At 36.8% G+C, this 1,040,425-nt stretch overlaps 2 protein-coding genes across 4 annotated transcripts; both read right to left on the bottom strand.

Moving 5' to 3' along the window:
- Nucleotides 1-422,290: 422,290 nt before the first annotated feature.
- Nucleotides 422,291-970,056, bottom strand: LOC145684462 (peripheral plasma membrane protein CASK-like). Of its 3 annotated transcripts, none has more exons than XM_081756883.1 (10): nucleotides 969,118-970,056; nucleotides 645,493-645,605; nucleotides 566,943-567,048; nucleotides 559,067-559,144; nucleotides 546,419-546,594; nucleotides 522,017-522,067; nucleotides 469,875-470,050; nucleotides 439,817-439,939; nucleotides 433,789-434,154; nucleotides 422,291-422,407 (listed from the first exon to the last, which is right to left on the bottom strand). In XM_081756883.1, the coding sequence occupies exons 1-9, from the start codon at nucleotides 969,174-969,176 to the stop codon at nucleotides 433,957-433,959; spliced, it is 1,080 nt and encodes a 359-aa protein (XP_081613009.1). In that variant the 5' UTR covers nucleotides 969,177-970,056; the 3' UTR covers nucleotides 422,291-422,407; nucleotides 433,789-433,956. The 3 variants fall into 3 exon arrangements, with proteins under 3 accessions (XP_081613009.1, XP_081613008.1, XP_081613011.1); XM_081756882.1 differs by lacking the exon at nucleotides 522,017-522,067 and adding an exon at nucleotides 527,627-527,698; XM_081756885.1 differs by lacking the exon at nucleotides 522,017-522,067 and having other exon boundaries at nucleotides 969,118-970,055.
- Nucleotides 970,057-984,602: 14,546 nt separating this feature from the next.
- Nucleotides 984,603-1,011,085, bottom strand: LOC145683573 (uncharacterized). Its single transcript, XM_081754921.1, has 3 exons — nucleotides 1,010,934-1,011,085; nucleotides 1,005,468-1,005,543; nucleotides 984,603-986,482 (listed from the first exon to the last, which is right to left on the bottom strand). The coding sequence occupies exons 1-3, from the start codon at nucleotides 1,011,039-1,011,041 to the stop codon at nucleotides 986,475-986,477; spliced, it is 192 nt and encodes a 63-aa protein (XP_081611047.1). The 5' UTR covers nucleotides 1,011,042-1,011,085; the 3' UTR covers nucleotides 984,603-986,474.
- Nucleotides 1,011,086-1,040,425: the final 29,340 nt, after the last annotated feature.

The raw sequence follows: 1,040,425 nt of genomic DNA on the forward strand, positions 1-1,040,425 counted from the left end.
GTTTTGACCACTTATAAACAGTCTTTAATGCCATCGCTTCAACGCTATACACTAATTTGACATTTCGTGAGCTTCTTTGGCACTTCTTTTCTTTTTTTGTAGCTTAGAACCAATGGCGGATCCAGGGTGCGATCGACCCCCCAGAAGAAGAAACTTTCTTATTTTATATATATATAAATAAAACCCATCTAGGAGTTTGGAGCTCTTAAAAGTAGCTCTAAGTAGCAGTATTACAACCCCCCGCCCCCTCCAGAAGTCCGTCCTGGATCTGCCCCTGCTTAGAACAAAACGTAATGTTGGTGCGGAACAGATACTTTTAACACGTCCTCGTTCTTCTGCCTCTGGAAGCTAACTAATATGTCACAACTCGTTCAAACTCGACATTGGCTCTACTAAAGTTGGGTGACCAAATCGTCAACTAGAAAAAACGGGACACCTTTTATTTTTGGATAGGTTGCTCCCCTAAATATATTTTTTTAGCCTCTCCGTTCTCTCTCTTTTTGCATCTCTCATAAAAGGGGCAAATTTACAATTTTTCGTTTTAAAACTTATTGAAAAAGTTGTCGAATCAGTTAAATAACAGGTAACTATCAGCAGCTAACAAGAAATGAAAATATAAAATAATGAAATATTTAAAACATTACTAAAATATATATGAAACATTTTATCAATTATTAAAATAGAAAAAACGAGATATGTTCATGACAATAATGTAATGCAAAACATGAGTTCATTTCATGAGCTAGATTCATGAGAATAGCTGTTGTCCTAGTCATCTTTGAAACTTCCTTCTTTTCTAACAAATTTACAAAGTTATAGAAGTCACAACAATCCAATTTGTAATTGTATAGCACTTGAAGAATTGCAGAAAGGGCCTCCACTACCATCCTGTTTCTTTCGTCTGTCCATTGGATGTTCATGAGCGAAAATATTCTTTCAGTATTGCCATTATGAGCAGGGGTCGCAAACACATATTTGTATATCTTTAAAGATTCAGAGTGCTCTTCAGACCTAGTATGGGTTTTGGAAAAACAAACCCACTTCTTGTGGCACTGGAGGGATTTTTTTTAAAATCCTATCTCCATTCCTTTATATTATTATTAACAAAATCCTTCAACGAAGCCACGTGATCGAAAAGGAAAGAATCATTTATTTCAATACTTTTCTCTTTGAAGTAAGCAACACTATTTTCAACCTGTCCCCAACCGAGGATGTTCAACAGTATTCATTTGAATATTGAAAAAGTAGGGAACAATACACTCCATTTCCTTAGATACTCAATGCAAGTTTCATAAAACTCATTAATTTCATTTTTGAAGTTGATTTTGTCTTGTTGCGTATTTTCATTCCTTTTAAGAAAGTATTTTACATTAAATGATAAAAACTGGTCCTCTTTTCTTTTAGACATAGCTTTAAGCATGCTTTCCATTATTGGCATCCATAACACTTGTTTTTGCACTTATTTCAATTTTCTTAATTCCGTAGTGGTAGATACTACGCTGGTTACAGATAAATTATATTTATGCTTCACTTAAAGGATTATTGTCTAGTCAAATCACGGAGACACTGCACTGTACTGATGACAGCGCCTCAAGTTTCCACGGCCCAAAATAGAGAGCAAAATCATTTGAGTCGAGTTGAGTTGAGTTGATTTTGAGTTTTACGTCCCGTTCAGCAGCGAGGCTATATGAGACGTGGACCTAGTGATTAACGTGGAATCCGAACCACATGAGCTCCCGCCGGGAATCGAACACGGGCCTCCCACGCCAAAGGCGCGTACGCTAACCGCTTAGCCACGGAGGAGCTCTCATTTGAGTCGAGTAAATATTGAGTTCAACGTCCCGTTCAGCAGCGAGGCTATATGAGACGGGACCTACTGACTAACGTGGAATCCGAACCACATGAGCTCCCGCCGCGAATCGAATCCGGGTCTCCCACGCCAAAGGTGCGTGCGCTAACAGTTTAACCACGATAGAGCTCGAGAGCAAAAACATGTTACATTTGTTCTTCATAAGGCTTTCAGTCCTTTGTACTGTCATCTGCGGAGTGGAAGTCTTGGAATGAGGAGACCTGGGAGGGGAAACAGTGCAGCCACCACATCCACCATCGCAAACGTCGTAGTGATGTTGCTCAGTAATTAGACATGTTTCAATATAATCACATAGCTTAGAAAATAATATAAATTTGGAAATTTTAGCGATGGGAAATTGTCTTTGTACCCAATGTAAATACGGGACATTGTGGCGTCCCGGGAGATTTTTGGATATACAGTAGCTGAGCACCTCCTGGAAAATTGTTTATATGGGATCAACTCCCTATGACCAAACCTGTGCCCTCCAGAGGTCACCAAAGGTCACACTGGTTCAAACTTGGCATACAAAAATAGTTGTGTGTGATACTGGGCTACGGCAAATGGGGATAGTCCACGTAACGGTATGACTTTTGGTGACCTCTGGAGGTCACAGGGTTGGTCATAGGGAGTTGGCCCCATATAAACAATTAAGGGGGAACCTTCAGCTATTACATATCCAAAAATCACCCAAATCGGACAGACGAAGAAAAGCTATGCTTCTTGTACAGTTTCCTATAAATTAGAACGCTGAAATTTTGAATTGATATGTAAACCCAAGGAAAATACATTGTTTTTACGTAATTTTCTCTGCAGTTTATCGTTTTGCAAAGAACATACTAGCAGAATGCCCGTTCTTCGCACGGGAAAAATAAAAAAGAAATAAAATCTTTCAGTTTTACGTCAAACGGTTATACCGACTAGGTTAAAGGAGACGGTGATGATCTGAAATGAATAAAATTGTAGAATGAAGAAAGCGGGAGGAAACGGGAGAACCCCGAGAAAAATCACGCACACTGGTGTTTGTCCAACGCAAAGTTCACTTGGCGCGAGCTGGAATCGAACCAAGGACCCCATGTGCTAGAGGTGAACGCTCTATCACTGAGCCATTGCGGTCCCACCAGAAAAATAAGCTTTGTGAAAGATATTTCAAAAAAGTACAGTAACTTTACTGGTTTCCAAATATTTGTTGAGGCAAATTCGATTTTACTGCAATTAAAAAATGAAATGAAATGAAATGTTTTGAGTTTTACGTCCCCACGATTATACCGGTTAGGCTAAAGGAGACGGTGATAATAAGAAATGAATGAAATGGTGGAATGAAGAAAGTGGGAGGAAACGGAAGAACCCCGAGAAAACCCACGAGCACGGTGTTTGTCCACCACAAAGTCTACACGGCGCGAGCTGGGGTTGAACCAGGGACCCCAAGCACCGGAGGTGAACGCTCTATCACTGAGCTGCCGTGCCCCCACACTTACTGCAATTAAGTGACAGTCATGCAATCCCTAGCAAGTAACTTTTCACAACGTCAAGACCGAGCAAAACGACTTTGTCCTTTTCTAAAGCAGTGGATTAACCGAAAACTCATGCAGGTTGTTAATTAGGTAAAACACTGCCCCCTCCGTAATCTTTTATTTTATAAGGTCTCATAAGTGTATTTTGTCCATGATGACACCAAGCCATAGTTACCAAACTTCTTTACGTGGTGTACAGCATACACTGCTACTTGTTTTAAAAAAAATGTACGTTTTGTGCCTGTAAATTTTAAAGAGCGAAGTAGCTCAAGTGGTAGAGCGTTGGCTTCGCATTCGGGAGGTCGCGGGTTCGATTCCCGCTGCCGACCATCCTGATTGAGGTTTTCCAGGGTTTCCCTCAATCCTACCAGGCAAATGCCGGGATGGTACCTACTAAAACAGGCCCTGGCCGATACCTTCCCAAATCCTTTCCATTGTTGTTGTTATTGTTATATATCCAGTATAAAATGGCCTCAGAGCTGTATCTGGTAATTGTTAAATAAATAAATAAATAAATAAATAAATAAATAAATAAATAAATAAAAGTATAAGTTAGAACCTTTCGTATATATCTGGCAATCTTGATGAACGCGATTAATGTTAATGCAAAAATAATAAAACGAAGATGAGAAAACTTAATGTCTTGCCACAAAAGAGAATACACAGAATGCATATAAAGAGAATGGGATTTGAAATTACAGTGATGGAATTAGAACACCTTTTCATTTCAAAGACTGTCCCTTTCTATTGCATTTCGTTAGGGCTTCACAACTTTACCTTCAACTTACATACAAGAGATCTTCTTTAAAAAAATCACGAAATAAAACGTATCGTTTTAAAAAACCACAATCAAAAAAGAAAAATGATCTTTTGTATCCTATTTAAAATAAAAAAAGGTCTCAATCTCTGTCATGCTAATATCCTAGAATGTTATACATCCCTGTTTAAAATGTGTGTAATGGTTGCAGAAATACGAGGAGCATAACAAGAATTCCTTATAATAAACACTAAACGTGTCAGTGCTTCAAGCGAATTCCTATAGTAAACATTCTCGCTAATAGATGTCACTACGTGCATTCTTCTTTCTGACGCTAATAGATGTCCCTACTTGCAGGATTGTTTTGTACTCCGAAAAACTTAAATAACTGGGTATTAGTAAATTTCTCAGTGTTAATAAAATGAACGGCTCGCCATTGAGATTGCAACACCCAGAAGGAGTTATCGGAAAAGCACGAAACTTGCACACTCTGTAGGAAATGATTGTAAAAGGAAATGAATAGGTGGCGAAGGCCGTTGTGCGTCACGTACAATGCCACGCCATCTGAGAAGAGGAACCTCGAGCAGTTAGAGGGGCGCAGAAGAGCGGTAAATATGCGTATTCGTGAGTGTAGTTGTCAAAAGCGGTCAGCGATGCCTCATCGTCGAATAAGGCAGCGCTTCCAGCATGTGTCACAGTTCGATCGCGGCCGAATTGCTGCATAAAGTGCTCGTGGTTTATCATACCAAGAGACCGGTGCCAGAGTAGGGCGGAATGCATCTACCGTGGCACGTGTATGGAACCAGTAAATACAGGAAGGCACACCAGAGCGACGTAGGGGTTCCCAATGTGCGCGTCGGACAACAAACCGCGAGGACAGACGCCTTGTACGCATGATCCTAGCAGAGTGTACGGTTCCTTATAGACGGTTAGCGCAGAAACTAGGGGCAATCTTACGACGTCTAATGTCCCCACGAACCGTGCTTCGTCATCTGGCGGAGCGAGGAGTTTTTTTCTCGCCGCCCATTGCTGCGGATTCCTCACCACTTACAACATAGGCATGTGCGCCACGTATGATGCGAACACCATTGTATATGGATTGAGGAATTAAATGCCGTACTCTTCTCTAATCTTCTGTCTACAGCATCAAGATGGACGTATACATGTTTGGCGACACCGTGGCACTAGGCTTCATAACACCTGCACATGCATCTTCACACGGGCCCTTCACTGCTCATCATGTTATGGGGTGTCGTTGCCTTAGATGTTCGTTCGCACCTCATACGCATTTCAGGGACATTGAACAGTCAACAGTACATAACAGAGGTGCTCATCCCTGTTGCTGTCTCATTAATCCATGGACTGCATAACGTCAATTTCCAACAGGACAACACGCGACCCCATGCTGGAAGGAATGTCCTAGCATCCCTGGAAGAAAACCAGGTGCCCTTTCTTCCGTGGCCCGCAAGTTCGCCCAATCTTTCGCCAATTGAGCGTGTCTGGTCCAAGGTTGGTCATGGGCTGGCTCAATCATGGTTTCCTCCACCAAATGTTAAGGAGCTTTGGCACAAAGTGGAAGCCGCATGGGACGCCATACCTCAAGCAGACATCGATGGTTTATTCTCTCCATGCCTCGTAGTGTTACAGCAGTTTTGGCTGTCCGTGGAGACTCTATACGCTACTAGCTTCTGGAGGTTCTGCATTTCTGCTATGCATGTCACAAGTCCTATGCCTGTAATCACTTTTTTTTTAAATTTTCTTATTGCCTCTCTGTTTGCTAAGTTTCGCATTTCTATTTCATCTTCTTCCCGGTGTTGCAATTTAAATGGCGAGCAGTGTATATATTAATATATGTATAACAGTTTCCGCAATGTGCCATTGCCTTCATCAGACTCATTATGAAAGATCAATCCAAAAATAATAATTAAAACATTCAGAGAAAGTGAAAGGACAAGACGCCCATATTTCCAGAGCCAATCAAAATTTCCCTTCATCTTTTATATCCATCTGTACAAAACGTTAATTATTAATTAAGTCCAAAGTTAATTATAAATTGTAAGTTAAGTGTTTGTCACATATTTTCCTCAACAATTCGCACACCTGTTCTTAATTTAGACACCTGCCCTCTGCAGTGTTGCTTTTTTTTAGTTCTTTAGTTCTTTCGTTTCTACTTGTTCACCATTGTATTCCACAACTCCTGAATCTAAGGCACATCCAATTCATCAATACAACTTTCCCATGTTTCTTAAATCATTAACCGTTTTTTTTTTCATTTCTGTATCGTATTTCTCTTTTTCCTCCTAGATCTTCTATTGTTTGTCAATCTATTCCATGTCCTGTTTCTTTAGCATGCTCGAGCTCCCTCGTGGCTAAGCGGTTAGCGTACGCGCCTTTGGCGTGGGAGACCCGGGTTCGATTCCCGGTGGGAGCTCATGTGGTTCGGATTCCTCGTTAATCAGTAGGTCCACGTCTCATATAGCCTCGCTGCTGAAAGGGACGCTAAACTAAAAATCAACTCAATCAACTCTTTAGCATGCTCATATGCTGCCCTTTCTTCTCTTTTTTTCTGATGCCGTCTTTACGCTCTTTTCTTCTTTGTATCAATCTCTTTCCTCTTTCTCCTATGCATTTCATATTACACTCTTTATAACTGATTCGATATATTACTCCTTCCTCTTCTGCCTTTATCTATCTTTCTTTCCTCTTTCCTTCTTCTCGAACTGTCTTAAAAAAAACTCCTAACTCCTTTTCACATGAGAAACAGAAAAGAGGTTGAAAAAAAAAAGAATAAGATAAGGTTAGATTAAGACGTATAATCATGCAGTATATAAGCACGTTAAAGTAACAGAACATGGAATAGATTGGGAAAGAACAGGGAAAAGAGAAGTGAAATACGGATGTAGAAAGAAGCATAATGGATTAAGAAACATAAGAAGGATATACCGATGAATTGGACGAAGGATGTTACCAGATGAAGAGGTATCCAAATTCAGAAACAGGTGTGCGAAATGTTAGGAAAAATGCATGACAAACACCTAACTTTTACAATTTATATTTTGGACTTAATTAAAAAAATGAAATGAAATCTGTAAGTTTTACGTCCCACGCTTATGCCGGTTAGGCTAAAGGAGACGGTGATGATGAGAGATGAGTGAAAATGGTGGAATGAAGAAAGTGGGAGGAAACGGGAGTACCCCGAGAAAACCCACGAGCACGGTGTTTGTCCACCACAAAGTTCACTTGGCGGGGGCTGGGATCGAACCCGGGACCCCAAGCACCAGAGGTGAACGCTCTACCACTGAGCCACCGCCCCCCCCGGACTTAATTAAAAATTTACGTTTTGTACAGATGGATGTAACAAGTGAAGGGAAAACTGTTTGGCTATGAGAAGTGTGGGCGTGCCCTCCTTTCACTTCCTATTTATACTTAAGGTGTTATTCTTGGACCGATCTTTCATAACGTCATAACGTGTCTGCGTTAGACTACCGAAACGGGATGCACAGGGATAATTAATATACGAAGGGTGATCAGAAAGTAAGGTTACAAAACCTGCAGCATACATCCAACACAGTCAACAGATAGTGCATACATTACGTTATTTTTCAACATGGTCTCCATGTCGGTTGAGGCACTTGTCACATCGTGGGATGAATTTGAAGATTCCCTCCTGGTTTAAAATCGTGCCCTTGCGTGTTCAGCCACGTTGTCACGAACTGTTTCAGCTCTTCGTCTGAAGCGAAACGACGGCCTCCTAAACGCTCCTTCAAGTACCGTAACGTGATGCTCTTGCTGTCCTGAATCATCTCCTCCACGCGAGCTGTAGTCAAATCTGTTGATGCCATGCTGAGTCGGCAACTGCGTTCCTCGTGAGTGACGTTTCTTCTACCAGCCAACAAACTTTCGACACCATTCTGCGACATGCTGACGACACATTACAGTTTGTCCGTAAATCTCTACCAGCTGCCGGTGAATTTACATGTTTCGCCTACAGAAATCCAATAAGTGACCTGACTTCACCTCGAGACCAGTTTTCCAAACGAGTCGCCATTTGTGTTTACTTGCAACTAGCGCTGTAGGTGGCGGGTGGCTGAAACTCTGCACAGTTGCCATCTTCATCTATTAAAATTACTGCACACTCGTCATTCCTCTATAACAAACGAAATTCCAGAAATATCGGCATGGTAACCTTAGTTTCTGATGCTCCCTCGTATATTTGGTGACTTCTGTTCTATTAATACTGTGGAATACTTCCAAAGCTAACGTTATAATGAATAAGTCTAATAATTCGTAGTCACCCTAATTGTTATCTCTAATTGTACTACCTCCGTGACGTCAATGTGTCGACAATTTACAGATTTAATTGAAACTTAAAAACTTAATAATTAAATTTACGAGGGGAAATACGAAAATAAGTTTCTCCTCTCATTTTCCCCAGGGAAGAGAACAGCAATATTGGAAACAAGACAGCGGTTGCACGCGCAACACACCAAGATACAAGTGGGTATCGTTCGGCCCCGATCTTGCAGATGGCGCTGTCGCAGCGCCTGAGCAAAGTGGAGACGTCTCACAGTTTGACGCATCGTAATTATGAAGAGAAGGCGCGTTTTGACGTCGTGGTCAAAGGAAGAAGCGCAAGAGGAGCAGAAATCCATAACCGACTCGTGGAACTGTTGGATGAGAATGCGAAACCACATTCAGCGACAGTAATACAAAACCGTATTCTAACTCTTGGGTGGAAGCGCCTCGCTCATCCACCATACAGTCCTGATCTCGCACCCCTGTGACTTCGATCCGGCTTTAAAGAAGACTCTCGGCGGCAGGCGCTTTAGAAGCAATGCTGAAGTCACAGAAGCTCTTCGACGCTTCTGTATGCAGAATCCTGAATCTTTCGTGGAAGGATTTTTCAAGCATACAGAGCGGTATGAGAAATGTCTCAATGTACGTGGTACTCATGTGGAAAAATAAAGGTATGTCTGGTCTTTAAGGTCACAAGCTATTTTTGGTCTTGCATCCCCACCTCTGTCCACAGTCGCCTGGAGAAAATTATTTTAGCACTCCCTCTCCTAATTATTTCAAATTAGAACAAAGCACGGTTTTAACCTATACTGTTCAGCGAAACAAACGCTTCGGGAGAACAACCAGTAATTATTTTTTTTTAAAAAAAAAAGACCCATTCTACTAATTGGAAATTATAATCAAACAGAACAGAAAAATATAATACTAAAACCTCTTGTAACCACATTTTAAACAAATAAATAAGATGAAAGAAATTAAAAAAAAAACTAAATCTAATTAATTAAAAGGGAATTTCCTAAGCTCTCTTTTATACAACGCTTCACACCTTTTATAAAAACACTGTTATAACACAGTAAAAATTAATTCTATTTAAGCAATTAATTTTTCTCTTATTTTTCATTAAAGATTTCCGACCTTCGCCAATTAAAAGTTACAATAATTTATATTTTCTGGATTTTTCTTTTGACATAAGAAGATGTTAATGAACGATAAAACTATAGTAATAAAAGGATGTCCTTTGTAATATGAGAAATTATTTCGTGGACAGGAAAGACTTTCATGTTATAGTGTGGGGGGGGGGGCGCTGTGGCTCAGTGATAGAGCGTTCACCTCCGGTGCTTGGGATCCCAGCCCGCGCCGTGTGGACTTTGTGGTGGACAAACACCGTGCTCGTGCGTTTTCTCGAGGTTCTCCCGTTTCCTCCCACTTTCTTCATTCCACCATTTCATTCATTTATCATAATCACCGTCTCCTTTAGCCTAACCGGCATAATCGTGGGACGTAAAACTCAAAGATTTCATTTTTTTCATGTTATAGCGTGCACTGTAAAAATAATAATAATAATAATAATAATAATAATAATAATAATAATAATAATAATAATAATAATAATAAAACATCGTTTAAACACTTTTGGAACAGTTTTTTAAGAAATAATTGATCAAAATAGTGTTTAGAAACTGTACTTTGCGTGTCCCAAAAGCGTTAATTCTTAAAAACAGTGTCTAGTGTGACATATTTTCAAACACTTCTTCTCGGCAAACACTTCGAAAACAAAGTTATGTCACATTCTGCAAACACATTTGGAACATACTTGAAAAAAAAACAGTATCTAAAAGGGATGAATATGTCTCATCCGAGGGTGTTCAAAGAATGTCAGTAATGCGTAAAGTGTCGTTACTGTGTCTAAAAGTCGTTTCCAAATATTTTGTAGTGTAGTAATAAAAAGGTGCCGTTTGTGACATGAGATATTCATTTCATGTGGACCAGGGACGGATCCAGAACGGACTTCTGGGGGGGGGTGTAATACTGCTACTTAGAGCTACTTTTAAGAGCTCCAAACTCTGTTTTATTTATATATAAAAATAAGAAAGTTTCCTCTTCTGGAGTGGGGGGGGGGCGATTACCCCGATCGCCCCCATGGATACACCACTGATGTGGATGTGAAAGATTTTGATGGTATTGCCTGGCTTCTTCCAATTACCAGTGTTGTGAAATTTTGGGTATAACAATTGAGAACAATATTTGAGAACATTTTGGAAAATTTACAGATAGGCAATGTTGAATAGGAAAGAAACAAAATGGAATGATCCAGCTTAACGTCCCACGATTATGAACTTCAGAATAAGAAAGACATGATGAATGATGATGAAAAATTGGTGGAATGAAAGTGTGGGAGGAAACGGCGGTACCTCGAGAAAACCCACGGACACGATGTTGTCCACCACAAGTTTACTTGGCCGGAGATCGAACTGGGGACACCACAAGAAAGAAATAATACTCCTTAAGAATGCAATTCATTGTATTGCAACGTACTGCTTTAGAACATGTGAAATAAAGCACAGGAAGTGGTTCAACAAAATGTACAATAAATGAATAATCATCAAAACTAAATACAGTTTTAGAACACACAGTACATACAATTAAATAGAATTTCAAAAGAATATGATAGATTTAGGTGACCGTATTCCAATTTGAGAATAAACCTTATGGTTGGTGAGGGCAAGCAAAAAGTAATGAAAGGAAGAGAACATACGCTACCTCGTAACGCCATTGCAGAAGAAATTCGTAGAAAGGCATTAGGTCAAGGATAACATCTTTATCCTTCCCCATATATGTTTCCAATTCGATTCGGCAGAAAATTTGGTGCAACACACATTGAAAAGAAAAAAAAAGAAAAAAACGAGAAAAGAAATGACGCACACAGCAGGAGAACCAAAGGAAAAGAACTAAATGGAAAAAGAGCCAGAAATAATTCTTTGACAAAAATCTCGTCAAAAAGTGAAACTCACATTAACAAGACAAAGAATCCATACTGCTGGTCCATTCACTGTTAATGAAAGGGTATTTGTCTTTATACTTCAAGATTGAACTTCTTCATGGGCAATACATCGCAAGTAGTGCCAGGCCCGTATCCACGGGAGTCTAGGGGGACCGGGCCCTCCTAAATTTTTGCTGCTTCCCTGAAAGTAAAATAAATAAAATGAAATATTTGAGTTTTACGTCCCACGGTTATGCCGGTTAGGCTAAAGAAGGCGGAATGAAGAAGCCCGTCGTAATCGTGATGAGTAATAAATGAAATGGTGAAATGAAGAAAGTGGGAGGAAACGGGAGAACCCCGAGGAAACCCCCACACGTGGTGTTTGTCCACCACAAAGTTCACTTGACGAGGGCTGGGACCCCCTAAATGTTTCACGGTAGGCTTGCAAAGGAACTAGAATATGGTGATGAACTATAATATGGTTGGATCGCCCCCCCCCCGCAAAGTTCTACCGGGACCCCTATATTTTGGGACTGGCTACCGACATGAGTAGTGCCCTGTTTCTGGGTACATCGCACAAATAAATCTATTATTGGCCTACGGTGAGGACGTGCTTACGGATAGCCAGAGGAATAGCGTAAGTTCTGCTCGCAAGTGCCCTGGTGTTCACATAGCTTTTCTACTTATAAATGTATATTTAATACCAACTTTTTACGGGCACTATACAGCGGCGTCGCCTTATGTAGTTCACAAGAACACATGAACCACATTATATTGTGCGTTGCTCTTTGTTCCTTAATATATTTAATAATATTCAGAATATTATATTATTGTGTCGTATCTTTTATTTTCTGTTCTGTAACTTTGCAGTCACGCTTGCCCCCTTCTGTATATGCATTCCATCATCACACCACGTTTGCAACAGAGCTGCAAGCGTGATTGGCTTCTCTGTGTGTAGTACAGAAAGGAAAGTGGGGACAATGGAGCGGAGGAATTTTGTTCTTCCGACGTTCAAAGCAAGATTTGAACGTGCAGTGTTAGATGTTGTTGACTAATTTCCGTGAATTAGTAGCTGCTTTAAACAGAATAAAAAGAATAAACTTTTAAAGTTGAAAACAGAAGAATATAGTAGTATATAAGTCATTCTTTGAACCAGTTATCTACATTTTTGTCTCAATTTCTATAATAAAAATAAACTAACGGAACAAATGAAATCACGGTTTTCCGAGGTCTTACAGAAGGGGGTGGGAGGTTTAGAACTCTTCCCCAGAATTTTCTAACGACTCTGAACTACCGAAAAGTTATGTCACGAGACGCCATTGGTACTAGAACTTTAAAATCATGTCTGGCTCACTCTTTCATAAAAAGTCCTAAACAAGCGAGAGCGAGACAAACTGTCAACTTGTAGATAGTGTGGAAAAGACAAGGTTGTGACGCCTGTTGTGATGCTGATAGTATTAACGCCTGTTGTGATGCTGATAGTATTAACGTCTGTTGTGATGCTAATAGTATTAAAGCTGAAGCTAACCGTCCGAGTGATACTAAGGGCTTGTCTTTCCTCATTATTAAAATTATTACTTGCAATTCTGAACAGGTTAAAGATATCAAGAAATTACGGAATGGCACTTTATTGGTGGAAACAGTTGACGAGAAGCAAACAGCAAAGCTATTCAAATTGACTACTATTGGTCCAGTGAACGTGTTGGTAGAATCCCATTGCCTACTGAACGTTTCTCGTTTTGTGATATCATGTTATCACTGAGGAGGAGATCAAAACAGAGCTCACTGACCATGTTGTAGAGGCAGCTCGCCTCAAAAGTCAGGTAAATTCGTTGCTAGTCAGTCAGTGATTCATACTTTCAGTTTACCTACACTTAAGGACTACTTTAAGGCAGGTTATTATCGACTTAAGGTCCGTCCTTATTTTCCAAATCCCCTGCTGTGTTTCAAATGTCAACACTTTGGGCACACCAGCCAGCCCGTCGTGTAATGCAATTGTTGCTCTTTGTGCGAACTGCAGCTAGGGTAGTCATGGTGTGGAAACCTGCACAGCGACCGAGCCCTTTTGTGACTACAAAGGCGAGACTTCTCCTTAGTCTCGGGACTGTCCAGCCTTTTAACGTAAGAAAGGTGTCCGAGAGGAAATGGTTGTTGAAAAGATCTCTGTTGCCGATGCTAGGTATTGCATAAAAGAAATCATCCCCTACTTCTCATACATTTGTGGCAACCCAAACGTCCGACGCTTCCACCAAAACAGATCTTGACCCTGACAAAAGCCCAGAAATTCATCCCCCCCCAGTCACATTTGACTAGCGAATCTCCCCAAAACCTCACGTGTTTCTGTTAATGTTGGTCTGTAGCCAAGTCAACCCATCGAAAGGAACCATGAGAGAAGGAACGCCGAGATGCACGAGTGAGTACTAGTAGATTAACCTATCTTAATTGCTATTTCTCTTCACACCTATTTCAACCCCTTTCAACATCACAATCTGTCTCTTTTTGTAAATGTTCAATTTTATTTAAATGCAACCCAGGTCAGATCCCATGCTTTACCCTCTACCAAATACAGAATTTACAAAATCCTGGGCGCAACTTGTCAGTTCTGACATCCCCAATGTACGATTCATTTACACGTTATCTGAGCTTCTAAACTGACAAGGGGCGACTGCACAATACTGTGTTGTACAAGTATGTCCCAGATGTATATACAAAATGTGCAAAATGTATGACATCACTTTGTTTTCGAACAGTTTGCCGAGAAAAGGTGTTTTAAATATGTCATACTAGATATTGTTATCGGACAATGAACGCTTTTGGACACGAGAAACATACTTTATAAACACACATTTGACATATTTCCCTCTCAACATCTGTACTAAAAGTGTTTAAATGCTGTTTTAGTTTTTACAGTGTTGAAAAGAATGCTGGTGAAGTCAAAAAATGTTATAATTTTCAACTACTATTTTATGATGGAATACCCATCCCTGTTCAACTTATTTTTCTTTCTTTGTTTTTATATAGTGTCTTCAAGTATGTGTTACTTGGATATAAATACAAAACTATATCGAAAGGTGTTCTATTTTACAACTGGAAGGGTGCAAAGAACGAGATACGAGCACGTAAAAGTTTGATTTATTAAAAATAAATGTGGTAGTTCATTGATTTCCTATTATATGTATTTTCTGTGTCTGAGGAGTATACTCCGGGGCTATGGGAGAGGGTGATGATAATGAACGAAATGATTGACTGAAGAAAGTGGGACAAAACGAGGAAAACCCAAGAAACCCTACACACATGGTGCTTCGAGCAGTACCCTAGGCACACCGCGAAAAGCAAAACAACATTCAAACACTTTTAGTATAGATGCTGAGGGGAAAATTGATGAAAAAGTGTTTATAAAAATTTGTTTCGCGTGTCCGAAAGTGTTCATACTACGAAAACAGTATCTAGTATGGCATATTTAACAATTCGAAACAGTTCGGCAAACAGTTCGAAAACAAAATGATAACATACATTTTGTACATACATCTGGGACATACTTGGACAACTCAGTATCTAAAAGGGGAATATATGTAATCTGGAGGTTATCAAAGAGTGTCGCTAATGTGTAATACAGTCTCCTACTGTGTCTAAAAGTAGATTCAGTATTTTTTGCAATGCACTAGAAGTAAACGCTCTACTACTAAGCAATTGTAGATTCGGTCGAACTGTTTGTTATTCACTAGTAGTTGTGTAAATTTAACAGTATCTATCAACGTCTTAAGAGAAAGCTTTCTCACGTCACGATCTCCTGGCTATTTTTGCAGTACATTTTTTTCTTTGTCAATGCACCTTTGCATAGAACGCAACGATTTGGCATGTTTCCGAATAGATTTATCAGCTGAAGGTATCTTATCCATTTCCTGTAATAGTGTTCATTTCCTGGAAAAGGTTTCTATTCATACTTTATGAAACACGCTAAAGAAATGTAAGACGAGAAATAAACAAAACATATGATATATTGAGCTCATGTGATGAAACTACTAAAAGATCCCAGGTAACAAGTAAGTTAGGACCCAAATTGTTTTCACCCAAAACAGAATACAAAAAGAATGAATCTATTTTTACGTAGTAAATAAGATGCATTGCAAAACATGATTTCGACATTAGATACGACTTTTAATCATTCTTTACTATGTCCAAAAAAGAATGTTTGAACATGATTTCGGCATATTTTTAGAAACGACTTTTGGTCATTGTTTAATATGTCTCAAAATGAGTGTTTGAACTATGGATGGGCAAAACCGGTTTTAATAAAACCGGAATCCGGTTTCTAGAAAAACAAAGTCCGAAAAACCGACATTTCGGTTTTCCCCAAAACCAGTTCGGTATCACCAAAATCGGTTTCGGTTTTTCATCGAAACCGTTTTCTGTTTTTTTAAACCGGTTCGGTTTTTTCACCGAAATCGGCTTCGGTTTTCTCCAAAACCGGTTTCGGTTTTCTTCCAAACCGGTTTCGGTTTTCACCAAAACTGGTTTCGGTGAATATTTTCGGAAAACACATAAAACTATTTCTGTGGAAATGAAATCGTTTTAAGAACAACGAAACACTATTCTGGTCAGAGCCAATTTTGAAAAAAAAAGCGGAACCGGTTTTGAAGAAAACTGAAACCGAATCCGTTGAGAAACCGAACCGGTTTTGGAGAAAACCGGTTTCGGCGAAACCCGTTTTTTAAATGTTTTTTGCGCTCACCACTAGTTTGAACATGATTCCGCCATATTTTTTTTAGAAACTACTTTCGATCATTGTTTCATATGTAAAAAAATAAATGTTTGAACATGATTTGGGCATATTTTTAGAAACGACTCTTGATCATTCTTTAACGTGTTCAAAAATGTCCTGGCATGTTTTATCAGTGAACAAACAGTGGTTAATCGGACCTGCCCTAAGAATGTTCAAAATGTGTCTGAACTTTAATTGTGTCCAATAAACATACAGCCATAAAAAATAGTTTTAAACTATGTTTGTACTTTTTACATATTTACCATTTACAAGCTGTTTCTGCCTGTATTCTCGTAAGTTCAGATGCATTTTGAAAACTCTTACTGGAGTATCTATTATTCACTGTTAGGATGCATCCTAGACATTTTATGTTTGGTGATAGAACATTTCACGATTTCTGGACATGTTAAACAAAAGTAGTTTCTAAAAAAAATCCCAAAGACTGATTTATTTTCTGAAGTGTAGGTTTAGTTTAAGATGTCAGCTCTGCGGTCTTCTATCAGAAATTTCTTTAAGGTAAAGTATTTTAAAATATTCCTTACTCCGACAAATTTTGTCTACACCGCAAAAAATGCAGAAACTATTTTTAGACACAGTAGGAAACTGTACACATTACCGACACTCTTTTATCGCCTCCAGATGACACATGTTCATCCTTTGTACATACTATGTTGCCCACGTATGTCCCAGATGTATGTACAAAATGTGCAAAATGTATGTTTTCACTTTGTTTTCGAACTGCTTGCCGAGAAGGAGTGTTTTATGTCATACTACACTGTAAAAAATTAAACAGCATTTAAACACTTTTAGTACAGATGTTGAGGGAAAAGTATATCAAGTGTATGTTTCTAAAGTGTGCTTCGCGTGTCCTAAAGCGTTCATTCTCCGAAAACAATATCTAGTATGACACATTTAAAACACTTCTTCTGGGCAAACAGTTCGAAAACAAAGTGATGACATACATTTTACACATTTTGTACATACATCTGGGACATATTTGGACAACACAGTATCTACAAGGGGTGAATATGTGTCATCTGGAAGTGTACAAAGAGTGTTAGTAATGTGTACAGTGTCCTACTGTGCCTAAAGGTAGTTTCCGTATTTTTTGCAGCGTATTACTGTTTTCGGAGAATGAACGCTTTTGTACACGCGAAGCACATTTTATAAACACACACTTGATATATTTCCCCCTCAACATAGGTAGTAAAAGTGTTTAAATGCTGTTTTATTTTTTAGAGTGTGGTCAGCCAGAAGTCCTGACTTAACACCCTGTTACTTTTTACTTTGTTATTTGTTAAAGGAGCATGTATACCCTAATCAACACAACGACTTTGGAAGAACTTGAAAGGCGAACGCAAGAAGTTATGTCTTCAATCACAGAGAAATGCCTCGCGAAGTCGATTGAAACAGCACAAGAACAGCTTCAGAAACTTGTGGCAAATACTGGTTTTGTTTATAGAATATTAAACAAGGCTCCCTAGTATACGCTTTCTTCTCACATTTACTTCTTGCAAAAATTATAGTTAAGAAACAAATTAAAACGCGCAGCTACTTTTCAATCCTGCAATCCCACGAGAAAATTACAAATAGTATTCAATAACTAGGGAGACGCACGAGACGAAACGAGAGAGAATTTTCTTGCCACAGCTCTTCCAATAGAAAAATATGCATTTTTCTAGAAGAGGCATCACCCCACATAGCACAAGTGCGTCCACGGGATGTCCGAGACTGAGCCCACAACGGACAACGGGACATCCTGAGATTATCCGAATGTGCTCCCGGGACATCCCGAGATTATCCGAATGTGCTCCCGGGACATCCACAGGATTTCCGCAGGAGATCCAGATGTTTGCTAATATCCCGAGATACGGGATATTCAACGGGACCACGAAGGGATGTCTATTGGTTTTCCCTCGGACCTCCTGTGCCATCTGGGACATTCCGTGGACATCCTACATGGGAATTCTTGAGGGCGTCCCATGCAGGACGTCCATGGGATGTCTTCTCATTGTCCTGATAATCCGGGAACCGAATGGGATGATTGGGATCAAAATGGGACATCCCAGGGACGTAGTGTGCTATGTGAGACTCTTACAGCACATTTTCGGGACGAGACACCCTCAAATATTGTCTCGTGTGCATCCGTATCAAGAGCATGGCCGGCAGGATCTACAATTTATTTCACATCTTTTCAGAACTAAAGAGGAAATATTGTAATTCGCTTGTCATAAAAGTTTCATCATTTTTCGTATACGTTGAAAAATTTTATTTTTATAATTTAATAAAAAAATTGTTGCACCACGTGTAACAAGAGGTTCGATTCCCGGAGGGAGGCATGAATTTTCAATCTTGACCTAGAATATAAGGCAATGGAGGAATTTCCTGAATTAAGGGGTAGGGAAGTAGAGGGTAGAAATCCGGAAGAAAGGGTAATGGAAACAGATGTAATGACGACAAATCGTTCAACAAAAACCCGTTTAAGTAGTTGTAGTTCTTTATAGATTGTAATGGCACGGATTTTATTATTAATTTTGTTTTTTAAAAATGTCCTATATGGATAAATCACGCAAGAGGGGAACCCTATAAATGCAGCCAAATAATGGTTAAACGCCCAGCAATGTCACATGTACACCACGTCAAGTGGTTTGGTTTGTATGGCGTTGATATTGTTTTAATTAATAGCGGATGCAGTAATAAATTTCTACCAGTTCCAGATTTAGTAGATAGATTAGAGTAGAGATAAAATATATTCTTGAAAATTTCAATTGATTGAAGGAAACAGCTATTCCCTATCTATTGCCATTTTTTACCCTAAAGAGATCAACAAGAAAACCGGAAGTGGCTGATTTATGCCACTTCCGGTTCTAATAGAGGATTATAAGAGAAGATGGCACCCATTCCTAAAACGCTAAAGCGATTACAAAACAACTTCTTGCTTTCTCTTATCATTTTTGGTCTATGAGCATCAATATTGAAACCGGAAGTTGAAATAGATTTCTATCACTTCCGGTTTTAGTAGATAGTTAAGGATGGAGATTAATGTGTTCTTAGGATGTGTAATCGATTGCAAGAAACCGCTTCTCGCTATCTATTACCGTTTCTAGTCTATAGTAGTGAATTTGTTAATACCGGAAGTAGTTCATTTGTGACACTTCCGGTCTAAATATCAGTTCAATCCATGAACTCGTTTCCTAACTTTTCATGCTCTACGTCCTGGCTAAAATTGATCGTGATCTATCCAGAAGTTCTTAAGAGTCTTCATCCCGGCGAAATTAAAATACCGCTAATTTTACATTAATTATGTGATATCTTCAAATAGATAAAAGATAATTGAAATGTGGAACAAGAGCGCCCTAGACAATATTATTTTACATGAGAAACCGTTATCACGACTCACTTATCTGCTTTCGATTTCGAGCTATTTTGAAAATCGGCATTTATTTTCGCGTTTCTAAACAGCTGAAAACATAAAGCCACTAGGTGACTTGTGATAACGGTACCTCACCAAAAATAATATTGTCTAGGGCGCTCTTGTTCCATATTTCAATTATCTTTTATCTATTTGAAGATATCACATAAATACTGTAAAATTAGCGGTATTTTAATTTCGTCGGGATGAAGACTCTTAAGATTTCTTCTTTCTCAGACCGGACGAGAACATACACCGGTTGAACCTGAAAGATGTGCACAAACTCCGGGAAGTGATCCGTGACATCGGAAGAAGACAAAAAAAGAAAAAAAAAATCCTCTTGCGCACATCTTTCTGTTCTGTTCCAATTCCCAGAATTCAATTTTCGAATCCACGTTGGCACCCCTGTTACTCTTCGGCAATATGCAAAAGAACTTTTCATTTCTTTTGATGTCACGAATTATTCTTCGGAGTTTACTCATGTCTTTCAGGTTCATCCTTTATACAAAAGTTTTGGTAAAGCGAACTGGTTAAAAGAAAAGAAAACATTTCGGCCTATCTCTTGTCTTTTCTGCCCTGACACCTGTTGACAAGGGCGCCCATCAGGGGGGCAAGGGGGTGCGCTTGCCCCCTAGAGGAAATTCTACTTTGGAAGATCAAAAACGCAATTGATTTTTTTAAGAATAGTTGCCGCGAAATTTGAGACTACATTAGAAATGTCGCTTATATTTGCCCCACCCTGGAAACCACAACATGGGCGCCTTTGCCTGTTGATATACAAAGACAGAAAGACAGACGGAGTAGTATAAATTTGCGTGCTTTAGGCAAAAAGTAATTTGGAAGTTTAAAATTAAAACAAATAGGACGTTTGAATTTATAGGCATATTACTGTATTAGATGCTAAGGAACTATTCCTCATTTCACAAAACTTGAAAAGGGAAGCGAACGGTTAAAACCAATTTTATTTTGAAATCGGAACTGAAAAAGAGAGAAGATGTCTATAGAATCTATTCTTGGGACACTCAAACTGTATCAGACGCAAAAATCTGAAAACGTGGAGCTTAATAATAATAATAATAATAATAATAATAATAATAATAATAATAATAATAATAATAATAATAATAATAATAATAATAATAATAATAGTAATAATAGTAATAATAATAATAATAATAACGAAGTTTTACAAGAGGCAAACTACTTCTAAATTGTGTATTTGAAGTATTAATTAAAGCAGCTCTTTCATGTTGCACTCTTCAAAGAGTGCACTCTTCACTTGCCTGCCTGCCAAGCAGCTTGTAGACTACTTGATTTCTTGTTATCATTGATAGAACGACTCACAGGTATGTGACCTGTTACTCGAAAAGACCCAAAGACAGGTTCGGATTGGCCAAGGCAGGAGGGCAGGTATTCCTGCCGGAGCCCCTCTCTAAATACATATTGTAGTTTATTTCGTTTCTAGAGTTCAGTGGCCCCAGCACTGAATGTAGTCTTGAGATCCCACTATTGTAATGAAAGTAACAGTATTATAAAGTCCTGTTTGGGGTCCTTTGTGGTCTAGTAAGAATATATTTCAACAATATGAAGAATGGGTCCTCGGCATCATATTCTCTAATTGTGTATTGAGCCCCATGAATGCCGAAATGAGGCACACTTTATCAAATCCTGTAGGGGCCCAGGGGCACCCGAACAAAATTTTCTAGGGTTGCCCATCTCCATATCATGTCTGGTATTTCTGGTAATTAATATGAGTGGTTTACTATATTACGTATACATTTTCGTGAGCCAGGAGGGGCGGGCCTCACCCTGCCCCCACCTTCGGATACCCATGCTGGGCCTCTGTTAGTCGTTTGACAAGTGATTGCAGCACCACAAAGAAACAGACCCTGGGGCCTCATTACCTCGCGTAAATGAAGTTGACAGCTTTATGAGGAAAAGCCACCCGTTCCCATTCGCAAAGATTTTATAAGACTCTGTTAAACTTGTATTACTACTGCTACTACTGCTACCAATAATAATAATAATAATAATAATAATAATAATAATAATAATAATAATAATAATAATAACAGAAGATGGGGTTCTCCAAATGAATCTTCGGCCTGGGCCCTATACCCCAAAGTCCGAGTCTGCCCAAAGACATTGTGACTCATGACCACTGAGATCCCATGACCTGGAGAAACCGGTGACCGGAGTGACCTGGACAGACCGGTCACCTTGTCTGACGCGGAGAAGCAGATGATCTCAAATTACCCGGACAGACACTATGACCTGGAGTCTATCTGGGTCTCCTGGTCAGAACGGATCTTAGAAGCAAGACCCATACCCGATGACTCGATCCAAATAACCCGGTGACCCTTCGATAATTCTTACTCAAGGAGCCCTCATGTTGCTTTATAACGCTAGGTTATACCAATTATTCTATATGACTACCAGGAATCGAACCCAAAACCACGCCCACAGAATCAAATGTGTGAAGCACTCCACGCTTTGATTTCGGTGCAGATTCGAACAATGGCAAGAACCTGTGGTTAATAATATAAAATTAAATCACAAGTTTTCTTTTCCAAACGTCTGTGGTAAAAAAAATGAACATTAAAATCTGAGGCAGGTGTTCTCAACTTTTTTTCACTAGCGTACCACCATAATTACTCTTACCATCAAAAGTCCTACGTAAAACCCCGCAGCGGCGGTGTCGAGCCTCTTTTTCACGCAACAAAGACAAGCATTCATGATGAAGCTCCAAGTAACATATTAATTACATCAGCTTTTGTTAGGAATAGAATCAAGCTCCCTCCTGATCAAGCGGTTAGCGTATCCGCGTGTCTTTGGCGTGGGAAATCCGGATTCGATTCCCGGTCGGAGCTAATGTGATTCGGATTCCACAAAAAAGACTGTAGGTTCACGTCTCATATAGCCTCGCTGCTGAACAGGACGATAAATCTCAAAATCAAATCAAATGAAATCAAGGAAACGAATTCAGGACTTCTACACCGAAGACGGTAAATGTATCCAATCTGTCACAAAGAAGTCTAAACCAAATCAAATGAAATAGTTTAGTTTTACGTCCCGCATTTATGGTTTGTAGGCTAAAGAGTTCATTGAGTTGATTTTGAGTTTAACGTCCCTTTCAGCATCGAGATTATATGAGAAGGGTCCTACCGATTAACGTGGAATCCGAACCATATAAACTCCCACCGGGAATCTAACCCAGGTCTCTCACGCCAAAGGCGGATACGCTAACCGCTTAGCCACGAAGGAACTCCCTGTAGGCTAAAGAAGGCGAATGAAAAATGAAAGCGAATGATTATGAAAGACTTGGTGGAATGAGAATGTGGAAGAAAATGGGATAACCCCGAGAAAACCCACGGCCCACAAAAAACTCACATGGCCTGGCTTGAATTAGGAACCCCACACATCAGAAATGAGCGCTCTGCCACCAAGCCACCCTGCCCTCCAACCAGTGGCGGGTCTAGAAGGTAAAAACTGGGGGAGAGGGCAGCCAGAACCCAGTTTAAGTTACGTATATCATGAGTTTACTATAAACTTTCAAAAATGTATAAATAATAAATTATTTTATCATTAAAAAAACTGGGGGACTAAGGCCCCCGCCCCGGACTAGATCCGCCCCTGCCTCCAACAGAGTATTGTTAGTATTTTAATAATTAAAACGCCAAAGGTACAAAAGATACAGAATATGTAAGAGGCGTGGTCCTGGGTTTGATTCTTGTTGCATAACTTTCTGCATTAGCCTACATGACTTAAGTATAGGGCGAAAAATAAAATACATTGTGGAGTAATTTGATGCATAATTGTGCATAATGATACATTTTTGTGAGTAGAGGCATTTTTAGTTTCATTACACGTCAAATAAAAAAATAGCTGGAATCTACCCGAGAGAAACATGGAAAGAGCTTTTTTGTGGTCAAGCGATTAGCGTCCGCAACTTTGGCGTGGAGATCCGGATTCGATGCCCGGCGGTAGCTCATGTGATTCTGATTCCACGTTAATAAGTAAGTACGTCTCATATAGCCTCGTTGCTGAACGAGACGTTAAACTCAAAATCAACTCAAGAAACATACAAATAAAATACTGAAATAAATTGCATCAAAAATATACATTGTTAAATAATTCATCCAAGTGCATCATCCTTTTTACATAGGCGAAGCTTTTATGCTTGTAAATATTTGATCCCGTAAATATTCAATATGGTGCTTGATTTATACATAATTTGAATTCCTCTAGTCCCTAATTTAGTAAAAAAAAAAAAAAAAAAAAAAGCCAAATAAATATTTGACTTGCCAAACCTATATATATTTGTAAATATTTTAAGTTTACGAATATTCGTAAATGTTCATCGCATTGTATATATTTTTTATATAGCTTGATATACTCTAGTGCATAATTTAGTAAAGAAAATTACGCAAATAAATGTTTCACTGGTCAAACCCATTAATATATTTGTAAATATTTTAAGTTTATAATTATATTCGTAAATATTCATTACATTGCATCATCTTAAATAGTTCGATATATTTTAATGCATATTTTACTTAAAATGACGCAAATAAATGTTTTACTTGCCAAAACTTTTTAATATGCTTGTAAATATTCGAGTTTCTTCACGACGCTGCATGGCGAACGTCTTTGCTGATGCGAATACAAATTAGATACACATTGTTGAGAAAAGTTTTGACATTTAAAATAGTTGGCAAATAAATAAGAAATGGGTAATATTGTCATGAAAGGGAAGTAAATATGGTGTAAAGGGGTTGGGTTGTTTGGTCACGTGGAGATCACGTGATCGAGGGAGAGCTCAAGAAACAAAGAAAAAAAGAGAGAAAAAAATGAAAAGAACGTTACTCACCCTAACGTGCGGTCGTCCTAAAATTTCTCGTAGTTCTTCAAGATCTGCTAGATCTAGTTCTACAGACTGCTCGCATTCTCTCAGACTATCTAGGACTTCTCTGCACTTCTGAACAGCATCGCTTGGCGGCGCTCGGGTCGGGCTCACGCCTTTGCTTGATATGCGGTCATATAGCTGTACGGAAACAAAGGAAAAGAATAAGAACACATACATACACTCACAAAACTTTTTTTTGCATACACTTGCAATAAAAATACGAAGAAAAATATTGGCAAAATTTTACTGTAAAGAAAGCGTACGGGAACAACGATAATATTTGAGGGAGAAATAAGAGCTAGATTTTCTCTTTCTAAACAAATAAAGCGTAACAAAAGTAATTCTATTGTGTTCATCTTGGATACAAATCTCGTCTCTATGTAAGCGACGTTGCTGAGAAACAGAATTCACAAAATACCTTCTCAACTCCGATAGAATATTATTATGTAAGTCGAAACGAAAATATATAAATGAATTACAGTTACACACCCACAGGGAATGTTTATATATATATATACAGTACAATCCCTTAAATCCGAACTAATTGGCGCTGAAGCCTGTTCGGATTTCGGGGGGGGGGTTCGGATTACCCGGGAAATAATATTACGTACATATTTCGTCACTGAATTGGCGGTAAACCAACGACTGAGGTTAGACAGGGTGACCCAGTGGTCGAAAGGGCAGTGACCTTGACTGGCGGGTGTACACTCATGTCCAAAATGATTGTCGCATATCTATAACTGTTTTCTTGTAAGAATATAATTAGATAATGATTTAGAATAAGCATTAAGTCTAAAAATGTTAAAACTTTAAAAAAAAACTAAATTTGTGTGATTAAATCTATTTTTTTTTTTCATTTTCCAGCTGTAGTTATTTTTTTTTCTCCTGAGAACGTGTTCGGATTTGCCGGGTTTTCGGATTTCCGGGGTTCGGATTTGAGGTATATATATAATAAAGGGGTACTTCAAATTGACATGGAAAGTTGAAATTTAGCATAATTGTAGCCATCCGGGACTAACCCATAGGAAAATTGTCAAAAGTGAATATTTTTAATTTTGGGGGGGGTCTGAAGGAGGCATGAAAAAATTCCCTATGTTATTTAGATAGACCTTTATTTGGACCTATTATCTCATGTTTTAGGTACTTGGAATTGGAATAAAATCTTGAAATTTGGTATACTTATACGTTTTTGTTAGCGTTAACTACTTAAATCGCTAAAAATAAAATTTTCAATCTATAGAGTGGTTTTATGTGGAACTGAGAAATCTTTCCCATGTTATTTATATGGAACAGCTTCTACGCCCCAAAATGTTTAGATATTTCCGGTAGGATTAGAATGGTGAAATTTCGCAGGATTGTAGCGTTCCGGCACTAAACCACAGAAAAATTGCCAAAAGTGAATATTTTTTAGTTTTAATGGGTCTAAAGGAGAATGAAGACATCCCCATGTTATTTAAATGGGCGTTTTCTTGAAATACAAAATCTTGTGGTTTAGATAGTTGAAATAAGAAAAGAAACTTGAAATTCGGTAGAATTGTGGGTTTAAGAGGTGCGAGGCCTTAGACCGAGTAAACGCGGAGTTCAGGGGGCGATGTCTCAAGCTGGGCCAAATTCAGGAAATGTAGTTAATGAGCAAATGCACGAAATTCACCCTTGATGCAAAGGCTGATACATGGGAGATGCGAGGCCGTAGGCCGAGCAAATGCAGAGGTCTGGAGCTAGCCAAATGCTAGTATATATACATACAAAACTAGAGCAGAAACTCAAAGAAATATAGAAACGTAAAATTGACTGGACATAAGTTTAGGAATCACGCGTAATTCGTCAGCTATTAGGAGATCCAATTTTCATATCCCGCGACCAGATGTCCTTACCAAGGGTGCACCCACGGGGTGTCCACCGAGCCCAGACCACCCTCAAACCTACCTGACTCAACATAAATTCGTGTAGCATGGCTCGAACCAAGGACCATATTCTTTATTGGAGTTGGGAACCTGTCATTCATTCATTACAAACGAACATGTGTTGTTGAGAGGAAGTTCATCGCCTGTTAGATGTTATTCACACCCGATATCGACATCAGCTGACGACAGATTTTCAATAAGGAAATAATTAATTACCTTATGTCTGCTCTACTACAAGGAAGTCCTTGTATTTGTAAACGATATGTAATAAACACTGGTAGTAACTTCCTATTACCTTTTTCCTACCAAACAGTCTCACACGCGTTAACTGGAATTCAGTTTTGTTTAGATCAGATGCTTTCTCAAGTGTTTGTTTTTACTGGACTCTCATTGTCATGCACTTACGACGAATCAATGCTCGCTTCGACCATCGACCTGATAAACATTGACACAATAAGGAAATATTGTTGATGAGTAGTAAGTACTTCGACTCTCGGAAGTCTCTCTCTTCCTGGTTTTAGTCTATGTGATTCTGACGACGTTAGCAGCCTAGGAGGAAGTATAGCTGCTTTATGTTGTGTCATCGATATGTACTTTGGCTATGTCAATTTGGGGAATTGAATGTGCATATCATTGAGTGAGTGTTACTACCATTGCTTCCTTCATGACGTCAGAGAGACAGTCGAGACAAATACACTTGAGAAAGCTCGATCTTGGTCATTTGGTTATTGCTCATTGGGACCTTCGTTACTTGGTCTTTCGTCACCGTACCTTCGGTCCGGCTTTCGATGCCTTGGTCGATTGTCGGACAAGTCATCATGGAGATCTTCAAGACGCCTCGATCTACAAGTCTACGCCTTCAACTTCATATTAGGGTGAGACTGTTCTAAATTTAAGTTGTAAATCCTAGCTCTACCATCAATTTCTTTAATGTTCTCATTACTACCACTTAATATTATTAGAATCATGTGTTTCATTTTAATCAAATTTAGTATTATTGGCTAGTTCGTACTGTTTCATTTGTGCAGTTTCTCAGTAAAACTATACTTGTTTAACGCTTTCGGCCCTGACGGTAACATATGTGTACATCATATTTTAAGCTTAATATAATTACTCTGGAGGATTCAAAATGGCTGGCACCAAAGAAATAGCGGGAAGTGATGTATACAAGTTCAAAGAATACTGAAATGAAAACTCAGCCATTTTGAATCCTCCAGTATATTAACCTTAAAATGTTAAATAATTGATATATAGCATGAACATTTGATCTTACACTTCATCTGTACTCTTTCTCTTATAAAGACAATTTAATTCTATCATTTTTTTCTGAAAATATAGCTAAAAGTATTTTATAATTATTAATAGCCTTCTCGGGTGTGCAAAATAATACTATACCCATTCAACACCACATAGACGTAGTGGTTTGTAGTACTGAACCACCCCCAAAGCGTGAAAACTTCTGGGTGCGAACTTAACCCTTACTATGGTTTACCCAAACTTTTCTTGGTTCCGGCAGCCCCTTCCTCGTTCATATAGTGCTTAGCGCGAGCGTCTTTGGTACGTATGGTCCTGGGTTCATTTCCAGGTGGGAGAACATTGAACTCATTACGATCGTTGCGGTCCCATCATAAACTATATAGATCTATGTTATAAATAGCCTTGGTGACGAAAAGGCACGCTTAACTTCAACAAGTAAACATTTCTCAATTCCACCAGATGAATGTTGAATAGTACTTTCAATATCATTCTTAAAATTGCTTTGCATATTTTATTCTTGATTGTTTACAGCTTACAATCACGTCATGGTTCTTTTTCTTCAAACTGTTATGAAATAAATCTATTAGAACCAGAAAATCCGTTATTCTATAGTATTACGTAATTCATATGATTCAAAATAAAATGCCAATAGAAATAGAACAACTGACTTTCGTTTCACACTATGAAGATACAGTAGACTCTCAAATTCTAGGGTTTACTCCTCAAACCGGAAGTGATCATTTTATCAGTTCCGATTTCAACAAACAGATAAAGGGAGAGATGTACTCTTAGGATGCTTGATTTACATCAGTGAATAATTTTTCATTATATTTTCCATTCATTATGCCTCAGAATCTCAGTACCACTAGTTCTTTCAGAAAAAAATGTTCCGGGGGCACTCTTAATATTCCCGGCAAACCGGAAGTGATCATTTTATCAGTTCCGATTTCAACAAACAGATAAAGGGAGAGATGTACTCTTAGGATGCTTGATTTACATCAGTGAATGATTTTTCATTATATTTTCCATTCATTATGCCTCAGAATCTCAGTACCACTAGTTCTTTCAGAAAAAATGTTCCGGGGGCACTCTTAATATTCTGGGGGGCACTGCTGCTACTATTCTACTTATTATTATATTATAGACGTATTATTTTGGTGTCCTCCGGGGAGCAATCTCAGAGCTACGGGGGGGGGGGGGGAAGCAGTGTCCCCCAAAAAACATGTCTGGAAGAAACACTGCTCAATACCTCATTCTCCATATCCGTTCTAAACCTGACACCTGTTGACAAAGGCGATGATTTAAAATAGAAGGAAATACATCAGGATTTCGAAAATCACACAAGTTGTTTGCTTCATAAGTAGCAATGCTCGTCCAAAATATCACACTCATATTCAACTGTCAACATAGTTAAATAGGGCTCTGAAAATAAGCAAAAAGTTTTTTTTTTTTTTTTTTTTTTTTTTTAACAATGATACCAACTTTAACCTCACATAAATCTTGTGAATAAAGCGTAAACACCTCTTCATTACTGCCGCATATAGTTCACTACTCTATAAGGTACTGCACACAAACACAGACATTTGTTGTTTTATCTAGGAAATCTATGACACGTTAAAAAATGAGTTAAAGTGCTTACTTTGACATTTTATATATCCGAACATAAAAAAGTTATGCTACTTTCAACATATTACTACATTACAACGATGCATAAATTTGGTGCAGAAAAAGTTTGACTCATGTAACGTAATTAGTAACCGAGTTCTTGCTCATTGAAAACTTAAATAATCAGTGTGTTCAGCAAATCACGATGTGAACTGCCTCACTTCTAAGTCAATTTCCCAGGAACTGGTAGCGACAAGAAAAAGTACAGGCTTTCTTAGAGGGATGTAGGTACCTGTGTGCCAAATTTCATCAAAATCCCAGATGGTCGACTGGGGATTTTTTTCTAATTTCTGTGATTATATGTGGACTGACCCATTAGGGATTTTACAGCTCTTACTAGTATCATCGTTGCAAGATTTACTGTATAAGGCGGTTAGCTGAAGGACATCTGTACGCTAGACGACCAGAAAAGTAATTCCATTGACACTACTGCAGAGAAGAGTCCGTTTGAATTAGTACAGAGAACACCGCGCACGGATCCAGGAGTCATAAAGTCAAATCTGATTCACAGTTATATATCACAGTTTTGTCTCGCCACTGATTTTGGATGTGTATTCATCTGGAAAGATCCTGGAGCGTGGTTTATTCCAGCTAACATTACTGAATTGGACCGTTACAGGAGGGTGGGATTCAGAGCTGGATATAGCATTTTGGCGCCCCTAGGCCCAATAATTTTTTCCGCCCCCTAGTCCGGTTAAAGTAACTTTCCAAAAAACCTTTATTAAAAAAATATATCAGGCCTATATGTTAATTGCTTAAACACCACTCCACGATGCAAGTTTTTATCATTGCAAGTTTTTTGAGGAATTTACTTGGTTCTGGGCTTAACAAAATACCGTTAATGTATTAACAAAAGATTGGTGAACTTTACCAACAATTATTTGTTCCAATGAACTTCAAAATCAGAATGCTTTATTAGCCTGATTTTTTTTTTAATCAATTCAAAAAATATGTTAAGTTATGGCTATTTATTTTTATTTCTAGATATTTTTTAAACTTTTTTTCTCTTGGCCGTGCGCCCCCTGGGAGCTTGCGCCCATAGGCCCGGGCCTACCGGACCTATTGGGAAATCTGGCCCTGGTGGGATTATCATGTGACCTCCCACGCCTCTGTATGTCTTTCCACGGGGTACCATTACAAGTGTACGTTATTGCGATGAGATCCTAGGGCAGTATGCTTGTCTTGATTCTACTCGAATGAATGATAATGTACGTCCTCATCTAGTTGGCATCTAGTGAGATTCAGGACATTAGACATTTCGATCCGCACACTTGAACACTAGAAATGAACCCATTGAAACATGCGTGGAATATGATTGGTAGGCAAATTGCACGCCGTCACGTCGCTTCAAGATCCATTCCTGAACTCACAGAGGCACTCACCTAAGAATGCTACTTATTAACAAACGTATTCTTTGCAAGCAAGCAAGTTTTGCAGTATGTCTTGTTGTATGGGGATTACTGATCTCGTGTACATAATTTTTTTTTTCGTGCAATCCTACATTAGTATACGTGTCCTGATTTTCACGCCCCTCTGCATTTTCGCCCTTGTTGCGCATTGTGTGTTCTCTGGTACTGCGTTTTCCCCATATAATACATCCTGCAAAACAAATGATTTTAGGTCGAATTGACAACCTATTTTCCTTTTCCTTGAAGTACCATTTATCTCTATATAGATCAACAATGAAACCGGAAATAGCTGTCTATTACTTCCGGTTACCAAAGAGAGACAACAACCTGCTATTTGCCAACATACGGATATATATATACTCATGTCCAAAATTATTGTTACATGTCTTTAAATATGTTGTTGTAGGAATAAAATTTGATAACGAATTCGCCCGGTATTTCTTATAATGTTAATCTTTGTATAATCGGCAAAGACATGTATGTGGAAAATTTCATGTCTAAAACAGTAGTAAATAAGAACAATAAAACGAAAATAAAATTTTCTTATCTATTTAGCAACATTTTGTTTTACTCATTCTAATTTTCGTATTTATAATTCTTTTCATATGAAATTTACCACAAATATACATTTCCCGATTATACACATAGTATCAGTGATAAAAGTACACTGCAAAATCATTATCAAATTATATTCTTACAATGAAGACAGTTATAGATATGCGAGAATCTTTTGGATAAGAGTGTACATAGCTGTTCTATGATACTTATGATGCCAGATACCAGATACCAGAAGCATGAATGATTATATATAATTATCTTCTTTCTATTTACTTGGGATGTTACTGTAGATCTAGGAATTATGCACTTAGAGAAGGAGTGAAAGTCTGACGAAGACACAGTCACTGTGTTGAAACTGTTATGCATTTATGTTCTTATATATTTTTATAGCTTTGCTCAGTTTTTACATATATATTGTGTTTAGTTTGATAATATTCAAAGTAGGCCTAATAGAATAGTTATATAAACAGGATGTTTCAAAACAACGAAGACAACAATTGGAAGATGATTCCTGACAGCAAGATAAGACAAAAAGTATAGACCAAACTGGGAGCATAGATGCTTCCTTTCAGAGATATAGGCTGCTGAGAGCATGAAAAATAATTACCTTTAAAGGTCAATAGCTCCAATACTATGTGACCTACCGTAGTCGGGACAAGACTTTACTTAGTAACTAGTATATGTCCTATCCAAATATTCATGTTTCAGAGTCCTGCAGCACTTCCGCAACAATTTTCTAAAGGTACTTGGTAAGTACTTCAAATTATATGCCCGTAGTCGAACTCACTCTCTAAAAATTGTTGCGTGAGTACCGCAGGATTCTGAAACATGGATATTTGGATAAGGCGCATACTAGTTGCTAAGTGAAGTCTTGACACGACTACGGTAGGTTCTATAGTATTGCAGCTATGGCCTTTAAAGTTTATTTTTTCACGTCTTCGGGAGCCTATAACTCCCAAATGACGGATTTCTGCGTCCAGGTTAGTCTATACATTTTGTGTTATCTTGGTGTCAAGAATCACCGCCGTAACGTTGTCATTGTTGTTTTGAAACACCGTATATATATATATATATATATATATATATATATATATATATATATATTCTGCCTCTGTAATTGTAGTCTCCTTCGCACTCTACCTCTTTTTTCTGCCACCATACCCTCTAACACGTCCCTCATTATACAGTTCCTTCTTATCCAATGTCCCAACCAATATCTCTTCCTCTTCTTAATAATATCTAAAATTGTTCTTTTCTTTCCCACAATATCCAATACCCTCTCATTCCATTTCCGCTCAGCCTAGCTATTTTCTTCCATTCTTCTTCACATCCATATCTTGAAAGCTTCCAGTCGCTTTTCATCATTTTTGCGTAATGTCCATGTTTCTGCCCCATACAACACAATACTCCACATGAAGTACTTTATGAGTCTTTTTCTCAACTTTTTATTCAAGGTCCCACAAAATAGCCTTTTCTTCCTCCCAAAGGCTTCTTTCGCCATTCCTATCCTTTCTTTTATGTTACGTTCACACTTTATATCATTACTAATAATACTATCCTGGTAACGAAAACTAGGACACCGACCGCTTCGCTCCAATCACCATGACTTTTGTCTTTTCCTCACAGACTTTTCTAAAGTTTTCTAACATCTTCTTGATTTTCTCTTCAGATTCTGCCATATCATCTGCAAACTGTATACACATATTTATTCTACCTCCTATCGAAATGCCGCCTTAACTTTGTAGGCTCTTTTTCCCTGTCTCTTCCAGATAGATATTAAATAGTGTAGGCGAGAGACAGCATCCCTGTCAAACTCCCTTTCCAATTGCACTCTCCTCTGTCATTTCCTCCCCTATTCTAACATTTACTCATTGGTTCATATATAAGTTTCTTATGAGTCTTCGATCTTTTTATTCCAACCCAACCTTCTCTGGAACTTCCAACAACTAAGTATATTTATTATTTCTTCTAGATAGATATTAAATAGTGTAGGCGAGAGACAGGATCCCAGTCGAACTACCTTTCCAATTACACTCTCCTCTCTCATTTCCTCCCCTATTCTAACATTTACTCGTTGGTTCATATATAAGTTTCTTATGAGTCTTCGATCTTTCTATTCCAACCCAACCTTCTCTGGAACTTCCAACAACTAAGTATATTTATTATTTCTTCTAGATAGATATTAAATAGTGTAGGCGAGAGACAGGATCCCAGTCGAACTACCTTTCCAATTACACTCTCCTCTCTCATTTCCTCCCCTATTCTAACATTTACTCGTTGGTTCATATATAAGTTTCTTATGAGTCTTCGATCTTTCTATTCCAACCCAACCTTCTCTGGAACTTCCAACAACTAAGTATATTTATTATTTCTTCTAGATAGATATTAAATAGTGTAGGCGAGAGACAGGATCCCAGTCGAACTACCTTTCCAATTGCACACTCCTCTCTCATTTCCTCCCCTATTCTAACATTTACTCATTGGTTCATATATAAGTTTCTTATGAGTCTTCGATCTTTCTATTCCAACCCAACCTTCTCTGGAACTTCCAACAACTAAGTATATTTATTATTTCTTCTAGATAGATATTAAATAGTGTAGGCGAGAGACAGGATCCCAGTCGAACTACCTTTCCAATTGCACACTCCTCTCTCATTTCCTCCCCTATTCTAACATTTACTTGTTGGTTCATATATAAGTTTCTTATGAGTCTTCGATTTTTCTATTCCAACCCAACCTTCTCTGGAACTTCCAACAACTAAGTATATTTATTATTTCTTCTAGATAGATATTAAATAGTGTAGGCGAGAGACAGGATCCCAGTCGAACTACCTTTCCAATTGCACACTCCTCTCTCATTTCCTCCCCTATTCTAACATTTACTCGTTGGTTCATATATAAGTTTCTTATGAGTCTTCGATCTTTCTATTCCAACCCAACCTTCTCTGGAACTTCCAACAACTAAGTATATTTATTATTTCTTCTAGATAGATATTAAATAGTGTAGGCGAGAGACAGGATCCCAGTCGAACTACCTTTCCAATTGCACACTCCTCTCTCATTTCCTCCCCTATTCTAACATTTACTCGTTGGTTCATATATAAGTTTCTTATGAGTCTTCGATCTTTCTATTCCAACCCAACCTTCTCTGGAACTTCCAACAACTAAGTATATTTATTATTTCTTCTAGATAGATATTAAATAGTGTAGGCGAGAGACAGGATCCCAGTCGAACTACCTTTCCAATTGCACACTCCTCTCTCATTTCCTCCCCTATTCTAAAATTTACTCGTTGGTTCATATATAAGTTTCTTATGAGTCTTCGATCTTTCTATTCCAACCCAACCTTCTCTGGAACTTCCAACAACTAAGTATATTTATTATTTCTTCTAGATAGATATTAAATAGTGTAGGCGAGAGACAGGATCCCAGTCGAACTACCTTTCCAATTACACTCTCCTCTCTCATTTCCTCCCCTATTCTAACATTTACTCGTTGGTTCATATATAAGTTTCTTATGAGTCTTCGATCTTTCTATTCCAACCCAACCTTCTCTGGAACTTCCAACAACTAAGTATATTTATTATTTCTTCTAGATAGATATTAAATAGTGTAGGCGAGAGACAGGATCCCAGTCGAACTACCTTTCCAATTACACTCTCCTCTCTCATTTCCTCCCCTATTCTAACGTTTACTCGTTGGTTCATATATAAGTTTCTTATGAGTCTTCGATCTTTCTATTCCAACCCAACCTTCTCTGGAACTTCCAACAACTAAGTATATTTATTATTTCTTCTAGATAGATATTAAATAGTGTAGGCGAGAGACAGGATCCCAGTCGAACTACCTTTCCAATTGCACACTCCTCTCTCATTTCCTCCCCTATTCTAACATTTACTCATTGGTTCATATATAAGTTTCTTATGAGTCTTCGATCTTTCTATTCCAACCCAACCTTCTCTGGAACTTCCAACAACTAAGTATATTTATTATTTCTTCTAGATAGATATTAAATAGTGTAGGCGAGAGACAGGATCCCAGTCGAACTACCTTTCCAATTGCACACTCCTCTCTCATTTCCTCCCCTATTCTAACATTTACTTGTTGGTTCATATATAAGTTTCTTATGAGTCTTCGATTTTTCTATTCCAACCCAACCTTCTCTGGAACTTCCAACAACTAAGTATATTTATTATTTCTTCTAGATAGATATTAAATAGTGTAGGCGAGAGACAGGATCCCAGTCGAACTACCTTTCCAATTGCACACTCCTCTCTCATTTCCTCCCCTATTCTAACATTTACTCGTTGGTTCATATATAAGTTTCTTATGAGTCTTCGATCTTTCTATTCCAACCCAACCTTCTCTGGAACTTCCAACAACTAAGTATATTTATTATTTCTTCTAGATAGATATTAAATAGTGTAGGCGAGAGACAGGATCCCAGTCGAACTACCTTTCCAATTGCACACTCCTCTCTCATTTCCTCCCCTATTCTAACATTTACTCGTTGGTTCATATATAAGTTTCTTATGAGTCTTCGATCTTTCTATCCCAACCCAACCTTCTCTGGAACTTCCAACAACTAAGTATATTTATTATTTCTTCTAGATAGATATTAAATAGTGTAGGCGAGAGACAGGATCCCAGTCGAACTACGTTTCCAATTGCACACTCCTCTCTCATTTCCTCCCCTATTCTAACATTTACTCGTTGGTTCATATATAAGTATCTTATGAGTCTTCGATCTTTCTATTCCAACCCAATCTTCTTTAGAACTTCCAACAACTAAGTATATTTATTATTTCTTCTAGATAGATATTAAATAGTGTAGGCGAGAGACAGGACCTCTGTCGAACTCTCCTTCCAATTACACTCTCCTCTGTCATTTCCTTCCCTATTATAACACATTTGTTGTTAGGTTGGTCAATTAGAAAAAAATAGTTAAATACTACCAATTAGAACTTTTAATTAATTACGATTTTCACCTATGGTATTTAGCGAGCAATAGCCTTGGGGAGAACAATTAATATTTTATAAATAAATAACGAAATACATTATTATCCAATCAATTCTAAGAGAAATGTATATCGTCATATTCTAGCATGATTAAAAACATTTCAATCTACGAAATACAAACGAAACTATTACAATAGCTTTGCTGATAGCGATCAATAATCGCCACCGTTCAGTGGTGACTTCTGAAATTTTAAACAAGGTATGTGTCACTTTCCATTCACTGGTCCTCACTAACTTGATTTTTCTTCAACATAATTTGCTTCAAAGATTTTGAAGTGTATATTCCAAAGTCCTAATTTTTAAATATATATATATTTGTCTAAATATTACGGCCTCATTCATTGGTTGTAGACTTAACAATTCCTTAATAGAAGCCTCTATTTCATCTGTCACAAGTTCACAAACAATTCCAGACCAGGAGCAATTCCAGATTCGATTCCTGCTTGAGACTCTGGTTGAAAAAGTATAAAAGCTTTTTTCGTCCGGCCATCCTGAGTGAGGTTTTCCTGGGTTTTCCTCATTCACACCAGGCAAATGCCGGGGTGGTACCTAACGTAATGGCCCCGGACCACTTCATTCCTTCCCTTTCATTGGATAGTGTGCTCGCTGAGGGACGTCATCCCTCATATACGTGACGGGCTATTGTCCTTAGATGCCGAAAGCCCAGAAATCTAATTCCTAATCCTAATCCTAGTAACGGGCTAACATGGACATGTATGCCGAAAGCCCAGAAATCTAATTCCTAATCCTAATCCTAGTTACGGGCTAACATAGCCATAGATGTCGAAAGCCCAGAAATCTAATTCCTAATCCTAATCCTAGTAACGGGCTAACATGACCATAGACGGCGAAAGCCCAGAAATCTAATTCCTAATGCTAATCCTAGAGACGGGCTAACATGGCCATAGATGGCGAAAGCCCAGAAATCTAATTCCTAATTCTAATCCTAGTGACGGGCTAACATGACCATAGATGCCGAAAGCCCAGAAATCTAATTCCTAATCCTAATCCTAGTAACGGGCTAACATGACCATAGATGCCTAAAGCCCAGAAATCTAATTCCTAGTCCTGATCCTATTGACGGGCTAACATAACCATAGAAGCCGAAAGCCCAGAAATCTAATTCCTAATCCTAATTCTAGTAACGGGCTAACATGACCATAGATGCCGAAAGCCCAGAAATCTAATTCCTAATCCTAATCCTAGTGACGGGCTAACATGACCATAGATGCCGAAAGCCCAGAAATCTAATTCCTAATCCTAATCCTAGTAACGAGCTAACATAGCCATACACACCGAAAGCCCAGAAATCTAATTCCTAATCCTAATCCTAGTAACGGGCTAACATGACCATAGATGCCGAAAGCCCAGAAATCTAATTCCTAATCCTAATCCTAGTGACGGGCTAACATGACCATAGATGCCGATAGCCTAGAAATCTAATTCCTAATCTGATCATGGTTTTAATCAATAAAATGGCGTTTACATGTTCTCGTCATCTAAATGTAAGGTTTTTAAAAAAATTCATTTCAGGATCAATAATTTCTAAAAAGACATCCTGAATTTATACGCCAGAAGTTCAGAAACAATTCCCGAAAATCGTCATTATTTATCTAATAGACGCAAATAGGTGCTCAGAAACTATCTGTAATAAGTTCAAAACAATTCCTAAAATATCTACTCTCATTACACTGATGGAATATAACTATAAAACCTAAGTAGATGCCCTGAATATATCACCCACAGATTAAATAGCGATTCCTGAAAAGACATGACGCATGTACCTAATGAATTATAACAATAATTCCTTACCTTCCTTACCTAATGAATTTACCTGCTACAAGTTCAGAAACGATTCCTGGAAAGGATGTTCTCGTTTATCTAACGTGCGTAACAATTCCTTAGGAGACTTCTAGAAGCCATTTGTCACAACTTCAAAAAACATTTCCTGAAAAAGATTTTTGATTTAGATTTAGTTTCAGACTAGCATCCCTTTCAGCAGTGAGCCTATATAAGATGTGGACCTACAGCTTAAAGTGGGAATCAAACCATATAGATCCCAGGGTGCTTACGTATGGCAAGATAGCCCCCCGACTTTAGAAAATTGAAAAAATAACTAGGTCATTCATTTGTACTACGTTTGTACCGTTTGCACCGAAAATATTTTCGTTTGTTTCATTTTCCTTATAGGGTTACTTGAGAGGTCAACTGGGGGGGTCTATCTTGGCGTCAAGATAATTCCCTCCCGTATCACAGCACAAAAAATTAAAATACACCATTCGAAAGCAAATCGTTTCTACCGTTCGTACCGAAAAAAGTTTTGTTTGTACCCTGATAGTTTTCGAGAAAGACGGGATGACATTTGGGGGGCTATCTTGTACGCAAGATAGGCCCCGTAATGTGTACTTTTTCCATGCCCATTAATAAGTATTATGTGTCTATTCATGTGAATTTATGTGTATTTAGAATTCTAGTTGTGCATATCCAAATAATAATAATAAAAAAATAACATTTTGGGAATAACTCAACGTTAAAATTGAATGATCGAGTGGGAAAACAGTGTGAGTCCAAAATAAGCCATTTTGAGGTAAAGGCAAAAATAACACTAAAGATGTAGAACTACAAGTTGTAATGAAGAGGAGTACAATGTGCAAGACCTCGCACATTACAGCAGAATGCTATAATGTCGGCTGTACATTTGTGGCATTAACAAACGAAAGCTTTTTCTTCAAATATCTCAAAATGCGTTTCGTGGACTAGTAGTGTTTTTCCACTCACCGATTCAATTAATTTTCTCTATTTCTGCCCTTTTCCGTAAGTAAGTACCGTATTATTCAACAATGGCCTTACTTGCTTTCGGCTTTTGTCTATGAAAGCGGCGAGCTTCTCGAGGCGTTAATGTGACAGATATAAACAGTTGATTTCTTCAGTTGATGAAACGTGGAAGGACGAAGTTTAGGTGAGTAAACATTTCATTTTTTATTTTTCTTTGTTCGTTTTTTTATTTTCTTTGTTTAGTCAATCCAGTGTCTTTCTAAATTTGTACATACTTTGTTATTCTTTTCACGGTATTTACTTACGGAAAAGGGAAGAAATATAGAACATTTAATTGAATTGGTGAGTGTAAAAACACTACTAGTCCACGAAATGCATTTTGAGATATTTGAAGAAAGAACTTTCGTTTGTTGATGCCACAAATCTACAGTCAATATTATAGCATTCTGCTATAACGTGCGAGGTCTTGCAAATTGCACTGTTCTTCATTACAACTTGTAGTTCTACATCTTTAGTGTTATTTTTGCCTTTACCTCAAAATGGTTTATTTTGGACTCACACTGTTTTCCCACTCGCCGATTCGATTTTAAAGTCGAGTTATTCCCAAAAAGTTCTTTTTTTTTTATTATTTGGATATGCACAACTAGAATTCTAAATACACATAAATTCACATGAATAGACACATAATACTTATTAATGGGCATGGAAAAAATATACACTATGGGGCCTATCTTGCGTACAAGATACCCCCCAAATGTCATCCCCTCTTTATCGAAAACTATCAGGGTACAAACAAAACTTTTTTTCGGTACGAACGGTACAAACGATTTGCTTTCGAATGGTGTATTTTATTTTTTTGTGCTGTGATACGGGGGGATTATCTTGGCGCCAAGAGAGTCCCCCCAGTTGACCTCTCAAGTAACCCTATAAGGAAAATGGTACAAACCAAAATATTTTCGGTACAAACCGTAAAAAGGTAGTACGAACGAATGACCTAGTCATTGTTTCAATTTTCTAAGGTCGGGGGACTATCTTGTCAGACGTAGGGCGCTTCCCTCCTTCCCCAATCCTTTATCTTTCCCATTTCTCCTACAGTGTGATCGCCGAGAGCTATACGAGAAAAAATGAAATCTCTGAGTTTTACGTCCCACGGTTATGCCGGTTAGGCTACAGGAGACGGTGATGATGAGTAATGAATGAAATGGTGGAATGAAGAAAGTGGGAGGAAACGGGAGAACCCCGAGAAAACCCACGCACACGGTGTTTGTCCACCACAAAGTTCACTTGGCGGAGGCTGGGATCGAACCCGGAACCCCAAGCACCAGAGGTGAACGCTCTACCACTGAGTCACCGCGGCCCTCCGAGGGCCATACGGTGTGGGCTAACATTGCCATAGATACCGAAGGCTCCGAGTTCTAAATGCTGAGCTGATCATGTATCAAATTAATAAAATGGTGTTTACATTTTCTCGTCATCTAAAAGTAAGATTTTTCAAAAAAACAAAAATCATTTCAGGAACAGTATTATGTAACTTTTGGAAGTTTTCGCCTACACAGAACTCTCTAGAAAACTTTGAAAAGAAAATAAAACACAAAACTCAGTAGACACAGAAGCTGTACGGATTATCGCAAGAAAAGAAGCACAGAAAATGGTATCTCCAGAATGCTTTGCGAAGGAAAGGAACGAATTGTGTTACTGCAAAACTCAAGAGAACGCGTCTTCAAACAGAGATTCCAGTCATAAGTTTCAGTCAACAAAAATCTGTTTCTCCCCGTTTAAGTTCAAAGCCAAGACAACGAAAAGGAAGTTTCACACGACTGTGTTGAAGAGAACAAATGAAATTCAGGATTACAGCACAGAAGAGTAGGAGAACCTCGGGGATAGGAGGGGGATTTTTCTTTTCTTTTTTGTTTATGCTTTGAACTTGAATCTCCTTTATCACCGCCAAGACTACAAGAGATGTTGTACTGGTTGCTTGGATTCAACTTTAACTCCCATTTCAGCTACAAGGCTATATGAGATCTCACAGCGTAACGTCAGATCCGATCCACATTACCTCCCATCGGGAATCCAAACCGAGCCCTCTACACCGATATATACCATATTAAGTAGTGGTGACCCCGTTATATCTAGTCGACCTAAGCTAAGTGTCTGGTCAGCAGTAGGTGACCTAAGGGTACCTACAACAACACCCTCTATATTTTTGCAGGGGTACGTTGGACCACCTACTAAATTTCGACAGGGCAGGCACGTAGCCAAGAGGGGTCCGGGAGCTCCGGAGCCCCCACCATCGAGACCAGAAATAAAAAAAAAGGAAGAATGAAACAAAATGGAATGAGAAGTTCTATTAACATTTGATTCAACAGAGAAAGAAACGGAGATATTGTACAATATTTTACAAGACATTACTGAGTATGTACTTATTATAATAGTTGAGGTCAAAATAAAAGGAAAATTGTTATATTTGAATAAACAGAGAGAGGACATAAATATTGTATAATCTTTTTCAATACAGTTTTTTTTATTATTTTACTCGAGATTTCTTCATAGTTTGTTATTAAAATACTTCCCAACATATTCTCATTTTACTGTCCTAACAAACCAATATATGTTGATAGTAAAGTAGTTTAGGTTGATCAAGATCCTGGGACTTCAGAATTTCACGTCACCCCCCCCTCCGTTACTAAATCCTGGCTAAAAGAACCAATATATGTTCCAGTAGAATAATTTAGAATGATCGAGCCCCTGGTGTGATGACCACAGTATTTCATGTCATGGACCCCCCTTCACGAAATTCTGGCTACGTGCCTGGGCAGGGGCACCACCTTTAACCCTAGAAATACCCAGGGGGTCAACTTGCCCGTGAGTTCTTTTTTATTTAGCTCATATGGATTAATATTATTCAGGATTCTTTGTTATCTTTGTTATTGTTCCTTTTGATGAAAAGGTTCATTTTAGTTTTTTTTTCAAACTGTTTTTGTAAAAAAAAAAAAAAAAAAAAAAAAACATGTTGGGCGAACCGATTTGATCCTCTCTTGGTTGTGCGGGCCGATTTGATCCTCTGGTGCTATCCGTCTTTGTTTTCCCACAAAATTCCTTTCTTTGTGTTTTCATATCTAAAATTTGTAGTACTTTTTTAAAAATGTTACTTTTCTCCTTTATATAAATACTTAGGCTTTCATAAAACTTGTAGAGTGTTAGTTACAATACTGGTTTTCTGCATAGTATTATAAGAAATCAGTATAATATATAAGCAATTTTACCAACTATATTTATCCCGATTTTTTTTCACAAATAGAAAGCACAAACCCTTGATGAGTTTCTTTTTTGAAATTTAGTTAACTCAAATTGAACAAATTTACTCTGAAAGCTAGTTAAAACCAGCGTGGGCAAATTTGACCCCACTTGGTCCTTCACGTACCAGACGAGAGCACCGACTTTCTAGGGATAAATTTTGAAAATTGCCAAAGCTAAAAATTTTGTATGGTACTATTGGACCAGGGTAAGTTTTGGGAGTCCATATTATTCCTTTTCATGGGTAGACAACTGCTAAAAATGTAAATCTTTTTTTTTGACAAAATTCCCAAATTAATGGGGTGGGCCAATGTACCCCTCCCAAATTTCAAGAGAGGAGAACCAATGTACCCATGCCTTATAATAGGAAATGGGCCCTTGTACACCAGTATAACCATATAAACTAATAAGCCCATATCAAAGAAGATAAATTAAACCAAAGAACTCCGAAATTTAAATTTTGGGTAATTTTTTACCAATGAAAAGGGAACATGATGAACTCCGAAAGCTTATAGAGGTACATACCCTAGTCCTACACTACCATACCAAATTTTTAGTTTTGGAAATTTCCAAAATTTAAGGGGATGGTCCTAGGTACCCCTGCCGAAATTCAGGGAGTTGGCCAAGGTAACCCTCCTAAAATATAGAGGATTTTGTCCTAGGTATCTCTAGGTCATTGACCTTTGACCTGCCAAAAATTTTGCTGTCTTGATTAGATATAACGGGGTACTACTTAGCAGTACTTATTAGACAATATAAGCCGCGCCCACATATAACCCGCACCCTAAAATGTGAATGAGCAAAAAAGGAAATATCGGTAATGAATTACTGAAAAATGCAGGGAAATATAATTAGATATGTACACTCATGTCCAAAATTATTGTCGCATGTCTATAAATATGTTGTTGTAAGAATATAATTTGATAACGAATTCGCCCGGTATTTCTTTTAATGTTAGTATGTGTATAATCGGTAAAGACATGTATGTGGCCTATTTCATGTTAAAATAGCAGTAAATAAGAACAATAAAACGAAAATAAAACTTTCTTGTACATTTAGAAACATTTTCTTTTACTCTTTCTAATTTTCATATTTATAATTCTTTTCCTATGAGATTTACCACAAACCTACATTTCCCGATTATACGCATAGTATCAGTATTAAAAGTACCCTACAAAATCATTATCAAATTATATTGTTATAAGAAGACAGTTATAGATATGCGACAATCATTTTGGACATGAGTGTACATATTTTATTTTATATTAGAATTGATTATTCCTTCTCTGCACAATTGCCTATCGTGGCGGCAAATCAGTAGATGCACTTCAGTAGAAATTAACACGGTATGTAAGTTTGGAAAATAAGGAACACATCCTTAATAGTAAAACCAAAGAGTACATTATCCAAAAATGCCGATAGATCCGACAATACTATTGCTATATAACATTACATTAGGTACAATGTGGCCAGTTTCTATAATAATATTGTTACATTATCGTTATTTCAAAATTAGAAATTACAATATCTTTAACAACATGCAAGATGACGAAATATCATAATTTTTGTAACGTCACAAATACAAGACGCATCCTAATTTCTTACTGTTCACCTCTGCTGCATAGGGTCCTTGGTTCGATCCCAGCTCGCGCCAAGTGAACTTTGTGGTGAACAAACACCGTGTGCGTGGGTTTTCTCAGGGTTTTCCCGTTTCCTCCCACTTTCTTCATTCCTTTCTTATCATCACCGTCTCCTTTAGACTAGCTGGCACAGGTGTGGGTCGTAAAACGTAAAGATTTCATTTTCGTTTTGTTTTTTTACATTTGAAATTTGGATATTACGTGCGACTTATATTCGGGCAAATAGGCTTGAATGAAGAAACAAATGAGAGAACCCCGAGAAAACACACAAACAGGGTGTTTGTCTACCACAAAATCCACTTACCACGAGCTGGGATCGAACTAGTGACCCTACGCACCAGAGATAAGTGCTCTCCCACCATGTATTGGCAGGTTGTTGGATTGGCTATATCAGACGTTGGAATTAGGAACTACGAATTACATTCCTGGGCGTTTAGCATCTACGGACAAATTAACCCGTCACATACGAGAGGTCACGTCGGTGCGGAACCACACTGTCCGAAAAGCGAATAAAGGAATGAGGGGAGAAGGAAGCGGTTTATGACCTTTGTTAGGTACCACCTTGGTGTGAATAAGGAATACCCAGAAGAAACCTCATTTAGGATGGTTGGTCTGAAAAGGCTTTTGCACCTTTCCGAAAGAGTGTCCCCATTGGAAATTGAACCCAGAATCGCTTGCGCCAAAAGGAGAGAGTTAGCAACTACGCTACGCAGGGCTACTGTATGGAGAATCTACAACTTAACTTGGGATTCGAATCACATGACCTCCCACCGGAGATTGAGCCCAGGTTTATTGTACTGAAGGCGCATAAGCTAAACATGTAGCCACCAGGGAGCCGTGCACAAAAGTGAATCTAACACTTAACAAGATTTAAACTGCACGAGCTTGCACTGAAAATCGAATCCAAGTCTTTCACACAGATGGTGATAATATCAACATTTTAAACCATATTTATTATTAGAGTGTACTGTGTAATCACTTGCGTATCTTTAAACGTTGATAAATGCTCTTTCATTATGTAAGTACAACTACTTTATCAACTTATACTTTTTATAATTGCTGATATAAGACTCGCGTGAAATAGTGTCACCCACGTGACTCGTCAAATTACTAGTCTAGTCTCGATTTTAGTCCCGAAAACGAGACCAGAATTGTCAAGTCTCTCGTCTCGAATTTAAAAAGATTCTGTCATGTTCCATGTCTCGTGGTTATTACTAGTCACTTATGGTTATATATGACTAGCGTCAATAACTCGCTTCGGTCGGTTACAATAAGAAAAATTACTAATATGTTCTGTTAATCAGTCACTTTTTACTATTACTGAAGCGCCCTCTGGTATCGGTCATTTTCGATAATTTTCATGTATCTCTTCCCTCCCCGTGTTCCAAGATTCGGGGCTGAATTTGGATTTAAACGACATCGGAAGTGTCACTGTTCATCTCAGCGACCTGGAAAATTATGGATTTCACACTAATATCGTCATTTTATATTATGTTTATATATCTTCCCCTCCCCCAAATTGCAGACCTGATTTTGGATTTAAACGACATCGGAAGTGTCACCGTTCATGTCAACAACCTCGAAAACTATGGATTCGACACTAATATCGGTCATTTTATATTATTTTTACATATCTTCCCCTCCTTCCAAGGCGCGGGGCTGCATTGGATTTAAACGACATGGAAAGTGTCTCTGTTCATCTCAGTGACCTGGAAAATTATGGATTTGACGCTATTATCGTCATTTTATATTATTTTTTATACATCTTCCTCTCCCCCAAATTGCAGACCTGATTTTGGATTTAAACGACATCGGAAGTGTCACCGTTCATATCAACAACCCCGAAAACTATGGATTCGACACTAATATCGGTCATTTTATATTATTTTTACATATCTTCCCCTCCTTCCAAGGCGCGGGGCTGCATTGGATTTAAACGACATGGAAAGTGTCTCTGTTCATCTCAGTGACCTGGAAAATTATGGATTTGACGCTATTATCGTCATTTTATATTATTTTTTATACATCTTCCTCTCCCCCAAATTGCAGACCTGATTTTGGATTTAAACGACATCGGAAGTGTCACCGTTCATATCAACAACCCCGAAAACTATGGATTCGACACTAATATCGGTCATTTTATATTATTTTTACATATCTTCCCCTCCTTCCAAGGCGCGGGGCTGCATTGGATTTAAACGACATGGAAAGTGTCTCTGTTCATCTCAGTGACCTGGAAAATTATGGATTTGACGCTATTATCGTCATTTTATATTATTTTTTATACATCTTCCTCTCCCCCAAATTGCAGACCTGATTTTGGATTTAAACGACATCGGAAGTGTCACCGTTCATATCAACAACCCCGAAAACTATGGATTCGACACTAATATCGGTCATTTTATATTATTTGTACATATCTTCCCCTCCTTCCAAGGCGCGGGGCTGCATTGGATTTAAACGACATGGAAAGTGTCTCTGTTCATCTCAGTGACCTGGAAAATTATGGATTTGACGCTATTATCGTCATTTTATATTATTTTTTATACATCTTCCTCTCCCCCAAATTGCAGACCTGATTTTGGATTTAAACGACATCGGAAGTGTCACCGTTCATATCAACAACCCCGAAAACTATGGATTCGACACTAATATCGGTCATTTTATATTATTTTTACATATCTTCCCCTCCTTCCAAGGCGCGGGGCTGCATTGGATTTAAACGACATGGAAAGTGTCTCTGTTCATCTCAGTGACCTGGAAAATTATGGATTTGACGCTATTATCGTCATTTTATATTATTTTTTATACATCTTCCTCTCCCCCAAATTGCAGACCTGATTTTGGATTTAAACGACATCGGAAGTGTCACCGTTCATATCAACAACCCCGAAAACTATGGATTCGACACTAATATCGGTCATTTTATATTATTTTTACATATCTTCCCCTCCTTCCAAGGCGCGGGGCTGCATTGGATTTAAACGACATGGAAAGTGTCTCTGTTCATCTCAGTGACCTGGAAAATTATGGATTTGACGCTATTATCGTCATTTTATATTATTTTTTATACATCTTCCTCTCCCCCAAATTGCAGACCTGATTTTGGATTTAAACGACATCGGAAGTGTCACCGTTCATATCAACAACCCCGAAAACTATGGATTCGACACTAATATCGGTCATTTTATATTATTTTTACATATCTTCCCCTCCTTCCAAGGCGCGGGGCTGCATTGGATTTAAACGACATGGAAAGTGTCTCTGTTCATCTCAGTGACCTGGAAAATTATGGATTTGACGCTATTATCGTCATTTTATATTATTTTTTATACATCTTCCTCTCCCCCAAATTGCAGACCTGATTTTGGATTTAAACGACATCGGAAGTGTCACCGTTCATATCAACAACCCCGAAAACTATGGATTCGACACTAATATCGGTCATTTTATATTATTTTTACATATCTTCCCCTCCTTCCAAGGCGCGGGGCTGCATTGGATTTAAACGACATGGAAAGTGTCTCTGTTCATCTCAGTGACCTGGAAAATTATGGATTTGACGCTATTATCGTCATTTTATATTATTTTTTATACATCTTCCTCTCCCCCAAATTGCAGACCTGATTTTGGATTTAAACGACATCGGAAGTGTCACCGTTCATATCAACAACCCCGAAAACTATGGATTCGACACTAATATCGGTCATTTTATATTATTTTTACATATCTTCCCCTCCTTCCAAGGCGCGGGGCTGCATTGGATTTAAACGACATGGAAAGTGTCTCTGTTCATCTCAGTGACCTGGAAAATTATGGATTTGACGCTATTATCGTCATTTTATATTATTTTTTATACATCTTCCTCTCCCCCAAATTGCAGACCTGATTTTGGATTTAAACAACATCGGAAGTGTCACCGTTCATATCAACAACCCCGAAAACTATGGATTCGACACTAATATCGGTCATTTTATATTATTTTTACATATCTTCCCCTCCTTCCAAGGCGCGGGGCTGCATTGGATTTAAACGACATGGAAAGTGTCTCTGTTCATCTCAGTGACCTGGAAAATTATGGATTTGACGCTATTATCGTCATTTTATATTATTTTTTATACATCTTCCTCTCCCCCAAATTGCAGACCTGATTTTGGATTTAAACGACATCGGAAGTGTCACCGTTCATATCAACAACCCCGAAAACTATGGATTCGACACTAATATCGGTCATTTTATATTATTTTTACATATCTTCCCCTCCTTCCAAGGCGCGGGGCTGCATTGGATTTAAACGACATGGAAAGTGTCTCTGTTCATCTCAGTGACCTGGAAAATTATGGATTTGACGCTATTATCGTCATTTTATATTATTTTTTATACATCTTCCTCTCCCCCAAATTGCAGACCTGATTTTGGATTTAAACGACATCGGAAGTGTCACCGTTCATATCAACAACCCCGAAAACTATGGATTCGACACTAATATCGGTCATTTTATATTATTTTTACATATCTTCCCCTCCTTCCAAGGCGCGGGGCTGCATTGGATTTAAACGACATGGAAAGTGTCACTGTTCATCTCAGTGACCTGGAAAATTATGGATTTGACGCTATTATCGTCATTTTATATTATTTTTTATACATCTTCCTCTCCCCCAAATTGCAGACCTGATTTTGGATTTAAACGACATCGGAAGTGTCACCGTTCATATCAACAACCCCGAAAACTATGGATTCGACACTAATATCGGTCATTTTATATTATTTTTACATATCTTCCCCTCCTTCCAAGGCGCGGGGCTGCATTGGATTTAAACGACATGGAAAGTGTCTCTGTTCATCTCAGTGACCTGGAAAATTATGGATTTGACGCTATTATCGTCATTTTATATTATTTTTTATACATCTTCCTCTCCCCCAAATTGCAGACCTGATTTTGGATTTAAACGACATCGGAAGTGTCACCGTTCATATCAACAACCCCGAAAACTATGGATTCGACACTAATATCGGTCATTTTATATTATTTTTACATATCTTCCCCTCCTTCCAAGGCGCGGGGCTGCATTGGATTTAAACGACATGGAAAGTGTCTCTGTTCATCTCAGTGACCTGGAAAATTATGGATTTGACGCTATTATCGTCATTTTATATTATTTTTTATACATCTTCCTCTCCCCCAAATTGCAGACCTGATTTTGGATTTAAACGACATCGGAAGTGTCACCGTTCATATCAACAACCCCGAAAACTATGGATTCGACACTAATATCGGTCATTTTATATTATTTTTACATATCTTCCCCTCCTTCCAAGGCGCGGGGCTGCATTGGATTTAAACGACATGGAAAGTGTCTCTGTTCATCTCAGTGACCTGGAAAATTATGGATTTGACGCTATTATCGTCATTTTATATTATTTTTTATACATCTTCCTCTCCCCCAAATTGCAGACCTGATTTTGGATTTAAACGACATCGGAAGTGTCACCGTTCATATCAACAACCCCGAAAACTATGGATTCGACACTAATATCGGTCATTTTATATTATTTTTACATATCTTCCCCTCCTTCCAAGGCGCGGGGCTGCATTGGATTTAAACGACATGGAAAGTGTCTCTGTTCATCTCAGTGACCTGGAAAATTATGGATTTGACGCTATTATCGTCATTTTATATTATTTTTTATACATCTTCCTCTCCCCCAAATTGCAGACCTGATTTTGGATTTAAACGACATCGGAAGTGTCACCGTTCATATCAACAACCCCGAAAACTATGGATTCGACACTAATATCGGTCATTTTATATTATTTTTACATATCTTCCCCTCCTTCCAAGGCGCGGGGCTGCATTGGATTTAAACGACATGGAAAGTGTCTCTGTTCATCTCAGTGACCTGGAAAATTATGGATTTGACGCTATTATCGTCATTTTATATTATTTTTTATACATCTTCCTCTCCCCCAAATTGCAGACCTGATTTTGGATTTAAACGACATCGGAAGTGTCACCGTTCATATCAACAACCCCGAAAACTATGGATTCGACACTAATATCGGTCATTTTATATTATTTTTACATATCTTCCCCTCCTTCCAAGGCGCGGGGCTGCATTGGATTTAAACGACATGGAAAGTGTCTCTGTTCATCTCAGTGACCTGGAAAATTATGGATTTGACGCTATTATCGTCATTTTATATTATTTTTTATACATCTTCCTCTCCCCCAAATTGCAGACCTGATTTTGGATTTAAACGACATCGGAAGTGTCACCGTTCATATCAACAACCCCGAAAACTATGGATTCGACACTAATATCGGTCATTTTATATTATTTTTACATATCTTCCCCTCCTTCCAAGGCGCGGGGCTGCATTGGATTTAAACGACATGGAAAGTGTCTCTGTTCATCTCAGTGACCTGGAAAATTATGGATTTGACGCTATTATCGTCATTTTATATTATTTTTTATACATCTTCCTCTCCCCCAAATTGCAGACCTGATTTTGGATTTAAACGACATCGGAAGTGTCACCGTTCATATCAACAACCCCGAAAACTATGGATTCGACACTAATATCGGTCATTTTATATTATTTTTACATATCTTCCCCTCCTTCCAAGGCGCGGGGCTGCATTGGATTTAAACGACATGGAAAGTGTCTCTGTTCATCTCAGTGACCTGGAAAATTATGGATTTGACGCTATTATCGTCATTTTATATTATTTTTTATACATCTTCCTCTCCCCCAAATTGCAGACCTGATTTTGGATTTAAACGACATCGGAAGTGTCACCGTTCATATCAACAACCCCGAAAACTATGGATTCGACACTAATATCGGTCATTTTATATTATTTTTACATATCTTCCCCTCCTTCCAAGGCGCGGGGCTGCATTGGATTTAAACGACATGGAAAGTGTCTCTGTTCATCTCAGTGACCTGGAAAATTATGGATTTGACGCTATTATCGTCATTTTATATTATTTTTTATACATCTTCCTCTCCCCCAAATTGCAGACCTGATTTTGGATTTAAACGACATCGGAAGTGTCACCGTTCATATCAACAACCCCGAAAACTATGGATTCGACACTAATATCGGTCATTTTATATTATTTTTACATATCTTCCCCTCCTTCCAAGGCGCGGGGCTGCATTGGATTTAAACGACATGGAAAGTGTCTCTGTTCATCTCAGTGACCTGGAAAATTATGGATTTGACGCTATTATCGTCATTTTATATTATTTTTTATACATCTTCCTCTCCCCCAAATTGCAGACCTGATTTTGGATTTAAACGACATCGGAAGTGTCACCGTTCATATCAACAACCCCGAAAACTATGGATTCGACACTAATATCGGTCATTTTATATTATTTTTACATATCTTCCCCTCCTTCCAAGGCGCGGGGCTGCATTGGATTTAAACGACATGGAAAGTGTCTCTGTTCATCTCAGTGACCTGGAAAATTATGGATTTGACGCTATTATCGTCATTTTATATTATTTTTTATACATCTTCCTCTCCCCCAAATTGCAGACCTGATTTTGGATTTAAACGACATCGGAAGTGTCACCGTTCATATCAACAACCCCGAAAACTATGGATTCGACACTAATATCGGTCATTTTATATTATTTTTACATATCTTCCCCTCCTTCCAAGGCGCGGGGCTGCATTGGATTTAAACGACATGGAAAGTGTCTCTGTTCATCTCAGTGACCTGGAAAATTATGGATTTGACGCTATTATCGTCATTTTATATTATTTTTTATACATCTTCCTCTCCCCCAAATTGCAGACCTGATTTTGGATTTAAACGACATCGGAAGTGTCACCGTTCATATCAACAACCCCGAAAACTATGGATTCGACACTAATATCGGTCATTTTATATTATTTGTACATATCTTCCCCTCCTTCCAAGGCGCGGGGCTGCATTGGATTTAAACGACATGGAAAGTGTCTCTGTTCATCTCAGTGACCTGGAAAATTATGGATTTGACGCTATTATCGTCATTTTATATTATTTTTTATACATCTTCCTCTCCCCCAAATTGCAGACCTGATTTTGGATTTAAACGACATCGGAAGTGTCACCGTTCATATCAACAACCCCGAAAACTATGGATTCGACACTAATATCGGTCATTTTATATTATTTTTACATATCTTCCCCTCCTTCCAAGGCGCGGGGCTGCATTGGATTTAAACGACATGGAAAGTGTCTCTGTTCATCTCAGTGACCTGGAAAATTATGGATTTGACGCTATTATCGTCATTTTATATTATTTTTTATACATCTTCCTCTCCCCCAAATTGCAGACCTGATTTTGGATTTAAACGACATCGGAAGTGTCACCGTTCATATCAACAACCCCGAAAACTATGGATTCGACACTAATATCGGTCATCGACTATTTTCCCCTCATGAACCAAGGTTCTTAAAAAAAATGAAAATGAAATGAAATCTTTAACGTCCCACGGTTATGCCGGTTAGGCTAAAGGAGACGGCGATAATGACAAATGAGTGAAATGGTGGAATGAAGAAAGTGGGAGGAAACGGGAGAACCTCGAGAAAACCCACGAGCACGGTGTTTGTCCATCACAAAGTTCACACGGCGCGAGCTGGGATCGAACCAGGGACCCCAAGCACCGGAAGTGAACGCTGTACCACTGAGCCACCGCGCCCCCCAAGGTTCTTAAGATATCCTGAATGTTTATTCGCTTCCCACTGGTCAATATCCATTGAAAAAAGAGATGAAATATTCGAGTTTAACGTCTTATGTTTATGTCCTCATTTAGGCTAAAGGAAAGTGAATGATTAAGGCAAGTGAATGATGGTAGAAGAATTGGTGGAATGAGAAAGATAAAGGAAACAAGGATACGCCAAGAAATTGTTTTTGAAATAACATGTTTGATACTGCAAGGATGCGATGGAAAATTATGATTAAAAAAATGTCCACGCTGTTACACGACGGCACTATCCTTTCGGAAGCTTGAAATCTCCCTGACTAATAGCAGAAATTCTGACAATTCCGTAACTTTTGTAGAAACTGCAAATTCCCTGACTCTTCCAGGATATCTCTCTCCCCTCGCCACCATGTATTGCTAGTAATACAAATCTTCTCATAAAAAAAGAGTAACCAAAAGCTTCCTGTAGTTTATTTTTAACACTGATCCTTCTTTTTCTCATTTCATTCTGTTTCATCCATCCTTAATTTTTTCATTTCTGGTCTCGAAGGGGAGGGGTCTGGACCCCCCCCCTTGGCTACCTGTCTGCGTCGATGGTGGCGGGCCGCCGGAGGCAGCTTGCACCCGTCCGCGGCGGCAGACGATCTACTTGTTCAAAATTGCCGACCTTTTGCCGAGGCGGCAAGCGGTGGAAAATCGTAAAATAAAATGCCCTTTGCCGACTCTTTACCGACAGTTGCCAACCCTCAGAGTCGGCAAAACAGTCGAAAAGGCTTCTTTGCGACCCTCTGCCGACTTCTTATGCCGGCCTCTTTTCGACGGCGGCGCTGGCGCATTTACTGCGCCTTTACGACTGTTTGCCGACTGCTCGGCAAGGTAACTTTCCGACGCATTTAATGCTAATTTCCGGCTGTTTGCTGACTGCTCGGCAAGGTAACTATTCGTCGCGGTCGAAAATCGCGCGGAAAGACGCCGGTGTCCGGCGCCGGCAATCCGCCCTCAGCATCTGGTCAGCATGGACAAATTGTCCGACTACAGGCGGCAGGATCCTGATGAGGTAGAGTAACAGCCCTTTTCTTGGACCTGAGCTGATCCAGCGCCATCTGTTAGCGGCCGACTGAACTACGTCAATCCAAGCGACAAACAAGTGGTCAACCCTGTCTCTAACAGACGTGTCAAAGAGCTTTCTAGATCTAGTGGGCGTCACGTTTTTTTATTCACGTGACTCGCCAGCTAGAATCAAGACGCCGAAAATTGGTAAGACTGGTCGTGAATCAAACCCGGGACCACGCGGACGTGAATCCAATGCTCTAACCACTCAACTCCGCTTTTGATAAACCAAAACCTTTTTAAAAATGACGTTCATTTACAACACCACACACACACACACACACATATATATATATATATATATATATATATATATATATATATATATATATATATATATATATATGCATGTATATGTATATACGTGTGTGCGTAAATCGAAAACAAAAATCTCTTTTTCGTCATAGAAAAAGGTCAATTGGTACGGTACGTGCAAAGCATAAATCCATTCCGTTGGTTCCATCACCAGCTAATGAATACGCTTAGCAGTTAATCAGTTTTTTTGCTTCTGATACATGATTTGCATATGTCACAGGAGATGATCGCATCCCCCTCCCCCTCCTCTCCACTCACCAGATAAAATTTTCATATTATACATACACAGAGTATAACATTACACAATAGATTAGTGAAAGTTCATAAGCCAATTCTCAGTTTTCGGGTTGTTTGCAAAGAGATATACCATTATAATGGAATAATATTTTTTCATAATGAGACGGTTTATTAAATATAATTTTGTAAGTCATGGTTGTATTTAATAAATATTAGCTGCGGCCGCCAACTTCATTAAGCAAAAATGTCCATTAGTTAGGCTTTATAAGTTTAGTAAGTGAGTTTTGCTCGTCCGTCGATTGTTATGCTCATAAAAGCCCAACGAGCAATTGTGGCCGCTGGAAAAGCAGGTACGTTAGTATGTAGTGCAAAAAGTGGCATTTTCTGAACGCACATTGAAAATTCTAAAAATACAAGGCTTGGTTAAAAAACAATGGTAACATTGTTATACGAGGAGCAGTCAAAACGTTCTGGTTCTGGTTTTGTTCCAGTTGTTCTAGTTTTGTTCTAATTTTGTTCTAGATTTGTTCTAGTTGTTCTAGTTTTGTTCTAGTTGTTCTAGTTTTGTTGTAGTTGTTTTAGTTGTTCTAGTTTTGTTCTAGTTTTGTTCTAGTTGTTTTTGTTTTTTTCTAGTATTGTTCTAGTTTTTTTCTAGTTGTTCTAGTTTTGTTCTAATTTTGTTCTAGATTTGCTCTAGTTGTTCTAGATTTGTTCTAGTTATTCTAGTTTTGTTCTAGTTGTTCTAGTTTTGTTCTAGTTGTTCTAGTCGTTCTAGTTTTGATCTAGTTGTTCTAGATGTACTAGGTTTGTTCTAGTTTTGGCATTTGTGATGTATCACAATGAATCTTGTACTGTACAGTCCTTAAGTTGCCTAATTACGAATTTCACAAGTACTAACACATCGTAACAGGCAGTGTACGAGTTGAGTTTAGTGTTAAGTTTAACGTCCCGTTCAGCAGCTAGGCTATATGAGACATGGACCTACTGATTAACGTGGAATCCGAACCACATGAGCTACCGCCGGGAATCGAACCCGGGTCTCCCACGGCAGAGGTGCGTACGCTAACCGCTTAGTCACGAAGGACCTAGGCAGTGTACGAGTAATGTAGCTGAACGAAGGAGTGTTTGGCGCTTGTGACGACGTGGATCGTCACGAATATGTGGGTCACTTGTTATTATGGATTGTTTAGGAAATAGATGGCGCCATCTTTTATTAATATGGAGACATACGACCTTATTCTCCCTTCGCCCTTTTCCATCCTACCTTTTTGGTCTCAAAATCAGGTTTATGTTGTAGTAAGAAAATATATATGAAGATCTGGTACCAGCTGGTAAGGTAATATGACGAGGTCCTCGTGATGTAAAATCCGGATTGTGATTGGTTGGTTTTGAACCCGGAATGGAAGCCATGGATCAACTGACGTAGATCGTCAGTTGGTCACTCTTCGAGGTACGTAGTGTTTCTTTTTCAAATCTGTTAAATTAAATTATTGTTTTTTTGTGAAAATTGGTGTAAATGTATCATCAGAAATTTCGTGAGTATACTCATAAAGGTATTTGAAAAATGATAAATACTTCTGAATTGACATATTTAGTCTCGAGCAAGTGTAAAATATTGCTGATTGAAAAGTTAGATTACTGAAAAGACGAAACATAGTGGTTGGTGTAAGCCATGTTGGAATGGCGACTTTTTTTTATGTGTGCTAGGCTGTTTTTCCATCAGAAACAATAAGATTGTTTATTCTTCTTATTACTATTAATATCGAACTGTTAATATTTTGTGTACTATTTGTTTTTTTTATTTTTTATTATTATTACTTTTTTTCCTTTTGTTATAATAAATTGTTTATCCTTGTTGAAATTGAAATAGTAGGTTTTGTCATTGCTAATTAACTTCCTTAAAACAACTGAGAATTTTTGCTTGCATTTTTCGTAAATTAAAGGTGAGAGTTATACCTATACATATTCTGGGTGCGCTAAGCGGCCTTTTAATACAGTACCGGCGAAAGCTCTCCTCGCTTTTTTTCAGGATTATTTCCCTGGTGGGCGGGTCTGTATTTGAATGTTTAGATGTGTGCTATTCTTTTTCATTCTATTCAAGTATGGATTTTGGCCCGGGGTGGTCATTCTGAAAGAGAAGGGGGATTAAGGGTGTTTTTCGTTACAGAAGAGTGACCAACTCGGTTAAAATACTCTCACTTATTAAATTTAAATTTAAATTCAGTTGTTTACTTTCATGTTAATGGCATATAAAGTCAGTGCTGTGCATGTAATTACTTGCTCGTATATATTAATTGGGTACCTTGTAGGAAGTCTTTGTACGGCAATTCAAGGAATTGGTTCCGGGGATCGAACCCATACTATCTGGTATATAAGTATAGAATCGTATCCAAAAATAAAAACAATGGCTGTAGGTGGGGATTCTAGTTTCTTTCTTGATGAAGAGTTTATAGACGAAATTCCTGTGGATGTTAATGCATTTTTGAATATGACTATAGAAGAAAAGGAATCGAAAATATTTTCTATGAATGAAAGTGATGCTAAGAAACTGCTGTTGTCCATAACAACTGCTAACAGCAAGTCTGCACCTTTTGGTTCGGGTGTTGTAGTAGGTCAAGGTAGAGGCACTGATAACACAACCACACAGCCGGATGGTAGTGTGTGTGTGCAAACAGCTGGCAGTCAGCCAGGTCATTTACCTTTTAGCTCGGTGAACGAAGAAGCTAGAGCTGAAACTCTATCTGGATTGACACAAAATAGTTGTTTTAATAAGATGGAACAATCATCAGCATTTTTGGTTTTACGTTCATTCATGGAATCATTAGAGAATTGTGATGGTACGGATCCCTTAAAATTGTATCAATTTATTCAAAAGATTGATGAGTTTTGTAATATTGAGCGTTTTCCTTTTTCTGCGGTTTTGTATTCATTGCGTGGGAAAGTTACGGGTCCACTGCAGGAAATTCTGAACGAGCTGCCACATACATGTAAAAGCTGGGATCTTGCACGTGACTTTGTTTTTCATAATTTATTATCAGAATGTGCTATTCAGAGAATAATAGTAGAATATATGTATCGCCATCAAGAAAATAACGAGGATTTAAAAGCTTTTGTAAAGCGTGTAACCACTGTTGATAAACTTTTGAAGTTGCGTTGTGGGGACGAAAAGCTGATTAGTTTTATTACCAGTGGCGTTCTTCCGAACATAAGGGAGCGGTTGTTTTACCAAAGAAAACCCCAGACAATAGATGAACTTAAACTAGTTAGTGAATACAGATATCATGAACTTTATATGAAGCAGTTTAGTTATAAAACGACGTCCCAAACAGGGTTGCCGGATGCTCCGGTAAGGAGTGACTTTAAGAATTCTCGTAGAACTATAAGCTGTTACAAGTGTCAGGGTCCACATCCAGTGAGACTATGCCCAGAAAACAAAAGTTCGAAAACATTTTCTTCTTTTTCAAATAAGATTAATAGGAACTTAAATCGTTTAAATAAAAAAGATGATGCAGCGTGTATTGAAGTTAAAGTATGTGGAACTGCAGTGAATAGTTGTTTAGATAGTGGGTGTGTGACTAATCTTTTGAATTTGGAGCTTTTCAATAAAATTAAAAACTCTAGTGATGTGCAAGTAAATTATAAAGAGTGTTTTAAAGGAAAGACTATAAATAACGAATCTATGGTGTTGAGACCTTCAGTTTTGATTCCATTTACGGTGAATGATTACACCTTTAAATGCAAACTGTTTTTGTTTAAAGAATTGGAATTTCCCATTTTGATGGGACTAGACTGTTTTCGTCAGGAAGGAGTTTTAGTGGATTTCAATGAATCTAAGGTTGTTTTTAGCAAAGGAAATGTTACAACCCCTCTTGTTGACTTCCCCTCCCCCTCATCTTTCCAAACGAATTCTTCTGCGGCTTCTTGTCATTCCAGGGGTCCTGGCGACGGAGGGTCATCCGCTAGGCTATTTTTGGGAGATCTCTCTAGTCCCGATGGTACGCCCTGGAGCAAAAGAAAGAACAAACGTGGAGTAAATAGGCAATTGATCTTCGCTCGCTCGAGTTTTCCTGAAACTACTGCTGATAGGGAGAGCGACACTGGAACTTCGTCTGGTGGTCCAAGGATGTTTGGTAATGGAGAGGAAAAGAACAGGTTTGACAAAAAGCATTCATTCCAGAAGAAACAACATAAAACAGTAAATGGTCGGAGAAACAATAAACATTCGGTTGCGAAAATAAAAGAGAATTCCAGCTTTAATTCTAATCGAAAAAGTGTCGCGGATGTAGGTGGCTCTGTTAGTTCTATGCCAATAGAGGGAGAAAAACAGTGTGTTAATAATGATGTAACGTCTTGTTATAGTAAGGAAGATTATAATTTTACTGATGTTTTGGGTCAGGAAGGGGATCCGTTACTATTAGCATTTAACAAATGTAAAAGCGATAAGTGGGAAATTAGTACAGACGAAAAGGTTAAGATTTTGAACGGTATTGATGAGGATATGATGAAACAAGATCCTACTTTGGTTCAGTATGTAGAATATTTATTAGATAAATATGCGAATGTCATTACCCACCGAATTGGTACTATCAGTGACTTTGAATACACTATTCAATTAAAGTCCGATGAAGTAGTTCGGGAGCGCCAATATCCTTTTTCGAAAAGTCAGCAACAAGAGTTATCGAACTTAATTGAGCAATTATTAGAAAATGGTGTGATACAACCTTCTAAGTCTGAATATAGATCTCCGTGCTTCCTGGTGCGTAATAAAGATGGGTCACCTCGATTAGTAGTCAACTACTCTAAACTGAATCGGCTCATTTGTGGGGACGGCTTGCCATGTCCTAATATAGAGGAATGTATTAGTTCGCTCGCTAAAGCTAAATATGTAAGCAAGATAGATGGAAAAAAAGCTTTTTTCCAGTTACAGTTGACTCCCGATAGCCGTAAGCTCACAGCATTCGCCGTACAGGATAAATTATATGAATATTTGCGAATCCCCATGGGTATTTGTGTCGGAGTACAAGCACTTATGAGGGCCTTGGATGATATCCTGGGAGACCTACGTGGGCGCGGGGTAGAATACTATGCAGATGACATTGTGATCTTTGGTTCTACAATCCAAGAACATAATCGGTTATTAGAAGAAGTCTTATCGCGTTTTGCGAAAAGGGGCTTAACCATCTCACCAGATAAATGCTTACTTTTGAGAAGTAGTATAGAATTTTTGGGGTTTCTTATTAAAGATGGTGAGATATCTATGTTGCCAGATAGGTTGCAAGCTATACAGGATCTCCGTCCGCCTGTAAATCGCCGGGGGTTGTGTAAAATGTTAGGATTTTTAAATTTCTACGCTAAATTCTGCGATAATTATGCAGGTATAGTAGAACCGATGAATCGATTAAGATCTCCGAAGGTGAAGTTTGAGTGGGGTCCGTTACAGGATGAGAGTCTTGCACAAATAAAAGAGGCTTTTTCTGAAAAAATTATTTTGCGAATTCCAGACATGAGTAAGCGCTTTTACTTACATACCGATGCTACTTTACGTTGCCAAGCGGCTATTTTGTCACAAAAGGATGAGCAAGGTTTATTGCGTCCTGTATGGTTCTACAGTAAAACTTTGAAACCAGCTGATTTTAATCGCACTATTTTTCAACTTGAACTTCTTGCTATATATAATGCGGTAATGAGATTTCGCCCGTTTTTGTGTTCGGAGTTTACTATTTTCACGGATAATAGTGCCTTGGTTAATATGCTGCGAAACCCTAAGAACTTAGGAAGATATGCCAATATTGTACAGAACTTATTTGAGTTCAGATTTAAAATAGTACATGTCTCGTCTTATAAGAACTATCAGGTAGATTTTCTTTCAAGGATTTATGAGATAAATCCGAATGATATTGATGTTGATCCTTGTCCTTTTAATGACTCAGAGGGATATATGTATAGTCTGTGGAATTTACCGCTAGCACATGAGGACATTAAACAGTATCAGCAATCAGAGGCAGATACTAAGGATATTTATGAGATGGTAAAGAGCCATGGCGGAGAGCATGAACAATATAAGTTAATGAGAGATACTTTATACATAAAGACCAAGGCCAAGGTGTCGCCTTATAAAATACTCGTCCCACGTATTTTGAGACCTCTACTACTAACCTATTATCATACTTTATTGCCCAATGGCGGGCACTTAGGTTTGTTGAAGGTATACAAAAAGATTTGTAGATATTTTTCTTGGCCAAATATATTCAACGAAGTGCGGGACTTCGTTCGCTCGTGCCATGAGTGTCAGTTAGTAAAGGCACGAAATACTCTTCCGCAAGGACAACTAATTTCGGAATATTGTAAGGAAGTTAACGCCCACTATTACGCAGATTTAGCGGGGCCGTTGCCGTCTAGTTTCGGGTATCAGTATGTCCTTCTGTGCTTAGATAATGCGAGTCGTTATCTACATTTAGTTCCCTTACGCAATGCTACTAGTAAGTTAGTAGTTAAGGCGCTATATGATATTTTCTGTAAATATGGATTTATTAGAGCTATTTCCACGGATCGGGGCCCTTGTTTTTCATCGGTCTACTTCAAACAATTTTTGTTTGGTAATGGGATAAAGCACATACGCTGTTCTCCGTATTTTCCAGGAGGGAACGCAGTTGAAAAATATGTGAGACTGGTTAAAACGAGCCTTCGGGCATATCTGGATGGTAAGCAGGAGAAATGGGTGCGTTTCCTGAATGAGCTCCAATTTTGTCTTAATGCTGCGGAACATGCGGAGCTTAAGTTTAGTCCATTTCGTCTGTTTTTTGGGAGAGAACCGGTGGATACGTTGATGGTAAAGTGGAGTATTACACCGGAGGATTTGGAGGGTCCTAATAATGCCCAAATATGGGAGCAAGCTTTCGTTAATATGGATAAAGCATGGGAAGCAAGGCGTCGGTTGTATAATAAGCGGATGCTTCCAGTCACGTTTGCTGTCGGAGACAGGGTGTTGGTGAAGTCTCAGTTAAAATCTTCCTTGAAAGATAACGTAACAAAGTCATTGATGCCACAGTGGTGGGGGCCAATGACAGTCGTATCTAAACCTACTGCCAACACACTTCAATGTAAGACTGAAGATGGTAAGACGGTTGTTACCCATACAAGTTTAGCAAAATTATATAGAGAACATAGAAATGTTAATAACATCAGTGATAATTGAAAAGCATAATGAGAATTGAGGGTACCGGTTTTGTGTGTATATTTTGTTGTTATTGTTCACTTTCATAATCAATCAATCATCTACTAACACTTTTTTCCATCATCATTTCATTTCATCTTCATTGAAAAATGTGTAAGGTACTCCTCAAATTTGGTTAAGATAATTTAATTTGTTCATTTTATTGAAAAATTGGTCAGTAATGAAAAATTTCTTTGGGTAACATTTTTCATCTATGGAGGGGGATGTGTGACGACGTGGATCGTCACGAATATGTGGGTCACTTGTTATTATGGATTGTTTAGGAAATAGATGGCGCCATCTTTTATTAATATGGAGACATACGACCTTATTCTCCCTTCGCCCTTTTCCATCCTACCTTTCTGGTCTCAAAATCAGGTTTATGTTGTAGTAAGAAAATATATATGAAGATCTGGTACCAGCTGGTATGGTAATATGACGAGGTCCTCGTGATGTAAAATCCGGATTGTGATTGGTTGGTTTTGAACCCGGAATGGAAGCCATGGATCAACTGACGTAGATCGTCAGTTGGTCACTCTTCGAGGTACGTAGTGTTTCTTTTTCAAATCTGTTAAATTAAATTATTGTTTTTTTGTGAAAATTGGTGTAAATGTATCATCAGAAATTTCGTGAGTATACTCATAAAGGTATTTGAAAAATGATAAATACTTCTGAATTGACATATTTAGTCTCGAGCAAGTGTAAAATATTGCTGATTGAAAAGTTAGATTACTGAAAAGACGAAACATAGTGGTTGGTGTAAGCCATGTTGGAATGGCGACTTTTTTTATGTGTGCTAGGCTGTTTTACCATCAGAAACAATAAGATTGTTTATTCTTCTTATTACTATTAATATCGAACTGTTAATATTTTGTGTACTATTTGTTTTTTTTATTTTTTATTATTATTACTTTTTTTCCCTTTTGTTATAATAAATTGTTTATCCTTGTTAAAATTGAAATAGTAGGTTTTGTCATTGCTAATTAACTTCCTTGAAACAACTGAGAATTTTTGCTTGCATTTTTCGTAAATTAAAGGTGAGGGTCATACCTATACATATTCTGGGTGCGCTACGCGGCCTTTTAATACAGTACCGGCGAAAGCTCTCCTCGCTTTTTTTCAGGATTATTTCCCTGATGGGCGGGTCTGTATTTGAATGTTTAGATGTGTGCTATTCTTTTTCATTCTATTCAAGTATGGATTTTGGCCCGGGGTGGTCATTCTGAAAAAGAAGGGGGATTAAGGGTGTTTTTCGTTACTCTGTATTCCATTCCGGGTTCAAAACCAACCAATCACAATCCGGATTTTACATCACGAGGGCCTCGTCATATTACCTTACCAGCTGGTACCAGATCTTCATATATATTTTCTTACTACAACACAAACCTGATTTTGAGACCAAAAAGGTAGGATAGAAAAGGGTGAAGGGAGAATAAGGTCGCAATTTTACAGATCGAGCAACGCGTAAACATCAAGTTCCTGCTTAAATTGGGGAAAATCTGCTTCAGAGACTTTGGTAGCCTTAAAGACATTTTAGCACCATCGGATGTTTGGCTCTTTACAAAGCTAAAAATGGATCTTTTCCGTTTCGCAAATGTAGAAGATATCAAAAGTAAAGCGAAGCCTGAACTTCGAAAGATACCAAAGAAGGCCATTCGTTGGTGTTTCCACCAATCACAGGAGCGATGGAAGAAGTGTATATGTGTTCCGAAGGTGTTAGCTTTGAAGACGACTACGTAAATGTGTACTTATATTGTGATAATAAAGAACTATAACAGAATTCCGAGAACGTTTCGACTGCTCTTCGTAATTCTTATCTGACTTTATGCGCAGAAAAACACCTGTTGTATTACTTCAATGTAATCGCATCCTATCCTTATCACCTTCTGCCACACGTGTGGGAGGTGTTCTACACCTTCAGCTCGTCAATGTTTGCCAATGTTCCGCAGAGAGCGTTACATGGCACGGATAACGGTTATCTTGTGTTGTAGTGCTTCATGCGAAGTGATTCTTATCATATTGGCGGGAGGGTCAACACAAAGTCCCTGGTAACATTGTTGTGCACTGCGCCGACGTACAACTTCAATCTAGATTCACACATGTTGCTCATTTTTCCGAAACATACGTGTATTGTTATGACGCTTCCACTTTTCTCCTCTACTCTACGCCACAGCTGCGTTTAACTAAAAAACACACAGCCGTTATTAATTGCCACACTTCTCGAATTAAATTTCTTTATCTCCTACTGAAATCCTACAATGCTGGGACACAATCCTCTGACGTAAGAGCAGCGTCCCCACTACTTTGTATTGAACCTATGTATTTAGTTTAATTGCTAACAAGGGAGACCGATCACAATGGTGTCGAGTTTAGGGAGACGATTGTCACTGTATCCCTCGAATATATACCATCTCGATCCATGTCAGCTCGTTATCACTACCTTGAAGGACCACTTTTAGCAGCAATGACGTTCGCAAACCTTCGAGAAAGACTTTCCATTAATTTGTGACACATGTCGACACGGAATCTTATTCCATTTATCCTGCAAAGCAGCTCATAGTCTGGCTCTCAAGTGGTGCTAAAACTGGTCCCAAAGGTGTTCAATGGGGCTGAGATCTAGACTTAAGGCTGATCAATCATTTTTTTTTCACCATGTCCTCGAAACACACCATGTTTATAATGCTTGCTATATGACATGGAGCAGTGTCGTGTTGACACACGTATGGACCAATACCGTAGCTTAAGCTTATCGTTAAGCACTATCGTTTTTACTGTATGATTATCAATGTTAAAAGCGGAAATAACTGATTTCTAGCACTTCCGGTTCGAATACAAGGGTAAGTGAGGAGATACAAGCTATTGTTGGGACACTGAATCCATATTGAAAGTCTGTTTCACGCTTGGGACCCTTAATCCATATTGAAAGTCTGTTTCACGCTTGGGACCCTTAATCCATATTGAAAGTCTGTTTCACGCTTGGGACCCTTAATCCATATTGAAAGTCTGTTTCACGCTTGGGACTCTTAATCCATATTGAAAGTCTGTTTCACGCTTGGGACTCTTAATCCATATTGAAAGTCTGTTTCACGCTTGGGACCCTTAATCCATATTGAAAGTCTGTTTCACGCTTGGGACTCTTAATCCATATTGAAAGTCTGTTTCACGCTTGGGACCCTTAATCCATATTGAAAGTCTGTTTCACGCTTGGGACCCTTAATCCATATTGAAAGTCTGTTTCACGCTTGGGACTCTTAATCCATATTGAAAGTCTGTTTCACGCTTGGGACTCTTAATCCATATTGAAAGTCTGTTTTAGCTGGAGAGACTAAAAACATATTGAAAGTTTGTTCCTCGGTTGGAACATTGAATCCATATTGAAAATCTGTTTCCCGCTTGGGATACTGAATCCTTATTAAAAGTCTGTTTCTTGCTTAAGACCTTGAATCCATATTGAAAGTTTGTCTCTCGCTTGGGTCACTAAATCCATATTGAAAGTCTGTTTTTCACTTGGGATACTGAATTCATATTGAACATCTGTTTCTCGATTGGGACACTGAGTCCATATCAAAAGTCTGTCGCTTGGGACACTCAATTCATATTGAAAGTTTGTTTCTCGCTTGGGATACTGAATGCATATTGAAAGTCTGTTTCTAGCTTCGGACATTGAATCCATATTGAAAGTCTGTTTCTCGCTTTGGATACTGAATTCATATTGAAAGTCTGTTTCCCGCTTGGGACACCGAATCCATATTAAACAAAAGTCTGTTTCTCGTTTGAGAAATTGAATTCATATTGAAAGTCTGTTTCCCTCTTTTGGGACACTGAATCCATATTAAAAGTCTGTTTCTCGCTTCGGACACTGAATCCACATTGAAAGTATGTTCCTCGCTTGAGACACTGAATCCGTTTTGAAAGTCTGTTTCTTGCTTGGAGAATTGAATTCATATTGAAAGTATGTTTCTCGTTTCGGACTAAACCCACATTGAAAGTCTGTTTATCGCTTGGGGCACTGAATTCATAATGAAAGTCTGTTTCTCGTTTAGACACAGAATCCATATTGAAAATATGTTTCTCGCTTGGGACACTGAAACTATATTGAAAGTCTGTTTCTCACTATGTGCTACCGTTTTTACTGTGATACTTGTCGACAGTCAGACGAACGGACACAGCTTTCTATACGTTTCCCATACGTATGCATAGCATAATATGGAAGTTCAAAAATGGGAAATCTCACACTGAAAGTAGAAGGGATTTACGTATAAAGGTATAGATGGTAACTTTTCAATAACATATAAATGCGTCTAAAGTTACCACGAACTTAATATTTCTGTACTGTAACCGTCGAAAGCATAGATAAAATATATTACATTATGTTCTTAAATTATAAATAACGTGTGTGTAAATCCTAGGGGCCGTTTAAAATGTAATATAAACGATATGTTGTTGCTTTACAATTTTTCTAGGAAATCCCTTAATCCAGCATGATATACGTTGTAATCTTATCATGTATTTCATTTTGAAATAAAAATAAAATAAAAAATAAAGGAAAAATGTTGGACATGTATCGAAACACGAGAAAAATGAAGAATGTCCCAGAAAATGAAAGGCTCGAGGTAAAAGACTGGATTTTTTTGGCAACAAAACACGAAATTGAGAGCGACGCTAGAGCAGCAAGAGGGAGGCGGGAGACAGAATGGACCCCTAGCGAAATTGAGTGCAGTAGCTAAACAGATCATAAATCACGGAGAATTTCCCCCGAGCTGACTTCTGTAAGTTAGGCTAGTCCTGTGGCTTAGTGTCATATACCGAACATAGGAGAGAGCTCCAGTTGTAACTGGAACAGTTTTACACCACTCCCCCCCCCCTTCACATTGTCCAGGGTCCTTGAAATTGCACAGACGAGAGAGGAAGGATATGGCACGATCTTCTGGGTAAAATTTCTCATAGTTTCACACGCGTTGTCATCAATTTATATCAACCATACGACACAACTTCATTACTCTCGAAATATCAAACCGTTGTTAGGAAAGCGTTATCACGAATATTCATACAAACAGAATACAGGGTGGAGCTCATCCGTGGCTAAGCGGTTAGCGTACGCGCCTTTGGCGTGGGAGACCCGGGTTCGATTCCCGGCGGGAGCTCATGTGGTTCGGACTCCACATTAATCAGTAAGTCCACGTCTCATATAGCCTCGCTGCTGAACGGGACGTTAAACTCATCAACTCAACTCAATACAGGGTGAAGCCGTTGGAAGTATCTATCTGTCTTTTATCTATATATTAAAACGCTAGTTTTACATGTTTGTTTCCACAATCATTTCGACAATGAGATCTCGGAAACCACAAGTGCTAGAAATATGTCGTTTCCACTGATTCATTCCAAATTTTGTGTAGATTCTCCAGTTCTAACTGAATCCTTAAAAAACATGGCCGTTATCTCTTTATTACATTTTTAGGGGTACATTGGAAGTGTTAAAAGTTTTAAAAAGTAAAACAACATATCCTACGAGTTATACATTCCAACACCACATGTTTGTATGCAGGGCTTGTATATCTCCCAGGCGTTTTTAAAAATAATTTCAGGATGGTTTTTATCATTTCATTTTGACAGTGCAACTTAGGGGAGACGGAAGTGGGGGGGATATATATCCGACGTGGAATGGACTATACAGCTCCTGAATCGTGATGTGTGGAGGTTTGGACCATTGTTCCTCCAAAACATGCTCCAGTTCCTTAAGGGATGCTGTTGAGGGTAATGAGACCGAACACACCTTTCTAACTCAGACCACAATGGCTCAATGATGTTCAGATCTGGTGATTGTGGGACCTAGGGAAGGTGTGATAGCTCCTGGTGATGTTTCTCAAACATGATTTTATAGTTTGTGCGGCGTGACAGGGTGCCAAATCATCTGGGTAGATGCCATCACCATCAGGGAACAAATTTGGGCCATGGGTGGAACCTGGTCCCCCAAAATGGCCTCATACGCCTTAGCATTCATCATTCCTTGCAGGGCTATGATGGGACTTGCAGAAAACCACGATATCACTGCCCGTACTGTAACAGAACCACCCCCATACTTTACAGTTGGGAGCAGACAGTCTGTATCATAGGCCTGCGACGGTGTTCTCCATATGTAAACACGACCGGTTGTTGGAAACAAGGTGAAGGTCGATTCATCGGGCCACATTACGTGTTTCCACTGCTCATAAGTTCACGCCTTGTGGTCCTTGAACCACTGGATAGACCTCTTCGCATTTACAGCTGTGACCAGGGGTTTGGCGATAGCGGCCCTGCCATGAATTTTCATTTTATGAAGTTCCCGTCGCACTGTTTTCGTTGAAACCGGGTTCTGTAGACCGGAATTGACTTCAGATTTAATTTTCATTGCAGTGGTCTTCTTCTTAGCTGACACAATTTGTTTTAATGCCCTCCGGTTCCTACCTGACAGGATTGTCTTTCGACCACTGTTGTGCTTTGCAGACGTCGTTTGTCCATGAATTGTGTATGCCCTCGTGACATTGGACACAGTGCCTTTCGATACCTCCACGATGTTCACCACTGTTGCCACTGAAACTCCAACCAGACGGGCACCAACGATCATCATGCCTTTTGGAAGTCTGTCAGGTCGCCCATTTTACCGCACCATTTTCACACAACGACACTCACAGGTGAACTCGTTACTGCTGACGCAAGAGGAAGGTCCACATGACATATTGAAACAAAAAACGATCGGCAACCGCGACACGTGTTGTACAGAGGAGAGCCAAACTTACGTGTCCTGTATGAAGTGTTTTTAGATTTTTTTTGTCTTGCCCCTGTATGATTACGGTTTCACCAGTATTTTACAAACAATTACCGCCTTTAAGACATGTAATTACTTCAGCGAAAGAACTTAGAGTACTTAGGGTGTAAGTACTTTCAAGGTCAAAAAAGGACGTTTACAGATTATACTATACTTTTATTACTAAAGAAAGCAATGGAATTTGTAGTTTTACGTCCTACGACGATACCCTTTAGTCCAGTGGTTCTCAACCTTTTTTGACAATACACTTCACAATACACCTATGACATCGTGATACGCTTGTTTGATTTTTTAAAATTAAAATCATACACTAATTATAATAGTCAGTGTAGAAGGCAGAGTTTAAACAAAGAGGTTCAAGCACTCAATCAGATATCCTTTTTATATATCATGTAACTTAACATAATTTTATATCTTGCTTAAGTGGGGTTAAAACCCCGAAATCTCTCTTACATACGCCACTAATAATAGTGTAAGTTAATAAGCTTTTATAAAATAGTGACTCTAGGTAATACCAGACATTGTTGCTGCCATTGAAGGCGTTGACTGGTACAGTCTATCTCAAAATCTATCTAATGAATCTAAGTGATTGGCTCATTAAATTTTAAAATTTGGTGACACACTTTATGAGATTACGCGATACACCAGTGTGTCGCGCGACACAGCGATTGAGAACCACTACTTTAGGCTATACGAGACAAATCAGTAATGAAAATTAATGACTACGAAAGAACTGGTAGCATGAAAATGTGGGAGGTAACCGAAGAACCTCGAAAACTCCACGGACAAAATGTCTGTCACAATCCGACACCAAGGTTCGCATTGCACATAAATTCTTAGACCGCGCCACACAACACATTAAGTCCCATGTTCTATATTTAACAGCGGAGTTTTGGACCGGAAATGATCTATTACAACCAGAAGTTGTTATTTTTAACATGAAAAGTTGTATTTCTTTATTCTCCCTCAAGCCTTTAGATCTTCTTCAAATTGTCTGCACGCTACTGACATCTGTTGGCATAAGGTAGGAAGCAGCAAGACTAGCGACATCTATTAGCCTGGCTTTGAATTATTGGGAATTACCGAAATTGAAGTGTCTTGCGTTTACCATAAGGATTAAAAATACCTACGTATTTTTTCGCCAGACGCTTATGCAACTCGCAATGCTTAAATATTTTGAAGATTGCATATATTAGTGTTAATCAGACTGATAGAAAAAGATTTTACTTTATAATAAGAATCCGGAATGTACGGGCAAAACATATGACACATTTGTTTCGAATATTCTTTATTGGATCAAAAGATCCAATATATTTCAATCAAAAAATTATTAACTGAAAAACCGCATACAGTGTATCCAAACCTAAACTATCACTTAACACAGTATGCGTGCTTATTCCGTAGAAAATATGAAAACTCGATTTAGGGGACGTTCAAAAATTTTGTGGCCTCTTATCCAAAAACTAACAATATATTTTAATCAAAAATTTTCTTGTACGCCTTAAATCTGGAGAATTATATAGTGTAGCCAAACCCAAACTATTACGTATCTCATTATGATATATTTATTCCGTACAAAATACGAAAACTTGATTTGGGGACAGGGGGGCGCGGTGGCTCAGTGGTAGAGCGTTCATCTCCGGTGCTTGGGGTCCCTGGTTCGATCCCAGCTCGCACCGTGTGGACTTTGTGGTGGACAAACACCGTGCTCGTGGGTTCTCCCGTTTCCTCCCACTTTCTTCATTCCACCATTTCACTCATTTCTCATCATCACCGTCTCCTTTAGCCTAACCGGCATAACCGTGGGACGTTAAACTCAAAGATTTCATTTCATTTTTGATTTAGGGGACGTTCAAAAATTTTGTGGACCCTGATCCAAAAACTAATTATTAGCTAATATTCCAATTTTTTGATCCATTTTTTCAGGATCATTCCTAAAATTGTTGATCCTTTATTTTAAAAAAAAGATTCATCCTTTGTCCTAATAATAATACTCAAATTATCAACAGAAGGCTGGCTATATTGCATACATGGAAAAGCTCCCTTAATTTCTTGACAGCAAAAAGAGGACATATGTACAATGGTCTATCGCAGATCAAAATATAGCTCCGGATGTAAAATATCCCCCAATTGGACCTTCGTGACGAGAATGTCCTGGAAAGTACTATTGGGTAACAGAGTAACAATGTCGGGTACAAGAAAGAGCAAAAGATTTAGGACAGAGGTATGGAACGTACATTTCCTGTTACAGAGAGGGAAAATTAGAAAACTTTACAGGAGAAATAAAACAAAATAATCTAGACTTGGTAGGAGTTTGTGAAGTTTAGTGGGAAAGTAATGGGGAATAGAGAAGCGAAGTGCATAGAATGTTTTACTCAGGTAATGAAAACAGCGGTTATAATAGTGTGAGAATAATTCTTGCTAAACGCTTAAAAGAGAAGGCAGTAAAAGTAGAATTTGTTGATGATAGAGTTATGATGTTAAGATTTAACGGGAAAAAAGAAGGATCGATGATACAGACATACGAACCGACTACTTCTCAAACAACTGAAGAAGTAGAGGAAAATTATGAGAAAACAGAAGAAATTATAGACAGTCAGAAGAGGGATGTACGTGTAATTGTAATGGGAGATTTCAATGCAGGTATGGAAGAAGAGCAGGAAAACTGTGCAGTAGGTACATGTGCTTGTGCGAAAAAAATAAAGGGTAGAGTGATTGGTCAATTTCTGTAGACAGAATTCACTAGTAATTAGAAACATTTGGTTCAACTAGCACAAGAGAATAAGATATAATTAGAAATCCACATTAGAGGGCAGAAGATACCAAACAGACTATGTTATGTTCAAGAGAGGTATCGGAACAAGTTGAAGAATGCGAAGATCCTTCCCGGGGCCGACATTTCTTTCTTATCATAATCTTGTGTTGGCCGAAGTAGATATTCAATTGAAAAATAGGCAGAAGAAAAGTAGGCAACAAAGAGTTGAGTACTAAAAGGTTGAAAAAAAAGAAAGTAAGAAATCGTTCCGTAGAAACCTTCGAAGAAAAGTACTCAAACAAGGAAAGTATAAATGGAGGTGGTAACAAATGTGAAAGCATATTAAACTTTGCATGAAACAGGTTGAAAAAAAAAGTAGTAGGTTAATGCAAACACAAAATGGCTAAGAAACAATGGCTTATTGAATAGATATTGCAGAAAATGAGCGGAAAAGGGGCGTGGAAGCAGGTTGATGCAGAAGAGGGCAGAAAGGTGTACAGGAAGTTAAAAAACAGAAAGGGAAGATATTTTCAAAAGAAAATGTGAGGACACAGAAGAGTTAGAAAGAGATGGAAAATATGAGAAAATGTACAAGAGAGAGAAATCTCTGGCGCTCCAGAGGAAACAATGGGATATTACGATAGCAATAGGCAATAAGAATGCGAAGATAGTCAGCGAGAGGAGTGAATTCTCAGGAAGATGGAAAAAAAGAATATGTTGAGGACTTATATGAAAGTATGGATGAACCCCGAATGTTTACAAAAATGTGTTTTCCTAGATGCTCAAGAAAATGAAGTTTGCGAGAATGACAGTGTAATATTCTTCGGAATGAACTTAAGAAAGATATATCCGAGATTAGGAATCGAAAGAAAACCGGGATAGATAATATAACAACCCAATTCATCAAGAATATGGAAGACAAGGCCAAGAAAGAATTATCAATTTTACAATGAAATATATAGAATAGGAGAGTAACCAGGACATTTCCTGAAGACGATCGGGATACCGTTGGCTAAAAAAATCGAACCCAGAGATATGTGAGGACTGTAGAATTACTAGTCTCATATCGCATGCAGCTAAAATTATGCTTCGAATTCTGAACAGAATGTTCTACAAAAGAACACATGAAGAAATCGAGAAGGAACAGATCAGATTTAGGAAAAGTTTAGGTACAAGATATGAAGTTGGTTTATTAAAGTTACATGGTAAGAGTTTGATAGAAAAGAAGAAAGAGGCGTATGTTGTATTTATTGATCTAAACAAGGCTTTTGATCGCATGAACTGGGAATTATGGTTGGGAGTTCTGAAGAAGCTGGGAATAGAACAAATGAAAACTAATAAGAAACTTAGGTATAAACTAGGGATGGGCAAAACCGTTTTTTATAAAAACCGAAAACCGGTTTCTATAAAAAAAACCTAAACCCGAAAAACCGACATTTCGGTTTTCTCCAAAACCGGTTCGTTTTTTCACCGAAACTGGTTTCGGTTTTCTCCAAAACCGGTTCGATTTTTCACCGAAACCGGTTTCGGTTTTCTCCAAAACCAGTTCGGTTTTCTCCAACACCGGTTCGGTTTTCACCGAAACTGGTTTCGGTGAAAACTTTTCAAAAACACATAAGACTATTTCAGTGGAAATGGATTCGGTTTCCGGAGAACAACGAAACACCATTCTGGTCAGAAATAGAAAAAATTTTGAAAGAAAAAAACGGAATCGGTTTTGAAGAAAACCGAAACCGGATCAGGTGAAAAACCGAAACGGTTTTGAAGAAAACCGAAACCGGTTTCGGTGAAAAACCGAAAACCGAAAAACCGGTTTTTGGGCCCACCACTAGTATAAACCAACAAATAAGTGTTAAAACATTCGAGAAAAGGACAGAGGAGAGCGCAACTGGAATTATTGTTCGAATGATGTCTCCCGATAACATTATTTAATATCTATCGAGAAGAGAGATCATGGTTCATGTAGGCACTTTCCGAAGCCGTTTAAACTCAAATTCCATACCCATTCGTACTTTATGTCCAAAATAAAACTATTCTTCCCGCGTGAAGAACGGGACTTCTGCTAGTATATTTATATATAACTTCCATTGCAATATAAAACTCTTGAGATAATTAATTCATTGGAGAAACATGGTTTATACGGAATTAACAATACCCCAAGGGCATGGTTTTGCTTTCATCATCTAAATTAGTGTATTTACTCAGCGATGAACTGCAGTGAATGTTGCAGCTTAGTAGCTGAAGTCACGCAACAATTTCTCGCCAATGTTGAGTGTGAAGTATGAAGTTGTTCCGACAAAATTTAGGTTTGCTATTTATGAGTATAAAAATGAAACGTAGCAAATCAAACAAAACATAAAACGTTACAATGCGGTCCTTCTGAGGTCTGCGACCTTAGGCAGTTTGCGTAGTAGGAAATCCGACGCTGCACGTTGTGCAGTAATCCTATAGTGTTCTGAGCATAGAGCACAAGGAGTTATGCTCTGCCTAGTAAAATTACAAAACACCAGCCACAGGATGCTTACAGGCATAAACATTACCTAGAACAAGCAATTTGATGGAGATAAACAACCTTCTTACTAAACAACAGTAATCGCCGTTTGGCAGTCCAGGAGTCCAGGTTCATGTCTCACTAGGCAGAATTCACTAGACAAGTCTTCGTTCGAGACTTTTTCGAGCAAAGTGTCTTATTTATTCGAAAAGGTCAGACTATTAAATGACAGCTCGTTTATCCACAGATCATGTAGTGTCTCTTCCAGCGAATTACCTGTCAGGACACAATTAATCACCTCTGCCAATTGGAATCATCTCCACGACAGTGCTTCTTCACACAAACGTAACATTGTAAGGCAGTTCTTGGACGACAACAACAATAGGTAATTGTCATCATTTATATCCACTGTACTCGCCACATTTGGCTTCATTGAGCCACTTCTATTCCGGATCTAAAATTTCACCTAAAAGGAACATGTCTTGGGGACCATCATTAAGACGGCCACGACGAGGAAACTGGAGGACATCCTCGAAGATGACTTATCCAACAGCTTCCAGTCGTTGTTCTAACTAGCAGAACTATGCATTAAAGAGGAGGCGACTACTAAAAAGTCAAAGGAGCATCATCAAGTATTAACCTGAGGCCCCGCACAACCTAAGGCCGGCCCTGTTTCGATGTATCAACGAGACCTTATTTAGGCTGTATGTGTATGTTGTCTGGATGTATATGAAAATCTACATACTACAGAGTCCGCCAGAAATATTATACTGGCATTGGCAATTATTGTGAAATTTAAGTATGCTCCATGTAGTATGTAGTATGATTTTTTGCCCAACAGATGTCGGCATTCTTTTCAATTAAAATTATGTTGTAGTACAGTATTTCGCTCAACAGATGTCGGTACTGTCAGCATGGTTAGTGAGATAAGAAAATAGCAGGAACACGTTTGACGTTCGAGCACCGAAAGTACGTTTTGAAGTGTTTTACCAGGTTTGGGAATGGCATTGAAGTGCAGCGTCAGTGGAGAGGGGAGTTTGGTACTGAACCACCAACTCACCTAACAAACAAACGCATTGTTTAGAAGTTTGAGGCGCATGGAACAACGAACGGTTCCTGCAGCTACAGAGGTCAATGTACCAATTGAGACCAATGCACATGCCTCTGTAATCTTCTGGCGAAGGTTTTCGAGTGTCCCAAGCAACGGCCAACATTTTGAACATCTAATGTAAACATATGCTTTCTTCAAGGATTGTAACACATGTTTGAACAATAATTAAATGTAATTAAGAAATATGATATATAGTTTTTTAAAACAGTGTATACATTTCTCTGGCGGACTCTAGGTGTCTCGGGAGCCCTTTCCGGACATACGGACGCTCCGTAAAACTTGCGAAACGCTCTTCAAATTTTACGTCGACTATTTATTCTTTTTGGGGCCGCGGTGGCTCAGTGGTAGAGCGGTTCACCTCTGGTGATTGGGGTCCCGGGTTCGATCCCAGCCTCCGCCAAGTGAACTTTGTGGTGGACAAACACCGTGTGCGTGGGTTTTCTCGGGGTTCTCCCGTTTCCTCCCACTTTCTTCATTCCACCATTTCATTCATTACTCATTATCATTGTCTCCTTTAGCCTAACCAGCATAAGCGTGGGACGTAAAACTCAAAGATGTCATTTCATTTTATTTATTCTTTTTATCAGCATGTCTGTTGACAAAAGAATCAGTAAAACGTTTTTCTCAATAAATAAAATACTAAGTTTAAGATAAATTATATTAAGGGGTGATAAGCACGTGGTGAACCTCTGGCTCTGGACATTTTGGATAGACCAAATTCACAGGTTTAGTCTGTAGTCGGCCGTGGGGACAAAAAGTTCGTCCAGAGAAAAACAAAACTGACTCACGCGCGTACAAAATTTCAAATGTTGATGTACCACAAGGGAGAAACTAGCATCGGAAATGCAGATAAGATTTGTTTCTCTTTCTTTGCCAATCTAAAACAACGCACGCTAAAAACCAAACAGTTCCTCTGAAATCTTCCTTCTCCGTGCGACGTATCCACAGCCTTCGTATGTATACGTACTACAATTGGGTCTGTCTGTTCGCCTTCTTCCGAAGCAGGAATATTAGCTCCACGTCTTCTGGGATAGTGGCACCATCTGGCAAACGTCCGTTCCTCTCGGGGAATATATTTTTTTTTTTTCTTTCAAGACAGCAAGAAAAAAAATCAACCACAAACCCGGAGACTGAAGGGACTGCATTCAAAATAAGCAAATTCTCGGCTTGGTTGGTCGCTTTTCCCTTATTTGTCTGCAACCCAGCATGGCAAATGCTGCGTTGCAATTTTTTAAAAATCGTTACCTTTTTTTATTTCAAAATGATAAAAATATTTTTTAAAAAGTTTGAAATACACATTTAGGTTGACAGACGCAAGTTGCTTGTCTTGACCTTTTTTTCGAACAACGCTGAAACAACAGGAGAAAGAAAATCGATTTTGTGATTTAAGTTAGGCGTTTCTCAACCTTTTTTCCTTTGGGGTACACCAAAGTACGTTTCAAACTTTCGCGACAACCCTGCATGTGATTTATTTCCTAGATGTAAAAAAGCAAATTATTATTATTATTATTATTATTATTATTATTATTATTATTATTATTATTATTATTATTATTATTATTATTATTATTATTATTATTATTATTAATATGGAACGACCATGAGATTCAAATTTCACAAGCAAACAACGTAAGATTCTTGAATAGAAACATTTTAGCATAAAAGAAACTTACGACTCTTAAGAAATAAATGAAATCTTTGTTTTAAGTTCAACGGTTATGCCGGATAGGCTAAAGGAGGCGGAGATAATGAAAAATGAGTGAAATGAAGAAAGTGGGAGGAAACGGAAGAACTCAGAGAAAACCCACGCACACAGTATTTGCTTATCACACAATTCAGTTGGCGCAAGCTGGGATTGAACCCAGAGCCCCATACACCAGAGGCGAACACTCTACCACTGAGCCACCACAGCCCCTCATGACCCTTAAGAGCCTGACATACTAAAAATAATACAAAATTTACATTGTTTTGCTTGTTTTTCATAAGTAAAAAGAGATAATGTAGGGTAACTTACTGCAATCGTAGATAATGTTATTCTACAACAGAAAATACCAAACTAAAAAATTTCAGTGTTGCCATCCATAGAAATTACAGTGTTGCCAGAATAACATTTTCCTCAAAATCTAAGTTAGGGCAGCGACTAGAGGAACGAACTTAATAACGGCATTTGATTACGTATTATGTTGTCTTGGAATCCTGTAAGCTACTTTCTAAATAATAGTTGTACTTAGTTTGTAATAAACAAAATAGTTTTAACATACAGTTATTAAAATTAAATAATAATGTTATTTAAAAAGTAGTTCACATGATACCGAAACAACGTGATACGTAATCAAATACAGTTGAGTTCGTTCTTTTAGTCGCTGCCTTAACTTAGATTTTGTGGAAAATGTTATTCAGGCAACACTGTAATTTCTATGCTTAGCAACACTGAAAGTTCCTGAGGTTCCTATTTTCTGTTGTATTAGAATAACATCATCTATGATTGTGGCTAGTTACACTTCATGATCTCCTTTCACTTATGAAAAACAGGCAATTTAAAAAAAAATGTAAATTTTGAATTATTTTTAGTAAGTCTGGCTCTTAAGCACAAATATGAGAAAAAAAATATTACCATCAGAAATATAAGTCTATTAGAGATAACTTTTATTTACCTCTAATGATGATTTCTTTGCGGAAGATTTTAGAAGACATTAAAAATCTCGGGACACACCTGACATGTATTTGAGACACACCAATGTGTCGCAACACAGCAGTTGAGAAACGCTGTTTCAGGCAACCATTCCGCATTACGATGTTTAATAACGACACCGTAAACTGAAAGGGATGTAGTGAAAATAGGAGATCTGTTCAGAAAATTTTTCTAACTTTTAGTTTTCAAAATACGCGCCAACCGATAATTGGATCTGAATGTATATTAGAGAGACCTCTAGCGGAATGTTTTGTGTACTATCTCCCCAAAGGAGTTAGATCTACAATATCCAAGAAAAAAAGCTACGTGAGGTCTCTGGTTAGATCCCATCTCAGCCATTTGGGTTTCGTGGTATACAAACACCATATAGGTTTATTTTCTCTTTTTTGTTTTATTTGCTAGCCCTTGGGCTAGCTACCCTGTAGAGGGCTACACCCTCTTTTAGGAAAGGGTTGTAAAGGAAATGAAGGAAATTAAGGATATAGGAGTTAGGCTATGAGATATTTTTTTTTATTTTCTCCAGTTTTCTCTCCCTTTCTTGATTCCACTACTTCGTTCATTATCATTATTGTTATCAATGTCTCCCTTAGATTAGGAACACACATGTGGTTCGTTAAATTACAAGACAATAAAACAGAAACAAAGATTTTTTATAAGTTTAATGTTCCATGATTCTGCACCGAGACTAAGGGATACAGTAATGATGAGACATATGATAACAGTGAAGTGATTAAAGTAGCAAGAATGGAAGAACACAGAGAAAACTCACACACACGGTGTTTGTCTAGCACAAAGTCTACTTAGCGGGAGCTGGAATCGAACCAGGGACCTCACGTCTAGAGGTGAACTCTACCACTGAGCCACTGCGGTCCAAAAATAAAGAAAAGTGTCCACCGAAGAACTGCAAACAAACATTACAGAGGAGAACGAGGCCGCGGTGGCTCAGTGGTAGAGCGTTTACCTCTGGTACATGGGGTCCTTGGTTCAATCCCAGCTCGTGCTAAGTGAACTTTGTGGTGGACAAACACTGCTTGCGTGCGATTTCTCGGAATTCCCACGTTTCCTCCCACTTTCTTCATTCCACCATTTCACTCATTTCTCATCATCACCCTCTCTTTTAGCCTAGTCGACATACACGTGGGGCGTAAAACTTAAAAATTTCATTTCACTTTACAGTGAAAAATTTGGGACGTAAAACTTACAGATTTCATTTCATTTAAAGTGAAAATTTTAAGTGTCAATGCCAAAATTTTCTTCACGCTTTCTGAGAACGTGATAAGAAGGATCAATTTATGTACAAATCACAACGTAGGCTTCACACTGCGGCTAAAAAAATATATATTATATGAGAAATCGCATACGGCTTTTTATTCAGCCTATCTCATCATGTTATTATTGTGGTTGCAGACACTGACAGTAATAGTAGATAAAATAAATTGAAACTTGAAGGCTTTTTGAACAAAGAAATCAGCATGTTCAGCCTGCTTGGTCTGCAACCCACATAGCAGGAAAGTGAAAAAGGTTATCTAAGCCAAGGATACTTCTCCGAAAGGGGATTGACTATTGGCGAAATGGTTGCAATATTTCGCTGAGGTCTCATTTGACACTTAAATCGATTTCAGCACCATTTAGCAAGCTACGATAGCCTAGATTCGTATCCCATCGAAATCTCTTGTTCAAACAACTTCACTGGGCCATATATAAGCTAAATAGAAGGACAACATTACAAGGCGTATTGGAGCGACAAGAAAAGTGAACAAAAATTTCGTTTCTATATGTTATTGAATTAAATGAAGTAAATGGATGCAAATCTCTGTCAAAGACTGTATTCTTCAATACTTACTCATTACTTTTCTCTTCTAGTCTGCTAATTTTTCTCCAGTCTTCCCCATAGACACATTTAAAACGCAGTTAGTACTGTCAAAGTCCAACTGCTCTATTTTCTAGCCACCTGAATTGACATAGGCTGCTTTGTTCGAATCGCTATTGATTTTAGACCGGCACGATGGTTCAGACGTAAAGCAGTCACCTCTCGTACGGGGAGCACCTGATTCGATCTCAGGTTATATAAGGTTATGGTGAATAACATAGTGTGCGTGTGCTTTTTCGAGGTTCTTCCGGCTACTCCCAAGTTTACCCTCTGGAATTCTCCCGTAATGATTCACTTCCATTCATCATGTCTTCTTCAACCTAAGGAGCACTCTTTTAAATTTTATTGCGTACTTTTACACGATAGGGTGGAGACCTTCATTATTCGATTTGAAAAGTACTAACAAACCTTTTCTACTTCGTTGTTTCAAGCCTGGAGGCATTGTAGAAGACGTTACGTATGGTTTCACGCCTTTCTGCGCCGAGACATAGAGGCGATGACGTCATAACTTAATGTCTTGATAGGCTCATGTGTTGGTATCGTTTGAAAGTCTATTCTATTTTGAAGAGAATAACGTACAAAATATGACCCTAGGATAAATTGGAATATCTCAGGAAATGTTTATATTACATCCGGGTCTTTTGGGATAATCTGGGGCATTGTGAGGATGTTCTTAACTCACTGGTAAACATTTCTTCCCGACCTTAATATTCACGATAGAAGCTTGAAATTTTGTACACGCACATTTAGTACACTCCTTAGTCTTTTTCAGTTGATTTTGAGATCTGTGCGTTAATACAGGGTGTCCATACGGGCTCATTTTTTTTTAATCAGGAAAATCCCGATTTTTCACCTTAGTGACACGATAGGATAATGTAAATGGTACCGTTTGAAAGGTTGTTCTATTCTGAGGAGAATGAGGTACGAACCATGATCCTAGGGTAATTAGGATGATGACTAAAAGTCTATAATTTACCTTTTAAAAAGCCAAAATTTAGAAGAGATAATCATAGGACTTTCATTAAGAAATTTTATTTTATATTCATTCATTATTGATTTTAGCCTTATAAATGTTTAATATTTATTTCCCTCCCATATTTCTCATAGTTTTATTTCTCTTCTGATTCTGGTTTACGAGTCGAAATACCTATGTACAAGGTGGCCACAAAGTCTATTTAACACTTGCATCTATTTCATCACTACATTAATAATACATAGCAATACTTGCAATTATTTGTCCGAAACGCCCGTATGTGCATCTTCATTATCCATGCACAGCATTATATGAATCCATTTCCTTCTTATCATTCACTTTAGAAGCTGCAATGACACAACATGGAAGGGTACAAAGCACAATTGTCCGCAGAGCATCATTGCCCACGTACCAATTCTTCCTGACGTGTGATTTGATGATAGCCACAGGGTATTGTCTACTAGGGCTGTTCCGATAATCGAGTAATCGATAACAATTCGATAAAATTTCAAAACCGTTTTGTTTTTAAAGAATTTTAATTTTATCGAATTATTGAACTTTCGAGACTCTCGAGGTGTTCGAAACACTCGAAGGGATCGATACTCTCGAAATGTCCGAGACAGTCGAAGTGTCCGAGACTCTCGAAATGATCGAGACACTAGAAGTGATCGAGACTCTCGAAATGTTCGAGACACTCGAAGTTTTCAAGGCACTCGAAGTATTCGAGACATTCGAAATGTTAGAAACAATCGACGAGTTTGAGACACTCGAACTGTTCGTGAGTCTCGAATTGTTTGAAAGCAGCAAATACTGTAAGGTCTCAGTATGATCGCAATTTATGGAGTCGTTTGAATATTTTGAAAAGTTCAGTATTATTGGAGTGTTTAGAAGAAACAATGCAAACGAGGTTATTATAAGTGTACATGTACTACCTATATGCAGGCTGTTCATTTTAAAACTTGCCTCTCTTGAGATGAAGTGAAAGAAAAGTTTCTTCCCACAAACTCGATACTCGAAACTTCGATAATACTCGAACTTTCGATAGTACTCGAAATTTCGATAATACCCGAAACTTCGATAATTTTAAATATTCGAACGCTTTCGAGTAACCGATGACAATTCGATAAATTAAGCAGCAGCAGCAATAAAATAAAGGCTCATAACTCAGGATCAATAAAATAAAGGCTCATAACTCAGGATTAATAAAATAAAGGCTCATAACTCAGGATCAATAAAATAAAGGCTCATAACTCAGGATTAATAAAATAAAGGCTCATAATTCAGGATCAGTAAAATGAAAGCTCATAACTCATGATCAATAAAAAAAAGGCTCTTAACTCGGAATCAATAAAATAAAGGATCATAACTCAAGATCAATAATATCAAGGCTCATAACCCAGAACCAATAAAATAAAGGCTCATAACTCAGAATCAATAAAATTAAGGGCTCATAACTCAGGATCAATAAAATAAAGGCTCATAACTCAGGATCAATAAAATAAAGGCTCATAACTCAGGATCAATAAAATAAAGGCTCATAACTCAGGATTAATAAAATAAAGGCTCATAATTCAGGATCAGTAAAATGAAAGCTCATAACTCATGATCAATAAAAAAATGCTCTTAACTCGGAATCAATAAAATAAAGGATCATAACTCAAGATCAATAATATCAAGGTCCATAACTCAGAATCAATAAAATAAAGGCTCATAACTCAGAATCAAGAAAATAAAAGTTCATAACTTAGGATCGATAAAATTAAAGGCTCATAACTCAGCAGCAATAAAATAAAGGCTCATAACTCAGGATCAATAAAATAAAGGCTCATAACTCAGGATCAATAAAATAAAGGCTCATAACTCAGGATTAATAAAATAAAGGCTCATAACTCAGAATCAATAAAATTAAAGGCTCATAACTCATGATCAATAAAATAGAAGCTCATAACTCAGGATCAATAAAATAAAGGCTCATAACTCAGGATCAATAACATAAAGGCTCATAACTCAGGACCAATAAAATAAAGGCTCAGGCTCAAAACTCAGGATTAATAAAATAAAGGCTCATAATTTAGGATCAATAAAATAAAAGCTCATAACTCATGATCAATAAAAAGGCTCTTAACTCGGAATCAATAAAATAAAGGATCATAACTAAGGATCAATAAAATCAAGGCTCATAACTCAGGGTCAACAAAATAAAGATTTATAACTCAGGATCGGTATAACTGTTTTTTTATAAAAACCGCATAACTGACATTTTCATTTTTTACCGAAAGTGGTTCCGTTTTCCATCGAAACTGGTTTTTGATTAAAAATGAACCGGTTTTGAAAGCAAAACCTGCTTCACATAGAAAATTGAAACCGTTTTCGATAGAAAATCGAATCGGTTCTGATAGAGAAAACCAAAAACCCAGTTTTGAAACCGAAATCGAAATCAGTTTTGGATTCGGACCCGATTTTGATAGTAAACGGATCCGAATCTCAAAAACTGCTTTTTTTTTTTTTTAGTTTACAAAAATAGGTTTTGATGAACACCGAAGGTTTTTGTGTCCAGTAATACTTATAATCCGAAACATTCCTGAATAGAAACTACTATAAGAGGAGTGACAATTAAGTTCATGAACTCGTTCCATAAAATATTCTATATACCTTTTTTTTTTTATGCATACCTGTTGAGCTTCAAAGTACTCACTTTGCGAAGCTATACACTGATGGCATCGTCTATTCCACCCTTCGAACCACTTTTGGAACTCTTATTTCTGAAATGGCCTTCAATGCACTCGTCGTATTAGCCTTAATGTCATTTAAAAAGTCCTTCATTTCAACATTGTTATGATCTTTTGTATCAGAAATGTCATTGGGGGCGAGATCAGGCCTGTATGACGGATGGCCTAACACGATTATTTGCTTCCTGGTCGATAACTCTCGTATGGACGTTGAAATGAAATGAGTTTTACGTCCCACGTTTATGCCGACTAGGATAGTGTCATGTGGGCGATTTTTCTTTAAATTAAATACCAGTTGAAATACCAAATTTTATATATGTGATTAACGTAATTCTGGGATACAATTATGGTACACCCATTTTTACATCATTCCACACTGAATTTCCAAAAAATCGTTCTTTAGTGGTACCATATGATACAAGTCCTACGTAGCGACCAAACTTCAAATATTTAGCTTAAAAAGCTTGGCTTAGTTGTCGGTTAGAGTCAGTTAGAATTTCAGAACTTTTTGAGAACATGCTGACCCTAATTGATATATCACATGACTACCTTTCCATTTCAAAAAAATCACAAATTTCAAAATGGCGGATTTCAAGATGGCGGCGGAGGTTCATGATCTACTCTGCCCATTTTTCTTTTGCCAATATGTGAAACTACTACTGTTTGTATTGTCTATCTTTCACTATTTTTAGGACTCAACACTTTATTTGATGTATTTCTATAACATAGGAGTTTCCCACCAACTTTGATCCCCTCCCTCTCCGTTTCTTATGGCGCTCAGCCGCTATAACTTTGCAAATGCACATATTTTCACATCCTCTATAAGAAACACTATGTCTCATCCCGCAACTCGATTCATCCATTTGGACCCTTTACTTGTCAGACGAGACAGCAAAGAAATATAGGTTTCTGCTCGTTGCCTTCTGACCTGGAGTCATATCATGTGGAACCCTATTGACCCAACTTGAAGTGATTCGCAAGTTGATGGAGGTGCTGCCGAATGATTTCTCCACTCGCACTGAATTGTAGTCCCAGTTCCCCACATGTCTGGTCACTGTTCGCCCAATTCCTGCTTGAGGATCTTTATTTTGTACATGTTTTGGTCTTCCGGCACGTGGTACGTCTTCGAGTGTTTCGTCATCATCCTTAAACTTGTTAAACAATCGCTCCACTATCCGTCTAGTCACGACACTCTCATCGAAGGCCTGGCATATCTTTCGCCCCGCTACAGTGGCGTTTGACCCCAGATTGAACTCTTACAGCATACATGCCCTTATGACGCTCTATGGAGGTCCTATGTTCACTCTGTCCTTAAGCAAGTTCACGGTGTAACTGAACTGTCACAACCAGTAGTATATCCAACCCACACCAACAACTGACCTTCGCCTTACCTCCATCCGCATTCAACTCACGGTGTGAGGGCCAATTGAACATAGATTTCCACAAAAGGCGATAGAACTTTCTTGGTTATCTTTATATTATTATTATTATTATTATTATTATTATTATTATTATTATTATTATTATTATTATTATTGGAATTTATTTTAAACATTATTATACAGAACCTTCAAAGGAAAGAGGTTTTGAGAATCGTTTATTCTGGGAATACAAGCACCCATTATAAGATCACTACAGAAATGCAATTGCCAAATTATTACTGCTTATCATCAGTTGCAAAACAGTGACTTATTAGAAGCATCTTTCCAGATAGAGTAACCGGTAGCACCTGCATCCATTCTGATAAATACTATGCTTCAACTTACATGAATTGTTTTAAACTGAAAAAATAAAAAAAAATTGACAATAGAATTTTACACTTAAACTTCCCGAATAACTGTTATTGTTTATACGATCGCATCTGCTTGTGTTCCTGCCACTTGTTTAAAAACGTGTTATGCAATCTCATCATATTTAAGCAATGGTAAACAAAGTGTTATCTACAAAGAGTATAAATTAACTGATTGTATTGCATATTCTGGAATTCCACAAGGCTCCAAGCTAGGTCCAGTATTGTTCCTTTCATTCATTAACGACTTCAATGATCAGATAGCTTTTTTTCTTATGACCAGAAAATATACGCTAAGAAAAAGACCATCCATGACTGTCTCAATTTACAACATGACATAGAAGATATTGCTAACTCCACTAAGAGAAAAAATGTATATGGCGTACGTAAAAACGTAGATTATATGTGTAAATCCTGTAGTTTTTAGATTTAACGTACAACAAACGCTTAACTGAAAATGTGTATTTTATACGTACTTTTCATATAAGCGTTTCCGAATAAACGTATTTTCCGTACGAACAAACGAACTGTATAAAGGCGGTCAGGATCTCACATAAAAATATACGTATTTAACATATAGCTGTACGTATATGTAGTAATATACAGAAGACTGTTACATGTCATACATCCTGCAACGGCATGATGTAACATCTAAGGGGTAAAAGTATGCAGCATATGGGTAACGTATGCTCCGTACTGATTTCTGTAGTAAACGTAAAGATACCGTATATTTGTACAATATACTGCTGCCCGGATAATGGATATTTCTCAATGTGGTGTTCTCGTAATAAACTTAGTGTACACATAAACAAATGTAACATTTTATCGACTAGAAACAAAAATCATAGAGTTTAATTATTCAATTAATCAGATCTTACTAAATAGATTCAATTCAAAGATCTTGGACTTATATTTGATATGAAACTAACATTTAATAACAATATAGTAAACATAGTTAATGTATCTCTCAAGATGTTAGGGTTCGTAACTAGAACTGGAAAGGAGTTTAACAATATTATCACACAAACCCCAGATCCGATCAAAACTACATCCGATCAAAACTTGAATATAATGCTGTGATCTGGAACCCATTCCAAAAGCAATACTGAAACCAACTGGAAAAAAGTCCAATCTAAATTTATCATATACTTGGCATACAAGAGAAAAAATGAAATGAAATATTTAAGTTTTACGTCCCACGTTTATGCCGGTTAGGCTAAAGGAGACGGTGATGATGAGAGATGAGTGAAATGGTGGAATGAAGAAAGTGGGAGGAAACGGGAAAACGCCGAGAAAACCCACGAGCACGGTGTTTGTCCACCCCAAAGTTCACTTGGCGGAGGCTGGGATCGAACCCGGAACCCCAAGCACAAGAGGTGAACGCCCTACCACTGAGCCACCGCGCCCCTACGGCATACAAAACAACTGGAATCTATCCATCCTATGAAAACTATCTAACATTGATAGACAACTTTTGTATCCCTATGTTGAACAAAGACGAAACGTGATACATCTGATTTTTCTCCATAAAATAGTACAAAATGAGTTTGATTGTACAGATCTGATATCAATACTCTGTTCTATGTAAAAAAAAAAAAAAAAAAAAAAAAAAAAAAAAAAAAAGAACCAACGTATTGTTGAAGTCAAAAATATGGAGAATATGCTCTCCTTAAAACAAAATGCATGTGTCGAACACAAAGAAATTCACATCTCTAATATGAACTGTATGTTTAAGAGGTCTAATCACTGCGAAATTAAAATACTACTAATTTTACAGTAATTATGTGATATCTTCAAATAGATAAAAGATAATAATCGAAATGTGAAACAAGAGCGCGCTAGACAATATTATTTTGCATCAGGTATCGCTATCACGAGTCACCTAGTAAGTTTCCGTTTGCACCCTCTTATAATAAACGTGAAAATAAATGCCGATTTTATAAATGATTGGAAATCGAAAGCAGATAAGTGAGTCGTGATAACGGTATCTCATGTAAAATAATATTGCTTAGGGTGTTTTTGTTCCACATTTCGATTATTATTTTTATCTATTTGAAGATATCAGATAATTACTGTAAAATTAGCGGTATTTTAATTTCGCTGCGATGGAGCTTCTTTAAAAAAAAAAAACTATTATAAATCTGTTTTGTAATACATCAACACTATAATTAGTCTTATTCCTGTTGTGTTGATGACAAATAAATAAATAAAAGCGCCCCTGAAGAATTTTAGCCCTCCATTTTGAAAAGAAAAAATAAGAGGTGCTTATATTCCAGTAAATACAGTATATATATTATTGGTCACGATGTATGTATCAATACTGTCCCTTCTTGTTCTGTTACCGCGTACTTTGTCTTGTCTCCGTTCTCTTGCAGGGACTGATTCCTTGAAATACTGAAAACTAATATTGACACGAAACAAAATTGTTTTCGTCCTTTTTTTTCTTTTTAGTTCTTTTTATCTCCTGAAGGAAGTCTGAGGCTAGGTCAACTTCTAAACGTTTCCGATCACGGAAGCACCAGGCGTGACGCGGATGATTAGCTTTCAGGACGCAACTACCGAAAGTAGATCATGAGAAGAATGGTCGACGAAAAACACAAGAGAATAAGAAAGAAAAAGAGCCGGATGAACTCCATTTGTCAGCTTGTAGATCTTCCCACCACCACCAAGAGAGAAAGAAAGAAGCAGCTTTTATTTTTTATTCTTTTTCTTCCAATACAAAGTAAAACTGAAGACTCGAGATCCGTCCACCAATAACAAGAACTTACTTCCGGTGTCACGGTATTTGTAACGTCTCTCTGCTGAAATATCGAACCGAGGAACTTATACACACACACACACACACACACTACACACACACACACACACACACATATATATATATATATATATATATATATATGAGTTATAATGTCTTCCTTCAGACTCCAACAATTACTCCATTATTGGATTTTATTATTCCTTTGGTATTATCAATTTGATCATCTTTTATTCCCAAAAGCAAATAAAATACACCAACCCTCCTCGTCCGCATGGCTACATACTAACTTCTGTCCTCAACTGTTCTTATTATTGAAAAAATAAAATGTAATGTGGGACGTAAATAAATCGTTTAATAATAACCTAATAATATGGCATAATTCGTTCGTCTTACCATTACGGTGAGTTTTCCCACTGATAATTTTTCCATTAACGCCTCAGGCATTGTTCTTATTTTGTAAATAAACGTTTCAACAATAAGCTAACAATACTGTAAAACTCTTTTTATCCCGAAAAAATCCAGAAGAAGTTGTCTTCTGGATTTTTTCGGGATAAAAAGAGTTGCGGGATAAATTGAGAAAATTCTTCCACAATTTTCTCAAAAATGACTGAGACGAATGTGTTCATATTTCAGTACTAATCTTACAATGTGGCACAACTCGTTTGTCCCGCTAAAAATCCATAAGAGCTAGTTTATTTTGAGTGTAAATTTTTCCCGACGATTTGTTTAAAAGTGACTCGAGCTACTTGGTCCATATTTCATACATAAATGTTTTATAAATAATTTACAATTCACATAAATCGTTTATCCTAAAAATTACAGATGGAGTAGTTTATTTCTGGGGTGTTTTTTTTTCTTGATGACCTCAAAAACAACTCAAGAGATGTTTATATTTCATAAATAAATGTTACATAAATAACCTAACGATATGGTATAGTTCTTTAGACCTGTAACTGCGGAAGGTGTATATTACTTTCGGGAGTAAATTTGACCCTGTGATTTTCTTAAGGGCTCAAGCAAGCCCGAATTCAGGGGGTCTAGGGGGGCCAGGCCCCCCTAAAATTTTCACGGTAGGCTTGCAAATGAACTATAATACAATGATAAAATATAATAAGGTTGGATCGGTCCCCCTAACTTCAGCCTCCCCCCTACATTTTTGGGTTGGCTACCGGCGTGGCCTCAAGTGATTTTGTTCAGGACTCAGGAGGTTTCATAAATAAATGTTTTATGAAAACACTAACAACATAATAGAATTCATTTGTCCTGGAGAGATCCACAAGAGGTAGTTTATTCTTGGGGGTGATTTTTTAAACGATTTTTTCAGAAATTACTCACACACTTTTGTTCATAGTTCACAAACAATTATTTCTTTAATAATTCTAATATATGGTGTAAGTTATGTCTAACAAAAATATGCTTTTCTTTGGGGCATAAAGTTTCTTCGAAGTAGCTTTCCAAAACACATTATTTTATTCATATATCTCAAGTAAATGTTTCAGTAATAGCTGCAGCCTAGCATGATTCAGCTTAAGAAATTCGAGCAAGGAAGTTTAATGCAGGTTTTCCGTACCCTTTCTTAAATATATTTTTAAATGTTACACCAAATCACAATTCTCCTAACAAACTTTCACTTTTTTCTTTCACAATGTGCCTTGTCGTGGCCAGGTGGTCAAATGCATTGGTCTTGGATTTGATTCCCAGGAGAGCTAGTGAATTTTCATCCACAGTTAAGGTATAGGTGACACGTCGTGCAAGAAAAGACTGTTTAAATAAGCTTAACCACGCTAATCGATCATTCAAACAAGTAAAACAATGTTATGAAAATAACAACGAGGAAACGTTGTTAATATTGGCTTGGTGCGACTAAAGTGTCGAAACAATGTTCGTCAATTCCAAAGGTAAAAAAATGAAAAGTGCAATACCAGGTAAACCTATTCTACTAAGAAGTGATTGAGATACAAAAAAATGTTGTGAACGCTGGGAGACAGGAGAATACAGTGGGTAACAGAGAGTGGGTCGTACTGCAAATCACAGATAGTCTACTCTTTTGTTTGAGGGCGAGTATTGAAGTGCGTATATAGGCGTGCATTGAAATGAACATTAGAACACAATATCTCTTGAACATCGCTGGGGACTTGCGGACAGGTTTGCAGTTTACTTCACGAGGATTGATATTGTAACGATCCTAGTGAATGCCTAAGTCTTTCTACAGTACACTGTAAGTTAAAATTGCGTTTAATTAAAACTCTACTTATTTAAATTTAAGAAATGTATAATAATAATAATAATAATAATAATAATAATAATAATAATAATAATAATAATAATAATAATAATAATAATAATAATAATAATAATAATAAGAGAAAACAAAACGATCATTTACATAATTTATGAACAAAAATTAACATTTATTAAAGAATATAGGCCTAAGTACAATGGACTTAAGTTATTTCTCTCTCTCTCTCTCTCTCTCTCTGTGTGGGGGGGAAGGGGGTGTCTGTCTGTGTGTGTGTGTGTGTAAACGCAATAGACCTTAAGGTGCGAAGATGTAGAAGCGGACTTGTAGCGCTTGTGACTTTGGCGGTATGTGAACAGCACATCGGCTCCGTTTGTTGTTAATCCTAGCTTTCTAGATCGGACACAGTTATTATACTATAGAAAACACAAAAATAGACTTTTCTATTATTGTTAAAGTAAATAATTAAACTTATTCCTTCAATGTGATAAAATTGAAAGTCCTTATGTTTGTGACTCAATCTTTAGAACCACCCGACCGATCTCGATCGAAGTTTCAACATTGGTGAGGTTCGGGTCCTTAATGGTTTTTATCTATTCACTTTGACGATAGAACTTAGCGGTGGGAAGGAGGGGGAGATATAGAAAGTAAATAAAATTTAATAACTCTTGAAACACTGGACCAATCTTGATCAAATTTTCAACATCCATGAGGTTCTATCCTGCGACGTTTTTTGTCATTTAATTTTGACGGAGATACGTAGGGGGGGGGGAATGAAATGAAATCTTTAAGTCTTACGTCCAACGATTATGCCGGTTAGGCTAAAGGAGACGGTGATGATGGGAGATGAGTGAAATGGTGGAATGAAGAAAGAGGGAGGAAACGGGAGAACCTCCAGAAAACCCACGAGCACGGTGTTTGTCCATTACAAAATCCACACGGTGCGAGCTGGGATCGAACGAGTGAGCTCAAACACCGGAGGTGAACGCTCTACCACTGAGCCACCACGCCCCCTAATGTAGGGGGAAGGCGATATATATATATATATATATATATATATATATATATATATATATATAATGGCCGATATTAGTGCCGAATCCATACTTTTGGGGTGGCTGAGACGAACAATGACACTTTCGATGCCGTTTAAATACAAATTTAATACTTTATGTCAAAAATGATACATCTTCTATCTGTACGAAGAACAGGTATTCTGCTAGCATTAAATAAATGCAATTTGTACTTGGAACAAGAAGTAGTATTGGAGTGTACAGTCCGCAGCAAAAAAAAAAAAAAAAAAAACCTACAAAATAAGCATGTAAGTTTATTGTGAAACTACGCCTAACAACCCACGGAATCAACATAACGAATCACGCCAGGAGAAACCTCGGCGTCGTCTCCTACACACTTATTTTGGAGCAAAAGACTTCGTCGTTTCACAATCAAGTTACACTCACATGTTGCAGGTTTTTTGATACGGACTGTACACAACATGAAAGTGTTTGGTTTGGTTTTAGGTTAACCAGACTCCCTAAGAGCCTAAATTTTACCCAGCCTGGGCTTAAATAAACATTTTACCTCAAAATTAAAATATGTAGAGTTTAAGATCAATAGATATTTGCAAGAGCGCCCATCAGCGAGGGCAAGGGGGCGCTCGCCCCCCCCCCCTTTAGAGGAAATCGTACTTCTGAATATCGAAAACCCAATAGAATTTTTACATTAGTTACAGCAAAATTTGAAACTATATTTGAAATGTCACTTATACTTGCCCCCTCTTGGAAACCAGAACATGGGCGCCCTTGCATATTTGCGAATAGAAAATATTTAAAGCTTTTTATGTGTTCAAATAGAATGCCATTTAGTTTCACTTCAGCGTTGTATTCCACGGACAGATTTTGGGTTCGATTCCTGCGAGAAAGGAGGAGCACAAAACAATTAATTTCACAATCATTCTCTTTTATTTATTATCTGTTTCTTTAGGCTTAAAAGGTATAACTGTGGGACGTTAAACTAAAATTGAATTGAATTTCATCCCACGGACAGATGAATATTTTTGCATCCTAAATATTATACTAACCCGTTAACTTCAACAGCATTACGGGTAGTATATCAAGCAAGGATGATATCAATTCTTCCTCCTACAGTAATATATGGGGAACCTATCTTTGATTGTCCCTTATCTTGGAATCATCCGTATGGATCATTACCACTATCGAATTCGGTTCCAAACTTCCAACCATCTTCATCCTGGCTAAAACTGATGGTGATCCACCAATTTCTTCTTGATATTTTGTGTCTCCCGGACGGAACACGGGTAGACAGAGTAATTAAACAGGGTGGGCCAAAAGTCACTAAGTAGTTATAACTGTGAATATCTTTTTTTCATTTATCATTAGTTTCCATGGATATTTCGCAGACTTTAAGACCAAGGATGAGATTGTTTACAATTATGTGTGGGATATAATCTCAGGCAGATGTTTGAAATTATAGACCTCACAAATACGGCCCTCTGTAACACAAGGTTCATGACAGGGGTTAACAAGCCTGACTTCCGTCCGCTTGATTATTTTCTTCGGGGCTATTTGAAGGACAAAGTTTCTCTGAACAAAACCACAAACAATACAACAACTCAAGGACAATATTCGTGCAGAAATTCGGACACCTGGACCAGAAGTGTTCACCCCTTTCGTGAATCATGTGCTACACAGGGCCTCTATCTGTGAGGCTTATAATGGTGGACACCTACCTGAGATTATATTCCGCACCTAAGTATAAACAATCTCACATCCACGGTCTTTAAGTCTGTGAAATATCAATGGAAAGTAATGATAAATAAAAAAAAAACTTATTGACAGTCAGCGACGCAAATCTGTCTTCAACTTAAAGGGTGGATGGGTAAGACCGTTCCCATAATATTTTTAAGCGATGTTCAAAATATTTATGAATTCAAAAACAATGCCGTGGAGGATCAGGGTAACACAGTTGTCTTCAACATTGGGAGGCGGGCAGATTTGAGGCTTATTCTGAGGGCGGAGAGATGAGACTCATATTACGGTAGATGAATCTGATTTCTGAGGTGAACCTGTTGTATATTACGTATATTACATATGAGGCGAATTAGATGAAGTGGCAGTCGGACACAAATCATCACACTTCTCCCCAAAGAAACACATTTCAAACCAGATTATTGGGAGGACAGTCCCTCCAGTTGCAAGACTGAGAAAGCATGTCTAACTCATCCCCCCAGGATATGCGCCAGTATTCACAGTTATAGCCCCTTCGTGGCTTTTGGCCCATCCTATATAAAAGCTTTATTTGGTAAACCCAACTGTGTAAAAACGATGTGCAAGAAATCACCCAAGAATGATTTTCTTTGCAAACGGAAATCATCATTACCATCATCTACATGTTTATTATATTTTTCATACAGAGAAAAATCAATAAACGAAATGATACAGTAGAATAATATACAATTAAAGACGCTATTTAAATATCACAACCGTTTCTCTCTGAAATACCACTAAAACAAAAACCTGTGTACATCTTTCTGCATTTTGCGCTCATGAGAATGAACTTTTTTCTCTGAGCTTTGTTGAGATTGAAGCACTGAGAGCCGCCTAGCGAGAGGTTGAGAAAGTACTAGCAGAGCCATCTCGCAACCGCTCCTCCTACCAGACAAAACCCAATTCCACCCAAGCTTTCTCGCCACTGCAGCATCCCCCAAAGGATCAATACCATACTGATGCCTGCAGCGACTGGTATGCCACCTGGTAGCGTTACTCTCAACTATTTACAGGCTTCGAGTTCCAATAATTTCAAGGTTATACAGAAAGAGAGAAAGAGAGAGAGGGATAAAACATCTTCTAAAGACAAAAACTCGAGACAATTTATGAAGATTGGAAAATGTATCAAACTGAATTTTAAATTTGAACTTATTTTGAACATTCAGCAACATTTCAGATTCAAGAGTAGTTCCAAGAAGAATATTGACTTCGTTTTAACTGTTAACGAACACTGATAGGTTATGAATTAATACACTATAGTTTTTAACCTCTATAAATAATAATAATAATCTTTATTTCAATGTCCCTAATAACTTGCTGCCAAAAATACAGCACACTGTGTACCCATAGCACTACATTACGATGGAATAATAATAATAATAATAATAATAATAATAATAATAATAATAATAATAATAATAATAAATAAGAAAACAGTAAAAAGACGAGCACTAATATAAAACAAAATGAAGATAAAAGTCAATTAAGCAGAAATATTTTTTTGTTAACGCTAGAAAAATTGTCAAACTCGCTATCTATTTAAAACAAAGAAAAGCTAAGAATAGTCCTAAAATACATTTTAGCTTAATGTTTCTAAACATCATTGTTCATTTATTCTATGTATCATTATATTATAGGCGTATTATTTGGTCTCCTCTGGGGATGCACTCTTAGAGCTCTGGGGGGCAGTGCTTTCAAAAACCATGTCTGGAAGAAATACACTGTTTGTTAGTAAATTGTTTTATATTGTAAAACTTTGTCTCATATAGGTATAGGTAGAGTGTTAATAAAAAGAGTGTCCGGAATCGATCTCCCACTACCAATTTTATTATAAAACTTCTCCACTATAAAAGTATTTTTACAAAATACTACACTAATAATTTCTCTAATATACAGGGTTAGTTATAAGTTGTCTTTTTACCCTAAGATTGCAGACAGGATCTCCACAGAGCCCTGTAGCAGGCTAAGCAGAGGAGAATTAAGGATCCAATGCTCCGTAGCAAGCAGAGGCGGGTTAAGTGGCCAACGGAGCCCCGTAGCAAGCTAAGCGGCTGAGGTTAGAATTCCCAGACAGAGCCCCGTAGCAGGCTAAGCCAGGAGACAGGATAGGCGTAGTCCCGTAGCAGACTAGAGGCCTCGGGTTAGGTTACTCCTAAAATACCGTAGCAGACTAGAGGAGGGTCACCAGAAAACTGGTACTGAATTGCCTTTGTCCATCCAATTTATAGCGTTCCTTGGGTAGCGGTGGCGCTTCTGCTCCGATGTCGTCATCTGCTCCGTGAGAGTGGCTAGAAGCCGCCGTCTGCAAGTGATCGTAGAGACATCTGGTGTGAAGTCTTCTTGCCGAACCACGTGGTGGTGTTTGTAAACACTGACATGTGGAATTCTTTGTTTACAACATCACATGGGATATTATAATATACTAGGAAAGCCTACCACAAACAGATTTTTCTGATGTATAGGGCCTGGTAAATTTTGCTGATAAACATTATAATGCTGTGTCTTTGGTGGTCATTTAGCTTTAATCCTAATGTGGTTTTGATTGGCAGCGTATTAGTAATATTTCAGGGTCGACGTAATGATTGCTAGTAATCCTTTACTGATCCTGTAACGACTATGCTGATCACTCTCCGTTTCGGCAGTGTTAAACGTAAAATGAATACTGTTTAAGTCGAAGTTTGTGCAACGAAGAGTACAGAACTTTACTTATGTTTATTATAACAACGGACATAGATTTTTGCCTTGTTTACTTTGTGAGTAGGCTACCACTGGACACTATTTTTAAAATTACACAAAATTTGGTATTAAACAAAATTTTGTATTTTTGTGAAAGCTGAGGCTGAAAGCTTGTGGAAGTGACGTAAACCCTCTAATAAAGCACATGACGTAAAGAACGTGACGTAAAGTCTAATAAAGCACGTGAAGTAAAGCCTCTAATAAAGCACGTGACGTAAAGGACGTGACGTAGAGCCTCTAATAAAGCACGTGACGTAAAGCAGCAATAAACCTCTTCCGAGGTCCAAGTTCTAGAAGTTTTAAAAGAAATTTTAGTATTTAATAAATAAGAAAATATGTTTGTGCTAGTTTTCCGTAATGAATGCCGGATAGAAAGAACAAATCCAACAAATTTACATGCGAGAAATAAACATAAAGATTTTGATAAAATTAAAATATTGATTATTTTTACATTTAAAGACCGCATAAATGTCTACGCATCTGTACTAAGAGAAAGGGTGGAAAGCATTAGGATAATATTTCCATGAAGAAACATGACACTCAAGTTTGGTATCAATGTTACTGCGTCATAAAATTCTGCACAATTTTTCTCCACAGTATAACAATTACGATTTCACAAGTAGTTTCTGACAGAACGGCAAATAATTGTAAACACCTCTGTTGTATTTTTGTGATTCCATATCGGATATGATAACTAAATTTAACCTGTGGCTTTTTTTAAAAAAAGAAAATACTTCCAATTTTTCAGATTTTACACTTTCATTACCTGGCTACTGTTTTAGCACTATTCACACGAGCAACATGATTCTTTGTCACTTTCTTTAGAATATCAAACGATACCATTTACATGCATGCCTGCATTATAATTCACGAAATTTCTCTCCAAAAAATCTCTTTTGGGAAATTTTGCGCCCCTGGAGCGGCCCCATCTAAGATTACCTTTTCATAATTTTCCTTGAAAAATAATAGGAGGTATATGTAATGTTTGTGCCAAATTTCATTACGATACCTTAAATAGGTACGAGGAAAACATATTTCCTTAGGCATAACTGCTTTCCATAGGATAGTACCAGAGAATTGAATCCAAGAATAACACTCTTATTTTCCTGATTACCACGCAAAACATAAGTAATAATCCACAGAATTGCATTTCGATTATATAAATAATATAAATCAACACCATCCTTTCAAAAAAACTCAATTTTTAAAACTAAAAGAAAATCAAACCAAAATTATCATATTAAAATTTTTAAAATCAAAAATTTTAAACGGAAATTCTCAAGCAAAAAATAAATAAATAAATAAATAAATAAATAAAATAAATTTTAAAAGTGAAATAGTGATTGAAAAAACTTTTGAATCAGTAGGTCCCGTCGCATATTGCCTCGCTGCTAAAAACGGACGTTAAACTCAAAATTGTGATAGATTGCTTACTTTTTGAAATATTCATTGTTACAAATAGATACTGACTTTACAACCACTCTGTATAAATGAGGTGAGACAAACCCCATTCCTTAAAAACGAAAAACAACAGGCACTTCTTATTCACTCAAGAAAATATTGTGTGTACACCATTGAGGACATTAGATCTAAAATATACATGAATATAACACTGAATTTCATCATTTCTTCACAAAATATATATTACACATTAGTTCTTGCAATAACTGTTCAAGGCAACGACTGTCTGATTGAAATTTCAGAGAGATCGCGAGAAAGTTGGGTGGAACATTTAAATCAGCTAATTTTAAGAAATGACCGGGAAATTCGAGGAACAAAAATGTCCTCAAGTGTCCCCCATACTACTCATCTCTACAGATGGATCGGACCGACACAGCCATTTCGTAAGACTTCTTTTACTTCCTAGTGTATAATCTGGTTTGGAAGTCTAATTATTGCAACAGCGCCGTTCATTCTACTAGATACAAAGATTGTCAAACTATGAGGTCACTATTTTTCTTTCCTTTTGTGACAGCAACAAGTTGCGAATACTTAAGTTGCGAATGAGAAAAAGCATCGAATTACGAGGTGATTGTAAACCCCTTAATCGTTAGGCAACCCAAATATCACATCGCTATGTTGGGTTGCATATAAGGAAACATATCTAACAGCCGCTCTCACGATCAACGTAAATAAAACATCTCTTGGATTAAAAGAATTTTTATCTGCTGATTCATGTCATTAAACAATACCGAGGTTGTGAAAGACTAAGCTTACTACTAAAGTGTAATCCAGAGATTTCATTCAAGATGTTTTAATATCTACGCATGAGGTCACAGAGAGGTCGCTACTAAGACGAAATATGGGCCAACTTTATTTTTTCGATTACGAAATCACTGAAGCAAATGATAGGAGAAAACCTGTTACGTAGAAATTCTGATAATTAATATATGCGAAGATAGGTGTTCAAATAGCCGAATGTAGTTTCAATGCAATAACTATAACCTTAATTTAAGCTTTGTTATTGATGAAATAATTATTTATATGCCATTAGGGAATCGTGCGTGAACCACGTACACAGGAAGAACACGTCTTAGCCATTTAGTTAGAAAGAGGTGCTAGCTTCTTAATCATCAATTCGGACAAACCGAGTTATACTATAACATTGATTTATTTGCATGGTTCCAGATGCAGAACGTTGGTCATGTTGTACTGAAACATGTAACAACATATAAAACAAGTTGCAGTGTCACGTGCACACCAACTGAAGTAGTTTGGTTCGTACGGCGTGATATTTTCTCATTAATATGGGATCCGGAAGTAGTAGTAGACATGTATCACTTCCGGCTTTAGTGGAGAAGTTAGAGCGGAAGTGCAATATCTTGCAATATACTCCTATATTGGAAGCGTCTCACAATGGTAAACACACCATGTGCTTCAGCACAAGTGCCAGAAAGCAGACGACGGATATCATCAGCATGATGAGGGCTACTCCAAAATTTTCCCGCAAGCCTCGCTCAAGACTGGTTATGTAAGGGAACACTTGGAAGCAGAAAACATCAGCTGTCAACTGGACACTTCCAACCTAATATCTCTAGCTGCAACGGGCGAATGATATTCCCTTCTGTCCAAGCTGCAACAGGTAGGAGAGACAGTTCTAATCGTACCACTGTGCTGCAATGGGCAAGAGGTATCCTCGCCTATCTCCGTACTGCAACAGGAACAGACCTTAATCTTATCTCTGTGCGTCAACAAGAAAAAGTATTCCTTAGATCCAGCTGCAACGGTGAATAGGTTTCCTTAGATCCAGCTGCAATGGGTAAGAGATTTCCTTAGAACTAGCTGCAATGGAGAATAAGTTTCCTTATATCCAGTTGCAACGGGGAATAGGTTTCCTTAGATCCAGCTCCAACGGGGAATAGGTTTTCTTAAATCCAGCTGCAATGGGCAAGAGATTTCCGTAAATCTAGGTGCAACGGATATTAGATTTCCTTAGATCCAACTCCGAGGAGGAATAAGTTTCCTTAGATCCAGCTGCAACGGGGAATAGGTTTCCTTAGATCCAGCTGCAATGGGTAAGAGATTTCCTTAGAACTAGCTGCAATGGAGAATAAGTTTCCTTATATCCAGTTGCAACGGGGAATAGGTTTCCTTAGATCCAGCTCCAACGGGGAATAGGTTTTCTTAAATCCAGCTGCAATGGGCAAGAGATTTCCGTAAATCTAGGTGCAACGGATATTAGATTTCCTTAGATCCAACTCCGAGGAGGAATAGGTTTCCTTAGATCCAGCTGCAACGGGGAATAGGTTTCCTTAGATCCAGCTGCAATGGGTAAGAGATTTCCTTAGAACTAGCTGCAATGGAGAATAAGTTTCCTTATATCCAGTTGCAACGGGGAATAGGTTTCCTTAGATCCAGCTCCAACGGGGAATAGGTTTTCTTAAATCCAGCTGCAATGGGCAAGAGATTTCCGTAAATCTAGGTGCAACGGATATTAGATTTCCTTAGATCCAACTCCGAGGAGGAATAGGTTTCCTTAGATCCAGCTGCAACGGGGAATAGGTTTCCTTAGATCCAGCTGCAATGGGTAAGAGATTTCCTTAGAACTAGCTGCAATGGAGAATAAGTTTCCTTATATCCAGTTGCAACGGGGAATAGGTTTCCTTAGATCCAGCTCCAACGGGGAATAGGTTTTCTTAAATCCAGCTGCAATGGGCAAGAGATTTCCGTAAATCTAGGTGCAACGGATATTAGATTTCCTTAGATCCAACTCCGAGGAGGAATAGGTTTCCTTAGATCCAGCTGCAACGGGGAATAGGTTTCCTTAGATCCAGCTGCAATGGGTAAGAGATTTCCTTAGAACTAGCTGCAATGGAGAATAAGTTTCCTTATATCCAGTTGCAACGGGGAATAGGTTTCCTTAGATCCAGCTCCAACGGGGAATAGGTTTTCTTAAATCCAGCTGCAATGGGCAAGAGATTTCCGTAAATCTAGGTGCAACGGATATTAGATTTCCTTAGATCCAACTGCAAGGAGGAATAGGTTTCCTTAGATCCAGCTGCAACGGACAAGAGATTTTCTTAGATCTAGGTACAACGGGGAACAGGTTATCTTACATCCAGCTGCAACGGGGAATTGGTTTCCTTAGATCCAGCTCAAATGGGCAAGAGATTTCCGTAGATCTAGGTGCAACGGAGATTAGGTTTCCTTAAATCCAACTGCAAGGAGGAATAGGTTTCCTTAGATCCAGCTGCAACGGACAAGAGATTTTCTTAGATCTAGGTACAACGGGGAACAGGTTATCTTACATCCAGCTGCAACGGGGAATTGGTTTCCTTAGATCCAGCTCAAATGGGCAAGAGATTTCCGTAGATCTAGGTGCAACGGAGATTAGGTTTCCTTAAATCCAACTGCAAGGAGGAATAGGTTTCCTTAGATCCAGCTGCAACGGACAAGAGATTTTCTTAGATCTAGGTGCAACGGGGAATAGGTTTCCTTAGATCCGGCTGCAACGAGCTTGAAATTTCTTTAGATCTAGGTGAAACGGGCAGGGTCCTCCTTAACCTCACCTTCGTGCTGCAAAGGCATTAGACACCTTAGAACCAACTGCCACGGGCAGAGTCGTCCTTAACGACCAAACTTCGACCTTCATGCTCCAACGGCCAGGAGGTCCAATTCTGTTTAACTTTGAAGAAAACTTTAAGACATATAGAGATCACTTATTGTGATTCATTGTATAGACTGTACAAACTCTTTTGTAATAATAAAAACGCGAAGATATAAAAACTCCGTGTACCATTGACTCGTAGAAAATATTACAATATTCTTGGGACGTTTATTAAATGCGGAAAACCGCTCATCGCTGTTAATGATTGTTTTTGCTTTATAATGATCAATATTAAAACCAGAAAACCTTTTTTTAATTTTCGTATTTAGATTATCCTAGGAAATAGCATCAACTCAAGCTGGCGTGTAATACTGTTTACTAATGTGAGCAGGGCCGGATTCAGGATTTCTTGAAGGGGGGTGCACCAATAACTACCTAGGTACCACTACATTTGGTTTAAATTTTTAAGGTATTAAATGCCTTTAGGCATCTGTGGTGTGAACGAGGAATACTAATTTGTTCAGTGAATCTTTTTCCTTCAACCTTCGGAAAATCGATTTAACTATTGCTTTCGCAAAACTAAGCTTTCTTTTAAGCCTAAAACGGACACATGGCAGCAGAAAGTTTCGGAAAATGTTGCTTTTTCACTGCTAGGTTCTCAATGTGGGTAGTGTATATTTACAGTGAAGGGGGTGCATGTGTGCCGGTGCACCCCCTAAATCCGGCCCTGAATGTGAGAATTTCCATTTATGATTTCAGATGCTGATCCAGTGAAAACCACAAAATGGCTGGTGTATACAGCGTAGAAGACAGAGTAAAGATTGCCTCCAGGTATGAAGTTTGGAGCTTGGTGGTGCAAGTGCAGAGATGGAATGGCCTGCACGCAGCCCCGATCTTATCCCATGCGACTTCTTCTTTTGGGATTGGGCTAAGAAACAAATATACAGGTTAAAACCAAGGGATATCAACAGCCTTAAACAAAATATTCGTGAAGTGTTTGCAAATGTTTCAGTTGTGATACTAAGAAGAATCACTTGGATTCTCTTCCTAAAAGATTCCAGAAGTGTGTGGAAAATGCGGGTGCCTACGTTGAAATGTAACTTTATAACCAAACGGTACAACCTAATAATGTACTCAATGGAAGTGAAACTGATAAGATGAGCTCGTTCGTGGCTAAGCGGTTAGCGTACGGGCCTTTGGCGTGGGAGACTAGGGTTCGTTTCACAGCGGGAGCTCATGTGATTCGCATTCCATGTTAATCAGTAGGTCTCGTCGCATATTGCCTCGCTGCTGAAACGGACGTTAAACTCAAAATAAACTCAAAATTGTGATAGATTGCTTACGTTTTGAAATATTCATTTTTACAAATAGGTACTGACTTTACAACCACTCTGTATAAAGGAGGTGTGACAAACCCCATGCCTTAAAAACCAAAAAGCTACAGACACTTCTCATTCACTCAAGAAAATATTGTGTGTACACCATTGAGGACACTAGATCTCAAATATACAGGAATATAACACTGCATTTCATCATTCCTTCACAAAATATATCTTACACATTAGTTCTTGCAATAACTGTTCAAGGCAACGACTGTCTGATTGAAATTTCAGAGAGATCGCGAAAAAGTTGGGTGGAACATTTAAATCAGTTAATTTTAAGAAATGACGGGGAAATTCATAATTTATACAAACAAAAATGTTTTGATAAACTTTCTATCTTTAGATGGAAGGTTAGCTGAAGGTAGGATCCAATTAGAAAGTTTTGAAATATTATTGATTATATGGGGACACATCAGTAGGATGGTTCTTCATTTTCCTATTTTATAGTCCAACGACTATGCACCGAGATTAAGGGAACAATAAGATGATAATGAACGTAGGGTAGAATGAAAAAGATAGGAGGAAGCGGGAGAATTCCGAGAAAACTCACGCACACAGTGTTTGACCACCACAAATCCCACTTAGCGAGGACTGAGATCGAACAAGCGGCACCATGCACTAGATTTTAGTGCTCTGTCATTGAGCCACCGCGGCCTCCGAATAGATTCGTTCGATTATTTATTTGGGTTTAACGACCTTTTCAGGATTCAGGATTTAACCCGTTTCTCAACCTACCGAAATCGCGTGTGCTAAGAATACAGCCACTAGGAATTAGTTGGTTGGTTTCAAATTTTGAGTTCCTTTTCTGCACCGTGGTTATATGAGACGTGGTCTTACAGTTTAACGAGGGTCCCAACTACATAAGCTCCCAGCTGGAATCGAACTCAGGTCTCCACGCCGAAGGCGCATAATGGCAGTAAGATAATGCAAGAGAACTGCGTTAATAATCTCTCGTGTAAAACACAATAACGTGTTAACGTTTCGTGTGTTCAGAGGCGGTTACTGAGGAAAGTCACTTTGTAAAACTAAGTTTTATCGGTCGTAATAAAAGAACACACTTTCCTAATGTAATAACTGTTGCAAACAAAGATTACAATAACTGTTGTATATAACAATCAGTACATTATAAATCCTTTATCCTTTAGTTTGAAAAGACAAAACTTTTAATTTTTGCCGCTGTAACTTCCCTCACGGGGGCCGCGGTGGCAAAGTGGTAGGGCGGGCGTTTACCCCTGCTGCGTGAAGTTCCTAGTTCGATAACAGCTTGTGCCAAGTGGACTTTCTGGTGGACAAACACTGTGTGTGGGGTTTTCTCCGGGTTCTCCCGTTTCCTTCCACTTTCTTCATTCCATCATTTCATTCATTTCTCATCACCGTCTTCTTTAGCCACCTAGTTGTCCTGTTAGCCAGGGGGACGTAAAACTCAAAGAATTCATTTCAAAGATTTTTACGAGCCGACTCTGTATGTGCTATTATCCTGTATTTTATTAAAAGATAGCTCTGAATAGACAAAAGAAATCCAGTGTGCTCTAAATTTAACTTAAACGCCAGTTAAAAAAATATGCTTGCATAATCATCTGATGCTATCTACGAAAGATCAATCCCTTTCGTTGATAAATATCAAAACGCCTCTCTCATCTTTAGATAATATTGCGAACCAAGCGATTATTCGGAATCTTTCATCGTGTTTAGCTGGAAAGAAAGTCTCTTCCTGCAGTGTGTTCACATCGACAAACACAGCTAGCGGTTACACCACACACACACACACATACAGAGGCATAAGGAAAAATGCAGCAATCCAACAGGTAGAGACCTCTATCGTCAGCAGCGTGAACTAGAAACGATTTCTCACAGAGAGGGAGCCCGTTACGCTACATCAATTAACATTCGTTCAGGATCACTTACACAGATACAATATATATAACTGAAATGAATTTCTAAAAAAAAAAAAAAACTCGTTAAAAGTTCTTTTTTAAGAGATTAAATTTAATGGAAAACATTCGTTACGCTTGTAATATTTTGTCAAAAATAATTTTAATTTTTTTTTATTTCCAGTCAGTGAATATTTCTCTCTCTATCTTATCCAAAAGATTTTTTTAAAAATAAAATGTTCAAATCACCAGAAAATACCCGACATAACATATCTTTTTTTTAAAAAAAAAAAATTGTTTGACGATTATACTAGTGAGACGATGATGAGAATAATTATAAGGGTGGAATGAAGAAAGTGGGGAAACAGGAGAACCCCGAGAAAACCCACGCACATGGTGTTTGTTCACAATAGCGTCCACTTGACCGAAGCTGAGATCGAAGCAGGGACCCCATATACCAAACATGAGAGCTCTACCACTGAACCACCACTGTCTTATTTATATTAATTATTGTAGTGTACTCTGGTACTGGTGTACTTTAGTGCAATGGTTCTCAACCGATGTGTCGCGACACACTGGTGTGTCACGAAGTCCGCTAAGGTGTATCGCGAAGTTTTAGAATTTAAAAATCATGAAAAAAATTAGGGGAAACCGGGATATTCACGAACACTGGGGTAATGTCGAACACTCAAGTTTACGCCCAAGGAAGGTTGCTAGAAAACCTAAGATTTCGCTGCATGCTAGGGAAAAGACCTAGAAAAGTGTAGCATAAATTGGGTGATAGTCAGTTCAATGAATCGTCAGGAAGAAGACGTTTTGTTGTTTTTGTCGATTCACTTATAAAATTGATTCAATAATCTAGGAAAGATAAGTTGGCTCTTATCTTATCTACATTGTTACAGATAAGGCTATATATTCCCCTATATGTGAGCATTAATTCTTTGTAATCTTACTAGCCTGTATGCAGTCTACAATTATGAAATGAAATTGTTGAGTTTTACGTCTTACGGTTATACCGGTTAGGCTAAAGGAGACGGTGATGATGAGTAATGAACGAAATGGTGGAGACCATATGGTTAAGAAATATCGTATATAATATCACCTCTGCAGCATTGTTACAGAATTTAAAATGGATTACCGATGACCACTACATGAGATCCAATACTTACATGTTTGATACATGCTGTATCATTTCTTGAATATTTCAAATATGATTTTATGTTTACTCGTCTTTCCATAAAATGTTAGAAAAAATGAGGAAGGGCTTTGAAGAATATGGCATGAAAATAAATGTTAGAAACACAAAAGCCATGGTGATTAGAACGAAGGGGTCTGTGTCAAATATAAAAGTGGAAGGCGAGATAATAGAACTAGTGAATAGTTTTCGATATCTGGGTAGTATTCTTAGTAACGACATGAAGTGCGAACGTGAAATAAAATCAAGGATAGGAATGGCGAAAGAAGCCTTTGGGAGGAAGAAAAGTCTATTTTGTGGGACCTTGAATAGAGAGTTGAGAAAAAGACTCATAAAATGCTTCGTGTGGAGTGTTGTACTGTAGGGAGCGCACAGTGGTTCAATTGCCACATTCAGCTGGACAAAATGTAAAAAAGTGAGTTCTGAGAAATAGTAAGAAAACGATGGGAATTCCTGGGGCAAGGTCCCAAGTGGTGGGAAAAGACCAGTAAGGTGCCCAATTACACATGGGGAAGTATGTCGGGTCCGACGAACAAGATGAATTGTATGCAATGTAGAATCAGCTGATCGACAGTTTCCGTGCTAGACCTTACGTCTGCAGCGTATAACACAGACATCTGTTGATCAATGCCAGGAATATAGTATGGCAACTATAGATGAAGGTGTGACGTGCATGTGGCATGAATGAGGAGTGCTGTGGATTTATGGGTGAGCTATGGCGTGATGGGAAACACTAGCGAATAAAAACCTACAATGTACTTAGGAATAGGTTTAATGAATTGACGCGTATAAACAATTCTCCACCAGTCTCCAGCTTCTAATGACTATAGATGTGTAGAGTAATAATTGTAGTGTGTGCATAATTACTATAACGTGCATATGTTTGCATAATTGTTGCCTTTTGTACTTTCAAAAATGAAGGGTACGCTGACACAACGAGTCTTCTTCGACGCATTTAGATGTGAACCCAATAGCAGCAAGAGAACCAATACTGTTTACACCTGTGTAATAGACAAATTAAGGTTACAAAACTGTGATGAGGATGTAGCAGAGTGCGTCAGAAAGGTTACAGCTAGTTTTTGTATACATGTCAAAGAGAAATGGCAAAAATGTCATCGTGCAATGAATAACTTTGTATGTGTCATCTCTTTGTAAGTGGCTCGACAGTATAGTGGAGTTTCCTGCAAACGTATGGAATGCTGCGGCATTACGACGACCAGGATCATTTAGTATAGGTGTGACACCGAGAACAGCTATAGAGCGTCCAAGAAAACTGTTTGAAGAAGCAAGTGAGAAAACAAAGAGAAGACGGTTGCAGTCGTTAGTACAACATCAACGGCTGCAGAGTTGGTGTATGCAGCGCACATGGGTTTACGTGCAAAAGAAAAACGTGATGCTTCTTATATTGTGAAAGAGATTGATGTGTCACCCAGGAGGGGGTCGCGAATCAAAAAGGCGTAGAAGAGTCCAGAGACAAGAGTACCAATTAAGATTACAAACGATGAGGCATTAGCATTACATGCTGACGCGAATTTGACAAAGAAACAATACCAGTTATTTCATAACCAGGCAAAAGTTCACAATGCAAATATCTATCCGTCATACCATAAACTGTTAGAGGCAAAGAAAGCGTGTTACCCAGCCGATATTATCACAGACGTATACGCGGAAGTGCAGCTGCAAGCGTTACTTGATCATACTATCGAGCGGTTGATCACCAGCAACAGTACTATACTGCGAGAGATCAATCAGGGAGTAGAAATGACCATGTTCTTCAAATGGGGTTTGTGATGGCACGTCAGGTCAGAGCGCATACAAACAATGGTATAGTTCAGATGCAGAAGAAGATATACATGATGATACATATTTGTTTATTATTTCGTTAGTGTCTCTAAAATTACAATATGGTTAAGAGACGCTCTGACATAATCCACGGCCATTGCCAATACGCTATTGTCGGCCAATCAAGCTACTATTCATGAAAGAAACAGCAGAATTAAGACGTTCAGAAGTTACAAAGATACAGCAGCAAATACAAGCTCTGTCACCAACAACTATCACTTATAATGATCAGCAAATAGTAGTGAAACATAGATTAATGCTGACAATGGTAGATGGGAAGGTCTGTAGTGATATCACAAAACAATCATATCGACGATGTTACATCTGTGGTGCATCTTCAAAGCAAATGAACGATCTAGACAAAACTACAGCACTACCACCTGACACAATATTTGAATTCGGGTTGACAAGTCTGCATTCCTGGATAAGATGCTTTGAGTGTCTGTTGCACAATGCATATAGACTGGACATCAAAACCTGGCAAGTGAGAAAGAGGGATCATCCAAATGTTGATCAACGAAAGAAATTGCTTCAGAAGCGTTTTCGTGAGGTAATAGGTCTCCTGGTAGATGTGCCGAAACCAGGCTACGGAACAAGCAATGAGGTAATACTGCCCGCAAGTTTTTCTTGAATCCATCATTATCAGCGTCCATTACTATCATCAATGAAGAGTTGATTAAACGATTTGAAGTTCTCTTACGTACCATTGCTAGTTGTTATGCAATTAATTGTGACGCACTTGGTATGTATTCTCTGTAAACTGCACGATTATATGTGGACCTGTATAACTGGTATTACATGCTGGCATCTGGGCATATATTATTGAACGAAGGACATCATCGAATCTGCGCTGGTTCCTATTGGACAGCTTTCCAAGGAGGCACAAGAAGCTCGGAATAAAGATTGTCGAAGGTTCCGCGAACATCATGCCAGGAAAAGTTCTCGTCACAGCAACATAGAAGATTTAATGCACATGTTGTTAATCACGTCGGATCCCTGCATAACAAACCTTAGCAAATTGACACTCAAACACAGTGAACATCTTCCCGAAGAAATACGTCTATTGTTACAAGTTCCTCTCACGTGTCAAGCATACATTTCAGCTGATCATACTACTGAACACAATAATAGTTCTTCCAGTGAGGATATGTCACTGCTTATCGCTTCTTGTCGCTCTGTGCATGGTTTTGTACGTGCTCGGTCGTGTTTTCTTTGGTTATGAATTTTGTCCAGCTAGATGTGGCAATTGAACCACTGTGTAGACATTACGTAAAAGTGATGAAAATCGACTGGAAGCCTTCGAAATGTGAGTGTGGAGAAGAATTGAAAGAATTAGTTGGGTCAAACGGAAAACGAATGAGTGTTAGAAGTGTTGGAGGAAAAAAGAACACTTTTAGATATTGTTAAGAACAGGAAGAGAAACTTGCTAGGACATTGCCTAAGAAGAAATTGTATCATGTAGACGTTCTAAAGAGTATGGTGGCGGGAAGAGAGGGAGGAGCCGAAGGAGACTACAATTAATGGATGATATAAAAACAGAAAGATCATACGTGAAGACGACAAGGTTAGCGGAGGACCCCTGGATCATGGAAGCTTCTCAGTTGCGGCAAGTGACCTGCCAATAAGGGCAGAATACCTATGATGATATTGATGACGTCTTTCCCTACTGACAAATAATGCAGAGAATTTGAACATAAACTTCACTCAAATATTAAACACAACACTGTTTTGACTCAGGGGGCATCTCTCGTGTCCTAGACGACAAGTTTTGCAGGCATCCTGGATTGAACTTTGACATCACTCATAAGAAAAATATGTAGTCTGTATTTTCTGTGATTCTGACGCTCTTATATTTTTGATAGGGAGAACGATAGAGAAAGAAAATAATGGGTCTATAAAGAAAATAGAGAAAGAAAAGAATCTATCGTACGCAGTGGCGTATTCAAGGGTGGCTTCCCGACTTAAGCCCCCCCCGAAATTTTATTTACTATATTAAAGTAATTTACTGTATTAAAATATATAGTCTGTATTTTCTGTGATTCTGACGCTCTTATATTTTTGATAGGGAGAACGATAGAGAAAGAAAATAATGGGTCTATAAAGAAAATAGAGAAAGAAAAGAATCTATCGTACGCAGTGGCGTATTCAAGGGTGGCTTCCCGACTTAAGCCCCCCCCCCCGAAATTTTATTTACTATATTAAAGTAATTTACTGTATTAAAATATATAGTCTGTATTTTCTGTTATTCTGACGCTCTTATATTTTTGATAGGGAGAACGATAGAGAAAGAAAATAATGGGTCTATAAAGAAAATAGAGAAAGAAAAGAATCTATCGTACGCAGTGGCGTATTCAAGGGTGGCTTCCCGACTTAATCCCCCCCCGAAATTTTATTTACTATATTAAAGTAATTTACTGTATTAAAATATATAGTCTGTATTTTCTGTGATTCTGACGCTCTTATATTTTTGATAGGGAGAACAATAGAGAAAGAAAATAATGGGTCTATAAAGAAAATAGAGAAAGAAAAGAATCTATCGTACGCAGTGGCGTATTCAAGGGTGGCTTCCCGACTTAAGCCCCCCCCCCCCCCGAAATTTTATTTACTATATTAAAGTAATTTACTGTATTAAAATATATAGTCTGTATTTTCTGTGATTCTGACGCTCTTATATTTTTGATAGGGAGAACGATAGAGAAAGAAAATAATGGGTCTATAAAGAAAATAGAGAAAGAAAAGAATCTATCGTACGCAGTGGCGTATTCAAGGGTGGCTTCCCGACTTAAGCCCCCCCCGAAATTTTATTTACTATATTAAAGTAATTTACTGTATTAAAATATATAGTCTGTATTTTCTGTGATTCTGACGCTCTTATATTTTTGATAGGGAGAACAATAGAGAAAGAAAATAATGGGTCTATAAAGAAAATAGAGAAAGAAAAGAATCTATCGTACGCAGTGGCGTATTCAAGGGTGGCTTCCCGACTTAAGCCCCCCCCGAAATTTTATTTACTATATTAAAGTAATTTACTGTATTAAAATATATAGTCTGTATTTTCTGTTATTCTGACGCTCTTATATTTTTGATAGGGAGAACGATAGAGAAAGAAAATAATGGGTCTATAAAGAAAATAGAGAAAGAAAAGAATCTATCGTACGCAGTGGCGTATTCAAGGGTGGCTTCCCGACTTAAGCCCCCCCCCCGAAATTTTATTTACTATATTAAAGTAATTTACTGTATTAAAATATATAGTCTGTATTTCTGTGATTCTGACGCTCTTATATTTTTGATAGGGAGAACAATAGAGAAAGAAAATAATGGGTCTATAAAGAAAATAGAGAAAGAAAAGAATCTATCGTACGCAGTGGCGTATTCAAGGGTGGCTTCCCGACTTAAGCCCCCCCCGAAATTTTATTTACTATATTAAAGTAATTTACTGTATTAAAATATATAGTCTGTATTTTCTGTGATTCTGACGCTCTTATATTTTTGATAGGGAGAACGATAGAGAAAGAAAATAATGGGTCTATAAAGAAAATAGAGAAAGAAAAGAATCTATCGTACGCAGTGGTGTATTCAAGGGTGGCTTCCCGACTTAATCCCCCCCCCGAAATTTTATTTACTATATTAAAGTAATTTACTGTATTAAAATATATAGTCTGTATTTTCTGTTATTCTGACGCTCTTATATTTTTGATAGGGAGAACGATAGAGAAAGAAAATAATGGGTCTATAAAGAAAATAGAGAAAGAAAAGAATCTATCGTACGCAGTGGCGTATTCAAGGGTGGCTTCCCGACTTAAGCCCCCCCCGAAATTTTATTTACTATATTAAAGTAATTTACTGTATTAAAATATATAGTCTGTATTTTCTGTGATTCTGACGCTCTTATATTTTTGATAGGGAGAACGATAGAGAAAGAAAATAATGGGTCTATAAAGAAAATAGAGAAAGAAAAGAATCTATCGTACGCAGTGGCGTATTCAAGGGTGGCTTCCCGACTTAAGCCCCCCCCCGAAATTTTATTTACTATATTAAAGTAATTTACTGTATTAAAATATATAGTCTGTATTTTCTGTGATTCTGACGCTCTTATATTTTTGATAGGGAGAACGATAGAGAAAGAAAATAATGGGTCTATAAAGAAAATAGAGAAAGAAAAGAATCTATCGTACGGAGTGGCGTATTCAAGGGTGGCTTCCCGACTTAAGCCCCCCTCCCCCGAAATTTTATTTACTATATTAAAGTAATTAAAATATCTTGCAGAATTTTCAGATTTTCATGACTAAAGTTAGCAAAGCCTCCTCCCCCGAAACAAAATCGTATATACGCCACTGATCGTATGGCAGAATGTTCAACTCATACCGCCATCTGAGCAACAACACTCAGCTGTTTGTTACACTCGAGTAGCAAAACAAGTGCAAATCATCATTGAACGTACTAAATATACATTACTAACGAAAAAAAAAAAAACATGAGTCACCCTCTAAGCAAAACTTTATATGACACTGCTACCACCAATATCTGACCCATTGCAAGCATAAAACTGTGCTACATTGATTGAGTACTATTCACTATTGTCGAACACTAATTCACCAAAAGATTCGTGAAATGAAATGAGATCCTTCTTCTTTACGGCCCACGATTATGACTTTGTGGGCTAAAGAAGGCGGATAATTAATGAAAAGTGAATGATTATCAAAGTTATTGTAGAATGAGAATGTGGAAGCAAATGGGAGACTCCCAAGAAAACCCATTGGCTTAATGCTAACCGTCACAAACTCACATTACTTAGGATCGAACCCACTGGCGCAAATCCTGGGTAATAAGGGGGACACGTCCCCTTTAATCTTAGAGCTGGGAGAGACTGTTAGGGATGCGCACGAGACAAGATTTGTGGCTGTCTCGTCTCGAAAATGTGCTCTAAAAGTGATGTCTCGACTCCAAAAATGTATATTTCTCTATTGAAAGAGCCGTGTCTCGACTCGAATTTTGTCAGGAAAATCCTGTCTCGACTGGTCTCGTGCGCATCCATACGGACTGTCCCTTCAATAATCCGATTTAAATTGAATTGTGTTTTTTGTTGGGAAGATATGTGATTATTTGTGTCCGACTGCCGCAAAGGAAAGTCAGATGAAGTTCATGTTTCCCCAGAATAAGCCCGCCTCCAAATGTTGAAGACAACTCTGCTCCCCTGATTCCACAGCATTGTTTTTCAACTTCATAAATATTTCCAACATCGCTTAAAATAGGGGGGGGGGACTTCTTACCTGTCACAACCAATGTTGAAGACAGATTTGTGCCAAGAGCGCCGATTTCTCTGTAAATTTGGGGGGCATTCAGATGCAGAAGGTATATATATGAGGATTTTAAGACAAATTGCATTCAAATTATGCCAAATATTGTATATTCATAAATGCAATAGGGGGGGCCCACACGAGCTTTGAGGGTCCCCGGGCTCCCACGATCGCCGCCCTTGATTTGTGCCGCTGATTGAATCAGAGATCACTCACTCCAGAGCACAACCATTCGTGTTACAGTAGAAGCAGACAAGCAACCGAAAATTTTTGTTTGGAGGGGGGTTCAAAGTACGAGGAGGGAGTTTCATTACTACAAGATACTACGTCTTATTGAAGCAGTGTTATTCCGAAAAGACGCTAAGTAATTTGAGCACTGTCACCGAAATTTTCAGAAAACACACACACACACACAATTGAGAATGCTCGCAGAACATTGCCAGAAGGAACTTAAGAGTCTTCATCCCGGCGAAATTAAAATACCGCTAATTTTACAGTAATTATGTGATATCTTCAAATAGATAAAAGATAATCGAAATGTGGAACAAGAGCGACCTAGACAATATTATTTTACATGAGAAACCGTTAACATGACTCACTTATCGGCTTTCGATTTCGAGCCATTTTGAAAATCGGCATTTATTTCCGCGTTTCTAAACAGCTGAAAACGGAAAGCCACTAGGTGACTTGTGATAACGGTACCTCACCAAAAATAATATTGTCTAGGGCGCTCTTGTTCCATATTTCAATTATCTTTTATCTATTTGAAGATATCACATAATTACTGTTAAATTAACGGTATTTTAATTTCGCCGGGATGAAGACTCTTAAAAGGAATTATTTTTTTTTCAAATGTATATTAAATTTATTTGATTAAATTCAATAGACCAATAACTAATGATGCATAAATTATTGAATTAATAACTGATATTGGTATTAAATCAATATTGATATTGATCAATACCAATATGATCTCTCTCTGACTTCCGGTTCCCAACATATGGCTCCTTAAATCTCCCGAAATCGGAACACTTTTTTGGCCAATACCTCGGGAACGGTAAGAGTGACGCGAAAAAATTCCATCAGTTTTTCAGACAGTTTTTTTATGCTCCATCGAATGAACGGTTCAAAATTGAAAAATTCGCAAATAATACACACACACACACACACACAGACAGAGAGAGAGAGAGAGAGAGAGAGAGAGAGAGAGAATTTAATAACAAACTTTTTAAGTTAATTGAACATAGAACTAAAGAAAAGAAAGAATACAGATGAAGTGTAAGATCAAATGTCCTATAGTCTGCGTTACCTGAATTGGTGCATGGCGTCAGCCAATAAGCTCGTAGCACGCTAATTCCAATCCTTCAGTGAGTGACTTTAATCTTTTGTAATTGATTTTGTTCATATTTATGGTCATTTATGAATGAATAGATATCTCACTAAAGGTTTGGCAATAGCGCACTGCAAGCTTATTGGTTGACACCATACGCAAATTCGAGTGACACGGGCTATAAGCTACATCAATCATTCTCTTCTTTCCCCCCCCCCCAAAAAAGTGTAGTAGTTTTATTAGGAAGGTGAAGAAGCGTATGTCGACTTTAAGAAGCTTGGGGTAGGAGCGCGCCTCGCGTGGGTGTGCGCCTGAGTAGAAGGGTGTTTTTTCCTCTAATCTGATAACTGAAATGAAAATGAAATGAAATCTGTAAGTTTTACGTCCCACGGGTATGCCGGTTAGGCTAAAGGAGACGGTGATGATGAGAGATGAGTGAAATGGTGGGATGACGGAAGTGGGAGGAAACGGGAGAACCCCGAGAAAAAACCCACGAGCACGGTGTTTGTCCACCACAAAGTCCACACGGCGCGAGCTGAGATCGAACGCAGAACCTCAAGCACCGGAGGTGAACGTTCTACCACTGAGCCACCGCGCCCCCAATCTGATAACTATGTGTGAGTGTGTCCATATACAGGGTGTCACAAAAGTCCTATGACAAAGGGTAACTCTGTTATTATGAGAGTTTCAACAAAATGTAAGAGGGGAAACCGTCCATAAATATGATGTTTTCAATCTAAAATGAAAGAGTTTTTTTTTCCTTTTAAATCGGACGAGCCGTTTGGGCTATACACTCTTTATGAGTCCAAAGTTAAGTGAAAATGTAACATTGCCAACGTTGCCGGGAGCTGGATATATTTTGTAAGAGTATGGTAAATGGGGATATGTTTGAAATACGGGTTGACCATCGATACGTGTGACGCCGGATTTAAAATATGGTTACATTGCTTTTTATTAAAAAAATTAAAAAAAGGCTATTTTAAACTAATGTGCAATTATAGGACGGTTTTCTTTTTTAGCTTATTATGAGCTGGTAAGAGAGAACGGAACTACGCAAAACCTCGAAGGTGATTGTGGTTGTTTTACTGCGCAAAAAGGTCATAGGATGTTTACTTATGCTTGGTTACTAACAAGATAAACTATTACAAATTTGTCAACGTGACCCCGCATTTGCGGAAATTTTAATTAATAGTTAAAAATTTTTAAACCAGTTATAAATAAATGTAAATAATACTAAAAATCCTGTTATTGAAATCTTCCGGCGGTAACAGTCACGCCATCCACGTGTGTGCTGGATCACGCCATAATTTTTGGGTGCGGTTACTTGCTAATAGCCAATCAGAATGCAAAGAGCAATAAGTTTCCATATTTGTGAATCTGACGACCAAAATGTAATGACTGATGTGCGGTTTGGGAGTGGCCCTTGCAAAAATAATAAAAAGGGACCTCAAGGTCTAGATAATAATTCATTCGGGCGGCAACGACGTAGTGACGACGTGTATAAGAACTCAGACCTTCGGGACACCAAGTTGCAGGGTGTAACAAGACTTCTATTCAAGGTATGTACATGCACATTTGCTATTTTGAGCTCAAGTAATAATATGTCAGTCAGCACTACAAAATAATTCATCAATTAATAATAAAACTCTCACGACTAAAAATAAAAGTCGCATACTCGTAATTCATTTTCATCTTTGCTAACTCAAATACTTAAAAGTCCATCTAATTCTTCAAATTATAATAATATAGTCAAAAATCACTAAAAAAGCAAATATCACTACTTTTACTAATTATTTTTGTAAAATACCTAAATTAAATATTAATGTATACTACCATTTTAGTTATATAATAAACTAAATAATTTCAATTTATGTTGTCATTTCCCCTAGGTTAATCCACTTTTCCCATGAAAGTCATGGTATAATTTGTTTATAATACTTTTATAACATCCACTAACTTATAGTGCGAGCAGATCTCATCTTTATGTAAAAATTACAAGCTAAATAATTAAAAAAAAGTCTACAAATCATCACAAATAACCGCACCCAAAAATCGTCAAAGTTTCTAAAAGTTACAAAAATACTACCATAAGGTATGTATAATCTCTTGTTGCATCATAAAATTCAAGTTTAAAAATGTCATGCGGTACTTCAAAATGAATTGTGTACCTACCATAAAACTTTCAAGATTACAAACTGTTGTCACATACTTGTATTTCATCCTCCGTTTCTTCTAACTTAAACATTTCAATCTCTAGCCTGTCAATCAATATATATATATATAAATTAAGGTATCAATCTATCAAATGAACTATCAAATATTCCATTACTTTTGTTGAATCACTAAATCAAATGTTGTTATATATTACCATTTTAGTTATTTAATAAACTTACTTTTTATAAATAATGTTGTCATTCCCCTAGATTAAAACCACCTTTTCCCATAAAAAATAATGGTGTAATTTAAATATATTTCTTTGTAATATCCGCTACAAAATTAGCGTGAGCAGATCTCTACATTATGGTGAAATAAAACGAGCTAAATAATTAAAAAAGGAGTCTACAAATCGTCACATACGTTTGCGTAAAACACAGTAACTTTATTCGCTTAAGTTGAGGGTACAGGTAAATGTCAACGTTGCATTTTCATTTAACATTGGGCGCATAAAGAACGTACAGCCCAAACGGCTCGCCCAATTTAAAAACTCCTTCACTTTAGATTGAAAACATCATATTTGGAGACGTTTTCCCTGTCACATTTTATTGTAACTTTGATAATAAAAGAGTTAACCTATGTCAGGCGACTTTTGAGACATTCTGTGTATTCATCTGTAATAAATTTGTACAAGAAAACTTAGCCTAGAGTGTGAACAAACCCATTATACCCATCGTCACGTTATAGCTATTAATATTCTCGTTCAACTGATGTGAAGGGAATATGAAGACCAGATATTAAATTATGTATGATCGAAAGAGGACCAGTTTTTTTTTTTTTTTAACTGTCTTGTTCTTTAAGTGTTCTTTTGTGCGAGTCTTGTCTTTCTTATTTTTTTCCCCTTCAGTAATATAAGTACGTGTACGTAAGAAGAAAATGTAATAATGAAATGAAATATATTAGTCTCGTCACGTCACTGAAGTGCTTTCAACTTCTGAAAGTGCCAAGTATTTATATTCTCTGCCACGTTTTTTCTTTAAAAACTTAAAAAAATATTCATTAAAAAAACTAATTCTTGTTACACGAGTTGCGACAACTAAAATGGGCCTCGAAGTAAAATTTGTTGTTGGATTGTTTGCACGTGCATTTTTTATAAAACACAATGGTTATGATCGATTCAAACCTGTTATATGTATGCTCGGCTACGCAACTAGTGTTTGATTTGTGCTATATGTATGCTATATGGCGAGAAACGAATAACTCCAACCAATCAGAACAGTGTATTTAACTCCTATTGCTAGGATTGAGCGTGATTTAAGTATATGCGAGGGCATATTATATAATTTTTGTATCTACTATCAATAATATATTGTATTTAAAACAGAACAGAAAATATAATTATGGCCAAGGAGACCAGAACTTTTACTTTCAAAAATGGGACACGAACGAATCGGCGAGGGAAGGGGTGACTTGCACATTGCATTTTGGGACTCAGCAGTGCTTTCAATTTACAAAATACACAAGTTAAGAATGATAACACAGCGTTTCTAACTTAAGTACTACCCAAAAAATACTTTTAACTATTTCAACACTCAGAATTCCCACTCAACTCCCACTTGAACCACAGAACACTCAATTCTCATTTGAATATTTAGAAGTTCTAGGCACGGCTGAACTTTCCCAATGCGTGTTGGTACGGAAGAGTGTAGAATTAGCAATGGTCATTTATATTTTGAATAATAATTACGGGACATCTGGGTCATGTTTGCTTAAAAACGGGACATTTAGGCGTCCCGTTTGAGAATCAGAAAAAAGCGGGACAACGGTTGAAAATAAGTGACTGTCCCGGCTAAAACGGGACGTCTGGTCACCTTGATTATGGCATGGACAAAGTGTACTTGAAAAATAAGTCTTACCAGGTTTGCTGAGGTTGGTAATATCTAATAATGTCTTCATACTTTCATTGGATCTGGATGCATTATTTAATTAGAAGATGTAGCTGAAAATATACTTTTGTTGACCTTTAGCAATTTTGATAACTTCAGTAAATTTTTTCTGTCTCCAATTCTTCAACAAAGTACGCGCACGACAAGTTGATATCAAAGCGAATTATAATCTCTGCCTTAACCATGTTCATCGACAAACTATTCCTTTCGTCGCTACAAAATAATCTGAATAGAACAGAAAATGGTACTAGTTAGAGCAAAAATTACCGAACATTTAACATCCGGTTTGAGGTAGTATTGGACACCGGACAAGGAGGTCAAAAACCGAACTATCCGGTAAAATACCGGCCGGTTGGCAATCTTAGTTCGTGTTAAAATCAATTAAATATTACAAATGTTCTAGTGAACGTAGGCAAGAGGTGATTGTTCAAGGAAGTAGCATACCCCACAGACAAAGTATCCCTACTATAATAGGAACTCTACAATATTATGAAAGTTTAATAGACCCCATCACGGCGAAATTAAAATACCGCTAATTTTACAGTAATTATGTGATATCTTCAAATAGATAAAAGATAATCGGAAAGTGGAACAAGAGCTCACTAGACAATATTATTTTACATGAGATACCGTTATCACGATTCACTTATCTGACTTCCGATTCCCAGCCACTTAGAAAATCGGCATTTATTTTCGCGTTTATAAATGGCTGCAAATGGAAAACTACTAGGTGACTCGTGATAACGGTACCTCATGCTAAATAATATTGTCTAGAGCGATTTTGTTCCACATTTCGATTATCTTTTTATCTATTTGAAGATATCACAAAATCACAGTAAAATTAACTGTATTTTAATTTCGCAGTGATTAGGGCTCTTAACGTAATGCGAGAGAGATTGTAAGCAGTTTTCGTAGAATGAGGGAAATTTAGCAAAACGGGGTAAAAGGGATTTTTTCGATAAAAATGACCAATCAAATGCTTAAATTTTTCTTTGTTCTTCAGAAATAAACCAATACAATACCAACAGTGTGTGTGTGTGTAGTTCAAAGTAACATAATTTGCACCCTTTGTTGACTAAGCGTTTGTGTGTATTTTTGTAAAAAAAAAAAAAAAAAAAAAAAAGAAGCAAAAAGCAAATGAACAAAACAAATGTGGTTGGCACTTCCTTTAATTTAGCTTAATTAATCTTATCACATAACTTCTGTCATAGAAATTGGTCACTCAACAAATTAGGGAAAATTTGATAACAAACGGGAAAATTTTGTGTCACTGGAGGGAAATTTTCTTAAGGAAACCTACAAACACTAATTGTAAGCAGCAGTCATTGTTGTAAAGTTGCTGAGTTTCAAGAAATGAAAATGAAAAGAAATCTTTGAGTTTTACTTCCCACGGTTATGCCGGCTAGGCTAAAGGAGACGGTGATGATGAGAGATGAATGAAATGATGGAATGAATAAAGTGGGAGGAAACGGGAGAACCCCGAGGAAACCCACACACACGGTGTTTGTCCACCACAAAGTTCACTTGGCAGAAGCAGGGTTTGAACCTGGGACTCCATGCACCAGAGGTGAACGCTCTACCATGTGAAATAGTCTTGAGAAGGGTACTTACGTTGTGGAAAGATAATTTAATTCAAATCATTCAAGGATGTAAGAGTACATTTCAGGGAAAAGTTTCCCGACACACCAACACCTTAGAAGCATGCAATACAGAAGCTAATTTACAAAATTCTCTGAAACGGGTTCAGTTTGTAACATAAAACGTGCAACACAGAAAATTGATCATTTGCCTGCTTCAAGAAGTAAATTATCTCCAACAATTTTTGTAATTGTCATGTGATTGTAATTGTAATATAATATTGTAATAATTTTCATTATCATACTGTAATATTTATAACGATGTTGTGTATATTTAACATCTTTACTTGTATTTACAGGCAATATGTGCTATTAAAATAATCACAAGCTAGCTAAAAGAAGAAGAAGAAAATATAAAAAGAAATAGAATTAATTTTCTTTCTGATATTATTATTAATGTTTTGATGTTATGTTAATATAGTAATCTGACGATATGTGTTATTGGTCGTCATAGCAACGAGAAATATAAGATATAACAAAGGATCCATCTTATATAATCTACATGCATGTTATTTAAAGGGTGTAAATGTTTCCTTCATTACGTATTATAATAAAAGGTAATATCAAGATGGAGTGTTTATGTGGATTTTGGTAAAATAGTGGACTAGATGATAGACATATTCGAACTGTGCGCTATAGTGTAACGCTATATAAAAATAGACAAAATAATCACGTTACAAATTGGTGTTTTCAGCCACGGATTGTAATATAATCTAAAAACAAAATCGTTCGATATAGGTGCACTGCCGATTTTGATGGCATGTTTCTGTTTCAGAGACTATAAATTCCCAATGGTCTCAAGCCAATTTCATTAGGATGCAAATCTTTAAACCTAGTCCATGAAAATCCTCAACGGTTACCTGCAAGTCTAAGTTTCCATTTGAGTGTTTTAACTATTCTTAAGAGTCCAGAAGGTATAACGTCTTTGGCTTCCCGCGCTTGGACCTACTCGTCACTGAGGGTGTGGTAAGAGGATAGCCAATCATCATCCTTCAGATTTGTCTAACTTACCCATCGCAAGGGTGATGATTGGTTATTCTCTTACCGTACCCCCAGTGACGAACAGGTCCAAGCGCGGGAAGCCAACGACGTTATACCTCCTGGACTTTAATCTGCATTCTTTTGAGATCAATTCAACAGAAATGCGTTATTTTACTCTAGTATATACACATAGAGGCAACTTCTTCTCTAAATCGATATGCAGTTTTCTACAATGGAAATCCAAAACAGTGCAAGAAATTTAAGAAAAATCCAAGACATACTCACGTACAGCTGGAATATAAAATCTTCTTAGATTTTCACTTACCTGAAATAAAAAAGTGAAACACAAAATAAGAAACATTTTTAAAAAGAACATATCATCATCATCATAATCAAGTTATGTAAAAATGTCAATCATTTTCTGACCAATCACTCAAAAAAAAAAACATTATTTATTTTGTTCTTATAGACAGACAAGATTGACAATAGCTGCGGTATATAAACACAAAGCCTAGACGGATGTGGTATATAAACGCAACGTCTAGACGAAGAGGACGGTGTGATATATAAACACATTTGGACGGAGGGGGCGAGTGTGGTTTATAAGCCTGAATTGCGTTTTCAAATTATCCCCTTATTATAACCGTTGGCACACATACTACTCCCGTTTTCAATATTAAAACTCATAGATTGGTAGTTACCGTAATTTTACAAGGCGAAATAAAATTTTCTTTCTTTCTTTTATTTCTGAAATGGGATTGTATTATAAAATCCCATAGATCAGATAAAATATTTATTTTTGAAACGAGATTGTATTATAAAATCCCATAGATCAAAGAAAATATTTATTTTGAAATGAGATTGTATTATAAAATGCCGTTGACCAATCATAATATTTATTTTTGAAATGAGGTTTATTAAAAATCCCATACATCAATTACAATATTTATTTTTGAATTGAGATTGTATTATAAAATCTCATAGATCAAACAAAATATTTATTTTGAAATGAGATTGTATTATAAAATCCCATTGATCAATCATAATATTTCTAAAATAAGGTTGTATTATAAAATCCCATAGATCAATCACAATATTTATTTTTGCATTGAGATTGTATTATAAGATCAAACAAAATATTTATTTTTGGAATGAGATTGTATTCAAATTCCATAGGTCAAACACAATATTTATTTTTGAAATAAGGTTGTATTATAAAATCCCATAGATCAAACAAAATATTTATTTTTGAAATAAGGTTGTATTATAAAATTCCATAGATCAAACACAATATTTATTTTTGAAATGAAATTGTATTATAAGAACCCATACACTAAACCAAATATTTCTACCACTACCTTAGTAAACACTCTGTACAATGGAATGTATTTACACTTAGAGAAGATAAAATAGAAGTGTACTAGCAAACTGTGTATAATGGAATGTGTTTACAGTAAGAAAAGACGGACAAATACTTTAGTGAATACTGTGAATACTGAATTGTATTTACAGTAGGAAAAGATAGAATACCAGGTCAATGATCACACTAATGAAATATATTTACAGTGACTTCTGAGTTGATTGTATTTTAGTAGAACGACTATGTAGCATTAAACTGTATTCGTAGTGAATGAAAAGCACAAAAGATACGACCAAACTATATTGGATATAAAAACAGAAAGTATGAAAAAAAAAGTCATTTCCAGGGGCGTTACTGAGGATACGCCCATCCGTAAGCTCACACTTTGAGACGAAAATCGTTAGGAAAAAAAAAGGTATTTTATACGACATCTCGTCTATCTTCTGGAGAAATACCTCTGTTATCAAGTGAAAAGTTCAATTTGCACGAATCGTAAAATATGCGCCGTCAAGAACCCCGTTTTGTAGCAGCTTCTATCTACAAACTTAGCTTTATTACATTTCTCCTGGATTCGAGGCAGCCAATTTTCTCATCGCTTCGTTCGCCAAAATATATTTTCCATATATATTATTCTTTCTTCATTTCTTTTAAATGCAGTAAAAAAAACGATATGTACTGAGTATCGTGTTCTGGAAATGATGAATGTGAATTAACATTTAACACACACACACGCACACACTTATGTATACAGGGTGCCAATGAGCTAAACCAATAAACTGTAAGAGGTGATTACTGAGCACATATTTCAATCACGCTCGATCCTAGGCGTAGGGGTTAAATATCTTTTCTGATTGGTTGAAATTATCTGTTTCTCGCCACGTAGCATACATATAGCACGAATCAAACGTCAATTGCTGGTCGTCCTCGTAGCCGAGCATGCTAGCGAGTGGGCTAATAATGAAAATTGCTTTAGGCGTGGGTTCAAACCCGGCCCCAGGTTTATTTTTAATTTTTGGGTCATTCCATGTCAAATCACCTAATTTTAAAACATGACCGTGCTTCAATGTCTCAGATTCTCTTCAAAATTATTTCATACATTAATACCAATGAAATTATGCTAAATTCATTTTTTCCAATTTTTTGGGAGGGGAAAGGGGCCGGGAAGAAATTTTTGAAAAATGTTAATTTTGCTTCAATTTCACTTTCCGGCACTCAGCATCATGGAACTAAAATTACTATAACTTCCTTATTTTTGAAGTTATTGGGCCCATCCAGGTGCCAAAAGAAAGCTTAATTTTTGCTCTTTCAGTAGATTCTAAGTATAAGTAACCTTTGCAAAAAGTTACACTGTCAAACATTAATGGCCATAGCGCACATAAAAATAAGAAAAAAGTTCGTACGAACCTGTGGAGGAAACGTGCACACTCCAGTTTTACAGCTAGGATTCTCCAAGTATCAAGAGCGTCGTCCTGGGGAACCAAGGAGGCCCGAGCCCCCCCAAAGCACATGTGAGCCCCCTATTGTATTTATGAATATACAATATTTGACATAATGTGAGTGCAATTTGTCTTAAAATTTTCATATACAGTATATATATATATATATATATATATATATACCTTCTGCATCTGAATGTCCTCCCCCCCCCAAATTTACAGAGAAATCGGCGCCCTTGCCAAGAATATGGAAAACAAATAATGAGATGTGTTGTTTCGAACATGTGAACTGTTGGAGTGAACTCAAGAATGGCGGATCCAAGGGGGAACGATCGGGGCGATCTCTCCCTCCCTTAGAAGAGGAAACTTTCTTATTTTATATATAAATAAAAACCATCCCAGTGTATGGAGCTCTTAAAAATAGCTCTAAATAGCAGTATTACAACCCACCACTACCCGCAGAAGTCAGTCCTGGATTCGCCTCTGGGCGTTACTCTACAGAATCAGGGATTTATTTGTAGCCAGGGAAGCCTGGGAATTTCCCCCCTTCTAAATTTTGATTCCCTGTCTCTAGGTTTAATTCAGCCTTCCCAGCTTGGGAAGATATTTTCCCCGTTTCTTAAGCTATAAACTCTTTTTAAGTGCAATGATTCAACTTCAAGTTTTAGTAGCGATTCTTTATTTTTTTCTCAGTATGTTTATTGTCGCGAGCTATGTTGGTCTTGTTTATAAAATTGCTTTCTGAAGAATTGTTCATAGAATTGCTTTCAGTTTCTTCTGCAGAGTGTAAGAGAGGCTTTTCCAACTTAAACTTAGAGCATACTAGAAACCATTTATCTGTAAAAACCCTCAATCTCTTCTTTCCATAAGCGTTAATGGGCCAGACATTACATCTTTCAATGCAGAAAAGTATGCCTTCAGCTGAATAAAAAATTGACATCATATTGCTACCAACAAAACAACTGAAAAAGACAGTATCCGATGTAAACCAACCTCCTATTGGTTCACTATTCTAAAGTGAGGTACGCTGTGAAAATATTGTTAATTTCTAAAGACAGTGTTAGATAACACGCCGTAAGTCATGCTTCAGCTTAACTCAAGGTGAAATCGGCAGTCAATCCTTTCTCGTTATTTTGTTGTAAAAACTGTAAATATTGTAGGCTACAATGGCTGTTTCAATTTGGAGAGTAAAAGTGAAAGAAAAGGTATTTTTTTCCTAGGTAGCATCATATTGGTAATTGTTTAATACATGCTCATGATTCTTCGGAGACCAGATTACAGTCTTTGTTCAATTCTGGATTCGTTTTAATACCAGTATGTTTTGTTGACCAGAAGTATACTTTCAGCAGAACAATGCTAGGGTCACACACCCCTGAATATAATTTTATTAAGTAGAAGGAGCAAGTGCAAAAACTCATTTATGATATGTAGAATGATATTTAATACCGTCTTTCCCCTTCTATTTAATAAAATCAGGTTCAAGTGTATGTGCACCTATCACTGCTCTGCCCAAAGTAAACTCTTACATTTTATCATATTTATTGTTCGGGCGAGGAATTTGGTTTTCAAAGACCAAATTAGAACGGACTAAAGAATTATTTGTCATAACAAAACTGTTTTACGTAGGAGCGTGACACTTGTTACGACAAGTTGTGCAGATTGCAATGTAACTATAGGGCTTTTACTGGATGCTGCACACTTGTCTTCAGCAGTAGGACGAAAAGTAACAAGGTAACACATGTAAACTAATTTACCTAACCAAATCTTATATAACGTACCTACTCGTATTTATAAAAAAAAATTGTTTTTAAAAAGGTAAAAAATGAAGAATTTGGGGACCGCCTATCAAACTAGTACCATAATTTTAAAGTAGATAGGTTTAAAAATAACATTGTCCCAACCCGACTGTAAAGTTGTTCTGTTATAAGTTAGACCCTACGGAACACAATCTTGCATAAACATTCCCCCCCTTCTACAAGATCCACAAATAAATCACTGTACAGAATAGATCATGGACTCTAAGGGAATATGCAGAATGCTTGTTACTAAGAATTCTTATGGGCGTTTTTCTACTGCTATATTTTACTACAGTGGATTTAAGATATCTAGACGTTTTAGGTCAGTATTTATTTATTTTTATTTTGGGATTCAGTTGAAGATCCTGTGTATATATGAACAAACATTTTTTTTGGATTTTTTTTTTTAAAAACTCAAACTTTATGTTACTGGTTCTCTTTCTCTTATTCAATCTCTTTTTTTCTCTTTATGTCACTTTCTCTTTTTACCTCATGTTCTCTTTTTCTTCTTTAATTTCTTTTCTTTTCTTTCTCCTACACAAACACATACACTCCTGACGCACACACAGAGAGAGAGAGAGAGAGAGAGAAAGGGAGAAGAGAAGAAGAAAATAAAGTGGTGTGGTAGTGTGCTTTCCTTGATCTTGGAATCGTTGATTTGCAGTGTTGCCAACAACCTCCGAAGAAAATAGGCTATATGCCCTTCAGAAAAAAGCTTTTTTCACGCAAAAAAAAAAAAAAAAAAAAAAATTGGCTAGATTTTGAACTGCTAACCTATAACCCAAGTTAAACCCCTTCTTTTGTGTGTAGGATTATAAGTGAGTTATAGTATGATTCGAAATTTTGAATTTTTTCGCAGACTAACAAGGAACATATAAGGTTTTAAATTACTATAAAATCAAACAACAACTCATCTAATTTGTGAAAATCAAAAGCCATAACTATCAGTTGAATTGAAATAAGTCATCATCGATGATGTCACAACTAGCCGAGGCGCTGGAACTGGATGCACCATCGTTGGATTGTAGATTCGTTGTGTTTTCATAGACTGGCATTGTCCCAATTTTCAGTAGTACTTCTTTCGGAGGCATGGTCCTTACAAACACATCTTATTTCTCCGTACACCAACATGAATCATCATGATTGCATTGAGAGTTTTCAAGCTAATTAGATATCCTATTTGTTTCGTTTAATAAACAAAGAAATCTCTGTGACTGGAAGGACCGCACAGTTTACTAAATTTGTATCAGAAAACTTTCATTCTTGTAATGAAATGCGAAAATTAAAATAATTAAAAAGTAGTAAACGAGGCCGTTACAGGAGTGACTTTTAAAATGTTTCTGAGACCATAAGTATTGTTAAGTTGTTGTAAATCTGTGGGTGGAGAGATAGAAGAAGAATAAAAAATGTGTGTTTGTTGTGTAATAAAACACCCTTTGTCTAGAGAAATCAATTAATACGATAATATACGTGGGTCAGTCAGAAAGTTAGTTGCATTCCTTCGTAAATATTATCGATCAAAGACTATTTTGATGAAATTTTGTGTCAACAATGCAGACATTGTAGCTGTATCGTGACGTAGCAGCTTTCACGAGGCAAGTGGAAGTGTTATGATAATCAGTCGTAACCATGTCTCGACAGCTGCAAATGGCGTCCAAATTGGAAAAGCGTGCAGTGATTTTTTTTTTTTTTGCGGGCGAAAAATTGTAATTCCACTGAAATTTATCGGCACTTGCATGAAGTGTATGGTGAAAATGCAATGTCACGTCAAGCTATAGCGAAGTAGTGCAACATGTTTGAGAGCGGACGTACAGATATTAACGATGCTGAGTGCGAGGGAAAACCATCATGGATGTCCGGAATCGGTTCCTGATGGAACCGGTTTTTAGTTCTGAACGGATCCGGTTCTAGAAGATCCGGTTCCGGAACCGGGTTATCGGAACCAGATCTGGAACTGGTTCGGAACCGGTTTTGAAAACCGGATCTCAGGAACCGGTTCCACCGGGACCGGAATTTTGTGGCCATCCCTACGCTAAACCCGAGCTGCCGGCAGGCTGTAAACAGTGTGCTAGATGAAATGGTGGAAGCGACAGGCAGGCACCCAGGCGGCGGCCGGTTGTCTCATTTGGCTAAACAAACTGAGTAACTGGCAAAATCATTTGGTTAAACACTCACTAGTGTACCAAAAATTTTTCTGTAGGGCACAAGCTGGTCTGGGCGGGAGGGCATAAACGCGTGGTCCTCTTTGCAGTGTTTTGAAGGTGAACTTCGTGCCTCTTTTCCGAGTCTTTGGGAGGATTTTGGATCCAGTTCTGGAACCGGTTCTGAACCCGGGTTTTCGGATCTAGGTCTGGAACCGGTTCCTAAGATCCGGTTCTGGGACAGGATATTCTGATCCAGGTCTGAATCCGGTTCCTAAGAGCTGGTTCTGGAACCGGGTTTTCGGATCCAGGCCTGGATCCGGTTTCTAAGATAAGGTTCTGGAACCAGGTTTTCGGATCCAGGTCTAGAACCGGTTCCGGAAGCGGTTCCTTGTGGCCATCAGTAAAAACTATCACCCTCCTTATAGCCCAGACCTTTCACCGTGTGACTTCCACGTGTTTGGTCCCATGAAAGACGAACTTTCAAACCGACGATACCATTCGGATGACGAGGTGAAAGCTGCAGCCCAAGAATAGTTATCGGGCTTTGGACGGGATTTCTTTGCAGAAGGCATAGACAAACTTGTACCATGCCTCGACAAATGTTTAAATAACGGAGGTAATTACGTTGAAAAGTAGATTGTGAATGGAACTTTACGATACAAATAAAGTTATTGTAAAATTTCTATCCTGTTTTATTTTCTTAAGCAGTACAACTAAGTTTTTGACTGACTCTCGTATAATGACAGAGAAGCTAATTTTTAAAAATTACACTTTATTTTCAAAGATAAAGCTATTTTTAGAATTAATTTAATGGCCAATAAAAAGTCAAAAAATGACAAAAATGCTTCATAAAATACGTCATATTTAAGGCTATTAGCATTTCGTAGATTTGAATGGCTAAATGCCTCTTCAAATAGGTTAGAGTTAAGCCAAAAATACGCTAAATTGGCAACACTGTTGATTTGTTTGCAAATTTCCCTTTCTCCTTTTCCCTATTTATTTATTGGCAGATTTTCTAAAGCCTTTGAGCTGTATTCTACGTTATTTCTGCTGACTAGTTCCTTTCTGAAACTCAAAAACCTCTCCTTTTTTTTTTCATTTTTTAAGACAAAAGATAAACATAGATCAATTGAAAATGGAACACAGACATTCTACAGAGAAACAAACAAATAGGAAATATTGGAAAATTATGTTTAACGTTTTAAACTTTTTCTTTCTTTTCTTTTTTTCGTAATTGAAAAAAGTTTTCTTAAATCATGTTGCAACATGTTTTCTTTTTTATTTCCCACAGGAATACTACTGCATGCAATCAGTGGCGGATCCAGGGGTGGTAGGGGCGATCGCCCCCCTCCCAGAAGAGGAAACTTTCTTATTTTATATATAAATAAAATCCATCCCAGAGTTCTTAAAAGTACCTCTAAGTAGCAGTATTACAACCCCCCCCCCAGAAGTCCGTCGTCAATCCGCCCCTGCATGTAATCGTCTATAGCTGTAGCTTAGTCAAATAGTAGCGTAATCAAAAACTACTTCTCATATCTCCATGGCATCTGGGTTTACAACGCGGAAAAATCGAAATGAAGAAACCGGAAGTTTTCTTTCCTTAAAGATTTCAGCAACAGTTAAGGGCTGAACGTTATATTTCAGGCTTTCAAACTTAATGTTCTAGACGGGAACTCTTCAAGCACTGCTAGGTCCGTCCATCCGTCTATGACAGGTATCACACTAAAAAACTGTAAAATATAGTCAAAGGCACTTCTCTGATATGGTTTAGAGTGCGAAGAGTAGGTCCCATATCCATCCTTAACCCTCCAATGCAACCGGAAACTGGTAGACACCAACCATTTCCGGTTTCAATATTAATCGAAATAGAGCAAAAATGGTAAAAAGACAGCGAAAGGTGGTTCTTTCATATATTGTTTAGCGTGCAAAGAATAGGTCGGATATTTATCCTTAATCCTCAAATCCAACCGGAAATGGTAGAAACCAACCATTTCCGGTTTCAATATCAATCACAACAGAGCAAAACCAGCAAGAAATAGCGAAAGGGGGTTCTCTGAAGTGGACTGAGCGTCCCAAAAATAAGTTCCATGTCTGAGCTTAACCTTCTCATCCAAACGGAAGTAGTAGAATCCAACCACTTCCGGTTTCAATATTAATTGCAATAGGGCAGAAACGGTAAGAAATAACGAAAGGTAGTTCTCTTTTATGGTTTAGCGTGTCCAGAGTAGGTTCCATATCGATTTTCGGCGGGAGCTCATGTGGTTCAGATCCACGTTAAGCTGTAAGATCCAAGTCCCATATACCCTTACATTTTTTTTTAGTGTGTGAACAGATTGTCGTGAAAACTGGGGTTCATGAGATCCTACTGAGAATAGAATATTCTTGATTTGTATAAAGCGTTTATGTAGTTCATGTCCCACGTTTATTTGAAATGGACAGACTCAGCGCCATAACATTTTTTTTTCTGGGAGGACATAAGCATTAATATTTGGGCCCCCTAGAAAATGTTGTTTTGGACCCTCTCGCAAAATTCGAAAGTAGGCCCCTTCTCTCTATCTTTCTCTTACTCTTTGTGGGCCCTCCCGCACTCCCCTGGACCCATTCCATACATGACAAATTAATTAAGGGAACAATATTAACAAATCTCAAAGCCGTACGAATAAATATTATTTTTAGGGTTAGGAATGCGCACGAGACGAGTCGAGACAGAATTTTCCTGACAAAATTCGAGTCGAGACACAGCTCTTCCAATAGAAAAATATATATTTTTCGAGTCGAGACATCACTTTTACAGCACATTTTCGAGACGAGACAGTCTCAAATCTTGTCTCGTGCGCATCCCTATTTAGGGTCCCTAATAATAGACACTTTTTTTTTTTACTGAAATGGCTAATTTTTGTTTTATTTATCTTTTGTATGGTGTTTTGTGTATGTAATGTACTGAACCTGTTTTATGCTTCATTTATAATTTCATGTTCGTATCATATATGGAGTAAGAAAATTTTGTCTTAAATTGGGTCCCATCGAAGGGCGCGGAGCTTTTCTGGGAGGACAGTTCCCCCTGCCCCCCCCCACAAGTTACGGCCCTGGAAAGACTGTACTGCAGTTTCTTTTTTCCATTTTGATTGTGGAATTTGTGTCTTTAATATGGACTGCGCTCTTTTTGAAACACTCTATAGATAATTTATATGGTATTTCATTGATGAAACATTGGATATGGAGATTATAGAAATACATAAAGAGAAAAGCATAGTGTTTCACTGCATTTCTTTAAAACACATATTACACACACACACACATGCACATATGACTTGAATTTCATATGGCATGTTGCGAAGGGAAGTTTCCATTACAAAGTTTGCCTGCGACTTCTCACACAGAGAGTGCTATAACGAACATTCTCCATCTAAAACTTGAGGTCGTAACTCTTTTGCAGAGGGAAAGACGAGTCTTACCAAAATGTTCTTGTCTCCTATACCGCAATTCTCAAGATTGCATTCAGTCAATGTTTCCAACTCAGCGTTCTAAGATATATATGAAGAAAACTAAGTTTCAAATTCAGTATTGTTTATACATACAGATAGGGAGGTTGGTCACTACGCATTCGTTTCTGTTCTATGGCGATCAACGTTGCAACCGGAAGTGGTAGAAATTAAACCATTTTCGGTTTAAATAGAGGGTTAATACATGACACGTTGCCTATTCTTGGGACGTTAAATCGATTTTGCTCAGATTCCTATTGACAGATATAGGGACGTACGCAGGGGTGGGTCCTGGGGATCCGGACCCCCCCCCCGAAATCCGGACTTTTTGTAAATTCAGTCTAATTTTAGGGGCAATTTTACAATTTTTAATATAATTTAGCCTGAAATTGTGTTTGGATTCCCCCCCGAAAAGCTTTGGACCCCTCCCAAATTAAATTCCTGCGTACGTCCCTGGACAGACAGACAGAATTGGATTTCAAAACTGAAACAAAATCTTTCAGTTTAACGCCCTACGTTATGCTCTTTAGACTAAGGAAGACGATGATTAAAACAAATGAATAATGATGGAAGAATTGGAGGAAACGGGAGTATCCCGAGAAAATCCATGGATACCATGTTGTCCACCACATACTTACTTGGGCGGGGATTAAACGATGAGGAAGATGAAATGAAATCTTTAAGTTTTACGTCCCACGATTATGCCAGTTAGGCTAAAGGAGACGGTGATGATGAGAGATGAGTGAAACGGTGGAATGAAGAAAGTAGGAGGAAACGGGAGAACCCCGAGAAAACCCACGAGCACGGTATTTGTTCGCCACAAAGTTCACACGGCGCGAGCTGGTATCGAACCACGGACCCCAAGCACCGGAGGTGAACACTCTACCACTGAGCCGCCACACCCCCATTTAAATCATGGGCCCCACGCATCAGAGACAAAAGCTCTACTACTGAACCACCGTGCTAACTTCTAGGATTGGGTTTAAGTTTAGCGTCCCATTCAGCAGCAAGGCTATATGAGACGTGGGATCTGAACCTTTGAGCTGTCACCAAGAATCGAACCCGGTTCTCCCCCACCAAAGGTGCGTATGCTATCCGCATAGCCACGAACGAACTCGACAGACCCGTTATATAAGACTTTCTAAACTTATACAGGGTTAACATAAAAGATGTGAACAAACTCCCTCCGGGAGGTGATTCGTGACATCAAATGAAGACAAAGAGTCCTGTTTTATGTTGTAACTCCGCCTCGTATATGACTGACAGAGATGCCAAGTTGGAATCGACAATCGAATCCTGACAATTAGAAGGAACAGAAAGATGTGCACAAACTGCGGGAAGTGATTCGTGACATCAAAACTAGTTAAATGTGGCTACAAACATCAGCAAACTGGTACATTAGGCAGTTGCGCAAAGATAGCTTGTGCTTATCTTTCTGTTCCTTTCCAATTGCCAGGATTCCATTCTCGATTCAAAATTGGCACCCCTGTCACTCGTACTCGAATTATACAACATGCAATAGTACTTTTTGTCTTCTTTTGATATCACGAATAACCTCCCGGAGTTTGTGTACATTTTTCAGATTCACCCTGTACATATAGCAGAGTTCGCAAATAATAATAATAATAATAATAATAATAATAATAATAATAATAATAATAATAATAATAATAATAATAATAATAATAATAATAATGTCGAACTGTAACTCTATAGGTAAACTCACTTTTGTATCACCCTGTAAGTTTTTGTTAAACACGTATAGGTGTATAAGTAATCTATGTATTTTGCTTCAAAAACTATACGTCGCTGTAGTTGTCATACAAACGCCCTGAAATTACAAAGATTAAGAGGCCTAATCACAGCGAAATTAAAATACCGCTAATTTTACAGTAATTATGTGATATCTTCAAATAGATAAAACGTAGTCGAAATGTGGAACAAGAGCGCGCTAGACAATATTATTTTGCATGAGGTACCGTTATCACGAGTCACCTAGTAGCTTTCCGTTTGCAGCCATTTAGAAACGCGAAAATAAATGCTGATTTTCTAACTGGCTAGAAATCGAAAGCAGATAAATGAGTCATGATAACGGTATCTCGTGTAAAATAATATCGTTTAGCGCGCTCTTGTTCCACATTTCGATTATCTTTTATCTATTTAAAGATCTTACATAACTACTGTAAAATTAGCGGTATTTTAAGTTCGCTGTGATGAAGCCTCTTAAGCTGAAGTTAAATCAAAGGGTTGTTCGTTCATACCAGTAAAGAGCATTTAAAGCATCCAGGGTAAGTTCATGAATTATGTCTGTCACATTTGACATAACGCTTGAAAATTTCCGCCTTCTCTTAACAATATTGTCTCGCCATCCTTAATCACATTCTGAGTTTTGTCGTTGAAATTGTAATATAATTCTGCTCTGTAAACTCAATTAACAATACTCATCCATTCTTTTATCTTTATTTTTTTTAAAATCTTTTTATTTTCTCTTTTTAAGTTTCATACCACAGTTCTTTTCATTCTTTATTTTATCTAATTTCATCCACTCAAATTCCTCTGGATACTCTGAAAATAACTTAAGCCAAAAATCTTCCAAAATTCATTCTTGCAACTTCCAACTCTGGTCTGAACATAATAATTTATTTTTGCTTAGAAAATAAGTTCAAAGTAGCTTTCATTATTTATACGTGGGTATTTCCAAAAGTTTTCGGTCTGAGACTGAAATATCGCGCCACTGGTAATAAGCCCACTGGAGTATCGCGACAGTGATAATAAGCCCATTGAAATATCGTGTCATTAGTAATAAGCCCACTGAAATGGCATCATTTTTCAGTCCCCATATTACCAGTGGCGCGATATTTCAGTAGGCCTATTACCAGTAGAGCGATATTTCAGTGGCCTTATTACCAGTAGCGCGATATTTCACTTCACTTATTACCAATGAAGCGATATTTAAGTGGGCTTATTACGAGTGGCGTTATATAAGTGGGCTTACTACCAGTGGAGCAATATTTCAGTGAGCTTATTACCAGTAGCGCGATATTTCAATGGATTTATCACCAGTGGCGCGATATTTCAATGGGCTTATTATCAGTGACGCGATATATCAGTGGGCTTGTTATCAGTGGCGTGATATTTCAGTATCAATCCAAAAGATTTTGGCAATATCCTAGTACATAGATTTTTAAACTATGCCGTGCATAGCGACTGTAAGTGTTATAGGACGGCTAAGTCAGTCTGCCAGTCTGTTTATATCGACAGATATTAGAACAAAAATGGTTAAAAAAAATAACGATAAACAATTTTCTGTAACAGATTCCGAGTCCCAAGAATAAATTATACCTAAAAATGTTTGTACTAAAACCAGAGGTGGTAGAAATTCAACAAAGTTCTAGAACATTGAATCTAATTAGGCTCAATATTGATCTTCAAGTAGCAAAACCGATAATAGATAGTGAGAAATGATTGTTGATATAGATTAAGGATTCCTAGAACGAGTTTCATATTGTAAGGATCCCCACATCACGACAGACGCACGTGTCAACTCAACACGTGCTATTGATTATAAACAACCTTGCAGACAAGAAACCGACACGAAAGACACCGAGGAACACCGAAAGAAGACGAACCTCACGGAAGGACCCGAAGAGGACAAATAAAAGAAGGACCACCGAGGGACCCAGCATCAGTCGTCCAACTGATCGAATCACCTACACCGCCTTGAGGTCGCACTGGACTAAGGGTACACCTATCCTTTCCCGTGGTCGCACTGGACTAGGGGTCTTTTCTACAACCAAGCCTTGCGAAGCTACCTTGAGCTGAGGGGGCTATCCTTCAAGACTCACCGTAACCGGCAGGTGCCTTGGAGACTGCCTTGAGAGAAGGGGCACCGTGCAAAACATCTATTCTCCTCTTACTTGGACATTAAGAAGAGAAAACACTATTTTACTTTTTGTAATCAAAGACGTTTTGTATTTTACAAATTTTTGTAATAAATTGGTGAAGGGGATGAAGGGATTGGGGAAGAAATTCGGTCCATTATTGACTCTATAAAAGTCATTACATGGTGGAGGTGCCGGGTATCCTAGCCACTAGACCATGCCGAACAATATTGACTTTTATCTCTCTATTCAAATCGGAAGTGGTGAAAATTCATGATTTCCGGTTTCAACTCTGATGACAAGCAAGAAGTAGATTCTTGATATGGATTCAATACTGCAAAAATATGTTCTGAGTTTATTCAGTATTGCAACCGGAATAAAGTAGTGTTTTAGTACTTCCGGTTCCGGCACAGGGGGATCTAGAATGTAAAAACTGGGTGGGCCAGCCAGAATCCAGACTATGATAGGTACACCAAAGGGGTGGATCCAGGACCGACTTCTGGGGGGGCGGTAAGTTGTCATACTACTACTTTTAAGGGCTCCAAACTTTGGGATGGGTTTTATTTATATATATAAAATAAGAAAGTATTCTCTTCTGGGAGGGCGATCGCCCCGATCCCCCCCCCCCCCCGGATCCGCCCCTGGTACACCATGAGTTTACTATGAACTTTCAAAAATATATAAATAATACCTTAAATTATTTTTGTCCCTCAGAAAACTGGGCAAGGCCTACGCCCCTCCCCCGGCCCCAGGCTAAATCCGCCACTGGGTTTCGGTATTGAATGATAATAGTTTAAAAGTGTAAATTGTTTTAGGATGCAAAACAAAACTCATTCGACTTATTTCCAACCTTTTTTTTTTTTTTTTTTTTACACATAATACTGTTTATTTTAGTCTAAACTTACCTCACAGTCAAAATACCGTAGAAGGAAGTCCTTACTAACTCTTTCCAACACTATTATTAAGTTGAAGCTGCAGTTAATAGGAGAAAAATAAAATAGAAGACGGGGGGAAAAAGTTGGTAAACTTTTAGAAAATATGGATTTTCGCTTTCCTCTGAGATGTTTGTTGTCTGGCGTCTGCTTTACAGATGCAAATGAGCTCATCCAGTAAATAATTTTATGCATCACACAGACGTGGGATGGGATATGTCATCTGAGTAGAAAAGAAATAGCTCGTTTCGTTCCTCTCCAAACTTTACCAGACACGGAGTTCGAATCTGAGTCTGTCATATCTATTGTTTTGTCCAAGCTATTGTACTTTTTATTATTATTATTACTATAGTTCCTAGTGACACCAAACAATATAAGTCCATCTTTGCACTTTAAACAAAAGAAGTAACACTTCACTGTATATACAGTACTTTGTTATTATTATTATTATTATTATTATTATTATTATTATTATTATTATTATTATTATTATTATTATTATTATTATTATTATTATTCGATTGCCGTTGAGGAGATTCAGTTGGAAACGTGTAGAAACCTCTTCTGGCCAACCATTCTGAGTGACATTTCTTCTGAGTTTTTCTCATTCACACTAGGCAAATGCCGGGACAGTACCTAACATAAAAGATCATAGGCACTTCCTTGCTTTCCCACTTTTTTGAATAGTGTGATCACAGAGGAACGTCCTCTTCCTCTTGCGTGACGAGCTTAAAAGGCTAAGATGTCGAAGGCCCGGAAACATAGTTATTACTATCAGAATTATTATTAGTTGCGCACAAGCATTCAGCCCACTATACTCCATATATTAAAAGCGTACTTCATTAATGCTCTAATTCTTCACATAATTTCTCCGAACTCAATCGTATACATATTGTATAATTATTTAAGAACTTCGTTACACACAACAGTCCCGCAGAAGCAGGCATTTGGATCAGCCAGGCAAGTGATAGCGCACCAAGGCTGTATGAGACGTGAACCTACAGTCCGAACCATAGTAACGCGTACAAGTTCCAATGTTCTCCCACCGGGAATCGAACCTAATACCCCGTGCACCAAAGAAGCGCGATAGCTCCTAGACCAGCTAATAGAGTTAAGTTGAGTTGATTTTGAGTTTAACATCCCTTTCAGCAGTGAGGCTATATGAGTCGGAACCTACTGATTAACGTGGAATCCTAACCACATGAGCTGCCGCTGGGAATCGAACCCGGGTCTCCCACGCCAAAGGCGTGTATGCTAACTGCTTAGCCATGAAGGAGCTGCTAGTAGAGTAAGATACTATATTGGGTAATATCTTTATATATTGAGTTACTCTAAGAAACATGTTCAATTCAAACACGATACATCAGCTCACAAGAAACTTAAGCTTACGTTTATCTTACTGTCTGTACGACTCTCGTTTCCATCTCTCAAGAATCAGCGGCACAGGATTTCGTCCTTGTTTTATTTTTAAAAAAAAGAAAGAAAAAGAAAAAAGCAATCTCGATCATCAATTTTCATAACAGCTTTCTATCCGCTCTCCTATGTTATTTCCTTTCCATTTAGTTTTATCTTCCCATGATCCTTTGCTTTCGTCTCAGCCCACTTCTGCTGCTGATATCTCCTTTAGCAGAAGAAAAACAAAAAAAGGGACAAATCTGAGCCTGTTCAACAAACTGTAAATGACAAAGAATCCGAATAGAGGCGAATAACTTATTTCAAAAGATTTATTCAATAGATAGGGAAAGAAATTAATAATAGAAAAAAAAAAGAGCAATGGTGTCACCAGGAGACGAAGAAACGAAAACTTCGACGACGAAAGAACAAAATTAGTATTCTTTTCCACGTAAAATATCCCTCACAAGAGTTCAAAAATTTCCCTTTCTATTCAAAAAATTTCCCTCATTCTAGAATACTGTGTAAATCCGTGTCTCCCTCAATATACGAGGCGCATCCACAAACTAAGTATACTAGGGCCATCGCGGCCAGAGGGAATTTGTTATTGCTACGTTTTTCACATTGCCGTGTAGCTTAGGTCTTACTCTTTCCAGGTAGCCCAATCACGCGTCAGTACGACCGAACTGTGGCCAACAAGGATGTTATAAAATAGAGGATCTGCCCATACAACAAAATCGTTAAGCCATACGTCACAGTTTCGCCACACCCACTCTGCCCGCTCCGCGCCACTAAGATCGCAATGTTTCGAGCCAACCATCATGACGGAAACGAGACCAGCCAATCAGACGTGTCAGTTCAGACGATGTTTTTTTTTTTTTTTTTTTTTTTTTTTTTTTTTTTTTTTTTTTGGCTTCATTGAGTTCATAGGATGAAGATACGTATAGGCATTCCTCTATCTTATAACATCCTTGGTGGCCACAATAACTTCTCCCGTGAAAGGTATCGATAAAATTTGCCGCCAAGGGTAAAATTCACAGCGTTATCCACTTTCTCGTTGTGAAGGGAAAATCTTCGTCTGAAGTTTTTAACGAGATCAAATCAGTTTATGGCGCACGAGTTATGAATCTTTCGAGTGTGTTTAAATGGTGTCAGGACTTTGAAAACGGTCGTACTGATGTACGCGATGAGCAAAGGAGTGGAAGACCGTCGATTTTTGACTGATTCGCGCATACCCCTGGTCCATCGCCTTCAGACTATTATCTATTCACCTTCCTGAAGATGCACATGGGTAGGGGAAAAAAATTCAACTGATGAGAACGTGAAGAATTGGACAAGAGAGGTGGCGGTAGACTTTTTTGATTAAGGCGTAAAAAAGTTGATCCCTCGTTTCACTGAGTGCATCGAGAGGAACGGCGACTACGTAGAAAAATAGTTCACATATGTACTGATGTAAGCATGTAAAAGTTTTGTTTTAAATATTTTTTGAACTCTACTGCAAAAATCTAGTACATTTATTTTCTGGAAGCGCCTTGCATATTAATCCAGCGCGTTTCAGTATTTCTCATAATACTCCAGAGCTTACCAGAAGGGCAAGATAGTTCAGTGATTGAGCGATCACCTCTCTTACGAGAAGTCCTTGCTTCGATTCGAGCCTCTGTGGATTTCCTAGGAATTCTCCCGTCTCCTCGTACATGCTCATTGTACCAATCATTGACTTTCATTGATCATCCGTCTCCTTGGGCGTAAAACAAGAAATATATATATTTAGGAAGCTAAGCCTCTTTGGTACCTGATCACTCCTAAACCCTGATTTCCATGCTGGTAGCCTAGATTTCCTTAAATTCTGGGTTAATTAGAATTTTGAAGACTGGAGCTTACGGCTCAATAGCATACAAGTTCTGACTCGTTGACAACTACGGGGTCCAACACTCCGACTTCCAGCCTGCTGATGTCTAAGGTCCTCAACCCCCAAATCTGCCCCTCACATTTACAGCAGCCAATTTTCCGATCTCCGGCCTGTTGATCCCTAAGACGCTCAGCCGCCTAGCTTTGCTCCTGACATCTTCAGCGGCCAACATTCCGATCTCTGGCCTGCTGACGCCCCACTTCTTGAGCTTTCTTTCTAGGCTTTATGGTGCTCAACACCCCTGTTCCAGTTTTCTGATGTCTACGGAGACTAGTAATCTCGATCAAATACGGTATAGTATTATCCGGACTTCTAATGCCTACGGCGCTCAATCCTCTAGCTCTGCCCTGATATTTACAGTGGCCAACCTCTCGATCTCTGGTCTACAGATGCTTATGGCGCTCAACCCCCTAGCTCTGCCCCTGACACCTACATCGGCCAACCTCCCGATCTCCGGTCTGCAGATGCCTAACGTGCTCAACCTCTAGCTCTGCCCTTGATAACTGCCCTCTGACGCCTACGGTGCTCAAACCCCTAGCTCTGCTCCTAATATATAGAGCGGAAAACCTCCTGATCTTCGGCCTTCTGATGCATAAGGCGCACAATCCCCTAGCTCTCCCCCTAACATCTACAGTGGCCAACCTCCCGATCACCGGCTTGCTAATGACTGCGACGCTAAACTCCCCGAGCTCTGCCGCTTAACGCTTACTGTGCTCAACACCCAGAGTTCAGTTTTCTTACGTATGGGAACCAGTAACCCCGATCAAATAAAGTATTCAATTATTTATTACAATTAAATTGTTACTGGTTGTTACAACGAAATGTGTAACATTCCCTGGTAAGTGCGTTGATTAGGAATGAGTCTTAATTTAATTGAAAAGAGACCTCTGAAAATATCAAACGGAAAGTGAAATGATAAAACACACACACACACATACCGATCTCAGGAAGGTGAGAAATGATAAATAAAAAACAAATTGGCTTCGAGACATATTTGTTCTGTGCCAATGACCCTGAACAACATTCACGAAATTTTGATATTTCAGTAATAAAATGTTCAACTCTGATGCGAAAGGTATCTGATTCTATGCCAAAACATTGTATCAAATCGGACTTTTGCCATTATCCTCCCACGTGCTCATTCCACCAATTTGTCCACTGTCATTCACTTTCATTAATGAAATGCCCGTTTCCCTTTACCCTAAACGACATACTGTTCAATAATACAAGATTTCAATATCATGTCACGAAATTTCCCTTTTTACCCTCCAGAGACATTTTGGTCCCTAGCTTGTAAGGAAAAAAAAACAAGACATTCCCACCACCAGTGGCGGACAAGGGAAATGCAGGATGGGGCAAAAGAGAAAGCTAATATAATAGTAAGAGTAAAAGGGAAAAGAAGACGCATTTGTCTTACTCTATCTTCTGTTCTCAGAAGAGAACTTTCTCCATCACCAAAAGGAAACAGAGATTCTGAGAGAAGAAAAATATGTCAGCAGCAATCTTGGGAAGACGCATTTGTCTTCCTATTCGACGATCAAAACATTTTCACATGCTACACTTCCTTCTTCCCTTTTCTCCCTATATATATATACGAGGGTAATGTAATAGATAAAGAGAATGAAGACTGAAGAAAAATCACACACGCCGAGAAAAGTCTGAAAATTGTAAGAGATGAGAAATACAATCTAAAGGATGAGTTAGCTTATATATTTCTTGTGCTGCTGCTTGAAAAATGGCAAAGCAATTTGGCTTCCATTGCTACGAAATATTAGGCTCATTCTTACTCTGTTCTCTAGAGGCTCAAGGTCACGTATGAGATAGTCGTTAAAGGGAAATATTGAATAAAGCACCAAAAGCCCCCCTCCCGCCTAGTCCAACAATTCTTAAAGACTGTACACTCAGTGGATTAATATCTCTTTTGTAAATAAATTGATTCTGTTGATATCAATTACCTGTAGTTCGTCTTGATTCCGAGATCGTATAATAGAGATAAGGTACATACGGCAGAAGAATTGTAACGAATAGATGCACAGGAAGTAGAGCAGAAGTGAATAGATTTAAATAGTTATAGGGGGCCGCGGTGGCTCAGTGGTAGAGCGTTCACCTCTGGTGCATGGGTCCCGGGTTCAAACCCTGCTCCCGCCGACAAACATCATGTGCGTGGGTTTCCTCGGGGTTCTCCCGTTTCCTACCACTTTCTTCATTCCACCATCTCACTCATTTCTCATAATCACCGTCTCCTTTAGCCTAACCGGCATAACGTGGGACGTAAAACACAAAGATTTTAAATAGTTATAAATAGCAGGGAGGAATTAATAGTAACCTGTTAAAAGGAAATTACGTAACATCTTGTTACAATAACTTCGTATTGTCATCTCTACTGGTTTAGTAACTACCACGCTCCTTTGGTGCTCGGGGACCCTGTAAGAGTTTGTTTGGACGCATTAACGGTAGTTCGGGTTCTACCTCAAAGTGACTATCCACTTCCTATATATATTCCTCCATTTATCTTCTTTTTATTGCAGATAGATCATGGCCGCTTCATTAGAAGTTTGCACCAAAGAGAGGAAGAACGAGTAGTGATTCGGCTTTTGTGGTCGGAAGGTGTATCAAGGGCTGTATTCCATCAAAGTCTTTCAGCACAATACGGGAACGGTGTCTTGCCGCAACGGAGTGTCTACGAATGGATTCAAAAATTCAAAAATGGTTGCACGAGGAAGGAGCCGGAGCCGGACCAGAAATGATAACAACATTGAGCGTGCATGTAACATGGTTCTGTTAGACAGACGAGTGATTATTGACTATTGTGCCGAAAGTTTTTAATGGATTGCGGCCCCAGATACAAATTGCGACTACAAAGACAGGATCACTGCTCGTTGTTCCCCTTTGGAGCAAACTTCTAGTGGAGCGGTGGAGCGGCCATGATCTATCTGCAACAAAAGGAAGACAAATGGAGGAATTAGGATCAAACTTTCATAGCATGACAACAAAAGGAAGACAAATGGAGGAATTAGGATCAAATTTTCATAGCATGACAACAAAAGGAAGACAAATGGAGGAATTAGGATCAAACTTTCATAGCATGACAACAAAAGGAAGACAAACGGAGGAATTAGGATCAAACTTTCATAGCATGACAACAAAAGGAAGACAAATGGAGGAATTAGGATCAAATTTTCATAGCATGACAACAAAAGGAAGACAAATGGAGGAATTAGGATCAAACTTTCATAGCATGACAACAAAAGGAAGACAAATGGAGGAATTAGGATCAAACGTTCATAGCATGACAACAAAAGGAAGACAAATGGAGGAATTAGGATCAAACTTTCCTAGCATGACAACAAAAGGAAGACAAATGGAGGAATTAGGATCAAACTTTCATAGCATGACAACAAAAGGAAGACAAATGGAGGAATTAGGACCAAACTTTCATAGCATGACAACAAAAGGAAGACAAATGGAGGAATTAGGATCAAACTTTCATAGCATGACAACAAAAGGAAGACAAATGGAGGAATTAGGATCAAACTTTCATAGCATGACAACAAAAGGAAGACAAATGGAGGAATTAGGATCAAACTTTCCTAGCATGACAACAAAAGGAAGACAAATGGAGGAATTAGGACCAAACTTTCATAGCATGACAACAAAAGGAAGACAAATGGAGGAATTAGGATCAAACTTTCATAGCATGACAACAAAAGGAAGACAAATGGGGGAATTAGGATCAAACCTTCACAGCATGACCACAACAGCATAACAATAAAATAAACGAGGACACAGGTCGGTATGAACAATGTAAGAAAAGTTACAGTTACATTGCGGATAATTTTCGACCTACCCTCCTATATTACCGCGTAATGAGCTGCAAGACGGAAGTCAGTTGCCATTACGACAAATGTATAACACATAAAGAATACATAAGGCTTTCAAAAAGTACTGAAGAGGTTTGAGAAAAGCCTTCGGGTCTCATCCTAAACGAAGAGAAAATCTCACCTCCTCGCGGGAGAAAGCGTGCAACGTCTTTGGCGGCTAACGTAGGTGGGGACCGATCGACTCCCGGGATAAGGAGTCAGCCTCTACCAAGTGCCAACGGCCTTTTCGGAGGGCGGATGAGCGGGTAGAGGTCAGGGCACCTTCTTGCTCTTAGGAGGGGAAACTGTCCTAAAAGGCGGATGAACCACAAGGTGGTCAACGGCATGGAGATGTGGAAAGGAAATGGGAATACTACCACATTATCTTTTTCCCAGGATGGACGACAGGTATGCAGATGATACGATTATTATAGCTACAACCAAAGAAGGATTACAAGAGATGATTGACAAAATAACTGAAACTGGGAAACTATATGGCATGGAAATCAACATCGAAAAATCGAAAGTCATGAGAATATCCCGTGGAAATGCGCCCTTACAGGTCAGAGTAGAACAAAGAGAACGTGAAGAGGTCTATCATTCCAAATATCTGGGAAGTATTTTCACGAAAGACGCGTACTGCACCAAAGAGATCAGATCAAGAATTACCATAGCTAAAGAAGCATTCAACAAGAAAAGATCACTGTTAACTAGCAGGCTTAATATTGGACTTCAGAAGAAGTTGGTCAAGTGCTATATATGGAGCATTGGACTCCATGGTTCAGAGACTTGAACATTACAGAAGATAAAGAAGAAATATTTAGAGTGTTTCGAAATGTGGTGTTGGGGGAAGATGGAGAAGATAAAACAAACAGACAGAGTAACAAACGAAAACGGTTTAAAACGGATAGGAGAGAAGAGGAAGCTTCTAGTCACCAATCTTTGTAGAAAAGCCAATTGGATTGGACACATCTTGCGAAGAAATTGTCTTCTTCATACCGTCATAGAAGGGAAGGTGGAAGGAAAATAAGGAATAGGAAGAAGAAGAACACACGTGATCGATGATTTGAAAAATAGAAGAAAATATTGGGAGTTAAAAGAGTAAGCTGAAAACGTGGAAGAAACATTTCCAAGTGCAAACTGAAAATTAAGAAGAAAATAAATAAAAAAAAGAATAAAACCTCATTAGTCCGAGGACCTGCCAAAAGGCAGAATACTTAATAATAATAATAATAATAATAATAATAATAATAATAATAATAATAATAATAATAATAATAATAATAATAAGGGATACAGTCGGTTAACTGAGCTCGGGAGACCCTGGGGTGCAAAGTTTTGGAACACAGCTTCTATTGCCGCTCATACCCACTTTAATATTAATCTCCATAGAAAGTGCAAATAAAGTACCACATAAAAGGCAGGCCGAACTTAGCCTGTTCTTAGATGAGCTTGGACACCAAATATAGCGATCTTTATTTCTTACACAATGGGCTACTTGCCCACCAAATTTTGTTCTTTTCTCTCCCATCATTTCTAACACCCTTTCATTTGCTTTCCCGATCGATTCAGCTAATTCTTTTCATTTTTCTCCACACTCATATTTCAAAATCTTCCTGTTTTTCATGATTTTTGCGTAACACCCATGTTTCTGACCTATACAGCACAATGCTCCACACGAAGCATTTTATGAGTTTTTATCTCAACTCTTTGTTAAAGATCGCAATTTTCTTTGTTTTAAAGACGTCTTTCGCCATTCCTATCCTTGCTTTTATTTCACGTTCACACTTCATACTCTCACTAATAATAGTACCCAGGTATCGAAAACTAAGTAACCTGTTCTATTTTCTCCCCTCCTACTTCTATATTTGACACCGACCCCTTCGTTCCAATCACCATGGCCTTTGTCTTTCTAACATTTACTTTTATTCCGTATTCTTCACAGCGCTTCCTCAAGTTTTCGAACATCTTATTGATTGTCTCTTCAGATTCTACAACAGTGGGAGCCAATAACGAGATTGCGGCTAGCAAAACAATTTTGGCGAGGCACTGCTTACAGAAGAAAATGAAACTGAATGAAATGAAATCTTTGTTTTACGTCCAACGGTTATGCCGGTGAGGCTAAAGGAGACGGTGATGATGAGAGATGAGTGAAATGGTGGAATGAAGAAAGTGGGAGGAAACGAAGAACCCCGAGAAAACCCACGAGCACGGTGTTTGTCCACCACAAGGTCCACGCGGCGCGAGCTGACATCGAACCAGGGACCCCAAGCACCGGAGGTGAACGCTCTACCATTGAGCCACCGCGCCCCCCAGAAGAAAATGAGATAATGGAAGGAGTTGAAGCATACTTTAAAATATTTTGCTTAAACATCATTCTTGCTGTGCGAAGAACGAGCATTCCAGGTAAAGGCGCGGGTCGTATGGAACCACAGGTTCATTGCCGCGTTCACAAAAGCTTTCCACTGACTTCTATTCTTAGCTAACTGGATCCAGTTTCTACTTTGTATTCCTATTTCTGCGAGATCCATCCTAATATTGCCCTCCCATGTGTGCCTGGGTCTTTCTAATGGCCGGTGCCTTGGTTTTCCAGTTAAGACTTTGAAAGCGTTCCTATTTTCTTCCATCCTGGCTACATGACCTCCCCATCTAAGCCTCCTAGACTTGATGACCCTAACAATGTTTGGTAAACCATATAAAGTATGCAGTTACAAGTTACGAAGTTTCTCCCATTCCCCATTCCCGTTCCTCTTGAGTCTGAATATTCGTCTTGGGATCTTGTTCTCAAATGCTTTCAATTCGCGTTCTTCCTTCGGAGTAAGCGACTATGTTTCACAACCATACAGAACAACAGGCATGATTATCGTTTTATATATTTTAAGGTTCAAATTCCTCGACATAATTCGGGACAACAAGAGATTTTAAACTGAATAATAACACGAATTCCTTGCTTTTAGTCGAATACTAAATAATAACACTAATTAATCATGGACAATCTGAAAACTCGTCACGTATTGTGGGAAAGTATTCACTTTTGCTACCCAGTGTACATACAGTAATATAATATTGTCGTCAGTGGACCAGAAAGAAAAAAAAAAACGTTAACAAAGTAATAGTATTAAAAAAAACCGTCGGCTCCTGCCTACAAATAAACCACCATAATTGTGTTCATTCGATTATAGAGTCCCCAGGCATATAACTGGATTAAGTGGATCTGTTCAGAAGGTAAAAAGAGAGGGACAGAGGGACATGGATAACTCAATTAATATAGATAATCGAACATTGACAATAACATTATCAAAAGCTTCTGAACAATCCAGTTTTAGTAACACAATCGCGTATGTGAAAATGCAGACATAACATGAAGTGAGAGATAGAGAGGATAATGACATATAATGTTCTGTAAAGAGAAAAAAAGTCAAATATAGCTTTTTTTAGATCGTAACTGAAACACGACCAAAATAAAAATATAAGCATTAGATCCGTATATTGTTTTAATTGTGTTTTCTTATGGCTCATAAAATTTCATGCATATCAACGCATTGTTAGCCACTCATTTAGTATAAAAAATGGATGACAAAAAGGTTTTTATTTTCTACCAAAATTAGTATGTTATATATATATGCTAATGTGAATCCAAATGTTTTTCCCATTATTTTTACTACGAAGTGATTCCTTCCAGTTCGATTCATATTGTTGGTCAGTTTCATACAACGCTTAATTTGAGAACCAAATTTTTCAAAGAAGTATAAAAAAAACGTGTGATTTAGTTTGTTAACCCGCAAATTATTTACAGTTTGTTTATACCCCCTTTATTGCAATCAGTGGTGGTCTCAGAACAGAATATTTTGGGAGGTTTTTTTTTTTAAGCAGGAGATGGGCGACGATTTCTCCTTAATGAATGTTCATGATGGTCTCATCTTGTTAAAAATTTGTCATTAACGGGGAGTTTATAACAAAAATGGTATTCTTTTCATTTGTTTTATCCGCTTTCTCTCAACCTAGGATCGTGAAAGGAATTCATGTAGATCGTGAAGGGAGGGGAAATAGATAAAGGTAACTACGAATTAAAACTTTAAAAAAATACTTTTTAAATATTATTTTGAATTTATAATTTCGTTAAACATAATTTTTTAGAAGGGTGGCCCAAAAGTAGGTATAGACCCCTGAATTGATCAAGTATAACATTCTAGTTTATGGGTTTATTTGCTTCGGCTCTTCCGAGCTTAAGATGTAAGTAAAAACACTATAAGAACAAACAATAAAGAAACTAAGTCTACCCGATGGATAACAATAAGAAATGATATAAAATACAGCACGGTACTGTATACTTACTTTTGGGCCACCCTATATTTCAGTCAAAACATTTTCTTGTAGGCCTTATACCTGGAGAACTACATATAGTGTAGCCAAACCAAAACTATCACTTAACTCACAACGGACGGACATAACCCTGTCATCTGGAAATCCGAATTAAACCTAGTCCATTCGATAAACATAACAAAGATATGTTCATCCACAAAAAATTAGGTGCCATGGACAACGAAATAAGTCCCTGGGGCCCATTGACCCTGTTAGTATAAAGAAAATCGTAGACTCGCAGTGAAATGGCAATTACATCAACACTATTCATTTGAAAGTCATGGTTTATAGTTCATTCTCTTTAGCATGAAATAAGCTTTCCAGAGGTGATATGTATTGGGGTCCATAACGTACTTGAACAGGGAAAACTGGGAGAATGTCCAGAAAATTCCCTCCAGAAATCCCTCCTATCAACTTTGGATCCCTCTGGAGTGGCCCCGGGTGACAGCATAGAATCTAAATGTCTGTCGAAAAATACTATAGAGGATAAGAAATGTGTGTACCAAGTTCTGTAGTGGTAGATAGAATAGATATGAGGTAAAAGCTTGTATATCAATACACCAATGGATTACAGGTAGCAGTAGAGACGATGCTAGAACTAGGAAAAGCAATTTAATTTTAAGGAACGGTTTCACTATGAATTATCTGTTTATCGCCGGTATTTTTGGTTTTGAAGAATAGCATTGACGTTTTGGAGAATAAAAAGCGAAGCGACTTTTAGGAATTAGTTTTGATTAAAAGGCCTTGATTATGTTTTTCTTAATGGCTCCGATTTGAGACTATTTTTTTTTTAACGTTACAGACATATTGAGAGAAGAATGACTATGTGGACCGATGTCCCACAGAGGTAGTTAATTAAACAAAGTCGAAGTAGACAAAGTTCTTACCACAACCTTCCGCTGACCCGACACAAGCAGGGCAGCCTAAAGAACGAAGATGCTGCCGTTGCTAGATATGACCATACTTGTCACACACCAAAACTTAGAAAGGGCTGTTTATAGGCTTTAGAAGTTTTTGTTTATCATGACTAATGTGTATATATATTACTCATAATATACATATATATTGATATGACAAATGACAGTAAATGATGGAAGAGGACACTGTATAGATGTTGATATATGACTGCGAAGGGCTAGTAAGATACAGGCCCGTATCCAAGGGGGGTCTAGGCCCTCCACATTTTTGCTGCCCCCCCTAAAAGTTTCACGGTAGACTAGCAAATGAACTATAATATGGTGATTAACTATAATATGATTGGATCGGGGCCCCCTAACTTCAGCCGGGTCTCCCTACATTTTTGGGTTGGCTACCGGCCTGGTAATATATAAATTTATTGAGAAAGTGCCTGATTTAATCATAATTAAAATTTGAAAGAGAACGTGTGAAACCTTGTAAAACTTTATAGCGCATACGAGTAGTAGAAGGTAAAAACCAGGCGGAAAAGATTAGGAAACTGCTATTACAGTTTATTATACAAAGATTCTATCCGGTTGGCTATAAGAACCAGACTGTGTCACGTGATCAGGTCAAAAGTCACGTTTTGAGGTAAATCGAGTCTGGAGATTCCAAATGTAGACGTGAGATATTTGAAAACAAGTAACTTCCTCGTGGGTCGCTCTGGTTTCAATCATATAATTTAACTTTTGACAATGTTCTAACTATATCTGCCTTACGTGTTATATATCGTTTGTAAGCTCATCATTGTCTTTGCAATAAGCTTTCAATTAGCCATCACCTTATTAAGTTTCTGAGAGGGGGGCGTGGTGGCTCAGTGGTAGAGCGTTCACCTCCGGTGCTTGGGGTCTCTGGTTCGATCCTAGCTCGCGCCCTGTGGATTTTGTAGTGGACACACACCGTGCTCGTGGGTTTCCTCGGGGTTCTCCCGTTTCCTTCCACTTTCTTCATTCCACCATTTCACTCATCTCTCATCATCACCGTCTCCTTTAGCCTAACCTGCATAACCGTGGGACGTAAAACTTAAAGATTTCATTTAATTTTTTACAGTTTCTGACATCTAGACGACTTTTCTTTGGTTTTCCATTGACTGTAATGTTAATATTTCGTGATTTTTTTTATTATGGTCCATCCATTTTAGGACATCTTTTTTAAATGTAGCTCTATTTAGACTCTTCTACATTTAAGGTGAATTTCAGGCATCTCTATCTCTTGGTTTTTGAGGAATTATTTGTTTTTCATTGATTTTCCATTAATATTAATAGTTTGTACTATTTTTTGACTATGTTCCATTCATTTTAGGATCATTTCCTTTAATATAGAATGTACGTAGTCTCTTCTACATTTAGCTGATTTTTTTTCAGCCATCTGCCCCAAAATCTGATCTCTAGCCAAATGCATTTTAAACGATGATTAAATATTGACGGGCCCTTAATTCTCGCACTACCAACGGGGAGTCGGCACCTTGTACCTACTCAATATTTTTTTTGTAATTACTCTTCTAATTCTAATCGTTAAAATTGTAAATAGAAATATATATATGTTATTGCTCACCATGTTTAGCTAAAGCATACCTTACGGTGGTGGAAACTGAACTTTAGTGTGTCTCTTAAATTTACTGTGGGCACAAAGTACCCATCACCACGATTGGTAGAAGATGTGACTGGCATTTAGAAGTGTCACTCCTAGATGGCAGTATAGTAAATAGCTGTTAGTCCTATCCAGACCCGAAACCAGCCACAGAGTTTTTGCGGGAGGCATGAATATGTCAGGGGGGGGGCAAATCATCAAAAATTCTCTTACAAATACCTAAGTTGTGTTTTTGTGTTGAGGTCTGGAGGGGCCACGAAAAGTTTAGGGGGGCCAGGTCCCCCCCAAGCGCCCTTTAGTTTCGGGCCTGGTCTTATACCGTGTACTTTTCACTTAAGCCACTGTAGATTTTTCTGAGAGTCTTTTTTTTTTTTTTTTTTTTTTTGCGAGATAAATTTAATTTTAACACGTGGGCACAAAGTGACCTACCCTTGGTAGTCAGCGTTACAAAAAATACCTAGCTAGTACGAGAGTTAGACCACGTTTCCATTTTACATTAAGGGGGGCGCGGTGGCTCAGTGGTAGAGCGTTCACCTCTGGTGCTTGGGGTCCCGGGTTCGATCCCAGCCTCCGCCAAGTGAACTTTGTGGTGGACAAACACCGTGTGCGTGGGTTTTCTCGGGGTTCTCCCATTTCCTCCACTTTCTTCATTTCATTCATTTCTCATAATCACCGTCTCCTTTAGCCTAACCGGCATAACCGTGGGACGTAAAACTCAAAGATTTCATTTCATTTCCATTTTACATTAATCTTGTAGCTGTCATAAAAAAGACCTTGCTACCCGATCTTTCTATCTACTGTTTAGATTTTACAACTTCTTGTAAACAAGAAAGGTATCACCACCCTTGCAGCACCGCATTTTAGTGGACAAACAATTAACCTCCTCATTAAAAACTTGTATTTTGGTGCACTCCCTCTCCCTGTCCAAAAGAATCCGTTGTTTCGGAAGCGGAGAAACTGGTTTTTCCTTTATGTCAGCGGGAGGGCGATAGCAGGTAGCAAGCAACACGTCCCAGAAAGTTGGACACTGTTCGACTCTTTGCAAGATGGAAAAAATGTTTTATGACCCTTACAAGACTATGTGTACACGGTCAAATATGGTAGAGTTTCAAGATTTTTTTTTATGACAGCTACAAGATTCATTTAAAGTGGAAACGTAGTCTAAAACCATATCTAATTACAATAGGGTAATCCTAAATACAATAAGGCTTACTCATATATATAACTTTGTATTGCATTAGGTACTACTTTCTGCCAGCACTTCTATATACTACTCGAAAGCTGCATTTTGTGTTTACAAGTGTAGGGTCACTAGTCTGAAACCATTACAAATGCTATAATGCTATACAATAGTTAAACTAAGTGAGTGCATTTGAAAGAGGACTGTATTAGGTATTATTTTCCGAGGGCGAAGTATTTCTACACAGTGTACAAAAGGCGTATTTTATGTTTCCTAATCTAGTGCATCTAGTGTGAAACCATTACAAGTGCTATGGAAACTCGTATCACTGCGAAACCCACATTAAGGTGCTTGTAAAGTCAACATACAAATGCCAACGTACCCTATCCTACCCTATTCTACTTCAATAGCCTAACCTCCTCTACTAACATAACATAACCTAATTCCTAACCTATCCTACTCTACTAACATAACCTATCCTATTAATCTAATTATTGCTTGTAGTGATCACCTAGCACAGATTGGTGAATGTTTTTTGCATGACTAATCTTTTATATGGTATTTTAGTTTGCAGACATATTGTTAATATGTACGCACATATTGAGGAATGCGTCTAGAAAAAAGAATCTGGAATGTACTAGTGTATTATTTACAGCAAGAATAGCTATTTACAATAAATAAATAAATAAATAAATAAATAAAAAGTGATGCCTATATTCTTAATCTATAAGAAAATCTTGAATGCAATACTTTTTACAATTACCATACTTTCTTCTCCCACACTTAAAATAGATGAAATAGAGAATTGGTAGCAGCTGTCGGAGATCGAGTCTAACTTTTCAACATGAAATAATACGATGGCATAGATCTTAATTTAATCGTATATTAATTAGAAAAGTAGACACATCCTCTTTGCACTGTCACCAATTAATTCTGTACCAATTAAAACGGGAAGCTTTACTCTCTAATGGCTGAGAAGGACAACTTTAGAAAGATACATCTATTATGTCATGTAATTAAGTTCCTTCAACTAACGTTACAGCATTTCAAATGGGATACGTATTTCACAAAGATACAAAGAAGAAAGAGGTGTAACATATAGACGAATACCACCTACAAACTATTAACAACTCATGACTCTTGCCTGTTTAAATGTTCATGAGATTACTGTGGCAAGAGCTGTAATTGGGAGGGGAAGATGGGGTATGCGCTAAACTGTCGAGAAAAACATACAACTAACTCTATGGCCTATGGAACCTAGAGGTTTAATGTGTATTCACCGAAGCTCTCCACCGACTTCTGTCCTTAGCCAATTGGATTCAGTTTCTACTTTGTATTCCTATTTCTGCGAGATCCATCTTAATACTGTCCTCCTATCTCCGCCTGGGTCTTCCCAATGGACGTTTTCCGATTGGATTTCCAGTCAAAACTTTGAATGCGTTCCTACTTTCTTCCATCCTGGCTACATGACCTGCCCACCTGAGCCTCCTAGATTTGATGACCCTAACAGTGTTTGGTAAACGGTACAAACTATGTAGTTCCTCGTTATGAAGTTTCCGCCATTCCCCACTCCCGTTCCTTTTGGGTCCGAATATTCAACTCAGGATTTTATTCCCAAATAATTTAAGACTTTATCTTTCCTTCAGAGTAAGCGATCACGTTTCGAAACCATACAGCACATTATTGACGCAAATGATAATTTTGTCATTATATACTTGGAAAATTTAACGTGATTGGTTAAGATCAGGCCACATACATGGTTTGAAAGATACGCATTATAATCAACTGAGAATCGTTTCACATTGAGAAAGAACGGTAGAATTCCGAATCCGAACTATGCGAATCCAATACAAAAAATATGAAATAGTGGTCTATAACTTCCAGTGTAATAGAAAATACCACGTATGGGACTTAATCTTGGAACAATGAAGTCATATCAAAAAGCCACTTCTAACTATCTATTACTGCTTTTGATACATGAAGATTAATTCGAACCGGAAGTGGTACTGGATTTTTACAACTTTCGGTTGTGTTAAGGGATTAAAGTACAGGTATGAAATAAACATTCTTGGACGCTACTTCGATTGCAAAAAACTACTTAATTAATTCAATAAATATTAATACGAAATACAATATTATATCGGACCTTAAATATATAACGTATGGGTTCATTAATGTTCACGAATTATATCCATAGGGATTTGATATCGTAATTTATGATATCACGCTCGATTAAATTAATTAAAATAATGTCAAAATTATAGTAACAAAATGTCCTAGTCAATTCATGCTAGATGGCAACACTGTGATAATCACTATAGGAAAGAATAACATGTGACAAAATCAGCATAAAAGGAAATAAAATACTCGAAAAACAACCCTAAAATACTACGAAATGCGCGAAAAAATAGAATAAAAAGGAATGCAATGCATGAAAACCCCCGCAAAAGGTATAAATTTGCGAAATTTATATTTTAACGTACGTGAATTTTGATATCGTGAGTTGGCAAATCAAAACCTGAGAAAAGGGGAAATTTTCTACTACTTCCGATTTTAGTAGAGAGAGACGTGGATTAAGATATTCTCTTCCTTGTTTGCTATTCTTGGGATGCTAAATTCATTTTAAACAAACAGTTTATGCCTATATCTTACCGTTTTCTCTCTGTGAGGATCAGTATTGAAAACGGAAGTAGTAGCGAATGTCTGCCACTTCCGGTTTTAGTAGAGAGACGTGGGTGAAGATAGTATATTTTCTTCAGATGCTAAGTCGACTAAAATAAATCGCTTGTTTCTATATATATATTATCGTATTTGGGTCAGAGTGATCAATATTGAAACCAAAAATTCTTAATTTGTATCACTTCCGGTTTAGCTACAGAGTTAGCACCGTAGATAGTATCTATTCTTGTAGAAGATTACCTATTCGTAGACGGTACCTATTCTGACGAAGCTAGAAGGGGCAACGGAGCGAGGACCTCTTCGGTTACATCGTCTTCTCCCTCCAATTGCCCCCAGATATATTATAATGTAATATAGGTCAAGTAATATAAAATTATTTCTATAACTCTCTCACACACACACACACACACACACATAAATAGCTGCCTCCCCCAAAATGCCTCTCCCCCAGCAAGAAATTGAAGCCGGCGACATCCTGTTAAGTGCACTATGTTATTCAGACACTTTTCTAACCGTGTTTTTCTTTCTTTCTTCAATAATCATAACCAGCAACTCTTTCCCCATACAAACTGTAAAAATACTTTCAACCACATTCCATACTTTTGTTATCCACAAATATACTTTCTTCATAGTAATAATAATAATAATAATAATAATAAAAACAAGTTTCTTTTATTTTCCACGTTTCACTTTTAAGAAACGCATTGTTTAACTTTCTTTACGGACAACAACATTCTTTTCTCAAACAAAAGAAAGTAGAGAAAGAAAACAATGAACACAAGTTCAAAGGAAATGGATAAACTACGAAAGAAAGAAAGCAAAGAAACAAAGAAAAAGTTTCCCTGGAGGAGAAGCCTGGTGACGTCATAGGAATGAATTATATTGAAGCTTCTGTGAGACCCTAATTACGTAGTGGGAACCATCTCTGAGGTGTGTGTGTGTGTGTGCGAAGTACTACAAAGTGCCAGACGAGCACAGCTGCTGCAAAAGAACAAATTGTTTGCTTTTTCGTTCTCGGCTGCAGTTAAAGGGGGGTGGCGCACGCCACTGCTTCACGAAGAGGGAGGGAGCTGGAACAGAAGCAGTAGCAACACGGGTGCCAGGCCATGAAAAAGAAATCACCACAGAAAAAGAATTGCAACACACTGAATTCTCAGAGGCCCAGGTTCTTATTTTTTTCGTTCGGAGAACAAAGACATAGTAGTATCCCAGAAGTAAAAGATACGGTTTCTCAATTAGAGGCAGTCCGGTTCGATTCTAGACGATGTCATGCCTCCTTTACAAATGTAGTTGAGTTTCTTGTACATTTACAACCACCCACACTTCGACCGATTCTAAAGACAAGGTCAGGAAGTAATTATCCACAACCTGCATCAATAATGAGAAGTAGTAACTGTAATAACATAAAATAAATAATATACCGTATATTCAGCATATATCACTAATATAGAAAATCTAAGGTTATAGAATTAAAAAGGATAATTTTAGGGATTATCCCAAAAAATGGATCAAAAGATTGCGATCCTGACCAACAATTTCAGAAATGATCCAAAAATGCAACAAAATTTTGAGATCTTGGCCAATAATTAGTTTTTGTACCATGGGGCACAAAATTTTTGAACGGCCCTTAAACCGAAATTCGTGTTTTCTACGGAATAAGCACATCGTACTGAGTTAAGTGATAGTTTGGGTTTGGCTACACTATATGTAGTTCTCCAGATATAAGGCCTGCAAGAAAATTTTGGACTGAAATCTATTGGATCTTTTGATCCAATAATTTTATATATGAAAGCAACCCTATATATTAGCATTTTTATTTAAGAAATAATAAGTGATTGAATGCTTCGGCATCCATTGTCATGTTAGCCCGTCACTAGGATTAGGATTAGGAAATAAGTTTCTCGGCTTTCGGCATCTATGATCATGTTAGCCCGTCACTAGGATTAGGATTAGGAATTAGATTTCTGGGCTTTCGGCATCTATGGCTATGATAGCCCGTCACTAGGATTAGGATTAGGAATTAGATTTCTGGGCTTTCGGCATCTATGGCCATGTTGCCCGTCACTAGGATAAGGATTGGAGATTAGATTTCTAGTCTTTCGGCATCTATGGCCATGATAGCCCGTCACTAGGAATATGATTAGGAATTATATTTCTGGGCTTTTGCATCTATGGCCATGTTAGCCCGTCACTAGGATTAGGATTAGGAATTAGATTTCTGGCTTTCGGCATATATGATCATGTTAGCCCGTCACTAGGATTAAGATTAGGAATTAGATTTCTGGGCTTTTGGCATCTATGGCCATGTTAGCTCGTCACTAGGATTAGGATTAGGGATTAGATTTCTGGTCTTTCGTCATCTATGGCCATGATAGCCCGTCACTAGAATTAGGATTAGGAATTAGATTTCTGGTCTTTCGGCATCTATGCCCATGTTAGCCCGTCACTAGGATTAGGATTAGGAATTAGATTTCTGGCTTTCGGCATCTATGGCCGTGTTAGCCGGTCACGTATGAGGGATGACGTCCCTCGGCGATCACACCATCCAAGGAAAGGGAAGAAAGAAAAGATTGAGGAAGGAAGGAAGCGATCTGTGACCTGTATATTAGGTATCACCCCAGCATTTGCCTGGTGTGAATGAGGAAAACCCATGAAAAACCTCATTCAGGATTACTGGCCTGATAAAGCTTTTATATTTTTCGACGGAGTGTCACCATCGGGAATCGAACCCGGGAGTCAATATAGACAGCTGTTTCTTCAGGTTTCTAAGACATTCAGTCATTTATCAAATGCACTGATTTCGAAATAAAGAAATTTAATAAACAATTATTAAGTAAACCAAGTAGGAATACAAATAATAAGTCAAAAACTGCTTATCTCTTCTATTTAAAATCTCTTTCTCTCTCACACACAATCTCACACTATCTATCTATCTATTCATCTCTATCGCTCTCCTCTCTTTCGTGGCATACATAGGAGCGTAAAGAAACGAGCCATACGAGAAAGGGCCGCTGGCAGAGCTCCAGAAGTTGATCTAGTATCCACCAACCCTCATCTCTCGAACCACGAAAAAAAATACAGAAGCACAACTTAACTGTAGAAAACTACCAACATCCTGTATGTTTGTGAGTATGGGCCTCAAATAACTAACCCATGCGGCGATTTCCCAGCGGTTTTCTATCCTTCTAGAAACAGCCAACTAAGAGACTATATTCAGCTCTCTCCCTATATTCAGCGACAGGGTGACTAACTCTACACTAGAGAAAGCGCTAAGTACCAAAAAAGGAAACTTGCTGCGAGGGTTACATTGTCGCTCTTCTATCTACTCTAATGGTTAGAACAAGTGTCTTCGATGCACGAGGTCTCGAGTTCGACTCCCGTAGAAAACCATCGAAAACATTGCAGTCGTTCAGATCACACTTTAAACTGTAGATCACATCCATTATCATCACAGTTCTCGTCTTGTGTAATTTCACTGCTGGCAAGAAAGCCTAAATACTAATTAAAGAATAAAAAACTTGTCACTAATTTGTTTTTATTATTATTATTATTATTATTATTATTATTATTATTATTATTATTATTATTATTATTATTATTATTATTATTATTATTATTATTATTATTATAAGAGATCTATTTCCATCCAATGCATCGTGAGTCATACTATGCTGCTCTCATTTTCAGTTAGCAAAGTGAACTGACTTAAAGGGCAGATGAAACAACTCTTGGCGTTGATAAGAACAGTGGTAGCAGGGAAGTGTAATTTCTAACATTATAGAATTATACACCTTCACTTCAATAGTAAAATTTGGGATGAGGATAGCCACTGTTAAAAATTCACTCGTGAAGATGTTAACGAATTGACCCTGTTAACGAATAATGGCCGAGATAATTGTAATAAAAAACTAAATATCATTTTATTATAGGCAACCAACATTTCTTTGCTGATGTGCAGGTTGTATAGAAGCTAGGGAATGTTATATATTTTAAACACGATATGGATAACCACCGTTACCCCCAAAGATGTTAACAGATTGACTCTGTTAACGAATAATGGCCGAGATAATTGCAATAAAAAACTAAATATCATTTTATTATAGGCAACCAACATTTCTTTGCTGATGTGCAGGTTGTATAGAAGCTAGGGAATGTTATATATCGCAAAAACTTAATGGATAACCACCGTTACTCGTGAAAGATGTTAACGGATTGACTCTGAATAATGGCCGAGATAATTGCGGTAAGAAAAGCTCCATATCCTTTTATTACAGGCAACCAACATACCTTTGCTGATGTGCAGGTTGCATAGAAGCTAGGGAATATTTTATATTTTAAACACGACATGGATACCCACCGTTACCCGTCATAATGTTAATGTTATCTAATGCCAGGAAACATACTTCAGAAATACGCTTCACTTCAATAGTTATCGTGTGAAGTAACGGACGTACGTCATAGGTACCAACCTCATAAGAACCACTTGTATGATCGTAATAAATGAAGCGTTAGGAGTTTAGCCCATTGAGAAGTTGCAGTTCGTCCATTCCATTCTCAATAAACCAGAAAAATAGTCATAAGGAGTAAATCATTTAATCTGACGAATAAAAAAGACAGAGGTTACAGGAAAGCAATATCAAGATCAGATTTGATATCTTTCGCGTGACCAGTTGCGACAGGTTCCCTCAATAATCCTTAAAGCATGTACAAACGTTTTTAAACCTTGTAAATCCTATGTCTTGTCATTAAAAAGAGAAAAAAAAATCTTCACTACAACTAATGATGAGCCATGATAAACAAGGTACGCATATTCAAATTAGTATCTGGTCAACGCAACTTTATTATTTTTGGAATTATTTCACTGAGTTGGCTCTCTTATTTTCATCCGAAATGGCTCCATAATGCTGAGTCAACACTGACACTTCTGCTCCCCACACAGAGAATGGAGAGATTATTTCATGAGTTATTACCCGCTTAGGAAGCTATTATTTGTTTTGATTTTAAATGGAGGTTCTTGCTTCGATTACAAACCGGAATAGTGCTTCGGGAAAACGAAATGTTTTGATTTTAAAGTCCAAGGATTATGCCCTTTAGGCTAAGGGAGACAATGATTAAAGCAAGTGAATGATGATGGAAGAATTGGTGGAATAAGAAAGTGGGAGGAAACGAGAGTATCCAAGAAAAGCCACGGACACGATGTTGTCCACCACAAACTTAGTTGACCTGGGATCGAACCAGGGACGCAACGCACCAGAGGTAAGCGCTCTACCACTGAGCCACTGAGTAGTGGTTTGGATTGCACTTTAAATAGTAGTATAACGTTTATATTACTACCTTCAACTATTCTAGATAGATAGTTACATATTTGTCCTAAGTTCGCCAAAATAGGACTATTAAACTGCTTAAGAGGCCCCATCATGGCAAAATTAAAATACCGCTAATTTTACAGTAATTATGTGATATCTATATATATAAAAGAGAACGTACAAATCCTTTGTCCGCTCATCACGCTAATACGGCTGAACCAATTTCTTTTATTTTTGGGGGGTTATTAGGATTTGGACCCTAGATGGTTTTTATCATATCACTTTAATTTTCAATTACCAGTGTCTTGAGATAATTGACCATTCAGGTGTCCATTACGTACAAATCCTTTGTTAGTTCATCATAGGTATAAAAATAAACGTATGTATATGCAACCCGCATGACCGTGTCACTCGGCGGGTTAACATAAATGACAGGCGTTATAATGGTTTTTATCATATCACTTGAAAGCGAAAAAGTAAAAATTATCTAAGTAACAAAGTTTATTGCGTTCGGGGGTGACCGCAGCGAAGCGGGGCGGGTTAACATAAATGACAGGCGATATAATGTTAACATTTACTGCAATCTTCTATGGTTTTTATCATATCACTTGAAAGCGAAAAAGTAAAAATTATCTAAGTAACAAAGTTTATTGCGTTCCGGGGTGACCGCAGCGAAGCGGGGTGAACGCTGCTAGTATTGAAATAGATAAAAGATAATCGAAATGTGGAACAAGAGCTCGCTAGACAATATTATTTTACATGAGATACCGTTATCACCACTCACTTATCTGCTTTCGATTTTGCAGTCATTTAGAAAATCGGCATTTATTTTCGCGTTTCTAAATGCCTGCACACGTAAAAGTTACTAAGTAACTGGTGATAACGGTACGTTATGCAAAATAATGTTGTCTAGCGTGCTCTTGTTCCACATTTCAATTATCTTTTACCTATTTGAAGATATCACATAATTACTCTAAAATTAGCGGTATTTTAATTTCGCAGTGATTAGGTCTCTTAAGAGGTAATTTACTCCGTAAGTATTCAACGATAACTCACAGAATAAAATAGATTTTTTTAAACTTATGTATTTTCGAATACTTTTCAACATTTACCTTATATTTTCACAAAATTTCTTCTTTATATAATTTGAATCTAGATCCATTCATAATGGCGTCCTTATGTATTATATCTTAACTGCATGAAAAAAGCTGTCTGGCCACAAAAACTTAACAACGGAAATAAACAGGTCTGGCCACAAGAGAAAATGATATCTTCGGTACCGGACCATTGTCCATTACAACATTTACATCTTTATACAGTTATCGTTACAGTAGGTACCGTCTCATAACAGCCTCGGTGCAGAAAAGGGCTGTTAAATACTTATCAATCCAACCTAAATAGTTACATCAAAGAAATCGGGTGTTATCGAAGGCCGGATAATAATTTGCTGCTACACCGGGACTACGGATTGTAAGGGTTAAAGATTTGAAAAATGAATCTAAAACTTAAACATTTATTCGAATGTCCTGATTAAAAAGACATTTTCAATAGCGTAATTCTTTGTTTGAAAGTTGCCAATGAACGGCGCCAAAAAAAGAAAAAAAACTACAACAAAATTGGCGACCCTGTCCAACAAGCATTGTGCGAAAAATTGAAAGTGAAAAGGGTCGTTTATTCCTTGGCAGCGCACTGAAGAAGATCTAGAACGCCATGTGACGTACAGCAGAAACATCATGCCAGAACAGAACTCGTCTTAATGGTAGAGAAAGCTCAGCATCGTATATTTGAAGCAGCCGGCACGCACACACACACTGGTTCTATCCTTATCGTTCTTTCGCATCTAATGACGTCAAATTTTAGGACAAGAAAAAGAGAGAGAGAGAGTTAAACAAGAGATAGAAAATGGAGCTGTTTCAGCGAATATTTCAGTTATTCAAGTATAAGTCGGAATAAGTAGCAGTGCCTGCCCTTTTTATATATATATGTATAAGAGCCAGGAAAGAAGAATAAATTCAAATTAAATACTTCTTATCCTGCTTCTGTAGAAATGTACGAGTACAAGAAACTGCTAAAATGTTTATGGCGTTGCCTCTTCCTATTCACAAAAAAACATTGGGTGTAGGTTCATATGAAAGCTTAGTATCTTTTATGTAACTGTACAAATAACCGTTTCTTTTTTCCTTGAAGCAGTGTTAGTGGAGGCTCAAGCAAATTTCTCAGCTTTGTAGTGTCGGACTGTCATTAAGTTTTAGTTTCTCCAGAGAAAGAGGACATTGACACTGAAATATCAAGAACATTGGAAGCAACGCTGTTCTTCCTACAGTGCCATCAACTCAAAGATAGCTCGTGTCAAGACTGGCCGCTTCACTATTGAAAATCATCAGCACAGCAGTGTAAGCCCTTCAACCTTAACCGACCAGGTAACGTGTGATGCTGTTCATGAGTCGATCTCTGAGAACAGGCGAATATTAGCCAAAATAAAAATTAGAATACATACTAAGCATCTCTCGAAAGCGTGTTGGGTTCATTATCAAAAGTATACTAGATATCCATAAGCTTTCAGCAAAGTAGTTGCAGAAATGTCTGAACAGTGATCAAAAGAAGGTACAAGCTGAAGGACCGAATTCAATGCTGACCCGTTTTGAGGATAGTGTTCCTATATCTTGAGCCGATTAGTTACTAATGCTGAAATATGGCTCCACAACTAAGATCCTGAGACTAAGAATCAGTCAATAGAGTTGCGCCACTCTTGAAATCTGACTCAATATCTGTGATCCTAAGACTAAGTATAGGTCAACAAAGTGTCGCCACTCATAAAATCTAGCTTCATATATATGATACTGAAATAAGAACCAGTCAATAGAATGGCGCTACTCCTGGAATTTGACACCATATCTATGATCGAGAGACTAAGAATCGGTTAACAGAGTGTCGCCATTCATGAAATCTGGTTTGACATCTATGATCCTAAGACTAAAAATCACTCAATAGAGTGGCATCTCTCCTGAAATCTGGTTCAATGTCTATTATCTTGAGACTAAGAATCAGATAATACAGTGCGCCAATCTGGGTTTACGCGGCCAAAGAAGTTCGGTACTGTAACGGTTAGAGATCTAAATCTCTATTCCGTAGTTTTTTTTAAAAAAAGGAAAGGTCTCTCGAGAGTCCCGATAATTTGGTTTAGTTTCCTACCCTGTAGTGCTTTCAGCTATTGTCGAGAGGAAGCTTAGTGTCGTTCTCCGTATGCTTGATTGTCAGCGCCAACGGTCATTTTTGGAACTACTCGTTCTACGTTTGAATAGTTCCGGGTTGGGCTAAATATAATAGTTCGGAATTGCTAAGGTGCAACATCACCTAATAAGTGAAGAAAAAATCGGCGGAAAAAATGTCTTTACAATGTTTAAAAATTCCAAGTATAATTAATTGTGAAGGTATTACCAGAATTGTTATATAGAGCAAATCCTAATATGAAGTTAATATATATATTTTTTAATCGTGAAGTGTGTTTGAGTAAGAAAAAGGATTTGGAAGTAAGTTTCATTACTAGTGACCATTTTGATTGTGATCAACATGTGATAATCGGTCATTTAAGGTGGTGTATTTCGTTATTGAATTTTGGAAGATCTCCTATTATTCAATTTATACAGTAAATTGGTAAGTTCTTTAAATATATATATATTTAACGTTAATATTTTTGTATCTATTTTGAAGATTGTTGTAATTCTATTCCTATCAGTTGTATTGAAAAGTCACTTGCTTAGATTTTTGTATTCAACTCTATTTGACCATATATAAATCATACAGAAAGAATTACCTTCTTTTCTTATATAATTAATCATTATATAAACCTTAGCACATTTATATTTGACATTTTGAAATTTAGATGAGTAATTATTTACTTTTTCTATGTGATATAATTTCACGTCATTTTTAAAATAATAATACTAAAAATAATTCTCCCCGATTTTGCTGAGCTAGATTCCTATTCTGAACAATTATCCTGAATTAAAGGACCTGAAGCTAATATTCTATTCTGTGCAACTGCATTTTTGTTTAGAATTTTTATTTGCTAATGTACGTTACACAGTTAAATTCCGAACTATTATCTTTCCTTACAAGCACCAAAGTTTTGGATAGACCTTGTATAAGTGCTATAAGAGTAGTTTTCTTAAATGTATTAAGAGAATGATCGTAAGGATAAATGATATTAGCAATCAGTGTCCTTGTTAAGATAGAGCAGTCAGAATGTCAGTTAGGAGGTGTTTCTATTTGTATATTTACATACAAGAGACATATTTTTAAATCACGTAAACTTCAAAGTTAATAATTTAGTGTCTAAGCAAGTGAAAAGTACAAAACGTTGCATTCTACATCATAGTTTTGTTGTTGTTAAGTACGCATCGAATCCAAAAGCTGTGCCTTATTAATTGTAATCCTTCTGATAGCAGGAGTATATTAAAAAAAAAAAAAAAAAAAAAACTCAATAAAATGTACAGGAGTTCTTCCAGTAATAGTCTTCCTGAAGGCTTGTGGTTAAACGGTTTTTCCAATGGTGACCATGGCCTCTTTATTAGGAGTCATAGACCACGAACAGAAAGTAACAGTTCGAGTGAATTTTCAACTCCCGATCCTTTCTTGCATACATATAGCGATTCTTGGTTAGTTACGTCTGGTAGCTATTCTTCATCGCGTGGTGACAGACAAGCAGGAACTAACGTGATGCAAAATATAAACAATGACGATACGACTCGAGCAGCCGTATCGTGTGTAAGTGCACATAATCCTTTCGTCATGGAACAAAATTCATTGATAAGACAAGAACCAGTTTCTGTTCCGATGGAACCAGGTTTTCATAAGTTTGTAGAAAAAGAAGGAAATAAAAACACAAATCCTTTTATTTCTCTTACCGATAATCAGCCAACAGTATTGGAAAATAGTAGACTTATAAATATTGGAGTACCTTTTTCTACCAATATTGACAAGTTAACAGTAGATATAACTAGTAACAACTTCACAGATATATGTAGATCCATACCAGTATGTGACGGGAGTGACGACCTATTAATTTTTGAATTTTTGTTATCAGTTTATCGGATTGTCAAGCAAGGCATATATCCGATAGAGGCAATACTCATGGCATCTATTGGGAAAACTCGTGGTGGTTTTCATACTGAATTGTTAAGAGAAATAGGGTTATCACATGATTGGATATACATAGCAAATGTTATTTTTACAAATGTAGTCACACCCATAGGCCAGAAACATATTTATGATAAATATATTTACTGTTTACAACAGACTACAGAAAGTGTGTTGGAATACGTAAACAAAGTGATAGACAGTTTTACGATTTGTTATGGTGGTATGCAGGACGATAAATTGAGAGACATATTGTTGCGGGGTTTGAACCCAGTAGTCAGACATGAGGTTTTTCGATATAATATACCCTCATCTTTATCAGTATTTGTGCAGGAATTAAAGAAATACAGAGTTCACCAGCGTAATGTTGACATGTATAATTCGTTGGTAGGTGCCAGGTGTGAAAGGTCGAACTTTACTATTCGGGGGAAGAAAACAACACCGAGGTGTTTTGAATGTTTAGGTCCGCATCTGGTGGCTCAGTGTGATCTACGACGTAGATTCGTTAGTGTTAATAGAGCTACGATTAATAATAATAATGATAGACAGAAATATGCGAGTGGGCAAGGTTCTAGCTTCAAAACTGACAGGCCCTCAGTTCGATCCCAATCTTTGAGAATAGAGCCAGAAGTTTGTGCAGAGAACAATATAAGTCAAAAACATAATGCAAATTGTGTCCTGGAATCGCACTCAAGAAAACTAGTGGCGGCTTTTATAACAGGTTACATTTTAGGTGCGCAGAATTGTGGCGCCATCGATAGTTGTGCTTCCGCTTCGCTAGTAAATAAAGAGAGCTTTTTAAAATGGAATAGATCTTTGAAAAGACCGGTTAAGATTTTCACAGAAAAATTTATTGGTGTTGGTGTAGGAAATACGAAAATCAAGTTAGACAGTTTGGTATGGTTACCAGTGAGATTATATCAGAAAGTATATAGACTCAAATTTTATTTAGTACCTGAACTTAAACCTATATTTTTGATAGGCATAAATGAATTGAAAATGTTAAAGGCGCGAGTAGATATTGAAAACAATCAGTTATATCTTGGAATAGAAAAAGTGAATATACCTTTACGGTATGAGTGTAAGGAAAACTCGTCTTCGGACAATTTACATGACATTAATAGTGTTTCTCAAAGTGCGGAACAAGTAACATTCAGTGACAGTGTTAACATTTCAAATATATTTTTGAATTCTGAGTTAATGAATATTCAAGATAAATATGTGTGTTTAGGGAAGGAAGATGATGTAAGGGGCACCGTTAAGGTAGGTTCCTCTGAGTGCACCCCTACGAGGGAGATGGAGCCGAATGGACAGCAGATAAATCTTGCATCCAGAGATCTTCAATCCTCAAATCCCTTTAATAAAGATATTCCTCATCCCTCTAATCTTTATTATGGTCGCGTTGATAGGTCTATGGAGCACAGGGTTGCCACATCAGATAGAGAATCACGAGTGTCTCATATAAAGAAGATCTTGCGTACTCATGACGGGATCAGTGGTCCATCACATCTCCACATCAATAGTGATCTAACTTCATCAGTGGCCCATCCAGCATCCAACCATCAACAGATGAGAGGACAGCATCCTTCATTAGATGAACCGAGAACATCTTCTAGTAGTTGGGTGTTACCTTCTCCAAGTGGACATAGTGATCATCAATCAATGGGATGCACAGGTTTATGGGAGAGAAGAGATGCTACATCTGGAGTTACAGTTCAGAGTGACAGCAGTGTTGCCAGTTCTATAGTGAATACAACATTAGTTGAGAATGGTATAAACAATTTTCGGACTTCTTTTATTCATCGAACTTCTTCGAAGGTTGGGGACTTAGACCATACCTTAGGTTCGGTACACAGTGTTGCCAGACTTAATCCTTTTCTTAGTGACAATGAAAATCCACGTTTACATTTGGAACTTAAACAATCCAGATATGTGAATGAACATGAGTTAACATCCGAACATGATGTTCTCCCATCATGTTCAAAGAGTAACAGTGTTGCCATCTTCATGCAAGAAAACACCAGTGATAATGATTCAAGAGAAGAACATAAAACTTCTTTGTGTAATGAAAATCTGATGGATTTTAATCAACTTTCTGCTACTCGGAAGTGTAGTGTTGCCAACTCTAAATATTTGAAGAATTCTTTATTAGATAATGATGGTGATTTGGAACTTCAACCTCTTATCAAACATGCATCTTTTTCGAACTCAGTATCGTGTATTGACAATAATAATGATCCATTTACTTTAAATCTTCATCATCCGAGATTCCAATTTAGGTCCAATGATAATAGATGTCTCGATCCTACTAATGATAGCAGAACTAGTGGTGGAAATGGAGGAGCGGCTTTCCATGATGGTGCCAGTCCAGTCCAAGGTTCCAGTCAGCTATTTGGAAGTCAGGAAATATGGATGGAGGCTAAGCCAAGCAGTGTTCCCGGTAGTCCAGCCAAGCTGAACTTAGGTACTTCTGCCAGTACAAATGATTCTGAGGGTTCATCCCGAATGTTCCAGATCCTGAAGGACGATGATCGACCACCAGCTATGACAGTGGATCCAATTCTCCTAGAACAAGATCCTAGTTTGGATGAATATATAAAAAAGTTAAGTATAAAGTATCCTAGTGTATTTTGTAATAGAGTAGGAGAAGTTCCTAATTTTCAATATAATATTCAACTTAAAGATTATAAACCAATTAGACATAAGGCATATCCGATGTCCAGGGTTGCACAAAGAGAGTTAGACAAAATATTAGATTCACTATTGGAACAAAATATTATTCAACCTAGTTCAAGTGAGTATGCTTTCCCATGCTTTTTAGTGGGAAATAGGGATGGTTCTAAGAGGCTAGTTGTCAACTATACTGATCTGAATAAAGAACTAATAGTCAATACTCAATATACACCACGTATTGAAGATGTCTTAGCAGAATTATCACAAGGTGTTGTGCTATCTAGAATAGATATAAAGAAAGCTTATCACACTATAAGATTAGCTCCAGACTCATATAAATATACTGCATTCCTCACGCATAGAGGATTATTTGAGTTTAAGTATGTTCCATTTGGCATTGCCTCTGGATCTTTTCTACTTAGTAAATTGATAACAGATATTTTGTATCCTCTGAAAGATCTAGGAGTAAGTTGGTATGCAGATGATGTAGTAATTACCAGTTCCGATATTCCATCACATATGAAAACATTAGATTTAGTCCTGAGTAAACTTGCTCAGAGTGGATTAACGTTGTCAGTAGATAAGTGCTGTTTCTTTCAACGACGAATTTCTTATTTAGGTCAAATAATAGAAAATGGTAAAATGTATTTAGATCCAGATCGATTAGAAGTAATAAGGAAACTACCAAGACCTAAAAATAGGCGCGCTGTAATTGCCTTGTGTAGTTTTGCTCAATATTATAGTAGGTATATACCAGATTTTCAAGAAATTTTAGAGCCAATTAGTCGTCTACGTTCTCCTAAGGTTCCCTTTGAGTGGAAAGAAGAACAAGATGTAGCTCTTAAGAGATTGAAAGAATGTTTTGAAAGTCATGTAATATTGAAATTACCGGATCTAAATAAGCCTTTCGTTATCTCAAGTGATGCCTCAAGTCATTCAATTGGAGGCGCTATCTCACAATTAGATGCTGAAAATAGACTAGTTCCTGTAAGTTTTTATTCTAGGAAGCTTAAAAAGTATGATGTAAACAAGCCAATCTTTGTTCTTGAACTCATTGCAGCTTTAGAAACCATGGAACGTTTTCGTACATTTTTACATCAACCCTTTGAGTTGAGAATCGATAATTTGGGTCTAGCTTATGCTCTTAGAAACTTGAAAAGAGTTAAGAGATATGGTAGTTTATTATATAGGCTTTTTGAATTTAACTTTACGGTTAAGAGTGTACCTTCGTCCTTAAATGTACCTGCAGATTTCTTATCACGTTTACACAATATAGAAGATTTCGAAGATTTTAATGAAGACCCCTCATTAGATGAAGAGGTCATTAACTTATTTATGGTTAATATATGGAATATGCCTTATGCACAACTTTCTATTAAGGATCATCAAGAAAAGGATCCCGAATTGAGCCCTATAATTGCTAGGTTGAAAAACAGAGAGGAGGTTCAGGGATATAAACTTGTAAAGGACATCCTATGCAAGCGTACTAAAGCTTTGAAGAACCCTTACAAGATTTGTTTGCCCAGGAGTTTATCAAGAAACATCATTGAATTCTACCACTCTTATATTCTTCCAGGGGCGCACTTGGGTTTTTCCAAATGTGCTTCTAAGATCTGTGCAAGATATACGTGGCCAGAAATGATAGCAGAAATTCGAGATTATGTGACTTCTTGTATTGAGTGCCAGAAGTCCAAAAGTAAGAATACTAAACCTATGGGACAGTTGGTATCAACCTATGAGACGTTTCCAAACGGGAGATGGTCTTGTGACGTCATTGGACCACTCGTACAGTCCAGTTCGGGCCGATTTTGTTTAATTGTTGTAGATTCTTTTACGAAAAGAATTTTCTTAGAACCTTTTAGAACTTTATCTAGCCAGGTTATAATTAACAAGCTATACAAATTGATGTGCCGTCATGGATTTATTCACGCCTTATGCCATGACAATCACTCTGTGTTCGTATCAGCAAGATTCCAGGATTTCTTGTATGCAAACGGTATCAGGGATATTAGAATCGCACCGTACCACAGTGGAAGTAACGCAAGTGAACGTTACATACGAGTGATCAAGGACTCTTTGAAAGCATACTTTGCAACGAAGCAACATCATTGGGACAAAGGCATTCATGAAATTGAATTTTCTCTGAATACATCTGTCCACTCAGAACATAAACACAGTCCGATGGAATTAGTATATACATATCCAGTGTTTGATCCACTAGATGTGAAATGGAATGTTGATTCTCTTGATGTTCGACACAGGGATCCAGATATCTGGTTGAATGCCTTGCGGAATATGGAACGAGCATGGCTGCGTAGAAAGAAGCTTTACGACAAAAACAGAGTAGTGTCATCATATCGAGTGGGAGATAAATTATTAATTAAGTCCCAATTCCAATCTTCCCTTGCAGATAAGGTTACGAAAAGCTTATGTCATCGATGGCTAGGGCCATACACTGTTATTAAGCTGTTAACGAAAAATACGGTCCAGGTACAAAATGATTCGGACGAGCGTGATATTAGGAAATGTCACGTCTCTTTAACAAAGAAATTTAGGGTACCACGATCATAAAGATATGCGTTTACAATTCTGTAAATTGTTATAGTGGGATAATTTAGTGTAAAAGTGATGGTATTGGTAGATATTTCTATATGAATACATCATAATTTCATAGTTCATTTTTGCATATGTATATAGTAAAATCATTGATATCATTCTTGTATAAATGTTATTTATTTGTATTGTTCCGGAAGTCAGTCCTTAGGAATTGTAGTATGATTGTTATCATTTGTATGTTCTTAAGTTGTAAAAATTTAAATTAATGTGTGCACATATACTAAAGTACTTTTATTTTCAGGAATAACAAAGATCTTAATGTAAATTGGAAGATGTAAAGTCGCTGGTTCGACTATTCCATATTTATGTATTTGGCCTTATTATGTGGATATTATGGAATGAATGAGCTCATCACTCTCATAATTTATCATCTAGTCATTGAGAAATTGGAAATATCTGAAGAAATCTACCATCAAGATAACTATTAATACTCACACATATATAAATTTGAAATAAATGAAAGAATTAAATTTGTCAACTTTTAATAAGACAAATATATATGCTTATATTTGAGGTTATATATGAAAAAAAAAATTCTATATATTTATATTCCATATTATTCAGCTTCTTATTTATTGTAAAATAGGAGATCAATATATGTATGTATATATATATAGAGCAGATTTTGTATAATTTTGGATATGTAGTTTGGTTATGTATTTATAATTTATGAATGTATATTGTTGTCATACAGTAGATTATTTTTATTTTACGTAGTTATTATTTGGGAATTTTCTTTAGTTCTATTCTGTTTAAGTTTTGCATTTAATTTTATTTAATTTCCTTTGGTTTTCTTATTTTGGGTTAGTTTATAGTAGTAAATAGTAATTAACAATTATTCGACAACAATATAACTTCATAATAGCATTTAGCTTTACAGGTTTCTATACATTAATGACATTAGACTTAAGAAACTATATTATTATTATAAAAAAAATATTGCATTTTTTTAAATGGACGAAGGGATGTGTGTAACGGTTAGAGATCTAAATCTCTATTCCGTAGTTTTTTAAAAAAAAGGAAAGGTCTCTCGAGAGTCCCGATAATTTGGTTTAGTTTCCTACCCTGTAGTGCTTTCAGCTATTGTCGAGAGGAAGCTTAGTGTCGTTCTCCGTATGCTTGATTGTCAGCGCCAACGGTCATTTTTGGAACTACTCGTTCTACGTTTGAATAGTTCCGGGTTGGGCTAAATATAATAGTTCGGAATTGCTAAGGTGCAACATCACCTAATAAGTGAAGAAAAAATCGGCGGAAAAAATGTCTTTACAATGTTTAAAAATTCCAAGTATAATTAATTGTGAAGGTATTACCAGAATTGTTATATAGAGCAAATCCTAATATGAAGTTAATATATATATTTTTTAATCGTGAAGTGTGTTTGAGTAAGAAAAAGGATTTGGAAGTAAGTTTCATTACTAGTGACCATTTTGATTGTGATCAACATGTGATAATCGGTCATTTAAGGTGGTGTATTTCGTTATTGAATTTTGGAAGATCTCCTATTATTCAATTTATACAGTAAATTGGTAAGTTCTTTAAATATATATATATTTAACGTTAATATTTTTGTATCTATTTTGAAGATTGTTGTAATTCTATTCCTATCAGTTGTATTGAAAAGTCACTTGCTTAGATTTTTGTATTCAACTCTATTTGACCATATATAAATCATACAGAAAGAATTACCTTCTTTTCTTATATAATTAATCATTATATAAACCTTAGCACATTTATATTTGACATTTTGAAATTTAGATGAGTAATTATTTACTTTTTCTATGTGATATAATTTCACGTCATTTTTAAAATAATAATACTAAAAATAATTCTCCCCGATTTTGCTGAGCTAGATTCCTATTCTGAACAATTATCCTGAATTAAAGGACCTGAAGCTAATATTCTATTCTGTGCAACTGCATTTTTGTTTAGAATTTTTATTTGCTAATGTACGTTACAGTACTCAAAAATTGGCGAAGAAGGTAATAGCTTCAATTTTCTTGGAGAAAGATGGAATTCTGTTGGTGCACTACCTACCTCGGTACTCTACTATCATGGGCAACTGTTATGCTACAGGGCTAGACGTACGAGGTAATTAAGATGATATATATATCAGTAAACACTAGACGACTGCAAATTGCTTCAAGATGACTTATCATGTCGATCACAAACAACTAGAATGGAAGAAAGTAGAAACGCTTTCAAAGTCTTGACTGGAAGACCCATCGGAAAACGACCATTAGGAAGACTTAGGCGCAGATGGGAAGACAATATTAAGATGGATCTCGCAGAGATTGGAATACAAAGTAGAAACTGGATACAGTTAGCTAAGGATAGAAGTCAGTGGAGAGCTTTTGTGAACGCGGCATTGAACCTCCGGGTTCCATAGCCCATAGAGTTAGTTAGTTAGTTAGTTAGTTATCACAAACAACAGTAATATTCCAATTAAATTTCCACACAGGACGAACAGTATTATTATTCCATCTCTAAAAACTGTCAAAAATTTAGGAGTAATAGGATATATGATAAAAGTGTAGCACTCAATATTGATATAAGTTGCATATAAATATTGGATTCACATTCAAAATCTCTGAAGAACTCATGAATACTAATATTACTCAAATAATATATGGATACTACGTTTGTATCAAGCTCGAATACTCAAGCATTATATGGCATCTATTCAAAAAGTAATATAACCAAACAATAAAATGCCCAGAATAGATTTTTAGGATATTTTACATACAGGGAAATACAATTATATTCAATGATATATATTAGCCAATAATTTGAACTTTAATATAGAGGCATGGGGATTAAGTAGTAGAGCGCTTAACGCTGGTGCTTAGGGTCCCTGGTTCGATCCGCGATCAAGTTAGTTTGCGGTGGACAACATCGTGTCCCTGCGTTTTCTGTGGATACTCTCGCTTCTTTCACATTCTCATTCCACCAATACTTTCATCACCATTCACTTGCCTTAATCATAGTCTCTCTTAGCCTAAAGGGCATAATCATGGGACGTCAAACTAAAAGATTTTATTTTATTTTATTTGAACTTTAAGGCACTTAAAAGCCTGACTTGAGCACTGGTATATAGGCCTACTACGAACACCGTAGTTGAATTCTTCAAGCTGTTGTCTTTTACAATGAATAGATAAATAAATTTAGGGAATGCATGGAAAGTGCAAGGAGAGGCATTGTATACACATCTGCACTCTAAAAACGGTATAATTGGAACAACCAGAAGTATGATTGAATGAAACAATATGGCTCCAGCAATATTTATAGCTGGAAGCACAATATTATATATTTAAAAATTGCTGGATCAACAAAATGTACTGCTGTTGTAGCAATTTTTATGATGGTAACAACTATGCCAATTATGATACTTGTAATTATAAAACTACCACATAATTAAAGTCTGTTTCAGGCAACCTGATAGTAAACTCCCCTACCTCCCACCACTTACCACTGCCGAAGGGAAAAGCAAGTCGTTGACCTTCACAGGGAGAGAAGCTTTTCTAATAAACAGAATCATGTAAAGTCTAAATTCGTATTTCAATTCGCTCGCATCTGTTGTTGAGAAAGCACTGCTGTTCCTTTTGACTATGAACCCCGAGTGGAAGACGGAACACCAACATTCACCTGTACTTGAGCGTGGTGGGGGCAAAACTTCTTATTTTTCCTATCAGGTTATGCGAAACAGATTATAGTAATAGCAAGACCAAGACAAGGTTTTATATTGGTATTTTTAAATAGGTATATAACATTATCCTTCAAGCTATAAGTATTGCTGGAGAGATGTTGTTCTATTCAATCATACTTCTGATTCTTTCAACTATATTGTTTTTAGAGTGTACAGGTAGACACTCAGTTCTCTTTATTTACCTAAAATCATGGATAAACGTGAGAAGTGAACATGGGGGAGACGTCGTCCCCCACTTCCAAAATATCTATGGCGTCCCTCCACTTCTTAAAAAATTACAATGGGCAAAATTATGCACGGGGATGACGTGACATCATGCATCTCTCTAACTTTTCAGATCCACTTTTACCCCTGCATAAAATAATAATAATAATAATAATAATAATAATAATAATAATAATTATTATAATAATAATAATAATAATAATAATAATAATAATAATAATAATAATAATAATAATAATAATAATAATAATAATAATAATTATTATTATTATTATTATTATTATTATTATTATTATTATTATTATTATTATTTGAATATTCTTGACGTCATTACAACCCACAATTGTATGAATCCTCAATGGTATAGATGGTATAACATACGTAATGAGATTCACATTTTCAACACATGTTACATTAACCCACACACTCATAAACAAAATCGAGTTCTGACAGAACTTTTAGGTACAGTCGGAAATCACTTTTATTTTCATTTTTTTTAAGAAACTTTTTCTCCCTGCAGATTTTATTTCGCTTCGAACAAAATTTTCAACTCCCCTTCGATCGTGCGTTGCCTTTTTTTTTGTTCATAACCCTTCCCTCTCCCCTCCCCATTCTTCCGCCCACCCGATGGACGTGGATACACGCAGAGTCAGTATGACTTTTACTTCGCGTAGGTTGTATATCATGCTCCCTGTGTCAGTTGCCAATGTCAAATAGAATGGAATGGAGTAATATTAGCTGCATTCTGGGGACCATTTATCACACTACAAGCAACGTTGGTATGTGTTTGCTAACGTTTACCTATCTCTGTATTTTGCAACAAAAAAGATTCCCCTTCACTAATCCTCTCGCTTTTCCAACGTTACTCTGATCTGTTTCTCTCTGAGCTATTGTACTGCTCCACACAACTAGTACGTCCAGCTTCTGAAGGATAAAGGCCAACAAACACGTATTTCGTTTGTAACAATGTAAGAAACGTACCAGCCACAACATGGGCGACGAGAGTAGTTGTATATATCTAGGGTGACTAGCAACTGATCGCATGGTGTTAGGTACTGCGGATAACATTTTTGTTCCTCCTCCGTACTTCATATATTATTCGTCTGAACTCTGTCTTCTATAAAAATCGAACATCTCGTATGGGCATCTTTATTATCATAGGTATTTCGCCATTATTGGCAAGCCGCTTGCTGTAACTGAGAAGCTTCCATGTTCTATGTTCTTTCGTTAACCTCTTCGTTTTCACTTACGATTTTTCTGTTTTGATATCGTCCATTAATTGTAGGCCCCTTCGCCCCCTCTCCCTCTTTCCTGCCACCATACCCTCTAGCAAGTCCCTCATGATAGAGCTCCTTGTTAGCCAATGTTCCAACCAGTTTCTCTTAGTCTTCCTAATAATATCTAAAACTGTTCTTTTTTCTACCACCATTTCTAACACCCTCTCGTTCGTTTTCCGCTCGACCCAGCTAATTCTCTCTATTCTTCTCCACACCCACATTTCGAAAGTTTTGCGTTGTTTCTCGTCATTCTTGAGCAATGTCTATGTTTTTGATCCATATAGTACAACACCCCACACGAAGCATTTTAAGAGTCTCTTTCTCAGCTCTTTATTTAAGGTCCAACAAAATAGTATTTTCTTTCTCCTAAAGGCTTCTTTTGCCATTCCTATCCTTGCTTTTATTTCACGTTCACATTTCAACCATCACTAATAATACTAACAAGATAACGAAAATCAGTCACTTGTTCTATTTTCTCCTTTGCTACTTCTATATTTGACACCGACTGCTTCGTTCCAATCACCATGGCTTTTGTCTTTCTAATATTTACTACGGATTACTACTTACAGCAGACCACGGACCAACAGCACCTCCTCCAAACCAGATAATGACAGGACAGAAGCAGCGTCATCGCCGCTGTGAGACGCTTATATATTGGACAACAACCAATTGACCGTTAGCAGTTTCTGGTCGACCCTCCTCTCGCACTAGGAGTAGCCCTACCTCAAAGCCTCTAGTCTGCTGTGGGACTCTTGGCTATCTCTTTTTCTCTGATTTAGCCTACTTCGGAGCTCTATGACTTTTATTTTCCTCATTGCTTGCTTCGGAGCATTGGGGTTCCCTACGCCACTCCGCTTAGCCTGCTTCGGGACTCTATAGAGAACCTGCCCATGACCACAAGGTCTTGGGCCACATAATTTCTACCTCACACTTAGAGGAGAGTGTATCATAGTATTTCTGTAAATACTGTTGCTAATTAGAAAATTTTATAAATAAACTGATAGTGGGAGTCGACCCCGGACTCTGATTTTATTTATTAAACTTAGCTTTACCTATCAAGAAATTTTACAATAAATTTATTTTAGCTTTAAGGGAGTCAATATTGGAATCGCAACTGGTATTAAATATCTACCATTTTCGTTTTTAAATGAAATGAAATTTTTGATCTTTACGTCCGACGGTTATGCCGGCTAGGCTAAAGGAGACGGTGATGATGAGAAATGAATGAAATTGTGGAATGAAGAAAGTTGGAGGAAACGGGAGAACCCCGAAGAAGCCCACGCACACGGTGTTTGTCCACTACAAAGTTCACTTGGCGGGAGCACGGTTTGAACACAGAACCCCATGCACCAGAGGTGAACGCTCTACCACTGAGCCACCGCGGCCAAAATTTCCATTTTTAGTGGAGTGATAATGCTCAACATGGAATCTATTCTTTGGACATCGAATGGAGTTAAGGAAACCACTTTTCGTTATTTATTACAATTTTTTGTTTTATGGTTATCTATGCTGAAACTAAAAATGGTTCGTTTATATCATTTGCGTCGTAAGGATATAAACTTAGGAAACATAAACTACCAGTGAGGCTGTGGTATATGGAATACCCCAGGAATGCGAGTAGTCCGGGTTCCTCCCCCTGAAAATTTAAAAAGATTAGTCTTCGTACATTACATTTAAATCATTTTTTAATTAAAAAGCACACAAAAACTTAAAAATTTTAGTTTTTTGGAAAATGTAGTACTAAAAAACACATTTTACACTTTGTTTGTTTATTGAAGCAGTAAAATTCATCCTTGTTTTACAATTCTACTTAAACTTAAATGATATCAAGTGTATATGAAAAACAAAATATTGATAACAAGTAGCGTGAAGTAAATACCCAGAAACAACAAATTTTGAAAACAGGTTTTAGGTTTTATAAGCATACAACTAATGTAAATGAGTCTAGAGAATGTATAGTTTTAGAAAAAAAATAGTTCAATTTGCTTAGTTAACCTAAACTCGCTTTGCTGCTCGCTATCTAAACATAAAATATTTTGTCACATTACAGTTTACTCCACCTTCACTTTCATAGAACCAAAAACTGACTGCTTTTCTCACAATTCGAAACCAATCTTTTTTGTTACCTTTTTTCATATCCAAACTAACCACTTTTTTCACATACACACTAACCACTTTTCATAACTTTTTTCATACCACACAACACCACACAAACACACTAACACTTTTTTCATATACACACAAAAAACACACTTTCAACCCCAAAACACACCAAAAACAACCACCTCAAAACACAAAACACCACTTTTTCATCTTTTTTCATATCACACACACCCAAAACACAAAAACCAACCTTATACTTTTTCATATCCACACTAACCACTTTTTCATACCCATATCCACACTAACCACTTTTTCATACCTTTTTTCATATTCCACACTAACCACTTTTTCATACTTTTTCATATTCCACTAACCATTTTTACTTTTTCATATCACACTAACCACTTTTTCATACCTTTTTCATATCCACACTAACCACTTTTTCATACCTTTTTCATATTCCACACTAACCCACTTTTTCATTTTTTCATATCCACACTAACCACTTTTCATACCTTTTTCATATCCACACTAACCACTTTTTCATACCTTTTTCATATCCACACTAACCACTTTTTCATACCTTTTTTCATATCCACACTAACCACTTTTTCATACCTTTTTTCATATCCACACTAACCACTTTTCATACCTTTTTTCATATCCACACTAACCACTTTTTCATACCTTTTTTTCATATCCACACTAACCACTTTCTTTTTTCACATCCACACTAACTACTTTTTTCATATCCACAATAAAAACTTTTTCATACCTTTTTTCATATCCACACTAACCACTTTTTCATACCTTTTTTCATATCCACATTAACCACTTTTTCATACCTTTTTTCATATCCACACTAACCACTTTTTCATACCTTTTTTCATATCCACACTAACCACTTTTTCATACCTTTTTTCATATCCACACTAACCACTTTTTCATACCTTTTTTCATATTCACACTAACCACTTTTTCATACCTTTTTTCATATCCACACTAACAACTTTTTCATACCTTTTTTCATATCCACACTAACCACTTTTTCATACCTTTTTTCATATTCACACTAACCACTTTTTCATACCTTTTTTCATATCCACACTAACCACTTTTTCATACCTTTTTTCATATTCACACTAACCACTTTTTCATACCTTTTTTCATATTCACACTAACCACTTTTTCATACCTTTTTTCATATCCACACTAACCACTTTTTCATACCTTTTTTTCATATCCACACTAACCACTTTCTTTTTTCACATCCACACTAACTACTTTTTTCATATCCACACTAACCACTTTTTCATACCTTTTTTCATATCCACACTAACCACTTTTTCATACCTTTTTTTCATATCCACACTAACCACTTTCTTTTTTCACATCCACACTAACTACCTTTTTTCATATCCACACTAACCACTTTTTCATACCTTTTTTCATATTCACACTAACCACTTTTTCATACCTTTTTTCATATCCACACTAACCACTTTTTCATACTTCTTTTCATATCCACACTAACCACTTTTTCATACCTTTTTTCATATTCACACTAACCACTTTTTCATACCTTTTTTCATATCCACACTAACCACTTTTTCATACCTTTTTTTCATATCCACACTAACCACTTTCTTTTTTCACATCCACACTAACTACTTTTTTCATATTCACACTAACCACTTTTTCACACCTTTTTTCATATCCACACTAACCACTTTTTCATATCTTTTTTCATATCCACACTAACCACTTTTTCATACCTTTTTTCATATCCACACTAACCACTTTTTTGTTACCTTTGTCTAATTGTTTTATGAACGTAACAAACTGCTACAATGCTTGAGCCTCTTTTGGGTCATAGTTGACCTAAGATACTTCAAATATTGGAAGGGACGAAAACTGTTTTACAAATATTGGAGGAACACGTTCCTGCGTGTCTTCGGTGGGATTGACGCCCGTGGTTTATACTACTTTTGCTTTGAATACAGTATTAAATGGAGGGCATGGAAGCTATTATTTTGGAAAGCAGAATTGATTCAAAATAATAATAATGAATGAGAAATGAATGAAATGGTGGAATGATGAAAGTGGGAGGAAACGGGAGAACCCCGAGAAAACCCACGCACACGGTGTTTGTCCACCACAAAGTTCACTTGGCGGGAGCAGGGTTTGAACCCGTGTATAAGACTTCTGATAGCTACGTTTGAAACAGTATGCAAGCCTAGAATACGGGGTATCGTTCAGGGGCGGATCTAAAAGGTAAAAACTGGGGGGAGCCACACCCCAGTGTACGATAGATATGTCATTAGTTTACTGTAAACTTTCAAAAATAAATAAATAATAGCTTAAATAATTTTTGTCACTTAAAAAGCTGGGGGACTTAGTCTCCCCCGGCCCAGGGACAGATCCATCACTGGTACCGTTTCGAAAAAAGAGAAAACTGACAACCTTATTATAGCTACTAATATATATCACTTTAACTAGAGAAATTATGACAATGCTTTAAAAAATATATATATGGTTGCGTTACATCTAAACCACTGCGAAAAGCATGCTGATTCGCTGAACGTAGATTACTTATTACATACACACACACATACATACATACACAGACCACACTAACTTTTAGGAAATATTGCTTATGAAACACAGAGTGACATCTTCCACATATGACCTAGAATGTAATCCTTTCTCACACACAATCACACATAAACGGCTCTTGTGGTTGTAGGGGGAGGCAGAGAGAGTGTAATGTATGGGTTTGGAGAGTATCCAAACACTTTTATTTATTCTGACTGATTCGTTTCACATAAATTACTTCTAATTTTTTCTTCATTTTTTGGGTCAAATAATATGTGATGTGTGAAGATATATAGGCCTATATGTATAATATACGTTCGAATTAGAACACTTATTAAAACGTATTTATCTGCGGCTAATTCACGTGGTTTGTAAGTACAGGAATTAGTTACTGTTAATTGAGCATAACGGTGCAGAAAGTTAAAAAAAAAAAAAGAGAGAGAGAGAGAGAGAGAGAGAGAGAGAGAAAGAGAGAGAGACAGTCCTGTGGAAAAAGAAATGACTAAAGAAGACACAGAATTTAAAAGCTTTTAAAACTGGTTTGTATTACTTCTCTGATAGACTATATACCGAAAAGTGAATATAAGAATCTTCATAATATTTTCAGCCGTAAATTGTCGTACCTATACGGTAAACATGTGGTGAGAGACTCAAGTCATATTTCAGGTAATTTAAGGTTAAGCTGTAAGAAGTGCCATATTTAGAGGGCTATCGGGCTCGAGCCTCTCTCCCCCGAAATAAAAGGAAAGGAAAATGAACTTCATTAAAATTTGTAGGCACCCAAAAGGAAAAAATACAAGTGCGTATTCACGTGTTTTTCATAGCCCCCGAAAAAAAAATCCTAAATACGCCACTGGCTGTAAGTCTATATTTCATATAACCTTCGTGCTGAAAAGCGAAAGTGACAGTAGTGAGATTTTGTAATTAAGATTAGAAAGAAATTTTAGACTTGGCTCCTAATGTCACAGAGTGTTAATAAACTATAGTATGGAAGGTATAAGGTCGTTCGCTTCCCGCCAAAAGTTGTAGTGACGTTTATGGGGAGTGGCCAGCTTGGTTTTACTCGTGATTCGCTGAGCGCAGTAGACGGTTGGTGGTGATTGGCTACCCTCTTACCACACTCCAATGACGACTAGGTCCAAGCGCGGGAAGCCAACGACGTTATACCGTGTGCATAGTTTTGAAGCTAGGGCGCAAAAAAAAAAAAAAAAGACATGAAATCTTGAAGTGTTACGTCCCACACTTATACCGTGTAGCCTAAAGGCGACGGTGGTGATGACAAATGGATGAAAATGGTGGTATGAAGAAAGTGGGAGGAAACGGGAGAACCCTGAGAAAACTCACGCACACGGTGTTTGCCCACCACAAAGCTTACTTGGCGCGAACTGGAATCGAAACAAAGACTCCATGAACCAAAGGTGAACGCTCTACCATTGAGTCACAGCGGCTCCCTGGAGCTAGGACAGTTAGAAAGTGTGCAAAATATACAAAGATCAGTCATGAGTCTTCCAATATTCTGGTACACAAACACTTCTATTCATTACGGTACAATGAAAGTGAATTAACGTTCGAAGTATAGCCCTTGGTGTTGGATTGCCTGTAAACCACTTTTCTGCCAGTTCGTTAATTTCACGATAATACCGTGTCTTGTTCTTAGAGGCAAAAAAAGTCAGTAACTGCTGTTTCTACCTCCTGCTGATTGGTGAAGTATCGTGATTTCAAGAAGTGCGTCATGGACCGAAACAAGTACTAATCCGAAAGGTAAAGTCAGGACTATACGCTCCGAGTGGAATCAGTTCGATATAGAGGTCTGCACAGGCTCTGGCCTACAAAGCATATATAACTGCAGACCCGGGACGAGCTCGGCGGGTCGTAAATTTTTAAATATACAACCGTATTTCTCGGGCCTATTTGGGCCTCACTTTGTAAATATAGTGTATAACGATATATATTACACCGTTCATTCTGAAGAACTTTTAAAGCACAACTGCAAAATTAAACATCTAATTGTTGTAAATTTAAAAAAAAATACAATTTTGCCTTAATTATTAAGTTTCTGCAATTCGGGCTTATTTCGGGCTCATTTGATTATCACACGAGGTCGGGCCGGGCTCCGGGCTGAATGCTATAACGTATTTCGGACTCGGGTCGGGCCTCACATTGTAAATTCACGGGCCGGGCCGGGCCGGGCTCGGGTTAAAAATTCAGGCCTGTGCAGACCTCTAGTTCGATACCATCATATTCCTGAACTTTTTGTTGCATTTCCCGAGTCGAATGAAGTTTTACGTTAATCTATCACAGCAGGGCGCGTTTTCGGTTCACAACTGAAACAGCGTAGTGCAGCGTACATAAGCTCCAACTGTCAGGAATAAATGTCGCCATTGATGTTACGACCCTTAAGAAATAACTCAAAGTGAATTTTCCCTCGTAATTCCACCACAAACAAACAGAGCATGAGTTTAAGCTCGAAGCGGACCTGTTTGACGACTAGTTCTGGAAGTTGGCCCTTGCTAAACCAGTTTTCACCCATTCAGAATTTCGGAAAAATACCCACTTTTCGTTACACGTGACAATCCCTTTCATAAAACACACACCACAATGATGTTGCAACAGTTTTCAGCATAGAGGAGAGTCGGATAAAACCGGGTAGGCGAATAAAACCGAGACCTGGATTTTCTGACTATATTAGTGCCGCCATCTGACGGTCATCGCATGCCATTAGTTGCAAACAGCAGCCATGTCGTTCTTAGTTTAAAACAAAGCTGAGTAAGTGGCTTCTTTGTCGTTGGCGATGTGTTGAAGAATTTGTGTAGAAAAGTTTTAATTTGTCTTCCATCGATAATATACTTCTGTTTCTTACCACTGGAAGATTGACTTATGTAAGTATACAACATATAACAAAACCTTTTTCTGCTGTCATTTCATGTCTTGAACGAGTATTTTTGTGTTCATTGAGGGGTGCTAGGCCTGTAGTTCTGAGTAATGGCGTAGTAGGATAAAACCGGGACCTCAACAGTCGGACAGAACCAGGTAGTACAGTGTAAATGTGAAAAGGTTGGATACATTGTCCTAACTGTAAAGGATGGACACATGAAGCTTGCAGCAATGTGGACAAGTATGATGAAACTTTTATTTGTAATTATTGTTCTTAGATTTAACAAAGACGTGACTTAAAGTTATTTTTCTATGTTATTTGTCTCCGTACCTTTTAAGCTGACATATTTTTTTTTTTTCAGTTGCATTCAAACTTACTGTACTAGTTCTTGGAGTAATTATATATTTTTCTTGTAAAAAAAGCTTTTTAACAATCATTATCTTCTGTTTACGGTTTTGTCTGACCTGGTCGGACAAAACCGGGTTTTACATACCCTTTCAAAAAAAATGTTTCTGCTCTCGAATTTATCACCTTTTTCCACTGAAATAAACATTTTTGTGTCAATAACAAATCTATTTAGCATTTGGAAACTAATTGAAGCTGTACCATCCCTATATATGCTGAGGAACAAGTAAAAACATTTTGGGTTCCGGTTTTGTCCGATTTTCCCTTACATCCACTTTCTTCTGGTGCTGAGCTGGAGTCAACTCATGTGGTACAATGCGGCAGCTTCTTATGATTTTCCCGATTTCGTAAAAGTGACGCACTACAGTGGACTTGGACATGCCGAGTTAGTTTGATAATCGTCTTATGTTGGTGGAGGAATTTTCCTCAATGGCGTCGATTGACCTCACAAGTTGTTACCCTAGGACGACGGGACATTGGTTGACCTTCGACAGTTTTACTACTTGCACGGAATTTCTGGAACAAACAAGTAGCTGCGCTTCACATCACTGGAACAAACAAGTAGCTCCGATTTACTACTTGCACGGAATTCCTGGAACAAACAAGTAGCTGCGCTTCACATCACTGGAACAAACAAGTAGCTGCGCTTTACTACTTGTACGAAATTCCTGGAACAAACAAGTAGCTGCGCTTCACATCACTGGAACAAACAAGTAGCTGCGCTTTACTACTTGCACGGAATTCCTGGAACAAACAAGTAGCTGCGCTTCACATCCTGGAACAAACAAGTAGCTGCGCTTCACTACACCTTCCCTTCATATCACAAATGTTCTGGGTTGCTGACGCAGCGTTACTCCCAACTTCGAACTCATATGTAATACGAGCCATACACTGACGTATTTTTCAGCCGTAGCCATAAAATTTCTTGCGCTAGTCTTGTTAGCAGCTGTCAATACGTTAGTGTATGGGGCCTGGCGTACGTTTACGTACCGAATTTTTATACGCTGGAAAAGTCTGGCTGCTTTTAACTTCGAGCGTAAATACGGCGCGTAAAAACGGCTCAGATGAAAGGGTTTTCGAGCAGCAGGTGGTCTCTTGCCCTTTCCACGGCCTTCTCCCTGGCCTGGTCTTATTGTTTTCAGAAGAGAAAACCTGTTCTTGTGTTGTCCTCGCGAATCGTTGCTGAGGTTTGCTGGTAGACTCACCAGAAATCATCATTCCAATCTAGTTTCAGTCTTTCCATACAAGATACGATTTCGGCTAAACTAATATTTCCTATTGCACAAAACGAGACATTATTTCCTAATGTCTCAATAATTAATTTTGAGTGTACAGAGAAAAAGGTATTTAAATCCAATACTTCCTAATCTGAATTCGCAAATTACGAGAGCTCCTCCGTGGCTATATAGTCAGCGTACCCGTCCTCTGTGCGGGGCGCCCTGTTCGATTCTAGGCGGGAGCTCATGCAGTTCGGGTTCTACTTCTCATATAGGCTCGCTAAACTTATCGAACCTCATGCCTTTCGACTAGGAATTTAAGATTTAATTTAATATTTGGACATTAGTTTTTTTTTTTTTTTTTTCACACAGGTAAAGGCGCATATAAAGATGAAGTCACACCTTCAGAGTTACCCATGTTGTGATACTGAAATGAAATCTTTGAGTTTAACTTCCCACGATTATGCCATTTAGACTAAAGAATACAATAATTAAGGCAAGTGAATGATGATGAGAGAATTGGTGGAATGAAATTTGGGAGGAAACGAGAGTACCCTGAAAAAACCCACGGACATGATGTTGCCCACACAAACTTATTTGCACGGGGATTGAACCAGGGACCCCACGCACCAGAGATAAGTGCTTTAGCACTGAGCCGCTGTGGCCCTCTGTTGTGATATTAAATAAAAAGCATGACTGTCAATAGCATTTGGCCAATTCTTGCCGAATTGAAAATTATCTATAAATCATATGTTGCTCCCACTATTGAGCATTGTTCTCCTATCTGGTCTATGGCCTGCCCTACTCATTTAAAAAATTAAATTCCGTAATTAACTTCGTTTTAGCCATTGTATCCTACCGAGTACCTCACCTCCGAACACTTCCAAAAAATAACGTTTTAAAATCCCTCAATATCAAACCTCCCCTAGTGAGAAACAAAATTTCTGATCTAATATTTTTCCAAAAAATTATAAATGGCCACACATCAGATCAATTTTCGCGAACCCGCGAGAACAACACGGTCTAGTGATCTCTTTTACACTCGAGCTGTGAGAGTTAATATTATCCAAAGGTCTTTTCTAAACAAAATTAGATCAGTACCTATAATCAGTTACCAGAAACTGTAGACGTTTTTTCAAGTGAGTATAATTTTAGATCATCTATAAATAAGCTATTTTTGTAATGTCGCTGTTGTCTTGTACCATCTTGACCTCAAATTGTTATTAAATTGTTATCAAATTGTTAAAATGTTTCAGAGTAAAATGGCCTAGTGCTGTATCTGTAAGTTTAAATAGTAGTAATCCTGACCTTGAACAAGATACTATCCGATATTTTCCTGATAACACGGAGCAAATAATTGAGTTTGAATATCGAAATTCGATGACGATTCTTGCTATTTTGACAATGTGCTGCTTGTTATTTTAAATACTTTCTCAACTTTACAAGAATTTATAGCGAAATAGGTTCAGAAGGTAACTATTTTTTCACGCGATCTTGATATTACTCGTAAAAAACTTCAATAAACCACGATATATAATGTTTCTTTCTTCGTATATTGTTCCAAACCTCAGTTTGTGCAAATATTTAAATCTAATAATAATCCTATTTCATCATTAATGCTTATATACTAAGTCAAATAGCAAATCGTTGTACAGTTTTTTTTTCTGTATGGTTGCTTCCCAGCCGTAAAAGTTCTGGTTCAATTCGAGGTGCCGGCCATGTTGAATATTTTTCAACATTGTATTATATCTCATCATGATGGGGATATGTTTACGAACACTTACCTGAAAAGTACAATAGATGTAAGCCCAAAAGAGATCATAACTAAGACCAGAATTGAAAATTACACCCATTTACAGGAAATACACTCATAAATTTAAATTAACTTATTAAAGCATTTCTCAATCTCAGTGTTGGGAGTACTATCAAACCTTCCTAGATAAATGTCAACTTAAGGTATATTGCCATAAAATATTATGTAACACTCAATACTTGTCATTTAAATAATTTATTTCACGAACAACTCAATCGTTTTACCATGTTTGTAAGTAGTATATGTATCATTATTAGGAGAATTGACATAATTGACGCAATCTGCTACTTAATAGTGTATATTTTTCATAGACATTACATATTGAACATAGTAGAAACTCATCTTCAAGACTGCTTCGTGTGGATGTTTCCATATTGCAGGCTATTAATTAAACATTTATTTATGAAATATGAACTATCACCTAAGGCGCTTTTCAGAAATTCGAAAAAAATTCTCCCTCAAGAGTAAACTACCCGTTGTGGATCTTTTCAGGGAAAATTAGTTACGTCATATTGTCCGGTTATTAATAAACCATTTATTTATTAATTACGAACAAAATTAACTGACTCGTGTTTGAGAAAATATCTCGAAAAAACTCATAGGCAAGAGTAAACTAACCTTTTTGTATTTTTACCACAGAAATAACTTATGCCAAATAGTAAAAGTGGTAATGAAATATTGATGTACGAGAAGAATCGTTAGTCATTTTCGATAAAATCGCGTTTGTCTTTTTTATTTTCATCTATCAGTGAACTTCCTTTATTTTGGGGGATAGGAAGAAAATTCGAAAACCTTCCCTTGGAAATCTGATAAAGGTATTAAGTTTAGAAATTTATCACTCGAATTTAAAGAAAATTATCCGATGTTGAGTTCGCCCTTACTACTACTCAATTGATTTGTATGTATATGTGGAAACCCTCAAGTTCGGGTTGATTTTACCCTCATGTCACATACCCGACAGCAAGAACGAAGAAAAAAGTCATTAAGTTTAAAACATTTTTTTAATACAGTAAATTACTAAAGACTACATTTAAAGAAACCATGAAAATAAACAGTGATAAACTGGCAATAAACGAAAACCAGAGTAGAACTGAATTTAACCTGACCCCGCATGCTAACACCGGGCGACGGTAATTTTGTCACCGGAAAATTCGTCACGGTAATTTCGTCACCGGTAATTTTGTCACCAAAATATTACCATATAGGTAATTTCGTCACCGAAAATAATGTCACGATAATTTCATCATCAGTGTCTTTTAGAACATAATACAAGTACAATGAATGAACTCGAAAACGTTTTTGAAATTGTTTTCTTTAATCTTCAACTGCCAAAACTATGCAGCATAATCAAAATATATTATTATTATTAAATAAAGAGTTACATATTTTAGATATTGTATTTGAGACAAGAGATAAAAGTTTCCAGTAATTCTATCACAGAAATATTGTCATATAGAAAATTTTGTCACGGTTATTTCTTCACCTTTGTTGAATTAAATAGAGACAAAGCAAATGATCAAACAGCTTACGTTATTTTAATAAAACTTAGAAAACAATTCAGTTGGTGTTGAACTCTGCAAAATTGAAGTTCCTGTTACTCGAAGCAAGAACAAACACCAGTAGAAGAAAATAATGTCTGCTTGAGCAAATGTTAAAAGCACAGGCAACATGGGGCACTAATGGGTTCATTATTCACTATTTAAAAATATTAAATTTCGCGAATATCAAAATTTCAGAACAGAAAATAATAAACAAATATGGGAAGATACGCCAATCTGTTAATTTTCCCGCAGAATAGACGAAAATTTTCATCGTTCTAGTACCGTTCTCTGAGCCGAAACTCTTGGACCTTCCAAGTTAACAGAGTCATTTGAAAAGAGTGGCATTTTTTTTAGGAGCTATTAAAAGAATTATGTTATATTTCAACTCTGAGTAAACATTGGCAAATTGTTATTGGATATATGTGGAGACCAAATTTCTATAAAGGAAGAAAAACGTATAAATATTTCCGGATGTTTCCTTCAAATATAGCCTTATGAAGCTATTAAAAAGTGAAATATGGATGGTGAACGCCAACTTTTCAATGGCGCCAAAAAAAAAAAAAAAAAAAAGTGTATGTTATTTGAGGTGAGACTTCCTTTACTAGGTATACGCCCTAATGTAGACCAAGACACAAAATTCATATGAAGAACTGTTTCGTGCGGTGGTGCATCAGTGCAGTGAATTTAGTGAATATCCGGACCTGTAACTATGGTAATGGATTTTGATATAGCGTAAATGCTGGCTGTAAATGCAACTTTTGGAGATTCAACTCGTTTATAGCGTTACTTTTTTCACCTGACTCAGTCAACATGGAGGAAGGTCCAAGAGCTTGGACTCTTAGAACGGTACAAAAGCAATGAAAATTTTTGTCTATTTTGCGAGAAAATAAACAGATTTGCATTTCTTCCAATAGCAGATGTGCATCGATTAATACAAGTGACTTCGTAGGAAGAGCTGGAACTTCTGGACTATTTTGATAGCACTTACGTGTCAAACACGTATCGCCCTGTTAAAGCTCGGTTTGGGAATATTTGTTTGCGTAATGTGCCCCGTCTATATCCCCCAGACAATTGGAACGTTCACCAGGCTACCTTTAGCAGCAATTCTAGGATAATTAATATTTGTGAATTGTGGAACTGGAAGTTTCATCATCTAGTAGGAATGTCCCACGCAACTATTTGGAAGCTTATTCATGAAATTCAACAAGTTGAAGCAACGGTTTCAGCTGTGCTTCATCAAGATGCTGTGGGGCAACCACCCAAACAGCAAACTAGAAGAGTGTTTCAGATCTTTTAGAAACGGCTCTAGTCTTTGTGCTTAACGTATAACACTGGAACTAAATGTTTCAAAAAAAAAAAAAAAAATCCTTGTTGTTTCCTATAGTAGAGTGAACATGTAAACTATTTATTGCATTAATACAAGTTATATTTTGTTTGCTAATTTTCTGTTCTGAAATTTTAATATTGCCAAAACTTATATTTGTAAATAGTGATATATAAATTCATTACTGGCCCATTTTGCCTGTGCTTTTAACATTTGCTGAAACTGACATTATGTTATTTTACTGCTGTTTGTTCTTGCTTCGAGTATCCGAAACTTTGATTTTACAGAGTCGAACACTAACTGAATTGTTTTCCAACTTTGATTAAGATAAGGTCAGCTGTTTCGGTCGTTTACTTCGTCTCTACTTAGTTCAACAAAGATGAAATATTGACCATGACAAAATTTCCTGCATGCTAATATTTTGGTGACAAAATTACAAGTGACGAAATTACTATGTCGAAATTTCCGGTGACGAAATAACGTACATGCTAATATTTTGGTGACAAAATTACCGGTGACGAAAATTCCGGTGATGAAATTAACCAAGTCCGCTAACACCCAACCTTTCAATAAATAAATATTTAAATGATTTTTAACAACTAGATAAAAACTAAATGGCAAGATAAACTTTGAAATAAAAAAAAGGTAGGTGGAAGCAGCGGGGAGGATTCCTTCAACTTACAAAAGCTGAGGTAACAAGGATCAAACTATTTCTAAAGAATGGGGCTGGACAGCGGCGTAGCGAGCGTTACAAGATTGGGGGGGGGGGAAGAAATGAAACTTGAAATTGCCAAGTCTTGATAAAAAAAAAAAATGCCACACTTACCAACCCTGTGGAAAACAGCAACCTTATTTTCATATTCGTCCCATTTCATGCCCCATCTGAGATATGAATACGAATAACCCCCCGGTTTCGAGTCCAATTTCACAGCTCAATTCAGGATCATTATCATCACCCATGATGCACAACTGTTAATTTGACAACTCATGGTTATCATAGTTTAGGTAATCCCCGCCAGCCAGTGACGTGGCGTGACAATTTAACGATTGTTACCGGTTGCTGATACTACAAGTAACTCTTGTTTCTCAATATCTGAAAAACTAGTACTCACTTTTTCTTTCAGCGTATCAGCCATTTCAAACTATAGGCATTGACAAAGTGGTCAAATTCCACTTCATTTACTCTTGACCTTTTAGAACAATGTGGCTCTTCATGTTCTTTCTCTTTTTACTAAATATAATTGAAACTATCTCTCAATGATCTTAGATATTCTTAAAAGTCATTTGTTTTCTTTCTGCAGTAACCTACATCATGAACTTTCTTTCGTAAGATATTGAACAAGATTTCTTATCTTGATGTTATAACAGAAAACAGTTCAAGTAAAAAATTGAAGTCAAAACCTTGAAAGGTTTGATAGAATTTTGCTACACAAACTCTGGTTTGAGAACCCTGTTCGTCGGTTTTATCCATCATGGATTTAAAGACTCCTAACAGTTCATCTTTAAAGCTATACAGCACATCATTTACCCTACTCCTATAGTTCCATACCTTGTGTTTGAGACTATTGGCGTACTTTTGTTGACTACATAATCTAGAGCATTTGTTCTTTTTGAAGACTTTGAGGAAGAAGAAGCAAGTCCCAACACAATAAAAAAAAATAATAAAAAAACATACCCTTTTCCAGTAGCGTAACTTGAAACTTCACTGCCCCCGCAACCTTTAGTTATGCGCCCTAGTTTCTATATATTTTGCGCCCCTGGAGCTCGTGCACTCCCCGTCGCGAGGGGTGCTATATACGCCTATGCCCTTTTGTATAATCAACGGACTTTTCTAAAACTAAATTAAGTCTATGGACATAAGAATGAAAATATAATTAACAAGAGGCTGCAGTTCTCTACCTCACCAACCATAACTGGAGTTTCATCGTATGTTTGAGCAACAAGTTTTCCGTATTGAAAATTAGTTAGACAGTGAAACTGCGGCACGATGAAGACGATTGCACAGTTCTTTTTCAACACATCAAACAGCATTGAAGTCCAAATTCAACTAGTAGGTTAGCGGCCAGAGTTGGAAATTTGTTGCACCGAAAGTTTTCTATACTAAATTAAAAGCAAAATATTTTCAACTTAATTAGCATAAATCCTAAATAATAATAATTACTCGAATTGGAAGGAGCGCGGGCAATAGCTCTGCTTTGCTCTAATTATCATTACTATTCCCCCTTGCTCTTGAAACAGTTCCCATATAGCACAATGTGTTTCATCAATAGGCATTTCTGTATATTTAACGACACTTCAGGGACTGACAATATCTTTGCTCCTTCAGGCATGAGACAACCATCTAAATTTATATGCTGTTTAAACAGAAATAAAATCTCAATTTAAAAAAAATAATGCCCATAAGCTCAAATTAACATTCAATGAGAAACTTTATTTTGAATCAAAGTAAACCTATATTAAATTTTTGTTAGAATATCCTATGGAATATATTCTTCTCGTTCACTGTTGCTGTATTATTCAAATTTAAAGATCACGTATTAACATACAAAAGTTGTGTAAAAATGATAAATTAACATATAAATAATGCACTGGAACATGTTTCCAGTAGCATGTATTAAATGCTATTAGTATGAAAAACCTGCTACTTATATTTGTCCGAAATTGTATGCTGTTAAGACAATGAAATAAAGTTATGAATACTGAAATTACAGCCAAGTTTCTATCCTTAGAATGGGGAAGCAAACGAAACAGTATAGTGGAATTACCGCCCGCTCGATCCTCTACAGCGAGAGCAGAGCGAATAGACTCCTAAGCGGGCGGTGAGTAGAATATACATGTTGGTGATATTCTCGATTCTCCTTGTTTTGAGAGGGAACGTTCCTATTTTTTCCTGTTCCACTCAGCCGAACGGTAACATAAGGGCCATTCCGAAAGTCCAAATACGAGTTCACAGGATGCTTCTCGCTGGCACACTGAAAGGTGCTTCTGGAGTGAATGACCGCTATCGGGGTTCGCGTTACCTCTGAAATCCTGCGGTATCAACAGTATGCTCCTATTTGGTGTTGGCATGTTGCACTTGTTCACAATGTAAATGAAGCATAGGCCATCTAAACTTAAAAAAAAGAGAGAGAGAGAGAGAGAAAGAAAAAGAAAGAAACAAATGAAAAAGGAAAATGTAAACATCTTCCCATGTCGATAATGAAATTTGAAGATACCGTAAACGCGGGCTACTTGGACCCAATTTTGCAATAAATTCGTTCTTTCGGCCTGTTTTCATCCACGAAAACTCCAAAGTTATTGTCATAACCCATATTAAGTGGAACTACAGGCTTTATTGTACATATCCAGGACAGTTTTAGTTACATATATTGAAAACAAAACACAGGCGATTATTGTAAAAAATAGGTCCAAGTAAGACTCGCGTTCGGGCTACTTGAACCCACCCCCATATTTTCCTACAGAAAACCACTGAAATCTGCTCTGAGACTAAGTAGGACGTAGGTGTTCCAAGAACAACACTTTTTATTTACTGCAAACCACAAAGAGAACATATTAAGAGGTACTATCAAATATAATGACTGTAATAGCTGATTACGTTTTCTTCTACAGCTGCACGAGCCCTATCTATATTAGCAGTGAATCTAGTCGTTGACTGGAGGTGCAGTTTCTAAAATAACTTCACCCAATCTTGACTGGGAAGATTGTCTTAGAAAGCAATGACAGTTCTCCCATGCATGGCTAAATAGGACTTCACAATAAATCTGAAATCAAGTTAATTAACGAGGAATCCGAAATCACAAACTTTATCAAGATGACTAGCGAAGGTTAATTCTTCTTCTTCAGTGAACACTTTCAGATGGTCCGGATTCTGCCTTGACCTATTCTTTAATCTTCTTTCTATGGTGGAATGACTTATCTTGAAGTGAGCTTCTGTTTCTTTTCGCGACATTTTCCCCGACTGAATTGCTGGTAAACATTCTTCAAGCTGTTGTGAAAAATCAGCATATTTTCGACCTGCAGGCAATCTTTTATATTGATGTACCATTTTGTACCGGTATCCTTAAGGAAACAATGAAAAGTCCTTACTTGTGTGACACGTGACAACAGACCATTATTTTTCATTGATAAAGATAACAAAGGATGGGGTGGGATAAAGATAACAAAAGATGTGGGACAAAATATCCGTGTTTTCCAGGTCATATGTACACACTTCATATACTGTATAATGCAATTACGCACACATCTTATTGTATATGAGAAAGTTTACCATGTCAGTTTCATTAACCTATATGTAACTACTTATGTGTTTACTCAGCATTGGTTCCACTTCCTTGCAAATAGTGTCCACACATAAAAGTTTGGCGCTCAATAAATACAATCTTTTCGTCAACGACCTTTCTCACCAATGCTGCTCAATCGTAGCCTACCACAGAACTAGTTTCAATGTGTGTACGCCTGCATTATGATCCCATCTAATGGATCTAACTCTGAACTCACTCATTATTGCAGTGCATATGGGACTTTAAACGTTTTTTCGGTATGGGTCCAAGTAGCCCCTTAAGGGTCCAAGTAGCCCGCAATTACGGTATATGAAAACAACGAAAAACTGTAATATTTTTTACCGTTACCGCCGGTAACAGCGGTAATACGCACTACACGTCCCTGCCGCCAGCCAATCCTTACGAGAAGTGCGCAGAGCTTTTTTTCTGTCCTCCAGTCTCCTCCCACTTCGATATCATGATTTCGCATTCTGATGAAAAGTATTAAATACCGGCAGGAAAAATACTAATATTTAACCTCCCTTTTAGGCGCCCCACCAGTCACGCGCCCGGGGCACGTGAATTGCTTTCTTCCCCATAGTTGCGGCCCTGTGAACTACGTAACATGCAATGGTTACGTAATGCTTTGACTTACAAATACGTACTATAAAGAAAGGAAGAACTTCAATTTTTGTTTAACTTTCCGAAAGAAGCAACTACGGGATTAAAAATAAGGTAGGAATGACAACTCATCTGTATGAAAATGAACTGAAAGACACGCCGGTCTATGATTTCACCCAGCATTGTTGTATTGTTTGGCCCTCCAGAATGTGACTTTTGGAATCATGCACTTAGGTTTACAAAATGACTCGACTCATCCATTATAGCTTCCCCCCATCGAACGCCTGAGAAACCTACTGTGGCCCCCCAGTGCCGTGCCATGGAAATCAGCGCCTGGGGCGAGAGTATACGACGGCGCCCACGTACAATATGAGTGAGGTCGAAATAGCAACCGCGAAGCGCCATCATGGTTTGCGCGAAGCGTAAGAAAATTTTCAAAACAAAACCTTGCTTTTCCTTGATTTTGAGCACTTTTTATTACTTTTCCCTTCCATTTTATACATGTGCGCATATATTTTCCTCGGGGCGAGAGTACACGATGGCGCCCCCGTACATATGAGTGAGATCGACATACCAACCGCGAAGCACCACCATGGTTGACACGAAGCGTAAGTAAATTTTCAGAAATAAACCCTGATTTTCCTTGATTTTGAGCAATTTTTGTTACTTTTTCCCTTCCATTTTATATATGTGCCCATATATTTTCCTAACATGAGTAACATTATAGGACCACTTCCTAAAGCAGAAAGAGGATTTAAGTACATACTAGTAATATTCCTCTAATGTTTCATTTCTTTCTTTTTTCTTTCGTTCTCTTCTTTTTCTATCCCAATTTTGCGCCCCCTTACTTCGGCGCCCGGGGCTATCGCCCTGCTCTCCCCCTTATACAAGATTCTTCAAAATGTTTAGGAATATCAAATGAACAAAAGTGAAGTGTGATCACATGCAACAAGTAAAGGAGCTTTAAACGAATATATCAATTTATTTCAAGATGGGAAACTACACAAAATTTATGCCAAATCTATAAAAGAACTGATAAGTTACAGCAACTGGGTATCTAAGAAAATGTTAAACCAAATAAGTCAATTGAACAAAACGGCATTCTTCAAGTTGCCAACTTGTCAAGAAATTGGTAACTTTGAGGGGGGAGGCTCCCCCCTTACCCCCCTTAACGACGCTCTTGGGGCTGGAGGTAGTTGTATAAGCCTTGTTTTTCCTTTCTGGCCTATTTTGAGCTGTGGATAACAATAAAAATTGGTATCCCGTGAGGGGATAATTTATTCTATTTGTTACTACTATATTCTTCGTTAATTCCCAAAACACACTTCTGTTCAGTTCTCCCTACTCGAAAAGCCCTGTGAATAGAAAGTCTTACTGCAAAACAGAACTGAAATAAAAAGTTTATACTAACCAGTCACTGCCTTGTTCTTGTTTTATTAATATCAATTCTTATTAGTTTCATTAATCTCCACAATATGCCTGTTGTCTTGTATACGCTCTTGTATCAAATGCTTTTGTTTCCAATATAACTGCCACAGAAAAGCCTCTTCTATCTGTCTTTGTTTTAATTTTGTACGCCACCTCTATTGTGCTTTTGTCAGTGGTACAATTTCTCGATTTTTTTATTGAAGATTCTTCAAAATGTTTAGGAATATCAAATGAACAAAAGTGAAGTGTGATCACATGCAACAAGTAAAGGAGCTTTAAACGAATATATCAATTTATTTCAAGATGGGAAACTACACAAAATTTATGCCAAATCTATAAAAGAACTGATAAGTTACAGCAACTGGGTATCTAAGAAAATGTTAAACCAAATAAGTCAATTGAACAAAACGGCATTCTTCAAGTTGCCAACTTGTCAAGAAATTGGTAACTTTGAGGGGGGAGGCTCCCCCCTTACCCCCCTTAACGACGCTCTTGGGGCTGGAGGTAGTTGTATAAGCCTTGTTTTTCCTTTCTGGCCTATTTTGAGCTGTGGATAACAATAAAAATTGGTATCCCGTGAGGGGATAATTTATTCTATTTGTTACTACTATATTCTTCGTTAATTTTGTAAGAAAAAAAAACGAAAGCTGCAACCATTAGTAAATCATATTTTCTTTAAATTGAATTTATCATTCAGTAGCCCACTTTTTAACCACCAAAGTCAACAGTCTAAAACATTGTATAAGAAAAAAATCAATCAATTATTCAACTATCGGAACACTCCTTTACTCCCTTATTCTTTGTAAACTGCAGTTCCAAACAACAGGCTTATTTCGGAAGGTAAGAGGAAACAACACATCAAGCTCGTTCAGATTGTATTAAATCATCATTGTGTCTGTTTAGAAATTTAAATGTTTGCAATTTACATCGTAAAAAATTGAATATAACTTTTTCCCTGTCCTGTGTCCTCCTCCTTCGAAGTACGATTTATATAAATATTTAGTGATCTCAGATCACTAAGTACAATGATCTAAGATTGTACCAAAACTAGGCCAAGTGGATTGAGCTGCTTGGAAGTAATATAGATAAATGTGAATTCTTAATCCTCTTCGGCGTGCCTCCCAGTCTGTTTCTTCTGTTTTCTTTTTCTTTTTTCTTTTTTTTTTTTTTTTTACTTAACAACACAATGTTTATAGCACCTGCACTTAAAACCATGGCCTCAGATAGATCCATCTTGTTCAAGCAACTTGAGTAAACTGGAAAACGACCATGTGCTCAAACAACAGGCAAGAGGAAGAGCGAAAAATGACCGCTTCTTTTTCTTCTTCTTTTACGCGCCTATTTTTACGCTAGGTGTATGGGCCAACTTACGGACCGAAATTTACGACATCATTTTACGGACCGAAAATGCGCGCTGAAAATACGCTAGTGTATGTTGGCCTTAACAGTTCACGTATGAGACATCATAAAACACTTATAGTCATATCCACTAAACATTGACTGAAGATACTGACGGAGCGATGGCTTCCGAGTTCAATAGTCCCGCTTGCTATATTACCTCTTGGGCCAGCTTGAGCGTGTACTTACGATTAATTCAAAACAACTCAAGAACAGCTTATCCGTGCTGGTTTACAAATGAAATTATCAAAAAAAAAAAAAAATCAAAACTAAAGCAAGGCATCATAAAAAATACAAATGTAATAAAGAAGTAAATTATCTCAATAAATTCAATGAATTGCGTAGGGAAATAAAGAAAGAAATTAAGCTGGCATACAGAGCGTTCATACAAGATTCTGAAAATAGCATTAATAACAATACTAATGAATTGTGGAACTTTATAAAAAATAAGACTAAGCATCTTCTTGGGGGGAAATTAAATTATGAGGGACGCGAACTTTATCATAATGATAAAATACCCAATGCATTTGCACAGTATTTCTCATCAGTATATGTGCCAGATACAGGTAACACTGATATTTCTACGAACAATTTATTAACTTATGTAAGTAACAAACTAGAGTCACTTACCATTGAGGAAATCACTCAATCTGAAGTAGAAATGGCAATCAAAAAATTAAAGCCCAGAACTGCTGTTGGCCCTGATGGAATACCTCCGTGGCGTAGGGAAGAGAGGGCCCGGAGGGGCCGGGCCCCACCAAAGAAGTCCGACAATGTACTTTAGTACTTTGATGTTTGTAATTTTTTTTAATATATTTTTATGTTTATATATTTTTTGTTTGTAATTTTTCTATATGTACCTATAACAGCACTTGCCCCCCCCCAAACACACATCCTGGCTACGCTACTGCCTCCATATATCATAAAGGGTTATATAGATGGGTTTACATATCCGCTAAAGATTGCATTCAATCTCGCTTTAAAAACATGCGTTTTTCCGGATAAATGGAAATCATCTATAGTTTGCCCAATACCTAAAACCAATGATAAACACGAAATAAATAACTACCGGCCTATAAAAATTTTACCTACTTTTGCAAAGATATTTAAACAAATCCTATACCGACGGATAATTGACCACATCCAACCCGTAATCTCACCATATCAACATGGCTTTATCCCACACAAATCAACAACAACAACAAACTTTGCACTTATCACAGACTTTATAGCAAATTCGTTAGATGTAGGATGTCAGGTTGATGTAATATAGATAGATTTTGAAAAGGCATTTGACAGAGTCAATCACAAGGTACTATTACATAAGCTAGGCGAATATAATTTCTCTTCTCCCTTGATCAAGTTCTTTTCATCATATTTAAATAATCGGAAACAAACTGTTATCTACAAAGAATATAAATCATCTGACTATATTGCATATTCTGGAATTCCCCAGGGCTCTAATCTAGGTCCGTTATTGTTCCTTTTATTCATTAACGATCTCCCTGATCATATATTATTAAGTAACAAATTGCTTTTTGCTGGTGACCTCAAAATATACGGTAGGATAAAGACCATCCATGACTGTCTCGATTTACAACGTGACATGGAAAATATTGCTAATTGGTGTTCTCTTAACAAACTTAATGTAAACATAAACAAATGTAACATTTTATCGTTTACCAGAAACAAAAGTCAAATAGAGTTTGATTACTCAATGAATCAGATCTTACTAAATAGATTAAATTCAGTCAAAGATCTTGGAGTTATATTTGATACGAAATTGACATTTAATAACCATATAGAGAACATAGTTAACGAATCTCTCAAGATGTTAGGGTTCATAATTAGAATTGGAAAGGAATTTAAAAATAGTACTACACTAACAAAAATGTATTATGCCTATGTCCGATCAAAACTGGAATATGCTGCTGTGATCTGGAACCCATCACAACAGCAATACAGACACCAACTGGAAAAGGTCCAATCTAAATTTATCAAATACTTGACGTACAAGACAACTGGAATCTATCCATATTATGAAAATTATCTAACATTAATAGACAACTTCTGTATCCCTACACTTGAACAAAGGCGAAATGTAACAGATATGATTTTTCTCCATAAAATAGTACAAAACGAATTTAATTGTACAGATCTCATATCAACATTAAATTTTCATGTCCCCCCACTTAAAACTCGTGCTAATAACTTTGGTCTGTTTTATTGCAAAAAAGCAAGGATCAACGTATTATTGAAATCACCAATTTGGAGAATGTGTTCTACTTATAACAAAATATGTATCAAACACAAAGAAATTGACATCTGCAATATGGACTCTATGTTTAAGAAAACTATTGTAAATGTATTATGTAATACATCAACACTATAATTGGGCTTATGCCTGTTGTGTTGATGACAAATAAATAAAATAATTACAGCGTACATATGCGCCTGCTGTTTGAGTTGCTGAAATTTGCAAAACTTACGAGTATCCCTGTACAGGGCCGCCCACAGGGGGGATGTATGGCGCAAGCTGCGCCATTGAGAAAAATTTTGGGGGGGATTTTACTCTACTTTCGAACTAGCAATTTTACTGTCGGAATAGCATTAAAACATGATTTTGAGAAGCTAATTTTCAAAAATTTTCCGGGGTGAACGCCCGTACCCCCTGCTTCGATACTCGATGAATGAAGTACCGCGCAAGTAGCCGTATAAAAGGAAAGGTTGGTTCGTTTTAAGAGAGAAGGGCCGCCCACAAGAGGGATGAATGGCGCAAGTTGTGCCATCGAGAAAAAAAATGGGGGGAATAAAAAGATTGGGGAAGAATTTTACTCTAATGTCGAATAAGTAATTTTGCTGTCGTCAGAATAACATTGGAACACGATGCGATTTTTTTTTTTTTAATCTCGAGAATGAATCCCCCTGCTTAGAAACTCTATGAATGAAGTACCGCGCAAGTTGCTATATGAAAGGATGGCGCCAAGTTCTGGTGAACAACAGTTACAAACACTCAAGGAATCACTTTCAAATTTAGATTTGAAACTTGCCTATGTTGTCTGTTGAAAATTATAAAGTAGTTTGACATAATTGTGAGTTAGTGGTAACCATGCAGACAACAGCCAAGTTTCAAATTTAAATTTGAAGTGAGCCAGTGAGTGTTTGTAACTGTTGTCCACCAGAACTTGGCGCCTATTTTTGTGATTTCAATTCTTTTTAAGACCACTCATACTTGGCTCTTTTACAGGAATGTTTTTTGTTGTATATCACTTCTTTTTGTAGGCTAATTTCGAGGATAACATTTTCTTTTGGTATCAAACTCAATAACTTGTAACTTGCGTCTTACTTTTCATGTACAAGGGAATTATATCAATATTTTGTAAAGAAAAAAATAATACTACTAATTGTAAAAAAAAAGAATACTTGTGCCATACACAGTGTGTAGAAGTTTTTTTTTATACCCTTCAATATCCTTATAGAACATATTTAGTATTGTACACTACCAAGACTACTAATAAAAGTAATGCCATTTTTATAATTACTACTGCCCCTACTACTATTACAAGCATTCTATAATACTACTACAGGAAATAAAAACAACAAAAATAACAATTACTAGTACTATAAAAACTACTGCTACACTGGGCAATTGTTTTTAGAGGACTTGAGTTTTGAGGAGGGAAGAGATTATTAGTTTTGAAGGGGAGTGCGCCATCAGCTTTGGGGGGGATGGGCACCCCTGTCCCTGTATATCGCAGTATGTGTTCCTTCGAACATAAGAAATCGTGAACCTGGCGGTCCATAACATTTCCGACTATTTCGGGTTCACTACTTTAAACGATCAATATTTGTCTACTTTCAACCTAATGTCTAAGAATTGTTTATGTCCTATAAGGAATGCCTTATGCACTCGAGCTTCCTCGTGGCTATACGGTAGCGTACGTGTCTTCTGCTTGGAAGACCGAGGTTCGATTCTCGGAAGGAGACCATGTAGTTCGGATTCCAAGTTAGCCTGTCCGTCAACATCTAATATGACCTCGCTGCTGAAACGGACGCTAAAACTTTAATCCATCCATTGCGTACTCATTGCACATTGCTGAAATAGTAGATGGCGTATGCGTGGCTTCCTTTACGCTAATATGAACCTCCACTCCAAGTCTCTTCGTGTTAGAAGCAGTGCGTGTTGTGATGTATTTTTTCCACACTTTTGGGCAATCCTAGCTCCTAGTTCCAACACGTTCATATGAACTTTTTCTTTTCTTATTTTGGTATGAGAAATCATTTCTTATAGTTTGTCGATCTGCTTCAATAATACCCTCTAAATGGGCAAAAACATAGGCACTAAGTAAAAGCGATGGAACAAGACTAGGGGCTTTGGAGTGGCCCCGCAAAGCGTAGTCGCTAACGCTCTCGCCTTCTGTGCGACTGGTCCCGAGTTCGATTCCCAGTTGGGCCACTCGGACGAAAAGTTGTAAAAAGCTTTTTCAGGCCAGCCAACCTGAATGGGGATTCCTCATTCAAACCAGTCAAATGCCGAAGCGGTACCTAACCTTTAAGTCCCAGGCTGCTTCCTCCCCATTTCCCGGATAGTGTGCTCGCCGAGGGACGTTATCCCTCATACGTGACGGACTTAAATAGCCATTTATGCCGAGAGACCAGAAATTTAAATCCTAAATCTTAAATCCTGGAGGCCTGATGAAGCACGGAGAAGATTAGCTGGGTCAGAAATTTAAATCCTAAATCTTAAATCCTGGAGGCCTGATGAAGCACGGAGAAGATTAGCTGGGTCAGGAATTTAAATCCTAAATCTTAAATCCTGGAGGCCTGGTGAAGCTAGGAGAAGATTAACTGGGTCAGAAATTTAAATCCTAAATCTTAAATCCTAGAGGCCTGGTGAAGCACGGAGAAGATTAGCTGGGTCAGAAATTTAAATCCTAAATCTTAAACCCTGGAGGCCTGGTGAAGCACGGAGAAGATTAGCTGGGTCAAATGGAAAATGAATTAGCAATTATTAGGATTAACAGAAGAGGAAAACACAGTTGAACAGAAGAAGAGAAACTGGTTGGAACATTTGCATAGAATGAACTACACATATCATGAGGGACGTGATAGAAAATGCAGTGGAAGGTAAAAGGAAAAGAGAGAGAAGGAAGCTACAGTTGGTGTACAGTAGAGACCTGCACGGGCCGGGCCCAGCCCGAGGCCCGAAGCCCGGCCCGGCCCGCGGGCCGGGCTTGGGCGGGCCGACTCTGTTATTTCTTTGGGCCGGGCCGGGCTTGGGCTGGCCGACACAGATTTCTCTTCAGGTCGGGCTGGGCTGGGGCCGATCAATTGCAATTCTTTAATAAATAATTATTGACTTTCGTTAAACGATAATTGGAATAAAGCCAAACGTTGAAGAAGTGTGTCCGTAGAAAATGTTACAAAGAATGCAATAGCTATTTACAGTTTGTGTTGCTTAGCGGCTCCACTTTCACTATAGAGGATTGCAGGCATTATGCGGTAAATTGAGCTCAGACCTTGACCTTCACTGAACCCAAAATATGACAAGAAGGGGTGGGAATGTTTGGATGTCGCTTAACAATATTGCCATCTTCACTTTATGCTAAAAATCAATTAAGTTAGATTTTTGTTACAGGGAATGGAGTTTTTGTTCTCTCGATGACAGGCAAAGTTCTAGCAGGCAATGGTACCATTCGGAAGGCAAGCGTCAGGTGGTGAATCAAAGTTTAGAAAATGTTTCTGAGGGTTAGGTCAAATTTAGTACTAAATTTTGAGAAAGATTCAGGCTCGAGCTAATTTTTTTTTTTAATTATCGGGCCGGGGCCGGGCCAAAAACTTTTAAAATTTATCGGGCCCGGGCCGGGCTTGGGCCAAGAATTTTGAAAAACTTATCGGGCCGGGCCGGGCTCGGGCCGAAAATCTCCGAAAGTTTTCGGGCCCGGGCTGGGCCGGGCCTAGGTACGTTCGGGCTGGATTGGGCTCGGGCCGAAAAATTCGGCCCGTGCAGGCCTCTAGTGTACAGTATTAAAAAAAACTGGTACGTCAAAATGGTGTGGTTACTACTAAAGTAGGAATACATGAGCATTTCGCAGTGTTGCGTGTAATTTCTGTACACTGCGAAAAAAAATGTAGGTGACATATTTAAAAAGATAGGTTACTGTAGTTACTGAGTAATTCCTGTAATTTTTGGACTTCACGTACAGCAGACGTATAACTGAAAACGCATGTTTTATAATACTTTCTGTATAAGTGTTCCATCTGTACGTACTTTCCGTATGAAACAATATAGGCGGTCAGGATCTCACATACAAATGGGCGTATATAACATACAGCTGAGAAATGTAACGTAAGTATATGCATGTGATATACGGAAAACTGTTAGATATCAGACATCTTGCAACAGCATGATGTAACATCTAACGACAGTGCCTATGTAGCATACGGATAACGTATGCTTCGTACTGATTTCTGTAGTAAGCAAGAGGATAGCGTATATTTGTACAATATAAAGCTGTCCGGAGAACGGATTTTTCTCACTGTACTTACAGCGATATTTTCCCCCCTAAACAATTTAAATTTTACAGATTTTCTTACGAATTTTAGTGACTGCAGTGTTGCACCTGAAAGTAATCAGATTTAGTGATTTTCGTCATAACGTATTTCCTCGTTAGACTTTGCAATTACAATTAGTAATTGCAATTGTGTCTTGCTCTTTCATTGCAAATCTGCCTTGCTGTTCATTTACCTGGCCATCCACGTCTAATCTTGCATACGTGACGTCATTGTACTTAACTATTTCCAATGGTTATTACATGAACCGGCTATCTATATGACATATCTAAGAGATCATCTGAGAACCATGGCGCATACAAATAGGGATGCGCACGAGTCGAGTCGAGACAGGATTTTCCTGACAAAATTCGAGTCGAGACACGACTCTTCCAATAGAGAAATATACATTTTTCGAGTCGGGACGTCACTTTTACAGCACATTTTCGAGACGAGAGAGCCACAAATCTTGTCACGTGCGCATCCCTACATACAAACTTATCACTTTGCAGAAACTGACGTGATGAAAACAAAAACATTTTTTTTTGGTTGTCCTTTTTTAAAGAAAAACTGAAACTAGTTTATTTTAAAAAACTGGATGAAATTTTATCAAACCAATTTCGATTTTCCAAATACTGCTTCAGTTTTCAGTGAAGAACTTGGAAACAAGAACTAAAACAAGCAGAACGAAACCGGCATCGGCAAAAAAGCACACTCTTTTCAGTAGAATCATAACACTATTTAAAAATAAATAAATAAATAAATAAAATGTTTCGGTGGAAAAGAAATCCGGTGTAGGTTTTAAAAGAAAAAGCTTAAGGTTTTCTCGGTGCTATGATAAACATTACTTGAATAGTGCGGCGTTGCCAGGTAGTGTCGAGTGTTTACTGGTGCCAGATAACAAACGAAGTAATCATGGGATTTTGCTTGGATACTTGCTGGAGAAATTAGTTTTCGACCCTCACCGCAATTCACAGCTAATTGCCGCTTCCCGAACTGCAACGCTAAAATCCAGGAATTAAACGTACACATTTGGCAACAACGCATTATGGCGTTTTGCGCAAGTTTCTTCTGAAAATCTATTTCCTTAAATGTAAATTAATATTTAAGTAAAATGTGAAACCAAACACGAAAAACGGTCAACCAATATATCTATTTCGTAATAAGATCGTTACTTTAAAGTACTTTACACATTCAAATAAGTATTTCATAAAACTGAGCACTTCTAGTAAGATCTAACAGGAGGTGCCATCTTGTGTGCTCATTGTAAAACGAATCAAATATATTCTTTTATTTGTTATCTTTTTTGATATAAGAAGACACAACCAAATGAAACAGTGTCTTGTGTTGTAGCTGAAACATAACTCTATCTTATACAGTAAAACCTGTCTTCAACGGACCCTTTATTAAACGGAAAACTGTCTTAAACGGAAATATTTCACGGTCCCATGAATTTTGGAGAACAAAGCGTGTAAAACTCCCTTCATTAAGCGGAAACTGTGTTACGCGGACAACGGAAAGAAAAATAAACATTTAACGGAAAATTCTGAGTTCCGGACTACAGCGTTTAGATGTTTAGACATTCTGTGAGACATATACATTACACTGTTTGCGATCAAATGTTCGTTCTTTTGTTAAATATTTCCCGACAGTGTTGACCTTCCCCAACCACTACTCATATTCACCCCCACAGATTGTCCTTAATCCCCGCAACTAAGAATCATAAGGAATGTCGGAAAGAAGAAAACGAGATAGAGGAAGAAGAGGAATACGATACCGAGTTCCAAGAAGAGTGTAGAATAAATGCATATCAAGATTCTCTCAGAAGTTTAAAGGAACTGCAAAAATTTGCCTTACGAAAAAATGATTCTGATTCACTTAGTATAATTTCTCAGGCTAAACTGTATGCGGAAAGTCAAGCAGCCAAGCAGCAAACTCTCCTTGGTTATTAGAAAAATAAAGAAAACGTATGCATAGCATATTTTGTATTCATTTTAATTTTTTTGTGTATTTATTCGTAGAAGAAAGAAGTACTGTAATCGAACAATGTACGTACAGCAGTATGCCCCTTTATAAGCATGTATTTTTTTAAAGAAAGGAAAAATCTACCTCCACTAAGCGGAAACCTGACTTTAACGGAAATTTCTGCAAGTCCCGTTGGATTCCGCTAAAGACAGGTTTCACTGTATTACAATATTTATAATGTGTAATGTTTGATTGCTCAGTAGTTAAGGTAATGAGCTAAAATATGTACTGACTTCCGGGTGGTGATCCACCTTAACTGGTTTTACAAAGAAACGAAATGTCGGTCTTACGATTCTTAATGGATGACGACCTTTCAAAAGAGATTTTGCGAACACTTTGTGTATATATAATTCATACAAACAAAAGAACATCAGATATATTTAGTCACCATTGAATGGAAAACATGCCAGAAATAAAAATGGAAAAACTGTTTGGCTCCCTGATAAGGAATTAGTACCGTTAGAATTGTTCCCAGTCTATTTCGAACGGAAATTCTTTTGATAACATTTAAAGCTTTTCTTTCGCTCTTAAAGCTTTCTTTGTAAAACGGTAGGTGGCGCCAATTGACTTGAGAGGCGTACGCGAGTGAAGGATCTTCCCAATTGAACAGGAGGACGACGTGATCAGTTTTCCCACCAAAGTGACCAATACTAGAACAGCAGGTGAAGTGGAATTTCGTGCAGGAAAAGACAATGAAATGGGCTGGAGTCCTGGAGACAAAGATTTCACGACGATTTTGTAATGGAAAAGATAGGAAAAATAAAACTTGTATAGAAGAATTGCTTCTAAAACCAATTCAAAACTGTTTCTTTTTTTCTTTTTTTTTCCCTATAAAGATAAATGTACCTGCCTGTTATTAGGAAATTGTTCTAATCAATAACGGTGGCAAATGGCTATTTCTAAAACACCATTTTGCAGTGCTCAAGTGGCGATTTCTATACTTTAGGATCTGTAATGCATTACTATAGACATATACCTCTTCTATAGACACGAATTGCACTCTGTGGCAACGTCACAGATAAGGAACCATAGAATTGATATACGAATCCATCAAATAGTTAAATCAATCCTTTCGAGATAAGGTCGATACATGTTTACACTACCACCAGTTATTAGTGTAACAATCGGTTAACTGTTTGATAAACAAGTAGAGCGACGCTAATGGTTCTATTTTAATATGCGACACAGCCACGTGGTGAAACTTTTGATTCCGTATAGCGACTGAAGAAGGGCCCGCCGGAGGTTATGCAAGTATATAATATTTTTGTTATATTTTGACCTGAAGAACAGCACTCTGTTGTCCGTGAGCGCCGTTTTTAGAACACCCGATTATATATTATATATTACGAGCAACACATATATTGTGTCTCAAAATTCACCTGATAACCTAGAGTAACTCTGTTATTATTAGAAATGAAATGAAATGAAATCTTTAAGTTTTACGTCCCACAATTATGCCGGTGAGTCTAAAGGAGACGGTGATGATGAGTAATGAATGAAATGGTGGAATGAAGAAAGTGGAAGGAAACGGGAGAACCCCGAGAAAACCCACGCACACGGTGTTTGTCCACCACAAAGTTCACTTGGCGTGGGCTGGGATCGAACCCGGGACCCCAAACACCAGAGGTGAACGCTGTACCACTGAGCCTCCGCGGCCCCTCTGTTATTATTAGAGTTACAACAAAACGTAAGATGGGAAACCGTCTGCAAATATGATGTTTTGAATCTAAACTGAATATATATATATATTTTTTTAATCGGACGAGACGTTTGGGCTGTACACTCTTTATGCGCTCAATGTTAAATGAAAATGCAACATTCTTATTTACCTACACCCACAACATAAGTGAATGAAGTTACTGCTTGAAACGGAGGTTGCCAATCGACACGTTCGAATAACAGACAGTATACTTATATTGTGGGTCCAGGTATATGGTAACGTTGCATTTTCATTTAACATTGGTCGCATAAAAAGTGTAGATTACAGCCCAAACGGCTTGTCCGATTAAAAAAAAAAAAATCCTTCATTTTAGATTAAAATATTATATTTGGAGACGGTGTTCCCTCTTACATTTTGTTCTAACTCTGATAATAACAAAGTTACCCTGCCAGGGGATTTTTGAGACACTCTATACGTTCAGTCCGATACATTCCGAGATCACCTTTGAGTTCAGTCCATGAATTTGGAAATAAACAAGGAGTTTTCGTTTCCATTGTGAAACTAGAGTGCACTTCCAAACTTTAGGGATGAAATACCGTAAACAGTAGTATTTTAAGGAGACGAGAATCGAGAAGAGAAGCAGCGCTGCAACTTAGATTTTTTCGTGGTGGGGGGGGGGGGCAAGCATTAATACGCGTACTTGGGTCCCTAGAAAAACTTATTTTTCCAATTCTTAGGCCCCCTTTTTTCATCTTTCTCTTACTCTTTATAGGCCTCCCGGAGCCTGAGGACCCTCCTGCACGGCAAGGTGTGCGGGGTCGTTAGTTACGCCCCTGGGCCTGTTCCATACATGAGAAATTAATTAAGGGGACAATGTTGACAAATCTCAAAGTCACACGAATAAATATTATTTCTAGGGCCCCTAACAATATACATTTTTTTACTGAAATGGGTCCACGTCTCATTTTTGTTTTATTTACCATTTGTGTGCTGTTTTGTTTATCTAATGTAGTGAACCTGTTTGATGCTCCATTTATAATTTCATGTTCGTATCATATATGGAGTAAGAAAATTTTGTTTTAAAATGGGCCCGCCTCGAACGGCGGGAAGGTCCCCTGAGGGGCAGTTGCCACTCCTGCCCCCACAAGTTATGGCCCTGAAGAGAAGTATCTTTCTTAAATTCGAGGAGATGAGAAACGAAACAATTCTCGTGATCAACATTAATATCAAGAGAATACCATGACATTACGACTCATACCAGAACAAAACTGTTGACATATTTAAGGTTAGAAAGTAGGTGCATACACATTTTTGGGCGCCCTTGAAATTAAAGCGCCAATCAGGGCCTATTGTTTAAAACCAGGAGAAAGGTAGTCACGATGTAGTACTCTCTTCCAGTTACCAGAGTCCATGTGTTACATCCTCGACAACATATTTTTTACGCTTCCAACTTGGCGACTGTGATCAGAGATTTCGAAATAGAAATCAGACTTGAAATATTATGAAGCTTTTGTAGGAGAGAGTTCGTTTGAGATGCTGATTTTGCATTCTGCAGTCAGTTGTGCTGCTTTAATTTCATTGCTTTTCGTGACAATCAGGTCATTTCAAATACTGATTGAGTTTCACAGTCAGTTGAACCATATTGTAAGAGTTCCATTCCTCCACACACTATAACCACATGGCTTTACTACGAACATCTGTTTCTACGTTCAAACGTAAACAATAGCAGAGGACAGATGGAAACCACCAGGAAGACACGAAGAAGAATCGGAAAATCCACGAAGTAATCCGACCTTCTCCTCATGGTCCTCCCCTCAAGAAGAGGCCTTAAAAGCAGACTTCAAGAGCAGAAATCTACTATTGTGCTGCCAAAATGTCTTGAGCCGTGGCAAAAATGCGAACTAAAGCTCACACCCCGACACACCCACGCGCTGAGCCAATAAGGGTTCAGCAGCTGCTAAGCGAGAGAGCCTTAGCGGAAGAGAATGGAATTCCTTCAGCCGATAGCAGCGCCTGAAACGGAAGACTAGGTGTCAAGTCAATGTGGTATATTTATAGTTGACAGCCGATCACCCATCTATCAACACCTTTCTCCTGGTGCCGTCATGGGCTAAGGAGAATCAGTGTGACCACCGCTAGTACTTTCGTACTAGATCTAGTACCTTTTATAATATTTTAATGTTTTAGTACGTTCACCAACAAATCAAGTACTTTTCTCCTCCTCTTCTTTTTTATAAATACATTTGGGAGAGAAAAAGGAATCTCATGAAAATTAGGCAATGTACGAAAATCTCATTGTTTTTGTAACTTTTTCGGACTTTTTTTTTAAACAGTGGTATTTACAAGAGCAGAGATGGAACATAGTTGCCTCTTCCAACTAATAATGACCACAGTAAACAATATTACATATTTGGTGATCCGTTTAAACAGTAGCCTACTTATTTTCTCAATAAGCTCATTGTATGATATTTCTTGGTATCTTCCGATACCCTCTATATTTGTCATACTTGTGTTACTTTAGAGGTTTTACAGTGAATTCTAATACGACAATTAAGCCAGGATGTTTAGTTTGTGGTGGTGAAAAGTCAAAATTGGGAGGGTGTAAGTGGTTTGTACGGTTTGTATTGAATTTTGACTTTAAAAATTTAAAGCTGGGGGTTCTTTCAAGAATGTGGGGGTCACTTCCCCACCCATAGGGGAGGGAGAGGTGCCGGATACCTTCTAATAAGATATTAATATCGTAAAATGTCATAAATAGAGTGAAATGGGAGCAGATAAAATTTTAGTATTTTTTCCCAGATCTAGTACTCCTTTTTTCTGCATAAGATAGTACGAAATATTTTTACTGGGCAGAGTCGTTTTTAAACTCCCCGGAGCCCTAGGCACTTCAAATTGTTACGCCCTCCACTATTTTCAGAGCAATCCCCTCCTTCAGTTATTACTGGGGCCCGGAAGTTGAGGAAAAATCCTCTTTTTTACGAGTGCCCGAAGACAAGGCTTAACATAATGTATCGTCGAATGAGAACCAGAGGTACGTAACTCCAAAAAATGCGATTTTCTTTTTCTTTATGTTTGGACATAATTTTGAAAGCCCCACTTGGTGTAAATGGAACGTAGCGCCATCTGTTCTCCTTGTCGATCATCTGTTGTAACGTAGCTCAATTACCATCTTATTAGAAATACATCTTTCTAAGAAAATAATGTTTTTGTCCACTAGTCTGTAAACCTATGAAAATGGAGTTACGTTGCTCTGGTTCTCATGCCACGATATGTTCATTTTGGGTCATTGTAGGCCAGAAAATGGTCGATTTTATTTGTCCTTTTTTTTTTTTTTTTTGCCTTTATCGGTGTTTTTTTGTTTATTGGTCCTTTTTAAAGCTTCTTATGGGTCTTAACGGTTTTTTTTTTCACTTCATCTTTCGGCAATAAATTTACTGGCCATTAACTCGAATCACCACCACCTCTTAAACATCTTTTCTTTATCTAGAGAAAATTCAAAAGATTAGACATTCTTGAACGACTGGACTGATAAGACCAGATAAGTCACACTGAGAAGAATTCCTTTAACCATCTCCTGATGCTGCTATGAGCTACAGAGAACTTCTTTAACTGTTTCTCAAAGCGGTTATGAGCAAAAGAGACATCTTATAATCACCCACCCTGGAGGCTGCCATGACCGAAGGAGTTATTCACGATACCTACCTAAGGTCATTACAAGCTAAAGACAATTGAACTTTTATTCCGAAACCACTTGTGTGTGTACCGAGGACTTTATTGAATTCTGAAAACATTTAGAGATTTACAACATCTTTGTAAAAACTTTTACAAAACTCTGCTTCTTTGTACTAAAAGATGATGGGTTCAAATCCAGGTTTTGTTCTTTAAGACTTTACCAACTAAGCTAAGCATTGCAATATAAACTCCACAGCATTTCGTGACAATCAGATCGTTTCAGATCCTCATTGAGTTCCAGAATCAATTACGTCGCATTATTATTTACAGTTCTTTGTGACAATTCTTTTCAATGTTCTTTTCAATCTGATTTTTCTCACTTAAGGCTATGTTTAACGTTCATTATTCACCTTTACTGATCGTCTTGCCACGAGTTCTGTATCCCATCATCATCTTCCTCACTGGTCTCAACACACCTATACTCGGAATAAAATAAAAATAAAAATAAATGAAATCTTTAAGTTTTACATCCTACGGTTATGACGGCTAGGCTAAAGGAAAACGCTGATGACGAGAAATGAAGGAAATGGTGGAATGAAGAAAGTGGGAGGAAACCCAAGAAAACCCACGCACACGGTGTTTGTCCATCAAAAAGCTCACTTGACGCGATCTGGAATCGAACTAAGGACCCCGGGCACTAGAGGTGAGGAATAAAATAAGAATCGAATTCCGATTTAGAGCAGAACGTATGGCCCTGTTGCCACGTTATGAATATTCAGCTATAAGGCGTCTATTGATTATGCTCCTTCTACTTCAGCTGATATTGACCACTTATTAATATGCGTTACAAAGCGGAAACTTTCTATCGTTATTGTCCATCTCTTCAGAAACCCTTCATTTATATAACTACCACCACAACGTTTATGATTGGTTCCTCTCTCGATTACCTTAATAGCCTCGTTACGTAGATTACCGTCTGAAATATAAATAGGGTGTAATTTTTCTTAATGGAGAGGCCTCCCATTTTGTTTCAAAATGTTCTACTGTATTGTACACACGAATTCATACTACACCGCCTCTCATATTACCCTAGTAGCACACATAACTTGCAAACCGCTTGCTGTAAGCTTGTATTGCAAGACAACCAAGCTTGCATTCAGCTTGATTGGAAAACGTGTGCAAGCATGCCGCAAACTGGATTCCAGTAACGAAGTTACATGGGAGAACCTTGCATTCAGTGTTCCATTCAAGCTTGATGCAATCGTTTTACAAGTCTCGTCAAGCCAATAGTTAAGAGTCTTCATCCCGCCGAAATTAAAATACCGCTAATTTTACAGTAATTATGTGATATCTTCAAATAGATAAAATATAATTGAAATATGGAACAAGAGTGCCCTAGACAATATTATTTTGCGTGAGGTACCGTTATCACAAGTCACCTAGTGGCTTTCCGTTTTCAGCTGTTTAGAAACGCGAAAATAAATGCCGATTTTCAAAATGACTCGAAATCGAAAGCAGATAAGTGAGTCGTGATAACGGTTTCACATGTAAAATAATATTGTCTAGGGCGCTCTTGCTCCACATTTCGATTATCTTTTATCTATTTGAAGATATCACATAATTACTGTAAAATTAGCGGCATTTTAATTTCGCCGGGATGAAGACTCTTAATGAACGGCCAATGATGCTATGACGTTGTGCGAAGAGTCTAAAGTATCGCTCGCAAGTACAACAAAAGCCAAATTGTATGAAAGCATGCGTTGAAAGTGCAAGCTTAGAAAGCCAGAAGTCAAGAACGCGCCAACTGGCTGAATGCTTTCTTGCTAGAGCCTTTCTATTTCAAGTGTGCCCCTTCTGGCGCTGCTGTCAATATGTGATTTCCGTACCTCCCTTGAAAGAGGAGGGATAAGTTGCTGTGACCGACATCTTTCAATAGTTGGATGCCGAAGCGTTGCCACAAATGAATTATTTCACGGACTTCGCTGTGCTCTGTCTTATTAGCCACTCTAAGTAGCCTAGATCTTCACTCGTCAAGATCAAGCGACTAAATGACAAAATCGCAACACAGCTGAGGTCATTCTCTTCTTTTCCCTAAGCAAAGGGAGGGTTTCCTCCGTCAGAGGGCGGCGAGAGTTGGGCCGAAGTATAGTTCGCATAGTTTCCGAGGGCACAGGTGGAATAGACAGGCTCTACTTGGATAAGTACTATCACCAAACACAGCACAAACACAAACCAGTCACAGTATAACTTACAAAGATACATGTTAGAGTATCAGGTGACTCCACTATTTTGATTACTATCTGTACAGACACAGGAAAAGAAAATCTTAATGTCAAACTTTATTAAGTAAGTATTTCGGTGAAACGTTCTTCTACAGGATTAAAGATTATAGGCCTGTTACTTTAAAGAAAATTAAATCTTAAAATAATTATGACCCAGAAAGGAAAGCCTGGTTATTTTCCCATAATCGTATTATAGATATGACATACTTCCATCACGGTGGGAGGAAGACTACTCTTTGCATTATGAAAGAGAGAAAAGGAAATATATAAAGAGGGAAAGAAGATAGAACTTATTCATTATGAAGATAATGTATTTTTTCTTGTGTGATTCTTTTTCTTACTTTTTCTTTCTTTCTTTCCTTTTTAAGAGGCACCGTCACGGCGAAATTAAAATACCGCTAATTTTACAGTAATTATATGATATCTTCAAATAGATAAAAAGATAATCGAAAAATGGAACAAGAGCTCGCTAGACAATATTATTTTACATGTGATACCGTTATCACGACTCACTTATCTGCTTTCGATTTCCAGGCGTTTAGAAAATCGGCATTTATTTTCGCGTTTTTTAAATGGCTGCAAACGGAAAGCTACTAGGTGACTCATGATAACGGTATCACATGTAAAATAATATTGTCTAGCGAACTCTTGTTCCACATTCCGATTATCTTTTATCTATTTGAAGACATCACGTAATTACTGTAAAATTAGCGGTATTTTAATTTCGCCGTGATGGGGCCTCTTAATGTCGTCGTAACGGTGCAAACCTGGGGGAGAAAAAAGAAGAGTAGGGGTTTAACCTACTTTTTGAAAAACTCACTAATTTGTTTCGCTAGTTTTTAGTCCTCCCCCTTTCTATCTCTTTCTCTCTCTCTCTCTCTCTCTCTGTGTGTGTGTGTGTGTGTGTGTGTGTGTGTGTGTGTCTTTTCCTTGCTTTTGTTATTAAATACTTCAAATTCTTCTTCTTGAGTAAGGGAGAGGGGATGTAAAGATTAAGTATTCACGCCCCTGAAATGTTCATCTCCTTCTCTCTCTCTCTCTCTCTCTGTCTTCTCATTCTCTTGAGGTTTTGTTTCTGTGCGCCGTTCATTTTAAAAAAATCTCGTCTCTTTTTTAACCTGCTTTATGTCATTCACCATGTCATTAAAAAAAATGGGAAAGAAAACTGGAACACCTCGTTTCGAAGTCTCTGAGTTTTTCTTTTCTTTTCTTTTGTTTAGTTTCTTCAAAAACCGAGTAAGTAATTAACATTAGGTGGGAAACACACAAGAAAAGTTGAGAAAAGAAGTGAAATTTGGGGATGAGAAGTATTTTATACAAAGACAAGGTCGTTTTTACAGTTTTTTTTTTTTGACTCATTATGACAGTTCCAGGGTACAAACAATCCTTCACAAACTATCCTTCTTGACTATTTATTATTACGGTTACTGTTGTCATCATAGAAGAAATTTTATTAACGTGATTTGCTATTCTTATTGAATAATTTTATTTTTAGAAAAATGTACAACAAACTAATATTTTCATATCTTAAAAAATATGAACTAAGTAAATGTGTTTACCTATTATGACAACTATTTGTCCCGCTGCCTCCCTTAAGGGCCTTCACTACAGCAAAAATTAAACTACCGCAAATTCTAGAGTTTTTCTGTAATATCTTCAAAACAAATAAAAATATTCGAAAAGCAGAAACGTAGTGAACTAGACAATACTATTTTCCATGTGATACGTTTACCACTATTCACCTATCTGCTTTTGATATGCCGCTATTTACAGAACCCGCAAAAAAAAATGCTAAATCTATCTACAGTTGCAAATCGAAAGCAGATAGATGAGTTGTGATAACGGTATCACATGCAAAATCGTATTGTCTAGTTCACTACGTTTCTGCTTTTCGAATACTTTTACTTGTTTTGAAGATACTACAGAAAATCTCTAAAATTAGCGGTAGTTTAATTTGGATGTAGTGAAGATCCTTAATGCAAAACTTGGACATTTTGGAGAAGCGATGTTTGGTCATTCGATAAGAAGACCAATAGTGTACTGAAGTGTTATATCAGAGAACAAAATCATGTCTAAAATGCCTCGTAAGAATGGTGCATAGAGACTGTACTAAGATTGTTCAAAATGTAGTTGAACTTCAGATGTGTCCAATGAAGGGTCTTCACTACAGTGAAATTAAACTACCGCTAATTTTAGTTTTTTTCTGTAATATCTTCAAAACAAATAAAAATATTCGAAAAGCAGAAACGTAGTGAACTAAACAATACGATTTTGTGTGTGATACCGTTATCACAACTTATCTATCTGCTTTCAATTCGCAATTGTAGATAGTTTTAGCATTTTTTGCGGGTTCTGTAAATAGCGGCATACCATAAGCAGATAGGTGAATTGTGATAAAGGTATCACATGCAAAATCGTATTGTCCAGTTCACTACGTTTCTACTTTTCGAATATTTTTATTTTTTTCGAAGATATTACAGAAAAACTCTAAAATTAGCGGTAGTTTAATTTCGCTGTAGTGAAGACCCTGAATATACGGACACAGAAACTAATTTTACAAGTTGTTAGGGCATTTTACACACTTACAAGTCGTTTCTCTCTCTGTAAATGTATGAAATAGTTCAATTCCATGACAGATATTTAAAGGTTAATTACTGTTATGATGCATTCTAGACATATTTTCTTCACTCAAATAACACCTCAGGACAATTTTGGACACTCACTGTATACTTCGTAAGTTTTATTACATTTTGCACACTTAGGGCAGCTCTTATTAATCACTCTCAGGATGCATTCTAGACATTTTTTCACTAATAGAACACTTCAGGACATTTTTGGATACTTATTGAACACATACTACGTTCTGTTACATTTTGAATACTCTTAAGGCAGCTTTTATTAATCACTGTTATGCATTCTAGATACATTTTTCACTCATAGAACACTTCAGGATATTTTTGGATAGTCACTGAACACATTTCAACTTCGAATACATTTTGAATGCTCTTAAATACTGTTAGGATGCATTCTAGACATTTTTTTCACTAATAGAACACTTCAGGACATTTTTGGACTCTTATTGAACACATATTACGTTCTGTTACATTTTGAATACTCTTAAGGCAGCTTTTATTAATCACTGTTATGCATTCTAGATACATTTTTCACTCATAGAACACTTCAGGATATTTTTGGATACTCACTGAACACATTTCAACTTCGAATACATTTTGAATGCTCTTAAATACTGTTAGGATGCATTCTAGACATTTTGTTCACTAATAGAACACTTCAGAACATTTTTGGATACTTGTTGAGCACATTCCAAGTTCAATTACAATTGAAATCTCTTAAGGCAGCTCCTATTAACCATTGTTAGGATGCTTTCTTGACATACTTTGTTCACTCACAGAACACTTCAGGACATTATTGGATACTCGTTGAACACTTTCAAATTTTGAAAACTTAGGGCAGATTCTATTAACCACTGATAGGATGTATTCTGGACTTATTTTGTCATTCATAGAACACTTCAGTATATTTTTGGATACACGTTGAATACATTCAGTTAAATTTTCAAAACCCTTATGGCAGATCCTATTAACTACTGTTAGGTTAGGATCCATTCTGGACATATTTTATTAACTGACAGAACAGCTCACGACATTTCTGGATACTCGTTGAACACATTCAGTTACATTTAGGTAGCTCTGAGCTCACTGATAGAACATATTTTGTTCTTTGACAGAACAATTCAGGACATTTTTGGATACTCGTTGAACCCATTCAGTTACAATTTGAAATATCTTAGGGCAGTTCCTATTAATCACTGTTAGGATGCACTGTAGACATATTTTTTCGCTTAAAACACACTTCAGGGCATTTTTGGATACTCATTGAACACATCAGAAGTTCAGGTGCATTTTGAACATTCTCATGGGAGCTCCTATTAATCACTTAGGATGCATTCTAGACATATTGGGAGGTATTCAGAGAGGACTCCATAATCATACGATTAGTAAGTGCCGTATTAACTCTGTACTAAGAAATGTGTACTTTTTGGTATTCAGAGTCTGCTTGGAGTTCAACTAATAAGTTGATTTGGGTATGATTAACTAATATAACCCCAATAAATTGAGTGACAAAAATAAATGTGGCAACTACAGAAAGTTAGCTGATCGCTTTAAGGCCAACACGTGCAGACCTACATATATTAAATTTGTATTATTGTGGATTCCTGGTTTCCTGGAATGGCGCCTAGATCAGATTCTTTTTCTGAAACTATGGACGAACATAATCCCTGTATAACACTCACGTTTCTAGGATGTTTTTACAAGTTCCTTTGTTCGTTCATTGATTAGAGTTTAGTGTCTCTTTCAACAGCAAGGTTATCTGAGAAGTTGACCTACAGCCAAAGATGGGTGGGTCAATCACAACTTGACCCATGACCCACTGACCCACGACCCACCGTGACTCACTCTGACCAGAATCCATCAAAATCCTCGTCATGAACTCTAGCCCATGATCCACGCCCTCCTCTCCACCGGCTAAAGAGTTTACGCTTGTACAAACTTTGTAATAAAATAAGGCTGTGAAATTATCATTAATCGGAGTTCCAATTTCTACGGTGAATCGCTCAAGCACCTCTCCGTTACAATACCGGTGGATCTGGCTTTTACGATATAAAATGGTAAAGGGTTTGTCACATGTCATATTACCATGAATTTAATTTAATTATCATATATAATTATTTCCTTGTTGAATTGCAGGTACTTTTCAATGGAAAAACGAATGAAATTCGAAAGTCTCAAATAATGGTAAAGTAGACCAACGTAAAGAAAGAAAAAGAAACAGTGTAATATCCAAAAGTGACTAAAATGAAAAAGGAAGAAAGATGGAGCCCTTGAAAGTAAAATGTAAACAAATTCATCTGTGTTTAGAAGATGCTGTCTACAACGCACTGAGCAGAGAGGGTCGGTGGGGTCAGAGTGGGTCATGGTAGATCACAGTAGATCACGGTGTGAGCTGGGTCACAGTGGACCACGTCCTGCTGACCCACACTGTTAAAAATATAATTTCTTAAATTTGAGATACCGTTTCTTATCTGTGCACCGAGACACTATTTTCTTAGAAATGAGATTTGGCAATTCTCATTCATGAGGAAAGTAACAGTCTATTTTCTCGTTTCGCTTTATACAACCTCATCTATTTTTCTTCATTTCTCATTAATGAGAGTTTCAAACTCTTGTTTCTAAGAAAATATATTCTCGGTGCACAGACAAGAAACGGTTTCTCAAATTTAAGAAGTATTTTTAACAGTGCACGACCTACTGACCCACTCCATTTCTGTCTACAATTTAAAGTTGAATTCGAAACATATGAGCTTCCACTGGGAATCATATCCTTGTCTTCTGCGCCAAAGACGCGTATGCCATAGTCATAAAGTTGATCAAGAGCTCCTTTCGTTTGTGAACATAGCTCTAGTAGCAAAGACAACTTGCAAACCGCTTGCTGTAAGCTTGAATTGCAAGTCAGCCAAGCTGACCTCCAGCTTGATTGGAAAACATGCAAGCATGCCGCAAGCTGGATTCCAGTAACGAAGTTACATGGGGACAACCTTGCTTGCATTCAGTGTTCCATTCAAGCTTGATGCAAGCGTTTTACAAGTCAAGTCAATAGCTAATGAACAGCCAGTGATGCTATAACGCTCTGCGAAGGGTCTAAAGACATATTGTGTGAAAGCATGCATTTCAAGTGCAAGTGTAGAAAGCCAAAAAAGCCAAGCACGCGCCAACTGCCTGAAAACTTCTAGCTATTACGGAGAAATGGACAGTTTCCCTAAAAGAAACTTTAATTGGGTTTACTACTAACGGATTTACTTTAATTTACTCGAAGACCTTCAGAAAGAAAAGGAAAAGCGTAATAAAGAATGAAATAAAATATATGCTTTTATATAATACGTACATAAGAAAAATGTCCCGCTTCTAAGACGAGACAAATTGTATCGTAAAATATGAACACCGAGTTGACAGAAAGAGAAAAGTGCTTGTATGTTACCTCCACACGTTGAGTTGTGTAATTGTTGACGCCAAGTTCATATCTCTTGAATCACTTCAACTCTTCCAGAAATGCCTCTAGCATAAAAGAAAAAAGAAACAGAAACAAGAAAAAACAAGAAATAAAAAAGTCTACAACAAGTCACATACTTTGTCTTCTACTATCTTTCTTATTCTCAAACTTTTTGGCATCAAAAAAAGAAAACCACACACGACGAGAAATAATTGAAGAGAACCGGGATTACGGAAGAAAAAGAAAGAACTCGTGAAACAAAGAACCAGGAAGAAAGAAAAGTAAAAATTTCATCAAAGAAACTAACAATAATACAAGACAGAGAGAGAGAGAGAGAGAGAGAAAGGAAGAAAAAGAGAATTTTTGATAACTCAGGATGAGAGAAAACTCCAACACAATCTCCTGTAAAGCACAAATGAGTAATGGTTTATGCTTTCAGGATGTGTTTAAAAGTGATCTCGAAGAGTTATTTTAACCGATATAAACACACTCGCCCATCAAAGTACGTATTTCTACTCCAACTAGTTGCAGTGTTCTTGAGCCCATTGAAGACGTGTAATTTAATGTCCCGCAGAATATTCTTCAGCCCATTGAAGAGGACAGCTTTACGTCCTGCAGAGTGTTCTTGAGCTTACTGAACACGTATAATTTTATGTCCCACTGACATATGACTGTTCTTGAGCCCATTAAAGACGTAGAGCTTTTTGTACCGTAGAGTAATTATGAGCCCACTGAAGACGTGTAATTTTATGTTCCACAGTGTTCTGGAGCCTATTGAAAAGTAGTTTTATGTCCGCAGAGTGTTATTGAGCTCATTGAAGATGTATAATTCTATGTCCCACATTGTGTTCTTGAGTCCATTGAACACGTGTAATTTTATGTCCCACTGAGTATTCTTGAACATATTGAAAACGCGTTGTTTTATGGCCTGCGAAGTGTTCCTGAGCCCATTCAAGACATGTAATGTTATGTCTTGCAGAGAATTCTTAAGCCCATTGAAAATATGCCCCGCATGTTTTCAACTTTATGTCCCGCATTGTTCTTGAACTCACTGAATACGTGTGATTTTGTTCTGCAAAATATTAGTGAGCTCGTTAAGAACGTACAGCTTTATGTCCCACAGAGTGTTCTTGAGTTTATTGAAAACCTGTAATTTTATGTCCCACAGAGTAGTTTCGAACCCACTGAATACGTGTAGTTTTATGTCCCGCGAAGTGTTCCTGAGCCCATTGAAGACATGTAATTTTATGTCCTGCACGGTGTTCTTGAGCCCGTTAAGACGTACAGCTGTCCATCAGAGTGTTCTTGAACTCATTGAAGACGTGTAATTTTGACTCACAGTGTTCGTGCACCCATTGAAGAACAGTTTTATGTCCTGCAGAGTGTTCTTTACCCCATTGAAGATGTGTAGCTTTATGTCACACAGGGTGCTCTTGAGCTCATTGAAGACGTACAGCTTAATGTCCTGCAGAGTATTCTCGAGTTTATAGAAGAAATGCTATTTTATATCCCACAGAGTGTTCTTGAGCCCATTGGAGACGTATAGCTTTATGTTCCGCAGAGTGTTCTTGAGCCCATTGAAGATGTACAGCTCTATGTCCCACAGAGTGTTCTGGAACTTATTGAAGACGTGTAATTTTATGTCAACTGAGTGTTCTTGAGCCTATTGAAGAGTAGTTTTATGTCCCGAAGAGTGTTCTTGAATCCATTAAAGACGTGTAGTTTTATGTCCTGTATTCTAACGTCTCTACTAATACTGAAAGTGGTAGAGTTCTACTGCTACTTCTAGTTTCAATATGAATTACGAAAATGTCACGCCATTAGTAAATCTTAAACATAATAAAAGTTGTTTGCCATGACAACACTGAAATTTTTGAGTGCGGAATGAAGGTTAAGAGTAAATGCATTGTTGAGCCATTAAAAAAAAATTCAAACTTCAATTTTCACGTCGTGTACACTGTGATAAACCAAACTCCTTCGCGTGGTGTACACTGACGCTCATATTTGTTTCTCTCTGTAAATGCTAACACTGTTATTAATTATTACTACAAATTATTACAGTCTTTGTCTACTGTACATTTGTAGTAGGATTTAGTTACCAAAATTCCGTGTATTTTCCCAGCTTTCAGAAGTTCATAACGAGAACACTAAGACTAAATATCTTCGTCATAAAAATTGCATACAGAGAGACAGATCTCGTAGTCGAGGCACCATCAGGGCCGGATTTAGCATTTTGGCACCCCTAGGCCCAATAATTTTTCCACCCCGCTAGTACGGTTAAAGTTACTTTCCTAAAAACCTTTATTTAAAAAATTATATCAGGCCTATATGTTAATTGCTTAAACACCACTCCACGATGCAGTTTTATCATTGCAAGTTTTTTTTAGGAATTTACTTGGTTCTGGGCTTAACAAAATACCGTTAATGTATTAACAAAAGATTGGTGAATAACTTTGGTTTTGTTCAATTTAGCCATTTGGGCAAATAAATAAAATAACTTTGTAATCTATATATATAAAAGAGAACGCACAAATCCTTTGTGAACTCATCACGCTAATACGGCTGAACCAATTTCTTTCATTTTTGGGGGGTTATTAGGATTTGGACCCTAGATGGTTTTTATCATATCACTTTAATTTTTAATTACCAGTGTCTTGAGATAATTGACCATTCAAATGTCCATACGTACAAATCCTTTGTTATTAGTTCATCATAGGTAAAAATAAACGTATTTATATGCAACCCGCATGACCATGTGACTCGGCGGGTTAACATAAATGACAGGCGCTATAATTTTAACATTTACTGCAATTTGAAAGCGAAAAAGTAAAAATTATCTAAGTAACAAAGTTTATTGCGTTCCGGGGTGACCGCAGCGAAGCGGGGTGAACGCTGCTAGTACATTATAAAATAGTTTTGATCTCAGAAACACAGCTTACATGAAGTATTCTGATAACGTGACACAAAAACTTCAAAATCAGAATGCTTTATTAGCCTGATCTTTTAAATCAATTCAAAAAATATATTAAGTTATGGCTATTTATTTTTATTTCTAGATATTTTGTATTTTTTTCTCTCGGCCGTGCGCCCCCTGGGAGATTGCGCCCATAGGCCCGGGCCTACCGGGCCTATTGAGAAATCCGGCCCTGGGTACCATTGGAATAACCTCAGAACTGTATGCGTATCATTATCTTCAGATCATGGACCAAGCACCCGCTTAACAAGCCCAGATCTCTTTCCCCTAATCTTACAATTTCTCACTCTAACCACGAATTCTGTCTGTTCCTTCTCTCCTCAAACACAGAACAGATTCTATTTGCAAAATGTGGCTGTCCACAACATTCATTTCAATATATATAGGATGAGACAAACGTCCATCACTACCTTTGTATTTTTGAAATGGCTTGAGGAAAGATGACGAAACTTTGCATGTGGGTAATTGGGGCGGTAGCGCAATAGATGATGCCATTTGGCATCATGGCGGCCCGGCTATCTTGAAATCCGCCATTTTGAATTCAGGTCCAATATTTCAAATCGAAAGGGGGACATGCGACACATGATTTTAGGCTTGAATTTCACCAGAAATACGAATCTGAAGATTCTTTTTTTTTTTAAATCTAACTTTAATAAGTAATAAAATTTTGTGAAGTAAGCATTGCATGTGGGATGTTCAATGCGTTCCCTGTTGTGTGCTAGGGTCACAGAATCACAAGTGTGCTCGGTTACAACACTGATCGCTATAGAGCAGTGGTTCTCAACCTAATCCCTATCACATCTCATTTTATCACATCCTCTCGCCAGGGACCCTCTTATAAATTCTGGTTTCTAATAAGCTTGTATGAGACCCTATACCTATTGCGAAGATCTCACGATATCCATCTATTTCTATAATAGTAGAATACAACTCTTATATACACTGGATAGAATAACTTCACTAAAAGCGAATAGATTAAAACCAAATTTGGTCAGTTCATTCATATTACAAACATCGAATGCGATCCGTTCATACTGTTTCAAAATGGAGACCGTTTGAAAATTTTAAAAATTCATAACTTCCTTTTTGGGTCATATGATAAAAAATAAAGTGATTTCTAATTTTGGTTTTAAAAAATCTTGGGCAGTTGTTAAATAAAAAGTTATTGAGTATTTTAAATGACTTGATAATGTGCGTCACGAAGATTGAATCGGAGATTGCTTAACTAGTGAAATGACACCATGCTCAAGTACATCATTAGCTTTCAATTTGAATTGTATTTCAATATGCAGATTTTGTTGCATTTGTATTTTCGTGATATTTCAATATACAATTCTCATTAGTTTCATATCGTAACTCTTTCATTTAAATTGATTTTTAAACAACTCTGTACCTGTTGAAAGTGTTTATTAGATTTTTTTTTTTTTTTTTTTTTTTTGTTCTTAACAGTTTGCATAAAAATGAAAATATGTCTATCAGAACAAAATTCAAAATAATATTTAAAAAAATTTTCCGGTATTAAATTCTAATTACATTTATCTCTTCCGCTTATCTTCTCGATCCTCATAAATCCTCTCGCGACTCCCCTAGGGGTCGCGATCCCAAGGTTGAGAAACCCTGCTATAGAGAATAAACGTTAATAGGTGATGCGTCTACCATTTCAAACATAGATTTCACAGGGTTCTCCTGTTTATCTATTCATGTATTTTTATTAATCATTCGTCTTTTATTTTTAGCCTAAAAGGAATAATTAATCATGGGACCTATCATTAGAAAATTAATTTAATATCAATGGGTTATTTCTACGTATTGGTCTACGTATTGAAGCTGGAAATTGTAGATTTAACCATTCCCAATTTCAGTACTGATTTCTCGAAAAGTGAAAACTGAGAAAGAAAAAGTAAAAAGAGTCCTTTAGTCATCCTAAAAGAAGGTTACATTCCATCTCCATCGATACCCTCTGTTGAAACTGAATGCTTTTCACCAGTCTAGCGGCTAGCACACGCGCCATCGATACACGAGGTTTTGAGTTCAAACCCCTCACTAGGTAAATTTGAATGTAGTATACTAGTTCGGAATACATTTTAATGTGTTAAGTCCACGTCTCATATGACTGGGCTGCTGGAAAGAGACGCCGAACCCAGTGGTAGAGCGATTACCTTTGACGCGTGGGTCTCTGTTTGGATCCCCCAGCCAAGTAAGTTTATGGTAGGCAAACACCTTGTGCGCGGGTTCTTCCGTTTCCTCCCCTTTCTTCATTCCACCACTTCATTAATTTATCATCATCACCGTCTTCTTTAGCCTACATGACATAACTGTGAAACATAAAACTGAAATATTTCATTTCTAACAGCATTGATACTTAACAACTGTTCTCATTGTAGTATTTAACTACAGATTTGTTATCTCTGATTTCGAATTTTGTATTCTGCTTCTTTAAATAAATAAAATAAATAAACTCTCAGCAAGCAATTGTTTGTCTTACAACACTAGTAACCAAAAACACTGCCAGTAATAGCAAGCAAATACAGTAGAATCCCGAAAACTTGGCCTAATGTAGACCGAAAGGCGGCCGAATTTGTAAAAATGCCGGGTTATCGGGAATGGGTTAAAAAAGAATAGACACGAGTGTTTCCTCAGAAAATACAGTACTGTATTTGTGTATATTGGATGTCTGAGAACACAACAGAGTCCAATTACCCTTACGAATTACTGTCCAATTACCCTTAAACAAAGGAGAAATACGTACTTTATGAAGTTATAGAGGCTTTACTATACATGAAAATGAAAATTAATAAATACATAGTGTACAGTAATTTACCTGATAAGACAGACCTCAGAATAACACTTGAACGGGTCTGCGTGCGAGCCTTTTTTTTTTTCGTCCTGCCAGGTGTGGCCAAGTTATCCGGACTGTCATTTTATTTAGTGCCTAGGTTTAGGGATTCTACCGTACAAAACAAATGTGTATCCTATACAACCTTCATACAGGAAAGAAAATAGATTCTAAAATACATTGACAATCCTAGTATAGCGCATAGATAACATAGCTTTGACATCCACTGAGCGTGTTCCTAATTTGTTGAAATATTAACATGAACAATATAATGCACATTTTAAACAAGCATACATACACATATACACACATCCCTTTTCTAGGTCGTGATTGGAGCTAAGAGTCACAATCGGAAAAATGGCAATTCTTGTGCATAATTGAAGCTAAAGGCGAGAGATGTTGTATGCGGATTTTCCGTTCGTACATTCAAAGAACAAAAAAAGAGACATATTTAGAATACGTTATTTTTTTTCTTGTTCTTTTGTATCTAAATGTGTTTGGTATTGCGTGGAAGCGTCTGGGGAAATCACGCTTTTCCACCGTTATTTCCGTTCACTAGCAAACTTGGTAGACCACACTGTGCCAATTTCCTCCGCTTTCTCCAATTGCCCCCCACCACTTTATACCAACACTTATTGTAGTGTGTGTTTTGTGTATGTGAAAATGTATTCCTGCAATTGCCTAAGTTCCTACTTTTCTCTGAAACTTATGTCCAAAGCAAACAGTTTAAATTAACTTCTGTACGTCTTGGTACGTATAATGCAGTTAATGAGGGAGGGAGAGAGGAACACTCAACGAAAAATCAAAATACAATTGAGACACCGAGAGAAGTTTTAATTAAAACAATCTAATGGAAAAGGGGAGATAATTTTGGCTATATATAATGTACATTGAGAAATTTTGAATTAAAATTGGTAATTTACCGAGACGCGAAAGAAAAAAAAAAAGTATTTCCTCTATGAAGAAAGAAATCATGACATATAGCCTATTTTTTCCTTTTATTTAATTGTAAAAAACAGATCTGCAGGAAGAATTTAAAACTTTATTTGTAAGCAAGTACGTACGCAGGAATTTATTTCGGGATGGGTTCAAATTAAATATAAAGATAAATTATATTAAGTTTGTATAAATCACTCCTAAAAGTACGTCCTTGTTTGTGAGGGTCATGAAACTACTGGGCTAGCATAAATGATTTATTCATTTTGAAAAGGCTAAATTTTCAAACATATTACAGTACACACAGGAAAGATATATGAGAACAACCACGCATACCTTCTACAAATGTTCAATATGTGCTCCTTTGGTGACATTACACACGTCCAGACGATACTCAAGCTCATTCCGTACATTTTGAGTTGACTTGATTTTGGGTTTAACGTCCCTTTTAGCAGCGAGGCTATATGAGACTGGACCTACTGATTAACGTGAAATCCGAACCACATGAGCTTCCTCCGGGAATCGAACCCGGGTCTCCCCACACCAAAGGCGTGTACTCTAACCGTTTAGCCACGAAGGAGCTCTTCCATATATTTTGTAGCATAGTCCTGTCAATTGTCTGCACTGCAGCCCTGATGCGTTCTATAAGCTTGATTAAGGATTGCGGTAGTGGTGGTCCGTAAACAATGTCCTTAACGTACCCCTACAGGAAGAAGTCGCAGGCCGTTAAATCAGGAGATCTAAGAGTCCAGGGGAACAAAGCTAGGTCATTCTCACCAATACGGCCAATAGAGCGATGCGGAATTTCATCATTTAGTTAGTCACAAACTGGGATATGCCAGTGACGGGGTGCCAAATACAAACTTGGTGAGTTTGTGGTTCTTTTCATATATATATATTTCATATGTGTACATGTAATATTTTTGAAAATATAGCCTTTTCAAAACGAATGAAGCATTTATGGTAACATTGTATACTTCAAGACATTTTTAATACAATCCTCCCTCGATTTAACAGATTGTAAGGATAGAAAAGTGGTCCGGTATGCTTATTGTCCGTAATTTCCGATGCGAAATCTGCAATCGGTAAATATAGGGATTGCCAATTAAGTAATAAAACTGGCCGCCTGGAGGCGCTCCAGTCGCCAGCAGCGTGCTCCCTGGCTGGGGATTTGTGGTGGAGGATCTAAGTTAAGCAAAACACCGGGCGGCAGTCGCATCTGAGTTCTGACACAGTGAGGATCACGCGTGGCGCAAAAGCTGTTTTTGAGTTTTTGTCACCTCCGGGGTGAACTGTCAAAAGCTCGTTTTCTACAAAGAAGTCCTTCCGTGCCTGCACAGAGCCATCAAACGGAAACGACCAGATATAACCGATCACTGGAAGCTCCACCACGACAACGCTCCACCGCCTTCATTCTGACCACCTACTTGGCCCGGATAGGGGTTACAACTTTGCTGTAGCTACCGTACAGCCCCGATGTGACTCCAGCAGACGTTTTCCTCTTCTCAAAGCTCAAAAGAAGCCTGAAAGGTCATCATTTCAACGATGTTCCCGCCATCCAACGGACTGTCGCAGAGTCTCTGAAAAAGGTTATGACAGCTGACTACCAGGGAGAGTAGAAATCTCGTTCAGAATCGCCCAAGGAGACCATTTTGATGAATTTTAACAATATATACAGAATCAATAAATTCTTTTTAACAGGCCCAGTCTTACGAACAAACCCTGTATACACAGTTACATTAAATAGAGGGTTCCCACAAGACAGACATTAAAAAACGACATATTTTACATTTCACATGAAGACTTATATTAGCCGACAAATCTTTCAATTGCATAGCGAGAAAATATAATTTATAACCTTAAGGATGCTTTCCCACTGAAGCGTCTACAGCAAGGATTTAACCCATTCTTAATTTAAATTATAGATAACTAGATGAAAAATTAATAATAATAATAATAATAATAATAATAATAATAATAATAATAATAATAATAATAATAATAATAATAATAATAATAATAATAATAATAATAATAATAATAATAATAATAATAGGTATATAATGTGTGTCTGTGTACGTATGTCTGTCACAAGTTTTTCTCATAGACAAGTGTGATCCAACGGCCCCTGACCTACCACATTTTGTACAGTCAGAGACAAAATTTCTTTCCATGTGATGAAATTAGTTTCATAAATAATTTGAAAATGAAAGGACAATTTGAGTACAGTTTTCAGTAAATTAAAAAAATGTAATTTTCTGTACGATCCGGCCATACTACCGTTATTCCCAAAATAAATTTTATCAAACCGAAAGAACTTCTGTCGCTGACTGTACATAGATAGAGATTCATCAAACGTAATCTCCTACGCAGTTTTTTTTTTTTATTATTTCTTTCTATTTTCGGCTCGGGGGAATTGTCCGGAGGAGATGAAAATTTATGTATATTGAATGAACTTTAAAAAGTTCGTTACAGAATTCTCTATGTCTGTATATGTGTGTGGGTGTGTGGGTGTCTGTCTGTCTGTCTGCCTGCCTCTTATTTCCGATCTTTTTTTCAATTTTGAGCCCTCCATTTCATAGAGCATCAAAAACTGTCCGAGAAAGTTTTTTTTTCGTTATTCTTTCTGTTCAGAAGATATTGGCCAAAAAATGTCCGATTTCTGGAGATGTAAGCAGCCATATCTCGGGAACCATAAGTCATAGAGAGATCATAGATAAATCAATGCGCAAGAGGATTTTTGTGAACATTTTGGTACCAAATAGTAACCGGTGGCCACCATTTCCCACATATTGTATAAGAAAGTTCGAATTTCGGGAGATTTAAGAAGCCATATAACCATAAGTCATACAGAGATGATATTTTGCGAATCTTTGCCAGAAACAAAAGAAGGTGCGGATAAAAATATTTGCTTTTACATGTAGAAAAATCACAATTATCCTTTCTGCCCCATCTCTCGATTATTTTTAAGTTCGTTCTGACAATGCTCTTGCAGTTTTTATTTTTTTTATTTTTTTTTATTTTTTTATTTTTTTTTTTTTTTTTTTTTGCTGTTCTCTAACACAACAAGACCTGGTGTATATGCAACCAACATTACGTTTTTGGTTCTTGCGGGCTTGCATAACAGCATAGGATAAGCACACGGATAATGGAACGAGAGAATGATTGTAGAAATGTATTTCTTTTTCTCTTTTTATCCAGGTTTCGAATTAATATCCGGTAACTACAGGTCTTTACAGCTAGTTTACTGAATAACCTAGTTTTACTGGAAATAGGGGACTCGTGGTATACATTTGATAGACCTATGATCTATGTCAATAGAACTTTCAGTATCATTCACAATATATATATATATATATATATATATATATATATATATATATGTACAGGACCGGATCCAGGATTTTCTGGGGGGGGGGGGTGCACCAATAACTATCAGTACATTTGAATAAAATTTATTTTTTTAAATGCCTTTAGGCATCTGTGATGTGTATGAGGAACTGACTTAAACTATTGTGTTTAGCTAAACCGCTTTAAGCCCGAAACAGAAACATGACATGAAATTTTAGGAAAGTATTGCCATTTCTTCTAGTATCGGTATGCGACTATTTCTCACTGCTAGTTTCTCACTTTAGATAGTGTATATTGAGAACGGATGAGGGGGTGACGTGCTCCGGTGCCCCCCTAAATCCGGCCCTGATATATATATATATATATATATATATATATATATATATATATATATATATATACTCATATATATATATATATATATATATATATATATATATATATATATATATATATATATGTGTGTGTGTGTGTGTGTGTGTGTGTGCATTACGTTTATTTTATGTATCCTTAAGAAATAATCGCATACCCCAGTTAAATAACACTGATTTATACAACTAAATTTTTACAATACCGATTGCGAGTATATTAGGTGTAAATTTTATTTCTTTCGCGCCCATACATAATTATGTTGTATTTCCTTAGAAATCGAATATTGCGGGAGCTCATGATAGCTTTCCCGAATTCGTGAAGGTGACACACTATAATGAACTGGAACATGCCAAGTTGTTTTGACCATTGAAGCCCTTGACATCCATAACCGTACAAGTTCCAGCCAAAGATATAATGAGATACTCAATAAATAAATAAATAAATAACTGAATATTTGTTGGAAATGTAAACTTGGAAATCAGACATTTTTCATACTTACGCTTTGCTGAATAACAAATGTCACTAAATATGAAAAACATTTGATTTCCAAGTTTACATTTCCAGCAAATATTAAGTTTTTTAATTGAGTTTCTCAATATCTGTTCAGCTGGACTTGTGCGGTTACGGAAGTCACGGCTTCAATATGTTGTGTGTTGATGGATGTACTTTCTACAATGCACGAAATTTCTGGGTTCAACGAGTTATTCCCACAACGTTATACCCGAGTTCAAACTTAAATAGTACCAGTTGAAGTATCAGATGTTGTTGAGCTCTTAAATCGTCACCGCCACTAAACAAACTGTCTGAAGGTATTGTCGGAATGGGGTCCTCCGTGTTACATAGTCCACTTCGCACAGTACCTTTCCGGGTAGTTTGATCTTCTATTTATCTGCGATCAAGGAGACTACACGTGCCTGCAGTTTGGGTTGTGGAAATATTGAAAGACTTAAGAATCACCCTTGTATTACTGTAGAAATACACAAATTTTAATGTTCAAACCTAAATGTACAAAGGTTACGGACCTTGTGTTCTTTAGAACTAATTAAGTTATTTGGTCTAGGAATTAATTCGTGCGGGTGGACAAGAGATGGCGCAACGAACGGAGCGTCCCACAGTTCCGTGTATCCACACATGTGTTGCAAACCCCTGTCATCGCGTATCGTTCGTAGTATAGGGCAGTGGATTAAAGCGTCAACAACACCAGTTTGTAGTTAAGTGAACATGGCGCAATTTATGCCTGATAAAGTGTTTTTGCGGGGTGTCCTGCTGCATTACTTTAACATGCAGAAAAGTGCGACTGAAAGTCATCGTATTTTGGTGGAAGTGTATGGTGACCATGCTCTAGCTGAGCGAACGTGTCAGAAGTGGTTTGCACGGTTTAGAAGTGGTGATTTCGGCTTGGCAGACCAAGAGCGAGCTGGACAGCCAAAAAAATTTCAAGACGAAGAATTGACAGCATTGCTCGAGCAGGATTCGTGTCAAACGCAGGAACAACTTGCAGCAGCATTAGGCGTTGATCAAACAACAGTCTCCAAACGCTTGAAAGCCATGGGAATGATTCAAAAGATGTCACATTGGGTTCCACATGAATTGAAAGACAGAGACGTTGAAAGACGAAAAACCATTTGCAAATTGCTGCTTCAACGACAGAGCAGAAAGGGTTTCTGCATCGAATTATTACGGGTGATGAGAAGTGAATCCATTACGAGAACCCTCAACGAAAAAAGGCCTGGGTGAAACCAGGTGAACCAGGTCCATCACAACCAAAACGAGATATTCACTGTGCAAAGGTTATGCTGTGCATATGGTGGGATATGAAAGGTGTGGTGTACTATGAGCTGCTGCAACCGGGTGAAACTATGAATGGAGAACGTTATCGACGACAATTAATGCGTTTGAAGCAAGCTCTGGCCAGAACACGACCAGAATGGGAGAACAGACATGATAAACTTATTGTTCAACATGATAACGCTCGCCCACATGTCGCAAAACCGGTCAAAACCTATTTAGAAAATGTCGGATGGGAAGTTTTACCCCACCCGCCGTATTCACCAGACGTTGCTCCTTCGGACTACTACTTGTTCGATTGCATGAACAACGATTTGATTGGACAGCGGTTTACTTCTTCAGAAGATATCGAAACATGGGTCTCTGACTGGATCGCTTCCAAGGATGAGGACTTCTTTCGCCACGGAATCCGTACATTGCCTGACAGATGGGCGAAAGTGGTGGCTAGCGATGGACAATATTTTTCTTAAGGTATTTATGTATTTTGTGTTTGTACTACAGCTTCAGTGTGTGCGTACCAACCGCACGAATTAATTCCTAGACCAAATAAAAGAAAGCAATTTTCGAGTTACAAGTAAATCATGACAATAGTTTTGAACTGGGACAATGCCTGTACACTAGCACACCTAGTGGCATCAGGCAGGCAGTACAGATACTGTCAACCAGTATTGTTGACTGTTAAAAATAAGCGCTACTCACAAACTGAGATGTTTCCCTTTTATAATAGAAATTCACGTATGAAGGAAAATCTTTTCTGATACTAAAATATAATTACGGATTTCACTGTAGAGGTGCATTGTCTACATGTTGTATAAAATGTGTCGATGCTCAATAGTCGCTTAAAAAATGTTTGAGGGAACGCCGTCCTTTCTGATTCTACTGTGGAGAAATACGTGTGTGGATTTATGAAGGAGAGTGCAGCAATCAACTGAAATGTTTCGAGGTCCAGATGCTCAATTTGAGTAATCATTAAATATATATATATATATATATATATATATATATATATATATATATATATATATATATATATATATATATATATATATATATATATATATATATATATATATATATATATATATTCCTGCTGAGGTCCAGGTCACACAGAACAGAAAGCTAACCGTTGAGTATATCTGTAACTTTACACGATTGTCACATTTTGTTATGGATAGAATTTAGATAGATTACTTGAAATTATCCAAGGTTGGTTCACGTTAGGTCCCGCAACAGCTGGTTGACAAGAAGAAGGTCTTCCATATAACAAGAATGCCTTTTACAAGATAAGAACATCCACATAGTTCCTCATCCATTCTGCTTCCAAGCACTGCCCCACAGTGATCTCTATCTGTTTTCAAGACTCAAGAATTTATTGCGAGGCAGACGTCCTTTAAATGTAGAAGTGCCCTCAGGAAGTGTCATTTTACAGCGATCTGAAATACTTCTCTAATGCTTTTAATAGTAAGGCACAAACATTGCAATGACGTATAGATTTGGACGGAAATTGTATTGAAAAGTGACATAAATATGGACCGCTTAAACTTACAGTCATAACACAAAAGATACTGTAATAAAATCGTGAACCAAACAACTGTTTTCTTTATCACTAGTACTTCCACTGCCACCTGTTGGAAATTGCATGAAGCTCTTACTTATGTTTTCTGATAACACATTGATTAATCTAGATCTGGTTTCTGTATTTTTTTTCTTGTTTTGTTTTGAAAGAAATACTTATACCACTATAATTTTAACCTTGCCCATATACGAGGTATGATCAAAAAATAAGGCGAAAATTTTTATTAGAAACCAAGTAATAAACTTCCATGTAATTTAATTTAATCTTTTTCAAAGTATTATCCCTGGTTAGCAATGCACTTATCCCAACATTGAATCCATGACTGGAAGAATTTCCGGGAGGCTTCTTTTGAAAGGGTGTTCAGCTGCTCTGTCGTAGCCCTCTTAATGTCACGAATGATATCAAAACATTTTCCTTTAAGCACCGTTTTAATTTTTGGGAAGAGCCAGAAGTCGTATGGTGCTATATCTGGAGAGTACAGCGAATGTGGATAGACAGGAATATTTTTTCCGGCCAAAAACTCGTGGATCAAAAGAAAGTTGAGTTGATTTTGAGTCTAACGTTCCTTTTAGCAGCGAGGCTATATGAGACGTGGATCTACTGGATTAACGTGGAATCCGAACCATATGAACTCCCGCCGGGAATCGAACCCGAGTCTCCCACGCCAAAGGCGCGTACGCTAACCGCTTAGCCACGAAGGAGCTCAGATCAAAAGCAAGGCGTGGCACGCTGAGTTTTCGTGGTGAAGAAGGAAGCCATCTGCCCATTTAATTAGCGGTTAAAATGCTTCCCACGGACCCCTACGAGATGTTTAGTTCTTCGGAAAGCTCTTGAATGGTCATTTGCCTGTTTGAACAAATAATTTGTGCTACTTTTTGCACATTTTCATCAGTTTTTGACGTTGATGGACGTCTCGATCGATGCTCATTTTCAGCCGATTCCTTGCCACTTTTGAATCGCTCATACCACTTGTAAACAGTCTTCAATGCCACCCCTTCATCGCCATACACTGATTTTGACATCTTGTGAGCTTCTTTGACACTTTCTTGCAGCTTAAAACAAAACTTAATGTTGGCGCTCGACAGACACTTTTAACACGTCCTCACTCTTCTGCTTCTGGAAGCCAACTAACACGTCTCAACTCGTTCAAACTCTACACTGACTGTACCAAAGGTTTAGGCTACCGCGCTTACTAGTTGAAAAGGATACAACGTCGATAGATGCCACTGTGCAATTACATTCACCGTACTACTTGATCACACCTTGTATAATTCGAAAGTTGAAAGCTCAAGGAATTATGGGAAACGATTCGTAATTTTGATATGCACCTCGTACCAGAACCATTTAGGGAAAAAAAAAACAGACATTTAATGAAATGGATTCTTAAAATAAGCTAATTTACGTAGAGACAAAAGCAACCAAACTTCTGGGACACTTTTGAATAGTTTTGTTTACTTTAAAATCTTTCACTTTTACGCCCCACGGTTATGTCGGTTAGCAGAGTCGGATCCACAACTTTCTGACGGGGTTCAACCAATAATGTGCTTATCAGTACATTTGAATTAATTATTTTTTTTTTCAGTGCCTTTAAGCATCTATGGTGTAAATGAGGGATTGCCCTGGAAATGTTCAGTGTCTGGTCTCGGGAAATGAATTCATAACTTTCCGAATGTAAAGCCAACGCTTTTCCAACTGAGCCACGTCCGCTTTGTATCGATATAATTTTCAGTATATAATTAGCTTGCTGCTTTAGATCAGGAGTTTCTTTAATCATGGACACTTAGAATAAGACGCATACGTATATCGTAGAGAATCCTTGTGAAAGTGTTGCTATTTCCACAGCTAGTACAACAAACGGGGGTGCAAGTACACTAGTGCACGCCATAAATCCGGCCCTGTCGGTTAGGCTAAAGGATACGGTGATTTGAGAAATGAATGGAATTAAGAAAGTGGGAGGAAACAGGACAACCTCAAGAAAACCCACGCACACGGTATTTGCCCACCATAAAGTTTACTTGGCGCGAGCTGAGATCGAACCAGAGTCCCATGCATCAGACGTGAACGCTCTACCACTAAGCCACCGCGGGCTCTCGTGTTTATTTTAACCATTCCATCTTGTAAATACTGAATCTGACTCAAAAACAGCTTTACAGCAGAGGGTAATACAGCAGCTTTTTGCAAGTTTCGTTTTTGTTATTTTTACAGAAAGAAATATTTTTGAATTCAGTAGCGTAGTAAACTCCACGCATAACTGAGTCTGAAATAATTCAAATTGAGTGAAAATAGGAGAAAGAGAGGTCGCGCAAATAGAAAAGAAAATGAAAGTCGATTTCCAAAAGAGAGAGAACGATCTATCGATCAGAATGACTTACAATTCCTGCCAAACAACATGGGAGTGTGCTGGGTTTTTGCCTCGGGGTCTTTTGTGATATTTGTTCCTGTGTACGGCGGCAGAAAATCCAACGTCACAAAACTATGCGTGGTGTTGAGAGGCGAAAATGAAGAAGAATCCCAAAACGCGTTTTCCTAGCTTTGTCTGCAGCTGAAACGGATATTGCAAGAGTTCTCTGCCACCCTTCCTAAACCTCCAACAACCCCTCCCCCCTCCACGCGCGAGATTTCTTGCAGATCAAAATGAAACTGCCTGCAAGTCTGAAGGTTCAACGATATGTATGTAGGCTTTCGTGCACTCATGCTTAGACTGACAGAGCAGCTGGATTTCCTACTTTCGACACACACTCCCAATCAATTGGCTAAGCTAAGTTTACACACTTGTCTGTCCTCCAAAAAAAAAAAAAAATGTTTTGTACAAGGGTCAGCCAAAAACTTAGTAGCACTGTTTAAGAAAATAAAACAGTATAGCAATTTTATAACCACTTTATTTGTATCGTAAAATTCCATTCACAATCTACTTTTCAACGTAATTAGTTCCATTATTTAAACATTTGTCGAGGCGTGGTACAAGTTTGTCTATGCCTTCTGCAAAGAAATCCCGTCCAAAGCCCGATAACTATTCTTGGGCTGCAGCTTTCACCTTGTCATCCGAGTGGTATCGTCGGTTTGAAAGTTCGTCTTTCATGGGACCAAACACATGGAACTCACATGGTGAAAGATCTGGGCTATAAGGAGGGTGGTTTTCTCCTCGCGCTCAGCGTCGTCAATATCTATACGTCGTTCTCAAACATGTTGCACCACTTCGCGATAGCTTGACGTGACATGGCATTTTCACCATACACTTCATGTAACTTCCGATAAATTTCAGTGCAGTTGCACCTTTTTGCCCACAAAAAATAAAAAATAAAAAAAAAATCATTGCACCCATTTCCAACTTGGACACCACTTGCGGCTGTCCAGACATGTTTCCGACTGATTATTAGAAGCCTCTACTTCCCTCGTGAAAGCTTCTACGTCACACGATACAGCCACATGTCTGCAGTGTTGCCACCCAGTTTCATCAAAATAGTCTTTGACCGAAAATATTTACGAAGGAGTGCAACTAACTTTCTGACTGACCCAGGTATTTTTCTTCGCAAGTTAGTGTGAGAAACTTTGAAACTCGAGACAAAATAGATTTGTTTTAGTTATTCAAGTTAATAGAATTTAAGCTGAGAGTACACAGAAAAAAATCATGGCGTCTACACAACTCAATCCTGACACAGGCAGTAGTTCCAGCATGATTTCTAATTCAACATGCTATTTGAACACCAATTACCTGGTGCCTGGTGTTGTGGTTAACACAAACCTAGTGTCGCGGTTAACACAAGCCTGGTGTGGTTAACACAAGCCTCATATTGCGGTTAACACAAGCCTAGTGTTGCGGTTAACACAAGTCTGATGTTGTGGTTAACACAAACCTGGTGTTGCGGTTAACACAAGCCTGGTGTTGTGGTTAACATAAGTCTGGTGTTGCGGTTAACACAAGCCTGATGTTGCGGTTAACAAAACCTGGTGTTACCGGGTGGACACAGAGCCGGTTTTGTTGAGTGATGTGAAAATAAAAGTGCATGCTAAAGAATTAAGTGAATACTCGCCAAATAGAAGCAGCGCCACGGTGTTATTCAATACATACTCTATGTTGTTAATAATAACTCAGATCGCAAGATGAACTGAAGCCATCAAGGTACTAATATTGAATACCACAGTATCATTCGTCAGCATTCGCTAAGAACAGCTATTTGCAATGTATCAGGCTCTGATAATATAGCAAATTGTCCCTTAAGGACAGCTCTAAATAGAGGCTCCATAATACGGACAAACTTTTCTCTTCCGGCAAATATAGGCCCTATAAATTACTGCAAAGAATTCTCTCTTTTACAGAACTTCTTAGATACGGACACGAACCGTCTTTTTTTCCTTCTTTTTGTTCCGCAATACCTTAATAACCTCTTCATAACAGCAGGAACTATTCTCAGCTCATGCAATATTATGCATTTAGCACACGCAATACTTTCTGGAACATGAAAATGCATTTTCAATTGATCCCTTCAGCTGATTCAGCTGTTACAAGCAAATTTCGATCAGAAACAGTGTCCGCAGGATTGCACGGCAGATGACTATTGCAGATCCTTCCTTCCCGATAAGCCTCATAAAACGTCACGGTTGGTTAGTTATGTCTACATTTTCAATATTTAAATAACATTGTACGTTCTTAGTGGGTTGCTTATTTTTAAGAATGTAGTAAGGCGAATCAAGGGACTTTCGTACAGATATGACTTCTACTTCGGAAGAAAGTTATTACACACAAGCATTATATTTCGTAGTATACACCCATATAAATGTATCCCTCACAGATACTGTGTTTCCTCAATGACAGTAATTTCTCCGTCATTCTGCCAGTAATTAGAACACTAAGTACGGTATTTTTATGTTACCCTATATTTACATTGGTAACTAATCCTTTTACTGTACTCTGCACATAATTACTGCATGAGCTGTGAGTAATCTAAATTTGTGTAATCTCTGTAACGGATGAAATATGAGTAATGTTCCAAAAGTGCCCAATTTTCCCGTTTGCGTCGCGCCCATTTCGTGTAGCAAGGGGTCGTGGCCTTAGGCCTTCACATACGAACAGTGGTGGCCATAGCTCAGCGGGAACATGACCAAATATTGGTCAACAATACAATGGAAATGCCCATAAGGCGCGCATGTTTTTGATATATTTTGTTTATATCGCCCAAAAGAGGGGGCGCGCTCCGTTGAGTTTGATCCAAGTGAGACTGCACATTGAGCTCTACAGGCACTATGAGTTTCATCGCACTCGAGCCTACGGAACGGGGAAACAAATCGGATCAAAATCAGGGGACGTACCATCTCCGATTTTCAGAGTGGCTTGATATGAGGCAAACTTCTCGGAAGAGAATGCCGTAACCACGTGTCTTATTTCCGCTGAGTGGCATTGCTATAGACAAAATAAATGGAATTGAGTGGTAGTTAGGATTTCGCACATTGTGCACCATACCTCTTAAAAAAAAACAGGGATGTCCGCAAAAAAAGAAACTAATCATTGTACTAGCGTAACACGTGGTATTGAAAGGTACAAAATAATTGATGTGCTACCTGAGCCAAACTACAAGGTCTCCCTTACTTCCACTACCGCTCAGGCAGTTGATGTGATTATTATGTACGATGCAATGTGTTATACATAAGTATTGAAAAGGGTTCAATTGTCATTTTCCTCATTCTCTGATAGGAATGGTTCATCGTTATCGCCCAAGAGCTTAGATACGTCTTGTTGTGAAAAAAAAATAATAATAAGTCCTCCAAGAATGTAGATGTCTTCGGACGTGGTGCAATTGCCTTTTAATCCTAAGTACCAAATACTGAGCATGACATGAGCACAACATTCAACTGTCCGTGTTCCATTTGGAAATTGAGAAAAATATCCTATAATGTAATCGTTCCCTTCCCGAGCAAGATCGTATAAAACGAAAGTGCAGTATTTGAACCGATTACTGTGCCTTGAGTGGATATGTGAACGAACAAGGTAAGGTGTTTGCCTCATATCATACCTGTCTCAGCATCGGAGATGGTACGTCCGCTGACTTTGACCCGATTTATTTCCCTGTTCCGCAGGCTCGAGTGCGATGAAACTCACAGTATTTGCAGAGCTCAATGTGTAGTCTCACTTCCGTAAAACCTCAATGGACCGCGCTCCCTCTTTTGGGCGATATAAACAAAATATATAAAAAAAACATCCGCGCCTTATGAGCATTTCCATTGTATTGTTGACCCTTTTTTGGCCATGTTCCCGCTCATCTATGGCAACAATTATTTATATGTGAAGATCTTAGGCCACGACCTCTTCCCACACCAAATTGTATTCGCGCAACGCAAACGGAAAACTTGGGCACTTTGGGAATAGCTTCTTTGTGTAATCTCTCTGTAACGGATGAACTATGAGTAATTTAAGTTTGAGTAATTTCTCTGTAACGGATGAGCTACGAGTAATTTAAATTTGCGTAAATTCCTCTGTAATGGATGAGCTATAAGTAATTTAAATTTGTGTAATCTCTCTGTAACGGATGAGCTACGAGTAATATAAATTTGTGTAATTTCACTGTAACGGATGAGCTATGAGTAATTTAAATTTGCGTAAATTTCTCTGTAATGGATAAGCTATGGGTAAATGTGTGTAATCTCTCTGTAAGGGACAAATCTGTCATTTACGGAGAAATAATAACGTCCCATCGGTGTCTATTATTGAGAAGTTGTTTCACTGTACTACAAGTGGGTTTCATTTAACATCCTGCAACTATGTTAACTTTCAAACTATTGTGCTGTTACTCAGTGTTTCATTTTCGTAATGTGAAAGCAGAGCAGATTCGTAAAACGATCAATGCAAACCAGAAAACATACCAGATAGCAAGAAATTGGAGCGATGCTTCGGCTTTCCTCGGAGTACTCGAAGCTTCACGAAGTTGACCAGAACCAATAACAACGTTTCCGTCCTTGTAATTCATGTTCGGAACTGCTTACACAGCAGTAGGGGCACGGCATAGGAACGGTATATGTGAGTGGTTGCAGCCATGGCAGGGAAACCGTACCCTATATGAGAATTAGGTCTTATTGTACTTTTATATTGCTGTATTTATATATACAAATCGTTATCAATAGAAAAACCTGAAAATGTGCAATTTAGCAGATTAATATCGCTGGATCCCTTTCGCTTTCAGAACAGCTCTGATACGACGTGCAATGGAATCAGAAAGTCCTCAATTCAGTGAAGTGCATCTCTTATTTTAGTGAGAGATGTACGCAAAAATCTGACCCAGAATTGTGTCTCTAAAACGGACCACACATTCTCGAACATGTTCAGGTTAAGAAACTGGCGGGCTAAGAAGACGATTGAACTTCACCTAGATGTTCCTCAAATTAAGTCGCAACGGTTCCTGCTGTATGAATGGGCGTATTGTCATGCTGTAACATGACATCATTGCCCGGAAACAACATATAATGCACTTGGCTACCTAAAATGGCAACACAATGACAAGCAGTGACGCAGCTGTTAAGCTTTAGCAAAGGACCCACTGGAAAACAGGATAGGCATACGGTCACAGAGAAACTACGTCGTTCTCACGATCACAGAGACACTACGTTGTACTACTGTTTCACAGTAAAGCGGAAACACCACGTATCATAAACTTCTTTAAGAGTCCGCCACACATAAACACGAGCCCTAGTTTGAAATAAGGTGATCAATGACTCATTCGACCATATTACACGTTTTCAGTTATTATCGGTCCATGTTGTATGTTCGTGACACCATTGGCGTCGTGTTAAAAAGTTATGCTCACCGGTTTCGCCCGTGAGCAACCCGACCTCGCATGTCTGTCTCATATAACTGATTGTCGACATAGATTGTGGGAGGTGCTCACCGAGATTCTCCCGACAGTTGCAGCGTAGTTGATCGACGGTTCTAAGTAACCATCAGTTTTGACGCGGTTTTCTTCCAATCATTATTCCTCTTCGCCGATATAGTTCTGCCGTGAGTTTTGTACGCTGTCATCATTTTGAACACACGAATCAGATATATCACTTCTGTCATACTTACAGGGGACGCTCTGGCTTAGTGGTAGAGCGTTCTCCTCTGGTGTATGGGGTCCTTGGTTCGATTTCAGTGAACTTTGTGGAGGCAAACACCGTGTGCGTGAGTTTTCTCGTGGTTCTTCCGTTTTCCTCCCACCTTCTTCATTCCACCACTTCATTCATTTATTATCTCATCTTCCTAGCCGGCAATAGTATGGGACGCAAACCTTTAAGATTGCATTTTCATATATATGCAAATGCAACACTGTACTTGATTCCATAACGTCAAAATAAAAAGAACACTTTTCTGTATGTAGTTGTAAGTATATGTGGTAATAGAGCATTTGTCTAGCTGAAATGAAAGAAATAAAAGCATAAAACAACACTTAGAAAATGGTTTTTCCTTCTTTATTCTCATGTATTTATTAGCATTTCCATTGTTGTCTCATTCTTTTACGATTCGCACTAAGTCACAGCTAGTCTTTCATCTTTAAAAGTCATAGAAAAAAAGATTTGGCTTCGATCCCAACTGGCACCAACACCAGTGCGGCATTGAATAAGGTACCTACGGGGGGAAAAAAATGCCAGAATGAAATGAAAAAGACGTAGCGTTCTCAACGAACTTACAAACATGATAAAGAGATTTTTGGATTTTTTTTTCTTTTTGCCATTTCTCCTTTTTGAAAAGTTACATTTTTTAAAAATTTTCTTTCCTTTCTTGCTAACAAATACCCTATCATCATTAAATTGTAACTCATTAATAATAAATAAAGCAAGGAGTCGTCCCTATGCGGAACTTTGTATGCGGCGAATATTGTGTTGTTTTCGATTCCTGCCAGCAAACAAATAGCCACTGCATGAGGGCGCTGGATCTCTCTCTCTCTCTCTCTCTCTCTCTATATATATATATATATATATATATATATATATATATATATATATATATATATATGTCGATGGAGTTACCTACCACCCTATATATATATATATATATACAGTGGCGGATCCAGGATATGATCAAGGGAGGGGCTAAACCATAATTTGCCGTTTTATCCAGTGTAAAGCTGAATTGAAGCCCATTTTATCCAGTGTAAACCTGAGCGTCAAGGGGGGGCTACAGCCCCGTAGCCCCCCCTTAGATCCGCCCTTGTATATATATATATATAGGGTGGTAGGTAACTCCATCGACAAACTTTGGGAGGTGATTCCTTATATGAAATAAAAGAAAGAAGTTCTAATAAACATGGGACGAAAAACGTCTCCTTTCAGAATTAGGAACCGCCGAAAATTCACGATTCGAAACGCTCTGCCTTAGAAACTACAGGACCGATCCCAAGCAGTTTAAGGAATTACAAACGAACTAGTGTGCGAACTATCTAAATATCCATGTTTTACCATCCTCCGTTATCGGCGAAACAAACTGTAAAAAGGAAGTTGAGGTATAGGGATACTCCTTTAAGTACTAATAACGCGTTCGTTTCGCCGATAACGGAGGATGGTAAAACACGGATATTTAGATAGTTCGCATTCTAGTTCCTGTGTAATTCCTTAAACTGCTTGCTATAGGTCCTATAGTTTCTAAGGCAGGTGTTTCGAAACATGATTTTTCGAATTTTCGGCGATTCATAACTCTGTAATGAGACGTTTTTCGACCTATGTTTATAAGAACTTTTTTCTTTCATTTCATATAAGGAATCACCTCCCAAAGTTTATCGGTGGAGTTGCCTACCACCCTGTATATATATATATATATATATATATATATATATATATATATATATATATATATATATAGATAGATAGATAGATAGATAGATATAGATATAGATATAGATATAGATATAGATATAGATATAGATATATGCAGGGTGTTTTTAAAACAACACCGACAACGTTGGGAGGTGATTCCTGACAATAAGATAAGACAAAAAATATAGACCTACCTGGGTGCACAAATGTTTCCTTTCGAAGTTATAGGCTGCCGAAAGCATAAAAACATGAACTTTAAAGGTCCCTAGCTCCTAAACTATGGGACCTACCTTAATCAGGTGAAGACTCTACTTAGGAATTAGTATGTGTCTTATCCAAATATCCAAGTTTCAGAATCCTGCAGTACTTCCGCAACAATTTTTATAGACGTAGTTGCTAAGTACTTCAAATTATGTGCCCGGAGCCAAATTCTATCTATAAAAGTTGTTGCGTGAATACCTTAGGATTCTGAAACATGCATTTTTGGATAGCGCACATATTAGTGCGCTATATACATGTAGGATGTATCATAAAGGACTTTACAACTTCGAAAATGTACATTTATTTATTTATTTATTTAGTTTACAGACATGGTTTTGGTGTCATTTTGAAACAAAATACTTTTTTTTTACCTTATACCTAAAGAAGTTCAATTTGTCTTCCATTGAGGATGCGGCACACATTTTATCTGAAGTCGATTTCTGAATTTCCACACAAAATTCCTTAGGAGCAATTCTATGAGAGTCTTTTAATTCTTGCACCATTTGAAATTTGCAACCGTTTTCACAACACATGCGGCAGTGTCATGTGTAGGACGCCTAGGGATGCGCACGAGACGAGTTGAGACAGGATTTTCCTGACAAAACTCGAGTCGAGACACGGCTCTTCCAATAGAGAGATATACATTTTTCAAGTCGAGACATCACTTTTACAGCACATTTTCGAGACGAGACACACACAAATCTTGTCTCGTGCGTATCCCTAATGGACGTCCAGCTGTCGAGACGTACACCGGGTTGATTTTGTAGGACTGTTCACAAAGCTTTGTCTCATTTGCTCTGCAATGTCTTCAGACGTACAGGGACAACCTGAAGATTTGTTGTGCCTTACCGAACATCCAGTTTCAATAAAACATTTATGATACTGATAAATAGTAGATTTACTAACAGGATCTTTATCATACTTTGTACAAAAATTACGCTGCACAGTTCTTGCAAACTTGGATTCTTCGAAACAAAACACACAGCTCGCACTCTCGGTACTAGTAAAGGCAGCCATCTTTGCTCCAACTGCCGCTAGCACTTGCGGTGGCTTGTTTCTGTACTAGTGAAGTAGCTACGTGAGTCAAAACTTGATGTATTTTGCTACAAAATGACACCAAAACCATGTCTGTAAGACAAATGAATAAATCAATATGAGTTTTCAAAATTGTAAAGTTTTTTTTGATACACCCTATATATATTGTAAAACTTCTGTCCCATATAGGTTATAGGTAAAGCGTTAATAAAAAGAGCGTCCAGAATCGACTCCTCCTACCGGCTTTTATTATAAAATTCCACTATAAACAGTATTTTACAAAATACTACAAAGATAATTTCTCTAAGCTTGTAAGGTTAGATAAAGGTAGTCTTTGACCGTGACGTCGCAGACAGGATCTCCACAAAGCCCCGAAGCAGGCTAGGCAGAGTGGCGTTAGGGTTCCCAATGCTTCGTGGCAAGCAGTGGGTTGGTTACGTGACCACAGAGCCCCGTAGCAGGCTGAGCGGCTGAGGTTAGGATTCCCGACAGAGCCCCATAGCAGGCTAAGCCAGGAGAAAGGATAAGCCAAGAGCCCCGTAGCAGGCTAAGCGGCTGGGGTTAGGATTCCCGACAGAGCCCCATAGCAGGCTAAGCCAGGAGAAAGGATAAGCCAAGAGTCCCGTAGCAGGCTAAGCGGCTGGGGTTAGGATTCCCGACAGAGCCCCATAGCAGGCTAAGCCAGGAGAAAGGATAAGCCAAGACCCCGTAGCAGGCTAAGCGGCTGGGGTTAGGATACCCGACAGAGCCCCATAGCAGGCTAAGCCAGGAGAAAGGATAAGCCAAGAGCCCCGTAGCAGGCTAAGCGGCTGGGGTTAGGATTCCCGACAGAGCCCCATAGCAGGCTAAGCCAGGAGAAAGGATAAGCCAAGAGCCCCGTAGCAGGCCTGGGATTAGGTTACTCCTAATCTTCCGTTGCAAACAGTATGAGGGACACCAGAGAACAGGTACAGGTGTGCTATCGGCTATCAAATTTATAGGCGTCCTCAGACAACGGTGGCGCTGCTGTTCCGCTGTAGTCGTCTGCTTCTTGGGAGGAGCCAGAAGTCTGTCTTCTGCTGCTCGTAGTGGATCCACGTGGTATGTAGTATCCTCTCGTAAAACCATGTGGTGATGTTTATAAACATAGGCTTGAAGATTTGCAGGTACACAATACCACGTGGGACATTACTATATATATATATATATATATATATATATATATATATAACAGGGTGTTAATGAACTAGAACGATAAACTATAAGGGGTGATTTCTCAATTCAAAATTTAAAAAAAAAACGAATGAATATCAAAGAAATTGCATACTTTCGGAGATAGGGGCGTGTATAAGCATAAAAAGAATAAACCGCAGCATGTGTTATTCTTAATATGAGAAACCGTGAAACTGGTGGGTTTTCTAACACTTCTGATTTCCCGCTGACTCATTACGTGTTTACTTCAGTCAGGTCTTACCCTACGGTCCCATCCTTTTCAGTCCGAACTCATCTGGGGGTTCGTTTTACCTTGCGCAACTATTGCACATTGCTGAAATATGCTTTTAAAAGATGAAAATTTTCCGATTCATAAAAACATACTTCACTTATTCCTACAACGTTTAGTCGTGATGTGAGGGGGGAAATTTTCTTCTATATTTTTCTGGAAAATTTTCCGTTGTAAACAAATTGTTAAAAAGTGAAAGATCGTTTAAAGAATCTGAAAATCTTCATGGCTCAGGCAATTTTGAGTACTATGTAGCGGAAATTTTTTTTGCGGAAAATTTTCCACCTCACATCACCTCCTTGTGACCTCCTTTACGTTAATACGGACAGCCACTCCACCGTTTCTCGTGATCAAAATAACGCAATGAAGCAATGTACCACGGATAGTCAACAAGTTCTCGGAAACTTGTAGTTTTTTCATTAGTGATGCATTAAAAATAAACCTTATACAGTACAACTGTTAGCTTGCGTAATTATGAATTTCACAAATGTGAACAGGTCAGGCCGGTAGCCAGCCCAAAAATGTAGGGGGAGCCCGGTAGAAGTTAGGGGGGCGACCCAACCATATTATAGTTCATCACCATATTATAGTTCATTTCCAAACCTACCGTGGAAATTTTAGGGGGCCAGTGAAAATTTTGGGGGAGGCCGGCCCACCCTAGCCCCCCGTGCATACGGGCCCAGAACAGATCATAACAAGCACCGTACAAGCAGCGTAGCTACACGGGGAAATGTTGGTGATCAACTGGTATAATGATGCAGTTCAAGTAACGTGCAAACATAAAGTTTAGCACCAACGGATTTTTGGGTATCTATTGCGCCACCATAGAGGACATCAAAACCAAAACGTGACAGCTAAACTTCGAAAGATACCAAAAGAGTATTTTCGTTTGTGTTTCCAGCTATGACGGAAGCAGTTGCGCATCTATATGTGTCCGAAACTGCCTAATTTGAATTTCATTAAGTAAATGTGTACTTATATTGTAGTAGTAAAGAGTTACAACGTAATTGCGGCCACTTCTTGACTGTGCCTCGTATTATTTCCACGCTTTTGAACGGATCTAGCTTTGAAACTACAACAATATTGTTGAGCTGAGCGAAGCGAAGCTCTTATACTCGGGTTAGCCGTTTGGTTGTCCGCGAACTCCTCCTAGACCCCGTTTGGCCGATCTCAACCAAACTTAGCACACTGATAGAGTATGTCGTGCTGAGTGACAACATAGGTCGAAATCAAAAATCCGATGTACCATCGAGGAATAATGACCGAAAAACGCTTCCTCCTAGACCGTTTGGCCGATCTCAACCAAACTTAGCACGCTGATAGAGTATGTCGTGCTGAGTGACAACATAGGTCGAAATCAAAAATCCGATGTACCATCGAGGAATAATCACCGAAAAACGCTTGCATAGACTTAACATGGGGAAAAAGTTTTCACGCGATTTTTTTGTCAACAATTAAAAATGGCATTTATTATTGCATAATGGCCATGAATGATTACGTAGTTTAAGCTCGCTCAGCTCATTTCATTGCAATCGGGTACATCCATTGCATTCCTAGTATATCTGATATCTGTGAATTATTTCCATTTTTTAATTGTAGCTATTTTGGGCAACGGCGCTTAAAAGTGCACAATCTGTTAGGAAGAAGAAGAAAAAATGTGGAATATATGTTGAGATTAGTGATGAGCAAAACGATTCATCTCTCAGATTTGCCACTCAGTAGTTCGCTCACTAAAATGAATCGATTCATTTGAACGGCTCAGTGATTCACTTATATTTTTACAACCGATTTTAATTAATAGCGAAAAATTTACGAATTAGTTTTGTGCTTTATATGTAAAATATCATTGTAAGTCCAATTGCCACATTAAAGTGCAAAACATTTAGCCCATGCCCTTGGTACTATTTCTAGTTTGTTAATTTCAAATTTACACATACATGTACATACATTAACATATATGGTAACGCACACTAACTGAACTAGACTGAAGAGGTGCTCACTCCAATGAGAACCAGCGAAACCACCTCTCTAACCGAAAGAGCAACTGACTAAACCAACCAACATTCCCAAAGGACCGTGGTTCCAAAACAACTACGACTCCTGAAGAATTACGACTCTTGAAGAACTACGACTCTTGAAGAACGACTCTCGAAGAATCACGACTCTTGAAGAACGACTCCCAAAGAGTCGTTGCTCATTTCTAGTGAGCCATGACTCACTCACTCATGCAAAAGAGTCGGTGAGAAGAGCCGGCTCACTCGCGAGTGACACATGACTAGTTGAGATTGAGATAGATATATAGTGAAGTAATGATAGTTGCTTCTTTCGTGTTGCTATAACAACTGAAAGATATTCATGGAGATATGAGAATAAAAGGTAGTTGTGATATGTATTTCATGTGTCTAATTTCAAAGTTATGCAATCGCGAATTCTTGCAATTATGTGTATAAATTAAAGTGTTTGATTGTGGTGACTTATCTTATTATTCGAACTGTTGGCAATAAATGTAACGAAAAAAAAAAAAAAAAAAAGAAATTACGGTAAACTAAAATAGTGAACGTCCATGCATTTTTCCACCACGTGTTTATATAAACTTTTTTCTTATAGTTCTGTGAGAAATCACCTCCTATAGGATGTTGATTTAGTATACTAACGCTCTATGATAACTACACAGAGAAAAATCCGTTTTCCGGACAGCGGTATATTGTACCTAGGTACAAATACACGGTATCCTCTTGCTTACTACAGAAATCAGTACGGAGCATACGTTATCCGTATGCTACATAGGCACTGCCCTTAGGTGTTACATCATGCCGTTGCAGGATGTCTGACATCTAACAGTCTTCCTTATATTACCTACATATATGTATGTTACCTTCGCCAGCTATATGTTATATACGTCAACTTGTATGTGAGATCCTGATCGCCTACATTGTTTCATACGGAAAGTACGTATAGATGGAACACTTATATGGAAAGTATTATAAAACATACGTTTTCAGTTATATGCCTGCTGTACGTTAAGTCCAAAAACTACAGGAATTAGCATGTAACCTATCTTTTTAAGTACACCACCTACATTTTTTTTTCTCAGTGTATATGTCCCATTTTGACCACAACAGTCTGCTTTGAAACTTTTTGTTCCTATGTCCTGCCGTGCCTCTTTACATTTTGTCCTGGTTTTCGGTCGTTACTATCCTTACATTCCTTTTCTATACAGGGTGATTCAGGAGGAATGTCACATAATTTGTGAGGTGATTCCATTTGTGAAAATAAACCGGAATCGTCCTTTGAACATTTGTCCGATTTTCGATCGTTACGGAACTGGAGCGAGTTGAAGACTACACACATCCATGAATGATTATGAAGACAAGTGTGAATATTACTTACCGAAATGCTGTGTAGGCGCTGTGGTGGGCAGAATAATGGTTGAATAGATGACTGATCCTCCTACAAGAGATGTTCAAAACTTGCCTCACCCATCTCAATGCACATGCCGCGCGCCGTGATGGCTCAGTGGTAGAGCGTTCACGTCTGGTGCATAGGGTTCCTGGTTCGATCCCAGCTCGCGCCAAATGAACTTTGTGATGGACAAATACCGTCTGCGTGGGTTTCCTTGGAGTTTTCCCGTTTCACACTTCTTTCTTTATTCCACCATTTCGATCATTTCTCATCACCGCCGTCTCCTTTAGTCTAACCGGCATATCCATGGAACGTAAAACACAAAGATTTAATTTCATTTTTTTCAGTGCACTTGTCAACGCGTTGGAGGATGTGTTGGGTTGCACATCGAACATCATCTCGGCGGTCTCTAATGCGGGTAACAGCGTGGGTGATGCGAGCGGCAAGTTCTTCACGTGTATCATCTACATTCGTAGCGTACACATCCCCTTTAACAAACCCCATAAACAGAAGTCTAATGGGGTTAGGTCTGGTGATCTGGGAGGCCAGTTAATAGGTCTGCCACGGGCATCCACCGTTGAAGAAATGTGTTATTCAGATACTGGGATACTCGTCTGGTACAGTGAACTGGTTCAACACTCAAGCACGACACGCGCACGGCCTCACGACTGCCCACTGTTCCAACCCATGTTTGTACACTGGGTACGCTTGCAGCTGTTGCCTCGGTGTGACGTCCCAGTGCTGTCAACTGTTGGAGAACCCACACACCTCTTGTAGGATGGATCAGTTATCTGTCTCACCATTATTCTGTCCAGCACAGCGTCTACACAGCATTTCGGTAAGTAATATTCACATTTGTCTTCATAATCATTAATGAATGTGTGCAGTCTTCAACGCGCTCCAGTTCCGTAACGATCGGCAATCAGACACAAATTCATAGAACTTTCTCGGTTTATTTTCACATGTAGAATCATCTCACAAATTACGTGACATTCCTACTGAATCACCCTGTATGCCCTATCCTCATTGCAGTAGCTATTCTCAAATCTAATTTTTGGTTTTAGATACTTTAAGATTTACAGCTATATTTATTGTACACTTCAAATTTATTGTACACTTCATTTATTGTACACTTCAAATTTGAGGTATGCTTTAGGTTAATAAACCGAAGACGAAAATTGCCAAAGCGTTATTGAGAATACAGTGTTCGAGCTCGAAAGAGTGCAAACCTGAGTTTGCGTGAGCCACATTGCACGATGACTGGGGGTGGAATCCACGGATGACTGGGGGGTGGAATCCACTAGGAGCTACGAATTCCCTTGAAATATTTACCCGATCAGGCTCAACTTTAGTTACCAATATTTTACTAGTACTAGTGTCACCTCTATCTATTCAAAATCCCCCTCCCAAAACAAAAAACCTTCTTAGAAGCCGCGGTGGCTCAGTGATAGAACGTTCACCTCTGGTGCATGGGGTCCCTAGTTCGATCCCAGCTACAGCCAAGTGAACTTTGTGAACAAACGCCGTGTGGGTGGGTTTCCTCGGGGTTCTCCTGTTTCCTCCCACTTTCTTTATTCCACCTTTTTCATTCATTTCTCATCATCACCGTCTCCTTTAGCTTCGCCGGCATAATAGTGGGACGTTAAACTCAAAGAAACCTTCTTAAATCATCTCTGTGATCCAAATTGACAAATGGCCATATCTGATCTATCTATGTGTTGCCATAACATTCCTTCCAACCCTCGTATACATGATTTGTTCCACAATACGAATTTAAATAGAAATATAGAAAATTCACGTCTCTCATACCACTAAAAATTAAATTAAAAACTAGAGAGAGAACCAGCGAAATAATAACATGCACATAACAATGAAAACGTTTTATTTTTTTAAAAAATGTATTTGTACGTATTTAAAATTACTTTTCGGTTCAGGAGTAACATCTGCATATATAGAGAGAACGCATTTAAAAAACAGCCACGCTGATTTAGTGAATTCAAAATTAGTTCCTATATATGAGGGAGATCAATAACAAAAAGCCATTTTCGTTATTTCTATTGGCAATCTGCGTTCGAAGGGAGCGCTAAAAACTCACGGACAGTTACGTCCCAATAAAAACCGTTAGTTGAAATGGCGTTTCCCACATTTCGTTCAGTTTTAGGACGAATCGAATGTTGTCAATAAACAGAACTGTTTCATGTTGTTTCTCTGGTTAATGTAATGAACAGCCAAAAACCGTCATAAGAGACAGCTTTGTAACACAGAAGTCAAATAAATCATTAAAATGTGTCTGACTAAAACGTAAAAGGGCTTCTTTTAAACCCTTTTACTTTTGAAGTAACAGAGACTTACAGTGAATTTAATAGTGAAAGGAATGAGGGTATTACACAGCCAGTATTTCTTTTAAATTCAAATTAACTGTTGCATAAAGTAAACAACAAATTCATTTTTTTTAAAATTCCACCTTTGATGAAGTAAATAGGGGTTTCTCAACCTGGGAGTCGCGACCTCTAGGCGGTCGAGAGAGGCTTTCATGGGAGTCTCGAAGATAAGCGGAGAAGATAAATATAATTAGAATCTAATAATGGAAAATATTTTTAAATATTATTTTGAAATTTGCTTTGATAGGCATACTGTTAAGAACAACAAAAAGTAGGTCTACTAAACATTTTCAACAGGTGCATAGTTGTTTAAAAATCAATTTAAATGAAAGAGGTACGATAAGAAACTAATGAGAACTTCATATTGAAATACCAGAAAAATAGAAATGCAACAAAACCTGCAGATTGAAATACAATTAAAATTGAAAATACTAATCCGCAATAGCTACTGTTGCGTTTGTTGATAAATCAACAATGGACAAATTATTCTGTCGGGAGTAAAAGGGATTGCTTTTGTTTAGGATCCTTTTTTTGTTCTTTGCAGAATTGTACAATGAGCGAATAGTCTTCTTCTTCTTCTTCTTCTTCGTTTTTTTTTAAAGCAAGCTGGCCACAATGAATGTAGATTTTGGTGTGGGATTTTATTTGTTTCCTAAATTTTAAATAGAAATAACTTGCTTTTAACAGTTTTTGGTGATAGGAACACGTAGACAAAAATGTACCAAATTCATAACAATATGAGGTAACTCAAAATGGCCGCCTCCCGAAAATTAAAATACTTAATAACTTTTTAAATAACTGTTCAAGTTTTTTTAAACCAGAATTAGAACTCAATTTAATTTTTTATCATATGACTCAAAATTAAAGGAGTTATGAAGTTTTAAAATTTTCAAAAAGGCCTCCATTTTGAAACAATATGACGGATCGGATTCGATATTTGTAATATGAATGAACTGACCAAATTTGTTTTAATCCATTCGCTTTTAGGGAAGTTACTGTATCCACTATATACAAGAAATGGATTGTACTATTATAGAAATAGATAAATATCGTCATATCTCCGCAACAGGAGCGAATCCAGGACGGACTTCTGGGGAAGGGGGGCGGTGGGTTGTAATACTGCTACTTAGAGCTACTTTTAAGAGCTCCAAACTCTGAGATGGGTTTAATTTATATATATATATAATAAGAAAGTTTCCTCTTCTGGGGGGCAATCGCCCCGATCGCCCCCCTGGATCCGCCAGTGCTCCGCAATAGGTATATTAAAAATTCCACACGAACTTATTATAAGCCAGAAAATATAAAGAGGTCACTGGCAAGACGATGTGATAAAATGATGATTGTGATAGGAATTAGGTTGAGAATAGGGATGGCCACAAAGTTCCGGTTCCGGTGGAACCGGTTCCGGACCTGGATCCGAAAACCCGATTCCAGAATCGGATCTTAGGAGCCGGTTCCAGACTTGGATCTGAAAACCCGGTTCCAGAACCGGATCTTAGGAACCGGTTCCAGATCTGGATCTGAAAACCCGGTTCCAGAACCGGATCTTAGGAACCGGTTCCAGACCTGGATCCGAAAGCCCCCAAAGACCCGTAAAGGAGGCACAAATTTCACCTTCAAAACACTGCAAAGAGGACCACGCGCTTGTGCCCTCCCCGCCCAGACTCTCTTGTGCTCCCAGAAAAAAATTTTGGGCCACCAGTTTTTTTTTTTTTTTTGTTTTTATTTTGGTCCTCCAGTGGGTGTTTAGCCAAATGAGTTGGCCAGTTTGCCTGTTTAACCATTGAGTTTGCCAGTTACCCAGTTTATTTAGCCAAATGAGACAAGCGGCCGCCGCCTGGCGCCTGCCTATCGGTTCCACCATTTCATCTAGCACACTGTTCACAGCCTTCCAGCAGCTCGGGTTTAGCTTAGGGATCGTCACAAAGTTTCGGTTCCAGACCTAGATCCGAAAACCCGGTTCCAGAACCGGATCTTGAGAACCGGTTCCAGATCTGGATCCGAAGAACCGGTTCTAGATCTGGATCTGAAGAACCGGTTCCAGGCCTGGATCCGAAAAACCGGTTCCAGACCTAGATCCGAAAAACCGGTTCCGGAACCGGATCTTCTAGAACCGGATCCGTTCAGACCCGAAAACCGGTTCCAACAGGAACCGGTTCTGGCCATCCCTAGTTGAGAACCCGTGGCATAAAATGAAAAACAAATTATTTTTTTATTCCAGCTTTAATGCATTTTCTTCCTGATCATTATAGGAGCGTTCAGCGTTTCTTTCAGAAAACATCAACCGGAAGGGGGGGGGGGCACTCTAAACTTCGTATTAACAAAACCTACAGATACTTGTCTTATACTTTTCTGAAGTACGCGCAACAAGACGTTCAATTGTCACTTATCTATGTAAGGTTGGCAGTTGACCCTTTTAAGTTCTAACTTTTTTAAAAGGTAAATTATAGATTTTCAGTCAAGCAGCTGCAGCATCATGCGTATTTATCCTAGGATGATAGTTATAGATGTCACAATAGTTTTAAATCTTCAAATTATATGCACAGCTAGCGACATCTAATACGTTGAATGTGAACATATCAGGACTTAGCGTTACTCACAAACCGACATGATTTGCTATTATAAATAGAATAGACCACCACAAATCTCAGTCGTAAATCAACTCACCATATAGTTTTTTTTAACGTATTCAAAGGCGGAAAGAATAAATTCTAAAGAAACTAGGTCTAGCAGGCATTAGAAAACGCAATTCTTATTGTTTTATATGAGAAAGTATACCTTCTGCAAGGCAATAAAGGTTAAATTTATGAGTTGTATTACTCCGCGTTGCTTCTTTCCAGCGCTTTCCCTATCCGAACTACGGATACGAAACACTATAATAGATTTATAAATGGTGTTAATGTCTCTTTCTTCTTCTTTTTTTTTTTGAATTTTTCACATTTTTCGGAAAAAAGAACGAAAAGAAAACCATATATATATATATATATATATATATATATATATATATATATATATATATATATATATATATATATATACAGGGTGGTAGGTAACTCCACCGACAAACTTTGGGAGGTGATTCCTTATATGAAATGAAAGAAAAAAGTTCTGATAAAACATAGGTTGAAAAATGTCTCCTTTCAGAGTTATAAACCGCCGAAAATTCGAAAAATCATGTTTCGAAACGCCCTGAATTAGAAACTATAGGACGTATCCCAAGCGGTTTAAGGAATTACAAAGGAACTAGTATGCGCTCTATCTAAATATCTATGTTCTACCGTGGTCCGTTATCGGCGAAACGAACTGTAAAAAGGAAGTTGAGGTATAGGGATATTCCTTTAAGTACTAATAACCCGTTCGTTTCGCCGATAACGGAGGATGTTAAAACATGGATATTTGGAGAGATCGCATACTAGTTTCTGTAACCGCTTGGGATCGGTCCTGTAGTTTCTAAGGCAGAGCGTTTCGAAACGTTCCCTAGCACCCTGTATATATATATATATATATATATATATATATATATATATATATATATATATATATATATATATATATATATATATATATATATATATAGTATAATGTTTATGTGTTTGTAACAAGGTATCTGGTTTTAGTGAACTTAATGTTTCTGATTTCGGAACACGCATTCTACGAAGTGACTTATTCTTAATGAGAGAAGCAATGCAAGGTCGTCATCGTGTTGAAAGTAGGTCGGGAAATGCCGTCCAAGAATTTTAAAACTAGCTTTTGACAAGAAGAAAAACTGGAAGACAAAGAAGAGTCGATGTATTATGATCGTTCAGGGAATACGAAATCTTACTTTTTTGCCTATCGTTTGTTCGTGGACTTTACTTTTTCTTAAATGTATTCTAATCGACTACAAAATCTTGTATGAACGATGAAGCAGAAAAATATCGTAACTACTTGGGAAGGTAATAAATTCAAACCAAAGAACATATAGCCATTTTTCTATAAAGGTAACCAAGAAAGTTCTGTCGCGTTTTCACCCATCACCTTCGAACATCGATTTGTCACCAAAGACGTACACTCATGTCCAAAATGATTGTCGCATATCTATAACTGTCTTCTTGTAAGAATATAATTCGATAATGATTTTGCAGGGTACTTTTAATACTGATACTATGTGTGTAGGTAAATTTCATCTGAAAAGAATTATAAATACGAAAATTAGAGTGAGTAAAACAAAATGTTGCTAAATGGACAAGAAAGTTTTATTTTCGTTTTATTGTTCTTACTTACTGCTCTTTTGACATGAAATTTGCCCCATACATGTCTTTGCCGATTATACACATACTAACATTATAAGAAATACCAGACGAATTCCTTATCAAATTATATTCCTACAACAACATATTTATAGACATGGGACAATAATTTTGGACATGAGTGTGCCTGGAATATCAAAAATAGTCCTCAACAGCATCGATGACCTTCTGCCAAGATTCTGGAAGGCCATGGATTCCATCAAGGTACAACTTGGTGGGCAGTGAAGCGAAGAAGGTAACAACTGCATTTTTCCAACTCTACTAGGGATTTGAACTGGCGTCCTCTAAGGTGATCGCCCAGGAATGGAACAGGTGATAATCGGACGGTATAATGTCTGAGGAGTATGGCGGATTCAATAGTGTTTCCCATCCAAGACGTAGAATGCTGTCTCGGGTCATCCTAGCCTCGTGGGGTTTAGCGTTGTCCTGTAACAGGAGGACTTCTTTTCGATTCAGAAGTGTTGGATCTTGAGTTTAGAGTTTTCCTTAAACACGACTCATCTACTGACAGTACACAGTTGCATTGATGCTCTGACCAGCTGGTAGTAGTTCTGGATGCACGACGCCGCGAGCAGTCCACCAAACATACAGGAGAACCTCCTTCTGGTGCAGTGCTGGTTTCGGCCGTTTTGGAACCGTTTCGTGGGATGCTAATCGATGATGACGGCGCTGCGGATCCACTTTTCATCACAAGTGAACATTATGTCCAGAAATGGCTCCTTCCTCAGACGAGACTACTGAGGTCGCTGATAATGAGTACCTGGCAGTACGTGGCAGCACAATGCACCTAATATGAAAAACGTATTTTTTTGGGAGTGTCCGGATACTTTTGATCACATAGTGTATATATAACTACATGTATCGAATGGTAGAAATCCACTTGCGCTTTCTTTGACCGGAATTAATTTTCGGGATTCGATGGCCATGTTAGCCCGTTACATATTAGGAATAACGTCCCTCGACGATCACACTATCCGAGGAAAGGAAAGGAAGGAAGCGACCTGGGACCTATATGTTAGGTGCCATCCCGGCATTTGTCTGGTGTGAAGGAGGAAAAGCCAGGAAAAACCTCACTAAGGATGAAATAACCTGAAACAGCTCTTACACCTTTTCGACCGAATGTCCCCATCAGAAATCGAACCTGGAACCATTCGCACCAAAGTGCGCTTGCATCAATTAAAGAACACAGCAAAATATGAGGTGTTGAAACAACTCAAAATGACTACCACTTTAGCGTGTTACTTGTGTGTCAATTCAACACCAAGCACATCGCCTTCTGAGCATATCAGAAGTACCTGGTTACTGGCTGTGACTATTTGCATTGTTTTTTCATTGTCTGGTACGAGCAAAGCTTTGCAAAATATATTTCGCATTTGTGGCAAGTAACAGAAAACAGTCTATGTTTTCTGTAATCAGTCACAATAATATTGTTGTAAACCTGTGAATCATTTGACAATAGTTACACAGAGAGCAGTTCTTCCATCTTTTTTCCTTATCTTCCTTCTTGTGTCTTAGCACGTATGAACAGATGGCAGAACTGTTGCCTGTATAACTCTTGTCAGACGATTCACAGGTTTACAGCAATATTATTGTGACCGATTCCAGAAAACATAGAACATTAATCGTTACTTGGCACAAGTGCTAAATATATTTCGCAAAGCTTTGCTTATATTAAACGATAAATACCAATGAAAATTCTCTCAAGTAGTAACATGTTATTGTTGATATGCCCGGAAGGCGATGTGCCTGCTGCTGAATTAACACACAAGTAACACGCTAAAGTGATAGTCATTTTCACTTTCAACACCTCATTTTTTACAGTGAAGTAATCCAATTATGACTAGTAATATCACTCACTATTTGGTGAAAATGCCAATTCTTTTTAACCACTAATTAAACATTATTTAACGATGTATTACCCCTATCTAATGACCGTCACTCAGTATGTTTCTGAATGTATTTGTTAGAACTTCTTACAATAAGAAATACTAAACGATAATACTAAAATTAATATATGAATCCTGCATTTTGCACCAAGAAACGAACGATGGTTTATTCTCGTATTTTTTTAAGCACTTAAAAAGATTGCACGTTTATAAGCGCTTTCGAGTTATAGATCTTCCTGATTCTCCAGAGACAACATATTTTTTCATGCTTACCGTGATGTTCAACATGCGTACGTGACTAACATTCAGAATATGTTTGCACTGTTAAATTTCAGTACCGCATTAAATAAATATATACGTACAGAGTGATAAATAAAACGGAAGCTAAGGTTAAATACACAATTTATAATAAATTACGTGTTGTACAAGAAAAAATAACGAATGTGCATGAGCTGTAGGAAGAATTTTGGCTCCGCCCACTACGCGCAATAAATAGTGAAGTACAGAGAATTGCGTTGTTGCCGACAATGATGGAACAGGTCACAATGTTCGCGATTCGTGACCCTGAGATTCATAGTTCTGAGTGACCTGGACAGAACCATGAATGAGAGTGACTCGAACATATTCGTGACCCGGGGTGACGCTGAGAACCACGAAACGTCCTCATACAGATGGAAGAGTGTGTGAAGCTGCGAATATAAATTTAATAAATTCCGTTCTCTCCTCTCTTTCTCACTATCTTCTCACTAAATATACAATTTTATTCTCACTTGTTTATCTCTTTGTGTGTGTGTCAAAGCATTGCACTGAAAGATAACTACAATGCTTACCTAAGTATAAACGCCTGAGAATCACAAAAAAGATAAATTGCATTTAACTTGATTATTAAAACTTTAATCGAGAGAACCTGTAACACTTGTCGTGTACAATATAAGTGATGCTGCTGAGCAAAACAGTGTTTTGTTAAAACTTTTTGTACTATAGTCAGAGTTCAAAAACCACTGCACTATTTTTCAGTATGGGAAGGCGATTAAGCATTAAATTATATTTGTAATACTGAAGGATAGTACCTAGATTAATAAATGTCACAGAGAAACAAACAGTAAATAATGAAGCTTGAGTTGTGAACATTATTAAATATACTACAAAATTCTGCAGTAATGTAGAAGAACTAATATTATATAGATCATTTCCAAACCACTACGTCACATTGGAATGAGAAGCGAGACCGAGAACCGAGTGAACCGGACAAAAGTCGTGACCGACGTGGTCAGATGACTCATCGATCCTCAATGTGGCTGAATGATCAGCATATGGAGATACAAGGGTTCGATTTCTGGGGGAGCACATGCGATTTGAATCCCACGTTCAGTTGTATGGCCACGTCTCATATAACCCCTGTGCTAAAAGGTTTATCTATTGAAGTTTAGCGTCCATTTTCCAGCGCCGATTTCTCTGTAAATTTGGGGAGGCCCATTCAGATGCAGAAGGCATATATGAGGATTTTAAGACAAACTGATTTCAAATTATGCCAAATATTGTATATTCTCAATTACAATAAGGGGGTCCATATCAGCTTTGGGGGGCGAGGGTCCCCTCAACCCCCCAGGATCAGTGTTCTTGCCGAGGATATGTGAGACGTGGATCTACAAATTCAGGTGGTATTCAAACCATCACAATGCAATCATTAAAAAAAAAAAAAAAAAAAAAACTGCTCTTCCACCGGGTATCGAATCACATGCACTAGAAGTGCAGACCAGTGGAGAGGAATCGGAGCTGAATGGTGCGTTAAACCCGAAACAAACCAACAAAAATACATACACAGGGATATGGGGAATAATAGTAGGGGTTTCCACTATTTTATAAGAGAAAATTCTATTCAGGATACAGTACCTTTATGATAGAAATAATTGAGATGGTTTACGGAAAATGGACATATATATATATATATATATATATATATATATATATATATATATATATATATATATATATATATATATATATATATATATGCTGCCAAGAAAGTTCTGTCGCTTTTTCTTGAAGTCTGTGTTCCATTGGCCCTCACACCGTGAGTTGAATGCGAATGGAAATAAAGCGAAGGTCAGTTGTTTGGTATTAGTATATCCAACATACTACCTTGTTGTGGTAGTTCAGTTACACTGTAAACTTGCGTAAAGACGTGAACATGAGACCTCCACAGAGCGTCATAAGGGCGTGTATGCTGTACGAGTTCAAACTGGGGTCAAACACCGTTGCAGCGGGCCGGAAGATATACCAACCCTTTAGTGAAGGTTTCGTGACTACACGAACAGTGCAGCGGTGGCTTAACAAGTTTAAGGACGGTGGCGAAACACGCGAAGACGCACCACGTGCCGGAAGACCAACACATGTGCAAAATGAAATTTTCAGGCAGCAATTGAGACGAACAGTGGCCATACATGTGAGGAATTGAAACTACAATTCAGTGTGAGTGGAGGTGCCATTCGACAGCACTTTCATCAACTTGGGAAGAACTACAAGTTGTGTCGATGGGTTCCACATGATTTGACACCGGGCCACAAGGCAATGCGAGCAGACACCTGTGTTTCTTTGCTGTCTCGTCTAAGGAAGCAACCATTTCTGTACAAGGTTTTGACATATGATGAGAGGTGTACAAATCTCCACGGCGCTGTCATCATTGGTTAGCATCCCATTAACCGGTCCCAAAACAGCCGAAACCAGCACTGTACCAGAAGAAGGTCCTCCTGTGTGTTTGGTGGACTGCTCGCGACAACATACATCGGGAACTGCTACTAGCTGGTCAGAGCTTTAATCCAACTGTGTACTGTCAGCAGTTGAGCCGTGTTCAAGAAAAACTTAAAAGTCTGGAGCCAGCACTTCTGAATCGCATAGGGGTTCTCCTGTTACAGAACAATGCTAGTTCCCACGTGATTAGGATGACCCGGGACACCATTCTACGCCTTGGATGGGAAACACTATTGCATCCGTCACACTCCTCGGACATTGCACCGTCTGATTATTACCTGTTCTATTCCTTGGACAATCACCTTAGAGGATGCCAGTTCAAGTCCCTAGAGAGGTGCAACATGCACTTGATACCTTCATTTCTTCAAGGCCCACCAAGTTATATTGCGATGGAATCCATGGCCTTCCAGATCGTTTCTAGAAGGTCATCGATGCTGTTGGGGACTATTTTTGATCTAGGTACGTCTTAGGTGACATACCGATGTTCGAAGGTGGTGGTAAAAAGCGACAGAACTTTCTTGGTTACCTTTATTTATTAAAAGTAAGAAGCGGGTCTATGGAAAAAGAAACATATACATTAGAAGTAAGTTTCTGAAAACAATTGAGGCGGTCTATTGAAAATGGATCTATACATTAAAAATAACTTTTTGGGATAAATTGAGGCGGTGTCTGAAAAATGTGCATACACATTCGAAATAATTTTTGAGGACGAAATAATTTTGCTCTTTTGGACTTGAATTTTCCTGGAGAAATCTAGTTGATATGCATTCTGACAATGATTTAAGATAAGAATAATTTGAAAAGGGTTAAACTGAAATTCAAAGTCCAAAATAGATGCTCGAAGCTTGTTCACAAAACGAGACGCCCCTGTCCCCCCTCGTGTGCAGCCACATCCAATCTGTGAGCGACGAGGAAGAGAACTTCTTTGTATCGTCGACTCTGGCGAACTTCAAATACAGGAAGCATCCTGGATCCCTGCAGAAGAGGTCGATGTTATTTCTTTAGATCCTGTTTTAACTGCATCTTCATGCAGTACTTCCTCCGGTTACTTAAAAGAATGGCTACGATCTAATTGGGAAAACAACATTATGCAATTTCGAAGAATTAAGACTAGTTATTTAAACAACCTTATGGGGTTAAAATTAGTGGTGGGCACAAAAACAGTTTTTTCGGTTTTATGAAAAACCGATTCCGTTTTTTTTTTTTTTTTTCAAAATTTGTTCTATTTCTGACCAGAATGGTGTTTCGTTGCTCTCCGGAAACCGAATCCATTTCCACAGAAATAGTTTTATGTGTTTTCGAAAAGTTTTCACCGAAACCAGTTTCGGTGAAAACCGAACCGGTTTTGGAGAAAACCGAAACCGGTTTCGGTGAAAAACCGGCCCGGTTTCGGTGAAAAAACAAACCAGTTTTGGAGCAAAACCGAAATGTCGGTTTTTCGGGTTTCGGTTTTTATGAAAACCGGTTTTGCCCATCCCTAGTTAAAATATTAGGGCACTACCATTTTCTAATACTTGTATTCGTTGGCGAAAAAAATACTACAAATTTATTCAGAAAAAAAGCAGAATATAATAAAAAAGTTCTGCTATTAAAATTAATTTTGTTACTGTAGTAACCCCCCAAATAATCATAATTGGTGGAAAAAACAAAAACGAAAAAGCGTTATGTAACAAATGGGGAAGGGGTTCGGCCTTTCGTTACGAAGTGTGACAAGCCGAGGGAGGAGGTAAAATTGGTCAAAAATAGCGTTACGTAATATGTGAATGCCCGGCTAAGAGTATATAAATACATTCGCCTAGATGTTTATGCAACCTGTAACTCTTAAATGTTTTGAAGTTTCCATATTACCTCTAAACATGGACTGATACTGTTTTTGCTTTATGATAAGTATAAGCCGCCTCATTAGCTTGTAATTCGATCTGACACATTATAATTCTCTATACCTAATTAATATGATTTGACGGGACCCGTGTGTTTTTTGTCAGTCATAAATTCGAAACAACAATTCTGATTTTATTTTCAAGAATAAAGATTGTTTTCCCTTAGGCAAGAAAGGCAACAGCCATTTGTCCCTTGCTGTCCACCTAGATTGCCAACGGTGACACGGCTCATTTATCCTCTGTGGTTGTAAAACTCTTCAACAGAGATAAATTATACACATATTTTTAAAATTATGATGAACACTAATGGATTTAATAGAGAATTCTGTCAAATTAAGCTAATTAATTGATATTATAAATGCACATGTGTCATGCACAACATCATATATATATAATAGGTAAGCCTGCTGTTGCTGTGTAATATGGGAAATGACAAATATTTCCTCAAGGTAATAAATTATACAATCAATAATTTTAATAGCTATTTCATTCCAGCATCACTTGACAAGTTGCTCATTTTTAAAAATCATTTTTAGTTTCATTTTTTAATAATTTAAAACCTTTCTATTTTGGGACAGGTTTGCTTTCATCATCACCATAGGCACTCTGCCATTTTTGGCAGGTCACTTGCTGCCACTGAAAGGTTTCTATGCTTCACTGTTTTCCCCTACGATTTATCTGTTTTGATATCGTCCGTTAATTGTAGTGTCCTTCGTCCTCTCCCTCTCTTTCCTGCCACCATATCCTCTAGCACGTCCATCATGAAACAATTCCTTCTTAGACAATGTCCCAACCAGTTTCTCTTCCTCTTCTTAACCCCTTAAGCGTATTGACCGCTTAAAAGCGTCACGACCGATATAACGTTTATTGGCTAAACCGCTTTTAAGCGATTTTGAAGCTTATTTTTCTTTTTCTCCTCGTGTAGTGTAGACCGCTTATACGCGTCAAGTTGGATGAAATTCAATCTGCCACCCACTGACAACACTCCTACTTGTTTACTATATGATGGGCGTTTCTTTTGCGTACTAAACGCCGTGACAAATATCTTGACATTTGAAGGCGGCGTTCCAAGTTCCCTTTAAATGCTGCTAGCAAATGAGAGGCCAACGGTATTGTCACGTTTATTTTGTACACATTCAGGTCTATCCACTGCCACCTAATCGCGCTGTAGTTCGTCTGCTTAGTCATAGCCACACCCCTTTACCACGTGGCAACGTCGCGCCAGAGCTTGCGTTTTATTCGTTTAGCTGAAATGCCAAGATGTTTGTCACAGGCTTTATATTGTATCGTGCATTGTGTTCACTATACAATGCAACCCGGAGTTTGGGATAGAACTTTTGCACCTGAAGTGGTACAAAAATAATGGTTATACCAAAATGAAGCCTTATTCATGCATATATTTTTAAACTAGGAAGCAACAAGTGAAGTACACTAGGAACCACGCAGTGTTGCCAGATGTAACCGAAGGTGTAAATCATTTTTTTTAAGTCACGTAAATTGACTCATAACTCATACGTATGGATGTTCTGTCGTTAATTTTCAGTTTGTATAGTTGGAGTAGCTTAGAAAATATGGAATGGAAAAAAAAGAATTCTTCATTTCCACCGATAACTAATCGGATGAGGCCTCTATAAGGAGTTACTAGAGAAAACGTGGTTTTCAAAAATTAACATTCTGAATTGGCAACAGTGCTGATGTTTCAGTGCATCAAAAGGTGTATTAAGGATCTGTCTACATTATGCAATTCCTGAAAACAATGAAAAAGAAACTGAAATTATCGTGATAAAACTTTTACTTATATGCACCCTGCAACATTGCTATTCATTGAAGCAAAATGGAGGCACTTCCAGAATCTGCCGTAGAACTGACAATTAAGTTCGTGAATAGCAATATTGCCGGGTTCAAGAAATCTTTTCGTTGTGAAATTCCAAGAAAAATTCTAAAATGAGGAAACGATAGGTGTGGGTAGTAACGGAACGTAAGACTGATGTTAAACTGAAAATTTTTCATTTCATTTCATTTTGTATTTATTCATACATGAAATAAACTGGTTTCATTAAAACACTCTTAATTAGCGCATATTAAAGTCTGAGACTTGGGATTAAAGGAATGACCCAAGTCTAACAATCATCTTATGGAACTGAGAACACTATTAAACTCAGAATCTTGGGGTTAAAGGTACAACCCCAGGTCTAACAATCATCTTATGGAACTGAGAACACTATTAAACTCAGAATCTTGGGGTTAAAGGTACAACCCTTGTCTAACAATCATCTTATGGAACTGAGAACACTACTAAACTCAGAATCTTGGGATTAAAGGTACAACCCCAGTCTAACAATCATCTTATGGAACTGAGAACACTATTAAACTCAGAATCTTGGGGTTAAAGGTACAACCCCTGTCTAACAATCATCTTATGGAACTGAGAACACTACTAAACTCAGAATCTTGGGATTAAAGGTACAACCCCAGTCTAACAATCATCTTATGGAACTGAGAACACTATTAAACTCAGAATCTTGGGGTTAAAGGTACAACCCCTGTCTAACAATCATCTTATGGAACTGAGAACACTACTAAACTCAGAATCTTAGGGTTAAAGGTACAACCCCAGTCTAACAATCATCTTATGGAACTGAGAACACTATTAAACTCAGAATCTTGGGATTAAAGGTACAACCCCAGTCTAACAATCATCTTATGGAACGGAGAACACTATTAAACTCAGAATCTTGGGATTAAAGGTACAACCCCAGTCTAACAATCATCTTATGGAACTGAGAACACTACTAAACTCAGAATCTTGGGATTAAAGGTACAACCCCAGTCTAACAATCATCTTATGGAACTGAGAACACTATTAAACTCAGAATCTTAGGGTTAAAGGTACAACCCCAGTCTAACAATCATCTTATGGAACTGAAAACACTATTAAACTCAGAATCTTGGGGTTAAAGGTATAACCTCAGTCTAACAATCATCTTATGCAACTGAGAACACTATTAAACTCAGAATCTTGGGGTTAAACGTACAACCCCAGTCTAACAATCATCTTATGCAACTGAGAACACTATTAAACTCAGAATCTTGGGGTTAAAGGTATAACCCCTGTCTAACAATCATCTTATGGAACTGAGAACACTATTAAACTCAGAATCTTGGAGTTAAAGGTACAACCCCTGTCTAACAATCATCTTATGGAACTGAGAACACTACTAAACTCAGAATCTTGGGATTAAAGGTACAACCCCAGTCTAACAATCATCTTATGGAACTGAGAAAATACTGTAGAAAATCCGCATTAAATTTGTTCTGTGGCACCAAATGTGGAAATTTTTTAATAACTCTGATTTGGTAACACTGAGTTCTTACGAGAATTTAGCTTAAGACTCTTTTCAGTTAAGAAATATAATAAAATAAAAACATTTATTATTTCTCTTCCTAAAAGGCTGTCACCAGATGTCTCTTAAGGTTTTAGTTGCTCTCCCCGCGGAGAAAACTAATAACATCCGTAATGGGATGATAAATCATGTTGTTTGTTCTTCCTTACAGTCTTTTGCGCGTGCGAAACGGGAGAAATGCTTTCTTCCTGGAATGCTAGGAGCGTCTGCCGGTTAAATTTGTCCTCCTACGCGGCTGACGGATGAAAAGACAAGAATAAGGAAAGAAACCTCAACATTAGAAGATGCTCGATCGTCTGGATTTTCTAAAAAAAAAAAATACCCACAACTTCTGTGTTTAAACTTTTCATCCGATATCAAAGTGTAAAATCTATTCTTCTTGAAAATTAGAGCACCGTCCACAGAATGCTCTGTTTGCCTTTGAATCTCTTGTTTACAAATAAAATTATTTTGCGGAAATTGCAACATATTCACCACTTCCTACATTTGATGACCTCCTACAGCTCGGGAGCCAAAACTCTGTACACCATAATATTTCACGTATGGAAGGTCAAGGTGTACCATTATGCCAAGTTTGATTCACATTGGATGAGTTCTGTTGAACTCATATGGTAGAGAATAGTCTCCCTGATTTTTCAGAAAAAAAAATTCGATGAAGGGTAGAAAAAGAAAGTGGTTTTGTTTCACATCTTCGAATTACGGCAGACTTCCCATCTACTATATTAACCAAAGGTAATAGGTTTATTAGTTCCACTTTCGGGTGACTACGAGACAAAAGTTTAGTCTGTCTCGACTCTGAAAAGTGTAATGAAAGTGGTATCTCGTCTCGGAAAGTGTATCTGTTTCTGTTGGAAAAGCACTGTCTCCTCTCCAGAGATGGCGTCGATCAATTAAAAATTGACTCGTGACTCACTGACCCACCACACATCATACCCACCATGACTCACTCGGATCCATTCTGACCCACAACTCATCATGACCCACTCTGACCCAAACCCATCGTCATTAACTCTGACTCATAATTCACGCCCTCTTCTCCACTGACTAAAGAGTTTAAACTTGTAATAAAACAAAGCTGTAAAATTATCACTAATCGGAGTTTGAATCTCTACCGCCAATTGCTCAAGCACCGCTCTGTTACAATACCGATGGATCTGGCCTTTACGATATAAAATGGTAAAAGTGTTTGTCATGGGTCATATTAGGATGAATTTCAATTTAATTATCATATAAAATTATTTCCTTGTTGAATTACAGATACTTTTCAGTGAAAAATGGAATGAAATTTCGAAGTCTTAAATCAAGGCAAAGTAGCCTAACTTAAAGGGGAAAAAATGTCTCGGAAGCCAAGTAGTAAGTCCTATTGCTATTATTATAATTACACCCGGGCATCGCCGATTGTTTAGGCTTTCTCAATCGTAAACAAACATTTAGTGTTACACACTGCAAATTCACATAGTGTGGGACACCAATCAGCTGAGATCTGTGCCCTACCAACGATCTGTAGAAAGTAAGAAAGAACCATTGACGTTTTTAAGGTGGATCATCACCCGGAAGTCAGTACACATTTTAGCTCATTACCTTAACTACTGAGCAATCAAACATTACATATTATAAATATTGTACTATAAGATAGAGTTATGTTTCATCTACAACCCAAGACACTAATTCATTTGGTTTTGTCTTCTGATACCGAAAAAGATAACAAATAAAAGAAAATATTTGATTCGTTTTACAATGAGCACACAAGATGGCACTTGATGTTAGATCTTACTAGAGGTGCTCAATTTTATGAAATGTTTATTTGTATGTGTAAAATACTTGAAAATAACGATCTTATTACGAAATAGATATACTGTTTGACCGTTTTTCGCGTTATGTTTCACATTTTATTTAGGTATTAATTTACATTTAAGGAAATAGATTTTGAGAAGAAACTTGCGCAAAACGCCATAATGCGTTGTTGCCAAATTTGTACGTTTAATTCTTGGATTCTAGCGTTGCAGTTCGAGAAGCGGAACTTTGCTGTGAATTGTGGTGAGGGTCGAAAACTAATTTCTCCAGTAAGTATGCAAGCAAAATCCCATGATTACTTCCTTTATTATCTGGCACCAGTAAACACTCGACACTATCTGGCAACGCCGCACTATTCAAGCTGTGTTTATTGTAGCACCGAGAACACCTAGTGATCCACCTTAATTTCTGAACACAAAACTTCGTAACATACGAGGACTGCTGGAAAAGTTTCTGTAAACATCTACTAACATTGGCGCTACTGTTTCTATATCTTCAAATTCGAAAGAATAGACCTTTTTATGTTCAAATTATCTTTGATCGTTTGTTTAAGTCTATTCGTCTTTTTTCTCACAGCAGTTCGAAGAACTTAAGAAATCTATGTTCACGCGACACAAATCGCTCTCCACGTATTTTATTTTACATGTTTGGGAACAACAAAAGAAAGCCCTAGCTGTTAAATCAGGTGAGTCATGACAATGAGTCATTAATTCGACATTTTACTGAATAAAGAACAGTTTGGAGTGCGGTGTTGCGGTGGTGAAGAATGACGCTACGATTTGGGTTCGTTTTACGCAATTCATTGATAACCTGTGGCATACAAATTGCTGTATACCACTCGGCGTTTACAGTCCTTCAATTTTCTAAAGCCAGGTCTTCTGTACCTGACGAGACAATCAACCATTTGCTTCATCAATCATCAAAGATACAAGGTACCTTTGTCTAAAACTTGAGGTTGTTTGGGGTACCATTTAGTATTATTAATATGACTTAATATACAGTGTACTTTTATATATATACATACTAGTTCAGAAACAAGTCACCGCAAGCGCTAGCGGCAGTTGAAGCAAAGATGGGCTGCCTTTACCAGTCCCGAGCGTGCTAGCTGTGTGCTTTGGTTTGAAGAATCGAAGTTTGCGACAATTGTGCAACGTAATTTTCGTGCAAAGTATGATAAAGATCCTGTTAGTAAGCATACTATTCAACAGTAGCATAAGTATTTTATTCAAACTGGATGTTCGGTAACATACAACAAATCTTCAGGTCTGAAGACGTCGTAAAGCAAGTGAGGCAAAGCTTTGTGAAGAGCAAGGGTGCCCATCAGGGGGGGGGGCAAGGTGGGGCGCTCGCCTCCCTAGAGGAAATTGTACTTCAGAATATCGAAAATCCAAATAGAATTTTTACATTAGTTACAGCAAAATCAGAAACTATTATTGAAACGTCGCTTATACTCGCCTTCCCTTGGAAACCACAACATGGGCGCCCTTGGTGAACAGTCCTACAAAATCAACTCGGCGTGCTTCTCGATAGCTGGGCATCCCACACATAAGAGTTTGGGATGTGTTGAAAAAACGGTTGCATCTCAAACCATACAAATTACAAATGGTGCAAGAATTAAAACACACTGATAGAATTGCTTGTAAGGAGTTTTGTTTGCAAATACAGAAATTGACTTCAAATAGGATGTGTGCGGCATCACCAATAGAAATCACACCTCTTTAGGTATAAGGTAAAACAAAAACGACGTATTTTCCTACAAAATGACACCAAAGCCATGTGTATAAGATAAACGAATAAATCAATACGAGTTTTCAAAGTTGTAAAATACTTTTGATACACCCTATATATATATATATATATATCTATATCTATATCTATATATCTATATATCTATATCTATATCTATATATATATATATATATATATATATATATATATATATAACAATCACGTTTGTCCTGAAAGGATATGAATTTGAGTACTCGGAGCTTCCTGTCATTAAACTCTGCGTACGCCATTAATTACTGGGATGGTGTTACGTGATTCAAGCTAGCTTCTTGTGTCATGATAACACTTGTTCGAGGGTTCTCCTACCGACCATATTAAAATTTAACCCTTATTTATATAGTGCACAGTTGTTTAAAATATCAAATGAATTTAGTTCGTATAGAGTGCTTTTAGCAAGGGTCTTAATAGCACTTCAGCAAAAATAAAAATAAAAAAAACGCTAATAATAAGTGTCATTAACAAAACCACTTCAAACGTTATTAATTGCGACAGTTATAAAGCATCGTCAACATTTCGGAGAAAAAAAAACAATTCCAAAATAATATGAAGATTATCCGTTTAGTCAATGTGCGCTATTTCACACACTCCATGATAGAACAAAGACCGCAGACAGAACGTAGCAATTAGAAATATTTATACGAATCAATTTACTAATGTCATGAAATGCAGTACTCTGAGATCTTAAATTTACTATCTTTCTCATAACTTCTTTCCCACTTAGAAGGGAGAGCACACACATATGCGTATAAAAAAAATATATGTTTCACTTAGTGAAGAAACGACAAAGACAGGTATTACAATTTGAGCATAGGCTGAAAATTCTTCTTGTTTGCTGAAAAATATATATTATTAACTTTTCAGTCAAAAGAGTGTTTTAAAAAAAAAACGATTTTGACGTATCCATCCACATGTAAAAATATTTTAAAAATATTTTACCAAATTTCGTTTATATATTTACCCTGTTAGTCTGTGTCCGTCCGTCCGAAAGAAAAAAAATACTCAAGAAATACTTGATGGTTTACCATCAATTTTGGACTGGAAGGAGAAGGTAAACAAGAATATTTGACCAAAAAATTACAATCTTGGCCAATAATTTTAGGAATGATAAAAAAAATGCATCAAAAGATTGCGATATTGGTAAAATAATTAGTTTTTGAATCAGGGGTCACACAATTTTTGAACGACACCTAAATCGACATTTCGTGCTTTCTACGAAGTAAGCACATCATACTGAGTTAAGTGATAGTTTGGGTTTGGCTACACTCTAGTTAGTTTTCCAGATAAAGGCGTACACGAAAATTTTTGATTGAAATATATTGCACCTTTTGATGCATTTTTAAATCACGGGGAACAAAATTTTTGAATGGCCCCTAAATCGTGGAAAAAGCACATCATATTGAGTTAATAGTTAATTTGTGTTTGGCTACACTATATGTATTTATCCAGGTATAAGGCGTACAAGAAAAATTTTTATTGAAATATATTGAATCTTTTCGTGCATTTTTGGATTAGGGGTGACAAAATTTTTGAACGGCCCCTAAATAGACATTTCGTATTCTCTACGGAATAAGCACATCTTACTGAGTTAAGTGATAGTTTGGGTCTGGGTATACTATATGTATTTCTCCAGACAGTAAGCGTACAAGAAAAGTTTTGTTGAAATATATAGGATCTTTTGATGCATTTTTGGATTAGGGGCGACAAAATTTTTGAACGGCCCCTAAGCTGAGTTTTCGTTTTCTGTACGGAATAAGCACATCATACTGAGTTAAATGATAGTTTGAGGTTGGCTACATTATATATAGTTCTCCAGATATAAGGCGTAGAGGAAAATTTTTGCCTCAAATATATTGGATTTTTTAATCCGAGAAAAGTTACGAGTACAGTTCCTTGGTGATGATCCCTATTTCCGGTTTTTACGTTGTTCACTATACAGCAAAAATAGTAATAGCTATTGCGAGGAGGTTTCCTGTAAATATTCCAACATTAAATCTCCATCCTTAACTCTCTCCTAAGAATGGAAGTGGTAGAAATCTTCCGGTTTGAATATTAATCTATCTTTACAACTGTAGGTTTCAATAGTCGATCCAAATAGAGAAAAAACAATAAAAATTACGAGAACATTTTGATACGGATTCAGGATAACCAATACTAGGTTTCATCTCTATCTTTACCTTTCTTTTAAAGCCGGAAGTGGTTTATGTCTACTACTTCCGGTTTCAATATTCAACTTATGTATTATAGGAGGAAAAACAATTAAAATAAGGAGATCTTCCTTATATGGGTTCAAGATATTTAACAATAGGTTCCATCTCTATCCTTAACTTTTTTGAAACCGGAAGTGGTTTATATCTACTACTACTTCCGGTTTAAATATTCTAATTTTTATCACAGAATAAAAATAGGGAGAACTTTGTGATATGGAATCAGAATAACCAACAATATATTCCATCTTTATCCTCACCTTCCTTTTAAAATCGGAAGTAGTTTATGTCTACTACTTCCGGTTTCAATATTCGATTATTATACGGAAACTATAAAAGTAGGGAGAACTTTTTGATATGGTTTCAGTATAACCAATAATAGGTTTCATCTCTATCTTTTCCTTTTTTAAACCGGAAGTGGTTTATGTCTACTACTTTCGGTTGCAATATTCAACTTGTGTATCATAGGAGAAAACAATTAAAATAAGGAGATCTTTCTGATATGGATTCAAGATATTTAACAATAGGTTCCATCTCTATCCTTAACTTTTTTGAAACCGGAAGTGGTTTAAATCTACTACTACTTCCGGTTTAAATATTCTAATTTTTATCACAGAATAAAAATAGGGAGAACTTTGTGATATGGATTCAGAATAACCAACAATAGATTTCATCTTTATCCTCACCTTCCTTTTAAAATCGGAAGTAGTTTATGTCTACTACTTCCGGTTTCAATATTCGATTATTATACGGAAACTATAAAAGTAGGGAGAACTTTTTGATATGGTTTCAGTATAACCAATAATAGGTTTCATCTCCATCTTTTCCTTTTTTAAACCGGAAGTGGTTTATGTCTACTACTTTCGATTGCAATATTCAACTTGTGTATCATAGGAGAAAACAATTAAAATAAGGAGATCTTTCTGATATGGATTCAAGATATTTAACAATAGGTTCCATCTCTATCCTTAACTTTTTTGAAACCGGAAGTGGTTTATATCTACTACTACTTTCGGTTTAAATATTGTAATTTTTATCACAAAATAAAAATAGGGAGAACTTTGTGATATGGATTCAGAATAACCAACAATAGATTCCATCTTTATCCTCATCTTCCTTTTAAAATCGGAAGTGGTTTATATCTACTAGTTCCGGTTTCAATATTCGATCCACGTACAAGGAACAGTTGTAAGAGATAGAAAGGAAATTTTATATAGATTTAGCGTGTGCCAGAATAGGTTCCAAAATCGTCCATAATGCATCTACCTTTGGGAACGCCGTGATTTTGGCGTTTTCTAGTAGTTTCAGAATTTAAAACGAACTGCCAACTATGTATGTATAAGAACGGGAACTATCACCTTTAACGCTGTTCTGACCTCACTTCCTTGCACCACAACCTCGCCCTCCTTCTCTTTCTCTGTGTCTCTATGATACGACAAGATAAATGTGGAGCGCACCACCCAAACCATGCTTCAGTGAATAATTCTAAAGTTATGATCATTTGCAGAAAAGCCTTCCGTGGTACTGCAACCAGAAGACGTATTGAACGCTATTATCTAAAGGAAAACTTAAGTCACACCAAAAGTTATTTCCTGCGCTTTTACGTTCTCGTATCCTGCTATGAATCATATGGACATAGCACAAGGGTTTAATGTTTGAAAGAGGGATCATTAGCAAAATTACGCTCCTCTCCTTCTCCTTACGTAATGCCTATCATTAATAATTATTCATTATGAAGTATGTACTTTCAGAAATAACTTCTTAAGTTCTAATTTCACTTCGCAACCAGCACTCGACGATTCTTATTTTTGAGTAACGTTAGGACAAGAATCTCGCGAAAAAAAAATCAATTCGAGATTTCAACGGAGGGGGGGGGGGCACGGTGGCTCAGTGGTAGATTGTTTACTTCTGGTGCGTAGAGTTAGAATAACCTCGTTGGAATAACCAATAAGCGTAGGGTTGGAATAACCAATAAGCGTAGGATTGGGATACCAGCATTGGAATAACCAATAAGCGTAGGGTTGAAATAACCAATAAGCGTAGGGTTGGAATACCATCATTGGAATAACCAATAAGTGTAGGGTTGGAATGACCAATAAGCGTACGGTTGGAATAATCTAGTTGGAATAACCAATAAGCGTAGGGTTGGATTAACCAATGAGCGTACGGTTCGAATAACCTCGTTGGAATAACCAATAAGCGTAAGGTTGGAATAACCTCGTTGGAATAACCGATAAGCGTAGGGTTGGAATAACCAATAAGCGTAGGATTGGAATAACCTCATTGGAGTAACCAATAAGCGTAGGGTTGGAATAACCAATAAGCGTACGGTTGGAATAACCACGTTGGAATAACCAATAAGCGTAGGATTTGGATAACCTCGCTGGAATAACCAATAAGCGTATTGTTGGAATAACCTATAAGTGTATTTCAAAAATTGCAATTTTGACTTAACGCCGGTACATTGTATGATTTTTACGACATCTACCGATCGCTGTAAGAGTATTAGGCAATGGAAGGCTTCGTTCGTGAGCTATCGAGTTGATGAGAAGGCGGAGGGATCGGTAGATCTCGTAAAATCATATAACATGCCGGTGTTAACTCACATGTAACACTTCCCAAGTGTAACACTCCGATTTTGATAAAATTTGGCAGGTAGATACTACACATGAAATAAAAGAATGCGCGTATTTTTTATATTCTGCGGAAAAATGGTGGTTTTAGGGGCAAAAGTCCCCACCCAAAATTTTGAAAGTTGACGCCCGAAAGGCAAGAAGTGCACCGAAGTGAATGAAATTGTGCACAGATATTGTTGACGGCAAATGAAGCAATATGTGTTTCGTACTTTGCTGGAAAAAACAGTTGGGTTGGGCACAGATTCTTTCAACCCTTTGATTACGAAACATCAAAAGTGCTAAATACGTCAGAAGTGCCTAAATGACATGGAAAATTGCAAAGAAACTGTGTTTAGAGAGAATACACAAAAAATAAGCGAGCACGTGTTTTGTGCGGGAAAATTGTGTTGAGGTACCCTCCGAAAAAAAAAAAAAACTAAATATTATCGTAGGACAGGAAGGACTGGACACAAGCGAATGAAATTGTGCATAGATATTGTATACGTAAAATAAGGCAATACGCGTTTCACAAGTATGTCGATTTATTTTCTGTTTACTGTTGTTGTGCCAAATTTGAAGGAAATCGGAGGGGGACACTTGGGAAATACGAAAGGCCTTATTTTACATACACAATACACACAATTTCATTCACTTCGGTCCACTTCTTCTTGCTTTTCGGGCGTTAACTTTTAAAATTTTGGGTGGAGAGCTTTTGCCACCTAAAACTATTTTTTCGCAGAAAATAAATAAACGCACATTCGTTTATTTTATGTGTAGTATCTGCCTGCCAAATTTTATCAAAATCGAAGTGTTACAATTGGAAAGTGTTACATGTCAGAATCATTGTATGACTTTACGAGATCTACGATCACTGTTAAGAATGGGAAATTCATTTCTGAAATAGCGAGTGGATGAGACTGATAGATCTTGTAAAATTATGTAAGGTGTCAGTGCGATGTCAAAATTACAATTTTTGAGATACGTGGAACAATATATTAAGCAATACGGTAGGCGACATCGAACTAAGAAAGAAGAAAAATATATTCTTGAGGGTATATTTGAGTTTTTATTCTAATGGAACAGATTTGTTTATTCATTTTTCTACTGTGCATGCAAAAACACACACACACACACACAAAATTAGTCTTAACTAGAAAATTGCTTCTACTCTTGTCTATCTTTTGCTAACGGTGACACCCATACTCCTAGCAGTGAGGGGTCGCGGTGGCTCAGTGGTAGAGCGTTCACCTCTGGTGCTTGGGGTCCCGGGTTCGATCCCATCCCTCGCCAAGTGAACTTTGTGGTGGACAAACACCGTGTGTGTGGGTTTTCTCGGGGTTCTCCCGTTTCCTCCCACTTTCTTCATTCCACCATTTAATTCATCACTCATCATCACCGTCTCCTTTAGCCTAACCGGCATAACCGTGGGACGTAAAACTCAGAGATTTCATTTCATTTCACTTCTAGCAGTGACATACTGCTAACGGTGACATACATACTCTTAACTGTAACAAGGATACTCCTAAGAGTGACGCACGTACTAATACACTTAACAGTGACACACACATACTCTTAACGGTGACACATATACTTCTGGTAGTGACATACTGCTAACGGTGACACATTCCTAGCAGTGACACACATACTCCTAACAGTGACACACGTACTCCTAACGGTGACAATACACCTAAAAGTGACATACACATACTCTTAATTGTGACATACACACTCCCAACGATGACATCATATCCTAATGGTGACACACATAAGCCAAATAAGTTTGTGATGGACAACATCTTGTCCATGAGTTTTCTCGGGGAAATCCCGTTTCCTTCCACATTCGCATTCCACTAATTCTTCCACCATCATTCACTTGCCTTAATTAATCATCCTAAGTCTGACAGGCATAATTGTGGGACGTTAAAGTGTAAGATTTTATTTCATTTTCCTAATTAGAGCATCGTCTCGGAAGGAATCTTTGCAGATGATATGAGGAAAAACTATGGAATAAAAATAAATACAAGAAAGACAAAAAAGTATGATGAGTGGAACAAAGAAAGATATAAAACAAATATAAAAGTTGGAAGGGAAAACATTCTACAGATTTGATTTAATTTGATTTGATTTGGTGTCTCTTTGACTTCATTTCGTATCAATTGATTTGTCATTTCGTATCATTTGTTTGGTTTACCATGATTTGGTTTAGTTTGATTTGATTTGGTTTGCTTTTATGTTTGTTTTGCTTTCCTTTAATTTGGTTGGGTTTTTGCTTTGTTTTCATTTGGTTTAGTTTTATTTGATTTGATTTTTTCTTTGAATTTGTTTAGTTTGATTTGATTTCTTCTGTTTTTTCTTTGATTTAGTTTGGTTTGCTATGATTTGGTTTGTTTCTTCTTTGATTTGATTTGTTTTTTCTTTGGTTTGATTGGTTTGCTATAGTTTGGTTTATTTTTTTTCCATTTGGTTTAGTTTGCTATGATTTGGTTTGGATTACTATGTTTTGGTTTATTTTTTTCTTTGATTTGGTTTGGTTTGCTATGATTTGGTTTAATTGATTTGGCATGGTATAGTTTGATGTGTGTATAACGTCTTATTTGGGAACTGAGGATGTATGAGAAAGTACCTTCTGGCAGAACCTCTCCTCAGGTTTGTATCCGAAGCAAGTAGTCGTAATCGGGAATTGAACCCGGGATCAGTAGCCACTTTGATCATGAGGCGGCATTATTATCTATTTTTCTATATAAGGAATGGCTTTTTTTTTTTAAGAAAAAACAGTGCTATTTGAGAAATCAATGGCGGTGGCGGTGGCTCAGTAGTACAGCGTTCGCTTCTGGTACATGGGGTCCTTGGTAAGAACCCAGAAAGCACCAAGTGAGCTTTGTGGTGGACAAACGCTGTGTGCGTGGGTTTTCTCGGGGTTATCCCGTTTCCTCCTACTTTCTTCATTCCAACATTTGATTCATTTCTCATTATCGCCGTCTCCTTTAGCCTAGTCGGGATAACTGTGGGACGTAAACTAAAAGATTTCATTTCATTCTGAAAAATCAGCTATTGTCAATCCACTGCTCGATGAACGTCCCCTAACAGCACAATTACATAGCAGGCATATGCCTATCATGTTCCCTCAGGTACATGGCAATGCGTCCAGTATGTGCCTTATATACTTGTGAGAAAGAAATCACATGGATGGCAAGTGATAGTCACAGTCTATGTCCGCACCTAGGCACATGCCTGACATGTACCTGTCGAACGTGCCTAGTATGTTCTAGGTACGTTCCCCATCTGTAAGCGTTAATGAACCACAAAATTACTCCCCCAAAATATGTTAAATCGTCTATATGCGTAATGTGTTTACATAAAAGTGAGTCTAAACAACACTTTAAACAAGTAAAAGAAAATGGAGGGTTAACCTAGGGTGGGCGCGAACCACCAACCTTTGGATTACTAGCCGCGTGCTCTTCCGACTTGGCCACAGAAGCGATAAAGAGAACTCCACTTGTAGAGGGATACATTATTGAGGTCTTTTCCATTCGGCTAATCAGAGTGCTCCTTTAAGCCGCATATATTCGACGATAACCGTTTGGGATCAGATAAAATCTACTCGCCATGTAATTTTATAACATAATGACGAGTGTCTATTTACTTTATTTCATGGTTCTTCCATATTCACTTTCAAATTATCGGCGACAGTTGCCATCTAATAAATTCGATGCGTTTATTGCTTCTAGTATACAATCGCTTAGAAAAAGAAGCAACCAATACATCAAATGTGGGAGATGAATTTAGAACACCTAAATGACGAATGCCTAGCACATCTTGTGCTGTTAGGGTATCTGAAACAATATGTACCTAAAGGACGTATCTAGAACATGACACATATGTCCCAAGTGACGACATAAAAACAAATGACTGTTAGAATGCGAAACTGAGCCAATATATATGCTATATTTGTGGTACATAGTTGCAAATATCAATTAGGTGTAACAAGTACCTAAAACTGTAGGTAGCTGAAGTACATACTTAGCACATGAATATCATGTACGCCAAGTGTTGGGTACCTAACAAGTAGCTGGGACATCTAAATGGCACATGCCTAGCACATCTTGTGCTGTTAGGGTCTCTCCAAGTGCTCTATACTACCATATATCTTAGACATTTCTCTTCCACGTTATTTCGCAGTGCATCTTTATTTCCTCACATCACTATGGACAAGAGGAGGCTTTCTAGGGTGTTTCTTCTCTCTTGATATCCAGTCAATGATTGCTTTCATCCACTGATTATCGTTCTTCTTGCAATGTGGCCAGCCCACGGAAAGTTTAAATCCTTTATTTTTACAATAATAATTGTTACTCATGCATTTCATTATTTCCTTATCCTTTAGGATGGTAATTCCCAAGTATACTTCGCTTGTTCATGCTTCGTTTTATAACTTGTAGACGGCGAATGTTTGCTTTTTTGAAATTGCACGATCCATATGTCGAAACAGGTATCCATTAGAAACTTCATTCTTTCTACAATTGACTTTTTTTTTTTTTTTAAGAACGAAACTGTTTCTTGCAAATGCAATCTACGCCAGATTAATAGATTACAATTAATTCTTGAAAACTCTAAGGAAAGCGAACCTTCTAAAAATACCGCGCTTTGTGAACTGTTCATTCTAGGGCCATATCCATGAGGTCAATAGAAAAACAAGCATAGGAATGAATGAATTTGAACATAGTTTTTAATATTCTGTAAAATATAAATTGTACACTGTTCAAAAAAATAATCTTTTGTAGTTTTACCAGCAGACTTAATACAAAATAAGTTCTATGTGTAAAATTGTTCGTATCTAGTTCCTCAGTTCCCATTCACGCGATATATATATACATGCAGTATTTAGTCCTATGTTCATTGGAATGTTTTTCAATTCATGTAGATTCCTTTGTTGTTGTTGCGGTGGTTATTCTATTACCTTATTGTTGAAACGTTGCGTTGAAGTAACAATGGAAAGATTGTTATGTTTATTTCTTAATGTTGTCCATGTATATTACAGTCTGTAATAACATTTATAAATCAAGTGAAAATATGAATAAAAGTTTCTTAAAATATTTTCTGAACATCAAAATAAAATGTAATTACTAACAAATGATACATTTATTCCGAATTTTTGACAACAGAAATTCAATTCATACTATCTCTGTAGTCTCTTTGGAAGAGGTTGATCTTAAAGGTGAAAACTTGACGGGGACGAGGGTAGCCAAAATCCAGACTATGGTAGGCAGTGGCGTATTTACGATTTTCTTTCGGGGGGGCTTTGCTAACTTTCGGGGAGGGCTTTGCCTGAAAATGTGAAAATTCTGCAAGATATTTCATATACTTTACTATTGTAAGTAAGATTTCGGGGGGGGCTTAAGCCCGGAAGCCCCCCCCCTAAATACGCCACTGATGGTAGGTATAACATGAGTTTATTATAAATTTCCAAAAATATATAAATAATAGCTTAAATTATTTTTGTCACTCAAAAACTTGGGGTGCCTAGGCCTCCGGCCCCGAATGCTCTTTGGGGATAACAAGATAAATTAAATGTGGGACAACAATTGGTTTTAACTGTAAAATTTGCAAATAAAATTATATCAATTACTATTAAACACCCTAGTATTCTACTGGTGCAAAACTAGTTATTCGTATTACGAATAATACGGAAGAAATACATAATCATTTATCAGCCTTTACTATCATGGTCAGTATTTTCATATCACATGTATACTTGTGCTCCTCATCGCTGTAATTGAACAGCAGCAAACTGACAATAGCATTGCTGAAATTTCTTTGTAATTTAAGAATAATGTAATGACAGTAATATTGCCGACATTTTTGTGTAATCTAACAGTTACAGAGTGACAGCAATATTACCAATGTTTCTTTGTAATTTTACAGTAATTTTCTTTACTGAGAAATTTATTCCATTTACTTTTATGGTAGGAACAGTTCACTTCGATAAAATATACAGTGCAGTTGCTTCTGCCTCATTTACTGTGAGTAGTGAAAACGAACAAAATTCAATCTATCAATCTAGAACAGCGTCGTAACTTTTTTTTTTTTTTTTTTTTTTTTTGACGGGAAGGCAATAATTAATATTTGGGCTCCATAGAAAAAATTGTTTTTCTAATTCTAAGGTCGCGTGGCCCTCCCGCAAAATTCGAAAGTAGGCCTCCCGTGGGTCTTCCGCAGCCTGTGAGCCCTCCCTCACGGAAAGGTCTGCGGGGCCTTTAGTTACTCCTCTGGGCCCATTCCATACATGACAAATTAATTAAGGGGACAATACTGACAAATCTTAAAACCATACGAATAAATATTTCTAGGGCCCTTAATTGTAGATATTTTTTTTTTTTACTGAAATAGGCCTACGACTCATTTTTGTTTTATTTACCTTTTATGTGCTATTTTGTCATGTAATGTAGTGAACTTGTTTGATGCTTCATTTATAATCTCATGTTCGTATTGTATAAGCAATAAGAAAATTTTGTCTTAAAGTGCCACCCTCTCGAACGCCGGGGAGCTTCCCTGTTCACTCCCGTTGTCCCCTGCCTCCCCACAAGTTACGTCTCTGATCTATAATGAAACTCAGAGCAATAGTAAATTTAAGGGATGGTTACACTATTAGAATTTTCCGCCTTAGTGCACACAAAAGATGGAAACGTGTAGCTGACTACTACGAAAGATAATGTAATAATGATAATTTTGTAATAACAATAATTTTTATCTTCAGTAAAAAATCATCTATCATTGAATAATTGACTCACACAATTGACGTAATTTTACAATGACTCAGTGACAGTACATTTGCCAAAGATCGACTGTAATGTCACAAAATTGTACCTTATACATATATATGTAAAGTTGAAACTTAAAGGGGGTGGAAATTGTTAGACCACCTACCTTCCTGTATCGCACATGCCCAGGTTTCATGAATGGTACAAATCCGATCTTGGGGAGGCGTGGTTTTACAAACACAGGATAAACCCTGGAGACTTTACTGAAAGGTGACAGGCGGCAGAGAAACTGATTGATGCTAAATTTGGCTTCTAACATTGCGTGAAGTAGTAGCAAGACATAAGAAGGATCACACACCAACACTATAAAACAGGGCACAGGTTATTATTGCAAATAACTTTTTTTTTAAACTTTTATTGTATTGGGAGGGAGTCACAAAGAAAACATTTGTTAACACACACTTTGATTCACAAAGCACACAGCTGAAAGCATCTTTATATGTAGTGTAATAATATTCACTGTATTATAAAACTGAAATTTGCATAACAATCAAGTATTTGCTGTTAACACCTGCACATTTTTTAAAAACAAAAACACAACTCTCTTCCCCTCTTTAACACTTGCAGTTATATAAAGACTAAGTATTTTAAAGGGGGAAAATCCACGTGACGCCGTAATAAGAAACTTTTTTTTTTATTTTCTATGATTACGAAAGTCCCTCGTACATTCACGCAATATCACTCTCACCGCACTCCCTGTAGGATCGGATAGACCACGTGGAGTGGAACAGTTACCCAATTCAAAAAGCAAAAGGGAACAGGTTTCTGTAGTAAAACGGGAGCTTCTCCTCTGTGGCACTAGAGGCGCCACCAGCGATTTCGGTCGATGGGGGGTCCCTTCAATGCGCAGAGCTTGAAACACTAACCTTTCTCTTTGGAAGATCTCCACAAGTTGCAGGGTTTCATTCAATGCCCCCTCTCCTGCACAGTGACACTACCAAAAAGATTAAAAAAAAAAAAAGATACACTGTAGTTACCTTTTAAAAGATAACAAACTTAAGGAAATAATTACAAAGAATGGAGAAATGTTGGGCAACCAGAATGAACGGAAAAAATAATGTGATAATTATAAATGGACTTACCGAAGAAACTTCTTAATTAAAAAATTAATTTTACATTTAATTAGAAGAAAATTCTATTTCACTAACGAATTTTATACTTTAAAATCTTTGTAATAACTTTTTAATTAATTATGCATAATTCTTCATATCTTCAAGGAATTACATTTTCACTACGATTCCCCAAAAATTAATCTTTTTTTCTCTTTTTTTTTTTTTTTTAACTTCTCGACTTCTCCAGAAATTGGCGCCCACCTAGTTCAGCGGTTTCCAACTGGTGTATCGCAACACACTGGTGTGTCGTGCAGTTCGCAGTTAAAATCAATTTTGAGACAGGTTATACCAGTTAATCCCTCAATGAATTGAACTGAATTCATTTTGGGTTTATCGTTCCTTTCAGCTGCGAGACTATATGAGATGTGGACTTACTGATTAACGTGGAATCAGAACTACATAAGCTCTCGTCGGGAATAGAACCGGGGTCTTCCACACAAAAGGCGTTAACTCCTCTAGTGGCAGCAACAATACCCAGAACAACGTAGAGTTACTGCTTGATAGAAACTCATAGGTTTACACAATAATAATAATAATAATAATAATAATAATAATAATAATAATAATAATAATAATAATAATAATAATAATAATAATAATAATAATAGTTTGTCGCAATGTTTTGAATGTTCAATAAATATATCGAATTTCAAAAAAGGTTGCAAACCACGGACCTTGTCTATAGTCTATCCCTATTTTTTCTGGATGTATTTCTCCGGAGGTTGGTTACGTAGTTGAAAGGCAAACTTACACTGTTTTAACTAGTTTTTTTTTCCCCTTTTTCAATTATGGATTTTTGTTCACAGAGTGGTCATATCGAAGGAGGGGGATTAAGGAAATTTCGTTACATGTGGTCTAGCGTAGCGTAGTGCTCTTGCCTTTGGTGCGAGCGATCCCGGGTTCGATTCCTGGTTGGAACACTCGGGTCAAAAAAAGTATTAAAAGTTATTTCAAGCCAACCATTATGAAAGTTTTTACTGGGTTTCCTATTCATTCTAGTCAAATGCAGGGATGGTACCTAACAAGAGTTCCTTCATTCCCTGTCCCCTTCTTTCTCTCGAATTTCCCGGATAATATGATCGCTGAGGAACGTTATCCTCATACGTGACGGGTCAACATGGTCATAGATGCCGAAAACCCTAAAAATCTACCAAGGAACGTTATCCTCATACGTGACGGGTCAACATGGTCATAGATGCCGAAAACCCTAAAAATCTACCAAGGAACGTTATCCTCATACGTGACGGGTTAACATGGCCATAGATGCCGAAAGCCCTAAAAATTTACCAAGGAACGTTATCCTCATACGTGACGGGTTAACATGGCCATAGATGCCGAAAGCCCTAAAAATCTACCAAGGAACGTTATTCTCATACGTGACGGGTTAACATGGCCATAGATGCCGAAAGCCCTAAAAATCTACCAAGGAACGTTATTCTCATACGTGACGGGTCAACATGGTCATAGATGCCGAAAACCCTAAAAATCTACCAAGGAACGTTATCCTCATACGTGACGGGTTAACATGGCCATAGATGCCGAAAGCCCTAAAAATCTACCAAGGAACGTTATCCTCATACGTGACGGGTTAACATAGCCATAGATGCCGAAAGCCCTAAAAATCTACCAAGGAACGTTATTCTCATACGTGACGGGTTAACATGGACATAGATACCGAAAGCCCTAAAAAATCTAATCAAAAACGGTTGTTTCTAAAGATAAAAGTATCAACCTTAGGGATGCGCACGAGACGAGTCGAGACAGGATTTTCCTGACAAAATTCGAGTCGAGACACGTCTCTTCCAATAGCGAAATATAAATTTTTCGAGTCGAGACATCACTTTTACAGCACATTTTCGAGACGAGACAGCCACAATCCACAATCCTGTCTCGTGCGCATCTCTAATCAACCTGATTATATAGTCTTCAAAGTCTCTAAATCAAAACTTAGATTTAGGCTATTTTGTCTATGTTTCTGAACAGAGTCCCATTACACCAGGGACGTACGCAGGGGGTGGGTCCTGGGGGTCCGGACCCCCCCCCCCCCCGAAATCCGGACTTTTTTTTGTAAATATAGTCTAAATTTAGGGGCAATTTTATAATTTTAAATATAATTTAGTCTGAAATTGTGTTTGGACCCCTCCCGAAAAAAATTCCACCGTATGTCCCTGCATTACACTATAGGTAATAGCTCTCCTAAAGAGGTGGGGACACTTTGGCTCAGTGGCAGAGCGCTTATCTCTGGCACATAGGATCCGTGGTTCAATCACCGACCACGTAGGATTGTGTTAGACAATATCCTGAGTGGGTTTCCTCAGGGTACTCTTACTTACTTCCACCTTCTCATTCCACCAATTCTGGGGGGCGCGGTGGCTCAGTGGTAGAGCGTTCACCTCCGGTGCTTGGGGTCCCTGGTTCGATCCCAGCTCGCACCGTGTGGACTTTGTGGTGGACAAACACCGTGCTCGTGGGTTTTCTCGGGGCTCTGCCGTTTCCTCCCACTTTCTTCATTCCACCATTTCATTCATTTCTCATCACCACCGTCTTCTTTAGCCTAACCGGCATAACCGTGGGACGTAAAACTTTAAAGATTTCATTTCATTTTTCCACTAATTCTGCCATCATCATTTACTTGCTGTAATTATCCTCGTCCCTTAACCTAAAGGGCATAATCATGGGACGTTAAACTGAAAGACAGATTTCTCCCAATGAGACAGCGTGCTTCCTTATACCTCGTACAGATATATTAACGAAATTTTCTGGCGCTACAGCGCATAAAGGGAAAGTGCCAACATGATCAGTGCGTGGCAACTATTTCTGGGTTTCTAGAGAGAGATCTGCTACCTTCTAATTCCATTACCTTTGCCAAATACCACACGATACTGTGTCAACGTTAAAAATTCTTCCGTGACCAAGCACGCGAAAAGTATTTGCGCAAATCATTCTTTGTCTACAGGGGAGCACTATAAATACTGTATTTGAACATTTAAAATTGTATGAGGACTCAAATACGCATTATGTAAAACTGAACTCTCATTATCAATTTCTACAGCTAACAAAAGTTGAGAGTTGTTACGTGTATGGTAACTTTTCCGCACTTTATAAAAAATAAAATAAAAATAAAAGATTTCGGAAAGTATAACCTGGAGGCTGTGCAACCCGGACGAACAGCATGTAGTTCAGCGCCTCTACTGGTTGTTGTTGTTTTTTTTTTTTTTTTTTCGAATCGAGACAGTGTTAGCAAGCTTGTGAATTCCCGCAACTCATGTTTGTCGCATCGGTGCGCTGCTACCAGTTGAATCCAATGTTTGCCAGCTAGAGATAGGTTTCCTGCGGCATCGAATATATGGCTATTTTTAATAAAACTGGCGGGAATTTTAAATCAAACACTGGACATTTTTATGTAATAAACAGTGCAAAATAAATAATATTGTAATAAACAGTGCAAAGTAAATGATATTGTAATAAACAGTACAAACTAAATACAAATATTATTTAAAAAGTAGTTAACAAGGAACCAAGACAACATGACAAGTCATCAATTACCGTTGAGTTCATTTTTCTAGTCACTGCCTTAACCTAGGTTTTTGGGTAACTCATATTCTGACTATACTGTAATTTCTATGGATGGCAGCACTGATAATTCTTCCGATTCATATTTTCGGGTGTAAAATAACATTATCTATTATTGTGGTAAGTTACATTTCATTATCTCTTTTCACTTACGAAAAATGGGCAAAAGAAAAATGATTAGCTTTTGTATCATTTTTAGTAGTGTGCCCCTTAATTTCGATTATAAAACGCACCTGAATTTTGGAGGCAACTTTTCGAAGAAAAAAAGTGCGTATTATAGTCCGTAATATACGTTATAGTAGAACGAAGGCAATGTCTAGAAAATTCACTAAATGTTACTATTCGTATACTATTGAAAATTTCCCCTGATTTTTTCAATAATAATAATAATAATAATAATAATAATAATAATAATAATAATAATAATAATAATAATAATAATAATAATAATAATAATAATGTTTTATGTCCGGTCTCCTATTACACCTTCTTGTCCTGGTCTTAACCCTTTTCTTGGCAAGAAGACTTGCGTTGCTCAGGAAAAGAAACACTGCATACGATTTCCGTGTCAAATACTTGTAAAATATAAGACGTAATTGAACATTTTAGTTACATGTTTTATTTAGACAAGGCTGTGATGTAATGTATCCCATAGGATACACTGCCAAGAATAGGTAGTCACAAAGTAACCAAAAACTATTCAAAAACATTATGTATCCCAAAGGATACATTGCCAAGAAGAGGGTTAACAACCAGCGCCTCGTGATGGAGCTTTTAAAGAACACGAGTTTAATCCTTCACATTTAAATATAGTTTCGACATTCTTCCGGTGAAACCGAAAAAAAAAAATCCAGAAAAGTCCAGGAGGTCGTAAAACTCGAACCGGGGAGTTCTCAGTTGTGAAGAATGAACCTCAATCATTTCGATTTTCTATTAAAGGAAGCAGTTTGAAGTACGATTCTAAACCTCTTCTTTATCCTCTTCTAGGAAAGAAAGGAAAAAAAATCTGAAGATGATATTTCTACTAGAGGGATCAATCTTTGTCTGAATGACATCCTACATTAAGACAAATATTTTTTTCATTAAACTCCCATTTATATCTCTTCTTTAAGTCATTCTTTTAATGTTTCAGAATCTTTTTTTTTTTCATAGCAATTCTCTGTAATTTTATTGGCATTTATTTTCGCAAGAAATCATGTATTCAGATACTTTCATCCGGGAGAAATTTGTAGTTTTAGAGAGAGAGAGAAAAGAAGGGGGTTTTAACAAAAATAACCCATAATTTTCTAAGATCTATATTTCTAACATATATTACATACATAAATTGAATATATTGTTTTTAATTGGAGCTGTATTACATTAAAACTTTATATATATCTTTACCAAACACCAACAACGTTTGGGAGCCGATTCCTGACACCAAAATAACACAAAAAGTATAGACTAACCTGCGTGCACAAATGCTTCCTTTTGGAGTTATAGTCAGCCGAAAACATGAAAAAGTGAAATTTAAAGGTCTATAGCTCCGAAACTATGGGACCTGCCGTAGTCGGGTTAAGACGGAACTAGTATGCGCCCTATCCAAATATCCAAGTTTCAGAATCCTACTGTACTTCCGCAACAATTTTTATAGACGTAGTTGGTACGTACTTCAAATTATATGTCCATAGGTAAACATCCCGTACAAAAATTGTTGCGTGAGTACTTTAGGATTCTGAAACATGTATTTTTGGATAGCGTACATATTAGTTCCTAAGTGAAGTCTTGACCCGAGTAAGGTACGTCCTATAGTATTGCAGCTATGGACTTCAAAAGTTCATTTTTTTCATGTTTGCGGCAGCCTATATTGACGGGTTTCTGCTCCCAGATTGGCCTATACTTTTTGTCTTATCTTGATGTCAGGACTCCGAAACGTTGTCGGTGTTGTTTTGAAACACCCTATATATATATATATATATATATATATATATATATATATATATATATATATATATATATATATATATATATATATATATATATATATATATATTCTTTTCTTTTTCTGTCAACAATGACCAGTTCAAAATAGAATTTTTGCCCTCGGGAGGCAGCCGAATTGGCATTTCATCCTTTATGCTACTCACATATCGACCAATCAACTTAGAAGAATGTTGCTACTGCTGTGATGCAGATGTCCGTTACACTCACGTGCTGTATGGCATTTATCAACATGATGCAATATTCGCCCACTAGAAGCAAATCTTTTATCGGAAGTCTGGCAATACCGCGTTACGAGATCATTGGTTAATTACAAACGTCAATTGAGGTACCGCGTTGCGAGCTCATTGGTTAATTACAAACGTCAATTGAGATACCGCGTTGCGAGCTCACTGGTTAATTACAAACGTCAGTTGAGATACCGCCTTGCGAGCTCATTGGTTAATTACAAACGTCAATTGAGATATCGCCTTGCGAGCTCATTGGTTAATTACAAACGTCAATTGAGATACCGCCTTGCGAGATCATTGGTTAATTACAAACGTCAATTGAGATACCGCGTTGCGAGCTCATTGGTTAATTACAAACGTCAATTGAGGTACCGCGTTGGGAGATCATTGGTTAATTACAAACGTCAATTGAGGTACCGCGTTGCGAGCTCATTGGTTAATTACAAACGTCAATTGAGATACCGCGTTGCGAGCTCATTGGTTAATTACAAACGTCAATTGAGATACCGCCTTGCGAGATCATTGGTTAATTATCACGTCAATTGAGATACCGCGTTGCGAGCTCATTGGTTAATTACAAACGTCAATTGGGGTACCGCGTTGCGAGATCATTGGTTAATTACAAACGTCAATTGAGGTACCGCGTTGCGAGCTCATTGGTTAATTACAAACGTCAATTGAGATACCGCGTTGCGAGCTCATTGGTTAATTACAAACGTCAATTGAGATACCGCCTTGCGAGCTCATTGGTTAATTACAAACGTCAAGTGAGATACCGCCTTGCGAGCTCATTGGTTAATTACAATCATTAACGTTGATTCAGGTAGTATACTAAAGCAAATGAAACTTTTGTGCGAAAGAATCAATAAAAAACAAGGCATTTTCATTGTAAAAACATATCAAATAGTATGGTACTTACATGGAGAGCACGGAAAATCGTAACGAAGATAATACTCACCTGGAAAACAAAAAGTACAAGAAGGTTAAACATGTTAGAATAAAAAATGTAAAGCATACCTCTTATATAGATATATTGTCAAATAACCACCAAAAATTGACTATCTTTAAAAAGAAAAATTTTAAATAAAGATTTGTTGGAAACTCGTACCGATGTAAATAAAATCGACGTTGAGCTTCGGAGCGAACTATCAACCGTTTTGTTCAGAACTGTACTTTAGGGAGTCGACCTTAAGTGCGGTCTGTATGGAACAAAAAATTTGCATCAAATTTTGAGTGCCGACAACGAAATTCCTTGTGCTAAATGACTGAAAATGTTCAAGGAGACCTGAATCAGGTGCACCGAAAACACCGAGCATACGAACAGTACATAGATAGGAAAGCACTCAAACAAGACCGAAACTGGTTGAAAACTTAACTCAGTTCGGTCGAACTTCAACTTTTTAGACTGAAAAATATCGAAAAAATAAAGGAAATGGTGATAGAAAATCATTATTCAAGCTTAAAAGAGATGGATCAGGATCTAGACGTGTCTCACGAATCCGTTCACACTATTTTAGTTTATGTTTTGGGCATGATACACGTCTGGAGATAGCTTGTTCCGACGGAGTTGACTTTTTCTTGCAAAAGAGCACCGTAAATGACTTGCTAGTTGCTGAAGACAGAACCAATTCGGACTCTACATTCATAAAACGCATCGTCACTGATGACGAGACGCCAATCAGCTAACAATCTTAAGAGTAGCGCTTTAGTAAGGAACCCAAACAGAACATAACACGTCGAAATTGCTCGAAAATCAGTACGGGAATCAGTACAGGACTGAGTACGAAAATAAGGAAATATAAAGATCTAGCTGACGAAATCGAAAAAAGTTACAGAAATGTCAGAAAGTTACAGAAAAACCAAACATTATCTCAGCTACAACAATTGTGTCTAAAAGTACTGTAACACAGGCCCGTATCCAGGGGGGTGTAGGGGGCCGGTCCCCCCTAAAATTTTTACAGTAGGCTTGCAAAAGAACTATAATATGGTGATGAACTATCATATGGTTAGATCGGGCCCCCCTAACTTCATCCGCCCCCCCCCCTACATTTTTGGACTGACTACGGGCCTGTTGTAACACAACTTGGATAGATAAACGCAAAACATCTCCTAACAAATCTAGAAAAAAAATCAATAATACTAGACCCTGTCATATGATCAGGAAGTTCTTTGCAGAAGAAGAACTCTTCAAATAATCTGTAATTGCCGAAGACGGCCATCAGATTATTAAGCGGAAACAGCAATAATAATAATAGTAATAATAATAATAATAATAATAATAATAATAATAATAATAATAATAATAATAATAATAATAATAATAATAATAATATAATAATAATAATAATAATAGCTGAGAAATGAGAAGCAGTTAAAAGTGAACGTATTTCGTTGAAAATTGTAGGAAAACCTATAAACGAAACTCTGCATCTATTCACAACCACATTCTATCATTATAGCATTATAAACCGAAAAATTAAGCTTGCTTATTTTGTTCGTTTACAATATCTCCGTCAGATGTCTCTATTTATACATCAACTTATAACCATAACGTAAATACCTTAAATGAAAAAGTATACCGTTAGAAACAAAAGTAATATAACCAGCTGTTTCCCCGAAAACTCATCAACCATCATTTAGCAGCACAATGAAGTAATTAACCTGCTTCAACCGAGGTGAAATAACCATCATTTCGCCCTGTAGTCATTACGTCCATAATGACCACTTAACAGGTCACATTATTTTTTATCTTTTCCAAAGCCAACTCTTAATTAACGCACATCAATGCTTGTTTCCTTTATAATGACAAACTCTACCAACAGACGTCAGTGCTTACAATAATAGCATGTACCTTCTTTTAAACGGCTTTATATATACAGTGTACATGTTTTTAAAAAAAATACCAATACGCAACTACACTTAAGTGCATTTTACATCAATTTTTAAAGTATTTTAGTATTAATAGCTAATCATATATTATTTATAATCAACAAGTCAATTATTTGTCAAAAGAAGACAGAGCTAGGGATGGGCAAACAGGAACCGGTTTCCGGCTCTGAACGGATCCGGTTCCGGAACAGGTTTTTCGGATCCAGGTCTGGAACCGGTTCCCAAGATCCGGTTCTTGAACCGGGTTTTCAGATCCAGGTTTCGAACCGGTTCCTAAGATATGGTTCTGCAACCGGGTTTTCGGATCCAGGTCTGGATCCGGTTCCGAAAACCGGATCTCCAAGAACCGGTTCCTCGCAAAATGGTTCCACCGGAACCGAAACTCTGTGGCCATCCCTAGACAGAACGTTAGCACTAGATTTTTGTTATTATCCTTGAAATGAAATGATTCTATAGGATGAGGCAAAAGTCCAGCACCACCCTTCTATTTTTGAAACAGCTTGAGAAAAGTTGACGAAACTTCGGATGTGGGAATTGGGGTGGGGTACACCAGACAGTCCCATTTGGCATTATAACTGCCATCTTGAAATTCGCCATTTTGAATTCTGGTTTACTATTTCAAATGGGAAGGGGGCAGCGACACGACTACGCTAGTTGTCGCCCGGGGAAAGAACTCGCTTAGCGGTTCCGCGTCTAACCAAACCAAAACGCTCCCCCAAATATTTGCCCAATTTTGCGCCCTCTCAATCTCGCGCCCGGGGCACAAGCTACGTTTGCCCCCTAGGTATGTCACTGAAAGGGGGAATGCGACATATGATTTTGCGCTGAAATTTCACCAAAAATAGGAATCTGAAGTTATTTTTCACCTAACTTTAATCAATAACGAAATTTTGTGAAGTGAACATTGCATATTACATCATGTAATGGGTTCTGATTTCTCTTTTCAGTTGATGTAATATGGCTCTCAACCTGCCAAGAAAGGTTATTCTAATCAGTTGGGAACGTAGTACCAGAGCCATCGCTGATGACTTCAATGCCCGACATCCAGAGAGAGACAACATTGCACAAGTACAGACGGACGGATATAACCTTTCTATACGACTTCCGATATTTATGCATAGTATAGTTTGGATGTCTAAAATTGTTAACCAGGAAAATGCAAACCTGAGTAGTGGTTCGGATCCAACTAAGGTCCCGGCTCACATATATCGTCAGTGCTGAAAAGAGAAGTTAAACTTTCAATCGGACTAAGAAACTGAACATAAAAGTTTAACTTGAACGGTAATACATTTATATACTTGTATAAAATATTTCCAATGGTCAGTATTAAGAAAATTAAAGAAGGAACATAACACGTATAATTGTGCCTTTATATATCTCATTACCTGCGAGATGGAACCAGTATTTTAAAAACGAAATCACTGGATCGGGCAAGCTTGCGACTGTGTGACGCCGGAAGTGTTATTGCGTGCCCATCAGGATTGGAAAACACGTCTTGAAATATGTGTAGCACAGAACGGGGAACACATACAGCATATCTTGTAGGTTCCCACTTGCAATGCTAACTTCACAAAATTTCATTATTGATTAAAGTGAGGTGAAAAATAACTTCAGATTCGTATTTCTGGTAATATTCTAGCCTACAATAATGTGACGCATGCTTCTTCCGACTTGAAATATTGGACCTGAACTCAAAATGGCGGATTTCAAGATGGCTGCCATGGTGCCAAATGAAACCATCTGGTGCGCCCCAATTATTCGCATCCAAAGTTTTGTCATTTCTCGTCACGCCACCGTTTCAAAAATAAAATCATGGTGCTAGACTTTTGCTCTCATTGTTAGACTCTTTAACATTAGAGAGACGAATAATTAATGGAAGTGAATGTTATCAAATAATTATTGTTTCCCACAAGATGAGACCGAGACGGGACGAGAAGTAAGATTTTCACGTCTCTTCTCGTCTCGAATAGTTTCTAGTATTTTTTTTGTAAACTTATGTACAAAACCTACTCCATTACTATTTTTTCTTAATTCCATTCAGGATCGATTCCCAGCGGGAGCTCATGTGGTTCGGATTCCACGTTAATCAGTAGGTCCACGTCTCATATAGCCTCGCTGCTGAACGGGACGTAAAACTCAAAATCAATCAATCAATCAATCCAGTTCAGGAGTTAACAAAAATCCTTCCGCGTCACGAAAGGTCAACGAAAGGTATCATACAAAAACACGTAAATCATATTTATTATTGGAGTATATTGTGAAATGACTCACGTATATTTAAACACTGATAAATACGCTTCATTGTGCACGTATAATGACTTTATCAATTTATGATCTGTATACTATGAATCGTGTAACACTAAAATAGTGTTCAAGATCTAATATTTGCGTAAACTAGTGTTTGTCGACGATAAATTTGTAGCCTCGTTTCGAATTTAGAAAGGTCCTTTTCGTCTCGTTATTGTGAGAACAATACTACAAAATAATCGATGAAATGATATAGGAAACGAAAGAATCACAGGAAAAACCACAGACGCGATGTTGTTCACCACAAATTCCCATGGTTTGGGTTAGAACCGGAAACATCTCGACCACAAATGAGCGCTATACCATTGAGAGTCACTCTACCCACGATTACTATTAATATCAGTTTATTAGTAGGTTAAAAAGCTTTCTCAATTTCATGAAGTGCAAGGGAGAATTGATCAATCAGCCTTGCACTTGTTACAATCTGTTTTGAGAAATCTTGCGCAATTTATTGACAAAGTTGCTTATAGCTAAATATTGGAAGAGTTTTGGAGCTTTATGTAGGAATTTATCAGTATGTACAGCGCAATAAGAGTTTTCTTTATAGGATCCACGCTAGTGAGCCTTAGTTGATTATAATGTTATTAGGATCAAGTAGTGAGTCCTATACGATTCTAATGTTATTAATATCACGCTAGTGAGTCTCATAAAAATGTAATGTTATTAGAATCACGCTAGTGCGTCTTATTAGATTGTAACGTTATAAGGATCACGCAAGTGAGTCTTATAAAATTGTAATGTTATTAGTATCATGCTAGTGAGTCCTAGAAGATTGTAATGTTATTAGGATCACGCTAGTGGGCCTTACAAGATTGTAATGTTATTACGTACATAAGTTACTCCACACTGTAACTCTTGAACGAAAGCAAATTTTTGAATTCCGATCTTTGTAATAGATTGCTAGAGCAATTATCTCGGGAAAGTTTATTAACGGATACAATCCGTTAAGATCCTTAGAGGTAGCGACGCCTTTAAAGGTGTTTATTCATATCCCGTTTTCTGCTTATTAAAACAAAAGTGCATAAATGTAGAATGCTGGAAGTTACACATAGCTCCGCTAGATGGTAACGAACATCCTCCAGCGGTTGACATCTACCGGATGAAATTGAAGCTTTTAGGTATAATCAAGGGCGCCGATCCTGTGGGGGCCGGGCCCCGCAAAGCTTATGTGGGCCTCCTCATTGTATTTGTAAATTTACAATATTTGGCATAATTTGAATGCAATTTGTCTTAAAATCCTCATATATGCTTTCTGCATCTGAATGGGCCCCTCCCAAATTTACAGAGAATTCGATGCTCTTGGGTATAATCATCAGGGCCCGGATCTTGTTGACCTAAAATTTTCTAGAAAGTGACCTATAAAATGACACTAAAATTCTTGTAAAATGCCCCTAAAATTCACAAAAATTGACCTTAAAACTTGTTATCACATCTTTTGTGGTCAACAACCCAAAACTATCCGTTCGGCCACCTACCAACCTCCACCTTTCGTCAACCAGCTACAGCTTAGTTTTCATTAGCTTGTTAAGAATGCAGTTTTTCCACCCGAATAGTCAGGAAGCATGAAAAGAGATTATTTAACTTCGTCTTTTTCACATCCGTAAACAGTGTTCATTTTAAGATTTCCTTATGTAGAAGAAAAAGATTAAAAAGACCATAAGTGACCTAAAATTTACCTTAAAATATTAAAAAATGACCTGAAACTTCAAAATGGCAAAAAGTGACCAAAAGTTGACCCTAAAAATATATATTTTTAGAACCTAGAGTTGATGGATAACATTTTTATTAGAATTTGCCTTGCCTTATGCGTAACAGAGAAAAGTTGACTTGTCAACAAAATCCGGGCCCTGATAATCATCTTTACTGTCCTTAGGAAAGTTTATTTAGTATAGTAAAGTAAAGGGTGTGGGCAAATGTCGGGTAGAGTGTCTACTAGACAAAAGTTGTGGTCGTCTCAACTCAAAAAAGTGTCGTGGAAGTGATATCTTGTCTCAGAAAGTGTCTCATTTCCTATCTTTGGCACACAACTTCTGTCTTGTAACATTTCCTGAGCAACTTAAATATCAAGTCCCCGTGTCTGATCTAGTGGCCAGAGCACGTGCCTTTGCTGCACGATCTGGAGTTCGATTCCCGGTGGAAACTATGATTATATGGCGATTCAGACCTCGCTTCAAACTCTAAGTATTGTCCATCTTCACAGTCATTGGTTCCCGTAATGGACGATATTCTCCAACTGCAATTTAAGGTAGGCAGAGTTTGGGACTTGTCGGCCCTACTGAAAGAAAGGGATTGTGTCTTCTTCCAAATGGCGACGTACACTTCCCATTGAGTTCGGAAGAGATACTTACTATCGAACGTGTACGTGGTACCTTATCACGCAAACAAAAGGCAATTGGGGTACTTAGAATTTAGTAGCACCGGGCAACCCTACTAGAGGATGAGTCCCAAATGGCCGAGTAACACGTGCCATAGGGTTTGCTAAGTGGAGATTGGTGTGTATTTGGTACCTCAGCATGTATTTTGAAAGTTCTGAGCCAGGCAGGGCTAGGAAATGAAAAAAAAAATCTCCTCTGGAAATCAAAGAAGTCCGGATTTTGGTTGGTCTCTGGTGGGCTGTGGTGAAAATGTAAAATTCGGTATCTGGTAATGTCTAGGTATCAAAAGGGTGATATGAATTAGGTGCTTAACTTCCATTCGCTCAACCAGTAATTAAAATTTGGAGACACTAAGGAATTTACTGACCTGAATAAGAGATTAAGGTCCACTGCGCTAAACCCAGTGGCGTAGGGAAGGGGAAGCAGAGGGGCCGCTCCCTCCCAAAGAGGTCCAACAATGTACTTTGGTACTTTGATGTTTGTATTTTTTTAATTTTTTTATGTTTATATTTTTTTTGTTTGTATTTTTTATATGTACCTATAACAGCACTTCCCCCCCCCAAATGCACATCCTGGCTACGCTACTGACGTAATCCATTATCTTCGTTGAAGATTTCGAGCATTGCATAGTCAATTTTGAAAGAAGCAATTACTGCCAGTCCTTGCAATCACAGGTCGGCATTAAGAAGTAAAAAGCCGGCTTTTAATATACAGTACGTAACTATTCTGTAACGGAAACTCAGATCTTACATGTAAGGTTCGTCCTATATCTATAGCATTTCGACCAACAAAGAACGTAAATATTATTTAATCAATCAATCAACAAGGCTATCGACTTGCTATGGAACGTTAGAGGGCAGACACAGGGCAAATAGACTACTACATTAAGAAATAATAGTAACCCGATTCTATGTATGTGGATTGCAAATCTGCATATCCTTTATTATAGGCAACCAACATATCTTTGCTAACGCATAGGTTGCATAGAAGCTAGGGCATGTTATAAACGGTGTTTCAAAACAACACCGACAACGTTTGGTAAGTGATTCCTGACACCAAGATAAGACAAAAAGTATAGACCAACCTGGGTGCACAAATGCTTCCTTTCGAAGTTATAGGCTACCAAAAACATGAAAAAATGAAATTTAAAGGTCCATAGCTCCAAAACTAATGGATCTACTGTAGTCGGGTCAAGACTTCACATAGGAACTAGTACGTTCCGTATCCAAATATCCGTGTTTCAGAATCCTGCGGTACTTCCGCAACAATTTTTATGGAGGTAGTTGATGAGTACTTCAAATTATATGCCCGTATGAAAACTATCTCCATAATATCGAAGTATTATTCTAACATCCTGCATGTAAGCGGAAATGACTTCAATATTTGAAGGATTTTGCTCCATTTGCAATTTTAATACCTAGTTTACTTTTCCTTTCTATTTTTTCTAAAAAAATAAAATAGGTTCCTTTCTTTATTTCTCTTCTTTAAAAAAAACTAAATTAGCTTCATTTCTTTCTTTTATTTGGTCTAGGAATTAATTCGTGCGGGTGGACAAGAGATGGCGCAACGAACGGAGCGTCCCACAGTTCCGTGTATCCACACATGTGTTGCAAACCCCTGTCATCGCGTATCGTTCGTAGTATAGGGCAGTGGATTAAAGCGTCAACAACACCAGTTTGTAGTTAAGTGAACATGGCGCAATTTGTGCCTGATAAAGTGTTTTTGCGGGGTGTCCTGCTGCATTACTTTAACATGCAGAAAAGTGCGACTGAAAGTCATCGTATTTTGGTGGAAGTGTATGGTGACCATGCTCTAGCTGAGCGAACGTGTCAGAAGTGGTTTGCACGGTTTAGAAGTGGTGATTTCGGCTTGGCAGACCAAGAGCGAGCTGGACAGCCAAAAATATTTCAAGACGAAGAATTGACAGCATTGCTCGAGCAGGATTCGTGTCAAACGCAGGAACAACTTGCAGCAGCATTAGGCGTTGATCAAACAACAGTCTCCAAACGCTTGAAAGCCATGGGAATGATTCAAAAGATGTCACATTGGGTTCCACATGAATTGAAAGACAGAGACGTTGAAAGACGAAAAACCATTTGCGAATTGCTGCTTCAACGACAGAGCAGAAAGGGGTTTCTGCATCGAATTATTACGGGTGATCAGAAGTGGATCCATTACGAGAACCCTAAACGAAAAAAGGCCTGGGTGAAACCAGGTGAACCAGGTCCATCACAACCAAAACGAGATATTCACTGTGCAAAGGTTATGCTGTGCATATGGTGGGATATGAAAGGTGTGGTGTACTATGAGCTGCTGCAACCGGGTGAAACTATGAATGGAGAACGTTATCGACGACAATTAATGCGTTTGAAGCAAGCTCTGGCCAGAACACGACCAGAATGGGAGAACAGACATGATAAACTTATTGTTCAACATGATAACGCTCGCTCACATGTCGCAAAACCGGTCAAAACCTATTTAGAAAATGTCGGATGGGAAGTTTTACCCCACCCGCCGTATTCACCAGACGTTGCTCCTTCGGACTACTACTTGTTCGATTGCATGAACAACGATTTGATTGGACAGCGGTTTACTTCTTCAGAAGATATCGAAACATGGGTCTCTGACTGGATCACTTCCAAGGATGAGGACTTCTTTCGCCACGGAATCCGTACATTGCCTGACAGATGGGCGAAAGTGGTGGCTAGCGATGGACAATATTTTTCTTAAGGTATTTATGTATTTTGTGTTTGTACTACAGCTTCAATGTGTGCGTACCAACCGCACGAATTAATTCCTAGACCAAATATTATTTTTTAAAAAAACTTTTTTTAAAAAAAGTAGTTTCTTATCTTTTCTATAAAATTAACTAGCTTCCTTCCTTTTCATTTCCCTTTTTTATGTTTTTGTTTAAGGTCCAAGATTAAAGTTGACGGTGAAAAAAAAATGAAATGAAATGAAATCTTTCAGTTTAATGTCTCACGATTGTGTCCTTAGGCTAAGGAAGACAGATGACTAAAGCAAGTGAACAATTAGTGGAACAATTAGTGGAATGTGTATGTGGGAGGAAACGGGAGCACCCCAAGAAAACCATGGACACGAAAGTAGATGATAACGATGAAGAGAATGAGGGAAATGGTTGACTAAAGAAAATCGGAGAGCTTCGAGCACACAATGTTTATCCACCACGATGTCTACTCGGTGCGAGCTGATATCGAACCAGGGATTCTGAACACCAGAAGTGAGCGTTCTACCATTGAGACACTGCTCCTTCTCTTAAAAATGTTTGAACTAGCTTCTTTCTCTAGGCCACGGTGGCTCAATGGAAGAGTGCCTACCTCCGGTGCTTGGGATTCCTAGTTCGATTCCCGCCCAAGTAAGATGTTCATCCTCGCGAGGGTGGCCCTCTCGAGGACATCCTAACCCTCAAAATCCCTCGCCGACACTTACGCGAGGGTGAGGATGCCGCAGGGGTGAGGACAAGCTTTGACAGCATGCGTAACGGACAACTCCCTTCCCGAGAGCAAGGGTGAACGAGGGCGAGGGCCAACTGCCACTGCGAGAGCGAGGATACACGAGGGCAAGGACAGATTTCCAGCACGAGGACAAGGGTGATAGAAAACATCCTTCGCGAGGGCGGGGGGCCAACATTTACTGCAAGGGCGAGGGGGCGCGAGGGCGATGGACAACTCTCTTCGCGAGAGCGAGAGTGAACGAGGGCGAGGGCCAACTGCCACTGTGAGGACGAGGGTGAGTGAGATCAGAGTAAAATGAACATCTATGATAGAGAAAACATCGTGTCGGTGGTTTCTCTCGGTGTACTCCCGTTTCCTCCTACTTTCTCATTCCACCAATTCTTGTATCATCATTTGATTTAATCATCGTCTCCTTTAGCCTAGAAGACATAATAGTGGTACGTATACTGAAAGATTTCGCTTCATTTATAGCTTCTTTTTCCTTTCTTTCATTTTTCCCTTTTTGTATATTAATCCAAGTTTGGTTTTCGTTGCTCGTTTGTTTCAATATCCTCAACTTACCAACAAGTTTCGAAACCAATTTTTCTCATCCCAGAAATTAACCCATTACCCCTGCAAACAAGATGGGAAATAATTCCAGTCTAAATTGTTATACACACGTGAGAGAGCTTTACTCTATGCATAGTTACTCTCGTTCTACCGAAAGACAGAAAGAAAGAACACACTTCAAGATTCTAATAGTAGGCTACAGAACACGTACGGTGTATATGTATTGTGATTTTTTTTTTTTTTTAAAAAAAAGTGATCATATATTGAAAAGTAAAAAATTGAAATTTACCATTCGGGTAGTAAATGAAATAAAAAATTAATAATACATGAATATAAAGAAAAGACCGTACAAAGCCCATTTGGTTCCAAAAGGGCGAAAATTGCCTTTCCATCCATTACTGTTATTTCCTTTAAAACTGCTGCGCTCTAAAGTGGCCAGCGTATGAGGCATTAACCTTAATTACAGGGCTGCTTACGTACGATGAACATAGTTGCAAACTTACAGAAAATTGTTTATCACTAGAAATGCGTTTAACACAACAAGCATTTGCACATAGGGTTTTCATAAAGTATGGACGGATTTAATTCGCTTATAATTTACATAAAAATGCTCATGTTGAAATCAAATAAAGTGCAAACGGTAGCGGAAGGATTAAATTTTTACCTGTAATCTGCACCAGCTCAGTTCATTCACCGCCATACCTTCAACTGGGCGCCATTTACGTCCACACATTCGCGTAGGTGGCGCTGGAATCCACTCACACTCCCACTTCGAGGACGGTCCAGGACGCTTCCTGTCTCCAAGAACTTAGCATGACACTTTCGGATTGCACTCTCAGTCGGTGCCGGCTTTTTGAACTCTTTGGTGAACTTTCGACACACCAGAATTGGTGATTTTAGCTCTGCGTACCACAGAACACATTGCCCTCCCAAACTGACCCTTGCCCTCCCTCTCCCTCTCTCAACGTGTTCAAAGTTGCTGCTTATCTAACAGTGTTGCCAACTAAAAATTTAATCCTTCCGCTACCGTTTGCACTTTATTTGATTTCATTATGAGGATTTTTATGAAAATTATAAGCAAATTAAATCCGTCCAGACTTTATGAAAACCCTGTATATACAGTTCAAGTTGGTTTGCGCATTGAGCTCCAGCACAGGGACAAACTCGAATCTTCCACATGAAAAGAAGAATGTTATTGCAAATAGAGCTTTTTTTTTATTTCAAGTGTGTCCTCGGCAAATATGTGAAACATATTTCGGCCCCACCCTCACCAACGTTCTTCCGGATGAAACATTGCTTTGGAGAAAAGAATTGAACTACCTCGGCTGTGTTGCCAATTTGTCATTCAGTCTTGGCGAGTAAAGATTGTAGGTTATTTAGAATGGCTAACAAGACAGAGAACAGCAAAGACCATCAATGTGGCAACCCTCTCCATATCCATCTATTGAAGGATCTTTCCTCCTCTTTCGAGAGAGCTACGGGAAAGTACACATCGACAGCAGCGCCAGCAGGGTACACACTTGAAATAGAAAGACTCTAGCAATCGAACTGACGCACAGTGGGGCGAAAACGCAAAAAGCTGGCCAAAAGTAAAAAAAAACGAAAGTTAGTAATATAGTAATTTTTTTATGTTGTTGGCTAGAGTGATGTTAGAAGGGCCCAAATCCATAAATAGAATAGGGTTTTTACTTTATTCCGACTACCTGAGCCACTCTTAAATAGACCCTTCAGCAGGTCAAATGCGTAGAGAACAATAGAAGAAGTGTGACGCGTCCGTTGAAACGGTTGTAACTTTCGAACGCGTCCATAGTTTTTAAATCTGTAAAGTTTTACTATATCGTACTGGTAAGTAGAATAAGTGTATGAAGTGAAAAATTAATAATAATGATGTAATAATTTATAATTTGAATCGCAAGTCAGGCAAAATTTTCACATTGTTTATATATTTTATTAACTTAAAGCGTTGAAAACATTATGTACACCCTCGTGCACCACGTTCATATTTTGTAGAATGGTAGTCTGAATATTAATTAATGCTGTCGACAAAAACTTAGCTGCCAAAACGTGCCAATTACGAAGCATGTTGATGTTAATTATTGCTCATTAATGTTATAGTGACAAGCCGTTGCAGTTATCATAACCGGTGTCATTTAAGTAATAATACATTTCTAATAAATAAGAACGTAAGTAACAAGTAATTGTTCATCAAAATATGTGAAAAAAGTTAATGTTGTTAAAGATATATTGTGAAAATTACGAAGTATGTTGACATTCTTGTTATTCCGCCATTTTTTTTACAACTTTAGTTGCAGAATTGTAATCAGCAACCTCAATAACACCTTTATCGCCACTTTTGAGAACATTTCTACGACTTTTTCGACTTTTGCAAATTTTATTCCGCCATTTTCGATCCGACATTTTGTTTTTTTCAACGTTAGTTGCAGAATCGTAATCAGCAACCTCAATAACCCCTTAATACTAAATTTCATTCAATCTGAATATAGTTATCATATTTTGGCCAGCTTTTTGCGTTTTCGCCCCACTGTGTGACGTCCGACCTTGAGCACTGCTTTCACGTCGACCAATCAGCTCTTAACGAAGTTGCCAGATATATGACAACTCGTTTCGGGTGACTTCTTCCAGACTCAACACACTTCTGGTCTCACTGATTGAATAATTGGAAATTGTAGAAAGTATTTCTCTATTGGTGAAACAGCCATAACTCGAACTTTTATTCATTCGAATTTCACAACCGTTTCATTTTGTCTTGATTTCTTAGTTTGATTGTTGATTTTGACTTTAAAACTTCATTTCCAGTTCCGAAGCTGTATAAGACGTGCCGACGTGAACACATGTTTATACCAGGAATTGAGCTTCGAGGCAACGTACGCTGATCGTGATTTCTGACTGTGATTGTTGATTCTTTATGAGATCTTGTTAGAACAAATCAAAAGAATACTGACAACGTTTGGGAAGTGACCCCTAAAACCAAGATAAGACAAAAAGTATAGACCAACCTAGGTGCTGCACAAATGCTTCCTTTCGGAGTTGTAGGCTGCCTAAAATATGATAAAATGAACTTTAAACATCCATAGCTCCAAAACTATGAGACCTACCGCAGTTGAGTCAAAACTTCGCTTAGGAACTAGTATGAGTCCTATCTAAATATTCAAGTTTCAGAATCCTGCGGTATTTCCGCAACAATTTTTATAGAAGTAGTTGGTGAATACTTCAGATTATATGCCCGTAGCGAAACTACCTCTATAAAAATTGTTGCGTGACTACCTTTGGATTCTGAAACATGTCTTTTTGGATAGCACACATATTAGTTACTAAGTGAAGTACTGATCGACTACGGTAAGTCTCATAATTTTGAAGCTATGAGCCCTTAAACTTTATTTTTTCACGTTTCTGGCAGCCTATAACTCCGAAAGGAAACATTTGTGCGCCCAGGTAGGTCTATACTTTTCATCTGATCTTGGTGTCAGGAATCACCTCCCAAACGTTGTGTGTCTTGTTTTGGAACACACTGTATGTTCATTTCCCCTGTGCGTTCCAGGAAACTGATGCCATCACTTTCTCCTTCGGAAGGTCGGACACTTTATTGGCGGATAAAATGATAATTGTTTTCACTATTGTGAATGCTTTTTTGTCTCTGGATTTAAGTTACAAGTAATGTTCAGCGGGATTTATCACTGAAGGATTTTCTTCTGGGCACAGTTCCGCTTCGCCGACATGGCTATGCCGTGAGTTTTGGAGGTTGTTGTTTACCTTAGACATTGTACTTCGTGACACAATCAACACAGCTGCCGCTTTCGTCACGCTCGCTATCAGTGCCGGATTTACGTATAAGCTAAACAATCTATAGTTTAGGATCCCGCTCTCTTGGGGCTCTAAAAATTTAAAAGAGAAAAGTAGATATACATTTCCAGAAATAAGATAAAAAGTATATAAAATAAAGTAAGACACAGAGCAACAGTGTGCTTCTATGATGTAAGTGATGGGACCCCACCTGCTATCCTGCTCCCTGAAATATCAGTTGACAAAGGAAAGTTGGACATATATAAGGCCCCATTACCTTCAATAGGTTAGGATCTCACCAAATCTAAATCCGGCTTTGCTCGCAACACATAACCGAACACCAAATAATTTGTCCTCTTTGGAAATGAGAGAAGTCGTCCACTTTACACGATCACCGTCTTAGCTCACTTCACGGTTCTACTCTCTTCACGTAGTACAGAGTTTGCCCTAACACACAATCAACAGCCGGACACTGCGGTCGCCACCTGACAGTTGCCAATCCAGACATCTAATGTGCTTCCAATTCCAAGTGTTTCCATTAGCACATATTATAATCACCCTCAACCCTAGCCGAGCGCGCTAGCGATTAAAATCGCTTTTGGTGTGGGTTCAAACCCGGCCTAAGTAAAGTTGTTTGTATTTTTTTTTAAACATTTTCATAACACTTTTTTCATTAAAATAAGATGAAAATAATCCTCATTTTCCCTTTACGTAATACATAATGAATAAATTGTGCTTTTCCACCATTCACCTAGAGATTTCTGATAGCTCTTATAAACAATGACGTCATATATCAACATAAGAGTAAGAAGTAGGGCTCTCGAGGGTTGCAGGGGAAAGTTGGGAGATAGAGAGAGGGTGGTGCCAGAAGCACCAGGAGGGGAAAAGACTTTGAACACACAACTTTATTGATAAAAAATTATTTACTTACGTTACGAAACATAGGTGAGCGAGCGAAGGGGGTTAGAAGCTCCGCGAGGTTGCCCCGTTTTGTTCCACCTTGACCCCCATGATAATACTCGGGTAGTGCAAGTTCGATGTAAATCTAATCTCACCTGCTTCGTTGTGACAAACTTAAAAAAGTTGGCTAAAACAGTACCTGTAGTCATTTATTGTACACATTTCCTGAAATATATTCTATTTATTTCTTTAAAAAATCTTAGAACTGGTAACAACATATTGAAGTTGGCAACACTGTGTAAAGCCCTGGTAAGCTATGGCTCGGAGTAATGGAAAGTATTCTCTGTGCTCTTTTAGAAGCAAGATACCTTGGTGCAGAGAAAATGTTATCTTGCGTCGTGGCCTTGTGGTCTGTGGAGTATAAAGCACCTTATGATCCTTATCTTCTTTGGGATAATATGCCAGTCTGAGCTTGCTTCATTTACGAACAGGGGAAAAAGCCAGACACATTACCTTCCTTACGTCCATACAACAATATTAAGTCCCTAGAGCCTCGGAGCTAACAACTTTATTTTCCCTTTATTATTACGTTACATGCACCATGATAAATAGGAAAAACTAGTCATCATAAACTTGACTATGAATTTCATTACAATTTTGAAATCCTTATTTTTTAATCTGTGATATCACGTGTAAAAAATCAGAGTTCCGTTGATAACTCCATTTTTAATATAATTTTAATCATGAACACTGGCGTAAATCCCGAGGAGGTGAGGGGGTATGTCTCCCCCAATACTGGAACTTGTGGACTCTCTACGAATAATCCATAATCCGATATGAGAAGAAATGTGATGATTTGTGTCCAACTACCACTTCATCTACATTGCTATATATATATATATATATATATATATATATATATATATATATATATATATATATATATATATATATATATATATATAACATATAATAGGTTTATCTCAGAAATCAGATTCATCTACCATAATATGAGTCTCATCTCCCCCCTCCAGAATAAGTCTCAAATCTGAGCGCCCCCTCCCATGTTGGAAACACCTCTGCTCTCCTGATCCTCCACAGCATTGTTTTTCAACCTCATAAATGTCTTGAACATCGTTTAAAAAAATATGGGAACGGTCTTACCAGTCCCCCCCCCTCCTAATGTTGAAGATATATTAGCGTCGCTGATCAGGCTTAACGTAACTGAATCTTCTTAACATGTGCTTACAGGATAAAGATAAAGTTCGCAAAACATGCTTTAATATTTAAAGATTAATAAGACTTTCTCCACATACTTTCGAGCAACTGAAGAAGTAAAACATTTTTTTTTTTTTAATCTTAAATAAAAGAATCAAATTTCAACGGATTTGTACGTTTCATGCAGCGACGTAAATACGCTAGTTGTAGCCCGGGGCTAGAACTCGCTTTAGCACTCCCCTGACCAACCAAACCAAAACGTTCCCCTAAATATTTGCCCAATTTTGCGCCCAATTTTGCATCCTCCCAATCCGGCGCCCGGGCCACAAGCCCCGTTTGCTCTCCCTTAGTTATGTCACTGGTTTCATGGCCCTCACATGGCAAAAAGTAGGTTTAGGATATTCGTCCTGTTGTCTCTAATGACACCGGTGTTCAAATTTGGTGGCTCTGAAATGAAATATGAAATTAAATCTTTCATTTTCACGTCCCACGTGTATGCCCTGTTAGGCTATGGGGTACAATGATTAAAGCAAGTGAATGATGATGCAAGAATTAGTGGAATGAGAAAGTGGGAGGAAACTGGAGTACTCTGAGAAAACCCACGGACAAGATTTGTCTACCACAAACTTACTTGACCACCATACACAACATACATAAGCATTCTACCACTGGGCCACCGTGCTTCCTGGTAACCCTGGGACTATTAAACCTCACGATGCATCTGAAAGCACAAATAAAGATAGTAATGAAATTCTCACAAATACGCTTCTTTCGTCTCTCTCTCTCTTGTCAGTAAATTGTCAATTTTCTTTCTCTTTTGCTGTATGTGTGTGTGTGTGTGTGTGTGTCAAAGCATTGCACTGAAAGATAAATACAAGATCTATCACAGTATATACGCGTGATAATCATAGAAAAGAAAGAAAAACTGCATGATTTTCTTATCAGAGATCGTCAAATTTAATAGATTGAGCCTACAAAACTTATTGAGTAGAATATAACAGAACTGAGAATTAAATACGAGATTATTTGTACAGTTGACATCAGTAATTCATTAAGAATTATCCGGTCTGTCCGGGTCAGACTGGGTCTGATAAGTACGACCCAGACCAGCGTGATATGGACGGAAAGTCCTGATCCACGTGATTCGATGACCTGTAACCCGTTTTATCAATGGCACACCATACCGTCCAACCTATGGAGTTTCGGACTTAACATTCTCCAGGCAATGTGTTTAAGTATCCATACCTAACCTATAAACAAGTTTAGTGACTAAAAAATTAAAATTACTTTGTAAAAGTTGCAATTCTTACAACCTGTGTCCTATAATTTGCCTGGGACTACATTTTATTGACCTTGGAGTGAAAACGAAAATTATGTAATAAGGAGATATAAGTGCCACTGTAATGAGATGGGTGTACCAAAAGTAAGGCAACAGGAAAAAATGTTTGTGAGATATTGTGTATGTGTGTGTGTGTGTGTTCTGTATTTATTTTAGAATGTCCTGTATCTCCTTCTTAGGAAGGTATATTGATTTTTTGTTATTATTATATGACGTTAATGTATAATTTTGATAAATGTTTAACTATACTGATTTTGATGTGTCTTACGAGATATACAGGATGTTTCAAAACAACACCGACAACGTTTGGGAGTTGATTCCTGACATCAATATAAGCAAAAAAGTGTAGACCAACCTGGGTGCACAAATGCTTCCTTTCCGAGTTATAACCTGCCGAAAACATAAAAAATGAACGTTAAAGGTCCATAATTCCAAAACTATGGGACCTACCATAGTCGGGTCAAGACTTCACTAAGGAACTAATATGTGAACTATCCAAAAATACATGTTTCAGAATCCTAAGGTACTCACGAAGCAATTTTTATAGAGGGAGTTTCCCCACAGGCATATAATTTGAAGTACTCTCCAATTAGCCTCATAAAAATTGTTGTGGGAGTACCCAGGATTCTGAAACTTGGATATTTGGGTAGGACACATACTAGTTGCTACGTGAACTCTTGAACCGACTACGGTAGGTCCCCTAGTTTTGGAGCTATGGGTCTTTAAAGTTCATTTTTTCATGTTTTCGGCAGCCTGTAACTCCGAAAGAAGCGTTTGTGCACCCAGGATGGTCTATAATTTTTGTCTTATTTTAGTGTCAGGAATCTCCTCCCAAACGTTGTCGGTGTTGTTTTGAAAACCCTGTATAAGTAAATTCATTAAAAAATACAGCAAAATATCTTGTGGTACGGCTTCGCGGTTTAAGATAGATGGTAATAATGAGATAAAGTTACACGAGAAGGTATTCAAAAATTGGTGAAGTCACCTAGAATGTAACAAACTACAAACCCTCTCGGACACCCATTTTAAAATTAGGTCCTTGAATGTTAACCATGCAAATCCTGGACTCGTTAGAACAACTCTTTCTTTTATTTTCTTGCAGATAAATCACTGAAGGTGTGATGATTGACAAGCTCTAGGCATTAAGCGTCATTCCTCCATCTTCAGAGAAAATCAACAAAAGCAGATCCACCAAGAGATGAAAGAAATCTCTAGGGATGAAAGTGAATCCTATGAGATGGTATAAAAGTGGAAACGGCAATTCCAAATTGGACACATAACCACCGCGGACGCCTCTAGATCTGGAAGACCATCTTTCACTGATGATACCGCCTTGATGGAGAAACTTGAGATCATAATGGAACACAGGAGGGGAGCTCCCTCATGGCTAAACGGTTAGCATACGCGTCTTTGGCGTGGAAGACCCGGGTTTGATTCCCGGCGGGAGCTCATGTGGTTCGGATTCCACGTTAATCAGTAGGTCTACGTGTGATATAGCCTCGCTGCTGAATGGGACGTTAAACTCAAAATCAACTCAACTCAAGACAGGAGGATAACCATTGAAAGTGTTATGTGTGCAATAGGTATAAATTATGGATCTTCCTGGAATATCATTCCCAACAAGCTGCATCTTCAGAAAATGTCAGCACGGTAGTAGAGGTCTGCACGAGCTCGGGTCTACAAAATATACGTCACTTCAGGCTCGGGCCGTAAATTTTCAAATATACAACCATATTTCTTGTGCCTATCTTTGCAAATATACTGTACAACGATACATATTGGACCGTTCTTTCTGGAGAATTTAAAGCACGACTGCAAAATTAAATCTCTAATTGCTGTAAATAAAAATACAGTTTTGCATTAATTATTAAGTTTCTGTAATTCGAGCATATTTCGGGCTCATCTGATTATCACACGAGCTCGGACCGGGCTCGGGCCTAAATGCTAAAACATATTTCGGATTCGGATCGGGCCTCACTTTACAAATTCACGGGCCAAGTCGAGCCCGGGCTAAAAATTTTGGCCCGTGCAGACCTCTACACGACGGGTACCATGACTGCTCACATCTTTCCAGAAGAGAAATCGCGAAGACGCTGCAAAAGAAATATTACATCGCTGTAAAATGGATGAAGAGGACTTTTTCGGCAGATAGTGCCAATGGATGAAGGTTGGGTTTATCCTTATGACCTAGAAACAAAGGAAATGAACAAAAAACAATGGAAACATATCTCCTTCACCATTCCTAAAAAGGCACGACTACAGAAGTCTGCCGCCAAGGTGATGCGTTCAGTTTTCTGGAACTGTGAAGGCGTCATTACGGCAGATTACCTACAACAGGGGCAAACAATTACTAGTACCTAGTAAATATTATTCCTATCTCCTGACTGGAAGTTACGAGAGGAACTGAAGAAGAAACATCGTGGATTGTTCACAAAAGAGGTGCTACTGTTGGCAGACAATGCGCCAGCTCATTCCGCCCATGCATCCATGATAAAGGCAGTGGAATTAGGATACGAAATATTGCCTCACCCGCATACTCACCGGACCTGGCACTAAGCCACTTTTTTCTTCTTCCCAAAAATGAAGTGTCCACTCAGAGGGCGCTATTTTGACAGTAGGGATGACGTCATTTCTGAGGTTGAACTTTGGTTTCAAAGCCAAACTGCAGACTTTTACAAAACAGACTTACGGAACTAAAGAACCGCTGGCAAAAATGTTTCGCCTGGGACCGTGACTACGTAGAGAAGGACTGATACCATCATGGTGTCAAGAGTTCTCCAGAATGGATTTCTTGTATATATAATTGTAAAAACTTTCTGATACCCCCTCGTATAATTTGAATATATGAATGTATGATTGTATGCAGAAATGGCCATGACAACACCGATGTTGCTTATAAAGAATATCCAACAATTAATGCATAAGACTGAAGTTTAGCGTTGCTTTCAGCAAAGAGGCTATATGAGACATCGACGTATAAAGTTTAAGGTGGATTCCGAATCACTGTAATATGTTCAAATTTCAATGTCCTCTCACCGGGAATCGAACCATGGACTTCGCGCACCAAATGCACGCATCTCATAAGCCAGTAGATCAGTTGGATCAACATCTTTTCTGAGAATATCCAAGCAAAGACAGAAAACATTCCGAATATTCTGGTTTATTTTTTTTTTTTTTAAGTTTCCCATTCTGTTATTGGATTACACAATCCTTCACTTTTACATACACTTTTTACTCTGGCTTGCTTTTTATGGCAAACGAAAATAGAAACAGGGTAAAATGTAAAAGGCTAAAAAAGGAAGCAAATGCGTCTTCGTACAAAAGCCACTAGGATGTGGTTCCTACGCCTGTTGTTACCTATTTTATTTCTTTTTCTTTCGCTGTTTTCTTTTACGTATCTTGGAGTGGAGACGTGACTAGATTCCAGAACAAAGATTGTTTCTCTTCTTAGAAGTTAAGTACGTAGAGCGCTATTTGCAGCGGTTGTTCCTAGACGTTTTCTTCAAAGATCACTACATTTCCTTTTTACTTATGCAAACCTTTTTTTGGCATTTTTTTTAAATCAAGCACGTTTTTTTAAGAACACTCATATTGTATCTTCTCCTCTACTTGTTATTACCATTTTATAATTACCCACGGAAGGCAATCCCATTAACAGAATAGATAGACGGTAAACTAATTACCTGCCTTTTTCTGAGGGTAGTTTCAGATGTCTGTGTACAGTGGCGTACGTAAGGGAGGTTTCGTGGTTACCCACCACTTTAGCAAAATGTTATAGAGAAATATACGTACATTTACTGCGAATCTCTCTCTCTCTCTCTCTACACACACACACACACACACACACACACACATATATATATATATATATATATATATATATACACAAAAAACTTATCCTGAAAGTACAGATATATATGAAATCGAGTGCATCACCCCTTTGATGAAATTCTGCGTGCGCAACTCTGTGAATTTTTTCGAGTATAGTTGCTTACTCAATGGTGTAGTGATACCGGTAGCAATAGCCGAGTGACCTCGGGCATTCGGCCTTGGATTACGACAACAATTCTAAAATTCTTTAAGTTTTGCGTCCCACGTTTATGCCGAGTATGGTAAAGGACATTGTGATGATAAGAATGAATGAAAGTAGGAGGAAATTAGGGATGCGCTCGAGTCGAGACATGTCTCGAATCTCGACTCGACTCGACTCGAATTCGAGTCGAGATTCGAGTCGAGACACACTTTGTAAAATTCGAGACGAGTCGAGACAAACATATTTCTCGACTCGAATTTTCGAGTCGAGACACGAGTCGAGTCGAGACGGCTCTTAAAAATCTCGACTCGACTCGAATGTCTCGAAAATCTTTCTATAATTTTTAATATTATTTTGAAGAAAGTATTCACTCAGAAACAGCCTTGAAACCAATTCCAACTTTTATTCCTTTAGAAAGGTACAGAACGCATAAAATTAATAGTTAATCTTTAAAGATCAAGATTTAATTTTCAGCTCAATTCAGTTAATTAGAACTAATAGTTAATGTCGTTGTATTTGGTTGTACTGCAAATATAATGATAATAATAATAATAATTGATTATCTAGTTTGTATAAAACTATTATCCGTAGTCTAAATCTAGTTTGTATAAAACTATTGCGATAGAGTGAACTTCATAAATTCTCTGAATGAGCAGTTGGTAGTCTATAGTAATTTAGCATAGTTATAATTATTGTGTTTTCGTTCCCATGAACGCAATAGGGTTACGTAACTTCTGGATTATTCACTTGCCCAACTATTCTGAGGCTTTAATATGTTGCAGCATATCACGAGCTACGGATAATATATAATGTAACATTTGTTGTACATCACATATTATGATACGAGACTATTTTACATAGTATATCTTATCTAATATAAATAAAATAAAGAGTTTGTTTGTGTGTTTGTCTGTCTGTCTGTGCGACCTGGGGACCAGACGAGTGGACCGAGAGTTCCCAAAATTTGGTCACGGGTACTTTAGTCCAGGCCCCAGATCAAGACGAAGCGTTTTTTTTTATTTCGAACCAGGGGGGTCTCGGTGGGGACGTTTACTGGGACCGACCTGGGGACCAGACAAGTTGACCGAGAGTTACCAAATTTTGGTCACGGATACCTTGGTCCAGGTCCCAGTCTAAGGCGAAGCGTTTTTGTCAAAATTGGAACCAGGGGGTCTCAGGGGGGCGTTTAGTGAGACATGTAGTAAAAGTAATCAAAATTGATCGACATTAGTGTCAAATCCATAGTTTTCACGGTCGCTGAGATCAATGGTGACACTTCCATCAGCGATGACTTGCAAATTCAGCTACTACTGTATGCGGGCCGGGTGTCAGCGGGTGAGGAATACCGAGACATGTATAAATAGCCCATATTGATTGATACTAGTGTAAAATCCATAGTTTTCGCGGTCACTGAAATGAAATGAATGATACTTCCACAGGTGTTGACTTCCAAATACAGCCCCCATGCGAAGAATGGGTATATTAAGCTAGTATTACAATAAATGGACTGCTTGGATGCCAAGAACTAGTACAGATAAGTACCATCCACTTCTATGAATAGGTATTTTTTAAAAGGATTTTTGTAAACACTAAGTTATAAAACAATGAACTACATACAGTAGTTATGGTTTTGGTTCCCAACATAAAAGAAATATGGATTGTTCATGAGATATTGAACTTCAACTTTCACTCCTGGAAAATTTCAATTTTGGAGTTAGGCCACTTGGTATCAAAGCAGTTCACTGTAAGATAAATACATTCCGCACATTAGTAGCATAGTTGTTCAGGAGCCTTCGATTTCCATCCTCTCAAATGAAAGCTGAATGATTGCTTGATACATGCTGACTATATAGGAGAAATAGTGTATTAAGTTTTCGAGCTTTGGTGCATATCCGTATTTACACTCTGATATAACTTTAAGTTCACACTCAAATCGAGCTAATTGTTTAATGCATTTCGAAAACTTTTGTTTTTATGCAGCTCATTAAGGAAAATCTATTTCAGAATCGTAACATTTATGTACTAAGAAACTATGAACGTAAAGTGGACTCGACCTAGCCCCGTGGCCGCAGTGACTCAGTGGCACAGCTCTCACCCTTGGTGTGTGAGGACTCTGATTCTGTGTGTGTGTGTGAACTCCGCGGCTAGTGTATGCGTACAGAGTCGGAAGCGGTATGTATTGTTTATACTACTTACAACGTTACCCCCCACATAAAATATAAATTCACCCTTTCTTCCTTCTCTTTTTCGAATACAATGAACCGATTCTTTTGCTGAAGAACGATGCTAAAAGAAAATTGAAACATCTGTGTCTAAACTTTCTTTGAAGCGCAGTCTTTTGTATTTGTAAGGTTTTGCGAGTGTTTTCGAGATAGCCAAATTTTTACCATGGACTCCTGCTGCGAACTGACCGTGAGTAAACACCCGATCTCGCTGTGCTCAATTTCTCTCGCACACGTGAAATGGGTTTGTTGTTTCCAAAACAAATAGGAAGTTACCTTGTGCTTTTGCATTTCTGCACGCACACAGGTACCATTGTTGTTTTAATGATCAGAAGAAATATCAAAACCATCCGATATATATGATACAAAACAGCTAACAGCGGGAGGCAAAGATAAAAGTAGGCCTATACCAAGTTTTCCGCGTGGTACCATTATGGAGAATAAATATTTGATAAAGTCACGTAGATGCGCTTAAACCTATTCCATCTGTCCTTATAATTTTTCTGGTCTCATCAATTTCTCAGGAGAATACGTACAACATATGTCCAAATTCCATATATACTCTTTCTAAACTAATGAGTAAACTCATTAAGAACACCAACTGATATCAATAAACAGGAAAGAAAACAATACTTTATACTTCTATCATTTGGTACACATCTCTATGAAGCACAGCTTGTTTCTTTTCGAAATAGCTCCTTCGTGTCACAGCTGTGGTTAGTTTTGTTTTGTGTTAGGATGAAAGAGACAAATGCAACAGTTGCTTCGAGGTGAAGTTATATATATTATTAAGATGAGCGGTGATAAGCGAGGTTTAACAAAGAGTGCCTTTCGGATGCACAATTTAACGGGTAGTTGCAGTCCGTGTTGAGAATCGAACCAAAGCTATGTAAGACATGTTAATATTGAGCTCTTTTGTGGTAAAAGTGAACTTCAGAAACACACAAAAGACTTGAAACATCAAGCTAATGTAAAGCAATTGAAAAATAGCCTACCTATTGCTGCATCTTTTCTGTGGCTAGAAACATGCAGTGTGTAGCAACAAGAATCGTGTTAAGGACTTTTTTTTCGAACATAACATTCCCTTCCACACCATAAAAGACAATATAATGTTTGTTAAAAGAAAGTGCACATAATATTTTTAAATTTTGTTTGTGATCCTATCATGCATAATTATAAATAATGCCTTTCATACTACGAGAATGAGTTCAACTATACGTCATGGCCCCTCTAAAGCGGAGCCGCGGTGGCTCAGTGGTAGATCGTTCACCTCTGGTGCTTGGGGACCCTGGTTCGATCCCAGCTCGTACCAAGTGAACTTTGTGGTGGACAAACACCGTGTGCGTGGGTTTCCTCGGGGTTCTTCCGTTCCTCCCACTTTCTTCATTCCACGATTTCACTAATTTCTCATCATCACCCCTCTCCTTTAGCCTAACCGGCATAACCGTGGGACGTAAAACTCAAAGATTTCACTTCATTTTTTCCCCTCGAAAGCGATATCTTTCAAAATTATTTATTGTTAGATATTGTAAATTTACGGTATCTATTTTAGTGGACGGGAAATTTTGCATCTAATCTAATAATTTCATGGCTTCTAAAAGGAATTCGCAGTTACGAAATTTGCATCACTGTCTTTTGAAAGGATGCCTAGAAAAAATACTACTAGAAAATAACTGAAAATACAAAATGGATTTGATAGCCAAATTCACGTCATCTTGGTGCGTCATCATTTTTCTTTAAATATTTGTATTTAGTATTAGATTAGAGTTTAGTGTCCCTTTCAGCATCAAGGCTATATGAGACGTGAACTTACAAATTAACGTGGGTTCAGAATCACAGGAGTTCCCATCGGAAAGCGAACCTAGGTCTCCCGCACCAAAGACGCGTACGCTAATCATATGGACAAGGGTGTTCGATATTTAGTAATGTGTACATAAAGTTGTGAAATTGCGCTTGTATAATGGAATGCAATTCCTTCTACTGACATAAACCTTCACAATACTTAGCTGGACAAAGTATCTTTAAAAAGAAAATGTCACTCTTTATGTTTCAGTTCCTGGTTCGACTGAAGGATGGAACAAATTGCAATGAGCGTTTTTGGATCCTACTTTGTGTAGTTGATTCATCATAAACTTGGTATTTGATACGGATATGAACTATTACACTTATTTGGTGTTTATTTCTAAATAATAAGTCCTAATACAATTTCATAAAGTTGTAATTCTTCTTTAGTTTGTATCACTTTACACAATGACAAATCCAAAAGGTGTGTTGTATCGGTGCAGTACCACTTTTTCACGTTTTTCAAAATGTTCCAAAACCCAAAGAATAATCTTTAATTTCTGATATTTTAGTCGTCACAAATTACAATTTTATAATGTAGTCAATGTTTATAATTACTGGGCAGTTGGGCGTTTAAACTAATGACATCATAATAAAATCAAAACCCTAATTTTGAGTTGAATTGATTCTGATTTTAACGTCCCGTTCAGCAGCGAGGTTATGTGGGACGTGGACCTACTGATTAACGTGGAATCCGAACCTCATGAACTCCCACCGGGAATCAAGCCCAGGTTTCCCACGCCAAAGGCAAGTATGCTAACCGTTAGCCACGAAGGAGCTCCACCATAATTTTAGTGGGCGATAAGAAATATCTCGCCAGTGCTTTTACAATAAATAAAATTTTATAAGTATTAAAGAATAGTGGTAAGAGATTTTATAATAGCTCTTTTATTTATGAGATATGAGTATTTTGGAAAAAAAAAAACAACTAAAGAATAGGTTGGCGGAACCACAAAAGACTCGTAAAATAAACTTTCTTATAAATACATACGCACCTTACTCACCTTTTATAATTGTTATGCTTACGTTCTCCATAAAAACAGAAATTCTCTTTTAGTGATACTTTACACAAGATCATGAAGTGGGTTCAAATTTAATTAAAGGCAAAATACAATACAATAATCCACAAATATTGCCTCAAGTGAGTTTAAAGATTTCTAAACACTAGTGCGAAACCGGGCTCTGCCGTTGCGATCGATTTACAGGTCTTGAGACGAAAGTAAGAAGGGTCTTACGCACACAGTAAGTAAAAACAATTAATATGCCGGTAACTTTCCCCCAAATGGGTGTATCTTAAAACTAACCCCACCATTATTTTTCTAATTAAATTCTAGCCCGAAATTATGTATCATATTACCCTATTCCCATTTTGAAAACTTGACCTTAATTCAAAATGGCGGATTTCAAGATGGCTGCCATCAAGGTCATATCTACCATACGACTTCCCCCCAGGACTTATATGTATCCACATGGTTTTTCTTCACTTTTCTTCATTAACGCTCCGTTTACAAAGGGTAGTAAGGGACTTCTGTGGTAATCTCTAATAACCACATCACAACTCTTAAAAGTTATTTAAAAAATAGAAAACATGCACCATGGCAAAAATTTGTCATCACAAGTAATGATGCATACATGCCTTCTATCAACAAAAAAAGTTTCATTGAAATTGGAGCCGGACATTTGAGTGATGTCCCTTGTGGGATGTGATTGAACGTGACGTCAGAACACATCGCCCCCCTTCCCGGAATTTACGGGAATTAGGTGAGCTGAGTGAGCACATGTGGTGCCAGCTCTCTCCAGCGACCTATCAAGGATCATTGCGTGTATGCCAAGACGTGTCGCCGTTTTTATCCATGCCAAAAGTCGACATACTGACAATTAGGTAGGTAGTCATGATGGTCTGGCTGATGTGTGCGTATATTTTAACTCGTACATTTTGTCTCGACTCGAATTTCGAGACGTCTCGACTCGAATTCGAGTCGAGTCGAGACAGAGACTGTCGAGTCGAGACACGAGTCGAGACAGAAACATATTTTCGAGTCGAGACACGAGTCGAGACAACATTTTCTCGAGACGAGTCGAGACAGGCTTAAATCTCGACTCGACTCGACTCGAATGCATCCCTAGAGGAAATGGGAGAACTCCCAGAAAACTCACGCGCACGTGTCTATCCACTACAAAGCTTACTTGGCGCGACCTGGGATCGAACCAAGGACCCCATGCATCAGAGGTGACAAGAGAATAAATGATTTTAATACTATTTCCCAAGAGACGAGACGAGACAACTCAGTTCTCTCGTCTCGTCTCGTAATTATTTTGTAGAAATCTCGTCTCGTCCCGATTCTCAAAGAATTCTTTCTTAACTCGAGTTTCGAAAAGAGTCTCGTTTTCTAAATTTCTTGTACAAAATTTCTTTCTCAATTTCACTACAAGTCAGAGTCGTAACTTGTGGGGGGGCGGCCACTTCAGGGAAGTTCCCCCGTCGTTCGAGGGGGGTCCCACTTTAAGACAAAATTTTCTTACTCCATATACGATACGAACATGAAATTATAAATGAAACATCACACAGGTTCAATACATTACATAAACAAAACAGCACACAAAAGGTAAAAAACACAAAAATGAGCCTTGGGCCCATTTCAGTAAAAAATGTCTACTATTAAGAATCTTAGAAATAATATTTATTCGTATAGGTTTGAGATCTGTCAATATTGTCCCCTTAATTAATTTGTCATATATGGAACGGGCCCAGGGGCGTAACTAACGGCCTCGCAGACCTTGCCGTGCGGGAGGGCCCACAAAAAGTAAGAAAAATATGGAAAGAGGGGGCCCAAGAATTAGAAAAACAATTCTTTCTAGGGTCCCAAATACGCCTATTAATGCTTGCTCCTCCAGAAATACATCTAAATCACTACGCTGCAACAAGTTATTCTTCCGTATCGCGAAAGGTCCACGTACTGTATGTTACAACAACATTTAATCCATATTTATTATTTAAGAATATTGTGTAATGACATATATTTTAAACGTTAAAAAATAAATTATTTTATGTTTCCACAATAATTATCAATTTATAGTTTTTATGCTACTAATCATGGAACATTTGAGATCTAGACTTGTGTGAACTAGTTTCGCCAATAAGATTCGAGAAATTTTTCATCTCACCACTGCCTTTAAGAGGCTCCATCACAGCGAAATTAAAACACCGCTAATTTTACAGTAATTATGTGAAATCTTCAAATAGATAAAAGATAATCGAAAAGTGGAACAAGACCTTGCTAGAGAAGATTATTTTACATGAGAGACGGTTATCACGACTCACTTATCTGCTTTCGATTTCCAGCCCATTTAGAAAATCGGCATTTATATTCGCGTTTATAGACGGTTGCAAACGGAAAGCTACTAACAAGGGAGGGTCACAAAGTGGCTCAGCTGAGATCCGAATGAGACAATTGTGTTTGCGTTTGACATGTTATAATTAGACGAATCCCAAAGGCCGTGAGTTACAACATATTTTGTAATGTAAAAGCTATTAGCTACAGAATATTTTGAACCCAGTCATTTGTTCGGACACGGTTGATTAAATGAAAAACTCGGTGACCACATATTACATCATTTTTAAGGGCACACTTTTTGGTGTAAAAAAGTTTGCCCCAGCGTCCCAGACGGGGTCCAACTCAAAAGTTTCAAACGAAAGAAGATGGAGCAAGCCTCGACTCTCTACGACAACCCTGTGCAAAATGGCGGCGGGTCAAAATGTAAACAAAAGCTTAATTGAAAAGTCTATGGCCACTTTGAATCCATTGAAAAGTCTATGGCCATCTTGAATCCAAGATGGCTGCTTAAAACTTATGTCGAAAGGATAGGCATACCAAATTGTTGAAACTAGGCTTGAATGTTGAGCAGTAGTGACGAAAAGATACGAAGTGTTCAAAAACACATCTTGAGACCAAAATGTTGTACTATGTATCGAACACATGCCCAACTCAAACCACTGGAGTTGGAGAAGCGAAATGTGGTATTTACGTTTATGGTCAAAAGTAGATATCCGCAAAATATCAAAGACGTATCGTCTGTAATCCAACATGGCTATGAACATGAAAAGTGAGTTTATATATAAATATGCTATTTCTTAGAATATTGTGACCAAACCAACAAAGTTTGACGCAGCTCAATGTACTGAACCGATTTACACGTGGTTTGGTACTGGTCGCCAATCATGTAAATGAAGTTTCTGTATATTTGGTATTGCTTGAAATACTGTGATCACCACGAATACGTTACAATAGAGCCCCCAACCTGACTGATGCAGCACGTTCTTTATGTATGAACTACGTATGATAAAATCAGAAAAGTCCCCAAAGTATTCAACTTTTGCTTAGCAGTATGAATAGGAAGTCATCGTTTGAATAGGAATTTGAGTTCATCGCATATTCATTATATTCACGTAAATGATCTCGAGAGAACCGTGACGAACGTGCATTAGGAACAAAACACATTTACGTCATGTAGAAAAACAGCTTTATGAAAAAAAAAAGTATTTAATTTTACGTCTGAGTAAAAACTTGTGAAAAGCTGTTTTTCTACATAACGTAAATTACTAGTAAATATGCGTAATTTATTTAAAAGAAACGTAACGAGTATATTATCTTGCCAATCCTGGTAATGGGTAAGTTAACTGAAATTCTGAGCTTTGATTTGCATATAATAGGTAACCTGCATCCAATGCTGAAGAGCTAGAGAGAGGCTTTAGTAGCCCTATCTTGTCTACATGGAAGCTTATGATTGCATTTATGATTACAATATAGGTGGCTTACTAATTTACAGAAGCTTGTAAGCGGGGATACATTATTTATGAATGATACATTTAAAGCTGCTCCACGTCTATTTCATCAACTTTATGCCTTGCACGGGAAATATTTGGGGCAGGTCTTTCCATTTCTATTTTGTCTACTGCCAAGCAAAAAAGAAGACGATTATTACAGAATGCTGTGCTTAATTAAGGAGAAGGCTGTTGTTAATGGTTTCACCTTGCATCCTGCCAAAGTTGTTGTGGACTTTGAAAGGGCTGCTATCAATGCTTTATTTAGATCATTTCCTAATGCTACTGTTCGTGGTTGTTTCTTCCACTATACTTAGTGCATCTGGAGAAAAGTCCAGTAACTGGAATTATCTTCATTGTACAGTCAAGATATGCAAGTTAGAAGGTGGATACGACGAGCTACTGCTTTACCACTTGTACCCATTGATAAAATTGGTGATATGTACTTACATATACAAGAAGATGCACCAGAAGTGCCGAATCGAGACGATTTTCACGATTATTTGGTTGAAACGTGGTTGGACGATGCAGACGCCAAGATCGCACTGTAAGTACTGTATAGTTAGGTTTAGTTTTTCTTACGAATTATATAAAACATATGTAATTTCCTATTGCAGTAATTTTTCCTCATTACCGATTTGGGTTTAGTATATTGGTCCAAAATTGCAATAAAAAAAGACAGACAAAACTATTTGCTTATGTTGATCAATTCCAGTGTTTCCTCAAACATATAGTTTTCGAAAATGGCTCTGATTGTCACTGACTAAAGTGACACTGACACCATTGTCAAAAGCCCGCAAATTAATTACAGTAATTCATATGTAATTTACGTATATTTCATATGTTATTAATGGCTGGAGTAATTGTTAGCTGTGTAAGGGTACTAATTATGGATATTCAAATATCTGAGCTCCCCATGTCGATACATTTCAATGTGAAGAGATTATTCTTTTGTACTTCTGTTCCCTCCCACTTTGACTGTTGCGATTTTGTACCCTGTGTTAGAACCTTCAGTCTGTTTACTGCACGCTGAATTTCATACATTTTGGCAGGAAAGTTGATGCGCTTTTCATTGAAACTTCAAAAGATATTTCAGACAATTATCTATTCGTAAACGTTATAATTTGTTTGCTTAGTGTTTTTCAATACTAATGCTCTCTTAAATGTTTTCTAGTGAACTATGGAACCATTATGACAACGGATAAGAAAGGACAACCAATATAGTGGAGGGCTGGCATTCGAAGTTTAATAAAAGGCTGACAAAGGAACATCCGAATATGTTTACCCTTGTCCAGCTTTTACAGTAAGAGCAGAACTAAAATGAAAGATCAATGATGCTTCTAGAAGATGGGAAGAAACCAAGAGAACAGAAACTAAAATATAAGCGTATTCAGCAGAGAATCAAGTCCTTGCAAAGCAGATTAGAGTCGGGTCAATTGAATTTGATTTCCTATGTAGACGCTGTAGCTTACAGTTTACATTTATAACAATGAAGGTTGTGTGTGGGTTTAGTATGTGTTTCGAAGTTTCGAAGTTTTGTTCTCTCTCAAATTGAAAAGATATATATGTGACTTTAAGAAGTTAAAACTGTATTTCCTATCCGATACTTTAATTTGTTATTCTAGAGCAAACTTTGTTCTTCTAAAGTTTCCTTTGTAGATATTTGGAAGTATTTATCTCTAATAAATTGTGTAATCATTTTACTCAACGTAATTGTGGTGTTTTGCTTTTTACATTATACCGGACACTTTCCCTACATTTGTTATACTAAAATGATTTTTAGGGGTATTTGGTCTCATGAAACAATTCGCTCTACTCGCGTGTTCAACCTAAAGAGTTCTTGAATGATATTTGAAAATTAAGGGGAAATAGGTACTAATAAATTTCCCTCAAATCTAAATATCCCTTTTTGTGTGAATTAGGCACAACAGGTACTAGGCAGAACAGAAATTCCTGTTCTGCCTAGAGATAAGATTAAATCAAAAATGCGTTACAAAGTGCTGGAGGGTCATTAGGCGAAACAGGTATTAGGCAGAACAGGCAGAAACCATCTAATCAAATATACCCAGATTCTTGAGGCAAAGCAATCTTTAAGGAGCCCAGGCCCGTTGGCCTTCCAGGGTCGGCGTCCATGATGCCCGTCAATTATATTAGTACTACTACTAATATAAAGAATAGGCAAACATCAAGTACGTCTTAAATAAAATACCTTCATTCTCAGATGAAACTAACCTAGAAAATATCTAGTTTATTAACCCCAACTGTTTCAAAGAAAAATCCGAAGCAAAAGACATAACATCGTTAAGCTACAGTGCTGACCTCTTCCTGCTCCCTTTTCCATCTAAAGAGACTTTTTTTGTTTCTTGTTTCTTGGTCTCCAGAGGGTTCTTAGCGAACGCTGTCTGTGCAGCAGGGATATCGTCTCGGCGCAAATTGGTAATTCCTTTCACAGACAGCGCACTGCAGACGATTCCACACAGAAGCTAGAAAATGTCTTTCTTCTGTTTTATTATTTCTTAATTTTTAAAGGAGGTGTCACAACATAAATTGAAGTGAAAGTGTAATTATATTTGTTTCTTTACACTTAGTGTAATTTATTAGACGATAGTACGGGACAATAAATTACTAATTATCAAAAGAAGTATTTGAAAGCAGTGGCGGAGCCAGAAGATAAAAATTTGGGAGGCAGCCAGATCCCAAATTATGATACGTATATAATGAGTTTCATATAAATTTTCAAAAATGTGTAAATAATAGATTCAATTACTTTGTCACTGAAAAATCTAAAAGGGTTCTAGGCTACGGCCCTTGGCTAAATTCTTCACTATTTGAAAGTCATTTTTTTTCAAAGGTCATCTTCGAGGGTCAGTACATAACCGCAAAGTGTGAAAAATATTCCGTCTCTGATTTTATCACAATCATATCCTAAGAACATCGTTGATTACAAAACTAACTAACTAACTCTATGGCCTATGGAACCCGAAGGTTCAGTGCCGCGTTCACAAAAGCTCTCCACTGACTTCTATCCTTAGCTAACTGGAACCAATTTCTACTTTGTATTCCTATCTCTGCGAGATCCATCTTAATATTATCCTCCCATCTGCGCCTAGGTCTTCCTAATGGTCGTTTTCCGATTGGTCTTCCAGTCAAGACTTCGAAAGCGTTTCTACTTTCTTCCATCCTAGCTACATGACCCGCCCACCTAAGCCTCCTAGACTTGACGACCCTAACAATGTTGAGTAAACCACATAAATTATGTAGTTCCTCGTTATGAAATTTCCGCAATTCCCCATTCCCGTTCCTCTTGGATCCGAATATTCGTCTCAGGATCTTGTTCTCGAATACTTTCAGCCTATGTTCTTCCCTCAGAGTAAGAGACCATGTTTAGCAACCATACAGAACAACAGGCATGATTATCGTTTTATATATTTTAAGCTTCAAATTCCTCGACAGAATTCGCGACGACAAGAGATTTTGAACCGAATAGTAACACGAATTCCCTGCTTTTAGTCGACATTTAATTTCTTCATAAATATGATTTTCCTCTGTTAATATTGATCCTAAATATTTGAAATTATCCACTTTATCAAAAGTATTATTTAATATTTTAACGCATCCATAATTTGCTGTATTCCGATACCGACGCACTTTCATGTATTTAGTTTTCTCTGCATTTACTTCTAAACCCATGTCTCTGCAAGCGTTTAATAAGATCTCTGCATTTCATTCTATTGTTCTCCTATCATCCCTTATTAAATTTGCATCATCAGCATATGCCATAACCTGGTGAATACCGTTCAACTCTAGGCCCTGGTTGCTATCTTTGATTTTCCTTATAGCGTATTCCAGAACAAAGTTAAATAATAATGGCGACAACGCATCTCCTTGTTTCAGGCCATTTTCGACGTGAAAGCTCGTGGACAAAATTTTTTCTTCCCGGACTTTTACTTTGGGATTCATTTAAACATATCTTCACAAATCAGTAGTGTCCCCCCTCAAAACACTTTTTACGATTTTTTTTTTTGAAATTTTCAGCACGAACAAAAGCAATAATATACGTATTGTTTTTTTGACAAAATGTTCACATTTACACCTACATAGGATGTACAATCTGTGAAACTTTCAAAGTATTTGGACCACTCTCACCAGAATTAAAAATATATTAAATTTTGAGCATGTATGATATGATAATTCGGTAAGGATTTGAGTAGGGAGTCGAAATCTCTTTGAGAACGGTTTTAGGTCAAAACTAACATTTTGGGTCACTAACGACCCAATTTGGATCTAGGATCGATTTCACTGTCTTACTAGGAAAAGGCCTTTTGTAGGGGGAAGTAAATTTGGACGGCTGAATGGTTTTAGGAAGAGAAATGTAATTTTGGGGGAAGATTGGTATTTAGAGGAAGAGCGATAAATTTGTAGGAGAAAAGTACATTTGGGAGAGAAAGTACACTCATGTCCAAAATTATTATTGCATGTGTATAACTGTCTTCTTGTAAGAATATAATTTGATAATGATTTTGCAGAGTACTATTAATATTGATACTTTCGGGAAATGTATAATCGGGAAATGTATATTTGTGGTAAATTTCATAGAAAAAGAATTATAAGTACGAAAATTAGAATGAGTGAAACAAAATGTTGCTAAGTGGACAAGAAAGTTTTATTTTCGTTTTATTGTTCGTATTTACTGCTCTTTTGACATGAAATTTGGCACATACATATCTTTGCCAAATATACACATGCTAACATCATAAGAAATGCCGGGCGAATTCATTATCAAATTATATTCCTACAACAACATATTTATAGATATATGCGACAATAATTTTGGACATGAGTGTACATTTGGAAACAGAATGGTAAATGTGAGAGAAGAATGGCAACTCTAAGGCAGTGGCGGATTCAGCCCAGGGCCGGGGGGCCTAGTACCCCCAGTTTTCGGAGTGACAAAAATAATTTAAGCTATAATTTACATATTTTTAAAGTTTATAGTAAACTCATGATATACCTATCATAGTCTGGGTTCTGGCTGCCCCTCCCCCCCCCCAGTTTTTACTTTCTAGATCCGCCACTGCTTTGAGGGAGAAACGTACATTTGAAGACAGAATGGTAATTTTGGAGGAGAAAGCTAAATTTGGAAACATAACGGTAAGGGAAGAAATGTAAAGGACGAATTGTAAATTTGGGAGAATAATGGTAAATTTGTGAGAGAACGATAATTTTGCAGAAAGAATAGTAAGTTTTGGAAAGAGAGGTAGATTTCAAGACAGGATGGTAAATTTGGAGAAAAATGGTAGAAATGTAAATTTGAGGAGAGAAGGGTAGATCTGAGAGAACGGTAAATTTGAGAGGAGAAAGGTACATTTGGAGAAAGGGGACAAGTATACGAGGTGCACTGAAGTTATAACACTTCCAATTTATTTTTCTCAGGATTGCTAATAGAAACATGCTGTTTGTTTTAAAATACATGAGCATTTGTAAATGATGCCAATACTGAACCAGAACATTGAATCTTTATATTGAAACGGGAGGTTAGAAATCTTATTACTTCTGGTTAGAATACTGGATTCTAATACTGAAACGGGATCTCATAATTCTTATTACTTCTTGTTAGAATATTGGACTCCTATGTTGAAACGGGAGTTCTTAATTCTTATTATTTCTAGTTGAAATATTGGGTCCCTCTATTGAAACGAGAGTTTATATATCTTATTACTTCTGGTTAGAATATTGGGCCCCTATATTTTGGGAATCTACCGCAGCTGAATGACGTGAAACGAAAAACTTCTTTATATACATAGGTATTTACTTTGTTTCTCCATGTGTCATTCGTCCGGGAGACACAAAATTTCAGTTACCATTGATGGATCAACATCAGTTTTGGCCAGGAAGTACAAGATCAAAAGATAGTTATTGATGGAGTAGACCATTCTGTATGATTTCAAAATATGAACAATCGAAAATCGGTTCCCTCATTAGATATATATGATTGCACCTTTATGGTATGCACTCCAACTGTACCTAAACGTCAAGTTGGTTGTATAGGACTCAGTTACTTTCAATATAAACAAACCTGCGTGTACATGCAACACTGTTATTTGTTCATTTTATTTATATTAGTTTCCAACACTAATGCAATTTCTCTAGATTTAATATTGAGGCCAATGTGCCATTCTTAAAGGAGAAGTTTTTAAGAACGTGCTTCCTTACGGACAGTATAGAACGTTATTTTTCAGTTAACCCAAAATCCTAGAGAATCAAGTCATCCTCTTTCGCTGTCCCAATTCCCACAATCCCTATTCAGCGCGTGCTAGAAATCCATTTCTGTCTATCTCTTCTCCTTCTATTCAGATCGGCATTTTCAGTGTATTGATGCCTGGATGTGTTGTATATAGAGCTGCTCTCACCTAAGACTTCATCACAGAGGCAGGCTCCGTCTTCCCATTCTCTATTTTGACGAGAAGAAAAATCTCTTGATGGAAATAGGAAGCTGTCAATGAACACTGAGATACCAAAAGGGCAGAACTAAAGCCCAGACTCCGTTGATGCTTATTCAATATGGCTTCTTGACGTGAAAAAGACATCATTTTATAGTTCAAGTGAAAACAGCCAGAACAAGGATAGCAATCCTTGTAGGTTCTTTGTACCAAGTCAACTGCTTTTTAAAAAAAAAAGAAAAAGAAAGAAAGAACCCTTTTCTTAGGTCTTTGTACTGACCATCAGTTCTCCATTAGCGTAAAAGATATCAGAAAATTTGAATTTTTTATAATTACAATAATCCCTCTCTCTCTCTCTCCCTATATATATATATATATATATATATATATATATATATATATATATATATATATATAGGGTGGTAAGAAACTATTTGAACAAACTTCGGGAGCTGATTCCTGACACCGAAACAAGCAAAACATAAATAAATAAATAAATAAATAAATCCTCTGGAATTTTGGTCAGTGAGGATAGTTAAGGAGATATAAGGTGCCGAAAGCATGGAAAAATGAACTTCAGAGGACTGTAATTCTAAAACAATGATGCGTAGAAAGTGTGGTTTAGGACATGACACTCGGAGTCATACCTGCTCGATTGAAAAATGTATGCTTCAAACATCTGCAAGATGTGTGTGAGGAATTCCCGAAAGGAACATAGGAATCTCCTATAACCTGGCAAGTAATCTCTACGTTCCTTTGGAGAATCCCTCACACACATCTTGCGGAGGTTTGAAGCATATATTTTTCAATCGAGCAGGTATGACTTCGAGTGTCATGTTCTAAAACGCACTCTCTACGTTGCGTTGTTTTTGAATTACAGCCCTTTGAAGTTCGTTTTTCCATTGGGGGCGCGGTGGCTCAGAGGTAGAGCGTTCACCTCCGGTGCATGGGGTCCCTGGTTCGATCCCAGCTCGCGCCGTGTGGACCTTGTGGTGGACAAACACCGTGCTCGTGGGTTTTCTTGGGGTTATCCCGTTTCCTCCTACTTTGTCCATTCCACCATTTCACTCATCTCTCAACATCACCGTCTCCTTTAGCCTAACCGGCATAAACGTGGGACGTAAAACTTAAAATTTCATTTCATTTTTTTTTTTTTTCATTTTCCCATGCTTTCAGTACCTTATATCTCCTTAACTATCCCTCACTGATCAAAGTTCCAGAGGAATTTTTGCTTGTTTCGGTGTTAGGAAGTTTGTTCAAAGAGTTTCTTACCACCCTGTACTTATATATATATATATATATATATATATATATATATATATATATATATATATATATATATATATATATAGAGAGAGAGAGAGAGAGAGAGAGAGAGAGAGATAGTTCCTTTCTATATATACACAGGGTGTTAATGAACAATACCAACAAACTGCAAGAGGTGATACCTCACATCAAACTAAAAGTTCATACGGACGCATAGAAAAAATGCATAGTTTTAGGACTAGGGCTGTCCAAAATTGTGAAAAAACTAAATTTCAACATGTACTATCTGGAGCTAGAGAAACCGTAGTGCTGCGGTAAATATCAGCATACACTCGCAAACCAAAAATGCATACTGCATCGGTGTGTAATGAGTGTGCAACGGATTTCCTACTGGCAAATAATTCCCTGGTATGCTCTCAACAAAATTCTCAGCTATACTCTGATTTCAAGGTGAGTTCCAGAAAATAGTATTTTTTTCCTCCTAAAGTCTTCTTTCGCCATTCCTATCCTTGCTTTTATTTCACGTTCACATTTTGTATTATTACTAATAATTCTAATAATTAGAGCAACCCAAAAGCATAAAAAGCATATAAAGCATAATAGCAGTTTACACATATGGTTGGTACCTTAAACATGGTTGTGGTTGTCTAAGGGTCCAGAAGAAACTAATTTTAAAAGCATAATAAAGCATAATTTTAGAAAATAAAGCATAAAGCATAATTTAAAATATATAGCACATTTTTTGGAAAATTCTATTAGGACAATTCTTGGAAAATATTGTTTAATTGCAGGTTTAACATACTGTATTAATTAGTGGTGGGCACAAAAACCGTTTTTTCGGTTTTCGGCTTTTAGAAAAACCGAAACCGGGTTTTGAAAATTTTCAAAAAACCGGTTTTCGGTTTTCACCGAAACCGGTTTCGGTTGTCTTCAAAACCGGTTCGGTTTTTCACCCGATCCAGTTTCGGTTTTCTCCAAAACCGGTTCGGTTTTTCACACGATCCAGTTTCGGTTTTCTTCAAAACCGATTCCGTTTTTTTTTCAAAATTTGTTCTATTTCTGACCAGAATGGTATTTCGTTGTTCTCCGGAAACCGAATCCATTTCCACAGGAATAGTTTTATGTGTTTTTGAAAAGTTTTCACCGAAATCGGTTTTGGAGAAAACCGAAATGTCGGTTTGTCGGGTTTACTTGAGAAAAAACTGACTCAAGTAAAGCATATCTCAAATGTAGAAAGATCATTAACTATGAAAAACTGGTAGCATAAAGTAATAATAAATAGATCCAGACATTTAGAATATTTAATGTGTAGTAAATATTATACATTATACACGATTAATGTAAAACAATTATTGAAATTAACAATAAAGCATAATAAAGCATAATTTGGGAAAAAATAAAGTATAATTAAATAAAAAACAAAGCATAATATGGGTTGCTCTACTAATAATGGTACCCAGGTATAGAAAACTAGTCACCTCTTTCATTTTCTCCTCTTATTTCTATATTTGACACCGACCGCTTCGTTCCAATCACCATTGCTTTTGTCTTTCTAACATACGTATACCAATATAATATTTTTATAGCCCAGCGTATGCACACTTTAAATTTACGTGTGAACGAAGGTATACGGGGGTAGATATACGCTATGTTTTTGAAAACGATGGAGTGTATACCTACCAAAAAATTCTAACAATTATTTATATCATTGGACCACGGTGCCTTAGTGATTCAACTCTGGTGCGTGGGACCCCAGGTTCGATGCCAACTTGCGCCAAGTGGATTTCGTGCTGGACAAACACCGCGTGCGTGAGTTTCCTCGGGGTTCTCCCGTTTCCTCCAACTCTCTACATTCCACTTATTTCTCATCATTACCGTCTCGTTTAGTCCAGCCAACATAATCATAGGACGTAAAACAAAGATTTCATTTCATTTTACTTATATCAAATGCTTATGCAAAAGAATTCTTTTAAGTCTGCAAAACAGAAACTAATTACTTCAAAAATATTACTGTCTCGCATGTAGGAAAACCAAGACATTGAGAAATCTCACTATCTCATTGCTAGAAGTCGTTCTGAAGCATGTAAAAGTACCAAAAAAATAATAAACGAAATTGTAAAGGTTCTCGGAAAACGATTAACTTTCCGAGACTGTGTGTTCCAACGTAAGTATGTACTTTCATTTCAAAAGAATTTCCTCTTTAGACGAATATTCAGTTCTTGGAAATTTCTCAACGTACGACGAAAACAATGTTTTAAGTGAAATACTTTGTTCTTGTAGTGTTCGTAAAAGTCATTTTTCTTTCGTGACAACACTTTTGTTTTGAATACTCTGAAAAACAGAAGAAGTTTTCTGTCAAACTGAGAACAAAAAGTCATTTGTTCCTGTTCGCTTCAACGGAAGAAAACCTGTCAGAGTTATTATACTTTTGGGATATGCTAATGTTTGATAATAATTCGCATGATTTTCGGGATCACTAATATGAATAGTGGCACAACTAATACCGTTCAACCAGGGCCGTAACTTGTGGGGGGACCGGAGGGTCAACTTCCCCCCCCCTCCAGGGTAGCTTTCCGCTGTTCGAGGGGAACCCGTTTTAAGACAAAATTTTCTTACTCCATATACGATACGAAAACGATGTCATAAATGAAGCATTTAACAGGTTCACTACATTACATAAACAAACAGCACACAAAAGGTAAATAAAACAAAAATGAATCGTGGGCCCATTTCGATATACACCTATATTAGGGGCCGTAGAAATAATATTTATTCGTACGGCTTTGAGATTTGTCAATATTGTTCTCTTAATTAATTTGTCACGTATAGAACGGTCCCAGGAGTAACTAACGGCCCCGCAGACGCCGTGAGGAAGGGCCCACAAGCTCCGGGGTTCCTTAAAGAGTAGGAGAAAGAGGGAAAGAGGGGCCCAAGAATTAGGAAAAAATTCTAGGGGGGGCAAATACGCGTATTAATGCTTGCTCCCCCCAGAAAAATCTAAGTTACGGCGCTGCGTTCAACTCCAAGCTCATCCCCCATGAGCATAGTGGGGTGGGGTAGAAAGGGGATGACATATAAAAATAATAGAAAACGACCGATATTAGTGTCTAATCAATACTTCTCGAGGTCACTGGTATGAATAGTGACACTCACGAGGCTGTTTAAGTCCAAGTCCAGTAGCCATCGGCATGGAGGGTGAGAAGGGTGTAAAATGGCAAGTCCAAGACAACGTTATACATTGCTTTCCTGAAACTTATTGGGGACACGGAAGCTCAGTGGTGAACTGTCTGGGGGTCCCTGGTTCGATCCCCGTCGAAGTAAGTTTATGGTGAACAATGTATTTGTGAGTATTCTCGGGATATTCTCGTTTCCTTCCACATTCTCATTCCACCAATTCTTCCATCATCATCTTCTTCTTCTTCTTCTTCTTCTTCTTCTTCTTCTTCTTCATAATTATCATCATTCACTTGCCTTAATCATCCATCTGAATTAGCCTAAAGGACATATTCGTGGGACGTTAAACTAAAAGATATCATAAACTTATTCTCCCCGTGCGACGAACCGGCATTTCAGCTAGTTCTTTCGTAATCATTTACGAGGGGAATTCAAAAAATAAAGGGACTTCTGCAATTTCTCACACTAGGGTTTGGTAACACTGCATATATCTAGCGCTGAATTAGTGTCGTCTGTAACACTTCTATGCAACGTGCCACTCTTTATTCCCGCGTTAGTCGCTGAAGTGTAGCAGACCGTTAAATATGGCAGATCTATTCAGTGGCGTAACTACGTTTTATGGGCCTTCCGCAAGAGAATACCCAGGGCCCCCACCTTAACAACATTTTTTGTGTTATCATAGATGACAATAAATAAACATTCTTCCCTATATCTGTGAATAATGAGTTAAATGCATGCAATTCATAAATGGAAACCATTTTGTTATACATATAATTTATTTAATAAGCTTCAGAATGGAAGAGGGACTTATTATTTGCAGTCAGCGACGTCAGTCTTAATGAAAAGTAGCAGGAATTAATTGAATGGCTTCCTTCTTGCTTTTCTGTCAGCAAAATCCTTTACTAACCCCTGTACATCCATTTTTTTAGCTTCGCCTGCATTTATTGAGAGCAGTGCTAGATTACTTAATCTATTTTGGCTCATTATGCTTCTCACAAAGTTTTATTATTATTATTATTATTATTATTATTATTATTATTATTATTATTATTATTATTATTATTATTATTATTATTATTATTATTATTATTATTATTATTATTATTAGAGACCGGATGTTAGGCAAAATGCCTATTCTTTAATATTAAAGATATGATCAAAAATAACGTTTTAAAGTTTATATGGGGGGTTATAGTTTCGATTTAAGCCAATTTTATTTTGCCTATTTTGCCTATTTCGACCTTTACTGCCTAAATAATTGCTTTAGTGCCTAATATTGCCTATTCTATGTATTTTCTTCAAAATAAGCCTTCATTGGAAAAATATATAATTTACGTAACATAATACACACATATTTACTTATATTATGTGTTTGTAAACACAAGCTCGTGGTACGTTACAATATATATACAGGATGAACTTCAAAGATGTTCACATACTTCGGGAGGTGATTCGTGACATGAAAAGAAGATAAAAGTCCTCTTGAACTTCACGAATCATCATCTGAAGTATGTGCGCACCTTTATGTCCCGTTTCAATTGTCAGGATTCGATTTCGATTCCAATTTGGCACCCCTGTCCCTCGAACACGACGCAGAATTCGACAACATGCAACAGCACTTTTTGTTTTCTTTTCATGTCACGAATCACCTCCCGAAGTATGTGCACATCTTTCAGATTCACCCAGATGTGCAATGCATAACATGCCTCGTTTTTGTATATACAGTAAAAAATGATATTATTTAACAAACAAGTATGTTTCTATATTCTTTGAACGTTATCCATGACTTGAATCTATTTTTTAATGGTATTGAGTATTTATCTTCATTATTTCGAGTTACATTTTAGTGCCTATTTTACTGCCTATTTTTTAAATTTTAAGTGCCTATTTGCCTGCCTATTTTCCGAGTTTTTAGTGCCTAAACCTCCGGTCTCTAATTATTATTATTATTATTATTATTATTATTATTATTATTATTATTATTATTATTATTATTATTATTATTAATAATAATAATAATAATAATAATAATAATAATAATATTAGTAATTTCAATTTTGACAACGACGTCTCCGCAGCACTGATAGACAAGGAGAATCAAAAACAACAAATACACGGTAATAAGTTCTGAAAAGCTAGACGCGGAAACGAAGAACCAATATCACAACTTTAAATTGTTTGAATTATCTGTGCCCTTCTTAGAATTTTACCATCAGTGAGATGAATCATATTGGCAGGAAACAGAAAGGAAAATTTGGATACTGTATCACGCAAGGATGTAATACGACAATGTAACTGTGAATTTAGTATGTCAAATAGTTTAATATAGTTGTTAGTTCTAAAGTTTGATTCACCGTCACTGAGACGACTATCTTCACGCAACTCATCAAAATAAAGTTTGAAATTTTTGAATCGGGGGCTGCGGTGGCTCATCTCTGGTGCTTGGGGTCCCAGGTTGGGATCCCAGCCCCCGCCAAGTGAACTCTGTGGTGGACAAACACCGTGTGCGTGGGTTTCCTCGGGGGTTCTCCCGTTTCCTCCCACTTTCTTCATTCCACCATTGTATTCATTACTCATCCTCACCGTCTCCTTTAGCCTAACCGGCATAATGTGGGACGTAAAACTCAAAGATTTCATTACTTTTTGAATCGTTTGCATCTATAAATGATGACTGAACATTCCACTTTTCACACAGTTTAATTGCTTCTTCCTTCAGATATAACTGAAAAAAGAAGAGGTGGCAGAACATTGCCGACTAATACAATACTGAAACGCACGTTGATTCAACATATTAGGAGGCTAGGGTGAAGGGGCTCCTTGGAAGTTGTCCTCCGTGCATTGAGGGATTTCGCGCCATAGTAATTACTCTCTTGGCTCCCTTGTCAATCTGCATCAAGGAGTGATTCGATTTTCGTTTGCAGAAATTATTCGTCGAACGCAACTGCAGTATGTAAACTATTGGCGATTTCGTCCACTGTGATTCGTCTGTTTTCCATCACCATATGCACAACTTTCAAATTGTCCTCAGTCTTTGACGTCGATCGTCTGCACGATCTTTCCTCTCACACAAAGAAGTTCTTCCTTGTATGAAACGCTCTGTCCATTCGTAGATCTTGCTTCGCGATAAACAGCTGTCATCATACTGCGCTTCACTGTCCTCATTTTCTCCTTGGTGCAGATTGACAATGGAGCTGCCATGTTTAACGGTCTGTTATACTCCAACGATTAACGCGGGAATAAGAGTGACACGTTGCATAAAAGTGCTCCAGACGACAGTAATTCAGCGCTAGATTCTAACAGTGTTACCAAACCCTAGTACGAGAAATTGCGAACGTTTACTTTATGACTTCCCCTCGTACTTTAAATAATAATCCATCTCCTTTAAGCTAAAAAACATAAACGTGGGACGTTAAATTAAATTTTTCATTTTGTTTCTCTTTTCACAAAATCAAAAGTGTCGGTTTGACTTGAACGCCTTTCATATATATTTTTTAAAAAATAAGAAAAACGAAATTACCAACATTTCTAGATACAATTTGGAAAATGTCAGTCCATTTATTAGTTGTACTTTATACCATCTGCGTTAAATATTTAGTTAAGTTATGTTCATCTCTCGTCCTTAATACCTCTCTGTCTCTTTATGTCTCCTATCTATTGTCTATAAATGTTCTTTTTAACCACTTTTTATTTATTTTATTCCGCTAGACGTTAAAAAAAAGACACATAAAGTTGTGAAAATACTCGTTTAATGCGAGGTTATAATAACAGTCTTATCTCAAACGACCCACTCGGTAGACGAAGTGCAATGAAAAGTTGTATTAACAAAATTAAAAAGGAAAAAAGAATAAAGAAGATACAGAAAATACGAACGTACTGCGCAGTGAGGGAGAAAATCTTAACGGGGCGTTAAGGTATTAAAGATTGTTTCTTTTTTCCTGTCTTTGTAGGAGGGGGCAGAAAAAGGTCGTATAGGATTTTATTGGGTTATTGCTGTAATATAGCTTGAAATCGTAATGGAACACGAAACCATAACGAGTCTAACACAACGACAATAGTAATTTTCAACGAACTTAAAAAGTTCGTTACTGAAAAAAAAAGAAATGAAATATTTAAGCTTTACGTCCCACGATTATGCCGATTAGACTAAAGGAGACGGTGATGTTGAGAGATGAATGAAATGGTGGCATGAAGAAAGTGGGAGGAAACGGGAGAACTCTGAGAAAACCCAGGAACACGGTGTTTGTCAACCACAAAGTCCACACGGCACGAGCTGGTATCGAATTAGGGATCCCAAGCACCGGAGGTGAATGCTCTACCACTGAGCCATCGCGCCCTCTAAGTCCATTACTGAATTCTCTATGTGTGTGTGTGTGTGTGTGTTATTTGCGATCTTTTTTTTTAATTTTAAGCCCTCTATTTGATAGAGCATCAAAAGCTATCTGAAAGAAGTGATGGAATTTTTAGAGTCACTCGTACCGTTCCCGAGATATTGGCCAAAAAAATTCGAATTTCGGCAGATTTCAGGAGCCATATCTCGGGAACAGTAAGTCATAGAGAGATCATATTGGTGTGGATCAATACTTAAGAGAACGGTGAACATTTAAATACCAATAGTAAACGGCGGGCACTGGCCATCTCTCTATGACTTACCGCTCCCGAAATATTGACCAAAAAAGTTCGGACATCGGGAGATTTAAGGAGCCATATCTTGGGAACCGTAAGTCATAGAGAGATAATAGTTTGCTAATTTTTCAATTTTAAGCACTCCATTTCGAGCACTTGTCTGCGTACAACAACATATCGCAGAACGTTTTAACATAACTCTTAAACAAAAAACGTGGAAAAAATTGAGTACTCAAGGAAATTATAAATAGATATTTATATTACAAGAATTGTTTAATGAGTATAATAATAAAATACATAGAACGATTGGTATGAAGCCTGTAGAAGTTAATAAGGAAAATTAATTGTTTTAAAGTTCGTTTTTTCAATGCTCTTGGAGCATTCTCAACTGGTTCTCTATAGCTTAGCGTTTCTCAAATTGTGGACCGCGGACAAGTAGTCCTCGAGGTATTACCCCTTTAGGTACTCTTAGACTACGTTTCCATTTTACATGAATCTTGTAGTTGTAATTACATTATTAGTTACAACCTAATCTTTCTATTTATCCTTTACACGTTACAACTTCCTGAAAGCAAGAAAGGTATCTTCACCGATGCAGCACTGCACTCTAGTGGACAAACAGTGAACCTCCTCATTAAAAACATGTATTTTGGCGCACTCCTTCTCCCTGTCCAAAAGAATCCATTGTTTCGGAAGCGGCGAAACTGGTTTTTCCTTTATATCAGCGGGAGGGCGACAGCAGGTAGCAAGCAAGACGTCCCAGAAAGTTGCACATGGTTCAACTCCTTGCAAGATGGAAAAAAATATTGTATGACCCTTTCAAGACTATGTTTACATGGTGAAATATGGTAATGTTTCAAGATTTTTTTTATGACAGCTACAAGATTCATGTAACGTAGCAATGTGGTCTTAGGCTAGTCATGGGTAAACTATTTTTTAGAAGAGAGTTTAATAAAAAGGAAAAACTTTAGACGGAGCAGTATAATTTATTACAACTAGCAATAGTACCTCTTAGAAAATTCTTCTAATAATTAACCCTATTCATCATCATAGGTACTGTGCCATTATTGGTAGGTGATTTTCCGCAACAGAGAAGCTTCTGTGCTCGACGGTCTTCCGCTAACCTCTTCGTCTTCAAGTACGATTTCTCTGTTTTCATATCGTCCATCAACGATAGCCTCCTTCGTCCCCTCCCTCTTTTTCTTGCCACCATACCCTCTAGCACGTCCCTCATGATACAATTTCTTCTCAACCAATGTCCCAAACAGTTTCTCTTCCTCTTCTCAATTTCATCTAAAATTGTTCTTTTCTCTCCAACAATTTCTGATACCCTCTCATTCGTTTTCCGCTCAACCTAGCTAATTCTCTCCATTCTTCTCCATACCCACATTTCGAAAGCTTCTAATTGGTTTTCCTCACTTTTGCGTAATCTTTATGTTTGTGACTCACCCAGTACAATACTCCGCACGAAGCACTTTATGAGCGTTTTTTTTTTTTTACTTTTTATTCAAGGTCGCACAAAATAGTATTTTCTTCTTCGTAAAGGCTTATTCCTATCGTTGCTTTTATTTCACGTTCACATTTCCTATCATTACTAATAAACTACCTAGGTATTGGAAATTAAGTCACCTGTTGTATTTTCTTCCCTCATTTTTCTATATTCGACATCAACCACTTCCTTCCAATCACCATGGCTTTTTTCTTCCTAACATTTATTTCTATCCCATATTCTTCACAACCCTTCCTCAAGTTTTCTAACGTGTTATTGATTTTCTCTTCAGATTCTGCAACAAGCGCCATATCATCCGCAAACTGTTATTAGTCTACCTCGTACTGAAATTAGCCCTATTAATTATTGACGTTTCTCATAATCTAGTTCGAACTTTGATGCATTACGTTCGAAAGTGAAGTTAAATATTCATCTGTCAATCTGTTTATAATACAATTCTTCTTCCCATTTGTCAGATTAGGAGTCATGCCGCGGGTCGGATAAAACCTTTCAAGCTTAAATTCACACAACTATGTCGTGCCGCTAATGCGCTTTATACCATTTTCCTGGGTTTTTGTGAACTTCGTGACGCTTTGTGTGCTCCGAAGAGAGCCGAAAGATCGCTGCTAACGAGCCACGACCGGGCTGATTTCTCTTCAAGGTGGTCTGTCAGAGCATGATATGGACATCAGTTTAAGCACGGTACGCCATGCGTGAATTTAAAAAAGACAAACCAATTAATTTTTAATGTTAAAGTCTCAAAAGAAACTTTGTGAACCACGGCACGGACTTACGTGTGAATTAAGCTTCAAGGTGCCGCATCATGTCCGTATTAGACTAAATATTAGCCCAAGGAAGACAGAGGAGATAACCCTCATATTATACCACTATACTGGAGTGTGACTTTGCGTAGCTTAGATTTTCTTATTTAGATCAGTATTGTATGGGGGCTGAAAGTTAAGCAAACTTACGACCCAAACTTTTTATTTCAGTTTAACGCCTCAAAGTTATGTCCTTTAGGCTAAAGTATTTAGGATTTAGATTTTTGGGCTTTCGGCATCTAAGGCCATTTAGCCCGTCACGTTTGAGGGATGACGTCCTTCGGCGAGCACACAATCCGGAGAAAGAGAAGAAAGGAGGCGGCCTGAGACCTATAAGTTAGGTACCACCCTGGCATTTGCCTGGTGTGAATGAAGAAAACGCAGGAAAACCTCATTCAGGGTGGCTGGCCTGAAAAAGCGTGTTACACTTTTTCGAGCGAGTGACCCCCACCGGGAATCCAACCCGGGACCGTTCGCACCGAAGGCGAGAGCGTTAGCGACTACGCTACGTGGGACCACTTTAGGCTAAAGGAGGCAGATGATGAAGACAAGCGAATTATGGTGGGATGAGAATGTGGGAGAAAAGAGTATCACCGAGAAAATCCAACGACACGATGTTGTTAACCACAAAGTTACTTGGTCTGGGATCGAATCAGGAACCCTACGCACCAGAGGTAGGCGCCCTCCCACGACTAAACTGACATTAAAGTAATTTACCACAGAAAATGTCAGAAGGAATCAGCTAATAATAGTGGCGGGGAAAAGGGTAATTTTAGATATTATTAAGAAGAGGAAGAGATATTGGTTGGGACAATGGATAAGAAGGAACTGTATCACAAGGGACGTGCTAGTGTGCATGGTGGCAGGAAAGAGAGGGTGGGGGAGAAGGAGAATACAATTAATGGACGATATCAAAACAGACAAATCGTACATGAAAATGAAGAGAATAGTTGAAGACCTTGGAGCAAGTAAGCTTCTCAGTTACAGCAAATGACTTGCCAATAACGGCAGAATACCTACGATGATGATGAGATCAGCTAACATTCCAGTCTCATGTTGCAGATTCTGTATAATATGATAGGAACATGTTTGGATGTAGGAAGTTGGTATTAAATATAGGAAACAGCGCTAGAGATATGATTCTGATTTTGCCAAATCTATACATCATAACCGAGCCAATGGAAAATTGCCGTAGGCACGCACTCTCAGGATGTAACGAAACAGTCAATTTTTTCAACCCTTGTCGAGGTAAAAGGACGTCGAGCCAGATGGTGCTATATATATATATATATATATTAGAGATGCAAAAAAGCCGGCTTTTTTGAATCGATGGTTTTTTTCACATAAAAAGCCGGCTTTTTTGGGAAAAAAACGAGAATTTTGGAAATTTTGGCTTTTTTCATTTTCATGATTTTTCTATCTAAATAGCTTTCTTATAGTATATTCAATACTTAGATAAGAATTCCATGACCTAAATGCCATATTTCGCTCTAAAATTCACCATCAAGATGGATGGAGCACATGTTTTACGAATTAAAGCTAACATGAAGAATGTAGTATTTGAGGGCAGTTTTAGAGGCTATATAACTTTATTTTAACTTTTGAGTTATCGATATTTTTTCTTCTCGATATCATTTCAGTTTGTCGTCTGTTTCATTTCTAAGAGCTTAGTACTCCAGCTTCTAACGCAGAAGTTAAACTTACGTTTTTCTATATATCCGTCAAAGCGTACGTTTTTTCAATATATCCGTCTAACCGTACTTCCACATTTCTGTTATACTGTAGCTGTGCAACGATTTAGCAATAATTTTCCGGATACAACCTTGAATACTAATTTATACAAATAATCAGTAGCGGATTTAAAAATGTACTTTGGGACGGGTTTCTCTGATTGTTTCGTTTTCTAAAATGTCCTAATTTTATTTGGGAGGAGCTTGAAGTTTATGAGTACAGGCATAACTAATACTGTATTTCGTTTCGTTTATATATTTAGCGATAATCTTCCGGATACAACCTTGAAGATCATTTTATACTGAGAATCAGTGGCGGATTTAGAAAAGTGTTTTGGGAGGGTTTTTTTCTTACTAATGTTTAGTTTTTCTAAGCATTCGTAATTTTTATTTGACGGCAGCTTAAAGTTTATGAGTAAAGGCATAACTAATAGATATTTCGTTTGTTTTAGACATTCCGTAATTTTGGGGAACATGCTTCAGTCCGAAAGACCGCCCCCCCTAACCCTCGCAAAACCGTCACTGCTGGTAATTAGTTATAATAACGATTTAAAAACAATAAGAAGTCAGCCAACTCACAGTACACGCACTATTTCTACTTCATAGATGGAATGAAGAAAAGTTTTGTCAGAATGGTCGAATGCTGAGTTGAATTCCGGACTTCTAGATAGAAGCGCAAAAGCTCCAGTCAATCATGTTTGTTGTGCAGTTGTATTTATCTTAACTTAAATATATTCCGTAGTCCTTTTTTTTTTGTGTGTGTGTTGGTGGGGTGGGGAGAGTTCCATAATGATATGAAGGGTGTGAGCCAAGAACATGGAAACTAACAAATTTTCAATTGCTGAGTTACGCAGCATCAGATAGGCAGCAACGCATACCGCTTCGTTTAATTCCTCATGTATAGACTTATGTGAAAAATCAGCTTTCCGACTTTCAAAATGGATTGTGCAACAGAAAATTTCTAATTTCTTAAAATAGTAAAATTATGGGTTACCATGTTCTTATCTCACGCCCTTCATGTTCAATCCCTCTTGTTAAAAATACAGAAAACTTGAGGACTGAATAAACCGTGATGGTGCTTATATAAAACTGTAGAATTTCAAGAATATACAAAACCAAAAGCTCTAGGTGTGCAGCCTTTAAGTGTATCATATAAATCTAAGTATTTTTCTTATGTTTTATTTTAATTTTATTTTGTTCCAAAAAGAGGGTATGGAATATTTTGAAGTAAAAATATTACATAGAATTTTGCTACTTATTTGAGTATTTTTTTAAAAGAAGTATTTACTTTTAGGGTTGGCTGGTTTACACCAGCTGTTTTTCTTCTTTTTTTAAATAAACAACTGGTTTAAACCGAAAAAAAAATAAAAGGTACGAAAAATGCGAATCGCGTGAACTTCATGGTGGCGTTTCCATACATCAAACCATCTGCGTTAGTTTTATTTCCTTTTCACCTTTTAATCAAGGTGTCCCATGTTCAATTCTCGGTCGAACCACAACCCTTCTTTCATGCGTAAACAAAGTAGTGGTTCAGATGTCACTTTAAGCGAAAGTCTTCTCCTTGATAACCTCGGTATTACGTAAGGATGTTAAGCCTGAACATACGAAACGAAACTAAATTGTATATTTCTGAATGCCTGTTGTTTTATAAAGAAGCCAAGGTTGCTTAAATATACTGATATAAATTGACAAAATTTATCGATTGCCTACGTAGCTTCCAACATTAGCTTGGATTGTACTTTCAATGATATGTACGTACTAAATTTGTAATTTAATACCTCAGCTTTAGCGTACTGATTATGATACGTTGACCTTTAAATTTTACATGCAAAGCAATAACAGGATTTTTTCCGTTAATGTTTTACATTTAGAGTAATGACGGGATTTTCCCGATGGCTAGGGCGGGAGTTTCTCAATTTAAGAAATTTACTGACTGGACTTCTTTAAGCTTATGTGGCCTCTTCCAGCATAATCCCGTTGTTGCATAATAACACCAAGGCGAAACAAACTTATCTCTGTCAATATGTAATATAAATACATAAAGCAAAATATCTAAACCCAAAAAAAACCTGGTTTAAACCAAAAAAGCCTAGTTTAAACTCCCCCCAAAAAACGGGTTTTTGGCATTTTCAAAAACAACCATGGCGATTGCCAACCCTGCTTACTTTTGTATGTAGGAGGTTAAAAAAAATCTTATTATATACATTGGTTAATCCTTTGGAATTCATATTGTAAATATGTTGAGAAGTAAAACTGTTTGAAATATCTTTTCGAAATTCATGGTTTATTTTCGAGGTTTTATATTATTATCGGCATCAACCACTAATTAAATGACTTTTTGTGTTGTAGAGAAGCGAAACAAAATCTGGTTTATCAATTTAAAGCAGAAGTTTCAAAAAAGCCCAAAATTTCCCAAGCAAAAAAGCGAAGCAGAAAAAACCGAGTTTTTTCCCAAAAAAGCCGGTTTTTTCCGAGCCCTTGCATCTCTAATATATATATATATATATATATATATATATATATATATATATATGTGTGTGTGTGTGTGTGTGTGTGTGTGTGTGTGTGTGTCTTTGTATTGGAAGTATATTCCGCCTGCTAGTGAGCTTGCAAAGAAGATAAGATGGCTGTTGCCACTATGGGAAAACATCCCATTTGTGGGATTTTTTGACATTAATTTCTTCAATAGGGATAAAGGGAATTTTCGTAGAAATTGGTAGCACATATGAGATTTTTCATACATTCCCATTATCGACGACAACAAAATTCTGTATTGGCGGGAAACAGGCAAATGACTCTTCAGTAAACGTGAACTAACGAAACCAACTTTATGGCCTATGGAACCCGGAGGTTCAATGCCGCGTTCACAAAAGCCCTCCATTGACTTTTACCCTTAGCCAACTGGATCCAGTTTCTATTTTGTATTCCTATTTCTGCGAGATCCATGCTAATATTATCCTCCTATGTGCACCTAGGTCATCCTAATGGTCGTTTTCTGATTAGACTTTCGGTTGAAACTCTCAAAGCGTTCCTACTTGCTTTCATTCTGGCTAGATGACCTGCCCACTTGAGCCACCTAGACTTCATGACCCTAATAATGTTTGGTAAACGGTATAAATTATGTACCGCATGCTGTAAACGTTGCCAACATCTAGTGACCCAATTGCAGGTAAATGTCGATCGTCGATACAGTGACGCGTCGAAGGATTGCCGCTAGTGTGCTACTGACGCAAGGTTTCGTCGAGTATGAAACAGAGATGTACACTCGGGGTATTGAAGTTACCACCGCGTAACAGTGAGGATTTCATTTTGGTACGTGCTCCTTCGATTCGTCGCGGAGAATCGCAAAGGGACCAGCACGAACTATCGCCAGTCATGTGCAAGCGGTTATTATTAGTGAGCTTTCCGGCTGTCAAGAGTAAACCCTGCTTCTACATCATGAAGTGAAAAATCTTGAGATGAGTGAGTACAATTTAGATGGCAACTGTCGCCGATTATTTGAAAGTGAATATGGGGGTCTTCATCGCCTCCGTGGCCAAGTCGGAAGAGCACGCGCCTAGTAATCAAAAGATTGGTGGTTCGCGGCACTGGAAGTAGTGGTTCGGTTTTAGTAGAGTAATAGATAGGAAAACAGTATATTTTCTTGAGATGCTCAATCGATTCCACCCAAAAAATATTTGTCACTTCTATTATTGTTTTTGCTCTATGGCGATCAACATTGAAACCGGAACGGTTGATTTCTACTACTTCCGGTTTCAGTTGAAGGTTTGCGGAAGAGACGGGGCCTATTCTTGGAACGGTGAATCGATACCAAACTACATTTAACCAGCTATACTTTACAGCTTTTAAGCTATTGAACTCAACATTGAAAAAGGATATACTGGTACATTTTTACCACTTCCGGTTTAAGCAGAGGCTTACAAGTACATGTAGTATTTTTCTTGAAACGCTCAATCGATTGCTGAGAATCACTTGTCACTACTGTAATACCCTACACGTGGTCGATATTTGTAACCACCAACGAGCTTCTTGTTTATGTCGAAAAAAAGCACGTGCTCTCCTACCACAAATACTACAAGAAGCAGACAATAGGAATCCTCATCATCAGGTCATGTGACAGAGGAGAAATACTAGCGTCATCATTTTCCAAAATAGGGTTAAAAACGCCATGTAAGGTCTCCATAAACATCAGTTTCGGCTAGTCAAATCACCTCACTTAGCTTGCCTGGAGTTCTGAGGTTTCCTACCCACCTAGCTTGCCTGGAGCTCTGTGGGAATTCTTCCTTTGGTTGCCTAGGCTTAGGCTCACCAATTTACCGAAACTACAAAGATAACCTTCTATTTATATTTATATATAACAGAAATTTTATAATGACACGGTTGTGGGAGAAAACCGAATGCTGTTCCTCTACTTACATTATCGAGGTTATTTTACACTATCTATTATACGATTTTCAATGGCAATTAATGTTAAGACTGGAACTGGTTGATTTCCACCACTTCCGGTTTGAATAAAGCGTTAATAAGAAAGATGAAACCTAATCTCGGGACGCACAATCGATTGCAAAAGAACACTTCTCGATATCTTTTTTACCGTTTTGCTTCTGTGGAGATCAATATCGAAACAGGAAGTGCTAGTACATTTCTACCGTTTCCGGTTTCAGTACAAGATTACGGATAGTGAGGCATATTTTCTTGTGACGCTGAATCGATCCTAGAAAACTGCTTGTCGCTACCTATTACTCTTTTTCTCCTGTGGCGATGAATTAGAATTAGGAATTCTGGGCTTTCGGTCATGTTATCCCGTCGCGTAAGAGGGACGACGTCCCTCGGTGATCACACTATACGTGGAAAGGGAGAGGAAAATGAAGCGGCCTGGGACCTATATGTTATGTACCATCCCGGCATTTACGTGGCGTGAATGAGGAAAGCCTCAATCTGGATGGGTGTTCTGAAAAACTCGACCGAGTGTCCCCACTAGGAATCGATCTCGGGCCGCTCGTACCAGAGACAAGAGCGTTAGCAACTACTGCTGTGGGGATAGAGAATCGTAATTTGAAAAAAATGAAATCTTTGAGGTTTACGTCCCACGGTTATGCCTGCCAGGCTAAAGGAGACGGTAATGACGAGAAATGAATGAAATGAAGAAAGTGGGAGGAAAAGAGAGAACCCCGAGAAAACCACACGGTGTTTGTACACCACAAAGTTAACTTGGCGTGAGCTGGGATCAAACCAAGGATCCCATGCACCAGAGGTAAACACTCTACCACTGAGCCACCGCAGACCGAATCGTAGTTTGAATAGAGAGGGTTAAGAGTCTTCATCCCGGCGAAATTAAAATATCGCTAATTTTACAGTAATTATGTGATATCTTCAAATAGATAAAAGATAATCGAAATGTGGAACAAGAGCGCCCTAGACAATATTATTTTACATGAGAAACCGTTATCACGACTCACTTATCTGCTTTCGATTTCGAGCCATTTTGTAAATCGGCATTTATTTTCGCGTTTCTAAACAGCTGAAAACGGAAAGCCACTAGGTGACTTGTGATAACGGTACCTCACGCAAAATAATATTGTCTAGGGCGCTCTTGTTCCATATTTCAATTATCTTTTTATCTATTTGAAGATATCACATAATTACTGTAAAATTAGCGGTATTTTAATTTCGCCGGGATGAAGACTCTTAATGTAGGAGACAGAACCTAGTCTCAGAACTTGCAGACAGACGGACGGACAAAGGCGTTCTGTTAGACACTTCGACAGTTACGTACATCACACTTTGGAAGTCTATTAAAAATCCATGCATATATCCTCATTTTGATGCATTTCGTGTTATGTAAAAGTTGTACATCCCAGTTCGCCTTTGCATAGTGTGATGTAATAGTTTTTAAACTATCTGGCCTTAGTCCAAAAGAGATACAGACACACATGATCTAGTGCTCATCTCACTTGTTGCCCTTGTTTGCATTAATGAAACCGCAAGAACAACGGAATAAAACAGAAAACGGCTTAAACTCCTGTTGTTTCTGAGCAAATAAAAATGAGCTTTGGAAGCTGTCCGCAAAATGAGGATTAACTGAAAGACTTTTTGCCAAAAGTAGAGTCATTAGCGGCTGCGGTAATTAAAAGTGATTTTTTTTCTTTTTTAAAAAAAGAAAAAAGAACCCTTTGCGTTCCATCTCTCGGAAAGCGGGAGTGGTGTGGTTCCTAAAAGGCAGTTCCGTTTCAACGCCTTTGCGGTTTCCTTTGAATGTTGGATTGTAATTCTGCCTTTTTTCTCTCGAATTTATCTTACTATTGACTATTTCGAACCAGTGATGTTAAAGAGTTTGAGGTTTATAACGACCTACTTTCTGTCCAAAAGGATATAGCTGATTGCAGTACATTGTTGGTGTAGTTTTAACAGCAGAGTGACAAAAGCATTACAATCCAGATAAATCACAGCACTCATTAATTTTATTTGAAACTGAGTGAAATCTCCTTTCTTCGCACAAGAACAACAGTAACTTCATTCGAGATTTAGTCAGGGCTGGAGGGGCCAAATTATTCACTGATATAAGAGTTTCACGTCTTTTATTGTGCGAGGGCAAGTCAAAATTTATCCTGAATGTAGCTGTACCTTCTTTTTACATTGTTCATGCTGACCTCTGTCCTTGTTTATTTTATTGTCATGCTGTTGTGGTCATGCTATGAAAGTTTGATCCTAATTCGTCCATTTGTCTCCCTTTTGTTGCAGATAGATCATGCCCGCTCCATTAGAAGTTTGTATCAAAGCAAATTTATGGGACACACTAATGTGGAACTCTGAAAATGAACAAGGGGGACCGCAGTGGCTCAGTGGTAGAGCATTCACCTCTGGAGTCCCGGGTTCGAACCCAGCCAACACCAAGTGAACTTTGTGGTGGACAAACATCGTGTGCGTAGGTTTTCGTCGGGGTTCTCCCGTTTCCTCCCACTTTCTTCATCCCACCATTTCATTCATTACTCATCATCACCGTCTCGTTTATGCTTAGCGGCATAAGCGTGGAACGTACAACTCAAAGATTTCATTTCATTTTTCATTTCTGAAAATGAACAATACTCGGCATAAGACTAACCGCCAAATTGAGAAAAGATGGGATACAGCTGTTTATTATGCTGCCATCTAGGAGTGATATTGCTAAATGTCAGTCATATCTCCTACCAACGAGGAGATAATTTGTGCCCACCAACTTAAAATAGCAAATTTTATGATACAGTCTAACGTTCAATTTGCATCACCATAAGGTATACGCTTTAGCTAAATATATTGAGCAATATATATATTTACAATTTTAAAGAAACTATTAAAAGAGTGGTTACAAAAATCATATTATGGTGGACACAAAGTACTCCCTTCCTTGGTAGTGCAAGGGTTAATTTCAACTGTAGGATAGATCGCAGGCTTAGGTAGCCAGGATTTTTTTTTTTTTTTTTTTTATGAATAAGACAAGTATGTTTCATGTGTACAGAATGCTGCTGCGAGACGGAATTGTCCCAAAACCATGTTGTGGGGCGCGTGTTACGAGACGAAAGTATCTAGCTATTAAAATGCTACAATAGCAATTAAAAGCGCCTGAGCTCCAACCTATAACTTTGGCTTACAAATCTTTCATTTACAGTTATGTGTGATTTCACGTTTAAATAAAGACAAACATTTTAAGTATGTGTACTTTCAATAAATTAGTTAACGATCTTTTTCATAAAGCTTATGTTTTAAATTTATTGTTCAAAACGTTTGAATTTTAATAAGCCTTGTCTAAAATCAATGCACGTGAATTATGCTTCTATCTTCCGAGCTCTTTTAAACCATATGTTGCGGACGTTTATATGTTTGTGGTCAATCCTTTCGACAATGAGGTCTCGGAAACTACAGGCTCTAGAAAGATGACGTGTTCACTGATCGATTGAAAATTTTGCGTAGATCGTCCAGTCCTAATTCTATATTCTTTTAAAGAAAACATGACCATTATTTCTTTATTACATTTTTAAGGGTACACTGGAAGCGTTGAAATTAAAAACAAAAACCAAACGCATCATATCCTACGCATTATGCATTCCAACACCACACTGTTGTATATAGGGGTTGCATATGTCTCAGGAATTTGTTTCTTGGCCAAATAATAATGAAAAGGGAAGGATAACCATTTCTCCAGTGTAACATGAATATTTTTGGAGTGTTTTGCTCAATGAACACCATATATAACTGTCATTATAATTAATTGTGTACGTAATACATGTGCTTATTACATACTGCATGCAAGAAGAAAGAAAACACTGATCATACATAAATTAGAAACTCCAACCGGAAATACGCTCAAATTTTGAAAATGGTGCAAGATATTGAAAAAATAATCTTTAAAAAACCTCCCCTTTATGTGGTACCCCTTTCCGATTTTTATCATGACTTCCTTCACTTGTGTCTGTAAATGAACATGTATAGATGTTGTGAGGAATGAGAAGGAGATTCACGCTCATATGTGAATGATGCCCTGTGTAGAGAGCGCAGGTTCAGTTAGTTTAGTTTGACTACATTAATTGACTTGATACATTCCAACTGCGGCATTTACAAACTTTGAATTCGTTGAAGAATTGGATTATTTATAAAATCGAATACTACCTGAATAATAATTTTAAAACAACGCAAGCACTAGAACATTTCTCAGCAAGTGATAAAAGAGTGTAATCATTAAGCAAAGTGAAAAAAAGAAAGTTTCCAGGAACTCTGAACGTTGTGAAAGACATAGAAAGGGGGAAAAAAAGATACATTTTTGTAGAAGAGATTACCTCTTGAGGTATATTTCCACCTTTCTTGTTCCACACGTTCATAATGTTTCTTCTTATAGCCACGTTAACACATCAAAAAGTTTTCCCGAAAGAACCGTCCTTGAACGACTGTCGTTAGCTTCAAACAAGTTTTCAAAAAAGAAGAAGAAGAAGAAGAAGAAGAACATACGATGGACAGAAATATTGCGAAAAGAACCAAGTTAGTGCTAACAACTTTCAACACTCATAAACAAAGTCGTAAGTTCTGACATAACTAAAGCTTTCTTCAAAGAAAAAAATCTTGTTTTCTGTGAAATGCTAAAATAGTATAGCCCTGTATGCAGGTGCGCATCCAGAAATTTCTTGTTGGGAGGAGTCCAAATAGTACAAGCCTCTACGTCTACGTACTATTGAATGGGTATTATTCAGCATCTGACAAGATGGTAATTGTAGACTCCATATAAAATCTGTGCTAAGCACCAAAACGAAAATATTGAGTAAACAGCCCAGATGTTACTTCAGAACTCATGGGACATATATAGGCTCGTGCATTTTTCTGGGGATTATTTCAACTATTTCCACAGTGAATGCTAGATAGGCAGTTTTTAACTGAGTAGTGTTAGGCACATAGGCTACATTGTTACATTAAACCAAACTTTTCCATTTTTTGCACTTAGCATGGATTTTATATTGTCTACAATTGTATAATACTTCCACTTATATTAAAAAAAAACTAGATTGTTATTTGTAAGAGAAAGAATGGAATGGATTCTTTGAGTTTCACGTTGCACGGTTATGCCGGTGAGGCTAAAGGAGACGGTGATTATGAGTAATGAATGAAATGGTGGAATGAAGAAAGCGGGAGGAAACGGGAGAACCCCAAGGAAACCCACGCACACGGTGTTTGTCTACCACAAAGTTCACTTGGCGGGGGCTGGGATCGAACCCGCGACCCCTAGCACCAGAGGTGAACGCTCTACCACTGAGCCACCGCGGCCCCCTTATAAGAAAAAGAGTACACATGAAGTGTAAGATCAAATTTTCATGCTCCATCGATCATTTCCCTCTTAGAAACGTATGGTTTTATTGAGACAGGCAAATGTATATTGAGTTAGGAACTTTTGCGAGAGGTCCGGACCCAGTGAACCTCCCCTGTGGGTACGCCCCTGCTAGTATGCGAAATGTAACTAGGAGTTTCGTTATATATCAAAACACTACGGTAGACTGTCAAAAATATGTAGCGGAAAATTGATAACTCGAAGCTAAAGGAATGGGTAAAAATTCGAATTATCCATTCTTTCGAGTTATCAAAGTGGCCACAACAAGAAATTGAGATCCCGAGGTTTCGCGTTTCTCATGAAAAGTGACTATACAACCTCTATAAGTCGGTAAATTTGCGAGAAAATTCTACACGAATTCCATGCATCACTTGCACCTATTCCCATTTGTAAAACCGAGACTTGAATCAAATATGTCGGATCCAAGATGGCGCCCGACGTGCGTCAGAGAAGCAGTACTTGATCAAATTTGTTTTGCATATGCTCACATTCATGTCCACTTACATCTAAAGAAACTAAAAGCAATTTTGTGTCCGAGCGTTATAATAGTGTATCATTGAATTCCACATATATGAAGGCCCATAAATATGCACATTACCCATATGGGATGCTTAAATTAGGTAGAATACACATTGAGTCGCGGAGAACTTTGCATTTGAATCAATTTTGCACAAATTGTGAGGGGACACTTCGCGAATATACCTTGTATGTTTTGTTTGAATGAATTTATCTGTACCATTAAATTTTATTTGAATGAATTCGTCTCCAGCATTAACTTTCATTTGAATGAATTTATTTGTAGCACTAAGTTTTATTTGAATGAATTACAACACTTGAGTATCGTATAACATAGCATGACACATTAAGGCCTTCTAACTAACTAACCCTATGGCCTGTGGAACCCGAAGGTTCAATGCCGCGTTCACAAAAGCTCTCCACTGACTTCTATCCTTAGTCAACTGGATCTAGTTTTTATTATGTATTCCTATTTCTGCGAGATTCATCTTAATATTGTCCTCCCATCTGCGCCTAGGTCTTCCTAATGGTCGTTTTCCGATGGGTCTTCCAGTCAAGACTTTGAAAGCGTTCCTACTTTCTTCCATTCTGGCTACATGACCTGCCCACCTAAGCCTCCTAGACTTGATGACCCTAATAATGTTTGGTAAACGGTATAAATTATGTAGTTCCTCGTTATGAAGTTTCCGCCATTCAACATTCCCGTTCCTCTTGGGTCCGAATATTCGTCTTAGGATCTTGTTCTCAAATATTTTCAGTCTACGTTCTTCCCTCAGAGTAAGCGACCATGTTTCGCAACCATACAGAACAACAGGCATGATTATCGTTTTATATATTTTAAGCTTCAAATTACTCGAGAGAATTCGCGACGACAAAAGATTTTAAACTGAATAATAACACGAATTCCCTGCTTTTAGTCGAAATTTAATTTCTTCATGAATATGGTTTTCGTTTGTTAATATGGATCTTAGATATTTGAAAGTATACACTTTACCAAAAGTATTATTTGATATTTTAACGCATCCATAATTTGCTGTATTACAATCCCGACGAACTTTCATGTATTTAGTTATTAAGGGCTTCAAATATAAAAAATATTAGGAATTTAAATGGTCATTTTATTTTATTTCCTTTTTTTAAAGCAAAAATTACAGTATTCTCCTTGCACATACAGCAAGGTGTAAGTTTAATTGCATTACAAAATGAAGCCCCCTTTTCCACCCCAATGAAGTGCCTTGTAATATGACTGGATGGGACTAATATGGAGTTAACAGAGCTGCATTGAAGACTCCAAGAATAAGAAAATAGAAAATTAAGATTGAAACCAACCATAAATAAAGAGAAATTAGGAAATGGTTGCTGAAGGATTGGCTAAACTCTCCGGGATTTCCTGACTGCCTAGCGAGGGTGAAGAATGAGATGTCTCACGTGTGATGGATGAGATTTTTTCCTTTCCTACTCTTCGTTTCTCCACCCAACATGAAAAAAGGCACGAAGATTGGAAGCAAGGAGGCCAGAAGGAGAAACGATAAGAAACTGAGAATGGAGAAATGGTTTCTAACAAGAACTGAAATGAAATAGAAACATTATACGACTGATAACATAAGATGAACGGTAATTTAATACAGTAAATAACAAAGACCTCCCGCCAAAAGTAGAAAACACAAGAGGAATTGTGATTATAAATAGATAATGCTACAGATGGTTGAGTTTCAGCCCCGTTTCACTACATTCTAAAGGCTGCTCTTAAGTTTCAGTTTTAGTTGTTTGCATTTTAATAATAAGGTTAAGAAGAGCAGAGCCTACTATTAACGTGGGTTTCGAACAACTGGGCTCAGACTCACTTGTCTAATTGGGCTCGCGTTCATTTATTTCAGGCTCGGGCTCACTCATCTTAATGATGTTTGCGTTTACTCGGGCTCACTTCCCTCAATTGGGCTCGCACTCACTTATTTCATTCGGGTTTAGGGTCAGTCACCTCCACTTGCTTCCGGCTCACTTGATTCTGTGGATAAGAAGAGCAGAGCCTACTATTAACGTGCATTTCGAAAGACAATTGGGACTCCAATCCGTTGTAGTTAGCAGCTGCACTCCATTGGTGGCCATTTTGCATTGAACTCGTGCTCAGGAACCTCATTTGGGCGCACGCTCACTTATTTTCCTGGGGCTTGGACTTACTCGCCTCAATTGAGGTTGTGTCTGGCTTTACTTCCTTCAATTGGGCTCGTGCTTACTTACTTTATTCAGGGTCGAGCTCACTCATCTCGGTTGGGCTTTTGTTCACTTGGGCTGGGGCTCATTCCTCTCAACTGGGTCGCGCACGCTTTCCTAAATTGGGCTACTGGTTATTTATTTTATTGGAGCTCAGACATACTCGCCTTACTTCGGCTTCCGTTCGGCCTCATTTCCGTTCTCAACTGGGTTGCAACTCTCTTATTTCATTGGAGCTCGGACTCATTTACCTCCACTTCACCCGGGCTCGCTTCCCTGAATTGACTAGTGCTCGTTTTCCTAAATTGGGCTAGCCCTCATTTATTACACTGAGGCTCCGACAAGTTCGCATCAATTGGCCTTGTACTCTGGCTCACTTCCCTCAATTGAGCTTCCTTCACACATTTCACTGGAGCTCGGACTTGCTTGCCTCAATTGGGTTCGCGCTCTCTTATTTCGTTGCAACTCGAGCTCACTCGCGTCCACTTGGCTGGGGTTCACTTCCGTCAATTGACTCATCTTCTCTCGTATTTCATTGAGGCTTGGGCTCACTTGGACTCGCGCTCACTAACTTTGCTGAGGTTCGCGATCACGAGGGTTCACTCACTTGAGCACGGTGGTTCAGTGGTAGAGCGCTTACCTCTGGTGCGTGGGGTCCATGGTTCGATTCCCATCCAAGTAAATATGTGGTGGATAACACCGTTTCCGTAGGTTTTCTCGGGATACTCCTGTTTCCTCCAACATTCTCATTCCACAAATTATTTCATCATTTACATGCCTTGATCATCTGTCTCCCTTAGCCTAAAGGGCATAATCGTCTCCGTTAGCCTAAAGGGCATAATCGTTTCCCTTAGCCTAAAGAGGATAATCGTCTGCCTTAGCCTAAAGGGGATAATCGTCTTCTATAGCCTAAAGGGCATAATCGTCTCCTTTAACCTAAAGGTCATAATCATCTCCTTTAGCCTAAAGGGCATAATCATCTCCGTTAGCCTAAAGGGCATAATCGTTTCCCTTAGCCTAAAGAGGATAATCGTCTCCCTTAGCCTAAAGGGGATAATCCTCTTCTATAGCCTAAAGGACATAATCGTTTCCCTTAGCCTAAAGAGGATAATCGTCTCCGTTAACCTAAAGGGTATAATCGTCTTCCTTAGCCTAAAGGGCATAATCGTCTCCGTTAGCCCAAAGGGTATAATCGTCTCCCTTAGCCTAAGGGACATAAACGTGGGACGTTAAACTGAAAGATTTCAATTCACTTCATTTCTTGACTCTTATAAATTTGAAAATACAATTTTATTGGTCAGTTAAATGTATATTTGAACTATATATTAATTTTAGTTAATATTTATGACCGAAGTGATACAAAAACAATTTTGGTAGAAGAGTTTTGCTTATTGCTCAGAAGTACAGGGTGGCCCAAAAGTAGAGATACAGGCCCGTACTGATCAATTCATTGCATTTCTTATTGTTATCCATCAGGTAGACTTAGTTTCTTTATTATTTGTTCTTAATGTATTTTACTTATATCTTAAACCCGGAACAGCCGAAGCAAATAAACCTAAAAGCTAAAATGTTATACTTGATCAATCCAGGCGTATATACTCATTTTTGGGCCACCCTGTATATTTGCAACGAGGCGAGGGCCAGTCACCTTTTCTGACAAAATAACATTGTAAATTCCTATTCCTCAATGCTGTAAATTCCTATTCTTCACGGAATTTTTTCAATTTTTCATGAGTTATTGTTTCACATTGTAGCTCATATTTTGTCATTTTAGGCCATAAATGAATGTATGTTTTTGAAGATTTTAGGTGCGCATATACATATGCTAGCTCTACTAATAACCATCCTTAAATTTGACTTCTCTGGTGAGCTAGAAATGCGCTTAGAGAAGAGCTAAGGTTTACCTCGTCTCGAAAATGTATCATGAAAATGATATGTAATCCCGAAAAAGTATTGTTTCTGTCTGGTCTCGAATTCGTCTCATGCCCAGCCCTTATTCTGATTAGCTTGTATTTATCAATTTTTCCATTATCAGTAGCTTCCTTTATGAATTCATCCAATATCATTAACCTGCATTATGAGATGCTTAAACATAATGGCTCTCCATTTCGTTAGCTTTCATTTATCATTTTTTTCCATTATTATTAGTTTGCATTTGTAATTCTTTCATCATCATCATTATTATTATCTTGCACATATCACTTCTTTTATTATCATTAGCTTGCATTAAACAATTCTTCTATTATCATTAACTTGTATTTATCAATTCTTCCATTATTGTTAGCTTACATTTATCAATTCTTTCATTATCATTAGCTTGTATTTATCAATTCTTTCCTTATGATTAGCTTGTATTTATCAATTCTTCCATTATTATCTTGCATTTATCAAATCTTTCATTATTATTAGCTTGTATTTACCATTCTTCCCTTATCATTACCCAGCATTAATCAATTCTTTCATTATCACTTACTTGCATTAATCAATTCTTCCACTATCATTAGCTTGTATTTATCAATTCTTTCCTTATTATTACCTTGCATTTATCATTTCTTCCATTGTCGTTAACTTTTATTTATCAATTATCCCCTTATCATTAGCTTGTATTTATCAATTTTTCTATTATTATTATTATTAGTTTGCATTTATCAATTATTTCATTGTCATTAACTTGTATTTTTTAATTCTTCCATTGTCATTAACTTGCATTTATCAATTCTTCCATTTTGCCTTTTTATCAAGTCACGAAGCTTATATTTATTAATTCTTTCCTTCTGACTAAGGATGTGTATGAGACAAATATTGGGACTGTCTCATCTGTAAAAGTGTCGTGAAAGTGACGTCTCAAAAAATATATTTGTTACTATGGTAAGAACTTTGTACTGTCTCGAATTTCGTCAAAAAAAAAAAAAAAAAATTCTGTTTCGTACGTAACTCAACGTTACGCAACACATAGACGTGTCAGAAGGGCTGTGCTATTCATTTTCTGTTTTAGTTATGTGCAGAAGCGCTTTGCTACTAGAATATGATCGTTTATCATGAATCAAAGAAACAGCAACCATTCTATGGGTACAAAATGGATCAGATATAATAGAAAAAATGCTGCAATAGAATATCTACGTAACTGATGCCAAGAAACTCGCAATAAAGGGAACAAAATGCCTCATCCATCATCTTCTATTTGAACAGGAGTCACAACGCTTTCAAGAGTCTGTGATCCAACAACAAGGTCTTCATTTATTTAACGCTATATCTGCTGTGTATTTAAGAGAAGGTCACGATTTTTCTTTTCATAGATCTTTTAACTAACTAAAAAAAAAATTAATGAATATTCTTCAAATCTAGATATAACAGTGGTCTCATCATCGTAATCAATAATACGTGGGTAATCCCAAAAATGAGATTTCCTATTTTTAAAATACAAACAAACGTTTATTTTCAATAAAGTATACTTCATTTTAAAGCTTGTGCAATTATCTATTTTCCTACATAATCGCCGTTTCGGCCTATACATTTCTGTAAACGTTGTGACAGTTTTTGTATGATCATGTCATACTAGCTCTACATCACCAGTTTTTCAGTGTTATTTTAAAATAAATAGATACGAGGACCATTCAATAAGTTATCTTCCTAGACAGGAAGGAATGCTGATAGGCTGACTTGGACATCACTGTCTTACGATGTAGTCCGCATGGAGGTCTATGCACCGTTGCCACTTTGTGGGTAGTGAGCTCCTTCGTGGCCTTTGGCGTGGGAGACCCGGCTTCGATTCCCGGCGGGAGCTCATGTAGGTCGAATTCAACTTAATCAGTAGATTCCGCCTCATATAGTTTCGCTGCTGAATGGGACGTTAAACTCAAAATCAACTCAACTTTGTGGGCAGCGAAGAAATACTAGAGAAAAAATAGTCTTTTTTCATGGCCTGCAAACCACTGGAAACAGTCTGTTGTACCCCGTTGGTGGACCTGAATGGACTCCTGCTTGCTCTCAGGATCACAATGGTGGGTCCAGGTTTCGCACCCTGTCATCAGTTGAGTCAGGAGTTTGTCCTTATCCTCCTTAAGAGGCTTTAACACTGCGAAATTAAAATACCGTTAATTTTACAGTAATTATGTGATATCTTCAAATAGATAAAAGATAATCGAAAAGTAGAACAAGACCTCCCTAGACAATACTATTTTGCGTGAGATACCGTTATCAAGACTGATTTATCTGCTTTCGATTTCCAGCCATTTAGAAAATCGGTATTCACTTTCGCGTTTCTAAATAACTGCATACGGAAAGCTACTAGGTGACTCGTGATAATAGTACCTCATGCAAAATAACATCATCTAGGGAGGTCTTGATCCACTTTTCGATTATCTTTTATCTATTTGAAGATATCACATAATTATTGTAAAATTAACGGTATTTTAATTTCGCACTGATAGGGACTCTTAAAGAAGTCCAACTTTATCTGTATCCAGCAAACATTTGCTACACGGCTACTGCGTTGCTACGACTGGCCTCAAATTGTGCAGCGGGGTTCCCCACAATGACTTGACTTGTGTCAGTCTCGGACTGGAAGTTATAGGCCCCCGACAAGAGCCTTACTTGAAGGGACTCATCTTTCCTTCCCATGTAGCTTGTACAAGCCTCACAAAGTACAATAAGTTTCATCATTTTAATTTTTTATTCTGCTTACTGTAATGCCACACTGAAAAAATCCGTTATTTGGACAGTGGCAGGAGTAAAAGTGAGGGGGGACGTCGTTCCCCTACTTCCAGGAAATATCTGTGGCGTCTCTCCAACTTTCTAAAAAAATTACTATGGTCAAAGATAGGCTCGGGAAATGGCGCGAATAGGTCATGCATCCCCCTACCTTTTCACTAGGGATGCGCACGAGACGAGTCGAGACAGGATTTTCCTGACAAAATACGAGTCGAGACACGGCTCTTCCAATAGAGAAATATACATTTTTCGAGTCAAAACATCACTTTTAAAGTACATTTTCGAGACGATACAGCCACAAATCTTGTCTCGTGCGCATCCCTACTTTTCACATCCACTTTTAACCCTCGACAGTGGTATATTGTACAAATATACGCTATCCTTATGTTTACTACAGAAAACAGTAAGGAGCATACGTTATCCATATGCTACATATGAACTGAACTTAGATGTTACATCATGCCGTTGCAGGATGTCTAACATCTGACAGTCTTCCGTATATTACATACACATACATATGTTACATACGTCAGCTATATGTTACCTACGTCCATCTGTATGTGAGATCCTGATCGCCCATATACAGTTTTTTTCGTTGGAAAGGAAAGTACGTTTATTCGGAATACTTGTACGGAAAATACGTATAAAATACATTTTTTCAGTTATACGTTTGTTGTACATTAAATCCAAAAACTACAAGATTTACACATGTAACCTACGTTTTTACGCACGCCACATACGATTTTTTTTCCGTGCATTCTAATTCCAGCTTCATTTATGCGTGGTAATCGGGCTCCAGGGTGGAGACCTGTTCTGTTCTTTATGATGTTGAAATAACTTGTCAAATGACTAACAGACGGCAACAGCAGGACTTCTCAGTCAGTCTCATTTCGGCATTCATAAAGCTCCAATATACATTTAGACAATATGATGCTGGGCCCCAGGCCCGTAGCCAGCCCAAAAATGTAGGGGGGGCGATCCAACCATATTATCCTTCATCACCATATTACAGTTCATTTGCAAGCCTACCGTAAAAATTTTAGGGGGCCAGCAAAAATTTAGGGGGGCACCCCCTAGACCCCCGTGGATACGAGCCTGCTGGGGTCCCATTCTTCATATTGTTGAAATATATTCTTACTATGCCACAAAGGGCCCCAAACAGGCCTTTCGTCAGTGGCGGCGATCGGACGTTAGAAGTGGGGGGAACTAGACATGATCTGAATATTTGTATATCAATGTCAGTTTTCCTGGTTGTCTCTTAACACTTTGTTTGACGAAAGGTTGTATAACTAATAGGATACTATCTTTTCCAGTTAAAATATCGTATATCATATTTCATACTTTATTAAGTAAATTGATAAGAGCAACGCAAGTACTCTTAAACAACGAAAGTGTAAGAAGAAATTTGATTCCTTGCTCATGAACATCTTAAAATTCTGTCTGGAAAATTGTGTGATCAGATTATTTAATAACAAATTTGCACGTAAATAGAAAGGGTAATAGTAATGAATAATGAGTCCCGAGGAGAATCCAGGGGGGGGGGCGATCGGGGCAATCACCCCCCAGAAGAGGAAACTTTCTTATTTTATATATAAATAAAACCCATACCAGAGTTTGGAGCTCTTAAAAGTAGCTCTAAACAGAAGTATTACAACACACTGTCTTTCCCAGAAGTTCGTCCTGGATCCGCCCCTGAATGAGACTTGTTTTGCAAAATTATATTGAACCTGGAGATTAATGAACAACTTAAATACTACAAGCATATGCTACAGCATTTAAAGAAATACACAATTGCAATATGAATTGCTTTGAATTGCAATTAAAACGCAATTCCCGTAGCTTTCATAACTCCACGGGAAGACAAATAACCAATACGTACTCACGCACCGGCAAATATTATATGACACCATTGTTTTTCTATGAACCAGTAATACATACAAAAACTTTAAATTTCCAAAAGAGGTCGCCTCAAAAAAAGTGGGTTAACTGCCCTCTCTTCCCCCCCTAATCGCAGTGTCTGCTGTTAGTTTCATTCGAATAAGGGAACTCCAAGACTACATTCAATGCTGGTGGCCACTGAACCCTGGGAACGAAACGAACTACAACGAGTAACTGTGCTCCAACACAGCAGACATGTTCTATCTTACTTTCCATGTTATTCAATATTTATTATTTATTTATTTATTTATTTAGAGAGGGCCCCGGCAGGAATCCCTTCTCTCCTGCCCTGGCCAGTCGGAGCCTGACGTGCGTGTCAGGAGTCATTACGCTCTGCTAATCCCTTCCTGTCTACTATCCATTTCATAAAGATAGGCCCCTGACTTCGCGGTGCTGCCGTGACGTCCAGTCAAAACTTATATTTTATTGTCATACCTCGTTGGAATTGCTGGAATGTTGTCTTTTCAATACTTAAGATATAAAAATTTTCTTTGTACTATGTAGTGAGAAAAAAATAAAAATTAATGAAAAAGTGCGTATTTTTTCGTACTTTTTTGGTAGATCAATGTTTATAGAGCTATATCTCAGAAAAGAGATCACGTGAAATAATTTCCTGTGTACAGTATGTAGATGCATCCATTAACTGTAAGATGTGAAAAGTTCAATTTTCATCACTTGATATTTTTTCTGTAATTAAAACAAATGTACGACGCTCTGATCTCCTTTACCATGGTAGGTAGAGAAACGTACAAAACACTGTTCGAAAATTTGGAAGTCTAGTGTTCCAAATATTTGGAACTATAAACAAAAAAGGGTTTAGTTGGTAGAGTATTTATTTTTTTAAAAAAAAATGTTTACTTCAGCATATTCTCTGCGTTAAGGCTGTTGCTACCTCTTCGCTGAGTCGAGTTTTCCCCTATCTAATAACATTGGAACTTTTTTCGTGTTTTTCTCAGCAAGCAATGAACAAATCCTTATAAAAATTTGCATAGAGTCAGGTCGATAATAAAGGATTTCTTATATGAGCTTATAATTTTACTAAAAGCCTCCAATTAAGTTATTCATTCCCCCCTTTTTTTCATGTGAAGATTTGCAACAGTGCGATCTCTGCTTCTCCCTGTTTGTATTAGCAGCGTGAGGGAAATTCGGGCTAGCCATTTAAAACAGGTTTTTAAACTCTGTCCATATCACATCTGTGGAATGAAATTTTCTAGCCCTCTCGTCCTTTTCGAGGACAGATTTATGGCACTGAGAAGGAAGGGGGCGCTCTTTATTTTCTTTGCTAAACCTATTGCTTTTAGTATATTCGTCTAGTCTCATTCGGAGTTCTTGTGGTTACTTTCAAACATAGCAAGATGCCTCTTGCGTCTCATGTATTTCAGTCTTATACCTGGTGATTGGTTATACAAATATAAATTAGCAGATGATTGTGATAGCAGATACATTTCCTATGTGGGGGCCGCGGTGGCTCAGTGGTAGAGCGTTCATCTCAGTTGCATGGGGTCCTTGGTTTGATCCCAGCTCGCGCTAAGTGAACTTTGTGGTGGACAAACATCGTGTGCATGGGTTTTCTCGGGGTTCTCCTGTTTTCTCCCACTTTCTTCATTCCACCATTTCATTCATTACTTATCATCACTGTCTCCTTTAGCCTAACCGGCATAACTGTGGGACGTAAAACTTACAGATTTCATTTTATTTTCAAATTTCCTGTGTGAAATAATAATAATAATAATAATAATAATAATAATAATAATAATAATAATAATAATAATTATTATTATTATTATTATTATTATTATTATTATTATTATTATTATTATTATTATTATTATTATTATTATTATAGGAAATTCTTGGCACAAGAGATTGTAACGAGCAAGGAATATCAGTGCGGCTTGGCACTAGTAATTTAGTTAAAATTTGTGGTCACCACATCGGTTCCTCCTTGCCGGTGTTTCCTTGACCAGAGACTGGCCGCGCTGCCGACACCAGTGGGGTTTTCACATTGAAAACACCAGCGCTCTTTGACTTTTGTAACCTCACGGAAACAGGTAAACCAGTGGAGATAGCATTTTGGAATAATTATATAATATGCAGACCCGTATTCAGGAGGATCTAGGGTTTTGCCCCCCTAAATTTTCGCTGGCCTCCCTAAACTTTTCACGGTAGGCTTGCAAATGAAATATAATATGGTGATAAACTATGATATGGTTGGATCGGGCTCCCCTAACTTCAGCCGCCCCCCTACATTTTTGGGCTGGCTACCGGTCTCTGTATATGTATTTGAAACTGTGAATAGTAGTATAGAATGTTTATGCTAAATAATAATAATTTCATTTTTACCACATACGAAGGAAATTTAGAAATAAACTTTTTTGTTACACAAATGTGTTCTTAGCGTGAATGCTGTCGAATTCTATTCCTAATGATGACAGATTTTTCGGTGTTGTTTCAGTATCGTGAGGCAACTGGGAAACTGAAGAACTGACCACACATTACCCTTCTACAGAGCACATTTGTAGGAAAAGTGAAGTGTAATATCAGGGATTCTTTTACTAAACAGAAAAACATCTATACATAATGAAATATGTAGTGTTAATGTAGATACAAACGTCATTTTCTTGGTAACGTCTTTTCTTGGTTATTACTTTACGAAATATGAATAGTGACTTATTTCTTGGTAACAGGGAGTAGGGACTTATTAGTGTTACCTGCTAATAATAACCTTGTAACTTACGCATTCTAAATAAGAAATATTTATTTTCCAGATGGTGAACGCGAAATTTCATCTATAGCTACAACATATATATATATATATATATATATATATATATATAGTACAACACATATTAACAGAATAATTTTAATTTTATGCATTATTTTTTCATGCTTCATTTTAAAATATAGGGCTTTTTTTTTTGTAGTTGAGGTACACCAATTTGTCATTGTCATACATATTAAACTAAAGCATTACCGTATGAGTATAAAAATATGTGATGGAATACTTCGTTACATCAAGCCACAACATTATGTAAATGAAGTTATTAAAAAATAATAAACAAGCAGTATAATCAAAATGCTAAATATCACCGAAGCACTATTCACAATTTAAATATCTATGAGCATACTCCAAAATCCCTAGGTAAGTTTCTACATTGAAAAAAAATAAACAAAATTCACAAGGCCACGCTAAACATAAATACAGGAAAAGTTAAATAAAAAAAATGTTATCAGTAAAATTTCTACTCTTCCCCTCCAAAATTATGTCTCAAATCAAGTAAGTAACTTGCTTAAATTATACTGGTCTACGACTTTTTAATTTTGTTGATAAGTGGTCAAAGTTACACTCGAAGTAATGACTTCAATCAATACAAATAAATCAAACAAACACTAATATTTCACATTTATTTATACAACGAGTATGTCATAGTTTTTTTTAAAAAAAAAAACAATTTTCATTTCATGTATACATTTTAAAGAAATAATTCGGTTTCAAATGTTACTTTCACGCAAAAAAAAAAAAAAAAAAAAGAAAGAAAATATACTATGGTAAATTAAAGTGAGATTACAGTGTTACGTTAGTTCAAATAAGATGTTAACGAAATTTTGCGGACAACTCTCGAAACTTATCTGAGAAGCAACTTTAAAAATTGACAAAACTTATAGATATACTTCATGAGTGAGTAAAGAAAGAATACAAATGTAGATTAAAAAGAGATCTTTTTAAAAAATCTGCAGTTAACAGGAATATAGTTAACAAATCTAAAAGATTCTATAAAACAGATTTAAACAAATCTTCAATCAGATCAATTGATTCCCTAAATTTTCTTTGTATCACCTTATATATAAATATAAAAAATATATAAAAACAAGAATTTTAGGAATAATCCAAAAAATGGATCAATGATCCAAAAAGTGCATAGAAAGATTGCGATCTTGCCAAATAATTAGTTTTTGGATCAGGGGCCACAAAAGTTAGCAACGGTTCCTAAATCGAGTTTTCGTATTTTCTACGGAATTAGCACATCATACTGAGTAAATTGTTAGTTTGGGTTTGGCTACACTACCTGTAGTTCTCCAGATATAAGGCTACAAGAAAATGTTTGATTGTATGAAATATATTGGATTTTTTGGATCAGGGTTCACAAAATTTTTGAATGGGCCCTAAATCGAGTTTTCGTATTTTTTACAGAATAAGCACATCATGCGGGCTAAATTGTTACTTTTTGGTTTGGCTATACTATATGTAGTTCTCAAAATATGGGATGTACAAGAAAATGTTTGAATGGGTGAAATATATATTGATTTTTTTGGATCAGGGCCCACAAATTTTTTGAAAGGTCCTTAAATCGAGTTTTTGTATTTTTTACGCAATAAGCACATCATACTAAGTTAAGTCATAGTTTGGGTACGCTATATGTAGTTCACGAGATATAAGGCCTACAAGAAAATTTTTGTCTGAAATAGATTGCATCTTTTGATCCAGTAGGGTCTAAATGTATACAATATATATTGGTGTTGTCCATTATTATTTTTGATCTAAATCTATAGTTGACTGGTAATAGGTGCTGTTTTGAGCACTATTCGTTGTTACAAACGATACACTTTATTTTAAATTGAAATATAATAAATAAAATACAAATAATACGTCACTATAAAAGTAGCTTTTCTTTTAGCAGTATAGAAGTTTATTATAAATACCTCATATATAGATAAAATGGGCACTGGAGTCAAGAAAGGTATGTCTCTTCATGTTTTGAAAAATGTAATAATAATAATAATAGTGATAAAGTGACATTCGCTTTCGTATACATTAAAAGAATCTTTATTTAATAGAGACAGTTCGCTTCTAATTACTTATAACTGTCTATACTTGACGGGGGGAAAAGCTAATGTAAAGAAGAATGGATCTGTTCTCGCTGTGTTTATTTTTTTCTGCTTTCAGCAAAGAAAACGTACTCCAACGCCTCCTCACTGAAATGCCATAAATATGTTATTGTTGAAAAGGGTCCCCTCACAGCTGTGGACAATCTTGAAACTTCAAAGTAACCCTCAGTTACTCGCCGCAACCTGCTAGAAGAGAGAACGCAGTGTCGTCAATGCGTTGTTGCAAATCTTCACATGAAAAAAAGGGGGGAATGAATAACTTAATTGGAGGCTTTTAGTAAAATTATAAGCTCATATAACGAATTCTTTATTATCGACCTGACTCCATGCAAATTTTTGTAAGGATTTGTTCATTGCTTGCTGAGAAAAACACGAAAAAAGTTCCAATGTTATTAGATAGGGGAAAACTCGACTCAGCGAAGAGGTAGCAACAGCCTTAAGCGGTGAGCCATGTTGCAACCCAATCTTTAAATTCCCCGCGCTTATATGAAGAAACAGCATACAGTAAATGGAAGTGCGGCAATGCTGTCGTGCACTGTTGTCGCGTTCAGGAAGCTTGTAGCGCGAAGCCTACTTCATAAGAATGTAATAGGAAAAGTATTTATTATAACCTTTCACAACATCATAAAAATATTAATGCATGCACACTTATGTCCAAAATTATTGTCGCATGTCTATAAATATGTTATTGTAGGAATATAATTTGATAACGAATTCGTCTGGTATTTCTTATAATGTTAGTATGTGTATAATCGGCAAAGACATGTATGTGGCAAATTTCATGTCAAAAGAGCAGTAAATAAGAACAATAAAACGAAACTAAAATTTTCTTATCCATTTAGGAACATTTTGTTTTACTCATGCTAATTTTCGTATTCTTTTCCTATGAAATTTATTACAAATATACATTTCCCGACTCTACATATAGTATCAGTATTAAAAGTACCCTGCAAAATCATTATCAAATTATATTCTTACAAGAAGACAGTTATAGATATGCGACAATAATTTTGGACATGAGTGTACACATCTCAATGTAATCGAAATAAAACGTTGAAGAAACACATCCAAAAACTCATGTCTTAATCTGCTTACTTCATTCACTTTCGTCATGGCTTTGTTGACTCATCGCTGCTCCTGCTATCTTCCCTAATATTTATAAACAATGGCTCCATTTCTACCTCAAGATTTATCAGTATACACACTCTACAGCTTACGAACATGTTAAAGGTTAAAAAGAAATATAGCCCTACTGTAACCTTGGCAATCATGTGTTCACCCAAGTTCTGCGATCAATTCCCCTGCCGAATGTAATACAGAATGAGTCCTTTGTTTTCTTTCAACGAAAGTAAACAATGCAATGAGTAGGTGACGAGGGCTGTATTTGCGTCTAATCACGTCGCACTGATTAAATCTTCAACACTTCCCTTCGGTTCGTAGGCGTCAAAAACTTCCACACACACTCACATCATATGGGTTCATTGCAATGAAACGGACAAATGGGCATTTATATTTTTGTGAGTATATCTTGTGCTTTTTGATTGAAAAAAAAAAATGGATATTCCTTCACGAGCGGCGATATTACAAAAAGTAGAGGCAAAATGTTTAGCGATAATGAAATTGCAGAACTGATGAATGACTCCGACTCAGACGGTTATGAGTTAGTAATTAATAGTAAGGACATTGATTATTCTGTGCTCAGTGGCGTATCCGGGAGTGAACAAGATAGTAACTCTGTTTCAAGTAAACCTGAAGCTGCGCCGAAAAAAACAAACGCGTCATTCCTATTCAAAGGCAGATTCTAATGTAGCTTGGAGCTCTTAGATCTGAAAACAGATTTTCTGTGAAGTGTAAACTCAATATTACATATCAACTAAGGTTGTATCATATAATAAACTTTGTGCGTGTTTTTGTTTCTGTGCAAGTGTATTTTTGTACTGCGTGCAATAAGTGAAAAACTGACAAAAAGCAACAAATTTTCGAGGACCATCACATGCAAATCCAAACAAGATAAGAGTTTGCTTTTCTAATTTTGAACACTTGGTACATTTACTGTATATCCTGTTAATTTCTAAGATATTGGTTTAAAATCTGTGGAGACATTACATTTTAAAAATATCTCTAAAAAGTGCCGGACTGTGTGCGTGACAAGTTTAAATACCCGTCCGGCTGAGAGTCTATACGCGCCAGGAAAATGTGGCAACGTAGCACTCCGTATAAACTGCGATAGCGAAGGGCGCAAAGCAGAAATAATCATAATGTCATATTTGTGATTGTTTATCTTTTAAAACAAGTCAAAACAGTTTGGTTGAAAAAGCTATTTTAAGATCTTTCTAAAAGTTTTTTCAGATTGTTAATACACCGCAGCAATTCAGAGATAATGATGTCTCACTTTTTACTGGATAACAAGAAAATTACTACGTGTTGAGTAATGAAATTTTTAGAACTTACAGGTAATAGATGCACCTACATATCGTGCACAGGAAATTATTTCATGTTATCTCATTTCCGAGATATAGTCCTATAAACATTGATTTACCAAAAAAGTACGAAAAAATACACACTTTTTCATTAATTTCTATTTTTTTCTTACTACCCACTACAAAGAAAATTTGTATGTCTTAAGTATTGAAAAGACAACATTCCAACAATTCCAACGAGGTACGACAATGCAGTATAAGTTTTGACTGGACGTCACGGCAGCACCGCGAAGTCAGGGGCCTATCTTTATGAAATGGATAGTAGGTAGATAATTTATTGGACGCCCCTCGTATAAACACAAGAGTCACTGATTTAGATTTTCAGTGAGCACCAGGCTCCTAAACTTTTCGTAGCCCCTCCCGACCTTAACAGAAAATGCTATTAATACAAAAAAAACACAATTTAGTTATTTGTAAGATAATTTTTAATGACTTGCCCCCCCCTAAATATTCATGGCCCCCCAAACCTCTGTGGCTGGTTGCGGGCCTGAAGTACTTGCTGCATTTGTTTTATGGTTCTAAAAACGTAAGCTATTTGTGGAACATATGTATTTTTACGGTGAACGAAGAGGTTTTTTTTTTTTTTTTAAGCATTACCGAGTAGAGAAATATATATACATCGATTTTATCCCATTTTTGTTCTCCTAAAATGGCACAAAGGAAGAAAAGATGGAAAAAAATGTTACAGACTCATCTATTAACCATCTCCTCCCAAATTCCTTCTACGTACGTCGTTTCTGTTTAAAATTCATTTTATTTCTTATACTTAATTCAAATTCTATAACGATTTTCCCATCTTGTTCCTTCTTTTTTCAATATTCTTTCTTTTATTTCTAATTTCAATGTTTCTCGAAGGAGGGCAGTTAAAAGGAATTATAAAAAAAATAGATTCCGTTATCAGCCAAGTAGGTTTTAAAATGAAAATAATTTGCAGAAAATAATTGCAAATATAATTTTCTATATAATAGAGAGTCTTAATTAAGTGGTTAGCTTTAATGTTTGTGTTTTAGACAGGTACTACAAGCAACAAGCGTTTATATTTCTTGTTATAACAGATGTTATTATATCTGTAGTATACATCCACAGCAACTAACTTCATTATCTAATAATACTAAGCGAGTTCCCTTGAAAATGCATAGGAACATGGAGTGAATTATTTTACTGAAAAGATACATATTTCTTTATTGAAAATGAAACGAAATCTTTGTTTTACGGCCTACGATTATGAGAGATGAATGAAATTGTGGAATGAAAAAAGCGAGAGGAAACGGAAGAACCCGGAATAAACCCAAGCACACGGTGCTTGTCCACCACAAAGTTCACTTGGTGTGAGCTGGGATCGAACCAAGGACCCCATGCACTAGAGGTGAACACTCTACTACTTAGCAACTACATATCTTTAATACACACAAATTAAGAATACAGACATCACTACAGAATTAATACTTAACCCCTGCCTTTTTGACAAAATACATTCTTATTACCTTTAACTGTAGTATTTTACAAATGACGATGTATTCCTTGGTGCAACTTTACTTTAAGGAGTCCATAAGCATTACGGTTATATAGTACAAAGTTTTCTGACAAAATTGGACTCAAACCACTGAAATAACTGTTATCTAACTTTTATTAGATTGTTTGCACTAAGAGACTTCTTTAAACTGTGGGTAAGAGGCGGGTAGAAGCTCCGTGCGCCCAATGCTGGATTTACGTATAAAGTAAACAAGTTATAGCTTAGGGCTGGATCACCACCCGAAAGTCGGTACATATTTTAGCTCATTGCCTTAACTACTGCGCAATGAAACGTTACATATTATAAATATTGTACTATAAGATAGAGTAATGTTTCAACTACAGCACAAGACACTGATTCATTTGGTTGTGTCTTCTGATATCGAAAAATGTAACAAGTAAAAGAAAATATTTGATTCATTTTACAATGAGCACACAAGATGGCACTTGCTGGAAGATCTTACAAGAAGTACTCAGTTTTAAAAATGTTTATTTGTATGTGTAAAGTATGTTAAAGTAACGATCTTATTACGAAATAGATATATTGTTTGAGCGTTTTTCGTTTTATTTTTCATATTTTATTTAAATATTACTTTACCTTTAAGGAAATAGATTTTGAGACGAAACTTGCGCAGAACGCCATAATGCGTTGTTGCCAAATTTGTACGTTTACTATAGTAGTTACAATGAGAAAATTTCTGGATTCTAGCGTTGCAGTTTGAGAAGCGGAATTCCGGTAATAATCGAAAACTAATTTCTCTAGTAAGTATCCAAACAAAATTCCATGATTACTTCTTTTATTATCTGGCATCAGTAAACACTCGATACTACCTGGCAACGCCACTCTATTTAAGTAGCGTTTAGCATAGCACTGGGAACACCTAGTGATCCACCTATTCGATGTATATTTCCTAAATATAAGAAAAAACAAATAAATAAAGTAAAATCTACATATAACAACAATGCTTCGAGTTGTGTAGACTCCTATAGGTAAGTAACGGGGTTCCTTCTGCTAGCCTGATACTAAAATATCACTAATTTCTTCACTTCTGTATACAGGGTGCCAATGTTCATTTGGACACATAAAGGACCGCAGTATCTTCAATAACTTAGGGCCCCCACTAAAAATAAATCCGGCTCTGCGTGCGCTCACAGCAATCGGCGTATTTGGGAGGAGACACCAAAGACTATGCCATATTTCGTTTATTTATGTCATTCATTTCCCTCTTGACTACATTTTCGTGCCTTCACAACACATAAACATGTGGGTTTTAGTGGCGACTTTAGAATGTTTTCCCTTGGGGGGGGGAGGGGAAGGACTTTCAATACGTGGGAAGTGAAAAGTGTGGTGCTGTGGAAATACTGATCACTAGCGTCAGGCACGTATGCAGGAAATTATTTCGGGGGGGGGATCCAAAACTTTTGGGGGAGAGGGCCAAATTCAATATTAGGATAAAGTATATTAAAATTCCTAAAAGTTTACAGGAAATTCGGGATTTCGGGAGGGCTCCAGATATTCAGGACCGAACCCCTGCGTACGTCCCTGTTTATAGTTGCCTGCGAGACGACACGAGACGAGACAAAATTTCCGTGATGAAACATGAAACGAGACAGAGGTCTTCCGCTAGAAATCTTTAGTTCAATGCAGTAGCGTAGCCAGGATGCGTGTGTGGGAGGCAAGTGCTGTTATAGGTACATATAGAAAAATTACAAACAAAAAATATATAAACATAAAAATATATAAAAAAAATTACAAACATCAAAGTACCAAAGTACATTGTCGGACCTATTTGGGGGGGGGCAGGCTCACTCTGGGCCACCTCTTCCCTACACCACTGGTTCAAGGCTAAGGAAGACGATGATTAAGGCTAGCCATGATAGTGGAAATATTGGTGAAATAAAAATATTGTAGGAAACGAAAGTACCGGTACCTCAAGAAAACCTACTGACACGATCATGCCCACCACAAACTTGCTTAGCCGGGGATCGAATCAGGGACCTAGGGATGCGCTCGAGTCGAGACATGTCTCGAATCTCGACTCGACTCGACTCGAATTCGAGTCGAGATTCGAGTCGAGACACACTTTGTAAAATTCGAGACGAGTCGAGACAAACGTATTTCTCGACTCGAAAATTCGAGTCGAGACACGAGTCGAGTCGAGACGGCTCTTAAAAATCTCGACTCGACTCGAATGTCTCGAAAATCTTTCTATAATTTTTAATATTATTTTGAAGAAAGTATTCACTCAGAAACAGCCTTGAAACCAATTCCAGCTTTTATTCCTTCAGAAAGGTACAGAACGCATAAAATTAATAGTTAATCTTTAAAGATCAAGATTTAATTTTCAGCTCAATTCAGTTAATTAGAACTAATAGTTAATGTCGTTGTATTTGGTTGTACTGCAAATATAATGATAATAATAATAATAATTGATTATCTAGTTTGTATAAAACTATTATCCGTAGTCTAAATCTAGTTTGTATAAAACTATTGCGATGAAGTGAACTTCATAAATTCTCTGAATGAGCTGTTGGTAGTCTATAGTAATTTAGCATAGTTATAATTATTGTGTTTTCGTTCCCATGAACGCAATAGGGTTACGTAACTTCTGGATTATTCGCTTGCCCAACTATTCTGAGGCTTTAATGTGTTGCAGCATATCACGAGCTACGGATAATATATAATGTAACATTTGTTGTACATCACATATTATGATACGAGACTATTTTACATAGTATATCTTATCTAATATAAATAAAATAAAGAGTTTGTTTGTGTGTTTGTCTGTCTGTCTGTGCGACCTGGGGACCAGACGAGTGGACGGACAGTTCCCAAAATTTGGTCACGGGTACCTTAGTCCAGGCCCCAGATCAAGACGAAGCGTTTTTTTTTCAATTTCGAACCAGGAGGGTCTCGGGGGGGACGTTTACTGGGACCGACCTGGGGACCAGACAAGTTGACCGAGAGTTACCAAATTTTGGTCACGGATACCTTGGTCCAGGTCCCAGTCTAAGGCGAAGCGTTTTTGTCAAAATTGGAACCAGGGGGTCTCAGGGGGGCGTTTAGCGAGACATGTAGTAAAAGTAATCCAAATTGATCGACATTAGTGTCAAATCCATAGTTTTCGCGGTCACTGAACTGAATGGTGATACTTCCACAGGTGTTGACTTCCAAATACAACCCCCATGCGAAGAATGGGTATATTAAGCTAGTATTACAATAAATGGACTGCTTGAATGCGAAGAACTAGTACAGATAAGTACCATTCACTTCTATGAATAGGTATTTTTTTAAAGGATTTTTGTAATGGTTCCCAACATAAAAGAAATATGGATTGTTCATGAGATATTGAACTTCAACTTTCACTCCTGGAAAATTTCAATTTTGGAGTTAGGCCACTTGGCATCAAAGCAGTTCACTGTAAGATAAATACATTCCGCACATTAGTAACATAGTTGTTCAGAGGCCTTCGATTTCCATCCTCTCAAATGAAAGCTGAACGATTGCTTGATAAATGCTGACTATATAGGAGAAATAGTGTATTAAGTTTTCGAGCTTTGGTGCGTATCCGTATTTACACTCTGATATAACTTTAAGTTCACACTCAAATCGAGCTAATTGTTTAATGCATTTCGAAAGCTTTTGTTTTTATGCAGCTCATTAAGGAAAATCTATTTCATAATCGTAACATTTATGTACTAACAGTAAGAAACTATGAACGTAAAGTGGACTCGACCTAGCCCCGTGGCCGCTGTGACTCAGTGGCACAGCTCTCACCCTTGGCGTGTGAGAACTCTGATTCTGTGTGTGTGTGTGTGTGAACTCCGCGGCTAGTGTATGCGTCTTTGCCGTGGAAGACGGGTTCAATTCCCGGCGCGAGCTCATGTAGTTCGGATTCCACGTTAATCAGTAGGTCTACATTTCATATATCCTCGCTGCTGAAAGAGACGGTAAAGTCAAAATCAACTCAACAATATATATGTGTGTGTGCTTATGTGAATTTCCTTGTGGCTGTATGGTTAACACATACGCCTTGATCGCGGGAGACTCTGGTTTGATTTACGGTGGAAGCTCATGAAGTTGTTACCGGTATCCCACTTTAAACTGTAGATCCATACCTCATATAACCATAGATATAATATATATGCCTTTGATACACTTATTTTCCGACTTGGAAGCCATCGAAAATTTCCGGACACAGAGTCCCGTAGACCGAAAATGAGAAACATGGGTACAGAGTAAAACAGCCATAGAAATTTAAGCTTTTTAGGCTAACTTAATCCTTACATATAATGCAACTAGCTTGGCCAAGTTATAATGGAGGAAATGCTATCATTGCAACACTCTGAGAATAGAAAATGTTCGTCAGGTATTACTATCCCCCCTCTCCTGCAGAATGAAAACCCTGACTAAAACTCAATATATATATAAAACTATTTTGTGTAATGTAACAAACAGTGGCGGATAGTATTCATGTTTCCTTGCAGAGGTCCTTACGAGGGTTCGCTTCCATCATCCTCTCCCCAAGAACTAAAATAAATTTAAAAAAATGCTATTACTTGTTAATCTTGTACAAAGGACGCAATTAAAGTCCCAGTGTAACACCCCTTCACATTTAGATTTTTCCCCTGGAAGAAAACCAGTTATTATTGTTTCTTGATTTCTCAGTCTCACCTACATAAACATACGAATAGAATTACAGGATAGGACATGTTTAGAGTGCTTGCACGTGACATCTAACTATATTTCTCATCAAATGTGTCACAGATGAAAATTTCCGTTTGTACTGCCTCTATTTTCTGGTACATATGTTTCATTTATGTTATGTTGCTAAAATTCGTTAGGAAACAAGTACAGACTGCGCCTGTGTGCCTGACAAAACGTAAATGTACTGGATAATTATTTCTTCACTTTCTTCCAGAAAAAAAAAAGTAACCCATCTCATGTCGGCTAACAAAAGGAGGTAGCGGACCAAAGATAGCCGTTGTTTACCTAAGGTCGTTACACAGCAGGGGTTTCATTCAGTCAGAGGGAAAAGAAAAAATAATTTAAGGTTGCTACATTTGTTTTGAACTGCAATACACTTCTTCCTTTTATTTTAAGAACCATTTCCTTCTCATTTGTCTGCATCAGAAAAAAAATGCAAAAAAATCACTAGAATGTGCCTATTTACCCAAAGTACGTACTAGATCACTAGTTCAATAGTAAAATCACTAAATCTAGTACGAAATCATAAATGTGGCATCCCTGGGTTGGAGCGAAAGTAATGGTTGAAGTAAAAACTAGTCCGTATTTCTACTGCGTTCTGTTGTTGAATTCACAGAAATGTTCAAAAATAAATTCAAGAAGTAAAACACGATCCTACAAAAGACTGTTTACTTGCTCACTGGTTTTAGTATTGTGAACTGAAACTCAAGTGCGCAGTCATGTTGAATACTTCTGTCCCTTTCTACTTTACAACTTGAGGTGGGATGAGGGTCAGGATGCGGTATGTATTGTTTATACTACTTACAACGTTACCCCCACATAAAATATAAATTCACCCTTTCTCCCTTCCCTTTTTCGAATACAATGAACCGACTCTTTTGCTGAAGAAAGATGCTAAAAGAAAATTGAAACATCTGTGTCTAAACTTTCTTTGAAGCGCAGTCTTTTGTATTTGTAAGGTTTTGCGAGTGTTTTCGAGATAGCCAAATCTTTTACCATGGACTCCTGCTGCGAACTGACCGTGAGTAAACACCCGATCTCGCTGTGCTCAATTTCTCTCGCACACGTGAAATGGGTTTGTTGTTTCCAAAACAAATAGGAAGTTACCTTGTGCTTTTGCATTTCTTCACGCACACAGGTACCATTGTTGTTTTAATGATCAGAAGAAATATCAAAACCATCCGATATATATAATACAAAACAGCTAACAGAGGGAGGCAAAGATAAAAGTAGGCCTATACCATGTTTTCCGCGTGGTACCATTATGGAGAATAAATATTTGATAAAGTCACGTAGATGCGCTTAAACCTATTCCATCTGTCCTTATAATTTTTCTGGTCTCATCAATTTCTCAGGAGAATACGTACAACATATGTCCAAATTCCATATATACTCTTTCTAAACTAATGAGTAAACTCATTAAGAACACCAACTGATATCAATAAACAGGAAAGAAAACAATACTTTATACTTCTATCATTTGGTACACATCTCTATGAAGCACAGCTTGTTTCTCTTTGAAATAGCTCCTTCGTGTCACAGCTGTGGTTAGTTTTGTTTTGTGTTAGGATGAAAGAGAGAAATGCAACATTTGCTTCGCGGTGAAGTTATATATATTATTAAGATGAGCGGTGATAAGCGAGGTTTAACAAAGAGTGCCTTTCGGATGCACAATTTAACGGGTAGTTGCAGTCCGTGTTGAGAATCGAACCAAAGCTATGTAAGACATGTTAATATTGAGCTCTTTTGTGGTAAAAGTGAACTTCAGAAACACACAAAAGACTTGAAACATCAAGCTAATGTAAAGCAATTGAAAAATAGCCTACCTATCGCTGCATCTTTTCTGTGGCTAGGGACATGCAGTGTGTAGCAACAAGAATCGTGTTAAGGACTTTTTTTTCGAACATAACATTCCCTCCCACACCATAAAAGACAATATAATGTTTGTTAAAAGAAAGTGCACATAATATTTTTAAATTTTGTTTGTGATCCTATCATGCATAATTATAAATAATGCCTTTCATACTACGAGAATGAGTTCAACTATACGTCATGGCCCCTCTAAAGCGGGGCCGCGGTGGCTCAGTGGTAGATTGTTCACCTCTGGTGCTTGTGGACCCTGGTTCGATCCCAGCTCGCACCAAGTGAACTTTGTGGTGGACAAACACCGTGTGCGTGGGTTTCCTCGGGGTTCTTCCGTTCCTCTCACTTTCTTCATCCCACGATTTCACTAATTTCTCATCATCACCCCTCTCCTTTAGCCTAACCGGCATAATCGTGGGACGTAAAACTCAAAGATTTCCCTTCATTTTTTCCCTCGAAAGCGATATCTTTCAAAATTATTTATTGTTAGATATTGTAAATTTACGGTATCTATTTTAGTGGACGGGAAATTTTGCATCTAATCGGATAATTTCATGGCTTCTAACAGGAATTCGCAGTTACGAAATTTGCATCACTGTCTTTTGAAAGGATGCCTAGAAAAAATACTACTAGAAAATAACTGAAAACACAAAATGGATTTGATAGCCAAATTCACGTCATCTTGGTGCGTCATCATTTTCCTTTAAATATTTGTATTTAGTATTAGATTAGAGATTAGTGTCCCTTTCAGCATCAAAGCTATATGAGACGTGAACTTACAAATTAACGTGGGTTCAGAACACAGGAGTTCCCATCGGAAATCGAACCTAGGTCTCCCGCACCAAAGACGCGTACGCTAATCATATGGACAAGGGTGTTCGATATTTAGTAATGTGTACATAAAGTTGTGAAATTGCGCTTGTATAATGGAATGCAATTCCTTCTACTGACATAAACCTTCACAATACTCAGCTGGACAAAGTATCTTTAAAAATAAAATGTCACTCTTTATGTTTCAGTTCCTGGTTCGACTGAAGGATGGAACAAATTGCAATGAGCGTTTTTGGATCCTACTTTGTGTAGTTGATTCATCATAAACTTGGTATTTGATACGGATATGAACTATTACACTTATTTGGTGTTTATTTCTAAATAATAAGTCCTAATACAATTTCATAAAGTTGTAATTCTTCTTTAGTTTGTATCACTTTACACAATGACAAATCCAAAAGGTGTGTTGTATCGGTGCAGTACCAGTTTTTCACGTTTTTCAAAATGTTCCAAAACCCAAAGAATAATCTTTAATTTCTGATATTTTAGTCGTCACAAATTACAATTTTATAATGTAGTCAATGTTTATAATTACTGGGCAGTTGGGCGTTTAAACTAATGACATCATAATAAAGTTAAAACCATAATTTTGAGTTGAATTGATTCTGAGTTTAACATCCCGTTCAGCAGCGAGGCTATGTGTGACGTGGACCTACTGATTAACGTGGAATCCGAACCACATGAACTCCCACCGGGAATCAAGCCCAGGTTTCCCACGCCAAAGGCAAGTATGCTAACCGTTAGCCACGAAGGAGCTCCACCATAATTTTAGTGGGCGATAAGAAATATCTCGCCAGTGCTTTTACAATAAATAAAATTTTATAAGTATTAAAGAATAGTGGTAAGATATTTTATAATAGCTCTTTTATTTATGAGATATGAGTATTTTGAAAAGAAAAAACAACTAAAGAATAGGTTGGCGGAACCACAAAAGACTCGTAAAATAAACTTTCTTATAAATACATACGCGCCTTACTCACCTTTTATAATTGCTATGCTTACGTTCTCCATAAAAACAGAAATTCTCTTTTAGTGATACTTTACACAAGATCATGAAGTGGGTTCAAATTTAATTAAAGGCAAAATACAATACAATAATCCACAAATATTGCCTCAAGTGAGTTTAAAGATTTCTAAACACTAGTGCGAAACCGGGCTCTGCCGTTGCGATCGATTTACAGGTCTTGAGACGAAAGTAAGAAGGGGCTTACGCACACAGTAAGTAAAAACAATTAATATGCCTGTAACTTTCCCCCAAATGGGTGTATCTTAAAACTAACCTCACCATTATTTTTCTAATTAAATTCTAGCCCGAAATTATGTATCATATTACCCTATTCCCATTTTGAAAACTTGACCTTAATTCAAAATGGCGGATTTCAAGATGGCTGCCATCAAGGTCATATCTACCATACGACTTCCCCCCAGGACTTATATGTATCCACATGGTTTTTCTTCACTTTTCTTCATTAACGCTCCGTTTACAAAGGGTAGCAAGGGACTTCCGTAGTAATCTCTAATAACCACATCACAACTCTTAAAAGTTATTAAAAAAAAAATAGAAAACATGCACCATGGCAAAAATTTGTCATCACAAGTAATGATGCATACATGCCTTCTATCAGCAAAAAAAGTTTCATTGAAATTGGAGCCGGACATTTGAGTGATGTCCCTTGTGGGATGTGATTGAACGTGACGTCAGAACACATCGCCCCCCTTCCCGGAATTTACGGGAATTAGGTGACCTGAGTGAGCACATGTGGTGCCAGCTCTCTCCAGCGACCTATCAAGGATCATTGCGTGTATGCCAAGACGTGTCGCCGTTTTTATCCATGCCAAAAGTCGACATACTGACAATTAGGTAAGTAGTCATGATGGTCTGGCTGATGTGTGCGTATATTTTAACTCGTACATTTTGTCTCGACTCGAATTTCGAGACGTCTCGACTCGAATTCGAGTCGAGTCGAGACAGAGACTGTCGAGTCGAGACACGAGTCGAGACAGAAACATATTTTCGAGTCGAGACACGAGTCGAGACAACATTTTCTCGAGACGAGTCGAGACAGGCTTAAATCTCGACTCGACTCGACTCGAATGCATCCCTACAGGGACCCCATGCACCAGAGCTAAGTGCTAGACTGATCCGTCATATTCCCCCTTTTCTTGCAATACAAACTACTATACTTTTTTTCAGGAAGCGCGTTCACCTCTGGTGCGTGGGGTCGCTATTTCGATTCCATCTGGTGATAATTGAGCTTTGTAGTGGGCAAATACCTTGTGCGTAATTTTTCCAAGGTCTCTCCCGTTTCCTCCCACTTCCTTCATGCCACCATTTTATTTATTTCTCATCATTACCGTCTTCCCAGGCCCGTATTCACGGGGGGAAGGGGGCCGGACCCCCCCTAAACTTTGGCTGGCCCCCATAAAATTTCACGGTAGGCTTGCAAATGAACTATAATATGGGGATGAAGTATAATATGATTAGGTCGGCCCCCCTAACTTCTACCGGGCCCCTCTAAATTTTTGGGCTGGCTACGGGCCTGCGTCTTCCTAACCTTTGGTGCATAATCGTGGAATGTTAATCTAGAAATTTCACTTCATTACTACTAACATGGATTGAGATCGAACCAGGGACCAATTGTATCAGAGATCAGCATTCTGCTACTGAACCGCTTTACACCCCCAGTTTTTTAACAATTGTGAGAAGCCCGAATACAACATAATAAGATCCTAAAATATTTTTTTCAATATTGTTGAACAGGGCACTTTGTACAACAGTGATGATTTCTCATTTGTTTCCGGGGGAGGGAGGATTTCTCATTTTTCTCCGGGGAATAAATAGAACAGTACCAGCAGCGCCCCTCCTAATACTAAGTATGCCCCCCTGGAAAACTTTTTTGAAAGAAACTGTCCAATACAAGCCACTACATCTGTGTAGTATTGAACGGGTATTATTCTGAATCCGAAATGAAAATAAGTAATTGTACAATACTTCTACGTATATTTTCAGGAAGAAATGACAGAAGTAAACAGTGGCGGATCTAGAAGTTAAAAACTAGGAGTCAGACTGACCAAGACTACCATAGGTATATCACTCAAAAAACTAGGGGGACTTGACCCCCTTGTAACCGGGCTAGATCCGCCACTGAGAACTAGATTGTTTTCAACAGAGAAAGAGTATAGACAGCGCCGTAACTTAGATATTTTTCTGGGGAAGGGGGGGCAAGCATTAATACTTGTATTTGAGCCCCCTACAAAAAGTTGATACTTGGGCCCCATCCTTCTCTTACTCTTTATGGGCCCCGGGAGCCTGTGGGCCCTCGCGTAGGGCAAGGTATGCGGGGCCATCACTTACCAACCTGGGCCGTACCAGATGCAGAAGGTATATATATGAGAATTTTAAGACAAATTGCATTCAAATTATGCCAAATATTGTATATTCATAAATACAATAGGGGGCCCACATGAGCTTTGGGGGAGCCCGGGTCCCCGGCTCCCCCAGGATCGGCACTCTTGGCCCGTTCCATACATGGCAAATTAATTAAGGGGACAATACTGAAAAATTTCCAAGCTATACGAATAAATATTATTTCTAGGGCCCCGAACAGTAGATATTTTTTTTACTGAAATGGGCCCACGACTCATTTTTGTTTTATTTTCCTTTTGCATGTAGTGAACCTGTTTGATGCTTCATTTATAATTTCATGTTCTTATCGTATATGGAGTAAGAAAATTTTGTCTTAAAATGGGGCTCCATCGAAGGACGGGAAGCTTCCCAGGGGGGCAGTGCCCCCTCCTCCCACCCACAAGTTACGGCCCTGAGTATAGAAGAAGTGTAAGATCAAATTTTCATGCTACATCAATTATTTTCCTGTTAAACCAGTATAATTTCATTGAAAAGTTTATAAATGTATTCTGAGCTAGGAAGTTTTGGGGAAGGTCCGAAATCCACTTCTGGGTGTGCCCCTGACCGCGGGCCATTGGTTGAAATCCGCTGTTTACTACCGTATTTACCCTGTAATTAAAACTGTTTTCTGTATTAACTTTAAACTCCTTATTGGAGATAACTTGGCAGCGCCATTGCGGACAAAGATGAAAAACAACGGAATCAATATTACAGGGACTCTTATGAAAGATCAGTAATAGTTGATCATTACACCAACAGATAGCACCACTCTACACGCACATAAAAGTTCTAATGCCGTCATGTTAGATACAGATCACATTACCCGTAAAACATACAATCAATTGGTATATTTATTACTACTTTATAGCTTCATAAACAATATGGAATTTATTTTTATAATATATCTAATATAAATAAAATAAAGAGTTTGTTTGTTTGTGTGTGTATGTGTGTGTGTGCGGTCTAGGGACCAGACGAGTTGCGAGCCTGAGAGTTACCAAGTTTGAGTCACGGGTACCTTGGTCCAGGCCCTAGACCAAGACGACGCGTTTTTTTTTTAATTTCGAACCAGGGGGTCTCAGGGGGAGGGGGCATTTACCGGGACCGGCCTGGGGACCAGACAAGTTGACTGAGAGTTACCAAATTTTGGTCACGGATACCTGGTCTAGGTCCCAGACCAAGGCGAAGCGTTTTCTTTTTTTCAAATTTCGAACCATGTAAAAGTACCGGGACATGTAAAAGTAGTAGAAAATGACCGATATTAGTGTCGAATTCATAGTTTTCGCGGTCGCTGAGATCAATGGTGAAACTCTGATCGGATTAACTTCCAAATTCATCCTATTCCGCTGCGGGCCGGGGGTCACCGGGTGGGGGGAATACCGAAACACGTAAAAGTAATCCAAAATAGCCGATATTGGTATCAAATACATAGTTTTCGCGGTCGCTGAAATGAATGGTGACATTCCCACAGGCGTTGACTTTCAAATACAGCCACCGTGCGAAGAATGGAAATGAAATGAAATGAAATTGTTGAGTTTTACGTCCCATAGTTATGCGGGTTAGGCTAAAGGAGACGGTGATGATGAGAGATGAATGAAATGGTGGAATGAAGAAAGTAGGAGGAAACGGGAGAACCCTGAGAAAACCCACGCACACGGTGTTTGTTCACCACAAAGTTCACTTGGCGGGAGCAGGGTTTGAACCCGAGACCGCAAGCACAGAGGTGAACGCTCTACCACTGAGCCACATACGAAGAATGGGTATATTCAGCTAGTAATCAATAAAACAGTAGGATATTAAATACTAATTATGGTGTTAATAATTAAATTATCAATACTATATTTATAAATCTCCTGACAAAACTTTGTTCTACAATAGTGAGACTGTAAGTTAGAACATCGAGCTATTACAGTGATATTATTTGAAGATCTTACTCTGTCGGAGTACGTAAAAGTGTACAGTTGACTTGTGACTGGGCAAAATAAAGGTAAAAATGAAATTCGAAAAATTTCATGTCAGCCACTTTATAAAAAAAATCATATGCAAAAGAAAACATTACAAATAAGAGATTTTCCCGGCTAAGATTTTATATATCAATAGGAACAAACGTGAGCTAGTACATATATAACAAGATTTGCAAATGTGATTATTTTTTAACGTACCTTTTTTTGTTATTGTAATAGTCCAACTGTTATTATTTTATTTTTGATAGTTGTCACATTCCCTTAATAGTCTTTGGCCGTTGTATTATGAAAGATTATTACAGTTTACGTATGTTTGATCTTACCGGCCCTCTCCGCATGGTCTCTCGATGAATCTCAAGTATTCTCACCAAATAGTCCATTCAATACACAAATCACTCACATTTAGCACAACTCAGAAAACATTCACATTCATTCAAGTTCATGTCCAGATCCTGCCACTGAGGCGATTATGTCACTAATTACTTCAGCACAGTCTATCACTCACATTCACAATGTTGAAGTTCGTATGAAGATTCTGTCGATGAGACGTTTACATTACTAATTACTTTAGCATTGTCCTTCTAATCACTGTCACTGGTTGTATAGTACTCACACACTATACTCCTCGTTTTATTAATGAAACTAATAAATTGTCTTTAAAAAAAATGAAATGGACGCATTCCTTTTTTTGTACTGATCGTTTGGCGTTTGTCTTCATTCTGTTCTCTCCGTTCACTCTATTTTCGTTTTTCAGAAACATTTACAAATTTTCAAATGCAAGCCCACCCTCGTTTCCTATTGGTTGGAAAAACTATTTTACATTTTTAAACTGGACAGAAGAGAGAAACAAACCGGAAACTTCGTTGGTAGCGATTTGAAACATTATCGGGTGGTCAGTGGATGAAGGACAAGAAAGTGTAAAAAGGACAGAAAGTTAGGAAACCGAGAGGGGAGTTGAGTTGTGGACTTTTTTTTTTAAACGTTGTGGAGGGTGACTGGACACAACTGGTAAGAAAATGGTTTGGATGGGATGAGCGCCTGAAATAAAATGGCCAAACCTACGCTTAAGTGAAATTAGAGCAATAAATAAATATTGAATAAAGATTAATAATATGATTGATAATATGTGCACTGGCACAGACTCCTTTATTGGCGCCTAACCCATATTAATACAGCTAGAAGCGCGAAATTTGTACAGAAAAATCTTTTGCCACAAAAGCAACAGGTAAGATCTATATACTAAAATGTTAGATTTATATGTTTGGCTCCAAAGAAAAGTTTATATGTTTGTCTCCAGTCCTTTCGACAATGAGATCTCGTTCGCTGGTTGATTTCAAATTTTGTATAGATTGTCCAGTTCTAATTAAATATTTAAAAAAAAACATGACCGTTACTTCTTTATTACATTTTTTAGGGCTAGACTAGAAGTGTTGAAATTTAAAAAAAAAAGGATCGTACCCTATGTGTTATGCATTCCAACACAACATAGTTGTATACATGGGTTGTATATCTCTCAGGCGTTTGTCTCGTGAGCAAATGATAATGAAAAACGAAGGATAACGATTTCTGCAGTCTAAGATGAAACTCTATTGTTTGGAGTGTTTTGCCCAATGAACACCATATATCACTAACATTATAATTAATTGTGTGTTAATGTATTTGCCTATTACATACTGCATGCAATCATACATGAATCATACATGAATTAGAAAGTGTAACCGGAAGTAGGCCTAATCTTGCGAGATATTGAAAAAACAATCGAAAAAAATCTCCCTTTATGGTACCACTTGCCATTTAAAAAAATCAAGACGTCTTTCATATGTGTCTGTAAAGGGACATGTGCAGATGTTGTGAGGAATGACAAAGAGATTCATGCTCATATGTAAATGATGCACTGTGTAGACAGCGCAGATTCAGCTAGTAGGATTTGAAAAATGACGTCAGTAAGGTGAAACTTAGTATATAAACTTCTTATTAAAAATAGCAGGCACGGTGGCTCAGTGGTAGAGCGCGTACCTCTGGTGCATGAGGTCCCTGGTTCGATCCCCGGTCGTTTTGTGGTGGACAACATCGTGTCCGCGGGTTTTTTCGGGGTATTCCTGTTTCCTCCCACATTCTCTTTCTACTAACTCGTCCATCATCATTCCTTTGCCTTAACTATCCATCTTCTTTAGCCTAAAGGGCATAATCGTGGGACGTTAAACTAAAAGATTTCATTTCTTATTAAAGAAAACAAACTGAACTCGTTTTTCAGCATTGTCGAAAATTCTGATTTTAAAGGGAAAAAGGATGGCAATTTCTGTAATATTCAAATTTTCTTGTCATTACACAGGAAGTATCTAATGTGAGGACTTTGTTAAGATGGAAATGTATTAATCGGTATATAGACTCCTAATTAAAAGTAAAGGAATTAATTACGTATTAGCATTCTCGAAAAATCCAACCCTTAAGACGGGAAAAGATGCAATCTCTATAATACAGTTCGATTACGTATTAGACCGTTTCCAATGTGATGCGTGAAATTCCTCGCATAAACTGGTCATTAAAAGTAAATAAACACTTTATTAATGTTTTTGAAAATACTGCTCTAAATGCTTAAAGGCAGCAATTTCTACACTGAAAAAAAAAATACGGAAACTACTTTTAGACACAGTAGGACAGTGTGCACATTACCGACACTCTTTGAACACCTCCACATGATACCTATTCATCCCTTGTAGGTACTGTGTTGTCCAAGTATGTACCAGATGTATGTACAAAATGTGCAAAATGTATGTCATCACTTTGGTTTCAAACTGTTTGCCCAGAAGAAGTGTTTTAAATGTGTCATACTAGATATTGTTTTCGGAGAATGAACGCTTTTGGACACGCGAACCACACTTTATAAACATACACTTGATATATTTCCCTTCGACGTCTATAGTAGGGATGGCCACAAAGTTCCGGTTCCGCAGAACTGGTTCTTCGAGATCAGGTTTTCAGAACAGGTTCCAGACATGGATCCGAAAAACCCGGTTCCGGAACCGATTCCAGACCTGGATCCGAACCTGCCCAAAGAGCTGTAAAGGAGGCATAAAGTTGATCTTCAAAACACTGCAAAGAGGACCACATGCTTATGTGTTTGTGCCCTCCCCACCCAGACCCGCTTGTGCCCCCCAGAAAAAAATTTTGGTTCACCAGTGGGTGTTTAGCCAAATGAGCTTGCCAGTTACCCAGTTTGTTTAGCCAAACGAGACAAGCTATTTATGTTCAGTAGTGATTTTGTATTACACCATTTGTTTCAAAACTCTTTTGCAAACGATAAAATCAGTTATAGCTTACACACAATATATTCCTGTTCGATTACGTTCACACGTTCTTCCTTACGAGACGACATCGTACAAAGATTCAGAACCAGTTCCGGAATCGGTTTCAGACCTGGATCTGAAAACTCGATTCCGGAACCGGATCTTGGGAACCGGCTCCAGACCTAGATTCGAAAACCCGGTTCCGGAACCTGGTTTTCTAAATCCGGATGCATTCAGAGCCGAAAACCGGTTCCGGCCATCCTTAATCTGTAGCAAAAGTGTTTAAATGCTGTTTTATTATTATTATTATTATTATTATTATTATTATTATTATTATTATTATTATTATTATTATTATTATTATTATTTTATTTTATTTATTTATTTTTTTTTTACAATGTATGATATTCAAATTTCAAGTTTATGCTTGTAGACCTTTACTGTGAGAAGAGCTGTTCGTACCTGCAATACAAAGCATCAATAGTGTAGCAGAAATGGAAAGGGTCAGTAGATCGTGGGTCAACATGACGTGACCCATTCCGACCCACACTGACCCACTTTCACCTCTGCTTAATGCATTGTAGACAGAATGTCTAAATACTGGTGAATTTGTTTACGTTTTACTTTCAAGACCTCTATTTTTCTACCTTTTTCATTTGTTTCTGTTTATTACCTCAGATGAGTATATCTAAGTGAAAAAAGAACTTTAGGTATTTTTGGATATTGACATTTGTAATTGTAATAATAGCAGTAGGACTTACTACTTGGCTTTCGACACGCAGTCGACTTTTTTTCCTTTACGTTGGCTTACTTTACCTTGATTTCAGACTTTAAAATTTCATCCTATTTTCCACTGAAAAGTATCTGTTATTCAACAAGGAAGTAATTATACATGATAATTAAATTGAAATTCATCGTAACACGTCTCATGACAAACACTTTACCAGTTTATATCATAAACTAGCCTTTGGCTAGTCCACCGGCATTGTAACAGAGTGGTTCTTGAGCGATTGACATTAGAAATTCAAACTCCGATTAGTGACAATTTCACAGCCTTGTTTTATTACAAGTATAAACTCTTTAGTCAGCTGAAAGGAGGGCGTGGATCATGGGCCAGAGTTGATGACCATGGGTTTTGGTGGGTGATGGGCCAGAATGGGTCATGGTGGATGGTGGGCCATGGTGGATCGTGGGTCAGAGTGGGTCACGGTGTCTGGTGGATCAGTGGGTCATGGGTCAAGTTTTCATTGACACAAACCATCTCAGTAGTGTTGATAAGCAAACATTTTCTTTGCACAGACAATCCCATGTATTACTAAATTGTTACTTCTCGTATATACGAGGCTTACGAAAAATAAGATATACAAGAAACATTCTCGATGCAAAGAAATACATTGAATAGAGGGTATTGTTCAAACACTTTTTCGAACGATGAACAAGTGTTTCTCTCCTAGAATCGTAAAAATTCAGTGCGGTATTCTGAACCACACTGTGACTTCTTTCCTGACTTCAACATCCTCGACAAAGTGTTTTCCACCAAGATTTCTTTAAGTAAAGAAGTTGGGTGCGAGGTCGGGGCTGTATGATGAATGTTTAAGGACGTTTGAATTGAAAACGCGCTAGCAACTTGTGCTTGCAAAAGCCTGCTCACGCTGGGCACTTCACACTTGTCGGAATTCGGTAGCCGCTGCCATTTCCAATGCGTGCTACTCACACAAGACTCAGCGCAGCACTCACGAATCATTCTGAATTCTCGTCGTATGGGTCAAGGTCACTACCAGTGTTACTAACTTTGTTCATATTTCCCCTCTATAAATGTGTTAGTATATTTACTTTCGCCTCGTATCATTTAGCGATTTAAAATTTTGACAGCTTTTAAACTTACTTCAAATATAATCTTGATCAAAATCAACTCACATCTTTTGATGCTATTATTATAACTCAAGTAGGTGAGAGTCTGTACTTCGCATGGAGAGAAGGTTTCCTGAAAGTACGTGGTTCGTTCAATTCAAGTTTCCCTAAGCTGTAAAAAATATTTTTTTTTAAATACATTTGTAACTTATACATACATGTGTAGATGAGTTTTTAATCTCTTTCACCGGTAAAATAAGCATTTCAAGAAAAGTGTTACTCTTGTCGTGTAGGTAACCAACACTGCTTTCAATTACGAAATGCTACATAGTCTGATATTGGATGCTCTTAAAAAGGTAACCCATTTTCTACTCTTATCCCTAAGGGTGTCTTTTTCACAGTTTTTTTTTTTTTTTTTTTTTTTTTTTTGATTCTAGGTAATATGTGTACCACATTTGATTGAAATTACACTAGGCATTCCAGAATTATGCTGGAACATAAATAATTTTTTTTTTAAAAAATACATAAAGATAATAACTATACTTACCAGGCCTAGTACAGAGATTCCTGTCACAATCCATTCCATGGCAATTGTAGAATTACAGAGAAAGAGTTTTTGGTATTTGTCCATACGATGAATCATATTGAACACAATCACAACAGTTGCACGGAACATAAAGAAAGGAAATGAACAAACACAGTCACTGCCCACCGCAGATGTCATTTCTAACGTTAAACATTTCAGCAACGATTCAACATCACACGACGCTGAGATTGATTCAACATTTATCATTTCTTTCGTTTGTCACGTATTGTCACACGGGGAGATTTTTAACAACACATCTGCAGCTCTGTTTTCTTTTTTCAGTTGCTGAAGCCAAAATATTCGCTAGATAAACACCAAAACCAGTATTATTTGTCTTTTCTTTAGCCTGCCAAAAATTGGTAAAAGTATAAGGTTACAAGTAATATGATTTTCTCTTTTCTTTAGCCTGCCAAAAATTGGTAAAAGTATAAGGTTACAAGTAATATGATTTTCTCTTTTCTTTAGCCTGCCAAAAATTGGTAAAAGTATAAGGTTACAAGTAATATGATTTTCTAAAATAATTTATCTCCAAGTTATATACAAGAGAGGTGAATTTTTAGAAAATAAAAGTAAATTATTTCCGAAAAAATTCACTCTTAGAATTTACTTTGGAGATAATATCTCTAAAATTTGTGTCTATGATTTGCAGTTCGGTTACGATATGTTTATGTATATAAAAATAGCGCTTGTTGTAGATTCTGAAGAGAAAATCAATAACATGTTGAAAACTGCAGAGCCTTAACTTCGCCACGTAAAAGAAGTCATAAATAAATAAAATAAATAAATAAAACTTGAGAAAGGGCTTTGAAGAAAATGAGAGGAAAATACTGCTAAATGTTAGAAAGACAAAAGCCATGGTGACAGAAACGAAGGGGTTGGTGTCAAATATAGAAGTAGAAGGGAAGAAAATAGAGCTGGTGGTTAGTTTTGGATACAACGCCTAGAATTATTAGTGATGATATAAAGTGTGAACGGGAAATAAAAACAAGTATAGGGATGACGAAAGAAGCCTTTAGGAGGAAGAAAATACTATTTTGTAGGATCTTGAATAAAGAGTTGAGAAAAAGCCTCATAAAATGCTTCGTGTGAAGTATTGTACTGCATGGGTCAGAAACATGGCCATTACGCAAGAATGATGAGAAACTACTGGAAGCTTTCGAAATGTGGGTGTGGAGAAGAGTGGGGTGAATTAGCGGGGTCGGGTGGAAAATGAATGAGAGGGTGTTAGAAATGATGGGGAAGAAAAGATCAATTTTAAATATTATTAAGAAGATAAAGAGAAACTGGTTGGGACATTGGATAAGAAGGAACTATATCATAAGGGACGTGCTAGAAGGTATGATGGCAGGAAAGAAAGGGAGGGGCGAAGCAGACTACAATTAATGGACGACAGAGAAATCGTACGCAAGAAGACGAAGATCGTGGAGCATGCTAACTTCTCAGTTGCAGCAAGTGACCTGCACCTAATGTGATTCTACGCAAAGTGAGATTGTGGTGGTAAAATTTTGTGTGTGGGTTTTTGCAGGGGAGACGAACCGTTTCTTCTTACATCATTCTCTTTTAGAGTAAAAGAAATAACCATGGAACTCACAAGCGGAAATTTCATTTCATTTCTTAGATATGTACTAGTGAAATGCATCTTTTTTCAAATGGAGGACGGTGGGAACACTCGGTCGGAAAAGTGTAAAAGCTTTTAAGGCAAACCATCCTGAGTGAGGTTTTCCTGGATTTTTTCTCATTCAGACTAGGTAAACATCGAGATCGTGCCTAACATATAGGTCCCAGGACGCTTCCTTCCTTCCCTTTCCTCAGATAGTGTGATCGCCGAGGGACGCATTCGTTATACGTGACGGACTAACATGGCCATAGATGCCGAAAGCCCAGAAATCTAATTCCTATTCCTAATCCTAGTGACGGGCTAACATGGCCATAGTTGCCGAAAGCCCAGAAATCTAATTTCTAATCATAATCCTAGTGACGGACTAACATGGCCATAGATGCCGAAACCCCAGAAATCTAATTCCTAATCCTAATCCTAGTGACGGGCTAACATGGCCATAGATGCCGAAACCCCAGAAATCTAATTCCTAATCCTAATCTTAGTGACGGGCTAACATGGCCATAGATGCCGAAACCCCAGAAATCTAATTCCTAATCCTAATCCTAGTGACGGGTTAACATGGCCATAGATGCCGAAAGCTCGGAAATCTAATTCCTAATCCTAATCTTAGTGACGAGTTAACATGGCCTTAGATGCGATGTTTTTATTCCGCAGAAAGTACGAATACTCGATTTAGGGACCGTTCAAACGTTTTGTGGCCCCTGATCCAAGATACAATATATCTCAATCAAAAACTTTCTTGTAGGCCTTATATCTGGAGAACTATATATAAGTGTAGAAAACAACACAAACTATCACTTAACTCAATAAGATGTGCTTATTCCATAGCAAATACGAAAACTCGATTTAGGGGCCGTTCAAAAATTTTGTGGGCCCTGACCAAAAAACATTATTGGTCAAGATCGCAATTTTTTATGCATTTTTTGATCATTCTTAAAATTCTTGACCAACATCGCAATCTATTGATTCAGTTTTTTTATCATTCCTAAAATTGTTGTTTTCATATACCTTCCGATAATAAACGGTAGGGATTTTATGTAATATCGATTACTATTTAAATACTCCTGATATTGTTGATAAGTATGTTCTGCGGTTTTTATACTCACTAACCAACAAATTTCAGTTTAAAGATATCGAGAAGAAAATCCGAAAAAAAAAAGTTAATGTGGAGAGATTCGTTCATTAACCAACGTACTCCCTTATCTTCCTTTGCAACTAATGGTAATGAAACAACACACCGGCAAACATTTGCAAAGTAATTATTGTGGGTTAACAATGTTATTTTTAAGCTTATAGCGAAGGATAGTGGGAAGCCAGAGACAACGGAAGGAGAGAGGGGGAAATATGACGTAATTTTGGTTACCTTGGCAATGTTTTGGTTGCACATAATTTGAAAAATCTCTTATTCTTCCTCTGGCCCATCCTCTTTTCTTTTTTTTTTTTCATCTCTGGAAATTTGTTTTCTTATCGCCTGGTAGCCACAGCGGAAAACTTTTGTTGTTTTCTCTAGATGAGCTTCCTTTGTGTACTGTTATAGAAACCTTAATAGAAACAAAATGGCGAATGTAAGGGGGAAAAAAGCCTATTTAATTTTCTCTTGCAGAATGCCGTACAGGATACAGAAAAGGAAGGAGAAGATATTTTTAACAGAAACCTCACTAAATCTCATCTTTAGTGTATAAAAAAAAAGATAAGTGCACACTTCTAGTGCGAGGGATCTTAGGTCTGATCCCCATCTATGTAAATTTATGGTGGACAACATAATATCCATGGGTTTTCCCGGGGTTCACCCGTTTCCTCACATATTTTCATTCTACTCAGTAGAATCATTTCAGATTTTGACAGGAGCAGATTGTCCACCGATATATAAGCTTCACGTTTTTTTATTAATATATTAGTAAACAATTTATTAAAATGTACGAGGAGGATGCTAAAAATAAGTTTCCCCTCTCGTTTTCCCCAGGAAAGTGAACACATTGGGGGAAAACAGACAACGGTTACACGTGCAACACACCTAGACACAAGTGGGTATCGTTAGCTCGCGATCCTGCAGATGGCCCGTCACAGCGCCTGTGCAGCAAAGCGGAGACAACTCTTTCAGTCTGAACCTGGTAGCTATGGAGAGGAAGGTGCGTTTTGACGTCGTAGTCAAAGGAGGAAGTGCGAGCAACTGTCCGCTATGAATGAGGACATGGCGTATTGGGAGTAGGGATGCGCACGAGACACGATTTGTGGCCGTCTCGACTCGAAAATGTGCTGTAAAAGTGATGTCTCGACTCGAAAAATGTATATTTTGTATTGCAAGAGAAGTGTCTCGACTCGAATTTTGTCGGAAAAATCCTGTCTCGACTCGTCTCGTGCGCATTCCTAATTGGGAGCAGAAATCCATAACCGCCTCGTGGAAGTCTATGGGCCTGACATGATAAGCCAATTCGAGAGCAGACTGAGCGACGGCAACGCAAAACCATATTGCAACTCTTGGGTGGAAGCGCCTTGCCCATCCACCATACAGTCCTGATCTCGCACCAAGTAACTTCCATCTGTTTTCGGCTTTGAAGAAGACACTTGGAGGCAGGAGCTTTGGAAGCAATGCTGGAATTACAGAAGCTATCTCCCGTATACAGAGTCCTGAATTTTTCCTGGAAGGGTTTTTGAAGCTTATAGACCTGTACGACAAATTTCCCAATTTACGTGGTACTTATGTGGTAAAATAAACGTATACCTGACTTTTAATGTCACTAATGTTACTTTTAATGCTATTTTTAGTCTTGCATCCCCATCTCTGTCCACAGTCGTCTGAAGAAACTTATTTTCGGAATCCTCCTCGTATAAGCCTCTCAAATTCCGGGGGCAATTGTCAACCACACCTGCCCTGACCAAAATTACGCCCCTGATTCTACCAATTATTGTCATAATTGTGCGCTTTTATTAATTATCATCATTCTTTGGCCTATACGGCACAATCATGGGATCTCAAGCTTTAGATTTGATTTAATTTTCTTCAAGAACGACTCTGCCTGTCAGTCCGTGGATTCAGCGTTCCAAGAATCAGTTCCATTTACAGTTATCCCTATATTAAAATCTAAAGTGATGGAGATCAATCAGTTCCAGTTTCAACATTCGATCTCTGCAAAGCGAAAGCTATACAAGATATAACAAAAGAGAATTTTCTTATATATCCAGCGTCTCAAGAACAGGTTCTATTTCCGTCGTTAGCCGTATATACTTGTAAGCGGAAGGGTCAGTAACTTCCGTTTTCAAAATTGGATTCTCAAAAACGGAAGTGAAAAATATTATAAGAAATGTTCCATCTTTGCTCAATTCGTTCTGAATTAAAAGATAAAAGTAACTACCGTAAATCATGACGAATATATTCCTCAAACGTTTTCTAACCGTTAAAGAAGTGTACGTGAATTCTGCGTACCAGGAATACGATTCGCTTCCGCTGTTATCTCTCTAATAAAACTGGGAATAGTAGAGGTCAACAACTTTTAGTTTAAATTTGTGATCTCTACAGAGGAAGGGCCACAACAGGCAGCGAGAAATAGTTTTTTGGGGGGGACATGTATTCAGTATCTTTCTACCCTTATCCTGGGGGGTACGGTAGTCAACTGGTAGAAGGTGTATTTCTATTGCGTGGGATCTCTGGTTTGATTTCCATCAAAGTAAATTTGTGGTGGATAACATTGTGAGTTTTCTCAGGTTACTCCCCGTCACCTCCTACACTATCATTTCACCATTTCTTCCACCATTATTCACTTGCCCTAATCATCCGTCTCCTTTACCCTAAAGAGTATAAACGTGGGACGTTAAACTAAAAAATTCAGATTTCTGGCCATCCCCGTATACACAGGGTGGACCACTTAAAGTGACTCTCCTTATAACTTCTAAACTAATTCAAAGAAACATACCAAATTTAGTATCAGGTAAATTGTGAACATTCCTAATCTGGTGGTATTGCCGAGCATATCAAACTACTGTGTCCTCTTGATGGCAAAAGCTCATCCCTGGATTCTCGAAATAGGAGAACTTAAGCAGAGCAAAACTGTGAATTGAATTGATTTTAGTTTATCATCCCTTTCAGCAGCGAGGCTATATGAGATGTACACCTATAGCTTAACGTGCGATTCGAACCATACGTGGTCCCACTGGGAATAGATCCCGAGTCTCCCACGCTCCAAAATTCTTTAGAAACGGATCGTCATCAGTTTTTCTGAGATGTGCTTTTTGTTAACCCGTCACTACGGTTAGAAATTAATTTCTGGGCTTTCGGCATCTATGGTCATGATAACCCGTCACTAGGATTAGGATTTAGATTTCTGGGCTTTCGGCATCTATGGCCATGTTAGCCCGTCACTAGGGTTAGAAATTAATTTCTGGGCTTTCGACATCTATGGCCATGATACCCCGTCACTAGGATTAGAAATTAATTTCTGGGCTTTCGGCATCTATGGCCATGTTAGCCCGTCACTAGGGTTAGAAATTAATTTCTGGGCTTTCGGCATATATGGCCATATTAGCCCGTCACTAGGATTAGGATATAGATTTGTGGGCTTTCGGCATCTATGGCCATGATACCCCGTCACTAGGATTAGGATTTAGATTTCTGGGATTTCGGCATCTATGACCATGTTAGCCCGTCACTAGGTTTAGAAATTAATTGCTGGGTTTTCGGCATCTATGGCCATGATAGCCCGTCACTAGGATTAGGATTAGGAATTAGATTTCTGGACTTTCGGCATCTATGGCCACGTTAGCCCGTCACTAGGATTAGAAATTAATTTCTGGGCTTTCGGCATCTATGGCCATGTTAGCCCGTCACTAGGGTTAGAAATTAGTTTCTGGGCTTTCGGCATCTATGGCCATGATAGCCCGCACTAGGATTAGGATTTAGATTTCTGGGCTTTCGGCATCTATGGCCACGTTAGCCCGTCACTAGGATTAGAAATTAATTTCTGGGCTTTCGGCATATATGGCCATATTAGCCCGTCACTAGGATTAGGATATAGATTTGTGGGCTTTCGGCATCTATGGCCATGTTATTCCGTCACTAAGATTAGGATTAGGAATTAGATTTCTGGGCTTTCGGCATCTATGGCCATGTTAGACCGTCACTAGAATTAGGGTTAGGAACTAGATTTCTGGGCTTTCGGCATCTATGGCCATGTTAGCCCGTCACTAGGGTTAGAAATTAATTGCTGGGTTTTCGGCATCTATGGCCATGATAGCCCGTCACTAGGATTAGGATTTAGATTTCTGGGATTTCGGCATCTTTGGCCATGTTAGCCCGTCACTAGGGTTAGAAATTAATTTCTGGGCTTTCGGCATCTATGGCCATGATAGCCCGTCATTGGGATTAGGATTTAGATTTCTGGGCTTTCGGCATCTATGGCCATGTTAGCCCGTCACTAGGATTAGGATATAGATTTGTGGGCTTTCGGCATCTATGGCCATGTTAGCCTGTCAAGTATGAGGGATGACGTCCCTCGGCGATCACACTATCGGGAGAAAGGGAGAAAGAGAGGATTGAGGAAGGAAGGAAGTGGTCTGGGACCAGCATGTTAGGTACCATCCCGGCATTTTTCTGGCATAAATAAGGAATCTTTAGGAAACCACACTCAGAATGGCTAACCTGAGAAGTTTTTTAGATTTTTTCGATCGAGTGTCCCCACCGGGAATCGAACCCATACTGTAGTTAACTAAGATATAGAAAATTAATACATGATTGTTATCGTGCATGAAGCATTAAGTGCATGCGTGCGTCAAGGTGTGCGTGTATTACCGATTGTTGCTTGTGCATCAGTACGTATTTACGCTTTCTCCCCCTATTGGAAAAAATCCTTCGATCGTCCTTGTACACAAGATAATCTAAATTAGTAAATAATGAACAAAATAAATTCTCTTAAAGGCAGTAAATAAGTTCACGCGATTTCATGTATGGGATATGGAAAATGAATATCCACTTATCTACATATCCTTGTATTATAGGCAACCAAAATTTCTTTGTTAATGTGCAGGTTGCATAGAAGCTAGGGAACGTTACAAATGTTTAACGGGATATGAATAGCCACCGTTAAAACGATTTCGGTCGAGATAAATTGCAGCAAGAAAAGCTATATATCCTTGTATTATAGGCAACCATCATTTGTTTGCTGCTATGAAAATTGCATAAAAGCTAGGGAAAGTTACAGATTTTTAATGGAATATGAATAGCCAACGTTAAAAGGAACTAACCAAGATAACTGCAGCAAGAAAAAAACTAAATATCCTAGTATTATAGGCAACCAACATGTCTTTGCTGCTGTACACGTTGCATAAAAGCTAGGGAATGTTACAAATTTTTAATGGAATATGAATAGCCAACGTTAAAAGGAACTAACCAAGATAACTGCAGCAAGAAAAAACTAAATATCCTAGTATTATAGGCAACCAACATGTCTTTGCTGCTGTACACGTTGCATAAAAGCTAGGGAATGTTACAAATTTTTAATGGGATATGAATTGACACCGTTAAAACGATGTCGGCCAAGATAATTGCACCAAGAAAAGCTACATATCCTTGTGTTATAGGCAATAATATTCCTTTGCTGCTGGGCAAGTTGCATAGAAGCTAGGGAATGTAGATTTTAAGTGGAATATGGATGTCTACAGCTAACGTCTGCGTTATGCGTTAAGATGGTAACAGATTGACTATGTGAACAAACTGAGCTCTTCCGTGGCCAAGCGGTTAGCGTACGCGCCTTTGGCGTAGGAGACCCGGGTTCGATTCCCGGCGGGAGCTCATGTGGTTCGGATTCCACGTTAATCAGTAGGTCCACGTCTTATATAGCCTTTGCTGTTGAACGGGACGTAAAACTCAAAATCAATCAATCAATCGATCCGTGAACAAACTCGCCTATGACAATCGCTTAGCTGTCTAGTGCAAAAGACAGAACTCAAAAAGTCAATTTCGTATGGAGTAACAGACGACCTTACATGTCGCACTGTGTGAACGAAATTCTTAGCGCTGAGCTTAAATGAAAAGTGAACGTGAAATCCGAGCACTCATTGGGACTCGGACTAGAGTCCTTCCATACAAAAGACGGAAACGTTAACCATTCAGCCACTAAAAATGCCTACTAAAATAAATGTCCTTTGTAAGTCGAAACACTTACAGTGCAACCCTGCGTAGATAGCACATTTTTTCCCCTTAAGTTATAGCAACCCTGGAAGCCAGATGCTTAAGAATTCCCGGGACGGATATCTGCTTCTAAACTTTGCTAGTCATAAGTCTTTTGATGTATATTTCCAAGCATGAACTCGCTTTACGAAAAAAGAAATATGCAGTGGATATGGATCGCTTATAACTTAACATGCAGTGAGGTTTCCCGCTCCAATTATCCACCAAGAGTCTGCTCAAGACATACGACATCATACTGAAAAAAAAAAAAAAACAGCAAAGCCTCTGGAGACTTACAACGAGCATTGGGAATCAGTAAATATTTATGCCTTCTACATTTCCAGAATAGACTTCCCGTTTTGTTTTTTTTAGAGCGAAGAAACGACGCAACAAATGGAAGAGTTGTTAGATTTCTTGCCTTAAAAACAGCATAGTTCTAGATTCTAGCTTCTATCGAAGAAACACGCAGAATTAACCATGTGAACAATGCGTAAACAATGTCCTTGCCATTACCAACTTTACTGAAACTTCTAATCTATGAACTACGGTCAAAAAAATTATGGTGTTATGTGTACACCATGTACCATACCATGTGTGCACCATGTGTACACCATGACTTTGGTTTATATGGCGTGATATATTCTCAATTAATATTGAAAACGGAAGTGATAACAGATTTCTACCATCTATGGTTTTAGTAGAGATTAGAGTGGAAATGAAATGTACTTTGAAACGCTTGAGTGAAAAAAAAAAAAAAGCGCTTTCTCTATATATTGCCATTTTTGTTAAAACCACAAATATAAAATGACAAGGAATTTACCGATTCTCGGCTAGCTGATGTATGGCCGTTTTTCGCTAGGGAAGAACAAGGTCAACGCAAAAAAAAAAAAAAAAAAGCTTCAAAACCTGGAAGGTATGCAAAGGTCAACGCAAAAAAATCTTCAAAACCTGGAAGGTATGCAACCTGTACCACTAAAAATATAGTTGGGTTGCCAACTTCACAGGCAATATGATTCACTGTACGTGTATGTATTATAAATTTTGACATCCCCAGTCCCTCTTCAAGTCGAAAATCGAAAAGACGGCTTCGTTCACGATTGGATCCAGTAAAACTAGTAGTTCTAGGCGACCCCCTTTCTAAGTGAATTCTTTCTATGTGAAAGTCTATGTGACCTCTTGCTTTGTGATATTCTTTGAAATTCTTTGTGACCTCTTTCTATGCGAAAGTCTATGTGACCCCTTGCTTTCAGATAGTCTATGTGAAAATCTTTGTGACCTCTTTCTATGTGAAAGTCTATGTAACCCTCTTTCTACGTGAAAGTCTATGAGAAAGTAATCCCTTTCTGTCTGAAATTTATGAGAGAGCCCATGTGACCCTTATATATGTGAAATCTATGTAAAAAATATGGGAAAGTCTATATGTTCGTTTTCTATATAAAATATGTGAAAGTCTATGTCACTCCTTTCTATATTCTATGTGAAAGACTGTAAGAAAGTTTATGTGACCCCTTTCTATGTGCCTCTGGTGTTTGGGGTCCCGGGTTCAATCCCAGCCCCCGCCAAGTAAACTTTGTGGTGGACAAACACCGTATGCGTGGGTTTTCTCGTTGTTCTCCCGTTTCCTCCCACTTTCTTCATTCCACATTTCATTCATTATTCATCATCACCGTCTCCTTTAGCCTAACCGGCATAACCGTGGGACGTAAAACTCACAACCCTTTCTATGTGAAAATTTATGAGAAAGTCTATATGATCTCTTTGTATGTGAAAATTTATGAGAAAGTCCATGTGACCCCTTTCTATGTGAAAATCCATAAGAAGATGTATGTGATTTCTTTCTGTGCGAAAGTCAATGTGACCCCCTCCTATGTGAAAGTCTACGAAAAAACCTGTGACGTGAAAGTCTATGTGAAAATCTATGTGACCCTTTTTATGTGAAAACCTAAGTGACCCCTTTCTACGTGGAAGTATGAGAAAGTTTATGTGATCTCTTTCTATGCGAAACTATGTAAGTCTATGAGAGAGTTTCGTGACCCCTTTCTAAGTGAAAGTATATGTAAAAGTATATGAGAAATTCTATATGACCGCTTTCTCTGTAAAAGTCTATGAGAAAATCTGTGATCCCTTTCTATACGAATGTTTATGTAAAAGTCTATATGATCACTTTCTATGTAGAAGTATGTAAAAGTCTATGTAACCCTTTCTATATCCTATATGAAGGTCTATGTGAAAGTATGTAACAGCTTTCTATGTGAAAGTATGTGAAGGTCTATGTGACCCCTTTGTACGTTAAAGTTTATGAGGAAGTCTATATGATCTCTTTCTATGTGAAAGTCTACGAGAAAGTGTGTGACCTCTTTCTATGTGAAAGTCTATGAAAAGTATATGAGAAAGTCTATGTAACTACTTTCTATGTAAAAGTATGCGGAAGTCTATATGACCATTCAATATTCTATGTGAAAGTGTGAAAGGTTATGAGAAAGTCTATGTGACCCCTTTCTATGTAAAAGTCTATGTAAAAACATGAGAAAGTATGTGACCACTTTTATGTGAAAGTATGTGAAAGTCTGTGACCCATTCTATATTCTACGTGAAAGTCTATGCGAAATTCTGTGAGAAAGTCTATGTGAAAGTGTATGAGTGTGTGAAAGGAATGCTAAACTCAATATCTAATCACAACGGCAAGTCTACACGATAACGAGATTTGTACTAAACAGTAACAAGTATAAGTAAGATTCAAACCGTTACTCGAGTATGTAACGAAAGTGTTGCACTCGTCAGGGTTTGAACCAACAACCACGTGCATCAAATGCAAGAGAATACAATGTACGCTAGGTATAAGACCACCGAAAAACCCTGCAAATACTAATGTATTCCCCTTCTCTGGTATTATGTAATCGTCCTATCACGTAACCTAAAATATCTATTCCAAACGTACAATTTACATTTATTTTCAGTTTCACCTCATGTAACTACGTTTTATCATAAACACGTACTGTATGGCATATGATTTCGAACGAAATGAATTCATTTCTACTCAATATTTCGTTGACAACATTAAACATTAACACAATCACTGTAAAACATGAGCAACACACGTGCTTCTTAAAGTTCTCTTCAAACACTATTCGATATGAAAATCCAATGCACGTCACTAGAAAAACAAAAGAAACACGAGAGCGATGACAGCGCCACTTACAACAGAACACGGCACTAACCGAGAAACAGGTCTCGCTCAACTTCCCGTTACCTCAACAGCTAACACAGGATCTAGGGGGCAAAAAACAGACAGACAGTGTTGCAAATGGGCAACATTTTTCAACTAAAAATATTTTATATTTTCAGCTCGAGTGGAAGAGAATAAGCAATGGCGCTGGAGCGCGGGGAGGTGCTCTTGGTCTGTATCTCCACTGAACAACCACCTGTAACGTACAAAGTGAACAAATACAGGAAACGCTATATTTATATTGGACGGGAAATAATTATACCTCGAATTTTCATATTAATTCATTGAATAAGGTAGGGCCACGGTGACTCAGTGGTAGAGCGTTCACCTCTGGTGCATGGAGTCCTTGATTCGATCCAGCTCGCGCCAAGTAAACTTTGTGGTGGACAAACACCGTGTGTGTGAGTTTTCTCTGGATTCTCCCTTTTCCTCCCACTTTCTTCATTCATTACTTTTATCACCGTCTCCTTTAGCCTAGCTGGCATAATCGTAGAAAATCTCGTATTCCGAACAAAGTTCCGTATATAAAAATGTAATGAAGATCCGAATAATTCATTCCAGTAAGTTGCTCCTATTTGAAAAAATCTTGTATTCCGAATCGAATTTTTCTATTTAAAATGATAGAGGTCCCAAAATGAAATGAAATCTTTAAGTTTTACATCCCACGGTTATGCCTGCTACGCTGAAGGAGACGTGGACTTACTGATTATAGTGGAATCCGAATTACTTTGATCGTTCAACTGTACCCCCACCGGGAATTGAACCCGGGACCACGCGAACCGAAGTCAAGTGTGCTATGTACTAGATCAAGCGGGGATTCTTCGATGCGCTTTAAATCCAAATTCAGTCCTGCAACCTGGTGGAAGAGGAGATAGATATATATAAAAATAATCGAAAAATGACCAATATCAAAAAGTGCTTCAGTTATAGTTAAAAGTGACCAACTAAAGAAACATATTACTATTTTTTTTAAGTTTAAACCAACGAAGCGGTAATTGATGCTAGTTTAAAATAATGGAGATTCTGTTAATTCGTTCCAGACAGTTGCTCTTATCTTGAAAATTTCTTATATCGAAGCAATATTTCCCATTAAAAAATAATGAAGATTCCAATTAAGAGTCTTCATCCCGGCGAAATTAAAATACGCTAATTTTACAGTAATTATGTGATATTTTCAAATAGATAAAAAAAATAATCGAAATGTGGAACAAGAGCGCCCTAGACAATATTATTTTACATGAGAAACCGTTATCACGACTCACTTATCTGCTTTCGATTTCGAGCCATTTTGAAAATCGACATTTATTTTCGCGTTTTTAAACAGCTGAAAACATAAAGCCACTAGGTGACTTGTGATAACGGTACCTCACGCAAAATAATATTGTCTAGGGCGCTCTTGTTCCATATTTCAATTATCTTTTATCTATTTGAAGATATCACATAATTACTGTAAAATTAGCGGTATTTTAATTTCGCCGGGACGAAGACTCTTAAGTCATTCCAGAAAGTTACAGTCACATACTAAACCATTCTCAATATAGACATACAGTATTGCACAGTCCGCTCTGATGTACTAATATAAATTGGGCAACTTTATTTAATGTGTACCATAATAAATGTTTCAGAGACTTGGGAACAAGAAATTAATTTCCTAACCTTTACCTATTACCTTTCACTTTCTCCGGTTTAAGTAGAAGGTGGTACCTATTCTTTGAATGCTAAATCGATTCCACATAAAACCGGTTCTCGTTATCTTTTATAGTTTTTTTTTTTTTTATCTACGTAGATCAATATTGAAAACCCAAAATTATAATGGATATCTATCACTTCCTGTTTTAGTAAAGAGTTAAGGAAAGAGAGGACACGTATTTTGGGGACGTCTAATCGGTTGCATGAAATTACTTCTCTCCTTTTTTTTTTTTTTTACCGTTTCTATAGTGATCATCAACGAGAACTCCCTCGTGACTAAGCGATTAGCGTACGCGCCTTTGTCGTGAGAGACCTGGGATCGATTCCCGGTGGAGCTCATGTGCTTCCAATTCCACGTTAATCAGTAGGTTCACGTCTCATATAGCCTCGCTACTGAGAGGGATGCTAAACTCAAAATCAAATCTAACAACAAAAATCGATTACTACACTTTGAACCTTTAGATCAATGATCGCCAAACTAGTAGCTCGCGGGGACATTTTCGATAGATCGCGTTACCGCTCCTATTGGCTAATCTTAACTCCTCCACTAAGCTGAAGCTAACGACAGGGGGTACTGACGACAACAACTGCTTGTTTCTCCTGTTGTCAGTGTCAGACTCATCTCACAGTTGATTATATACGTGTGGGGTTGTGCACGCTATGTTTCTCGTGTGTATATTAGACATTTGCTACACTGAGACAAATCCGCTCTCCGGACAACGGTATATTTTACAAATATACGGAATCCTCTTGCTTACTACAGAAATCAGTATGGAGAATATGTAATCCATATGCTTCATACGCATTGCCTTTAGATGTTACATCATGCCGCTGCAGGATGTCTGACATCTAACAGTTTTCCGTATACCACATGCATATACTTATATTACACTCTTCAGCTATATGCTATATACGTCCATTTGTATGTGAGATCCTGACCGCCTACATTGTTTCATACGGAAAGTACATATAGATAGAACACTTATATGAAAAGTATTATAAAACATACGTTTTCAGTTATAGGTTTGCTGTACGTTAAGTACAAAAACTACAGGAATTACGCATGTAACCTATCTTTTTTAAGCACTCCACCTACAATTTTTTTTCTCAGTGTAACTTGAATAGTTTCATTTCATACTTACTAGAGATGTACGTGTATACGCAATAAACAAAAGTTGTTAGTTCTTTTCGTTGGTAGCTCACAGTAGGATTTAAAAATAGGGATGGCCAGAACCGATTCCTGGTGGAACCGGTTTTCGGGTCTGAACGGATCCGGTTCCGGAACCGGCTTTTCGGATCCAGATCTGGAACCAGTTCCTAAGATCCGGTTCTGGAACCGGGTTTTCAGATCCAGATCTGAAACCGGTTCCTAAGATCCGGTTCTAGAACCGGGTTTCCGGATCTAGATCTGGAACCGGTTCCTAAGATCCGGTTCTGGGACTGGGTTTTCGGATCCAGGTTCGGACCCGTTTTTGAAAACTGGATCTCCGGAACCGGAATTTGTGGCCATCCCTATTTAAAATCGGCACAGTAGCTCAGAAGCTTCATGACTTTGGCGACCACCGCTCTAGACTCTGGCCAAAATTCATGGTGATCCAACAAGTAGTGCTTCAAGATTCTTTTTCTCTCCCCAACGGACAGACGGACACACGGACAGAGAGTGTTAAACTTATAAAAGAATTTTGGTTGCAAACTGAACTCATTAAAAAATCTTGCTATCACTAACCGTTTATACTCTATAATTTGCTGCTAGAAAAGCTGCCATATTTATTCTATAAAACCACCACTTTATGCATGGGGTTGTTTGTAAGGCTATAAAAATGAGATTAAAACCAGAGACGGGGCTGCGAAGGCTCAGTTGCAAAACATTCACCTCTGGTGTATGGGGTACTTAGTTCGATCCCAGCTCGCGCCAAGTGAGCTTTGTGGTGGACAAATACCATGTGCGTGGTTCTTCTCGAGGTTCTCCCGTTTCCTCGCACTTTCTTCATTACACCATTTCATTTATTTCTCATCATTACAGTCTCCTTTACCCTAGGGACGTAAAATTTAAAGATTTCACTTCATAAAGCCAGGGACGTCATTTGGAGAAGGAAGGGGGAAATTTGCCTGACACCCTGAGTTTGAGAAACACAAGTGTTTTAACAACGTGTATACTAATATACGAGTAAAAAACATCAAAATTTTACCTCAGTGGACAACCTTTCCCCTGGGAAAATATGAAATTACGCTCCTGATTAAAAGTAGTCTCAAGGAAGTGAGATGACGTTTCTGGAAGTCATAAACACGAACTTTAAATGTTCCTAGAGCTGGCCACCCTGACCGTGATATTTACAACCCACATACGTTGAGTTCGCTATGTAAAGGTTCCTCTGATATCTCTGTCTCTCATCTACTTTTATGCCCACTATTTGCATAAAGGTTATAAAAGCTAATATGGAAGCTTCCGACTGTTAATAATGATGTGTGTGAATTTATTGCAATAATCTGGTCGATGTCCACTGTAATGTCAGATAATTAGAATACTTTTTTGTTTGAATTTTGTTCTTGTTTATATGTTTGTTTCAGGTACGATGCTTTCTTCATCATAGAGATAGGTGCGGTGGATCAATGATTGAATGCTTTTCTCTCATGGAGAGTCCTGGATCGATTCTAAGCTAAGTAGGTATGGAATCGACAACGATATGTTTTTAAGTTACATAATTCATAGTGTTTGTTGGTTATCTATTTTCAGTACTCTCTTACTATCTTGGTTGATTGGTTGATTTTACGCGTCCCTTCCCACCAACGAGGCTATATGACACATGGAACTACAGTTTAAAGCGGAAGTCATCATAGCTATCCTGCCATTATTGGCAGGACACTTACCGCAACTCAGAAGTTTCCATGCTCCACGGTTTTCCGTGCGATTTCTCTGTTCTGATATCGTCCATTAATTGCAATCTCTTTCGGTCCTCCCTCTCTTTCCTGCCACCATATCCTCTAGCACGTTCCTCATGATACAGTCCCTTCTTAGCCAATGTTCCAACTAAAGCCTGTGACAAACATCTTGGCATTTCAGGTAAACGAATAAAACGCAAGCTGTGACGCAACGTTGCCAAGTGGTAAACGGGTGTGGCTATGACTAAGTAGAGGAAATACAGCGTGATCAGGTGGCAGGGGATAGACGTGGATGTGTACAAAAAAAAAAAAAAAAAAAAAGTGGCAATACCGCAGGCCTCTCATTTGCTAGCAGCATTTAAAAGGAACTTGGAGAGCCGCCTTCAAATGCCAAGATGTTTGTAACGCCGTTTAGTTTCTCTTTCTATCTTCGATAATATTTAAAACTGTTCTCTTCTCCCTCAACATTTCTAACACCCTCTCATTCTTTTGCGTTCAATCCAGCTATTTCTCTCCATTTCTTCTCCACACCCACATTTCGAAAGGTTGCAGTCATTTTTCTGATTTCCATGTTTCTATAATGACGATGTTTCTGTCGCATACAGTACAATACTTCACACGAAGGATTTTATGAGTCTTTTTCTCAACTCTTTATTCAAGGTCCCACAAAATTGACTTTTCTTCCTACTAAAGGTTTCTTTCGCCATTCCTATCCTTGCTTTTATTCCACGTTCACACTTCATATCATTACTAATAATACTGCCCACGTATCGAAAACTAGTCACCTGCTCTATTTTCTCCTCTCCTGCTTCTATATTTGACACCGACCGCTTCATCCCGATCACCACGGCTTTTGTCTTCCTAACATTTATTTTCATCCCACAATCTTTACAGCCCTTCCTCAAGTTTTTTTTAGCACATTATTAATTTTCTCTTCACATTCTGCAACAAGCGCCATATTATCTACAACTTGTGTATACCTAATTTTTCTACCTCCTACGGAAAAATACCTTCTTCATTATGTGGGCTCTTTTTTACTATCTCTTCTAAATATATATTAAATAATGCTGACGAGAGACAGCATTCCTGTCGAACTCTCCCTCTAATTGTACTTTTTTGTGTCATTTCCTCCCATTCTCAAACACTTACTTGTTGGTTTTTATATATACACCCATGTTTCGCACGGGGGCTGTATTTGGAAGTCAACACCTGTGGGAGTATCACCATTGATCTCAGCGACCGCGAAAACTATGGATTTGATACTAATATCGGTCATTTGGGGCTATTTTTTCCATGTCTCGGTATCCCCCCCCCCCACTGACTCCCGGCCCGCATACAATTGTAACTAAATTTGCAAGTCATCGCTAATGGAAGTGTCACTATTGATTTCAGCGACCGAGAAAACTATGAATTCGACACTAATATCGGTCCTTTTCTACTACTTTTACATGTCCCGGTAAACGCCCCCCTGAGACTCCCTGGTTCGAATTTTGACAAAAAAAGTTTAATTCTGGTCTGGAGCTTGGACCAAGGTATTTGTGACTAAAATTTGGTAACTCTCGGTTAATTTGTCTGGTTCCCAAGCCGGTTCCGGTAAACGCCTCCTCCCTGATTCGAAATTTGAAAAAGGACTTCGGCTTAATCTGGGGCCTGAGCCAAGATACCCCTGACCAAAATTTGGTAACTCTCGGTCCACTCGTCTGGTCCTCAGGCCGCACACAAACAGCCAGACAGACAAACACACAAACAAACTCTTTACTTTATTTATATTAGATTAGATAGAAGATAGATTAGATAAGATATATATATATAAAAGGTCGGATCCAAGATTTTCTGAGGGGGGTGTACCATAACTACCAAAATAACCAGTCTCATTGAAGCTCTTCAAAAGTGACAATATTCTTTACACCTGACAACGCTAATACATAGAATGAAGGAGGGGGAGGGGAGTATTTTAAAGATGGTCGCAAGTGATATGCAAGAAAAATTGCTCCTATCTCTTCCTGGCTTCTGTTTTCTTCCCTACTTGGCATGTTATATTGCTTTGCTTGGTGAATCCTTTTCCTTCAACCTTGAGAAAATCGACTTAAAAGTATTGCTTTTGCAAAACCCCTCTTTCTTTTAAGCCCCAAATGAAAACATAACAGCAGAAAGTTGCGGAAAGTATTGCTATTTTTACTGCTAGCTTCTCAATTTAGATAGTGTATATTTACAACGAAGAGGGGTGCACGTGCACCCCATAAATCCGGCCCTGTAAATATATATATATATATATATATATATATATATATATATATATATATATATATATATATATATATATATATATATATATATATATATATATATATATATATATATATATATATATACAAGTATTTTGATATTTGGAGTTACTGTTGTTTTAACGAAATGGTGGAACGCTTATGCAATTATTTCGCTCGTTTGTCTTTAACGTTGCAAATGCAAGAGCGGTAAAAGACACACCACACACATAGTAATATTAGAATCTTTAGCGCGACGTGACGCCCAGAAGGATGCTCCATACAAATTTCTTTTCCATATTTTTAGATTATTCCATGTCTGTTTGGTTGTTTGCTGGTTGTCTTCTGCTGATTGTCGTGAGGTGTGCTCAAAAAGTATCGAACCTTATTTTTTCCCGCGCAAACAAATGAAGCGCGGGAGATTATCTTCAGTGTAGATGTAGAGGGGACACTCATACGCAGTCGTGAATTTTTTCTCGCCCGACATGGCTCCGTGTGACTTTTGGTTATTTCCCAAGCTGAAAATGCCACTTAAAGGGACCCTAGTTGAGTCAAGAGAAGACATCACACGGAATGCGATGGCACGTTTGCTTACGACTCCAAAAACTGCGTTCCAGAAGTTGAATTAATAACCAAACGTTGCTCTTTGTCTTCAGGCGTCCATCGATTTGGATGGTTGCTCTTCGTCTCCAGGCATGTATCGATTTGGATTGTTGATCTTCGTCTCCGGGCATGTATCGATTTGGATGGTTGCTCTTCGTCTCCAGACATGTATCGATTTGGATGGTTGCTCTTCTTCTCTAGGCATGTATCGATTTGGATGGTTGCTCTTCTCTAGGCATGTATCGATTTGGATGGTTGCTCTTCTTCTCTAGGCATGTATCGATTTGGATGGTTGCTCTTCTTCTCCAGGCATGTATCGATTTGGATGGTTGCTCTTCTTCTCCAGGCATGTATTGATTTGGATGGTTGCTCTTCGTCTCCAAGCATGTATCGATTTGGATAGTTGCTCTTCTTCTCTAGGCATGTATCGATTTGGATGGTTGCTCTTCGTCTCCAAGCATGTATCGATTTGGATAGTTGCTCTTCTTCTCTAGGCATGTATCGATTTGGATGGTTGCTCTTCTTCTCTAGGCATGTATCGATTTGGATGGTTGCTCTTCTTCTCTAGGCATGTATCGATTTGGATGGTTGCTCTTCGACTCCAGGCATGTATCGATTTGGATGGTTGCTCTTCGTCTCCAGGCATGTATCGATTTGGATGGTTGCTCTTCGTCTCCAAGCATGTATCGATTTGGATGGTTGCTCTTCTTCTCTAGGCATGTATCGATTTGGATGGTTGCTCTTCGTCTCCAGGCATGTATCGATTTGGATGGTTGCTCTTCTTCTCTAGGCATGTATCGATTTGGATGGTTGCTCTTCTTCTCCAGGCATGTATCGATTTGGATGGTTGCTCTTCTTCTCCAGGCATGTATTGATTTGGATGGTTGCTCTTCGTCTCCAAGCATGTATCGATTTGGATAGTTGCTCTTCTTCTCTAGGCATGTATCGATTTGGATGGTTGCTCTTCTTCTCTAGGCATGTATCGATTTGGATGGTTGCTCTTCTTCTCTAGGCATGTATCGATTTGGATGGTTGGTCTTCTTCTCTAGGCATGTATCGATTTGGATGGTTTCTCTTCGTCTCCAGACATGTATCGATTTGGATGGTTGCTCTTCGTCTCCGGGCAGTATCGATTTGGATGGTTGCTCTTCGTCTCCAGACATGTATCGATTTGGATGGTTGCTCTTCTTCTCTAGGCATGTATCGATTTGGATGGTTGCTCTTCTCTAGGCATGTATCGATTTGGATGGTTGCTCTTCTTCTCTAGGCATGTATCGATTTGGATGGTTGCTCTTCGTCTCCAGACATGTATCGATTTTGGATGGTTGCTCTTCTTCTCTAGGCATGTATCGATTTGGATGGTTGCTCTTCGTCTCCAAGCATGTATCGATTTGGATGGTTGCTCTTCGTCTCCAAGCATGTATCGATTTGGATGGTTGCTCTTCTTCTCTAGGCATGTATCGATTTGGATGGTTGCTCTTCTTCTCCAGGCATGTATCGATTTGGATGGTTGCTCTTCTTCTCCAGGCATGTATTGATTTGGATGGTTGCTCTTCGTCTCCAAGCATGTATCGATTTGGATAGTTGCTCTTCTTCTCTAGGCATGTATCGATTTGGATGGTTGCTCTTCTTCTCTAGGCATGTATCGATTTGGATGGTTGCTCTTCTTCTCTAGGCATGTATCGATTTGGATGGTTGCTCTTCTTCTCTAGGCATGTATCGATTTGGATGGTTGCTCTTCGTCTCCAGACATGTATCGATTTGGATGGTTGCTCTTCGTCTCCGGGCAGTATCGATTTGGATGGTTGCTCTTCGTCTCCAGACATGTATCGATTTGGATGGTTGCTCTTCGTCTCCAAGCATGTATCGATTTGGATGGTTGCTCTTCGTCTCCAGACATGTATCGATTTGGATGGTTGCTCTTCGTCTCCAGACATGTATCGATTTGTATGGTTGCTCTTCGTCTCCGGGCAGTATCGATTTGGATGGTTGCTCTTCGTCTCCAGACATGTATCGATTTGGATGGTTGCTCTTCTTCTCTACGCATGTATCGATTTGGATGGTTGCTCTTCGTCTCCAAGCATGTATCGATTTGGATGGTTGCTCTTCGTCTCCAGACATGTATCGATTTGGATGGTTGCTCTTCTTCTCTAGGCATGTATCGATTTGGATGGTTGCTCTTCGTCTCCAAGCATGTATCGATTTGGATAGTTGCTCTTCGTCTCCAGACATGTATCGATTTAGATGGTTGCTCTTCGCCTCCAGACATGTATCGATTTGTATGGTTGCTCTTCGTCTCCGGGCAGTATCGATTTGGATGGTTGCTCTTCGTCTCCAGACATGTATCGATTTGGATGGTTGCTCTTCTTCTCTTGGCATGTATCGATTTGGATGGTTGCTCTTCTTCTCTAGGCATGTATCGATTTGGATGGTTGCTCTTCGTCTCCAGACATGTATCGATTTGGATGGTTGCTCTTCTTCTCTAGGCATGTATCGATTTGGATGGTACATTAGTAGACCATGCCACGGAGAACACAGATTAAAATTCTTGTAAAGAAAGGCATGAGAGTAATGCGTTTATCTTCAAGTTATATTGTTAGTTCCTCTACCACAGTCTTTAAAACATTATATACATAATTATGGGCCACCCTTTATGTCTAATCAATGGCGTAGGAAAGGGGCTGCCCAGAGGGGCCGCCCCCCAAAGAGGTCCGAGAATGTACTTTGGACCCTTTGGTACTATGATGTTTGTTATTTTTTATATATATATTATGTTTATATGTTTTTTGTTTGTAATTTTTCTATATGTACCTATTACAGCACTTGCTCCCCCTCCCCCAACACACATTCTGGCTACGCTACTGTGTCTAATAATAAACATTGTTAAATCACTCTTCTTTTACATCTTGTGATGCAGGAAGATACTGATAACTTCTATATAAAATGAAGAAAAATTAAAGTCATAAACTGTTGTTGTTGTTGTTGTTGTTGTTGAACTTAGCGTCCCTTTCAGCAACGAGGCTATATGAGACGGGACCTACAGCTTAACGTGGAATCCGAACCACATGAGGTCGCGCCGAAAATCGAGCACGGTTCTCTCACGCCAAAGGCGCGTACGCTAACCGCTTACCCACGAAGGAGCTCAAAGTCATAAACGTTATACATGAGTTTACCGAACAATTGAGTTGAGTTGATTTTAGTTTAGCGTCCCTTTCAGCAGCAGGAGGCTATATGAGTCGTAGACCTACTGATTAACGTGGAATCCGAACCACATGAGCTCCCGCCGGGAATCGAACCCGGGTAGTTTACCGAACAAGATGAGACAAAATAAAGCTTTCCGAGAATCGAGACAAGACATTAGCTCTATAATTTTTTTTTACATGAACGAGACGAGGAAACATAATTTCTCGTCTCGTCTGTCGTCGGTAACACTATTCAGTCCAATATTTCTCCCTTGTATTCAAGTTCTTACAAAACATTCTTTTCTAGCTGTTTTTAAAATGACTACTCAGACCTTTTTTGATTTTCACAACATACATGGGCGGCGATTAGGGGGGGGAAGAGGGAGCAGTTGTCCCCTCACTTTTTTGAAGTGACCCTTAAAGTACATAATTTCATTTGGAAATGTAAAGTTTGTATATATTACTGCTTCATAGAAAAAATGGCGCCATATAATATTTGCCATTGCGTGAGTACGTATGGGTTATTTGTCTTCCCGTCGAGTTAAGAAAGCTACAGAAATTCCGTTTCAATTGCCACGGAAAATGGCCCAAAAACAGCGCCGTAACTTAGATTTTGGCGAGGAGAGGCAAGCATTAATACGGGTATTCGCGCCCCCTAGAAAAAGTTGTTTTTTTAATTCTTGGGTCCCCTCTTTCTATCTTTCTCTTACTCTTTATGGGGCCTGTGGGCCCTCCCGCACGGCATGATCTAGGGGGCCGTTAGCTATTCCCCTGGCCCCTTCCATACATGACAAATTAATTTATGGGACAATATTCACAAACCTCAAAGCCATATGAATAAATATTATTTCTAGGGATCCTAATAGTAGACAGTTTTTACTGAAATTGACCCACAAATTATTTTCGTTTTATTTACCTTTTGTGTGCTGTTTAGTTTATGTAATGTTGTGAAACTGTTTGATGCTTCATTTATATTTTCCATGTTTGTACCGTATATGGAGTAAGAAAATTTTATCTTAAAATGGGCTCGCATCGAACGGCGGAGAGCTTCTTTGGGGGGCAGTTGCCCCCTTGCTCCCTACAAGTTACGGCCCTGCCCAAAATTTAACCTATTGGAGCGCAACAATTCTAGCGTAGCAACAATTCCTTCTTACAAGGACTCGATATGTTACCCGCTTTGAAACTAATTGAGAGAACATTTCACAAAAGAAAAAAAGTCTTTCACAAGTTATTCTTAAATTGCACAAAAATCGATCGTGCCTAAAATGTCATTCTTCATTACTATGATTAATATTATCCTTTCTATTTATTTGTTTTGCAAATTTGTTATTAAATAATCTGATATCACACTTTTCCAGACAGAGTTTTAAGATGTCCATGAGAAAGGAATCAAATATCTTCTTACGCCTTCGTTGTTTAGACTACAAAGGGCTAGTACCTATTTGAGTTGCCCTTGCCAATTTACTTAATAAAATATGAAATACAATATACAGTATTTTAATTGAAAAAAGATGGTATCCTATTAGTTATGCAACGTTTTCGGCAAACAAAGTATTAGAAACAACTAGGAAAACTAACGTTGCTATACAAATATTCAGATCAGATCTTGCCACCCCCCCCCCCCCCACTTTTAACATCCAATTGCCGCCACAGAATTTCTGTTGACAGAAGGGAAAATAAACTGTCCTTTCGTGTTATTTATTTCCTTTTCCCAGCTTCAGTTGTTTACTGGTGAGCGTTGTTAACACCTACGTCATAACGACTCCCTTGTGTTTTTCTCCAAATGGCTATGTTGAAGATTTGTTGTCGTTCTGGTGTTTTAGTATACAGTGGAAACCTCGGGTTACGAACTTAATTCGTTCCTTGATTCTGTTCGGAAACTGAAACAGTTTTTAGCATTGATATTAAATGAAATGAAATGAAACCTTTGAGTTTTACGTCCTGCGGTTATGCCGGTTAGGCTAAAAGAGACGGTGATTATGAGAAATGAATGAAAATGGTGGAATGAAGAAAGTGGGAGGAAACTGGAGAACTCTGAGAAAACCCACGAGCACGGTGTTTGTCCACCACAAAGTCCACAGGGTGCGAGCTGGGATCGAACCAGGGACCCCAAGCACCGGAGGTGAACGCTCTACCACTGAGCCACCGCACCCCCCAGCATTGATATTAATATTAATCCCATGTTAATCCAATTAATCTCTTCCCTCGTCCCAAAAACAATGTTTTTTGACTTGTTTAAGGATTTAATCCTAGCAAAAATATAGGCTACATATAACATAATCTAATATATATAGTATACTTTTACCTTTATGCTTCATACACAGAGAAAAATCCGTTCTCTGGATAGCGGTATATTATACAAATATACGGTATCCTCTTGCTTATTACAGAAATCAGTACGGATCATACGTTATCCGTATGTTATATAGGCACTGCCCTTAGATGTTACATCATGCCGTTGCAGGATGTCTGACATCTAACAGTTTTCCGTATATCACATTCATATACTTATGTTACATTCCTCAGCTATATGTTATATACGTCCATTTGTATGTGAGATCCTGACCGCCTACATTGTTTCATACGGAAAGTACGTATAGATGGAACACTTATACAGAAAGTATTATAAAACATGCGTTTTAAGTTATACGTCTGCTGTACGTTAAGTCCAAAAACTACAGGAATTACGTATGTAACCTATCTTTTTAAGTACGCCACCTACAATTTTTTCTCAGCGTAGTTCTTGCACAGGCAGATAGTAGAGGAACAGGACGAGCCATAATGAAGGTTAATTTAATACCCAAAAAAGTATCAGCAACAACCCAATAATAACACTTTTCACAGCGCGCAAACCTGAGTACAACTGTTATAGTCATGTCGCTGAATGAACCGTCTTCCAATTAAGTACCCTTACAATCGTATCGCTGTATGAACCGTCTTCCAATCACGTAGCCCTACATTCGTATCGTTGTATGAACCGTCTTCTAATCACGTAGCACTACATTCCTAACGCTGTATGAACCGTCTTCCAGTCACGTACCACTACATTTGTCTCGCTGTATGAAACGTCTTCCAAGCACGTAGCTCTACAGTCCTGTTGCTGCATGAACCGTCTCCCCATTACGTAGCGCTGCAGTTGTGTCGCTGTATGAACCAGCTTCCAATCACATAGTACTACAGCAGTGTCGCTGTATGAACAGTCTTAATTACGTAGCACTATCGTTAAAGCAGAAGACAGCGCTCTTATCGTTGGCTACTGATGACTTCGTATCGTTGAAAGCACTCAGCTGTTGCCACATCACGACCATAAGCAAAAAGCCATACAGCCGTAACTAATTGGGGAAGTTCAGTTGATGTGCGCTAAATTGCAACGCAGCATTACGTGCTTCCAGGTCAGCGAGGGTAAGCAAGTGGGTTGAGTTAGGCCGGGAATAACAGTGGGGGAAGTATAGCGAGCTGAAAACATGGCACCAAAGCCACGTGTGTACGTCCGTGCACCGAGGCACTATTCATGAATCTAGTCAAAATTTGTTCAGGAATTGTGTTCATGGGCCGATTTTTTTCGTGACGAGAGGCATTCGTGATCCAAGATATTACTGTATTAGTAATGAAATCTGCAGGCAAGCTTTTGCTATCAAGTAATTTTCCTTCGCTTCCTAAAAGCCTGAACTTAGATAGAAGAATGTCAGCTTGAATACATGTTAGTCTGCACTAACACAATATTACTTGCTAATTATAATGAAACTAATTAAAATTTGGTAGAGTGTAGGGATGCGCACGAGACAAGATTTGTGGCTGTCTCGTCTCGAAAATGTGCTGTAAAAGTGTTCTCGACTCGAAAAATGTATATTTTACTATTGGAAGAGCCGTGTCTTGACTCGAATTTTTTCAGGAAAGTTCTGCCTCGACTCGTCTCGTGCGCATCCCTAGTAGAGTGTATTTTAATCTTACGTATATTTTACAAATCAATATAGCCGAAGGGACTCTTGTCGTGCTCATGAAATATTTGTAAATTTAGGGAAACTATTATCAGAAAAACAGTAACTAAGCTCCGTTCTTAAATATTTTCTTCCCGTCGACACTTATGGATTCGTATATTTTGGTAGCCTACCAAAGTTTCGCAAATGTTTTAAGTTTCTCGTGCTAACTAGATGGCACGCTAGTCAAGTGCTTTAAATTTAAGCAGCCTCGTCAGGATTACCTTACTAGAGTGACTCAAGGCAGAATATGCCATCCCTCATGGGTAATCAAACTTGAAATCAGACAAATTAAGAAACAATAGACTTCACAGAGATTTTATTTCCATATGCAGAAATTCTGCAAATTATTTTAAAGAAAAATATAGTAAAATAACATACAGAGTCCAGCAAAAGACCTCCCGTATTTGGAGAGGCATTCTGTGAGTTGTGGTAAGAGTATGGCAGCGGAGGGGGTAACGATCTAAACGTGCCATTTTCAACAGTCGCAATGGCGTAGCGCGGTGAGCATCGTGAGTTTGTTGTGGAAAACTAATAATATTCGTAATAGTGGTTCTGTTATTAGTACTCAGTGGGTATTTCACATTCAGTTCGGACTTGATTGACACAATTCTGTTCCGGATACAAAAAGCTATTCAAACTTCAAAGCAATAGGTTCTGCACTGAAAAAAAAATCGCCTGGCCGACCTCGGGCCGTAACAACGCCGAAAATACGACGCATGTGAGAGTGTCCATCCAGCAATTTCCAACGGGTTTAGCACTTAAACAGATCGGCTGTTTTCTAAAGTTTGATACCAAAACTTGATTTTTTTTTTTTTTTTTATCCGGAACACAAACATATCGACCAAGTCCGAACCAAATACGTACAAAATGCCCGCTGAGAACTCATCACAGAACCATCAATACGAATATACTTCTCCACAATAAACGCAAAATGCTCACCATGCCAAACCATTGCGACTACTGAAAATGGCACGTATACCGCTATGGATCGATACCTACTCCGCTGCCGTATCTACACCACAACTCACACAATACCCTCTTGAAATACAGATCTTTTTGCCGAACCTTGTATGAGGGTTATTTTTTTAAAGTAAGGTCCGTTCTCCAAAATAGCTCTACTCGTATACAAAACAAGTAATTATTGTTTTAAAATGTTTATTGCCTGAAGTCATGTAACAAACATCGTTTTCGCTCGTTTGTTACAAAATTTTACGTAATGTATTTGTAGGACGTCGCTATAGATTTAGTTCTACCAGTATGAAATTTAGTGCTTTGTGCATTCATATATTTTTAAGTGCTTTATTTGTGAATTTCACATCTCGATATTTACTAGTGCATATCTCCACGTAGAAAAGAATAACCCTTTGGCTTATTTTTTAAACTGACCTGGTGGTGTAATATCCTGCTTAGTTCTGTTTACAAACAATCAACACATGTTTTTGTTTATAAACAAAACCAAGCGCATCCTACTACAAATTACTTCAGTGGCAGACGACAAAAACTCAAACGACACAACTAGTCATGTGACGAAGAAGGACTACTAGCGCCACTGCCGCACTGGAGCAGTTATAAAACCAGGAGGATTTCCACTCCCTTAGCTTGCTTGGAGCTCTGGAAGCTAAATAACCCAAAAGCCTTTAGCTTGCTTGGAGCTCTGGAACCTAATTAACCCAAAAACATCTAGTTTGCTTGGAGCTCTGGAACCTAACTAACCCAAAACCATCTAGCTTGCTTGGAGCTCTGGAAGCTAACTAACCCAGAAACCTCTAGCTTGCTTGGAGCTCTGGAACCTAACTAACCCAAAAACATCTAGTTTGCTTGGAGCTCTGGAAGCTAACTAACCCAAAAACCTCTAGCTTGCTTGGAGCTCTGAAACCTAACTAACCCAAAAGCATCTAGCTTGCTTGGAGCTCTAGGCCTCCTATCTTGCCCACTTAATTTACTTGGAACTTTATGGGATTCCTAACCTCAGCCACCCAGGTTGCGAGTTGCTTTGTGGCTTTCTAACCTCACTCTGCGTGCAGCAATGGGGATCCTAAATTCCACTCCACTTAGTTTGGTCGAAACTCTGTGGAGATCCTTCCCTGGGCTCTTCGAGCTTTGGAATCAGGGTTGGCTGGTTTAAACCATGGTTTAAACCAGCTGATTTAAAAAAAAAAAAAAACTAGTTTAAACCAAAAAACGAAAAATGTTAGTAAAAATATTAAGTGTTTGTAAAATCTTGATGAGCACACATTTGTAGATTATCAATTTTACTCCCGTATATTATTCGTATTATATTCAGACCAAAATTCTCTATTCAATACTCAAAGAGATTATAGTACAAAAGCAACTTCTTTTTATAAGTTTAAGAATACTTCTTTTGTGATTTTTTTATAGTTTGTTATTATTATTATTATGCAATTGGAATCAAAGGAAAATTCTAAATATTGTTTCGTTTTTTAATAATGTTTACTATTGATAAAATACATCGAAATGCCATACTTTGGGGGGGGGGTAATAGAAACCCCACGAGGGGGATTTATTGAAATCAGAAGTATCTTTGATATCTATTTATGTATAAATGGGTCAAAGTGGACTTAAATAATTCGTATTTTTATTCACTTTTCGTACTGATACGCCAATTAAGTCGTTGTATTTCTTTAACTTGGACTAATAAAAGTCGTAGTGAGCTAACTTGGACTAAATTAGTTCTTCTGTACTCTGCAGTATTTTGAAACTGTCCATATGTAATTCTGTATAATGGTTTCACTTGTGCAACTGTTTATCTTTTTGTCCTGAAATGACTCTTGACAATTATATTAACAAGTAGGCCTACGTAAATATCAGTACAACGTATTTTTATCAGGAGTCCTTCGTGAATGAGTCGGCAGACGTATCGCATTTGTGGCCAATTAGTCCTGGTTCCGAGTTCAAATGGAGGACAATTTCTCTCGGATGTAACTCGAGAAGCGGTTTTTATTCCGCTTTAAGCTTATGTGACCCCTTCCAGCATAATGCTGTTGTTGCATAATAACATCAAGGCGAAACAAACTTATTTCTGTCCATATATGATATGAATACATAGAACAAATCATTTAAACCCAAAAAAAACTGGTTTAAACCAAAATAACCAGGTTTAAACAAAAAAAAAACAGTTTTTTAAAAATAAAAACCATGATTTTTGCCAAGCCTGCCTGGAATACCTTTCTTTACCCAGTTACTAGAGGATAATTACATTGGAGTGATTCTGTCATACTATTTATACAGGAAGATTTTTGTAATAAAATTTGGCAGTGGATGAAAAGGATTCGCAAGAAGAATTTCCTCTACCTCTGCTCTGTCTAAGCAGGCCTTTACAATACTCTTAATAAGGTTCGAGCTTACTACCTCAATAGAGCTGACACTTGAGCTCTGGCTCATTATCAACTTTTAGGGCTCACACGAGCTGAGACTCACTATTTTCAATCAGGTTCTCTCTTTCTAATATCATTGCACTTGTGCTCGCTATCAGAACGGAAAAATGAAATGAAATCTTTGAGTTTTACGTCCCACGGTTATGCCGGTTAGGCTAAAGGAGACGGTGATTATGAGAAATGAATGAAATGGTGGAATGAAGAAAGTGGGAGGAAACGGGAGAACCCCGAGAAAACCCACGCACACGGTGTTTGTCCACCACAAAGTTCACTTGGCGGGAGCAGGGCTATCAGAACGGAGTTCACACTGCTCGCGTTCTCTTGGACTCCGGCTTTGACTCGCTATCTATTTATATGACTCAATCCCGATTGAATCCAAGTGTCACGCTCTCGATTGTGGACATCTTGTACAGCGTTATGAAAAACAAACTACAGCCTATGCACTGATATTAATTTCCGATTTCTAATTTGTAACATTTGTGAGACTCATTTTATAAAACAATTCATTTTTAAAGAAGAAAAATCTTAGTAAATCGTAATTTACGTATAGCCATCTGTTCCAGAATAATACAATTCTTATAAGCTTCCTAAAATAAGAGACCTTCATGTTCTCTTTTCTTTCTTTTAATAGCTTGCATAATGTACAAGTTTCGATTTCTCTTATTTTCGACCATATCTCTTTTTAATGGACCACCTGTAGACTTGGTTCTAAAATATATTGCATTTCTTTTTTTTTTTTTCAATTCCCTGCCCTTCCTAAACAAGAATTGAGCATCGAAGAAGGGTATTTTTTTCTATTAGGAAAGAGGAACCCGGAGAACATCTTCTCTACCTGCCATCCATCTCGAGAGGTGATCGTTAAGCGTAGGTTGCAACCACGTGACTGATGGACGGGGCTCTACGGAAGATGATGAAAATCTTCCCCCCCTTACTCTATCCCCCCTTGAACTGAGCGTGGGATCGTCCGCTCTCTTTTCCTCTTCCCTCCTCCCTGCGGATGCCTCAAACAGCTTTATCTTCTTCGTCTTGACAGTGATTCTAACCTCCAACCGTTAATTTATCTCCCACAAGAGAATTAACAAAACTGTTTTTATACACGTTAAAAGGGGAAATACTTTAATAAGATTTAGAAGGTGATTTTTTTTTATCATAGTGTCTTATTTATAGGAATCTGGACGGCAGGAGTAGGATAGCTATTTCTTCTTAAGGTACTCTGAATGTCCTTTGGTTCTATTTCCGGTGGGGGCATTTGGTCGAAAAAGTGTAAAAAGCTCTTACAGGCCAGTCAACCTGAATGAGGTCGTCCTGGGTTTTCCTCATTCACACTAAGCAAATACCGGGGTGGTACCTAACTCATAGGTCCCAGGCCGCTTCCTTCCTTCCTTTTTTCCGGATTGTGTGCTCGCCGAGGAACGTCGTCCCTCAAACATGACGAGCTAAAGGGTCATCGATGCCGAAAAACCAGAAATCTACATCCTATTATCCTCTGGATTCAGTTGTTTAACGCTCCTTTCAGCAGCGAGGCTATATGAGACGTGGATCTACTGATTAACGTGGAATCCGAACCACATGAATCGGGAACCAAGCCTGGTTGTCGCTTGAATCCCCCTAGAATTAGCAGTTGCTGTTTATATGATAACAGCTGAATTGTCCCGCCTTCAGACTGTTATAATAAGGTTCAAGGAATATAAAACCGAAACTAGAATATTCTAGAAATTGCCCCTCCTTTATCCTTTAGAAGTGGATCTTTAACACCTTTAATAGAATCTTTTTGTCCATTCTCAGAATACGTTTGTAAAAAGGAAAAGAACTCTGGGAAACCCATATCTAATTTTTGTATTTAACACCTTGTCGATATGCAACCAGAAAGTCTCTTCGGTAATGTTAGGTTGCAGTACCACACAGGATAAGGATCAGTGAAATACGTAACTTCTTTTTTATTTTTTTATTTTTTTTTCTGTCCGAGTAACTTGGATTTACACAAATATTGATCCCGAAATCTAAATATGGTTACGGTTTGTTAATGGTGACATGCTTCATGTGGGTTGGCAGTAAAGGTTGTTAAATAGTGCAATTTCCAAAAGGTAAACGGCAACAAAACTGTCTGTAGTTTATATGCTGTACTCATGTTGCTCAGTTTATAAATTATACTGTGCTTCACATGGAATAAATACATACTTGTGGATTTTATATAAGAAATTACAACGTTATTTATATGTAATACGCTTAATGATAAATAGCAAAACAGGTTCACGTTTAGTACCATCACTATTCATTTTCAAATAAAGGCAGCAGGCAGGAACGCAGGCAACAAACGTAGCGGAGCGTCGATTGTTAATTATTAGGAAGTAGCGTTACTCACAGACTCATGCGTTTATGTACTATAAATAGAAAGATACAGATGTATCCATACCAACATACCTACCATTGCTTCTGCTATTCCAAGATTAACATATAAGTAAAAAGACATTAAGAACAAATAATAAAGAAACTAGGTCTAACAATAAGAAATGATATGAAATACAGTGAGCTGATGAGTACGGGACTGTATACAAACTTTTGGGCCACCCTGTATAATGTAACGGCCGTCACTAAGATTACGTTTAAGAATTAACGATTTTTGGGCTTTCGGCATCTATGGCCATGTTAACCCGTCACTAGGATTAAGATTAGGAATTAGATTTCTGGGCTTTCGGCATCTATGGCCATGTTAGCCTGTCACTAGTATTAGGAATTAGATTTCTATGTTTTCGGCATCTATGGCCATGTTAGTCCATAACTAGAATTAGGATTAGAAATTAGATTTCTGTGCTTTCGGAATCTATGGCCATGTTAACCCGTCAGTAGGATTAGGATTAGGAATTAGATTTCTGTGCTTTCGGAATCTTTGGCCATGTTAACCCGTCAGTAGGATTAGGATTAGGAATTAGATTTCTGTGCTTTCGGAATCTATGGCCATGTTAACCCGTCACTAGGATTAGGATTAGAAATTAGATTTCAGGGCTTTCGGCATCTGTGGCCATATTAGCCCGTCACTAGGATTAGGATTAGGAATTAGATTTTTGGGCTTTCGGCATCTATGGCCATGTTACCCCATCACACATATGAGGAATGACGTTTCTCAGCGATCACACTGTCCGGGGAATTGCAAAGGAAGAAAGGAGCGGTCTGGACTATTATCTTAGGCACCATCCCGGCATTTTCCTGGTATGAATGAGAAAAACCCAGGAAAGACCTCACTCAAGATGGCTGGCATGAAAAAGCTGTTATACCTTTCCGACCGAGTGTCCCCACTGGGAATCGAACCTGGAACCGCTCGCACCAAAGGCGAAAGCGTAAGCGACTACGCTACGCGGGTCCTCAACAATTACGTGGCTCCAGTAATTTGTAACTTTAACGTCTCTCCCACATTTCATTACTTCTATCAACTACAAAACTCTCGATAACTACTGCCCTAATGGCAATTATCTTACCATGATAAATATCATTGTTCAACACAAAAACTCTTTACGCCCTATGATCCCACTACTTGTTTAGTTTTTTTTTCAAACCCACATTAATTCCTACGCAATCTGCTTTCTGGTAAGAAGCATATTCTTTATTTGCATACCTTGTGCTCTTTACTTCCAGTCGTTTACTGAATATTCAATTCCGAGGTCGCGGTGGCTCAGTGGTAGACGTGTCACCTCTGGTACATGGAGTCCTTGGTTCGATCCCGACTCGCGCTCAGTGAGCTTTGTGGTGGACAAACACCGTGTGAGTGGGTTTTATCTGCTTTCTCCTGTTTCCTACACATTGATTCATTCATTTCTCATTATCACCGTCTCCTTTAGCCTAGCCGGCATAAGCGTGGAACGTAAAACTTACAGATTTCGTTTCATTTCATTTTCCAATATTCAATTCCATTGGATCATCATTCCAAAACAAGTTATGGTGGACCCCACAAAATTAACACTGCACCATAAAGTAGTCCTAAGAAACACCACTTTTTTTTTTTTTACGTTTAATTTATAAATACTTTCAAATTCTACTCTGTTTTCAAACGCTATTTTGATTTTTTAAAAAAGAAAAACTAACTACTGACTTCTGGCCTTAGCCAATTGGATCCAGTTTCTACTTTGTAGTATTCCTATTTCTGCGAGATTCATCTTAATACTGCCCTCCTATCTCCGCCTGGGTCTTCCCAATGGACGTTTTCCGATTGGAATTCCAGTCAAAACTTTGAAAGCGTTCCTACTTTCTTCCATTCTGGCTACATGACCTGCCCATCTGAGCCTCCTAGACTTGATGACCCTAACAATGTTTGGTAAACTGTATAAATTATGCAGCTTCTTATTATGAATTTCTCGCCATTCTCCATTCCCGTTCCTAAATACTTTCAGTCTGCGCTATTTTGATTATTTATTTAAAATCAAATTCATTGTTCCACACACATTAAGAAGTTATTTAAATATATATATATATATATATATATATATATATATATATATATATATATATATATATATATATATATATATATATATATATATATATAAAGGCAAGGGACCACTGTAGAAAACTATTAACCCGTCAACGCCCAACGTCACCTACAGGTGACACTACTTTAAAGGCGTCTTCTTGTTCACCAATCATCCACCATACACCAGTAAACCATAGTAGCACCAGCTATTTACCTATGCATGTTGCATCACCACACAAAAAAGTTTCGAGGTCGAGGTATTGTCAAGGAAGAAGACGCCTTTACAGTAGCGTCACCTGTAGGTGACACTGGGCTTGACGGGTTAATTCAGATTTCCTAACAAATAATGTTTAAGTTTATTACCAATATATTAAGGTTATTACCAAATACCTCTGGTGCGTGGGGTCGCGGTTCCATTCCCGGTCAAGTACGTTCATAATGGACAATATAGTGAGGGTTTTCTCGGTGTACTCCCGTTTCCTCCCACATTCTCATTCCCCAATTCTTCCATCATCATTCACTTGCATTAATCATCGTCTCCCGTAAAGTGCATAATCATCGGGGATTTCATTTCATTTCTTTTTTTTCATATTTTGTCTTTCGTTAATTTATGCAAATATTTTAAGTCTCGATTGAATACATATATACAAAAACACCAAATGTTTGAATTGAATCCATAATGTCAGGGTTTCCCAAATCTAATACAGATTGTTGAAAGAAGTCCGAAATTTATTGGATCAAAATATCCAAGATCCAATATGTTTCAATTAAAAATTTTCTTGTACGTGTTTTATCTGCATAACTACATATAGTGTAGCCAAACCCAAACTATCACTTAACTCAATATGATGTGCTTATTTCGTATATATATATATATATATATATATATATATATATATATATATATATATAAAACTAGATTTAGGGGTAGTTCAAAAATTTTATGACCCCTGATCCAAAAGATCCAATATATTTCAGTCAAAACTTTTCTTGTAGAACTTATATCTGGAGAACTACATATAGTGTAGCCAAACCTAACTATAACTTAACTCAGTATGATGTGCTTATTCCACAGAAAATACGAAAACTCTATTTAGGGGCCGTTCAAAACTTTTGTGGCCCCTGATCCAAAAACTAATTATTGGCCAAGATCGCAATCTTTTGATTCATTTTTTGGATCATTCCTAAAAGTCTTGTTTTATTCTAACAAGCACGCAAACTATAAGACACAGGAATACGAAAGGCATGTGGAACACATTCCAATGCTTCATATAAAAGAACCCTCTGAATTAAGCATATGATCATCCAGTAATTAGTACTTTGACTCCAGAGAATTCAGATACTCGGTATATGTCTATAGTGAATTAAATCTCAGTGCCACTCCACTTTTTTCAACGTCTAAAACAGCTACCAGTGAATCACAATGAAAATGTCTTTACATATTTATCTTCTCAGGTCGCTTTTGAGTCCCAAACGTCGTATTCAAGCATAGCATTTATATTGCAATATTTTGATTTGTAGAGTCTAATAAAAAGTCTGGGAGCCCTTCACCGTTTTATTATGAAAATAGTGTCTTATAAAATTATGGTCAATGTTATGGTAAATAACAGAAAGTTTTTATGAGATGTTTTTCACGAAAAGTGGCTTCAGATTCAAAAGGTAAAATGTTCTAGCCTACAGTGGCATCGGACGGTAACTCAATGGATATAGCCCTTACTCATCACAGTTTCAGAAGATAGTGTAGTTAACCCACTGCCTTTGCTCACTGAAGCCCAGGGGCGGATTCAGGACCGACTTCTGGGGAGGGGGCGGTGGGTTGTCATAATGCTACTTTTAAGGGCTCCAAACTCTAGGATGGATTTTATTTATATATATAAAATAAGAAAGTTTCCTCTTCTGGGGGGGCGATCGCCCCCTGGATCCGCCCCTGCTGAAGCCTAAGGAGTAGGTAGCTATAGAAATACTCCTTTGCCATGACGGCTTCAGGAGTTGGGATTTATCGTAACCCAAGGTGGTCTCGCTAGATAGTATAGGAAGGTTAGCGATCAGCACTGGAACTGAAGTCTCTGTCCACTTGACGTCCTCTTTATGAATGTCCTCTAAAGGGGAAGTCTGTGAGGAGAGGGTCGGCCATCTTCGGTTTTCTTCGGATCCATCTTCGTGTTCGTCTTCCATCGTCTGCTGGTGTTTATGTTTTGAGGATAATAACATGTGTTCGGGTTGAAGCATGTGTTTATAGTAGTTACTTACACGTGAGGACATGGAACCTTACAATATTTATTATGCCAAGAACAGTATCATTAAATCTTCCTTAGCAATCAGATATTGGACTTTTCTTCATTACAGCTTGTCTCTATCTCTCGCAAGATTCTGTAAGTAATTAATCTGGGATTGAGAAGTTCACTAGTTCGATTCATGATTGAAGCTCTAGTATCTCGTAATTTTTCACAGGGTTACAATAGTATAGCATTGGTTATATAAAAAGAAAATAGAATAAACATGCAGAACCGGTTCTAGTACTTTGACACTTTAGGGGGAAAATATCTCGGTGCCTCCTAACTTACTGACATTAACCTTTTTCTAGACAAAAGATACCCTCCTGACCTCAGCGATGCAACCTGGGGCACTGGGGCTTAGCCCATCTCCCCCCTGACCAACAAAACCAAAACGCTCCCCGACTACACCTGATATTGGCATCGCACAATAATTTTTCTTATTCCATTTTATCTTCAAGTGGTAAAGCTTGATTTCAAAATTGCGGTACATAATTTAATTTTTAGTACAAGATAAAACACCAAACTATTTAGTATTTGACAAATAATCTGAGAATAGCAGCTTGACATATTCTTATAATCTTATCATAATAACTGCAATTCACAGTGTTTATGAGATGTGCATATGTGTAGAATGAATCAACAGTCTGTTGCTTTAGAATAGAATATTTAATTTTGACAAACAGTCAAGCTGTTGTCTCGAGTATTATACTTGGACATTTTGCAAATCTCTTAAATCGATGTAAATTAAATGAAAACACAAAAACTTGGAAGTAAAATTTAATTTCGTGCGTTCTTTTGTCTGCAAAGGTTTTTACAATGTCCTCAAAAGATAGCTTTGAAGATAACTTATGCTCTATGGATATGATCCTAAAGTTGGTGAATCGTTGTTGTCCTGTTAAGTTTCTGAGGTATTTTTAATGACTTTTAGTTTGCTAAAACTCCTTTCCTTACCTTATAGTGAAAATAAATATTTGCAGCCACAATCCGGTGACCGGGACACAAGCCCCGTTTGCTCCCCCTTAGTTATGTCACCAACGTGAGTTACAGCTTGCTACCATACATGTTTCTACATAGCTTGTTTATTGTTCTCCCTATTAATTACGAACTCCACAAAGCATTAAAAGAAATTCACCTGCCGCCCCGCCCCTAAAGTTAACCACCCTACGCGGCTGCAAAGTTCACCTATACGCAGGGCCATGCCGTGGAAAATCAGCGCCCGGGGCGAGAGTATACGACGGCGCCCCCATACATATATTCCAAGCAATTTTTCCTATCTTTTTTCCTTTTTCCTCCAGAATTTTTCGCCCCCTTACTTCGGCGCTCGGGGCCGTCGCCCCGCTCGCCCCCTTCCACGGCATGGCCCTGCCTATATGGACGAATGGACCCCGAAAATATGACAATAAAATTTGTACTTACCTCAAGCAGAGCGTGCAATTGTCTGTCTTCTAGCACAGATTGCAAGAAGTCTCTGTCTTTGAGTGGTGCTTCTTGTAAACAGTGAATGTCGTCTAAACTATCCAATACGAGGCTCACGGCTCCTTGAAAGAAACAATGAGGTAACTTACGGAGTGAACAACAAACAACAAGGAATCTTATTACATTTTGTTGAATGTACGGGAGTTAATGTATACACACAGCAACACATTGCTTGAAGTAAAGATGTATCATTGTATTTAACTTTAGGTTAGATACATTTCGCTTATTTATAACTAGAGTCAGTTTTTCTTTTAAATGTATATTAGTATATACGAATGCATATTTTGAACATTAATGCATATTCTAAGAGTATTTGGATATTTCTGCACATATTTGAACTAGGGATGGGCAAAACCGGTATTTATAAAAATCGGAAACCGGTTTCGGTTTTTCACCGAAACCGGTTCAGTTTTCACCGAAACTGGTTTCGGTGAAAACTTTTGAAAAACACTTAAAACTATTTCAGTGGAAACGGATTCGGTTTCCGGAGAACAACGAAACACTATTATGATCAGAAATAGAACAAATTTTGAAAAAATCTGGAACAGGTTTTGAAGAATTCGTAGGTTTTTCGTATTCGTAGCTGTACTGAAACTGTAGTATCATGTATATTGAACATCCCTTTACCTACCATCTAAATCAGTGATCGCCAAAACGTTCATCGCGAGCTACTAGTACTTCGTGGGGACATTTTTGGTAGATCACGTTAACGCTCCGGTTGACTAATCTTGATTCCTCCACTGAGCTGACGCTAACGACAGGGGGTGCTGACGACAACAACTGCTTGTTTCTCCCGCACAACTACTATTGTCAGCCTTATCTCACAGTTGATTGTAGACGCATGCAGTTGTCCACGTTGTTTTTCTTGTGTATATTAGACATTTGCTAAACGTTATGTTTTTCGTGTGTATATTAGACATTTGCTAAACGTTATGTTTTTCGTGTGTATATTAGACATTTGCTAAACGTTATGTTTTTCGTGTGTATATTAGACATTTGCTAAACGTTATGTTTTTCGTGTGTATATTAGACATTTGCTAAACGTTATGTTTTTCGTGTGTATATTAGACATTTGCTAAACGTTATGTTTTTCGTGTGTATATTAGACATTTGCTAAACGTTATGTTTTTCGTGTGTATATTAGACATTTGCTAACTTGGATACTTTGATTTTATATTTACTAGAAATGTAAGTTTATAGGCAATAAATACATGTAAGATTTGAAAAAAAACGTTGGTAGTTCTTTTGGTTGGTAGCTCACAGTAGGATTTAAAAATAGTACGGTAGCTCAGAAGCTGCACAAGTTTAGCGACCACTGTTCTGAATAATGGAAGTATTATTATCAAGCATCCCTTTGAAACAAATATAACTGTTGAAATAATTAAACGTCTGAAAACTAAAGGAGCATCCCTCTTCATGTCACTCGAACTTCTTAGAAAACAGGAATATGTCTGAGGAAGGCTATGTTACATAGTCGAAACTGTTACACATATATATATTCCTAATATATATATATATATATACTGCATTGGTCAGTTGGAGTTTTATTAGCAATTAAGAAAAACAACTTCTTTAAAGTTTGTCTCAAACGAAACTGAAAAAACAAAAACCAAAAAAAACTGGATATACGATCCTTTGCCTACATTTAAGATTAGGTAAGCTGGAATCAATCAAACCAGTCAATTAATGAGTGTGAGATCAGTTAACTTCTGCCAGATGAATGTTTCGAACTATCTGTGCCACTGTACAGATATTATCCAATTACATCAGTTGATGTTGAAAGATCATTTTCGGCCTACAAACTCATTTTAATGGACAATAGTCGAAGGTCAGGTTAGGTTTGGTTAGATTACGTTAGGGCTAACTACTTGCATATTTACATTCATATTCTCTTATTTGCGCTTCCAGCAAGTATATATAATCTCTACAGCAATTTGCATTTTTTACAACGTGTAGTACGATTCCATTCTTAAATGACACAGAAATTAATTACAATTCCCTTACGTCAACTCGTTTCTCCTGTAAATCTTCTATTTTTTACGTACTTGTGGATCCCTTCAACTAAACATACTCCCCTTTAAAAAAAACAAAAAAAAGTAGTAATGTGCAGTAAAAATTCATTCTACCCTCAGTAAATATTATGAACAAGGAATTTGAGATGAATAGGCTGTTTTTTCAAGTATATATTTTGCTTTTATAATGCATATTTTTTAACTTTTAAGTGGACATTTGAATGCATATTTTCAGATTTTTTTCGTGCATATAAATCTGAGTTGGTAACATAATTCGCGTACAGTTTGACACGGTATTTTGTAATGTTGTATGATTATAGGCAAATCAAACCGAATGATTAAATTCAGACAGAATGCAAACTCTCTCAGTAACATAAATAACAATCCTACTTACTTCAAATACTGACTTCTGAATGTTCCTTGCACTTTTAGGCTTTCGGCTCTCCCCTGAATCCTTGTTCACGAAGAATAAGAATAGGAGTAGACGAATCATCCAGAATACATAAAGAAATGGACTAAAAGAAACAAACAATTTGACTCGCCATTTCATAGCAACCCACACCGCCACCTGATAAGCTGTCGAAGCTTGTAAGATGTCTGTATCTTCCACTATGAGTCTATTTCTTTATAGACGGGATGGATTTTTTGATATTTGTGAATTTTAGTAAGTGTTCTCGGGCTATCGTCCAGGTAAAGGTATTGACATTCGATGTTTCGAATGCAGACATTGCATTCATCTTCAGGGATTGGAATGAAGAGACCGGAGACGTGAGCAGGTATATATATGGTGGCTATTTAGGGCCAGACCTATGAACGGGGGCAATGTGATTGGCTGAAGGAAATGCTGGCTTCTGATTGGCTGAGAGAAGCTGGCTCCTGATTGGTTGTTGTTGTTTTGACGGGCATTTCTCCATACCATACCACGGTAGTAGAACATCATCAAATGGAAAAGAAGAGCATCACCTGTAGATGGCAATTCTTCTGTTTTGCCAGTCTTGGAGAACAAGATGTTTTGAGTTGAATCTACAGAGTGTATGCTGTGTACATTATATATTCTGTAAATGAAAGCTTCTGCAGAGTGAATAGTATCTTCTGTGAATTTACCAATACCTAAGTTCTTCAGTAGGTCAAGTATTCTACAATAACCGCTTTGTGTGATTTGCAAAATACGGTGTGGTATCAGACCCAGTGAATAGATGAAATGCAAGTATTGTTGTAGATAAACCTGTAGTTCCTTGAAAACATTACGAATTGGTATATAACGTTGTCTCTTTGATGTTTTTGCCACCATCCAAACCAGAGATGTGTGTCTACGCGTAAAATACTTTACGTTTACGTGTCAACTATGCGTGGACAATGTAAACAACGTAGACTATGTAGAATATGTCAACAACACTTAATTTAATATGGCATCGTGGACAATAACGGAGCTTTATTTTGTCGTTACCTTGCGAAATTGCGTACAAAATAAAATGCCTAGACCAGCGAATAGTAACTTTCGAATACTTAGTTTCGTCTTGATGAAGGAAAATGAAAAATATTATGCATTTTGTAAAATATGCAAGAAAAAATTGGCAAATACATCAGATTCAAGACTGAAAGCCCACAGGCGAGAATTAGTTTTGTAAATTTCATTATAAAAGCAGTGCTCGAAGTGAAAAATCTAAGGAAGTGGTATGTGCAGAGCAGAGTAAACATACAGATTAGATAATTCCCTCTATTTTTTATGTTAGTCGTTTCCCTAATCTTTCGCTTCACCGAAGCAAAACAACTGAATGAGGAAATATGAACAAACGAGCAACGAAATTGTTCCTTACATTTGATAGTGATTGTCTACATAGTCTACACGGGAAAGGTGTAATGTAGATTACGTATAGATTACAGTAGACAATCGCGTAGACGTAAAGTTATAGTTTACGGCACATTACTGATCCAAACATGTTCCCATTACGCACACTCGTAGTGGGAACCAAAAATAGGAGAACATCGGTGTTCCGAGATGGCACAACCACTGTCCTAAATTTGCTGTTTAAAGGTATGCATCACAAGTCTTGTATTCGCTTCTTCGTGTGTTGATTTCAGCCTATTTAAATCAGCTAAGCTTTAGATGAAAAAACTTCTAATTCCTCCATGATCCCTCAAGCAACTACAGTCTACTACAACTACAATCACCTGATCTTTTGCCTACAATTCTTTGGACAACAAATTGGCTACATCTGATTTATCTTCAGGCAATGTCAGAAAACTGGTCCAGTTATTTGGGAGTGGCACACTACGATAATCAACAACGCGTCTAATTGGTCTACTGAATTTACTTTGCCAGTTTTAAGTAGTACCCTTGGTAGGGTATTCTATATACCTACTGAAAACATCTATCTGTTGAATCCCATAATCTGTTTTCATTACTGATCTGACTTATATATCAGCCAGGTCTTGAAAGGTTTGTATATGTTCAGGCTTTTCCAAAGCTACTACAAGTGCTTGCCTATCAATGATGGACAAGAAAAGATTTTCATGGAGTACAACTGTTTCAGGACAGTTTATTCCTTCTGTTATCACATCTGCAAGGACCGACTTGTTCCCTATGCGTAATGTATCATTCACTTCTGCAAGTGACACGGAGAGTGTTATCACATCTGCAAGGACCGACTTGTTCCCTGTGCGTAACGTATCATTCACTTCTGCAAGTGACACGGAAACAGAGTGTTCATGTTTTAGAACAGATGGCAAATCAACTGGTAGATTAGCTTCATATGTGGTAATTAGACCTTAGAGAACACTTCTGTCTGCCTTCAGAATGATTTTCTGAACTTTGTGCTTCAGATTCTTTAGCCACTTCATATAGACATCGAAATGTTGGTGCACTTATTTTTCAACTTGTGCGTGAACGAAATGAAATATTCGGTTTTATACTCAATAGGTTATTGACATAGTGATTTAATTCCTTCTGTCCCAGGTCTTCAGTATGATGTAACAAGTATTGGATTGAACCATTTCCCATACCCCTTATTGCAAAATTTAACAATAATCGGATATGCAACTGTGGAAAATACATTAAAACTCTGAAAAGTCGATAGCAAGGTACCTCATCATTATTTTCACGCTTTTATTTTGTGACATAGCTTCATTGTGCTTATAACAAAGGTTAAACATTATATGTGTGTTTTCTGCTACATGAGAACTCAGATTAAAGGACAAAATCCATCCGCAAAGTGCTTATATTGTCTTGGTAATAGTAATTATGCCACAGCCTTTCTTCTCTCTTCTGTTTATCCACTTCATGCCTTGCTCGGATAATCCTGGTTAAGACCCTTGACAAAAAAATTACTCCTTTTGAAACACTGATGACACGGCCGCTGGAAGTTGATGAACGTCAGCTAGATATATAATACCGCATTTTACACACGCAAAGTAGTCACATCTCTTAAAGTACGGCAACATTCGTTGGAAAGATTGAAGATAGAAATCCCATATACTATTAGATTGTCCGAGTAAACTGCAATAGTATTGACGTAATGTCTATGTACTGTGACCAGAATGTTAAATTGACATCCCCTAGTCAATTACTTTTTTTTAATCAAAAGATCCAATATATTTCAATTAAAAATTTTTCTTGTAGGTCTTATATCTGGAGAACTGGATACAGTGTTGTGGACCCAAACTATCAGTTAACTCAGTATGATGCGCTTATTCCGTAGAAAATACGAAAACTCGATTTAGGGGCAGTTCAAATATTTTGTGCCCCTGATCCAAAAACTAATTATTGGACAAGATCGTAATCTTTTTTGAGATCATTACTAATTTCTTTTTTACTTCTCTTTGTCCAATTTTTATCCTCCATGAACATAGATCTACGAGAGAGCGAAAAGCTTAAAAATGCAAGAATTATTCAGGGAATCAGAACTTGAAGTAACTGAGAAGCAAAAGAATTAGTTTAATTGCAAATGTCGAAGGAAAATTTATTTCTTTAATTTACAATGGGTTGATATAAAGTTTTACAATAAAGTTACACCTCTTACATGTTTGGTATCTTATAAAAGACAAGCCAATAAGTTCGTTACTTCTTACATTGTAAACTTTCTGCTGGCACAAAGTATATTAATTTTAGATAATCACATTCAAAGCTTCAGAAATTGAATATTTGGAAAAACTTCTTTAGGAGAGCCCTTGTGCTTTCAGATCTACCTGGATCAAGAAATCAATATTTAATAAAAATCGGACAAGAAAAGGGTTTCCAAAAGTCTTTATTACTGAAGTGACATAAGCAGGTACGGTAGGAGATCATTGGCAACGACCATCAACCAACAACAAGGGCCGAGGTTGACAAGTGGATTGTTATCTCACTGATTCCGCGTATTTCAGCAAAAAATAAGAAAATACTTTAACAATATAACATCAAGGCCTCAGAAGTTCCTCCGAAATCCATAGGAAAATATATTTCAAATTTTAAGGCAATTTTTACTTATTCCCAGCAAATAGCAGTGTTTATCGGGTTAATTGTCTAGGTGATAAAATACATATAGGTCAAACAAAAAGGAATATTTGTACCAGAATACCTGAGCACATACACACATTGGAATCACGTAGCTTACAACAATTATCCGTATTGGCATCTCATCTCAAAGACAATAACCACAACAATGCTAAGTCATGTTTGATAGAAAAATCAAAAACAGCAACTGAACGGAAAATTAAAGAAACCTATTACATTCATAAAAAGAATAGTTTAAATCCTTTTCGAATTGTGTTTTATTACATCATCTGTATAAGCAAATGAATTGGTTAAATTTTCCTTAATTTCAAATTAATCAAGCTTGTGACATAACTAAGACTGTACATAATCTGTATAAATGAATGGACTGGTTAAATTTTCCTTTATTCCAGATTGATTAAACTTGTGACACAACTAACACTGTACATAATTTGTATAAGTGAATAGGTTAGCCACTTTGAGTCACAGTACTCTAAAGATATCCTCAACTAGTGTCGGACTTTATTTATTTTTCACTTTCTTTGTAATATTCAGTGCATGTGAACTCGGTACTAAAGCATTGGTACAATTGCATATTAATAAATATGTAATTATTATTATTATTAATTCATTTCAAGCATAAAGACAGTGAAAAAGTATCACTGTGTATTGTGTACATTAATATTTTTTGCGTATCACTTGACATAGTTGCGTTATAGAAATTACGTTATATAATAAACTTAAAAAGGGTTTCTTACTATTCAAAAATAAATAAATAAATAAAATAAAATAAAATAAAATAAAATAAAATAAAATAAAATAAAATAAAATAAATAAACACGTTAGGTAACAAGAAAATACTGAAACCTAGGAATCAACAGATAAGAAGAAAATTTGTTAAAACTTTATGCCTCACTCGACACATTTTGATGCCAAGAACTACATTGAGCTAGTTGAATTAACGGAATATAAGCTATTATCTTTCCCCAATTATGTAAAGTTTGACAACAGAAATATTTTAACATTTATGCAAAATAAAACTGTATTTAAGTTTTGAATTTATAAACTTCTCCTACCACCTCAAATAACCAAAAGTATGTTAAACTTCTCACAGAGTCCACCGCGAAATTGTGCGGACAAGATAACAGAAATAGCTGTATTAGAGAAACATTGCAATCTTTGATGCCTAAGTTAGAACGGAAATCCGATTTCAAGATGCCGTTCCTGACTGATAATGGTGAAACAACATAATTTAACATGCTCTAAGTGTTGGATAGTTCGGAAGGACGTGGATTAAGCTCAAATTGTAGCCAATTCCATGTGGTGAGATCTGGGTTTTTACCGAACATAATTTGGAGACATGGGAGAAAACCTGCAAACTAATGATTTCATCTCCAATTTGAATATTTAAAATCACTCTCTAGATAAGATTAGTAAAAATGGCATTGTATATATTATTAATACAAGAATGCGTTTGTTTGTAATACTGTTTAAATTTTTTTCCACCGCAATTCACTAATTTTAGGACATATATATATATATATATATATATATATATATATATATATAAACTCTAAATGTACTGCTGTAATTTCAAAAATAGTTTTATCAGTAATAATCACTTAAAATAAAGTAATTTCATATTATTAGAAATTGAAAAACTGAATCTTTAAAGTTTGAGCGTTAAAGCAATAATTGGTATTTTTCTTTTTCTCTCTCTCTTAATGAACGAAAACATCAATTTTAGGCACTTTGCGCGAACTGAAGATAAAACATACGAATTTTTCATGTTTTTTTCCCTTTTATTAACACATGAACACGCAACTTTTCCGCACTATTAGAATTCAAAACTCGAAAAGTCACCTTTTTTCGACCTACCCTACAGAACATAAAGCAATATTTCGAAAATTCTACACTGAAGAAATTGCTATGGTGAGATTTGGTCTCCCAAGGTTTTGGATGACGAGATTTCTCCCTACGCGAGATTTGGTCCCTAGAGATTCTGACTAGCCGAAGTTTTTGCCTGAGGACTTTGGGCAGCAACGTTTTGGTCACGAGGTTTCGATACTCAGAATATGATAGATTCGGGGAAGACGAATGTTCAATCACTGGTTGAAAAGATTGGTTGGAACTCACTATCATTGCCCGTAACACATTTCCTGTCATTGCTAGGGCTGTTGCTAACACCTTTCCGCAGTGTAGTAGTGGGATTGGCCGAAGACCATCTCCTACTTTTACCTAACGGTAGAAGGAACTCCTCTAGCGAGTACCGCATCTCCCGTGTCAGTACTGGAGCGTTAAGGTAATTTTATTTCCTCGAGTAGTGTCAGGAAGCGTCTCAACACTACCAGGTACCAAAACCCAAGGTTTGACGACAACCCAGTAGAGCCCAGCCCAATCTGGAAGCTCTTTGAAAGCAGGAAAAGGCTCAAGCCCAGCCTCTTCTTATGTTACAGGAAAATTCCATGTACATTATCGGAACTAATGGTATATACAAATTGTTCATTTGAGAGTTGGATAAACCTCTCCTTCCCTGGCAGGAGTTCAGGAAACACCAGAATGCTGTACACACAATTACTTAAATTATGTTTTATACATTAAATATCTGTAACTACAAAAAATCTGTAGTTGAATTGACAATAATTCAACCCGGATCCTTCACATACCAGATAGAGATCTACAAATTGAGCCACCAGCGACACTAACAGCTTGTTTTGGCGTAGTTTTTCTTGATATTCCATTATGATTTTGTACCTTTTGGTACATAATCTATATGAACCACACAGTACTTCAATGTATATGAAGTAATTTATTCTGTAGACAATATATTAACACGCTCAGAAATTCTTACAATCATTTTAATTACAGGTACCTGTAATTCCTGAAGACATATTGCACGGCTCTCTCCTGAAGCCTTGATCACGAAGGTTAAAAACAGGTTAAAAAAATAATGAAATAATCAGGAAAGTAAACTAAACGTATTCACAAAGGTGGAGCACTGTGAAGAAATACATTGTCCGAAATTCTGGTCGCTCATCCAATGTGACTCATTTCGTTAAATGAGTGACCAAAAGTTCGGACAAAGGTTTTTTATAAGCTGCTCGACCCTGGTGAATTTGTTCCTTTTACTTTTCTCATGTTTATTATTATTATTATTATTATTATTATTATTATTATTATTATTATTATTATTATTATTATTATTATTATTATTCGCTGTTTTTAATTTCCATGATCAGGGCTCTAGAGGAGAGACGAAAGTTAGGAAGTGCAAGGTGTTTTCAGGAATTGCAATTACTTGTAAGTAAAATAATAACACTTTATTCTGGTTGTTATGTTAACGTTACTCAGTAGTTGAATGCATATGAGATCATTTATTATAGTTTTATGTTAGTACCACACAATACTTACAAAGGGAAAAAGAATACAAAATCTGGTGTATGTTTTACTTTCTATAATAATTACTCTATATGAGATTGACTGATCACTCTTTACTCACCTGAAGATGTGACTCCATCTGGGCTGGGACCTGACAAGGCCATTCCGATTTGATGAACTCAATTGCCGAAAATGATTGCTAGCACTGGATTCAGCACCAAACGAAACAGAGAGAAAGAGTGTGTTTAGTGGCAGACCGTATACAGGGTGAGTATTAATAAAGGCAAAGTGAGAAGATAGAACGTAGAAAATGTCTAGAAATGCCATGTTAATTTTGAAATGAGTAGAGATTGAGGTAAAATGTTGGACATGAGGAACGCATGTAGAATTTCACTGAATAGGCGTAATGTAAATCATGGGGAATATTTGAAAAGCCGCCATGTTGGAATTAGCGCAAGAAGAATATACGGGAAAGGGGTCATGTGACATATAGCTTTTGACGCACACCGTCTATTGAAATCAATAGTTGCAAATCTGGATGTGTTCTTCTTTCGTCCGTATAAGAATTGCGTAACATATATAACAGACACCGCTTACTGTCATTTGCGGTAACGGAACAACTTCATTAACTAGCAATCACTCACCCACTTCCAGTTTACAGTACCAGAGGTCCAAGCTATGATTAGATATGCTTTCTACAAAACTGGATATTTATTTGCAAACAGCACCTGCCACATTTATGACATCTGTCGACTATTGCTTCAATTTCAATACCGGCGACAGCTGTGACGAGCCCGATTGTCCATCTTTATCGTTTTTCAAATGTGCCACTGTTCTCCATTTTTGTATCAACAACACAATCATTCTTAAGGTCCATAACATTTGCAATTAAACAGAGGTCTCAAACTGTATTGGCCACTATTGATTTCAATAGACGGTGTGCATCAAGAGCCATATGCCACATGACACTGTTCCCGTTATTCTTCTTGTGTTAATTCCAACATGGCGACTTTTCAGATATCTCCCATGATTCACATTATGCCTATTCAGTGGAGCTCTACATGTATTCCTCATTTGGCCTCAATCCCTCTACTCGTTTCAAAATTAACGTAGTATTTCTAGACATTTTCTACGTTCTATCTTTTGACTTTGCCCTCATTTATCTCCCACCTTGTATACGGTGTGCCACTAAATATCCTCTTTTTCTCTGTTCCTTTTGGTGCTAAATCCAGCTAGCAATAATTTTCAGCAATTGAATTCACAAAATCGGAATGGTCCCTTCCGAGTAAACAGAGGTTCGCTTGGGTGACCAAACGGCAGCTAAAACGGTACCTTTCTATAATCTATTGTACTTTCTATATTTTTTGCTCTATTTGGAAACTGATTGATCACCCTTTACTCACCCGAAGATGTGACTTCATCCTCTCCGAAGTCCGAAAACCCATCGCTGTTGGGATCTGAGTAAAAGGAAGTCCACTTGGGTGACGAAACGGCAGCTAAAACAGCACCTTTCAATAATCTATTATACTTTCTATATTTTTTGCTCTATTTGGAAACTGATTGATCACCCTTTACTCACCCGAAGATGTGACTTCATCCTCTCCGAAGTCTGAAAACCCATCGCTGTTGGGATCTGAGTAAAAGGAAGTCCACTTGGGTGACGAAACGGCAGCTAAAACAGCACCTTTCAATAATCTATTATACTTTCTATATTTTTTGCTCTATTTGGAAACTGATTGATCACCCTTTACTCACCCGAAGATGTGACTTCATCCTCTCCGAAGTCTGAAAACCCATCGCTGTTGGGATCTGAGTAAAAGGAAGTCCACTTGGGTGACGAAACGGCAGCTAAAACAGCACCTTTCAATTTCCGCCTAGCGTTAAACTTCCTCATTTCATCCACCGTATCAGTTAAGTGAACTTTTGGCACGCTTTTGTCTCGATCCTGTAACAAAAAAGATATTTATATATGTTAAACCACTTGTTCATACATCACATTAGCCTTGTCTTTGTTCTGAAACACAAACATATTGTAAAAGGGCTTACCCGCTTGTAATGATCTGAATAGACTTTGAAAGAGATGGCTGAAACTCAGCTTAAATATAGAACAGACTATGTAAATTCTACATTCAAAAAAATTTGTCGTAAATTAGATAGAACATAGTCAAAAATCACGAAACATTACTGCAATAGTGAATATGTGACGAATGTGGAAGAATGTAATAGTGAATAATCTTTGAAGAATGTGGAAAAGTTAAATAGTGAATAATCTGTGGAGAATGTGGTATAGCAAATAGTCTGTGAAGAGTGTGAGAGTACTGTTAATAGTCTGTGATGGGGCATGAGGATAGCCGGCTTTGGCATGAGTCAAGAGTTCGTGTGAGCAAGAATGAAGTTGAAATAAGCACGTAGGCATTTCATAAGTACTGTGAAGAATATTATTTAGTAGCATGGAGATAATAATTACTAAAGTACATTTGAAGTTTGTGTGCATGTACCCGTATTCGTAAATAAAGAGTAGCTTAGTTTGGAAGTAGTTATTTTTAATAGTAAAAGTTATAGCTGTATAGCAATTACCATTAATGTCAATGTAAAATCAATGAAAAACAAATAATTCTGTACTTATCTCAAAAACCTAAAGAGGGAGACGCTGAAACTCAGCTTAAATATAGAACAGACTATGTAAATTCTACTTTCGAAAAAAAAAATGTCCTAAAATGAATGGAACATAGTCAAAAAAATCACGAAATATGAACATTAAAGTCAATGGTAAATCAGTGAAAAAAAAAATGAAGTCCACATATCTCAAAAATTATAATAAGATGGCTAATTGAAAGCTCATTACAAAGACATAATGAAGAGCTTAAAAGCGATGTATAGCACGTAAGGTAAATGCGGATGAAACATTATCAAAAGTCAAGTTGTTTGAATAAAATCAATAACGAAGTTGTTTGTATATGCTTCTTCTGCGAACTACCTAGGGTGCCTCACGCGGAGGTTACATGGTTGGAACATTACACATCTTTTTTGGATTTGGAACCTCCAGACTCGATTTACCACCCAACATGACTTTTGTCCTAATCACATGACACAGTCTGGTGCTTATGGCAAAACGGATAGGTCCTTTTCATACATTTTTGATACAGTAACTGTTTCCCCGCGACTTAGGTAAATAATACGTTCTGTAAATCTTTACGTAACTTGAATTTTACGTAAATTAAACTTGTAAAATGCTCAAGTTTAACTTCATAAGAAATTGCAATATTTATTTTATTTATAAATCACACGTCACGCAGCAGTATTTACGCAGATTTAAACTATACAAGTATGAAAAATATATAATTATAATAACGTAATATTTGACATGCAACTAGTTTGAAATATTCAAGATTTATTACGTAACTCCAAATTAACATAAGTCGAGGAATTATTTATTGCATTTATTTGAAGAAAAAAATATACGTTTTATGTATATTCTTGATATATTTTTATTTTTAAATGTAACGATATTATCAGCCACATGTCTATTTTGACAGAATTACTTTAAATTAGAAAGATAAATGCTCTATATTCAGAGTTTTATGAATTTTTACGTGTTTTTACTCTGAAAGACACTATACTACTAACTGAATACCGGTATGAGATTTTTCAAACGGTGCTATAGATATTTTTAATTTGAATGAAATGCAAATAGTTTGACACAGTGTTCGAAGTGGAAAAAAAGGCAGAGGCGGTATGTTTTATTACGATTTTGATTCGACATACTTTCTATCTAAATGTTGAAATACAATGAGGGTATGTTGCCTAAAAGATTGCGTTCCTATTTACATAACAACTGAAAATCACTGGAGAGATTCTCCGTAGTTACGGGGGCGTACACGAAGAGACTTTGATCCCCCACCAACAACTTTCTGAAAAAAATTACAATATCCCCTTATGTTGTATTACAGAGAATTATACACGAAAACAAAAACAGGGCTTTTATTAACAATTTCCTGCGGGAAAACTTCTGAGCCCCAAACCTTCGGAAGATCCGCCCCCACAGCAGACAACTCCTAAATCCGCCAATGTTCAAAACACGAGATTTATATGCATTAAGGCAAGAAGACACACACATACATAAAAAAGAAATAATTCAATGTGACACATCAAAATATACTACATGAACTTCTTTGAAGACACCGCATTTTAAAAACAAAAGGTAGAAAAATGATTAAAATGTCGGTGTTGTCAACTTAGAAATTATTTCTACATAAGAAATAAAGTCTTTTTACATGCAAAGCTATTCATCAATTAATATGTATATACATGGATTTATTAAAGATCTTTATCATCTACTCTCTACTGACGGCTTGTCTTGATCACTGGAAAACCAGAGACGATATGTTATCATCACTGAAAAACCAGAGGTGGTATGGCATACCACCCCATACCAACTCACTTCGACCACTGGTTTGACATGTTTGTAGCTAATTTATTTCACTTAAAATAACAATCTATGTAAATTATATATGAAGGACAATATCAACTAAACGTCCTTAACGGTTGCGTCTACATATATCAACCGTGGAAACAAACTTTCCAATGAGGTATTGGTCAACTTCTCGCAAAAACTCTCACATGACACGGCAAGTTTTGTGTTTAAGGTTACCTATAATTTGTAGATTATTAACTTAGACTCCTTACCTTCCTTTAGATAACCACATAAAAATAGTCTCGTGTTGTCAAATCGCAAGTTGAAAGCCACATCTTTATCATTTCATTTAATAAGCTGCCCTGGAAACCTGACACAGACCGAAGCGATATTGTCACAATTTGAGTGGCTGATAACACCAGTTTGTTGTACATAAAGTTCAAATATGTTCGTCTCAACAATATTTGGTCACAAAAATATTCAATAATGTAACCTCAAAAGTTTACAGAGTGAAAAAGCGATTTGACTGAACCAGAACTCGAACCCGGCATCTCCGGCATACCGTGCCGATGCGTGGACCAGTACGCTACTCAGTTCGCTTCCCAGAAGAGCCAAACACTCTTTTCACTCCTGCTGTCGGTGCTTTTCACTTAAACCACATGACTTGCGCCACAGCCTAGTTGCTGTGATTGGACAATACAGTGTCTGAATATTGAAAATACCTTTCTGACGGTTCTGACGGCTGAGAGTGTTTTGACGGTTGTGAGGGCAAATATATTAAATATATAATTTGCTCTCACACAGTGAGTTGAATGCGAATGAAGACAAGGCGAAGGTCAGTTGTTGGTGTGGATATATCCAACGTACTACCTTATTGTGGCAGTTCAGTTACACAGTGAAATTGCGTAAGGACAGAGTGAACATCGGACCTCCACAGAGCATCATAATGGCGTATATGCTGTAAGAGTTCAAACTGGGGTCAAACGCCGCTGCAGTGGGCCGGAAGATATGCCAGACCTTTGGTGAGGGTGCCGTGACTACGCGGACTGTGCAGCGGGGGTTCAACAAGTTTGAGGACGATGACAAAACATTCGAAGACGCACCACGTGCCGGAATACCAACATATGTACAAAATGAAGATATTCAGGCAGCAATTGAGTGAACAGTGGCCAGACATGTAAGGAACTGGGACTAAAATTCAGTGTGAGTGAAGAAATTATTCCGTAGCATCTCCATCAACTTGGGAAACATCACAAATTGGGTCGATGGATCCCACATGATTTGACTCCGGGCCAGAAGGCAACGCGAGTAGACACCCGTGTTTCTTTGCTCTCTCGTCTGAGGAAGGAGCCATTTCTGGACAGGGTATTGACGTGTGATGAGAAGTAGGACCCGTAAGAAGCTCCACGGCGCCGTAATCATTGATTAGCATCTCATGAACCGGTTTCAAAACAGTCGAAACCAGCACTGCACCAGAAGAAGGTCTTCCTGTGAGTTTGGTGGACTGCTCCCGGCATCGGTAACTGCTATCAGCTAGTCAGAGCATCAATGCAACTGTGTACTGTCAGCAGTTGAGCTGCGTTCAAGAAAAACTCGAAACTCCACTTCTGAATCGCTAGCACTTCTAAATCACAAAGGGTCCTCCTGTTACAAGACAACGCTAAGTCCCACATGGTTAGGATGACCCGCGATACCATTATATGCCTTAGATGGGAAGCACTATTACATTCGCCTTTCCCTTGGACATTGCACCGTAAGATTATCACCCATTCCACTCCTTTGACAATCACCTTAGAGGAGGTCAGTTCAAATCCCTAATACAGATGCAAAATGCATTTGATGCCTTCTCTGCCTCCTAGCCCATCCGTCCTACCGCGATGGAATCCATGGCCTTCCTGGACGTTGGCAGAAGGTCGTCGATGATGGTGGGGAGTATTTGTGATCTCCCAGGTACGTCTTCGGTGACATATCGATGTTCGAAGGTGGTGGGTTAGAAAACTACAGAATTTCCTTGGTTACCTTCTTTATATATCTATATCTATATCTATCTATCTATCTATCTATCTATCTATCTATCTATATATATATATATATATATATATATATATATATATATATATATATATATATATATATATAATTTGTTACCGAAAACACTAAACACAGAATTACCGCACAAAATAGTACACTATGAGCACTTTCGCTATACTCTTCATCAAATAAAGAGGGAACAAATAGGTACAGAAGAAAAGAAAAATTAAAATACATGGAAAAAAGCTAAGCTGAGAAGGAATAAGCGTTCCTCTGCTCTCTACCAACTCGTCCTGCTACCTTTACATTACTTTACTAAACTCATCTACTTACAACCTGGTAATATTACCATGTAATCACGTGACCCTACATTCTAATATGACACTAATTTCGATGCTTCTCAGATTTTTCTCTCTTAAATTTTCCTTGCCTCTCCCCATACTTCTTTCTCTTTCTATCTGATGAATTGTTTAACGAAAGTACTCACAGTATGCTTTTCCTTTTTTTAAGAGTTGTGATTACTATTTTGTGATAAGTAACATATATACACTAAACTATCTTATGACTGTCAAATAAAACTGTTTCTCGGGATGCTATTTACTCCGTAATTATATGACGCAAAAATGAAATGAGTTTTCTTCACGCCAGACTGAGAAAAACAACACAAAGTAGTTAGAAATGTATTGGTATGAAATTGTACAACATACTGCCTATTGGAATTAGACACATATGAGTTAAAACTTTCTCATGTGGCACACATACGTTGAACAATCGTTATGAATGTATCGTTCTAAAACGATTTTCAACGTTGAACTCTTCAACACAAAACAGCTGTTCATCCATTTCAACGATATTTTAACATTGAAATCTTCAACAGAAAACGGTTATTCAACCACTTCAACCATATTTCAACATTATGAACACGTATCTGGGCTACATGGGTTGGAAAGTGTCTGTAAAAATAGCTAATAAGTAAAATTAATGTTGTCCAGTGTTACTGTGGTGAGTCGATAAAGTAAGATTTTACTTTCGTGGTTTGTACTGTTTTCGATATCATCGATTCAATTAAAAAAAGGAACAGAGTATAAACTTGAATTCTTTCACTATGTGTTTCTTGTGCTTAGTTCTATCAAAAGAAACTGCTTAATTGAATACTACATACCCTCAGCCACCTGTGATTAAGAATTTCTTGTATCGTTATTCGCTGCCTTTGGTCCACTGTTAACATTCGCTGTATAAGATCTTTCGCTGCATCGCTAATGAACTCCCACTGAGGGGTATTTAACTGAAAAAGAGAAGAAAAACACCATATACATACTATTCAATTCATGACACGCTTAACAATGTTATTAACGATTTTATTTATACTAAGATTTCTAACTATTATTAGAGAATGTCAGTGGTGTTATTTTAATTTCTTAACAACCTGTTCTGTACCTGTCTATCTATCATATATATATGAGAGAAAGTAGATTGATAAATAGACAGATAGATAGATATCTCTCTCTTAGATTAACAAACAATACAAGGTACACAAAAGCAATTCTACTGGATACCACAAGTGACAAGTAGGGACCTACACAGTATCTTAATTATAGGAAATGTGATGAAGTTAGGTACCACTGCTTATATCTTGGAAACGCATTATCCAAGATAGGTGGTTGTCAGAAATATTGGGAAGACTTTAATCCAGCAATGGATCAACAATTGTTGTTAATGGTATATATGCGTTTCAAATATAATTAACCCTGAGCACTACACTCATGTTATCCCAGTTCTCATTCTTGAAATCTGAGCATTTGAGATTAAGAAAGAACGCTTATACCTTGTTCTGAGAAATCATATGTTTAACCTTGTAGCTGTAAGAATTTCTGAAAACAAAGATAGTTAAACTAAAAGTTAGTGTTCCTGGGTATAACTGGGTAAAATTTTCTATTATATCTGGGTATAACAAACGGTTCTGCGAACTCGAAATATTTTAACAACCGGTTCTAGCGAATCGGTGCGAACCGGTTGAATAGCACAAGTGCTGGAATGCGAGCTCGGAGTTAATTCTCCACCCCCCCCCCCCCCCTCTGTTGTCTCTTAAAATCCCTATAATTTGAAGACATATGCTTTCTGGATTGTGTGATTAGATTATAGTCACTTATGAACATCAATTTAAAAGTCGTATCAAATAAGATTATACCTATTTCAGTCAACGTGGGGGGGGGGGGGGAGGGGACACTTGCAAGAGTATTGCCGATCTCTCACTCACTTTTAATTCCAATTGTTGAATCGGAACTTTCGGTTGTTCCATAGAGTTTTGATCACGGAGGTTAGAATAGGAATATGTAATAAAAACATGCCGAAGTCATCAATGTTTTATTGCCTTACTGTCTTTTTTCTTAATTCTCTGTGACTTTTCTGTGAATAAGATTCCAGATGAAAGTCGAAACCACTGAAGTGCATGAATTACGCGTGTTCAGTCAATGAAATTCGGGTTTATATTTGGATGAAGGGGGGGCCAAATATTTAGACAAGGTAAGTGCTAATTGAAAATATTAAACCTAACCTAACCTAACCTAATATTAACAGAAATCAGCGAAAGTGTAACATTTTTTCAATAAGAAAAAAAGGCTGTCTCTATAAACTTAACACTGATCGAAATTAGAAGTGATCCGGGCAGGCTAGAGGGTTAATTGGGGTAGATGATAACCAGAACATTCTATAAATCCCAATAAGATTAACAACATTAAAATAAATAAATCAATAATAACAAAAATATAAACTGTATCATAGGGAAATGACACAAAAAGTTTCGAGACTTCTTGGCTACTATTTCCAAACTAAGCACAGTATCATACAACTAGTTATCATAAAAGATCAACCATTTCCCGAAGTACAGAAGCACTGATTCTTCTTTTAAAAAAACATTTAAATATTATTAGTTACTAATTGTTTCTCCCAAGCCTTCGACTCGTCTAGAAATTACCCGCACTCTAGCAACATCTCTTGACGTGAAGTAGAAAGCAGCGCGGTTAGCGGTAACTGTTACCCTAATTGTGAGTTATTAGGAGCATGACTCGGCAACTATTATTATATCTATGAGTTATTAAAAGCATGACTTGGCAACTATTAATGTAACTGTAAGTTACAAGGAGTATGACTCAGCGACTATTAGAATAACTGAGAGTTATTAGGAGCGTGACTCGGCAGCTATTATCCTAACTTGATTTAGGAACGTGATTGGGCAACTATTAGAATAACTGTGAGTTATTAGGAGTGCAACTATTAGCCTAACTGAGAATTATTAGGAGCGTGACTTGGCAGCTATTTCCTAACTGTGAGTTACTAGGAGTTTGACTCACAACTATTAGCCTAAATGTGAGTTATTAGGAGTGTAACCCGGCAACTATTAGCCTAACTCTGAGTTCTTAGACGCGTGACTAACTTGACTTAAGAACGTGATTGGACAACTATTAGAATAACTGTGAGTTATTAGGAGTACAACTATTAGTCTAATTTTGAATTATTAGGAGCATGACTCGGCAGCTATTTCCTAACTGTGAGTTACTAGGAGTTTGACTCACAACTATTAGCCTAACTGTGAGTTATTACGAGTGTAACTTGGCAACTATTAGCCTAACTGTGAGTTCTTAGTAGCGTGACTAACAGACTGAAGCGTCTTCATTTTATAATAAAGATATTGCAGTTCAAATGGGTAAATGGTGTTATCTTGACCTTCTTACGTACGGTGCTGGTTATTACTCACGACATTCGTCACGTAGGATGTTTGATAACAGATACATTGCTTCGTTTCACTATCAGTCTTACTGTATACACCAGAATGTCAAGGTGTTTAAGAACCACTTTTAAACCTAACTAACGTTACAAATCTTGTACCACGAAGTATGAATGCGCAGGTGAAAATAAAAAGAAATAAATATTCACCACAATTATCAAAAATCACATTCGATACGATATGGTATCACCAAAATAATTGAAGCACTTAGAGGATAAAGGTGTTATGTTAATTTTTTTGAAGCGTTGCATTCTGGCGGTTCATGCATGTGTTATATGCTAGTCATGCTACGTAACATATCATTTGCTGAGTCTTCGTCTGGGTGTAGATTTAGGAACGATGAAGACGGTATGTTAACGGAAAAAGTTGTGAAAGTCAATTATCCTGAAATATTCAGTGTGTTAAGAAATACGATAAATTGTTGTTAGCTGATGATTTAAAGATCGAATTGCCAATAACAAATGAACAATAGTGTGAAAGGTTGCAGGAAGATCCAAACAATATAAATGAATGGTACCAAGAAAATGGTCTTAGCTTAAGTATAAACAAGTGTATGTATATGACATTTACAAAACGTAGAAATTTTCATACATTTTCATACTCGATAGAAGGAACTCCACTTAAAAAAATAGTGAAAGATCTGGGTGTAAGCTATGATAGCTGCTCGACGTTTAAAATTCACAAGAAATGAAGCATACAGAAACTTAGGTTTGGTAGGAAGAACAGGTAGAAATGCGATGCATGTGCTCAAGACATTGTACACATCTTTTGTGCGGTCGAAATTAGAATATGTCAGCCAAATATGAAACCTGTATCATGTTACTTACACAAAAGATTTAAAGAGAAAATACAGACTAAATTCTTAATATATCTCACTTATAAACAGACAGGTCACTACCCAAAATTTGAAACAGCTGCTACCCTAGTACCAAATTTTCATTTTGAAACCCTTGAGCAAAAGAGAAACATTCTAGATGTATTATTTTTATTCAAAATCATTAACAATGAGATAGACTGTTCAGAACTAACAAATAAGATTAAAGTTAAGGTTCCTACCTTCAAAACGAGGCTAGCAAACAGTGATTTCTTTTTCTGTCAGAAAACCGGGACTAATGTACTACTGAAGTCCTTTATGTGGCGAATATGTACTTCTTGCAACAGATACAGCAAGGAAAATAAAAATTTAGGTATTTGTAGTATGTTTGTAAATGAAATCCGAGCTGAACTGCTGAACCATTTTAGAATACTATAAGGAATTCTGTAACTAGGCTCAAAGGTCTGTTGTATTCTTAAATAAATATAATATGATCATTTCATTTACCTGAATCTTAGTCGAGAGATCTAAAAGAAACTTTGTAATTAATCAGATCATTAGACTTTTGGCTCTACTCTGGAACCTTGGCCATGATTAATACAACAGCGTTAAAAAACAATGTAAATGGACTGAAGTCACTTAAAAGTTGCAGTATTAAATGACTCTTTCCGTGTCAATTCTTGTACAATTTTACGGAGAAGCGTTCCGTGCCTGAAAACTGCCAAAAATGATGATATATCTTTTATACTAATTAATTCCATTTTACTTTACATGATGCTTCTTTTTTTCTTTCTTCATCACCTACGATCAAAACGAGAGTCGAAAGCCAAAGCATTCTAAAGATATTTTCTGGAAAATTTTAGTCCAAATTTCTGGAATTGTAACTAAGTATAGGTAAAATAGTCGTCATAAAGTTGTATTTTCAAAACATTTTAGATATCAAATTACAGACACTGGAACTGTTACGTATTTAAGTATTATTTATTAGTTCCATTATTTAAATACAAATACAAAAAATTCATATTTCTACAAAGTTTATGTGACTTCATTTACGATAAATCAAGAAAAGCTTTAAACATTGCGTAAATAATTACGTAAAGAATTCAATAATGCCGCATAAACTTTTATTTTAAAGTCGTATCATTTCCGTGTTACAAATTCATCATATTTTCATACGATCTAAATAAACTTTGTGTACAATAACATTACACATCTGAACATTAATATGCACAATTTTAGTCCAAATTTCTACTCCTTTTACATAAAAGTGTGTCTAAAGATTCTTCCAGGTTATATATATAATCAGTCTAGGAAATATTTTTCAAACTACGGTCTGCGAAACACAAGTAGTCCTCGAGATCTGTTCTTCTAGTCATCGTAGATTGAATAAATAAAAAAAATACAAAATAAATTAAAAAAAGAAATTCAAGTAAATCACTTTATACACATTATAGTTGAGAATCTCAGTATAGATCATACAGCTTTATACAATACAGATTATACTAATACTAATAACTTACATAGTTGTATTATTATACATATATTTGCGATAGCCTACAATTCTTCTTCTTCTCATTATTATTATTATTATTATTATTATTATTATTATTATTATTATTATTATTATTATTATTATTATTATTATTATTATTATTATTACGTATTTTCTTCTGTTAATGCCAATATAAAATTGAGGAAAATATAAGTACTACTATTTTTAAAATATAAGTATACCGGTATTAACATATTTTCAAAACTTTTAAAAAAAATCTAAATTTGTTTTCGAACAAGATAATAATAGAATGGTCCGTAGAGCTTTCTGACTAATAAAAATAGTCCCCACCTGAGGAAAAAAAAAGTTTCAGAAACGCCAATCTAGTGTACAACGCGACACATAACAATTTAGTGTCCACAGAAAAATCTTTAAAGTATTTCATTTGAGATTTTAACTTTCTGAGCTGTACACTATATTGAAATATTCTTTTGGCAGAGTCAATAATAGTTCGGGTTTACTCCTTAACCAATTTTATTATAATAAATCTCTACAGAACAGTTTATAAAATTTGTTTGTAAAATAAAAAATAAAGTGTTTCCAAGTAAGTCCTTAGCACGCGTAAAGTGCCTTCGGATGATGAAGATTTTAGTTAAGTATGTACAAGACCCCTTTGCTCAAACCAGCTTTCAGAGTGTGTTTATTAAAGGAGTCTTCTATTCTTAGCGACCTCGGGAGACGGTTTATAAGGAAGCTCCTTCGCCCAATGCGGCTATCAGAAATGAGGTAGGATCAGGGAACTCCCTTATCAAATATTACCTAAGTAGTAGGTGTTGTAGGTTAGTTGATCAGTTGTGAACTCATACTTTGGTCCTCTTTTACTGGTGACTTCTGGGCGGTTCGTTCATCTTCGGTCTCTTCGGAGCCGGCTTCGTGTATTCCTGTTTCTTCCTTGTATTGTCTGCTTGTAATCGTCTTTATAGACAATAGCACGTGTTTACAGTTATAACACGTGCTCGAAGAAGTAATGCACACTGAAAGGTGGGGATCCTTACAAAATACATTCGGAATGCAATATTTTTATTAACCCCTTTCCAGCATCCATACAGGTGATATATCAAATTATGTTTATCTGAGTATTTGTTCTCCACTCTATATCATGTACAGAAGAAGAAAAAAGCATTCAGTTTTAGGCAGGAATGTATCGTATTGTTGTTGAACATTGTTTCCGCAGGGAAGGGAACAAGCGGGAAGAACAGGGAAAAATTAAAGAACAGAATAGTAGCTGTGAAGTGTCCACGTGGATATCTCGTTGATCACTTGATCCTTCATTCGAATATAACACCCATTTGCACCAATGGCGTACGCCCACCTTCGTCAAGACCACTGGCGGCTCAAGCTCATAGGTTTATATAATTTCAGGTCTTTGGATACATATCTCAATATGTTAAGTGTTTATTTTTGCATAATATCTTCCTGAAGAAGTGAAGGGATTAAACTCCGAAACCCACCTGAGTACGCCACTGACCTGTACACTTCTGTTATGTGTTGTTTCCTCACTCCTTCGTTCCTCTCTACCTAATGAGGTATATAGCGAAAGTACTCATAGTGGATGTATAACCATATTTTCACTATTTGCTTGTAATTCCTGCCGTTGTTCGTGTTTCTTTTTTCTTACTTTGCTTTACTTTTAGAATGTAACTTACTAAAAAGCGAGTTCAGTAGTAATGTTTTGTTATTTTGACTCAATAATTCACGTGGTCGTCATTGTTCGAAATTGGCCGTCCAATTCTTCTACAAAGATAGTCAGTAGGTATGTTTATTATTTCGATTCCATAATTCACGTTGTCGTCATTGTTTGAAGTTGACTGTACAGTTCTTCTAAAAAGCTAGTCAGTAGGTATGTTTGTTATTTCAATTCCATAATTCACGTGGTTGTCATTGTTCGAAGTTGATCGTCCAGTTCTTCTAAAAACCCAGTCAGTAGGTATGTTTGTTATTTTAATTCCATAATTCGCGTGGTCGTCATTGTTCGAAGTTGACAATCCAGTTCTAAAAAGCCAGTCAGTACCCATGTTTGTTATTTCAATACCATAATTCACGTGGTCGTCATTATTCGAAGTTGACTGTCCAGTTCTTCTAAAAACCCAGTCAGTACCCATGTTTGTTATTTCAATTCCATAATTCACGTGGTCGTCGTTGTTCGAAGTTGACTGTCCAGTTCTTCTAAAAACCCAGTCAGTAACCATGTTTGTTATTTCAATTCCATAATTCACGTGGTCGTCGCTGTTCGAAGTTGACTGTCCAGTTCTTCTAAAGAGCCAGTCAATAACCATGTTTGTTATTTCAATTCCATAATTCGCGTGGTCGTCATTGTTCGAAGTTGACTGTCCAGTTCTAAAAAGCCAGTCAGTACCCATGTTTGTTATTTCAATACCATAATTCATGTGGTCGTCATTATTTGAAGTTGACCGTCCAGTTCTTCTAAAAAGCCAGTCAGTAACCATGTTTGTCATTTCAATTCCTAATTCACGTGGTCGTCATTATTCGAAGTTGACCGTCCAGTTCTTCTAAAAAGCTAGTCAGTAAGAAAAAATATGGCAGGAATGCATCGTATTGTTGTTGTTGAACATTGTTTCGCAGGGAGGAGAGAACAAGCAGAAAGAACAGGGAAAAATTAAAGAACAGAAGTGTCCACGTGATATCTTGTTGATCACATGATCCTGCCTTCGAATATGACACCCATTTCCATCAATTCCGTACGCCCAAATTTGTCAAGGCCATTGGTGGATTCAAGCTTCCAGGTTCATAAAATTTCAGGTGTTTCTATAGATATCTTAATATGTTAAATGTTTATTTTTGCATAACATCTTGCTGAATGAGTAAGGGCGTTAAACTCCGAAACCTTCCTTGAGTACGCCACTGGCCTGGACATTCACAGCAAGTTATCTGTTCTTTCCTCATCATGTCATCCAGTCTCTACTTCATGACATATTTAGCGAAAGTATTTCTAGTATATCTTTTGTTTGTGTGATCATGTTTTCACTGTTTCCTGGTAAATAATTCATTGATATATTTCTGTCACTGTCCATCATTCTTCCTTTTATTTTACTTTGTTTTGAATGTAACTTACTAAAAACTTGTCAGTAGCATATTTGGTTTTCGGTTCCATAATTCACGTGGTCATCATTGTTCGAAGTTGGCCGTCCAGTTCTTCTAAAAACCTGGTCAGTAGCCATGTTTGTTATTTAGACCTTAACAATTGACATGGTCGTCATTATTCGAAGTTGATTGTCCAGTTCTTCTTCGAATATTAATTACGAAAATCGTAAAATCACAGTAGTATCAATTCTTATATATGTATGTTACTTTTCACAATGAAAAACCAGTTTACCAACACGGATTAGTTAAACGCACGTTGAGAAAGAAAAGGTGTCTACATAAGAAAACCAGGAAAAACCTAAAGACAGTAACTCTATCTGGTGATGAATGAAATCGAATTCCTCCATGTCGGAGTTTAGCATGCCTTTTCAGTACTAAGACTACATGGGACGAGGACCTTCAGTTAAGGAGGAATCCGAAACACTATATTGCGCTCAAATTTCAATTCTTTCCCATCGAGGATCGAATCTGGGACCCTAAGCACCAAAGGCGCTCTCACGCTAGCCACTAGACCAAGGGGAAGGGCTGGAAACAGGTGCAGAACTGACAAGTACTGTATACGGTATGTACTGCTAAAGAATCCATACAGTACTGACCAACCAGCCCTCCACTCAAACTTCTGCTTTGATATATATTATACAGGGTGTGTCCCAAAACTTACGAATTTTTTTTTTTTTTTTTTTTTTTTTTTACAGAAGATTTATTAACAAGATATGTGCAAAAGGTTAATATTCTTTAAAGTACTGTCATGAGCATCTAAACATTTTTTGTATGGACTTTGCCATGCCCGGAATGCTCTCTCAAAGGTCTCGACGGGAATTCCCCTTAAAACTGTTGTCATAGCTGCTTGGATAGCCTCAATGCGTCAAAATGGCGTCCTCTGAATACTTTGGGAGGGGGGACTATAGGTCAGCCCGGGACTATAGGGTGACTGCGGCAGCGTTCACATTATGCTTCGCCAGGAACTCACGTACGAGCACAAACGCGTGGCTGAGCGCATTCTTGTGATGCAGCAGCAAGGAAGCGGTGATGTCTTTTCGCACGCGAATGATCTGACCTACAACCCTCCCTTAATCTTGTTACCCGAGTATTAACACGTGTTGTTCTTGTACAAATTACAGACTTTTTTAAATACAAATTTTAGTCGTTATCTGATGGATGGATGGGTATGTGAAAGTTTGAAATTTTCATGATAATTTACAGCTGTTGATAGTTACTGCTGTGATGGCAAATTAACGGTACGCAGACTGGACAAAATGACTAAAATCAGCACAGCTTATTACCAGGTGAACATTTTGGAACCATTATACCGCCTTAATATCTCTTATACGCGGGTGATTCAGAAAGTAATGCCTCTAAGCCTACTATTTGGCCAATAGTACTGCAAACATTCCGAACTGTTTATCATTAATGCACTAAAGTTTAAGCTATCGAATGTCACTTGTTTCACTTTCCTATCTCTTCTCGTTCCAGAGCAATGGAGCAATCCATGGCATCCAGTGGTGACGTCTGGTTGAAACAGCGGCTGTCATTGAATTTCTGACTGCGGGAGATTGTGCGCCCAGGAACATTTATCGCCGGCGAAAAGTCGTGGATACACCATTACGACTCGGAAATAAAGCGTCTGTCAATGGAGCACCGCCACACGTCCTCTACTCCGCCAAAAAATTCAAAGTTGTTCCATCTGCTGGCAAAGCATTGTTGACATTCTGCCTCATCCTGCCTATAGTCCAGATCTTGCGCCTTGCGACTTGCCATGCACACTTGAGATCTGCGGAAAGTTTATCAAGAGGAATGGAACAAACTGTTCTTAAATGCAGTCTTCTTCAGTCAAAACTAAGATGCATAGCGTTAGGTTACAGACAGAACTTGCAGATCGAGCACAACTTCTAGAAGCATCGCGGTATTTCTCAAGATAGCAAGTGTAGGCATTTGACAAAATAGTTGGGTGAGAAATGTTTAAGTAAATGTAAACACTTCAGATTGGAAGAAAAGGAAGCAAATGTTATGTGTTAATTTGTGTTGTGGATTATATGTAGGCAACAAGTATTTACCTTGTTGGATATAGGTACAGTCTTGGTGTAGATGGAAGTAACTTGTGTAATTGGAAGTTGTTCGGTTTTAGGAGGTGTAATAAATACAATGGAAAACACGTAAGGCTTATTTAGTGAATGAATATAGAGTTGCATTGTTTAGTAGTAACGAACAGATTGAAAGAATATATAAGTTTCTCGATGTTACAACATGACGACAGTGTGTTGAAACACACAAGGGAAGATGCAGACATGACTGTGAGTTACACAGAAGCTTTTAATAGAGAATAGAAACAGACGGAGACGTATCTAGAAAGACTTATGAACTATTGTCAGGCTAACGGAACCAGGCAATCAAAGTTTTACTGCATTTCTCTCTGCCCCTTATGTGTCGTCAGTATTCTGAAACACTAAAAGGAATTGGCTGCACCCAGTAATTTATTTGAAATGGAATTTTGTGAAATCAGACAACACTTCATGCACCAATTTACAGCTGTATTAAATGTAAATGAAAAAATGTGACACTTTTATAATGTGGCACAACTGCCTAGGCAAACGATAAACTATTGTGCTACACAATTGAAGAGGCACGCGAACAGATGCAAATTCGGTTCACCGAAAGAAGAGATAATTCGAGATGAACTAATTTGTGGTAACAAGAGTGAAAGCATGGAGGATAAAAAAAAATGTGGAACAAGAAGACACAAACTCATTCTCCATACCTGAAACAAGGATCAATTGCTACAAGAGTGGAAAGAATCAATCATTGTTCCAATTCACAAGAAAGGCAAGAAAATTTATTGTAATTATTATCGAGGCATTTCTGTTATGTCAACATATAAAATCCTATCAAACATCCTACTAGCAAGATTAACCACATACGCAGATGGAATTATTGTTAATTATCAGTGCGCGTTTACGAGAAATTGATCAACTATAGAATAGATATTTGCCATTCGAAAAATACTTGAAAAGGAATAAGAATACAATACCTGGTACGTCACTACGACTCGGTAAGGTTGGGAAACATTATACGACATTCTTACTGAATTCTGAGTATTGAAAAAGCTAGTTACATTAATTAAGACGTATTTAAATGAATCCTAAAGTAAAGTCCGAACAGGAAAATTCCTGTTCACGAGCCTTCATGTCAAGAATGGCCTGAAACAAGGAGATATACTGTCACCCTTATTATTCAACTTTGTTCTCGAGTACACTATAAGGAAAATCACAAATAGCAACGGGTCTTGAGTTGAATGATATACACCAGGTCATGGCTGATGCTGGTAATGTGAATCTGATAGGGGTTGATATGAGAACAATAGAAAGAAATGCACAGTTCTTACTAAAAGCTTGCAGGGACATGAGTTTCGGAGTAAATTCAGAGAAAAGTAAATACTTGAAGGTTCGGGTGCATTAAAATAGCGAACATAGATGCATTAAAATATCGAATAATACTTTTGATAAAATGGAAACATTTAAATATCTAGGACAATATTAACAGACCAAATCCAAATCCACGAAGAAATTAAAAGTCAACTGAAAGAAGGGAATTTGTGTTAACATTCAGTTCGAAATCTCTTGTCGCCGCGAATTTTGCCGAGGAATTTGGAGCTTAAAATATATATAAAACAATAATCAGGCCTGTTGTGCTGTATGATTGCGAAACATGGTCGCTTACTCTGAGGGAAAAAACGCAGACTGAAAGTATTTGAGAATAAAATCCTGAAACGAATATTCGGACACAAGAGGAACGGGAGTTGGTAATGGCGGAAACTTCATAACGAGGAACTACATAATTTGTATTGCTTCCCAAACACTGTAAAGGCCAATAAGCCAAGGAGGCTCAGGTGGGCAGGTTATGTAGCCGGAATGAAAGAAAGTAATAACGCTTTCAAAGTTTTAACTGGAAATCGAATCGGAAAGTGAGCATTAGGAAGACCTAGGTGCAGATGGCAGGATAATATTAAGATGGATCTCGCAGAAATAAGAGTGCAAAGTAGAAACTGAATCCGATTGGGTAAGGACAGAAGTCAATGGAGAGCTTTTCTGAACGAAGCATTGAACCTCCGGGTTCCATAGATCATAAAGTTACTTAGTTAATTAGAGTGAAAACATTCGAAGTAGGATGCTGGAAGTGTGAAATTTAACGTTTAGTCATGCACTTTGTGCAGAAATAGTTAAACATTGTGAGCATCCAAAAACAACTGGATAATAACCTTGCTTTCAGTTGACTTTTAATTTCTTCGTGATCCTAGAAGAGTAGAAATCAAACATGAAAATTGGAATTTATTACGTTTTCGATTCCAATCTGCATTAGGGGGACAATATTGACAATATTATCACGGCAGTTTATAAAATGTCTACTCTGTCGAATTAGACATGCAGGTAACGTGTGACGAGATAAAGGTGCTCGTTGTTTCTTCTGTGGATAGATGAAACATTCAGCAATATGCTATCCAATTAACAAGTTTCTTGAGTTTTACAGATCGAAGCCTAATGAAAGAAAACAGTCATACAAAGGTTTCTTTTTTATATTTTAGTTTATTTCTTTAGTTTTCCCTACTGCAAGTGCTACCGGCAGTATCAACATTCATCAAGAGGTTGCTCACAAACCGTACGAAGGTAGGGACGAGAATAATGATTCCGTTGAGAAGTCATATACATTTTCATTCAATAACATCTCAATATCTAGCAATATTTGCATTTGGCAGATGGCATGTGAAAAAATGGTGAGGAGAAAGTTTATTTCGATTTGTTATCGACTTAAAAATGAAATTAACACTAAATAGACAACTTTTTGTATGCATAATACTAAAAAAGATCATGTTTAGAAAAAAAAACAGAAGAAAAGAACCAGCTGTCATTTTAGTGTCAATAATTTTGAAGCATAAATTAAAGTTTGTTGATACTCGCACGCTATATTTCGTTTAGCATTCACAATTATAGGTAACTCTTCCACTGTGCACTTAGAGAAATATATCTAAATCTATTCTACTTAGAAGTTTTATTTGTTTGTTCGTTTAAGTTTAGCATCTTTCTTCAGCAGCAAGGCTATACGAGGTGTGGCCCTATAATTTAAGATGGAACCGGACCACTGCAATGTGCTCAATGCTCTTCCACAGGAAATCGAACCCGGAACCTTGTAGACTAAAGCCATTAAATCACAGATCGGGCTCTGCACACAAATAATTATGTCCAAATATATAAAAAAAGAAATGGGCTCAAACTTTGAAATAACATCAAAACATAATTACACACAATAAAAGAAGTACACTATAAGCTCTTTCGTTGAATGCTTCATCAGATGGGAGAACCATTGTATGGTTGAAAGTAATGGAAGATAAAATTAATGGAATGAGTTAAACGGTAAGAGCGCTGGAGAAAGCATTTCTGTCTTTCTACCTCCAGTGTCTTCTTGACAAACCCATCCCATTAATTCGATATTTCTCCACTTAATGTATACTCTACTTTCAATCTTGCAACATTACCATAAGCACTTAACTGGACGATTCACAACTACTTTTGTATTCTTCAATTTTTGTTATTTTCTTATATTTTCTCATGAATTATTTAGTGACATCCCTTTTAGTACACCTTCTTTCTAATAAGCAAAGTTTCTTTTCATTATTTACAAGTTTGTTTACTTATCAAATTTTACATACTACAGTAATTATTAATTAATAAATTTTACACACTATATCCCAAGTAGTAATAACAATCAGAATTGCAAATTTTATACACTATCTTCTTTCTCATCTGAACCATAGGTTGGTGGGCAACATGGAAATTTTAAAAGTTTTCTCTCCTTTGGAAGAGCTGTTTCATACTTAGATAAGATCTCTTCTTCGTAACTGCATCTAAATATTCTATCCTTGGTCTTCCTCTTCCTGGTTTTCCTTCTGCCTTTCCCTCTATCAGCACAGTGATCCAATCGGAGGGTCGAATAAGATGGCCAAGCATGCTTTTTCTCTTTTTCCTATTATCTTCATGATCCGTCGTCCTTCATTACCTTCTTTTAGTACGTTTTCGTTCCTTTTCCTTATACACTATAGTACTCAATAAATTACACACTATAGTACTTGACAAATTTTATACACTATCGTACTTAATAAACTATATACTATAGAACTTAATTATACACTATAGTACTTAACAAAGTTTACACATTATAGTACTTAATTACACACTATAGTACTTAACAAATTTTACACAGTATCGTACTTAACCAATTTTACACACTATGGTACTTAATAAATTTTACACACTATACTCCGAACAGTGACGATAGTCACAATGACAAGTAAGAAGTAACTTTGGTATTCATCATTAAATTCACAAAACGGTAGCACTTTCAAGCAGTGTTTCTTCCAGGAACAATGTTCCGGGGGGGGGCACACTTAGTGTTCCGCGAGGGAACTGCTGATACTATCCTATTTATTATTAAATTATAGATGTATTATTTTAGTCTGCTCCGGGGGGGGGGCACTTTCAGAGCTCCGGGGGAGAGGTAGTGCTCCCCAAAGACAGGTCTGGAAGAAACATTGCTTTCAAGGGTCACGACCCTCATCATCTCGACTTCGAGTTTGAAAAAGGTTAAAATGTGAAAAGATAAAAATGGTTATTCGAAGTAAGCAAAGCACTTTATGTTTAAGAACACTATTTCAAATGAACCATGTTAAACGCAATGAAGATAGTTACTGTTCACTGTTTGTTCGTTTTTAATATTCTTATCCTTTCATCTTGCCACATATGTTCACCTTTGTAATCATTTTAAAGTAAGGGAACGATGGGGCCATCTCCCCCGAAAGTGCTACTGTTTTGTGATGTTGGTGGTGAATATGAAACGTTATCTTTTACTTGGTACTGTAAATTTTGCAACACCTTCGTTTGACCTCATTTTTAGTTTGACATTGATTTCTCACCGTAGATACAGAACCAATTTCAAAATTAAGTAGTTTTTCTTTCCAAATTAAAAAATAATAATAATAATAATAATAATTCTCCAATTTACACATATGCATTTCATCCGATTTCCTGCAATTTTCCACTCATATTTTATCATTTTATTTACACTAACTTTTATTATGAACTGAGGAACATCCACGATAGGAATCAAAAATTTATTTCAAACGAAATAAGTTATACATACAAAAAGTGTTTCGTTTGTAGTGGTTCTGCATACCGTTACCTGTTCTTGAAGTACTTTTAAAATATGTTTTATATGTAAATATTCTGCATTTTGAAAATGCCTGCACTTACATTATGCAGTATTTAGACAAGTTTATTTCTTTAAAGTTACGTTAGTGTTTTTTTTTTTTTTTCTGCATTTACTTTTTACACTTTTTCACAAGAGCAAGTGATCTGACTGTTTTGTGTAGCATGAAGAAATAATTTCTGTATCTTGTTAATAATTTTCGAGATTCCTACTCAGTATATTTTAATTTACTATATACTATGCTGTTTATATTTGCTCTGTGCTACAGTTTCAGCAAATTATAACTGAGAATACATAACATCTGGCCAAAGAACTAGTTACATATTACTAATAAATTTTACAATGATTTGGTTTATTTCTCTAATCTTATGTTGTTATTAATATCACTTTTCTCCTCTATTTTAGAGATTACAAAATTTTGCTATGATTAAATCAGTCAAGTACAGTAAGTTTTTGTCTTCCTTATATGAACTATGTTAATTCTTCTCTGACTGTTCTTATTAGAGCAAAGAGTAAAAGTTTTCCTAAAGGTCTTCCGAACATAAGCCTTTACGAAGAACTGGTAAGAAAAGGGTTGCGTAAGCATAGGAACCCCTTTATACTATATGTTTTCTATATGTTCGTACCAATTTAATATTTTCTCTACAAACCAGCATATTCTAAAAAACTGTAAAAGTAAATGCTGACAAAACTAAATACATGAAAGTACACTAGCATCATAATACTGCAAATTATGAGTGCATTAAACTATCAAATAATACATTCGACAAAGTGGATACTTTCAAATATCTAGGATCAATATTAACAGACCAAAATCATATTCATGAAGAAATGGCGATTAAAAGCAGAAAATTCGTGTTATGATTCAGTCCAAAATATTTTATCGTTGCGAATTTTGTCGATAAATTTGAAGCTTAAAATATACAAAACGATATTCATGCCTGTTGTTCTGTATGGTTGCGAAACATGATCTCTCACTCTGACGGAAAAACGCTGACTGAAAGTATTTGAGAACAAGATCCTGAGATGAATATTTGAACCCAAGAGGAACAGGAATGGGGAATGGCGGAAACTTCATAACGAGGAAATGCATAATTTATACCGTTCACCAAACACTGTTAGGGTCATCAAGTCTAAGAGAATCATGTCGGCAGGGCATGTAACCAGAACGAAAGAAAGTAGGAAAGCTATCAAAGTTTTGACTGGGAATTCAATCAGAAAACGTCCACTAGGAAGACTTAAGTGCAGATGGGAGGACAATATTAAGATGAATCTCGCAGGAATAGGATTAGAAAGTAGAAACTGGATCCAATTGCTAAGGATGGAAGTCAGTGGAGAGCTTTTGTGAATGTAGCATTAAACCTCCAGGTTCCATAGGCCATAAAGTTAGTTATTCTAAAAGAACTAAACTGGTTATTATTTTCTCCTACTGCTACTTTTGTTTTAGAAGGTATTCTATTCATAAAATCAGTCACTAATTGCGGTTGTTATTTGTAGTTATACACAATGAAAACGTCACATGCATAGCGATAATACTGAACCTATTTTAAGAGATAGTGCTTTAAAAATATCCTGCTCAAAATGATTTAATTTTATATTTAAAAGAACTGATGATAGCAGATTATCCACGGCTAGATCACGTTCATGTGTTAATATATATACACTCATCTCTTGGTCTTACGAATCTCACTTTAACGGATATTGGAAATAAGGCACAAAATCCAGAGCAGCTAATTCAACTTGAATGTCCTGATTTTAAACTAAAAATATGTGTTTACTGTATCATAGTGTACATTGTAATAATCTGTAGATATAGTCAATAACGTACACGGGAGTTTTAGCTCTTCACCTTTTTATTATAAAAATGCCGTATATAACTATCGGACAAAGTTTCTATAAGTCTTTCTCTAAGTCTATAAACATTGTAAATAAATGTTTTTAGTGTAGGATGGAATTTTTATAAGAAGATGATGCTAGGAACTGGTGAAGGAGAATTTAGGAACGCGATAAGAGAAGAAACGTCGTAACTTATTGAAGGTGTACACTAAGTATGGAGAGACATATGTAGAAATATGTACAGAAATTCATACATGATTAAATACGAGAAAATATATAGAAATTTATGTAGAGTTGAAGTAAGAGGGATAGAGTTGAAGGAATACAAAGATTTACATTGAATCTTCTGAAGGTAGAGTCTAAAAAAATGTATACGGAATTTCAACTCTTCACGTAATAATTTAAAAGAAAAAAATGTGTTATAATTTTTTTTATAAAGTTCTTGTAAGTTTTTTCTTTAAGTCTTTAAATGTTTCTAATGTAGAATAACCGCGAAGTTCCTCAGCACACGATGTGGGCTCGGGAATAAAGGATATTTGTCTTAGTTCACAGCGACCTCAGACGGGATCGGTTATACACCGTAGCTCATGGCAGCCCCGGGAGTAGGTACTTAAAGAATATCTCCGTCACTCATAGCAGCCTCGGGAGATGGTTTTAAAAGATTATACTCCGTAGATTATTGCAGCCCCAAAAGTAGATATTAAAGACAATCTCCGTAGCTCATAGCAGCCCCGGGAGTAGGTACTTAAAGAATATCTCTGTCGCTCATAGCAGCCTCGGGAGATGGTTTTAAAAGATTATACTCCGTAGATTATTGCGGCCCCAAAAGTAGATATTAAAGGCAATCTCCGTAGCTCATAGCAGCCCCGGGAGTACATACTTAAAGGATATCTCCGTCGCTTATAGCAGCCTCGGCAGTTGGTTTTAAAGGATTATACTCCGTAGCTTATTGCAGCCCCAGGAGTAGATATTAAAGGCAATCTCCGTAGCTCATAGCAGCCCCGGGAGTAGGTACTTAAAGGATATCTCCGTCGCTCATAGCAGCCTCGGGAGATGGTTTTAAAGGATTATACTCCGTAGCTTATTGCAGCCCCAGGAGTAGATATTAAAGGCGATCTCCGTAGCCCATGACAGCCTCGGGAGAATTATTGATAGGTTAGCGATCAGCACTGGTCAGCACTAATTCCCTCATCCGATCGTTCTCTATTGTAGCCATCTTCTTAGACGGAGGAGCCGTTGAGAGACAGTCGGCTTTCTTCGTTGTTTTCCGAATCCTTTTCGTTTCTTCCTGAAGGTGTAATCTTCTTCTTATCGTCTGCCACTGTTTGTTTATAATTGTACAAACACGTGTTTGTAGTGAAAACATGTGACTTTCAGTACGTGTGGATATATGGATTCTTACAATATTATGAAGAAAAAGTATGTATTTGCACTGTGGTACAACGGACGAAGTTACTTGTAGTTATGGATAAGAACTGTTAAAAGAAATATCCTGTAAAGATCTAAGAATACCCTGTACGGATCCTAAATTGTAAGCAGAAATGGTTTCTTTTTTTTACTGTGGAAAGACGTAAGAAATAAATGAAATTGATGAGAGATGTTTGTGGTTATATTTTTATGGCTTAAGGTTTATGCTAACAGTTTATAGTAGGTAATCAAACTAGAAACGCTTTATTTAAAAAAACAATAAAACTACTACGATTTCACACAGCACTACCATATTTTTCGGTATTAATATGCCTCCTTGTAGTGACGGATGATGTTGACCTCAAAAAGCCAGAGCTGACGTGACACTCTCGTGCATACCAACTAACCTTTATTATTGACTTTAATCTTTTGCACAGATCAATTATTCAGCAAAAGGAACTTCATATTGTGGACATAGAAAGTGAAAATTGAAATCAATATTCTAATTTTATCGAAATCATTATGTTTATTTTACACACATCGATTACTTAGTTTCGTTTTTTTTCTATCGGTTTGTTAAATCGTCCAGACAAGCCGGAAAAGAATAGCGTTATGTCTACATATGAGAATTATGTTGTTTGTCGCCATTATAGAACTTCCGTGTCATGAAGTTAATGCTGATGAACGTATTTCTCTCAAGCTGATGATTTTGTGCTTATGTCGAGATTTTGGATTTGAGACACCACAGGCAGTACTTTTTCAAGTTCCAGTACTTCTCTTCTGTGGTATATAAACCGAGGACTTTCTAGTTTCATTCAGTTCCGTCTCTAGTATAGTCAACCGTAACCAGCAGACCAACACCTTAACTTTTCAGAGATAAAAAGCCAAGTTCAGAACGCTAACTCTAAACTCAACCTATCCTACGAGAAGTAACACTCTCAATTACTACCTATTTTATGAGAAGTAACACTCTCAATTACCATCTATTCTGTGAGAAGTAACACTCTCAATTACCACCTATTCTATGAGAAGTAACACTCTCAATTACCATCTATTCTATGAGAAGTAACACTCTCAATTACCACCTATTCTATGAGAAGTAACACTCTCAATTACCACCTATTCTATAAGAAGTAACACTCTCAATTACCACCTATTCTATAAGTAACACTCTCAATTACCACCTATTCTATAAGTAACACTCTCAATTACCACCTATTCTATAAGTAACACTCTCAATTACCACCTATTCTATGAAAAGTAACACTCTGAATTACCAACTATCTTAATTCTCTGTTTTACTGGATAAATAGTGAATCCAGTGGACTTTGTGTCTAAGTTTCATTCTTAAAATCTACTAGGACGAGCCGTTTCCAGATTCATAAGAGGGAAACCATCTTACATCATCAACAGCAGGTTGGTGAGAGAAAAATATGTTACCTGTATATACAAATTCACTACACTACACCAAACACTCTACATTTCCTAAATTATCAATGAAAGACTATTAAACTTAGATATAAAACATACTTCTGTATAAAGTAATTAATTTCTGCGAAAAGATTTCCATTACGAGGTTGGTAAAGTAGGTACGTGTGTCTTTATGGCACTGAATATTGTAGTATTTAAGCTTTACCTCTTTCCCTATAACAGTATTATTAAGGTATGTTGTCAATATTGAAGGTAGGATGTGAACAAAACAAATTCCACACTAGACTATCATACAGGTCGTTAAACTTTTATTCTACAAATTTCAAAATTTTAAATTATTTCAAAATAAAACTACACTCTTATGCTTAAAGGAAATAAGCTGGCTGTCTTTGTGTTCTACGCTCAAAATTTTTAAATATAATTTCGACTAATTATGTTACAGTTTTCAGCAAGATACCAATAAGGATGGGTTAAGAAATTTTTGCTCTACAATGGTATTTATTTATTTACCTTCTAAATTTAATAAAACATACAAAATGAAAATAAATAAGAAGAAAACCAATGTGATAAAGTGCACGAAAGCAGGACAGGATGGGGCAAACGTATGGCTAGATGGAGAGAAAATCGAAGACGTGAAGACGTTCCCTTATTTAGGAAGTCTAATATCGTCGGACGGAAGAAGTGAAAAAGACGTAAGTTCCAGAATAGCGCAGGCTAAACAAGTATTCAATATAAAAAGAGGACTGCTAACATCAAGAAATGTGTCGTTGGACGTTCGTAAACAATTTATTAAGACCCTGATATGGAGCATGGCGCTGTACGGATCAGAGACCTGGACATTGAGAAAAGCTTAAATATCCAAGCTGAAAGCATTTGAAATGTGGTGCTGGCGCAGAATGCTGCGCATATCATGGACCGAAAGGAAAAGGAATGAAGACGTACTAAAAGACGCAAATGAAGGACGACAGATCATGAAGATAATAGGAAAAAGAAGAAACAACATGCTTGGCCATCTTATTTGGCACTCAGATTGGATCACCGTTCTGATAGAGGGAAAGGCAGAAGGAAGACCAAGGATAGAATATTTAGATGCAGTTACGAAGAAGAGACCTTATCTAAGTATGAAACAGCTCTTCCAAAGGAAAGAAAAGTTTTAAAATTTCCGTGTTGTCCACCAGCTTATGGTTGAGGTGAACAAGGAAGATATTTAATGAAACACCATGAGCAATCATCCTTCACAATTATTTTTATCGAATCAATTTTTATTGAAATGTAATTATAATTCCATAAGAATAATGTATTTAGAATACTCTTTATGATGATTACCCTCTCTCCGACCGGCGACCACCAATTTTTGTTTAAAAAAAAATGTCTGTTCTCTTCAAGACAGGTACTTTATACAAATATATGTTTCGTCAACACTTTATACAAACACCAGCCAAGTAACACTATTGCCTTTCGCTGAAGGAACAGTTAAGTGCGTCCTGGAAGTTTATGTTTCGAGGTTTGCTGGGCAAAACTTATGCGAGCACGTAAGAATGAACTTTCGCACGATATTGTTCGCGCCTTTGGCGTGGGAGACCCGGGTTCGATTCCCGGCGGGAGCTCATGTGGTTTGGATTCCACATTAATTAGTAGGTCCACGTCTCATATAGCCTCGCTGTGAACGGGACGTTAAACTCAAACACAACAACAACAACATTTCGCACGATATTTAAAATGTTTTCCTTTTATTAGTGATAGACACTCAATTAATACGAATAATTTAATCTGTCACTCACTTTTGGTGAGCTGTCACCTATTATTTAATTTATTCTGATACTTCAGCATAAAAGCAAGTGTGTAACTACGAAAGTAACATAAATTTTCATAGGATGTCCCAATTTTATATTCTAAAGGTTTGAGAGTCCTATCACTAATGGATTGGTAAGTGTTATTGAGAACCTAAGAGGCGCCTAGAGGGAAGCGTCAAGTTTCCGAGAAAAGATTTGGCACTACTCGAGCAGGCGGTTCTACCAAATTTTTGCAGATTTCTTACCTTTTTTGGGTTAGGTTACGGCTTTCAGGTTGATTCTACCAAATTTCGATAGATTTAGGTTAAAGCTTCTAAATTTCTGGTAATAATTCTTACCTTCAAAACGGTTTTATTGCTTATCAAATCTTAACAGATTTCTCATATTTTCAGGTTACGTTAGAGCTTTCAGGTTGGTTCTATCAAAGAGTCTTTCCTAGTATAATAGTGAAATCGGCCCTTGATCCAAATTGGGTCGCTATTGACCCAAAAGGTCACCCTTGACCTAAAACTATCTCAAAATTTTTTTTGACCCCTACCCTCTCCCCCTACCGAATTATCGTATCATACATGCTCAAAATTGAATATATATATTTTTTTTAATTTTGGTGGGGTGATCGAAAAATTTTGAAAGTTTCACACATTGTAGATACTATTTAGATGTAAATGTGCAATTTTTTTTCAAAATCATCAATACGTATTTTCTTTTTTTCTTTTTCTTTTTTTCTTTTTTTTTTCTTTTTTTTTTGCGTGTTGAAAATTTCAAAAAATTGTAGGAAAAAATTTTGGGGAGGACACGTCGCTGATTTTTTGGTTAAAAATTTGTTATACCCTTAGGTACAACATATTTTTTTCGGGGCCTGAAAGTAATGGCAACATTGTCAAAAATAAATACAACTGAAAACAAACGTATGTTTTCGGGCTCAAAAAAACCTCGCGTCGGCTGAACGTATCTATCAGTGCTTACTTCGCTGGCCGCACACAGTGGCGCTATCTACCGGTAGCGCTCTCTACCGCCAGCTGAGTGTAACTTTGTTGTGCAAGAGTCGTTGAAGTGGAAGCACTGTTACGGAGATATATTTTGTGTTTCTATTCCGAAATGGACCCAATCGAAGCAGCCGAAAAACAACAGAAGCGAAAGGGACGCAAAAGAAAGGAAAATTGTTATCTTTGGCAAAGAATTGTTTGAAGGAACCCTCACCTTCAGGGTAATAAAATGGTGGAAAAACTGTGCAAAAAACACGTTTGTTTTCAGTTTTATTTATTTTTGACAATGTTACCATCACTTTCAGGCCCCGAAAAAAATATATGTTGTACCTAAGGGTATAACAAATTTTTAACCAAAAAATCAGCGACGTGTCCCCCCAAAAAATTTTTCCTACAATTTTTTGAAATTTTCAACACGCAAAAAAATAAAGAAAATACGCATCGATGGTTTTGAAAAAAAAAATACACATATACATCTAAATAGTATCTACAATCTGTGAAACTTTCAAAATTTTTCGATCACCCCCACCAAAATTTTAAAAAAATATTCAATTTTGAGCATGTATGATACGATAATTCGGTAAAGGGAGTTTTTTTTTTTTTTTTTTTTTTTTTTTTTTTTTTTTTTTTTTTTTAGGTAGTTTTAGGTCAAGGGTAACCTTTTGGATCAATAGTGACACAATTTAGATCAAGGGCCGATTTCACTATCTTATTAGGATAGACCCTTTCGACAGATTTAGGTTAGAGCTTCAAAATTACTGGTAATAATTCTTACCTTCAAAACGGTTTTACTATTATCAAATCTTGACAGATTTCTTACATTTTCAGGTTACGTTAGAACTTTCAGGTTGGTTCTACCAAATTACCTATATTCACACTCTCATTCATTGACGAAAAACGTTTCACATTATATTTTACATATAAATTTTCTATTTGGTAGAACCGTCTGCTCGTGTAAATCTGAAGATTTGTCACAACTACATGTAAAATCAAGAAAGAAAACTTCTATCAAAAAAGAAAGACAACAACTTTTTTTACTTTTCGTAAAAACTGGTCTTTTTGATAATAAATTATGATCACAGATGGATCTCATTTGCTATCCAGTTTTACATTTGAACAAAGTTGGAACATATTACGATGTTTATGAACATATTATGATGTTAATATATTACGATAAAAAAGCGTGAGAAGAAAAACTTCGAAGAAACATACCATTTGATGAAGAAGAAAAGAGAAATGAAAATAAATAGTTACAATGCGACTTCCAAACTAGATTATATGAACCTTTGGAAGACAACACGGAAATGTATTACAAAATATATTTAAAAATGTTCAACAGCAATCTCGTGAGAAAAGCGATTGAAGACATGAACCTTAGAAATGCAAAGCAGAGCCTCAGTAATGGACAAACAGATTATAGTGCTGAAAAAAGAAAAGGACACATTAAACCGGGAAGAAGATTCAACTATTCTACAGCAAGTTATATAAAATTGACGAACCAAAAGTGAAAGAAAGCAAAGTTGCATACGCCATATGAAGCATGAGAAAAGGAAAAGAACCACCAGAAGATGAAGTTACATATACTAAAGAAAATCGATGGAGAAAAATAATCCTAGCGCAGCTTTATATTAAGTATTTACGAAGTGGTCGCGTTCCCATATTCACTGTGTGCAAACTATACAACTAAGCATGGAGAGATATATATGTTAAGAATTATCCCATATTCACTGTTTGCAAATTATACAACTAAGTATGGAGAGATATATGTTAGGAATTATCCCATATTCCCTGTCTGCAAACTATACAACTACGCATGGAGAGATGAATTATCCCATATTCACTGTCTGCAAACTATACAACTAAGCATAGTGAGATGTATGTTAGGAATTACACCATATTCACTGTCTGCAAACTATACAACTAAGCATGGAGAGATATATGTTAGGAATTATCCCATTTTCACTGTCTGCAAACTATACAACGAAGCATAGAGAGATGTATGTTGGAAATTGTCCCATATTCACTGTCTGCAAACTATACAACTAAGCATGGAGAGATATATGTTAGGAATTATCCCATATTCACTGTGTGCAAAGCTATACAACTAAGCATGGAAAGATATATATGTTAGGAATTATCCCATATTCACTGTCTGCAAACTATACAACTACGCATGGAGAGATGAATTATCCCATATTCACTGTCTGCAAACTATACAACGAAGCATAGTGAGATGTATCTTAAAAATTACACCATATTCACTGTCTGCAAACTATACAACTAAGCATGGAGAGATATATGTTAGGAATTATCCCATTTTCACTGTCTGCAAACTATATAACTAAGCATGGAGAGATGTATGTTAGAAGTTATCCCATATTCACTGTCTGCAAACTATATAACTACGCATGGAGAGATATACGTTAAGAATTATCCCATATTCACTGTGTGCAAACTATACAACTAAGCATGGAGAGATATATGTTAGGAATTATCCCATATTCACTGTCTGCAAACTATACAACTACGCATGGAGAGAAGAATTATCCCATATTCACTGTCTGCAAACTATACAACGAAGCATAGAGAGATGTATGTTAGAAGTTATCCCATATTCCTGTCTGCAAACTATATAACTACGCATGGAGAGATATACGTTAGGAATTATCCCATATTCACTGTGTGCAAACTATACAACTAAGCATGGAGAGATATATATGTTAGGAATTATTCCATATTCACTGTCTGCAAACTATACAACTACGCATGGAGAGATAAATTATCCCATATTCACTGTCTGCAAACTATACAACTAAGCATGCAGAGATATATATGTTAGAAATTATCCGATATTCATTGTCTGCAAAGTATACAACTAAGCATGGAGATATATATATATATATATATATGCTAGGAATTATCCCATATTCACTGTCTGCAAACTATACAACGAAGCATAGAGAAATGTATGTTAGAAATTATCCCATATTCACTGTCTGCAAACTATACAACTAAGCATGGAGAGATATATGTTAGGAATTATCCCATATTCACTGTCTGCAAACTATACAACGAAGCATAGTGAGATGTATGTGAGGAATTACACCATATTCACTGTCTGCAGGCTATACAACTAAGGATGGAGAGATATATGTTGGGAATTATACCATATTCACTGTCTGCAAACTACCCAAGGAAGCATGGAGATATGTATGTTAGGACTCATCAGACATTAACCGTCTGGAAACTACACAACGCGAAGCATGGAAAGATGTGTATAAGGAATCGTTAAACATTCACTGTATATAAACTACACAACGAAGCATGGAGAAATATATGTTAGGAATGACCTCACAGACAGCAAAAGTATCACACGTATCAGAAAGATGACAGGAGTGACGCGTATTACCATGAAAATATACACTAAAGTGGTAGCTTGCTGGACATATTACCAGAAGAAATTAAGATCGACGGACAAAGTCAATTCTTGACTGGATACAAAGAGACAGGAAACGTCCTCAAAGAAGGTGGTGTGACGAAATGAAAAAGCACTGCGAAGTAACGTGGAAAAGAATGGCCCAAGAGGAATGGTTATGGAGAAGAGTTGAAGTGACCTCCATGCATCAATGCATTAACAACGGTTGACTATTTTACATATATATATATATATAACTATTGAAGAGAGGAGTCCAGAATCGTGAAAAGAAAACGAATTAAATTACATACTAGAAAATAATGAAAACATATCATTACTTTCGCTAAATGATTTATCATATAAATACCAGGTAAATAAATAGCATGTTGATTTTGATTGCTTATTTACCACTAATTGTAGAGTTTATTTCTATTATCACACTTTCAATTCGATGTATGCAGTATCTTCACTTTTTTATAACGCTTTTATTTATTGTTTTTAAAGATTAATATAATTAGTTTTTCTTCCAGTAGCGACATACGTATTAAATTCGATGTTGTATTGTATAGATTCAACAGGAAGTGTCTTCTGCTTTTTCTCTTCTCGTCCATAGGTTGGTGGGCAACATGGACATTTTAGAATTTTTTTTCCTTCTCTTCCTTGGGAAAGCTGTTTTATACTTTGATAGACTCTTCTTCGTAACTGTACCTAAATATTCGATTCTTGGTTTTCCTCTTCCTGGTTTTCCTTCCGCCTTTCCCCCGATCAACACGGTGATCCAATCGGAGTGCCTAATAAGATGGCCAAGCATGCTTTTTCTTCTTTTTCCTATTATCTTCACGATCTGTCTTCCTTCATTAGCCTCCTTTAGTACGTCTTCATTCCTTTTCCTTTCGGTCCATGATATGCGCAGCATTCTGCGCCATTTGAAATGCTTCCAGCTTGGATATTTCAGCTTTTCTCAATGTTCACGTCTCTGATCTCTAAAGCGCCACGGAGTCTTAATAAATCGTTTTTAAACTTCCAACGACAGATTTTTTTATGTTAGAAGTCCTCTTTTCCTACTAAATGCTTGTTTAGCCTGCGCTATTCTGGAACTTACGTCTTTTTCACTTCTTCTGTCCGAACACATTATACTTCCTAAATAGAGGAACGTCTTAATGTCTTTGATTTTCTCTCCATCTAGCCATACGTTTGCCCCTCTCTGTCCTGCTTTTGTGTACTTTATCACTTTAGTTTTCTTCTTATTTATCTTCAGTTTGCACGTTTTTTCCAGTTGGTCGGTCAAGTCTGAAAGTGCTTCCTGCAAGTCCTTTTCGTGCTCCACTATCAGTGCTATGTTATCAGCAAACATTATTGTGTTGAAAACCTGGCACAATAGTGAGTGTATAAAGGTGATATGAGTCGAGAAGAAGTACTGCATTGTGATACTCTTTTCCAGAAGTCTTCACAAACGCATTTGAACATGTGTTTCGGTTCTTGAACTGAAAGAACAAAGGTATAAATGTAAAAGGGGAACAACTGAACCATGTCCTCTTCGTTGGAACATTGTGTTCTTCGTGATCTTCACAGAACAGCAATATATACGATAAAAGAATCTTACTTGTAGAGCAATTAAATTAGGTTGAAAATGAATATAGAAAAGAAGAAAGCGATGTTCAACGTCTTTGAGGAAGTCAAAGATAGTACTGTAGTTGAAAATAAAGGGATTTACACAAGTATATAGCTATGTCTATTGTGACAAAAGTCTTCGATGAATGACATCGTCAAATAAGAAATTAAATACCCATTAAGGTATTCTAGATTGCATTCGGAAAGAACAGCTCCGCATTAAAATGCAAAATGTTGATGTATCTACATCGGCAAATTTGAATTGGATGTATTCTGTTCCTTTTCCTCTATATGGCACTAACAAAATCAGACATTTACCATTTGTATACTATACAACGAAGCTGGAAGATGTATGCTAGGAATAATAACCGGTGGACAAAAGGAACTTTTATCTGGTTATCAAGGGACAAGATATGATCTAAGAAGCTTCGAAATACAAGCTGATGTGACAAAATCAAGAAACTACGGAGTAACGTGGAAAAGGGTAGACCAACACAACAACACAAATGTCCCATGATTATGCCCTTTATGCTAAGGGACAAGGATTATAGGAAGTGAATGATGATAGAAAAGCTGGTAGAATGAAAATGTGAGAGGAAACGGACTCCGATAAAAAAAAGACGGACACGATGTTGTCCAACACAAACTTATTTTGCTGGCGACTGAACCAGGACCCTTCTCACTGGCAAGCACTCTACCATTAAGCCACCGTGTTCCTCCTCGATTGCCGCACATTCACTTTCATTAGTCATCCGTTTCTTTTAGCCTAAAGGATATAAGGGTGTGACGTTAAACTGAAAAAAATCCAATTTTTTTTCTATCTATTTCGTGTATTTATCACATTTTTTTTAAAAATCCTCTTTACCGTGAAACGAAGTAGATTTAATACTTAAAAATAATTTGCTCGAATAAGTCCAACGAATGAAACCCATCTATACATTAAAATACTAGGTTTATATGTTTGTGGTAAAGAAAAGTTTGTGGCCGTTTGTAGCCAACCCTTTCAACAGTGAGTTCTCGGGAATCATAGGCTCTTTTTCACTGATCGATTGCAAAATTTTGTGTACATTGTTCAGTTTTAATTGAATATTTAAAAAACATGTCCGTTATTTCTTAACTACATTTTTTAGGGATACGCTGGAAGGGTCCAAATTTTAAAAAGTAAACCATCATATCCTATGAGCTATACATTCCAACACCACATATTTGTATAGACGAGTTGTATATATCTCAGGCGTTCGTTTCATGGACAAATGATAATGAAAAACAAAGGATAACCATTTCTTTAGTCTAAGATGAATCTTTATTGTTTGGAGTGTTTTGCCCAACGAAAGACCATATATCACTGACATTATAATTAACTGTGTGTGTAATGTATTTGCTTATTTCATACTGCATGCAAGAAGAAAGAAAACAATGATCATACATGAATTAGAAACTCCAACCGGAAGTATGCTCAAATCTTACAAACGGTGCGAGATATTGAAAAAATAGTCGAAAAAAATCTCCCCTTTATGGTACCCATTGCCGATTTTTATCAATACGTCTTTCACCTGTGTCTGTAAAGGGACATGTACAGATGTTGTGAGAAATGTTAGAGAGATTTATGCTCATGTGTGAATGATGCGCTGTGTAGAAAGTGCAGGTTCAGTTAGTGTATCTATCATAAAATTAGCAAGCTGAAATATGGTACAATTAATTATAAACAATTCCTTTAAAACTAAATGCTACAGTAAATATAACAATCAACACTAGATCATCTTTGATATTTTCCACAGAAGTTTTGCTTTGTATATAATTAAATACACACTAATTATTTGCTGAGCAAAACCATTATAGTTTCATTAAAAATTAAATAGTGTTACAGTTTCACCAACCAACGTTTTGGTTTCATCAGACTATGAGTTACAGGATAAGTGTACAATCTTATATACATACACCAGCTAAGACATCTTTCTTCTGATTGGCTCCTAGTTTCTGAAGGAAGGAGATTTGCTGCTGCCAGGAGCCAATCAGAAGAAAGATGTCTTAGCTGGTGTATGTATATAAGATTATACAGTTATCCTGTAACTCATAGTGTCTAGTGAAACCAAAACGTTAGTTGGTGAAACGGTAACACGTATTTAATTTTTAATGAAAATATAATGGTTTTGCTCAGCAAATAATTAATGTGTATTTAATTAGATCATCTTGTTTACACATGTTCTCATTGTTTCTCCTAATTTTATTGTTACTTACGTATAATTTTCCTTTGCATATGCTTTCGTACAATCGTTCTTTGGTTCCTAAAAATGGCAGTGTTCCGGAAAGAAGAATATGCAGAAGAACCCCCGCTGACCAGATATCAACAGGTTTTCCATAAGGCTTTCGTTCCACAACCTCTGGGGCCATAAAATGGGGAGTTCCTATCCGACCTGTCAATAAAAACATTACATATAACACTACAAACCACAAAAACAACACATGTATGCACTTCAGGTTTAAGTTTAATAGCCCATGGTTCTCTTAAATGCAAAAACGTAATAATAATAATAATATTTGAACGTAATAGTACATAAAACAAGCAATAAACTCTCAAAGGAGGAAGTGTTAGCTGTAATTCAACATTATAAAAATATCTGCTTACCTAAGTGACAAAAGTGACAGGACTGCGTTATCCCATCCATCTTTAAGATTCCATTAATCAAATTATTAGCTTAACGGAATTCTGAAATGCGTAGGTTTCCGTCAAATCAGCCTTGCTACAAAGAAGGGATAATGTTCTCTTTCTACAGCGACTGCGATAATTTTTATTTTCTACAGTGTCTAAGGAAGGGTTTCTCAACCTGGGGGGTCGCGACCCCTAAGGGCTTCGCGAGAGAGTTTCATAGGGGTTGCGAAGATAAGCGGAAGGGATAAATATAATTAGAATCTAATACCGGAAAATATTTTTAAATATTATTTTGAATTTTGTTCTGATAGAATATTTTTATTTATATACATACTGTTAAGAACAACAAATAATAGGTCTACTAAACATTTTCCACAGGTGCAGAGTAGATTAAAAAAATCAATTTTCCAGCAATGGTAGCCACATTTGAACGTAGATGTTTGGTGTGGGATTTTATTTCTTTTCTAAATTTTAAACGTAAAAAAGTTGGTTTTAACAGTTTTTGGCGATACTGAACACATACACAACAATCTACCAAATTCACAACAATATAAGGTAACTCAAGGTGGCGGCTTCTCGAAAATTAAAATACTCAATAACTTTTTTAACAACTGTCCAAATCTTTTTAACTAAAATTAGAAATTACTTTTTTTTTAATCATATGACCCAAAATTAAAGGAGATATGACGTTTTAAACTTTTCAGACGGTCTCCATTCTGAAACAGTATGATGGATCGGATTCGATACTTGTAATATAAATGAACTGACCAAATTTAGTTTTAATCCTTCGCATTTAGGGAAGTTACTGTATGCACTATATGCAAGAAATAAATTCTATTATTATAGAAATGGATCATGAAATAGATCTATTACAGAAATAGATCTATATCGTGAGATCTCTGCAGTAGGTATAGGCTATTAAAAATCCCACACAAGCTTATTACAAATCAGAAATTATAAGGAGGTCGCTGGCACGAGGATGTGATAAAATGGGGATCGTGATAGGAAATAGGTTGAGAACCGCTGGTCTAAGGTAATGTTCTTTTCCTACAGACTCGAGACAATGTTACCTTCCTACAATACCTCAGATACTAATTTCGTACTACAATGTCTGAGATAATGCTTTCTCTTTACAGTATCTGATATGCTTTGTTTCAACAGTATTTGAGAATACAATCTGCAATTAAGTTTTTCAACTCGATTAATTCTTACAATCCTTCGTTCGTCTGTAACTACTTTATCGGGTCTTGTTTCGGTATTGTAAAACTAAACACAACAACACACTGAGCAACGCTATGTGATAAAAATATATAAAAAAACACACAAACTCGTAACAATTTCAATACACTAACTGTGTCTTCATCGGACTTTCACTTCCTTCGTCCACTTTAATAAAGAAGGGGTGGAAGTCCGATGAAGACACAGCTAGTGTGTTGAAACAGTTATGTGTTTGTGTGTGTTTTTTTAAATATATTTTTATTACATAGCCTTGTTCAGTGTGTTGTTGTGTTTAGTTTCATTCATCTGCATTCTGTGGAATAACAACTAGCCAGAGACTCCTTCGTCCAACGGTCTACTTAGCTGAATGATGTAGTTTTCTGTCTTTAATATATCTTAGTATTTATACCTTTGGCCATATGTTTCACTGTAGCTTCATGACATCCATACATGCCCTTTGGGGCATTGAAAATAAAGAACTAAACAATAACAGAAAAAATTCGTCGGTAAAGAGTCCAAAATTAATATTTATTATTATTATTATTATTATTATTATTATTATTATGAGACCTTACTCTTGACCAATTAGATTTGCAGTACCATGCAGTAGTTGAAATAATATTTAATGTATATCGTGATTGGTAATAGTTATAATTGAATCTGAAAATTAGTATTTGTTAATATTATGAAATAAAAGATAGCTAGCTAGGAGGCCATTTTCACTCGTGATAAAAATCGAGACAATGCTCTTTTCCTATAGCACATGAGATAATGTTTTCATCTTACAATATCTCAGATACTTCAACCTTTCTTCAATGGGTGTGATAATCTATTCTCCCTACAATACTTGAAATAAGGTTTTTCTCATCGCGAATTCAGTCGAAGAATTTGAAACTTAAAATATATAAAATGATAATCATGCTTGTTGTACTGTATGGTTGCAAAACAAGGTCGCTTACTCTGAGGGAAGAACGTAGACTGAAAGTATTTGAGAATAAAATACTGAGATGAATATTCGGACCGATAAGAGGAACGGGAACGGGGAATGATGGAAACTTTATAACGAAGAACTACATAACTTTTACCATTTACTAAACATTGTTAGGGTCATCAAGTATATGAGGCTTAGGTGGGTAGGCCATGTAGCCAGAATGAAAGAAAGTAGGAATGCTTTCAAAGTCTTAACTGGAAGACCAATTGGAAAACGACCATTAGGAAGACCTAGGCGCAGATGGAAGGACAATATTAAGATGAATCTCGCAGAAATAGGAATGCAAAGTAGAAAGTGAATCCAATAGGCTAAGGATAGAAGTCAGTGGAGAGTTTTTGTGAACGCAACTTTAAACCTTCGGGTTCCATTAGCCATAAAATTAGTTAGTTAGTTAGAAGAACAACTAGGGGAAGACAGAATTTAAAATAAGGGATAAGAACCAACTATGCAATTAGAGATCAGAAGAGGACAAATAAGAATGAAGAACTATAAAAGGCAATTAACTAAAGCACACAGTAATAATGCTTTAGAATATACCTAGACATAATGAGAGAACGGGAAAGATATTCTGGTTCGGATATTTGCAATAGTATGAAGAACTAAATGGATACGACAAGATTCTGGAAGAACAATTATAATCCCCATGGACAATAGATAATGTGCTAATCATCGAAGACGTGTCTCGTTACTGCGTGTTTTCGGTTAAATTTACAGCAGAATTTTGAAATGAAACTAAGAAGTCATCGAAAACAATATAAAGAATAGTCAACATGGCTTCCACGATTGGTATGAAAAGAAGTGCCATGGGCCTAATCGCTATACTTACACAATTGATGGAGACGTCTGGCGGAAAATTTAACAGAGAATGAAATATGGCTTTTAGAAATTTGGAGAAGCCTTTGAGCTTCAGTGCTCCAAAAGATGCTAGAGAAAAGAAAAGAATTAGTTCAGAATTGATAAAATAATTATAATAATAATAAGAAGAAGACGAAGAAGAAACAGGTACTGAAGATGCTAAACGTATGTCAGAACACTACACAATACTAAATTTCTAATGGACTCATTATAAAAAGGAGAGACAAGATCGTATCTTTATCATCATACATTTTATTATTACGATGAATGCGGTAAAGAAGTGAAAAGAGGCACTTAATTTCATCCAAAAACTACCAAGAGGCATTTAACTTAAAAACTAGCAAATGTATTCGTTTTTCTTTTCCCATTCGAAAGTATCGAGACCTGTTAGAGGTCAGGCAGGAATAGATCTGAATACTAAAGAAGGATTTTATTTATAATATTTGAAGCGAGAAAATGAAAGAAAATAACACGATTACAAGTAAAAGAAAAATTAAGATCATGGGAATATCAAAGAAATTAATTGATCAGGGTATTGAGTTAGAAGGGACAACATTAAAAAGTAGATAGTTTCAAATACTTAGAACCGATCATAAGTAAGGATTGGAATATGGAACAAGAAATAAGTTCTAGGAGAATAGTGCAAACTACATTTTCAATGGTATAAAAAGAAATTTTCCGAATGAAGAAGGAATATCGAGAAGTACCAACGATAGCTTCGTACAAGTTAATGTACCACGTATATACCAACACTAACACATGACAATGAGACTTGAACATTGGTCTAGAAACACAAAACAAAGTTACAAGCAATGGAAATTGTGTTTACAAAGTGTCTCTAAATGAAACCTGCCCGAGCAACACTGCACTCTTCTGGAGTTTGTATAATAAATACGATTATACACATGTGCAGGGCCAGTTATAAAGCATTCTATCAAACAGTATAACTTGAGTTGGAACGATGGACAAACTGCTCCCAAAAGTGTCATAAACTTATTTGTGCATTATTTTTAGTGTACCTGACTCAGACAATTTAATCCTTTTATTTTAAAAAAGGCTGTTCCCTATAAACAAATAGTGTAAATAATCGTTGTACGTTCTCGCAACGGATGTATATCAGCAACGAGCAGACGAAGCAGCCAGTGGCCTTGGCAATCAACTACAGCCAATCACAGTCGTACTTGTGCTTACGTCAGTATGGTAGGTGGGACTCACGTGAACAGCGAGAACAAGGAGAAAACGTGAGAAGCAGCCATCATTAGGCGCCACGAGAGTTAATAGGAAGAGACTCACCTTCTCATTGCTGCTAAAACAACGCACATAAAATGTAATATTGAACGCATCCGTTTGTATTTTTACGATGTAGAAACATCAACATTTTTTTGTTGTCATAATATTATCTTTTACTTGTAAAGACATGTAAGTATAGCGTTAATATTAAATATAATCTCCAATTTGTGCGTATCATTGACGTTATTCTGACCTGGATACTCTCGCCTCATGGTTGTGCATTGTGCAGAATATATATTAATGCTAGCAAATTATTGTTGTAAGTTGGTTTTTCAGGTTAAATGATGCTGAAGTTTTATCCTAATCGTAAGTTTAATGTTGTTATTTGAATTTTCGCCTGTGTGTAGTCAGCGGTGAAAGAAGCTATTGCTTTTGTGATAACTTGTTTCGTCGTTAACGCTCGGGTGAAAAATTCGATTAATGACTATCTATCGTAATGTTTGCTCTACTTGGATTACCATCCTATGGAGTAAACATCACAAAAGAACGTTCACACATTTAAAAATTGACTTTTTAAATGGTATATATTTCTTTAAATAGTACAATTTAAATTAAATTAAATCTTACGGTCATTATTTAGTTCGTAATCACTTTTCAAATCCGACATTTTTATGCCTAAATTGCAAACAAATTACAGGTTTACTTTCTGACTTTCACAGCAGTGAAGTAACATATAAGCTTATGTGACATATGCAGCCAACTGCATGTAAAAAGCTGTTATCTTTTGATAAACTATCATATGAAGACGTTCAGTAACTGGAGATGCTGAGAGACACATTCACCTCGCAATATCACTCAACAACAAAAGTGGATTCTTGGAGGGAATTCTTAATGTACGCAGGTACATGTATACATTATCGGTAATAGCCGATGCAAGCATCATGACGTACGCACTTGCTTGCGCCACTGTACGGAAGAAGTTAAACTGTACGATTTGAAATATACAGCCCTTCTAAAGAGACAGGCTTGGTGAAGTTAAGCCTATCTACAGAATAACATTGTACATTTATTTTGCAGTATCAATGATAATAACCCAATGCCGTAAACGTCGCCAACACCTAGTGGTCTACTTGCCGCTACACGTCGATCGTCGATATAACGACGTATCAAAGGATTGCCGCTAGTGTGCCACTGGTGGCAGAGGTTCGTCGAGTCGAAACAGATTTCTAGAGTCGATGTGTTGATGTTATCACCGCGTAGCAGCGAGGTCTTCATTTTTGTTCGCGCTCCTTCGATTCATCGCGGAGAATCGCGAAAGGACCAACACGAGCTATCGCCAATCATGTGCATGTGATTATCATTATTTATTATTATTTCCTGACGAATTATTCCTAAAGTGAGCTCCGGTGGTCACGAATAACCACTGCCTGTACATCATGAAGTGAAAAATCTTGAGATGAGTGCGTATAATTGTATGAATTTAGATGACAACTGTCGCCCATCATTAGAAAGTGGATATGGGAGAACTATGAAATAAAGTAAATACACACGCATCATTTTGTTATAAAATTACATGATGAACACATTTTATCTGATTCCAAACGGTTATCGTCGAATATACATTGTTAAAGGAGTATTCTGATTGGCCAAATTAAAAAAGAACTCAACGATTTATCCCCTACAAGCAAAGTTTTCTTCATCGCCTCCGTTACGAAGCAGGAAGAACACGCGCCTAGAACACGTACCCATCCTGGGGTACTTTTCTTTTAGAGTTTTTAGACTCATTTTAATGTAAAGAAATTACGCATATAGGAAATTTAACATATTTTGGGGGAGTAATTTTGTGATTCATTGGCGTTTCGTCGCGTCTCTGTCGCTTGTGGTATAATTTTCGAAATGGAAGTGGGACCACTGCGGATCGTAGCTGCAGGGCCGCCAACTTTTGGCGAGATATCGCAAGTTGTCTATCGGTGATCCACCGACGGATACGGCATGGGGAACTTATGTCCTTCTTTCGCTGGAAGGACTTTTCTTTTTTCCTAACATTCCCTTTTAACAAACACGTGACATTTCTGTCTTATCTTTTTTTTCTATAAAAAAAAATTGAAACTGCGCATATAAACAAGATGCTATGGAAACACATCTACCGTGATACCTTTCAATGGGAATTAATAAAACTAAAAGCAAGTAGTTACCTCTCCCTTGACATATTACTGTCGGAAAATGACTTAATTACACGCATTATCAAGATTAGTATTGGGAACTGTTTTTTTTCTATGAGATGGGTGGGTAGCATTTTTATTACCTGTATTCACGCATATGGAACTTAATGTCCATTAATATTGTTAACAGTCTGATAATGCTTTGATGTATTACTGTAATAGTCGTTTAAATGACGCAATATCTTCGGAGGTATTATTTACTTTTAAAACATCTTGCTGACATGGAACTTAACGTTTTAATCAGTGTCCATTAATCATTTTGGAGAGTATACAATTTCCTTTGCTAAGATGTAAATTATTACGTTCACGGAAACCTTAACAAATAACAGTAGCATTAGTTAAGCATTGAAAGAAATCGGAGGGGCAGTGGATCGAATAATAAATACGAGGGCCGTCCAGAAGGTAAAGAACGATTATACATCCTCGCGCGCGGCGCCAAGCCCCGACCACTGCGATCGCGTGCGCGTCAGTTTGCTCTTTCCTTCACCTCAACGTGAGCAGCAGAGCCTCAATGATGTGCGGTCACGCTACTTGTTTTTGCAGCGATTCAAAATGGCGGCACCAATCGAAAATCCCGCCAAACGTGAAGTACGGAGTATCATTAGTTTTCTGAATGCGCAAAAAGTTAGGTCTATTGAAATTTATAGGCAAATAAAGAATGTTTATGGTGATAGTGCAATGTATGAGTCATCAGTGAGGAAATGGTGTATTATGTTTAATTAAGGAAGGACCAGCGTTTATGATGAAGATCGGAGTGGGAGGCCATCACTTGTTAGGAAAAATCGTTGGTCACTTGCTTACGGCCTTGACTTGGCACCAAGTAATTTTCATATATTCCCAAAACTTGAGGAATTTTCGGATCGAAAAAACATTTCGCAAACGATGAGGAACTCAAGCAAGCAGTGACAGCCTGGCTCAAATCTTTGGCGGCCAAAGAGTATAACATCGGCATTGAAAGACTAGTCCTACGTTATAACAAATATCTTCACACCTATGGTGATTACATAGAAAAGTAGAATAAGGTCCTGTGACTTTGTAAATAAAGTTTTGTGCTGATATATTTCGTTTTTATTTAACCATGCCAAAACGTTCTTTACTTTCTGGATGATCCTCGTATTTCCATAAAATAAGATTATGATATAATTCTTGATTATTTGTCCTGTCTTTCCAGCTTTCAGTATAACTTTCAGAGTTCACACTGACTTGTAAAGTCAGGGAAATTAACATAAGTCAGGGAATAACGGATAATGGCGACTTTAACCATTTGCTGATTTATGATATATACATATATATATATAGCCCATCATAAATCAACAAAGGGTTAAAGTCGCCATTATTCGTTATTTCCTGACTTATGTAAAATTCCCTGACTTTCCAAGTCAGTGTGAACCCTGACTATTGGGTGTTCTAAAAATGGCGCTCAAGGACTATAGAGCATTATTTTACAAGTCAAAATGAAGGAATATATATATATATATATACATACTTTTCGAGTCTTCGTTTCGACATACAAATTGCACTATGTGGCAACGTCACAAATAAAAAAAAAACATAGATTAGATCTACCAATCTATCAAATAGTTATATCGATTCTTTCCAGATGGCAGCTAAAGTCGATACTGATTGACACTAGCATCACTTATTAGTGTAACAATCGATTCAACTGCTTGTTGTATTCGTAGAGTAATGCTTATGGCTCCAAGTTAATCTGCGACGTTGCCACATTGTGTAACTTTGACTCCCCATAGCAGCTGAAAGAGGCCCCGGGGTGTATACCATCATATAACATTTTCACTTTATTTTGGCCTGTAGAATAGTGCTCTGTGATCCTTGGGTACCATTTTTAGAACACCTTATATATATATATATATATCTGTGTGTGTGTGTGTGTGTGTGTATGTATCAGGCGTGAATATTGTTTTAGAACGCTCGTTTAACATATATTATTCCTGTATTTTTTATTTCTCAGTCGTAGTGCATGCATAGCGAAACAGATCACATGTGTTTTGAGAAGGAGTTCAGGTTGGTGAGGTTATAACATAATCTGTTGTTTGGCCTCGAAGAGAATAACACAAAGGCTTATTTTGTTCTCAACGCAAATGCTGTCTAAAAGGTTTTATGGGGTACAAGAACACATATACAGGGTGTTAATGAACTATACCGACAAACTTTAAGAGGTGATTCCTCACATCAAAATAAGAGAAAAAGTTCATATGGATCTATTGCGAAAAGTGCATAGTTTCAGAGCTAGGGCTGTTCAAAATAAAGAAAAAGTCAAATTTAAAGAGGCCCTATTTCGAATTCGAACGACTGTGGATAGTTGTCCTCATCATCGTAAATAAGTCACGCATACGCAATCAAAAATGCATATTTCATTAATGTTCAATGGGTGTAAAGATTATTCCCTTTAGGTTGATATTCCCAAACATGCCATCAACCGAGTTTTGAGATGTGCACTAACTTTATGATTGGTCCAAAGTAGGCAAACGATAACCTTTGATAGCAGTGAACACGGAATCCCTTGGCGCGATGTCGGAAGTGTTAAGGATCGTCAGCAGCACGGTCTCTCGTACTCGGGAAAACGCATGGTGCGATGTGCGCTTATAAGTGAAGAAATCATGAAACATACCGTCAGAAAATACATATCATCACACGTTTTTCCAAACAGGAAGAAACATGGAGCTGCCGGTTCCTAACACTTCCCTACGAAGCACTGGATGTCCATTGTTGTCAAGGCTTACCTCCTGCCTATATTGGACCCTTCTTGAAATCAGGCTATATCTGAAAATTCTATTGAAAATATATCCGATAATTACACCTTGTAGTGAATACCCTCTACAATTAATGACAATTGATAAAATATACACTTTTGGATTGTGTATGAATGGCTTCCTTTACGCTGATAAAAACCACCGTCCACAATTTCTGGAATTCGAAATAGGGCCTATTGAAATATGGCTTTTTCGCGATTTTGGACAGCTCTAGCTCTGAAACTATGCACTTTTCGCCATACGTCCATATGAACTTTTTCTCTTATTTTGATGTGGGGAAATCACCTCTTACAATTTGTCAGTATAGTTCATTAACACCCTGTATATGTCGCAATGACATGACCATCAGAGAGAGTACACATATTATGACTTGTTTCATTTTTCTTTTTTCCCCTCCTCCATACACATTTCAAGATCTGTACGTTAACACAGGGTCCGGTCTAGAGGGGCCTAAACCTTTGGAAAGTTTTTTTTTTTTTTTTTTTTTTTTTTTTTGAAAAATTCCCATTTTCCTCGATACGGACATTTCCCATTTTCTCAGGTATACGATACGGACATGCGATTGCTACCGTTAGGAAGGTTTCTTTTATTCTGAAGAGTATGAGGTTCGAACTATGATCCTAGGATAATTAGTGATGATGCAGCAGCTGCTTGATTTAAAGTCGAAAATTTACTTTAAAAATCTCAAAACGGTTAAAGATAGCTATCTATAGCCCATATCACATACATGTAAGCGATTTTTGAATTCTGTTACTTGCAATAAATAGCTAGAGTGATTCTAACTGCGCGTTTGTTAGTGAAGTCAATTAGTTAACGTATTAATGGATAACGCCAACTTTAACGGTTTATACTATAGCCCATATCCCATATATGTGAGCGAATTCTAGATCTCTGTTTCTTACAACAGATAGCTAGAGTGATACTAACTGCTCGTTTGTTAGTGAAATCAATTAGTTAACGTATTAATGGATAACGCCAACTTTAACGGTTTATACTATAGCCCATATCCCATATATGTGAGCGAATTCTAGATCTCTGTTTCTTACAACAGATAGCTAGAGTGATACTAACTGCTCGTTTGTTAGTGAAATCAATTAGTTAACGTATTAATGGATAACGCCAACTTTAACGGTTTATACTATAGCCCATATCCCATATATGTGAGTGAATTCTAGATCTCTGTTTCTTACAACAGATAGCTAGAGTGATTCTAACTGTTCGTTTGTTAGTGAAATCAATTAGTTAACGTATTAATGGATAACGTCAACTTTAACGGTTTATACTATAGCCCATATCCCATATATGTGAGTGAATTCTAGATCTCTGTTTCTTACAACAGATAGCTAGAGTGATTCTAACTGTTCGTTTGTTAGTGAAACCAATTAGTTAACGTATTAATGGATAACGCCAACTTTAACGGCTTATACTATAGCCCATATCCCATATATGTGAGCGAATTCTTGATCTCTGTTTCTTACAACAGATAGCTAGAGCATTTATCTCGGCGGAGTTTATTAATGGAGTTAATCCGTTAACACAGTAATCGATAACGGCGACTTCAACGAAGGTTATCTATAGCACATATCCCATACATGTAAAGGAATTCCTGAATTCTGCTTAGGCCATACAAAGTTAGAGCGATTGTTTCGCCCAAGTTCGTTAATGGAGTCAATTCGTTAACATCTTAAAATATAACGGCGACTTTAACTAACGGTGGCTATTTCTATCCCATACATGTAAGGGAAGTTTTGAATTTAGTTTCTTTTCAACAGATAGCTCGAATGATTATCTCGACCGATTTCGTTAATGGTGTCAATCCGTTAACAGCTAACGGTGACTAACGCTGTCTATCCATATTTCATAGTGGAAATTAATTGCGTGATCCTCTTTACTGTCTTTATCAGAGTTTATTCTTCTTCTATAATGCTATAGAAAATAAATCTTATTCTACATTGTGAAAGATTATTACATAGAGACGCTGTGCGGTGGAGAGTAGCTTTCTTTTTTTCTCTAAAAATAAAAACTTCCTTTTAGAAAATTTATAGCAACATAATCTAGTTCCTCAAAGAACAGTGGAAGACACAAATCTGATTTCACAAAAAGTATTCAGAAATTTCCTATTATTTAAACGTTGTTAGAAAATATTAGGAGCTGACCACAGAAGATATGAAGAACATCCCAATGAATCAAAGTAGATTCAAAGAGAAGAAGATAAGAAAAAAAGACTGAAAAAAGAAAATTATCTTTAGAAATAAAGATGCTTGAGGAGCACCGCAAAGTGTCAAAACTTGAATGAACTTTGAATGACAAACAAATTAAATAATAATATTAAATAAAAAAGATGCTGCAGAGAAAATGGTAGACCAGATAGACCAAATTACGATATATGTTACTTATTTATGCTTATGATAAAGTGGTTTATTTATGCTTAAATAATACTTTTGATAAAGTGGATAGTTTCAAATATCTAGGATCAATATTAACACACGAAAATCATATTCACGAAGAAATTAAATGTCGACTAAAAGCAGAGAATTCATGTTATTATTCGGTTCAAAATCTCTTGTCGTCGCGAATTCTGTCGAGGAATTTGAAGCTTAAAATATACAAAACGATAATCATGCCTGTTGTTCTGTATGGTTGCGAAACATGGTCACTTACTCTGAGGGAAGAACATAGGCTGAAAGTATTTGAGAACAAGGTCCTGAGACGACTATTCGGACCCAAGAGGAACGGGAATGGGGAATGGCGGAAACTTCATAACGAGGAACTACATAATTTATATGGTTTACCCAACATTGTTAGCGTCGTCAAGTCTAGGAGGCTTAGGTGGGCGGGTCATGTAGCTAGAATGGAAGAAAGTAGAAACGCTTTCAAAGTCTTGACTGGAAGACCAATCGGAAAACGACCATTAGGAAGACCTAGGCGCAGATGGGAGGACAATATTAAGATGGATCTAGCAGAGATTGGAATACAAAGTAGAAACTGGATGCAGTTAGCTAAGGATAGAAGTCAGTGGAGAGCTTTTGTGAACGCGGCATTGAACCTCCGGGTTTCATAGGCCATAGAGTTAGTTTTTCGTTAGTTAGTTTATTAATGCTTGACTTCAGAATGCTGGCATATGAAATATATAGCAAGTGAATTATTATTGATATAAGTATTACTTTATCGCATTCCAGATACAACAAATTTGACACATAATAAATATTTACAATGCGAAAGTAAGCTTATGTTATGTTTAAAAAATAAAAATAAAAATGAAAGCGTTAGACAACTACGGGAATGGTAAAGGCCGATTATAAATTCAACCTTTTCTAACCTAACCATAAATGATAATGGTCGCAGTGTCACAAGTCAGGGAAAATTTTCTTAGTCAGTCAGAGAAAGTCAGGGAAATCAATATCCGGATTTCAGTGTGAACCATGCGAATGTCCAAATTACAAATTTCCAAATACCTGACATTAACGAGGGCTAAAAGTCAGAGTTGAAAGTTAGAAAGGGAATAAGAGATCGTCAACATAAAGCTTTGAACTGTTAAACTAACTATCACCAGGCGCGCTGACTACGTAGGTGCTCCGGGGGTCCAGCACCCACAAGATTTTTAGTTTGATAGAAACAAAATAATATAAATATTTTTCACTTGCCATTATCAAAAATGATAAGCAATTAAAACATTGAGATGGAGGTTAAAATTTATAATCTCTAAAATATTTGTTTATTTGTTTCAGATGTGTCTGTGCAAAGGAAACCAAGCAACATATTCCCCTTCCTTTCCTGTCTCTGGTCTAGTCAAAGGCAATCCCCACAATAAAAAATAAAATAAAATAAAATAAAATAAAATAAAATAAAATAAAAAAAGAGGAAACTTTTTTTTTGTATATAAATAAAACCCATCCCAGAGTTTGGAGCTCTAGAAAGTAGCTCTAAGTAGCAGCATTACAACCCACCGTCCCCCTTCCCCCAGAAGTTCTTCCTGGATCCGCCCCTGGACTATGCCCATAGCGACGAACATGTGGTCAGCACACTGCATCGCCCTATCATTAACTGGGGTATCGGGAGTTTTCTAGACCAGTGTTGAACTCAGGCATGTTCAAGGGGGTCCTGAGCCGCCTCTAGAATATATATGCCCCCACCGTCTAGAATATCTACGCATATGCATTGAAATTTTTTGTTTATTTATTTCGGAAATAAGATGTCTTAAAAGCAAAGACTTTCGTTAAAAAAAAAAAAAAAAAGAAAAAGAAAATTAGTTGCTTCTTTTGCCCAACCTAATTGTTCTAATTAACAAACCCGCGTTTTCATAAGGTTAAATAAAAACTTGGAAATGAGATACAAAGGCACACACAAACGCTTTACAACACTAGTTAGGTGAAAATGGCAATATGTTGGTTATTGCAACCGAGCAGACAACAACAAGTCGCAAGTTTTGTTGCGACAGATTCCTGCTGCCTTATTGCAATCTAGAACAGAGCCGCCCCTTTTAATTTTTTATTGCCCCCTCTTGTACAAAAGTCTGAATTCAATACTGTTCTAGACCCAGTGGTCGTCACATCTTTCATTCACTTGACTCCCCAATGTGCATCACGACGCTGGGTGGAAGCAGAAAATTGCAAAGCATCGGCCGGGAATCGAAGCCGGGACCACACGGAGGTGATTCCAACTCTCTAACCACTAGAGTATGGTGCCACCCCCCCCCCCCCCCTCCTTCTTAATGTTAGGTGCTTGAACATTTGGAACTTAGACATTTGTATGGTTCACACTGAAATCTCAATATTGATTTCCTTGACTTTCCCTGAATTTCCCTGACTCAGTAAGAAAATTTTCCCTGACTTGCGACACCACGAACACTATCATTTATGGGTAGGTGAGAAAAGATCGACTTTATAATCGGTCTATAGCATTCCCATAGCTGTCTAACGCATTCTCTTGTATTTTTTAAAAAAATACAATATAAGATTACTTTCTCATTGTAAATACTTGTTATGGGTCAAACTTGCTGTGTCTGGAATGCGGTGAAACACTGGTACCAAACAATAATTATTCACTAACAATATCTTTAATATGCCAGCCACACACAAAAAAAAAAAAAAAAAAAAAAAGTTTATTTTACACGGTTTAAAAATAAATACAGAAAAATCGATAGCTCTGAACTTTCACCATTTACGAAACAAACATACTCATGGCATAAATGTATTAATCATGAATTCTGACTTAAAGTAGGCTATGTAACTTCAACAAATTTCTTAGGTCTTCATATAAGTAACACCCTTACCTGGGATACCCACATAATGTCATTAGCACAAAAACTCAATGTTTTCTATGCCTTGAAAGTTATTAAAAATATTTTGCATATACAGTAAATAACTGTAGAAGCACTTATTTTAGTATCTCTGTTAATGTACAGCATTATCTTCTGGGAAAATAATTCAAGAAGTAAATTAATCTTAGTATTCAAAAAAAGTTGTTAGAGTATTAGCCAATGTGAGAGTAAACGAACCATGTAAAAGACTTTTTATAAGATTACAAATATTACTACTGCCATGTCTTTATGTATTGCAGTTATTAATTTTCACGTGCCAGAATCTTAATACATCCTTTGCATATAAAGGAAACTTTGTCATAATACTAGATATAGGGAAAATTTCCACATTCAAATTCACCATACAGCATTGTTTCAAAACGGCCCCATATACTTAGGTCCAACATTATATAACAACCTCACTAAAGATATTCGTAACATTGAGTCAATGAATATATTTAAATCAGTTACAAAGAAGTATCTATTGGACAATTGTTTTTATTCAGTAGATGAATACCTGCCTATTAAATGCAACTTGTAAATTGTATAGTGAAATTTTGTCTCATATAACACTATAGCGTTATTGTTTTTTAGTATGTAGTAACTAATTTTTTGTATCTTATTTATTGACGTGTCCGATTCATACGCTCATCTTTCGAGCTTCATGTATGACTTATGGATGAAAATAAAATGAAATGAAATTCTGACGTCAATCATAAGCATAAACAAGTAAACATATATCGTAATTTGATCTATCTAATTATTTACAACCAATTGTAATGAAACTACGAACTAAGAATAAAAAAATCATCATTTTTATTCGTAAAAATCATAATGACAATTCGGTAGGTGAAAATGGAACGAAGTTTTTTTGTAATATCTTAACTGTTGGATATGTATATAACATTAATTTTAAAAATTACAAGAACAATATTTGTAATCAAGAAATCACTATAGAGGCCGAAGCAAAATAGTCAAGAATCATCTGTAGTCAAATAACAATGTTTTTCAGTAGTAATTAACAATTTACATAAAATCACGAAAAAGATAAAAGCAAACCTCAGGGTAAATTAAAATTCAAAAATACTTATTAGATAACAATATTTTTCAGAAAATGCAATTAGAACTTTCCTAAGATTTTATAAATTTTTATATTGGCTTTTGGCAAAATAAAAAGGAAAAATAATTAAGGCAAACAAGGACAATACTCCATATAAAATTACCAAGTATGCAACCAAAAAATCAATCTGCATTCTGCGTTCCGGATTCTGCATTAAGCATCGAAATGGAAAATTCTTTGATAAACTACAAATATAGAAAGAGACCACTGTATGGTCAAATCTAAGCAGGATCTGCAATAAGGTAAAGTATGACTACAGAGAACTTTAACTGTCTATTTGCATGTGACATGCTATCAGGAGGTCTCTAAAAGTAACAGGCAAAATTTACATACTTAAATATTCAGCTTAAATCTATATTAAGTAAATGTTTAAAATTATCTGTTATGCAGTTAACATTCTATGTCTGGCGTTGAACTCAATACTTTTGAATGTTCACAGATAAATGATTATATTGTTACAATAAGTATCCAGTATACTACCATTGTAAGCCAATTGTTTCATCAATAAAATAATTGTCAATTGAGACAATAAGAGATTGCAACTAATCGTTTAATTTTACTCCACAATTTGATTTAAGAATTCACTGTTCCTTTAGTTGTTGATACTAATTAGTTTGACCTTTATTTATTTATTTATTTATTTATTTTTATTTATTTATTTATTATTTATTTTTGTCTTATGCTTCACAATAAACCTATTTTTTCTTATGAAGCATCTGATTTTTAAAAAAAAAAATTTTTAAAGATTTTTAAAAAAATCTTTTCTAGTGCTCCTCAAGCTTTTTTTTATTTCTAAAGATATTTTTTCAGTTTTTATTTTTTATCTTCTTCTTTTTGAATCTACTTTGATTTTCTGAAGTATTGTTCGTATGTTCTGTGGGAAGCTCTAATGTCTGTTAACATAGTTAGAATAATAGGAACTTTCTCAATACTTTTCGTAAAATCTAATTGTATTGTCCATTGTTTTCTGAGCAACTAGATTATGTTCGTGTACATTTTCTACAGATAAGTTTTTATTTTTAGAAAAAGAAACCATTCTCCAGTTCACAGTGTTTCTATGTAACAATCTTTCACGATTTCCAATAAAATATATTTTCTAGATTATAGAAGAAAAATAAACTCTGGTAAAGACAATAAAGAGGATCACGCGATCTATTTCCGCGTACGAGATGTGGACAGACAGCGTTAGTCACCGTTACCCGTAACGGATTGACCTCGTTAACGAACTCGACAGAGATAAACGCTCGAACCATCTGTTGCAAAGAAACTGAAAATGAAAAATGAAATGAAATCTTTTAAGTTTTATGTCCTACGATTATGAGGGTTAGGCTAAAGGAGATGGTGATAATGAGAAATGAATGAAATGTTGGAATGAAGAAAGTGGGAGGAAACGGGAGAGCCCAGAGGAAATCCACGCACACGGTGTTTGCCCACCACAAAGTTCACTTGCCTCGAGCTGTGATCGAACCACGAACCCCACACACCAGAGGTGAACGCTCTACCTCTGAGTCACTGCGACACCTAGAAAGAAACTGAACTCAAAGCTTCGTTTACATTGAAACTTCCAAAAAGAATGCAACTGAACCGTCTTTTGGCTGTTATTTTTTACAACGTATCTTGCCGATAAACAGCATACATTTCTTCACGGGCTTGAACACCATTTGCGCCTTGGCCGAAATAAAATTGTAAATTGTAGCGCAGTTTTGCGGAAAATTAACTCATCTTCACGGTGAAATACCTTACATCTGAATATAAGAATTCAAATCGTTTGTGAACAACTACTAGCTTTAACTGTCAGCTACGAAATGACGTTACATCTGACTCCAGCAACTCTATCCTGAAATTTGGTACACCAACGCCATCTCGTGTGCAAAAGGCTCGAAACCGATACTCTTTTGAACTGTCTGATATATATTTTGTGTACTGTTTGGCTAATATAAAATACTAATTTCTTTTTTTTTTTTTTTAGGTTATCTTTACCCGTGTAGAATACCTATGATGACGAACATGATGATGATTTACACGTAGTTTATATTAGCCAAATCATCCGTATTGTGAGGAACGTATTGTTGTACTGAGCATTCGGTATATTCTTGTCAAATGTTCTAAATACCCAGACCTCAGAGAGCGTCACGGACTGCCACTTACATTTGACAGTGCATTCGGTAATGATATTGATATTGTTCAGCGCGTACTTGCCTTTACGTACGCTTGAAACATTGCTGACGCTCTCTGAGCTCTTTTAGTCCTTTGCGCTTTTATTTATTGTTGCTACACTTTCATATTTTATTCTCAAGCTTTATTGTTTTTTTTATTATTTATTGTTATTGACATATATTTGTTATTCTTATATGTTTATTATTTTATCTTTTCTTGCAGATTTTTCTTTCTATTTTACAGCAGATTTTTGTTTCTTATATTTTGACATGTTGGTTTTTTTAAATTTTATTTACAATATGTTTGAGCATTCGTGTTGATCGTGACGGGGACAAATAGCCTTGATGCTGACGTCCCCATTAAACCTCAATCAATCAATCTATTACTGTTATCTATTCTCGTTATGATCGTGACGGGGACAAATAGCCTCGATGCTGACGTCGCCATTAAACCTCAATCAATCAATCGATCTATTATTGTTATCTATTCTCGTTATGATCGTGACGGACAAATAGCCTCGATGCTGACGTCCCCATTAAACCTCAACCAATCAATCTATGACTGTTATCTATTCTCGTTATGATCGTAACGGGGACAAATAGCCTCGATCCTGACGTTCCCATTAAATCTCAATCAATCAATCTATTACTGTTATCCATTCTCGTTATGATCATGACGGGAATATATGAAACCAGTAAGTAGACATAAAATATTCTTTTTCTTTTTTCATTTGGTGAAATACTAGGATTTATTGACTTATAAATTGGTTATTGCAACTGCGAAATGCTAAATCGTAGAATATGAATGACCCAACATTACTATTTAACTTGAAAAACAATGTGATGAAGGTCACTCGTGCATTATGCCGGAAATATTGATAAAACTGTAAGAATAAATTGATTATCATTTACAAAAACATAATGAGTATTGTGTATATAAGGTTTAATATACAGGGTGCTACAAAATTTATAGCAATATTTTGAGAATAGATTCCTCATATCAAAATAAGAAGAAAAGTTGATATGGACTTGTGGTCGAAAGTGCATAGTTTCGTAAATATAGGGCGCCCAAAACGTGAAAAAACGAAATTTAAAGATCTATAGTTCTACTACTATAGGACCGATTATAGTCGGGTGAAGACACTACTGAGGAATTAGTATGTGAACTATCCAAATATTCATTTTTGAAAACCTCCAGTACTTGCACCATTACATTTAGAGAAGCTGTTTCGGAGTACTTGATCACTCTCCACTTACTTCTAAAAATTTGTGTGCAACTACTGGAGTATTCTTAAACATGGACATTTGGATACTTCACATACCAGTTCCTCAGTGATGTCTTGACCCGACTACGATCGGTCCCATAGTAGTGAAGCTGTGAACTTTTAAAATTCACTTATTTCATGTTTTTGGCATCCTGTAACTCCGAAACTATCCACTTTTGAGCAGAGGTCAATATGAACTTTTTTTCTTATTTTGATGTAAGGAATCTGTTTCCAAAATTTTGTCACACATTTTTGTAACACCCTGTATAAGGTTATAATATAATTTGACATTTCAAAAGACGTTATGGACTCTAACGTTTAAGTGAGCCTTACAATCCATCTCAGTTTAGCAAAAGGCGTATTATAATGGATTGACTTTTAAAATACTATTTCTCAGAGTATTTTACTAGCATATTATCGTTGTATGTTTCACAGGCTGACATATAAGATGGCAGTTACTTGCAAACAAAGATATTGTTGTTAATGATATTAAAATATCAACACTTAACTTCATCACAAAAATCGACATCTGTAAAGTTACTATTCTCTCGGAATTTCAAGAATGCACTACGCCACTACCTTTTGACCTATGAGCGTTAATTCTATCCATCGTGACTCTAGAATTCACTAAAGAAATGACTAACACTTTTGACCAGAGTGTATATATATATATATACAGACTGTTCCATAATTCGTGTTATTTTCTACAGCGCTGGGAGAAGATGAAGTTTATACACTATCAATGTAAAATTTGGCACTCTTATTGAGAAATATCTGAATTTTTCGAATTTTTAAAGAAAATAAGAGAAAATTGCTGTTTAGTTCCCCTTTTAGGGGTGTAAACACGAAAGTTCATTTTCCTTATGGGAGATTCAATGTTAAATTTTAGAAGCAGTTTTCTCCAATAATTATTCGTGAAGATTTTGAAGCAAATGAGTTGTATTTGTTACAAAATGCAAAAACACTCATTCACAAAGCTAGTAAAGCCGTCTCAAACATTGTTTTGCGAAGGTCCCCCTTTTGGGGGGCAAGGGGCGTAAAAAGGTGGTGGGTGATATGTTACCAAAATCCCAAAATTTATTTTCGGAATGCCAGTAAGCGTGAGATTAATCACAAATGTCACAGAATTAATGCTCCAATGTCCTTACATGTAAGAGTGACTGATAATGGGGCTACAGCCCCCTTTCAAAAATAAAAAAAATCACTATAAATATCCTTAGTAGGGACATACGAGAAGAAGGTATTTTTGTTAATTAATGTGAAGTTTGTCGTCATTGTATCTAACGAGTATGCGTTTTTCAAATCTGGAATATTTTGATAACGCACCGCCTTAGGAGGGCACAGGGGGCGAAGCACTCAATGATGGGCCTTTATAAAAATTCAAAATTTTGTTCCGGAAATACCAGTGAGCGTCAGATTTTTCACCGCTGTCACAGAATTAATATTCTAATGCTAATTGCATGTGCCAGTGACTTATATGGGGCTATAGCCCTCTTTCAAAAATAAAAAAACAACATAAATATCCTTAGTAGGGACATACGACAAGAAGGTATTTTTTTTAATTAATGTAAAATTAGACGTCATTGTATCAAAAGAGTGTGCGTTTTTCAAATCTGGAATGTTATTTTGATAACACACCGCCTTAGGGGGGCACAGGGGGCGAAACATAAAATGATGGATGTTTATAAAAATTCCAAATTTTATTCTGGAAGTGTGAATGAGTATTAGATTAATCACAAATGACACAGAATTAATATCCCGATGCTCCTTGCATGTGCCAGTGATTGATGTGGTGCTACAGCCACCTTCCACAAATCACCAAAAATCACGATAAATATCCTTAACAGGGACATACCAGAAGAAGCTTTTTTCTATTGGTCGATTAATGTGAAATTTGGCGTTATTGTAATAAAAAGTTATGTATTTTCCAAATCTGAAATGTTATTTTGGTAACAGGGGATAAAGGGCGCGGTTGGTAATTTTTGGCTTTGGAGGGCACAGGGGCCGAAGTATAAAAATTCCAAATTTTATTTTGGTAGTGCCAATGAGCATGAAATTAATTGCAAGGCGCACAGAATTAATGCTCCTATGCTATTTCCATGGACAATCCGCAGCAAAGAACCTGCAACATGAGCATGTACGTTTATTGTGAAACTACGACTAACAGCACAAGGAATCAACATAACGTCTAAGTGGCCTGAATCACGCCAGGAGAAACCTCGGCGTCCTCCCCTGCACACTTATTTTGGAGCAAAAGACTTCCTCGTTTCACAATAAACATATATGCTCATGTTGCAGGTTTTTTGCTGCGGACTGTACCAGTGACTGATATTAGGCTACAATCCCCTTTCATGAAACAATAGAAATTCATGATGAATGTCCTTATACGCAAGGACCTACTGGCAGAAGGTAAATATTTTTCATTATTAAAGTGACATTTGGCATTATTGTCGAAAAATGTTTGTTTAGAAAAAGAGCTAAAGCGACAATATGATAATGGTCATGTGTTGATCTCTTTTAGTGGCGTCAACTCAAAATTTGATTGGCCTAACTGGAGTTTCAATGTAAAATGCGGAAAGCAGTTTGCTCTATATTTATGCGAATTTTGCTGTAAATTAGCAGTTTTAGGTAGAAAATACGATACCATTCCTCTTCTTCCTCCCCTTTCATCTATGATGGTACATGCGTTTCTAGTTTTATTACGCCAAACCTCCAAATTTTGGAAGATAGACAGTAAGAAAAATTCAAACTTTTCGTTATTTCCCGTGAGCGTCAAAATATTTGGAAATATACCAAAATTAATGCTTAGAAGCTACCTCCATGTGCCAGCGACCACTTTAGTGATTCAATTCCCCCTTCCCGGTCCCAAAATCATTTAAAGAACCACGCCACTTTGTTTTATTATCTTCCATGCTTCTCTCTGGCCTATTCAGAATGCATGCTAAGAGATGTGTGTTTAAGAAGCACTGGAACACGTCCGAACCATTTGTTGGCGTCCTACTGTAAGCTGATTTTAAGCAATGTCAACAAACTTTTGTTTATAAAACACCCTCTAATTCCTGACTCAACTTCTTGTTCATGTGTGCTGACAACAGTTACAGACCTTTTCTTATCGCAATACATCAACGATTTACGAGTTAACGTGTTGACAGTTCAATAGGATTTCATGTCTGTAATCAACACCTGGGTTAGATTGACTTCTTCGGAAATGGACATTACATAGTAGGTGAATCTCGGGGATAGACTGGCTTAATCATTTGATAATTTCTTGTCGTTTCCAGTATATTTTAAGAGTGCATTCATACTGTAGTGTCCTTCGATCATGCAGTCTTTAACTCAGGATCAGCGTGCTAATGTAATTGAATGGTACATTTTATCAGAAAAATCGCAAGAGCAACAAGATCCCGTATAGTTAAAGAACTCGGATTAAAAGTACACGATATGCAAATTCACCGTTTGTACAAACAGTTCCGCAGCAATTGTTTTCACATTCCCCATCTTGCATCTAGAAAAAGTGCAGGAAGATCTCCAAGTGTATCTACAGAAGAAACAAAAAGACAGGTGTTGTTATCTGTTACTAGTTCACCGCGGAAATCCCTTGCTCGTCGAAGCTTAGGCTTAAATATTAAGAAAACTACGCTACAAAGAATTTTAAGAAACTTGAAGGTAAAAACCATAAAAGGTCCGAATGGTTTCTGAATTGTGTGCAAGTGATTATGGTGATCGTGTTTATTTCTGTAACTGGTTTATCGAGAAGTTAAATGAAAACCCTATGTTCTTATTTCAAGTGATGTTTTCCGATGAAGCAAAATTCTTCTTAAATGGTTCTGTGTCCTCATCACATGCAAGATATTGGTCATCGATACAGCCGAACGTGAGATCAGAAATGTCAATGGACAAACGAGGAATAATGGTTTGGTGTGGTATAACTGCGACTGATGTGATAGGACCTTTCTTTTTTGATGAAAATGTAACAACGTCATCATACCAAAAACTACTAAGAGAAAAAGTATTTGCTGAACTTGATCGTTTAAATTTAGGTCAAAGTGATGAATTATGGTTTATGCAAGATGGAGCGCCAGCGCATCGCTCAAATACGACTATAAATCTTTTGAGAGAGAAATTTGGGAAACGGATTATTTCTAGGGGTCAAGTGTCGAATGGCCACCAAGAAGTCCAGATCTTACACCATGGGATATACAAAAGTTTGTGCCACTTCTTCGAGCTTCATGGTGACTATGCGATAGAAAAATAGTCAAGGTATGTACTTGTATAGAATCAACACTGAAATTTTTCTACTCCTGTGTTTTTCTTTGCAATAACCAAATAGTTCTTTATATGACATGCGTCTTGTACTTTACTAATGACATATCAAAATACTGACATGAAATATTTAATGCTTGAGATGAGTGGCATACATAAATATGGTCATCTTGCTCTCAATTATTAGCTATTTGCTAAAAATCTGAATCTGTTTTATTTAAGTTATTGTTTACTTATATGTTAACAACCTCATAAACTTGTAATATAGTAATAAAATATCCTACGAAATAGTATTTGAAAATTTATCCATTATAATATTTTGCTCAGATTCGAGACCTCATTCATAAAATATGGACAAAGCTGTAACATATGTACTTTAAGGAGGCAAGAAAATGGGTAGCTTTAAAAAAAATAACCGTATCTTTTTTATTTGTTATAATAATTATATTAGATATTAAGAAATAACTTGTTCCACAAAGACCTAATGATCATGTCACTGGTAAAAAGTATCCACGCTTGAATATATTTCTAATTTCCCTTTATATACTGATGAGAGAATGCTGAATGCAATAAATATATTCTTAAACATATTAAGTCCCCAGAGTCACGAGAAATGTGACCTTAAATTTGAGATCTTCGAGATACCGTTTATGTCAATAGAAACAGTGTCCCCGCTTTGACACATTTCTAATTGCGGGTTTTATACTACTTTGAGGATGCTAAATCCTTGATTTGATTTGACTTACGCTTTTTATACTACTATGTGGATGCTAAATCCTTGATTGATTTGATTTACGCTTTTTATATTACTTTGAGGATGCTAAATACTTGATTTGAGTTGATTTACGCTTTTCATACTAATCTGAGGATGCTGGATCCAATCGAACTATTTTCAAACATATCTGTTCATGGAATTAACGAGAAAAATGATCTCAAATTTGAGTAATTATTGTTTCATTTATATCCCAAATTTGGTTCCTTTTCTAGATACTCCATTCACATGTATGTTTAAAAATAATTTCACTAGATTTGCTGAGCTAATTCGCGGCTAAGCAGTTAGCGTATGAGTCTTTGGCTTGGGAGACTCAAGTTCGATTCTCGGTGGGAGCTAATGTATTTCGGATCCCACGTTAAGCTGAAGGTTCAAGTCTCAAATAACCTGGCTACTGAAACGGATGCTAAACTCAAAATCAAATCAAGGATTTACACTTTTTATTTAGCATCCTCAAAGCAGTATAAAAAGCGTAAATGAAATCAAATCAAGGGTTTAGCATCCTCACAGTAGTATAAAAAGCGTAAATCAAACCAAATCAAGGATTTAGCATCCTCAATGTAGTATAAAAAAGCGTAAATCAAATCAAATCAAGGATTTAGCATCCTCAAAGTAGTATAAAAAACGTAAATCAAACCAAATCAAGGATTTAGCATCCTCAAAGTAGTATAAAAAGCATAAATTAAATCAAATCAAGGATTTATTATCCTTAAAGTAGTATAAAAAGCTTAAGGATACTAAATCCTTGATTTGATTTGATTTATGCTTTTTTATACTACTTTGAGGATGCTAAATAAAAAGTGTAAATCCTTGATTTGATCAAATCACTTCAAGGATTTAGCATCCTCAAAGTAATATATATATATTTCTTATATACACACAAAGAGAAATATAAATGAAAATCCTGGAATAATTTTGTATTAAAATTTATACCTTCTTCTTTTTCAAAAGAACACATTATTTCTGACACAATTCCATATTACACAATGAATCAATTTTTGTTACATTATTACTTAAACTACTTTGATACGCTTCCTGATTCATTTACTTACCACATTGTTTCAGAGGTTAATAAAAACATTAAAAAGTCAATAACACAACAATAAAATACACATTAATTAAACACACCGATATTTACAACTAATACACACGGAAGTACGTCAACATTCCTCGACTTTTCGAACAGGAAACACTTTACATCAACAACACACATACCAAGTAGACATGAAGCATGCGTAAGTGCATACACGAACCTTTCCTAGTAAGTTCTCTCCCTCTCTCTTCCCGCCCCCCGCCAACACGGGTGGGACTTTTAAAAAGAAGAAAGAAAAAGACGAGAAAAACACTGTGACCTGCTAACATGCTATACCAATAATGCTCTGCAAGATATTGCATGCAAGCGCGGCACACATTCACAAATGAGACGCTTTTTTTTTTTCAAAGGAAAAATCAATTCTTGGGTGCATATCGCATGACAAACTACAGCCAAAGAAAGCAACACATTAATAAAAGAAAAAAATGTATGTAAAGAAACGGGAAAAGAAAGAATGAAAGATTCAGAACAGATTAAAACGTAACTCACATGCAGATAAGGTGTAAAGAAAATTTGTGAACAGAAAAAAAAAAGTTGATTGTTGTGGGCAGCATGAGGAAAAGAGTGTTGCTGCTTGTGGAAAGGAGATTTATAGTTTATTATTATTGTTATTATTATAATATAGATTCTAGAACAAGAGAGAAAAAGACAGAAAGAAGGACTGACATTTTTTTATATATTTTTTGATGCTATTACACGATAATATCCTGCATTTTCGTTGTAATCGTAATACAGTAAAAGTCAGGAATTTATCGTTTCCAAATTCTCTCCAAAACTTCATTGTATCTCAGTGGCGGATCTTGAGGGACGTCACATCTTAAAAAATAAACATTTGCTGCTACAGACTAAGGGAGAGACACTTATATAATGTCCTAATTCTTGCTTGCAACAATACATTAGTTAACTGTTCTTCCCTTAGCTTGAGCTCATTTGTGGCTAAGCGGTTAGTGTACGCGTCTTTGGCGTGGGAGACCTGGATTCGATCCCAGCGCGAGCTCATGTGATTCAGATTCTACGTTAATCAGTAGGTCCCGCTCATATAGCTTCGTTAAAGGGACGTTAAACTCAAAATCGACTCAACTCATCTCTTCCCTTAGCTTGTACTGATTTTCCCGATGTGACTTCCCTCACAAGGTGCTACTAATTGCGGCTATATTTCTTTGTATTGTTGATTCAAATTTTGGTCTCCATCAAGACATCTCACGAACTATTTTAATTTTTCCCCACTTTATTATTTCACTACTTATTTTATCATGATTTGAGCTTTCCTTCTTTAGCGCTTGCGGCTTGGCGAGTGGTGACGAGTTCGACTCTCAAATTCTAGTGTCTACTAGGGCATCAGGATAAGCTCATGCATTTTCTCGAACTATCCTCGTTTTCTCCCAAACTATTTTTTCAGGACTGGTTTTTCATCATACTTTGCGCTCTCGCTTGTTAGCGCGCTTGTCTTTTGTGACTGGTCTTGGGTTTGAATCTCGAGCCCTAGTTTCCACTTGTACATGGTGATAAGCTCATAAGTTTTTTTTCCGAAATATCCTCGTTTATTCACACTTTATCATTTATTCCCATTTTATCGTTTATTCCCACTTTATCATTTATTCCCACTTTATCATTTATTCCCACTTTATCGTTTATTCCCACTTTATCAATTCACCACTTATTCTATCGTCTTTCTGGCTCACACTCATTAGGGCGTTTGTCTTTGCAAATGGTGTAGAGTTCGAATCTCAATAAGGAAACAGAATTCTCGTAATTTGCCAGCGTCACTAAGTGGTTAGGTAGCTAATTTTACTAAGTGGTGATTACCAGACAGAGAGGACTCGATGTGCTAATCATACATCTACGGAATAACAGTCTGACTGTAAAATGCCCTTTCTCTCCTCGTGTTCTGTAAAAGTAAGCAGTATAGGTTTTGGTTTTATTTTTATAATTTTTCATTGGCATTTAACAAAGGATTTTCCATCATATTAAGGGTGTAACCACCAGATGTTGCATTACACTGGTTGAAACAGGTTTAAGAATATCCCTCATTATTCCCCAATCCGAAAGAATTCGCACCAAAGAATGCTTGTCTGTAAATGGTGTGCAGATCTTACTTTACAGATTTTAGCACACCAGCCATTGTAGAGGGCAACTTGGTTGTAGTGTCTGTAGAGGGTATGCTGATGTTACTTTCAGGATCTCATCATACTAGCAATCGTACGGGCAGCCTGATCATAGTTTCTATAGAACGTATGCTGACCTTACGTTAAAGATCTCAACACATTAGCCTACTTGGTCGTAACGCCTAAAGAGGGAATACTGATCTTATTATTTAAAGATCTCAGCACAGACATCGTAGAGGATAGCCTGATCATGGTGTCTGAGAGGAAATACTGATCTTAGTTTCAGGATCTCAGCATATTAGCCACCATAGAGGGCAGCCTGATAGTAGGTTCTATACTGGAATGCTGATCTTACTTTAAAGATCTCAGCACATTAGACATTGTACAGGCCAGTTTGATTGTAGTGCCTATAGAGGGAATGCTGATCTTAGTTTCAGGATCTCAGCATATTAGCCACCATAGAGGGCAGTCTGATAGTAGGTTCTATACTGGAATGCTGATCTTACTTTAAAGATCTCAGCACACTAGTCACCGCAGAGGACAGCCACCAGATCATATAACTTCTATTGAGTATATGCTGCATATGCTGCACTTACTTTAAAGATTTCAGCATATTATTTATTGTAGAGGGCAACCTGATCGTAGGTTCTATAGAAGGTATGTTGATCTTACGTTAAAGATTTCAATACACTAGACATTGTTGAGGGTAGCCTGATCATACTGTCTGTAGAGGAAATGGTGCTAATAGTTTGAAGGTCGTTCCACAACACACTGAATGTAATTGTGTGTGTGAATCCGCTGAGTGTGAGTCACAATTTGATTCTGCATTGCTAGGATGCGCTAGCGAACTCCTACTGCACAATTAAGTAATATAAAGTTTTTCGTATGTTTCGACTACTAGAGATCAAACGGCTGACTGCAAAATTACCGTTCTCTGGATCGAGAAATGTCAGTATCCGTTGGTAGTACAAGATGGGAGACACACAGTTCCCACAGTAGACGAGACCTCAGAGCCGGAGATGCGATTGGACAGGAAGATCGTTCGGCTAGCCCTGACTGATACGATGACGATTGCAAGTCCAATCAGAGACACAGTTGACTTAAGTGCGAGTGCATGACCAATCAATTGTTTGGAAGTAGAGCTACCTTCTCGTGCTCCTCTCGCATGAGTATTCTCGACATTTTTTCATTGCTGAGAAGGCCTTCGGTGATGTCGAAGAGTGAAACGGCGAATGGAGAGCGTAATACTCAGAGAGGGAAGACTTTTCTGTCTCGTACATTGTGACGCCGTGTGCGAGTCCATCGATGTGGAAATTAGTGAAAAATATAGCGTGTGGTCGTATTCTCCGTATAGAACTCACACCTGATATTATGGTATGGGGACAAGAAGCTCCATATCTCACTGTACACTAAGATGAAACTTAGTACTAATCGTAACGGGGATATTAACATTTTTCTTTGGTTCAGCTAATCAGATCTAAATTGACAGGACAAATAAGGAACTACAAATTATATTTTAACGTCATTGTACGAAGCTATTTTTAACCTCAATTAAGAGGAGAATTACATGAAATGACGAAATTGAGATTAGACAAAGCCATTCATTGTATATCGCCCATCATCCATTCCGATAGACAGACTGTGACATTTAATCGTTATGGAATAGCAAGCATGAAACATATTGGTTGCAATCCAGACGACCTCCAAGTGTGAACTGAACTACATGATTCACGAGTTTATCAAGGTCGTCTGCCGCTAGAGATTTCCGCCCCTGGCTACTCTTGTTGTCTACTCTGATAAGACATTTTTAAACTTCCTGCAGCATTCAGCCATTAGTTTTGAAGTTTCCGCTGTAATCTTTACTCATTCAACGAGAAATTACGGTTGTATTATGCCCTTCCGTCTCGAGAAATCGAATTACATTGCATAGTTTACACTTGGCGCACGCTTCGATTACGCTCAAAGTCTTTTTACGCTCGCTACTCCACAATGATTGAATGGTAGAGTCTTCTTTCGGTATGGTGGATGGGAAATGTCCAAAGAACAGCTTTGGCTTATGCCCGTATCCTTAATCACTCGACGAGAAACTGCGGTTGTATTATGCCATTCCGCCTAGAGAAATCGAATCATATTATGTAGTTCACACTTGGTTCATGCTTCGATTGTAGTCGATGTATTTTTATGCTTGTTACTTCACAGTAATTGAATGGCAGACTCTTTAATCGGTATAGTGGATAGAAGATTTGGCTCATCCTCGTTTACATCATCTCATAAAAGTCTTCAAAATTATTGTGATTTTGTGATTTTCAAAATTATCTTGCTCTTACAATGTTTCTTAGTATATCAGTAAAAAAAAAAAAAAAAAAAAAAGTATAGTTTCTGAACATTGGTTGTCAGTTTACATTGCAAGTGCATGCCTGAGTTTGAGTGCATAGTGCAAGTATATTGCAGTGTTTCAATTGCAGTTAATTTCCTCAGCGATATCTCTTCTGTTATATAATGGTAAAAAATGTTTCTAATTGGAAGTTAAAACTACAAGCATATTATCCGAGACAGCAGAATGGATTAACAGTAGAGTACTTCCCTCTTACGTGGAGAATTGTGATTCGATGCGAACCAAATTCGTTTATGGTGGATGTATCCGTGGGTTTTCCTGAATTTTCCCCGTTTTCTCTCAGTCTTTCCATTCCACTAAATTCCTCCATCTCTGCTCACTTGCATTTATCATTATTTATTTATTGACGTTCTTCTGTTATGTTATCGAGTGAAGTTAATATCTTAATCAATCGTACAATTATCAAGTTTACAAGTGTCAACGTTATTTATAAGCTGTAAAATCCTAAATAAGAATATGCATTTTCCGCTGGTCTATTGTTAATGCGTGCGCATTTCGTGCATAGAGTCCTGAGTTCGATTCCTGGTGGGTGAGTCTTGAAATCTGAGCGCATTTATACTGGTTTGGATTCCAATTTAAATTGTTACGTCCTCGTTCTACAGCCGCGGTGCTTAAAAATGAAGCTAAATTCCACCCAATCTTAACAGGAATACGTTTGATACAAATATAAACAGTAACATTAAAGTACAAATTTGTCTTTCATGTAAAATAATATTCATATCAAGTTTTGGACCATTTTTCAATGAGTCAGGAAAATTATCGTATAGCCATTAAGAGTTTGATATAATAAAAGTGATTTTGAAAGAATACCATTTTTCTTTTGCTTGTTTATTCATAACTGAATGGAGATAATGAAGTGCAACTTACCACAATCATAGCTAATGCTATTCTAGAACAGAAAATATGAACCTCAAAATTTTCAGTGTTGTCATCTATAGAAATTACAGTGTTACCAGAATAACATTTCCCCCAAAACCTAAGTTAAGACAGTGACTAGACGAACGAACTCAACTGCATTTGATTATGTCTCATCTTGTCTTGGAATCCTCTGAAGTACTTTTTAAATAACATTATTATTTAATTTTAATAATTGTATGTTGAAACAATTTCGTTTATTACGAAAGAAACACGACTATTATTTAAAAAGCAGTTGTTTACAGGATTGCAAGACGACATGATATGTAATCAAATGCAGCTGAGCTCGTTCCTTTAGTCACTGCTGTAACTTAGATTTTACGGGAAATATTATTCTGGCAACACTGTAATTTCTATGGATAACAACACTGAAAACTCTTCAAGTTCATATTTTCTGTTGTAAAATAACATTATCTATGATTGTGGTAAGTTATATTTCATTATCTCCTTTCACTTATGAATAAAAAAGCAAAAGAAAAATGATAAATTTTGTATTACTTTTAGTAGCTTTTAACACTTAATGTAAGTACATTCACTTTAAAGAGATCAGAAATTCTGGGGCAAAATATGTATGTATTTATTTATTTATTTATTAACTCTTACTTTAAATGACAAAGTTAAGGTACTTTGACTTGTGTTACATTTTATTTAATACAATCATGTAAAAATAGCAAATAGAAGGAAAAATATACAAAGTAAATCTTAGGTGATAATAATTACAAGTAACCTCCCTCAAGCATACGTTGTTTTAATTTCGTTTTTACAAAAGAGGTAATAGTGAGTTTTTAATTGCATCAAAGATTGAATTCCATAACTGCATTGTTCCTACTTTATTTATTTATTTATTTATTACCTTTCACTTTAAATGGCGAAGATAAGGCACTTCCTTGTGTTAAATTTTATTTAATACATTTATGTAAAAATAGCAAATAGAAGGGAAAAACACATAAAATACTAGTTTTTAATTAAGGATTGAATTCTAGAGCCTTATAGTGACTACTTTAGTGACTACTTTATTTATTTATTTATTTATTTATTGACTCTTACTTTAAATGGCGAAGTTAAGGCATTTTAGCTTGTGTTACATTTTATTTAATACATTTATGTAAGAATAGCAAATAGAAGGGGAAAATATACAAAATAAATCTTAGGTGGTACTAATTACAGGTAATCTGCCTCAAGGATATGTTGTTTTAATTTTATTTTAAAAAGAGTAATACATGGCTAGTTTTTAATAGTATTAAGGATTGAATTCCATAGCTGTATATTGCTTACTTACTTACTTACTTTATTTATTTATTTATTAACACTTACTTTAAATGGCGAATTACATTTTATTTAATACATTCATATAACAATAGCAAATAAAAAAAGAAAAAAATATACAAAATAAATCTTAGGTGGTACTAATTACAGGTAATCTGCCTCAAGTATGTTGTTTTAATTTTCTTTTAAAAACAATAATATATAGCGAATTATTAATTGTGTTATATTTTCTTTAAATGGAAAAGTAAAGGTACTTTGGCTTGTGTTACGTTTTAATTAATACATTTATGTAAGAATACAAGGTAGAAGAGAAAAATTAACAAAACAAATCTTAGGTGACACTAATTACAGGCAATCTGCCTCAAGTATATGTTGTTTTAATTTCCTTTTAAAAGAGTAATATTTGACGAGTTTTAATTATATTAAGGATGTATAGTGTAGCTGTATAGTGATTATTTTATTTATTTATTTATTTATTTATTTATTTATTAACACTTACTTTAAATGGCAAAGTTAAGGCACTTTGGCTTGTGTTACATTTTATTTAATACATCTATATAAGAATAGGAAACAAAATAAGTCTTAGGTGATACTAATTACAGGTAACCTGCCACGAACATACATTGTTTTAATTTCTTTTTTAAAAAAGTAATAGTTAACGAGTTTTAATTACATCAAGGATTGAATTCCATAGCCATATAGTGTCTACATTAAAAAAAAATATGGAATAAAATATTTTATGCGGATGTGGACAGTGACCACAACTTAGTCATTACGAAGCGCGTGTTGAAATTTAAGAAGTTAGGGAAGAAGGAAAATGGAAGACTTGATACAGACAAGCTAAAGAACAAGGAAACTCACGAAAGTTACGCGAGAAAGGCACTAGATAAAATAGCACAAGAACCAACGACAGAAAAGATTAACAAGGAATGGTCATTCGTAAAAACTAACCTGCTTACTACTGGAAAGGATGTTATAGGTCATGAAGAAAAAATTGCAAGGAAAGAATAGATCACGAAGGGAAGTTTGGATTTAATGGATGAGAGAATGAAATTGAAGAATATCAACAACAATGAAGCTAAGACCAGTATAAAAGAATAAGAAATCAGATCACTCGTAAATGCAGACTTGCCAAGGAGGAATGGATAAGACAAATATGTGGAAAATTAGAAAATGACATGAACACAGGAATAACAGATATTGATTATAAGAATCTTAAGATGAACTTCAAACCACGCAGACCAAATACCACATCACTAAAAGAAAAAGAAGGAAATCGGAGGTAAAGCGACAATATGAAAGAAATATTTAGAAAGACTGTATGGAAACGATATTCAATTAAAAGAATTAGAAACCATGGAGTGAGTAGAAGAAGTAGGAAGAGAAGACTTTATACTAAGATCCGATTACGACAAAGCTGTACAAGACATAAAACATGGAAACTTTGCAGGTGTAGATGAGATACCAGCAGGAACCTTACAAAGTGCGGAATAAGAAGTTCAGAATAGATTGTATACATTAATTAAGAGCATTTATGAAGAAAGGTAGGTTCCTAGAGACTTCCAGACCAGCGTGATAGTGGCAATACCGAAAACAGTAGGTGCTGAGAAATGCGAGACCACAGAACGATAAGCTTGCTTACGCATGCTTCAAAAATCTTGACAAAGATAATTTATAGAAGATTGGAATTCAAGAGAGAAGAAGTACTATTAGATGTCCAGTTTGGATTCAGAAACGAAACAGGAACGAGGGAAGCAATATGCATTAAGAGGATTCCTAGAAGAAACAACTTGAGTGGGAAGAGTAACTTACGTAGTATTTGTAAACCTGGATAAAACGTTTGATAACGTAGAACGGAACAAAATGTCTAAATGAACCGCGAATAAACAACAAGGAACGAAGACTAATATATGGACCTATACAAAGAACAGAAGGCAAAAATTAAGTTAGAAGAAGAGGCAACAATTCAGAAAGAAGTTAGACAAGAATGCTCTTTTGTCACCAATTTAGTTTAATCCCAAAATTCAAGGACGAATAAAAGAAATCAAGAACATTCACAGCATAGGAATAACTGTTAATGGATAGAAAACACACACGCTTAGATCTGCGGACGATATCGTAATATTGGCAGACACTGAGAAAAAATTAGAGACAGGTGTAAATGGTATGCAACAGCCACTTACTGTTAACAGCAAATTCAACATGACGATTAACAAGAGCAAAACAGAAATTAGGAGATGCGCTAGAGAACAAACAACAAGGAAAATGAATATCAAAGTAGGAGGAATTCTGTCATTTAGGAAGTAAAATAGCAAGAGATAAGTGGTGCAAATAAAATGTTATCCAGAATAGCTCAGGCGAAAAAGACATTTGAAGAAAATAAGAAGCTTCTACGTCTGGAAGCATCAGTATAGAACTGAAGAAAAGGCTGACAAAAGCATATGTGTGGAGTGTGGTATTGTATGGATGTGAGACACAGACAGTACAAGAAGAGGAAAAACGGAGAATGGTGCTATTGAGGAATGATTAAACTCAAATGGACGAACAAGGTATCAAATGACAGAGTATTGGAAATGGTAAGAAAAAAAGAAGGCGTGTATTGAAGAATATTTCGAAAAAGATGAGATAGGATGATACGACACATGAGACATGGAGAAATCGTGTCACTAGCTACGGAGAGAATAAAAGAAGGAAAATACCTAAAGGAAGTCCGCCATTGAAATATATGGACCAACTAATACAAAATACAGGAAAGAAAATCTACAAAGAAACGAAAAGTCTAGCCAAGGATAGGGATTCGAGAGATTACTGACCTGAGATGATGCGAAATATTAGGTTGTCGACAACGTACTGAGCATTTGGAGGTCAAAATTGAGACTACGTTTATTATGATTTGACAAAAATATTATGAAAGCACATATACACCAGTTTGTTTGATAACCTTTGCCATTTTTCCGGCAACCATCATCCCATCACAATACAACTTCTGTGGTTTCTGGTCAAAAAAAACTGAGACACGTAGTTTTCACAGACCACTTTAGAAACTAACTTAACACCATTCAGGGAACTCTATAGAGACTGAAACAAATGATAATCTGATGGTGCCAGGTTTGGGATATACAGTGGATGCATTAAAACCTCCCAGCCAAGTTCTCTCAATTTCTGGCGGGTCAACGTAGTACGTACACGACACACTTTCTCTTCACCAGTTCCAGTCATTTATTCAGAATTGCTAGGGACACTCCTCCTAATTCTCGACAGTAAAGGTCCAAGTCTATCGTTCTGCTTTGTGGCAGCAACTCGTGACATACCAACCCCATCAGATGTACAGCATAACTTTCCTAGGTGTCCGTGTCGGCTTTGTCACAGACTGAGATGTTTCTCCTTGCTTCCACCAAGTTTTTTCCCGCACATTATTCACGTTTCATCACTCGTGATCAACAGCTTTAGAAACGGCTCGAGTTTCATTACAGATTCAATAGAAATTCGCAGATAAAAATTTGATCGAGTAAATGTTTTTGAGTCATATCATGTGACACCCAAACGTCAAGCTTCCTTTTGTAGCTAGCTTTCTCCATATGGCTTAACACTGCTTGGTGATGGATGGTTAGGTCATTGGCAATATCATGGCTGCTTATAAGCCGGTTTTGCTCAACTTCTTACTAAAATATTATCCACTTTTGTTATGATTGGTCCCCCACTGCAAGAAAATATCTTGGACACCAAAATCCCCAGAAAGAAAGCAGGTGAACCATCTTTCAGATCTTGATTTTGATAATGTATCTTGAACATACAGAGCAGAAATTTCTTCACAGGTCTGCGCAGCATTTGCACCTTTAAATAACTAACTAAATAACTCTATGGCCTTTGAAACCCGGAGGTTAAATGCCGCGTTCACAAAAGCTCTCCACAGACTTCTATCCTTAGCCACCTGGATCCAGTTTCTATTTTGTATTCCTATTTTTGCGAGATCCATCTTAATATTGCCTCTCATCTACGCCTAGGTCTTCCTAATGGTCGTTTTCCGATTGGTCTTCCAGTTAAGACTCTGAAAGCATTCCTACTTTCTTCCATCCTGGCTATATGGCCTGCCCACCTGAGCCTCCTAGAGCTTTCTGAACCTTTATCGAAATAAAATTGTAAAAGGTAGCGTATTTTGCGGAAAGCTTACTCGCCTTTAGGGCCAAAAACTTTAAACTTTAAACTTTAAACTATAAACATTCCAACATTTCTTGTACATATAATAGCTTCTACTGTCAGCTGCCAAGGAACGTTAGATTTGACCCGCTCAGACTCATATTCTCTGAGATTTGGAATACTAACGCTATCTCATGCTCAAAATGGCATTAATGCTTGTTAGACTACCTGATACGTTCCTGAGCAGAGATTTGGTTTCTGAGTTATATAAATAGGTCATCATACTTAGGGTTTAAACTTAGTTAAGTTTTCGCAAATAAATAAGTACATAAATAAATAAATGTTTTTTTTAGCATAAGAGTGAGGGAGAAATAAATGGAACAAATTGCTATAGGAAAAAGACGAAGGGATTTCGAGAAAAAGAAGATCGAAAAATCTGAGAAGAAAGAAGAATAAGAGAAAAGAACGGGATTTTCTGGAGACTACGAAGGAATACAAAGTATTAGGATTACTGAGATTGGATACAATTAGGATGGCAAAGGAAGGAGAGCAAGCAAAAAAGAAATTAAGACTGAAGGTGAATAATAAAATAGTAGAATTTGAAGATAGACACTGGAGCAGCGATGACCTCAATTTCATACCACGTGTGTCAACGAAAATTTGAAACGATAAAGTTATTGCCAACGAGAAAACGAGTCTTTTATGCCAATCGTGTGAAATCAGAGGTAACGGGGAAGATCCACGTGGTATCGGAGTTACGAGAAAGAACATTTGCGTTACCAATTTTGGTGGTCGCTGAGTCCATCACCACACCGATATTAGGACGAAATTGGTTGGCACATTTGAAACCTCGTTGAAGAAAGATAACAACCGGCTTGCAGTCTGAAGTCATTCATGGAAAAGAGGATAAAGGAGATCGCAGTAGACAACCCCAGAATAATAAGAAAGTTGGTGAAAGATCAAACGGAGTATCTCCCAGAAGATGAGTTCTAGTCTTTCCAATGATAAAGAGGAGAAGATGCAGTATAGTAATGTGGAAATAACTTTGCCATATAAGATCACGGCACATGAGAATGTGAAGAAAGTTAAAAGAAGAGAAGAATTTAGTTGGCTGCTATTAATTCGTTTATTTGTTATTCGTTAAATTGGATATTCCTGGTAACCGACATGTAACCGGTTGTGTGTGGCTTCTGTTAGGATATGTAACCCTTTGGAGTTCTAGCACCTATTTTTAGATTCTAAAGTAGTATCTTCATTATTTGATTTTAAAAAACGATACATCTTTTTACTTCGGTTTTTTGTCCGTTTTTCAGGTCTATAGACATTGTAGAACACGTTACGTATGGTTTCACACTTTTCTGCGTTGAGACATAGGAGGTGATGACGTCATAAGTTAAAAAAATATTTTTTGTTAAGACTATTTTTATTAATTTCTGGCAGGCCTAATTTTGCAGTGTATTTATATACAGCAGTATTAATATTAGTGATTGTGAGCCACATTAGAATAAGTATACGTATTAAAAGCTATCACAAACGTATTAAATATTAAATTGGATTGGATTAAATTGGACTTGAATGTTCTTTTCAGCAGTGAGAGTATGTGAGACGTGGATCTACTGCTTAACATGGAAATCAAACTACATGAGATCCCTCCGGGCTAAACGTTAAGTAAATGCAGTGTTTACTAATAGATAATAAGTATTTGGTACTGTTAGCTAAATTCCAAGTAGACTGAATCAACTTCCGTAACTTTTACTATGAACCAATAAGCCTACTAACGAAACCTACATTGGAAATTCTTTTATTACTTTATTCTCTATCTAAGCCCAAGAGCATTCATTAACTAACTTAAAGTATTTTTAGCATACTTGACCTGAAGGCTGATGCATCTATTTTTGTAAATACCGTTAATGGTGCAGATGACAAGATAACACATTATGAAGATATATTGAGGAAGGAAAATGTGAAACAAGGTTCGTATAAACACTACGAAAGTATAATGTCTATGTAACTGAAGAATTCTTTTATGTCGAATTACTTATATAAGTATTAAATTACTTGCGTAATAAAATGTATAGAAATTCTGCAAATGACGGGCGATACCAGTTGCATGTTTTGGACGAATTTAAGTCGTATTATTGCTTGAAATGTATGTTTAAGAAAATGAAATGAAGTAAAATAGTTATTCTGCCAAGTCATGATCGGGTATGTTAAATTGTCAAGATCAGGTAAATAAGTGAACTGTCACAATTAGGTAAAATAGAAGTCAAAATCGGTAAAAAGTTCCAGTGAGATGAAGAGGGCCAGCTACCCAGATGGTCAGGGTGAAAAATTGGAAAAACTGAAAGATGATAGAAAATGAGATTGTGTAGAGTATTTGTTGATGTATACGAGTGTATTTGTACTTAAGTGTCACTGTGTGTAAGCAGTGTAAAGGTGTAGAATTTTCACTTAATACCCCTTCTTCTTCTGCACACCACACTAGGGGATGTTGACACTATCACGACCACCGCTTAATCTCTTCATAATATCTATCTTGGTTACATATGTTTTAATCATGCTCGGCTCTAGCCATAGGAACTAAATACGCGGTTCTGATTGGTTGAAGTTATCTGTTTCTCACCACGTTGCGTACATATATCAGAAATCAATCGCCAGCTGTTGTCAGTCCTCGTGGTTGCGCGTGCTAGTGCAACGGACTAGTAAGGACAATTAAAATAAGATAAAAATAATTATCATTTGCCCTTTACGTAATATATAATGCATAAAAAGCGATTTATTTACGTTATAAAACAGCTGAGCGAGCGTCAGCGAGTGAAGGAGGTTAGAAGTTCCACAGGGCTCGATTTGTTCCACCTTTACCCCCATGATAATTCCACGTAACATTACGTCACACTCGGGTGGTCCAACTTTGAACCTCATTCCCTTCCTTGTGACCAAAATGCATATCTTTTTAGGGTAATGCTTGAAAAAAAAAACAATGCTTCTTACAAAATATAACCCAAACATAATTATCTTTCTACCTTTTATCAACACACAAAAAGTGACAATTTTCTTCTATTACTATAATACACAATACATACACTAGAAGGTTTGGACAATCGCAAATTGTAACCAATCAGAAACGTATATTTAATTCCTATGGCCAGAGTCAAGCGTGAAAAAAGCACCTTGGTATTATTTTGCCCATTAATTTGCACATGCTACTTCACTTAACAACGTAACTGACACTCACAAATTCGCGACCACTTTCTGCCCTAACTCCATATCCTACAGCTACTAGGAATGTAAGACAAACTGTTTCTTTTCTAATATTGTGAAACCTGTCACTAGCTTATTAAGATGATATTCACATGAATGAAGCAAGGTTTATGACACTTGATATTTATAAACTAGCAAGACTCAATAATAAAGCTGCGGAGGTGGAATATTATATGAATATATTACAATATTGATCTTCTTGCACAAAGCCGAGTTATGACACAATCGAGTTTATAAAACAGTTTATTTTCTTCTTGACACACACACACACACACACACACACACACACAAAAAAAAAAGTTCTAGACAATATTTCGCAAATATGCGCAGTTTTTCAGGGTTTTATTTATTTATTTATTTAAACATAATTTTTCAAATAATTACCTTAAGACATGAAAAGTTTAATACTTTAAGAGAAAGATTACTTTAATTGTTAAATTTAATATTTAAAAGATATCGTATGAGACGTATGATACACACAAGAGTTTTGGAAAATTTGTAAATTAGCAGGATATTAAAATATTATATTTATTGTAACTTGGTTGAAAGTTCTTCAATGGAAACTATGAACATGCTCTAGAGCAAATAATGAGAAATTGAGTTATTGTCATAGATATGTATACGAGGAGCGGTCAAAAACTTCCCGGAATTCTGTTGTAGCGCTTTATCAGGCCCGTATCCAGGGGATCAAGCCCTCTCTAAATTTTTGCTGGCCCCCGCTAACATTTTCACGGTAGGCTTGTAAATGAACTATACTATGGTTGGATCGCCTCCCTAACTTCAGCCCCGCCCTACAATTTTGGGCTGGCTACCGGCCTGCTCTTTATTACGAATATTTAAGTACACTTCTTAATCACCATCAAAGTTAGCACTTTCGGAACTCACACACACGCTTATTGCACCACTCTTGCGACTGGTGGGAACAGCGACGAAAGGCTTCTTTTGGTATCTTCCGAAGTTTTCATGGCTTCGAAACTTGGAAAGCCAATTTTTAGCTTTAGAAAGAGTCAAATATCCGATGATACTAAACTGTTTTTAAAACTCTCAAACTCCCTGAAAAATCAGATTTTCCCCAATTTGCACATGAACATGATGGTTGCGCGTTCTGTGAAATTGCGCTGACTAACCACTGCACACGGCGTCCTCCGCTCAGCTACATTAATCGTACACTGCCTGCGAAGACGCGTTCACACTTGTCAAATTGATAATTAGGCACCGAAGGACTGTATTGCACAAGATTCATTGTGGTTACATCATAAATGCCGAAGCCACATCGTTCCGGGAACTGCCCCTCGTATATTGTGGTTGACAATAAGAGACGAAATGAACGCTTAGTAGTTACAATATATACATTCTAGAGTGGCAAATACATGTTGTAATATAAAATGATAAATAAGTATTGTTACAAAGCTTCGAAGCTAATTTATTCCTGTAAGTACATGTGATGGTGATTACGTCTTAATTGAAGAAAATTTACGGTTTAAATCTATATACCAATAGATTTATTCGTGAGACATAGTCGTAATTTAATAAGTAATGTATTTAGGTTGGATTTAATAAGTAATGTATTTAGGTTGGACTGTTTATGCTTCTTACAGTCTTACTAGTTTTAAATAATAATAAACCATGTAACTGCTTTATTTGGTCACCAGTTGTAATTAAATGGAATCAAAACTATGATAAATGGTTAGCAAAGAGTAGGTTATTAGCTCAATATTTGTTGCTAATTAACCTGTACTTGTTAATTAAATTATCAATTTGACTGTATCAGTCCTTATTACGATTATTACATTGGTCACAAGATCAAGGACAATGAAGACAATAATAAATAACTTTGTACAGTCAATTTGATAAGTTATTCGCATACAAAAAAACTATAAATTACAAAATATTGACTTACGTAATGTTTATTTTAATTTTCATATGGTACCACTCTTTTCTTTCTGTGTAATTACAAGACATCATTAATATTGTGTTCTTTTACTTCAAAAGGTCTTTTTTTGCAGAAGGGTTATTTTATCTCCTCCTGTTTATCATCTTGTTTAAGTTACACAGCTTTTCTCATCTATATATTAAAATGCTAGGTTTATATGCTTGTGGTCAAGAAAAGTTTATATATTTGTGGTCAAGAAAAGTTTATATGTTTGTGGTCAAGAAAAGTTTATATGTTTGTGGTCAAGACAATTTTATATGTTTGTGGTCAAGAAAAGTTTATATGTTTGTGGTCAAGAAAAGTTTATATATTTGTGGTCAATTACTTTTGACAATGATATCTCGAAAACCACAAGGTCCAGAAAGATGCTGTTTTCACTGATCGATTGCAAATTTTGTGTAGATTGTTCAGTTCTAATTGAATGTTTCTTTTTTTTAAAAAATGTATTTTTTTATTTCTTTATTATATTTTTAGAAGTATACTGGAAGTATTGAAATTTTAAAAAGCATCACATTTTACAATTTATGTTATACATTCCAACACCACACATTGGTATACATGTGTTGTATATCTCTTAGACATTTGTTTCATGGTGAAATTTGCGTTTGCTGCGTAAAATGTGTTAAATTTTTTAAAAAATCATAAATCGTATTCATTTGACAAAAATTGGGATTGAAAAATTTTGCTTGTGTAAAATCTTTTTTAAAAAAAAGTTTATTAAGTTCTTTACCCTGCTGACGAAGTGTTGAGTGTTTTAAATCTCTGCATAAATTGTTCTCCACAAAGTATTATAAAAAGATTTTTAAGTTTAAACGTTTAGAACATTTTGGACTGAACACATTTTGCGTAGCAAACACAGAAATGATAATGGAAAACTAAGGATAACCATTTCTCCAGTTTAAGATAAATCTTTATTGTTTGGAGTGTTTTGCTCAATGAACACCATATATCACTGACATTATAATTAAATATGTATGTAATGTATTTACTTATTATATACTGCATCCAAGAAGAAAGAAAACACTGATTATACATGAATTAGAAACTCAACCGGAAGTAGGCTAAATCTTGCAAACGGTGCGACATATTGAAATAATAATAATAATAATAATAAAAAACTCTCCTTTATGGTACTTCTTGCTGATTTTCATCAAGACGTCTTTCATTTGTGTCTGTAAAGGGACAACTACAGATGTTGTGAGGAATGACAGAAGATTCATGCGCATATGTGAATGATGCGCTGTGGAGAGAGCACAGGTTCAGCTAGTCTGATAAATATTAATAATACTCGATATTGTTAGAATTATTATTATTATTATTATTATTATTATTATTATTATTATTATTATTATTATTATTATTATTATTATTATTATTACACTACACTTTTGCTAATCCGACCGCCAAAATGATTTTCGTTTTCTCTTCTTTTTTCTGCTTTTTTTACACTATTAATACTACTATATATGACTACGTTATATGACTCAACAACGAAAAGTATGAAATTTCAAATTTGTAATGACATGTTTCAAAAACGCCCCTATTTGGGTAAATCATTTAAAACTTTGTCTACTGTAGTCTGTACTGTATTGCACACATACTAGTGTTTAATTTGTGTCACTGCACAGTGTGTAACTCGTGTCACTTAATCTGTATTGAGCTAACTCGTATATTAAACTGTACTTGCAGTATCATGTCGATAAATGAATGTAAACACAAAAACTGCTACTTTGGCAGCTCTCAGTTAACTCTGTATGACCTTTCTGGCGATAGTGTAATGTATTTACAATATTTAAAATTTATCTTCACTATTAATTTTAAACAAACGATTTTGTATGTGAAATTTATAGTACCGGTACCCTGATATTATTTTACTTAATGACCGTCTAATTATGCCCTTGATTTAAAAGAATGTTAAGGTTTTTAATACATCGGTTTGGATGTATTACTTTAAATAGGATCTAATTAAAATATTACTAATAGGAAGATATTAACAACCAGAAAAGAAAGAAATTTATATAGATTGTTAACTTTTGTTCTGGAAAAAGACCGAAATTCCAAGTTTTTCCTTTCCCCTACAAGTGTTCGAAGTAAAAAGGCTCTTATAAGTTAATACGTAATGTGTTACCAATATACATACAGAAAACTTTCTATTACCGCGTAGCCGCTCCGACTAGGTAGAAGCACCTACTCAATTTACTCTTCGAACATGTGTTGAATAGGCATGATCTTCTAATAAGCTGCAAATGTTAAGCTCAATGTATGAATATATTACGCGTATAATTAAGCGTTAACACTATGAGATTATAATACGCGTAATTACAAAAGACGTTGTCAGAATTCTGTATGTATAAATATAATTCACATAACCAAACAACTCGGAAACTTAGTATGTTAAATAATTGTTTCATGTGACTTTGATTTCTTACTAAAATTATACTTTAAAAAAAATAAAGAATAAGTGTGCATTTTTATAAATCTATTAAAAATCTAACCTGAACAGCTTCCAAAATTAAAATTAATGTAGTTAAGAGATCTTATATTTCGTCTTTAATGAAGAACATAAGCAAGACTTGAAATAGTACAAAGGAACAAATCTTTCTGAAGGTTCATTGAAAGGTTCACATGCAGGTTAAACTTGTGAAGAAGGATTGTCACTAGATTCTTCAGGAGGAAACGGGTGAACCCCGAGAAAACCGACGAGCACGGTGTTTGTCCACCACAAAGTCCACACAACGCGAGCTGGGATAAAACCAGGGGCCCCATCGGAGGTGAACCACCGAGCCACCGCCCCCCCCCCAAAAAAAAAAGATGATCAACCACACTAACAAATATGCACCATACGCAGTTTCGCTAAAAGCTTCATCCAATAGAGAAAGAGGGAGAGGGGAGGAAAGTAGAAAGCAACTGTTACGTATGAGCGTCACCGTTACGAATATGTGCGTCACTGTTCCGCGTATGCGTCACTGTTAAGAATATGTCACTATTGTGCATATATAAATCACTGTTAAGAATATGTCACTATTGTGCATATATAAATCACTGTTAGGACTATGTGTCACTATTGGGAGTATATGTCATTGTTAGGTTTATGCGTCACTGTTAGGAATGTGTTGCTGTTAGGAATATATGCGTCACTGTTGAGAATATGTCACTGTTAGGTGTATAGATATCACTGTCAGGAGATTGTATATGTCACTATTAGGAACATATATCACTGTTAGGAGTATATATGTCACTGTGAAGAGTATATATGTCACTGTTGGGAGTATATGTCATTGTTAGGAATGTGTCACTGTTAGGAATATATGTGTCACTATTGAGAATATGTCACTGTTAAGTGTATACGTTTCACTGCTAGGAGTACGTATGTGTCACTGTTGGGAGTATATGTCACTGTTGAGAATATGTCACTGTTAGGTGTATAATTGTTAGAAATGTGTGTCACTATTAGGAACATATATCACTGTTAGGAATATATGTGTCACTGTTGGGAGTATATGTCGCTGTTAGGAGAATGTGTATGTGTAATTTTGACTATCTTAAGACACTATATATGTATATATGACAAAGCCGTTGAAGCCAGAATTATTGCATCAAAGGAGTGTTTGAACCGTAGAAAATGCATATATTTTTAATACTGAAGACTGTATGGATTATAAACCTGGAAGATGTGATGGTAAGGATGTCTCTTACCGAACTAATTGATCAATGGATTCATTTATGTCTAAATAATGGATACATTTAACAATGAACAGTGTTTGGATGGTAAACCTGGAACATGTGTGGTAAGGATGACTGTTGTTGAACTAATGTGTTAATGGATGGTTTCATATCTAAATAAATTTAAGAATGAATAGTGTTTTGATTATGTAAGAATAAGGATCTTTGTTATTGAACTAATGGAACAATGGATGATTTAATGCTTAAATAATGGAGATATTTAAGAATAAACTGTGTTTGGATGATAAACCTGGAAGATGTAATGATAAGAATGACTTGTTGAACTAATAAATTAATGGATGATTTAGTGCCTAAATAATGGAGATATTTAGGAATAAACTGTGGATGATAAACCTGGAAGATATAATGCTAAGGATGACTTGTTGAACTAATAAATTAATGGACGATTTAGTGCCTAAATAATGGAGATATTTAGGAATAAACTGTGGATGATAAACCTGGAAGATGTAATGCTAAGGATGACTTATTGAACTAATGAATTAATGGATAATTTAAAGTCTAAATAATGGGTATATTTTTTAAAAAAAATGGTGCTTGGATGATAAACTCAGAAGATATGATGATAAGATTGTGTGTCGCTGTAATACCATAAGCTATGATAAGAAGTTGCAAGTAATTTACGCGTATTTAGCAGTATAGTGTGTTTCACTTCCATTATCTTTGTGGATAAGATAATGGAATGATTTTCCAACATCATTTCATCAACATAACGCGTTCACAGTGTTTTATGAATATGCTGACAATTTGATGTTTTATTCTGTAGATCATATGATGAATTTAATATTAGTCCTAGGAATATTGAGTTTTTTTTTTTTATTAGTTTCGTTCTTAATTTTGAATAAGAGCATAAATTTGTCTTATTGAACGTAATATTAGAGATTCTTTGTGTGTATGACTTTTGTTAGATGTATATTAAAAGTCATGTTACGAGTCCGGATAACCTCGAATTACGAGCATCTATTTTACCTTACATTTCCAATCATGACTGGGATATCCTTCTTTTGTCTACTCCGCAGTGTTTACGTGAGTTGGTGATAATTTGCGTCTATATGTTTGTCTGAAATTTGTCTCTGTTCAGTTTTGAATCAAAAGATCAAAAGAGATTTCAGTCAAAAATTTTCTTTTAGGTCTTATATCTGGAAAACTACATATACTCGTAACATAGCCAAACCCAAACTATCAGTTAACTCAGTATGATGTGCCTATTCCGCAGAAAATACGAAAACTCGATTTAGGGTCCGTTCAAAAATTTTGTGGCCCCTAATCTAAAAATGCATCAAAAGATCCAATATATTTCAATCAAAAATTTTCTTGCAGGCTTTATATCTGGACAACTACATACAGTGTAGCCAAACCCAAACTATCAGTTAACTCAGTATGATGTGCCTTTTCCGTAGAAAATTCGATTTAGGGGCCGTTCAAAAGTTTTGTGGCCCTTGATCTAAAAACTAATTATTGGCCAAGATCTGAACTTTTTGATGCATTTTTTGGATTATTCCTAAAATTCTTGTTCTCCCATCTATCCCTTCTTCCCTTTCTTAATCCTAGATTATGTCATTTGCAATGGAACGAAATATTGGATTTTAAATTGAATTAAAGTTTGGAAGCTAGTCAGGTAAGAAATGTGTTAAGATATACCAATGATACTTTTTTTCTTTTGTTTGCTTCATTTCTTAGGAATGTACTGTGACTCTGTGGTCGTGCAGTTTCCTTTAGTATTCCTAGGTCAACCTCAGGTCAAGTAAGTTTGTCGTGAGAAGTTCACGTAAGCAGATTTTATCGTTTATTTATTTATTATTTTTTTTTCTATTTGCTTATTTCACAAATTCTTCCAATATCACTCATTCAATTTATTATTTGTTTCCATTAGCCAGCCTATAGGACAAAATCGTAGAACAATGAATTAAATATTTGATTTATTTAATTTATATTTCATTACCATTTATGGAGTACACTGTCGTCTGGTGGTTAGAGCGTTGTATTCATGTCCACGTGGTCCAAGGTTCGATTCCCAGCCGATGTTTTCCAATTTTCGGCGTCTACCCAGCGTCATGAAGCAAACTGGGGAGTCACGTGAAAGGAAGAGGTGACGGCTACTAAGTCTAGAAAGCTCCTGATGCGTCTGTTAGGGACAGAGCGTCTCATCGCGCTGACCACCTGCGCTCCGCTAGTCTGGACATTAGTTCAGCCAGTCGCTAGCGGATGGCGCTGGAACAGGCTTAGAATCACAAATGGACCGTTACGCCAAACTGGTTTGCTTTTATTTCATTACCATTTATTCTACGTTGAAGATGAGATAAACTTTTGTCGAAACGTGGCTAAAGGAATCACCAATTTGTAAGATGCAATACAACCAAACATCACAAATTTCGAGTCGGAAAAAGCACTTGAAAAACATTCTTTTTATATCACAAAAACCTCAAATACTTTTAGAAGAGTTTTCTTCGACAACCAACATTTTTCTCTTAATAAAAACTTATTTTATCATAATAGCCATTTTGAACAACTGCATAACTGTAGCTAGAATAATCAGATCTTATCTCTTTCCAACGACTTGTTTATATATACAGGGTGAACCTGAAAGATGTTCACATATTTCGGGAGATGATTCGTAACATCAAAAGAAGGAAAAAAGAAGTCCTCTTGCATATTGTCGAATTGAAATTCGATGTTGAAACTCGAATCTTGACAATTGGAATGGAATAGAAAGATGTGCAGTGCGAACACGACACCGTATTCGACAACATGCAAGAAGACAATTTTTTGTGTTCTTTTGATATTATGAATCACCTCCCGAAGTATGTGCACATCTTTCTGTTACATTTCAATTGTCACGATTGGAGTTTCGATTCCAAGTTGGCACCCCTGTAACTCGTATACGACGCGGAATTCAACAACATGCAAGAGCACATTTTGTCTTCTTTTATCTTCAGGAATCACCTCCTGGAATTTGTGCACACCTTTCAGGTTCACCCTGTACATTTATATAAATTTATAAATAATAATAATAATAATAATAAAAGAATTTTAAAAACGAGCGAAATTAAAAACTAACTATTACTATTGCAGGCAAAACGTCTGACTTCAATTCTAAAAACTTAAAAGCAGAAGCACAATATTCTTTGCTCTATGGACGAGACAGACAATATTTTTTATGTTTTTCGAAGGCTATACGAAATAAAGTAAACTTTACGTTAAAAAATCTAACAACGAATTTAAATTTTTTTAAAAAAGAAAGACTTTGCAATCACTAATATTGTAAAAAAAAAAGCCAATTTTAAATCAAATAAAAAGGAAATAATTTTAAAACAATACAAACTGCTTCTAACATCATTAAAATATATGCCCTGTGACCCAATAATCAGTGTTCAGTTATATAACTGTGAACTAATTTGTCTGAATGACTTCAATAAAAATTGATATTTTCTTTTGCAGAAAACAAGACAGAGTTTACAAAAACTATTTTAATGAAACTTCTTGTCAACTGGGATTCGACAGTCACAACGTTAAAACTTTTCCATGGAAAGGTAAGGGGACATTGCTGTATTTCCATTGATAGATAATGCACTGTAGAAAATCTCAGCAGTACTTATAAGGCAGATTTGTACAACTAAATCTCCTTGCTCAGTAAGATTTTTTTAAACTCCCCACTCAATATTAGCTATCAATTTAGCTAATGCACTAAAACTAACTAACTCTATTGTCTATGGAACCCGCAGGTTCAATGCCACCCTCACAAAAGCTCTCTATTGACTTATATCCTTAGAAAACTGTCTCCAGTTTCTACTTTGCATTCCTATTTCTGTGAGATTCATCTAAATATTGTCCTCCCGTCTGCTTCTAGGTCTTCCTAATGGTCGTTTTCCAATTGGTGTTCCAGTTACGACTTTGAAAGCATTCCTACTTTCTTCTATTCTGGCTACAGGACCTGCTCACCTGAGCCTTCTAGACTTGATGATCCTAACAATGTTTGGTAAACGGTATAAACTATGCAGTTCTTCGTTATGAAGTTTTTGCCACTCCCCATTTCCATTCCTCTTGAGTATGAATATTCGTCTCAGGATCTTGTTCTCAGATACTTTCAGTCTGCATTCTTTCCTCAAAGTAAGCGAGCATGTTTCGCAACTATGTTTAGCTAATGCGCTGTACAAAATATTCTCTCAAAGACAGTAATTAGCAAAGCAAGCAAAGAGGAAGTGCAGAAAATGTGCAACTCAACAGAATTTACGAGGACCATTTGTAGTACCAATGGCGTATTTGGAGGGAGAGGCTTCCGGGCTTAAGCCCCTCCCCGCGGAAATCTTATTTACTATAGTAAAGTATATGAAATATCTTGCAGAATTTTCACATTTTCAGGCAAAGCCCCCTCCAAAAAAAGTTAGCAAACCCCCTCCGAAACAAAATCGTAAATACGCCACTGTGTAGAAGTATACATCTTTGCTTAGTAAAATAAGCCACATTCTCTATAACATTGGGTATCAAATCAGTTAATTCATTGGTAAAGAACATTTTCTCAAGAATCACACTAAGCATAGAGTTAGGGCTAAAAATACAATTTGCACTATTACTTTCGAGATACTATCATTGTTTGTAATATTCTTTATATTTTATGTACCAACACTAGTTACAAAATAAAGTGGATAATTAACATATCATGGAAAATTTTCGTTCAGTTTATCGTAATAAGCTGAGTTACATCTACAGCACTTGGTTTAATAAGATTTCTGAGCAAAGACTTTCTACATTACGCTAGCCTTTAAGTAACAAAGTTTCCCTCCGCAGTGAAATGAAATGAGTGGGCTTTCTGAACAAATGGTCGCGACTTCGGTTCTCGACCTTACTTCGTTTATAAGCCCGAACAGTAGTTTGGATTCCACTTTAAACAGTCGGTTGGTTCCATCCTAATACAGCCTTGATGCTGAAATGGAACGATATGAATCAAATTGAATAACATAAGATGTCATGTCTTAAATAAAAAATTAAATCTGGTCAAAGCAAACCCTTATTATAACAAATTTGTTTGACAATTTCGGCAACAAATCATTGCCTTCATCAGATATTTTACAATAAATGATAAAAGAAATGATATATTGTAGAAATTGTAACACAATAATAATATTAAATGCTTGGCTTGATCAGATTTTATTTTTATTTAAATTATACGTAGTTGTTCCTAAACTTAGCATTAGGAACCAGATTTCTGGGCTTTGGACATCTATGGCCATTAGGAATTAGGTTTCTGAGCTTTCGACATCTATGGCCATTAGGAATTAGATTTCTGAGCTTTCGACATCTATGGCCATTAGGAATTAGATTTCTGGGCTTTCGGCAACTATGGGCATTAGGAAATAAATTTCTAGGCTTTCACCATCTATGGCCATTAGGAAATAGATTTCTGGGCTTTCGGCAACTATGGCCATTAGGAATTATATTTCTGGGCTTTCGACATCTATGGCCATTAGGAATTATATTTCTGGGCTTTCGACATCTATGGCCATTAGGAATTAGATTCCTGGGCTTTCGGCAACTATGGCCATTAGGAATTATATTTCTGGGCTTTCGACATCTATGGCCATTAGGAATTATATTTCTGGGCTTTCGACATCTATGGCCATTAGGAATTAGATTTCTGAGCTTTCGATATCTATGGCCATTAGGAATTAGATTTCTGGGCTTTCGACATCTATGGCCATTAGGATTCAGATTTCTGGGTTTTCGGCATCTATGGCCATTAGGAACCAATTTCTGGGCTTTCGACATCCATGGCCATTAGGAATTAGATTTCTACATTAGCTTTTCTTCGTACATGGTGACCTAGGATGAGAACAGAAGAGTATATGAAAATCTTCACACGATAAATTACAAGCCTAGTACGGTTAGTTTCATTCCTTATTAATGAATGTAGCAAACTTAACTGAAAATGTGGCTTTTAGTTATATTTTGGAGACACTTATGTAATTAATAATACTTATCTATCTTGGTCCAGTAAGATTTCCGAGAAAATATCTTGAATAATATATTAGTCAACCTCTCCAATGAGATACAATAAGACTCCCATTCCTTTCCATTTAAAAGTTTTACGATTAAGCTTGGCTATTCTTAACGGGCAGCATTATGTTAGTAAAGAAATGTGCTATAATATTATATTTAAGATTTTCCATCACGGTGAAATTAAAATACCGCTGATTATACCAGCAATTATGTGATATATTCAAATAGATAAAAGATAATCGGAAAGTGGAACAAGAGCTCGCTAGACAATATTATTTTACATGCGATACCGTTATCACTAGTCATTTATCTGCTTTCGATTTTCAGCCATTTAGAAAATAGGCATTTATTTTCACGTTTCTAAATGGCTGCAAACGGAAAGCTACTAGGTGACTCGTGATAACGGTACCTCATGCAAAATAATATATAGTTTAGGATGTTTGTTTCACATTTCGATTATCTTTTATCTAATTGAGCATATCACATAATTACTGTAAAATTAGCGGTATTTTAATTTCACACTGATTAGGCCTCTTAAGAAGATGACTTTTTTTCTGACTAATTAGTTCAGAACTTCGAACTGAACACGACTTTTAGAGCATAAGGCATATATTATCTACCTGGCACATATTTTGATATATTTTCTGCTAATTATGAACGTATTTGTATATAAATCTACATGCCCAATCTATGCCTCAACTAAAAAAAAAAAGGACAAATTTTGGTACCATGATTCTCGGCCAGGTCATCATCTTTCTCAGTATCCTCATCACGAAAGTCTGTCAAGAGAAAAGAAATAGAGGAGGCCTGGATGATATACTGTGCTTTATAAAACGTGTACTGTGATTCTTCAACATTAAAATAGAAATAATTCTTTTTAAATATATATATGTTGCGTCACCCAACTAAATCTGTCTCAATGTTGGCAATACGACGAAGACACCTACAAGTGAAATAGATTCAAATGAAGGAAAGAGAAAGCTTTTTTATAAGACACTACTCTAAAGTTATATTAATATTAATAACATTAAATATAAAAGCAAATACTTGGTGCAGAGCTGTACTTTTGTTTAAGAAAAGAAACTATACACTACATCTAATGTCACTAACTACATGTATAGTATAGTTACATGAAGAATACTTAAGAGTGTATATTTGTATTTTGTACGGCCTTAGATTTTAGTATGTTACATTTCCGTCGTATATTCATTCAGAGTTTTAGGATAAAAGTTTTTTTTTTGAAGCCCTAAAAGGAAGGAAGCTTGGACATTAGTGCACCTACTGAGTACAAGTTCCACACAAAGGCTTGCTCGATTTTTGTCTCCTAGTCTTCCGATAGAAAACCTATACAGTGAGAGAACACATATAAACTACGATACAGATCACTATTTTCTACTTTGGTTTTCATTTTAATTCTTCTAAAGATACAAAATGAATGGTGTGTTAACAAACATACTGTTACAAAACTTTTATCCAGTTAAAATAAGAAGTAACTCCCTCGAAACAAAAGTACTAGAAGGTAAAGGAACAACATTAAGTTTTATTTTGGTATCCTACATTTTCATGTTACGTACCTGGATGTATATTTTGGCTATCCATGTGCAGTCTCTTGCACTTATGATGATGGGTTTCCTTTCCTTAAGACAGAACAGGACAGCTAATATGGGTTGAGGGCTTCGATTTGACATAGTCTATAAACACTTTCCATTATATATATCTGGAGTCTATGAAGCTTTTTGAAAAAATGGCACAATAGTTCAACATACACGATAGACTAGTTCAGGTAGCTGTACCAATAGAAGCTTAATGAACATACTAAAGGTGTAATTTACGTGCAGATCAAGATTAGGGACACCATTCAAAATAACTGCTGAAAAATTATAATTCTTTCACTAATTTGCATCTCATTGCCTTCCAAAAGATTTATGCTGGGCGGCATGACAATACCCTACTTATCATAAATAAAGTTCAAGAGTGCCACCAGAAGTAATTGTTGAAATATTACAATTCTTTTAAGAGTTGCGAGTAAATTCAGGGTCCGAATATGCTATAAAAACTATAGTGCAAAAAAACACAAACCAATCTAGGCTAAATGGCTACTAGAATAATGACTGCTATCTAACCGAATCAAGGCAAGGCGAGGGAGTGCGACAGTAGGGAACTAACACGGCAGTATGTGCGTGAGAGTAGTGAAAACACGTGGGTTTTCGCAGTGATAGGAGTTCCTATAGCACTTGTAATGGTTTTACCTAGCAACGCTACAATTGTGAAATAAAATACAGCTTTCGTACACTGTACAGAAACACTATACCTTAAGAAAATATCTAATACAGTCACTATTTTCACATACACTTACTTGTTTTAACCGTTGTATAGCACTTGTAATAATTTTACACTAGTAGCCCTACACTTCCAAACATAAAATGCAGTTTATTAATCCTGTCGCCTGCAGAAATTTGTTCCTTATGAATGTATTTCAATGCAGAGTACTGAAGTTTACCTGTAAATTTTTGCAAAATGTGGTATGCATAAACTTGACTTGTACCGTAACTTATTACAGTATATTAATAATTGATTTCCTTATGGAATTTCATATTATTAATATAGTAGCTTACTTTAGTATGCTCATGATGGTCCATCGGTACAATTGCATTCAACGAATCTATCATTTACATTGAACGATTCAACCAGTTCTTTCCTTTTCTTTTTTTCTTTCTTTCTTTCTTTTTTTTTTAAACTTCATAGACTTGATGTATGTAATAAAAACTGTTCATGGGACATGCTAAATCAAAGCTTCAATTCATATCTAGTTGAATCCACTGTTGTTTCCTTTCCATTAGAAGTCCCTGGGTGCAGTTTTAAATAGAGTTCTCTATTCTTTGTGAGGCAAATAAATAATATTTGTCATAAGCCGAAGAAACAATTTATATTAAAATCGCTAACTGTTTATAAGTTTTAGTTGTTTTCTATTACGTGTGCCTACACGAACATTAATTTAGCGCATCAATTCTAAGATAGATAATGTACGTTATCCGACATTTTTTTTTTTAAAAAAAAGTTAAGACACTACTTTCTATTTGTAGGAAATAATCTGGGAAAACTAAGTTCGAGAGCTTTGCATTTAGCCCGACTAAATAAAAGTGTGAAACACGATATTAAAACAGAATTAAAATTCTGGAGCGAATTAACATTCTACGAAATACGTACAAGTGCTTATTTAGACCCTATTTAGTTATTAATCTCCAACGTAAAAGTGCAGAATTTGATTTTTTGGCATTAAAATTTCATCTTGTAAGAGTTTAAGTGTTTTGACATCGAATGATAAACAAGTTTTTTTTTTTAACAATATGTTACGTAAACGTTAAATACCGCTATATATGAAGATGAATTAAAGAAAGAATAAAAATTTTACCACAGATAAAAGAATGTCACAATATTTCGTATTGATCTCACACTTTATCAGTATTTAGACCAGGTGACTAACGGTAAATGCGAGGTGAATTGGATGCAGAATAAGATCGATCAATTCATATAATGATTAAATGTAATCGATATTAATAGATCTGCGCATTGATATTAATCTCTCCCTAACATTTTACCAGTTGACCTTGTTTTATAGACTTTTATTTAATATTTTTGCTACAACCGATGGCGCGTGGTTCCGTGCGAAATCTTCACGGATTTGAAATTATTTTTGATTTGCGAGTCAAGAAAAGTATGTACTTTTAATATACGATTATCATTATTCTACTGACTAGAAAACGTACACCTTTGTGTCTTTCAAAGGTTGTTACTCTAGTACAAATATTTCGTCCGGAAATTAAAAACTATGAAAAAATAATAGGAAATAAAGTACTGTACATACAAGCGAAGGTATATGCTCAATATTTCTTTAAGACAAAATCATCAATCTCCACATTGTGTACTTTTTTATTTCAATGAAGTCTTCTAAAATTAACAAAATATCTTAAGTTTGAGAAGACTTGATTGCTCTTTTAAAACTTTTTGATAAGCCCATCCCCACTTTTTTGAATTTCTAGTGAATAATTTTAAACTATGAAGAATGTTAAAAAAAGAAAGTGAGCCAGATATTATCTATAAAATGAGAAAGATATTATATATAAAATGAGCCGGTATTATCTATAAAATAAGCCAGGTATTATAAAATGAGCTGGTATTATCTATAAAATGAGCCAGGAATTATCTATAAAATGAGCCAGATGTTACCCATAGATGAGCCAGGTATTATATATAAAATCAGCCAGGTTACCCATAGATGAGCCAAATCTATAAAACTCTATTAAATAAGTAGTAACTGTTTTCAAATTTTCTGTTACAGACCAGATACTTGAATGTGTATTTTGTGAAATCTTAACTTTTGGGCCTCAAATTTATACACTATATAGCAGTTTCTTCACAATTATTAATTCATGCAATATAATTTTGCAGATCTTGCAAAACTTTCTAGTTCAATATTGTTTTTAAGTTATTTACTAACATATAAAAAAGGGAGATGAGCTTAGGTAAGAGTACGGTAAATCTTCAATATGCCACGAAAATTATTAAACCGGGTAAATTTGTTTATCATTCAATGCCAGCAAAGTGTAAATTCATGACTCTATATGAACAATTTCCGCGCTAAAGGACTAAAATCAGCGAGTATTTGTATACAGTATGTTACATAAATGTTTCACAATATTTTGGGAACTATCCTCATAACAAAATAAGAAAAAAAAGTTCATATAGACCTGTGCTCAAAAGTGGATAGTTTCAGAGTTATAGGGTACCGAAAACGTGAAACAAATGAACTTTAAAAGTTCATAGCTCCACTACTATGGGACCAATGGTAGTAGGGTTAAGACAACACTGAGAAACTAGTATGTGAACTATTTAGATATCCATCTTTCAGAATCTCCGGTACTTGCACAATCATTCTTAGAGAGGCTGCTTGGGAGTACTTGATCACCTCTCTAAAACTTAATGTGCAAGGATTGGAGCATTCTTAAACATGGATATTTGGATAGTTCACATTTAGATATTCATCTTTTAGAACCTCCAGTACTTGAACAATCATTTTTAGAGAGACTGTTTCGGAGTACTTGATCACTTTCCACCTACCTTTCTAAAACTTAATGTGCAAGTACTGGAGCATTCTTAAACATGGATATTTGGATAGTTCACATTTAGATATCCATCTTTTAGAACCTCCGGTACTCTGCACAATCATTTTTAGAGAAGCTGTTTCGGAGTACTTGATCACTCTCCACCTACCTTTCTAAAACTTAATGTGCAAGTACTGGAGCATTCTTAAACATGGATATTTGCATAGTTCACATTTAGATATCCATCTTTTAGAACCTCCAGTACTTGAACAATCATTTTTAGAGAGGCTGTTTCGGAGTACTTGATCACTTTCCACCTACCTCTCTAAAAATTGGTGTGCAAGTACTGGAACATTCTTAGACGTGGATTTTTGGATAGTTCACATACTAGTTCCTCAGTGATGTCTTGATTCGACTACGATAAGTCCCATAGCTATGAACTTTTAAAGTTCACTTGTTTCACGTTTTCGGCACTCTATAACTCCGAAACTATTTACTTTTGAACACAGGTCCATATGAACTTTTTTTTCTTATTTTGATGTAAGGAATCTGTTTTCCCAAATTATTGGACACTTTTATATAACATCATGTATATACATATATTAAAAGTAAATAAGGTAATAGATTTCCTAATTTTCGTGTAAGTATCAAAATAATCATATAACTTTTTGTTTTGAAACGAAAATAAACTTTATTAAGAATTACTTGGAAAGGGGTAACGTATTAAAGAAATTTTAGGGGAGAAAAATGTCTTTGTTATGATGCAATTTGAAATTGAAAAAGGCTCACTGAGAAAAAAAATTAAAAAAATTAAACTTATAATTTATTAAATAATGTTAAAGGGAAGTTTGTTATTTATGACAACAATTAAAGAATCACGAACAAGACAGAGAGGGGATTGCTTTTCTTCTTGTTTTTTTTTATTTAAAAACAAAAATAGCAAGAGAAGAAATTACAACGATAAAAAAGTAAGAAAAAATAAATTAGCTGTTAGAAAAAAACGAAACAAGCTCATCATCACCACGTTTATCTGAGAGTAGCCTGAAAAAAGAGGACAGAGATAAAAAAGGTATTTTTTAGTGCTGCAATTTATTTGTTTACTTTTTTAAAAACTGTTTGTTAAGGAGGAGCTTGCTTAATTTTGTAAGGACCTACCACATAGATAAGAAATATTTTTTGTCCATAACGTACTACAAAGTGCATATATATATAAATATATCTCGTTCATTCCCTTACCCTCTGAATCCGCCTTCAGATATAGCTGTCCCTTCGGACTGAGGCTGGGACGAAACTCTGAGATAACTCTTTCTGTGAGAGGGAGAATATATGAGCACATTGAGAAAAGAAAAGAAACTAATAATAATAATAAAAAGTGTCCTGAAGCCAAGAAACAAAATATATATATATAGATGTACCTCATAACATTGCAATACAAGCTACAACGATTTTACCACCACCACCATCACCATAACCAAAATATGCAATATAAATAGAAAGAAACTATACCATCATTTACCTAGATACAAAAAAAGAAGGTGTTTACAAATTAGTTGTAAGAAAGATCAAAGAATATGCCAATATGCTCAGAAACTTTAACCACCGTTACTTGAAATTCTAGACAAATGAAAGATACCAAGAGTTATGACTAGTAGATGTTGTACATTTCGTTTACTGTTCACTTTGCTGTATACAGAGTCCACCAGAAAAAATGTATCCACTCTTTGTCAACCTGTATCAAGATACTGTCATTGGCAATGGTTTTGAAATTTAAGTATGTTGTAGTATGGTTTTTCTCCCACTAAATGTCAACATTGTCAATTATTTTCAGTTAAAATTATGTTGTAATACGGTTTTTCGCTCAACAGATGTCGGTACTGTCAACACGGTTAGTGAGATAAGAAAATGGCAGGTGCACGCTTGACAAATTCGATTGTTATGCGTTTGATTCTTAGGCAGGTTGCTGGTTCAGTACCAAACTCTTCTCTCCATTGACGCTGCACTTCAATGCCATTCCCAAACCTGATAAAACACTTCAAAACGTACTGACGCTGCTCGAACGTCAAGCGTGCTCCTGCCATTTTCTTATCTCACTAACCGTGTTGATAGTACCGACATCTGTTGAGCGAGAAATCGTACTACAACATAATTTTAACTGAAAATAATTGACAATGACGACATCTGTTGGGCGAAAAACCATACTACAACATACTTAAATTTCAGAACAAAGGTTAATGCCAGTATTCTGATACAGGACGACAAAGGGTGGATACATTTCTCTGGCGAACTCTGTATTTCCTTCGTTTACTTTTTTTCAACCGTAACTTTTTTTATCTTTCGAAGAAATACAATGAAAAAAAAGTTACAAAGTACTGCAATAGCCATGAAATAACTTTTCCAAAATATATTATTATCTTCATAATTCAGGAGTGTGATCTTTAGTAACTCGCTTAGGGGTTGGAAGAAACAATTTTCCTTTAACTGGAAATAGCAAGTTCGCATTTAATTCACCTCACATATCAATGGAAAAACACAAAATGGTCTGCTTCATGAAAAAATGTGGTTCAAAGACTTTTGAATGAAGCAGATTTAGATGTTTATTCCTTTTAAATCATTGTGCCTATTTTTAGGTACTAGGATAGTGTCTTCATTATTCGATTAAAAAAGCACCAATAAGCTTTTTACTTCGTTTTTTTCTCAAGCTCGGAGGCATTGTAGAACACGTTACGTATGGTTACACGCCTTTCTGCATCAAGATATAGGGTGTGATGACGTCATAACTTTAAAAAAAATTTTGTTATGGCTATTTTTATTATTTTTTGGCGGGTTTACTTTTGCACCCAGATTGCAATTTTGCACATACATTCAGTGCATCCCTTAGTATCTTTCGGATTTTTTATTTTTAGATGTCTGCATTAAAACAGGGGGATCCAGAGGGGCAAAAAGGTTAAAAAAGGGATATTTTTAAACAAAACCCCTTTTTTCGCGATTTTCCCGCCTCAGATGCATGATAAAGATATGTGAATGGTACCGCTTAAAAGGCTGTTCTATTCTGAACAGAATGAGGTACAAAACATGATCCTACGATAAATAGGGATAATGCTGTAACTACTTGACTGAAAGTCTATAATTTACCTAAAAAAAGAAAAGCCTAATTTATAAGGGTTACGAGCTCCTGAAGATGATTTGGCATTACTGTTGGAATGTTTCTTTATTAAATAGAAAGTCTACTTCAGAAGTTATAATGTCATAGTAACTTCAATGCATTTTATTTACTTCAAATTCTAATTTCTGAAAACTCCTTGCACTTTCATATTTTCAGCTATCCCCTGGATTATTCACGGTAGATAAAATTGGAAGTAAAAATGGTAAAACCATCAAAAGAAATGTAAAGGAGTGGACTCACCGGGAGCGAGCAGTGCAGAAGTAAATGCTCTATCGATTGCTGCCTGTTATAATCGACATAGTAATCGATCAGGTGTTTTGCCCGGATGAGTCTATTTCTTTGATATTCTTACCACTTTTATATCTATTTTCATCTTCCGTGAACAAAGCTCTAGGGAGGATCCGGAAGGATTAAAGTGCAAAGAATTATCAGAAATTAGAATTTTGAAGTAAATAAAATATATGGAAGTTATTAACAGTATTACAACTTACGAAATGGACGTCTGGCCGTACAAAGGAATATTTTGACAGCAATACCATATTATTGTCAGGACCTGGTAAACAATATCTAAATCTACTTTACTGCAAGTTCTTTGAATTATGCTATTTCGGTTTCGTTTCATGAAGTGGGCCTTCCTCTGTTTCTTCATTGACATGTGAGGTCAGTGAAATGCAAACTAGATATTACATTTTAAATTATTATGTCTAATCACTGTGTGACTTACTAAAGATCACACTTCTGAATCATGAGGATGATCTATTTTTGAAATGTTCTTTCGCGATTACTGTAGTACTTTGTATATTTCTCCTCTTTTGCTGCGTTTCTTTCGAAAGATAACTCGACAAGTTAAAAAAAAATATATATATATAGAAATGATGGAAATATGGAACAAAGTAAACAAGTATACAGCGTCTACTTCTCATTTTTGTTCTTTTCCTGTTGTTAGTTATCAATGGTGAGTATGAACTAACGTTTTACATTTTCTCTTAAATAATGAGATCATCTTTCTTTTAACTTAAAATCATGCACTTATACGGTGTTTACTCGCGTAATAGTCACCCTCGCATAATAGTCGCACCTTAAGTTTGAAGTAAAAACATTCGCTAAAAACATTTTCCCGCATAAAAGTCGCATTCTACGGATTTTTTGTCTTTGTGAACGAGACTTTCTTCGAAATTGCTTATCTTGCGCGAGTGCGAGCAAACAGCAACAATGAGGAAACATCCAGTAGCAAAATAAAACGTCTATCTCTCGAACTAGTACAAAGCTGGTCTTCGATAAGATCTCACACCGTGTCAAAAAGCTTCAAAGAGACCGGCATATGCACCGCTTTGGATGGAAGTCAAGATGATGTTCTGCGGAACAGTTACCCAGATATGATCAGATGCAGGTATGACAGAAAGTGAAACTTCGGATAAGAATGAATAGTGCCCTTCGTATGTCTGGTCAGCTCTGACACTTTCTGCGCATATGTGTTTCTTCTTTGTCCTGTAGCATAGTTGTTATTCATGTGTTTCCCAATTATGTAAATATATCATTCTTTTGTGTCAATGCCAAGATGTTTTTGTCGTCCACGAATCGGTAATTACGAGTTTAATTTTTACAAGTTTTAATATTTTTTACCGTATGCTGGCTAATTTTATTCTTTAGGTTGACACAATGTTGTATGTATCAAAATTCGAAATTGTTTTGATCGTAGCGATAATTGAATGGCAGTTTTTCCTCGCGTAATAGTCGCAGTTGATTTTTGTATTAAAAAGTTGGTACAAAAAGTGTGACTATTTCGCGAGTAAACACGATATCGTAGAGATAGGTTGCAGAAAGTGATCGAAATATACGAAGTACTGTAAGAATTATGATTATTATTTGTTTTTCAAATATGAGTGCAAGGATGTGGTTAACAATAGAGTATTAGAATCTCGGATGCCATAAAGAAAATTCAATTAATTCGATTCATGTTAAAAATTGAGTTAAAATTTCTTGTTTGAAAAAAAATGAAACGAGAGAATAAATTCACTTCTTCTGACAGTTTTTTTTCTATCTTGATTTATGTAAGTCATCTTCATCAAGATAGTAAGAAGAAAAACATATTTATTAGCTTTGTATAGAAACCTACAGTTTCTTCTAGGGTATTTTCATTATTTACATCTGCTTTGTAGTAACTGAATTAAAATGATAATCCTGTACAACTAATTTGTAAACACCCGTTATAACGAGTACTTTTTCTCTCCCTTTTTACATGTTATATTACGAAACTTCAAATAAGACATTCACATATAGAAAACTACATGTAATATATAGCCAATGTTCCACCACTATTAATACTACAACAAGAAAACATACTATATACCAACATGTACTGACATACTACCACCAATCTAACACTAATACGTTTCAACACATCGTAATGCACATTGCATATGTTGCACTACGGCAAAATTATATAAATAAATAGGTAGATAGAATATCTATTTTTATACAATACCATATAATAAACATAAAATACAAGTAATTTTCCACATTTTACCTCCTGGAATTAGAGAAATGTTCATTCGTTACATTTTTACAGTTATTTTCCACAACAAGTATCTGAATGTAATTCTTCAATAGTTGGTAATGCTGTGAGTTGCAGAAATCGCAACAGAAACAAGCCAAGTTTATGATAACAGTAAAACAGGAAACACTTTCTATTGTTTTCTCACATTTCCACTAAACAAAGAACATTGTTTATCGATAACGACATAATTAATCCACAGATAAACTTGTTTCCTCCAAAGTTTGGAGAAAAAATTATTAAATTCCCAGAAGAATTTTCTCGAAGTATTTCCAAAATATGAAATTTTATTAAATTTTCATAAGGAGTTATTTCGAAGAATTTCAAAAGTTTAGAGTAAATTTTATTTAATTTTCATAAGAATCTTCTCAAAGGATACCCAAAGCTTAGGAAATAAGTTTCATTTAATTCCCGTGAGAATCTACTAAAAGGAAGTCTAGAATTTGAAATAAATTTTATTTAGCTCACATAAAAAATTATTAAAGGGCTCATCAAAAATTTTTAAAAAGTTTTATTTAATTCCCAGAAGAATATATTCAAAAGATATCTAAAATTTGAAATAATTTTTACTTAAATCCAACAAGAACATATTCAAAGGATTTCCAAAATTTAGAATACGTTTTATTACATTTCCACAAGAATCTACTCAAAGGATTTCCAAAATTTGAAATATATTTTATTTAATTCCCGCAAGAATCTACTTAAATGGTACCAAAAATTGGGAATACATTTTATTTAACTTTTGTAAAAATGTGTTTAAAAGGTATCAAATATATTGTATTTAATTCATAATTTATTTAGAGGATATCCACAAATTGAGATATATTTGGTATATAGTTTCTATAAGAATTTACATGAAAGATACCGATTATTTAGAAAAAATTCCCGTAAGAATCTACTCAAAGCATATCTAGAATTTGAAATAAATTTTATTTAACTCCCACAGGAATTTACTCAAAGGATATCTAGAATTTAAAATAAATTTTAATTAACTCTGATAAGAATCTACTCAAAGGATGCCTAAAATTCGTAATAAATTTTATTTAATTCCCATAAGGATCTACTCAAGGATTTCCCAAATTTTGAAGAAATTATATTAAATTTTCACAAGAATTTAAGAATTTCCAAAATTTAAAAGAAACAATGCTCATCAACAGAAAAATCATATTATCCTCTGTTCAACTGTTCAGTAATTTATCTTGAATTTTATAAAAATTATTCTTTTAGTTTTATCGGTAATGATGAGAAATATTTTAGATCCATGTTTAAAACGTCCTTTCCTCTGTCCATCTATCCGAGGTTTACTCGCTCTTAAGCAACTATTGTGTCGGATAGAGTGCTTAGCATAAACCAGTTCTAATTTTGACTGTGTACACTACGGTTCTAATTTTGTGTCCGAAAGAGACGGTATATAACTACCGATTCTGACTAAAACAAAGCATGCAATCCAGGGCCGGATTAAGGGGAGGGCTGAGGAGGCAATAGCCCCAGGCCTTCAGATGGACAGGGGTCTCCACTCTGATCAAAATGTCAACTGGCTATCGAAAAAGAATCCTGAAGATACAATTATCATCATAAAATAAAATATGACCGAAAATATGAAACATATTCCCTTTACATTCCTACTGTACTTTCATAGAAATGTATTAGGTAAAGTCAGCAGGGGCCACATATTTTTTCTAGCCCCCAGCCTCCATATGGGTTAATTCAGCCCTGATTCAATCACATGAAAATGGAATATTCAACACTGAATGTAGTATGCGCATGTAAGTGTAACGTACAAAGAAACGTACTGCCTCTGCTTTTCGAGCTTTTGATCACAGGTGTGTAATAAAATCTTAGAAAAACATACCGCCTTTTGGTTTTCTTCTAATTCGAATATTAGGAATTCCTCTCTAAATCTTGTGAGGTTGATAACACACATAGCCACTCCAATTGATATCAATAATATATGTAAGATCTACATATTTAAGGAACGTGAACTCTGCAACTTTACCGTCTACTTATAAACACTAATTGGGCTAACTTTTTATGAAACCTTTAGATCCTCGATCTATAAATGATATATCTATAAACTTCGTACGGTTTCCCATCTATAAACACAATGATTTAAACCTTGATGTATACGAACAGTAAAGAAAAAATTCTTTAGCTAACACCTCCTGAACAAAAATCTAACCTAAATCCCTTTATCTTCCATTTATCGGATTTTTACTGCACGATAACAAGCCAGTAGCCTAGATGATAAAAAAGATATATTGTATTCCGCATATATATTACTCTCCTTCCTGAACGGTAGATAATAAATAAATAAATAACAACCAGAAAATAAATAGTCCACGGGGAATACAAAATAGAATCCACGTGAATTATGTCCCGTCTGCTTCTATGGTTCTCTACTAATTCTCTGACTCAAAGTATAAATATGGTATAAATAAGCGTTACTTTTTACATAGTACGAGAAAGGCGTAAAAGTAAATGGTCAGACTTTCAGCACAATAAGTTCTGTTGATGATATAGCACTGATAGCGGAGAACGAAAAGGACTTGCAGGAAGCACTTTCAAACTTGAACGACCAACTGCAAAAGCATGCAAAATGAAGATAAATAAGAAGAAAATCAAAATGATAAAGTGCACAAGAGTAGGACAGAAAGAGGCAAACGTATGGCTAGAGGGAGAGAAAATCGAAAACGTTGAGACGTTCTCCTATTTAAGAAGTCTAATATCCTCGGAGGGAAGAAGTGAAAGAGACGTAAGTTCCAAAATAGCGAAGGACAAACAAGTATTCAATAGGGAAAGAGGACTGCTAACATCAAGAAATGTGTCGTTAGACGTTCGAAAATGATTTATTATGACTCTGGTATGGAGCGTGGAGCTTTACGGATCAGAGACGTGGACATTGAGAAGAGTTGAAATATTCATGCGCATATCATGGACCGAAAGGAAAAAGAATGAAGACGTACTTAAGGAAGCTAATGAAGGACGACAGTTCATGAAGATAATAGGAAAAAGAAGAAACAGCTTACTTGGCCAGCTTATTCGGCACTCCAAGTGGATCACCGTGCTGATAGAGGGAATGGCAGAAGGTAAACCAGGAAGAGGAAGACCAAGGATAGAATATCTAGATGCAGTTAAGAAAAAAAATCTTACCAAGTATAAAATAGCTCTTCTAAGGGAGAGAAAAGTTCTAGAAGTTCCATGTTGCCCACTAACCTATGGTTGAGGTGAACAAGAAAACGTTTTACATTTCTTCCTTCTTCAGAGAAGGGAAAACAATCTGAGGAATGCACTGTAACGATGCCGAAACGTGAACAATAGAGCATTTTAAAAAATCTTGTTTATATCTGTAGAATTGTCATGTATATAAAATCTGCACATGGCACAAATGGCGACCATTTTAAGGTTGAATAATAAAAACGGTGTTTGCTTCTTTGTGTAATGATTACAATGACTCTCTCTCTTTTGGATTTGTAAGAAGATTCTTCTGATGAGTAGAAACTGCGACAAAGGAGCAATCTGATAAACTTTTAATTATATCAAGCAATTGATGTAACATCAGGAAGGAGTCCTTTGATCCCTGGATTTATTAAACTCAAATAAATTAACTGAAAATCTATTTGGCGAACTCATAACTTAACTGCACCTGACAAAACACTATCGTATGCAACTAATGAAGTAAAACTTGCGATTAAATCAACGTGTTTCCCTTTTTAATTACTAACCATACTACAGAAGTTAAGTGTAGAAAAGCAAAGAATGAAATGTAAGACAAAAACGCAGCAAAACACAAAGATATATTTCGGGTAACAAATATTTTCCATTCTAAGGACAATAATAACATTAAAGGCATGTACACAAGCTAAGTTTTCAGATTAAATGACGTGTGCTTTTCGACATCTTGTACCGATACTGTTCAGCAACTTGACTAAAGATTTACAGATATACCGCACAACACAAAAATTGACGACCACCTAGGAATTTACCCGAATATAAAGATTCCGTGATTGACGACGATTGGCCCTCAGTTGTACAATCATGCCTTGTTTTCTTAATTTCCGATTGCCTGGTTAAAATGAAATGAGTTTTCTTCTGTTTTTTCCTGGCCAACGCCGAGTTTCCTCAATTTTTTCTGGATAAAAAATTAAAGCTGACCACAGCAAAACACTTATTACAAGCATATCGTCTTGTGTAACTCGACGTGATCATTAATATTTGTCTTAACTTTGAATAAAACTTTAGTTACACAGAAATTAAAGTTTCACAATCTTTCTACTTACATTCCTGTAATTTCTGAATTTTTTGAGTTCCAAGCTTTCGACTGTCCTCTAGAGCTTTGGTCACGGAGGTTAAAACAAGAAGAAAAAGAAAAGAAACATCAAGGAATAAAAATGGAACGGACTTATCAAGGAAAGAGCTGTGTCATACTGAACACGTCGTCAAGTATCTTCGGAGGAAGTTGATGCAAACTATAATATGCTAGAGTCAATTTGTGCGCCTTTCTTGTTCCTTGTTGGAAGGTTAATAACTCATGTTATTATTTGTATTGTGATATCAATGCTCTGAAAATTTTCTAATCAGTGCCACTCGTTACTCAACTATCCCTTGTCTAAATTTAATTTCGGTATTTTAAATGAATAAATAAATTTTCAAAAACCAGTTTTTACTAATTAATTTTTAACCTTTTTTACGTTTATGAAAGATGATGATGAGAATCATCATCATCAAAAGCATTTCTTTGTTTTTATAAATATTGCAGTTACTACTACGCTGTATTTTGTTTCGTAACTCCTCCTGTTGATATTCCCTAAAATGAATGCCTTATTCTATAAAATATGTAACAATCATTCAATTTGCGCTTACACTTAAAGACGTGATTATGCAAGAGGTTTTATAAGTTCAACTGGAAATTATGTACAGACAATAAAACAAAAAGTTCACTTTGGAACAGAAGAACATATGTGTTAGTCTAGTGAGTCTTCATCTAATTCAGGTGTTTCAAATTTCTTAAAGAATTTTAATTATGACATTCAGAAAGTGAAAGTAACATAATTATCCGTGGCATAATTATCAAAAACTAGTGTGGCTTGAAAGTCCTTAAAATTTTCGAAGTCTATTATTGTTGTTCCCAAACTATATCCATGCATGAGAGAGAAGGAGATTTCTGGGAAACATGTAAGGCTGGTTAGGGAAACGTACGAGGAAGCAGAGACCCAAGTGAAGAGTAATGTGGATATGACAGAAGGTATTCTTGTGGAAGTTGGTCTGCATCTGGGATAGAAAAGATGGTTTCTGAGAAATATGTACGGTTGTTAAGGGGCATGTACGAGGGAGCAGAGACCCAAGTGAAGAGTAATGTGGGTATGACAGAAGGTATTCTTGTGGAAGTTGGTCTGCATATGGGATAGCGAAGGTGGTTTCTGAGAAATTTGTATGGTTGTCAAGGGGCATGTACGAGGGAGCAGAGACCCAAGTGAAGAGTAATGTGGGTATGACAGAAGGTATTCTTGTGGAAGTTGGTCTGCATCTGGGATAGCGAAGGTGGTTTCTGAGAAATTTGTATGGTTGTCAAGGGGCATGTACGAGGGAGCAGAGACCCAAGTGAAGAATAATGTGGGTATGACAGAAGGTATTCTTGTGGAAGTTGGTCTGCATCTGGGATAGCGAAGGTGGTTTCTGAGAAATTTGTATGGTTGTCAAGGGGCATGTACGAGGGAGCAGAGACCCAAGTGAAGAATAATGTGGGTATGACAGAAGGTATTCTTGTGGAAGTTGGTCTGCATCTGGGATAGAGAAGGTGGTTTCTGAGAAATTTGTATGGTTGTCAAGGGGCATGTACGAGGGAGCAGAGACCCAAGTGAAGAGTAATGTGGGTATGACAGAAGGTATTCTTGTGGAAGTTGGTCTGCATCTGGGATAGAGAAGGTGGTTTCTGAGAAATTTGTATGGTTGTCAAGGGGCATGTACGAGGGGGCAGAGACCCAAGTGAAGAGTAATGTGGGTATGACAGAAGGTATTCTTGTGGAAGTTGGTCTGCATCTGGGATAGCGAAGGTGGTTTCTGATAAATTTGTACGGTTGTCAAGGGGCATGTACGAGGGAGCAGAGACCCAAGCGAAGAGTAATGTGGGTATGACAGAAAGTATTCTTGTGGAAGTTGGTCTGCATCTGGGATAGAGAAGGTGGTTTCTGAGAAATTTGTATGGTTGTCAAGGGGCATGTACGAGGGAGCAGAGACCCAAGTGAAGAGTAATGTGGGTATGACAGAAGGTATTCTTGTGGAAGTTGGTCTGCATCTGGGATAGCGAAGGTGGTTTCTGAGAAATTTGTATGGTTGTCAAGGGGCATGTACGAGGGAGCAGAGACCCAAGTGAAGAGTAATGTGGGTATGACAGAAGGTATTCTTGTGGAAGTTGGTCTGCATCTGGGATAGCGAAGGTGGTTTCTGAGAAATTTGTATGGTTGTCAAGGGGCATGTACGAGGGAGCAGAGACCCAAGTGAAGAATAATGTGGGTATGACAGAAGGTATTCTTGTGGAAGTTGGTCTGCATCTGGGATAGAGAAGGTGGTTTCTGAGAAATTTGTATGGTTGTCAAGGGGCATGTACGAGGGAGCAGAGACCCAAGTGAAGAGTAATGTGGGTATGACAGAAGGTATTCTTGTGGAAGTTGGTCTGCATCTGGGATAGAGAAGGTGGTTTCTGAGAAATTTGTATGGTTGTCAAGGGGCATGTACGAGGGAGCAAAGACCCAAGTGAAGAGTAATGTGGGTATGACAGAAGGTATTCTTGTGGAAGTTGGTCTGCATCTGGGATAGAGAAGGTGGTTTCTGAGAAATTTGTATGGTTGTCAAGGGGCATGTACGAGGGAGCAGAGACCCAAGTGAAGAGTAATGTGGGTATGACAAAAGGTATTCTTGTGGAAGTTGGTCTGCATCTGGGATAGAGAAGGTGGTTTCTGAGAAATTTGTATGGTTGTCAAGGGGCATGTACGAGGGAGCAGAGACCCAAGTGAAGAGTAATGTGGGTATGACAGAAGGTATTCTTGTGGAAGTTGGTCTGCATCTGGGATAGAGAAGGTGGTTTCTGAGAAATTTGTATGGTTGTCAAGGGGCATGTACGAGGGAGCAGAGACCCAAGTGAAGAGTAATGTGGGTATGACAGAAGGTATTCTTGTGGAAGTTGGTCTGCATCTGGGATAGCGAAGGTGGTTTCTGAGAAATTTGTATGGTTGTCAAGGGGCATGTACGAGGGAGCAGAGACCCAAGTGAAGAGTAATGTGGGTATGACAGAATGTATTCTTGTGGAAGTTGGTCTGCATCTGGGATAGAGAAGGTGGTTTCTGAGAAATTTGTACGGTTGTCAAGGGGCATGTACGAGGGAGCAGAGACCCAAGTGGAGAGTAATGTGGGTATGACAGAAGGTATTCTTGTGGAAGTTGGTCTGCATCTGGAATAGAGAAGGTGGTTTCTGAGAAATTTGTATGGTTGTCAAGGGGCATGTACGAGGGAGCAGAGACCCAAGTGAAGAGTAATGTGGGTATGACAGAAGGTATTCTTCTGGAAGTATATTCCAGGTGCACTGAATGTATGTGCAAAATTTCAGTCTTCTAGGTGCAAACGTAAGCCCGCCAAAAAATAATAAAAATAGGACTTAAAATTCCTTTGTTTCAAGTTATGACATCATCCCACTTTATGTTTCGATGCAGAAAGGCGTGAAACCATGTATAACGTGTTCTACAATGCCTTCATGTTTGAAAAAACCGAGGTAAAAAGCTTTATTACTATTTTTTTAATCGAATAATGAAGACACTACCCTAGAACCTAAAAATAGGGACTAAAAATTTAAAAGGGTTAAATATTTTTGATTGTATCTAGAGCAGGATGGAGGACTACGTACAGAAACCGAACACAGAATACAATCTGGCTGCCTGACTGAAAAAGGGTGATTGGGTTGCTGTATGACAAGAAAGTAAGTTGTAGGTGAAAAAGGCGGTACATATACGAACAAAATGGTAATAACACCGGCAATAATATACAGCAGTGAAACCTGGACAATTACATGAGCCTACGAAAAGAAGATGGAAGTGACCGAGAAGAGAATATTTAGATGGATGCATGGTGTGAAGAAAAGGATAGGATAAGGACCGGTTACGTAAGAGACACTGTTAAAGTGAGATTTTGTGTAAAAGAAAATCAAATATGAAGATTGAGATGGCTTGGACATGTAGAATAAAGAGATGACGATTATGTTTGAATAGGAACTGGAAAGATAGAAACAACAGGAGATGGCAGAAGATGAAATGGAAGGACAAGATCGAGATGATTTGAGGGAGAGGGGACGAAAAATAGATGACGCCCAGGATAATGGGGAGTTGAGAGAAAGGGTTAGAGAGTAGAATGCCAACTTCATACGAAAATCAGAAAAGGCGAAGACAAAGATTATTATTATTTATTTTTCTCAATTTCTCATCTAACTATGGTAGTACATGGGCCATCTAGTTATATTACTATTTCTCTATGTTCCTTCTGCCCCTTTATTCTGGGTTCACAGGAAGTTTCTTACAATTTTACAAGTGTCTAGTATTAGGCTCTTCTGTATCTTTCTACATGTTTCTTTTTATTTTAATTTCAATTCTTTTTAGTGCTTTTTTCAGTGTCTTGTAAACCATTCCGTTATTTGATGTTCTGTTGGTATTTTTCTCTTCCATTTTTTCGTTACGTTTTGAGTTAGTTATTTGCATTCTTTCCTATTTTTTTCTCTCAATCTGCTTTCTCCACGTTTGTTGTATTGTTATCTATTAGATGTAACTTTTCTTTTTCTTTGCTTATTAATGTGATTCCAACCTGCTATGATGTAGTTCTCTATCAGTGAGTACCTATTCTTCTCTCCCACTCCCAGTAAAGTTTGTATTTGTCCCAGTAAAGTTTTTATTTATATGTTTCTAGTATCGCTTCCGGCAGTGGCGTATTTAAGATTTTGTTTCGGAGGGGTAAGCTATGCACAACACGGGGAAGCGTGATTTTGAGAATTAAATATTCTTTAATGCATAAATTGAAGTTTAAATGGCAAGAATTGCAGACTGGTGAATCTTATGTGATATGATACACACAAACATTTAGCAGTGAGTCTAACCTTTTATTCTATTCATAGAAGAAAAAGGAAACATACTCCTGGTCAATCTAATTTCCCGGGCTACTTATTCCCTCCTCTTGATTTTCTTTAATTCAAACATTTACTTTTTTTTTTTAATATAACTAAACGATATAAATATTCCTTTGCTATAATAACTAAAGTCCCGTTATGTTGATATCCATGCAAGTTGGTGTGGAACACCAGCTTCGCTTACCAGCTTTGGTATTACTGACGACAGTCGACTTAAATCACAACTAACAACGGTCGAAAGTATTGATAGGAGAAACGAAAGAAAGTGATAACTAAGAAAAAGAAACAGAAGAGTAGAATGAACGAAAGAAAGAATAAAGAATACAGTTCTTACATGGAATGAAATTTGACAAATACAGTATTATTTCTAAACAAAGAGCACAAGAAAATGGAAAGTCAATGAAACTCTTACAAATGGTACGAAGGATAATTGTTGTACGTGAAATGCGAAAAACTAACAAATTTATTTCAGGAGGGGGACTTGATCCAGAATCCAAATAGCCCCCTAAATACGCCACTGGCTTCCGCGTTATTATTATTATTATTATTATGATTATGATTATGATGATGATGATGATGATGATGATTATTATTATTATTATTATTATTATTATTATTATTATTATTATTATTATTATTATTATTATTATTATTATTATTATTATTATTATTATTAGTCAAAACAGTCAAAATTCAACATTGATTTGGGCTTAATTAAATAATTTGTTCGTTGGGCATTCAGATTGTAATAGGGTTTTGTAAACAAAGATACAGTCGTTCAGTTTTCATACAAAATATATTAAACACCCTCTTTCCCTCAAATCACAATTACATCAGGCAAAGCACTATAGAAGGTTACATAAATTGTGTCATAAGATGTACTGACCTATCTCTATATGTATATCCCGCAATGTGCTTTTCAACTATATTTTTATGCTAAATTGTCCTGAGAATGTGTGAAGATTTGCTGCCCGAAATATATTAAAGTTTTTTACTGTTTATTTTGTCTTAGAAAGCTCATACGGTACACCGTCCATTTTAGAATTGATAATTTATCCGGATTCGCTTAAAAAAAACAATAATCTAACTAGGGTTTAACACGTTCAATAAAAGAGGGAACCTCTAATGAATTACAAAAATCATTTTAAAAAAATAGAAAGCTACATATGTATTACAAAATTCGAAAATGGGTTACATCTATTACTTTCTATTGAATAAATGAAAAATATCTGAAACCGGTGAAAAAACGCAAGTTTATGCGGTCAGTCTTTATTTAATTCTCTCCTGATTTGCTTCAATTTATTCACACGTTTTCGTAAATTTAAATTTTTACATAACATTTTCAACTTGTCCAGTAATAAGAACAACCACCAAAATAATATAGGGAATCAGACAGACTCACAGCCTAGGAATAACAACAAGCGGATGAAATAGGCACATGCTTAGATTTATGGAGGATTGTGAGAAAATTTAGTGAATAGTGATTAAAATTAGGGTATAGTGAGAAAATTAATGCATAGTGAGAAAATTAGTGTATAGTTAGAATTAATATATATAGAGAAAATTAGTGTGACAAAAAATATATAATGAGAAAATTAGTCGATGATAGTGATAAAAATTATTGTATAGTGAGCAAATTAGTGTATAATGAAAATTAGTACAGAGAAAAATTAGTATATAGTGAGAAAATTAGTGTATAGTGAGAAAAATTGCTGTATAATGAGAAAATTAGTGGACAATAATGAGAAAAATTAATGTATAGTGAAAAATTAGAGTAGAATGAGAATTAGTAGAAAGAAAAATTACTTTGTATTGAGAAAATTAGTGTAGAGTGAGAAAAATTAATGTATAATGAAAAAATTAGTGGACGATAGTGAGAAAAATTAGAGTATAATGAGAAAATTAGTGTATAGTAAGAAAAATTAGTGTATAGTGAGAAAAATTAGAAACAAATCTTCGTGAAATGCACATGTTTAGCAGAAAATTCAATAAAAGTAAGACAAAATTATGCACAAGAAAACAAATAATAAGCGAAATGAAAATCAAAATAGGAAAAATAATCTTGGTGGAAGAGTCAAGAAGGTTTGTTAGTTAGGGTATAAAATAACAAATGATAATAATAGATGCATGTAAGAGGTAAAATGCACAATAACTCAAGCGAAGAAGAAATTCGAAGGAAACAACAAAATATTGACATAGAACTCAAAGTGATAAATGCGTAAGTATGGAGCGTGGTGTTGTATCCACTTGCTTGTAGAACATAAAAGACAAATTAATTGATACTGGCTGAAATGATAATCAATTGCAAATGATAAAACCTGAAGTGTGATGTTTGTAGTTTGAACATAAAAGATCTTGTAGCCTATTGCAAATACAAAAAGTAAAAGTTTCACGTTTGTAGATTCAGCATGCAAGACACAGTCAGTGATATTTACCAAGAAAAATTGTGGTTGATTCTAAAAGCAAAGAGTACGAGTGTGGTGCCTGTAGGCTGAGCCAAAAAGACAGTCATTTAGATTTTTAGAAATGATGGTAAACTGTAAATGAAAAGAGTAGAAACGAAGAGTTTGTACCTTGAACAAATTTAGAGATCCATTCGAACTGCCGACAATATTAACTAAGCGCAAAATTGGATGGCGTTCCCTGAAGGGACGTTTCTTCGCTACCGACAGAAAACATTTTTAGTTTGTAAACGCTAACAAGAAATTTCCTTTGACAATCCTCAAAATGTAACATGTTTTATCAGAAAAATTTCTCAGGAAAGTTCTCAATGATGAAAATGCTGTTAAGGGGGATAGATATAAGAAACTGGAAGCATTGTGCGCAACACTTAGAGTCAAACCCTCGTCAGAGATGTTTTTCAAAGAAACCTCCAAGAAATGTTTCTAACAATAGATCATTAGGTGAAAATTCCTAAAGATACTATTTTTAAGAAAATCAACTTTCAGACCTCCTGTGAGTAACTGTATTTTTCAATGGTGTAACTATATTTTCTGAATAGATCATGTGAGTATATATATATATATATATTCATACCGGACATTTGGTTCGTGTATAAGAAAATACGACCAAGTGTCATTTTATCCAGTAAAAATTTGAGCTCCAAATTTTCACTGTAGCCATAATATGACAGTTCATCTTTTTCACAGTGGAAAAATTCTAGATTCGATATATATATTGAGTATTCTAGAAATGGGGCCCACGGACTGCAGAACACTATTCTTTAAGTCAAAATAAAACGAAAAATGTATATAATTGTATACCTTTCGGGTCACCCGTCTGGAGCTGCAAATTACACTATGTGACAACGTCGTAGATAAAGAAGCACACAAAGTAGATCTATTAATCCATCAAATAGTTACATTGATTCTCTCCAGATGGCAGTTAAAGTCGATAGACGTTGACACTAGCAGCTGTTATTACGTAACAATTGATATAATTATTTGATGTATTCATAGAGTAATGCAAATGGTTTCAAACTAATCTACGATGTTGCCACATAGTTAAATTTTTGATTCCGCACAGTGGTTGAAGAACACCCCGGAAGGTATACCATTATATAGTATTTTTGCCTTACTTTGGCCTGAAGAATAGCGCTCTTTGTCTGTGGGCACTATTTTAGAACACTATATACAGGGTGTTTCAAAACAACACAGACAACGTTTGGGAGGTGATTCCTGACATCAAGATAAGACAAAAAGTATAGACCAACCTGGGTGCACAAATGCTTCCTTTCGGAGTTATAGGCTGCCGAAAATGTGAAAAAATGAACTTTAAAGGTCCATAACTCCAATACTATGGGATCTACCGTAGTCGGGTCAATACTTTACTAAGGAACTAATATGTGCTCTATCCAAAAATACATGCTTCAGAATCCTGCAGTACTTCCGCAACAATTTTTATAGAGGTAGTTAGTCAGTACTTCAGATTATATGAACGTAACCAAACTGCCTGTACAAAAATTATTGCGTAAGCACCTTAGGATTCTGAATCATGTATTTTTGGATAGAGCACATATTAGTTCCTAAATGAAGTCATGACCCGACTACGGTAGGTCCCATAGTTTTGGAGCTATGAACCTTTAAAGTTCAGTTTTTCATGTTTTCGGCAGCCTACAACTCCGAAAGGAAGCATTTGTACACGCAAGTTGGTCTATACTTTTCGCCTTATTTTGGTGTCAGGAATCACCTCCCAAACGTTGTCGGTGTTGTTTTGAAACACCCTATATATATATATATATATATATATATATATATATATATATATATATATATACAGGGTGTATCAAAAAGGACTTTACAATTTTGAAGACTCGTATTGATTTGTTTACTTAGCCTACAGAGATGGGTTTGGTGTAACTTTGTAGTAAAATACATCATTTTTTTTTTTTACCTTATGGCTAAAAAGGTTCCATCTGGCTTCCATTGGTGATGCTACACTTTGCTCTATAACGTCTTCAGACGTACGGAGACGACCTGAAGATTTGTTGTATCTTACCGAACATCCAGTTTCAATAAAACACTTATGCCATTGATAAATAGTAGGTCTACTGGGAGGATCTTTACGATACTTTGCACAAAATTTACGTTGCACAGTTGTCTCAAACTTGAATTCTTCAAACCAAAACACACAGCTAGCACGCTCGGGACCAGTAAAGACAGCTATCTTTGCTGAACTGCCGCTAGCGCTTGCGGTGGCTTGTTTCTGAACTAGTGTACTACGTGAGTCAAAATTTGATGTATTTTGCTACAAAATGACACCAAAACCATGTCTTTAAGATAAATAAATAAATCAATATGAGTTTTCAAAGTTGTAAAGTTCTTTTTGATACACCCTGCTTGGCTGACTCGAAAGGTTTACTTATTTTACTGGTAATCCCATTGGAATAAATATAATTTAAAAAAAAGTCATAAAAGCCAAGTTATCTCTGCTCTTAACCTAGTGTGAGATACATTACACATACAATCCTCGTAATGCTTCAGTGTGGTGTAAGTAGTACTATATATGTATCCTGTGCATGAAAGTGACTGAAAAAAGCAACATATTAAAAAAAAACAGACTCATACAACATAACATACAAAAATGGACATACGTATACAGTACCGCACAGTAGACAAAAAACGACATTTAATTATGACGTCCATCTCTCACCTCCGTTAATGAGTTTTCCATCTTGCAGCTGAATAGCAACTCCGAATCCGCCCAACTTGACAGGAGCCGAGTTTTCTTTCGTAGCCAGGAGAACACAATGTGGCTTTATATCACGATGAATTATGTCGTTTTCGTGGCAATATCGTAATGCTTCCAATATTTGACGCATGTAATGGCTGAAATTAACAAAAGAATATTTACAGTTACCATTTACTAAATACTATTACACTATTAAGCTAATACATACTATTACAGTAATACCTACAAAAATGCGTTCTATAAATTTCGGTAAATATTGCGATTAGACTTTAACACGATTCACATTGAAATTCTGGGATTGATTCCCCTGACTTTTCCTGAAATTTCCTGATCCACGACACCGATTCACATTGAAATTCTGATATTGATTTCCTTGACTTTTCCTGGAATTTCCTGATCCACGACACCGATTCACATTGAAATTCTGATATTAATTTCCCAGACTTTTCCTGGAATTTCCTGATCCACGACACCGATTTACATTGAAATTCTGGTATTATTACTCTGACTTTTATTGCAATTTCCTGATCCACGACACCGATTCACATGGAAATTCTGGTATTGATTTCCCTGACTTTTCCTTGATTTTCCTGATTCATGACTCCGATTCACATTGAAATTCTGGTATTGTTTCCCTGACTTTCCTGGATTTTCCTGATTCACGACACCGATTCACACTGAAATTCTGTTATTGATTTCCCTGACTTTTCCTGGATTTTCCTGATCCACGACACCAATTCACATTTGAAATTCTGTTATTGATTTCTCTGACTTTTCCTGGAATTTCCTGATCCACGACAACGATTCAAATTCAAATTCTGGTATTAATTACCCTGGACTACAAGATTATTAGGTCGTTATACGCCACATTACATTCTTGCGTATACCCACCATTGCCGACGCGCCTGCTCCCTATGGACGTAATGCCTCGCTACCCTGCTGCAGAACTGCACTGACTCAGATAGCATTTGTGCTTTTTAGTGGCCATTTAGACAAGTTGGTTGGTGTTTTATGAAGTGTAGTTTTATGCCATACGTCCACACTGTATCTATACTCATCACAATTACAAATAGCGAAAAGTAATCACTACTAAATGAGCCAGCGTCACTATCAAATGATTTGGGGGAGAAACAAAATAATATCCGAAATTTCAACATCTTTCTGCGCTCCTCAAGCTTTTTCATTTCTAAAAAATATGTTTCAGATTGTTTCTGGTCTTTTTGAAAATGTATTAATTCTTTGAGTTTCTCTTCATATCTTCTGTGGGCAGCTAAAAAAAAAAAATAAAAAAATCTTTTTATTCAGGACCACCTCTCAAATTGTGAAAATAGTGTTTATTGATTCATTGATTACCATTTGTGGACAAATTGATAAATAAAATAAGAGAATTGAACTGAACAATAAACAATAAGGATGTTACTATAGTCGGTTAGGATATAAATATTATTATTATTATTATTATTATTATTATTATTATTATTATTATTATTATTATTATTATTATTATTATTATTATTATTATTATTGTTGTTGTTGTTCTTCAGGAAGTCATTTCTCTTCTTTTTCTTCTTGCAGATAAAGAAGTAATTGAAATTTGTTATCAAGGTCTTTCACATGCCTAAATGCCACTGTGACAAACCATGTTTATGGTACATGTACAGTAAAATGACTCAGAGTAGATTATAAACATGGAGGATTTATCAGTGAGGCATCTGTTGTCTGTATTGTTCATTGCTTGTTTTGGAGATCGTTAGATTCTCTATCAAATGTTTGTTTCATATAAAATGAGAACTTAACACGGATCTGTTCACAGGAAAAAAGACGTTGAAATACCATTACGTTTGTCTTGTTGCGATCGCCAATTGTTTGATGCAATAAACACGTAGCAATGTCAAATTTATGTTCGTTTCGTTTGTTCATTTCAGAGCAAATGCATTGAATCGTGTAATAACGCGTTGACAAACATTTCATTTTATGATGGTTTATGTTCCTTGCGTTTGTTTGCTTTCTATGTGGTGTTTATCGTATCTGATCACGTTTCTTTGACCCAACCATCAATAACGGATAAAGAAGGACAAATGTGGTAAACAAAATGGACGTTATTTTACAGTAGATGATTCAATATTGCTATTATTTGAAGATTTTACGCAGAGGCCGGGTTCAGAGATGCCTTGGGTGAATGAAAAGTTAACCCATGACCCACTGAACCACCTCTACCGTGACCCACTCTAACTGATACACGACCCACCATGACGCATCAAAATCCATCGTCATCAACTCATCGATCCGACCCATGTTCCATGCTCTCCTCTCCACTGACTAAAGAGTTTACACTTGTAATAAAACAAGGGTGTGAAATTATCACTAATCATGGTGATCAGAATTTTCACTTGCGTAAACGGGACGCATACGAGTCGGCTAGTGGGGGGGGAAGAGGATATCTGACTTTCAGATTGCATTTTGGGACTCAGCAGTGTTCTCAATTTACAAAATACACAAGTAAGAGTGATAACACACCGTTTCTAACTTTACGTGTACCACACAACAAATAATGGTTCCCGATTGCAAGTTCTACCCAACAATTCTTTTAACTAGTTGAACACTCAGAATTCCCACTCAATTCCCACTTGAACCACGAACACTCAATTCCCATTTGAAAATTCAGAAGTTCTAGACACGGCTGAACCTTGGCAACGAGTGTTGGTACGGAAGAGAGTAGAATTTCCATTTACGATTTATATTTTGAATAATAATTACGGGACAGCTAGGTCATTTTTACTTAAAAACGGGACATTTAGGCGTCCCGTTCGAGAATCAAAAAAAACGGGACAACGGTTAGAGAAAAGGGACTGTCCCGGCTAAAACGGGACGTCTCGTCACCTTGTCGTTAATCGGAGTTCGAACTTCTACGGTCAATCGCTGAAGAACCGCTCTGTTACAATACTAGTGAATCTGACCATTGCGATATAAAATGGTAAAGTGTTTATCAGGGGCCTTATTGAAATGGATTTTAATTTAATTATCATATATAATTATTTCCTTGTTGAATTAAGGTACTTTTCAATGGAAAATAGGGCGACATTTGAAAATCTCAAATCAAAGTAAAGTAGGTTAACGTGTAAAGGGGAAAAATGTGTAAAATTCGATTGCGACTCGAAAGCCAAGTAATAAGTCCTTTTGCTGTTATTACAACTACAAATATCAGTATCCAAAAGTGCCTGGAGTTCTTTTTCCACTTAGGTATGACTTATGAGGCGCCTAGTAGGTCTATCCAAACCCGCCAAATTCATTTTTCTTTCTTTTTTTTTTTAAACCGAAATTGAGTTATATATCGCTTGATATATATGTTTGATCTAAAGGAATTCTATGGAAATACAGTCGTGTTTAAAAGCTTAATATTTCATACTAAAAAACTAGTTCAAGTATGGAACTTTGTACACGTGAATATGGAGCTTCAGTGCACGTTTTGCGACATTACTCGAAACTAAGCGTAAAGGACAGGGGCGGATTCAGGACCGACTTCTGGGGGGGGCGGTGGGTTGTCATACTGCTACTTAGAGATACTTTTAACAGATTCAAACTCTGGGATGGATTTTATTTATATGTATAAAATAAGAAAGTTTCCTCTTCTTGGGGGGGGGGGAGCGATCGCCTGGATCCGCCACTGGTAATGGGTGTGGCGGATTTTGATACTAGGCGCCTCATATATACTTTACTCATCTTAGGTAAGTAAATAGAAAAAAATGAAAAGAGAAGAAAAATGAAGGCCTTGAAAGGAAAACTAAACAAATTCGCCAGTGTTCAGAAGATCCTGTCTACAATGCACTTAGCAGAGTGGGTCGGTGGATAAAGTGGGTTACGCTGGATGGTGAGTCCCAGTGGGTCACGTTCTGTTGATCCACGATCCACTCCATCTCTGTCCGAGTTCCTTTTCCCTTGGAAATACAAGATTTGATATGGTATGATTTTCCATTCAAGCATTTGAAATAAATGGAAATTCGAGAAGGTTAATACTTTCCTAGAGTTTTATTACCAACTGTCAGTGTTTCTCTGACGTATCTTCTGACATAGTATGATTTTCCGTTCAGACATTTCAAATAAATGGGAATTCGAGGGGAATAATAATTCCTAGGGTATTATTACCCCTCTCGTCGGAGTATTTCCTTGATGTATCTTTTGTAACAGTACGATTCTACGTTCAAACATTTCAAATAAATGGAAATTCAAGGGGCTAATAATTCCCTAAGATATTATTATCCACTCGTAAGTGTGTTTCTCTGATTTATCTTTTGATATGGTATGATTTTCCGTTCAGACATTTCAAATAAATGCGAATTCAAGGGGCGAATAATTCCCTAAGATATTATTATCCACTCGTAAGTGTGTTTCTCTGATTTATCTTTTGATATGGTATGATTTTCCTTTCAGACATTTCAAATAAATGCGAATTCAAGTGGTTAATAATTCCCTAGGGTATTGTTGCCTCCCTCTCGTCAGTGTGTTTCCTTGATATATCTTTTAATATGGCATGATTTTCCGTTGAGACATTTCAAATAAATGGGAAAGGGTATTACTACCCCTCTCATCGAGGTGTTTCCTAGTTGTATCTTTTGATATGGTACGATTTTACGTTCAAACATTTCAAATAAATGGGAATTCAAGGGGGATAATAATTCCTTAGGGTATTATTACCCCTCTCCTCAAAGTGTTTCCTAGATGTATCTTCTGAAACCGTACTATTTTACTTCAGACATTTCAAATAAATGGGAATTCAAGGGGGATAATAATTCCTTAGGGTATTATTACCCCTCTCCTCAAAGTGTTTCCTAGATGTATCTTCTGAAACAGTACTATTTTACGTTCAGACATTTCAAATAAATGGGAATTCAAGGGGGATAATAATTCCTTAGGGTATTATTACCCCTCTCCTCAAAGTGTTTCCTAGATGTATCTTCTGAAACAGTACTATTTTACGTTCAAACATTTCAAATAAATGGGAATTCAAGGGGAATAATAATTCCTTAGGGTATTATTACCCCTCTCCTCAAAGTGTTTCCTAGATGTATCTTCTGAAACAGTACTATTTTACGTTCAGACATTTCAAATAAATGGGAATTCAAGGGGGATAATAATTCCTTAGAGTATTATTACCCCTCTCCTCAAAGTGTTTCCTAGATGTATCTTCTGAAACAGTACTATTTTACGTTCAGACATTTCAAATAAATGGGAATTCAAGGGGAATAATAATTCCTTAGGGTATTATTACCCCTCTCCTCAAAGTGTTTCCTAGATGTATCTTCTGAAACAGTACTATTTTACGTTCAGACATTTCAAATAAATGGGAATTCAAGGGGAATAATAATTCCCTAGGGTATTATTACCTCCCTCTCGTCAGTATGTTTCTTTGATATGGTATGATTTTACGTTCAAACATTTCAAATGAATAGGAATTCACTGGGGTAATAATTCCTAGGGTATTATTACCCCTCTCGTCAGAGTATTTCCTGGATGTATCTTTTGAAACAGTACGATTCTACCTTCAAACATTTCAAATAAATGGAAATTCGAGGGGCTAATAATTCTCTAGGGTTTTATTATCCACTCGTAAAAGTGTTTCTCTGATTTACCTTTTGATATGATATGATTTTCCATTCAAGCATTTCAAATAAATGGGAATTTGAGGGGAGTAATAATTCCGTAAGGAAAACGAGGGTTTTACTACCCCTCGGAATGTTTCTCTGACGTATCTTTTGATATGGTATGATATCTCGTCCAAATGTTTCAAATAAATGGGAAAGGGGTACCCCAGTAACAATTCCCGGGGGTAAAGTTTACGTGCTACACTGGTTTGCCATAGTATCGTAGAATAGGGTCACTTTAACCAGTTGCGTAGGCCTAATATTTTGACAGCAAGTTCATAAAGCAGGAACGCAGCATGTTAATTTACATCTACTCAAAGAACTTATTTGCTTACGTCATTGTTAGAAATTTCTATAACTTGTGACTGCAAGATAGAGACTATACAAATAGTGTGCGTTTTCGTATTGCATATTCAAATCACTTCCATACTGGTGTCAACTATAGATCACAGAGTTTGTCTGAAGCATTCCCGATTTACGATTATTAAGCACTGAACGCGTCACAGTGGTCTAAAGCCTGTGACAAACATCTTGGCATTTCAGCTAAACGAATAAAACGCAAGCTCTGACGCGACGTTGCCGAGTGCTAAGGGGTGTGGCTATGGCTAAGCAGACGAACAATAGCGCGATCAGGTGGCAGAGGATAGACGTGGATGTGTGCAAAATAAACGTGGCAATACCGCTGGCCTCTCATTTGCTAGCAGCATTTAAAGGGAATTTGGAACTCCGCCTTCAAATACCAAGATGTTTGTCACGCCGTTTTGATTCCACCTTAAACCGTAGGTCAATATCTTATATAGTCTCGGCGCTGAAAAGGAGTGCTATTAAAATTATTTGAAAACTAGCGCCTATTACTCGCTTCGCTGTGTTAAAATAAGAAAATAACAATTTTAGGAATGATCAAAAAATGGCTTAAAAGATTGCGATCTTTGCCAAGAATTAGTTTTTTGGATCAGGGGCCACAAAATTTTTGAACGGCCCCCAAATCGAGTTTTCGTATCTTCTACAGAAACCACATCGTATTGCGTTAAGTGATAGTTTGAGTTTAGCTAGTCAATATGAAGTTCTGCAAATATAAGGCGTACAACTAAATTTTTGATTGAAATATATTTAATCTTTTGATTCAAAAATTAGTAACATACTTCCTTAATCAATCACTTTTTACTATTACTGAAGCGCCCTCTGATATTGGTCATTTTCTATAACTTTTATATATATATATCTCCTCCTCCTCCCCAACTTGCGGGGCTGAATTTGGATTTAAACGGCATCAGAAGTGTCACTGTTCATCTCAGCGACCCCGAGAACTATGGATGTGGTACCAATATCGGTCAATTATATATATATATATATATATATATATATATATATATATATATATATATATATATATATATATATATATATATATATATATCCCTCTCCCCCTTGCTCCAAAATAATTACAATGTATTTCTGAGAGCATATAATAGCAGAAAATCGTATCACATTCTATGGTTCCCATAAAATAATTTTGGCGCAAATTCAATATGGCTGCATTCAAGATGGCCACCGAGGTCCTCACAAGTACGTTACGATTGGTCTCTTTCTAACATCACACAAATAAAGGCTTTGTATACCGTGTTCAATTTTAATGTGTACTAGCTGAACACTTGCTCTCTACACAGCGCATCATTCACATATGAGCATGAATCTCCTTGTCATTTCTCACAACATCTGTACATGTCCCTTTACAGACACAAGTGAAAGACGTCTTGATAGAAATCGGCAAGGGGTACCAGATAGTGAACATTTTTTTTTTCGATTATTTTTTCAATATCTCGAACGGTTTACAAGATTAAACCTTACTTCCGGTTGGAATTTCTAATTCATGTAGTGTTTTCTTTCTTCTTGCATCCAGTATGTAATGAGCAAACACATTACACACACAATTAATTATAATGTCAGTGATATATGGTGTTCATTCGGCAAAACACTCCAAAGAATAAAGATTCATCTTAGTCTGGAGAATGGTTATCCTTTGTTTTTCATTATAATTTGGCTATGAAACAAACGCCTGAGAGATTTGAAACCCCTGTATACAAAAATGTTGTGTTGGAATGTATAACTCATATGATATTATGCTTTACTTTTGTAAAATTTCATCATTTCCAGTGTATACCTTAAAATGTAATAAAGAAATAACAGCCGCATTTTTTTTAAATATTTAATTAGAACTGGACAATCTACACAAAATTTGGAATCGACCAACGAAAACGGCACGTTTCTAGCACTTGTGATTTTCAAAAGGTTTGGAGACAAACATATAAAGTTTTGTTTGGAAACAAACACATAAACCTACCATTTTAATATACAGGGTGTTTCAATACAATACCAACAACGTTTGGGAGGTGATTCTTGACACCAAGATAAGACAAAAAGTATAGACCAACCTGGGTCCTTTCGGAGTTATAGGCTACCGAAAACATGAAAAAATGAACTTTAAAGATCCATACCTCCAAAACTATGGGACCTACCGTAGTCGGGTCAAGACTTCACTTAGGAACTAACATGTGCGCTATCCAAAAATACATGTTTCAGAATCGTGCGGTACTTCCGCAACAAGTTTTATAGTGGTAATTGGCGAGTACTTCAAATTATATAACCGTAGCTAAACTTCTCTATAAAAATTGTTGCAGGATTCTGAAACTTGGATATTTGGATAGGACACATACTAGTTCCTAGGTGAAGTATTGACCCGACCACGGTAGGTCCCATACTTCTGGAGCTATGGACCTTTAAAGTTCATTTTTTCACGTTTTCGTTAGCCTATAACTCCGAAAGGACCCAGGTTGGTCTATACTTTTTGTATTATCTTGGTATCAGGACTGGAATCACCTCCCAAACGTTGTCGTGTTGTTTTGAAACACCCTGTATAAATTTCTAGATCACCCTGCATAATTTCCATAATGATAATAATAACGATCATGCTAACTTACCCATTCCTATATTAGCTACTGCAAGTGTCACTGTTTGTATGAAGAGAATATTTTATGAATAACCCGCATGATCAGAAACAAAAACTCACTGGTTAACTTCAAAAGAATGTTTATTACACTGATAGGAACAACACTTTAGCTTTGTAATATTATATCGTCAACGCCTACTAACATGTTACTGATACACTTCATTCTTTCCTCTCCCCTCAAGCTCAAACAAAGACAATGTGAATGTGTGTGTAACTGTATGATACAAAGAAAGAATGGAACACAGAAACAACAACAAAAACAAAATGATTTTCTGGAAACCTTTGTCCAACAAGTCTTTAGGTCGAACCTTTTCAGGACCGAGATTATGTTAGATGTCAACTTAGTGGAATTCAAGCTACTGACATGTTCAATTCTCTGTCACCTGCATTAGAAACTAGGACCTTTTTTTTTTTTTTTTTTTTTTTTTTTTTTTTTTTTTTTTGAGAGGAAGATTTTAGGTTGAACAAGGAATGGGTTTTCTTATAGGATTTTTTTTTTTTTTTTTTGGTGGAGTATTTATTTATTTGTAGGGTATAATTCATTCCATTGGTATTAATCATCAATTATTTGCATATGGAACTGCCACTAGAGGGTTACGCCCTCTCTCTCGGCATGTGATGTGCTGTAAACAAGTGCAAACATAAATAATATTAGTTGTACAATGTGATATAAAGAGAACTACGTGCGAAATGAAACAAGTACTACCAAAGTGAACTAATACACAAAATATAAACTTTAATGTAGTTTATTGTAATATTTATCAAGAGTTTCATTCCCATCCAATGGATGGTAGGACCGTAGAAGGCAATACCTTTTTTTTTTTTTTTTTTTTTTTTGTGGCCAGAATTTTAGTTTATATTTTTTTTTTTTTTTTTTTTTGAGAACTAGGACCACAAAAGATTTTCTTTTCTTTTTTTCTCTCGTAGGCATTTCTACGGCATTTACCCTAATTCACATTAGATATTTATATGACATATCAGGGTGGAAAAAAATCATGATTTTTTTTTAAAAAAAATCATTTTTGTTGATTTTTTTGATTTAAATCGATTTTTTTGATTTAAATCAAATCTTTCTTCTCGTGAATTACAAGTGGCGAACTAAAGAAAAAGCATTAGGAATTAATATTGAATGCTAATTATGCCATTTAAGTGAAAGTATTAGGGTTGAATTTTCAATTAATCCCGAATTGTTAACCTCTGTTAATCCCAAACAATGTTTCTTAACACTTTTAAATTTTGGCTTTTTTAGAAGGAAAATTATGGATAAGCAGCTATATCATCATCCCTATTTTATCCTAGGATCATGGTTCATACCTCATTCTCTTCAGAATAGAACAGCCTTTGAAACGGTAACTTTCACATTTCCCTATCATGTCCCTGAAGCGGGAAATTTTGAGAGAAAATGGGATCTTTCTGATTTTTTTTTTTCAAATTTTGATCCCCTCTGGACTCCCTTGTGTTAACGCACATATCTCAAAATCAACTGGGAAATACTAAGGGCTGTACTAAATGTGTGTATACAATTCCAAGCTATCTTGAATAGTAAGGGCGGGGAAAATATTTAACAATGAGCTAAGAACATCCCCACAATGCCCCAGATAACCCGCATGTAATAAAAAAAAATTCCTCAGACATCTCTATTTATCCTAGGGTCGTGATTTGTAATAAAAAAGATTTTCAATCGTACCATTCAAATGTCTCCATCGTGTATCTGGGGCGGAAAAATTACGAAAAAGAGATTTTCTGTTAAAAATATCCTTTTTTACTTTTTACCCCTCTGGACCAACCTCCTGTTTTAAGGTAGAGACCTGAAAAACTGAAAAATACTAAGGGGTACATTGAATAAATGTGCAAAATTTCAATCTTCTAGGTGCAAAAGTAAGCCCGCGAAAAATAATATCTCCCAAATACCCTAGATTCCCGTATAAAACAGGATCTCAGGTAACAGTTTCCTGAAACATCCCTATTTATCCTAGGATCATAGTTCGTACGTCCTTCTCTTTAGAATAGAACAGCCTTTCAAACGGTACCATTCATATGACTCTATCTGAATACCGGAGCAAGCTATTTTGTTATTTTTTTTTTTTTTTTTTTTTACACTTTCCCCTCTAGACCTCCCTGTTTTCACGCAGAGATCTGAAAACATCTGAAAAATACTAAGGGGTGCACTGAACGACTGTGCAAAATTTCAGTTTTTTTGAATGCAAAATGTAAACCCGCCAAAAAATAAGAATAATAGGCATAACAAAAAATATCTTTTTAAATTTATGATGTCATCACATACTATGTCTCGACGCAGAAAGGCGTGAAAGCATATGTAACATGTTCTACAATGCCTTCAATTTTGAAAAAAAAATAAATAAATAAAACGAAGTAAAAAGGTTTATTGGTACTTTTTTAATCGAGTAATGAAGATTCGATTTTTAATAGAATAAAAATAGGTAATATAATTTAAATGTTAAGCATTAAGGAAAAAGTATAGTTGCAACGTTTATCAAAATGTCACTTTTTTCACAAAAGTTACTGATATGAAGTTAGTTTGGTAGGGGGCATATTTTTAAAAAAATTGGAAATAGCTTAAGGCACGAAATGCATAAATTTCGCCTAAAGTTATAAATCTTAAAAAAAAAAAAAAAAAAAATCGGAGAGTGGATAGGACCCCTCTAAATACGCCCTATTATCTGGGAACAAACAAGCAGACGCGAAAGAATTCCGTCTTAAATGTCGATGGTGATTTCCCCATTGCAATAGTTAACGATTTAAAAACCCAAACCCATTGTTACGAAGAGAAGAAAGCAGCATTGCTCCGTTACCCGTTCAAAACCGGATTTTCCCTAATCATCTTGTGCATGACACTTGTTTTCATACTATGGTGTACATACTGTACATTTGAGTCTCATTGTATTATGATTATTAACTTCTGTAACCGAAATAACAGAACAGAAACGGAATTTTACTTATTTTCACTTTAAATTATTTTATTTCGGAATTTGATTTAAATCAACGATTTGTATTAAAAAAATCAAGTGATTTAAATCTTGATTTAAATCGTGATTTAAATCAGACTGATTTAAATCAATCCACCCTGTGACATATACTTAAATAATTCACATTAGACTTTTCTACGACATGTATCCTAATTTACATTCGACATTTCTACGGCATGTGCCCTAGTTCACATCAGATATTTCTACGGCATGTGCCCTAATTCACATTAGACATTTCTACGTCACGTACCCTAATTCACGTTAGACATTTTACGGCATGTACCCTAATTCACATATACATTTCTAGTAAACATTTTTGCGCATTACTTTAGCACAAACTTACGTTAAAACAGGGTTCCCACTCATCTGGAGAAATCTATTTCCCAGACTTTTCCCTGACCTTTGGCAGGAAATTCCCTGACTTTCATGACAGGTGTCGCATGACGTTGACATATAAATAAGGAATATATAACGGTGAATATTTATATATGAGAACATTATATTCTATTGAGACAAATAGTAATCAATTGCTTATACGTATATTCCACTTATCTCCCATAAAAATCTGAACAACGTCCATTATAATGGTTGGCTAAGCTGAAATTGGTGTACAATTAAGGTTAGAAAAATATATTTTATAAAATTTCCCTGACTTTTCCTGATTTCCAGTCTTTTTCCCTGAGCTTCTCTGATCTAAATGATTTTCCCTGAGTATTCCCTCATTTCCCTGATCAGTACAAAAACTGTAAAATTTCTACGTCATGTTTTCTGGTTCATATTGAACATTTATCTCTTTTATTCCTAACAAAATACCAATTAACAAAAGATAGTATACTTATATTAATTTTATCTGTCTGGAATAACGAAACATATTAAAATAGTGATTGATTGAGTGATTGAAATATCATTGTCTACATCAAATAAAGTACAGCATTAAAACAATTATATACATTTTAAGACTATTACTGCGACATACCTTGCTACAGCTTCGCTATACATAAATCCTTCCGTGGCTCTTCTAACGATTTCGAAACATAAATCCGAGCCGTCCATGCTGCAAGAATAAATAGAGTTAGGTAAAGCAAGCAACAGAGGATTACATTTATTAGCCTAAATATACAACAGGGTGCACACAAAGCATTTAACCCAAAGGTTCCGAATCTAGGGAGCAAGCACGGGAGAAATATGTTACTCCCAAAATGAACTGTGATATCTTATATATAAAAGAGAACGTACAAATCCTTTGTTCCCTCATCACGCTAATACGGCTGAACCAATTTCTTTCATTTTTGGGGGGTTATTAGGATTTGGACCCTAGATGGTTTTTATCATATCACTTTAATTTTTAATTACCAGTGTCTTGAGATAATTGACCATTCAAGTGTCCATAACGTACAAATCCTTTGTTATTAGTTCATCATAGGTAAAAATAAACGTATTTATATGCAACCCGCATGACCGTGTCACTCGGCGGGTTAACATAAATGACAGGCGATATAATGTTAACATTAGTGCAATCTACTATGGTTTTTATCATATCACTTGAAAGCGAAAAAGTAAAAATTATCTAAGTAACAACGTTTATTGCGTTCCGGGGTGACCGCAGCGAAGCGGGGCGGGTTAACATAAATGACAGGCGATATAATGTTAACATTTACTGCAATCTTCTATGGTTTTTATCATATCACTTGAAAGCGAAAAAGTAAAAATTATCTAAGTAACAAAGTTTATTGCGTTCCGGGGTGACCGCAGCGAAGCGGGGTGAACGCTGCTAGTTATAAATAAAGTACATCTTGTAATGAACATTTGTAATTTACCGTTACCAAACTTCGTTGTGATTATTACTATTATTATTATTATTATTATTATTATTATTATTATTATTATTATTATTATTATTATTATTATTATTATTATTATTATTATTATTATTATTGGAATTTAGTTTCCACCAAGAACGTTATAAATAGAGGATCTGTCCATATGTATCTTTATCCTATTAAATCAATGAAGCCAAAAAACAACCGAGCATCGGCACGTTTGATTGGCTACTCTTGTTTCCGCCATCGTCTGATTGGCTATTTTCGTTTCCGCCATGATTGTTGGCTCAAAACATTGCAATCGTATTGGGCTGAGTGGGCAGAGTAAGGGTAACAAAACTGTGACATATGGCTTCAAGATTTTGTTGTAAGGGCAGATCCTCTATTTTATAACATCCTTAGTTTCCACATTATTACACAGTCTTCAAAATAAGAGAAAACCTTACAACACATTTTCCTTTCCTCAAGTACATAAATACGATTTTCACTTCACTAGAAAGACTTATATTATCTTATTAGTATTACGAGAAAACGATCGTACATTTCTACCTTCATTTGCTGTATGAAGTATCCCTACATTTTGCTTTGGATAAGTGGTAACCCTGTTCACCATAGTAAATAGAAGTTGTGCGAGTAATAAAGAACGCTGAAATAAGCGATTAGCCAACAAAGGAGCCTCAGTTTGTAAGACTATTCTCAACCAGCGGCGGCGATTAGGGGTCAAGAGGGGGGACAGTTGCACCAACTTTTTTGAGGTGACCCCTTAATGTATATAGTTTCATTTGGAAATATAAAGATTTTCTATGTATTAATGGTTCATAGAAAAAAAATGGTGCCAGATAATATTTGCCGTTACGTGAGTACGTATTGGTTATTTGTCTTCCCGTGGAATTAAGAAAGCTACAGGAATTGCGTTTTAATTGCAATTCAAACCAATTAATATTGCAATCGCGTATTTCTTTAAATGTCGTAGCATATACTTGTAGTATTTACTGTCTTTCATTTTCTAAGAGTAATAACATACATTTAATAGCATGTGTGGAATTAAAATTATAAGTTGTTCATTAATCCCAGTTTCAATATAACTTCTACAAAACAAGCATCATTATTCATTACTATGATTAATATTATCCTTTCTATTTATTTGTTTTGCAAATTTGTTATTAAATAATTTGATCACGCAATTTTCCAGGCAGAATTTTAAGATGTTCATGAGTAAGGAATCAAATCTCTTCTTGCACTTTCGTTGTTTAAGAGTACAATGGGATACATTTAAAATACCTACTTGTGTTGCTCTTGTCAAGTTATGTAATAAAGTATGAAATACGATGTACGGCATTTTAACTGAAAAATATAGTATCCTATTAGTTATACAAGCTTTCGTCAAACAGTGCTAGAAACAACCAGCAAAACTAACATTGATATGCAAATATTTAGATCATGTCTTGTCTCCTCACTTTTAACGTCAAATCGCCGCCACTGCTCGCAACGTAATGCAAATAATGCAACAGGTAAATATAACAGCTATGTCGAGTATCGCAAAATATTGTAAAACATAAGATTCGCGTTTCGTTGACGCAAACCGCTACGTAACGAGAGACAAGGTGTCCGAGACAATTCCCAGAGACCCTCAAAATGCAATCATTACTCGTATGGTTTCTCTTTACCCTTCGCTCATCCACAAGAAACCAATTACTCTAGAGGTAACTGGTGTTATCTGGCACCCTGTTTATACCGGTTCGTACGCTGTGGATGGAAGTGGAGCGAAGGGGAATGCGCATATGACTACATGATTCTTATTAGAGAAGTGGTTTCTGCTACGTTGCCATATCGAAGACCTCTTTAAAAAAAGCGAGATAGACCACGTGGAAAAACGTCAGTGGATGTTTCTAAATACATAGAACTCTCAGAAGCTTGTATCATTGAAAGAAGATACTAAAACACAAAAGTATCAATACATATTAGCTTATATTATAATAACTTTATTTTGTAAGATTCTAGGGCTACGAAATACCACATTCCTGATTTTCTACCAGGCATTCTTAAATCTGTTTACACGATTGTATATACAGGGTGTATCAAAAATTCCGGGTTAGAGGCCAACTACGCTATGAGCAAACATACAAGAGATGGAAATACAGGAAGTTGTAGAAATCGACGGTTTTCAGTTTAAAATTGTGATTTTTTTCTACTCATACCAGACGTTTGGGCTTCACACTGGTAAGGCGCTCTATGTTAAATGTAAAAGCAACATTTCCAGTTCAGAAGGTTGTTCGAAAGAAAGCTAGGAGCACGTAAAAAATAAACACGGGGAGCATGCACACTGTTGTGTGAGTTCAAGCTTGAATCCTCAAACTTGTTTTGCAACAACGCTTATGTATTATTGATATGATGAAGGCCTGTTCAACTGGAAACGTTGCTTTTCCATTTAACACTGGGCACATTAACAATGTGGAGGCCTAACGGTTGGTGTGATTGGAAAAATTCCACTATTCACGATCAAAAGTACCTATTTTCAACAACTTTCTTTCCATCTTTTTGCATCTTTAGCTTTAACGGAGACAGTGTTTGGCCCAAAACTTTCGTTATATCCTATTTATTTTAATAGGTTTATAACAGGGATGGTCAAAAGTATCCGGAATCGGAAATTTCACTTTCCGGATTTCGGAAAAAATCCAGAATTCGGAAAAAATCCGAAATTCGAAAAATTTTGCGAATTCCAGAATTTTTCCGATTTTACTGTTTGGATACGGAAAGTAAAAATTCCGGAATTGGCCATCTCTAGTATATATAATAAACATTTATTTTCCCCTAATATCTTGCTCAAGAGAGGGTTTAAACCCCAAAATCCCCTACCTTGTGTACGCCACTGTGTGTGTGTGAAAGAAAGAGAGCATTACCACTGTTTAGAATAAATTTGTACTAACCGAACAGAAAAGAAAGTATTGTCCAAGTAAAACTTTCGGCAGAATTTTTTCTTTTTCTTTTCTTTTTCTTTTCTTTTTCTTTTTTTTTGTGAAAGATTTTTGCAGCTGAAATTTCTTTATTTAATTAAATGCTGAATTGAATTTTCATTTTAGGTAGAAATAGGTAAACACTAAACTAACTAGATGAAAGGTGAATAATGTTTGCTTAAAGGGTTCGTTTATCGACAAACATGAATTACTGGGAATCATAGAAAGCAGGGAGCTAATTATATATGATAGGGTAAATAACAGGCCTAGAAGCGATTGCCCTGACACATCACACACAGTGGAATTTAAAAGATCATATTTCAGCAAATAAGAGACAAACAGAGGTCGGGTTGTAATAACAAACATCTGTTTCTGTTGAGTCTCTATAATTAATTTCTAGGATATTAATTGTTAATTTTTCATATAAAACGTATATTTATTCATTAATTTCTTATGATATTAAGCTTTGCCTTATTCAGCTACTTCTTATCGTACAGAATGCAAAGCTTATCCTATTTTTTAATAAATAACTTATTCATATTCTGCTATTTCGTATCATATAAAGTTTACTCTTATTCAGTTATTTCTTACCCTGCAAAGCTCATCCTATTGTTTATAAATAGCTTATCCTGCAAGGCTTATCCTATCTTTTATAAATAGCTTATCCTGCAAAGCTTATCCTACTTTTAATAAATAGCTTATCCTGCAAAGCTTATCTTACTTTTTATAAATAGCTTATCCTGCAAAGTTTATCCTATCTTTTTATAAATAGCTTATCCTGCAAAGCTTATCCTACTTTTTATAAATAGCTTATCCTGCAAAGCTTATCCTACTTTTTATAAATAGCTTACCCTGCAAAGCTTATCCTACTTTTCATAAATAGCTTACCCTGCAAAGCTTAACCTACTTTTCATAAATAGCTTACCCTGCAAAGCTTATCCTACTTTCTATAAATAGCTTACCCTGCAAAGCTTATCCTACTTTTTATAAATAACTTACCCTGCACAAGCTTATCCTACTTTTTATAAATAACACCCTGCAAAGCTTATCCTACTTTTTATAAATAGCTTATCCTGCAAAGCTTATCCTATTTTTTATAAATAGCTTATCCTGCAAAGCTTATCCTATTTTTTTTATAAATAGCTTATTCTGCAAAGCTTATCCTACTTTTTATAAATTGCTTATTCTGCAAAGCTTATCCTACTTTTTATAAATAGCTCATCCTGCAAAGCTTATCCTATTTTTTATAAATAGCTTACCCTGCAAAGCTTATCCTACTTTTCATAAATAGCTTATCCTGCAAAGTTTATCCTACTTTTTATAAATAGCTTATCCTGCAAAGCTTATCCTATTTTTTATAAATAGCTTATTCATGTTCTGCTATTCCTCACCATATAAAGCTTATCCTTATTCAGCTATTTCTTATCGTATAAAGCTTACCCTATTCTTTCTTACGAATAGCTTATCCTGCAGAGCTTATCCTATTTTCTATAAATAGCTTATCCATATTCTGCTATTCCTCACCATATGAAGCTTATCCTTATTCAGCTATTTCTTACCATATAAAGCTTGTATTTATCCAGCCATTTCTTATCGTATAAAACTTACACGTATCCAGCTATTTCTTACCTATTCAGTTATTTCTTATCGTACATAGCTTATCCTATTTTTATAAATAGCTTATTCTGCAAAGCTTATCCTACTTTTTATAAATTGCTTATTCTGCAAAGCTTATCCTACTTTTTATAAATAGCTCATCCTGCAAAGCTTATCCTATTTTTTATAAATAGCTTACCCTGCAAAGCTTATCCTACTTTTCATAAATAGCTTATCCTGCAAAGTTTATCCTACTTTTTATAAATAGCTTATCCTGCAAAGTTTATCCTACTTTTTATAAATAGCTTATCCTGCAAAGTTTATCCTACTTTTTATAAATAGCTTATCCTGCAAAGCTTATCCTATTTTTTATAAATAGCTTATTCATGTTCTGCTATTCCTCACCATATAAAGCTTATCCTTATTCAGCTATTTCTTATCGTATAAAGCTTACCCTATTCTTTCTTACAAATAGCTTATCCTGCAAAGCTTATCCTATTTTTTATAAATAGCTTACCCTGCAAAGCTTATCCTACTTTTCATAAATAGCTTATCCTGCAAAGTTTATCCTACTTTTTATAAATAGCTTATTCTGCAAAGCTTATCCTACTTTTTATAAATTGCTTATTCTGCAAAGCTTATCCTACTTTTTATAAATAGCTCATCCTGCAAAGCTTATCCTATTTTTTATAAATAGCTTACCCTGCAAAGCTTATCCTACTTTTCATAAATAGCTTATCCTGCAAAGTTTATCCTACTTTTTATAAATAGCTTATCCTGCAAAGCTTATCCTATTTTTTTTATAAATAGCTTATTCATGTTCTGCTATTCCTCACCATATAAAGCTTATCCTTATTCAGCTATTTCTTATCGTATAAAGCTTACCCTATTCTTTCTTACAAATAGCTTATCCTGCAGAGCTTATCCTATTTTCTATAAATAGCTTATCCATATTCTGCTATTCCTCACCATATGAAGCTTATCCTTATTCAGCTATTTCTTACCATATAAAGCTTGTATTTATCCAGCCATTTCTTATCGTATAAAACTTACACGTATCCAGCTATTTCTTACCTATTCAGTTATTTCTTATCGTACATAGCTTATCCTATTTTTATAAATAGCTTATTTATATTCTGCTATTTCCCAACGTATGACGCTTATCCTTACTCAGCAATTTCTTATCGATAAAGCTTGTTCTTATTCAGTTACTTCTTATGATATAAAGCTTATCCTTATTTATCTATTTCTTATCGTATACAACTTATTCTAACTTTTCATATACAGCTTATCCTTATTAAATTATTTATCAAACAAAGCTTATCATAATTATTAATTTTTCTTGTAAAGTTCATTTTTACTCAGCTAATTCTTACGATATAGTGCTTATTCTTATTCAGTTATTTGTCATATAAAACTTATTTTTAGTACAGTAGACTCCCGAGTGTCCGGCTCGCGACTATCCGGCCTAGTATTCTTTTATCATAATTAAATGAGGAAGACAAAGCGATGCATTGGCAACATTACCAAGGAATTGGAAGCGGGCATCTGCTACGATCCTCCTACGTGTCGTGTGCAAAATGCAAGTTGTGAGCAGCGTTCTGCTCTTTGTTCATTGTTTCGTCAGTTACAGTACGCTTGCCGCTGTTCCTGATTCTAGCTGTACAGTACATACAGTACTGTATTCATAAATTGTTCTTGGGGTATGCTTAATGTTTTTTTTTTTAAGTGTACTATAGTGAAGATTTGAAAATGGGTGGTAAACGAATACAAATATTGTAGTAACTATTGAGGAAACATTATTGGTGGGACAAAAAAATGAATTCATAGAACTCCGGCCTGTTCGGCTTCTTTGTTATCCGGCCTACCCTTTCGCCACATTACGCCGGACACTCGGGAGTCTACTGTATTAATTTTTCTTTTGAACCTTAGCATAAAGTTTATCCTAATTGTTTTGTTTGCACATAAAACTTATCTTAACTGTTAATTTTTCATATAAAGCTTACCCTAATTGTTAATTTTTAATATACATCTTATTCTAATTATTAATTTTTAATATACATATTATTCTAATTGTTAATTTTTAATATGCATTTTATTCTAATTATTAATTTTTAATATACATCTTATCCTAATTGTTAATTTTTAATATACATCTTATTCTAATTATTAATTTTTAATATACATCTTATTCTAATTGTTAATTTTTAATATACATCTTATTCTAATTGTTAATTTTTAATATATATCTTATTCTAATTGTTAATTTTTAATATACATCTTATTCTAATTATTAATTTTTAATATACATCTTATTCTAATTGTTAATTTTTAATATACATCTTATTCTAATTGTTAATTTTTCATATACATCTTATTCTAATTGTTAATTTTTCATATAACGTTTACCCTAATTGTAATTTTTCATATAAAGCTTATTCTTGTTGCTAATTTTTCTTTTTACCTGATACCAGTTACTTACTATTCGAACACCATATAAAGCATGCCTTCCGAGCTGTAGGTTTCCAGGAGTTCTACTATGTGCGGATGTTTTAACATGTGACATATCGTTGCTTCGCGTTTTAAGTCTGAAAAAGAAAAAGAGAAAACGTCATTAGTAGATATGTAATTTTTAAAATTATTTTTCCTAATACATTTTACATTTAGTCAAATGAAAATATATGTTATAAATCGAGGAGCATAAATTCATGACTGGTGAAAGTGAGGAAAAACCACGGAAAAAATTTAGTCACAATGGCTGCCCATTGAAATATCAAAAGAAAAATCTCTCGTTCAGAGTGTAATCTCAATAATGGTGATGAATTTCACCCATATACGCACCTAATCATCCCCTACACGTACACACACAAACACACACACACACACACACATATATATATATATATATATATATATATATATATATATATATATATATATATATATATATATAGGGTCGGATCCAGGATTTTCTGAGAGGGGTGTACTAATAACTACAAGCATATTTGAATTGAATTGGAATTTTTAAAATGCCTTACGCATCTGTTGTGTGAATTAGGAAATGACCTGGAAATGCTAAGTATCTGCTTTCAGTGAATCCCCCTTTTTTTCTCAACTTTTAGAAAACTGCCTCAAACTATCGATTTTACAGAACTCCCCTTTGTTTTAAGCCAAAACGGAAACATGACAGCAGATATTTTCCGAAAGTGTTGCTATTTTCACTGTTAACTTCTCACTTTAGCTAGTGTACATTTACAATGAAGGGGGAGTGCACGTGCACCTTTGCACCCCTAAATCCGGCCATATCTATATATATTAATATATATCGGCTGTTGCAAAATAAGTGATACAACTCTTGGGAGGTGACTTCTGCCACTGAGACAAGAAAAAAGGTTCTCTTCAACTTTCGGCTATCGGACATAGTTCCGGATCTACAAGATGCCGAAAGCGTGGGAAAATGACTTTCGGACGTCAATAGTTCGGAAACTACCCAACGTAAAGAGGGCGGGTAAAAAATTCACTAAAGAAGTCATACCTGCTGTATTGAATTTTGGATGTTTCACAATCATACCACGCACGCGAAAGGGATTTCCCAAAGGAACGTAGGGAGTCCCGGGTAATCTACCAAATGAAAGTTGGTCTAAATTGATATGAATTTATAGGGTTTCTACCAGGTAATAATAATTCGTTTGTATTAAGTCGAAATCTGGAAAAAATACAAAATGGCGGACACCTTCATGCCCGTTGTGTGTGGTTGCATAATCACCAGGTATGGATGCTGGCCAACAGTGACGTTCTGAGTATTAAGTGTAGCGAATTTGTACTCAAATGCTCTAGAAAGACATCTGGAGTGTCTGTAGAGCACAACAGATGAAGCAAGGTGATTCATATGTGTGGAAACACTTAACGAAAAATGCACAGAAATGCACTCATACTCAGTAAACGTGAGTTCAAGCGTCGGAAATGTAAGGATTAGCGTCAAGAACATGAAAGCCATTGCCAATTCACTAATAATATTCTCTTAAACCGATGCAATATGATGTGCATGGTTGCATACCAATAAGGATGCAACAACTGAGGCCAAATTGGAATGGTGCAAATGGACTCACAAAGAAACTGGGTAAACTAAAGGAATGTCAGTAGTGGGATCGCATGATCGATATTGAAATGTGGCCAATGTGTGTGTTGATATCAACATGTAGCTAATGAACAAATGTCAACATGTCGCACTACTGCTGGGACACGGTCTCACGTCTCACGTGTACATTCTGCTATTATATCTGGTGCACTTTTTGATAGAACGTAACTAGAACACGATTGTATCAATGTCCCTTTTTGTTTGGGGCATTGTCCCACAGTCGACACATATATAAAGAAATATATTAATCCATGGTTCAAATTCTGATAGAGGGTGAAAATAACAAACTTGTATCATGTCCCACGTCTTCTGGGACGTATGACGTACTCAAAATATAGGGAAATATCTCCAGAAATTCGTATCTCCAGGAATTCGTATCTTACACACAGTGCACATGCCAAGACAAAGACGAAAATGAACTACTTTGGCACATGTAACACTACTGCTGGAACACCATACATATGGAAAATAAAACGACATGAGAAATAGGAAGAAACGACTTAAAGCTCTGATTGTTTACAACTGTGCAGTAGGAGTAACAAAATAAAACACACAAGCATGTTGGGAGGCTGTACAAGAGCGCTTGCCAAACAAAGTGGGCTCCTCAAAGAAATGAATACAGAGAAAGTGAGATTTCCTCGAACCTCAGGGCTAGAGCGCTCGGTTTTGCTAGCGTGGTCGCAGTTTCCAATCCTACTGGGAGCCCACGACCTCAGATTCAAGACCCGAGTAGTTATTTTCCTGTTTTTCGCACGTGAGACGATGTCCCAGCAGTAGTGGGACATGTTGACATTTGTCCATTAGTTACATGTCGATATCAACACACACATTGGCCACATTTCAATATTGATCATGCGATCCCACTAGTGACATCTATTTAGTTTACCCAGTTTTTTAGTGAGTCCCATTGCACAATTTCAACTTGACCTAAGTTGTTGCATCCTTATTGGTATGCAACCGTGCACATCATGTTGCATCGGTTTGAGGGAATATTATTGGTGAATTGGCAATGGCTTACATGTTCTTGACGCTAATCCTTACATTTCCGACGCTTTGAACTCACGTTTACTGAGTATGAGTGCATTTCTGTGCATTTTTCGTTAAGTGTTTCCACACATATGAATCACCTTGCTTCATCTGTTGTGCTCTACAGACACTCCAGATGTCTTTCTAGAGCATTTGAGTACAAATTTGCTACACTTAATACTCAGAACGTCACTGTTGGCCAGCATCCGTACCTGGCGATTATGCAACCACACACAACGGGCATGAAGGTGTCCGCCATTTTGTATTTGTTCCAGATATCAATTTAATACAAAGGAATTATTATTACCTGGTAGAAAGCCTATCAAATGATATCCATTTAGACCAATTTTCATTTGGCAGATTATCCGTGACTCCCTACGTTCCTTTGGGGAATCCCTTTCGCGTGCATGGTAGGATTGTGAAACATGCAAAATTTAATAGAGCAGGTATGACTTCTTCAGTGATTTTTTTTTTACCCGCCCTCTTTACGTTGGGTAGTTTCCGAACTATTGGCGTCCGAAAGTCATTTTCCCACGCTTTCGGCACCTTGTAGATCCGAAACTATGTCCGATAGCCGAAAGTTGAAGAGAACTTTCTTTCTTGTCTCAGTGGCAGGAGTCACCTCCCGAGGGTTGTAACACTTATTTTGCAATACCCGATATATATATATATATATATATATATATATATATATATATATATATATATATATATATATATATATATATATATATATATATATCAGGTGTTGCAAAATAAGAAATAAGTACCATACTGTGGTGGGCACAAAGTACCTCCCCTTCCCATTGGTAGTCGAGGGTTAAAATTCCATTTTAAGTAAAATAGAAAAATAGTTCCCCACAGATATTAATGGGTTTTTAAAAAAAACAAAGATTGGGGACCGGTATTGAATACAATTAATCCGGAACCCTGAGCTCAGTCAGGGATTCAGATCACCCTGTATGAATACCTGATTCTCTTCCGAGTATTTGTTACATTAAAAGGTTTTTCATTACAGCAATATACTTATCTTCCTGGGATACCACTGAAACCATATATTTAGGTTTTCCGTGCCTCTCTTTTGTCTTTTTTATTCCCTTGCTTTAAAAATAAAAAATAAAAATCATGCAACTTCCTGAGTGTTTCTCTGACTTGCCCTGCCACCTTGTGGTGACATCAGGAAGCTCTTGGAGGAGATTTATGGCTTGAGGACAGACGGGAGGTCTCCTTCTGTTCGCTCGGAATGGCGGGAAGAATGGCACATAAAAAAAATAGGAAGAAAAACTGGAACAGCATTATTTTTCCTTCTTTTTCTTTCAACTTTTTGATTACGTTGACAAACTTCTTTCATAATAAAAACTAAAAATAGAAAACAAAAGAAAATTCACAAAATGCATTGTTCCTCTTGAAAAGAGTGAAAAATAGACGACTAAAAAAAAAGAGTGCTCTTAAAAAAGAACACAAAAAAATACAAATTAAAAAGAGAGAATCTCTGAAAGACTTTCCGTAATTGAATACAGTACAGTGTGGACTCATTAAAGTAGTCACTTGACATTAGCAGTTATTCAGCTCTCAATTGACTAATAGACTAGCAGTACTTTATTGGCGTAAACTATTTGTGAAGTGACTATAGGCCAGGGTTCGAATTAAGCTTTTTTTTTACAAGAGGAGAAAAATATTCCATTATATGTATACGCAGCAGGCCCGTAGCCAGCCCAAAACTGTAGGGGGGCCCGGCTGAAGTTAGGGGGGCCCGATCCAACCATATGATAGTTCATCACCATATTATAGATCTTTTGCAAGCCTACTGTAAAACTTTTAGGGGGCCAGCAAAAATTTAGGGGGGCCCCCCTAGACCCCCCTTGGATACGGGCCTGATACGCGGGGAATGATCAAAAAGTAACGTTACCAAGCCTGGAATGAAATCTGTATATATTATTTCATACACGCAATACAGCCACAGATAGTATATACATTAGCTTAGTTTTCGACATAAGTCTCCACATCGACTGAAACACTTATCACATCGTGGGATGAATTTGAAGATTCCCCCTGGGAAAATCCTATATTTTCGTGTTCAGCCACGTTGTCACAAAGTATTTAAGAGTCTTCATCCCGGTGAAATTAAAATACCGGTAGCTAATTTTACAGTAATTATGTGATATCTTAAAATAGATAAAAAATATAATCGAAATGTGGAACAAGAGCGCTCTAGACAATATTATTTTACATGAGATACCGTTATCACGAGTCACTTATCTGCTTTTGATTTCGAGCCATTTTGAAAATCGGCATTTATTTTCGCGTTTCTAAACAGCTGAAAACGGAAAGCCACTAGGTGACTTGTGATAACGGTACCTCACGCAAAATAATATTGTCTAGGGCGCTTTTGTTCCATATTTCAATCACCTTTTATCTATTTGAATATATCACACAATTACTGTAAAATTAGCGGTATTTTAATTTCGCCGGAATGAAGACTCTCAATCTCCTCGTCTGAAGCAAAGTGACGGCCTCCTAGGAACAGATGAAATTCGCTTGGAGCGAGGTCCAGGCTGTAGGGAGGATGGTCGATGATATCCCGGCGAGCTGTGCTGAAATCTGTTGATGCCGTGCTGGGTCGGCCACTATGTTCCTCGCCGGTCACGTGTCTCCACCAGACGCAAACTTTCGACACCATTCTGCGACGTTCTGACGAGACATTACAGTCTCAACGTAAAACTCTATCAGCTGCCAGTAAACTTGAGCCGCGGTTACATATTTCGCTCACAGAAACCGAATAAATGAGCGGACTTTTTTTTTTTTTTTCGCGAGACCATTTTCCAAACAAGTCGGCATTTGTGTTTAGCGCCGTAGGTGGCTGATAGCTAAAGCTCTCAAACCTTCCTTACAACCAACCTCTTATTAGTCCGTGTTTCTTAACCGTCCATTTTCGCTCCAGCACCTGCTTCTCGATGCTTTTGTCCGCCATTTTCTTACGTATCATAATTCTTTTTAACGTGTTTGAATGTCGCATATGCAAAATTGTTTCGAGTTTAAATATGTCGTAAACTATAAGACACAAATAATAATAAAAAAATAACATAACTTCTTCATGACTATATAGTTAGCGTAAATATTTTTTTTCTACGAGTCTAAGAATTTTATTGCCGCACTACTTAATACCACCACATTATTCTGTTTTAATGCAATACATTTACCCCGGGGCCGCGGTGGCTCAGTGGTAGAGTGTTCACCTCTTATGCTTGGGACCCCGGGTTCGATCCCAGCCCCCACCAAGTGAACTTTGTGGTGGAAAAACACCGTGTGCGTGGGTTTTCTAATGGTTCTCCCGTTTCTTCCCACTTTCTTCATTCCGCCATTACATTCATTACTCATCATCATCGTCTCCTTTAGCATAACCTAGATAAGTGTGGGACGTAAAACACAAAGATTTCGTTTCATTTCATTTATCCCGTACCTTGAACCTAGGTTCATCGTCCAGAAGGTGATTTACTTCCTCCAAACAATCCTGCTGGATTTGTTAGCATCCAAAAGTAATGACATATTTGTGTTGCCAACTCTCAAAGTAATCCAAAAGTAGTGAAGGTTTTTATGTTCGCCAATTTTCAAACTAATACAAAAATATTAAAGATATTTGTGTTGTACCTCACAAAATAATCCAAAAGTAATGAAAAAATGTGTTGCCAACCCTCAAAGTAATTCAAAAGTAATAAACACATTTCTGTTGCCAACTCTGAAAGTAATCATAAAAAAGGGAAGACATTTGTGTTGCCAACTCTCAAAGTAATCCAAAAGTAATGAAAGTTATTTGTTTGGCAACTCTCAAAATAACACGACAGTATTAACCCTTTTAAATTCCGGCTTTTTTTAAGGTAAATTATAGACTCTCAGTCAAGCGGCTACGGCATTATCCCTATTTATCATATTATTCGCATTCACGTGTCTCCATCATGTATCTGAGGCAGGAAAATCCTTTTTCTACCTTTTCCCTCTGGATCACCTCCCCCCCCCCCGCCTGTGTTAACACAGAGATATGAAAAATATGATAAATACTACTCGGTGGACTGAATATTTGTGCAAAATTTCAATCTTTAAGGTGCAAAAGTAAGCCCGCCCAAAAAATAAAAAATGGGCATAACAAAAAATATTTTTTAAAAAATTTATGACGTCATCACCTCCTATATCTCGACGCAGAAAGGCGTGGAACCATGTGCAACCTGTACTATAATCGTGACTCTAGACTTGAAAAACAACAAAAAAAATCTGTGTAAAAAGCTTTAGTGGTTGTTTTTAATTGAATAATGAAGACAGTATTTTAGGGCCCAAAAATAGGTACTAGAACTCCAAGACCTTTAGTGTTACCAACCTTCAGTGTTATTCAAAAGTAATGAAGACATTTATGTTGCCAACTCTAAAAGTAATCATAAAGTAATGGAAACAGTTGTGTTGCCAACTCTCAAAGTAATCATAAAAGAGTGAAGACGTTTGTGTAGCCAACTCTCAAAGTAATTCAAAAGTAATGAAAACATTTGTGTTGCCAATCCTTAATGTAATCCAAAAGTAATGAAGACATTTGAGGTACCAACCCTTAATGTAAGTCCAAAAGATAATGAAAACACTTATGATCCCAATCCTTAATGTAATCCAAAAGTAATGAAGACATCCGTATTGCCAATTCTCAAAGTAATCCAAAAGTAATGAACATATTTATGATCCCAACCCTTAATGTAATTCAAAAGTAATGAGGACATGTAGTATATGTTGCCAATTCTCAAAGTAATCCAAAAGTAATGAAGACATTCTTGTTGCCAACTCTCAAAGTAATTCAAAAGTAATGAAGACATTTGTGTTACCAACTCTCAAAGTAATCCAAAAGTATTGAACGCATTTATGTTCCCAACCCTTAATGTAATCCAAAAGTAAAGAAGACATCCGTATTGCCAATTCTCAAAGTAATCCAAAAGTAATGAACATATTTATGATCCCAACCCTTAATGTAATTCAAAAGTAATGAGGACATGTAGTTATGTTGCCAATTCTCAAAGTAATCCAAAAGTAATGAAGATATTCTTGTTGCCAACTCTCAAAGTAATCCAAAAGTAATGAAGACGTTTGTGTCACCAACTCTCAAAGTCATCCAAAAGTAATGAACATATTTATGTTCCCAACCCTTAATGTAACTCAAAATAATGAAGACATGTAGTATATGTTGCCAATTCTCAAAGTAATCCAAAAGTAATGAAGATATTCTTGTTGCCAACTCTCAAAGTCATCCAAAAGTAATGAACACATTTATGTTCCCAACCCTTAATGTAATCCAAAAGTAATGAAGACATGTAGTATATGTTGCCAATTCTCAAAGTAATCCAAAAGTAATGAAGACATTCATGTTGCCAACTCTCAAAGTAATCCAAAAGTAATGAAGACGTTTGTGTTTCCAACTCTCAAAGTAATTCAAAAGTAATGAAAACAGTTGTGTAGGCAACTCTGAAAGCAATCATAAAGTAACCAAGATATTTGTGTTGCCAAGCTGAAATTAATCCCACACAAGCAAGAGAGGCTAAGTTAGGTATGAAGTGTTCGAATGACAAGGAAAGCAATTAAACTTCGAAACAAATAAACACTAATAAAAGAACTTTATTCATCAGATCGATTACTCATTAAACTAAAAGCGTCCCTGAGTGTCTTCAGAACTCCTGAAAAATGAACTCCAAGTTTAATACAGCATATAAGGACATTCTAACGGTTAAAAACTTGATTATATCCACCGTTATCAAATCCACAGAGCACGATTCAGGGGATAATCAAAGGGGATGTATAAAATGTAGTCAAACAGTCTCTCTCTACTTGTTCTTCGGAAGTTCATGTCATTGAGAAGACAAGGACACGTGCGACACGGAGAAGAGGGAGAGGAAGCATAGTGTCGGAGTGAGGAAAATAGAAAGTGCTTCCTCGAAGTTTTCTGCTTTAGTAGCAGATGGCAGAAGGTTTTCTGGATGGAATAGAAACTTTACCCTGAAAACTGTTAACACAAAGTCTCTTTCATCAGGAAGCAATGCTCTCCTCCTTCCCTCTTCCCCCGTAAGATCTCTGTCATGTAAGTTAATGAGCTTCTTACATAGAAGGTAAAAAAGAAAAATCTTTTCTTAAAAGTCTTAGAAAGTTCTTTGTTATTTTTTTTTTCGCTTTTCTTTGATAGTAAGTACATCAAAGTACTCAATTTCGTGACTGGTACAAAGTACTGTCAATAACAACAGAATAAGAAAAACCTTAGCGTATTGTTAGACTTTACGTATACTGGAAAAGAGAGAAAAGTCAAAAAAATCAGTGGCGGTTTCTGTATTACAGGAATGAAGCAATGTTTCTCCATTCTCTTTTTCTTTAAAAAGAACATCGTTGTTAGACACAAAACTAATTGATTAAAATTTAGGATTTAGATTTCTGTGCTTTCGGCATCTATGGTCATTTAGCCCGTCACGTTTGAGGGATGACATCCCTCGGCGAGCATCGGGGAAAGGGAAGGAAGGAAGCCGCCTGGGATCTATAAGTTAGGTACCACTCCGGCACTTGTCTGGCGTGAATGAGGAAAACCTCATTCAGGGTGGCTGGACTGGAAAAGCGTTTTACATCTTTTCGACCGAATGTCCCCACTGGGAATCGAACCCCAGGTCGCTTTAAACTAATTGAATGAAAGTAAATGCTAGATTTACTATTTATTAGAAGTTCGATTAAGAATGTATCAAAGTGATTGATATGTGGATGTCGAGAAAATTCTCTGGATTAAACATATAGACAAATATTTGACTATGGCATTATTTGAAAAGAAATTGTGTTATCAAGAATGTAATAGGAGATAAAGTAGAAGGTAAAATAATGAGGGGGAAAGGAAGATTGCAAGTTATGCAGTATAGAGCCTGACATACTAAAAATAATACAAAATTTCCCATTTTGAATTTGTTTGTTCTTCATATGTGAAAGGAGACGATGAAATGCAACTTACCACAATCATAAATAATGTTATTCTACAAAAGAAAATATGGACCTGATGAATTTTCAGTGTTGTCATCCATAGAAATTACAGTGTTGCCAGAATAATATTTACCCCAAAATCTAAGTTAAGGCAGCAACTACAGGAACGAACTCAACTGCATTTGATTACGTATCAAGTTGTTTTGGTATCCTGTGAACTACTTCTTAAATATGCGGTTGCCATATGTCCGTACTTTGTACGGACTGTTTGTATTTTTGGGTCCGTGTCTGTATCCGTATCGTACAAAGCATGAAATACGAAAATGTCCGTATTTGACAGTTTTTGGAACTGCCCGAAAGTTTCCGAGTCGGGAATCGCTAAAATCTCGGGCGAAAAAAATTGTGTTTTCATCATATAGGTCAGTGGCGTATTTAGAGGGGGGGGGCTTCCGGGCTTAAACCTCCCCGAAATCTTACTTACTATAGTAAAGTATATGAAATATCTTGCAGAATTTCCACATTTTCAGGCAAAGCCCCCCTCCCCCGAAACAAAATCGTAAATACGCCACTGATATAAGTATACGGTAACTTATATTTTAGTAACTATTAATAACGTAGCTTATGTTTTTAAGAAGTATCTCATTTTTCCATTCCAGGGTTCTTTTGGTTAGATTTGATATACATAATCTAATGTTATAATTTTATTTTATTCGTGTTAATGAAAAAATTATAAAACATTAGCTTTCAATAGTGTTTTAAGTATTACAGTAAACAATGTGTGATACCGGTAACATAAAAAGGTGATTTATAGGTGAGAAATTTTAAAATATTTATTCTGTGTTTGGGCACCGTATCTTTGATGGGTCGTCATTTTAAGGTTTGTCCGTATTTTGGATCAAAAAAAATTATGGCAACCTTACTTAAATAACATTATTAACTGTTTTGTTTATTACAAACTAAATGCAGCTATTATTTTAAAAAATGTTCTCTTAACGAATAACATCTCTGGTGCACAAAAACTTTTTTTTACAATTTGTATTAAATGATAACAAGATGAATGTATACTGAAGAAAATGTGTTTCTCTTTGGTTGTTGTAAGCAGATTTCTATTAAAGAATATACTTCCAAACTATGCTATGTCACACAATAACAGTCATACGTCTTGCAAATAAAATCAGAAAAATAAACACACTGCTGAACAAGACTGCACTTATTTAATATAAAAACACATTTACACGTGATGTTTCGATCTTCTAGCCAAGATCCTCATCAGACGTACACTGAGTGATACAAAAAACTACTCAAGTATATAAACACAATTCATCTCTCTATCTGCTCTCTCATTGGCTGTTTGGCTTCAAATTATATGATCGTAGCCAAACACCGTCTATAAAAATTGTTACGGAAGTACCGCAGGATTCTGAAACATGGATACTTGGATAGGGCACATACTAGTTACTAAATGAAGTCTTAACCCGACTACGGTAGGCTTCATAGTTTTGGATCTATGGACCTTTAAAGTTCATTTTTTCATGTTTTCGGCTGTCTATAACTTGGAGATGACAGATTTCTGCACCCAGGTTGGTCTATACTTTTATTCTTATCTTGATGTCAGGAATCACCTCCCAAACGTTGTCGGTGTTGTTTTGAAACATCCTGTATAAGCTCTATTTGTATTTCGATTTAATAATTTGGAAGAGGGTCAATAAAGCAGGAAATCACATCCCCTTAATCCTTTAGAAAAACGCAATGGAAGTCATTCTCACCTTTAATGAATAAATATGCGTTGAGAAGTCCCCAGTGCTGGTCAATATTTCGAGTATTTTTGGAATTAAAGCTAGCGCGGTGGCTGTCCATTTTGTGTGATTAACTCAATTTAAAATGGGTTTTTAAAAATGGAAAAAAATATATAATTTTCGTTTGTTTTTTTCAAAAAAGAATAAATAATAGCATCAAACATTTGCTGTCAACCCTGATTGCTCCACTTGTAGACTCCACATATTTACCACACTCAAAGTCTCTTGATATTCGGTAGCCTCTCTTCAGTAGCTTCAAAAAACCAAATCAACCACCCTTCCACGCCTCACTCACACCAATGATGTGTCCCTCACTTACATCTAGAACACTCTCACACGACCGCCACGTATATACATTCCCCCGTACTTTTCAGTGAGTGTTCTCGTACGATAACAACATGAACATTTCCAAAACAGTGTTTCCAACTGACATCAACGAAAAGGTATTACGCATAACTATTATGACTGAGACGTGATTTGCCGCAAATTCAGAAGTTTTGCATCACGTATCTCAGTTATCCCTTCGTCAAAACTACCGTTTGTGGTACTTCTTCCCTTCCATTTTTTCCTTCCACTTTACCAACAGTAACGGCAGAGGTTACTGGGTACTCGCCAATATTTTATTTTTCCAAGCCATCTTGGTCACTTGAGTCAAGAGTTATCAAAATCAATTGGATCACTTAGATCAAGAATTTTGTCCAGGTTACCTGAGTCATTTGGGACAAGAATTTTCTACGGGTTACTTGAGTCAATTCGGTCAAAAATTTTGTTCAGGTCATTTGGATCAAGAATGTTGTCCGGGTCACCTGAATCACTTACTTCAAGAGTTTTGCTCGAGCCACCTGGGTAATTTGAGTCAAGAATTTTGTTCGGGTCACCCGAGTCACTTGGGTTAAGAATTTTGTACGCGTTACCTCGGTCAATAATTTTGTTCGAATCACCTGCATCGCTTGGAATAAGAATTATGTTTAGGTCACCTGAGTCATTGGGTCAAGAATTTTGTTCGGGTCACGGCAGTCATTTGTGTCAAGAATTTTGTCCTGGTCATTTGGATCAAGAATTTTGTCTGGGTCACCTGAATCAGTTGTGTCGCGAGATTTGTTCGAGCCACCGGGTCACTTAAATCAAGAATTCTGTTCGAGTCACCTGAGTCACTTGTGTTAAGAATTCTGTCCGGATCATCTCGATCAAGAATTTTATTCGCATCGCCTGACTAACATGAATCGAGATTTTATAAGAGTCACAAGAATCCCTTAGGTCAAGAATTTTGTCCATGTCACTCGAGTCAAGAAATTTATTCAAATTATTTGGATTATTTGAATCAAGATTTTTTCTTGGTCAGCTGGGTTAATAATTTTGTTCGAATTACTTGGGTCACTTTTATCAAGATTTTTCCGATTTACAAGAGTCACTTTGGTCAAGAATTTTTGTTCGGCTTACTTGAGTCAAGATTTTTGTCCGAGACTCTTGAGTCAAGAATTTTGTTCGAATCACTTAGATCAGTTGAATCAAAAATTTTGTCCCGACTAGCTGGATCAATAATTTCGTTCGAATCACATGTGTTACTCTAATCAATATTTTTTTCAGATTACTTGAGTCAAAAATTTTGTTCGATTCACCTAGGTTACTTGAATCGAGATTTTTACAAGTCATAAGAATCAGTTGGGTCAAGAATTTTGCCCAGGTCACTTGAATTAGGAATTTTGTTCGAATCACTTGGATAACTTGAACCAAGAACTTTCTCTGAGTCAGCTGGGTTAATAATTTTGTTCAAGTTACTTGGGTCACTTTTATCGAGATTTTTCCGAGTTACAAGAGTCACTTTGGTCAAGAATTTTTGTACGGCTTACTTGAGTCAAGAATTTTGTCCGAGTCACTTGAGTCAAGAATTTTGTTCGAATCACTTAGATCAGTTGAATCAAAAATTTTGTCCCGGCTAGCTGGATCAATAATTTTATTCGAATCACATGGATTACTTGAATCAATAATTTTTCAAATCACTTGAGTCAAAAATTTTGTTCGATTTACCTGGATCACTTGAATCGAGATTTTTACAAGTCACAAAAATCACTTGGGTCAAGAATTTTATCCAGGTCACTTGAATTAGGAATTTTGTCCGAATCACTTGGATCACGAATTTTGTCCGGGTCAGCTGGGTCAATAATTTTGTTCGAATCACTTGCGTCACTTGAATCAATAATTTTGTCCGGCAAAGGCGGTTCAGCACACGCTTTGATAAGATAAAAAAAATCCACCTAGTCGGATCATCTGCTGTTTATATTGCTACTTTGAATAAACTTGTTCTTTAAATAAAAAGAACACCAGTCGACCACGTGTATCGGATCAGAATATGGCATAATTACAGACGTTCACACGAAGCTTGCATGTGATAAATGGCCACCCAGTTCAACCGATATTAACCTCAATGACCCTTTGATGGGAGTATGGGAAAGGTGCTGTTGCCACCTACTAAGTATCACTAAAAGTAATGTGATGTCACATAAGTATTTATATTTATTGAAACAGTATCAGTGGCTGTAAGTATTCTAAAAATTAGCTGCGACACATACCAACAGTAAGTTTCGTATTTTATTTACGATCACATGCTTCCTGCTATCTATACTGATAACCTGAATCTACACTGTATTATAAGACAACGTCGAAAATATCACACAAATAATAAATGATCTCTTCGACAATCTATTGTACTTCTGAATAATTAAGCTCACTAGTGGCTAAGCGTTTAGCGTATGCACCTTTGCCGTGGGAGAGGGTTCGATTCCACGCGGGAGCTCATTTGGTTTGAATCCCACGTTAAGCTGTAGGCTCACTTCTCATATAGCATCGCTGCTGAAAGGAATGCAAAAATCATAACAATTCTGACTATTTTTTTTTCCGTAATTCAGCATCACAGAACACTGTCACACTTTTCTCCTTCCTAACGGCTAGCGCGAATTCATTATTATTCTCCGCCCGATAGAATTACACTAACAATTATACTGCACGTCTGTAACAACACCGATGCCAGAAAATGTGCCTGAGTTGCAGCGTCGTATAGGTCCTAACATCTAGTTAACAGATACTGATCACATACTGGGTCCTCTATGGCACAAATTTGGTTGTCGTGTGAGCATACATTGAGTGAAACGCAGTTTCCACATTTTATGTTTATTCTTTCTTGTAGTGAAGGACCCTGGTTCAATTCCCGGTGGAGGCACTCGGTCGGAAAGACGTTACAGCCTTTTCATGTAAGTCATAATGGGTGACGTTTCTTCTGAGACTTCCTCAGCCACACCAGGTAAATGCCGAGATGTAACCTAATATATATGCAGGTCCCAAGTCGCATGCTCGCCAAGGGACGTCAGTCCTCATACGTCACGGTCCTAGGCCATAGATGCTGAAATACACATAAATATGTATAAATAAATAAATTTCTAGTGTACGCAGTGGTGTAGCCAACAAGTCATTCTGGGAGGGTTCCATGACATTTCATTACTGTCTAGTGCATTTGTCTAAGACAAAAACCGTTTCCGTGTTATGAAGGTGAAAAGTTGATCCAACCAATTGTAATCACCCTGGGGGGCGCGGTGGCTCAGTGGTAGAGCGTTCACCTCTGGTGCTTGGGGTCCCGGGTTCGATCCCAGCCCCCACCAAGTGAACTTTGTGGTGGACAAACACCGTGCTCGTGAGTTTTCTCGGGGTTCTCCCGTTTCCTCCCACTTTCTTCATTTCACTCATCTCTCATCATCACCGTCTCCTTTAGCCTAACCGGCATAACCGTGGGACGTAAAACTTAAAGATTTCATTTCATTTTTTTGTAATCATCCTGTATAACATTGTAAGCAAATCGAACTGTCCATTCCAGGATTCCAGGATTTTTCCAGGATTCATGTTCGAAAGAATTTTGACAGTCATTGTTGTAGACTCTCCTCGTAATTGGCAACACTGTCTGTCTGATAGTCGTTAGACTACAGGTAGAAGATAGGGCGGAGCGCGTATTGAACAGGACTAATAAAAAAAACTCTGGTTTAAAAAATGTGTACGTGAACACAACCTGGTACGTACTGATTCAGGCAATTGTAATGCTAAATACCTAGGTGTTTTTTTTTCTTTATTTTTTTTCAGCACTTGTTTCGGAAATATCTTTTTTTCTGTGATATTGAAGTAGGTGATGAGGTAAATCTGCGAATTTGCGCTATATTTTGCTTTACCTCTCTTTTCCCCTTTGAATCTCTCATTTGGTATACGAAGTTCCAACGTATTGACTGTTTAGTATACGATACACTATATACGTATGAAAATAAAAGACTAACCAATAAATGCGAGTACAAAATTTCAAGCTTCTATCTTGAATAGTAGGGGTGGGAAATGTATTTACCAATGAGTCCCACACTGCCCCAGATTACTTCAAAAGACCCGGATATAATATTAAAAATTTCTTGAGACATCCTTATTTAGCCTAGGGTCATGTTTTGTTCCTCATCCTCTTCAGAATAGAACAGACATTCAAACGATACCATTCACATATCTCCGTCATATATCTGAGGCAGGAAAATCGAGGAAAAAGGGGATTTTTGTTTTTTTAAAAAATCCTGTTTTTAAAACTTTTTGCCCCTCTTGATACCCCCTATTTTAATGCACAGTTCTGAAACAAACCTGAAAAATACTAAGGAGTACGCTGAATGTGTATGCATAGTTTCAGTCTTCTACGTGCAAAAGTAAGCCCGCCACAAAATAATAAAATTAGGCATAACGAAAAATATTTTTAAAATGAAACCTTTGAGTTTTACGTCCCACGTTTATGTCGGTTAGGCTAAAGGAGACGGTGATTATGAGAACTGAATAAAAATGGTGGAATGAAGAAAGTGGGAGGAAACGGGAGAACCCCGAGAAAACCCACGAGGACGGTATCTGTCCACCACAAAATCTACACGACGAGAGCTGGGATCGAAGCAGGAACTCCAAGCACCGGAGGGGGAAGGCTCTACCACTGACCCACCGCGTCCCCAAAATATTTTTAAGTTATGACGTCATCAGACCTTATGTCTCGACGTAAGAAGGCGTAAAACCATATGTAACGTGTTCTACAATGCCTCCAGGCCTGAAAAAACCGAAGTAGAAAGCTTTATCGGTACTTTTGTAATCGCATAATGAAGACATTACCCTAGTGCCTAAAAATAGGCATCATAATTTGAAATGGTTTTACCTTCCCCCCCCCCCCAACTGTGTACTTGTTTTCCTTCTCTGGTTTTCGGTCTTCAGATTCCAGAATACAAAATCATATAAAGGGTAAAAATACTTCGTAAGGTTGAATAATACTTTAATCTTTGATACTTTCAATGAAATTACGAAAGAAAGAAAAAAAGTATCTCTGGTGTACAAGAGAAGAGAAAGACCAAAAAGATCGTTGAAAAGTGAAGATTTTTTTTTTCGTGAAAAAGGATGAAAATTGAAAAAGAAGCTGTATATAGCGAAGTGAAAAGGAAGATAGATAAAGGAGAAATAGGTAATGTGAAACCTTCTTGCAGCGCGTCCTATCATCCTTCATACTTATGTCGTTCCACTTTGGTGGGTCTTTAATTTGGTTCTCTCGGGCGTTCACCAAAAATAAGAAAGTAAGAGAAAGATGGATCTAAAATGCAGGGACAGGCATACACACACACACACACACACACACATATATATATATATATATATATATATATATATATATATATATATATATATATATATATATATATACGTACATTACATATATGAAAAGTAAAGGAGAACAAACAAGAAGTTGAGCATCGTGTTTCTATGGCAACCAATAATCTCTCCTCTCCATTATCCATTCTCTGGTGAGCAGCAAACTCAGCAAAGAAATGATTAAGATAACCCACAGAGAGACGGCTAAAACACAGAATTCTTTCACAACAAAACGGTAGCTAAGCGACACAGAACTTAGAAATAGCATGAGTCACTGTTAGGACTATGTGTATTACTGTTAGGACTATGTGTATCACTGTTAGGACTATGTGTATTACTGTTAGGTCTATGTGTATTACTGTTAGGACTACGTGTGTCATTGTTATGTCTATGTGTAATACTGTTAGGACTATTGTATTACTTTTAGGACTATGTGTGTCACTGTTAGGACTATCTGTATTACTTTTAGGACTATGTGCGTCACTGTTAGGACTGTGTGCATTACTGATAGGACTACGTGTGTCATTGTTAGGTCTATGTGTATTACTGTTAGGACTATGTGTGTCACTGTTAGGACTATGTGTATTACTTTCAAGACTATGTGTGTCACTGTTAGGACTATGTGCATTACTGTTAGTACTGTGTGTGTCACCAGGAGCGGATCCAGGATATGATCAACGGAGGGGCTAAACCATATTTTGCCGTTTTATCCAGTGTAAAGCAGAACTGAAGCCCATTTTAAACAGTGCATATCTGAGCGTCAAACTGTGTGTCACTGTTAGGACTATGTGTGTTATTGTTAGGACTATGTGTGTCATTGTTAGGACTATGTGTATTACTGTTAGGACTATGTGTGCCATTGTTAGGACTATGTGTATTACTATTAGGACTACGTGTTTCACTTTTAGGACTACGTGTGTTGCTGTAAAGACTATGTGTGTCATTATTAAGACTACGTGTTTCACTGTTAGGATTGTACATCACTGTTAGGACTATTGTGTCACTTCGAGGACTGTGTATGTCACTATCCTATGCCGTAAGCCTTGCCAACACCAAGTGGCCCACTTGCCGGCAAATGGCAATCGTCGTTATGGATGCGTCGAAGGATTGCCGCTAGTGTGCCGTCGGAAGAGCACGCGCCTAGTAATCCAAAGGTTGGTGGTTCGCGCCCACTCCGGGGTACATTTTTTTTTACTTTTTTAGTGTTTTTTAGACTCACCTTAATGTAAACAAATTACGCATATAGGGGATTCGACATATTTTGGGGAGTAATTTTGTGGTTTATTGGCGTTTCATCGCGTCTCTGACCCTGGACGACAGCCATTTTTTTTTTTTTTTTGCGAGAAGTCGCTAGTTGTCAATCGGTGGTCCACCAACGTTTACGGCATGGGGTACTAGGACTATCTGTGTTACTGTTAGGACTGTGTGTGTCACTATCAGGACTATGTGTGTCAGTAGTAAGATCGTATGTTACTATTAGGACTGTATGTCACTGTCATGGCTATCTGTGTCACTATTAGGAGTATGTGTTTCACTGTTAGGATTGCGTGTCACTATTAGTATTGTTGTGTCACTGTAAGGACTGTGTGTGTCACTATTAGGGATATATGCGTCACTATTAAGGATATATGCGTCACTATTAGGACTTTGTATATCATTATTAGGACTGTGTGTGTCTCTATTAAGACTTCGTGTATCACTATTAGGACTAATGTGTGTCACTGTTAGGGGTATACGTGTTTCACTTTTAGGACTGTGTGTTGCTCTAAGTTCTATGTATTTCACTGTTAGGATTGCACGTCACTATTAGTACTATTGTGTCACTGTACGGACTATTGTGTCACTGTAAGGATTATGTGTGTCACTATTAGGACTATATGTGTCACTATTAGGACTGGACTGCATATGTCACTATTAGAACTACGTGTGTAACTGTTAGGGCTATGTGTTTCACTATTAGGACTATGTATGTTACTGTAAGTGATATGTGTGTCACTGTAAGGAGTGTGTGTCACTGTCAGAATTATGTGTTTCACTGTTAGGAGCAGACCCTATGTGTTTTACTATTAGAACTATGTGTGTCACTGTAATGACTAAGTGTGTCACGGTTAGAGCTACGCATATCATTGATAAAACTATGCGTGTCTATTTAAAAGGAATGACGCCCATTGTTAATAATAAATGACATTTTTGTGTTTCGATTGGATTAATTATTTAGTTGTGTATAAGATACCCACTGTTACGTTTCGCATTGTATCTGTTGTTGTATGTGTTTCCCTAACAATGACACAAATACTCCTAAGACAAGCCTCTAACAGTACGCATATAATATTTGCAAAATATAGCTCGTATTTGTAATTCCTTGTGATTTTGACTTTAACGGCCCATGATTATGGACCGAGGCTAAGAGGAGCTGTGATAATGGCATGGATGATAATGATGGAAAGAAACAGGAAAACCCCGAGAATACACGGTGTTTGTCCACCACAAAGCTCACATGGTGGTAACTGTGATCGAACCAGGAATCACACGCACAAAAGGTGAGCACTTCTAGTGAGTCTCCATATACGTAATTCCTTGGCCTTCATGATTACATAACAGAATTTCCCACTTACTAAAAAATGAATCTTTTGGGCAGTTCAACTTGGTAAAACCTAACAGTGAATTATATAACCATGAGTTTCAAAGTCACTATGTGTATCACGTTTCTATGTTTAGTAGAGTTAGGCTTTCTCTTATTAATCCTCCGCCACGGTCAGCGAAAATGAGGAAACTTTTATAGAGGAAGTTCTTATGCAACCAGAAATTCGACACAGTTGAGCGGGGAAGCCGACTACGGCAGGATAAAGTTGTTCCACATGGGCGAAATTATAAATTACTCACTGCATTATGATAGTAACAAAGTTGCATATATTATTATTATTATTATTATTATTATTATTATTATTATTATTATTATTATTATTATTATTATTATTATTATTATTATTATTATTCTGCTTTTTGGCAAGTCCTGAGACTGATAAGTTTTTTTCTTCTTTTTTTTCAGTTTAGGTTTCGGCCTGGAAATGTTTCTTCCACGTTTCTGGATATTCAGCTCCGTCTTTCAAACCCCAATATCATCATCTCTTTTTCAAATCATCGATCAACTGTGTTCTTCTTCTTCCTATTCTTCGCTTTCCTTCCACCTTTCATTCTCTGGTGGTATGAAGAGGACAATTTCTTCGCAAGATGTGTCCATTCCAATTGGCCTTCTTTTGGGGGGGCGCGGTGGCTCAGTGGTAAAGCGTTCACCTCCGATGCTTGGGGTCCCTGGTTCGATCCCAGCTCGCGTCGTGTTGACTTTGTGGTGGACAAACACCGTGATCGTGGGTTTTCTCGGGGTTCTTCCGTTTCTCCCACTTTCTTCATTCCGCCATTTCACTCATCTATCATCACCGTCTCCTTTAGCCTAACCGGCATAACCGTGGGACGTAAAACTCAAAGATTTCATTTTTCCAATTGGCCTTCCTGCAAAGGATGCTAGCTAAAAGCATCCTCTTCTCTCCTACCCGTTTTAAAACTTCGTTTGTCACTCTTGCCAACCATTTTTATCTTCTCCATCTTCTTCCAATACCACATTTCGAAGCTTTCTTCTCTAACTTCGGTAATGTCCAAATCTCTGAACGATAAAATCCAGTACTCCATATATAGCGTTTGATCAACTTCTTCCTTAGTCTAATATTAAGAGTCTTCATCCCGGCGAAATTAAAATACCGCTAATTTTACAGTAATTATGTGATATCTTCAAATAGATAAAAGATAATTGAAATATTTAACAAGAGCGCCCTAGACAATATTATTTTGCTTGAGGTACCGTTATCACAAGTCACCTAGCAGCTTTCCGTATTCAGCTGTTTAGAAACGCGAAAATAAATGCCGATTTTCAAAATGGATCGAAATCTAAAGCAGATAAGTGAGTCGTGATAACGGTTTCTCATGTAAAATAATATTGTCTCGGGCGCTCTTGTTCCACATTTCTATTATCTTTTATCTATTTTGAAGATATCACATAATTACTATAAAATTAGCGGTATTTTAATTTCGCCGGGATGAAGACTCTTAAGCCTGTTACTTAAGAATGATCTTTTCCTGTTGAATGCTTCTTTGGCTATGGCAATTCTTGACCTGATCTCTTCGATGTCAACTTTCGTCGAAATACTTCCCAGATACCTGAAATTATCGACCTCTTCAAATTCTCTTTACTCCAGTGATTGCTATTCTGGTTTTACCTGTTGAAACATGCAAAACTAATTCTGGACAATCAATTTTATTCTAAGAACATCAGATCAAATACCAGCCTTCTTTTTTTTTTCTAATGTTCGGAAATTTTAGATTGGTTACTAAATTTACATAAGGAATAAAGTTCGAATAGAAGCCATATTTTTATATGCAAGCACTTTCAAGAATATAAACGGTATGGTTTGTATTGCTGCAAAATATTTAGTGACATTTTGTGTCCGAACATTACAATAGTATTCCAATTTAAACGTAATATGGGAGAAATGTAGTCTTATGAATGTTGATTCTGAAAAAAAAAAAAAATCCTGTCCTATCCTATAAATAAAGGATAGGACATTTTAACATCCCTCTACCATATACTAATCTAATGCTTATATTATTGCTCAATCCTGTCACATTCTAGTAAACGCTGAATAGCGCTGCATTTTTGATTACATCTACATTTTCTTGTTCTTCTTAAAGGCTTTTCCAAGAAGGTTTTTACACTCTTTTTAACAGAAGAATGCTCATACCCTAGTAGCAAGGTTGGTTGGCCCACCGTTGGGGATTGAGTGGGATTTGGTTAAAACGATCGGTGCAAGCCTAGAGTGGAAAAACTTACGTTGGCCCAACGTGGCTAAATGTATGGTTGGTCAACGAACTACTCTCTCGACCTTCACGTATCGGTACTAGAATTGACTGCTTTCGTAACCAAGAAATACGTTACTTTAGCGTTGCCTAAATGTTGGTGAACCGCTCTTTTGGTGGGGAAATGGTTGCCAAAGTGGCCAAACCTGACGTTGGGCCACCGTTGGTATGTTGCATCGCCACCATTCTCCCGACGTTGGGCCAACCGATTTTGCTACTAGATTAAGTTGGATAAGTTGCAATAGATCAAAGTAATCTATCTATCTATCTATCTATCTATCTATCTATCTATATATATATATATATATATATATATATATATATATATATATATATATATGAGCTTCTAAACTTTCATTAACGTCAATATTTTTTGTTTTTGTTTTTGTTTAATCGATTCAATGATTTGAGTTGCATATTTTGAAATATTGAAAAGCAAAACAAAACAAAAAAAAAAAAAGAATAAGAAAGAGAAGAAAAAATAATTCAATAACAAATGATTTGCTCTTTTTATGTTTAGTTTATTTAATTTTCTTTTTCTTTGTTTTTCCTCTTTCTGCTGAACCTGCAGAAAACAAAATACATCCTTATTTTATCATCCACCATATAACTTTGATATGGAACTCTCTGCTCTTTAAATGTAGTGAATCTTGGACAAACACAAGATCTTCTCTCGTCTCTGTTTTTTCTATTTATTCTTTGCTACTAGAAGTAATCATTTTCCGAGTTCATTCAGTGATGTCACAATGGTAAAGAAGGAGAGGATCCCCAGACATCATCAAAACAACAACCAGGAAAAGGAACAAAAACAAACAAATAAATAAATAAATAAATATGAAAGGTCAATACTTAAAGAAAAAGATTAAAAAGAAAAAGAAAGTGAAGGTAAATACGTAAAAGAAAACTAATGACAAACATTTCTAACAAAAATCGCCAATATTTCCAACTTAGAGACATAAAAATCCGTTCTCAGTGTTGCCAACCTGGTGCTGCATAAATTTCCAGATATTAATGAATAAATAAAAACAAAGGCGTTTGTGTGTTCCGTTATCATATACAACGCACTAACTAGGTTTCAAAGACTGTTTGCACAAAGGAAATCCTTGGGCCAAGTCGGTTTTAGGTGCCTAAACTATGCTATGTGTGTGTATGAAGAGTTTTCTAGAACGCCCAGACAAGGAACTGACTATTTGAAGAAGGTAGTGTACAGGGAAAAGAAGCGAACTATTGAATGCAGCGAACATGGACAGCAGAGAAGGTGAATAGATTTGTAGCCTTTTTTTGTTGCTATTGTAATATGGAACAGTAAGAAACTAGGGCAATTCTTTCCTGAAGTAATCGTGTTGTACGCAATACTTCCGCAGTACCATGAGGCGGTTATTAAGTACGCATGTATATAGATATGTCTTAATATATTGCGAACATAAAGATACAAAACATGTTTTGAAAAAAAGATTATGAGGTGAGGTGAAGTGGCTAATATATTTTGGGGTGATGTGTATAGTGGTTAGTACAGTACAACCCCTCAAATCCGAACTAATTGGGGCTGAAGCCTGTTTGGATTTCGGGGGGTTCGGATTACCCGGGAAATAATATTACGTACTTATTTCGTCACTGAATTTGCGGTAAAACAACGACTGAGGTTAGATAGGGTGGCCCAGTGGTCGAAAGGACAGTGACCTTGACTGGCGGGTGTACACTCATGTCCAAAATGATTGTCGCATATCTATAACTGTCTTCTTGTAAGAATATAATTAGATAATGACTTTGAATAAGCATTAAGTCTAAAAATGTTAAAACCTTAAAAAAACTAAATTTGTGTAATTATATATATATATATATATATTTCAGCTGTAGTTATTTTTTTCTCCTGAGAACATGTTCGGATTTGCCTGGTTTTCGGATTTCCGGGGTTCGGATTTGAGGGGTTGTACTGTATCCCCGCCTGTCACGCGGGAGACCGGGGTTCGATTCCCTGCCGGGGAGCCATGTTTGTAAAATAATGTTTTTTGTTTACTATTTGGAATAAGTGATTGTGGGAGATTGCTTATTGTTATATTCGGTAGTAGGATAATACTATTTTTGATGCATTTTTGATAATTTAATGAAGATAGTTACATAAAGAAAAGGTTATGACAATAATATGTAGTACATAAAAAAGGTCATGACAATAATATAGAAATAACAGATTTAACAAAAAATGCCTGTCATAGAGGAAGACCTCCACGCACGAACTTCTTATGCGTTGTTTCTCGGCATAATTAATAAGTACTTACAGAAGGTTATAGCGGTACAGGCTAAGGTCCATCCTGATGAGGTTCTGATGGTTGACTCTAAGTTGTCCTGAGTGATGGAGCGACTGTCAAAGGACTGCCCAATTAATCCCCTTTTTACCATTTCTATGGTTTATATATCCTGCTTTTTGGCTTTTCACCTGTATGCAGTTCCTTATTTTGTCATTGTATTTGGACATTTTCACTTTCATTTTTAGCTTTCATTTTCTTGAAAGTTCGTTTACGGAACCTCATCCTGTTTGTTTCTTTTTTTATTTTTAAGTTTGGAAGTTTTTAATACACATTGAGCTGAAATTATATTACAGTGAATAATCCCGTTAATCATTCCACATAACATTAATCTTTAATCATTCCATGAATACAATATGGATCAAAGAACATATTTACATCTATTTCTTGTCTGTCTTCCAAACCAGTCGTGTATAGGAGAAACCTGGGTTTAAGAAATATTGCGAACTCAAATATTGTGCCCTTTCTTGTAATGCTCCCGAGACGGTACTTTGGACACGATCTCGGATTGGTATGTCTATTTGCTTACTAAGCATTTTTAGAACAACAGCTTATGTACCTTTATATCATGTAGGTATTCTTCGTTCGCTGTATACTCATTATTTAAGTAACTAACTAACTAACTCTATGGTCTATGGAACCCGGAGGTTCAATGCCGTGTTCACAAAAGCTCTCCACTGACTTCTATCCTTAGCTAATTAGATCCAGTTTCTACTTTGTATTCCAATCTCTGCGAGATCCATCTTAATATTGTCCTCCCATCTGCGCCTAGGTCTTCCTAATGATCGTTTTCCGATTGGTCTTCCAGTCAAGACTTTGAAAGCGTTTCTACTTTCTTCCATTCTAGCTACATGACCTGCCCACCTAAGCCTATTAGACTTCACGACCCTAATAATGTTGGGTAAACCGTATAAATTATGTAGTTCCTCGTTATGAAGTTTCTGCCATTCCGCATTCCCGTTCCTCTTGGGTCCGAATATTCGTCTCAGGATCTTGTTCTCAAATACTTTCAGTCTATGTTCTTCCCTCAGACTAAGCGACCATGTTTCGCAACCATACAGAACAACATGCATGATTTAGCAGTTTATACCTTTTATTTACATTATGTCAAGGACATTTCTCTTTCATCACTTCACCCCATATGTATATTTAATTCACCAATATTTCATATTTTCAGTGTGATAGTCAGAAAATTGAACAGTATAAACAGGAAAGAAACATACATCATCAGATCTTCAGTTCCTCGCCGACCATTCGACTTCAATTTAGTGGAACTCCGAAATTTAAATAATTTTCGTAAAACTGCTACGGAGCTTGGAGCATTTACTTTGAAAGTACCTATATTTACAGGGTGACAAGAAATAACCCGTACAAAGTTTGGTATATCCTGCCACGAATTTAGTGTCCTGTAGCCAAATATGTGTTGTATTGTTGGATTCTTGTGTACCTGTACATGTTCTTTTCGGTTTCCGCACAAGGCATTTATTTTTTGTTTTAAAATGGCAACCAAACGCAATGCAACGTTGGAACTATTTCGTCAAGGAAAGCGTCAATAAGAAATTGTTTGTTCGCTTCTATTCCAAAAACGACAGTCTCAGACTCAGTTCGCGATTTCAGGAGCTCGGCCATGAAGGCGACCTTCCCCGAAGAGGAAGAAAGCGTACCATCAACACGTCTAAGAACTGCAAGATCATCATAAAGCGAATGCAACGAAATCCGAGGGTCTCCGTGAGAAAAATCGCTCTGAGACAGGAATCAACCGCGAACCGGCGCGGCAAACGGCGAAAAGCGAGCTTATTTTCAAGGATACAAGATCTAAAATGTTCAGATGCTCACGGACAAAAACAAGCGCATGTGACTCGAACGATGACGCCTTCTCAAGCGCCGGGCAGCTGGTCAACGATGGGAGCGCATTTTCTTTCCCGTCGAGAAGTTGTTCACCGTGGAGCATGAGCACAACCACCAAAAGACAGGACCTGATCCGCAGATGCTCCCGGCATCTCAGCCATCGTTGAACACCGCCAAAATTCGCAGTCGGTCGTGGTCTGGGGCCTAATTTGCGCAAGCGGCAAGACTCCGCTGGTGTTCGTGGGTCAAGGTTCAAGATCAACCACGAGGTGTACCGACGCCACATTCTCGAGACCATGGTACTTCCTTGTGCCAAGCGGAATGGATTTTCAACAAGACTCCGCTCCTTCCCACAGGGCGAAACGGACAAAAGACTAGTGCAGAATGTCCGCCCTACTCGCCGGATATCAACTCCATGGACTACGATGTATGGTTGATTTTAGAGGCCAGGGCACGCACTACCCACCAAAAAGATTGGAATGGCCGAAGCAAAACCTGCCTCGTGAGTGGAACTGATTGTCGCCCTAGGACCTGCGGCACATCGCCGAATATTTTAAAGCACGTTTGGACCCCCTTTTCGCCGTCAAGGACGGCCACTTCGAAACCGGCTGAACATGTTGTTCCTAAATATCCATTCTCTTGGTATTAGGTGTTGTTTTGCTAAATTCTTTCGGTTTAATAAATGTATGGTAACAAACATTCGTCCGGGTTATTTCTTGTCACCCTGTACTATGATATCCCTTATTCAGTTTGGAGAAGTTTCCAGTCAAACTTTGCCATCAGGCATGTCCGAATGAAGTGTTGTAAAACCATTTTGGTTGTAAGTTTCGTTGAGACAGGCAAAACATTGTACAAATGAGTCGTAATAAACTGCATAGTATTAATGGAATTTCTAGTTCTGATTTTTAAATACACTATGCTAGCCAGATTAACTTAAATCTGAATTTATAAATTTAAATTCCGCCTCATAAACTAATGTGCGTAACACTTTGAATATTGAAACGCAAGGAATTTATTTGTCTATCTATTTATCAAATTTATATATTTGTCTATTTATCAATTATATTTTTCTTAATATTTTGGAAATTTGGGCTCCTTTTGACCATATCTCGTACAGTATACTTACTTTTATGCCACTGATGTAATGTAAGATTATTGAACGGTTGATGATTTGATTGATTGATTGATTGATTGGAGTTCAATTCTTTCCAGTACCGAATAATGAGAATGAACCTACTTCTTAAAGGCGAATCTTAACTTGTACATGGGGTTAAGTTCCAAAGTTGGGCGTCCGTTTCCATGAAAATTTTTAAAATTTACAGGAAAGATATGGATAATTTAATCGTTTGTGTGCTTGATAATATATGAGGGTCTCGAAAAATCTGTTTATTTGTAATATATAAGCGGTTATAAACATGGGACTATACGGCGAGCGGAGGGAACTACTTGGCGCAAGGTAACCGAACAGTTGCATTGTGGGAAAGTAACGGGCATTTATGTTATCAACATGGCGAATGTACAAGGGCAATGAAGTATCAATTTAACATTTGTGAAGCAATACGTTAATAACGAGCAAAATCTTTTAAAAAGTTTGTGAAGAGTACGAATTAATGAACCTAATAACAAATTGCAGAAAATGTGGAAAGGAGATAACAGCGAAAAAACGTGGCCAAAGCGGACGCCCAACTTCGGAATAAATGCCTTGACTTTCTACCTGAAGTACATACTCCTAATTGGAGACCAGTGTTCCCAGTGGCGCAGCAATGGCCCTTGGCGCCCCTAGGCAGTATTCCTAGTGGCGCCCCCTCATCAATCAACTAGGCCCCATGCATTACCATCTATAACTTACGCGTACGCGCAGAAACGGTCATAAACCTAAAATTGTCAGTGGCAGGGTATTGATCGTTTTTCTTTTTATATCGTTGTGGTGTGATTTTAAAGGTAAACTGGACAGAGCGCTCAGTTCATTAAAAATATACTCATGTAAAATTCGGACTGTTTTGCAATGGTAGGGTAAATAAACAGTAATGCGTCAACCAGTATTACCAAAAGAATTTCAAATTAATATAGTCTATTTATATAGTATATTACAATGTTATATAATTATAAAATAAATAATAAACCTTGTGAAACCGTTTACAAGCATTTTTTATTTTTAGGTTTTTTCTACTTTTAATCGACAAATTATAGTACAGTAAAACCTGCCTTCAACGGACCCTTTATTAAACGGAAAACTGTCTTAAAGGGAAATATTTCATGGTCCCATGGATTTTGGAGTAAAAGACATGTAAAAGTCCCTTCATTAAGCGGAAACTGTGTTATGCGGACAACGGAAAGCAAAATAAACCTTTAACGAAAAATTCTGAGTTTCAGACTACATCGTTTAGAAAATTTTTAAACATCCTGTGAGAGGGTAAACATATACTGTCTGCGATAAATACTTCGTTCTTTTGTTAAATCTTTATAGGCAGTGTTAACCTTCGTCAATCACTACTCATATTCAGCTCCCACAATTTTTCGCTAGTCCTACGTAGCATGTCAGCTGCCAGTCTTTTTTGTAGGCGTACTTCTGTTCCGCTTGTGTAGCAACTAGCGACAGCCAAAAAAAAAAAATAAAGAGAAGAAATTGACAAAACAAAGTTCTGGAAAAAAGAAATTGAGGTAAAGCAAAAGTTATATATCTCCATCACGTGTCGTGAAAACAAGGAGGAAAGAGTTCAGAGGACTTTCAAAATTCCAGGGAAAGCTTTTCTGTGTCCTGAAGTATACCGCAGCCAAGTAGTAGCAATGCATGCAAAAATCCTGCTTGACTATTGGGAAAAATAAAGGAAAGTATACACAGCATATTTTGTGTTTATTTTAATGTTTTTTTTTTTTGGGGGGGGGGTATTAATCCGTAGAAGGAAAAAGTACTGTAATTGAACAAGTTGCGTACATCAATATATTTTCTCATTATGTCCGTTATAAGCATATATATTTTTTTAACGCAAAGGTCTATCTCCATTAAGCGGAAACCTGTCTTTAACGGAAATTTTTACGAGTCCCGCTCGATTCCGCTGAAGACAGGTTTCACTGTATATACAAAATCAGAAGTATTTCTTTCTCACTTTCGTTTCTGCGAATTCTTTTATCAAATCAGAGATATCCAATTCATGAGCAAAATTTTCACCCGGTCAATGTGTTTTTTTTGGCGCCCCTCCCTCCCCCTCCTAGTCCTATCCTATATTTTATATTTTATTACAGTGATATTAGAAAATACGTTCGAAAATGTATTTTGAAGTGCTCATTTGGACGCCCCCTGACGTTGGCGCCCCGGACAGTTGCACAGTTTGCCCGATACTTGGTTCTGTGTAAACGCGGTATGTGGCAATTGTGCTCTGACTCATAATCATGGCAACACTTTTTAACTCGTTTTAATCTAGGTCTTATAGGTTATAGAATTTGTCATTATTGTTGAAAGTCTGTTGCACAGGGAATTTTAGAGGACTGATATCGTATTAATACAGGAGGGTTAATTTCTCAATCATACAGTGCTATAACCTCAACGAGTTTACAGTAATGTTAATAATTTGATACGCAAATGTAATACACTCCGAGTGAAGTGAACAGGAATATTTATGTTTGCCATGTTCGGAAATGAAGATCGCGAAAACTTGGGGCTCCATTTATATAATTTGCTTCTGTTTTATTAAAAACCTGAGGCGCCCCCTAATATACCGAAAGGCCCTGCGCCCGTAGGCAATGCCTACCTTGCCTACCCTATTGCTACGCCATTGAGTGTTCCCCACAAGACGAGAAATAAATTCTTACCGTTTCGTCCCGTAAATTTTGTATGGGTTGAGTCTTGTCTCTTATAGGTTCTCCAAGAATTCTTTCTCGTCTTGTCTCCTATTGGTTCTCCAAGAATACATTCTTGTTTCATCTCGTTTCGGACCTTAAATTATTCTTTCTCGTCTCAAATCTGTTCTCTAATAATTCTCTCTCGTCTCGTCGCATATTGCTTCTCCAATAATTCTCTCTCGTCTCGGATCTCCAGTTATTCTTTCTCGTCTTGCATCTGTTCTCTAATAATTCTCTCTCGTCTCATCGCATATTGCTTCTCCAATAATTCTTCTCGTATTGGTTCTCAAATAATACTTTCTTGTCTCGTCTCGTTTTGGTTCTCAAAGAAGTCTTTCTCGTCTCATCTCAGATCGGTTCCCCAAGAATTCTTTCTCGTCTCGTCTTGATTATCCAAGAAATCTTTCTCATTTCGCCTCGGTTCTCCAAAAAATGTTTCTAGCCTCGTATCGGTTCTCCAAAAATTCTTTCTCGTTTTATCTCGGTTCTTCAAGAATTCTTCATCATCCTGTATCGGTTCTCCAAAAATTCTATCTAGTTTCGTCTAGTTTCGGTTCTCCAAGAATTCCTTATCGTCTCGTATCGATTCTCCAATATTTTTTCTCGTCTCGTATCGGTTCTCCATCAATTCTTTATCGTCTCGTATCGGTTCCCCGAGAATTCTTTATCGTCTCATATTGGTTTTCAAAGAATTCATTATCGTCTCGTATCGGTTCTCCAACAGTTCATTCTAGTCTCGTATCCGTTCTCTAGCAACTCTTTCTAGTCTCGTATTGGTTTCCCAAAAAATCTTTACTGACTCGTATTGGTTCTCCAACAATTCATTCTATCCTCGTATCGGTTCTCCAGCAATAATTTCTAGTCTCGTATCGGTTCTCCAAGAATTCTTTTTTGCCTTGTATCGGTTTCCCGAAAATTTCTTACCAACTCGTATCGGTTCTCCAACAATTCTTTAACGTCTCGTGTCGGTTTTCCAACAATTCATTTTAGTCTCGTATCGGTTCTCCAGCAATTCTTTCTAGTCTCGTATTGGTTCTCCAAGAATTCTTTTTCGTCTTGTGACGTTTTCCCAAAAATTCCTTACCGAATCATATCGGTTCTCCAACAATTCTTTAACGTCTCATGCCAGTTTTCCAAGAATTTTTTCTAGTTTCGTATTGGTTCTCCAAGAATTCTTTCTCGTCTCGTCTAAGTTTTCCAAGAATTCTTTCTCGTCTCGTCTCGGTTCTTCGAGAATTCTTTCTAGTCTAGTATCGTTTGTGCAAGAATTATTTTTCGTCTCATTTCAGTTCTCCAAGAATTCTTTGTCGTTTCGTATCGGTTATCCAGGAATTCTTTCTAGTTTAGTATTGGTTCTCCAACAATTCTTTATGGTCTCGTATCGGTTCTCCAAAATTCTTTTTAGTCTCGTAATGGTCCTCCAACAATTCTTTCTAGTCTTGTCTAGGTTCGGTTTTCCAACAATTTTTTATCGTCTCGTATCGGTTCTCCAATAATACTTTCTCGTTTCTTCTCAGTTCTCCAAGAATTCTTACTCGTCTTTTCTCAGTTCTCCGATAATTCTTTCTAATCTAGTATTGTTTGTGCAAGAATTCTTTTTCATCTCGTTTCGGTTCTCCAAGAATTCTTAGTCGTCTCGTATCATTTCTCCAACAATTCTTTCTTGTCTCGTTTCAGTTCTCCAAGAATTCTTTCTAGTCTCATATCGGTTCTTTAACAAATATTTATAGTTTCGTATCGGTTCTCTGAGAATTCTTTCTAGTCTAGTATAGTTTGTGCAAGACTTTTTTTTGTCTCGTTTCAGTTCTCCAAGAATTCTTTCTAATTTCGTATAGATTCTCCAAAATTCTTTTTAGTCTCGTAATGGTTCCCCAATTATTCTTTCTAGTATTGTTTCGGTTCGGTTTTTCAAGAATTCTTTATTGTCTCGTATGGGTTTTCCAAGAATTATTTATCGTCTGGTATCGGTTGTCCAAGAATTCTTTATCGTCTCGTGTCCGTTCTCCAAGAATTTTTTGCTGTCTTGTATCGGTTCTCCAATAATTATTTATCGTCTTGTATCGGTTCTCCAAAATTCGTTTTAGTCTCGTTATGGTTCTCCAACAATTCTTTATCGTCCGTATCAGTTCTTTAAGAATTCTTTTGCGTCTCGTCTTAAACATTTCATCCTTTCACCTTTGATACACGGAACTCCGTGTTTGATTCCCTGTAAAAAGCATTCAACACATCACGATGGTTTGCGTGCCATCTTATACTACAGTATAGGTCCACGTTTCACACAGCCTCAGAGCTAAACTTCACGAAACAAACTTCCATTATCTAAAACATCTATCTTCTGGGTTAATTTTTACCATAAACAAGAACATTAAACTAAATATAGCATTACGTTTTCAAAATAAACAAAAATGTAGTTTGTAAAGTCTCCGATTTAATTTGTATAAAATCTACATTCGTTTTGCCGATTTTATTTTCTCGAGAATGATCTTTGAACACGATATAATCAGAATTTGCTCGTTTCTCATTAGTCAAACATCAAAGTGTTAGATTTCACATTTAATTAGAAAAAGAGTCTTAAGAACTCTCAAAGAGAACAGAAAAGAACTAAGTCTTCTCTAATTGGGGGGGAGGGAAGCTGGAGGCATATCTGAAGAATGAGATGGATGGACTTTTTTCTTACTTCAATAAAAAGAACGAAATGAAGAGATTCCTATTGGGACTTGAGAAGATCTAGATCTTCTAAGTATTTCCGAGAAGATGCAATAAATCTTTTAGATCTTGCTTTTTTTTTTCTTGTCGTGAATAAAATAGGGGGAAAAAAGCTAAGAGTTGGAACGTAATGACTGGAAACGGCGTCTCCTATTTCCAATGCTTTCCTAAGTCTCCGTGTTACGTTCTTAGCTGACGGAAACGATCTTCAGTTTTTTTTCCACTTTCAAACTGCTAAAATTAAGCAAAATACAAAAAACAATATTATCAGTACTACGCACTCTTTCCCTGTCCCTGTTTCATCTTTTTTCTTTATTTCCTATTAAGGAAACAGCTGTAGTTTATAAAAATATAAAAAAAGAGAAAGATATAAAACCGACAGAGAGATTGTACGTACTATTGTTCAGAAAATTATGAACAAAATCAGTGTTGCAATATGACTATAAATATCACTAAATTATATTTATTTTAAAGGAATTTGGTTTATCAAAATATCCTTTATATATTTACTCTATCTGTTCATGTGTCCGTCCGGGAGGCAGATAATCTCAAGCCCTACTTGACGGATCACCATCAAATTTGATCAGGATGTACAAAGTGTAGTTAGAAATTCAGTTCCTTGATGGAGGTCATACATAAAGTTGATTATAGGATATCGACAATGAAAAATAGGTTCCCCATGTATTCTTATGGGGATAATTGGGATACTCATCCTTGATTGATAGATTACCCCGCAGTGCTGTTGAGAATATCAGGTTAGTATAATACTCAGGATACACAATATAATCTGCTTCAGGAATACAAGGTCAAAATGACATTAAGTCAACAATTTAAAAAAAAATAATTGAAATCCTTGAGTTTTACGTCTTACGGTTATGCCGGCAAGGCTAAAGGAGACAGTGATGATGAGTAATGAATGAAATGGTGGAACGAAGAAAGTGGGAGGAAACGGGAGAACCCCGAGGAAACCCACGCACACGGTGTTTGTCCACCACAAAGTTCACTTGGCGGGGGCTGGGATCGAACCCGGAATCCCAAGCACCAGAGGTGAACGCTCTACCACTGAGCCACCGCGGCCCCTCAACAAATTTAAGGACTTAAATATGTTCTATTTAGAAATATCCATTCACCTAGGACTTAAATATTTTCTATTTACAAATATTCATTCACCTAGGACTTAAATATTTTATATTTTCACAAATGTATTCACCTAGAATTTAAATATTTTATATTTACAAATATTCATTCATCTAGAAATTGAATATTTTCTATTTTCAAATATTCATTAACACTAGGATTTAAATATTTCTATTTTCAAATATTCATTCACCTAGGACTTACATATTTTCTATTTTCACGTATTCATACACCTAGAACTTAAATATTTTCTATTTTCAGATATTCATTCACCCTATGACTTAAATATTTTCTATTTTCAAATATTCATTCACAGTAGGACTTGAATATTTTCTATTTTCAAATATTCATTCACAGTAGGACTTAAATATTTTCTATTTTCAAATATTCATTCACCTACAACGGAGTACCACACAGCTCTATGCAAGCGCGGGTGGTTGCGCTCAGAAATCCCTTAGAGCTCCACGCAAGCTAAGAGGGCAGTTAAGTTTCCCCAAAGTTCTAGGTAAGATGAATGGGCAGGAGACCTCAAAGCTTCAGGCTAGCTAGGAGGCTTGGATTATTGCAGATTTTTTCTAGACCTTAGGCAAACTAAGAGACAAGAGTTAACCAATTGAAACTGATGCATAGAGTCTTATACTTTTTTGAGCATCGGTGACGTTGCTGTTTTATTATTATTATTATTATTATTATTATTATTATTATTATTATTATTATTATTATTATTATTATTATTATTATTATTATTATTATTATTATTATTATTATTACATAACCAAGTGATAACGATGATTTTAGTTGTTTGCTTTATGTAGTAACTTGTAGTAAAAGAGCACGTGGGTGAGTCATACCATAAATTCTGTTACGAAGTTTAGGCAGGGATGGGGACTCTGGTTGTCAAGGGTAAACCAGGGTGTCTACTAAAATTCCAAAATGAAATTTCGTGACTTTTTCGTGATCTTTTCTTTCCCAAACCACAAAATTTAGTAACATTGTCAGGAGCGATTTGGGTGCGATTTAGGCCAAATTTTCATGCATGCGATAGAAGTGTGCTTTGTTTGTAACTTGGTACCGTCTAAAGCAGACCATAGACATTTTTGGAGGTAAATTTTGACGTTTTATAGAACAAAATTTTCCTGTCTATACTTATATTTGTACAGATTAAAAAAATCGTGACCCAAACACTAAATTTCATGACTTTTTTTACTTTCTTCGTGACTTTTTCATGACTTTCGTGACCGATAGACACCCTGTAAGCCCAGAATGTTTGAGCAAACAATAACCAATCTCATTGTATATTTGGTTGCGGTATCGGAAAGGTGAATTGCACTGCGAGTCGAAGGATACAAGAATCGTGTAGTAGTAATCGGCGATAATTACGTTGGATCATCACCACTGAATATTTTTAAAACCTTGAAAAAGCTGAAGATCAACAGGATGTTCGTGCATCACATCATAAACCGATACAATGAAACAGGGATAGTTGAGGCCTAGTCCGGGAAATGCAGACCTTGGAGCGTAAGGAGCCTGAAACTTGAAAAAGCTGTGGCAGCCTGGATTCAATGAAATCCTCTGGGGAAACAATCAGAGATGATTCACGAGCTGGACGTATCAAAAAATGTTGAAGTCGCGTGTGCTCAGAAGTGACCTAATACTTAAAGCTTATCGCTGAAGTACTAGTCACTTCCTCATTCCACATCTGAAGATCCAGCGAAAGTAAAAAAAAAAAGAAAAAAAAAAAAAAAAAGCACAACGACTCCTTCAGCATTATGCAAATGGTGGCCACAGGAGAATCCTTTTCACGGATGAAAAGATCATCACGATTGTAGATCACTTACTATCACCTACAATCACTTACAATCGTCAAAGTGATCACTTACAATCACTTACAATCGTCAAAGTGATTACTTACTATCACTTACAATCACTTACAATCGTCAAAGTGATCACTTACAATCACTTACAATCGTCAAAAGAACGTGTTTTTGCCCCAACATCTCAAGAAACTCGTGAAAACACACCACGGATCCTCATCGCATCTCAATGATGGTTTCCCAGGAAGTGCTTTTCCATGGCTCAACTGATCTATACTTCTGTAAACATGATATGAAAACATATATGGAAGAGTGCCAAGCAACAATGTTGGAGCCACTTGTAAATTCGTTGATCCGCACCATGTTCAACATTGAGACCTCGAGCTTCCAGCAAGACTTAGCACGAGCCCACAAAGGCAAGAACACACAGGAAGGTCTTCAGAAGATTCCTTTCCTCCGGCTGATTGGCTGATTGGCCAGGAGCACTGTCCTTAGCCCATTGGACTACAGGTTGTACTCGGTTTTGGGGGACATGGTTTGGAGGGAGAGGCATTCAACTCTTGCAACAAATCTGAATCGTTCTCTTGTGAAGTCAGTGGTGAGATTTCACCTCGAGACATGTGTGCTGCGATCGATGACTGGCTTCAGCGACTTCAAGCCCGTGTAAATGCCAGAGGTGGACATTTTGAACAGTCATTGGTGCTCAGTTTGGAACAGTCATTTGAACAGTTAGCATGACCTACACTTTTGTAACGTCCACATATTAATAAATTATCTTGATAACTATGTCTGTTGTTCATTTTTAACTTTCTATACGAATTTATATTACTAGCTACTTTGTATAAACTTATTCTTAGGGCCAAGATAGAGCGTTCACCTCTGTTGCATGGGCTCCCTGGTTCGATCCCAGCTCGCTCCAAGTGCACTTTGTGGTGGACAAACACCATGTACGTGAGTTTTCTCGGGGTTCTCCCGTTTCCTCCCACTTTCTTCACTCCAACATTTCATTCGTTTCTCATCATCATTGTCTCCTTTAGCCTTGGCAGCATAACCGTGGGACGTAAAACTCAAAAGATTTCATTTCATTTTTTAAACTTATTCTCCTGTGCAAAAAACGGGCACTTCAGCTAGTCTTTCATAAACAGGTAAATACGGTTGCTTCTTTACTTTTATCCCACCTTTTTTTTTAACTAACAGAACCGTATTTTGTATACAACTTCACGTTATCAGAACCTTGTTTTATTCTACTGAAATAAATGTACGTAATTATATGTATTTTATTTCTATTACTAAGAAGAAACAAATGCTAAAAGAATGTTAATTATTCTGGAAAGTTAACGGTGCTAAAATTAAGTAATAAGGGTGATAGAAAAATGTTAATAGAATCATTAGGTTATCTTTCGTTATTTATTTTTCTTCCTTCCTTTTTATTTTGTTTGTTTGTCAGAACATTTCTTGTTGTTTTGTTCATAAACCACAACATCTTCTTCATGTTTGTATCGATAACAATGAAAAACGAGAATTCTTTTTTTTTTTAAGTAAGTATAAAGTTTATGTTATTGTCCGTAAAAAAAAGTGAAGAACGAAAAGAAGAAGAGCAAAAACCAAAAAATCTTGAGCAAATGTTTTTGTTAAAAACGGTGGGAAAAAGTGAAAATTAAAGGGAAAAAAGCACAAGTAACTAAAAGGAAAATGTCAGTCTATTTCGGTTTCCTAGCTGCAAAAAGAAAATTAAAAAAAAAAAAAAAAGTGTAACAGGGAACTGAAAAAAAAAAGATATATCAAAAAGTTGAAGAGGAAGTTACGAAACGTTTTTTTTTTTTAACCAGAGACATTTCAGGACAATCTTCTCGTTTCCTCCTAGTTTTTCTCTTCCTCTGGGAAGAATGAATCCAATCGTATATACCTTCAGGATATTGGAGCTTCTATTTCATTGGTTGGGTGGAGAAGAAGACACCAATAAGATTGCATGTTACGGTTTTTTCTTCTTCTGATCACTACTCCTATTTCGAAATAATAATAATAATAGGAAAAAAGCTTCCATTTAGCTCTACCATGTAAGTTGAACCAAACACACAAAGATATCACAACTGTTGATTCAAAAAGAAAGAAAAAAGGAAGGGAAGAAAAAAGATAAGAAAACGAAATAAAGAAGAGAAACAGCAAACAAGAAATTTTACCAGTTATTTTTCTCCTATGCTCATATCTTGCGAATCTTATTCATATAACGGCATGTCGGACAATTAACATAAGTACTGTAATTAATAAAATCTAACTTTTAAAGAATATATACAAACTCCAAAACAGCACTAAAAGTAGATAATAATAATAATAATAATAATAATAATAATAATAATAATAATAATAATAATAATAATAATAATAATAATAATAATAATACAGCACTTAAAAGCAGAAAATAATAATCATAATAAAGCTCTTAAAAGAAAAAATAATTAATTACCATTATATCTATAAAAAATTTTTGAAGTCGTGCCAAGCCAAACAAATTAATACATATAACAAAATTATTTGGATGGTAATTTGATGTCCCATCAATATGTTCTGCTTGCCACGACCTTACAAAAATCTCATAACAGTAATAAATTATTTTCTGCTTTTAAGTACTTTATTATTATTATTTTCTGCTTTCAAGTGCTTTATTATTATTATTATTATTATTATTATTATTATTATTATTATTATTATTATTATTATTATTATTATTATTATTATTATTATCTACTGCTTTCAAGTGCTTTATTATTATTATCTACTGCTTTCAAGTGCTTTGTTGTTATTATTTTCTGCTTTCGATTGCTTTATTGTTATTGTTTTCTACTTTTAAATGCTTTATTATTATTTTCTTCTTTTAACCACTTTTATTATTACTATTATTTGCTTTTTAGGACTTTTATTATTTTTTGCTCTTTAATGTTTTTTTTTTTCATATTTTGTGTGTTCATATTTATAAAAAGTGTGTTCATATTTTTTAAAACTTGATATTAAAACTAAATTATTTTCCAAATTTTAATGCATTATTGAAATTGGCTATTTTTCTTCTATATTTGTTTAATTATATCACTTTATCGTTATTCCAGTAGTTTGATTAGAGGAAGAACACTAACTTCCCATAAAATGGGTCGGTCGGTCTATGACACATGAATGAACAAGTATTTTTTTAAAGATCGGTCTACGCGTTAGGAAATTATACGTGAACGTACAGACGGTATTAACTATATAATGTTACATGTCGTAAGTTCTTTTATTTAAAATATAAGATGAAGCTAATCTGACAAGCAGAAAGCAGACTTTGATAAATGAACTTCGTGGCTATCTTTCGCAAGGTAGTAGTGCACATTTAAAGTGTTAATATTACAAACCGGGAGAGTGCAATAGCCAGAAATAGCCCAGAAAAAGCGTCTTAAAGTTTCCGACTCGCCGCAGATATCATACGACGCGTAAAGTTATCAGGTGATGGCGTGGCAGACTAAGGAGGATCCATGCCTCACGTGCAAAGGGGCTCAGATTAGATTCCCGCTCCAGTCACCTTTTTGTCTGTTTGTTTTTTTTCCTTTCAACAATAAAGTAGCCTTTGTAACTACAAATAAAAAAATAATTCACCACATGTTTATAATCCCCCTTTGGGAATACGAGACTAACCAAAGGGGATTCCCCCTCATCCCCCTTGTAATTCGCACACTCTCCATAGATATAGATAGGAAGAGTCAAGGACATTTTTTACATAACGACTGTGGTAACCATAATATAACTCGTGTTATCGGAAAAAGTTACATTTTGTTGTTAGTTAACATGGAACATTGAAAGGTTTTACAACTTATTTGAATATTTCTATTGTTTTATGCATTATAAACATATGGCGAATTAATATATTATTTGTAATTACAAATTGCATCTTTATTAGTTAAAGCAAAAATCAAAAAGTTACCTAAGCGGGAATCGAACCCGGGACCCTTTGCTCGTGAGTCTTCGATGCTCCTCACTCTGCCACGCAGTCACGTGACAAATTTACGCGTCGTATCATATATGCGTCGAGTCGGAAACTTTAAGACCCTTTTTCTGGGTCATTTCTGGTTATCTACCAGTTTGTAATATTACCACTTTAAATGTACACTACTACTTCGCGAAAGATGGCCCCGAAGTTCATTTACCAAAGACTGCTTTCTCCTTGTGAGATCTTTAGATAGACTTTAGCTATCAGCACCACCTGGTGTTAATTTTCACAACTGCGCTGTGAGCTGAGTATAATATGAATGGTATTGCTTCATACTGAAGCTGGTAATAGCAAGGGTAGAAGCTTCATTTTCTGCAAGTATTTTAAATAAAAGAAGTTACATGTAACAATAGACTATTAAGGAGTCTCATAATCTACCTCCGAATATTGTCGGGGCCGCGGTGGCTCAGTGATAGAACGTTCACCTCTGATGCATAGTGTCCTCGGTTCAATCCCAACTCGCACCAAGTGAACTTTGTGGTGGCCAAACACCGTGTGCGTGGGTTTTCTCGGGGTTCCCTCATTTTCTCCCACTTTCTTCATTCCAGCACTTCATTCATTTCTCATCATCATTGTCTCCTTTAGCCTAGACGGCATAACCGTGGGACGTAAAACTTAAAGATTTCATTTCTAAAGACTGCCATTGGACTCTGATAAAAAAAAATTATGAAACCTGCGAGAAAGAATTATATTTAAAACTAAAAAATTAGAATCGAAATTGGTGCTTCTACATCAGAGTTTTGTGTGAACATACCCACACAAAAAAAAATGTATGCTAACTTAATGTATAGGGTGGTTCAGTTAAAAGTAGCCCACATCACCTTTGAATGCGAATGCAATATTTCGATTTTTGAAATTGACTAAACAGCTACAACAATGGACAATGTATACAATCTTATCGATGTTCTTCTTATTATCGATATTGTTATTATTGATTATTTCTTCAACAATCGATAATATACAACAACCGACACACAAGAATTATCGATTGTTAGGATTCTTGTTAACATCAAGAATGGTTTGTTAAACCCTTTCCATTACATCATGAGTGATGAAGCATGGTTTCATCTTTTCGGCCATGTGAATTCACAGAACACGAGGTATTGGGCAACGAAGAACTCAAACATTGTTTATCCGGTGTTTGGGCGGTGTAACAGGAACGCGCATCATTGGACCGATATATTTTGAGATTACCTTCAATACGGTTTCATATTTGGAAATTTTTGATGCACTTTGTGCCCAACTCACTGAATATGAAAGACAATACTGCTTCTTACAGTAACATGGAACAATATGCTACATTTCTAAGGTATCCGTGGAACCAGTATATGATGTCTTCTCTGAGGAACACACTGTCAACAAAGATTTGTGGCCAGCACGTTCGCCAGATCTAACAACATATGATTTCTTCCTATGGTGACACCTGAAGAGAAAGGTCTATGAAACTAATCCATACACAATACAGGAACTGAAAGACAACATTAGCCATGAAGTTGCCGCCATGGATATCCGAAATTTACGCTGAGTGTATCTGAATATGCTTACATGTGCAGAGTTGTGTATTGATGTTGCAAGGGGTCACTTTCAACATATTCTATAAGTATAACCCTTTCAACATGGGGAAACACAATTGTGCGGGTTGATTAAAATCAATGTAGGAATGCCCCCCTATTATTTTTGTGCTTCGAAATGGCGTGCAGTGATTGTGTAAGTTTCGTTCAACGATTTGCAGTTGTTTTGGTTTGTGATAGGTCATTTTTAGCGCGTACAAGAAGAAAGAAAAGTAGTGTTCTCAATGAAGCCGTGACTGTCGCCGTGTTGAAAGGAGCATATTTCACTGTATTTTTCTATTTTTCATTGTAAATAAATGGCAAGTCCATTTCAGCTCTTCGTTTCTGTAATTTCACTGCATTTCCTTTATTCTTTCACGGGCTATTTTTATCTGCGTCAACTTGTATATGTATATGATTTTTTTAAAAAAATAATTAACATTTAAAAAAATCTTATGCCAAAGAACTTTCCTTGGGGCACACCTTATTTTATTACTGAAAACCACATCTAAAATGACCGAGAGTAGAATCTCTTCTTTATTTTTTTTAAAAGTGAGTTAAAGACCGCATCGAAATACTTATATAATATGTATCACTTATATTTTGATTTACCCTCGGATTTAACTTTTTTTTTTGGAAACTTAATTCGTAAAATATACATATATAAACCGTTACAGGAATGAAGATGCTGAATCCTTTGTGTTCGTCTTGTTCTGGGCTGTCACCGTTTAATCTCTCGGAAATCGACTAAATTTATCTAGCATCCAACTGACGCGGGGAGGGGGTCTCAGTAAGAGGGCTGCTCTTGGCATTGGACCAGAAATTGTATACGCCAACCCCTCCCCACTCCCTTTCTTCCTTCCCCCAAAAGAAGGAATCTTGCAGTAAAGTGTGAACACAAGAAGCGGGAGTAGGAAGCGTTTATATATCCGTGAGAGAAAAAGATGTACCAGAAGAAAAATTAAAAGATTGTGAACAGAACTAAGATTTCTACGAAGTTTATCATCTATACCGCAGTGGTTCTCAACGGATGTGTCGCGTCACAGTGGTGTATCACAGCGCCGTAAGGTGTGTCCCGAAATTTTAGAATTTAAAAATCATGAAGAATTTAATAATAATTAGTTAAAATCGAGACAGACCGTAACAGTCAACGCCTCCAGCGGTAGCAATAATGTTCAGTGCTATATAGAGTCATTATAAAAGCTAATAGGTTTCATTATTATTATTATTATTATTATTATTATTATTATTATTATTATTATTATTATTATTATTATTATTATTATCTATATATTAAAATGATAGGTTTATGTTTGTAGTCAAGAAAAATTTATACGTTTGTCTGCAGTCCTTTCGATAATGAGATCTCGAAAACCACAAGTGCTAGAAACGTGCCGTTTTCACTGATAGATTCCAAATTTTGTGTAGATTGTCCAGTTCTAATTGGATATTTAGAAAACATGGCCGTTATTTCTTTATTACATTTTGACAGGTATACTGGAACTGTTGAAATTTTAAAAAAGTAAATCATTATATCCTACGAGTTATACATTCCAACACACCATATTTATATACAAGGGTTGTATATCTCTCAGGCGTTTGTTTCATAGCCAAATGATGAAAAACAAAGGATAACCATTTGTCCAGACTAAGACAATTCTTTATTGTTTGGAGTGTTTTGCCCAATAAACACCACATATCACTGACACTATAATTAATTGTATATGTAATGTGTTTGCTTATTACAAACTGCATGCAAGAAGAAAGAAAACACTGGTCATACATGAATTAGAAACTCCAACCGGAAGTAGGCTCAAACCTTGCAAACGGTCCGAGATATTGAAAAAATATTTTTTAAAATCTCTTTATGATAAACCTTGGCGATTTTTATCAAGATATCTTTCATTTGTGTCTGTAAAGGGACATGTACATACGTTGTGAGAATGATTACAAGATTCATGCTTATATACGAATGATGCGCTGTGCAGAGAGCACTGGTTGATTCCAAATTTCGTGTAGCTTGTCCAGTTATTATTGAATATTGTTAAAAAAACACGTGACCGTTATTTCTTTGTTACATTTTTGAGGTACACTAGAAGTGTTGAATTTTAAAAAAAGTAAAGCATCATATCCTACGAGTTATACATTCCAACACAACATAGTTGTATATAGGGATTGTATATCTCTCAGGCGTTTGTTTCAAGGCCAAATTACAATGAAAAACTACAGAATAACTACTGCTCCAGGCCAAGATGAATCTTTATAACTTGGAGTGTTTTGCCCAACGAACACCATACAGGGTGGCCCAAAAGTAAGTGTACACCCCATGCATTGATCAAATATAACATTCTAGTTTATAATAAAAATACCGAACAAGTGTATTGCGATGACCTGCACGTTCAGTAAAGTGTGCCGAGTGTCAAAAAAGGTTAAGAACCACTGATCTATACTGCTACTACTAAAAGAAAGAGCTTTTATGTGGTTTAGTATATCAACCAATAGCAACAATGTTAGGTCTGGTTAGAGATATTAACCAGATAATAGTGCCTGTACCTCTTTGACCCATACAGTATATACGGGAATTTTTAAAACTATTGCGTCACTTACTTCGTAGCGTGTCAAAGACAATAAACAATGCAAGTGCCTACTTAAATGTCCATTCTGTTGTTCTCACTTCATGAAGAACATGGATTCACGGTGGTTCAATCATAGAGTTTTCATTTGTGGTGTATATGGGGTCCCCTATTTCCCGGGATGGAGTGGATCAGTGGGCCTTGGGTAAAATGGGTCAAGATTTGAGTGGGTCAATGGGTTCTGGGTTAGCAGAACATGACCCACTGCGACACATCACCCACCAGACCCACTCTGCTCCGTGCAATGTACACTCATGTCCAAAGTTATTGTCGGATGTCTATAATTATGTTGTTGTAGGAATGTAATGTGATAACGAATTCGCCCGGAATTTCTTACAATGTTAGTAAGTGTATAAGCGGCAAAGTCATTTGTGTGGCAAATTTCATGTTAAAAGAGCAGTAAATAAGAACAATAAAACAAAAATAAAAATTTCTTGTCCATTTAACAACATTTTGTTTTACTCATTCTAAATTTTCGTATTTATATTTCTTTCCTTATGAAACTTATCATAAATATACATTTCCCGATTATACACATAGTACCAGTATTAAAAGTACCCTGCAGAATCATTATTGAATTATATTCTTACAAGAAGACAGTTATAGATATGCGACAATAATTTTGGACATGAGTGTACCTAGTAGACAGCATCTTCTGAACACTGGTGAATTTGTCTACGTTTTACTTTCAAGGCCTGCATTTTTCTTTCTTTTTCATTTGTTTTTATTTAGTTACTTAAGATGAGTATATCTAAGTGTAAAAAGAACTTCAGGTATTTTTGGATATTGATGTTTGTAATTGTAATAATAGCAATAGGACTTACTACTTGTCCTTCGAGACACAATCGAATTTTACACTTTTTCCCCCTATACCTTGGCCTACTTTTCTTTGATTTGAGACTCAAATTTCATCCTATTTTCCACTGAAAAGTATCGGTAATTCAACAAGGATATAATTATATATGATAATTAAATTGAAATTCATCGTAATATGACCCATGACAAACACTTTACCATTTTATATAGTAAAAGTCAGATCCACCGGTATTCTAACAGAGCGGTGCTTGAGCGATTGACTGTAGAAATTCAAACTCTGATTAGTGATAATTTCACACCCTTATTTTATTACAAGTGTAAACTCTTTATTCAATTGAATGGAGGGCGTGGATCATGGGTCGGAGTTGATGACGATGGGTTTTTATGGGTAGTGGGTCATGGTGGGTGGTTGGCCGGAGTAGGCACAGTGGGGTCAGAGTGAATCACGATGGGTCGTGGGTCCAGTGAGTCATGGATCACGGTAAGTTGTGCGTCAGTTACAACGATATTGTATATCTATTTTGTAATTTCTTCTATTTTTATATCTTGATTTTGGGCAACGGTGCATAAAAGTACACAATCTGTCGTGTAGAAGAAGAAGAAGAAAAGAATATATATGTCAATGATCTTATAAATAGAGAATCTGCCCTTACAATAAAATCTTGAAGTCATACGTCACAGTTTCGCTACCCCTACTCTGCCCACTCCGCCCAATAGGATCGCAATGTTTTGAGCCAACAAACGTGGCGGATACGAAAGTAGCCAATCAGACGATGTCGAAAACGTGAGCTGCCAATCACACGTACGATACTCGGCTGTTTTTTGGCTTCATTATTTAATAGGATGAAGATATATATATGGGGCAGATCCTCTATTTTATAAGATCCTTGATATATATATGTTGTTGATTCTAAATAGAAAGAAATAAGGTTTAATCTCAATAGTTAAAGTATAGGACCTATGTTTGGTTTATAGGTGCAATCTGCATTTATAGTTATCATAACAGCAGATAGTTACTTGTTTAAAACGTTGCTATGACAACCGAAAAAGAAAAGTATAATTAATTAAGTTTTGGAGAATAAAGGTAATAGTGATATAATTTGTTGTGCCTGATTTAATGTGATTGGATCATTTTGATATTTTTTTTTAAAACTTACACGGACTGTGGGCTGAAATGCAACGTAAAAATATATGTATAAATTGATCGTTATATTTTAAATAGCGGTTCCAATATACGTTACACAGTGTGTCATGGGTCGTGTTTTCATTGACACACACCATCTCTGGTAAATGGAACTGTGTGAACGATAGAAGCTCGCTATCCCACCTCAATTAAACATAATCTTCAGGAAGTAGAAACAACAATCCATTGAATTTGCATTTTACGGAAAGATAATGTATGTTTCTGCCGCGATCATTTGGGTACCTTCCAGAAGCAAATTGCTATGAAAAACTATACCGTATATTCGTGTAAGTAATACGCAGTAATATTTTCGAAACAATATCAGTAAATAAAATTCGTTTTATTTAGCACAATTTGAATCCCGATATCTTTTTCCCTCTTATAGCTTTGTTGAAAATTATAGAATTTATAACGTATTTGAAAAATTGATCCAAGCGCTCGGACACATTTATCAGAAGCTGTCAAGAAGGTTTAATCCATTTGACAGTGAGTTACTGTTCTGTGTATACAATGTTTAATGAGACACATACGGGTTGCCAGCTCAAAGAAGAAAGAAATCGTTGTTCATGCTTGAAGAAGTCGCATAATCCACTTTTTTTTTATTACAACGGCAAAAATATACAAATTATTACAGAACAAAATCATCTCTTTTTCGGCCCTTTTGAAAAGGACAGGAACATTCTTCTTTAAATCCCGACGGTTTAAGAGTTCGTAAAGGTATGAATTATTCTGGGTTCTTGAAAACGTCTTTAAAACGACAAAACAATTCAAATGAGAAGTATATATATATATATATATATATATATATATATATATATATATATATATATATATATATATATATATATATATATATATATATATATATATATATATATATATATATATATATATATATATATATATATATATATAGTATATATTGTATAGAAGTATATATTGTATATTGTATGTATTGAATATATTTTGCAAGGATCTTATAAAATAGAGGATCTGCCCTTACAACAAAATCTTGAAGCCATACGTCACACTTTTGCCACCCCTACTCTGCCCACTCTGCCCAATAAGATCGCAATCATGGCGAAAACGAAAGTAGCCAATCAGATGATGCCAAAAACGAGAGTAGCCAATCAGTCTTGCCGATGCTCAGTTGTTTTTTGGCTTCATTAATTTAATAGGATGAAGATACATATAGGCAGATCCTCTATTTTATAACATCCTTGATATTTTGTATATATATTTTGTATATAGAAGTATATATTGTATATATATAGTAAATTCGAGATGCAATGAGACGAAAAACTCGTGGGTAACTGTAGTTCACTCAAGTCAGAGCTCAAACACTTTTTTTTTTAATGATTCATAGGACAGATACTACCAGCGTTGACTACCCGCTTCGCTGGGTAAAATGGAAACTTTAAATGCACAATTTCTGCGGCATCGGAAGTATCACTGTTCATCTCAGCGACCCGGAAAACTATGGATTCGACACTAACATAGCTTAGTTTTGACCATATATATATATATATATATATATATATATATATATATATATATATATATATATATATATATATCGGGTGTTTCAAAAGAACACCGACAACGTTTGAGAGGTGATTCCTGACACCAAGATCAGACAAAAAGTATAGACCAACCTGAGTGCACAAATGCTTGCTTTCGGAGTTATAGGCTGCCGAAAATGTGAAAATATGAACTTTAAAGGTCCATAGCTTTGAAAGTGAGACCTACCGTAGTCAGGTCAAGACTTCACTTAGGAACCAATATATGCCCTATCCAAAAATCCATGTTTGAGAATCCTGCAGTACTTCCGCAACAATTTTTATAGAGGTAGTTGGTGAGTGCTTCAAATTTTATGCCCGTAGCTAAACTCCCTCTAGAAAAATTGTTGTGCAAGTACCGCAGGATTCTGAAACATGCATTTTTGGATAGGGCATATGTTAGTTCCTAAGTGAAGTCTTGACCCAACTACGGTAGGTCCCATAGTTTTGTAGCTATGGACCCTCAAATTTCATTTTTTTTTTTTTTTCATGTTTTCGACAGCCTATAACTCCGAAAGGAAGCATTTGTGCACTCAGGTTGTTCTATACTTTTTGTATTATTTTGATGTCAGGAATCACCTCCCAAACGTTGCCGGTGTTTTGAAACATTCTCCCCCACTCCTAAGTTGCACTGTCAAAGTGAAATGATAAAAAGTCATCCCACGCCCAAACCTCATATGAATCGCTGATTTGAGAAACATCATAAGTCAATACTGTCAATAATGCCCTAACTTAATTATGTGACGTTTCTCAACTCAGGGACACTTGTTGTAGCTCGACATTGCACGAACTATTAGCGTGATTGTGACCCAACGTTGTAGCTACCTTCCAACGATCAAAGCTACATGTAAACTCATTTTCGGCTCATGGCTCACTTACGGCGTTATTCAAATCAGTGATTCAAATGTGTTGAAAATTTTATCAAGACCGGTCTTGTGGTTCAAGAGTTATTAAGACACAAACATCGTCACTTTCATTTTTATATATACTAGCTCAACCTGCGCTCTCTACACAGCGCATCATTCACATATGAGCATGAATTTCTTTATCATTTCTCACAACATCTGTACATGTCCCTTTACACACACAAGTGAAAGACGTCTTAATAAAGAAATCAGCAAGGGATATCATGAGGGGGAGATTTCTTCTCGATTACTTTTTCAGTATCTCGCACCACTTGTAAGATTTCAGTCTATTTCCGGCTGAAGGTTTTAATTCATGAATGAGCAGTGCTTCCTTTCTTCTTGCATGCAGTATGTAATAAGCAAATGCATTACACAAAATTAATTGTAATGTCAGTGATATATGGTGTTCGTTGGACAAAACACTCCAAACAATAAAGATTCATCTTCGACTGGAGAAATGGTTATCCTTCGCTTTTCGTTATCATTTGGCCATGAAACAAACGCCTGAGCGATTTACAACCCCTGTATACAACACAAAGCACGCTTTTCAGCTTTAATAAGATACCGAATATCTGAGTACGTGACTTATGGATCTCACATAACCACAGTACTGCTCCTCATGTTCTACCACCTTGCATTATAGGTTTTAAGCCATATTGTACTACTGACCCTTTCCGAGTTATTGTATCTTTTCAAAACTCCACTTTTCTGTTAATGGCAACAGTGTTCAACGGACCCTTCTAGACTTGGAGTCAGCGTAAACTGTTCTTGTTAATATTTATTTTGAGTGTACAAAAATTTAGTATCTCACTCCCTGCATGTGCCAACGGCGTTTGCATCTAACAAATATTTCCCGTTATTTCTCGAAATTGTTCATCCGGTGATGTTCGTCAATACACGGGCATATGTCGTCCTTTCTCTAGTTGCTTCGTGCAAAGTTTCGTTTCTCTGTCTCTTTTAGTTTCTCCGTTATCACAGTTTCACATTCTAAATTACATTATAATGTGGAAACGTCATTTCATGACTTTGTCGTCTAGTTTTCACGGGTTAACCTTCTCGTAGGGAGCTGCTATTTCACTAATGCGAGTTTACAACCATACAGGATATATTTCGCTGGTATGCGTATCGTAACAGAAATTACCTTATATAAGGGACACTCAAATATAAATACATAAAATGATTGTACAAAAAAGTACTGAGGTTAAGACATTCCCACCACACTAATTACCCCACTCGGTTCTTTATTTTCAAATATTTTGTATAATAATTTCTTGCTGTGGAACGATCAGACAATTCAGCTAGTAACAAATAACTGACAGAATATTTAATCTAATAACGAATAATTGTTACAATAGAAGAATCGAGAAAAGGTTTAAGATTTAGGATTTAGATTTTTGGACTGTCGGCGTCTAAGGCCATTTAGACCGTCACGTTTGAGGGATGACGTCCCTCGGCGGAAGGAAGAAAGGATTGAAGGTAAGACTTACTAGGATTAGGATTAGGAATTAAGATTTCTAGGTTTTCGGCATTTTTGGCCATTTAGCCCGTCACGTTTGAGACATGACGTCCCTCGGCGAGCACACTATCCCGGGAAAGGGAAGGAAGGAAGCGGCCTGGGACCTATATGTTAGGAATCACCCCGGCATTAGCCTGCTGCGAATGAGGAAAACCTCTCGACCAAGGGACCGCTCGCACCGAAGGCGACAGCATTAAGCGACTACGCTAGGCGGGGCCACCTATAATCGAGGAAAGAGTAATTTCCAAGTATGTAACTGTACAATGAATAATGATTCGAAGAAATTAACCGAATTATGGTTAATCAATTGAATAATTTCTCAGCCTCACGCAAAAAAAAGTGCCAAATCCCAGGGTATGGATTCCTTATATATATATATATATATATATATATATATATATATATATATATATATATATATATATATATATATATATATATATAATTCAAATTTCTAAACCCTAGGACGACTGACCATGTCAATTTTGTTTCATGGGCAAAAAATTTATGTCCTCCCTGTCTAAAATCGCTCAAATTTTTCGCCCATAAAAAATTTGACACGGTTAGTCGTCCTTCGGTTTCAAAAGCTGGATTTTCTGTAACAAAATACATCAAATTCATATCCTGGGGTCCGCTGGACAGAACTTCGTTTTTTTGTATGCAGAGTTCGCAAATGTCCCGGATTTTAAGGGACAGTCCCTTATTTTATGATTTTGTTCCGCGTCCAGGGGAGCTTCGATACGGGACGGCAAAAATCTCATATTTTGCTCAAATGACGAATTTACCTCACACAACGACTTTAAAGTGCAAAACTTTTAATGAGACATCTGCCTGCTCGGTGCCCACGCCCCTCGTTTGTCGTCGAGTCGCCCGCCCGTAGTTTGTCTTATTATCTGCGCGTGCATTCATAATTACTGTGTAAGTGGCAGAATCCTGGAACTTGAAATGGACTGACACAATAAATAGATGTTCTGTCCAGTTGATGAAAGCTGAACTTATAATAGCAACCAACTCTTCGTGCAATGAGATTAGAACAGCCTGAAGAAAAATTCAAACTTGAAAAAGATTATAAGTGCAAATAAGTCAAGTGTGAAATACGATTTTTTGAAGAAAGTTTCAGTAACCTGTATCTAGGGCCGTGCCGTAAGAGGGCGAGCGGAGCGACGGCCCAGGGCGCCGAAGTAAGGGGGGCGAAAAAATCGGGAGAAAAAGTGGGAAAAGAAAGGAAAAATACTTGGAATATATGTATGGGGGCGCCGTCGTATACTCTCGCCCCGGGCGCTGATTTTCCACGGCACGGGCCTGCCTATATCCAATGTTTTAAAAGTAAGATTTACCTATTTCTACTTATTAGTGTTTTGTAATAGTTCATACTTTTGTACTTCTTTCAGTCTAAAATGATTACTCTTTTTATTTCATACCTGACTCTTTTTTTTTTTTTTTTTTAACCTCTAGATCATGTTTATCAAAACTCTTCCTGTAATACTTATTGGAACTCGCCAACCTGTCCCTTATTTTGATTATTTTTATTTGGCTACCCTGTTTGTATGCTAAGTTTTTCTCCCATAACAAACAATTCACTCGCGGCCGATCTTCTTGGAGTATCGAAATTTGGATTCTGTATAACAAAATAAATCGAATGCATACCCTGTGATCCAGAACTTTTTTTTATGTGTAGCTGTGTTATTCACAGTTTGCAGGGACGTACGCAGGAATTTATTTCGGGAGGGGTCTAAAGAGTTTCGGGAGGGGCCCAAATACAATTTGAGGCTAAATTATATCAAAATTTCTAAAATTGCCCCTAAAAGTAGAGTACATTTACAAAAAAAAGTCGGGATTTCGGAGGGGGGTCCGGACCCCCAGGACCCACCCCCTGCGTACGCCCCTGATAGTTTGATTTAATTAACGGATGACTAATAAGAGTTAGAATAACTTACGAGATAATGGATGTTTGTTTGATTCATTATTAACATGATGGTACAAATAATTCTAACAGCTGTAGCGAAGTAAAATGTTTTGAAACGGACGAGAAATGAATGGTATATGAAGTAACATAAAAACGAGAGAGAGAGAGAGAGAGAAACTAAAAAAACAAGTGGCAAATGATTAGCGTACGAGAGATAGCATCAACCAACCTTTCAACATGAAGTGCTTTTTCTCACTTTAGTCGTAATCAACAACAAATGGACTCGTTTAGCTAAGGCGCCGCAGTTCGCCTCTAATTCCAATGGGAATATATCTAATGCGTTACAGACATGCGATTGTAATTTTTCGTCTCCATCTTTCTTTTTTCCTAAGTTTCATCTCATTTCCAGCTACCCTTGCCCAGAAAGACATACTTTTGTAACAAGTAGCAGTATGCAGTGTACACATCGTCAAGGAATTTGGTTTGTCACGGTATACACAACGTGAAGATCGGAATTTTAATTCTTACAAAGCTTCTCACTCTCTATTATTCGCCACTCAAAAACTTTACTAACCAGGTACGTTCGTGAAGTGTCTCCTCGGGATTCGTGTAAAATTGATTCAAACGCAAAGTTCTCTGCGGCACAATGTGTATTGTACTAATTTTAGCGGCCCATACCGGTAACTTCAATATTTATGAGCCTTTATATACTGTATACCAGGAATTAAATCATACACTACTATAATGCTCGAACACAAGATTGCTTTCAGTTTCTTTAGATGTAACTGGACATAAATGTAGGCATATGCAAAACAAATTGGATCAAGTACTGCTTCCCTGACACATGATACACACCCCAGCCGCCATCTTGTATTCGCTATATTGGATTCAACTTCCGTTTTTTTTTAATGGAAAATGAAATGAAATGAAATCTTTGAGTTTTACGTCCCACGCTTATGCCGGTTAGGCTAAAGGAGACGGTGATGATGAGTAATGAATGAAATGGTGGAATGAAGAAAGTGGGAGGAAACGGGAGAACCCCGAGAAAACCCACGCACACGGTGTTTGTCCACCACAAAGTTCACTTGGCGGGGACTGGGATCGAACCCGGGACCCCAAGCACCAGAGGTGAACGTTTTTTTTTTTTTTTTTAATGGAAATACCTGCAAGTGATATATCAAATTTATCGAAGAAGTTTAGCTACGGACATAAAATTTGAAGTACTCATCATCTCCCTCTATAAAAACTGTTGCGGAAGTACCGCAGGATTCTGAAACTTAGATATTTGGATAGCGCACATACTAGTTCCCCAGTCAAGTCTTGGCCCGACTACGATAGGTCCCATAGTTTTGGAGCTATGGATCTTTGAAATTCATTTTAAAAAAATGTTTCAGCAGGCTATAACTCCGACCATTTGCGCATCCAGACTGGTCTATACCGTCTAACACAGTGGTTTTTATCTCTCTGTCAGGAATCACCTTCCTAACGTAGTCGGTGTTGTTTTGAAACACCATGAATGTTTCAATGGAAAGTTACTGAAATAGGTGGTTTTCAATCTAAAATGGCGGAATATATATATATATATAAATCTGGCATTTCAGCCATAGGCTGAATTTCTGCATTTATTTTTCTACTAAAACCGGAAGTGGTAGAGATCTACTACAGCTGCCGGTTTCAATATTCATACAGTACTCACGGTACAAACTTTGAAGGGGAAGTGATAAACTTAATGACTTGAAAGTGTATGATAGTTTACAGCGTGAAACAAAACTCACTTGTTTAAAACGTGTATGATAGTTTACAGTGTGAAACAAAACTCACTTATTTAAAACCTTTTCTTCTCAATGCTTCCTTTTCTTTCTTTCTTTTTCTTTCTTTATTTTCTTTTTCCTTTTTCTTTTTCTTAAAAAAAATGAAATTTAAGCTTTAAGCTGCTTTTCTGTACAGGTATTTGAGAAAATCAGTTTTCCACGCGGTGTCATTTCACTTCATTACCCAGGAAATGAAACGAATTTTCACCCTAATTAAATAGGATTAGTTAGCAAGGAAACCTACATAAAATGTTTGTGCAAAAAGGGAAAAGGTCAACAAAGAGACGAATTAGACCCCCCTTCCCAAAAAAAAATGGCGGCTGAGGAAGAAAAATTTCGATTAATTAAAAAGGGAAAAGATGTTAAAGCGTCTTGTAACAGATGACGAAGATGCTGAATATAAATTATATGGTAGCCACGATTCACACAGACGGAATAAATTAAGATTATAAATTGCTTTCTTTTCTTCTACTTAAGTGTCCTTTTCTAAAATTATGAAGAAAGCAGAGGTAAAAGTAACGATTTGTCTCGCTTGTGTAAATACATTATATAAGCGACTTCAAGATAATCTGATATTATATTATGAACATTGGGAACTTATGTAAATCAAATTTTATAACTTTGTTGTAAATGTATTATTTTTTTTTTATCTAAAGAAAAAATATAGCCAAGCTCACTTCCTAAGTGTTAACCCAATCATGTTGTTATGCTAAAACTTAGAAAAAGAATTTTCAGAATGCGGAAGGTCTATCGCTGACAGATCAATACTATAACACAGTGGTTCTTAAAGTGAGGTCCGCGGGGCCTTCAGGTGAAAAACTCTCTGCAGAAATGCGCAAAAAACTTGTAGGATATTTGAAAGCATTGGCTGCAAGATTTCGAGAATATTTCCCTATCCCACAACCTGGTAATGGTTGGATTAAAAATCCTTTCACTAATGTAGAAATCCGTGACATACAAGGTATGAATCTGTCTAACACAGAACAAGAACAGCTATTGGAACTATTCTGCGATAATTCATGGGAAAACGTATACAAAGAAAATGCACTTTGTAGCTTTTGGTTGCATGTGCACTGTAAGTATGAACATTTGATGCCTTTCCCTACCACTTACTTATGTCAGCAGACCTTTTTTCTGCTCTTTGCAGTATTAAAACCTTAACACAAAAACGTCTTAGTGTGGAATCAGATCTAACATTGGTGGTGACAAAACTTAATCCAGATTTCAGTGTAATTATGTGTGAGCGGGAGGAAGTGAGATTGCATATTATGAATAAAATTATCAAAATTAATTAAAATAATAAAATGCAAATGTGGGAGGAGACGTTGGATTTACTGTCAAAATTACTTTAAATTAATGCAACCTCCAGCTACAAAGTTAATTTACTAAATTAGTTCAGTCGGTAGAGTCTGTAGTTTAATTAAATGAAAATTTTGAAAAGTAAAACAAGGTTATTATTAGCATGAAACTCTAATTTTCAAGCACTTTGTGGTTTTAACACCCATCCTGCATGAGAAAGATACCCAAAATACGCATATCGCCCTCATGATCCATTCACAAACCCAGCTTCTGGCCTGAAAAAGAAACAAAAGGACTAAAGGGTAACACATACCTCTCGGCCAATACTGCAAACAAGACAGAAGTTCAAATTTCCTGTGATATCCATTTAATGCACCACTTCAATGCACATACTATTGAAATTTACAGAAGCACACGCGCGCGCATGGTCTCTCAATAAGACCTGAAAAAAAAATAATAATTTTAATCAAATTATTTTCTCTGAAAATTTTATATCACACGCTCTGAGCTCTCATTTTGTTTAATAGTTCGTGCACGTTTTGTTCATTTCGCCGTTAACTTCTTACTTGCAGTGTCTCTCCCTTTTCACCACGTTATACACCTCCTTGTCGTGTTTCTTCCGTTTCCGGCGACCATTCTCTGTATTCTCCCGTCGTGCTGCTACACTCTCCTACAGGACGTTCTCCCTCTAACTCTGGAGTTCTGCTGCATTTGCTGCGGTTCTGTGTGTATTCCTCTGCATGTCGGCAATCTTGACTAACTGAATTGTGTCTGAAAGTTCACCCTAGTCAGTCATTCTATGGAGCACTGGAGTTATATTGTACTAACCGCGCCTAAGTTATACAAGCATAAAGCTCAGTCCCTTGTATTAACTGAAGGCGTATGACGTAAAACGTCAAAAGTTAAACTTGTGTGAAGCACTTCACAAATATAGGTGAAAGTATTGTCTCTTCACACTAGCAATACTTCGAACATGGTGCACTTAGTAAAATAAATAATAAATAACTTCGCAGATAATTCCGCAAGCCGCACTTTTATAAATGTTACTCGTTCCTTCTACGCTCTCATTCTACCAAAAGAATATGAGTTCAGCGTTACGAAGATGCAATAGTGGTAAATGAGTACTTAGTGCACATTTTATATATCGCACACACTATGTATATGTTTTAAACTATCTCACTGACATGTTCGATAAATGTTTGAACACAACAAGTGTCGATGATAACTTTCAGTACAGACGGTTAGAACACTCACTCCGAACTTCGTGTCTGACGTACACGATTCCCGATCTAAGAAGCAACTGCCTTCCTGACTGTCTCCCGTAATGTTATATTTCCCTCACAGTTCATTGTTCGCCCCAACTTTTGGGTTGGGCCAATCCACTTTAGCACGCTTCACCCAAAATAGGGGTGAGAGGCATGTCACTCACCTGTAGGCTTTCCATGACCTAAATATTTCAATACACAACACTTTTTCAAATGCTTTTGCACTTTATATTTCACTTCAATGACATCGTTTACAGTCACTATGTGAGTTAGACAGCTTATTAAACAAGCTTTCAGTTTGTATATCACACTCACTAACACGGTGCTGCATATCGTTAAAAAAAAATTAAAATAAACAACAAAATTATTCTCATTTGATCACTTGACAGGTTAACCTACACAACTTGACAAGTAGTCCCACCTAGTGGCGACCCCCGTAACTGCTTGTTCAAGTGACATTGCATATTGCAATTCTCTGAAACAGATGCATTGAAGGATATGGTTTATACTTTGATTGATCATATTAATGACAAATTAAATGAACTATACAAAAATACTAATATATAAAATGAACCCTGAATGAGGCTGACGTAGCCTAACACATGAAGATAAGCAATATCAAATCATTTTGAGAATTCCCTTCTCCTTGCTAACAGTAATGACTTTTGACAAGGTTTAAAAAAAAACTGAGGTGTGTGTTCGTCTTCTGAATTCCTTCCACAACCATCAGCTAGGTCTATAACTGTCATTAGTACAAGCCATATGTTGTAAACAAAATATATATCGAGCTACTATATATCTACAACTACGGGAACACCCAGAAAGTTTATTTACATCACAAAATCACATAACATCACACATACTATTATCAGCGGAGCAGAAGAAACAATCTTTTAGCAGAGGCATCTAGCGGATGTCACTGTACTACGAGAAACAGAGTTCTCGACGTCTACCACTAAACTCAAGTGGACTCGTCCACAATTTTGAATTCGTCAACTTCCCTTTCTCTGACGCTAGTCCGTTGACCAAACGACGCTTTCAGAGCCTAACATGCCAAAAGTAGGCGTATCTAAAAAAAATAGCACCTCTTTGTATTCGGGATTCTATCATAGACATGTTAAAAATTTTATGATTTTGAAAGCATTGTATTCATGGACTCTGTGTCGCTATACTGGCAGGGTATGCTCCTACCTACAAATACACTAGGAAGTGATACTAGCTATGCATACATGTGACAGCTGGAGCTCATAGGTATTCCACCCATATAGAGATGGTTACCTTGTTTCTGATATTTTCTCACGACGTGGTAGACCAAGACTCCGTTAGGAACACAAGCTATTTTTAAAGTTTTTTTTTTCTGTGAGCCTTCACTGCTTCTCTGCCAGCAAAATATCGTATCTAAACTCTAGAGTTTTCTGTTTTCTTCGAAGTCAATATTAAATTATATTCTAATATCATTGCTCCAATCTGATGTCTCATCCGGTTGTCACTCAATGCTCATTTACATAATCGACATACACAATATAAATACATAGAAATACCAATAAAAGATACATGCTCCCGCTGATACGTATGCTAATTCTATTAAACTTAATATGCAAATCACTAATTAAATGGCAAAATTATTCATATATTCACGCAAAATTTAAATATGTAAATTGAATTAAAACACAGTTCATGTGTCGTTTACATTATTCCCCTCCTAAGGAAATGCAACCGTTAATCGCTTAATCGTTGCATTTTCCTAGAAGAGGTTCCAATACACTTTACGTATATAACCTACATACACCGTATATGCAATATTTTACACACAAAATTTCCCTAAATACATGAAAAAAATCCTAACACTAAAAACATCTAACATAATCACTAATATATCATAATCACATCTTAACTTGTCATTTTATCTGAAATTTATCTCTCGGCATTAGCTAACAGTATTTCTTCTGCAATGTTACACTCAGCGCAACAACTCTCTTGTTTCCCAGACGTAAGGAGGTGCGTCTGTGAGTGTAAACATCTTCAGCTGTCCTGCCTGTGTGACGTGCTGTGCTTGCTTCTTCTTTTCCTACGTCATCAGGTCAGCTGGGTCCTGAGGAGGCGTGGTTTCACGCGGTACGTATTTCTTCAGGTGAAACACGTTCCTCTTCATTAACACTTCTCTCGTCTCAGGATCTTTCTTTCTTTTGTGGCAATGCTATTTCGAATACTGCGTACTGAACTTTGCTCATAACTGACGAAAATGCGTTCTTGATATTCATTCGTGAGAGGCTACTATGATTTAATTTCCTAATATACTTTATTGACACTTTCTTTACTCATCAACCCTGGTGGTTGAGAGGCACACACACTCGCGAAGCCCACCACGGCTTCAAGCTTCTAAACGATTTCTTCATCTTTCTACGTTATACTGCCGTGTAGGAAACTTAATTATTACTGCTAATTGTTTCTAATAAGATTGCGCAATGATCCATGCTCCTTTTGCACTCAACAAGCGGACTCTTAAACGAAGTGGTATTCTTCTGTACAAATCCCCACGTCATCCATCGACTAAAGGTATTCTCCAAAGCAGTTCTGGCTCGAAGAGCGTAAAGATACATCCTTGTCTTTATGGGTCGATCATCGGTCACCTCAATGGAATGCTGGTAATCCCTGATGGTACCGGGCTTCTCATCAAATATGCGTCGATGTTTGTAGAGCACTTCGTACAACTTTTGCTTTTCCTCCCCACTCAAATCAGTATACTTTTCGACATGATCTCTGATCTCGTCGGGTGTAGCCTGGGTTCGAACCTTCGCCCATTCCTGTGGCGAGTAAACAACATTTGCAAGTTCGGCTGCAGTTGGGAACTTCCCATCGTCCAACTGGCTGCGCAGGGTAGCCAACTCTTGCTGGTGGCCTCCACCTGCTGACGCTCGCTCGAACTGCGGTGTAGTCAGCGGTCCTCTCTTTGACGCGCACATACTACTAAGTGTGGGATTCTCACAATCAACCACATCCTCTTCGAACTCCCAGGATAATTTTCTTAGGAAAAGTTCTTCTTCCTCTACTTCAATGTCTCGAAAAGAAACTTCTATATGGTGGGGGTGGTTAAGCAAAAGGACGTTTTTCTCATAATCTAAAATCGCCCTACTCTCTACAAAGAACTGTGAACCCAAAATGAGTTCACGGTTGAGCCCTTTCACTACTATTGCCGAAGTATAGTACTCCTTTTCTGCAATAACAAGTTCTAACAAGACTTGGCCGATGATCGATGCTACGGCGCGACCGAACGCTGAACTAACTCTAATATTTGATGACTTGATGAACGCTGGTGGGGGGTCTCGTTGACGTATTACTTCCCAACATTGCAACGAGATAGCTGATATATTAGCTCCACTATCCAATAATGCCAGAATTTTACTATTAAATAAACCTACTTCTACCTCGGGAAGTGTTACCAAATTGTTATTGGGTAGCTTTTCGGTTGAACTGTCTAAAAGGTTCCTAAAGATCGCATTCGTCTCGTCAAACAATTCCCTGTTTATTTTAATTTTGTCCCCATTTCTCTGTAATAACATAATTTCAGGTTGACGAATGACGTTGTTTCCTTCACGATCGAAATGTGTGGTGCTAATTATGCGTCTACAAACTTCGCAATCCTCATTCTCTAGTGTCTCTAAAGTCTTTACATGCGTCTCACAATTTTCTTCTTTTTCTTCTTCTAAATCAATATCATACTCTATACTATCATTACGCACATTCCCAGAAATAGATTTCGCCGGTTCAGCTTGAATATCCAGTACGCTAGTATTCAAGTCACCGCTCTGAGAACATGCGGACAGTTCTCAGTGGCGTTGACTAGTTCCAGGGCTGTTTGCACGCGAGTTGCCTCGAGACGAGACTTGTCTCGAAGGCTGTGCAGTCCTATCGTCTTGAACTCGGAGCTGATTAACCTCCGCTGCATAGTCATTGTTACGATTATTATCGCGTGGCTGCGCGTTACCACGACCCCTATTCCTTCCACGTCTTTGCCCCCGATTGTTTTGGTTTCCTGTTCGAGAACCTCCAGTGTCACGAGACTGACCACTGGAATTTCTCGAACGCCAATTGCCATTATTGCCATTATTATTCTGATTTCTGTTGCCTCTTCTCGTACCCCTATTGTGATAAGGCCCATTATCCCTGTGGAACCTTCTGTCTCGAGTGGGGTTACTCGGCCTACTGTTTCGTGGGGGGGGAGATCGTCCAGTTTCTTCTTCTTCTTCCTCTACTGTCAGTGTGTTTATTCCCCTCCTATTGTTGTTGTTACTTGGTGGCTGGTAGGTGGACTGCAGCTCACCAACAATATTTAACAACTCATCTATAGTGCGAGGTTTCGATGAAACGATGCACCGATAGATGGAGAATGGCAATTGTCGAGGCAAAACTCGCAAGAGTACCTGGGGAGGCAAAGGGGGGTCGAGAATACTGTTGGTGTGTAGCAACTCCAACAAGTATTCTGTCGGTTTCTTACTTCCCCGTGTCTCAAAGCGTGACGTCAAAATGGAGGCACGGAGATTAGCAAGTTTTTCTTCACTTAAATACGCGTCTTTGAAATACCTAACGAGGTCTTGATAAGTCTTGCATTTCTTCAGTGTTATTTGTAACCACTGTCTCGAGATGCCACGGAAGCAGTGAGAAGAAAATGCCAGCCGTCTCTCCTCTGGAACACCAGTTAGATCAAAATAATTCTCTAGTTCCACGAGAAAATTGTGGGCCTGAATTTCCGATTCTCCTCCTGTAAAAACAGGGAGGGACAAATCTCTGTGCAGTAGTCCTAAGGCCGACGCTACTTGGCAAGTAGCCACACTACCATTACTACTGTTGTTGGTGATGTTTTGAGGGGGAGGGGCAGCCTGCTCATCTGAGTGCTCCCGCCTGGGAAGCTCAGGGAACTGTCTTGCATGGCTCGGTCCAGCGACCGGCGTGTCGACTCTCTCATGCGAGACAGAGGCTGTGTTTTGACAGCTGGAACCGTTCTCTCTCACCGACTCCTTTAACAGTTCCAGCTGTTCCTCCCATCTTAGTTCTGCTCTACGTAGTTTCGACTGAAGATGACCCACAGAACTATCCACTGTTTCTTTCACACGGTCTATTTCAGTAGAAACGGCGGCTACATTTTCCCCCACTCTCTCCATGTCACCACGTAAATGGTTGACATCCCGAGAGACCTGAGCGAGATCCGAACCAAGGACCTCAGATATCTCGCCTATCTTGTTTTCAGTGTGTACCTCCAGTTCACTGATCCTATTCTCGGTTGCTTCAACAGATGTCTTTAGTTCTTGGCAGGATGCTGCGATCTTGGATTCCAGAGCTACCGCTGAGGAATCAATCCTTGCCTCTAGCTCAGTCACATTCTGAAGCATCTCATGCCGGAAACTGGCAGTGATCTGCTTTTCAACAGCCTCTAACCTATCTAGCATGGTTCTGCTAGAGTTCTCCTGCCTACTTGCTAATTCCGCTAACGTTCTTTCATTCGTTCTTTCCTGATTTTCTAACTTCTCTGTAATTTCTAACAACGACCTTTCGTGAATCTTTTAATGGTTCTCTAACTTGTTTGCAATTTCAAAAAGTGATTTCTCTTGTTTCCCTGAAATCTCTAGTAATGTCTTCTCTTGTTTTTCGGCCATTTCTTTAATCATGTTAACCAATGACGCGAGACACGGGTCAGTTACCGATGTGACTTGCGCTGAGGTGCTAGGAACCGGTTCCCTAACCTGTTCCGATTCATTAGCCCTTTCACTACTAACGGTACCTTCTCCAGGCGGAACTACTTCCTGGAGAGAGGTGTTTACATTGCCTACAGAATCGCTCACGGTGTCCTGAGACTCCGCTGGAAACTCCATGATTTTCGCAAATTGATCGTTAGTAATACTGTCGCCTGCAGAGCCTTCCATCGCCTTAGCTTGTCTCCGCGTTATTACCATAAATGTGATATTGAAGTCAAGTAAACAAAAATGTGCTCTAATATGCCTAACTTCTCTAAATATTATTCCCCTCCAAAAGGTTTAGATATTTTCAACACACTTCAAAATATTAAATGCTTATAACACAAAAATAATAACACACACATAAATGGTAAACTTTCTGGATGGCAGCGCGACACCTGAAAGAAAAATTATCTACTGACAACCGCGTCTGGCTTGCACTAAATTAACATGAAAACGTTGGGTATCCTTCCATGTTTATGGCAACAAATTCCAATGACCAGAAAAATGAAAAACAAAACTTTACTTCTTTTGCCACATTTACTACTAAAACAAAATTTTGAAAAAGGACATTTCTAAAAAAACATACATCCAGGATGGTGTGTGTGCCGAGCCCCACGCTGGGCGCCAAGTTCTTTGTGAGCGGGAGGAAGTGAGATTGCATATTATGAATAAAATTATCAAAATTAATAAAAATAATAAAATGCAAATGTGGGAGGAGACGTTGGATTTACTGTCAAAATTACTTTAAATTAATGCAACCTCCAGCTACAAAGTTAATTTACTAAATTAGTTCAGTCGGTAGAGTCTGTAGTTTAATTAAATGAAAATTTTGAAAAGTAAAACAAGGTTATTATTAGCATGAAACTCTAATTTTCAAGCACTTTGTGGTTTTAACACCCATCCTGCATGAGAAAGATACCCAAAATACGCATATCGCCCTCATGATCCATTCACAAACCCAGCTTCTGGCCTGAAAAAGAAACAAAAGGACTAAAGGGTAACACATACCTCTCGGCCAATACTGCAAACAAGACAGAAGTTCAAATTTCCTGTGATATCCATTTAATGCACCACTTCAATGCACATACTATTGAAATTTACAGAAGCACACGCGCGCGCATGGTCTCTCAATGAGACCTGAAAAAAAAAAATAATAATTTTAATCAAATTATTTTCTCTGAAAATTTTATATCACACGCTCTGAGCTCTCATTTTGTTTAATAGTTCGTGCACGTTTTGTTCATTTCGCCGTTAACTTCTTACTTGCAGTGTCTCTCCCTTTTCACCACGTTATACACCTCCTTGTCGTGTTTCTTCCGTTTCCGGCGACCATTCTCTGTATTCTCCCGTCGTGCTGCTACACTCTCCTACAGGACGTTCTCCCTCTAACTCTGGAGTTCTGCTGCATTTGCTGCGGTTCTGTGTGTATTCCTCTGCATGTCGGCAATCTTGACTAACTGAATTGTGTCTGAAAGTTCACCCTAGTCAGTCATTCTATGGAGCACTGGAGTTATATTGTACTAACCGCGCCTAAGTTATACAAGCATAAAGCTCAGTCCCTTGTATTAACTGAAGGCGTATGACGTAAAACGTCAAAAGTTAAACTTGTGTGAAGCACTTCACAAATATAGGTGAAAGCATTGTCTCTTCACACTAGCAATACTTCGAACATGGTGCACTTAGTAAAATAAATAATAAATAACTTCGCAGATAATTCCGCAAGCCGCACTTTTATAAATGTTACTCGTTCCTTCTACGCTCTCATTCTACCAAAAGAATATGAGTTCAGCGTTACGAAGATGCAATAGTGGTAAATGAGTACTTAGTGCACATTTTATATATCGCACACACTATGTATATGTTTTAAACTATCTCACTGACATGTTCGATAAATGTTTGAACACAACAAGTGTCGATGATAACTTTCAGTACAGACGGTTAGAACACTCACTCCGAACTTCGTGTCTGACGTACACGATTCCCGATCTAAGAAGCAACTGCCTTCCTGACTGTCTCCCGTAATGTTATATTTCCCTCACAGTTCATTGTTCGCCCCAACTTTTGGGTTGGGCCAATCCACTTTAGCACGCTTCACCCAAAATAGGGGTGAGAGGCATGTCACTCACCTGTAGGCTTTCCATGACCTAAATATTTCAATACACAACACTTTTTCAAATGCTTTTGCACTTTATATTTCACTTCAATGACATCGTTTACAGTCACTATGTGAGTTAGACAGCTTATTAAACAAGCTTTCAGTTTGTATATCACACTCACTAACACGGTGCTGCATATCGTTAAAAAAAATTAAAATAAACAACAAAATTATTCTCATTTGATCACTTGACAGGTTAACCTACACAACTTGACAAGTAGTCCCACCTAGTGGCGACCCCCGTAACTGCTTGTCCAAGTGACATTGCATATTGCAATTCTCTGAAACAGATGCATTGAAGGATATGGTTTATACTTTGATTGATCATATTAATGACACAAATTAAATGAACTATACAAAAATACTAATATATAAAATGAACCCTGAATGAGGCTGACGTAGCCTAACACATGAAGATAAGCAATATCAAATCATTTTGAGAATTCCCTTCTCCTTGCTAACAGTAATGACTTTTGACAAGGTTTAAAAAAAAACTGAGGTGTGTGTTCGTCTTCTGAATTCCTTCCACAACCATCAGCTAGGTCTATAACTGTCATTAGTACAAGCCATATGTTGTAAACAAAATATATATCGAGCTACTATATATCTACAACTACGGGAACACCCAGAAAGTTTATTTACATCACAAAATCACATAACATCACACATACTATTATCAGCGGAGCAGAAGAAACAATCTTTTAGCAGAGGCATCTAGCGGATGTCACTGTACTACGAGAAACAGAGTTCTCGACGTCTACCACTAAACTCAAGTGGACTCGTCCACAATTTTGAATTCGTCAACTTCCCTTTCTCTGACGCTAGTCCGTTGACCAAACGACGCTTTCAGAGCCTAACATGCCAAAAGTAGGCGTATCTAAAAAAAATAGCACCTCTTTGTATTCGGGATTCTATCATAGACATGTTAAAAATTTTATGATTTTGAAAGCATTGTATTCATGGACTCTGTGTCGCTATACTGGCAGGGTATGCTCCTACCTACAAATACACTAGGAAGTGATACTAGCTATGCATACATGTGACAACTGGAGCTCATAGGTATTCCACCCATATAGAGATGGTTACCTTGTTTCTGATATTTTCTCACGACGTGGGAGACCAAGACTCCGTTAGGAACACAAGCAATCTTTAAAGTTTTTTTTTTCTCCGTGAGCCTTCACTGCTTCTCTGCCAGCAAAATATCGTATCTAAACTCTAGAGTTTTCTGTTTTCTTCGAAGTCAATATTAAATTATATTCTAATATCATTGCTCCAATCTGATGTCTCATCCGGTTGTCACTCAATGCTCATTTACATAATCGACATACACAATATAAATACATAGAAATACCAATAAAAGATACATGCTCCCGCTGATACGTATGCTAATTCTATTAAACTTAATATGCAAATCACTAATTAAATGGCAAAATTATTCATATATTCACGCAAAATTTAAATATGTAAATTGAATTAAAACACAGTTCATGTGTCGTTTACATATGGAAAAACACAAAGAATTTTATTCTTCACATTAGCGACCCCACGTTTAGGAACATTGTTTATCAAGTGGATTTAGTTTCTAAAAATAACATAAAAAGACATTGATGTTACTGTACTTTCACTCTTGAAAGTTAGTGTATTTTCAATGGTAATTTCGTTCACTAGGAAACAATCATGTATCCTCAGAATAAATTACTTATTGCATTATTTTTCTTGATCTTTTTCTTGTCAGTGGTAATTCTGATTAGTATATTTTTAACACCATGTGAAATTTCAGATAGCATTGTAAGGGGGTCCGCGTTATCGGAAAGTTTGAGAACCACTGCTCTAACAAAAATCTCAATTCGATAAGTTACATCTTGCATTTCATATTATCGTTGTAAATTGCATAAATCAAAATGGTGTAAGTTATATTTATTCTCTTTGTACAGACTTTACAAAAGATGCATCTGATATTCTCTATACAACCGATAACAACGGTTTGTAATTTTGCTTAGTTAGAGATGAATCATTGTTTATCATCATTTATCTAAAACTCCGAGTATTGATCAAGATTTAATATTTTAATTTACCGAAAAATATAAATAATAATAAAAAAAGGAAAACTGGATATTTTACTTGTACAGTCCGCAGCAAAAAAACTGCAACATGAACATGTAAGTTTATTGTGAAACTACGCCTAACAGCGTAGGGAATCAGCATAACGTCTAAGTGCCACGAATCACGCCAGGAAAAACCTCGGCGTCCTCCCCTGCACACTTATTTTGGAGCAAAAGACTTCGTCGCTTCACAATAAACTTACATGCTCATGTTGCAGGTTTTTTTTCTGCTGACTGTACAATACATGATATGATGAATGCGTCTTCAGGATAACCTCATATTATAAGTAAATAGTTAGAAATTTTACTAGCTTCACTGCATCGTATACATTATTTCAATATAATCTGATGTTTCAAATACATAGAGATCTTGCCTTGTGAAAATACAGAATATAAGCAACTTCATGATAATGTGAGATCATGAGTAAACCAATTGAGAATGCTCCAACAACATTGCCAGAACGAACTTAAAAAGAATTAATTTTCTTATTCACTTCTACGAGCTTTATAACAATTGTTCTATGTACTTTATTATTATACTCATAAAAACAATTCTTGTAATATATTTATCCATTTAAAATTTTCTTGAGTAATACCTTTTTTCCACATGTTTGTTTAAGAGTTCTGTTAAAACGTTCTACGATACGTTGTTTTACGAAGACATATGTTGAAAATGAATGGTTCAAAATTGAAAAAATCACAAAATATCATCTCTCTATGACTTGCGGTTCTCGTGATATGACTCTTTCAAATTTTCCGAAATCGGAACTTTTTGGCCAATATCTCGAGAACGATAAGTCACAGAGAGATGATATTCGTGTTGGCCAATACCTAAGAGGATGTTGAACATTTTGGTACCAAATAGTAACCAGTGGCCAAGCAAAGATTACGTAAGCTCCGTCTCTGGCCAATACCTAAGAGGATGTTGAACATTTTGGTACCAAATAGTAACCGGTGGCCAAGCAAAGATTACGTGAGCTCCGTCTCTGGCCAAGTTTGTGTTGTTTTGATCAGCAAATATCAATACGAAAGCTTTGTTTACCTGTGATAGCATTTCCACTCTACTCCTTACCACAACTTTCTTAAGGCTGTGTTCAACACCCGGAATGCGATGGGATTTTCCTATATATTAACATGGCATACTTATTTCCAAAATATTATGAAAACTATTTATTTTATACATTTCGAAATTCGTCCAAATGTTTGTTAGTATTAATATTGCATGTTCAGTTTTACTCTTTCTTGCTAGGGCAGGGCCGTGCCGTGGGGAGAGAGCGGGACGACCGTCTAGGGCGCCGTAGTGAGAGGGCGAAAAAATCGGGAGAAAAGGGGCAAAAGAAAGGAAAAAAATACTTGGAATATATGTTCGCCCCGGGCGCTGATTTTCCACGGCACGGCACTGTGCATTAAAAATTAACTTTCTTCCATTTAAAAAGCTGTTGAAGATATTGGCTGTATTTTGCAACAGCGCAGAACAGCGGTGAGGAGGCTAACCAGGTAGGTTTCTTTCATTCTCTGTCCCCCGTAGGTCACGTGCGTGAGCTTAGGGTTGTTCCTGTAAACAAAGAAACTAGGGATGGCCACAAAGTTCCGGTTCCGGCGGAACCGGTTCCGCGAGGAACCGGTTCTCGGAAATCCGGTTTTCAGAACCGGTTCTGGAATCGGTTCCGGACCTGGATCCGAAAACCTGGTTCCGGACCTGGATCCGAAAACCCGGTTCTAGAACCGGATCTTAGGAACCGGTTCCAAACTTGGATCCGAAAACCCGGTTCTTGAACCAGATCTTAGGAACCAGTTTCAGATCTGGATCTGAAAACCCGGTTCCAGAACCGGATCTTAGGAACCGGTTCCAGATCTGGATCCGAAAGCCCCCAAAGACCCGTAAAGGAGGCACAAATTTCACCTTCAAAACACTGCAAAGAGGACCATGCGCTTGTGCCCTCCCCACCCAGACTCTCTTGTCCCCAGAAAAAAATTTTGGGCCACCAGTATTTTTTTTTATTTTGGTCCACCAGTGGGTGTTTAGCCAAATGAGTTGGCCAGTTTGCCTGTTTAACCATTGAGTTTGCCAGTTACCCAGTTTATTTAGCCAAATGAGACAAGCGGCCGCCGCCTGGGCGCCTGCCTGTCGCTTCCACCATTTCATCTAGCACACTGTTCATAGCCTTCCAGCAGCTCGGGTTTAGCGTAGGGATCGTCACAAAGTTTCGGTTCCAGACCTGGATCCGAAAACCCGGTTCCAGAACCGGATCTTGAGAACCGGTTCCAGATCTGGATCCGAAGAACCGGTTCTAGACCTGGATCCGAAGAACCGGTTCCACATCTGGATTCGAAGAACCGGTTCTAGACCTGGATCTGAAGAACCGGTTCTAGACCTGGATCTGAAGAACCGGTTCCAGGCCTGGATCCGAAATACCGGTTCCAGACCTAGATCCGAAAAATCGGTTCCGGAACCGGATCTTCTAGAACCGGATCCGTTCAGACCCAAAAACCGGTTCCAACAGGAACCGGTTCTGGCCATCCCTAAAAGAAACCGATGGAATGCAGATTGACAGTAGATAAAAGCAAAATCTGTTTTCTCTCTGTTCATAGATCTCAAAGATTTAATTGATGCTACGTAAACATCTCCGCGAATAGTTGCCTGTAGAGGCATATTGGAGCTAACGACGTACGAAAAGTTTCAGAAAATCTGTCTATGTTGCTTTCAAGCGAGGGGAGTGTGCATCTTATAAAAGTAGTTTCGAACTGTATAGCGTAGAGTAAACTCGCTTATTTGTTGCATCAACTGACAAAAGTTTACATAGAGATCAAAGAGGATTTACCCTGTTGTGATCGACAGCGAAACGCAAAATAGTAATATATGTGTAACAAGAAAACGACTGAGAATTCATTATTCAAAACTGCCAAAGAAAAACATCTTACCAAGGATCTGCTCTTCCCTTGAAAAAAAAATAATCTTCTTGATATAACTTATCGATTTTGTTGTACGGAGCTATGGATTTGGCTTTGGTTTGATTTCAGTTTAGCGTCCCGTTCAGCAGCGAGGCTATATGAGAAGTGGACCTACAGCTTAAGGTACAATACCAACCACATGAGCTCCTGCCGGGAATCGAACCCGGATCTCCCGTGCCAAAGACGCATACGCTATCCTCATAGTCCCCAGGGATCTCCATGGAGCTTGGAGATCAATATTGAAACCGGAAGAGTGTAATTATTTTACCATTTCCGCTTTCACCATTTCCTTCTCGTACGTCGTGCGCAATTTTCACGCAGTGGGTTTGGTTCTTTGTACATTCTAACGCCCATTAATCTTATCAGTGGAGTGACATGTCTGAAAGGGTATCTTCAAGAAAATAGCATAAATGTTTTCGAACTATAAAGCATTATCACAGCGTTTATATTTTTAAAAAATACCTTCTCTATGTTTTATCGAATTATAGGTATTCACATAACAGCGTATACCTTCTGAAAATTTTAGGACTACAGCATTGACTATAACGACATTAACACATTCGCTACCACTTGACGCCATATAACGTCATTCATACCAATTGCTATGTGCCATTGACGCGATTTGGCGTCAAGAGGTAGTTCTCATTCTAGACAATCTCTGTAAAATAGAACGCAGGTATTAGAGGTCTGCACGAGCTGGGTCCGAGCTCTCGGGCCTACAAAGCATATATCACTTCTGGCCCGGGCAGTAAATTTTTAAACATACAACCAAATTTTTATATATACAACCATTATTGGACCGTTCTTTCTGGAGAACTTTTAAAGCACAACTCCAAAAATAAACTTATAATTGCTGTAAATAAAAATACAAGTTTGCGTTAATGATTACGTTTCTGTATTTCGGGCTCATTTGATTATCACATGAGCTCAGGCCAGACTCGGGCCTAAATGTTAAATCATTCATGGGCTGGGCTAAAAACTCCGGCCAGTGCAGATCTCTAGCAGATATACTCTGGTGGCACACAGTGTTGACCTGGTCATTTTCTGTAGTATGCTTGGTTTTCGCTAGATGTAGCTAGTTTGTTGCAAAAGGTTAAATGTTGCAAAAGTGTAGATGGCACACTGAGTTGGGATACTGAAATCAAGGTAGCAGCGAATGAGTTAAACTCTTTCAATCTCACACTCATACCATTTGGACATTACGCTCGCACACGTTTAATTTACTATAGTATGCGCAACGACTCGTAAAGCCCGGGCTCTACACTCAATCATAGAACCGCTTTGCCTCCCGTGTGATACATCGGGAGAATTCGGTACGATTCGTGGAGCTGCCTTCCGAAAGCACATACATGAGAAAACGTGAAATAACAGAAGTGCATCGACAATGTTGCCAAACTTACAACACATGGAGTGCGAGCAACAAAGAAACAGCACTGGAAGGCTATAACAAGAAATTAACAATTATTCAAGTTAAAAGGTAATAATAATAATAATAATAATAATAATAATAATAATAATAATAATAATAATAATAATAATAATAATAATAATATTAATAATAATAATAATAATAATAATAGCAAATACAGGATGTTTCAAAACAACACCGACAACGTTTGGGAGGCGATTCCTGACACCAAGATAAGACAAAAAGTATAAACGAACCTGGGTGCACAAATACTTCCTTTACGAGTTATAGGCTGCCGAAAACATGAAAAAAAAATGAACTTTAAAAGTCCATAGCTCCAAAACTGTGGGACTTACCGTAGCCGGGTCAAGACTTCACTTAGGAACTAATATGTGCCCTGTCAAAACATCCATGTTTCAGAATTTTGTGGTACTTCCGCAACATTTTTATAGAGGTAGTTCGTTAGTGATTCAAATTATATGTCCGTAGCCAAACTCCCTCTATAAAAAATTGTTGTGGAAGCCCCACAGGATTCTAAAACATTAATATTTTGACAGGGCACACATTAGTTCCTAAGTGAAGTCTCCACCCGACTTCGGTAAGTCCCATAGTTTTGAAGCTATGGACCTTTAAATTTCATTTCTTCATGTTTTCGACAGCCTATAACTCCGAAAGGAAGCATTTGTGCACCCAGGTTCGTCTATACTTTTTGTCTTACCTCGGTGTCAGGAATCGCCTCTCAAACGTTGTCGATGTTGGATTGAAACACCCTGTATTTGAAACAACGACAATAATAGTAATTATAAAACGAAACCTAACGGCAATCCAACAACACTACACCATCAGGAGATGCTCTCTATATAGCGCGAGAGATCAGACTGGCAAAATTTCCTCGATGGGATTGATGACTGGGACACGTCCTCGCTTTCTATTGGATACTGAAATTGGTAGATCTAGATCAAGCTTCACGACTTCTCGCGTTCACTATAGTCCGGCATAACATCATTGAATCTCACACTCACATCTTGAATGTAAACTCATGCTCGTTCAAATGAGCGCTCACTTTTTCGGGAAACCGGGGAAACGAGAGTTACGAACTCGTGATCCCCACACTCATGGGCGGAGTTAGGAATTGTCTCCTGGGGAGCAGACCTTTTGTCTGCTGGGAGGCACGGTTAATACCTGTACATATGAGAATTGAAGGATGTTATAGGTGACTATTTTTTGTCAAAAAGTTTGGGGGCAATGCTCCCTATGCCCCACCCAATAGCTCCTCCTACGGCCACACCCATTACTATAAAAGCGCAAATGAATTTCTAGAATATTAACTGTCCATTTTATTGTAATTAAATTTAGTTCGAATTATGTTACAGAAAGTGAGAGTTTTCGACGTATATAATTCACAAAATGACAACAAGAACGCTGACCCTATTATGTGTTCTTGGTGGCTGTATACCATATAAAGCTATCAGCTCGGAACACAGTATCCTTCTTTACTCAGAGTATCTGGCTTTTGAAAATGGGTAAACACACCTGTTCACCCCTTCTAAAACGTGCTCTTTTCAATAGCGATATCTACATGGAACATGTATATAAGTTCATATACATGTATATAATAATGACATACACACACACGCAACTAGAATGTACCCCTTTAACTTTTTTTTTTTTTTTTTTTTTTTTTTTTTTAGCTATGTGCTTCTATCCCATAATGTGTATACCTGCGGGATTAGTTTCGCCCCACAACGCCGCCAGCCGGAGAGATTTATCGCCGAGGGAATTCCCCAACTCCCTTAAGTGGAAGGTGGAGACTCCGGCAATGGCTTGAATGGGTTAAGGAGTGTGAGTACAGAGGGCGGGAAGGGGGGGGGATTAAGGGTGGCAGGTGGCAGTTCTAAAGTAAATAGAAAGTGCAACGGGAGTATGGGCGTATGTTATGTTAGATAGATAGAAAGGGAAGCGCGAAAGACGTAGAGAAAACCTTTTACACGTATATACTTGCAGCATCAGAAATAACTCAGACACAGGTATATGTACTTAAGTAAAAGGCATAAATAGACAAAAATGAAAAAAACAATACAAAATATTAAAAAAAAATAAAAATCACAAAAACAAAGACATATACTTTATATTATTGTACTTTGTGATAGCAATAAACACAGAAAATTGCACTATAGGACTACATAAAACCAAAGACCACTCAGCATTATAAGAAACAGCTTAAATAGAGGTTTACAGAACGATCTCAAAATAGCAGCACAGGGTATTTATAAACATGCGTTGGAGGTGAAAATTCTTCAAACCAATTCATAATGTATGACCTTAAAGCCACATACCAGTTGGCGTAACAGCACATTTTGTGACCCTAAAGGCAGGTTGTCACGTTAGAAGAACTTGTAACTGTTATTTAAAAAAAAATCTTGAAACCCGATATTTCTATTTACTGTTTACACATTACAACTTTCTGAGCGCAAGCAAGATATCTCCACCCATGCAGCACTTGACTCTAGTGGACAAATAGTGAACCTCCTCATTAAAAACGTATATTTTGGCGCACTCCCCCTCTCTGTCCAAAAGAATCCGTTGTTTCGGCAACGGCGAAACTGGTTTTTCCTTTATGTCAGCGGGAGGGCGATAGCCGGTAGCAAGCACGACGTCTCAGAAAGTTGCAGATGATTCAACTCCTTGCAAGATGGAAAAAAATGTTTTGTGTCCCTTTCAACACTATGTTTACAAGGTGAAATATGGTGAAATATGGTAAGGTTTCAAGATTTTTTTTTTATGACAGCTACAAGTTCTTCTAACGTGACAACATGGTTTAAGTCTGCTCCAGCGCCATCTGCTAGTGACCGAATGAACTACAGCCAGACTAGCGGCTAGCACGCTGTCAGCGCGTTGCGAGCTTTGCAGGCCTAGGGGCCGTCACGTTTTGTTTTCACGTGACTCCTCAGTTTGCCTCACTGCGATAGGTGGAGTCCGAAAATTGGAAAGCACCAGCCGGGAATCGAACCCAGAACCACGCAGACGTGAATCCAACGCTCCAACCACTACACTATGGTGTCCCCTAATGTATGATCTTGGTGTTTCATAAATTTCCATCTGTTCATAAATCCTGTTGATCTTTCCTTCACTATTTTTTTTTTATCATTGGTTCATTTTTAACTGTAAATTAGTTACTTACCTACTTTTCCTGCCTGCTAGTAGGTGACTTTAACTTTCTCCTAATCAAGATTCGTCTAGTAACGTAAGGCAATAGAATTTATAGATGTTAACTCGGAATTCAAGATTTCCCTAATGCGAAATTATGTTGGTAGTGCTGACAAGAAATGATACAAAAAAACTGTAGTTTATATACGCTTAATAACATCTGGGAACCTGAGAAACCAGCCTGAGTACCACATCGACCTATCCAAGATTCTGGAAGCTGTTAGTCTAACGATAGACTACATACATAACTAAATGTTTATTTTTCTATGTAAGAAAACTTGAGAGATGTTGCATCAATTCAGAATGAAAAGATATTTATTTATGTCGGTACCGAACATGAAAGGCAGCCTAGACTGGAAACAGCTTTAAAATTGCGGTTCTATATTATGGAACTATAATTCAAAGCTAATTTGTACTGATCATCTGGTATAGGTTGGTATGCGATTATAGTCCAGAAGGTATAACGTCGTTGGCTTCCCGAGTTTAGACCTGCTCGTCACTGGGGGTGTGGTAAGAGGATGCCAATCACCACCCACCATTTACCGCGCTCAGCGAATCACGAATAAAACCAGGCTGGCCACTTCAAATAAACGTCACTACAACTTTTCGCGGGAAGCCAACGACGTTATAGCTTCTGGACTATAGTCTTCCTTTACAAGCATATTTACCTTCCCTGCCATATTATAAAGCCGTACACAGTTGTTCAGTCAGGCTCCAAGATATATATATATATATATATATATATATATATATATATATATATATATATATATATATATATATATATAGGGGCGGATCCAGGATATGATCAAGGGAGGGGCTAAACCATATTTTGCCGTTTTATCCAGTGTAAAGCAGAATTGAAACCCATTTTATCCAGTGTATACCTCACCGTCAAGGGGTGGGGGCTATAGCCCCTATAGCTCCCCCCTTACATCCGCCACTGTATATATATATATATAAATGAGAGTCGCTATTTTGTGGCTTCGCATCTTTTCTTGAACAACCTGACCGATCTTAATCAAATTTTCAACATAGATGAGGTTCGGGCCTTGGGCCGTTTTTATCACTTCACTTTGACGGTGAAGATATTTAAAAATAATTAACAACTCTTGAATCACGCCACCGATCACGATTAAATTTGCTACATAGATGAGGTTCGAGCCAGGGACAATTTTTATCACTTCACTTTGACGGTACAGCTTAGGAGAGGAGCAGAGGGAGATACATAAAAATGATCGAATATGACGGATATTAAGTGTAGAATCCATAGTTTTCAGGTTCGCTGACACCAACAGTGACACTTCCGATGTCGTTTAAATCGAAATTCAGCCTTTTATGTCAAAAATGAAACTATTCTCCCCGTACGGAGAACGGGTGTTCTGCTAGTAAATAAATAAATAAATAAATAAATAAATAAGAGAGTAGAAGGCGTTAGTATACCATATTGTTTTTCTAGGTATGGTGTGGGAGACCCGGGTTAGATTCCCGGTGGGAGCTCATGTGGTTCGGATTCCACGTTAATCAGTAGGCCCACGTCCCATATAGCCTCGATGCTGAACGGGACGTTAAACTCAAACTCAAACTCAACTCAACTCAACTTTTTCCAGGTACTTTTGTGTTGTGTGTTCTATGAACATGTGTAACTATAAACACATTAAACGTAAATCAACTTATCCACATTGATGAGTGCACCCTGCATTCCAGACATTTGTTTTGTTTTATTTTTTTCCAAAAGACTATATGTATATAATATTTTATGAGGTAGTGAAGAAGAGAAGCAGCTCCAGATGTTATGAGTTGAAATCCCTTTTCTGACATTTTATTTTTTATAGATTAAACTATATTTTATAGAGACATAGATATGTCTATATATATATATATATATATATATATATATATATATATATATATATATATATATATATACAGTACAATAATATAAACTTAACTCTACCCACCTATTTCATATAGCTTAATTTTAGAAGAGGCATCACTAGATATTAAGTAAATATTCTAATATTATTAAAATTCAACATCCTAGCTCAGCAGAGTAAAACTTCTTATTGTTAATGAACACTATAAGTACAGTGACAACTAGAGGTTTAATTTCTTGGGGGAGAAGTGGAGTTGAGTTGATTTTAGGTTTAACGTCCCGTTCAGCAGCGAGGCTATATGAGACGTCGACCTACTGATTAATGTGGAATCCGAACCACATGAGCTCCCACCGGGAGGGGCAAGTTAAGGGGTAAAGACATTTTCAGGTAGACAGTATTATTGCGCAGGCCCTATCCAGGGGGATTTAGAAGGCGGCCACCCTAAATTTTGGCTGTTCTCCCTAAAATTTTCACGCTAGGTTGGCAAATGAACTATAATTTGGTGATGAACTATAATATGGTTGGATCGAGCCCCCCTAACTTCAGCCGGAACCCCCTTACATTTTTGGGCTGGCTACAGGCCTGTTATTGCGTATACCGAAAATAATTCTTTCTTTTGTATTAGGACTGGTACTAGTCTATCGTAAAGCATGTTGCCAAGCTACATAAATATTGTAGCTGTCATAAAAAAAAAAGGTCTTGAAACCCTACCATATTTCTGCATGTGAACATAGTCTTGAAAGTTTTTTTTTTTTTTTTTTTTTTTTTTTTTTTACATCTTGCAAGGAGTTGAACCATGTGCAACTTTCTGGGACGTCTTGCTTGCTACCTGCTATCACCTTCCCGCTGACATAAGGAAAAACCAGTTTCGCTGCTTCCGAAACGACAGATTCTTTTGGACAGGGAGGGGAAGTGCGCCAAAATACACGTTTTTAATTAGGAGGTTCACTATTTGTCCACTAGAGTGCAGTGCTGCATGGGTGGAGATACCTTTCTTGATTTCAGGAAGTTGTAACATATAAACAGTAAATAGAAAGATCGGGTTGCAAGTTTTTTTTTTTTTATGACAGATTCAATTAAAATGGAAACATGGTCTAAAATACAACGGGCCTTATGCAGAGTCGTTTTAACGTGTGATTAGTGACATACTAAAGAGTTCGACTAACATATGTTTCCTGCAGTAGTCAGCCCTTTAGTATGACACTAATCATATGTCAAAACGACTCTGCATAAGGCGGAACCTGTCTTGGGGGTAGGCAGCCGGAGAGGCTGATGTCAGAGAAGGCCTCGTCCACCAACATAACAGAAAATGCATACTTATATGTGAAACGGTTAATGATATGCAGACATTCACCCACATTTTTTTGGGGGGGAGGAGAGGTCCAAAGTTTATTTGGGGAGGTCCAATTCTACAAACTAGTACTTCTATGTAGTATTAAACGGGTATTATTCTGCATCCAAAAAGATGATAAGTACTTGTAAAGAACTTCCACCCAGTGTTTCTTCCAGACGTTTTTGGGGGAACACTGTCCCCCCCGGAGGATACCAAATAATACTCTATAATAATATAATAATAATTAGAATAGTACCAGCAGTGACTCCTCAGAATACTAAGAGTGCCCCACCGGAACATTTTTTCTGAAAGAACGACTGCTTCCACCTACATTTTCAGAAGCAAACTATAAAGCTAGATTGTTTTTATAACAACAGAAAGATTACAGATAAAATGTAAGATCAAGTCTTCATGCTAGATCAACCATTTCTTTGTTAACAAATATACGTAGTTTTATTAACCCTTTAACCGCCATGAGGCATCAACTCTATGCCTCACTATTTTTTTTATAAATTTGTGCCGCGTAGCACTTATGGATGCCTCATACTTTTTTGTTTTCGAAGATTATACACATGCAGTATGCAGAATCGGTCCAAATAAAATGAGAAAAACCAAAATTATGTTTTGGCCCCAAGGACAGGGCCGTATTGGCCAGGCGGGAAACCGGAAAATTTCCCGGTCGGCCCTGGACGGTGAATTTATTAGTGGGCTCTCCGCCTTGTGTCGTAAGTAGCAGTATAGGTATATACAAAAAGCACAGCCCGCTGGAGTCACCCGCTCTCCCTCTATAGCGAGAGGAGAGCGGGTGACTCCAGCGGGCGGTGACAAAAAGGCACACGTTACACACTCCTTGCATATGGGAGTAACGGAACGGAGGACGATTACTGGCAATACACTCAACTAATGCCAGACAGTGTTGCCAGCTCATGATGTTGCGAAAACAATCTTTCACATTTTTTGTAATTCAACCCTTGAAAGATTCCTGATTTCCCACTCTGCTTTATAATTTTGCTAATATTGAAATATTCAGCTATATTGAAATGTGAAATGATGCCATAACTTGAAACTAAATAATAATTTACATTTTACAGCACCTTGTTTCCCGTACAGAAAATATACAGAACCGGATTATGACCATTGGGGGCCCTGGAGCGGGAAAATACAAGGAGGCACCAGCAAAACGTCTATGATGAGCCCTCTCTCAACATGTTCAAAAGGGTCCATGAATTATATACAAGTGACTTATGTAATGTTTTTTTAACTTTTATGGTGAAAATGTTTTCATTAATTTTTAAAATTTTGAGGGACCCCTTGGTCACGCAGTCCTGTATCAAAAAATGAATACTCGATCGGAGTGATACTCCCGGTCTCTCTTTTAATGTCGGGTGAGAGGTAGTACGTACATGTGAGTGGGGCCCCCTAGAAAGTATTTTCCCGGTGGGCCCCTGGATTGCAGTACGGCCCTGCCTAAGTGTATAGTTTTTACTTATACACTGTGGCACTTAAAGGGTTAAGAAAGCGTATAAATGTATATTAAATTAGGAAGTTTCCTGGGGTTTCCTGACCCCCGTGTGAGTACGCCCCTGATGATATGTATGAAAAAAGACTGATCTGTACGTAGTAACTTACCTGATGTGCTCAAGCCAGGACTGGAAGTAAATTTGGCTACATCTACAATTTTTACTGCGAACTGTTGAGCCGTCTGTCTATGAACACATCTTCTGACTACACTGAATGGTCCCCTGAAATAAATAAATAAATTGTCAGCAAATAACACTTTGAACAATGATAATTAATTTATTCTGGACATTATTTATTGTAAGCTCTGTACGCATAAACGTTAGAGGATACGTAACAACAGATACGATCTTCTAATTTTTTTACATATACATTCGTAAAACATAAAGAAACAACATATTAAAGCAGAATCAAGATTAAAAATTAGAGTAGCTATTATTGGCGACGAACAAAAGGCTTTCTAGCGCCAAGAAAATTTAGCCTTTCACGCTTTGCTAAAAAAATTGACAAAACTGAAATATACTTACTTAACTATAAAAATAAACCAATAGGCGTGTAATTTTTCCCCTAAGACAAAGAAATAATGATTCACCAAGACACTTTTGACTGCTAGTGCCCGGAATATTAACCCCTTGCGTCCCAAGTGTCATTTTCCTATGTGCGTGCTGTAATACCGGTTTCATTTACCGTTAAAAGATTGTCTAGACCGTTATATAGGGCATAGTTATTGTACGTGTGTGACGAGAGCATTCACATTACTGATAAAAACGATTATTTGCATTGTGGATTAGAGCTCATCCGTGGCTAAGCGGTTAGTGTCCGCGCCTTTGGCGTGGGAAAGCCGGGTTCGATTCCCGGCAGGAGCTCATGTGTTTCGGATTCCATGTTAACCAGTAGGTCCCGTCTTATATAGCGTCGCTGCTGAAAGAGACGTTAAACTCAAAATCCACTCCACTCCATTGCATTGTGGAACATTTAGACTGAAAAAGGGAAATTCTGGTGATCTGTAGGGATTTTATGATACTTCAGGTTGGCAACACTGACTGGAGATCAAAGACAAATGTTTTCCTTTTCCCATCTCGAAGTTGCTCATTGTTTATCGTCAAAACAAACACATGTGTGTTGCTCCCTTAGGTCTGCTATCTACTGAAACAACCAAGGATGTTACAAAGTAGAGGATCTGCCCATATGTATCTTCATCTTATTACGTCAATGAAGCCAAAAGACAACCGAGAATCGGCACAACAACCGAATCTGATTGGCTAACTCTTGTTCTCGCCATGAATGTTGGCTCAAAACATTCAGATCTTATTGTGTGGAGCGGGCAGAGTTGGGGTGACGAAACTGTGACGTATGGCTTTACGACTTTGTTGTATAGGCAGATCCTCTATTTTATAGCATCCTTGGAAACAACACATTATTTTCGTCTTTTCTGTCAGTAAGGTGCTGTCATCTAAGGAGAAATAGTAGAACTAACTCGTGGTTGCATCTACTAAAAAATTACATCATCCCCAGGATTAATACGACCCCTAAAGGATACGTTTTCATGACATCCACATGGATGTTAGTGGCATAGGCGTCTCTGGCGGGGGGTCGCGTCCCCCCAATATTTTGAAGTACAAAATATTCAATATTTCATTCTAATTTAACTTATTTACTAACGACAGAATAATAAATAAATAAATAATTATATTTATTTGGAATATATTATTCAGGCTGTGGAACGATTATATCAGAGTTCTTGATATACCTTAGGGGATCCGTGAAGGTAAGCAGAAAGGTAACAAATGGAATCGAAGATAATAAATAGGTTGGGCTAGATAGCACCATTTTAATCACTTTCTTCGTACCCCCCCCCCCCCAATTTTACATGCCAGAGACGCCAGTGGTTAGTGGTACGCAAGAGGTTAATATTCTATATATTAAATATGATAATACATCAGTGCAAAAGATCTCTGTACTACAGCAAATTAATTTAGTCAGCAAATTAAGTACGTTTTGACATGTATTTTGAAAAACTGAACCCCTTTCAAAATCTAGGGGCCAGTGGCGTCATTGTGCTTCGGAGGGGACAAGGTTATCTACCAACATGTTTATTATGAGTATATTAGTTGAGTTGAGTTGATCATCAGTTTAAGATCCCTTTTAGAAGCAAGACTATATGAGACGTTGATCTACAGGTTACCGTGGAATACGAACCAAATGAACTTTCGCCAAGAATCGAACCCGGCCCTTCCACGCCAAAGGCACGTATGCTAACTGCTTAGCTACGAAGGAGCCCATAGTATGCTAATATAAGTTGATTAAAATATATGTATTTTTCAAACTCATGGGGGGGTCAACTGCCCCTTGCCCTCCCCAAATGACGCCCCTGATAGATTAGCGATTTACCCCTCTTGTCCCACTCTGAGAGCAGCCTTGGCAATACCTAAGGTCATGTTGGGGTTGGGTTCGAATCAGTAAGTAAGTTTAAAGGTAGTTAATACTTGTTTTGGAAGCAAGTCAGGTGAATAAAAGGGGTGACCCATAATCTAAAACAAGGAGAGACCCGTTTATTTTCGCGTAACATTAGCATGCGACGGCTCTCCCGTTGAATATCGCATACTTAGATCATGCAGTGAAAAACAGAGAGAGAGAGAGAGAGAGAGAGAGAATAACACGGAGTAAGTGTCGCCATCTCTCTCTCGCTTCTATTGACTCGGTTTCTACGGCAACCGACCTATCCCATTGTATCATGAGGACTCAACCAGCCACGGACACGTTCGGTGACATCCAATCGGATAACAGAAACCAACCAGCACCTTTTTTCCTTCCTCTCCCAGATTTCTTCAAAAAGAAACTAAAAATAGAAAGAAAAAAAGTATAGGTATTTGTGACACTGAAAGGTGTGACCGAAAGATAAGACTCAGAACATAGAATGAATAAGCGGAATTTCAAAATAAGAAGTTTGAGAAGAAAGAGAAGAAGCGTAAATGGGCAAACAGTGACAAAATACACTTCTGAGGTCACAAGATGTCAGTGGAAGAGCTATATATCATGCTTCATGGAAATCAAGGACGTTTGTGGTTAAATGCAAACGGAAAGGGATTGCCAAGACGTGCTTGAAACGATCCCTCAAATTTATATCGAACACGTACAAAGGTCGTATCTAGAGAGAGGAACGAGGGAAATGATGGATGTATCTTCAAAAAACAACACCCCTTATAGTCTGACTGTAATACAAGTTTTAGCTCACTTACCGAGCTAGCTAAATGCGGGTACTAAGGGGGAAGACAAGATTCCTCAGTGATAAAGTTGAGTTGAGCTGATTTCGAGTTTAACGTCCCTTTCAGCTACGAGGCTATATGAGACGGGAACTACAGATTAACGTGGAATTCGAACCACATGAGCTCCCGTCGGGTATCGAACCCGAGTCTCCCGCGTAAAAAGCGCATACGCTAACCGCTTAGCCACGAAGGTACTCGACTCAGAGCATTTAATTCTTGTGTATGAAGTATCTGGTTCGATCCCAGCTTGCGCCAAGTGGGCTTTGTGGTGCACAAATGTCAGGTACGTAGGGTTTTTTTTTTCTCGAGGTTCTGCCACTTTCTTCGTTCCACAATTTCATTCATTCTCCTCATCATCGTCTCCCTTATACTTAATGCATAATCATGGGACGTTAAAAATTTCTATGTGTAGGTATGAGCGTCGTATTTCTGTTTATGCTCCTAAGTTTAACTTAGGATATTAAATTTAAAATTTGGCTCAGTGGAAGAGCGTTCACCTTTGGTGCTTGGGATCTTTGGTTCGATCCCAGCACGCGCCAAGTAGACTTTGTGGTGGATAAACACCATGTGCGTGGGTTTTCTCGGGGTTCCCCCTTTTCCTTCCACTTTCTTCATTCCATCATTTCATTCACTTCTCATCATCACCGTCTCCTTTAGCCTAGCCAGCATAATTGTGGGACGTAAAACTTAAAAGATAGCCTTTCATTTCACTTCACTTCTCGTGCGTGGGGTCTCTGGTTCAATCCCAGCTGGTGATAGTTTTCTCGAGGTTATATCGTTTCCTCCCATTTCATTCGTGCCATTATTATCATCATCATCATCGTCTCACTTATACTGAATATATAATTTTGAGACGTTAAAAATGCCTGTGTGTATGTATGCGCGCTCCTGAGCTTAACTTGCATATTAAATTTAAAGTTCCAAACCACCTAAAATTTGATAATTCTAAATACGATAATAAATACATCTGTTAGCTCCATTTTATGTTATCGTCTATTCGGAGATCTGAATAATTTTGTTATATTTTTGAAAGAATAAAAAAATATGTTGAACACGTCACATAATTAATGACTTTAGAGTCCGCGGCGGTTCAGTGCTAGAACGATCATCTCTGGTACATGGTATCAATGGTTTAATCTCAGTTCACGTTAAGCGCGTTTTGTGGTGCACAAACACCATCTGCGTAGGTTTTCTCGGGGGTTATTCGTTTCCTCCTGCTTTCTTCATTCCACCATTTCATGTATTGCCTTCAACCACCGTCTCCCTTAGCATGAATGCATAATCCTGGAGTTCAGAAAAATAGCAACAGATGGATTGTAGATTGTACGAGGGTTATTTTTTAAGTAAGGTCCGATTGTCAATGGGAATAAAGTTAGTAAAGATAGTGCCATACATTTTTGGCTATTTCATCTGTACACATTAAACTCGTTTCCTACATAGTTATCATGTGTGTTTAGACATTTATCATAATGCTCGGCAAGTTTTTGTATATCCAGGTCGTAGAAATCACCCGCTTGTGATCTTAGCATGTAGATTGTCTACTAGCAACTAGCAAGGATCCATTCTTACTGCCATAGGAATATACATGAGGAATCGATTTTTGATTGTTCATATCTTGGGATTAACTAGGTGCATCACGTCTATCAAAGAATTCGATTGTTAAGAGGCCTCATCCCTGTGAAATTAAAATAAAACTAATTTTACAATAATTATCTGATATCTTCAAATAGATAAAAGATAATCGAAAAGTGGAACAAGAGCGCATTAGAGAATATTATTTTGCATCAGGTACCGCTGTCACAAGTCACCTAGTAACTTTCCGTCTGCAACCATTTAGAAACGCGAAAATAAATGTCAATAATGTAAATGGCTGAAAATCGAAAGCAGGTAAGTGAGTCGTGATAACGGTATCTCACGTAAAATAACATTGTCTAGCGATCTCTTCTCCCACTTTTCGATTATCTTTTATCTATTTGAAGATATCACATAATTATTGTAAAATTAGCGGTATTTTAATTTCGCTGTGATGGAGCTTCTTAAGATTTCAGGTCGTTTACGAGAATGAAAATCGCGGGAACGGAGAGATGGGTAGATTGACGAATGTTGTCGACCACAAACATTTCATTTTGGTGAAAAACTAACCAACGTAACGTACGCATTTCCTTACCAATTTTCTCTTAATTATTGCAATTTCATTTTTTTTTTTTCGGGGAGGTTTCTCTGTAGTACAAACCCTTTTACGATCTTCTCCGCTTGGCTTAGTCCAAATTAGTCTCTCTTCCAAGAAATTCTCTTTTACGTGACCCCGTTTTGCTTTCATTTCATCGTTTATGTGTTTGAAAAAAAAAAAAGAGAGAGAAGAAATGAAATCAGAAATCTTCCAGCACATTCAGAGCAACTCCCCAGTATATAGGCTCTAACAGTACTCACCGGTAAGGTCTTAAGACTCTATTTCCGAAGCTTCCTGCTTGTTTTCTCATTCGATTACGCCAGACACGGATATTAATCGTACATCTAGGCAGTTTAGGTACTTTTTCTTCCGGTTATCCACTAGTAATTTCTACGTTCTGCTCAATTTTCCCTTACGAATATCGTATCTTCTTAAAGAAAGGCTTTTTTTTTCTAAAATCCTTACTCGAATAGTAAGATTTCCTCTATTATTGTTTAATTACGTATTTTCCTTCCTACCCGCTTATTTCATTCACTAGAACGGAAATTGTGGGATAGAAACTAAGTTATAATACTAGAAACTAATGCCTGTTGCACACGATACGAATTCTATATATAACCAAAAATGTTCTCTTATCGATCCTGCCTTGTGGAAATTTAATAAAAAATTAGTTTTGCTCAAAATTAGAAATGTATTGTCCCGTCTCGATTCTCATTTCGATAGCGAGACGAGAAGTACCTTTTTTTAAATTCGATACCAGAAATTTCTCGAGTCTCGTGCGATTCTCAAACAGCGCACTGAGAAAACAATCGTAATGTGGCATACGTAGAAACGTAGGTTACATGTGTAAATCCTGTAGTTTTCAACTTAATGTACAGCAAAATTATAACTGAAAAAGTACATATTTTATACGTACTTTCTGTATAAGTGTTTCGAATAAACGTACTTTCCGTGCGAACGAAAGAACTGTATGTAAGCGGCCAGGATCTCGTATACAGATGGACGTATGTAACATATAACTGACGTATGTCACATACGTATACATATGTAATATACGGAAGAATGCTAGATGTCATACATCCTACAACGGCATGATGTAACATATAAGTGGGAAAAATATGTATCATATGGATAACGTACGTTCGGTATTGATTTCCATAGTAAACATATAGGATTCCCTATATTTGTATATACAATATACCGCTGTCCGGATAACGGATTTTTCTTAGTGTGTTTTAATGTTACATAATTCATATTAAAAGTTGATAAAGTGTTTGTAAGAACAGAATGAAGCATGGGGGGAACCAGGGGGGGCGATCGGGGCGATTGCCTCCCCCAAGAAAAGGAAACTTTCTTATTTTATATATATATAAATAAAACCCATCCCGAAGTTTGGAGCCCTTAAAAGTAGCAGTATGACAATCCACCGCCCCCCTTAGAAGTCGGTTCTGGATCCGCCCCTGGAATGAAGAGCGTTTCAAGAAATGTTATACAGTAAAAATATGGTTTAAACGTACTTATATCACAACCTTTGTGACCCGAGAAAGAATTCTAATAACTTCTAGGTTAAATTAGGAGAAATAATTAACACAACATAAATTTACAAAACAAGACAAGTTTTTCGAAAATCTAGACGAGACGAAGGTTCCACAAAAAAAAAAAAAAAAAAGACGAGGGAAGACATAATAGCTCAGTGGTTGAGTGCTTAACTTAGTGCGTGGGGACTCTGGTTCGATCCTCGCTCAAGTACGTTTGTGTGGAGAACATTGTATCCTTGGATTTTGTACGGATACTTTCGTTTCCTTCCAGTTTCTCATTCCACCATTTCTACCATCATCATTCACTTGCCTTAATCATGCGTCTCCCTTAGCTTAAAGGACATAGTCGTCTCCCTTAGCCTAAAGCACATAGTCGTCTCCCTTAGCCTAAAGGGCATAGTCGTCTTCCTTAGTTTAAAGAGCATAGTCGTCTCCCTTAGCCTAAAGGGCATAGTCTTCTCCCTTAGCTTAAGGGGCATAGTCGTCTTCCTTAGTTTAAAGGGCATAGTCGTCTCCCTTAGCTTAAAAGGCATAGTCGTCTCCCTTAGCTTAAAGGGCATTGTCTTCTCCCTTAGCTTAAAGAGCATAGTCGTCTCCCTTAGCCTAAAGGGCATAGTCGTCACCCTTAGCTTAAAGGGCATAGTCATCTCACTTACAAGGGAACCTTCCGAAAATGATAGTTGCAGTGAAAGATGTGACCTATGCCAATTGAAAGAGCTTTAACAGAGATGTTCACTCCCAAAATATTAGCTGCCCATACCAATAGGTTCAAGAAATATAAGGGTTGGAAGTTCGGGAAACAGCAAGGTTGGACAAGGGGGGGGGGAGTGCAAATTCCGCAAAAATTAAAAAAAGGGGGGACGGCAAAATACAATGTTGACAAGTGATGTATAGAAAGAGAATTGCCACAATAGGGAGCAAATGAAGGCCACCATTGGGGTTAACAGTGTTGCCAACTGCAATGAAAAGTACATGTTTTGCAAAGAGCACTATATGAAGTGAGCGCAATATTCAGTGTCAATCTGTCATGTAGAACATAAGATATGACGTGTATAATCAGTGGTACCATCTAAAAAAGAGAATAGAAAAAAACAGAAGTACGAAAAATACGGAAAAGACGGAGTTGGCCATAATGCGCCACATTTGATCACGAGCTGTGCATATTAGAATGAACAAAACAAAGAAAGCACCAACTATGCAGGAAACCGACGTACCTAGAGTCGAAAAGAAAAACGAGTTCCAAAGTTGGTAGCACTGGCCATGAAAATCCAGACAATTCTAATATAGTTAGGCCACTCACTTCATAAAAAGAAAATTCCGGCAACAGGCATTAGCCTTCGCATCATTTGTACATGCTCGTCAACATTGTACGTGCAATTGTTCGATGAGACAATCGTCCAAACAGAAGATACATTTGCAGTAAGCACAGCGGAATACTGCCAATCCGTCACACATGGTACAATGATCGCCTGTGAATGTCTCGAAACAGTACTCTAGAGGTGTCGGAATCTTTGGTGGCGACCCAACCATCACATAATGTTCACTACTTCTATTATCGGTTGTTGGCTCAACCCAACCATATCATGTTCCCCGACTTGACATTGCCTCAATCACTCTAACATTGATGCATTCCGAGTGATGCCTGTTGCCGGAATTTTCCTTTTGTGAAGCGAGTAGCCTAACTATACTAGATGTTCATGGCCAGTGTTGCCAACTTTAGAACTCGTTTTTCTTTTCGACTCTAAATACGTCGGTTTCCTGCATAGTCGGTGCTTCTTGTTTTGTTCATTCTAATATGCACAGCTCGTGATCAAATGTGGCGCATTATGGAAAACTCTGTCTTTTCCGTATTTTTCGTACTTCTGTTTTTTATATTTTCTTTTGTTAGATTGTACCACTGATTATACACTCCAGATCTTATGTTCTACATGACAGGTTGACACTGAATATTTCACTCACTTCATATAGTGCTCTTTGCAAAACATGTACTTTTCATTGCAGTTGGCAACACTGTTAACCCCACTGGTAGCCTTCATTTGTTCCCTATTGTGGCAATTCTCTTTCTATACATCACTTGTCAGCATTGTATTTTGCCGTCTCCCCTTTTTTGCGGAATTTGCACTTTTCCTCCCTTGTCCAACCTTACTGTTTCCCGAACTTCCACCCCTTATATTTCTTGAACCTATTTCTATGGGCAGCTAATTTTTTGGGAATGAACATCTCTGTTACAGCTCTTTCGATTGGCATAGGCCACATCTTTCACTGCAACTATCATTTGCGGAAGGTTCCCTTGTTAGCTTAAAGAACATAGTCGTCTCCCTTAGCCTAAAGGGCATAGTCGTCTCCCTTAGCCTAAAGGGCATAGTCGTCTCACTTAGCTTAAAGGACATAGTCGTCTCCCTTAGCCTAAAGAGCATAGTCGTCTCCCTTAGCCTAAAGGTCGTAATTGTGGGACGTCAAACTGAACGATTTTATTTCATTTAATGGACGAGATTGTCACGTAGCCAAATGCTATGTCTAATTACACATGGAAGCTTTCTTATTGCAGCGTAGAGCTTAGCTCAGCAGGCCGGTAGCCGGCTAAAAAATGTAGGGGGTGCGGTAGAAGTTAGGGAGGCCGATCCAACTATTTTATAGTCCATTTGCAAACCTACCGTGAAAATTTTAAGGGGGCCAACAAGAATTTAGGGGTCCAGGTCCCCCTAGACCGCCGTGGATACGGGCCTGTAGCCCAGGCTTTCTTATGAAATTTCTTACTAATTTCTTTACAGGGTAACTTTTCAACGAACTTAAAAAGCTCGTTACTGAATTCTCTATGTCTCTGTGTGTGTGTGTGTGTGTGTGTGTGTGTGTGTGTGTGTGTGTGTGTGTGTGTGTGTGTGTGTGTGTGTGTGTGTGTGTGTGTGTCTGTTATTTGCGATATTTTATTTTATTTTGAACCCTGCATTCGATAGAGCATCAAAAATTATCTGAGAAAATGATTAAATTTTTCGCGTCACTTTTACCGTTCCCGAGATATTGGCCAAAAAAAATGGCCGACTTCCAGAGATTTAAGGAGCCATATCTCGGGAACCGTAGATCACACAGAAATCATATTGGTGTTGATCAACACCTCAGATAATGGTGAACATTTTGGTATTGATGAGAGAGATGAGAGTTTGCTAATTTTTGCGACAAAGAGAATCAGGTGTGGATAAAAAAATTTACTTTTACATCTAGGAACAATGACAGTTATAATTCCCGCTCCATATCTCCATTCTTTCTTAAGTTAGTTCTGGCAATGCTCATGGAGCATTCTAAACTGGTTTATAACTGTGGTGTGGTGTGGTGTGGTGCCTACTTACCTGTTTTTATTTTCTTAAACAGATAACTTGATTATTGTTTCTTTATTTTACAATAGCTTATATATATACAGTAGAAACTCGATTAACCGTCACCCTCGGGACTGGGACCATGACGGTTAAGCGAATAGACGGATAACAGAAATATCGTTATAAACCTCTACAGTAAGTAGATTTAAAAGTTTCCGGAAGAAATAAATAACCTTATACAAGTGAATAATACATGTTTATACTGTATTTAAATTACTGTACTGTACTTACATACAAGAGTAACACTGAACTGGTAGTGAAATAACCACACATTTAAAAATAATCTGTCATCTTCTTCTGCTTCTTCGAACGCCGAGCTTTTTTTGTGTGGCAATGTTGCGTATTTGAGTACTGTCCGGAGCAGTGACGGATAACAGAGAGTGACGGTTAATCGAGTTTCTACTGTATATATACAGAGGGTTGATTAATTCGTGTGTCAATTTCATTTCTTCACTGTACAAAAGTGGTATGAGGTAAAGCCGTACAAGTTCGTGTAACTTTAGACGAAGGATATAAGTTTTGTTTCGCCATAGAAGCATGTCACTTGCACTACATATTGAAGAGATATAGGGTCAAAGGTCAAATTTCGATTTTTTTTTTTTCCTTGTGGGATTGCAATGGTAAATTTTGAAAGAGCTTGAAAAAATCTAAATCGAAACCTGTAGTTTCCGAGATCTCATTGTTGAAAGGATTGACCACAAACATATACCTGGTAAACGTCCACAAATATATAGTTTAAAAGAACTCCAAAGATGGCAGCACAATTCATTTGCATTGATTTTGGAGAAGACTTATTAAAATACAATGGCTTTGAACAACAGCTTTAGAACATAAACTTTATATTAAAAAAGGATGTATTTAAATAATAATTTATTTAAAGTACACATATTTTAAAATATTGTCATTGTTAAACGTGGAATCACAAATAACCTTAAGTCAAAGGTTTGAAATCCACAGTTAGAAGTTGGAGTTCAGGCGTTTTTTTTTATAGCTTTTGTAGCATTTTAATAGATAGATTATTATTATTAGATCTTAATTATGTACTACAATTTATTATGATCATTATACATTCCTCTCTCCTACCATTGCTCGAAAGTAAAAATGATATCTTGTGTAATACTAAAAAGAAGCCTTTAATACCTGCTTATAAAATTTCCTGTTTATGGGAAATTCAAATATATATATAGAGAGAGGAAGAGACCAAAATGGAATTTTATCTCCCAATAAGTGAACGCAAACAATGAAATCCCAGCAGATTAATTATACTTCGGCAGATTTTAAAAATTAAAAAAAAAATTAAAAACTTAATTAACTGACATTTATTCCTAAGGGTTTTATTTTCCTCCGTTCTTTTGTCTTCCAACTTCAATCGAAAATTTAAGCAAAGGAAGGAGAGAGAGAGAGAGAGAGAGAGAGAGAGAGAGAGAGAGAATACTAGAATAATGAATTTTCAAATTAAATTTTGCCTATCGGAATAGACTTTTATTGGAAAAAGAAATCTCTGTGATTTATTTATCTGCAGAGAAGTTAGTACTAAAAACTTGGGTACATTATTTTTGGTTTTGAATTCAGGTGAGAAATGAGAATATGTATTACGTCTGATTTCATAATGTTCTCATTTCCACGAAGAATGTTTATTTAGTGTAACTATGATTCACGTCTCGTATAAACTCGTTGCTGAAACGAAGGCCAAAATTTAATCCACTTAACCAACTATGGACGAATAACTAATAGTAGGTTTAGGATTTAGATTTCTGGGCATTCGGCATCTAAGGCCATTTTTAGCCCTTCACGTCTGAGGGATGACGTCCCTCGGCGAGCACAGTATCCGGGGAGAGGGAAGAAAGAAAGCGGCCTGGGACCTATAAGTTAGGTACCATCCCGGCATTTGCCTGGTGTGAATGAGAAAAACCCAGGAAAACCTCATTCAGAGTGGCTGCCATGAAAAAGCTTTTATACTTTTTCGACCGTGTGCCCCCACCGGGAATCGAACCCAGGACCTAACTAATAGTAGAGTACTTGCAGAACAAGCTCTTCTGGTGAAAGCAGTCACTGGTTCGATCCCTGGCTATGTGTTTTTAGTGGACAACATTGCCTCTGTGGGTTATCTCAGCGTACTCTCGTTTCCTCCTACACTGTTATTCCACCAACTGTTCCATCCTCATTCAGTTTCCTTAATCAATGCCACCCTTAGCCTCAAAAAGGTCATAATCGTGGGACGTTAAACTCAAGTCACATTCCGATTCTGAAAGGGACAATGAACCCCAAATCAATCAATCAATTTTACAAGGCATAACGGTGTGATGTAAAAAATAGAAAACTTCACCTCATTTAGTCATGATGTTAGGGGGTGGGAGGGGGCAAAATTCCCCACCCTGTAAAGCTGCGAAATTCCTCCCAGGAGCAAGTGTCCGATCATTCTCAACAAGAATTTCCAGTACTCTTCCAGAACTATTTTAACCCCCAGTGTATCAAAATCCCCCACGGAGAAATTGTGTGCAATAAATAATGATTTATTTATTTATTTTATTTTATTTTTTCTTTTTCCTAATATGTATGTTTTCAGTGCATGTGCTGCCGCAAGCTCGTTTCCCGGTGGGAATACTTTCCTCGGTTACCAATGGAGTTAGTGGTTTGGATCCTTCTTTAAATAGTAGGTGCCACCTCATATAGTCTTGGTGCTGAAAACAAACGCAAACCTCTAATCAATGATGCAAAGAACTAAAACAATACTAATAGAAAGAAAACAACATCTTCAACAATAAAATATGTGAACGTCGCTATCTCTGTAAATTTAGAACTGATTGACTAAAACTAACTAACTCTATGGCCTATGGAACCCGGAGGTTCAATGCCGCGTTCACAAAAGCTCTCCACTGACTTCTATCCTTAGCTAACTGCATCCAGTTTCTACTTTGTATTCCAATCTCTGCGAGATCCATCTTAATATTGTCCTCCCATCTGCGCCTAGGTCTTCCTAATGGTCGTTTTCCGATTGGTCTTCCAGTCAAGACTTTGAAAGCGTTTCTACTTTCTTCCATTCTAGCTACATGACCCGCCCACCTAAGCCTCCTAGACTTGACGACCCTAACAATGTTGGGTAAACCGTATAAACTATGTAGTTCCTCGTTATGAAGTTTCCGGAATTCCCCATTCCGGTTCCTCTTGGGTCCGAATATTCGTCTAAGGATCTTGTTCTCAAATACTTTCAGTCTATGTTCTTCCCTCAGAGTAAGTGACCATGTTTCGCAACCAACAGGCATGATTATCGTTTTGTATATTTTAAGGTTCAAATTCCTCGACAGAATTCGCGACGACTAGATATTTTGAACCGAATAGTAACACGAATTCCCTGCTTTTAGTCGACATTTAATTTCTCCGTGAATATGATTTTCCTCTGTTAATATTGATCCTAGATATTTGAAAGTATCCACTTTATCAAAAGTATTATTTAATATTTTAACACATCCATAATTTGCTGTATTACGGTCCCGACGCACTTCCATGTATTTAGTTTTCTCTGCATTTACTTCTAAACCCATCAAAGTCATTATACAATATAATCCAATAGTAAACATCAGTGTTCGAAGTGGAAGAAAAGCACAGGCGGTATGTTTTATCACAATTTTGACTCGAAAATACCGCCTATCTAAACGTTGAAATACAGTGACAGTATATTGCTTAGAAGATTGCGTTTCTATTTACATAATGACTCAAAACCATGGGAAAGTTTCTCTGTAGTCACGAGGAAAGAGAGCATGGAGAGGCTTTGTCCTTATCTTTCTGAGAAAAATACAAAAAATATCCCCTTATGTTGTATTACAGAGAATTATGCACGAAAACGTTCAAAAAAATGAGTTTTTTTTTTATATATGAACAATTTTTAAACAATTTCTCGCGGGGCAACTCCCGGACCCCAGTCGTCTGAGGGGTATTTCAGAACCGCGGAAGATCCGCCTCCTGCAAAACAGACAGCCCCTAAGTCCGCCCATGCTGAAATTTTCAGATTTGAATGCCCCCAAAGTTCTCTTCGCACTTGTGCATGTAGAACAACCAAATCCATCATTATTGTATGTCACCCACATATGTTCTTTAAATTTGGCCTCTCTTTGTGTTTTAGTAAGATAATCAGGAAATTCAGTGAAATTCATGTCATGATGATTAACTTCCTGGTAAATGAGTTTATGTAAGAGGTAAATGAGTTTATGTAAGAGAGTTTTTTTTTAATTTTTACTAAAAAATACAGTACTTCCCCATATTGAAAATATTTAACTTCCTTTAACTAACAATACCAGACTGAATTAAAATCATTCGCCACAAAGATCTAAATATTAGCAATACACTCACGCACACAGATAATCACCGCACACGTAATCACAGTGTTTTTCAATTATTAGAAAGACGCAAAAATACTTTTTTAATGATAAGAACAGATACTTTGATTCGATAAACTATATTTCTTTTCCTCGTAAAAACCGGACTCAGTTTTGTATTTCTTTATCATTGTATGCAATATAAACACGAAAATCATATTTAGGAAGAAATTAAATGTCGATTAAAAGCAGGGAATTCGTGTTATTATTTGGTTCAAAATTTCAAACAAAGAAATGCGTCTAATGTTGTCGTCCCTGTAAACTAAATAAATTGAAATTGTCTTGTGAGCACCCAAGATATTTACCAGAGAGAAGACCAAGAATTTATATGTATATTGACATAGTACGTCTGTGAAACAACATAAATGAATTAACCCTATTCTAACGATTTAAAAAAAAATATTTCATTAATTATACAAAGTATTTCTTGTTATATTCTCACGAATATACACTGCTGAATATTACAAATATAACACCAGGAAGAAGTCATCAGATTGACCCTACTTTTGCAGAACTTAATAGAAAGACCTGCACGGGCCGAATTTTTGGAGATTTTTGGAAAGTTTTGGAGATTTTCGGCCCGAGCCCGGCCCGGCCCGATAAGTTTTTCAAAATTCTTGGCCCAAGCCCGGCCCGGGCCCGATAAATTTTAAAAGTTTTTGGCCCGACCCAGGCCCGATAATTTAAAAAAAATAGCTCGAGCCCGAATCTTTCTCAAAATTTAGTACTAAATTTGACCTAACCCTCAGAAACATTTTCTAAACTTTGGTTCACAACCTGACGCTTGCCTTCCGAATGGTACCATTGCCTCCTAGAACTTTGCCTGTCATCGAAAGAACAAAAACTCCATTCCCTGTAACAAAAATCTAACTTAATTTATTTTTAGCATCAGAAGAGAAATCAGTGTCGGCCAGCCCAAGCCCGGCCCGGCCCAAAGAAATAACAGTGTCGGCCCGCCCAAGCCCGGCCCGGCCCAAAGAAATAACAGAGTCGGCCCGCCCAAGCCCGGCCCACGGGCCGGGCCCGGCCCATGCAGGTCTCTACGAAATAGCGATACGATTGCCAATGAAATCCCGTGACGCTCCACCTGCACTGGCTACATCCTCTGGATGTAGGAATCGGATGCAAGTCAGACAACCATGGTTCATTTGGGCATGACACGAGTGTGTGCGGACGGTTGCACAATATTTCGTTATTGAATACGATACCATTTTCAACTGGTTTCCAGATTTGGCAGCAAAAAAAAGTGTGACGTATGGCGATATGGGATTATCGTTTTGGAACATTGATGTCCCTCGTAGATGGAATGCAGCAATAGCAATGCAAATTTGAATCTTATTACTCCAGATGAGGAACCCAACGACGTTCAAGATGTCAACGACTGCGTCGAACCAGTGGCTATGAGAACTACTTTTTGTGCGGAAGATTATGGATAGGGACGCCCCGAATGGATAGGCACGGCCAATGTGCGGAATAGATAGGCACGCCCCGAACACTGGCGCATAAATTTCTAATTGTTCCACAGCGAATATGATTAAACGTCGTATAGCACAATTTGACGGCACAATAAAAATTTTGACTAACTAGCCCTACAACGACTCCGTGAAAAGAGCTGTGTGAAGCTAGCGGAATTTTCTGTTTCAAACATTTTCTGACACGTTTCCTATCTCACTTTTTGTTACATACTTTTATCTCCAGCCGTTTGTGATGTAAGACCAAAATGGAAGATATATCTGACACATCCAGTATATATAGACGCGTTAAAGTGGAGTCGGGCTACTTCTTCATAGCCCATTAGGTGCTTCTGTACCTTACTAAGTTTCTCAATGCACTTTTTGAACACCCTATAGAAGAAGTAGAAACACTTATTCCATACATCTACAGTCTGTGTCCATGTTTTTTCATAACTGAAGAAGACGAATGGAAGAAACATTTCATTTATTTCCGTTGGGAGAATACATGCGTTCTGCTACAATAAACGGGAACAATTCCACGGGGACTAAACAAACACTGTCAGCGATACGTCTGACGAAGAGGACTTGGAGAGGACAGAGAAATATACAGACGGCCAACGAATAAGGGTTGAGGAAGGGATACATACATATATAAACGCAACATCATATTCTCGGCGTCGCGTCGTTTTCCCAGTCATTCAGTTGCGAAACTAGGCTGCGGGTCTTAACTTAGTTCGGCTGCATTTATTGTGTTTCAGCGCTGAGATACATTAACTACTATCACTTCTTAATTTCTCCTGGGAAACAGACACAAACTCAGTGTTGGTACCTTCGGCCATTTTAACTCCAAATCTAGTTACGTTAAAGGGATTATTGCTTTTAAAAAAATAGATTTTTCTTTTCTAAAAGAAAACATAATTTAAATGCAATGGTAGTGAATTTAAACTTTCTAAAGCTATCAAATGAAACTCCACTTGAATGTCTTTTGTAGTGACACACACCCATAGCTAGGAGACCTGTCCCTCCTGAGACCACCTTCAACCTCCCTGGAACTTCCAGTCGTTTATTTAGGTAATTACATATTCAAGTAAAGGGTCACCGCACTAAAATTTCTCGCTTTCAGATCTTAAATTGAATCATATCAGGTTGTAGTTATTACGGAAAGATCTATTTACGAAATATAAACAAAATTATGTATAATATGCGTTTTCGAAAAGCTTTGTACCGTAGAAAAGTCACCCCATGAGCAAACTATCCTTATGACTTTTTTTTAAATAAAGAATACTTATTCTATATTGTAGGTTTGTTAATAAAAACTTTTTTATATATAAAATACGAGCGTCAATTACTCCCTTTGCTGAGTTAAAATAAGAAAAGAATTAGTAGGGTCAAGGTGCCGAATATCGGATAGTTTCCTAATATCAGATACCGAGAAATATTCCGTGTGAGGTGCTGCAGCCTAGCGGCCGTTATCGTAACTGCACAACAATAGATGGGCCATTACACACTTAAGTTATGATATCTCTCGCAACATATTTATTTGTGTGGTGAAGTGTTTTGTGATTTTGACCTTATGAAATATTTCCAGTACTACAGTTGATTGCGTTATGTCGTCCATAAAGATAACCTAATCATATTCATGCTACACTTATAATATAGGCTAAGAAGAGTAGTCTTAAATTATATGATGTTTTGGTAGTTCGTTTCTGTTTACGTAATGTATACAGTATAGTTGAAAGTTGCCACACGACCTACGTTGCCAAATATCGGATAGTACAAAGGTTCCAAATATCGGATATTAGATATTAAGGAACGGTATTGCTGATGTCATTCTTCGGTTGTTACAGTTGACAGAAATCGCTCGTAGGAAGAAGTGGGATTCTGAGGTAATGTTCCAGACTGTTGCTGCCATCAAGGGAAAGAAAATGGGGTTCCTCAAGGCATCCAAAATCTTCAATGTTTTGTTCACAGCCGTATAAACTTGACAAAGGTGGTGAACTATGGATACGATATATGCGATGTCTTAGGGGCACACGAGCTATATGCAGGCACTGATCCAAAAACGTGGAAATCTTTTGTTTGTGATTATTGCCAGTAATTTAACTTCTTGGTAGATCCTACTACAGATGAGTAGCACAACGTTTTAATTACAAATAAATCTACATCATTAGAAAGTAGCTTCTTTTGTTGAACAATGTTTAAGTAACAGTACCAGAAAATCTGCATATTTAGAAAGTTGTCTGTTTGATAGAACAATGTCTAATTCAAAGTAAATCTACATGTTGAAAACTTCTACAATTATGTAGAACAATGTTCAGTTAAGATAAATTTATATATGCACTTATTTCGAAAGTAGTTTATTTTATAGAACAACCTTTAGTTACATCTACATGTTTTGAAACTTTACGTATATATTTACACAACGTAATATAATTAAAATAATGTACAGTCTTCACCAGTTGTGGTATTCCTTAAATCCTTCTCATTTAATTTCCGTCCGATATTGAGACCCCTTACTATCCTATATTGGGCAACCTTTTTCAGAACTGAGAAAAATGCGACTTTGTACCGAAGTGTATATATATATCTTTCTATTAATACTTCGTTATTGCTTCGAAACTTTCAAATTATAATCTACAAAGATAACAGAACATTTAGAAGAGGCTATATCAATTAAATATCTGTTGGCAAAAATTTTATTGCTTTTTTAAAAACAGTATCCGATATTCGGCAACTTTCCTAGTAGCTCGATTTTGCTATTAGAAGAGCTGTGTCTCGACTGGAATTTTGTCAGGAAAATCCTGTCTCGACTCGTCTCGTGCGCATCCCTAGCTTTAGCTATGACTTGAATTCATTTTTTAATACCATCGAATATTTATCTTCATTATTTCGAGCTACATTTTAGTGCCTATTTTACTGCCTATTTTTAAATTTTAAGTGCCTATTTGCCTGTATATTTTCCACGTTTTTAATAATTAAACATCCGGTCTATACCTAGGTAGTTGTTGCTATAACTACGATACATCACGAGTACGACTCGTTCTATGTTAATCGTAGATAACTCATAGCATATAACATGGAATCCCAACCACATGAGCTCCCACCGGGAATCGAACCCGTGGGAGACCCGGGTTCGATTCCCGGTGGAAGTTCATGTGGTACGGATTCCACGTTAATCAGTAGGTTCACGCCTCACATAGCCTCGCTGCTGAACGGGACGTAAAACTCAAAATCTACTCAACTCATAACTGGAATATATCGGAAAGATAGGGGAAACCTGCTTACATCTCTTGGAGATTAGCACTCGTATAAATTCACCTTAAAATCAGACGAGTTTAATCGTGAGATACGGAGAGACAAACCCAAAAATTAGTGTTGAGTTGTGCGGTAAAAGCTCCCTTACGCCCACTTGAATAAAATGTCCGTTCGGGAACTTAAATGAAACAGAGACAGCTTTTAAGTTTTCAAGTCACTTACGGCTGTGGTTTGAGCCTAAAGAAAGATGAGAAACGTGTTTTTTTTTTTTTTTTTTTTTTTTTTTTTTTGTCAACTTCCTGTGCATTACCTTAAACAGAGCAATTCTAGCTCCTGGAAGTTATTCAGTTCCTTCCTAGAACAGCGAAATGGTATAAATAGAATTTATTTCGCTCCCAAAGACTGTAATTCTGCTTTCATCGCTATTCCGCTCTCACACATGTGCAAGCAAATAAATACTGAGAGAGAGAGAAAGAGAGACAGATGGTAGTGCAAAGACGATTATAGAAGTGGAATTAGCCATTTCTGTCTTAATCCTTAACCAACAATGGAAAACAACAATTTTCAAAGATATGCATCCCTGAGCAACAATGCTTGGCAGCGGTAATGGAAACTGTCAGCACTAAAACCCACCGAAGATGAAGCAGGGTGCCAACTCAAGAACAACGTATCCTCTATATCAGGTTAATAGGATTTAAGGTACAAATTACTAGTTGGAAGCTTGCAGGCAGCACGATCCTCTGCTGATCTCTTTGTTTCAATGTAAGAAAATGAAATGAAATGAAGTCTGTTTTACGTCCCACTTTTATGCCGCCAGGCTAAAGGAGACGGTGATGAGAAGTGAATGAAATGGTGGAATGAAGAGTGTGAGGAAACAGGAGAACCCGAGAAAAACCCCGCACACGGTGTTTGTCCACCACAAAGCTCACTTGGCGCGAGCTGGAATCGAACCAAAGACCCCAGGCACCAGAAGTGAAAGCTCTACTACTGGGCCACCGCAATTCAAGTAAGAATTGCTATCTATGACGTTTTCCGTTAGTTATGTTTGGGCTAAACAGTTTCTCTTTTTAAATATAGAAACCGGTTCTCCTCAAAAATTAGTTCGATCTTTCACCAAAACCGTTTTCACTTTTCTCCAAGAGAGTTTTAGGTTTCTCATGCAATCCGTGTGATTTTCACACAAACCGGTACCTTTTCCTGTTCTTCTACGAGTTACCGCTTCCAAAACACTTAATGAAGACGAAAAAGAAAATTGTTAGAAAATCGAACCGGGTATCAACCCGCAACCGGTTTTTGATAGAAAATTTAACTGGTCTAAAACCGAAATCTGCTGATAGAAAACGAATCCATTTTTTGAAACAAATCAAAAACTTTTTTTAAAAATTTAAAAATCGGGAAACCGGTTATTGTGCATATCATTACTCTTAACTGAAGTAATACTCATCCTCTTTGTCTTTAACATTCTACCATACTTTTTATTTCATTTTCAGTTTAGGGTCCCTTTCAGTAGTGAAGGTATATGAGAGGCAGCTTAATGTGAGTTCCGAACCACATGAGCCCCCCTCCCGAAATGGAATTCAGGACTCCCAAGCCCCAGACCAAGTAAGTGTATACCGCACAACATCGTGTTCGTGTGTTTTCTCCGGTTACTTCCATTTTCTCCGACAATCTGATTCCACACCATTTTATTCCATGTTTATTCACTTGCCTGTGCTCCTTCGAGGCTAAGCGGTTATCGTAAACGCCTTTGGTGTTGGAGACCCGGGTTTGATTTCCGGCGGAAGCTCATGTGGTTCACACTCCACTTTAATCAGTAGGTCCCGTCTCATATAGCCTCGCTGCTGAAAGGCACGTTAACCTCAAAATCAATCAATCAATCAATTATTCACTTGCCTTAATCATCCGTCTCCCTTAGCCTAATGGGTCATAATCGTGGGACATTAAACATAAAGATTTCGTTTTGTGAAACTTTCGACTCCACATCCTGGCCAGAATCGATGGTAATTCATCAAATAGTTCATGAGATTGTTCGTCTTCCACACTGACGTACGGACACAGGGACAGAGAGAGTAAATATACTACGGAGTTTTGGTGAACCGAATTCCTTAAAAATTGAAAATAATATGTATATACTATGTATAAAAGAAGTCTTGACCAGAGATGGTCATCCTCCCTCATTTTGCCCTCATGAGGGCCACCCTCACCTCACCCTCATTTTAGTAGTTGAGGGTGAGGGAGTTGGAGGGAGAGGACGATAAAGTAATTGAGGGATGAGGGAGGGAGGGTGAGTGTGAGTGCGTGAATGAAGGGTGAGTGTGAGGGCGTCAATGGAGGGTGAGTGTGAGGGAGGATGAGGGGAGGCCTTCAATTGAGGGTGAGTGAGGGGGTGAGTGCGGGGGCGTCAATGGAGAGTGAGGGAAGAACGTCAATGGAGCGTGAGTGTGATGGAGGATGAGGGTGAGGGAGGTTAGGAAAAATGACCATCTCTGGTCTTGACTGATTTCTTGTCCCATTCAAGACTGTTTACGTGGAGAAATATTGTAGGGTTGCAAGATTTTTTTTCAAAGCCAGGTTGCCACTTCACTAGAATCTTGCAGCTGTCATAAATAAAATCTTGCAACCCGACATTTCTCCATATGAACATAATCTTGGAATGGACATGTAATAGTTTTCCATCTTGCAAGGAGTCAAATTATGTGCAACTTTCTGGGACGTCTTGCTTGCTACCTGCTATAGCCCTCCTGCTGATTCGAAGCAACGGAATCTTTTGGACGGGTAGGGGAGGGGAAGTGTGCCAAAATACACGTTTTTAATGAGGAAGTTCACTATTTGTCCACTAGAGTGCAGTGCTGCATGGGTGGTGATACCTTTCCTGCTTTCAGAAAGTTGTACTCTGTAAACAGTAAATAGAAAGATAGGGTTGCAAGATTATTTTAATGACAGCTACAAGATTCTTGTAGCATGGCAACCTAGATTATGGGATATTAGGAGTGCGAGGTCGTAGAGCGAACAAATCCAGGGAACTGGAGGGCAAAATCCCCAGCTAGCCGAAGTCTAGTGTTTTTATAAAAGGCACTAACATAATTTTTGCTGTAAGGTAAAACGAATAAATTGAAACAAAGCTAAAAATTCTTCTTAAGATTACTTTATACAATGTGCTTATCACATGTCAACAATTTGACAACTAGATTGCCAGAAACAACGCTAGCGGGAGTCGATGTGCTGACAACATATCGCTTAACTAATAGCCAATCAGGTTGGTCTCAATAAACCCTGAAGTGTAATGCCCATTAGTATAACTTTAATTTAAAATCTGGTAAATGAAAAATCTAGGCTAAATGAGTTTTCTTCAGAGAGAATTTACGAACGAAACAAACAAAATACGGTCTGGCCTCGCTGTAAGGTTACGCGGTCACCCACAACGGCTTTCCACAAATGAAAAGAAGTTAGAATTCAGCGAGTAAAAAGGAAGCTCGTGTGTTTGTAACTAACTTTTTTTTTTTTTTTTAACAGTGCGAATGGAGAAAATTGAGATAAATTTCTTTCGAATAGTTTTCTTCCTTACTTTAAACGACAACGATCTACTGAAAATTACGTTTCATTAAACTACAGAATTTAATTCCAACCAAGTGAATTTCGTTTCCCATTATCAAACTACAGTACACTCACAAACTATGGGAACTCATTATTGAAACTGGAAGACCAGGTACGATAAATATATATATATATATATATATATATATATATATATATATATATATATATATATATATATATATATATATATATATATATATATATATATACGGTAAATAATTTTGTGAAGTATATGTGTAGTAACAGTGATGTGACTGTGGGATGACTGTGAACTATTGATTTAATTTGTTAAATTCCATTTTATTATTTTACTATTATCTTCTACAGAATCATAAACTCTAAAATTCTACGGAATAAAAACTTCTTATTAATGTTGTACATTTCCAGACAGCTTGTATAATCATGTATTTGTTAATTCTCGCTTTTGAAATTGTTAATAAACGCGACTAGTTTCCTTTCTTGCCTTTCCGCGTTCCTTTCCGCCTAACTTAACATTTCCTAGTTTACTGAACATCAGACTCATCGTTTTTTGATTAAGAGTCTTCATCCCGGCGAAATTAAAATACCGCTAATTTTACAGTAATTATGTGATATCTTCAAATATATAAAAGATAATTGAAATGTGGAACAAGAGCGCCCTAGACAATATTATTTTGCGTGAGGTACCGTTATCACAAGTCACCTAGTAGCTTTTCGTTTTCAGCTGTTTAGAAACTCGAAAATAAATGCTGATTTTCAAAATGGCTCGAAATCGAAAGCAGATAAGTGAGTCGTGATAACGGTATCTCATGTAAAATAATATTGTCTAGGGCGCTCTTGTTCCACATTTCGATTATCTTTTATCTATTTGAAGATATAACATAATGACTGTAGAATTAGCGATATTTTAATTTCGCCGGGATGAAGACTCTTAAACAAAACCACGGAGGACACATCGACAAGGGGGTATTCGCCACAAGGTATAGGAAGGTGCAGGATCGTGGAGACAAGCACATCGCACCATTGGAGGACAACCAACTCCATGTCTCGAGAATACCATTCTGTTGGTTCATCGCCACAGACACATTTGAGTTTGACATCTGAGTAGTGGCATGAAGGTGAAGAACAACATCATAGAAGACGTACTGTAAAGAGAGAACTCGACGCCCCTAGCAGTCCAGCAGGATTGAGTTCCAGTTGTTGGCTGACTCCAGTATATCCAGGCTCCTCCAGGGAAAACCATTCATCATCCAGACGATCAAGACGACACCAGTCTCATCGGATCTGTCAGGCTAGTGCTCATCCTTTATCTCTTAATCATAACCTATCTCTTTCTCTCACCTTTTCCCCAAATAGTCATTTTCAAAAATTAAAACTTTTGAATTTTATTTAAATTCAACCATATAATTTTGTAGTAAAGTACCGTGTTGTGCATCAGTTTCATCCCCATTGTCACATTTATTCAAGGAGTATTTTAGAGATTATTCTAAGCTACGACTGATGGCACAGCACCGACACAATTTTATAAGAAACAAAGCAATAAGCTTACATGGAATTTTATTAGAAACAAAGTAATAAGCTTACATGGAATTTTATTAGAAACAAAGCAATAAGCTTACATGGAATTTTATTAGAAACAAAGCAATAAGCTTACATGGAATTTTATTAGAAACAAAGTAATAAGCTTACATGGAATTTTATTAGAAACAAAGCAATAAGTTTACATGGAATTTTATTACAAACAAAGTAATAAGCTTACATGGAATTTTATCAGAAACAAAGCAATGAGCTTACATGGAATTTTATTAGAAACAAAGTAATAAGCTTACATGGAATTTTATTAGAAACAAAGCAATAAGCTTACATGGAATTTTATTAGAAACAAAGTAATAAGCTTACATGGAATTTTATCAGAAACAAAGCAATAAGCTTACATGGAATTTTATTAGAAACAAAGTAATAAGCTTACATGGAATTTTATTAGAAACAAAGCAATAAGCTTACATGGAATTTTATTAGAAACAAAGTAATAAGCTTACATGGAATTTTATTAGAAACAAAGCAATAAGCTTACATGGAATTTTATTAGAAACAAAGTAATAAGCTTACATGGAATTTTATCAGAAACAAAGCAATAAGCTTACATGGAATTTTATTAGAAACAAAGTAATAAGCTTACATGGAATTTTATTAGAAACAAAGCAATAAGCTTACATGGAATTTTATTAGAAACAAAGTAATAAGCTTACATGGAATTTTATCAGAAACAAAGCAATAAGCTTACATGGAATTTTATTAGAAACAAAGCAATAAGCTTACATGGAATTTTATTAGAAACAAAGCAATAAGCTTACATGGAATTTTATTAGAAACAAAGTAATAAGCTTACATGGAATTTTATTAGAAACAAAGTAATAAGCTTACATGGAATTTTATTAGAAACAAAGTAATAAGCTTACATGGAATTTTATTAGAAACAAAGCAATAAGCTTACATGGAATTTTATTAGAAACAAAGTAATAAGCTTACATGGAATTTTATTAGAAACAAAGCAATAAGCTTACATGAAATTTTATTAGAAACAAAGCAATAAGCTTACATGGAATTTTATTAGAAACAAAGTAATAAGCTTACATGGAATTTTATTAGAAACAAAGCAATAAGCTTACATGGAATTTTATTAGAAACAAAGCAATAAGCTTACATGGAATTTTATTAGAAACAAAGTAATAAGCTTACATGGAATTTTATTAGAAACAAAGCAATGAGCTTACACGGAATTTTATTAGAAACAAAGCAATAAGCTTACATGGAATTTGATTTAATCTCTTTGAAAGTGCTATCTTAGGCTAGCAATGCACTTATGCCAACGTTGAATCCATGCAATATAGGGGAAAGTTGTTTCAGTCGAACATAAGTATACGAGTGGGCACATAAGTTCAAAAGGGGTGTAACAAGTGTTGAAGGTTCGCCACCTCCAGGACGCTCTGTCTGTGCAGTGACGAATAACAACATTACGAGAGGGGGGCGCGATGACTCAGCGGTAGAGCGTTCACTTCCGCTGCTTGCGGTCCCTGGTTCGATCCCAGCTCGTGCCGTGTGGACTTTGTGGTGGACAAACATCGTGCTCGTGGGTTTTCTCAGAGTTCTCCCGTTTCCTCCCACTTTCTTCATTCCACCATTTCACTCATCTCTCATCATCACCGGCATAACCGTTGGACGTAAAACTCAACGATTTCAAACTCGACTTTACGAGAACTCATGAGCTGATACGGGAAAACAGATCTAGGTCTATTACGGTGAGTGATATTGCAACAAAGATGACCAACATTAGTATCGGATCAGTCCACTATATTGCACTGCCACCCGACGGTGAATTATCATTTGGTTTTAACCGTTCAGCTAACAGAAATATAATGACACTACGTTGCTTTACGTTCGTGCAATCCTGAAAAGGTGCCGCCATCTTGTTTCACTGATTCTCAGCATCCTGTTTGCTTGGGTGGTGTGCCAGGCCTATCTGATAGTAGTTCTAGTACATCACCAAACACACAGAAATATCCGTTATCCGGAGAGCGGTATATTGTACACATGGGAAGGGAAAGAAAGCATTTGACACTTGACAAATGTTCTTTTGTCAGTAACTCGGGAACAAATGAATTAATTTGGATCTTTTTGTTGCTCTCCACAGTGGTCCGAAACGCCGCAAAACCTGCGCAAAAATCCAAAATGTCAAGTACTGGAGTATGGAGTATGAGTATCATACACGTTTAGTCCATACAATAGTGCATTCAAAAACAGCATTAAATATTTTTTAAATACGAATAGAACGAACATGTAGAGAAGTAAAGTTCGTGTAATGTGTAATTAGAAGTTTGCTGTACAGGAACTGGAAGCAATACTACAACACCACTCAGCGTCTCCGTTTGAGAACACAAGTGAACGAAAAGAGAAACCCCATGAAACAGAAACTGTAGGGAAGTAGCAATGAGAGGAAGTATATAACTGCTCTCCAGAAACGAACCTGGAGGAATAATGTCATATACAATCTTAGCATATAAGTAGTAGGAGAAATGCACTGTAGTGGTGATAAATCGTTGAATTATAAAAAAAGTACCAAGAGGTACCAGTAAGATTCCTGCATAGGTGTGAAGGACAACATGTATAGGTAACGTACATAACAAAAATTGTTGCACATGTTTGCACATTTTCAGACTAGTCACCTGTTAACATGGGTCAGTACATAAAACAATGTATAATTTGGCCCATACTATATCCGCATTATGTACTGTCTTGACACGTTTCGCTTTTCATTTGGTCTTTATCAGAAGGAAGATAGGTGAATTACTAAACCGCACATCGTTCGCTGCACTTTCGAGGGAGAATGGTTTGAGAACAGTATGTATAGGACGTGCAACAGTGGAAATCGCAATCTAATGTAGATTTTCTTTTCAGGCCTAATTGCTTTGATATTGTACACATTAGTCTTTGTGCTTGTTAAATTCAGAAAGTGATGTTTATTATCTGCTTTTTTCAGGAATAATGGCGTTTAGGCCTACCAGAAGATACCTTTTGAACGTAATGAGGGAAAAGGCTGACAAACATCATTCTGAACAAAAAGGACACTTGGAAGAGTACATTATAGGAAAGCTGCGAATTCAGGATAATGCAGAAAAGTGCAACGAGATAAAGACAGCTATCAAATTGTTTTGCACCAAGATTTTTCAGGGACTAGATAGTTGTTCCAGAATGGTTGATAGGTTTCTTGAACGATATTCTGATTGGCTTAATGCACCTGCAAAGTTACCATTTCTGGAGCTGGCAACTGAAGCTAAAGAAAGTTCCACTGTTGCACTTCCTATACATACTGTTCTCAAACCATTCTCCCTCGAAAGTGCAGCGAACGATGTGCGGTTTAGTAATTCACCTATCTTCCTTCTGATAAAGACCAAATGAAAAGCGAAACGTGTCAAGACAGTACATAATGCGGATATAGTATGGGTCAAATTATACATTGTTTTATGTACTGACCCATGTTAACAGGTGACTAGTCTGAAAATGTGCAAACATGTGCAACAATTTTTGTTATGTACGTTACCTATACATGTTGTCCTTCACACCTATGCAGGAATCTTACTGGTACCTCTTGGTACTTTTTTTATAATTCAACGATTTATCACCACTACAGTCAATTTCTCCTACTACTTATATGCTAAGATTTTATATGACATTGTTCCTCCAGGTTCGTTTCTGGAGAGCAGTTGTATACTTCCTCTCATTGCTACTTCCCTACAGTTTCTGTTTCATGGGGTTTCCCTTTTCGTTCACTTGTGTTCTCAAACGGAGACGCTGAGTGGTGTTGTAGTATTGCTTCCAGTTCCTGTACAGCAAACTTCTAATTACACATTACACGAACTTTACTTCTCTACATGTTCGTTCTATTCGTATTTAAAAAATACTTAATGCTGTTTTTGAATGCACTATTGTATGGACTAAACGTGTATGATACTCATACTCCATACTCCAGTACTTGACATTTTGGATTTTTGCGCAGGTTTTGCGGCGTTTCGGACCACTGTGCTCTCCTTAGAATAGTTATAACTTGATAACTTGCCAAAATCGGTACTCTAATAGGTTATTTTTGTTGAGTTATTAGGAAAAGAAATTTTGTCAACTGAAGAATACTTTCTTTCGTGACTGTACAAATATACAGAATCCTTATGTTTACTACGGAAATCGGTATAGAGCACACGTTATCCGCATGCTACATACTTTTTCCGCTTAGCTGTTACATCATGCCATTGCAGAATCCACGCCATCTAACAGTCTTCCGTATATTACATACATACATATACGTATGTTACATACATCACTTATATGCTACATACGTCCATCTCCATGTGAAATCCTGATTGCCTATGTACAGTTCTTTCGTTCGTTCAGAAAGTACGTTTATTCGGAACACTTATTCTGAAAGTGCATATAAAATATACTTTTTTAGTTATACGTTTGTTGTACGTTGTACAAAAACTACAGGATTTACACATGCAACCTACGTTTTTACGTACGCCACGTACATTTTTTTTTCTCAATGCAATAATAAAGTAGGACAAACTTTCGGTTTTGTATTTTTATATAACTTTCCCACTTATTAATTGAATGGAACTTATACAATCGTCTGTCTCGGTAAATCTAATATATTGAATTTCGATATCGTCTCGAATTACGTACAAAACGTCAGTCTCAGATTTGGTCTCGTCTCGAAATTTCGATTACTTTGGTTTGATTTGTTAAGACTTCGGCGCTTTCTTTGAATACCAAGGTTACACGTGACGCGTATCTATTACAGTTTAAGAGTCTTCATCCCGGCGAAATTAAAATACCGCTAATTTTACAGTAATTATGTGATATCTTCCAATAGATAAAAGATATTTGAAATATGGAACAAGAGCGCCCTCGACAATATTATTTTACATGAGAAACCGTTATCACGACTCACTTATCTGCTTTCGATTTCGAGCCATTTTGAAAATCGGCATTTATTTTCGCGTTTCTAAACAGCTGAAAACGGAAAGCCACTAGGTGACTTGTGATAACGGTACCTCACGCAAAATAATATTGTCTAGGGCGCTCTTGTTCCATATTTCAATTATCTTTTATCTATTTGAAGATATCACATAATTACCGTAAAATTAGCGGTATTTTAATTTCGCCGGGATGAAGACTCTTAAGGAGAAACCGAATTACCGTAATCCGTTCCAATTTCAAAGCTCTTTCACTGGGAATCGAACCAGAACACCAAATGTGCATGTGATAGCAAATAGACCTGAGGCGAGATGCGACACTATTCCTAGATTAAGAAAACCCTTGAGATTTGAACACAGGAATTTCCGATTACTAGATGGAACTCGCTCATGTACGCCGGCTCTGTAAAATGCGTATGTATGTGTTCCATGGTTCTGTTCCTAACGAATTTCAGTGCAACGCATAGAAACAGGAAATTACCTCTTAAGTCCACTAAAAAAGAAAAAAAACGTAAAAAGGCGAGCGGATTACCAGGACATCGTGGTCAAAGGGTCAAACTGACCGTAAAGGGAGTGCATCAACCGCGTGAATCTTTAAGTGAGGGATCGTTAAAGTTTCATGGTTCGACTCCCGTGTTTCAAAGAAATACTTCCAGGCGAAGTCACCTACTTGCCTCTGTCAATATTTTCTCACCAACGCGTGTACTAGTGTTCAATTAGGGATCGTTATAAAGCTCAGAGGTTGTAAAGTTCGCGTAGAAACGTTTCCCTACAAAGGTCTAAAGTGGCATTTTTTTTTCTTGCTACGAAAACCAAAAATGGAAGTAATTGCTTACTGTATTACGTGAAAGTAATTATCCTTGCAATCATGTTCTTGTTTGCTCTTGGGCTAATCCGAGTGTTGTCGAGACTGCAGAAGCGATTTTCACTGCCCCCTCCCCTGTCCAGTAAAGCAATTTAGAAATAACAGTTTATTTAAGAGTCTTCATCCCGGCGAAGTTAAAATACCGCTAATTTTACAGTATTTATGTGATATCTTCAAATAGATAAAAGATAATTGAAATATGGAACAAGAGTGCCCTAGACAATATTATTTTGCGTGAGGTACCGTTATCACAAGTCACCTAGTGGCTTTCCGTTTTCAGCTGTTTAGAAACGCAAAAATAAATGCCGATTTTCAAAATGGCTCGAAATCGAAAGCAGATAAGTGAGTCGTGATAACGGTATCTCATGTAAAATAATATTGTCTAGGGCGCTCTTGTTCCACATTTCGATTATCTTTTATCTATTTGAAGATATCACATAATTACTGTAAAATTAGTGGTATTTTAATTTCGCCGGGATGAAGACTCTTAAGAATGATAGGAGACAGTAGAGCAAAATTAGGTACTTACAGTAAAATTATAACAAACTTTTTATACATCACAAACTAATTTATTTATTCAAAACTTCGGTTATGACACTTCTTAGTAATTCACAAAGAGGAAATATCTCTCCATATATAAAACAGTGAAACCCAAACCGCCAATCGTGACCTACTAGTATCTCGCTGGGATATTTTCGGTAGATGGTATACAAGTTTTGCCCTCATATCTATTTCGTCTATCGATACAAAACCTTGTACACACATTTCTTATCCCCCATAGCAGTGGTTCTCAAACTTGTTGTTACTGCGACCCACATTAAATAATAAATAGTATTTTGTGACCCACCTACTTTTATTCAAATACACATTGACATTCTACGTAATGGTGGTGTATTTCAAAGCAATTACGAGAATGTTACAAAGTAGAGCCCGATTCTTAAATTTAATAAACCAAATTTAGTTGGTATCTTTCTTCTATCGTAAATATCTCACTTCCAATCTTAATTGTAATGTAAATTTATGAGTATAGTGGCCCTGTATGTACGAGAATATCAGTCGGTGACGATCGAGCAAGTGCAATGTAAATTTCTTTCTCGATGGACTAAAATAGTGGTGCTTCACAACACATATTTCGACATCAAAATAAAACTTTCATAATTAAAAGGAAATATACTCCCTGCGACCCACCAATGGGTCGCGACCCACAGTTTGAGAAACACGGCCCTATAGTATTTTTCGAGATACATTTGAATTGTGTCCTTTTAACCGGGGCCACTCCAGAGGTGTCTAAAGTTGATGGGATGGATTTCTGGAAGTAAGTTTCCCGACATTCTCTCAATTTTCCGTGTTCAAGTATGTTAGGGGCCCCTATACATGACACCTCTGGAAAGCTTGTTTTATGCTGAAGAGAATGAACTATAAACCATGACTTTCCGATGAACAGTGTTGATGCAATAGCTATTTCACTGCGAGTCTACGATTTTCTTTATATAAACAGGGTTAATGAGTCCCAGGGACTTTCTCCGTCGTCCATGGCACCAAATTTTTTGTCCATGAACATATCTTTGTTATGTTTATCGAATGAACTAGGTTTGATTCAGATGTCCAGATGACACGTTCATGTCCGTTCCTTGTGGAAATCTCTCTCTCTATATATAAAAGAAGTTCTGACTGACTGGCTAATACTAAGCCAATCGCTTAAGCTAGATACTTAAAATTTGGACAGTACATAGAATGTATGACGTATGATACCACTAAGGAAGGATTTTTGGAAATTTGATGTAGAAAGGAACATGTATGCGAGGTTAAAATTGTTATAATAAAATGTTCATATTTTTTGGAATCGCTTAACGCCAGAGACATGAAATTTGCTCTTTAGAATTTTTATTTTAAATAATTAAATATGTGTTTCTTTATAACTTTTTTGTGTTTCTTTATATCTAGCATAAAGGGAGAGAGAGAAAGTCAAGCTCGCGCCGCACGGCCATTTTCAATTGTTCGGACACGCAGAAGTTTGCTGATAAATGGACGAAATATAACACAAACAGCCATATACATGAGGATACAATTTATCGATCAGCAATCTTTACTTCACCTGCTCGCATTGACCTGTCTTCAAGCTAAAATAAACATTTTCAACATTTACTGTAGTTCAGTATTTCTATGCATCTCTTTGCTATAATCCACTGTGGAGCAACTTTTGGAACGTGCTCTATACATAGTTAACTTTTATATATAGTACGTACTTCTATATATAGTACGTTAACAAGAAGAAGACAACTAATCAATAATTTGAAAAATAGAAGAAAATATTGGGAGTTAAAAGAGGAAACTGAATATCAGAAACGTAGAAGAAACATTTCCAGGCAGAAATCTGAAATAATAATAATAATAAATCTTATTAGGATCTGCGAGAAGGCAGAATACTTATGAAATGAAGAAATTACTATTAAATACCTTATCTTACCCTCACCGAACATCTCATCTTTCCTCCTCGGATGACCACGCATGAAAATCCACTATCAAAAACACCGTTAGTAAATACTATAACGATAAATTGTTATTGCCTTAGTATCTACTTCAGTGGTTCCCAATCAGTGTATCGCGAAACTTTTGAGGCAATGTGACATTCAAGGTGAAAGATATATAAATATATAATTTAAATATATAATTTAATAAAAAGTTTTTAAAAAATGGAACAAGAAGAAATACTCCAGAGGTCTAAAATCGTTATTTTTCAATGATATTCAAGAATGGAGATAAATGAAAAACTTGTATCTGGATGCGAGACAGTCTGCCCCAGCGATAAGAATGCACAGTCTGTCCCAGTGATAAGAATGCAGTCTGCCCCAGTGATAAGAATGCACAGTCTGCCCCAGTGATAAGAATGCACAGTCTGGCCCAGTGATAAGAATACACCTTGTCTTATTCTCTTACAGGCGTCGTTATCCAGATTATGAAATTAGTCCTAGACCTTAGTGTTGGCATGGAATATCTCAATTAGGTAGTCAATTAGAGAAACACAACCAGTCAACCAATTGGGGGGTAAGATTGATTTAAAACTTGGTTAACCCACATAAGCCTTCAGTGATAAAAGTGGACTGGTATCCCAACATTATAGACACTTAGGTGTATGACTAATTAATTAGCACTTTCCATAAGCACCTACAATATATGGCGTGATTTTTTTTTCACTAATGTTGAAACCGAAACTGGTAGTAGGTTTCTACCACTCCTGATTTTAGTAGAGAGATTAAAGAGAAGATTAGCTCCTACGCTCTCTACACAGTGCATCATTCACATATGAAAATGAATCTCCTTGTCATTCCTCACGTCTATACATGTCCCTCTATAGACGCAAGTGAAAGACGTCTTGATAAATATCTTGAGTAACATTAAGGGGAGATTTTTTTCAATTATTTTTTCAATAACTAGCACCGTTTGCAAGATTCGAGCCTAGATTCGGTTGGAGGTTCTAATTCATGTATGATCAGTGTTTTGTTTCTTTTTGCATGCAGTATGTAACAAGCAAATGCATTACACACACAATTAATTATAATGTCAGTGATATATGATATTCATTCAGTAAAACACTCCAAACAATAAAGATTCATGTTAGCCGTATCCTTCGGTTTTCATTATCATTTGTCAATGAAACAAACGCCGGAGAGATATACATTCCAACGCCACATAGTTGTATACAGGGGTTGTATAACTCGTAGGATACCATGCATTTTTAAAATTTCAACACTGCCAGTGTAAACCTAAAAATGTAATAAAGAAATGAGGGCTATGATTTTTTTTTCAAATATTCAATTAGAACTGGACAATCTACACAAAATTTGAAATCGACCAGTCAAAACGGAACGTTTCTAGCACTTGTGGTTATCGAGATCTCATTGTCAAAAGGATTGGAGACAAACATATAAATCTAGCATTTTAATATATATTTGGGATGTATTCTTAGGGCGCATAATCGATTGGGAAAATCGTTTCTGGCCACTTATCACCGTTTTTACTAAATAGTTGTGAAATAAAAAAAAATGATTGGTTTCTATCTCTGTCTAAAGAGGGGTCACCTCCATCCATCGGTTCAAACCCTAACTTTTGACCATGAACATCTTGATGAAATTTCGTAGTAATCCAACAAGTAGTTCTTGAGGCTGTTTGTTTCCCGGACGGACACACGGACAAACAGGGTAAATATATAACCCAGTTTTGGCAAACCAAGCTCCTTAAAAATGGGTTCTATAACTAAATTATAGTCAGCTCTTCTCTCAGCATAGTGAGCAAAAGGCAAAAGGAAATACAGAAAGCTTACAACTTCAAAATTTGAATCACACACGCAGCGAGCGACGATGAAATAACCTCGAAAGTCAAAAAAACAAAAAATGAAACGTCTTAGTGAACCAGCGACGAAACAAAAGTTGTCTATGACTTCGAGCAAGTGTCGCTGACACAGTGAGGGGTAGATTGTCAAGACTTATTCATGTTTCATTAGGCTGAAATTGAGTTTTGCGAAGGAAGCTCATTTCTCCCAGGACTCAAGAGCGCTTCAGCTGTGTCGTCATGTTGCTCAGCTTGGTCGTCGAAACGTCTTCATTGCACTTTACGAAAAGAGCGCCATGTGCTGACGTGAATGATGTAATAAAGATCAAAAGAGAGAAGGAACAGGGTTAAAACAGAGAGAGAAGCAAAATGACGTGGAAACTATTATAGATAAATTACGTACTATTCATTCCTATTCCAAGAACTAGGATGAAGCTTCTTTAAAAGAAGTTACCTATGCCGTCCAAGCCTTCAGCCCACTGGTCGTTATAGGTTACCTGGTTACATTCATACCTCTAATTCTTTCCATTTTTTAAAAAAATCCTCTAATTCTTTAGATTTTTAAAATTTCCTCTAATTCCTTAGATTTTTAAAATTTCCTCTAATTCCTTAGATTTTTAAAATTTCCTCTAATTCCTTAGATTTTTAAAATTTCCTCTAATTCCTTATTTTAAAACTGTCTTTAACTCCTTAGATTTTTAAAAATTTCCTCTAATTCCTTAGATTTTTTTTAAAAATTTCCTCTAATTCCTTAGATTTTCAAAAATTTCCTCTAATTCCTTAGATTTTCAAAAATTTCCTCTAATTCCTTAGATTTTTAAAAATTTCCTCTAATCCTTAGATTTTTAAAAATTTCCTCTAATTCCTTAGATTTTCAAAAATTTCCCCTAATTTCTTAATTTTTAAAAATTTCCTCTAATTCCTTAGATTTTTAAAAATTTCCTCTAAATCCTTAGATTTTCAAAAATTTCCTCTAATTCCTTAGATTTTCAAAAATTTCCTCTAATTCCTTAGATTTTCAAAAATTTCCTCTAATTCCTTAGATTTTTAAAAATTTCCTCTAATTTCTTAGATTTTTAAAAAATTCCTCTAATTCCTTAGATTTTTTAAAATTTCCTCTAATTCCTTAGATTTTCAAAAATTTCCTCTAATCCTTAGATTTTTAAAAATTTCCTCTAATTCCTTAGATTTAAAAAATTTCCTCTAATCAGATTTTTTAAAATTTCCTCTAATTCCTTAGATTTTTAAAAATTTCCTGTAATTCCTTAGATTTTTAAAAATTTCCTCTAATTCCTTAGATTTAAAAAATTTCCTCTAATCCTTAGATTTTTAAAATTTCCTCTAATTCCTTAGATTTTAAAAATTTCCTCTAATTCCTTAGATTTTTTAAAAATTTCCTCTAATTCCTTAGATTTTAAAAATTTCCTCTAATTCCTTAGATTTTAAAAATTTCCTCTAATTCCTTAGATTTTTAAAAAAATCCTCTAATTCCTTAGATTTTTAAAAATTTCCTCTAATCCTTAGATTTTTAAAATTTCCTCTAATTCCTTAGATTCAAAAAATTTCCTCTAATTCCTTAGATTTAAAACATTTCCTATAATCCTTAGATTTTTTAAAATTTCCTCTAATTTCTTAGATTTTTAAAATTTTCTAATTCCTTAGATTTTTAAAAATTTCCTCTAATTGCTTAGATTTTAAAAATTTCCTCTAATTCCTTAGATTTAAAAAATTTCCTCTAATCCTTAGATTTTTAAAATTTCCTCTAATTCCTTAGATTTTAAAAATTTCCTCTAATTCCTTAGATTTTAAAAATTTCCTCTAATTCCTTAGATTTAAAAAATTTCCTCTAATCCTTAGATTTTTAAAAATTTCCTCTAATTCCTTAGATTTTCAAAAATTTCCTCTAATTCCTTAGATTTTTAAAAAATTCCTCTAATTCCTTAGATTTTTAAAAATTTCCTCTAATCCTTAGATTTTTAAAATTTCCTCTAATTCCTTAGATTTTAAAAATTTCCTCTAATTCCTTAGATTTAAAACATTTCCTATAATCCTTAGATTTTTTAAAATTTCCTCTAATTCCTTACATTTTTAAAAATTTCCTATAATTCCTTAGATTTTTAAAAATTTCCTCTAATTCCTTAGATTTAAAAAATTTCCTCTAATCCTTAGATTTTTAAAATTTCCTCTAATTTCTTAGATTTTAAAAATTTCCTCTAATTCCTTAGATTTTTTAAAATTTTCTCTAATTCCTTAGATTTTTAAAAATTTCCTCTAATTGCTTAGATTTTAAAAATTTCCTCTAATTCCTTAGATTTTAAAAATTTCCTCTAATTCCTTAGATTTTTAAAATTTCCTCTAATTCCTTAGATTTTAAAAATTTCCTCTAATTCCTTAGATTTTTAAAAATTTCCTCTAATTCCTTAGATTTTTAAAATTTTCTAATTCCTTAGATTTTTAAAAATTTCCTCTAATTCCTTAGATTTTTAAAATTTCCTCTAATTCCTTACATTTTTAAAAATTTCCTATAATTCCTTAGATTTTTAAAAATTTCCTCTAATTCCTTAGATTTAAAAAATTTCCTCTAATCCTTAGATTTTTAAAATTTCCTCTAATTTCTTAGATTTTAAAAATTTCCTCTAATTCCTTAGATTTTTTAAAATTTTCTCTAATTCCTTAGATTTTTAAAAATTTCCTCTAATTGCTTAGATTCAAAAAATTTCCTCTAATTCCTTAGATTTTAAAAATTTCCTCTAATTCCTTAGATTTTTAAAATTTCCTCTAATTCCTTAGATTTTAAAAATTTCCTCTAATTCCTTAGATTTAAAAAATTTCCTCTAATCCTTAGATTTTTAAAAATTTCCTCTAATTCCTTAGATTTTCAAAAATTTCCTCTAATTCCTTAGATTTTTAAAAAATTCCTCTAATTCCTTAGATTTTTAAAAATTTCCTCTAATCCTTAGATTTTTAAAATTTCCTCTAATTCCTTAGATTTTAAAAATTTCCTCTAATTCCTTAGATTTAAAACATTTCCTATAATCCTTAGATTTTTTAAAATTTCCTCTAATTCCTTACATTTTTAAAAATTTCCTATAATTCCTTAGATTTTTAAAAATTTCCTCTAATTCCTTAGATTTAAAAAATTTCCTCTAATCCTTAGATTTTTAAAATTTCCTCTAATTTCTTAGATTTTAAAAATTTCCTCTAATTCCTTAGATTTTTTAAAATTTTCTCTAATTCCTTAGATTTTTAAAAATTTCCTCTAATTGCTTAGATTTTAAAAATTTCCTCTAATTCCTTAGATTTTAAAAATTTCCTCTAATTCCTTAGATTTTTAAAATTTCCTCTAATTCCTTAGATTTTAAAAATTTCCTCTAATTCCTTAGATTTTTAAAAATTTCCTCTAATTCCTTAGATTTTTAAAATTTTCTAATTCCTTAGATTTTTAAAAATTTCCTCTAATTCCTTAGATTTTCAAAAATTTCCTCTAATTCCTTAGATTTTCAAAAATTTCCTCTAATTCCTTAGATTTTCAAAAATTTCCTCTAATTCTATAGATTTTTAAAATTTCCTCTAAATCCTTAGATTTTTAAAATTTCCTCTAATTCCTTAGATTTTTAAAATTTTCTAATTCCTTAGATTTTTAAAAATTTCCTCTAATTCCTTAGATTTTAAAAATTTCCTCTAATTCCTTAGATTTTCAAAAATTTCCTCTAATTCCTTAGATTTTCAAAAATTTCCTCTAATTCCTTAGATTTTCAAAAATTTCCTCTAATTCTATAGATTTTTAAAATTTCCTCTAAATCCTTAGATTTTTAAAATTTCCTCTAATTCCTTAGATTTTTAAAAATTTCCTCTAATTCCTTAGATTTTAAAAATTTCCTCTAATTCCTTAGATTTTTAAAATTTCCTCTAATTCCTTAGATTTAAAAAATTTCCTCTAATTCCTTAGATTTTTAAAAAATTCCTCTAATTCCTTAGATTTTTAAAAATTTCCTCTAATCCTTAGATTTTTAAAATTTCCTCTAATTCCTTAGATTTAAAAAATTTCCTCTAATTCCTTAGATTTAAAACATTTCCTATAATCCTTAGATTTTTTAAAATTTCCTCTAATTTCTTAGATTTTTAAAATTTTCTAATTCCTTAGATTTTTAAAAATTTCCTCTAATTGCTTAGATTTTAAAAATTTCCTCTAATTCCTTAGATTTTCAAAAATTTCCTCTAATTCCTTAGATTTTTAAAAATTTCCTCTAATTCCTTAGATTTTTAAAAATTTCCTCTAATTCCTTAGATTTTTAAAAATTTCCTCTAATTCCTTAGATTCAAAAAATTTCCTCTAATTCCTTAGATTTAAAACATTTCCTATAATCCTTAGATTTTTAAAAATTTCCTCTAATTCCTTAGATTTTAAAAATTTCCTCTAATTCCTTAGATTTTTAGAATTTCCTCTAATTCCTTAGATTTTTAAAATTTCCTCTAATTCCTTAGATTTTTTAAAAAATTTCCTCTAATTCCTTAGATTTTTAGAATTTCCTCACCAACCAACACGCAGTTACACAAATATTAATGCTCTAATCTAATTAATTAATCTAGTTACAAGTGAAACCAGATGTACGAGGGAGGATCAGAAATTAAGATTACAAGGACAATATTTCTAGTATTTCGTCTGTTATAGAGGAATGGGGGAGTCTGCGGTAATTTTAAAACATGGAGTTGGCAACTATAGATACTTTCAACAACCCGCCATCTATGGTGATAGGTGTAGGTAAACACAAATGGCGACTCGTTTCGGAAACTGGTCGTGCGAAGAAGTCCATTTATTATTCGATTTCTGTGGACGAAACAAGTAAACGCGGCTAAAATTCACCGCCAGTGGTAGAGATTTACGGAGAAATCATAATGTCTCGTCAGCATGTCGCAGAATGGCGTCGAAAGTTTGCGACTTGTAGAGAAAACGTAACGATAACACTACTGAAGCAGTTTCGCTGGGACATTATCGACCCTCCTCCCTACAGCCCGGACCTCGCTGCAAGTGATTGTCACCTGTTCCCGTACTTAAGAGTCTTCATCCCGGCGAAATTAAAATACCGCTAATTTTACAGTAATTATGTCATATCTTTAAATAGATAACAGCTAATTGAAATATGGAACAAGAGCGCCCTAGACAATATTATTTTGCGTGAGATACCGTTATTACAAGTCACCTAGTGGCTTTATGTTTTCAGCTGTTTAGAAACGCGAAAATAAATGCCGATTTTCAAAATGGCTCGAAATCGAAAGCAGATAAGTGAGTCGTGATAACGGTTTCTCATGTAAAATAGTATTGTCTAGGGCGCTCTTGTTCCACATTTCGATTATATTTTATCTATTTGAAGATATCACGTAATTACTGTAAAATTAGCGGTATTTTAATTTCGCCGGGATGAAGACTCTTAATGTATGTACTATCTGTTGGCTGTGTTGGTTATATGAAATAATATATACACGTTTCATTGCAGGCTTTGTAACCTTACTTTCCGACCAACCTCGCGTTAAGTAAAACTTCGAATGCAATTTTATCGAAGCGTGGAAAGTTAGCATATATCGACATGTCCATCAACTTTTAAACCGAAATTGTGCTATAATCTAATGTTGACTCCAACCTACGTGAAGCCCAGAGTACCAATTTTCTTCTTTATTATGACTTTATAAATACGTTACTCATAAAAGCAGAAAGCACGGGAAACGGGAATAAAAGAGTGAGAAACCTTAACGGTGATTAGTACAGGTCAACCATCTGGACAAACTCAGCTCTTTTGTATAGTCAAGAAGAGATGTTCAAGTCGCCAGCACGGTTCGAGCTCCTTGATAACTGGCTGCAAACCGTTTGAGCCCAAATTACATAACGAGTCCGAGCACGGCAAGCCTCTCACGCGAGCTCGAGTGAGATGTAATTACGTAATGGCAACGTATGATTTCTAGCGATAATGATAGTAATATTTTCTTTTTTCTTTTTAATTTCTTTTCCATTTTACAGAGTTTGGTTTACCAAACTTCTGCATCCACCATGGATAACGTATGCTCCGTACAGATCTCCGGAGTAAACTTATGGATTCCATATATTTGTACACTCCTGTTCACAAAAACCCAAAAACTCATTCAGACACTGAATCCAAAAAGTGAGCCTAGACCCATTACAATTCTCACAATTTAGTACGGAGGGAATTGTATTTTCCCTCCGTTCTTTATATAGACATTAGCTGCAAGGCATACACCATTATACTTTATATCATACAGCCTGCAATCTTTCTACACATTAAACGCTCCATAAACTTCAAAATATCTCCGGACACAGAGAAGGTATTGCCTTATAAGGCCCGCCCATCCTCAGATGGGAATGAAACTCTTGTTAAATAAATAAATAAAAAAGATATACATACGTGGACGGTAGCCGAGCGTGTTCAGGCACTCAGGGTTAAGAACAAAAAAAAAAAAAAAAAAAAAAAAAAGATTTGTAAGTTTTCTGAATAGAAGTGTATAATACCGGTATACATCTGTCCTCTGTCCGGATAACATATTTCTTAGTATAAATGAATTATACCTAAACTCATTTATATTTTCTGAATTAGTCCTAGAAGCAACAGTCCTATTAGCGATAGGAACACTTATCTCTTCTATGAGCGACCGATTCATTTTACATTGAGATGATGGATGGTCATATTGGTAATATTGCAACGTAATATTTTGTTATTAGTTACTTGCATATTAGAGGTCTGCACGGGCCGGAATTTTGAGCCCGGGTCCGGCCCGGCCCGTGAATTTATATAATGTGAGGCCCGGCCCGAGTCCGAAATATGTTTTAGCATTTAGGCCTGAGCCCGGCCCAAGCTCGTGTGATAATCAAATGAACCCAAAATAAGCCCGAATTACAGAAACTTTATAATTAACGCGAAACTGTATTTTTATTTACAGCAATTAGAGGTTTAATTTTGCAGTTGTCCTTCAAAAGTTCTCCAAAAAGAACGCTGCAATATATATCGTTGTACAGTATATTTACAAAGTTAGGCCCGAAAATCTCCGAGAAATATGGTTGTATATTTAAAACTTTACGACCTGAGCCCGTCCCGGGCCCGAAGTGCTATATGGCCCCTAGGCCCGAGCTTGGCCGGCAGGCCGGGTCGGACTTAGGCCTGCGGGTTCGGCTCAAGCCCGTGCAGACCTTTATTGTATATACATTGTGTAACACATTGTCAGACTTCGAATGTCAGTGTTGGAAATAACATAAGGAATTGTTTATAAGCCAAACGATCCCCGAAAAAGATTGCGGGGAGGGGGGAGGAAGGCTGGTTTCGAAGTTCCGCTACAGAACAAAATTACATTCCTTTAAGAATAATTTATTGCGGACTCGGAGAATAAGGAATAGAGAATTTTCAAAAACATTTTTTGACAGAACAAACACAATTATCGGAGTCGTGGGCTTCGGAATTTGTTCAGAACTAAAGTTTTTGTGAAATCCTTTAATTTCCGAATCCTTTATTTTACGTTCTTGGAACTAAATACAATAGTTAATGTTTTAATTGTTAAGGATGTATGTTCCTTATAATTGTGAAACGGGTGGAAGAAATGAGACATCTAGGAACGTAATAGTGCATTTTGTTGGTTCTAAATCACACTAGCGTGAAACAAGTTAAAGAGAAGGGAACCTTACCTTCTTCAATTATCTTAGTATGAATGAATCGGTCGCTCATAGGATAGTTAACAGTTCCTGTCGCACATAAGACTGTCGCAAGTAGGACGACGCCATATTTTCTTAAATATTTATTTATTTACTTTCTGCTCGCTGCGGGAAATAGACCAAAAATATCCATTTCACTGTTCAGTGAATGACTGACATGGAGCATCAATCTTCTAAAATCCCTCGTACGTCCATGTACAGTAGATTGACCACAAAAACAGGCTGATTATCCTGGGGACTAATCAATTTAACAACTGAAATTGCACAGTACAAGCGGGTGGAATGGAAAGTAGGAGGAGGGGGAGGACAAGGAAGAATTGAATGAATTAATTACGTTATAATCCCATTGGCTGATTTCGTTAACAACCACATTTTTGCTAACTGCTTCATCTTTTCCTCTTTATCTCTCTCTCTCTCTTCCCTCTTGCCTGTCTGTTTTGATACCTGACCGATTTTCAATCGGAAGAATAAAATAATTGCATTTACCAACCACGATAAGAAATCTGTTCTTGCATAAGATCCAATATTTTATCTAGTGTTGTTCATGAGAGGAAGAATTTATCTCATCTCGTTTGGATTTTCGTCACGAAAAAAAAAAAAAAAAAAGGAGTCGTGACGAGGAGAGCGTCTCTTTTTTAATTGGAGACGAGACGAGAACCATTACAATCAGTGGCGGTGATTGGACGTTAAAAGTGGGGGGGGAGACATGATTTGAATATTTGTATAATCAATGTTAGTATTCCTGGTTGTTTCTAACACTTTGTTTGACGAAAGAGATTTAGGATTTAGATTTCTGGGCTTTCGGCATCTAAGGCCATTTAGCCCTTCACGTTCTTGAGGGATGACGTCCCTCGGCGAGCACACAATCCGGGGAAAGGGAAGGAAGAAAGGATTGGGGAAGGAAGGAAGCGGCCTGGGACATATAAGTTAGGGACCACTCGGGCATTTGCCTGGTGTGAATAAGGAAAACCCAGGAAAACCTCATTCAGGGTGGCTGTCCTGAAAAAGCTTTTTAAACTTTTTCTATCGAGTGCCCCCACCAGGAATCGAACCCGATACCGAAAGCGAGAACGTTAGCGACTACGCTACGCGGGGGCACTTGACGAAAGGTTGTATAACAAATAGGATACAATCTTTTTCATTTAAAATACCAAATATCGTATTTCATATTTTAAGTAAATTGACAAGACCAACTCAAGTATGTACTAGTCCTTTGTACTCTTAAACAACGAAAGTGTAAGAAGAGATTTGATTCCTTGCTCATGAACATCTTAAAATTCTGTCTGGAAAATTGTGTGATCAGATTATTTAATAACAAATTTGCAAAACAAATAAATAGAAAGGATAATATTAATCATAATAATGAATAATGAGGCTTCTTTGTAGAAGTTATATTGAAACTGGGGATTAATGAACAACTAATATTTTTAATTCCACATATGCCATTACATACTCTTAGAACATGAAAGACAGTAAATACTACTAAGATATGCTTCGACATTTAAAGAAATAAGCAATTGCTATATGAATTACTTTGATTTGCAATTAAAATGCAATTCCTGTAGCTTTCTTAACTCCGCGGGAAGACAAATAACCAATACTTACTCATGTAGCGGCAAATATTATATGGCACAGTTTCTTTCTTTGAATACCAGTAATACATACAAAAACTTTAGATTTCCAAACGAAACTATACATCATAAAAGTGCGGGGAGGCAACAGCCCCCTCTTGCCCCTTAATCTCCGCTCCTCCTCGTTATCAAGACGAGAAATTTCACGAGACTCGTAGGAAATATTACTTCACTCCAGTCTTAATCCTGAACCACTGTTTGTGTTACATGATTCATAGTATAAAAGCTATAAATAGATAAAGGGATTGTACCAACATAATGAGGACCATTTATCAACGTTTAAAGGTACAATATGTTTCAAAAATGAAATGAAATCTTTGAGTTTTACGTCCCACGCTTATGCCGGTTAGGCTAAAGGAGATGGTGATGATGAGAGATGAATAAAATGGTGGAATGAAGAAAGTGGGAGGAAACTGGAGAACCCCGAGAAAACCCACGCACACGGTGTTTGTCCACCACAAAGTTCACTTGGCGGGAGCTAGGATCGAACCCGGGACCCCTACAACCAGAGATGAACGCTCTACCACTGAGCCACCGCGGCCCCCAATATGTTTAAATTATAAATATTGTTAAAACCAGGTATATGGAAGTTGGAACAGGAGATGGGCCAATCACCGGTGATTTACCGGCGTTGAGGGCCGTATGAGATAATGTATAACATTTTCTTAAAAATCGAATGGCCATATTTAATGCAGAATATTTAATATTGAGAATTTTATTTATTGTCTATTATTACTTCTTTGAAAAATCCACATCATTAATGTGCATTATTATTTAGTAACTTGTAAGTTAAAAATTATTTCAAAGTAGTGGGCTCATCGAACCCCGTCCTTGGACTTCCATCTGACATATTTTCTCCAAGTATATTTCCTGAACTTAGATTTTTTTTTCGTTTGTATTTCAAAAGGATCGTGTTCTTATGTTGGGAAACAGCATATCAGTCACGAGTAAGTTCTGAATGTTTATTCTATATTCATTTCTTGTTAGATAGCATTATGTGAGTTATAGTATTTAATACTGTGGGTTCGAGGATTCCCTTTCCCTCTTGGACCTACTTGAGACAAAAAAAAAAAAAAAAAAATTCTTGGACTTCCTAGGGTTAATACCGATACTATGTGTATAATCGGGAAATGTATATTTGTGGTAAATTTCAAAGGAAAAGAATTATAAATACGAAAATTAGAATGAGTAAAACAAAATGTTGTTAAATGGACAAGAAAGTTTTATTTTCGTTTTATTGTTCTTATTTACTGCTCTTTTGACATGAAATTTGCCACATACATGTCTTTGCCGATTATAAGCAGCCCATACACGTAAACACATGCCTGAAGAAACAGCCCGACTTGTATGAAAAATGATAAAACCACAGGCAAGTTGATCGTGTATGGCCTCGTTCATTCATGTTAAAAGTTTTCAAAATCTTCTGAAAACATGTTTGATGTTTTTGCCGTTCTTCATGCATGTTTACCGTGTATGGGCTCGTTCATGCAAGGTGGCTGTTTTATATTTAGGTCCGCCAATCACGACAGCGGAAGAAATCACGTGAGTCTCTCCTCCGTCGCATGCCAAGGTCGTGCAGTTGCAGAAAGAAAAAGCACGCGTTTCCTCGTCCTCCACATTTCTCAAACTACTTTCAGTATGTTGGACAGCACGTTGGTACGTGTGTGGGTAAAAAATTCTTTCAAGATGCTTGATGAAAGAAACCTTTCATACATGTTGGTAATGCAAGTGCGTGCGTCTATGGCGCGCTATACACATACTAACATTATAAGAAATACCGGCGAATTCGTTATCAAATTATATTCCTACAACAATATATTTATAGACATGCGACAATAATTTTGGACATGAGCGTACATTGGATGTTCTAATGTGGATGATATAATACTTCACTCATATTAATAAGGCTAACGCATATAATCGTGTAATCTGTTATCAACAACAACGCACATAAATGCGTTTTTGTTTTTCTTAATCAACAGCAAGAATGATTTCGTTATTAGGAAACGTTTGTACTCCGTATTATTATTCCATGCTAAAAGTTTGTCCAAACCTCGTTGCTTCCGTGCCGGGCTTCTGTTAGGGCTGTCTGGTTGTCCATCGCCCAGACTCTATGGACCTTATGCAAAGTCGTTCTCACGCGTGATTAGTGTCATACTAAAGAGTTCGACTAACATATGTTTCCCACAGTAGTCAGGCCTTTAGTATGACGCTAATCATACGTCAAAACGATTCTGCATAAGGCCTTATATTTCTGAAGGCAGACCACAGTACACCGAGAAAATCGTAAATGGAAAATCGCCGAACGTTCCATATAAGTACTGTGTAGGCTTTAATCTGTCCTAAGTTACATGACAATCTATTTCCAATTGAAAATTATTTAATTTCATTTGTTAAGCATTCCAGGTCACGAACCCATTATCTCTGCTCTAAAGAAATTGGTTTACAAAATCCAGGGATGGGCTTGTCAGTTCTAAATCCCCAAATTCTTAATTTAACTTTTGTTTCGTCGACTACAAGACCTGACAAGACCATACTGCAATATTATTGAGAATTTCATATAAATATATTAATAATAAATTTAATTTATTAAAAGTTCAAAATGAAAGCGCTATGGGATATCAGATGGTTTCCATGTCGCTCATAAACAATTTCGTGAGCACAATCTGTTTTGTCTCTCAAGTGTCAAACCCAACCCTGTCATATATCAAGCAACATTTCATTTAAACAGGTCAAACGAAGTTACACCATTTCGACGTTCAACATCGTCAAAGAATGGGCGCATTACACTGAAGTGTTATTTGGAGTTACAACTGAAATATTCACGCACGCAAACCACACATTTAAATACAGTAGACTTCCTGTTAATCGACCACTACCAGACTGAACCCGGTCGGATAACAAAAATGTCATTTAAAATGAAAATGGGTTAACTGCTGTTTCGCCGGACCGATTTTAGAAAATTTACCAGATGAATTAGAGAATTTATTTCGGTTTGTGAGGAAGAGTGAGTGAAAGTCAGGTGAGGGGAATAGCTGAAGTTAAGATAATACTTGTTGTTGTTAGCAGGGCCGCTGCAACCAAGAGGGCGCCGGGACGACAAATAAACAAAATTCAAGTAATTCAGATTCTTCTCTTATCTTAGTAAATGATTTTTTTTTTTTAATTTAATGTTAATTCAGATATTTTATTAATGATCAGGCCACGGCTAAGTAAAATTACCGGTAATGTAAAACATCGTCTAGGATTATTCAACTGGAACCCTCTCCAGCCATCTGTGAGAAGACTTTTTATCTTGGAAAACTGACCGAGATCTGCTACTACTTACTTCTTTATCCGTAAGATATTTTGTTACAAACTGAAGAAACTTCAGTAGAATTCAATAACATTTCTTTATTCCTATTCCGTCCAAGAAATGCTTAAGTAATAGACATATTTACACTCAACAATGGCCCAGGAAAGACTTAATTCATTGGCCATACTAGCTATTGAAAATAATGAAGCTAGAAAGTTAGATTTTAACTAGATATTGTCTACATTTTCTCACAGAAAAGTAAGGAGAATGGAATTTAGTGTTTGAATAAAGTATGCATATGTCATTACGCAGTTAATTTTGCTAACTTCTATTGTAATTTATTAGTATTTTCATGTTATCTTTAGAACAAACATGAACAAACCACACATTTTGATTTTGAACATAAATTATTAATGTAGGATTCAGGGACGGATCCAGGGCCGACTTCTGGGGGGGGGGGGGCGGTCGGTTGTCATACTGCTACTTTAAAGGGCACCAAACTTTGGAATGGGTTTTATTTATATATATATATAATAAGAAAGTTTTCCTCTTCTGGAGAGGGGCGATCGCCCCGATCGCCCCTCCTGGATCCCCCCCTCGTAGGATTGAATTGAAGGAAATACTCACAAATAATTGCAAACGTCACCTGAAAAAGTTACTTTAGTTATCCAACGCTATGATAACTTTACTGGCGTACAGAGATGGAGTGGGTCAATGGGTCGAGGGTGAAGATCTGTGAATAGGTCGTGAGTTAACAGGACGTGACCCCCTGCGAACCACCACCCACCGTGACCCACTTTGACCTACAGACCCACTCTGTTCAGTGAATTGTAGACAACATCTTCTGAATACAGGTGGCCTTGTCTACGATTTACTCGCGAGGCCTCCATTTTCCTTCCTTTTTCATTTGATTCTATTTACTTATCCGAGATATCCAAGTGAAATAAAAAAACTTAAGGCACTTTTGGATATTGATATTTGTAGGCTTGCTACTATTACTTTCTACTTGGCTTTCGAGACAACCGAATTTTACAGCTTTTTTTTCTTTCGTTCGCCTACTTTACCTTGATTTGAGACTTTGAAATTTTATCCTATTTTCCACTGAAAAGTATTTGTAATTCGACAAGGAACTAATTATAGAGGAAGTTCGGGTATTATGCAATAGTCGGGTAATATGGAATACCTCATTATCTCGCCTGTGATGCGTTGCTTCCAAGCGGAGAGAAAAGAAGCTACTACGTCACGTTCCCATGATGCTCTACAGTCAGTCTCCTCGTGATTGTGACATTCGTTGTGTTGGTAGACGTGAAAATCTGATTTCTTATTCGTGAAAATTTTTACAGGTAAATGTTTTACAACCTGTATTTTCCTATTGAAATGTAATAGAACAACTATTCTTTGTTTACTATGACGTTAAACATACAGAGTAGTAGTTTGATAAGCGCCATTATCCCATACGCCTTCGAATGTGTTTAACAGCTCTTTCGTTTCCAAGTTGGCGTGGAGGGCAATATGGAATACCCGCAAGAAAATCATGGTATTCCGTATTCCGTATGATATTCCGATTACAAAAATATCTATCGGTATTGGGCAATTAAATATACATTTATGATGACAACGATGCTAAGTGTATTTTTTATTATAGCAAATTTTCTGATGATACGAGGTCTGAGCTTGGGTCCAGCGTTCATCATGTTTAATGTGAGCACACAATGACTGTACCGACCCTGAAGCAGAGTATTATGACTTTTGCAAGTAATCATATTCAGTTATAGCTTGGCATTCAGAATTTTCATATATTGTCACTGTATTCATTGTATTTACAACGGAAAACTAATTTCTTTTCTATATAGCATTTGTATTCCATATTACCCTCCAAAGTGGTTTCTTTACAAATTATAAATTTTGCCCACCCCTGTAACGAAACTTCTTTATCAAGATACACATAAGTAAAGCCAAACATGTAAGGCGTATACTTGTTTTCCTTTTTGTTTCAATGTACAATTATTAACTGAGTACAATTAACAAAAATGGTATTCCATAATACCCCAACTTCCTCAATATGTTAATTAAATTGAAATTCATTGTAATGTGGCCTATAACAAACACTTTACCATTTTATATCGTAAAGGTCAGATCCACCTGCATAGTAAAAGAACAGTGCTTCAGCGACTGACGAAATTCAAACTCCGATTAGTGATAATTTTGCAGCGTTGTTTTATTACAAGTGGAAACTAGTCATAGCCTGTCTATTTCAGATATGCCCTCGGAAAATATGCGAAACATACTTCGGCCGCACCCTCTGACGGAGGAAATCCTCTATTTGCTTGGGAAAGAAGTGATGACCTCCGCTGTGTTGCCAATATGTTATTCAGTCATTTGGTCTTGATGAGTGAAGATCGTAGTCTACTGAGAATAACTAACAAGACAGAGCACAGCAAAGTCCGTGAAATAATTCATTGTGGCAACGTCTCTGCATCCAACAATTGAAAGTTCACAGTTGTAGCAACTTGCCCCCCTCCCTCTTTCAAGGGAGATGCAGAAAAACACCTAACGACAGCAGCGCCGGGAGGGACACACATGAAATAAAAAGGCTCTAGTCCAGCGTTTCCCAACCTTTTTCAACTTGCGGCACAGTACGGGTGTTATTTGGATTCTCGCGGCACACTTATAGATATTATTATTTGTAAATATAAAACACAGTGGTATTTTTTCTGTGATTATTAATCTCCTCCTCGCACAGAATGAAGCTCTATCGCTCATTTATCCTTGTGGTAAATCATTATGCTTATTTTTCATTCTAATTTTAAAATAGAAAACAATTGCAATGAAATATTGGACTCACTTTTTTTTTAAAAAAAATACGCTTTCTTTTCAAAAACTGTATCCAACCTTTTACTAAGAAGGAAGATCACTAAAAAACGAAAGAACAAACAAATCTCTTTTGCTTTTAAAACAAAAATGTAGGTAATTTGTCAAGAGGATTGAATGATATTTTAAATTTTCAAGTTACGAAATAGACTGCAACAATAAAGAAGCAATAATGGTCATAACAATGATAATAAATACTTTTTCCAACATTAGAAATGCAGAACAGTAACCCGGTATGAAACTTAAAATTGTAGATTCACAGTAGAAGTTCATAGTAATGTGAAATACAAATATACATTTTCCCCTACGTTTTGCAATTTGATTGCTATAAAATTAATAATTTTGTTTCGATTCCTCGCGGCACACCAGTGGCCCATTCACGGCACACCGATTGGGAAACACTGCTCTAGTCAGTGGAGAAGAGAGCATGTATCATGGGTCAGAGTTGATGACGATGGGTTTTGGTGGGTCAGAGTGGATCACAGTGAGTCATGGTGAGTGGTGGGTCATAGTGGGTCGATGAGTGGTGGGCCATGGTGGATCGTATGCCAGTGAGTCACGTTGGGTCGTAAGTCATGGTTCAAGTGTTCATTGACTCACGCCATCTCTACTGGCGTATTTAACCTAGCTACATCAATAGATGAGACCATCGAAATCAACATGAATTCAACATGATGAATAAGGAACACGAGAAGAAAATAATTAAATATGTTTATTCGCTGTATAAATGGTGTGCAAACATCAAAAAATTTGTTTAAATACACATCATTTCCTTGTTTCTGCACAGAAATAAGACATCTTTGTATATTTGAAGTTAGGTTGTCAGAAAAATTCCCTTCTGGATCAACGTGTTATATTTTCTTTATATTTTGTGCTAGTCTTTTCCCTCTGTGAAACACTTCTTTTTTTCCTCATGGTGTTCCTTTTTGTATATTTTATAAATCTACATTTTTCAGCCTTTGCGCGCCACCTGTCAAAAGCAAGAAAAGTTACAGAGGAAAAACAAGAAAAGGAGATAAAAGAAATGATAAGAACAAATATCGACTGAAGAAAAATAACGGTTTTAGTAAACATGAGAAAAAGATCAAAAAACGGGACAGTTGAAAGAAGAAAAAAGAAAATGTTTTTCTTATTTTGTGCAGCAAAAAGAACAAGTAGTCCGAACGCCATTTCTTTGTGTTTCGTAGCTCCTTCGTTATGCTGTCAAAATTTCTAACAAGCGTTATAATCGAATTCCAGGAAAGCTTCGTTTCTCTTCCAATTTGCTTCTTCCTTCATATTCTTCTCTTTTTTCTTCTCGTAATTTTGCCTTCATTTCTTGATTTTTTAAAGTTCCGTCTTCCATTTAATTAAACTTCCTTCTGAAAAAAAAATCTAGCATCGTTGGTGCTATAGGCTACTATTTTAGGCGACAGGAACAGGAAACATGTTCAAAACTATTAGTTCGTTACGTGAGATATTACGTTCACTGCATTTAAGAGACTCCATCACGGTGAAATTAAAATACCGCTAATTTTGCAGTAGTTATGTAATATCCTCAAATCGACGAAAGATAATCGAAAAGTGGAACAAGAGCTCGCTAGACAATATTATTTTACATGTGATACCGTTATCACAGCTCACTTATCTGTTTTTGATAGAACATTGGCATTTATTTTAACGTTTTTAAATGGCTTCAAACGGAAAGCTACTAGGTGACTTGTGATAACGGTACCTAATGCAAAATAATATTGTCTAGCGCGCTCTTGTTCCACATTTCGATTATCATTTATCTATTTGAAGATATCGCATAAGTACTGCAAAATTAGCGGTATTTTAATTTCGCAATGATTAGGCCTATTAAAAGCTTTTAAAAGGAAATAATAAAAAAAAAGTACACTTAGGGAGCTGCTCTTCCTATCCTAATTGCTTGAGATGAGTGGTTTTCAACCTGGTAGGCGCGAAGATCAATCGAAGGTTGGTGCAAGCTACCACTTATGAATAAAGTACTATTTGTAATAACAATTATCAAGTTAGCCAACTTTATGGAAGTTACGTGTTTGACATTTTATCTTTTCTACTGCAGTTCAAGACTCCAATGTTATTGAAAATGAAATAGTTGTGCAAATTAAAATTCTTTACAAAGTTAATATATTAAAAAAAAAAATGAGTACAAAATATTCCTTCAGTGTACAACACGCCGACTTCAAAAACCCATCAAGTAAGAACAAATTTCTTCCTTTGTTCCACACGAGCCTTCAGTCAGCTGTATGCTATAGCAACGTTTCTCAGCCTATGGTACGCGAGTCGTTATTAATGGTACGTACGACTTGTGATAATATTAACAATTAATATGCTTTGGTGGTATGCAAGTGGAAATGGTTGAGAACCCGTGGACTATAAGATTAAAATTGTGCTTATTTAATAGCCCCAATTGATTACATTTTGCAAATTTATTATTATTATTATTATTATTATTATTATTATTATTATTATTATTATTATTATTATTTAAATAACTAAATTGAAACAACGCAGTATTTAAGTTGCAATTTAAATCATTACAATAGTTTTAAATCGGTAAATTGTAAATTTTAATAGCGATATCTATTAGCGCCAGGTAGTCAAAACACAGTGCAGGCAGCGACATTAATTAGCGCTAATTAGGCAAGGCATAGAGCTGGCAGCGACATCTGTTAGCGCCAGACAGGCAAACGATAGCGCAGACAGCGACATCTATTAGCGCCAGGCACGCAAGTGATAGCGTAGATAGCAACATCTATTAGCGGTAGGCAGGCAAGAGATATCGCTGCTGCAGAAAAGCGTTTCCAATTCGAATGATTCGGGTGTTGCCTGGTAAGTGAAGCGAGACCCGGACAAAGGTAACCCGTGACATCACTGCTGCAGAGAAGCATTTCCGATCTGAATATCTAAAACGAATATTGAATAACATGGAAAGTAAGATAAAACATGTCTATTGTGTTGGAGCATAGTTACTCGTTGTAGTTTGTTCCGTTCCCAGAGTTCGGTGGCCCCCAGCATTGAATATAGTTTTGGGATCCCATTATTAGAATGAAACTAACAGCATTATGAACTCCTGTTTGGGGTCCTTTGTTTGCGGCCTAGTATAAGATTATATTTCAACAATTTTGAAGAATAAGGCCCCAGCATCATATTGTCTAAATGTTTATTGGGGTCGTATTAATGCCGAAATGAGACTGACTTTATAAAGTCCTGCTGGAGCCCTCTGTTAGTCGTTTGACAAGTTATTGCAGCATCATAAAAAAACAAAACAGGTCCCCACCCTGGGGCCCCATTACCATTCATAAATGAAACTGACAGCTTTATGAAGGAAAGCCACACAGACACCCATCGCAAATGTCTTACAAGACTCTGTACCTTAGTATACTTTGTGAGATTGCTACGCGCTACATGGTAAAGGAAGATGGGGCCCTCTAAGTGAGGATCCTGCCAGGGCCCTGTAACCCCCAGTCCGAGACTGATTCTGGTCTTGAAGGGCAAGTCAAGCGAGACCCGGACAAAGGTGACCTATGACATCACTGCTGCAGAGAAGCTTTACGATTTAAATGTTTGATAATTTGAATTTGAATGCTCGATATAACTTGACAATAAGGAACAAAGTTTACCCCGTCCTGTTATCTATCACTATGCTTAATATCGAAGGGCTAAGATTAGTTTTGCCGTTAAATTAAGGTGACCAGATGTCCTGTTTCAACCGGGACAGTCCCTTTTTTCAACCGCTATTCTGATTTATTCTGATTATCAAAGGGAACGTCTAATTGTTATTCAGAATATAAATGATCAGAGCAAACCGAACACTCTTTTGTTGAAATAAATGACTGTATTAAGAGCTATTTTGGGGTTAAAAGGGAGTTACCGTGGCCCCGTATTTTTCAACTTTTTGGGGTTTAAAATGTAGATTTTGATGAGCTGTGTCCAATGGCACCACTTTTGACTTCTGGAACCGACTGCTTCAAGGTCAAATTATAAGTCAAAAATAAAAAGTAGGATCATTTGAGGAATGCAAACCAGTGACCGACTGGGACGATATGGGTGTCATTGATTCATTGATTATGATGTGGGTGTTATTGACGATATGTGTGATATTGATTTTCATTAATTTCCGGGGTCAAAGTAGAATTTTCGAGAAAATGATATATCGATTATTCATGTATGTGTGGATACAAATCGAATGACACCCATTTCGTCTCAGTCGGTCACTGGTTCGCATTGCCCAAATGGTCCCACCTCTAATTGACTTAAATGCGGTCGGTTCCAGAAATCAAAAGTGGTGCCAATGGACACAGCTCATCGAAATCTACATTTTAAACCCAAAAAAGTTTTAAAATACGGGGCCACGTTAACTCCCTTTTAACCATATTTTGTTACCAACATTTGTTGGAGAATTTTTTGACCATACTTCAAATTGTCAGTCGTTCGGTCAGGGGCGGATCCAGGACCGACTTCTGGGGAAGGGGCGGTGGGTTGTCATAATGCTACTTTTAAGGGCTCCAAATTCTGGGATGGATTTTATTTATATATATAAAATAAGAAAGTTTCCTCTTCTGGGGGGTAATCACCCCGATGCCCCCCTGGATCCGCCCCTGCATTCGGTATTACTTAAGAAATGATACACTATCATCTTTACTTCTGTATTCTGTGACTTAAAAACACTGCTAACGCCCAAAATAAAATATGGGATTGTTACACCCCCTGCCCGTAGCGATGCATATTCGCCCCGTTTATGCAAGTTAAAATTCTGCTCACCTCGCTTTAAATATATATTTTTTTTTCCACAAAAATTCTACAGTATAAATTACAATTACAGTAGAAATATTTATTCAATAGATATTTGTTCCAGTACGCTATCACATAATATAATCATAATAAATTGATTCAGAAAGTAAAAGTATTTACGAACATTGTTCACACAATAAATAGTGAATGTTGTGGACACGTTTTGCTGTTGTCACCCACTCTGTGAAACATAACAACAACAATCCAAACAGACACAAACTTCATGAATCATTCATCCAATGTTTTGAATTTTAACAATGTATTTTCAACAATGTTCACACACTTGTTCTCCTGCCATCTCGTTAGCTAGTCAGAAAAAAGCATTCGCCATTCACAATGATCAGCAAATGACATTTCACACTTCAAGAGGGCAGGAGAGGTCGCGCTTTTGTATATCTTGTTTCTTGTGATTAATTATGCATACGACATACGAAAAATTACTATAAATAATATATTTTGTACTGTGTATGAAATCCATGATATATGAGGTTTAAAGGACATGTTAAAAGTAATGTATATTAATTTATTATACGGAAATGTAATAAGGGACAAACAAGATAGGTTAGTGGTACAGTACATTACATATTTAGCGTATTTTTGTATGTATAAACTGCTCATTTAACAGTGTTGCCAACTCGGGAGAAAAGTCGCTAAATCTAGGGATTCAATTTCTAGGATAGTGACAAAAAATATTATTATTAATCGGATGGCAATTTTTAAATGGTGATTTGATGATTTAGTTATTGATCTAGCGACTTTTGTGTTCCAACAACTTGTGCTTTTATAATGAAGCCCTGTTAGCTAGAAGTAGTTTTCATATATATAGGAACTGTACCAAACCCGGGCCCCCTCAATTGTTGCTCCGGGTATTGGCGTAGAATGCTAGAAATAAGCTGAATTGTAGTTTACCGTTACTGTTGCATGCAGCGCTAGTTCCTGTGTTGATCAGTTAATCCTTTGTTCTGCTATCAACGTCTGACGAGTTTTCATGCAGTGGAAAGTTTTGAAGCTCCGACGATCAAGCATTGTTTTCCATAGTTAGTAAAGAGATAAGTGAGCCAACTATTTATTTATTTAATCTTAATGGTAAGAGGTATGTTCTATGTAATTAGCTAGTAATTTAGACGTAGGAGTGACAAATTATTTGCAGCGAAAGTAGAAACATGTATGGTCGTAAAGTGGGCCCCCTTGTCAATCCTAAAGCGAGCCCCTACTATGTTATGCAAAAGTAAAGGATATGTTTCATACCAAATTCTCATGATTCGTGCAATTTATTTACAATTTTCAAGAGGAACAAAATGCCCAAAACAAAGCCGAAATTAATAACACAATATTGTGGTCGAGGGCATGGTAGTGTCAAGTCATTATCAAAATCCTATGATCCAGAAAAGTAAAAGACACCATGGAAGGTGAAAGAAAGAGCCAAGGAAGACGATTTTGATTGTGGCTCAATCTCTGATATAAGGAAGCATCAACAATATTCTCAACTTTAAACGTTCCACCGGGGAAAACATCGTCCACGGATGACGATGCCACCTGCATGTTCTGCAATGAAATTTTTTCGAGTGATACGAGAGTTGAACTCCAGGTCCATTGTGTCATGTGCTCTTAGTGGGCCCATATAGATTGTGAGGAGACTGACAAAGTCATTTATATTTGTGACTTTTGCCAGTAGAAATCTTAACTTTGTGAAACATTTCATTTATCACGTTTAATTTGGAAGTTTTGGTTCTGGAGTTTGATGATTTTTTAATGACAAATAAATAGGTTGGAGAAAGAGAGATGTTTAGATTTCTGATTTCTACCAGTAGAATATTAAATATTTCAGTTTTGAAAGTTTCAGTTTCGGCCCAAGTTTAGTCTATTTGAAAGATTGTTCTGGAGCTTAAAAAAGAAAAAAAAGAAAAAAGAAAAAAAAAGAAAAAAGAAAAAAAAGACTTTTTGATTTGCTATTTCCGCCAGTAAAATGTGGAATATTTAAGTTTAGACATTTTCAGTTTACAAGTTTAATCTATTTGAAAGATTGTGCTGGAGTTAAGAAAAAGACTTTCAGATTGCATTTCGGCCACTAGAATGTGGAATATTTAAGTTCAATTTTAGTGCATTCTTTACTTTTCGGAATTTGTTTCAATTTCTTCTAATAATGTCTTTTAAACATTCATATTTCATTTTAATTCAATCCCCAGTGTTTAGAATGTTGTTTTTAGCTTAAATACGTAACTCATTTAAAGTAATACAGGTTTTCGCTTTGGGTAATTTATCTAAATTTAAAGGGGCCCGGTTTTGGAACAGTTTTTTCGAATGCCAAAAATGCAGTCCATATAAAAATTCATTTTTTTCAACCTATTTTTTCCTTGATTGTTATGGGAAGAAACAAGCAAAGCAATTACATATCATATTATTTTCAGCCTGAATAGCATTTTTTTTCTGATCAATATTCTCTTAGATATATGGAAAAAACAAAATGGGGGCCCACTTTTGGTGCAGTTCCTCTCTCTCTCTCTCTCTCTCTCTCTCTCTCTCTCTATATATATATATATATATATATATATATATATATATATATATATATATATATATATCGGGTGTTCTAAAAATGGCGCCCACGGACCACAGAGCATATATTTGTATACGTTCCGAGTCCTCATCTAAAGACAAATTGCACTATGTGGCAGTATATTAGATCTACCCATCTATCAAATAGTTATATTGATTCTTTCCAGAGTAATTGGTGAGGCCTTTAGGAATCTTGGTTTTGTGATGAGATTAGGAGGTGATTTTTCTAATACTAATGCTCTCAAAACATTATACACTGCCTATGTACGGTCTAAGGTGGAATATGCAGCGATAATATGGGGTTCTAATAGTAAGAAATATATAAATAAAATCGAAAACATTCAAAATAAATTTGTGCGCTTTTTTACATAATGAAACAGGTATGTATCCAAAGTTTGAGAACTACGAAGGTCTTCGAAACAAATATTCATTACAATCTTTTGAAAACAGAAGAAGTCATTTCATATTATCTTTCTTACATAAAATAATTCACGGTGCAATAGATTCAGAATATTTGTTATCAGAAATCAAAATTCGCGTCCCACACAGAGCAACGAGACCCCATAATGACATATTCCATCTCTCAACGCAAAGGACTAATGCATTAGATGTATCGAATGTCAGAAAAATAATATTGTATAATAAGATGTCGCAAGAACACCCAGATATAGATATTTTTAGTTACAAACAAAATTTTCATTCTACATAAATTTGTTGTATCCTGTATATCGTGCTATTCGTATTTTAACGTATATTTTGCTTCCATATTGTTATTTTATTATATGCGTATTTTAGAGTGTATTACGATAGAATTGAGGTCATATTATTATGTTATTATATGTGTATTTTAAAGTGTATTACCATACAATAAGGGAAAACTGTAATTAGGCATTTGCCTGTTGTTTTTCTGAAATAAATAAATAAATGGCAGCTAAAGTCGATACTGATTGACACTTATTAGTGTATCAATTGAATCAACTGCTTGTTGTGGAGAAATGCTAACGGCTCCAAAGTAATCTGCGACGTTGCCACATTGTGAAATTTTGATCCCTCATAGCGGCTGAAGGAGACTCCGGAAAGCATACCATCATATAATATTTTCGCTTGATCTGTAGAATAGTGGTCCGTGGGCGTCATTTCTAGAACACCCTATATATATATATATATATATATATATATATATATATATATATATAAAAATCGTTTTGGTTGTTAAAATTAGCGATGATAAACTGTAAAAGTATACTAGCTCTTGAATTAGTCCCAGAAGCGACAGTCCTATTAGCGACAGGAACTGTTATCTGTCCTATGAGCGACCGATTCATTTACATTGAGATGATGGAAGACGATATGATTCCATCTCCTAAAATATGTTTGCCTCTGGCGTTATTATTCTTGGTTTTTTTAAATATTTATAGATTTTTTAAAATCGTATAAAATATAGTGTAAATTTTATCGGAAGTATTATGGATCTATTTCTTTTTTTTTTTTTTAGCGATTTCATCTCTCTCGTTTAGCAAATTTTTGTGCGAATATTTTGGTGACACTGTCCTTTAGTCTGGCCTATTCTCGTGTATAGTTGCACCTAGCCTAAAATGGAACATTTTACTTTGTTGACAAATACTGTATGTGAGGGGTGAATGTCTTAATAGAAAAAAAAATAACAAATAAAGATAAATAGTTATTGGATCATGTTGTAGGAAGTTGAATTGAGAACCTCAGCTTGTTAAGGACGCCGTTTTCGTCAGAGTCTTAATCTCATGTAAGTACAGTCTCACCTTACATTGTATTTGATTATTTATTACCAGAAGAACACCCGTTCTCCGCACGGGAAGATAACATTTCTTTTTGGACATAAAGGGCAATGGAGGCTGAGTTTCGATTTAAACGGCATCAGAAGTATTGCTGTTCAGCTCAGTAACACCTAAAACTATGTAATCGACACTCATATCGGTAATCTTCGATCAGTTTTATATTTATATCCCTTTCCGTGTAGCTTTTAATTACACACGGCGAGAATTTTTCATTTTTTTACGCTCACCAAGGCTTCAAAATACGCACAATTTGAGGTCCACTTTCTCAGAACCTACGATGGACCCACGCATTGTTTCAATTTGTTTCATGTAGTAATCTAAGAATTTTTATATATATATCGGGTGTTGCAAAATAAGTGTTACAACTCTTGGGAGGTGAATTCTGCCACTGAGACAAGAAAATAAGTTCTCTTGAACTTTCGGCTATCGGACATAGTTTCAGATCTACAAGGTGCCGAAAGCGTGGGAAAATGACTTTCGTACGCCAATAGTTCGGAAACTATCCAACGTAAAGAGGGCGGATAAAAAATTCATTGAAGAAGTCATGCCTGCTGTATTGAATTTTGCATGTTTCACAATCCTACCATGCACGCGCAAGGGATTCCCCAAAGGAACGTAGGGAGTCCCGGATAATCTGCTAAATGAAAGTTGGTCTAAATTGATATGAATTGATGGGGTTTCTACTAGGTAACAATAATTAATTTGTATTAAGTTGATATCTGGAACAAATACAAAATGGCGGACACTTTCATGCCCGTTGTGTGTGGTTGCATAATCGCCAGGTACGGATGCTGGCCAGCAGTGAAGTTTTGAGTATTAAGTGTAGCGAATTTGTACTCAAATGCTCTAGAAAGACATCTGGAGTGTCGGTAGAGCACAACAGATGGAGCAGGGTGATGCACATGTGTGGAAACACGTAACTGAAAATGCCCAGAAATGCACTCATACTCAGTAAACGTGAGTTCAAAGCGTCGGAAATGTAAGGATTAGCGTCAAGAACATGAAAGTCAATTCACCAATAATATTCCCTCAAACCGACGCAATATGATGTGCACGGTTGCATACCAATAAGGATGCAACAACTGAGGCCAAGTTGAAATTGTGCAAGAGGACTCACTAAGAAACTGGGTAAACTAAATGAATGTCTAGTGGGATCACATGATCGATATTGAAATGCGGACAATTTGTGTGTTGATATCGATATGTAGCTAGTGGAGAAATGTCAACATGTGCCACTACTGCTGGGACACCGTCCCACGTGGGAAAAATAGGAAATAACTACTCGGGTCTTGAATCTGAGGCCGTGGGCTCCCAGTAGGATTGGAAACTGCGACCACGCGAGCGAAAGCGAGCGCTCTAGCCCTGAGGCTCGAGGGAGCCTGACTTTCTCTGTATACATTTCTTTGAGGAGTACCCACTTTGTTTGGCAAGCGCTCTTGTACAGCCTCCCGACATGCTTGTGTGTTACATTTTGTTACTCCTACTGCACAGTTGTAAACAATCAGAGCTTTAAGACGTTTCTTCTTATTTCTCATGTTTTATTTTCCATATGTATGGTGTTCCAGCTGTAGTGTTACATGTGCCAAATTAGTTCATTTTCGTCTTTGTCTTGGCATGTGTACTGTGTGAAAGATACAAATTTTTGGAGGTATTTTGATATCGAGTACGTCATATGTCCCAGAAGACGTGAGACATGATACAAGTTTGTTATTTTCACGCTCTATCACAATTTGAACCATGCATTAAGATATTTCTTTTCATATGTGTCGACTTTGGGACAATGTCCCAAACAAAGAGGGACATTGATACAATCGTGTCCTAGTTACGTTCTACCAAAAGGTGCACCAGATGTAATAGCAGAATGTACAACGTTATTTTCCTAGTTTTCGCACGTGAGATGGTGTCCCAGCAGTAGTGAGTGCGACATGTTGACATTTGTCCATTAGCTACATGTTGATATCAACACACATTGGCCACATTTCAATACCGATCATGCGATCCCACTAGTGACATTCCTTTAGTTTACCCAGTTTCTTACTGAGTCCATTGCACAATTTCAACTTGGCCTCAGTTGTTGCATCCTTATTGGTATGCAACCGTGCACATCACATTGCATCGGTTTGAGGGAATATTATTGGTGAATTGGCAATGGCTTTCATGTTCTTGACGCTAATCCTTACATTTCCGACGCTTTGAACTCACGTTTACTGAGTATGAGTGCATTTCTGGGCATTTTCCGTTAAGTGTTTCCACACATGTGAATCGCTCTGCTTCATCTGTTATGCTCTACCGACACTCCGGATGTCTTTCTAGAGCATTTGAGTACACATTCGCTACAATTAATACTCAGAACGTCACTGTTGGACAGCATCCGTACCTGGCGATTATGCAACCACACACAACGGGCATAAAGGTGTCCGCCATTTTGTATTTGTTCCAGATATCGACTTAAGACAAACGAATTATTGTTACCTGGTAGAAAGCCTATCAATTCATATCCATTTAGACCAAGTTTCATTTGGAAGATTATCCGGGACTCCCTACGTTGCTTTGGGGAATCCCTTGCGCGTGCATGGTAGGATTGTGAAACATGCAAAATTCAATAGAACAGGTATGACTTCTTCAGTGAATTTTTTACCCGCCCTCTTTATGTTGGATAGTTTCCGAACTATTGGCGTCCAAAAGTCAATTTCCCACGCTTTCGGCACCTTGTAGATCTGAAACTATGTACGATAGCCGAAAGTTCAAGAGAACTTTTTTTCTTGTCTCAGTGGCAGGATTCACCTCCCAAGAGTTGTAACACTTATTTTGCAACACCCGATATATATATATATATATATATATATATATATATATATATATATATATATATATATATATATATATATCCCCTTCCCCCAATTTACTGGGCTGAATTCCGATTTAAAGAGGATCGAAAGTGTGACTGTTCGTCTCAACGACCCCAAAAACTATGGATTCGACACTAATATCAGTAACTTTCGAAAATGTTTCAATATCTCCCTTCTCCTCCAAACCCTAAGTCGCACCGTCAAAGTGAAATGATAAAAATCATTCCAGGCCCAAACCTCATCTATGTTGAAAATTTGATTGAGATCGGTTGGGTGGTTCAGGAGTTCTTAAGTCACAAACATAGTCACTTTCAATTTTATGTATTATAATAGCCTATACAGTACTTATAGGGGGCAGTAATACTTTTCCAAAATTTTATATGTGTATGATTTGAATCAAGAAATAAAAAAAAGTTGTGCTTATTTAATAAAGAGATAATTTATGACTGAACTAGTTATAATTTATGTCTAGGATTCAGATTTCTGGGCTTTCGGCATCTATGGCCATTTAGCCCATCACTATAGGATTAGAATTAGAAATTAGATTTCTGGGCTTTCGGCATTTATGGCGAAGTTAGACTGTCACTAGGATTAGGATTAGGAATTAGATTTCTGGGCTTTCGGCATCTATGGCCATGTTAGCCCATCACTAGGATTAGGATTAGAAATTAGATTTCTGGGCTTTCGGCATCTATGAGATCTTAGCTTGTCACTAGGATTAGGATTAAGAATTAGATTTCTAGGCTTTCAGCATCTATGGCCATGTTAGACCGTCACTAGGATTAGGATTAGGAACTAGATTTCTGGGCTTTCGGCATCTATGGTCACTAGGATTAGGATTAAGAACTAGATTTCTGGGCTTTCGGCATCTATGGCCATGTTAGCCCGTCACGTTGCAGGGATGGTGTTACTCGACGATCATACTATGCGAGGAAAGATAAGGAAGGATGGATTGGAGAAGGAAGGAAGCGGCCTGGGACCTATAAATTAGGTACCAGCACGGCATTTGCTTGGTGTGAATGAGGAGAATCCAGGAAAACCTCATTCAGGATGGCTGGCCTACTCTTTTTTTTTTGACGAAGTGCTCCCACCGGGAATCGAACCCAGGTATCATTTACGTTGTATGGCATACATAACTGTATTGATTTTCCTCTCAATTATTGGCAAATTGCTTAATTATGGTTCATTCAACTATGCAATGTACTAACGCAGTATCTTTAACCCATTTGAACCCGTTGTTCCAAAATTGGAACATTTTTTACTTTACTTTTATTTTTCATATTACGTGAATAAAGGTAACAATTTTTGTATGGACCTCTTCATTTGACACCAATAGTTTAGCAAATGGCGTATCTTTGTCTTGAATTGGCGGGAACGATGTGTACTGTCCATATTAGTTGCGTTGAATAAGAACAAATTATGGCGTCTCAAAGGAGGTAAGTGAATTTTATGTTCGTTTATGAATTTTCTACCTATATAATACTATTTGGGTAGGAGAAGTATCAAGTTTTCAGTGCATGTGAAATGCAATAATTGATTATGATTGTTATTAATAAAAGCGTTTTATAATTTTGAATGTTCCAATATTGGAACAGCTGGCTCGAAAAGGTACGTAAAGTTTGCGTTTTGTTTGTTCCATTATTGGAACAACGGGCGTAAATGTACCCATAAAGTTATGGAATATGGCAATTTTATTGACTGAATTAGTAATTGTTTCGTACATATTATGAGCGTATTTTTATTTGATGCTATTTGTGCCGCTTTTGAGGGCATTTTGCACTTACATTCGGAATTTATTGGTCCCACGGAGGAGGGGAAATTTATACACAAAAATTGATTTAATTGTTACACCCACGCAGTACGCTTTTCAGTTGAGTTGAGTTGATTGTGAATTTAACGTTCCTTTCAGCAGCGAGGCTATATGAGAATTGGCCTATTCATTAAAGTGGAATCCGAACCACATGAACTTCCGCCGGGATCGAACACGGTCTCCCATGCCAAAGACGTGTACGCTAACCGCTTAGCTACGAAGCAGCTCTTTTTCAGTTGAAACATGACAGCCAAATATAGTTGCAGGTGTCTTGATATCTCATTCACTGGATCGTACATTTATTTACCTATATGTAGAAGTTGTTAGGAATGCCTGATTACATTTTGTAATATTTATTATTGATTTCACTTTACTGAAGTGAAATAAAAACAGTAAATTTTGGACATAGATGAAGGCATATTATATAGTTATATTTTATAGGTACTGTAGGGGAATCATTAGAAGCCTACACAATTTTACAGGCCCTGGCAGCCTTCCTTTCACTTTTTCCCCAATGTTATCATTATGTTGATCACTCCAGTGTAAAATGGCCTTTGAGCTGTGTCTGGTAGCTTGTAAATAAATACATATTTTGTTGTTTTATATTTTAAATGTGTATTTCACAACTTCATACGGATTTTTTTATTTCTAGAAATACTGTTTTATTTCAGATAGAGTGCGAGCGGTTCCGGGTTTGATTCACGGTGCGGGCTCTCGGTCGTAAAAGTGTAAGAAGCTTTTCAGACCAGCCATCCTGAATGAGGTTTTCCTGGCTTTTCTCGTTCACACCAAGCAAATGCCTGGGTGGTACCTAACATATATGTCCCAGGCCGCTTCCTTCCTTCCCCAACACTTGCTTCATTCCCTTTCCCTGGAGAGTGTTCTCGCCGAGTGTCAAATGTGACGGGCTAACATGGCCATTGATGCCCAGAAATGTAAATCTTCCCTTTTATATTTCAGGTTGACTGTTGACGAAATTATAAATATACTTGCTAACGGAGAAGATAGTCTTGCTGCAGATATTGTCATTACACCACCAGAGAATGAAGAGTTCTCGGAAGAAGAAAAACAGATATAGAGAGTATATCTAAAAATTAGTTGCCCGCGAAGGGAGAAGCTTCTTTTACAGTAATGCAAACCGGCCAGCTGAGAAATGAATTTATATTTGAGTTTGTTGGATGATGAAGCTCCGAAAACTAGTAAATGAATGAAAGTCAGCCTTCTGCAAAGTCGCATAACAAAAGTAATCCCAACAACCAGCAATTGTTGGGAGACCTATTGCGACCAGTCAACAAAGAAGCAATAAATGAAGAGGGATATGACATAGAAGGACATTTCATTGTAAAATCAGAAAGACAATCAAGATGTGGACAATGAAAGCAACACAACATGGAAGTGCTTCTTTTACTTCCATCAGTAGTAAGAATGTAATGTATTGGAAAATAATTATAATGAAAAAAATCTGTTATTATGTGGATATGCATAATATTAACATGTTTCAATATTTGTATACATTGTATCTAATGAATATTGCTAATTATTGTAAAATCTGTATCCTAAAATTTTAACGAAATAATACTTTAGCCTGGCTAAATTGAAATATTTTCTTTCAGAAACCTGTACCCTTTCAGGCCCGTTGTTCCAAAAATGGAACATTTCCGAATTAGGGGTCCATGACATTTTCGTGAACCATAATGTATTTAAATATGTTATTTACCTTTATTTCTACTAATCTGACGGGAACCAAGATTAAATTCGATAAAAAAATAATTTGGGTTCAAATGGGTTAAATGAAGAAATCAGAATAGAAAAAGTGATTTTTATTACACAATCAAAGTAGAATATCATGTAGACAAATAATGCATAATTGAAACGTCAAATGAAAAAAAAAAAAATATCATGAGCCTCAGAAGTACTACACAAAACTTTTTTTATTGAGGTCAACGCGTGACACAAGAAAGTTTTTAAAAAAATACAAAAAAGAAAAGCTATCATCACGTATATTATGGAAGTCAAGTAGACGATACAAAAAAAAAAAAAAAGTTCTCTATGAAAAATTGATCTAGGAGATCAATAGAAAGATGGCACAGAGGGAGAGAGATCTATCAAGTACACCACATTTCCACATCACATACATGCGATGTGTCAGTGATGGATGAGAGAGCATTGATAACATGTCAGATAAAAGATACGCTTACAATTCTGTAGATGATTTTGCACAGGTTAGAAGCCAATGTTTTACCAATGCAGTGATATCGATACAGCACTCTTTTGTATACTGAAATATTCACGAATTTGATGCAATTGGGTTTGAGTTGTTCCACGCCTAAAGTAAAGATCAGGTTGGTACATGTAATTTCTATTAACAAAAGTTTTCTTTTTCGATCAAAAGATCCAATATATTTCAATCAAAAAACATCTTATCTGGAGAGCTACATATAGTGTAGCTAAACCCAAACTATCACTTAACTCAGTATGATGTGCTTATTCCGTAGAAAATATGAAAAGTCGATTTGAGGGCCGTTCAAAAATTTTGTGGTCCCTGATCCAAAAACAGATAATTGGCCAAGATCGCAATCTTTTCATCCATTTTTTTTTATCATTCCTAAAATTCTTGCTAACATAGATTACACAATATTACTACACATGATACCCCTGTTTGCTGCAACAGAGCACAACATGTATGCCATGTGTGGACGGCTATACCTTGAGATGATGCAATAGTTGCAGCCTGGTTACATGATCAGTTCCAAAACCAGGGAAATCACGTCATTCGTCGAACATCAGACAATTGAAAAAAAAAAGATTTTCTCGGTCTTTGCAATTGAACGGAGCACGATGCCTGTTATCAAGTGCATAGAGAACCCACTGTTGTGGAATGGCATAAAATACGTACAACTCATGGATTAAGTGTCTACACATATTCAAATATATATATATATATATATATATATATATATCACCTCCTTAACTCGAGATGAACGTGAATAAAGTGCACAACATTGCAAGCTTTTGCTATCACGTATGAAGCGAAACCGGAGTGACCGAACCTTAAGAGTCTTCACTACAACGAAATTAAACTACCGCTAATTTTAGAGTTTTTCTGTAATATCTTCAAAACAAATACAAATACTCGAAAAGCAGAAACTTAGTGAACTAGACAATACGATATTATCATGTGATACCGTTATCACAACTCATCTATCTGCTTACGATTTGTAACTGTAGATAGATTTAGCATTTTTTGCGGATTCTGGAAATAGCGGCATACCAAAAGCAGATAGGAGAATTGTGGTAAAGGTATCACATACAAAATCGTATTGTCTAGTTCACTACGTTTCTGCTTTTCGAATATTTTTATTTGGTTTGAAGATACGAGGGTTGGGGCAAAAGTCATGGCAACTATTTTTTTTCTTGAAAATACCAGTCCGGTTGGAAAATCTGACATATACATACGAAAGGACAAGGTGTTACCTACATGTGTGGACAATGAATACCACTGAAATATCGTAACACACTAATTTAATACGGTAGTATACAGGGCTATATGGCCTTCACGGTGCAAAAGAATGACAACACAGTACGCATACAACCTCCGGTGCTTGGGGTCCCTGGTTCGATCCCAGCTCGCGCCGTGTGGACTTTGTGGTGGACAAACACCGTGCTCGTGGGTTTTCTCGGGGTTCTCCCGTTTCCTCCCACTTTCTTCATTCCACCATTTCACTCATTTCTCATAATCACCGTCTCCTTTAGCCTAACCGGCATAACCGTGGGACGTTAAACTTAAAGATTTCATTTCATTTCATTACAGTACGCATACAGTTGACATGACAAACCTGAGCATAGAGACCCTCAGAGTAGTCCCCTGCTACTTGCACCACGCGCTGCCAACGATGTGGGAGGCGTTGAATACCATCCGCCTCAGCATTTGCCACACCATGTGTGAATCGGGTCACCTGTTCGCGCACAGCATTAGCAATGTCCTCGCGTGTTGTAAACCGCCTACCACATAGTGGTTCCTTAAGCTTTCGAATGAGATCAAAGTCACGGGACGATATGTCAGGAGAGTACGGTGGGTGGATGACGACACGTGCCATGTCGGTCCGCACACTGACAGGTCGTCCCGAACGTTGCTCACCACTGATTGACACACGTCCTTGCTGAAACTTTCCTACCCACTGTGCTACTGTCCGGTATGGTAGGGCATTATTACCAAGCGCTTCCACTAATCCACTGTGACATTCCATCGCATTTCACCCTCGGAGAACGGCTATTTTGATGTAAGCACGATGCTCAACACGGGTTACTTCCATCTCGCACGACACTCACCAACTGACTGATTTCACAGGCCTCGCTGTGCTACTACCAGCTATCACAGAGCCAACTGTTGTTCTGCATACACACTATGCCTGCAGAACTTCCACACGACACATAGAAGTTTGCGATCCGCTCACATATCTGCAAGAAAAAAATGGTTGCCATGACTTTTGCCCCAACCCTCGTATTACAGAATACTCTAAAATTAGCGGTAGTTTAATTTTGCTCTAGTGAAGACCCTTAAGAGCCAGTGGCGTGGCTGAATAATGATAAATCTTTGTCAGTGTACTATTCATTGTTGCGCAATGTTGTATAGAAGGAGCTGATGAAGTAAATTGTGAAGATGCTCATGTTATTGGTGGTCAAATACAGAAGTTGGGTGCAAAATTTTTGGATAATGTTTCAGTAAAGAAGATTAGCCGAGCAAATACTGCAGCATGTAGAAAAAAACACTTCAACTCTATAGTGTAAAAAATAAAACACTACTGAAATACTTTTAGTACAGATCTTGAGCGGAAAATTGATGAAATAGTGTTTATAAAGTGTGCGTCGCGTGTCCTAAAGCGTTACTTCTTTTAAAACAGTATCCCGGCGGGAGCTCATGTGGTTCGGATTCCACGTCAATCAGTAGGTCCACGTCTCATATAGCCTCGCTGCTGAACGGGACGTAAAACTCCAAATCAATCAATCAATCAATCTTAAAACAGTATCTGGTATGACATATTTAGAACACTTCTTCTAGGCAAACAGTTCGATACCAAAGTGATTACATACATTTGGCACATTTTGCACGTACATCTGGGACATACTTGGACAACACAGTATGTACAAGGGGCGAATACGTGTCATTTGGAGGTGTTCAAAGAGTGTCTGTCGGTAATGTGTACAAGTGTCCTACTGACTCTAGAAGTAGTTTCTGTATTTTTAGCAGGGTAGAAATACAAAATATTAATTTGGTTTAGTCTCTTTTTTTTTTCAACGGAAATTTCTGGCTTTGTAGTTCAGAGTTCGCAACCTCTTAATTCCCTCATTAAGCTAATCCAAAACTTAAAGTTTTGTATTGTTACATTAAATCAAAGATACGAAAAATATTAACATGTTAATTAGTACTCTTGCTTGTTAAAGCTGTTTGGATATACATATAACCTCTTCCATTACAACAACTTATCACAAGGACCCTCTGCATGCCGGAAACACAACGTATCATAGACATACGTTGATTACAAAGCGGAACATCAAATTAAAGCTATGGCATTAGACGAAGAGAGAGAAAGAGAGAGAGGATGAATAGGGCAAAGGCTAAGGGACTAAGGGATGGGGGCTAAAGGAGTAAGAACTAAAGGAGAAGCGGATGCGGATTATGAATTCCGTCGTTGCTTCTAAGTTTATTACGGTGTTTCAGCTAAAGGTGGAATAATTTAAGTTTCTTCGGTCTCCATAGCAACCAATCTTCCGTCATTACTGATCAAAATGGGCGGATTAAAGGGAAGCATTAGAATAAAAAGACGGAAAATATGTTAAAGTCAAAAACACTCATTACGTTTCTCTAATTAGACGCTACACAAGACTTTTTTTTCGTCTTGTTAACTGCCAAAAGTTAGCAGTGTGTAACCAAAGTTTTCATTATCTTTCTTTTTTTTAAAAAAAAAAAAAAGTTTTTTTTTCTTTTTACTTTACAAAGTTCAACATTATCATTGCAAACGAGAAGATTATCCAAAGTTAGAATAAATTTGTTTTTCAATCTTATGAAACGAAGATTCTTCAACTCCATCATTCTATCCAATCTTGCCATTACTGGAAATTCAGAAGCTGTCTCACGAGCTCTCTACACTTCTCAGCTAATATATTCGTTCTAGCGTAAAGAATAGTTCTTTTTAACTGAATCTACGTAGTGATGAGTGATTCCGGATCTGATTCGTTCCCAAAAAGAACGAGTCCTTCAGTGGAATGAAAAGAATCGAATCTCTGAAAGGAACGGGATTAATCTATGCGTGTGTATGTGATATATATGTGTGTCTGTGTGATTGTAATTTTGTTTGTTGTATTATTTACTACAGTGTGTAAAAATTCATATTTTATACATACTAGCGTCAATTACATACTTCGCATGATTAAAATAAGAAAAAAATACCGTACTAATATGTTCCGTTAGTCAGTCACTTTTTACTATTAGTGAATCACTTTCTGATATCGGTCATTTTCCTATATCTTCCCCTCCCCCAAGTTGCGTGGCTGAATTTGGATTAAAACGGCACTGTTTATCTCAGCGACCCCGAAAACTACGGATTCGACAATAATGTCGGTCATTTTCGACTATTTACACACACACACACACACACACACACACACACACACATATATATATATATATATATATATATATATATATATATATATATATATATATATATATACCCGGATTTAGGGGGTACACCTTTGCACGTGCACTCCCCACCCCTTCGTTGTAAATAGACACTATCTAAAATTAAAAGCTAGCTGAAAATAGCAACAGTTTCCTAAACTTTGTGCCGTCATGTTTCCGTTTGGGGCTTAAAAAAAACAGGGGTTTGGCAAAAGCAATAGTTCAAGTCGATTTTCTGAAGGAAAAGCATTCACCAACCAAAGCAATATAACATTTGTCAACTAGGGAAGGAAACAGAAGCCAGGAAGAGAGAATAATTTTTCCTTCATATCACTTGCGATCGTCTTTAAACCCCCCCCCCCTGCTCCGCGTTCTATGTATCATTTGTAAAGAATATTGTCACATGTCACGCTGAGGAGTTCCAATGAGACTGGTAATTTTGGTAGTTATGGTGCACCCCTCCTCAGAAAATCCTGGATCCGGCCCTGTATATATATATATATATATATATATATCCCTCACACGCCTTTGGCGTGGGAGACCCGGGTCGATTCCCGGCGGGAGCTCATGTGGTTCGGATTCCACGTTAATCAGTAGGCCCACGTCTCATATAGCCTCGCTGCTGTACGGGACGTTAAACTCAAAATCAACTCAACTCATTATAGATATCCTTCTCCCCTAAGTTGCACCATCAAAGTGAAAAGATAAAAACCATCCCAATCCCAAATCTTATCTATGTTGAAAATTTTATCGAAACCGATCGGGTGGTTCAAGAGTTACTTAGTCACAGGGGGGGCGCGGTGGCTCAGTGGTAGAGCGTTCACCTCTGGTGCTTGGGGTCCCGGGTTCGATCCCAGCCCCCGCCAAGTGAACTTTGTGGTGGACAAACACCGTGCTCGTGGGTTTTCTCGGGGTTCTCCCGTTTCCTCCCACTTTCTTCATTCCATCATTTCACTCATCTCTCATTGTCACCGTCTCCTTTAGCCTAACCGGCATAACCGTGGGACGTAAAACTCAAATATTTCATTTCATTTTACTTAGTCACAAACATAGTCAGTTACATTTTATATACTTGTATATATCGAAGATAGACTGGATTGTGTACAATAATTTTTGTATCTGTATCTGAATAGATGTATGCCATATCAATTATTATTCTATAAATACTTGATACTGTCATATTAATCCTTATCACTCTATGGTTTAGTGGAAGACAAGGTATCATTTGCCTTAACTTTGTCATGTGAAATAATAACACTGAATAATTAAATAAATAAATAAATAAATAAATAATAAATGTAAACTTTGACGGATTGAATCATCGGATTTGGTTCATGAAACCAGACGACAGATTCAAACAACAGCTGAGTGATTGCAGTTGATGGGTAGGTAAAAAGCGGACAAAAGCAATACTTCAGGACAGAGAGACATTGTATGACGAAAATGCATATAACGTAAGGATGGGCAAAATTTTCTGGAATCCGGATTCTCGGAAATTTCACTTTCCAAAATTCGAGAAAAAAAATGAATTTATGAATTGCGGAATTTAGAAAAAAAATCCGGGAAGTAAAAATTCCAGAATTGGCCATCCCTAATGTAAAGAATCTACTAAGCACATCCAGTAACAACTAAACCTACCTTCGTTTCTCTGTCCCTCGTTTGCATATAACAAACATGAGCCAGAATCAGTAAGAAATGGAACTCTCTGCAGGTGTCTTGATATATCTCAATATCGCTTCTCCCCCTGAAACCAGCGTGGCAATAGCTTATCAGTTGATAAAACTGGTTGAACTAGTTTGGCTGAAAGGGTGAACCACATTACAGAACCATAGGGGAAGTTGCCATTTATTCAATCCATCGGAACCAAAGATTTTTTTTTTTTTTTTTTTATTGGAAGGATCAAATTCTTGTTTAGATAGATTTGCCAGACTTCTGCCTCTCCAAACCGGGACATTGTTAATGAGAATATTTTATTAAAAAATTCTCGTGAGAAATTCTCAACAAGACACCTACACATTGAAAATTCATAGTGCACGTTTTTTGAAAATTCTAATATAAGATTTATTTTACACATCACTCCGAATTCGAATAAATTTACACTGCATAAATATTAGGATGCACAAACACAGTATTTTGATTTCTAGTACCAAATACTACTACACCAAGATGCTACACCACTCAGCGTATCTCAACAAAATTTTCAACTTAAGTATTTTATGTCATCTCCAGGGGGTGGAGGTCGAATTTTCCTCATACCCCTAAAAATAAGGGCAGTTTACTTAAGGGTAAAAATTAAAAAAAAAAAAAAGAAATTTTCTCAAAAACGACTCTATCAATTTTTTCTCTATATTTCATAAATCAATTTTCCAAAAATATTCACATTATGTGGTAGAAGTCGGTTCTCTGGGAAAAATCCCATTATGTAAATGAAATATTAAAGTTTTACATCCCACGGTTATACCGGTTAGACTAAAGGAGACGGTGATGATGAAAGATGAGTGAAATGGTGGAATGATGAAAGTGGGAGGAAACGGGAGAACCCCGAGAAAACCCACGAGCACAGTGTTTGTCCACCACAAAGTTCACTTGGCGGAGACTGGGATCGAACCTGGGACCCCAAGCTCTACCACTGAGCCACCGCGCCCCCCATATTCATGTAGAGTTATCTGTGCTGAAAATAAGTTACACTCTAGTATTTGTTGTGAAATACAACATCACGACTTTACAGATGAGATTATACGTAAATCACAAAGGACTGGAGATAGAAAGGATGAAACAAAAAAAAAAAAAAAAGAAGAAGAAGAAGAAGAAGAAGAAAATATCCGAGAGCACATCCCGGATGTTTTTATTTTTACTATTATTATAAGGGCCTGGTTCGCACTTAAGTTAATCTTCTAAATAACTCTACGCGTTTTATCACTTTCTTAATTGACTTTTAATATTTGGCCATGATAAGTATATATAATTAACTTTTCTGCACATAAAATATATATAGACCTTCATACACACTTCTTTACTCGTTAAGATGTCTACGTATATGTACAATTATTTATATCGTTGCTATAGTAACAACAACTCATATTTTCGCTACCGATTACAAAATCTCGAAATCTCTATATGTCTTTCTTTTTCATTATACATTATATTGCTCACATAATTCGCCTCTGATCTCCAATCTGTAAATAGGCACAGATTGTCAATGATACATACAACGTTATCGTTGTATTATCTTCAAGTTCCTTAATTTTAGCTTTCAAAAAATCGCGTTTATTTGTCCTAAAAGCTTTGGAAGTTTCCCGCCTGATATCTGCGAAATTTTGTGAAATTAACCAGCGTAATTTAGCATGTTTTCTCTTCTCTGTTAGTTTAATGCATTCCTGGTCGAACCATGGTTTGTTCCTACGTATTTCCGCTTTTTTTTTTCTGAAGAAAATTTGAATTAATCTGCTTGACATATAGATACAACTACACTTTCCGTCATCATTGTAAATTGTTGAAAATATATGATCTACTACAGCACCATCTACAAGAAGCATAAAATCAAAAATGGAACTTGAATCTTATAAATTTCACCGTTCACCACAAGATGGCAGTACCATTCATCAGACACTAATAAGGATGTAGAAAGAGTCGTGAAAAGGAGAGCTTTTTCCTTTTTTATCTCGTTTTTACCTAATTATAGGAGGTAAAGTGTCGTATCGTCTGTAGAGGATAAGGGGTGACGATGTTACTTGTGGTGGGAGGGAGAAATCTATCACTCAGGGAGCCCGTGAATGTGCTTCATTAATGGCATCCGAAGTTACCGTGTTGGCAACAAGTGGTACGTTTCGTTTCGGTCTGACACTTTCGTTTCATACAACAGGAAACATCCCTCTCCACTAACTCTTTCACATTTTTTTTTTAATATCCCGTCCCATCTAGAAAGCCCCCACTCTACTTACGCCATGTCTCGAAAGCTTCGGAAACTTTTTTTTTTCCTGTTTCCTTCTTCGTTCAATCCCAAAATGCCTTGCAAAATGGAGTGTTGTGGGGAGGGGGAGGACCGAGAGCTAATGGCATCCTGAAGATTGATTGGGCTGATTACAAAGGAAAGACGAGGACCTAACCAAGCTGCAACGATGGCTGGGAAACCTTCTCGATGTTCCATGGAGCACCTTCACGGAATGGTCTTTCCTGCTGTTCGTTATATGGTAGTTCACAATCTTTCCAGAAGCCACTGGCGGATCCACGGGAATGGCGGTCGACGTGACTGCTTCTTTTTATAGATCTATATAGAGGGTGGTTCAAAACAACGCTTAGGAGGAGATTCCTGGCACCAAGATAAGACGAAAAGTATACACCAACCTCGGTGCACAAATGCTTCCTTTAGGAGTTATAGGATACCGAAAACATGAAAAAATGAACTTTAAAGATCCATAGGGTCAAAACTATGAGACCTAGCGTAGTCGGATCAAGACTTCACTTAGGAACTAACATGTGCGCTATCCAAAAATACATGTTTCACAATTCTAAGGTACTCACGCAACATTTTTTATAGAGGCAGTTTGGCTACAGGCATATAATTTGAAGTACTTACCAACTACGTCTATAAAAATTATTGCGGAAATCCTGCGGGATTCTGAAACACGGATATTTGGATAGGGCACGTACTCGTTCCGAAGTGAAGTCTTGAAACCAACTACGGTAATTCCAATAGTTTTGTAGCTATGGGCATTTAAAGTTAATTTTTTTCATGTTTTCTGCAGCCTATAACTCCTAAATGACGGATTTCTGCACCCAAGTTGGTCTATACTTTTTGTCTTATGTTCAGGCACGTAGCCAGGATTTCGAAATAGGGGGGGTCCGTGACGAAATACTGTGGTTATCACACCAGGGGCTTGATCATTCTAAATTATTTTAGTGCCAAGATATATTCGTTTGTTTAGCCTGGATTTCGTAATCGGGGGGAAGGGGGGGGGTAGATGACATGAAATACTATGGTTACACACCAGGGGATCGAGCAATCTAAACTATTTTACTGACAACATGCCCATATTGGTCTTTTAGGACAATAAAATGAGGACATGTTAGCAAGTATTTTAAGAAGAAAAACTATAAAGAAATCTTGAGTAAAAGAAAATAAAAAAGTATTGAAAAAGTTATAGACTTCCGAAGTCATTCGAACTCGGTTCTGCTTGTCTTCTTTCTTATTCTTTTTCTTATCTTCGTTTAATGCCATAGCAACAAGACACTCTTTCGGGAGTAAAGACATCCTATAAAATGGATTAGAGGTGCCGCGAAATTCAAAAAGGCTCATATTATTGGTGATTCTGGGCATTTCTTAAGTTCTACCTGAGAGTCTATGTTATCTATGCAGATAGATGGAATTCGGAATGCTTCGTTACAATAATACCAATTTTCAACTCTTCCCCCCCCCCCCCCGGCTTTCTCCACACAAAGCTCCTCATAAGAAAGAGTAACCAAACACTTGCTGTAGATTCATCTTTTTCTCGTTTCTTTTTGTTTCATCCTTCCCTAATATTTTTCATTTCTGGATCCGAAGGGGGGTCAGGACCCCCCGGACACACCCCTTGGCTACGTGCCTGTTATGTTGGTTTAGGAATCGCCCCCCAAACGTTGTCAGTGTTGATTTGAAACATCCTGTATATTCTAAATTTACTGCTTGTACCTGTAATTGCTCTAATATACCAAATATTCAGAAGTTCTCGTGTGTACACGTATAAAAAAATGTAAGTATAACTAGCCTGTAGAGATCCAGTAGATAATAGTAAAATACTGAAGTGAGAACAGAATAGTACGTAAATCAATTCTGAAAAATAGAGTTTTAAAAAAAATGAATTCAAGTACGTAACGTATAGAAAGAGTGTTGTAGGTGTTTGCGTGCAGTGATTCACAGCATAATGTCACGAAACATTCGCTATCCAACACAATTTGCCCTTTGCGGGGTGTGAAAATGGTGATTTATACGCTGAACTCCACGCGAGAATCCCAGATAATATCATCGGTAGATGTGAGCACCATAACTTTAAAAAAATATTTTTTTTTCTACTCCACTGCTTCATATTATTATACAATCTATAACTAACTAAGGCGCAAATTACGATACCTTTTTATCTTTTTCTTAATTTACAAGTAAAGTTATTAATTCACAAGGGAAGAGCAATCGTTAAGAGTCTTCATCCCGGCGAAATTAAAATACCGATAATTTTACAGTAATTATGTGATATCTTCAAATAGATAAAATATAACCGAAATGTGGAACAAGAGCGCTCTAGACAATATTATTTTACATGAGATACCGTTATCACGACTCATTTATCTGCTTTCGATTTCGAGCCATTTTGAGAATCGGCATTTATTTTCGCGTTTCGAAACAGCTGAAAACCGAAATCCGCTAGGTGACTTGCGATAACGGTACCTCACGCAAAATAATATTGTCTAGGGCGCTCTTGTCCCATATTTCAATTATCTTTTATCTATTTGAAGATATCATATAATTACTGTAAAATTAGCGGTATTTTAATTTCGCCGGGATGAAGACTCTTAAGAAACTTCTTATTCAGTTTGAGAGCATACAAGTCATCTGTGAAAATAAAAACCAGATTAAAAAGAGGTTCATTTATTCTGCAAATTGTAATTTAAAGCTAAACTTCTTGTGAGTGCATACACAGAGGCGCACTCACGAGATCCGGACCCCCTCCCAAAACTTTGTAACTGGACATACATTTGTACGATTTCTAATAGATCGCTACTTGTTCAGCAGAGATTTAAAATTTACTGATGTAGATTAAAAATTTGACATTACTCATAATCTGTACTATTTCTTTTCTGGTAAAAACAATCTACGTAGTTTTATCATTTTACGTGACAATATACAGAGTGACCATAAAGTCCTGTTACTCCTCGATAAACGCTAATATAAGTTCTCCCGCTACCCCTTGATAAATGTTAATGTAAGCTTTCCCATTGCCTCTTTATAAATGCTAATGTAAGCTTTCCCATTGTCTCTTTATAAATGCTCATGTAAGGTTTTCCATTGTTTCAGATTGTATGAACGATGGCTGATACCTCCAGTTACAGTATTGAAGAACATGTTATTGGGTGCATGAGAGAAACCACACAGGTAATGAAAGAGGCATGTTGGTTTCAGCCCTCGCCGTACGCGAATATCTTACGGAAGCCCTTCCTCAGCGTTAGATTGGGCGTGGTAGTCCAGATCTGCCCGCAACCACTTGTTCGGCCACCACGAAGCCCAGACCTCACACCAACTGTGATAATGCTCTATGGGGGTTCATAAAGGTCATCGTTGCACAAAACCGTTACGATACCACTGCCGAACTGATAGAAGCTGTGAAACAAGCTCCCACTCAAGTTATACCAGCAATGCTCCGCAAAACGTCGCACAGAAACTGGCGGCGTATTATCCTTTGTCATAAGAATGTCGGTCAACGGACTGATCCTTTGGACACTTAATGTTTTCTATCTCAATAAAACTTCTCGAAAGCATTGTTGTCCATGTCATTCAGTTCTTTCCTTGTAGTTATTTAGGTACGTTTAGTGGTTTATGTTACTTATTTTCAGGGGTAACGGACTTTGTAACCACTCTGTAGGTAACAGTACTCTAAAACCACTTATCGTTTTTTCTCGTCTGTAGAATAATACTCGTTAAGAGTCTTCATCCCGGCGAAATTAAAATACCGCTAATTTTACAGTAATTATGTGATATCTTCAAATAGATAAAAGATAAATCGAAAAGTAGAACAAGAGCGCCCTAGACAATATTATTTTACATGAGAAACCGTTATCACGACTCACTTATCTGCTTTCGATTTCGAGCCATTTTGAAAATCAGCATTTATTTTCGCGTTTCTGAACAGCTGAAAACGGAAACCTACTAGGTGACTTGTGATAACGGTACCTCATGCAAAATAATATTGTCTAGGGCGCTCTTGTTCCATATTTCAATTATCTTTTATCTATTTCAAGATATCACATAATTAATGTAAAATTAGCGATATTTTAACTTCGCCGGGATGAAGACTCCTAAATACTATATAAACGTAATGTCTTGTATTATTTGACCCCCTCCCCCAAACTTTGAATCCTTCCCAACAAAAATTTGTGGGCGCCTACTACATAGCATAGGTTCGTCCATGTTTTTCGCACTTGTCCTTGTAAAACGTATAAGCAGTTAAAGCAACTTTAGTTGAATATATAATCTTAAACTCAGTATTAGTAATCAATATATATCTTGACATAAATAAAATGTTTACATTTTTATTTGTATTCACCTATTCTACACTACACTGGAAAAAAAAATTGTAGTTTAAATTACCAAATATCAAAGTAAAATCATTTAGCCTTCATTTTGGAAGTTTATATACATTTTCTTAGATTAAATTACAAAATTTGCTGTTTTTTTCCTTTTACAAATTTACAGTAAATTTATAAGACAATAAGATATTTTTATTGATAAAAATGTAACTTTACACCATTTCATATTATTAATTTTGCTTCATAGGTGTAAATTGATTTACATAGAGGCTTGGCAAACACATTGCCAACGTCTTTTGTAAATTTACCTGTGAAATATTTTACAGTGGACACTCATGTCCAAAATTATTGTTGCATGTCTATAAATATGTTGTTGTAGGAATATAATTTGATAACGAATTCGCCCGGTATTTCTTATAATGTTAGTATGTGTATAATCGGCAAAAGACATGTATGTGGCAAATTTCATGTCAAAAGAGCAGTACATAAGAACAATAAAACGAAAATAAAACTTTCTTGTCCATTTAGCAACATTTTGTTTTACTCATTCTAATTTTAGTATTTACAATTCTTTTGCAATGGAGTTTATCACAAATATACATTTCCCGATTATACACATAGTATAAGTATTAAAAGTACCCAGCAAAATCATTATCATATTATATTCTTACAAGAAGACATTTATAGATATACGTCAATCATTTTGGACATGAGTGTACATAGACTTAAACGACACAATACAACAACTTCTTCTACATTCTCACTTCAATTTTCAATCATCTTGAAAGCTACAATTTAAAAACAAACGTTAATAACATAATTGCATGTTAAATATTGATTAACACTCTCTGCTTATTTTGCCATTAATTCTAACAGTTAACGTTACAACCCAACACTTCCTGAGAGGTTGTGAGCTTCACATTTATAATCCGACATCCTCTTGAGTCCATCTAAATGCACCATTTCCTATAAAACAAACCTTCTTTTTGGATCAAAAGATCCAATGCATTTCAGTCATAAATTTTCTTGTAGGCCTTCCATCTGGAGAACTACCAACAGTAGTCAAACCCAAACTAACACTTAACTCAGCATGATGTGATTATTCCGTAGAAAATACGAAAAATTGATTTAGGGGCATTCAAAAATTTTGTGGCCCCTGATCGAAGATCCAATGCATTTCAATCAAAAATTTTCTTGTACACCTTATATCTGCAGAACTACATATAGTGTAGCCAAACCCAAACTATCACTAATCAAGTCAGTATAATGTTCTTATTGCGTAGAAAATGCGAAAACTTGATTTAGGGGTCGTTCAAAAATTTTGTGGTCTCTGATCCAAAAAAAAAAAAAAACTAATTATTAGCCAAGATCACCATCTTTTGATACATTTTTTAAAAATCATTCCTAAAACTCTTGTTCAGTTGCAGTACTTACGAAAACTCAAATCTTTTTTTTCACTTCAACAGTGGGGATGGAAATAAAGGGGAACGCGAAGGAACGACATCCCCTTAGTAACAGTTCTAGAAAGATAAAAGATAGAAAGAAGGAAAGAATAATTATTACGAAACACCAAAATGAATCTCATGACCCGGATAAAAAGAGGCGGTGGGACACATTTGGGCCGCGGGGCGTACTTTGTTGATCCCTTTATGTGAAATGAATAGAACTTCTTTTTTTTAACATACTTATATAAAATATTTCAGGTGTTGTATTACAGTACATGTAAAAAATCGTTGTGTTATTTCAACGACATGCCTATGTATTAACACGATTGTGTTAGAATATAACACAAACAAGTGGTTAGAACAACTCACTCTCCATTTGGAGTTGTGTGTCAAATGCCGGTAGTTGAAATGACACACAGCCTGTGTGTTAAATTAACACAAGTGTAGAATCTTCGGTGTGCTTTCTGTGTGATTGCCAAATATGTTGAGCATCTAATTATAAAGGCTTATGAATTGAAGCTACAGTAGATAGAAATACTTAACACAGTAGATAGAAATACTTAAACAAATTCAGGTATACGTAAGAATTTCAAAATGCAAACCGCGTGATGTGTTTTCAATTGTTTTATACATAATGTTTCTGAAGAAACCCTAACAGCACAAGATGTGCTAGGCATGTGCCATTTAGGTGTTCTAAATTCATCTCCCACATTTGATGCATTTATTGCTTCTTTCTCTAAGCGATTGTGTACTAGAAGCAACAAACGTATCAATTTTATTAGATGGCAATTGGCGCCCATAATTTGAAAGTGAATATGGAAGAACTATAAAATAAAGTACATAGACAGTCGTCATTTTGTTATAAAATTAGGTCTACATGGCGAGCAGATTTTATCTTATACCGAACAGTTATCGTCGAATATATGCGGCTTAAAGGATCACTCTGATTAGCCAAATTTAAAGGACCTCAACAACCTCTACAAGCGACGTTTTCTTCATCGCCTCCGTGGCCAAGTCGGAAGAGCACGCGGCTAGTAATTGAAAGGTTGGTGGTTCGTGGTCTCCCTTCCACTGGAGTACACTTTCTTTTTTACTTGTTTAAAGTGTTTTTTTTTAGAGTCAGCATAATGTAAACACATTACACATATAGGCGATTTAACATATTTTGAGGGAGTAATTTTGTGGTTCATTAACGCTTACGGCACGGCTCAACACCGGTTGTGTGTCAAAGACGTAACACACCCCTGTGTTAAACTCCGACACCGCGGGGTACGTGTTGAACTAACACCGCATAGTGGTAGTCACGCTGGAAACACTCCCCTGTGTTAAAATTGAGTTGAATTAACACAACCATTTTTTACTGTGTAATCAGTTATCTTGAAGAGACACTAGTGTTTTAGTCTCTCTTGAAATTTTCCTTGCACCACCCTTCGGGTTCGCGTCCTCTTGACGTAGCCCAATCAGATTATATCTATTCATGTCCGCCCGCTAAGTTCTGGAGTTCCATTTTCAGCCCTGTTCAAATAGTATTTGAAAAACTCAGTTGGAGGGGGATATGACCTCCGTCCCTTCGATACGCCACTGACACTAGCAAAGTATTTACCAATTCGTATAGTTGTTTGCTTAAAATTGAGGCTTCTCGTTGGTTTAATGCGGTCTCTGCATGTTTTTCGTTGAATGAATCGCACGTTTGCTTGTCTCTAGGGGGTTTCATGGTTATTATGGTTTACAGATGAAGCCACAAGCGAATTTAATATTCTCTACATGCGTTTGACATGTAATTATACAATTTTTTATTCATCTAGGGATTTTACGCCTACTAGGGTGTAAGAAAAACATTAAAATATATTTCTATGTCATACATATACAGTTATTATAATATTAAATTTATATTGATACTTTTGTCCCTAGAAGATTACATTTCTATTTCGCAACATTTACCTAAAAACAAAATGTAAGCCGCAATAAGTAAAATTAATTTCACTTCCATCGTTGATTTCAAAAATTTCGTGAAGTATTTTGATTCTTTGTCGTAATCAAAATTGCGGTGCCAATTAAGCCACACTTTGCGAAAAAAAAGATCGGAAATGTTTAGCTGACGAGGTCCAGAAGTACGCATATATATATATATATATATATATATATATATATATATATATATATATATATATATATATATATATATATATATATATATATATATATATACGGGAGAAATGGAAGATGCAAGTACTCAAACCTAACCTAACCTAACCAAATCTAACCTAACCTAACCTAATATTAATAGAAATAAGCGAAATTCTTTATATTTTTTTCGGAAATTATGCTGGATCCCTACACTAATATAATCTAACAAAACTAATCTAAACTAATCTAATGTGAACAGAAACTACCGAAATCGTAACATTTGTTAGAAAGTATAGTTGGGCCCATTCTGCTAAACATTGTCCAAAAGATCAACCAACATTTAGCAAAGTATGGTTCAATTCTCGGTTTCTTTCTTTCGGAAGACTAAAATACCACTATTAAATTTAAGTTACATGAAAATTGGTGTGTTTCCATTTCAAGACTTTTCGAATACATTACGAGCAATGCAATAAGTGTTGGTAGAAATAAATGACTCTCACTCTGTATATTAAGTTACCGGCCACATTCAGTGTGTTATATAGAAAATGTCTTCGTGTTTTAAGCAAGATTTCTAAAAGAACTTTCTTCAAAGCCTAAAGGTTGAAATGAAATCTTCATTATGTATTCACTTTGGGAATTTCAAGAGAGCTTCTTCTATCTCGAAACATTTGCCTTGCTCTCTTCGATTTTTCTCTTTTTTAACTACTCATTTTAGACTTCTATTCCATTCTGGTTTCCCCTCTCTTAAACCATTCGCTCTCCCCTCCAAAAAATTGTCAAATTCACACACACACACACACACAATATATATATATAGGGTGTCCATATATATACAGGGTGTTAATGAACTATACCGACAAACTTTAAGAGGTGATTCCTCACATCAAAATAAGAGAAAAAGTTCATATGGACCTATGGCGAAAAGTGCATAGTTTCAGAGCTAGGGCTGTCCAAAATCGCGTAAAAGCTAAATTTCAATAGGCACTATTTCGAATTCCAGAAACTGTGGATAGTGGTCCTTATCAGCGTAAAAGAAGCCACGTATACAGAATCCAAAAGTGCATATTTCGTCAATTTTCAATAGGTGTACATGGTATTCCCTGCAGGGTGTAATTCTCAGATATGCTCTCAATAAAGTTTTCAGATATACCCTGATTTCAACGAGGGTCCAAAGTAGGCAGAACGTAAGCCTTGACAACAATGGACATCTAATGCTTCGGAGGGAAGTCGGAAATTTTAGGAACAGGCAGTTCCTTTTCTGTGTGTGTGTAAGTCTGTTCGGAATAATGCGTGATGCGATGTATTTCGTCACGGTATATATCACGTTTTCTTCACTTATAAGCGTGAAAGAAAACATTACAGCATGCGTTTACCGAATACGAGAAACCGTGCTGCTGACGATTCTTAACACTTCCGACATCGCGCCAAAGGATTCTGTGTTTACAAGTATCAAGGCTTATCATTTGCCCTCTTTGGACCAACCATAAAGTCAAAGCATATCTCAAAATTCGGTTGATGGCATGTCTGGGAATTGCACCCTGTATGGAATACACTGTACAGTCACTGAAAATTAATGAAATATGCACTTTTTGATTGTGTATACGTGGCTTCCTTTATGCTGATAAGGACCACCATCCACAGTTTCTGGTACTCGAAATAGGGCCTATTTAAATTTGGCTTTCTTCCCGATTTTGGACAGCTTTAGCTCTGAAACCATGCACTTTTCCCCACAGGTTCATATGAACCTTTTCTCTTATTTTGATGTAAAGAATCCCACCTCACAGTTTGTCGGTATAGTTCATTAACACCCGGTATATGTATACACGTGGGTAAGTAAAAAATTATCCGCAATTTTGACATAACTCTTCTTGCATTGTTCATGCTGACCTCTGTCCTCGTTTATTTTATTGTTATGTTGTTGTGGCCATGCTATGAAAGTTTGATCCTAATTCCTCTATTTGTCTTTTGTTGCAAGTAGATCATGGCTCTCCGTTAGAAGTTTGTACCAAAGAGGAACAACGAGCAGTGATCCGGTTTTTGTAGTCGAAAGGTGTATCAGGAGCCGCATTCCATCAAAGACTTTCGACACAATAGTCAATAGTAGTACTGTCAAACGGGTCGGGTTGACCCGACCAGACCCGACTCAGGTCGAGTCAGCTGGGTTACGGATTGGGTCAACTCGGGTCGGGTTGTCGGGTCGGATCAGTCGGGTCAGCTCGGGTCGGGTTGTCGGGTCAGGTCAATCGGATCACGGGTCGGGTCACTCGGGTCGGGTCACGGGTCAAGTCGGGTCGGTCTTCAACCCGACCCGTTGAGAGCACTAGTCAATAGTCACTAGTCTGTCTAACAGCACCATGTCACATGTGCGCTCAATGTTATCATTTGTGACCGTAAATAGTTGTCCGGCTCCTTCCTTGTGCGCAACACTAGTGCGACCATTTTTGAATTTTTCAATCCGTTCGTAGACAGTGTGGACACTCCGTTGCTGAAGACACTGTTCCAGTATTGTGACTATGCGTCCCGATTACGTGGGTGCTCCGGACTCCGGCACCCACAAGATTTTAAATTTGGACCCTGGTTTGAACCCATTTCTATTGCGTTTAAGACAACTGTGTTACCGATTTAGCTACGACAACCCCAACTTATCTTTATAGTACCGGTATATTTTACTTTATCACAGTATATCCCTTTATGTCAGTGTTCATAAGATTTTAACTAAAAATAAAACAATCAAATATCGAGACTTCGCTGAAAACATATAACATGTCCCGCCATTGATATGCACCCACATAAATTTTGGAAAGTCGACGCCGTTGGTTGTGACGAAAGTCTTTAAAGGGTTGCGGATCCTGTTCATCATCGTTTCTCTTTGGTGCAAACCTCTAACGGAGAGGCTATAATCTATCTACAAGAAAAGGAAGACATATGGACGAATTAGATCAAACTTCCATAGCATGACCATAACAGCATAACAATAAAATAAACGAGGACAGAAGCCAGTATGAATGATGTAAGAAACGTTTTGTCAAAATTGGGGATAATTTTTGAGTTACCCTCGTATATGTGAATAGGTGACAGCAAGCTGAACAAAATTAGATGTATGAGGTTGGATTCTTATGCTTAGTTTTTGAGAAAAGAAAAAAAAGAAACTAATTTGTATGGCTATGCAAAGGATTATGTGTTTTTGCCACGGCTTGATTTTGGTGTTGTTTGCCACAGTATTGTTTTTTGGTAGATCTTATATCATAATCGTAAAGATTTATACAAAATCGACTCATAAGTTAAGGATTGCCACATGACTACACTGTAACTATCAAATCAATTATACGTATTTATGAACAGATTATTGCGCTACCGGCTGGTAATGCCACGGTTAAATTTATTCAAGTTGAGTTCAAGAAGCACTCGAGGTAATCATTTGTGTGACCCAATTTAAATGAATTTTGGAACATTGATAATATGTACACTCATGTCCAAAATTATTGTCGCATGTCTATAAATATGTTGTTGTAAGAACATAATTTGATAACGAATTCGCCCGGTATTCCTTATAATGTTAGTATGTGTATAATCGGCAAGAGACATGCATGTGACAAATTTCATGTCAAAAGAGCAATAAATAAGAGCAATAAAACGAAAATAAAACTTTCTTGTCCATTTAGCAACATTTTCGTTTACTCATTCTAATTTTCGTATTTATAATTCTTTTCCTATGAAATTTATTACAAGTATACATTCCCCGATTATACACATTGTATCAGTATTAAAAATATCCTGAAAAATTATTATCAATTTATATTTTTACAAGAAGACAATTATATATATCCGACAATAATTTTGGACATGAGTGTACCTCAAACTAGATTTTATTATCACTTTGATTAAATGTATATTCTATGTGGGCAGGAGGGGCAAGCTCAAAAATTTATGTCAAAAATAAATTATCTTGCGGACTTTTATCATTTCATTTCCATTCAAATACAAAGTGTGATCAAAAAGTACGGTGAATGTGGTCGCACAGTGCCATCTATCGGTGTTGTTCCCACTTCAACTAGTAATCGCTGTAGCATAAACCTTTGATACACTTAGTGTGGAGTTTGAAGGACTTGTCAAAGGTTAGTTGGTTTCCGAAGGGAGAAGAGTGAGGACATGTTAAGAATGTCTGTCGCGCGAAAACATTAAGTTTTGTTCTAAGCTGAAAAAAAAAATGCCAAAGAATCTCACGAAATGTCAAAATTAGTGTAGGGTAATGAAGTGGTGGTATTGAAGACTGTTTATAAGTGGTACGACGCGACTCAAAAGTGGAATGGAGTCGGTTGAAAACGAGCAACAATCGAGAGCTTCTTCAACTTCAAAAACAGATGAAAACGTGCAAAAAGTGGTGAAAATAATTTATTCAAACAGATGAATGACTATTCGAGATCTTTCTGAAGAACTAAACATCTCGTATGGGTCATCGATTAAATGGCTAATTGGTTCCTTCTTCACCATGAAAAACGCGCTGTGGCACATCTTACTTTTGATTCGCTAGTTTTTGGGCTGGAAAAGTGTTCCTCTCTGACCAAATTCGCCTTACTCACCAAATTTAGTACCACGCGACTTCTGGGTCTTCCCAAAAATTAAAAAAAAGTGCTTAAAGAAAACTGTTTTGACACCATTCCTGACATTGAGAGGGCCACGACAGATTAACTGAACGCCCTTCCAAAAGAAGCCTTCCAGAAATGCTTCCAGTCGCGGATTCAGGGTTGGGATACGTGCATAGCTAGCCAAGGACAGTACTTTGAAGTAGATTGAATCAAATTCCATGTAAGCTTATTGCTTTGTTGCTAATAAAATTCCATGTAAGCTTATTGCTTTGTTTATAATAAAATTCCATGTAAGCTTATTGCTTTGTTCCTAATAAAATTCCATGTAAGCTTATTGCTTTGTTCCTAATAAAATTCCATGTAAGCTTATTGCTTTGTTCCTAATAAAATTCCATGTAAGCTTATTGCTTTGTTTCTAATAAAATTCCATGTAAGCTTATTGCTTTGTTTCTAATAAAATTCCATGTAAGCTTATTGCTTCGTTTCTAATAAAATTCCATGTAAGCTTATTGCTTTGTTCCTAATAAAATTCCATGTAAGCTTATTGCTTTGTTCCTAATAAAATTCCATGTAAGCTTATTGCTTTGTTCCTAATAAAATTCCATGTAAGCTTATTGCTTTGTTTCTAATAAAATTCCATGTAAGCTTATTGCTTTGTTTCTAATAAAATTCCATGTTAGCTTATTGCTTTGTTTCTAATAAAATTCCATGTTAGCTTATTGCTTCGTTTCTAATAAAATTCCATGTAAGCTTATTGCTTTGTTTCTAATAAAATTTCATGTAAGCTTATTGCTTTGTTTCTAATAAAATTCCACGTAAGCTTATTGCTTTGTTCCTAATAAAATTCCATGTAAGCTTATTGCTTTGTTTCTAATAAAATTCCATGTAAGCTTATTGCTTTGTTCCTAATAAAATTCCATGTAAGCTTATTGCTTTGTTCCTAATAAAATTCCATGTAAGCTTATTGCTTTGTTTCTAATAAAATTCCATGTAAGCTTATTGCTTTGTTTCTAATAAAATTCCATGTAAGCTTATTGCTTTATTCCTAATAAAATTCCATGTAAGCTTATTGCTTTGTTCCTAATAAAATTCCATGTAAGCTTATTGCTTTGTTGCTAATAAAATTCCATGTAAGCTTATTGCTTTGTTTCTAATAAAATTTCATGTAAGCTTATTGCTTTGTTCCTAATAAAATTCCATGTAAGCTTATTGCTTTGTTTCTAATAAAATTCCATGTAAGCTTATTGCTTTGTTTCTAATAAAATTCCATGTAAGCTTATTGCTTTGTTTCTAATAAAATTCCATGTTAGCTTATTGCTTCGTTTCTAATAAAATTCCATGTAAGCTTATTGCTTTGTTTCTAATAAAATGATTCATTTATTACGTATCCCAAGGTGGGATGGTTTCAAATGCTTTCTATTAGCTTATTCCCGTGCGGAGAATGGATATTTCAGCAAGTTATGTGATATTCTAAAATATACCAGCGAAGACCTACAAAAATGGTGATGACGTAGCGGATTAACACACATAAAAAAATGAATCACTGTCAACACTGCAATAAGAAAAAAATCGCAAAAACCAAACGCGTGAGATCTTCTAAAAATGAATACATTCAGCGGAAGAAAAAGACACGGGAAGAAAAGAAATTGTATAAATGAATATAGTGAAGAAAATTCTCTTCAGCGTCAACCATTGAAAATTCAATCAGCAAGCAATTCAAAGGCATTTCCGTTTGACAATCTCTTCGCAGAGTGTCATCTACAGGCCTTATTCTTCAGCAGAAATCGCGCCATTCAGAGAGGCTATTTCATTGAGATAAGGCATTCCGACCGGAAAGAAGTCGGACAATTCTTACGAGATGCTATATCCTAGATGTCGGAGATGAGAGAGAATCAGATGGGTTGAAAATTCAATAGAATTGTAAGCGTGTGATCTCCGATTTTCCCTTTCAGAAATTGAGACTTTTCTATGGTAGTTTACATTTCCTATACTTTCAGTGCTTACGAATGGAAAAGCCTCATAAGAAGTAAATTTTTAGAGATATCTGTATATTTGGTTTATCTAGTGTTAACAAATTTTATATTCAGCAATGCATCTCCGCAATCAACTTAAACTAAACGTTTCACAAAATTGAGTTTGGTTTTAGTTATATTAATTCCGCAAAGTTAGTCGAAGGTTACTACCATTAGAGAATACAATCTCGCTCTGGATTTATTTTTTCCTCAAAATAAGCCAAAGATTATTACCATTAGAGAATACTATCTAATTCAAGATTTATTATTTGCTCAAGTTAGGCAAAGATTAATACCATTAGAGAATACTACCTAGCTCTGGATTTATTATTTCCTCAAATTTAGCCAAAAGTTAATACCATTAAATAATACTATCTAGCTCTGAATTTAGAATTTCCTAAAATTTAGCCAAAGCTCAATACCATTAGAGAACACTATCTATCTCTGAGTTTATTATTTCCTCAAAGTTAGATAAAGCTTAATACCATTAGAGAATATTGTCTGGCTCTGGATTTATTATTTTTCAAAATTAACCAAAGATTAATATCGTTAGATACTACTGTCTAGCTCTGGATTTATTATTTGCTAAAATTAGTCCAAAATTAATATCATTAGAGAATACTATCTAGCTCTGGATTTATTATTTCCACAAAGTTAGCCAAAGGTTAATATCATTAGAGAACACTATCTAGCTCTGGATTTATGATTTTCTCAAAGTTAGCTAAAGGTTAATACTTACAATTAACATTTAGATGCCACTCTAACACACGTACTTTTGGGCTAACCTGTTTTGGTATCTTGGTTAGGCAATCGCTATAACAGATTTTGTGTCCCAGCAAAGTTAGTGTACGACAAACGAATTTCTCCATTGAATATGGCTATTCGTTACTTATGAAAACGTAACAGATTGTCTCGTACGGCCCTCGATGCCAATAAGTCCTCTGTGATTGGTCCATCCTCTGTTCCATCTTGGATATGATTGGATTAGAGGATACTAGTTAGCTTTAGATTTAATATTTCCTCAAAGTTAGAAAAAGGTGTGTACTCATTAGAGGAATTTATCCGGTTCTGGATTTATTATTACCTCAAAGCTATCCAAAGGTTAATACCATTAGAGGATACTATGTAGCTCTGGATTTATTACTTCCTAAAAGTTAGCCAAAGGTTTGTACGCATTAAAATAAGGGGTTCTTTACCATTTTTACCGATACATCATCCAAGGTTTCGCCCTCAAATAGTTTTCTAGATAGTGTATTACACCTAAGTACGCTGTTTCAATCAAGTAAATCGCCATCTCAGCGGGTTTGCATATTTAGTCAACTACCCATGAAAACATTTACAATAATTCCAATCGCAAACATTCTGTAGTTATTACACCACATAAAATGTCACTTGTGTTAAACATATTTTTACGCGTTGCAAGAACTGTAACTTCCAATTCTTTTCCACAAATTCAGTCGTATCTAACTGTAAACAAAAGCTAGAGTGAAGCAGGAAAAGACTTGATCCAAATATTAAAAACAGGATTCAGAGAGAGTAGGAAGCAAAAATGTATTTTGAGGTGATTAACTTATCAATAAAATATTCATGTATTCAAAACCCCATAGTAAGTTTTTCTTTGTGTGCTCCTCACTTAACCCACAGGCTGACAGCAAAAACTCTTTCGTAACTCCTTCCTTTTCAAACTTGATTAGGAAAGATTATTAGGAATATACGAACTGCTCACGTAAAATGGTACAACTGAGAACAAAATATAAAAGAATTAAGTATGATCACCATTCCGACGTAACATAAAATCATTAATTTACAATGTTCTTTCTAAGTTGAATAGTTCATTTGTTTCTTGTTATACGTGTTGAAATTACAAAATCAAAATTTTATGTTAATGGGTGAAATGATTATAATATAGAAATAACGTAAACATTACAGTGTGTGTTACAGATTTCCAGTGAGGTGCTTAAAACTCGACAACTGTTTTGGATTGCACTTTAACACTATTCACAATGACATCGAATTGCGATTTAAAGTCCCTTCTTATATAAAATTTATAAAATTGGTATTGGAGAGGGACGTTAAATTCTATTTAATTAATAGATCGCTCAATCTAACAACGTTATGGGAAAGTAGTAATGATATCGAGTATACGTAACTTAGGATTTTTTTCTATTCAATGTTACATACACTAGATTACCAAAACTACACTCTTCCAAATGTAAATTGGTCAACTACCGGTACATATTCGCATACAAATATAATCATTTAGTCTACGTAATTGTTGGATCGGTTCGACTAGGGATTCTTCATAGTTCAACAAAACAGATTTAAATGATTTTCAGCTCTTTGTCCGTTGTGAAATGTTAATGGAACAAAATCTCCAGCGTATTGCATGCAAGTGAACTTCTGCTTTTAATTTTTCTCTATTTTAAGAGTTCCCTTTAAGGGGATTCTGTTTCCCTTATTGTCTATTAACTTGTTTCTGTTTCCCTTATTGTCTATTAACTCATTTCTATTAAGGGATTCTGTTTCCCTTATTGTCTATTAACTCATTTCTGTTTCCCTTATTGTCTATTAACTCATTTCTGTTTCCATTATTGTCTATTAACTCATTTCTGTTTCCATTATTGTCTATTAACTCATTTCTATTTCCCTTATTGTCTATTAACTCTTTTCTGTTTCCTTTATTGTCTATTAACCCATTTCTGTTTCTGTTATTATCTATTAACTCATTTCTGTTTCCTTTAATGTCTATTAACTCATTTCTGTTTCCCTTATTGTCTATTAACTCATTTCTATTAAGGGATTCTGTTTCCCTTATTGTCTATTAACTCATTTCTGTTTCCCTTATTGTCTATTAACTCATTTCTGTTTCCATTATTGTCTATTAACTCTTTTCTGTTTCCCTTATTGTCTATTAACTCTTTTCTGTTTCCTTCATTGTCTATTAACCCATTTCTGTTTCCGTTATTATCTATTAACTCATTTCTGTTTCCCTTAATGTCTATTAACTCATTTCTGTTTCCCTTATTGTCTATTAACTCATTTCTATTAATGGATTCTGTTTCCCTTATTGTCTATTAACTCATTTCTGTTTCCCTTATTGTCTATTAACCCATTTCTGTTTCCGTTATTATCTATTAACTCATTTCTGTTTCCCTTAATGTCTATTAACTCATTTCTGTTTCCCTTATTGTCTATAAACTCATTTCTATTAAAGGATTCTGTTTCCCTTATTGTCTATTAACTCATTTCTATTTTAAATACGAGTTAATCGAAGCTGACCGGAACACGAATACAGAAACTTTAAGGTCAATTAGAATATATTACGTTCCACTTTACTTAGACTTCAACCAATGACTAATGGATCCTCGGAATCTGCAGCTGAACGACTCAGATCATTCGGCTACAGTCGTCAGCTATGCACTGTACCAAATATGCTTAATGAAAATCTCCTGTTACAGAATGAACTGTCTTGTCTGGTGTTTTTTTAAACGTAATTCGTCCTGACATAACAGCTCTCTGATTTTTAAAAAATGTTTATGGCATTTGTTATTTTCTTTTGAGGAAATGTAGCAATTTGATATTGGTATTTATTTAATTTCATATTTGTTCATCTCTCTCTCTCTCTCTCTCTCTCTCTCTCTCTATATATATATATATATATATATATATATATATATATATATATATATATATATATATGGGTATATATATAATGAAGTCATTATCTTTGTGACTTCGTACCTGTTGAACCACCTGACCGATCTCGATCAAATTTCCCACGTAGATGAGGTTTGGACTTGGGATAGTTTTTACCATTTCACATTGACGGTGCAATTTAAGGGAGGGAGAGGGATAGGATAACTATGGATTCGACACTAACATAGTTGTCATTTTTGATCATTTTAACATATATATATATATGTATTAAAATGATAAAAAATGACAGCTATGTTGGTGTCAAATCCATAGTTTTCGGGGTCGCTAAGATGAGCAGTGACACTTCCGATGCATTTAAAATCCAAATTCTGCCCTCAACGTGCAAAATGAAACGTATTCCTTCCGTGCGAATAACGGGTATTCTGCTAGTATTTTCTAATTACAACTATCAAAACCTGTTGCTTTAATGTAAAAGAAACAAAAGAAAGCAGCAATCGTTTAAAAAAAATCCCACAATATATGATATGTAACAATATGTAGTTCCATATTGTTCTTGGTGAATTTATTGTGATGCTTTATTTTTCATTATTCCATTTCAACAAAAACTAAAGCATTTAATAATAATAACATAAATAAAAACACTATCCTTTGTTGCTGAAAACTCTGTACAAAATTTGTAAATTGCTTTCCAAATTTAAATTTGTTCAACCATTTGTTACACAGAGAAGCAAAATCTGGAAAAAGCTTACATTTCATATATATATATATATATATATATATATATATATATATATATATTAAATGGTAAGGCCTATTCTTCTTCCTCCTCTATGTATTACCGATCCCTTTCTAAGAAACCTGCCTTTCATGTCACAAGCATCTGCTTCACAAGATGGCAAGCAATCTCCATTCCGTTTTGGAGAAGAGTTCAGTCGTCTAAGGAAACTAGCCAGTGGACCGTTTTCTCTTCTCCGGCTACGATTTTTCGTTACGCCAAGTCCGTTTCTCTATATAAAATCCTGTACTGTATTGATTAAAAAGAAAAATTCAAAGTTCTATCCTGAATCTTATGATAAATAAACAAATGCAAGCATATAATTTTGTTTCGTTCCCGTGTACGTATCATGGCTTCAGTAATAAAAATAATGTGTGTGTGCATATACATGTCAACAGCTTGTATATCAAGTTTGTGTAGCGAGTTAGTTACCTAGATTCGCTATTTTTTTTTTTATGCAGATAGATCTTCACCATATCTAGTTGTGCACGACGCCATCTTTGGACTTTCTGCTCGGGGACTCGAATTGAGGCGGTTAAAATTGTACGAGAAAATATATGTATACACGACTCCAAAAGTGCATTACCACCTGCAATTCTCCTTTTCCTGCAATAGCAGGCAACCCAAAAAGCTCGGCGCTTCGGTTGGTTGCGAATTCGAAAGGCGTTGGACCAAACCTCAATTTTGTAAAAAATATATCAGTGTCGCAAACTGCAAATAAGAGAATAAAACAAATTGTTAAAAATGACAACTTTATTATTGTGACGGAGTTGGATGACATCAAAAGTTACAAAATGATCTTACTTAAGCAGTTCAAACAAGATGAATGGCAAGAAACAGATATCAGAGGAAACCGTTTCTCTCCTTCCATCCCGGAAGAAGAATTTCATAAAAAAGAAACAATACATAATGTAAAGGTTTAATATAAAAGCCAATCCCAAAATTTTCAAATCTGACACACGAAAGGCAAGAACAACTGAATCAAAGTGAATGAAACTGTGCAGAGACATTGCAGACGTAAAATGAGGGAATCCGGGTTTCGAATTTTAACGGGGAAAACGGTTGGATGGGGCACGGACCCCTCGAATCATTTGATCACGAAATATCAAACGCGCTAGTAACAGTATGTCAGATTGTGTAAAGGACATAAAGAATTGCAACGAAACTTTATGTATGGACAATACGCAAAAAATAAACGAATACGTTTTTTTTTATTTTCTCCGGAAAAACAGTTTTAGGGGCAAAAGGCCCAACCAAACATTTTGAAAGTTGACGCCCGAAAGGCGAATAAAAGTGAATCGAAGACAATGAAATTGTGCACAGATATTGTCGACGTAAAATGAGGCAATACGGGTTTCGTATATTCCTAAAAAAAACGGTTGGGTGGGGAAAGGACCCGTCTAAAATTTTGATCACGAAATATCAAAAGTGCTAGTAACAGTATATCAGATGCGTGTACAGGACATAAAGATTGCAACATGACTTTGTGTATGGACAATACGTAAAAAAGAAAAGAAAACGGGTTTCTTATGTTCTGCGGAAGCACGGTTTTAGGAGGCAAAAGCCCCAACCCAAAGTTTGAAAGTTGACGATCGAAAGGCAAGAAGTGAACCGAAGTAATGAAATTGTGCACAGATATTGTAGACATAAAATGAGGATACGGGTTTCGTATTTTCCTGAAAAAAGGGTTGGGTGGGGTACGAACCCCTCCAAACCTTTGATCAAGGAATATCAAAAGTGCTAGTAACATTATATCATGTGTGTAAAGGACATGAAGAGTTGCAACATAGCTTTGTGTATGGACAATACGCCAAAAATAAACGAATACTGTTTTTTTATGTTCTGCGGAAAAACTGTTTTAGGGGAAAAAATCCCACTCCCAAAATATTGAAAATTGGTGACCGAAAGGCAAAACGAAATGAACCGAAGTGAATGAAATTGTGCACAGATACTGTAGACATAAAATGAGGGAATGCGGGTTTCGTATTTTAATGTAAAAACGGTTAGGTGGTGCACCGATCCCTCAAAACCTTTGATTACGAAAAATCAAAAGTGCTGGTAACAGTATGTCACATGTGTGTAAAGGACATGAAGAATTGCAACTATACTTTGTGGATGGACAATACGCAAAAAATTAACTAATACTTTTTTTATTTTCTGCGGAAAAAACGGTTTAGGGGCAAAATCTCCTACCCAAAATTTTGAAAATTGACGCCGGAAAGGCAAAATGAAGTGAACCGAAGTGAATAAAATTCAGGGCAGATATTGTAGAGATAAAATGAGGGAATACGGGTTTCGTATTTTCCTGGAAAAAGGGTTGGGTGGGCCTCGGACCAGTCCAAAGCTTTCATCAAGGAATATCAAAAGTGCTAGTAACATTATGTCAGATGTGTGTAAAGCACATGAAGAATTGCAACATAACTTTGTGTATGGACAATACGCAAAAAATAAACGAATACGGAATTTTTGTTCTACGGAGAAACGGTTTTAGGGGAAAAAGGCCCGCACCCGAAATTTTGAATGTTGACGTCCGAAAGGCAAGAAGTGAACCGGAGTGAATGAAAGTGTGCACAGATATTGACGACGTAAAAGGATACGGGTTTCCTATGTTTCTGGAAAAACGGTTCGGTGGGGACCGGATCCCTCCAAACATTTGATCACGAAAAATCTAAAGTGCTAGTAACAGTGTCAGATGTGTGTAAAGAATATGAAGAATTGCAATGACACTTTGTGTATGGACAATACACAAAGAATAAACGAATACGAATTATTTATGTTCTGCGCAAAAGCGGTTTCAGGTTGCAAAAATCGCCACCCAAAATTTTTAACGTTGACGTCCGACAAGCAAGGAAGAAGTAAATCAAGTGGGTGAAATTATCCGCAGATATTGCAGACGTGAAATGTGGATACGGATTTCGCATTTTCCGAGAAAAATGGTTGGGTGGTGCACGGACCCCTCCAAACCTTTGATCACGAAATATTAAAGTGCTAGTAACAGGACGTCAGATTTGTGTGAAGGACATGAAGAATTGCAACGAAACTTTGTGTATGGACAATACACAAAAAATAAACGAATACGTTTTTTTTATTTTCTCCGGAAAAACAGTTTTAGGGGCAAAAGGCCCAACCAAACATTTTGAAAGTTGACGCCCGAAAGGCGAATAAAAGTGAATCGAAGACAATGAAATTGTGCACAGATATTGTCGACGTAAAATGAGGCAATACGGGTTTCGTATATTCCTAAAAAAACGGTTGGGTGGGGAAAGGACCCGTCTAAAATTTTGATCACGAAATATCAAAAGTGCTAGTAACAGTATATCAGATGCGTGTACAGGACATAAAGATTGCAACATGACTTTGTGTATGGACAATACGTAAAAAAGAAAAGAAAACGGGTTTCTTATGTTCTGCGGAAGCACGGTTTTAGGAGGCAAAAGCCCCAACTCAAAGTTTTGAAAGTTGACGATCGAAAGGCAAGAAGTGAACCGAAGTAATGAAATTGTGCACAGATATTGTAGACATAAAATGAGGATACGGGTTTCGTATTTTCCTGAAAAAAGGGTTGGGTGGGGTACGAACCCCTCCAAACCTTTGATCAAGGAATATCAAAAGTGCTAGTAACATTATATCATGTGTGTAAAGGACATGAAGAGTTGCAACATAGCTTTGTGTATGGACAATACGCCAAAAATAAACGAATACTGTTTTTTTATGTTCTGCGGAAAAACTGTTTTAGGGGACAAAATCCCACTCCTAAAATATTGAAAATTGGTGACCGAAAGGCAAAACGAAATGAACCGAAGTGAATGAAATTGTGCACAGATACTGTAGACATAAAATGAGGGAATGCGGGTTTCGTATTTTAATGTAAAAACGGTTAGGTGGTGCACCGACCCCTCCAAACCTTTGATCACGAAAAATCAAAAGTGCTAGTAACAGTATGTCAGATGTGTGTAAAGGACATGTAGAATTGCAACATAACTTTGTGTATGAACAATAGGCAAGAAATAAACGAATACGTGTTTTTTTATTTTCGATGGAAAAACAATTTTTAGGGCAAAAGTCCCCGTCCAAAATTTTGGAATTTGACCCCGAAAGGCAAAAAGAAGTGGACCGAAGTGAATGAAATGTGCACAAATATTGTAGAGGTAAGATGAGGGAATATGTGTTTCGTATTTTCCTCAAAGAAAAAAAACTTTTGAGTGGACCGAGGCGTTGAGTGCCGAGGAGTAAACAGAAGCGAATTAAGTTGTATGTAGATGTTGGATATGTAAAATATTGCCTTTCGTGTTTCACAAGTGTCGTGTCTTCACCCGTTTTCTTCAAATTTGGCAGATCAACTACACGCACAAACATTATAGTGTATTTTATAGTATTTCAGGAGGCACGTTTAACCCTTAGAATGTTTATGCGCATAAACAAAAAGACGTGTCGATTTATTTCCAGTTTGCTCTTGTCTGCCAAATTTGAAGCAAAACTGATAGGGTTACTTCAGAAAGACGAAAGGGCTTATTTTACATAGGGTCTATACAATATCTGCACAAAATCATTTCCTTCGGTCAACTCCTTCCTTCGCTATTACGGTATTTTTAATTCTTTTTTCGGATGGGGCTTAGGCCCCAACACTGTTTTTCCGCAAAAATTAAAACACGATTCATTTATTGTTTTGCAAATAGTTCCAATACGAAGTTTCGTTGCAATTTTCCATATTTTTAGGGACTTCTGACGTATGCGTATTTTTATCCTCGTCACCAAAAGTACCTTTACATCGCCGTGACGGGTATGTGACCGCGCGGTACTCCAAGGAAGGGATAGTTGTATAAGAATTTGTGATTAATTTTGAAGAGTTTTTATTTTGACTAGGGAATTAACATAGGTATAGGGAGTAAATACACAGATTTGAAGCATCAGCGCACTGTCATCTCTGTAAAGATTCGTATTCTCAGCTTTTCTATTTATTGTTTTATATGTTAAGTTAAACACCACAACATGTGTCACTGATATCGTAGATCGTATTGTTTTTTTTTTTTTTTTTTTTTTTTTTTTTTTGTAAATCGTGTCTGTAACGTGTTGTCAAAACATTTATCTCCAGACATGATGTAGAGAGAAGAGAGAGAGATACATCTGCAATATATGTATATGTGATTTATGAAATAAGTGTAGGAATTACGTAGTTAAAGGACACGTAAGAGAGCGAAAAGGAGATATAGAAGTCTGAACTTTCAGAAACGTCCTAGATAGGTGAAAATATAGTTAAAAATTGCAAAAGATATCACGTAATTTATCTTTCTTTTCTTATATTCTAGTATAATTTTTCACATCCAAACATCTCTATCCAGAATTACGAGATAAAAGTGAATAGAGAAACGTTTCCATCTGAAGGATTAAATCAGAAAAAAATCTTTTGACTCGGACTAGTTTCGAACTCACCACCCTTGAATCCATGAGTCAGCGCTCTACCGATTGAGCTAACAACTCCTTTTGTAAAAGACTCATTTCTACAACTACTCGTTGATGAATGGTGTGCATTAACCAAATTGGCCGAAATGAAATCTTTGAGTTTTACGTCCCGCGGTTATGCCGGTTAGGCTAAAGGAGACGGTGATGATGAGTAATGAATGAAATGGTGGAATGAAGAAAGTGGGAGGAAACGGGAGAACCCCGAGAAAACCCACGCACACGGTGTTTGTCCACCACAAAGTTCACTTGGCGGGATCGAACCCGGGACCCCAAGCACCAGAGGTGAACGCTCTACCACTGAGCCCCGCGGTCCGACCAAGTTGGCCGAGATAATTGCTCCATATAGCTATTGCTATAATAATAATAATAATAATAATAATAATAATAATAATAATAATAATAATAAGAAGAAGAAGAAGAAGAAGAAGAAGAACATAATTTTAAAAGGCGCATTTGTTAAAAGTTTGTATTGCTGAGTATGTCCTAATATGAGTTTTTAATAAATATAAATGTAAGCGTGGTTTATCCGTGCGTATTGCTCAAACTGCGCAACTCACTACCATAGTTCCATAGGGGTTGTGCGCGTATGGTACAGTAGCCTAGCATATTCCTCCATTTGGAGGGTAAATAATTGCTATCTGAGAGCATCACTTAGAGAAACAACCACGAGATAAATCTGCAGAAATTCCATTCACGTTAAGTTCTAAGAGAGAGAAATTAATGCAAAGAACGAAAATAATAATACGCATCATGCAGAGACCGAAAAAGTATAGAAAGCTAAACAAAATGGGAGAAAAGGAAAGAGGGAAAGGAAAGAGCAAAAGACATGGGAATAAATTAAATTTTAACATGCAGTCTGCGTCTTTCCCCCTGCCCCCTGTACCTGTCTTAGTTTTTCTTCTTTCATAGGATAAATCTATAGTGTTTAATTCCTTGAAAGAAAATGTAATTCAGTCTGGGGTGCGACTCGAATACAGAATTTTTAGAACAACTGTTACACACGCTACCCACTTATCTACAGGTATACACGCTATATCAACTATGTTTATAAATCAGCTCTCACACGCGCTGTTATCAAACGTGTTAAATCAGTCATTGTCAGTGAGTCGGTGAGCTATGACACACGCTGTTTGTCCACCACAAAGTTCATTTCGAGGACGCTAGGATCGAACCCGAGACCCCAAGCACCAGAGGTGAACGCTCTACCACTGAGCCACCGCGGCTCCAGCTGTATTTAGAGGCTAACGCCTTTGAAAGAATCACTATTCATTTCAGCGACCGAGAAAACTAGGGATTTGACACAAACATAGGTCATTTCGGATTATTTTTACGTGTTTCGGTACCCCCACCCCCCAGTGACCCTTGCCCGCATACAATGGTAGCCGATTTTGAGTCATTGCTAATGGAAGTGTCACCATTGATTTCAGCGACCGTGAAAACTATGGATTTGACACAAATATCGGTCATTTTCCAATATCATTACATGTCCCGGTAATTGCACCCCTCCCTTGAGAACCCTGGTTCGAATTTTGAAAAAAAAAAGCTTCGTCCTAGTCTGGGGCCTGGACAAAAGTATCCGTGATCAAAATTTAGTAACTTTATTTCAACTCGTCTGATCCCCAGGACGCATTCAGACAGACACACAAGCAAACTCGTGCTTCATACACACAACAGATAGAACAAACAGCGTTCTTTCGCATAGAACGTTGCTATGTTGCTTCCATCCAGTTAAGCCTTCTACTAAGTGCCGGAGGGCACCAGTCTTTTATAAGTAAACACGTCTGTTTTAATTTGTCTCTTCTATCGAAGTAATGGGTCGCGTGTACTCTTAGCTATTTTGTTGTTATTGACCTTGAAGAACCAACAAATGGTTTTTCATGAAGTCACAAGTCGCTTTGGTCCGTGAAGTTGATATACAGTAGAAATGACCTATGCTTTACTCACCCGTTGTGAAATAGAAAGATTATGTTTGTTTTATCTAAACACCCACAAATCTGTTATAGCAAGAGGCCCTTCCACAACTACTTCCAATCTGGATTAAATTTTCACGGCTAACTTTTTGAATTATACACAAGAGTATCATTGATATGTTAGTGTTAATAATATTTATGGGACCAAGAACAGGTTTTAAAATTCCAAACTATGCTGTGCATAAAAGTAGGAAAAGTTCCAGAGCCCTGCAAACCCAGGCCCAAAGGCCGGCCCGGCCCGGCCCGGATGGATCTGTATTCAGTGCCCGGCTCGACCCGATCCGGCCCGGCCCGAATCTCGAGCGGGGTACAAACGGGCCGGGCTCTAAAAGGACCGGGCGTAACCGGCCTGGGAACAACCAAGTTGATAAGTCAAGTCAATCCTTAGATGATGATGGGATGAATTGGTGGAATGAAAACAGTGGGAGGAAGCGGGACCACCCCGGAAACTGCCAAGCACACGGTGTTTGTCCACCACAAAGCTCACATAGCACAAGCAGTCATTGGTCCGACTACCTCTAGCACCTGATGTGAGTGTTTTTCCTACTGAGCCAGCGTTGTCCCTCGTAGATCAAGCATCGGTTCACATTCTATGCAGACCGGCCATAATAACTAGCATTGCTCCGTTTTTTCTTCTCTATTTAGAAGGTAAATTTGGTACCACCGGACATGTCAACTCTGACGCGAAGTCGTAGCAGTTATAGTAGTATTAGCAGTGGTCCTAGTAGTAATAGTAGAAGTAGTAGTAGTAGAAGTAGTAATAGTGGTAGTATTACAGTACTTTGCAGTCTTGAATAAAGAGTCAGCTTCCCAAACACATTACGATTAGTATAGGCTGACAGTAAGACCGTACGATCACGGCAAAGGCAGGGGTAGTGGAGGACATTTAAAAAAAGGCTGACAAGATTAGTTTCTGATCCGTCTTTCAGAGTGGCCGGGTCCGGTTCGGCCCTATAGCATTTGTGCTCGGCCCAGTTAGGGTCCGGTCCAGTTTGATATTATTTGAAACGGGCAGGGCAGGGCCGGGACGGGCACATTCCGGGCCGAACCGGGCGCTCCCGGCCCGTGCAGGGCTCTGCTGTCGACAGATACCTGAGCAAAGACAGTGATATAGAGAAATGGTTTTCTGCTATTGATTCTGCATCCAACGAATAAGTTCCATCTTATCCGTTAACTCTATATTCAAGCCAGAAGTGGTTCAAATTAACAATTTGCGGTTCTAACATTTAACGGCAACACACAGGGAGAAGACTTTTTTTGTGAACGATTGCGCGTGTATAGGCAACATATCATGGTCATCCACAAAATTGAAAAGGGTTTAAATTTATTATTACTTCCGGTTTCAACAACAGTTTCAACTTTTATTGTCATAGCATGAAACGGTAACATAGCGAGAACTGATTTTTGAAAACGAGTTACCATCTAGAGCCAATATCAACAGTATCCAATATATTCTACCGAAACCACAAATGGTTGAAATTTACTATTACTTCCGGTTTCAATTTCTAATTTTCGCCTAATAGAAATAGTAAATGCTTTAAAATGTGGTCTTTTGCAATTAATTCAGTGCCCAAAGAATAGATTTTATTTCTTTCGTTAACCTTCTACTCAAACTGGAATTGGTTCAAATTAGCCATTTCCGGTTTGAACGTTTGTTGATATATAAAGAAAATGATAACGGATATTGAGAAGTGGTTTCTGTAAATGATTTAGAGTCTAAAGACGACATATCATGACTATCTACAATACTCCAATGAATTCGGCTGTAGTTAGAATTTACTAAAACTCTGGTTTCAATAACGGTTTCAACGTTTATCGCTATAGAACGAAAACGGCAGCAGATAGCGAGAAGCAGTTTGAAGCAAACAATACAGCCTCTCAACAAACATATCGTTACTATCCATATAACTCTACCAAAGCTGGTAATTGTTCAAATTTACTAGTACTTTCGGTACCAATACTGATTTCCGTAGAGCAAAAATGTTAAAAGATATTAAAAAGTAGCTTTTTGCAATCGATTCATCGTCTCAAGAATAACTTCCTCCTTCTCCATGGCAGCTTTGATCAAAGCAGAATTTGTTAAAATTAGCCATATTCTGTTTGAAAGTTCCTCGCCATAGAACGAAAACAGTAACAGATAGCGAGAACATCTTTGTCCAAACGAATTAGCGTCTCAAGGCAATATACCATAATTATTGTCAACACCCTACCGGAACAGGAAGTGGTTCAAATTGACTATTACTTCCTATTACAATTCTTTTTTCCATAGATCAAAACAATATGAGATACCAGGATACGGCTTTTTTTTACGATCAACAGGAAGTGTTTCAAATTAACTATTATTTCCTATTTCAATTCTTGTTTCCAGGAATCAAAACAATAGGAGATATCAAGATACGGCTCTTTCAAAATCAATTCAGGGTCGTAGGAAAGTGTTCCTCCAAGAATTCAGCATCACAAGAATATTTTCCACCAATTCCTATTCAAACCAGAAGTAGCTGAAGTTAGCCAAGTACGGTTTCAACGTGTATTGCTACAAGTTTCTAATCTATGACTAAGAGTGTCAACTTGTTGCATATATTAGACGAGTTACCAGTACCAATACCAAACTAAAAGAAGTGAGTATCGTTTCACAGTGTGAAACGAAGATTTCCAAACTATATGAATTCAATAGTCAAACTTGAAGTAGTATTCTCATCTGTCACAAAAGGAAATGCATGTTTTTCGAGGGATAGTATCTTTATATCACCTCTCGAAATAATTAAATGTTTTAAAGGACCAATCCCTAACCATAAATCGATAAATGTATTATCTTTCGTTTTGCAACTCAGACAAGATACGATAGAAATATCGTAAACCTTAATAGAAAGACAAAACAGCTACGTTCTTTTACAAGCTTGAAACTTACGAATATTAGCAATATATATTTACAGAGTAGGGAGTTTCTACTACGTTATTCCGTAGTTCATTGGATCCGTACAGAACTACCACCCAGATGATCCGTGTTCGAAACTTCGTGCTTTGCTTGTGTTAAAAGAAAAAAGATGATTACAATTGTAATTGAACTCAAAATCAAGTCAAGTTAGAGATGCGCACGAGACGAGTCGAGACAGAATTTTCCTGACAAAATTCGAGTCGAGACACAGCTTTTCCAATAGAGAAATATACATTTTTCGAGTCGAGATATTCCTTTTACAGCACATTTTCGAGACGAGACAGCCTCAAATCTTGTCTCGTGCGTATCCCTAAGTCAAGTCTATGATGGAGCTCAGGAAATCAGCACTTATACTTTACTGTTAGGATACAGCTGAGTTGATTCACTATGTTCTATGCTATCAAATGAAGTATAAATATTACATTGAAGTTTTCCAGACAAGATTATTGGCGTGGACAGCAAACTGTATAGCGAAAAGAAAGATAGAAAGTGAAGGATTAACTTTAAACGGCCCGCTCCAGTTGAAGTGCTTATACAGACACAGACAGACAATGAATGACACGGAGAATCAGTCGTATTAGCAAATGCTAAAAGAAATCTTATGCTCTTACTCACTTTCACTAACGTGTCTGCTCACTACGGACGCATCGTAAGTATATACACTAACATATAGCCACGAGAGAATATATAGGCCGAACTCAGATTTTGAATAGTGTCAAAAGTTCATTTCCGTAAACTGTAAAAGGCAGTGATGCTCAAGCAATAGTAGTTCACTTATGTTCTATTAAATCCACTTGTTCTATTTATTGGATATTACAAATATTATGCAAACTTGCAAACTAAAATGAAATATAACAAAAATTAAAACAAGATGGTAATCGATACAAATGTAGAGGATGAATATGACATGCCCGAGTATGATGGAGGAAGCTATTTGTTTACTTCTTGGCCAACCACTAAGAGCATTTATAAATCCATATCCTACTTTGTTATGCGCAATTAGTACATTCAATATTCACGAACGACGACGAACTGAAGGGTATGAGGATACCGTTGCAAGTAAAAACTGTAGTCATAATATTATAGTTAAACTAAGCAACGGTGAAAATAGTGGGGAAATTAGATTGACCAATACTGAACAGTTTACATCGCTCATTTTGAAATACGGCTAGCAGATTAAACTTACAAGAAATGACAAAAATCAGTGAAATTTGGCGTTATACTAAGCATGGTTTTGGGGGGAAAAGCGAGGATCTCCGGTGGGGAAACTTCAGTTGATATCTTGGGGGGAACTAAATGTGATTGAGAGGGACAAATCCCCCTCATCGTCCCGGTAATTCGCACCCTGAAAACAAGGATACCATAATTAACGATATACAGTAAGGGGTTAACATGAATAAACTGTGTTCTGATGAGCAGGCCTACTGTACTACTAGAAAATAGTTTGTTGATGGAATGTAATATTGGAGTTCTTTCAGATCAGTTTGCATATCCTACGCTTCTCTATATTCTGTATTTTTAATTTTACATAACAACATTGTTATTATTATATAATTAGTTTAGCAGAATAATAATAAGCTGCCATTTTTTCTAATGCCTTGGGATGGGCACGAGTCGAGCTAAAACACGACTCGAATTCAAGTCGAGTTTTGAGTCGAATCAAAGGTAATTTTCTCGAATCCAGTTCCGAGACGAGTCAGTTTTTGACGTCGAGTTTCGAGTCGAGCCGTTTGATAAATGGCTCGCTCGTTCCGCTCGTTTTAGAATGACTTCCAGCATTTATACACAGCATAGGTTGGAAGGTCATTTCTATATCAACTTCATGAATTAAAGGGAACTTGTATTCCTCGAAAGGCATTTGTTTTGTCCTTCAAGGTCAATAGAAGAATGAAAACGCTGATACTAGGAGTATTTTAACACGCGACTCACTACAACGATATAACAGAAAGCTGCCTCCGGCTGTTAATAAAAGGCTTAACTAGCTGGAACTCGCTAGTATAGTAGCAACGTTCTGTGCCATACAACCATGTGCTGTGTAAGAAATGCTAGTGGTTGTTCTGTCCATGCGAGCCGACCACGTGGGTGCTCCCTGGCTCTAACACTCACACAAATAATCTTGTCTGGACGCTGCAGGCAAGGTTTTTAGGTTCATCGAAACATAATAAAATAAATATTTCTCACTTGCCACTATCAAAAAATAAACAATTTAAACATCGAGATGGAAGTTAAAATTTCTAACCTCTAAAGCATAATTGTTTGTTTCAAGTTTGTTTGTGCAAAGGCAACCAAGGAACACACTAAGTTAGTCACTTTATACTTTATGTCCACAACAAAATCCTTGCAATTTCTTTCTGCAATAACATTAAAAGTATTTTCTTTTATGATGATTTTTTTTCATTTTAATTTGTATAAATGTAGTGTTTTCTTTTAGTAACGTATTGATAATATCACTGCTTCTTGCACACATTGTGCATCATGTAAGTTGTTGAAAATATACACTAAATATCACGATTGTATATGTTAGGAATATGCATTACAATAATTAAAGAGCTCCTCCGTGGCTAAGCGGATAGCGTACGCGCCTTTGGCGTGGGAGACCCGGGTTCGATTCCCGGAGGGAGCTCATGTAGTTCGGGTTCCACGTTAATCAGTAGGTCCACGTCTCATATAGCCTCGCTGCTGAACGGGACGTTAAACTCAAACTCAACGCAACTCAACTCAACTACAGTAATTAAACTTGATCACGGGTTTAAACCTGTTTCTTTACGTTTAAGTCAGCCGTGTTACCGACTGTGCCAGGACAGTCCCAATTTATCCTTATATTACCGGTATATTTTACTTTATCACAGCGCAGCCCGTTATGACAGCGTTCATAAAAGATTTTAACTGGGAAGAAATCAATCAAAAAGAATCGAGACTCCCCTGAAAACATATAACACGCCCCGCCATTGATATGCACCCACATACATTTTGGAAAGTCGGCGCCGTTGGTTCTATCTGTTGTGTTTGAAATCAGTGTTTCTTTCAGAAACTATGTTCCCGGGGGGCTCATTTGGTATTCCGGGGGACACTGTTGATATTATTCTATTTATTATTATATTATAGACGTATTATTTTGGTCTCTTCCGGGAGTACTCTCACAGCTCCGGGCGAGCAGTGCCCCCTAAAAACACTTCTGGAAGAAACACTGTTTGAAATATACCTAATCTAATATAAATAAAATAAAAAGTTTGTTTATGTGTCTGTCTGTCTGTTTGTATGTATCTAGGGATGCGCACGAGACAAGATTTGTGGCTGTCTGGTCTCGAAAGTCTGCTGTAAAAGTGATGTCTCGACCCGAAAAATGTATATTTCACTATTGGAAGAGCCGTGTCTCGAGTCGAATTTGGTCAGGAAAATCCTGTCTCCACTCGTCTCGTGCGCATCCCTTTATGTATCTGTGTGCTGCCTGGAGACCAGACGAGAGGACCGAGAGTTACCAAATTTTGATCTTGGGTACCTTGGTCCAGGCCCCAGATCAAGATGAAGCGTTTTTTTTTTAATCGAACCAGGGGGTTTCAGGAGACATTTACAGGGACATGTAAATGTAGTAGAAAATGACCGATATTAGTGTCGAATTCATAGTTTTCGCACTCGCTGAAATCAACGGTGATACTACTACAGGCATTGACTTCCAAATACAGCCACCATGCGAATAATGGGTTTTTCAGATAGTTATTAATAAATGCAAGAAATAAATTATTAATAATAAATGGGAATAGATAGGAATACATTTTGAAAGAAAGAAACGAAATTGTAAACATACATAACCATATCTGACTTTGCATAATCTATCCTAAACAACAATCACTAATCTAACAAGAAGAAAGTAGACTTTGGTAAATTAACTTCGGTGTCATTTTTCGCGAGGTAGTATTGCACATTTAAAATATGAATATTTAGGGATGCGCACGAATCGACATGTGTCGAATCGCGACTGGAATTCGAGTCGAGACACAATTTGTAAAATTCGAGACGTGTCGAGACAAACGTATTTCTCGACTCTAATTTTCGAGTCGAGACACAAGTCGAGTCGAGACTGTTCTAAAAATCTCGACTCGACTCGAATGTCTCGAAAATCTTTCTATAATTTTTAATATTATTTTGAAGAAAGTATTCACTCACAAACAACCTTAAAATCAATTCCAGCATTTATTACTTTAGAAAGGTACAGAACGGATAAACTTAAGTGTTAATCTTTCGAAATCAAGATTTAGTTTTCAGCTCAATTCACTTAATTAAAACTAATAATTAATGTCGTGATATTTGATTTTAATAATAATAATAATAATAATAATAATAATAATAATAATAATAATAATAATAATAATAATGCTCTGGGGAACATTCACGTGAGCATCCGTGTGTCTAGTGGAACTCGAGCAAGGCACAATGACGGCCAAGGCGTATCGCACACTGCTTGCAGACTACGTACACCCCTTCATGACAACCATGTTTCCCAACGGAAGTGGTATTTTTCAACAAGAAAATGCACCATGTCACAAGGCCAGGAGTGTGATGAACTGGTTCGAGAAATGTTCAACAATGTTCTATATCTGTTGACGGTGTGCAAATTACAAGGGGGATGAGGGAAATCTCCATTGGTAATACTGGATGTTGCTATAACCAAAGATTTCCCTCTATGTCAAAGAACTATGTGCTGTGTAATTAAAATGCTATAAGTAGTTCTATCTGTAGTGTGTATGAAATAAATTATTAAGAAATGCAACCTATGTGGCTTTCCGATTCCAAAAATGGCTTTGGTTTGAATAACATCATAAAACAATAAAAAGAAATTAAATTTTATTGTCAAACCAGCATCCTTTCAAACTCAGACAGAAAAAGACTGACATGCTTGTGTCTTTGTTCGGAACGAGAAAACTCATGAAACAATGGTTAGTCACTGATGAAACTGGCATTAAAAGAACTTGTATTTCTATAAAGGATTTTTATACATACATATAACCACCAGCCCTCGGAATGAAATCTTCTGATTCACCTCCGGTGCTTGGGGTCCCTGGTTCGATCCCAGCTCGCGCCGTGTGGATTTTGTGGTGGACAAACACCGTGCTCGTGGGTTTTCTCGGGGTTTTCCCGTTTCCTCCCACTTTCTTCATTCCACCATTTCACTCATTTCTCATTATTGCCGTCTCCTTTAGCCTAACCAGCATAACCGTGGGACGTTAAACTTAAAGATTTCATTTTCATTTTCATTTGAAATCTTCTGAAACACTGATCTCGATGCATGGTTTAACATTTTACTTGAGTCTGGAACACTATCACAAAATATTTAAACTTGAATCGATTGGAAAATGAAAATGAAAGCTGTTTGTAAGAATCATTAAAAAAAACTTTAGGTATTCCTTGTTTTTAGGATAGTCCTCATTTGAAATAATAAACGCTAGTATACTTTCGAAGGTAATAATTTATTCCAAGTTAATAAATTTTTAAACACTTTCAAAAACTGTGTTTACATTTTTGAGACATGAGACGAGACGAGGCATTTCAAGAGCCGTCTTGTCTCATCTCGGAAACCTAGCCGCCGAACCAGGATATGATCAAGGTAGAGACTAAAGCATAATTGTCAACTTTATCCAGTGTAAATAAAGTAGGATTGAAACCCATTTTATCCAGTGTATACCAGAGCGTCAAGGGAAGGGCGATAATTATTTCATAAGTTCACACACGGCACGATCAAGCACTGAATCTATTGAAATCTTACTACGTAATAATTATCGACTTTTTCTATTAAAATTCATAGTATATTCTATCATAATATAAATTGTCACTCATGTACTGTATGCTAATGTAACTCATGATAAAAGTGTTTTGTTTTAAAACAAAATGAAACGGTTGAGGTGGACTCTGACGAGTAGAAGACATGCAATTTATTAAATCGCCTCGCAACCTACTTGGCCACACACTTAGGTTACTCTCTTCAACTTTTTTCCATGTTATCTAAAGTATCGACTAATCTTAAATTCGCATTGCCAATTTGGATTTTCTAACAATTAATCTGTTGCAACTTAATTTTGATGCAAAATCCTTACTTAATTAGCATTTAAGAACTTTACAGTGTGCATTAAAATGATGACAAATATAGTGAAATCTCAGTTTCAAATTTCATGTCTACCTTGAATCTAAATACCTGTGCCGTCATTTCCTTCAATGTTGAAAGGAGCCGAAACTTGCAATAGATCTCAATTTTTCGCTTATATAATCTTTAATTCCCACTAGTTGTTAATAAAATTTTAAAGAAAAAAATCAAATGAAATCTTTAAGTTTTACATCTCACGTTTATGGCTGTTAGGCTAAAGGAGACGGTGATGATGAGAGATGAGGGAAATGGTGGAATGAAATATGTGAGAGGAAACGGGAGAACCCCGAGAAAACACACGAGCACGGTGTTTGTCCACCACAATGTCCACACAGCGAGAGCTGGGATCGAACATGGAACCCCAAGCATCGGAGGTGAACGCTCTACCACTGAGCCACCGCGCCTCCAAAATTTTAAAGAAATATTAGTTACTAACAAGTAACACTTCCGATGTGTAACACTTCGATTTTGATAAAATTTGGCAGGTAGATATTACACATGAAATAAACGAATACGTGTCCCCTATTTTCTGCGGAAAAACAGTTTTAGGGCGCAAAAGCCCCCACGTAAAATTTTGAAATTTGACGGCCCGCAAGGCAAAGAAATTGAACAGAAGTAAACGAAATTTTACACACATATTGCAGACAAAATTAGGGAATACGTGCTTCGTATTTTCCTTAAAAAAAACGGTTAGGTGGGGCACGGAACCCTCCAAAACTTTCATCACGAAATATTGAAAGTGCTAGTAACAGTATGTCAGATGTGTGTAAAGAACATGAAGAATTGCAACGAAACTTTGTGTAAGAACAATACGCAAAAAATAAAGGAATACGGTTTTCTTATATTCTGCGGAAAAACGGTTTTAGGGGGAAAAAGCCCCACCCAAATTTTTTTTAATTGAGGCCCGAAAGGCCAGAGGAAGTTAACCGAAGTCAATGAAATTATGCACAGATATCGTAGATATAAAATGAGGGAATACGGGTTCTTTATTTTCTTGAAAAAAAGAAAACCGTTTAGGTGGGACACAGCCCCCTCCAAAACTTTGATCGTGAAATATCAAAAGTGCTAATAACAGTGTCAGAAGTGCTTGAAGGACATGAAAAATTGGAACAACACATTGTGTAGGGACAATATGGAAAAAGTATACGAATACGGGTTTTCTATTTTCTGCGGAAAAAAGGTTTTAGGGGCAAAAGCTCCCACCCAAAATTTTGTAAATTGAGGCCGAATTGCCAGAGGATGTGAACTGAAGTGAATGAAATTTTGCATAGATACTGTAGACATAAAATTAGGGAATGCATGTTTCTTATTGTCCTGAAAAAAAAGAAACCAGTTTAGATGATTCACAGACCCCCCCAAAACTTTGATCGTAAAATATCAAAAGTGCTAATAATAGTATGTCACAAGTGCTTGAAGAACATGAGGAATTGGAACAACACATTGAGTAGGGACAATACCCCCCCCCCAAAAAAAAAACGAATACGATTTCTTATTCTGCGGAAAAATGCTTTTCAGGGGGCAAAAGCCACACCCGAAATTTTTAAATTTGAGGCCCAAAAGGCAAGAAGAACTGCACCGAATTGAATTACTTTGTGCACAGATATTGTAGACGTAAGATGAGATAATTGGGTTTCGTATTATCCTGGAAAAAAGCGGTTCAGTGAGGCACGGACCTTACAAACCGCTGATTACTAAATATCAAAATTGCAAATAAGCATATGTCGGACTTTCCTAAAGAATATTTCGAATTACAACGAAACTTCGTATATTCCAAAACAATAAATGAACCGTTTTAATTTTTGCTGGAAAACACTGTTGGGACCTAGGCCCCATCCGAAAAAAAGTAATTATTTCCTTAATAGCGCAGGAAGGAGTGGACCGAAGCAAATGAAATTGTATGTAGATTTTATATACACTCTATGTGAAATAAGCCATTTCGTGTTTCTCAAGTTTTCCTATCCGTTGCTTCAAATTTGGCAGATCAAGAGCAAACTGCAAATAAATCGACACGTATTTTTGTTTATGCGCAAAAACATTATAAGGGTTAAAAGTGCCTCCTGAAATACTATAAAAAACGCTATACTGTTTGTGTTTGTAGTTGATCTGAAAAATTTAAAGAAATCGGATGGAGACACGACACATATGAAACACGAAGGGCCATAGTTCACACACCCAATATCTACATACAACTTCATTCGCTTTGGTCCGCCCTCTCGCCCCTCAAAGCCTCGGTCCACTCAACAGTTTTTTGTTTCAGGAAGAATACGAAACATATATTCCCTCATCTTACCTCTGCAATACTTGTGCACATATCATTCATTCATTTCGGTCCATTTCTTCTTGTCTTTCTTGCGTCAACTTTCAAATTTTTGCGTGGGAGCCTTTGCCCCCTAAAACCATTTATCCACAGAAAATTAAAAAAACGCGTATTCGTTTATTTTTTGCCTATTGTTCATACAAAAAGTTTCGTTCAAATTTTTCATGTCCTTTACAAACATCTGACATACTGTTACTAGCACTTTTGATATTTCGTGATCAAAGGTTTCGAGGGGTCCGTGCCCCACCTAACCTTTCTTACAGGAAGATACGAAACTCGTATTCCCTTAGTTTATATCTGCAATATCTGTGCAAAATTTCATTCACTTTAGTTCACTTCTTCTTATCTTTCGGGAGTCAACTTTAAAAATTTTGGGGTGGGCTCTTTAGCCCCCTAAAACCGTTTCTCCGCAGAAAATAAAATAACTATTCGTTTGTATTTGGCGTTTTGTCCATACACAAAGTTATGCTGCAATTCTTCATGTCCTTTACACACGCATCTGACATGCTGTTACTAGTACTTTCGATATTTCGTGATCAAAGGTTTGTAGGGGTCGGTGCACCAAACAACCCTTTTTTTTCAGGAATATACTAAACCCGTATTCCCTCATTTTATGTCTACAATATCTGAGCACAACTTCTTCACTTTGGTTCATTTCTTCCTGCCTTTAGGGCGTCAACACTCAAAATTTTGGGTAGGGGCTTTTGCCCCTAATAAACGTCTTTTTTCAGAAAATAAAACACAGTATATGTTTATTTTTTGCGTATTGTTCATACACAAAGTTTCGTTGCAAGTCTTCATGTCCTTTACACACATCTGACATACTGTTACTAGCACTTTCGATATTTCGTGATTAAAGGTTTGGAGGGGAATTTGCCCTACCCAACCCTTTATTGCAGGAGTATACGGAACCCGCTTTTTGTCATTTTACATCTACAATATCTGTGCACAATTTAATCCACTTTGGTTCACTTGTTTTTGCCTTTCACGTGTCAAATTTCAAAATTTTGTGTTGAGGATTTTGCCCCTTAAATGTTTTTTTCGCAGAACATAAAAAGCCCATATTCGTTTGTTTTTTCGTATTGTCCAAACGTAAATTTTCGCTGCAATTCTTTATGTTCTTTACACACATCTGACATACTGTTACCAACACTTTTGATGTTTCGTGATCAAATGTTTGGAGGGGCCCATGCCCCACCCAACCGTTTTTTTAATAAAATACGAAACCGGTATTCCTTCATTTTACGTCCGCAATATCTGTGCACAATTGCACTCATTTCGTTTCAGTTGTTCTTGCCTTTCGGGTGTCAACTTTTTAAATTTTGATTTGGGCTTTTATATTAAACCTTTGCATTATATATATTTTTTGAGGTTCTTTTTTGGGGGCGAATGAGAGAAATGGTTTCCTCTGATATCTGTTTCTTGCCATTCATCTTGTTTGAACTGCTTAAGTAAGAACATTTTGTAACTTTTGATGTCACCCAACTCCGTCACGATAATAAAATTGTCATTCTTAACAATTTGTTTTATTCTCTTATTTGCAGTTTGCCACACTGATATATTTGTTACAAAATTGAGGTTTGGTCCAACGCCTTTCGAATTCGCAACCAACCGAAGCGCCGAGCTTTTTGGGTTGCCTGCTATTGCAGGAAAAGGAGAATTGCAGGTGGTAATGCACTTTTGGAGTCGTGTATACATTTCTAGCATTTTCCAAGAACGCCTTACTTGAGTGCAACCCGAATTACAGCTTGGTTGTGCAGGCTTACATAACAGCAGAGGATAAATAAGTGGACAATGTAATCGTTATGTGTAGACTGAAGTTTTTCACTAGTATATCACTATACCAGTGGTTCTCAACTTAATTCCTATCACGATCCCCATTTTATTACATCTTCCCCAGCGACCCCCTTATAATTTCTGGTTTGTAATGAGCTTGTGTGATTCATCTATTTCTATAAAGTCGAATCCATTTCTTGTATATAGTGGATACAGTAACTTCCCTAAAAGCAAATGAATTAAAACCAAATTTTGTCAGTTCATTCATATTATAAATATCGAGTCCGATCCGTCATACTGTTTGAAAATGGAGACCGTTGTAAGATTGTAGAACTTCATAATTCCCTTGATTTTGGGTCATATGATAAAAAAAAAAATAAAATAAAGTGATTTCTAATTTTGGTTTTAAAAAACTTAAGAGAGTTGTTAAAAAAAAGTTATGAGTATTTTAACTTTCGAGTGACAGCCACTTTGAGTTATTGCTGTGAATTTTGATATATTGTGTATCTGTTCAGTATCACCAAAAACTGTTAAAAGCAACTTGTGTACATTAAAAATTTAGGAAACAAATAAAATTCAACACAAAAAATCTATCTTCATTGTGGCCAGCTTCCTGAAAAAAAAAAAAAAAAAAGACTATTCGCTCAGACACATACCCTACTGTACAATTCTGCAAAGAACAACAAAGGACCCTAAACAAAAACAATCCCTTTTATTACCGACAAAAAATGTCCATTGTAGATTTATCAACAAACGCAACGCAGCAGATAACCTCAACATCACAGCGTGTCATTAGTGTCATCGTTGTTTCTCATTTAAATTGATTTTTAAACAACTCTGCACCCGTCGAAAATTTGTTGTTCTTAACCAGTGACGTAACTAAGGGGGGGGCGCAAAACTGGGCAAATATTTATTTCCACTATAAGGCAAGGGAAGGAGTTTTTAGCAAACTAAAGATCATACAAAATAACCTCAGGAAAATAACAGGGCAACAACGACTTACCAACCTTAGGATCATATCCATAAAACATAAGTTAGCTCCAAACCTATCTTTTGAGGACATTATAAAAACCTTTGCAGCCAAAAGAGCCCACAAAGTTAAATTTTAGTTCCAACTTTTTGTGTTTTCATTTAACTTACAGCCACTTAAGATATTTGTAAAATGTGCGAGTATAATACTCAAGACAATAGCTTGACTGTTTGTCATAATTAAATATTCTATTCTAAAGCAACAGACTGTTGATTCATTCTACACCTATGCACATCTCGATTAATTCCAAAACCACTGATTTGCAGTTATGATCATAAGATCATAAGAGTATATCAAGCATGTTACTCTGAGATTATTTGGCAATCAAATATTAATTAGTTTGGTGTTTTATCTTGTACTAAAAATTAAATTATGTATTATCACCAATATTATTGTAGCAATATTGAAATTAAGTTTCACCACTTGAGAAAATGGAATAGGAGAATTACTATGTGATGCCAATATCAGATGTAGTCGGGAAGGGTTTTCGATTGGTCAGGAGGAAGGCGCCAAAGCGAGTTCTTGCCCCGGGCAGTAACTTGCCTAGTAGCGTCGCTGTTCTTAACAGTATGTATAAAAATAATAATATGCCTATCAGAACAAAATTGAAAATAATATTTTAAAATATTTCCGGTATTAGATTCTAATTAAATTATACACATCTCTTCCAGTTATTTTCGCGACCCCAGGTTGAGAAATCCTGCACTATACTATTGATTAAAATTCATCTATATCTCCAAATTAGGAAGCCCATCACGGCGAAATTAAAATACCGCTAATTTTACAGTTATTACGTAATATCTTCAAATAAAAAAAAATAATCGAAAAGTAGAACAAGAGCTTCCTAGACAATATTATTTTACATGAGATACTATTATCACGACTCACTTATTTGCTTTCGATTTTCCGACATTTAGAAAATCGGCACTTATTTTTGCATTTCTAAATGGCTGCAAATGGAAAGCTACTAGGTGACTCGTGATAACGGTACCTCATGCAAAATAATATTGTCTAGCGTGCTCTTGTTCCACATTTCTATTATATTTTATTTATTTGAAGATATCACATAATTACTGTAAAATTAGCGGTATTTTAATTTCGCAGTGATTAGGCCTTTTAATACGTAGATACCTTACCGATCATGCCACAGCGTCTCTGGAAACTCTAAAACGAAGACCAGAAAAAAAAAAAAAGCAAAGAGTAACTTATTGGTAATATCATTCAATCTCAATGAACAAAACTCAAATAACAGAAAATGATAGCAAATGGACTCTTGATTGAATTTCAATGACGGTTACTGAAAGAGATCTTTTAAAAAGGACATAAAAAAAAGTCACAAGAATTCATTTGGGTTCTAATGCGGCCATTTTGAGCATCTCTATTACCGGTGGTACTACTTTCCTTCAAAATGGCATTCGATGCAAAAGGCTATGATCTCCCAGCTCTCCATTTTTTCTCTATATCTTTGTCCTCTTTTCTCCTACCTTCCAAATCTTCTCCCACTCTCTTCTTGAGTTGAATTCAATTCCCTTTTTTAGTCATGTACTTTTCTTTTGCAAATGTCTTCAAAAGGAACATCAAAGCAATCGAAGAAAAGACAGAGGTTTTAGGAATAGGCGAAAAAAGAAAAAAAACTAGTAAAGAAATCTAACTGAATGTAAAAAGCTCAAATAAGGACACGACGAGTGGTTTATATATATAAAACGAAATAAAAGAAATAGGAAGTCTTTCTTATGCATTTCGTTACTATTTTCTGCAACACCAAATGTTAATAAAAGCCAAAATGTTAAGAGGTATTTTAACGCTTACACTGTAAAAAATGAGGTGTTGAAACAACACAAAATGACTACCACTTTAGCATGTTACTTGTGTGTTAATTCAGCACCAAGCACATCGCCTTCCGAGCATATCAGAAATAACGCGCTACTACCTGAGAGAATTTGCATTGGTATTTATCGTTTAATATGACCAAAGCTTTGCGAAATATATTTGGCACTTACGCCAAATAACGGATAATGTTCTATGTTTTCTGTATCGGTTACAATAATATTGCTGTAAACCTGTGAATCGTCTGACAGCAGTTACATAGACAACAGTCCTGCCATCTTCCGTTCATATGTGCTAAGACACAAGAATAACAGATAAAGAAAATAGATGGAAGCACAGCTATCTGTGTAACTATTATCAGATGGTTCACAAGTTTACAACAATATTATTGTGACCGTACTTGCGGGAAATGCGAAATATATTTCGCAAAGCTTTGCTTATACCAAACAATGAAAAACAATGCAAATACTCACAGTCAATAAGGAGATATTTCTGATATGTGATTGGTGTTGAATTGGCACACAAATAACACGCTAAAGTAGTAGTCATTTTGTGTTGTTTCAACACCTCGTTTTTTGCTGTATATAATCTGACCGTTTTAAACTGTAACCTCTAGAATTCAATAAGAACGTCACGGATGAGTGTGCAACACAGGTGATGAAGACATTCACTAATTTCATAACCCTGTGACTCGGAAACAACGTCATACACGTAAAGAATATGCATCGGACTGTTAAAAGGCCCAATCACTGTGAAATTAAAATACCGCTAATTTTACAGTAATTATGTGATGTCTTCAAATAGATAAAAGATAATCGAAATGTGGAACAAGAGCGCGCTAGACAATATTATATTTTGCGTGAGGTACCATTATCACAAATCACCTAGTAGCTTTCCGTTTGCAGCCATTAATCAACGCGAAAACAAATGCCGATTTTCTAAATGGCTGGAAATCGAAAGCAGATAAGCGAGTCGTTATAAAGGCATCTCATGTAAAATAATATTGTCTAGAGAGCATTTGTTCCACTTTTCGATTATATTTTAACAATTTGAGGATCTCACATAATTTCTGTAAAATTTAGCGGTATTTTATTTTCGCCGTGATGAGACCTCTTAAAGTAATTCTAATATACACGATTCTCTTCTCTTTCTATTCTTACTAAAACTTTTCTTTCTCTTCTTGTTTGCTCCTATATATGAGGTGTGTTCAAAATCTAACCGAACATTTCCTGTAAGATCTTTATTGCTCATCGTACAATATTTTAAGCACTGTATCCCTCAAAGTAGTGCCCTCTAAACGTTTATACCATTATTGGAAAGCCTTCTGGAACAATTTCTGGGATGGTGTGCAGGAAACGACGTCCTTTCAAAGTTATTTTAAGTTTGGGAACCACGAAAAAGTCTTCTGGAGCTAAGTCTGTAGAATAGGATGGATGGAGCACAACGAGTGTGAGTAGGCGCATTGGCGCGCTGCACCATCGAAGTATAGTTTTCCCACAATTCAGGCCTCTTCCTGCGCACAATATCCCTCAACCGGTGTAAGATAATCTGGTACACCTATTTGTTTACCATCTGACCACGTGACGCAAATTCATGATGGACAATGGCTTTCCAATCAAGAAACACAACCAACATCACCCTTGATCTTTGATCGAGTCGTGCTTTTTTTTTCTTAAGAGGACACCTTGAATGAACTGAAAGGCAACTGAAATGTCTCTGTAAATGTTGTGAGAAGTTTATAGCAAAATTTCATACACACATTTTGTCCTTCAAGATCTTTGATTGTCACTGTATCATTAATTCGTCACTCACGTGTCACGCCAACTAACGGTCATAGCGAAACGTGGCAAATGGCAGTTCCTTGTCTAAGCCTGCTATTATGTCCGCTCAGTAGCCGGAGCGCGTTCCCTCTGCTCGTTGGCGCACTATTTCAGAAGTTCGATTTCTTTTTCAACACACCTAGTATCAAGGATTTTATAAAATAGAGGATCTGCCCTTACAACAAAATCTTCAAGCCATACGTCACAGTTTCGCCACCCCTACTCTGCCCACTCCGCCCAATAGGATCGCAATGCTTTGAGCCAAAAAACATGGCGGAAACGAAAGTAGCCAATCAGACGATGGCGGAAACGAGAGTAGCCAATCAGACGTGCCGATTCTTCGTTGTTTTTTGGCTTCATTGATTTAATACGATGAAGATACATATGGGTAGATCCTCTATTTTATAAGATCCTTGCCTAGTATGTCAAAGCATTGCACTAAAACACGAGTTCTGTATTAGCATAAACATGCGCGCGCGCGCGCGTGCCTGTGTGTGCGTGTGTGTGTGTGTGTGTGTGTGTTTTATGAGGAATTATGAAAATGCAATCAAGCGAAGCTGTAAAACTTGTTGAATATAAGGAATGTCGCTGCCCTTGTGAGTCCAAACAGTGTTTTGTTAAATCTTTTTGTTTAGTCAATGTTCAAAAATCACTGCACTATTTTTCATTATGAGAAGACGAATTGACATTAAATTACATTTGAAATATTCAGGGCATGGTGTCTTGATTAAGAAATGCCACAGTGCTAATTAAATGAAAGAATGTTTTCAGTTCGAGTAGTGGGTATAACGAATCAAATATAACATTCTGTAATACACGCTGCAGAGGTAATATTTTGACAGTTTCCGGGTCGCTGAGTCTGTTCACGTCTTTTGGACTATCAGGGTCACCAGGTCAAATAGAGTCTGAGAGGTGAGACTCAGATCCGGATGACCCACACAAAAGTTGTGACTCAAGTGACCCAGTAACTCGGACAAAAGTCGTGACTCAAATGACCCAATGACCCGGACAGAACTCGTGACTCAAGTGACGTACTGACCTTGACGAAACTGGTGAACCAAAGTGACTTGTGACAGTGCTAAGGAGTAGTTCTTGAGCTATTGGCGACCAAAATATTTACATATCCATATTCATACATACCGTACCAGCTGGAGTTTTTTTTTGAGTGTTCACAAATTGTATTTTTCAACGAAACATTAATCTGGCTGATATCAGCAAAATATGCACTAAATAAGCACTAACGTAACTAGCTCTATAGTTACAAAAATATATCATTCTTTCATGATCTATTTCTTCCTTTTCTTCTAGCACTTCCTGAATAGTTTGTGTTTCATTCAGTTAAATCCCTCAATCCGTATTCATAAGTGTAACTTAATCCGTATGTTTATCACACACTTTTGTACACTCCATCTTTTCCTTTTGTAACTTAATTCGTATGTTTATCACACACTTTTGTACACTCCATCTTTTCCTTTTGTAACTTAATCCTTATGTTTATCACACACTTTTGTACACTCCATCTTTTCCTTTTGTAACTTAATCCTTATGTTTATCACACACCTTTGTACACTCCATCTTTTCCTTTTGTAACTTAATCCTTATGTTTATCACACACTTTTGTACACTCCATCTTTTCCTTTTGTAACTTAATCCTTATGTTTATCACACCTCTTTGTACACTCCATCTTTTCCTTTTGTAACTTAATCCTTATGTTTATCACACACTTTTGTACACTCCATCTTTTCCTTTTGTAACTTAATCCTTATGTTTATCACACACTTTTGTACACTCCATCTTTTCCTTTTGTAACTTAATCCTTATGTTTATCACACCTCTTTGTACACTCCATCTTTTCCTTTTGTAACTTAATCCTTATGTTTATCACACACTTTTGTACACTCCATCTTTTCCTTTTGTAACTTAATCCTTATGTTTATCACACACCTTTGTACACTCCATCTTTTCCTTTTGTACACTGCAACTCTCCACAATTGACTATGTTTCGTGTATCTTGTTTTCAAGAATATTTCAAATGAGCTTTACTTTCTTCTAAATAAAAGGTGGCCCCTAAAGAACGCAGCTTATGAAATCCTGCTATTTCTGTTCTAGTAAGTTGGCAGCACTGAACATTACACAATTTTCATCTGTTATCTTCGTGGATTAGGATTCACGGCGCACCGACTAGCGCACGATTGTCATCTGTTTTCTGTTCGTGTAGAAATGGAGCGCTTAACGACAGAACAGCCCTAAAAGCACAAGTACATAGCAGGCATATGCCTATCATGTTCCTCAGGTACATGGAAATGTGCCCAATATGTGTCTTATGTACCTATGAGAGAGAAATCTCATGGACGGCAAGTGATACTCACAGCCTATGTCCGCCCCTAGGCACATGCTTGACATGTACCTGGGGAACTTACCTAGTATGTTCTAGGTATGTTCTTCCCCATACCGTAAACGAAAGTTACTCCCCCAAAATATGTTAAATCGCCTTTATGCGTAATTTGTTTACATTAAGGTGAGTCTAAAAAAACAATTATTTAAAAAATAAAAAAAACCTAGGAAGGCTCGAACCACCAACCCTTTGATTGCCAGGCATTTGCTCTTCTTTTTTTTTTTTTAAGAAAATTTATTGTAACTCAAGAATCAATTACATTGAATTGGTTAGGCTTTTGGCACAAAGAAAGGAAGTTACTAGAACAATGAGTTGGCTATAAAATTTGCAAATAGCTTATTACGTACATCCTTTGCTAATTTGGAGTATTCTTTTTGTAAATACTGTACATAGAAGGCTCCCCCTGCTTCTAAGTTGGAATTAAAAATATATTTGACGGTCGTTCCTATATACCAATTGACACTATGTTGTTTACTAACGGGATAAAAACGATAATCAGGTCTTAAAACTATGCTAATATTTATATTGCGTTCCGAACTACGAGTAAGAATGGCTAAAAAGTGACGTAACTGAGACCAGATTTTTGTGGATTCCAGACATGTCGTGATTCTATGAATCAACGTATCTATATTGTTACATCTATTGCAAAGAGCATCAGGACTAAAACCATATTTGTTTCTCTTTTCTTTAGTATCAATAACATTATGGACAATCATAAACCAGATAGATTTGCTGGCAACACACAAGGTCAAGTCATTGATATTGGCCCAAATATTGGACCAATTACACAAGTACTCATCTAACACAATTTTAGGTGGGACATATAATCTAGTCATTTTAAAAACATACAGCTGTTTACTACTTAAAGTTTTAAAATCAAAAAGCTGCGACAGATATATATAATCACACAAAACAGTTTCCAAGTACTTACAGCTTTGAGGGAGGTCAGCCATACACAGGGGTACTCTTCTGATTTGTCCACGGAGGCGACAAAGAAAACGTCGCTTGTAGAGGAATAAATCCTTGGGGTCTTTTTAATTTGGCTAAAAGAGTGCTCTCGTAATCCTGTATATTCGACGATAACCACTTGGGATCAAATACAATCTGCTCGCAATGTATTTTTATAACAAAATGACGCGCGCCTCTTTATTTCATTTCATGGTTCTTCCATATTCACTTACAAATGATCGTCGTCGCTGCAGATATCAATTATGAGTCATAAGTATCTGAAAACGTATGAACTTAAAGAAAGTACCTCGAACATGAAAGATATATATCCCAAGTGACGACATAAAAACAAATGACTATCACAGTGCGAAACTGAGCCAGGTACGTAAATGCTACATTTGTGGTACATAGTCGCAAATATCAATTAGGTGTAAGAAGCACCTAAAACTTCCGGTAGCTGAAGTACATACTTAGCACATGAATACCATATGTACCAAGTATCGGGTACCTAAAAAGTAGCTGGGACACCTAAATGGCATATGCCTAGCACATCTTGTGCTCTTAGTGGGCGTGCTGTCATAGTTAAAACTTATTACAAATATGGTGTATGTTGTGCAGAGACTGCTCGCAAACTTAGATGACGATCATGAGCTAGGCGGCACTCTGTGACTGCCAATCACAAAAATAACAGATGAAAATCGTGTAACGTTCAGTGCTGCCAACATTTTAGAACATAATATGGCGAAGATTTCAAAAGTTGCGTTCTTTACGAAACACCCTTTACTTCATTCACCATTTCTATCCTTGCTTTTGTTCCGGTTCACATTTTCTGTTCTTAGTGTGGGACTTTCGTCACAGAACAGGAATTTGTTTCATTAAGTGTTCATTTTTCTTTTACACCGTCAAGCACACAATATTAAAGTTCCTAGCACTTTACACTCCAAATGTTAATTTTTATTCAGGGCTAGTTGAAATGCCTGATCTTTGCACGGGAAGAATACGGTTAATACAAAAAATAATTCAAAGACACGAACGGTATGCAATCTGCTCGACAGAGAAAATTATTGGGTTGCCTACCACACAGGCGACATGATTCACTGTACATTTGCATTTACATAAAGTTTGACGACGAATCCCCTCCGCCTCAGGGTCGAAAATTAAAAAAAAAAAAACGAATCTACGAACGAACGAAAGAACATCTATCCGTACAGAACATTTGGTGGTTCTAAACGAATCCTCTCTATGCGAAAAACTGATGACAGACAGACAGATACAGAGAGACAGACAGAACACACGTTATTTTATACATATTAAAATAAAATAGCGGAAGACGATTTAGTGCTTTTCTTGCACAGTACATTATTATATCCTTTAATTTTTTAAAAAATAAATTTCTTATTTGGATTTTTTAATATTTAGATATTCAATATTTTTCAGTATTTCGATACTTTCTTTATATTTCGTATTTGATATTTTGTATATTTTTACATTTTTTTGATAGTCCGATGTTTTTCGGTGCTTTGTTAGCTTACGCGATATTTTGAAAGTTAATATTTTGATATATTTTCGATTAATCAATATTTCGATATCTATATATATAAAAGAGAACGTACAATTCTTTGTCCGCTCATCACGCTAATACGGCTGAACCAATTTCTTTCATTTTTGGGGGGTTATTAGGATTTGGACCCTAGATGGTTTTTATCATATCACTTTAATTTTTAATTACCAGTGTCTTGAGATAATTGACCATTCAGGTGTCCACAAATCCTTTGTTAGTTCATCATAGGTAAAAATAAACGTATTTATATGCAACCCGCATGACCGTGTCACTCGGCGGGTTAACATAAATGACAGGCGATATACAGCGGAAAATAGCTTGAATCTTCTGTTTAAAATTTTTTAATTGATTTGCTTATTTTTACAGACACTTTTACAATATGCCAGCACCGGGATGACCGCAGCGAAGCGGGGCGGGTTAACATAAATGACAGGCGATATAATGTTAAGATTTACTGCAATCTTCTATGGTTTTTATCATATCACTTGAAAGCGAAAAAGTAAAAATTATCTAAGTAACAAAGTTTATTGCGTTCCGGGGTGACCGCAGCGAAGCGGGGTGAACGCTGCTAGTCTTTGATAAATTAACGATTTATTCCGGCATTTTTGACACTGTGTTTCAAATTCAATATTTTTCGGTACTTTCGGTATATTAGATGGTAAATATTTCGATATTTTGATACGTTTTCGATATTTAGGTATTTGATAATTCAATATATTTCAATATTTTGATATTTTTCGATATCTTCGATGTTTTCTATCTGATATTTTGATATTTCTTGATGGTACTTTTGATATTCGATATTTCGATAAGTTGATACATTTTCAATATTTAGATATTTCTTGATTTTTCGGTGTTCAATTCTGTTAAAGATTTCGAAATTTTGGGGGTGGAGTTGTAAATGACTGCTACAGAAGGTAGACGTTGCACTGTTTGCTCTGTTCATTACTTCTTATGTTTACTAAGAGAGGACTCCGTAGTTTAGAGGTAAGAACGTTGGAATCACCTCCGCGTGATCCCAGGTTCGATTCCCGTCCGGTGCTTTCTAATTTTCAGCGTTCACCCAGCATCGTTTGACACTCTCGGGGAGTCATGTGAATAAAAGAAGTTACGGTCACTAGGTCTAGAAAACTCCTGATACATCTGTTAGAGACAAGGCAATGCAACGCGCTGTGTCAAACGATGTCGCGTGTTAGTCGCTAGGCTGAACGTACTTCAACTGGACGCTCGGTGTTAGAGTGGCTCACGCCCACAAAGGGCACTTACGCCACGTTGTATAGTTTTGTGTGTGTGTGTGTGTTTACTAAGAACAAAAGAAACAGACAGTGACGTCACAAACTATCGAATAGGAAACTACTGGCTTGAAGAAAATGAGACTAAAACCAGAAAGAACGTCACCTAACAAAGGCGAGACATATTGATTTCAAAGCTTCAACCGTAGTACCATCTCACACCTGATCGGTAAGATAATCGATTATAATTTCAGTATACTATAGGTGGGCACCCATATGAGGTTACCATTAAAGTCAATATGTAACGTCATATTGAGGATTTACGAAAGTGAGGTTGTGACAGTAAGGGCTAGTGGGTTTGAAAAGTGGTTAGGGACTGTGAGGGTGAGAGTGATATGGAGAGGAGATACCATGAGGGTGAGAGCGAGTGAGGTTCAGGGGCCATGAGAGTAAGGTTGATCAGAAGAGAGGGATCGTAAGGGCGAGGGCAAGTTAGGTTCAGAGATAAGGGGCCGAGAGAATCACGGTGAGTAATATTGAGTGCACGAGGTTGAGTTTGGAGAAATTGTCACATCTGTGCCATATACTCAGCTAAAATAATACAGAACAAAAATTACATCGTCCTTAAGAGGTCTCCTGGCGAAATTAAAATACCGTTAATTTTACAGTAATTATGTGATATCTTCAAATAGATAAAAGATAATCGAAATATGGAACAAGAGCGCCCTAGACAATATCATTTTACATGATGTACCGTTATCACAAGTCACCTAGTGGCTTTCCGTTTTCAGCCGTTTAGTAACGCCAAAATAAATGCCAATTTTCAAAATGGCTACAAATCGAAAGCAGATAAGTGAGCCGCGATAACGGTATCTCATGTAAAATGATATTGTCTAGGGCGCTCTTGTTCCACATTTCGATTATCTTTTATCTATTTGAAGATATCACATAATTACTGTAAAATTAGCGGTATTTTAATTTCGCCGGGATGAAGCCTCTTAAGAATTGCATTTCTATTTAAGAAAACCTGTTCTTGTTACTGTGCATGGAGACTGTATATGTTCATGTTTCCCTGGAAAATTTATTTGAAGGAGAATGAAGATGCTCGTAGGAGCACAACAGTGGATAAAAAAGAAATTCTTGAGTTCCGCCAGCGAACATCCATAAATAAAGCACGCTGCCGGAAAGCACCATAAACTCCAAAGCAAGATAGTGCTTGGCGTGGTTTAATAAAAATGACACAACGCCTGAGATATATACGGGCGGCTACAAATTTCACTCCTGGATTATTTTCCATTTCGTTTCTTAATTTTATCTTTTTAATTTTATATCTATATAAAATACCACTTTTATATTAATTATTGAGAAGTTGTATGAAGTACTGCTGTAACACCGGCCAATTAGCAGAACCGTGAATGTGTAGTGGGTATCGAGACAACTTATCGAACCAAAGACTGAGTTCGGTTCGCGGTGGGGTCTGTTGTAACCTTATCCAACTGTAATACGAGGTTCATCCAGTCTTTCTCAAGTATAAGGAGCTTGGGAATCTGGTGAGGGAGGTATGGTGGGCGGATTGTTGTGATGGTATGCTTATGGTAAAGGTATCCTGTCTCGAGAAGATGCCATGAAAGTGATTTCTCGTGTAGGAAAATGTGTTTGATTCTATCGGAAGAGCTCGGTCTTGTTTCGTATCTTCTTAGGAAGTTTATGTTTCGTTTCGTCTCAAGGAAAACATTATGCTAACCTCATCATCTTCTCTAAATGCCTGAGTCATAGAATTGTGGTTTCAAATTCACATCACCTATGAATGTTCACTAGCCCATCGACTCGATCACCATGTAATGTAATGGTAAAGATGGTGCACAGGTTTGTTTCTTTCCCTCACCTTTTAATTACAAAAAGTTTTATAAAAGTAATATGCCATACATAAGTCCCAATAGTTTTTTTTCTTTCTTTTTTTTTTTTTTTTAACTTGGACCTCCTGCCCAAAGCAGCGAAGGTAGGTTGATGTTTCCTGCCAGTGCAGCGTGGAGACAAAAGGAACATCCTGCCCAGTGCAGCACGGAGGTCAGGTAATACCTTTTGCCCAATAGGTTGGGAACCTCTTGCTCGAGCATCGCAGAAGTAAGTTAGGGAGTCTTTCCAGCCCAGAGCAGCGCAAAGGAAAATGTAGGATATTAGCTGAAACTGACGATTGTTTGGTCTCGGCGTGCTCTTAATTTATAACCGTCCACTGGAGGGAGAGCATGTAGAGGAGTTGTCGGAGTGCTTCGTATTTCTTCGTACTTCTTCGTAGGTGGCTTCTGTCAGCTGCTTGATGATTCTCGCGGAGAAGAAAAGGTACTTTACAAATATGAAGGGATATTACAGTATCATAATCATGATCAAGTAGGGTGCACGCGAAGCGAGACGAAACATATTTTCGTGACGTCATTCAGTCATACTGTGCTAATAGATAGAATTTCCTAGTCGAGACATTAGTTTCAGTCTTTTCCGAGACGAGACAATGTCAACGCTTTTCTCGTATCCAAAACCTATCTGTGAGCCATTTGTAAGCGGGCGTATCTACATTTTTTACCAACTACAGTTGTGATAATGGATTCGATTTCTGGCAGTGCCATAGAATTCAACACACTAAGATATGGTACCAACAACGAACGCTTCTGGGTGCTGGGACGCCCGCAGGATTTTCCAAGGAAATAAAGACTGATTCCAAGGGGTATTACTATATTGGGTTTATTGCCAACTGCAAGGCAATATCGTAACCTCAGGAACAATAGTCAACTATATCATTTACGTTCAGCATCTCTTGAAGACACCGCTGCCACATTTGCATCAAGATCTGAGGCTACAATATCGCACACTCGGAGCTTCAACACCGAAGACGTCTTTTGATGATAATTCGTCCTCTGAAGACATTAAAAATATTAAAGAACTTAAACTTCTCAAGGATTTAAACCTGAACAACATAGTACACAAGCTACGTAACGCATCTACATGCCAAAGCTGAAAGCCGCCCCAGATCTACTCAGTAGCACTCCTAGAGCCAAGAAGCCTTTTCAGCACCTGAGCACTTCATTGCTTGTTGTAGAAAGAATTTTTCTTGTCTTATTTGTATTGTTCTGTATTGTTTGCATTTTGTAATTTTGTGTTGTAAACAGACAAAATCAAACAATGAATGAATCCTGTTACCCATTTCCTATTGTAAACTACAAATAAATAAATAAATACTCCTTGCCTAAGAGAAGGCGTTTTAATGGGTCCACTGTATAGCTCGAACTTGGCACCGTTCGACTATCATTTGTTTCGGTCTTTTCCGAATTCTCTGGAAGTTAGTTTCAATAGAGGACTGTAAAAACCAGTTGTCATAATTTCTTGACCAGTAACCACAGAAGTTGTATAGCTATGGGATTATGGTCAGTGGCTAATCGAGAAGGTAAAAACTGAGGGGGGAGCCAGATCCCATACTATGATAGGTACGTACATCATAAGTTTACTATAAAATTGCGAAAATATATAAATAATAGCTTAAATTATTTTTGTCACTCAAAAAACTGGGGGCCTAGCTCCCCCGGCCTCGGAAATGAAATGAAATGAAATCTTTAAGTTTTACGTCCCACGGTTATGCCGGTTAGGCTAAAGGAGACTGTGATGATGAAGAGATGAGTGAAATGGTGGAATGAAGAAAGTGGGAGGAAACGGGAGAACCCCGAGAAAACCCACGAGCACGGTGTTTGTCCACCACAAAGTTCACTTGGCGGAGGCTGGGATCGAACCCGGGACCCCAAGCACCAGAGGTGAACGCTCTGCCACTGAGCCACCGCGCCCCCCCCCCCCCGGCCTCGGGCTAGATTCACAACTGATTACGGTGTTGCCAGATAAGTGGTAGAAGGTCATGTCGGAAAATAATGCATGTGTGGTTTCATGTTATTTTCAAATCACGATAAATGTTCTCTCAATTTTGACCTCTAAAGACCCAGTACTATTTACACAACCTAATAAATTCATGTCGCTAATCAAGAGGGGACATCACGGCGAAATTAAAATACCGCTAATTTTACAGTAATTATGTGATATCTTCAAATAGTTAAAATATAACCCAAAAGTGGAACAAGTACTCGTTAGACAATATTATTTTTCCTGAGATCCGTTATCACGACTCACTTATGTACTTTCGATTTCCAGCCATTTAGAAAATCGGCATTTATTTTCGCGTTTCTAAATAGCTGCTAACTCGTGACTACTAGGTGACTCGTGATAACGGTACCTCATGTAAAAAAAAAAAAAATGTCTAGCGCGCTCTTGTTCCACATTTCGATTATCCTTTTATCTGTTTGAAGATATCACATAATTACCGTAAAATTAGCGATATTTTAATTTCGCAGTAATTAGGCCTCTTAAATATTATAATTTATTCATATTTTAATTTACCCTCACTTGCTTGGAGATGGTAAGAAGCGTGGAAAGTTAAATAAAGGAGATGAATTTACCTCAAGAACGCCCGAAAACTACAAAACACACCACGGGACAGAAAATGCATCATGGAGTATAATATAACAAATGTGCTGAAAAGCATTCCATTGTTGATGTAACTATTTAGAGCCTGTCATACGGATTATTTACCTTAATCGTTTCACAGCATCAATCATTCTTTTTCTTTGTGAGACTGAGAAAAAAACAGTTTCGCATGGCTATTCAAACACAGAACGTTATACCATGATCTAAAGTGCTATACAACACAACAGGACATGCCACACGCCATGAGTCACACAGAACCAAAGGAAAATGGCTTTTTATTAAAAAAAATTCACAACCACAAAGAAAAAAATGTCTCTTTATCCTTTTGCTTTTTCAACGAAAACGTAGCCTTTTATTGACTTCGCACACACAAAGAGATAGTTGAACATTTCTTTCCCGGATTTTGCACTCCACAAAGCACGGTTTAATTATTGTGTTCTTCATGTTTTAAAGCTTCTGTGAAAAAAAAAGTAATTCGCCATTTGACAGTTTTGTTATCACTGTCAATACAACACTACATATAGGAGATACTGGTGTACCTTCAGAAACATTTAGAAAAGATTATGAATTTCTACGAAAATAGTATTTTGTTGGACTTTGAATAAATAAAGAGTTGAGAAAAAGACTCATGAAATGGTTTGTGTGGAGTATTGTACTGAATATGGCAGAAACATGGACGTTATTCAAAAATGATTAAAAACGTCTGGAAGCTTTCGAAATGTGCGTGTGGAGAAGAATAGAGGGAATTAGCTGGGTCGAACGGAAAACGAATGAGAGGGTGTTAGAAATGGTAGGGCAGAAAAGTACAATTTTAGATATTATTAAGAAGAGGAAGAGAAACTGGCTGAAGCATTGGCTAAGAAGGAACTGTATCATGAGGGACGTGCTAGTGGGTATGGCGGCAGGAAAAAGAAGGAAGAGGCGAAGGAGACTACAATTAATGGACGATATCAAAACACAAAAATCGTACGTGAAGACTAAGAGGTTAGCGGAAGACCGTGGAGCATGGAAGCTTCTCGGTTGTAACAAGTGACCTTCTAATAAGGGCACAATACCTATGATGATGATGATCATTCCATCGGGCGAAGGAGGCTACAATTAATGGATGATATAAAAACAGAAAGATCATACGTGAAGACGAAGAGGTTAGCGGAAGACCGTGGAGCATGGAAGCTTCTCAGTTGCAGCAAGTGTCCACCCACACTTGAATACCTATGATGATGATAATGAGTAGATGTGAGGCACTTCACTATGACCTCTTCAATATATCTAACTCCATTTTTTTTTTTGAATACACAAAATATTTCTCACTCAAAAAGCATAAAAATGCAGTTAAGCGAAATACACCCTGTTTCAAAAAGAATATACGTATTACGAAGAATTATTTTGTCCAAACTATCGATCGCTGCGCCTCGACTCGGCTATTGGAGAAACGAATACATAGTCCAGCTTATATTAATAGCCGCTAGATGTCAGTTGTCTTCTGTTTTGCTTGGTAACCGTCATATGTTTAAAATGGTTACTCCGCAGCAGAAATCATTTTCTGTTCTCGAATTTGCGAAGTGCAATTCCGTGCCCGTGTAACTTATGCTCGTGCATAAAATCTGATTAGTGATTGGTGTATAGAAAATTTTAGACTCAACTAATTATTATTCCCAGTATAAACTTATGTGCTGATATTTTGAAACGCATTATTCGATCATGCAAAGGATGCAGTTATTTTAATGTCTTTTTTTTTAAAAAAAATTAACATGATAAATGTGATTAACAGACAACAAATGTACACTTTTTTTTAGAATATATTAGTTGGAAACCATGTTAAGATTGAAATTTATAAGCCTCACCTCGTATATATTAATAACAATTAGCAACTTCTATACGTGGAATATTAGATTTAAATAATTTATATAAATTAGATTATTGCGGTCACTCTTAATACTCAGACATCTGTTTGTCTGGAAATTTTCATTGAAATATTCTGTGGGAGAATCACAAATAATAATCCGTTATCTGTTTATGCGGTACAAAATCAATGAAAAAAAAAAAAAAAAAAAAAAGAGAGTAAACCAGCTTTTGCTTTATTTATTGTGATTCGATAGGAAACCGATTTGGGAGTTTCTAAATGAAGAACACCAAACTGTGACACAGTGATATTGTCACCGTTTCTCTGATTCGTTCGTTTTTTTAAATACCGTTTATACTGTAAACTCCATCTCATTTTTAGAAAACTAGCAGAAATTGACAACGTGACGTCATGCGGCGCGACGTTGCCACTAGTCATTATTACATTGGTAAGAATACTACGGTTCCAGAAATTAAAAAAAAAAAAAAAAAAAACTGAAAACCAACCCAACAGCGGTAATAATGATCTCAATGTAACCGATTCGTTTTCAGCATTTTATTATGTTACTTAAGGATTGTTCTTATTGTGTCATGTTCTTATTGTTTCAAAACAACACCGACAACGTTTGGGAGGTGATCCCTGACACCAAGATAAAACAAAAAGTATATAGACCAACCTGGGTGCATAAATGCTTTCTTTCCGAGTTATAGGCTGCCGAAAATACGGAAAAATGAAATTTGAAGGTCCAAAGCTCCAAAATTATAGGATCTAGACTTCAGACCTCATTTAGGAACTAATATGTGCCTTATCCAAATATCCAAGTTTCAGAATCCTGCGGTACTTCCGCAACAATTCTTATAGAGATAGTTGGAGAGTACTTAAAATTACATGCCCGTGGCCAAACAGTCTCTACAAAAATTGTTGCGTACCTTAGGATTATGAAACATGTATTTTTGGATAGGACACATACTAGTTCCTAAGTGAAGCCTTGGCCCTACTACGGTAGATCCCATATAGTTTTGGAACTATGGACCTTTAAACCTCATATTTTCATGTTTTCGGCGGCCTATAACTTCTAAAGGAAGATTTTGTGCATTTAGGTTGGTCTATACTTTTTGTCTTATTTTGGTGTCAGGGATCAGCTCACAAACGTTGTCGGTGTTTTCTTGAGATACCCTGTATAATGGTTTAATTGGAATTTAACGTCACCTACAGCAGTAAAACTATATTATATGTGCAATTTAAAGCTTAAAGTGGAATCCCAGACCCGCCGGGAATCGAACCCCGGTCTCCCTTGCGAAAGACCCGTTCGCTAACCATATACCCTCGAGCGATCTCTATAGGGAAAACCTGTTTACAAAACTTGTTCGTAAACAGATTTGTTCATGAACCGAGGAGTTCGTAAACCGTGGGTCCACTGTAACTGTAACTAATTAAAGTGACTTATGCTATTTACTTGCTCTACAAATAGAGGCAAGAGTCACATTTTAATGAAATGCTGTATTATATGCACAGACATAACTGTGGTAAATCAAGCTTCGTCTCATCTGACAGACAAGCACACCATTTTCTACTGGCAACGCTGCTATGACGTATTTTACGTGCACCTTCCCGTTTTAATATCTTCTAAAGCTGAGACAGAGTTTAGTATTCACGAGGATGGAGCAAGGTGCGTGAGTGATTCGTTCAAAACTAACTCCGGAACTATTTCATTATCGATCTTGAGACCGAGGCACGGCCCTAGAGAGAACAAGCGAGAGATCCCGAGAAACAAAAGAAGGACGAACAGCGCACAATGCATGCTGGAGCACGATTGGGTAAAAAGAGCTCGTGAAAGAGAGAGAGACCCAAGAGAAAGAAAGAAAGAAACACACGAGTGACGAATTTTTATGTATGAATGAATCGACGAACGGTCGCGAGACTTACACATAGACACATTATATATGCTGAGTCACGGATTCCTTTTCTTTTAGCAAAATGAGAAACTGAAATTTGTCGTTTTAACGAGTTTTGTGGAATAAAAGGGAAGACCGTTTTATGAAATATTTCGATCCCGCACAAGAGGCACGGGTGTGGCTCCAACTAGATAGAGGACTTTTTTTTCCCACGAGGTTCTTCGGCTGCGACTTCATCCACTTGAGATGGGAATTTCAGGATACGGATAAGCCTACATTATTTTTATTTTTTAAAAAAAATCAAAACCAGGGTCGTCATATTAATCAGTCTTGTTTCATATTCTAACGTATTAAAGATGGCACAGATACATAACGTGATTTTACAGAAAAGTTTATCAATTAAAATTCAGTACCAAAATTTAAATTCCTGTTCATTTAAGCGTAAGTGCAAACAAGGGCACCGATCCTGAGGGCCGAGGGGGCCGGGCCCCCCAAAGCTAATGTGGGACCCTATTTTATTTCTGAATATACAATATTTAGCATAATTTGAGTTCAATTTGTCTTCAAATCTTCATATATATATATATATACCTTCTGCATCTGAATGCCCCCCCTCCCAAATTTACAGAGAAATCGGCGCCCTTGCGTGCAAATGCACAATAGTCTCACATCATAGGGGATCAGGTAATACAAGTTCACGTGATCCTAAAAGTGTATGCCTCGGAAACAACGCACTCCAGAAAATTTTCATTTGTCAAATTACATATTAGTAGCTAAACCTGTGCTCTCAACACAGCACATCATTCACATATGAGCATGAATCTCCTTGTCATTCCTCACAACATCTGTACATGTCACTTTACAGACATAAGTGAAAGACATCTTGATAAAAATCGGCAAGGAGTGCCGTAAAGGGGAGATTTTTTTTAAATATCTCGCACCGTTTCCACGATTTGAGCCTACTTCCGGTTAGAGTTTCTAATTTATGTATGATCAGTGTTTTCTTTCTTCTTGCATGCAGTATATAATAAGCAAATACATTACATACACAATTAATTATAATGTCAGTGATATATATGGTGTTCATTGGACAAAACACTCCAAACGATAAAGATTCATCTTGTTAGACCGGAAAAAATGTTATCCTTCATTTCTCATCATCATTTGCCCATAAAACAAACGCCTGAGACATATACAACCCCTATATACAAAGGTGTAGTGTTGGAATGTATAACTTGTAGGATATGCTCTACTTTTTAAAATTTTAATACTTCCAGTGTTACCCTAAAAAATGTAATAAAGAAATAACGGCCATATTTTTTTTTAAAAAAAAACGTTCAATTAGAACTGGACACTCTACACAAAATTTGCAATCGATCATTGAAAACGGCATCTTTCTAAAGCCTATGATTCGCGACAAGTCACTGTCGAAAGGATTGGCCACTAACATATAAACGTACACAAATAACATAAATTTTTCTTGACCACACTCATATATAGCTAGCATTTTAATATATAGATTAAATAATAATAATAATAATAATAATAATAATAATAATAATAATAATAATAATAATAATAATAATAATAATAATAATAATAATGTATTAATAATAACTACCTATGTTAGTATTATTTTTGTTACATGAGTTGCACTTTGAAAAGGAAAACAGAAAAAGGAATCCTATCTTTGTTTATTGAAGTTTTGCGCCGAGGCTATATGAAACGCCGATTTACAGTTCATTCGTACTGTATTCAGTTATATTCGTACTATAAAATCAAAAGAATGATGATACAACGTGTGGATATAACTCAATTTTAACACAGATCAGCGATCTCAGTGTGAGTACCTACTTTAGCGTAATATTTCAAGAATTAGATGTTGCAGTTAACAAAGACCAACGGCCTCAGCATGACTATCACTGTAGCGTATATTTCAAAAATCAGATGTTGTGATTAACACAGGCCAACGACCTCAGCATGACTACCACTTTGACGTAATATTTCAAAAAGCAGATGTTGCGGTTAGCACAGGCCAGCAGCCTCAGTAGTCCTTTAGCATAATATTTTACGAATCGGATGTTGCGGCTAACACAGGCATAGTGTTACCAGTTTTATATACAGCCGGTGTTGGGAAGTGTATAAATAACAAAAGAAGTTTAAAAAGAACAAAGGAATGTACTTATAGGAACATTGCTATGGTGTTCTTTCAACATACAATGCGTGTTATTATTAACACTTAACCTTTATTTTCCCGACTTGTCAGTACACTGCCAGAATAGTAAATCCGTTCTTTCCCGCGTGTCACTGTACTGACACAGGCCAAAGGTCTACTTTGACCCGCGAGCACACCGGTTGAGAACCAGCGCTTTTCTTTCCTTTCACTATGGACCAGGGTTGGGTAATTACGCGTAAAAAAAGGTTTTCTACGTGACGTGTAAAATACGCGTAAAAAACGCGTAATTTACGTAAAATACGTAAAGTACGTAAAAAATTAGAAACAGGTCTACAAATTAAAAGAAAACGTTCTACACGCTGAGCTTTAAAAAAATCTTCCTAAAATTGTATGGAATCTAGCTGGATTTTGCAAAACTTAATCCGTAGGCATAAACTGGGAATTTTGTATTGGCTTTGTAAAGTAGCATTGTATAATACGGTTTGCACGCGTGACTGTTCAAAACCCATTTCATCATTTTTCATGTTTTAAACCCTCTGTAATCGAGAAAAGTTTTATGCCAGAGAAGCCATGGAATAAACTATTGTGCAATATAACAACAATGGTAAGCCTTCGTGGTCTCCATTTGTGACGACTTTCTGCAATGTCTGAGAAAAGCATCACGAACAAGTAGAGGAGTTTCTGTTGGAAAACCTCGGCTCTTCAGGAATAACTAGCTACCAGCAATATCGGGGAAAATGTGGAAATTTTGAAGAACTTATGAAGAAGGGAATTACAACACCACGCACATTCTGGTATTTCGCTACTCGGTAACATAAGGAGTTGTCGGAATTTGCTATGAAGTTACTGAACATCCTAGCATCTTCAGCGCAAATTGAAAGACTTTTTCTCAAATTGGTCCTTTGCCATAACGTCACAAGAAACCGGCTCAGCTTCGAACGTTCGAAGAAACTACTTCAAATATACTACACCCTCAAATTACAAGGCCACTCAAGTTATGAATATTAGTGTGATTAAGAGTATTGTGTTCGAATTGTACTAAACTATAATTGAAATGGCATGTAACTTTTTTTTTTTTTTTTTTTTTTAGAATTAAAATAATGGCTAAGTTTTAAATGAAATGATATACGCAGTTTTATTGGAACCAAGTGAAATATATTCAGTATTCGAACTAGGAAGAAAGACAAATTATTTCTTAAAAAAAAAAGAAAAAGAAAGAAAGAAAGAAAGAAAGAAAAGAAAAAAAATTGAAGAAACAAGTAGTTCAATATTCTGTTGAGTATTTTCTTCAGTTTTGTCTATTTATTATGAGCATGAAAAATGTCTACATTAAATGTTCCAATGATAGTCAAGTGCTAAGGGAAGTAATATATTTAGTGTTGTTGTTGGACTTGGAAGAAAAGGGCAAAATAAAGGAGTTCATTCCGAAAAATTTAGTGTAATGTTCTGTTGGGTGCTTTTATATTTTTTCAGTTGTGTGTGTTTAAAATGAGAATCTAATAACTTTTACATCGAAAATTCAATATGTCCCAGTGCTGAGTGAAGTGGTATATATAGTATCGTTGAGACGTGGAAGAAAAACAAATCAGTTTATTCTAAAATTTCATTATTTCAATATTCTGATCAGTACTTTTCATATCAGTTATGTGTGTGATAGTGTGTAATATGAAGGTGAAATGAGCCTAACAGTCAATCTCTCTCTCTTTTTTTTTTTTTTTTAATAGAAGTTTCAAAGTATACTGAAATGTTTCGAGTTTTATATTAAAAGCTGCAAAGGTATAACAATAAATTGTTATAATCAAAAGGTTACTTGATACTTTCAAACATATCCGAACCAACACATATTTTTAATGTGTGTGCTTATATGTTGGGCGGTTGTGCTTGGGTGTGCGCTAATAGGTGGAAAGTAGTAGTGGGCCGGCGAGGGGCTATCCAAAATTATCTTTTATTACTATGATTTGGCATGAAATCATTACTTTTAATTATAATGTTTAGAAGATAATAATGTTTTAATGTTTAAATAAGAAAACTAAGCTTACAATATAACCGACTATTCAAAATGATCTTAGTTTTAATGAAAGAAATATAGTTTTCTACGTCTGCGTAAAAAACTGGTTTTCTACATGACGTATATTACTAGTAAATTACGCGTAATTTACGTAAAATACGTAACAAGTAAATTACCTTGCCAACCCTGCTATGGACTCTCTTCATACAATAAGGCACATCATTTAAAAAAATATGTGTGCTCGCCGGTCAAAGTAGACCTCTGGCCTGTGTCAGTACAGTGACACGCGGGAAAGAACGGATTTACTATTCTGGCAGTGTACTGACACAGGCCAAAGGTCTACTTTGACCGGCGAGCACACATATTTTTTTTTTAAATGATGTGCCTTATTGTATGAAGAGAGAGTCCATAGTGAAAGGAACCAAAAACGTTGGTTCTCAACCGGTGTGCTCGCGGGTCAAAGTAGACCTTTGGCCTGTGTCAGTACAGTGACACGCGGGAAAGAACGGATTTACTATTCTGGCAGTGTACTGACAAGTCGGGAAAGTAAAGGTTAAGTTCACATGGTAACCGCAAGTTCTGGAGGTACTAACATTGATAATTCTATTATTCATCAGCGATCAGCAAAACCTTTCAATCCTAAGAATAATCACTTAGCAATTATGACAGCCACTCCCAAATCCTATGTATCATATGTATGCAGCTACTTTAATGTGCATATTCCCTTGCATGGATATGATAAATATCTACGCAACTAAGATAAGAATTTTTTGATTGTTTTCTAATTTTAGCAATAAATAAAGCTTTACACGAAATAATTGGCATTTATACCGAGTAATAGACAACGTGTTACATATACGTACAGTAGAGCGTCGATTATCCGAACGTCGGTCAACCGAACGACCGCTTAACCGAACTGTGTACTCGCTCGCACCTGTTACTCTCCCACCCTACCGTCCATCATCCCCCTCACTCCCAAACCAAGTTTCCCACAGTAGTCGCCGCACTGAGCCACCGCTGGCGGAACATTGCTTCTAATGGGGCCTTCATAAGGCGCTGCTGACCGGCCAAGCCGCCAGTCGCTGTGTTTCAACAATCAGCACACTTCTGTCGGTTTGGCACTGGCTGTAGAAGTAGCGACAGTATCAAAGCTGTTCACAGCAACAGCTGCGCCAGCTCAGAGTTGAGGCGTGCCGCTCCGTGCATGGCAAATAAACATGTACAGTTCGATTACCCGAACAAACCAGTTTTCCGAACACCCATGTCCCCCAATTACTTCGGATAATCGACGCTCTACTGTATATAGTAAATTTTCACGATAATAGTTTTATGAGTGTTCGGCAAGTAACGAAAATCAACGAAATCAGCCGACATTTCAGGACAAAAGAAGCCACAGCGTTGCAGAAGGCATCAATCTTCACTGATTGATTATCATCACCGCTCTCTAAGACGCTTGGTCTCTGAAATCCCCTTTATCCTTCCCGCTCTCTAGGATTCCTTGTCTCTGAGAGCTCGTTTATCCTTACTACTCTCTAGAACACCTGCTCTCTGAAAGTTCCTTTATCCTTATCACTCTCTAGGACGACTAATCTCTGAAAGCTAATTTATCCTTACCAATCTCTAGAACGCCTGGTCTCTGAAATCCCCTTTATCTTTCCCGCTCTCTAGGATTCCTTGTCTCTGAGAGCTCATTTATCCTTACCACTCTCTAGAACACCTGCTCTCTGAGAGTTCCTTTATCCTTATCACTCTCTAGGACGACTAATCTCTGAAAGCTAATTTATCCTTATCCATCTCTAGAACGCCTGGTCTCTGAAATCTCCTTTATCCTTACCACTCTCTAAGATGCTTGGTCTCTGAGAGCTCCTCTTTGCTTGGATGCCTGGTCCTCGCAATATCCTTATTACTCTCTACGACGCTCGGTCTTTGAAAAATTCTTCGCTTGGACGCATGGTCCTTGAGTTTCATCCTCCTCTCTAGAACGCTCGGTCTCTGAGCCCTTTTAAGAAAGACTCACCAACATTTAAGAAAGAGTATTTGCGACTGTAATTGTTATGACTGTACATAGGAGGAATTTTAAAGATGAAAAGGTGATTGGGAAAATAGAAGATTCCCGTCTATTATTTTTATGCTCTACCGTAAAGGAGAATTTTACAATATTCTTTTACTTGATCAGGGTATATTTTAGCCCATAAAGACTACGCCAGGTAGTTCATTTAACCACTGCCATTTTAACATTTTTGCAAAATTCGATGTAATTGAAGTAGAGCCAGACATTTGTGAAAATTTTACATGACAAGGGTATCACTGACCCATTATGTTGAATTAACGCAGCTGTTTTTTTTTAATACTGTGAACCAGGGGTTAAAAATGAGAGGGAAGGCGGATGGATCTTGTTCCCCCACTTTCAGAAAATATCTATGGCATCCCACCCTTCCTAAAACGACACAATTGGCAAAGATAGGCACGGGAGAGGGCGTGACACCATGCGATCCCCTTCCTTTTTGGTTCCACTTTTACCCGTGATATGAACCGACAAGAAAACTATATCTGAGTTTATATCCGTAGCGAATTGTTCGGAATGTCATATATGAGTGAAGATTACGAAGTCACTTAAATGAAAGCCTATAAGCTTTTGTAACTGTGAGAAGAGCAATCTTTTAAAACTGTTTTTTTAAGGGTTCATGTGTATCGTCCCGTAATAACTGGTTTATGAGGATAAGGATTTCGTAAACTACTTTCTTTAAGTTTTTTCACTTTCATATGGCTTCGTTAAGTGATATAATGCGATTTATTGTTACTGTATGCCTCCTGGGAAGAAGCCTGGTAGTGTTAGAAAACGTTTAAACGATCTTTCCCAAACAATAAAACTATTTATGTTATTAAGGAATAAAACCAATATTTAAATGTAACTTTTATTTCACAGAATCAGCGTAATTACAGATTTTGATTCCGGAGCGGGGATATATATATATATATATATATATATATATATATATATATATATATATCGGGTGATTCCGTTAGTCCGTACCAGGCCTTTAAATCGAAAACGGTCCGAGATATGTACAAACTGAAAAACACGTATCCCATTAGTTGCAAAGGATAATAGAGCGAAGTAAAAAGTTTCGTCCCAGGGTCCCCCGCAGGTTCTCAGACGGGGTCTAACTCAAAATTGTCAAATGGAAAGAGGTTTCAAGTGGTATATCGCTTGAAAGCTCTTGTAAAAAGAAAGAAGCTACAACAAGTCCCGATTCTCTACGATCACCCTATGCAAAATGGCGGCTGGTCAAAATGTCATGAAAATGTGCATTGGAAACAATATGGCCACCCCTATACATCTGAAACGGGCAGCCAGACGTAAAAACTGAAAAACAAGTGTCTCATTATTTCAAAAGTATAACATATCACGGTAACCAGTTCTAGATATCCAGGCAGGGTCCACCTCCAAATTAGCAGATGTTTGATTGTGCTGGAGGGAAAACCCTGAACGTTTTGAACAGCTATATTTCCTTGGTAACATACGTTTTCCGGGTACAATACTACAGAGACTGTTCAGTCCTCTTTCGTGACACTACTGAAAAGTGTTGTCTTGTCTCGTCTCGTAGTTAACACTGGCAACATACACAGTATGGAAATGGAAGCGTTATGGTGGACAGGTAAGCATATTATATTGAAACGTCTAACGTTGTTCTAAGAATTAATTTACTATCGCATAACGTACAAAGGATATATCATATTTACCTTGGAGACGGTTGCTGTCCGTTATGTAACAGATGTGCACTTCACACAGCACGTTTTACATCACGTTTTACCGAAATTGTCCTCCATGTACAGGAAGACAACGGTCCAGACGGCGATAATAGTTATAGCCCACAGCTTCAAGCTCTGCCCCTCTTATGCTTCGAAATGCGGTCATTATACGTTGCCTCATATCTTCTGGTGTAGTTGGTCTATTCGTGTAAACAAGCTCGTTGAGTCGACCTCAGAAATAATAGTCCATGCACGTGAGGTCTGGAGAGCGAGGAGGGAAAGGAGTATTGGACCCTCTTCCTAACCAACGCCGCGGAAATATAGTATTTAATGCACCTGTGCATATACGAGCAACATGTGCTGGACAACCATCCAATTGCATCCACATATTACGCGGCACATGAAGTGGGATGTTTTCCAGCAGTTGCAGTAGATGTTCTGTCAAGAATTGATGGAACAGAGCCGGCGTTAAATTTCCATCAATAAACCAGGGCCCAATTACATGTGTTCCAGTGATACCACCACATACATTGATGCTCCAACGTCTTTGTCGAACGATCTGTAGTGTCCAGTGCGGATTCTCCGCAGCCCAATAATGCGCATTGTGTAGGTTGACATGACCATCACTTGTAAATATTGCTTCGTCTGTCCATAGCACGTACATACTGAAAAACGTTGGGTTTGTCCTCAATTTCTGACGGGCTCAATTACAAAACTGGAGGCGCTTATTACAGTCGGCATCTGTTAGCACCTGGCACAAGGAGATATGATACGGGTGGCGTTTATGCTTCTACAGTATACGCAGTACACTTCTTTGACTAATTCCGCGATCCCGGGCAATATCTCTTGAGGATGCATTAGGACGTACTTCGACAGCAGCCAAAACATCAATAACGACATCGTTGTCATCTACAATTGGAGCATGTTTGTGACCCCCATATTGAGGAGGTATGCGCCCTGTTTGTTTCAGACGATTTGCTAACCGTCGAAGTACATAATGGGAAACTGATTGTCGCTGTGGGAACCTTGCGTTATAAATTCGGGCTGCAGATCTATAGTTTTGCCTACATTCCCCTAACACCATTAACATGTCAAATGCCTCCCCGTTCATATATGGCATTGTTCCAATACAATGCTATCTTTAGCCGACACTACACTAACACACGGTATTAGGGTAGTACGTGCCACCTTCTACAATGAAATGGAAGCCTTCTGACACACACACACAACTCAATTCGTAGCGTGTATTACTTTTGCACAGCACAAGTACTTCACTACAATTCGTACTAACGACCCTTCAGCAAAGCCTGCTCAACTTACTGTAGAACAAACTATGTTCCAGTGTACCTCACGTTCGTGCCTTTCAATTCAAGGTTTTCTGCGACTGTTTCTCTCGAAAGGCGTATGTTTTGTACAACAAACATAAACCAGCAAACAGCACAATCCAGTTGCAGTAATCGTTATCAAAGATGTGTATGTTTGTTCATTTCGGTATTTCATTTGAAGTTATACGTTTCACGACATTAATGTCTCATTAATTTCACTGTTACACGACGCATAGGGAAGACAATGACAGGTAAGGACAGGGCTGGAACCTTGCGTCAATCCCATTATTCACCTGTTGTTACTGAGGAACACTGAGCTTAAGATAGGTATACAGACGAACCAGAATGTGACATCATTCAAACCTAGGTCGGGAATTGGGGGGAAAATGCATTCTCGAACAGAAATAACACAATAACGCGGAGAGGGTCGCAACGTGACACTCGGGAATGGCAAGATTTATACGTCATTGGATAGCACACGGGAAGCCCAGAATACAGATCTATTTATGCCGCCTCTTTGGGTTCTGGGCTGAATGTGGGCAAATGGTGCAAAACATGTCCCAGGGGAATGTTCCGTATAATTGCTGTACCCTGGAGAGTTATGGTGTGCATCACGGAAACAAATAATCGCGTAGTGCACACAGCCGAAATATTTCGTCCGTTGCACTAGGCAGTCGGGAGGATACAGTGTTCAATTTCCTTGATCCCATAGTGTCGGAGGTCTGGGAGGGGAGAGGCCACCCTAAGAAGCAACATCACAAGCACCGACAAAGGGCTTCCAAACACACATCCTGTGCGGACACCAAGGTAAAGATCTGCGAAGAGCAACAGACCTCTTACAAAACAGATGCAGGAAACATTGGTAGAGCATGCTTGCCTCGTTCCACATCTCGAAGAATTCTGTGCAAGCAAAGTGAAAACAGTTGTTTTCTCCCGACCGACTAGTGTCATTGACTCAATATTTCGGCTGTGTGCACCACTCGCTGATGTGTTTTTATGATGAACACCACAACTCTCCAGGGCTACCGGGCACTGTCCAGCAATTTTACCGCCAATTTCACTGGAATATGTGTTTTTTTCACATTCATTTCAATGCAACTTTGATGACATTTTGACCCGCCACCATTTTGCATAGAGTGATCGTAGAGAATCGGGACTTGTTGTAGCTTCTTTCTTTTTACAAGAGCTTTCAAGCGATATACCACTTGAACCCTCTTTCCATTTGACAATTCTGAGTTGGACCCCGTCTGAGACCCTGCGGGGGACCCTGGGACGAAACGTTTTACTTCGCTCTGTTGTCCTTTGCAACTAATGAGATACGTGTTTTTCAGTTTGTACATATCTCGGACCGTTTTCGATTTAAAGGCCTGGTACGGACTAACGGAATCACCCGATATATGTATATATATAGGCAAATAAATAGATATAACTGTCTTAGGAAAAAAAAACATACAAGGTATAGAAAAGCAACATTTTTACTGGATATCACAAGTGACAAGTAGAAACCTACACGGCATTCTAATATTGCAAGGTACTTTAACGAAATTTGTAGCACTCCAAATATTTTGGAAACAAATTATCCAAGACAAATGCTTGTCAAAAGGTATCGGAAAGACCTTAATTCAGCAATGGATCAACAATTGTTGTTAATGGTATATATGCGTTTCAAATATAAATAACCCTCACCACTACACTCATGTGATCCTAGTTCTCATTCTTGATATATGAGCATTTGAGATTAAGAAATAAACGCTTATACCTCGTTCTAAGAGATCATAGGTCTTATGCAGAGTCCTTCTGACGCATGATTAGTGCCATACTAAAGAGTTCGACTAACATGTTTGCTACAGTAGTCAGGCCTTTAGTATGACGCTAATCATACGTCAAAACGACTCTGCATGGTATGTATGCGTTTCAAATATAAATAACCCTCACCACTACACTCATGTGATCCTAGTTCTCATTCTTGATATATGAGCATTTGAGATTAAAAAACAAATGCTTATACCTTGTTCTGGGAGATTATATATTTAAGCATGTAGCTCTAAGAATCTCTAAAAACAAAGTTAAACTAAAATTTACTGTTCCTGGGTATAACTTGGTAAAATTTACTGTTATGTCTAGGTATAAGAGACGGTTCTGCGAACTCGAAATATTTTAACAGCCGGTTCTACCAAACCAGTGAGTACCGGCTGAATAGCACCACTGCATGTAGGCTATAACATTATTTAAACAAAAAGATAAAACATAAGGAAGGAAGAAAGCTAATGCACCTATCTTTGTAACTTGTCGCACCGCCACTGCGACTCAACTCGACCATTTTGTCTACTATTTTCTAAAGCTGAACACATAATTGAAGCTTAGATGAGGCTTCATTATATTATGTAATCCCTTTGTTCGCTTCAAACTAAGTTATACGTAGTAATCGCAATTAACTTCTACCGGAAGTCGAACCCACGTCTCACAGCAGGAGATCATACATGTACGCTGTTCATCTTTCTCTTCTTCTACATATGCTTGTCACCTCTCTCTCTCTCTCTTTTTCTTTCTTTCTTTGTAGTGGTTGAAACCAAATCTGGTGCACAAATCCCACAAACGTTGTCATCTCATCTGTAAATTTAAGCCGGGATGTTGGAGTTCACGATGACTGCTCGAGTGTACCTTTATTTTTAGTGCGGATGATTCAACCCATAATACAATGTGCTCATACTGGCAACAGATGGCGCTTTCAAAATTTATGACAATTTCCATCCTAATTTATTTACGGATGCATACCTCACACATTCATATTATCTACTGCGACTTATTTTAACACCTATAGCTATTTACTAACATCAGATCTTTATGAGAGAGGGGCTGCGATTAGTGGGCAAGAGGGGCAATTGCCTCCATGTTTTTGAAGTAACTCCTTAATGTATATAGTTCCATTTCGAAATGTAAAATTTTTGTATGTATTACTGGTACATAGAAAAAGAATGGTGTCATATAATATTTGTCGTTGCGTGAGGTTATTTGTCTTCTCGTGGAGTTAAGTAGTCTACAGGAATTGCGTTTAATTGCAATTCAAAGCTATTAATATTGCAATTGCGCATGTCTTTAAATGTCGTAGCATATGCTTGTAGTATTTACTTCTTTCATTTTCTAAGGGTAATGACATACATTTAATTGTATGTGTGGAATTAAAAATGTGAGTTGTTCATTAATCCCCAGTTTCAATATAACTTCTACAAAACAAGCCTCATTATTCATTAATATGGTTAATATTACCCTTTCTATTTATTTGTTTTGCAAATTTGTTATTAAATAATCTGATCACACAATTTTCCAGACAGAATTTTAAAATATTCATGAGCAAGGAATCAAATCTCTTCTTACACTTTCGTTGTTAAAGGGTCTTCACTACAGCGAAATTTAACTATCGCTAATTTTAGAGTTTTTCTGTAATATCTTCGAAACAAATAAAAATATTCGTAAAACAGAAACGTAGTGAACTAGACAATACGATTTTGCATGTAATACCATTATTACAACTCATCTATCTGCTTTCGATTTGCAACTGTAGATAGATTTAGGATTTTTGCGGGTTCTGTAAATAGCGGCATACCAAAGCAAATAGGTGAATTGTGGTAAAGGTACTACATGCAAAATCGTATTTTCTATTTCACTACGTTCCTGTTTTTCGAATATTTTTATTTGTTTCGAAGATATTACAGAAAACCTCTAAAATTAGCGGTAGTTAAATTTCGCTGTAGTGAAGACCCTTAAGAGTACAAAAGGCTAGTACATACTTGCGTTGCTCTTGTCAATTTACTTAATAAAATATGAAATACGATATAGAATATGTGGTATTTTAACTGAAGAAAATAGTATCCTATTAGTTATACACCTTTTTGTCAAACAAAGTTTAGAAACAACTACAGGAAAATTAACATTGATAGAAAAATATTCAGATCATATCTTGTCCCCCACTTTTAACGTCCAATCGCCGCCACTGAGCGTAGGTTTACTTTAATGAACCAAAATAATAATAATAAAAAAATGGCTGAAATTCTAAAATACATTATGAATTTGAATAAGTCATTCTTATTAAATATAACCATGAGTTTAATTTTGGATACTAATGAGCGGAATTATACTCGGATCAAAATTAGAAACAAACTGACCACGTGGAAATTTTTGTTGAGAAGGGAAATTACCTACGTCACGGGATTGTTATGGTCATCAAGAGGGAGGCTAATGATTAGTATTGTGGTGATAGTTACAAAGGAAAGGTTTCTGTAGAAAAGGACAACAACTTTACATGTTGTTGCCTTGTAACACACCTTCAGAAGAGCTTGTATAGTGTGGTCGTTCAATAGGACTGCAGTTCGGTAAAGGTGTTTGAGGTTCCGGTGCTGAATTTTACCACAGTATACCTTCCACCCTCTATCCCTTTTTTAACCACATTAGTGGGGTTGTAATGTCTTCATATCCATTGTGTTTCTTCTTTCTTCCCATTCTCAATAGTATTGCTAATATGATGCAGATGTCAAGCAATGTCACTAAGGCCACATTGCCACATTAAATGAATCTTGTAGCTGTCATTTAAAAAAAAAAAAAAAAAAACTTTCAAGCCGATCTTTCTATTTACTCTTTACATGTTACAACTTCTTGAAGGCAAGAAAGGTTTCTCCACCCATGCAGCACTGCACTCTAGTGGACAAACGGTGAACCTCCTCATTATAAACGTGTATTTTGACTCACTCCCCCTCCCTGGCCAAGAGAATCCGTTGTTTCGGAAGCGGCGAAACTGGTTTTTCCTTTATGTCAGCGGGAGGACGATAGCAGGTAGTAGGGATGGCCAAATTTTTCCGGAATCCGGATTCCGGAAATTTTGTTTTCCGGAATCGGAAAATTTACTTTCCGGAATTCGGAAAAATTCCGGAATTCGGAAAAATTCCGGAATTCAGAAAAATTCCGGAATTCGGAAAAATTCCGGAATTCGGAAAAAATCCGGAATTCGGAAAAATTCCGGAATTCAGAAAAATTCCGGATTTCGGAAAAATTCCGGAATTCAGAAAAAATCCGGAATTCGGAAAAATTCCGACATTCGGAAAAAATCCGGAATTTAGAAAAAATCGGAATTTTTCCGAGATCCGGAATTTTTCCGATTTTACTTTCCGGATTCCGGAAAGTAAAAATTCTGGAATTGCCCATCCTTAGCTAGTAGCTGTTAAAAGAGAAACACAATAATGAATAGGCTATATATACTGTATTAATTTCTTGTAGTTGGATATGTCTTTATCATTTACGTAGGCAATTGCTACTGCAGTTATTTACTACTTTATGAGAAAGGTCTTATTTTCACACATAAAAAAGTCGCCGGTATGTCTCAAACATTATCGCGTTCCCACCTGCAGCTGCTCCAAAGCACTGCAAACTACTTTTTAACCAGACGAAAGGCAGTGAAGGAAAATAAATCTCAACAAATATTCTAATAACAGTCGCTTATTGTCAACATACCTACAGGGAGCGCAGAAAGTGTTCGTACACCGTGCATACTTTATATTGAAAACAGCTAGCATGAGAACGGGAGGTGGAAAATATATATATAACCAGAATTAAGACTACACATTCATACATTTTATTTCTATATACAAGAGAAAGGCCAAACAAACACAATCACTGTTTTGTTCAGAAGAAAAGAGAGAATTCCTTTTTTGTAAACGCAAAAAGTCACCGTACACTTATGCTTGAATTAAGGCTTATAAAGTATATTACGTTATTTAATATTTTGTGAGATTACCCTGTGCGTTAATGATTGTCTGTAGTCTTCGTGGCATTGATTTCACCTGTAGTAGTTCGTAGTTCTGTAGCTTCGGGACTGATTATGTCCCATTCTTCTTGAATAGCTTTTCTTAGGCCTTCTTTAGTAGACAAGCTGTGCCTTCTGATTCTTGTCTCCAGAACAGATCATAGATGTTCTATGGGGTTCATGTCTGGGGATTGGGGAGGTGTGCGAAGCTGTTTCAAGGTATTATAGAGTCAGGGGCGGATCAAGAGGGGGCGATCACCCCACCCCCCACAAGAGGAAACTCTTATTTTATATATAAATAAACCCATCCATAACAAGTTTGGAGCTCTTAAAAGTAGCAGTATTACCGCCGACCGCCCCCCCCAGAAGTCCGTCCTGGATCCGCCCCTGGCAAACCTTGCAGACAGGCCTTGTTCAACAGTACAAACAATAATTGCGATGTATAATGTTTCTATCACTGTGCGAAACCATAAAAAATAATAATAATAATAATAATAATAATAATAATAATAATAATAATAAAAAAAAAGAACTGAAAGACCAAGAGTGTTGAGTGAACAAGTTAAACGTTACATTATTAGGGAAAGAAAAAAGGTTCCAAAAAGTAGTGCTGTGCAATTGGCAACGGATCTGGAAACACGCGGTGGCGGAATATTTGCAGGGTATCATGGTCGGATAGCCAGGAAAATGTTCTGGGTGAACAAGACAAATCGTATAAAGAGACTAAAGTTTGAAAAAGAGTATAAAGATAAGGGATCAGGCTTCTTTCTGGAATAGGGCCATATTTTCGGACGAAAATAAATTTAATTTTATCGAGTCCAATGGGAGGCGTATGGTATGGCGCAAGGTGAATACAGAGATGAATCCTCAAAATCTCGTCCCTAAAGTAAGACATGGAGGAGGGTCCGTGCTCGTCTGGAGTTGTATGAGTGCCTCAGGAGTGGGTCGTCTCCACCTTATCGATGGAGTGATGATCCACAAAGTGTATATTAACATATTAAAGGAATATCTCCATACTAGTGCCAGAAGATGGTTCTTGAAAACAATTTATTGTTCAGCAAGACAACGACTCCAAACATACAGCGGAAAATACTCGGTTGTGGCTACTCTATACAGGGGCGGATCCAGGACGGACTTCTGGGGAAGGGGCGGTCGGCAGTAATACTGCTACTTTTAAGAGCTCCAAACTTGTTATGGATGGGTTTATTTATATATAAAATAAGAAAGTTTCCTCTTGTGGGGGGGGCGATGGCCCCGATCGCCCCCCTCTGGATCTGCCCCTGAGGTTTGCTATCTTTCTCAAAGACTTACCCTTCTTATGCACTTTAATAATTACTTTTCTTGTCTCCTCATTTGTTTCTGTTCGGTTGCTTCCCATTTCGACAGCCCACCGTGCAGTTTTTTCACTCCTATTCACAACTAAACTCATTTTGTTACTCGTCATGCTATACAGAGGTGTATACTCAGGTGAATACTAGTGAACCCCAGTTGTGGTATCTTTGTTTCGTATTCGTACGTCAGGTGTACGATCACTTTTTGCGTCTACTCTATACATTTTCTACGGAATTTATTTACTTTCTGACCATTAAACTTGTCTTTGTGGTTCTTTATTGATATATTCATAAAGCTTAGTTTTCATTATTCATATTGTGCGTGTTATTACACTTCTTAAATTTTCTGTTTCTTTTTCGCAGGCATTCTCGTTTCAATAGCATAGGTGTACGAACACTTTCTGCGCTCACTGTATGTACAGTAAATACAAATTTATAATTTTTGACTTTACGAAGTATACAATGTAATTGTTCAATAATTAACATAAGCAGGCATTCATTAATTTATATTAATATAATAGTTAACAAAACTAATAAGCGGGTGATTGATGACTCAGTGGTAGAGTTTTCATCTATGGTATTCTAACCCAGGACATGTGGGTTTTCGATGGCTAATTTTGTGTTCGAAAATTTTCCCGGTGGTACTCTTGGTTCCCTTTCTTATATTTGTTCCATCATCACTCATTAACGAATTTAGTTTATCAAAACTCTATAGCCATATATTCATTCTGTCCGTCAGTGAAACAGTCTCAAGAACTATCTGATGGATTACCAATCAATTTTGGCCATGATGTACAGAGTCAATAGTTAAGAATCGAGTTCCCTGATGAATGTAATATTCAAACCGGAAGCGGTACAAATCAACCATTTCCGGTTTTAACGTTAATCATTATATAGTAAATATGGTAATAGATAGCGAGAAGCGGTTTCCAGTAATCGACATATATAACATTCATGTAGATAGAATGTTACCCAGTTTGTGTATCTGCTGAAAATAATGAGCTTAGGTATTTAGAGAGCATTTTCCGCTTTAGAAAATGTGTGCTTGGTAAAGAATGTAGAGAATTAGCTGAGTCAGGCACGTAGCTAGAATATGGTAATAGGAAGGGGGGGGGGGATCTGTCACGAAATACTGTGGTTATTTACCAGGGGTTCAATCATTCTAAACTATTTTATTGGCAACATATATTGGTTCGTTTAGCCAAGATTTCTAATGGGTGCATGATATGAAACACTGTGGTTACACACCAGAGGCTCGATCAATCTAAATATTTTACTGACAACATACCCATATTGATTGGTTAGGACAATAAAATGAGGATATATTAGTAAGTATTTTAATAAGAAGCTATGAAGAAATCTCGAGTAAAAGAATATAAAAAAAGTATTGAAAAAGATATCGTCTTCCGAGGTCATTCGAACGGTGTCGAGAATTTTGCGTATGGGAAATTTGCGCCCTACCTCAAGAACAGGGAAAATTGCGCCTGCGATGTACCTCCACCGGGAAGTTTGAGCCCTGCGAAATAAAAGAAACTATTGGAGCTTACGCATTTCCTCGGAGGGGCTGACATTACAGCATAAACAATCCTCCCCCCACAACCATGCCATTTGTCATTTATTTTCATTGTGGCTATATAAGGGAAGAATAAACTTCAATATAAGCCAAAAGAACACAACGGATCAACGCAATCACTGCTTCTTCCAGAGATGATTTTGGGGGAACATTGGCCTCCCCAGAGCTCTCAGAGTGCCCCCTCGGAGGAGACCAAAATAATACGTCTATAATATAATAATAAATAGAATAGTACCAACAGTGACCCCCCTCCGGAATACTAAATGTGCCCCCCGGAACATTTTTCCTGAAAGAACGACTGAACGCAATTGTGTGTTTGAAGTGTAATTCCAGCAAGTAAACACACTGTACATAGTTTTCTTGATAATATTACTGAACTGATTTTACATTCACTTTACATTTTCTTTTCTATATTTTGTGTCCTGAAAAGCCAAACAACTCGCAAGGATTGTAAACAGAGATATCTGGGTAGAGCCAAACAGCCTTTTGTAGATTAAATTATACTCTTTGAATATATTAATAAATAATTATATATCAGTCATTTATACTTTTATTGTAAATATTGTAGTATAATGAAAAATTGTATTTGTATGGATTGCCCTTTAGTGAACTAAAATTGTATTTTTTTCGTTTGTTCGGAATATTATAACGGATGGAGTAACTCACTGAGACGATGAGAGGCAAGCCTAGTTCAAGTGCGAGTGGAAGTTACTTTACACAATACAATAATAAGTTGAATTGTAGGGCGCTAACATCCCAGTGCAAATATATAGCCGGCGCATTTTCCCCTCTTTTTGGGGTAGAGCGCAAACATCCCAGTGCAAATATATTGCGAGCGCATTTTTTTCTATTTTTGTGGTAGGGCGCAAAATTCTCGCATTCAAGGAAAATATAATGTCCGTGAAGTTGACAAGCCACTTATGTCAGACTCCAATTTCGACTTTAAACGTCGCTAGTGCTACGTTAGTGTTCGATAGTGACGCAAATCGTTAGTACTCCAACTGCATGCCAACACGCCCACTTCTAAGAATCATCTCAAAAATGAGGTTAACCGTTAGAGCAAGTAAGTGCTCATTGGTGCCATTAACATTAACGTTAAAGCCTCCATCGTACGGCCCTTTGAGTAATAATAACACCACGTTTTTTGCTAGTCTCAATGCGTCCCTATATTCTCGCGAACATTCTGACGTGCCCAAGTTAGTTACTTTTTCTTTTGGGGGGGGGACTATTGTTTATCTGTTACTGTTTATTGTTTATTGCTAGTCTGCAGAGTAGTCCTTACGTTAATATGCCATTGTCCTTGATAATCATTGCGTATTTACAAGCAATTTGTTATTACTGTTAGAAGATATCAAAAAACAACAGATAAAATCTACTACTTAACGGTTCATATTTTTCTTTTACAGTACATAAACGATTAATAATAATAATAATAATAATAATAATAATAATAATAATAATAATAATAATAATAATAATAATAATAATAATAATAAGACTATTCCAGCATAAAAGTTATCAATTGCATCACACTGGCAACAAGCGACGCATATTTTAACTTCATAAAAAATCGTTTCTCACGATTTTCTGGAAAACTACGTATGATAACATCTTCATTATGTCAAGTTGTTTATCTCAGTGTGATATATGTCTTACCTCTGGACAATATCACAGTAAAACAAAAATTAAATATTAGGAGTACATCGTACTTTTGGACTACATCTCATTAACCATGGGAAGATTGAGTAGTGTATACTTTAGGATGTAAGTTTCAGCTTAACTTGCATCATACATTCTTAGGATTACAAAAAGGAAATTTGTTCGTTTGCATTTGAACAATATTCTTAGGATTACAAAAAGAAAAAATAATTTTTCCGAATTCCGGAATTTTTCCGAATTTCGGATTTTTCCCGAATTCCGGAATTTTTCCGAATTCCGGATTTTTCTGAATTCCGGAATTTTTCCGAAATCCGGAATTTTTCCGAATTCCGGAATTTTTCCGAAATCCGGAATTTTTCCGAATTCCGGAATTTTCCGATTTTACTTTCCGGATTCCGGAAAGTAAAAATTCCGGAATTGGCCATCCCTAGCAGGTAGCAAGCAAGACGTCCCAGAAAGTTGCACACTGTTCGACTCCTTGCAAGATGGAAAAATTTTTTTATGACCCTTTCAAGACTAAGTGTACATGAAATATGGTAGGGTTTCAAGATTTTTTTTTATGACAGCTACAAGTTCTTCTAACGTGGCAACCCTCCTTAACTGAAATAACAGCATTTGGAACCAGGCTCGTATCCACGGGGGGTCTGGGGGGCCGGGGCCCCCCTAAATTTTTGCTGCCCCCCTAAAATTTTCATGGTAGACTTGCAAATGAAGTATTATATGGTGATGAATTACAATATGTTTGGATCGAGCCCCCCTAACTTCAGCCGCCCCCCTACATTTTTGGGCTGGCTAAGGGCCTGTTTGGAACTCAGGCAACTAAGACTCCACGTGGAGTTGACAAGTGACTGTCAATTGTTTTAAATGATAAGTCTGATTTGCCATTTAGTTATCGAGGGTGTTTGCCAAAAGTCCCCGCAGACGGTAGGTTATTTATGGCACGAGCCATCATACGTAGAATGCGGCATCTTTTATATACGAACTGTAATTCGGTTGAAGAAAGAAACTATAAACCAAAGTGGAGGTAGCACACCAGACGCATCAGCAGAATACTCACAATCAGGGGCGTCATTTAGGAAAGGCAGCAGGGGACAATTGCCACCCCCCAAGAGTTTGCAGATTACATATACTTTAATACATTGTCTACTAATATACTAGTACAAAACGTGAAAGTCTATGTCGGTGGTGCTCTTGCCCCCCTCAAGCGAAGTCTGAAATGACGACCCTGCTCACGATATGGCAGCAGGGTAACACGTGGTCCTCCAATATGATTTTTTTTCTTATATTGATCAGAGTATGGGTAGAGCAATTCACATAAGATAACTACATAAGATAATAATGTGTTATCAAAGACAATAAAATAGGCTAAAAACTGATAAAATTTGAAAATTTGACAATTTTATACCCATGAAAGGGAACGAGATGGACCACCTGAGCTTACAGTTTTGGGTCCCAGAAAATATTTTTCAAATTTTATCTTTTGACAATTTCCAAATTTAAGGGCTGGTCCTATGTACCCGTCCCAAAAAGTTAGGGAAGCACATAAATGTAGGCACGGTGGCTCAGTGGAAGAGCACTTACTTGTGGTGAGTGGTTCGATTCCCGGTCAAGTAAGTTTGTGGTGCACAACCTCGTGTCCGTAGGTTTTCTCGAGGTACTCCCGTTTCCTCCCTTATTCTCATTCCACCAATTTTTCCATCATCATTCACTTGATTAATCATCCCTCTCCGTTAGCCTGAAAAGCATGGCCGTGGAACCGGAAACCACGAGCGTCATTTCGAATTTTGCTTGAGAGGGGCAAGGCCTCTTGATACAAGTAAAATTTCGCGTTTTTCACAGATTTACTACTATTCTACATAAATCTCAAACTGATGGGAGCAATTGCCCCTCTCTGCCCTCTAAATGACGCCCCTGTGTTAAACTTAAAGATTTCATTTCATTTCATCTTGATTCTACCTCCACATTCCCTAAAACATTTTTTTTCCTTAAAAAAATGTCTCTGGCAGGGGCGGATCCACGGGGTCGATCGGGGAGATCTCCCTCCCAAAAAGAGGAAACTTTCTTATTTTATATATATATAAATAAAACCCATCCCAGGGTTTGGAGATTTTAAAACTAGCTCTAAGTACCAGTATTACAACTTACCCCCTCCCCCCAGAAGTCCGTCCTGGATCCGCCCCTGGTCTCTGCAGTTGCATTGCATCGATTCAAGTGTGTAACTTAAGTGAAGTTAATTTGTTTCTGAATTGTGTTAAAATTACCTCTCATTAGGGTTAACTAAAGTGGATTACGAATAGTTGTTACTCAATCATTTGCTTAATTAGTAACTAATATAGCAAACTTGTGCCTCATCAATAACAGTGGGCAACCTCAGGAAGAAGTAAATCGAAATACGAGAATTGGTTCAATGAAAAGTAACGATCTTCATTAGCTGCGGATTTAGACATCTTTTGGCCTTAGGCAACGCTTAGCTTCTTTCTCTCTCTCTCTCTCTCTCTCTTCTGTACACACTGTAAACAAATTGCTAAACTCCGCTTATTCCTTAAGAGTCTTCATCCCGGCGAAATTAAAATACCGCTAATTTTACAGTAATTGTATGATATCTTCAAATAGTTAAAAGATGATCGAAATGTGGAACAAGAGAGCCCTAGACAATATTATTTTACATGAGAAACCGTTATCACGACTCACTTATTTGCTTTCGATTTCGAGCCATTTTGAAAATCAGCATTTATTTTCGCGTTTCTAAACAGCTGAAAACGGAAAGCTACTAGGTGGCTTGAGATAACGGTACCTCATGCAAAATAATATTGTCTAGGGCGCTCTTGTTCCATATTTCAATTATCTTTTATCTACTTGAAGATATCACATAATTACTGTAAAATTAGCGGTATTTTAATTTCGCCGGGATGAAGACTTAATTGTTCTTCCCGGCAACTGACACCTCATCACAATGCAGTTGCAACAATGACGAAGAAAATTCACTCAGCATTTCCTTCTCACCCCCCCCCCTTCCGTTCTCACTACAAATTGTACATGTCTGAAATTTATACAGTTAACACTACTCACAATACTCAAGGTGACCAGAATTTTCGCTTGCGAAAACGGGACGCATAAAAATCGGCTACGGGGTGGGGGGTGGGGGTATCTGACTTCCAGATTGCATTTTAGGACTCAGCAGTGTTCTCAATTTACAAAATACACAAGTAAGAGTGATAACACACCGTTTCTAACTTTACGTGTACCACACAACAAATAATGGTTCTCAATTGCAAGTTCTACCCAAAAATTCTTTTAACTAGTTGAACACTCAGAATTCCCACTCAATCATCACTTGAACCACGAACACACAATTTCCATTTGAAAATTCAGAAGTTCTAGACAAGGCTGAACCTTGGCAACGAGTGTTGGTACGAAAGTGAGTAGAATTTGCATTGACGATCTATATTTTGGATAATAATTACGGGATACCTAGGTCATTTTTACTTTAAAACGGGACATCTAGGCGTCCCGTTCGAGAATCAGAAAAAAACGGGAGAACGGTTGGAAAAAAGGGACTGTCCCGGCTAAAACGGGACGTCTGGTCACCTTGACAATACTTCATTAAAATTCTCGATGTGCTGAAAATAGAAGTAGCAAGAAATTATCATATTCCATGAAGGTAACCTTGATATTTCATAACATTCTTCTATCCCTTTAAAATTCCGGTCCGCCTTTTTAAAAGGTAAATCATAGACTTTCAGTTAAGCGGCTAGGCAACAGCATCATCCCTATTTATCGTAGAATCATGGTTCGTACCTCGTTTCTTTCATAATCGAGTAACCTTTCAAATGATACCATTTAAATTTCCCTATCATGTCCTTGAGGCGGAAAATTTTGAGAGAAATCGAGATTTTTCACTGATTTTTTTTTTTTTTTTTTTTAATGTTGAGCTCCTCTGGATCCCCTGTGTTAACGCAGAGTCCTGAAAATCTACAGAAAAATATTAAGGTGTGTACTAAATGAGTATACATGATTTCAAGTTTCTATTTTGAATAGTAAGGGCGGGAAAAATATTTATCAATTCCTCACAATGCCTCAGAATACCGCAAAAGACCTTGAACTTAGGTAAAAAAAAAAAAAAAAAAATCTGATACGCGTATTTATCCTAAGATCATGGTTCGCCCAAACAAGGATTTTGTGGTAAATATATATATATATTTACCTCTTTCCCCCTCTGAACCCCTATTGTGTTAACGCAGAGATCTGAAGAAAAAAGCCTGGTAATAGTGATGCGCACGAGACGAGTCGAGACAGGATTTTCCTGACAAAATTCGAGTCGAGGCACGGATCTTCCAATAGAAAAATATACATTTCTCGAGTCGAGACATCACTTTTACAGCATATTTTCGAGACGAGACAGCCACAAATCTTGTCTCGTGCACATCCCTACCTGGTAAATGCTACTTGGTGGACTGAATATTTGTGCAAAATTTCAGTTTTCTAGGTACAAAAGTAAGTCCGCAAAAAAGTAATAAAAATAGGCCTTACAAAAAATATTTTTTAAAGCTATGACGTCATCACCTCCTATGTCTCGATGCAGAAAGGCGTGAAACCAAACACGATGTGATCTACAACGCATCTATGCTTGAAAAATAAAAGCTTTATTGGTTCCTTTTTAATCGAATAATGAAGACACTACTTTAGTACCTAAAAATAGGTACTAGAACTCCAAAGGACTATTGATAACCAAAATGACAAGAAATGTTGAACATAGTCTCTCAGAGCGAGAAAGAAACATGTTGTTATATTTATCATCATTATAGGTATTCTACCATTATTGGCAGATTACTTGCTGCAACTGGGAAGCTTCCATGTTCCAGTCTCCCACTTCGTATTCACGTACGATTTTTCTGCTTTGATATCGTCTATTAACTGTAGTCCCCTTCGCCCCCTCCCTGTCTTTCCTTCCACCATACCTTCTAGCACGTCCACCGTTCCCCAGTGATGGCTTGAGGCCCTTCCGCAATGCGGGGTCTGCGGGGCCCTTATTTAACCCCCTGGAATATAGACATCCTATATACAGAAATGAAGAAACTAGTGGTGTTTTAGGAAGCAGGCTAGCAAAGGGGACGCATTACTTCCATCATAGGAGTCTACACAGCACGAAGCACTGTTGCTATATGTAGATTTTATTTTATTTATTATTTTTTCTTATTTATTGGAAATGTACATCCAGTTGTTTCCTTTAATTTTTGGGGCCCCCAAGAGAGTGGGGCCCTAAGCTATAACTTGTTTAGCCTATACGTCAATTCGGCACATGCTGAGGATGAAGCCGTGCTAGCTGCACTCTAGAAAATATAGCCTACTTTTGTTGATCTTTAGCAATTTTGATAAGTTCAGTAAATTTTAGTTCAGTGAATAAATTTGAATAAAGTTCAGTGAATAAATTTGAAATCTTAATGGTGTTGAAGTTCTTTTTCCATATGTAGAGCATGGGAAAATCCCTGACTGCCATTACCCAACCGTGTGGGAAATAACGGTTAATTGAGTATGTTCCTATTTTCGTTTTTAGCTTGGCAATGTAATAAGAGATGTATTTTGAAATTGGTCACAATAAACTAGACAGAATTACCTATAGGATCGACTTATTGCGGAAACTTTTCGTGCTTTACGAGCTAAATAGATTATAACGATTTTTGCTTAGGTGACCGCCATTTCCCCATTCTCTCCTACTTTTGTTGACCTGTAGCAATTTTGATAAGCTCTGTAAATTTTCCTGCCTTCAACTCTTCAGCAAATTCTGCGCACGGCAAGTCGATATCAAAGCAAATTATAAGCTCTGCTTTAACTATGCTCATCGACAAACGATTCCATTCGTCACTCAAAAATAATCTGAATAGAACAGCGAATAGGACTAGTACGAGCAAACTACCGGACATTTAATGTCCAGTTTTGAGGTGGTACCAAACACAGAGCAAGAAGGTAAAAAACCGAACTGTTTGGTAAAAATAACGGACGGTTGGCAATCAAAACTATATCTCCAAAATGAAAATCCACTTCAGTAGCCACTTAAAATAAATAAATAAATAACCAAGAATAGAAAAAAAAAAAACACGAAAATGGTATCGAAAAATTGGGGAAGATCTGGGTGGATTATATAGACGCGTCCCTTTACAGCACCGATTTTATATGAGACTGGATATTTATTTTAAGGTAGAATCCGAACCAGTATAACCAGGGTCCCACAAAGGGGGGCTATGACGCAAACTGTGTCATTGAAATATTTGGGGGATTAAAAAATTTATATAAATATGTTTGAGGAAGTGTAAAAATTAATCGAAAAGAATTCTTTCATGGAAGAACACGTACGGATAGACAATTGGGGGGGTGCGTCATGGACATAATGGGGGCACCACTGGTATAACCGTAACCCTTTGGAGACTTTTGATACAGATCTGTACCATGGAGTCGAAATTCGGAATTTGCTTTATAAATCTCTAGTAAAGCGTTTCACACTTTTTTTTTTTTTTTTTTTATTCATTTAAGCGGGGAAGCACTAAAGAATATGTTTCACGCGTGCGATACCTGGGAGCAATAAAATCACACACATGGACGAATGAAAAATGAAAAGAGTATTTTTTTTTTAATTCTGTCACGTCGCTATTAATCCTAAGATCATGATCCGTACCACGTTGTGTTCGTAATGAAGAAATATTTCAAACTGTACCAGTCAAATTTCCCTATTATGTACCAGAAGCGGCAATATCCCGCCCTAAATGGAAAAAAAGGAATTTGTCAGGAAATTTTTCTTTTTCGGGAATTCCTCCTCTCAGGTACATGATAGGGACATGTGAGTGGTAACGTTTTAAACCTAGCGTCATTCCAAATAAAACGAGGAACGAACCATGATCTTAAGCTAAATAGAAATTTTTCAAAAAAAAAATCTGAATTTTCCCCTATTACACATTTTTAGTCAATGTGTTTAGTAAAGATGCTACAGTGTCATTCCTATTTGTCGTAAGATCATGGTTCGTACCTCATTTTGTCCTTAATGATGCAACGTTTCCAACGGTAGCACTACCGTTGCGCTGTCATGTACCTAAGGGGATAAATTTCTGAAAAAGGGAATTTTTGAAAATTTGAATTTCCCACTACTTCTTTTTACATTTTGGGCAGAATTTTCCCCCCTCAGGTACGCGATAGGGATATGCAAGTAGTACGATTGGAAACGCTGCTTCATTACGAACAAAATTAGATACAAACCATAATTCTGGAATAAATAGTGTTGGTGCTAGAGCTGATTTACTAAATTTCCCTCCCCATTTTTGGGTAATAATTACTAATGTTTTGAAATTCAATAACCACTAGCGTCAAGAGTGTTTATTGTAGATCATGGTTCGTACCTCATTTTGTTTGTAATGAAGCAACGTTTCAAAGTGCACCACTCACGTGGCGCTAACATGTACCTGAGGGAACTAATTCCCGAAAAAGTGATTTTTTCCCTGACAAAAATATCTTTTTCCCAATTCGAGCGGGATTTTCCCACTTCTGGTACATAATAAGGAAATTTGAGTACTATAGTTGGAAACATTGCTACACTACGAACACAATGATGTACGAACTATGATCGTACCATAAAAAATATTGACACTAGAGCTTATTGAATAACAATAGATTAATAGTTATTAGAAAAAAGTGATAGTAAGACTATTCATGGCTTTGGATTGATTATTTTAACAAGAGAGACACTGACCAAAGCTTAAAACCCACTTTATTTTAAATTATAATTTGTAACTTTTTCGGATAACTAGCAGATTTCTTTTCATTTAATTTCGATAGTGTCTGAAGAAGGATATGCTAGATATCCAAAACAGTTATAAATTATAATTTAAAATTAAGTGGGTTTTAAGCTTTGGTCAGTGTCTCTTTTGTTAAGAGAAAAAGTGAGTCGGGAAAAAATAGTAAATGAACTTTAACACCAAGACTATTTAACCCAGGATTATGGTTAATACCTCGTTTTCTTCGAAATGAAATAAAGTTTATATATATATATATATATATATATATATATATATATATATATATATATATATATATATATATATATATATATATATATATATATATATATCACATTCGCATGTCCGTGTCGTGGACCGGAGGGGAGAAATTCGTGGGAAACAGGAAATTCCTTTTTCTCATTTTGGGCGGGAATTTTATTGCCTTAGATACATATTAGGGAAGTTTGACTGGTACAGTTGGAAACATTGCTTCATTCTGAACAAAACGAGGTATGAATCATAATCTTACGATAAATAGTTTCGACGCAATAGCTGCTTGTCTGAAAGTCTAAAATGTACCTTAAAAAAGTGGGTCTCAAAAGGGTTAATGCTCACTCACTGGCAGACGCGCATCCAGAAATTTTTATTGGGAGGGGTCCAAGCTTTGGGAGAGATTCAAGCCACTACGTCTATGTAGCATTGAATGGGAATTATTCTGCACCCGAAAAGACGATAAGTAATTGTAAAATACTTCCACCTATATTTTCAGAAAAGAATGATAGAACTATTTTGTCTTTATAAGAGAAAGAGTGTAGATGAATTGTAAGATAAAATTTTCATACTACATCAATCATTTCCCTGTTAAACAAGTATAGCTTTAATAAGAAAGTGTACAAGTGCATGTTGAGTTAATGAAGTTTTGGAGGGGGATACGGACCAGGTACACCCCCGTGAGTGCGACCCTGCGCAGCGGGTATCGAACCCGGAACTATGTGCTCCAAAGGCGCACGCGCCAGCAACTAGACCAGTGATGAAACAAAGAAAGATGCATGCTTTTGTTGTGGACTCAGAAACCGCGAATTCAACCTACTATCACGATACCTTGTAACATTTAAAAATGAACATGAAATCTCTGAGTTTTACGTCCCACGGTTATGCCGGTTAGGCTAAAGGAGACAGTGATGATGAGAGATGAATGAAATGGTGGAATGAAGAAAGTGGGAGGATACGGGAGAACCCCGAGAAAAGCCACGCACACGGTGTTTGTCCACCACAAAGTTCACTTTGCGGGTGCTAGGATCGAACCCGGGACCCCAAGCACCAGAAGTGTACTCTCTACCACTAAGCCACCGCGGCCCCTCTTGTAACATTTAGTGGAAGAGGTCCCTGATAAGAATACCTGAGTATCTCACTATCACACTGTTCCAATTTCGCGACATGAAACCCCATAAGTGTAATTATTTAATGGGATTTAATTAGCAAATATATATATATATATATATATATATATATATATATCCTTTGAAGCATTAACTAGCAAAGGAGAATAATAGAATTAGCTGGCATTACATCCACATCAGAAGCCAGGAACAAAAAACAGATTTGATTGTCCATTTCTAGGCTAACCTGTGTGTTTAATCAAATGAATAACGTTTCTTTTATTAGTTTCCAAATGGCAGGAGTGTGGTCACGAACCAGCGATAATCTAACGCTCACCCGCATTCTGTCAGTCATTTATTCAATGGGTGTCCTCTCTCAATGGATGATCCAACCGTATTGATTAACAAGGCATGATGGTTCTCTGCTAATACATTCACACACGTCGCCCTGTTCAATGTTAAACTTCACAGAATAATTATCTTCAGCAGCATCACCTCCTATTAGACGTCAGTCAACTTGTATTTAAATGTTTAAAAAAATATCACACCACTCCAGGTTCATATTTCAGTAATGCCATATCGTTATAATTACATACTAAGGAAGTGATATTTGTTCATAATTATCTATAGTGTTCCTTAAGGTTTAATACTTTCTCCTCGTTTAATGTCCAACAAGGCTCGGCATTCTTTACACTAAAGTAACTCAACAGATTCCTTGACATCTGCGCGGATGTGAATATCCGGATCAACATAGCTTTTTTTTTTTTTTTTTTTTTTTGTTATTTATTTTAAGGTATACCGGGTGTTTCAGATGAAATGTTAATTGTTTACAAAACTGTTGTAGTGAAATGCACGAACCGAAAATATAATTACCAGGTTCTACTTTTTCATGTAATTTTTACTTTTTTTTCACATTTTACGATATTTGTTTTCATTTTACATTGTTCATACCGATCTCTGCCTTCATTTATTGTTATGCTATTGTGGCAGTGCTGTACAAGTGTCATATTGATTCCTTCCTTTGTCTTCCTCCTGTTGTAGATAGATTATGGCCGCTCTCTTAGAAGTTTGCACCAAAGAGGAACAACGAGCAGTAGTCGGAAGGTCTATCAGGGGCCGCAATCCATCAAAGATTTTAAGCACAATACAGTAGTGATGTCAACTGGCTCGGCTCAGGTGAGCCATCGACTCGGTTCGGCTCAGGTCAGGTGAGCCATCGGCTCAGTTCGGCTCAACTCAGGTGAGCCATCGGCTCGGCTCGGTTCGGCTCAAATGAGCCAAGGGCTCGAGCCATTGACAACACTACAATACGGAAATAGTGTCTTGCCGCAACGGAAAATCTGCGGATGAATTGAAAAATTCCAAAATGGTCGCACAAGTGTTACGCACGAGCAAGGAGCTGGATGAACATCTACAGCCACAAATGAGCTTGTACATGATATGGTTCTATTAGAAAGATTAATGACCACTAATGAAGTGGCACATCGTCTGGAAATTAGCCACGGTTCCTGATACACCTTCCGATCACAAAGAGTGGATCACTGCTCGTTGTTCCTCTTTGGTGCAAACTTTTAATGGAGCGGTCATGATCTATTTGCAACAAAAGGAAGAATCATGGAGGAATTTGGATCAAACTTTCATAGCATGACCACAACAGCATAACAATAAAATACACAAGGACAAATGCCAGTGTGAACAATGTAAAAAGAGTTTTGTCAAAATTGCGGATAATTTTTGACTTACCCTCGTATTATTCCGCTGTTTTGTATTTTAACTAACAAAAGAAATAATTGTCCTGGACACTTTAAAAATGTTTTTATAAGTTAATGCGAAAAAAAGTAATTACAGAAACCGATTTAACCACTGTTAACATTGCAATAAAAAGATGTAATTCTGTGTTCGGAAAGAAATGCAACAGGTTGCGCGTTTAATCAGCATCCCATCATTATGTTTAAAAATAATTTGGTTTTAGCATCTTAACCTTCGTCTGTTAACACTGTCTCGAACCATCTTAGCCTTCGTCTGTTAACACAATTTCGATCCATCTTAGCCTTCGTCTGTTAACACCATCTTGATCTATCTTAGCCTTCGTCTGTTAACACCACCGTCTCTATCTATCTTAGCCTTCGTCTGTTAACACGGTCTCGATCCATCTTAGCCTTCATCTGTTAACACTGTCTCGAACCATCTTAGCCTTCGTCTGTTAACACTGTCTCGAACCATCTTAGCCTTCGTCTGTTAACACTGTCTCGAAGCATCTTAGCTTTCGTCTGTTAACACTGTCTTGAACCATCTTAGCCTTCGCCTGTTAACACTGTCTCGAACCATCTTAGCCTTCGTCTGTTAACACTGTCTCGAACCATCTTAGCCTTCGTCTGTTAACATCATCTAGATCCATCTTAGCCCTTGTCTGTTAAGACCGTCTCGAACCATCTTAGCCTTCGTCTGCTAACACCGTCTCAACCAATCTTAGCTTTTGCCTCTTAACACTGCCTCGAAACATCTTAGCCTTCGTGTGTTAACACCGCCTCGATCATAGCGCACAGTTTCAATAATTGTAATATACTGATGGTAGGAACATAATCAATTGTGACTAAGAACAGCTGAAGTCCAAGTGGTTGTGAATAGGTTTTGCAAGATTTATTTTGAACATATGAAAAAAGACGTGGGACCGTTAAGATATGCGAAGACTTTATTAAAATACAATTAAAAGGTAAGAAAGATTTCTGTAATATACTTGCTTTGTTAGATTTGAGTTTACTCTCTCTTTCAGCGCCGAGGATATATGAAACAAGAACATACAGCTTAACGTGGGATCAGAACTACATGAAAATTCGTTGGGAACTGTAACATACTTTTTTGTGTTTTATATATTAGAATTATTGTTACTGAAACGGCACCACTTTTCTATTAAAAATATTCTATGTCACTGTGTGAAACAATATAGATCTATGTGTAGAGGTCTGCGCGGATACAAAATATCGCATCCGCATCCGTACCGCATCCGCAGCATCTCTATCCGCATCCGCACCCGCATCCGCAACATCTCTATCCGCACCCGCATCCGCAGATAATGAGGTAGCAAATATATACAACTTACATATTCAATAATACACGTAGTTTTCTGAATCAAGCGAAACAATATATTATATCAGTTTCCTCGTGACCAAATACCAACTACGATAAGTAAAATGCAATATAAACCGTGCAGATACAAATTAGAAATTAATGAACGATTTATATACTTACCCGAGATATTCAAATGTAGATATCGGACCAAAATAATGCCACGTAGGTAATATCCCCTCAATCGACTAGTTTTAGAGCACGTCACTAAGTTTTTAAACTTCATCATTACTCATAAAAAGGGGGCATTTGTTCTAAACACAAAGGCGAAATAGAAATAATAGTTATTAATAAATAAAAAATAATCACAGGACCGCAAACACATCCACATATCCCGAACTGACACTAGTACCAGTAATTGCACTAAATTAAAAAAAATAATAATAATAATAATAATAAGTGACGAAACTAACAACGCAATACAATATATGCTTTCACGACCAAGTTCATTCGTGGCTAAGCGGTTAGCGTACGCGCCTTTGGCGTGGGAGACCCGGGTTCAATTCTCGGCGGGAGCTCATGTGGTTCAGATTCCACGTTAATCAGTAGGTCCACGTCTCATATAGCCTCGCTGCTGAACGGGACGTTAAACTCACAATCAACTCAAGCTTTCACGAGCACGCTTTTACTGAAACTAGGAGTGATAATAACTTCGAATGCAAATAGGAATAAAGACCCTACCGTTAATTTTGGGAAGAAGCAATAGAGGTAGTTTAGAATTTACAGCTTTTCTTTGCAGCCCCCACTCATTGTTGGACACATTTAGGGTAGGAGAAACAACGCATTGGTTGTTCTTTCTTTCTTTAGCAGAGGCCCAGAACATATCTACATACATATACACATACACACAAGAAGAAAGAGAGAGAGAAACAATTGCTGTTATAAAACTCCAATCCCTCGGAATGTTCATTGAGGTCCGTGGCACCTCTCCGAAGAGAGAAATCTGTGGGATTGCAAACGTGCATTCAGTATCTGCTATACTTCAAAGGAAACAGTGAAGAAGGTTTTTTTTTTTTCTTTTTTTTTTTAAGAGAGAGAAAGATGAGCGTATGATGTGATTTGTTTACTATTTCGGTAACCTACGCGCTTCTCCAGTTTGTCACAAAAAGCAAAGATAATTCTGCTGACCAGTTTTCAGTTTATGGAAGGGGATGCGGTGTTTTAAATTAGGGTATTGGTTCCTGACCTCTCAGGCTAGAAGAACTTTATTTGAAGACATTTCTTCCTCTTCAAGGCGAATGGTCTGAAAATTTTCAGCTTTATCAGAGGGGCTTTGGCGGCAATTACTTTTCTTTTTTTACAGCAAATATCGGTACTTGAGGAATAGCGATGGGGCCTGTCGTTTCTTTCTGTTTAGGTCAGAGATGTCATTCACCTACAAAACGGCTGCTAAAAATATTGAAAACAGCAATAAAAGGACAACTCTGTCGTGTCATTTTTTGTCCTTTTGCTGTCACTGAGTCACAAACTTCAAACACACTTGTATTTTGATTTTAGTATTTTTCAACTGGTTTCAAAACGAACGTTTCTAGTGCTCTTTCCACCATTATCAGAAAATTTACAGCATTTTTTTTAGGTAGAAAAAATGTAGGAAACATTATCCGCAGCTTTATCCGCTATCCGCACAGAAAAGAGATATATATCCGCAAATACCCATTTTGATGCGGATATCCACGGATATATCCGCGGATATCCGCATCCGCGCAGACCTCTATCTATGTGTATTTGATTATATGAATTCAGAATATCACATCTTCCTTTTTTTCCTCTTACAAATCGTAAAATCATCATATTTTTCTGTGGGAAATCTGACAAGCCATAAGAGAAATGACATAGGAACATGTCAAGGCGCGTCGAATAAGCCGTTGCATAATGGGGTTTTGGAAATGAATTCAAAATCTATATGTTCTTATTTTTATATCAAATGGAAGTCACTATGTTTGTAATTTCATACCTCTTGATCCACCTGACCAATCTCGATCAAATTTTCAAAATAGATGAAGATGTGGTTCGGGCCTGCAATGGTTTCATCATTTCACTTTGACGGTAGAACTTAAGGGATGGGGAGGGGAGAGATATTTAAAAAAATCATTGAAAATGACCTACATTAGTGTCGAATCTATAGTTTTTGGGGTCGTTGAGATGAACGGCGATACTTCTAATGCCGTTTTAATCCAAGTCTAGCCCCCAAACTTCGAGAGGTGGAGAGGGAGATACATAAAAATGATCGAAAATGAACGTTATTAGTGTCGAAATCATAGTTTTCGGGGCCGCTGAGATGAACAGTGACAATTCCGATGCCGCTTAAATCTAAAGTCAGCCCTTTATGTCCAAACTGAAACGTATTCTCCCCGTGCGAAGAATTGGGGTATTTTACTAGTAGTAAATAACAAGGTATGTCACCTGAAATTGCATTGAAAAGATAATGGAAAAACAAAAAAAAAGTTTAGTAGAGAGAAAGCATTTAGTGTGGGACACCGTTTTCGAAATAGCAACCATTTGGTTGTGAGTTGTTACACATTCTGATAAATACGTCCAAAGTTTATAGATCACAAATAGATCCAGATCAAAGGATGAAACAAAAAGTATATATGTCATATCGAATGAAGACTTCTGCATACCCTACAGGACGCCTGAGGAATTACACTAAAAATTTTAGATGTGAAAATATGCCACATCACACACTGTTGAAAAGATCATAAGAAATAAACACTTTCCAAGGGAAAAGATTTTCGTGACGAGCCACCGTTTACAGAATGGCCACCAATTAACTGTCAATTCTTGCTCAGCTGCTGTCAAATGTGACACAGTGCAGATAAATACATTGCAATTACCAAAGTAGAAAGTTTTCATAAATGAATCTGGACTTAAGAGTCTTCATCCCAGCGATATTAAAATACCGTTAATTTTACAGTAATTATGTGATATCTTCAAATAGATAAAAGATAATAGAAATATGGAACAAGAGCGCCCTAGACAATATTATTTTGCGTGAAGTACCGTTATCACAAGTTACCTAGTGGCATTCCGTTTTCAACTGTTTAGAAACGCGAAAATAAATGCCGATTTTCAAAATGGCTCGAAATCGAAAGCAGATAAGTGAGTCGTGATAACGGTTTCTCATGTAAAATAATATTGTCTAGGGCGTTCTTGTTCCACGTTTCGATTATCTTTTATCTATTTGAAGATATCACATAATTAATGTAACGTTAGCGGTATTTTAATTTCGCCGGGATGAAGACTCTTAAGCATTCGATGCGCTCACGGATATTTTCTTATCTTTTTCTTGTTTGTTTGTTTCATCCTTTCTATCTCCAGTCGTTTGTGATTTACGTATAATCTCATCTGTAAAGTCGTGATGTTGTATTTCACAACAAATACTCGAGTTTAACTTATTTTCAGCACAGATAACTCAACCCATAGTACACGAATATGCTGGCAACAGATGGCACTTGTAAAATTTATGACCATATTAATAATTTATGCCTATCTGATACATTTATATCATATGTTGCAACTTTGTTTCAACACTTACCGCTATTTATTAACACCAAAACCATACAGGTTTACTTTAGCACAACCAAAACTTAAAACACACATCCATATGTGAAAGTGAACTCCAAAATAAATCATGAGTTCCTTCGTGGCTAAGCGGTTAGTGTACGAGTCTTTGGCGTGGGAGACCTGGCTTCGATTCCCAGCGGGAGTTCATATGGTTCGGATTTGCACGTTAATTACTAGGTTCCATCTCATATAGCCTCGCTGCTGCAAAGAACGTTAAACTCACAATCAACTAAACTCCAAAATACATCATGTATTTGAGTTGAGTTGATTTTAATTTAGCGTCCCTTTCAGCAGCGAGGCTATATGAGACGTGTACCTACTGATTAACGTGGAATCCGAACCACATGGGCTCCCACCGGGAATCGAACTCGGGTTCCCCACGCCAAAGGCGCGTACGCTAACTGCTTAGCCACGAAGAAGCTCCACATTATGTATTTGCATAGGTCAAAATGTCGAGTATAACAGCGAGTAAAATTATGTATACAAATACATGGAATTTGTTACAGCAATACGGTACTGAATCTCTTTGTACTAAATTGCTTAAACTATGAGAAAATCTTCAATTAAATGTAAAAAAGTAATAAAATAATGCTTCTGAGATGCCGTTGTTCTGTAGTTGCCATAGATGACAGAAGAGCGTAAAATAATAATAATAATAATAATAATAATAATAATAATAATAATAATAATAATAATAATAATAATAATAATAATAATAATAATAATAATAATAATAATAATAATTATAATATATTATTATTTTATAAAAATTTCGTATAAAATTTATGCTCTGATTTTTTAAAAATGTATTTTAGAAGTTGTGAGAATCCTTCCGAGTCACGAGAAGTAGATGAAGTGTATGATATAACAACATTTAAATCATATTTATTACTGGAGTATATTGTGTAATAAGTTGAGTATCTTTAGATATTGATAAATGTTTTTCATTGTGTTCGCACAATCACTTTTTCAATTTATAGTTTTTATATTATGAATCATGCAATGCTAAAACAATGTTTGGGATCTCACATTCGGGTCATCTATTGTTGGCCCCAAGACTCGAAAATTTCTCGTCTCTTCTCAACCCTCGCCTTGAAAACGAGATAAGGACTGCCATGTCTCTCGTCTTCAAAAGGAGATAAGGATTGCCATATTTCTCGTTTTGGAAAGGAGATAAGGATTGCCATGTTTCTCGTCTTGAAAACGAGAAAAGAATTGCCACGTTTCTTGTCTTCAAAAGGAGATAAGGATTGCCTTATTTCTCGTTTTGGAAAGGAGATAAGGATTGCCATGTTTCTAGTCTTAAAAGCGAGATAAGGACTGCCATATTTCTTCTCTTGAAAACGAAATAAGGATTGACATGTTACTCGTCTGATCTCGTGGGCAACAGTTTTGAAAAATATTTTGAAATTAAGAGATAGAATGGACAAACTCATCGCGACGCATGAAGAAATCATCGTATTGGTTAAAAGAAATTACAGTAGGAAAAACACTTGTGGAAGGCTACAATATTGAAATATATCTACTAAATAATACAAGATGAAGGAAAGAAAAGGTATACTAAATTGAAACGTCTAGCTCAAGATAGGAAAAGGTAGAAAACTGCGTCCAACCGATCAAAAGATTGCTAACCCGGGAAGAACCGATGATCCATCACACAAACTCTCACTATTGACTGACTACATAAGCTTGAGAGATGCACTACTAAGATGCGCAGGATGTAAACGCAAAAACCAACTGACGTCCAATGGTTCCACATGTTACTTGATACTGAAGCCTTTTGTATTGCAAAATAAATTGACAGCAAAACGGTATTACAAAATAGTCAATTCAATGCAAATACATGTTTTTTTTTTTAAAAAAAAAGTGATTTTAAATCAAGTTTGATACACTGCTTCTTTTTCTATTAATGTTTTTCTGCTTAGTAACATATTCATTGTTATGGTAACAGCAAAAAAAAAATCGTTTAAGTAATCATAACCAGGCAGCTGTATCACACGTTATTACCCACACTAAGACGAAAAGAGGTGGGGGACTGTTTAATCTGTATTGTGGCCGGTCACTTCATATTCAATATAACCAACAGAGCGTTATAGAATACTCTATATCTTTGTTGTTTTTCATACGTACTGCTTTTTTTTCGTCGTTTTATTATCCTGTAGTTTATGCTACCCTGATGGACATAAACCTATCTTTTTTTCCTCTAGTTACTACTAACTTTCGAGCTTCTCCCCCCTCTCCTCTACTCTCATAAAAAAAAGAAACTGTCATCTTTATTTGGTACCTTGCTGCGCCGATGCTCGTAGAAATTTGTCGTAAAAAAATCCAAATTGGACAGGACAAAGAGGACTACATAACACCGTTTTAAATGGCTTCTCCTTTACTTAAGGCAATATGAATTCTATATTAACAAGGCTACCCACCGTAACCAAATAATGTCCAAACAGAGGAAATTATATACATCGATATTGAATTGATGTGAATCTTCGTTAAAACGCATGATAACCACTTTGATTTTTATGTATAAACAGAATGTTACGACAGGTTTTTATTTTCATATTATTTAATATGAGTAGCTGGAATATTAAGCAAAAATAGAAGTACGTGGTTTAACGTTTTGGTCACTAAATGGTAGCACTGATATACTTTAAAAAAAATGTTTCTTATAAGGAAGGCAGTGGCTAAAAACATGCGACGTAAAGTATCAAATATGTGATTTGCAGTTTTCTTTATAGCAACGTACCCAGTCTCAACAACAACGGATAATGAAGAATTGAGGTTTCAAAAGCTATATCAAGAACATCGGGTAACACGCGTTTATTTGTCATGAACGATGTGCATTCAGTGGTTCTCCACGGGCGGCTTTAGGATTTTAACTTTGGGTAAGCCCGCTCCCTCGCTTATGGATACATATAAACATTTGATTGATTAATCACAATAGGAAATTACTTTTACAGTGGTGTTCATGTTATTTGTTCTACCATTAAAACAAATAGTGGGAAATATATTTACTCTTTATTGTGTTTAGCGTTTATATACTTTTCAAAATTTTTGGGTAGGCCCGTGTTTACTCGGCTTACCCGCTAAAACCGCTACTGTGGTTCTCTAAAGTGGGCATAAGCTTAAGCATGTAATAAATCTAGAAATATGCGTAAAAAATGATAATTTTGTATTGGACCTGCTCGGGCTGATCTTACCCTAGGGCTCGTGCTAATCAAGCTCACCTCCCTGTATTGAGGTCGTGTTCGCTCGGGCTCATTTCCCTCACTAATGTTTGCACTGTCTCGGGCTCACGTCTCTCAACTGGGCTCGGGCTTGCGCTACATCAAGCTCACCTCCCTCAATTGAGACCACTTTTCCCCCTTAGGCTCATTTCCCTCACTAATGTTTGCACTGTCTTGGGCTCACGTCTCTTAACTGGGCTCGGGCTCGCGCTACATCAAGCTCACCTCCTCAATTGAGGTCGTGTTCTTTTGGGTTCATTTTCCTCACTTATGTTTGCACTCTCTCCGGCTCACGTCTCTCATCTGACCTCGCGCTCGCTACCTTTGACTGGGCTAGCGTTCTCTCGGCTTACTTCCCCCAATTGGGTTCGCGCTCATTGGAACTTAATTTCCTCAATTGGACTAATGTTCTCGCAGCTTCACTTCAATTGATTGGGTTAACATTCTCTCGGACTCAATTCCCACACCTACGCTAGCGTTCTCGTGAGCTCATTTCAATCAATGAGGCTATCGTTCTCTCGAGTCCAATTCTCTCTATTGCGCTCACGTTCGCTCTGGCTCACTTCTCTTGACTGAATTAGCGTTCTCTAAGGCTCACTTTCTTCAATTGGGCTAGCACTGCGCTAGAGTTCTTTGGGCCCACTTTCCCCATTGGGGTTCAATTCCCTCAGTTGGGATAGTGTTCTTGCAGGTTCACTTACAATTAATTGGTTAGCTTTCACTTCAATCAATTGGGATACTGTTTTCTGGGATTCAATTCCCACAATTGGGCTAGCGTTCTTGGGGACTCAATTTCCACAATTGGGCTAGCGTTCTCGGGGGCTCATTTCAATCAATGGGGCTACTGTTCTCTCGGACCCAATTCTCTCAACAGGGCTAACGCTCTCTCGAGTTCACTACTCTTAATTGGACTATCATTCTCTTGGACTCATGTTCTCAATTGAGCTTGAGCTTGCTAACTACAATTGCACACAAGACAAAACAATACAGAATTTTCGTGATGCAATAGAGGTCTTCATTTTTGAGAAGAGACAGTCTCAATTTTTGTCTCATGCGGGAGGGGCCGCGGTGGCTCAGTGGTAGAGCGTTAACCTCTGGTGCATTGGGTCCCGCGTTCGATCTCAGCTCGCGCCAAGTGAATTTTGTGGTGGACAAACACCGTGTGCGTGGGTTTTCTCGGGGTTCTCCCATTTCCTCCCACTTTCTTCATTCCCCCGTTTCATTCATTTCTCATCATCGTCTCCTTTAGCCTAACCGGCGTAACTGTGGGACGTAAAATTCAAAGATTTCATTTCATTTTCACTTGTCTCATGCGGATCCCTATCCGCGAGCCATGTTGGAAGACGCTATCTGAGCACGATGGCAAAGTGGTTGACCACTCACCTCTGGTACCAGAGATCCCTGGTTTTGTCCAGGCCATGTGAGATTGTGGTGATCAACATTGTGTCCGTGGAGTTTTCTCTGAGTTCTCCGTTTCCTTACACCTTCTCATTCCACCAATGATTTCATAAATATTTCATATCAATACCTATTCGTCTCCTGTAGAATAAAGGGCACAACCGTGGGCACAAATCTGAAAGACTTTGTTTCATTCTCATTTTTTTACATCTTCCAGCCGAAGTGATAGTGTAACAGCGTAAAGAAGTCAGTTGCACAATGGCGTGTGAAATTGCACTATAGATAGTAGTAATGTAAATCTAACTATAAGTACTTGTCAAACAGTATTAGTCTATTCTGAGAAACGGTTTTAGATGTTGTGAACTAAAATAAATGAACCACTGGACGGTTTTAGATGTTGTGAACTAAAATAAATAAATAAATAAACCACTGAAGGTTTTAGATGTTGTGAACTAAAATATAAATAAATAAACCACTGGACAGTTTTAGATGTTGTGAACTAAAATAAATAAACTACTGGACAGTTTTAGATATTGTGAACTAAAATATAAATAAATAAACAACTGGACGGTTTTAGATGTTGTGAACTAAAATAAATAAACTACTGGACGGTTTTAGATGTTGTGAACTAAAATATAAATAAATAAACAACTGGACGGTTTTAGATGTCGTGAACTAAAATAAATAAAAAACTGGACGGTTTTAGATGTTGTGAACTAAAATAAATAAACCACTGGACGGTTTAAGATGTTGTGAACTAAAATATAAATAAACAAACCACTGGACATTTTTAGATGTTGTGAACTAAAATAAATAAACTACTGGACAGTTTTAGATATTGTGAACTTTTTAGATATTGTGAACTAAAATAAATAAACCACTGGACGGTTTTAGATGTTGTGAACTAAAATAAATAAACCACTGGACGGTTTTAGATGTTATGAACTAAAATAAATAAGCCACTGGACGGTTTTAGATGTTGTGAACTAAAATATAAATAAATAAACCACTGGACGGTTTTAGATGTTGTGAACTAAAATAAGTAAATCACTATACAGTTTTAGATATTGTGAACTAAAATATAAATAAACCACTGGACTGTTTTAGATGTTGTGAACTAAAATAAATAAAACACTGGACGGTTTTAGATGTTGTGAAGTAAAATATAAATAAATAAATAAATAAACCACTGGACGGTTTTAAATGTTGTGAACTAAAATAAGTAAATCATTATACAGTTTTAGATGTTGTGAACTAAAATATTAATAAATAAACCATTGGGCGGTTTTAGATGTTATGAACTAAAATAAATAAAACACTGGACGGTTTTAGATGTTGTGAACTAAAATAAATAAACCACTGGACGGTTTTAGATGTTGTGAACTAAAATAAATAAACTACTGGACGGTTTTAGATGTTGTGAACTGAAATATAAATAAATAAACCACTGGACGGTTTTAGATGTGAACTAAAATAAATAAACCACTGGACGGTTTAAGATGTTGTGAACTAAAATAAATAAACCACTGGACGGTTTTAGATGTTGTGAACTAAAATAAATAAACCACTGGACGGTTTTAGATATTGTGAACTAAAATAAATAAACCACTGGACGGTTTTAGATGTTGTGAACTAAAATAAATAAACTACTGGACGGTTATAGATGTTGTGAACTAAAATATAAATAAATAAACCACTGGACGATTTTAGATGTGAACTAAAATAAATAAACCACTGGAAGGTTTAAGATGTTGTGAACTAAAATAAATAAAACACTGGACGGTTTTATATGTTGTGAACTAAAAATAAATAAATAAACCAGTGGCATGACAACTCTTTTTGGGCCTCAATCTACTTCAGCGCCATCTGTGAACGGCCGGCAGTAATTACGTCTAACTAGTCATGAACACGTGGTCAGAGCATCTCGTCGCCCTGTCTCTAACAAGCGTATCAGGAGGTTTCTGGATCTAGTGGCCATCACATCTTCACTCACGTGACTCCCCAGTTAGCATCACGACATTGAGTGGACGACGAAAATTGAGATGCACCGGCCGGGAATCGAACCCGGGACTACACAGACTGCATTGCTCTAATTACTTGTGTAAGAACTTGTGTAATGAGAATGCAAGACTACTCTGTATAGAGCAGTCTTGATGAGAATGTAAGAGAAAACGGGAATACACCTAGCAACCCCCACAGACACGATGTTGTCCACCACAAACTTACCTCGCCAGAGACAACTTCAAAAAAATTAAGAATAAAATCAAAACATAAATTTACAAAACAAGACAGATAATTTTCGAGACGAGAGCAGTGGCAGTTCTAGGAGTAGGATGAGTGATAGAGTGTAAGGTATCCTGCACACAATCTTGTAAGTAAATTTCCAGGTGTTATTGGTGAAGTGAAAAATCTTAAGAGTCTTCATCCCGGCGAAATTAAAATACCGCTAATTTTACATTAACTATGTGATATCTTCAAATAGATAAAAGATAATCGAAATGTGGAATAAGAGCGCCCTAGACAATATCATTTTACATGAAAAACCGTTATCACGATTCACTTATCTGCTTTCGATTTCGAGCCATTTTGAAAATCAGCATTTATTTTCGCGTTTCTAAACAGCTGAAACTATAAAGCCACTAGGTGACTTGTGATAACGGTACCTCACGCAAAACAATATTGTCTAGGGCGCTCTTGTTCCATATTTCAATTATCTTTTATCTATTTGAAGAAATCACATAATTACTGTAAAATTAGCGGTATTTTAATTTCGCCGGGATGAAGACTCTTAATAACAATTCCGCTTAAGATTTTTTTGTCTTACATTTTTACTAAAAACATGGTAGCCAAAATTCTTCTACACACAAATGAAAAAAAATCCTGTCAGTACAAAATTGCTGGTCAGAAAGTCAAAAAACATCTCGTAAAAGAGACTGACATTATTCAACTGAAGGCATGTTTAGGTCTTTGTTATATAACTGAGGTTTCCAAAACTGAAGACTTGAGCTCATTGTTTGCAAGTGAACCCAAGTAACATTTTCGTTGTCAAACGGTGTGCCAACCGTTGTCTATTTGTAGGCATCGTTGGCAAAGCCAGTATCAAAATACCAACGGCAAATTCGACAATCCATCAACTACTGATGCCAACAAGCGAAGACAAATCACTGGTACAACGTAGGTGCATCGTTGTTTCGGCAATGCATTGAAAGACGATGTTTTATTTTGTTGTCACAATGTTGGCGTTCTGTAAGATAACGATCGTTGGTCAACTGTGATTTTCTCGTTGGGATTTTGTTGGCCCAACTCCTCCATGGTTGGCACACTGTCGTCCATTGGTTGATTGGCCAACTGTACACAATTTTCTGTTGGCCCAACGTTGCAAATAATTGTTAGCATAACGATTTGTAGTACCGCCAAAATCACCGTTGGCCAACCAATTATGGTCGGTTGGCCCAACCATTTGCCAACCCAAAATGCTACTTGGCAAGGAACTGGTCGTGACATTTTTCGTGCAAAAATGACCCTAAAAACGATTCCTGTTCTTACTGCAAATTGTGACCAAAGATAAGTCAAATTGTACAATAAGATGTTTGAATTTAAAACCTCGATCTTGTTAAATGTACAGCCACACATGTTTTCATTCAACCTCAAGTGCAAGATCTTTATTCTTACCACAAATAATTTCACTCTTTATTCAAAAATGACTGCGTGTTTTCAAGTGGACATTTTTTTATGACATTTGTAAGAAGAAATATGGTAACAATTAAAAAATATTTTGTGGAATAACATTTTCTTCATGTTTAGTCTAATATAAATAAAATAAACAGTTTGTTTGTATGTTTGTTTGTCTGTCTGTCTGTGTGCGGCCTGGGGACCAGACGAGTGGGCAGAGAGTTACCAAAATTTGGTTACGGATACCTTGGTCCCGGCCCCAGACCAAGGTGAAGCGTTTTTGTCAAAATTCAAACCAGTGGGTCTCAGGGAGGCGTTTACTGGGACATGTAAAAGTAGTAGAAAATGACCGATATTAGTGTCTAATTCATAGTTTTTTCCAGTTGCTGAAATCAATGGTAAAACTCCGATCACATTAACTTCCAAAACACCTTATTCGGCTGCGGGCCGGGGGTCACCGGAGGGATACCGAAACATGTAAAAGAAATCCAAAATAAGCGATATTGGTGTCAAATCCATAGTTTTCGCGGTCGCTGAAATGAATGGTGATATTCCCACACGCGTTGACTCCTAAGTAAGCCCCCTTGCGAAGAAAATGAAATGAAATCTTTGAGTTTTACGTCCCACGGTTATGCCGGTTAGGGTAAAGGAGACGGTGATTATGAGAAATGAATGAAATGGTGGAATGAAGAAACTGGGAGAACCCCGAGAAAACCCACTAGCACGGTGTTTGTCCACCAGAAAGTCCACACGGCGCGAGCTGGGATCGAACCAGGGACCCCAAGCACCAGAGGTGAACGCTCTACCACTGAGCCACCGCGCCCCCGTTCCTTTTGCGAAGAATGGGTATATTCAGTTAGTAAATAATAAAGAATGAGAAAATGTATGGTGGATCTCGTTTGTTAATCTGCAATTATAAAAAATAAATAAAAAAATGTCTGGGACTTTCTGACCCATAGCATACTAGTTATGTGACACAAAATCACCATACCAGTTAAGGGTTAAAATAGAAACAAAGAAAGAAGGAAGAAAAGTAACTAAGAAGTAACATAAACTGCCCTCTGTGGATTAAGAACAGAAACCACTGAGCGCAGCCACCTTGCAGCGTCTGGTAATGTTAATAGCATTACAGACGTTCCATAGGGGCTATAAAAGCACTCTTGCTATTGTGTAAGTTAAAAACAAATAACGCACTGCGCACACTGTCTTAAAAATAGCAAGAAAAGACAGGAAAAATTTTAATTTTTTAAATAACACTCGACGAACTTCTATTTTATAGTTGACAATTACCGGAATTTTTTTTAAGCAGTTCTCCATTCTGCAAATATGAATTCTGTTAATCAACCTCGGATTTTTTGTTTCCTCTTTCTTTTCTCTTTTATGAGTATGAGTAGGGGAGATTAGTGGGGACGTCAGCAACGAGGCTATATGTCCCCGTCACGATTAACACCTTTTCTTTTTTTTTCTTTTGTTTTTTGTTACACATCTTGGTAAACGGAATTTTTTTTTAAAAAAAAATCTTCATTATTATTAAATGTTCCAAAGTCAGTGGCGGCTTTAGTGAGTAGGCCGGGTAGGCACGGGCCTACCCTAAAATTTTGAAAAATATATAAACACTAAAACATACAATAAAGAGTAAATATATTTTCCACTATTTATATTAATGGTAGATCGTTATTTAACAAATAGCATGAACCATTACTGTCAGGAGCGGTCCAGGACGGACTTCTCGGGGGGGGGGAGCAATAGGTTGTAATACAGCTACTTAGACCTACTAAGAGCTCCAAACTCTGGGATGGGTTTTCTTTATATATAAAATAAGGAAGTTTCCTCTTCGGGGAGGGGGACTAACCCATTAAAATTCTAAAGCCGCCCCTGCCCAAGGTAAGGCATATCCAATTGATATTCCTGTTTGAACAAAACTATATGAAGTGAGATGTCCGTGAACTTGGCCCCATCCACATCGTGAACTAATTTTAAAACACATACCAGAAATTGGTTCCCATATTAGCGCTGACGACTTGTAATATTTAAAAAAAAATGTGCTGTTACATAAAAAAATGATTCTGGGTGGGGCTACGTTCATACTAGCCCAGCCCACTCAACCGGTTAAAATGAAACCCATACACAAAGTTAGTGTCAAATTAGTACTGACAATATGGCATAGAAAGAAAATTAGTACTATTATGGGAAGGCCAAAATATATTCGAAAATCTTTAATGGCGGTATAATCAAATAAAACAATCCGTCAACAATTTGACTAAGGGTCTTATCTCAAAAGCTCACTTTTTCAGACATAACGAAAGAAATAGTAATTACGTAAACAAGAATGCAGTTGAATATGTAATAACTCGTCACCTATCGCAGATAATAATTATGTGAAATACATGATCAGTTCATACACATTTAACTCTTTTCTCCTTTATGGAATTATATTTCCTTCTTTATGTCTAAAAAAGTGAGATTTTGAGATACGATCCTTTGTCAAATTGTTGATGAATCGATTCTTCATTTTTATGATGAGATATGTAGTAGGGATGGCCAGAACTGATTCCTAGTGGAACCGGTTTTCGGGTCTGAATGGATCCGGTTCTAGAAGATCCGATTACGGAACCGGTTCTTCGGATCCAGGCCTGGAACCGGTTCTTCGGATCCAAGTCTGGAACCGGTTCTTCGGATCCAGGTCTGGAACCGGTTCTTCGGATCCAAGTCTGGAACCGGTTCTTCGGATCCAAGTCTGGAACCGGTCCTTCGGATCCAAGTCTGGAACCGGTTCCCAAGATCCGGTTCTGGAACCGGGTTTCCGGATCCAGGTCTGGAACCAAAACTTTGTGACCATCCCTAAGCTAAACCCGAGCTGCTGGCAGGCTGTGAACACTGAACAGTGTGCTAGATGAAATGGTGATGCGATAGGCAGGCGGCGGCCGCTTGTCTCATTTGGCTAAATAAACTGGGTAATTGGCAAACTCATTGGCTAAACAGGCAAACTAACCAACTCATTTGGCTGAACACCCACTGATGGACCAAAAAAAATTGGGGGGGGCACAAGCGGATCTGGGCGGGAAGGGCAAAAGAGCATGGTACTCTTTGCAGTGTTTTGAAAGTGAACTTTGTGCCTCCTTTACGGGTCTTTGGGGGCTTTCGTATCCGGGTCTGGAACCGGTTCCTAAGATCCGGTTCTGAAACCGGGTTTTCAGATCCAGGTCTGGAACAGCTTAAGATCCGGTTCTGGAACCGGGTTTACGGATCTAGGTCCGGAACCTGTTCTGAAAACCGGATCTCCGAGAACCGGTTCCTTGCGGACTGGAACTTTGTGGCCATCCCTAATATGTAGCACAAATTTTCTTTTTATGTGGTATCGTCAACACTAATTTAATACTAATCTCGTTGAGTTGTGTTGATTTTGAGTTTAACGTTCCGTTCAGCAACGAGGCTATATGAGACGTGGATCTACTGATAAACGTGGAATCCGAACCACATGAGTTCCCGCCGGGAATCGAACCCGGGTCTCCCACGAGATAGGCGCGTACGCTAACCACTTAGCCACGAAGGAGCTCTATACTAACTTTGTGTATGCGTTTCATCTCAATCGTTAGAGTCGGTGAGGTTAGCTTGAACATGGCACCCAGAATCTTTTTGTTTTTTTGATGTTTGTATAAGAGCACATTTTTGAAAAAAATCATTACAGATCGTCAGCACTAAGGGCATACTCGATTTGCCATAAACATGACACTGTGTCATGTGATCAGGTCAAAAGTATGGCGACCATACGTACCGTTTTGACCGGGACAGTCCCGTTCCAGGGGCGTGTCCCGGTCGTCCCCTCAGTAGATGGAAAAATATAGTATTTGTCACGTTTTATGCAAGTGAAAGAAGTAAATAACAAACCCAGTAGCTTTACTCCTTGTAAAAGTATTAATAATCATAATCAATAATAATAAAGAGACAAGAATTGAACTGAAATTCTCTCCATTGATCTTTAGTTCTCCGTACTGCTTAGTTCAAGAGTCTTCTCACCCAATATAATATCAAGGATTGGAGCTAGGGCAAAGGAGCAAATGCAGGCGACATCATGTACTACTATATTGTAAGTTAAATGCTGTTTATATTTTATAGCTTATATATATTTTGTTTTAATATAATATAAATGTATTAGGTATTGCTAAGTTAAACAGGAACTAGTTTACGCACTGATCTGTTTCTCATTTCTCATGATTTCTAAAAAAACTGGAACCGTTTTCAGCTGAAAATTTTATGATCACTCTATAGTCAAAAGTCACGTTGCGTGTTAAATCGAGTCTGGAGATTCAAAATCAAGATGTGAAATATTTCATGCATATAATCTCCGCGTGGGGCACCCTAGGTAATTCGAAGAAGGTGCATATACTTTTGCGGTACTTCCGCAAATATTTTTATAGAGGCAATTGGAGAGTACTTTAAATTATATGACCGTCGTGAGCACCTTAGGTTTCTGAAACATGTATTTTTGGATAGGGCACATATTAGTTCCTAATTGAAGTCTTGATCCGACTACGGTAGATCCCATAGTTTTAAACCTATGGACTTTTAATGTTCATTTTTTCATGTTTTCGGCAGCCTATAACTCCGAAAGGAAGCATTTGTGCACGCAAGTTGGTCTATACTTTTTGTATTATCTTGGTGTTAGGAATCACCCCCCAAACCAAGCTCCTACTACACCTGTTAGAGATAAAGAGTGACGCAATGCGCTGATGCACGCTGTTCACAGCTAGGTTGGACGTAATTCCACCAGTTGCTAACAGATGGCGCTGAAGTAGATTCAGGTCCACGAAAGACTGTCATGCCAGTGGTTATTATTTTATTTGTTCTGCGATGTACACACATGAATCTGAACAAAACGATTGAGGGCAAATTGTTACACGCAGTTTAAAAAAAAAAATCCCTCTTAAAAGATGTGTCATAAACCAATAATAAAAACCTTAATTGTTATCCTGCAGCTGCAGATTGTTTATTAATTTACATATTGTATATCTAAAATAAAATCCACGTAAAATTAAGTAGCAGATTATATGTATCGTCACACGGTGACAAACATATTGCTAATAGTGACACTCTTAACAGTGACAGAGATATCTATGACACTGTCACACATTCTACATACAAACAAAATTAATTCTACACATTATCGTAAATATTACTTCAGATTATTCTTACGAGACTAGAGATAAATTATAAGCGCCATATAAAGACGTGTCATGTATGAAAGTATTCGTATAATTTACTTACTTCAAACGTTTTGCAAACGTTAATACAAAAGGGATGAAGTTACTCACCTGAAAAGAAATTAATTAATTAATTAATTAATTAATTAATACACAACAGACAGACAATTGAATAAGAAAATAGTTTGTTTAACCTTTAGACGCCCGCCATGGTTTTTAAAAAAATCGTAGACTCTCACGTAGGGGGCTCTGATGATCCCCGTAATTAACACAGAGTCATGATTCATGCACTGTTAGAAAACTTATAGACCACACATACTAACGAGGTAACATTCTTGCAATTCCTGCCATATTCGTAGAAGAAGAAGAAGAAGAAATACAAAAACATTTAAAATATATTTTTAAAAAATGACTTTGCGGGACCCTTGCAGTCACCCTACGCCGACAAAATTATGCTAATTTATAGGTAAGACATTTACGACAATAATATAAAAAGCTGGTACCCATTACTGCAATACAATGTCAATTTTTATGGGTGTACAACAAAGGAGGAGACCCCCAAAATCTGATGAAAAGTTTTAAAAAAATCTTCATTATCCTCCCCTCGGCTATCGTATCCCCCTCCCATATACATAAAACACATACTTGTAGAAAGCTTCATTTGTCAGGAATACATTCGTACCAAAATGATCTTTCTAGCTTAATTAGGAGCTGAGCTATTGATGTTTAAAGCCCGAAGCAGTTGCGTCTATAGGGCGTCCAAAAGTTAAGAGGAGACACTACCAAATATTTTTCAAAAGCTAATAAATTTTATTTTGCATGTTTTTCGTAAGTGGAAAGATATAATAAAATGTAACTTACCACAGTAATAGATAATGTTATTCTACATCCGAAAATACGGATCGGAAAAATAATCAGTGTTACCATTCATAGAAATTACAGTGTGGCCAAAATACGAATTACCCAAAAATCTAGGTTAAGGCAGCGACTAGATAAATTAACTCAACAGTAATTGATGACTTATCATGTTGTCTATGTTCCTTGTTAAATACTTTTTAATTAATATTTGTATCTATCTTATAATAATTTATTTATTTTGTAAATATTTATGTAAGTTATTATAATATAAATACAAAAACAATTATAGATATTAGGGTATAAAACGAACTGAAATGAATGCACTTTGTTATACCTTTTTCGTAAATGTTACACCTTTTTTACTAGATTAATAATATTTCCCTTATTTAACTTCTTTTAGCCTTCAGCGCCTTTAATGTCCCGTTTTCTCTCTCTCTCTCTCTCTCTTTTTTTTTTTTTTTTTTTTTTTAAATGGGCAGAACAATATGTTTTATTTTCAATCTGGTTTATGCATAATATTTCATAAATTTAGACGACATCTTGACAGATTTCCTAGGGACAAATTTGAACTGAATTTGCGAAACACTTCGGACGAAGAAACCGTTGTAATGTCAACTGGACTTGCTGTCCATGTGCTTACAAGATATGGATCACTGGTTTCCGTTGATGTCGAGCGAAGGTTCTCTACATACAATGATCTCCTGAGTTCCAAGCAACACAAACTAGCATTCGAAAACATAGAAATGTTGTGCATAATCAAGTATAACCGGTTTCTGAAAACACTGTAGTATGTAACGATTTCTCAAGCTACAATATTGCTAAATTATTATTTTTTTCATTTTTGAATACCGATTTGATTTTAACCACAATTTTAATGTTGAAATGTTTCACAAGTTTATAAGATTAAATAAAACAATTTTTCCAATGTATGTCAAATGTTTAAAGCCAAGATTTTAATAATATTTGCCGGTGTAATGAATAGAAAATGTTCATCTAACTGTATACTATAGCACTTAATAAAGATACAGTAATAGCACAGTTTTGCACATTTTGAATGATTTTCAGCACCTTTTATTCCCTTTTTACTACCACATTTTTGAACCTTAAAATCTGGTCCCTACTGATGACGATGCATTGAGAAAAATAATTGTAGGTGGCGTACTTAAAAAGATTGGTTACATGAGTAATTCCTGTAGTTTTTGGACTTAATGTACAGCAGACGTGTAACTGAAAACGTGTGTTTTATAATACTTTCCGTATAAGTGTTTCATGTGTACATACTTTCCGTGTGAAATAATAAAGGCCTTCAGCATCTCACATACAAATGGACGTATATAACATATAGCTGACGAAAGTAACATACATATATGTATGTAATATAAGGAAAACTGTTAAATGTCAAACATCCTGCAACGGCATGATGTAACAGCAAAGGGCAGTGCCTATGTAGCATACGGATAATGTATGCTCCGTACTGATTTACGTAGTAAGCAGGGGCGGATCCAGGACCGACTTCTGGGGGAGGCAGTGGGTTGTCATATTGCTACTTTTAAGGGATCCAAACTTTGGGATGGGTTTTATTTATATATATAAAATAAGAAAGTTTCCTTTTCTGGGGGGGGGGCGATCGGAGCCCCTGGATCCGCCCCTGGTAGTAAGCAAAAGGATTCCATATATTTGTACAATATACCTCTGTCCGGAGAACGGATTTTTCTCAGTATGAACTGCTGGAATAACCAAACTAAAGTTCACGAGCTTCTTTAAGTAATTCAAACTTGTTACTCGAGTATGTGATTTTGAGTCTTAACTCAGTATATGCGATATTGTGTTTTCCATGCTACGCGTAGCTTATTTGTGCGAGTAACACTTGTTTATTTGCAATATTAGATCACGTACTGCATATTATTATTATTATTATTATTATTATTATTATTATTATTATTATTATTATTATTATTATTATTATTATTATTATTATTATTATTTATGTACAGTAGTTTTGTTAGATTGACTTTAGGGATTTAGGGACTTTAGGGATATTTTTGGTGTTTCAAATTTTAGATAATACAATTGTTTTCTTGTCTCCTTGGACTTCAAATTAAAAAAAAAAAAAAAAGAACTTGCTGCTATTGAAAATAACGATTACGCTGCAACACTGTTGCTCCAGATTGATTTAAGTGCAAACAATATATTATATATGTACATACACACATTGAATATTACAATTTTTAAGATACATGTTAATTCTCTCCTGCATATATATATACACACACATGCATACATTAACCGAGATAGAGCGAGAGAGAGAGAAAGCGTAAGAGATACACACATATATATATGTTTTCTCTCCAGTGCTACACTTGACTACGTTCCGTCAGTGTTGCCGATTTAGTCACTTTATGGACTAAAGCTAGCCGTTTTCACATGGTATTTAAAGACAGGAAACTTGTAGTTTAGCTATTTGCTATCATTTTAGCCAATTCTTCATTAAAGTTGTCAATTAGTGCTTAGCGATAGTTCAATATCTTTCCCAATCAAAACTTCTGAAACATACATGAACAAAAACAGAACAAAGTATTATCTGTTATTACTAGTATATCTGTTGCATTAAGGTTGGTGTAAAGGGACAAGTTTTGCCGATAGATGTCACTACGGTCTTCGATCTCTCTCGTGTATTTTTTACTTTTCATGAAAATTCACAATTTCTCTTACACATTTCAACCTAGAGACTTCAAATTTTTTAGAGGAGAAACTTCATAACCTATCGAAGGCAACAATCCGTGACGATTTTTTATTTATAATTTTCTTCATTGTTGAAATAGTTCCATTGTTGAAGGTTAGGATATCCATTTCAACAATCAAGCTATTTCAACAATGAAGAAAATTACAAATAAAAAATTGATACGGATTGTTGCCTTCGATAGGTTATGAAGTTCCTTCTCTCAAAGTTTGAAGTCTGTAAGTTGAAATTTATAAGAGAAGTCGTGAATTTTTGTCATGAGACAGATACGAAGACTGTAGTGACATCTATCGGCAAAACTTGTCCCTTTACACCAACCTTAAGCATTAGATTTCTGGGCTGTCGGCATCTATGGCAAATTAGCACGTCACGTATATATAAGGGATGACGTCCATCGGCGAGCACATTGTCCGAGGAAATGGAAGGAAAGGAAACAGCCTAGGACCATTATGATAGATACCATCCTGGCATTTGCCTAGTGTAAACGAGGAAAGCCCAGGAAAAACCGCATTCAAGATGGATGGCCATGAAAAAGCTGTTACACTTTTTCGACCGAGTGTCACCACTAAGAATTGAACCCGGGACTGCACACACCAAAGGCGAGAGCATTAGCGACTGCGTCACGCGGGGCCTAATCTGTTTTCATGTTAAATTCTTTTCCTTCTAACAGTACTTCCATTGCGATCACGATTTATTTTATATCTTGCTTGGGGTCCCGGGTTCGATCCCAGCTAGCATCAAGTGAACTTTCTGGTGGACAAACACCGTGTGCGTGGGTTTTCTCGGTGTTCTCCCGTTTCCTCCCACTTTCTTCATTGCACCATTTTATTCATTACTCATCATCACCGTCTCCTTTAGTCTAACCGGCATAACTCGTGGGACGTAAAACTCAAAGATTTCATTTCATTTATTCTATATTTATTAGGAACTAGCAAAACCGTTTGACGTTTTTCACCAAAACTGATTCTATTTTCCACCGAAACCATTTTCTATAAAGGAGTTTTAGTTTTCTGAAGCCTGTGTGATTTTCGCCGATGCCGATATCCGTTCTTGTTGTACCCAATTTCAAAAAAGTTAACAAAGGAGAAAACATGTTTTAATCGAAAATCGAAGTTTTTGATACCGAAATCGGATTCTGGAAACCGAAAATCGAGCTGAGTTCGAAAAAAAAAATGTTTTGATAAGTTTTCAAAAACTGGATTCGACTTTTCTTTCAAGAAACTTTAAAAAAAAAAAAAACAGTTTTTGTGTCTACTACCACGAGGATGGGTTGAAAAGTTCGTGGTCTGACTAGAAAGAAAGCAATTATTATACAGGGTGGCCCAAAAGTAGGTATACAGCTCTGCATTGATAAACTATAACATTCTAGTTTATGTATTTATTTGCTTCGATTGTTCTGGGATTAAGTTATAAGTAAAAAAATCCGTTAAGAATAAATAATGAAACTAGTTCTACCTGTTTGATAACAATAAGAAATGATATAAAATACGAGACGGGACTGTATACCTACTTTTGGGCCACCCTGTACATCTTCTTCGGAACACATGTACTTTCCTATCCAGAACCTTCCATTTTTGATTTTTAAAATATATTTATGTATTTGGTGAACAGATCACCTTTTGTAGCTGTGTAGCTATATCTGTTGGTAGTCACTGTGTAAAATTTCATTTCTCTTGTTTCAGGTGAGGAATTTTTAAGGCACTAAGTGGGCGAAAGTGACGGAAATTTGTGGCATGGAGAAATTCTACAGGACAATGCCCACAGTCCTTTGCATCCATGGAAGAAATTCATTCCTATGGGTTCGAACAATTTGCCGTACCCACCCTATTCGCCTGATCTGGTCCCTTCGGACTTTCACTTGTTTAGAAACCTGGAAGAGTTTTTTTTTTTTTTTTGTTGGAAAGGGAGGGTCAGCGATTTTCTTGGGATGCAGAGGTGATAAGAGCTGCACCGGGATATTTTGCAGTGCTCAAGGAATCATTTTTTTCGTTTTAAGTGGTATACAAGAGTTACCGGAGAGGTGGCATAAATGTATCTCGGTGGAGGGAGTTTACGTGAGAATTAAAACATAATTTATCCAAATATATATATATTTTAAAATTTTGTAGGATAGGCCACGAGCTTTCCAATCTATCCTCGTATTATTTACGATTCTTGCTTATTAGAACAATCTCTTTTACTAGTAAATCAAGGTTCTCGTAGTTCCACCTTCCTATAACTAATTCATTTGGGGCAGAATTTTGAGTGTCTATTCGGCATGAAAGATACATTTTCATTATTGTAGTAATGAAACCCAAACCCCAACCACTAGAGAGTCCATAAGAATGGTTTCGAAGGGTCCGATTGCCTCTTGGACGATGAATGTATGCTCAAAATGGCAGGGTTTCACATCAAATCAGATAATAGATATATAGGTCTATAAGAAGGAATCCCTTGGTGAAGGGAGTTGTCCTGGACGGTTACCCTCTCTTTTAAATTTTTACTTTCTTTAAAAGTAAATTATACTTCCAGTCAAGCAGCTACAGCATCATCCTATTTATCCTAGGATCATGGTTTCTAGACCTCATTCTCTTCAAAATATAATATCTTTCCAAACGGTACCATTGACATGTCTCCATCATTGAGTTCGGAAAATCACGAAAAAACGGATTTTTTGTTTAAAAATACTTTTTTTTTTAACCTTTTTGCTTCTCTGGACTCCCCTATGTTTAACGCAGAGATCTGAAACATATTTGAAAAATACTATGGGGTACACTGAATACGTGTGCAAAATTTCAATCTTCTAGGTGCAAAAGTGAGCCCACCAAAAAATAAAAATAGGCCTGACAAAAAAATATGTTTTTAAGTTAACGACGTCACAAGCTCTTATATCTTGACGCAGAAAGGCATGAAACACATGTGAAACGTGTTCTACAATGCCTCCAGGCTTGAAGAAAACAACAACGACAAGAAAAAACTAAATAAAAAGTTTTATTAGTACGTACTTTTTAATCGAATAATTAAGATAATACCCTGCCATATCGTATAAAAATGTACGATACAATTTAAAAGGGATAGACCTATAAGACGGAATCCTTTGATGGTGGTGGGAGGGGGCAGTTGCCCTCACCTTCCTCCCTGTGGACTCGCCAGTGACCAGAGCATTATATCGAAGATTGAGGACGAAGAAAAGAATACACATAATATTTTGGCCAATACACTGAGTAAATATTTTTAGGCATGACTTAAGGATAAAAGTATTTTTAAGTATGACTTAAGGATAAAAGTATTTTTAAGTATGACTTAAGGATAAAAGTATTTTTAAGTATGACTTAAATGTATTTTTAAGTATGACTTAAGGATAACAGTATTTTTAAGTATGACTTAAGGATAAAAGTATTTTTAAGTATGACTTAAGGATAAAAGTATTTTTAAGTATGACTTAAGGATAAAAGTATTTTTAAGTATGACTTAAGGATAAAAGTATTTTTAAGTATGACTTAAGGATAAAAGTATTTTTAAGTATGACTTAAGGATAAAAGTATTTTTAAGTATGACTTAAGGATAAAAGTATTTTTAAGTATAACTTAAGGATAAAAGTATTTCATTGAGAATACCAGAAAAACAATCTTATAGCATGTTTCATTATTTCCTTTAAGTTACTGCAGTGGTTCTAAACCTAATTCCTAATCACGACCCCCATTTTATCAAATTCTCATGCCAGTGACCGCCTTATACTCAGTTTGTAGTAAGTTTGTGTGAAATTGTTAATATACCTATTGCGGAGATCTCGCAATATTCATCTATTTGTATCATAGTAGAATCCACAGTATTTCTTGTATATAGTGGATACTACAACAACTTCCCTAAAAGCGAATGGATTAAAACCCAAGGTCCGTGGACCCGGTCGACGGATCTTGGATTAAAACCTACAAGTCCCTGCAATAGAGACCTGCACGGGCCGGGCTCGGGCGGGCCGACTCTATTATTTCTTTGGGCCGGGCCGGGCTTGGGCGGGCCGACACTGATTTCTCTTCAGGTCGGGCCGGGCTGGGGCCGATTAATTCCAATTCTTTAATAATTATTGACATTCGTTAAATGATAATTAGAATAAAGGCAAACGTTGAAGAAGTGTGCCCGTGAAAAATGTTACAAAATGAAACTTCGAAAATTTATCGGGCCCCGGCCGGGCTTGGGTCAAGAATTTTAAAAAGCTTATTGGGCCAAGCCGGGCTTGGGTCAAGGATTTTAAAAAACCTATCGGGCCGGGCCTACGTACATTCGGGCTGGATTGGGCTCGGGCCGAAACATTCGGCCCGTGCAGGTCTCTACCTTGCAACTGGTTTTCTGTAACGAAGACTTTGATAAGTTCTTGCCGAAGAGGAGAGAAGAATATCCTGGTCTGGCATCTGCTGCTTTAAAAGTAATAATTCCAATTGCTACGTCGTACCTGTGCAAAAATGCTTTTTCTTTCATGGTAAGCATTAAAACAAAGATAAGAAATATCTTATCAGTTGAAAACTACTTGGTAATGTGCGTAATGAATATTGAACCGGACATTGCCGCACTAATGAAATGACACCATGCTCAGGTACCTGATAAGCTTTCGATTTTAGTTGTATTTCAATATGTAGGTTTCGTTGCAATTGTATTTTTCGGGTATTTCTATATGGAGTTCTCATTAGTTGCATATCGCACCTCTTTCATTTAAATTGAGTTTTAAACAACTCTGCACCTGTTGAAAATGTTTAGTAGGCCTTTTTTTTTTTTTTTTTTTTTTGTTATTCTTAACAGTATGTATAAAATTAAAAAATCAGAACAAAATTCAAAATAATATTTAAAAATATTTTTCGGTATTAGATTCTAATTATATTTATCTCTTCCACTTATCTTCGTGCTCCCAGGTTGAAAAACCATGGGTTAGTGTTTAGCCAGATTCTGTATCTAATTTTAGCTATTTTCTGAAAACATTCGTTGGCAACACTGCATTCTGTTACTACGGCAACGAGAAGCCGGCCGGCACAGAGCGTGCTCCATGGCGTTGTCATAGCAACGGGCTCTTTCCCACCGCCTACCTCTTTTACCCCCTTCAAAACCCTTGGAGCCCCTGAGCGAGTGGAGGGGGGGGAAGGAGAAAAGTGGTTTGAGGTTTAGGACGTGAGCCAGCGAGAAATGAAAAGAACTAAAAAGAAAGAAAAAAAAAGTTTGCCGGATGCTATGCTGGTGGTATCGTTACTATTAGCAGCGCAGGATAGTGAAGATACACATACCCAACGGGGCAAGTATAATAATATCAAAGTAACGGTTTTAATGTTATATTTAAAAACAAAGTTATATAAAATACTTTTACAGGTTTGTTTTCAAAAGTACAAAGCACGAAACAATTCCGATTTTAATTCATTTTGTATTTTGTCTAACTTACTAATTAGTTAATTAAATTAATGTGTTTCTTTTTATGCCTTAGAGCTCACAGTTGTGCATCTTCGTCAAATGTCACCCCAATCAACCTTTGTGCTTTTTGTTCTCTCATTAGGTTCATTCCAATTGAACCTCAAATTCACATCATGTTTTGGCTAAAGATGTCCATACTTGCCAAGCCCGTCTCTAGGGTTCAATAGATGAAGTTGAGCCCGTGTGAGCACGGGTTCTTATAAACGGATAGCAAATCGGAGATGGAATCCCGCTATAGTGAGTACGATTAGGAATTTACATTTGTGAGCATGGAGGGCACGGTGGTTCAGTGGTAGAATGCTTACCTCTGGTGTGTGGGGTTCTTGCTTCTATCCCGTGACAAGTAAGTTTGTGGTGAATAACATCGTGTCCATGGGCTTTCTCGGAGCCCTTCCCGTTCACTCCCACTTTTTCATTCTACCAAATTCTCCCATCATGTGTTCATTTACCTTAATCGTCGTCTCTCTCTTAGCCTAAAGGGTCATAATCGTAGGACGTTTAACTAAAATATTTCATATATATGTATACGTATATTTGTGGGCAGTGGCGTAGAGAAGAGGGCCCAGGGGGAGCGCCTCCCCTAAATGGTTCCGACAATGTACTTTGGTTTGTATTTTTTTTTCTCGGAAGAAACATCAATTGCCTTCCATGTACTCTATTTCAAAACAAAATATGTCTCTAAACAGTTCCTAGACAAGCTACGTTTTTATTCTTTAAAAATGTTGGCATTTGGGGCGGGGGTATGGAAATCGAGTTCTCCAGGAATACTTGCTGTTCAAAGGGAAGAAAGGAAAGAGAGTGAAGTATAGGTAGAGGGTGCAAGATCCTTAGTGAACGAACCTAACGAGGCTAATAAGCACGAGAGGGAACTAGCGTGAGTTACTAGCGTTATTGAGTAGCGGGATCAACGAGGTTAATGGGCAGCCTATAAGATCAAACTATAGCGTGAGTTATCGAAGGTAGCAAGCTCGAGTTGACGCAAGCTTAGTCAGGTTAATGAGCACAAATCTCAATTGAAGAAAGCATGCCTCACGAAGTTAATGAGCACACGATCGAGCTAGAACGAGTGTTATTCAAAATAGTGAGCCCAAACTCGAACGAATGTGAGTCTAAGATAGCGTTATTATCATTAAGACGCCTTACGTTCACTCCTTGTGGCAGAGTGGAAGTTTGATGAAGACACAGTTAGGATGTTGAAATGGTTACATGTGTGTGTTTTTAGTATGGCAATATGGAAAGAAGGCGTGATAGAATAGTTGGTACATACCTGGGTAAATGTTACAATAAAACTAACATTAATTCAGACTTTGATATTGATCTTTCCAAAGATTATGAATACATTTACCATGAACCTAATGAATTTGTTTTTGAATCTAATGAATAACAAGTTATTAAAGTGTCCAATATTCTCCAAAATATTCTTTCCTCTTATTAATTTGTATTTATATTTAATCTGAAAAATGATTAGTAAGTATGCATATGTACACTTGTATTTCACTTTAATATGCTATACTTTAACTTCCTCTATGGATCTGACCAGGAACGTGGTGCCCGTCAGTTCTTTATAGAATGTGACAATGGCCCGATAAAGGAAAATGGTTGATCACTGCCCTTTAGTCTTCTTACACCGTTCGTATTCTTTTCTTTATTCCAGTATTCACTAAGTGCGTTTGCACACGGCAACGATAATATCGGTGGAACCACCGATAATGTCGGCGGTAAAATCGACTTCAATGTATTCAAATCGTAGCTTGCACACGCCACTGATATTATCGGCCAATCCTCCGACACGCAGATGTTGTCGGCCAAGCCCCCGATACTGTCGGCGGTATCGCCGACACCGATTTTGTCAGGGGCAATGTTTTCTTATGATTGGATGCACACGCCACCGATAATGTCGGCCGGCCAGCGGGTTAGATGAAGAGAGTGAGTGACAAGGCGCTGTGTATTTTTGTTTCGTTTCTTGTCTTTGGAATTTTGTTGTTTCCACTTTTTTCTATTACGATTGTATAATATTATTATTATTATTATTTTGTCCTATAAACAACTTCGGAACAGCTTATTTTTTTACAGTCTGTTTTGGACTAGCTAATTCCCTTTATTAAATAAGTATAAAATGTGGGAAGTCTGAAGAGTACTGGTTTCCCTTAAATAGCTATTACCAAATAGAATATAGGAAATTTAGATAACCAATTTCTTGATTATTTTCCACTCCCTTTTTTTATTTTTGTTCTTTCTCTCTCACACACACACACACACTCTTTGATGGTATATTTTTTAATCTATTAATGCTTTTAAATTTTCATACGTTCTGGAAATTAATTTAAGCGTAATTTTCAAAGTTTGATACACTGTGAACATAAGCATATGGAAAAAATCCTGATTATTATTACTTTCTTTTATTTTCATCAGAATTGTGTGCAGATCACTTTTCCTTGTTCCACTCAATAAACAATGATTGAATAGAATATTTGTTGACAAGTTAAAGTAGAATTATTATTATTTTGAAACGAAACCAGCACAATCAAACACTCTTTCCAAAGCTCCAAGGACAAGTTACTCCTTTGGCATTTTCTTGATTGTGATCTCAACAATAGAGATGTGACTTCATGCTTCACTTGTTGCAGATTTTTTCTCTCATTTCCAAAACAATCCCAAATCCCCCCTTTTTAAAAATAATTTGTGGAATGGCAATTGAAAACAAAGACCAAAGCTATGTATCCAAGTTTTCCCTCTCCTCTTTGTACCGGGATCGACCCCCTGATAGAGTTCTGCAGTTTAGCTACAGTGACTGAATGAAAAGGTTGTGTATTATTGCATTCGTATCTTTCTAGTTTTGCTTAGATTTTTAGAGATGGCAGGAATTTTTCCATTCGATATTTCAACCCTTATTGAATTTGTGGAAAGTAGACCTTGCGTATGGGATAAGATAACAGACTTTTCAAGGAGAGAATTGACAAGCAAAAAGCATGGCGAAAAGTTTATGCAAGCCTTGCCCAAGATTTTGAGTTCGTGGACAAAAAGAAACGAGAAACGACAGGTATGTATGCAACAGCGCAAATCTGTCTTCAACATTGGGGGGCGGGTAAGATCGTTCCCATATTATATATATATAGCGATATTCAAACTATTTCTGTAGTCGAGAAACAATACTGTGGAGGATCAGGGGAGCAGAGTTGTTTTCAATAGGGATGGCCAATTCCGGAATTTTTACTTTCCGGAATCCGGAAAGTAAAATCGGAAAATTCCGGAATTCGGAAAAATTCCGGATTTCGGAAAAATTCCGGAATTCAGAAAAATTCCGGATTTCGGAAAAATTCCGGATTTCGGAAAAATTCCGGATTTCGGAAAAATTCCGGAATTCGGAAAAAATCCGGATTTCGGAAAAATTCCGGAATTCGGAAAAATTCCGGATTTCGGAAAAATTCCGGAATTCAGAAAAATTCCGGAATTCAGAAAAAATCCGGAATTCGGAAAAATTATTTTTTCTTTTTGTAATCCTAAGAATTTTGTTCAAATGCAAAGGATTACAAATTTCCTTTTTGTAATCCTAAGAATGTATGATGCAAGTTAAGCTGAAACTTACATCCTAAAGTATACACTATTCAATCTTCCCATGGTTAATGAGATGTAGTCCAAAAGTACGATGTACTCCTAATATTTAATTTTTGTTTTACTGTGATATTGTCCAGAGGTAAGACATATATCACACTGAGATAAACAACTTGACATAATGAAGATGTTATCATACGTAGTTTTCCAGAAAATCGTGAGAAACGATTTTTTATGAAGTTAAAATATGCGTCGCTTGTTGCCAGTGTGATGCAATTGATAACTTTTATGCTAGAATAGTCTTCTTCTTCTTCTTCTTCTTATTATTATTATTATTATTATTATTATTATTATTATTATTATTATTATTATTATTATTATTATTATTATTATTAACCGTTTATGTACTGTAAAAGAAAAATATGAACCGTTAAGTAGTAGATTTTATCTGTTGTTTTTTGATATATTCTAACAGTAATAACAAACTGCTTGTAAATACGCAATGATTATCAAGGACAATGGCATATTAATGTAAGGACTACTCTGCAGACTAGCAATAAACAATAAACAATAACAGATAAACAATAGTTGCAAAAAAAAAAAAAAAAAGTAACTAACTTGGGCATGTCAGAATGTTCGCGAGAATATAGGGAGGGACGCATTGAGACTCCAGCAAAGAACGTTGTGCTATTATTACTCAAAGGGTCGTACGATGGAGGCATTAACGATAATGTTAATGGCACTAATGAGCACTTACTTGCTCTAATGGTTAACCTCATTTTTGAGATGATTCTTAGAAGTGGGCGTGTTGGCATGCAGTTAGAAGACTTATATCCATTATTTAAAAAGCACACGTTATCTATGGAGTACTAACGATTTGCGTCACTATCGAACACTAACATAGCACTAGCGACGTTTAAAGTCGAAATTGGAGTCTGACATAAGTGGCTTGTCAACTTCACGGATATTATATTTTCCTTGAATGCGAGAATTTTGCGCCCGGGAAATTTGCGCCCTACCACAAAAATAGGAAAAAATGCGCTCGTGATATATTTGCACTGGGATGTTTGCGCCCTACCGCAAAAAGAGGGGAAAATGCGCCGGCTATATATTTGCACTGGGATGTTAGCGCCCTACAATTCAACTTATTTTTGTATTGTGTAAACTAACTTCCACTCACACTTGAACTAGGCTTGCCTCTCATCGTCTCAGTGAGTTACTCCATCCGTTATAATATTCCGAACAAATGAAAAAAATAAATTTTAGTTCACTAAAGGGCAATCCATACAAATACAATTTTTCATTATACTACAAAATTTACTATAAAAGTATAAATGACTGATATATAATTACTTATTAATATAATCAAAGAGTATAATTTAATCTACAAAAGGCTGTTTGGCTCTACCCAGATATCTCTGTTCACAATCCTTGCGAGTTGTTTGCCTTTTTAGGACACAAAATATAGAAAAGAAAATGTAAAGTGAATGTAAAATCAGTTCAGCAATATTATCAAGAAAACTATGTACAGTGTGTTTGCTTGCTGGAATTACACTTCAAACACACAATTGCGTTCAGTCGTCCTTTCAGAAAAAATGTTCCGGGGGCACACTTAGTATTCCGGAGGGGGTCACTGCTGGTACTATTCTATTTATTATTATATTATAGACGTATTATTTTGGTCTCCTCCGAGGGGGCACTCTGAGAGCTCTGGGGAGGCCAGTGTTCCCCCAAAATCATCTCTGGAAGAAGCAGTGATTGCGTTGATCCGTTGTGTTCTTTTGACTTATATTGAAGTTTATTCTCCCCTTATATAGCCACAATGAAAATAAATCACAAATGGCATGGTTGTGGGGGGAGGATTGTTTATGCTGTAATGTCAGCCCCTCCGAGCAAATGCGTAAGCTCCAATAGGTTCTTTTGTTTCACAGGGCTCAAACTTCCCGGTGGAGGTACATCGCAGGCGCAATTTTCCCTGTTCTTGAGGTAGGGCGCAAATTTCCCAGACGCAAAATTCTCGACACCGTTCGAATGACCTCGGAAGACTATATCTTTTTCAATACTTTTTTATATTTTTTTACTCAAGATTTCTTCATAGCTTCTTATTAAAATACTTACTAATATATCCTCATTTTATTGTCCTAACCAATCAATATGGGTATGTTGTCAGTAAAATATTTAGATTGATCGAGCCTCTGGTGTGTAACCACAGTATTTCATATCATCCCTCCATTAGAAATCTTGGCTAAACGAACCAATATATGTTGCCAATAAAATAGTTTAGAATGATTGAACCCCTGGTAAATAACCACAGTATTTCGTGACAGAATCCCCCCCTTCCTATTACCATATTCTAGCTACGTGACTGACTCAGCTAATTCTCTACATTCTTTACCAAGCACACATTTTCTAAAGCGGAAAATGCTCTCTAAATACCTAAGCTCATTATTTTCAGCAGATGCACAAATTGGGTAACATTCTATCTACATGAATGTTATATATGTCGATTACTGGAAACCGCTTCTCGCTATCTATTACCATATTTACTATATAATAATTAACGTTAAAACCGGAAATGGTTGATTTGTACCGCTTCCGGTTTGAATATTACATTCATCAGGGAACTCGATTCTTAACTATTGACTCTGTACATCGTGGCCAAAATTGATGGTAATCCATCAGATAGTTCTTGAGACTGTTTGTTTCACTGACGGACAGAATGAATATATGGCTATAGAGTTTTGATAAACTAAATTCGTTAATGAGTGATGATGGAACAAATATAAGAAGGGGAATCAAGAGTAGGCCTACCACCGGAAAAATTTTCGAACACAAAATTAGCCATCGAAAACCCACATGTCCTGGGTTAGAAATCTTTCAGTTTTACGTCCCACGGTTATGCCGGTTAGGCTAAAGGAGACGGTGATGATGAGTAATGAATGAAATGGTGGAATGAAGAAAGTGGGAGGAAACGGAAGAACTCCGAGAAAACCCACGCACACGGTGTTTGTCCACCACAAAGTTCACTTGGCGGGGGCTGGGATCGAACCCGGGACCCCAAGCACCAGAGGTGAACGCGGCCCCTGTCCTGGGTTAGAATACCATAGATGAAAACTCTACCACTGAGTCATCAATCACCCGCTTATTAGTTTTATTAATTATTATATTAATATAAATTAATGAATGCCTGCTTATGTTAATTATTGAACAATTACATTGTATACTTCGTAAAGTCGAAAATTATAAATTTGTATTTACTGTACATACAGTGAGCGCAGAAAGTGTCCGTACACCTATGCTATTGAAACGAGAATGCCTGCGAAAAAGAAACAGAAAATTTAAGAAGTGTAATAACACACACAATATGAATAATGAAAACTAAGCTTGATGAATATATCAATAAAGAACCACAAAGACAAGTTTAATGGTCAGAAAGTAAATAAATTTCGTAGAAAGTGTATAGAGTAGGCGCAAAAAGAGATCGTACACCTGACCTACGAATACGAAACAAGATACCACAACTGGGGTTCACTAGTATTCACCTGAGTATACACCTCTGTATAGCATGACGAATAACAGAATGAGTTTAATTGTGAATAGGAGTGAAAAAACTGCACGGTGGGCTGTCAAAATGGGAAGCAACCGAACAGAAACAAATGAGGAGATAAGAAAAGTAATTATTAAATTGCATAAGAAAGGTAAATCTTTGAGAAAGATAGCAAACCTTGGAGACAGACCTCGTTCAACAGTACAAACAATAATTGCGATGTATAATGTTTCTATCACTGTGCGAAAAAAAAAAAAAAAAACTGGAAGACCAAGAATGTTGAGTGAACAAGATAAACGTTACATTATTAGGGAAAGAAAAAAGGTTCCGAAAAGTAGTGCTGTGCAATTGTCAACGGATCTGGAAACACGCGGTGTTAAAGTATCAGCCAGTACAGTGCGGAATATTTGCAGGGTATCATGGTCGGATAGCCAGGAAAATGTTCTGGGTGAACAAGACAAATCGTATAAAGAGACCAAAGTTTGAAAAAGAGTATAAAGATAAGGGATCAGGCTTCTTTCTGGAATAGGGTCATATTTTAGGACGAAAGTAAATTTAATTTTATCGAGTCCAATGGGAGGCGTATGGTATGGCGCAAGGTGAATACAGAGATGAATCCTCAAAATCTCGTCCCTAAAGTAAGACACGGAGGAGGGTCCGTGCTCGTCTGGAGTTGTATGAGTGCCTCAAGAGTGGGTCGTCTCCACTTTATCGATGGAGTGATGATCCACAAAGTGTATATTAACATATTAAAGGAAAATCTCCATGCTAGTGCGCAGAAAACAATTTATTGTTCAGCAAGGCAATAACTCCAAACATACAGCGGAAAATACTCGATTGTGGCTACTCTATAATACCTTGAAACAGCTTCGCACACCTCCCCAATCCCCAGACATGAACTCCATAGAACATCTATGGTCTGTTCTGGAGACAAGAATCAGAAGGACAGCTTCTCTACTAAAGAAGGCCTGAGAAAAGCTATTCAAGAAGAATGGGACATAATCAGTCCCGAAGCTACAGAACTACCAACTACTACAGGCAGTAGCGTAGCCAGGATGTGTGTTTGGGGGGGGGGGCCAAGTGCTGTTATAGGTACATATAGAAAAATTACAAACAAAAAAATATATAAACATAAAAATATATAAAAAATTACAAACATCAAAGTACTAAAGTACTTTGCCGAACCTCTTTGGGGGGGCCCGGCCCCTCCGGGCCCCCCCTTCCCTACGCCACTGACTACAGGTGAAATCAATGCCACGAAGACTACAGACAATCATTAACGCACAGGGTAATCCCGTAAAATATTAAATAACGTAATATACTTTATAAGCATTAATTCAATCATAAATATACGGTGACTTTTTGCGTTTACAAAAAAGGAATTCTCTCTTTTCTTCTGAACAAAATAGTGATTGTGTTTGTTTGGCCTTTCTCTTGTATATGGAAATAAAATGTATGAATGTGTAGTCTTAATTCTGGTTATATATATATTTTCCACCTCCCGTTCTCATGCTAGCTGTTTTCAATATAAAGTATGCACGGTGTACGAACGCTTTCTGCGCTCACTGTAGGTATGTTGACAATAAGCGAATGTTATTAGAATATTTGTTGAGGTTTCTTTTCCTTCGCTGCCTTTCGCCTGGTTAAAAAGTAGTTTGCAGTGCTTTGGAGCAGCTGCGGGTGGGAACGCGATAATGTTTGAGACATACCGGCGACTTTTTTGTGTGTGAAAATAAGACCTTCCTCATAAAGCAGTAAATAACTGCAGTAGCAATTGTCTACGTAAGTGATAAAGACATATCCAACTACAAGAAACTAATACAGCATATATATTCATTATTGTGTTTCTCTTTTAACAGCTACTAGCTAGGGATGGCCAATTCCAGAATTTTTACTTTCCGGAATCCAGAAAGTAAAATCGGAAAAATTCCGTATTTTTTCTAAATTCCGGATTTTTTCCGAATGTCGGAATTTATATGAATTCCGGAATTTTTCCGAAATCCGGAATTTTTCCGAATTCCGGATTTTTTCTGAATTCCGGAATTTTTCCGAAATCCGGAATTTTTCCGAATTCCGGATTTTTTCCGAATTCCGGAATTTTTCCGAATTCCGGAATTTTTCTGAATTCCGGAATTTTTCCGAATTCCGGATTTTTTCTGAATTCCGGAATTTTTCCGAAATCCGGAATTTTTCCGAATTCCGGAATTTTTCCGAATTCCGGATTTTTTCCGAATTCCGGAATTTTTCCGAAATCCGGAATTTTTCCGAATTCCGGAAAGTAAATTTTCCGATTCCGGAAAACAAAATTTCCGGAATCCGGATTCCGGAAAATTTTGGCCATCCCTAGTTTTCAACATTGGGAGGCGGGCAGATTTGAGGCTTATTCTGAGTGGACATTAATTTCATCTCACTTTCCTTTCTGGCGATCGGACACAATCAAATTTCTCTCCCAAAAAACACATTTCAAATCGTATTATTGGAGGGGGGGCAATCTCTCCAGTTCCAAGATTGGAGGGGACATGTCCCCTTCATCCCCCCGGGATTTGCGCTAGTGTATGTATGGAGCAATGTAAAACAGAATTACTAATTCGAATCTTATCATTTAATCTACTATAACATTAGTGTTAACTGCATGGAAAACAGAATAATATACATACATACAATATATAACAGTGTTCCAACAAAAATTAAAACTAATATAGTTTGCAATGTACAGCAGCATCAATTCTCATCGAAACAAAAATAATATGTTTACAGCATCTATTTAAAACGGCACTGTTAAATCTAAACATGTTTAGGCATAGGACTATTTTTTCTAAGTTTTGTGCCGTCCTCCACACCTCTTCAGAACAGTTTTTGTAGTCCTTGTTTTAAAAAATAATCTTTCCAATTATTATTTTTTTTATTTGTTTTCATATATGGAGAAGATTTTTTTTGTGTGTGTCGTTTACTTCGCTCATCACCGGCAACGATATTGTCGGGGCTTCCACCGATATTGTCGGCGACGTGTGCAAAGTACGCCGACACCGACACCGATATTATCAGGGCTTCCACCGATATTATCGTTGCCGTGTGCAAACGCACTAATAATGCCCTTCTTTCGCTAGTCCTATCCTTTCTTTCATTTAACACTTTGGACGTCAAGCTACTCGTAGTGATTTCACTTTGAACGGCATGTGTACCTCCGGTGGTACACGAGGCTTCTGTGTGTCACGTCACATGTACCAGAACAACAACTAAACATATAAAAATATTTTGCCCTTCTGACCACAAAAAAAAAAAAAAAAAAAAAAGAAAAAAAAGAAAAGAAAAGAAAAGAAAAAGTCTTGGCCTGACGGTGCAAATCACTACGAATAGCTTTACGTTCAAGGTGGAAGCCTCGTGTACCACCGGTGGTACATATGGCGTCCAAAGTGTTAAGTTCAGATTTCGTAACTTCACTAATAATGTTACTTCTTCTCCCAAAACACGGTTGGCAAAAACCATGGTTTTTATTGGAAAAAACAAGAAACCCATTAAAAAAAAAAAAAAAAAAAAACAGGTCTGCTTTTGGTTTAAATACTTTGCTCTATGTATTTATATCACATATGGACAGAAATAAGTTTATTTCGTCTTGGTGTTATTATGCAACAACCGGGTCATGCTGGAAGGAGTCAGATAATCTTAAAGCGGAATCCAAACCACTTCTCGGCTTACATCCGAGAGAAACTGTCCTCCATTTGACCTCGAAGCCGGGACTAAATTGGCCACAAATGCGATACGTCTGCCGACTCACTTACGAAGGACTCCTCATACAATTACGTTGTACTGATCTTTACATACGTGCTAATATAATTGTCAAGAGTCATTTCAGAAGGATAAAAGGATAAACAGAGTCACAAGTAAAACCAGTGGCGTAACTAAAGGCTTGGGGGCCTCCCCGTAGACAGCGTAGAGTGAGGCCCCTTCTCTACGTCCCACTGCACGATTTGGTGGCCTCTGATGGCTTGAGGCCTCCCCCGCAAGGCGGGGTCTGCGGGGCCCTTATTTACGTCCCTGAGTGAAACCATTATACAGAATTACATATGGACAATTTCAGAGTACTGCAGAATACAGAAGAACTAATTTAGCCCAAGTTCGTTCACTACGACTTTTATTAGTTCAAGTTAAAGATATACGACGACTTAATTTGCATATCAGTAAGAAAAGTGAATAATGATACGAATTATTTGAGTCCACTTTGGCTCTGACCCATTTATCATAAATAGATATCAAAGATACTTCTGATTTCAATAAATGCCTCTCATGGGGTTTGTATGACCCCCTTCCAAAAAAGTACGGCATTTCGATGTATTTTATCAATAGAAAACATTATTAAATCGAAAGAATATTTAGTATTTTCCTTTGATTGCAATTGCATAACACTAATAACAAACTATAAAAAATCACAAAAGAAACATTCATAAACTTTTATATATATATATATATATATATATATATATATATATATATATATATATATATATATATATATATATATATATAAGTTGCTTTTGCAGTATAATCTCTTTGGGTAATGAATGGGGAATATACGAATTGTATACGGGAGTGAAACGTGATAACCCACAAATGCGTGTTCATCAAGCTGTTACTAGCACTTACACATTTAGGGATATTTTTCGTTTTTTGGTTTCAACCAGTTATTAAAAAAAAAAAAAAAAAACAGCTGGTTTAAACCAGGGGCAGATCCAGGACGGACTTGAGGGGGGGGGCGGTGGGTTGTAATACTGCAACTTTTAAGAGCTCCAAACTCTGGGATGGGTTTTATTTATATATAAAATAAGATTTCCGCTTCTGGCCAACTGTTGGATAAATGGCAAATTTTTGGTTGGCCAACTGTTGGATAAGTAGCGGCAAATTGTTGGTTAGTTAACTGTCAAATAAACAATGTCAAGTAGTTGGTTGGCCAACTGTTGGATAAATAACGGCAAACTGTTGGTTGCTTAATGTCAAATAAACAATGGCAAATTATTGGTTGGCCAACTGTTGGATAAATAACGGAAAATTGTTGGTTGGTTAGCTGTTGGACAGATGACAGCAAATTGGTTGGCCGTTTGGTCAACGTGGTTTCCAGCTACACATTTTAGTTCCAAGTTCCCATCTATGTTGACTATGAACAAATGTAGGAGGTATCACGTATGCTACTAGAATACATGTTTAGCACACGCGGCTTCGCATGGAAGATCTGGATGCAATTCTTGGTGGGACAGCATTGAAATCTGATGTGATTCAGATTACAATGGGTAGGATTCCAACTTAAACTGTAGGTTCACGTCTCACATAGTCTTGATGCTGAAACCCGTCGAGGGATGACCTCCCTCGGCGAGCACATTATCCGAGGAAAGGGAAGGAAGACAGAGGCCTGGGACCTATATGTTCAGTATCAATCCAGCGTTCGCCTAGTGCGAGAGAGGAAAACCCAGGAAAAACCCCAGTCAGGATGGCTGGCCTGGAAAACTGTTAACCTTTAAACGCTCATTGACGCAACTACTGCGTCAAGGTTTTAAACCTCAATAGCTCAGCGCATAATTAAGCTAGCAAGATAATTTTTGGTATGAATATGTTCCTGAAGGATGAACCTTTCCACTAATATGCATTTTATGTATGTCGGGGGTACCATGACGGAAAGGGGTAAAGTTTTTTGCATCGGGTTTTTTAGGGATTTTCCCCTTGGGGGTACACTTATAAAAATTGGTATGTGAAGCAATCAAGTAGTCCACAACATGCTAATACTCTGCAAAAGTGCTTGTTGCTTATATGGAGGAGGAGGGGCAAATTTGTCCAAATTTTGAGTCTCAGTTTTTTCTACGAAATTACATTTTTGTCTCTTCTTCTTCTTCTACAAATAGGGCGGGAGCTGCACAAAGGTTGTCTCGTTGGAATCTGCGTTCTATAATCTTTGACTCTGTGATAATTAGGGGATTCACCAGGGTCCCCAACGTGAGAGTCTATGATTTCGTCCAAATCCCTGGAAGGTGTAGAGAGGTGACCGAGTGTCCCTCACCGCTGAAGGAAACGAAGTGGCAAACCGGCTTGGGCCTAACTTTGAAGGCACTATCTCGATATTTGTTTGAAGAAACAGAATAAGACACGAAGAAACCTATCTAAACTGCGGGCCACAGGTGGAAATCAAGAATATTAAAGATTAGCCTAAACCAGCTACGGGCCATTTCGGTGCAGCAGGCAGAAGCATGAGGGATTTTATGCTTCTAGCGATGAAACATAAATCGATAAAAACTAACTACGTATCCCTTCCGAACCTTAAATTTTGTTCAGAGGAACAAGAATACAGGAAAGGAGATAGAGATTGAGAAGACATACGGTGACGTGGGGGTTCCGAGAAATTGGTCACCGTGAATTGCAGTTAGTTATGGCAGGGAGCCAGGGAAACGTGTCCAAAAAGCCTCCCATTACATATGATGGCAGAAGATGACCGTTCACGACGCCAAGAAGCCTTGTCCGCCTCCGTCCACAATTACCCTCTTCCTTCCGGCAGACGCCTCCCTTCGTTCCACGTACAACAACTTAAACACAATTCACGTAAATGCGGATTCGTAATTGATTAACGCTTTGTTCTTAGAACAAATAAAAACAAACAGTCTTCGCTTCAAAAATAATCACGTACTCTGCCTTATATTTTCTTTATAATAAAGCAAAGATTTCATGAATAAATTATTCTATTCACTCCTAGGTTTATTGCCGCAGAAATACAAGGTGTGTTGCCTTATGAATAGTTCCTTGAAAAGAAGAAATAAAAGGGTATAGAAGATTTGATAGTAGTATTGCTCACAAAACGAGAAATTTCTGGTTTCCTCCCAACTCTCGTCTCGAAAACGACACAAGACTAGGGACGAGAAAATCAGTTTTAAATTTGAGACGAGAAATTTATCGTCTCTTTTTCATTTCCAGCTCAAAAACGAGACGAGACAAGGAACTAAAAATTATGTTTTGAATTCGAGACGAGATGAGAAACTCCTAGTCTCTTCTCCATTTTCGTCTCCAAACGAGATGAGACTAGTGAAGATAAATTTCCCGTCTCAAAAATGAGATGAGACTAGGGACGAGAAATTTCTGGTCTCTTCTCCATTCTCGTCTCCAAAATGAGACGAGACAAGGGGACCGAGAAATTCAATTTTGAATTCGAGACGAGATGAGAAATTTTGCGAGTTTCCTGGGCGAAACTAGTTCACCCAAGTCTTAGATATCAAACACAGTTTTTAGCGTGGGAGACTCGGGTTTGATTCCCGGTCTGAGCTCATATTATTCGGGTTCCACGTTAATCATTAAGTCCACGTCTCATATAGCCTTGCTGTTGAACTGGATGTTAAATTCAAAATCACATCACATCATATCAAACACAGTTTTAGCGTTACATGATTCGTAGTGTAAAAACTGTGTTATGAACGTGAAAACAGTGTGAGCACTCAGAGATGAAAAATAACACCCTAAACTTGGACAACTGCTGTTTCTAAATTTGAACTTCTGTTATTTCCAGATGTAGATAACTGCTCTTCCTAAACTTGAACTTATGATGTTTTTAAATTTGTACAATTACTCTTGGTGAACTTGGGCAGGTGATATTTTTAAATGTGGAAAAGCGTTCTTTCTAAATTCATGTAACTACAGTTTCTAAATTTGGACATCTGCTTTTCCAAGTTGGATAGCTGTTCTTCCTAAATCTGGGCAGGTGTTTCTCTCTAAACTCACACAGCTGCTCTTTATCTGCTTTTCCAAACTTGGACAGGTGTTTCTTCTAGACTTTGACAGCTGCCCTTTCTAAACTTGCACAGCTGCACTTTTCAAACTTGGACTCGTTTTTTCTCTAAACTTATACAGCTGCTCTTTATCTGCTTTTCCAAATTTGGACAACTGTTTCTTCTAGACGTTTCTGCCTTTTCTAAATTTGCACAGCTGGTCTTTCTAAACTTGGATACCCATTTTTCCTCTAAACTTATACAGCTGCTATTTATCTTAAACAGTTGTTCTTTCTAGATTTGAACAGCTGCCCTTTCTAAACTTAAACAGCTACTCTTTCTAAACCTGGACAGCCGTTTTTTTCTCTAAACTTACACAGCTACTATTTATCTGCTTTTCCAAACCTGGACAGCTGTTCTTTCTAGACGTGAACAGCTGCCCTTTCTAAACTTGCAGAGCTGCACTTTCTAAACTTGGACACCTGTTTTTTCCTTTAAACTTACACAGCTACTATTTATCTGCTTTTTCCAAACTTGGACAGTTGTTCTTTCTAGACTTGAACAGCTGCCCTTTCTAAACTTGAGCATCTAGTTTCCCTCAATTTGAAGAGCTGCTCGTTGTGAGCTTCGACAGCTGTTATTCATAAACTGTAAGCTACTAATATTTCATTCATTTAAATGAAGCTACACCACAGTTTTTAAAAATACTTTACATTGAAGATCACTTCCAAAAATATATTTCAGAAATCTCTCGTAACACTGTGTTAAACTGATTTCAAAACAAAAGAAGAAATCTTGACAAAAACAAAACAACTTTTCTTGGAAAAGGAAATAGATGTTTTTATTTTTATTTTTAAAAAAATAAGAAAGAGAATTATGTTACGTCATGTTTCATTCGAAACAACAGTTCGTTCCGTTTTCTGTACGTCGCCTTATTCAAATGAGTCGCCCTGGAGACCCGGAAAAGACAGCTTCAATCTTTTTATACTGCATCCATGATCTTCTACAACCCTTCCCCTTCCATAGAGTTACCATAGCGACCAAATTATCATTAAAAAAGACAACTGTTTCAAAAGTCTTTCCAAAGAGAAAGAATTTCGTTCATTTTTCTTTCTTTCTTTATATATATATATATGAACTGGCTTCAAATTACTAATACACTTTTCATCTATTTCCAAGAAGGTATCTTCGCTTGGAATCTTCTTGAATATTATTGCAATTTCATCTCAGTTCGTTCTTTTTACGTCTTTCTTTTTAATTTCGCACTAACTTAGCAATTGCTTTCGAAAATATTATATTAAAATTTCAAGAATTCTTGTTATTAATAAGTACGCACTTCTAACTTAATAATTTCAAGTCTGTCGAATATACAGAGAAGGGCCTATCCGGTTGCAACGATGTGACCAGACTTTTGGGGAAATGGCTGAAATTCAGCTTAAATGTAGAAGATACTAAATAGATTGTATATTCCAAAAGCAAATTGTCCTAAAATAGATGGAACATAATCATAAAAAAGCACGAAATATTAACATTAATATCAATGGGAAATCAGTGAAAAACAAATAATTCCTCCACTTATCTCAAAAACCAAACGAGGGAGATAACTGAAATTCAGCTCAAATGCAGAAGGGACTACGTAGATTCTATATTTCAAAAGAAAATTGTTATAAAATAGATGGAACATAGGCAAATAAAATAAAATAAATCACGAAACATAAATATTAAAGTCAATGGAAAATCAGTAAAGTCCTCCACATATCTGAAAAACTATAATCAGAAGATGCCTAATTGAAAGCTTATTGCAAAGATATAATGAAGAGCTTAAAAATGCTGCATAGAACGTAAGGTAAATATGAATATAACATTGTCAAAAGTCAAGTTGAGTAAAATCATACAATAATAATGATAAAGTATATGAATCTTTTGCGAATTACCTAGGGCGCCCCACACGGAGGTTACGTGCTTGAAATATCTCAGATCTTGATTTGGAATTTCCAGACTCTCGATTTAGCACGCAACGTGACTTTTGACCTGATTACTTGACACAGTGTGGTGCTTATAGCAAACCGGAGAGGCCCTTTTTAAACTAATCTGAGTCTAACATAATTTTTAAACTACATATTACATACTCTAAGAGTACTGTCTGACTTCCATGCGGTGGTACTTCAAGGCAATTCTTACATCTTTTGAAAGTGCTGTCGAATTTTCACGACCGTTCATGGTATATTGATAGTATAGTCCAATTTCCACGTGGTGTGCTGTACGCGCTCCTTACACCTCTCTAAAGTACTGTCGGATTTACACATACGTACACTTCTTACACTTTTCGAAAGTACCGTTGGATTCCGCGTAATTGCACTGCATCCGTTCGTTGCACCTTTCGACAGTACAATGGAATTTTATATGTGTTAGCACTGCAAAGGCTCTATATACCTCTTAAAAGTACTGTCGAATACCAAGGTGGTAGTACTGTACTGTTCTTTACCTCTCTCAAAATACTGTCGAATTTCCCCGTAGTGGTACTGCATAGCTCCTTACTACTCCAGAAAGTACTGTCAGATTTCCACATAGTGTTATTGCATGTGCTCTTTATACTCAAAAGTACTACCGGATCTCCAAGTGATGGTACTACACTTGCTTCTTATTCATATCAAAAATACGTTCAAATTTCCATCTCGTAGTACTTCTCGCGTTCCTTGTACTTCAGGAAATTAACGTCGGATTTTCCAGGTGGTCGTCGTATTACAACGTCCCTTACCCCTCTCCAAAGTACTACGTAATTTCCACGTGGTTGTACTGTACACGCTCCTTATACCTTATCGAATTCCATGTATCGGCACTGCAAGCGCTCTTTACATCTCTCAAAAGAACTTTCAGTTTCCAGGTGGTGGTACTGCAGTGTTCTTTGCACCTTCTGAAAACACTGTCGGATTTCCACGTGGTAGTACTCCATGTGTTTCTTGCACCTCTCAAAAATACTGTCCGACATCTACGTGTTGGTGCTGCATGGGCTTCTAACAACTCTAAAAAGTGGTGTCGAATTTTCATGTGGTTTTTTACACCTCTCGAAAGCACTATCCAATTTCCAAGTAGTGGAACTGCAGGCGCTCCTTACATCTTTCAAAAATACTGTTGGATTTCCATGTGGCAGTACTTCTACAATTCTCTTTTCAGATGAGCAGGAGTAAAAGTGGATCTGAAAAGTTTAGGGAAAGTATGACGTCCCACCGTCCCCTGTGCCATCTTTACTCATTGCAATTTTTTAGGAAGTGAAGGGACGCCATATATATTTTTGGATGTAGAGGGACGACGTACCCCGCGTTCCTCCTCACTCTTATCCCTGTAAATAAGGAAAAGTAAGAGGAAAATAGCATGTTTGTAAGTGTTTCTTCTCATAGCCTGCTGGTTGTGGTCGCCAGAGTTAAATGGAGATGACAGAGACAGGAGGTCAAACGTGCAAACCGCAAACGTTGCTGGAAAGAAACACTAGTGAAACGGGAGGGGAAAAAATAAGCCAGGTATTCGTTAGAATACGAGAGACGAGAACAGATTTACGAATAGTCATTAATTTTTTCAGGATACACCAAGTGCGACACGGCCACAAGCCATAAATCAACAAGGTACTGAAGGCAGGTGTTGAAGACGGTAGCCAAAACATGGCAAACGTTGGAAGAAGCATTCAATCGTAGTGCTGAAATGGACAGAGCAGTTCTACAAGATTTTCAACACTTAGGCATAGTATAATTTGGAAGTCTAATAATAGTGGTTTAAGAATGTGGAAGGAAACGGGCGAATCCCGAGAAAGAAACATGGAAACAATGTTGTCCATCACAAACACATAGTCCTGGGATTTGAACCAGGAACCTAGTAGAAGATGTGAGACCTCTACCACTAAGGCACTCTGCCCCCCTTTCGAAATAGTAATTTGTTTAACAACTTCTGTCCTTAGTGATTTTAACTTTTCTTCAACAGAAGAAAAAATAAGAACACAATAAAAAAAAATCATAAAATTAAAATAAGTGAAAAAAATAAAATTGATTATCCATGTTTACATTAAACGAAGAATAAGTTTCAGATTCAGATTTATTATTTTTTTTTTCAAAAAAAAAGAAAGAAAAAGAAAAAGAAAATTAAAAATCCGGAATATTCCTAACAACTTTTATGTTTATTCAGGCTCTAACAACCTCTGCGAACTTTTTAACTCACCATTTCATATGCAAATCGTTTATTATTCTAGTCATATTACATATTTTCAACGTTTATGCTTGATACATTAAAAAAGAAAAACAAAAAAAAAAAAGTTTCATTGGTGCTACGAATATATCTGCTAGTTAAAAACTTTTCGCTACCAACAAAAGTTCAAATATCATTATAATCCTCTGAAGCACTAATAACAACTCTTAAAAAAAAAAAAAAAAGAGATAACAGATTTGGAAAAGTTGCACAACAAAATGTACAGAAAACTTTCCGTACAAATTCAATAAGCTTTTTTAACGAACTCAAAAAATTCGTTACTGAATTTCCTATGTCTCTCTCTCTCCATGTGTGTGTGTCTCTGTTATTTGCGGATTTTTTTTAAATTTTGCGCCCTCCTTTCGATAGAGCATCTTTTTCGCGTCACTCTTACCGTTCCCAAGATATTGGCCTAAAAAAAAAAAAAAAGTGTTCCGATTTCGGAAGATATAAGGAGCCATATCTCGGGAACCGTAAGTCAAACAGAGATCACATTGGTGTTGATCAATACTTAAGGGGATGTTGAACATTTCTGCATCATATACTAGCCCATTGGCCACCGTTTCCCAGTTATTGGCCAAAAAAAGGTCGGATTTCGGGAGATTTAAGGAGCCATATCACGGGAACCATAAGTCAGAAAGAGACTATATTTTGCGAAATTTTTCAATTTTGAACCCTCCATTTTGAGCATATGTCTTCGTAAAACAACATATAGTGAAACGTTTTAACAGAACTCTTAAACAAAACACGTGGAAAATATTTAGTACTGAAGGAAATTATAAATGGGTAGATATATTACAAGAATTGTTTAATGAGTATAATAATAAAGTACATAGAATAATTGGTATAAGCCTGTAGAAGTTAATAAGGCTCCACGAATTGTACCGAAGTTTTCCGATGTATCGGAGCTCAAGCAAAATATTTCTATGATTGGTTTGGAGCCCAAGCTTCACGACTCGGCGCGAGTACTATAGTCCCCATGGAGGTCTATGCACATTTGCCACTTTGTGGGCAGCTAAGAAATCCCAAAGAAAAAAAAAAGTCTTTGTCATGGCCTGCAAACTATTGCGAAACAGACTGTTGGACCTGGTTGGTGAAAATGAATGGACTTGTGCGTGCTCTCAGGATCCCAATAGTGGATTCGGGTTTCGTTTTCTATCACCAGTTGAGCCAGAAGTTTGTCTTGATCCTCCTCAAAGAAGTTCGACAAGTTTTAGGACACCTGCATCTGGCAAACATTCGGTACGCAGCGTAAAACACAAATACTCTGCTCACGGCCATTTCCAACTGACCTCAAAAATTGCGCAGCGGGGTTCCGCGCAGTGGCCTTGGCGTGAGTGTCACGCGTCATCGAGATAAATAACTTATTGGACGCCCCTCGTATTCCCCTTCCGATTTCGCAACCATTGCAACAGCTACATCAATTTTCAGTTTATTTTATTAAATATTCTACAAAATTACAAATAACAAGAGCTACCATTTCCTTAAAGAAATGTATTCGTTTATTATGGGTAACCCAGAGCATACGGGATCTATTCCAATTTACTGCAAAAGAGCATTCGAATCTCCAGACACGAACACACAGCCAAACAAACATTATCTCATGTCTGAGAAAACAGACTCAGAAAAAAACTTTGTTTTTCTCTTTCTTTGATTTTTTCTTCTCGTTCGTTCGTTCGATGTTTCTTTTATCTTATTCTCTCGTTTTCGTTTGGTCCACGAAGAACATTCCTCGAATACAAAGTGTGGCATTGAAATGCAGGTTGCATAGATCTAACACTGATAGGGCTGCCGAATGCAGCAGGGTCTTCTCGTAACCAACACATCTATAATACAGACAACAAAATCCTACACGGCTTTCTGATAGAACAGACTCACATGGCTTCGCAACGGAAAAGAGCAGAAAAATATAAGAATAAACTCAGTCTTAAGAACAATGACAAGAATTTCGTCTTTTTCGCCCCAAGTCTTTCAATTTTAAAGAAACATTGAAGGAAATGGTGACAAAACCTAATTCACTAACGTAACGTAGTTAGAGACAATATATTGTTATATGAGTATTGAGACTTACAGTGAAGATACTCAATAACCTACCCTTAAGAAGCCTAATCACTGCAAAATTAAAATACAGTGAAACCTCCCTTAATGGACACCTCTATAATACGGACAGATTTTTTGTCCCGGCAAAAATATATGTTCTCTTACGAAACAAAACCCTCCATTTTACGGACACTCAGATACGGACGCGGACAATCCTTTTTCTCCCCAAACGTTTCCATAACCTCTTCATAACGGACAGGAATTATTCTCGGTTCTGCGATATATTACTGCAGACAGAAAAGTCTTTTCCCAGAAGTGTATCTATCATGAGTCTAGTCCTGGTGAACCATCAAACAGCTGATTTTTTTTTTTTTCTGCCCGCAATAAACTGCTTTTTGGTGAGAATCCTAGAAAATCTTCAATAAGCAATAACACTCATGCAAGATCAGTCGTATGGCCAAGAATTCTATGGGAAAGATCTTCCCTTCCCTAACAAATTTAGTCCCTCCCCGCTCCCACACATGTTTCTTCTGCAATCGTACTGAGGATTATCAGAGGACATTTGCTAATGAGTTTTACTACCCTTGTAGAGGAAAAGCCTGCCTTTTTCGCTAACCAAAAGAATTTAGCCGGTTGCAGTAAACGAATATATTAACACATTCATCAGTAGTAATATTATTTAACAGAAATGAATTTCTACTTCATCCCTCTCAGTAATTCTAGTACTTACTAAAGAGAGTATTTTCATATTGAATTTTACGTATTGATGCTCATACATAACGCATTTACTATATATTATTGTATACAATTACCGTTGTGAGAAATTAAATTTCTGTAACCTCTCTGTAACGAACACCTCTCAGTAACGGACAAATATTCATGTCCCATTGGTGTCCGTTATTCAGAGGTTTCACTGTACCACTAATTTTACAGTAATTATGTGATATATTCAAATAGATAAAAGATAATCGAAATGTGAAACAAGAGCGCGCTAGACAATATTATTTTGCATGAGGTACCGTTATCACGAGTCACCTAGTAGCTTTCCGTTTGCACTAATAAATAACGCGAAAATAAATGCCGATTTTTTAAACGGGTGGGAATCGAAAGCAGATACGTGAGTCGTGATAAGTTTATCACGTGTAAAATCATGTTGTCTACCGAGCTCTTGTTTCATTTTTCGATTATTTTTTATCAATTTGAAGATACGGTAAAATTAGCCATATTTTAATTTCACCGTGATGGGGCCTCTTAAGAAAACTATGAAGTTCGCAGTGACAGTAACTTAGTAGTTATAGCGAACTGAATGGTTCTGGGTTCAAACTCCACGCCCATAACATCCTCACTAAAGATTTCCAATTTTTTAATTACGGTACATAAGATGAAGCTCGGAATGATAAACATTAATACAGATATTGGACTTAGTTCCTTCTTCTTCTTCTTTTTCTTCAAATTGGAGTTGTATTTTATTGATTACTAGCAGTATGCCCGTTCTTCGCACGGGGAGAATACGTTTTATTTTGGACATAAAGGGCTTAATCTGGATTTGAACGGCATCGGAAATGTCACTGCTCATCTCAACGACCCAGAAAACTATAGATTCGACAGTATCTAATATCGGTCATTTTCGATTATTTTTATATATCTCCTCCCTCCCCCAATCTGCGGGCTGAATTTGGATTTAAATGGCATCGGACGTGCCACTGTTCATCTCAGCGACTTCGAAAACTATGGATTCGACAATAATATCGAGCAATTTCTATTTTTTTAAATACCTTCACCTCCCCAAAGTTGCTCAGTCAAAATGAAATGATAAAAACCATCCCAGAGCCGAACCTCATCTATGTTGAAAATTTGACCGAGATCGGTCACGTGGTTCAAGAGTTGTAAAGTCACAAAGACAGTAACTTAGTGGCGTATTTACGATTTTGTTTCGGGAAATGTAACTGTATTGCTCATAATGTAAAAATTCTGCAAAATGTTCCATTTATTTTAATATAATATATAAAATTTCGGGAGGGCTTAGGCCCGGAAGCCCCCCATTAAATACGCCACTGTGTATATAGATTATAAATAGATTGTGATGTCGACCAACTTGCAACCGTGTAATACGCGACCAAGTTTTTAAGCGGCATCACTAATAACCACTTTTTTTTTTTTTTTTTTTTAAGCATCGAGACAATACATTAAGATAATTTTTCCTCTTATCAAACTTATCAATTAGAAGCGTAATTTTCAACCGAACGAGATGTAGTACAGGTCAAAGTTAAACTACTATGGTCACCTACAAAGAAACAAATAGCATACAGGAAAGCAACTTGTTCATAACTGCATCCCTGTACAATATATTATGTACTTATCCATGAAAATTAGAGCATTTATAATTTCGTTATGTATCGACTACTTTAAGCTGTGCATACCTTGTGTAAACATATTTCAAAGCAATGATAGGCAATTTATAAGCGCTCTGGAGCAAGGCAAAATACGAAGGTAATCCTAAAATTAAAGTCTCATATTTTTTTTTTCAGATATGAAACAAAAAACGTTTGTTTCCGTTTTTCCGCCAGCGCCAAGTGAGCTTTGTGGTCTACAAACACCATGTGCGTGAATTTTGTCGGGGTTCTCCCGTTTCCTCAAACTTTATTCATTCTACCATTTCATTCACTTCTCATCATCACCGTTTCCCTTAGCCTAGCCGCCATAATCGTGGGGCGTAAAACTTAAAAGATTTCATTTCATTTTCATTTTGGGTTCCCATCTTAAGCTGCAGATCCACGTCTCATTTAGCAACGGTGCTGAAAGAAACGTTAATCTTGCTACGTACGCTACTGATGTTCGGAATTGCCATTTCAATTTTGGAATGTCTATAGTTCCTACCGACATTTAGGAAGAGGTTCCGAAATTTCGGAATTCCAAAAATTCGGGCAGAAGTACCCCGATTCTGTAGTTCCGACTTTTCTAAATTCCAAGATCTGGCTTAAGTTTCGAAATTCCCAAATTCTGACTTTCCGAAATTTCGGGATGAAGTTCCGAACTAAACAACTAAATATTTAATTCCGATTCCGGAAAGACTTTTATTCCGAAGTACTCCGAAATTCCGGAATATACCTGCAGTACACCACACCGCATTGTGCAATAAACCATGTTATTTAGTGAGGCAATATAGAAGAATGGCTTTCTGTTTGCAATGCACATATACAGTAATGTGTACTTGAGCAGCAGGGATTGTGCACATTCAATGGACAAAAGCAATGAACAAAAGGACAAACTGACCGCAGTCGCCAGGTGTGAAGCAAAAACTCTGCTGCCGGTGACTCAGGAGGGATCACAAGAGTCTGTCACTATGCCAACCCAACTCTCCGCCTTTCCAATCATCTCCCTCGTCCAAGGTCACTCAAAGCACGTGCTTCTCCATTGCAGGAGATGCTAGCAACACGGCAGGGTTGCCACAATAGATTCACTTCCGTACAAAACAGGATAATGAACTTGAACGGTAGGGGCGGAGGCAAGTGTCCCTTCCAAGGAATTGGGCGCAACCTCCCAATTTGACAATTCTCGCTCTAAATTTACCATTCTGCTTCCCGAAATATACCTTCATTCCCACTAAAATTACCGGTGGCTCAGTGGTATAGTGGTTGCCTCTGGCATGTGGGCTCACTGGTTTGATCCACGGTCATGTAACTTTGTGGTGGCCAACATCGCGCTCGTGAGTTATCTCTGGGTACTCCCGCTCCCTCCCACTTTCTCATTCCACTAATTCGACCATCATCATTCACTTGCTCATTCGTCATGATTCGACCATCATCTCGACCTCATCATTCGACCACCTTGTTCCTTAGCCCAAAGGGCATAAACGTGGAACGTTAAGCTCAGAGATTTCATTTCCGTTTCCACTAAAATTACCATTCTGCAACAGAATTTACCATTTTGAATAAAAAATTATGTCCTCGTCCAGTGTTTTACCAGGCATGTTTTTTTCTGGAGAGCTCTGAGAGTTCTCCCCTCCCCCAGAGAAGACCAAAATATAATATACATAGAACAACACCGTGTGAAAATAAAATGTGCCCCTCCGAACACTAAGTGTGCCCCCTGGAACATTTTTTTCTGAATGAAACGCTGCCCTCAAAATAACCTAATGGTGCAACATGTACTCAAAACCTTCCTGTAAACAACTCTGGGTAGGGCTAAGGGTAAACCTTCGTGAGTCATGACAGTGTCTGTAGAGACACTAGTAAGTCAATACGATAAAGTAGGGTAGCCAGTTGCTTTCCTCTTTAAATCCGAAAGGTACACGGGAACTGGAATAGATTGTGATCGAATCGATATACTATGGGTCAGTATGGCGATACCGTAAGGTTACTATATTTCTGCAGTGTAAATACAAGACGCGTGTTAACAAACAACATATATATAAACTGAAACTTACAATAGGCTAAAAAAGAAACACAAGACATTGATATCATACACATAAATTACAGCTCTTCATTTATTCAATAGACCTCTTACAATGTTTTACATCTGCAGACACAGGCACCAAAATCCAGGGGCTCAAACCTCTTCAGCTTCTCCCAGCATTGTCTTTCAGCGAATCACGCTGCCTTGTGGCTAAGCGGTTAGCGCACGCGCCTTTGGAAAATATAGATGATCCGAGTTCGATTCCCGGTGGGAGTTAATGAGGTTCAGATCTTAAGTTAAGCTATAGGTCCACGTCTCATATAGCTTCGCTGCTGAAAGGGACGCTAAACTTAACTCAACCTTTAGCCAACTATTCCTACATACATTACCATTATTCCTATTTACCGTAGCTCCACTCCCTCCATTGTTATTTCCACATCGGCACTTATGTCTACATCATACATTACAAAGAAAATGAACGCTAAAAACTGCTTACGAATCTGAGAGATGATGCTTCTCTTTTTCAAGTATCGATTTCAAAATTCGAGTTCGAGATGGTGAACAATTAAGACAATAGAAATTCAGGAGCGTCCATTCACGGAATACTCCGTCTAACGCTGGGAAGTGGTTTACTTTCCTCCAATACCGTCCAACACTGGGAAGTGGTTTACTTTCTTTCAATACCGTCCAACACTGGGAAGTGGTTTACTTTCTTTCAATACCGTCTAATACTGGGAACTGGTTTACTTTCTTTCAATACCGTCCAACACTGGGAACTGGTTTACTTTCTTTCAATACCGTCCAACACTGGGAAGTGGTTTACTTTCTTTTAATACCGTCCAATACTGGGAAGTGGTTTACTTTCTTTCAATACCGTCCAACACTGGGAAGTAGTTTACTTTCTTTCAATACCGTCCAACACTGGGAACTGGTTTACTTTCTTTCAATACCGTCTAATACTGGGAAGTGGTTTACTTTCTTTCAATATCGTCCAATACTGGGAAGTGGTTTACTTTCCTCCAATACCGTCCAATACTGGGAAGTGGTTTACTTTCTTTTAATACCGTCCAATACTGGGAAGTGGTTTACTTTCTTTCAATACCGTCCAACACTGGGAACTGGTTTACTTTCTTTCAATACCGTCCAATACTGGAAAGTGGTTTACTTTCTTTCAATACCGTCCAATACTGGGAACTGGTTTACTTTCTCTCAATACCGTCCAACACTGGGAAGTAGTTTACTTTCTTTCAATACCGTCCAATACTGGGAACTGGTTTACTTTCTTTCAATACCGTCCAATACTGGGAACTGGTTTACTTTCTTTCAATACCGTCCAATACTGGGAACTGGTTTACTTTCTTTCAATACCGTCTAATACTGGGAACTGGTTTACTTTCTTTTAATACCGTCCAATACTGGGAAGTGGTTTACTTTCTTTCAATACCGTCCAATACTGGAAAGTGGTTTACTTTCTTTCAATACCGTCCAATACTGGAAAGTGGTTTACTTTCTTTCAATACCGTCCAACACTGGGAACTGGTTTACTTTCTTTCAATACCGTCCAACACTGGGAAGTGGTTTACTTTCTTTTAATACCGTCCAATACTGGGAAGTGGTTTACTTTCTTTCAATACCGTCTAATACTGGGAAGTGGTTTACTTTCTTTCAATACCGTCCAATACTGGGAAGTGGTTTACTTTCTTTCAATACCGTCCAATACTGGGAAGTGGTTTACTTTCTTTCAATACCGTCTAATACTGGGAAGTGGTTTACTTTCTTTTAATACCGTCCAATACTGGGAAGTGGTTTACTTTCTTTCAATACCGTCTAATACTGGGAAGTGGTTTACTTTCTTTTAATACCGTCCAATACTGGGAAGTGGTTTACTTTCTTTCAATACCGTCCAACACTGGGAACTGGTTTACTTTCCTCCAATACCGTCCAATACTGGAAAGTGGTTTACTTTCTTTCAATACCGTCCAACACTGGGAACTGGTTTACTTTCTTTCAATACCGTCCAATACTGGGAAGTGGTTTACTTTCTTTTAATACCGTCCAATACTGGGAAGTGGTTTACTTTCTTTCAATACCGTCCAACACTGGGAACTGGTTTACTTTCTTTCAATACCGTCCAACACTGGGAACTGGTTTACTTTCTTTCAATACCGTCCAACACTGGGAACTGGTTTACTTTCTTTCAATACCGTCTAATACTGGGAAGTGGTTTACTTTCTTTCAATATCGTCCAATACTGGGAAGTGGTTTACTTTCCTCCAATACCGTCCAATACTGGGAAGTGGTTTACTTTCTTTTAATACCGTCCAATACTGGGAAGTGGTTTACTTTCTTTCAATACCGTCCAACACTGGGAACTGGTTTACTTTCTTTCAATACCGTCCAATACTGGAAAGTGGTTTACTTTCTTTCAATACCGTCCAATACTGGGAACTGGTTTACTTTCTCTCAATACCGTCCAACACTGGGAAGTAGTTTACTTTCTTTCAATACCGTCCAATACTGGGAACTGGTTTACTTTCTTTCAATACCGTCCAATACTGGGAACTGGTTTACTTTCTTTCAATACCGTCCAATACTGGGAACTGGTTTACTTTCTTTCAATACCGTCTAATACTGGGAACTGGTTTACTTTCTTTCAATACCGTCCAATACTGGGAAGTGGTTTACTTTCTTTCAATACCGTCCAATACTGGAAAGTGGTTTACTTTCTTTCAATACCGTCCAATACTGGGAACTGGTTTACTTTCTCTCAATACCGTCCAACACTGGGAAGTAGTTTACTTTCTTTCAATACCGTCCAACACTGGGAAGTAGTTTACTTTCTTTCAATACTGTCCAACACTGGGAAGTGGTTTACTTTCTTTCAATACGTGCAACACTGGAAAACAGTTTACTTTCTTTCAATACCGTTATAAAAAACTGATAATTGTTTGCTAGTGCTTGGCAATCCTGAAACTAAGTGGCTCTTATTACAAATTATGTGAAAGGAAAAAGTGGTTTCATGTTATATAGTACATAGTGAATGAGAGATTGATTCCTGGTCAGTTATCCTGTTGAACATTAATTTTTACAATTTTCCCTTCTGATTGTCTTCAATTATTCATACAACTTAACAACTGTGATAAGCATCTACATTTGTATCCCCTCGCCTACCTCCTTGCCCCGCTTCACTTCTTTACGTGTAGCAGTTGTTCATTATTAACATGCGTAGAACGTGGGAAAATACCTATCTTTTTTTCCTTTCTTTTATGCTGATTTGATGGAAAATGAAGTATATGGGAAGAGTTGAAAAATAATGAATCATTTTGTTATCAACACGACTGCTACACTGCCATATAATACAGAGTAACCTGTATCTATGAATGGCATGCTGGTATTCGTTATTGTATTTAACGACGATATAAAGTGGTTTACATTTTGATTTCAAGTTTGTCTTACTTGATCCTTCCGGGATGGTTATTTTAATCCAGTCTTTCTTCAGAGGAAGAGAAAAAACAATTTCAAACTAAAGTCTTATTATATTGGAATACAGTGAATGGTTTAGTTGATCAATTAATTGAAATGAGGTTTATAAACCACATTTCTCATGCCACATTTCACATCTCTTCAGATTTTGTGTTTATAAACAACGCTCGTGCTCAACGGAACTAATAGATGTGTTTATCTGCCATATACTGTATCTATGCAAATAGTTTAGGGACAGGTATCAGTTTTTATTCAGATAAACAAAGTAATGGACGCCCTAAAAGGCATCTAAATCTATGATTAAGTATTAAAATAACTTATTTGACTAATTAAATTTAAATTACACTTATAAACCACACCTGCATTTCCTCGCTGTCCAGATTTGTTTATATGTCACACACCCTCCCCAACGGAATGATCTGTTGTATGTTTATATGCCACATGTCTCTAAAGCAGTGTGCGAATTAGATAATCTATATTGGGGGGGGGGGATAAAATTAGGCCAAAGGACATAGTCTGAAGGTTCAAATTTCAAAATGAGACAATAAATGCCTTACCCCCCATATATATATATATATATATATATATATATATATATATATATATATATATATATATATATATATATGTGTGTGTGTGTGTGTGTGTGTGACATCTGTAATAAATAAGAGATTTATTAATTTAATAAATCTACCGACAATAACTATGCACATATATATTGTGTGACATACACACACCCCACTAAACCTTTCTGAACGTGTTTTAATGTTGTACTCACTCTTGTCCCCGTAGCTCTCTAAGGTTTATTTAGTTAATAATTTAGCTCGAGCGATAGCCATGATCACAAGCATATGTTAATTTTTTCACTCATATTGAAAGTTTCCACTTTGCATTAATACATACAGGTTGCGAAAAGAAACCTACTTCAGTCTTGTGAAAACCACTAAAATTATGTTAAACCGGACATTTTTTTTTTAAAGAAAATCTAGATATTAACCTATCAAATAAGAAATGGATTGTTGCTGGCTCGATTTCTCACATCAAGGTCAAATCGAAGGCCAAATATTTAAAATCTCTCAATTCAAATTTCGAGCTTGTGCTTCTACTTTCCGCTAAATCTGTGCTCATCATGACTTTTTTTTCTCCAAATATCGACTCCGTGATAGGCACGGAAAGTCAGCACTTAAAAATTACTTTACTGTTAGGTTGAAGATGAGTTGATTCACTATGGGCTACGTTATTCAAATAAAGTAAAACATTACACTGAAGTTTTTCAGACAACATTAATTGCGTGGACAGCAAACTGTACAGCGAAAAGATGGAAAAATAAAGGGTTAACTTTAAAAAAAACCCACTCCAGTTGAAATGCTTATACAGACACGGACAATGACACGGAGAACCAGTCGTATTAACAAATGCTGAAACAAATCTTGAATTATTCGCTTATTCACCTAAAAATCACCTTCATTAACATGTCTGCTCACTAGGAGCGTATCCACAGTGTGTACGTTAACATATATTTACGAGAGAATACCTATATCTCAGATTTTGAGTATAGTTTCAAAAGTTCATTTCCGTAAACTGTAAAAGCAGTGATTACTATGCTAATTATCACAAATTAAATGCAACTTTTGAGTTGCATACACAGAACGTACTAGGGAATGAAGACCATGTGCTAACAAAGAGTACACTGGAAAATGAAATAACATGTTATAACAAAAATTAAAATAAGATGATAATCGATACAAATATAGAGGATGAATATGACATATCCGAACTTCACCAAGTATGGTAGAAGAAGCTATTTATTTACTTCTTCTTGGCCAACCGCTAAGAACATTTATAAATCTATATGTGGCTTTGTTATACGCAATTAGTACATTCAAATTCACAAACGATGACGAACTGAAGGGTACGAAGGTACAGTTGCAAGTAACAACCGTAGTCATAATAATATAGTTCTACTAAACAACGTTGAAAATAGTGGATAATTAGGTGGTAAGTAGAAATGACCAAAACTGAACAGTTTACATCGATCATTTCGAAATACAGCTAGAAGATTAAATTTACAAGAAATAACAAAAATCAGTGAAATTTGGAGTATTACTAAGCATAGTTTGAGGGGGAAAGCGAGCATCCCCGGTGGGGATACTTCAGCTGACTTCTTTGGGGGGGAACAAAATGTGATTGAGGGGGAAAATCCCCCTCATCCCCCCCGGTAATTCGCACCCTGCTCTAAAGGTTTTAAAGACGGCTATCAGTGTTTCTTCAGAGACGCAAAAAAAAAAAAAAAACCTTAAAAACCATCCAAAACTATGAATGGACATTGAATGACATATTTCACAAATGAAATGCAAAGGAGGCTTATAAACCACAATCCTCTTCATCCAGATGTGTTTATGTACTACACACCGTCCCCGACAACTGTGTGTTGATTTGATTTTGAGTTTAACGTTCCTTTCCGCAGCGAGGCTATATGAGATGTGGACCTACTGATTAACGTGGAATCCGAACTACATGAGCTCCCGCCGGGAATCGAACTCGGGTCTCCCACGCCAAACGCGCGTACGCTAAATGCTACATTTGTCTCTAAAGAGTTTGCAGACGGCTATCAGTGTTTCTTCAGAGACGAAAAATGACAACTTAAAAGCAATCCAATTCTATGACTGAGCATTCAATGACTTATTTCACAAATTAAACGCAAATGAGGGTTATATCACACCCATCCTTTCCGTTCAAATTTGATATTTTATTAGGGATTATATATTTAAAAAATCCGGAATCCGGATATTATGTTTTCTAAATTTCCGGATATCGGATATAATCTGGATTTCGGAAAAATCCACATTTCGAATAAAATCCCCATTTTGGAACCGGAACAGTTTTCGTTATTTAAAAAAAAAAAAACAGTTCTTTATGTGAGATATAATGTTCAATGTTAGTCCCATGAAACTTTCACCTCAATTGCTCGCGTGACTTTCCCACACTATTAGGTTTGGAAAAACTCGTTTTTCTCGAAAACTACTCATGGGAGTTTATACTCATTCATATCATTTTCTTCAGGATGATAAGATCTATCAACTGTCATATGTTTAATCTTCGGACATGTTTTCCTTTAAATACTAATATAGTACTTACCCCTATTGTATGATAGAATTTTGCACGTAATCATTTACACTTAACGAATTATTACTATTTTAACAATTTATTATTATTATTATTATTATTATTATTATTATTATTATTATTATTATTATTATTATTATTATTATTATTATTATTATTATTATTATTATTATTATTATTATTAGCAAGGATTGTACGCTTCGCTGACTTAATACAAAACTCTTTATATTTCATGTGTTTGGTAGCTGTGAAATATGCTGTTTTTGTTTTTAGTAGCATGTATTTTACCGGCATCGGAAGTGTCACTGTTCATCTCAGCAACCCTGAAAACTATGGATTCGACACCAATATTGGGCATTTTAGATCATATATATATATCCCTCTCCCCTAAGTTGCACCGTTAAAGTGATATGACAAAAACTATCCCAGACCCGAACCTCATTCATGTTGAAAATTTGATCGAGATCAGTCGGGTGTTTCAACACATGAAGAGTCACAAACATAGTGACTTTCAATTTTATAATATAGAGACTAGCTGAATCTGCGCTCTCTACACAGCGCATCATTCACATGTAAGCATGAATCTCCTTGTCATTTCTCGCAACATCTGTACATGTCCATTTACAGACACAAGTGAAGGACGCCTTGATAAAAATCGGCAAGGAGTACCATAAAGAGATTTTTTTTTATTTCTTTAATATCTCGCACTGTTTGCAAAATTTGAGCCTACTTCCGGTTGGAGTTTCTAATTCATGTATGATCAGTGTTTTCTTTCTTCTTGCATTCAGTATGTAATAAGCAAATATATTACACACAAAATTAATTATAATGTCAGTGATATATGGTGTTCATCGGGCAAAACACTCCAAATAATAAAGATTCATCTTAGACTGGAGAAATCCTTCGTTTCTCATTATCATTTGGTCATAAAACAAACGCCTGAGAGGTATACAATACCTGTAATTATGAGATGTTGGGAAGTATAACTCGTAGGATATGACTTTTTTTTTTTTAATTTCGACATTTCCATAGTACCCCTAAAAATGTAATAAAAAATAACGGCCATTTTTTCAATTATCCAATTAGAACTGGACAATGTACACAACATTTGGAATAGACCACTAAAAACGGTACTAGCTCTTGTGATTTTTGAGATCTCATTGTCGAAAGGATTGGAGACAAACATATAAACTGAGCATTTTTTATATTTTTGTATGTACAGTTATTATTATTATTATTATTATTATTATTATTATTATTATTATTATTATTATTATTATTATTATTATTATTATTATTATTATTATTATTATTATTATTATAGCGATGGCTTTTTGTTATATCAAAAGGGTGATTATCTTTCTTTATATAAAGAAGTCCAAGGGCTTCCTAGGGCCAATATTTTGTTGAATCCAGATATTGATCTTGTTGCTCAAAATATTAATGATGTTATATTGAATGCAATTAGGAATAATGTTCCTTTAGTAATCAAATGAATTTCTAAATATCCGAGATGGTATTCTCTTATTCTAATTTACTTGCTTAAAAAAAAAAAGAATAATGCTCGTAAGAAGTATAAAAGAACCCAATCTCTTCAAGATTATTAATGTATTCTCTAAATTTCGTTCTGATTTTAAGAAGCAACTTACTATTGATAAAACTAAATATTATAATAAAATTGAGAATAGCTTAAAAAATAATCCTAAACGATTTTGGAAGTATACGAATAATAAAATAAATGCTAAAGATGGACATAAGACAATATTAGTTGACGACAAATTTCTCTCTGATCCTCAACTGATATCTGAAGCTATGGCCAAACAATTTGTAGCTGTTTATCATAAAGATGATATTAATGTGAATGATGATAATGTTACTTTTATGCCCAGTCAATTTTGTAGTGATCAAATATTTTTTTTTTTTTTTTTTTGTACTAAACAGGTAATAGATGTTATTAAATCTTTAAATGCTAAAGCTTCTGTAGGTCTTGATGTAATTCCGATTTTTATAATTAAAGGTATATCTGAAATAATTGCACCAATTTTGACATCATTGTTCAATTGGAGTTTAGCATCTCATTTTTATACTAATGTATTGAAAACTGTTGTTGTAACTCCAATTCCGAAAACTGATGGAAGGTTCGTAACTGATTATAGACCTATTTCTATTCTTGATGTAATACCTAAAATTTTTGATCAGCTTACTTACAATTATCTTTATAGTTCCATTGAACACTCTATTATATCCGAACAGTATGGTTTTCTGAAGGGTAAATCAACTGAACTAAATTTGAATACATTTTTGACATTGGTTTCTCCTGTTGTGCATAATCGTGGTCAAGTGGATACTATCTATTCTCATTTTGCTAAAGTCTTTGACAAAATATCCCATCATATTCTTCTTAAGAAACTTCATTCCTTTGAAATTCCTAAATCTTTGATACATTGGTTCGCTTCCTACTTGTTTGATCGTAAATTTGTAGTTAGATATATGGGTTGTAAGTCATCTGTGTACAAGATTTCTTCGGGTGTTCCTCAAGGATCCAACTTGGGTCCCTTATTATTTTTAATATATGTGAATGATATTGGTAATTATTTGAAATGTCCTTTTTTACTGTACGCTGATGATCTGAAGATATTTTCTGAAATAGCAAGTAATCAGAATCACCTTAAATTACAAGCCGATATTACCTCAGTTTATCAATGGTCTGTACAAAATTTACTTCCCTTGAACATGAACAAAATAAAAAGTATAGCGTTCTCCAGGAAAACGAATATATCGTATTTTTCATACTCAATAAATCAGCATAGAATTCAACCTGTTTCAATTAACAAAGACTTAGGTGTTATGATGGATTCTAAATTACTATTTGACCATCATGTTTCTACCATGGTTTCCAAGGCTAAAAGGAATCTGGGACTCATCAAATGGGTTGCTAGAAATTTTAAAGACATTGCAACATGTAAAATCTTATATTGTGCATATGTTCGTTCCCATTTGGAATTTGCTAGTTTAATCTGGAATCGCAATCTTACTAGTATCACTCAAGTTCTGGAGTCAGTCCAGATTTCTTTCTTGGCTTGGTTAAAATATATATTTAAATTATACGATATGACTAATAGGGAGGTTCTTGCTAAACTGGATTAACTAGTTCTTGAAGTTCGGCGAAATTTAAGGCAAATCAAATTCATTCATGATGTAATACATGCTAGAGTGAATTTAATTGAATATTTATATACCAATGTTCCCCTGTATAAATCTAGGGTTTATCGTTCCATATCATGTAATAATCAATTGGTTGGTTCTCCACTATTTATTAGTGGTGACAATACAACTAAAAAATCTCTTAAAATTGATTTCTTTGATCCGAATTTTACAATACTCAAAAAACAATATTTGGAATGTTTTATTTAATAAATATACAAATCCACCATAGTTTGGTATATTGTCTATTGAATTTACATTTCGGTCATGATAATGATTAGAAATGAAGTACTCTCTTTTTACAAAATTGTTTACAATTTTAACGTTTTTAAACACAACTCTATTTTTTTTTTTTTTTTTTTTTTTTAACAATCAAACAGTAAATTTCAAACCAGAATACATGAGAAGCTTATGGACCTATATGACATAAAGAAATACAAATGAAATTATAACAAACTGTATATGAAAACAAAATTATCAGGAAATGTAGCCTACATGTTTTACCTACATTGCTTTTCTTTTACCTACATTGTTTATATTTGTCATGTGTATTATTATTAATCCTTTTCTAATTTGTTTATTTTTATTATCTTCAATATATTTAAGTTCTTAATAATACATCTTGTTTAATTCAATATATATTGAACTGAGGTTATGTTGTAATTTCATTTTATAGTTTAGTTTGTATCAAACTAATGTGTAAATTTTTTATTTATTTATTTATTTATTATTGTATTTGGTCGTGATAACTTGATGTATTTTTAATTTCTTTTGCTTTGTTTGTATTTTTCTTGTATATTATTGTATATATGACCATTTTGGCCTCGGCTGTGGTCTTTATTATCATAAATAAATAAATAAATAAATATTATTATAATGTATCAGAGTAACCAATAAGAGGAGGGGAAAGATATATGTACTCATAGATCTTACGGGGAAAACACACACACACACACACACACACACACACACAGATCGTTGCGTTCCATATGGAAACCATTATACGATAAGAATGACGTCAATTGGGAATCCATAAATGATACGACTCACTTTGTATGCAGGCAACACGGTACCAATCTTAACGCATACAAAAGAGAATAAATGCCATCATACTAGAAGAATAAATGTCATGATTGATAGAACCAATATATTGTGTAAGATTTGTCTGCACCGCCTATTAGTTTGGTATCGTCTTTTCTTTTGTCTGCATGTTATTATTCGCTTCCTTGTTTTTATTAATATTTCTTTTTTGATTGTGTTTTTGTAGCACCTAACTTTCCACAATTCTTTTCTATATTCATGTTTCGACTTTTAATATTGACTTTCGGTTAATAGCCACACAGGGCCGGATTTCCCAATAGGCCCGGTAGGCCCGGGCCTATGGGCGCAAGCTCCCGGGGGGCGCACGGGCGAGAGAGAAAAAATAAAAAAAAATATCTAGAAATAAAAATAAATAGCCATAACTTAACATATTTTTTGAATCGATTTTTAAAAAATCAGGCTAATAAAGCATTCTGAATTTGAAGTTCATTGGAACAAATAATTGTTGGTAAAGTTAAACTGTTTTTCAAAATTATGCATCAACTTCGTTATAACATTGATCTCAAACACGGGATAACTGGCTGTAGGGATGTCGTTGAGCGGTACGCATCGTATTGCCACTGCCACTAGGCTGGCTCGGCGCACTTTTCGGAGGGATTAGGGGCCCATGCGCCGTGTGCGTGCCAATGTTCAAATCACTGCTCCAGACTAGTAACTTTAACCAGACTAGGGGTTGGAAAAAATTATTGGGCCTAGGGGCGCCAAAATGCTAAATCCGGCCCTGTAGCCACCATATTACTTGCATGGTTGTTTCGAGATAACAGAACTCCCTTATGGTTATACAGGGTGTTTAATATACAATGCAACCTAATATACGGAGTTTGGGATAGTAGAACTTTTGATCCTGAAATGAATCACGAATAATGGTTATACCAAAATGACGCCTCCTTCATGCATATATTTCAAAACTAGGAAGCAACGATTGAAGTACACTAGGAAGCACACAGTGTTGCCTGATGTAACCAAAGGTGTATTTTTTTTTGAAAACATGTAAATTGACTCATAACTCATATCTATGGATGTTCTGTCGTTAATTTTCAGTTTGTATAGTTGGAGTAGCTTGGAAACTATGGAGCAGAAGACAGAATTTTTCATTTCCACCGATAACTAATCATGTAAGTAAAAATTTTATCATGATAATTTCAAAGGTTGTTTTTCATTGTTTTCAGGAATTGTATAATGTAAACAGGTCCTTAACACACTTTTTGATGCACTGAAACATCAGCGAATAGTTTATGAAAACTATGATTTCCCTAGTTCCCCCTTACAGAGGCCTCATCCGATTAGTTATCGGTAGAAATGAAAAATTCTTTTTTCTGCTCCATAGTTTCCAAGCTACTCCAACTAAACAAATTGAAAATTAACGACAGAACATCCATACGTATGAGTAATGAGTCAATTTACATGTTTTGCAAAAAAAAAAAAAAAAAAACTTCGGTTACATCTGACAACACTGTGTGGTTCCTAGTGTACTTCAATCGTTTGCTTCCTAGTTTAAAAATATATGCATGAAGAAGGCTTCATTTTGCTATAACCATTATTTGTGTATCACTTCAGGTTCAAAAGTTCTACTATCCCAAACTCCGGGTAGCGTTGTATATTGGACACCCTGTACAATTAGCACCTGGGTCGTATTTAACATTTTTGCCGCCGCAGACTATTAAAAAATGCTTCCACCCACAGATGGTATAGGTCAATGAAAACTTGACCCATGACAAAATGACTCTCTCTGACCCCCCACCCCCACCCACCAAAACTCATCGTCATCCACTTTGACCCATGAAACTATCACTAAGCGCAGTTCGAATTTCTACGGTCAATCGCTCAAGCACCGCTCTGTTACAATACCGGTGGATCTGACCTTTACGGTATAAATTGGTAAAGTGTTTTACATGGGGCATATTAAGATGAGTTTCAATTCATATATAATTATTTCGTTGTTGAAATACAGATGCTTTTCAGTGGAAAATAGGATGAAATTTGGTAGTTTCAAATGAAAGTAAAATAGGCCAACGTAAAGGGGGAAAAAGTATAAAATTCACTCTCTCGAAAATAATAATAATAATAATAATAATAATAATAATAATAGTAATAATAATAATAATAATAATAATAATAATAATAATAAAAGAAATGAAATGAAATCTTTGAGTTTTAAGTAGGGATGCGCACGAGACAAGATTTGTGGCTGTCTCGTCTCGAAAATGTGCTGTAAAAGTGATGTCTCGACTCGAAAAATGTATATTTTACTATTGGAAGAGCCGTGTCTCGACTCGTCTCGTGCGCATCCCTAGTTTTAAGTCCAACGGTTATGCCGGTTAGGCTATAGGAGACGATGATGATGAGTGATAAATGAAAGGGTGGAATGAAGAAAGTGGGAGGAAACGGGAGAACCCCGAGAAAACTCACGCACACGGTGTTTGTCCACCACAAAGTTCACTTGGCGGGGGCTCGAATCGAACCCGGGACCCCAAGCAACAGAGGTGAACGCTCTACCGCTGAGCCACCGCGGCCCCTCTCGAAAATCAAGTAATAAGACCTATTGTTATTACAATTACAGACATCAATATCCAAAAGAGGCTGAATTTGTTTTTTCACTTAGACATACTCATCTCAGATAAACAAATCGAAATAAACGAAAAAATAAAGAAAAATGAAGACCTTGAAAATAAAACGTAAATAAATTCACCAGTGATTACAAGATGTTGTCTACAATACACTGAGCAGAGTGGTCCGGTGAGTCAGAGTGGGTAACGGTGAATGGTGGGTTGCATCCTGTTGACCCACGGACCTACTCTCAAGTCTTGATCCACTTGACCCACAACTTACTCATCTCTGCTAACACCCTACGTCGCTGGGCCCTAAAAATTTTTGCGCCCTCCATATTTTTATTTGTATTCAGTTATGTGTGCAAAATTAACACAAAAGCAGACAAAATATTACACTGTAGCTTTATGCTGCTAAGCAGTAAGTAATAGCCGCAGCTCCTCATAGCGCCAGTAGTGGCGTTACAAGAAAACTCAGCCAATATTGTTTTCAGTCTATATTTCCCTTAAATTTCTCCGTCGTAGACAACCACTTTCTTTCGTGTATAAGAAGAGTTAAGCATGGAGATGAAAGGTATTTTTGTGAGGTTTAATTGATTACAAGAAACCACTTCTCGCTATCTATCACCGTTTTTTGCTCTATAGTGATGAATGTTAAAACAGGAAATGATTGTTTCTTTCCACTTTCGGCAGATGAATCACTTCCGTCAACGAGTTCGATTCGTAACTGGCAATCATCTAAAGGATTGGTTCTTTCCTCTTTCGGCAGATGAATCACTACCATCAACGAGTTCGATTCGTAACTGTCAATCATCTAAAGGATTGGTTCTTTCCACTTTCGGCAGATGAATCACTTCCATCAACGAGTTCGATTCGTAACTGTCAATCATCTAAAGGATTGGTTCTTTCCTCTTTCGGCAGATTAATCACTACCATCAAGGAGTTCGATTCGTAACTGTCAATCATCTAAAGGATTGGTTCTTTCCACTTTCGGCAGATGAATCACTTCCATCAACGAGTTCGATTCGTAACTGTCAATTATCTACATCAGTTATGGTTAAACGACGGCCCGCAAGTATATTTCATCCGGCCTGCGAACAATATTGAATAATATATGATTTGTCTCTCCTCTTTTTGTAACTCTGCACGTAATTCGAAATGTGTAATTGGCCATCATAATATTCCTGAATCAAGACTTCATTTTTGACTGTGAAAATATTTGCTTAACCGTTTGGTCGCCAAGCTCTCTCTGCAAGCAAAGCCATTGGTACTTAAAAAAAAAAAAAAAACGCAAATTTCATATAGTTACTTCCAAATGTTTGTACTACCTTAATTACTAATGAACCTAGGCACACGAAACAAGAAGCAGGAGAATAGATCGGAATCGTCAGTAGAATGCACCTCTGTTGCAGCTAGCCTTCCAAACAGCAATAGGAGGCACAATATTCAAGTAAAATGGTCCGCAATCGCCTTCGAGAAAGGGGAGTCTATGCACGTTGGCCCATGGTGTGTGTACCATTAACAGCACCGTGTTGACCGCCAATTGTGGGCGTAGGCGCAATGAGTAAAGCGATGTTTTGTTTTGTGACAAGCCCCGATTCAGTGTGGAACTTGACAATCGATGTGTTTTGATCTGGAAGCAGTGTGGAACAGAAAACAATCCAATATTTGTGCAAGAAAGATACCAGTATCATGAGTGGTGGATTTACGGTGTGGGCAGGAATCAATATTGGTGGGCATACTGAGCTCCATATCAATCGAAATGTATGTTTAACAGCTCGCAAGTACAGGGATGAGATCCTGTAACCTTTTGTTCTGCCTTGTGCTGATGCTATTGGTGATTCGTTCGTTTTTATGAATGAAATACGCGTCCTTACAGCGCTCGGTTAGTGGATGGGATGCTGAAAGCTAAGGATATTGCTCCGATGATGTGGCCAGCATGCTCGCCAGATCTCACTATCATTCGGAATGTCTGAGATATGCTTGGAAGACAGATTGCGCCTCGGCCACTATCTCCCAACAACCACTCAGCAGATGGAGATCGCTCTTCTGGATGAGTGGGACAATATCTCCCAAGAGCTCATTGACAATCTCATCGAATCCATGCCAGGTGCGAGGCAGTGTTGGTTGTTTAAGGTGACCATACATAATACTTGGGAACAATTACTATGGTTGTTTTGGCTGTTTGTGAGTAATTCGAGAGGTACATACATTGCCCTTTTATTTCTTGAGTCATGTCAAGAATAATTTTCGAGATCCAGCACCAGCGTGTACCTGATTCTTCTAATGTATGTTTCAGTATTTCCTCCTCTCTGTTATATCTGAGTCAAATATAAACTTATCCAAATACTATCTAATCCTTCGTCTGATATTTCATATGATCCCCTAATTTTTTGACCAGTGGGCGTATTAACTCATTAATAAGATTGTCCAGGGAAGTAGACAGAGTTCTGAGTTTGGGGGGGGGGCACATTTGCAAATGGAATAACCCATATATATATATATATATATATATATATATATATATATATATATATATATATATATATATATATATATATATATATATATATATATATATATATAGTGTGTGTGTGTGTGTTCCTATAATTTGCGGACTCTTTCCCACTTAGCCGCAGTGTTGCCAGCACAGATAAGGATCTGAATAGTTGACATACAATTCTCTGTTTTGCCAAAATCGGTATTGAACATAATAAAAATAAGAAAGTAAATCTACATTCAATATCTTCTCGTGAAACAATCAAAACATAAAGTACTATGTTGCAAAGCCCAGCAATCGGGGGGAGGGGCATACTCCTAGCCTCTGAGTGAAATCGACCTTTCAGTTTTGTCTTAGTCGGTGACAAAAATTGCATTCGCACAGATTTCTAGCCCTTAAGAGGTCTCATCCCGGCGAAATTAAAATACCGCTAATTTTACAGTAATTATGTGATATCTTCAAATAGATAAAAGATAATTGAAATATGGAACAAGAGCACCCTAGACAATATTATTTTGCGTGAGGTACCGTTATCACAAGTCACCTAGTGGCTTTCCGTTTTCAGCTGTTTAGAAACGCGAAAATAAATGCCTATTTTCAAAATGGCCAAAAATCGAAAGCAGATAAGTGGGTCGTGATAACGATATCTCATGTAAAATGATATTGTCAAGGGCGCTCTTGTTCCACATTTCGATTATCTTTTATCTATTTGAAGATATCATATAATTACTGTAAAATTAGCTGTGTTTTAATTTCGTCGGATGAAGCCTCTTAATAGCTCAAGGCGACTATAAGGCTGGAATCAATCTAAGAGCTAAAAGAACCTCGCAATATTAACGAAGATAACACCCGGCACCCGAAGGTACTGATCAAATATTCTTATTACTGTTCACTTAGCGTTTACGGAACAGCCTGTAAATGGATTAAAAAAAAAAAAAAAAAACTTTTCTTAGAAGTATGAATGATTTCAATTTACTGTGGATAACTTTTTCATTTATTGTCGGATAAAAACAATTTGTTACATATAATTTTAAATAAATATTTGAGGGGTCCACGCCAAGATTTGGGGAAGCCGATGCCCCCCGTGCCCCTCCCCTGAGTTACGTTCCTGGAATTGTCTAATCGAGATCAATCATACCAACTCTCATCAGAGAACCGCTTCGCTCTTTCCGTACGCAAATGTCTCTCAGCAAAATAGAACATTACCTTCTAAACTGTTATGATGTGAAATAATCTTCGTCATTTGTAGTATCTGTATGTAAACAAAGACTCCTGGTATCTTTTAAGTACCCAAAGATTGCAACACTTTATGCTCTATCGTTGCTCACTAATAAGAGCCTAATACCACGCCTCGAATAGATAGAGCCCACCCGACAGGGGAAAAAGATCAATTCTCCATTTATGCCATTGTTTTCAGCAAGGCGCTTTATTACCTCTCACTCGCCAACACCCTGATACAAAGCAACACAACAACGCTTCGCTGTTTTGCATCTTGCATAATAGCTAAGGATAATTCTACTCTAATGATTCTGTGCCAACCATAATTACATGCTGGAGGGAACTACTTAACATGTAACTTAGACTCCCAGTGAAAGGTGTTATGCAACAACACAACAGTGTTTCAAGATTCATATATTCTAGTTATCCTACTTCAGTCAACCAACTAAGATAAATTTTACAGCAGAACATGAACTATTTGATTTTTGGTTTACACATTGCTTCAATATGGTACTAACTAGTACGTACAGTTGTCGAAAAAATATAGTATTCTTTTCTCTTGTCTGTGTACTCAGCGAATTCAGGGACGCACGTCTTTGGTACATGACGTCATGGATTTTATTCTTGGTGGGCGAGAATTGAACTTAATATGTTGGGATCGGTTTCTAACTTAAACTACAGGTCAACATATCATATAGTTTCGCTGCTGGAAAGGAACAAATGAAGTAACAAATAGGGATGCGTACGAGACAAGATTTGTGGCTGTCTCGTCTCGAAAATGTGCTGTAAAAGTGATGTCTCGACTCGAAAAATGTATATTTCTCTATTGGAAGAGCCGTGTCTCGACTCTAATTTTGTCAGGAAAATCCTGTCTCGACTCGTCTCGTGCGCATCCCTAGTAACAAATTTGAGGCTTAGAATTAAGAATCATGTTTGTGAGCATTACCGGAATCTATGGACTTTTAAGGCAATCACGTGTTGCCACGAGATGAGACTTCAAGTTGTGTCCTCTCGTGCCTCGACTCGAAACAACGATCTCGTCTCGTCTTGTGTCTCGTCTCGAGTGGTTCTGTCTCGTCTCATGGCAACACTAAAAGAGCTGTTATGCCAAATGGTTAAAATTACAACTTTTAACCAAGTTTGGTTTGGTTAACAGAGCAAAACATACAACACGAGTACAATCTTCTAACAACGATTGCTTAGTTTAGACTGAACCAAATTAAATCTTTGAAATCTTTGAGTTTTACGTCCCACGGTTATGCCGGCTAGGCTAAGGGAGACGGTGAAAATGAGAAATAAATGAAATGGTAGAATTAAGAAAGTGGGAGGAAACGGGAGAACCTCGAGAAAACCCACGCACACGGTGTTTGTCCACCACAAAGTTCACTTGGGGGGCTGGGGTCGAACCCGCGACCCCAAACACCAGAGGTGAACGCTTTACCACTGAGCCACCGCGGTCCCTCGACTGAACCAGTAACAAATTACTACGACAGAAATATTTGTCAATACCGTCGGTACAGTCGAAAGGAAAGCCTTTCCCACTTCAACAAATAACGAGGCCTGTGTGACTTTTCGATTGCAAAAAAGGCTTAGGTTCAAAGAACAACAAAAAAAGCATTAAAAAAACTAAATTTTATTGTCAAACAAGAACATGGGTGCCCACAGAGGGGGGCAAGAGGAGGCAATTGCCCCTCCGTGGATTTTTTAAAAAGGTTAACGTTTATAGGTTCTTCTGGTAACAATAGTATACTTTTAAAATCAACATTCACTAAATGATTTAGAGTAACAAACTTTAGTCAAACCCATCCCCAAGATTTTAATCTACTTCTCTCCTCCATGTGATGTTTCATATTTTTTCAGTAATAATTATATTCAGCATGATGCTGCATGCAATGCTAAGTATTTTGAATGATGGTATCCGTCAGTTGAGTTGAATACATAATTTGGTCTTTGTTGTTTCTTTTGCTGACGTGGTGCTGATAGCAATGAAGTTTTGTTTTGTTGGGTTTCATTCTAGCAATTGTGTGGTGTGTGTGTGTCTTGCCCCCATTGGAAAATATCCTGCGGGCGTCCATGAATCAACATCCTTTCAAAACTCAGTACCGAAAAATTCTGACATTTTTCTGTCTTTGTTGGGAACGAGAAAAATAATGAAACAATGGTTAGTTACTGATGAAACTGCCATTAAGAGAACTTGTACTTCTATAACAGGATTTTTATACATAGTTATTCCCACCAGCCCCCGGAATGAAATCTTCTGAAACACTGATCTCGATGAATGCTTTAACATTACACTTGAATCTGGAGCACTGTCACAAAATAATTAAAATTGAATCTATTGAAAAATGGAAATGAAAGCTGTTTGTAAGAATCAGTTTTTAAAAAATAACTTTAAGTATTCCCTATTCTTTGTAAGCTAGTCCTTATTTCAAATAATAAACACCTGTATACGTTTCGAAGGCAAATAATTTATTCCGAGTTAATAATTTTTTAAACAAATTCAAAAACTGTGTTTGCATTTTCCAGACAGGAGACGAGATGAGACATTTCACGAGACGTCTCGTCTCCTCTCGTGTCTCGCCTCAAAAGTTCTGTCTCGTGTCTGTGACATGTTGTGTTAGTCCTCATATATGCGACATGTCGTATCTCGTCTTGTTTACGACGACGAGATATTTCTCGCGTCTCGTCTCGTGGAAACACTAGTTACGTATTAGGGATCACGATCATACTACCCGTGGAATTGGAGACGGAAGAAAGTGGCCTGAGACCTTTATATTAGATATTATACCAGCATTTACCTGGTGTGGATGAGGAAAACCTCTCTGAGGATGGCTAGCCTGAAAAGTCTTTCATCTCTTTTCGACTAAAAGTTTCCAAGGAATCGAACCCGGGACCATTCACAGAAAAGGCGAGAGCGTTGGCGACTACGCTACGTGGTAACGAATTTTTTGAATAGTTTAATGGATTGCAGAGAATAATTGTTAGCAGTGCCGTACTCAAGGGGGATTTCCGGGCTTTAGCCCCCCTTTAGCAGGACACGGAGGAAAAAAAAACATGTACCACTTAATAGGGGCGGATTCAAGACGGACTTCTGGGGGGGGGGTTGTAATACTGCTACTTGGAGCTACTTTTATGAGCTGCAAACTCTGAGATGGGTTTTATTTATATATAAAATAAGAAAGTTTCCTCTTATGGAGGGTGCGATCGCCCCGATCGCCCCCTGAGTCCGCCCTTGCCACTTAATACAATCTTTTGTATACAAAATACGTGTCGGCCCTGGTGCTTGCACTCTCGTTGATAAAATTTTGCGTACTCCACTAACTCTCAGCATATTTCTGAATCAAATTTATTCATTCACTTAGAGCCACTTTTGCTTTTTCACTGTGCATCATTTTTAAAAACAAAGTCCACCTCCTTTCCTTCTATCCTTATTCATAAACAAGGATCCATCGTGGCACTATATATTTAGTGCATGGTTCCTCCGCGCTGGAGAGCCGATTCGATTTCCAGAGATAGTTTATGTTGTTTTCATCCCTCATTAAACTGAGGTCCACGTTTTACATAGCCTCAGTGCTAAACGGGACGTTAAGTCACTGTTTAAATTTACATCTAGAAAAGCCTTGTGAACTAGTGTTCAGTAAATAAACTTGGAGTCAACATTTAAAAAAATGAAACATATTATCGTTCAGCAGAAACACAGTTAAAGATCTACGTGTTACATTTCACCTGTAACTAACGTTCAATAATCGCACTGAAAATGTTATTCATGAAGCTTTTAAGTTATTAGGATTCATATGTACCTAGAAGTGGAAAGGGCTTCAATAATATCGCAACACCTATGAAAATGTATTACTCATATGTACAGTCAGCGACAAAAGTTATTTCCGTTTGGTAAAATTTATTTTGGGAATAACGGTGTTATGACTTGAAGTACAGAAAATTACATTTTTTTAATTTACTGAAAACTGTACTCAAATTGTCCTTCTATTCTGAAGCTATTTACGAACCTAACTTCATCAAACGAAAATAACTTTTGTCGCTGACTGTACATTTCAAACTGGAAAATGCTGTTGTAATTTGGAACCTCTCGCAACAAAAGTATTCCCCAACAAATGTGCTCAACAAATTGATAAGGCATATCAATCGATAACTTATAAGAAATATCAATCAACATATATTAAATAATATATAACAACTCATACATAATTGATATGGTATACCAGTAGATAATAGTAAATCAATAGATAAGGCATAACAATCAATAGAGAAGATATAACAATCCGTAAATAATTGATCAAGCATATCAATAGCTAATAGATAAGGCATAATAATCAGTAGAGAAAATAGAACAATCAATAACTAATTGATAAAGTATATATTAATAAATAAATAAGGCATAATAATCAGTAGATACGAGAGAACAATCAATAACTAATTGATAAAGTATATCAATAGAAAATAGATAAGGCATAACAATCAATAGATAATTGATAAAGTATATCAACATATAATAGATGAGGCATAACAATCAATAGATAAGATATAACAATGAACAACTAATTGATAAAGTATATCAATAGATAAGGTATAACAATCAATATATAATATATAAGAAATATCAATCAATAGATAATAGCATAACAATTAATATATAAACAATAAACAGATGTCAGTCACTATATAACATCAAGCTAAAGAAAATAACAAAGATAATTTCTCATGTAGTTCTTGAGAAAATCGCCGAAAACAAATTTTTATGACGCTAAGAATTTCATTCGCGGTTAGCACTAACAGACTCAGTAACACACCATTCATTAAGACGAAACTAATACTAAAGTATACCTCATTAAGGATTTCACTCTCACACTAATAAATTACGGTACTAAGTTAACACAGAAAAAATTTTATGACTGCATTGGGAGTGGAACCCATGACTTTATACACTATCCATTTGGCTCACTAATCACTAACTGTTTGGCTTGGTGATCTCAGATTTCTCCAGGGGGCTTTCAATACAGGGGGGTGTTAAAGTAGTACCACGAAAATACTACTAACCCACGTTAAACACAGTTAGGATTAGGATTAGGGTTTAGATTTCTGAGTTTTCAGGATTTAAGGCCATGTTAGTAAGTTACACATATGAGTAGACGAAACTTTTTCGCGAATGCGATATTTGCGAAACGTTAATAAAATGCTTAATGTTTCAGGAAACCTCAAACTTGTCATTTCAGAGCCAGAAATCATGTTTATATTATTGCGAATTTTTCGCGAAATTCAGCATTACTTGCGATAAATGCGAATAAAAGCGAATAAGTGTAATTCTTGCTAATAATAACTAAAAAGCTCACTTCCAATATTATTTAACTTAAAAATCGTTTCATTTTACCGAAAATGTACACGATGCTAAATTAAGTTGTCCATAAAATCCGTAAGCTTACATGGCGTGATATGTCACTTTCTGGGATATTCAACGCCTCTTTGGGCGTCGCTAAGTCCAACCGGGACCCTTACGCTTACCTTATTGTCAGGAAAACGAAAAACTTGCAAAATAAATTAGAGTTAGCTCAAGCAGGAAAATCTGGGTCTGTTAATGCAGAGTTAATTAAAAAGAGTTATCTCAAGCAGGAAAATCTGGGTCTGTTAATGCAGAGTTAATTAAAAAGAGCTCAAGCAGGAAAATCTGGGTCTATTAATGCAGAGTTAATTAAAAAGAGTTAGCTCAAGCAGGAAAATCTGGGTCTGTTACTGCAGAGTTAATTAAAAAGGATAGTGCTCTCACAGGCTGAAATTGAAGTAAAGCTGAAAACCTGCGTATCAAAAGTATTGATGAAGCTGCAAGTGACGACAATTGTGTGTGGAGAGTTTACGAAAAGCTCTGCGAGCTATTTAATCCAGAAACTGGTTCACTTCATAAAGATGTAGACATCAACAAAATTGAACTGTTGTTTACAGAGTTGAGTGTGTTTTGTTCATGATCTGTTGGTTGCTTACCGTGAATTTAAAAGTAAGGTTATTGAAGTTCTCAACAGTGAGGCTAAGGAAGTTGACATTGTATCATTGTTAAACAGTTTAAAAGATAAGCACAGGTCATTTGCAGACAGCTCGTTACGTTTAATATGGTTGCCAGTCTCGAGTGTTAATGCCGAGAGATTCTTTTCCAAGTATAATATGATTGTTACTGACAGGAGAATAAATTTCAAAGAAGAATTGCTATTAGGGATGCGCACGAGACAAGATTTGTGGCTGTCTTGTCTCGAAAATGTGCTGTAAAAATGATGTCTCAACTCGAAAAATGTATATTTTTCTATTGGAAGAGCCGTGTCTCGACTCGAATTTTGTCAGGAAAATCCTGTCTCGTGCGCATCCCTATTGGTAATGTGTTGCTGTATGTTATCCTGTAACTAATGATGAGGTTTGAGGAAGTGTTAAAAATTTTGCATTAATTTCTATATTTCAGTGAACACATTAGCTAGAATGTGCATCTAAACAAGGTATGTCCTCATTTTTGTATTAGATACACCTTACTACCAAAAATATACTGTTTACAAGTATCATATTTTTTTTAAAAAAAAAAAAACCTTGTGCTACATTTAAAAAATAAAAGCGACATAAGTGCGAAAATTGTGATAATTAATGCTACAAAATAGCAAAATTGTTGCGAAAAAGTTTCGTCTCTAAATATGAGGGATGACGTCCTACGACGATCTCACTGCCCGGGGAATTAGAAGGGAAGGAAGGAAGCAGCCTAGGACTGTTTTGTTAAGAACCATCCCGGCATTTGCTTGGTGTGAATTAGAAAAACACACGAAAAAACTCACTCAGGGTGGCTGGCCTGAAAAAGCTGTTACACCTTCTCGAGCGAGTGTCCCCACAGAGAATTGAACCCAGGATCGCTCACACCAAAGGTAAGAGCGTTAGTGGTGCTACCACGTTAAACACAATGGGAGAATGTGACCCGGGTGAAGATGAGGGATTTCATAGCTCTGGGAAGAATTTCTTCCCTGAACTACCCCAGGAAATCATCACTGTTGAAGCTTTACGTCACAATTTGCATATCTTTTAAATATAATAACTTCTCTTGAAATAATTTTCTGTGTATACATTATCTGCTGAAATCCAATTGTCAAGCTACAAATTATTATACATCAAAAGCCGGTGATGTAATGATTATTCAGTTGGTTTGCTCTCTGTTATTATTGTAGCACGTCGAAAAGCGACGAAGACATTGTGAAACATTTGCCGCAAGATGTCACTTCCTCCTTCTCTTGACAAAACACTGTCTCTTCTTCCCACTCCAATTAACTCCTACGGGTGATAATGGCTAACTTTAGACTCTTGTTGATGGAAGTTTTGTTTCCACTTCATCTTTCCTCTCTCTTGGTTACGAAAGGGGGAGGGGGTGGTATCTCTTTTCATTCTCTGCCTCCCCCCTTCTCCGCAACATCGACACACACAAAAAAAGATTGGAACCAACGCTTCTGGTGATCTATCTTCCTCAGCAGGCAGCTAGCTCGTGCTTTAGTGAGTTTTTTGTCTTCCTGGATTCTTTACTATTTTTTTTTTTCCAAAACCCCTTCCTTCCCCCAAAGTGGTAGAAGATGTTACACGTATGGCATGCTCCGTAGATGTATTCTCAAGTTACCGAACTGTGTTGCACGCGCAGCATTCTCTACGTTGTCTTCAGAGTTAAAAAAAAGAAAAGAAAAAGTCTTTAGTTAATTTACCGTATCATTTTTCTTTACTTTTTATAATTTTAAAGCAATCTTTTTTTTTTTAACAACCTCCATCTGAAATCTGGAGTACCACAGGGATGTATGCTTGGAACTTTATTATTAGTACTGAGTAGTAAAACCTGCACATAGCGGAATCTACTCTCTGCGGAAACTTCCGCTAAACGAAAAAAAAAATGTGTGATATCGTGTTCTTTTAAAAAATGACTCCCACATATTAAGAGGTCCTATCACTGCGAAATTAAGATACCATTAATTTTACAGTAATTATGTGATATCTTCAAATAGATAAAGATAATCAAAACGTGAAACAAGAGCGCGCTAGACAGTGTTATTCTGAATGAGGTACCGTTATCACGAGTCACCTAGTAGCTCTCTGCAGCCATTTAGAAACGCGAAACTAAATGCTGATTTTCTAAATGGCTGGAAATCGAAAGCAGATAAGTGACTCGTGATAACGGTATCTCATGTAAAATAATATTATCTAGTGAGCTCTTATTCCACTTTTCGATTACCTTTTATCTATTTGAAGATATCACATAATTACTGTAAAATTAGCGGTATTTTAATTTCGCCGTGATGGGGGCCTCTTAAGCAAAATCTATTTAACACAGAAACAGAAATATATTCAGATTTTCTTTAACGGATATGCTTCGTGAACTTCCAAATTAAATAAAATCAATATTCGTTAAACTAATAAAAAAAGGTTGATTGGTTTATATCAGACCGATTTGGTAACGCTGCTGTTACGCGTGTAGTTGTGCCAGACCCATGATATGGGTATCTTATCAGTATTGTGTCACAGTTTGCAGGTGGTGGTGGTACTGCTAGTGAACTTCTACCGAAAGTAAGTCGTTATTGGGAAGAGCATATCATTGATCATTTCCACGAACATTTTTCATACAACCAAGTATACCCTGGCCGGTGAACGATGATTTCTGACAGCTTTGCATAAGGCCACGGCGAGCGAGAAGCAGACATCAGTCAACCAACCTTAGGCTCAGAACCTGTTGTGTCTCCATGTTAACCACTGCACATTGCCAAACTTTCACTCACCCCCTTCTTACCCTCAACGAGGAAGCAGGCGATCCTCCCCTTGTGAGAGAAGCACATGGCAACACCGCACTCCTCAGTCGTTCTCGCGAGCTGAGCTGTCAGAAATCATCGTTAACCGGCCAGGGTATAGTCAACAAAGCCGGGAAAATGGTTTAACCATCAAAGAAACTACAGCTAGACATATCGTCGTCAGAGAAACACAAATACATACAACAACCTTCGCTAACAAAAGAGTCCCAGTCTATGTTATCAGTCAAAGTATCTCCTCAGTTGTTATGTGAAATTCGTTGACGTCATAAGCATTCACCACCCTAACGTGATATGGCCTAGAGATTAATCTGACGCAATCCACGTAAGTCATTTGTGTCTTTTTGGTTTGCGATACGTAAATATGTATCTTTCACAATTTCCCGCCGTGACACATTGCTAAACGTAAGGTAACTGTAGGGTCGGTAATATTTCAGTTTCTTTGGGGAATACCTTCTACTGCCATTACGTACTTACGAATCATAAGTTTATGGATAGTGCAGATTATAATGCCGCCTCAGCTCTAGTTTTGGAGATATTCAGCTTTACAGTTCATTTTCCTACACTTTCGGCAGTCTGTAGTTTTTGACAGTGGTCAAAGTGAATAAGAAAAGGTAGAGAAATGCATGACGTTACGCCGTCCCCCGCGCCTATCTTTGCCATTGTATATATATATATATTTAGAAAATGGAGAGACAACACATATTTTCTAGAAGTGGGAGAACGACGTCCCCGCACGTTCTTCCTCACTTTTATCCCTGGTTTTGGAGATATCCAGCTCTACAGTTGATTTTCCTACACTTTCGGCAGTCTGTAGTTTTGGAGATATTCGGCTCTACAGTTCATTGTTTCCGACAATTTCCCGTATTTTCCCTAATTTCCTGTTTCTAGTGTAGACTATGATAATCCTACGATAAATAGCAATGAAGCAGCACCTGCTTTACTGAAAATCTAAAATTTAGCTCAAAAAGCGAAGGTCTTATAAAGGTTAATGAAGAAGTTTTATATAGCTGATACTTAAGGTTAGTGTAAAGGGACAAGGTTTGGCAATAGATGTCACTACAGTCTTCCTATCTCTCCCATGTATTTTTTACCTTTTATGAAAATTTACAATTTCTTTTATAAATTTCAACCTAGAGACTTCAAATTTTTAGAGAAGGAACTTCATAACCTATTAAAGGGAACAAACCGTGCCGATTTTTTATTTAGAATTTTCTTCATTGTTGAAACAGCTTCATCGTTAAAGATTTGGATATCCGTTTCAACAATCAAACCATTTCAACAATGAAGAAAATTCTAAATAAAAAATCGGCACGGTTTGTTCCCTTTAATAGGTTATGAAGTTCCTTCTCTAAAAATTTGAAGTCTCTAGGTTGAAATTTATATTTAAAAAATGTAAATTTTCATAAAAGGTAAAAAATGCATGGGAGAGATAGGAAGACTGTAGTGACATCTATCGGCAAAACTTGTCCCTTTAAACCAACCTTAAGTGAGAAAAAAAGTAAAAAAATGTGTTACTTCCTGTTTAGTGTCGTCGATATTCCTTCAGACAGAAGAAAATATGCATACGTTACGTGCAATATAGAATTAGTATTCGCACATATAATTTTACGTCCCAAAGCATTTTTCGTCGTATAAGCATAATCGTCGCCATAGCATACTAATGTATCAGCAGAAACCTTAATCTATGTCCATTCTGCAAATATTTTACAGCTTCGGTCATACATACAGCTTTAAAATATAAGTGAAAAATGATCTTTCTGAAATGTAGTGTATTACATTTAAATTACTTGTCTGTTTGTGTGAGCATTCTCCCCGAAGGCCAGTTCTAGCCTACTTCTAGCCTGACATACTAAAAATAATGCAAAATTTACCATTTTTCTTTTCATTGTTTTTCATAAGTGAAAGAAGATAATGAAATGTAACTTACCACAATCATAGATAATATTATTCTACAAATATATATATATATATACAGTGGCGGACCCAAGGGGGGCTATAGCCCCCCTTGACGCTCATGTATACACTGGATAAAATGGGCTCCAATCCTACTTTACACTGGATAAAACGGCAAAATATGGTTTAGCCCCTCCCTTGATCGTATCCTGGATCCGCCCCTGTATATATATATAACAAACTAAATACAACTATCATTTAAAAAGTAGTTCACAGGATTCCATAACAACATGATACATAATCAAATGCACTCGAGTTGATTCCTCCAGTCACTGCCTTAACTTAGATTTTGGGGGAAACGTTTTTCTAGCAACACTGTAATTTCTATGGATGACAACACTAAAAATTCTTCAGATTTATATTTTCTGTTGTAGAATAACATTATGTATGATTGTGGTTAGTTGCATTTCATTATCTCCTTTCACTTATGAATAAACAAGCAAAAAGAAAAAAATGGTGAATTTTGTATTATTTTTAGTATGTCAAGCTCTTAACGTGGATAGGTGGGCTTATTAAGCGAGTCACGTAGAGGTAGATTGGCCAGTTTCTTCGGATTAACGGAATGGGTCACCTGCATCAACAGACTGCACTCCTGTCCCTTCTGGCTGTTTACGTGCTGGCCAAAGTTGACGGTGATTCAGGTGACGGTAGTTATTAAGATTTTTTTTCTTTCGGAGGGACAGACGCACAGGCAAGTATATAAAAGAGTTTTGGTTGGTAAGCCAAACTTCTTAAAATAATAATAATAATAATAATAATAATAATAATAATAATAATAATAATAATAATAATAATAATAATAATAATACATGTAAAAGAGATTCATTTTCAATTTAATTTTAGAAGTAAGTGACAGAAGAATGACTAATCAAAACTTAAAAGTTTTGTTTCCTTTCTTCCGCGTGAATGAAGCAAACATTTAGTATCACTTCATTTCTTTTATTCCATTTTCTTGTTGTTTCCTTCATAATCCCTCCTTTTTCGCTTTTATTTTCTTTCATTTCAATTATTGTCTTATTGCTCTTTCCCATTCAACGTTGTTCTTTTGTTTTTAAATATGGCGGAAAGCGAAGAATGAGCAACGAGGGTGAATTGTTGCTGCTTAAAAAGAAGACAGGAAAAAAAAAAAAGAGAACTTTGCACTCCACTCTCTTCCTTTTGATTTATTATATTTTGCTTCTCTTCAACTTCGTTCTTCGTGCAGCGGAAAACGAGCAAAGAAATTGCCAATACATCTTTCCTTCAGATAAAGAATTCCAGCAGCGATAAAATGGAGGAAAATGAAATTGAGGAAGGGTAAAAACGTGTTTGTGCCTTGGAGGAACAAATGGTAACATGCTCCTCAGGTATATATTGTGTATTAGGGTACAAAAATGGTAGAAATATTGAGATTTTGTATCATATCTCTGTAATACAACATAGAACATAAAATTGCACGCCTACGCAACAAGCAATTTTTATGTTTGGTGTGCACGCCACGAACTACCTAATCAAACGTGCAAAGGCTTGCAGAAATTTTGCAGCGCCGCATAGTGGCTGATTTTGGAACTACTTAAACTGTTATATACCTGCACGTTGTTAAAAATTGACGGCACGTTCAGTGTACAGGTAATTAAGTCCACGTTTTGGATTATTTTGGATATATTTCACTTTGAGAAGATTCATGTCCAGACAGTGGCGGCGATTGTATGTTAAAAGTGAGGGAAGGGTAAGATATGATCTGAATATATTTATATCAATGTTAGATTTCCTAGTTGTTTCTAACACTTTGTTCGACAAAAGGTTGTATAACTAATAGGATACTATCTTTTTCAGTTAAAATACCATATATCGTATTTCATATTTTATTAAATAAATTGACAAGAGCAACGCAAGTAGGTACTAGCCCTTTGTACTCTCAAACAACGAAAGTGTAAGAATAGGTTTGATTCCTTGGTTATGAACGTCTAAAAATTGTCTGGAAAATTGTGTGATCAGATTATTTAATAACAAATTTGCAAAACAAATAAACAGAAAGGATAATAGTAATGAATAATGAGGCTTGTTTTGCAAAAGTTATATTGAAACTGGGGATTAATGAACAACTTATATTTTTAATTCCACACATGCCATTAAATGCATGTATATTACTCTTGGAAAACGAAAGATAGTAAATACTACAAGCATATGCTACGACATTTAAAAAAAATACGCAATTGCAACATTAATTGCTTTGAATTGCAATTAAAACACGATTTCTGTCCTGTAGCTTTCTTAACTCAACGGGAAGACAAATAACCAATACTGTACGTATTCACACAAAGGCAAATATTATATAGCACCATTTGTTTTTATGAATCAGTAATACGTACAAAAATTTTACATTTCCAACTGGAACTATATACATTAAGGGAGTGGCTTCAAAAAAGTGAGGGGCTACTGTCCCCTCTTGCACCCCCTAATCGCCGCCCCTGTGTCCATATATTGGAAGAAAACAGTTTTTTTTATGTATTTAACCTACAGTATTAATTTTGTATCTTTTTCCTACAACTTTGGTATTGGATTTATTTATTTATACATATTTCTGCAGCAATAGCATATCTATGACCTTAATCCCATAACGTATGAGGAATGATCCCTCGGCGACCACACTATTTGGGGTCAGGGGAAAAGAAGGAATCAGCTGGCGACCTCAATGTATAAAGTACCATTCCGACATGTATCTGGTGTAAATGAGAAAAAAAAACTCACTCAAGATGGTTGCCTGAAAATGTTGTTACATCTTTTCGACTGAGTGTTGTCACTGGGAATCGAACCCCCACCCAAAGGCGATACTGGTAGCTACTACGCTACGCTTGGGTCACCTTTGGTACTTGGACTACGTTTTCTTGGGCTCTGAACGCCCCAAGTGCTCCGTACATTGGTTACCTTACTTTAACTATATACTGAACGCAAATGAAACATATAAGGTCGCCGTGGATCAGTAGTAGAGTGTTTCCCTCTGGTGCATGGGGGTCCTTCGTTCGTTTCCAGCTCGCGCCAAGTGAGCTCTATATTGGACAAACACCGTGTACGTGGGTTTTCTCGGGGTTCTCCCGTTTCCTCCCACTTTCTTCATTTCATTCATTTCTCACCATGACTGTCTCCTTTAACCTACGTGGCATAATCGTGAGAGGTGAAACTGAAAGATTTCATTTCATTTTGTTTTTGATACAAACCAAACTTTTTGACGTCGTGTACACGTAATTCTGCTGGTTGTGTCTGTTGGTGTCGATGAATTTATCTGTAACGTCTAGGATTAATCCCCTCGTGCTGAGAATTAGTAGCAAGCATGTAATTTATTATTACTTTCCCGGTGGACATTTATGTGAGCTGTGTACCTGCTTAGGAAATCATTTCATTTCCTTTTCTATATCCGCCTAGAACGATGAGCGTGTTATACGCGGGGAACGAGATACGAAATTAACTTGAGTTTTTTAAAGCAACACTTCTCCACACTGGACGGTTATATTTAGAATTCGATTAGTAATTCTCTCTTTTTGAGATACTAAAATGTTTTTTTTAAAGCGCTTTGCTCCACATAACCTCGGTTCATCTCGATTAATTAATCCAACAATATTATTAAGTTTTTTTTAAAAAAAAAAGTCCACAGATGAGACATATACCAATATATATCACATTGTGTAATAATAATAATAATAATAATAATAATAATAATAATAATAATAATAATAATAATAATAATAATAATAATAATAATAATAATAATAATAATAATAATGTGCGTGAGTGTAAGTCATCATGCACGGCAGGTCCGCAACTAGAGGGGGCTAAGGGATCTGGCCCCCTTAAACTTTTCGTGACCCCTCCAGACCTCAATATAAAAAAAAAACAATTTAGATATACGGTTTACCCAACATTTTTAGAGTCGTCAAGTCTAGGAGGCTTAGGTGGGCGGGTCATGTAGCCAGAATGGAAGAAAGTAGAAACGCTTTCAAAGTCCTGACTGGAAGACCAATCGGAAAACGACCATTAGGAAGACCTAGGCGCATATGGGAGGACAATATTAAGATGGATCTCGCAGAGATTGGAATCCAAAGTAGAAACTGGATGCAGTTAGCTAAGGATAGAAGTCAGTGGAGAGCTTTTGCGAACGCGGCATTGAACCTCCGGGTTCCATAGGCCATAGAGTTAGTTAGTTAGTTAGATACTTGTAAGATAATTTTTGATTATTTGGTCCCCCCTAACATATTCATGGCTACTCGAAACATCTGTGGCTGGTTTCGGGCCTGATGCACGATTCTCGAGTTTTTTTTATTTTATTTTATTTTATTTTTTTTTAAACTTCCAAACTATGCTATACGTAAGTGCTGGAAGTCTTATACAACTGCACTGAGAAGAAAGGTATGTGGTGTACGTAAAAACATAGATTACATGTGTAAATCCTGTAGTTTTTGGACAACGTACAGCAAACGTATAACTGAAAATGCATATTTTATACTTACTTTCCGTATAAGTATTCCGAATAAACATACTTTCCGTACGAACAAAAGAACTGTATAAAGGCGGTCAGGATCTCACATACAGATGGATGTATGTAACATATAACAGACGTGTGTAATATACGGAAGACTGCTAGATATCAGACAGCCTGCAGTAGCATAATGTAACATCTAAGGGCAATACATACGAGGATCATTTAACTCGAACTGGCAACACTGCTACGAATTGAGTGTCATGTGGGCAGGAGACAAATGACGAACGGAGTGTGTTCCGTGGATGCGTACGAGCCAGTTGAACGCTGCTGCAGTCCCGTATTACGGCGTGTGTAGAGAGTAGACACTGTTAAAGTGATTGTTGTGTGAAATACACCTTTAACGCAATGTCCACGCGTGCACAACGGCGTGTGTTTATGAAATTTCAGGTGGCACGAGGATGAAATGCTAGGACGATTCACAGAGGATTAGTAGAGCCCTGTGGTGATTTGCTCTATCGTATCGGACAGTGGCGAGATGGGTTGCAGCATTTCAGGCGGGACGACAGTCAACAGACAAAATACACGGTGGAGGGCATATGCGAACGGCTACGGACGAAATTCATCTTGCAAGACTACGGACACTGCTTGACGGTGATCTGCGCTGAACTTGCAGTGAATTGGCGCAGGAGCTGAACATTTCTTTCGGATCAGTGTTCTGCATGCTAACACAAGATCTTGGCATGCGGAAAGTTGCAGCCAGATGGGTACCCCATGTTCTGACGAGGTTTAAAAGTGGCATAGGTGGGAATGTGCGCGCCTACACATTCAACAGTAGAATGAGGAAGGTGATGACTTCTTGCACCGCATTATTGCAAGTGACGAAACGTGGGGAAGATCCTACGACCCTGAATTGAAACGTCAGTGAGTGAGTGTCGCCACTCAGAATCTCCAGCACCGAAAAGGTTTAGGCAAGACCCAGCAAACGTGAAGGTAATGATGATAATGCCATACGATCACGAAGCCATTATCCTGTCACATCAAGTTCCACCGGTCATTACCATCAATGCTGCATACTATGCTTCATACCTCAGTCACCATTTGCGATCAGCATTGCGGCACATGCGTCCACATCTCCTTGAGTCTGGACCAATTACCCTACATGACAACCAGATGCCATACAGCCAATCCAGTGCAGACTCTGTTACGACGATGGGGTTGGGAGGTACTGGAACACCAGCCATACTCCCCGGATATAAGACCCTGCGATTTTGATCTTTTCCCAAAATGAAAAAAAAAGTCGCAGGGGCAAATATTTCAGAGACATTCCCAGCATTGTTCGTGCCTTGGGGCGCACTGTCAACACCCTCTCACAAAGTGGAACTTTGACAGGTATTCAACGGTTATCAGACATCTGTTGAAGGGTTCAACAGACTGACAGGAGTACATCGGTGGACTCTAAGCTTCTCGAAGTGAATGATTCACTACATTCCATTTCACAACTATGTTGTCATTTCGAGTTAAATGACCCTCGTATGTAGGATATGCATAAGGTATACCCCGTACTGATTTCTGTAGTAAACATAAGGAATCCGTATATTTGTATCATATACCGCTGTGTGTATAACGGATTTTTCTCAGTGTGCTATATCAATCTGTTCATTTATTGACAGGTATCAGAGCAAAAACAGTAACAAATATGGAAAAGCGTTTTTTTTTTTAAATTGATTCAACGTCCCAAGAATAGTATCAATCTCCTCTGTTAACCCTCTGCTCAAACCGGAAGTGGTTCGAATTCACAAAGTCCTGCTTCAGTTTAACGTTCCATGATTATGGTCTTTACACTAAGGGAGACGGATGAATAAGGCAAGTGAATGATAATCGAAGAATTGGTGGAATAAGAAATTGGGAGGAAAGGGGAGTACCCCGAGAAAACCCACGGACACGATGTTGTGCACCACAAACTTATTTGGTCGGGAATCGAACCAGATACTCAACGAACCAGAGGTAAGCAATTTTGACACTGATTCACCGTGCCACGCAAGTTCTGTTTCAACGTTTATCGCCATAGAACAAACACACGGTACTAGGTAGCGAAAGCAGTTTTCTGCAATGAATTCATCGTCCCACCAGACAATATCGTAACAACTAGGGATGGCCAGAACCGTTTCCTGGTGGAACCGGTTTTCGAGTGAACGGATCCGGATCCGGAACCGGTTTTCGGATCCAGGTCTGGAACCGGTTCCTAAGATACGGTTCTGGAAGCGGGTTTTCCGATCCAGGTCTGGAACCGGTTCCTAAGATTCGGTTCTGGAACCGGGTTTTCGGATCCAGGTCTGGAACTGGTTCCTAAGATTCAGTTCTGGAACCGGGTTTTTGGATCCAGGTGTGGAACCGGTTCCTAAGATCCGGTTCAGGAACCGGATTTTTGGATCCAGGTCTGGAACCGGTTCCTAAGATCCGTCTCAGGAACCGGATTTTCGGATCCAGGTCCAGAACCGGTTCTCCGAGAACCGGTTCCTCGCGAAACCGGTTCCGACGGAACCGGAACTTTGTGGCTATCCCTAGTCACAACCCACAACATTTGACCAAAACCGGATATGGTTGAAATTTACTACTATCTCCAGTTTCAATTCTCAGCGGAACTTGTACCAAAACCAACAATTTCCAGTTTCAACGTTGATCAGCATAGAAAACAGACGGTGAAAGTGACTGACAAGCTATTTTCTGTGCAATCGATTCAGCATCTCAAGAGAACATACAATTAGCGCACACAGCACTATGGAAACCGGAAGTGGTTGAAAATCACTAGTACTTCCGGTTTCAATATTAATTTCTATGGAGCAAAAACCGGCAAGAAATGTCAAGTAATGGCATTTTGATATGGAGTCATTAGCAGAGAAACAGGCTTTAAATTTATTTCTCTATTACAATTAATAGTAATAGATATGATACTTCAAGTTTGAATTCTGACAATTTCGAATTCTACCGTTGTTTCACACTTTGCAACTATGTTACTTGTTTTTTTTTTTTTTTTCTGTAAACCTACCAGGTAGCAGTGCAACAGCATTTACCACTGCTTTGGATTATGGTAAACCAGACTCATAGAGAGTTATATTTTACAAAGTCTAGGCTTAAACATAACACTTCACTTAAAATTAAGTGAAGTACACTTTTAACATGAAAGAATACTTGAAAATAGAAAATATTTGTATCTTTATATTTGTAAAGTAGAAACTCATTTAGTTTGCTTTAGCATTATATTCCACAGCCATATTATATATAGCATTATAAAGGTATTAGTATTTTGCATCCTGGGCATTATGCTAGCCCGCTAATCTCAACAACACTACGGGTAGTATATCAAGCAAGGGTGATATCAATTTAACTTGTATAGGAATAAATAGGGAGCTAATTTTTGACTGTCCATTATGTGGGGATCAACTGGGTGCATCATCTACATCAACGAATTCGATTTCTAATTTTTGACTCCTGTACAGCCTGGCCAAAATTGATGGTGATCCATAACATATTTCTTGGGATTCAGTGTCTGCTGACGAAAAGTAAATATATAAAGGATCTTTTGGTAAATCAAACTCCTTAGACATTGATGCTGTACAATCTCCAAGCCACCTACAAAGACGAAACTGATGCTGCCTTAAAAATAAGCTTTTTAAAAAAGTTCTCGAAAATCACGCATGAGAATTCACCCTCAAACATACGATTATTTTCAGTTCGATGTTGCTTATCGATTGAAATGTAACTCATCTTTGCATCTTATTAAATTCAGATGAGCTTTAGGTTGAGTTGAGTTGAGTTTGAATTTAATGTCCCTTTGAGAAGCGCGGCTATATGAGACGGGAAATACAGATTAACGTGAAATACGAAACACATGAGCTCCCGCCGGAAATTGAACCGGGGTCGTCCACGCCAAAGGCGCGTATGCTAATCACTTAGCCAGATGAGCTTTAGGATAGTTATCGTGGAGGTCAGATGGGCACACAAATATAGTGATCGAGTCGAATAGTAGAAGCTTCGATACGCTTGGTTCAAACAATGTATATATACTACATATCGCATTTACAAACAATCTAATGTAACGCTAATAGGTTCTTATTGTTTGTCGTAAGTAAGCCTTATTCCTTTCAAAGTTGTGATTTTGCCACAGGCATGCATAAGCTCTTCCCCCGCCCCTCTTACATTAGACTATGTTGACACTCGTGTGTCATTTTATGTAACAATTCATTTGCAAACATTTAGCATCTCATTTTCCCTGTAAGCAAGTACTGTTATATAAGAACACATTATGTAGCTAATGGCTCATGTGTAGTTTATGTGTATGTGCGTGTGCGTGTGTGTGTGCAAATAACTTAGTCATTACCGCTATCTGGTTTCACTTACCAGTACTGCTAGAATTTATATTGTATTTCCATATTGTTTCTCTTATCTTTTAGTTTATCGTGCCACAATTATGTTCTCTGACTAAGAAAGACGTTGAAGAAGATGAATGAAATGTTTGTAAACAGGAAAAACTCTGAGAAAATCCACACACATGGTATCTGTGCAACACGAAGTCCACATGGAGGTATTTGGGGTCGAACCAGGGATGCCACGTCCGTATATTGTAAATTGTATACTCTATATTGTAAATTTATCCCTCATGGATCTCTCTCTCTCTCTCTCTCTCTCACACACACACACACACACACACACACATATATATATATATATATATATATATATATATATATATATATATATATATATATTATGAGAAAAACTACGAGAGATCTGTGTTTGATTTCTTTTTTTAGATTATTTTTTATAGCAAAGTCTTAAAATATAGTAACCAGTATGTGCTATAGATGCTTTTATTTGTAATTAGTGCTCTCAAACGGGTCGGGTAAGCTCGATTCGGGTTGTCGGGTCGGGTCAGTCGGGTCAGCTCGGGTCGGGTTGTCGGGTCAATCGGGTCAGCTCGGGTCGGGATATTCGGGTCGGGTTGTCGGGTCAGGTCAATCGGATCGGATCACGGGTCGGGTCAATCAATTCGGGTCAGGGGTCGGGTCAATCAATTCGGGTCACGGGTCGGGTCGGGTCGGTCTTCAAGCCGATCCGACCCGACCCGTTGAGAGCATTATTTGTAATCCTTTGTTAAGAAAATGGGGAGTCGTTTTGGATCCAAAAATCTGCAGTAATATCCTTTCTCTTTCCAATTCTGCTACTTTTAACCAGCTTCTAGAATTTAGTGCGTGTTCTTAGTAGTGTTGCCACGAGACGAGACAGAGCTCTTTTTGAGGCAAGACACGAGACGAGACGAGACGTCTCGTGTCTCGAAAATGCAAACACAGTCTTTGAATTTGTTTTAAAATGTATTCATGCGGAATAAATTATCTGCCTTCGAAACGTATACAGGTGTTTATTATTTGAAATAAGAACTAGTTTACAAAAAACAGGAAATACTTATTTTTTAAGCGTGTTTCTTACAAACAACTTTCATTTCCATTTTCAATCGATTCAAGTTTAATTATTTTGTAATAGTGCTCCAAATTCAAGCGCAATGTTAGAGCATTCATCGAGATCAGTGTTTCAGAAGATTTCATTGCGGGGGCTGGTGAGGATATCTATGTATAAAAATCCTGTTATAGAAGTACAAGTTCTCTTAATGGCAGTTTCATCAGTAACTAACCATTGTTTCATGGTATCTCTCGTTCCGAACAAAGACAGAAATGTGTTAGCCTCTTTCAGTTTTGCAAGCATGCTGGTTTGACAATAAAATTTAGTTCTTTTTATTGTTTTTTTTAATGTTATTCGAACCAAAGCCATTTTTGAAATCGGAGTCACATTGGTCTCCTTACTTGTTGAAGTGGTGCCAGAAGTTCTGAAAAAAGAATTTCAGAATAAGTGGGGAGGGCTTGTCTTTCGACTGTATGGACGGTAATGACAAATATTCCCGTCGTAGTAATTCATTACTAGTTCAGTCGAAATTAAACAGTCGTTGTTGGAACATTGTACTCGTGTTGTGGGTTGTGCTCTGTTAACCAAACCAAACTTCGTTACCTAGGGGGACGCGGTGGCTCAGTGGTAAAACGTTCACCTCCTGTGCTTGGGGTCCCTTGTTCGATCCCAGTTCGTGCCGTGTAGACTTTGTGGTGGACAAACACCGTGCTCGTGGGTTTTCTCGGGGTTCTCCCGTTTCCTCCCACTTTCTTCATTCCACCATTTCATTCATTTCTCATCATTACCGTCTCATTTAGTCTAACCGGCATAACCGTGGGACTTAAGACTTAAAGATTTCATTTCATTTCATTTCATTCCAAACTTCGTTACCAGTTGTAATTTTAACTTGGCATAATAACTCTTTTTTGTGGGTATCAGTCGCTCTAGTGTTGCCACGAGATGAGACATTTCTCGTGTCTCAGCTCATCTCGTCTCGTAAACGAGACGAGACACGAAACTAGATAGAACTATTCGAGACGAGACACGAGCCTACCTTTCCAAGACGAGACATGCTTTGCACGAGGGGAGACAAGACAACACTAGTTCTTAGGAAAACTTCTACTACCTTTATATGAATTCAGACATACCGTGCACTATCTTGCTGTAGCAGCAGCGTAAGCAATAAGAAAAAAAAAAAGAAACGAAAAAGGTATTTATTCTCTCAGCACTCAAGCAATCGTGCTGTGACCTTCCTGCAAATCGGCTGAGACAAACAAAATCTTATTGCGAGGATTTCCTGAAGCAAAGAAGAAGAAGCGCATTTACTTTCTGAATCCATCTATCTATCCAGCGACTGGCAAGAGTCTGAAAAAAAAAATGTCTCCCAAGGCGGAAGGAAGTCAACTGCAATCTGTCAGCCTTCAGGTAAAGCAGAGTTAAGAAGTCTTTTTATCAGTGTGTTCCAGGACTCACTCAGACAGAAGGGAATCATCTCCGTTGTACCGGAACCAGATTAAAGGAAGTGCGTAGACACAGAAAAGAATATTTTCAACGTCATTTTCCTACAAATTATAATGCGAAGCTGATTTAATTATAATGTTACCGTGTTTAATCTTTGTAACTGAAAGATAAGCTTCTTTTTTTTAAGCAATAAAACAGATGCAATGCTTTAATTGTTCTATGAAGCAGAGGTGACAATCTTTTACCTTTAGTGTCTTCATTGTGAATCCTACTAACCCGATCTATTCCTTTTTGGATTAGAATCATTAAAGCAAGCATCAGGGAACTCCTTCCGTTCGACTCAACACAGACGTGTGTGCCTGCTTATCTATTCCATGATAAATTTCGTTAAACTTACCCTCTTTTAATGAAACTTAATGTGTACATTTATTGAGACTTAGAACGTACGTTGATTTATTCTATTTATCTACCGATATATTCTAGGTATTACCAGCAGCTATCGGCTTAAGAGGAATAATCACTGCGAAATTAAATTACCGCTAATTTTACAGTAATTATGTGATATCTTCAAATAGATAAACGATAATCGAAATGTGGAACAAGAGCGCGCTAGACAATATTATTTTGCATGAGGTACTGTTATCACGAGTCACCTAGTAGCTTTCCCTTTGCAGCCATTTAGAAACGCGAAAATAAACGCCGATTTTCTAAACGCCTAAAAATCGAAAGCAGATAAGCGAGTCATGATAACTGTATCTCATGTAAAATAATATTGTCTAGTGAGTCCTTGTTCCACTTTTCGATTATCTTTTATCTATTTGAAGATATCATACAATTACTGTAAAATTAGCTGTATTTTAATTTCGCCATGATATGGGCTCTTAAGTCTGTCATGTATGAGGGATGACGTCAAGGGGGAAGGAAGAACGCGGCTTGAGACCTATAAGTTAGGTACCATCTCGGCGTTTGCCTGGCGTGAATGAGGAAAAAAACCTCACTCATGATAGCTGGTTTCAAAGAGCTATATCACCTTTTCGACCGAGTGTCCCCACCGGAAATCGAACTTAAGGCTGCTTGTACCGAAAGCGAGAGCGTTTAGCAAGTATGCTACTCGGGATCATTTCCTAGACGTTGAGATAATAAGAATACTAGCTGATGTTACTACGAGACAAGTGCTAAAATTTTAAATTAGATATAACTCGTGAAACATGAGAATTGTAGTTTCGTTTCCGCAACGACTATCAACACGACACGAGAAATTTCACGTCTCGTAAGTATAGTGCTGCCAAAATGTCTTGAGCCGTGGCAAAAAATGCAAACTAAAGCTCACACCCACGATACACCCACGCGTTGAGCCAATAAGGGTTCAGCTATTGCTAAGCAAAAGAGCCTCAGCCAAAGGGAGTGGAATTTCTTCAGCCGATAACAGCGCTTGGAACGGAAAACTATATGTCAAGTCAATGTGGTATATCTATAACACTAGTTCATCCAATTCTTAGATCTCAAAAGCATTCTTAAATCTAATAGTTGACTCCTAATTTTGAAAGATCTCGAAGCCAGTTTTAAAACCGCAACCGGTTGTGATAGTAAACTAAACGAGTTTTAAAACCAAAACAGGTTTTTGATGAGAAAACCAAACCGGCTTTAAAACTGTTTTCCTAAAAACCTAAAACCTGAAAACCGGTTTTTGTGCCCAACACTATAGTATACATAGTGAATTCTAAAATTATGCTAGTTCTCCTTTTAAAAAATACCAAATACCAAATACCAAACCAATACCAATACCCAACACCCTCCAAATATCAAATTTATCTTGGTTTCAAATGGAGTAAATAAATACAAATAAAATACAAATAAAGTCTAAATTTTGGTCACCCTAGTTTAAAGGAGGAGATGGAATCTATTGTTAGGACCAAGGACATGGGTAGGAGGATCCTAAATTTTTCGGGGGAAGGGGTTCAAATTCAATACAGACACAATACAATACGATTGAATACCTAAAATAAATTTATAGAAAACTCGGAGTTTCAGACTTATCCTCTGCGTACGTCCCTGGTTGGGATGCTGAACCGATTTCAAAAATCTGCTTTCCTCTGCCTCTACAAGACGAAAATACTCATTCTGTAACACTTCGCAGAAAACTGAAACTGAAATAATTACTGAATTGCCTGATACAGTACGTACCAGAACTGTCCTTGGAATGCCATTTGAGTTCCAATAATAAACTCTATTATCTATGTGTTTCCAACAAAAAGAAAAAAAAAACTTTCGAAGGGACTACTGCAATGTTCAGTTGCTTATCACAACGTATTTTTCTAATTAGTAATCAATAACTGCAGTCGTACATGTGTGTTAATTCGTGTCAGGGTTGCCAGATTGATTCTTATCCGAGTTCCTGCCGCAGTCAATGGCAATACCATGTCAAACATCCAAAGGAGAATTAGAAGTTATTTTTTAATATGTGGAAAGTTCTTTTATGGGCCGTTCTGTACAAAATTAAGTAGTTTTAAGTACATATTTCACCCATGTTACCTGTGCAAATTATTACAGCTAGTGTTGTCCAGGACGAGACGAGGAATACCCTTAAATACGAGGTGAGACCAGAAACATGATAATTCTCGTCTCATTTTCGAAATGAGACCAGGAGCAAGGTCCGTCGACCCTACTGTTCCGCGCTTTTACAGGTCCCTTCATAACTCCTGTTTCTGCGTAACTACTTTCTCCAGCTGTAGTGTGACGTCGCCGCGGTGAAGCAGGGACAAATATCGTGTGCTAAGCCTATGTTCCGCCGTAGCGATTTGCAGAGGAAAACAAATTTTTAAATGCAATAAAAATAAAGACTACATACAGATACAATATGTACTCACTATAGCATTGAGTAGCACTTGAAGAATAGCTTTGCATCCACTATCTTAAAAGAATATTCCTCCTGCGGAGTTCCTGTGTTTTTCTATTCAAAAACCGAATTCTGAAGTATGTGTTAGCCTTGTCGAATAGTTTCAAGAGCGAATTGTCTTTCTTAGGACATAAAACTGTCGGCCAATCACATTCTTTTTCTTTTCTTCGATTCACAGTTTTTTGTGAAATGTTCGAAATATAACTTTATACTATTTTATTGCTTCCATCCACCTGGAAGAAGGTGAAACGAGACCACCACATAGCCTCATATTGCCACCATTGAATTTCGAAAGAATCGCAACTATCTTGAATCCTGAGACTTCAACTTTCGATATGATTTCGAAGAGTAATTTTTTACTTTTCATAGTCTTATCGAAATCATAATGTACTGGCTGTTTCCACACATCTATTAAGCCTCGAATCATTGCCACCTGGACATTTCTGTGGGGTCCTAAAAATAAATAAACCTCTTGGTCATAGCATACGCGCCTATTAACATTCAATTCATCAAATATAAGCACCGAAAATTTTTCCACACTCTTTAAGTAGCGCCCTTGCTAAGTCAAAATTTTCAAAACTGGGGTAAGAATACCAGGGAAAAAACGGTAATTTTTGCAGACAACGTCGAAATGTTGACACATTGGGTACGGGGATTCGAACTTGTAACCGCAGATGATTGTATATTTTATCAATGAGGCGTGTTGCGTTAATGCACGAATGATATCTTAATCAATCCATCTTTGTTTTTTCTTGCCATTTATTAGCATATATACTTGACCTAGTATAAAACTTTTTCGTAATATATCATCACCCGGTTATTAACCACTTTATTGAAACGATCACAATATTATATTTTAGAACTGGCCTTTGAAATTAATTCTTTATTATATTTGCTTTCCAATTCTTTTAACTTTGTTTGTAAACATTATTTTGGCTTTGTACATACTGTTAGACTTCAGTTTTTCGTTCTCTTTACGCAAAAAGGAGAGCTCTTCTTTTGGTTTATGCCCCTCACTCTCCACAGAACAAACGGAAAATAACATAAACAAAGAGTTATTTTTTGTTTCAGTCACAATAGTTATTTCATCTGGCTGCATCCCAATGTCTAATTTGTTTTTTTCTTTAAACACCTAATTTCCGTACATTTAATTATTTCATTATTTACATCAACACGGTTCCGTATGGTAATGGTAAGTTTAGTGAAGGCACATCTTGTTTAAACTTTTTCTTGGGTAGAATATTTAGAAGTTCACATTTTAAATTATGTCCATAAGCTTCGAGAATAAAATGATCGGAAAAGACGCTGGCGTTTTCAACTTTAAAGACGGCTTTCCGACAGCATTTCTTTTGCCAAACTTTCCGTAAAGGATCCGAGGGAAATACATGATAAATAACTTTGGAACCCGTAGTACATCTACTATAATTGTGACAAGTACTTAGTGTACAATTCGACATGCTTATAGGCTAACACGAGCACTACAGTTATTAATGTTTCCTTAATACAGGAAAGCAAGAATCACTCACTTTCCTGCAAAAATCAAAGAAACAAGCAAGGGTGAATGACAAGAACCTTGGGCGAAAGCTGTTTCTGCTCCCGCCGTGACGTCACAATTTTACTACATCTTCGGTTTTCAAAGAAGGGTAGTTATGACGGACCTTGACTAGGAGTATCATGAGTCTCGTGAGCAACACTAATTCACCCAAGTCTTCGATCTCAAACACTGTCTTAGTGTTACATGATTCAAAAGCATAAAATCTATAAATTCATAATGTGATTGTATGAACACAATGCAGAACATTTTATCAACATTTAAGAGGCTTCATCCCGGCGAAATTAAAATACCGCTAATTTTACAGTAATTTTGTGATATCTTCAAATAGATAAAATATAATCGAAATGTGGAACAAGAGCGCCCTAAACAATATTATTTTGCGTGAGGTACCGTTATCACAAGTCACCTAGCGGCTTTCCGTTTGCAGCCGTTTAGAAACACGAAAATAAATGCCGATTTTCAAAATGGCTCGAAATCGAAAGCAGATAAGTGAGTCGTGATAACGGTTTCTCACGTAAAATAATATTGTCTAGGGCGCTCTTGTTCCACATTTCGATTATCTTTTATCTATTTCAAGATATCACATAATTATTGTAAAATTAGCGGTATTTTAATTTCGCCGGGATGAGGCCTCTTAAAGATATGCAGGTCATTACACAATATATTCCAATAGCTATTAGGGTTCAAATGTTGTGATATTACATCCTTCATGGACCTCCAATTACGAGAAAGGATTCTGACAACTTCTACATGAGATTGAGAAAAAATAAAGTTGAGAGCGCTCCGAGAGTATTGCAAGAACGAACTTAAAAAGAATTATTTTTTTATTAACTTCTACAGGCTTTATACTAAGGATGACCAGAACCGGTTCTTGCTGAAACCGATTTTCGGGTCTGAACGGATCCGGTTCTAGAAGATTCGGTTCCGGAACCGGTTTTTCGAATTCAGGTCTGGAACCGTTCTTCGGATCCAGGTCTGGAACTGGTTCCGGAACCGGCTCTGAAAACCGGATCTTCAAGAACCGGTTCCTCGCGACCGGCTGGGACCGAAACTTTGTGACCATCCCTACGCTAAACCCGAGCTGCTGGCAGGCTGTGAACAGTGTGTTAGATGAAATGGTGGAAGCGACAGGCAGGCGCCCAGGCGGCGATCGCTTGTCTCATTTGGGTAAATAAACTGGATAACTGGCAATCTCATTGGCTAAACAGGCAAAGTGTCAAACTCATTTGGCTAAACACCCACTGGTGGACCAAAATTTTTTTCTGGGGCACAAGCGGGTTTGGGGAGAGGGCACAAGCGCATGGTCCTCTTTGCAGTGTTTTGAAGGTGAACTTCGTGCCTCCTTTACGGGTCTTTGGGGGATTTCGGATCCAGGATCCGGTTCTAGAACGGGGTTTCAGATCCAGGTCTGGAACCGGTTTCTAAGATCCGGTTCTGGAACCGGGTTTTCAGACCCAGATGTGGAACCGGTTCCTAAGATCCGTTCTGAAACCGGGTTTGCGGATGCAGGTCTGGAACCGATTCCTAAGATCCGTTTCTGGAACCGGGTTATCGCATTCAAGTCTGGAACCGGTTCTGAAAACCGGATCTCCGAGAACCGGTTCTTCGCGGAACCGGAACTTTGTGGCCACCCCTACTTTATATCAATCATTAACCAATTCTTGTAAATACATCTATCCATTTATAATTCTCTTGAGGACTAAATTCTTTTCCAAATGTTTTGTTTAAGAGTTATGTTAAAACGTTCTACGATATGCTGTTTTACGAAGACGCATGCTCAAAATGGAGGGCTTAAAATTGAAAAAATTCACAAAAAATAATCTCTCTATGACTTAACAGTTCCCGTGATATGACTCTTTACACCTCCCGAAATCCGAACTTTTTTTGGCCAAATATCTGGGGGAAACGGTATCCACTTAGCCAGTAGCCACCGGTTACTATTTGATACAGAAGTGTTCACCATCTTCTTAGGTATTGATCAACACCAATATGATCTCTCTATAACTCACTATTCCCGAGATATGGATCCTTAAATCTCCCGAAATCGGAAGTATTTTTTTGGCCAATATCTCGGGAACGGTAAGAATGACGCAAAAAAAAAAAAAAAAAAATCCATCACTTATTTTAGATAGTTTTTGATGCTCTATGGAATAAAGGGATCAAAATTGAAAAATTCGCAAATAACAGACACACATACACACATAAACATAGAGAATTCAGTAAGGAACTTCTGCTGCAAAATAAAGTAAATACCAAATAATAAAAAAACGACTCTCGTAATCAAATAGTAAATACGATGTTTTTATGTCTCATGTGAAATGCAGTAAACAATCTCCGTAAACTGTTTTGTTTATCATTAATGAAGATTATGTATTCATGTCTCACTCACGTTGTGCGATTTTTTTTTAATTTTGTTATTTACATATTTACTATTATCGTCACGTATCCTAACGCGTAACATTTAAAGAATGGCCATTTATAACAGAGATAAAAACCCCTTGTTGATTTCATTTATCGTTCTTACAGAAGAAAGAATCGAAAAAACATGTACCGGTATTCAATCTACAGTAAATTACAGTTTTTTTTTTATTAATATTAATATTACCCTATTCTGTCGATGATACTGCATTGAAATGGGCGTTTCATAACATGCATAACATGTTTATTTTCTTACTTGATGCAAACGGTGTTGTTGATTTTGTGCGTTATTTTCTTGCTGGTTAAATCAATTTTATTTGAAAGTAATGAAAAAAAAAAGACATGCATGAAGGTATATTTGTGTTTCCTAAGTAAGCAAAGAGATTTTATGACAGAAGTAACTTCCATTAGATAATTATTTTCCTGCTACTAACGAAACACTGAAGGTTTAAAAGTAGTGTTGTAAATTAAAAAAACGTTCGTATTTTTTCAGAAATGTACGTTTTTATTTTTAGAAAAAAAACATTGCCTCTCCTTTTTTTTTCTAAATTTCGTTTTTTTTTAAATAGTCATTTGTAATGCATGTTACGTCTATTTAAGTATGAAATATTTTTATGTAGGTGTAATCACCGTAAAATGCAACTTAAATTAAACGCTAGATACTAATACGCTACAAATATTTTACAATTTACATGAATACCATACCTATTAACAATTCGGGTTTCAGCAGTTTTCATCAATATCAACTAAGAAATAAAAGTAGAAATGAAATTTTGTTTTCCCGTGAAAGCAGGCCTTTAAAAAGTACGAAAATAATGCCACGAACAGTATAAAATTCAAATAACTTGTCTAAAGGTAAAAACTAATACTAATTTCCCTAATAGTATTTTTCTAAATATTATATATAAATCATTTGTCGATTAGATATATATATGATATGCAGAACAGGCCCTACCATACATGTAACACGTGCATTTGCATGGAGCGGCAAGTTTGGAGGGTCCGGCAATTTCTGTCATAAGTACATTATTTAAATGAAGTATTTCTTGTTGGAAACAGACTTCATGATGATGGTAGTTACATTTACTAAGCTGACCTTCTATTTGAATACTACATTCATAAATTATGTTCAGGTCCCATTCGTTTAAGATCACATGGACAATGCTAAAGCAAATGGTCAAATAAATCCGAGCACAAATTGTTTGATTGTTGTCAAATGCAAGAATTCAATTCTCGAATAGTAGGGAATATTTAGTTAGTTATCACAGTTTTGATATGACAACTAGTCTTGTTTTTTTAGAAACAAGTTCCTCATCATTGAAGATAGAAACAAGTTTGTTTTTTAAAAAAATGTTAACAGATGTAGAAAAAAATCAAGATAAAAGAGCTAGTTGCACTGGGATTGCATACTGATACATTGAGAGTGAAGCTCTATATTGAATTCTATAAAAATGATTACCATCTTTCCTCTGCAGGTGTATTTGCTTTATCTTTCATTTTCATAATTAAAGAAATTAATTAATATTTAAAGAAAAAAATATATATTATATTATATATAATTAATTAATATTTACAGAAAAAACAGACACAACTGTATTGTATTTTTAGAAAATATTTAAGCCTTTCTGAGTGCGACTATATTTACCCTCCCCTTCGTTGTTCATGCTGGAGTAGCATACTTAAAATCATAGCTTTTAAGATTTGTTCTTTCTGGAGAAAGGGAGAGGCGGCAAAATATGCCATTGCATGGGGCAACAAATTGCCTAGGGCCGGCCCTGATGATATGTATATACAGGACATGAATATAGGACGACACAATTTGAAGTAATGCAGGGTGTTTCAAAATTAATATTAGGGTTTTGAAACTTTGTAGTATCTATTACAATTAACTTACAATTATAAATATTATATGAAATGAAGCAACTCAAACAGTTTTGTACGCACGCATGCACATGCATTGTTTCTTCTGTTTGCCGTTAGAAAGAGCAAGCAGCAAAGATGGAGACTAGAGAGCAGAAAGCTTTTTGTGTTTTAATAAAGACTGAATCTGTAGTTACAGTGTGTGAGGAATATTAAGGAGACGCTTGCAACTACGTCCTTATCATTTGCAGTCGCTACAGATCTAAAGCCTACAGACTACGGTTTACGTTCCAATTTCGCAAGCGAAATATTGCTGCATAAAAATGATAATTTTCTGAATCGTATCGTCTTCAGTGATAAATCGACATTTCACCTAAGAGCTAATGTGAACACTCATAATGCTTGCATCTGGCCGTCAGCAAATCCTCAGGAGATGGTACAGTTGAAACGAGACTCCCCTAAATTGAATGTGTTTTGTGCCATATGGCGGAAAGTTTATGGGCCTTTCTCGCCTATCAACTAGATGTGTGCCGTGTGACGAATGAATCTCACATCGAACACTAGTTGCAAAGACTGTTTGAGGTGCTCTTTTACTTGGTGTATTGTTTATAATTGTACGTAAATTGTAATAAGTATTACGAAGACTTAAAGCCCGATATTCATTTTGAAATACCCTGCATTTCTCAGCAACAGTATTGGAACTAAGATGTAAAAAGGAGAGAAAATATTCCTATAAAGTTATTGTTTATGACAACGATATTATTATAATTCGAGACTATAACTACAACAAAAACACGGGTTAGTAGTCAAAAAATGTAATCAAATGTACACTCGTACCTTTTCGGACCCAGGTGGCCAAAATGGCACACACGGGTGTGTCACTTTTTTTAATCTGCTACTGTGTGGACATTAATTAAGATATCGGGATATTTATTTTTGCCAAATATGGTTGGACCATAATTTATCATATTAATTTCTTTTTCTTCTGGTGTCGAATTTCCTTCTCAAATTTCACCCAAGTCAAAAATTAGAGAATTTTCGAATTTCCTTTACTTCTTTTTTCCTTTGTAGCTTCCTTCGTTGTAGAGAGACCTCCTTAAGACTTGTCAGGTAGATACCTCGGATGGATACCTAACTGTTGACATCAATTGGACGTGCCTGCGCGCAGTATTGCCAATCAGGGAAATTAAAATTTTCCTAAATTTGGGCAAAAAATTCGAAATTTTTGTTTATAAATCCGTACCTATACGTCCGAGTGCAAGTAAGCTTACGTCAATCGAACATTTGTTCTTACTGAACAAACGCGAGTACAGATCGTTACAATGGGGAAATTAGGAGACGCACGAAAAATTGTATTTAAGTTCTAACCCTTGATTTTTCTAGTTTTTGCCTACTTTTCTGTTTACCGTAATATATTTTTGGTAATTAGAAGCTTTGTTCATTAAATATCGCCATAATACTTATATGATATATTAGTGGTGTACCAATGTTTAATTTAAGATAGTTTGCGTCTGTCTGGTAGCAGTGTTGCCTGCTACAGAAAATTTTAATTCCAGATTTTAGGGGGAAATTTTGGGAAAATTATCTGTTTTTTCTCTATTATTTCCCTCTTGTTGGCTACATTCGAACAAACGTACCAGTGTCTAAAAGCCTCGTCCTTATCCTACACAGCGCACCATAAAAAGTTTCGCTAGAATAATTAGGAGAAGTACAGTTGAGGTTTATAATATACCATGTTCTCTAAATGGTAAGAAAATGGTGAATTTCTAAGGTAGAATGAGTTTTTTAATTTTATGCTTACTTTGTTAGATATTGCCGTGATACTTGTAGGATACATTTTGGGGGTACCAAGGTTTATTTTCAAATAGTTTTCGTCTGTCTGATGGCAATGTTTCCAGCCAAAACAATTAATTCCCGATTTTAGGTAAAAAATTCGGAAAAAATTCCCTTTCCCCTCTATTATTACCCTCTTGCTGGACACATTGAAAGAAACGTACCACTACCTGAAATCTTCCTCTTTGCTCTACAGAACGCACCATAAAAATTTTAAATAGAATAATTAGAGAAGCTGTAGCCCCGGAATATCTGTTGATTTTTGCTTCTGAGGCGTAAAAAGTGTCAAAATTTCATGTGTATGATGACAGAGAATTTTTTCTTTCCCTCTTTGAATGGAAGCCAGCGACTTCAGGATTTCACTGTACCTTGTCAACATATCAAAGATTTTTTTTAGCTAACTTGAACCCATATGGTGCTAGATACAAAAAAAAAAAAAAAAAAAAATTGAAATTCGGTTAGGGGAATTTTTTGTAAATTTTCACCACTACATTTCCTTCAACAATTTCCCACCCGTTGGCAACAATGCAATACAACTTACACCAAAAAATAGCCACACCCATTTTCTAAAAACAAGGCCTTAACCATATCAGTCGAATGAATAGTTTTTGAGCAATAAGACTAACTGAAAATGTAGGAAAACGCCAAAAATGACCTGGGATCGAATGAAATAATCACACAATTTTGCTCGTATAGGTACAAAGAAACAAACGATTTGTAAGTTAGGAAGGCTTCGACTCAAGTTCTGTTGATTATTTCAATAATCTGCAACATAAATCAATAAATAATAGTTGCCAGAAAAAAAAACAGATTTGAAAAAAAAACATGAAAAAGAACGGCTTTTTATTAAAAAAAAAAACTTCACAGAAAAAAGCCGTTTTTTTACAACACTATTTAAAAGACGATACCTTTGAAAAAAAAGGAGTGATTCATCCCAGTGGTGGCTTTAGCGGGTAGCCCGGGTACGTAAGGGTCTACTCAAAAATTTTGAAAAATACATAAACTCTAAAAGCTACAACAAAGAGTAATATATTTCCGACTATTTATACTCATTGTAGATAATTATTTAAGAAATAGCATCAACCATTACTGTAAAAGTAATTTCCTACTGTCATTAATCAATCAAATGTGTATATGTATCCGTAAGCGAGGGAGCGGGTCTACCCAAAATGAAAATCCTAAAGCCGCCCCTGGTTTACCTTTAAAGATAGTTCGTGTCTCTTTTTTGAGACGAGAAATTTCACGAGTCTCATGCAAGGGCGCCGACCCTGGGAGCCGGGGGGGGGGGGGCGTCCAATCCCAAAGCTCATGTGGGCTTCCCTATTGTATTTTTGAATATACAATATTTGGCATAATTTGAATGCAATTTGTCTTAAAATCCTCATATATATACCTTCTGCATCTGAATGTGCCCCCCCCCAAATTTACAAAGAAATCGGCGCCCTTGGTCTCATGGGCAACACTCGTTCACTCAAGTCTTAACAGATTTCAAACACTGTTTTCATGTTGCATGAGTCATAGTATAAGAACTATAATCTTCTATGTATATATTATGTATAAAGGATTGATAAAGGGATTTTACAAACATAATCGAGAGCATTCATCAATATTTAAAAGTACTCAATTCATTATATAACATATTCCATAATAAATATTGTAAAAGTTCTCCCTTTGAAAGGGTAGGTAGAGCTACGTTGAGTAAATCAGAGTCCGGAATCGGTTTATTATAGAAAATCCTCTAATATAATAGAACAGTATTTACAGAAATATTACAATATAACTTTCTCTAATGCGAGGTAGAAAAAGGTAGCCCAGGACATTACAGCCTTAAGGACAAGATCTCTACATAGCTCCGAGCAAGCTAGGCAGAGTGGTATAGGAAAACCCAATGCTCCGAAGCAAGCAATAAAGAGTTAAGAGTCACTGAGCTCTGAATTAGGCTAAGCAACTGAGGTTGGGATTCCGACAGAGCTCTGAGCAAGCCTAGCCTGGGAGAATAATATGTATAGAGCAGATTCTTAGACAGTATTGGATAATAAGAATCCAGGATGAATTGCTTTGGCAAAGGGTTAAAGTGATCATACGTCTCGATTAATCAGGATTCGCCCAATTTGAATACCCAAAATATTATCTCGAGTTTTTATTTTCTTTTTATAACAACAATACATTGTTCCGAGTTTATTACCATATATAATCTTTATAATTGACTTTAACAGAATGATCAGTGAACAACTTTCCAGCTACCAATCAGCAAAGAGGTTTCAGATAGTTGTGTCTGCTTTTCGTGATGCTACAGTTCAGTATTTATTACAGTGTGGTATCAGGGGCTATCTAATTTCTATACATTTTCATGGATGTTATTAAGAGAACCACCAACTTAGTCAGCAGCTGAAAACACTGTTAAATGGTTAAAAGATTAAAAAAAAAAAAAAAAAAAAAAAAAAAAGATGGAAACGATAATTTAATGAAATAGTTCATTTCAATATCAAATTATTTGTGCTAAATGAAAATCAACCAGACAATCAACGTCTGGATAACTGTGTCGTATTATTATTATTATTATTATTATTATTATTATTATTATTATTATTATTATTATTATTATTATTATTATTATTATTATTATTATTATTATTATTATTATTATTTTATTGTTTTATTATTATTATTATTATTATTATTATTATTATTATTATTATTATTATTATTATTATTATTATTATTATTTTTTTTTAAATTTTTGTTCAATTGATACCGCGTGGAGAATTTCTTAATAGAATGTTTCTTCTTCTCACTGTCTGTGGGAGACCTGGGTTCTTTTCCTGGCGGGAGCTCATCTGGTTCGGATCCCACATTACGTTGTAAGTCTACGTCTCATATAGCCACATCTCAAAATCCAATCCAATCCAATCTTCTCACTGTCAGTCCACAAAATAGAAATTTTTTTAGCGTTATGATTTCTTCGTAGACAAATGGAAGGAACAATTTCAATACTAGGCACGTTGAAGTGTATTTTGCTCACATCCTTGAATTTTAGGAAGTACCGTCAATTACCAGTTTTGATGGATTAATATAAGAAAAAATAGTAACATGTTCCGTTGGTCAGTCACTTTTTACTATTACTAAAGCACTCTCTAATATCGATCATTATCGATCATTTCTATATATATATATACCTCCCTCTCCCCCAAGTTGCGGGGCTGAATTTGGATTCAAACGCATCGGAAGTGCCACTGTTCATCAGACCGACTCCGAAAACTATGGACTCGACACTAATATCAGTCATTTTCGATTTTTGTATATCTCCCCCACTCCCAGGCCAAAAATGTAGCAGGGGGCCGGTAGAAGGTAGCGGGCTCGATCCAACCATATTATAGTTCATTTCCAAGTCTACCGTGAAAATTTTAGGGAGGCTAGTAAAAATTTAGAGAGGGCCCGGTCCTCCGTGCACACTGGATATGGGCCTGCCCACTCCTCGCTCAAGTTGCGGAGCTGAATTTCAATTCAAAGGGCATCGAAAATGTCACTGTTTATCTCACCAATCTCGAAAACTATGGATTCGACACTAATATCGGTAATTTTCTATCATTTTTAAATATATCCCCCTTCTCTAAGTTGCACTGTCAAGTGAAATAATAGAAAGCACTCCACGTCCGAACTTACATCTATATTGAAAATTTGATCAAGATCAGTCGTGTGATTCAAGAGTTATTAAATCACGAACATAGTCACTTTCATTTTAATAATATAGGTAGTTGTAGTGACTTAGTAAATCTGATATCTTGAATGCAGTTAGGACTTCAAGCAAGCATGACTGGAATACTCTACACAAGTTAATAACTTTCAGTAATGTATGAGCTTATGACAGTGTTTTAGCATAAATCATTTTTGTCATTAGAAATAATTATGTTAAATTAATTAACACTGTTTCATTATGTTTCCAACTTCATAATAAACACTGTTTTGTTCCACATTTTCATTTTATAGAAATTACTAATTTATTCGAAAACTGTCATTCCTTTTCAGGTGTCCCACTTCCAGCTGTTGAAATTATATAATCATTAGAGATCGTATGTTAGGCAAAAGGCCTATTCTTTGATATTAAAGATATGAACAAAAATAACATTTTAAAGTTTATATGGGGGGTTATAGTTTCGATTTAAGTCAAGCTTCGTTTTTATTTTGCCTATCTCGCCCATTCCTGCCTAAATAACTGCTTTAGTTCCTAATGTTGCTTATTCTATCCATCTTCTTCAAAATAAAGACTTTATTGGGGAAAATATATAATTTAGTATTTCAAGAAAGGATTCTGCCTCTCCCGAGAATTATAAATGTTGTTTGTAGTGATATGATGTAAAAATTTGAACTGCCATGTGTACTGACATATTGCTGAAAAGAACTATTTACAAAATATACATGGAATACATGTCAAGCTTAGTTTTTATATATACAATAAAAGAAGATATTAACAAACAGGTATCTTTTTATATTCTTTGAACATTATCTATTACTTGAATTTATTTTATAATTGTATTGAGAATTTATCTTCATTATTTCGAGGTACATTTTAATGCCTATTTTTTTTTTAAAATTAAGTGCCTATTTGCCTGTGTATTTTCCTGGTTTTTAATGCCTAAACATCTGGTATCTAATAATCACCGTACACAGGGTAAAATCCAGGAATGCTATAAAATAGAGGATCTGTCTATACAACAAAATCGTGAAGCAATACGTCACTGGTTAGCCTCTGCCCGCTTCGCCCAATAAGACCGCAATGTTTTGAGCTTAACATGCATGGTTAAAACGAAAGTAGCCAATCGGACGATGGCTGAAATGAAAGTAGCCAATCAGACGTGCCGATGCTTATTTTTTTGTTTTTAATTGAGTTAGTGGGATGAAAATACATACGGGCAGATCCTCTATTTTATTACATCCGTGGTAAAAATCCGTTGAAGAAGTTTTTGTTTCTGCAACAATCAGTCTTATGCCTCTGAGTTCATTAGTTAAAGAATAGCAAGACCTAGTCTCACATGGAATAAAAAGATGATGCCTTTGTTTTTAGGTACACGTTAATTGATATTCCAGATCTGCAGCTAAAAGGATTTCACGCAAAACCTATCACGATGTTCTGGTAACACTGATATCTCTCAATACAGCTGGATATACTTGCTTCTTATCTGCGCTACAGCTAGAAATGGTTTCTGTGTTTATTGATTGTGAGCTTGCCTGAGGTTTTGCTGCCAGCTCTTTTTTATCAGGCGACAAGGGAAAAAAATCCTGATTCCCTGTTTGTGAACTAAATATGTCCTTTGCTTTCCAATGTGACATGCGTTGCCTACAGATATTCCCTTTTCAACTTAACTTTGCACTCCGATAGTCTATTAAAAAAAAAAAAAAAAAAAAAAAAAAAAAAAGCTTGGTTCAAATAGATACCGCATGAACCTAGCTATGAAGACTTGACAGAACATATAGTTCCTTCTTTTCCTCCTTTCTTGGTCTGTAAATTGCGATTTCATTAAACATATTACAGTATGTCACATCACATCTTTATTTATCCAATTTCGTACCTAATTGATCAGAGAAAAATTACATACGAATTGTCAGTAATATCAAGATATTAGAATATAAATGGTATCACATTAATATCACATAGTATCACTTAAATATGTATTAACAATGCCAGTGGCGTATTTAGGATTTTTTTCAGGGGCTATGCACAACACAGGAAAACAGAGGGGCAACTGCCCATCTGAGTTTGAGAATTACATATATTTTAATCGATTGACTACTAATATACTAGGAAGAAAACGTGAAACTCGTACGTTGGTAGAGGATCTCAACCCCCCCCCCCCCTCCAGGCATATGACGTTCCTGCAAACACACGTTGAATGTTTGTAATCTCATTTGAACTTAACTGATTTCATTTCAGAAAAAATGGAAATATTCAGTTTTATCTGTGTACGTTTTTACCTTAAAGAAAATGTTAAGTTGAAACTGAAATATACTGATTGCAGTTTTAATGGCAAGAATTGCAGACTGGTGAATCGTATGTGATATAACACACACAAAAATTTAGCAGTGAATCTTAAGAAAAAGGAAACACTCTTGGCCTATCTAATTTCCCAGGCTACTTATTCCGCCCTTTTGATCTTTTTACATTCAAACATTCACCTTTCTGTATAACTAAACGATGTAAATATTCCTTTGCTATAATACTAAAGTCCTATTATGTTGATATCCGTGCAAGTTGGTGTGGAGCACCTCTTTCACTTATCAGCTCCTCTTAGTTTTGGTGTTACTGACGACGGCCGATTTGAATCACAACTAACAACGGTCGAAAGTACGATAGGAGAAACGAAAAAGAAAGTAACAACTAAGAAAAAGAAACAGAAGAGTAGAATGAACGAAAGAAAAAAAGAAAAGAACGGAATTCTTACATAGAATGAAATTTGAAAAATACAGTATTATTTCTGGACAAAGAGCATAAGAAAATGGAAATTGAATGAAATTCTTAGAAATGGTAAGAAGGATTACTGTTGAACGTGGAATGCGAAAAACTAACAAATTTATTTGGGGGGGGGGGGCCTTGAGCCTGATAACCCCCTAAATACACCACTGAACATTGGAATACATTTTCCAACACAAAAATCTGAACAACTCTTTTTTGGAATTTCGGTTTGCTTTTAACATCTTCGAGTAAGTCGACAGTTTATTGTAAATTTTACTCGACATAATTTGAGCTTCACATGACATTTGTGTTGTAGAAAATATCCTTGATATAATCCCATGACCGTGGAGGGCGCGGTGGCTCAGTGGTAGAGCGTTCACCTCCGGTGCTTGGGGTCCCTGGTTCGATCCCAGCTCGCGCCGTGTAGGCTTTGTGGTGGACAAACACCGTGCTCGTGGGTTTTCCCGGGGTTCTCCCGTTTCCTCCCACTTTCTTCATTCCACCATTTCACTCATCTCTCATTATCACCGTCTCCTTTAGCCTAACCGGCATAACCGTGGGACGTAAAACTTAAAGATTTCATTTCATTTCATTTCATTTCATAATCCCATGACCAAACGCTGCATTAAGAACCTGACATTAAAAATAATACAAATTTTACCATTTTTCTTTTGAATGTTTACCCAAACGAAAGAATGAAATGCAGCTTACCACAATCATAGATAATGTTATTCTACAACAGAAATTATGAAACTGAAAAATTTTCAGTGTTGCCATTTGCACTATATATATCCTTAGTACACGACAAAAGATTGGATCAATGCCTTCTTGGAGCTCATAGATAGACCTCACCTAAGTACTCCGCTATCGACAAATAGTGTACCTGTCAGAATATCAACTCGACCATCAATGAATAGTTTACCTACAAGAACACTGTCATCGTAATCGATATTCCTGTGTGACTGCCAACACTGCTTTGATAAACTTCCTTGACCTGCAGCTCCTTATTTGTGATTGATGGATTTGCTGAGAATGGAGTGAAATATACTGTGACGTTACAGAGCACCTTTTCGAATTTAAATAGTTTTTTTGCTCGGAAAACGAGAATATAGAGAAACGACCTTCTAAATATTGCTCATACCGACTTGTAACACCCTGTATAATTCAACTTCTTCTATAAATGACTTTCATCACAGTAAGCAGAGTACATTAAAATACAAGAAAAGTGCGTCAAAGGGTTACAACAACAATAATTTATAAAAGCAGAAACATGAAAATTTAATTAAATCGTGTTAAAATTCATAATTAAGTTACAATATGCACGTCTAAAACTTGTAATGAGAAAAATGGTTCAACCGTGCTTGAGCAATTTCTAAACTAGAAGTTTCAGGATTCACTGTTTTAAAACATAATTAAACAAGAGATTTGTAGTTGCAGTTTGGAAACTGGGAATTTTAGTTTCCCAACATGCTTTGGAGTTTTTTTTTTTTTGTTTCTTAATTTTAAAAAACGTGAAAAATATTTTTTTCTGTATTTTTTCCCTTCCGATATTCACGCACTGTATTACCACAAGCGAAAATGAAATACACATCCTTTTTTTTTTTTTTTTTTTTGGTGTTTCATTAAGATTTTTTTTTTCGGTACAAGTTGGAAAACAAACTTAATTCTGATTTTTGTGACATGGTAATGTAGAGAGAACGTATGACCCTTTTTTTTGTGACATATTCAGAATTATGTTCGAGCAATTCGTTCTAAGTTTTGCGAACCATTAGAATAAAATAATTATATTTATTTTCTATAGTATCAACTCCATATGTATACCAGGGGCGGATCCAGGTCCGACTTCTAGGGGGGGGGGCGGTGCGTTGTCATGCTGCTACTTTTAAGGGCTCCAAACTTCGGGATGGGTTTTATTTATATATATAAAATAAGAAAGTTTCCTCTTCTGGGGGGGGGGCGATCGCCCCAATCGCCCCCTCTGGATCCGCCCCTGATGTATACGCCGACCAAACAATAGTTTACTGTTTTAAGCTTTTAATTAAACAGGTAATAAGTTACTCAAAACAATAACAATTTATTTTCCATCTGTAATTGTGGACTGTATTAATTTGTATAGTTGCTGGAATTAATAAGTATTAGAATGAAGATAATACTACACACAAACACTGAAGATCCCGCACACGAGGCTTTTGCAGGAAAGCACAACACAACACTGACAAAAGATGCGGGAGGCGGCCTAACGGTATTTTTGAAAAGAAAGACAAGAGACCGCCAGAGTAAGATACTACAAATAGAACCATATTGACCTGCAGAGACATCTCTACAGCAAAACTGACACTACATAAAACATCTGTATTTTGTTCCAAGTTTTGGAAATACTGACAATAGACTCAAATACTGAGAAAACATAAGCCTCCTTTTTCTTCTTATTTTTATGAAACAAACAGAGGGCAGAATGGCCCGAACACTATATAAAAGAAGGTCCTGGTTAATTGAGTCATGTACGCCTAGCTCAAACTACTTAAGCTAGAAGCGTGAAACTAGTACAGTACATAAGATTTGTGATCTAAGGTATTGCTATTGAAGGATTTCTAGAAATTTTATGTGTGGTGTTAAATGGGTAATTGCAATTGTTATAATAAGGTGTCCACATCACAGAATTCCCTAAGATTCATCATCATCATCATAATCATAAGTATTCTGCCATCCTTGGCAGGTCACTTGCCGCAGCTGAGAAGCTTCCATGCTCCACGGTCTTCCGTTAACATCTACGTTTTCACGTACGATTTTTCTGTTTTGATATCGTCCGTTAATTGTAGTCTCCTTCACCCCCTCCCTCTCTTTCCTGCCACCATACCTTCTAGCACGCTAATCATGATACAGTTCCTTCTTACCCAATGTCTCAAACCATCTCTCTTCCTCTTCTTAATAATGTCTAAAATTGTTATTTTCTTCTCCATCATTTGTAACACCCTCTCATTCGTCTTCCTATCGACCCGGATAATTATCCCCATTCTTCTCTACACCAACATTTCAAAAGCTTCCCGTCGTTTTTAATCATTTTTGCGTAATTTCCATGTTTCTGCCCCATACAGCACAATACTCCACACGAAGCATTTTATGGGTCTTTTTCTCAACTCTTTATTGAATGTCCCACAAAATAGTATTTCCTTCCTCCTACAGGGTTATTTCGCCATTCCTTTTCTTGCCTTTATTTCATATTCACGCTTCATATCATCACTAATAATACTACTCAGATAAAGAAATCTAGTCACCTGTTTATTTCCCCCCCCTTCTACTTCTATATTTGGTACCGATCGCTTTCTTCCAATCACCATGACTTTTGTCTTTCTACCATTTATTTTCATCCCATATTCTTCACAGTCTTCCTTCAAGTTTTCTAGTTGGTTTTTGGTTTAACGTCCCTTTCAGCAAAGAGGCTATATGAGACGGGACCTACTGATTAACGTGGAATCCGAACCGCATGTGCTCCCTCCTAGAGTCAAACCCGGGTCTCCCACGCCAAAGGCGCGTACGCTAACCGCTTAGGCACGAAAGGGCTCTCAAGTTTTCTAACACCTTATTTATTGTCTCTTCAGATTTTTCAACAAGCTCCACATCATCTGCAAACTGTATACACCTAATCATTCTATCTCTTACTGAATGCCGTTATCAGTTTTTTAGGCTCTTTTTCACTATCTCTTCTAAATAGATATTAAATAGTGTAGGCGAGAGACAGCATCCTTGTCGAGATCCCCTTGCAATTGCACCCTTCTCTGTCATTTCCTCCCCCATTTTAACACTTAGTCGTTGGTTTATATATAAGTTTCTTATGAGTCTTTGATCTTTCCATTCCAACCCAACCTTCTTTAGAACTTCCAACAACTAAGTATATTTATTATCTCTTCTAGATAGATATTAAATAGTGTAGGCGAGAGACAGCATCCCTGTCGAAATCCCCTTCGAATTGCACTCCTCTTTGTCATTTCGTCCCCTATTTTAACACTTAGTCGTTGATTCATATACAAGTTTCTTATGAGCCTTCGACCTTTCCATTCCAACTCAAAATTCGAGAAAATTTCCAATAACAATTCCCAATCCACGCGGTCAAAAGCATTTTCTAGATCAATAAATAAAACATACATTATTTTTCCTTTTTCTTTGCACCATGCACTGATCACCGTTAATAATCCAATTGCATCTTTTGTGCCCTTACTTTTCCTGAACGTAAACTGTTCTTCCTCAACTATTTCATTTGTTCTTTTACATAACTTTCTGTTCAAAATTCGAAGCAAAATTTTAGCTGCATGAGATATGTGACTAATAGTTCTATAATCCTCACATCTCTTTGGGTTCGATTTCTTTGCCATCGGTATCATGACCTTCGTCAGAAAGTCATTTGGCCACTCTCCTGTTTCATATATTTCATTGCAGAGTCGGAACAAGCCCTCAACTGTCTGCCATATTCCTAACGAACTCGATTGATATATTATGTATCCTGGTTGCCTTTCCATTTCTAATCTCGGATGTAGTTTTCCAAATTCATCCCGAAGAATACTAAACCCTTTATCATCCTCATCTACTTCATTTTATATTTCAACATCTAACTTATATGGTTTTATCCCTACTCTCATACATATTCCTTCCACCTGAATAAGACTTCACTTCTCTCGCTGACTATCTTCCCATTCTTATTTTCTACTGCCATCCTAATACCCCCTGGTTTAACTTCTTGTACATCTTTCTGCCCTTTTCCGTATCAACCTGCTTCCACGTCTTCCTTCTCCTCATTTCATGCAACATCTGTTCTGTAACCCATGTTTCTTTGTCGTTTTGTGAAGAAATGATAATCTACTACTTCTTCTGCAATCTGCTGTATGCAAAGTTTAAATGTTCCACCGTCTGTTACTACTTGCACCTATCCTTTCTTCGTTTGAGTATTCTTCTTCGAACTTCCTTGTTTTTCAACTTTTCAGTATTCAACATCTTGTTGCCTACTTTCTTCTGCCTACATTGTTCAGTTGAATATCCACTTCGGCCAGCACAAGGTCATGATCAGAGAAAATGTCAGCCCCGGGATGGGTTTTCGCGTTCTTCATGCTATTTCGATACCCGTCCTGAATCATAACATAGTCTATCTGATATCTGCGGCCATCTATTGCGGATTTCCAGGTATATCTTCTTGTGTTGTGCTGATTGAACCACATATTCCCAATTACAAGTGAATTCTGTCTACACAAATTCAACAGTCTCTCTCCACTTTCATTTCCTTTTATATTACGTGAAATATATTGGAGTATATACGTCTCTATGCAGTCTCTGTCTAAAATAACGAAACTGCTGGTTATTATTATTATTGTTGTTTTCTAGTCGGCAATTTGAACAGAGATTCTGTGGTTATACTGAAATATTTATCTTGCTAAAAGTTAATTACTTAAACAATATACAGTGAAACCTCTCTAAAGCGGACAGCCGTGGGGAATCAATAATTGTCCGCTATAGAGAGGTGTCCGTCTTAGAGAGGTTTTGATATTTTCTTACGTAAATTAGTAAAAAGGTAATATGCAATTAGTAACAATATTTTTGGATGAATCATGTATTCACGAATATTACCAAAATGTTACTGTACCTGTGTTGTCCTCTGCTGTTCAATACTCTATGTTCGAGGCACAAGATGGAAATCAGATGTTATAATTCTGTGTACTTCACACTTACGTTTTCAGTATGTCGCTTTAATTTGTGGGTTAATTGCAGTCCAGTGGTTTCTTTTTGTGACAATATTCGTACCCGCGGGCAAAAAACTACCGAACTTGTCTTCTGCTTGGTTAGAGATTCCAGCAGGACAGTAGAATAACGTGTTATTCCAAACGGCGGGCAACTGTCAATCACTTTTGTGTCTAAAACAGTTTGGGTGGGAGTGGAATGCAAGCAAAGGACATGAGTGTTCTTAAACAGACTCTTCGTCTGGATTGCTGTGTAAACAGTTGAGGAGACAAAATGTCACAATGCTTTCTTGGTGACACATGTATGAATTACTAAAAATGTATTTTTACAATACTTTTCAACTTATTTATAGAGAAAGTGTCCGTAATACGGAGGTAAATAATACCTATAAAAGACAGAAAACACTGTCCGTGTCCGTACTAGAGAGTGTCCGCTTTAGAGAGGTTTGCCAATATGTTTTATCCTATTACAGTGTTTGGGGATTACAAAATATGTCCGTTACTGGAGGTGTTCGCTTTATAGAGGTGTCCGTTAGTAGAGGTTTCACTGTATTAACAAGATATATTTTTGCCATATAATATTGTAGCCCAGAGCCTATATTTTCAATATTTATTTCATTTAATTTAGTAGTTCATTAAAAACTCAATAGTAGTTCATTAAAAACTCAATACACGGGGCAAAAATCAAGGATCTTATAAAATAGAGGATCTGCCCTTACAACAAAATCTTGAAGCCATACGTCACAGTTTCGCCACCCCTACTCTGCCCACTCCGCCCAATAGGATCGCAATGTTTTGAGCCAACAATCATGGCGGAAACGAAAGTATTCAATCAGACAATGGCAGAAACGAGAGCAGCCAATCAGACGTGCCGATGCTCGGTTGTTTTTTGGCTTCATCGATTTAATAGGATGAAGATACATATGGGCAGATCCTCTATTTATAACTGCTATTTAAACTTGCTCACGCGTATCTCCTCTGATAATGATCTTGATTGAATTTCTTGACGAAATATTGGTCATTTAAATTAATGGAATTCTGATCACAATATTTGTTTTACAAGCATGTTGATTGATTTTTACCTTTCTGTCCGTGTTTCGTCTTCCCACAGATGCAGTAGTTCTTTTCCATTAAAATTACTCAGAGTATGAGATTTTCTTTTCTATGAGTTGGATTTCATTTCTGAGATTTAGTCTGTATACTCTGAAAAAGCTCCGGTAGACGTGATACGTGAACAATACAGAAGCATCTAACTAACAAATTTTACAATAATATTTTTGCATAACAATCTAGTTCTACACTTACGATTAAAAAAAAAAAAAGTGGCCCCACGTAGCGTAGTCGCTAACGCTCTCGCCTTCGGCACGAGCGGTCCCGGATTCGATTTCCGGTGGGGACACTAGGTCGAAAAAGTGTAAAACGCTTTTTCAGACCAGCATTCCTGAATGAGTTTTTCTTGAGTTTTCCTCATTCACAGCAGGCAAATGCCGGGGTGGTATCTAACTTTTGGGTCCCATGCCGCTTCCTTCCTTCTTTCCCTTTCCCCGGATTGTGTGCTCGCCGAAGAACGTCATCCCTCAAATCGTGACGGGCTAATTGGCATCAGATGCCGAAAGCCTAGAAATCTAAATCCTAAAATCCTTTTTTTTTAAAAGAAAAAAAAATCACAATAATATACCTATTGCTAAAATAATTATGCTACTTCTTTAAATTTTTCAAAGAATTAGTTTCTGTTAATTATCCAAAAGAGATCGGGCAAAATATATCAATTGATAGACCTCGTTAACCAGAACAAAATGACGTGAGGGTAAATCCCCATTTATAGTTTTTTTTTTTTAAAAGAAAATGTACGAAAGCGAATTTTTACATAAAAAATATCATTCTTGGCCAACAATCACACACTCAATAACATGGCACCTATATTAGAGTAAAATGAAACTGATTATAAAACATACCGCTCAAGTTTTTTCAATACCTTTTCAACTTTAAGTGCACGGCTAACTAATGCGTTCGCAACGCTTTTTTTTATGGCTCATGCGTTTGCTTGGAATACGCTGACTATGTATTTAAATATGGATGGCTAATCACAATGCGCTAGCATTGCGAAAGCAATAAAAGCGCGCAGAATACGTCGGCTCTAGCGTATTCGGTGCGTTTCGGAACAAGAGATTGCCTGCTGTTTCGGAATCTGCAAAAAAAGTCTAAAGGAAGGGAAAAAAAAAGAAAAGACGTGTTGCCAGTGAAATTCACCGTGCAGTAGTCTCTGTCTATTAATGGGATACACTTTAAATCGACGTTTGCCTCGGCGCCTTTTTTCCTTTACATAAGAAGAAACTGTACCTAAGAACAATACTTCTTCGATAACCTTCATGTCCTCTTATAAGAAACCAACTGAAGCAGGTCATTCTGATTTTACCCTTCCGGCACGGGAAATAAAAAAAAAGACCTGGAAACCCTGGCTGACTCACAGTATGATTTATAGCTCTGGCGAAAGTAAAATTACCGAGTAGTCACCTTGGTCGCGTTCGCTGCAGGAGGTAACGCTTAGAAAACGAATCCTCGTATAGCCGTACACTAAGGAGATTAAATAGGAATTTTGCCAAAATTTAGAATTGTATTTCTGATAATGTGTCCCGTTGAACTGGGATCGTATAAGTCTTACCGCCGCGAGCAAGTCCTGATAACAACCATAACAAGGATGTGAAAGTCCTCGCTTCAAGTATGACTAACTGATCAGAGGGCGATGTGGCTATTCATGTGGAGCGATTTCTAGTGAAGAAACAAATCTTCTGATGGAAGTCACAATAAAAGATGTTGATTGATTGATTGATTTTGAGTTTTACGTCCCGTTCAGCAGCGAGGCTATATGAGACGTGGACCTACTGATTAACGTGGAATCCGAACCACATGAGCTCCCACCGGGAATCGAACCCGGGTCTCCCACGCCAAAGGCGCGTACGCCAATAAAAGATGTGTACCCCTGAAATGAGATTTACCCAGGGTCGCAACTAACTTTTGGAATACCCGGCATATATAATTTATTTCTACTCTTTATTTTTCAATTCTCGTCTTAAGAGCAGTCCACACAAGAATATTTCTTAAATGGTGCCAAAATAAGCAGCTTTAATGCCATTCAATGTCCAGAAAACTATTTTCGTCTCAAAAAAAAAAATCTTCTTTGTAGCCCATGCCATCAAGAGAATGTATGCCGCTTTGTCCAATGTTCACATGAAAGTTCTCGGACTGACAGTGATCATATTTTAATGTCGACAAACAATAGGCATATTTAGAGGGTAATGTAAACAGGTCTATCTATCTAAACACATACACTCACTCACACACACACGGTCGTACACACACATAGGACGACGCCAAAAAAAGTTAGAATCTTATCAACAACCAATCAGATAGTTAGAGAGAGAGAGAGAGAGAGAGAGAGAGAAGATTGAATGTTTGTCAGATATAATTTCCGAAAATAAATAGGTCATCTGTGGAGCATGTGACAGACACATAAAGTGCCTTTTCATAGATGTGTACATTGACAAGTGTCAATTAAGCTGATCTTTTTCTATAAACGTGCTTCCCATGATAAAATACTCTTTTCGTTCCTAGTTCGGAAATTTAATAATTTAAAATTTAAAAGAGGCGTTTCTTCACTCATGAAAAATTCTGTCCAGCATGACCCTTTTAAGTTCTAGTACCTATATACAGGTTGTCTCAAAAGTCCCCTGACATAGGGTAACTGTTATTATCAAAATTACAACAAAATGTAGGAGTGAAAACCGTCTCCACATATATAATGTTTTCAATCTAAAGTGAAAGAATTTTTTAAATCGGACGAGCCGTTTGGGCTGTACACTCTTCATACGCCCAATGTTAAATGAAAAATGCAACGTTACCATTTACCTGGACCCACAACATAAGTGAATGAAGTTGCTGTCCTATACGCTAACGTGTCGATAGACAGCCCTCATTTCAAACAGTAACTTCATTTACTTACGTTGTGGGTCTAGGTAAATGGCAACGTTTGCATTTTCATTTAACACTGGACGCATAAGAGTGTACAGCCCAATCGGCTCGTCCGATTTAAAAAATTCCTTCACTTTAGATTGAAAACATCATATTTGGAGACGGGTTTTCCTCTTACATTTTGTTGTAACGCTGATAATAACAGAGTTGCCCTATGTCATGGGACTTTCGAGACACCCTGTATAGACACTAAAGTACTGCCTTCATTATTCGATTAAATAACTACCAATAAAGCTTTGTACTTCGAGTTTTGTTGTTGTTTTTACAAGTCTAGAGGCATTGTAGAATATATTACATATGGTTTCACGCCTTTCTGCGTCGAGACATAGGGAGTGATGACGTCATAACTTAAAAAGAACTAAATTTTTTAAAGACCTATTTTCATCATTTTTAGTGGGGATACTTTCGCACCTAGAACATTCAAATTTTGCACAAACATTCAGTGCACCGATTACTATTTTTCAGATTCTTTTCAAATCTGTGCGTTAACACAGGGAGGTCCAGAAGGAAACAAAGATACAAAACGACAGTGGCGTATTTACGATTTTGTTTCGGGGGAGGGCTTTGCTAACTTTCGGGGGGAGGAGCTTTGCCTGAAAATGTGAAAATTCTGCAAGATATTTCATATACTTTACTATAGTAAGATATCGGGGTTGGGCTTAAGCCCGGAAGCCCCCCCTAAATACGCCACTGCAAAACGATATATTTTTTTTAAAAAAAATTACGGTTTTCCTGTCTCAGATACATGATGGAGACATGTGGATGATATAGTTTGAAAACCTGTTTTATTCTGAAGAGAATGGTGTACGAACCATGTTCCTAGGATAAATAGCAATGTCTCAGAAAATATTTACCTGAGATCCTGTTATATACGGGAATCTGGGGTATTGTTGAGAATATTATTTTTTTGGTGGGCTTATTGTTGCATCTACAAGATTAAAATTTTGCACACACATTCAGTGCACCCCTTAGTATGTTTCAATTTTTTTCAGATCTCTGCGTTGGAACAGGGGTCTTCAGAAGGGCAAAAAGGTAAAAAAAATGTTTTTAACAAAAAAATCCCTTTTCTGGCAATTTTCCCACTTCAGATACATGATGAAAACATGTGATTGATACCGTTTAAAAGTCTGTTCTATTCTGAAGAGTATGAGGTACGAACCACGATCCTAGGATATACAGGTATGATGCTGTAGCTGCTTGACTGAAAGTCTATAATTTACCTTAAAAAAAAAAAAAATCCAAGGGATAATTGTTCATGCTCAACTGGTTGATGCGTGGTCAATGTATTGACTTATATAAGCCAGTGTACAAAGTTAGTAAATACACTTTCTCATATTCATTCATTCTGTCAGTTTCTTTTATTTTCACTTACTTTTGTTACTTCATATTCCAAGCTCTATTCCGTACCAACACTTCCGTTACTGCATTCAAAATTTCCCGGGTTGACGTAAAATTCTCTGAAATTAGCAAACACTATTTGCAGATTATGCGAATTCAATATTCAAGCCTAAACTTATTCTTCCTTCGCTGAATCCATATCAAAAAATCATTTCTTTGCTATATCTTACTTTTTTAATGCTCTGAAGAGATAAATGTTGAAACCGGAAGTAATAGTAAAGTTCTACCATTTTCCGGTTTTACTAGAGAGATAACGATCGAAGGGGCCGCGGTGGCTCAGTGGTAGAGCGTTCATTTCTGGTGCTTGGGGGTCCCGGGTTCAATCCCAGCCTCCGCCAAGTGAACTTTGTGGTGGACAAACACCGTCTGCGTGGGGTTTTGTCGGGATTCTCCCGTTTCCTCTCACTTTCTTCATTCCACCATTTTCATTCATTACTCATCATCACCGTCTTCTTTAGCCTAACCGGCATAACTGTGGGACGTAAAACTCAAAGATAACGATCGAGATAGTATCTATTCTTGGGACGCTTCTCAATATATATTATCTTTTTTTATGGTGATGAACATTAAAACCGGAAATGGTTGATTTATGCAATATCCGGTTTAGTGAAATAGAGGTGAAGATGGAACCTATTTTGATGGACAGTGAGTCTATTAAAAAAAAAAAAAAACACTTTCAGTAGTAAGCCCGGGTTTATATCTCACTCTGCTCTCATTAGCTGAGAGACGTCACGTGACCTGATCATGTGGTCTGACATAATAGAAGTCAATGCGCTCTTGATTTTGGCAGGGTAACTTGCCCCATTCTCTAAATTTTGAGAGGGGTGCCTAGGATTACCCTATTACATTTTCGAAATTGCCACACTTAAAAATTTAGTAGGGTAGCATAGGACTGGGGGTATGTACCTTTGCAAGTTTTGGAGTTCTAGGTACTTCTCAGATTTTGGGGGTGGGCCAATGTATCCCTGTCAATATCAGGAGTGTTATAATCCCTATGACGTCATGTCACGTGATCAGGTCATTTGATGTCTCTCAGCTAATCAGAACCGAGTGAAACATAAGCCCGGGCCTACTACACTATCCCTAACCATTTTTGTTCTGATACATGTCAACAGACAGACGGATGGATATAACTGTTGTATAGGACTTCCTAGACTTATGTATACAATGGGTTGGAAATTTTAACCCTGGAACTCCAGACATATTTTTATACCTTTGTGTACCAGTCGGGTCCAATGGACCCACAGTAATATATTGAGACCTTCTAGCCATATAATTAAATTTTTGGGAGAAAATGAACAACGAAATACTAAACAATGTCATTTTTGCACTGTATTTATGAAGAAATAATAAAATACACTTCGTAGTTATCGTAGTTATACCGTATACTAGAAATATGGTAACTTAGCAGTATTACTATTTCTTTATATGAGCTCAAACAGAAGTTCTAATTTTTAGGCATAATGAAATAGTCGACCTTTTAAATGCACGTAATAACAACATTAGATTACAAGTAGCAAATATTTGCTTCCAGAAAACTGAAAATTATGATCCCTTTGGAAATTTTATCCTACCTTTGTTGTTAGTCCACTTGCAAATTGTTTCCAGAATGTTCCTACGAAAAAATGGATAAAAAGGAGATTTCTCATAATCAACTTCCCTTTTAGCATACTGTGTAAGACCACGGTCCTTTCTAGTTACATTGGCAGTACCAGCACACCCGCAACTGGTAGTGAATGGTACTAAATTCCAATGTTTGCTTCATCTTGCACGTCGCTGTCACTAACATCAGAAAAATCAATCTCTCACTTGCAGATAACTCTAATAATTCACATTCCACTTCTCCATCATCTGTCGAATCACCAGAAAAATCCTCCTCTTCTGCCAACAGACATTGGCGTATGTCGTTTTCGGAAAGTCCACCACTTGCCATTATCCTCACACACTAAATCCAATGACTAAAGTGAAACATTCCCTGGCTAGTTTAGAATATATTATAGGTAGAAATTTATAATATTCCCCTGAGAAGAGGTTTCAGGGAGAACACCATAAACCAGTAGACATTACGTAAAAAAGGAATAATTAGTTAGGAAAACTTACTAAAACTGCATTAAAATCCTTTATAAGTAAAACATTTTAAAACGTAATACTGATAACAAAGAATAAAGAATACGCTGACGTTAATTCTGCCATCTGTGATGCACAATGTAAATCAAAACCAAAGTTGAACCAGGATTCCTATTTAAAATATACAATGGGTCCACTGGACCCACCTGGTACACAATGCTATAATTTTTATATGTACCACCTGACTTAAAGAAACAAAGTATTTCTCACATAACATGGGAGAGGAGGATCATAAAGAAAAAGTCACGGAATATTAGCGACCACTCACGAAAATTTTCTTTGTAATTAATAAACGAAAAGTCGTATGGGTCCAATGGACCCGTTTGGGACTCCCAGGGTTAAAAAAGGAGCAAGTAGCCTGTTTTCAATTGAAACTCCGAAGCACGTTATCTTAACAACCAGTGGAAAATAGAACGCGACGGGGAGGAGTCATGCTTTCCAGACAGAAGGAACCGTCCGATAACAAAAGACAAACAATGCCAGCGCAAGATAAACAGACGAAATTTTTTTGAAAAGAAATGGGAAAGAAAGAAAAAAGGTAAGACAAAACAGGAACAGAGGAAGTTCTTTATATGAAAGAAGATAGCTGACGCTTCGTTTTAACGAAAGGGAAATGCTAAGCATGTGAATACTCAACAACCGCCGCCATTTTGTTCTCAAAGAAAATTAATTTTCCTTTGATTCTCGTTTACCTCGTCTGGATCCTTCAACGGAAATTTACTTTTTACGGGGAAAAATGGCTGAAGTGCTTAAGAAATTAAAAAGAGAACACTCAAATACAGACAACAGTGAGATACGAAATTACGAACTCATTCCGTCTCCCTACTCGAGCTTTGTACTTATTGGACAATCGTGCTATGTGCTAATATACAGGGTGTTTCTGGGGAGGACAATATTTTGGGAAATAGTACTATTGGTAATTCTACGCAATTTATCTATCAATCATATATATGAATTTTAAAGGTCCATAGCTCCAAAACTATGGGACCTACCGTGGTCGGGTCAAGACTTCACTTAGGAACTAAACGACGTGACAAACATCTTGGCATTCGAAGGCGGTGCTCCAAGTTCCCTTTAAGGTTGGTTTAAAGGGACAAGTTTTGCCGATAAATGGCACTACAGTCTTCGTATCCCTCCCATGTATTTTTTACCTTTCAGGTAAATTCACTATTTCTTTTACAAATTTCAACCTACAGACTTCAAATTTTTAGAAAAGGAACTTCATAATCTATCGAAGGCAATAATCCGTGCCGATTTTTTATTTAGAATTTTCTTCATTGTTGAAATGGCTTGATTGTTGAAAAAGATATCCAAACTTTTAACAATGGAACTGTTTCAAGAATGAAAAGAATTCTAAATAAAAAATCGACACGGATTGTTCCCTTTAATAGGTTATGAAGTTCCTTCTCCAAAAATTTGAAGTCTCTAGGTTGAAATTTGTAAGAGAAATTGTAAATTTTCGTGAAAGGTAAAAAATACATGGGAGAGATACGAAGACTGTAGTGACATCTATGGGCAAAACTTGTCCCTTTACACTAACCTTAAATGCTGCTAGCAAATGAGAGTGCTGCGGTATTGCCACGTTTATTTTCTACCCATTCACCCTCTGCCACCTGATCGCGCTGAGTTGGTCTGCTTAGCCAAACTATAGCTACACCCCTTTCTCACTCGGCAACGTCGCGTCAGAGCTTGTGTTTTATTCGTTTAGCTGAAATGCCAAGATGTTTGTCACAGACTTTAGTATGTGCCCTAACCAAAAATACATACATATTTCAGAATCCTAAGGTACTCACGGAACACTTTTTATAGAGGGAGTTTGAATACGGTCATATAATCTGAAGTACTCATCAACAACCTCTATAAAAATTGTTGCGAAAGTACCGCAGAATTCTGAAACATAGAGGTGATGACGTCACAACTTAATTTTTTTCGTTGGATCTATTTTAATTATTTTTTGGCAGACTTACTTTTGCATCTATACAATTGAAATTTTGCACACACATTCAGTGTACCCCTTAGTATTCTTCAGATTTTTCAGATCTCTGGTACCAGAGATCCAGAGGGGCTAAAAGGAGGAAAAGGGATTTTTTAACAAAAAAATCCCCTTTTCGTGATTTTCCCGCCTCAGATACATGATGGAGACATGTGAATTGTACCGTTTGAAAGACTGTTCTATTCTGAAGAGAATGAGGTACGAATCCATTGATATTAGAATAAATGGGTATGTGTCAGGAAATTTTTACCTGAGATTTTGTTTTATATCTGAATCTGGAGTATTGTGGAGAAATTCTTAGCACATCGGTAAATATTTTTTACCTTACTTTTAAAGATAGAAGCCTGAAATTTTGTACATATATTCAGTATACCCCTTAGTATTTTTCAGTTTATTTTGAGATCTGTGTGTTAACCCAGGGAGGCAGGGGCTTAAAATCTGAAAAAAAAATCAGAAAAATACCGATATCTCTAAAAATTTCCCGCTTTAGGAATATGATAGGGCAATGCGAATGGTAGCATTTGAAAGGTTGCTCTATTGTGAAAAAAAGCGAGGTATGGACCATGATCCTATGATTAATAACAATGAAGCAGTACCTGCTTAAGAGAAAGTTTACAATTTACCTTTAAATGACAGAATTTTAAAACGGTTAATAATCCTTGAACATACAGTAATCTCTTTGAAAAAATTCTCAAGGAGTTTATATTCGGGATAAGTTGTCTTGGGGCAAAGTTTTCCTTTTAGAAAGTAACAACTGTATCGTAAGTTGATTTAATTTAGGATTTAATTTAGGATTTAAATTAGGATTTAATTTAGGATTAGGATTTAATTTAGGATTAAATTTAGGATTTAATTTAGGATTTAAAATTTAGGATTTCTTTTTAGAAAGTAACAACTGTATCGTAAAAGTTGACTTAATTTAGGAAAATGTATGCGCGAGAAAGTTTAGTGAAGTGACCCGTACCTTCTATTTCTCATGTATTTATACAGATGGAAAAAGAGTGAAGAAGCACGTCGGAGAAATAAGCAGCATAAAAGAACTGGAGCAGATAATTGAGTTAATTATGTAATTAAGGGAAGAAAGGAATCTTTGTATATATGCTTTGTAAATGTGTATGAAATACGCATACAAAAACGTGAGAACCAACTGCTTTTTTACATAATGTTATAACTCCATTAAAAAAAACATAATACAGAACAATTAGTGTAATATCACAGTCGAAAACTGTACTGCGTATTGTTCATCAGAAGATATAACTAGAAAAATTTAGAAAATTCAGGATGAAAAATGAAACGATTTTTTTTTTTAGTTTAACGTTCCACATTTATCTTTTGTAGACTAAAGATGAATAACTGATTGTCATGAGGGATTGATTATGAAAGAAATAGTGGAATGAACATGTGGAAGGGAAAGAAAAACCTGAAAAGACACATGTCCACCACTGGTTTTTAGATCACACTCTCCCAGCAAAAGTGATAACCTCGGCCCCGTCTACTAATACAATTTTGGGAACCTCAAAATTTCAGGGTCTCTCGTATAACACGGGGCAGGGGCGGATCCAAGGGGGGACGATCGGGGCGATCGCCTTCCCCAGAAGAGGAAACTTTCTTATTTTATATATATAAATAAAACCCATCCCGAAGTTTGGAGCCCTTAAAAGTAGCAGTATGACAACCCACTGTCCCACCCAGAAGACGGTCCTGGATCCGCCCCTGACACGGGGTCCGTGAGGTGGAGGTATAAGAATTAGGGATGGGCAAAACCGGTTTTTATAAAAACCGAAACCCGAAAAACCGACATTTCGGTTTTCTCCAAAACCGGTTCGGTTTTTCACCGAAACCGATTTCGGTTTTCTCCAAAATCGGTTCGGTTTGCTCCAAACCCGGTTTCGGTGAAAACTTTTCGAAAACACATAAAACTATTTCTGTGGAAATGGATTCGGTTTCCGGAGAACAACGAAACACCATTCTGGTCAGAAATAGAACAAATTTTGAAAAAAAAATGGAATCGGTTTTGAAGAAAACCGAAACCGGACCAGGTAAAAAACCGAACTGGTTTTGGAGAAAACCGATAACCGGTTTCGGTGAAAAGCCGAACCGGTTTTGAAGAAAACCGAAAACCGAAAAACCGGTTTTTGTGCCCACCACTAATAAGAATCTCCTTTGTTGTTCACCACAAAGTGACATGATCTGGAATAAAACAGGAGAGCCCTCGCACCACAAGTGAGGGATCTACTACTGCACTACTAGCCGAGATGCCGTGGGCCAATGAAAACCTGATCCATGATCCACTGACCCAGGACTCACCGTGATACACTCTGACCCACCACACATCATGACCCATTCAGACTCACCAACCACCATGACGCACTGTGAACCACCGTCATTAACTCTATCAATCATCCACGCCTTCTTCTCCACTGACTAAAGAGTTTACACGGGTAACATTCATAGGACCTAAACGCCAGAAGACCTAAACAGCATAACACGTAAAAATATAAGCACTAGACCTAAATTTTAGGTCTTGAGCCGTTTAGGCCTTGTGCCGCGTCCCGTTTATACTTGTAATAAAACAAGATACACTTATCTCAAGGAAGTAAATAGAAAGAAATGAAAAAGATAGAAAAATGGAGACATTGAAATTAAAACGTAGACAAATTCACCAGTGTTCAGAAGATGCTGTCTACAATGCACTAAGCAGAGTGGTTCGGTGAGTCATAGTAGATCATAGATCATAGTGGGTTACGGTGAGTGATGGGTTGCAGTAAGTCATAACCTGTTGACCCACGACCCACTTCATCTGTAATTACTTCATCTTCCCCCAAACAAGAACAATTCTCGTTTTAGGAAAGGAAATGGTAAGTCCATAGACAATAATACGTGATTTTATTGATCTAGTGCATTTACCGCAACACAGCACTCTTGTTAAAATAACATGCTAAAATGGTGGTCATGGTGGCACATAAGCAAGCCAGTTAAGGATCCTAAGAATTAGTACTTTAATCAGGGACATATCGTGAGTATTCAAGATCAGAACCATTAAGAAGGTTTATAAATATTTGAAAATATTGTGTTGGTGGGGACACATAAATGAGTGTCATGGACCTTCAGGGTCAAGAGATTGAACACCTGTGATTAGTATCACATCAAGATTAGAAATAAACTCAAATTAGATTTGTATAGGATGTTCAAAAAGTCTCCGTACCCCTAAACTTGAGTATCACAGAGTACAGTGTCAGTGTACTTTTAGTTGTGGTATTGGCAACACTGTTTTCATACTCACAGGCAACACTGTCTAGTATCCCTGCGTTCAAGGTCACGTGAAGCGTTTTAGGAGTTCGGCAGTCGCTGTGCTAGTGAGTGCCTTGTGGTTGGTGGTGCTCCGTGAGGAAGGAGGTTAAGTGGGCTTTGTGATATACCTACACTACACATACACTTTCTGTTCCATTTACACGTACATACATTCCCTTCCTTTTTACACTCTTTCTTTTTTCTATTTTCATTTTACACTTCCCACTTTCCTCTACTTTTTTGCCCTGTTCACCTTGGCGTTTCGCCCTCTTTCCCTGTCTGAACTCCTTTCCCGACTTTGACTTTGCCTTTTTCCTGATTTTGACTTTTTCCCGACTTGTGTCCTTTTCCCGATTGTGTCCTGTATTTTATTCTATTTTGGTTTTGGATCATAAATCCTCTGTTTGAGGTACACATTTGACCATTTTTGCATTAGTAGCACATATGACTAGTGAGCCGGTGCACCTACCTATTTGACCGATAATGGTCTACGACAAGACAAGAAGCGTTTTAGTTGTGAAGCCTGGCTAGTGTGAGTGGTTGCAGTTACACAGTTGACGAACAGTTAGTGACGGGAGTGCAGGAATGACCATATACGGTAAACAATAATACATATAACCACTGGGTCTAGAGATCGCTTTGGCGAAGACCAACTTCATAAAGTTACCTGCATGATAAGGAAAAAAGTGCGTTTGCTCCAGGATACACTGCGTACTGAATCCTGGACGTAAGAAGACGCGTGACAAATCATTGTACTGCCGTCGCTTGCTTAACCGCGATGTCTCCGTAACTAGAGTACGTTTGTTTTATCTTGGCACGCTTCCCGCCAGTGCACTTGGTTGGCTTTTACAGTACTTTCTGCTATAGATATACCACATTGACTTGACACCTAGTCTTTCGTTTAAGGTGCTGCTATCGGCTGAAGGAATTCCACTCTCTTTCGCTAAAGCTCTCTCGCGTAGCAACTGATGAACCCTTATTGGCTCAACGCGGGGGTATGTCGGGGTGTGAGCTTTAGTTCGCATTTTTGCCACGGCTCAAGACATTTTGGCAGCACAATAGCACTCACGTGAACGTTTTAATCCAATAGACGTCTTATTGTCATTGTCGTGTAGGTGACGTTGGTTGTCAGCCATTGCTATTTGGCGGATATTTGAAGTGCTTAGTTGTCACACGTGAACAAGTGTATTATAGTGACTTGCTGTTTCCTAGCGTATTGTAGCTCGCAAATTAACCGCGACGTGGCAAGAACGCGTTGTAGCCACATCCATCCTTTAGGCGGGAAGCGTGCCAAGATAAAACAAATATATGAACTGAATATACCGTGTTCAACAACGCATGATCACATTTAAGAAATATTGCTCCTTGTGACGCTGGAAAAATTAAATGAAATTAAATCTTTGAGCGTTACGTCCCACACATATGCCGGCTAGGCTAAAGGAGACGATGTTGATGAGAAATTAATGAAATGGTGGAATAAAAAAGTGAGAGGAAACGGGAGAACCCCGAGAAAACCAACGCACATGGTGTTTGTCTATCACAAAGTTCACTTGGCACGAGCTGGCATATAACCAAAAACTCCATGCACCAGAGGTGAACGCTCTACCACCCTGTGACACTTGAAACCTAATGGTACGGTGACTTTTCGGACACCCTGTATGACAAACAATAACAATTTCGAATTTTTCGGCAGAGAAATAGTAGTAACCATAATAATAATGCCATTAAAAATCCATTATTTAGTTGAAAACTATCTGTTAGATATTCGAAAATAAAATGAAAAGACGCTATCTTACGTTAGTTATTTACTGAATAAAAAATTGCGTTTCTCTTTTTCTTTGTCTTTTTTTTTTTCGAAAACTGTGAAGTAATGTTATGAAAATTCAATAAATAAGGGGCCCGTTTTTCTAAAAATAACTCGCATCTAAAAGGAAGAGAAGATGATTTTGATGAAATAATGCATCATTCTCTTTCACCCACCCTATTTCTCCTGCGTGCAGACATAACTTCATTCTCTTCGATCGACCTCACCTCATGTGTGTTTGCATGTTTGTCCGCGTCTGTGTATGTATGTGTGTGTGTAAGAGAGAGGGATAGAGGGAGAGAGAGAGAGAGGCAGGGATGGTGAATCGTGTGTGGTCGGTTGACAGACAAGTTCTTTTCTTCTCTCTACGATTATGATCAAAGAGGTCTATACCATGTTAGAACATATGCTACAAACAAACATACCATTGCATGTATTCAGTGGCGGCGTAAGGGCGGGGCGAGCGGTGCCCTCGCCCCGGGCCCCACTTTGTGGGGGGCCCCCGACGGTAGGTAAAAAATAATTACTAAGGAACCTTCTTAGCATGAGCCGTACAAGGGCTGTCAATGTTTATAATCCACACCTTCCCTAAATGTAAACGCAATTAATTGTCAATCAATATTACACCAAATAACGGATGAAACAACAGAAATATCTGTCCAATAAAGCTAATCAGTGCTGGATTTCCGTATAAGCTAAACAAACTATACGCTTCGGGCCTCACTCTTTTGGGGACCCGAAAGAAATTTAAAGAAAAAAAACTGAATGTAGATTAAAAATAAATAAAATAAAAGTTTCATTATCTTGGACGCTCCCAAAGACATTTAAAGGAAAAAGCTCTGAATATAGGTCAAAAATAAAGTAAATGTTTCGTACTCTTGGGGGGGGGGGGGGCAAAGAATTTTAAAGGAAAAGGCTGAATGCAGGCGAAAAAATAAAACAGACGTTTCACTTTCTTGGGGTCCCTCAAGAAAATTTAAAAAAAAAAAGTTGAATGTAGGTGAAAAATAAATAAAATAAAAGTTTTACTTCCTTGGGGTCCCAAAGAAATTTAAAGGAAAAAATGTATGTGGATTAAAATATGAATAAAATAAAAGTTATATTCTGTTCAATAACCTCAGAGAAATTTAAAGGAAAAGCTGAGTGTAGATTAAAATATAATGAAAGTCAAAGTATATTGTGTTATTTACATTCTAAGATCTTATGATGCAAGTAATGGGGCATCGTCTGCTAGCCTGCTTCCTAAACTATCACTGTTTACTTATTTATTTATTTATTCATATATCAGTTCAAGAGAAGGGTAGAAAAAAGGGCTCAATGTATATGATGCTTTATTAGGGTACTAGCATTCTGTTCCTAATTAAACGCTCTTTAATGCAGACGCTATAGTCGCTGATTCACTTGATTTCCTTCTGCCTTTATTCTTTTGTCCTTTACAAGTCAAATTTACAGCGAGAGAAACCCTTTTGCTTATATCAGCTGGTTTCCCCATTTCTGCTCTTGTTTTTTCGCGTATGAATTTACACTTCAGCCCACAAATTTAGAGTGAAGAAAATGTTCAATAAGAAAAGAAATGTTCAAATAATCAAAATACTTCAGCATTATATTTAATTCAACTCCTGATTGTTCTCATATGGAACACTTGTCACAAATCGTTCGATTTGTTGACATACAACGTGATTCTGTTCAAGTTCGGGAAGCATTTATTGATTTAATCTGTGTCGAAGGAAAGACTGCTGAGAGTATTTCTGCTGAAATACTGAAGAAACTTCAACGTGATAGGCTTGCTATTAAGATTCCAGAGGCCAGTCTTGTGATAATCAGGCTACAATGGCCGGGCAGTATTCTGGAGTTCAAACTTTCATACGGAATATAAGTCCTTTGGCCGGCCATTTTCGTTCCTTGTAACAATAATTCATTGAACCTTGTGGCTTACATGCTGCGCACGTTAACGTTCTGGCGGTGACTTTGTTGGGAGCAATGGAACGTTTGTTGGTATTCTTCTCTAGATCTACTCACCGATGGAATGTGCTGCAAAATCACGTACAGATTAGTCTAAAACGTGAAAATGACACTACTATAGGTGGAGATCAAAAGCAGAAGCTTTAAAGGCACTTTCTAGTCAATTGGATGAAGTAATTGATCCGTTGGAAGATCTGCGTGACACTTCGATTGAAACGCTTGACAATACAGGAGATGCTAGTCTTCTTGCAAGCATCCAGTCATTTAACTTTATCGCTTTACTATATTTCTGGTCTGCAAATCTCTCATATATTGATCGGATCCAAAAATACCTTCAATCTCAGGCAATAAGTTTCAACTCTTATTCAGTTACAGAGCCTGGTTAACACCATTAATATCTGTAGACTTGAGCTGGGCAAGGAAATAATGTCAACAGCTAAAAGAAGTTGCAGGGCATGGAAGAAGGAGATGCATGCCTGGAAAAGCAAAGAATGAAACCTGACTGCACAGGCCGAAGTGAAGCGCTCTATCAATGAAATTCTAGAAGAGATAAGACAACAAATGTATGATCATTTTACTCAGATGCATGACCTAAACGACAGATTTGGATTTCTGTGTTCTATGGCCAACTTTGTGCAGCAGCTAGATTATGAGAGCGAGGAAAGGCTAAAAGCATATTGCTCTGATTTGACTTTGTTCTACCCCAATGACTTGGATGGCTTATTATTATTTCAGGATTATAAGGATTTAATCCATTCACTAAGGTGTGCTCAGAAAGCTAAAGAACAACTTGACTTTTCACCACAAGGTATCCTGAAATATGTATCTTCAGTGAGGCTTGAAATTTACTAAAGTTTGGCAACCGCTCTTCAGATTGTGATAACACTGCCCGTGTCTGTCGCATCGTGTGAAAGGTTTTTCATCAAAATGAAATTGATAAAATCATACCTTCGTTCCACAATAAGTCAGGAAAGATTCAAGAAATCTGGCCATTCTTTCTACAGAAAATGAAATAGCATCCACTGGATTCTGATAATATAGTTGAAATTTTCGCTGCTACCAAAGCAAGGAAGGTATCATTCTGAATGTTGGTGGAACATAGGCTAATATGGTAGTAGAACTACTGTCGAAAGTAGTTTCATGTTTCAAGTAAAGGCAATAAAAATACAAAAGTACCAAAAGAAAGTGAAATCTTTGTTTTACGTCCCACGGTTATGCCGGCTAGGCTAAAGGGGATGGTGATGATAAGAAATGAATGAAAAGGTGGAATGAAGAAAGTGGGAGGAAACGGGAGAACCCCGACAAAACCCATGAGCACGGTGTTTGTCCACCACAAAGTGCACACGGTGCGAGCTGAACCAGGGACCCCAAGCACTGGAGTTGAACTCTCTACCACTGAGCCACCGCGCCCCCAAAAGTACCAAAAGAGTAATAAAAAACTGTCAAGATTTGTCAATTGACTGGTGATAGGTGGTAATGAAAAATAGGATGGTATAACCTGTAGTAGATTTCTGTGCTCACATATTTAATCTATATCCCCAATTATTCAATATATTCAGGATTTTTTGTTATAATATATTCTAATACTAAGTATGTTAGTAAATGGTAATGAAAATAGTCATAATTATGACAGAAGACAGACAGAATATAAACATGACTGAATTATTAAATACAAAATAATATATGCATAAAACAAGTGTGAAATCTGGAAACAATAGTAGAAAAGACAAGCAGGAGAGAAATATTCTAGTGCTTAACTATTCATTGATACTTCGGCAAAAGCAGCGGGACTAAATACATCGTACATTATCACTGGAGAGAAACCGAATGTTAAAGTGAGTGGGGCTAATTGTAGGAAGGAAATGTAATCAAATAAAACCCATCTAACGTAAATTCAGACAGGTGAGAAACTATGCATAAACTTAACCATATGACAAATTGCGCAGGAGAAACACCAAAAGCGAGAACCGAACAAAAATATTCTAGAAAACATAGAGCTTACATTTAAAAATCGCATCGGTTATATTATTATTTGCAATTTTTGCAATATCAGCTCATTGTTACGTTTTGTACGTAAATTTGTCTCTAACTGTATTATTAGGAGCATTACTTCCACTATTCCATCTAATTACAGTCCGCGTTGATATTACGATAGTATAGGTGTAGGATAAATTCTGGATTCTTGATTGTTACGTTTTGTTTGTTCTTAAGATTATTATTTTTGTTGTGGGTTCTAGTTTACGTCACACTTGTATCCCTAATCCTTTTTCTATCGTGTCCTTTGTTTAAAAATGAATAAAAAGGAAAAAATATGCAATGATAATCGTGATTCAGTTTTATTTGTAGATACCAGCCTGAAGGCGGCTCTAAGCATTTAAAAAAATAGACAGGGATGCTGAATGTCAGCCCTATTTGTTTAATATATCCCAGATTATAATGATCTAAACACACACACCAACGGGAAAGGGGGAGGAGCAAACAGAAAGAATGATATGTAAATGAATGTCAAAAAAAGAAGTGTATATAAATCACGATTGTTTGAAAAGGGGCCCCAACCTACTTCACTGGCCCCGGGCCCCAGTTTGCCTTACGCCGCCACTGCATGTATTAGCCTACTCTTTGTGTATGTAGGTAGGATCGTATTGAATGTAGCTACACAAAGTCGAATCCTGACAATCCTGGTGTAAGACTGTGCATTTGCACGAAGTGTTGCCTACCACAAGAGGAAAAATTCTCGTCTCGAATCGATAATGTTTGTTTCTAAATGCCAGACAAGACGAAAAATTTTATGGGCAACACTGATAAAGTAATCGTAGGAAGACAATGGAAATCATTTATCAACGTTTAAGGCAGCGTTTCCCAACCGATGTGCCGCGGCACACTGGTGTGCCGCGAGGAATCAAGACAAAATTATTAATTTTACAGCAATCAAATTGTAGAACGTAGGGAAAAATGTGTATTTGTATTTCACATTACGATGAACCTCTACTATGAATCTACAATTTTAAGTTTCATACCGTGTTACTGTTCTGTACATTTCTTATGATGAAAAAAAAGTATTTGTTGTCATTGTTATGACCATTATTGCTCATTTATTGTTGCGGACTATTTCGCAACTTGAAAATTTAAAATATCATTCAATTCTTTCGACAAATTACCTACATTTGTGTTTTAAAAATAAAAGAGATTTGTTTTGTTCGTTCGTTATTTAGTGATCTTCCTTCTTAGTAAAAGATTGGATACAGTTTTCAAAAAAGAAAGCGTATTTTTAAAAACTTGAGTCCAATATTTCATTGCAATTTTTTTTCTATTTTTAAATTAGAATAAAAAAATAAGCATAGTGATTTACCACGGGGAAAAAACAGTGTTCGAGCTTTCTTCTCTGTGAGAAAGAGATCAATAATCACAGAAAAAATACCGCTGTGTTTTATATTTACAAATAATATCTATGTGTGCCGCGAGAATGCAAGTAACACCCGTAGTGCGCCGCAAGTTGAAAAAGGTTGGGAAGCGCTGGTTTAAAGGTACAGAAATCATTACACAATAAACTCTAATAATAAACATAACGGAGCACGCTGACTCAATGGTACAACTCTTATCTCTGGTGGTTGGGGTCCCTCGTTCGATCCCCGGCCACGTATGTGGTGGACAATATCGTGTCCGTGGGTTTTCTCGAGGTGCTCCTCTTTCCTCCCACTTTTCCATTCTACCAATTCTTCCATCATCACCATCAATTCTTTCATTTGCCTAATCATTCGACTCCCTTAGCCTAACAGGCATAGCGTGGGACGTTAAACTAAAAGATTTGATTTAGTTCTTTTTCCTGTTTCAACACTGGGATCACATAGAATTTAAGAGAAGTTACTAATATGATCAGCTATAAATGTTATAATCACTCAACCAGAGATGGTTCTTTATGAAAAGCTACCATTCATTCCATGTTATCAAGCAATTATTATTCTATTTTAATTTATGCAACTGAACACTCCTTCAGAGAAGTAATTCTCCCGGAAGTAGGAACTAAACACATGATTCTGATTGGTTGGCGTTATTCGTTTCTCGCCACGTAGACTACATAATAGCAGAAATCAAACACTTATACTGCTGCTGGTCCTCGTGGTCGTGCGAGTTGCCCACCTCGGTGGTCTAGTGGCTAGCACGTGAGCCTTTGGTGTACGGCGTTCCGGGTTTGATTCCAATTGGGAGAGCCTTTATGATTTTAACTGTTTTCAATGTTTCTGTGTTGGTGTCCCTGTCGTTTTACGTGATTGGAAAAGCAAGTTAAACGAGTAAGCAAGTAAAATTAGTACTAAGTGGTTCAAGTAAGTTACTGCGACACGTTCGGTGCGTCGGTTAACTTTTTTTTCAAAAAAAAAAAGCGAGTTAACGCAACGAGCTGGTATTGACAATCGATTTTGGCATGGGTTCAAACCCGGCCCAAGGAAAATTTTATATTTAAAAAATCCCATAACACTATTTTCATTAAAATAAGATGAAAATAATACTCGAAAAAGTGATTTACTTTCGTTACGCTTGCAGTTTTGCTATACTTATCAGTAGTAGTAGTAGTAGTAGTAGTAGTAGTAGTAGTAGTAGTAGTAGTAGTAGTAGTAACGTTTTAGAAGAACCGCATGGCTCGTTTTGTTCCAACTTGACCCGCATGGTATAAATTAAACATTAGCCGCTCCCTTGTGACCAACTTGAAACAGCTGGCTAGGGTGGTGCTTAAAACAGCTGGCTAGGGTAGAGCTTAAAACAGCTGGCTAGGGTAGAGCTTAAAACAGCTGGCTAGGGTGGGGTTTAAATCAGCTAGCTAGGGTGGCGCTTAAAACAGCTGGCTAGGGTGGCGCTTAAAACAGCTGGCTAGGGTAGAGCTTAAAACAGCTGGCTAGGGTAGAGCTTAAAACAGCTGGCTAGGGTGGTGCTTAAAACAGCTGGCTAGGATAGAGCTTAAAACAGCTGGCTAGGGTGGTGCTTAAAACAGCTGGCTAGGGTAGAGCTTAAAACAGCTGGCTAGGGTAGAGCTTAAAACAGCTGGCTAGAGTGGGGTTTAAATCAGCTAGCTAGGGTGGCGCTTAAAACAGCTGGCTAGGGTGGCGCTTAAAACAGCTGGCTAGGGTGGTGCTTAAAACAGCTGGCTAGGGTGGTGCTTAAAACAGCTGGCTAGGGTAGAGCTTAAAACAGCTGGCTAGGGTAGAGCTTAAAACAGCTGGCTAGGGTGGGGTTTAAATCAGCTAGCTAGGGTAGCGCTTAAAACAGCTGGCTAGGGTGGTGCTTAAAACAGCTGGCTAGGATAGAGCTTAAAACAGCTGGCTAGGGTGGCGCTTAAAACAGCTGGCTAGGGTAGAGCTTAAAACAGCTGGCTAGGGTAGCGCACGAAAACAATTACTTCCGGAAGCATTACTCTCCCGAAAAGGTCTTCAACTGAATTATATCCGTGGAACAATTAAAGTCTGTCCTTAATTGTTTAATTGTTCTTTTAATTGATTAACTGATTTTGTAAACATTTTATGCCTTGCAACATCAACACACAGATGAGCACCTACTATTTAACTTGGAATCTGAACTACTACATGAGTCTGAACCAGGAATCGAAGCTTGGTCTCCCGCGTCTCTAATTAAATGGCCTGGACGATACTCACGATGAAGTGTATACAGGGTGTCCGAGAATTCCCGTATCTCTAGGTTTTAGTGAAGTTTTAATGTATTTATGTAAGTGCATAGATACTTACACATACGAACTGGATCCGTGTGTGCTCCATCATGTTGTACACAGAAATGTATGCGTCTCCAAGTCCGTGATGTAACCCTTGTCTATATCATAACACGAGGAAGGTTTCGTTCCAACTCTTGTACACAATGAGGATTTTCCATGAACCAGTACACCACATTCCTTCTGTGTAAACTGCGATATATCGCATATTGATATAAAAATAACACTCATGAGAGAGACACTGCATTTGCAAATTGTGTCAACAACGCACAGTGGGCTGCAACATGCTGTCATATCGTTCTTAGCTAATTTATTCTCAAACATTAGTCTAAATGCTTTCACATGCAAATCTTGTTTAATGTGGTCCAGGGGCGGATCCAGGGGGTCGATCGGGTCGATCATCCCCCCAGAAGAGGAAACTTTCTTATTTTATATATATTGTATTTATTTATTTATTTATTTAACAATTACTAGATTCAGCTCTAAGGCCATTTTATACTGGATATATAACAATAACAATAACAACAAGAATGGAAATGATTTGGGAAGGTATCGGCCAGGGCCCGCTTTTTTAGTAGGTACCATCCCGGCATTTGCCTGGTAGGATTGAGGGAAACCCTGGAAAACCCCAATCAGGATGGTCGGCAGCGTGAATCGAACTCACGACCTCCCGAATGCGAAGCTAACGCTCTGCCACTTGAGATACGGAATTAAACTTGCTACTTTTGGAGCCCTTAAAAGTAGCAGTATGACAACCCACCGCCCCCCCTAGAAGTCGGTCCTGGATCCGCCCCTGATGTGGTCACGCATTGTTGAACGGTATATTTAGTTCAGCTGCTCTTTTGGACAACTTAATTGGAGACGTCGCAATTGACAAACGGCAGCACAAAGGCCTATTTCCTCATGAGTCCTAAAGGAAGTGAATTGCTATATACAAACATATAAATGTAGTATTTTAATATATAGTGTGCTGAGGTGAGTTTGTGGCAAACTTGGATCAGTGATAGATGATACTAAATGCAAATATATTTTCTTTTAATTCCATATCCGAGTACGCCCCATTGTGGGTCCATAAGCCTTAGAAGTTGCCAGCTTGCAGTAGGTTTTGTCATTCAGATTAAAACAAAGCGCCTGAAATGTCCAGCAACCCGCTATACGTAGCTCCTCTACTGGTTGCCTTTCACAAGGGTATCAACCTTAACGTCCTAGTGGCAATATTAAACTAATAGGGCCAAAACCACGCCTAAAATGTGAATTAGAAAAAATAAAGACAAGATTTTTTTGGGGGGGGGGGAATTTGAATGAGAACTGGCAAATCTACTCAAAATTTGAAATCGACCAGCGAAAATGGCATGTTTCTAGCATTGTCGAAAGGATTAGAGACGAACATGAACTTTTCTTGACCACAAACATCTAAACCAAGCATTTTAATACATAGATTATAAAAAAAATAAGGTCGCAAAATCGAGATCCCGAATGCAACATAACAAATGGCAGCAGAATCTATTGTCAATATTATTGCAGTAAAGGGAAGTCTTGGGCCGAGACAGACTCCCCTCCCTTGGTTACGCCATTTTACGGAAATGAATTACAAGAAGAAAACGGTAAGGAAAACAAAAACACCTTTTGTTCTAAATATGACCTTTCAGTTGCAAACAGACGTTAACTTCCAAATAAACTGTGTTTGCTAGGAAGGAAGCACGTTATAACAGAAACAGCACATTATTCCAGAAACTTCCAGGACAATATTCGTAGTTATCACCAAGCAAACAAGTGGTCTCCTGCTACACAAGTTCGATTCCCGGCGGAATCATATTCGTCCGTTGACTTCATATACTCATACACACTAAGCTGTATTTTCCAGGACAGTAAGAATTCCGCAAGGGAAAATATTTGGGGCTAGCTCTTTCTACCGAATCCTGCAAAAGGTTGTTATAAAGAAGACCGTATGAAGGAGTTCTAAACACGTTCTGTTTTACTTTTTCTGTGTGTGGTACAGATATTATCTGCATATATAAACTTTGTTTATGCTAATACAGAAAAATATATTTCACAGCTATTTCTTGTTGCAGTGGTCCCCAATCGATGTGCCACAACAGACTGGTTTAATATGCTTTTCTATTTTGTACTAACTACAAACTAAGGCAACTGAAGGTACACTCGTGTCCAAAATAATTGTCGCATATCTATAACTGTCTTCTTGTAAGTATATAACTTGATAATGATGTTGCAGGGTACTTTTAGTATTGATAGGATGTGTATAATCGGGAAATGTATATTTGTGGTAAATTTCATAGGAAAAGAATTGCAAATACGAAAATTAGAATGTGTAAAACAAAATGTTGCTAAATGGACAAGAAAATTTTATTTTCCTTTCGTTGTTCTTATTTACTGCTCTTTTGACATGAAATTTTCCACATACATGTCTTTGTCGATTATACACATACTAACATTATAAGAAATACCGGGCGAATTCCTTATCAAATTATATTCCTACAACAACATATTTGTAGACATGCGACAATAATATTGGACATGAGTGTACAAAACAAAGAATATTACATTTTCTGGAACAGAAAATAATTATTTAGGTGTTGGATATTTTTTAACCTTCCAGGAAAGATGAGTGAAATGGTGAAATAAAGAAAGTGGAACGAAACAGAAGAATCCCAAGAAAACCCACAAGCACGGTATTTGTAAACCACAAAGTCCACGCGGCGCGAGCTGGGATCGAACCAGGGACCCCAAGCACCGGTGGGGACCGCTTTTCCACTGAGCCACCGCGCCCCCAATGTTAATTTAAATCGATAGAAAAATTCAAATTGGTACAAACAAACAAAATATAATAAGAAATCAATCAATAATAGGTATTGTATATAAATAAAAAGAATAAATATTAGTATTGTGGGCTAGATTTGGATTTAAACGGCATCAAAAGTATCACTGTTCATCTCAGCGACACCGAAAACTATGAATTCGATACTAATATCGGTCTTTCTCGCCCCTCTCCCAAGTTGTGGGGCTGAATTTGGATTTAAACAGCATAGGAAGTGTCACTGTTAATCTCAGCGACCCCGAAAACTATGAATTCGATACTAATACCGATCATTTTCGATCATTTTTATATATCTCTTTCCCTAACCTTCCAGTAAATTGCACCGTCAAAGTGAAATAATAATAATAATAATAAAAAAACATCCCAGTCTCGATCTTCATCTATGTTGAAAATTTGAACGAGATCGGTCGGGTGGGGTTCAAGAGTTAGTTGTTAAGTCACGAACAGTCACTTTCATTTTTAATTATATAGATAGACAATATAGTTATGATAGATTTTGCCGCCCTTCGAAACTTGCCGGCCCTTGAAAAATTAGGGATGGATATATATTTTCCGGAAAAACGGAAAATATTTTTTCCGGAAACCGGAAAATTGAAAACGGAAGACGGAAAATTTTCCGGAAAACGGAAGACGGAAAATTTTCCGGAAAAACGGAAAATGTGATTTCCGGAAATGGCAATCCCTATTGCCAATACATGTGTTTGCACATACGATAGAGCCGCAAATAGAGAAATAGGCTCTAGTCTGTTGAGCCTAGGAGCTAATCCGGGCCTGTATTTTGTCCACACAAAACATTATTAAAAAATTTCAAATAAGGTTTTCTCGTCTCGTCTCGTCTCGTTACGTAAATTCTGTAGATGTCTCGTCTTGATTCTCGAAGGATTTTTATTATGTGTCTCGTCTCGTTTGCAATTTCCAAATCTAACCCTCGTCTCATTTTTGAAATTTCGTGTTAGCCTCGTGGACAAAAACAGCACGAAAGTTCAAAGTCAACAAAACAGTACGGTAAAGTATTCTCTTTTATGCCTTTTTTTTTGTGTGTAATTTAAAAAATACCGTTTTCTGAAAGCAAAAGTACATGCGAGAGTGAAAAAGCGCATATACCATATACTACTATAAAACAGGGTTTACAGAATACGAAAAAAAAAAAAAGTTCCATAAAAATTGGTCGCTGGAAACGGAACGCACAACTAACTCAGTAACGATATTAGAGCGAAGGGCAGTCATGGGTCTGTCTCCTGATGACATCACAGGAAAGGCCTCTGGTTCCAACATGGAAAGAGATCAATGATTTATTAAATAGATTAGAGCACTCGTTCATCCCCCGCTCCCCCCTATGAATGTATGTGAGTGTGTGTCACTTACATGCTGTAGAGTGGATGACACGGGTCGTAAATAAGCAGCGGGAATCGTTAAAGGCAGACAAAGCATCAATACCATAACATTACTATTACTACTACTACTACTGTTACTGTACAATCAAAGCAGCAAACTTAACAAGAAATGTACTGTAAACTCTATGGCTTAAGGCAGGGTTACTCAAACTGTGTTCCGCGGACCACAAGTGGTTCTGGAGATATGTCATTGTGATCAACTTAGGTTGAACATTAGTCCACAAAAGACAGAAGAAACAAAATTCAGGTAAATTAAGGGTCTCAAACAGGTATACATTATACAAGTAATTGATTATACTAATTATGAAATATTGTAACTAACTAACTCTATGATCTATGGAACCCGGACATTCAATATCGAATTCACAAAAACTCTCCATTGACTTTTATCCTTAGCCAATTAGATCCAGTTTCTACTTTGTATTCCTATTCCTGCGAGATTCATTTAAATATTGTCCTCCCATCTGCACTTAGGTCTTCCTAATGGTCTTTTCCCGAATGGACTTCTAGTTAAAACTTTGAAAGCGTTCCTACTTTCTTCCATCTTAGCTACATGACCTCCCCACCTGAGTCTCCTAGACTTGATGACTCTAACAGTGTTTGGTAAACCGTATAGATTATGTAGTTCCTCGTTATGAAGTTTCCGCTATTCCCCGTTCGCGTTGTTCTTGGAATATTATATAAATTCTAATAGATTTAATAGAGCTATACCGATAAACTGAAAGAGATCATTCCTGACGTCAAACTAAGAAAAGTTCATAGGGATATGTCCCGAAAGATGAATAGTTTCAGAGCTAGAGCCGTTGTATAATCATTAAATATATATTTCAAGATGTATTACTTCGAATTCCAGAAATTGTGAAGTAGCAGTCCATATCAGCGTACAGGAAATCACATATGGAATCTAAAATGCGTATTTCTGATACCTGCAATGGATGCGCAAGCAGTGGCGTCTTTAGGGTTTTTGAACTAGTAGAGCAAAACCTCATACCATACCCCTTTACCATAAATCTGCCTCCTCCTAAGAATGAACATTTTTATTTCCTCATATGTAGTTTACCTTGCAGCATAACACATGTACAGAAAAAGAGTTTGTATACCTTATTATCCTGCAACATTGTCTCATGTTTGAACGTCTATACCGTACTACAACTTTATACATATTTCCGGCAGTTTGTCACAGACAACTTGGCGTAATATTGCAATGAGAAAACATAATTCAACTATCTATTTCCACATCACGTGACTGAGATGGAATCCGAGGCGTGATTTATTTTAAAGTGGTCTTCCTGGGAGACCTGATCCATTGATGTTCTGCATAGGCGCCGACTTTGGGGGGGAAGACACTTTTGGCCCCCCAATATTTATAGGTGGGGCCCACGCCCCCCCACAAATATAATCCAGTCGAGGAAGAATTAACAAAGAGGAGCAAGAATTTCTATAGTAAACTTCGTCGTGCTTTTAATTGAATATAGGAAGAGCCTTTATATTCGACAGAAAACGCCATTTTCGAAACTGTGTTTAATGGAGCACTGAAGCTTCCACCAACACTCTGGCAGCACTGATATGACAAGTGAAGATCAATCACTCAAAGTTGCAGTGAAGTTCCCAAATTTTCAACCTGAATTTGTTTTAATGACTTTAGGCAAATTTGACTTAGGTCATCAATTTCGCAGCGGAGCGGATGGAGTAGCGGACCGAGATCTGGGGGAGGGGAAAGAGAAAAGGGGTCCTCATCAAATAATTGATGGAAAACGGCTGAGTATGATTATATTCATTGTTTAGTCCCCTCAATATTTTCTTTAAGTCGGCGCCTATAATGTTCTATCAAATATCCTTCTGCATTACCCTAAAGGGCATACCTGTTGAACACGAGAACTTTTTTTTTTTAAAAAAAAAAAGTCAAATATTTTGATTTTGTCTTTCTATCTACTCCACGAAAAACACATGTAGAAATATTTCTACAGTAACATTCATTGCGAGATCAGCAAAGTAAAGGAGTATTGGTTTGGTCAGGGAAGAGATGGATGACCCCTCTATACTTACCAGATCGTGTTGACATTGCGACGTCCACCTAGCGTCGTGAGGATAATCATGGAGCTACTTAAAAGGAAAACTAGCGAATCCCGGTCTAGAAAACCAGCATTAACGGCGAAGGAAGGCGAGATTTACTGAGCACTAATCACTCCAAAAGCAAGGGTGATACGAGCCGGTGAGTAGGCTCGGATACCTAAGGTCTGTTGCGCCGAATCTTTTAGTTTTACGTCCCACGCTTATTCCGACTAGGCTAAAGGAGACGGTGATCATGAGAAATTAATACTATGGTGGAATGAATAAAGTAAGAGGACACGGGAGAACTCCGAGAAAAACCAGGCACACGGTGTTTGTCTACCACGAAGTACACTTGGCGCGAGCTGGGATCGAACCAAAGATCGCGAGTACCAGCAGTGAATGCTCTACCACTCAGCCACCGCGGCTCCTTGTTGGGCCAGAAGGTTAGTTTTTAATGGAATACAATTACAAAGATTGTAAATGCTTTCAGTAATCCGATACTGCAGCTAATTCGGCACAGCTCTATAAAAAAAAAAAAAAAAAAAAAAATGGCCGGATTAGCGAAACTGTAGTGTATGTACTATATAGATGTATTCATCCCTTTTGCTTTAGTATTATTAATTACGGTATTTCCGTAAATACTGTCTCGACTTATTATCGTTAAACTGTTAAATATTCAGAAGGAAAATAATTAATTTTTTTATATTGTAAAATTATACTTTTCTCATACAAGTGATATGGTAATAACCTTTATAAAATATTCTTACGCTTGTGCATTCGGTAGGAATGCTTTCGTCGTCGTTTTGAAGAAAGAAAGGAAACTATTATCGTTAACTTGGGAAATATAGCTCACTGGTAGAATTGAGAGGTAACTGAGAAGACGACGAGCGTTTTAGTTTATAGGGCATGTGGGTAGAAATAAATAAAAACAAATATTTAAAAAAAGAGAGAGTCGAGAGTTTGTTTAGGAAGAAAGAAAAGGAAGGTTGTTTGGGCGTTTAGGACCTTGGATGTGTATTCCGTACCTCCGTTCCTGGTCGTCGACTGGTGGTCTCCATGTCTCGGCTTCTGTGTCGAATTGGCGAGGAACTTGGTATAGGTCTCTCCTGTCGTTGCTCACACTCGCTCCTCGTGAACTTTACCGCTCCTCGTGTACTTCACCGCTTCTCGAGTGCTACTCCCCTCTTCCGGGTCCTGGGACGTTTTTATATGAAACAAAGTAGGAAGATGGCCGACGAAATTACGGAAAAACATCCAAAGTACGCACGTGTAGGATTCAGGAAAGTGCAAGGTAAATGGATTTCTCGACTTATTTAATAATTTGTCAACAGTTACAGAACGCTTTGGTTACATCAGATTACATAAGTTACATAAATTTACCAAGAATGAAGAATGAGGAATCGTCTACTAAAGAGAATTTTGAAATGTTTGCTGACTGTCTTATTATTCCAAGTTGTGTCTGTCTCTCATCATCCACAGAAAATAAAGAAAGAAAAAAAAATAAAAAATAATATCGTTTTTAAATCTTGATTTGTTTATATACTGAATATTAAAAATATTAGGGAAATCCAATATCTCTACAATATAATTAAAATATAACTATCCATAAGTGCTGCACATAAACAGATCAATTGAAACATAATAATATCTTTTTTCACTTTCAACGCCGAATTCCTACACTTACCACCGCATATTACTGAATGCGTTTGTAACTACTATCAAAAACAACATTCCAATTCCTTTTATACATCGGAATTCTCCCATTGATATCCAATAATGTACCATGTTTGAAACTTTTTTAAAAATTATATATATATATATATATATATATATATATATATATATATATATATATATATATATATATATACACAGTATATATATATATATATATATATATATATATATATATATATATATATATATATACGCTCATTTAATAAATTTAATCATCATGTGCAATAAAAATGATACAAGGAAATTGTATTTCATAAATATTTGTAACTTTAAGATTTCGTAATACTCCGAACTTGTCTACACATTTCATTCAAATTTCGAGAAATTATAATCTGGATACTAAAATTGGCTGTAACAACATTTTGGTATGAATTCCTTGCGGCGGTAAGGCTAGAGAGGAGCCAACAACAGAAGGTCTCTGACAGTTCCCAGCTGTGTTATCACTACTTTCGTAACAAGGCTCTTTCGGTGAATCTATAATGGCAGTTCTCTTAATGGTGTAACCCTAACAGCACAAGATGTGCTAGGCATGTGTCATTTAGGTGTCCCAGCTACTTTTTAGGTACCCGACACTTGGCACATATGATATTCATGTGCTAAGTAGGTACTTAAGCTACCTAAGCTTTAGGTACTTGTTACACCTAATTGATATTTGCAACTATGTATACTCTGTTCACTATCCTCTTATACAGTTTCAGAAACTCAAAGGCATGGTCCCTTTCCCCCAAAAACCGCAAAACAGCACTCAAATAACGTCAGCGGACAACTCTCCTGCTGGCAAAACCGATCCATCAATGCTTGTACGACGTTGCCTTATGTCTTTTCAAATTCTAAGGGATGGTCAGTGACTGTTTCCTTCTTCCTTTTTCCTTTTTTTCGGTCGTTTTTTTTTAATTCACAACACACTTTTCTTTTACTTTCCCGATAAAGTAAACTCAGATAAAGTAAACATTTTCCTGGAAACTAGAGCAATGTAACACAATAAGCATAAACGTCCCCCTTGAACACTGATTAAATACTATAGCAATAGAATAATTATAAGCGTTATATAAATAGTAAATATTGACTGTACCAAACCTAAGGGACGTACTGTAATAGACGCACTCTCCAATTTTGATAAACACTGAATCCTATTGTGTAACACAGTTCGAATACTATTACCAATATAATAAGAAATAGTCTGATATAGTAGTGTTCACGTGTCGTCACGAGAAATTTGGGTTTCCCTATCTAAATTTTGTAAGTCACATCTCGTCTCTCTTCTCGAAGATTTTTTTTTCTCTAGTTTCGATTATCGAAAAAGATGTCCTCGTCCCGTTTCATTTTGTAAATTCACATACGAAATTTATGAGCTGATTTTTTTAGATTTTCAAACTATGCTATGCATAAGTGTCGGAAGTCTTACAGAACGGGTTTGTCCGTCCGTTCGTCTGTCGTCAGTTATCACAGCCAAAATAATAGGAAATGTCGAGATGCGGATTTTGCAATCGATTTAGCACCCCCAGAAACGGGTCCCGTCTTCTCCATTAACCCTCTATTCAAACCAGAAGTAATTAAAAATAATCATTTCGGGTTTCAACATTTTTCGCCATAAAACAAAAATAGTAATAGGCAGCGAGGAACATTTTTCTGCAATCGATTCACGGTCTCAGGAGTATTATATTTAATATATATATATATATATATATATATATATATATATATATATATATATATATATATATATATATATATATATATATATATATATATATATAGATATATAGATATATATATATAGATATATAGATATATATATATAGATATATATATAGATATATAGATATATATATATAGATATATATATATAGATATATAGATATATAGATATATATATATAGATATATATATATAGATATATAGATATATATATATAGATATATCACAAACTGCAGCACTCTATCGAAACCGGAAGTAGTTCAATCTATAGTACTTCTGGTCTCAATACTGATTTTCATAGAGCAAGAACTGGAAAAGACATTGAGAAGCACTTCTTTTACAATCTATTCAGCGTCACTAGAATAGATTCTATACCCTCCCTTAATCCTCTATTCAAACTAAAAATGATCCAAATTAACGATTTTTGGTTTCAACATTTTGCCACTGAACAAAAACAGTAAGGAATAGCGAGAAATGCTTTATATATATATATATATATATATATATATATATATAATATGGACTCAGGAACAGGTTCTTTCTTTGATAATATTCCTCTATTACATCCAGTAGTTGTAGATGTAGCCGACTACTTTGAAGTTTTAAGTATTGTATTCGGATGGTTTGAAAGTATTACATAGTTTCAACTGTGAAACAAGATTCAATTGTCTTAATTTCATCTAGAAGTTACCAGAATCCTTAAGCGTAATGAGAGGTTCATGAAGGGAATGATATAACACTCAAACCATATTTATCATTGGAGTATATGGCGTAAGACTTGCGTATCTTTATAAAAATGATAAATGTTCTACACTATGTTCGTACAATCATTCTATCAACTTATCATTTTATGCTATGATTCATGTATCAATAAAACAAAGTTTGAGAGCTAAGACTGGGATAAACTAGAGTTGCCCGCTAGACTCGTGGAATTTATCGCCTCGTCTCGATTCTAGTCTCGAAAATGAGACGAGAATGGTAATTTTTCTAATCTCGTCTCGAATTTAAAAGATATTTCTCATCTCGGGAGCAACACTAGTCTAATACTATATATCCTAACAATAAATTACGCTTAATTAGCCTTGTAGGAAAGACGTAGAATTAAAGCAACATAGGAAAAAGTCTAGAAATTAGTGAAAAAATATAAAATAAAAAAGTTCCAGTAGCATTTGGCTGAAATATAAATTAGAAATGAACATCTGCGTAAATTCATGTAATTGTGCTTATGTTATAATTATGAAGGTTTATTTCCTGGTCTGCACAATTCCAATTGCTTGTTTTTTAAAATCATTACGGATTCACTAGTTAATAAAAGAATCATATGTGCTCATTTAAAACCTACTTAGGGAATCTGTAGGACGAACGTAATACTTAAATATGGATAATAATAATTATTATCAATCGCTAACCACTTCTTTATACATTAGCAGTTTTGCAACCGTTTCCTCGTATACAAAATTCTTAGGTATTATGTTTTAATGTAGTTTTTTTTTTTTTTTTTTTTTTTTTAAAGAAAAAGACCTCTAGAAATAACATAAAAGGGAAAATGTGGCAACAACAGATCTGTCACCCTCACTGACTTTCCTTCGACCAGCCATAAATAAGCCCCCATACTGAGTTTGGTAACATCCTACACCACCCGCGGTGTGTCGGCATCGGACAGCAACTGTATACCAGGATAGCGGACGTACTATACCATAAATATAGCATTTATATACCTGGCTCAGTTTCGCACTCTAAAGTCATCTGTTTTTATGTCCGTCACTTGGGACATATATGTGTCATGTTCTAGGTACGTCTTTTAGGTACATATTGGTGTACGCGTCTTCTGCACCGGAGGCCCGCGTTTGATTCCCTGCGGGAGCTCGTGTGGTTCGGATTTCACATTAAGTTTTAGATCCACGTCTCATGTAGTCCTGGTTCCCGGCGAGAGCTCGTCTGGTTCGAATTCCACATTAAGTTGTAGATCTACGTCTCATGTAGTCCTGGTTCCCGGCGGGAGCTCGTCTGGTTCGAATTCCACATCATGCTGGAGATCTTACCGGACCTAAGCTCAAACTCAACGAACTGACCACTCAATAGAGCTTCGGTGATTAAAAGGACCTTAAACTCAAAATGCAAGCAATTGACCACTCATATAGCTGAGACGGAAGCTAAACTCAAACTCCAGCTAACAAACATTTCGTCATGTACGCCTACGCTGTTTAAAATGATGCTGATTTCTCATTTTTAAGTCTCGCTGCTTACACTTCCTGTATACACACATGTCCACCTATTACTATGGGCAATATTTTGCGTCCCTCCTCTTTTTCCATCTTTAAAATAGAAATTCGAATACTTCGTTCTGGCATAAGAGTGAACCTTCCGGCACATTTTCTTCGCTGGGTTAAAATACCCCTTCGCTGGATTAAAATACCCCTTCGTTGGGTTAAAATACTCCTTCGCTGGGTTAAAATACTCCTTCGCTGGGTTAAAATACCCCTTCGCTGGGTTAAAATACCCCTTCGCTGGGTTAAATACCCCTTCGTTGGGTTAAAATACCCCTTCGCTGGGTTAAAATACCCCCTCGTTGGGTTAAAATATCCCTTTGTTGGGTTAAAATACTCCTTCGCTGGGTTAAAATACCCCTTCGTTGGGTTAAAATACCCCTTCGCTGGGTTAAAATACCCCTTCGTTGGGTTAAAATACTCTTTCGTTGAGTTAAAATACTCCTTCGCTGGGTTAAAATACCCCTTCGCTGGGTTAAAATTCCTCTTCACTGGGTTAAAATAAGAAAAAATATGTTCCGTTAGTCACTCACTTTTTAGTATTGCTGAAGCGCTCTCTGATATCGGTCATTATCGATTATTTTTATATACCGTATCTCCTCTTCCACCAAGTTGCGGGGCTGAATTTGGATTTAAACGACATTGTAAGTGTCACTGTTCATCTCAGCGACCGCGAAAAGTATGGATTCGACACTAAAATTTATCATTTTCTATCATTTTTATGTATCTCCCACCCTCCCGGTCCCCTAAGTTCCACCGCCAAAGTAAAATTATGGAAACTATCCCAAGTCCGAATCTCATCTATACTGAGAATTTGATTGAGATCTGTCAAGTGGTTTAAGACTTATTAAGTTACAAGCATAGTCACTTTCATTTTTATTTGTATAGATAACAATTCTAGATACCAAATTTTACCTCTCTTGTCGTAAGGGATTTGGAGATAAGGATATTTTATTACTGTAATTGCAACCGCAACTCCTTTTTCTTCCCACCTCTTTTCTTCCCTTTTCGGTGAAATGTCAATAAATGCTTAAATACGTATTTAATAAGTGAAGAGTATTTGTAAGTGAAGAGTCCAAAACACCGAAGAAAAGGCCGTCTTATTATAATTATTAATACAGCGCCAATTTCCCCCCATTCCATGCCTAATTTCGTAAGCCCCTTCTTTAGCGCCACCTTACGTCACAAATCCTTTGTAATGTCAAAATTTCAAGTTTCTAGCTTAAACGGTTTGGCCTAGGCGTTGATCAGTTGATTCAGTGAGGACTTACTTTACATACAGAGAGATAGTCTGTCTACCTTGTGAAAAGTATATCGCCTTCCAAATACTGAAAGCATTCCGGCTTATATTTGGGTATAGTATCTTCATTTTCTCCTTTTATTTTAAAGGTACAATGTACTAGTGGGCCAATATGGTACTTAAGAGGCCCCATCACAGCGAAATTAAAATACAGCTAATTTTACTAGGTGACTCGTGATAACGGTAGATCATGCAAAATAATATTGTCTAGCGCGCTCTTGTTTCATATTTCGATTATCTTTTATCTATTTGAATATATCACCTACTTACTGTAAAATTAGCTGTAATTTAATTTCGCAGTGATTAGGTCTCTTAATTGTCAGTTATTTCAGTACTTTCAGAGTTTAATTTCTTCAGTACAAATGTTCGCGGCCTAAGTAAGCTTGTGATGGACTACATCATGTCAGTAGGTTATTTCGGGTTCCCCGCATCCTCCAACTTTCTCATTCCACCAAATCTTCCAACCATCATTCATTTGTATTATTAATCATCATCTCTCCTAGCTTAAAGGGCATAATTGTGGGAAGTTAAACTGAAAGATTTCATTTTATTCACTACAAACATTCACAAAGATATACTTCCAAGCAGTAGACATATATTACAATTTTATCGAGATTACTGTGTCATTTGGTGATGCATCTTCACGGATACTTTTCTTTAAGATTGGTGTAAAGGGACAAGTTTTGCCGATAGATGTCATTACAGTCTTCGTATATCTCTAATGTATTTTTACCTTTCACGAAAATACACGATTTCTCTTACAAATTTTAACCTACAAACTTCAAATTTTTAGAGAAGGAACTTCATAACCTATCAATCCGTGCCAATTTTTATTTAGAATTTTCTTCATTGTTGAAACAGTTCCATTGTTAAAGGTTTGGATAACAATCTCAACAACGAAGAAAATTCTAAATGAAAAATCGGCACGGATTGTTGCCTTCAATAGGTTATGAAGTTCCTTCTCTAAAAATTTGAAGTTTGTAGGTTAAAATTTGTAAGATAAATCGTGTATTTTCGTGAAAAGTAAAAAATACATTAGAGAGATACGAAGACTGTAATGACATCTATCGGCTAAACTTGTCGCTTTAAACCAACCTTTAAAATTTCTCCAGATTACAATATTATTGGATGGTACTCTTCATGGAAACATATGTTCAAAATTTTATCTAGACTATTGAATCATTAGCTGATACACTTGGATCGATACATTTCTTTTCAATTTTTAGCTTAACATCTGACGAATATACCCTTTACGATGAAATAGACAGATTAATGGAAGTTAATTATTGAAATTATTTTTTTGGTGTTCTCCTACGGGAAATCAAACCCGGAACCACATACACGAAAGATGCACGAACTAGCTCTTAGAGCAGCTTGAAGAGCTCCTAAAAAATTTATTCCGAATATTATATCATTGAATGACGTATCTTCATGGATACTTTCCTTGCCTTCCAAATTTTAATGATATCATTATACCATTGAATGATGTATCATGATGTACACATTCCTTCGAAATTTTATAATGATCATATTAACACATGATGCATCTTGATGAATGTTTGCTTTTCTCTCTTTCCTTCATGTTTTTGATTTCTCTTTCGTGTAAAACGTTTATTAGTTATGACTTTTTAGTTCGTCTCGATGGATATTTGCGTTTCTTTCTTATCTTCCTGTTTTTGATTGATTTTTTCCGTGAAATATTGTTATATTTGTGAGTTTGGAGTTCATGTTGATGGATATTTGATTTTCTTTTGTTTCCTTTCTGTTTTTGATTCATTTTCCCTGTGAAATGTTTATTTGCTTATTTGTGAGTTTGAAGGTTATTTCGATGAATATTTGATCTTCTTTTATTTATTTCTGTTTTTTTGATTAATATTTCCTGAAAAATACTTTTCATTTGTATGTTTGGAGCTTATCTTGAAGGATATTTGATTATCTTTGCATTCTTCCTGTTTCTAATTAATTTTCCTTGTGAAATATTTTTTTATTTGTGAGTTGGGAGTTCGCCTTGAAGAATATTTGATTATCTTTGTTTTCTTCCTGTTTTTGATTAATTTTCCCTGTGAAATGTTTATTTGCTTATTTGTGAGTTTGAAGTTTATTTTGATGAATATTTGATTTTCTTTGATTTCTTTCTGTTTTTGATTAATATTTCCTGAAAAATACTTTATATTTATGTGTTTGGAGTTCATCTTGAAGGATATTTAATTATCTTTGCTTTCTTGTTTTTGATTCATTTTCCCTATGAAATGAATTTTTATTTCTGAGTTTGGAGTTCATCTTGAAGGATATTTGATTATCTTTGTTTTCTTCCTGTTCTTGATTAATTTTCCCTGTAAAATGTTTATTTACTTATCTGTGAGTTTGAAGGTTATTTTGATGGATATTTCATTTTCTTTTGTTTCCTTCCTGTTTTTTGATTCATTTTCCCTGTGAAATGTTTATTTGCTTATTTGTGAGTTTGAAGTTTATTTTGATGAATATTTGATTTTCTTTGATTTCTTTTTGTTTTTGATTAATATTTCCTGAAAAATACTTTATATTTATGTGTTTGGAGTTCATCTTAAGGATATTTGATTATCTTTGCTTACTTGTTTTTGATTCATTTTCCCTATGAAATGAATTTTTATTTCTGAGTTTGGAGTTCATCTTGAAGGATATTTGATTATCTTTGTTTTCTTTCTGTTTTTGATTCATTTATCCTGTGAAATGTTTATTCGCTTATTTGTGAGTTTGAAGGTTATTTCGATGAATATTTGATTTTCTTTGATTTTTTTCTGTTTTTCATTAATATTTCCTGAAAAATACCTTTTATTTGTATGTTTGGAGTTCATCTTAAAGGATGTTTGATTATCTTTGTTTTCTTCCTGTTTCTGATTAATTTTCCCTGTGAAATATTTTTTTATTTGTGAGTTTGGAGTTCATCTTGAAGGGTATTTGATTATCTTTGTTTTCTTTCTGTTTTTGATTCATTTATCCTGTGAAATGTTTATTCGCTTATTTATGAGTTTGAAGGTTATTTCGATGAATATTTGATTTTCTTTGATTTCTTTTTGTTTTTCATTAATATTTCCTGAAAAATACCTTTTATTTGTATGTTTGGAGTTCATGTTGAAGGATATTTGATTATCTTTGTTTTCTTCCTGTTTCTGATTAATTTTCCCCGTGAAATATTTTTTATTTGTGAGTTTGGAGTTCATCTTGAAGGATATTTGATTATCTTTGTTTTCTTCCTGTTCTTGATTAATTTTCCCTGTAAAATGTTTATTTACTTATCTGTGAGTTTGAAGGTTATTTTGATGGATATTTCATTTTCTTTTGTTTCCTTCCTGTTTTTTGATTCATTTTCCCTGTGAAATGTTTATTTGCTTATTTGTGAGTTTGAAGTTTATTTTGATGAATATTTGATTTTCTTTGATTTCTTTGTTTTTGATTAATATTTCCTGAAAAATACTTTATATTTGTGTGTTTGGAGTTCATCTTGAAGGATATTTGATTATCTTTGCTTTCTTGTTTTTGATTCATTTTCCCTATGAAATGAATTTTTATTTCTGAGTTTGGAGTTCATCTTGAAGGATATTTGATTATCTTTGCTTTCTTGTTTTTGATTCATTTTCCCTATGAAATGAATTTTTATTTCTGAGTTTGGAGTTCATCTTGAAGGATATTTGATTATCTTTGTTTTCTTCCTGTTCTTGATTAATTTTCCCTGTAAAATGTTTATTTACTTATCTGTGAGTTTGAAGGTTATTTTGATGGATATTTCATTTTCTTTTGTTTCCTTCCTGTTTTTTGATTCATTTTCCCTGTGAAATGTTTATTTGCTTATTTGTGAGTTTGAAGGTTATTTTGATGAATATTTGATTTTCTTTGATTTCTTTCTGTTTTTGATTAATATTTCCTGAAAAATACTTTATATTTGTGTGTTTGGAGTTCATCTTCAAGGATATTTGATTATCTTTGCTTTCTTGTTTTTGATTAATTTTCCCTGTGAAATATTTTTTTTATTTGTGAGTTTGGAGTTCATCTTGAAGGATATTTGATTATCTTTGTTTTCTTTCTGTTTTTGATTCATTTTCCCTGTGAAATGTTTATTTACTTATTTGTGAGTTTGAAGGTTATTTTGATGAATATAATTGGTTTTGTTTGTTTTCTTCCTGTTTTGATTTTTATTTCTATAAAATGTTTCTGAGTTAGGAGTTCATCTCGATGGTTCTTTGCTTTTCTGTTTCCTGTTTTTGATTTTTTCTATAAAACGTTTATTATTTGTGAGTTAAGAGTTCATGTCCATGGTCTTTTGCTTTTATTTGTTTTGTTCCTGTTTTTGATTTATTTTTTTCTATAAAATGTTTATGCTTTGTGAGTTAGGACCTCATCTCGATGAATAATTGGTTTTGTTTGTTTTCTTTCTGTTTTTGTTACTCTAAATTTACCATTATCCCTTAAATTTACCATTATTCCTCCAAAGTCGCTATTAGACCTACTCACCCAAATTTACTACTATCTCCCCTCCAATTTACGGTTCTCTTCGAAATCTACATTTCTTCCCTATTTTTTTATTTATTTATTGTGAAACCCAATGTAAACATTCTGCTCCCCAAATATATCCTTTTATCCGTCGAATTTCAGCATTCCTCAACTTGATTGCACCATTTTCAACGAAAAATTTTGTTTCCCCTAAAATAACCTTATAGGCGGAACCTATGCCCTAAAACCCATCTATCCTTGTCTTCAGGTATATTATGTTGGCGACGTACACTTTTTCTATTACGTGTGAAGTTAAAAAACGAAAAAAATATACATTAAAAACATTCATGGGCCGAATGAAACATGCACCGCGGGCCACTGCTTGGTCATCATTGCGATAGATCAACTTTTCATATAGAGTCAATGGTGGAAAGAAACGTAAAAATACCAAACTAATCACTTGATAAATGAACTTACATTAGCAATAAAAGTGTGTCATTAGTAATAAAATGTTTTATTTGATGTACGTATGTGTCTCTTTTAACATGATCTTTTGATGGGTCAATCATCGTTTACAAAGAAACAAAATAACATCTGACATTTTATGTTGTTTTGATTAAAGGAGACGAGCGTGGGTAATGAAAAACAATGAGTGATTACGAAAAAAAATTGGTGGAATGAGGATGTGTGAGCAGACCCATATCCCCGGGGTACACGGGGAAGCGGGCCCCCTAAACTTTTCACGGTAGGCCTCCAAATGAACTGTAATATGGTGATGAACTATAATATGGTTGGATCGGGCTTCTCCTAACTTCTACCACAGCCTACATTTTTAGGCTGGCTACGGACGTGTGTGGGAGAACCTCGAGAAAACTCACGAGCCTCGCACTCATATGGCCTGAGATAGAAAGAGACCTTCCGCACTAGAAGTGAGCCCTCGACCAATAAGCCACTGTGCTGTCTACCAAAGGCGCCGATGCTGGAGGGACCAGGGAGCCCGGTCCTCATGCTCATGTGGCAGGGTTGGCAAAAACCATGGTTTTTATTGAGATAACCAAAAATCCTTGTTTTTTAAAACTCTTTTTTGTTTAAACCCGTTTTTTTGGTTTAAATAATTTGCTCTATGTATTTATATTACAAGTTTGTTTCACCTTGGTGTTATTATGCAACAACAAAGTTTTGCTGGGGGTCACATAAGCTCAGGGCCGTGCCGTGGAAAATCAGCACCCGGGGCGAGAGTATACGACTTGGAACGGAACTCCGGACCCACTAGAGTGTGTTTTTGGAAGTGTCTTTCCTTCGGGTGGCGGGTCCATCTGTGTGTCCGTGTGCGTGTTGGCTGTGACAATGTCCCCATAAGAGACAAGTTTACTTCGTGAATGACTCAATAACGGTATGTTAATGGAGGTTGATCCCTATATCGGCACAGGTGGAAGGATACCTCGGACCAGGGTCCACACTAAGTACTCTGAGTGGGCCCTGGATCTCAAACCTGTGATATTGGGAGGAAATCTATTGCAACCACGAGAACATTCAATAAACGAAGGCTCAAGGGACTATTAAGAGGAATGCGGTATGGATTAATGAAGACTAGTGGGGCTTAGTGTTTTGGCGAATGCGGTTTATGTGTCAACTTAGTGTTCTTAGTGCTTTTAGTGTGTGAAACGGGCAAAATATACAGGGAAAAACCAGTGTTTAATTAGTGAAAGAATTAAATATGATCACAGGAGAGAAACTTGAAATAGCAGGTGAAAACCAAGCTCATACAGGAAAAACCTGAAGATAGAAGAAGTCCATCAAAATAAATGAAATAATATAGTAAAAAATAAACATTAAATTCAAAAATAAATTAAATAAAAAAAGAAATAGAATAAATAAATAAAGCATATTAAAAAAAATTAAAACATAATAATCATAGTTAATAAATATGGACTCAACCAAGCTAAGTAAAGAAACAAAGTTTAAATAACCCCAATAATAATAATAAGAAGAAGAATGGTAATAATAATAATAATAATAATAATAATAATAATAATAATAATAATAATAATAATAATAATAATAATAATAATAATAATAATAATAATATTACGTATAGACATAAATATATCAAAAATAGAAGTAGCTAAACAGTTAGAAGTAACTAACAAGATCAGAATTAAATAAATAAAAATACCAAACAGAGGTAGGAAATGACAACGCAGATCAGTAAGAGTTTATATAATTTTGATTTGATTAGCAAACAATTTAGTATCAGAATATGTTAGGGTCAAGCTCAATGGTTATAGTACTTTGGAAATTGCAACAGTCAATAGTTGAGTTTTGAATAGTTTATTCTTTGTTCATTTTTTGTTTTGTTTTGTTTCGTTTTTTGTCTCTTGTTTCTTGTTTGTGGTTTCCTTTCCCTCCCGTCATCCAAATCCCCTTGCACCTATTCCAAAATGCAAAACCAAATAAATTAAAGAAATAAAGGACACGGGTTCTGAAAGACGGGCCTGAGCCTTAAAAAAAAAAAAAAAAAAAAAAGACCCCATACATATTTTGCAAGCAATTTTTCCTAATTTTTTTCCTTTTTTCTCCCGAGTTTTTCACCCCCCCTTACTTTTGCCCCGCTCGCACCACCCCCCACGGCACGGCTCTGCATAAGCTTAAAAAGGAATTCAAACCGCTTCATCGGCTTACATCCAAGAGGAGTTGTCCATTTGGACACGAAACCAGGACTAATTAGTCACAAATGCGATGAGTCTGCCAACTCACTCACGAAGGATTCCTGATAAAAATACGTTGTAATGATCTTTACACAGGGCTACTTGTTAATATAACCGTCAAGAGCCATTTCAGAACGACAAAAAGATAAACAGTTACACAAGTAAACGCATTATACAGAATTATATATAAATCGGGAAACTCCTGCCTTAGCCATTGAGAAAATCCTGTTACTACTTTAAATGTATTTGCATGTAAAATTTTTCGGTCAACGTATCATAATCAATACGCTAAAACTGAGGTATTAAAGTACAAATTTAGTATGTAGATATCATTCAATTAATTCAAAACAAAGTCCAATCCAAGCTAATGCTGGAAGATACGTAGGCGGTTGATAAATTTTGCCAATCTCTATCAATATATTTAAGGCAAGGGAGAGATGGTGGAATGAAAAAGTGTGAGAAAACCAGAATTACCCAATAAAATCCACGGACAAGATGTTATTCAAGATGCACGGTGATCGAACCAAGGATCCCAGAGGTAAGAGCTCTACTATTGACCTGCCGTGCCCAAGGGCCCTGATCCTGGGTGTGCCGGGCCCCCCCAATCTCATGCGAGCCCTCTGTATTTTAACGAATATGTATTTTTATACATTTTTCTTTTATATGTATTTTTTATGAATGCCACCCCAAAGTACAATCGGCGTCCTTGACTGTGTCCCCCGAGCCATCTGAAAGATACGTAGTTATTTCGAGCAATAATAATAACATATTCTAAATGTTTTTTCTTCGTTAGAGGTACGGGTATCTTGTTTTTGGACTTGACTATACAAAAGTTTTTTTTTTTTTTTTTTTTGGTCAGTGGTAACTTGGTTTTGGATCAAAAGACATTTCAATCAAAATTTTACTTGTACGCCTTATATCTACAGAACATACAGTCAGCCAAACCCAAACTATCACTTAACTCAGTATGATGTGCTTATTCCGTAGAAAATACGAAAACTCGATTTAGGGGCCGTTCAAAAATTTTGTGGCCCCTGATCCAAAAACTAACTATTGGCCAACATCGCAATCGTTTGATGCTTTTTTTTAAAGCATTCCTAAAATTCTTGTTCAACTTGACTATACAAAAGAACAAATGTTTTTTTCTTGTAAAGTGGTAACTTGTTTTTGGATTTGACCAAGGGCGCCAATCCTAGGGAAGGGCCGGCCCCCGAAAGCTCATGTGGACCCCCATATTGTATTTATGAATATACAATATTTGGCATAATTTGAATGCAAATTGTCGTAAAATCCTCCTATAGGCCTATATACCTTCTGCATTTGAATGCCCCCCCTAAATTTACAGACAAATCGGCGCCCTTGGACTTAACTATACAAAAAAAGAAATGCTTTTGTCGCTTAGTAGCAATTGATTTTGGACTTGACTATACAAAAGAACAGACGTTTTTCTTGCTGAGTTGTAACTTATTTTTTGACTTGACTGTACAAAAGAACATGAGAGTATCGCTTCTGTTTGCGTCTGTGTATCGACTAATTGTGACATAAAAGAATACTAATCCAATAGCACGATTCATTATAAATGTTTGTTATCACCAAAAAAAATTCTGAAATTCGAAAAAATATAAGCAGTCACTGTTTATGGAACATCAGTGTACATATAAATGTATTGATAAATTTGTCCTGTTCAGTTCAGAATTTTTTTTTATACTATAACAAATAAACTTCCTGAATGCTCTTTGCTTTCTCTTCAGAATCAATCTTCTTGGCACTTCTCCAGCAACAGAAAGATTTTTGTGTGGCCGCACATTAGAGAAAACTACCGTACTCCTTCTGTTTGGTCAAAATAAAAAGGAAAAAAAAAGACAATAGAAAAATAAAGAACGGTAAAACTGGCAACCCTGTAACTTTTTGCTTACTTGGGTTGGTATCACATGGTTCCTTATCATGTTTTAAAAAGCAACAGATTCACCAGTGAGCATGCAATGAACTGCAGTACTGCAAAATGGGCGGGTCTTTGCAAAGCAGACGAAACATAATAATTCTTATTGTAAAAAACAGGTGTACGTGAATGAGTTACCTTGCTGTTACTTTTAAATAGAACGAATTACTGTGAATGATCAGAGGTAAGGTTATAAGCTTACTTTATAAGTAAATAGAAGTTAGAAAGAACAGTACTTACTTTCCTATTATTTCTCCTAATTCATAAACATCGTCAAATAACACCTCGTCATCAGCCATTGTAATATCTTCAGTATAACTAGGCAAACTTAACACACAATCACTGCCCTCTAGGAAGGGGATATATTACCACACTCCACGTAATGATTCCTTAATTAAGGTGTAAAAATTTCCGTGATGATATAAAACAAAATATATATATATATATATATATATATATATATATATCTGTTGTACAAACACGACCACTCACTTTATTTTTATCTTATTTATTTCACAAATACACTGCTAAAACACTAAACTGTAAAGAGACCGGCTGAAATTTTTCTTTTAGGAGCATTTACGTGAAACGATTTGATTTACCCGTTTTGTACCGTAAACATAGCACTTCGGCATTCATTCACCACTATTAGCAGGAGGGGCGTGCCTGTCACAGTCATGTAAATAATAAAAAAAAAAAATCCACACGCACACACACACACAGAGCACCAGCCGCGGATGAGTCAGAACCCGAACATGGCTTACCTGGGTACGATATAATACTAAACTCAGCCAGCCGATTGCTCGCTACACTTGTAAGAAGTAAACAGACAGTAAGCCTAGCATTGCTTGTTGTGCACTCAAAATGAAGATTACCGGTCAACACTGCTGTTCGATTCGAGTCGTTTCATACAACACTTTCGCACGCGGAACCCGGAAAGCACCCTGAATGAACACACAAAACAGTAAACCGGAATATAGAAACGGAACCGTGGAAATATATTTTAGGAATATGCACCGTTTTTTTCTCCTTTTACACGCACAAAATCCAACACGAACCAAACCGACCCATTGACTTTGACGCGACGAAGCGATCGGTACGGTAGGAGTATCTTTAACATAAGCAAAGCACCACAGGGCAAGGCTGGCTTGCTTCGGCTGCACTTCCAACCAAACACGCCTGCGCACAAAGCGAGAATATCTGCCTGACTGAGAAGTTCCGCTCAATGGCGCTAGGTGGCAGGAATGTGCAATGTACTAGGAGTTTGTGTGCGTGCATTGCGAAGAAGGAAAGGAAGGAGTTGTAACATCGGGTCTCTCGCGAGAAGAGATTCGATCGGCGTTTCGTGTGTGGCCAGAGTTAGAGAAAGACGGGTTATTGCAGCGTAGTGTCAAGGTTAGCAGACGTTCCGAATTTCCCCTGATAAACCTTAAGTTACCACAAATAGAAATAAACACACACACAAATTGTAAGAAGGAAAAAAAAAGCTTGAAACATGCGAACAAAATATTCCGCAGCACAGTTCATCAGTGTTCCCAGCAGCCGTAGGGGATAAAAGATAACTTACTACCTAAACATATCCCTGGTCCATTGAGTGCATCATATAGTAGGTTATTTTTTCACGGTAGTAAGTGTAACAGCAGGATTATTTCTAGCTAATAACCTATTAGCAGCAGAATCATCCATGTACACGATGCTGCTCTACACAGGGGCGTGTCCAAGAGTTGGGGTTCGGGATTGAAACAAGATATTATGGAAAAATAAACATTTATTATTTAAGGTGTATACAAAAACAGTCACACTTGTCCTGAAAGAATCGACATTCAGTGTTTAAACCTTCCGTTGATGAAATTCTGCATACGCCACTAGATCCATAACCAAATATATACCAGTATAGGTTAAAGGTGACCTCACCTTCTTCGTAATGACGACGGAATAGTAAATTTGCGGAGATAATAGTAAATTTTGGGCAGAGAATAAAAAATTTCGGGAAGAAAATAGTAAATTTTGGGGAGAGAATAGTAAATTTTGGAAATAAAATTGTAAATTTTGGGGAGAGAATAGTAAATTTTGGGAAGAAAATAGTAAATTTTGGAGAGACAATACTAAATTTCAGGAGGACAGCAAATTTGGGGAAACATGTTAAATTTGGAGCATTGATGGTAAATTTAGAGGAGATAATGGTAAATTTAGAGGGAGACCACCTCTTCCTGAATCGAGACTTTTGACTAGTCAAAATACTTTCTTTAACCTTTCGAATATCAATGAAACCTTTTCTGCAAGGTTAAACCATTGGTAATGAATCGAGCTTTAGAAACATTTATGTTTTATATGCATCAAATGTTCATAGATTAGACTCTAATTGGCGTAAATACTTGAATCAACAAGAAGCAAGAACATGAATAAAAAAACAGGAAGAAAACAAAGAAAATCAAATATCGATCTACAGAAATTCCAAACTCACAAATAAGCAAATAAAGATTTCATATAGAAAATGAATAAAAAAAAAAGAGAGAGAGAGAGAAACAAATATCTATCAAGCTCTATCATCTATTAATGTAATGATCAGGATAAAATTTTGAAGGAAATTATCCATCAAGATGCATTTTTCAATGATACAATGATCTAGATAAAATTTGGAAATCAAGGAAAATATCCATCAAGATGCATTATTCAATGACACAATAATCTAGATAAAATTTGGAAGTTAAGGAAAATATCCATCAAGATGCATCATTCAATGACACAATAATGTAGATAAAATTTGGAAGTTAAGGAAAATATTCATCAAGATGCATCATTCAATGACACAATAATGTAGATAAAATTTGGAAGTTAAGGAAAATATCCATCAAGATGCATTATTCAATGACACAGTAATTCTGATAAAATTTGTAAGTCAAAGAAAATATCCATCAAGATGAATTTTTCAATGATACGATGATCTAGATAAAATTTGGAAATCAAGGAAAATATCCATCAAGATGCATTATTCAATGACACAGTAATCTAGATAAAATTTGTAAGTCAAAAAATATCCATCAAGATGCATTTCAATGACACAATGATGTAGATAAAGTTTGGAAGTCAAGGAAAATACCATCAAGATACATTGTTCAATGATACAGTTATCTAGATAAAATTTGGAAGTCAAGGAATGTATGAAGATATTTGTTCCATGAAGTTATTTGTGTTCTATATTTGTATTCTATTTGGGTGAATATGAAACATCTATAAAGAACGCTAGAAATTTGTGAATACTTAACTTAACATGCATGTATTACAAACATAGGTGTGAACACGGGCGTCTTTGCCGGAGGGAGCGAGGGGGACGCGTCCCTCCAATATTTTGAAGTACAAGATATTTAATATTTTATTCTAATTTAATTTATTTACTATCGACAGAATATCAGAGACGCCAGTGGGTGTGAAATCACTTTACTCAATTTAGAGGCAAACAAAAATATCGTTCAATGAAAATCTCTCTAAGTGGATGAATACTTAACAGCCAAAAATAAGAGCACTATATTCTTTATTGCGATACAGTACTTTACCGGTACCATACTGCTCAGTTTTGGAAAGAAAATTCTTGCAATTCAGGCCCTGTATAATGTCCTCGTTTAGAAGCTAGTGGGGGTTAATCTTCTTTATTACATCGTATCACTTGTACACCATTTCATCTTTAATATTGGGCCATTTCCAACACTTTGAAAATATGGGTCAATGTTGCCCAAAAGTTGGCCAATGTTACCATACGCAAATAAACGCTTAATCATTTGTACGTAATTGAACAAATATCTAAGGCGCTAACTTATTAATATTCGCTAATGAACATGTTTTTTTTTTATTCTACTTACTTGTAGATTCAGGATACGTCACTTTCATGCAATGAACAAAAGTTCTGGAACTTGAAATATAATACATGTTGCTAAGAGTTGCTATAATTTTGCTAACCACGTTCCAGAAATAAATCACTAGCGCCAATATTCATGTGTTCTCAATGTTGTAATACTTCGATCCACAATCTTCCTTACTGGTAGAAAAATAATAACTGTAGGAAAAAAACAAGTCTTTCTTTTCCTTTGGGCCAAAATTGCCTTTAAAGGCCCAAGTTTACCAAGTGTACGGTATTCAATGACACAATGATCTATATAAAATTTGGAAGTCAAGGAAAATATCCATCAAGATATATTATTCAATGATACAGTGATCTAGATAAAATTTGGAAGTCAAGGAAAATATCCATCAAGATACATAATTCAATGATACAGTGATCTAAATAAAATTTGGGAAACAAGGAAAATATCCATCAAGATACATAATTCAATGATACAGTGATCTAGATAAAATTTGGAAAACAAGGAAAATACCCATCAAGATACATTATTCAACGATACACTGATCTAGATAAAATTTGGAAAACAAGGAAAATATCCATCAAGATACATTATTCAATGATACAGTAATCTAGATAAAATTTGGAAAACAAAAAAAATGTCCATCAACATACATTATTCAACGATACACTGATCTAGATAAAATTTGGAAAACAAGGAAAATATCCATCAAGATACATTATTCAATGATACAGTAATCTAGATAAAATTTGGAAAACAAAAAAAATGTCCATCAACATACATTATTCAATGATACAATGATCTAGATAAAATTTGGAAAACAAAGAAAATGTCTATCAAGATACATTATTCAATGATAATGTGATCTAGATAAAATTTGGAAAACAAGGAAAATATCCATCAAGATACATTATTCAATGATACAGGGATCTAGATAAAATTTGGAAAACAAAGAAAATGTCCATCAACATACATTATTCAATGATACAATGATCTAGATAAAATTTGGAAAACAAAGAAAATGTCCATCAACGTACATTATTCAATGATACAGTGATCTACATAAAATTTGGAAAACAAGGAAAAAATCCATCAAGATACATTATTCAATGATATAGTAATCTAGATAAAATTTGGAAGTCAAGGAAAAAATCCAGCAAGATACATTATTTAATGATACAGTGATGTAGATAAAATTTGGAAGACAAGTAAACACAGTAATAGATATCGGGAAGCGGTCTTCCGAAATAGATTCAGCTCTAAAGAATGGGTTCTATCTGCTCCGGGAAACCTCTATTCAAACTGGAAGTCGTATAAATATTCTATTTCCAATTTCAGTCTTTATAGGACAAAAATGGCAACACACAGCGAGAAACGGTTTCTTGTAATCGACTCAGTGTCTTAAGAAAATATATCTTCTTTAGTATCTCGCTACTAAGACCAGGGATGGTCAAAATTTACAAGTATTTCTGGTTTAAATATGGTTTTCTATAGAGTAAAAATGGTGAGATATCAAGAAGCTTACCTTCGAAATCAGTTAAGCGTCCCAAATAAAATTTTCATTTTGATCTTTATTTTTATTATGTCAACCGAAAGTGTTGGAAATCTACTATTTCCGGATTTAACACTGGTTACGATGGTGCAAAACTGCAACTGATAGAGAGAAGCTGTTTTATAGTATGCAGTGACCTAACTAAGGGGAGCAAATGGGGCTTGTGCCCGAGCGCCTGTTTGGGGGCGCAAAATTGACCAAATATTTATTTTCAGTATAGAGCAACGAACGGAATTTTAGCAAACTGAAGATCATAAAAAAAATTACGTCAAGGAGAACAACGACTCACAAATTTTAGGATCATATCCATAGAGCGTAGGTTAGCTTCAAGCTATCATTTGAGTACACTGTAAAAACCTTTGCAACCAAAAGAGCTCCCAAAGGTAAATTTTAGGGATGGCCAGAACCGGTTCCTGGTGGAACCGCTTTTCGGGTCTGAACGGATCCAATTCTAGAAGATCTGGTTCCAGAACTGGTCCTTCGGATCCAGGTCTAGAACCGGTTCTGAAAACAGGATCTTCAAGAACCAGTACCTCGAGCAACCGGACCCGCTGGAACCGAAAATTTGTGACCATCCCTACGCTAAACCCGAGCTGCTGGCAGGCTGTGAACAGTGTGCTAGATGAAATGGTGGAATCGATAGGCAGGCGTCCAGGCGGCGGCCGCTTGTCTCATTTGGCTAAATAAACTGAGTAACTGGCAAACTCATTGGCTAAACAGACAAACTGGCCAACTCATTTGGTTAAACACCCACTGGTGGACCAAAATTTTTTTCTGGGGGCACAAGCGGGTCTGGGCGGGAAGGGCACAAGCGTATGGTCCTCTTTGTAGTGTTTTGAAGGTGAAATTTGTGCCTTCTGTACGGGTCTTTGGGGGCTTTCGGATCAAGGTCTGGAACAGGTTCCTAAGATCCGGTTCTGGAACCGGGTTTTCAGATCCAGATCTGCAACCGGTTCCTAAGATTTGGTTCTGGAACCGGGTTTTCAGATCCAGATCTGGAACGGTTCCTAAGATCCGGTTCTGGAACCCGGTTTTCAGTTCCAGATCTGGAACCGGTTCCTAAGATCTGGTTCTGGAATCGGGTTTTCAGATCAGATCTAGAACCGATTCCCTAGATCCGGTTTTGGAACCGTTTTTTCGGATCCAGGGCCGGATCCGGTTCCAGAACCGGTTCTTAAAACCGGATCTCCGCTGGAACCGGAACTTTGTGGCCATCCCTAGTAAATTTTAGTTCCAGTTCTTTGTGTTTTTATTTAACTTACATCGATTTGTAAAATGTTCGAGTATAATACTCGAGACAATAGCTTGACTGTTTGTCATAATTAAATATTCTATTCTAAAGCAACAGACTGTTGATTCATTCTACACCTATGCACATCTCGATTAATTCCACAGACATTGTGCTCTGAAGTCATTATGATAAAACTATAAGAATATGTCAAGCATGCTATTCTCAGTTTATTTGGCAATCAAATACTAATTAGTTTGGTGGTTTATCTTGTACTAAAAATGAAAAATTATGTACTACAACTTTGTAATCAGAGAGAGTTTTAGTTTGGTTGATCAGCCAGGGGCGGTAAGGCGAGTTCTCGCCCCGGGTGACAACTAGGCTAGTTGTGTCGCTGCTAATATGGAGTTGCACCGTAAGAATAGGCCCCATCCTCGATTTTCGTACTCTATTGCGACCGGAAGTGGTAGAAATATACTACTATTTCCGGTTTCAGTGTTGATTATTAAATAGCAAGTAGTAAGTAATGGCTTTCTGATGTTGATTCATTCCCAAGAATAAGTTTTATTCTAGTTTTATAAAACTATTGAAGCCAGAAGTCGTAAGAATCCAGAAGCAAGTACTGGGCACACCGAAACATGGAAAGGCGAGCACGGCCACTGCAGACAACAATGTCAGGATGGTGGATGTACCATGATTAAAGCAAACCTGCGAATCATCATCGATGAAGTAGCGAAACAATGCTGAATTCACAAAAGCTGTTCCATATTCAAAGTCCTGAATTTTTCCTGGGAGAATTTTTGAAGTTTACAGACCGGTATGACAAATATCTCAATGCACGTGGTCAGTGGCGGATCCAGGATATAATCAAGGGAGGGGCTAAATCATAATTTGCCGTTTTATCCAGTGCAAAGCAGAATTGAAGCCCATTTTATCCAGTGTAAACCTGAGTGTCGGAAGGGGGGGGGGGCTATAGCCACTTTGCCCCCCCCCTTAGATCCACCTTTGCACGTGGTACTTATGTGGGAAAATAAACTTACGTCTGATCTTTGACGTCACATGCTATTTTTGGTCTTGCATCCTCACCTCTGTTTACAGTCGCCTGAGGAAACTTATTTTCGGACTCTCCGTCGTATAAATAATATAATAAGAAAATAACTTTGGTCTGGAAAATAACTTTCACAAAATGTATTCAATTTTTATGCAATGTAGTGTCTTTGAGGCTTGCTTTGTTCACTGTTTGAGAGGTTGAAATCAACATAAGATGAGGAATGTGTTTACCTCAATTATCCATGAACTTTTGTTCAGACTTAAAAGGCCTCATCCCGGCGAAATTAGAATACCACTAATCTTACAGTAATTATGTGATATCTTCAAATAGATAAAAGGTTACTGAAATGTGGAACTAGAGCGCTCTAGACAATATTATTTTGCGTGAGGTATCGTTATCACAAGTCACCTAGTAGCTTTCCGTTTTCATCCGTTTAGAAACGCGAAAATAAATGCCGATTTTCAAAATGGCTCGAAATCGAAAGCAGATAAGTGAGTCGTAATAAGGGTATCTCATGTAAAATGATACTGTCTAGGGCGCTCTTGTTCCATATTTCGATTATCTTTTATCTATTTGAAAATATCACATAATTACTGTAAAATTAGCGGTATTTTAATTTCGCCGAGACCCACCCCTATTGTTTGGGATTAAAGTCATTCAAATGCTAGAGTTAAATTCATCCCATCTTGAAGAAAAGAACTTTCTAGGTACATAACTAACTAACTCTATGGCCTATGGAAGCCGAATACTCAATGCCGCGTTCACAAAAGCTTTCCACTAACTTCTATCCTTAGCCAACTGGATCCAGTTTCTATTTTGTATTCTTATTTCTGCGAGATCCATCTTTATATTGTCCTCCCACCTGAGCCTAGGTCTTCCTAAAGGTGGTTTTCCAATTGGTCTTCCGGTTAAAACTTTGAAAGCGTTCCTACCTTCTTCCCCCTGGCTGCTTGACGTGCCTACCAGAGCCTCCTAGATTTGATGACTCTAACAATGTTTGGTAAACTGTATAAATTATGTAGTTCCTCGTTATGAAGTTTCCACCATTCCCCATTCCTGTTCCTCTTTGGTCTCAGGATCTTGTTCTCAAATACCTTCAGTCAACGTTCTTTCTTCAAAGAAAGCGACCATGTTTCGCAACCAACGTTTTATATATTTTAAGCTTCATATTCCTCGACAAAATTCACAACGACAAGAGATTTTGAACTGAATAATAACACGAATTCACTGCTTTTAGTCGACATTTAATTTCTTCGTGAATATGGTTTTGGTCTGTTAAGAGTCTTCATCCCGGCGAAAGTAAAATACCGCTAATTTTACAGTAATTATCTGGTATCTTCAAATAGATAAAATATAATCGAAATGTGGAACAAGAGCGCCGTAGACAATATTTATTTTACATGAGAAACCGTTATCACGACTCACTTATCTGCTTTCGATTTCGAGCCGTTTTGAAAATCGGCATTTATTTTCGCGTTTCTAAACAGCTGAATACGGAAAGCCACTAAGTGACTTTTGATAACGGTACCTCACGCAAAATAATATTGTCTAGGGCGCTCTTGTTCCACATTTCGATTATCTTTATCTATTTGAAGATATCACATAATTACTGTAAAATTAGCATTATTTTAATTTCGCCGGGATGAAGACTCTTAATATTGATGTTAGATATTTGAAAGTACCCTCTTTATCAAACTTGCCGTATTAGGATTCCGACAAACTTCCATGTATTTAGTTTTCTATGCATTTACTTCTAAGCCCATGTCCCTGCAAGCGTTTAATAATATCTCTATGAAACTTTAGTAAAAATTATTCAATTATGATGTAATATGACATGGAGTTTCTTTGGGGCTTTATGATTATCACTACTGCTTCTGAAAAATTGAGTGAGAACTGCGCATTCTCTTTGAACAGATTTTTCTAGATATCAACAGATCCTTAAAACACGTTTTTCTTTAAAGGGTTTCGTTTAAAGAAATGAAAAGAAATAAGAGAATTTCGTTTCACAGAGGTTAACTACGTCCCAAATAGCAAGAAAAGTTTCGGCCAGCTTTAGTGTGCTTGGCTTTTGGCTTTGTACGCTTGCACTTGAAACGCATACTTTCACATAATCTGCCCTTTGTTGTACTTGTAAGCGATGCTTTAGAGCCTAAAACCTGCCTTACAGAACGTTATATCATCACTGGACCTTCATTGGCTATTGACTTGTAGCAAGCGTAAAACGCTTACGTCAAGCTTGAATGGAGCACTGAATGCAAGGTTGCCCCCATGTAACTTCGTTACTGGATTCCAGCTTGCGGCATGCTTGCACGCTTTCCAGTCAAGCTGGATGCAAGCTTCGCCGACTTGCAGTGCAAGCTTACAGGAAGCGCTTTACAAGTTGTCTCTGCAACTAGGGATTAGACTTCGAAAGTATGCTAACTATACTAAAACCGGAAGTGGATAATATATAAGTTCCGATTGCAATAGAGAAATAAGGTCAGAGTAAGATCTGATTCTTTAGACGCTTGAAGCCACATCGAAAGGTCGTTTCTCACTCTCGCTTACCGTTTGTGCTACAGGAAAATTAACATTAAAATACCGGAAGTGGTATATTTTTGCCATTTCCGATTTTAGTAGAGAGTTTAGGTTGGAGGCTTTAGGTTACTGAAATATTTTTGGGACGCTGGTTGATCGCAGAAAACAATTACGATCAACGTTAAAATCGCAAATGTTTGATTTCTATCACTCCCGGTTTGAATTGAGGGTTAAAGAAAAAAGTGGAACTTATTTTTGAAACATTGAATCTAAGTTTAAAAAGTCCTTCTCGTTAACTGTTTCTATTACCTAGATGTTTCTGCTGTATGTATTCTAGATAAATGTATACACCGGAGGGCGTGACGTATTTTTACCACTTCCGGTTCTAATAAAGAGATAAAGTGGAGATAAGAATCTGTTATTGGGATGCTTAAGCGATTGAAGAAAACCTCTTTTAGCTATCTATTACCGTTTATGCCGTATAGATATCTACGTTAAAAAGGAATTGTTTAGTTTCTACCAGTCCGGTTTGAATAGAGCTGTAAGGAAGAAGATGGAACTTACTCTTGTTGGGACACTGAATTGATTCCAAGATTCTACTTGTCCTGTCTCTTGCCACTTTTCCTTTAGGTCAATATTAAAATCTGAAGTTGTAATGGATATTTCTACCACTTTGGGATTTAGTATAGGAATAAATGTGTAGTAAATCTATAGTATATTCCTGGGACGCAAAATGACCGCAAAAGGAAGTGTTCAATTGTATTGAAATTGTTATTCAATTGCTCAATTGTATGACGAACGTTGCTCAATTGCTCAATTGTACGACGAACGTTGTTCAATTGCTAAATTGCACAACGAACGTTGTTCAGTTGTTCAATTGTATGACGAACGTTGTTCAGTTGTTCAATTGTATGACGAACATTGTTCAATTGTATGACGAACGTTGTTCAGTAGTTCAATTGTATGACGAACATTGTTCAATTGTATGACGAACGTTGTTCAGTAGTTCAATTGTATGACGAACGTTGTTCAATTGTTCAATTGTATGATGAACGTTGTTCAACTGCTCAATTGTATGACGAACATTGTTCAATTGTTCAATTGTATTATGAACGTTGTTCAGTAGTTCAATTGTATGACGAACGTTGCTCAATTGCTCAACTGTATGACGAACGTTGTTCAATTGCTCAATTGCATGACGAACGTTGTTCAATTGCTCAATTGTATTGCGAACGTTGTTCAATTGCTTAATAGTATGACGAACGTTGTTCAATTGCTCAATTGTATGACGAACGTTGTTCAGTTGCTCAATTGTATAACGGTCATTGTTCGGTTGTATGATAACACTATACAAGAAAATTAAACTTTCTATTGCTTTTCTGGATGAAAGTTCTTAACTTGTATGAATTTTGACCTCCTGAATCTGATTCTGAAGTCCATTTGTCTGTATCAGGTCTAGTTTTTCAGAAAGAGTGAAATAAAGTTACGAAGTTTATTGTAATAATTATTGGAAATATATATTACTAAATAATTATGGAGAAAGACAGTACCTACAAGACCCAACTACAAAAATACAAAAAACAAAATCATGACTCATACTTGAAGTCAGTGTCTATCCACTTTGTAGAATACTCACATTGTAGTACCAGGAAAACAAAATAGAAAAAGAAATATTTCGTAGAAAAATATGGGTTTTCATTATACACTGGAAATTAACTATGTGCAACTACACTATGTTTCTAGTGTTCAACGTTCAGTCTTACTCTGAAATACTGTATAATATTCATTGACACAACACAACAGGCACTTTCACAATGTCTTCCTTTTAGGTTTGGGAGTGTGGGGTAACGTGTCGCGCATAATACTCCAACAGTAGTCTGCGAGCATTGTTTCTCCGCAGTTACCTTTGTATCTTTCAATTTCATGGTGAAATCTTTCACCGTGCTCGTCCAAAACTTCTCCTAGGTTAACAGGAAAGGAATCAAGTTGGCTATGAAGGAAATGTACTTTAAGCAATATGTTACACCCCATAGCTTGGTACTTTGACAGAAGTACCTCCACTATTTGTTCGTAGCTCTCACTCGGATGGTTACCAAGAAAATTACTACACACTGCTTTGAAATAGAGCCATGCCCTTTTCTCAACGTCAGGCAATCTATTTTCGAATTCCTGATAGTTCATAAAAAAAAAAGTACGTGTTTCAGGACCAATGATCATCCCTTCTTTCAACTTGGCATTAGATAGCTTTTCACACTTTTCCCTCAAATACTGAAATCCTAAATCCTCTCCTTCCACGAACATGTCCATTAATGTGGAGAGGTGGCAAGTACACTTTCTTGGTATCCACAAGTGGTTCTCGTTGCATATTTTTGTCACCTGGAATTACAGTGGCACTAGAAAGTCACTTTCTTTGAATGTAATGCCTGTTCCTGGCCCTACTGTCCCATTCGCATAAAAGAAACCACAGTATTTGGTGTATCCTTGCTGTAAACCTAACAACATACCGATCACTTTCGGATCGCCACAAATATGTTTCGAATATTGTATTTTTTCAACGATTGCTCAGATGTTTGTAGGATTCTTTCATTGTAACGGCGTAACCAATAGGAATGGGTGGGTGAAAATTCCCATTATGGAGAAGCACACATTTCAAACTGAATTTTGAGGCGTCAATAAACAACCACCACTGATCCCTGTTGTAAGAAACTCGCAATGCTTTCATTAATCCTTCTACATCTGTACAATACACTACAGTACCACAGCTATTAAAAAGTGAAATAAGGTGACTTTCTCTATTTCGGTATGCGGTAACTTTTTAACATCCTTTTTAAGTAGATTCCAGGCTCGTAATCGTGAAGCAAGGAGCCCTGCGATTTTTTACAAACTCAGATCTCTCAGTAGATCGTTTAAGTCTCCCTGGTACAAGAAATGTGATTCATCGGACAACGTATAATTGGGATCATCTATCGCCTTATCACTATCACTTTCCCTGACACCATCGTACATTATTGCTTCTGTTGGCGGCACTGGGAATGGAAATTCATCACTATGTGGGATTGGTCGTCTAGCAGATGGTATGTCCGGGTAGTCCACAGAGTTTCTTCCGCTAGTTGTTATTCCTCGAGCTTTGCATAAACAGAAGTAACAATCTTGCGTGTGGTCACGTGGTTCCCGCCACATCATAGGCACAGCGAAGGGCATTGGGGCATTGATTTGTGGGTACCATGTAACCATCCCCTCAGATTTGCAACATACGACTTGCACCACACACTTGGAGTCCATGATTTACCTTCATCAACTTTTGATATGAAATACAATTCATAAGCCTTCTTTATCAGCGGTGTAATTGTGGTGCTATTTTCGGTCGCAGTGATCCTTCCACACACATAACAAAATCGGTTTGAGTCGTTTGAGCACTTTCGGTATGCTTTATGTTGGTAAATTGCTTAGCATAGAAGAAATAAAAGGCCATACGCTTCCCACTTAAATTGCAGTGCAATGATCACGTGTCTTAAACCGGCAACTATGCTTAATGTTCCAATGTTCCTGCACATGCACACTAACTCGACTTGCAACCTGATAAAACCAATACAAGAGCACATACACAAGATTGTATAGAACTAGCCACCAGCTTGGCGCGGTTCTTTTTCTACAGTCATTTGTTTAGCAATGTTGCCGAGTGCAACTTCATTCGGTTCCCGATAACGAACAAATGCTATATTTCGTTAATGAGTAGAACTTACAGTCTCGCTCAAAAGACGCAAACTATTGGTTACAATTACCAGCACATGTAAGATGTGTATATTAACTACAATTATTATAAACACAAGATTAAAAAAAATATGACTGTTACAGTAAATGACTTGAAAATCAGTTTTGATATTTTTAGTCCCCCCCCCCCTCCCATTTTCTCACCCAAAATTATGAATTTTCTCAAATTGAGATCTGATACGGAAAAACGTGCATTTTCGGATTCAGCAGGAAAAAGCGTTTCAGAGAGACGCATTAATTTACAGGAACGAAAAACTGTGTTGTGCAGTGTGTTGTTCAATTGTATAGTGATCATTGTTCAGTTGCTCAAGTGTTTGACGATCATTATTCAATTGCTCAACTGTATGGCGACTGTTGTTGAATTCTTAATTCTATGCGATCATTGTTCAATTGCTCAGTTGTATGGCGATTGTTGTTCAATTATTCAATTGTGACCAGAATTTTTACTTGCGAAAACGGGACGCATACGAATTGGCGACGGGGGGTAAATATCTGACTTCCAGGTTGCATTTTTGGGACTCACTAGTGTTTTCAATTATAAAAGACACAAGTAAGAGTATCGTTTCTAACTTAAGTACTATCCAACAGTACTTTTAACTACTAATAAACTACTTACCTCATTATTGAACATCCGTTATTCTTTACTATATCATCTAGCGTAACTTTCACTGGTATTTTTGGGATGACTGGATCCTCTTTAACAGTTCTTTGTTTGCATTCCATTCAACAGTTTATAGAAATTATTACAAGACTGATCAAAATTAATCTTACTGATCAGTACAGCTTTCAATGTATCTATGGACAGTTGGGTTTTCTCACTTGTCCACAAAACATTCATGTGCAAGAATACACGTTCAGTTGGATCATTAGTCCCGGGTAAACAGAGAAGGAACTCCACAACTTTTAGAAGATTTTAGTACGGTACGTTAGAACAGAAATGGGAAAATACTTCTACCCAGAACTTGTCAGGAGGTACTTTATTTGAGTTTCACTTAGTCAATAATTCTGGTGTCAAGTATTCTTTTAAATACATGCAGTCGTCGTAAAGAGCAGTAGCATCAATCTGAACGAAAAAAACTATTTTCCTGAATAAAGTCTACAGTTTTTGTATATCCTGCCAACATGGTACACCTTAAAGCGTAATCTCACTAAATTGCTTCAAAAGTTTCAAGGGCTTTTATTCACTTATCCTAATATTCAACTGCAGTTTGATAGAAAGTGTGAACTCATACTGGCGAATCTTAGCTCCTTCAGAAATAAAATTCCCCCTATCCAAATTCTCAAGAGTTTTCCTCGCAGCTACTGAAATGAAGCAATCTTGAGATTTTGAAGCTAAATATTTCTTTAAATCATATAAAACAGAAATTACCTCAAAAACTGTAAATGTTTGACCTTGCATTTTGTCTACTGCGGAATGGAAAGTTGATGGTTGATGAAGTAAAGCCATGCTTGGAACATTCAGAAGTTCCAGACACAGCTGAACCTTTCCAATGAGTGTTGGTACGAAAGAGTGTAGAATTTGCATTGACCATTTATATTTTGAATAATAATTACGGGACACCTGGGCCACTTTTGCTTAAGAACGGGACATTTAGGCGTTCCGTTTGAGAATCAGAAAAAAACGGGACAGCGGTTGAAAAAAAGGGACTGTCCCGGCTAATACGGGACGTCAAGTCACCTTGATATATATATTACAAATAAAAAGAAAATGAATTTTACAGTTTTTTTTAAATTTAATTTACTGTATATACAAAAATATAAATATACTGCAATAAATGAAGAATCACAAATAATTAATTTACAGGGTGTCCGAATTGAAACGCTCTAATTTGAAATACTTATAAAATAAACTTATGAGACTATTTGTTTGGTATATTTGTTTACTACTTACATGTAAGTAAGGTTATATTGTACGTACATATTACAAGAAAGTAAGGTTAAGGTAAATTACTAATGAACACAATAATTGGACTAATTGACTTTGCCTAGGAAATAATCACTGTGATATTAGATATCCAGATATGTTAGAACAACTTGTCCTCGTCTCAGATACGTCACTGGGGAGTCACACGAATAAAAGACGTAACGGCCATTTGGTCTAGAAAGTTTCTGATACGCCTGTGTTCCTCGTTAGGCATCACCTATCTCACCCGCTCGCTAACAGATGGCGTTGGAGCGGCTCAGACCCAGAAAAAGTGCTGTTAGGTCTGTTCTCCCAGCACGATGGTACACTTTCACATTGGGATTTATCTCTCCAGGCGACATTGGATAAAATGAATTTTCAAACAGATGTATTGGAGAAAGTATTACCCGTCGCACGTGTCTGTGCATTTGTTTTGTAGTGGCGCTGCTGTTGTGTTTATGTTTTGTCACTGGGCGAAGGGGGTGGTGGGAGGGAAGGCAGGAATGGTTTTCTGTATTCCTTTATAGGGTTGCCTCATAGTGTATAACATGCATATCATTTCCCTGCCGACCAAAGAACAAATCTCGTGTGTTTCAGCTTCTCCTCCGAAGTTCATGGTGGTGATGCCACAATTGCTGCAAACATATTAACTTAATGCCTACGTGGAAATTAAGTTAGCAGCTATCTAGATATTTTAATGTTTGATTACATATCAAATAGTCTTACATATTCCTCGCAAAACGACTTGAAATATGTACACATTATTCTCACGCAAATTTGATTCTGTTCATATCATTTTGATTTTTTTTTTCGAAATCCTGACCATAAAAGAAATCTCAAGAAACTAGTACCTCTGGCGACCCTGCCATATTGCTCCTACCACTTGTAAACAAGGAAGTTAGTTCCCAACTTCGCCGCATGCAGAGAAAAATCAGACGAGTAATATTCCAATTCCCTGGCCACCCTAATGGCCTGACATTACTCCCCTCGATTGTTTCCTGTGTGGGGTGTATCAAGGACATTGTCTATTCAATCAAAGTGACAACTATACATTTGCATCGTGGAAATACTATATTGACTAAACACAGCATGCAGAAATGTACTAAATGCATGCTTATAGAAAAGGGACGTCCTAGTCTAGTGACTGAAGCGTTGGACTCAGTCCATGTGATCCTGAGTTAGATTCGCGACCAGTACTTCCCAATTTTCAGCGTCCTGAACAGTGGCGGCTTTAGCGGGTAGGCCGAGTAGGCACAAGACTACCCCAAAATTTTAAAAAATATATAACCGCTAAAAGATACCATAAAGAGTAAACTGGGGAGGTACGTGAATAAAAAACGTGACGGTTACTAGGTCTAAAAAGCTACTGATACGCCTGTGTTTGTTGCTAGGCTACACCTAGTTCAGCCGTTCGTTAACAGATGGCATTGGAGCGGCTCAAGTCCATAAAAAGTGCTGTTACACGAAGTGGTTTTTCATGTTCACAGAAAATTTATGTATAAATCTAGTAATTGATGTCTAAGTCAGCTGGATATAATACATGTATAGTTAGTTTCATTTCCAAATTAGGCTGTTTAAATTCGGACACCCTATATTCATCTTATACAAATATTCTTCTTCTGCATACTATGCTGAATTTTCAGGTGATCTGGTATGTAAAGTGCTTCTTTTAATCCTGCCAAAAGCTCACAATCTAGGTGCAAGTGATGATTCATCTGCTAGTTATCTGTAAAATAAAGTTAAAAATCAATAATTACACATCCTACTTATGTGCGAACATCTGTATAATAATATACACTGTACAATTTTGTAGTAAAAATTACAACGAATAACTGTCAAACTTACTGTTATAATATCATTATTAATTTTACACTGAAATACTGCCACAAATGATGTTTTGCGCTTTTAAATTTACAATGAATGACTGCCTAAAATGATGATGTTTTGTCATTGTTAAATTGCAATGTTAAATTGTTAAATTACAGTAACATGTAACACAATAGGGTTGGCAATGTTACAACAAGCAACAATTAAATGTTGTCACTATTGTTTTAATACTGACTAAAATGCTCGTTCTTTGCACGGGAAGTAGTGCCGGATTTACATATAAACTTAAAAGCTATAGCTTAGGTTTTCAATCGCTTGGGGGCCCAACGATTTTAAGAAAAAACTGATTGTAATGTGATTTCAAAAATAACAACAAAAAGCAAACACATACAACAATGGTGTTTTGTATTGTTACGCACTAGGCTTTTATGAAACAGGGAGTAGGGCTCTATTTCTCAGCCCCATTTGTAATGAGGCCCCTTATATCCAGCGCCGCTTATAACCAGTGTTTCTTCCAAACATGTTTTTTGGGGGGGCACTGCCTCCCCCCGAAGCTCTGAGAGTGCCCCCGGAGGAGACCAAAATAATACATGTATAATATAATAATAAACAGAACAGCATCAGCAGTGTCACCCCGGAATACTTAGTGTGCAACCCGGGACATTATTTCTGAGAAAAACACTGCTTATAATGGAGCCTCCGTTTACCAGCCCTGCTTGTAATGGGTTCTCGTCTTCATTTAGATATTCATTATTTCTATAAATTAGCATATAGCGTATATTCTAACCTAGAAAACGGCGACATTTTGTTGCTGACAAACAAAGCTTCATGTATAAAGGGCCCATTTCAGTAGCTTAGGGCTCCATCAAACCTAAATTCGGCACTGTGAGTGACCGACAAAAATTGTCTTGTTTCGGCATTGTGCAATTACATTTGAATGACTGTTACATTTATTGTTATTATACCGCTGATAAATTACAGTAACGTGTAACACAAAAGAGTTGGTAACGTTACAATAAGCAACAAATAAATGTTGTCACTATCATTGGTAGTTATTTTAATACTACCAAAAATGCCCGTTCTTTGCACGGGAAGCAGTGCCGTATTTACGTATAAGCTAAACAAGCTATATCTTAGAGTCCCACTCGCTTGGGGGCCCAAAAATTTAAAGAAAAAGTGATTGTAGTGTAATTTCCAAATAACAAACAAAAAAAAAAAAAAGCAAATGAGATAAAACACACATACAACAACAACGTTTTGCATTGCTATATATTAGTCTTTTATGAACCAAGTAATAGGGCTCTATTTCTTAGACCCACTTGTAATGATGCCCCAGTATCCAGTCCCGCTTATAATGGACCATGAGCCCTTATTTCTTTTAAGATACCCATTACGTCCATAAATTAGCATATATTCTAACCTAGAAAACAGCTACATTTTGTCCCTGAAAAAGCAAGCTTCACGTATTAAGTGTCCCTAAAGCTTGACATATGAAGGGTTCCTTTCAGTAACTGAAGGCTCCACCAAACCTGAATCCGGCACTGTGAGTGAGTGTCAAAAATTATCTTGTTTTAGCATTGTGAAATTACAATGAATGACTGTTACGTTTGTTGTTATTATACCGCTGATAAATTACAGTGACGTGTAACACAAAAGAGTTGGTAACGTTACAAAAATCAACAATTAAATGTTGTCACTATTATAATTATTGATAGTTATTTTAATACTAGTTAAAATGATACTAGCTTTAATACTAGTTTTTTCCCCCCCACGGGTATAGTAAGTTTAGGGAAAATATTTGAATCCGTTTCCGCTTAGAATACCAATCTCAATGAAAATGTAATGACAAAATATGCTGCGGTGGCTCAGTGATAGAGCATTCATCTCTGGTGCATGAGATCCTTCGTTCGATCCTAGCTCAGGCCCAGTGAACTTTGTAGTGAACCAACATTATGTTCGTGGGTTCTTCCGTTTCCTCTCACTTTCTTCATCCCACCATTTCATTCATTTCTCATTATCGTTCATCTCCTTTAGCCTAGCGGGCATAATCGTGGGACGTAAAACTTTAAAGATTTTGTAATGAAAAAAGTCCATGAGATACTCTATTTTTGGTATAAATTTTGAAACACACTACCCTTTTAATCAAAGTGATTAAACCCCAGCTTGAGATACATTCTATGTTCCGAACGTCATTTCAAACGGATCAGGACTAGTGGTGGACAGAAAAACCGGTTTTTCGGTTTTTAGAAAACCCGAAACCAGTTTTTGAAAATTTTCAAAAAAAATCGGTCTTTCACCGAAACCGGTTTCGGTTTTCCCCAAAACCGGTTCGGTTTTTCACAGGATTCGCTTTTCTTCAAAACTGGTTCAATTTCTGACCAGAATAGTGTTTCATTGTTCTTCTTAAACCGATTCCGTTTCCACAGAAATAGTTTTATGTTTTCCAGAAGTTTTCACCGAAACCAGTTTTGGTGAAAACCGATCTGGTTTTGAAGGAAACCGAAACCGGTTTTAGAGAGAAAATTGAAACCAGTTTCGGTGAAAACCCCGAACCAGTTTTTGGAGAAAACCGAAACCGGTTTTATTGAAAAACCGAACCGGTTTTGGAGAAAACGGAAATGTCGGTTTTTTGGATTTCGGTTTTCTAAAAACCGGTTTCTGGTTTTTATAAAAACCGGTTTTGCCCATCCCTAGTCAGGACCCCAGAAACTCTAAATTTGACAACTAATCGCAGTCATTTGGGACATTTTTAAAGCCCCTTCTCAACCTCTATGCCGATAGGACCTAAACTTGGACTTAAATGGTATCAGTAGTGTATGTAGTCATTTCAGCGTCCCCGAAAATTATAGATTCCACACCAATATAGGTTGTTTTTTGATTATCCTTATGATATCACTTCCTTCCGTTAGGGGTACTACGCGTGTTTTACCCCACGGTCTGTCGCCTGAACTGGGACTTAAACGGCATGGGAAGTGTCACTATTCATTTTAGCGACCCTGAAAACTGTGAATTCGAAACTAATATCGATCATTTTAGATTGTTTTTACATTTCACCCTTTCCCACCTCCACTCTTAGGGGATATACTGGGAATATATATTTTCTTCTTAATATCTACCTGTTCCATTAAATTTTATGCGGATGGATTGAATGGTCACTACAAACGAGAACATAGAGTACAAAGAAATCTACAAATTCACAACAGAAACTTAATAAGGTTATCTTTAAGAAAGAAACAAATTATAAAGGAATTTAGAAAATCCCTGTCAAATCATTGACAACTAATATATATATACAGGGTGTTAATGAACTATACCGACAAACTGTAAGAGGTGATTCCTCACATCAAAATAAGAGAAAAAGTTTATATTGACCTATGGCGAAAAGTGTATAGTTTCAGAGCTAGGGCTGTCCAAAATTGCGGCGAAAAGGCCAAATTTCAACAGACCCTATTTCGAATTCCAGAAACTGTAGATGGTGGTCCTTATCAGCGTAAAGGAAGCCACGTATAAAGAATCCAAAGGTGCATATTTCGTCAATTTTCAATAGGTGTACAGGATATTTCCTGCAGGGTGTAATTCTCAGATATGTTCTCAATAAAGTTTTCAGATATACCCTGATTTCAAGGATTGTCCAAAGTGGGCAGAAGGTAAGCCTTGACAACAGTCGACATCCAATGCTTGGAGGGAAATCGGGAGTGTTAGGAACTGGCAGCTCCATGATTTTTTTGTGTGTTTGGAATAACGTGTAATGCGATGTACAGAGGTTGTTCAGTCTACATTTGGCCAATTTCGACTTACCTAGAAATTTAGAAGAATCCATGGCGCCAGCTCCGTAAGTGCTCGATGTGTTTCCCTTGGTTCCTAACAATAGCCCGACAGCGCAAATTTTTACTGTAATAGGCTTCTCTGAAGAACTGGGAGGCAATCTTGTCCCATTCCCTTTGTACAGCTTTCCAAAGTCCTTCCACAGTTGTCACACGCCGTTTTCCCAAAGCCCGCTTCAGCAATCCAAATCCTCAATAGTCCATAGGACTTGCATCTGGAGATTTAACAGGTACCTCATTGCAAGGTATTGCCTGTATACCACTTGCCTCCTCCATCTCCCTGTAGAATGCGAGGGACGATCGTGAGGTATGTGATGAGGCCTTGCCCATGTGAATGCGCACCAGATTGGCGTCATTTTCGTACATTGTTGGAATCTCATGCTCGTAGATCAGCCGTATGATCTGCTCCTGAAAATACTGCGAATTTATTTTGCAGTTCTTCGCCACCCTACGAATCTTCAGTTTACCTCGGTAACAGTAGCCAGTAACGACCATGAACCCTTTTGGGAAGGATTCTTTACAGACACGGACCCACCTTCTGAAGTTCTTGGCGCCTTTCTCTCAGTACATGATGGCTCTCGGTTTGCCGCAGTCTGAAAGGTAAATCCATGCTTCATCGAGCGTTACGACGTACATCCACCTTTGTTTTGCCAGATGCCGTTCGTACAGCTTCCGGGCGTTACACTTTCGTTCCTTTTGGTGGGCATCCGTGAGATGTCCGCAAGCTTTCATAACTTTTTCCAGCTTGAGTTGATGGTGTAACGTCCGGCTCACAGTCCCCAAAGACACATTAAGACGATTAGCCATACACCCTTGTGTTGGGGGATTTTCTTGCATTGCCATTTTGCGAAGTTTCCTCTGCATGGTGGAGGTGGCCTTGGTGCATTCCCGCTTCCTAGGCAACTTCGTTGGTGATCCAAATGATGGAGCTTCGTTGCCCTTGTACTTTTTAATAACATTTTTTATTCCACTTAAACTGATGTTGCAACCATTCTTCTTGCACTGTTTTCTAATGACAGAAATACTAAAGTGGGCGTCATAAAGAGCCACAACATAGCCTTCCCAAAACCGGCTTAGTTTGGGCGGCATTTTCGTCACAGAGTGGAAACCCACACACTTGGAAACAAATTTAACACAACACTCACAACAATTTTCCTGTTTTGTGCGTTATTGTCGTCCAGGCGGAAAAACAACTCCGTTCCCAGGAAGCCACTGCACAACACTGTAGGACGCCACGAGCCAGGTTGGGTGAATCCATTCTGCCCGGGAGGGGAAAGGAACGAAATCGGAAAAACGTAGGCTGAACAACCTCTGTATTTCATCACGGTATACTTCACGATTTCTTCACTTATAAACGTGAAAGAAAACATCGCAGCATGCGTTTTTCCGAGGACGAGATACTGAGCTGCTAACAATCCTTAACGCTTTAGACATCGCATCAAAGGATTCCGTGTTCACTGCTATCAAGGTTTATCTTTTGCCTACTTTGGACCAATTCATAAAGTCGGAGAATATCTCAAAATTCGGTTGATGGCATGTCTAGGAATTTCAACCTGCCTGGAATACTCTGTACACCCATCAAACATTAATGAAATATACATTTTTGGATTGCGTATGCGTCACTTCCTTTATGCTGATAAGGACCACCCTTCCACGATTTCTCGAATTCGAAATAGGGTCTCTTGAAATTTGGCTTTTTCGCGATTTTGGTCAGCCCTAGCTTTGAAACTGTACACTTTCCCCACAGGTCCATAGAACTTTTTCTCTTATTGGGATGTAAGGAATCACCTACAGTTTGTAGGTATAATTCATTAACACACCGACACCGACACCGCGAATAATGAAATTCTTGTGAGATTAGTAATGCATATATCTTCTAATGCAGGACATAAACTTGTTTAGCGAAAGTATCGAGATATAGGAAAGAGGATGTTAGAAATTAAGAACCACATGTTGAAATATTAGTACCACAATATTACTTATTGCTACTATCAATAGAATTTATACTTCTTTGGAAGACCCCGGTGCAAGAAACTATGTGAATATCTTTCTCCATTGCCCAGTTTAATACCTAATCTAGCCATAAATACTGTTACAAACTTTTGACGCATGCTGTACGTCCGAAGGAGGAAAAAAGAACCGGGTGTGAGCTCACGGGAACCTTGAACCATTGTGTGCTTGTCCGTGAAAAAGGAAGGATTGAGCAGCAGATGGAACCATGGAATGAGGCGACTACGAAAACCGTGTTGCCGTAATAGCGTTACGTAAAGTTGGACAATCTGCAAGTGACATTTTCAAGACGCTACAAAAGCTCCAAACCAGTCGTATGTTTGTGTATCGTACCATTGAGTGCTTCAATGAAACCGGAACTGTGAATGATCGTCCGAGAACGGGCCATCCACGCAGTGTCAGGACTCCAACAGCCACAAAAGCGGTGGCGGCTCATGTGCGGAGAAATGAGATAAGGAAGCAGGGTATCATGGCCCGTGAAATGAACATTTCGAAACGAGCAATGTCCAGGCTTCCGTCCGAGGACCTTCGACTATGGGCTTATCGCCAATGTTACAGGACATTATTTTGAAGCACAGCTAAAGAAGATGAGAGTGGTAAAATGTAGTCGTCTCTTGCAGTGGTACGCCCATAATGGTAATCGAAATATCCTCTTTATCGATTAGAAATATTCACTCTTGAACGGTCGTTCAATCGGCAAAACGATAGAGTGTATGCATCAACCTCTCAGGAAGCCCGTAAAAAGGTTCCAAAAGTTCAGAGGGCCCAGTATCCCTCCTCAGTGATGATTTAGTAGGAGTCGAGTTATTCACCCAGCTGCATTTTTGGAGTCGAAACCAGCTCCCGAGTGTACGAAAGCACCGTTTCGGAGCTTATTTTGATGAAGTTAAGTGGCACACCGATTCACAATCAATCCTGGACCTTCCAACAGGATTCTGCTTCCGCCCACAAGGCCAGGTCAATACAAGGGTGGTTTCAGCGTAGTATCCCAAAATTCATTTCGCCTCAAGATTGGCCCAGTAGCAGTCCAGATCTGAACCCTCTGGCTGTGGTCAGTGCTGTAGGGCGTAAGAGGAGACACCCACCACTGACAATTTAAAGCGTTCCTTGTTGACAGTGGCGGATATCCCCCTGGAAGTCATCCGTTCCGCCATAGACGAGTAGCCACACAAACTGAGAGCCTGTGTCCGTGCAAAAGGTGGCCATTTCGAACAGTGATTAGTGTTGTGTGTAGTGAATGCATGTAAGAACAACATACACAAAGCAATTAAAATCTCTCTCATGATGGTTGCGTTATTCAGTTTTTTAGTTGTAACAGTATTTATGGCCAGACTAGGTATACACTGGATAAAATGAGCTTCAATTCTGCTTCACACTGGATAAAACGGCAAACTATGGTTTAGCCCCTCCCTTGATCATATCCTGGAATCCAGGATCCGCCACTGTGTATATATATGTATTACATATTATGTAAATTTTCCTACTTTAACTTCTATTCTTTTTAATTCGTTCCTCGTATTTTCCTACTTTTTCCTGCTTTAATTCTTCCTATCATATTTTTCCCTGTGTTCTTCCAATTTCTTACTGCCATCTTCGTTAATTTCTATTCTTCCTAATAGAATTTCTTCCCATTATCCGTTCATCATTTTCTCCTTTAGTTTTCATTCTCTCTCTCTATGAACTTTTCCCTATGTTATACATATATCTATTTACTATCTTTCCTATTACATTCTCTTCTAGTTTCTTTACTCGTTTAATCTCTATTCTTACTACGTTTTCTTACTACTGCTTCTATTAAATTTATTTTTCTCGTTTATTTTTTTCTACCTTGACATTTTCAATATTCTCTTTCTTCTTATTTTTCTTCCTTAGTTCCTGTTCTTCCTAATAGAATTCAATAGCGAATTTTTTATTTTCCCTATTTTTTTGTTATAACCTCTATTCTTCACGATACATTTTCTTCCTGTTTCACAAATTTCATTCCTATTCACCCTATCGTATTTTCTTTTTACACCCTTCCTATTTTACTAACTTAATTTTTGTTCTTTCTATAACACCTTTTCCTATATTCTTTCTGTTTTACTCGCTTAGTTTCTATCCTTCCTACTACAATTTCTTCTTTTGTATTTTGTCCTTCCTATTAGGTCTTCTTCCTATTTTATCTATTTAACTTACATTCTTGGCGTAAGGAACCCTCCTATTTAATGTTGTATATCTCTCATTTAGATGATGTTAGAAAACTGAGCAAGGGCTGTGAAGAATATGGAGTGAAAATAAATGTTAGAAAGACATAGTGATTGCAACGAAGCGGTCGGTTTCCAATTAAGAAGTAGAAAGGGAGAAAATATAACAGGCGACTAGTTTTCGATATCTTGGTAGTATTATTAGTAGCATGGGCGTCTCTGGCGGGGGGGACGGGGGGGACGCGTCCCCCCCAATATTTTGAAATACGAAATATTCAATATTTTATTTTAATTTAATTTATTTACATACTCACTAGCAGACTAGGTCATTTCCTTTGATGTCCCCCTAAATTTTACATGCCAGAGACGCCAATGATTAGTAGTGATATAAAGTGTGAACGTGAAATAAAATCAAGGATAGAAATGGCGAAAGAAGAGCGTCTTTAATCTGTTCGGCCACCAACTAATTTCGAGGTTATTTCCTTCATATCATTATGTGCATCTTTTGTGCAGTTTTATGCACCTATTCCCACGCTTTTTGTGTCTCTGGAAGTGGGTCAAAACGGGCCTACAAATATGGCGGAACAAGTTAGTGCTGTTCCACCATCAACGAATTTCGAGGTCGTTTCTTTCGCATCGTTTTGGCTTGTTTTCTGCCGCATTGTGCGCCTATTTCCACGTTTCGTGCGTCATTGCAAGTGGGTGAAAATGAGGTTTTACGAAAATGACCCACTGTTCCGCCACTATCAAATCTCGAGTTTGTTTTCTTCACATCGTTTTGTACGTATTTTGTATCAATTTTTGTCCATTTTTGTCCACCCAAGAAAAAATTTTGTACTGTTCATATTATCGTGGTACAAAATGCATTATCATATTATCTGGCCGTTTCAAAATTTTAGAAACTTCTATCACCTGTAATGCATCTTCAAATTCGAATTTTAACTATCTCAGAATTTTGTCCAATCTTCGTACATTTTTGTCCACCAAAGGAATAATTTATGCCATCCGAATAAACGAGAGAGAGCCAATTCAAAATTTGGGCACTTCGATCATCTTTAGTGTGACATCTTTACATTTGAATTTTAACTAGCTCAGAGTTTTGTCGTTTTGTCCACGAAGAATTTTTTTGTACCATTCAAATAAACGAGGAAGGTCCAATTTAATATTTGGCCACTTCGATCACCTGTAGTGCGACATCTTCGAATTCGAATTTTAACTGACTTAGAATTTTGTCCATTTTTTTCCATTTTTGTCCTCCCCCCCAAAAAAAAAAATAGTGTACCGTTCAAATAAACGAGGGAGAACCAATTCAAAATTTGGTCCATTTCGATCACCTGTAGTGATAAGTGTTCAAATTCGAATTGTAACTAGCTCTGAATTTTGTCAAATTTTTGTTCATTTTTGTTTCTCGAAAAAAGAAATTTGTGTCATTTAAATAAATTAGGGAGAGACATTTCAAATTTTGACGCTTTGATCACTTAGTGTGAATCTTAAAATTCGAATTTTAACTAGCTCAGAATGTTGATCAATTTTTGTATATCTTGTAGCAGCGAGAAAAATTTTTGTACTCTTCAAATTAACAAAGGAAGGCAATTTCAAATTTGGGCCACTTCGATCACCTATAGTGCGACATATTCATATTCAAATTTTTACTAGCTCAGAACTTCGTACGTTCTTTTACCACCAAGAAAAAATGTACCATTCTAATAAACGAGTGAGGCTCGTTTCAAAATTTGGGCAATTCAATCAGTTGTAGTGCGGCAATCTAACTAACTAACTAACTAACTAACTCTATGGCCTATGGAACCCGGAGGTTCAGTGCCGCGTTCACAAAAGCTCTCCACTGACTTCTATCCTTGGCAATCTTGAAATTCGAATTTTAACTAAGTCATAATTCTGTCCGATGCTTGTACATTTGTGTACCACCAAGAAAAATTTTGTTCCATACAAATAAACGAGGGAGGGCCATTTGAAATTTTAGCAATATCGATCATCTGTAGTACGACATCTTCCAATTCAAATTTTATCAAACAGATTTCGGCCAACTTTTGTACTTTTTTGCCAAACGGTGATTTTTTTTTACCATTTAAGTAAACGAGAGAGGATCGTTTCAAACTTTTGGCTAGTTAGATCTACAGTAGTGTTACATCTTCAAATTCGAATTTTAACTACCTTAGAATGTTGCCCATTTCTAAAATATTTTTCTACCACCAAGCTAGTTACAATTTGAATTTGAAGATGTCTCACTAAAGGTGATCGAATTGGCCAAATTTTAAAATGACCGTCCCTGGTTTAATTGAATGGTACAAAATTTTTACTTCGTGGTACAAAAATGTACAAGAATTGGACGAAGTTTTGAGCTAATTAAAATTCGAATTTGAAGATGTCGTACTACAGATAATCGAAGTGGCCAAATTTTGAAATGATCCCTTGTTGCTTATTTGAATGGTACAAAACGTTTTGTTGCTAGTACCAGAATGTACAATAATATGACAAAATTCTAAGCTTGTTAAAATTTCAATTTGAAGATAAACGCACCAAATGTAATCGATGTGGCTAACATTTCAAATGGCTTTCCCCCGTTTATTTAAATGATACAAAATTTTTCTTGGTGGTACAAAAATGTACAAAAGCTGGAAATAATTCAGAATAATTAAAGTTCGAATTTGAAGATTAGCACTACACGTGATCAAAGTGGTCAAATTCTGAAGTAGCCATACATCTTTAATTTCAACCGTAAAAAAATTCGGGTGGATAAAATTGGACAAAATTCTGAGCTAATTAAAATTCGAATTTGAAGATGTAGCATTACGGGTGATCGAAGTGTCCCAAATTTTAAATTGGTCCTCCCTAGTTTATTTGAATAGTACAACATTTTTTCTTGGGTGGACAAAAATGGACAAAAGTCTGATAAAATTCTGAGCTACTTAAAATTCAAATGTGAAGATGTACTACAGGTGACCGAAGTGACCAAATTCTGAATTTACCCTCCCTCGTTTATTTGAATGGTACAAATTCCTTCTCGTGCGATGGACAAAAATGGACGAAATTCTGGTAGTTAAAATTCTAATTTGAAGTTGTCGCACTATAGGTGATCGAAGTGGCCAAATTTTGAAATGGTCCCACCTCGTTAACTTGAATGCTTCAAATTGCATAAAACACGCACAAAACAATGTGAAGGAAACGACCTCGAAATTCGATAGTGGCGGAACAGCATTAACTGAATTCACCATATTTGTAGGCCCATTTTGACCCAACTACAGTGACGCTCAAAACATGGAAATAGGCGCACAAAGTGGCACAGAACGGCACAAAACAGGCACTAACTCGAAATTCGATAGTGGCGGAACAATGGGTCATTTTCGTACTACGTTAGAGAGGCTAATTTTGACCCACTTCTGATGACGCGTAAAACGTGGAAATAGGCGCATAAAAGTCACTAAACAAGAACTAAACGATGCGGAAGAAACGACCTCGAAATTCGATAGTGGCGGAACAATGGGTCATTTTCGTACCACGTTAGAGAGGCTAATTTTGACCCACTTCCGATGACGCGTAAAACATGGGAATAGGCACACAAAACCCGCACAAAACGATGTGAGGGAAACTACCTCGAAATTTATTGTTGACGGAACAAGTTAATGGCGCTCGAAAGAAACCTTTAGAAGGAAGAAAAGTTTATTTTGTATTATCTTGAATAAAGAGTTGAGAAAAAAGACTCATAAAATTCTTCGTGTGGAGTATTGTACTGCATGAGTCAGAAACATGGACATTACGCAAAAATGATGAAAAATGACTGGAGGTTTTTGAAATGTGGGTGTGGAGAAGAATGGAGAGAATTAGCTGGTTCGAGCGGGTAACAAATGAAAGAGTCTTAGAATTGGTAGAAAAGAAAACGAACAATTTTAGATATTATTAAGAAGAGGAAGAAAACTGGTTGGGACATTGGCTTAAAAGGAATATATCATGAGGGACATGCTAGAGGGAAATGGGCAGGAAAGAGAAAAAAAGGGCGAAAGAGACTACAATTAATGGATGTATCAAAACAGAAAAACCGTACGTGAAGGCGGAGAGGTTAGCAGAAGACATTGGAGCATGGAAGCTTCTCAGTTGCAGCAAGTGACTTGCCAATAATGCCAGAATACCTATCATGATGATCTCTCATTTACGTTTGATTTTTAATTTCATATTACGAATTATTAGTAAATTACAAACTGTCATACTGTAACACAATTTATGCTTAAGAATTTTTTGCCACCATTCGTTTAATTTCTATTCTTATTCTCATACTTTGCTTTCTATTTTTCTCCCTCTTCCATGTCCTTCCTATCACAATTTCTTCCAAATGTACTAATTTTATTTTAATTCATCTCATCACATTTTTAATAATTTTACTAGTTTAATTTCTATTTTCCAATAACAATTTGCTTCTGTTTTACTCTTTTAATTTACATCCTTTCTATCACGGGTTCTCTGTTTTACTTGTTTTTATTTCTACACATTTGATTCGTTTAACTTCTATTCCTTCTATCAGATTTTGTTCTCTGCTTTATTCATTTAATTTTTAATATTCCTATCATATTTTTCCTATTTCCCTTGTTTAATTTCTATTCATCCGTCCACATCTTGTTTCCAACTTTATTTCTTTAATTTCTATTTTTAGTATCACATTTTCTCTATTTTATGCATTTAATTTCTGTTCTTCCTACCAAACTTTGTTTCCTACTTTATTATTATTATGAAGTATTCTGCCATTTTTCAGGTCCTGATACTAATGACTTTAAATTTTAGATTTGGGCCTCTAAATGTTTCTTCCACGCTCCTTGAGCTTCACCTTCCCAATATTTTCTTCTATTTCTCAAATCATCGATCAGTTGTGTTCTTCTTCTTCCTATTCCTCGTTTTCCTTCCATATTTCTTTCTATAATGAAGAAGGCACTTTTTCTTTTCAAGATGTGTCCAATCCAATTGGCCTTCCTACGAAGGATGGTGGCTGAAAGCGTCTTCTTCTCTCCTATCCGTTTTAAAACATCTTTGTTTTTTACCCTTTCTGTACATTTTATCTTCTCCATCCTCCTCCAACACCACATTTGGAAGCTCACTAATTATTTCTTTTCTAACTTTCGTAATGTCCAAGTCTCTGAATCATACAATCGAGTCATGAATTTACTTGTTCAATTCATATCGTTTCTATCACAATCATTTCTATTATTTTTATTCTTTTAATCTCTATTCCTGGGATTGTGGTGACGCAGTGGTAGAGAGTTCACACATGATGCATGGGGTAACTGGTTCTATCCCAGCTTGCGCCATGTAAACTTTTTGATGGACAAATACCGTGTGCATGAGTTTTCTCGGGATTATCCTGTTTCCTACGATTTTCTTCATCTAACGAGCGTCAGTCAAAAACTTAGTTGTACTGCTTAAGAAAATAAAACAGGATAGAAATTTTACAATAACTTTATTTGTATCGTAAAGTTCCATTCACAATCTACTTTTCAACGTAATTACCTCCGTTATTTAAGCACTTGTCGAGGCATGGTACAAGTTTGTCTATGCCTTCTGCAAAGAAATCCCGTCCAAAGCCCGATAACTATTCTTGGGCTGCAGCTTTCACCTCGTCATCCGAGTGGTATCGTCGCTTTGAAAGTTCGTCTTTCATGGGACCAAACACATGGTGAAAGGTCTGGGCTATATACGCAGGGTGATCCCACAGTTCCAAACGAAACTTTGTCAAAAGTTCGCGCGTTTGTTGTGCTGCATACGGTCTTGCATTATCATGCAAAAGCACAATGTCTTTGGACAGTTTACCTCGCCGTCGAGTTTTAAGTGCTTTGCGATAAATTTAAGTGTAGTTATACCTTTCCGAACACAGAAAACGAATTACTGCACGCATTTCCAACTTGGATGCCACTTGCAGCTGTTGAGACATGTTTACGACTGATTATCAGAACACCTCCACTTATCTCGTGAAAACCGCTACGTCACATGATACGGCCACATTTATGCAGTGTTGCCACACACTTTCATCGAAATAGCCTTTGACCGAAAATATTTACGAAGGAGTGCAACTAACTTTCTGACTGACCCACGTACTATTTTATTACAATCATGGTTTCCTTTAGTCTGTTAGGCATAACCGTGAGATGTCAAACAGAAAGTTTTTATTTAATTTTTCTTAATTTGAATAAATCATATCGCACTTGTGTATCAATTTCCAAATTCAGATGAAGCATATTTCATAAATCTTTCTCGTTCAGTTTGAACTGGTTGTTCTATAGAAACAGATCAAAATCAATGAGATTATAACCTCTGGACAAAAGACGGCAACTATCCAAGAACTTCTGAGAGTGAATTCCATTTGCATAATAACTGAAACAGAAAATCTAAAGGATTACAAATATTTGCTCAAAAGGGTGTGGGATGAGGATGAACATTTTACAAAGAGAAGAACACGAAACCAACTTCAAAGACAAACAAAACGAGAGAATGAGGTATAGATGGAGAGAAATTCGATTGAAAGAGGAGAGATAGATTAAAAAGAAAAATCCCAAAATCGTTGTATCTGCATTCTCCTCAGGGCGGTTTTAACCGTTTCCTTTTACAGCTTGCTTTCAGAACCGATCTAGTACGTACTATCAGTGTCACAGGGAAACATTCGTTTTTTTTTCCTTCTTCTATAAAAGAGGTCTTTTAACTATGAAGTATCTGTCGCAGACACAAACGAGTTTCTTATCAGACCTTAGTGCAAAAGTTTTTTTTTTTTTTTTTTTTTTTTAAAGGGGAAAATATCCAACAGGGGCAAAATCCTTATTTAAAACTAAAGAAAAGATATTCTTTTTCTTTTAAAAAAGCGTAAAACCTATTTACTTATTACTTTTAAATATCAGCCTTGGTTCGATTTTTGGTGACGATACAGAATGTTTTGTGTTGATCCTACACCTTGAAAAACAGTGATTGGTCACAAGTAAACGGAATATCTAAATCACCTATGTCTCAGGTTCTGTCCTGCAGAAATGGCGTGCGTCAATGAAAAGTTGACCCATGACCCATCACTCACCGTGAACCACTCTGACCCAAGACCCAGCATGACCCACTCTGTCCCACCACCCACCAAAACCCATCTTCATCAACTCTAACCGATGATCACCTTTCTTCTTTTCACTGACAAAAGAAGCTATACGTGTAATAAAAACAAGGCTATGGAATTCTTAGTAAGCGGAATTCGAATTTCAACGGTCAATCGCTCAAGCACCGCTCTGTTACAATACCGGTGGATCTGATTTTTACAATACAGTATAAAATGGTAAAGTGTTTATCGTAGGCCAAATTACGTAGAATTCCAATTTAATTGTCTTATACAATTATTTCGTTGTTGAATGACAGACTCTTTTCTGTAGAAAGTAGGATGAAATTTGAAAGTCTCAAATCAAGGTAAAGTAAGAAAAAAGTGTAAAATTCGACTGTGTCTCGAAAGCCAAGTACTGAGTTCTGTTTGTATTGTTATAATTACAAATATCAATATCCGAAAGTGCCTGAAGTTGTTTTTTTCACTTAGATATACTCATCTGAGGTAAGTAAATAGAAACAAATGGAAATGGAAGAAAAATGGAGGTTTTGAGAGCAATATGTACACAAATTCACCAGTGTTAACATATAGGGATGCGCACGAGACGAGTCGAGACAGAATTTTCCTGACAAAATTCGAGTCGAGACACAGCTCTTCCAATAGAAAAGAATACATTTTACGAGTCGAGACATCACTTTTACAGTACATTTTCGAGACGAGACAGCCTCAAATCTTGTCTCGTGCGCATCCCTAAGTGTTTAGAAGATGCTGTCTACAATGCACTGAGCAGAGTAGGTCGGTGAGTCAGAGTGGTTCATAGTGGGTCTGTGAGCAGAGTGGGTCACGGTGAGTGGTGGATCGCAGTGAGTTACATCCTGTAGACCCACGACCCACTGACCCACTCACAAATCTTGATCAACGACCCACTCCACTTTCGCTGTCCTGGTCAGCCCCGTATCTAGGTCTGGCTTCTCAGACAAGTCTGAGCTGAACTTTCCCGGTGACACAGATATTCTTAAATAAAGAAAAACACAGATATTCTTAAATAAAGAAAACACAGATATTCTTAAATAAAAGAAAAACACAGATATTCTTAAATAAAAGAAAAACACAGATATTCTCAATAGAGACACTCGTACTCATGGGCGGCGATTCGGGGGGAAGCAAAGGGGGGCAGTTGCCCCCCCACTTTTCGAAATGACCAATTAATGTTTATAGTTTCATTTGGAAATGTAAAGTTTTTGTGTTTTATTACTGGTTCATAGAAAAATGGTGCCATATAATATTTGCCGTTGCTTGAGTACGTATTGGTTGTCTTCCCGTGGAGTTAAGAAAGCTACAAGAATTGGGTTTTGATTGCCACACAAAATTGACCAGAAATTAACTTATTGGAGTGCAACAATTCCAGCGTACTTTCATTTCTTCTTACAAGGGCTCGATATACGTTATTAGGCTGCCGCTTTAAAACTAATTGAGACTAATTTCACAAGTTAGTCTTTAATTGAACAAAAATCGGCAGTTGCTAAAATGTCTTCTTTCTAATAATAAGGAATATTGATTAAAAAGAGAGTAATAAGAAACAACTTCTACCTTTTCCACTGTTTTGCAGTGTAATATACGACTGAGTGGTGTGTTTAGGGGTGTAGGAGTGTATATACAATTAAATTAGTGAACTCAACATAACTCTAGGTTTTAAGATTATTTGTTTAATTGGAGTGTGGAGTGATTTTAAATATTGTTGTTTTGATGTGTACCAAGAAAGTGAAAACTGTATCTAATGTCAACGAACATTTTTCGGGAAGATGGAAATGTAAATATTTCCTCAAATGTCGTAGCATATGCTTGTAGTATTTACTGTCTTTCGTTTTCCAAGAGTAATAACATACATTTAATGGCATGTGTGGAATTAAACATATAAGTTGTTCGTTAATCCCCAGTTTTGCAAATTTGTTTTGCAAATTTGTTATTAGATAGTCTGATCACACAAATTTCCAGACAGAATTTTAAGATATTGATGAGCAAGGAATCAAATCTCTTCTTACACTTTCGTTGTCTAAGAGTACAAAGGCCTAGTACCTACTTGCGTTGCTCCTGTCAATTTACTTAATAAAATATAAAATACGATATACGGTATCATGTCTTGCCCTCCCACTTTTAACGTCCAATCGCCGCCACTGCTCGTACTTCTAATCAGTGCTCGGCTCTGATCTCGTGAACAATTTTAAAATCAGAAAGACGACGATATATATATACAAAACAAATTCTCGTCTCGTTTCCGAAAAATAATCGAAACGGGACAATAAATTTCAGGAGTCTCGTGGGGAGCACTAGTTCACTCAAGCCTTAGATCTCACACAACACTCTGTTTTATTGTTACGCCATTCGTAGTATAAACAGTATAAGTTGATAAAATGATTGTACGGGGTACGGACTCGATGAAGAAGAGAATTTATTAACGTTTAAAGATATGCAAGTTATTACACAATAATAAAAATGGTTTAACTGAGGGATGGTCATTTCTGGAATTTTTAATTTCCGGAATGCAGAAAGTAAAATCGGAAACATTACGCAATTAAGAAAAAATCCGGAATATTTCCGAATTTCGGATTTTTCGAAATCCAGATAAATTGAAATTTCTAATTCCGGAAAATTTTTGGCCATCCCTAGTTTAAATGTTCTTTTAAATGTCCGAGTATGCCTCATTATGTGTCTACAAGCCTTCGAAGTTGCCAGCTTGTAATAGGTTTTGTCATTCAGATTAAAGCAAAGCGCCTGAAATGTCCATCAACCCGCTATACGTTGCTGCTCTACTGGTTGCCTTTCACAAGGGTATCAACGTTAACGTCCTAGTGGCATTATTAAACTAATAGGGTCAAAACCACGCCTAAAATGCGGAATAAAAAAATAAAGACAAGTTTTTTTTTAATTTCAATGAAAAACTGGCAAATCAACACAAAACTTGGAATCGATAAGCGAAAACGGCATGTTTCTAGTATTTGTGGTTTTCGAGATCTCATTGTCGAAAGGATTGGCCATAAAAACATGAACTTCTCTTGAGCACAAACATGTAAACGTAGCATTTCAAAGACTAGCTAAACTTGTGCTGTCCACTGAGCGTATCGTTCTGTTATGACCATGAATCTCCTTCCCACTGTGCAAGTCTCCTTACTCACACACGTAAAGGATAAGAAACTCACAAAGGAAGTGAGTTGCTATGTATAGATGTTGGAGTGAGTTTTTAGCAAATATGTAGAAGTAACACGATATCAAGTGGAAATATATTTTTTTCTAATAAATCCATATCCGTCCGAGTACTCCTCATTGAGTCTCTTGAGACCTTTGAAGTTGTCAGCATGCAATAGGTTTTGCGTGCCATTCAGATTTAAGCAAAGCGCCTGCAATGTCCGTCAACCCACCATATGTAACTTTTCTACTGGTTGCCTAACACCGTAGTTTCGACCTGCAACAATGTTAATCTTATGGGCTCAAAACGACCTCTAAAATGTTGAATAGAACAATAATTACACGGTTTTTGAAAATTTGAATGAGAATTGGACAATCTACACTAAATTTGGAATCTACCACTGAAACGGAACTTTTGTAGCACTTGTAGTTTTTGAGATCTCATTGTCGAAAGGATTGCGGACAAACATATAAACCTAGCATTTTAATATATAGACACCACTAGATGCGGTTTATAAACAATATTTCTCTTAGTGTCAAATATTCGTAAATCCCAAAATCGAACGCAGATTTTAATCAATGGAATAATATGATTATTGATAATTGAATACTTACACCAACACATTCGACGTGGAATTGGATATTGCAGCCATATACACTTCCCAAAACAACAGTCAGTGTCGAAGAAACACTGAAAAATAACAGAATATCATTATAACCAGGTGGTTGTTCAGTATAGACTAAATTCACAAGTAATCTTCTAAGTAAATAGCATTATCAGTAATTTTAAATAGGAAGCTAAATACATACACGTACGAGGTGCGGCACGAAAAGGATCTTTAGTACGTTTTTCGCTCTTTTTCAACCTTATCAACTCAGATAAAGTGTGTTCATTTCAGTCCAGATTTATTTTCGGGAACAAAAACAAGTCTCAAGGTGGCAAATCAATCGGATACAGCGGATGTTCTTCAATTGCAATGTTTTTTCGAGCCAAAAATTGCTTAATGTTTATCCTTTGTTCTATTTTCATACACGTCATTTGCCGCCAACACACTGACACATGTGTTCATTCTTTGTCGCTTATCTCGCGAATAACTGGGCCTAGTGAGTCCAGTTCACTATACTAGGTAGAGGAGGTATGGTAGTTTATTCTTGCAAAAACAACATGCATCATGTTTATTATTTTTAGTAATACAGCTAGAATTCGTCTTTTGTGTGTCGCACCTCGTATATCTATATGTAAAAAAAAGTCCTGACTGACTTATCAATACTGTGTAAAACTCAGTAGGCTAGAAACTTGAAATTTGGATAGCACACAGGATTTGTGATGAAGGTTATTACAAGGATTCTTGAAAACTCAACGTACATGGAGAGGGAAAATAACAATTTCAAATATTATAAGATGTCCTTACCTCAGGATCCCTTAAGCAGCGATAGATTCAGAAGATTTCCCCCGGGGCGAAATTTCAATATAATGGTGTGAAAAGTAGTAGGCCTACTACCAGAGTATTGAAATTCCACTTTGAGAGTTGAGTTGATTTTAACGTCCCTTTCAGCAGCGAGGCTACTTGAGACGGGGCCTACTGATTAATGTGGAATCCGAACCACATGAGCTCCGGCCAGGAATTGAACCCGGATCTCCCACGCGAAAGGCGAGTACGCTAACTGCTTAGCCACGAAGGAGTTCAACACACTGAGAACAGCCGTAGCTCTGGACGAAATTTCCTTCCCGAGCCACTTCTAGAAGCATAGCTACCCTTAAGGATCCGGGGATAAAATAGTGTTTGTTTCTTTGGACAAAATCGTAGCGGTTTTAAAAGAATAATGCTTAGAGACGAAACTTTTTCGTTAATATAATATGTGTGAAACGATTTTTTTTTAAAAAAATGCTTAATGTTTCAGGAAACCCCAAACTTTTCGTTTCAGAGCCAGAAATCACGTTTATATTATTGCGAATTTTTACGAAATTCGGCATTACTTGCGATAAATGCGAATGAAAACGTAAAAGTAGAATTCTTGTTAAGTATTGCTAATAATAACTAAAAAGCGCATTTGCAATATTATTTAACTTTAAAAAACATTGCATTAACGAAAAAGTTCTGCGAGTTATTTGATCCGGAAGCTGTTTCATTTCACAAAGATGTAGATATCAACAAAACTGAACTGTTTAAATCCTTGACTGTGTTTTGTGGTGAAAATGTTCATGATCTGTTTGTTACTTACCGTGAATTTAAAAGTTAAGTTATTGAAGTTCCCAGCAGTGAAAGTTATAGATATACGATGCTCGGCATTAAGTATGTCAATTTCTAGAACATGAACGTACAGTAAGTATAATGATAAAGTGGATAAAGGGTCTTTCCTAATAAGATAGTGAAATCGGCCCTTGATCCAAATTGAGTCGCTGTTGACCCAAAAGGTTACCCTTGACCTAAAACTACCTAAAAACAATTTTGACCCCCCACCCCTTCCCCTTACCGAATTATCGTATCATATATGCTCAAAATTGAATATTTTTTTAATTTTAGTGGGAGTGATCGAAAGTTTCACAGATTGTAGATATTATTTAGATGTAAATGTGCAATTTTTTTTTCAAAACCATCGACGTGTATTTTCTTTATTTTTTTGCGTGCTGAAAATTTCAAAAAAAAATGTAGGAAAAATTTTGGGGGGGACACGTTACTGATTTTTTGGTTAAAAATTTGTTATACCCTTAGGTACAACATATATTTTTTTTTCGCGGCCTGAAACTGATGGAAACATTGTCAAAAATAAATAAAACTGAAAACAAACGTCAAGGGTAACCTTTTGGGTCAATAGCGACCCAATTTGGATCAAGGGTCGATTTCGCTATCTTACTAGGAAAGACCCTTTGTGCTTGGAGATAGAGATATAGTTGAACCGAAAAAATTTACTTTAAAGTCAGTTCGTGAAATATACCATTATTTATGGGTGTGCCAGGCAGGAGCAAGTTAATGATGGTGAACAAGAGTTAACAAATCAGAAAATAGATAAACTAAAGCAACGTATTGCGGAGGCATGGTGACTTAATGGTAAAGCGCTTACCTCTGGTGCGTGGGGTCCCAGGTTCGATCCCCGACCAAGATAGTTTGTGGTGGACAACATCGTGTCCGTGGGTTTTCTCGGGGTACTCCCGTTTCCTTCCACATTCACATCCCATCAATTCTTCCATTATCATTCACTTGTATTAGATATCGTCTCCCATAGCTTAAAGGGCTTAATCGTGGGACGTTAAACTGAGAGATTTCATTTTATTTCATAAAGCAACCTTTGACTGATGTACACTCATGTCCAAAATTATTGTCGCATGTCTATAAATATGTTGTTGTAGGAAAATAATTTGATTAAGAATTCGCCCGGTATTTCTTATAATGTTAGTATGTGTATAATCGGCAAAGACATGTATGTGGCAAATTTCATGTCAAAAGAGCAGTAAATAAGAACAATAAAACGAAAATAAAACTTTCTTCTCCATTTAGCAACAATTTGTTTCACCCATTCTAATTTTCGTATTTATAATTCTTTTCGTACGAAATTTAACACAAATATACATTTCCCGATTATACTCATAGTATCACTGTTAAAAGTACTCTGCAAAATCATTATCTAATTATATTCTTACAAGAAGACACTTATAGATATGCGACAATCATTTTGGACATGAGTATACTTTCCATGAAGTTAGGAAACGAGTAAATAAGCATTTCTTCTACATCAGTGATGCGTAGGGTGACCAGTTTCTGACAAGCGAAAAGCAGGACATAAATCTAATAGTATATGATAGTTTACTGTGTCGGCAATAGGCGTGCTCTTATTTCATTTAACGTTAACCTTAAGTTAATCATTTGTTTTTGTTAAAAAGAAAAGTACTTACTAAACAAAAGTATTAAAATAATCCAACACAACTCCAAATGCTTTGATGAATGACAAAGGGGTTTATGTTTATGAACGTACAGTGAAACTTCGTGTAGGGCTAAAGATTTTTTTAAATCGATTTTCGGAGCGTGGGATTATTTTCAGGACTGAGATAAAATTTAGACCGGATGAAGTGAACTTCTAATCTTGTTACCATCACTGTCGTAACTTAAGTAGAAATGTTTCCTACCTTATAACGATTTCTCTGTAAATTTGGGGGGCCCACTCAGATGCAGAAGGTATATATATGAGGATTTTAAGACAAATTCCTTTCAAATTATGCAAAATATTGTATACTCATAAATACAACACTGAGGCCCAAGTGAGCTTTAGGGGGTTGCCCCCCCAGGATCAGCGCCCTTGCCTTACAAATATCTCAACAAGCCCTTCTCAGTAAAAATGGTTTCTTGATTGTTCTGCTTTCCTAATCTTTCGAGCAGTGTTATAAAACACAGCAATTCATCATTCAGCAAAAAGAAAGGATGTGATTCAAAATGTTGTGAATAAAGAACGAAACATTAAAATATTGCAAATGAGTTACTGTAACTCGGGACATTTCGCAGGACATTTTTTAAAAAAGAAGGACATTTCTCGATTTTCTAGGCGCTTTCGCAGCACGCAGGACAGCTCTTTAAAAAACAGTACTGTACTGCAAAAATCAGTAGGTCTGGTCACCCTAGTGATGCACAAACTATGGATCGAGGGCCACGTGATTCCTAATCTGACAAATGCAAAGAAGAATAAGGATTCTTTGAAAATTTTATTAGAAGCTGACTGACAGATGACCCATCTAACTTCACTTCTGAGAATCAGTGCATCCCGGATTGAACCAGTTTATGAGAAACTTAAATATTAAATTAAATATTAGGAGAATTGTGTAAAAGTACCATTGCCCTTTTTAATAAATTATATTAGAACGATTATTTTTTTTTCTTTATCCATTTCCCACAAAAAGTTTGCCCATCACTAATCTAGATCACCCCCTGGATTAGATAAAATTAATAAGAAGGATAAAATGAAATGAAATCTTTAAGTTTTACGTCGCATGGTTATGCCGGCTAGGCTAAAGGAGACGGTGAGTAATGAATGAAATGGTGGAATGAAGAAAGTGGGAGGAAACGGGAGAACCTCGAGAAAACCCACGAGCACGGTGTTTGTCCACCACAAAGTTCACTTGGCGGAGGCTGGGATCGAACCCGGGACCCCAAGCACCAGAGGTGAACGCTCTACCACTGAGCCACAGCGCGCCCGCAATAAGAAGGATATCGACAAGGATGAGATTATATAGGGTGTTACATAAATGCCCCACAATGTTTTAGGAACAGATTCCTCATATAAAAATAAGAAAAAAAGTTCATATTGACCTGTGCTCAAAAGTGGATAGTTTTGGAGTTACAGGGTGCCGAAAACTGAAACAAGTGAGCTTTGAAAGTTGATAGCTCCACTACTATGGGACCTATTGCAGTCGGGTCAAGACATCACTGAGGAACTGGTATGTGAACTATCACAATATCCATCTTTAAGAATGCTCCAGTACTTGCACACCAATTTTTAGAGAGGTAGGTGGAGAGTGATCAAGTACTCCCAAACAGTGTCTCTAAAAATGATTGTGCAAGTACCGGAGGTTCTCAAACATGGATATTTGGATAGTTCACATACCAGTTTCTCGATGATATCTTGACCCGGCTACGATAGGCCTCATAATAGTGGACCTATGAACTTTTAAAGTTCACTTATTTCATGTTTTCGGCAACCTATAACTCCAAAACTATTCACTTTTGAGCACAGGTCAATATGAACATTTTTTTTTTCATTTTGATTCTTTTTTTCAATTTGTTCCCCGAAATATTGTCACACATTTATGTAAACATCCTGTATATGTTTTGGTAAAACTATGTAATTTAATTATAACCTCAGGATATGTTCCAATGTGCTAGAAACAAAACAGAACAGTACTCACTCCTAAAAATTGTAAAGATTTACTACGGAACTAGATGGTGTCCGTTGAGGGGACAGTATTTGACACAAAACTTTAAAAATTACATAATATTTCTGACAGCCCTATTAATTGCTCTAAGAATATTATTTTGGGTATTTTGCAATAATAATAATAATAATAATAATAATAATAATAATAATAATACTTACATATGATCCTATCCGAGTGCAGCTGAGGAACGTTCCCTGAGAAACTGATATGAAAAGCACAATTAACCCTATTACAGTGGCCACAAAGTGCTTTTTCGGACACACCATTTTGCTTTACAATCTTTTCAAACGCTACCATACAACTAAGTTACTTGTCCATGTCACGGAAAAGAACTGCCAGTTAATCCTCTATCGTAAAATTCTACCCGCATTTTTTTTTGGAACACTGAAGTGAAAACATTTATCACTTTTCATCCACCTGTGTCTGTGGGTTATACGGAAGCTTTGTTTGGCCTAATTTTTTTAGTGAAAATATTACACAATTTTGCGTAATACTTACTTTACGTAACTATAAAAAATATATGCATTGCTGAAACAAATGCTACATAACAAAAATCTGGTGTTCGGCGCCTGAAACGAAACATTAAAAGTATTATTATTGTTATTATTATTATTATTATTATTATTATTATTATTATTATTATTATTATTATTATTATTATTATTATTATTATTATTATTATTATTAAGCAACTACAGAGCCATAACCTTACTGAACATATTCTCTGAAACCTTTGAAACTATTATTCACAAGCATCGAACAAGCATCGATCATCACAAGCATAATGTAAAAAATATATTGCAAAAATCACAGCATGGCTTTCATAAAGAGAAATAAGTTCTAACCAACCTCTGTTAAATAACAGATTTTTGTCTACTATCCAATGGAAAGTAGATCTCAAATTGATGTTATATACATTGACATGAGTAAAGCTTTTGATTCAGTTGATCATAGGTTACTATTTAAAAAACTGTCAAACATAGATGTACACCCTTGTATCTAATTTTTTTTTGAAAGCTATTTGACTGGTAGATCGCACCAAATTAAAATTGGAAATGTCCCGTTAGATTCATCCACTATCAGTAAAGGTGTTCCTTAAGGTTCTCCTCTGGGTTAATTACTTTTCTCAATTTTTATTAATGACTTACCAACAGTTATAAAACATTCCAATATTTTACTTTATGCTGATGACATTAAGCTTTTCAGTCTAAACAATGTTGACGACAGCGTTAGGCTACAAAAAGACTTAAGTAGAAAATGACCGATATTAGTGTCAAATCCATAGTTTTCGCGGTCGCTGAAATGGATGGTGATACACCTACAGGCATTGACTTCTAAACACAGAAGAATGGGTATATTCAGCTAGTATATAATATACTGTATTGTACTTATTTCGCATAAGCCATGACCACTGGCCCACAAAGGAGTTATTTCACACTGAACCACACAGTCCTTAGGAAAACCCTACGTAGGCAAATCTTTTTAAAGTAAGGTACGAATGAATGAACTTTATTGAATTCCTTTCAGCATTTTTGGCGGAATGGAATGAAAACGGACTTAAATTTGCATTTGCACATTGCTTCTTTGATTTTCCTCTAAATATATAGATGTTTTTCTTTTTTTTTAGAAAAAGAAAAAATGATTTAAGTTTTCATTTTTTGTTCCAGAACTTCGTGATCAAGAGGGCCCCAAAAAATTTTAAAATTACTGAAAATATTTTCACCAAAAAAGTTTTTTTAAAAAATGACATGAGTCACTCCTATATAATTCATAGGCCCTTTTGAACATGTTTAGAGGGGTCCATCATAAAAGTTTTTGATTAATCCCTTTTTATTTTTCCGCTTCAGCCCCTCCCCATTGGTCTTAATCTGACTTTATATCATGCGCGCCGACTACGTGTGTGCTCCGAGGCTCCAGGAATTAGTCCCAGAAGCGACAGTCCTATTAGCGACAGGAACTGTTATCTGTCGTATGAGCGACCGATTCATTTACATTGAGATGATGGAAGATGATATGATTCCATCTCGTAAAATATGTTTGCCTCTGGCGTTATTAGTGCCCAAACAACCTTGGTATGATATATGTAAGTGCCAGTGATACTGTTCGTCAAATATATTTTTGCTCTACTGTGAGTGCAAATAAAACTTATTTTAATTTTGAGTTAGATTTGACATAAAACATATTAAATAACCTAACGAGACAACAGGGATAATTCCACGAAAAATATATTCCTATGTAATTATTGAAAATCCAGTTGTAATATCCCCTTTCTCGAAAAGCTCTGTTTTTTGTACTTAATTTGATTCAAATCTAATTATTCACTAAGGAGAGTAATATATTTTATTTTGAAAAACTTAAACGTGTAACAGTTTCGCCAACTATCTACTTTTTCAGACTTCCAAAGACTCAATGAATAAAATGGGGAAAAATCAATGATAAAAGACAGCTTTTGAAATCCCTTACATCTGATTGGCTATTCTGAACCCATCCCACCAATTACAATGCAGTTCACTCTAAACAATCCAAAAAGTAAACAAACTCTTCAAACTACCTTCGCCCTATTGTAAATTACTAAAACGTAAACTAATAGCTTAATTTGCATTCCTCCCTTGTTTTGACTTATACATAAAACCTTGTCGTGTAGCAATCTGAAATAATCCCTTATAACTAGACGAACTGTTAAGTCCTGCGAGAGATTTGTAACTTGTGTAATAATTTCTTCGAATACACCGTGTTTTTAGATTTCTTTGATATTCTCAAATGGCGAACACTTTTTTTCCATGGGCGCCCGATGGGAAGGCAGGGATCGCTCCCCTGGCTCACAAAAACGTATACGTAATATAGCAAGCCACGTATATTAAATACCAGTATACAAGACGTGATACAGCAACCATGGAGATGCCCCTCCCTAGAAAATTTTCTTCGGGCGCCCCTACCTCTTTCTGATTTTTTTCTTATGCCATAAACATATTCAATCTAAACTTATGCTCCGTATCATTTTAACATGAAATTTTTAATTATATTAGAATCATACACAAAGGCGGATCTACTCTAAATATTTAGTTAGTTTTCCCCTTTGATATATTCAGTGTATTCATAGAAATTAATTCAAAAATATAATATTAGGAAAAAACGTATGAAAGATTGTTAATATAATGAGAGCATTCTCACGTATTAAATTCAGGTAGAGCGAAATTTTTCATAGTACATTTTGTTAGGTTCTAAATCACATTAGCATGAAACAAGTTAAAGAAGAGAGAACCTTATCTTCTTCTATTATCTTAGTATGAACGAATCCGTGACTCATAGGACAAGTAACAGATCGAATCGGTCGCTCAAAGGACACTTAACAGTTCCTGTCGCTAATAGGACTGTTGCAAGTTGGAAGACACCGGGCTCCAGCACCCACATAAATAATCTTGATAGAAAGTTTGATAGAAACAAAATAAAGTAAATATTTCTTACTTGCCATTATCAAAAAATAGTAAATAATTAAAACATTGAGATGGAAGTTTAAATTTCTAACCTCTAAAATATAATTATTTGTTTGAAATGTGTTTGTGCAAATGCAATCAAGCAACACATTTAAGTTTGTCATTTTGTAGTTTATGTTCACAACAATATCCTTTCTCAATTGTTTTTGCAATACCATTAAAATTATTTGTTTTTATGAATATTTTATGATTTTAATTCTCATGAATGTGGTATTTTCTTTTAGTAACATGTTCATAATATCATTGCCTCTTGCAATCTGTGTGCATCATGTTAAGTTTTTTTAAGTATACATTTAATGTTGCGATTACAAACGTTGAGAACAATAACTTGTCCTTAACCTTGGACCCTGGTTTGAACCCGTTTCTCTTGCGTTTAAGTCGGTCGTGATACCGATTGAACTAGGACGGCCCCAACTTTAGCACTGGCATATTTTACTTTATCAAAGCACAACCCTTTATGATAGTGTTCATAGAAGATTTTAACTAAAAGGAAATCAATCAAAAAATATCGATATCCTTATTGGTTACGAAATCCTAAGCTTCATGTCCTTCCCGAACGTGAGGCCAGGTTGGAGAATTCACATGTGCGGTCGAAGGCAGAGGCATTTTATCTTCTCCATCTTCCTCCAACACCATATTTCGAATCTCTCTAAATATATCTTCCTTAACTTCCTTAATGTCCAAGTCTCTGAAGCATACAATCTAACACTCCATATACAGGGTGTTACATAAATGTTTCACATTATTTTGGGAATGGTTCACTGAAGAACTGATATGTGAACTATTCAAGTATCCATGTTTAAGAATGCTCCAGTACTTGAACACCAATTTTTAGAAAGGTAGGTGGAGAGTGGTAAAATACTCCAAAACAGAATCCCTAAAAATGATTGTGCAAGTATCAGAGGTTCTGAAAGATGGATATTTGAATAGATCACATACTAATTCCTCAGTGATGTCTTGACTACGATAGGTCCCATAGCATTGGAGCTACGTACTCTTAAAGTTCACTTGTTTTACGTTTCCGGCACCCTACAACTAAGAAACTATGCACTTCTGAGCACAGGTATATATAAACTTTTTCCTCACATACTAATTCCTCAGTGATGTCTTGACTACGATAGGTCCCATAGCATTGGAGCTACGTACTCTTAAAGTTCACTTGTTTTACGTTTCCGGCACCCTACAACTAAGAAACTATGCACTTCTGAGCACAGGTATATATAAACTTTTTCCTCACATACTAATTCCTCAGTGATGTCTTGACTACGATAGGTCCCATAGCATTGGAGCTACGTACTCTTAAAGTTCACTTGTTTTACGTTTCCGGCACCCTACAACTAAGAAACTATGCACTTCTGAGCACAGGTATATATAAACTTTTTCCTCACATACTAATTCCTCAGTGATGTCTTGACTACGATAGGTCCCATAGCATTGGAGCTACGTACTCTTAAAGTTCACTTGTTTTACGTTTCCGGCACCCTACAACTAAGAAACTATGCACTTCTGAGCACAGGTATATATAAACTTTTTCCTCACATACTAATTCCTCAGTGATGTCTTGACTACGATAGGTCCCATAGCATTGGAGCTACGTACTCTTAAAGTTCACTTGTTTTACGTTTCCGGCACCCTACAACTAAGAAACTATGCACTTCTGAGCACAGGTATATATAAACTTTTTCCTCACATACTAATTCCTCAGTGATGTCTTGACTACGATAGGTCCCATAGCATTGGAGCTACGTACTCTTAAAGTTCACTTGTTTTACGTTTCCGGCACCCTACAACTAAGAAACTATGCACTTCTGAGCACAGGTATATATAAACTTTTTCCTCACATACTAATTCCTCAGTGATGTCTTGACTACGATAGGTCCCATAGCATTGGAGCTACGTACTCTTAAAGTTCACTTGTTTTACGTTTCCGGCACCCTACAACTAAGAAACTATGCACTTCTGAGCACAGGTATATATAAACTTTTTCCTCACATACTAATTCCTCAGTGATGTCTTGACTACGATAGGTCCCATAGCATTGGAGCTACGTACTCTTAAAGTTCACTTGTTTTACGTTTCCGGCACCCTACAACTAAGAAACTATGCACTTCTGAGCACAGGTATATATAAACTTTTTCCTCACATACTAATTCCTCAGTGATGTCTTGACTACGATAGGTCCCATAGCATTGGAGCTACGTACTCTTAAAGTTCACTTGTTTTACGTTTCCGGCACCCTACAACTAAGAAACTATGCACTTCTGAGCACAGGTATATATAAACTTTTTCCTCACATACTAATTCCTCAGTGATGTCTTGACTACGATAGGTCCCATAGCATTGGAGCTACGTACTCTTAAAGTTCACTTGTTTTACGTTTCCGGCACCCTACAACTAAGAAACTATGCACTTCTGAGCACAGGTATATATAAACTTTTTCCTCACATACTAATTCCTCAGTGATGTCTTGACTACGATAGGTCCCATAGCATTGGAGCTACGTACTCTTAAAGTTCACTTGTTTTACGTTTCCGGCACCCTACAACTAAGAAACTATGCACTTCTGAGCACAGGTATATATAAACTTTTTCCTCACATACTAATTCCTCAGTGATGTCTTGACTACGATAGGTCCCATAGCATTGGAGCTACGTACTCTTAAAGTTCACTTGTTTTACGTTTCCGGCACCCTACAACTAAGAAACTATGCACTTCTGAGCACAGGTATATATAAACTTTTTCCTCACATACTAATTCCTCAGTGATGTCTTGACTACGATAGGTCCCATAGCATTGGAGCTACGTACTCTTAAAGTTCACTTGTTTTACGTTTCCGGCACCCTACAACTAAGAAACTATGCACTTCTGAGCACAGGTATATATAAACTTTTTCCTCCCTACTTTGATGCAGGCACGTAGCCAAGGGGGGGTGTCTGCGGGTCAGGACCCCCCCTTTCGAGACCAGAAATGAAAAAATTAAGAAAGGATGAAACAAAATGAAATGAGAAAAACAAGGATCAGCGTTAAAAATTAAACACTACAGGAAGCTTTTGGTTACTCTTTCTTATGAGGAGATTTTTATTATTTGCAATACATGGTGGCAAGGTGAGGGAGATATCCTGGAAGAGTCAGGGAATTTGAAATTTCTAGAAAAGTTACAGAATTCTCAGAATTTCTGCTACTAGTCAGGGAGATTTCAAGTTTCCGAAAGCATAGTGCCGTTAAGTAACACGTGGACATTTTTTATCATAATTTTTCGTCATCGCATCCTTGCAGTGTCAAACATGTTATTTCAAAAACAATTTTCTACTACACCTTGAACCTGTCATTTGAAACAGACAGTAGTTGACGGAATAATAAAATGAAAAATTTATGTGGAAAGAAAGTTCTGTTAACATCTGATTCAACAGAGAAACACAGATATTGTAAAATAATTTATATTATTGAGTATGTACTTTTTATAATAGTGAATATGTACTTTTCATATAGTTGAGGTCATAATGAAAGGAAAATTGTTATACTTGAATGAACAGAGGAAGGACATAAATATTGTAAAATCTTTTTCAATACATTTTTTTTATTTTACTCGAGATTTCTTCATAGTTTGTTATTAAAATACTTACCAACATGTTCTTATTTTATTGTAATAACAAAAAATACGTGTTGATAATAAAGTAGTTTACATTGATCGAGCTCCTGGGCCTTCAGAATTTCATGTCACGCCCCCCCCCCCCCGCCGTTACGAAATCCCGGCTAAACGAACCAATATATATTGCCAGTAAAATAGTTTAGAATGATCGAGCCCCTGGTTGATGACCACAGTATTTCATGTGACGGACCCCCCCCCCTTCACGAAATCCTGGCTACGTGCCTGTTTGATGTGAGGAATCTGTTCAAAAATATTGTGACACAATTTTGTAACACCCTGTATAGCATTTTACCAATTTTTTCTTAGTCGTATCATATAAAAGCTTGATATTTTTTTCTTGGATTACTTCTTTGCAAGATACAATTATATACGATTACTGCCTACAGTTCTGCAGAAATATGGTAGTCGTCATTTCTTCCAATATAATGCGGGCTTAAAACGTAACGTGATTTTTTTTAAAGAAAAAAGGAAAACCATGCGGGCTCGAAGTAAAAGTAATAGAGTTTATAAGGAAGAGATGGCAGTTATACAATAAATCTACTTCCTGATTACGTTTTTTTTTTTCCTTTTCTTTTCGGCTGAGAACATGAGTGATATCAAACGAAATGATATGGTTAGAGCAACACATGTTTTTGCAGGCTAGGAGAAGGGGAATCGATGATAAAAGTAGTAAATGATAATGTAATAGTGGCGTAGTCGGACAAAAAACATAATGGGGAACTAATAACTGTCATTTTCATGTATTGCCCACGAGACAATATTTGGAGCTGTCTGGTATCGAAAATGTAAAGTGAAAGTGCTGTTTCGTCTCGAAAAGTAAGTGTGTTTCTATTGCGCTAATTCTATCTCCTCTCTTTCTCTCTCTCTCATACACAAACACACACACACACACACACACATATATATATATATATATATATATATATATATATATATATATATATAGTGTTTCAAAACAATAATGACAACGTTTGGGAGGTGATTCCTGACATCAAGATAAGACAAAAAGGATAGACCAACCTGGGTGCACAAATGCTTCCTTTCGGACTTATAGGCTGCCGAAAACATGAAAAATTACCTTTAAAGGTTCATAGCTCCAAAACTATGGGACCTACCGTAGTCGGGTCAAGACTTCACTCAGCAACTAGTATGTGCCCTATACAAATATTCAAGTTTCACAATCCTGCGGTACTTTCGCAACAATTTTTATAGACATAGTTGGTTAGTATTTCAAATTACATGCCCCTAACCAAACTCCCTCTATAAAAATTGTTGCGTAAGTACCTTAGGGTTCTGAAACATATATTTTTGGATAGCGCACATATTAGTTTCTAAGTGAAGCCTTTACCCGACTACGGTAGGTCCCATTGTTTTGGAGTTTTTTCATGTTTTCGACAGCTTATAACTCCGAACGGAAGCATTTGTGCACCCATATTGGTCTATACTTTTCTTCTTATCTTGGCGTCAGGAATCACCACCCAAAGGTTATGTGTGTTGTGTTGAAACGCCCTGTATAAAGGGTGTTAATGATTACCGTATCGTAAATTCAGAAGGTTATTCATTATGTCAAATGAAAGGAAAATGCAGAGAGATCACGTTTTAAAACGTCTTGGCTTGAAAACTGTACCTTTCGCTAGTGCTTCAAGGAACTGGGAGGAACAAATGTACGCTTTCTATCTAAATATGTACATTAGACAATCTTCTTATATTTAAGCAACGAATACTCAATTAGTATTTAAAAAGTGCATCCCTATACCCGAACTTTACACAATTCATTACACCGTAACTGGGAGATTGTGAAACATGAATATATTTAGACAGAGCGCATACTAAATCTATTTATTTGTCTATATATTAAAATGCTAAGTTTCTATGCTTGTGGCCAATCCTTTCGACAATGAGATCTCGGAAATCACAAATTCTAGAAACGTATCGTTTTCGCTTGTCGATTCCAAATTTTCTGTAGATTGTCCAGTTCTCATTCAATATTAAAAAAGTCTATTTTTCTTTTCCACATTTTAGGCGTCGTTTTGACCCTATTAGTTAATATTGCCACTAGGACGTTAACGTTGGTACCCTTGTGAAAGGCAACCAGTAGAGCAGCAACGTATGGTGGGTTGACAAACATTTCAGGGGCTTTGCTTTAAGGTGGATCACCACACCACCCGGAAGTCAGTACATATTTTAGCTCATTGCCTTAACTACTGCGCAATGAAACGTTACATATTATAAATATTGTACTATAAGATAGGGTATTGTTTCAATTACAGCACAAGACATTGATTCATTTGGTTGTTTTTCCTGATATCGTAAAATGTAACAAATAAAAGAAAATATTTGATTCATTTTACAATGAGCACACAGGATGACACTTGCTGTTAGATCTTCCTTGAAGTGCTCAGTATCATGAAATGTTTATTTGTATATGTACGTTTAAAGTATTTTAAAGTAACAATCTTATCAAGAAATAGATATATTGTTTGACCATTTTTCGTGTCCTATTTCCTAATTTATTTAAATATTAATTTACATTTAAGGAAATAGATTTTGAGACGAAACTTTTGAGAATGCCATAATGCGTTGTTGCCAAATTTGTACGTTTACTGTAGTAGTCACAATAAGAAAATTCCTGGGCTCTAGCGTTGCAGTTCGAGAAGAGGAATCGCGGTAAGGGTTGAAAAATAATTTCTCCACTACCTTTATTATCTGGCATCAGTAAACACTCGACATTATCTGGTAATGCCGTACTATTCAAGCAGCGTTAAGCATAGCACCGAGAAGACCTAGTGATCCACCTTGGAAGCTGGCAACTTCTAAGGCTTGTGGGCCCACAATGAGGCGTACTCGAATATGGAATTGCAAGAAAAAATAATTGCACTTAGTATCATCTATCACTTATCCAAGTTTACCACAACCCCCCCCCCCAACATTCTATATATTAAAATACTACATTTATATGTTTATCTATAGCCAGTGGTCGAAGTGAGACGGTATGCGGTGGTATGCCATACTGCCTCTGGTTTCTGAGTGATGAAGACATACCGTCACTGGAAAATGGATGCTAATATACCTTTAATAAATCCATTTTTATACATAGTAATTGACGAATTGCTTTTCACATTAAAGACTTTATTTCTTATGTAGAAATAATTTCTAAGTTGGCAACACCAACATTTCTGTTATATATTTTCCCATCTTTTGTTTTAAAAATGAGTTGTCTTATAAAGTAGTTCACCCCTTGCTCCTACGCAAGAACTCGTGTTGGTTATGTTGCTTGCAGATAATCTTACGAGTCACATTACAGAAATGACTCACAAGCAAAGTGTACGATATCAGGACTCGAGTTGCGCGATTAAGAGTTATATATCCTTAAAAAGCATCACAGTTAGTCAATTACCAAGTTATTAGGAGCAGTCCGCCAATAGGGAAAAAGTGATGGGACTGAAAGGTAGCATTGGGCCTAACTATGGCAGATACAAGAAAGAAAGCATTTCTCCCGTCTCTCCTATGTATTTGGAAAAGTGAGATAGCGATTCAAACGATATATTCAAGCCACACAGTTGATGTACAAAGCATTTTGTACAATGTGCACATCTTACAACAACGAACAAAGACAACGAGCTTTCCGACAAATTTGTTCCTTCGAATGTCACATTCACGAAGAAACTGATCCCGGCTGGATGCACAGAACTAGTGCAGCCCCAGGGCTTCTTCCGTCCTTACGAGAACTTTATCAAATTCCTCACCGACACAATCCAGGACACGAACATCTGGTATCATGACAAGTTCCTGAATCTCCAATAGTTTACACTCTATCAGTTATGTGCCCCCCTGTTCCGGAACATGGTTCAATTTGCTTTCTACAAAGCAGGATACCTGGATATCGAACCAATTCAGTACTGCTTCGACTCCCTTACCACTGAATTGTGTTATCAGTCCGAGTTGATGGCCATTGTAAGATGTGCACATTGTACAAACTGTTTTTGTTTGGATTATTCAATCCTTTCTACTAATAAGTTTGTAATTAACTATTTGATGCTCTTTAGGGATATACGTATAACTCGAGTTCTGATATCGTACCCTTAGCTTGTCAGTCATGGGCCTAATCCAAACAAACGAAAGGAACTATATTGAGGCGACTCGTTTCAACTAAAATCGGGAAGTATTGTTACGAGTTTGCTGGGACTTCTTTTGTGTCTACAATGGTAAAGAAATACATAATTGAGTCCGGTATTTACAAGAAAAATATATAGTTTATGCAATAAAAAATCTGTTATTTTGCTTAAGTGTTCATTTTATATGGTGTGTCAAGCATATTAAACTGAAGGAGCTTATATACTTTCATTAAAACGTATTGTTTCATCTTTCTAATAGTTGGATAACAACCTTCCGGGGGTCTGAAATACCCGTCAGTCGAGTTTTGAGTTCCGGAGGTTACCCAAGGGAATTTGTTTAAAAATTGATAATATATATAAAAAAATCGGTTTTAGAGCATTTTCGTGTATAATTCTCTATAATGCAACATAAGGGGATTTTTTTTTAATATTCGCAGAAAATTGGGAACGGGGCAAAAGCCTCTTCATGCCCTATCCGTATGGTAACTACGAAAAATTCTCCCATGGTTTTGAGTCATTATGTAAATAGAAATGTTATCTTTTAGGCAAATATCCTCACTGTATTTCAAGATTTAGATAGCCGATATGTCGAGTCAAAATTGCAATAAAACATACCACCTCTGCTGTTTTTCCACTTCGAACACTGTCTATAGCAATTCACTTCCTTTGAGAGTCTTCCTGTCCTTTACTTGTCTCGTAAAGGAACTTGCACAGATATAGTGAGAAGTGGGAAGGAGACTCACGCTCATATTAGAACAATGTACTGTGTAAATAACGCAGTTTCAGTTAGTTCATGTATATAAAAATGAAAGTGACCACCTTTGTTTCTTGATTTAGTAACTCTTGAACCACCCGACATATCTCGATCAAAGATAAGATCTTTCAAGATAGATAAGATTCGGGCCTGACAGTGATGTTATCATTTCAGTTTTACGGTGCAAGTTGGGGGAGGGATAGGGGATATATTTAAAAGTGATGGAAAATGACCCACATTAGTGTTGAATCCATAGTTTTTGGCGTCACTGAGGCGAACCGTGACACTTCCGATGCCATCCAAAATTCAGTCCTTTATGCCCAAAATAAAACGCACTCTCCCCGTGCGAAGACCGTGTATGCTGCTAGTTAATAATAAAACAAATGAGTTTCGGTTCATGTGAAACTCCGACAGTCTTTCAAACTATGTGAATTTGATACACTGAAAGCAGAAATACTAAATATTTAACTCCAGGTCAGAATAAAGGAAAAAAGTAAAAAATATAGAATCTGTTTTTCGGACGTTGAGTCCACATTACAATTATTACTAACTAACTAACTAACTCTATGGCCTATGGAACCCGGAGGTTCAATGCCGCGTTCACAAAAGCTCTCCACTGATTTCTATCCTTAGCTAACTGCATCCAGTTTCTACTTTGTATTCCAATCTCTGCGAGATCCATCTTAATATTGTCCTCCCATCTGCGCCTAGGTCTTCCTAATGGTCGTTTTCCGATTTGTCTTCCAGTCAAGACTTTGAAAGCGTTTCTACTTTCTTCCATTCTAGCTACATGACCCGCCCACCTAAGCCTCCTAGACTTGACGACCCTAACAATGTTGGGTAAACCGTATAAATTATGTAGTTCCTCGTTATGAAGTTTCCGCCATTCCCCATTCCCGTTCCTCTTGGGTTCGAATATTCGTCTCAGGATCTTGTTCTCAAATACTTTCAGTCTATGTTCTTCCCTCAGAGTAAGTGACCATGTTTCGCAACCATACAGAACAACAGGCATGATTATCGTTTTGTATATTCTAAGCTTCAAATTCTTCGACAGAATTTGCGACGACAAGAGATTTTGAACCGAATAGTAACAAGAATTCCCTGCTTATTATACTATATAGGAATAAACATTGAAACTCATATTCAAATTTCTATCTGCCCATTCAAATTTCTGTCGGCCCATTGAATTGAAATAATTCAAAGTTACTCGTTTTCAGAACAATATAAGCGAGCTTCTTTCTTTCACTCTTGGCTAGGTCATGCGTGTGTGTTTGTGGGTACGTCTTTATGTCTGGGTATAACAAATGGTTTTGCGAACTCGAAATATTTTAAGAACCAGTTCTCGCGAACCGGCTGAATAGCACCACTGGATACACTGTTGAAAACAGTTTGGAATTGAAAAAAGGTTTCAATTTCTTTATTGCTGCAGATTCATCCATTTGGCATCTTTTGTCGTTGTGGAGATGTATCCATCAATATCAGTAGACCTGGTTCTACAGGCAGTGGAACTTGTTTTATTTGAATTAAAAGTTTTTTCCTTAAGGACCAATATTTTTTTTTCCAATTTGAGGACACCACCTTTCGACAAAACAATGAATTGATTATGGGTAATACTCTTTCCCCAATGTTTTCTAATTTGGCACTGGACATGTTTCAAACCAGCGTTCTTCCAAAATTTCCTCGTAGCAGATATTTTCGGTATGCCGATGATACCTTGATTCTATACAAGGAATCTCAGGACTTAAAAGAAATTATTTGACGCGTTCAATCAGATACAAATTTACGACGGAGTTTGAGGATAATTGTGCTCTTAACTTCCTTGGCATTACTATTAAAAGACAGGCCAATAAGTTCGTTACTTCTGTATATCGCGAATTTTCTGCTGGTTCGAAGTACGTTAATTTAAAATCATCACACTGATGGCTTCAGAAAGTGAATGTTTGGAAAAACTTCTTTAAGAGAGCTCTTCCACTTTTGGACCGCTCTGGTGATCTCAATCAGGAAGTTCAATATTTAAGGTTGGTTTAAAGGGACAAGTTTTGCCGATAGAGGGCACTACATTCTTCGTATCTCTTCCATGCATTTTTTTATCTTTCACGAAAATTCACGATTTCTTTTACAAATTTCAACCTACAGACTTCAAATTTTTAGAATAGGAACTTCATAATCTATCGAAGGTAATAATCCGTGCCGATATTTTATTTAGAATTTTCTTCATTGTTGAAATGGCTTGATTATTGAAATGGATATCCAAACCTTTAACAATCGAACTGTTTCAACAGAAATTCTAAAAAATTCTAATTCTGAAAAAATTCTAAATAAAAAAATCCTCATGGATTGTTCCCTTTAATAGGTTACGAAGTTCCTTCTCTAAAAATTTAAAGTCTCTAGGTTAAAATTTATAAAATAAATTGTAAATTTTCGTGAAAGATAAAAAATACAAGGGAGAGATACGAAGACTGCAGTGACATCTATCGGCAAAACTTGTCCCTTTACACTAACGTTAATAAAAATCGGTCAAGAAAGTGGTTTCCAAAAATCTTTATTATTGAAGTGGTACAAGCAGGTAAAACAGGAGATCGTCGGCACCCACCGTCAACCAACAACAGACGCCGAGATGGACAAATGGATTGATGTTCCTCTGGTCTCGCATATTTCGGCAAAAAATTAAAAAGACACTGCAAAAATATAACAACAAAGTTTCGGAAGTTCCTTCGAAATCTATGGAAAAATACATAAATTTTAAAGCATTTTTTACTGATCCTCAACAGAGTAGTGGCGTTTATCGGTTTAAATATCAATATATATAAGTCAAACAAAAAGGAATATTTGTTTCAGAACAGCGGAGTACATTCGCACATCGAAATCTTGTTGCTTACAACAGTTACCTGAATTGGTATTGCATCTCAAAGACAATAACCACAACATTGCTAATTCATGTTTGACAGAAAAAGCAAAAACGACTGAACGAAAACTAAAGAAGCCTTTTACATTCATAAAGAGAAACCTACATTCAATTTAGATAAAGGAAACATAAATGCAGTTTGGAGCAGTCTTTTCACTACATATTTCCTGGAAGGTAAGAAAAAAGCAGTGGACAACAGTGAACAGTGTCGAGTGAGTGAAATTGGCATTTTTTTTTACTTTTGACAGAAGACTTGGCTTCACACATTTTAAATCCGTTTAACCATTTTTTTTTTTTTTTTTTTCTTTTTTTACCCATTCACATTTCTTCTCCATGTTTTAAATCCTCTTCGAATTGTTTCTAAGCTGAAGATGAAAGCAAAGTCTCCTGAAAGCGCTACTTAGAATATTTTGTTTCTTTTGCGGTGAGTACTAGCCTTTTGCTTACATTTCTTTGTAAACATTATCACCGATCACAATCAGAGCCGTAGCTAGAGATTTCGGCGCCCGGGGCGAAGTAGAATTCGGCGCCCCTTACACTCACCAATAATTATATATATATATATATATATATATATATATATATATATATATATATATATATATATATATATATATATATATATATATAAAGAAAAGCAGTTTTTGTTGTTATGATACGCTGAATTTTTATTAATCTTCTTGGAAAGGCATTGCCATTGCAACAACGATCATTATGTATCCTTTTTCAAATAAGAGCTGTTTTCAAGAGTCTTATTTTGGGCTTTTTGTTAAACTTGACAAAATTACCTTTGATTGTCTACAAATTCACTGGGAGAACAGTTATGGAAAGTTACTACTGTTTACAACGTTTCATACTATCGATAAGAAATGAATTTTCAATACATTAAAAACTATGTGCTTTTAAATTGTTCGAAATGGGTGACAGTAGACCCTAATAATTGTAAACTTTTTAATTTTATTCTGTATGTGACCACATCAATAGCATTTTAATTTCGATCTTTTAACGGTAAAATATATTTTGTGAAATGTAATGGAAATTCAGAAGGAGCCTTCTTTATGAATTTTTAAATATTGATCGTTGGAGCTGAAGAATATGTTCAATGTTTGTACTTAAAATCCAAAGTACTTTGGCTACTAAATGTCTGAAATTAGAGTAATTACTTAATTTCTTAATGAATGAAAGTTCCGAATTTAAGGTACCGGTACTTATTATTAATTAACATATTAAAGTACTCTAACACGTACATATATAAAGAATGTGTGTACTTATGTTTTGTATGTATGTAGGTAGATAAAAACATCACACAACTAGACACGTATGCTGCCGTCCTAAGCGAAAAGACCTTAGCTCCACATTTTTCGAAAATCGAGATATTGGAATGGGAATGTTCGTAGTACAATTCTGCATCTATCTAAAGTGAAATTGACGTGATTTGACGAATAGGTAGGGGGTAATAACGTCATGAGTGCTTACCTTATGTTCAAAACTGTAACTGAAAGTAAGCAAAAAGACCTTAAGGGGCAATTCATAAGCAAATATATTTAACTGTATTACCACACAAATTTTAGATCGTGAATATATATTTAATAAAGGTTTACTGAAATACAACAAATTTGAACGTACAGCCTAAGCCAAAACACGTTTTGGTTATTTTCTCGAAAGTATGTGAAATGGAGTTAAGGCTTTTTCGCTTAGCACGCAGTATGCACAAAATAATATGTTGGCGATACAAAAAGTTGATGAAAAATAACCCAAATAAATTCCTCCAAATTGGAAGCATTTGATATGTCAATGGAATTTAAAAATAAATCATTGGTAGTGATAAGTGTCTGAAAAAGTCGAACTTCGTTGGGCTAATTTCTGACCCCTTAAGCCTCTATCCTACAACTGTTTGAAGTTCGAAAATATTATTGTTCCCCTCGTTTACCTTTATTTTTAACATTCCCGCACAAACAGCAGCTTGAATGTGTCTCTTCACTCTTCTCACTTTCATACCTTCATTCTCACCGTCACACAATGGGGTCAGGCGTGACGTCATATTGTGTGGTGCTCTCGTTTTGTCAACTTAAGATCTCTCAGGCAATTCTTAGCAAAAACTCGAAAAATGAAGTAAAAGATTGACTCGACATAATTTGTTATAATGAAACCTTAATAGTGTACACATAAGATAGTGTACAGGAAAAGAAGTTATAGCAGTTTACAATGAACTCATGGGACGTGTAAATTTGGTTATCCGCCGAAGCCGGAGAGGCGCTGCTTAGTGACAGAAGATAGGAAATTGACTTTGAATGCAACTATTCCTACATTGCGTGTAGATATTCAGTGGCTGGTAGGGATGTGCACGAGACGAGTCGAGACAGGATTTTCCTGGCAAAATTCGAGGAATATACATTTCCAATAGAGAAATATACATTTTTCGAGTCGAGACATCGCTTTTACGGCACTTTTTCGAGTCGAGACAGCCACAAATCTTGTCTCGTGCGCATCCCTAGTGGCTGGTAAACATGGTGGCACGGCCAACATGTATGTATCATTTTGTATATTTAGAATGTAGATGTGATGTGTAGTCAATAATCATATTTGAAATGATGCTAATATTTATCATATCCCTATGATAATCCTCTACTTAATATCATATTTGGAAAATGTTGTGGTACTGAAAGCCTATAACTATGGTCAAGCGATAGAATGGCATTTTAGTAGAAAATATGGCATAATATGTCTGTAATTTTTTAATATGTCGTAGCGGAAACATTGTTCTTACTGTATGCAAAGAGAAAACCTGCACATATTTGCACTTTTGAGAAATATAGCGCATGAAAATGTTTAAGGAAAACCGCATTCTGTATGCAATGCTGCTTTTGAATTGAGCTGGGATGAATGTGAGAGCAAGTGTTAGGTTATTAGACGTGTGATCCCCATGCACGCAGTGACAAAGTTGAATATAGGTCGATTCTGGAATTTTGAACCCAGATCTCGTTGGGGGCTTCGCCCCCAGAATCCATCTTGTTTCTAACATCTAGTCATACTTCTCTGGCATTCACTAACAGAACTAAACTCTAGTCAAACGTATTTGATTAATGGTGGCGACATTTTGAAACACCAATGCTAAACTATCTATGGCCTATAAGGTAGAACCATATTAAAAATGGTGTTGATCAATTCACTATTGTGTTTTTTTGTGATGCGTGCACAGAAATGACATTGGAATCAACTGTAATGAACCTCCGCTTGCTCCAGCTAAGAGTGTTCCGATCAAGCTCTGAAATGAGCTCAAGTAATACACGATGCAATGTATGAAACAACTTGAACAGGTTACTGATACTTGTAAATCATAATGGGCCTTATTCAGAGTCGTTCTGACGTTTGATTAGTGCCATACTCAAGAGTTCGACTAACATATGTTTCCTGCATTAGTCAGGCTTTTAGTATGACGCTAATCATACGTCAAAACGACTCTGCATAAGGCGGCATATGTTTAATATATCTGATAATATATTTATATCGAGAACTTGTGATGAGATAATTTTTATGTATTGAAGCGCCCTTGCATCTTCATTGTCATAACGAATCCTCCACAACTTTGAAATAATTTTGAGAAGCAAGAACTTCTCTTCAATTTTATTACTCTTCAGTTGTAAATGAATAAGTAGGACCTACACTTTTTCCTTTCATGCGTAAGAATGTAAGCCAATCGTGAATTGCCAAATCAAAGCATATTACCCATGCGTTTGTTTATGCCAATCATATAATCTGTTAAACAATTTAGGAGTGAATATAAGGAATATTTCCTTTTATGATGTAAAACTCTGTTTTTGATGAAATAATGTCGAAATAACATTATTGTAGCCACAGCACATACCGAAATAATTGGTTTTCTTTCAATTTTCTGCTTCATATTGCGAATTCTTATTTTTGCCAAGAATTCAGTGCTTTGGCCCCACTGTGCGTTGAGATTAATCTGATTGGGTAGAAAAACGTTTTGAACTAAGCAAACTCATTACTGTCAAAACACCGAACACGACTTCGCTCGTTTCTGATTTTTAAAATGCTCCTGCGCACACTATAAGTCATTACTCGGCAGTGGATTGCGAGCGAAGCGAGCAAGAAAATTTTTAAGAAATCTACCTATTTCATTGATAACCGACAACAATATTGATCGAATAGGGCGCCAATACTCTCTGGGGGCGACTCGTCTTTTACTCATGTCCAACACCACTTTTTCTTTCTCCTTGCTCGTTCGGCGCCCCCTTGCATCAGCGCCCGGGGCGGGCGCCCCGCTGCCCCCCCCCTTAGCTACGGCTCTGATCACAATACTGTGATATTTACAGAGAATCTTTAATGAAGGAATCATAAATGAGAATTGGGGACATCAAGATTGGAGGGCAGATCATTAACAAGATCAGGTATGCAGGTGATACGATTATTATTGCTAGGACCGAAGGACTATAGGAGATGATTGACAAAATAGTTGACACTGGAAAACTATATGGCATGGAAATCAACATCGAGAAATCAAGTCACGACAATATCCCATGGAAACGCGCCTTTATGAGTCAGAGTAGAACAAAGAGAAGTTGAAGAGGTCTAGCATTTCAAGTATCTGAGAAGTATTTTGACGAGAGACACCTACTGCACCAAATGGATCAGGTCGAGAATTACCATAGCCAAAGAAGCATTCAACAAGAAAAGGTCACTCTTAACAAGCAGGCTCAATATTGGATTTAAGAAGTTGGTCAAGTGCCATATATGGAGCATTCGACTGTATGGCTCAGAGACTTGGACATTATGGAAGTTATAGAAGAAATATTTAGAGAGCTTCGAAATGTGGTGTTGGAAGAAGATAGAAAAGATAAAATGGACAGAAAGAGCGAGAGAATAACACTACCGTTACTCGCAAAATATTTGCAGCAAACCTGAGAAGCTTACACACACCACAGTTCTCAGCGAATCTCTTCATCTTAACCTGAAAACTTATTCGTTTTGGTAACATCAATCAATTGCAGCCTCCATCCATTATACTTTGTTATCCCTCAGGATACAGTTAACTGTCAGACAATGTTATAACTAGTTTCCCTTCCTGTTTCTAATTACTTTTAACACTATTCTTTTCTCCTGCATTATTCCTAACACTCTCCCGTTGGTTATGTGTTCAAACTAGGGATGGGCAAAACCGGTTTTTATAGAAACTGGAAACCGGTTTCTAGGAAAACTGAAATCTGAAAACCAACATTTCGTTTTTTTCCAAAACCAGGTTCGGTTTCTCACCAGAGTAGAGTTTCGTAGTTCTCCCGAAAACCGAATCTGTTTACAACAAAAACAGTTTTGTTTTTTAAATATATTGGTTTCTAAGCAGATCGATTTCGGTTTGCACTTCCTTTTTTCGAGAATTTACACATGTTTTTGAGCTTCTTTCATATGTGTTCTTGACGCATGTTACAATGCCGTAAAATCAATATGCCGAAACCAGAGAAAACAAAAACCGCTTTCGGTAAAAAGAACCTGTTTTTGGAGAAAACTGGAACCGGTTTTGAAGAAAACCGAAACTGGATTCAGTGAAAACCGGAATTGATTTTAGATAAAACCAATAACCGGTTTAGGTGAAAAACCATTTTTTTTTAATTTTCAAAAACCGGTTTTTGTGCCCACCATTAGTTCAAACCCATCCTCTTCCACATCTACTCTTCGAAAGCTTCCACTCTGGTGATCCTAAAAATTAAAAACAAGAAAATCGATATTAAACGTGTTTATTTGCGACATGTATCCCACATGTCGCACGAATGATTTTTGAATATGTGTGTGTGGGTCCGTTCGTTCGCTCCGACATATGTAGACTTGGCTAGAGGTTCATAACCATTCAACGATCCGTACCAAATTTTAAAGTCTTTTACAAGATTTTCTACTTTGATTTTTCGAACTTTTGCTTCACTTCCCAAAATAAGGGTAGATTACGACAGAGTGAATATGAAAAATTGTTTTTCGATAGTGGCTTTAAGGATTTTGTTGATATTCCGTACGTCAATATTTTAGCAACGATGCTACAGTGTAGTATGTCATTTGTCTTGGAAAAATACAGAAGGTGTTGGAATGAGTTTCTTTGGTCGACTTTCTCAAAAACAACTCAGGCGATCTTGTTTATATTTTATCAATAACCTGAAAATATGGTATAACTCATTTGTTCTGAAAAAATCGCATAGGATGGTTTACTCTTATTAGTAAAGCCCGGATTTGTATACAAAATGCATATTTATATTAACATGCAGTAATGTATGTAAAGTATATTTTTCTTTCCGACGGACTTGTAAAAATTCATTTCAGACGCATTTGTTAGGGTATATAAATGCATATTTTGAATAAATTTCGATCTGCATGCATATTTTGCAAATTTTACAAGATACTGCATATTTTCGAATTTCGTTGCTGCATACTAGCATATCACAAGAAAATGTGTTATATTTAAAGTGAACTGAATCACTTTGTAAACGCAGATGTAGAATAAAATTTGTTTTTTGGAAAAATAGCGTTGCGTTTGCTACCCACAATCGTAGGTAAATTCGCTTTCGATTGCTTTCGCATTCGGTATTTTTCATATGCAACAGTGACTTCTGCTGATGTAGAACAGAGCTTTTCGATCTACAAAACATTTCTCACTGACAAACGCATAGGGCTTATAGGAGAAAGCCTAGGAAAGACGTTCATAGTTCATCGAAACAAGAGGTCATTAGGGTATTGAAAGAAATTGAAATTTTATTTTCTTAGTATATATATAAGAAAATAAAATTTCTATATATTTCAACAAAAGAGACACTGACCAAAGCTTAAAACCCACTTTATTTTAAATTATAATTTGTAACTGTTTCGGATATCTAGCATATTCTTCTTCAGACACGATCCAAATTAATGAAAATACAGACATATGTATATATAAATATTGTTATGACAAAGTTTAAATTATTTAACCGTCATATATATAGTCATTATTATGAAAAAGTTTAAATTCTTTTAACAGACATAAGTATAGTTATTGTTGTACTTTTTTATTTTTATTTTTATTTATTTATTTATTTATATATTTTTTATTTTTATTATTATTATTTTTTTTTCTTATACGAATTATACAGTTACAAATTATAATTTAAAATAAAGTGGGTTTTAAGCTTTGGTCAGTGTTTCTTTTGTTAAAATAATCAATCCAAAGCCATGAATAGTCTTACTATATATTTCAGTGCAAATGTAAAAATTTTAATGCATATTTTAGTGTATATTTTTGATATTTTTCGTGCATATTTGCATGCATATCTCGGAGTTTGTTTCTGCATGGAAATCCGGGCTTACTTATTAGAGGTGAGTTTTTCGAATGATTTTCTCCAAAATAACTCAGGCTATTTTGTTCATATTTCACAAAGAAATGTTTCATTAGTAACCTAATATATGGCATAACTCATTTGGTCATAAGCAATAGTTTGCTTTCAGGGCTGAATTGTCTTCCGACAAAGTTTTCTGAAAACACCTTATAATTTTGTTCGTAATTCAAAACTAAATGTTTCAATGATAGCTGCACCATAAGTGATTTATTTTAAGAAATTGAAGCGAAAAAGTTTAGTGTGCAGTGTGACACAAAATCTGCAAGTGTTGTATGGGTTAGCTTAAGTAACAACCCGGTTAGGATCAGAAAAAATTTAGCAAAACTGTAATACAAAAAGTCTTAACTAAAAATTAAAGTTAATGAGTTAATAAACGTTAATCTTCTCTACTTTTGTTCATTCTATTGGATGTTAATCCACACACAGACACTATACAATACCTATTCTGCCTTTGTATCACTCTGTTTCTTCTATTTATTTCTTAAATATTTTAAATATTTCGACCGTCACGGGAGTCATGATCAGGATCATTTTATTTTTGCTTCTTTGTTTTCTATTGACCTCTACAAGAAAATAAGGATCAAGTATTCCAACAAAACCTTATTTCATTTCTAACGCTTATACAGGGTGTTTCGAAACAACACTGTCAACTTGGGAAGCTAATTCCTGACACCAAGATAAGACGAAAAGTATAGACCAACCTGAGTGCACAAATGCTTCCTTTCGGAGTTATAGGCTGTCGAAAACATGAGAAAACGAACTTTAAAGGTCCATAACTCCAAAACTATGGGATCTACTGTAGTCGGATTAAAACTTCACTTAGGAACTAATATGTGCGCTATCCAAAAATACATGTTTCAGAATCTTAAGTTACTTACGCAACAATTTTTATAGAGGCAGTTTGGCTACGGGCATATAATTTGAAGTCCTCACCAACTCTCTCTATAAAAAATTGTTACGGAAGTACCGCAGGATTGTGAAACATGGATATTTGGATAGGGGACATATTAGTTCCTGATATTAGTTCCTAAATAAAGTCTTGACCCGACTACGGTAGGTCCTATAGTATTAGAGCTCTGGACCTTTTAATTTCATTTTATCATGTTTTCGGCAGCCTATAACTCCGAAAGGAAACTTTTGTGCACCTAGGTTGATCTATACTTTTCGCCTTATCTTGGTGTCAGGAATCACCTCCCAAACGTTGTCGGTGTTTTTTTGAAACACCCTATATATTAAATATTTTATCCGTCCACTGACAAATTCAAGAGAACTAGGCAATTCTTAGAAACGGTTTTTCTATGCTCACTACCTTTCTTCATAATCTTGATTGTAAGTAGCGTTTCACAGTAGTTTCCTCATGTATGCTCTTTATTCATGTCAAATTTCGTAACCCTTAAAAGGAAAGACCTTCTTTTACACCCAAAGGAAACATGAGTGGATTTTCACCCATAACTCATAAATGTTACAAAGCCAAATCTAAGTCAGGTAGAGTAATATAATATTAGAACTGTTCAAAGGAGTTTATACTGTAAAATATACGTTGGCAATTGTCAAAAACATTTAAAAGAAAATATTCAACAATTTAAAATCGCTTCAAAACAAAATATACATTAAAAAGAAGATAAATCCATATTGCGGAGTGAGACTGCGCGCGTGGCTTGATGTTACAATTAAGCACGTGTGCGTCATTTTCATCAGCCGATTGCTCGCTTTTAGAATAGTGATCGCTTTCTTCGAGAACGTCTACATCACTATCATCTGAAGCTCCTATTTCATCTTCTAGTATACGCAGTATCCGTTCTTGTTCTTTGTCGTCCATATTTGTGTACACTGCACGCTGAGTCAAAGTCCTCAACATTGAAAACACTAAAGCACACGCGCGGAACGACATTCCACACTCGAAACTGTTTACTCAGAGCAAACTACCAACAAACTGCTGATCAAATTCAACTGTAGCCAGTGTGTGCGTGATTGTAAAGGGGGAAGCTACACGGCAGGTTCCACCTAGCGGTGGCCTATCAAATTAAGAAAACTAAAATTTGTCCGCGGCATGTGCTACGGAGGGTTAAACATACAAAATGAAAATTAATAATAAGAGTAATGACCATGTGTTAGATAGAAAATACACTGAAACGGGTATTGATTTAATTGTTTTCTTGGTAAGTCTGAAATAAGAAGTAATTTTTGAGTTGATTTTTAAACATGGATTTTAAGGATGACTTTCGAATAGACCTATCTTCTGAAAGGTTATTCTACAATTTCATGTGACAGTGAATGATTTATTATATTTACAGTTTATGTACAATTTCTTATTTTGTAATATCATTCAAGCCAATATTTCCTTATTATTTTTTCCAGAAAGTTAACAGAAAGAATAAACAGAAGACTATTCAAGTTCGTGTGTAGATTATTGTAGCCAGATCAAAATTGTGACAAATTAAAAAAAAAAGACAATTATTCAGAAATATCTACGATATGAACCTGTTAAGAATTTGTGCTTATGGCAATAAACCACTATGTAAATGTAATTTGAACTTTTCTTTTAGCGGAATATTATATTATCCCATCTATGATTGAGATTCCACTTTTCTAAATTGAGTTTCGGATTTTTGGTTCTAATGAAAAAGGATTTGAAAACATGTAGAATGTCCATTCTTTTAATTTTGTGTCCCAATTCCCGTAGTTGTCTTGATAAGCTTGAAGTGGGGGAGTTTCTTGCCTCTCGCTCTCTAACGTGTTCTTGGAAACTTGTCGAGATGAAGATTCACTCATTGAGAAACGTGTCGTACATCACACTGTGTGTTTTCATCAGGTACTGAGAATGTAGCCTCTGTCGCAGTAGTTGACAATAATAATCAGGTACTCTTCTCGGTCAACAGCGGGAAGAAAACAAGAATTTTATATCTTAACTAATCCAAATTTAAGCAAAAATTTGTTTAGTATACCAGAGCGAAAATTCGCTGATCTTTCTAACCACTAGATTGGCTAACGGTTGTTGGCTCCCGAATCATGGCATTAGCGTGTTGGGTTGGCTACTACAGACTATATCACATAGGGAGGACCGCTGAATGTAGTTAACCTCTCCTGGCTTTCTTACCATTAGTAGAAGGCTAATTGTTAGGGACAAAAAGGACGGGCTGAGCACAGTCGGTGTTCTCTAGGTGATGACGACAAACCCGATTGATCTGGAAGGGAGAAAACTCAATACACTAATAATCTCAATCAATTTTAATTAATAAAATAATTCAAATGCATTAGTTTCATTATCATTATTAGTAGTAAATATACATTGTTGAAGCGAGCGATCCTCCTCCTCACCTATTTCAATCCCGAACTATAGAGGTATGTATCTAATGTCCGACAAAACACACACAGTATAAAAATTTGAAACTGTTTAATAATTATACAGGAAAATGTGTTGTATTAAATGGCAGAGAACACGCTTTCTTATTCACAAAAGAAATTGATTACTCACCGATATATCCTGCTACGGGAAAATTAGATATCCTCCAGATGTGTCGGAACAACGAGCTACTTCCATCTTCAGTAGTAATGTAACAAGGATACAAATGGATAAGAGAAATACGGTATGGGTACAGAAATACATATTACCAAATGAACGTAACGTAAACAAATAAAACGAACAAAGTAGAAGAAAGAAAGAGTTTGAAAGAAGCGAGGGGGTTTCTCTTCAGAAGAATGGATGAGGGAAAATCTCACTCAGGATTGCTGGCCTGAAAAATTTTTTTACCCTTTCCGAACGAGTTTTCCCATTGGGGATCGAATCCAGAACTGCTTGCACAAAAAGTCTTAAATTGAGAAATTGCTACTGGCTATAACATAGGTTTAGAAAAAGGGTTAGAGAATCTATAGTCCATTGTTTTTTTTTTTTTTTCGTTTTTTATTTTTATACGAAAAGAACTACTTAATGTATAGCAAATGCAGATTACACTTACAAAAAATCCATCCATCTACTACAAATGAGTATTTTAATAGCCTCTTTGTAATATATAATAAAACAAGCTGTTTATAAACTATACACAAAAGCTTTTTAACAAAATATTGAAATATAACAAATATTGAAATGTGTGTTGTATTTTTTTAAATACCTTTTTTAACCAATTAACAAGAAAGAAATATCAGACTGTCAAGTTTATGCATCATGTATAACTCTAAAGAGACCTAATCACTGCGAAATTAAAATACCCCTAATTTTACAGTAATTATGTGACATCTTCAAATAGATAAAAGATAATCGAAATGTGGAACAAGAGCGCACTAGACAATATTATTTTGCATGAGGTACCATTATCACGAGTCATCTAGTAGCTTTCCATTTGCAGCCATTTATAAACGCGAAAATAAATTTCGATTTTGTAAATGGCTGGAAATTGAAAGCAGAGTGATAATGGTGAGTCGTGATAACGGTATCTCATGTAAAATAATATTGTCTAGGGCACTCTTGTTCCACATTTCGATTATCTTTTATATATTTGAAGATGTCACATAATTAGTATAAAATTAGCGGTATTTTAATTTCACCATGATCGGACCACTTAAAAATTTACTTTGTTTTTCATTATTTTCTGGTACAGATAAGGCTTGGTGTACCGTATTCATAGATTTAACATCCAACTTACATAAGAAGATTTAAAAAATGCAAATTTGAAATGTTACATAAAAATTAATTTTTAGACATCTAGGCCTGGTTAAGGCTACATTCATACTTTTTCGCTCTATGGGGGATAATTAGAAAACTCGAGGGAAATATCTTAAAATGTTTGCCTTTAATCGTATACAACTGCTATTTAAAACACGGTAACTTTTTTAAAAAAATATTTTTTTGTGTGGGGATGACAGATACACATACAATCTTAAGATAAAACTGGTTCAGCAATGTTCTATTGTTTCACAATTTTCTTAAGTTTCACGGATAAATTATTTCTAATATTAGATAAGTTATTAGATGATTCATAACTATATTTCCAATATTACAAGAATAGGAAGAGATTAGAAAGAGGCAAAAATAAGTAAAGGAGTAAGGCAAAGATGTGGACTTTCACCTATCCTGTTCAACGTCTATATAAAAGAGGCTATGAAAGAATTCTCTGATAAAAACAAGAAAGGCGTAAAAGTAAATCGCCAGATTTTCTGCACAATAAGGTTTGCTGTTGACATAGCACTAATAGGGGAGAACGAAAAGGATTCGCAGGAAGCACTTTCAAACTTGAACGACCAACTGGGAAAACATGCAAAATGAAGATAAATAAGAAGAAAACCAAACTGATAAAGTGCACAAGAGCATTACAGGAAGGTGCAAATGTATGTCTAGTGGAAGAGAAAATCGAAGACGTTAAGACGTTTCCTTATTTAGGAAGTCTAATATCCTCGGACGAAAGAAGTGAAAAAGACCTAAGTTCCAGAATAGCGCAGGCTAAACAAGCATTCAATAGGAAAAGAGGACTGCTAACATCAAGAAATGTGTCGTTGGATATTCGAAAACAATTTATTAAGACTCTGGTATGGAACGTGATAGTTTATGGATCAGAGAAATGAACATTGAGAAAAGCTGAAATATCCAAGTTGGAAGCATTTGAAATGTGGTTTTGGAATATCATTAACCGAAAGGAAAAAGAATGAAGACGTACCAAAGGAAGCTAATGAAAGACGACAGATTATGACGATAATAGGAAAAAGAAAAAAACAGCATGATTGGCAGCTGGCTTCTTATTCTGCCAAGTGGATCACCTTATTGATAGAAAGAAAGGTAGAAGGAAAACGAGGAAGAGGAAGACAGACCAAGGATAGAATATCTAGATGCAGTTACGAAGAAGAGGCCTCATCAAAGCATAAAACAGCTCTCCGAAGGGAGAGAAAATTTTTAAAATTTCCATATTCCCGCCAACCTATGGTTGAGGTGAGAAAGAAGAAGACCTGTTACAATGAATAATACTTAACCCGTGCATTCTTATTCAAATTATCCTGACCATTCGTGTTCCTGTTCTATATTTCTACCATAAGTAGCAATATTTTTCCGCTATTTATGATCTTATGTTAAATTCATAATATATAATATTAAATTATCCCTCACAGAGTTGGTGGAATACGGCTTGCCTTCTTAAAGGGGCCTAGTTTTTCCGATCAAGACTATACACTATCGTGGTATTTATAACTTAGAATCCACACAGACTTCAGCCATATTTCTTTCAAGTATGTTTATTTGAATTATTACCCAGTTATTGAGAGAACTAGTTCCAACACTTCAAACACACTTTATTTTCTTTCATTCAATTGTTTATTTGACTTGCCTTTGCTTAAATTTCAAAATAGATTGGAACAGTAACAAACATTTAGGGGGAAGCAGAGAAAAATGTATTAGGTTTCTTATTTTATTTATCTCTTTTAAATTGAAACTGAAAATGTATTTATACACAAAGTATTTCTTCAACAAACTAAATTATATTAAATATATAATATACTGTAAAGTTCAAGTTTACCAGCTCACTTATTAGCATTCGTTAAGTTTTTATTTAAAAAGAAATTTAGTTCGGTTCACGTTGTTTTTCATTGAAAAAGAACACAAACTTCGTTCGGTTCACGTTCACTTTAATTGAAAAGAGTAGAACTTCATTCAGTTCATGTTCCTTTTCATTGAGAAGAACACAAACTTCGTTTGGTTCATGTTCATTTTAATTGAAAAGAGTAGAACTTCATTCAGTTCATGTTCCTTTTCATTGAGAAGAACACAAACTTCGTTTGGTTCATGTTCATTTTAATTGAAAAGAGTAGAACTTCATTCAGTTCATGTTCCTTTTCATTGAGAAGAACACAAACTTCGTTCGGTTCACGTTCACTTTAATTGAAAAGAGTAGAACTTCATTCAGTTCATGTTCCTTTTCATTGAGAAGAACACAAACTTCGTTTGGTTCATCTTCATTTTACTTGAAAAGAATACAAACTTCATTCGGTTCATGTTCCTTTTCATTGAGAATACAAACTTCGTTCGGTTCAGGTTCTTTTTCATTGAAAAGAACACAACTTCGTTCAGCTCGCATTCATGTCCATTGTAAAGAAGCCATTACATTCATAGTTCATTCTTTCAAAAAAGAATTTGCTCAGATACTTTTTTCTTTAAATAGAATTTACTCGTTTTTTGTGATGTTTTAGTATTTATTTTTTTTAAAGTATTGTTTATATAATTTCTAGAATGTTACTCGGGTAATATATATTAAAAAGTTTTCTTCCGAGGTTAGTATGGTTATTACTTAGGGTAGGAGTATCACCATGTATATTACTATCACAATACTTAATGTGTAAATATTTAAATTTGTGGATCTGTATGGATTAATATATAACATAAAGAAAA

Source organism: Thermobia domestica, chromosome 4 (assembly GCF_964235325.1).
Source record: "Thermobia domestica chromosome 4, izTheDome1.hap1.1, whole genome shotgun sequence".
NCBI lineage: Eukaryota > Metazoa > Arthropoda > Insecta > Zygentoma > Lepismatidae > Thermobia > Thermobia domestica.

Coding starts and splice junctions, on each gene's coding strand:
- LOC145684462 (XM_081756882.1), bottom strand. CDS start 969,176: ATGGCTGATGACGAGGTGTTATTTGACGATGTTTATGAATTAGGAGAA. Junction 567,049..645,492: donor TCCTGGCTTGAGCACATCAG/GTAAGTTACTAC, acceptor TTTCTTTTTCAG/ACTTAAAACGCGAAGCAACG. Junction 439,940..469,874: donor TATGCAAAGGAAAATTATAC/GTAAGTAACAAT, acceptor TCTCTTTTTCAG/TTAAATACCCCTCAGTGGGA.
- LOC145683573 (XM_081754921.1), bottom strand. CDS start 1,011,041: ATGGTGTGTCCGAAAAAGCACTTTGTGGCCACTGTAATAGGGTTAATT. Junction 1,005,544..1,010,933: donor GCACTCGGATAGGATCATAT/GTAAGTATTATT, acceptor GTTATTTTTCAG/TGTTTCTTCGACACTGACTG.